The sequence below is a fragment of the Tenrec ecaudatus genome, chromosome 6 (assembly GCF_050624435.1).
Source record: "Tenrec ecaudatus isolate mTenEca1 chromosome 6, mTenEca1.hap1, whole genome shotgun sequence".
Classification (NCBI taxonomy): Eukaryota; Metazoa; Chordata; class Mammalia; order Afrosoricida; family Tenrecidae; genus Tenrec; species Tenrec ecaudatus.
Genome location: NC_134535.1, coordinates 90,575,588 through 91,608,743, shown reverse-complemented (window position 1 = coordinate 91,608,743; position 1,033,156 = coordinate 90,575,588). Strand labels below are relative to the sequence as shown.

The following is a 1,033,156-nucleotide window of genomic DNA, read 5'->3' as shown; positions in this document are numbered from 1 at the left end:
AATTTTTTCTAAAGTCTTGAGTGTGGTGGCTTAATTATAAAGAATAAATAACTGGTATGAAATACAAGGGGAAGTTGCTTTTGCCAACATTGCGATTAAGCTGGAAATATGTAGTATTAACTCTCAACACCAGGAAACAGTTCTCTTGAGATTACCCACCTGGGGCTATTTGAGTGGGAACCCCCCCCCCCCAAAACCGATGCTCATTTGCTTTTTTGATGTGAGGGGATAGTGCATGCGGAGTTCATTCCACCAGGTGTGACTGCTCATAAAGCTTTCTATTTAGAGATTCTGAAATAATTGTGTAACAGGGTGCTACAAAAAAAAAAAAGGCCTGACTTGTGGCAGATGGGTCAATGGTTTTGCCACCACAACAATGCACCTGCTCACGCAGCCATCCCAGTGCACCAGTTTTTGGCAAGAAACAGCATGCCTCTCTTGCCCAACACACCTGACTCACCTGGCCACGCTCTAAGTGACTTCTTTTTGTTTTTATAAATGCAGAAGGACATGAAAGGACAGTGATTTGATGACATAGACGAGGTGAAGAAAAAAACAAGAGAGGTGCTGTCAGCCGTCCAAATAGATGAGTCCGAAAAATATTTCCAAGAATGGAATCGTAGATTTGACAAATACGTTAAGTGTAATGGAGAGTACTTTGAAGGTGATTAGGTTGCTTTATAAAAAGAATTTAAATACACACTTTGAAAAAAATTCCATGAGGAGGGGTAATACTATACTTTGTATACTACAAAGGTCTAAAATAATTGAAATGAGCTGTCCCAAGGTTAAAACTAAGCCTTTTCTGTGAAGGGAAACCTGAGAGCAAACGTGTGCGCCTCATGAGGATGTACTTCACATGTACTCCTTCCCCTGGATCCGTGGAATGCAGTCACCTGCCCGCAGGTGCGGCACCTCAAACGTCTATCCTGTTGACCTTGACCTGTTGATCCTCTTTTTAGATGTCAAGCCACTCTGGCTTTTATTTTCTGTGTCCAATCTTTTGGACTACTTATATGAAAGAAACTACTAAATCATAGTACCGACTGTTTGAAAATACAGGTAAGCAACTGTTTTTAATGCTCAGAACTACTATAGAATCCAAAATGCTATCCCAAATGTTCCAGAGACTTCCTACTCAGAGGGTTTCTTCCAAGAAATAGAATGGAAACAACCCACCACTTAGCATACATATTCATTATGGATTCAACCAAGACAAAATCCTGGACAACTTTAATCTTTTCTCCATGTATCATGCTATTACTTACCTGTTCGGTTGTAAGGATTTGGATCTTCTTGACATTGAGTTGCAATCCGTAATTAAAGCTACAGCTCTTGATCTTCATCAGCAAGTGCTTCAAGTCCTTCTTACTTCCAGTCAACAAAGCTGTGCCATGTGCATGTTAAAGGTTGTAAATAAGTCTTTCTCCAATCCTGATGCCACATTCTTCTTGACATAGACCATCTTTTCTGCTTATTACTCAGCACACAGGTTGAATAAGTATGGTGAAAGGACACAAACCTGTCACATACCTTGCCTGGTTTTCCTTGTTCTGTTCATCGAACTGCATCTTAATCCACGTACAAGTTCTGAATGAGCACAATGAAGTGTTCTGGAATTCATGTTCTTCTGTAGCTTTCACTCATACAGTTGTATGATGCACACAGTCAGATGCCTTGCCACAATCAATAAAACTCAAATAAACATCTTGCTGCTGTCAGCTAAGATCCATCAGATATCAGCAATGACATCCCTTGTTCCACATCCTCTTTGGAAGATGAGCCTCTGGCAGCTCCACAGACAAATGTAAATGTCCACAGCCTTCTCCTTTTGCTCCACATCAAGTGTTGCCACACTAAGTGTTGCAGTAAGAACACCTACTGGATGGAAATGCTCAATGTTTAGCCGGGGTAAACCCTAACTCCAGATCACCCCCTTCCCACAACAACCACATGCCAATATTCTCTGGAGCCTCTCATTACTCCCCAGTTGAACCTTCATGGAAGACCACTGCTCCAACAGACACCCGGATGGTAGCCCTGTCAAAAAATATTCTGATGTAGGCTCAGTTAAGTTGTGCCTAGATTTTTCATGTACAAAAACCGTGCTATAGTGTGCTAGTCCGGGTAGACCAGAGAAACAAATCCACAGAAACTCATATGTGTATAAGAGGGAGTTTTAGATAAAGGGTAATTGTACATTAAGAAAGCATCCCAACCCAGTCCAGTCCAAGCCCATAAGTCTGATATTAGCCCATGTGTCCGATACCAATCTATAAAGTCCTCTTCAGACTCACGAAACACATACAATGATAAATGCAGGACAATCACAGGTCAGTGGGTAGAAAGTCTTTGGATCCAGGGGCGTTGTAAGCGTCTCAGCGCTGTCAGGGGTCTAGATATGGCTTCTGCAGGTCCAGGGTTTGCTGCATCGGGGTGAATCCATATGACTTCTCCTCGGGGATGTCTCGCAGGGAGTCAGCAGAGAGAGAAGTGTCTCCCGCCTCCAAAGAAGAAATACAGGATTTCCCAGAATTCTCAGGGGAAGGCCATGGCCATACTAAGGCCTCATTGGCTATGACCTGATTGACAGGCTAGACTCCACCCTTCACTCTTAATCCTCAAATTGACGAATGATTATATAACTATCACATATAGTAAATATTTGTTTTTAAAGCTACTAGTTTTAGTGTACTTTGTTTTATATCAATAGGTAACTAATACAATGTTATCATGAAAATATACAAAGGTATGATAGTTCTTCGGGACGCTGATGACTGTCACAATCGATAGCATGAGTGAAGCGTGCAGACATGAGAATGAGTTCATGAAATGAAGGTGCTTGAAATAATTCAATGTGGCTGCGCTGTGGCGTCTAAGAGCCGCTGACTTTGGAGAGCACACTGCTGGAGGACATGTGCGTCCTGAGAAGGACATGGTAAGAGGCAGTGGAGTTCCCAGCAGCATAGTAATATGATCATGTTTGTGTAACTTGAGCCTGAGCTGTTTTCTCCCTCGGAGCTGCCCATGTCAAGACAGGATTTGAGGGCTAATAGGCTAGACGCTACGATTCTATTTGCATAAGCAACCCAGAAGCTTCTTGGGAAATAACTTGTTCTATAAAAAGCCCAAGTTCCAAGTCTTTTCTCTCATAAGTCAATGAGAGAAAAGGATAGTGGCACTCAGTTCAGCAAGACAGTGGCTGCCTTTTGATTAATCTTCTTCCAAGTCCCCATGGATTGATGCCTGAGCCCCAAGAAGAAGGGATTGCAAGAACAAGCAAGAAAACCAGAAGGATTATTTCGGAAGAGCCCCCATGAGACTCTCAGAGCCCAAGACCATATCATCAAGTCCACATCAGGAAAGTCAGGAGCTTTGGCAGGCAGCAAGGCTCTGGCTCCTTTGCAAGAACACTGGCCCCTTAAACTTTGGACACCGACCATTGGCATGAGCACGCTGGCAAGGCCACGGGCTCTTTCCGCAGAAGGCACGGTTCTCCTCTCTATTTGAGTTGGGGGAGAGAAGGGAGAAACAAAAAAATGTGGACAAGAAAAGCGCCAGGTTAGCCCACTTGTGAACCGTCCTCAGTCCCGGCCTCTCATAAACTGGGAGTAAAATTTGAGGACACCAGAGATTTCCTGATAAAAGATGGAAGGAAAGAGAGAATGTTATTTTTTTTAATACACTGTTTTTAGAACTGCTGTAGTTTTACAGAATTGAGCATATTGAACAGCTTTCTTATATAGCAAGCCCATCCCATAGACCATTGCCCCCATTTAATTTCTTAATATCCCCTGGTTTCAGCTAATGGACTGATATTTACACGTTATTGTTAATTAAAATTCATAGTGTATTCAGATTTCCTTACTCCCCTTTAATTTGTTCCAGGTTGCTATGCAGGGTACCATGATATAATGAGTTGCCCTGTCGCTTGAAGCTTCTGTTGGCTGCTATCTATTGCAACTTCCACTGTGCACTCTGTTGAAATTGACTTGATGCTTTTGTCATGATTAGACTGTAAGAAACATAATGTCTTGATGTAGATGTTGTGCCCGGTTTTCACTTGAACACTCCTTTGGCCTGAGAAATATGTAATAAATTATTAAGTTTTTTTTTATTTTACATGTTACTACTGTGGAGGAGATATGGAGTTTGGCATCTTGTAACAATAAAATGGGTGTCTCAAAAAGTGGACTGTGATGTGAATAGAGTGGACAGAACAAAAATAAAGATATGTTCAACATTTTAAATAGCAGAACAACGAGGCCAATTAACAGTCTACAAATGAGGTTGGAAAGAATCAGTTGAATATGTGGAAGAAAAACTAAAAAGAGCAGTATACCAAAGTCAAAGGAAGAAAAAGTTTCAGGGATGTTATAGTGAGTCAACATTTCTTTGGACTTATAAATCAATAGGATTATTAGTCAGGAGTTAGAAGCGAAAGGTTCCTAACATGATGTAATGAAATGAAGATAGTGAGTTGAAATCATTTTCATCAGTTTATTATAAAGGAAAGGGTAATGATTAGAATAATAGGTAGAGGTAAATATAGCACGAAGGACTTTTAATGGTATATGAGCCAAGAATATATATTAATGAGACTTCATGAGGTAGAAGAAACTAAGGAATGACAGATTAACAAAATATGGCAACCTGAAACCCTGATCTTGAAGTAGATGAAAAGATAGGGCTATCAATGAAAGCCACACACATTGTGCATTTCTCCTGTTCCAGGTCCTGGGCTACGTCTTCCTCGGTGTTGTCCGAATGCTCATCAACAACAATCATAGGAAGTGGGTGCGCTGATTAGTCCTGTTTTGTGGGTGAAGAAACTAAGGCATGAAGCAGTATGGGTCACGATCTTAACCCAGGCAGATTACCTCCACGTGAATAATCACAGGTCTATAGTATTTTCTCCAAATTCTGGGTGGTTTTCCTTAAATAGCAGAGAAGAGGCAGCTGTGAGATAGAGGGAAAACAAGGAGGGGTGTCATGTATTGGTTACGTAATGAATATTTTAAGGACGAATGGGAAAATAACAGGATGTGCATATGGTTATATGGCTGTAGTGATATAGCTAGAAGGGCTTGATAGACGTCACACCCCACAGTGATGATTACTTCACTATCTAGGAATGTGTAATAATTCATACTTGGGCAGTTTTATGAGTTTAATTGTGTCCCTCCTCCTGCCAAAATATGTGTTGTAAATTCTAACCTCTATGTATAATCTTGTTTGGGAATGGATTATCTGTTGTATTCATGGACAGAATTAGTGTAGGGTGTGCCTTAAATCAATCTCTCTTGAGGTATACAAGGGGTTAAACAAGCAGGTGAAAGAAGCAGAACTGTGGGGAGATACAGTAGCAGCCACAGGAAGATCTCCAGTGGACCAAGAAGCACAAACGAAAGAAACCGAGAGCCTTCCCCTGGGGGCCGGCGCTATGAATTCTAGGCTCCTGAACTATGAGGAAGGAACCCTAGTGCGCTAGTGGTTACATGTTGGGCTGGTAACCTCGGGGTTGGCTATTCAAAACCACCAACCACACCACAGGAGAAATAGAGGGCTTTCTACTCCCATAAAGAGTTACAGTCTCAGAAACTCACAGGGGCAATTCTCCCTGTCCTAAAGTGTTGCTATAAATTGGCATCAATTCAATGGCAGTGAGTTTTAAACTATGAGAAAATAAAGTTCCATTTATGAAAGTGTCTATTTTAAAAGTTCTATTTATTAAAGTGGCATTTCTGCGACAGCACAATTCTCGATAACAAAGACAAACAGTACAGTTTGTATTTTTGTAAAAGCACAGTTCAGTATTTCACCCTGGCCTCCTCCCTCCCCTGCATCCCACACCCTCAAAGAGGAGCGCGGCCATGCCCTGTGTGGCGCTAGAGGCAAGGAGGAAGGAAGGCTCAATGGAGAGCTGAAGTCCAGTGCGCTGAAACTCACAGACCCCCACACAGGGAGGGGCAGAAATAAGAGTAGGGAGACAGGGATTTGAAATCCTAGATGTCAAGAATCAGAGAGAGGCCTGTAAAAATGATCTTAACAGATGCCGCTTTCTGGGTCCTACTGTGAGCTGTCAATCATGGTGATGAATGGCCAACCTGCCTACTTTAAAGGGTGGGAAGGTGTCAGATAACTCCAGAGAGTGACCATCTTCTGGACAGCGGCTGTGTTTAATTTATCTGTATGTCCCTAAACCTGACAAAGTGCTCAGCACAGAATGTGTGTTTAAAAGATAAAATAGAACAGAACTAAAAATTGTCTGTGCGTTTGAGTTAAAATCATTTGTTGAAATGAGTTCAATTGTAACATGTGAACTTGAAGTTCATAATTACGTTCTAATGTCGTTGGAACCGCATCTCACAGATTGCCCCCAGCTTATTTGTGTAGCAATTGTCTGACATAATATATAGCCTTGCTTAACATCAGAAACTTTACTCTCCAAAGGGAGTAAATAGAATCATGATCCATAAATTTCTGAATCATTCTGTAGGAAGAAAAACTGGCACGGGGTAGTAGCTGACCCCCAGCTATGCAAAGGAGAAGGAAAATCAAACTCATCAGCATTGCTCCAGACAGATTTCCACGAGCCTGAGATCAGACATGCCCCACCCTACCAGACACCAACTGCCCCTTCTACTTTTTATCTGGGTTCCAGAAGCCATGGCTCTGGCTACATAAAATTCACAGGAAATACTGACAATTATAGAGTTTATTAAGAAGTTAACAGGTTAAAAATATTCAGGATACAATTATTCAGACAAAGCACCCTCTTCTCTGCTGTGCCTGCAGGCAGGCCTTTCTTTGGTCTTTGACCTCTTAGCTATATGGCCCCTGGCCTCTTCTCTGCTCATACAAGGCTCTTTTAAGGCTGCCAACAAACACCTGGAAGGCATGCCACTCTGTAAAAAATTCAGCCCAAGTGCATTCGGCTACATCTAACCTTCCGAGAGAACCAGTCATTTGCTGGGAGTAACAAAGACTATGGCTAGAAGAGCCATGTGATAGACTTCAGCGCCCTGCAGGCCAGCCCTGCCTCTCTTAAGTCATTATGCTTTTCATACATGGATTAATTTCTCACCCCCATTAAGCATCTCACTTTACGCATACCCACGAAAGCTTCTAAGCCAGCTACTCCATGCCTTCACCCCTTGCCCTCATTTTAGGTATCCAATTTCTAAATTTAGATATCCAAGTTCTATCAACCCAGAACTCTAAGGAGGTAAGATTTGTTTTTAAATGTGATGAATCTTCCTTTCTTGTTTGAACTTTGGCCATCTGCATCCATAAACAAGGCCCATCAAATTCACTTTATGTCAGTTCACCTTGTCAAAGATATTTTCTCTCTTATTTTATTGTGTTCTGATCGTCTCAGCCCAGTCTCGGTCAAATGAATACCAGTTGCAAGCTTGGGAGTCTACGCACCTGCCTGCACTTCAGATTAGCTGACCCCTTCCAAAACTCTTACAGCGCCTCTCCATCCCCAACCCATCCATCCCCACCCATATAGGTTAGGCCATGCCCAAAGGCTCAAGAGTCCACACAGCTCCATAACTTCTTATCAGCCAGCCATTTCTCTCCTCTCTCAACTCTAGCCTCTGTGGACCAAGTCAACAAGTGTCAATGTAATATATCCAAACATCCTGTCTCTTCATTGCTGTATCTCCTCCCCCCACTTCTACTCCAGTGGACCAGTGAATCAGGCTGCCTGATCATTGATTCACTTTAACTTTCAGTACTAGAAGGGATGTTTTCCTGATGGGCAGAGATATTTCCTTCATCAATATATCAAATGATAAACTGCTTATTCAATAATTCAGAAACAGGCAGGATATTTATCGTCCCCCCTTTCCTCCCCTTGCAGATCTTTCTTCAACTATAGGAGCCCTGGCAGGATAGTGGTTACACTTTGGGCTGCTAACCTCAAAGTCAGCAGTTCAAAACCACCAACTGACTGATACTGAAGAGTAAAATGAGATTTTCTACTCGCATAAATAGCTACAGTCTCAGAAACCCACAGGGCAGGTCTACCCTTGTCCGCTAGGGTCTCGTTTAGTTGGCCTCAACTTGATGGCATTGAGTCTGGTTTGGTTCTTCGGAGTGTCTTCAAATGGAAAGCTCCTGTTCTCTCAGCAGTCTGAAAGGGACTCACGTCTCCCTCTAAGCACCCAACTCTCCATGGGCTTCTGATGTAAAGCAAAGCCTTTCCCATCCAGGGATTTCCTCACTCGTGTTTTAGCATGCCCAACCAACTACCGGCTGGGTTTGGGTTTACAAGTCTTCTGTGATCATGAAAATCACATTAATGTTCATCACATACATATGCCTATTTTAAAATCCAGGTAAGGAAAGCATTCTACACCCATACTGCAGTCTGATAAATATAACTCCTAACCCTTTAAATATATCCAAGTGTGATCCCTTCCTCATTCCTGGACTATTTTTCCTTTCATGGGAACCTGGCAGTGTGGGTCCTATAGGCCCTAGCTCTCTGTTTTGTTTAACAAGCCTGGCTTTTGCCTCAGGCCTCCCCCAAAGTAACTTTTCTCCCTAAAGTGCAGTATATTTCTAAAATCCCTTTTAGCCATGACTGGTAACAATAACCAAAGAAATCATATGAGAATCAAAGTGTTTACATCCATGACCCTTATTCTTTCTCTTACAAAGTCCCATGATCCTAATGAGCCTGGAGTCATGGCAGCAAAGCCCAATGGTGGCAGCAACTATGACAAGATGGTGTAAGGGTGACATCTGCCCTCCTCCAGCTCCTAGGGAGGAACACACACTGTCCAAGGCAGCTTTCTCGGTGGCCGCAGCCAGAGGCCCTGCCTTATCCATCTGACAGCAGCGGTCACACCGCAGCACTCTGCTCCCCAGCTGAGCTCGACAATTGGTGGCAATGGTCCAGCAGAGCTCAAAGACAACACTGAGAGTTACGGAGTTTATTAAGAATTGAACAGGTTACAAAATCTTCTTGATCCCATGATTGAGGCAAGACCGACTCTCCTGAGCCATGCCCATGCAGACCCCTCTCTGTTCTCTGGCCTCTCAGCTACACGGTCCATGAGCCTCTGCCCTGCTCCTGCAATGGGGAAAAAAAAAATCAAAACTCCTTATTTTGTCCTGCAGGGTTTTTTTTTCTCCAGTCACTAATTCCCACTTTCTGATCCTAAAGGTAACATGTTCAAAGTAGATGATGAGAAATGAAGAAAAATATTTTTAGTTCATAAGAATTATTCCTTATAATGAAATAAGAATTTAAATAATAAAAATGATCACCCAGAGATAACTCTTACAATTATTTTTCTATATTTCCTCCATAATGTATGACAATTTTCCAATGACATTAAAGATAATGTGAAAAGTATTGAAATTATTATATAACATTCTAGCATAGACGATGCAAGGAAGAGCATGGGGACCACATGGGGCCTCCCTGGACTCTCAAGACTGATTTCCATAAGGCAAAGGTCAGACACGGTTCCCCCTTACAACCCTTCCGACTCGATTGTGACACACACCTTCACTTCCATGGCACTCTACTGCTGGGGCTGGATTCAATAATTCATAGCAACGGCCACACTGAACTCAGACACGATGCTCACAAGTGTGGGGTTGATTAGAGACACTAGCAGTTTAAAGTGAAGGCAAAAAATGCTCAGAATACAGTTGTCCCGACAGCGTCTTCTCCACTGTGCTGGCAGGCAGACCTCTCTATGGGGCTCAGTCTCTTGACTTGGCTTCTGCCCTTTTTGGCAGCAGATTTACCTAGTTCAGCCTGCAGAGTCCTAGGTTTACTGCAAGTGAGGAGGACTTGAAGCACTTGCTGACGAAGCACAAGGACTGCAGCCTTCAGTGTGGATACAACTCAATGTAAAAAAGACCAAAATCCTCACCAATGGACCCATAGAGAACATCATGATAAACAGAGAAAAGTTTAAAGTTGTCAAGGATTTTGTCTTGCTTAAATCTACAGTGAATGATCATGGAAGCAGCAGTGAAAAGATCAAAGAAACAGGCTGCCTTTGGTAAATCCGCTGCACAGGATCTCTTCAGAGTATTAAGAAGAATGTTATTTTGAAGATGAGGGTGTGCCTGACTCAAGCCATGGTAGGTTCGATGACTTCATATGCATGTGAAAGTTGGACATTGAATGCAGACGACCAAAGAAGAATCGATGCATTTGAATTAAGGTGCTGCAGAAGACCATTGAAAGCACCATGGAGTGCTAAAAAGACAAACGAATCAGTCTAGGAAGACGTATGGCCAGAGTAGTCCTTAGAGACAAGGATGGCAAGGCTTTGTCTTGCATCCGTTGTATATGTTGTCTGATTGCCAGGTTTCCAAAATGTATCGGTTATGATTTGATCAGGGAAATAGGTGGACTATAAATCATATGGAGTACAAATTTTATTATCAGGATTAGATCTTACATAACAATGAGATCAAATAAAGACATTGCTGAAAGCTCATCTCTAAAAATGGCCACCTTTGTCCAGTAAGGCTGACAGGAACTCTAGCATGAAGTGACACGGGAACAAGTTACAACCTATGAGGACAAAGGAGAAACCACATCTAATCTCTCTCCTTCTCCAATTCTGAAATCCAGATGATCTGCAGAAGGAACTGGGGCACTGTTTCCTGAAGCATGCACCTGCCTGACCCAGGTCTTGGACACGATGAAAGGCGAGGGGGTACAGGGGCGGGCCACCCGTGGAAGAGCTGCAGCCCCACACGTACATGCTGGGCCAGCATTTATCCGCAACCGTGAACATGAAGCATGGCTCCCTTTACCAACCCTCAGAACATAACCGCTGCTGCTTCAGCTATACTTCCCAAGTGCACTCAGTCCTCACCCAGAGCCCTTTTATAGAGAACAGGGCTTTGAAAATTAACATTTCAGATCTGCTGAGTTGACACACTAGCAAGCCACCCATCTACACAATGCTTCCTGTTGTTTGTGACTCAGCATCACCCTGGATCGAGCAGCGCATTGAAAAGTACTTACTTCTTTCTGCCTTCTCAAATCACTTGCCAGTCTGTCACATCAACCCCTTTCAACTCAGGCTTAGACAGAGCAAAGACTAGGTGATAATTATTGATACACCAGAGTAGCGGAAATACGGGGCAGAACTCAAAGTAATGTGAGTGGGGTTTCTTTGCTTTCTCCCTGCTGCAACCGAGAACACATTCTGGACATCAATCCCACCTTAAGTTCTCAGCTCACTCACCAGTCATCACTAGAGGGAGGAGGAAGAAGTCAACATTCTATCTTCATACCCAGCTTTCATGTCCATGTCAGCTTCACTGCCAAAATCTGCCTTTGACATCAACCCCCTCTTGTTTTCTCAGGCGTAGTTTGGGCCCATGACTCAAAGACATAACAACACAACACATTTCTCAAATAGCTCTTTGTGAGATGCCCAAGAGAAATCAAGTGTTCTAAAGGCAAGCTGATTCCTTTGTTAGTGTTTCCTATAGTAAGATGAAGAAAACAGATTTGCATTATTTTCTGTGGTTGTGTTATTGTGACTACTTAACACCATCTTTGTCCATCGCTCTTGTGTGTGTGTGCGTGCACACACACACACACACACACACACACACACCAATCAATGCTTTTTTAGGCATTTGGCAGCTTATTGAGGAAAGATGGAGATTTTGTAACATGGAGTGATGCTGGTAAAACTGTACCAAGTATTAACTACTAAACAGAAGTTATACTCTCATTAGAAGACTCCACTTCCAACTTCATGGTAATGTATGGTTTCCACAGAGAACAATAGATAAGCATTGTTTTATATTTGTCTTGCTAAAGAACTGCCTTTGGTGGTGTGGGGACATCCTCTACTACCAAGTCAAAGTCTGTTCCACCTTTAGAGACAGAAAACAGCCAGTAATTTTTAAAGGACTATTCTTTAGTTAAAAAATTAAATCCATTCAACTGAGACTTGCATGATATTCCAGCAAAACCCGTGAGAACCAGAACTCAATGGGACTCTATGTTTATCTAAGTATTCCAAGTTTTTCACCTTTGACAAAGTTCAGCTTACCACCTTGTGTTACTCTCTACTTGTTGGAAATATTTATCTTCCTTTGCTGATAGGTTTCTGCTTTATAAAGATTCCAGTTTTTATCACATTTTACTATATAAGAAACCATGTAAGAGATTTAATATAATGTCTTAGTGCAAACATGCCATATATGGGAAGCAATTATTGCATATTGCCCATAATGTTCACTTTACAGGTGTGTATGTGTACAAACCTATATATGGAACTGTGCGTGTGTATATCCTTTATATTGTGATACTTATATTAGGAAAACAATCACTGTTTCCATATTGTACACAGATGTGAAGGAGAAGGAACCTCATCAGTACATGGAGTGGGACATGGAATGAAAGAGAGTTTGAGTGAGGAAAAGTTCAATGAATGGAAACAGGCATTCTGTAACATAACTAACAGAAATCACTCTGATTTCCCAATTTGAACCTACCAGGGGAAAAATGCTCGGATATACAATGTCAAATCTTGGACATCAACCACCTTGGCCTTTATTCCTCCTAACTCTAAAACAATACGAACATTTTTCAGTATAGTGAATTCTGACAATTTTCCAGTTTTTCTCAGAACAGATGGCTGTGTGCAATCAATTTTCATATCATTTTAAGCTGCTAAATCATAGCATGTGTTTTTCTTACGCTTAAATGTACAAAGTTGGAACAGCATTCATCCCAGCCCCGCACCCCCGAATTTCATATCCCTCAAATGATCTGTGTTGTTATCCTATGCAAGGGTAAATCAAAAAGTATTTTCACTAGGTTTTCAATTGCTATAAATGCATGGGTTCATTCCAAACAAGTGTTCGAGTCTGTTTCAGCTATCAATGAATGGATGCAGACAAATTTCTCTCCGTAATACATCTCTCGGGTGCCTTCGGGGGACGGGGGGAAATGGCCAACCCAAGCTGTGACTTCCAGAGGATCTAGCAGGCCAGTTAAAATCAAGGCGGCGAGGTTGTCTCAGAGCATTATGGTGACCGTTCTGGGGACTTCAAACATGTGATACCGATAGACTTTCCCCCGAGGACATGGGGTGATCAGAGGAGCTCATTAGGAAGGTGTTTTAAGAAAATTCAAAACTGTGTGAGTGAGAAAAAGGCCAGAAAATGACACTGAGGATGCCCAGCCCCATCAAGACAATGTCCCTCTCATTCTTCCTGGGGAGCAAGGACTGTCCTACAAGAATTGTGCACGGAAACCATGCCCCTTCCGCCCCACAGTCCTCGTCTTGCCCCGTAAGACTACAGTTGAGCTCCTCAAACCCAGGGGACATGTCAAAGGAGCACGGTCTTCATCCCTGGGGGACGCCAAAGTGCCGTTGGGATGTGGTGAAAACTTGAGGCCCAAATTCTTCAGAGAAGGGTTAGAGGGTTGGAAACACTGCCTTCAGTAGCATATAAGCCTAGATGGAAGATAGGTTTTAAAAAAGTATAGCTTCATGGATGTATATCTTTGTCTAATAAAGGTTTCTATGATTTTGTAATAGTACTTTTTGACTTAGCCTCATATTAACCCAAAGCTACTTAAACCCATTGTTGTTGAGGCAATGCTGACTTCGAGTGACCCCAGAAGGCACGGGAGAACTGCTCTCTAGGATTGTAAATCTTTACAGAAGTCATCTGCCCCATCCTTCTTCTATGGAGCGGCTGGTAGATTTTAATCACCGATTGTTCAGTCGACAGCCCAACGTTTAACCCACGGCACCAACGGGGCTCCATGTTTTTGTTGTAGCTTTGTTGTATTAGCCATACTTTTGTTGTATTAACAACTTCGTTAACTCTGCTCTTCTCATTTAACAAAATTGCACAAAAAAGTAAGTCATCTGTCTCATGTTGCTAATATATTCTCTCATATACCCATTCCTTAAAGAGAAATTACTGCACTCCACTGTGTATCAGCTATTGTTCTAGGCCCTGGAGAAACAGAGATGTCTCAGCTTCTACTTTATTAAATTTATTAAACCTGCTCTCCGGTAGGCTTGCTGTGAGTCCAAATCAATTTGATGACACACATCCACTACCACCACCACTGAGAGAACACTACCCAGTCACTGCACAATGACAGCAGGGGTGGAGATAAACTACTGGGTAGCAAGAATGGAGGAATCTCTTTGGAGAGGCAGAGAGAAGGTCGAAATGGTAGTGGGAGATATTGGAATTGGATATTAAGAGATTAATAGGAATTGTTCCATTAGAAATCATAAGATAAAATAGCAATGGCAGAGGGAGCTGAGGGACTGTGGTCCATCCTTGGAAGGGCCCCGGCACTGCAGAACCTGAGGGTGAGGGGCAGAGGAACCACAAACACAGCAGGTGAAATTGGAAAAGCAGCCCAGGAACAAGCCATGGAAGGATTTGGGTGACACATGAAAATATTTAGATTTTATCCTGTAAACACTCGATGCTTCAAGAATTTATTTTTTAATATTAATTTAGCTTAAATAATCAAATATTGAAAATCAAATAAAATTGTATGGGTACAAGAAGGAAGAAAATGTTCCAAAGTTGGTTGGTTTTGGTGATGATTGCACACTATTCTTATGTGATTTAACTATTGGATTGGATGATGTGTTAATTATAGCACGATAAAACTCATTTTTTAAATGGGATGGAAACAGTACTTTCCTGGGAACTACAACATTTTTACCTGGGCAGGACATCATTTTACTATATTTCCAAATTATTTGAAATATATAAAAATGTCTGTCCTTATTGGGCATCTACTCAAGTACTCCCTCAACACAAGAACACTTTCTTCTAAGAATCTGGCACTCTGAGATGCTCACCTTTCCTACACGATCACTGAAGACAAAGTGGGTGCATAATCAAATGTGGTGAAGAAAGCTGATGGTGGCTGGCTACCAAAAGATATAGCATCTGAGGTCTTAACGGTTTGAAGACAAATAAGCAGTCATCTAGCTGAGAAACAACAAAGCCCAGATGGAAGCACACCAGCCTGTGTGATCACGAGGTGTTGATTGGATCAGGTATCAGGCATCAAAGACCCAGAGCAAAAACTCATAATGTGAATGAAGGGGTACGCGTGTGGAGTGAAAGACCAAAGGCAATCTGTAATCAACTGGACATCCCCTTTCAGAAGAGTTGTGGGAAGAAGATGGGCCAGTCAGGGTGTAGTATTGCACCAGTGAAACATACAGCTTTCTTATGGTTCTTTAATGCTTCCCTCCCTGCCACCCACTATCAAGACCATAATTCTACCTTACAAATCTGGTTAAACCAGAACATGTACATGGGTATGGATAAGAGCTGGAAACACAGGGAATATAGGACAGACAAACTCCTCAGGACCAATATTGAGAGTAGCCAAGAGAGTAAGGAGAATGTGGTGGGGCGGTGGGGGAAATAGATCACAATGACCTATTATAAACCCCTCCCAGGGGGATGAACAACAGACAAGGGGGTAAAGGGAGACACTGGACAGTGCAAGACATGAAAAAATAATAATAATTTATAAATTATCAAGAGTTCATGATGGAGGCAGGGAGGGGGGAAATGAGGAGCTGATACTAAGGGCTGAAGTAGAAAGAAAATTCTTTGAAAATGATGATGGCAACAAATGTACAAATGTACTTGACACAATGGATTGGATGTATGGATTGTGATAAGAGTTTTACAAGCCCCCAATAAAATGATTTTTTTAAAAAGGTCTGTTCTAAAGATCTATGAATTCATTGGACTAATTGCTAAGTGCACAGAAAGTGGGATGGGCGATGTTGCAATGTTGGAATTGCAGCCAAGCAGATGAAACAAGATGTGTATGAATTGCTGAATGGAAAATAGAACTGCTCTATAAAGCCTCACCCAATTTACAAGAAAAAGGTAAGAAAGACAAAGAAACAGAACCTCTGGGCAATGATTATAACGCAGGAAAGAAATGTCAACTGATGTGCATCTGGGAGTAAAGCTCAGGATACAACACTGCTTTCAGTTCTCATTTGTAAGTTCTCTTTCCCTGGGGCATCGCGTGGTAGAGAGATTTAGTGGACGACTTAAAAGGCAGAAATTCTCTTGATTCTCACTTACTTACCCATCAGTTCAATAAAAACAATAACGATTCTGACACGCGATGACTCGCATTGAACCATGCTCCAAAGGCTGCTTTGTTGTTGTTTTGTTTTGTTTTCTGAAACAGATCATCAGCATTATCTCCAGAGGGGCATCTGACTGGACCTGAAACCCCAAACTCTCTGTTAGCAATCAAGGGAGTTAACTGCACCTCCCAGGGATTTCTTGCTATCAGAAATAACTGTAAATTATCTGCAAAACAATGTTTTTAAGAATCCATTATTTGACAATGAAAATGAGTTTTACAAAGAAACCGTTCTTTATTCATCGCCCTCCTCCTCCTCGTCGTCATCTTCCTCATCTTCTTCATCTTCCCCTTCCACCTTTTTCCGAGGAACTTGACAGGACCCTGCGCACCACCGAACTTGGCCTTAGACTTACAGTCAGCAACATCCTTTTCATGCTTCTCCTGCAGCGTTGCCGCCTTGGGGGTGGAAGGCTGCTTCTCACGGTCCCTCAAGTGATTCCACATCTCACCCAGCTCTTTGGCCACGTCACCAATGGAGATGCCAGGGGCTGTCCATTTGACCTTGGGGCGGAATTCAGAAGAGGAAGAATCATGACGGTGACGTTTGGGAGCATTGGGGTCCTTCTTCTTGCCGCCCCTAGCTGGTCCATAATCTTTCATTTCGCGCACATAGCGGCCTTCGTCCACCTTTGCCATCTCATCAAATTTGGATTTCTCCTTCCCAGACATGGTCTTCCACCATTCAGAACACTTGGAAATTTCGGCAAAATTGACAGGGGCTCGCGGGTTTCTCTTCTTATGTTCCTCTCTGCACGTCTGCACAAACAAAGCATAAGCAGACATCTTGCCCTTTGGTTTTTTGGGGCCACCTTTCGCCATCCCGACTGTATTGTTCAGGCTCTGGGCAGTGCGGGGCCGAAAATGAGTATTTAAAATGTGCAAGAATAATGGGTTTCTTTGGGGAGAACATCTACATTAGAAAATTGAAATAACGGACTTGGCATTTCCAAAAGCCTAGCTTGAGGCTGATTTATCAAAAACGGTGAGGGTGGATTTTACTGAAGAAGCCCGTATTGTAATGCAGTCTTTGAATGAATAGCAAATAATCCCAAGGAATCTTGAAAATTATTCCAGAAGAGAACATTTTCTAACAAGAAGCAAGAAATTGAGAGAGGAAGGGCAAACAGGAAATAGATTGATTTCCCACAATCACCAAATCAGAGAAGGAGAGAAAACAGGTAAATAACACACTTTTAAGACTCCATTGTCAGAATTAAGGTAAGAATTATTATTTTTATTAGCTTTAAATTTCAGGAAAAATCAATTATATTTTCAGTTACAACCACTTTCATCCCTGACTCTCATTATTTAACATGGGTCTATATTACACAGTTATTAGTCTAGACAGTCAATGTGTGGTTATTTTCCCCATGCACATATATACTCGTGTCTAAAGATCTAGATAAGAAGGAATTAGCTCCAGATCAAAGATCATTATTATTCATAACCAAGCACACTGGATTAGGAATTAAGAGGTCATGTTTCAGTCTGAGTTCTATCTATCATTAATAACTCACCTAACTTGCTAGAAACCATATTATCAGGATTAGACTCCATCTTACCAACTGTAAAATGAAATGTTTGGAAGTGTGATGCAGGTGTCTTCAGCATCTCAGATACTGATGGGCTGAGAAGGAGTATTCCTTCATCTATTTATTCATTCATTCTCTTATCCATTGTGTTTATTATCCATTTTTATATTTAATAAATGTTTACTGAGTCTCTTGTGTAGGTTAGGTACATGCTGGCCCTTAGAGTCAAAGCAGTGGAGAGACTATCAGAGGTCTGGGTTTTCCTGGACATTAAATATTCATCAGAGGAGACAAAATGTAAAGGAGACCAACAAGCCAATGCGATAAATTCCACTAAATGTGAGTACTGGCCATGTGATTAATATCATCTGAGGAGGAACAGGCCCGTGGTGCTACTGTTGCACTTGGTCCTCAAAGTAGCATCCTCGCTGTTCAATGCTTTAGAGAGGTCTCGTGCAGCAGGTTTCTCTAACGCAATGTGTCGTTTGATCTCTGCTCTGATGGCTGCTTCCATCAGCACTCATTGTGCAACCAACCAAGACGACATCTCTGAAAATTCCAATCTGTCTCCGTTTACCATGATGTTACCGACTGGCCTAGTTGTGAGGATTTGGGGTTTGTCTACAGAGGGTTGTGATCTTTGCACTGAGTTGTAATCCAGCCTGCCATCCTTGCCTTCATCAACAAGTGCTTGAAGTCCTCCTCACTTTCAGCAAGCAAAGTTGGGTCATCTGCATAGTACAGGTTGTTGATAAGCCTTCCTTCAATCCTGATGCTGCATTCTTCTTCATATAATACAGCTTCTCTGATTACTTTCTCTGCATACAGATTGAAGAAGTATGGCGAGAGATTCCAACCTTGACACACACCTATCCTGACTTTAAACCATGAGCACAGTGAAATGTTCTGAGATTCCCATTCTTCCAAAAGTTATCCATAGTTGACGTTGTTACACGAGTACAAATTGAAGTACAATGCAGAGCACACCGAGCCTCATACTGCTTCATATTTGGGTCATTGTCCTTGCTATTAAATTTACAAGTAGCAAAAATAAGATGCTTATAAGCATTTGACATATTGCTTTATGGTCCATTATAGATTAATGACCCAACTCTGGCCAAAACCCTTTTCAAATATAATTACAAACTGGAGATTATTGACAGATGATCAAGATGAAAGTGAGAAAATATTTGTTAGGAAAAACCCAGAGAGTCATTTGCTTGTCCCTTCGTGAGACACTACAGTGGCTCAAATGGTCAATAATACAGCAAGGCCTTTGCACAATGTAACTCCAAGGGACTTGCTTTCCTGGGTCTCATCTCAAACATTTTCCTCTTTTAACAAGGTGCATGCAGTCTTGAAACTTCTCTGTCAGTCATTTAAGTGGGAACTATTGGAATTTTTCTTCTCTGACAGGTTTCTACCTTACACAGGTCCCAGTTTTACTGTATTTTCCATGTGCAGAAGGACAGCCCAAGGGTAGAATCATGACGGTTGTGAATCCTAGATTTTCTTATGTGATTTCCCTTGGGCTACGAACTCTATGTTTCAGGGTTTTTTTTCCCTCTTTCACTAAATGAGAAAATTACTTGTCCCCTTCTACTTCATGGTGGAAGCATAAAGACCATTCTATAATTGGCCTAAATATGAGATGCCATTTGCTGCTACGTGGGGTTTGACTCTACCGGTGTATTCCTCCATTCACCATTCAATTAATCTACACCTACCATACCAGTTCAAGAGCATCTTGTTTTCCCTAACATTATTTTTCTCTTTACCAATCTGCTCAGTAAATTTTAGCTCTTTCAAGCAATGTTGTTGCTGCTGTTGCTGCTGTTGCCTTTAGGTGCCATGGAGTCGGTACTGACTCATAGCTGCCCTACACACAACAACCGACACACGGTCATCCTCGCAAGTGTTCTTGCGTTTAAGGCCATGATTGCAGTCATTGCGTGAACTCCTCTTCTATGACGTACTCACTGCTATCAAGTCATTTCTGACTCACAGCTTGGGTTGGGCACATCTTAGGCCTCAAAGGAATATCCTTGCTTTTCAATACTTTCCAGAGTTCTTGGGTAGCATATTTATCCAATGTCACTGGTTCTCTTGATTGCTGCTTCCCTGAACATTGATTGTGGATCCTAGCAAGGCAAAATTCATGACCACTCAAATCAACAGGTTTCTATAAGATACTTCAAACTGGAGCAGAATCACAAAAGGAAGGAGAAGGAGTTCAAACTGGAGGTGACTGAGGATGTCCACCCATCAGTATGTGTGTTTATAAAGGTGCGCTATAGAATCAGGAATGGTGTTGAGAGGTTCTTTCCTTCACAAGGCTATTGCATGAAACGTACAAGCCTCTTTTTAATAAACCAAGCTCTACCTCCCTGAAAACATAGGATGGAGGGGTGCAGGGAAAATTCATCACACCAGCTCACAGCCGAACAGCTGCTGCCTCACCCAGGGGCTCTGGAAAGTGTAGAAAGAGGGGGAGGAGCCCATGACCTCCGTCAAAGAGCCTCTGACAATTTAACTAAGGAAAACACACTTAATTTTTTTTTTCAAGAGCAAAACTCTGTTGAGAAAATTCTTGAAAGAGCTGAAGATGTTCCTTTCCAAATATGGAAGCATATCATATATATTTAATCCATTTTAGATGAGATTAGTTATTTCCACCAAAAGTACTCATTTCAAGACAATATTAATTTTTCAACCTGATGAAAACAGTAAATAATGATGCACTGTGCACCGAGAAACCTACTATATAATTTTCAAAGCAATTATTTGGGGTTAATAAATATCCTCGGAATCAAAGAAAGATTTACTGAAAGGTATTTGTGTAGTTAAAGTGAAAGCACTGGTCCCACTAGGTACAGTGGGATATAAGAGGAAAGCTATTCCTGCTCTTTAAAAAACTGTGTCCCTTAGAAATGTCACACTGGCTAGCTTTTAAGGACGATGGGAAAGACAGAAAACACCACACTGTCCAGAGGGGCCCATGGGAGGTTTTCTGTATCTGTTTGAACAGATAGAGCTTCAAAGCAAGGCATTTGTGGGCCCTCTCTTCACTATCTCAGACTCTGTGCTTGAAGTGCCCGGGCCTCCACCCAGACAAAGCTCTGCACGTGAGGAAATGGACTGAGTGCTTCTGCTCTTTCGTAGCCCAGCAGCACAGAGGTTAAATGCTCAATCGCTGACAAAAGGGCAGCAGTTCAAATGGCCCAGCTGTCCTGCTGGAGAAAGATGCAGCCGTCGTTTCCAAAAGCACAGTCCTGGAAACCCTACAGGGCTGCAGGCTTGCTGGGTGTCAGAAGCAATTGGATGGCAATGGGTTGAGCTTGTTTTGGTTGTTGCCTTTACGCTGCTCCTAAGGAACCCGAAGGGTTGTCCGGTAACAGAAGCACTGTGAATGTATTGTGGTCTCATTGCCTCGTGGCTCAAGCATGAATTTGAAACTTACCGGTATTTATTTTAGTTAAACGTGGCGCTTGGAGTGTTCCCTTCCCTGCTACTAACCTTTGCTTCCGATTTGAGAGAGTGCATTGTTGCGCATGGCCCTTAGAAACCTGACCTAAGATCTTCCAAATGGATGTTCACGGTTCCAATGATGTTCATGGCAAGGATCCACCATTTGTGAGAGTACAAAAGAGTTCATAGTATCTTCTTCCCCAATTGTGGAAGTAAATTAAGATAGCAATATTCTTTCTCATTCTAAAATAATGTTCCATTTTGCTGGCATGCTTTCGCACTAGCAGAGACCTGCTCCTTGATATTTCATAAAACCTTCCGGATAAACATAACATTTGAAAATTTCCAAAAATACAAGAAAAATAAATTTTGTTTAAACTGTCAGACTATGACCTGCAGTGTCACTATGAGTTGGAATTGACTCAGCAGCAGTGGGATTTTTTGTTTTTGTTGGTTAATTTACTTGCATTATCCGCTCCTTGAATTATGGTGTGGTTGAGAAAATTGAAATTACTGTGATATGCCAAAAGAACAAACACATCTGTCTTGGAAGAAGTACAGTCAGAATTGCTCTTAAGAAGCAAGGATGGTAAGACTTCATTTCATTTACTTTTGGCATGTTGTCAAGGCAGAGCAGTGCGTGGAAAAGAATGCCATGCTTGGTAAAGTAGATCGGTGAGAAAGACAAAGACCCTCGACAAGATGGAGTAACACAATGGCTGCAATAACAGCTCAAACATAACATTTGTGAGGTTGGTGTGAGACTGGGCAGCGGGACGATATTCCAACTTAGAGCAGCCAAAGCACAGAGAGGACCATAGGGCTGGCCCCACTACAACACAGGACATCCCTCACTGACTCATAGCACTACAGGTGACAACACTGGTGACACAGTGCAGGAATTTCTCCCGATCTGAACCCACCACACTGACGCAAAACACTAAGGGTGTGCAACAGAACAGTAAGGGGAACAGAGCAACAAAGTGCCCAGGGAACATCAAACAAGACTCTGGAGCAAGGGCGTGGCACCCCATCAGACTTGATCTGAAAACACACCTAAAGGTCAACAAACAGACCTTGAACTATTTACAGGCTTTTCTTTTTTGTGTGTCATTGGTTTTGTTGTTGTTGTGTTTTCTTTTGCTGCTTTGTTTTGCTCCGTCTTGTTTTTTGTGCATATTACTATTTCAGCAGGTCTATCTAGATAAGATAGGCAGTATAAACAATCTGGAGGAGAAAACAACAGGACAGATGATTGGGGGCATGGGGAACATGGGAGAGAGGGAGGCAGGGGAAAGGAAATGAGTGTTAACAACCCCAGGGACAAGGAAACAGCAAATGATCCAAAATGGATGGCGAGGAGGGTGTAGGAGGCTTGGTAGGACTTGATCAAGGGCAATGAAACCAAGAGGAATTACTGAAACACAAATGAAGGCTGAACATGTTAGTGGAACAAGAGGAAAGCAAAAGGAAATAGAGGAAGGAACTAGGAGGCAAAGGGCTTTTATAGAGGTCTAAATACAGGCATGTACATATGCAAATATATTTTATATGACTATGGGGAAATAGATCTATGTGCTTATATTTATAGGTTTGGTATTAAGGTAGCAGGTAGACATTGGGCCTCTACTCAAGTACTCTCTCAATGCAAGATCACTTTGTTCTATATAAACTGGTATTCCATGATGCTCACCTTCCTGACATGATCGCTGAAGACAAAGCAGGTGCATAAGCAGGTGTGAAGAAAGCTGATTTTGTCTGGGTATCAAAAGATTTAGCATCTGGGGTCCTAAAGGCTTATGATAAGCAAGCAGCCATCTAGCTGAGAAGCAACAAAGCCCACATGGAAGAAGCACACCAGCCTGTGTGATCATGAGGTGTCAATAGGATCAAGTATCAGGCAACAAAGAATAAAAAAATCATATTATTGTGAATGAGGGGGAGTGTGGATGGAGATCCAAAGGGTCGCAGGGAGGAGATGAGCCAGTCAGTGTGCAGCATAGTGCTGATGAAACATGGAATCCAGGACTGATAAACCCCTCGGGACCAATAATGAGAGTAGCAATACCAGGAGGGGAAGGGGAAGGTGGGGGAGAAGGAGGAACCAATCACAATGGTCTACAACAGAAAAGTGGGTGGAGGGAGACATCAGACAGTGTAAGACATGAAAAAAAATAATTTATAAATTATCAAGGGTTCGTGAGGGAGGGGGGAAATGAGGAGCTGTTACCAAGGCCTCAAGTTGAAAGAAAATGTTTTGAGAACGATGATGGCAGCATATGTACAAATGTGCTTGACACAATGGATGCATGGATGGCTTGTGATGAGTTGTACGAGCTCCTAATAAAATACTAGCAATAAAGACTGGACAGTGTTTTATTCTTCTGCACATGATGGTTGCTATGATCCTTAACCATGACAGCCAACTACAGCTTCTCTCACGCTTTCATTTATCTTCTTCTCTGGATTATTCTAAATAGACTTCCCACATGATTTTAAAATGAGCTAACACTTCTGAAAAACAACACAATTGATTTTAAATCATAGATCTGCTCATTGTTTATAACTTTAAAGTGCTGCCTTTGGCTGATAAAGGCAGGCTAATAGCATGAGCTTCTAGGTACTATAAGGAGCCCTGGTTAAGGCACCGTAGTTAAAGCACTCGACAGTTCGCTTAAGGGTAAGCAGTTCAAATCGACCAGCTGTTCTGCGGGAGAAAGATGTAGACAGCTGATGCGTATCTAAAGAGTACAATTCTTGGAAACCTTATGGGGCAGTCTACCTTGTCCCACGGAATTGTTATAATCAGAATCGACTCAATGGCAATGGATTTTTTTTAGTTAAAAGTGCTGTGCCATTAAAATGTATTTGTTAAGTTTGGGAGATACAAAAGCACATTGAGGAATGTAAAAAGCCAGCATATACGAATGTGCTAGGGTGGTGAGTCACAGGAATGTCGAAGTGCATGTTCATCTTAACTGATGGCTACTTTGGCCCCTGCTACAGATAAGTTGTGCAGACTGACAGATAGCAGTCAGACACCTGTCACCAATCTGAGGTGGAAAGCAACTTCTGGTCACCCTCGTTGGTCCTCAGTACTTTGATTTCTGCTGTTGCTGTCACTGCATGAGTTATCAAATTAAAGTGATTTGTTGCTAATTTGATAACATACTGGTTTTTTTTAAAAAAATCATTTTACAGGGGGCTCATGCAACTCTTATCACAATCCAAACATCCATTGTGTGAAGCACATTTGTACATTTGTTGCCCTCGTCCACATTTGTTCTTTTATTTTTTTTCACATTGGTTCTTTTACACATTCGTTTTGAATGAAATATTCTTTGGGTGAAAGTTCGCAGAGATTATTGGTTTTCCATTCAATAATGGATGCACATTTTGGCCTGTGACATTGACTGAAGTCTCTCTCCTCCTACCCGTGTTTGACTTTTCCATTTGTCATTCTTTCCCATGCCTGCCTGTCTTCGGAGTTTTATCCCTGGGCAAAGGCTGCCCTTTGTGTCTGCATTGTTCTAAGGAGTGTGTACCTCCAAGTGTTCCTGTTCAGCCTATGGTATGGCTGACTATTGAGCCACAGGGGTGAATTCAGTTCTGGATATGAAAGGTGTTTACAAGCCATCATCTTGAGGGTCCCAGCAGTCCCTTTCAGACCAGTAAGCTTAGTCATTTTTATGATTTTGAGTTTTGTTTCATATTTTTTCCCACTTTATCCAGGACCTACCATCGTGACTTTTTTTAGAATGGTTGGCAGAGGTGACTGGGCACCATCTAAGGCTTTTTGTCTCAAAGTTGTGCAGGCTGGAATTCATGCAATCGGTTAGTCATTTGCTTCCATACCGCCTTGATTTTCTTTGCTGTTCTTTGCTCTGGATGGGGATAGATCAACAGCTGGGCCTTAGATGACCACACACAAACTTTTAAGATCCCTCTAGCTGCTCACCAAAGGAGAATATAGAAGGTTGTCTTTGTGGCCTGTGTTATTCCAATTGACCTTGATGTCACCCAATATTGTGGTCCTTAACACCCAGGTCTAGTGACTCATTCTCTCAGGGTATTTCATTTTGGCTAAGACCTTTTCATAACTTTACCTCCTGCATAGAATATTGATGTTAAAGGAAGCAACATTTGAGGGAATGTTCACTATAAATGTATAATGAGCACATGGTCACAAAATAATGTCTTCTCTTTCACCATCTTCATGGTGATTAACATACTCAAGTCCACTTTTTACAAGATCTTCATATTTTGAGTTGCTCCCAACCAGGGGCTCATTTTTAAACTCTATATCAGACAAGATTCTGTTGTAATCGACAGGCTTTTTACTGGATAATTTTCAGAAGTAGATTGCTAGGGCTTTCTTCCTAGTCTGTATTAGCCTGCAAGTTCTGTTGAGAGACGTCTGCTCTGGGTGACTGCACTAGTCTAGGAGATACAGTTGGCCTAGCCTTCAGCATCTTAACAGCAACCCAGCTACTACAGTACAGCAAAGTAAGAGACAGGTGGTGTTGTCGACAATACCCCCCGCCATTGAGTCAATTCCGATGAGTGTTGCTGGTATTTTTAGGTGCCATTGAGTAGGTGCCCACTCAAACCCATCCTGTGCAGGGTTTCCAAAGGCGTAAATCATTATGAGTGCAGAAAACCTGATCTTTCTCTGGTGAATTAACTGATGGGTTTAAACTGCTGACCTGGTGGTTATCAGTCTAATGCTTACGTGACAGCACTGCCACAATAGACATGGCATGTTCAATTCCACCCATGACATTGAGTCTGTCTCCAATCAGAGCTGACGACCCTTTTCTTTGGGTCATCTTGGCCCTTACCTTGGTGATGATGAGGACTGTCAGAGAGAATTGTGTGGGAGAGACTGTATCATCCCCACATTCTTTACGCTTAGTTCCAAAGTCAAGTGAGACTAACAGCTACCCTAAAGATACAGACTGAATCCCAGGCACAAAGAGGTCAGAGTAACCTGATTAGATGTATTAACTTCTGGATACTTGAAGTGTGGTTTGTGAGCCAGTTGCACTGCCAGAACTAGGTGTTTGTTAGGCCTACAGAATCCAGGGATCCATCCCAGACTTACACCATTCCCTTCTGCATTTTTATAAGGTCTCCGTTAAATTCAAATGCATATGAAATTTAGAGCAGTGTTTTGTTAAATTATTTCAAACAATGATGCAGTCATCTGAAGAGACCTTAATCGGTCATGAAAATTATGTTCAAACTGACAGTGCCAGAAGGAAATGAGCAGAGTTTCCCAGAGTGTGGCTCAGGAGAGAGGAAGTCAGAAAGTCAGTCTTAAAATATTTGCGTTAGCAAAGCCCTCCCTACTCTGAACGCATCCTACATAAGCATTTCTGGAAAGGAAATGTATCCCAGTCATTACACCTGTTTTAAAGAGGTAAAGTAGCGAGGAAATATAAACGTATGGTTGATCAAAAGACCACCAAATAAACTAACCACAGAGGATGGATGGGGACCTGCAATTATTCAAGCCCTTGAGCTCCCTATACTTCTCTGTGGTTAATCTTATTTCATCAAAATCCTTATTCTAGATTCTAGATCCTTCCCATGAACCTAGGGACTCGTTCAATGAGCTAATGAAGCCTCATTCTAATTCTGAGCTCATTTACTAGTTTGGACAAATCTTATGTGTTTCTATCTTCCATAAAAGTTGTCACATTGATTACATTCAGTTGAAGCAAAGTTCAAGCCTGTAAAGATTTATGATAATTAGACTTTTAGGGGGTTGGTTTCTTCCTCTCTCTTTCTTCTGCTTTATATTCTCTCCCCTCTGCTTTCTTTTGTTCGTTTCATCCTTCCTAGTTTGCTCTTCTTGCTTCTTCCCAAATTCCCTAGTTCTTTTTTTTTCCCTTACAACAGTTTCTAAATTGCAAATACAGTTTCCCATTAATAGGTTTTTGCGTGCGTTTGAATCTGCCTACTAAGAATCTAAGATAATAAATTCACCCTGGAGTGTTTTTAATTGATGACTAATATTCTCTGACTCCATTTTCCTTGTATTGGATGAGATAAAAAAGGAATGCCAATGGGTTACCCATGTGCCAAAATCGTTGCAGGAGTTTTAAATCGGGCAAATCTTTGTGTTGGATCCGGTGTCCATTCATAAGTAACAGTAGACTGCTCTCTCCCTGATCTAATGGTGGAAATTCCCTGCACCCAGGCCAGCAGTTACGAAATGTAGCAAGCAGGATCACTGATGCCTTTAAGTCATGCTCCTTAATGTCGCCTATGAAAAGAGCTAGCTCAAATAACAAGGAAGGGAGCAAGTGAAATGTAACAAAGCATTGTAGTCCATGTACTTCCTAGCTCAGACCCTCCATTCTTAATCGGTCATATAAGAGTATTGGGTTAGAAAGTGCTTCCCGCTAACATTCTTTGCCCTGTGGCTTACCGTGAAACGCGTTTTGAAGAAGAAACGAGAGCAAAGAGTGGTGTGTCGATGAAATATGTGCACAGTACAGGGGGGCGGCCAGAGTGAGTTGAAGGGCGGGAAGAAATGGTTCCAAAGGGCTTGACTGAGTACGTACAGTTAATTCTTTATGAGCAAATGAGATCAATTTAACTGACAAATTCCTGTCATGTTTGTGGTCTATGAGTGTTCCAAGTGAAGCAGTCTTTTCCCACGGGAAGTTCAGAACTTCATCTGATAACTTGGCGGAACTTGAGCAGCTACAACAGGACTCTCCTGACTCTCAAGGGCTTGTTCCGGGAGAGGCGCTGCACTCCGAGCGCATCCTTCCATCCCTCCATCCCTCCGGAAGGAAGCGCCTCTGCGCTGATTCCCAGAAGGGGATTGCCGGATTTCCCCATTGCCTGCAGAGGCACCAGCACCAAGCACAGTGCTCACCTTTTCTCGGATGTTCTATGTGCATGAGGGATGTTCTATGTGAATGAGAACATAGAAAATATCAGCATGATGCTCACTGCGCCGAACTCCAAAACGAATGCTGGCAGTCGGATGGAGAAACGAAGTTTCCAGTATGATAGGCTCATTGCTTGAGTCTCAGGAGGTGGAGAAGCAACTAGGAAGCATGACGTCACTCCTTTCTGTCCCCCTTTCCAGGCAATGACTTTTTGATGCTGATTTTAAAACTTTCCCGCTTGACTGTACTTTCATTTCTGCGGCCCCTGAGCAACTGACAAAGTTCAAAGATCACAGCTCTTCACAAGGCCATTCAGTATAACACGATTGTGTCCACACAGAGTAATGGGGTGCAGCATTCATGCTCTTTCCCAGTGGTAACTGCTGGCAGGGTGAAACGCTGGGTAATCCTTGCCACAGCGGCTGTGAGCCTCTGTGTGTCCATCACTAGGCCCAAGAGGCATGGTAATGCACACTGCCTTAACAAATCCACATGGAGTGGATTGATGGAGACGCCACATCTAAGTGGACCGACGTTTCACCTGCTAACATCAAATGGCCTTCCTAACTGAAGGTACAGCGTCCGGGTGCTAGCAACACTGCCTGACATATGCATTAGCGTTAACTAATTTCATCTGACAGTGCTTTATTTGGCTTGAACCACCGTCCTGTGGGTGTGCCAGGAAGACTGTTATTTAATAAGCGGGGGGGAAACAGTGCTCATAAATGCTTGTGGAGGATTGGAATGTTTTACCCTAAGATTGTTTCAGTGATGTATTATTTAAAAATTATAGCAACACTTTGGAATGTGAAGTGTCTGATGGTCTGGGTACCACGAAGCTGTATACCAATGTACCAATGCCCTGCGACTGAGGACAGGTTCGGGAGCTTCCACCTCTTCACTGGCACCCAGAGGAGTCAAAGATCATCAACCCAAAAGGGAAGCTTGCTTCACAAAGCCAGGGACTTCCAATCAATGTGAAGAGGGACGCATTCTGAAAGGGGTGTGTGTGTGTGTGTGTGTTGTGTGTTTGTTTGCTTTCAGATTGTGATCCAAGATAAGAATTAAAAGCTGAGGGAGATGTTTCACGTGACCAAGGGATCCTTACCTGGAGTTCTGGTTTTGTAAATAAATAAGCTAGGGGTGGGATGTCAGGTAGCAGGAGCACGCGTGTTTCCGTGGTGCAGGGCAGGAAACAGAGCATTCCTAAACGTGTCCCATTACTTAAATGCATGAAAGTCCTGACTGGCACAGCCGGGTTTGTTTTGTTGGGTTTTTTTTAAGCTTTTACCCTTCAGTTAGTCTCAGTAAAGTAACCCATTCTACAGTTAATTGTAGGTTGCCATTAAATATAGTGTGAGGGGTCTCCAATTTAGGATCTTCCGTTTTCATTTATTACCAAGATAAAAGTGATACATGTTTCGGTTACAAGCTTTTTATACGTTCACGTTCTTCTCAGCAGAGATAGGTTTCTGCTCTGTGGTCATGTGTGGGTGACTTCATGCTTTCTTTATTTTAACATACATTTTGTGCATTTTGCCCTTTTCAATAAGCATTAGCATAACCTGACCAGAAAAGGAGAGGAAAACCTGCCCTTCCCTTTTTGATAGTCTAGTGAAAGATCCTTTGATAAAACATGCATTCAGAGCCTACTGCTATCACTGGAGGAGGAGAACGGAAACCAAATTAATATTTTAGGGTTAATTTAGGATTTTATGCTTCAAGGGAGAAAACACGATTTGTTTTTGCTAGGAATAGAATTACAGGGAGTTATCCACAAATATAGTTTTTTATAACTATATTTATGTATAACCAAAGTAAAGAAACTGAACTTCTATCTCCCCATTAGCCACAGAGTAGTGGCATCAATGTGTCTGTGACGCTGGACGCCATGGCACTAGTACCTGAAACCCAGTGAGGTCACTCCTCGGGAATGGGGTTCAGCAGAGCATCCTGATGACATACCAGGTTGAAAGGCCTGCTTCCCAAATCAGCTGCTGAAAATCCTATGGATCACAAAAGAGCCTTGTCCAATGTAGTATTGGAAGATGAACCTCATATGTTAGAAGCACTTAAAATGCACAGTGTCCACAAACATGGACTTACGCATATCGAAGATTGTGAAGATGACTCAAGATGATGCAACAGTTCATGATGTTGCATTTGAGCTCACTATGAGTTGGGGCTGACTCAACAGCAACCAATGACAGCAAACCACACATGTGTAAATGTTCGAGTGATCTGTTTTTACACATGTATATGCCCGTATGCAGTGAATTACTTATTTCATGAACAGTTTTATTGGGACGTAATCCAAATATCATACCTTGAAATAGTTCAATTATATCAAGAAGAATTGTATCATCATTGCCACAATTTTAGAACATTTTCTTCTCTTTTCTACTCCTTGTTATTAGGTCCCCATTTCCCCCCAACCTCACCTGCTGCACCCCCAATGAACCATTAATTTAGTTAGTGTTGCTATAGATTCCCACATCTTGGATTTCTTATACCAACAAATAGTACAGAAACAATAAGCTAATAACAATAACAAAATTTTTTAAAACCCCATTGAAAAGAAAGTAGAAAATATTAAAAACTAGAATAACTTTGCATTCCTGACCTATGGTCAGAGGGGATTCCTCTGAGGTTTGGCCCATGTGTATTTGCTCTTCAATTTTCTTCTTTTTTTAAGATTATTTTTGGAGGGTTCTTGCAGCTCTTATAGCAATCCATACATCAATTGCATCAAGCACATTTGTACATATGCTGCCATCATTATTTTCTAGACATTTACTTTCTATTTGAGCCCTTGGTATCAGCTCCCCCTTTTTCCTTTCCCCCCTCACCCTCCCACCCTCGTGACCCCTTGATAAATTATGAATTATTATTTCCTATCTTATACTGACTGCTGTCTCCCTTCCCCTATGGTTTCTTCCCCCCTCCTCTCCCTATCTCCCCCCTCTTCTACAGATAGCACTACTCCCTTTCCTGTTCCTGAGGGATGTATCTGACTTGGATTCCATGTGTCCTCAGCTCTTATTTATACCTGTGTACATACTCTGGCCTAGCCCGCTGTGAAGACAAAAGTTGGGGTCATGATAGTCCAGAGGAACATTGCATGTTTCACCAGAGTCACCCTGGTTGACTCATTCTTTCATTGAGATCATTCTGTGAGGGGATGTCGCATTGTCTACAGATGGGTTTGGGGTCTCTGCTCTGACTCCTCTCGTTCTCAACAATATATTTGTTTGTTTGTTCATTCTGGGTCTTCTTATGCCTGTTACCGGATCCCATTGACACCTCATGATCGCACCGGTTGGTGTGCTCCTTTATGTGGACTTGTTTCCTACTGCTAGATGGCCACCCATTTAACTTTAAGCTTTTAATACCCCAGATGCGATTTTTTAAAATTAAAGTGATAGAACTTGTAAATGGGTCAAAAGGGGAGTCAACTTGGATGTTACATTTGAACCCGGCTGCACCTACTGTAACCGTCACTACAATATTCCCTGTCTGATAGCAAGGCTATTCCATCCCTTGACAACAGTCAGAGGAAAATCAACAGAGGTTTAATCTATGTGTGGATCCTGCAAAATGGATCTGGGGCCTCCCCTGGCATCCATAGCCTCCTGAAAACCAGGTGCTCACAAATTAAGCTCTGATACCATTTCCTCCTTTGGATTTCGATCACATAATTCACAATCCTTAGATCACACCAGCTAGTGGCCATCTTCCATGTGGACTCACTTAGATGGCTGCTTGTTTGAAGACAAATCTTTAACACCACAGATGCTATTCTATCTGACAAGCCAGGCACCATCTAATTTCTTCTCCACATTGTTAATGGAACACCCATGGATTATTTAATATGGCTCTTCCTGTCAGTGACTTTGTTACTTCTATTAAAAGACCCTTGTTTCCTTGATGGGACTAAATAAGAAGGTAGGAAAAGATATTGATAGTATTATAGGATTCAACTCCAAATAACTGTCATCCAGCTGGGTATAAAATCAGCCATGTCTGAAGCATGAGGTGGAGATTTCACTACCATCAAGAGAGAAGAGCCTCGAGGAGACCATGTCTTTTGTACCCTGAAATCTCTGCACATTGAAGCTCCTTGATATAGTGGATAGTTTTGAGGCTAAAGGAGTAAGGGAAGAGCAGCAACTGCAGAACCAGATTCAAGTATGGAGAAAGAGCAGTAAAATTTCCAACTCACAGAGCAAGTAACATTGAGTGCTTTGGGACAGGAGGCTGGCTCTGGAGTGTGGTACCTCTAGGAACTTAACTGAAGGATATAGTCTTGATGACCCATGAAGCTTGAGCTGAGTGATTTAGGGTTGAGGCTCATCATGGAGTGGTATGCCCTTTGAACACTTATTGGTAATCCTAAAGGAGCCTTTTAATGTTGCCCAAGCAGAGCAGAAACAGGCCAAGAGACTGAGGATGGGCAAGCGAGAGGCCTGCCTGCAGGCACAGCAAAGAAGAAACTTCTCTGACTGAACAACTGTATGGTGAGCATTTCTCACAGAAATTGTAACCTGTTAACTAACTTAGTAAACCCTATAATCATGAGTATGAGCTACGATTCCTGTGTGGTCATTTCATTGAAGCATAGAACCCAGCAGATAGATAGAGAAGGCTGCGGGAAACAGAGCATTGTGGAACTGTGAGGTAGTTTATTGTGCCAACCTGGCTGATAAACACATGTGGGGTTAATTGAATGGTGGAGGGATAAATGGCTCGGTGAACCTCACCTTTCTAGTTCTTGGGTCTCTTGCTTTCTGATGGTTGGACCAGGGTGCAGCTGCCTTAGCCAGTTCCCTGCTTCAGCTTGCAAGACTCACTTTCTGCAAGACATCCCTGAGACGAAGCCGCATGGACCTACTCCAATGCAGCCCTGGGTGCTGGAGCAGCTGTGTGGAGACCCCTGCCAGCATTGAGATGCTTACACGTTCACTGACTCGGCTTTCCTCCTGTAGTCAGCACCATTGCATGTGCTTTGTGAGATGGTGGAGGACTTTGTGGATTGGTGTTGGGCATATGGGTTAGTGGGTTAATGTTGGACATGTGGACTTGGGCAGCACTGAGTTGGGATGTCTTCTTGATGTGCACTTACCCTTTATGTAAAACTCTCTCTTACACACATGAGTTTCTGCGGATTTGTTTCTTTAATGTACCCAGACTAATACAAACCGTCACCACAGAAAAGCATTTTTGTCATCCCCACAGTTTTCATGGCCCCATATATAATGCAGCCCTCTTTCTACCCATGCCTCTAGGCAACCACCAATCTGCATTTTGTCTCTCTAGAGATAAATGTTCATTTCTAGAATTTGATGTAAACGGGATCATACAGTGAGTACTATATTTTGACCAATTTTGTCCATCTGCACGGTAATTTTGAGATTCACTAATGTGGTTGTACCTACTAATATCTTTTTCCTTCCTGCTTAGTAAATATATCATTGTGTAACTCTACAATAGTCTGTTGATCCATTCTCTTTTGATGGGCCTTTGGATCATTTCCATTTGGAGGGATTTACAAATAAAGTTGGTGTGAATACTTATGTACACGTCTCTGTGTGGATATGTATTTTCTTTTTTATTAAATGTCCTGAGAACTAGAAGTCCAGGCAACATAGTGCAGACATGTTCATTTAAGATAACACCAACCAAACTATTTTTTTTAAGTTGTACCATTTTATACCTGATCCAGCAGTACTGGAGAACTCCAGTTGATCCATATCCTGACCAACACTTGGTATCACCAGTTTTGTTTTTTTTTAATCCTATACATTTTATTTTGGTCACTACAGTGCCTGGCTTTTGTTGTCTCTCTGTTCGCAGTGTGCTTTTTGCCGTTCCCGCCCCTCAAAAGGATGGTCTGTTCTACTGTGAGCATATGGCCTTGTTCTGACCAGTGGCTTTGAGTGTCTCGACCACCTTCTACAACAGATGCCGTCCAGTTGATCCCTGCGTGTTCCACACGGCAAGGTCCACAGGTAGAGTCACTCTGCTGTTGAAAAGGGATCTTTGCAATAAATAAATTGCTGGTGTGGCGAAATTCTTTCATGAACTCTCCAGCATCACTACTAAGATTGAGCACATATTTTCCAAATATTGATCAGAAGATTTCAAAAGTCATCTTGGGAAGACAATATGAATATTATAATCAAATGCACAGAGACATGGAGTTAAAAAACCAAGTTTCTCAAAAACTGTTTCTCAAGTGGAAAGATCTAAAGAAGAAAAAAAAATCAAGCCTAGTGTTTCAGTATCGAAGGATTTGATGAAGGAAATATTGAACATAGAAATTATGAAAAGAAGATGGCATACACAGTCATTGTGCAAAAAAGGAATTAGTTGGTGTTCAGTCATTTCAAGAAGTGGCATATTGTCAAGTATGGTTTTGAAGTCCAAGCTGCACTGAAGACCCTGGGGAAGCCACGGCTCTAAGAATTGATGGGATATCAATTTAAATGTTTCAATGAAGTGAAGCAGCACTGAACCACTTCCTGTTCTATGCCAGGAAATTAAGAAGACCATTTCCTAGGCAACTGGCTGGAAGAGATCCATATTTGTGCCCTTCAAGAGAATGTAGAATCTATCAAACAATATCATTAATATCACATGCAAGTACGTTTTTGGTTTTGGTTTTGCTGAAAATAATTCCAGTGGTTACAGCAATACATCAGCATGGGACTTTTGGAAATTCAGGCTGGATTCAGAAGAGTACAGGAATAATGGATATCATTTCTGATGTTCGATCTATCTTGGCTGAAAGCAGATAAAAAAGAAATATGTTTTCAATAAAACTTGTGTTTTATTGAATATTCAAAGGCATTTGACTGTGTGAATCATAACAAACAATGGCTAATATTGCACGGAATGGAAGTTACAGAATATTTCATTGTACTTTTTTGAACTTGTGCACAGACCAAAAAGGGGTCATTCTGTGAAATCCAGGATAGGCAAACAAAGGGTTATTTAAAAAGCAGAAGACACTTGACAAAGTGGATTGACACAGTGGATGCGACAATGGGCTCTGGCATATGAATGATTATGAGTATTTTGCAGAACAGGACGATATTTTTTCTGTAAGGCCAGGATGAGCAGAAGCCAGCACTACGGCATCCAACAGGAACCATCCGAATTCCTGTTGATTTCTTGTGCCGGCCTGGGTCATTCCCCCCTCCCCCTTTTTTTTTTTTCCAGCACGTTGCCCCAGAGCTCATTGTTTATAAACATAAAGGCCCATTCCATAGCCTGCAATCATTCCATCATACCTTATCTACAAAGACTTTTTCTTTACATTAGAGGTTAGGTCAAATTTCCCTCCTGAGTCCTCCTGTAAACCTTGCTCTTAGAGAAGGAGCAGAATCAAACCCCAAGCCCTTCTTGCCTAAAAACCCTCTGGGGGGTAGAGGGAGAGCGGGAGGAAGGCGCATGGTTTTCTTATTTCACTTTTCTTTCCCTGCTTACTCAGTATCTGTATCTAAGTTGATCAGAGAATTATGCATTTGTGCATGTAGCCCCTTGGGTGGCAAGCAGTTAACTGCATGCATATTAGCTGAAGGGTTGGAGATTCAAACTCACCCAAACATGTCTCAGAATACAGGCTTGGCGATCTGCTTCCCAAAGCGGGTAGCCTGGAAAATTCTATGGGGCAGTTTTATTCTGCACATATGGGGTCACAAGTCAATACTAACTCATCATCAACTGACAAACAGAAACATATAGTCATACTTGCTTTTTTTGCTATTTTAAATTTTGTTGTGTTGCAGACATGCTATTATTTTTCCTGAGAACGACTATTCTTTTGTTTCTGATATGGCATTCATATTGGAATGGTAGCTACATGGTGCAATTCCCTAGTCCACGTATACAGCAAAGATCATTAACTGGGTCTCAAAAACTAAACTTGCTGCTATGGAGAAAATTCTAACTCATTATGACCACGTACAGGGTTTCTGAGGTTGTTAATGTGTATATGAGCAGATAAGCCTCATCTTTCCTCCTCAAAGCAACAGCTGGGTTCAAACTGCCAACCTTGAAGTCCACCACTTTCTACAAGGGACAAAGAACTCCCTAATGTCCACTTTCCCCAAACCTGAACATCACTTTCAATACCCCTAAGGAAGCGACTGTCAATCACTCAGAACTGAAATGAGAAGTAAATTATATTTGACTCCTCCACTTTGGTAAATGGCAAAACTTTTCCAGAAATTGAGTTTCTGCAAATTTTTACAAATAAGCTTCCATTCTCATAGGATAACTAAGAAAACAATAAAACATTGAGGTACGTATCTACAGCAATGGCCAATCTAACTCGACAAGGTTCTCTGGCACCTCTGGCAGCCCAGCGCAGAATAACTGAACATACATAGCTAACAAAAATGTACATTGAGGGAAAAATCCTTTTAAAGAACTTGTCATTCTTTCTAGTCTGCTGTGTTTGTGTGTGTGTGTGTGTGTGTGTGTGTGTGTGTGTGTGTGTGTGTGTGTGTAAAAATGCAGACCTGGAAGTAATTGAGTAAATTTCCTGCATGTAAATTATAATTAACTTTAGACCAAAATCATTTGTTTGGTTTTTCTGGTGGTTTTTTTAAGAGGTAGATAAACTCAAGGACAAGGAGATCAGGTTCAAATTTTAATACCAGGGCTAAGTGAGGCAGAAACAAACCAAACGTCTGATGGCTGCTATAAATATATGCTATGCTGTTTAAATTGCTACAAAATGCTACACTGTTTAAATTGCCATGTTACTGCCCAAAATACTACATTGCTGTTTTGCAATAACAAAATCTTACGCATGTATGGCTTTGACTACACAGAGAGTTTTCTGAATATGATCATTTTAATTCAATCTGCTCAGCATATAAAATTGAGATGAATTTGAATTATATATCACGAGAACCAAGTCTAAAAATGTAACATTCGATTTAATCAAACTCTGTTAATGAGTGCTTGTGACATTTCTTAAATAAAAATAACACTGTTCATGGAGAAGAATTAAGTGGACTAAAGCAGACAATTATTTTATGTTTTAACTTTTTAAAAAGCGTTTCAAATTGTTTGTGTTATTCATACTCCTTCCAGAGAGACTGGGACTCTTCTATTACTCACAATCTTTGCTGAGTAAATAGTGGGACCTATACTTCCACCGCCCAACCAATAGATACCAGTTGTTAGATGTCAATGGCAATGTTTGACTCACAGAAAGTTAGAGTGTCAAAGAGTAGAACTAAGTAGAACAGCCCCCTGGGATTTTCTAAGCTGTAGTCTTTACATTAGAAGTCTTAGTGGCATAGTGGGGTATGCGTTCCACTTCAAACCGCAAGGTGAGTAGTTCAAAACCACCAGCTGCTCCCTGAAAGAGGGGACTTTGTACTCCCGTGAAGAGTTGCAGTTGTGAAAAACCACAAGGCAAGTTCTCAACTGCCAAAAAGGGTTGCTACGAATTGGAGTCAACTCAAGGGTAGCTAGGTTTCAGATACTTTAAGAAGGATCCCTGGTAGCTCAGGGGCTTAAGTAGGATGGGCTACTAAATACCAATCATGTCAATGGAGAAAGATGAAGCAATCTGCTTCCATAAAGATTTACAACCTTCAGAGTGCTACAGAGCAGTTCTACTTTAGCCTATGACGTCCCTCTACGTCAGAGAGCAGTGGGTTGGTTTAATCTTTATGAGAGCAGATAGCCAAAACTTTCTACACTGGAGCTCCTGGGTGAATCTGAGCCATCAAAGTTTCCGTTAAGAGAGTGCTTAAGCATTGCATCACTAGGATTCCTCACTGGTGGCTAGATAAGGTCAGCAATCAATTCTAAGATAGAAATTTAGTCTATGTCATGAATTGGCATGAAGGATCTATCCAAAAAGAGCCTAAGCACATCAATTGTTTTCTCTTGGAAGGTTAAACACCTACAGAAGGAAATGCCCATTGGTATTGAGTTCAATTGTGAAGCGAGAAGGTCAGATAGGCTTAAGGTTTACAACAATCTTTTTGATGTAAGATAAGTAAACAAAAGAGAAAAAAATTATAAAGATGGTAAAAAGGTGTTGAAACTGAACAGAAGCATGAGACAATCAGAGCAGCATCTGAATTTTAAAAACGGAATGACTTACTTTCATATGTTTCTGTCTTTATGGTGACATCGTAGCTCTAGCTTTCATGTAACTACATATAAGTTCTAGCCTTAAATTCCTATAAAATTTCTATAAGTTTATGTAAAGCTGCTTGAATGGATCTGGTTTACATATCCACTCAGTTCCATTTGCCAGTGAGCTAGTTCCAAGCCAAGATAAATCCATGTGGGTCTAAGTAGAACTGCTTCATAGGATAAACAGTGGCAGATAGTGGAAGTGGATTATCAGACTTTTCTTCTGAGATATCTCTAGTTAGATTCATACCTTTAACCTTTTAGTTAAAGCATATTAACGTCTTGCACCACCCAAGAGCTACCTGTGTTTTCAGGGGTGAATAAAAAGTACTGCTACATTGTAAAAGGAGAGCCAAAGTCAAGCACCTTAACCATACATCTTTAATTACAAAGAATATCAACAGCCAGCAAAACCTTTAGCCATCAAAAAAAAAAAAACAAAGTGGAGAATTTCACTACCAGTAAGTGGAGCATATCCTCTGGACCCCGAGATCCCTATATAGGAACCTCTTTGATCCAGTAGACAGCAACGGCATTGGAGAACTGCCAGAAGAGCAGCAGCAGAACCAAGAGCCAGAACATGAGCCAGCCCAAAGAGCAAGTAGAGCTGAGCACTTTGGGGCAGGAGACTGGCTGGTGGAATGGGAGGCCCCTGGGTACTTACTTATGGGAACTCGGTTTACTGACCCATGGACCTGGAGCTGTATGCCACCAGGCATTAAGCTTTGAGGCTTAATGTAGTGAAATGCCACTGGCACTAAATTTGGGAGTTGAGTTTACTAGCCCTAGGATCTGGATATTTATTAGCAGCCCTGAAAGAACTTTGTAATATGTACTGATTGAACAACTCTACCCTGAGCATTTCTGTCAATAACAACGAGATATTCATCCTAAGTATCTCCCTTCTCCTAATTACAAACAAAACAAAAATATCTTGCTCAATTTCATTTCCCTTCTCTCCTACAGTTTTGAGACTTATCACCATAGTGAAAATGATTTATATTCAATAGCTAATGAAAATGTTGGTGTTTAGACCAATTCATTGGCACTGCAAAAGAAATCCTGGGATCTATTTCTTTAAGATTACATCCAATAAAAATCATATGGAACCATTCTACTCTGTAACACAAGGGATTGCTGGTGTAGAATTGGCCAGCAAAAGGAAAATGATTTTGTGCTTGTCCATCTCATAAATATGGTAGAGGGGATACATGTCAAAAATAACTCTAATCTTTTGTCCTGGATCCCTTGTGTCTCCTCATATCATCTTAGACCTTAATCTGCTATCTCTCCCTCCCACTCACCCTTTTTAGCTCAGCCTAAATATGTCATAAACCCTCAACACTGCATTTCTGTAACCAAGATTTTTCTTTTCCTTCTCAATTCAGCATTTTGAAAGCCTGCATCTACAGAAGGAGCCCTGTGGTCTGGTGAGCTAAGCTTTGGGCTGCTAACCACAAGGTTGGCAGTTCCAATATCACCAGCCACTCCATGGAGAAAGATAAGGCTATCTATCTTTTCCTGTAATGTTTTACAGTCTTGGAAACCTAACGGAGCAATTCTACTCTAACCTATAGGGTAGCTATGCATTGGAATCATTTAGAAGGTAGTGTCATATTCCTCTAAATAAATATTTTCATTTGCTCATGAAGCTCCTCTACCCCAACCATCAAGGCCTTCTTACTATACCCAAATAGCCATGTATAAATATCTTTTTAAGCCTAAGCAGAATATCTAGCATTTATTCCTTTGGGTATTTGTACATCCTTTTGTATTCACTTCAAGTTTAAGCGAGCTAACCTATAAACTGCACCAACAGTTCCCTTCCTTCCAGTCTCCAGTTGAGAGGTACTTTAAGGGACTAGACGGTGGCGGCTATTCTTCTAGCTTACTTCCTTCTCTGTCATGGTTTGGATCGGAATGGTATTTGTCTGTTCGTGGTCACAGCACATGTCAGGATACCCAATCTACAGAAAAAGAACATGCTCTCCGTCCCTCTCTCTCACACACACACTTTCTATTCTTAATTTTCTCATTTGATGGGACCAGCTGTTTTTTTTATAAAACTGTGATGGGTCTAAGTCTTTATTAATGCCATACCATGGAGTTTGATAGGTTGAACATCTCCTCTGCTGGGCATTCTCTAATTTCTTGAATTCTTAGCCTTTGGACTGTCCTTTCTCAGTCTGGGTGGCACCTTCTTCATCCCCTTTTCTCCGTTACTCCTCTTATATCGGTCTTTCCCAGAGTCCAAGCCTCAGTCTCATTTTCTTCATGTTTTCTCAAGGATGTTTTCATGCAGTAGCCCAGTATCTCAGTACACTCTCCTAGCTTTAATGACACTGTATTTGGTGTCTAGTGTATTTAATAAATGTTTGCTGTGTATGTTAGTAAATGTGTATATATAAATGACTACCAAATTTTAATCCTTCTCCTAAGTTTTTCTCCTGATACACATATGAATATATGTATTTCTTACTCTCTATGGAATATCTTAATTTGTATGTCTTATAAATATCATAAACTCAGTATGTCCAAAAGAGCTAATTGCCTTTATTCACATACCTTGACTGTTACTTCAATTCTTTATCTTTTGAAATATCAATTGGTCTAGTGAAGAATTAGTTTTTCACAGACTGTGTTCTGGTTGCAAAGATGTAACCTCTAAGCCCTTGGAAAATTTCACAAGAAAAAACAATGCTGAATTCAGGCATGTAGACTTTGCATGTTTCTTTATAATCTTTTACATGCTCTATGAGTCATTATCACGTATGAGTGATCATAATTCAAAATGATTCCACATGAAAATATGAGTACATTGACCTTTTAAGTTTTCTCTAAAACCTGCAAAGAGCAACACTGTGCAAATGGGTATCATTTTAGGAGGAAGGGAAAAATCACATTGAATTGGGTTGGAATGTGTACTAGGTTAAAGAAAATTCAATAGTTTATTTATACTGAAATTACAGACTTTTATTTTACAAATATGAACAATATATATTTATTAAAGGACCCAGTATTTTATTTAAGCAAAATGAAAAACCTGCATTTTCCTGATTCACATTATCATAAAGACTTTTTCCCCACAGGTAATTACTTACGAGACACTACTTCTCATAAAACTCTGGTTGTGAAATCCAACATAAATTGTAAACTTCTGAATACAAAATCCACAATACTTAACAACAACATCTGAGCTTACACTAAAATATAGATGGTAAAAATAATTATCATAAATTTAGAGGAGACATTGAAACCCTGGAAAATTTTCCTATGAAGATGACTAATAGAGAGCAAATCCTCAAATCCACATTACTTGAAAAACAGATTTAAAGTGTGAATGTTCAGTGATGAAGAGAAAGTCTTAAGGTAGGCTATAACCGGTGGAGAGGTCTGGGAGGCTGGCCCCAGCACCATAAATTAAGTGGATTCCTGCCCCTCCCCCGAAAAGAATTTGTTCCAAAGGACGACATTGACTCTGCAGCTCTGGGAGATGGACATATTTGATCAGAGCACACGGGAGCAGATGAAGGGGCAGGAGGAGAGAGTGGAGCACAGCCTGGCCCACCAGGCCGTGATGATGATGTTCCTGAGTAGAGCAGCCAGTCTACAGAGAGAACAACATGGCTGGCCCTACTATGAGACATGATGCCCCTCAGTGACTAAGGGCGATACAGGGGACAACACCGGAGACACAGTGTGGGAATTGCACCTGACCTGATCCCACCACACCGAGGCATATCACTGGGGGAGTGCAGCGGAACAGCAAGGGAATGGAGTGGCAAGGTCCCCAGGGAATGCTGAAAGTGGACTTTGGGGCCAGGGCGTGGTGCCCCAACAGACTGGACTGGAAAATGCTCCTAAGGGCCAGCAAACGATCCCTGAACTAACTACAAGCTTTTCTCTTGTGAACTGTTTTGTTCTGTTCTTTGTCAGTGGTTTGTTTTTGTTATTTTGTTGTCTGGTTGTATACTGTTGCTTTGTTTTCCTCTGTCTAGTTTTCGTGCATGGTAGTGACTTCACAGGTCTGTCTGAATAGGACAGGCTGGATGAACTATCTGGAGGAAAAACAACGGGACCGACAGTTCCGGGGGGACTTGGGGTGGGGGGGTAGGGGGGGTAAGGAAGTGGTGTTAACAAACCCAGGGACAAGGGAAAAACATGGGACCCCAAATGGTAGAGAAGGGGGAGTGGCAGGACTGGTGGGAAATGATCAGGGGTAAGGTTGCTTAGAGAAGAGGTATACTCTAGCCCAGGTGGCGATGAAGCATGGTAGTAGGGCAGGAGGAAAGTCAAGGGAGATGGAGGAAAGAGCTAGGAGTCAAAGGGCATTCATGGAGATCTAGACAAAGACATGTACATGCAAATATATATAGGACGATGGGGAAATAGATCTATGTGTCTATATTTATAGGTCAAGTATTAAGGTGGCGGAAGGACCTTGGGCCTCTACTCAAACACTCCCTCAATGCATGAATACCTTCTTTTATTAAATTGGAACTCTATGATGCTCACTCTCCCGACACAACGGCTGGAGCCAAAGTGTGTGAACAAGTAAATGTGGTGAAGAAAGCTGATGGTGCCCGGCTATCAAAAGAGATAGTGACTGGGGTCTTAAAGGCTTGAAGATAAACAAGCGGCCATCTAGCTCAGAAGCAACAAAGTCCACATGGAAGAACACACCAGCCTATGTGATCGAGTGGTCCCAAAGGGATCAGTTACCAGGTATCAAAGAACAAAAAATCATATCATTGACTGTACACCTCCATGATAGGATCGCTGAACACAAATGGGTGCATAAGCAAATGTGGTGAAGAAAGCTGATGGTGCCCGGCTATCAAAAGAGATAGTGTCTGGGGTCTTAAAGGCTTGAAGGTGAACAAGCGGCCATCTAGCTCAGAAGCAAATAAGTCCACATGGAAGAAGCACACCGGCCAGTGCGATCACGAGGTGCCCAAGGGACCAGGTATAAGGCATCATGCAAAAAAAAAAAGATATAAGTGTGTTTATGTATGTGTATATATGTGTATATGTATATATGTATGTGTATATATGTATATATATATCATATTAAATGAAGGGGGAAGTTCAGAGTGGAGACCCAAGGCCCAAGTGTCGGCCAATGGAGATCCCCTCATAGAGGGGTTTAGGAGAGGAGATGGGTTAATTAGGATGTGAGGTAGTATCGATGAAGAACACAGCTTTCCCCCAGATCCTGGATGCTTCCTCCCCCCAACTACCATGATCCGAATTCTACCTTGCAGGGCTGGATAGGACAGAGGCTGTACATTGGTACATATGAGGGTTGGAGGTACAGGGAATCCAGGGTGGATGATACCTTCAGGACCAAGGGTGTGAGGGACGATGCTGGGAGAGTGGAGGGTGAGTGGGTTGGGAAGGGGGAACTGATTACAAGGATCCACATGTGACCTCTTCCCTGGGAGAGGGACAGCAGAGAAGGGGGGAAGGGAGACTCCAGATAGGGCAAGATATGACAAAATAACGATGTATAAATTACCAAGGGCATATGAGGGAGGGGGGAATGGGGAGGGAGGGGGGAAAAAAAAGAGGACCTGATGCAAGGGGCTTAAGTGGAGAGCAAATGCCTTGAGAATGATTGGGGCAGGGAATGTATGGATGTGCTTTATACAATTGATGTATGTATATGTATGGATTGTGGTAAGAGTTGTATGAGCCCCTAATAAAATGTAAAAGAAGAAAAGAGAAAAAAATGATTAGGGCAAAGACTGTACAGATGTGCTTTATACAATTGATGTATGTATATGTATGAACTGTGAAAAGAATTGTATCAGCCCCAATAAATTGTTTTTAAAAAATGTGTCTTCATACATTAAATGGATTTCTTTATGAAAGATTAGACTTCTCACATAAGGTAGAACCAGATCTAATTGTCTGTAGGATTAATCCTATACCTTATATAAAGGAAATTTTCTGACAAAAAGACTCAGAATAAAAAATTGACTCTCTTGAAAGGCACTTCAATTCCTTTAGAGTGCTCTAACAAAAGAAGCCAAGATGTGAAAGTTACACTGTTCTATATGATTCCCAAGTTGAGGACAACTTTTCAACCTTAATGGTACTATATTTTAAGTATAATCTGCTTTACATTTTAAGCAAAATGAAAAAAGACTACAAGTAGGTTGGAGTATAAATTTAAAAAATCAAATATATAGACCTTGTTCCTAAAATCCAGATTTTCTGGAGCCGTGGAGGTTGGATAAAATCTGACACTATAACCCTAAGATCATCTTTACGTTTTAAACTAAAGCTATTCTCTGAAGCCTTCTGAAGATCAAACAGTATTTTATCTTGACTAGTGAAGAACATCTGACTTGATTATTGTGTTAAGATCTGTCTATATAGGATCAAATTGGCAATAGCAAGTTGCTGAATTGAACTTGGAGGAATTATTGGATTGCTGTATGTCCTGCCATGTATCTTCTCAACAAGATCAAAATTGAGTATTTTTTAAAGATAGCTAGTTCCTAAAAGAATGAAAAATATTACTTACTGAGGTTTGTTAAATGGATTTGTAAAAAATTGGCTCACAAGACATGCAAATATATTTGGAAGACGTTGACTAATGCTTTTATATCTTCTGTCTAGACGAGCAGCTTAAAACCCACACCTGTGATTTCCCAAGTCTCTGGGCAAAAAAAAAAAAAAAAAGCTGGGGAGACAGTTTTGTATGAAGAATGAAACACTCATCACCCACAGGACCCACAACTGTGAGTCCAGAGATGAGGGGATGCTGAGAATTGTCATTGTGTTGAGAATCTAAGTGCTTGTTATTTACATATGACTTCATCAGATCTTCCAAAGAGCATTTTGCAAGCTCTTGTGCCAATTCAGCGTATATTTTCCAGGAGCAGCTAAAGGAATGGTTATTGTGGGAATGGAAAAAAAGATGTGTAGACCATCTGCTAGTTTCCACTCCATAAAATCTCACCACCTTTCTTCGTAAATCAGTCCCAGGGGCCCTGGTCCTCTCCTTCGGCCTGCCATTCCCAGCGACGTTTGAAGTTCTGTTACTCTCCTAGCTAAGAGTTTGAAAAAGATTGAGTTTACTCACTATGTTTTGTAGGAAAATGTGATATAGCTCTTGTAAGTTAGCTCATTGGGCACTCACTTATTCATCTACTGGAAAAGTTGTTCATCCAAAACTTGTCACAATAAAAAAACTAATAAAACAATCTTTTAAGTGATTAACTTTTATTCATAATTTTTAAAACTTTGGTTTTGGGAAATTTGGCCCTCTCTTCGCATGAAATGATATTGCATCTCTTTGATTAGAAAACAAAAAACAGTGTCTCTGGTTAAAATAGGAATGAGAAGTCTGAACTCTCATTCCACGTCTTTAACATTCTCCCTCTTTGAATCCTCATTAGTTCCAGAGGCAGCTCCCTGACTTAATAGATGAGGCAGACACATGAAGAGCTAATAGAATGCAACACAGAAATTAGGAATATAGACAAAGTACTCCATTAAGGGTACTTGGATAGATGTCACCAAAAAATTGGCCTTCATATTGTGCATAGAGAAGCAAGCAGGCTTCTGACAGAAAACATGGAAGGAAAAGGAGATGAAAAATGTGCCTGACGTTTGCTTTTCCGCTTACTGAAAACGCGTAGAACAAGTTACAGAATGAAGACTCGTGCTGTTGTTACCTAAAAGTGCTTATTTCTTTCTCCAGCTTGAAGTTTATTTCTTCCTCAAGCATCCCACATCCGTGTTCAGGATGGAGCACAGAGTAGGTTCACAGGATTTATTTTAGATTATTTATTTAATCTCTGACTCATCTGTAAATACACTTTCCACTCAAAGGAAAATGGAGAAATATATTAAATATTGGCAATAGTAATATAAATGTATAAACCCATGTTACTGAATTGCATGTCTTTGAGGATTAAAATTAAAAGCAAACACCTTGCCATCAAATCAATTCCAACTTAAATTGACCGTGTAAGACAGGGTCGAAATGCCTTCTAGTGTTCTCTTGGCTCTAATCTTGAAGGAGGACTCTGGTGGGGTAGTACTTCAAGCACTGTGCTGCTAATAGAAAGACTGGCAGTTCAAATCCATCAGTTGCTCTGTTGGAGAAAGAGCAGATAGAAACATATGAGGGGGTACCCCCCCAAAAGCCAGAATTTGTTTCAAAGCTACACATTTAATTTTTTAATTAACTTTATCATCTTCAAAGTACTCTTCATTACATTTAATACAGTTGTCAAATATGTGATTCCACTCTTGGGACCATTTTTCAAACTCATCTGTTTGGATGTCTGACAGCACCTCCCTCGTTTTTTTTCTTCACTTCATTTCTATGTCTTCAAATCGCTGTCCTATCCTTGCCCTCTTCATTTGTGGAAACAAAAAGAAATTGCACAAAGCGAGGCCAGGTGAGTCAGGTGCCTGGGGCAAGCGAAGCATGCTGTTTTTGCCATCAACTTGCGCACTGAGATGACTGCGTGAGGAAGTCATTGTCGTGGTGGCAAAATCAGTCCCTCATCTGCCACAGGTCAGGCCTTTTTTGCCACACCCTATTCCACTATCTTTTCAGAACCTCTAAATCGAAAGCTTGATTAACAGTCTGACCTGGTGGAAAGAACTACACATGCACTATGGCTCGCTTACACCAAAAATCAATTGAGCATCAGGGTATTTGGGGGCTGTTCCTTCATCTAGCAAGTCTACTTCCATGAAGATGTAAAGCACTGGAAACCCCCTTGGGCAGTTCTCTGAATTTCAAGGTGGCTAGGGGTAGGAACTGAGTCAATAGCAATGAGTTTAGTTGTCTTTTTTTGTTTTTTAACCCTTTAGGAGAACAGACTGCCACATCTTCTCCCACCAAACGGCTAGTGGATTCCAATGACAGACCTCTCAGATAGCAGCCAAACTCTTCAGATATTGTCACCAGGGTCCCTTTAAAATTACACCAGCCCCTAATTATTTTATTATTATTGTTGTTTCTACTTTTACCCTTTCTACTCTCCCAGTCACTTCACATTTTCACTGACCCAAGAGACTCAAAGGCATTGTCTCTAAAGTAAAGGGATTCTTGGTGGTGCAAACAGGTAACTCATTGAGCTGTTAACCAGAAGGCTGGAAGTTCAAATCTCTCAGGTAAAGGCCTGAAACTAAACCTTATAGAGCACTGAAACACATGGCACCTCCATGAGTTACAAGTAACTCAACAGCCACTGGTAACTGGAATAAAATGAATGAATTGGGTTAGAAACTCATGACTGTTCTTTCCAGTATTGTTTGGTTTATATGTATAAATGTGATCTACACAGATTCTCTCTCATCCTTCCTCTCTGCCTTCTCCCACTTGCACTCTATCTCTAAACATATACAATTAAATGATATGTTTGTATGTCTTTCATGAAAAAAGAAAAGCAAAAAAATAATTAAAAAACCTAAAAAGATGTTAGGCTTGATAGTGGAACAAGAGGAAAGTCAAAGGAAATAGAGGAAAGGACTAGGAAGCAAAGGAAGTTTATAGAGGTCTAAATACATGAATGTACATATGTAAATATATTTTATATAATGATAGGGAAATAGATCTATGTACATATATTTATAGGTTTAGTATTAAGGCAGCAGATGGACACTGGGACTCCACTTAAGTACTCTCACAATGCAAGAATACTTTGTTCCAATAACCTGGCATTCTGTGATGCTCATCTTTCCGACAGGATTGCTGAAGACAAAATGGGTGCATAAGTAAATGTGGTGAAGAAAGCTGATGGTGCCCGGCTATCAAAAGATATAGTATATGGGGTCTTAAAGGCTTGATGATAAGCAAATGGCCATCTAGCTCAGAAGCAACAAAGTCCAGATGGAAGAAGCACACCAGCCTGTGTGATCATGAGGTATTGATGGGATCCGGTATCAAACAACAAAGGCCCAGAACAGAAAATAATATCAATGTGAATGAGGGCGAGTGCCCATCTGTAGACAATTGGACATCCCCTTACAGAAGAGTCACAAGGAAGAGACGAGCCAGTCAGGGTGCAGTATAGCATCAATGAAACATACAACTTTCCTCTAGTTCTACCCTGCTTCTCCCCCACTATCATGATCCTAATTCTACCTTACAAATCCAGCTAGACCATAGCATGTACCTGGAAACACAGGGAATCCAGGACAGATAAACTCCTCAGGACCAATAATGAGGGTAAGGGGAAGGTGGAGGGAGAAAGGGGAAATCGATCACAAAGATCTACATATAACCCCCTCCCAGGAGAATGGACAACAGAAAAGTGGGTGAAGGGAGACAGTGGTAGGTGTAAGACATGAAAAAAATATTTTTATAAATTATCAAGGGTTCATGAGTGAGAGTGGGAGAAGGAGGGAAAAATTAGGGAGCTGATATGAAGGGCCCAAGTAGAAGGAAACTGTTTTGAAAATGATGATGGCAATGTATGCACAAATATGCTTGACACAACGGATGGATGCAAAGATTGCAATGAGAGCTGTATGAGCCCCCAATAAAATTATTTTAAAACTTTATGCTAACATTTTTATCTAGAAACATTTTTTATCCATGTACATTGTTTTTCATGGAATCTTTACCTATATAACCAAGTAATGGATATTTTAAAATATGTGTCATATGCATATATGTATGTGTACCCTTACTTATGATCTGGTTATGGAGAGTTTATAATAAGAAAGAGTTCATTTCAAATGTGGATCAGTATCCCTATCACTATCAGGAACCTGGAAAGACTGTCAGAGCTTATCTGGTATAGAGTAAAATTCAATCAGTTATTTGTTTCAAAAGCCTTCCTAAGACTTGTCAGAATTATCCTTGCCTACTTATGTTCAGAGTAGTGATTACATAAAATTCAGAGACTTCATTGTAATGGAGACTTGTCACCCTGTAACACTTCTTTTCACCTTGCAAGAAAATTAGGGAAATCTTAACCTATTTTTGAAGTCAGTTAGTTGAGATAAACATGAATCTGGAGTCCATCGGGCCTCTCAGGACTTTTTAGGACTTTTTGCTTTTCTTTCCCCATCTCCCATATGCACTCAAACTCTAGACAATGAAGAAAGAAGACAGAGAATAATTGTTGTATTTGAACTCTGCTGTTGATAGATTTTTAAAATATATCCTGGACTACCAGTAGGACAAATAAATCTATTTTAGAAGAATTATGACCAGACTCCTAGATGATGATTCTTGAATTTACTCTGGTCACAAAACCAGAGACCAGAAAAGAACATCATGAGATGTTTCATGAGATGGATAGGCACAGTAGCTACAAGCATGAACTCAAACATAACAATAATCGTGAAGATAGCATAGGACTAAGCAATGTTTTATTCTTTTATACATGGCATCACCAAGAGTTGGAGTCAACTTGACAGTAAATAGCAACAACATTGAGTGGTTAGTTAATAATTCAGCTGCTAAACAAAAGTTTGAGGTTCAAATCCACCCATAGATGCTTCTAGAGTAAAACCTGATATTCCACTTCCAGAAAAAAACAGACATTTAAAATTCTAGGGAGCACAGGACTACTTTGGCACACATAAATCAGAGCTCACTCAGTGACAAATGGTTTTTAGAAATAATATTAATTGAGCTTCCAGAGAGGCCTTCAGAACTGCTTCTTACATACTCAGTCTCTGGGCAGACTAGACCCAAATATTCAAAGCAGTTCTGCTCCTGCTTCTCCTTAAAGCTGAATGTTTCAAGGCACAGGGATCATTGAATTATGCCAATAGAATGAAAATGCTCATCTAACCCTTTAATTAGAGTATGTAAGAGGAAAAAAAGATCTAGATATGTGACAAAACACAGGGAACTTCCACTAAACAAGCTATGCAATTTGAACCTCAAACAAATTTGTATTTCATACAAGTAAGGGCATTTACCTTCTCTCAGATGGCATGACCTTGTCTGCTGAAAGTAAAAAGGACAAAAAGTCTCACAACTGGATAAATCAGTCACATCTTGATAAATGAAGACAAGACCGAAGTTTTCAAGGATTTCATTCTATTTGAATTCACAACCAATGCCCATGGAAGCAGCAGTCAAGAGATCAAATGACATATTGCATTAGGAAAATCTATCACAAAAGATTTCTTTGAAATGTTAAAAAAGCAACAAGATTTACTTTGAAGAGTAAGGTGTTCCTAATGCAGGCCACCGTATTTTCAATCACCTCAAATGCATGCCAAGGCTGGATAATGACAAAGACAAACTGGAGAAGAATTAATGCATTTGAATTTTGATATCTGTGAAGAATACTTCATATACCATGGACAGCCAGAGAATGAACAAGCCTGCTTTAGAAGCAGTACAGCCAGCATGCTTAGAAGGGAAAATGGTGAAACTTCGTCTTATACATTTTAAGCATGAAGTCAGGAGGGACCCAGTCTCTGGAGAAGGACATCATACTTGGAAAAGTAGAGGGTCGGTGAAAGAGCAAAAAGCCTCAATTTGATGGTTTAACACATGGTGCAACCATGGGGAACGACTGTAAGGAGTGTGTGGGATAAGGCATTGTTTCATTCATTCATTCACTATGAGTTGAAACCAATGCAATGGCCCATAACAATATCAACTACAACACATTCCATCACATATGTTCAATGTTCTGAACTCATTAAAACTATTTGTTTAAGATAATAATGGGAATAAATAACATGCTGTTATGGGACAAATTGGGAACACTCCCTCGCCCCCAGGATCTGTCAGCTTGACTATGCATTGATTTGCATTCTTTGATGATTCTCCTTCATTCTGTAGTATGCTACATATCCTAACCCCTGACCATGTGTCAAGAAGCAGGATTAAATTGTGTTCAAGAGGATTAGTTTATGTTGGGTATGCTAATGAGGCAGGATTAGGGAAAGATATAGTAGCATCCTTGCTTAAATCTTCACCTTGACTCAGATCACAACCCTGATCTGATGTAAGGGAAATTTCCATGGGCATGACCTACATCACCTTTTATCATGTTGTTGGTGGTGCCATCAAGTCAGTTCTGACTCATAGTGGCCTTGTGCACAGCAGAAGGAAACACTGCCCTGTTCTGTGCCTTCTTCAGATTGGTTCCTCTGCTTGAGCCCATTTTTGCAGCCACTGTGTCAGTCCATTTTATTGAGGGTCTATATTTTTCTCACTGCTTCTCTACTTTACCAAATACGATGTTATTCTCCAGGGGCGGATCTCCAGATCCAAATTACATGAGATGAAGTCTCACCATCCTTGCCCTTAAGGAGCACTCTGGCCAAACTTCTTCCAAGACAGGTTGTTTCTTTTAACAACCCAGGGTATGTTCAATATTCGTCACAACACAATAAATAAAATTCAAGGATTCTTTGGAGTTCCTTGTTCAATGTTGAGTTTTCACATGCATATGAGTGCATCAGATATATTATCATGGTGTGGATCAGGCACACCTTGGTACTCAAAATGATCTCCTTGCTGCTGTCAATTTGATTTCTGTGTATTCCATCTGGAGAAGTTCATGTGTATAGTCATTGTCTGTGTTGTTTAAAAACAGATACTCACTATGAACAAGTCCCTGGTCTTGCAAAATTCCCTTATGTGATCTCCAGCTTAATTTCTATCAAGACCATATCTTCCAACTACTATTCCTTCCTCTTTGTTTACAACTTTTGCATTCCAATAGTCTATAATTATCAGTGCATCTTGATTGCATGTGTGATCAATTACAGACTGAATACATTTGTAGATTCTTCCATTTTTTTCTTCACTAACTTTTATGGTTGGTACATAAATTTGAATAGCAGCTGTATTTATTGGATTTCCTTGAATGTGGATAGATATAACCCTATCACAATATTGTACTTCAAGATAGACCTTGAAATGTCCCTTTTGACAATGGATGCAACCCCATTCTTCTTGATCACATCATTTTTCAACATAGTAAACCCTATTATTTTCTGATTCAAAATGGCCAGCATTGATCAATTTCAGCTCACTCACACCTTGGGTATTGGTCTTTATTCATTCCATTTCATTTTGGCCAACTTCTAATTTTCCTAGAATCATACTTCATACATTCCAAGTTCTGGTTATTAATTGATGTTTTCAGCTATTTCTTTTTATTGTGAGTTGTACTGCATCAGCAAAGGAAGATCACAAAGGAATATCACATAGGTTTTACTCCTATGAGATTTACTTCAGTCACCTCATCATTGCTGTCTGTACTTTGAGAAAGCAGCTTCTCCGCAGTCACATTTCAAGTGCTTTCCAACCTAGGGACTCTCATCTCTGACAATGTTCTGCTTCTGTTCAGTAGGCCTTCAGTATCTGACAATGTTTCAGTCCGATGCATAAGGTTTTCAGTGGCTACTTCCTTGGAAGTGGGCATCTGAATTCTTTCTGTTTGTTTATCTTATAAGAAATGAAAGGTGAGAAAAGTGCTGAATAGCAGAGGAGGGTGCCTCCAAGCACATAATTTGGAGAGCTAGTGTTGCCAGTCTAGGGAGCTAGAGCCAAGTACATTCAAGCTGAGATTATGGTGGAGTGATGAGACCCTTGGACATTTATCAGCAGTGCTAAAGGATCTTTGCAGCACTTGCAACAGCTGGTGGATGTGACTGAGAGGTCAAGGGCCAGAGAGAAGTATGTCTGGGGACACAGCTGAGAAGAGGCATTCCTGACAAGAGAACTGCTATGTCATAAGCATTCCAGATCCCAAATCATAATATGTTAACTTTCCTAATAAACCCCATACTTGGGAGTACTGTCTATAACTTCTGTGTGGTCATTGCAATGGGTTATCAAACCCAGCAGAGTAGAGTGCCGTGGGAGGGAGACTTGGTATCTGAATGGGATAAAGAAGGTTGGATGTGGAGGCATGCTGAGTTTGATTCTTATTCTCCTCTTGTGAAGTCAGACGAGCTCACACTTTGGCCCACAACACTGTTCAACACCTAGAATCAGAGGAAGATTGATGCTGAGACACATGGAACTCTAAGAAATGCCAAGATCCCCCAAGGAGAGGGTATTCTTTATACCTCCACAGGGAAAGAGGGACCAGACTTCAACCCTGTGCTCCAAGATGTGAAAGCAACATACTGGTATGAAGCAGGGAACCAATAGAGAGGCCTGAGGGCCTGGCCCTAATCCCAACTACGTGAACAGCCCACCTCCCCACAGAAGAATTTACTTCAGAGGACTGCACTGAAACTACAGTTCAGGGAGAGAGTCATGTCTGATCAGAGCACACAGGAGTAAATGAAGAGAGAGGAAGAGAGAGTGGAGCACATCCTGGCCCACCAAACCTTGAGGACAGATGATATTCCTGCTCAGAGCGGCCAATGTGCAGGAAGGACCATATGGCCAGCCCCACTAAGAGACATGACATCTCTCACTGACCCATAGCCCTACAGGGGATAGCACTGGAGACACAGTGTGGGAAATTCACCTGGTATGACCCCACCACACCGAGGTAGAACACTAAGGGCGTACAACAGAACAACAAGAGGAGCAGAGCAAGGAAGTCCCAAGGGAATACCAAAAATATACTTTGGGACCAGGGTGTGGCACCCCATCAAACTTGACCAGAAAATACTCCTAAAGGTCAACAAACAAACCTTGAACTATTTACAAACTTTTCTTTTTTGTCATTGGCTTGTTGTTGTTGTTATTGTTGTTGTTTTGTTTTCTTTGGTTGCTTTGCTGTGCTCTGTCTTGCTTTTGTGCATATTATCATCTCCGCAGGCCTATCTTGATAAGATAGGTGGGATAAACAATCTGGAGGAGAAAACAATGGGACTGACAGTTCCAGGAGGACATGGGAGAGGGGGAGGCTGGGGAAAGGAAGTGGGTGTTAACAAACCCAGGGACAAGGGAACAAGTGATCCAAAATCAATGGAGAGGAGGATGCAGGAGACCTGGTAGGGTTTGAGCAAGGGCAATGTAATTGAGAGGAATTACTCACACCCAAATGAAGGCTGAGCATGATAGTGGAACAAGACGAAAGTAAAAGGAAATAGAGATGAAAGAACCAGGAGGCAAAGGGCATTTATAGAAGTCTAAATACAGGCATATACATATGTAAATATATTTATATATGATGATGGAGAAATAGATCTATGTACATATATTCATAGGTTTAATATTAAGGTAGCAGATAGACATTGGGTCTACACTCAAGTACTCTCCCAATGCAAGAACACTTTGTTCTATTAAACTGCCATTCCATGATGCTCACATTCCTGACACGATCACTGTAGACAAAGTGGGTGCATAAGCAAATGTGGTGAAGAAAGCTGATGGTGCCCAGCTATTGAAAGATATAGCATCTGGGGTACCAAAGGCTTGAAGATAAATAAGCGGCCATCTAGCTCAGAAGCAACAAAGCCCACATGGAAGAAGCACACCAGCCTGTGTCATCATGAGGTGTCGATGGGATCAGGCATCAGGCATCGAAGAACTAAAAGTCATATCATTGTGAATGAGGTGGAGTGTGCAATGGGGACCCAAATCCCATCTGTTGGCAACTGAAAACCCCTTACAGAAAGGTCATGGGGAGGAGATGAGCCAGTCAGGGTGCAATGTAGCAAAGATGAAACATACAACATTCCTCTACTTTTTTAATGCTTCCTCCTCCCCACTATCAAGATCCCAATTCTACCTTACAAATCCAGAGGATGTACACTAGTACAGATAGGAACAGGGAACACAGGGAATCCAGGACAGATGAACCCCTCAGGACCAGTGGTGTGAGTGGTGATATCAAGAGGGTGGAGGCAGGGTAGAGTAGAAAGTGGGAACCAATCACAAGGATCTACATATAACCCCCTCCCTGGGGGATGGACAGCAGAAAAGTGGGTGAAGGGTGACTTCAGACAGTAATAAGACAAGGCAAAATAATAACAATTTATAAATTATCAGGGATTCATGGGGGGGGAGGAATGGGAGCAAATGAGGAGCTGATATCAAGGGCTAAAGTAGAAAGGAAATGTTTTGAGAATGAGGATGGAAACAAATGCATAAATGTGCTGACACAATGGATGAATGGATGGATTTTGATAAGAGTTGTATGAGCCCCCAATAAAATGATTTTTTTTCCAAAAGAAATGCCGAGCCTACAGACAAGGACCTTCCTGTAAGTGTCAACAGAGCGAGAAAGCCTTCCTCTCTCATTGGCATTCTGAATTTGAAATCGAGCACCCTGAATTGTGAAAGAGAATAATGTTATTTGTTAGGCATCCATTGTGGCATCTGTGTTATAGAAGCAGTCGATAAGGAAGACAATTGGGATGAATTAGTAACAGCTGACTCGGCTGGCAAATACTGAGCCCTTAAGACATGAGATAATCTGTTCCTAGAAAACTTCATAAGCTTAAGAAATGCCTTCAGAATCCTGGATGGCATACTAGGGATGTGATGGGCTGCTGACTGCAAGGTCAGCAGTTGGAGATCAGCAGCTGTCCTGAGGGAGAGGGACCCTCTCTCAAAGGCTGCTCAGAGTCGGCCTCCACTCTGGGGCAGTGAGTTTGGCTTTGGGTTTGCGACTTATGCAGAAAAGAGGTCATTTGGAAGTCTTCATTCAGTAAACCTCACAATTCAAAAAATATATATTAACACTATCCATTTTCTCACTTTCTGAAAGTTTTAACAAAGCCTGTTCCATTCTGATATCTAGCACATCAATAATAGTATACATTGCTGACAGAAATACTTAAATTACACTAGAGAAAAGCAAAGAAAACTTTCTAATCAAGTTAAACCACACTATCAGCATACTCTGGAAAATGAGCTACGTAAATGTTATAGAAATTTTTATTAAGCTAACCTTTAATTATACTACAGCGATTAGGTCTATGATGACTTAATTGTGGGTTTTCAGCATTTTCCTTTTAACTCCTTGCATTTAGTCATTAATAACTTGATCAGAAAATTTTAGTTTCAGAAGAGCTAGATATGAAATGCCCAAATCAATTTAATTTAATTTGGAAAGCAGTAGCAAAAACCTATCAATGCAAAAAGGGCTAAGTACAATTTTCTAGACATTCAGCTTTTACCTGTTTTTCAATAATATCTATTTCAGTTTTATATGTTAATTTTAGGTTGTTAATACTTAATATAGATCATTCACATGTTATTTTTATAACATTAAGTTTAAATATAATCCAGAATTATAATTTTTATGGATACTCTAACAATTTGTGCAAAGAATTGGAATGTTATTCCCTGTGTATGGAAGTGGCATATACTTTGTGCCTTCTTCCCCGAGTTTATCCAATGTTTTTTGATTATGTAACTCAATTAATCAGCAATTTTGGAAGATAGATTAAAGATGATAAAGAGAAAGCCCAGGAAGCTATTGTACAATTTCCCATGCTGGAAAGATTATGTAGCTTAGGCTTGACAAATGTGAAGTGACATGTGACGGGCCCTTTTGTAAAGACAGCTAAAGAAACTGGTTCATCCAAAAAAAAAAAAAGAATGAATCCTTACCAGGAACCAGTGAAGGGAACAACACACCATCTGAAAAGGCAAGGGCTCAGCAAATGATTCACACATCTTGCTCCTGGGGGATGAAAGGGAATGGCTTTTAATTCATTTTATGTAGACCGCAGATAAGGAATCCCCTAGATCAAAGCCTAGCACCATAATGGAAATTTGTTGAATACAACTGGAGCTAAAAACATCTGTCAAGGAACGGTTCAGTGTTTCAAATTTGAATACTTTGGTTGTACCAGATGACCTGTAAAGGCTCTTTCAGCTCTATTGTTGTATAATAAATTATGAAATAAGAACTAAAAGGGCCTAAATCACTTCAGTTAGGTACTTCTTAATAGGGGGAAGAAATAACCACTTCAGTTCTCATTGAAAATTTGTCTGTGCTATAGTAAATGGCTAGAGAAGATAAAATTTTAATTATGTGAGAATTTTCATGCTTCATAATTTTCAGACAAGGTTCTGTAAATTTTGATGTCCCAAAGTGATACTTTTTCTTAGAGAGAAGATTCCATATTTTAATGCAAATAGTTAGTGTGTTAGCCTCACTTAGCCAGTATCTGGGAATCAAGAGTTCAGCTTCAATAACCATTGAAGGGCTGAGAAGAATATCATTTAGAGTTCCCTCCATGGGAGCTAAAGATTCATGGCAGAGTTCAATATCAAGTGGTGAAATGATCAGTCATGACTCCATTCACTAATCCACAACAAACACCAAACTCGCTGCCATCAGGTGGAGTCTGACTCACTGCAACCCTGTAGGATAGGGTCAACCTGCCCCTGTTGTCCCCGACTGTAACTGTTTATGAAAATAAAAGGCCCTGTCTTTCTCGCAGCTGGTGGTTTGAACTGCTGACCATATATTTAGAAGCCCCATTTGTAATCTACTAAACCACCAGGGCTCCCACTCAGGAATGGTCAACATTTATTGGGGACACACAGCATCCCACGGTCTGGCAGAATGATTGATAAGAATGAGGTGTATTCAAACCTCAGGACAAGCTCTATTGGATAACATTTCTTTTATCGTCAAAAAACAGATAAGAAACTAAGGGACAGAAGTTATTCACTGCCCTGCCCATGGTCACATAATTTCTAAGTCAGAGTGTTATATCAAGTTGGAAATCTATCTCCTGCCGGGATCACAGATGAACTTCCGTCTCTAGATTCAACTCCTCCTAGCAAAGTAGGAAGCTACCAAACAGGAAATCCTCCATAAGCCAGTGCTCCCTGCATTACTAGATGATGCCCCACCCCAGCTCAGCTTGGAGAACTGAAGAAAATGAGGACTGGGTAGCGTCTGGCTTACGCCTTATATGACTGCTCATAACAGTCCTCTCTTTGTGTGTGTTGCTCTTTCACTGCCCTACGCTGTCAGCAACAGCTGTGCTGCTTCCTCCTTGATTGTGCCCTCACACAGGAAATCAGATCCTCCCGTTCCCTTCCTTTACTCCCTAGGACTCTCCAAAGAAACGGGGTCCACAGCCTTTGGCTACTAGGGAGAGACATTCAGGAGTCACATCAGCAACACGGGCCAAAAGCAGCTCTCTTGAGATGGTCAATATGCCTGGCAGGCCAACAAGAGTGAGAGTGAAGCTCCCATGTCCCTCTAAGTCCCAGAACTCTCATTCTGAGTCTCCTTTTCCCTGTTCAGGTAGTTCAGAGACAAATTAGAAAAACTGCTGATAAAGCTGACGTCACACCTAAGAACGAGCTTCCCATCTTCCTTTCCACAGCATTCTCAATATTTCATAAGTGGTAGTCTTAGACTACTCCTTGGTGTTTAGAAGAAGAAACAACCATTTCCCCTTTATCTTCTATTTCAGGTGCAAAAAATGGCATGAAGGAGGGTCATATCTGACCTCCTCTGGCTTCCTTTTTGCCACAAGGGAGAGGTCAGACATGCCTCCACCCTCTATCCTTTACCCTATTTGGATACCAAACATTCTTCCCATGATATTTCACATCTATGCTGGGTTCTAGAATTCATTTCAAAGTCACGCATAACTCAGAGACAATACGATTAGGTAAGTGAACAGGTTGCTGCAAGTCGGGATCAGTAAACAGTAAGGATACAGTCATTGGTGCACAGCAGCGCCTCTTCTCAGCCAGCAGCCAAGACTGTCTCAGGCCTCCGTGTCTCAACTACAGGGTCCCTTAACTTAGGCCTCTGTGCAGGAAGCCCATCTGCTGCTCTGCTTCCCAGGCTCCTAGTCCCATCGTCTCAGCACTGCTCCTCTGCTCTGTCTCATGGTCTCCTTGCCTGGCCTTAGGTCTTTGTCTGGCTCCTTTGGTTGTCCCATGGGAACCATGTCATAGACCCTGTTGCCTCTGGTCTCAGCCGCTGTCACTTCAGAGATCTCAAACAAGCTGCCCTAGTGACCGTTCTGCTGGTAAGCCTGGGATTTCTGTCTATGTCCTTGAGATAAACTTCAAACACAGAGGAAGTCTTTGAAGCTTACTCAATGTGTCTTTGATGTACATTTCCTTTTTTTCTTCAGTTCTATCAATTTAAAAATTTTTTTATAAACTATCAAGGGACCAGGAGGAAGGGGGAAGCGGGGAGGGGGGGAGGGGGAAAAAAAGGGAAACCGAGCTGATTCCAGGAACCCAAGTGGAAGGTGAATTTTGAGAATGACGAGTACAACGAATGTATAAGGGTGCTTTGCTCAATTGATGTATGTACGGATTGTGATAAGAGCTGTATGAGCCCCAATAAAAAGATTTATTAATAAAAAATACTTGTATCAGGGGCTCTTACATCTCTTATCAGAGTTCATACAATCCTTCAAAGTGCCGAGTACATTTGCACATATGCTGTCATCATCATTTTCAAAGCATTTTCTTCTCCCTCGAGCCCCTGATATCAGCTCACATTTCTGTCCCTTCCTTCCCCCGCCCACCCTTCCTCACAAACTCTTGATAAGTTATAGATTATTTTTTACATATCTTACATCCTTGTTGCCCCTCACCCACTTTTCCGTTATTTGTCCCCACATGGGAGGGGGTTCTAAATTGATCTTTGTGATTGATTCTCCCTTTCTCCCCGCACCGTCCAAGTTCCCTAATCCTCCTGGTATCTCTACTCTCCTTGTTGGCCCTGATAGGTTTATCTCTCCCAGATTCCCTGTGTTTCGGCTCTTATCTGTAGCAGTGTGCATTCTCTGGTCTAATTCGAATTGTAAGGTCGAATTGAGGTCATGATAGTGGGGTGAAGGAAGCACCAAAGAGCTAGAGGAAAGTGTTTCATTGGTGCTATACTGCACCCTGACTAGCTCATCTCTTCCCTGTAACCCCTCTGTGAGGGGATGTCCAATTGTCTACAGATGGGCATTGCATGTCCACTCCATGCCCCTCCTCATTCACATTGGGTATGATTTTATTCTGGGCCTTAAATGCCTGATACCCGAGCCCATTGACACCTCATGATCACACAGGCTGGTGTGTTCTTTCATTTGGGCTTTGTTGCTTCTAAGCTACATGGCTGCTTGTTTATCTTCAATCTTTTAAGATACCAGATGCTATATCTTTTGATAGCCGGGCACCATCAGCTTTCTTCACCACATTTGCTTATGCATCCTAAGGTCCACCTCTTTGGTGAGAGAAAGCCTTTATATTGGGAGAGGAATCTGTTTACTCTAGAGTCTATAAATTTTCAAAAGTTATCATCTCATAACTTTCACCTTCCAATGATATCTCCCTTTTTCCTGCCCTTTTCTAGTGCACTGGGTCATGGAATTCAACAACAATTTTTCTGAATCATGAGCAACTGCAAACATAATCCATGGCTTAATGAGCATTTTTAGTATTGTTTTTCAATTAGGTGGGAATCTTATTTGCGGCCTTTCTCATATATTTCTTTAATTTGATCAATCACACAGTTAGGAAGCACCATAAATGTTTTGGGGACTGTTTTTCCCTAACATTTCTCAGCGAATATCTAAAAAATAAAACATGTATTTAACATCCCCTCACTGACCCATAGAACCATGGGGGACAGGACTAGAGATAGTGCAGGAATTGTGCCCAGTCTGAACCCTACACTGGGGCAAAACACAAAAGGGGCAGGAGCACAAGAGAGCAACAAGGGGAGCAAAACAATGAAGCCCTCGGGGAATTCCTCACATAGACTTTGGGAGCAGGGCTTTGCGCCTCATCAGACTCCATCAGAAAGCATTCATAAGGGTCAACAGACATACCTGGAACTGTTTATAGGCTTTCAAAAAATGTCTATCTATATGAGATAAGCAGGAGAAACAATTCTGAGGAGAAAACAATGGGACCAATGGTTCTTGGGGGACATGGGAAAGGGGGAGGTCGGGGAAAGTTAGGAGGAAGTCAACAAACCCAGGGACAAGGGAACAACAAGTGATGTAAAAATCAATGGCGAGAAGGGAATAAAATTCCTGGTGGAGCTTGTTCAAGTGCAAGCTTGTTCAAGTGCAAGTTCAAGAGGAATTACTGAGAGCCGAATGAAGGTTGAACATGATAGTGGGACAGGAGGAAATTGAAAGGAAATAGATGAAAGGACTCAGAGGCAAAAGGTATTTATAGAGCTCTAAATACAGGCACAGACATGTATAAACATATTTATATATAACAATAGGGATATAGGTCTATGTACATATATTTATATATTAAAATATTAAGGTGGCAGACAGACATTGGGCCTCTACTCAAGTACTCCCTCAACATAAGAACACTTTCTTCTAATAACCTGGCATTCTGTGATGCTTAACTTCCCAACATGATTGTTGAAGACAAAATGGGTGCATAAGCAAATGTAGTGAAGAAAACTGATGGTGCCAAGATATCAAAATATTTAGCATCTAGGGTCTTAAATGCTTAAATATAAATAAGTGGCCATCTAACTGAGAAGCAACAAAGCCCACATGCAAGAAGTGTATCAGCCAGTGTGATCACAAGATATTGACAGGATCAAATAGCAGGCATCAGAAGACCTAAAGAAAATAATCAGACCAATGCTATTGAATGGGGCCAGACTGGAGATCCAAAGTTCATCTGCCAATAATTGGACATCCCCTTATAGAAGGGTCACAAGGAAGAGACAAGCCAGCCAGGGTACAGTATAGCACTGACAAAACTCACATTCCTCTAGTTCTTTAATGCTCCCACCACCCACAATATCATGGTCCCAGGGAGTGTACACTTATACAGATAAGAGCTCTAAACACATGGAACCCAGGCCAGATAAATCCCTCTGAAACAATAATGGGAGTAGTAATACCATGAGGGTACAGGGAAGGTGGTGGGGGGGTGGTGGGACAGGGCGAACCTATCACAGTGAAAGATGTATAATACTCCTCTCCCCAGAATGACGAATATCAAAAACATGGCTGAAGGGAGACTGAGGATGGTGTAAGATATGAAAAGAATAATAATTTATCAAGGGTTCATGAGGGTGGGAGTGTGGAAGAGGAAGGAAAAAAAAGAGCTGTTACCAAGAGCTAAAGTAAAAAGTAAATATTTTTTAAAAGGATGATGAAAACATATGTATAAATGTGCTTGATACAATGGATGTATAGATTGTTATAAGAGCTGTAAGAGCTCCCAATAAAATGATTTTTAAATTTTTTTAAAGAACATTTTGTATTAGAATTTTTCTGTTTCTCAGTCCTGAGTTTTCATTAATTCTGCTCATCTAGGCTTCATAAAGTGATTTCCATAGTAGATTCCCTCATAGAGGGGTTTAGGAGAGGAGATGGGTCAGTCAGGGTGCAATGTAGTATCCATGAAGAACACAGCTTTCCCCCAGATCCTGGATGCTTCCTCCCCCCAACTACCATGATCCGAATTCTACCTTGAGGAACTAGATGGGGCAGAGATTGTGCACTGGCGCATGTGAGAGCTGGAGGCACAGGGAATCCAGGGTGGATGATGCCTTCAGGACCAGGGGTGTGACGGGCGATACTGGGAAAGTAAAGGGTGAGTGGGTTGGAAAGGGGGAACTGATTACAAGGATCCACATGTGACCTCCTTCCTGGGAGACAGACGGCAGAGAAGGGGGGAAAGGGAGACTCCGGATAGGGCAAGATATGACAAAATAACAATCTATAAATTATCAAGAGCTCATGAGGGAGGGGGCAGCGGGGAGAGAGAGGGAAACAAAAGAGGACCTGATGCAAAGGGCTTAAGTGGAGAGCAAATGCTTTGAAAATGATTAGGGCGATCTGTGCCGTCTTCCGTCAGTCCGCCTGCATCCTAGACCAGCGACGTCATGCCCAAGTGCCCCAAGTGCAGCAAGGAGGTGTATTTCGCTGAGCGGGTGACCTCCCTGGGGAAGGACTGGCACCGGCCTGGCCTCAAGTGTGAGAAATGTGGGAAGACGCTGACCTCCGGGAATCACGCAGAGCATGAGGGCAAGCCTTACTGCAACCACCCCTGCTATGCAGCCATGTTCGGACCCAAAGGTTTTGGACGGGGAGGAGCTGAGAGCCACACTTTCAAGTAAACCCAAGTACCAGCCTACCCAGCCCAGCGGCCCCCTTCCCAAGCTGGACATCCCTTGGGCCTGGAGAGGGTTAGAGATGCAGAGCCCTTACTTCTCCATCCTCTCTGCAGACCCTACCCTCTCTGTTGGCCAGCCACCCTGCTTTGCTGTTGCCCTTCCAGGCAGACACTGGTTCTTGTTCCCCAGCACCTGAAACTGCTCTGTAGTCCTGGATACCCTCAATAAACTTCACACTCACAAAAAAAAAAGAAGAAGAAGAAAATGATTAGGGCAAAGAATGTATGGATGTGCTTTATACAATTGATGTATGTGTATGTATGGATTGTGATGAGAGCTGTATGAGCCCCTAATAAAAGGTAAAAAAAAAAAGTGATTTTCATAGCACAGTGAAAACGTCTGCTGTTAAAGGATTGATAGCGTAGTAAACAGATTGAATGTTCAGTGGTTCCATTAAAATTGGGCCATATGATCAATCACAGAGCAATTCTTGGCCAAAATCCCAAGGAAAAAGAAGTTTTCATGAGTTATCTGTTTATTTATAATAATTACTAATGGTACAGTGCTCTAAAATTATTCAATATTATACTTGTACACAATGTTTAGTTTAGGATTTAATTTAAATTACAGGAAAAACTGATAATTGGATAACCAAAATATAATTTCCTGAAATCGTTTGTTTACTCTTGTATTCAAGGGTTTTTAATGGCCATTGCTAAGATGACACTCTTCCTCAGGCATGGCCCAGAAACCACATTTTTTTTTTAAATAAAAATTTAATCTATCAGCTAACCATTGCACTTCAATTTCTTTCTGGTTTTTCCAAAAACAGTTTTCTAGATTTTCTCAAGTCTGAGTTACTTCAAAACATAAATGACAAACTAACTCACTGCTACTGAGTCACTTGTGAATTATAGAGACTCTATGGGACACAGAACTGTCTGTGAATGTTTCAGATGATAAGTCTTAAGAGTCGGGAGCCTCATCTCAATATGGTATGTGGAACTGCGGGACCACAGGTGGTAGAGCGGGTTATGTGTTGGGCTACTAATAGCAAGGTCAGGAAGTCAAAACCCACCAGCTTCTCTGAGAGAGAACGATGAGGCTCTCCACTTCCATTAAGAGCTGGTCTTGGAAAGTCACAGGAGCAGTTCTTCTCTGTCCTGCAGGGTCACTGCCATCAGTTGGAGTAAGTTCCACAGTAGTGAGGCTTTTTAAGTGTTCTCAACTCTGCTTGCACTGTTGGAATACTTGCAATATTTGTGAGCAATTCATTTCAAATGCGCTTTAAGGATTAGCTATTTTTCTTAAAAGCCAAGCAGCAGGATCCCTGGTGGAGAAAAGGCAGATCATATCAAAACAATAAAAAGTATCCCACCAGGTCGTAAGTCACATAAATATCTCCTGTCCCATACCCCCTTTTATAAACTGATGTTGTCGCTCTTCCATGGAGACGTGAAGTCTAGCTTCTATCCACTGGGATCTGGGATCTGTTTTGACTAATGGAATGTGGCAGAATTGACCCGTCTAAGTCTGGGCCTTAGGAGATCAGCATCACCTGGCTTTCCTTATTGGGGTGTTCGTTTTTGGAATGCAGCCTTCTGGATGATTAGAAACCTCAAGCAGTTACATGGGTTGTCATTAACCTATACCTGGATCCATTAAGTTACTATCAGAAAAATTGCTAGATGAATCTTCTCAAAGACATCACTTCTAAAATTCTTTAGGAGTATCCCGAGATATGCTGAAGTAAGCTCACGCTGACTCCCACAGTAATTCACGAGTGAATTATTTTCAGCTGCACTTTCAATAGCATCATGATATAACTTGAAGCCTGCCATGGTGTATGTCATTTACACTACTAATATCTGTGAACACTGAGAACCGGAGCAAAAATTCCAAGGAGAGTCAAATGTTAAACATTTACCAGCCCATCCCTAATTCCATTGGATATGTCATTTCCTTATTTGTGGTTTGCATAGTGCCTGTCACATAAACCAAAAAAAATTAAAACCATTGCTGTCAATTTGACTCAGCGTCAGGGCAGGGACTAAACCCTTGCAGCTCCATGGGCAGGGATGGGGACTCAGCTACATTGTTCCTTTGTTTCCCTCTCTTCTCTACTCCCCCCCACCCCCCACAGCCTAAGAGGTCTTACTTTTTTTTCCCTCTTCTTTGTCTCTTTCCTGCTCTTTCACACTCCACTGCCAACCTCCAGTCCACTCAGCTGCTGACCTCCAGACCACTCCCCTTAACCTAGGGCATATATGCCCGCACCACACCCAGTTGGGTGAGCTCCATCCTGTGTAGCTAACCCAAGGCTAAGAAAAGCCCTGCTTTCCCTCCAGGGGATACTCTGCCCAACTTTTTTTTTTAATTTAATAAATCTTTTTTATTGGGGCTCATACAACGCTTATCACAATCCATACATACATCAATTGAGTAAAGCACCCTGATACATTCATTGCCCTCGTCATTCTCAAAATGCACCTTCCACTTGGGTTTCTGGAATCAGCTCTTTTTCCTTTTTTCCCTCCCCCTCCCTCCCCTTTGCCCCCCTCCCCCTTAACTCTGCCCAACTTTTTACCTGGGAATTCCTGCCTGTGTACCTGGGGGCACAAGGCAGCTTGACCAACACTCATCAACATTCAAAGCTGCTGCAGGAACATCTGCCCAAGCTCCTCAACACCAATGCAGGCAAACCATCAGCCTACTGGGGCACTCCTCTGAGAAGAAAGCCAAAGGAGGATAAAGTGATAGTTTAATTTCATAGTGAAATTAGCTGTAGACAGTTCAAATAAGCATTCCTACAAGTCTTCCAGAGAGAGCCAGTGCTCTTCAACTCCCTTTAAAATGGCACCTGGCTCCTCTAAAACAACGCAATGCAAACAGCCATCAGCCCCAATGACCTTAACATAAAAGGAAAAAAAACAGAAGAAACAAAAAGGCAGTGACAGAAGAAGTCCTGATCATAACAACATGCATAGAAGAAGCAGACATTGAGCTGCCACAGAAAGAAATGTTCAGAAATCTGCTTGGAGTCATACAGGATATGAGGGCAAAAAATACAGAAAAATGATGAAATGATAGAGGAAATAAAGGTCTTACACCAAAGGGAAATACAGGAGCTTAGGGAGGAGAGAATAAAAACCAGTAGCACATTCATGGACCTTGAGAATCGACTGGAGGAAGCAGAGAACCGCATCAGAGACTTGGAAGACAGTCAAGCAGACTTTAACAAACGGGAACAAAAATCTAATAAAATCATCAGAGAAGCTGAAGCAAACCTAAGAGCTATGTCTGATGCTATGAAGCAGAACAACATTAGAATTATTGGCTTACCAGAGGAAGACACACCAAGAAATCATTTGCAACAATAGTGAGAGAATTCTTGGAGGAAAGCTTCCCAAGCTTAATGAATGAAAACCAGGCAACCACTCAGGAGGCTAAAAGAACACCAGCTAGATTGAATCTCAAGAAGAAGTCACCAAGGCACGTAATAGTTAAACTATGCAACTTTGAGGAAAAGGAGAAAATCATTAGAGCAGCAAGGGAAAAACACTCACATATAAAGATTCCCAAATAAGAATATTCTCAGACCTATCAGCAGAAACTATGAAGAAAAGGAGAGAGTGGAGTAACATATTCCAAAAAGTGAAGAAAAACAACGCAAACCCAAGAATATTCTACGCAGCCAAATTATCGATCAAGATAGATGGAGAAGTAAGAGTCTTCCCAGACAAGGAAAAACTCAAAGAATACATTAGAAGAAACGTAGCCCTACAAAAGATCCTTGCCAACCCAGTATGGGCAGAAGAACAATACTAACCAAGCATAAATAAGAGACCGCCACATAGAACAACCTCACCCAGAGAGCAACAAAGAGAAAACAGACCCCAAGATAGCATTGGCTTAAGGATGGAAAGAACTCAAGAGTGATACACACATACATGCACAACAGGCTAATGAGAAAGGAAAAGGAAAACACTCAACACAAAAGGTATAAGATAACATTAGAGTCCAGATGGAGATAATAACCCAGAATATCAATGGCCTGAAGTCAGGCATTTAAAGACTGAGACTAGCAGACTTGCTTAGAAAACACAACCCATCAATCTGCTGCCCACAGGAGATGCATCTCAAGGCTACAGACAGAAAGGCTGAGAATCGAAGGCTGGAGAAAGATACACCAATCAAACAGCAATTAAAAAAAAGCAGGGGTTGCAATCCTAATCTCGGATAAAATCGACCTCAAAGTGAAAACCATAAAAAGAGATAAGGAGGGACACTATATAATGCTCAAGGGAATGGTACTCAAAGAATCACTAAGCATTCTAAATATATATTCACTGAATGAGAGACCCGCTGAATCCATCAACCAAACACTTCAAAAGATTAAAAACTAAATCACAGCCTCAACAATTATAGCGGGTGACTTCAACACATCGTTCTCTGAAAAAGTTAGATCACATGGAAAGAAATTCAACAAGGAGGCTAGAGATCTAAATATTACAATTAGACAATTTGACCTAATAGATATTTACAGAGCTTTTCATCCAAATACAAAAAAATTCACATTCTTCTCAAGCCACATTGCACATATTCAAAGATAGACCAAATACTGGGGCATAAGGCGAACCTCCATAAATTTAAGCACATTGAAATCATACAACCCTCTCTGTCTGACCACTGTGCCATAAGACTAGAAATCAACAAAAGTAAGATGAAGAAAACAAGAGCAAACAATTGGAGAATGAATAACTCTACTACAAAAGGAGTGTGTACTGGCACAGATCAGAGATGAAATTAGGAAATTTCTAGAAACCAATGAGAATGAGCACAAAAGGTACCAAATCTTATGGGACACAGCAAAGGCAGTTATTAGAGGAAGTTTCATAACAATATGTGCACACCTGAGAAAGGAAGAGAGACTCATGATTGATATGCTGGCACAAATTTTACAACAACTAAAGCAGAGTCAGCAATAGCAAAATCCTACTAATAGCAAAATCCTACTAATCCTACTAATAGCAAAAGAAAGAAATTATAAAAATCAGGGCTGAGATTCAGGAGAGGGAAAATTTTAAACACTATGGAAAAAATTAATACTGCTAAAAGTTGGTTCCATGAAAGGATAAACAGAATCGACAGACCACTGGCAAACCTAACCAAAGAAAGGAGGGAACAAATTTCAATAGCAAGAATATGGGAAGAAAGAGGGGACATTACAACAGACCCTAATGATATCAAAAGTATAATTACACAGTACTACGAAGGATTGTACTCCAATGAATTCAACAATTTGGAAGACATGGACAAATTCTTGGAAAAACAATCCCTCCCTAGACTATCCTCAATGGATGGCAAGAATCTCAACAGACCCATAGCAATAGAAGAAATAGGCAAGCTTATCAAGGGATTACCAACAAAAATCCCCTGGGCCAGATGGCTTCACTGGAGAATTCTACCAAACATTTAGGGAAGAACTAACACCAATCTTACACAAACTCTTCCAGAACATAGAAAAAGATGGCAAACTCCCAAACTCCTTCTATGAAGCTAGTATAATGCTGATACCCAAACCAGGCAATGATCTCACAAGAATTGAGAAATACAGATCAATATCCCTAATGAACATCAATGCAAAAATCCTTAACAAAATACTAGCCAACAGAATATAAAAGTACATAAAACAAATAATTCACCATGACCAAGTGGGATTCATACCAGGGATACAGGGATGGTTCAACATACGAAAGACCATTAGTATCATTCATCACATTAACATGAAAAACTATAAGAACCACATGATAATATCAATAGATGCAGAAAAAGCATTAGACAACATCCAACACCAATTCCTGTTTAAGGCATTTGAGAAGATAGGAATGGAAGGAAAATTCCTCAAGACAATGAAAGCTATATATGAAAAAACAACAGCCAATGTGGTAGTCAATGGGGAAAAGACTAACACAATTCCACTGAAAAAGGGGACCAGACAAGGATGTCCCTTGTCCCCAGTCTTATTTAATATCGTGTTGGAGGTTTTCACTAACAGCATAAAGCAAAGAAAAGACATCAAAGGTATTCGTCTAGGGAAGGAAGAGTTGAAACTATTTTTATTTGCAGATGATATGATTTTTTATATGGAAAACCCCAAAAGTTCCACAAGGGGAGTACTGGAAGCAATAGAGGAGTTTGGCAGAGTGGCAGGATACAAGATCAACAAACAGAAGTCTATCAGACTATTATATATATCGGAAAAGACCACAGAAGAGGATATCAAAAAGGTGGTACCCTTCACAATAGCTAAACACAAATTGAAATATCTAGGGATAAACATGATGAAAAGAACAAAAGATCTATATGGGGAAACTACAGAACACTATTACAAGAAACCAAGAGTGACCTCAACAAATGGAAGGATATCCCATGCTCGTGGATTGGAAGACTCAATATAGTCAAGATGTCAGTTCTGCCAAAGGCACTATATGAGTTTAATGCAATCTTGATACAATTACCCTCATCTTTCTTCAAAGAAATAGAAAAACTGATTACCAACTTCATATGGAGAGGGAAGAAGCCCAGAATTAGCAGAGAACTTCTACAAAAAAAAAAAAAAGGACACAGTGGGAGGGCTTGCTTTACCTGACTTTAGCACATACTATACAGCCAGAGTTGTCAAAACCGCATGGTACAATGACAGATACTCAGACCAATGGAAAAGAATTGAAAACCCAGAAATAAAATCATCAGCATACAGACAACTGATCTTTGATAAGGGCCACAAAAATATCAAATGGGAAGCAGATGCCCTCTTTAACAAGTAGTGCTGGAAAAAATGGATATTTACCTGAAGAAAAATGAAACAAGAACCTTATCTCACTCCATGCGCAAGAATAAACTCAAGGTGGATCACAGACCTTGAAGTTAAACCCCAAACTATTAGGGCCATCAGTGAGGGAATTGGGACCAACTTGAGAATTTTGGCACAGGGACTATATAAGCTATCAGGTGCTGATGAAGGGGGAGGAGGAGAGAGTGGAGCACATCCTGGCCCACCAGGCCTTAAGGATTATGACCCCAATTAGAGCTGCCAGTCCATAGAGAGGACCACATGGCCGGCCCATCTATGAGACATGAAGCCCCTCACTGACCCATAGCTCTACAGAGGACACCACCAGAGACACAGTGTGGGAATTGTACCTGATAGGATCCAGCCACACCGAGGCAAAACACTAAGGGGGTGCAACAGAACAGCAAGGGAATGGAGCGGTGAGGGCCCCAGGGAATGCTGAAGGTGGACATTGGGGCCATGGCATGGTGCCCCAACTGACTGGACTGTAAAACACTCCTAAAGGCCAACAAACGATCCTTGAACTAACTACAAAGAAAAAAAAAGTCAGCTTGATGGTACTGTTTTGAGTTTTTCTTCCTGCTGCAGCTCAAGTCCTTCCTCTTTTTCTTTCTACCTTGCCAAAATCTGCCAGTTCATTACAGCTCAGATCACACTTCACGTCTCCCCGACAGGCCTCGTCATTCTAAAATGTTCCGCTTTCCAAAGTACATTTATTTGGCACTTCGGTATTTTGTAGTTGCTGCATTCATGTTGACTTCATGTCTGTAACTAGATCATAAACTCTTATGTTCTTAAGTTCACCTGGTTCACTAGTTTGTCCTACCATAGAATAAAGCTTTTCATGATAAATTCATGCATTGTTCATAATATGTGGTGCAATTATTAATATGTGTGTTAATAAAATGTGTGTGATAAGTGTTAATAATATGTGGGTGAAACAAAGGCAGAGAGAATCTTCTCTGGGAAATGCTCCTTGTGTTGCAGTTGTGTGAATCGGTGATAGCTGAAAATTACTGTTAATGTTTTTATTTGCAGTATTTAAAAACAAGTAATTCCATGATTTTTTTCATCTTCATCCAAATCTTACCTGTACACAACAATATATACATATAATGCTGGTCAAATGCAAAACCCTCCACTCATTCTCATCCGGTTTTCCTCACTCTCTTCTTATCCCTTCATCCTTGTCTGAATGGTTAAATGAGGAGATAAGGGACCAAAGAAGTTAAATAATGTTCAATTTTATGTATTATGTTCCTAGTTATTATCGGGTGCTGTCCAGTTGGTTCTGCTTCATAGTGACCTTGTGAACAACAGAACAAAACTCTGCCTAATCCTGCACTATCGTACACTCGTTTCTGTCTTTGACTCTATTGTTATGCAGCCATTGTGTCAATACATCTCAGGAAGAGTCTCTCTAACCATCTACTTTAACAAGTGTGATGTTATTCTCCAGGTACTAGTCTCACCTAATAACATATCCAAAGTATGTGAGATGAAGTCTCATCATCTCATGCTTAAGGAACATCCCGAATGTACTTTCCTCAAGGCAGGTTTGTTAGTTCTTCAGGAAGTCAATGATATGTTTAATATTCTTCACCAAAATCATATTTGAAAGACATTAATTTCTCTTTGGTCTTCCTTCTTCACTGTTCAGCCTTCATAGGTATATGAGGTGATTGAAAATACCAAGTTTTGGGTAAGGTGCATGTTAGTACTCAAAGAGACATCTTTGCTCTTTAATGCTTTAAAGAAGTCTTTTACAGTATATTTGTCCAATAAAATATATTTGATTTCTTGATGGTTGCTTCCATGGACATTAGTTTTGAATCCAACCAAAATGAAACCCTTGACAACTTCCCTCATTTCTCCATCATGAGTCAGAATTGAATGTGTGTCAGAAATTTTGGTTTTGGATTATCATGATATTACTCATTGATCCAGTTGTAAGGATTTTTGTTTTTCTTTATCTTGCGCTATAATCCATACTGAGCTATAATCTTTGACCTTCATAAATCAGTGCTTCAAGTTTTCTATTTCAACAGGCAAGGTTGTGAAATCTGCATGGTTCCAACTGTCAATGAGTCTTCCATCAAACCCGATGCCATATTCTTCTTCAAATAGTTAAGTTTCTTGGATTATTTGTGCAATTATAGGCTGAATAAGTAAAGTGAAAGGCATAACCGTGACTCACACCTTTCATGGTTTCAAAGCAGGCAGTATTCCCTTGTTCCTGTTGAGCAACTGCCTCTTCGTCTAGGTGCAGATTCTACATAATCACAATTAGGTGTCCTTCAATTTCCATTCTTCCAAATATTATCTGTAATTTGTTTTTATCTATATAGTCCAATGACTTTGCATAGTGAGCAAAACATATCGTTCTGGCATGTGCTGCTTTTACTCAAGACCCAGTTGAGATCAGCCATGATAACCTCATTCCATGTTCTTTTCTGAATCATGCTCGAATATTTTTAAAAATTATCTTCAGCACATTTATTTGTGTGTGATATTAATGATATTGTGTGGCGATTTCCTCATTCTGTTGGTTCCCCTTCCTTTGAAATGCACACAGATATTAATCTCTTCCAGTCAATTGGCCAGGTAGCTGTTTTCCAAAATTCTTGGCAGAGATAAGTAAGTCCTTCCCATGTTGCATTTCTTGAACAGAACATTCCAATTGGTATTCTGTAAGTTTCTGGCTGTTTTCTGACAATGCCTTCATGTTTGTTTGTTTGTTTGGTTGGTTGGTTGGTTGGTTGGTTGGTTGGTTGGTTGGTTGGTTGGCTGTTGGTTGGTTGGTTGGTTGGTTGGTTGGTTGGTTGGTTGGTTGGTTGGTTGGCTGTTGGTTGGTTGGTTGGTTGGTTGGCTGGCTGGCTGTTGGTTGATTGGTGAAGTGGAGCTTAGATTTATTTGGTTCTTTATGTTTGAAAAATGTTTGGCATATTCTTCTCTTTTTGTTTTCAATCAAGTGTTTTCACATTTCATTTTCATCCTTTGTCTTCTTGAGCCACACTTGGATTTTTAAGGTTGAGTGTCTGCTTCAATGGGCAATGATTCTCTGTTGCTTTTCAGTTGTGATGTGATCATCTCGCATGAAGAGGTCTGCAATGAACAGCCAATCAATTGAAAGATAGTTTTCTCAAATGTGTTTCAGAAACCTAGCGCTTTTCTTCTTGAGGAGGTAACTACCGCATCTGCCTTGTCATCATTTGACTTCTTGTTCTTTGGACTCAAGCCAAAGCCCTGCCATATGGCTTACTCGTACTGAGAATCATTAGCCTCTGCAGCCAACAGCCTGCCATCTGACCTGACATTTTGGAGTTCACCAACCCCAGTTATAGGAGAAGCTTCCAGCCTAACATCCACCCCACAGACTAGGAACTTGCTAGCTTCTACACTCACTGAGCCATTTAATTCCTCGAGATAAGTATCTCTATACAAGCATGATTAAAAAGTTTATGGGAAAAATATCTTCATTAAACTTCCACAAAATTTTGGAAGCATCTCCGTCAGTACTGCATATAAGCTTCACTGATTTTCCTCCTCTAGTGAATATAGCCTAAGACATGTATTTTGATACCTTATATTTGGCTCTTTTATTTCCTCATTTTTTCCATTCACTTTACAGTGCATTCAAGAGCAAGTTTCAGAGTCTCTTTTGACTTCGTTTTGGTCTTTCCTTTCTTTCCTGTCTTTATCATTATCTTTTGCTTTCTTTATGTATTCTTTATGTCATCCCACAGTTCATCAGGTCTCCAATAATTAGTATTAAATGGATCAAACTTATTTTGCAGATGGTCTCTAAATTCAGGTAGGATATAGTAAAGATTGCACGTTGGCTTTTTTTTCCTTGTTTTTGTTTTCTTCAGCTTCAACTTGAGCTTGTATATGAGTGGTCTGTTTTGTAATTGGTCCCTGGTCTTTATCTAACTGATTATACTGAGCTTCTCATTTGGCTCTTTCAACAGATGTAGTTCCAAAATTTGATTCCTGAGTATTCCTGTGTACAAATGTATCTGGTGAGGTCCACTGGTATATTCACCATTTATATTGGAAAAATGTATTGTAATGAATAAATCATTGGTATTGCAAAAGTCTATCATGCAGTCATCTACAACATTTCTATCACCAATGCCACATTTTCCAGCTTTTGATCCTTCTATATTTCTGACTTCTTCATTCCAATCCCCAGTAATTATCAATTCATGTTGATTGCTTGGTTGATCAGTTTCAGACCACGGAAGTTGGTTAAAAAAAACTTCAATTGATTCTTCTTTGACACTAGCAGTTGTACATAAATTTCAATAATAGTTATATTAACTGACTTTCCTTTATAAGCATATCTATATTATCTAATTGCAGATAACTTTGTACTTCAGGACAAATTTTTATATGTTATTTTTGACAATAAATGTGAAACTATTCCTCTCAAATTTGTTGTTTCCAGGAGAGTGAACAGTATAGTTGTCAATTCAAAGTAGATACCAGGTCTTTATTCCTAGCCTGTCTTGATCTTGGAACTCTGCTGTGAAATCTTTTTGTGAAGAATGATCCTGCTGGTATTTGAAATATTAATGGCATGGCTTCCAGTGTCGCCGCGGCGCGCACATTAGCCATCACAATATGGCAAAGTGGCAGGTGAATGGTGGGATATTTTGTGATATAATCACGACTTGATCACTTTTAATGTAAATAGCATTAGTTACATTTATATGAAGAGCAGAACACTATTTTAAACCTTTTTTGTTTTAACTTTAATTCACTTATTTTTATAAAACTCCCCATTTATAGAGGAGTGATTTGAAACTTTGAACGATACACTTGCCAGAGGTTACTAGCTTGTAAAGAATAGAGTCAGGCTTTGAGTCCAAATATACTGACACTAGAGCACAGCTCTTCACTAGGGGTGTGACAGGGTCTCAAGGAAAGCAACTGGCCTCTCACACGGTCTGTTCATTCCCTTGGGTCTACTAGCGCACACAGTCTATAACAAGGAAGTCATTCATAGTCAATGACATACGCCAAAGAATGTCAGCTTGTACAGCACAATGTGCTCACCCACACAGGCTGTCATTTGCCTAGTGTGCCATGTGAATGGTGCCCCCTGGAGGTGGATGGGGCAATGACATTGCTCTGGATGACTTTGCTGGGCAATAAAGCAATATGAGAATTTAGGGCCCAATCCAGGGCAGTACAAGGCTTGTAGTTAGAGCTGTTCATTCATCAGTAAAAGACCTTACATTGAAAGCACAAACGATTAAGTACCTATGGTGTGCTTTGCTAAAACTCCAGAGAATGCAAAATGGACCAGATTCTGTCCTCATATTTCTTCCAGTCTATTTAGGAAGACTCACTCTTGCCACCATTGAGTCAATGCTGTGACCCCCTGGGGGTTTCTGGGACTGTAACTGTTTATGGGAGTCCAGTCTTTCTCCCATGGACGTGCTGGTGGTTTGAACTGCTGATCATGCGGATCGCAGTCCAACGCAAAACCACAGATCTGTGCTATACAGCGAGTCTAATGTAAAGAATTTATTATTTAAAAAAGCATCCTCATTTATTTTTTTAAGAAAAATGCAGACTGAAGCTTGAAACCCACGCCTCTGGGGATCTAGGTCAGCTTCACCACTAGACGCCTCATGAAGTTGCCAGGGCCTCCATCTCTCTGTGACTAGACTTCCGCCCTGTACAATGGGGTACTAATCATTGTATCTAGCTCCTAGGAGGGGTAGGAAACTCCAAATGAACACTTGGGAAGGCTTAGGCCAGACTCTGGCTCATAGTAAGTATGAGATGAATGTCTACAGAATAAGTACTGTCATGTGAAGAAAGAAGTTTAATTTTTTTTTTCTTAGTCTGACTGGTGTGTTATTCTCAACGTGTGTTATTCTCACACATTTGGGAGACTATGCCGTCTGGGCTCACTGAGACAGGATTAAAGGATAAGGAAGCCAGTTGCCCTCTGATCAACTCTGACTCCGGCTGACCCCACGCGTGTGAGTGTAGAACTATGCTTCATAGCAGCAGGGCAGCAAGGATAGCCCAGCAAACAATGTAAGCACAGGCTTGCTCGACTTACCACTATCTGTCCCTGTCAGGTGTTATAAATCTGAAAAGAGGCTTTGATTCTGTGGGAAGGTTCTGTGGGGTTGGTGTGAGACAGATGGCAAACATACCTAGAAACAGAATGTGGGATGTGGGAGGGGGCAGTGAAATTGTTCACTACAGATAAGTAAACACACTAAAGCCATGCTTACCTTACTTACTGGGTGATCCAGCACTAATCCATAGGTTTTGTTTGTTGCTTGTTTCATTTTTTCATGGTTGATTTTTTTTTAAGAAGCAGATCTTTCTTTCAAGGCACCTCTGGGTGTACGCGAACCCTTAAGGTTTGGCTTAGCTGCTGAGTAGGGTGACCACTTGCACCATCCAGGGACTCCGGAAGGATAAGAGGGGAAGGAAGATGCTCCCTATGGTATCTTCATTTCTTTTTGTAAAGTGAAACCTTGTCCAGGCTTCAGAGTCTCTAGCTCCAGGAAAAGGGTAAACCTGACCAGAGTTACTTCAAGTCACACTAGCAACCATGTGCAAATACTTTATTAACTCTTAACCCTTAAGAGAGAAAGCTAAGTCCAGAAGTCAAGGTGGGAGGACGCTCAAATGAGAATGCAATGCTATTTACCTCAAATTAGCATACTTCAACACCAATTTCAAATTTCAGGTGCTCACAATCAATGCAAGTGCAAACTTTGAGGTTGTTCTTAGTTACTGTCTTAACTATCTAGAGCTGCTACAACAGAAATATCACACGTGGTTGCCTTTGATGAACAGAAATGTATTTCTCACAGTTTGGGACTTAGTCTGAATTCAGGGCATCCGCGCTAAAGGAAGTCTTTCTCTGTGTTAACTCTGTGGGAGGGAGGGCACTTGTCTTCTTTCAACAGTCATGAGCCCAACATTCCTTGGGGATCTCCCTGTGTCCTGACGTCAATCTGCCCCTGGGTCTAGGAAGTTCGCAGCGCAGGCACTCCAGGTCCAAGGGCATCCCTCACTCTGAACTCTTCTTTCTTGGTGGCACCGAGGTTCTTCTCTTTATGCTCACAGCTCTCCCCTTCTGTCTCGTGTAAGATGAAAATTAATGGCAGCCACACCCCCAGAAAGTCTCCTTTAATTGGAACAGGGCTGTGACCTAAATAAGGATGTAGCAGCCGGTTCAAGTCACGTTTCAATTGGCCAAGGGATCACCTGATGGCGGTTATTACCTAACCGCATAACAGCCATGCCACAAAGGTTCATGACTGAGCCAAGCTGAAATAGATTTTGCTGAGATGGAGTTTTTGTTTTTTCTGTCTATCATGATATTGTCTACTGATCCAGTTGTGAGGATTGTGTTTTCTTTATTGTGAGAGGTAATCCATATTGAAGGCTGCTATCCTTCATCTTCATCAGTTCTTAAGATTTTCTTCCTCTCTAACTACTCTCAGTACCAAGTAGCTCAGGCTGGTCCTCGAGAGGGGCAAAGCCAGCGAAGTGTAGCTTAAGAAAGACATTCATTTCTTGGAAAGAGTTCACACAATTGAGGAGGTTGGCACATTCCAAGTCTGGGGGTCGGAAGCAAGCTGGAGGCTTCTCCTGACTCATGTGGTTGCTGGGATAGAGCCTTAAATCTGCAGGTCAGGTGGAAGATTGCTGGCTCCTGGGGCTGCAAGAATTTTTCAATCTGAAGTCCACAATCTAGACAACAAGCTAAAGGTTTCTCATGACCCAAGACTGAAGGTCAGGCAATGAGATAAGTGCAGATTGAGAGGGACCTTTGCTAGCACATCGATTTATATCAGGGTGCAAACCACAACCCCAACTCACATCAAAATACAAAATGAAAGATGATTATGTACTGTCTGTCAAGCCATTGAGAAGTATTATCTAGTCAAGTGGGCACATGACATTATCAGTGTTCAAAGTGCCAGGAAAGTTTTTGAAATTAACTTTCATGTTGGGGAAGAGTCATTGTAGAGAAAGGTTTGCATTTGTGGCACACTTGTGTTGGTCCAGAGAGTAAATGCTATTCACCCCACTGCAAATGGTTTGTACATTTTGAAGTCCAAGTGTGTCCTCCAACTGGGGAGTGAATGTTTTCTAGAAATGACCACGGATAAATACCTTCCTGAAAGAAATAGATAAATAACTGCCACCGAGTCAGTGCTGGTTCATAGGGACCCCAAAGAGCAGAGAACTGCCCTGTGAGTGTTGAAGGCTATAACGCTTTACCTGCGTAGAGAGCCTCATCTTCCATGGAGTGGCTGGTGATTCCCACCTGCTAACCTTGTGGATAGCAATCCAAAGCACAACCATCAGGACAATGATTTGCCCACCACTTACTTTTCAGGAAATAGTTACTCAGTATCCCCTGGAAATGAAAAGCTTTTGTAGTATAGCCCATTAACCAGGATAAAAGGTAGGTATTTCACAGCCCCCTTGGGTCTTTCTGGCAGCTCACAGGGCAGTATGTCCCACACTGGGCAACTCTATTACCTTAATATCTCTTCAACCTGATCATTTCCCTGAAAGCAATCTTTACAACCAAGCAGGACAAATTTACAAAGTGGTAAAATATACGCTGAACTGACCCAAATAATCAGCAGACTGCCAAAAGAACAGACAGCCCTGTTTGGGAAGCGGTAGAGCTAGTATGTTTCTCAGAAGCAAGGGTAGTGAGACTTTGTCTTGAGTTGAGACCTGTTACCAGGTGAGACCAGGCCGTGGGAAAGGACATCATGCTGAGCAAGTAGGAGGGCAGGGAAAAGGAAGACCCTGGACGAGATGAGTTGAGGCAGGGGCTGTATCAGTGATTCGAACAAAGCACAATTGCGAGCATGTGGTAGGACGGGGTAGCATTTCCTTCTATTGTACAAAAAAATTAACGTTATGCAAATTGAATTCTACACGATAAAACTGTTGGGGATTATCTCTTTCTTCACTTAGCATAATCTTTTGGAGATTCCGCAGGGTTGTTAATGTGCATCAACGGTTCGTTTGCTTTTTAGTGCTGAGTGCTAGTCCATGGAATGGATGTGTCACAGCTTGCTCAATTGTTCACCATTAAAGAACATCTGGGTTATTTCCAATTTGGAGCTGTACAAATAAAGATACCACAAAAAAAAATGTTGTTTTAAGTTGGACCCAACTAGACAGTGCCTCACCACAACATTTGTCTGCAGATTAGAATCTTTCACTGGAGGTGGTTGACTCAGCTCATAAATTAAAGCCTACTGATTAATCACCTAAACCCATCACAAAAATGAGAGGGAGTCATACAGTAAATTTAGGATATATATCTTTTTTATATTTCAAATATTTCTAAAAACACTTTTAAAACATTGACCAAAAATCAGTCTACACTCAGTTCTTTATTTTGACTTAATAAAATTTTCCCTAACTTATTTGTAATTTATTAAAACCATAAATTAGCAAGCTACTGAGGGGTTTGATAAGTAGCTTAAATTGTGTAATGCAAACTAGATGAACTAAAATATAAAAGCAAAGCCCCCTCCCCCAAACTCATTCCCATTGAGTCATTTTTAACTCACAGAAACCCAATAGGGGGCAGGAGAACTGCCCTCATGGGTTACTGAACCGAATTTTTTTTAAGACAGTTTCATTGTTATTTCATCCATATATCATACAATTCAATAGTTCAATCCTATCACGAAGGGTCACGCAGTCATTATCATAATCATTTTAACACTTTCTTCTTCCTTGTACAAATTGTTAATCATTAATTATTTTTTTCAATTGTGTCAAAATATACACAAAACATTCTCCCATTCAACAACTTCTGCATGTTTAATTCAGGGCCACTGGTCAGACTCTTCGTGTTGTACAACCATGGTTTAGATCCCTCTCCAAATTCTTCCACCACCATTAAAATAAACTCAGTGCCAACCGAGTTCTTCTACAATCGCCTCTCACCAAGTAAATAGAAGCCATTAGGTAATGAAGAACTCGACTCAGGGAACTTATATGGGAAAGGCATCCTATTAGGAAAGCGGCATCTTCAGCCTCAAAATAAATGTAAACTAAAACCATCTACAACTCTTGTATTGCGCTTTAGCTTCAGCAAGCACTGCTTCAGCGACCCTGAGACCATTCTCACAAGGATTCTCTCTTCCTGAATAAAACGTCCAGCTTCCCTCTGGACCACTGTGAGGGGCGGGTCTAGGCAATTCTTACCAGCGCCCTGTAACTTGATCCTTAGAAGGAACCCAATTCACAAATCCTCTCAACTCAGGCGAGTTTTAGCTGTGTGAAGTGTCGTAGAACCTGTAATGTCTTTGAAAGGACACATTACGCTGTGTCCTCAGAGCCTAAGGACAGAAAGAAGGACACTGTAACAGCGCATGCGTGATTTGATTGAGGTAAGTCTGGACATGCTCTAAGGTGTTTGGGAGTGTCTGTTTCCCATTAATAACAGAACAAAGTGCTGAGAGGCAGCTACTGCCTTGGCCCCCGTCCATCTGCCCCACAACAGATTGGCCTCGTTAGTTGACAGTGCGCAGAAGCGCTCCACCGTGAAACCCTAGCTCTTGATAATGAATGACTAAAAATTGAGCAGACCCCGGATAAGATGAATGAGACAGGAAAGAATACTGAATCAAGTCCTAACGCAAGTCCTGCCCTGTTTCCATCCCGTATTTATTTCTTGTCTGACACAGGGGAGTGGGCTTACTTTAGCCAGAGTCCCTTTCAACTCCCACACCCACCTCTCTCTCATCCCCCAGTCACAAGGCTGCAACCCCTTCAAGGCCAAACCCTGTTTCTATTAAATTTGACTTTCTTCGTGCTCAACTTCTGATAACCTCTAATTCTTCCTAAGTGGTTACATTGCAGGAACCACTGCACTAAAGTGACCCATTCTAATGGTGACGAATTTGAGCTATTGTCTTTCAGTGCTGATGAAGAGAGAAGCCTGAAACGACCCTCCACTTCTTCTACCAAGAAAATAAATACATTTTGGAAATAATTTTGAATAGTGGACTAATCCGCCCCTAATAAAATAGGGAAATATTTGGAAAGTGGGTGGAACTTGAGCATCCTCCATCCTTTCTTGTAATCTAACATGAATCTTCCTGCTTGCTCCTGAAGTAGGTAGACTGTTCTAGAAAATGTCGGGTTCTAGAGTTTGAGGCCCTCTCTGTAGTGACGTAGATGCATTTCCTAAGACAAAGGGTTCTGGTAGCACTGCCGGGTGAGCATGGGACGGCTAACCGCAGGTCGGTGGTTCCAACTCACCAAGCCTTCTGCAGAAGAAAAACAAGGTTTTCTGCTCCTATAAACATCGAGAGCCCCTGAGTCCCCTGAGTCTGCTGAGAGTCAGAATCAACTTCCTGGGTAGTGGGTGAAGTTTTAGACCCAATGGTCCTAAATGTAAATACTAATAACAATAATAATATCTACCTCCAAGGTTCTTCTGTGAATCAAACTGACAATTTTATAAAACTGAAAGCACTCTAATAATTTTAAAATTGCTTTTGTTATGTTTTTTTATTGTTCAGTCCAATAGCACAGTGACAGGAACCCTGGGGGTGGCGTGTTCCACACTGGGATGCTAACGGCAAGGTCAGGAACTCAAAACCACCAGCAGTTCCCCAGGAGAAAGATGAAGCGTCCTACTTCCATCAGCAGCCACAGCCGTGGAAACCCCCAAGGCCAGTGCTCCCTTGTCCTATAAGGTCGCTGTGACTTGGCATCGACTCAGTAGCAGGGAGTGCAGTTTGGTTTGGGTCACAAACTCTAGGGGTCTCTGGGTGTTGCGAATGGTGCTGGAGCTACTAACTGAACGTCAGAGCTTTGCGTCAACCCAGAGGCACCTTGGGAGAGAGGTCTGCCAGTACAGCTCCCAAAAAATGACCACTGAAAGCCTGAGAGAATGATGTTCTGCTGTGTGTGGCACACATGGACATGCCATTAACTGGGAAGCAACCCAACAGCAACTGATTTCAGAAACGCCACCATTCCAATGATCTGACTTTAACTTACAATCCATTCTTAGCTCTGGTGGCATGATGGGTATGTGTGGGCTGCTAACCACCTGGTCAGCAGTTCAAAACCACCAGCTTCTCCTGGGGAGAGAGATGGGCCTTTCTACTCTTGTAGAAAACTGCAGAGGATGGCATAAGATCAACCAGAGTTTCCTTCTTTAGTACATAGGGTCTCTATACGTTATAACCAACTCAAGGGCACCTAACAGCAAATAAATTAAATGTGATACATTATTTATAATAAATGCCAAGGCAAGAGTAATTCAAAGTAATTTTTGTATGTTTTCAAGTTGTCATCATTGAAGCAGGTTTTAGCTTCTGTGAAGAGAAGAAGAAAGTTGAGTTTACAGACAGTCTGAGAGTAGAAACCTGTTGTCCACGTGCCAGACAGGAAACAAAGAAATGGAAGCTGAGTGATGAAACTGCAGCCTTTTGTTCTATCTGTAGAAGCAAGGAAAGTATAGAACATCTCCACCAATTTCCAGAGAAACTATCGAAAAGAGGGTTTCAACATTAAAGAACGAATTCTGTTTCTCTGTAGATGAAACTCGGGATTAACAAATTCATGAGCACAGCAAGTAGAATAAGGGTTTTGGGAAGCGGCGGCTCAGTGGTGGAGGAGGTAAATGGGAGGTGATGACCTCAAGTCCAGAGAGGAAAAGAAGGTTTGGAAACTGAAAATTCTATAATTCTGCTAGACGCGATTGAGCTATGGGCTGATATGATATATGTATTAACTCCCAATTAATAGTAAAGACAAATAAGTTTTTAAAAATAAAGAACTGGAAAATCATAAAATGGAAAGGTAGACTCACAAAGATTAACTATATTTCTAATTTGTTGTAATAGTGTCCCGTTATTAGTCTTGACACGTAGCTGTCAGAAAAGGAAAGATGTTCCCAGGCTGACCTACACAGCAACACTGATTGCCAAAGCCCAGGTGCACACTCATTCTATCTTCAAACCTCCCAAGACTCTCTTTTGCACTGATTATTAGTATGAATATTAATTATTTGGGGACCCAGAAGTAAAAGGACAGGCTAGTTTGAGGTTATATAGATTTCTTCCTCTATTTTTTTTTAATGGTTAAAGGAATAACTTCGTCTCCTGGAACTCACCCTTTCCTCTGGCCCAGATCCTGGATATTAAACATCTGTCATCATGCTATAGGCTGGTTTTCATCATCAAAATTATCTGCTATCAGGAAAAAAATGTTTCTATTCAAATGTCATAATGGATGGAAACTCGTTTGGAAACAGGATCTCTTTCCCTATGTCTGACTTCCACAATAACGTTACTAACCTTAAAATGTCACGAACTCTTGTTATAAGAGAACTAGTCCATGATAACGTTATCCTCTGTGACACATTATGTCCTCTGAAACATGCCACTCGGGAAGTGATACGACGACCGACATCGACTCTGGTGGTTCACTAGAGACATTTCTTAAAAGATATTTCACTGCCCTCCGCGTTTCCCGCACCGAGAAGCCGCCTCGCCGCGTAGTTACGATGCCGCGCGGAAGCCGGAGCCGTACCTCCCGCGTGGCCACTCCGGCCAGCCGAGCCCCTCAGATGAGAGCTGCCCCCAGGCCAGCCCCAGCTGCCCACCCACCAGCTGCAGCCCCACCAACTGTGGTCGGCTCACCTGCTGCTGCACCCCGACAACCCGGTCTGATGGCACAGATGGCGACCACGGCAGCCGGTGTGGCTGTGGGCTCTGCTGTTGGGCACACACTGGGCCATGCCATCACTGAAGGCTTCGGTGGGGTGAGTGGCACTCAGCCCGCCAGGCCTGACATCACTTACCAGGAGCCTCAGGGAGCCCAGCCGGTGTACCAGCAGCAGCAGCAGTTTGGTCCTTGCCACTATGAGATGAAGCAATTTTTGGAATGTGCCCAGAACCAGGGCGACCTCAAGCTCTGCGAGGGTTTCAGTGAGGTGCTGAAGCAGTGCAAATTTGCAAACGGATTGGCCTAATCACATTCAGGCCGAGGAACTGGGATCTACATCTCTCATGACCAAGTTAATTTAGTATAAATCAATAACTGATAGTAGCTATGTAACGTGTACAAGTTAAACCTCTTTTCCATCATTAATCACTTCCTTACTTTCAGAATCACCTTGGAAAAAGGCATTGTTCTGTATTGAGATGATGTCACATTTGGGGCTGGGTTTGTGTGGCCCCCTTAATCTAGCTGTTGTGATATAATTATTTGAATTTTAACAAAAATAAAGTTATTTCCTGTCAAAATAAAAAAGATATTTCAGATAAATGGTTCAGGAGTCCACTAACAAACAAATGAGTTATCAAGTTCTGGATTTCTACTAATAAGTTAGAAATGTATCTCTCCAAATCTGGAAACCATATAACGAATTGGGGGATGGCTCAGGTGAGGGATGGGACTGTTCTAGAGAATAGGAAAGACTCGTGTCTGCTAAGTCTGGGTAGGACAACAGAGTTCATGTGGATTAAGGTTAAGAAGACACTCAATAGTGATATCAAAAAGTGTATGGTTAGGTGCCATTGATTTGGTTCTGACTCACAGGGACCAAATGGACAACAGAATGGAACGCTCCCCAGTCCTGGGTCATCCTCACCTTTGTCCTTGTAGTCACTGCACCATTCAACAGTTGCTGTGATATTAGGATAAGGCAAGTGTTACCATATGAAAAAAATCTGTTAATAAATTGCCTCTTGTTTTCTTATGGTGTATAGATTGAAAATCTAATTATCTAAAACCGAAATACGACACGTGTCTGCCTTTGACAAACAGAAACATAGCCCCTCACAATTCAGGAGGCTAGAAGTCCAGCTTCAGGACACCAGCCCTCTGGGAAGGCTTTCTCTGTGTGCTTTGGAGGAAGTGCCTTGCTGTCTTTGACTGAGAGCCAGTCATCCCTCAGAGGTCACAGAGGTTGTCATGTATTGCTGAGGCCTAGGCGGTTCTCAGCACAGGGTCCCTAAGTCTGATTGATGAGCTCCACCCCCAGTTCTCCTTTCATGGTGGTGCTGGGGCCCTCTATGTCTTAGAAGATAAAGGGTGATGCAAATCACATCCAGGGAAATGCAGGGCTGCAATCAGAGTTCATTGTGAGGGGGGCGGGTGTAGTGTTCCTGGTCATGTTTGATCAGTAGAATTATATCCACGAGGAATTACTGAGAGGTGAACTATGGGTAAACTTGATAGTGGGGCAGGAGGAAAGAATAAGAATTGACTGGGGCAGAAATATTGGTAGTTTATGATTATTTTTATATATCAATGCCCTCCATAAAGTCGTGCAATTTAAATTTGAGGATGGGCAGAGCTTTTGTTTTTTTCAGCAAACACTAGATATTATGTTTTCATTTTAAATTTTGGAATCAAAAGCCTGGTTAGTAGGTATTCAGTTAACAGCTGTGAAATGTCAAAGGTTTTACCTTAGTGAAAAACTAGCTACTATGGAGTCAAACCGGACTCCGAGCAACCCCTAAATGTTAGAGCAAAACCCTTCTCCAGGGAATTTTCAATGGCTGACTTCCAAAGCAGAATGCCAGGCCTTTCTTCTGAGGTGTCTTTGGGTAGACTAGAGCCTCCAACTTTTCATTTGGTTAGCAGCTAAGTGCTTGAACAGGCTTCAGCTCCCACGGATTCATATTACCAGCCAACAAATTCGACATGGCTTTCCTACGTGGGCGACAAAAGACCACTTTTTTTTTTTTGACCACTTCTTTCTTACAACCGTCGCGGCAGCCAGACTACTCGATTTAGCTCCCATTATCATCGTGTTGCACGGAAGGCTCCAGCTACTCTTATCCACTGCAGGTTGCATTGCAGGAAAGGACTCCAGAGTTGAGCGAACTTGAATCCTGATAAGGAGAAGTAAGCCCCCCGTGGCCCTGCTTAGAAACACTGTATTTACTATATGGACAAGAGGAAACCTGCTCTTTTCTTTGGAGCAAGGTATTAGTTTTCTCTTTCAAGGCTACTTGGTATATCAGAAATGACACACTTTCTATTAGAAAGGGCCAGAAAGTAAAGCTGAGTATGTTAAGATTTGTGGGTCACCTGTTAGGCCCTGTCTCTTTCACAATTACTCTTAATTTGCTACTGAAATTTGAAAGCAGCCATGTTGTTGTTGTTGTTGTTATGAGGTATTGTTGCTAAGTCTGTTGCAATGCATAGTGACCTTTGTACAACAGAAACACTGCCCGGTCCAGAGCCATCCTCACAATCATTAAGTTAGAAGCCCATTGTTGCAGCCTCTGTGTCAATCCATCTCTTTGAGAGTCTTCTCATTATTTGCAGCGCTTGTACTTTAACAAACACAATACCCTTTCCCAGGGACTGACTTCTCTCAATAGGGCTTCCAAAGTACATGAGATGAAGTCTCGCCAGCTTTGCTTCTAAGGCGCATTCTGGTTGTACTTCTTCCAAGACAGATTTGTTTGTTCTTCTGACGGTCCATGATATATTCACCATGTCTTTGCCAATACCATAATTTGGATGGATCAATTCTTCTTCAGTTTTCCTTAATGAATGTTCAACTTTTGAAACCATGAATGAGTCAAAGAGCAGAGACAGGGATTGCATCTTTTCACAAGTACTTTATTCAGATGCTGGCAATCTGAAAAGGTGGTGGGGAAAGACCCTAATAGACCATCGTAACGGATCATTGGAAGACCATGGGTTTTACAGTAAAGCGAAGGGGAGAGAGCAAACATGACAAGTGACCGAGGTCATCTTTTGTTCAGGGCCAAGGTTGAGCTTGGCCCATGATGCATATAAATTGTTGTGCTCATTCTTTTAGCTGATCCCAACCCTCAAGTTCAGGTGGTATCTCTAGGGTCCAAATCGTTTATTGGCATCACTCTATTGCTGAGAGAACAACCTCAAGGCCTTTGATGTGTCAGCAGAAATTAAATGTTCAATTTGCTTCATTCTATTCCCACTGGTTAGTTTTAAGAAAAGGCAAATTGCAACAATTAGGATTAATACTTACAGACTCTTACATTGCCCACTGTTAATTTTTACATCTCTTATCTATGAGATTCGTTTTTGTGGAAATACTTAGTTTGATATTCTGTGGGTTAATGAGAATCAAAGGTTTGCATCTCAAGGTCTTTTCTTTTTGTTTATAAATCATTTTATTGGGGGCTCTTCCAGCTCTTATCACAATCCATTCATCAATTGTATGAAGCACATTTGGACATATGTTGCCATCATTATTTTCAAAACATTTTCTTTCCACTTGAGACCTTGGTATCAGCTCCTCTTTTTACCTCCCTCCCCAAACCTCCCACCCTCATGAACCCTTGATAAATTATTATTTTATATCTTACATCATCCACTGTCTCCATTCAACCATGTTGTTTGTCCTCCTGGGGTCAGGGGGATGTTATATATCAATGATTGTGATCATTGGTTCACCCTTTCTCCCCCCTCTCCCTCCACCTTCGCTCTACTCTCATGGTATCATCTGTCCTGGATTTCGAGTGTTGTGAGCTCTTATCTGTACCAGTGTACATGTTCTGGTCTAGCCGGTCTATAAGGTAGACCTGGGGTCATGATAGTGGGAGGGAGGAAGCAGTAAGGAACTAGAGGAATGTGTGTTTCATCGGTGCTCTACTAAACTGGCTGACTCGTCTCTGCCTTGCTACTCTTCTGTGAGAGGATGTCCAATTGTCTACAGATGGGCTTTGAGTCTCCACTCCAACCCCCCTCATCCGCATCGATACAATTGTTTGTTTTAGGCCTTCTAATACCTGATACCTGATCCTGTCGACATCTCATGATCACACAGGCTGGTGTGCTTCTTCGGGGCTTTGCTGCTCCCCTGCTAGATGGCTGCTTGCTTAACTTCAAACCTTTAAGACCCCAGATCCTATGTCTTCTGATAGCCAGACACCATTAGCTTTCTTCACCACATATGCTTATGCAGCACACATTTTTATTTCAGCAATCATGTTGGGAAGGTGAGCATCACAGAATGGCCAGGTTATTAGAACAAAATGTGCTTGCATTGAGGGTGGACTTGAGTAGAAGAAGCCCAATGTCCATCTGCTACCTTGATACTTAACATACAAACATGTGTACATAGACTTATATCCCTATTGTTATATATTAATATATTTACTTATGTACATGCCTATATTTATACCTCTATAAATGTCTTTTGCCTCCTAGTTCTTTCCTCTATTTCCTTTTACTTTCCTCCTGTCCCACTATCATGTTTGACCTTCATTCAGCTCTCAGTAATTCCCCTCGGCTACATTGCACTTGATCAAACCCCACCAAGAGTTTTACACTCTCCTCACCATCGATTTTTAGATCACTTGTTGTTACCTTGTCCCTGGGTTTGTTGACTCTCCCCTCCATCTCCCCCCTCCCCAGTACTGTTGGTCCCCTTGTTTTCTCCTCATAATTATTTATCTTGCCTGTCTTATGTAGATACATATGAAAAAGAAGAAGACGAAAGGGCCTATAAATAGCTCCAAGTCTCTGCTGCCCTTATGTATGTTTTCTGCTCCACTTTGATGAGGTGCCATGCCCTGCCCTCTGAGTCTGAAGTCTCTTTTCAGGATTACACTGGGACGTTGTTGCTTTGCTCCCCTTGCTGCTCTGTTACACTCTCTTCATGTTTCACCCCAGTGTATGTGAGTCACACTGGGCACAATTCCCACACTCTGTCTCCAGTACTGGCCCCTGAAGGGCTGTGGGTCAGTGATGGGGTATTGCGTCTTTTGGTGGGGCTGGCCCTACCGTCCTCTCTGTGCTTGGTTGCTCCGAGCAGGAATGTTGTCCTAGGGGCTTGGTGGGTCAGGATGTGGGTTTCTCTCTCTCTCGCTCTCTCTCTCTCTCTCTCAGTGTGTACCTTCAGTGCTCTCCACTGTAGGGCAATCTTCTGGGGAGGGGAGGCGATCAGTATATCAAGGTCTTGCCTTAGTGTTTCAAGCACATTTTATAGCATGTGAAGAGATATGTTATTATTTTAGATATCAGGTTAAAATGACCTTGATCATTATCTCTGGCACTATACCTCGAAAGAGAGGGGAGTCTTGGGGGAGATCATTAACAAGACATGTGGGGTGCTCGTTGGGTGCTCGCTGATGCTACATTCTATTCCAAAGCCTTCACATGACCCATAAAACCATACCACTCGTCTTCTGTGTTTGCCTTCAAACCTGGGTGCTGGGGGTTGCAACAACCACACGTTCAACTACGAAAGACTTTCCAGAGGCAGAGAGGACAATTAGTTTGAAAGGGGGAAGGAAAGGGCTAGTCTGGATTGGTTCCAACAGTCCAGGAGGCACGATGGCCAGAACACCTTTCCAAAGCAGAAGAACAGCTAAAGATGTTAGCATTTCTCTATCAAATGGTTGATTTTTCACATCAGCAATCATTATGACCCAATCAACTGCAAGGAAAAACCTCACTGGAAATACTAGGAGTAAAATGACTGAGAAGTGAGAAGTAGTAGTCATGGATAAATTATGACCATTGAACAAAATGTATCTCCAGTCCAGTGAAGTGGGCTCTCCGGTTCTCGAGTTCCACAGGAAGCACCCAGCTGGGAGAGGTCATGCATGGTGGAGTGGTGGGTTTCTCACTTGCATGCCTCAGGACCATGAAGGAAGCCCTCAGCTCTGTCCCTTCGCTGCTCTGCTCCTTCCCACTGTTGCTCCACAGACTGTCTGCCACTTACTGGACAGTCACAGAAATTCACTGGGAAGAGTTGGCTGTGTGGTAGGCTCTTCGGGTATGGTCCAGCACTCCCCGCAATGAGGCTTACCTATGTGGGCAGCTCCGTGCTTTATAGATTGCTTGCCTCTTACACAGAAGAGTTCTTCCAGAGAGCTGGGCTGCATCTTTGCGTTGGTACTGTCTCCGTGTCTAGCCATTCCCTTTGGATAACTGGCCATGTCCAACGTACACTCTTTCCCTGCAGCTACCTACATCGAAGGCCTGTACTGTTACTTTGGCAGCACTGCAGGCCTGATCTGCCAGGTGAACGTAAGTGTAATGGTTATTAATACCTGTCATGGGTGAAGACAAAGTGATCCTGAGCAGATGGGGAAAGAGGCACATTAAATACCCAGGTCTCCGTGAATGATTTTTAACAGGGATGTTAAGGTGTCAGCTGCTTTTATAGATGTTCCCTGCACTTGGAGTTCGTCCACAGAGCACTCGCTCCTGGCTGTACTCTGCCAAGAAGATGGCCTTGAACGGCTGGGGGTTTCAAAATTTTCAGGAGTTTATAAGGGCTTTTTTATTAAAATAATCAGCTTCAAGAAAGATTGCACAAGAATAAACTTAGCTCTTTAACCTAGTGGCTAAGGAAAAATGTATTATTTTAACAGTTAAAAACCCAGTTCTTTACTATTCGATAATAACATTATAAAGATGTTCTTTGTTTGAAAACGATGATGGCAACAGATGAACAAATGTGCTTCAAACAGTGGAGGCATGTGTGGATTGTGTAAGAGCTGTGATAAGAACCCTCAATAAAATGATTAAAAATTTATAATAAATAGATAAAAATAAAGATGTTCTATGAATCGACTTGTTAAGATTTTAGTTGCAAATAAGCATGAGCCTTACTAAACAAATCAATAATCTTTAGCGAATGCTCCAATACACCATGCCTTCTTTATATTTTTTCATACTGCGTAATCCCTCCTTTTTAATGAGCCCCTTAACTCTTCCTTCTGTTTTTCTTCCACCCTTCTACAACTTCCATATACCTTCAAAGTTTCTTTTTTCATCTTTCATCTTCTAGCATCACCAGTCGTTCTATTTTAAGCCAAAACTTTTTTGTTCCTTTGAAAAAAATTAACTTTCTTTAATTCTTTCTCCAACTTTCCTCTGACTAGCTGCAATGAACCGTATCCATCTCAATTTCTTTATCTTTCCTATAATTATTTTATCATTTTTCTTTTGGTTTTGTAACCAGTTATTCTCCTTCCTGTTGTGAAATTAATCAAGTAAGTTTTTCCTGAGAGCTTTCCAAGGAACGATTAAGAGTGTATGGAGCCCAGTGGCCGTGTGGTTACACGCTGGACTACAATCCACACTGTTGGCAGTTTGAAACCACCAGCAACTCAGCAGGAGAAAGATGGAGCTTTTTACTCCCATTACCCGTTAACAGTCTCGGAAACTCACAGGAGCAGTGCTTTCTTGTCTTGTAGAATCAGTATGCATCAGTCTGGGCTCAATGGAAGTAAGGTTTTGAGTTATTAAGAGTTTAGAGTCCGAACTAGGAAGAGTATACAGTTTCCCTCGGAAAGAAAAGGACCTGAACTTTTTAGGTTGATCAGTGAAAAATAGCCATGACCTTCAATCAGACAAAAACATAAGCTTGCCTATAGAAAGCTCTCAAAAAATTGAAATAGAAAAATTATAGCTGATTTAAAACGTACAGTCACCATCGTGGAAAGTGATATGGTGCTACCTAAAACAGGTGGGACTGGAAATCCCAAAGAAGCCAGCAATACCTCTGCTGGGGGTAGACCCAAGCAAGTAAGAAACATAACTCAAACAGACGTGTGCACCACCATGTTCACAGTACTGCTCTCGCTAGCAGATGTTAGAAACAGTCCAAAAGTCAATCAGCAGAAGACTAGACATAGATAAATTGGTGCATACACACAATAGAATACTATACTAAAAAACAATGATGAAACCTGAAGCATCTCGTGATATGATTAGACCTGGGGAACATTACACTAAGTGAAGTCAGTCAATCACAAAAAGATAAATATTGTATGAGACCACTGCTATAAGGACAACCAGCGAGATTAAGACAGACAATGACCCTCAGGTCATGTAATCAGTCAATCCAGCCTCCCAGTCAATGGGTGGTGTGATTGTCGAATACTGTAACCTATTTATCACTCCTTTATTTGTACATCATCAAGACCATGTCTCTGTGGGAGGTCTCGCCTCAGCTGGGAGCAATTTCTCACTGGAGGAGGAGTGGGAGAGAAGCCAATTATGTGTGGCATGCGGCTGTGCCCTACGGTGACCCTTACTGAGTGGACACTCCTACACTGGAGTTCATTATGCTGCAGTGGAGATTCCTGGCCAAGAGGAGGGGACAGCTGTGCCTGTTTCTAAGAAGATGTCCTCACTGCTATTGGTGTGTAGAGCAAGGGGAGTCCTTGGGAGAAACGCTTGACTTTGCTTTTATGGACTCCCAAGAAGGACAATCTACCCGGCACTATATGGCTGTTTGCTTTTCAGCCTTGGGTGGCCCAGACCCCATAATATAGGCTGCCTGGACTTTAGATTTTGTCTTTGTTTGTAAACAGCATACGATAAAGGTCACGTCAGAAAGATCTGAGTTGGAAAACCCGCTAAGTGAACTGAATTTTACTTTTAGCACACCTGTTGCAGATGAAATGCGCTGATAGTCTCCTTTGATCTAAAGCTATAACGCCCCTGTGAGAGAAGAGAAGGACGGCTACCCCACGGTCATAGATTTGGAAGTCATCGTCCTTCGATTCAAACCTCTTGCATTTAAGCTCGTTAATAATAGGCAATTTAAGACTCCCATATATTTTCCACCACTTTTTTCCATTTATATTTGCCACTTGCATAGTTGATTAGCTGTTAAAGACGTGTCCTAATTCTTCAGACCTAGTTCTCCTATACCAAATGAGTGTTATTGAACTCTGCGCCCTGTGGGTAGCCCTCATTTTCTTAAGCAGGATTGTGTTGCTTCAGTTTTTAATATGTACAAGTGAATTTAGTTTATGAATGCCTTTCAGTCTAGAAAACTTTCCCATGTGTGAATATCCCCTCGTCTCTAGGGTATTTTAGATCATATACCATTAGACTCATGACACTATTACTAAAATTATCGAAGAACCCATGGAGGGTCTTCTTCTTTTTCTGCTGCCCCTCTGCTTTACCAGGTACGATGTCCTTCTCAGTGACTGGTCCCTCCTGGTCATAGCATGTTAGTTGTATCGGGTCTTTGTTTTTAGATTACATGTGGCTAGAGTTGTGTAAAGGTGTCAAGTTGACAAGGGGTGTTCTGTGGTAGTTGGATGATTTTGTGTCAACTTGAATTTCTATGAAAGGATAGGGGTAGTGTCTAACTTGTCAAACATCAGGTCACACAGCCCGGTGATGCCCCCTTGAGTAGGTGACCTTCTTATTAGGGAGAAGCTGGGAACTTCCCTAGCTTTACGTCTTTGCCTTCCTGCTTGCTGGGACTTTGTATCTGCTTCCAGGGCCACCCAGTCCTGAAAGCTCTCAGCACCCTGCTGGGCTTCCATGACTGTGTGCCCATGAGCCTGAGATCTCCCTGCTTCCCATTGCACCTTTCTATGTCATCGGTCTGCGGCTACGTGAGTCATGCAAAGCACTTAGGAGCTAGCAGCAGATTTACGGACTGGAGCTGGACTTGGATGAGATGTCTTCCTATCATAAGATTACCTTTTGATATAAACTTCCTTCTTAAACATCTCTGAGTGTCACTGATTTGTTTCTCTAGACGACAAGCCTACCATAGCTACCCTATAGGCAGCGTCGACCTGTTCCTGTGATTTTCCGAGTATGTAACTCTTCCGAGTATGTAACTCCTGTGGAGTGGCTGCTGGTTGTGAACTGCTGACCTTCCAGCTAGCAACCCAATGCATAAAAACAGTATGTCACCAGGCTCCATATAAACAAGTGTTATAAGAAAGAGCAAAGAGTAAATAAAATAACAATTTGAATATTTAAATGCTTCCATCTATAGAATGAAGACTGAAGAAACAGACATATGAATAAAAGCAAGCCTGCGACAATGGAGAAAGTCCAAAGGATTTGTCGATAGGACAAAGTAGAACTGTCCCATAGAGTTTCCGAGACGATGTTTTTCAAAAGCGGTCTGTTACACGTCTCCCACCAGTAGGTCCAAATTGTTGCCTTTGGGTTAGCAGTTGATGCCTTATCTCCTCTGGCCCCAGGGCCCTCCGTGCTGTCACTAAAGAAGAACACAGGAGGGAAGTCCTTATGGGTTTCCAAAGCAGTCTGTCTGTACAAGAGCAGATAACCTCATTCCTTCTGGGATAGATTAATAACCTGAAAGATTTTTCAAAGTTTAAAAATTTGAGTGTACATGTGATAGTGTGGAAAAGATCTTTCATATATGATTCAGTACTAGACTTCTGACACAGGGAAACTTATATCAGGATATTGTTTATCAAATGACATTGTTTATAATCAGGAAAAATCTAACTTCTTTACGTGCTCATAAGTAGCGGGCTGTTTATATAAGTATGGCACATATTTAAGTTAGAATGATTCAATTAAAATGAAGGATATATAATGATGTGCCTGAAATTTTATATAAAAATATTTCAAGTAAGAAGAAGCCAAGATGTGAACTGACCAGTCTAATTTGATAACTTCTCAGTCATTTAAATCAAATGCACACAAAAATACCATGCTGCATGTTTCCTGGAATCCATGAGCAGTGAATGGATTTGTCTGTTAATTAAAGGGTTGAATCCACCTCAAGGCACCTGGAAGAAAGGTGTGGGGAACTGCTTCTGAATAAGCCACCATTGACAACCCAATGGAGCACATAGAGAACGCTGACACACGATCATCACAAGTCAGGATCGACGTCCTGGCAACTGGCTCGGTTTGTTGCAAGCAAGCTTAAGCTAAACTACGTAGAAGCAAGCAGTGACTGTCTCCATTAGCAGTCTCCAGTCTAGGGAAAGTTTATCCCAAGGTATACAGGAGGGGGCACCAGGACATGGATTGTTTTTGGGGTTTTTTTTTGTATTTTAGAAATTAACTTTCAGAAGAACTCTAAGGTGCCCTGAGACTCTGCCTAAGAAAGTATCTTTTACAAACTGGCACTTTTTCTTTTCCCACATCCCTTTACCAATGACTCATTTTCCATTTATCAGGAAAGCTATATATCTCTTCCACCCTGAATCTTACCTTATTCTGCCCTAAGAAACACCCTACCACCAACTAATCCCCACACCACTAATCTCAGTTTGTCACAGCTCGTGTTTCGCTGTGGTGCTGGAAGCTATGTCACCAGTGTTTCAAACGCTATCGAGGTCACTCAGAGTGAGCAGGTTTCAGCGGAGCTTCCAGACACAGAACAGGCGATGAGGAAGGGCTTGGCTCCCCACTTTGGAGGAAGGAGCCTCTGACAAGCTTGTGCACAGAATCGGAAGAAGTGTGGTTAGAATGTTCCTTAGAGGCAAGGGTGGCAAGAGGACCTTCACGTAGCTTGGACATATTGTCAGAGGAAAAAATAGTCACTGGAGAAGAACATCACACTTGGTAATGCAGAAGAGCAGCAGAAAGTCCCTCAACAAGATGGATTTGGCGCAATGGCTGCATCAATGGGCTCAACCATAGGAAGCATTGTGGGGATGGCACAGGGTCTCTATAGGTCACAACTGACTCAATGGCACCTGTGCTTGTCCGGGTAGAATATAGAAACAAATCCAGAGAGAATTGTATTTGTATAAGAAAGAGCTTTATATCAAAGAGTAATTGTATATTAAAAACATCCCAGCCCAGTCCAAATCAATTCCATAAGTCTGATATTAGCCCATATGTCCGATACTAGTCCATAAATTCTTCTTTAGACTCATGCAGCACATGCAATGGTCCCGAATGCAGGAAGGTCACAGGCCAGTGGGTGGAAAGTCTCGTGGATCCAGTGGAGGTGGAAGCATCTCAGCACTGGCATGGTTCTCCACGTGATTTCTCCTTGCTCCAAGGCTCTTGCTGCCATCAGCATAGCTCCATGTGGCTCGTCAACAGGAGTGTCTTGCAGGGAGAGAGCATGTATCTGTCCTCCAGTGAGCTACATTTATATCTCTGGTGCCTCCAAATGAGGTCAAGCTGCGTCCTGATTGACAGGCTAAAACTCCACCACTTCGCAAGTTGACAGATCATGTAAGTGCCACAGCATCTAACAACAACAAATGCTCATCCACAGGACCACAGCTAGAGGAAAGAGCCCTGCATGCATCTCATTAAGAGATGAACTCTTATCAACAAAAGTTTATGTACCAAAAATATTAAGTATTCATTCTAAAATCATGTTATATTTATTTTGACCTTTATGGTCATATGACGTTTCAAAATCAATTTGCACACGTATTTTTATGACAAATAAGTATGATGAGGCATTTGTCTTATTCTCGGCTCCATAGACAAGGTGGTAGATACAACAGCTATCATTTTTAAGACCCCAATTGCAGGAAAGCAGGAGTAACACACAAGGAAAGAGAACAAAAGATAGAGCACTCAAATTCCTATAGGACAGGGTGGAACTGCCCCTGTGGGTTTCCAGATGTACTCGTGACCAAAGTAGAGAGTCTTAGCTTTCTCTCTCCCAGCAGCTGGTGGTTTTAAACTGCTGACCTCAAGTTTAGCAGGGCAGCACGTAACCACCATGCCACCAGTGCTCCCAGGGAATGAGTGCTAGCAACTGTAAAGAAGGGTCAGATTTTTTTAATTGTTCAATACCAAGGAAACATAAAATGAGAGAAATCATTGGACGGTGACTATATCAAAGCAAAACTGTCTGCCTACTGACTTCTTGGTTAGATCCACCCAGCGAAGAGTCCTGAGATCAGAGATTTTTTAACAATGCACCTTACTTTCTTTCAAATAAGATACATGCCTCTATGTTTTGTCTTTTTTGCTTCTCATGTCTGCTATTCTAAAGGGGGAACATATCTAGAAATTGATATGCAGTTCTACTTTTAGTTTTCCTTTTGCAGAAAAAAAAATCCATTTTCCTAGTTTTACTTTTTCAAACTACAACCAAACTTCTCAATCTTTAAAAGTACAAACTGAGAAATTGTATGTCCTCCTTAAGATATTTAAGGATTGCGGAATACCAACTGTCTCATTTATCTTCAACTCTACAGTCAAGAATCTAAGCATCTTAAATTATGGCTTGAAATTAAAAGTCCATATTTGAAAAGACATGTATGATCAAATACAAAGCTTTCCTCTGTTTTGGAGAAGCTGTATCAGTTTCTACTGTGTTTCCTTAAGTGGAGGACTATCAATTACGTTCAACCCTCTGTAAGAACACTTGGAGTGGACCCATAAGCTCAGGGTACATCTTTTTTTTTCCAGGACAATCAATGAGTAACAAATGCATAATATCATCAATTCATATTAGGTGCCCAAGTGAACATAACGCTATTCTGCATGGTGCCTGAGGCAAGTTAAGCAGACATAGTCCCTTCCTCGAGCCTAGGAGGAAATTTTCAGCTTTTTCTGACAGCAGCATGATGTAACCCATGAAACACTAAGAACAGCTTTCTTGTGTGTCAGTATCAGTAACCCATAGAGATGCCTTTGCTACTCTCTGGAGAAACAATTCAAGCTCTGGAGGACTTATTTCTGGGCCCAGTCTCGGCATTCTGGCTATTGCTTCCAAAGGGCTGCTTCTGCTACTGCACAGTCATCTGGTTACCAAGCAAGAAGTTTTAGAAGAATATCCATTCCATCCAGTTCATTAAGTTAGTTATGCTCAAGATTCCCTGAAGTTGGTGAATGTATGGTTATCTGTACTTGAAATCATTTAGGTGGTATGTGAATGAACACTTCAAATTTTAATCATCATACATACATATTTATTTTAATGTATTAACTAGAGGATATTAAAATCTGACCACCTCACAATGAGTATATACATTTTCATTTTAAGTAAATATATTTAAGTTTAAAACATTTTTTAATCTATTATATATCCTACAGATAAGGGAAGAGACAGGAAGAAGAGGAGTGCGGTTTGGGAGCCTTGAGTTAGAGGCTCGCTTTAGCACACAGGAAGCAAGTCCAAAATAGATTCACTGGATCATGTTTTCACATAAAATTGTTCTCTTTAAAACCCAGATGTCATCCTTTTCATGTGAACAAGGCAGCACTGCCTGTTTAAACATCCCACAAGTAATTTAAAACTTACAAATGAAGAAAACATTTCAAATTCCAACAGTATAAAAAAGTAAAATGTTTAGGAATCAGCTTAACCAAAGAGGTACAGCCAATTCTCATTATTCTTGGTAGTGATCTTCCATAAAGCTCCTAAAAACACTGAACTAGCAAATGCCAAACTAGCCTTGCCCTTCCAGTGGCTCAATGTTTTTGCATGTGTACGTGCATGTTCACAAATAATGGCATAAATATTATGTGTACTGATTTTTGGAGTTAGAAATACATGTTAGCAGATAGTTGCATTCACAAATATGCAGTTGTGAATAATGAAAGTTAATTGTCCAAAACTTGTACGCTGAAAACTATAACTGATATAAAATTTGAAGCACCCAAACAAATGAAATGAAATATCTTGTCCTGAATTGGAAAACTAAATATTGTTAAGATAATACTCTCTGAATTTATCTACAGATTCAGTGATATCTTTTGAAAAATAGCAATGGCTCCTTTTTAGAAATGTATCGACTAACCCTACAGAGCATAGGAAAATTCAAGAACACAGAATAGTCCAGACAATCTAGAACAAAAGTAGAGAGCACCTCTTTTCTGGTTTGATCATTTACTACAAAGCTGTACCTAATCAAGGCTGCATGGCACAGGCATAAGAATAAACACTCAAATCAATGAAACAAATGGAAAGTTCCGAAATAAACCTTTATATCAATTAAGTTTGGGTATGAGTGCCAAGAAATCCAATAAGGAAAGAAGAGTCTTTTCAACAAAAGGTAGGAGGACAACTAGATAGCAACATGCAAAAGAATGAAATTTGACTTCCACCTCATACTATAATTAAAAATTAACTCAAATTGCATCAAAGACCTAAATATAAGAGCTACACTATAAAACTCGTAGGAGAAAACATAGATATGAGTCTTCATGACCTTGGATTAGACAATGGTTTCTTATGATATGATAAGAATAAAGATTAGATAATAATATATGAATGATGAAGGGTTCATGAGGTAGGGGAAGTGGGGAGGAAGAGGAAAAATGAGCAGCAGATATTAAGGGCTCAAATAGAAGGCAAATGTTTTGAGAATGATGATGGCAACAGAAGTACATATGTTCTTGACACAATGGATGGATGGATGGACTGAGATAAGAACTGTAAGAGCCCTCAATAAAATGATTTTTAAAAAACTATGCATGAATTTTAAAATGTTTTACACCAAAATAAACTCATGTTAACTTGTTAAAAAAATAGAGATTAGATACATTAAACTTTATCAAAATTAAAAATGTGTGTGTCTCCCAGGGATATCAAGAAAGTGAAAATTAGCCTACTTAAAGGGAAAACTATTTTCAAGTCATATATATGAAAAAAATATCTACTAAATAAATGGAAAACTCTTACAATTCTATAATAAATAGACAAAAAACTCAATTTAAAAAACTGGGCAAAGAATCTGAATAGGTATTTTTCCAAAAAAAGAAAAGGATATATAAGAGTTCAAAATGCATGCAAAATAATACTCAATTTCATTAGCCATTAGTTGTGATAAGTAGGTTTATTGTGCCGACCTGGCCAATAGACACAAGTGTAATTAAGAAGGTTGCGATTTAATTGAAGGGCAAAGAGATAAATGGCTCAGCAAGTCTCACCTTTCAGTTTCTTGATCTCTGATGATCGGACAAGTATACAGCTGCCTTAGCTAGTTCTCTGCCTTAAATCTTGTTGGACACCCAACCCATGGACCATGTCACTGTTGTTTGAGGTTCCTTCTAGACCTGCTTTGTCACACTACTGGTGTATACTTAACTTGAACTTGGGGCTGTCGGACCCTGTCGTATGGCTGACTGTTGGTGACCTGCCCTGGTGTTTGCTTCTTGTGGCCATACTGCCAGTATTGCTCTACAGAAGACTCAGCTGTCTGCTTCCTTGACTTGTACCCAATAGGCCATGAGTTGAAGGACTGCAAGAATATTAACTATCTCACACAAGTGAGTTGAACTAAGTCTTCTGTACTGCTCTGTGGATTAATTAGCTATTTATTTCATTGTGTTATATCTATATCAATATATCTATATCTATCTATCTATATAACTCATGTGTCCTGGTTTTGTCTCCCTAGAGAACCCTGTCTAACACATGAGTGAAATAGAAAATGAGATGTCACTTTATTAGTGAAACAGAAAATGAGATGGCCGGTTAGCAGTTCAACTCATAACCACTACACCACCAAGGCTCCTTTTCATTAACAACACAGCATCCCTAAATGAGAATATTGTCCCCACTTTGAATAAAACCTTGTTGTCATTGTCGGGGCCACTCTGACCCCTGGTGACCTTCTGTTTAGAGAATGAAACACTGCCCCTCCTACGCCATCCTCACAATGGTGGTTATGTGGGAGCCCATCGCTGCAGCACTGTGTCAGTCCATCTTGTTGAGGCTCTTTCTATTTTGCACTAAGTCCCTAACTTAGCAAGCATGATGTCCTTTTCCAAGAACTGGTGTGTCCTGATAACACATCTCAAATACATGAGAGAAAGTGTTGCCATTCTTCTCAGGAGCATTCTGGCTGTATTTCTTCCAAGATTTGTTTGTTCTTCTAGCACTCTATGATACTTTCAATATACTTCAATAACATCATAATTCAAATGCATCAATTATTCAAATGCATAATTCAATACCTCCAGTATTTGTCCTGGTCCAGCTTTCACATGTCTTGGGTCAGGCACACCTTAGACCTCAAAGGGACATGTTGCTCTTCAACACTTTGAAAATCCACTTTAGCCCCCTTACCCCCACTGAAAACTGAAATCCACCTACCCTTCCCTCTTCTCCACATCCTCTTGCCTCCTTTGGAGAATTTCCTCCAACTACAGGAGTGCTGATGGCACTGTGGTTAAAGTGCTTGCCGCTAACCAAGAGGTCAGTGAATGAAACTTCTGCATAGAAGTCTGTTTCCATAGAAAATTATACCCTTGGAAATCCAATGGGCAGTTCTATTCTGTCCTATAGGCCCACTGTAAATCAGGATCGACTTGAAGGCAGTGGTTTTGGTTTGGGATTTTTATTCCTCTGTGGTTTTCCCCACTAAATTTTAAAAAATTGTTTTCCTCTCTGTTCTGTCTGTCAGCACCACAGTTCCTGAACATGGGGGCCCCCTGCCCCCCAGTAAGTCAACAGAAAGAAAGAAGGATAAATAACTTCCAAGTAATTTAAGGCTAATTTTGTTGCACAGATGTTGATGGCAAATAGGTAATACTTGTTTCCAATATATAGCTTAGTTATTGAAAATCCCTGGCTATGTGTGTTAGGCCAGGTTGACCAGAGAAACAAATCCGGTGACACTTTTATATGTATAAGAAAGAGCTTTATATCAAGAAGTAATTATATATCAAGAAAGTGTCCCAACCCAGTTCCAACTCAAGTGCATCAGTCTGATTCTAGTCCCTAAATCCCTCTTCAGACTCATACAGCAACATGCAATGATGAAAGATGCAGGGGGATCACAGGCAGGTAGGCGCAGAGTGGTGTGAATCCAGTGTTGGTGGAAGCATGGTGGGCACCAGCAACTCTCAGAGGGGCCACCAGAATCCCAGCAAGCAAGAAGGTAGAGTGGAAGAGAGGGAGAGGGTCCCAGGGTCTGCCTTGTAGGAAGGCTATGCCCCCAAGGCGACAACATCAAGTGATGACCTGATTGGCAGGTTGGATTCCACCCCGACACTAATACATCTTCAAATTGACATAAAATTATTATTATTAAAACTATCACACTGTGGTTGAAGAAGAGAACGAGAAATCTCTCTTTATATTATCGTTCTCGCTTCCAGTGCCAAAAAAAGGAAGAGGGTGGACAGGACACCTTGCCTTGTCCCTAGAGTTTTATGCTGATTACCTTGTCATGGCAGGATAAATGAGAGCATTCTAAGATTAGCAAGGAAGCGTCTCATTTAATAAATTCCATTTGTTTTGAAATACCTTTAGAGAAATTAACCTTCTCAAATGTAAAAACACTCTTGTCTTCCCTTTTAAAAATAAAGTAAAAATTTAATAGATTGTGTCCCAGAAAGAAAAGCACTTTTTCTTTTTATTTATTTATCTTTTAAGTCATTTTATTGGGGGCTCATACAACTCTTCTCACAACCCATCCATCCATCCATTTTGTCAAGCACATTTGTACATATGTTGCCATCATCGGTTTGAAAACATTTTCTTTCTACTTGAGCCCTTGGTATCAGCTCCTTATTTTTTCCCTCTCTCTTCCCCTTTCTCCCTTCCTCACGAACCCTTGAGAATTTATAAAGTTTTAGTCATTTATGTCTTGCACTGTCCAATGTCTCCCTTTAACCCCTTGTCTGTTGTCCATCCCCGCGAGTGGAGATTATAAGTAGGTCATTGTGATCGGTTCCCTCTTTCTCCCCCCACATTCCCCTTCCCCTCCTGGTATGACCACTCTCAATATTGGTCCCGAGGAGTTTATCTTCCTGGATTCCCTGTGTTTCCAGCTCTTATCTGTACCCATGTACATGCTCTGGTCTAGCCAGATTTGTAAGGTAGAATTAGGGCCATGATAGTGGTTGGGAAGAAGCATTAAAGAACCAGAAGGAAACTGTATGTTTCATTGGTGCTACACTGCACCTTGACTGGCCCATCTTCTTCCCACAACCCTTCTATAAGCGGATGTCCAATTGCTTACAGAATGGCTTTGGGCTTCCACTCCACACTCCCCGCCCCCTCATTCACATTATGATTTTTTGCTCTGCGGTTTTGATGCCTGATACCTGATCTCATTGACACCTCATGATCACACAGGCTGGTGTGCTTCTACCATGTGGGCTTTGTTGTTTCTCAGCTAGATGACCACTTGGTTATCTTCAAGCGTTTAAGACCCCAGACACTATAACTTTTGATAGCCGGGCACCATCAGCTTTCTTCACCACATTTGCTTATGCACCCATTTTGTCTTTAATGATCGTGTTGGTAAGTTGAGCATCTCAGAGTGCCAGATAATTAGAACAAAGTGTTTTTGTGTTGAGGGAGTACTTGAGTAGATGCCAAATGTCCATCTACTTCCTTAATACTAAACCTATAAATATATGTACATAGATCTATTTCCCCATCATCATATATAAATATATTTACAAATGTACATGCCTGCATTTAGATTTCAATAAATGTCCGTTGCTTCCTAATTCTTTTCTATATTTCCTTTTACTTTCCTCTTGTCCCACTATCATGTTCAGCCTTCATTCGAGTTTCAGTAATTTCTCTCTGTCACATTACATTTGATCAAGCCCTACCAACCTCCTATATGCTCCTCACCATCAATTTTCGGTCACTTATTCCCTTGTCCCTGGGTTGTTAACACCCACTTCCTTTCCTCCACTCCCCCTCTCCCATGTACCCCCAGAACTGTTGTCCCATTGTTCTCTCTTCTGGCTTTTTTATCCCACCTATCCCATCCAGATAGACATGCAGAGACAGCAATACCCACAAACACATGACCAAGCACAACAAAGTAACAATAGAAAATAAACAATAGGTATAACAACAACAACAAAGGCAATGATGGAAAAAAAGAAAAGCATATAAAGGGTTCAGGGTCTGTCTGTTGTCCTTTATGAGTGTTTTCCAGTGGAGTTTGACGGGGTGTCATGCCCTGTCCCCACAGTCTATTTTTGGTGTTCCCTGGGGACTTCGTTGCTCTGCTCCACTACTCCATTGCTCTGCTCTGTTGCACGACCCAGCATCTTGCCTTGGTTCGGCGGGGTCAGGGTGGGCACAATTACCACCGTGTGTCTCCAGTGGTGTCCCCAGTGGTGGTGTGGGTCAGTGAGGAACGTTGTGTCTCATGGTGGGGTGGCCATGTGGTCCTTTCTGTGCATTGGCTGTTCTGAGGAGAAATATTCTCTTCAGGGCTTGGGGGGCCAGGATGTGCTCCACTCTCTCTTCCTCCCCCTTCGCTTGCTCCTGTGTGCTCTGATCAGACACATCCCTCTCCTTAAGCTATAGCTTCAGTGCTGTCCTCTGAAGTAAATTCTTCTGGGGGTGGGGCTTGGGGTGCTGTCCACTTAGTTGGTAATGGGCCGGCCCCTCAGGCCGCTCTACTAGTTCCCTGGTGAAGCACATTTTCAGAACTTGCAAACTCAATTGCAAATCAAATAAAAAGAAGAAAACTGTAGTAAGTCATTGATATCATGAACTATGATATTACCAAAGTTAGAACACTTTTAAATGAATATCCTTTTTAACCCTTTATTGTATAATGTGTAATATCTGCACTATTTAGTTGACAGATATCTCCCCATTTCAGAATTCTGTTCATCCACAAATATGCAAATACAAAAGAAATGAAGACTCTTAACATTGTTGCAACCAATATTTATGGTAAAATTTCTGTGCTGCACATGTTTATGTCTTTTTAATTCTATTTGATCCAAGCCCAGTGAGTCTCCACCCTCTTCCTGTTAAATGCTGCGTGTCAAAAACTCTAGCAAACCTCATTTGTTTTAACCAAGTGCTCCATGTGTTCTTTCAATGATGTAGAAATGTAAAATTACCACAATCCTACTTTTCTGGGAAAGTTCATTTCAGTCTCAGAAAAATTTAAGCAATTCATGTTCTTTATACCTCACTTTGTTGGTAAATAATTAAAAATGATTACTATTGTTTTATTCTTACTACATACTTTATCAAAGACTTATTCTAAGTTTATTTAATATGTCAAGTTTACAAGATACCTGATAGGACACACATTATGATTTTTTCAATTAAAATCACAATGATTACCCTGAAGTACCCTCAATATTCAGAATTATTTAATATTTAAATATTTGTTCTCAGAGCATTGTTAGCACAAGTAACTCACAGATGGTAGAAGAAACGCTTACTTGTCCCACCAGTTGTCCTTTTACACTTCTTCTAAAATTAAAGAACTCTTATTTTTCAGTTGGGCTGATAAATACCCAGGGGGAAAAATTCATTCCCTAGACATCTTTATGCGTCAATATGGATCGTGACTAAATGCTGACTAAGGACATGTAAGAAAACCTGCCTTTCAAACGATCTGGTTCACAACCTTTGCTCCTTTCTCTATTTTTTTCTCTCTTCTTTTCTTTCTAATTGCTGACATTTTACTCTTTAGACTAATATTCTCCAGATTTTATCTTTCATACACATCTGGGTTCATTTTCTTTTTACTTGGCATAGAACAAAGTGATGTGTTTCTTATACAAATCATCAATCTTTTTATTCTTATCAAACCCTCATGAGGTCTTGGGCACAGTAAAATTGAAGGGGAGGGGAAAAGGGGTATCTAGCGTCAAAGAATCAGAATAAACACGATTCTCCTGTAGGCTGCTATCTCTTTCTCTTGGTCTGGCCTCGCCCTTTGGCCTGAGAGGTTGAGTCATTTGGGATCATGACAGCCATTGTGACCGCTGCTATCAGGACAATGCACCCAGGAAGCAGGGCTAAGAGGTATCACGACTTCTCACCCCAACACACAGAGCGACTGATGTATTTTACAGTGAGGCACTCACTTAGGCCAAAATCCATTTATTTCTCTTGCTGTGGAAGTGTAGTATAACAGGGTTTCCTTAGAAATTTCTATCTTATATAATTTTTGCTTCCTCTTTGAATTTCACAGTTATTGAAAAGCAATGAAAACCTTTTTTTGTTGTTGTTGTTGTGTTTGGTGCTCTGGAGTCAGTTCCAACACATAGGTACGCAATACACAACGGAAGAAAATATTGCCCTCCTTACTATCGTTGTCATGTTTGAGAATACTGCCCTAACCATTCGGTCAATCATCTTATTGAGGGTGAGATTGATTAATATATCTATGTAGATTTCTTTTAAAAGCATACTGTTAAATTGTAGAGCAAACTCTAATAAATGATATATATGTGATTATAGATAAACTTCAATTCAGTCTGCTACAGTCAGCACTGAAAAATAATATACTTTAACAAGGAAAAGATAAAACACTAAAAGAAATTCTATGAAAAAATATTCCTGAGAGATTCTGGGGAAAAAAAGAGAGAAGAAGAAATTTGAAGTTAAAGGATAAAATTACAAATGGGCTTTCAGAGAAGCTGTAAGTACTTCAGGCAATGAAGGATGATTGAAGACTTGAATTAAAAACAGATCCACCAACAAGAAACATATTTTGTGAGGAAGGATAGATGGGATGGCTTGAGGGGAAGAAAGGAAGCAAGCAATGGAGCAGCGAACATGAAAGAGTGACTCAGCTAGACAGTCACAGAAAGGTGATCAAGAGAAGATGTGGTAGGAAAGTACAAAATGAATGAATAGACTAACTTTGCAAGTCAAGCAAGAAATTTCCATTTTGGTTCGGAGTATGATTAGACATAGTGAAGAAGTAACTGATTAAGTACATAATTAACCTTGTGTGCATGTATATTTAAACTAGCAACGACAGTCTCGTTAAATGTAGCTCTCAGATATATTCTTGATAAATGCACCAAGTCTGTAAATACTGTGGGAACATTGCTAGCTCGCTCCAATGCTCTCTACTGTTTTTCCCTCCGTCCTTCCCGCTCTTACTCCCCCTTCCATTCTTTCAACTCTTTCTTTCATCCTTTAATTGTTTTCCTATAATACAGTCCCACAGTTAAAAGAATTTATGGGAAAGAAAATATGATAGATGGATATAAATAGATAGACAGCTAGATAAAAGATGATAGATAGATAGATAGATAGATAGATAGATAGATAGATAGATAGATAGATAGATATTATATATTATATAGATGAAGGTTCCATTCCAACTGGGCCGGGCCAGGATTCTAAGTGGCTTGGCAATTCAGACCTAGTAATTCCCCCGTGATGACATCTCCTCATGGGCATGGCACAGTTCCAATATAAGGAGATGCCATGGGAAAGCTTTCTTAATTTTTGCTCGTTCTGGATCCTGCATCTGGCTCGTTTGACCTTCTGCTTTTTTGCACTTGAGTTTTACACACACATGTATATGCAAAACATTTTCCCTTCCTGTCCTTGCCTTTTAACTGCCCAATTCCCAATTTCTTTCTTCAGAGTAATTACTCATTGAATATGTGTGTCATTCCAGTTTGGTAGATGTTGTTGTTAGGTCCACTAAGTTGGCTGCAGCCCATGGCGAACCTATGCACAGCATAACAGAACTCTGCCTGGTTCTGAGCCATCCCCAAAATTTTTCCTATGGCTAAGCCCATTCATGCAGCCACTATGTTAACCCATCTCATTCAGGACTTCCTCTTTCTCTCTGCCCCTCCACTTTACTAAACATGAGGTCCTTCTCCAGGGACTGGTCTCTCCTAATAATATGTTTAAAGTATATAAGACGAAGTCTTGCCATCCTTACCTCTAAAGAGCGCTCTGGCCTTACTTCATCTAATATAGATGTCTGTCCTTGTGGCAGTTTATAGTATTTTCTGTGTTCTTCTCCAGCACCACAAATCAAATGCATCTGTTCATTTATTGTCTTCCTTATTCATATTCTACTTTCCCACGCATGTGGTGCAGTGGGGAAGACGATGGCTTGGGGCAAGAACCCCTGAGTCATCAGAGAAACGGGCTTGCTCATCAGTACTCTACAGAGATCTCGTGCAGCAGGTTTTACCCACCGCAGTAGGTCTTGATCTCTTGACTGCATCTTCCATAAGATTTCATTGTGGATCCAAGTAACATAAAATCCTTGACAACTTCAAACTTTTTTCCATTTCTGATTATTGTAATCAGTGGTCCAGTTGTGAGGATTTTGGTCTTTGTTACATGGCTATTAATCCATACTAAAGGCTGTGATCCTTGATCTTCATCAGCAAGCTTCACCTCCTCCTCACTTTCAGCAAACCAGAGTGTGTCATCTGCATTTAGCAGGTTGTTAATAAGCCTTCTTCCTGATGCCATACTCTTCTTCATGTAATTCCGCTTCTCTGATAATTTTTCAGCATACAGATTGAACAAGTATGGTGAGAGGATGCAACGCTGACACACACACACATTGCCTGATTTTAAAACATGCCCTTGTTCTGTTCCCACTACTGCCTCTTGATCCATGTACAAGTTGTCTAAGACACGAGCACAATGTAGTATTCTGGAATTCCCATTCTTCTCAAGGTTATCCACAGTTTTTATGGTCCACACAAAATTAAATGTTCTGCAACTGTTGTTGGATGATGTTAAGCAACATTGTATTCGTGTGTGGTATCAATGATGCCGTGCTACAGTGGAAGCATTCTGTTGGGTTACCTTTCTTTGAAATGTGCACAAATAGGGATCTTTTCCAGTCAGGTGGCCAGGTAGCCGTCTTCCAAACTTCTTGGAATACGTGGGTAGGGTAAGGGCTTCCAGTGCTTATTCAGCTTCCTGAAATATTTTAAGGCATATTCCACCAATTTCTGGAGCTTTGCTTTTGACTAATGCCTTCAGGTTAGCCTGAACATCTTCCTTCAGCACCGTTAGTTCTTGCTCATATGCTAACCCTGAAAGGGTAAACTGTCTTCTAATTCTTTTTGGTATAGTACCTGTGTGTATTCCTTCCATCTTCTCTTGGTGCTTTCTGAATCATTGAATATTTTGCCTATAGAATTTTTCAAAATTACAATTCGACGCTCGAATATTTTTTCTTAAATTCTTTCCATTTCAGATATGCTGAGCAAATTCTTCTCTTCCGGTTTTCTATTTCTAGGTCCTTGCACATTTCATCATAATATTTCAGCTGGGTTCCTTAGCTGCCCTCTGACATTTTCTATTCAGCTTGACTTCGTCCTTTCTTCCATTCGCTTTAGCCGTTCTATGGTGACTAGCGAGGGACCGGTCTCTTCTGGCATCTACTTTGATTCTTTGCTTTCTTTCCTGTCATCTTAATGTCCTTTTCTTTCTTCATGAATGATGATCTTGATGTCTTCCCACTGCTTATGGCGTCTTCTGTCATTAGTGTTCAATACAGTAACACAATTTTGGAGAATATTCTAGAAATTCTAGTGGGATAGTATTTGGCTCCTGTGAAGTTATTTTATCCTGAACTTCCATAGGAGCAATTAATGGTCTGGTTTTAGGTGCTGATCTTGAGCTTCTCCACCCAGTCTTCACACACATGCAGTCAATTTGATGTCTGTGGAGTCCCTCTGGGGAAGTCCATGTGCATAGTCACCTTTTTGTTGTTGTTGAAAAAGGTATTTGCTATGAACAAGTTTGCTATAAAGATTAGTAATTTAAAATAATTTCTTTTAAGTTTTAAAAAAGAAATGACGCTTCAAATAGTGGATATCATATTCCATTTGATTTCATTAAAAATATTAGATTGATAGCGTCACTAGGCCATTGGGACCAGGAGTATAGTCTCAGAGGACACCAAAGTCAATGGGCACAACCTAGTTCTCAAAGACAATGTTCTACCTCCGACTTGAGGGAGAAGGAACTGGAGTTTTGAAAGCTCATGAGAAAACCTCTAAGGTGCAACTGTTGGTCTCCCCCATCCAGGAGAAAGAGGAACGAAGCAAGTTAGAAGATGTATGGAAATGATTCTTCCAAGAAACCACAGAGCACATAAGCAGAAATCTCTGTAACTTGGAGATGAGAAAAACCAGGGGAGGGTCAGCTACCATGACCGCTTGTTCTGAAAAGGTTCATATTAGAAGGTTCTAAGTATAGGGGGTGAAAACTGTGGAACAAACCTCAAAATCACAGAAGAGATCAGGCTCTTTAGAGTTAAATAAACAGTAAGACTCCCCAAACTATGGCTCTTAGCCAGCTGTGTCTGGACCTGAGCTCATGCTTGCGCTAGAGTAATCAAGCATTTATCCAGGGACCAAGTGCAGCTGCTGGGAAAGGAGGAGGAATGGAGAAAAGCGTACAGGAAGGAAGCGGGATAGTCATGGTGCATTACGGGGATTTCAATGGAGGAGCTGAAACAAAACCTGAAAGAATTGTTGAATGCGAAAATATGATACGCTCTGTAAACCTGTACCTAATTCACAATAAAAAAGTTTAAAATGATAATAGAATTATATTTTCAATAAAATCAAATAGGATATTATTTTCACGGCCCAATACTTTCTTGGTTCTCTCCCTTCTCCTTCTTGCCCTTACTGCACTGTGGATATGTTTATCATGTAAGTGCACAAAGAGACACTCCACTCTGTTTTTCTAACAACATAGCATTCCACTCTATGGAAACCATAATGTTATGTTAAGGCTGTACCATAAATATTTCACCATATCTCCCCCAATTTTTCTTATTTCTATTTTTCCAATTAATAAAAAAGCATGACTCACTTCTCATTCATGCAAATAGTTCTGTAGAATAAATTCCCAGGAGTGGAATGTTTAGTTAAAAGGGTAAATACATTTGTAACGTGATAAAAAACTCACTGCCATGGAGTAGATGATGCCAACTCACAGCGTGCTGACAGGACAGAGTAGAACTGGCCCTGTGGGTTTCTGAAACTGTCGCTCTTTATGGGAGTAGAAAGCCCCATCTTTCTCCCAAGGGGTGACTGGCAATTTTGAATTGCTGACCTTGTGTATCATAGCCCAACATAGAACCACTATGCTACTAGGGCTTCTCTGTATCAGTCTAGAGCTTACCAACTTTGTTCTTAACAGTCGTTGTGGCAATTTCCCTTCTCAGAAGCAGTGCATACCTTCCTGGTCCTCACAGATCCACCAACACAGTGCGGTCAAGCTTTTGTAGTTTTGTAAATCTCATGGAGAAAATAATATTCTAGTACAGCATTTTTTTGCTTTTCTCTTAGTATCAGAGATATTGAGCATGTTTTCTAAAGCATTGAGACAATTATATATCTTTTTTAAAATAATTTTTTAAATACTCCAGTGATATTTTAGCTCACTTTTTGCTTGATTGCCAATATTTTTATTAAAAATATGCCTTGACAATGGTTATGTTAGGAAAACAAGAATGTCTTGCCTGTGATATGTTTTGCAAATATTCTTTCCCAGTTTGATGTATGCATATGGAAATCATTGATGGTGGACTTATTTTATCATTCAGAAGTTTTAGTTTAGTTAAATATATACATAATTTTTAAAGAGATTTAAAAATTCTAATGCCTTTTCAGCATGCTATGTCATTAAGTCTTCTTTTGGATTCTTCAGTGAGTTTAACTTTTTCTTCGGTGATATCTTACACATTTAAAAAATTTTATTCCAATTATACAATTATTTTTATTGCTATAGTAAGTAGGATCATCTCTCTTAATTTTTAATTATTGCATTATTTATTTGTTCGTTTTTAAAAACTCATTTTATTGGGGGATTGAACAACTCTTATCACAATTCATCCATCCATTATGTCAAGCACATTTGTACATGTGTTGCCATCATCATTTTCAAACATTTTCTTTCTACTTGAGCCCTTGGTATCAGCTCCTCATCTTTTCCCCTCCCTCCTTGACCCTCCTTTCATGAACCCTTGATAATTTATAAATCATTATTTTACATGTCTTACACTGAGGATCATTTCTTTAAACTGTATAATCTATTTTATTTTCAGATATATAAAGTCTTTAATCTGGAGCCCTGGTGGCATAAGTAGGTTACTCATCAGAGAGCTAACTTCAAGGTGAGCAGTTTGTAACCAGCAGCACCTCCTCAAGAGAAAGATTCTGCTTCTATAAAAAGTTACAATCTCCCCAAAGACCACCTGTTGTCAATTGGACTTTCCCTTTCAGCCTGTCAGAAGGGTCACAAGGAAGAGACAAGCCAGTCAGAGTGCAGTATGGCACCAATGGAACACACAATGTTCCTCTAGTTCTTTAATGCTTCCCCCACTCCTACTACCGTGACCCCAATTCTACCTTACAAATCTGACTAGACAAGAGCATGTACACTGGTACAGATAAGAACTGGACACACAGGGAATCAAGACAGATAAACCCCTCAGGAACCAATAATGAGAGTAGCCACACCAGGAGGGGAAGGTTGGGGACGTAGGGGGAACCGATCACAATCATCTAATATAACCCCCTCCCAGGGGAACGGACAACAGAAAAATGGGTGAAAGGAGACAGCAGTTGGTGTAAGACATGAAAAAAATTTTCTAGATTATCAAGGGTTCATGATGGAGGGAGGGTGGGAGAAGGAGGGAAAAAATGAGGAGCTAATACTAAGGATTCAAGTAGAAGGAAAATATTTTGAAAATGATGATGGCAACATATGTACAAATATGCTTGACACAATGAGTATATGTGTGGATTTTGGTAAGATCAAAAACCCACAGGAAAAATTCTGACCCATCCTATAGGTTCACTAGGAGTTGCATTTGACTCAATGGCAGGGAGTTTGCATCCTACTCTCCAATTAAATGTGTCGGAATTTTCCATTGGTTATTTTGGGTCTTCCAGATGAGCAATATTATCACCCACAACCACTCTCAAAATGTGATCTTTTTATCCCTTTATTTCCCTTGTGGATTTCATTTGCCTAATATCCCAGCCAAGGTTAAATCTACTCTTTTCAGTCAGTTGTACTGTGGTGGCTTGTGTGTTGCTGTGATGGTAAAAACTGTCATTGGCATTTCAAATGCTAGCAAGGTCACCCAAGGTGAAGGGGTTTCAACAGAACTTCCAAACTAAGAACCAGACTATGAAGAAAGAATAAGCTGGCTGCTTCTGAGAAATTAGTCACTGGAAATCTTAGGGATAGTAGAGACACATGTTGAGTCTCTGAACGGCAGCAGAACACAGTGCTGGAACATGAGCTATTCAGGTCGGAAGGCACTTAAAATATGATTCTGAAAAGATTCCTTCTCAACGTAGCCACTCATCGTGAATTGGTTGGAGTAACTTCTGCGGGAGTAAAGCCTGTCAAGATCTTCATTTGACTGTATGGATCATAATAAACTATAGACAGCCTTGAGAAGAATGGGAACCCCAGACCCCTACAGGGTGTTCCTTTGGAACACGCACATGTTTCTAGAGACCGTCTGTAAACAGAACTGGGGAATCCAGCATGGTGTGAAATAGGGAAAGCTGTGCCTCGGTGTCGTATCCTTTCACCATATTTATTCAAACGGTATGCTGAGCACGTCATTAGAGAAACTGGAGTCTATGAAGAAGAATATGGCATGAGGACTAGAGGAAGGTTTATTAACAACCTTTGTTTTGTAAATGACACAACCTGGCTTGCTGAAGGTGAGGAGGACTTGAGGCACTTGCTGATGAAGGTCAAGAACTGTAGCCTTTAGTATGGATTGCAACTCAATGTGAAGAAAACCACAAAATTCGCACGTGAACCAATAGGTCACATCATGATAAATGGAGCAAAGGGTGAAGTTCTCAAGGACTTCAACTTTCTGGGATCCACAATCAATATTGGCCCATGGAAGCAGCAGTCAAGAGATCAAATGAAGCATTGCATTGGCTAAATCTGCTAAATGAGAGCTCTTTCATGTATCGAAATGCAAAGATGCACTTTGAGGGCTAAGGCGCACGTGACACACGATGTGGTATTTTCAATCTCCTTATTTGAATGTGAAGCTGACTACTGACTAAGGAACGGTGAAGAAGCATGGATACATTTGAAATATGGTGCTAACGACGAATATTGACTGTACCATGGGCTTCCGGACAAACAAACATTCTGTCACCCAGAATGCTCCTTTGAAGCAAGAATAGCAAGACTTCATCTCACATACTTTGACATGTCAGGGGAGACCAGTCCCTAGGAAAGGTCGTGGTGCGTGGCAAAGTATGAGGACAGCAAAAGGGGGAGGGGAGGTCTTTATAGGCTGGATTGACAGTGGCTGCCACAGTGGGCTCAAAGACAACGGTTCTGCATTCTTATTTGATGATGGTGTGTTACTCTAGGCACTTTAGAGAAACACATCCACAGACGCTCATGGAGAAGAGAGTTTTATATAAAGGTTAAGTGTGCATCAAGAAAACATCCCAACCCAGTGCTGCCTCAGCCCACAAGTCCAACATTAACCCATATGTCTGACACCAAACAGCAAAGTCCTCCTTCATCTCACAAAACACACACAATGATACCGACTGCAGGAGGAAAGCCAAATTAGTGAGTGTGTAATCATCTCAGCGCTGGCAGGAGTCTCCACACAGCCTCTCCAGCATCCAGGACTGCATCGGGGTAGGTCCATGCAGCTTCTCCTTGGGGATGTCTTTCAGGAAGTGAGCCTTGCCAGCTGACGCAGGGAACTGGCTAATGCAGCTGGACCCTGGTCTCACCATCATAAAGCAAGAGACCTGACAACTTGAAAGGCGAGACTCACCGGGGCCATTTATCTCTCTGCCCTTCAATCAACCCCACATGTGTTTATTGACCAGGTTGGCACAATAAACTTTAACTAACTCAGATTATTTTATCTTAATTACGGATAACTATTTTTTGCATGGTGAAGATTTGTAGGACTGGGTAGTGTTGTATACCGTTGTACTTAGGTTCTCATAGCAGACTTGATAGCACCTAGCCACCACAAGAAGTTTAACGAATAGTGTGACATTGTCATCTTGCTTCAAGTTTAATACTTCTGTAAGGTTATTCTACTGTTAATCTCACCTAATATATTTTTAATTTCAGATAACATATCTTACAGTTCTAGAATTTCCACTGAGTTCTCTTACAGAGGTTCTGTTATTCTCCTCAAGGCTTGCATGATATTCGTTATTACTCAAAACTATTAATATACTTACCATAGTCATTTAAAATCTTGTTTCTTGAATTCCCACAATGGGTGTGTCTTCTTACTTTATGATTATTTTACCATAATTGTGGATCACAATTTATTGCACCTTCTAATCTGTTTTTAAATCTCATCTCCATCATTAGGTATAAAATACTAGTGTTACACAGCTTTGCTTCTCCAAAGTAAAAGTCCTTTCCTCTATCTGTTCATGGAATGAAATACTGTCTATTTGATGTTTTCTCGGGTTGAGCTGTGCTGAGGCTGGTCTAGTGCTTTAATTAAACGGGGTTCACTTGACCTTGTGTTTGGAGATTAAATTTCTCTCTGTTTACCTGAAAAAGCTCATTTCATCCTAATGCTCAGACCACCAATCTTCCCCTTCAATGCTCTTTGCTAATTTCATAGAAAAGTAGAATTTTTCTTTTGCCCCTTATTTTTTGCAGTTGTCGTGAATATGAAAAATGTCCATATCCTTTTACATCTTAACCATTATCATTGTTTTATTATTTTCCATCCAATTGTGTGTGTGTGTTTAAATAAAATATCTAGGAGAGTTTAACTTTGTGCTAGTGGTAATATTTTTGCCCCTCATTGCATTTTCCTCAGGGTGTAATTTCATTCACTCCTACTTCTTTCAATTTGTCTTCGCTTCTGTAATGGTCTTGCTTTCGTCTTCTGCATCTTTTACTGGTTCACATTGTCCTCTATTTGGTCATCTTTCCTGGGTTCTTTTATTTCTCTTTGTAGTCTTCATAGAAGTGTTACTTCACTCAAAAAACTAAACTGTCATCCAAGTGATTATCACAAATTTTGTCTTCTTGATGGCCACATTTTTGTAGTCTGTTTGTAAATTTTGCTGCTGTCTTTCTCATGCCTACATCATAGCACCTGTGTATTTGAGTCTGTGCCTGTTTGTTTTTTGTTTTGTTTTGTTGTTTTACCTTTATGGGGGGCTCTTACAGCTCTTATCACAATCCCTACATTCATCCATCGTGTCAAGCACATTTGCACATATGCCGCCATCATCATTTCCAAAGCATTCTCTTTCCACTTGAGCCCCTGATATCAGCTCCCCATTTTTCCCCCTCCCTCCCACGCCAGCCCTCCCTCATGAACCTTTGATAAGTTACAGATTACCTTCCTGACACAATCGCTGAAGATAGAATGGGTACATAAGCAAATGTGGTGAAGAAAGCTGATGGTTCCCGACTATCAAAAGACATAGCATCAGGGGTCTTAAAGGCTTGTGCCTGTTTTCTATAGTGAATTTAGTTGGATTGTCCTGGATCTGCTATTTGTGAAAGGTTCTTGGCTAGGAGAGAAAAGCCAAAATAACTTTTCAAGCTTTTTAATCCCAACGTTCTTATGCCTGCTTTCAATAACTACAGCATATCCTTGAATGTGATGCTTTTATTTTTTAATTGAAATCATGGTCTGCATGGTTTTTGTCATTGGTCTTGATTACTCATTTTCTCACAACTTTGCAAACAAGTGATACAGCTTTTTCTCACTCGGGTAAGACCTGGGGGGATGGTATGGAGTGTGGGGGAGGAGCATTTAGGAACTAGAGGAAAGTTGTGTGTTTCATCGTTGCTACTTTTATTGCGCACACTGCCACCGTTTTCATTTCCTATCTTGCAACATTTTTCAGATCTCAGCTGCTTTGGGCAGCTCTTCTGTGGTGCACCAACATGTGCAGTTGAGTTGATCCTGATTCTGGTAGGTATGAACGGGTAATGTGCTCAGCAAATTTGAGGTTTGAGGCTATTCAAAGGTATCCTGGGATATAGGTCGTATGGTATCTTTCAAACGACCGAACACTAAAATTCTATGGAGAACACTTCTACTCTGCACACACAGGATCACTACCTCTCTCTCTCTCTCTCTCTCTCTCTCTCTCTCTCTCTCTCTCTCTCTCTCTATCTATATATATATGTGTGTATGTATTTTATATATATATTCTTTCATATGTTTATATGTTTTCTTTATGCTTTTGTATGGTTTCCAGGGAGGGAATGTATACTAATGTATTCCACCCACTTTTACAACCATCTTCACATCAGACATCTTCTAAAGGTATTTATAACAAGTTTAAGTTTTTATCCATTTAGTATATTGTTTTATTTACTTCCTTGTATGATATGAAAAACAATTATAGACACAATAATTGAGAATTGAAAATGTTAAGATTTCGTATTTATTTTATCAAAGAATACCTGCACTATTTCCAAATATTTCCTAGTAGGGGAAGTTCCTTTCAACTGCAGTTACTAGAGGAATTAAGCCACTGATCAACATCTTTAGTTGTCATCTGAAAGGTGGTGGTGTGATACAATAAGCTTTCAGAAACTACAAAAATAGATAGAGAAAATTGTGGGGGGAGGGGGAACTCCAGCTCTTCTCTCAGCACACAGCACAGAGAATACCTAGTAAAGTCAGATGAGCTTTGAAGGGGTTAGAAGTGCAAGGATATATTTCACTGTGAAATTAGAGTAGGCGCTGAAGTTGAAGGCTGGCTCCTAGTGAGTTTTCTTTTGGGAACACTAAGTAATCATCAGTACAAAGGTCACAGAAGAATCCTATGAAGCCAACCCTTTCTTATGACTTTCCTGAGCTATGGAACTGATCAAGTCGGTTGTTAAATGAAGATTAAGAATGTAGGGACTAAACCAAAAAGGAAGAGAAAAGAAAAGATGAAACACACAGGAAACTAAATAAGGGTAATTCTATTTAGATACATATAATATGCTATCAGTGGCTGTCGAATTGGTAATCTTTGGTAATTTTGTTTTTTAATATAACCTAAAAATACAGAATGATTAAGGACAATAAATAGTTTTCTCTTGAAACTCTTTCTACACTTACATCTGGCTCCTGATATTGTAGTGTTTCTCAACATTTTTCCCCTCATGCATAGAAAAGTATATGTAATTCACACTAAAATGGACAGAAGAGACTGTAGGACTGAGAACTGAAGAAAATAAATTATTAACTTCTACATGCACATGAGAAAAGTAAAAGGCAGTTACTGGAGAAGATATTGAATTTTTAGAAAATGTCAATTATTTGCAAAATTTTAAAGAGAAATTAGATCTGTCATCCTTGGACATAATATCCAGCAATGGGCATATTAAATACCTGTGCCTATTTCCTGGTCAAAACGTAGTGTTAAAAGAATAAATATTTAAAAATCTTGTACCTAGGTGGGGCAAATAGCAATGCTATAAAACTACATAGGAAACATTGGCGGCTCATTATTAAAGAGATTAAAATTTTGTTCTACAAATTTTGAAGTTCATAACAGCATGAAAATTAGACTTGAAGAAGTTATCAATTCTTCCTAAATATTAAAATCGCTAGAAAATGATTCCTAAATTTCATCAAGCTCTCTCATATGGAGTTCAAGTTAATCATGAAGCTCTAATATACAGAACATACATTTGTTAGAGTAATTACCAGGGATAATACCCAATAAGCAAGGTAAGCACACACTTAGAGCAAAGACTCATAGACACTAAGCTGACAGGACGCAGGAAGAGTGAGTGCTGCAGCAGAGCGACCTGGCAGGACATTCATGAATGAAACTGATGCCAGTTCCAGAGCATAAGAATATGCTGACCGGAAATAAAGTTCACCAGAGTCCAAGGGCGTCCATGTGCAAGGTTGTTTAAGTTATGAGGGCCCTTGACCACTGCAATGTCTTACTTGACATCTGAGCTCCTTATTTTAGCAGGTCTCTTGGGAGCATACTATTTCTTTCTTTAAAAAAAAAACATTTTATTAGGGACTCATACAACTCTTATCACAATCCATACATACATCAGTGCACGTCTGTACATTCTTTGCCCTCCCTCATGATTGTCAAAGCATTTGCTCTCCACTTAAGCCCTTTGCATCATGTCCTCTTTTTTTATCCCTCCCTCCCCGCTCCCCCTCCCTCATGAGCCCTTGTGAATTTATAAATTATTATTTTGTCATCTCTTGCCCTGTCCGACATCTCCCTTCACCTCGTTTCTATTGTCTGTCCCCAGGGAGGAGGTCACATGTAGATTCTTGTAACCAATTCCCTCTTTCCAACCCACTCACCCTCTACCCTCCCAGTATCGCCCCTCACACCCCTGGTTCTGAAGGTATCATCCGCCCTGGATTCCCTGTGCCTCCAGCTCCTATCTGCACCAGTGTACATCCTCTGCTCTATCCAGACTTGCAAGGTGGAATTTGGATCATGACTGTTGGTGGGGGGGGAGGGGGAGGAAGCATTTAGAAACTGGAGGAAAGCTGTATTCTTCATTGGTGCTACATTGCACCCTGACTGACTCATCTCCCCTAGACCCCTCTGCAAGGGGATCTCCAGTGACTGAGTGACTGACAAATGGGCCTGAGTCTCCACTCTGCACTTCCCCCTTCACTCACTATGGTAAGATTTTTTTTTTCTGATGATGCCTTATACCTGATCCCATCGACAGTGATCTCTGTCCTCAGTGATCGTATCCTGGAGGTGTGCACCCAATGATATGATTTTTTGTTCTTTGATGCCTTCGGAACCACGAGATCACACAGGCTGGTGTATTCTTCCATGTGGGCTTTGTTGCTTCTGAGCTAGATGGCCGCTTGTTTACCTTCAATCCTTTAAGACCCCAGACATTGTATCTTTTGATAACCGAGCACCATCAGCTTTCTTCACCACATTTGCTTGTTCACCTGCTTTATCTTCAGCAGTTGTGTCGGGAGGGTGAGCATCATAGAATGCCAATTTAATAGAAGAAAGTATTCATGTATTGAGGGAGTGCTTGAGTAGAGGCCCAAGGTCCTTCTGCCACCTTAATACTAAACCTATAAATATAGGCACATAGATCTATTTTCCCCATCCTCATATGTATATTTGCATATGTACATGTCTTTGTCTAGACCTCTATAAATGCCCTTTGCCTCCTAGCTCTTTCTTCTATTTCCCTTGACTTTCCTCCTGTCCCACTATCATGCTCTGTCTCTACCTGGGTTTTAGCTATACCTCTTCGTTACCTTACCCTTGACAATTCCCTACCAGGCCTGCCACACCCACCTCACCACCAATTTGGATCCCTTGTTGTTCCCTTGTCCCTGGGTTTGTTAACACCACTTCCTTACCCACCACCTCCTCCTATCCCATGTGCCCCCGGAACTGTCGGTCCCGTTGATTTTCCTCCAGATAGTTCATCCAGCAAGCAACAATATACAACAAAGCAACAACAACAAACCACTGAAGAATAACAAAACACATCAAGAAAGAAAAGCTTGTAGTTAGTTCAAGGATCGTTTGCTGGCCCTTAGGAGTGTTTTCCAGTTCAGTCTGTTGGGGCACCACGCCCTGGCCCCAAAGTCTACTTTCAGCATTCCCTGGGGACCTTGCCACTCCATTCCTTGCTGTTCCGCTGCACTCCCCCAGTGCTTTGCCTCGGTGTGGTGGGATCAGGTCAGGTGCAATGCCCACACTGTGTCTCCGGTGCTGTCCCGTGCAGAGCCATGGGTCAGTGAGGGACGTCATATCTCATAGTGGGGCTGGACATGTGGACCTCTCTGTGGACTGGCTGCTCTAATTGGAGTCATCGTCCTCAAGGCCTGGTGGGCCAGGATGTGCTCCACTCTCTCCAACTCGCCCTTCATCTACTCCCGTGTGCTCTGGTCAGATATCTCCTTCTCCAGGAGCTGCAGATTCAATGTCGTCCTTTGAAACAAATTCTTCTAGGGGGAGGGGCAGGCATCCACTTAATATTTGGTACTGGGGCCAGCCTCCCAGACCTCTCCACTGGTTTCCTACTCCACGCCAGAATGTTGCATTCACACCTTGAGGCACTGGGTTGAAGTCTGGTTCCTCTTTCCCTGTGGAGATATAAACAATACCCTCCCCTTGGGTGGGTTAGCGCCCCATGCCCCCGCTCCCCTTTTCGTCCTTATATTCATCCTTTTTTCCCCCTTTTCCCCACCTCCTCCCCAGTTGTCTACCATGTGCATCCCTAGATTTGATCTGGTCTCTGCCATACTACACGGTCCTCACTCCAAGAATGTTTGTGTACAGTAGCTTCTTCCCTATGCCACTTTTGCATTTTTTTAAATTTTAATACTTACCTCAGCGGGCTCATGTTGTACTTGTCCTTTTGTGCCTGACTACTATTTCTTTCTAACAAGCACTAGGGTGGGATGGGATGTCGAGTATAACCTTACTACATACTCACCTAATGGGCAATTGTATCCCACATGAGTAGTTACTGGAAAGAGATGGATTATATTAATAGACAACAGGTCTCTCCATTTTGAGAGAAATATCTCCTACTCCGGTCACATCTGTTTAACCAGCAACTTGGGGGACAAATTTAACTAGAAAGGCCAGCAATGGCTTTTGCTATGGTGGACACACATGTGCTTCTGCACACAGCTGGATGAGCAACCAGCGGGGATTCCAGTCCCAGATGACACGGAGCACAAAAGTAAAACACTCAAATAAGTCCCACAGTGCAATGATTGCAGTCAAGTTACTTTTGTAAAAAAGGGTATAGCATTTACATGCAAACTTATATCCTAAGTTTTACAAGCAATATTTTAAAATTTAACTTTAAAATATACTTTGCATACATGTAAAGGCAATCTGCATACATTTAATATAATATTGACATGGATAACTAGTTAATGTTTTAACAGCGAACCAAAAATTAAAGAAAATATCTATCACAAAAGGCTAAATGTATATATCAAATGAGTTTCTCTTCTTGTTGTCTGTTACATGGGACATAATGCTTGATATTAGTTCTATGTATGCTTATAAATGAAATAACACATATATTGAGAGGGTGCAAAATTCAACACTTTTTTTTAACAATTTATTGGGGCTCATACAATTCTTTTCACAGTTCATACATATACATACATCAATTGTATAAAGCACATCTGTACAATCTTTGCCCTAATCATTTTTTTCTCTTTTCTTCTTTTACATTTTATTAGGGACTCATACAACTCTTACCACAATCCATACATATACATACATCAATTGTATAAAGCACATCCATACATTCCCTGCCCCAATCATTCTCAAGGCATTTGCTCTCCACTTAAGCCCCTTGCATCAGGTCCTCTTTCCCCCCCCCCTCCCTCCCCCTCCCCCCTCCCTCATATGCCCTTGGTAATTTATACATCGTTATTTTGTCATATCTTGCCCTATCCGGAGTCTCCCTTCCCCCCTTCTCTGCTGTCCCTCTCCCAAGGAAGAGGTCACATGTGGATCCTTGTAATCAGTTCCCCCTTTCCAACCCACTCACCCTCAACACTTTTTTAGTGTGCAAAATATGTTTGTTTTGCAGCAATTAATTATGCTTCTACATTTGTCTTCCAAGAAAAGCAACAAAGGGCATTTATCAGGGCATTATATTTATATTCTATCAGAATATTTATGAATCTCCATGTAAAGGAATTGAGTAGATCCTCAAGGAAATTAATTAAGTGAATATTTATATAGTAGAAATTGTATTTTCCTTCAGATTTCATTTAACAAATGGATTGATTTTATCTAGTCATCTAGCTGAGAAACAACAAAGCCCACATGGAAGAAGCACACCAGCCTGTGTGATCATGAGATAGATGTCGATGGGATCAGGTATCAGGCATCAAAGACCCAAAACAAAAAATCATATTGATGTGAATGAGGGGGAGCACAGATTGGGGACCCAAAGCCCATCTGTAGACAATTGGACATCCCCTTACAGAAGGGTCACAAGGAAGAAAGGAGCCAGTCAGGGTGCAGTATAGCACCGAGGAAACACACAACTTTCCTCTAGTTCTTTAATGCTTCTTCCCAATCACTATCATGACCTCAATTCTACCTGACAAATCTGGCTAGACCAGAGCATGTACACTGCTACAGATAAGAGCTGGAAACACAGGAAATCCAGGACAGATAAACCCCGCAGGACCAATAATGAGAGTAGTGATACCAGGAGGGATAGGGGAAGGTCAGGGGAGAAATAGGGAGCTGATCACAATGCTCTACATATAACCCCTGGGCAGGAAGATGGACAACAGAAAGTGGGTGAAGGGAGACAGTGGTCTGTGTAAGACATGAAAAAAAAAATCTATAAATTATCAAGGGCTCATGAGGGTGGCTTGGGGGGAAAGAACTGATACCAAGAGCTCAAGTAGAAAAAAATGTTTTGAAAATGATGCTGAAAACATATGTACAAATGTACAAATGTGGTTGACACAATGGATGTGTGTGTGGATTGTGATACGAGCTATAAGAGCCTACAATGAAATGAATTTTTTTTTAGGGTTAGGGTAAAAAAAAGATTTTTTTTTAATTTGAAGGTGCCTGGAGTAAACAGAATTGTCTAAGTTTGAAACATAAAGCATAAAACAGAATATTGATCTTAAAACATGTAACATTTTAGAATATGCAGTGGTCACATCTCTAGACCACATAAATGATAGAAATGCAGATCCTGCTTTGTGGAAGGTTTTTTACCACTAATAATGTAAGTTATCAGATTGAAAGACAACCAATTGATTGTCAGCATCACAGCAGACCATTTGAAAATGTGTGCCAAAACACATGAGTATTTGCAGCCAGAGTATATTTCTAGGGTGCAGCACTAATGGTGGCTGGTATCAACTGGAGAGGTTGCTGTATTCTCCATCAGCTGGCTCTGTGACTTGCAGTGTATGCAAACTTTTGTGCTAAAACATTTAATACTTGATTGCTATGGATGGATTTCACAATGCGTGCAACCCAAATATGACTGATAAGCATGATAATAGCTCCTTGCACAGAGATTATTTGTTCTCCTATTTAAGCCAAAGGCATGATCTTGGCATAACTCATGACCTGGAAACACAAATTCATAAAGAATGTCAGTATTGAACAGCTGTTTGCAATAAATTTTTGTAGTCATAACAATTGCCAAATGTAGACTATCTTTTTTAATGAAGAAATAAAGTGTTTAGGCCCACACAAAATATAAATGTGGAGAGTTGCTTGAATTTATTGCTCAGTTTGATCCATTTTTAGTAGGTCCCATCTCAAAATTTTGTAACACAAAGAAAAGTAAGTTATTGTCTAAATCTAAAACAATGTTGTGTTAGGGTTCTCTAGAGAGACAAAACCAGATTGCTAGTAATTATATATATATATATATATAATAGATATATAACACAAGAAATGAACCATTAAATTATATACAGATAGATAGATACATAATACAAGAAATGAACAGTTAAATTATAAATTTTAAAGCAGTGAGACACTAGTAGTCCTTTAAGTCTTGAGGTCCACCTGTTCCTCCTCTGTAGAGAGAGCTGGGCTATATATACCCAGGCAGCAAACAGCAAGGCAAGTCACCAACTGTCACCAACTGTCGGTCCCCAGCTCCAGAGATGTACCTTACAATCATGTGGGCTTAAAGGGACCTCAATTTACAGCAAAACAGTCCACAGGCTAGGCGTTCCACAAGTAGTGTACCCTTTAAACTGAGGCACAGAACAAGCAAGGCAGCCGCACACTGGTCTGATGTTAGGGCAAGGAATGTACAGATGTGCTTTATACAATTGATGTATGTATATGTATGGATTGTGATAAGAGTTGTATGAGCCCCTAATAAAATGTTTAAAAAAATAAAAATAAAGAGTGAGAGACAAGAAAGGCGAGGCTCACCTTTTATCCATTTATCTCTCCATCCTTCAGTTTATCCCACTTGTGTTCATCGGCCAGGCCGGTACAATAAACTATTGCAATCCACCCCTTGCCAACCTGGCACCTGTACACAATTCTTTAGCTATGTATACTTATATAATTTCTAGACATTGATGAAATAACACTTACACTTATCATCAATCATATATCATACATATAAATGAAAACACACTGAGTCTAATTGTATCTGATATATCATACCTGAACAAAGGAAAGTTATGCAATAATCACATAAAAAGAAAATACACTGACAGTTACAAACCTTGCTTTTGCAATTGGTCATGTGGTCGTGATTGATAGGTAGAACTACCTTCTACTACTACCCATTCTGTATTACCTTTGCCCTCAGCAAGCACCTCAGCTGGCTGTGGTTTTTTGCCTTGCGGATTGACCCAGACCTTCATTCCTGAGGGGTCTGGGTCATTATTAGTCCTGTCAGGATTGGGTTGCTGTAACTTAGCATTTACTTTTTTTTTTTTAAAGAAAGAAAACATGTTTGTTTCAAAATGCTCAGGAAACATTAAAAGATACATGCCCATTATATAATCAAAGTTTAAATATATGGAAATTACAAATATTCCAAAATGTGGCACCAACACCAAAAAGGCAAATATTACAAACTACCTTACCATATTTTTTCTCTATTACCAATAATGCTTTATATCATGAGGATATCAAGTCATCATCTTAGGATTCCCACCTGAAATATTCTTGTCCCACTAGACCAAGTGGATCTGAAAGGCATGGGGTTGACTAGTCACAAAGAGGGCTCATGATTCAAGTTAAGTCGCAACACTTTCTTGTCCAAGATGTTCTGGATAGAGGCATCTTCTAGGTGAATTTCAAAAATGTCAACAAAAGTATCTTCCTGTTTTGCCCGTGAATGTTTCAGTATTGGCTTACTGTTGGCTTATATCTGCAACAGATACTGGTTCTAGGTCAGCCCACGGGTCTTCAAGCATTGAAGGCTTAAAATAGCTTTCTACCTCATTAGATTTTCTTTTTTGTCTACCAGGTCCAGATCCAAATGGTGTAGATGTCCTTGGAGAGTCCTGGTGGGTATGGTGTTGTCCAGGTGAGTAGCCGAATTGCTTCTGGGACCCCGCGGGGGACTTGGAGTAAGAGCCAGGGTAGCCGCCAGGGGACGGGGATCCGAACCGGCCTCCTGGGAAGCTGCCGCCTTGTCGTGGAGAGTGATTGCTCCCGAAGGGCCTCGACCGGGGCGGCGTGTGGTGCGGACTCCCCGTAGCCGTCTCGCGGGGAGGGCGGCCTCGGTCCTCCACTGCCGGGAGTACCTCGGAAGCTGCTCCCGTTTCCCCAACCGCCTACCCCGGAGCCAGCCAGGGTAAGGCGGGCGTCCCGGAGGTCTAAAATTCGGCCGGTGCATATCGGAACGGAGAACGAAGTCCTCACGGCCGCGCTCTCCCGCTGGAACTGTCCAGAGGAGACATCTTTCACGGAGCCTTGGTAGCCTGGTACCAAAACAGTCCCCCCTTAGCATTTACTTTAATAACAGAGCATGGTAGCACTAAGAGTCAGCCTAGGGAATCTCCTGGATTCCAGACATATTCTTCTTTACCTCCATATGTAACACCAGTCCAATTTCTCCTTGATAATTAGGATCGATCACACCACTTAGTACAGTGACACCCTTCCTGACCTGTGGATCCAAAGGCATGAGAAGCCCAAAGTGGCCAGGGGGCATTCTCAGCTGCCAGTTCAGTGGAATCCGTACTGTGTTTCCAGGTGGGAGAGTTCCTTCTTTCGGGACCAGGACCTCCAGGCCTGAGGAGCACAGGGTTGCTGGAACAGGAAGCAAAAATGCTGCAAGGGGATCACTAGGAGTAATAGTGAGTGGTGCCCCTCCAGCTTCCACCCCTTGGTTCCTGGACCCATGAATTCTGGCTATTGGAGACACAGCACCATATATTGGCCGCTGGTTTAGAGCGTATACAGCTTCCTGGAGAACATTGCCCCAGCCCCGCAAGTTGTTGCCACCTAGTTGGCGCCATAATTGTGTCTTCAGGAGCCCATTCCATCGTTCTATCAAGCCAGCAGCTTCAGGATGATGAGGAACATGATACGACCAGTGGATTCCATGGGAATGGGCCCATTGCCGCACTGTATTTGCTGTAATGTGAGTTCCTTGATCTGAAGCAATGCTATGTGGGATGCCATGGTGATGGATGAGGCATTCTGTAAGTCCACAAATAATAGTTTTGGCAGATGTTTAAAGGATTAATAAAGTAGTAAATGATAAGGTCTGATCAACTATTTTTAGCACAGTAAGTATAGCATGATAATTCAGATTTTCTGTAGATTGGACTCCTGATCTCTTTCATAAAATATTGTTTTAAGACATTGTAATGTTTAAAGTTGAAAGCCTCTTTGTCTGTAGGTTGACTGAAAGTTGAGGCAAGGTGGCAAGTTCAATTTCAAGCCCAAAGGGTTCTAAGAGCCATACTGTTAGGAGTTCCCCCGGTCTCTCGGACCATTCTATATAGCACCTCCTAGTGCAATCCCTTTCAGATGGTCAGCAGTAGCAGCCAGCTTCACTTGGTCCATTAGTCCTTTGGCCTAATTGTTTTTTATGTGTTTGATTTTGTTCTTTGCTCAGAATGAGGAGAGACCAATAGCTGCACATTAGATGGTTGCTTGCTTATCCACAAATATATATATATATGTATATATATATATAGCTTTGACAGAGGATATTCCTACATGTGTATTTATATGTGCTGCAAATAAATTCATGAATGTTGTAGAACATACCAGGGGTAGATAAGTGGACACTTCCTAGACATAACGAAACATCTGGAGGGAATGTGCTGCTAGACATTAATCTCACAGGGACACCCAGGACAGTTGGCATAACATCTTCTGCAAAGACAATGTTCTTCATCCTGCCAGTGAGTAGCACCCAGGAGCTTCACAGCTCATGTGGTGGATTGTAATGCCTGTTTCTAACAGCTGTAATGGAAACCTCACTTCTTTTCTACCATCGTTATTGACAAGTTGAATCGACCGCTCTATGTGGCTTCAAATACACGGCATGGTTTGATGTGTAGTATTTTATATCACTCGGTTCATGATATTTTATCATTTCAGATGACTTATTTATTTGACCTGTGGCTTATGTAAAAGTCTATCCCTTCATTTCCAAATATATTAATATCTTTCTGTCATTGACTTCTGGCAGAATTGTATTGTAGTAAAAGACTATATTCTATATAGTAGTTTGAATTACAGGGCTGCTGTAATCATTTGGAAGAAACCGGATGGCTTAAACCAACGAACGTTATTTCTTCACAGTCCTGGAGGCTCACTCCCTTCCATTGAATAGATTCTGACCTATAGTCACCCTACCTCACTCCCGGTTCACTGCAGTCAAGTCGATTCCTACTCCTCATGTCGTTAGGACAGGGCAGAATCGCTCCCGTGAACTTCCAAGGCTTCAGCCCTTTAGGGGAGTAGAAAGCTTTCTCTTTCTCCCTTGGAGTGGCTGGTGGTTACAAACTGCTGACCTTGAAGTTAGCAGTCCAGTCATGGCGCCATTAGGGCTTCTTGAGTGACCCTGTAGAAGTCCCAATCAAGGCCATGTACTCGGAAGGCTTTACAGAAGAATGCCCTAGCTCTTGGTGGATCCTGGCAGCCCTTGACATTCCTTTATGTTCAACAGTCTCTTCCTTAATTTATCTCTGTCCTGTTATTTTACGATGAGCCGCATCATGTCCTCCAGATTCATTCATGCCACGAAGTGTTTCAGAGATCCCTCGTATGCTTTGGCAGTGAGTAGTATTCCATTGTGTCCGTACCATAGCTTGTTTATCCATCCTTTCCCCGATGGGCTTCCACCTTTCTGCTATTGGGAACAGTGCCGCAAAGAACGGAAGCGTGCACGTTCATGCCAGCGCTCTCATTTCTTTAGGACATGGACAGCATAGTGGGGTTGTTTAGTTATATGGTATTTCTGTTGCCAACATTTTAAGGAAGTGCCAAGCCACTTTTCTCAGTGGCTGCCCCATTGGATCATCCTTTTAGCACTAGACAGATACTGGCTCCAGCCTCTCCACCCACACCCTCACCAACATGCATTGTTTTGTCTTGAACTTTGCTCTTGATGCTGGGCTGAGATGCCGTCGCACCTTTGTTGTTGTTGTTGTTGTTGTTGTTGTTGTTTCTATCCCTCTAGCTAAAGCCCTGGTGGTGTGTTGGCTGTTTGCTGGCCTGCTATGGGCAAGGTCAGCAGGTTAATGAAAGTACCAACGACTGCACAGGAGGAAGGAAAGCTTGCTAGTCTGGTAGAGTTAATAGTCTTGGAAACCCACCGGAGCGGTTTGGCCCTGACCTATAGGGTTGCTATGAGTCAGTGTTTTTGTTGCTGTCATTGTTATGTAGGGAATGCGTGTAAAAGCAGGGCATTATAATACAAAGTGAATGAATCCTACCATGCCAACTTTGGGAGGAAAAGGACTATTTTTTTAAAACTTCCTAAAATGCATGCTTACCAAAGACACTTGTGAAGTTTTGTTCACTATGCATTTATGAAGCCCATAACATGTCAAGCACAGCAGAATGCCTAAGGTACAGAGGGCAATCAGTGCTCTCGCACAGCTCCTAATAGAGGAGTCAGGTATTTAAGTGTAAAGTGACGTGGGCAATGAAACTAGAGACACAAATACAAGGCACCATGGGAACACAGGTTTCACAGACAAGACATTTAAACGAAGCAGAGGACATCTCAGCCAATAGAAATGTAAGATTGAGCCGAACTATAGGTATGTGTGTACTAGCATGTGACAACTTGCTATTCTTGGGAAAGTACAAGGAGAGCTGAAACAGAGTAAATTCTTTGGCGTGGTAGCCAATGGCACTTGACGGAAAAATTGGAGCCCTACTGTGCAGCCCTGCTTGTGCTATGTTGAGGAGTTCAGGGTTTAATCCCACAGTTTCTGAGAAGCTACTCAACTAGTAAGGCATCGTAGCCTTAAAACACTGACAAAATCAAATTTCTGCTTTTAGAAAGATAATCAATCTTAGTCTGCAAGATCAATCAGCTGTTATGAAGAACAGAGACCACTCAGCTAGAAAATTATTTCAGTCTTAACTATGAGGGAAGATCTGATCATAAACACAATGGTCAAATGCTTTACTATGAAGCTTATTTCTTGTTACTGTTTCAATCCATTAAGAACCTGGTCCCTGGAGTTAGAATATATTGCTTCATGGAATTATTTTTCATTCCTAAATGGGAAGACTGCACTATTATTGTTTACACATCCTCAAAATATAGTAGGTTCCCTTTAGATGTTCAATGGGAAAATGCGCTTTAGTGTCTTTTAAAAAATCATATGCAAAAATTCAATTCTATTGTAATCCAAAGAAACAATAATTTAGAAACATAACTGTCATCTTCCCTTTCCAGATAAGAACACTAGTTAATCCTTTATAATGAAGGAATGTAAATAGTAATCAGCTAAGGAGAGGGAAATAAAAAACTATTACTGTCATTGTTGTTAGTAAATTAAACATCTGTAAAAAGCTGAACTGGCAACATTTGTGTGATACATTTACAACAAAAAGAGTAACTGCTGAGGCGATCTACAACCAAACATATGTTTAATTTAGATGCAAATACATAGAAGCACATACTCACTTGAAAAATAAAAACCTATTATCTGTAACCATTTAGGACCCTCACTTAGCCAGTGTGGGAAAGTGCCAGAAAAGGGTGACTTGCAATGCAGCCATAAAGAACTGTGTCTCCTCTGCTCCATGACCACCCACTTCTGCTGTCCAAGCACCGCAGCGAAGGAGTGACCACTTCCTTGGTCTCTCCCTTTGAATAACAACCAAACACCTCTTGTTTTGGCGTCATGGCTCAATGCCCTCCTTGTAACAGAGACTTTATTTCTGCAATGGTAGTCAGGTTGGGAGTTTATTAAGGAGACGTAGAAAAGACAACTTAACCTTATATTTCATAGCATTTTCCAGGGTATCTAAATTTAGATAATTTCATGGCTCACCTGACTTCTTCCCATAAGCAAGAGTTTATTTATGTACACAGGCAGAGTAAATTCGGTTCTGTGTCAGTGTTGCTGAGAAAACGAATTGCTTAAGATGAGAGTCATTTTCTTTACTCACAGGTATTCCCAACAATCCATGCTGAAATTACATAAATTAACTCCACCATCATCATTTCCCATTCTTTAAGCTGGCAGCTCTACAGCAAGCAGCATTTAGTGTGAATATGCAAAGCATATTTTAATGAGACATTGCCAGCGCTCAGAACCGCTCTTGTCAGCCGTGCGTGAGGAGGGGGTGAGTACCCTCTTGCTGGTAAGCCACAGGCCCAGTGAGAATGCTGCTTGTTTCCCTCAGCCATTTAGTCTCCTCAATCTTTGTGCAGATGAGATTTCAACTTGCACTGGATGGTAAAGGACAGAAGCTGTTAATCTTTCAGAGACAGGATTAATATTTATACCATCTCTAACATAGCCGCTTGCACAGAGCCCCTTCCCGTGATTCACTGTTGGGACCGTCATCCAGTTGCGACGCAGAGTCCCTGTGGGCCACACAAGGAAACCCGGCCCAATCCTGGGCCATGCTCACCTTTGCGGTGTCTGAGCCCGTTGTTGCAGCCAGTGTGTCGGTCCATCTCTTTGAGGGGTTTCCTCTGCTTTATCGACCTTCTACTTTACCACACATGATGGTTATTTCCACGAGACGAGCTCTTGCCATTCTCACTTCTAAGGCTTCGTGCAAGGCTGATTGGCTCATTCTTCTGGCCGTCCAGGGTCTTTTCAGTATTTTTCAGCAGCGACATAACTCAAATGCAGCAATCTGGTCTTTCTTATTCATTGTCCAACTTTCACCTTCAGAGGCGGCAAATGAGAATGTCACGTCTTCGGTCAAGTACTCAAAGCCTTCGTTTTCCAAAACTGTCGAGAGGTCTCGGGCAGCCAGTGGTCATCACTCATGTATTTGCCATTACCTGTGGCTGATTGAAAGGAACTCTGCTGCCCTGTCCGATAAGCCTTGAACTACTAGCCAAGGTCGGGGCTCAAGCCCGCCAATGGCTTCATGGGAGAAAGATGCAACCATCTGCCCAGTGAAGATTGATAGCCTTGGAAACCAGGAGTCAGCATCCACTCAATCGTTGTTGTTGATTTGGTAGGTTGGTCTACTGAAGACTGAAGAGCTTAGGGGGAAAAAGTTAAAATCACACCATATGGCAGAGTCTGTCTGAAATTGAAAAGCAAAATCATTAGTATAGTTTTCAAACCATATTTAGACAGTCTTCAAAATATGTGTGGAAAATCAAAGGTAATGGAATTTCTACACAAACTTTTTGAAGCCTCCTCATATTGATTGTCATTGGTGCTATTAAAAAATATGATGCCTAAATTTGTCTCCCTGGCAATATCTTGCCAGGAACCTCCAAATCCATTCTGAACAAATGCAATCATAATCCCCAAATTCCCCTACTTCTTCTTCGACAGACATGTGGTAGCGTTGGAGGCTTTATGTATGGCATTAGCACACAGATATAGCCTTGCTTAGAAATTCAAACACTTGGGAAGTGAACAGAGTGGAAGAAAGTCCAATTTCTCTCATTTTCCCTTATTTTCATCCAAGCTCTTTCCCTCCACTTACATTCATACTGGGGCCCTGGTGGCACAATGGATTATGTATTGGGCTGCTAAACACAGATCAGCGACCCCAAATCATCACTTGCACCTCATGAAGCTTTCTCTTCCCATGAAGACTTATAGGCTCGGAAAACCACAGGGAGGTCCAACTCTCTCTTATGGGGCCATGAGTTGGGATTGACTCAGTGGCAGTGAGTTTTGTGTTTATTTGCAATATCCATGGAAGAAACTTTTGCATTAAGATATTTCTTTTCGTGTCTTACTGGTAGTTCTTGGGTGAAAAATACTAGGAAACAATGATTTAGGTCTTTCTAAAAGATTCCAATTTGAGCAAAATGCTGGATTTCCAGATTTATAAATAGTATGAGTTATTTTATTGCAGTCTACCAAAATAAAATCAGATCAGAAATGAAGACAAAGACATTAACAATTCAATTGTACAAAGTACATCAGAGAACATTATAAAACAGCATTAACTGTTAACATTAACTAAGGAACCTGGTGACAGAGTAGATTATGGATTGGGCTCAGATGGTTTTGGATTATTTTCCAAAGTTCAATAATTTGTTTACTGCCATCTTGATTACTGATATCTATACTAATATTTACTTATTATCTTTAAATTGAGTCTCTCCTATAAAGGGAATTTTCCTTATTTAGCATTTGTTTCTTTTCCATCAACCTTCCTCCCATTTTCTAAAAGCCAAGACCACTGCCTGGTTGTTGCTAACCACGCAGCGGCCTGAATCGTGGAGGCTGCAGACCTGTCTTCGTTTGCGGGCTTGGCGCTCCACGCTTCAGTGAAGTGCTGGATCGGCGCCGAGATGACCGCCTGCCCTCAGAGCAGACCGGGAGCGCAGGCTCTGCAGAAGTCAATTCAGGAACAGGAGAGTTCCACTCACCGGGACGCTTTCTTGGTCAGAGTCTTTTCAGTGGAAAGGAAAAGGGGCAACTTTCGTACCATGCTTTTTCAATATTTAGTACTGCGCACATACTTTTGACTATAATCTCCTGTGATGTATAATGATTTTTATATCATTGTGATACAAATCCCAAAATATTTTTGGTAAAATCCTCAAAATTATTTGAGGATTTATGAAAGGACCTTCTGTGTTGCTATCATCAACCCAAGAATGTCTCTCAAGGTATTACTCAATAAAACTAAATGTCCATTAATTGATGGTAAGTGATATCAAATTGGTAGACAGTATATTCTATCAAAACTTTTCAGAAGGGAAATATTAGGTAGAATAAAATACAACTACCTTAGGAAACATAATCAAGTTTAACCACATATCACCTGTGATGGGTAGGTTTGTGAGCCAACTTGGCTGGGCAAAGATTCTAAGGAGTTTGGCAGTTATGAGTTATGTAATGATGTAACCACTCCCCATGATGTGATTATTCAACCAGTTGTAAGCAGAGCTTCCTCAGGGGTGTAGCCTGTGCCTATATACAAAGGGGCTTTTAAGTTTTTATTTTTTAATTCCCTTTCCTTCCATTTGATTTTTCCATGAACGTTTGAATCCACTCCACTTGTTTGCTCTGGATCCTACATCTCATATCTTACAGCCATGTGATCTGGGAATTCATCGACTTGTGCAGGCAGCCCGTGAGCCAGCTGTCGACTACCTTACCCACTGATCTTGGAATGCATTGACCCCAACAACCCATGAGCCAGCAGCCTGTCATCTTTGTTGCTGATTCTGTATACTCCAGTTCCTACAGCTATGTGAGTCAGGAGATGCTGCTAGTTAGAAACCAAATACACAGTATGGTAGAGTGATATTTCTTAATATCAGTCTTTGATCCATGTCTCTGTAATCCCACCAAATGATTGCTTGGGGCTACGCAAATAGGGTGTGTGCAACACAAACACAGGGGATTTGAGATATAGTCAATTATTATGGCCCCTTTAGCCTCAAATCCTTGTGTGATGTAATATAATCCTGGACTCTATGCCTGTGACTATAATCCCATTTTTCAAGGGCTTTCTCTGTAACATGGTGGTATAGTGGTTACATACTGGACTGCTAACTTCAAGGTCAGCATTTTGAAACCACCAGCGGCTCCATGAGAAAAACAGGGCTTTCTACTCAAAAGATTCCGTCTCAGAAATTCACAGGGGAAGTTCTATCCTGTCCTACAGGGTCTGTATGGTAGTGAATCTGTTTGTGAGTTTCTTTGCTATGCTAATAGACAGGTTTCAGGTGGGATTGAGTCTTGACTTTAGTAGTGCTGTGAACCAAGTTACACCTTTTGCTTCCTTGGGGGATGGTCGGCTGAAAGACAGAACCCACCCTTCCATCATACCCATTCATCACCAAAACATAAAAAAAAAGTCCCAGGAGCATCAAAAGCACACTTGCGAGATCTCTGTTTGCAGTGGTGGAAGCCAGGGCCAGAGGCACCAGAGACTGTGGCATGAAGACTCTGGGAGAGACCAAACGGGCTGGGCTGAGACTGGAGGCCAAGGTAAGGAAACCATGAGACAGAACAGCAGCAGCCCCGAAGATTATGGGGCTGTGAGATATGACAACAGACAAAACAGGGCCACACAGGCAGAGGCCAAGGGACCAAGTGGCTGAGAGGCTGAGGATGAGAGAAACTTGGTTACTGGCTGAGGAGAGGTCTTCTGTGGACCAATGACTATATCCTTACTGTTGACTGATCCTTACTGCTGGTTATCTAGTACCTTCCCTAATGAACCTCCATAATTGTGGCCATGGCAATGAATTATGGATCCCAGCATAGAAGTAGAGTGCCAGAATTGTTGGTGTCAGAACAAGGTAAAGAAAGAAGTAGAGGTATGTCTGACCCATGTCTCGGAGCAATAGGAAAGCTCAAGGTCAGAAATGGGGCTTTGGTTAAGAGGCGAAGGACCAGAAAGATTTGCCTGCTGGCTAAGGGGAGGCGCTGATGTGGATCAATGACTACATCCTGACTGTTCTCTGATCCTAGCTGGTGGTAACTTGTTAACTCACCTAATAAACCCCCTGAATTGTGATTTTATGAGCCCTGTGTGGCAATCTGGAAGCCACAATAGGTCAGACTGGACCCTTTTCCAAGCCGTTTCTGCACATTGACTTGGGACTTGCCAGTCTTTACAACTGTGTGACCCATTTCCTTAAGGATAAATCTCTCTCCCTCTCCCTCACTCTCAAAATACGTATGCTTCATCGGTTTTGTTTCTCTAGAGAACCCAGCCTATAAAAATCAGTTTGATCTTAAATAAGACAGTACACTGCTTGCTGTTTCTTGCCTTCAAAAACACATAAAATAGTACCTACCAACAGAGTACAGCTGTTTCTTGCCTTCAAAAACACATAAAATAGTACCAACCAACAGAGTACATCAATGGGCATAACAGACCCCCCAAAAATGTTAGTTGATTAAAAAGTTATATAAGCGTATCCATTACAACTCAATGGACTCCTGGTGGCAAGGTGGTTAAGCATTTGGCTGTGATCCAAAAGGTCAGCAGTTCAAAATCACCAGCTGTTGCACAGAGCAGGCAGCCCACAGAAAAGAAAGACGGGGTTTTCTACACCCTCATAAACAGTTACAGTCTCGGAAACTCACCGGGACACCTGTCCTACAGGTGGACTCGATGGCAGGGAAATACAATTCACAGAACATCAGGTGGTTTTATCTCAACAAAAACAGCTTCCAAATTGGTTTTATGTTACTTATCCTTAAACAGTATTGCTCCGTTTCAAATATAACCCCGACAATTCAAACAAATCCAACAATCAAACTCCTGAAGGCTTGGCACGATACAAAACATCAGAGTGACTGCCATCAATTGGTCCAAAGCATATATACCAAAGTCCTTAAAATCCAAAATGAATAGCATAGCCATGAGTAGTGGTGTGTAAAATAATTCTCCATATCAACAGTATCAGTATGTTTCATGGTGACAAGATATATGTAAAATGATGAATTCTTACATATAGCCATAGGATTTACAAAGCTTATAAATCCATGTCTCTATATAAGATTTCTAAAATTATAGCTTCAGCTACAGGAAATAAGAACAATATAGCTGATGGCACATTTTAATGCATTCATATTTTTTAATTGCTACTCAACATATTTTAAAATTTATTTTTATAACATAAATGTATATAATTTAGAAATAATGTACACAACTCATTTTCTAAGTATATATATAACTAATTGATTACATTAAATACAATCTAATTTTTATCATTACAAATGTTTTGGAAGACTATCTTTTTTAAAAGTAGTTTTATTGGCATATACCTCACATATCACACAAATTAATCATTCTGTCATATTAATAATTGTGCAATCGTCACCACAATGCATTTCAGAAGATTTTCTTCCCAGACTCATTGTTGTGAGCCCCTCCTTTCCCCTCAACCTCCCTGCCATGCCCCTAGTTGATTATCAATGCAGTGACTGTCTCTATACATCTACCTATCCGGGATCGCATATACAGAAAATCATATAAAACACAGACAGGAAGCCAACAAACATATAGATAAAAAAGACAACACTGACTAAAAAGACCTCAATCAAAAAGAAAGCAAAAATTATTAAAAACTGAAACAACTTTAAAATAGGTCCAAGGGATATCCACTGATAAGGGGTCGGATTCTAACCTTACGACACCTGCCATCATGGACGTGACAGTGGTGTCTGGTAGCAAAGCGCTTCACATCCCTGCGCTCTGTTCAGGGGGTGCTCCAGACACTTTATCCATGTGAGAACTCTGCAAAGGAACGTTGGGCTTCCACTGCCATCCACAGTCTTCTGCACAGTGGGCATGCAGAATGTAAGCTCTGATGCCATTCCCTCCTTCTGATTGGGATTTTATTATTTGTAATCCTTGGGTCATGCAGGCTGGTGTGCTTCTTCCATGATTGATGTCTCACTACTTTACATTCTCACTAATATTAAAAATCTTCTAAATGTTTGACTTAAGGTCATTTGTTAAAAATCAATGTGAAACAATCTCTAATTTTTGTGTCCTGAGACTCAATGCTAGAAATAGATGACAAAAAAGGAACTCGTATTTTGAAAAATCACCAAACCCATCATCTCACCAGTATGACATGTTCATTTTCTTCTGTTCTCTTTCAAGTTCGTCATCTGCAACCACTTAACAGTAAGTGTCCAGAACTTTTCCCAGCTATTTCACATATATTAACCCATCAAAGCCTCAGAATGCTCTTATGAAGTACATCATACTACTGTTTTCATTTTAGAGATGCTGATACAGAAGCAGCATACAAGTGTCAAATTCTTATCCAAGCTTTTATCTACAAACTGATATAAGTGACAGAGTCAAAGATCAAATTAGGGAAGTTTGTCTCCACGTCCATGCTTTTTAATCACCATGCTAGACCGTTCCATTTGCAAAAGCTGCTTCTAGTGCATTTACTACATTTGTCATATATGTAGAAGGGAACTTCAGAGAGTTCATGGAAAAATGAAATTAAAAATAATGGAAAATTTCCACACATTTCTGAAACACACACACACTCTTCAGAAAGTTTGAAAAGTAGCATTGAAAGATAATGGAATTTTCCCATGGATTTTCTGCCCTCATATATTTGAATTTGTTTATGTATATATGAATGCTTGTATATATGTATGTTTATTATTATTAGGGAGGGAGAAGCATTTTCTCATATTAAAATCTTCATTGCCATTTTTAATAACTACATGTCTTTCCATCACGTTGATAGTTTAGTTAAGGTAGCTAATGCTAGCCTTTGAAATGATTTCTAATTTCTCTCATAATATACAAATATGCTGCAATAAGCAAATACTGAACTGCAGATAGGCTCTCTCATTTTTTAATTTTACTTTCTTATGCTAGTATCAACCAATCTTGGTCTCCTCCAAATTGAACTGGTATGAAATGGCTAAGGGTAATGATTTATGATCTGAAATATAATTGGATGGAATTAAGGGGTAATGACCACTTGGGATAGCTATCATGAATGGGGAAATTCACCTCGCCTATTTTTCTTACCAGTAATTTTAAAAAACAAGGAGGGTGATGAAAAATAACAAAATGCTTCAACTCTCCAACCATATACGTACATTGTAACCCAATTTCTTTTTTTTTCTCTCTCCTCCCAAGAAGACGACCAGACCACCAAACAAGACAGTAACCCAATTTCACCTACATCTTCAGCAAAGACCTAGAGATATAAATATTCCGTAAACTGTTTTATCTTGAATATTATCTTGGGGTTAGTGTGTGTTATTAATGGTCCCAAAATATTGTAGCTTTTGACACAGAGTAAAGGGTACTACCTGTGATGTAATAGCAAGAACATACCCTTTGGAGTCAGGCAGATCTGAACTTACATTCAGATACTGCCACTTATTAGCAACATTCCTCTGGAACATTCTAGCATTAAATTACTAATTCAAGATGTTTTGAAGGGGACAACCCTATATATATATAACTATTTGAAGGGTAAATAGTTGGTTTTAAACATCATGCTTCATTATTTCCCGCAAACAAACTGTAGCATAACATGAAGAGTCCAGATCAAAAGAGATCAATAAAGATAAAGTTGCTCCACTGATGCAAGACCCTTCTGTTTGGACATTCGCATCAGACCCATCGATTAGATGGGATGAGAGATTATGAGGATATTTCAGTATCTGTCGATAGCATCCTGGAGCATTTAATTTCAGAGCAGGTACTCTGAATTTACAAGACTGTAGTCCGTCTCTGCTAAGTATTTCATGGTACCATTGCCCGACTTTGTTCTTTGGGTACTGAATGTTGTACCCAAGCACTGGAAGAACCACCTGTGAAAGAGAAAGGGAGGTGGGAGAGGCATTATATATATAAACAACATGGCTGAGACCTGGTCTATAAAAAAAATGTCATAATCTCAGTATTAAAATCACCCTAAAACATCCTATTGAATAATACATTATTTTTAATGCTTCTAGGGAAAGAAAAGAAGCAACTAGACTCAGGGATCTCACAATAACCAAGGTGAACAATTCAATTCAAATCTATCATAATTGGATAAGACACTGTTATTCAAAAGCGAAGGACAAAGAAGTCTGAGTATGTTTAGTCAATGGAGACTTAATCTATAAAGAATAATTCAATACTAGAAGCATATTCTTTCTATAAGGTAAAGGGTAGACATTCTGAAAAAATAGTCCAAACTGACTGCTCAATCACAAATTGGCATTCTGGTGAATAATTAAAATCCTCCCTTCTTCAAAATCAAGGAAGTGAACAAGGAACAGCAAATATGATATTTATTTTCTCTGCTGCTTAAAAGTACACATTGCAGTATGCTTGATTTCTAAACACTTATTCTAGACCGGTACCTGAAAAGGTACTTGGATAAAGGAACAAGGTAAAAAACTCAAAATACAAACAAACAACATGGATAAATTTCAAATCCATGATGTTAGGTTAGAGAAGCCAGACAATACAGTGACGTACTGATAATACATTGTTTCAAAGATCAAACTATCTGAACAGAAAATAAATCAGAGGCTGAGGATATGGAGGGAGGTTAACTACAGTCAAGGTAGGAGAAATTTTAGGGAGGCATGGAATTGTTCTATGTCAATGTTTGGGTTAGACAAACACATCTATCACATCTCATAGAATTGTAAGCTAAGAAGGATTTTTTTTTACTATATATATAAATATTTATTAATTTAAGTATATTTTAAGAGAGACTTAGGATCAACATTTTGGGGTAGAAGTAAATGTCTATGTTGAGACCCAAATTTAATTTTCATTAAATTTACCTGATTTATTGTGTAAATGTTAGCTGATTCCTCTTCTTCAGTTACTAGATGAACCTGTTTATAAAAATAAATAAAAATATGATGGTACCCACATGTTCCAAAGTCCATCAATTCCCTAACTCTGTCCTGGAAAAATACAACTTTTATGTTGAAGATGGGTGTACCCAAACAAGCTCTTTCCCATTATATTTCTGGAAGAATGAACTCAATAAAAATGAGCATGATTTTTTGGGTACTTTAAACCCCTGTTAATGAAAGTTGTAATGCACCAAGAATACTGGGCGACTTAAAACTCTGAGAGGATAGCTTTCATCTCAGCCACATCAACATTTTTCTAAATGATGAAGCAGAGTCAAAACTTTGCCCCTTTGAAACAACTCTGCATCCAATAGCGTCTTAATACAGTGAGTTGTGAGAGTGTCTAGGAAAACGCTCACTGGCTAACTGGAAAGTTTGGCAATTCAAGTCCATTCCACGACTCCAGGTGAGGATGGCAAGATGACTTGCTTCTATAATTATGACAGCCTAAGGATCCCTAGGTGGCAGCTCCACTGTGACAGCGTTGCAGGGGGTCATTATGAATCACAGTCGACTCAATTGCAAACACTACAACCACAGACTAGTATTAGTTGTTATAAAGGAGAAGAAGCGATGTATGATACACTCAGCCTGGGTGACGTTGCTCTAGGATGTCAAAGAATAACTGCCCTTTCTTCCACAAGAGAACTCACGTGTAAAGGCAACTAACTATCCCACCAGGATTGATTTCATTCCCTCTTTCTACAGCATCCATCATTCATACAGAGGCTGGATCCCCTCTACATTTGCTTGCGTTCCTCTTAATTCTTCTTACTTTTACTAGTAATGTTCTTTTATTTCTCATTTTGGGTTTGCTGGTTGGTTAACAGCTATTCAAAATTGGATATAAAATCCCAGATGTGGTCCAACCAGAACAAAAATACATGATGAGTGATGATTTCTTTTGAATGATCACTTCCAGATGTTAGTCTTTCACAACATTTTGAGATTTCCTGAGTTGTTGTTGTTGTTCGGACTCATGGCAACCCTATGGACAACAGAACGAAACAATACCCAGATCTGTGCCACCCTCACAGTCGTTAGGCCTGAGCCCCTCATCACAGCCCCAGTGGCAATGCATCTGCTTCGGGGTCTTCCTCTTTTTGCTGCACTTCTAGTTCACCAAAGGACTGGCCTCTTCTGATAACATGTCCAAAATACATACGATGGCATCTTCTCCTCCTTGTTTTTAAGGAACACTCTAGTTGTGCTTCCACAGGACAAATTTATTTCTTTTGCCAGTCTATCTATGGCACTTTCAATATTCTTCACCAGCACTTGAATTCAAATGTATTGATTCTTCTTTGGTCTTCTTTATTTGATGGCCAACTGTCACATGTACATGTGGCAAATGGAAATTCCTTGTCGTGGATCAGGTGCATCGTAGTTCCCAGTGTCTGTCATCCGTGCTTTCCAACACTTTAAAGAAGTCTAGAGCAGCAGATTTATGTCAATCCAAATACATGTTGATTATTGTGCCATGCTGAAGCACAATAATTTTGTGCTTTTCAACACTTTGTGCTACAGATGTACCTAATGCAATATGTCATTTGATCGCCTGACTGCTGTTTCCATGAGCACTGATTGTGGATCCAACCCTTGACAATGCCAATCTTTTCTCCACTTCTCCTGATGTTACCTATTGGTCTGGTTGTGAGAATTTTTGTTTTGTTTACAATGAAGTTGAAAGCTGAAATCCTGGATCTTCATCAGCAAGTGTTTCAAGTTTTCCTCCCTTTTAGTGGGTAAAATTATGTCAATTGTATATCGAAGGTTGCTAATAAGCCTGAAAAAACATGGCCAGACATAGAACACCATGAATGACCTTTAGAAAACTCCCTCCAACTAGATAGCAGTCAGTTAAATATCAAAAATGCTTTGGCTGCATGGCTGCTCCACAAACACAAATTTACCTAAATTTTTAACCATCTAACTCACTTCTTTCCATCTTGTGCACCACAGAATCTACCAAGTGTCTTGAAATAAAAATATGCCTATCTGTCTGTATTAGTCTGGGTAGACTAGAGAAACAAATTCAGAGACATTCATATGTGTATAAGACAGAGCAATTGAAAATTGTGAAAATAGCCCAGTCCAGATTAAGTCTGATATCAATCCATAAATTCCTCTTCAGCCTCATGCAACACATGCAATGATGCTGAATGCAGGGAGATGACAGGCTAGTAGGTGGAAAGTCTTGTAGATCCAGTGGTGGTGGAAGCATCTCAGTGCTGATAGGGTTGCCACGTGGCTCCTTCAGCTCCAGGGCTTTAGCATAGCTCCTTGTGTCTTCTCAAGAGGAATGTCTCGCAGGGAGTAAGTCTGTCCTGCCTTCAGTAAGCTATTGATCTCCTTAGCGACTCCAAATGAGGTCATCAAGCTGCAACCTGATTGACAGGCTAAACTCCACCCCTTCATTCTTAAGTTTCAAATTGACAACAGATTATGTAACTACCAGTCTCTAGTCATTCTATCAAAATAAGAAATCAGAGTAATTTTTCAGTTTTTTAGATGCAAAATATTAAATACTCCATATAACATTTATTAAATTTTGCAATCTGTCTTTTACCTTTTCATAGTTCAAGTTTTGAGCCTCTAGGTTCTGCCTTGTCTTTTCTCAGTGCTAAGTAATAGCATACAAAGGTTGGTCTTGAAACACACAAAGACGCCTTCAACTGCTAGTAAAAGGGGCACTAAGAAGTTATGAAGAAGAAAATTATCTGCGTTCACCTTATCTCCAAAAAGAAAAAGACACAGTTCTGTTTACAAAACTGTCCTTATAAATGTATTTGGGGCAAGGAAATCTTAGAAGGCAGGCATTTCAGAGACAGCTGCTACGTCTTGTTAAAGTAACCTTTAAAAATCTTCATTAGAAGTGGCTGACTTATAAAACAATCCTCAGAGCATACTCAAATTGATCTTTGTTTTCTGGAAAGTGTAAAAACCAATGATTTTTCATTATTGACCACAAAGAAATTGTTGACATACCTCTCTTTCTCCATTCACAGTAGATGAAATAAAACCACGATGCTGCGGGATTTCCTTTTTACCTTTTTACATAGACTGTGAGTATGTCTGAATTCAATTGCCATTCTTAGTAACTTAAGTACAGTCTCAGGGTGGCACAAATGATTTGGGCTCAACTACTAACCTAAAGGTTTGCGGTGCAAACTCCCCCATTCAGAAAGGCTGTGAGATCTGCTTCGGTCAAGATTATTGCCAAGAAAACTCTATGGAGAGCAAGTCTACGTGAACACAGGAGGCTGCCATGGGCCAGAATGGACACTACAGCAAGAGATTTAATTTATGCTGCCTCCTGGTGACCATTTTCTTATCCAAAATTTCGACACCATCCATTTAATGCCATGGCAAAGCAAGCCTCGACTACAGTCTTTGGTTTAATTAATCCTTACTCTCTCCTTAATGGCACTCTCATTCTCCTGGTTCAGAGATATGGCCAGAAAGGAGCCCTTGTACCACCGGCTTAGCCCATCACAGACTCCAGATCCCTAAGTTGGTTTGCATCTAGACATGTCACCAAAGCAGGCTATTCATTATCACCGAGACCATAATCCCTGGCACTTATTGGAAAAGAAGATGCTTTTGGGGTGTTTTACCATTAAAAGATAACAGCATGAATTTCAAAGCTACAGGCTCCATAAAAATTGAAATAAAAAAAATCAAAACCTGTATAATTAAAAGGAATAAGCTAGACATATATGGATAGATCTCTACAACGTTGTAGAGAAGATGAAGAACAAAAGGTGTAAAATCACTTTTCTATGAAATAAACACACCAACGAATCCCTTTCCTGGGAATATAACATAAAAGCGGAGAATGAGCTCTCCAGGGCCCATGTCGCCAACAGCAGCTCATTCCCTGGGCCCCGGAGAGACTCCCCAGAGGGAGGAGGAGTGGCAGCCTCCTCAGGGAAGTTTTCCTGTCTCTTTTTCAGTGGGTCGTTTGGCGTACTATTGATGTTAGTTTGTTCTGTACAGAAGCGTTCTTTAACGGTGTTTGACCACCTAAGAACGTTTCACTTCACTTCATTCCACTGACGAGTTTCATTTCTTCCTGTCTGACAGAGGCTGAGCCTCAGCTGACAGCAGAAAAGCAGGAGTAGAGGCGCAAATACAAGTAAAGTAAACACGTACATAAACTATGTGCACCGGTTGTCATTGTGGAAAATGCAGACGCTCTGGGGTGAGAACTACCTTTGGAAAAGTGAGGCCATCTTACTTACTCTACTACTTGGGAAGTGCTCCTCGTCCACATCTCCATCCAAACACACCAAATCTCCCTCCACCACTCTGGACCCGTAGGTTGTGAGCCTGTAGGACACTGCCTCGTTCCAGATTTTGCTGCTATATGCGTGAACGTAGAATATGCGCATTGAATGGGGGAAAGAAAACCACGCCTGGACACAGCCTTCCTCCGTCACCCCAAAGCGATGCAATGACTCCAGCACAGCTCTCTCCCGAATCCTGAATTCTGGCATCAGTGAGTGCGTGCCCTTAGCATCCTCTGCAGTGAAGAGAAACACCTTCGTAAGACCTTTGCTAGGCAAGTCGATGGGAGGCAGTGGACGGTGGTTGCTCACCAGCATCATCATGAAGGTGATGCTCAGCACCAGCACAGAGGTTGGGGGTGGGGGTTTTGGGGGGAGGTAGGGATTGGTATTTTTTTTCCTTTTGTCTTTTAAGATATCGTTAAACATAAGAGTCCTCTAATTTTTTTTTTGCTTTAAAAATAAAAACCAAAGGAGTTGTTAAATTTTTTAATTTAAAAACGTTTAAAATAAGTAAAATAAAAACAAAAGAAGAACAACATCAGTAAGGCTTCCCAGGGTTCCTTACTCTATAAGAAGGGGGAAATCCCCCCAAAAAAACAATGGAAAAGAACTCCACTAAGCAGACCTTTTGACATATGCATTTTCCCCTCTAGACAGCATCTAGCAACTCACTCTGAGTTAGTGCACCCAGTGAATTTTTTCATAAAAACAATTTTACTCCAACCTTTTTTTTTTTGGTGTGTGTGTGTTGTGTGTGTGTGTGTGTGAGAGAGAGAGAGATGGCCAATTTAAAAGAACAGCATGTTGTTGTTTCCTATTCGGGAAAAATGCTGCAGAAACTATTGTGATATTGAATACAGCTTCTAAGGCAAAACTCAAGCGTTAAGAGTGGTTTTCTCATTTCAAAATAGGTGAAATGTGGATTGATGACAAACCTTGTACTGGACATCCATCAACTTCCCTAACAGAAGAAAATATTGACAAATGCATGCATTTGTGCCCCAAGACCAAAGACAGACCACTGGTGAGATGGGGAGTTATCTGGACTTTCTCGGAGCTCAGTCCAGCAAATTTAAGGGAAGATGTAGGAAAGAGACAGGCTGCTGCACAATGTGTGCCTCGGGGTCTGACTGACCAGGAAAAGAGCAGCAACTGGAAGTACAACATGCTTTGATAGAACAGCTCCAATGCGACCTTGAGTTTTTCTCCAAGGTCATTACTGGTCACTAGACCTGGTGCTGATCTCACAGCTCCGAGAACAAACCCAATCAAGCCAGTGGAAGATGTCACCTCACCAAAATGAAGCTCGTCAAGTAAAATCAAGATGATGCTCATTTGTTTTTTAATTGGAGCTTAATTGGAGTTTCTTCCATCAGGTCAGACTGCTAATCAGCTTTCTATTATAGGTTCTGAAAATATTGCACAACAGGGTATGGCAAAAAAGGCCTGTTTTGTGGCAGATGGGGGAATGGTGTTGCCACCATGACAATGCGCCTGCTCACGCAGCCATCTCAGTGCTCCAGTTTGGGATAAAAACAGCATGTCTCTCTTGTCCCACACACCTTACTCACCTGACCTCACTCCATGAGACTTCTTTTTGTTTCTGAGAATGAAGAGGGACATGAAAGGACAGCAATTTGATGAAGCAGAACAGGTGGGGAAAAAATGAGGGAGGTGCTGTCAACCAGGCAAACATATGAGTCTGAAAAATGTTTCCAAGAATGGAATCTCAGATTTGACAAATGCATTACGTGTAATGGAGATTATTGTGAAGGTGACAAGGTTGTTGTGTAAAAAAATTTAAATACGTAGCTTTGAAAAAACTTTTCTATTTTTTGGGGGGGTGGATCGGGTAACCTCGTACAATGGAAATAACCTAAGATGATCAAAACCCCAAATCCCACGAAATAAAGTATACTGGCCTGGTAGGGACTCAACTGATTGCCATCGAGTCAGTGACGAGTATTCAAGCTTTTGTGGACATTTATCAAGGAGCCCTGGTGGTCCGAAGGTTAAGCACTTGGCTGCTGACCAAAAGGTTAACGAGTGCTTCCAAGGGGCCAGGTGCTCCCTAAGCATGACCTGGGCCCTGCACCTGCACAGATCACAGCTGAGGGAACCCTGGGGGGGAGGGGGAGGGGGGCAGCTGGACTTTGTCACACAGGTCCCTACAACTGAAAACCAACTTGACGGCATCTACCACGCTCAACAGCAAGTACTTACACAGCCAGGATACGTTTACCAAGAAACGGTTGAGATCTAGACCCTTCCGGTTCACTGTTAAACCTTGCTCGTAACAGAATGTCTTCATTTAAAATGCCAATCACCAGACTCCATCATAAAGATGTTTATTCAGGGAAGGACTTGGAAACAGCTTTTTAGTAAATTTACCAGGCTCTTATGTACATTAAAGTTTAAAATCATTGACATAAGTAAATTCTCTTCTGGCCACTCCACAATAGATAAAAGCAAATAAATCACTTAGTAATTATACATATTTAATATGTACATAATTAAAAATGAATGTAATCATTGAAAAGTGATATCCTTTATTTCAATGTGAGTGAAATTCAACATACACATGTATGTTGGCTAAATATATGAATGTCTTGGATATATGCCTTAGTATAACGATTGTTGTTATTTAAATACTAATAATTTTAATAACATTTACAGTGTACTAGGCAATACTTGAAGAGTATTATACCTATGATTAAAAAACAAATCCACCACCATCAAGTCAATTCTAATTCATTACAACCCTATATAAGATTTCTGAGACTGTAAATTTTTATGGGAACAAATAGCCTGATTTTTTTTCTGTGGAGTCGTTGATAGGTTTGAACTGCTCACCTTGAGGTTGGTATTACACCTAGTCCACAGTACCCCTAGCTCATATAAATCTCATAATAATCTTTTGTTGTTGCTGCTGTGTTCCACCAAGTCAGTTTTTACTTATAGGGCAGAGCAAAACCGTTCACTCGGCTGTAATCATCACAGAAGCCAACTGTGGCAATTTTCTCCATGGAGTGATGGAGAAAACTGATGTGATGGTGATGGTGTGAGCCACTCACCTTTCAGTTAGCCTGCGTCACTGGGCCTCAATTACCACCTTTTAGGTACCATATTTGGCCTAAATCTCCAGAGTGCGGAACTACCAGAATGAGATTAAATCATGTACAGGAGCACAAACAGGTGGGGACACGAACTCACTGCTATGAGTCAAGGTTGACACATCGAACCCTTATAGGACAGGATGAACCACCCATGTGAGTTTCCAAGACTGTAACTGTTGATGGCATTAGAAAGTCCTATCTTTCTCCCACTAAGTAGCTGGTAATTTTGAACTGACTACCTTGCGGTTAGCAGCCCAACTCATAACCATTATGACACCAGGACCCGTTGGGAAGAACTAAAGCTGAGATTAAACTCTAACAGTGTGAATCCATACTCATGATCACCTTCTTGGTGCTTCCCATGTAGTGTTCTACACAAATACCACCATGCTCATCAATACACTTGATACACTTCAAGATGACAGTCAAGGCTACATGGTAACTAGACGGACAATCATTCTCCAGCACTGACTATCACAAGTTAACTTTTATTAGTGTAAGTCTCAGCATAGTGTACCATGCTGCCATCAGTAGTAGTTGAGAATTTGGAGCCCCTAAGAAGTCCTACGGGAGCCAGCCTGTGTTCTTGGCTGCTAGAGAAAGGCCAGTAGCAGTTTGAACCTTCCCAGCATTTCTATGGAAGAAAGACCTGCAGTCTTCCCCTGTAAATACTAAAGTCTAGACAAAAGTAAGAGGTAGTCCGAGTCCATCATGCAGTTGTTATCAATTAAGGTCAATTTGAATGTACCTAACCACAACAACATTTCCTCAGAGAGTTTGGTCTATTTCTTCTTTACCCAGATAACCTCTAAACTATGGCCGAATGGCACAAATCAGTTAAGCTTGGGTTAAGCCAGGTAAAAGTCCCTGAAATATGGCCAAAAATAGAGTGCGTTGGGCACGTAAAAAAATGATTACAGGTTGAGCGTATCCCAAATCTACTTCTTGTTACATTTATGCTGTAAAGCATGACCTTCTCCTGACAAAACATTTACATATAGTACGTGTCTGCATGGATATGCATGAGGCAAAAAAGCTTTTAAATACCAGTTTGAAGAAAATATCTCTTTGCTCTATTTACAGGATCATCTGAGTCTTCTGGTGTAAGGAATAACTTGACAGCTTTCACCTTGTGAAACCAAGAAAGAAAATACGCATTACATGACAAAAATGACAAGTTATTTGCTTAAAAACAGATGGCTATTCACTGGCATCTTACAAAACAAAACAATCTTTTAAGAATATTTTAAAAGTAAACCGTCTATCCGAAATTTATAAATAAGCCTTCTCTATAAGCAACTTCATAGATTGCTTTAAAATACTATGTCTTTCTTCATTCATTCTTTACCTTTATTTATACCACGCACGCACAGTGTAAACAAGTAGACATACGCATATGTCAAATGAAACCCAAAGCCATCATGTTGATTTCGACACAGCAACCCGTAAGACAGGGCAGAACTGCTCCTTAGGATTTCTGACATTGTGCATGTGTACAAGGAGCGGATGGTATCGCCTTTCTCCCAAGGAGCAAGCGATGGGTTTGAACCATGGTTCTTGCAGCTAGCAGATTATGTAACGTACTTCACCATCTATGTGTACATCTATGCATATGCTGACTTACTGAACACACAACAAAATATGGGAAGAAACAGAGAAATGACAGACCATTTAGGTTTCATTATTGTTTTTAATTCCCTGGATTAATTGGTCTCAAAATTAACATCTAACTTTAATATTTTCTTTTCACTCCTAAATAGATGAAAAATGCTTTCTTTTTTACTTTTTAAAAATGGTATCTATACCTCGTTCTTGTATTTAATCACTTGAATTCATTTCTAATTGTGTGTCTTAGAGTAAGAAGAATCCCCCAAATGGGACAGTTAGCCCAGGACCCCACTCAATCTACTTTCAAGGGATTCATTCTGTCAACAAATATTTGTTAAGAAGCTGCTTCATTCAAACAAATAATGTTAAACACCGTCACGCTCTATAGACAGAGTGGTGGATGCTGAAGGCTGAGTGAGCAAGACATGGGCTGCTGTCTACCGGAAAAGACTGAGTAAATAATAATAATATGCGATGAAACCCAAGACGAAGAATCCAGGATGCTACCGGGTCACAGCATAAAAATTCACTTTGTCTCAGGGATTGAGATCCTGATGATGTTTAAGTTGAGACATCAAAAGTATGGTGTGAAATAAAGGACGCATTAAGCAAAAGAAAGAATGCCATTTTGGTTGGCGAAGCCACTCGAAGAGGGCTCCCAATGGTCCTGCAGCCGTGTCCTTGTGTAGTCCCCTCCCAGGCTGTACAGGATTGTGTGAGTAATAGACTGCGGCACAAGTGAAAGGGTGTCACTTTCAAGATTAGGTCCTAGTCTGAGGAAACAGAGAGAGGTAGCAAGAGTGATGTACTCTTGGTTGGTGGACAAACAAGATCTTGCCATATCAACGCCTTGTAGGCCATATTGAAAAACATATTATTCCGGCAATTCTGTGATGGCCATTGTGTTATATGTTGCTCATGCCTGTGTATATTAGGGTGTAACTCAAAGGTGTGCCGTCATTGGAGGTCACCCCCTTGAGGTTTTGTTATTTGTTTCTGTTTTTCGGTAAATGAAACCCAGGGACAATAAGCCTATAGGGAAAGAAACATAACAAGGGGTTCAGGGGAGGGCTGATCTAGAGGGGTGGGACAGATAGGAAAGAGATGACATCAAGAAGTCCAGGAAGGAAAAGTATGTTTGGAGACTCATTAAAGAAGCAATTATACAATTATGTTTGACGTGATTGAACTACGAATAATATGACATCTGTATTAATTCCCAAGTATAGCAAATTAAGATTAAAAAAGCATAGATCTAGGAATGAGTCTAGGCTCAAATTGAATCCCAGCTCCAACTAAAGAACAAGTAATTCCTATATCATGACCCAGCTCAATACTCATCTTCATGAAATGATCACTGAAGATAAGGGCGCTACAGCAAAATGTAGCAAAGTAAGCAGCTGGTGCCTGGCTATCAATCAGAATAGTGTCTGAAGTCTTAAAGGCTTATATTCAAGCAAGCAGCCATCGAAGCAAGAAGTCAACTAAGTCCACACAGAAGCAGCACATCAGCTAGTGATCCAAAGATGTCAATTACAAAATCTGAATATGGTGAAGAGAAAAATATCAGAGGTATGATTATGAACACCCAATTTGGAGACGGCTATGGAGGACAGTGGGAACCCAAACCTCATACGCAGTGTCTAGGCAGACCCAGCTGCTGGCAAATCAGCTCTAGACAAAGGCTAGAGCAGCCTTACTAAAGGCAGACCATTGTAATCTTGATTATGTGCGATGGGACTCCATATCTGGCCAGCTGGCCTCCCTATACACACAACCTGAATTTGTTCTAGATGTAAATCTCTCTTAGAGGTTACATGATACAAATTTCTTCCCTAGCTTCTTGAATGTTGACGGGGTCTTCTCCCTCTCACACATTATTTGTATTTTTGTCCTTATATCAATATGATCTTAGCTTTACCACCTTAGTGCCATTTGTTTTTCATTGTCTTCTTTTGGGTTTCCCAGTGGTGAAGCACAGGAGAAATGGAGCTATAGTGATAATAACTGATACAAGGCATTACAGGGAATGCAGGGGTGGGGGCTGGGTGATGGGGAGGGAAAGGGGATTTCAGGAGTAAATAATGAAGGAAGGGCAGGGGTGGAGCACTAGAATTGATGGTGATTGCACAATTCCTTATAAAGGTGATTTAACTATGCTGGGTGGGGCAGGTGCTAAGATAGATTTGGAGCTGATTGTACAATTCCCCTAGATACGACTGAATGAAGGATTGGATTATTCAACTGAATGATATATAAATTATGTGCCAATAAAAATGTCGGTGGGGGGAGGGGAAGATTAGGTCATAAAAGACACTGTGGTTGCTGTTTTGATCTGCCTCACTTTGCTGCATCTTGGACTGCTCTCTCTGGAGAAACCCATGGTATCCACGGCACATAGCAATAGACCGAAACCTCATCAAAGAGCCATGCAAGGAGCTTGGAAGCAGATCCTCTAGCCCAGTCAAATCTTCAGAGACAGCAGCCCTGACAGCAGTGTGTAGTCTGCCAGAGACTCTGAACACACCATGAGACAGAAAGAACCTGCACACGTCTAAGTCACGAGACAGTAAATACTGGTTCAGGCATTAAGTTTTGACAAAATTTGCTATTTTCAATAAATAAATAATACCATAACAAAGTTAAAAAAAATAATTCAGGAGGAAGGACTATGAAGCCTAAACAGGTACGAGGGTAGTCATTGGCTTAAATCTCTGTGAGAAGCGGGAAGCTCCTTTCCTTTCAACAACCATTAGTCTTTCTTACATTATGCTAAAAGTTGGCCTCTTGATTTTCTAAAACCAGAGCTTTAACAGTCTGATCACATTTTGTCTAAAATAAGTATTAAACGTGGATCTCGGTCTCACGAGATCTCGCGCAAACTTATGGAACCGGAAGAGCCAAAATGAACTTCATCCCTTTGTGACTTCGGACCGGAGCAAAAACCGGAAAAGGCATTTCAATGCCCCTTCCCACGTTCGCAGGAAGATTATGTCTTCCCCGCTTTCCCAGGAACTGAGACAGAAATACAATGTCCGGTCCATGCCTATCCGCAAGGATGATGAAGTTCAGGTTGTGCGAGGACACTAGAAAGGTCAGCAGATTGGCAAAGTGGTCCAGGTTTACCGGAAGAAGTACGTCATCTACATTGAGCGGGTGCAGCGAGATAAAGCTAACGGCACCACTGTCCATGTGAGCATTCACCCCAGCAAGGTGGTGATTACGAGGTTAAAACTGGACAAAGACCGCAAAAAGATCCTGGAGCGGAAAGCCAAATCTCGCCAAGTCGGAAAGGAAAAGGGCAAATACAAGGAAGAATCACTTGAGAAGATGCAATAGTGAAATATCTTGTACACAGTTTCCATTAAAAGCAGCACATTTGGAAAAAAAAAGTATTAAATGTAAGAAAAGGTTGAATCAGTTTGCTTTTTCTTTAATTATTGCCCAGAACTGAACTGTCGTTCAGTTAATATTCAATAGCATAATAGACGTAGTGTGTGTGTGCATGTGTGCCTTTATGTGCTAGCATTGAGAGCACGGATCTGGCTTATGTCATAAGTATAACAGACAAACAGGGAAGATCATATTTTTTAAATTCATACCATTTCACTCTTCAGCAAAGCCAATCCAATTTGGTCTGTCTGAACCTTCCTTCCCTTCCCAAATCTCTGAGGTCCATAGTAATTCACGAAACCTTTACTCTATGAATACAAAAAGTTTTAATTAATTAAAAATGTGTAAGTACAATTGTTGTGTCAAAATATGTAATCAGCAATATGCAGACGGGGACCAAATGGCCTGAGAAATGTTTGCGGTACAGCTAGTCCTTGAGGACATAACTGGGTCCCTTTCCCTCAACTCCATCAACAGTCTTTTCTGAGGGAAGTTAAACACCTCATTCTTTTGTTTAAGTCATTAAAGAAATTGATTAAGTGTGTTCTCATGTAGAAAAGATTCAGACCCAGGTGGTTTCCTGAAAAATTAAAGGATTCTCTATGCTGCGCTTATTCAGCCAACAGCGATTACTGAGTACCAAATCACGGAGCAGTCAATAAGGAAATGCTGAGACAAATTGTTATCGGCATGCAACTAAAGAAACTGTATCCTTGCCTCATGCCATTGACAGAAAGTACTTGCAGATAAAATAAATACTCATATTGAATGTAGTTCAATACTCTTAATTAGTAGAAAAATGTATCAGATAGTAGTATCCTGAAGTAGCCAGAGTATAAATGATCCATTTAAATGGTTGAAGGTTAGATGCAGTCTAATTAATTTTCAGTTTATAACAATCAGAGTTTTAATTCTCTAAATAAAATTTCAAAAGAGCTTAAACAGGGGTAAGCTACTGCTCAGAGATCATCTTTAAACCTCAAACCAAAAATATCTTCTAATGCTCAAAAAACCCAAACTACTTCACTATAAAGAATGGTGCCCTGAACATGGCATTCTTTCAGTCTCCATCTATACGGGCTCAAAATGACAAGAACAGTTTGAAGATTCGACAGGAGCTTGTGGCACTGTGAGTTTATGCCAATGGAGGAGAACAAACGGAAAACGAAGGGAGGCTGGATGCACAGCTAAAAGGAAGGTCAAGGATGAAAACTGTGGAATGGTGGTGTGTTCCTCTGTGCATATGCTCAACAAAAATAAATCATAAACAATAAACCATTCTCCTTTTTTACAATAAGCAATTCTATAATGTTTTCCCTAAAACAAAAACAACAACAAAGACTCCTTAATTTGAGGGCTTCTAAACCCCTTTTCCTGATCACAAAACTAAGATAATTTTCTAAGTTCATGCAGGTTTGCACTTGTTTTTGTAAAAAAAGTTTTATTAAAATGCACCCATGCTCCTTCATTTATATTATTTATAGCTGCTTTCACCGGTGAGTAATTACTACAGAAAACATACTGCAAAGTCAAAAAATAAATATTTGTTATCTAGGCCTTAAAAAAAAAAAATCCAAATCCAGGACCAGGAACGGGAGTGGCAATATCAAGAGGGGAGGGGGGAAGGTGGGGAGAGAAGGGGAAGAAAGGGGTATTGCAATAATACACACACACACACACACACACACACACACACACACGCCAGGGGAACAACAGAAACTGTGGGTGAAGGGAGACAGAAGTCAGTGTAAGATATGAAAATAACAATAATCTATCAAGGGGTCATGGAGTTGGGAGGGGGAGAGAAGGGAAAAAAGAGGAGCTGATACCTAGGGCTGAGATACAAAGTAAATGTTTAGAAAATAATGATGGCAACACATGTACAAGTACGCTTGATACAATTGACTTATGGATTGTGATAAGAGCTGTAGGATCCCATAATAAAATGATCTTTTAATTAAAAGGAAGAAAAACTTTTTGCTGACTTTGGTCTAGATGCTCTCTGGTCTATATATTTATTATATTCTTAGTATGTTGTACTTTTAAATCACATCAATACTTGTTTTAATAAAAATATATGTTAAGAAAATACAAAATATAAGCCAACTGGCTCTAAGAAAAAGGTTGTTGATTTTTCATCCTTTTTTGCTTCAATAGTAGAAAACGAGGTAATATGAAGATTTCCTTAGTACTCTATTTTAAAATTGCATTTTCTTACCTTAACATTTTCTATTGCCTCCAAAATTCTCTCTTTGAGCTGCGCAGAATCATTTATTTGCCGAGATAAATTTCTGATGACTATGTCAAAGTGATTTCCTTTGAGCTGACCCAGCCTAAGCGGGTCACCTACAGGCCGAATATTAAAAACCTTCATTCTTTTCTTTTCAATTTCTTTTTCAATATTTTTCAACCTGTAAATGATAAATCATATACTTAGTTAAATTTAACAGTTAAAATGATTTAATATCAGGTTTTAAATGGCAACCATATTTCGTTTCCAGACTTATATCAGATTAATGCAGAGAGTGGAGCACCATGGGGAAGGGAGGGGACTCTTGCATTTTCTCACTCAGCCACTAACTCATGGAACAATGACACAAACAAGCCTAGAATGAGACGGCAGGGCTCGGCATGGCAACTGGAGTGCAGAATCAGAGTGAGTCCAGAACAAGGGGGAAGAGTTGGGGGCACAGCGCAGATGGGCGAACCTCCCCACTGACTGACACTGGGAAAGCCTGCTCATTACATCCATTTGGGGTCAGGGATGGGCAACGCCCCAACCAGGGAACTCAAAGAAGGAAGTTAGCTTGAGGAAGTCACAGACCCCACCCCTTTTTTAAAAGGCTGTGCCAATTGGCCATGGCCTGAGTAATTGAAAGGGGACAAAGGGAGACTCTGGTGCTCTGAAAATCAAGATGAACATGCACTTGAACCAGGCAAAAGGTCCTGGGTAACAGAGCCAAGGGCAACGCAGAAGTTCTATGCCCACTGAGAGATAGTCTGTGACGAAAAGAAATAGCAAGCAACTCACCCACACCACAGCAAAGTCTACATCTACAAGTAATTGACTCCCTGCCCACCCCTCTCTCACATGTGAACACTCTACTAAATGAACACCAAATAAAGAGATCTCAGAGAAGGAGATGAGTCAGTCAGGGTGCGAAGTAGCACCGATGAAGAATAGAGCTTTCCTCCAGTTCCTGAATGCTTCGTCCCCCTCCCCCCACTACCATGATCTGAATTCTACCTTACAAGTCTAGATAGAACAGAGGTTGTACACTGGTGCAGATAGGAGCTGGAGGCACATGGACTCCAGGGTGGATGATACCATCAGGGCCAGGGGTATGAGGGGTGATGCTGGGAGTTTGGAAGATGAGTGGTTTGGAAGGGGAAACTGATTACAGGGATCTAAAAGTGACCTCCTCCCTGGGGGACGGACAACAGAGGAGGGGGTGAGAGGAAACACCGGATAGGGCACGATATGATAAAATAATAATTTTAAATTATCAAGGGCTCATGAGGGATGGGGAAGCGGGGAGGAGGGGAAAAAGGGGGACTTGACACAAAGGGCTTAAGTGGAGAGAAAATGAAAATGATTAGGGCAAAGAATGTACAGATGTGCTTTATACAATTGATGTATGTACATGTATGGATTGTGATAAGAGTTGTATGAGTCCCTCATAAAATGTTTTAAATAAAAAAAACCTTAAAGAGGTAATTAGAATTTTCCAATCATAAACAGAGAAGCGAGCCTGCAAATTCAGGAAGTGACCTGAACCACAGTCAGAAAAGACCAACTATGTGCCATACACTAATAAAATGATCAGAAATTAAAGATAAGGGGGAGAATTCTGAAGGCAGCAAGAGAAAAACACAACTTAGCATGCTAAGGATCTTCTATAAGAATCCATGTAAATGTCACGTCAGAAAAACTAAAGGTCAGAAGACTATGGAGCTGCACATATAAAATCAGAAACAAGTACCAACTAGTAATTCTTACCGAGCAATGTTATCATTCAGAAACTGATGGGAAATCAAGATATTCCCAAACAGAAGCTCTGGAAATTTTCTACTAATACAACAGTATTGCAAGTTTTAGTCAGAGGAGTATTCCAAATGGAAAGGAAACAGCATTTAATAAGTTATACACACATGCACACACACACACACACACACACGAAAAGCATGATTAAATAAGTAAAAAATAAGAAAAAGTACATGACATTTTCAAGGAATAAAAACTAACATGAAATCCAGCAAAAAACACAAGATCAACTTTGTAAGAAATAAGCACAAACTAAATTTCATGAGCACAGGCTGTAGACCAACGGTGCTGATGGAGGCACAGCAACACAAAAGGGGAAGGGTAGCACATTTCAGGACCTGATTTTTTATGTGAAAGTTGTATTTTGTTGCTCATGTGGTGGTAAACATCGTTGGGATTGTAAGCTATGCAATATAATATGTGTGGCGACCACTAAGAAAAACAAGGGGAAAAAATCAGAAGAAAAAAAAAGAATAAAGCTAAAAGGGTCACCACAAGAAAACAGTCAAATACAAGCACTAACAGAGAAATTAGAATGGAAAAAAAATAAGTGAAGAAAACCACAAATAGCAAAATGATAACAGGGAAATACTTCACTTTCAGTAACAAGTTTAAATGTAAATGGTCTAACCTCCCCATGCAAAAGACAGAGAATGACTGCATGAATTAAAGAAACCATAACACCTATCCTTTTGCTACCTACAGGCAACATAAGGGCACAGTCAGACCAAAACATAAGGGCACAGTCAGACCAAAAAAAAAAAAAAAGGAAAGAGATAACCATCCAAAGGGAACAGGAAACAAGAAAAGTAGGAGTGACCATACTGGTATCAGATAAAGTGGACTTGAAGAGATCTACCACAAGATATGCAGATGACTACTACCTGATAATAAAAGAACCAATCTGGCAAGAAGATTCTATCACTGAATAAAGGGATACGCAAATGGCAGTGCATACAAACAAAGGGCTGATACACAACCATAAACTCAGTGACTTGTCTATGAAAAATCATACTGCGGATGGACCTGGAGAGCATAATGCTGAGAAGCATGTCAACCATATAAGGACAAATGTTCCACAAACAGCCTTTCATAAGAAAGCAAGAGTAGCTACAGGGAAACACTAATGTCCCGTGGTGCTTAGCGGGGAGAAAGTGAAGGAAGTGAAGGGACACATTAAATCGCGAGGTGAAAACTGGCACCGAAAAGTGTATGTAGTGCATACAGCAAGACCAAAGACTTTATAGGTACATATTGGCATACAGATAGGTACAGGTGTTTACGCAAGCGAGAACAAATGCATTTTTCTCACATCCATGGACTTGGCTTGCTAAGCGCAGGGTTAGCAGTTTGAAACCACCAGCTACTCCCCACGAGAGAGAGAAGTCTTTCTCGTCTATGAAGACTTACCATCACTGAGACTCCCAGGAGCAGTCTATCCTGCCCCGTAGGTCACTGTGGAAAGCATCATTGGGTATGTGTAAAGATACATACGTGGACACATGCAAGTGGACTCATGGAAGATGCAAATTGAGACATTCCACAGATGGGTAAGGGAGCTGAGGACAAGAGTCTCATGTGGAAACTCAGTCAGTTGACGGCACATCCCAAAAGCAAACTCACGGCCATAGAATTGGTGATGACTATCCTACAGAACAGAGTAGGACTGGCTGGGGACTTCTGAGACTGTCACCTTTTTCCTAGACTAGAGCCTCATCTTTCTCCCCTGCAACAGTCAGTGGTTTCAAACTGCTGGCCTTGCTCTTAGCAGTCCAACACACAGCTCACCAAGCCCTCACAGTGCCCTGTAGTACGTACAACACCGCCACCAAGCAGATGCTGGCTCCTAAGGGTCCTACAGGGTACAACTGCCCCCCACGAATTCCAAGACTGCTACCCTTCATTTTTCCTATCGAAAGCTTCATCTTTTTCCATGTAACATAGTTAACAAAAATTATCATCTGCAATTCAGTGAAGTGAGTCACATCTAGGGTCTGAAAAGCTTGCGAGTGGCCACCTAAGACACAACTGTGGGCCTCTATTTGGTATAAAGTTAACCAACTCACAGAGAAGAAACAAGTCTATTGGAACCACAAGCTCATCTACTCTGAGACCAGAAGATTGGATGGCGCCAGTTTCCATCAATGACTGTTCTGAGCGGATCACAGTAGCGGGTCAAGGCAAAAAAAAAAAAAAAATGCAGAGTAAAACTCAAGTTCACATGGAAACAATCAAACAAAGGCAGATAAACTGGAATAGCAGAGAAAGGATGACTTCCCGAGAGTATCACACTGCAGCACTCTTCACACCAAGAACCCACACGATCCCAGGACCATCTTCTAGCAAAATAAAGAATACGACCCAGAAGATCACTGCAGTCCTTGCAAATCATCAGTATGAAACCAGAGGTTAACAATTATTCGAGAGTAAAGATGAGAAGATAAGGGGCCAGGGAACGAAGAGGACTGAGAAGGGAATGAACTGAATTCAAGAAAAAGGTGTGAGCAAAAGTTGACCAGTGTAACTAATGTCACTAAAGAAAATCTGTGGAACCGAGGCAAAGCACTGGGGGAGTGTAGCGGAACAGCAAGGGAATGGAGCAGCAAGGTCCCCAGGGAATGCTGAAGGTGGACTTTGGTGCCAGGGCGGGGTGTCCCAACAGACTGGACTAGAAAACACTCCTAAAGGCCAACAAACAATCCTTGAACTAACTGCAAGCTTTTCTTTCTTGATGCATTTTGTTCTGTTCTTTGTCAGTGGTTTGTTGTTGTTGTTTTGTTGTATACTGTTGCTTTGTTTTCCTCTGTCTTATTTTGGTGCATGTTAATATCTCCACAGGTCTGTGTAAATAAGATAGGCTGGATGTACTATCTGGAGGAAAAACAATGGGACCGACAGTTCCAGGGGGACTTTGGATAGGGGGAGGTGGGCGGTACAGAAGTGGTGTCAACAAACCCAGGGAAAAGTGAACAACATGGGATCCAAATTGTTGGTGAGGTGGGTGTGGCAAACCTGGTAGGGAATGATCAAGGGTAAGGTAATGCAAAGAAGAGGTATAGCTGTAACCTAGCTGGGGACGGGGCATGAGAATAGGGCAGGAGGAAAATCAAGGGAAATCGAGGAAAGAGCTGGGAGGCAAAGGGCATTTATAGAGGTCTAGACCAAGACATGTACATGTAATATATATGAGGATGGGGAAATAGATCTATGTGCCTATATTTATGGGTTTAGTATTAACGTGGCAGAAGGACCTTGGGCCTCTACTCAAGCACTCCCTTAATGCATTAATACTTTCTATTAAATTGGCATTCTATGATGCGCACCCTCCCGACACAACCACTGAAGCCAAAGTGACTGAACAAGCAAATGTGGTGCAGAAAGCTGATGGTGACTGGCTATCCAAAGAGATAGTGTCTGGGGTCTTAAAGGCTTGAAGGTGAACAAGCGGCCATCTAGCGCAGAAGCAACAAAGCTCACATGGAAGAAGCACACCAGCCTGTGCGATCACTAGGTCTCGAAAGGATCAATTATAAGGCACCATAAAAAAAAAAATCTTACCATAGTGAATGAAGGGGGAAGTGCAGAGTGGAGACCCAAAGCCCATTTGTCGGCCACTGGAGATCCCCTCCCAAAGGGGTCTAGAGGAGGAGATGGGTCAGTCAGGGTGCGACTTAGCACCAATGAAGAATAGAGCTTTCCTCCAGTTTCTCAATGGTTCCTCCTCACCGACTACCATATTCCAAATTCTACTTTGGAAGCCTGGATAGAGCAGAGGTTGTACACTGGTGCAGATAAGAGCTGGAGGCACAGGGAAGCCAGGGTGGATGATACCTTCAGAACCAGGGGTGTGAGGGGCGATACTGGGAGGGTAGAGGGTGAGTGGGTTGGATAAAGGGTGAACCTACAACAAGGACCTACATGTGACCTCCCCCCTGGGGGGACGGACAACAGAAAAGGGGGTGAAGGGAGACGCCGGATAGGGAAAGATATGACAAAATAATAATTTATAAATTATCAAGGGCTCATGAGGGATGGGGTAGCGGGGAGGAGGGGAAAAAAGAGGACTTGATGCAAAGGGCTTAAGTGGAGAGCAAATGCTTTGAAAATGATGAGGGCAAAGGATGTACAGATGTGCTTTACACAATTGATGTATGTATATATATGGATTGTGATAAGAGTTGTATAAGTCCTAATTAAATGTTTAAGAAAAAGAAAATGAGCTGATGCCAGGCTCTTATGTGGATAGCAAGTGTTTTGAGAATGATGAGGGTAAGGAATGTGCAAATTTGCTTAATACAATTGATCTATGTATGGATTGTGATAAGAGTTGTATGAGCCCCAATAAAATGATTTTAAAAAAAAGAAATTCTGTGGGAAAAAAAAAAGATAAGAACCTAACTTGTTTAAATTTTCACCAAAAACAAAGCAAACTATTATTTTTTTAAAACTACACATGAATATGAATACAATTTTTTATGGGGAATGCCCAAAGGCTAATCTGTATTCCAACACAATGTGCTCTAAAAAATCCATTATGATAAGGTGACATAAACCTCATTATTTTAAGGACCCAAATATATTCCTAATGCTATCACCTTATAGGAGCTTTGGTGGTGTAGTGGTTACTCACTTGGCTGCAATCCCATGGTCAGCGGTTAGAAACCACCAGCAGCTCCATGGGAGAAAGACTGTGCTTTCTATTCCCATAAACAGTCAGTCTCAGAATCCCACACGGGGCTTGCTGTGAGTCAGCACTGACACCATAGTAGTGAGTCGTGGTTTTTTAATGCCTCACCCTATCTATGTAAGTCTTCTTCTGGCTTATCCTTAGTTTAGATCTAGAATCCGTGAATTTAATGTCTGTTTTTCCTGGCCCTAGATCGTGGCCCTTTCCTCCTCAGTTTCCTTCCCTGTTACACAAACCACAAAAACCAGTAGCACTATCTTAAAATTCTGAAAGTAAGCACTTTCTGGGTCAGATTTTCAATTGTTCCTCAACATTTGAAGAACAGATTCCAAGGAGCTGATACCAAGGCCTCCAGCAGAAAGTAAACATCTAGAAAATAGATATGGCAACATATGTTCACATGTGCTTGACACAATTGATGTATGGATTGTTTTAAGAGCTGGAAGAGCCCCCCCAAAATATCTCTTAACAACAAAAATAATAATTCCAATTATCTTAGTATAATTTTAAGATTCTATAAGATCGGGTATAAAATTTTTCTTTGCACTCTTATTTTTTATAGACCAAACAAAACGCACTGCCATTGAGTCGATTCTAAGTCACAGCCAGCCATATAGGACAGAACAGACTGTTCCAAAGGTTAAGGGTTTCTAGGACCATGCATCTTTATAGGCGAGAGCAGACAGCCTCCTCCTCCTCCTCCTCCAGTACAATAGCAGGCACGAGTGAGCCATGCCACCTTGTGCTGGGCAGTCCAGCACTGCACCCCGTGGCGCCTTGTGGGAACCACTTTATTAGGCAGATTCTCTAACTCACTGACCCTCCACATAGAGCTTTGGCTTTTCTACATCTGATAAAATCCTATACTTCTTCAAAAGTAAACTCCCACATTCATAGGCTAAATAAAATTACTCTCTCTTCCTAAGAATTGTTAACATTTATTGTTGTTTGTTGTTAAAAACTACTTTTGTTTAAAATACGTTTAAAAAGGTCTTTCCTTGTGCCTGTGTGGAAATTCTCAATGACTAAGACAAAGTTTATATCTATATATTTTTTGTCCTTCGTAACAGAGTCTACAAGAACATTTTACAAATAGTGGATACTTGACCATACATCAAACCAGGCTGAATTCGGACTTAATGATTAAAGTTTTAGAAGTTTAGCTTAGGAAAATTATCCAATAGGCACACCTTTAAGGAGAAACATAATCATTCTAGTAGAATTCATTGTGAAAAATTGGAACATATCTCTATATCCAAAAATAGGAAACCATTACACAAATTAAAATTAGTTCAAATGACAGATTGTTAAAACTATAATTTTTAGTTATTTCAAGATGGTTCCATAAATGTTATTCCCCATAAAACGTGCAAATTTTAAAAGTAAAATATAAACACATCAACAGCATGATATATAGAAGGCTTTGTTGGATGTGGGTCTGTGTACCATGAACAAACTCATTGCCATTGAGTCAATGTCAACTTCTACCACCCTGATGGGCAGAGCAAAACTGGTCCTGTGGGTTCCCCAGGCTGGGAATGCCTATGAAAGCCGAAAGCCTCACCTTGCTTGCATGGGGCAGTTGGTCGTTCCCAACTGCTGACCTGAGAGTTAGCAGACCAGTGTGTAACCCACTAGACCACCAGTGCTCCAGGGTGTAGGGCAGTCTCTGAAAAAGTCAATGAGGAAACAGACCAAAATGTTATTGTGGTTATTTCTGAGCAGTAAAATTATTAGTGATTTTTTCCCTAAGTTTTTTGCACTGAACATGTATTATCTTACTGAAAAAAAATGTTTTAATCTAAATGAACTGAGAAGGCAGGCTAGATCTATGTATTTTACATACTACTTAACAAGGATTTCCTTTAAATTGTAAGAAATAGAGAAAATAAAATTTTAATCATATAATTAGAGAGAAAATTATTTATGAGGCACTATCCTAAATATAAAAGGAGCTCTGATGGTACCGTGGTTAATCACTCAGCTGCAAACCAAAGGTCAGCAGTTTGAAACCACCAACCGCTACATGGGAGAAAGCGGAGACCTTCTACTCCCATAAAGAGCGATGTCTCAGACACCCACAAGGGCAGTTCTACTCTGTCCTATAGGGTCACTCTGAGTCACCGTTGACTGGATGGCAGTGAGTTTGGAGGGTGTGGTATAAAAAGATTCTTTCTCGATTACCTCTCCGGAGTAACTTCTCTAACAACCATTGCTTGATAGGTGATGGCTTTCTTGTCTTTAAGGCCCGCATAACTGAAATCTGACGGAATCACACCAAGTTTGAGAGCTAAACAACCAACTGCCTCAAACATTTCCAGATTCTCCTTTCGCAGGGTGAAAGCTGAAACAAAAATAGTCATTGATTACGCATAAACAACTTACCATACATCAGTAAAATTTTTAGCAGTCTAGCAGATTAGTAAAATGAACCAAATCAATAAAGAATATGGAAAGAATATTTTTAAAATAAAAATTGAAAATTCAAGTGTCTCTTGGTACATATCAGGGCTGGAGGCACAGGGAATCCAGGGTGGATGATACCTTCAGGACCAAGGGTGTGAGGGGCGATGCTGGGAGAGTGGAGGGTGAGTGGGTTGGAAAGGGGGAACTGATTACAAGGATCCACATGTGACCTCCTCCCTGGGAGAGGGATGGCAGAGAAGGGGGGGAAGGGAGACTCCGGATAGGGCAAGATATGACAAAATAACGATGCATAAATTACCAAGGGCACATGAGGGAGGGGGGAGCAGGGAGGGAGGGGAAAAAAAAAGAGGACCTGATGCAAAGGGCTTAAGTGGAGAGCAAATGCTTTGAGAATGATTGGGGCAGGGAATGTATGGATGTGCTTTATACAATAAATGTATGTATATGTATGAACTGTGATAAGAGTTGTATGAGCCCCTAATAAATTGTTAAAAAAAAAAGAAAGAAAATTCAAGTGTCTCAATTTGAAATTCAAATTCCCTTACTATTGGGCTACAATGTACTTTCCTAGCCTTTGCAAAGGCCACTTGCATTCACATGTATAACTTTGACAAGAAAAAATTCTTATAGTCCCTTAAAGGACGAATCTATAACTCTGTGTGGTGCAGGAACTAATTGCTACTGCTATTCTAGCAATCTAAGGTGTATGAGATTCTGACGAGGGCACCTGTCAGTTTTGCAATCCAATAGGTTTAAAGTAAGTCATCTCAGAGCAGAACAGGGGCTCTCCGTGCCATCAAGAGAGACATGAGGAACACATCCTCCAGACGCCGTGATTACTGCAGGTGGACCTCCTTGATTCAGGAGACACACTGTGGTACCAGAGGACTACCAGAGAAGCAGTGGCAGAGGAGTGGTAGCAGCAGAACCAAAAGCCAGAGCACAAGACAGGGCAGCAGGATACCTGGCCCACTGAGTGAATAAAGCTGAGGGCCTTAAGCAGGAGGCTCCCTTGCAGAGTAGGGTGCCTCCACACTCGTAATCAGGGGAGCTAGGATGGCTAACTCCTGGAGCTAGAGCTAAGTGCACTCAGCCTGAGGTTGATGGCAGAGTAGCGTGTCCCCTGGGCATTTATCGGCAGTGTTAAAAGAGCTTTGTAACATTGCCCAAGCAAGATAGAGGCCAAGACGCCACGTGGTTGGGAGATCAAGAACAGAGAGATTTATGTGCATGACTGAAAAGAGGCACTCCTGACTAGAAGAACTGTATCCTGAGCATTTCTGACGTTGAATTGTAGTCTGTTAACTACCCTAATAACCCCCCTAATATTGAGTACAGTCTGTGTGGCCATTGGAATGAATTTTTAAACCCAGGAGAAAAACAGAAAGTATCTTGGAAGGGATAGTTGAGGTCAGAATTGGTAAAGGTTAGAGGGTGGACAGCCAGCCACAAGGATTCCTGGAATCATAAATCTTCATGGGAGCAGAGAGCCTCATCTTTCTCCGGTGGAGCAGCTGGTAGGTTCCAACTGCTGACCTTGCAGTTAGCAGCCCAATCAGGGTGTAGCCTACAATGACATCAGTTCTCCTTACTAAGTGAACATATATCCCCTGTCACAATGCTGTCTAGAGGGACCTTCGTGCCTAGTAATGGGTCAGCAAAAAGGAGAAAGATCCTGGACAGGGTGGATTGACACAGCGGCTGCAGCAATGGGCTTGAATACAACACAACGATAACACCCAAGGACAGGTTGAGTTGGAATGGACTCCACAACATTAAATAATTACAGTAAGAAAAGCGACGGCTCTCAAAAATCAGATCTCCAGAGTGGCAGAAGTATCTCCGGGGAATTGGTTAAAATACCATCCCAAGCTTTCTGAATCAAAAACTCTAGGGCTGAACCCACAAAGAGTTTTAACCAACTCTTCCAATGACTGTAGTGACGAAGCTCTGAGAACTCTTTTTCTCAAAGACTGACCCCACCAAATCAAAGTGTAGGCCTTCGCGTAGGTAGAAAAGAATTGCTTTGGATTACAAAATCCCACCTTTACCTTTTCAAACATAGGACACATATTCTGTTGATTTCCAGAGACTTATTTTCCCGTAAGATAACTTTCAAAATATGGAATATTTATATCCAAAGAAAACCCTTTATTAGACACAAAAGAACTGCGTCAACTTTAAGCCTCAGTCGCTAAGTAACTACACAGGTCTGTTAGCCTTCCTTCCCTGAGTACGGCCAGTCTTTACTTGTGCTGTAATTTGAAAGGTTTTAATCCCTCCTTAAATAAGAGAACCAATCTTTTTTTAACTACCCCTTGGCCAAGTCTACTCAATTGATTTTAAATTGTTCATTGCCCACACAATTGTAAACTTATCCAAGACAATGACGATTTTATCAATTACCTGTATAGAGGGCTTTTCTTTCCTCACAATCAAGGAGAGGCCGTTTCCTGTGCTTGTGCGCTTTTTCCCGAAACTTTACTGTTATCACTACACTTGGATCAGCGGCATTATAATTCAGTTCAGAAAATGATTTGGTTTCCACCAAGTTCCCAAACTTTTTGTTGAGGAAATGATGGACAGCTTTCCTGTGGTCTTTGTTGGTATCCGGTTTAAACGTAAATTTGGAATTTTCTCTCTTTGCATCTAAATACTTAAAAAAACCCAAAGCCTCTTCTTCAGATACCAGGTGGCAGAGTTCTTTGTACTCAAGGTTTGCTTTTACAACAATTTCACCATTTTTCCCCACAGTTATTAAGTAAGGATATCTCTGTCTAATAGCACTGTGCAAACTGGCCCTCTGGCTTTTGTCAAGGATTTTGCCTAGGGAGAATTCAGGAGATGGTCCGGTTAGCTCAGTTTTAGAATTCAACTTCTCTTTTATATCACAGGCAAACTGGGCCAGCAATTCATTCACTTTTTCATCCAACAAAGAGTTGAAAACATCACTTTTTTCTTCTTCACATTTAAGAATCCTATCGTGGCCAGTATCTTCATTTTCTAAGCGATGTTGCAGACTTTGGTCACTCTCAGAACATCGAGTTAAGGTATCTAGGGCTTGCTTGTGTCCCCCTTCGAAGGATAAACTTTGAAGATCTAGTTTTGGTTTCTTAGCAATATTTTGGGCCTTAGGTAGTATGCTATTAACCTGGTGAAGAGGTTCATCAATGGCCTTATCAACTAACTGTCCCTTTTCATTGATCTCAATAACAACGAAGTCACTTGGTGAGCTTTTTATTGTGCCACGGAATCCAACATGATCGTTAATGTAACATAAAGAACTGAATCTGGTTCTATTATCTGCATCCTCTTCCATTCTTAAATAATAATGCCTACAAACGAAACAAAGAGATAGAAAACAAAAAAACAAATAGGTTTGCTATAATTATATAAGTCTTTCTCCCTGGTGATTCTCTTAGATAACACTGTGACTCTGATTGAACACATAGTCATCAGATTGCAAGTTGATATTTAGAATGGCATTTATTTACGAGTTTAGACTATTTCTTTTCTATATTCTACATTTGTCCCTCTCCCATCATATTGCCTTAGTATATAAAAACCCAGTCACAAGTTCTCTGAAATTAATGACATTTTCAGCTATTCAGATGGAGCTTAGACAAATCATTACAAATAACCCTGTGTTCAAGTGTCTTTTTTTTGTAGGCCTACAAATCGTATTTTTTAAGGTAAGCTTGAAACTGACCCATTTAAAACCTGAATAAAACCCAAAATCAAACACTGCCATCCAATTAGTATCAACCCTATAGGGCAGGGTAGAACTGCCCTTTGGGTTTCAGAAACTGTGACTCGTAGGGACAGAATGCCTCCCCTTTCTCCCATGAGGTGCCTGGGTGGTTTCATTCTGAGCAGGAAGCTTCCTTAACACCCCACGGGACAGAGACATCTTTTTAATGGTACCCTCAAGATGTCCAACCATCACATCTGTGCCTTGAGAGGATTCCCTTTTTACACCTTTCTGGGAGGAGAACATAAGAGTCCTAAGAAAACCCATCCTCACTCCACAGAAACCATGCATGTGACACCATATGGGCTTGTGGCAAAGGTCAGTTGCCCAGGGGTCCTGTTGCAATAGGCATATCAAAAACCGACACAGTTCAAAAAATGTATCATCAGGACTGATCCTCCTTTGCCTAATGTATTTTACTAATGGGAGCCAATTTACCAAATCCCCCTTCTCGTCCTTTCCATGGTTCATGCAGAAATCAAAGTAAATTCTCTATGTCCTCATTTCCTGGGAACATACAAGAGTTCCCTAAGTCCTTACACGTTCCCTTCCATTTCATGTCCAAACTGAAATCAGGCTATTTCTCCAGACTACTACATCTGCAATTTTGTCCGGTGAAACTATTGTTCCTTTCAAATACCTTAAGTCTGGAGGTTTTCAGTATATTCTATTATCTACTGCGTCTTCTAAGCCATTTCTTCCTCCTCTACTTCCAAGTTTTACCTTTAAAGTTCATGCTACAGGGCTTTACCACCTTCTGACATCTTCACTCAAATCCCCTGAGAAATCCTCTTCACTCACAAATGAGGTTACTGTCCTCATTACAGCAAGACTTCCAGGACCATGCAAAGGCACCTTCCATTTCACACCAAGCTCTGGGTCTCTCAGCCTCCTGTGTCTGCTTTATCTTAACCATCACTCCTATGGTCAACCCTTTTCTCCATAAACTGCACCTTACAAAACCTGATCACCCCTGCTGTCTTTCCATCACCTCCCTGTTTAGCATTTCCATAAGGCCTGTAATCACTGCTTCTACCGCATACTCACTAGAGTGCATTTTCTACAGAAGCCAGAATGATATCTTGAAAAGTAATTAAATCATATGAAAATTCTGTTTAAAACACTCTTCATAGCTGTAGGTGGTGTATAGTGGATTACACCTTATAGGCTATTAACTGCAAAGTCAGCAGTTTGAAACCAGTAGCCACTCTGCAGTTAAAATATCAGGCTTTTTAGTCCCCAAAAGATTTACTAGTCTCAAAAACCCACAGGGGAAGTTCTGTTCAATAGGGTCATTATGAGCTGGGATCAAATTGACAGCAGTGAGTTTGGTTTTGGGATTTCTGGAATCACACAGGAGAAATTGCAAACTCCATACCCTGGCTTCCACATACTGTGATACTGAACCCTACCAGGTCTCCAAAACACCTTGTCCCCTTCCCCTTGTCCGCTACACTCCAGCTATCCTGCTCTTCTGCATTGCCTCGGCACTCGCCGTGCCTGCTGCTGACGTTGTTCCTTCCCCAATTATACAATTTCGATATCATACAGCTGCCCCTTCTCCCAATCATATCCTCAGAAAGCTCTTCCCTGAACAATAATCCAACGAATCCACTAAGTCACTCTCTTCGAAAAGTCGTTTTTTTAATGGGGATTATCTTGATAGCTTTCCTATTTAATTTTTTCTTTGTTATTTCCTATCCCTTTCAATAAACTGGCAGTTCCAAGAGAGCACACATCAAAATTGTTCGTTGAATGAATGTATGGGGCAACTAGTTCAAAATAAGAGCTCAACTGCTCAAGATCGCCCAACTTAGTCTCAGAGAAAGAGAATTAGAGCCAGCGTTGCTTGGTCTCACTCGTCCCGGGGGGAGACACTATCAGCGCTCCAGTTGCTTCTTCATTCTCCCCAACCTTCGCCTTGGGCTCGTGGGCAAAGGATCTGGATAACCAATGAGAACGTTATCCAAGGGCCAAACGCAAGCCCCGCAACGCGCAATCCCCCATCTACCTTCCGGGTGTCCAAGCGACGACGTGCCTCTGCACACCGGTGTGCGCATGCACGGAAGTCCTGCTTATTTATTTACCCTCCGAGAGGAGCGGCTTTAAAGGGGCAGGCTGCCTCGGCAAAGGAAGCGGAGGCGGAGACAACCGACGCGCAAGGTCTGAGAGAAGGAAGCGGGGGATGGGGCGGGGCCTCATGCGGGAGGGGCGGGGCCGGGGCGGGGCCGGGCAGCCGTGGCCCGCCCCGCCGCTCCCAGCGCCCGGCTTCCTCCGCTTCTTCTCCGCCGGGAGGCGCTCAGGCCGCGCCCTCTTCCCCGCGTCGCGGGCAGGTAAGGCACGTCCCCTCCCTCTCCTGCCTTCACGTTGGGAGGGGGGAGGGTGTCGCGGCCTGCTTGTGCGCCAGGCTTGTCGCGAGGCCGTTTCGGGATGTCTTCTCTCTGGTAGTGAGGAGAGTGAGAGGAAGTAGGCTGCGTGGGATGGGTCCCCGGCCGCATCCCGAGGAGGGGTGGATCCAACTGCCAGGGGACGCTGGGGCGTCGCCCCGAGTTTCTCGCTGCGCAAACCAGGAAGTAAGGTCAGCACCCGGCGGAAAAGCTGCTGGCCTGTGAGGGCTCGGATCCCACGATTCTCATCCGCCGCTTTCCCAGGCTCCCCAGCGTCCAGGACTTTAGGAAGTGGCGAGAGGTTGTGAAAAACAAAAACAAGCAGAAAGTACTTGCTTACACCGGAAAGGGGTACCTGAGAGCCAGGGCAACAGAGAGGAGACAAGATAATTAAACGTATAAGATTTGAAAAGCCGAGGAAGTACACCTGCCCTTTAGCATGGGCATCAAATAACTGTTCCTAACCAGATACACTACAGTCAAATGATCTCCAGCACTGGTGGTGTCGTGGGTTACGATTTGTGTTACTGACCACAAGGTCAGCAGTTCCAATCCACTATCCACTCCGAAGGAGAAAAGAGAAGGCTTTTTGCTTTCAGTCAAAATTGACGGCTTCTGAATTCGATGGGACAGATCTGTTCTGCCCCATAGAGTCACTCTGAGTCAGAAGAAATGTCTACTGGTGTGTCACAAAACGTGTCTGCTCAAGGATACTCAACCAACCTCACTGCCATCGAGCCGATCGCAACTCCTAGCGCCGATATAGGACAGGGTAGAACTGCCCTTTGGAGTTTCTGAGACTAACTGCGAGTAGAAAGCCCATCTTTCTCCCAAGGAGCAGTGGTTGTGATTTCAAACTACCCAACGCTTCCAGGGCTCTTAGGAGTGCTAATAGAGGATATAAAATTCTGCCTTCCCCTATCTAGACCTACTCCTTGTAGATCAGTCAGGTGGTTCAGTTTGCTTTTGTTTTCCATCTTCCTATTTGATCCTATGGGGCCCTGGTGTCACTATCAGATGAGCATTGACTCGTTAATCCAATCAGTGATTCAGAACCACCACCACCCCCAACCACTCTGTGAAAGAAAGAGATGGCTATCTGCTCTCATGACGATTTGCATTCTCAGAAACCTTATATAGAATCGCTATGACGCAGGACTCTGCTTGATGGCAGTGAGTTTGGTTGGAAATGAGTTGGAATCAACCCAATGGTGGTGGGTTTGGTTTTGATCCTAACCATTTGATTTTGGTTCCTACCTGTCTAAACAGAATGCCTGATCTTGCAGGACCAATTTGCATCTGCTCTTCTCCATCTGTCATGGCAGAAAACTGTTCAGGCCCAAAGCCTTGATAGCTCTTCTCTCACCCTCCACATTGGCACAGAGGATTCTGTTGACTCTACCACAAAATAGATTCGCCTTCCAAGGACTTCACACCTATTCTTCCACCACCTGGACCAAGACTCCAGTATCTCCTCCCTGGATTATTGGTGTGGTCTAATTGATCGTTCCCTACTTCTCTCTCTCTATTCCAATATGGTTTATTCTCAGCAGCTCCACCATCTGTTCAGATATGACTACGGAGGATGTTTCTTCTCTTCACAAAACCTGTCTGTCTGCTCTTCACACTTAGAGGACACAGCAAAGCCAAATAAACTGCCTCCTGGACACTTGGCTCATTTACCCCCGTAGCCTCATCTCCTACTCTCTTTCTTCCTTCGCTCCAGCCTCACTACCTTCTTGCTATTTCTCAAAGTGCCCACATTGGATCTTTGCATTCACGATTCCTCTGCCCAGGATACCTTTCTCATGGATAGCCCACAAGTTATTCTCACTCCCCCAAAACCATTGATCAGGTGATATTGAAGCCTACTGTATCTACAGGTACAATCTTATCTCTGTTTTTATTTTATATATTTCCCACTGTCCTTGGCATCACCAAACTTATTATTGTCCTCCTACTTTTTAGCAGCCCTCAAGGGGCTGACTTGCGGGCAGTTAATGACAACAGTGATAAGCTTGATGGTGCCAATGACCCCACGTACAGTGGACCCATTGTTGGGATCTATAGAATTGTCATTGGTTGATTTTCACGAGTAGATACTTGGGCCTTTCTTCCTAGTTAGTCCTACATTGAAAGTTTCACTGAAACACATTCAGCATCAAAGCAACACATAAGCAAATACAGATAGATGGCAGCTGGGCTTGTGGTGCATTGATGGCACAGGAATGTGGGTCTCTAGCACAGTGGTTCTCAACCTTCCTAACACCGCAACCCTTTCATACAGTTCCTCCTGTTGTGACCCCCCAACCATAAAATTATTTTCGTTGCTACTTCATAACTGTAATTTTGCTACTGTTATGAATCGGGTGACCCCTGTGAAAGGGTCTTTAGACCCCCCCAAAGGGGTCTCGACCCACAGGTTGAGAACCGCTGCTCTAGAATGAAAGGTGAGAATTCTACCATTCTACCCCACCACTGTCATAAACATAGATTTTATTTGCTTATTTCCTTCTTCTTCCATTAGAATATAAGCTCCACGGATTCACATATTTTGAGCCCAGTTTGCCTAGTGTTTTAACTCCAGGGACTGGAACAATGTCTGGCACAAAATAGTAAATATTGGAATAATAAATTATGTCTGTCTTACTTTTAATATATCTGAAGAGTTTTGAAGTACTTTCCCTTGTTAGATCTATGTTCCACAAATGGGTGTTATATAGTGTAGCTAGATGTTTAAGGGCAGCTCTGTATAATTTAGTAGGTCCAGAAGATATCTCCAGTTCTTGCTCCTAATGATGAGTTGAATTGTCTTAAAATTAACGATCAGTTATCTGGCACATTTTGCTTAAAGCAACATGGAAATTAAAAATGTACTTTAAGGATGTTATAAATTTATCCCAAAATACTGAGCTTGATAAATAAAATCGTTGCCATATACAAGCTTAGCCCTGGCTGTCGATCTCCCAAGGAGCCTTCTTGGTGTAATGGTTACAAGTTGGACTGCTAACTGAAAGATCAGTAGTTCAAACTCACCAGCTACTCTACAGGAGAAAGATGGAGCTTTCTGCTCCTGTACAAATATAGCGTCAGAAACCCCAGGGGCAGTTCTACCCCGTCCTGTAGAATCATTTCGAGTCAGAATTAACTTGATGGCACTGAGTTTGGTTTTTCATTGTTTCTTTGATGGTTTTCTAAGGTCGAGGAGCAGAATAAGGGTACCAAGGACTTCGAGGTTCTTGCAGGACAGCAATTGATGGTGATTCATAATGTATGGCTTTTTTTAAGTTAAAAGAACATTTTATTGGGGGCTCTTATAACAATCCATACATCACTTGTATCGAGCATGTTTGTACACATGTTGCCATCATTATTTTTTAAAGATTTACTTTATATTTGAACCCTGGATATCAGCTCCTCTCCCCCCCCACACACACCTCCCACCCTCATGACCCCTTGATAAATTATAAATTATTGTTTTCATATCTTACACCGACTGCTGTCTCCCTTCCCCCACAGTTTCTGTTGTTTTTCCCCCTGGGGTGGTGGTGGTGGTTATGTGTCAATCATTACGATCAGCTTCGCCTTCCTCCCCACCTTCCCCCTCCCCTCCTGGTATCGCTACTCCTATTCCTGTTCCTGAGTTCCATGTGTCATGAGCTCTTATCTGCACCTGCGTATATGCTCTGGTCTAGCCTGAAGTGAAAGGCAGGGATGGGGTCATGGTGGGGGGAGGGGGGAGGAAACCTCAAGGAACCAGAGGAATATTGTGTGTTTCATTGGTGCTATACTGTGCCCTGGTTGACTCATCCTTTCCATATGGCCCTTCTGTGAGGAGATGTCCCACACAGATGGGTTTGGGGTTTCTGCTCTGACCACCCCACCCCCCTCATTTTCAATAATATGGGTTTGTTTGTTTGTTTGTTTGTTTGTTTGTTTTGGGTCTTCTGATGCCTGATCCCGTCAACACTTCATGATCACACAGGCTGGTGTGCTGCTTCTATGTGGACTTGTTACTTCTTTGCTAGATAGCTGCTTGTTTAATTTCAAGCCTTTAAACCCCCAGATCCCATATCTTTTAGTAGCTAGGCACCATCTGCTTTCTTCACTACATTTGCTTATGAACACGTTTTGTCTTCAGTGACCATACCAGGAGGGTGAGCATCACAGAATACCAGGTTGTTAGAACAAAGTGTTCTTGCATTGAGGCAGGGCTTGAGCAGAAGCCTAAAATCTCTCCACTAACTCAGTATATTGCCATATAAATATATGTACAAAGGCCAATACCTCTTATTTTTATGAATTAATGTATTTACATATGTACACACCTGTGTGTATACCTCTATCCACAGCTTTGCTTCCTAGATCTTTCTTCTGTTTCCTTTTACTTTCCTCCTGCCCCACCATCACACTCGCCCTTCTTCTGCTGCTTAGTAAATCCTCTCAGCTAGACTGCTGTTGCTCCAACAGCCCCAGGAGAAGGAGGGAGCGAGGAAGGTAGCGGTGAGCAAACGACGCCATAAACAGAATAGGCTGGGAATTAAGATGAAGATGTAGGACATAAGGTTTGGCTTTTGAGGGAGGGAACATCAGGCCGATCTGATGGACTGAAAAATGTGGAGGGGAGGTGATGGCTTTACTGCGCGGAAGTAGCTGGATGGACCACAGTGCTAGACAAATGGTGACAGTACTGTACATACTGTTTAAAAGGCTACCAAACAATGCCTGTTCTTAGTCTGGAAGCTCTGCTGAAACCTGTTCACACAGCCACCCCAGTACAAAAACCTAACAGTTAGTGTTGCAGCTTGGCTAAAAGCAAAAAAGACCAGAAAGATATTTACCTGTGTTTCATTGACTATGCAAAGTTATTCCACCATCTGGATTATAAAAAACCTATGGCTAGTCTTGGGAAGAAAGCTAATTCCACAACCCTTCATTGTGCTCGTGAGAACTTGTATGTGGTTTCTAACAGAACTAGAGCATGCTACATAGTTTAAAATCAGAAAACATGTGCATCAGAGTTGTGTCTGCATCTGTATTTATTCTGTATGCTGAATAAATAATCAGAGAATTCGATTGTATTAAGAAGAATGTGACATCAGGATTGGAGAAAGACTTAACAACCTGAGATGTGCAGATGGCACAGCCTTGCTTGCTGAAAGTGAGGAGGACTTGAAATACTCGTTGATGAAGACCAAGGATTGCAACCTTCAGCGTGGGTTACAACTCTATGTAAAAAAGACCACAATCCTCAAACTGGAGCAATAGGCAACATCATGATAAACAGAGAGGAGACTGAAGTTGTCGAGGATTTCATCTTGCTTGGGTTTACAGTCAGTGCCCATGGAAGCAGAAGCCAAGAGATCAAGCGATGCACTACATAAGGTAAATCTGCTGCACGAGTCCTCTTTAAAGTGTTGAAAAGCAAGGATATTACTTTGAGAACTAGGCGACCTGACCCAATTCATGATATTTTCAATGGCCTCATGTGCATGTGAAAATTGGACATTGAATAAGGAAGGCTGAAGACGATTCGATGCATTTGATTGTTGAAAAGTGCCATGAATGAACTGCCAAAAGAACAAACAACTGTGTCTTGGAAGAAGTACAGCCAGATTGCTCCTTAGAGGCAAGGACGGTGAGGTTTCATGTCATGTACTTTGGTCCCTGGCGGAGGACATCATACTTGGTAAAGTGGAGGGGTAGGAAAAAAGAGGCAGGCCTTCCATGAGATGGATTGCTGCTCCCTTCCACAAACATGGACACAAGCATACGGACAATGAAGAGGCCTGTGCAAGACCAGGATGTGTTTTGTTCCGTTGCACATAGGGTTGCTATGAATCAGAACCGACTCAATGGCACCTAACAACAAGAACGACACCACCAAAGAATTGCCCATACATTGTTAGTGGTAAACAAGTATTGCCTGGGACAAATAATATACTTTGTCATGTAAACCTCGTGTTAATACGTCTGAAGCATGAGTGGTCCCACAGAGACTTTTCTGAATGTAAAGTCTTTGCTCCTATCTATAAATTTTACTCAGAAAAGTATCAGTGTCAGACAAAAAGGATTTTCATTTTTCTTTCTTATTCAGAGTTGAGGAAAGAAATCCAAGTCAGGGACAAGTGTACAAGTAAATCGCAATGTAATTTCTTCTAGGGACAAGAGCTAGTGGACTCTGGAGCGCTCTTTGTGGTGGAATACTCTTAGGCTGCCAACTTTACACCTGATACAGGGAAGTGCAAAGTGTAGGTTTACAGATGCCATCCCAGTGCTATTGTGAACCTTTCATGAGAATTTTCCATATTTTAGAAATAGAAGATGAGCAAACCCATAACGCCGTCAACATATGTGCGCTGTCTCAATTTTGGAATAATTAGAAAGCTGTCCGACTATATTGACCCTCAAGAAGGATGGAAGAAGTTAGCTGTAGCTATTAAAAATCCATCTGGGAACGATAGATACAATCAGCTTCATATAAGGTAACGTACTTTTAAACTTTTTAACAAATTCTTATACAAGGTAGAAGGATTCATGGGTGTGACTTCGGTCTGATGTCATTTAGAATACAGCTGTCTACAGGGAAGCTAAAGGTAATAGACAGTCACTCTTCTTCATTTTTGTTTAACTCTGCATATTTCAACTGGGCTCATACCGTGACCCTCAAAATAATTTGTTCGCCTTAGAATTAGGATTCCCACCTTTGCTCAGCTTCTCTGTTTAGCAAGCTGGGGACAGCTGACTGCCTCACACTTCCCAATGCCAGATTGTAATAGTGTAAGGATGTTATAAAAATCTCTAGTAAAATTCTGGAGCCTCAACTAGATCTCCGTATGTGAATCTCAAAACCACTTGAACAATGTCCTTTGGTAATTTTCAAACTAACATTTTAAAGTTACTTCTTGAAAGTGTACACATCTCTGGATACATTTAGTCTTTAGCTAAGATTGTTCAACGCTATTTTCAGATGGATTTCATTCTTGCTTTCTACTCATCTTTGCTTGATTTCATGTAAAACAACTGCTAGTAAAAAACAAACAAAAAACATTGAGTCCATTCTGACACCTAGGCACCCTGTCTAAGGGCTCCGAGACTGAGTCTTTATGGGAGCAGAAACTTCATCTTTCTCCTAAGGAGTGGCCAGTAGGTTTGAACCCTCCACCTTGTGGTTAGCTGTCCAGCGCCTATCCCACAGCACCAGCAGCGGTCCTGAAAATAGAAGTACCCCACCAAAACTCACTGCCATCGAATCGATGCCAACTCAGCAACCTGATAGGACAGCATAGAACTGCCCCGTGTGATTTTCAGAGACTAATTCTTTATGGAAGTGGAAAGTCTTGCCTTTCTCACTCAGAGCGCTGGTGGTTTCGAACTGAGGACCTTGCAGATCACAGCTCCAGGTGTAAGCACTACACCACAAGAGCTCCTGAAATATAAGTACGCATTTTATTTTTGTCAGTCATTGTAGCTCAAACCTGTGTCCAATCTGTCGTTAGTAGCAAGAGGAAAAGAAATGTCATTTGTGATTTTCACCATTAACCTGCTAACGAACCGAAATGCTTAGCTGCCATATGAGCTCTTTCTCCCTAGAAGTGTTTCCTCATTAGAAGAGTGCACTTTTTAAATTACGTGTTTACACTTGAAAGTCAATTACTAAATATAGTTTGTGTTGAGATTAATGCTAAGAAACTATGGAGGCAGTTGAGACGGTGGTGAAAGGAAGGAAAAACTCTTCTTTACAGAAGAATTCCAGCAAATGCATCTAAAAGAATGATAGAATGTGAAGGTTAGCACTTGGCAGCCACCAGTGAATAATTGATATGTGCGTGACTCATCAGTGAGTGCTGAAGCATGAGATGAAGGAGAGGATGGTCACAAGATTTCACAATACCGTCCACAGATACCAAGCCTATAAATTATAAAGAGGATAAGGTACTTTTGTTCAGACTTGGTGTAAGCCTTAAAAGTGCAAGCTGCTGTTACGTGCCTTTCTACATAATAGCAGTGGGAAGGATACACTATTGCTTATACTACGGCCTTACCAACACAGTAACCTGAATTCAATCATGAGAAGATTGACACATTCAGATTCTAACACACACTGAGAGAGAAAGCAAGAGCACACTTGGACCAAAATGTCATGCAGTGAACCTTGGTGAAGAACACATTTGTTCATCATCATATTCTTATTGCTTTGGAACTTTTAAAAATAAAATATTTGAATGGAAAACAAACATTGGTTATGTTTTTAAATGTTACTTTCAAAAGCAATTTTTTAAAACATGGGAACAGCAAACTGTGCTGTCTTTTTCCTTCAATATAATTGAACACTCTCTCACTGCCATTGACTCATCACAACCCTTTAGGTCAGAGTAGAATGGCTCCTTTGCGTTTCTGGGACTATAACTCTCTGCAGGAATAGAAAACTCTTCTCTCTCCTGTAGAGCAGCTAGTGGCTTCAAACTTCTGACCTTGCAGTTACCAGCCCAACTCAGAACTCACTGTGCCACCAGGTCTCCTTTATGTAATTGAAGTACAGTTAAAAAAAATCAAAGGAATAATTTCCTATGCTTATGTCGATTCTATTAAGGAATAATTTCCTATGCTTATGTCGATTCTATTTCAGTAAGCAGCCTGATTAATTAGACTTCACAGAGCTATCAGACTCAGCGAGTTATGTAGGGGAGTAAATTATAACTTAATGAATTGAGAGTACACCTTTGTATTAAAATGAGATTTGAATGCAAATATCGACTTGGTTTTAGCTTATTAGCTATGTGGTCATAGATTGGTTACTCTTCTTATCCAAGCCTGGCTTTCTCATTACTAAAATAGTGATGATAGCCATAGGATCTTTGAGAATTTCATGCACGTCTCGTTTTATTGCTCTCCCCTTTATTGCACTTTACAAATAACTGCATTGTTGACAGATTGTCAGTTCATGTCAAGCCTGCCTCAATCAAGTCTGGTGTAGACATTTTCCCAGCAGCCCATTGCTCTTGTCCCTCTCTCTGTTACATTTTAGCTATTCTCACGTTTCAAACTTTTTCACAATGCTGTTGCACACTTAGTAGACTCAGTGTAGTGTAAATATAACTTTTATATGTACTAGGACACCAAAACATTCCCATGACTTGCTTTATAACAGTGGTCAGTAACCAAAACTACTGCAGTGTACCTTTAAAAGAGTCCATGTGCACTTTTCCCTTAGCCGAGTAAATATTCTGTTAAGTAATCAGCCAGTAATTACTTTCATTAGCATGTTTGACAGACTTTTTTCAGCTTCTCTTGTTTCCCTCTGTGTATTCCAATTGCTTCTCTCGCAGCCTTTTTCTTTAATCTTACAGGTAATAGGCTAAGAGGGAGACAGGGCCAGGAGGGACAACTCCTGTTCTCATATTAATTCTATTTGTATGCTAATTGTGATTACTTGTTATTTGCTTTTAAGGCGATTTGAAGCATTGCTTCTGAGTGGAAAAAGCCCCACTTCTGAATTACTGTTTGACTGGGGCACCACAAATTGCACCGTTGGTGACCTCGTGGACCTTTTGGTACAAAACGAGTTTCTCGCCCCTGCAAGCCTTCTGCTCCCAGGTAATCTGAAGATGACAACAACTGGGATGAAAAGACAAAGAACAGAAAGAGAAATATTTCTAGTTAGCCTTAGAATTTTCACAATGGGTTATCTAGTTATGTAGTGCTGCTGTAACATACGTGCCACAAATGGATGGCTTTCATCAGCATGAATTTATGCTCTCACCGTTGGGAGTCTAAATTCAGGGCCCTAGGTCTCTCTGTTAGCTTGTTCAGGTCTATGGAAAGGCTTCTGGTCTCTGTTAGCTTGTTCAGGTCTGTGGAAAGGCTCTGCTCTCTGTTAGCTTGTTCAGGTCTATGGAAAGGCTCTGCTCTCTGTTAGCTTGTTCAGGTCTGTGGAAAGGCTTCTGGTCTCTGTTAGCTTGTTCAGGTCTATGGAAAGGCTCTGCTCTCTGTTAGCTTGTTCAGGTCTGTGGAAAGGCTCTGCTCTCTGTTAGCTTGTTCAGGTCTATGGAAAGGCTTCTGCTCTCTGTTAGCTTGTTCAGGTCTATGGAAAGGCTCTGCTCTCTGTTAGCTTGTTCAGGTCTGTGGAAAGGCTCTGCTCTCTGTTAGCTTGTTCAGGTCTATGGAAAGGCTCTGCTCTCTGTTAGCTTGTTCAGGTCTGTGGAAAGGCTCTGCTCTCTGTTAGCTTGTTCAGGTCTATGGAAAGGCTCTGCTCTCTGTTAGCTTGTTCAGGTCTGTGGAAAGGCTCTGCTCTCTGTTAGCTTGTTCAGGTCTATGGAAAGGCTCTGCTCTCTGTTAGCTTGTTCAGGTCTGTGGAAAGGCTCTGCTCTCTGTTAGCTTGCTCAGGTCTATGGAAAGGCTTCTGGTCTCTGTTAGCTTGTTCAGGTGTATGGAAAGGCTTCTGGTCTCTGTTAGCTTGTTCAGGTCTGTGGAAAGGCTCTGCTCTCTCTTAGCTTGTTCAGGTCTATGGAAAGGCTTCTGCTCTCTGTTAGCTTGTTCAGGTCTATGGAAAGGCCTCTGCTCTCTGTTAGCTTGTTCAGGTCTATGGAAAGGCCTCTGCTCTCTGTTAGCTTGTTCAGGTCTATGGAAAGGCTTCTGCTCTCTGTTAGCTTGTTCAGGTCTATGGAAAGGCTCTGCTCTCTGTTAGCTTGTTCAGGTCTATGGAAAGGCTCTGCTCTCTGTTAGCTTGTTCAGGTCTATGGAAAGGCTCTGCTCTCTGTTAGCTTCTTCAGGTCTATGGAAAGGCTCTGCTCTCTGTTAGCTTGTTCAGGTCTATGGAAAGGCTCTGCTCTCTGTTAGCTTGTTCAGGTCTATGGAAAGGCTTCTGCTCTCTGTTAGCTTGTTCAGGGCTATGGAAAGGCTTCTGCTCTCTGTTAGTTTGTTCAGGTCTGTGGAAAGGCTCTGCTCTCTGTTAGTTTGTTCAGGTCTGTGGAAAGGCTCTGCTCTCTGTTAGCTTGTTCAGGTCTGTGGAAAGGCTCTGCTCTCTGTTAGCTTGTTCAGGTCTGTGGAAAGGCTCTGCTCTCTGTTAGCTTGTTCAGGTCTATGGAAAGGCTCTGCTCTCTGTTAGCTTGTTCAGGTCTATGGAAAGGCTCTGCTCTCTGTTAGCTTGTTCAGGTCTATGGAACGGCTCTGCTCTCTGTTAGCTTGTTCAGGTCTATGGAAAGGCTTCTGCTCTCTGTTAGTTTGTTCAGGTCTATGGAAAGGCTTCTGGTCTCTGTTAGTTTGTTCAGGTCTATGGAAAGGCTCTGGTCTCTGTTAGTTTGTTCAGGTCTGTGGAAAGGCTCTGCTCTCTGTTAGCTTGTTCAGGTCTGTGGAAAGGCTCTGCTCTCTGTTAGCTTGTTCAGGTCTGTGGAAAGGCTCTGCTCTCTGTTAGCTTGTTCAGGTCTGTGGAAAGGCTTCTGCTCTCTGTTAGTTTGTTCAGGTCTATGGAAAGGCTTCTGCTCTCTGTTAGTTTGTTCAGGTCTATGGAAAGGCTTCTGGTCTCTGTTAGCTTGTTCAGGTCTGTGGAAAGGCTCTGCTCTCTGTTAGCTTGTTCAGGTCTGTGGAAAGGCTCTGCTCTCTGTTAGCTTGTTCAGGTCTGTGGAAAGGCTTCTGCTCTCTGTTAGTTTGTTCAGGTCTATGGAAAGGCTTCTGGTCTCTGTTAGTTTGTTCAGGTCTGTGGAAAGGCTCTGCTCTCTGTTAGCTTGTTCAGGTCTATGGAACGGCTCTGCTCTCTGTTAGCTTGTTCAGGTCTATGGAAAGGCCTCTGCTCTCTGTTAGCTTGTTCAGGTCTGTGGAAAGGCTCTGCTCTCTGTTAGCTTGTTCAGGTCTGTGGAAAGGCTCTGCTCTCTGTTAGCTTGTTCAGGTCTGTGGAAAGGCTCTGCTCTCTGTTAGCTTGTTCAGGTCTGTGGAAAGGCTTCTGCTCTCTTTTAGTTTGTTCAGGTCTATGGAAAGGCTTCTGGTCTCTGTTAGTTTGTTCAGGTCTGTGGAAAGGCTCTGCTCTCTGTTAGCTTGTTCAGGTCTATGGAATGGCTCTGCTCTCTGTTAGCTTGTCCAGGTCTGTGGAAAGGCTTCTGCTCTTGGTCAGTTTATAGTTTAGGAGAAAGATCCTTGTCTCCTTTCAGCATCTTGGGGCCCAGTGTTCCTTGGAGATCTCCATGTGCCTTAGCATCACTCTGCTCCTGGATCTAGGATGTTCTCAGCACAGGGACGAGGGCATTAAAGGACATGCTCTACTCCCAGTTTTTCTTTCTTGGTGGTAAGAAGGTATCTTTCAGGTTTCTTGTTTAATCTTTTTTATTTCTCAAAAGAGATCGATTGATGAGAACAGCCTAACCCTGGAGATTGCAACCTGCCTCGTGATCATATCTGCCGCAGATCCTCATTAACATTGTAGAGTGTAGGATTTACAACACAGAGGCTAATTGCATCAGATCACAAAATGGGGGTAATTACATAATAACTGCATGATAATCATGGACACATAATGGGTGGGTTGGGGAGCATAATTCAATCAACCTTACTTTCATTCATACGGTTCTGTTCACTATTTGAATGCTTCCCAGTCCTCTGGCGTGCCACAGACAGAGGCCACTAGAGCCAGCTGCTCAGGTGGGAGAAGACTTCGTCATGTAATTGGCTCCCATCAGAAAGCCAGGCTGCTGTGAACCCACTGGGTCTTGACAAGAGAATAGGTCTCGGAATCCCAGTTGGAGCTGTAGGAATTTCGCTCCTGCTGAGCCTTTTGGTTCATGACTTTCTGGAGTTGGGCTCAAGTCTGTGTTCTTGAAGTACCACAGGTGATTCTGGTATTTGTGGGTCACCGAGCAATCACTGACTACACTGCTTTCCACACTCCCCATAGTAAGTCCTCACCTGTTAGTCCTCACATGGTTGCTTGTGATTTCTTTGAAGTTATGGAGCTAATGTGGAAACAGAGATGGTGCTCACTTAACTGAGCGCCTCATGGAATTTTTTAATAGAATTTTTTTTCATTGAAGGTCAGCTGATAGCATATTTTATTTAGCAGATGCTGTTCCCAGAACTGTGACCACACTCCCTTGTCCAGAGGCTATAACCGCTCAGCAGCAGCAGCAGGCCCCTTTCTGTGACCAAGATGGACCTTCTGCGATGCCAGTGCTGTATCTTGACCAAAGCCGTATGCCTCCTGACTCCTCGAGTGCGGAAAGTGAAAGTTTCGGAGTTAGTGACACACGTAAGTATCATTTTTGTACTTCCAACCTGTGAACTTGCCATGAAGGCCATCATTGCTTTAAAACAAATCTTCCCTTCTTTCTGTGCAGGAGCCCTGGTGGTATAGTGGTTACACATTGGGCTGCTAACTTCAGGGTCAGCAGTTCGAAACCAGCAGCCATTCCTCAGGGGCAAAAAATGAGGCATCCTACTCCTGTAACGAGTTACAGTGTCGGAAACCCGCAGGGGCAGTTCCTCCCTGGGCTCGTGGGTGGCCGTGAGTCAGAACTGAGGTGATGGATGTGAATTTGGCTTGATTGGGTTTCAGAGGCACAGTGGCAAGTGTGCTTTTGTAGTTTTTGTTTTTCTCCACACTGCCTTCCGGGTATTAGTGTACTAACAGTGAGTGGCAATCGTAAGGCCTGCAAACCACCACAGAGGCTATGAAAAAAATAAGTAAATATTTACATAAGCTGCCAAGATTTTTTTATTGTAAATTAGGTGGGGGTTTACATTCCATATCAGCAACTTTGTATTCAACAGTTAAAATAACTAATCAGCCCCTTTATTAGTTGACCCCACAACTCACCCCCTGATTTCTCTCCTCCCAGGATCATTTTTTTAAAGGGGAACTGGGGAGCAAATAATGCGGGAGGGGGCGGAGCTCTAAAACTGATTGTGATGATGTTTATACAACCCTTCTTTCAAGCAAGTCTCTGTTGGAATCAGCCAAGAACCAAATAGAATCCTCAAGGTAGAGCTTACCAGTTATCTTTTTTAATAATTTTACTCTCTTCCATTTGCCTAATCAAAAACTGTAACTATTTCTACAAATCTTTAGAAGTAGAAAATATTGAAAGTACTAAAATCAATTTTTTTTATTTTGCCCAGGCACTCATTTCCTTATTTTATTGGCATAGGTTTTCACAGTTTTTCATTTTACGAATTGAAGAATGTCACAAATAACTTTGATGAGCGGCCGCTTTCCGCTGGTGGTAATAAAATGGGAGAAGGAGGATTTGGAGTTGTGTATAAAGGCCAAGTGAACGACAGAACCGTGGCAGTGAAGAAGCTGGCATCAGTGAGTTATATTTCCAAGGACACAAAGAGTTAAGGAGAGAACTGCTCCCTCTCATGCTTTATCACTTTTAAATAAGTTATTAGGAAATATAATCATTCACTGTACACATATTTTGGTAAAAACATTATTCTAAGTATGGTAGTTATTAATTTAAAATTTCTTTCAAAGCTATAGGCCTGACCCCTAGACAGATACATATGTATATTAAAAAAGTGTGTAGGTAGGTAGGTGGGTTAGGTGGGTGGAGGGATGGATAGATAGATAGATAGATAGATAGATAGATAGATAGACAGATAAATAGATAGATAGATGGGTAGATAGCGGGGGGGGGGGGGGGGAGGGACAGTCAACTTTTGAGGAATCCACTAAGGAAAGTTGAAGAACCCTGATCTACACCATGTTTCATACCTAGTTGAGATTAAGGTGGTCACGTGGGGAGGGACTTCACAAAGGTTGTAGAAAATGTTCATTTTATTTTCACAAAACTTTTTCATTTTTCCCTCCACATTTAGAAAAATAAAATTTTCATTACATTATCCTTCTCGGTTTAAATGTAGAAACTATACATTAAGAGAAAAAGAATGTTCTCCTTTGTGTCCTTTTGTCGCTATTAAGCCGTTCCGGACTTACAGCTTTGTTATACCCTACATCTGTGTCGGGAGGGGGGCCTGGTGGCACAATGGGGTACATACTCACTGCTCACCCGGAAGTGGGCAATCTGAACCCCCCTGCTCCCCAGGAGAAAAGACCAGGTGATTAGCTTCCCAAGAGATTACAGCCTGGGGAACCATTGGAGGCGGTTCTGATCTGTCTTACAGGCTAACTATGTCTGTAAAAGGTCTTGTCTTGAACTCTCAACAGGGAAGATCTACTCTGTCTAAATATTGATACTCTAAAAATATCAATATTAGTGGATGTCAGTGATTTAAGGAGAATACTCTGTTAACTTTTCCTTTCATTTTTTTACACAAACTTTTTGACGCCCCCTGGTATAATGAATATTCATATGATAGTCACCTTTTTCAGATGTGCTTGTGGTCTGTGATAGATTCCCCTCCCCCAATGTTAACGCAGTGACTTCTCTATGAGTTCATTTTGTTCGCACAACACAGGCATTTGCCTGGTTCTTTTCTTCCACTTTGTGGGACTAAAGGCAAATCGCTACTCTTCCTAGATCTCAGTTTTGTAAAAAGTAAAGAACAATGCCTTTCTGTTGTAAAGAAAACGGTCTCCAGAACTGCTTCAGCTGGTTCCCCAGGCTGTAATCTCTTAGGGAGCTCATCACCAGTCTTTTCTCCTGGGGAGCAGCTGGGCAGTACCCGTTTGCCAGCTTCCTGGTGAGCAGCTGAGCAGTACCCATGGTGCCACCAGGATGCCCCCGCCGTACACAGCTGTAGGGTATAGCAAGGCTGTAAGTTCTGAGCAGCCCAATGGAGACAAAAGTACACAAGGAGAACATTCTCTTTTTCTCTTCATGTGGAGTTTCTACATCTGAAACTGAGAAGGATAATGTAAGGAAAGTTATTTTTCTAAACAAGGTGGGGTGGGGGAGTCCAAATATTTTATAAAAGTTGAATGAAAATTTTCTACAGGGTCCTTCAGCATTACTTAGTGGATTCCTCAAAAGTTGCCTGCCTGCTATCTATCTGTCTTCCAGTTTTAGGAGACAGGGATTATTATATGGGATGATACTATATTTCACTTTACTTTTTCAGATGGTTGACATTAGTACTGAAGAACTGAAACAGCAGTTTGATCAAGAAATAAAAGTACTGGCAAAGTAAGTGTTAACTGGCAGTGTGAAAGAACAGGGCAAGGATTTCTTACCCGCCGGACACCATAAACTGCTCATTTCACATGCACGCAATGACAGTGGAGGGTTTAGAGCAGAGGGCCTGAGACTTCCTTTGGATCCGTGGTCCCATGGCTCCATCGACTCCCATGTGGATTCTGAACAGCGGTCAGATTTTAAGTCACAGCCAAGTACAGGGAATTCCAGTGCCCTTGTAGCTTTCCATTATCACGATGTCTGTTCTAGAATTATGAGAAATAAAGTGTGAGATTTTTTTTTTAAGACACTTATACCCTAATAGGCCCTTTGACAGGACAGGGACTCGGATGGTGTGGTGGCTAAGGTGCCCAGCTGCTAACCAAAAGTCGGGGTGAGTCCCACCAGCTGCCTCAGAGCAGGAAGATGCGACTGTGCTTCATAAGGATTCCCAGTTTGGGAGCTCCGCAGGGACAGTTCTGTTCTATAAGGTCACTATGGGATGAAATGAACTTGACAGTCATGGTTGTTGTTTTTTTGGGGGGGCGGTTTATTTGGTTTGGCATTTTTGGCAGTGGGGGTGGGGTTTAGATATCAGATAAAGGACATTGGTAGTTCAGTGTCAGAATGCTCACCATGAGAGACAATTGATTTCCATCACCAGATAATACACCTCGTATGCAGCTTCCACCCATGTGTCAGAGGAAGCTTGCTTGCATGTTTGAACCTGGACAGGTTTCCATGGAGTTTATAGGCTCAGAGAGACTAGAAAGAAAGGCCTTTTGATCTACTTCTGAAAACCAGCCAGTGAAAAACGCTGTCACTAAATATGAGAACTGGGATTCATACCCAGATCTGCCTGGTTCCAAAGCTTGAGATTTTGGTCTGAACCTGAATGGGCCTAACTCTTTAAAACCAGTTTACAAGCATAAGGTTCCTTGCTAATGGCTAACCCTCAAGACAGAAATAATAGATGGGATTGATTTAGTTAATAATGGAAATAAAACACCATCAGGGAAAAAGAATCAAAACTCCTTTATTTTTCAGGTTTTTGATCTATTTGCTCCATGATGTGTTCTAACAATTTTCCAACTTTATTGAACATATTTAAAAGCAGTTTAAGTTACTATAAAACATTCTAGCCTATATGATCTAGGAAGTAGCATGGGGTCCACTTCTGACCTTGTTTGGCTCCCAGGGCCAATTGCCACCAACAGAGGTCAGACCTGCTTCTTCCACCTTCTACCCCTTTTTACCCTGTGCTGACACCACACATCTCTACTTTGGAGGCTGAGTTCCATAATTCATTGCTATGGCCCCGCAGAACTCAAACTTGTGGGTTTTATAAGAGAAGTTAACAGGTTACAACTCAGATGAGAAATGCTCAAAATATAGTTGTTTAGTAAAGACAGTTTCTTCTCTGCCATGCCGACGAGCAAGCCTCTAGGAGGCCCTGGGCCTTTTGGCCTGGCCGCTGCCTTGCTCAAGCAATGTTACAAAGTACTTTTCAGGCTGCCAATAAATGCTCCAAGGACATGCCATTTTCCTATAAGCCTTAACTGAAAGGCGCTCAGCTCTACCTCCGTGGGTCAGCAAACCCAGCTCCCCCAAATAAGTGCCTGGAACATACTACTCCACCAGCTGCCTTCTCCCCAAAGGCACTCTGGTTGTACTTGTTCTGTGGGCTGGGAAATCCACTGTTGTGTGTCTGCTCTAACGCTTGTTGCCACTGTCAAAACTAGCTCCCGGATCAAGGAAGTTCAATGCACAGGACTCTCAGAATCCACAAAGCCTCTTCCCGTCCTGGAAGTGAGATCACCTCTTCTTGTTTCTGGGAGGGTTCATTTCATACCCAGCAGGATGACAGTCACAGTGAACCCTGTTAGCACTCCCTCACAAGTGACTCGTAGAGCCCAGCCAGTACCTTCCCACCCCACCAACTGCTCCCCAGGCTCCAGCAGGAAAACGAAGGCTGCTTGGTGGGAGTCACAAAGGCTGTGACTAGAAAAGCCATATGAAATAATCCACTGCACAGGATCCAACTATGACACTCATAGGCTTGTCTCTACTTTCCAGTCTCGCAAATTGAAGTCCTTCTGAACACCTTCTTCCATACATCTTTACAGGCAACAGACTCTTATCAGTGTGGAATCTAGAATTACAGGGTCAGAATAACTGAACTTTTTAAAGACTTTCGAATTCCATGCCCATGTGGCTTTATGGATAAATATAAAGCAGTGTGTGGCCATTTCAAATTTCACTGTGACTTCACCCCTATGTAAATGCACTCTTTCATAATCAGTGTCACTTTCTCACCCTGACTAGCATACTATCCTTGGCAAGATTTCGTAACTATTATTCATGTGTCTACTCATCTGGGAAATGGAATCATAGCAGTAGTAACTTTACTAAATTGTTCTGGGGATTCCGTAAAACAAAGCAGGTCAAGCACCTCCCACAGTTCCTGGCATGTACCATAAACTCAGCAAAGAACGCGTCAGTCTGGCGGAAAGTGGAGCATTGTGGTTTGAATTTACATGTATTTGAATATGTACAAAGGTAGAAGAAACTTACGATGATTCGGTGGGCATATTCTCTGCTGCTGACTGAGTGGTTCGAACCCACCGGTCCCTCCCCCCCACCCCCCTCCCCAGGAGGAAGACGTGTCTGTCTGCTTCTGTACTGATTCGAGCCTGGGAAACCCTATGGGGCAGTTCTGGTCTGTCCTAGAAGGCTGCATGAGGAGGAAGATCTACTCTTTGGAGCACATCAGATTTAATCTAATAATGAGAACCATGTGTGCATGATTTTGACGGAACAAAGTGAACAGACACTTAGATGGAATACTTGGCGTGCCCTGGAAGTTGGTCTAGGTTCTCACACAGGAGTACATTTGCTCATTTCGTTCTCCCAGCGTCCATACTGCAATCTGGGTATTATTGGCCCCCACTTAGCAGGTATAGAGAGAAGGCTTAGTGAGCTTGTTAACTTGCTATAGGTCATATGTCCAGGAGATGGCAGAGCTGGACCGTGAAGTGGGGACTGGGTTCTCAGGGACTACTTTCCTTCTGCTGTGTCACAGATGCCTGCGGTTTTGTTATACTTAGCTCTCTACGCGCGAATGTATAAAAAGCTTAGATCCAGCTATCAGTGATTATATAGGATTAAAAATCAGAAATGTGTGACATTGATGTAATTAAGGATCAGATGTCTGTACGAATTAGTGTGTTGGACTTGTTAGACTTGTTAGAAAGTGTTCCTAAAAGACTTCTTGTTTGTGATATTGTAAATTGTGATAAACCAATACAAACATTGGCCTGCTGCTTCCCCAAATTATCACACGTTCCAAGGATCTGGGTGATTGAACTTTTACTGTAAAATAGGACTAGAGTTTGCCTCTATTTTCTGTGAGAATTTCATGGAAAGAGGACTTTACGGCATCTGGTATCACTGTAATTAGCATGTTATGAGCAGTATATGAATGATCTGTAACGGTAGGTACATGGACAGGTAAGCTACATTAGAGCACTCGTGAGGACGGCCGCGTTTCTTTCTGATGCACCTAGAGTCACTGTGCTGGAGCAGCAGCAACGATACCTAGCACACTATGATTTTATTGATTTTACTTGCTTTTCCTGTTAAAGATGCAATGTCAGTGAGGTTGCACGGATGACGGCCGTGTGTGTATTACAACAATTTGAGTGATAGGTGTAGTCACGGAGATTACTTGTCTCAGGTGTCAACATGAAAACCTAGTGGAACTCCTTGGCTTCTCCAGCGATGGTGATGATCTCTGCTTGGTCTACGTTTACATGCCCAACGGCTCATTGCTTGACAGACTCGCTTGTTTGGTAAGATGTTTGTCCATCAAATTATCTGACTCTCAGTTTCTGTGTCAGATTACTAACACGGGTGTTGATGGGGTCATTTCAACCACATTATGCTTCATATTCCCCATTCTCTCAAAACTGTGCAGCTGATAGAACTAAGACGTCCATTCTGTGAGTTAAGCATCTAACTTGTCGAGTGATTGGTCCAGGCTGGACTTTGGAGATCCTCACAGCGTTTTGCTGTAAATGAGCAGGAGTGGTAGAGCTCCCCATGCGAGGAGTCTGGTGGCAGTGTGTGTTATAGCCATTGCTCTGCTGACCACAGGGCTCAAACCCACGAGCCTCTGGGCGAGAAAATGAGGCTGTCTGCTCCCATGAAGATTGACAGGCCGCTTGGAGTCAGTATTTACTCCCTGGTCATGGGTTTGTTTTTTTTTTAATGTCATTTAAAGTTTTTTTCCGACACCTTAAAAGTAAATTAGGGCCCAAGTTCATGATTAACAATAAGAAGTAAAATCTGTGAAAGAAAAACCTGTCCTAAGCAGAAACTTTCCAGAGAAGGAAATCACAACTATTTTACCCTAAAAGGAGGGGGGTAAAAGGAAGGGGGAGAAAAGTGGTATCACTGTACCCTGTCAGAAGCGGAGAACTTGTGAGATTTGGAAACACAAGGCAGCCCTTTCAGGCTCCAGCTTTCACGAGTTTGTCTGTAATACCATGTTCCCTTGTTGCTGTAAAAGATTTGGGGGTTAAATATTCCCCTAGATTTGTCTTCTCTGTTTTGAAATGATCTCTGTGTTTTTCATAAGGAGGGCACGCCACCCCTTTCTTGGTACCTGAGATGCAAGATTGCTCAAGGGACAGCTAACGGCATCAATTTTCTACATGAAAACCATCATATTCATAGAGATGTTAAAAGGTAAATGATTCCCTTTACAAGGTCTCAGAAAACCATCTTTTGAGGAGAATTTTCCCTGCCTCTTTTGGTCCACTCTACATCTGGTCACCTGGCAGCTGACTTTCTCCCTAATTTCTCCATGAAAACTCTCTTGACTAAGGACATTCATGCTCTCCTTAACTGCTGCTCAGTGACCTGTTTTCATTACCCACCAAACTCGTCCTGTATTTGAGGTTTGCTTGCTTTTTGAGAATGTACACTTTTGCAAAGCCGACAGCAGTTCCTACAGGTACCCTTCAGGGCACCGACCACGTGCTTCCAGTCATGCGACCAGTCTCAGCCTCCTTTCTGAGCCATTCACTCCTCTGCCATCGACCCAACTTGTTGCTTCTGATTTCCTCTTTCCAGCCCATCAAGTTCATCTCATCAAGTTCATCTTGTCCTTGCCTTTCTTTAAACAGCGCGGTATTCTGCTCTTCCTGATCACTTCTGCCGGACCACAATTCGTTCATATCTCAAGTTCTGGGTCACCACTCTTTGCTGAATTGCCCTGATCTTTCATGAATACTTCTCAGTGTGTTGTTTTCATATTAACTACTCATACTGGTGAGTTAACAGCTATTTATTAAGCCCCTCCTCTTTGCTTGGAACGCTGGATGATTTGTTACCAAAGGTAGTAGCATTTATGAGGTTTGCTTTCAGGCAAATGGTCTTGAAACTATGTATAATAATAAGCAATGAGAAATGTTAGAAAGAAAAGGTGATTAGTGTTCTAAGCTTATAATAAGGAATTCTATAAATAGTCATTAAGGTCAAAAAGTTAGATTCAAATTACGAGCAGGAAATAGACACAATTTGAGGGTAGCCATACAAGATGGGAAAAGAACATTCTAGATAGAGGGAACCACAATGAAAAGATTAGTGATGAGATGGGATATGGAAACATAATGAACTGTAGGAAATAAAATAATTACATATGACTGAAATGCAAAAGATGAAGGCACAATAATTAATGTCAGATAAAACTAGAGAGGCAAGTAGGGAGCTAGGTCCATAGGGTATTATAGACCAAGGTAAGATTTTACTCTTAAATACGTTCAATAGATGCCACTGGAAAATGGTTAGTAGGAAAATGGTAGTATATTTAGATTATGAGAAGTTCATTCTCTTAAAGAAAACGGTTTGTTAGAAGAGGTATTTTGGAGGCTGCCGCTTGTGGCAGTTCGTCCACAGAGAAGTTAGCAGGTGTGAGAGTCTAAGAGGGCAGGATTTGCTGACCTTGGCGTTGCAGAGGTCAGGGAAAGGGAAGTGTCAGGAATGCTTCTGGATTTCTGACTTCTTGAATGACCAGATTCTCTTATGTGGAAAGCATTGAGAGAGTACCACATTCAGATGCCGATGGGTGATCGCAAGGTCTCTTTCTTATATTTTTTTGAATATGAGGTGCTTTTAAGGTAAAGCTGTAGAGATGCTAAACAGGAAGTATGATATATAGGTCTGGGGCTCAGAGAGAGAGCTGAAGATAGATGTTTATGTATTATTTACATGTAGGTTAACACTGAAGAGATAATGTTGTTGCATTAATTGAAGAGGGATGGAGACTAAGAAAAAGCTCCAATATTCAGTTGTGAGGAGACTTATTGGCCAAATAGAAGAGAATGAGTCCCGAAAGGCACCCAAGATGAGCACCACTCAAGTGTGGCACCCTGAGGACAATGAAAAGAGGGTGTTTCCCAAGAGGGAGTCCCCAAAAGAGTGAAGCTTACTGGAGGTTAGAATGAAGACTGAAAATCCATCATTTGCTTAGTGCTGTGGCTCCATGGAGACCAATTTCTCAACTTCCATCAGAAAACCTGGCTTCCGTTCCCCGCCAGTGTACCTGGACAGCCACGAAGGCTCTCACATAGCATGCCGAGCAGGTTTCAGTAAAGCTTCCAGCCTAGGGAGATCAGCCTGGCTATGGAGTTTCAGCCACCGGACCGTGGATCACAGCGGTCTCTGGTCCTCACCTGATCACGGGAGCCATTCAGAATCGGCCGCTGTGCATGCAGTGACTGTGAGTCCGGAGCCCACTTGGCGGCGTCTGGCAACAGCAGCATGTCATGCAAGGGTTCACTCAGAAGCCAGGTTGTAACTAAGGGAGAGAGTGGGCGCTGAGGAGCTAAGATGGGAGTATTGACAAGTCTTTTCATATACTTAGCTAGTAAAGGGCGGTAGCTAGAAATAGTTGTGCTATTCCGAAAACATTTTGTAAGATAGCAAAGATAAAAACATGCTTATGTTGCCTATGGGAACGATTCAGAAAGGAGAGAGAGGGTCGTACAAGAGAGAGAACTGGGCTAATGTCTAGAACAAGGTTCCTGAGAATGTGGGAGGGAGCCCATGTAGAGAGATGAGACTCAGAGAAGGGAGGGGGCACCCCTTGAAGATCTTTTAGCCATAATCATGCCTCTTCAAAAAAAAATTGATAGTGCAGAAAAGGAGAAAAGGGATCATTTAAAAAAATAAATATTTGATATACTCTATTTGGACATATGGTTCTAAATGAATGAAAAATATTAGGAAAGCAATCAAAAATGATGGTTTAGAAAGCCTTGAGGGAAATTTCCCTCTAAAGATTATGAAAATAACTCTACTACTATGACCAGTTTTATTTCATTTCTACTTTTTTTCTGAGAAATAAAAAGGGAAGACAACTATATCTTTTGAGCTATAGTCTGGATTCATTTGCACAACTCTCAGGCTTTAATGATGCATACCCTAAAATATATATGTTCACATAGTTATAGATATATAGATAATTCTGCTTGGCTTGCTTATGAAGATAATTTCTTTCCCCCAAAATTTGAATTTTTTTCAGTGCAAATATATTACTAGATGAAAAGTTTACAGCCAAAATATCTGACTTTGGACTTGCACGGGCTTCTGAGAAGTTTGCCCAGACCATCATGACTAGCAGAATTGTGGGAACAACAGCTTATATGGCCCCTGAAGCTTTGCGAGGAGAAATCACACCCAAATCTGATATCTACAGCTTTGGTGTGGTAAGTCTGATATGAAAGGTTGGTAATGAGATTAATTCCAGTCTGAAGTGGGGTATTATTAAACACACTCGCACTGCTTAGCTCTCTTGGGAAAACATGGCAGCAGGTTGATTTTGGTTTTTACTGAGACCAGAAGGTTTAGGAAAAACTTTTCATATATAGAACTTTTGTACTGTTACCTGAAAACAGCACAGGAAAAGACTTTCTTGCCACCCATTCCCCATGCATTGATTGGTACACCACTCAAATAAGTCAGTGGATGAAATCATGTCAGATAGTACCTCACGCTCACATTTTGTAAAGGAAACGTTTTGGTTTCTTTGTTTTTTTTTCCATTTAAATGCATCTTTTGATCACCAGTCTGTTCCTATCAAGTAGTACTGCTAAGTAAGGCACAGGGAGATAGGATGCCCTTTGCCTCTTTGTTGTTGTTAACTGCCACTGAGCGTTTTCACTGGCTGATCATGGGAAGTAGATTGCAGGCTTTTCTTCCTCGTCCATCTTGTTCAGAAAGCTCCCTGAAACCTGTCCCACGTCCCTTAGAAAATGATATGCTTGTGAAGAAAGTTTTCTTGTAGAGAAGTCTAAGTATGACAGAAAAAGGACTACTGGGAATTTCCAGAATACAAGTTGAGTAGAGCTGAGTCTTTAGTCAATTGCTGAATACAGAGCTCCTTATGAGGATGGGTGGAATCCAAGATGGTCTGCACAAAGGGTGGTGTGAAACACCCTCGGCTTGTTTTCTTTCTGCTGTGAAACCTTAGAGGCATCACACGCTCGGCAAGCTCTGTGTTCCTTCTAGTTTCTCTGTATGGTCCTGTGTGCTAAAGAGGTTTTTCTCTGGTTATTGCCTTATATTCACAGGTTTTACTGGAAATTATAACTGGACTTCCAGCTGTGGATGAGCATCGTGATCCCCAATTATTGGTAATTGTATACTTTTCCAACCCTTTCTCTTTGTATTGATGGTCTAAATGCATAGGGTAAGCTTGGCATTTAGAAATAGCATCTTCTATTGGCATTCTTTCCATTGGCAATTACACGGTAATGTATGGAAAGAGTATTTAATATTTTTAATCTCAGCTCTGTCGTGAAGTATTTGTGAACCTTAATATATCACTTGTATACAAGGGGATACCAAAAAAAAACCTTCACAAAAACACGGATTTTCTTTTCAAAGCTATGTGTTTTAATTTTTTTTTTTTACAAAACAACTTTCACCTTCAAAGTATTCTCTATTACACGTAATACATTTGTCAAATCTGCTAGTCCATTATTGGAAACATTATGGATTTGCATCGCTGACAGCCCCTCCTTTGCTTTTTCTTCACCTCTGCTATGTCATCAAATCACTGTCCTTTCATGTCCCTCTTCATTCACAGAAACAAAAAAGAAGTCCCACGGAGTGAAGTCAGGGGAGTAAGTGTGTGAGGCAAAAACTGGTGCGCTTGAGATGGCTGTGTGAGCAGGTGCATTTTGTGGTAGCAAAATCAGTCCTCCATCTGCCACAAATCAGGCCTTTTTGTTGCACGCTGTATGCAATCTTTTCAGAACCTCTAAATAGCAAGCTTGATTAGCAGCCTGACTTGGTGGATGTGTTAGTCTGGGTAGAATAAAGAAACAAATCAATAAACACTCATGTGTATAAAAAGGTTTATATACAGAAACACTTGAATATTGAGAAAACATGCCAGCCTAGTCCAGATCAGGTCCATAAGTCCACTATTAGCCCATATGTCCAATACCAATCTATAAAGTCCTCTTCAGACTCAAGAAACACATGCAATGATGCCGAATGCAGGAAGATCACAGGTCAGTGGGTGGGAAGTCTTGTGGATCCAGTAGCACTGTAAGCATCTCAGCGCTGGTAGTGGTTCCTCCAGCTCCCAGGGTTCTGGCTACATCAAGGTAGCTTCATGTGGCTTCTCATCAAAAATGTCATGCAGAGATTGACCCGAGAGAGTCTCCTGCCTCGAAGGAGGAATACTGGAGTGCCCAGAATCCTCAGGAGAAGGCCATACCACAGAGGCCTAATTGACTATCACCTGATTGACAGGCTAGAGTCCACCCCTTCACTCATAATCCTCTCAAATTGACAAGTGATTATGTAACTACTACAGTGGAACAAACTCCAAATGCACTATGAGTTGACATTTTTGTTCCTTAGAGAAGTGGACGGACGTCCAGAATGAGGATGTTTATCAATTGCCATGTCACCTTTTTGGGAAATGAGAAAACAGCTTGTACCCTTGAGTTTTTCCCATAGCCCTCACCTTTTAAGCTGTGTTCAACATCACATCAGTTTCAGTAGCATTTTCCCCAAGCAGGAGTCAAAATTTCACAGCCATGCGCAGTTCTCTTAAATCAGCCATCACAAAAAATGAGGTTCCAGTGAAACTGTTTTTATAAAAATAATTCACTGTGACCAGGGAGAACCTCCCAGGTAAAGCCACGGGGTGCACTAATTCCGAGCAAGATGTATTCTATGAAAGCTCTGCCCATCAGAAGTATTTCCTGTTTTGTTGGGTGTACATCATCATCACCTGTATTCTCCTTCCTTTAAAATGAGATGTTCTTTCTCTCGTTCCCCTAAGGTGGAAATACTGACTTCAGAGCTTTTCTCCTTGTTATTTTTAATCAGTTTTATTGGGGACTTGTACAGCTTTTATCACAATCCATACATCATACATTGTGTCAAGCACATTTGTACATTTGTTACCATCATCATTCTCAAAACATTTGCTTTTTGCTTGGGCCCTTGATATCAGCTCCTCGTTTTTCCCCTCCCTCCACTTCCTCCCTTGATAATTTATAAATCATTATTATTTTGTCATATTTTACCCACTCCCTTCACCTATTTTCTGTTGTCTATCCCTCAGGGAGGAGGTTATATGTAGATCCTTTTAATCAGTTCCCCTTTTCAACTCCACCCTCATGGTATAGCTACTCTCAGCATTGGTCCTGAAGGGATCATCTTTCCTGGATTCCCTGTGTTTCCAATTTCTATCTGTACCAGTGTACATCGTCTGGTCTAGCCAGATTTGTAAAGTAGAATTGGGATCTTGATAGTGGTGGGGAGGAAGCATTTAAGAACTAGAGGAAAGTTGTATGTTTCATCGTGGCTACACTGCATCCTGACTGGCTCATCTCCTCCCCGAGACGCTTCTGTAAGGGGATGCCCAGTTGCCTACAGATGGGTCTTGGGTCCCCAGTCTGCATTACCCCACATTCACAATGATTTGATTTTTTGTTCTTTGATGCCTGATACCTGATCTGCTCGACACCTCATGATCACACCAGCTGGTGGTCTTCTTCCATGTGGGCTTTGTTTTTATTTAGACAGCTCTGCGGAGATAATAACATGCACAAAAACAAGACAGTGCAAAACCAAGCAACAATATACAACAAAACAACAACAAACCAATGACAAAAACAAAACAAAACACCACAAGAAAGAAAAGCTTGTTAGTTCAAGGACTGTTTGTTTTCCAGTCTAGTCTGTTGTGGCTCCACGCCCTGGCCCCAAAGTCTACCTTTGGCATTCCCTGGGGACTTCACTGTACCATTCCCTTGTTCTATTGCACCCCCTTAGTGTTTTGCCTTGGTGTGGCGTGATCAGATCGGGCACAATTCCCACACGGTGTCTCTAGTACTATCCCCTGTAGAGGTATGGGGCATTGAGGGACGTCATGTCTCATAGTGGGGCCGGCCATATGGTGTTCTCTGTGGACTGGCTGCTCTGAGCAGGAACATGGTCCTCAAGGCCTGATGGGCCAGGATGTGCTCCACTCTTTCCTCGGCCCCCTTCATCAGCACCCATGTGCTCTGACTTTTTTTTTTTTAATTTTAACAATTTATTAGGGGCTCATACAATTCTTATCACAGTTCATACATATACATACATCAATTATATAAAGCACATCTGTACAGTCTTTGCCCTAATCATTTTTTTCTCCTCTTTTCTTTTTTTACATTTTATTAGGGACTCATACAACTCTTATCACCATCCATACATATACATACATCAATTGTATAAAGCACATCCATACATTCCCTGCCCCAATCATTCTCAAGGCATATGCTCTTCACTTAAGCCCCTTGCATCAGGTCCTCTTTTTTTTTTCCCCTCCCTCCCCTTTCCCCCCTCCCTCATGTGCCCTTGGTCATTTATACCTCGTTATTTTGTCATATCTTGCCCTATCCGGAGTCTCCCTTCCCCCCTTCTCTGCTGTCCCTCTCCCAGGGAAGAGGTCACATGTGGATCCTTGTAATCAGTTCCCCCTTTCCAACCCACTCACCCTCCACTCTCCCAGCATCGTCCCTCACACCCTTGGTCCTGAAGGTATCATCCACCCTGGATTCCCTGTGTCTCCAGCCCTCATATGTACCAGTGTACAGCCTCTGTCCTATCCAGGCCTGCAAGGTAGAATTCGGATCATGGTAGTTGAGGAGAGGAAGCATCCAGGATCTGAGGGAAAGCTGTGTTCTTCATCGGTACTACCTCGCACTCTAATTAACCCATCTCCTCTCCTAAACCCCTCTATGAGGGGATCTCCATTGGTCGACACTTGGGCCTTGGGTCTCCACTCTGCACTTCCCCCTTCATTTAATATGGTGTATATATATACATATACATATACACATATATACACATACACACACACACTTATATCGTTGTTGTTGTTTTTTTGCATGATGCCTTATACCTGGTCCCTTGGCACCTCGTGATCGCTCTGGCTGGTGTGCTTCTTCCATGTGGGCTTATTTGCTTCTGAGCTTGATGGCCGCTTGTTCACTTTCAAGCCTTTAAGACCCCAGACACTATCTCTTTTGATAGCCGGGCACCATCAGCTTTCTTCACCACATTTGCTTATGCACCCATTTGTCTTCAGCGATCCTATCATGGAGGTGTGCAGTCGATGATATGATTTTTTTGTTCTTTGATGCCTGATAACTGATCCCTTCGGGACCACTCGATCACACAGGCTGGTGTGTCCTTCCATGTGGACTTTGTTGCTTCTGAGCTAGATGGCCGCTTGTTTATCTTCAAGCCTTTAAGACCCCAGTCACTATCTCTTTTGATAGCCGGGCACCATCAGCTTTCTTCACCACATTTACTTGTTCACCCACTTTGGCTCCAGCCGTTGTGTCGGGAGAGTGAGCATCATAGAGTTCCAATTTAATAAAAGAAGGTATTCATGCATTGAGGGAGTGTTTGAGTAGAGGCCCAAGGTCCTTCCGCCACCTTAATACTTGACCTATAAATATAGACACATAGATCTATTTCCCCATCGTCCTATATATATTTGCATGTACATGTCTTTGTCTAGACCTCCATGAATGCCCTTTGACTCCTAGCTCTTTCCTCCATCTCCCTTGACTTTCCTCCTGCCCTACTACCATGCTTCATCGCCACCTGGGCTAGAGTATACCTCTTCTCTAAGCAACCTTACCCTTGATCATTTCCCACCAGGCCTGCCACTCCCCCTTCTCTACCATTTGGGGTCCCATGTTTTTCCCTTGTCCCTCACCCATGTGCTCTGATCAGATATGTCCCTCTCCCTGAGCTGCAGATTCAGTGTCGTCCTCTCAAATAAATTCTTCTTGGGGGAGGGGCACGTGTCCACATAGTTGGGATTGAGGCCAGCCCCTCAGACCTCTCCACTGGTTCCCTACTCCATGCTGGTATATTGCATTCACATCTTGTAGCACTGGGTTGAAGTCTGGTTTGGGAACCTTTATATGTGATTGTTTCTGTAGCTGCTCTCACAATTGTCACATCATTATTATGTGCCTTGGTGACTTCTTGGGATTCAGTCTAGCTGGTGTTCTTTCAGCCTCCTGAATGGTTACTTGGTTTTCATTCATTAAGTTGGGGGCATTTTCTTTAAATAATAATCTCACTATTGTTGCAGATGACTTCTTTGTTGTGTATTCCTCCGGTAATCCAATTATTCTCATGCTGTTCCTCTTCAGAGCATCAGACATAGCTCTTAGGTTTTCTTCAGCTTCTCTGATAATCTTATTAGATTTTTGTTCACATTTGTTAAACTCTGCTTGGCTGTCCTCCAAGTCACTGGTGTGGTTTTTTTTGCTTCCTCTAGTTAATTCTCAAGGTCCGTGAGTCTGCTACTGGTTTTTGTTATTTTCTCCCTACGCTCTTGTATTTCCCTTTGGTGTATGGACTTTATCTCCTCTATCATTTCATCCTTTTTCTGTAGTTTCCCTCATATCCTGTATGACTCCAAGCAGCATTCTGAAAATTTATTTCTGTGGCAGATCAATGCCTGCTTCTTTGCATGTTGTTAGGTTCACGACATCTGCCATTGCCTTTTTGTTCCTCCGGTTTTTTCATCAAGGTTGTTGGGGCTGATTGCTGTTTGCATTATTTTAGAGGAGCCAGGTGCCATTTTCCAGGGAGTTGAAGACCACTAGCTCTCTCTGGGAGACTCATAGGAATGCTTCTTCTAACTGCCTACAGCTAATTTCACTATGGCATTAGCCTACCACTTTATCCTCCTGTGGCTTTACTCTCAAGGGGAGTACCCAAGAAGGCTGCTGGGTTGCCTGCTTTGGTGTAGCACACCACAAATGGTGGGCAGAATTGCCCTGGTCAGATAGATCACTGCTGAGACTGGGCAGCAGTGTGGAACATTGGTGAGTGCTGGCTGAGCCGCCCTTAGGCCGTGTGAGGCACTAAGGTAGGCAGGAAGAAGTTCCCTCAGTCACGCAGGACAACAGAGGACAAATAGGAGCTCCCCCACCCACACAGGCAGGAATTCTCCTGTGAAGAAGTTGGGCGGAATATTCCCTGGTGGAGGGCGGGCCAGCTTTCTCCAGCCTCAGGCTACCGTGCCCAGAGTGGAGCTCACCTAATGGGGTGTAGTGGAGGCATAAATGCCCTAGGCTAAGGGAAGTGTTCTGGAGGTCAGCAATGGTGTGTGAGAGAACAGAGAAGAGACAAAGTGGGGGGAAAACAACCCTGAGATTGGGGGGAATAGAGAGAAAAGAGGGAATCAAAAGTAACAATATATACAAAAAAGTAACAGTATAGCTGAGCCCAGATCCCTGCATGTGGGGCTGCAAGGGTTTAATCCCTGCCATGAGGCGGCAGCAAACTTTGGCTGTGTTGAGATAAAGCCCCTGTGCCAGCTTCAAATGGTCCTTGCTCTGGCTGAGACAGTGGCGGGGCTAAGGTCAAACCCTAGCCAGACTCCACTGTGGTAAACCAAAAGCCCCAATCCCTCAAAACCTTGTGGATCTGTGCCTACCTATCTTTATGATGCTCCTCCTGTGATCCAGCAGTGTTGGATTTCCCTCTTAGCAACTCTCCTAGGTGGATTTCTGAGGAGTACCTCTGGTATGTGCAACGCAGTCGCCATCTTCCCAGTAGTCCTGGCTCCTCATTTTCCCTCTTCCCACCCCCACTCTCCTCATGAACTCTTGATAATTTATAAATTATTATTTTTCATGTCTTAAACTAACCTATGTCTCCCTTCACCCACTTTTGCATTGTCTATCCCCCTGGGAATGGGTTCCCCCTTTCGCCTCCTACCTTCCCCCTTCACCTGCTGGTATTGCTATTCTCATTATTGGTACGGAGGGATTTTTCTGTCCTGGATTCCGTGTTTCCAGCTCTTATCTGTACCTGTCTACATGCTCTAGTCTAGCCAGATTTGTAAGGTAGAATTATGATCATGATAGTGGGGTGGGGGAGGAGGCAGCATTAAAGAACTAGAGGAAATTGTATGTTTCTTGGTGCTATACTGCACCCTGACTGGCTCATCTCTTCCTTGTGACCTTTCTGTAAGGGAATGTCCAATTGTCTACAGATGGGTATTGATAAGAATTTTTTGTTCTGGGTCTTTGATACCTGATACCTGATCTCATCGACACCTCATGATCACACAGGCTGGTGTGCTTCTTCCATGTGAGCTTTGTTGCTTTTCAGCTAAATGGCCGCTTATCTTCAAGCCTTTAAGACCCCAGATGTTATATCTTTTGATAGTCAGGAACCTTCAGCTTTCTTCACCATATTAGCTTATGTACCCATTTTGTCTTCAGCAATCATGTTGGGAAACTGAGCATGATGGAATGCCAGGTTATTAGAACAAAGTGTTCTTGCATTGAGAGAGTACTTGCGTAGAGGCCCAATGTCCATCTGCTACCTTAATACTTAACATATGATTCTATGTACATAGATCTATTTCCCTATCGTGATAAATATATTTACATATGTACATGCCTGTGTTTCTACTTCTATAAATGCCCATTTGCCTCCTAGTTCTTTCCTCTATTTCCTCTAGTCTCACTGTCATGTTCGGCCTTCGTTCGGGTTTCAGTAATTCCTCCTCTACATTGCCCTTGAGCAAGCTCTACCAAGCATCCTATGCCCTTCCTGTCATCAATTTTAGATCACTTGTGTTACCTTGTCCCTGGGTTTGTTAATACCCACTTCCTTTACCCTGCTTCCTCCTCTCCCATCACCCCCGCCCCGCCGGAAATGTTGGTCTTGTTTTCTTTTGCAGATTGTTTATCCCACCTATCTTATCTAGATATACACGTAGAGACATAATCGCAAAAACAAGACAGAGCAAAACTAAACAACAACAAAAAAGAAAAACCTATAAATAGTTCCAGGTCTGTTTGTGGACCCTTAGGAGTGTTTTCCGGTTGAGTCTGATGGGGTACAATGCCCTCGCCCCAAAGTCTATTTTTGGTATACCCTGGGGACTTCATTGCTTTGCTCCCCTTGCTGCTCTGTTGCACACCCTTAGCATATCACCCAGTGTGGTGGGGTCAGATCGTGCACAATCCCCGCACTGTGCCTCCAGTGTTATCCCTCAGAGTGCTATGGATCAGTGAGGGATGGCTTGTCTTGTGTTGGGGCCTGCCATATGGTCCTCTTTCTGCATTGACTCCTCTGAGCAGGAGTATCATCCTTGGGGGTTGGTGGGCCAGGATGTGCTCCACTCTCTCCTTTCCTCTTCATTGGCTCCTGTGTGCTCTAATCAGACGTGCCACTCTCCCTGAGCTGTAGCTTCAGTGCTGTCCTCTGAAGTGAATTCTTCTGGGGGGAGGGTGTGGGGTGTCCATGTAGTTGGGATTGGGGCCAGCCCCTCTTGTTTTTTGGTATTTTGTTACTTTCAGCATTTTCAGCCTGCAGAGGGAAAATGACGTGAATTCCATTCAAATTTGTATCAGAATAGAATTATTGGTAAAATTCTCTATCAGTTCATAAAACAGTCATGCGCCAGTTCATGTCTACCATGCATCTTTAAGATAGGATGTTAGGTGATTTGGACGTTGTGCCAATAGCATATTTTATACAGGACATCCCTGTACAATCCATGGTCAAATCCCTATTAAACCCATTATATTGAAACCTTAGGGGAACTTGCCAAACCAAAGATCTTGCAAGCAAAGCCCAAGAGCTGATTCCACTGCATACAGGAACCCTGCTGTCAGGGTATGCCTCTGAGCCCGGCAGGGTCTGCACTTACAGCCACATTGGGACATTGTTCACATATCCTGACACACAGAGAGAGAGAAGTAAAGGAAAGGTGGCTACAAGGCCCGGATGCTTGAGTTCCAGGAGCAAGACTCGCTTGTCACCCTGGATTTCCCCCATCAAGTGGCACAGCCACTTCGTGATCAGGTGCAGTCAGGAGGGGAGGAGCCATGGCAGGCCCTGTCCTGTGGGAATAAGAGGCTGCACTGCTGCTGGGCACGTCAGTGGAGCCAGGAGCCAGGATGGGAGGAGGCCCCGTGGGCCTGTGTGATGCTTCCTTCTCTGTGCGGTGCTGTGCTGCTGCTCCACTCTCAGGCTGAAGGTCTTTCAACCATGAGGGAAAATAGTAAAAAGGAAGGCTTCTTTCCCCTTTTAAAATAAATAAAGGAAAATTTCACAGGATGACAGATGTACATATAGTTTGGCATGGCCCATTGCCAGGACAGGCATTAGCAAATGCCACACAAACCTGTAATTGAATTTTTACTGTTATACATAAAAAATGAAATTTCATCTTCATCAGAGAAACAAAGTTTGATGTCTCATTAATTGTTGGAAGTCAGAGAAGCCTGAATTCCGTTTTTAAACCATAGTGTGCAGGCATAAAGCTTGGGGCCTGGGTTCGAGTGTATACAGAGAAAATGTATAGAATAAAAATACTGGTGGGCAAGGGGAAAAGTACAGGAGGACTAAAGATGAAGGCCAATGTTTTACTCACCTGCAGCTGGTGCTCTCTAACAAGGACTTCCTGTGGAAAGACATACATTTTTCATACTTTCATTTTAGACTACCCCTGCCACTTCACAATATATGTATAAAAGTCCCCTAAACTTTGACTTTACATATAGATGAAATGCAAACAAACAAGCAAAGAACCCTCTTCAGTCACGAGTTTTACCCTCACGCAGGTTATGTTCTTTCAGCCTTCAGGTTTGATGAATGTGGTATGAGTAAAGTCACCTGGAGTTAGAAAACCGAACGAGAAGAGCTCACTCAGTATCTTCCAAGCTGAAAGAACAACTCGGGACAAACAGTTCACACCTCAAGTGGGCTAGATACTGAAGGATGCTGTGGGCAAAATAGTGAACAATGCAGGAGACATCCAAAGAGGCTGGAAGGAATACACGTAGTCTCTGTACCAATGGTACATTGGGCTGTACAGGTTCTGAGGTTCAAGCCCACCAGCTATTCCAAGGGAGAAAGATAAGGCCTTCTACTCCCAAAGATTTACAGCCTTAGATTCCTACAGAGCTGGTTCTGTTCTGCCCTGGAGGGTAGCTATGATTTGGAATCGACTTATGGGCAGTTTGTTGATTTTTGTGGGATTGGAGCCTACCTCAAATAGGTAGCCTGTTCATTCTATTCTTTCCCCTCCCTTTTTTCTTTTCTTTTTTTTTTTTCCATCCTGACCTTTTCCCACCTCACCTCTCCCTTCCCTTTTGCTCTTTGATTCAACAAAGTGAATACTCATTGAGATGTTTTTGAAGTTCAGGAAGGGGGAGTCTCTGTCTTGCATTAAAAGACAAATAAACAAAAATAAATCCTCACTGCCATCTAGTTGATTCCAAGTCCTAGTGACCCCATATGTAGGACCAGATAGAACTACTTCTGGGGGTTTCCAAGAGCAGAATGCCTCACCTGATTTTGAACTGATGACCTTGTGAGACTAGCAGTCCACCGCTTAACCACTACACCACCAGTGTCTTCAGTTTGGAAACCCGTATCTGGAAACACAAGCGGAAGAAGCAGACCACCTTGTGCTGCCAGCCTGGTAAATGCTGCTAATGGGAACACGAAAACAATTAGCTCAGCTACACAGGTACAAGCATTAGAACACAAATGACTAAAGTTATCTCGGAGGCAAAAATAACTGAATGACTATGAGAGGTTTTATGGGAAAATGAAATTTAAAAAATGTGAAGCCCCCTCGCGCATGTGCACATTTAGGACTGCTGTGTATTCAGTTCTTAGTGAGGCTATAAATGTAGATAGTCAAATGAGAACACATGTTACTATGAAGTAGATTAACTCACTGTACATTACATCCTAACTTCTCTCACTTTTATTTGAAGTTCCTAACAAAAGCTGTAACACTCATTTTAAAGTTAGATATCAAAGAAGAAATCGAAGATGAAGAAAAGGTGATTGAGGATTACGTTGATATGAAGATGAACGACGTTGACCCCAGTGCAGTTGAAGCCATGTACTCTGTTGCTAGTCAGTGCCTTCATGAAAAGAAAAATAAACGGCCAGACATCAAGAAGGTATGGAAATGTTACTCTTGTTTAGAAAGTGAAGGCCACGGGGTTGAGGGCTTGTTTTCCTTAGGCGCACATTTCAAATCAACTATCTAATTTGGTGTTTTTTTCTTGCTTGCTTGCTTTTCTTAAGGTTCAACTTCTGCTGCAAGAGATGACACCTCTATGATTTCTTCAAACTTTATTGGCGTATAGTCTTGGCTTATTACATGCTATCTAAACCATTTTTTATGAATGAATATTTTTATAAACATTCTTTATATATCTGGGCAGCAAGTAGCAGTGCAGTGATTTTCAAACCAAACATGAAGAACAGTAAAAGTAGCTTAGCCTTATGCCCTTTAGCTTCTCCCTCAGCCATAGCCTGCAGTCGTCCCTGGGTCATTGATTGGGAGCTTCAGGCCTTCACCTAGCAGTTTGAAAGGTACAAGATTAAAAGCATTCTCACAACCTCTGCTGCTCTTGAGTTTTGAGCAGCATTGGATGAATTAATACCTTCTATGCCTCTGGTGTAGGCACCATGGTCGCTTAGTGGGATATGCTTTGGGTTGCTAACTACAAGGTCAGCCATCCAAAGCCACTAGCCACTCCAAAGGAGAAAGATGAAACTCTATTCCCATAAGTAATCTCAGAAACCCACAAGGGCACCTCTACTCTGTCCTACAAGGTCACTGAGTCAGAATCGACTCGATGGCAGTGAATTCCATTTTCTTGTACGCCTCTGACAGATAGTCATGCAAGTCAGATTCTATAGAATATGTACATGCACTTTATAAAAGATAAAATTATGTAAAAGATTATAAATTCAATTATAGAATTCTATTACAGTAATATTTATGGCATCATGTTCACAGTGTGCTATTTTAGGTACCGTATATACTTGTGTATAAGCTAGTTTTACAGCACATTTTTAATGCAGTTTTTGTGGTGAAATTAGGTGCCTCGGCTGCTACTTGGGTCGGCTTATACTCGAGTATATATGGCATAGGCATATCATGGGAGGAGCATCAGATCTTTGGTTTGTGATGAATTATTATGTAATTAGATTATGTTACATGGTAATCATGAAAGGATTTTGCAGGTGTAATTAAGGTTCCTGATCAGCTGACTTTGAATAATCACAGGGGATATTTTTCCTGGGTAAACCAAATCAAACCAGTTGCCACTGAGTCAATTTTGACGCAACCTAAGTAGACTAGACCTAATCAGGTGAGCTCACACAAAGACTCAGAGATTCTCCTACTGACCCTGAAGAAGCAAGCTGCCCTGCCATCAGAAGGCCCCATTGGCTGGGACCTGAGGATGATGTCTAAGAGCTGAGCACTATCCCTATCAGCCAGTAAGAGAGAAACAAGGACCTTATCATACAGCTGCAAGGAACTGAATTCTGCCAATAACGTGAATCGGCTTACAAGACCTTGGATGCTACAGCAGTCTCACTTTCACTTCAGCTGTTTGAGACCTGAATAGAGAAGCTCTCTGCACTATTCCTGGACTCCCGACACAGAGAACTGTCAAATAATAAATAGGTTGCTATGAATCACCAAGTTTATGTGTGTCATACAACGATAGAAAACAAATTTAGCTACTCCCAGGATGGTACTCCTTAATCTCTTCCTATACTCGAGTTTTGCCCACATTTGAGAGATGGAGATTATGTGCCCCGGGAGTTTATGGCATATCATTGTTCACCACCTTTCCCTTTGCCTCATTCCCTACTCTTTTATCACTTGCTTTTGTTCGTTCATTTGTTTGCTCATGAAGCCTTGGCAACTGGTGGTGGTGATGGAGGTGGTGGTGGTGGTGTTTGGTCGGTGGTGATGGTGGTGGTGTTTGGTGGTTGGTCAGTGGTGGTAGTGGTGGTGGTGGTGGCTGGTTGGTGGTAGTGGTCATGGTGGTGGAGGTGGTGGAGGTGGCGGGTTAGTGGTGGTGGTGGTGGTAGTGGTGGTGGTGGTGTGTATGGTGGTGGTGGTGGTGGTGTGTATGTATGGGGGTGGTGGTGGTGGCTGGTTGGTGGTGGTGGTTGGTGGTGGTGGTGGTGGCTGGTTGGTGGTGGTGGTTGGTGGTGGTGGTGGTTGGTGGTGGTGGTTGGTGGTGGTGGTGGTGGTGGTGGCTGGTTGGTGGTGGTGGTTGGTGGTGGTGGTTGGTGGTGGTTAGTTGCTGTCGAGCTGGTTCCAGCTCATAGAGACCCTTATGTGCAAAGAATGAATCACTGTCCAGTCCTGCGCCATCCTTCCACTTGTTCTTAATGACAGCCCATTGTTGCCGCTCCTGTGTCAGTCCATCTTGTCTAGACCCTTTCACTGCCCCTCTATACTTTACCATACATGATGCCCTTTTCCAGAGACTGGTGGTGTCTCCTGATAACCTGCCAAAGAACAAAAGACTTGCCCATCTTTGCCTCTCCTTTCCTCACCTTTGTCTTTGTTCCTGTCTCTCCTTTTCGCAGCTACTTCTGGTGCTGCTTCCCATCTGAAGAATTGTCATGGGCTTATAACTTACATCCACAAAATCCTCATCAATTTCAAGGCACGGTCCTCCCACCAAAGTCACAAACTGACCAATCCTCTCTCTACCCCTGCTTGTTAGGCCACAGATACTTCATTTGCATAGTAGCTGGAGATAGGCTCCAACTCACTTCATTTGCATAGGTTCGTTGTCAGTTCCTACAAGCGCATACCAATCCCAGGGTAAGTCTGCACACCAGGCCAGACCACCTCCAATAAAGTTGTTGACATTTTATCTAGGAAATGTCAATTGGACAAAACTAACCCTCAAGGGTAGAAAACTGAAGCCAAAGTAACTCCTCAGGACTTAAGAGAGGGAAAAGCCTCAAATTTTGTCCTAAGAACCCCAATAATAGGCCGCATAAAAGGAGCTCTTTTCACCATACTTCATTATTAACACGAGTCTTTTGAACTTGTAAATTCAAGGCAGGTATAAACAGCAGTGTAACTTCCTTGGTTTGATGGTGGCTGATAGGGCATGGACTCCTGAACTTGTGTGACCCACTTAACTATGGAAATGAGAGAGGGTTGTACTTGACTCACCTATAGCATGACTTACACAAAGACTGAAGGAGTCTTGATCCGTCCAGGTTCTGTTTCCGAATCCCTTCAAGGCAGAAATGGATAGTCTGTCATGGCATAAAAAGAGCCCTGGGAGCCTCGTGGGCTACATTTTGAGCTTAGCCCGGAGCTAGCCTGGTGCTCCAGGGGAGAGACGAAGGTACCTGGTCCCGTAGAGATTTTCAGCCTGGGCAACCGCAGAGCATGGTTCTACTCCATCGTACAGGCTCACTGTGGCTTGAAAGCAATTCAGTGGGAGTGGGTCTTTAGACATCTAGCTGATGGGATTTTTTTGTTTGTTTAACTTCATGTGGAATATGTTTCCCCACATAAGGAAGGGGTTGCTATAAGTCAGAACCAACTCAATGGCAATTGATTTAATCTTAATAGAAACAAAATCATTTAACATTATTATTTTTTAAACCTTTTGTCACCATTCTTGAAAAGGATGCTTTATTTAATGTTTTCCCTAACAACTGTGACAAACCAATGAATCAGGAAAACATGATTAAGAACCACCTGCATACCTGCTTCCAGAAAGACCGACTCTCTCCCCATATTTCTGACCCATTGGTTTTCTAGTTGGCCTATTAAAATGCTTTAACTCGAGAGTGGTTTTGTTTGATTTGTTTTCAAATTAATATGTGCTGTGAGGAACAAGCAAGTATTCTGAACCATTTGCCAATATTTTCCTTTACATTTGCAACACAGTGATTAAGAAATACCTTTTTAAACAGTGAGTGAGGTGTCCAGAGGGTGCAGCCATTCACCGCCTCAGCTAGTCATGGTCTTTTATGTGGCACTATTCCACCTCAAGAGGGAAGGCAGGCCCAAGCCCAACCCAATCTACTACCAGGGAGTAGAGTCTGATTCCCGGCGGTGCAATGGTGATGCTGCAGGGCAGAGTAGAACTGCCTATAGGGTTTCCACAGCTGTAACTCTGTACGGAAGTAGACTGCCTCGGGTGCCTTAATAATTAAAATTTCAGTCTCAAAGGTAGTCAATAGGGAAGCAAAAGTAATTAATCTCCAAAGGGAATGCTAAAATGTCATTTCTCAGATGAAATGCCTTCACTTAAAAAATTAATTCAACATTGGCTCATTATTTTCGATTGGCCACCTACTTCTAAAAGTAAGACTGTCATAATGAATGCAACAGTCTTGAGGTGGGCCTCCAGAGAAAGTCCTTCAGATGGAGGTCACACACAAATAAAAGCAAGCAGAGTGGCGAGTTGTGGGAAATAAATTTTGGAGAGTTACAGAGATTGGCCTGGCTACGAATACTTGGGAATACCCAATGAAACAAGGATTACTGATGTGCCATCTCAGGGAATGTCTAAAATGTACTGTAACTGAGAAAACGGGGAATTAGAAGGAAGCTTTATTTATAGAATATTTTATCAGAAGTTCTTTGGGTCAGCAGTGAGCTAAGAATCATACTTTGTCATTAACTTTCTACAACTGTTCTGGGTAGGACAAATGTTAAGTTCCAGATTATATCACATGTTCTCCTAGTTATTTTTTAATCGCGAGTGAATGTTGATTCTTTTCCTTTTGAAATGACCACATGATTTCTCTCCTCTATTCTATTAATGTAGTTGTGGTGGTGCAGTGAATGAATAAGCCCTTCCATCAAATGTGAGGTGCTTGTGAGCCACTTAGGAGATTGGCTAGCTACTAAGGATGAAAATAAGGGGGGTGATACACTTATGGGAGTGGGACCGGGAATTGGTTAGTTTTGCCATCCCTCAAGGCTTAAAATGAGCCGTCTCAGAAGTAGAAAGGGGGATCTCCTTACCATTAAGAAAGAGGGACAGCAATGTCCTCCAGCCTCCTCGCTTCAGGAGAAAAAGCCCTGGCACTCAACATCGGGAGAACTAGCAGCAGCAGCAGCAAAAACAGCAGAACTAAGACATTGCCATGAGAAAGGGCATAGAGCTTCTTAGTCTGGAGCAATAAAGCTGAGGGCCTTTGGGTAAGAGGCTTGCTGGCAGAATGGGGTGACTCTGGACACCTAATAGGCAGAACTAAAAGTGCTTTGTAATGCTTGCCCAAGCAGGTTAGGGACCAAGGTGCTGGGTGACGAGAAGAGCCCAGAAAAGAGGCATCCTTGCTGGCAAAGTTGAAAAGAGGCTGGTCTAATGAAAGAATTGTTTTTCAAGTCACTCCTGAACCTGAATTGGAACTTACTACTTCCCTCCTGAGTTCCATAATTTTAAGTATTGTCTGTGAGTTGTGTGTGACCTGTACAATAAAAATTAAAAACCAAAAAGAGAAGTGCTGTGGGAAGGATGTTTTGCCACCAGAATCTGTTCAACAGCTGAAGATCGGCAGCATGTCTGATCCCTGCCTCATAACAGCCAGCCTTGGACTAGCGCTTCCAGTTCTCATTGCCACCTACGAAGGCGGGAGGACAGGTGCTACCCACCCCCACCCCTATGCATTTTTCACATTGGTAAAACATACTGGTTACTTTTTGAATGTTAAACCAACTTTTTCTGGGGAACATATCAAACTAGATTGTGCCATATTCTTTTAAACATAAACTTGGATTCAAATGGCGTAAGGTATCCATTTGATTTTGGGGTCCGTGTACCTGAGAAAGATTGACCTACAACATTTTGTGTCACGTCGTTGCCAGGATTGCTCTCCAGGTTATACTGGCTTTATCCCTTTTTATTCTCTGAAATATTCTGTGTAAAATCGGTATTATTATTTGTTAAGTAAAATTCCCCTAGCTGCCTTGGCTGGGGGTTGTCTTTGTGGGAAAGTTTTAAATTACAGGTTCAATTCCTTTAATAATCATAGGTTGTTTCAGATTTAAAATGTTTATATATGGTTATGACTTAAGAATGTGTCTGTTTCACCCAAATGTCCGTTTGTGGTCAATTGCATATAACTTCTTATGAGCGGCATGGTATTCAAAATGATGTCCCCATTTCCATTTCTGATATGATGTGAGTTCTCAGTCCCTGTCTACTTTCATCCTCGTTTCTCTCACTCCTCACCAGGGGCTTATAGAGTCCCTTAACCTCTCCAAAGAACCAGCTTTGGACTTGTATCAATTATCGTTTATATTTCAATTCTATTTTGCCAATTTCTACTCTTATCTGGTCCTTGATTTTCTTATTTTGTTGTTCTGGAGGTTGAATTCCTACTTTGTGGTCTTTTTTCGGTTTATATAATTTCAGGTTTTTAAAATGTGATTTTAGCTGAATTTGTTTTTAAATCATTTTATTGGAGGCTTATACAACTCATCATATCCATTGTGTCAAGCACATTTGTACATATGTTGCCATCCTCATTTTCAAAACATTTTTGTTCTACTTGAGCCCTTGTTATCAGCTCATTTACCCCCTCTCCCACTCCCTCCCTCGTGAACCCTTGATGATTTATAATTCTCTTTTTCATGTCTTACACTGACCTCTGTCTACCTTCACCCATTTTTCTGTTGTATGTCTCCCTGGGAGGGAGTTATATGTAGATCTCTGTAATTGGTTCCCCCTTTCTACCCCACCCTCTCTCTACCCTCCTGGTATCGCCACTCTCAGCACTGGTCCTGAAGGGATCATCTGTCCTGGATTCCCTGTGTTTCCAGTTCCTATCTGTACCAGTGTATATGCTCTGGTCTAGCCAGATTTGTAAAGTAAAATTGGGGTCATGATAGTAGGGGTGGGGTGGGGTGGAGAAGAAGCATTAAAGAACTAGAGGCAAATTGAATGTTTCACTGGTGCTTACTGCACCCTGACTGGCTCATCTCTTCCTTGTGACCCTTCTGTAAGGGGTTGTCTAATTGTCTGCAGATGGGCTTTGGGTCTCTACTCTGCCCTCCCCCTCATTCACATTGGTATCATTTTTTTTGTTCTGCATCTTTGATACCTGATCCCATGAACACCTCATGATCACACAGGCTAATGTGCTTCTTCCATGTGGGCTTTGTGGCTTCTCAGCTAGATGGCGGCTTGTTTATCTTCAAGTCTTTAAGACTCCAGACACTGTATCTCTTGATAGCTGGGCACCGTCAGCTTTCTTCACATTTGCTTATGCATCCATTTTGTCTTCAGCGATCACATTGGGAAGGTGAGCATCACACTATGCCAGGTTAATAGAACAGTGTTCTTGCACTGAGGGAGAACTTGAGTAGAGGTCCAATGTCCATCTGCTACCTTAATACTTAACATATACATAGATCTATTTTTCTATTGTTATATTTACATATGCACATGCCTGTATTTAGACCTCTCTACATGCCCTTTTGCCTGCTTGTTCTTTCCTCTTGCCCCACTATCATGTTCTGCTTTCATTCGGGTTTCAGTAATTCCTCCTGGGTGCATTGCCCTTAAGCTCCACCAGGCGTCCTATGCCCTCCTCACCATTGATTTTAGGTCACTTGTTCCCTTGTCCCTGGGTTCGATCGCCTCCTTTGCATTCCTCACGTTTTGGTAATCCCTTTTTACATCAGTAAATTCATAGTATTCTCATTTTCATTGTGACTTCATTACATGGCTCATTTTAAAGTATACTTTTAAATTTCTCTGCAGAATTTCCTAGCAAACATTCATTTCTCAGTGGCACTGGAGAGTCCATATCCCACCATGTCAGCTCTTTGCTTGTAGGCCAGAATATACACAATTTTAATGTTCATGTGTTGTTGGAAACGGTTTCCTGTGGTTTTATATATTCTATAAATCTAAGTTAATTATGTTCAAATTTTCTATACCTTTACTGTTTTATCTTCTTTATCATTACTGTTTTAAAAATCTCCCATCCTTTGGGTTTATGAAATATCCTTTGACCCTGTCAAATTTTGCTTCTAAATGTGTTGTAGCTCCTTGGTGAACTGATTTTTTTATCATGGCGGTGTATCCAGATTTACCTATTAGTGCTTACATGGCAAATGATTTCAGCTTTGTCCTAAATCTCTGGCAAATAACTAGTTATATTTTTAATTAATTCAGTCTGGCGATCTATTTTACATCCTGTTGACCCTTTTCTTTTCAGGATGCTTGGCCAAAATGTACAGGGTTTACCAGAGCTCCATTTTTGGTTGACCTTTGAACTATAAATTCTGCCTCTACTGACAGCTTGGCTGTAGCCGCTTCTAGAAGCTCCCATTTTTATGCCTATATATACCAAAGGTGTGCAAGAAACACGTACCCAGTTACAGACAGTGCTAGCCTCCAGTACAATTAGTTGGGTGTAGAAATACCTGAGATAGCTTAAAATGCTAATAGAACTCGTCAGCCTTTTAAAAGTCCCTTTACGTAGGAATCCATTCAATACTTTTTGCATGGGTGTCTTTTAAAAATTTTCCATGGTCCCTGCTATCATACTGGAGAGCTTCTGCTAGAGTAGAATTATGTAATGCTTAGTATTTTATTGTTTTTTTAAAAGTTTTTATTATTGTTATAGTAAGTTCTCATCTAAATTAAGCACTATATTGTCATAACTATCTTGCTTTGGCTCAGGTTTCTAACATATATACATGCACATACATATAAATAATAAAATACTTTAAATCTTTTTTTTACTTGGCGACAATATACGAATGGGATTTCAAACCTATCAATGCATATTGAATTTTGCATAATTACCCAAACATTAAAAAGGACCAAAAAACAAAGTACAAGCAGAAAGCCAATTGGAACATATAAAACTTAAAGAGAAAAAAATTTTATTGTGATATAAAATGCACTTATAAAATGTACACAGAAGGCATGTGATTCTTCACTGCTATATAAATTTATTGGGAATATTTTATTCATCTGTTATGATGCCACCTAAAACATACTGTAAACGATGAATTAGACCCTATAACAAATGTGTCACTGATTTCCAGCAATCTCTGGTTTAATAATTAAAGATTATATAGTCATATCTATATTCTGGAATGTCCATTTACTTCCATGTAGTGTATTGGAATTTAAGAGTAAAATTGCACATGGATGGTACAGGAAAACCTCCATTACTGAGTTCTCCTACCATCATAAAGGGTTGACATTCTTCCCTACTGAAAAGAGTAAGCTGCAGCTGTGGTCTGCAGTGGAGTTCCGGGGTTCCCAGCATGGTAACTTGTGTTTACGTGCGCCTCTGTGCACCCATGGGACAAGCACGCAGTTAGTAAACAAGTGCGACGTGGCTGTCAATTACTTTGCATGTTTAAACATCATGGTTTGATTATTTGTAAACAAACAAAACCCCACACAGACATTCTAATTCTACTTAAAAAAAAAAAATCCGTCAACCCATTATTACGCTTTGCTTACATGAACACACACGGGATTTCTCAAAGGTGCATATATTACCTCAGTAAGGTTCAGGAATGAGTGCTTCATATTTCATACTATGAAATGTGCATTTCTGATCAGTGTTTTATGCAGCATCAAGTTTAGATCCAAAAATTCTAAATCCTGCCCCCACCCCCACCCCCACCCTGTTCATTTAGAAAACAACTATTCAAAGTTCTGGCTCTTGCAGCAGGTTTACCGGGTTAAACATGATGAAGTGTTCTAGCTCCCTCTATTTCAAGTATCAAAGAAAAACGAGGCTCAACTGTCTCTAACTAATAACCAACAACACAGAGCTTTAGCAAGGGTCACAATGTGTTTTGAAATAAGATATAAATTGAAGCAAAATTCATAAGCCATGTTTTTTGGTTTCAACTGGCAAACAATGATTTTAAAATGTTATGAAATCTGAACATTTGCTCAAGTGATAGCAAGAACATGATATGCCAATAAACATGGAGGGGGGAAAAACTCAGTGTTAATAGTTTTGCTTGCTTTTGAATGAGTTTAATATTCAGTATGAACGGAAATTTGGCTTCAAAGTACTAAAAATGCAATGGTTTACTTTTTAAAATGGAATTTTTTTCAATGCACTTGAGAGAATTTACTAAGGCTATTTAAACATGTCTTTCAATGCCATCAGGAATCCTGTAGAAAGTGGCTGGTACCCTTTAGGTTCAATAGAGAGGAGCTCTGGTGGAGCCACTAAAACACTTTGGCTAACCAAAAGGCTAGTGGTTCAAATCCACCTACTCCGTGGAAGATAGAGAGAGCATCTGCTTTCTGAAAGATTTACAGTCCCGGAAACCCTATGAGGCAGCAACTCTCCTCTCTCCTATAGGGTCTCTACGAGTCAGAACTGACTGGAGCGCAATGGGCTTGGTACTGTTAAGGTTGAATAATGAGCTTATCTTCTAAGTTGCAATGCTGTTACAAACAAAAAGCCAAATAGAAAACACTGCTGCAGTCAAGCCCTCTGTATCTGAAAGTGGCAGGCATGATGGCGGTCTGACAGCCTATTCCTCAGAATAAGCAAAGTTCCCCCTTTGCCTGGGCACACGCAAGTTCTTCTCCCAAAGCACGTAATCCAAACTGGTCCTTAACATACTCATTACGTAGAATGAATATTTTAAGGTGCTTCTCACTCATAAGGGAAAAAGAAAATTCAAACGTCTCATGAAAGAATAAATTGTTTCCTACTTTGAGACAGTAAACTTTGGGATATTAGCCCAACTACAAAATCTTGAGAATTATGTGAAAGCGTGGAATCATCACTCAATGAAAACAGTGTGCCAGAATTAGACATAGTCTGTTGAACCTTTTCTAGTTTTAACATAAAATAGAAATCATGAGTCATCTATAACAGTAATCTTAAAAACATACAGATGTGAAAAGTGCTAGCTTTTAAAAATGACAATTTGTTTTCTTCTACTATGTATCAACATGGAATGATTTCAGTTCTCCTGTACTAAACGCTGAACTTTTAAAAAACTAGCTTGGTAATGTTTTCATAGAAGCATTTCAATCAGTAGTGGCTTCAGTTTCAGCTGGACCCCTAATAAGTCTTCGAATTCCTCTTTTTCCTGCAGGGCCTTTTGGTTTTGCAAAGCTTTGCTTATGTGCGTGCTGCTTGGGGTGTACTTCTTCATAGAGGAAGTCTGCAGTCAGTTCATCCCCATTTTCTATCTCGATCTGTGAAAGAGATGAATAGTGTAATGCACTTTCTTGAAGCACAATATTCCGACCCTAAATACATGTCCCAAATCAGTTTTCAGATGTGAAATAAGAATGATCATAAATAAATACACTATACCCATTTCAGAAATAGAAATTCAGTACCATATCTAAGTAGTTTCATTTCTTTCCCTTCCATTTCTGGAGGAGTGAGGGCTGTAAGAGATGCTTGAACAGATCAATAGCTAATGTTTAAAAGTAAAAGCCATCTTTCACCAATGTATTTTTAACTTAATCAGTGCAATGCAACTGGTCATTTTTATAGGGCCTTTCTAGCCATGGCCTTGTAACTCCAATCAAATGAGTAGAGTAAGAAGCTTGTGATCCCAAAAGGGGACAAGGCAGCTTATTAACAATGCAAATAATGTGCATGGGGCTCTAACAATTGATTGGTCAGTTTTTTCATCCTGTTACGTTTTAAAATGAGCCAACCCAGAGGTAGAAAGAGGGCTGTCACCATCTGAAGAAAAACCAGGAGTGGAGCACTTTCTTTGGGCCTGGGGTCCCAGTGCTGGAACTTCACAGACCCAGAGACAGAGGGAGCTGTAACAGTGGAGAAGGCTTGAGATGGTGAGAAATGGTAGCATGGAAACAGCAAGGGCAGAACCAGACCAGCATGAGATGATGCAGTTGACTTTCCAGTCTACAGAGCAAGGTGGCTACACTGGGTGTACGGACCCTTCGAACAATGCACTGAGTGTCTTCAGGCAAAAGGATTACTGACGAAGTGGGGCACCTCCAGAACTTACTTGTAAAGGTGATGAGCTGTATAACACTTGTCCAAACAATGGAGGAGGCTGAGAAGAAGCCGTCCTGACCAAAGAACTATATCCAAGTTGTTTCTGATCTTGAATTGCAACCTAGTACTAAAATAAACTCCATAATCTTGACAAGGCTCTGAGTTCTGGTCACTATAGCAAATTATCAAACAACAAAGTACCGTAATATGCTGTGAGAGGCACAGCTGAAGTCAGAACTGGTGAAAACGTTGGAGGGTGGAGGTCTCCTTGACTACCACTTCACAGCAAGCAGCCTTAGGCCCATGCTGATGTCCATTCAGCCCTTCCCGCTCCCAACCCATCATTTTACCCTTAGGGAATATTCAAGGAGCTGTGGTGAAGTGAAATTTCTTAATACGGCTCTTCTACCCAAGTGCCTGTGCCTTCCACCAAGTGACCGGGTGGGACTATTGCAAGAAGACAAAGGCAACGCTAGTAATAGAGGGGATTGTTGGTTTTAGTTGTCACACCCTTGGCTGTAAGGATGAGCCATCACAGAAGCAGGAACACGGGGAAATCTTGGGACCATCAAGGATTAGAATCAAGCATCAGAGGCTGAGACCTGAAGCACAGAGACCAGGGGCCACAGTAAGAGAGGCAGGCCGAGGCCAGAGCAGCCGTGGCACAGTGCTGTCCTACGAGACAGTGGGTAGAGCAGCAGGTGGGCTTCTTGTCTCACAGACGCAAAAGCAAAGACAGGTGGCCAAGACTAGACGACCAGAGAAACACACTTGTGTGCTGGCTGAGGAGGGGTGCTGCTATGAACTAATGGCTGAATCCTTACTGTGCACTGCTCCCAACTTGTGGTAACTTCCCATAATCTACCCCCATCATTGTGAGTTCCTGCAACAAATAATTTTAGCCGTGAGAAAAAGGAGCGTGTTGTAGGAAGCGCAAGTGGTATCAGGATAGGGCGTTGGATGGAAGGTGGAGGCATATCTGACCTCTGCCTTACAGCAAATCAGCTGTGGCTCTGGTGGTACAGTGATTAAGACATCCAGCTACAAGCTGAAAGGTCAGCAACTCTAATCCCCAGCTGCTCCTCTGGGGAAAGATGTGGCAATCTACTTCGCAAAGATTTACAGCCTTAGAAACCCCATGGGATGGTTCTACCCTGGTCCACTAGGGTGGGTAGGAATTGGGATCAACTCAACGGCCCTGGGGCAAGGGTTGTAGGGGACATATTCAAGAAGCATGATGCATGGCCTCTTCACCACCTGAAATCACTGTAACAGGGATCAGCAAACCTGCGAGCTAAACTCAGCCCAAACACAGAATATTTTTTTTACATTCTCTAAGTACTGTAAAAAAAAAACAACAAAGAATGCAATAGACCACATGTGGTTTCTGGCAAGACCCACAATATTTATTATCGGGTCCTTTGTAGAAAAAGTCAGCTGGTAACTACTATACGTGGTCATGGGAAGGAGAGTCTTGGGAACTTCAAAAGCTTCAAGGTTTCAAAGCTCAAACCACTGGCACTGGGTATTAAATAGGGTAAGAGTAAATCTTAGTTTTTCCAAGCCCATTCTAAATGTATGCCACCCCACCCCCTACAGAGAAGATCCCCAACCATCCCATAATTCTTGGAATGATAAATGAAGATCTGAGGTCCTTAGTAACAGAGGAAGTCCAGAAATAAGCAGTGGTATGCAACTCTGGTATCTCTGTGCAACAGAACATTCTGCAGTGATGAAACTGTTCTGCAGTCCAATAGTGGCCACTGGATTGAAATGGCACCAGTACAATTACAGGACTGGATTTACAATGTTATTTAATTTTGATTTCAATAGCCCTATGTGGCTCATATCTACCATGTCTACAGGGAGATCAAGGTCACGGCTGGTCATTCCCAGCTACCTAGAGTACTTTTGTTTATAAGTCACGTTATAGCGTAAGCTGAATAGAGAGGACAAGAAAAGTCTAGCACAAATAAAGGTTTAAAATAAATAAGCTAGGTCTACCTTTCTGATCACATCCATTTGTAGTTGTCGTTCTACAATTTCTAGCAGAGGACTCTTGCAGCTAGAATACAGCATCCGCTCTCTTATGCTGCATGTGTAGCCAGGCATTGAATAAATAAACACTGTAAATTAAAATAGTAAATAAAATGAGCAGTCCATCAATCAAAGGAAATATTAAGCATCCATACAACATCTAAGCCCTCTGGGCAAGAAACCAATCAGGAGGTAGTTCGGAAACACCAGTCAGCACCCTGAAAGAATCACGTGAACAGCAATGGTTCACCTACCTATGGACTCCAAATAGTCTCCTTCGTGAGAATGCTTATACAGAAAGAAATGGTAACGAGCCGAATCCTTGGGAATCCTCTTTGGCAAATCTTTCAGTTCTGTATTTGTAGTGTTGGCCAAAATTATAATTTCATTTTTTATATCTATTTCCTGTTGATGAAAGAAAATATTACATGAGATATATACATTCACTTTCACAATTTAAACAAGCAAATGAGATAAGTTCTATAGAATGTAAGCACACTGTTTTTTCCAGAACACAGTGCTTTTTTCATTTTAAAAAAATCCGAATCTAGCAAAATTGGTTAAAAATAAACCTTACAAAAGTCACAGTTAAAAAAAAGCAAGAAAACAAAACTCACTGTCAGCAAGTCAATGGTGACTCGTCGTGATCCTATAGGAAAGCATAAACTGCTCCTGTGGGTTTCCAAGACTGTAAATCTTTACCGGAACAGAAAGCCTCATGTTTCTCCCTTGGAGTGGCTGGTGGTTTCGAATTGCTGACCTTACAGTTAGCAACCCAACGTGTAACCCACCATGCTACAAGGGATCCCAACAGTAAGAATAGATATTTCAAAATAATCACTGCAGGTCTCTTACCAACTGCACATAGTTGAGCTGTCTGTTACTCAGTTTCTTCAAAGCTTGAAAAGCTTCTCGAGAAATAGGAAACGCGACCCCTTGTAGCGTTTGATGCTTAGTGTCGACGCTCACATCAGTTTGTACCTAGATATCAAAGGGTATTTCATTTACTGGTCAGGTTTTAGCACGTACCAGTGTCATGCGGCAGAGATAAGAAAACGCAATCTGTATGAAGTAAGCATCATTTCAACACTTGCCCAACCTTTAATTAAAAGCACTTCAAATACTATGAACTTAACAAACAAATTCCTTTTCACACTTGTTCATGGGCCTGCTTGCACTCTGTCAGCACATGAAGATGAAGCGTTGAGTGAAGGCTTAAATGACTGTGCTGTGGTAGTGGGGCATGGGGAGTTTGGTTTGTCTGTATGTTTTGTTTTGGTAAAATTCCAGTGAGATGTAGTTCTTTAAAGTGTTATCAGATTACAACACTAATTACAACACTCGATAAGAATGGATGAACAGTGTGATACATACAATGCCGTATGTAGCTTTCTTTTGTTCTTGTGAACACAGAAGGCAACACAAACACCATGCACTGAATTGAAAGAAATACAAACAGTATACAAAAGACACGATGCAGCCGAACAAGTCAACGTACTGCAGAAGTTCCACACATAGAGCTTTCTTTACTATGGACATAGGTACACATTTACCAGAAGGAGGCGGGGCTACGGATACTTCAAGAAAGCTTTCCAATGTACAAGTTTAAGATTTGTAAACATTTGGTAAATGATAGCTACTACAGGGGCTCATTGGTAGTGTTGCAACAGAACATCAAATAGATTTTTAATTAAAAAAAATGAATGGAGATTCTACAGCATAAATGATATTGGATAATGAAACATCATAGAATATATGCAAATGCATACCCCAATATGATCCTCTGGGTTCTGATTGCAAAGAATAAAACAAACTATCAAGCTTGTAAAAATATCCATAAAAATTCTACTCAAATAAGTTGAGTTACAATAATATGAAAGATCCTTCTTACCAGGCTAATACTAAGAAAATTTTCTCTGCCACTGTCCAGACTAATTTCCTTTATGAGTGGTTTCTGCAACTTGTTTTCTTTAAAATCTCAAAATACTGTAGCTATTCTGATTCGTAATTAGATAGTTGAAAATATGGTAAACTAAAATAAGGCTCAAATGTACTGACTAGAATCCGTTAAGAACTCAAATAACCGCTACTCATGTATTTTTCTGTCCAGCAGTATTCACTGATGCTCACTTCTACACCTTCCACATATCCTGCACATTTGTCTACATATCCTACAGCATTTGTCTTTTCCTCTCTTCAGTCACACTTGCCTCTGAAATAACAGAATAACCTCCTTCAAATAACCTTCATAGATACAGGTATTCTTCACATCCTATGGGCAGCCTGTCCTACTGTTTTTCCAAAGTACATTAACTCTCCAGTGGAAGACTTATTGTTCTGCATGTACATAATACAGAGAACCCTATTTGTGAAATTGATATGACACTTAACGTTTATTTGAATTCCTCTTCCACCCGCCCCCCCATAAAACACATTGAGCAGTTTTATTTCCAACCTAAATATAATAACCCTAAGCACCTTGACTCACTACTTTATCCTCTAGTTAACTATAAACATCCATTCATGATATTTTCAAAGGCTACATAAGCTCTTCTGTTTCAAAGGTGTAATTTACCTCATTAATTTTAATCTGTCGTAATTCTTCCTCAGCCGCAGTCAACGGGGCAGGGGATGACTGTGATAGCAAATGCTTTCTATATCCATGAAGTGATACATCCTCCTGTAAGCACAGAAATCGTCTATCAGTCAGTTATCATCTCTGCAAGTAAAACCTTAGTGAAGGAACTTCAGACTTCTATCATCTTTGTCTTGCTTTCACTTCCTAGTCTGCAGATTTTTAAGCATTTCATGAACGGCATCTACTCAGGTTTTATGAGGGTTAAACCATTTCTGTACATTTGTTGGTGGCTGTGTCAAGTCTATGGGACTCCTTAGGGAAGTCTATCCTATCATTAGTCATATCATCAACATATTCTGATTGTGAATTCTTTAACATAATAGCCTAAGCCATTTTCTTCAATTAGTCATTAAAGATTATTATAGTTCTTATATTAAAAAAAGTCATTCCAAAGGGGCCTACGATCACCATAACGTTGTGACTTGGAAGACCAAAACTCACAGAAGTGAGTAGATTAGGGTGAGCAGGTAATGCATACCCATCAGGTCTTGTGCTCTAGTCACTAGATAGTACTGCCTTATGAACCAACACACAATTTTGAAACAAACTGCCACTGCTTAAAAATATATTTAATTTTTCTTGAGTGTGTATGCATAAATAACATTTGCCACATATATTTTTGGCAAAGTCTTTATGTTAATTAATTGGCTAATGAGCTCAGTTAATTATTTTATCAATTAAATTTACTCATTAATTTACCTGCCTCAATATTTTGGCTTAAGTAATTCAGCTACTGCTTCTAGAATATGGGGATAAATGTTCAATATCCCCAAAACACTGTCTTCTTTCAAGTAGCCTCTTACTTTTCTAAATTCATATCCCCATTTCTTTAAATGGGCTCTTTGAACTAGTTCAGAGGGTTGAATAAAATTACCTGTATGTATGTCTTGGTTTTTGAAGCTTATTATCATATATAGATTAACAGAGAATGTCAACATAATTAAAAAAGCAAAGTGAATTTTTGATACCACTTATGTCATATAGCAACAAATCAAATCTACATTAGATTTTAATATCATGTTGAACAACATTTTATCTTATTGTTACAGATTAATCTGACTTCATATTACTTATCATTTACCCATCATCTAAGAACCCTCTTTAAAATCATGGGGACATACAGAATCCAAATAAATACCATTTTTTACCTTTACTGTTCCAAATACTTCATCTTTAATGTGGCCACCTCCAAACTCCTTTTTCAGAGTTGCTCTTGTGGCTGCATATAACATTTTTTGACGAACCTACAATTGTAAAGGTTTACTTAAGTTTACAGATGAAAATATATACTTATAAAAAAAGAAATTCCTGAATTTATTAAAGGCTTCAAGCACATCAACACAAACTGAAAAATTAAAACCCACTGACTGATATGCTGAAACGTGTATACAAATAATCATAAAATGAGTCCCTCAGTAGTTACATCACTGGCTATTAAAGCAGATTTCAATTTATAGTACTAAAAAGGGGGAAATGCTAATTTTTTAAGTCCTCATTTTTCAATATATAAAATGAGCCCCAAAATGAAAAACTACTTTAAAATATGAGGGGGGAAAATCATTTAAATGAAGTAAACTATATACTGTAAATTTACTCAATGTAAACCCAGATATTATTTAAGTATGCTGATCTATTTACAGCACATACCATTCTACAAGCGACAAAAAGATAAAAAGAAATATCAAATATGCCATTATTAAAAAAGAGTCTACTAGCACCTACAGAGAACTACTAAAGATAATTAACTATCAACCAGCAGAAACAGTTTCATAATCGTTCACAGGCAAACATGATACTTCTTTCAGACAGGACATGAGGAACTAAGAGGAATGGGAATAACCCTTTGAGAAAGACATCTAGATAACTCTTTTAAAAGATACTGTTTTTCCAGAAGAAACACAGGATTAATCTTTAAAATAATGGTCAATATCCCATCAATACAACTTTCAGTTAATCAATTCATGAACAAAGTTTTTAAAATAAGTACATGTATTTTGTGGCCATTTCTTAAATGGTAGTGACAATACTATGTTCTAGTAACAAAATTTAATGATGTGCAAGTAGCTCTCATAATTATCAATTATTAATCTCAGAGTTACCTATTTTAAAAAAAAGGTCCGCAGAGTCACTTAAAACTGACACAGGCTTCAAAATTCAAAATCGACAATTATTTTTATTTCTAAGGCAAAATTTCTAAATCTTGCCACATTACTCCTGATTCCACATTAATCAACCCATAGATTAATCAACCCATGATTATTCCTTCTATGGGAGATGATTACTGCTTAATATTCTTTTGGCCTAGCGCCCCTTATGAAAAAAAATTTAAATCAATGAATTACAAAAAACTTACTTACATGAGAATGGTCTGGAGACCATGCAATGAATATCCATTCATATCCCTGGGCATTCTGAGAGTCCAGCCTGAATAGTATGTAGCATGGCTGCTTTTCCTCCAGCAGGGGGAGAACCAAGAAATCATAATCCTTATCCCAAGAATCTGAAGGTTGGCTACATGATCCAATCACAAGTTGCTCTATGAAGAATAATTTTTTAAAAAGGTTCATGAATAGTTTGAAATCCCAAATGACAATGTACTGAAAAGAACTACAAATTAAGTTTTTGCATATTATTAGTATAACTATTAAAGAGTTGAAAGAAAAAAGGTGGCAACAAAAAAATTTTTAAAGAAAAAGAAAGCAACAGAGAAAATGCATAAAATAGTAGTAGAACCAGTTGTGAAGGTCTTATGAATTCATGGTCAAATGTGTACCTAAGTATGCCAAAGGAATATACAAAATGATCACCCTACTTCAGTTGGCTGGGTGATTTTATTTTCACTTTCTAAAATATCTATAACTATAATTTTCAACATGATATTGAGATAAGATATATTACCACTCAAAGGTACAATCTTTGAATTCATATTGAATTATACAATAAGAAATATGAATTATAAACAGTTCTAGCTTCTAATGGGCTATGTTACATATTAAAATTTTGTTTAGAGGCATATGTTGATACAGTCACGTCGCGTGGAAGAGTTATTTCTCATAATCAAATACAACTGCAAATACACTGCATAATCTGTTGTACATAATAGTAAAAACTGGTAAACAGCCAAATGTTCAAAAGTAAGGGAATGGAATGGATAAATTAATAAATGTCATGATAAAATTCTATTCATATTTATAAAGAACTCACCATTGAAAATTTCAAAAATAATTTTAAAAACTTATTTCAAAAGTAACATTTAGACAAAAAGGAAAGATTCAGAAAAAGATGACATTATGCAATTTATGTAAACTTTAACACCTTAAAACAACACTCTGTGCTACTTATGGAGACATAAAAGTAAAACAAAAAATAATAAAAACTAATTTAGTTACCTAGGGGAAAGGAGGTCAAGAAAGGAGATTAGTTAATTTATGAAAAGACTATTTTTTAAAGGCCTTGAAGCAGGTATGATAAAAAGTTAGCAGCTATTAAGTAATTTTAAAAGGTAATCATATGGATATTTGTTCTATTTATTCATTGTAGTTTTATTTAAGAAATAAGGGAAAAAATAAAAATTTAAAAAAACAAAACACAAAACTAGAAAACAACAGTTTGGGAGATAGTGGCATTTTCCTTCTTTAAAGGTTGCTAGTTAGCTAAAAAGGCATAAAATAGAAATTAGTGCTCTTTTAATTGGGTCTTTAATGTTTCTTCTTTATTTTCTAAACTACATTTTAAAATAAATAAATGGTATCTATTTTACAATTTACAAACTATACCGGATACTTTTAACATATACCGGTAAGCAAAAACATGAATGCAATTTAGATTCGCTTCCAGTTTCTGGAAGAACAAGTTACTTTTCCAAAGCAAAAGTATTTTATGGTACTTAAAGAAATATACCAACAGCATATTTTAATATGTAGCAGTTTGAAGCCATCAGGTGGTTCCTGGGGGGAAAGAGGAGGCATTCTACTCCCATAAATGGTTACAGTCTCAGAAACCCACAGGAGCAGTTCAACCCTGTCCTACAGAGTCACTATGAGTCAGCATCGAATTGATGGCAGTGAGCTTGTTTTGGGTTTTTTAAAATTTTTTGGTGATCATGTAGCTACAAAATAAATTATTCAAATTCAAATCTTAAGTTCTTAGCATTAAAAGATGCTCTCCCTGACTAGTTCCACTGCTTCCAGAATTATTTGTAAAGAATCACTCTATACAGTTTGATGAATCCTTAGAACTTTCCCAAAACAAGATAGAAAGGTAATCATTTCCACAGGATGGGATGCAAACAGGTGAAGCAACTGGGAGAGTTTGAAAACATTTCTTTCTCTAATGCAACTAACTTTATTGAATTATGATTAACAAGCAACTTTTTAAATAATCACCTGTTTACTAATTTCCAATTCAGATAATGGAAGCAATGACATTAGAAATAGATTGTGGTGCAGAAACTGAGACACAAAAGTAAAAGGAAAGACGTCACACTGAAAAACAACATCTTCTGTATCCTTGAGCGTCAGATACAGAGTTCAGAAGGAAATCAAGGACCCATGGGAACTTGTCCAACGTGTGCCGGATCCAAGTTACCTTAAAAGCTGATCGGTTTACAAATAGCAAGCTGTACACTTGCTTTACATTAATTAATAGTCCAGACACTAAGAGAGAGTTTTAGGTTTAAAATATAACACTTATCAAGAGGGCAAGCAATATTTTTAAATGCTTAACTAACCATTTTCAATAGATATTTTCAGAAGTCTGTATTTTCCATTTCTTGCTCTGGCAAAGATATCTTTAACATCTTCACTAGCTGTGGAAAAAAAGAGAAGTAAATCTACTTTTTATACATCTGAATGAATACTCTCCTTAAATGAGAAATGACTACAATGGAAAAAATATATACAGTGGAAAAGTATTACCAGTAATTTAAATGATAAAACTTAAAGTTACAGTGTATAGGTGAGAAATAGGAAAATTCTTGTATGTTAAAGTATATAGAAGTATTCAGTCTAACCTGCCTTCATCACGTAATTCCATAGCAGAAACAACACTGGAGCAGATATATGGAAGTTATTCAAATCCAGTAAAGGGCAAATGACAATTTTGAAGAACAGTTTTGCTCATTCAAAAATGTTAAACACTCGCTTTACATTTTTTAGTCCTATCATTACATAAGCATCTCCTTTATGGTTACATTTTCTAAATTTCCCCATTAAAAACAACAGTTTGTACCAGATGTCTTCTAGATTCAAGATGATGTCAATAAAACACATTCTATCTTATACTTGTAATTGTATTATTTATTCTACCTTGTAGGTCTCAAAAAGCTAGGGTAAGCTCACTGCACAAATACATTATTTAAAAACTCAAGCCTTGTTCATACTAAAGCTACAATTTCCATCTCTGCTACTTTGACAGCAAGAGCCACGTATTTAAGTAGTGCGTGCTATAAATTTCAACCATGAAAGTCAATAATTACACATTTAAATGTCAGAATTAACACGGGCCAATAAACTAACTCGATTAGGTGCAAACTGTTCTGCTTGTGTAACGGGGCAGCGGGTAGTGTGGTGGCAGAGACTCTTTCAGACGCCCGACGGATGCTCATCTGGGGAAAGGGCCGAGCTCGCTTGGCAGAGCGCGTCCAGTGAGCGCCAGGAACCTGGGCATACACCATTCCACTCCGATCCGGGCAGCTCCGACAGCCTGCCCGCGTCCGAACCGGGCAACCATGGAGGTCGGCTAACTACCGCCACGGGGTGATTCATGCGGGCGCGGAGCCCGGGGGAGAAGCCCACGCTCCGGGTTCTCAGAACAGAATTCGAGTTCCTATTTTGGAAGAGGGCACACCTAGGAGTTTGGGAAGCACCCCTTCTGGTGTGAAACCAGACTGCGATCGTGCTTGCTCACCCGGTTCGTGACACGGACTCGCCGCGTCTCCACGGCAAAACCAGCCCACGTCGCCCGCTCGGCCCAGCCCCCCCTCCCTGACGGGAAGAGGGGCCCTGGGGCTGCCGTCGGGGGCGGCGGAGGCACGCCCCGGCACCCGCCGCGGCGCGAACCCGCTGCCTCCGGGCTCTGCATTTCGCTCCGTCCGCTACGTGGCGGCGTTCGGGCCGGGCCGCGGCCGGGCGCAGGCCCAGGGCGCCGGGATCCCGGGCGCGGAGGCGCGCACAGCCCGGTTCGCCCCGCGGGACCGGCCCGCAAGCCCGGGCGCCCGGAGGCCTCAGGCCCTGCCAGAAACGCAGCCTGCCCGGCCCCGCCGGGCCTCCGGGAGCCCCTTCCCCGCGGGCCGCGCCGCGCCGCGCCGCGCCGCGCGTCGTTACCTTGGATGCCGGTCTGGTGGGACATGGCGGCGGCCGCGGGCTCCCGGCTCCGGCGCGGAGTGCAGCGAGCGGCCCCGCACGGCGGCTCCAGGAAGTGGCTGGTCTCCGCCGGCCCCGCGCGTCATCCGCCCGCGACTCGGGGCCGCCCCGCCCCCGCGGCTCACGGCGTCCCCGAGCGCCCTGGCTGCGCGCGCCGCCCGCTCCCCCTCACCCCCCCGCCACCCTCACCCCTCCCGGAGCCGGCCGCTGCGCCGGGGCCCGGGCTCTCGGGCTGCACCGCAGCCCCCGGCCTCCCGCTCGCCGCCCGGGGCCACTGCCCTCGGCGCGCGCCGCCACCGCTTCCTGTCCCCGAGGGGACGCCTCCCACCCGACAGCCCGGCCGCGAGCATTGCACAGGGCACGCCCCAGTGTGCCCGCGGCGAGCCTGCCGCCGCCGCCCTTCGCTGGCCCGGCAGACAGGTGTTCAAACAACGGGGAAGATCATTGCAGCGGACAAGACGTTCACGACGCCCTTCCTTGGTTTACATTTGTGTGAAGGAACACTTTGTAAAGAACGGGTCTGCCCCATTTTAAAACCGAGAACTAACTCTGTCTAAACTGTCTGCCATCTAATGATCTCCTTCCTTTACATTAAATTAATCACAGTCTATTAACTTTTCCTTTTGGATTGATCACCTTTAGAGACCACCTCTTCCTCTCTCTTCATCCTCAAAAGACGACTTGAGTCGTCGGGTCCATTCCCACATGGCAACCTGGTGCTACCTCCCTGCCCCCCCCCCCCCAAGGCGGAGAGAACACTCCAATGAAACCTTCTTAAACTCCTGGAGTAAAATGAAGAAGCCATTGTTATTCATTTACGGGAAGACTTAGAGCTCCTAGGCCCCTCCAATAACCAAGTCATGCCAAAATAACCTACAATAAACTCATACCATATTCATAAGCAGCTCAAAGGTCAGTGGGCTTGAGTGATAACCAGGGACTGGGCTTGGCAAGCTCACTCTTGTCCTTGGGTGTGTCTAGGCTGCTTCTTGAAGGGCTGGCTGCAAAACAAAGGCTAGGCCCGAGTTTTGTTCTTTACTCTTTTTCCATAAAAGCAGAAAAATCCTCAGTTAGTGAAAGCACTAATATAGGCCTTTCAGAAAAGCAAAGTGACAGTGTAATGAACTTGAGAAATGTTGGGATACCTATCTCTGTTTTAGGTTGTGTGTATAGGTGCCCACCTGGAACCCCTCCAGATGCCGAAGAAGAAAAGCCCGGTGACCTGGTCCCTAAGATTATACAGCCATGAAAACTGGGATGTGGGCTTACTGTGAGTTTGAGGAGGTTTCGGTTGCCTTTATTATTATTTTCCATCAAGTAATTATTCACAATTCACACACATGAACTTGAGAGAAGATCATATTATACATTCTTCTCTACCTTCTACTTTTGGATTATGTCCTTAACTGTCTTAAAAATAATTTTTCACTGGTTGTCTGCCACTCCTCGATTAGAATTTCCTAGATAGCTTTTCTTTTTTAAGGGCCTTGGCCTGAATAATTTGCAAAGTTGCAATCTGCTGATCAAAATACACTACATCCATAACAATAGCATGTAAGCGCAGGTTTAAAAAAATATTATTCAAATCCAATGTATTTTTAATTAGTGATTAACTAGCAGACCTACAAGTGTTTTTGTTTACAGGGATCACAACAAACAAGCTGGATGTGTTCTGTCCTTTGCCGTCTTAAGCACTATTTCTCAAACTGATGTTCATATTCACAGGCAGCAACATTAAATCTCAGTTCTGTGACCTGTTCGATTTCAGAAATGTAAGGAGGAGCTTCAGTGTCATCAACTTTTTCCCGACACAATAGTTCATCCTGATTTACCAGTTCTGACTGAGTGGTTGAGCGGAGAAAACTGCAAACCTCACCTGAAAATTTTTAACTGACTCATGCCCTAGTGGCAAAGGGAAATTGCTTAAGGGGATTGCTATTGTTCAAAAGTACTGATGATGAAAAGCACTCTTCCACATTCTTACCTAGAGAAGAACACTGAAAACTGAATCCTGAAGAAAAAGAAACTCCAGTTAGGTTGGGAGCAGCCTGACATCCAGAGGAAAGTGCTGATGTTCTGCTAACATAGTAGTTTGACATCAAAATGGCAAGGGTCGTGGGCACATTAAGGAGCTCGGGTGGCATAATGGTTATGAGTTGGGCTGCTAACCATAAGGTTAGCAGTTCAAAACCACCAGCCGCCCTGTGGGAGCAAGTGGGGGCTTTCTGTTCTTGTAAAGAAACCCTCAGGGGCAGTTCTACCGCGTCCGATGGCAGGGTTTTGACTCAGACCCTCATGGACATCATGGTACCTGACTTAGAGTCAGTCCTGTGAGTCGGCATGGACTGGATGGCAGTGTGTCTGGTTTTGAAACAACAATTTTACTCTGAGCCAAAAAAGACGTCTGAGAAGGGAACCGGGAATTTGCTAAGTTGTCCAGTGCACGGCCAATGAAGTCTTTGTATTGTCCATCAGCAATCGATAATTTTCTCCATTTTGTTATATGCTATGTACGTACAAAACGTGAGCCCTGGATGCTTTCGTGGGAACTATTCTAGATGGATACCTTTTCATCCCTATTGACAATATATTCAAATCTATTTCTTAGCTAGGAGGTTTGCTGCAAATAGAGGTAAAGTTGGAAAGATGCTCATTCTTTAACCTATTTCTATCATTTATTTGCTGGTGAAAGTATACACAGCAAAACATGCACCAATTCAACAATGTCTAAATGTGCAGCTCCCAGATATTGATTCCGTTCTTCCTATTGTGTCACCGTCCTCACCGTCTCTCCCCGTATTGGTCACCACTGTTCATGAGGGCGCCTCACTGTCCTCTGCAGCCTCCGAAACTCACAGGGGAAGTTCTTCCCTGTTCTATGGGGCGCGTTGGGTCCAGATGGATGCGACAGCACTGGCTTGGTTTGCTCCTCTAAACGTTTCATCTCGACTTTAAAATTGCTGTTGTCAATTTGGTCTCACATAGATAACTCTATGAAAGTGCTTGATATTCAAGGCACCATCGTTGACTAACTGTGCTAGGTTGTGTCAGGAGTATAAGGAAGCCTGGAAGTGAAGAATCTTTGGTGGTGCTGTGGCTTAAGCATTGCACTTCTAACTACACCTGTGGCAAAATTGACCCCCGTCCTATGACTTTTTAAGGCTATGATGTAAAATTCATTGCCATTGAGCCAATGCATACACGTTGGGCCGTGATCCACAGAGTCAGCAGTTCAAAACCATCAACAGTTCCACAGGAGAAAGACTAGGTTTTCTGCTCCCCGTATACAGTTACAGTCTTGGAAACACACAGGGGGCCGCTATGAGTCATCATTGAATGGCAACAAATTGAAACATTGTGCAGATTCTGTACAATGTAATAATGTACATACATACTATTAAAGATACTAAATGTCTTACTGAAGGAAATAAAGTAAAGAATCTTTCATGGAAAACACTGCTTAAAGGTATTTACATTTTACAAATTTTTTGGGGGGGTGAGCATTAATTGTCCATCCACTTGAATTTTGAACATTACCTTCTGACTTCCTTACCTTATGTCCCAGCTAGACTGCTCAGAAATGCCACCTACACTTTCTACCTACTCATTCTTCTCTCGCTCCTTAAGTCCACCATTCCTAAACAGTGTGTGAGGTGCTCCCGCCAGGCTCCACAGTAAACTCTTGGCACTTCCTGGGACATATTGCAAACTCCTGAGGGAAATGCAGGACTGCTTGTCACTTTTGTGACACTGCCCAAAGTAGAGCTAGTTCACAGTTCCAACATGAGGTCATGCCACCTCTTTGCTTGTAATGGCACTTCTTTGCAAACTTGGATTTCCAGCAGGTACTGGGAGACCTCCAGTGTAGAACAGGCTGTGGCAGTAGCCATTCACACTAGAGCTCCATGTGTCCGACAGTGGTTTGCCTCCCATTGGACAAAAATAAAATCAAACATTCCGTGTTCTTTTCATTCGTGTGCATAATGTCAAGCACTAGGACCGGTGTTTCAATGTTACTGGGACAAGTACTGAGTAAATCCCTTGTAACTGACTATGAACTAACTGGCTGAGTAATTGTTGTGGTGTGAAAGCCTGATTAAACAATTATGAAGATACTAAGGACACTATGACCTGAGCAAGTTTGGGTAACTTATCTTACAACGCAGTACATTGCTTACTCTCACTCCGCTGAACTACTTTCTGACAGCCATCTGTGTCTTCCTTCAGAGGAGCAAAGTCAATTGTAGTCAGGTTCAGATACTGGACTCATTTCCTGTGGTTACTATAACAAATTACCACACGCAATAGTTTAAAACCAGAGGGATTTGTAGTCTCACCCTTTTGGAGACCAGAAGCCCTAAATCAGGATGTTAGCTGAGACATGCCCCCTTTGGAGGCTTGAGGGGCGGGGAATTCCTTCTATGCCTCCTAACTTCCAATGGTTGACACATTCCTTGGTTTGTGGCCAATTCACTCTCATCCCTGCCTCTGTGGTCAGGTGTCTTCTTTTCTGTTACTTCCATGTCTTCCTCTGCCTTTCTTTTACAGGACCCTTGGTCATTTGGTTAGGAGCTCTGGTGGTGTAGTGCTTATGTGTTCGGCTGCGATGCACATGGTCAGCAGTTCAAAGCCACCAGCAGCTCCACAGGAGAAAGACTTGATTTTCTACTCCTGTAAACAGTTACAGTCTTGGAAACCTACTGGGGATGAGAGGGGGGATGTCACTGTGAGTCAGCATTGAGTTTGTGAGCACGATGGCAGTGAGGTTTTGTTGGTTGTTTGTTTAGTTATTTGGTTTAAAACACACCCTGATCATCTCAAATATTTTAATTATATCTGCAAAGAGCCTTTTTCTGTCCAAAGCAATAGTCACTGGTTCCAGAGATTCGGGCATAGCTATATTTTGGGGGTACACATATTCCACCCTTTATAGATGTCTGTGAGGCCTTCGATATTTCTAATCATAATGTCATCTTTGACAAGCTCCTTTTCCTCGCACCTCAGCACAACACTAACCTGTTATTCCTCAGTCTCTTAGCTCTTTCTTTCTTGGTCTTTTTACCTTGCTACCGCACTTTGCCAACTCTATGCGCGGTAAAACTCAACTACTTGTGCCTTCAGCAAACCAGCTCTCGCGCAGACTTCGATGCTTCCCTACCTTATACCATTACCTGAAGTAGTCTGTCACAGAGCTGCCTGTCGAGCTGGGACACCTCACGGATACCAACCACAGACATAAAATGCTGATGTTCGGGACTGTGAGATGGGAGACTTCCATGTTCATTCTATAGTCAGCCTGTCGTTAATTAAAATGCATTGAAACATTGAACATAACGGCAGTTATAAGAGAAGTGATTTCATTTACAAAATACGTACTTATGCCTCTAAGAAATTACGTTTCTCTTTTAACTAAATCTTATCGCTTCGACGAATTTTGTTCTTGGAGACACAATCCTTCTACCCTTACTGGGTTACCTATATCACTCCTCTAGTCTGCCCCACCAAATGAATCGACAAGGTGGGCAGTTCAAATCCTCCAGCTGCTGTGCAGGAGAAAGATGAGGATAACCGCTCCTGTCAAGATCTGTCGTCTCAGAAACCCTTGGGGGTCACTCTGAGTCAGAACCACCTCAATGGCAGGGGGTGGGGGGCATGCTGTTAGCGATGACTGCTCAGATCGTTATAAAAGTTTTATCCTCCAACCCTTGCTTCTTACAAAATTAACTATCCCACCTACATACTCTTTTTATACTAGTTATACACGTGATTCCTCTGCTCCAGGCGTGAAAGTCTTCCTGCTTCGCCTCATCCGTTGGGTCTCCAGTTGCTGAACATTGTGCAGCACTGTCATAATAATTGAACATCCGAGTTGTACAGTGGTTACAGTTTTTGAAGGATGTGTGCAGTCTCATTTGATCCTCGGCATAATCCCCACCAGCTGAGCGAGTTATTATCCGATGTTATTTTTTGACTTGAAGAGATTTGGAAATGGATGCACGGAGAGGGGAAGTCAGCAGATTTTGAGGCTTCTAAATTCAGGCATAGAAAAGGGAAGCTGGCAAATCCCCCGACTCCTACACTGAGTCACCGAGAGGGACAGTCAGCAGGTTCTGAGCAAGGACAGTGGCTGTACGATGCAGCACCCCATTGTAAGATGGTGCATGCAAATAAGAGGGGTTATTGTAAGGATGCAAGGGAACCGCGTGGATCCCCAAAACCTGTCTTCATTTGCTCCTCTCTGGAATGGGATTTCACTGCTCAGTCAAACTGGCAGACTACACTTCCCAAATGGACAGTCAGGTTGGAGTCACTTGCCGAAATTAAACAACTGTTTCTAAGTCCGAGGTCCAAGTTCTGAGTAGAAAGAAGCTCGATTTACCCCGCGTACTCAAGGGGCAAACCAGCCTCGCACCAGGCGGGTGACTTGACTCCGATACACACTTCCCAGGGAATGAGACTTGATCTCCACGGAGAGGAAGTGACCTCTGGGCTTAGGCAAGACATTGAAAGCGCCGACCTTTTACTATTGTGTGGGGATGGTATAGGAACCTGGGCTGGAGGCAACGAAGGAAGGCGGCCCACGCAGACCGCAGCACCCCCGGGCAGCACGGACTGCGTCGACACCCACAGGAGCTCCATCTACTCCTGCGCTGCTGGCCGATGCAGGGATCGCCCTGGGTGGGAATGGCTGCTTTGGCATTACGCTGCTGGCCACGATTGTTGAGTGCCACGCACCGGCCTAAGACGACAAACCGGCACGCGTTTGTCTCCCAGTAAGCTCATCAGCCAGAGCGCTCCTTGGAGGAAGGGGCCACTTTGCCTCACATGCTTTGGGCATGTTCTCTGGGGGGGCCAGTGCCTAAAGAAGCACAGCAGGCCGGGAAGCAGCGGGGATCAAAGAAGGAGGAGCCCCTTCTTGAGATGGCTGACAGAGGGGCTGCCACGACAGGCTCAAACAGCAAGGATTGTGGACATGGCACTGGACCGGGCAGTGCTTTGCTCTGTTGAACGTAGGGTTGTTAGGAATCCCAACTAACTGACTGGCACCCACCCACAACTAATTGAAAAGTTGACAGCTTGAACCCACCAAGCAAGGCCATGTTAGGAAAGCCCGGAGCTCTGCTTCCATCAAGATGACAGACAGCCAAGCAACCCTCAAGTTAGGCAGTTCCACTCCAACCCGCGGCTTATCATGTGTTGGGGTCAACTCATCAGCAAATGGGTACTACTCTCACCCTGAACTACTTACTCTTCACTGCTGACAGCAAACTCTCGCCTCAAGGTCGGAATCCAAAATGAACGAGCTTTTTCACTAAGCACAGCCCTCTAACACGAGCTCTTGTGGTGCTAACCGGGTAAGTATGGGATGGTTAATGGAACGGTTGCTGGTTCAAACCACTAGCTGCTTTGCAGGAGAAAAATGAGGCGATCTGTTCCCATGATGTCCTTGTCCAATATCTGTTCCCATATAGATATGCAGCCTCAGGAACCCGATATAGGGTCGCTCGGAGTCAGGATCAACTCGGTGCTACTGAGTTTCTGTTCGACAACAACCTTTCAGTGTGCCCAGTCTGGTTTGGGGCGTAGACTAGATCAGCGTGGTGATCTTTATATGTGTGATTGTTGCTGTCAGATGCCACAGAGTCAGTCCCCGCTCATAGCGACCCTGAGCACGTGAGAAGGACATGCACTCTCGTCACCACCAGCGTCGTGTGTGAGCTCATTGTTACAGCCGCTGGGTCAATCCATCTCATTGGAGGTCATCTCTCTTTCCAGGAACCGCCACTTTATGCCTCCTGACAGCACTTCTTCTGAGATGGATTTGCTTGTTCTCCTGGAAGTGCATGGTACTTTCCATATTCTATGCCACAACTATCATTCACATACATCGCTTCGTCTCTGATCTTCATTATTCATTGTCCGGCTTTCGGATAGGCACGAGGCCATTGAAGACACCATGGCACTTCCGTCGGATGCGCCTTGGTCTTTACAAGGACTTCTTGTTCTCTGTCACTTTGGAGGTTTAGTGTAGCACACGTGCCAAGGCACGCACAGTTTGATTTCTTGATTGCCGAGTCCGTGCGTGTTCATCCTGGAGCCAAGTCCAATGAAATCCTTGTCAACTTCAAGCATGTTTTTTATATAGGATGTACCAATGGGGAATTAACATTTACATTTTATATGCTAATAAAGGAAGCAAACGTTGAATGAATCCCAAAGGATAGTGCAAAAGCCAATAAAATAATTATATTGGAGTCTGTATATTTTACTGCTTTAACAGTAGCTTTTGGTAAGACAAACAGGTACCTATATAAAACTTGTTCCTTTATAAGGGAATTCAGATTTTCCCTCGTGTGTCAAGGTGCCCAGCTTAACGTTGGCATCTCTGCCTCTGATTAAGTTCTCGCCAATGAGAGGGAAATGTTGGGTGAGTCTCCTTGAAAGCCAATCCTAGATATCTGAGGAACTGTGTTGTTTGTTTGTTTTTTCCGCATCACATTCCCTGCTGTTCTCTGTCCGTATGACAATGTGACGGCTGAAGCTATAGTGTTGTTGTGAAGCGTGAAGCAATCTTGAGGCCAAGAGCTGAGAATGAAGATCGCAGAAGAGAAAAACACTGCACTGTCCGTAACCTGTCACCAGACTACACTGCCAACGGGTTCCATTCCAGTGCAACAGAAATTCCCCAAATAGTACAAGATTGACAAACTTGTCCATCTGATTTTATATTTGGGAGACAAGTAGGGGGAAAAAAGAAGAGAGCAATGGAAGGAGCCTGGGCCCTTGTTGGCTGCGGCTGTCCCATGCCAGCTGGGTCTGGCCTTCCTCACTTCTTTCGATTGAAAGCAAAATGTCCATTTTAGTTACGCTACTGTTAATTTTAGTCTCGGTTACGAGGGCCAAATGTAATTCACAAGTGAGATATTTCGCTCTCCGTAAAGAGTCTTATGTGAAATACATATAGCCCACCCCGGGCAATTCTTCCATTCACAGAGTGAGAATTTGCGGAGCAGGTTTGGCAAATGAGGGCGCTGCGTCAGCTCGACTGACAGCGAGAAGGGAGAATTTGGGTGGAAAGAGACACATATAGTTTTAACACACAGTCACAGCTGGCTGACCGTGTACATGCTCGGCATAATAAACGTGACAACGGTTGTGTAGAACGGTTGTGTGTCCATGAGAAGAGTTGTGTGTGTAGTAGCCCTCTGACCGCCTCTTGGTCATTCTGGGGGTTAATGTGTCTTTGGTCCAGGCTTTCTGAACAGGTCTTCCTTTGCCGACATAACACCTCCAACTCTTGGCTTCATCCTCTACAATCGCTTCACAGCGTTTCCTTCATAATCGGGCCCTTCGGCCCGCACAGCCCCTGGGCGTCTTGTCAGTCCACTTCCTTCCTCAGGCTTCCGCACATGCTCTCCCTCTCAGAGGGGCTCAGTTCAAGGCAGAGAATAATCACACCAACTCTCTTCTTAAGTTTCTCTTGACTTTCTAGAACAGTGATTCTCAACCTGCGGGTCGCGAACCCTTTGTGAGTCCAATGACCCTTTCACAGAGGTTGCCTGATTCATCACAGTAGCAAAATTGACAGTGATGAAGGAGCAATGAAAACAATTTTATGGTTGGGGGTCACCACCACATGAGGAACCGTATGAAAGGGTCATGGCATGAGGAAGGTAGAGACCCACTGCTCTAGAAGGTGCCTCACCTGGACTGCTGATGCTGGGCTTTCTGCTCCACATGACACCTTTGCTTCCTTCTCTAACAGCTAACTTGTGGAGGCTCTCATTTATTGCAAATACTTGCCAGGTAACTGGAAGCCAATCTGGTAAACTAATTCACAGCCAGGTGCTCACCCACTGATCCATCAAACATTTATCGAGTGCCCCAGCTTCTGTGTTAGGTGCGCATGACTGACCGAGGCCACCGGAATGCATAATCAGTGTGCAGGGTAGCAACCTTGCACTTGGCTCTGGACAATCTAGGTTCTAAATTTCACTCTGCTCTGCCATTTGCTTGATATCTCACCCTGGGTGGGGAAATGACATTTTCTTTGTCAGTCAGAATATGCTCATCAGCAAAATCCAAGTAATGCTAACTTATTGGCATTTCCATGGTTTCCAGGTCAACTGTGAGGGGGCCTCCAAAGTTTGTGGGGGGAAATTCCATTATCTTGCCATTCCATTTTCCCACAAACATTGGTGCCCTTTAATAGACAGTGCCTCGCTCAGAGTGGAAGTTACATGATGGTGCCTTGGGTTGTTATTGGTGACTCCTTCCATGCAACATCCATGTAAACATGGACGTCTTTGACTCTGACTGTCGTTTGCCATTGCCTTAGCAATGAACAAGAATCCTACCTCTCTCGATGGGATGGTGGCAGGCGTTTAGGGAGCCAGGAAAGTCTTCTCTGGCCTCGCATCCACACTAGTTGTGTCAGTTCTGACAATAGAACACCCAAGTGTCAGCTGTCTGAGGAAGCAAGCAGAGCCAACTGCTGAAGACACAGGAGAGGGGTTATAAGGAGATGGAGAAGTTCATTTCCAGAGGCAGCCTAGCTATAAAATGCCAGCAAGCAGCAGCAACAGATCATGAAGTGAAAAGGAGGTCACTTGTTTAGAGTCAAGGTGTCAGGTAGCATACAAGGTGAAGAGCCCAAAGCCATAAACAGTAAGAGGCTGTGAAAATTGCTACAACAGCCATAAACCCAAAGGGTGGCTTCCCTGCATATGCTGGCTGGAAAGAACTGCTGGCCCAGCAGCCGTCTTTTTGCCACATTGGCACGCATGGAAAACAGCGCAGCAGCATTTTGACTGTAGAGGACAATGATAAATAGACACCAGCGAGCCAGTTATGAAGCTACAAAGACGGGCGACAGAGTAAGAGACACTGCAAGGATCGCTTTCTTTGTCTTGTTTTGCCACCTAAATTTGTGTTTTCCTTTTCAACTGGTTACACCTTCTAATTTTGGTGTGTCAACGTTCGAGGCGCCAAAATGCCACATCTATTTGCTGGCATTTTCATACCTTGTGGAGGCCTCCTGCTCCGGTGTCATGTTTTTTATGTTGTGAGAACTTTAAACAATACTTCTTTTGCCTGCAAGTGGCAAGGAGTGTGAGCTCAAGGTCCGTGGTTCTAACTTCAAGTGACCTTCGAGCAGTCAAGGCAGTCCTCCGGGGCTGTCAGCTCCGGGGAAGGGAGGAGATGGACCACGTGCCATTTAATAGACATCCACTGCTGCACTTCGTTCTTCTCCACCACGTGACTGACGGCCTCTGCTGACGTCCACCCACTTCTCTGGCCTGCAAGCCAGGAGAGTCTTTAGAGGAATGGCTGGAAGGGAAGGTCGCTGAGAAAATGGAAGGGGGCTGGTCAGGTAGGAGAGGCATATTGTTGAGTAAATCTTGGATTTAGAAACCCACTTGTAAAGAAAGAAAAAGGAACCATCACAGGTCAGGGTTGCATTTTGATTGTGTGAGTCAAGCAGAATCCTCCATGTTTCTTGGGCTTCTAGCATTAAACAGATCCTATGATAATTAACTTCTTATCAAGGACTAAATGTGCTTCAAAAGTAAATAGTCACATTGTTGAAGTGATTGCAAAGAACTACCCAGAGACCCAAGCAAGAACATGATGCTGGTATACATTTCTCAGACATCTGACATACATGGTTGAATAAAGATTTCGCATGATCTGAAGTCAATAAGAGTTTAAAACAAATCGAAAGTGTTTGAAATGGCTTGCTGTGAGAGAACACTTCCATTCTACTGCCCTGCCCTGGATCTAGGCTGTACTGAGAACAAATAAAAGGCCTTTAATAGAAGGCCCACAATTAACATGAATAGAAATATTAGCTCTAATACGTTATTCTTAAAATAGTAAGGGAATGGCATTGAGTTAAAAAAATCATGCAGTTTTAAATGGTTAGGAAACGAACTGGAGGACAAATTATGCCTCTTAATCCCCATGTGGGCCCAGGTGGTGCTCAGTCAGCCATTGCAACCCAGCAGCTGCTCCGAGGGAGAAAGACGAGCGTGTCTGCTCCCGTGAAGGTTTGCCACCTCCGAAACCCTGCGTGGGGTTCCCGTGACTCGGAATTGACTCGATGGCAGTTGTAGGAATCTACACTTGACATGATCGTCTTTCAAGATCTCTGTGAAAGGCCTTACCTGAAGGAATAGCAAGTGGTATTCCTGAAAATAAGAGTTCTGGTTTTGAAATACAGAATCGAGTCAAGAAAGGTGGATTTCCTGGGAGAAGGGTGAGATCATGGTGGGACACGGGTTCCCAGACTAATTTAACCCACCACTCCCTTTTCAGGAAAAAAGTACTCAGTGCTCCTCTAGCAATTAAACAGGTTTGTAGGATGGATCATAATCAGGACAAAGGATCATTATCCTCTTTTGCAGCCCCTCTGGATGAGTCCAGGGCCCCCATGGCAGTGTCTTTGGGAAACACTATGAGAAACTTGCTTTGTTATGTGATTGTGAACACATACATTCATTTATTTCCATTTTGAATCTTCACTCAATGGAAACAACATTTGAACGTATGGCTTTAAACAACTGTAAAGGGATTAAGATTTTTAAAAATTTAGACAACTAAGAAGCTTTCCAATTATGCCTGAAGGCAATGAAAAGCTATGGAAATATTTAAATTGCCTAACAAGGAACTAAATTATCTCTTTGGCTCTAAAATATATATATCTTTTATTTTTCAGGCTATAGAGTATGTTCAAATAAGGATACAATTGTCCTAGAATACTTTTGGGGGGAATAACATGTTAGATTGACTAATTCCACTTAACATCAATGCAGAATAACTAAAAGTACAATTTTTCCTTAGACTGAACATTTTTCATTATTCCTCACTTGCATAAAATTTACTTATATCAGCCTTATTAATGCAAGCATAAGAGCTTTATTCTTCAGAGAGGTTATTTTCATGAACTAAATTTAGATCCAATTATCAGTTTATCTCATGTGTAATAAAACCCATAGAAGCAAAGAGACTTTAAATCCACTTTTGACTATGTTCTTTGAAAATGTGTACTTAGTTATAGAACAGATATATGCTCATAGGCTACTCAGCAGCTCTACGCATGGGGAAGAAGGTTTCACTGTGTAATACTGCTTCTCCTATGATGAATCCATCATGAACCCATCTGGAATATATACACATATATATATTTCCAAATTACTTAATTTTATTATTATCTTTTTATTACTTTTATTGGGGCTCTTAAATGTCTTATCACAATCCATACATTCATCCATTTTGTCAAGCACATTTGTACATATGCTGCCATCATCATTTACAAAGCATTCGCCTACAACTTGAGCCCCTGATAGCAGCTCCCCGTTTCTTCCCTCCCTCCCCCTCCCATGTGGAATCTTAGGGTACCTTTGAAGCATTATTGAGAAAAAGGCCTTTAGAGTTTTCCTACATGCACTGTACTGGGTACTTTAGAGAAACAAATCCATAGAAACTCATGTATAAAGGGTTAGTGCACATCAAGAAAACATCCCAACCCAGTGCTGCCCAAGCCCACGTGTCCAACATTAACCCATATGTCCAACACCAATCCACAAATTCCTCCTCCAAACACACACTATGATGTCGACTGCAGGAGGAAAGCCAAATCAGTGAATGTGTAAGCATCTCAGCGCTGGCAGGAGACACCACACAACTGCTCTAGCACCCAGGGCAGTATCGGGGTAGGTCCATATGGCTTCTCCTTGGGGATGCCTTGCAGGAAGTGAGCCTTGCCAGCTGGAGCAGGAAACTGGCTATGGCAGCTGCACTCTGGTCTGACGATCACAAGGCAAGAGACCTGAGAACTAGAAAGGCGAGGCTCATGGAGCCATTTATCCCTCCACCCTTCAATTAACCCCACATGTGTTTATCAGTCAGGTTGACAAAATAAGCTAACAAACTCATGTACTTTAAACCTTGTTGATAAATTTATACAAATAGAGTCTCACTTCTACCCATTTATCTAGAGTAGTTCTAATTGTTTGAGTGAATCAAATTTCCTGTGGGAAATAGAAAGTCCATAAACTAAGCACTGGCTCCCTCCCTGCCCACCCACCCCAATTCCATTTCCTGGAAACTAACATGAGTTTTTCAATTTTTGAATTAATACAATTTATTCAAAGTATCGATGAATGGCTCTGTACTGACTTTCACAAAACATAACTGTCAGAGGCTCTTCGCGACTACATTCTGGACAGAAATAAAAAGGTGCTCAGAGATGACTGCTGCCCAGACAGAACTATCTCAGACACTTGTGATTCATACTTGCTGGAAAATAATATTTGACATTATTTACAATTATACCAATATTGTGGGGCTCTCAGAAGCATAAAGGTGCAATATGACCACAAGAAATCTTTTCCTATTTCCCAATTAATTTTATATAGTCAGTTCGTCACCACAGCACGCCTGTTCTTAACAAGCAGAATTTTTAGGTCCATTCAGTCAAAGAGTTTCGTATATCTTTCTGGGTCTATTTATTTAAGATGGGAGGAGAGACTGGAACCTGGTTCTTTATTATATCAAACATTCTCAGTGATGTCAGATCTTCATGTGGTATCCAATTTCTTTCAGAAGAACTCCCAGCAGGGTCGCTGTGGTAGTTACACAATCTCGTGTCACCTTGAGGATATTAAGAGTGAAGGAGTGGAGTCTAGCCTTTCGATCAGGTCACAGCCTTCTTGTGGGCATGGCCTTATCGCGAGGATTCTGGGACTTCCTCCCTGGAGGTGGGACACACTCTTTCTCTGCTTCACATTCCTGTTGACAAGCCACATGAAGCCACGCTGATGGAAGCCAGAGCACTAGAGATGCATCCACCACCATTGGATCCACAAGACTTTGCACCCTCCCTCCAGCCTGTGATCTGGCTACATTTTGCATCATTGCATGTGACTACATGAGTCTGAGGAGTGATTTATAGACTAGTACCAGACTTGTGGGCTAATATCAGACTTATGGACTTGATCTGGACTGGGCTGGGATTTTTCTCAATATGTAATTGCTCCATGATATAAAGCTCTCTCTTACACATACGTGAGCATCCGTGGATTTGTTTCTCTAGTCAACCCAGACTAACACAATAAAACGTAGATCAGAAAGGTGTGTATTGAAGAGAACACATCCTTGCACATCTTCAGTTTCATCTCCTCAGGTTCAGCTTCTGTACTAAACCCTCCATCTGAAAGATCATGGCTTGGCTTCAGTGACTCCAAAATAAATTGAGCTTTGTGGTATTTATTTCAGAGAGTTTTTAATGTGCCAATATTTGGCTTCTTAATTATAACATTTTATTCTTACACTTGTGATCTCATTTCAGATTATATTTTTAAAAGGGCTATGAGTAAAATTAGAGGGATCTGTATATCCAAAATATTTGAAAGGAGCCAGACCTTCATAATACCTCTCTCTGCTTTTCATTTCTTTCCATCACTTTCTTTCCCTTCCTTGTCATTTGCCTTTCAGTTTCCAATACCTCTGAGCACCACCACACAGCTCTTTCATGTCCAGTGGGCTTTCAGTGCCATCTTGTGAACGGCTGCCTGAGCTAAGGACACAGCACTGACATGACTAATGCTGAAGACACAGGATCATAGGAGGGGGAGAGACAATACCGCGTAGTCGATACAGACTGAGGAACCAAAGACTTGGGTGAGGTGTGGCGGAGGGGTTGATTGAGTCAGCTGTTTGATTGTTGATCTCATGATTTACATTTTCTGGAGCAGTTCAGGTGCATGTCTATGCAAATTTTAATTGTTTTCTTCGTAGGTCTGCGAAAGAAAATAAAGAGAGACTAGAAACCTCTACCTGTCTGTAAGTCTTCCTACTGACTGCAGGTTTTTCTGATTTTAGATTCTCTGGCAGCAAACTCCACTGTAAGATGAACTTCCCTATCTTGTTCCTTAGAACAGTATTGCATTTCCCCTTATTATATTTCAGAAGGTATGTCTGACCCAATAGCATTGATTTTCCTCTGTTATCATAGCCAGGACTGAGCAGCTAGTTGAAATAAACACTGTATTAAAGCTCCTGCTATAAAGGGGTTGCATTTGCCGCCCTCATGATTTGCAGCCCATTTCTCTTATGGAAAAGACCTAAGCTTATATTTCCACATAAAGACCATGGAATAAATATGATAAAAAATCTTGTTAAGAAAAAAATGTAGTTATCAATTGCATACATTTGCAGCTACTCTAGCTGTCTCTTATCTGCATGCAAATGGAGGCATGTCGTGCACAAAAGAATCGATGTGCTATTATAGCGAAATATGCAGCCAGCATTCTTTACTTGTCAGATGTGCAGTATCTGTGTCAGGCATCCGACACTTCTCTCTGCCCTCAGAACCAGAAGACCGGAGAAGGGGGACAAGGTTTCACTCTGGTTCATTCAGAGCCTATGAAGTGAAACTAGGAGGGATTAGAATTTGCAACATGTGAGTGCCTGAAACAATAGACATAAGGAAAAGTTCAAGTTAATCCCCTGCTAGAAATGCCACCTCCCTCTTACAAAGTAAGGACTGAATGTGGTGGCATGCAACCAAGTCTTTTGCCTGACTGAGTTGGCCGCAGGGCTGCCCTGCTCTCAGTTCATGGCTGACCATGGGTTTGTTGTTGTTTTGTTTTTAAATCATTTTATTAGGGGCTCATACAGCTGTTTTTACAATCCGTACACACATCATTTGTGTCCAGCACATTTGTACATATGTTGCCATCATCACTGTGTATTGCTCTCTACAGTTCTGGAAATCTCCCATCTCCCACATCAGACTCCTGTAAGGGCTTATTTACTGCACGTCTTCCAATACTCCCATTCCCGTCCTTTGACCTGCACGTTTCCCCCATTTGGGCTATCATTTCAGTCCCTCACAGTTTGCAAACTCCAGTCTGTTCCTATTGTGCTTTGTTGGCCATGACTGAAGCAGCGTGAACCCGGTCAAAGCCCTGGGGAGAGCACGGCACACTTCTAGAACAAGGTAATCTGCAAAGCGGAGACCAAACGGGTCTATCTTTCTACCAGAAGGCTAGTGACAAAAACAAAAAACAATAAAATTTGCATTGAGTATCGTTTGATATGAATTCTTTAGAACTGGAATGAAGAAACTCGAAGCTGCCGAGGTTAAGTAACACATCCAAACAGATACAGACTGGCAGTGGCGGGCTTAACTAAAGCCCAGGTGTCCCGAATCACATTACAATTTTCTTTCTATGGTTCTTCAAATGTGATTATTCTCTGGGCCATCCACTGATTGAGTCATTGTGTTTCTTACATGGGTAAGCACGGAGATTTGGGTACTTCAAGTTTTACATTATTTTGTCTTATTTGGCATATTCCCAGGGTGTCAGTCCTGAACACCTAGGACCCCACATTAGTTAAGGGCAAAATCACATGGTTATGATTTATAATCTTGTCTGTCTCTCCGTCTCGAGGTTGATTACCAGGAAGTGAAAGACAGCAGGCCTCCGTGCACTTTCATGAGCCTTCTGAGAGCCCCGCATTCACGGGAACGCAATCGGTGGTCAAGATGTCAAGATGGCTCCATGGGATATCAAGGCTCATTCCATGCGCCTATGCCCATTTTCACTAAAGCACGGACGTGACTTGACTTCTGGGAGAGATGGACTTTGGGAAGAGAAGTGACACAGATCTTGTGTGAACCCAGTCCACACCTACATTGGCCAGATTTTTTTCTTGCTGGTGACTCCTGTAGAGTAACTCTCAAGAAAGAATAAAATTTTACATGTGCAGATTCAAGCAATTTTATAACTGATGATTTTTTTGGGTAATGATATAACATCATTTAGTAACACAATTAATTCATATGACTATAATATTTGTAAATCTCTTAGTGGTCTTTCCATTAGGATTCATAAGTATTCTATGGAAAATTATATAGTATAAAAATATTTTGAAATTGGGGGAATCTTTAAAAAAATTTTTTTGGGGGGGACTCTTACAGCTCTTATCACAATCCATACATATCTCCATTGTGCCAAACACAGCTGTACATATGTTGTCATCTTTTTCAAAACATTTTCTTTCTACTTGAGCCCTGGGTATCAGCTCCTCATTTCGCCCCCTCCCTCCCCCATGTCACTTGATAATTTATAAATCATGTTTTTTTTCCTGTCTTACACCAACTCTTGTCTCCTTTCACCCACCTTTCTGTTGTCCATTCCCCTGGTGGGGGGGCTATATGTCGGTTATTATGATCAGTTCTCCCATATTCCCTCCACCACCACCCCCTCCCTGACCCTCCTAGTAACACTGCTCCCCTGATTACACCTGAGGTGTTTATCTGTTCTGGATTCCCTATGTTGCAAACTCTTATCTGTGTCAGTATACATGTTCTAGTCTAGCCATATTCGTAAGATAGAATCGGGATCATGATAGTGGGAGGGGTGGGGGAAGCATTATAGAACTAGAGGAAGAGTGTGTGTTTTGTCGGTGCTATACTGCTCCCTGACTGGCTCTTCTCTTCCTTGTGGCCCTTCTGACAGGGGGTGTCCAATTGACTACCTATGGGATTTGCGTCTCCACTATGCCCTCCCCTTCATTCCCATTGACATGAGTTTTTGTTTGTTTGTTTTATTTTGGTTCTTTGATGCCTTATACCTGATCCCATCAACACCTTATGATCACACAGGATGGTGTACTTCTTACATGTGGGCTTTGTTACTTCTCAGCTAGTTGGCCACTTGTTTTTCATCAAGCCTTTAAGACCACAGATGCTATATCATTTGATAGCCAGCACCATCAGCTTTCTTCACCACATTTGCTTATGCACTCTCTTTGTCTTCAGCGATTGTGTCAGGAAGGTGAGCATCATGGAATGCCAGTTTAGTAGAACAAAGTGTTCTTGTGTTGAGGGAGTACTTGAGTGGAGGCCCAGTGTCCATCTGCTACCATAATAATTGATAAATAAATATATGTACATAGATCTATCCCCCTGTCATTATATAAAAATATATTTACATATGTACATGCCTACATTTAGACCTCTATAAATGAGCTTTGCCTCCCAGTTCTTTCCTCTATCTCCTTTTACTTTCTTCCTGCCCCACTATCATGTTCGGCCTTCATTTGGGTTTCGGTAATTCCTCTTAGCTACATTGCCCTTGATCATGTCTCCCCAAGCATCCTATGCCCTCCTTGCCATCAATTTTAGATCACTTATTCTTCCTTTGTCCCTGGGTTTGTTGGCACCCCTCTTCCTTCCACCCCCCACCTCCCCCTCCTGTGAACTGTTGGTCCCATTGTCTCTCTTGATTGTTCATCCCGCCTATCTTGTCCAGATAGACATGCATAGACAATAAAATGTGCAAAAACAAAGCAAAGCAAAACATTCCAAAGAAAGAAGACAAAAAATAAACCAACAATGGCTCATACAAGAAAATAAAAATAAAAATAAAAGCAAACAAACAAAAAAGTCGTATCAAAAACTGAAAAGCCCTCAAACAGTACCAGGTCTGTCCATTGACCTTCCTGAGTATTTTCCAGTCGAGTCTGCTGGGGAGCCACGTCCTGGCCCCTAAGTCCTCCCTTGGCATTTCTCAGGGACTTCTTTGCTTTGCTCCCCTGGCTGCCCACATACTGTACACCCTTAGTGTTTCACCCAGATGCGGTGGGGTCTGATCGGGCACATCACCCGCACGGTGAGGGGGTGGAATCTTTTGTAAGTTCTCTGGGTGAGCTCTCGGAAATGCAGTGCATTTGCTGTAGGACAAGCGATCAGCATACACAAAGCAAAACACAGAACACGGAAGAGAACACAAATGAATGCAAACTAATAAGCATGTAAGTAAAATACCCTTCAAGCAAGCTTTATTTGGGATGGTGCATATTATTTTCAAAGTAATTTTGGAATATCACATGTTATTTCTTCTGTGAAGCCTTGGATATCTTTAAGTAAAGTTAGTGGTTCAGGGTTTGGGGTATTTGCAAGACACTTCAGAGCACTCTTGGGCAGAGTGATTAAGTCCTCAGCTACTGACCAAAAAGGTCAGTGGTTCAAAACCACCCTCAGCTCTGGAGAGAACGATGGGACAGTGTGCTTCTGGACACGTGACCGTCGAGGGAAGCTCAGGGGGCAGCGTTACTCTGTCCCATAGGGCAACTATGAATCGGAATGGACTTGATGACAACGGATTGATTGGCTGGTTCCAGAACACTGCTCCCCAGTCTCTCTGATTCAGTACGATACAATGAAGCTGTGCTGTCATGAAGTAAATGTTTGGTGAAAGGGGAGTTAGAAACTTCTTACAATACATGGTAATAGAAATGAAGACTAATTTTGTGGACAGAGAATTCTTTTAATAGTGAAAATGATAGCAACAGTAGCCCTATTGTACACATTGAACCCACCTATGAGTACATGTTTAAGAGTGAGTAACAGTTATGCACCCAGAGGGCATGGTTTTTCCAGTAGCTTCTTAAATATCTGTATTCATGTAGGCATTTTATTATAAACATGTGCAGACTTACCCGAGACCTATTGTCCGCTGGAAAATCAAGAAGATAAGCCAGATGGGCTGTGTTTCACTTATCTCATTTTTATTTTATCCTCACCACAGTCCATAAATTATATATTATTAGCCAAAGCTCGTACATCTGTCTCAAACAGATTAAATCACTGAACAATGAAATGCTGCCTGGATATAAGGTAGAAAAATATTTATCAGGGCCCCATGATGGCGGGAAGGTTGGGGAGGGAGGGGGGGCAAAAAAAGAGGAGCTGATACCAAGGGCTTAAACAGAAAGAAAATATTTTGACATTGATGATGGCAATATATGTACATATGTGCTTGATACAATTGATGTATGGATTGTTATAAAAACTGTTAGAGCCCCCAATAAAATGATTTATAAATTTTTAAAAATAAAGTAATTTGGCCATGGGGCGGGAAATGAAGGGGGGGGGGAAATGAAGCGCTGCCTGTCCCGTGCCATCCTCACAGCTATTGCTCTGTTGAGCCCGCTGTTGCGGCCACTTGGTCCGTCTGCCTCATTAAGGGTCTTTCCCCCTTTCACGGACCCTCTGCTTTATCAAGCATGAAGCCCTTTTCTACGTACTTTCCAAAGCACAGGAGAAGATGTTTCACTTCTAAGAGCAGTCTGGCTGTCCTTCTTCCGAGACAGACTGGCTTGTTCTTCTGGCAGCCCGTGCCACTTTCCACATTCGTCCCCACCCCCTCGTTCAAGCGCATCAATTCTTCTCTAGGCTTCCTTGTTCTGTTTCTAGCTTTTCTATGCACGTGAGACCATTAACAAATATCCAAGCCGGGAGCAGGCACAACTAAGTCATCAAAGTGACATCCTTGATCTTAACACTTAATAGAGGTCTGGACCTGCAGCTTTGCTCAAGTTTCTGACTGTTGTTTTTATGAGCATTGATTATGGATCCCAGTAAAATCAAGTCCTTAACATTAATCTTTCCTCCATTTATCATGGTGCTATTGGTCGATTTGTGAAGATTTCTATAATCCATACTGAATGTTCCATTCGCTGATCTTTATCAGGACATGCTTCAAGTCCTCTAGGTTTTTAGCAAGCCGTTGTGTCAGCTATATGTTGCAAGTTGTTAAGGATCTTCCTCTAATTCTGCTGCTGCCAAGTTCAAAGATGTAGTATGTAGCAATAGAATTTTAACCTAGGCCTAGCTGGGCCTAGCTAATGCCTAGAATATAGCTAATTCCATTATGTTGTTGTTTGGTGTCACTGAGTCAGTTGCTTCAGACCCATGGCCACCCTGTGAACAACACAAGGAAACACTGCCCAGTCCTCATCATGGCTCCCATGCTTGAGCTCACCATGGCCATCACCATGGCCATCCTTGTTGAGGGCCTTGCTCTTTCCTGCTGCCCCTGTAGTTTACCAAGGACTATGTCCTTCTGCAGGGACAACGTGTCCCATGTATGTTAGACACATTCTCATCATTCTTCCTCCAAGAAGCACTCTAGCCATATTTCTTCAAAGATAGCTTGTTGGTCCTATTGGCAGGCCGTGGTGTTTCCAGTATTCTTCTGCACCATAATTCAAATGCATCAATGCTTCGGCAGTCTTTCTCGTTCAACGTCTAACATCATAAGCATATGAGGCAATTGAAAATAAATTGGATTGGATCAGGGACACTTTAGTCCTTGTGGCATTTACATAATCTCCTGTCTACTTGAGTGCAGGGGTGGGGTCTAGCTTGTCAATTAGGTTATCGCCAATGAGGCCTCTGTGGGGGCAGGGCCTTCTCCTGAAGGAAGATTCTAGTAACTCCTGACTTCCTCCCTGAAGGCAGGACACACACTCTACTACACATTCCTGTTAACAAGCCAGATGGAGTTATACTGATAGCGCGAGCCCTGGAGCTGGAGTAGCCACGTAGAGACCCATGGCAGCACTGAGATGCTTCCACCACCACTGGATACACAAGACTTTCCATGCACTGGCCTGTGATCTTCCTGCATTTGGCATTAAAAACATGTGTTGTGTGAGTCTGAAGAAGTATTTATACACTGGTATCAGACATATGGGCTAATATTGGACTTATGGACTTGATCTGGACTGGGTTGTAGTGTTTTATTGGTACATGATTATTTCTTTTTTTATAGTTTTTTAAAATAGTTTTATTAGGAGTCCATACAACTCTTATCACAACCCATCCATACATCAATTGTGTGAAGCACATTTGTACATTCACTGCCCTCCTCATTCTCAAAACATTTGCTCTCCACTTAAACCCTTGGCATTAAGTCCTCATTTTTTCCCCTCCCTCCCAATTCCCTCCTCCCTCATGAACCCTTGATAACTTATAAATTATTATTTTGTCATATCTTGACCTGTCCGACATCTCCCTTCACCCACTTTTCTGTTGTCCGTCCCCGCAGGGAGGAGGTCACATGTAGATCCTTGTAATCGGTTCCCCCTTTCCAACTCACCCAGTATCACCACTCACACCACTGGTCCTGAAGTGATCATCCACCCTGCATTCCCTGTGTTTCTGGTTCCTATCTGTACCAGTGTACATCCTCTGGTCTAGCCAGACTTGCAAGGTAGAATTGGGATCATGATCGTGGGAGGTTGGGGGGAAGCATTAAGGAACTAGAGGAAAGTTGTATTTTTCATCGTTGCTACATTGCACCCTGACCGGCTCGTCTCCTCACCGAGACTCCTCTGCAAGGGGATCTTCAGTGGCCTACAAATGGGCTTTGGGTCTCCACTCCGCACACCCCACCTCATTCACTGTGGTAAGATTTTTTGTTCTGATGATGCCTAATACCTGATCCCTTCAACACCTTGGGATCGCACAGGCTGGTGTGCTTCTTCCATGTGGGCTTTGTTGCTTCCGAGCTAGATAGACGCTTGTTTACCTTCAAGCCTTTAAGACCCCAGGTGCTATATCTTTTGATAGCTGGGCACCATCGGTTTTCTTCGCATAATTACTTCTTGATATAAAATTCTCTCTTTCATATATATGAATATCTCTGGATTTGTTTCTGTAGTCTACCTGGACTAACACAGTCTTCAAAGTAACATCTTTGCTTTTCAATACGGTAAAGAGGTCTTATGCAGCAGCTTTACTTAATGCAACTTGTCTTTTGAGCTCTTGACTTCTGCTTCCAGGAGCATTGATTGTGGATCCAAGCAAGACAAAGTCTTTGAAAACTTTAATATTTTCTCCATTCATCATGATGTTACCCATTGGTCCAGTTGTGAAGATTTTGGTCTTCTTTACATTGACTTGGAACCCATGCTGAAGGCTGCAAATCGTCATCAGCAAGTGCTTCAAGGGCATTCTTTCCACTGTACCACACCATCATGTAAAGGGGAAATGAGATGATCAAGAAAATAATCTCTTACAGCCAAACGTGTGTGTGTGCGTGCACATGAGCTTGCCTGTTTAGTGTACTGATAGTGAATTAATTGAAGCACTTTCCACATCAATTGAAACCTCAATTTTCAGTTCTTTTCCCATGACTGCAAGTAAGAAACATTTCATGACAGCTTACCTGTTCTAAGTGACAAGTTGCTTACTTTACTGGATGCGGGACATCAGCCCCTGGAATAATCCAACGGGTCCAAAGGGTGGTTGTGTAATTGAGGAATAAAATTAAAGAGATATCAGATAAGATAAAGCATGCAGTGCTCACCCCCAGGGACAAGTCTACACACACAGAGAAAATAAATTTCCAACCTGGGCTTATACATACTACTCAGGGAGCAGCCCCCCCCTAATTATTGGTAACCACATATGTAACAAAGTAAGCTGTACCCTAACTGTAAGGGTCCCAGAGTACATAGAAGGAGTAAGCTAACACCAGTGCCCAGGGCAGGTAAGGGGAGTGCCTGTCTTCAAAGCCTAGAGAGCAATAGCACATGTCTGCTCCTAATAGTTAAAGCTGCCAGCTAGATAGCAATCAGCCACATGTTTGTAAGCGGTAACATTAAGATAGCACTACTATGGTTGGATATAGTGGGGAACAATATTAATTATGAGAATGTGATTGGGAAACACTTTCAACTCACAGGGGTGAAGGCCTCCTTCTACTGTAGAAGCCCAGCCAGCCAGGCTTCTTAATTCATGAGAATAAAGGATTCATCCATATACATTCTTTTCCCATTCTCTGCTTCCCACAAATTATAAATTCTCACAGCGCTATAATACCAAAAATTACATGCAAATGTCTAGCTTTGACATTTCCAACAATATTGATCAATCCGTTAGCTAAGGTTTGTGAATGTAAAGCAAGCAAAAGAGGCACGAGGGGCTTTGTGACTGTGGGCAGGAGAAACTTCTGGAATTTCTCTCACCCTGTATGCCCATCTCCTTCAGCCCTGTTCAGATAGATAGCAGCCCAAGGGCCAAAGAGCCAGCCCTGCTCCCTCCCAGAGACAAATGACATCACTGTGGGGAGACTTGTGCCAGGGTCTGTTCTGGGGTCCCAGGCGTCTGGCTGCTTTGCAGACGTCTGAGCAGTATCCATGTCAGACCCCCTTGGCCAGAGGCGAGTGCTGCTTCCCAGGCAGAGGCTGCCATTTCTCTGCGGTGGAGTTGGCCCCAATTCCCAGCAACCCCAAACACAGCAAAACAAGATGCTGCCCGACCCTGCGCCAACAGCACAACCGTTGCGGCCATAGTGCGCTTTGAGTACCTTCTAATGTGGGGGGCTTCACCTTCCAGCACCGCAGTGGAGATCATTTGCTTCTGATCCACGAGGCTTTCCTTCACTAATGATGGGATTGAATCTCTAGGCCCTTCTTCTTAGTCAATCTTAGTCTGCTGTTATTTTAAATACAGGTGGCATGCCGTCTATACTTGTGTATAAGCCGAGTTTCCCAGCACATTTTTAACACTATTTTGTGGTAAAATTAGGCACCTCGGCTGATATTCGGGTCAGCTTATACTCGAATGTCTATGGTAGTTTCCAGCATCATGCGGCATCACAGTGTGGTGAACTGATTGGTGAGTGGTGGCAACTGGAGTACAAGCAATGGCCTCTAGAACCAGAGAATAAAGCCACTAGATAAAGCAGACCTAATTCATGGTGTTTTCCCAAACTACCTGCGCTGCTTTGGAGGACTTTTAAATCTATGAGAATCAGGTTGGCTTTTAGTTTGAGCTCTGGGGATAAAGTTCCTTACTGATGCGCATTGTAAGCCGACCATGGATTCAAAGCCCAGGCCAGTAATGCCTATAAGCACATGGTAGGCAACTGACTTGCCATTTCAGAATGCAGGTCCTTAAGGGGCATCTTTTGATTTGTGAGAGCAGCCAGAATTTGGTGTTTTATGTGAAATCTACTGATTTAATTTTTTTGGCAACAATCCAAAAAGGAAATACTCCATGGGTTAAATTTTAAAGCTTAGGCATGGGGGAACTTTTAGGTGCTCTAAGGGAGAGGGGTTTAATGGTGTGGTACTGACCACAGGTATGAGGTCACTTTAATGTGCCATCAAGGGTGGGATTTACTGTTTCAATTAAAAAAACAAAACAAAGCAAACTAGATCTACTCTTGATTTGATTCGGTCTGTACAGAAGTGGAGCACCAGGTCTTTCTTCTGCAACGCAGGTTAGAATCCCCAACCTTGAGATTTGTAGTTGAACACTATTTTTTGCCACCTGGGACCAATTCACTTCATTGATGATAAGGAAGTGACTTCTTTCTAGGGTTCCTTGGCTGTTTTCTATCCTTTTTCTATACATTCTCTTTTGGCAACTTTATCTATCAAGCTATCACGCCAATTATGTTTCCACTTTTTGTGTTTCTTCAATTTAAATAAGGAAACATTTTTTTTTCTTTTCAGAATGCAGGTTACTAAACTACCTGAAGAGCATCTGATTCAGTGAGTGGAGTTCTTGTTGGTATTAAAGAAGGGTTGGAGATCACACTTTGGGAAACACTGACTTAGTAATGCTATCCCAGAGCTAGTTTCTTGTCTAAGTTATATTTCTATATATATATTACATCCTACTGGAAACCTCTACCTTCTTTATCTGAATAACTAAAAGCTAATCATTGCCTGAAATCAAATGTAGGACTTTCCCTTAAAGTCTGCATTCATTGTTTTATTGGCCTGTATTCCATATTTCATTGGCACTAATTTTCCCAAGTCAGATATAAAATCCTGTATGTGGGTGGGGACTAGTATTTAGGGGACTTGGAGTATGTGTCATGCAGCAGCATGTCTACTAAGTACCTATCACCCTTTGCCAAGCCTTGCCAGGTTGGCCCAGTTATTCTATGTCTGCTTTCCAAGTATAATCCAGTTCGGCTGGGCCAGGCCAATAATAATAGCAGCTTTATTTATTGAGGTTTTTCCTGTGCCAGACACTCTTCAAAGTGTTTTACATGTATTAACTCCATCTTTTCTTGAAGCCACTGAATTCCCTATCTACTTTTGGCAGCTCAACACTCCCTGAGGCTAGAGACTGCTCCCTATGTTTCTTATTCCCAGTTGGGATGTCTGCTTCGAACTAGATAATATCTTACCCACCTCACCACCACCCCCACACACACAATGATGCTGCCCACTTATGTATAAACTCTGGGTTTAGGACTTCTATGGCTATTTTACTTTTAATTTGATAGATATCAGGGACAACCCAAATTGGAATTATTTTTACTATGCCTCCTTCACTATTGTAAATCACTTTGCTACCTGCACTATAATAAGAGAGTGCTAGTCAAGAGAATTCAAGGATGCTTTATTCTAATCTCCTTACTTTATAGACTTGGAAATGAGGCCCAGAACCACAAAGTGATTTGCAAAGGGCAAGAAAGCAATAAGAGTTAAGAGCTGAGGATCTAACCTCCTTTGTGGTTTTTATCCATTTCTCACTTCTCATCCTGGTTGAGTCCCAAAGACCAGGTCATTCTGTAAAAATTGGCATTAGGTGAACATGGAGAATGACCACATGAAATCACAAAGGATGCTTGTATGATTTCATAACTTCCAAACCATGGAGCATCAAAGCTCAGCCAAGTGGAGACAGCCTCAGCCACCACAGCCAGGGCTAGTCTCTCCTCCCAACTCAGCATTTGCTACTGCTTGGTGCGTGTCATTAATGCTCACAGGAGGCACGTTTTACTACCATAGACAGGAAGTGTCAGCTAATGAGACAGTCAATAAGTAAGGAGTGGGCATCACAGAGTGCAAGCTCCATTTCAGTGGGATTCCATGATGGGATTTATGTCTCTGTTGATCGGACTATACCTAGACTAGGTCCGAGGACACAAGGATTGTGAATAGATACAACAGAGACCCTGGGTGAGTGGCAATGCAAATGAACGGAATACCCCATTTGGCATAAAGAATATTATTTAACATTATTTATGAGCCATGCTTGAATGTGGAAGGGGTTGTTTTTAGTAGAGTATGAGGATATTTTTACCACCTATAATAAATATGCAAGGAAGGGAATAGATATAAATTGTTTGCATCGGGAACTAGCTTAATTATGCTGCACACATACCCTCTTTCTATCACCTTTACAAACGGTGACCCACAGTCTTCTTCTTGCTGTGATTCTATCCACTTTCCTTCATAGCACCTCTCACTTGTCCAATCATTCTGCATTTTTTGTTTACTTTCTGTCTGTTCATTAAAATGTAAACTGTGTGAGGGCCGGGACTTTGTCTTTATCATCCCTCTATCACCAGAAACCAAAATGATACCGGATACAGTAGAAGAGATTTCTGAAAATGATTGTTTATGTTGGGCATGTATTCTTAGAGAGCAAGTGACCCATTAACATTTAGAGGGCAAATACACCTAAATAAATCGAAGCAAAACAAGCACCCAAGCGCCGTATGATACTGGAATATTAATATATGCATTTACAAAACTATGAATGATTGTGGTAATAAAGAAAATGGCTTTTCCTTATATTGGAGGATTAACCTAGCACTGGAAGTAAAGAGCTGGAGTTTCAGAAACCCACCGCAGCAGGGCTACCCCAAGCTGTAGGGTCTCTAGGAGTTGGAATTGACTCGATGGCAGTGAGTTTGGTAAGAAAAATTACAGCATTTCCACAGGAGACCATTATTGATGAATCCGAGGATAGGAGACACTTGCTTACTTGTGGCTTGGCAGAGAAAAGATTGTGCCATAGAGACACTTGTGTGAAGTCGCTGTCATGAGCTGCAGTTGAGTGGGTCCCCACGGTGGCAAACCCAGACCTCTCATTCCTCCATCACCATCCCGGGAATTGGTTGTGGATCACAGCATCACTTTCGAGTGGGGTTTTTATTAGCAGGTTTGGGGGAGATAGACCAGGTCTCTCCTTCTCATCCATAGTAGTCGAGACATTTTGTTGACACCTGCTCAGCCTGGCAGCAACAGGCAAGTTCTCCTGCCAGCTGGTGGGGCTGCACGTGAGGCAGTGCATTGACTGGGCTCAATGTGCAGAATGAGAATTCTACAGCTGAACCACCGATTTTGATGGGAGTAGAATAGCAATCATAGTAACTTATTAAGGGCTCGCTGCCTGGGAACCTCATCCTTTTAGACATGCTCACGTTCAGAGGAGTGGACTGGCCGGCAGCAGCATCTTTAGGCTTAGTGGCAATGATGAAAGGCAGTCCAGCAGATACTTCCAACATACGGGAAGAAGGCGCTTATATGGGGACTTCCGGACCACCCACTCCTTGCCCCTTCTTTCTTCTTATGGAATGAATGGAGGGGGAAGAAGAGAGGGGATGCTGTCTAGATTCCTTCCCTCCCTCACCCAAGAGAGGCAGAGAGACCAGAGCAGCCCGTCCAAAGGAGATGAAACTCAAACCAAAGTCTCTGGCATCGGATTCCAACGCATAGTGACCCCACCCTGTAGCACAGTCTAGAACTGCCCTCTTTGGGTTCCTGAGACTTTCAGTCTTCACCTGAGTAGACAGCCTCATGTTTCTGCTGAGGAGCAGCTGGTGGGTTCTCGTCGCTGACCTTGTGGTTCAAAGTTCAATGCTTAACCCAGTAGGCCACTAGCACTCACTTGACTCATGAAACGAATTGCTCTTCATTTCATTGGCTACGTGTGAACATGATCATTGCCGCCTTCAGAATTTAAAATAAAAGAATTTTCATGTAACATTATTTAAAGTTCCTGGGGCCAATTGTGTTTCTTATCTTCTGGTTCACCCTTTCCTCTCCTGCTCTATGTACCTGACTGCCAAGATGACTGGGAAGTCGACTCTGAACAGTCTGTATTGCTATTTATGGTGATTCCAGAGGGTCTCTTAGCCGCTCCTTTTGAATCATGAGACTGCTGAGGAAACACAGGATGCCGTATGTATCTCTGAGACCTCAGCATCTTGCAGTGCTGGGACAGACTAGTGGCTTTGGGTATATTTATTGATTGAGAAGTATAATTGGTCCTTTAAATGATACCAAGAAATCTTAAAGACTGGTATAATTTTTGTGTTTTCCCTAATCAAGTACCTCTTCCTAATCCCCTAGAAATATCAAACGTGTATAACTACAGTGTATTGGATGTTTTTCTTTTATCTAATTTTATTACTGTTAAATATATGTATCACCAAGAATTGCTATTTCAGCCCGTCATTACAGTTCATGACAGTCATCAGATTAGCCATGTTCTACAAACTATCATCACGATCCATTTCCCAGAAATAGATCAGCCCAGTACTCCTCAACAAGCACCCACCTTCCTCCTCCCTGCCCACCCCGACGCCTTCTGGTCAACCTTTGTCTCTATGCACTTGCTGTTGCTGTTCTAGGTATTTCCTGCAAGTGTAATCAGACAGTTTTTGTACTTTCCTACCTGACTTATTTCATGTAACATAGTGTTTTCAAGGTTCGCTCAGGTGGGAGCATACATCAACGTTTATTTTCTCTCAGCTGACTACAATTCAATCTTATGTATGTGTCACATTTTCTGTATCGGGTCCTCTGTAGATGAACATTTGGGTGGTTTCTGCCACCATTGGTATGGAAGTATCTGGAATGACGGGATAGGGTGATTTGAGAGTTGCCATTTTAAGCTATTTCTAAACGTTGGAGCGGGCCATTTTCAGAACTGTAATATATATTCAGAATGGAGCTTTTTTGTTTAAAATAAGGATTGGCTAAATGAGTGCTCTGAAGCACTGCCATCTTGGTTCCTCTCCCCACCTCATCCCCTTCCCTAACCCTTTCCTGGGATTTCTACCAACATCCTTTGAAAACCACTCTCGGCAGGAGCCCTGAGGGCACTGTCAGGTATTGTACTGCTGAGGGCAAGAGTAGCCCAAGTCCTGACTAGGAGCTGCCTTTGAAGAGGCTGAATGGGTTTGGGATGCACGAGGACACATTTAAGGAGCCTTAGACACTGGGCTGCTAATGGAAGACTGACAGGAGAAAGATGAGACTGCCTGCTCTTATCCGGATTCACAGCCCTGCAAACCTTGGACAGGGTCCCTATGCGTCAGAGTCGACTTGATGGCAGTGAGTGGGTTAAAGTCCTATGTGCGCAACGTACTTTCAATTAGCCGAACTTTTACAGCTCCACGTTATTTTGATAAAGACCACATTGTCGAGGTTGTCCTCTGCTTGATCCTGAGAGGAGGCAGAGCTGGGGACCCCGGGTGACTGCAGAGCCAAGAGTCTGTTGACAAGGAGAACAAAAGTAGCCCGTTGCATCATTTTGCTCTGAGCTGCTTCTGGAGAGCCATGTTTTCTAAACCTTGATACTTCTCAAGAAAGAGTGCATAGTAGGTATTGGTCAAGCCTGGTCATAAAATGATCATTAAAGGTAGGGTGACCAGCTCCATGTAACTGAAGCCAGACATTTCAGTTCAATTGATTCAACTAGAGTGGAGAGAGTGCTCTTTCTGAAGCAGGTTGAGGAAAAGCTGCTCAATTATTTTTGCCCCACTATCATGGTCAATAGGAGCTCTGGTGGGTTCCATGTGGTGCTGGCCACAGGTCAGCAGTTCAAATCCACGAGTCACTCTGAGGGTGAGAGATAAGGCTTCCTCTTCCCATAAAGATTTACCGCCTCAAACACGCAAGGGGGCAGTTCTACTCCGTCGTACAGGGTCTCTGCGAGTTGGAATTGACTTGATGGTGGTGAGTTTGTTTGTTTGTTTTTATCCTGGTCAAGGGCTGCTAAGAGAAAAATCTGTAGTTCAAATCCACCAACCCCTGCATGGAATCATGCTGTGATAACCTGTTCCCTTAAAAAGTATTGCCTTCAAGTAGAAACAAAATGCTTTGGATATGACGATGGCAACATATGTACAAATGTGCTTGATACAATTAACGTATGGGTTGTTAGAAGAGCTGTAAGAGCCCCCCATAAAATGATTTATTAAAATTAAAAAAATATATAGCCTTAGAACCCCCATGGAGTGATTCTAATCTGGCTTATGGAGTCACTGGGAATCAAAATTCACTGGACAGCAATTGCTTTGAGGTTTTTGATTCTTTTGAAATTCAGTGTGTTTACCAGCATATCTCTCAGTGCTTAGGAATGCGCCTGTTTTCTCCAGCTCTACTGACCTCTATTATGCTCTGTAACTTTTCAAGCTTTAGTGGGTTCCAGTCTCAACTGATTGAAGCGTCCCTGCTCTAAATGGAGTTTATAGCCTATAAACTCATGGCAAACAGTTATCACAGCTTGGTGATTAATTGGAAAAAGAATTCTGTTATTATAAGAGCATGGTAGAAACTAATCCATGGGTTTAATCTGCTAGTTACTGAGCCATTACTGAAACTCACCCTTTTCAGTGCTGACAATGCAAAGTTGAGTAACATTTTGTCTCTGTCTTCAAAAGAAGTCCTGGTTCCATGGGAGGAGAAACAGTTGGAGAAAGTGCACCAATTGTAAGAGGTGCTACAGTAAAATGCATAATGTGCTAGATGATGCAACAACGAAACAACACTTGGGAAGCTCGTGAATGCTTCACAAAATAAATCTTAAACTATGCCACAAATAAATCAATCTTAAGCTAAGAGGTCCACACAAGGGCCACAATCTATGCCCACAACCTAGACAAACGGTTATTCTTAGAGCTCAGAGAAGGTGGCTAACTGGTGGGCAATATGCCAGTGAACTCACAATTATCCCTGTGCAGACCAGCCACGTGGTAGGGTTTGGGAGCACCTCTTCCCAGCCCGTGTCAAAATTTTGCTGATCTCTTTTCTCTGTGCTTGCTTATCTTTGCCCAACCAATTTCAGGAAAAGGGTCAGCTATCCCCCTCATGAATTTGCTGCTGTGGGTAAATATGAAGGTGCTCCACGTTCTATTTGACTATACAAAGTAGTAGGAGCCCTAGTGGCTGAAGTGGTTGTGCCTTGGACTGCTAATTTAGAGGTCAATCGTTTAAAAACCAATAGCCACTCCTTGGGAGAAAGACAAGGCTATGTAGTCTCATAAAGAGTACCATCACAGAAGCCCCCAAGGGTCAGTTCTACCCTGCTCTAGTGGGTCCCTATGAGCTGGAATTGACTCGATGGCAGTGAGAAAAAATACAAAATAGCACTGACTTCCATTAGCCTGGAAAACCAGCATGCTGAACAGCAGCCTTCTACAGCCCCACTGAACTGCAGCAGCAAGTGCTACCGCCTGCGGAAAGGGAGAAGCCAAGGCCTCACATACATGAAGGGGCTGCAACGTGTTCACGGAAAAGATCCTGGGATTTGTCCATGACCTTTTTGAAGAAGCCCTTCTTATGTTTGATGGGAAAGAGGTTATATCAGGGAGAAAGGCCTTGGTCGGAGGGTCTGCCTGCTTCCTGCAGAGAAATCATTGAAGCACGACTGAATGACAGGCTCCAGGGGCATTCAAAAAAGGGGAAAGCACTGTACATGTGTGCTAAATGTAGATATATTTGCAAGCACGTGTAGAAAGGTGTATGCGCGAGTTTGTGTGTGCGCATGTGTATTTACACCTGTGTTTTTCTGTGTGCATATCTGTGTAGATGTGCCAGACCCCATCAGTCTAGAAAGTAACTATAAGACGTCTGCTCACTCCTCCCCAGTTCCCCTCCCTCTCCTCCCTTCCCCCCCCCCCCCCCATGGAGCCAAGCAGTGAGGTGCTCCATCCTCAGCCTGCGTGGGAAAGTTTGCCTCTCTCTCAGGACATTGCACCTGGGAGCCTCCGAAGGGTCCTCGGAAGGATGGTGAGTTATGTAGGCAGTCTGGCGATTCTCTCAAGGGTCAGCGGCTGAGCCTAGACCGAAGCCGCGCCGCACGCCCTCCCCCTCCCCCCGCTCGGTGCCCCCACCGTCCCCTCCTGCGGCCGCGGGCTCTGCAGAGGCGGCCCCGGGGCGGGCCCGGTCCCCGCGCTCGGCCCGCAGGCGCGCGGTCGGGCGGGGGCGGCGGGAGGCCGGGCCTCCAGCTGGGGAGACTGGCGCGCAGCTGGCGCGAACGCGGTCACCTGCGCGCGCCGTCGCCCTTGCGCGGCCGCTGCCGGGCCCGGGGCCGGCGGACTTTGCGGCGGGGTGGGCGGCGCGGCGCGGCGCGCCGAGTGGAGCGGAGCAGCGGGCGCGGAGGGCGCCCGGCGGCGCCCGGCGGCGGCGGCGGCGGGCGTGGGCCGCGCCGGTATTTATAGCTCGGCCGCAGCGGCGGCGGCGCCAGCGACGCCGCCGGCCAGGCTCGCCGCGCTTCCTGGCGAGGCCGCGGGCGCGGTGCAGGGCTGTGCTCGGCCGCGTCTCCGAGAGCAGACGCCGGGAGCCCCGCGGCCGGTTCGGGTGAGTATGCAGGCCCGGCTCGGCGCGCCTCCCCCGCCGCGCGGGCCCCCGTAGCCCGGCTCTCGGTCCGCGCGGTCCGCAGTCGGGCCGTCGGCGCCGGGCTGACTCCGGCTCGCTCCCCGCACTTGCGGCCCGCGGGCGCCCTCCCCGTCTTCACGAGGACGGCGTACAGGGGTGTGTGCAGTGGAGTGTGCAGGGGGCGCCGAGCGCAGCCGGCCAGCGCCTGGCGGACGCCGCTGGGGGGAGTCCGCCACCGCCGGCCCCCTGGGGCCAGGGACGCCACGGACTGAACTTTCTTCGCTCCAGTGGTTGCGCGGGGCGAACCCCTGGAAAGCCGTGTCCGGTGCTCTCTCAAATGAACAGGTTGCAGCCAACGTGTGTCTTCAAAAGAAAGGCAACGAAAATGACTCGGCTGTTTGCGTGTTTACTAACTTCTTCGTGACGAAAGCCAACCGGGTCTCAGCCCGTCCATCACTTGAAATTGCCACAAGCCCACAAGTGTACGCGACCCATGTGATCACAGCCATTATTCATCCCGTACACCGTGGAACAGTGTGTGTGCGTGTGTGTGTGTGTGTGTGTGCAGTAAACATCACATGCTCGTTCAGTATCTGTGGGTTGAAGCGTGAAGAACTGAGCAAAAAAGAGAGAGAAGTAAAATGAATGTTGCGTAAAAGTAAATGTATCCCCCACCTCCAATTACGTAGTCTATTGTCTGAAATCTAAGATAGGGCATATGGAAAAATGTCAGAGATTTGTCTTGCTGTTGGGGGTTCTTCCAATTTCTTGAATATAAAAGTAGCACAATCTTTTAAAAACTATTTTTTTTGTTGTAAAATATTGGCTTTTATCCATGGGTATCTTTTTGTCACTTTACTTTTCGGCCTTGATGGCTTGACAGGAATTACAGATGTTGACATTTTGGCTCTCCTCCCCTCTCTCCCACAACAATCTCCGCTAAATTGTGCATTTTCCTGTCAGCAAATCTGTTCCTTTTGATCATAAATGAGTACGCTTCAGTTTTCCCGAATTTGCTTCTTTAAACTACCAGCGGCTTAAAAATTATTTTAGATGCGAGTGGATATTATTTGGCTCTTCAATTGGTAGTTTCTTTGTCAAATTGTGTTTGGAATATAATCATGGAAAGCCATTAGTTGTCAGAGAAAAGAAAGTCTAAACATCATAAAAGAAGTCATTGGTGATTGTTTTTGTTAACTTTGTAACGTGAAAGGGTACATGGATAGTTTGCTATTTCAGAGAAAAGTTGCCTCCTGTCATGGTTCATAGGATCCTGAAACCTGATTTGCTCTCACACATTCAGTTTTGAAAGCTTGCATTGGGCCCAAGAATTTCAGGATAAGGAGAGAGGACTCATGTGGCCATGAGGGGGAAGTCTAGGAAGTGATGTATGGATGTGATCCTCTAAATTAGCTAGGATACCACAAATGCCATCCTGATGCCTATTTGAAGCCACTTATGGTGGTTTCATTGATTGGCTTAAAAGGTTGCTTTTTATTTAAAAGGCCATGTGGTCTCTTGTAGGGGATTAAAAGTAAGAAGTTCCAGCTCTACTTTTGTTACTGCTTTTTTATACCTTTTAAATGTGTGTTAAGCACCTGCTTTATGTAGAATGGCATCATTTCCTCATGCTTTCCTTCTCGCCCCCCCCCCCTCTGACAACTCAAGACGAGGGGGCTTCCAAAGTTCCTGGACCAATTATATTAGTTTATAATTCCTTCTTTCCCCCCACGAAGTTTTGGAGGCCCTTCATAAGACAGACCCAAACCTACCCTGATTTAAGTAAGGACTGCGGACCTGACCTACAGCTGTGGAGTCAATTCTGACGCAAAGGGTTTCCGAGGGTATAAATCTGCACAAGAGCCGCTGGTGGCTTCGAACCGCTGACTTGAGATTAGCAAGCCAACTTGAATACCTCTGGGCTAGGCCAGGCAATAACTACATATGTTTGTTTTACACCTTCTCCTTATTTCTCCTTTTACAGACTTGGGTATCCCAAATCTAGACTCTACTCTCTCCAAAATGTCTTTTTGTTGTTGTTATGTTTTACTCCCCCCCCCCATCCAAGTCTGTTTTGTTATCTACCTGTCATTAGTTCATCCATTTATGCACTCATGCATTCACCCACCCGCAGGGATTTTTTGAGTACCTTGCAGGTCATTGCCATGTACTTACGCTTCCTTGGGTCCTGTTGTTCTTTATTCTATATTTGTTTGTTTGTTCCACTGCACAGTGTAGGGGACAAAGTACTAATTAGAAGTATTCACTTTGAGGGTCATATAGAGATAGTTCTTTCTGTTTCTGCTAATTATCTGTTGTATGTCCTTGGGCAGCTTGTAACCTCTCTGAACCTCCATTACTTCAACTGTGAAATCCAAAGGTGTGTCATAAGGATTAATTGAGAGAGTACATGAAAAGTTCTTTCCGAGAGCCCAGCACATAAAGTTGATATTATTTGCATACTTACATTTAATGAGATGACCAGAAGTCATTTCCACAGTTGCCTTCCCGTAGGAACCACTTAGAAATAATCAGGCACTTTCAGATATAATTTCCTTTAACATTCACAACAACCCTATAAAGAGAGTACTTTATTAGCGTTTTACTGGAGAAGAAATGGAGCCTTAGAGAGGATGGGGACTTGCGTAAGTACACAGAGCGTGTGAGTGGCAGAGCCAGGTAGAACCATTGAAGATCATGTTCATGAAGTCATGTATATTAAGCTGCCTTTTAAAAACAAACATTCCCGATTTCCTTGTTTATTTCTATTATTCCATGTTTTTTCAGGAAAGCACACACAAAAATTTTAATAAAATATATAACATCCTTGAACCTATTAAAATATTTACTCAGGATTTATCTGCTTTCCTGTTACTTTGTCAGTGATTATTTTTTATATATTTTATTAGGGGCTCATACAATTCTTATCACTATCCATACATATACATACATCAATTGTATAAAGCACATTCATACATTCCCCGCCCCAATCATTCTCAAAGCATTCGCTCTCCACTTGAGCCCTTTGTATCAGGTCCTCCCCTCCCAATGTGCCCTTAGTAATTTATACATTGTTATTTTGTCATATCTTGCCCTATCTGGAGTCTCCCTCCCCCCCCCCCTTCTCTGCTGTCCCTCTCCCAGTGAGGAGGTCACACATGGACCCCTGTATCTATTATTTCATTTTAAGGGTATAGCATACTGATTAAAAACACAAAGGTAAAATATGATGTAAATATAGGCTACTGCCATTGTTACCTTAAAAAAACCCAACTTTATTACAAATTGGATGAGTGTTTACAGAACAGTCATCAGCTTCATATTCAACAATTTAGAGACAATTTACCTATCTTATTCATTGCACTTCCTGTAGCATAACACCACTTATCCCGTTTCCTCCCTGGCTTTCCTATTTCCATTCCTTCTTTCTTAACCCTTCTGAGTTTTGTTCTTGGGTAAATATTGCCCTTTTATCTCAAAGAGTTAATTTTCTAAGGGGGTTGTACCTTCATAGTGTTTTTGTTCCTCTTATAGATTTGAATATTGTTTGGCTGAAGATTGAGCTTTGTAGTGAGTTCAGTTCCAGGCATGAAGAATGACTAAGACCAATCTGTATTCAAACAGTTGAGTGTGGTCTCTTTTAAAATGTTGAGCTTTGTTCTACATTTTCTACCATTCTATCCAGGACCTTCTGAGGTGATCCTTTCAGAAAGGTTAGCTGTGCTACCCAGTCTCTAACCCAGCTAGTTCTAATCTTAGGGTCATGGAGAGTAATATTCATTAGCCTATTGGACTAATCGTCTTTTTGTGTCTCTGATTTTCATTCATGTTCTTTCACCTTGGACAAGCAGAGACCAGTAGCTGCATCTTAGATGGCCACTCACCAGCTTTTAAGAACACAGCCACTTCTCGCCAAAGTAGGATTTAGAGCATTTTCTTTGTGGTCAGTGAGACACTGATGGACTCCGCTTTTCCCAGTAACTGAAGTCTCGATTTCTGTGCCCAGCAACACATTCCATCAAGCTATAAGGTTTTGTCTAAGATGTTTTAGTAACTTTGTCCCCTGCCATATTCATGTTTTTCAAGTTTTTGATTCAAAGTGCTAAAATAAAGTTCACGTACATCTTGGCTGAGCATCAGGCATAATTATTTTAATGTCTTTTAATGAATGCTAAGAAGGGTCATTGGTGAAACATCAGATAGAAATCGCTAAGGAGCTTAAAAAGATGTAGCGAGATTGGTGTTTTTGATCCTAGACGAGTGCTTCACACAGAAAATGATCTGCTTATGTTATGGACGTGCTGAAATCTACATTCATAGGGCTGTGCTTTGGGTCCTGGGTAGTCGGCTAGTTGTGTTGGCTTTTGGTCAGCATGTGAGTTCACCCAGAATATTTCTTAGTTAGTTCCATAAGCTGTTGTTACTGATAGTGATATGCTTCATCGTCTTCATCAGAGTCATTGTGTAAAAATTCTTGTTGAGCCAGGGTAATTATCCTGCTGATAATTATGAAGTCTAGACTCCTCAAGTCCTTGAGTGTTTTCATTTTTTTTTGGTTAGGACCCTAGTGAGGTAACAAAGGCAGAGTACTTTGGTTTAAGCGAACAAATTGTTAGGGCATCAGTGTTGCTTTAGTTTTTTAAAAATCCACTGCCATTGAGTCAATTCTGACTCATAGAGATTGTATGGAACTGCTCTGGTGGATTCCTGAGCCTGTAGCTCTTTACTTAGACAGAAACCTTCTCTTGGCTCCTGTGGGAGCGGCTGGTGGTTTCAAACTGCTGATTTTGCAAAGTTGGTATTCCAGTACATACCACTACCCCAGCATGACTCCTTAATTTAGGACTGATTATTTTTCACTTAAACTATTAGGGTTGCTCCTAAACTATTCTTCTTACCTTCTCATATGGCCACATACAAATTCATCCTTTCCAAGCTTTCAGAGAAACCTTTCTAAAACAGGACTCAAATCCATCACATTATTACTCTGCTCTGAAAGAATATTATTTCTTTGAGGATACTCTCTTCTGTGCTCAGTAAAATACAGACTGGCACTTTTGCACACCCTTCTGTGACCGTGTCCCATATTGTCTTTGATTGTTACAAGAAACCCCCAAGCACTCTGTATTTCAACCACCCAGGATTACTGACCTGTTAGTAATCCTGCCCCAGATGGTCTCCCTTGTGCCTTTGCTCAACAGTTGCCCAACTTGAGTATCCCATCCATTCCTCCATTTCTCCTTTGAATGCCTCTCTGTTACCTGCCTCAGGTGCCCTGTGGAACTTACGAGCTTGATGTTAAACGTGTGAAACAGTCAGTACCAGTCCTAGTCCTTCTAGAGTTGGGAACCCTGACTGAAGGCCTATGGATGATTAAGCAGCATATAAAGTTTCAGTCCATGATCATCGAAATCTTCATCACTACTCTTATATACAAGTGCAGAGTTTTCCAGCGTGTTAACCGTGACAGCCATCTAATGAATGATGTTACGAGTTAAGAGATGAAAGTAGACTGTGTGGATTAGTCTAGTTCTGAGAGATGTAGTATTCTATATAAACATAGCTGGAAGAACACAGAATCAACATTAGCTATGCAAAATGAAAGAAAAATCAGATCAATTCAACTGCTTACATTGATGGTCAAAGAAAACATTCTAGGAAGTGTGTAGCCACATGATCATGCTACTTATATGACCGTGCTACTGATGTCAGTTTGAGCAGCAGTAGTAAACCCATTCATCGCAGCAGTACTTTGATTCTTTTATACCAGATTAGCTTTATTATCAGAAGCTTCTAACTAACAAGTGGAAGACAAGATTTCAGAAGTTATACTCTTGTGTAGGAGAGGCCTAGTGTAGAATGTTGAAGTTGTGTGGACTTGACTTTGTACCCTGACTCTGTCATTGACTAATTTAGTTATTTTGTACAAGTTACTAAATTTCTTTAGCTCTCCTCATTGGACAGTTATGAAATTGAAACGAGCCAAGGTTTGTCCATTTAACTAGCATAGTGTCTGGTATTTTAGAAGTTCTGAATAAACATTAAAACAAAATAAAAACCTTTCTCTGACACAAGTTGATGCCGACTCATAGCAACCTCATGGGACAGTCGAATGGCCTCTGTTGGTTTGTGAGGCTGTAACTTTACAGGAGTGAAAGGTTCCATCTTTCTCGAGAGGAGCAGCTGGTGGCTTTGAACTGCTCACCTTGTAGTAAGCAGCCTAACTGCTCGCCATAGAGTTGCTGGTTCAAACCTGGCAGTGGCTCCGTGGGGGGCTGTTTGCTCCTGTCAAGATCTATAATGTCAGAAACCATAGTGACTCTCTGAGTCAAGCTTGACTGATGGCAGTGGGTTTGAGTTTTGAGTATTATCTGTCTGCTAGGATCAATATCACTGAGCTTATTAGTGGAGATGAAGAATAAGCTGGAAATGTGATAGAACTATATTGGAAGAAGCACTTTCAGATTGTAGTCTTTATTAGATCAGAAGCTAGGGGTGGATTTGACTTCAAATGCAGACTCTCCCATTTGCTAAGTATTTGCAATAGAAGGTGGTACTTGAGATTGTTCTGAGAGCCTGCTCTCTTTCCTGTAACATGGACGTGATAACCCCACTGTGGAATGAAAGGAAACCACCACGTAGGAATGCAGGGTTATGGAGCCGTGGCGGCAGAGTGGGTGACCATGGGCTGCTGACCACACATCAGCTACTCCAGCTGTCGCTCCTCCAGAGAAGGACGTGGCTTTCTGCTCCCGTAAAGGTTCATAGCCTGGGAAATCCCCAGCGGCAGCTCTGCTCTGTCCTGTTGGGCCGCTGATTCTGAACCAGCTCCATTGCAGCGAGTGTCGGTGCTGGGTGGCTGCTCGAGATTTCCGTTCTCTGGCTTGGAAACGATATAAACGTGGGAGAGCAAAAGCAAACCTTAAATGGGCTTGATCTAATTCAGCTTGGTCATGGGAGCATGACACAGGCCACAAAGTAAGAATCTGAAGGGAAATACACAAACAAATAAACAAACAAAAAGCACCTAGTAAAATAAGTACATGCCAATCTTCCACGCAACATTTACTAACAAAACAAGTGTCCAATATGTTGAATGTTCTGCATACCGCTCACTTTACTGGTGCCGGGAGGTGGAGGAGCCAGTCGGGGCGGCAGCCACCCTAGAATTTCTTACTGGTAAGAGAAGCAATTTAGGGCCTGTTATTTCTGTTTCTGAAAGGACTCCTCTGTTCAGTTTTCATGAGTGTGTAGGAACTCTTCCTGCTTCCAGATTTCGCATTTTTAAGATGGTTTCTTTGTGTGCTTTTCCCTTGCGTGGGTTGTCTTTAGTGCTTCCAATGGTGTTGCGTGAAATTGGCTAGACAGTTAATCCCTCTGGCATCCTGGCACATTGAATATTATGAGATGCCATCATGTATGTTCTCGGAGCTTCTTCTGACCTCTCTGGTCTGAGCACTGCCCATAAATGTCTCTGCTCTTGCACCTGGTGATGAGTTTCACACTGAAAACAACAAAGGAATTGGTGTGACAGTTGCTGTTCCTGCGCCATCTGACTTGCTGCCTCTGGGAAGAGTTGTTTCAGACTGCTCATGGAAATCACAAGGGATTTGAAATTGCTTAGAAGACTTACGAATCTGAGGCACAATGACTGTTTTTGCTGAATCTTATTGCAATTTGCTTTGCATGTTTATGTTGCTTTTCGAAAATGGTTAAGACAGGTCTTCCCTAAATTAGGTTATGGGCTAAATTGACACTCAACAGCTCAGACAGAATGTTGGACCGACGACTCAGGGAGCCTGGGAGCTTATTCTCAACTCTTCTGTTGGCTCATTGCTTCTTTAACCTTGATTTCTACATTATCAACTACCTGTCAAATGACACTATTTATCAATTGACACTTTTTTGGAAGTGCTTATGATTCTTGGAAGCTGCTTTTATTTATATATTTTCTTCCTAGACCTTCAAAGTATATATTATCGAGTTAAGAAGTTGACTGTGGGGAAGATTGTGTCACCAGAAGGCATGTTGTCCCTGAGATGGGCCCTGGGTACGCCATGGAAGGGAAGGAGAATGCCGGGAGTTGACCTGGCTCCGTGCTTGTGAGGGTGATTAGGCACCCTCAGATCAGAGCTCTCCCACTGGGTGACTGGATATGTTGTGTAACCTCTGGGAACCGCAGCTCATTCTCCTGTAAAATGAAGTGATAGGGATGCTAATAATGATTTTTTAGAGGGTTGTCATGACAATGATGAAGTCATGGTGTGTGCAGACTTCCAGGACACAGCCTGGCGTGTTGATTCTTAGAGCTTTTGTGAGGATCCAATGAACAAACACCCCTGGTCGCTCTTTGAGCTTCAAATAAGTTGAGAGAGAAGAGGGAATAAAAGGCAGGTTGTGGTCAATTTCTGGTTCTCTTTTTTTTTTGCTTTTCATCTCAGCTTTTGTCAGAGAAAGAGAGAGAGAGGTATTGCATAGTTGGAGAGTTAAATGAGTGCATCAGAGCGAAACCACAGAGATAGGCTTAACCTCCTAGTCACAGACTGGTGGTCCTGGGCAGGCTGCGCCACATCAGGGATACACTGCATTTTCCTTACAGGCAGGCTGGCTCCCACAGAGGAGAGAAAAGGAAGCAGGAGCAAGGGTGGATTATGCCTACTTGGTTTTCAAATTATGACGCATAGGCACCCCCTGAGGGAGCCTAATAACAAAAGTGCCCTCCCCAGGAGAGAACCATCTTCCCTCTCAACCTTCAAGAACACGGATGTATCACTGCGAGGCTGCAGCCACGTGGGCCAGGTGCAGCATGCAAGAGTCTAATCCAATAGCTCTTTTCCTTGCTCATTGAAAGAACAAAACACCTGTCCTCAGGGACCACTGCAAACCTATCGAGGAAGACTTTGGAGGAGAAGCCTGACCATGTGCATTTTAAGAAATCTTCTTTGGACTTCTGGTAAAAAATGATGCCTTAGGCCAGCGGTCCTCAACCTATGGGTCAAGACTCCTTTGGGGGGGTCAAACGACCCTTTCACAGGGGTCGCCTGATTCCTAACAGTAGCAAAATTACAGTTATGAAGTAGCGGTAGAGGGGCCTCACCAGAACATGAGGAACTGCATTAAAAGGTCGTGGCATTAGGAAGGCTGAGAACCACTGCCTACAAGATCTTCTTCGACAGAGATACAGAGAAAAGAGGTACAGAGCCAAAAGCGGAACATCTGAATCTATATGGAATGAAAATTAAGTGAGCTAAATACTAAGAGGGACATTTGAAGGTGCAATCCACATAAAGAGATCAAGAGGAGCAGTCAATGATTAACGTGCAACCACTGTCCAATCAGCCCCTAGCACAGCATAAGTCAGTTCCAGGAACACTTGACCGTGAGCGAGGTGGACCAGCCTCTTGCGCACCACAGCAGTTGAGGGAATGGAAGCATGTCTGGGTTTCAGTCTAGTCCACTGGGAGGATGCTGCACCCTTCCTTCCATACCCTGGGGCAGTACACTCTGAAGGTGGAGTGGGGAGCAGCTGTTCAAAGGCACCATTGCTTCATGGGAAAAAGACTGGGCTTCCTACTCCCATAAACAGTTCCAGACTCGGATGCCCACAGGCACTTCTGCTCTGCCCTTTTGCACACTACGATTCAGCATCAACTCGATGGCAGTGCAGTTTTGTTCTTTATCAAGAGGAATAATTTATGCATCATTGGCATTCCAGAGCAGGCAGAAACAAAAAAAATCCACAGAGCAAAGTTCAGAAATTGCTTGAAGAAAATTTCCCCCACACCATAAAGCAGAAGAAAATAACCAGTCCAGAGTTGAAAGACGCCCAAAGGGGATAATAAGACGGACCCGAATAGACCATAATCATGACTTATCAGAGCCAGACTTTCCAATCTGAAAGACAAGGAAAGAATCTCAAGAGCAGCCCTGGGAAAAATAAAAGGTGCCTACAATAGGAGCCAGTAAAGATAAGCTTAAAAATTTCAACAGAAACTAGTCAAGCAAGAAGACAGTGGGATAACATATAAGACTCTTAAAGGCATATTTAGCAAAAGTATCCCTCAAATATCAGGGAGCTGTAAGGGAATTTCCAGAAGTTAAAGAAACTTGCAAAAACAAGAGCAAATTTACTAAGGGAACTTCTTTAGACAGAGACTCAAGGGCAACAGTCATCAAAGTGAGATTAACATAGGAGACAGCACCACTCAGACATAAAACCACTTAAAGAAAATAACTGAAAACAAAATCACACAGTTAGAGATAAGCAGCTGGAGATATTATTCTAAAATGAAAACAATTAATAATTAATAGAATTGTGTAGATAAAAACATTCTAATGGAGAGGAAGTCAAGTAGTTCACAAAGGAGAACAGGTTGTCTTTAATTTCGGAAGAAATAATAATTACCAATGTAATTGCAAAGAAAATGGGGAAACCTCAACAACAAAAAAAGAACAAGCATAAAGAGCAACTAAATGATAAAGTAACAGCAAAGAAAAAATGAGAAAACACACAAAATGAGCTCAGCAAAGAAAATTACAAAAGAGAAAAGAAATCAATAACTTCACACACACAGAAATAGCACCAATAAATTCATTCCTGTCAATAAGGCCACTGAATGTAAATTATTAAATGCACCAGTCAAGAGGCAGAAAGTAACAGAAGGGGTGAAAACCAGGGTCCATCAATATGCTGCTTATAAGAAACACACTTTACACAAAAAGACAAAAATAGGCCTCAATCCAAGGGATGGAAGAAACCAAAACATGCTATGGGGTGAACAATCAGGAGTGGCAATGTTAATTTTTGATAAAAAATATTTCCAGACTAAAATCCATCAGGAGAGATCAAGATTGGCAGTACATACTGATTAAAGAAACAATTGAGCAAGAAGACAGAACCACAAGATGTACCCAATGAAAGACACTCAATATGTGTCAATCAAGATAATACTACACTAATGGTAGGAAGTCAATACTCTCCTCTCAAGGAACAAATAACCACAGGAAAGAAACTCCATAAATAGAAAAAAGAATTGAATAACACAATCAACTTAACCTCTTAAACATACGCAGAACAGCCCATCCAATGACAGCTCAGGATACATTCTTTTCCCGTTCACGTGGAATATTCTTCAGAATAGACCACTACATTTGAAAAGATCTAGGTATTACAACCTATTTTCTCAGATGACAAACAACACTACAAAGTTAGAAAACACAAGGAAAGATAATCAAATACATGGAATTTGAGCAACACTGTTTAAAAACTACTGGGTAATTGAAGAAATAAGGAATAAAATTTTAAAATTATTGAAACCAATAGGATCCTAAATTTTTTGGACACAGGAAAAGCAGTACTTGGAGGGCAATTTATAGCAATAAACATAAACATCATAGAGAAAGCTAGAACCCAGATGGACTCATTCACCCTACATCTTTAACAATTAGAATATGGGCAGCAGAAGGAGCCTCTAGTCAACCAGGGGGAAAAGAAGAAATAATAGAGCAGACGTAAATGGTTTAGGAAACAAAATAATTGAAAAAATATCAAGACTTGAAGTTTTTTCAATTAAAGAACTAACCAAATTGACAAACTACTGGCAAATTTAACATATGAAGGAGCAAATATTATGATTAAGAAATGTTTAAGACAACATAATAACAGAACTAACTGACATAAAATCATAATAACACAGCACTCTGAAGGACTATACTACAAGATATTTGAAAACCTAACACAAAGGGACATATTTTTAGAAAGAAACTACCAACCTAAATTACCAGAGTGATGTAGAAAACTCCAACAGACCCATAACAAAAGAAGAAACAGTGATTAAAAACTCCCAACCAAAAAAAAAAAACAGGACCCAATGGCTTCACTGGGAAATTTTAACGTTCAGAGAGGAATTGACACACATTCTACACAAACTATTTCCGAATATAGAAAAGGACAGTAAGTCACTGAAATCATTTTATGGTCAGCATAACCTGATACTAAAGCCAGGCAAAGACATTAGGAGGATCGAAAACTGCAGACCTTGTTCTCTATGGTCATATATGCTAAAAGTTTTGAACAAAATCCTGGCCAATAAAGTTCAACAAAATAGCAAAGAAATAACACATCAGGATCATGTAGGATTCATGCCTGATATGCAAGGATAGTTCAGCATTAGAAAAACTTTCAATACAATTCACTATACAAATAAAACAAAAGTAAAATTACATGGTCATATCAATTGACATAGAAAAAGAATTGGACAAAATTCAACACCCATTCCTAATAAAACTTGTAAACAAAATAGGAATACAAGGGAAATTCCTCAACAAAGTAAAGGCCATATATCGAAACCAATGTCCAATATCTCTCTGAATGGGGAGAAAGTGAAATCATTCTCCTTGCTAACCAAAGCTAGACAGATACCTTTTATCACCACTCATATTCAATATTGCGATGGAAGTCTTAGCTAGAGCTTTTAGACCCAAAAAAGAAACCAAAGACTTCCAATTGGCAGAGATGATCTAAAACTCTATCTTCAGCTGATATGATATTAGATATAGAAAACACCAATGTCTCAATAAAACATTTTTGCAAATAACCAAAAGTTTAGAAAACAATGTAAAATGCAAGATCAACATACAAAAATCAGTCTGATTCCTGAATACAAATGAAGAGATCTCTGAAAAGGAAAATCAAGAAGACAATATCACTTACAGGAGCTGCAGAAAATATTGGATATTGAGGAATATACCCAACTAAAGAAACAAAAAACTTGTACCAATAAAACCCCTACAGAACACTACTACAAGAAGCCTATAGAGCCTATGTAAATTGAAAAGTGTTCCATAACATTGTGAAAATGTCAATAGTACCCAAGCTAATCTGTAAATATCATGCATTCCAGATCCATCATAGTTCTTTAAAGAGTTGGAAAAACTAACCACCAACTTTATATTGAAAGGAAGGGGACCCAATATAAGCACAGCACTACAAAAAAGAACGAGGTAGGATGCCTCTCACTTCCTGACCTCAAAACCTATCACACAGATAAGGTCATGAAAACAACCTGAGATTCATATACCAAAAGAGACGTACCTCAAAAGAACAGAATATAGATCCCAGAAATAAACTCTTCCACCTACAAACAGCGAATTTTTGACAAGGGCCAAAATACATTACATGGGAAGAGATAGTTTCTTATCCATTTACAGAAGAATGAAAGAGGAACCATACTTCACACCATGCATACAAACCAACTCAAGATGTATCAAGATGGAAATGTAATGATGAAGATCATCAATGAAAAAATAGGGTCAAACCTAGGTGCTGAACTGTTTGTTCACCGTTCGCTGCCCACTTAACAAACTGGATTGTTTATCTGTTTATTGTTGTGGTGTTGCAGCTTTCTAGATTTTGGAGATTAGACCCTTGTCTGACTAATTCTAGCAAAATTTATTTTCAGTCTGTTGGTTCTCTTTTACTTTCTTTTTGATGCACACAGCTGTCATATTTTAAGAAGATCTCCGTCCTCTATTTTTTCTTCTTCTTGTTTTTTGTTATATTTGAGAGTGTGTTTTTGCCAACAAACATATGAAGGCAGCCGACAAACATGAAGAAACGCTCACAGTCACTAGCCCTTCAAGAGATTCAAATCAAAATAATGAGGAGTTACTGCCTCTCATTGCCATTGATAGTAAAGGTCAAAAAGCCAAAACATAACCAGAATATAGCCAATGCTGAGAGACTGGATTACCCTGCTGGTGGGACTGTGAAGCTATATAATCACTGTGCAAAGTGGTGTGGTACTTGGTCAGACGGGGAGTAGAAGTCCTGTGTGACCCAGCAGCCTCTCTGCTTGTGTCTCCCCTAAAGAAGTAAGCGCCATGGCATGAACCGATAGAGGCACACCTGTGCTCTTTGCAGCACTGTGCAGAGAGCAAGACAATGGAAACATCCTCCATGCCCGTCGGGGGATATGTGGGTAAATGTTGGTACATGAAAGCATTGGATGCCACATGGCACTAAAGAACCGTGATGAATCTGTGAAATACACCTGGCATGCTTGGATTTGGAAGACATTATGGGAAATGAAGTTAGTCAATCACAAATGGGCAAATATTGTATGAAACCATTGTTATAAAAGAAGAAAAACAAACAAGCTAAAGTTTGTTCAGACCCAAAGCAGCAGACTGTGATGGCTCCCAGGAGTGGGAGGCGAGGAGGAGGAAGAGGAAGCAATAGCTAGAGGCGAGACAGATGTTCTCTGATGGGGAGAGCAGATGATATTCTACATGAGGCAGAAGAGGGAAAGGAGGGGCGGGCACAGCAAGCGAATGGTGTCGTTGTTTAAATTGTCAGATTGTTAAATACAAAGAATATTGATCTGAATTTTAACCCCCCACTTAATACAATACAAAGTTAAACCACGAGAGAAATCTTCAGTGATTCTAGTGCAAATTCAGGTGAGCCCCACTGCTGTGGGTGCGCTCTGCATGTTTTACTACCAAGCCTCTGTCACATTGCATGTACTTCCCCGCCACCGAACTTGAGAATCCTCTCCGTCATCCTGGCAAAAATGTGACTCGCTCTTTGACAGTAAGCCTGTGTGGGTCCTGGCCGGCTCTTTCCCCTTCCATCCTCACACCCTGCACATGGATGCATTCCGGCTGTAACTCCGCTGCCACAGACTCGGCTGTTTCATGCCATGTATTCTGTGTTGAGATGATTCCATGAACTAGATGGAAACATTTCTATAGGACTCGTATGCACACATGCACTTGTAAATACACCGAGATCTAAAGTATAAACACCACATTATTAAGTGATCTTAAGGCTGAAGAGGCAGATTTGGTTAGAGAAGATTTGATTATTTTAAAGCCAGCACACATTTTTCATTTTTAAATGTCTGTGGTTAGGGGATAAGAGATGAATGACCATATCAAAGAGGAGGCACATGGTGTTGAAAGAATGCTCTGAATTTTCTCCTGGGAGGACTCTTGTTTTGTTTCTATAATTACATTAAAAAAACCCAAATCATTTTATTGGGGGCTCTTACAGCTCATAACAACTCATAGATCAATTGCATCAAGCACATTTGTACATATGTTGCCATCATCATTTCCAAATTTTCTTTCTACTTGAGCCCTTGGTATCAGCTCCTCTTTCCCCCTCCCTCCCCCACTTTTCCTGAGAGGACTCTTACCTCTCCTCTAGTCATAATCCCAATTTTGGACTGGGCTTTCTACTTTCGTGTTCCTTTGTCTTCCCCTGCTCTTTTATTCTTTTGTTTATTAAATCCTCAAAAGATCAGAAGGATGATTAGATAACGAGGGAGGAGTGATTCAGTTTCCCTCAATTTCAGCATAGTCTTTGAGCCATAAAGAGGAAGCAAAACCAAACTCATTTCTTTTGATTTGGGTCTCCGGTGGTCTGGTGTCGCACAGACTCGGTGTGCTAGACTACCAACTAAAAAGCTGGGGTTAGCAGACCCAAAACAAAACAGAAAAACATTGTTGAGAATGAGGGGGCTCAGAGCAGAGACCCCATACTCATTTATAGACAAAAGGACATCCCCTCACAGAAGGGTGACAAGCAAGAGTTGAGTCAACTAGGGCGCAGTATAGCACCAATGAAACACAAGGTTCCTTGACGCTTCCTCACCCCCCACTGTCATGACCCTGGTCCTGCCTTTCAGTTCTGGCTAGACTGGAGCGTGGACAGTGGTACAGATAAGAGCCCAGGACACAGAGAATCCAGGTCAGATAAACCCCTCAGGAACAGAAATGGGAGTTGTGATACCAGGAGGGTAACGGGAAGGTAGAGAGAGGAGGGGAGGAAGGGGGACCTATTGCACAATCCTTACCCCTCCTCCTCCCCCTTCCTCCACTGCCACCTTCTGCCCAGGGAGAAACGTGGGTGAACAGAGACCGGGTGGTGTAAGATATGAAAACAATAATAATCTATAATTTATCAAGTGGTCACAAGGGTGAGAAGGGTGGGGAGGGAGGGGAAAAAGAGGAGCTGATACCAGGGGCTCAAATAGAAAGTAAATGTTCAGAAAATGATGATGGCAACATATTTTCAAATGTGATGTATGGAATGTTTTAAGAGCTTTAAGAGCCCTCAATACAATGATTTAAAAATAAACTAAAAGACTGTTGTTTCTAATCTACCATGTGGATCTGTGTAAGAAAGGTCTGGTGATCTGTTTGCATTAAGATTCTAGCCAAGAAAACGCTGGAGCTCCATTTCACTGGGTCGCAAATGAGTCTCCATGATAAATAACTACCATCTTTTCTCAAGGGATTTGTCTTGAACTGTTATACATTGGAACATGGGCAGAGAGAGGTCAATTTGTATCCGTATTCTGACAACATGTATCTTTCCTGTGCAGGTGAACTGCGGCCCTGAAGTCTGAAGAATGGACAGAGACTTTCGGTATTATTTCCAGCATCCCTGGTCACGTCTAATTGTGGCTTACTTGGTGATCTTCTTTAACTTCCTAATATTTGCGGAGGACCCAGTTTCTCATAGCCAAACAGAAGCCAATGTCCTTGTCGTTGGAAACTGTTTTTCTTTTGTAACAAATAAATACCCTAGAGGAGTCGGCTGGAGGCTTTTGAAGGTGCTTCTATGGCTACTTGCTGTTCTCATAGGACTAATCGCTGGCAAATTTCTGTTCCATCGGAGTTTGTTTGGTAAGTGCCATCACCCATGAAACCGAACATGGCTCATTATGTGGTGTCTGTTCTCCCGGGGAAAATGTTGTCATTGCGAATGCTGCTAGTGGAAGCATTTTATTTTATCCGACACCCTTGATTCCTTAGGCACTGTTCTAACGAGGTCCTTTAATTAGTCTGTCTAGTGGTGCAGTCTTCCTACTGCTTAAGGAAAATTAGTACACGATAAAATTAGAACCAAACTAAATTGTAAAAAAAGGCTTGAACATTAAATGAATGCGTATATGTATTATTTAGAGAAGGCGATAAAATAGCTCTGTTCCCATAAGTAGTCTATACCATCAAGCTCTTTCTATTAAGTCTGCTCTGAGTCTCAGAAACCCCATAGGACGCAGTAGATGGCTCTCTAGGGTTTGGAGGCTAGAAGTCTTTATGGTAACAGACACCCTCAGCTTTCTCCCATGGAGCTGCTTATGGACTCGAACTGCTGACCTTGTGGTAGCAGCCACCAGGATTCCAAGTCAGTACCTAGGTATGGTGTAATAAAGTGTTCTTAAATCCCAAGGAAGATGACTCCATAGTACACTACTTCTTCATTAAAGGATGCTAAGCATTACCCACACACATAATATTTGTATCAGGGATTAAAAGTAGAATCCTAACTTTTAAATCCTGTATTTTCGCCTTTTTGAACATTGCCTTTAGAATGTCTATTTTGAGCCTGTTCTGCCTTAGAACAGTATCATCAGTAGGAAATCTCTTGGTAGTAAGCAACAGAAATCAAGACCAAATTGACTTGTATTAAAAAGGTAACTTACTAACCATGGAACCAGTGAGAGCTGGCACTTGATGGCGTGCCTTGTTTTTCCAGGTCATGCAGATTGGCTACTGTTCTCTGGGGGCAGTCTCCCTATGTTGCTATTACCCTCTATTAGTAGTCAATATTTCCCTTTCCTTTTCTCACAGGTTTCCATGTTACCTAGGTTCTGGATTTCACAGGTTTTCACTGAGGAAGGATACTGGGATATTTCACGAGATCAAGGATAAGATTAATCACAGGTCTTTGATTATTTGGAATAGGGCTTGAATTTCCTCAGGGTGTCCTTCCTCTTGACCCCATTGTGCGTACCTGCTTCATTCTCCTTGCACATTGATGATCTACCCAGAGAGACTGGCTTGATTCTCTTGGTACCAGGGTTGAATTCCCAAGGAAGGGAAGAGACTGAAGTTGACATCGTTTTTGTGTAATTCTCAAGTCTGGCCTAATTGATTTTGACCAGAAGGAAGGTGAATGCCATTCATTCAACAAATATTCACTGATCACTTTTTACATGTCCAGCACCCTTCTAGTGAGTGAATCATAGACAAGTTTTCCTAACCTAAAAGTATCTATATCCTACAGGAAAAGACATTCAATACTTAAATGTATACCTAAAACTCATCATGTGATGAGTATTATGGGGAAAGTAAAGAGTTGTTGTTTCTCAGTTACAGCAGTGCTGTGTACACCGGATGAAACACTGCCTGGCCGTGTGCCGGCCTCACAGCTGTTGCGTTCACGCCCTTCGTTGAGACCCCTTGTCAAGCCGTCTTGTCGAGGGTCTTCCTCTTTTTGGCTGCCCCTTCAGACAGGGAGGAACCCTGGTGGTATAGTGGCTTCTCCTTTGGCTGAGGTTGGCAGTTAGACACCACCAGCAGCTTCTTGGGGGAAAGCAGGGGCTTTCTACTCCCATAAACAGTTAGAATCTCAGAAGCCCATAAGGGGGCTCGCTATGAGTCAGCATTGAGTCAATGGCAGTGAGTTCAGTTTGGTTTCCAGCAGTGAAAAAGAAGGAGAAAAGAGTAACCAGTCCTAAATGTTACATCTGATGCAGTTAGGAAGAGAACATAATGATAGAGCTGTGAATTTAGTCATTTTAAAGCACAGGTAATTTGGTGAAGTTATTGTAAAACACATTAGGTTAGAAGTAGAATCGTTTAAAGGATAAACAGATGCATAATCATCTATTTATGTAGTTTGTGGAAAACTTTCACGATTTTCATAAACTGTTTGAAGCCCCATTGTATATCTAGTGTTATTTAAAAAGCGAAGCCATACCCAGTGCTGTTCAGTTGATTCGGACTTGCAGCAGCCTCCCAGGAGAGCAGCATATCCCTAGAGTATCCAAGGCTGAAAATCTTTATGGACTCAGGCCGCCATATCGTTCTCCTGTGGGGTGCATTTGAACCACCAATCTTTGGTTGGCAACCAAATGCTTTAACCACAGTGATTATACTGCCTATAGATGATTCTTTATCTCTAATGTTGCTCAAGAAGCCCTAGTGGGGTAGTGGTTACACATTTTGCTGCAATCTGAAAGGCCAGTGGTGTGAAACCACCAGCCGGTCTGTGGGAGAAATGAGCACTTGGTCTCAGAAGGTCACGGGGCAGTTCTACCCTGTCTTTTAGGGTCCCTGGGAGGCAGCACGGACTTGATGGCAGTAATTTTGAGAGTGAATATTTCTCACTCTATTGCCATCTGTTTCTGGCACATACATGTATAATAAATCTGTTTTCTATTATTTTATGTATGTGTATTTATATGCATGTTATTGCGATTGTTAGATGCCGTAGAATCAGTTTTGATTTATAGAGACCCCGTGTGCAACAGAGTGAAACATTGCCTGATCTGTGCTAGCCTCACAATCATTTGAACCCGTATATATATATGTATGAAGGGGTACCCCCCAAAATGTAACTTTGTTTCAAAGCTATATATATACTTAAAAAAATTTTTTTTTACAAAACAATGTTATCACTTTCAAAGGACTCTCCATTACACTTAATGCATTTGTCAAATCTGCGAGTTCATCTTGGAAACATTTTTCAAACTCATCTCTTCAGCTGGCTGACAGCATCTTCCTCATTTTTATCTTCACCTCTTCTATGTCTTCGAGTCACTATTCTTTCATGTCCTTCTGCATTTGCAGAAATAAAAAGAAATCTCATGGAGTGAGGACAGGTGAGTAAAGTGCGTGGGGAAAGAGAGGCTTGCTGGTTTGTTTGTTTTGTTTTTGGTTTTTTTGGCCAGAAACTGGCACACTGAGATGGCTGTGTGAGCAGGTGTATTATCATGGTGGCAAAACCAGTTCCCCATCTGCCACAAATCAGGCCTTTTTTGTCACACACTGTTACGCAATCTTTTCAGAACCTCTAATAGAAAGCTTGATTAACAGTCTGACCTGGTGGAATGAACTCCAAATGCACTATCCCCGTCACATTAGAAAAACAAATGAGCTTCATCTGGATCTTGATGTCACTTGAAGAGCTTCATTTGGGTGTGATGACAGTGGCATCTTCCAATGGCTGGTTGATGTTTTCTCTCGGGGTTGTAAGAATAGCACCATGTGTTGTCACAGTAATGACCTTGGGAAAAAAGTCTGGGTGGCTTTGAGCTGTTCTTTCAAAGCACGCCATGTTTCACTGAACGCTCCTTTTCCTGGCCAGGCAGGACCCGGGGCACAAACGTGCAGCAACCCGCCCCATTCCCATATCCTCCGTTCAGAAATGCTGAGCCTGTTCCCATTGTAGAAAAGATCCCAGAGTTTCTGAGACCACAACGTTCTCTTGACCTAGTAACAAATGCCTTGTTCCCAAATACCTAGCGTTTTGCACAGAATTTATATTTTAAGGTAACAGTTCAGCCTTAAAGTACTTGTTGGTGCCAGCTTGTGGTCGCTGGCACGGATGATGATGTTGGTGTGCAGGGAGGGCATTCTTTCTTCGTAGCGCAGGCATCTTTGTTATCAAAATATTGGACTGCTTTGCAAAAGTTTCAGAAGCATTTTGTAAGATCAACTGAGTCGTTTAATCTCTTTTCTTCCATCTGTTTATGGAATTCCAAAGGTCACCATTAAATGGAATACCCATACTCTGTTCATTACCACTTCCATTTCAATAACTTGTCTTTCCATACTTTTTTTTGGTAAATGAAAAGGCTCTTGGTAGTGGACTCCAAAAGGCCAAGGTTGCCTACTGTGAGGATTTTTGAGGAGGGGCGACTGACTCTGTGAACACCTGTTCTAATCCGAGTCACGGACACCTTGCTGGCCATCGAATCAGTCCTGACTCACCGTGGTCCCGAAAGACAGGAGAGAACTGCCCCTGTGGGTTTCCAAGGCTGCCGCTGTACACGGGAGTGAAAAGCCACATCTTTCTTCTGTGCAGTGGATGGCATGTCCTTGTCCTTAGCGGCCCCATTTGTAACCCAGATGCCACCAAGCCCCACTCCTTAATCTAAGCCATGCGCTACTGATTTTACTTTTTATGAGACCCGACTAGTTAGCTGCATGAACTCTTTCATGATCTATACTTTGTAGTAGGAATCGTTCCACAAAAGAATGGTGACTCATGCATTTGTAAAGGACATACTATTAGCGACCCATGATTACATTTATTTTACATTATCTATCTCTTCTCTATAAGGTTGGAATAACTTAACCAAGTCAATTTTCCTCCATATTTCCACAAAATTTTTATGAGTTACAGCAGGTTGCTAACCCCAGATTTCCTAAATATGGAATGTAACGGAGGAGCGCACGTGTACTCAGAATTGGTACATTTGGAATGAATTCCTTAGATTTAACTCTCGTCCTTGCTGAGGTGAGTAGCACATGAGCATTGTGCTGGAGAGGACCAGGAGTTACGGAACAGTGGTATGCTGCCTTCAAATTTTTTACCTGTCAGTTTTAATCCCCCGCAACCTTCTCATTATCATTCCATAGTTCAATCACATCTAGCAGTATTGTACAGTTGCTACGATAATCAATTTTAAAACGTTCTCTTTCTTCTTAAACTCCTTGATATCAGCTCCCCTTTACCCTTCCCCCTAGGAACCCTTACTCAATTTGCTGTCTTAAAGGGCCATCAATCCTGGGTTTCATACCCCAAAAAACAAGAACCCATATAGCAAAAATTCAAAAGGGTTACCTCTAATGACAAAAAACCACTTAAGGTGTTGGAAATCCTATCAGGCCCAACATGTATAGAAGGAATCTACCAACGAGATTTTAACTGTTCAAGTCAGGTTTATCATTTTGATCTCATATTGTCATCTCTCCAATGTATTCGGTTTTGTAACCATTTCATTCCCATCCCTGCATTATGTATAGAGGGAGATCCCTGGAAGTTTATTCCTGTGCTGAGCTCACAAATGTATCTTGGGCTCCCACTGTGATCCATAGTCTTCTGTGAAAGGGATTCTCCCAGTTTAGGCTCTGATACTGGTCCCTCCTAAGACGTCAGGTTATATGGATTCCTTCAGTGACTGACGGTGGTGTGCTTCCTCCATTGGATGTAGTTGCCATCTCACTTAGATGGCTGCTTGTTTGGAGACAAGCCTTAAAAATAACCCCAGATGCTATTTTATCGGATAGCCAGGCACCATCCAAGTTCTTCACCACACTTTGCTATAGTGCCCATATTTTCTGTTTTCCCTTCCTGAGAGTGAGTATTGAGCAGGGTCATGATGTAATTGTTCTTAAATTGGAGCTAGGATTCGGTGTGAACCCCAAGCCCATTCCTGGATCTGTCTTTTTTTTTTTTTGCCTTTGGCTCTCTTCAGAGACCTCTTTGTTAATTTATGGTAGAGTGTCTTATCAACCATCTTCCCGGGTACTAATCTTTAAAACAGTGTTGAAAGAGGGGTATTGGGCCAAAGAAGGCTAATGGCATATTACAATACCTGTATTATTCACATTGTACAGGATAAATCGTTTCATGGCTAGATACTACACAAACTGTTAGATTTCTGGAGTTGGTAATAGTTCGGTTCTTGGTTTCACATGATGAAAGAATTCACGCCAAAGCCCGTTTTGTAATTGAAGTGGGTTTTTATGAAGGACAGGACAAGTGTCAGGTTTTACAGTCTGGACCCGAACAACCACATGGCAAAAAGCACCCATGCGTGCGGATCTTGGGGAATCCCGGGAGGCTAGAAGCCCAAGAACCCTGGAAGCTAAGAGCTTGTGGGCCCAGAGTAGGCCCCAGGGGGCCGATGTGTGCCCGAGGGGAAGGGAGACTCCCCCTTTACCTGCCTCTGACCAGGAGTAGGTTAAGAGAGAGGGGCCTTCCCATAGACAATGGTATTTCAAGCCTCTTGCTGGGTCTTGATGGTATTGGTTGACCCTATTGACTTGGTTGAGCCCATGTGGGTAATGTCATGAGCCTGGGCCTAGTTTGGACTGCCCAGGTGTCCCTCCCACCTGGTTTGGGGGCTTGAGTGTAAGCATGCTTGGTTTGGGGTCTTTATAGGTGTCTAATGGTTTCCTGATTCCTTCCCAACCTCCTTTATGGGGGCCTTCGCAGACATGACAGGGACACCTCCCTGTCACTAAATCTAGCTACCTAACAAAACAATGGAGTTGGTTGTCAGGGAAAACTTACAACAGTATTTACTGATAATGTCAGTCAAAGGTTTCTTTCTACATAATTCATATTTCATACAGTTTGGTAGTTTAAGCATTTTAAAAGGAATTTGTGCAATCATCATCACAATATATTTTAGAACACTTTCTTCTTTCCTGTATTGATTATCAGTAGCTACCTATTTCTCCTCAAGCCTCCATTGCCGTAACCCTCACTGCTGTGGAGTCAATGCTCACTCATAGCAACCCCCTGTGGGTTTCCGACACTAACTATTTACAGGAGTAGAAAGCCCAGTCTTTCTTCTGAGGAGCTGCCAGTGGTTTCAAACTGCTGACCACGTGGATTGCAGCGTTGACTGAGGAAGAGTAACCACTACACCACCAGGGCTACACGCCATAGCCCCACAAAGCTAACTACCTAGTTACTATCTCTAGATTTATCCCTCTTTGATTTCTTATAAAGAAAAACACACCAAAGTAACAACTTTCTGACAATAACAAAATAGAGAAAAATCTCAATCTAAAAGAAAGCAGAAAATAATAAAAATGAGAACAAATTTAAAATGGGTCAAAAGAGAGAACAAATGATAGGGTGTTCAATTTTAGCCTAACTGCATCTGCAGTGATCTACTTACCATGCACTCTGATAACAAGGCTGTTCACGTCCCTGGTCAATGTCAGTTGGAATTTACTGGAGGCTTAACCCTCCTTGGGTCCCTGCAAATGGATCTTTGGTTTTCTCTGTCATCCATAGCCTTTTGTAAACCAGGTGCTCATTAATCTATCATTACTTTTCCAATACCATGAAATTTTAAATAATTTTGAAAAAAGGAAAGAACTTTTTAGACTAAAATACTTTTTATTCAAACTATTTTGCAAACTATTTCTGCAAATGAGGGTTGGAGATAGGGAAACACTTTCAATAGTGCTCATTCACAAAGGCAGAATTATGCCTGCTGGGCATGTAAACATGTATATATGCAAATATATTTATATATGAGGATGGGGAAATAGATCTATGTGCATATATTTATAAGGTTAGTATTAAGGTAGCAGAGGGACATTGGACCTCCGCTCAAGTACTCCCTCAATGCAAGAATACTTTCATCTATTAAATTGGCATTCTGTGATGCTCATCTTCCCGACACAACCGCTAAAGACAAAGTGGGTGAACAAGTGTGGTGAAGTAAGCTGATGGTGCCTGGCTATCAAAAGATATAGAATCTGGGATCTTAAAGGCTTGAAAGTAAACAAGCAGCTATCTGGCTCAGAAGCAATAAAGCCCACAATAAAGAACACAACAATTGCATCATTTTGTGCTTACCTCCCCGATAACGACTGCTGAAGACCAACGGGTGGATAAGCAAATGTGGTGAAGAAGGCTGATGGTGCCTGCCTATCAAAAGATATGGCGTCTGGGGTCTTAAAGGCTTGAAGGTAAACAAGCGGCCATCTAGTTCAGAAGCAACAAAGCCCACATGGAAGAAGCACACCAGACTGTACGATCACAAGGTGTCAAGGGATCAGGTATCAGGCATCATCAGAACAAAAAAATCTTACCATAGTGAATGAGCGGGGAGTGCGGAGAGGAGACCCAAAGCCCATTTGTAGGCCACTGGACATCCCCTTACAGAAGGGTCTTAGAGAGGAGACGAGACAGTCAGGGTGTGATGTAGCAATGATGAAAAATAAAACTTTCCTCTAGTTCCTAAATGCTTCCCCCTTCCCCCACTCCCACTATCATGATCTGAATCCTACCTTGCAAGTCTGACTAGACCAGAGGATGTACACTGGTACAGATGGGAACTGGAAACACAGGGAAGCCAGGGCGAATGATCCCCTCATGACCAGTGGTGTGAGTGGCGATACTGGGAGGGTGGAGGGATGGTGGGTTGGAAAGGGGGAACCTATTTCAAGGATCTACATGTGATCTCCTCCCTGGGGAACATACAACAGAAAAGTGGGGGAAGGGAGATGTGGGGCAGAGCAAGATATGACGAAATAATAATTTATAAGTTATCAAGGGTTCATGAGGGAGGGGGAAATGGGGAGGGAGGGAAAAAAAAAGAGGACCCGATGCCAGGGGCTTGGGTGGAGAGCAAATGTTTTGAGAATGTTGAGGGCAATGAATGTACAAATGTGCTTTACACAATTGATGTATGTATGGATTGTGATAGGGGTTGTATGAGCCCCCAATAAAATGATTTTTTAAAAATGAGGAGCTGATATTAAGGGCTCAAGTAGAAAGCAAATGTTTTGAGAATGATGATGGCAACAAATGTACAAATGTGCTTGATACATGGATATATATATATATATATATATTGTGATGAGATGTACAGAAAAAAAGAAATCAAAGATATTATGAGAATAGCAAATGTATGGTAGCCTTAAGTTGCCATTTATAGGCCTCACCCACCAAAGTATAACCGCCAAAGTACACCCACCAAAGTACTCTTCCCTTGTTGTTGGACCAAGGAAGCTATTGGAATGAGGTGTGAGGTGTTGACAAGATCTCCACGCATAGGCTAGGAGGTGAGGTGATCTTCAAGAGATTTGGGTTACTCAGGCCAGTTTGCAATCGTAGAGGGACAATGCCGACAAAGTGGAGCAGGAAGAGGAAACGAGACTTTCTGAAGCTTCCACCACAGATGGGACAGGAGAAGGTGGGAGTAAAGGTCAATTCAAGGTTACTAGGAATATTAGGCACCTTGGCTGGGGTAGTGATGATCCTATTGTACAGGGGGAAAGTCCTTATGAGAATTCTGCTAGGGAAGTTGATGAGTTCAGATGAGTTCAGATAATTGGAATGTAAGCAATGGCACATTTACCCTAAACAGTGCTCAGAGCAGCACCGCATGTGTTTACTAAGCTTCACAGGTCCACTGTTTCTTAGCCAGACCCTGCAGCCAGATGTGCTTCAGGAGTGAGCACTTGTACTTGTCTTTAGTAGGTCACCTTGCAGGGCTTCGGGAAATGCCCAGTCACCAAACAAGTTAATCAGGCTTGGTAAGGCAGAGCCTCAGTACAACAGAGGAAGGGGTTCCAGGAGGTGGGCTGACACAGTGATTGGGAACAACGGCTCCCACGCAGTCAACATTCGGAGGCTGGCATCAGACGAGGCGGTACTTCAATCTGTGGTCCGATGAGTCAGAACCGACTTGAGGGCACCCAGCAACGACTACAGCAAAAACATGTCAATATTTCTGCAGCTAAATATATACAATTGCTCACACGAAGCAGAACAGAAGAGACTGTAAACCGACTCCAATCAGTTCGGACAAGGCTCTGCTACTAGTAGAGTCTAGGTGCGGCCAGGTGTCTGCAGTCAGTCAGTTACAAAGACGAGCATTGTTGCAGTTCTTTGATGCTGCGAATAGAAAGTCCCGTAGGGAGGGGACCTGGACACATAGACATGCATTCTCTCCCAGGGGAGCCGTTCGAATTCAGCTCTTGCGGAGGACTTGCCGAGTTGACTCCAGGGAAGGTCTTGTTCTTTGGTTCTTTTATTATCTTCATATAGAGTGACTTCCATCTTCCCTCATTTCCGTTTTACTTGCTTTCATTATGTCTCAAAAGAAATTGACTTAAAACTTATCAATGTAACAAAGGAATTCCATAATCGCAAGTATATACAAAAATATGCATTGTGTTTGATTTGATTCAGAGGGTTCTGAATAGGATTCAGAGCAGTCCCATTATAGGATGGGAGAGGAGGGCTGCATAGGGTTTCCAGACTAGCACTCTTTCTCCTGTGGAGCAGCTGTGGGTTTGAACTGCTCACCTCTCGGTTAGCAGCTGTGCACTTACCCCTGCGCCCCCGGAGCTCCTTAACCACTGGTTCAGAAGTTATGGTTCACAGTACCTATGCTTTTGGGAGGGACACGTTTCCATCCACAAGAAGGGTTTTTAGAATTTCATAAGTGCAAGGCAGGACTGTGGGTGTCCACTTGACTGTAGGCAACATTTAGCAGACATCTTAGGTTCCCAGAGGATATTCAACTGTAGAAGAATCCTGGTTATTTTTGAAAAGGTGGTGATAGGGAAAAAAGGAATAGCTTAACGGATAACTAGATGACTACAAAGAAGACCACATGTTTAAGATATATTCTTGTGCTTACATTATGCAAAACATTGAGGGTTTGATATTGTCCTATGTCTGTTCTAGTTTAAACAAGAAATTGTGAAAAAAATAAAACAAAACAAAAAAAACCTTCCTCGATGCATCCAAAGTTTGAGAAGATATAGTCTAGGTTCTATTCTTTTTTAATAAAAAGTATTCTCCCATAAGATATTAAGCACTTAACAATATTTTAATGAATTTAGTAAACTTTATCAGTCAGAATTCTCTGGATGGCAGTGGGGTTTGTTTTGGCTTAAAGGCTGCTTGTTTTATATTTTCTAAGATTTAAGTGCATTAAAATGTTCATTTTGTATTTTTTATTATTCACAGGACTTTTACAATTTAAAAATAGAAAAAATTCAGGTATTTCAGAAAGTCTGGGCAAGAGAGTCATGGTAATACATGAATATTAAAAACAACAAAGAAACAGATTTCTTCAGGTATTTAAGAGGAAAACACCATTATTTTATTGCAATGATTTTATAGCCATGATCTCACTTTCTTTGTGTTAATTTGAGATCTGAATAGCTGATAGTGTTACTTTAAAATTTAGCCTGCTGTTGATAGTACATTAAAAAAGTTATATTATTGCTACTTAGGTTGGTTGGCAGCAGTTAATTATTTTAAGTGTATATATAAGTGAAACATATCTCCTTTTTTAGCTTTATTTTCCTTTTTAAATATATAAACTATCATTCCACAGTTCAGTCACATCAAGCAGAATTGTACAATTGCCACCACAGTTTCCAAACGTTCTTTTTTACATGGACCCCTTGACATTGTCTCCCCCCACCAATTACCCCCCCCCCCTCACCCTGAAACTCTTATTCTACTTGCTGTCTCTAAAGATTCATCAATCCTGGGTTTCATACCGATTTCATTTTGAATGAATGCTCTATAGATAGCCAAATATTGCTTACCTAGGTGGAATATAGTTTTACACATTATGTTCTCAAAATTTGGTAGTTGATCCTCATGTTGAATATTATTTAAATGTTTCAACCATCTTCATTCTTAATATATACCAAATGCCAGAACCTTCATTTTTCTAGGCAATTGATTTGTCAACACACAATTCCTTTTCATAGAGTAAAATGATTTTAGTTCCAAAAGTGACCGACCATACAAATCAAGTCAGTGAAAAACATTATTCCAAAGATTGGAATACCTTTTCGTATAGGAAAACAAGCAGGGAAACAATGTTTTTGATACAGTATAGACTTGGAAAGGCAAACTGGAAAGCTATTGTTTAGCGTATAAAATCTTTTGAGGGAAAACACCTTTTACAGAGTGAAATTTGGTGTGTGTGAGTTATTTCCCATTGCTGTCCAGTCGATTCTGACTCGCGTCACTCCATAGGACCAAGCAGAACTGTCCTCACGGTTCCCAAGGCTGCAATCTTTCAGGAAGCGGCCTGCCATCCTTCCCCCATGGAGCTTTGTAACCCTTCACCAAGGCTGATCATGTTCCTAGAGTATGCTCTGGTAGAGCAGATAGGACGATGAGGCTGGAATTCCAAATACACAGCCGTTTCCTCTCACACCCACTTACTTGGTGCCTTCATTAGTTAGCGGTGCAGTCGGATGCTCCTCCGCCAGCACTAAAGGGCGATCAGCTGCAGCTTTCCGTGGGGTAGTATCTTCTGGCTGTCCGCTTCCCATAGGACAGAGGGTACATACACTGCAAAAGGATACCTCAGGATGCAATACAACTAACACAGGTTAGGGGATTATAACAAAGCCATTGTCAACCAAGGTCCCTTTCTATGTACTTTTGATTCTACTCGATAGAAATGAGTCACTGAAGGGTCAAGGGACCTTTCACTAGCAGGGCTAGTCTTTGTCCCACTCCCCCATCTCATTTCCCACCTACACGAGGCAAGAATGGAGTTTCTTAGGGAAGCAAATGTCAAGTGGAATTTCAGTAGGCAGTTCTACCCCCACACAAGGCAACTGTTGAGGGATACCACTTCACTGGTACGTGAAATGCAACTGGCCAGGGTGAACTTGTGGCTGGTTAGCTAATGCATGGTAAAATTGGAAGTGAAAACTGCTTGATTACTTGATTCATTTTATAAATTATCAAGGGTTCACAAGGGCGGGAGGAAGGGGAAAAAATGAACTGATGCCAAGGGCTCAAGTAGAAAGAAAATGTTTTGGAAATGATGATGGCAACATATGTAGAAATGTGCTTGATACAATGGATATATGTATGGATTGTGATAAAAGCTATAAGAGCCCCCAATAAAATGATTTATTAAAATAAAAATAAAACTGCATTGATAGAAGATTTGTGATTTTTCAGAAAATAGGGTTCATAGCCCTGGTTGGTGTGCACAATGTGATTCGAAAGACCAACAACAAACAAAAATTTCTTCTGGATTGCTTTCTTTTATTAATTTCCATAAACATAATAGTATCTTAAATACTAAGTGGGTTGCAATATTGTGCTGATGTCGTTTCACCATCCAGTTTGTTCTGGACCATAGCTGCCCTGCGTGCAATAGAATGAAGCACCATTCGCTTCTATACTGTCCTCTCCTTTGCTATGTTTAAAGTCATTGTTGTGACCACAGTGCCCGTTCATCTCACTGAAGGTCTTACTCTTGCTCCGTGATACTCTGCTTTGCCACGCAGGATGTCCATCTCTAGGGAAAAAAATCTTTCTTGGTAACGTATTAAAAGTATGTGAGATGAAGTCTACCTATTACCTTGCTACTAAGGTGCATTATGACTGTACTTCTTCCAAACCAGATGTGTTTGTTCTGGCAGTTCATGATCTATTTGGTATTATTTGCCAATACCATAACTCGATTGCATTACGTGTTAGTATGGATAGACTAGAGAAACAAATTCATAGACACTCATATGTGTATAAGAAAGAACTTTATATAAAGAGAAATTGTACATTAAGAAAACATCCCAGCCTAGCCCAGATTAAGTCCATAACTCCAATATTAGCCCACATGTTCAGTATCACTCTGTAAATTCCTCTTCAGACTCATGCAATACATGCAATGATGCTGAGTGCAGAAAGATCACAGGCCAGTGGGTGGAAAGTCTTGTGGATCCAGTGGCAGTGGAAGCATCTTAGCTCTGGCATGGATCTCCACGTGACTCCTCTAGTTCCAAGACTCTGACTGCCAACAGCATAGCTCCACATGGCTTATCAACAGGAATGTCGAGTAGGGAATAAGTGTGTCCCGCCTCCAGCGAGTTATTTAGCTCCTTAGCACCTCCAAATGAGGCCATCAAGCTGCGACCTAATTTACAAGCTAAACTCCACCCCTTCACTCTTACATGTCAAGTTGACACCAGATTATGTAACTACTACACAGTAATACTTCTTTTTTGCTTTCCCTTATTTTTGTTCAGCTTTCCCAAATGTATGAAGTGATTGAAAACGCCAGGTTTAGGGTCAGGTGCATCTTAGTCCTCAAAGTGACAGAAAAGCAGATTAAAGAAATCTTTGGAAACAGATTTGCCCAATGCAAAACATAGTTTGATTCCATGACTGCTGCTTTCATGGGTTGATTATGATCCAATAAAGTGAACTCTGACAGCTTTCATGTTTTCTCTTTTAATCATGATGTTGCTATTGATCCAGTTGGGAGGATTTCTGGTTTTTTTATGTTGTGATATAATCCGTGCTGTGTTTGATCTTCACTTGCAGCAAGCAAGGTTGTGTTATCTGCGTATCTCGTGCTATGTTCACGAGCCTTCCTTTAATCCAGATGACACCGTCTGCTGCCCATGCTCAGGTGCTTGGGTTCATTTGCTCAGGATACATAGAGATCAAATGTGTGTGGGCAAGGATACAAGCCTGTCACACACTTTTCCTGCGTTTCAATCATGCAGTATGCCCGTGTTCTGCTGGAAGGACCGCCTCTTCCTCTATGCACAGGTTGTGGATGAGCACAATTAAGTGTTCTGGCCATGTTATCCTAATTTATTATGATCCACAGGTTGAATACCTTTCATAGTCAATCAAACACAGAAAAATATCTTTCTGGTTTTCCAGGATGCCAAGATCCATCTGATAACAGCAATAATATCACTTGTTTCATGTCCCCTTCTGAATCTGGCTTGAATTTCTGGCAGTTCCTGACGATGTATTTTTGTAGCCTTTTAAAAATTATCTTCCCCAACATTTTACTTGCATGTGACATTCACGATATTTTTAGGTAATTCCTGCGTTCTATTGGCTCACCCTCCTTTGGAATGGGCTCAGCTATGAATATCCTAGTCGGTTGACCGGGTAACTCTAGTCGGTTGACCGGGTAACTGTCTTTCAAATGTCTTGGCATAAATCAGCAAGCACCTCCAGTGTCGCATCCATTGGAATTGACTTTCCATCAGTTCCTGGAGCCTTGCTTTTGCCAGTGCCTTGGGTGCAGTTTTGACTTTCCTCCCATAGCACTGCTTCTGGATCACATGCTGCTTGCCAAAATGATTAACGCCAGCTCTGTTTAGTGCAGTGGCTCTCTGCATTTCGTTTATCTTCTTTTGATGTTTATTATGTCACTCAGTATTTTGTTCATAGGATCCTCAATATCTTAACTCAAGACTTCATTTTTTCTACAGTTCTCTCAGCTTGAGATTTGCCAAACCTCTGCTGACCTTTTGCTTTTATAACTCCACATCCTTCCACACTTTATTATAATATTTTGTTTTCTTAGGATGTCCTTTAAATCATCTGCTCGGTTCTTCTACTTCAAAAATTTCTTCCATTTACATGAGCTCCTCTACGTTCAAGAGCCAGTTTCAGAGTCTACGCAGATGCTTACCCTGGTATTTTCTTTTTATGTGTTTCACAATGGGTTTCTGCTTTCCTCATGGACGATATCCTTGAGGTCACCCCAAACTTGACTGGTGTTCAATGCGTCAAATTTATTCCTGGATGGTCTCTAAATTCAGGCAGCATGAAGGTCATCCTTAGGCTTTCCTGGGCGTTTCTTTACCTTCAACTTCAATTTGCCTGTGATCAGTTGGTGGTCTGATCCATAGGAGACTGCTGGCTTTGTTTGGACTGATAAGACTGAGCTTCTCAATCATTTGTTTCCTGTGCATCCCACCTAGTGAGGTCCAGAGTATAGAGGCACTATGTATATTGTTGAAAAAAGGTATTTGCAACAAGGAAGTTATTCATCTTGGAAAATCTACAAGTGATCACAGGTGTCACTTACATCACAAAGGTCTTATTCGAGCTACCGATCCTTCTGTTTAGTTTCCAATCTTTGCATTCCAGTCACCAGTTATCTTTGCAGTTATCTTTTGATTGCATGTTTGATCAATGTAAGACTGAATGACTAGCTAAAAAACCTTCAGTTACTTTATCCTTATCACTAGTAGCTGGTGGGTAAATTTGGTTACTAATCATAGGGCCTCATCTCCCTTGTATGTGTATGACTATTATCCTATCATTCTCCGTGTTAAAATTTGATGTACGTTTTTATGCATTCCTTTTCACTTTTGAAGATTTTCAATTTTCTTAGATTCATCCATCATACAGTTCAGTTATGTTAGGAATGCCCATGGATGTTTGCAGCTGTATATTCTCATTTCGGGTCAGGCCACATGAGGAAATGAAGGTTCTGGAGACTTTATTATACCTCTGCCTTTCAGCTGGATTTTACTTGGGGAGGCAGCTCCTTCCCAGTGTATTTTGAGTGCATACCAACCTGAGGGGAGGATTTTCTGGTCCTAAATCAGACAATGTTCCACTGCTGTTCCTAAGTTTTCCTGTGGCTAATTCCTTAGAAGAGGACAGTCTATCCCTTCTTCCTAGTCTGTTTTTACTTTGGAAGCTTTGATGATGAAACCTTTCCACCCTGGATGACCCTGCTGGTATTTGAAATACCAAATGGCATAACTTTCAGCCACACACAAGTCATGATGATACAACACACAGGCAGAGAAGTGGTTGGTATCATGTCTTGAATTTATCTTGAAGTTGGGTAAAGTATTATGCCGAGAGGTCTGATGACAAAAAGGATGTCAAGGATTAGCATCTGTGAAAGAGCTAGCTCCAGAAGTGAGTGAGTTATTTTGTTTTTATTCTAAAATTTATTGATGCTGTTGTCATTGTTGATAATACATGCCATAAAACCACATCATTGACTCAACAGTTTCTACATGTACAGGTCAGGGGCATTGATTACATTTTTCAAATTGTGCAATCATTCTTACCCCTGCCCCTTTTCCCTCTTTTTTAGCATAAATTTATTATTCCCTAAGGTTTCTATTTGATCCTTTGCATTGGTGTTAGTCTGATCCCATGTAGATGGGTCTTAAAAGAGCATAATGCTCAAGGCAGGCCCTTTTGTTTTTCTTTACTAGTTAAGCTAAAACAATGTTTGATTTTTAGATGATGCCAGGGGACATTTTTAGTCTAAGGCTTAAAGATGATCTCAGAGCAGTAGCGTTAGAGGTTCAGGTAGAACTCCAGGAAGTTCACGAGAATTTGAAAATATGTGCTGATTTCCCTTTTGACTGGGACTTTTCTATGAAATCTTTGATCAAATTGTTCAGTAATGGTAGCTGGGTACCATTCAGTTCTTGTCTCCTATGGAAAGAGTCAGTTGTTCATAGAGGCAATTAACTACATAAGCCACATCCTCCTCCATTTCTTGACTTTCGTTTCTCCTCTATTGCTCCAAGTGAATAATAGAGACCAATTGTTGTGCCTTTGATGGTCTTTAGCAAGCTTTTATGTCCCAAAGCAGTATGCAAAAGACTAAGAGGTAGAACAGAGCTTTCTGTCCCTACAAAGATTAACAACTGGAAGCTCAAAAGGACAGCTTGACTCAGTCCTGCAGCGTTGCTATGGATCAGAATAGTCTTGAGGAGAAAGATTTTTATTTATTTGCTTTATTAAATTGACAAAGTCTGGGGTGGGGAGGTGCTGGGACAGACCCCTTGTGTTTAAGGCAGAGCCCTGCAGGTCTGTATCTCTGTCCAGGCCAGTGCTGTATGGGTTAGGAAATCAGGCTTTATTTCTGGGGCCCTGCTCTAGCTTCCCGGGAGAAAGAGGAAGCTTTCTGCTCCTGTAAAGAATTACAGACTGATATAGTTAAAGTTTATTGTGTCAACCTGGCCAATAAACACATGCGGGTTAATTGAAGTGCAGAGGGATAAATGGCTTGGTGAGCCTTTCTAGTTTTCTGGTGTCTTGCTTTCTGATGGTCGGATCAGGGTGCAACTGCATCGGCCAGTTCTCTGATTCAACTGGCAAGGCTCACTTCCTGCAAGACATTCCCAAGGAGAAGCCATATGGACCTACCCTGATGCAGGCCTGGGTACTGGAGTAGCGTGTGGAGACCCCTGCCAGTGCTGAGATGCTTACACTCTCACTGACTCGGCTTTCCTCCTGCAGTTGGCATCATTGCATCAGTTTTGTGAGATGGAGGAGGACTTTGTGGATTGGTGTTGGGCATATGGTTTAATATTGGACTTGTGGGCTTGGCTAGCACTGGGTTGGGATGTTTTCTTGATGCACACTTAACCTTTATATAAAACTCTCATACGTGAGTTTCTGTGGATTTGTTTCTCTGAAGTGCCCAGACTAACAAACAACCTCAGAAACCCACAGGAGCAGTTCTGCCCTGCCCTAAAGGGTCACTGTGAGTCAGCAGTGAGTAATGGCAGGGAGATTCTTTAACTCTAGCTCACAGCAGCCAGCAGCCCCTATGTCAGGCATGGGAGGGGCAGTGATGGCAGAAGAAGTGATTTTCCAAGTATATGTGACTCACTGTTGATTTTTGCCTATTTGCACTTTCTAATGCCTTCCTTTGCTCCCTGATTCATTTTCTCAAAGGCAAGCGCTGCTTCCTGGTTATTCTTCTTGTGACATTTGTAGGAGATCTTTGGAATGATGGTTTGTTCATACCACCCTCTTCCCAGAATTCCTCCGAATGAGTTTTGATAAGTCTGAGGAAGTAAGAGAATGAATGTTCTGTGAGACAGCCCTGCTGCTTGCTGTTTGGGATTTAAGAAATGGCCGTTGAAGGGTTTCAGGGTACACAGGGGATAGACTGAAGTAAGGGGTGAGGTGGTTCTCCAACTCCAGCCGCAGTTGCGTCAATATTTTGTTCAAAGGCATGCCTGAAGCTGCATCCTCTGTTTCGGCGGCTCTGTGGTGGTTGAATCCGGTCTGTTGAATGTGACTCGTCTGACTGGCATGCTGTCACCCCGCATTCTTGTTGGTGGGTAAACAGGCATGCAAAGGGGGCATTTGCCTGGCTGCAAGGTCACAACAACAGCCAGCACGAAAACTGGGGCATAGATTTGGTCTGCTGATTCCCAGACAGGCGCCGACTCAGGCATCCCAGATGGTGAACTGGCAGGCTGCAGCTTCTTCTGCCTTAGGACTGCCCTGTGCCGGGCCGCTCCCTGGAGTTTATCACCACCTTGCCAGTGTTCAGGAAATCTTCCCTGGCACTGTTCCCTGTCTGACCAGCCCCTGCTTTTGTGTGAAGAAAAATCACTTAATTGGCCCAGCAAGAAACGATGATCTGAGGACGCAGTCTGTCCTTGCTGCTGAGCCCAGAGAAACGAAGCATAGTCCTTCCCGACCCTGCAGCCACGAGCACCCTCACATTGCCGGCTGCACTGTGCCTCTTCCCTTCATGTCAGAAATGCGATTACACATCCGGAGAGTCTGAGGCTGGTCTGTGCTTGTGAGAGCACCTTGTATGGCCTTGAGGACTTGCCCGTGGAGATGGATCGTCCAGCGAGGAGCAGACTAGGGACTGCACATGCAAACCTGCGAGACCGAGTTTGAACTTGGTCTGCAGCAACCCAGAGAAGTCGCTTACTCCTTTCTTTTTTCTACTTCTTTCCCAATTTTTTATTACTCTATTGGCATTAATTATTGGCATTAATTCATGTTCCATATGATTTAACGACTTAACTATATTATTACAAAGAGTCGTGCATTTATCTCCACAACCAATTTTGGCTTCTAGTTTGTTTTTATTTGGACCACTGCATCTTTCATCATCATGGGCAAACTTATTTAGTACCTGTCATTTGCAAGAGACAGTGCTAGGGGCCATGAGCTTCTCTGCCATCAGATAGGGCGACATCTAGTTCAGGGAGTGTAATTGTTTGGTCCTGTGGACTCAGCTCTCACTCACGGCGACCCTTCGGACAACAGGCAAGACACCGTCCAGCCTTGCACCATCTTCACAGCGGTGGTTTCCTCTCCTTGGTGAGACCACTGTGGCGGTCTTGTCCAGGATCTTCCTTGTTTTCAGTGACCAGCGAAGGAGCTTAGACCCAGACACATGACGATAAATTGTAGTATCACAATAAAATTGTAGTATCAGAGTATCATGATCAGAGGGAGAATCTGCTCTGAAGGACAGAAGCAGTCAATGTGGTCACATTAAGCTTCACAATAGAAGTAGAAGCTCTCGGGACTCCCCCTCAGGGTCAGCGGGTCCGATGAGAGCCGCCTGGTTAGGCTTTCAGGCAGTTTCTGAGCATCTCGACGAAGGGAGAACTCACCATCTCCTACGAGGCCTCTTGCCTGATGACTGTGTCTGCCACCGTTCTTGGGCCTGAATCAGGGCTGAGCCATACAATTCAAGCACAATTGTGTTGGAGGGATTTGGAGGGCATTCCAAGCTGGGGTGATGGCAACCGTAAAGTTGTGGGGAGAGCAAGGCAACAAGATTTGGGTGGAACATGAATGGGTCCATTTGGCTGCTGTCGCAGATTTGGGTAGACAGGCGGCGTTGAGGCAAACTGTGCTTGGTCTTGAATTCACAAAAATGTGTCCAGGAAGTAGTAGGAAGTCAAAGAGAATTTCCATCCCATTTTTAGTTTTAGATTACAAATAGAGCAAGAGTTTGTTGATTTAAAAATTACTGAGTCCAATGAAATGAAAGAAGAAAGCTGACCTTTTTTTTTATTGACGGGAGGACAAGATCAGAGTCAGTCGAGTTGTGAGAAGATGCATCCAGGATGAGCTGTCCTTAACGTTGCTCAGGGCTGAGGTTGTCGGGGGCACTGGCGATGGTGAAGGCCCCATAGAGAAATGGGGGCAATGCCAAAGAGGAAAGGAGAGAGGATGTGCGGAAGGCCGGGTAGTGCAATTGCACGCTCTCCTTAGAAATGTTTTCATCATGACATCTTCCTTCCCAGAGGCAATTCCCATCATCCTTGGACCATATGGCAGCTCCATCTCTAAAATGGGAAACTCAAATTATCATTAGGCTATCTTGCTTTCTTTCTCAAATTCACTGAAAGGGAAAAACACATAGCAATTTTATTTATAAAACTAGATGAGACTTAAGATTCATGCTCACCAAGGTATGTTTGAAAGTTTCAGCTGAAGATATTGATGCCAATAAGTTTATTTTTTTTGAGTCGCAGTGTTTTCCTGGGCTTAATCACTCACTTGGGTCATGTGCATTATTTATACTGAATCCATTTGGCAAAGCATCAAAGCCTTTATAATATAGTACTTGATTTTGTTCATTTAATAAATGCTTATTGAACAATTTCAGGCTTTGAGACTCTAGCATTGAATGATATCAATGCCTGTCCTGATGGAGCTTACATTCTAGTGAGAAAAAAAAGCCAATAAATGAATAAATATGCAAAGAACATGTTAGAGGGCCATTAATGCTGCCACAGCTATTATGAGCAGAGAGCAGCAGGGAAGGGGCCCGGGGTGGTGGTCGTCAGCAATCCCTCTACTGAGACCATATTTGAGCAAAGACCTAACGGAAGTGAAGGAGTAATCCATGGAGACCACCCGTGAATAGTCCCAAAGCCAAGGCAGGTGTGAGTGGAAGGCAGAGTAGCCGTAGGGGTGAGGTGGAGTAGCAAGAGTTTAAGTGTTTTATTTTAACAACTTCTTCTGTTTCCCTGGAGGAGTGGGAGGCATGAATACATCACAATACTGCTAAGAAGTCCGTTGCTGTAGAGCCCATCCCCTCACAGAGCCCATTCCAACTTGTGGCAGCCTCCTTGGTGTCAACGCTGAACTGCGTTCTCCATAGAGTTTTCAATAACTGATTTTTGGAAGGATATTGCTAGGTCCTTCTTACAAGGCACTTTTCAGTTGACTTGAACTTCCAACCATTGGGTTTGGAACCAACTATATTAACTCTTTGCACCACCCAGACGTTCCAATAAATAAACACATCTGTAGAGCTTTTAGGACTCTGTTCCTAATTTAACCTACTGCTACTGAGTTGATTCTGACACACAAAGAACCTATATAGGCTTTCCAAGACTGTACATCTTCATGGAAGCAGCCAGTCTCATCTTTTCCCTTCAAAGTAGCTTATGGGCTTGAACGGTTGAGCTTGTAGTTAGCAGTCCAATGGTTAACCCATTGTTAGTCTGGGTAGACTAGAGAAACAAATACATAGACACTCATATGTATATAAGAGCAACTGAATATTGAAAAAACATCCCAGACCAGTCTAGATCAAGTCCATAAGTCTGATATTAGCCCAATACCAATCTATAGCATCCTCTTCAGACTCAAGAAAGACATGCTATGACGCCGAATGCAGGACGATCACAGGCCAGTGGGTAGAAAGTCTATGGATCCAGGGGTGGTGTAAGCATCTCAGCACCGGCAGGGGTCTCCACGTGGCTTCCCCAGCACCCAGGGCTGCATCAGGGTGTGTCCATGTGGCTTCTCCTCAGGGATGTCTCGCAGGGAGTCAGCTTTGTCAGTAGAGCGTCTCCAAGGGAGTGAGGTGTCTCGGCTCCAAGGAGGAATATCCCGGAGTTCCCAGAATTCTCAGGAGAAGGCCATGCCCACACAAAGGCCTCATTAGTTATATCTTGATTGACAGACAAGACACCACTCTTTTCCTCTCAAATTGACACTAGATTATGTAACTACCATGCCACCAAAGTTCCTACTTTAAGTACTCTACCATTAAAATTGGTATTTTAGTAAACCCCTTGAGGTCTTCCTCTGAGATATTGCCCAATCAGGAGATTTCATTCTGGCAGTTTCTTTATTCTTCTAAACTCCTTTATGATGAGTACACCCCTTTTCTTCCCTCCTGGGAGATGTAGCAGTGAAGAGAGGTGTTCTTTATGTGGGTGAGTTTTCTAATCATTTTAAGGAGTGGCTCTTCCTCTGTATCTGCCCTTTGCTGTCTGTCATCTCTGACAGGTGTGGAAGCAGTGGTGACAGCGTGAGCGTGTTTTCAACAGTGGTGGTGGGGAAGCAGGCTCCAGTGGCAACTGGTGTGAAGCAGTCACGATCATTGATCAGTAAAATTATGACTTTCTGATTCCCCCAGATGTGAGAAAAACACTTTTTTTTTCCTTAGGCAGGAACAGATCTTTGGTCTGTATGATGTGGCTTGTAGAAATGGGGTCCAACGCCTTCCCAGGTCATTTCCACACTATCTCTAGCCCTTTATCTGTGAGCTTAGCCACATGAAAAATGGCCGTATCCATTGCTTTTTAGATTGAGTTCCTGCTCTATTTAGAGGTTACACAGATACTGATTCTATCCTCTTCACCTGGAAAATTTTTTCCAAAGCTATGTATTTAATTTTTATTTTTTAGAAAACAACCTTATCTCCTTCACAGTACTCTGCTATCTCATCTCCATGCCACTTAACACATTTGTCAAGTCTGCGATTCCTTTCTTGGAAACATTTATCAAACCCATTGGTTTGCATGGCTGACAGCACCGTCCTGGTGATTTTCCGCACCTCTGCTGTGTTGCCAAACTGCTGTTCTTTCATGTCCCTCTTTATTCAGGGACACATAAAGAAGTTGCATGGAGGTGATCAGTGGAGTAAAATGTACGAGGCAAGAGAGGCATGCTGGTTTTTGACCAAAACTGGCACACTGAGATGGCTGTGTCAGCAGGCGCATTGTTGTGGGGGCAAGACCAGTCTTCTGTCTGCCACAAAGCAGGCCCCTTTTGTCGCACACTGTTAAGCAATCTTCTCAGAACCTCTAGATAAAAAGCTGGATTAACAGTCTGACCTGGTGGAACGAACTCCAAATGCATGATCACCCTCACATCAGTGGAGCTTTTTCCATTTTGGGGGGCGTGCCCCCTCGTATGTGTATATTTGCCTTAGATATACAAGAAAGGTTAATGAAAGCGATACATGCATTTTAGAAGCCCTTATATCATTCCCATTATGTGTCAGCTTCAGTTTTAATGGACCCAGCCATTAAAAAACAAATGCTCCCTTTTTATTTTAAAGTGCTAATTTCAGATAGCGATGCATCCTATAAAGAAAGTAAGAGAGAAAGTTGTGATAGCATATGCCTTGAGTAGAGTGAGCAGGCAACTCTAAATAAGGCCACTCCTGAGAGGAGAAGATATTGAAAATAAAAGCTGAACCATAAGAAGGAGCTTCTGTTATTATTGTTGCTTGGTATCTAGTCAGCTCCAACTCATGGTGACCTGATGTGTGACAGGATGAAGTGTTGTCTGACCCTGTGCCATCGTGATCATGGTTGGTACAAGGGATGTAGTCCCTCATTATGGCCCTTGTAACCTGAATGCCTACTGTGATGTATTGTAATTCTGGACGCTCTGCCTGTGGCTATCACCCCCTTTTGGAAAGTGTTTTCTGCTGAGCTAGTGAGAACGAGATTAAGGTGGGATTGAGTCTCTCATTTAGTAGAGGATGGGAACCAAGTTACTCTTTTGTTCCTTGGTGAACTGGTTGATTGTTAAAAAAAAAAAAAAAGGTTCCACTTCAAAGTCCTTCCTCTGTGTATGAGCGCCATCTCAGACAGAGAGAAAACCCAGGACATTGGGAAGAGTATGTTCCAGACCCCTGTCTGAAGCGTCAGAGGTACCAGAGAATGTGGCATGGGACAGAGCAAGAGGAGCAGCGCTGAGAGGTAGAAATGAGAGGCAGAATGCCCAGCAGGGTCCTGGCCCATGGAGGCGGAGGCTAGGGACCATGTGGCTGAAAGGCTGAGGACCAGGGAACTCTCTGGTCGAGGAGAGGAGTTCCTGTGGGCCAGTACCTGTATCCTTAGTGTTTCCTGGTCCTGACTGGTGCTACATCCCCATAATTGTGAACAGTTCTGTGAATTCTGTGGCTACGACAATGAATGATCAAATCCAGTCCCCCCAGTAGAATGCCCTGTTGGTGTCAGAGTAGGTGAGGAAGGATGGAGTAGGGAGACGTGTTCAACCCTGCCTCTTGGCAATAAGGAAGTCAGAGGAGGTCAAATACGACCTCTCATGCAATTGATTGCAACAATCTTGAGCCCCCTGTGTACTTTGAGTGATTTTCAACCTAGAGGCTCATCTAGCATTATATGGGACACAATTTCATTGTGATTCATAGGTTTTTATTGACTCATTTTCAGAAATAGATTGTAAGGCATTTTTTTAGGCTTAGTCTGAAATTTGTCCATCATGGGAGACCTGATAGTATTTGACAAGCTGATAGCATAGCTTCTATGATTGTAATAACATGCACAGTACCACAGTTTGACAAACTGACAAATGGCTGGAGAGGGAAAGAGCTGTTCATGTGAAAATCTGGGATAAGCGTTCTGCAAATTGAAGGAATAGTAAAGGCAAAAAATCTGTGCATCTTTAAAAAACGTTGAGTACACTTTAAAACCATTAAGAAAGTTCATGCTGAGATTAAAGGGAACACGCATTAATTTTATAGGCTCTTGTAAGGAAATGTTATTTCCTTTTAAGAATCAGTTATAACAGGGTCTTAAGCAAGAGGAATAACATACTCTGATTTAGGTTTTTCTATGACCTATGTCAGCTGTTCCGAAAGGAGTCCTTGTACAGGGACAAGAGTGGATGCAGGTAGACAGATTCTTAACTCATTGTTAGGACGTTGCTGATGGTGAAAATTGACGGTTACTTCTTTCAGCATGGGGACAGAGAAGGTGAAGAGGATGGGTTGGGGATGTATTTTCAGGCAAAATTTGATGATGGAGTCAATATCAATGGCAAAGGACATATTAAAAGCTGGACCTTTTCAGATTGTGTGTTGTGTGTATTTTTTTTTTGCCTAGCAGTTGAGTATATCATGTTGCAATTTACCAAGGTAGGAAGGTTGGGAGAAGAGCATATTTCGTGGGTAAAATCAGTATTTCTCTTTTGAACACTTTGTAATGCTTAGATTTATATGTATATTTATTTAGTATAAGCTGGGTATATACCATTATTAGAGTTCCAGTTCTTATAATATTAAATGGCTTGTATCAGACTCACCTTCTCACAGACAACAATGATAATATCTGACCCAGATATAAAAAGAATGGCCAACAGAAGGCAGAACCCAAAAAAGATTGAACTTTGGTAAAAAGAAGATACACTGGTATTTTCCCAATCCATGTAGCTCATGAGGAGAAGCAATACCTCCAGCAGAAGACCAAAGTTCTCTGGGATTGAGGACTCAAGAGTATGGAGTTCAGGGTTGGCAAGAGTGATGGTGGGTTTCCCCGAAAGAACAATCTCACAGAGGAGGGAGCCCTAAATTCTGTGGAGAAACTCTCCTTATATCCTTGACTAGCCAGACTGCACATTCTTCAGAGGGTCTTTGAGGAACTCAGCAAAAGAAAGCAGAAAGAACTGAGCAGAGATTTCAGTGGCTGGCTGCTGCAAAGGAGATGAACTTGGAACTTGAGTGACATCAAATTAAAGAGCTTGGTGAACAACTCAGGCTTTCTATGCAAATCCCCAAGGACTGTTCTTTACAAGTAAAGGCTATGTTATAGGGCTAAGGGGTTGACTCCGGCTTGATGACAAAACTAACTATCCCTACACCAACCAATTAGAAAGTCAAACTTCCAAAAGATGATCAGTCAGGAATCGAATGCCTGGAAAAACAAAAAGTTAACTCATGTTTTGGGAAGATACAGAATGCAGAGTCTCCACAGTGTACCATTTCCCATCCAGGATGTTCACGGTAAAATTGACAAATAAGTGTATGTGAGCAAATACAGAAAACAAAAACAAGCCCACAACCCTTAAATTGATTTTGACTCGTAACGACGCTGGAGGACACAGTAGAACTGCCCTGTTGTGTTTCTGAGGATGCAAGTCCTTCATTTTTCTTCTGTGGAGCAGCTGGTGCGCTCAAACTGTTCACCTTGTGGCCAGCAGCCCAACTATTACTTCCTTTTAATTTCTACGTTATGTAATGAGACAGTGGCTTCCTAATATGACCTGTCATTTAGCTGATGGAAGCAGACATCGAGGTGACTAAGAACTGGATTAAAAGACAAGCTAATTTTATGAGATATACTTTAAAACAGCATTTGTGAATTGTTCATGCATCTTAAAAAATTGTTGTTAGGTGCCAAGTCAGTTCCTAACTCATGGAAATGATCCAAACACTGTCTGGTCCTGTGTCATCCTCACAAGTGTTCTCGTGTTGGCGCCCAGTGTTGTTGCCACCGTGTCAGTCCATCTTGTCGAAGACCACCTTCTTCTCCTCCTCCTCCTCCTCTTCCATTTTTCTGCCTTTCTGAGTACCAAGCCTGTTGGATTAGTCTCTCTTGATAACATGTCCAAAGTATATGAGACTAAATCTTGCCATCTTTGTTCTAAGGAGCAGTCTGGCTATACTCTTTCCAAGACAGATTTGTTAATTTTTTTGAAAAAAAAAAGCAGTCCATGATACTTTCAATATTCTTTGCCAGCATCATAATTCAAATACATTGATTCTTCTTCAGTCTTCCTTATTCATTGTCCAACATTCATATGCATATAAGGCGATTGAAAAAACTTTGGTCTTGTCAGGTGCACTTTTGTCCTCAAAGCAAATTCCTTGATTTTAAAAACTTTAAAGAGGACTTAAGGAGCACTGGTGGCTTTAGGCTGTGATCATCAAGATCAGCAGTTCGAAACCACCAGCCACTCCATGGGAGAAAGATGAAGCTTTCTGTCCATAAAAGGTTACCGTCTCCATAACCCTCAGAAGAAGTTCTATCCTATCCTATAGGGTTGGCATGAGTCAGAATCGACTTAATGGCAGTGAAGTGTTGTTTTTTTTTTTTTGTTGAGAGGTCTTGTGCAGCAGATTTATGAAATACAATGTGTCATTTGATCTCTTGCCTGCAGCTTCCATGAGCATTCATTCTGGATCCAAGCAAGATGAACCCTTTGACAATTTCAATCTTTTCTCCATTTATCATAATGTTTGCTACCTATTGGTCCAGTTGTGATTATTTTGGTCTTCTTCACATTGAGCTGTAATCCATACTGAAGACTCCAATCCTTAATCTTCATCAGCAAGTGCTTCAAGTCCTCCTCACTTTCAGTAAGCAAGGTTGTGTCATCTGCATGTCATATGTTGTTAATAAACTTCCTTCAAACCCGATGTCACATTCTTCTTCATATAATCCATCTTCTCTGATTATTTGCTCAGCAGACAGATTAAATAAATATGATTTGAGGGTACAACCCTGACGCACATCTTTCCCGATTTTAAGCCATGCAGTATTTAGTCCCTTGTTATGTTTGTACAACTGCCTTTTTTTTTACTATTTTAATACAATTTTGTTATTTTTTTTCTTTTAAAAATCATTTTACTGGGGGCTTGTACAACTCTTATCACAATCCATCCATCCATGCATGCACAGCTGCCTCTTAACACATGCACAGGTTCCATGGAGCACAATGAAGTGTTCTGGAATTTCTACTTTTCTCAAGGACAGTCATCATTTTTTTTATCATCCACAAAGTCAAATGCTTTGGCATCATCAATAAAGCATGGGTAAATATCTTTCTGGTATTCTATTCTGTGTTGAGCCAAGATCCATCTCACTTCAGAAATGATATCCCTTGGTCTACATCCTCTTCTGAATCTGGCCTGGGTCTCTGGCAGTTTCCAATGTCCTGTTGCAACTGTTTTGTCTTCGGCAACATGTTACTTGCAGGTGACATTGAGGATCCTGTTCTATCCTTCGAGCCTTCTGTTGGGTCCTCTTTCTCTGGAATGGCTACAGCAATGGATCTCCTCCTGCCACGTGGCCAAGGAGCTGTCATTTCCTGGCATAGCGTAGTGAGTGCTACCAGGGCTTCATCTGCTGCTGAACCATTTCAGGATGTAATCCATCGATTCCTGGAGCCTTGGTCTGGGTTGACTTTCAGTGCCGATTGAGCTTCTTCCTCAAGTACCATAGGCTATCTCCTGAAATGCTGGAATGCCGACTAGCTCTTTTTGATATGGTAACTGCATATTCTTTCCAGATGCTCCCCACACCATTCAATATTTTTTCCCATGGAATTTTTCAATATCAGAACTTGAGGTTTTAATTTTTTTCTTTAGTTTAAGACATGCCAAGTGTGTTCTTCCTTTTTGTTTTTCTAATTCTAGGTCTTTGCACATTTTGTTATGTATTTTGGCTTTGTCTTCTCGAGCTGCCCTTTGAAAATTGTCTGTGTAGCTCTTTGACTTCATCATTTCTTCCATTTGCTTTAGCTACTCTACTGTTAACAGCGAGTTTCAGAGCCTCTTCTGACATTCACTTTAATTTTTCTTTCCTATCATTTTAAATTTTTCATGAATTATTTTCTTGGCATCCTCCATCAGTGTCTCATGTCTTCTGTCATTAGTGTTCAGTGCAGCAAGTTTGTCCATGAGATGTTCTCAAATTTCAGGTGAGATATACACAAGTTGATATTTTGACTCTTGTAAACTTGTTTTAATTTTCTTCAACTTCAACCCGAACTTACATATGAGCAATTGGTGGCCAGTTCCACAGTAAGTCCCTGGCCTGGATTTAGCTTCTGACATCGAGCTTCTCCATTGTCTCTTCCCAGAGATGTAGTCAATTTTATTTCTATATGGACATGTCCATATATGTAGTAACTATTTGTATTATTGAGAAAAAGTGCTACGAACAAGTTGTGGTCTTCCAAAATTCTACCATGTGATCTTCGGCTTTGTTTCTATCCCCAAGGCCATATTTCCCAAGTATATTTTGCTCCTGTTTGAAATTTTTGTACTTTTTCTGAAAACTAAAGTCAGGGAGAGAAGCAATTTAATAATAGCTGCAGAATAGACACATTCAGATAAAGTAGTAATGATTTGAAAGATGGCCAAATTGTCATCATGAACAGCCGAGATCAGAAGATGCCTGTGAAGTGTTTAAATAAAAACCTAGAATTTTGTATCTAACTAAAGTAAACTGTAAAAATGAAGGCAACAGAAAGGCTCTAGCAGACGTGTCCTACAAGAAATGCTAAAGAAAATTTCTAAGGCTGGAGAGAAAGGAAACCAAATAGCAAGTCAACCATCGCAGAAGGACTAGGAGCATCCAAAGCAGAAACCAAACTTATTGCCATCGCATCGATGCCAACATATACTAGAAATGATATATTCTGGAATAAATTAAAGTGGTTGTTATGGCTTTCTACATTTTACAAAACACTGTGTACTGGATATTTAAAGGAAACGTGTGTTAAAATCTTGTAGAGTTTTCTAACGTATGATTCTATAAGTACATGATATCAGCACAAAATGATAGGGGGTGAAAGGAATGAAATGGTTGCAAGAATCTTACAATTATATGAAATAGCACAATGTTAACGCTAAACTGTGATAAATAAGTGGTACATAATATAGTAAGCGATAGAGCACTCGCTGAGAAATCGTACAGAGAGGATGGAGGGACAGCGGAACTAGGCAGGGCCGTCAGCCCTCTGTGTCTGTGGATTCCACACGTGTACATTCAAGCAGTCATGGGTTGAAAGAGTTAGGAGTGAAGAAAGGCTCCTGAAAAACAACTAGCTGGTCAAAGTAATCTCAGGTGATTGAAGCAAATGAGAGGATGGATGCAGGCTACACGCAAATACTGTGCCATTTAACAAGGCGCTCTTGAGCATCCGTAGATTTTCTTATCTTCAGGGGTTGGAGGTAGGGGTAGGGGGTGAGAGGTGAGGGCGCACTATGAGGAAGTATCCTGGAACCGATCCTGAGGGATGACTGTTTAGTGCTAAAACAAACAGACAAACAAACAAAAACCTGTTATTCCAGAACAGGAGAAGAGAAAGTGGTTACAAACAGAACTATAGTTACAGTAGAATGTAGATTAAATCTAACAATATACATAATTAGGTACAAAAGGACTAAATATTCCAATTAAAAAAGCAGAGTTGACAGATTGGATTACAAAAATCTTGAGTATTTTCCATGTTATTTTTTTGAGTTTTTTTTCCCTGTGTGTGTTTTCTTTTGTGTGTGGTCATTGTCATTTGTTTGCTTCCTGTGTGTGTTTTGTATGATTTTCTGTCTATGAAAGCCAGGAGATGTAGCTCTCTCTGTAAGTGGTTTGATAATTGCTTAGGGGAAAAGCAGCGAAGGATGGAGAGGAACTGGGGAGCTGATAACAATGACTATGAGAAGAACATATTCTGAAATTGATTGTGGTGATCATTGCACAAATACTCTTAATATGATTGAGCAATTAAACTTTGTGACCTGTGAATTATAAGCCAATAAATTCTAGCTGTTAGAATTCTTTAAGCAAAAATGAAAATCAAGGATTCATATGGTAGTTACTTATTTTAATACTACATCAAGATGTAGTATTGATGTTGTGCTAGATACTGTTCTAATAATAAATAATAACTTATTTTTCAGAGATGTGTAGTATGGCAAGGACACAAAGAGATGAACGAACTTTTCAAGTGTTATTTATTTTCTACAATATATGCAGCATAATAGTCGGCAGAACTGAATATTTCCAGTTGTTTGTTCCTCTTTGACCACCAAAGTTTGTTAACAACTAGTTGGTTGGGACCTATTTGCAAATATGTGCTCTGATGGCATAATCAATCAGGGTCTTGATATCATTTTCTTTCTACTTGCAAAATAAAATAGAATGGTTATAACTTGGAATCTGTTCCCTCTTCTAACATCATCATTTTCTGCCTTTCCAGCTGATGCTGCCCCATTCCTTTTTGACACAGGTTAAATCTTTTCTGTTATTTAAGTTTTATTTCAAACGTTAGTCCTTGATTTGTCTTTCTATAAACTCTTTCATATAAACTAAAAGCAAACTCACAACTGCCAAGTTTATTATGATTCTTAGCAACACTGTAGCACAGAACAGTGTGTTAGTCTGGGTGGACTAGAGAAACACATCCATGGACACACACATATGTGTCAGAAAGCGTTTTATATATAAGAGGAATTGAACACTGAGAAAGCATCCCAACCCAGTCCAGTCCACGTCTATAAATCCGATACTAGCACATATGTCTCATACCAATCTATAAAGTCCTCTTCAGAATCACAAAGCACATGCAATGATGTCGAATGCAGGATGATCACAAGCCAGTGGGTAGAAAGCCTTTGGGTCCAGTGTCGTTGTACGCATCTCAGTGCTGACAGGGGTCTCTCTGTGGCTTCTCTGGCTTCAGAGGTCTGGTTGCATCCATGTGACTCGTCAGCTGCTGTGTCTCCCAGGGTGTGGCAGAGAGTCTCCCACACCCTAGGAGGAAATACCAGGTTTCCCAGTATTCTCAGGAGAGGCCATGCCTACAAGCTAGACTTCACTACTACACTCTTAATCCTCAAATTGACAAATGATTACATATCTACCACAAACGAACTCCCCCCCTTTGGGTTTCTGAGATTTTAGATCTTTACAGGAGTAGATCGCTTCACCTTTGTCCTGCGGAGTGGCTGATGGGATCCAGCCACTGACCTTGTGCTTAGCAGCATAGTGCGTGACCCGCTATGCCACCAGAGCTCCACATCTTGCATATACTTGCAACTCCCTGCCATTGAGGCATTGTCTCCTAGCGAGCCCTTGTGGACTTTCAAGACTGCAACTGTGTACCGGAGTAAAGAGTCCAATCTTTCTCTGGAGGAGCTGCTGGTGGTTTTCAAACTGCTGACTGCAGATCACAGTCCACCTCGTAACCGCTACACACCCAAAGACTTTCTACACATTTTTAAACAGTACACATTCCTTGAATGAGTTGCATCAGCAGATAAATTGGGATGTTAGGTGATGGAAAGAAGTGACCTCCTCTCTGCAGCTTCTTATTCATCATGGTCATAATTTGGTGGCTGGAAATTAACTCTGAATATATGTTTTTGGATGTCTGTACAACAGAACTTAATGTTCAATACAACCATGCCAGCCATCGGAAAGCACTTTTGCAGCATGTGAGAATTGGGTGAATTTGGTTCGACAATTGATACATGCCAACAAAACTGTTTTATAAAGGATAAATAGATAATTTGTAAGCATTTATTGAGGGATCTGCCCCCCCTCTGTATTCAGAGCACAGGACTATGCTAATGGGTCTTTGGAAGTTCACCCAGGTATTGTGCTGACACAAATTACAACAGCAACAACAAAACAACATTGATGAGCGTTTTGGGTTCTTTCTCAATCCTTTCATTCCGTGGTCAACAGATTTGTTGATTATTAATGTGTAACTAAGCTTGGCCTTAAAGGGTAGTTCCTCAAAGACCATGGCTGTAAATCAGCATGTGAATTTGGCTTTTTTAACGGGTGAGTTATGATTAAGGCGTTTTGCATTTGGAAGCGCCCTATCTTCAGAACCGCCTGCCACCTATCTCCACCGAGGTTCCTCATTTTCCATATTTGGCTCTGATGCTGTAGCAATCAAGGGTTGGCTTGAAAACAGTACTGGCACAGACCATCCTTATGAGCCCAAATCCTATTCTAAAAATAAATGAAAAACGTGGTTGTGCTTCTACCACCCAACAAGCCATGACTAAGGCATTGGCGTCTGTGCAGCTGAGTGACACAGCAGATATGAAGGATAGAGAACTTCTGTTTTGCAGGATATTTTCTTATAGGCATCTCATTTGCTTGCTGTTATTCTAGAGACTTTTTGAATATCCTTGAATGATACCGGAAGAATAGCCTATTTGGGCCAGCCCCAATCCCAGCTACATGGACAGCCCCCATTCCCTGCAGAAGAATTCACATCAGAGAGCAGCACCGAAGCTGCAGCTCAGGGAGAGGGATAGGTCTGAGCAGAGCACATAGGAGGAAATGAAGGGGGAGGAAGAGAGAGTGGAGCACATCCTGGCCCACTAAGTCCTGAGGATGATATTCCTGCTCAGAGCAGCTAAAACACAGAGAGGACCATAGGGTCTGCCCCACTATGAGACATGACATCCCCTCACTGACCCCTAGCACTACAGTGGACAGCACTGGAGACACAGTGTGGGAATTGCGCCCGATCTGACCCCACCACACCGAAGTGAAACACTAAGGGTGTGCAACAGAACAGTAAGGGGAACAGAGCAACAAAGTCCCCAGGGAATGCGAAAAATAGACTTTGGGGCCAGGGTGTGGCACCCCATCAGACTCAACCAGAAAACACGCCTAAAGGTCAACAAACAGACCTGGAACTCTTTATAGGCTTATCTTTCTTTTATTCTTTGTCATTATTTTTTATTGCTGATTTTTTGTTGTTGCTTTGTTTTACTCTCTTATTTTTTATGCATATTATTAGCTCTGCAGGTCTATCGAGATAAGATAGGTGGGATAAACAATCTTGAGGAGTAAACAATGGGGCCCATGGTTTGGGGGGGATAGGGGGACATGGGAAAGGGGGATGCAGGGGAAAGGAAGTGGGTGTTAACAAACCCAGGGACAATGGAACAACAGTGATCTAAAATTGATGGCTAGGAGGGTGTAGGAGGCCTGGTAGGGCTTGATCAAGAGCAGTGTAACCCAGAGGAATTACTGAAACCCAAATGAAGGCTGAAATTGATAGTGGGACAAGAGGAAAGTAAACAGAAATCGAGGAAAGACTAGGAGGCAAAGGGCATTTATAGAGGTCTAAGTACAGGCATGTACATATATAACTATATTTATATGGGATGATGGGGAAATAGATCTATATGCATATATTTATAGGTTTAGTACTAAGTAAGGTAGCAGATGGACATTGGGCCTCTAAAGTCCTCCCTCAATGCAAGAACACGTTGTTCTAGTAAACTGGCATTCCATGATGTTCACCTTTCCAACATGATCTCTGAAGACAAAGTGAGTGCATAAGCAAATGTGGTGAAGAAAGCTGATGGTTCCCGGCTATCCAAAGATATCGCATCTGGGGTCTTAAAGTCTTGAAAATAAAAAAGCGGCCATCTAGCTGAGAAGCAACCAAGCCCACATGGAAGAAGCACACCAGCCTGTGTGATTATGAGGTGTTGATGGGCTCAGGTATCAGGCATCAAAGACCCAGAACAGAAAATCATATCCTTGTGAATGAGGGGGAGTGTGGAGTGGAGACCCATAGCCCATGTATCAGCAACTGGACATCCCCTTACAGAAGGGTCGTGGGGAGGAGATGAGCCAGTCAGGGTGCAGTAAAGCACTGATAAAACATACAACTCTCTCCCCAATTATCATGATCCCAATTCTACCTTGCAAACCTGGTTAGATCAGAGGATGCACAGCGGTATAGTTGGGATCTGGAAACACAGGGAATCTAGGACAGATGAACCCCTGAGGACCAAAGGTGAGAGTGCTGATATCGGGAGGGAAGGGGGTGTAGAAAGGGGGAACCGATGTCTGGGATCTACATATAACCTCCTCTCTGGGGGATGGGCAACAGGAAAGTGGGTGAAGGGAGAAGACGCCGGGCAGTGTAAGATAAGATAAAATAATCATTTATAAATTATTAAGGGTTCATGAGGGAGGGGGGAGAGGGGAGGGAAAAAAGGAAAATGAGCTGATTCCAGGAACCCAAGTGGAAGGCGAATTTTGAGACTGATGAGGGCAATGAATGTATAAGGGAGCTTTACTCAATTGATGTATGTATGGATTGTGATAAGAGTTGTTTTTTTAAAGAAATTAAAGGAATAACCTACTCAAGAGTAGGAGAGACATAATCATTTTATACATACATGGCATGCTCTATAGGAGAAGACTGAAACCTAATTTATTGACCATCCCTTAGGGGCAAAGGTAATTTGGAATCTCCCCATCTTCAAATGATGACATTTCAGCTACTAATGTGCTTCCTGACTCGATCATCACATAGGATGTCTTACTTTATGCTGCAAAGAATTTGTGTCACTAAGGAGAATTTAACCTATCTTTTTAATTATCCTTAAGAGCATAATGCAATTTTGGTAATATCCACTGATGAGCACCTTCTTTTCTCTTGGTCCCTTCTTTGTCAAAGAAAGAAAAGAAATGGTGCTTAGGAGGATAACACCTTTACACCTGTGAACCTAAATCAGGGAGAAAAACGCAGCAGCATGGTCGAAGAGGACAGAAGTAGACTAGTTGAGAATGGCATCAAGATACCAGGGAAACCAAAGTTCTGAGGGGACCTGGTGCTCAATATGTGGATGGATGCTTTAGGAAAACACAGGACAGTGATTTCTAACTGAGAAGTCATCAAATGTGTTGATAGTAACGTTGGAGATAGGGCTTTCTAAACAAAACTGTCTCCTTTCTCACTTTTATATGGAGTTATAATACTTTATAGATTTGAAGGTTCAAAATAGTGTCCTAAAGTAGAAAATATAGAAGAAAACCTTGTTTTTCTTCTTTTGGTAGACTTTATAAATTATAAATATAGGAATGTTTTAATAGTAAATTAAATTGTTTTAATTTACCACATAGGAATTATTTTAAAAGTAAATTATTTTTAGGACCTTCTTTAATCAAAACCTTTAAAGCCCTCGTGGCGCTGTTACATACAAAGTACAAAACCAGGGGTTCAAACTCACCAGCAGCTCCCTGAGAGAAAGATGAGGCTGTCTGCTCCGGTAAAGATGTACAGTCCTGGAAACCCTACGTATGGCCCCCTTGAGTTGGAATCACTTCAGTGGCAGTGGATTTGACTGAGTTTTGGTACTTTAGAGCATATTTATATTTATACATGTACCTGAAATTCTGCAAACTCTAATGAATTGATCTAAAGGAAACAAACTCAGCAATCACATAGACCTTTTCTATTTATTTCACAGCATCCTTTTTCTATTTAACTTTAGTTTTTACCTTTTATTTTTTATATTCCTTTTACATTTATTATGGAAAGCATACTTCTTGTCTTTTACCAACATCACTATTTAAGCTTTTACTATTTTTAATTTATTTATTAAATATTACTTATTTTGTTGAGACTATATAAAATAAAATACACAGGTCAATAATTTCTATATATACAACAAAGGGACATTAACTGAACGAAATACTGCCCAGACCTCTGCCATCCTCACAATGGTTCTTACAGCCATTGTGTACGGCTAGCTTGCTGAGTAAGCGCTGCCTTATTTGTTGCTGCGCCTGTACTTCAACAAACATGATGTCCTTTTTCTGGACTGGTTTCTCTTGACAACGTGTCCAAAGTACTTGACACAAAGTCTCATCATCCTTGCCTCTAAGGCAGTGCTTGTCAACCTTCCTAATGCCGCGACCCTTTATACAGTTCCTCGTGTTGTGGTGATCCTCAACCATAAAATTATTTTCGTTGATACTTCATAACTGTAATTTTGCTACTGTTATGAATTTTAATGTAAATATCTGATATGCAGGATGTATTTCCATTGTTACAAATTGAACATAATTAAAGCATAGTGATTAATTACAAAACAATGTGTAATTATAATTCATGAAGTGTCATTTTACCTCCAATACTTCTGCTTTCAGCACAGCAGCTGCTCTCTACACAGTAATTGCTCTCTGCACATGTGTGACTGGTCCGCCTAAGTACATTATGGCACCAACCCTGTTACATACACTTGTATTTGTACTGGGTGTATGTGATGGGGTTGGCGTGATGATGTCATCATGCCGGGTACTCGTATGTGGGCATATCTGCATGTGGGTGGACACCCCTGGAGACGGATAGAGGAGCAGTGTCTCGGTACCTAGGACCACCGGAAATGTATTTTCTGATGGTCTTAGGTGACCCCTGTGAAAGGGTCTTTTGACTCCCAAAGGGGTTTTAACCCACAGGTTGAGAATCACTGCTCTAAGGAGTCTTTTGGCTATATTTCTTCCAAGACAGATTTATTTGTTCTTTTGCCACTTCATGGTACATTCAACATTCTTCACCAATATCATAATTCAAACGCATTGATTCTTCTTGGATTTTCCTTATATTCAGTGTCCAACTTTCCCCTTCATATAAGAATATTGAAAATACCATGGCTTGGATGAGGTACCCTTTAGTCCTTAAATAGCATCCTTGTTTTTCAACACGTTAAAGGGGTCACAGGCAGCATGTTTACCTAATGCAATGTGCCCTTTGATCTTTTGACTGCTATTTCCAGAAGCATGGATTATGGATCCAAGCAAGATGAAATATGCTCTACATTTATCACAATATTACTTATTGGTCTAGTTGTGAGGATTTTGGTCTTCTTTATAGTGAGTTGTAACCTATACGAAAGGCTAAAATCTTTTAATCAGCAAGTGCTTCAAGTCCTCCTCACTTCAGCAAGCATGGTTATGTCATCATCATGTTGAAGGTTGTTAATGAGCCTTCCTCAAATTCTGATGTCCAATTCTTCTTACATAATCCAGCTTCTCTGATTTGCTCAGCATACAGATTGACTAAGGATGGTGAGAGGACACAACCCTGACACACACCTTTCCTGATTTTAAACCATGTGGCATTCCTTTGTTCTGTTTGCTCAACATCCTCTTGATCCACAACCATGGCCACAATGAACTGTTATATTCATAATTTGCTATAAAATACAAGTAAACAGTTGGATGATCTTCAGCAAAATTTTACTTACATGTCATAGTAATAGTACTGTTCTAGAATTTGAGCATTCTGTTGGATCGCCTTTCTTTGGGATGGGTACAAAAAAGGATCTCTTCATGTCAGTTGACCAATTTATTGGCAGAGACTCGAGGGCGGTTCCAGTACTTCAACAACTTGTTGAGGTGCTTAAATTGGTACTCCATCAATTTCTGGAGCTTTGTTTTTGGCTAATGCTTTCAGTGCTTCTTGAATTTCTTCCCTCAGTACTGTTGGTTCTTGCTCGCATGCTGCTTCTTGAAATGATTGGATGTTGACTATATCTTTTGGATACAGTGACTGTACATCGTCTTTTCATCTTCTTTTGATGTTTGTTGCATCATTCAATATTTGGCCTATAGAATTTTTTTAAATACTGAACTCAAGTTTGAGTTTTTTCTTGAGTTCTTTCAGTGTAAGATTTGCCGAGGGGGTCCTTTCCTACTTCCTGAGTAGTGGTTGCCATTCTATCAAACAATCCATTGTAAAAGGTATGCCTGGCAGTGTTGCCCTACTTGTTCTTTTAAGAACTTTATGGGTTTAGTTTGCAAATTTATTTCTTTTATTCCTTTTGAATTTTTATGTATGGTGTGAGACCTGTATCCTATTTCTTTGATTTATGAGGGAATACAATTTTCCCAACACCATTTGTTGAAGGGACTCTGCTTTCTTCATCGAACGGTCTTAGAAGCCTTGTCAAAATCAATTTACCGTAGACGTGTTAGGTTATGTCTGGACTGCCAATTGTATTCTGTTGGTCCACGTGTTGTTCATCGTTTTACTAGTACCAGATAGTTTTCACTCGTAGTATGCTTTTAGGTCAAGACAACTGAGTCCTCCTATTCTCCTCTTCTCTTACAACATTGCTTTAGCTCTTGGCGAACTCTTAACATTCCATGTAAAACTGAGAAATTACTTTTCTGTTTCTATATAGAAAGCTGTTGGTGTTGTATTCCTTCAATAGATCTCTTTGGGTCGTATTGCTACCTGGACAATGGTTTCTCTTTCAATCCAGGAACAGTGAACCCTTTCCATTTATTTAGGGCTTTTAAAGTTTATTTCAGTAGTATATTGTCATTGGTATCTTAGTCTCTGAGATGCTATTGTAAATGGAATTATTTCCTCTAATTTCCCTTTTAGATTTCTCATTGCTTTTTCTTTATTCCTTCACTAGGATCTGAGCCCCTTTTTTTGGTGTGTGTGGATATAAAAACATTTCTATATGTAGACTTTGTATATTTTTAGTGTACCTCCACATTATCTGCATTTATTTGTTTTTGTTTCATTTAAGAAATATCCTTCCAACCATACTTGACTCACTTATTGTTTCAGTCAGTGAATTATAGTTTTAGTACAGTTTACCTTTTTTATTAAATTAAAATATCATTTTATTGGGGGCTCTTACAACTCATAAAAATCCATACATCAATTGTATCAAGCCCAGGTAACTTTTAATGTGAGGGGAAAATCGATATATTTTTTTCAATTGTTATAGTCTAATCCTCTCCTGTTTTGACTTCAACCTTTCCATTTTTTTACTGTCCCCTCACCCCATACGTTGGTAATTGGTAAAATTAGACTTTCTTCATAATATTGTAGGGGGGAATGAAGATGGCTAAAATAAGAGAGCATTTTCCCTCCATCATAATAATTAGAAATTATGGAAATTTAATTCGTGTCTTTTTTTTTCTTCCAGGGATTAGAGATTAGAAGGGCCTCTAACCATATCAAATCCTGGAACAGAGTTGATTTTTCCATATCTTTGCTCCCTCTTTCTCTATGAAATCTTTAATATAGGGGGACAAGCTGGGAAGCGGGGTGAGGAGCCAACAAACTTAGAGAGAACAACAAGAGATCTAAAGATGATGGTGAGGAGGCCAGGTGGGGTGTGAGCAAGTGTAATGTCTCCAAGAGGAATTACTGAAAGCCGAGTGGGGGTGAGCATGTTAGTGGGCTAGGAGGAAGGTGAAAGGAAACAGAGGAAAGAAGTAGATGGCAAAAATTCTTTATAGAGGTATAGCTCTAGACATGTATATTATATGTCAATATAGTAATTTATAATGAAAGGTATAGAGGCCAATGTACATATATTTATATGTTAAGTATTAAGATAGCAGACAGACTTTGAGCCTCTACTCAAGGCCTCCCTTAAAACAAGAACACTTTGCTCTGATAACCTGGCACTCTGACATTCACCTTTCCGACATGATTGCTGAAGACAAAATGGGTGCATAAGCAAATGTGGTGAAGAAAGTGGATGGTGCCTGGGTAGCAAAAGACATAGTGTCTGGGGTCTTCAAATCTTGAAGTTAAGCAAGCAGTCATGGAACAGGGAAGCAAATAAACCCATATGGAAGAAGCACCCTAGCGTTTGTGATCATGAGTTGTCTACGGGAGCAGGTATTAGTTATGAAAAGATCCAAAACAAACAACTATATCGATGTGAATGAGGGGGTGTTTGACTGGAGACACAAAGCCCACCTGTAGACAATTGGACATCCCCCCACAGAAGAGTTACAAGCAAGGGACAATTCAACCAGGGTGAAATATAGCACTGATGAAACACACATCATTCCTCTAATTCCTGAATGGTCTCTCTCCCCCACTCCCATGACCCTGTTCTACATTATAAATCCAGCCAGACTGGAGCACACACAGTGGTGCAGATACGAGTCTTCTCCTTCTTACACATTATTTGTATTTTTGTCTTTATACTAATATGACTGTATCTCTACCACCTCAGTGTGATTGCTTTTCATTATTTTCTGTTGGATGTCCCAGATGTGAAGCACAGGTGGAGTGGATGCATAATGATAACTGATGAAAAGGGAAGTAGGAATACAAAGGGGGAGGGGACAGGCTACAGGAAGGGAAAGAGGATCTTGGGGATAAATAGTGAAGGCTGGAGAGGGAGGGAGTGCCAGAACTGAGTATGATTGCACAACTCATTTTAAAGGTGATTTAAACAGGTGTGTGTGTGGGGGGGGGTTGTGGGGGGGTGTGATGCTCTGAGATTGATGTGGTGGTGCTTGTACAATTCCCCTTGTTATGACTGAATGATTGAACTGTTGAATTGTATAATATGTAAGCTACGTGCCAATTAGGCTGTTAAAAAGATAATTAAAAATGAATACCTAGGGAAACAAACAAAAAAAGGATTTGTTTGAAATCAGGATATTGGGTTGAAAGGATGGCAGGGAAACGTGTTTGTGAAAGAAGTTAGCACCTGGTACAGGAAGAGGGTAAGCAGAAGGTCTGAACTTAAGTTGTTCAGGGAGTTAGTGGAGGGTCACAGGGGAGCTAGTGGCTGTATGTCTCTTCCTATTAATGGTCTTCAGTTCTCAGAACCTTTGAGCAGATTTATCTGGGGTTTTTTTTGAGATATCTTGAAATATGCTTCTGATCTTTTGGAATGTTATTGCTTTATACTTTCAGTAGCTGCAGCAATTTGTCTTGGCTCATATATTCCTATTTTTGGTTCTAAAAAGTCATGTAGGATCGTGTCCAATAACATCTCTTTCATAAGTTTATTTCTTAATCACTTGATTGTTTATTTGCCCTTTCCCTTGACTGAGCATCTAGCTGCTTAAAATTGGAAGAATGCAATTTGGGATAAGGCCTAGAACAAGAACATGTTAGATTTCTTTATCTATTTTTGAAACATTGCAACACTGTTACGGAAAATGGGAAACAGAGAAAAGAAACATTTGAAGCCATTTTCTCTTGTGTCCTCATTTCCTATTCAACTCCCTTTCCCATTACATGTTACTTTATATGAATGATGTGGCTCCATTAGCTTCAGCTATTTTATAAGTGGAAAACATGGTTTTCCTTTCATTTGGAAAACATAGAGTAATTTGAATAACTAAAAACCTTTGTCTTTTCAAAATTCAAGATCTTACCTGGGTGATTTTGGTTCACTAGTCTCTTTGGGAACATTCTCTTTGTCTGATTAGCTTAGATTCCTTCTTTCTCTCCTGAGTTAGTTAGTTTATTGTGCCAACCTGGCCGATAAACTCATGTGGTATTAATTGAAGGGTGGTGGGATAAATGGCTCAATGAGACTCATCTTTTGAGTTCTCTGGTCTCTTGCTTTGTGATGGTCGCACTAGGGTGCAGCTGCCTTAGCAGTTAGTTCCCTGCTTCAGCTGGCAAGGCTGACTTCCTGCAAGACATCCCCAAGGAGAAGCCACATGGACCTATCCCGATGCAGCCCTGGGGGCTGGAGCACCCATGTGGAGACCACTGCCAGCGCTGAGATGTTTACACATTCACTGATTTGGCTTTCCTCCTGCAGTCTGCATCATTGTGTCTGCTTTGTGAGATGGAGGAGGACTTTGTGGACTGGTCTTGGTCATATGGGTTAATGTTGGACTTGTGGGTTGGGATATTTTCTTGATGCACACTTAACCTTTATATAAAACTCTCTCTTATACATGAGTATAAGATTTATGGAATTGTTTCTCTAAAGTACCCAGAGTATCACAGCTTCTGTGTGCTGTGATCAGACATGTCCCTTTCCATGAGCTGTAGCTTCAGTGCCGTCCTCTGAAGTAAATTCTTCTGGGGGGAGGGGCAGCTGTCTAGTGGTTGGGATTGAGGCCCGGCCCTCAAACCTTTCTCTATTGGTTCCCTGCTTCACGCCGGGATGTTGAATTCACATCTTGGAGCACTGGCTTGAAGTCTGGTCCCTTCATCTCTTCCGTTGGCCTTAGATGCTCTATGAAGAGCAAATTTCAGAGTCTCTTCTGGCATCTGCTTTAATAATTTTTTTCTTTGTCTTTTTAATGACTTTCTGCTTTCTTCATGTATGATATTCTTGATGTCATCAAGTGTCCTGCCATTATGTTTGATGCATCAGATTTATCCTTCAGATGTTCTCAGAATTCATGTGGGATAGATTCAAGGTCTTATTTTGGCTCTCAATGAATGCTCAGTTTTCCTCAGCTTTGACCTGAACTTATGTGTGAGCAGTTGGTGGTCTGTTCCCAGTTGGCTTCTGGCCTGGTTTTAGGTGTTGATACTGAGTTTCTGTCTTCTTTTTTTCCACCAATGTAGCCAATTTTATTTCTGTATATTCCATCTGTGTATATTCACTGTTTGTATTGTTGAAAAAGGCGTTTGTGATGAAGAAGTCATTGCTCGGCCTTGTGAAATTCTGTCTTGGGATCTCCAGCTATGCTTTTATCACAAAGACCGTATTTTCCAACTGCTACCACTTATTTTTTAACTTCTGCATTCCAGTAATTATCAGCGCCTATTGATTGCATATTTGATCAATTTCTGACTGAAGATGGTGGCAGAATTCTTCAAGTTTTCTTAAATTTGAATAATACTTGTATCGATTGAAGTTCCTCGCATGTGAGTGGACATAATCCCATCACAGCATTGCACTCCAAATTTAAATGTCCTTTCTGATGATGACTGCAGTCATTCTTCTTGATTATAACACTCCTGACTTTGTAGCCCATAGGATATTTTTATTCAAAATGGTCAAAACCAGTCAACTTCAGTTCAGTGGTGGCCAATCTATCTTTATGAGTTCTATTTCATTTTTAATGACTTCCAACTTTCTCAAATTCATACTTTGTACATTCTAAGTTGCAGTTATTAATTGATGTTTCCAGTAGTTTCTTCTCATTTGGAGTCACACTCCATCAGCAAATGAAGGTCCCACAGTCTTTTCTCCCAGTGTTTGCTCCATCTGACACACTACGGTTGCTCTTCCTCGGTCATATTTTGAGTGTTTTCTGACCTGAAGGGGCTCATAATTGGGTACTAGTTCTGACAATGTTCTGCTTCTATTTATTAGGTTTTAAGTAAGTGATGATTTTTTGATGGTGCTTAAAGGGTTTTCAATGGTTAATTTCTTAGAAGTGAACAGCGTATTCCTTTTTCAGAGTCTGTTCTTACTCTGGACGCTCTGCTGTTCCCTGGGGGCGACCCTGCTCATATTCGAAACACCAGTGACATAGCGTTACAGCATCACAGCAACACACAAGCCGCCACAGTGAGAAAAACTGACAGACAAGTGTGGGTGTTTATTTAAAGTTAAGGGAAGTATTATCTAAATTCCCATATTAGAGTTTAAAGAAATGAGCCTCAAAGAATTTTGAAATGACTCATCCTAGGTCACATAGTTATTGATTAGCAAATTCAGGACTTAACTTTTACTTCTGGCTTCGTGCCATTAGAATACCTACTGTTCCAGGTATTCACCCATCAGGGGATTGAGGGATCTACTGTTGAATCCCATTTGTGCAGTCCCTTGTATTACTTAGGGTAAAGACAGCTTCATGAGAAATAGTCCCTAAATTTTAATGGCTGAAAAATTAACTTTACAATGTTAACAAAAATTAACATTTTCAGTATGTGTATTCTGAATAGGGCTAAGGTGGGAGGTGGGGCCAGGGTCCTGCTCTACGCAGTCATTTAGAAATTTATACTGATCTTTCATAATTGGTTGTTAAGGACATGTAATTCAATAAAATTTAGAAGGCAGATGGACAAAGAGAAGATAGAGGAAGCATGCACACTTCCTTATTTTCAGCCTCTGCCTAGAAATTGCATACACTTGGGGAAAGTTTTGGAACTTTAAAATCTGAGTCTTAAAATCTTTTACTTGCGTTCTCGGTAACCTTAAGCAGTTTGCAGCATTTTCAGAGTAAAAGGGACATTATAACATTTCTCAAAGGCATGTTGAAAGACTTAAATGATGCAATTTCAAATGATTTTTGAGCTGCGAACTAGCCCTGCTCCAACCCCATCAGGTCCCCCTCCCTTTTCTGAGCTTTTTTCTTCTGTTTTCAGACACATGGAGTAACTTCTTTGGGCGGTGCTTTGTTCAACACTGTGTTTAGCACCCTGAAGCCCACTGCTCTCAAGCCAATTCCACCTCATGGGAGCCCTACAGGGCAGAGTAGAACTGCCCAGAGGATTTCCAAGCCTGTAACTCTAGCACTGTCCCACCTTTCTCTGGTGCAGCCACTGTGGATGCAAATGGTCAGCTGTCTTCCTGTTGGCCGGGAAGCCCTTCAACTTGGTGCCACCAGGGTATCTTTCAGGAGGACAGTAGTATCGGCTACATAAATGCTCAATAAATGGTTGCTGAATAGATGCTGTGTAAATGAAACCATGAACGACACGCCAGCTTTAATCTGACTATCCAGAGATGCCTGTTTTTTAAGTACTTTGGTATATACTTTTCCCTCAGTCTCCCTTTCTTTGAAATGACTTTATAAAAGTGAAATAGGGCGCTGTAATTTCTTTTCACTCTGTATATTATAAATCTTTTTACTTGAGAAGGATATTGTTCATTAGTATTAATACATAGTTCCAACCCAGTGTTAGTGTGTGCTTCATGCTCCATTGGATGTGTGTAACACCAATTACTGAATTTTTTCCAATTCTGTCAGCAGAGCTTCCTGGAATTGGAATTTCTGGGTTGAAGCAATTTTTGCAGGTTTTGCACTTGATATATATCGTCAAATTGTACCATGAACTTAGATTTTGAATTTGGATAAGTATGTATTTAGTAAGAAACAGCTATAATCTTTGACCTATTAAATGGAGGAATCTGTTTTATATAAATAAAAGTCGTTCTATATGAACATACATACCGTTTGGGGGTATAGAATCAGTCAGAATGATCAAAAGCTGGGGGGAAAGTGAGAGCAACATGGTTGGTCTGTGCTCTATAATGTAGTGCAGCCATTCACATGACCTGTATTTCTAACAGAGTGAGGCCACGATGCAGTCAGAAGTTCGGGTTGCCGAGCAATGTGCGTGGCATGTGTCTATTTTTAAAACCACACTGCCTATTTGTGCATATTCTGTTTGAATGAGTGCTGTTCAAACGTTTTACGTTGTGGCAAGGTGCTTCCCGTTTTGTTGAAGTGATATGTTTTGCGCAGTGAGTGCAATGAGCCTTTATACTCCTGTAAAGAGTTAGTCTCAGGAGCCCACAGTGACCATCTGGCCCTGGTCTATTGAGCCACTGTGAGTTGGAATCAACTCGAGGGCAGTGCGTCTGGATTGAATTGTGTCTGTGATTAGAATCCCACGTGGGAATGAATTGTCTTTGTTTTGCCGATATGGCGAGATTAGTGTGGGCTGTCTTGAATAGATCTCTTACCAAATATAAAAAGAGCACACAAACAAGCCACTGGGCGGGGAAGGGGGCAGATCAATGCCAGGCCACACAGAGATCTCCAGGAGCTAGCAAACAGAAGCTGGAGAAGGAACTTCTTCAAGGCCAGAAAAGAGGGTCTTTCCCTAGCATGGGCACCCTGCATTTGAACTTCTAGCCTCTTAAGTTCTCAGGAAAGAAGTACCTGTCTGCTACAGCCATCCACTAGAGATACTTCTGTGCTAGCACCAGCCAGGCAGTGTGCGCAAATAAATCTGTGTATTGTTCTGCATATTACAGTGACCAAACCTTAATGCCAAAACAAAATGCTGTCAACCTGAAAAGAGACATAATGGTCCTAATAAACTACTCACTGAAACGTTCCTTCAAGTTGTGCTGTCCAACCAGAGAGCCCTCTGCAAGTCTCAGGGACTGCAGGGCTTTGCAGAGTGTGCCCTGAGGTCAGGATGACTTCTGTAGTTAACTTAATAGATCTATTATTTTACACAAAGCAAGAGCTCTAAAAGCTAAGCTAAGGGAATGTCTCCACTTAGTGATGTTCTCAGAGGTAAGCATCTGGCCAGCTCACATCCCCCCCGCCCCCAGGTTCATGATAAACAACCAGTCTTTCAGCAGAGGCAATAGAAGATGAAACAGAGAGGATTAGTGCTGTAGGAAATTGTTTTCAGAAACAACCTATAATTTTCTGTTGAAGAGAAAGGAACAATTTCTGCAGTGGCTAAAAACAGAATCCAAAAGGTAAAACAATTGCGTCTGGCTGAAAATGTGCTTTTGGTAATTTATTCGATTGATGGGATGTTGGTTGAAATACAGTCTTGGGAAGGGAACAAGAACTGTATATATTAAATGAATGAACTTGGTATGTCTTAGAAATATTAATGCCTATTAGAATTAGATAAATTTTTTTTAAATGAGAAGTTTTAGCCATTTAGAGAACAAACATTTTTTTAAGTACCTTGATTAGAAAAGTAAAATTGCTCATTGCTTGAGGACAGGATTTGAATAATTAGAAGCCTCCAACTGAGATGATGGTACAGTGACTAAAATATAGTGCAAGGAACTTTATAAACATGTGCCAATGATACTTTGAAAGCATACAGTGAAGGGAGTCACTAGACAGCTGTTATGTTTACATAACAAAGTATTTCAGTGAAGTTATGCAGACTAAGTATAAAAGCTGATCAAAAACTAACTTGTGATAAGTTTGTCACAATGACTAAGCCTGAGCTCTGAATACTCTATAATGGAAATATTATTTTAAGAGGACTACACTTAAAATAAGCCATCCTGGTGGAGCCATTGGGTAAGCATTGAACTGACTGCTAACTTCAAGGTTGGCGTTTCAAACCCACTCTCTGTTCCTGGAGAGAGAAAGCTACTCCTGTTAAGATTTACAGCCTTGCAAAGCCTATGTAGGGTGGCTCTGAGTCAAAATCAAATCAATAGGGGCTTTTATTTATGAATTTTTTGAGTGGTGTATATGTTAGATACCCATATAGTTTTGTACAACCATATGCCTACAGTTCTACTCCTGTTAGAATCTTAAACTTTAACCTCTATTAAAATGTCAACATAGATCAGAGAAGAAGAAACAGGTGAAATGAACAGGGCAAGTTTGAGTTTCTAAAACTTTATGCGCAAAAGAAGTTTAAACCATTTACAAGCCATTCTCATGGTGGTGACGGGTCACAAACTAGGATATATGACTCAGCACATAACGCTATATATGATTCCATCACTTTTGATGAGGCCAACGGAGTGTCGCATGACAGAAGGAAACGTTTACAAATTGTTCTGGTGTAGCCCCACAATAAGACAGTACTCTGCAGCCTTGGCACAGGGGCTCTGGAAACAAAGCAGCAAACAGGCGTCGTTTGTTGCCAGTGGAGAAAAACGTGTCAATGTGCTCACAGGCAGAGCGGTGCTGTTCCTGCCTCATCCGATTTTGGGTTTGGTGCGGGTGTCTCTTCGTAGACTCTAGATTCCAAATCATCTTGCTTAGAACGTGCTAGGCTTTAAGTTGAAGGGAACCCGGACTGCTCTCGGAAGATTTCACAGGTGCCTGTTCTATCCGCGTGCAGTTTCAAACATTCATTTATTCAGGTTTATCTAGTGAAACTAACTGCTAATTTGTTTCTGCTGCATTTGGGGTAATATATCCCCAGGCTTTTTCTGTGTTATCTTGAATAATTGAACGCGTGCTGGTGCACAGAGCCACATTGCTACAGAAGCTGCGGCTAACCTTCCAAGATCGGAAACGATTCCAGATGGCTACAAAAAAACCACACCAAAGACAAACATGAAGGCTGTCAGAGGCCCCTAGGTAGGAATCAGTGTCTACCAAGAAAGAAATGGGATTCGTATGTACGAAATATAGCTAAATGCTTCCTCAAGTAATTGGAGTGTCTTCAGAAATGTCCAGGTAGCATTTGTCACATTTCCTTAGTTCATCAACTTCAACGAGGAAACGCTGAGTGCATTTCATGAACTATAAAATGAAGTCATTATACCTGCCCTCAATTCTACCATTCTGGGACAACCAGGTAGCCAGAGGGATGTGAAGGCTACTGTAACTTATGTGTGCATAAGCCACTTGAAGGCTTTATCTTTGCCTTTAGGTTACGTATACTAAAAATAAAAAATATTTTATATAACTTCTTTAACTGTATACTACTACTTGAATACACCATATGTCCAATAGAGGCTATGAAAGTTTTTTTTAAATTTCTAAGTAACTTGAATTTCCTGTGCATATAGAAAAATAACCTGTTAGTTACTAACGTCTGAGTCAAGAATCATGTTTCAACATTAACCAGCTGAGGCTTTGCAAGTTTGGGGCAGCCTCCAGACTTGTAGCTGAGTCCCCAAACTTTCTGGGTATGCAGTTCCTAAGAAAAAGTTGTGTTGTGCTCAACTTCAGCTAGTGATGAGTTGGAACCAGGTGCAGAGGACCCCGAAGCATCACTGGCAGACCTAGAGACAGAGTTTCCCTGTCGCCATTCTTCCTCAGAGCCAGAGCTGCGTGACCTCTTGAAGCTGCGGTTTCTCAAAGTGAGTGTGCTTCTCTGCTCTTGGAAACACATCTTGTAAAAGAAACGAGGTTGTCTTTTAAACATGAGCTTTGGCTTGGTCAGAAAAATAAAACCCGTCTACTTGCAGCACCTTAGGAGCTCATGAGACGTCACCCTTTTCATTTTCGTTGAGTGCTTTTGTCTCATCTTACCCCTTGTTTTGTAGAAGTTCAATAGACTATGAAGGAAGTGGAACAGGATCGATAAATAAGCCCTTTGTTTTCTCAAAGGTGATTCAGAAAATTCTGACTAGCCGGCCTTGTTAAATAGGGAATACCAAACCCATAATGAGGAGAAACCTATTAAATATATTTTAAATACTTGCTTATTTTTGCTTGGGCTGTTACCCCTGATGTGGGCAGTTTCAACTCACTGCCCCTCCAAGGGAGACAGATGATGCTGTCTATCTGCTCCCCCCAAAGATTCAAAAACCCTGTATATGGTCCCTAGGCATCGAATTGGACTGGGTAGCAGTCGGTCTAATGTTTTGGCTCGCTTGTTTTATAATGATTGACATGTATTATGTCTTCTGCTTCGTTATAGCACATGTGCCTTATATATGATTAAATAAGGCAGAATCCCCTTTATCTTGTATCTATGGGTTATTCTGCAGTCAAAAAATCTAGAGATGGAAACAGTTTAGAAGAAGTACGGATGATTCTTTTCATGACTTCTGACAAGAAAGTAGTGTGAACTCCTTTGAGTCCATGGGAACCGTAAGAATTTATTTTCTTGCACATGTTGCGTGGCTTAAGAAGTACATAGGCCCACTGTTAATTTTGTCATCAGAAATTGGATTTGGTGCTAAGTGAAAGAGGGCGTAGCCATTAGTCACATGTTACGTTTGAGGGCTGGAAATGAAGCTAGGCCAAATGGAGATGTGCTGTAAGTCTAACAGACATGCCAGACGAAGATGGCTGAGGACAAATAGCCAGGGAACCTATTTGAGGTAGGACTTTGTTTGACTACATGTTACAGTGATAACGTTTTGGATATACTGAGTGAAGCAAAACTTATCATTAATTTTCTTTGTAAAACCGTTTTCATGTGGATACAAGAAAATTTAAAATTCTATCCATGGATCACATTGTATTTCTATTGGGCAGTGCTCCTCTAGGCAGTTTTGGAATAGATACATTGCCTTTAATCGCTTACCAAGTTACTTCACTTTCCCTGTTGGGGGGAGGGCAATTTAAAGATGTCTGCTTGCCCTTTCTCGAAGCATTGCTTCGCATTACCTAACATGAAACAAGAGTTTTCCTGCTGTCTGAGATATCTCATATATAAAAATTTGATTTTGAATTAACTTTTTAGGCCAGTGAGCATATTGTTAGCACACAGGCTCCCTGTGTACCTAAGGGAAGCGCTTCTCTTCCTAGGGAGAGGGCTCCTTCTTGTGGACCCGCTGAATATAGCAGCTTACTCTGGTTGCGGATTTTAAGAATCTGGTGTAGGCCAATAGCACTTGCAGTTCTGATGCTTGGAGATAAACGGAGACCAGTGAGAAAGACGTCCAGTTCTCTGCTGGATCTTCTTTCATTACTAGAGCTCCTTTCAGTTCTGGGGCATTTTTCTCAGTGCCGAGACAATATAATAAGGATATTCTGATTTGCAGTCATTTGAACAAAATGCCAAGTTTCATTCCAGTTTTGGTACCATTGCTCTTTCCCACAAAAATTTCTGAAGTGTTTGCATTTTTTTAAAGTAGAGTTTATATATATATCTGCTTTCTAAGTAAGGCTAGAGTGTGCTTCAGTTACCCAGTGTGTACAAGTAATCTAGTAGAAGAATGTACAAGTAAGTACATTCATTAGATGAATGAGGAAGCATAAATATATCAACATACCATGTTTTATTTTCTCAAAAAGAAATTTTAGTTATTTTTGGAGACATGCATTTTAAAAAGGGAAACATTGTCAAAAGACTTTGGATGGTATTTCTTATCTTTCTTTTTGATGGACTGCATGTATATACCCAGATTAATTACTCAACTCATATCTTTCCACCACCACATCTCAGATTTTGAAGCCTGACGAAACAGTACCAAATTCCTGGGAATTTACTATTAAGACCAGGATGTATTTCTCATAGTTTGAAATGTTATTAACGGAGTCTGCCCAAACCATGAAGATAGGAACCTGTTGTTGCTGTTTGGGGCCGTTGGACCGACTCTGCTCTATAGTGACCACGTGTGCAACAAAGTAAAGCCCCACCACTGTCGTGACTTTTTCTTTAGTTTGAGCCTGTTGTTGCAGTCAGTGTCGATCCCTCTCATTGAGGATCTTCTTCCTCTTTTGTCTTTAATGCTGACCCTCGACCAGGAACCATGTCCCTTTCCAGGGACTGCACCTTGCTGCTCTATGTCCAAAGTCTGTGAAAGGAAGCATCACCAATCTCAATCCTAAGGAACATTCCGGCCGAACTTCCCAAATAGATTTATTTGTTGTTGTGGCAGTCAATGAGTTTTCCCATGTTCATCAACACTATGATGTGAATATCTTCATTTTTCTCACTTTAGTGCCCAGCTTTCACATGCAAACAAGGTGATTGAAACATCATGGCTTGGGTCAGAAACCAAAAACAAAACCCACCACCGTCAAGGCCAGTCTAACTCATTGGGACCCTATCAGTACAGGGTTTCCAATGCTGTAAATCTTCATGGGGACACATGGTCTCATATTTCTCCAGAGGAGCACCTGGTGGGTTTGAACCACTGGCCTTGTAGTTAGCAGTCCAGCACTTACCTGACAGCACCACCAAGGCTACTTATTGCTTGGGTCACATGTACTTTTTTTTTGCTGCAAAAGGAAGCTTTATTGTTTCCATTTGGTCCCCAGCTGGGGGGAGGGGCTCCAGGGCGGTGGCGCTGCGGAAGGGTTCAGGCAGAGGGGCACAGGCCCGCAGTGGGGAGGCAGAGGGCCCCTGGTAGGTGGCTGGGCACCGCAGGTTCCTAGTCTTCTTTGAGAGTGAGCCTCTTGAAGAGATACTCGCGCACGCCGGCCTGGGGGCTGGCCAGCCTGCGGAAGTTGGTCAGGTGGTCGCCCATCTTCTTGAGGAGTTTCTCCAGAAAGTCATAAGAGATGAGGGTCGGTGTGAGTGGACCACACGGCATGCAGGTCCAGAAGAGCCTGGTTGAGTTTTTTCTCCAGGGCCAGGGCAGCTTCCATGGCGTCCAGGGTTCGACCCCACTCATCTTGAGACGGCTTCTGCACATCCTGGAAGAGGGTGCGGCCGCCGCACTGGTTCTGCAGCTTCCAGAGATGCTCGGCCCCCTCGCGCTTCTCCTTCGCCAGCTCGCGGAAGAAGTGCCCCCCCGCCTTCCAAGGCCACATCGTCAAGGTCGAAAAAGAAGCCTAGAGAGAGGTAGGTGTAAGAGGCCTGCAGGTGCAGGTTGACCAGACGGTTGACGCCGGCCTCTGCGTCGGCGGAATCATTCTGACGGATCTGAGAGCTCATGATGCGTCGGTTTGAAGGTCACCGCATGCCAAATAAAAGTGTCTGCTGGTCCCAAGAGGAGGGGCTGGTCGAAAAGATGGTCCCCAAGTTACTTCCGGAAAGAAACCTGTTGCGTGGCGGAGGGTTGGCGGCAGGGAGTCCCCGGATCTGTTCCGTTTAAACACTGTTGAAGCAAGACATAGATCCTCGGGACCACGGGGCGAGCTTAGCCGGGTCACATGTACTTTTAATCCTTAAAGTGATGTCTTTGCTTGTTAGCAGTTTAAACAGGTCTGATGCACCAGCGCCTGACTTCTCGATTGCTGCTTCTCCAAAGCAGCCTATACACAACTCAAAGCTAAACAAAACGCTCCAAAGCGTTACTGGTTTTTCAGGCGAACTTAAGAGAAAATGGTTATAGGAATGGATCCGTTGGATTTCTCTTTAATGGTAACTGCTTTGTAACATTGTACTCATTTTGTATATATTACTATCTTCTTTGGAGTGTAATATGAAAAATGCTTTGATTTTGTAAACATAGCACTAGGTGCTAGGACAAGAAAACAAAGCAAAGGAGTTAGAGTAGTCGTAGAGTAGGACAACTGGTATGAAAGGTCTGCTGCTTTAGCAAAAGGAGCCCAAACTAACCCATCTCGACGGGGAAGCGCTCCAATATTGTTGCAACTGTGGGAATGTCATTCTGCCTATTGACAAGTGATTAAAGATTTTAATGAGTTTCCAAGTGGTAAAATATTTTTAGATTACTGTACTTAATATTACATAGTATATTTAATTGCAATTTAAGAAAATTCTGTCAAATAAAAAATTCAATCAAGCCCCACTTTTCCCCAGAAAAATCCACTTTAAACTTACAGTATTTACAGTATTTGCTTTAGTGATAGCAGTTTTCCAGTTCTCTAGCAGTTCCAAAAATGTGTGCTTGTTTCCTGGCCTCTAGTGACAAAGCTCTTTGTGAGGGATGGGCGCATGGGGGGGCGGGGTTCTTGAGCTAATGTCCTTTCAGGAAGACAACTATTTTCTTTTCAGGGAAGTAGCCACTCATGTGGAATTTTTTAGGCAACTGTTTTTTTGACCCCTCCTAGTTTTGCCCAATTCTTACTTTTCTGTTACTTTCCATTGTTAGACAGGAGGCAATGAGTCAACAAAGAGCTCATGGATTAGTAGTACTCACAGTCACTTGAGAGCAAGGTGGCCACCTGGCCTCTTTCGGTGTGAACAATTGAGCTTTGTGTGGATTGGTTCTACTGAAGGCTGCCTCTGTAAGGACACCTTTTGAGTTCAAGGTGCCCACGCCCATGAAGGCTTGTGGTCAACGCATCAGCACTTCAAAGGGAACAGGATGCTGTTTCCCTTCTTCCTGCTGGTTTCTCTCAATAGAGGTTTAAGAAGCTCATGGATTTCGGTGGATGGGGTGGGAGTGGGGTGAGTGGGGCGGGGCGATGGTTGAATGGCTGCATCTGCCAGCAATCTCTCCCAAAGCAGAACTACTGCCTGGGACCAAGCTAGAATCCTGCACTGAAGGGTGCTGCTTCCTAGGAGAAACTTTCCTTTCGTGTCCTGGAAATTGCTGTTCTGTAAGGACAGTAATGATTAATGAAAACTAAACATAAAGAGTGTGCTTTTCTTCCTGCTCTCTTCTGCACTGTGCACAAAACGGATTCAAATGCATTAAAGCAAGTTGTTGAAATAGGTTTATGAAAGATTAAACAGTGGGGGTCAGCCCAGGCTTGCACATATCAGAATCTGGATAAGACACAAAACCACATGTGCTCTTTAAGAACGTGTAACTGGGCTGTTGAGGGTTTAGAGAGCTTTATGACCACCCTCTTCAACGAGTATGATTAAGGGACCTTAGCAAAGGGGGCCACATTGGAAGAGATTGTGCGCCATGCAACTGTTTCCTAATTGCATGCAATTTACTAGACGTGTGCAGCACAACAAACGAACCAGTTTCAGAATAAATGCATCCGATGTGCACCATAAAAATGAGGATGGATAGACTTACGCTCTCCTTTCCAAATATCTCTTACCGCATGATCAATCGCTAGAGAAAGACATCACCTTTGGTAAAGTGGTACGCCAGGGAAAGCTAGGTAGACATTCAATGAGACAGATTTACACAAGAGTCCCAGCAATCAACTCACATTTACCAACAGTCATGGAGATGCCAGCGGATTGGACAGCATTTATACGTACGGTCTCCTTGAGTTGAAGCCAATTAAATGGCAACTAACACCACCAGCTATGACAACACTCTGCTTAAAAACTGTAATCACTCAATAGGCCATGTGGTCCAGACACCTTACTCTGATCATCAGCGCACCAGTCTTCTGTCCACTCAGATTTTTACACATTTCCCTCTTACTCCTGCATCTCCTCAAACTATTTTGTAAAACAAGCATTTCCCTATTTTATACTTGGATATTGTATTTGCACAGAAATCTCATCTACTTTATTAGATTTTAACTACTTTGAGGGTCAGGGGATGCTAGTTGGCCCTTGTTTGTATTTCTGCCTCTGACTTGTCTTACACATTATTTTTTCAATGCCATTTCTTTTCCTTTAATTTGGGAATTTCTATATATTATATTTTAAAGATTATTTTATTAGGGACTCTTACAGCTCTTGTAACAATCCATACAGTAATTGTATCAAGAATATTTGTACATAAGTTGCTTTCATCACTATCTAAACATTTACTTTCTATTTTAGCCCTTGGTATCAGTTCTCCCTCCCCCACTCTTGTGAACCCTTGATAAATTATGAATTATTATTATTTTCAAATCTTACACCAACTACTGTCTCCCTTCCCCCACATTTCTGTTGTTCATCCCCGTGGGGGAGGTTCCCTATCCTGCCCTTCTCACCTCACCTTCCCCCTACCATTTTGGTATCACTACTCCCATTTCTATTCCTGAGGGGTTTATTGAACCTGGATTCCCTCTGTCGTGCTCTCAGTGTACATGCTCTAGTGTACATGCTCTAGTCAGAACTGAAAGGCAGGACTGGGATCATGATGGTGAGGTGGGGAGGAAGCTTTGAAGAACTTGAGGAATGTTGAGTGTTTTGTTGGTGCTATGTTGCATGCTCCATGGCTGACTTGTTCCTTTCTTGTGACCCATTTGTGAGGGGATGCCCAATTGCCTACAGACGGGGTTTGAGTCTCCACTCTGACCCCCATCGTTTGCATCAATATAATAGATTTTTTTGGTCTACTGATGCCTGATACCTGAACTTGAGGACACCTTATGATCACACAACTGGTGTGCTTCTTCCAGGTTGGCCTTGTTGCTTCTCTGCTAGATGGTTGCTTATTTAACTTCAAGTCTTTAAGAGCCTAGATATCTTTTTTTTAAAACATTTTATTGGGAGCTCATACAACTCTTATCACAATCCATACATACACACATTGTGTCAAGCGTATTTGTACATTTATTGCCATCATCATTCTCAAAACATTTTGTTTTTACTTGGGCCCTTGGTATCAGCTCCTCATTTCCCCCCTCCCTCTCCCACTCCTTCCTCATGAACTCTTGATAATTTATAAATTATTATTATTTTTTTCATGTCTTACACTGTCTGATGTCTCCCTTCACCTACTTTTCTGTTGTCCATCCCCCAGGGAGGGGGTATATATAGATCATTGTGATTGGTTTCCCCTTTCTCCCCCACCTTCCCCTTACCCTCCTGGTATTGTTACTCTCATTATTGGTCCTAAAGGGTTGATCTATATTGAATTCCCTGCGTTTCCAGCTCTTATCTGTACCAGTGTATATCATCTGGTCTAACCAGATTTGTAAGGTAGAATTGGGATTATAATAGGGGGTGGAGGGAGGAAGCATTAAAAAACTAGAGGAAAGTTGTATGCTTCATTGGTGTTATACTGGACCCTGACTGAGCCCAGATATCTTTCCAGAGCTGGGGACTATTAGCTTTCTCTTCACTGGAGCATACCATGACAGGACAATGGTGGAGACACATGGTGGGGAGTGAGCCTGGTCTGATCCCCCCGCTACAGTGGGGCTGGCCAAGAAGGGAACATAACAGATCAGCAATGGGAGCAAAGTCAAGCCACAACGCCTCTGAAGAGCCCCCAAAACAGACTTCAGGCTAGGTGGGGGCAGTTCCTATAACCCTACAGGACTGGCGGGGAGATAGTCACAAAGATCAGCAGACAGACCTGCTTTTTCAATTTCCCCCCTCTTTTTATTAAAGTTTTTGTCTTCTTTTTGTTTTGTCTCCATTGCTATTGTTTTGCCTACCTATATAAGATAGTCATGGGAGGCACGCCTGAGGAGAAACAAGGACCAAAGTTCCACAGGGACTTTGGGTGGGTGGGGGGGCAAGGAGGTGGGGGAGGGGGTGGTGAGCAAACAGCACCATACACAGGGGAACAACTAGAGAATTAAAATCAACAGTGAGGAGGACGTAGAGATCCCGGGGGTGTTGGAGCAACAGCAATCTTGCTGAGAGGAATTACTAAGAGACAAAAGAAGGGCAAGCATTATGGTGGGGCAGGAAGAAGGTAACGGGAAACAGAGGAGAGGTCTAGGAAGCAAAGCTATGGATAGAGGTATAAGCATAGGTGTGCACTCATGTAAATATATTAATTCATAAAAATAGAGGCATTGGCCTAGGTACAGATACTTATATAGCAATACTTTGAGGAATTGGACTGAAGTTGAGTCTCTGCTCAAGCCCCCCCTCAATGCAGGAGCACTTTGTTCTAACAACCTGGCATTCTGATGCTCACCCTCCGAACACAGTCACTGAAGACAAAAATAAGCCATTTCTTAAATAGAATTTATAAGGTACTATTATTAGAAAGAGTATACTGAGATGCAAAAATAAACATACAGTTAATTGAATATCTACTGACTTTAAGGTGCTTGCTGATTAGTTGTCGGGATTAAAATTCCTTACATTTGAATAGTTTTACACAGTGGTGGGATTCAAATAATTTAACAACTAGTTCATTGCCATTATGACATTAAAAAATCATTTTATTGGGAGCTCTTACAGATTTTGCAACAATTCATAACTTACTTAAATCATGCATGATTATTCAATTACTGCCACACCACTTTCAACACATCTGCATTCTTCTTGACCTTGATATCAGCTCCCCTTTACCCTCCTTCCCCACCCTGCCCACAGGAGCCCTTATTGTTATGTCCTATATATTCCTAGTGACTGACGTATAACAAATGTATACTGAAAGGTTGTTTATTGTGTCATACAGTTAATATTTAAATAAGAACGATAAAAGAGGCACACAAAACTAGATTGTTATCAGAGTTTTAAAATATTAACGAAAAATATTAAAACCTGACAAAAAATAAAACTTTTGTTTTATACTGCTCCTTGATTAGCATCCGCACTTGCTGTGTTCTTCGCTTTTATCCCAGCATCCTCAACTCTGTGATTTAACCTTAGCTACCTCTTCACTGTAGAAGTGGGAGCCCATTCCTTTAGAGGTAGGCCAATTAGACCATGGTCACTGTGTTTGATATATGAGAAACAATTAGATGACTTATCTTCCTTAACATATCGTGTTCATTTTTTAAAACCCCTTTCCTATTCTGCTGAACTTACAGCAGTGGGATGACAATTGCTTTGAACCCTCTCAAGAAGAGCATGATTCATTCCCAGTATCTTGTGGGAATTCGGGGTGTGACACAAATTTGAAGGAATGACGTGTGTCGCCCTCTGGTTGTTGGCACTTTTTCTCTTTATGGTCTATGCTTGTTTGCTGAAGTCACCAATACAAAGGAATACAATGTCAGCATTTTATCAAAAGCATAATGAGTTTTATGAATAAATAAATAAATATTACAAGCATAGTTCCATCTAATTTTTGATACCCGTGGACAGGATGAACATTACTACAGGTGTTTCAAATATGCTGTTACCCAGATGAATGTTAACAAAAGAGTCAGGGATGTAAATTTGTGGTTTTCACATTGGGCTGCTACCCAGCCAACCTCCCCTTAGAGAGCACCTGATTACAAGGATCGTTTTAACAACTGGTTTACTGAACTCAACAATAAATTAAGTATCAATTCTGCCAAACCAGTGTGAAATGGCTGAATCTCACCACTCGTCTTATACTTTAGAGATAGCATCAAATAAAATCAATGAAACATTATCAATTAAACATTGTAGTTCAAAGTTCTATGATAGGTACTGGGAGGGATACAGAAATGAGTGTTACTATCTTCAAAGTATATAAATTGATTTTCACAGCAGTCTGACGTATGTGGAGAGAATTTGTGAGATTGGTATTACAAATAGGGAATGCAAAGCCCACTGCCATCTAGTCTATTTATGTGCACAATGAATAGAATTTTCGAAAGGATCTGGACCCATTATTTATTCTCTTCATTCTAAGACAGTACTGTTTCCTACGTCATACTGAAGGTTGTTGTGTACCCTTAGCATTTCAGTTACGGCCCTCCCTAAGCTGGTCGTTAGGAGCCTGAGGATGTGGTAGGGTAGCATTGGGCTGCTAACTACAAGGGCGACAGTTCAAACCCTCCTTGAGAGAAAGATGGGACTGTCTGATCCTGTAAAGATTTACAGTCTCAGAAATCTTAGATCAGCTTATTATGAGTCAGAATTGATTTGATAGTCCAGGGCTTGTTTTGGGTTTGGCAGTGAGACTAAGGCAAGTGTACCATGGAGAGACTTTGTCTGAGGTCATCCACTGATAACGGAGAGAGATGTTTCAGAGCCTTTTGTTTACACATAGGTATTGTATCTTTTTATTTTATTTTCAATTGCTAGTCCTCAAACATTCTTATTTTTTTCTGAACAGGTTAACAATGTTCTTACAATTTTTGCTGGTTTTCCCTTCTTTTCTCTATATTTACTCACATAATTAACCTTAATTGAAGTTCTATATTACGGCAGATACTATAGTAAGCACAAGGGATACAAATGTGGGAAATATTCTGTACCTTCAAGGGGCTCTTAGCTTAGCAGAAGAGACATTGTCTCCTAGATCGGGTCTTCATGCTTTGCTCATCGTGTCATCTCCTTTCTGATTGAAATCAAATTCATTTTTCTGAGATAAGCAACAAATGTCACTTTGTCTAGGAAGACACTTCTTTGATCATTTTACCACTTTTGTTTGGAAGTTGCCATATTGTGTATTCTTTGCAAATCTATGCTTGCTTTCAACTCTTTGACTCTCTTACTCATGTTCAGGAATGAACATGATTTAGATTCCATTTTTAGTACCTAGTACACTGTACACACCAGCCGCTTCATGAACACTGAGTACATTGTACCAGTCACTTCCAGGTAGCTTAAAGCATATACATTTTGTGTGGCCCACTTTTACCACAAGCGCTTTTAGATTCTGACCCTGCTGCAGATTTTGGGGGAGATAATCATACTATGTGAATTCTTCTCACTCCATTTGCTTGGGCTAGAAATGGGCTCATGCCTTAGCCTGCAGAACTTATTTACTGGCCCACATCTTAGCAGATTGTCGAGTGAATTTGCACACAGATGAAGGAGTTTTAGTTTGTGGTGGGTGCTTTTCCTATAAATCAATATATATTTTAAGTCAAGCAGTCATATTGGGTTATATGAAAGGAGAGGAAGCTACTCAAGGAGAAAAAAGATGCGAATTACCCCCTAGCCTCAGAGAAGGTAGCCTTAATCCTTAATTGCTCCCCAGTTCAAGTTCCTCGGAGACAGACATGTATTTCACTTTCTTAGTCTATGAGATTGCCTCATGTATCATGAAATAAATCCTCTTTCACTTGAACTCTATTGAGTATCCTTTGGAACCAGAAGTGCCATCACCAACGAAATTGCTAGATTGGTCTCCATTCACACCTGTGATCTTTCACAGCATTTTAAAACTGCTGCCCAGACCTGCATTTCTTGAAACGTTTCTTTTCTTTGGCTGTTATGGTGCAGAATTATTATTCTCTCACCTGAAAGCTCTCTTTATACTTGCTTTCTATAACCCTTTCTTTTTCATCCTATGAAATATAGGCGTTGCCCAAGCTTTTGCTCTTGATATTCATCTGTCCCTAACTCCCCTCGTTCTTGTCTGTTCCATGCCATCCGCTGTCCCCTCTGCAGGTGATTGTTAACTATTCTTTATACCACGGCAACATACCTCATAGCTCTGACTTCTCTTTTTAATTCTATTGTTTGCTTATTGGTGTCTGAGCCTCACCAGGTCAAGACACAATTCATTATCCTCTCTCCAGATGTGTTAGTGCTCTGGAGAACTCCTGATGTTCTTCCTCACTCTGAAATGTGTGAATCTGAGTTCGTGTGCTTCCCTGTTTTCTGTTAATGCTGCCATTTTCCCCTTAGCAACATAGACTACAAATTTTCCTGGAATTCTGGGGATTTTAAATATCAGGCTAGGTTTCCAAAATATATTATGATTAATAATAATAATACCTCACTGCCATCACATTGATTCTGACCCAGGGATGCCATAGGACAGGAGATAACTAATCCTGTTGGTATCCAAGACTGTCACTCTGTACGGGAGTAGAAAACCTCATCTTTCTCCCACAGTAATTGCAATAATTAATAACAGACTGTACTTCAGTATAATAAACAATAATGAATTCTACTTAAATGCCATATTTCCAGACCTGATCTATATCTATTTTTATTTCATCTCGTATACATTTTAGAGACCTAAGATGCAGAGATTTGTTATTATTTTTTAAAAGTGACTCCTGCATCCTAAAAGTGAGTTGATCTAGTTTTCCATGAGTGAGAGCCTCCTGTGATGTTGGTGTTGAATAACTTGCTTCACAAAGCCCAGCACAGTAACTAGTTGTATTCTAAGAGGCTGCTTCTCTTCCATAGCACCTTCCTTGCAATTCAAGTCCTGAACTGATTTGTTAACATTTACAGAAGAACTGGGGAGTCTAAAAAGAGCTGCGGAAAGTAGGATTGCCCCTACGGCAAAAACAGCCTTGTAAACACTTGGCAAACTAGCTTATGTGGCTGATTTGAGAACTACCAGAGTCTTATTCCCGACAGGGAAGATAGCAGTCATCTTCTGCCTGGCATGCAGTAGCTGCTGTTCACTTGATAGCTATCAGGTATATGTTAGATACCGATAACCAAGCATTATGGCAAGATCCCAAAGACCTCAGAATGCAGCCCCTACCCTTCCTTACCCAGCAACTTTTCACATTCTTGAGAATTCAAGGGAGGAACTAAATGACCCACTTGGAAGCAGCTGATGATTTGCTGTTTTGCCCTGAAATATGTTTAACTGTGGTGGTTGTTGTTGGTGCCTTCAATCTGAGTCTGGCCCACACGGACCTTCTGCACAACAGAACAAAACACTGCCTGGTCCTGCGCCATCCTCAAATTTCTCCTCATGTTTGAGTTGATTGTTTGCAGTGGTCGCCACCCTTCTCCCAGAGGGCCTTTCTCTTTACGAGCACTCTTCTGCGTGACCAATGTCCTTTTCTAGGGACTGGTCTCTCTGGACAGCGTGGCCAGAGCATGGAAGGTGAAACCTAACAATACCGGCCCCTAAGGAGCACTCCGGCTGCACTACTTCCAAGGCAGACTGATTTGTTCTTTGAGTGTCCATGGCACTTTCAACATGCTTCTGCAGCTCGACAAGTTCCATGCATCGATTCTGGTTCAGTCTTCCTTATTCAGTGTTCAACTCTCACGTGCAGGCGATGCTATTGAAAACACCATGGCTTGGGTCAGATGCACTCCAGTCCTCAAAGTAACATCCATCCTTGCTTTTCAACTCTCTAATGCGATCTTGTGCAGCCGATTTACCTAATGCAACTTGTCTTTGGATCTCTTGACCGCTGCTTCCATGAGCATTGATTGCGGATCCAAGCAAGCAGAATCTTGACAACTTCAGTCTTTCTCCATGGATCCTGATTTTGGTCTCCTTTACATTGAATCATAGCCCAGACTGTAGGCTGCAGCCCTTGATCTTCATCAGCAAGTGCTTCTTGCTTTCAGCCAGCAAGCTTGTGTCATCTGCACGTTGCAGGTTGTTAATAGCTCTTCTCAACCTGATGCCACATTATTCTTTATATAAGCCAGTTTCTCTGATCATCTGCTCAGCACATAGACTGATTAAGAAGAGTGAGAAGGCACAATCCTGATGCACACCTTTCCTGAATTTCAACAAAGCAGTTATCCCTTGTTCTGCTTGTGCCTCTTGATCCATGTGCAAGTTGCGCATGAGCACAGTGCATTGTGTTTTGGAATTCTACTTATTGTCAAGGTTATTCATAGTTGGTTATGATCCACCCAGTAGAATGTCTTGGCACAGTCAATAAAGCACAAGTAAGCATATTTGTGGTATTCTCTTCTTCGATCCAAGATCTCTCTGACTTCAGCACTGATATTTCTTGTCCGGTGCCCTCTTCTGAATCCACCCTGAACCTCGGACAGCTTCCTGGCAACGTACTGCTGTTGGAGGAGCTTCAGCAAAATTTTACTGGCATGTGATATCAGTGGTATTGTTCTATAATTTGATCATTCTGTTAGGTTACTTTTTTTTGGAATAGGTACAAATATGGATCCCTTCCTGTTAGCTGACCAAGTATCTGACTTCCAAATTTCTTTGCACGGGCTGGGTGAGTGCTTCCAGCTCTTCATCAGCTTGTTGAAGCAATTCAATTGGTATTCGTCCATCCCTAGAGCCTTGTGTTTGGCTAAAGCTTTCAGTGCAGCGTGAGCTTCCTCCTTCAGTGCCGTTGGTCCATGCTCATATGCTGCCTCTTGAAATGGAATGTGGACGGTTTCTTTAAGGTGTAGCGACTGTGTGTATTCTTTCCATCTTTTCTCGATGCTTCTTGCATCAGTCAACATTGTTTTATAGAATTTTTCAGATTGCAATTTGAGTCTTGAATTTTTTTTTCATTTCTTTCCGTTTAAGATATGCTGAGTGTGATCTTCCTTTTTGGTTTTCTAACTCTAGGTCTTTGAACAAGTCATTATTATATTTTACTTTGTCTTTTTGAGCTGTCCTTTGAAACGTTCTATTCAGCTCTTTGGACGTCCTCATTTCTTCCATTTGCTTTAGCTACTGTATGATTAAAAGTTTCAGTCTCTTGTGACATCCACTTTGATTTCTTTTGTGTTTTTAATGCCCTTTTGATGTTTGCCTCAGTGATGTCCTCCCACGGCTGATCAGGTGTTTCAATGCATCAAATCTGTTCTTGAAATTCAGGTGCAGTAGGTTCAAGGTCATATTTTTGGCACTTGCGGACTTGTTTTAATTTTCTTCAGCTTTCATCTGAACTTACATATGGGCAATTGATAGTCTGTTCCACAGTCAGCCTTTGACCTGGTTTTAACTGCTGATCTTGAGCTTGTCCATCATCTCTTCCCACCAATGTACTCAGTTTGATTTTTTTGTGTATTCCATTAGGAGAAATCCCTGTATATGGTCACCTTTGGTGTTGCTGAAAAAAGGTATTTTCTATGAAGACTTAGTTGGTTTTTCAAAACAACTGTCCTTCCCACAGCACTCTACTTTTCTGCTGCACTTAATACTTCTGTGAAATAGCCATATAATCCTTATAACACCTGGAATTTGTTGGGGAAGTTAATAGGTTACCCAAGGCAGGGTCAGAAAATATTACAGATGGAGTCTTCTGTCCACAGCAGCCCCTCTTGCCAGTCATTCCAGCATCAATGTCTTCCTCTGGTCCTTAGCCTTTCAGCTACGTGACCTCTTGGCCTCTGCTTAGCTCAGATGCGCTGGAAAGCTCCTTTAGCAGTGATAAATGTCCAAAGGCATCCATCCCATTCCACAAAGCAGCCTCCTGCCTGAGGGCACTAAGGTTTGCTTTTCCCAGGAGCTGGGAAGCGTGCTCTTCTTTCTGTGGCTTAGTGCTGCATCTCTGGTGCCTCTGCTGCACTTGCCACGCCAGGCATGTTATCTTGCATGTGTTCTATTTTATTGATAGTAGATAGTTTGATAGTTTCGGATTTCTCTATTCCTCTCTTGAGATGGCTTACTTTTATGCCTAGCAGGATGGCAACACTGACCGAGCCCCAAGTTAGAATCCTCTTCTCAGTTATTTGGTGGCAGTTACAAAGGCTTGCCAAATAAGTTCACATCAGCGTACTTATTAAAGATCATCTAGAAACTAGAGAAGAGTAACCAAAAAAAGAAAAAGAAAAGATTAACAAGCAAACAAAAGAAATGCAAAAGAAAGTGAAATCACATACTATTTCACTACTTTGGACGAAACAGATTTCCATTGTGTTTCTGAAATTCTCCCCTATTATTAATTATTATGTTAATGTTATTGTAAAGGACTAACTGGTGGTACTGTTGCATAAGTGTTGGATTACTCACCGTGACGTTGGTGGTTCAAACTCACCAGCGGCTCTATACGAGAAAGACGCTGCTGTCTGATTCTGTACATCTTCGTAAAGACTTACAAAGCCTAGGAAAGTCTAGGGAGAAAGGCTGGGCTTATTCCTTCTGTAAACACTTACGGTCTCAGACCCACTAGCCCATAATTCCCTCTTCAGACTCATGCAGCCACATGCAATGATGCAGAATGCAGGGAGATTCAAGGTGGGTGGACAAAGTCCTGTGGCTCCATTGATGGTGCTAATATCTCCAGGGCCCTGGCAGCAACCAGGGCCCGTCAGCAAGAAGGTGAAGGCAGTGAGAGGGGGGAGAAACCCACAGTGGGTCGCTATGGATCAGCATCGACTCTACAGCAGTGAGTTTGGAATTGACTGCACGGCAGTGTGTTTGTTATTTGTTTTTGGCAGTGTGTTTGTTTGTTTTGTTTTTGGTTGTTTCCCATCATAGATGTACTTTAATTTATTGAACCTAACGTCATTGTTTACTTAGGTTGTCTTCCACGCCCTGCCTCCCCCCTGCCCTCGTTTATATGAATGATACTGGTTTGAGTATTTTTGTATATAAACCTTTTGCCTATGTATCTTTTTCTTTCTTTATTTTTTGGAAAGACCCCTGAAAGGGAATTATTGGGATAAAATGAATATTTTTTAAAAAAATAAAGCTCGGGAAACAATTTTTTAAGTGGCTTTTTTTTAGATGCATGAAGCAAATTACGTTTGCATGATGGCGTACAAGAGCCTTTTCTCCAAGTGCTTCCTTTTCCAACAGGTCCTTTACTTGGTCCTCTCACTTATGTGTAGTTGCCATCTCCTCACTGAGGCAATTACAAACAGTGAAGCGCGAGAATACGAAATGAAAGCGCAAGGCATTGCTGGTGCGCTAGAAAGCTTTAGAAAGAAGAGCTGAAACATCCAAGTGCCAGCGTGTGTATTTTATTAAGTTCATGTAATACGTGAAACTATGAACCTTTTTGCCCGATTCAATTTTCCAGGAACCTTGGAAATAATTGGGGAGAAAGATGAGATTTTCTATACTCATAAAAATTTACAGTGTCAAAAAACTACAGAAGCAGTATGCTGCCCTATAGGATCGCTATGAGTTGGACTGGACTTGATGGCAATGAGTTTGGTCTTTTTTTTTTTTTAAGAATGGGATTCAGAATTCAGCAAATACTGTAACACTTTGTACTATGTTATATAAAATTCATAGTATTATTTCCTGTTGTATGATGACATTGGTGTTTGTGTTAGTCCTGGTTGACAAAAGAAACAAATCCAGAGACACTCATGTGCATAAGAAAGAGCTTTATATGAAAGAGTAATTGTATATTAAGAAAGCATCTCAGCCAAGTCCAAGTCCATAAGTCTGCTATCAGCCTATGTGTCCGATATCAGTCTATAAATTCCTCTTCAGAATCATGCAACACATGCAATGACTCCGAATGCAGGAAAATCACAGGCCAGTGGGTGGAAAGTTTTGGGGTTCTGGTAGCGGTAGAGGCATCTCAGCACTGGCGTGGGTCTCCATGTGGCTCCTTCAGCTCCAAGACTCTAGCGAAGCTCCATGTGTCTTGACCTCAGGAATACCAAGCAGAGAGTGAGTGTGTGTCCCACCTGCAGTGAGCTATTTATCTTCTTAGCGCCTCCAAATGAGGTCATCAAGCCGTGACCTGATTGACAGGCTAAACTCCACCCCTGTAATCTTAATAGTCTGAAGTCAACAAGAGATTATGTAACTACCACAGTGTTATACAAAGAAAATAATAAAGTTAATATTTTCATGGCTTTGATAACACTTTTGATAATATAACCTACATAAGTTTATAAGCCAGCCAGTAATCAATGCTGTTTGATCAATTAGCCATTTCATTTGTGAATTTACCACTGGCTCTGAGCCATGGTGATTTAGTGGTTCCATGCTGGGCTCCTAACCCAAAGGTCAGCAGTTTGAAATAAGCAGGTGCTCTGAGGGAGAAAGATGAGGCTTCCTGTCCGGTACAGATAACAGAGGACGGCCTCTGACACGCACGGGTAGTTCTGCTCCACTCCCAGGCTCGTCGTCAGTCGGACCGACTGGAAGGCAGTGGATTTTTTTGCATTCTGTCTCGAATCATACCGAGTAGGTTTGAGAGACTTGGAAATCGGAACTGCCCTGGAGTGAGGGAAGTTGGGTATAAGGTATGATGCTTGGGATGTAACAATGGACAAGTGGAAGAACTCCATTCTCAAAGGTACTTTGTAGTGTCCAGAGAGCAGAGTTAATGGCTTTCATCAAGACAGAGACTCAGTCACCTGCGGAAATGAGAAAGGGACCTAGTTACCACATCTAGAAGATCCACTGGGACTTGGTTTCAGAAACCCAGTTGTGAACTTTGCCAGTCAGCCATCCAAGTGGGACCATTAGCAGGGTAACTTGATGTCTAGTGCTCTGTATGCGCTACAGTTCCCTTCTGAAGATGATACCCGTCTGAGCCCAGGGTGCGGCTGAGCATCCACGAGAGATTAAATGACACCCCTGTGAGGAGCAAAGGCACTGGGCAGGGGATCTTGGAGCCAGGAAGATTGTGGTTGTGTCATCCAAAGGTGACTATCAATGTTTCAGAAGTAAAAGGGATATGTTGTGACCCAGAGGGGTCAGTCCTAGATTCAGTGCTGTTTAAAACTTCGTTAAAGTGCTTGACTAGTGTTTAAGCCATTAATTTCTCAGAGATATTACATAAAGATGATAGTTTACACTGTGGGAAATACATTGTCAATATTAGCATGAAAGTCTGGGTGTGTTTTTGACTCACATTGTTCATTTACGTATAAAAATAATGCTGCAGGTCCACTCTTTCTACTAAATTAAAGCCCAGAGGGTTGAAACCTTGACTTTCTGGTTGACCTTTTCTGAAAAAAATCTCAGGAGATATTGATGGAGTTTTAAAACTGTGACAAACATAACTGTATTCTTGCCAATTTTAAAGACTCCTGATACTTACTTGATCTTGTAGAGTCCACTTACACTGAGAACAGAGAATAAACTACTTACCAGACTTCTCTTGGTGCCATGAAGCAGGTATGTCTCAGTGCAAGTATTGTATTTTTTTTGGCTACAATTCAGTGAAAGTGGATACTGAGAAAACATGAATAAGAAAATCTGGTTTCTCTACTGCTGGATACAAAAGGTGACTAAGCACCCCTAATTACGGCTTCTGCTGGTGGTGTGAGAGGCATTTTTCTAGGAAATCGTGTGTTGAGGACATAGGTTCAGCGGCATACGAGAAGGGCTCTGCAGGAAAGAGAACTCTGCCATGCGACTTGCTCTCTGTTGCTTAAGTTGGGGGGGTGGGGGGTGGGGTCAGCGCAGCAGAAATATTTTTTAGGATGATTTCTGTGATACATATTCAATTTTCAAAGATTATTCACTATTTTTGGAAAATCACAATCTACTGTTGTTGGTTACTTTCATTTTAAATTAAGACAAGAGGTTTATGAAAAGGTAACAAGTGTAGCTTGAGGAATAGGTGTTCAGGGAGACGCCCCGACATTAGTGAAAATGTAAAATAGGTGAGATATTGCCACACTTTTTTGTCAAGGTTTCTGCCAGTGGGTTGTTTTTTTCTTGGAGAGTATTCAACCCAGTCCAGTCTTTATCTGGTAGCCCCATTGAGCTTGGTCCATTTATATGCCTTGCTATGATTATCTGTTATCTGACTCCTTGGAACAAGAGTCCTGTCCTTTCTAATCTTCCCACAGCCGAGAGTGGCTGAGCAAGCATTTAACTGCGCCTCAAAGACTCTTTTATGTGCTCAAATATCACGTTCTGATGCCTTCAGCTTTTTTTCCACAAATAGCAACAAAGCCCAATTCTTCAACTTGCCTCACTATCCTATTTAGTGATCATGCATTCGCAGACTTCTCTGTTCTAGCAGAACACCAGGTAATTTTCCCAGATCATGTAATTTAAAATTTGTATTAGCAATGTGGCATCTTTGTTGATTAAGAAGAAAGAACTTTAACCTCTTTAAGATGATAAAATAAATCAGTCATTAAAGAGTTCACCCAAATTTTTTTTGTCTTCTTAAAAACAAGTTTTAATTTAAAATATTGAGTGTTAATAGTGTTTTAAAGATTATCTTCCTCCTTTAAATAGGAACTTTAAAATATACATTAGCTGGCTTATTAATAATTATATATTGTTTCTAAAAGATTGAAAAATTGTTTATTATGCAAGTGAAGCCTACTCAGGTGGTACAGTGAACTACTGAACATGAGTCCTCTAGTCAAAATCTTTGTGACACCTGGAACTATGCAAATGAGGTGTTTCTGTCCCACCAAGAATATTGGAGAGTTTGCTAATAATGTCAACAAGGACTTGAGACTACAAGAATTAGATGGACCTTGCTACCGCTATCACCTGTTTTGAAAAGGATCACATTGGAAGTTCATAAATTGAATGGGAAAAAATGTAGAACAAATTCTCAAAATGATCAAAAAGACCAGGATTACTGTTAGATACAGATTGATGGAACCCCCAAGGCTGTGGCTCTTAGACACCCTTTCTGTTTGGTGAAGAACTCACTCACATGGCTCAATTTTCAGCCAAACAATAGAGAGATCTATATGGGGAACGATTTGTGCTACAGAGGCATGCACACCGTAGAATAATCAACCTTTGGAGATCAGAAGAGCAGCATTTTCTTAAGGACGAACATCAGATGGGTTGGAAAGGAGGGGAAATGGAAACAGGAACCAGAGAGGAAGTTGGGTAGGTGATGTTACACTGTGGGGATTGGACTCAATGACATGAAACAAAACGTGCATGAGCTGTTGAACAAAAAATTGTTTTGTGCTGTCACCCTTCACCCAAGCCATAATAAGAAGTTAAAAAATAAAGTAAGGCAGTTGCATCATAATCCGATGGGGGTGCTAGTAGCAAATAGGTGTGTGACAGCGTAACCGGGAGCAGGTTAGTCTTGCCATCTGCTCGGCTTAAACTGAGCCATCCACGAGAGCCAAAGCAGGGCCAACCCATGGGTAGGACTGAGAGGAGGCTGTTCTGATCGAGAATTACATATATCCTGAGTGTTTCTGATCCTGAAGTGTAACCTGTTACCTCCCTACTAAACCCCATCGTCATAAACCCTGCCTGTGAGGTTTGTGTGGCCACTGCAATAAGTGACTGAACTCAGAAGGTGAGAGTGCAGTGGGACCGACAGTGAAGGTCATAATTGTTAAAAAGGCTGGACGGTGAGGAAGGCATGTCTGACCTCTGCCTCTTAAGAATTTATCTTGGCTTTGTTAATCTGGATCCTCCTCCCAGTTTGTGACTGACAGCCGCAGTCAGACACCCTCACTGGGCCATTTTTACACATGCATTGAAATTAATGGGGGGAGATATATGACTGGGGAGATATGGTATTATTGTACTGTTTTCAAATCCACATGGCACATGGTATGAGTCAGAGGGATCAGAGCTGATCTTTGAGATGCCATTGAGGCTCCCTGACCTAAAGACCTATTTTACCTAGATTAAGGAAATGCTTGAAGTTCAGTTTGATTTGTGGCTACCTTGATGGCACTAGATGGCACCAAGCATAACTGAGCTGGTTTTGATATCCCCCTACCTGGAGTCCTCATGATGTATTCCCCAGGGGAGTGTCTTTCCCCCTGGACCCCAGTAGACTCCTTTGTACCAGGTAATCACCTGCTACCTTCATGTGGGCGGTCTTGGCATCCATCTTCCCATCTTAGCCATTTACAGAAGAATTAACGAGACATCTCCTATCCTCTCAAGCACGCTAGCTCCTTTGCATTGTTAAAGGAGTTCTACTTCTCACCATCCCAATTTTATATTCTGAAATAACGGTCTCTGGTACATTGCATGTAAAGGTGTCGTTGTGAGTGTGTATCTTACCTTTCCTCAAAGTGCCTGGTATCTAGGGAGTAGAGAAAACGTTAAAGTGACAGCTTCTGCTAAAAGATGTCAGCTGGGAGTCTTCAGCAGTCTGGAAGCTAGAATACTGGGGGATTCATTAGTCCACTGAGCCCTGGGTGATGCCAGTGGTCAATGTCCTCAGCGCACCCACATATTGGAGGTCCACACCATGACACCTCAGAAGAAGAGCCATGGAAAGCCCTTTGGAGCACACATCTCCTCTGACACATGTGGGCTCACCGGGAGTTGAAATAAGACTCAGTGACAACTGGTTTGGTTATCCCTATCATGCAACCATTGGGATTTTTAAAGCTCTGGATGGGTGTGGGAGTGGGAGGCAATATTGACGCAGAGGGGAAGCCGGAAATGATCTGTCTCTTTTTCCTGGAAAACTCCAAAGTTCTCCCATTATATTGTGTCAGCTGTTACTCAGTGCAACTTTGGGAAAACAGTGTAATCATTTAGCTTTATAATTCGTGTGTGTGTGTGTGTGTGTGTGTAAGGAACACTGCTAGTAAATTATATATCTGGATGCTTTGATCTGTGGCATAAATGCGTCGGTACTAACCTGAAGTGGGTAGAGTAGAGAAGGATGCACGTTAATTTGCTCACTTAATCAACAAAAGTGACTTAGGCCTAAACTAAAACTTTTTTCCGGTGGCTTCCTGGCCCTGGTGTGCCCCTATACACATTAGAGAAGGGAACAAAGTCAGTCCCAAATCGGATGACACTCTCATTTCCCATTGCTTCCGTATTTTCTTATGCTCTTGGGTTTCCAAGTCACTAAAATCTTTCTGTAGTTTTACTTGGAGCAAGTTAGTGAACATGTACTTACTTATTTCCTGTGAGCATGGTCAACCACAGATTATAGCTACCAGTTGCTCTTTCATGTCGTTGCTTTGCTTCTAGTAATTATGTTCATTTTTATCAACTCTTTTTACCAGTAGGCTAAACCATTACATTGCTTCTTGTTATTAATAATTTTCTACCCAAACATTATTTTCTCTGTGACACGCTACCTTTTTATTTCCCTTAATATTTACAGATGCTTGGGTAATACATACTTGATGGATTGAATTGTTAAGAATGTATGCTCCACGTGGGCAGGTGCTTTTGTCCGTTAACGACTGTATCCTCAGTTCTTATGAGAGTTCTTGGTACATGGTAGGCACTCAACAAATATTTGTTTAGTGAATGAAAAAAATGAAATGTGACATTTTTCTCCCTTGGTTGATATCCTTAGGGGACTGATGTTCTTTGCTTTTTTACGTGATTTGAAATTCAAATATGAGATTTAACTGACTTTGTGTCCCCCAAGAAAGTTGTTCTCAAGTTTTTATAGTTATATTTATTTTAGAAAAAAAAGATTGATACAATTTAAACATCAGTCTGTTATATTTTGGCCATGTTTCTGGATGACATTAGAAATCAGGGCCCTCCTCCAAGGAAGACTTTTCCATCATCGATACTGCTTTAAAAAGTGCCCGAGGCTTTAAAACATTCCAAAGGAAAATGTTCAAACACGGCTTTGAGCAACCAGAACATGTTTTGAGAAAAGGACCACTTTGTATAAGCTGGGGCTCTTAACCTTACGGGGTCATTGATACTTTGAAGAATTTGGTATCTTGGAAACATCTGTCCTTCCCACATGCACACACCCACATATAAATTTGCTTTGGATTTGAGGGTTTCATAAACCAGTGGGAGCCCATCCTTGAACTGTTCATGGGTCCATGGACTCCACACAGAAACCTAGTACTTTCAAGGAAGACCCTGTTGTTGTGTGCCATCGACTCGATTCCAGCTGGTAGCGAGCTGACCTGACAAAGTAGCTCTGCCCCAGAAGGGCTGCTAGGCTGTCCTTTTGATGGTAGCATTTCTCCAAGTTTCTTCCTCTGGGAGCCTTGGATGGGCTTGAACTGCAGGCCCTTCACTTGGCAACCAAGTGCTTTTCGCTGTACGATGAGGCTGCTTACCAAACTCTAAAATGCGCATGGTTTTATGATACTATTTTAAACTTCTTTCTGCTCACATATTTATAAAGGTCAATAAAATGTGAGAAAGCTCTGAGAGCTCTGGGCCTCTCTGGATGGCATTTACACTGGCACTGAGCACAGGAGGAGGGAGCAGGAGTGGTCGATGCGGGAGGGGAATCCATGGTTTCTCTAGTTAAATCCAACATCGCTTCTCTCTACGTTTCTGAGTCATTTTCATTTTTGGTAATTCCTGACCAGTTGCTATTACAGCCTGCATGATATTCTCTCTGGAAAAATCAATACAAATTGGTTGTCTGCAAGGCAGAAAGTGACACAATACGGTTTAATGAACGAACAAGGAAAATGTTGACATCTCCTTTTAATTTTCTACTTTATCCACTTCCATCCTGGTGAGAGCAACATCATTATTTTTATTTATGTTTACAGACATGCAGGGAATGCAAATGACCCAATCTTAAATATATCTTGTCAAAGAGGATAAGAAGTCTCATGGACTGTCAATAATTGATACATGTCTGCACCTTTAATTTTCCTGTACTTTTTGGATGCTTGGTAGAAATACTCACCTGTGAGAGGTAGAATTCTCACCGTTTTGACCTTCTCTGGTGATTTGCTGGAAGGTAGACAGGCTGTCACAGAAGAATTCTTTGACTGAATTCACTCTGTTAAATGCAAGCCCCAGTCCTTCGCTCTTATGTGGGTGAGTTTGTGCGGAGCACCGGGCACGAAGGAGGTTGCAGAAGGGGTGGACTGGAAGGGCTTTGCACCAGGGCCGCTGATGCTTAGAGAAAACGGAGTCAGTCCATTTGCTTCTGCTTTTCCTCGCTATTGCTTACTTACCTTCCAAGGCCAGCAGGTCGCTTAAGAATCATAAAAGAACATGATCCTATTGTTCTTCCCGATTGGGATCTGCTTGTGGTCTTCCTTCCTTCTCTTCTGGGTGAGATAGCATGATTGAATTCATTCATTCATTCATGGCACAAATATTTGTGAAGCTCTGACCGTGTGCCAAATGCTATTGCTAGGTATTCATTGGAGAATGACGCTGAGCGTGTCTGATATTGGGGCTGGTTGAATGAATGTTGGAGAGATGGAGGAGAGCGACAGTAGAGAGCAATGACTTACTTTTAAAAACTCCTGACCGATATATTTGTATAAGGGAGAATGGTCAGATTGTTGAGATTAGGCAGTGACTGATTCCTCTCTATTATCCTCTCTCTCATTCATGAAATCATTTTGTACCAAGCATTTGGGTACATGAGAATCAACTTTGAGCTCAGAGGGAAAAGAGGCTGGAAAGTTGAGAGGGGAAGGACTTAGATGGGGTTTGATTCTGTTCGTAGTGTAACAGTTATGAGTAATTGTATAGTGCTCATAGATAAATTCTGGTACCTTCTCACAAATCACATAAACATTTACTGGAGATATAAGCCTATCAGAACAGTTGCTATCTCCCATTTTAAGTTTTCTTCTCCTCTAGATTTATTTAAGAAGCGTAACAGTTTATACTCTAATAAGAAAGTTCTCACACTGGAACCATGTCGCTGCCACTGCGTGTTCACTTCCACAAGGTGTCACTGTTGAGTGATGATCCTCCCATGCCTCTAGCGAGATGGCCCTATTCTGCATTGCTCAGAAGGTCTGGGCCCTTGATGACGTTTAAAAAATGATGCTTCACGCCTGGACTTCCACTCAGTTAATAGTCTCCGGACCAGACATCATCCCTTCGGGTCCAAGCTAGGTGACTGAAAACGGAGGGCAGACCAACCAAAGTGAGACCTCTTGCACGGGCCGTGCGTTCCTTCAGTGGAGCCTAGGCCATCAGCCATGCCACATCCTGCTTTGAAGATGGCGTTGTTTCCAGAGCTTTGTTACTCTTCTTCACGTCCTTGCCTGAGCCTCAAGCTCCATCCCCATAAATGATCAAAACAAAATCTCAGTGTTTTTTCCTCTTAAAGACCAATTTTGCTCAGGTCAACACCTTCCCTAGTCACACAAGGATCTATTGTTCCTTTATCACTTTGTTGTGGTTACATCCCGCCCAGTAGGTTCTGGCTCACAGTGACCCTGTGCACAGTGCAGCAACACGTTGCCTGGTGCTACACCATCCCCACATTGTTCTTGGGTTGGAGACCATTGCTGCAGTCACTGTGTCAGTACCTGTAGTCCAGGACCTTCCTCTTGTTTGCTGCCCCTCTGCTTTACTGATGTCGAATCATTCCATAGAATTTCCTAGGCTACAAATCTTTACAGAAACAGATTGCCACATCTTTCTTTCATGGAACTTCTGATGGGTTTGAGCTGCTAATCATTTGGTTAGCAGCCCAGTGCTTTCGATATTATGCCACCCGTGTTTCTTGCTTATTTTCAATAGCTTCACATGCATGCAAAAACTGAGCAATGAATAAGGAAGACTGAAGAAGAATTGATTAATTTAAATTATGATGATAGCAAAGAATGTCGAATATATCATGGACCGGCAGAAGAATGAACAGACCTGTCTTGGAAGAAATACAGACAGAATGTGCCTTAGAAGTGAGGATGGTGAGACTCTGTTGTCTCACACACTTTGGACGTCTTATCAGGGACTATTCCCAGAGAAGGACATGGTGCTAGCTAAAGTCACGGGTCAAGAAATAAGGAGACTGTCAATGAGGCAGATTGACATGGTGGCTGTAACAATGAGCTCCAGCAAAGCGACATTGTTGAGAATGGCCTAGGGCTAGGCAGTGTTTTTGTTTTGTTTTGTTTTGCACACAAGGTGACTATGTCACACCAGACACGGGGAACCTGACAACAACAACCGATCCCCTAGAATCTCCCTGATTTGACCGAGAAAAAAAGCTCTACTTTGGCCATTTGCGTAAATCTTGACGGAGAAAGTGAGAGTTCTGTAAGAGCAAGATGGGAGGATAAGGTCATAATGACCATATGTGGTTACAGACGAATATTGAAAATACCACGGACTTCCTGAATACTGCTGTGATGCACAGATGATGAGACTTTGGTCTCACTTATTTTGGACATGTTGTCAGGAGAGACTAGTCCTTGGAAAAGGACATTGTGATTGGCAGAGATGCAGGGAAGACGAGAAAGACACATGACAAGATGCACTGACACAGTGGCTGCAACAACGCTTGGGGGTGACACAGGCCTGGGAGTATTTTGTTTTGTTGCGCACAGACGGGGTTGCTATGAGCTGGACCTCGTGTGACGATATCTGTCAGCAACATCACCCAGACAACGTTACAAGACATCATTCTGTGCCCAGGCAAGGTGTTTCCCTAAGCCAAGACAACAGTAACCCACTCGCTCTCCTGTCCCCAAGCCATATTTTAGATAAATGGGATAGTATTGTTCCCGTTGGCCATCAAAGTTGGCAAAGGAAGGAAAGAAAAGGTGAAAAGGAGCGGAGGAGGAGGACAGATGAGCAAGGGGAGGGCTTTTCTGTTCTCCTTGTTCCTCGCTGCTAAAGGTTGCGGTGTTTGTTTAACGCCAGCCACGGTGGCCTCTTTAACAGGGTTGCTTACATTATTAAACTACAACACAAACATTTTGTCATATTTATAAATGGTTTGAAAAAGAAAACACACCTTTTGGAATCCTGCTCTGGAGACACCGCTTGACATCGTGTTATATCTTCTTATGAGTGGGTGCTTAGAAAAAATGAACTTATGCGTGTATTAAATTTTCGTTCTGATTCTAACTTGTCCATATCATTGAATATCATTTATAGGTTCATTTTAATCACTTATTTTTGCACCATGAGTTTTTGTTAAACACTCATGGTCTTCACCGATTGTTGCCTTTATTTTACTTTTATTTTTTTAACAATTTATTGGGGCTCATACAATTCTTATCACAGTTCATACATATACATACATCAATTGTATAAAGCACATCTGTACAGTCTTTGCCCTAATCATTTTTTTTCTCCTCTTTTCTTTTTTTACATTTTATTAGGGACTCATACAACTCTTATCACAATCCATACATAGACATACATCGATTGTATAAAGCACATCCATACATTCCCTGCCCCAATCATTCTCAAGGCATTTGCTCTCCACTTAAGCCCCTCGCATCAGGTCCTCTTTTTTTTTCCCCTCCCTCCCCTTTCCCCCCTCCCTCATGTGCCCTTGGTAATTTATACATCGTTATTTTGTCATATCTTGCCCTATCCGGAGTCTCCCTTCCCCCCTTCTCTGCTGTCCCTCTCTTTACTTTTTAAATAACTGATGTGAGCATCTTTAGCCTTACATCCTGCACATTGTCAGAAAGATACGCAATGATATGACTTTGCATATCTGCTACTGAGTTTGCAACTACGGGGTCCTGACAGTGTTCTCTCTTAGTTTCTCGGGGCTGGAAATCCAATGACACCTCTTTCAGCCTGCCTAGTGCAGCGGAGAACTGTGGAGTCACCCATGGGTGCACTCTGGGGCAGAAGGTGCTAACCCATAACCCAGGTGTTTGTATTAGTTTACAGGAACATTACATCATCTTTGAGTTTTATTTTCCCCCAAACTTTGTTTTTATTTTTGTTGTCATGATTTTATTTTATTTCCCACAAACATTTTGAAGCCCCCTCATATTGGACAAAGTTTCTAACCCTTTGTCATTTCCTGGTTGGCCTGAAGGTGATTTCAGTTTCTTCTCTCCAGCTACAGTCTCAATACTTTCATGTCTAAGTGGTCTATCTTCCTCCTTCTCTGTAATCACATTCATTCTAAGACCCTGGTCTCTGCCTTGCACATGTAGATAACACAGAACCAATTGTCATGGCCATTCTATGTCCAGTTTATATGTGCTGAGTTACGTGAAGAGATCAGCTCTAGTTTACTGAGATCTCACTGCCACCAAGTTGATTCTTATTCATAGGAATCCTATAGGTCTGGATAGAAAGGCTTCCGTGGTTTTTCCAAGACTGCACCTCTTTGTGGGAGCAGAAAACCTTGTCTTTCTACTGAGGAATGTCGGGGGCATTGACCAGCCCAACACCAGTAACCACTGCGCCACAGGGCTCCTTCTGGTTATGGGTAAATAACAGGAATAGATAAGTAATAGTAATAAATTCATAAATAATAGTAGCAAGTCATCTTTCATCTGTGCCATGTGTCAAGCACTAATCGTCACAAGTAGCCTGTGAACTAGCTGCTGTCATTACCCTCGTTTGACACATGAAGAATCACAGAGAGGGAGAGATGAGGTGGCTGGTTCTGGGTGCGCTGATGATCAGTGGCTAAACCAGAATTCAAGCCTCGATTGTCTCCTCAGTCCTCACCTTGCCTCAGTTTTGTATCCCAGACAAACATGGACCATTTTTAGTAGATACTTTTTAAAAGTTGCTCAGCTTAACTAAAACCAAGGGAATTCATAATTTTTACTTGAAAATTTAAAAATAATCATTCCATGTACGATTTTAGTTTTTTGTTAGATTTTAATTGGCAGGACCAAACCACACAGAGATTATAAACTCAGAATACTGGCAGCGTCGATGCGAGTGATCTCAGCGACTCCTTATCCTGTCATCTGATTACATAGACTTAGGTTGTAATTTTATACATTAGCTTGTTGAAGTTGATGTAAGTTTTCGCAGAAAGATTTGCTCTCTTGTCGTTACTTGCGCTATACCATTGAGTCATACACACCAGTTAGATTCATATCTTGGTGCTAGTCTGTAATGGGTTAGGGACTCTTTCAATTGCTATTTCTGTTGCACCAGAATCCTCTTATCATCAAGGGCACAGACGGCAATAAAACATGACTGTCAAACACACCAACGCTACTTGACAGAAATACTGCTCCCTAATGCTGCAGAACCAACTGCCTGCAGAGTGTCATTTTGTCCTTGCTCTGAAAAGACCCCCTCCTATTTCTTTTTTAAAAAATAATTGGCAGTAATGTCATTCTTATGTATGCAGCCTGGATCTGGTTCGCTTCAGTTAAAATTGATGGTTATTTCATGTCATCAGCAATCATGTTGTGTTCCATTTGTAGACTGTCTCTTACAGGACATTTGAATACATGCCCCCGCCCCAAGTCCTCTGAGTTCTACCAAAGTTGCTGCTAAGTCTTCCTGTGCCGCCTTCACCTGCAGATTAGTCCGTCTCAACAATAGGGCATTTCGTCATATGGATCCTTTTAAACAGCTTTGTGTAACTATTTAAACAGTCACTTAGTAGCCACTTATGATGTTATTTTTCACGATAAATGCTTACTGGACTCAGAACCTTCTCTTTGAAATTTCTTTTAGCATAATGCTTCTTTGACACAAATGCTTTCAATGGATCTCATTAACTCTTAGCTCTAAGCCCCGCTCTGAATGCCAGGGATTATACCACATTATTCTGAAGCCCACGGCTGTCTGCGGTCCTCACCACTAAAAATCACTGTCACATTCTCTTGCGTCTGACGTCTCAATCAACAATCTAAGCCTGACATTTTCATAGCTTTTACTTAGTTTTGTTCTTTCCCCAAAAAAATACCCGAACCATCCTCACTGCCCTGGAGTCATTCAGTTCAGCCTCGGTAACATCTGAGGCTGTTAACTTTATGCTTCTTGGAACTTGGTTGGTTTCCATTTTGAACACTGCCTACTAGTTACTTTTTGCTCTGTGTTGCTCATCTTTACCTCCCAGTTTCCCCCAAGTGGTAGGTTTAACCACATGAGCTAGATGTTTCTAGAGTTCAAAAATTCTACTGTTGTATCTTTAGCCTTCTTTGGTGAGTAGGGTCCCATGTTAGCATCACCTCACCTTACTAGTACGAGGGGGCAGCCCCCCACCCTCCGATTGGACTTGCACTGGGCAGAGCAGAGCTTTTGAGTACACATTTTCCCCACTAGGCGAGCATCAAGCAACTCACTCTGAGTTAGCGCACCCAATGGTGTCACCTGGGAAGTTCTCTTTGGGCACAATGAATGTTTTTGTAAAAGCAGTTTCGCTCAACTCTCTTTTTTTGTGTGATGGCTGACTTACGAGAACAGCATGTGGCTGTGACATTTTGCTTCCCGCTCAGGAAAAATGCCTCAGACACTGTTATGATGTTGAACACAGCATACAAGGGCAGCATTATGGGAAAAACTCAAATGTACGGTACGAGTGTTTTTCTCATTTCAAAAAGGTGATATGTTCATTGACGACAAGCCTCATTCTGGACGTTTTTCAACTTCCCCAAAGGAAAAAAATGGTGACTTGTTGTACATTTGGAGTTCATTCCACCAGGTCAGCCTATTAATCAAGCTTTCTATTTAAAGGTTCTGAAAAGATTGCATAACAGTGTACAACAAAATAGACCTGCTTTGTGGCAGAAGAGGAACTGGTTTTGCCACCACAACAATGCACCTGTTCACACAACCATCTCAGTGTGCCAGTTTTTGGCAAACAACAGCATGACTCTCTTGCCCCATGCACCTTATTCAACTGACCTCTCTCCATGCGACTTCTTTTTGTTTCTTTAAATGAAGGAGGACATGGAAGGACAGGGATTTGACAACATAAAACAGGTGAAGGAAAAAAACAAGGGAGGTACTATCAGCCATCCAAACAGATGAGTTTGAAAATGTTTTAAAAAATGAAATTTCTGATTTGATAAATGTCTTAGGTATAATGGAGAGTACATTGAAGGTGATAAGGTTGTTTTGTAAAAAATTTAAATACCTTTGAAAAAAATTCTGTTTTTATTTTTGGTAGCCCCTCATATGTTCAATTTGACCTCTAGGGTGGATTAACAACCAAAATAGCTTCTTTTTTATTTGCAGGGGTGGGGAGGGGTTAAAACTATATTAGTTTGTTGGCCTTACTCATGCTTCACTGTTTCAAGTCTTTTGATTGTAACTTCAAGCAAGCTCTGTAATTTTTATTAGTTGAAAACTTGATATACAGGAAACTTCTAGCTCATGTCTAGATGAATTTTTTTTGTCTTTTATACTCCGGATTTTTAAAGTGTTAATAAACAAAGGTGTCACCTTGCGGACTAAGACGTGCAGCATCCAAACCGTGGTATTTGCAATCATGTGAGGGAAAGCTGGACAATGAATAAAGAAGACCCCAAAAACCTTGAAACATTTGAATTACAGAGTTCGCAAAGAGTATTGAGGATGGGCTTCCAAGAGCAAACAGATCTGTCGTGGAAGATGTACAGCCAGAATCTTAGAAACCCATAGGACGAGGGTTTGCGTCACATGCTTTTTGGATATAGTATCTGTAGGAATCAATCCCTGGAGAAGGACATGATGCTTGGTAAAGTAGAGGGTCGGCGAGAAAGAAGAAGACCTTCTAGGAGATGGGCTGACACAGTGACTGCAACAATGGGCGCGAGCAGAGCATGCCTGTGAGGATGGCGCAGGGCCAGGCAGCACTGTGTTCTGCTGGGTAGAGAGCGTCACTGTGAATGGAACTGGTTTGACAGCACCTAATAGCAGCAGCAAGCGTCAGAATCTGGGGCTGTCCTCCATGGACGTTTTTAATGAGAAACTCTCTTCTCACCTGGCCAAGGTCTAAATAAACTAAAAGTTAAGACAGCAATGAAACATATGGTGACCAGAGTTTCATCTTTATTCCTGAAAAGCCATCTAGTGGAGACTGTGGTTTGTATCTGTGGATTTTAATACTGAATTAAACCAGCTTTTCCAGCCCCAGGCAGTACTGCCATGGTTCCCTCTGCCTTCAAGGAGGTCTGCAGAATTGGGGGTGTTCTAGAGGAGAGATTTTTGTCCTTCAGGAAAGGTGCTGCACTCCTTCCAAAATACATTACCAGCAGTCTTATCACCCCTTCAGGTGGAGAGAGGGTAGGAGTGTTCAAGTCAGCAGAGCAGCCTCTATCTGGAAGGAAACAAGCTGGCTCACTGACACCAAGTAACCCTCTTGTGCTTCAAAAAAAGGGTATGGTCAGATCTATCCCAGTATAGATAGGAAAAGAAACTGTTGATATGTCAGGTAATGATTTGCCTTCATCTTCTATAAAAGTTATTTTCCATGTGTATGATATATGAACTGGAGCTGCACTTGGTCATACATTAATTATTCCAAAAGAGTGACCTTGATCTCTAGTGTGCTCCTAAAATTCGAATGGCTGTTTAATCTTACGTGTTAATGATAAGGCTCCATAGTAGCAAGCTTGCATGATATCAATATTCATTTCCACTAGTTCATCATGCGTTTAATACTCCTCTGTGTACCAACTAATAACTATTGCTGAAACAATACAAGAGGCCAATTTGGATGAGATTAAATTGGAAGAGATTTTTCTACTAATATCTCTGAAGTTGCTGGTTTGCATACTTGAATATTAGAAAGCTATAGGACAATGTTTCTACCATAAGGTGAACTGGTTGTTACTGATGATGTTTCTCATATTGCCCCCACGTACGACATAATGGAAGACTGACCTGTCCTGTGCCATGCTCACGGCCATGGCCATGTTTGAATCCACAGTTGCAGCCTCTGTTCCACATGACCTGCTCAAGGGTCTTTTTCTTTCTCACCCAGGATGTCCTTCCTTCTTCAGGAACTGGTCCCTCCTGATAAAATGTCTAAATGATGTGAGACAGAGCGTCCCTACGCTTGTTCTGAAGGAGCATTCTGACTCTATTTCACCCAAGACAGATTTGTCCGTTCACCTGGCACGCCATGCTGTACGCACGATGTCTGACAGCACCGCTATTCAAGTGCATTGGCTTTCCTTCAGTTTTCCTTATTCACTGTTCAGGTTTCTCATGTACACAAGGTGATTGCAAATACCATGACTCAGGTCAAGGTATACATTAGTCCTCAAAGTAATAGATTTGCTTTTTAACACTTTAAAGGGATCTTTTGCGAGAGATTTGCCCAGTGCAGTGCATCATTTGATGTCTTGACTGCTGCTTCTGTGAAAGTCGATTGTGGAACCAAGTAGAATGGTATCTTGGACAGTTTCAATAATTTCTCTATCATGATATTTATTGCTCCGAGTTTAAGGGCCCTGTTTTCTTTCTGTTGTGGTGATAAATATATCATTTGTTTGGATTTAATCTTTATCAGTAAGTGTTTCAGGTTCTCTTTATTTTCAGCAAGTCAGTGTATTGTAAAAGTAGTCAGTTTTTATTTTGTAGAATCATGTAACTTCATTGAGATCAGGTCTTTCTTTGAATCGAGAGTATTGAGAAATACATCTATATAGCAGAGATTCATGTGTGGATTTTCAGCTGGGAAATAGATTTGTATTAAATCAATAACAAAAAAAGCCCCACTGCCATCGAGTCAATGCTAGGTAATAGCAGACCTTACAGGACAGAGTAGAGTTGTCCCTTTGAGTTCCTGAGGCTGTAAATTTAATTTTTATCAGAGTATACAGCTATAGCCTTTCCCCATGGTGCCACTGGTGAAGTTGAATTGTTGACTTTTCTGTTAGCTGCCTAATGCATAACCAATTATGCTAATAGGGCTCCTGGTATAGAAATAGCTAATATTAAGTAGAATCATCAAAATCTAGAATTGTGGCTTAATAAGTAGTGGTTATAGAAAACCTTTCCATAAAGCTTGGAACACGTTGGCACTAGATAACCCGTTCCCTCGAGTCAGTTCCAGCGCGCGGGCACCCCGTGTTCGTCAGAGGAGAGTCGTGCTTCACAGAATTTCCCATGGCTGATACTTTTGAAGGAGATGACCAGGCTGTTTCTTCTGAGTAGAGTGAAAATTCGCATCTTTTGATTAGCAGTCAAATGTGTTAACTGTTTACAGCACCCTGGGACTCATTTCATACCAGTGTCTGATAATGAAGAATTACATAAAATAGTGGATCATATAGGGGTGGTGTCTCTGAGTTGACATGATACTGTGGATCGTAATGGCCTTTCTTCCTTTAGCTTTTTTCTAGAAATACAATTTGTTGACCAGCCAAAGAGCGTGCTGTAGCTCTTTGCTTTGCTGATTTATTATTTCTGTGTTTGAGACAAGCGACAAATCTCAGTAGATTAAAATTAGGAAGGACTATTGCTTGAATGCTTAGAGATGAGAGCACGCCACACATCTAAGTAATATTTGCTTTATAATTCACTCAGTTTTTGGAGACCTTGGACATATAAAATAATTTCTACATCTATTATTTTGATGGTAACATGAACATTAAAATTCTGACTAAAAGAATATAAAATGTGATACATTATGGAAATTGCACTACATCTCTAGAGATTTAAAGACAATATCATTAGTGACCTTTATTACACAAATGTTGCCCGTTGGCATTATTTAATTATCTCTCCGTCTTTATATTCTGAGGATGATTTTCAGAAAGATTGTTTTGCTCAATATCAAACAGCTCATTATGGCAGAATAAACACTCACACTATGGTTTTTATACTTTTGTGGTCTCAGGCCTCTCCTCGTAAAGTAATATATTAGGTTAGAAGGTTTTGATAATGGCATTTCTAGTCTTTAACTTATCCAGTGGCACCTTTTTGCTTTCAGAAGAATTATAACATGTAAATTACCTTGATAGATAACTGTAAAGTTAGCTAGATTCCTGAGTGATGGAAACAGTTCGTGCTTGACTACTAGACAAAAAGTTATTGGCGCGAACCCATTCAGCAGTGCCGCGGAAGAAAGGCCTGGTGATGTACTCACGCTTGATTGTAACCTTTGCCAGTGCTATGCTGCAGCACATTCTCCATCTGCCACACCTGGGTTGCCAGGAGTCAGAATCACCTCAGCAGCACGCGCTCTGTGTGTGTGTTTCCAACAGCCATGTAACAAATGATCCCCACACCGAGTGGGCTGAAACAATGATAAGTGTTTGCTGTGCTTTATAATTTATTTGGGTAATGTACTCGGGAGAAACTTAGCTGCGTTATTCTTTCTTGAGAACCTTTTTTTCCTTTTTCCAAACCACTTTATTGGAAACTAATACAAATATCATACCATTTCATAGCTCAGTCACATCAAACAGTGTCGTACAACTGCAACCACAATCAGTGACAAGCTATTCTCTTTGTTTTTGAACTCCTTGGTATCATCAGCTCCTTTTGTCCTCCTCCTCCACTGTTGCCTCGATAGGTTCTTTAATCCTGGGTTTCCCAGACAGGAAAACATATAACAAAAATTCAAGACAAAATTCATCAGAGATAAACCCCAATATGAAAAAGAAAATATAGGAACCACAGAAAATGTTGAAAACCAGATCAGGCACAACATTTATCGGAAAGGGGATTAAGTGATAAGGTTTTAACCATTTTTCAGGTGTACAATAAAAAAATCACTTTCTTGGGGGCGTGTACAACTCTTACCACAATCCATCCATCCATCCATTGTGTCAAGCACATTTGTACATTTTTTGATATCATCATTCTCAAAACATTTGCTTTCTACTTGAGCCCTTGGGATCAGCTTCTCATGTTTCCCCTCCCTCCCCCCACTTACACTCCCCCATAAACCCTTGGTAATTTATTAATTATTATTATTTTTCATGTATTACACTGACCGTAGTGGATTCTGAAAATACTATCAATTACTTCGAGAATTTGCCAAACGTGCAACTATTGGAAGCATAGTAATCTTCTAGTGTTTAGAATCACTATTAACTTTAGTTTTTTATTTTTTATAAGTGGAAGAGTCTATACATAGTAGAGAAATGACTACTTTGTAAAATAATGCAAACATCAATCATTAACTTCTGTTAGGATCTTAATAAACATTTTTGGCATAATTTTGTCATTCTGATTTCATAAAAATAAATTGACCCTTTCTTCCTCCCAAACAGGTTACCTTTTATTTCAACTTCAGTCAGAATATTCTTTTTTGAGGCTGGTCATCTAAGTGAATCCTGATCCCTGATCATTTTGATGTGATCATTTTGATTATACTTTAACCTAGGCTTTAAAAAGTATTACAGACTTACTACAGAGGCCCCACTCTTGACTTGAAAGAAATGATAATGGGTAGATTGATCTGGACACACTACTTCTTCTACAAGGGCTTTGCTGCTTCCCAGCTAGATGCCCCCTTGTTTATCTTCAAGCCTTTAAGACCCCAGAAACTCTTTCTTTTAATTGCCCGCACCATCAGCTTTTTCACAATTGCTCATGCACCCATTTTGTCATCAGCCATATTATTGGGAAGGTGAACAACACAGAATGCCAGGTTATTAGAACAAAGTGTTCTTGTATTGAGGGAGTATTTGAGTAGAGGCCCAATGTCCATCTGTTACCTTAATACTTAACATATAAGCATATGCACATAGATCTATATCCCTATCCTTTGCCTCCTAATCCTTTCCTCTATTTCCTTTGCTCTCCTCCTGTCCCACTGTCAAGTTCGACACTCATTCAGCTCTCTGTAATTCCTCTAGGCTACATTGCACCTGATCAAACCTTACGGGCATTCTTCCCTTCCTCGGCATTGAGTTAGATCACTTTTTGTTCCCTTGTCTCTGATGTTACCCATTATTTTCTCCTCAGAATTGTTTATCCTGTCTATCTTATATAGCTAGACATGCAAAAGGGAAAGAAAAAAGAGCCTATAAATACTTCTAGGTATGTCTGTTGACCCATATGAATGTTTTCTGATCAAGTTTGGTGAGGTGCCAAGCCCTGCCCCCTGTCTATTTTGGGGATTCCTTGTGGACTTCATTGCTTTGCTCCCCTTGTTGTTCTGTTGCACTCCCTTTGTGTATCACCCTGGGAGTGGGGGTCAGTCCAGGCCCAGTTCCCACACTGTGTCTCCCGTGTTGTCCCCATAGCGCTGTGGGTCAGTGAGGAAAGTCATGTCTCATGGTGGGGCCGGCGGCCCTACAGTCCTCTCTGCATTGGCTGCTCTGAGTAGGAGTATCATCTTTGGGGCTTGGTGGGCTAGGGTACGGCTCTCTCTCTCTTTCCTTCTTAGTTTGGTCTTGTGTGTTCTTAGCAGACCTGTGCCTCGCCCCATGTTGTCTCTTCAGTGCTGTCCTCTGTAGCGCATTCCTCTGGGAGTCTGCAGTCTTTAAAGAAGCAGACGGTTACATCTTTCCCTAAAAGGGTGGTTGGTGGTGAGTTGGAACCACTGACATAAAGGCCAGTCATCCATGTTTAATTGCTGCACCATCAGCTTTTTTTTTTTTAAAGAATAGCTTAATGGAGAAAATCAAATTTCATTGTCAAATACAATATTTGGACACTTAATAAAATGAATGGCCCATTACGGTGTTTTCCTATAGACAATATTTTGTATTGAGATGTGCTTATTTAGTACTTTAAAGGAAAAAACTTTAATTCACACATTTTTGAAATTGACATTAAACTTAAAGTCTGAAAAATGTGTTTTGACATGAAAACATGGAATTATTTGTAATATTACAATCTGGGTTTCTAACCACAGTTATATTTTCCTTTCTAGAGTAATGTTTTTTATTTCTAGGCTTTTTTGGTAATACATATATTTTAGTGTTATATGGGATTATATTTAAGTTCTCCATGTTTGCTTTTCTATGTCTAACACTGTAGGAGTGAGTTCCCTAATAAGGCATGGTATCCATCTGGGAAATGCTTTTTAATTCTCTTTGTACACTGAAATAATGAGACTGATCTGAATGGTAATGGAATAGTGCCTGTAGGGTACAAAAGTGTTATGATTTCATATTTATTATATAAAGCCATGTTTGTCTAACGAGAACATCCTGTCTCCCTAATGATATTCTGCTATGGTTTTTAGACAATTTTCTCTGTTGATGAATTATTATCCAGAGAATACTTCTCTTGTTTTGGCTATTTTAATTATTTTTATTTTCAATCAGTAAATCTTAAGAAAATATTTCCATTTCCTTATGAACTATAAATTGACAGAAATCTGCCATGGGTACTCTAAATATTTATTTTGGTCTAATTGGAAGTGAACTTCAATTAAAATTTAAGATCTTTGATTCAATTTTATTTCAACTTTTCCCCCCATATCCCAGCTGTAAGAAATAGGGCTTACATTTATTTTCAAGCTTTATAATATAAAAGCCATAAAATATTAAATTGGCCTTTAAAGAATCCCATCAGTGGGTTATTTTAAGTTCATTTTACATATTAGAGAGGCAGGAAATGACAGATCAAAGAAAAGGAAGGATTCTTTTGCTTTTAACAAGTAAGGATAGCACTTCCCACTTTTTTCCCTTTAAACTAAGATGGCAGTCTTTGAGTTAGCCCCCTTTGTACTATCCCTGTGCTGACAAAGGGATAATAAAATCCCAGGATTGGAGTGAATCTCAAGTCATGTAATCCAATTACTTAAAATATAAATGACCCATAAAGGGAATTTACTACCTTCTGAGAAAGTCTATCCCAGAAGAGCCCTTTCCATCACTCTATTGTGGTAGTATTTAACAAAGAGAAGAGATCATCCCTGACCTGCATTTAAAGGCTTAGAGCAGATGGAGAAGTCAATTGGGAGCGGGATGAGGAAAGCACTGTGGAAGGAGGAAGACCCAACCCAACAAGATTATGTTATTGTTTGTTGGCAAGGAGTCAATTTTGAGTCCTGTGACAGAACAGACCGGCTCCAATGGGTTTTCCAGGATGTGACCCTTCCGAAGCCAGGCTTGTCTATCTAGGTGCCTCGGAGCGAGCTCAAAGTCCAGCGTTTCGGCTAGTGCTTGAACGCGTCACAGTCTGCAGCGCCCAGGGACTCCATAGAGGATGCAGTGTAAGCACAGAAACCAATCTGTTAAGTGTTCATATAAGAATAAAAGGTAGGAAATGAAGTGAGAAATGAGGCAAGGAGAGCTCTTGTCAAAGAGCTTGTGTTTTCATCATAGAGGAGGAGATTATGAAAAGAATTTAAGGCAAGGAGCGACATGGCCCCATTTATATTGTAGTTAGAGCTATTGCTATGTGGAGGACGGGTTCCAAGTAAGGAATCTCAGTAGACGGTGTGGCAATAATTTTATCAAGGGACGCTAAGAGCCTAAATTAAGAGAGAAGAATAAGGATGCAGAAGTGATAATACTGTTGGTTGAAATGGGAGGTGTGCAGAGGAAAAATAATAAATTCTAACTTGAAATATTTCGAGGAAGTTGAGATAGTGAAGTCAGTCAAACTCAAACTTCCTGCCATCAAGTCCACTCTGACTCACAGTGACCCCATAGGACGGGTTAGACCTGCAACTGTGGGTTTTTGAGGCTGGAAATCTTGACTAGCATTGACAGCTGTATTTTTCTCCTGTGGAGAGTCTGGTGGCTTCAAACTACTGATCCTGTTGTTATCAACCCAACAGGTGACCCACTACACCACCAGGGGACCTTAGGAAAGTAGGTAGGATGTATCAATCAGTTCGAGGATGGAAGTATCAGGGTAGCCTTGGGACACATTATGTGCTGGGCAAAGGAGTGTAGGTTTTAAATTAGTTTTTGTCTACTGAGCTTGAATTGACAGTAGTTTATTTAGGAGGACAGTGAGCAAGTGTCCTCAGTCTGAAGCACACGAGGTGAAGTCTGTGTTGAAGGCATCAGGTGTAGAGTCTTTTAAGTGGATGATATCACACAATGCTAAAATCATGACAGACATTGAGGACAAACAATGCAGAACATTTATGGGCCATATTAAAAAATATGTCCAACAAGGGGATTGAGGATAATCAGGAAAGTAGGAAAAAAAACTTGGAATTGTGGTGTTTGGGAATTCAAGGAATGAGAGTGTCATGATGAGAGAGTGAACGCCTGTGTCCACCTGATAAAGTACAGCCAAACACATCTCTGCTGGTGTTGACGGTGAAGTCATTAACAGTGTGCCACAGCAAGGGCAGCAGGGAGTTTGCATCTCAAGCAAAGTCTAAGTCTCTGGGGGAGTGAGGCCTAGTCTTTCTTAAAGGCTGGGTGTGAAGGCAAGGAGAGCAGATGGTAGTTCAAGGATGTGGGGTCCAGAAATCTTTTTTTAAAGGATGAATTTAAGCTAATTTAAAGACCGAAGGACAAGAAGGAGGAGCGAGGGAGGGATTGGAATAAAAGGAGAGAAAGGATGCCTGAGGCTGATCGAGCAGGGCCCGATGGAGGGGAGCTGGTTTGTACAAGTCTCAGATGGGACCATTGGTGGAGAACAAAGGGAGAGCACTGCACCCCTTGAGAAACAAGGAAAGGACGTAAAGAGAGCAGTCAGCGTCGACTAGAAGACACATTTCTGGGTAAACATCGAGGGAAAATATTTAACAGCAATAGCCCCTTGAGGTTGAGACTAGGGTCGTATTAGGAGAGAATGGGCTTAGTAAGAGCTGAGAGGTAACATTTGAAATAGACATCGAAGGGAATGGAAAAGAGAGTTGATTAAAGGCAAGGAAAAGTAATAATGTGCGGTGCTGAGATAGCAACCAGAGTTGGGGATCATGATTGTGTAGTGACTTATCAGCTCAGTTATGTAAACCTCACCCTCCCTACCCCCCAGCAATATACTGAAATCAGAGAAAGCAAATTGTAGAACCTGGATGGAGTTTATCAGGCAAGTGTAACACAGAGATGTGAGGAGAAAATTAAGGGAGGGAGGCTTTAAAGAGGGAAGATGTGGTAGAAGTGAGATCCAGAAAGGCGGAAGGTTGCAGTACTACAGTGGAATGTTGTTCGTTCATGTGTGGTGCTATCCATTTTGTAATCCACTCAATGGATATGCATTGCATATTAGAAAATACATGTAGCATATATGACATATGGATACAATAGGCTCTGTATCCCCACCTTGTTGCAGAAGTGATCCACACAAGCTGAACAATAAATCACATACAGAATGGCTGGTCTTAGGTCTTTTGAGGTTGGGCAGTTCTGTGAAATAACAGCACATGACCAGAAAGACTTTGTTCACTGGTACAGTATTCCTTTTTGCGGGCTTGAGGGCAGATCTTAATTTGTCTCCTAGAATTTTCCCATTACGATGGCATCTGATGGAGACCCGGGTAGCACAAGCACTCGGCTACTTATCAAAAGATGGGTAATTTCAAGAAAAGGCGTCAGAAGAAAAGCCTAGTGGTATATTATCAAGGGGAGCTGATCCCAAGGCTCAATGGAAAGTAAATATGTAGAAAAGAGCGATGGAATACATGCACGAATATGTCGGATACAATTGATGAATGGGTTGTAAGAGCCCCCAATAAAATGATTATAAAAAAATGATGAGACTTGCCATCACAAGAAGGCGACTTCCTGTTACCATTATATCAATATACAACCCTCCTCATTAAATCCTAGCCCCTAGAAACTGCTAAAAAAAAAAAAGAAATGGTAGAGTCAAGGAAAAGAGAAGAATATCTGCTGTAATTTTTATTCATTTCCCCTGTAGAATTCAGCTAATGAGATAGAAATATTTGTAAACTTTGAAAAGTAAACATATCACATTTTATTTAAGATTATAAGATAAATGTATTCAAGATATTAAAAAAAGGAAAAATAAAAAATGCAATAAAAGATTAAATAAGGAAAAAAAGATTACTCTCAAAACTGCATAGACCAATTTCTACATGAAAACATATGGGTTCTCATGAGTTGGAATTGACTGTGTCGCAACTGGTTGTTTCGTATAATAAGAATCTATTTACTCTGCATTCCGCAGGGCACTAAGCACATAGTAGAAAACACAGACTCCCTCTAGGCCACTTCTTTCCTACCCGCTCTGAGCCTTTGCTACAGTCGTTATCCTGTATCTTCATTATCTTATGATATTTCAAGCTATTTATACTGATAACAATCCTCCAAAATATAGCATGAATTTCAATTTGTCATTGACATAAAGCCAAAAATATGGCAGACAACTCTCCTCCAAACAGTAATTCAGGAACCGTGCTCATTCTAACTCATGGTCTTGCCCTTCTCAGTACTGTGTTTGCCAGACTTTATTTGCATTGGGAAATCATTGTCACGCTAAGAAACTATTTTCATGTGCCTCCAGGGGTGAAACATACCAAATAGATTTATAAATTATTTAGCTAATCCTTGATGTTTGTAACTTTGGCTATGAGGGTTCGTTTGGGACCAAATTCTGTAACAGTTAATCTCATAAATTTTCCCTATAAATCCTGGGGGAAAAGTAATATCTTTTTCTTTCTAGACAAACAAAGAAGATTCACAATTTCTGTTATCTTGAGACAACAAAACAAAATGTATGCGTGTGTGTTTTTGTGAACAAAGCAGAGGGAGCTAAGATGGCATCTTAGTAGGTACCTAGTTTTGGCATAATTTAAAAAGTGAAATTAATCTCTCACTGTTGAAGAGACCGTGAGTTTGAAAGCTGGGTGTGGGCCCAAGGGAAATGCCTTGCTTGTTTTTGTCTGTTTGAGCTTCCAGTGGTGTCCAGCAATTCCTAACTAGCGTTCCTGGTCTTGTCGATGCCTCTGCTCCTTCTGTCGTCCACTTCCCCTGTATGAGTCTCTCATCTGTTTGGCTCCATTTATAACTGAGAGATTGCATTGATGCAACAAAAGAAACCTTATTTTCAAAGAGACTCATATTAATAAAGACAGGAATTAAGATTTCAATATGCAGTTTTAGAAAATACAATCCAGTTTATAATAGATGGGAACCCAACCTGAAAAGAAAAGCTGGGAAAGGCTAGATAGATCGTCTTGCTCACATTGCGTGCAAACTCAGACCGCTGAAGCCATTCCATCCCCAAGACTCTAGTGAGTACATGTTATTTTCAAAGCATTTACTGTACGTCAAAATTTTGTTATGCTTGGTATAGGACAGCAACGCAAGAAAAGAAATTTTGAAGCCAATATAAATAAAAATTCTTCATAATTTAGGCCTGCTGTAATTTTTAAATTTTGTTTCATTTTTGTTCCTGTCATTTGCAACAATGACCATCCTTACTAGTACGTGGAATGTCTTCATGCTGATTTTAATTTTCTTTCGGTTCCAATAGACTAAATACATGTCTTCAAAATAGCTACAGATTCCTTTTGTTTCTCATGCCCTCATATATGGGTGACCAGACCAGACACAAGAGGCTTTGGAATATATGATCCAGTGCTCACTTCAGTTTGAACACATCTTTTGGAGGACATCTTCCTTTTGTCCTTTTATATTCCCATGCCATGGCCTAAAGTGTAATGTCACAATTTCCCCTCTAAATTAAATTAAATCATTAAAAAAAATCTTGCTAGAAGTTGTTAGAAACCATCAAGATCATTCCAACTGATAGCTATCTTTCAATCTCCTACCCATAGCAGCCCTATGTATAACAGAAGGAGATACTTTCTCATCCATGCCTGTGGTGGTTACATAATCTGTTGTCAATTTGAGACTTAAGAGTGAAGGTGTGGAGTTTAGCTTGTCAATCAGGTCACAGCTTGATAGCTCGATGACCTCATTTGGAGGTGCTAAGGAGATATATAGCTTGCTGGAGGCGGGACACATACTTACTCCCTGCGAGACATAATTGCTGACAAGACCCATGGAGCTATGCTAGAGCCCTGGAGCTGGAGGAGCCAGTGGAGACCCCTGCCAGCTCCGAGATGCCTCTACTACCAGTGGACCCACAGGACTTCCCAGCCACTGGCTTGTGATCTTTCTGCATTCGGCATCATTGCACATGTTTGTGAGTCTGAAGAGGAATTTATGGATTGGTATCGGACATGAGGGCTAGTGTTGGACTTGTGAACTTGATCTGGACTGGGTTGGACTGAACAAATATTCAGTTGCTCTTGTCTATGAGGCTGTTTCCTATACACATATGTGTGTCTATGAATTTGTTTCTCTAGTCTACCCAGACTAATGCAGTGCCAGTCTCATAACTGTTATGTTTGAGCCTATTGTTGCAGCCACTGTGTCAATTCATCTTCTGGGGAGGCTTCCACTTTTCCACTGACCCTCTACCAACTATGAAGTCCTGATGCCCTTTTGCAGGGACTAGTCTCGCCTGATAATATGTGCAAAGTCTATGAAACAGAATCTTGCCATCCTCTTTTCGAAGGAGCATACTGGCTGTACTTCTTCCAAAACACTTGTTTGTTCTTTTGGAAGTCCATGATATTTTGAGTATTCTTCACCAGCACGGTCATTAAAATGCATGAATTAATTTCTGGTATTTTTATTCATTGGCTAGCTTTCACATGCATATTAAGTCATTGAAAATTCCATGCCTTGGGCCAGGTGCACCATCATCCCCAATATAACATCTTTGTAACACTTTAAAGATATTTTGCGCAGCAGATTTCCCCAATGCAATATATCATTTGATTTCTTGCCTGCTGCTTCCATGAACTTTGATTATGAATTCAAGTAAATTGAAATCCTTGGCCATTTCAATTTTTTCTCCGCTTGTGATTATATTTATTGGTCTAGTTGGGAGGATTTGGGTTTTATTTACACTGGGCTGCAATGCATACTGAAGCCTGCAGTCTTAGTTCTTCATCCAGAAGTGCCTCAAGTCCTTCTTGCTTTCAGCATGCAAGAGTGTTTCATCTGCATGTCACACGTTGTTAATCTGTGTCACTTTCTGATTCATATATTCCACCTTCTTGGATTATTTGCTCAGCATCCAGATTGAGTGAATGTGGTGGAAATATATGACCCTGGTGCCCATCTTTCTTGATTTTAAATCATTAAGTATTCCCTTGTTCTGTTAGAATGACCGAGTTTTGGTCTATGTACAGGTTCCACGTGAGCAAAATTAAGTGTTCTGGAATTCCCAAGCTTCTCAATATTATCCATAGTATGTTATGAGCCACACCATAGAAAGCCTTTACGTAGTCAACAATACACAGGTAATCATCTTTCTGGTACTATCTGCTTTCTGCCAAGGTCCGTCTGATGTCACAAATGATATACCTGGTTCTATGTCCTTTGTTGAATCTGGCTTGATTTTCTGGCAGCTCCCTGCCAATTTTCTAGTGCATCTATTTTTGAATGATTTTCAGCAAATTTTTACTTACATGTTATATTAATAATATTATCTATAATATCCTTATTGTATTCATTTGGTTCCTTATTTTGAGGATAGGCACATATATGAATCTCTTCCAGTCAGTTGGCCAGATAGCTCTTGTCACACTTTCTTGGCCAAGATTAGTGAGTGCTTTTAGCGTTATATCAGTTTATTAAAATATTTCAATTGCTATTCCATCAATTTCTGGATCCTTATTTTTGGCTAGTATATTAAGTACAGCTTGCACTTGTTCCCACAGTACCACTGGTTCTTGATCATTGACTACCTCTTGAAAGGATTGCCCATCAGCCAGTTCTCTGTGGTACAGGAACAGTGTTCCTTCCATCTTTACATGCTTCTGCATCATTCAGTATTTTTGCCCCTGGAATCCTTTAATGCTTTAAGTCAAGGCTTGGTTTTGTCCCTTAAATTCTTTCAGTATGAGATATGATGAGTGTTCATGCTTTTTAGCTTTCCAACACCAGATTGCACCTTTGATTTCTTTATAATAGTGCACTTGACCTTCTCCAGCTGCCCTTCGAAACTTTCTGCTCAGCTCTTTTACTTCCCTGTTTCTTCCATTTGCTTTAGCTATTCTATAATCAGTAGCAAGTTTCAGAATCTCTTCTGACATCTATTTTGGCCTACATGGATCTGGCTGGTAATTTCAACTACTGACCTTGTGGGTCAGGGCCCATCACTTAACCGCTATGCCATGATAGGGGTTATAGGGATCCTGAAAATAAATACTTCAATCTGTGCTTACACCTCTGCCCTTTATACTATGTAATTGACCAATACTGCATGAGGGCTGGTCTTCTACCATTTCTTAGTGTTAAGGATCTACCTAAGGAGCCCTGATGGTATAGTGGGTTACACACTGGCCTGCTAAACTCAAGGTCAGCAGTTTGAAACCACCAGCCACTCTGCTGTAGAAAGATGAGACTTAGTACTCCCGAAAAGTCTCAGTAACCCACAGGGGCAGTTCTACCCTGTCTTTTAGGGTTGCTGAGTGGGAAACAACTTGATGGCAGTGAGAAAGGCCATCGTGTTGGAGGTGGATGGCTTCCACACTGTCATTATTTTCTTGAAATGGCCTACTTCCTAAGACATATGTGTTAGGACAGGTTGACAAGAGAAACAGATTCAGTGACACTCGTATATGTGTAAGAAAGAGCTTTATATCAAGAAGTAAGTATATATAAAGCAAACATCTCATTCCAGTCCAGATCAAGTCCATAAGTCAGATGTTAGTCAATAAATCCCTCTTCAAACTCAAGCAACCACATGCAATGACACAGAATGCAGGAAGATCACAGGCTGGTGGGTTCAAAGTCTTCTGGATCCAAGGCAGTGGCCTCATCACAAGACTCATGCATGTCTCATGGTGACTCTTCAACAGGAAGGTGAAGGCAGAGTGAGAGGGGGAGATTCCCAAGAGCCTTCTTATGAGAAGGCCACACCACAAGGATTTACCATCAGACTGTGACCTGATTGACAGGTTAGACACCATCCTTACAATCTTAGATCTTCAAGTTGGCATGAAATTATGTAACTACCACACATCCCTTGGGTTAGCCTTGATCTATAATTATGATCCTTAGCCCAGGGTGGGTCTTCTCCTGTTGTTACTTGCTGTTGAGTAGGTTTTGATTCATTGTGCCCCTGTGTACAGCAGAATGAAACACCTCCTGGCCGTGTGTCATCCACATAACGGTTATGTTTGAGTTCATCATTGCAGCCACGGTGTGAGTCTATCTTGTTGGCCTTCCTCATTTGTATCGTCCCTGTACTCTACCAGCCCAATGCCTTTGTTATGGACTGGTTGTTCTGGAGAACACCTCCAAAGTACGTGAGATAAGTTTAACTGTCCTTGCCGCTAAGGAGTATTCTGACTGTCCTTCTTTCCAGACAGTTCTTTTGGCAGTCCATGTGCTGTCAGGATCCCTCATCAGCACCGTAATCGGAACGCAGCATTTCTTCTTCAGTCTTTCTCATTCAATGTCCAAGTTTCACATGTATCTGAGGTGATTGAAAATATCATGCCTTGCGGTCAGATGCTCCTTAGCCCTCTTTGCTTTTCAGCCCGTTAAAGAGTCCTTGGGCAGCAGATCTGCCCATTGTAAGGTGTCCTTTCAGCTCTTGCCTCCTGCTTTCAAGAGCAATTCTTTGGCAGGCACACATGGATCATCTCAGGATGAAGTTCTGCACCTTTGTAGCCTACATACTTGCATAGCTTTGGGAACATGCAACTCCTCTTTCTGTCTCTCACTGCTGCAACCGAGTGTCTGACGCTAACATCTTTTAGGGCAGAGAGAGCCCAATTTCCCCCCCTTTTTTCCTGCAGAACAACCGGTGGGTTTAAACTGCCAACCCTGCAGTTAGTGCTACCCTTAGCGGGCAGCCCCACCAGGGATCCTTCTTTCTGTCCTTCCAGGCCCTTGTTTGGACAATGCCCCAGGAACAATGACCACATCCCTCTCTTACCTGGGGAAACAACTACTTGCATCTGTTCTTTGAGATTCTTTTGTGTAATTTCCCCCCAAAGGTCTCTTTGTCACAACCACTGCAGATGGCCCAGAACATAGAACACAAAGCTCTGTCTGTCGGGAGAAGGAAACGGTTCGTTTCCTTTTTCTTTCTTTTTTTTTTGACTTATGAGTACAGTTTCCCTCTGTTGAATATAGGGTTGTTACCAGTCAGAACAACAATAAGACCATGTCAGAAATGTGCCTTTCTGTGTGATAGTTCTTGACACTTGCTGACTTATAAGGCTTGTGTTCATTGTTGCCTCTCAAAACCTTCTCTACAGGAGAGTGTTCCAAAATTCGGAATTTTGCGACCTGAAGGCAAGATGGCATATAAGGTCACAGGGAACATTATCGCCAGGATGACAGTTATCCAACAGTACTGTTCCTGGCAAACAAGCTGTACAGTCAGTCACCTTACAGGATAGAGGCAATGCATTTTCCAGGGACATTTTCAGGTGACTCTGAGGTTCTTGGTTTGATTACATTGTGTTGGAAGAGTGACTCATGGGCACTGTCACCGAGTGGTTCAGTCTTTGCATACATGTTTCTAGCAATCTCCAAAACAGAGCTTAGTGCCATGGACTAGATTTCAACTCATAGCGACCAATGGGACAAAGTAGATCTCGTCCTGTGGATTTCCGAGACCGTGACTGATTACAGCAGTGGAATGCCTCCCCTTTCTCCCTTGGAGCGGCTGGTTGTTTCGAACGGCTGACCTTGGTAGCAGCCCAGTGCATAACCAGAACACCACCAGCATGCTTTTCTTTAGCGAGGCCACGAAGGCGTTAATCTTTAGTATTTTCAGAGAAAATTTTATAATGTGTTTTAACTCAACACTCGGGTCACACCAATTCTGAACTTAATATATTGCAGTGCTTTTGTTGTGCCTTTCAAGTGAATTTCAAGCCGTGCTAACCTGCCACTTTCGTCTAATGACTTTAATGGCTGAAATTAATGCCAGCCCATGAGTTTGGCAATGACAGCATAAATGGGACTGTCACATTTCCCTTTTACTAATTTTGTGTTATTTCAGCTAGTTTGTAGTTAACCCACAATGTTTTATTTGCAGTGCGTTCTTAAATTATCAGCATTATTATTTGACTTTAAAATACACTCATTACCTAATTTCTGACACATGCATGTGCTTCAAGGGAAATTCACATTAAATCTTAAAGGAACTCTAATTGGCCGCTTTGCAATTCTTCATATAAATGACTGAGTTAAATACATCGATCTTGCTTTTAAGCCTGAAGGGATGTGCGCCAAAAAGAATTCTGAACAAAGAGACCCCTTGAGCCTCAAATAAGGTCATGCTTCCATTAAATACCTAAATGAAGATTGACTCCAAGCACCCGGTGCCTGCTCACAGCTGTGCCTCCAGCACTGCTGCCTGGGTCTGGCCTGTGCTGAGCACACAGTCAATATTTGTTCAATGAGTGAATACTATTCCTTGAAGTTTGCTTTCAGATGTTTACGATATGTGTTTTCTACTTTCTAGTAAACCTTTAATATCTATTTATAACATTACTGCCAGTACGGTGTGTGGAGCCTTGCAAATATCTGGCTTTCCATAATTGTTCATTTGCTCAATCAGTAGGTTCTGTGGGTTGTAATCGGTAGGGCTAGCATCATTTGTTTCAGTAGGGCATTTCCCACAGTCTTATTTTAGTTATACATCACATTCCCCTGGATTTATAGATTTGCCCTTTGCTCCTCTTGTACCAGTTAAGAAGCCAAAGTCCCCCACCTTAGTGTTCCATCTAACGTGGCTTATGTATTGGGCTGCTGACCTCAAGGTCAGTAGGTTCCAGCCCATCAGGCTCTCCTTGGAGAAAGACGAGGCTTTTGGATCATGCTTCGATAGAGTGGCAGCTCTGGAAGCCTTACAGGGCTGCTCCAGTCTGTCTTATAGAGCAGGGCTTCCTAAACCTTTCCTGCTTTTTTTCGTGACAAATTTGGGACACAGGCAAGTGCTGTCAGAAACACCTCAGATTCATTGCCCGTTTGTTTTAAATAATTTCTGGCCACTGTGCATTCAGAAACCTTGTACTGTTGCTAGATTTTTTTGTGACCCCTACATTCAGTTACGTGTCCTCTTATGGAATCACACTGATCATTTAAGAAGCTCTTCTATAGGGTTACTGTGAGTCGGATTTGACTCAAAGGCAGTGAATTTTGTCTTTTAAAAGTTCCAGTTCGGGTAAAATTTCTATCTGCTTGATTTACAAATGGTATCAAAAGTGCTATTTTAATAAAAGTGAAGTATAAAGGAACACTTAATAAATATATTTTAAGAGATTATTTCTTCCTGTGCTCTATAAGCTACACTTATAGAAGTTACACTTCTTATGCTCTATAAGTTATATTGTCTCTCCAGAGAGTGGATTTCCAGATGGATTTTTTTTCCTCTCATCTATTTGGGGAACATTTTCTCTATTGAGAAATCCTGCTGGAAAAATTCAGGCCTAATCTATTTTAATTGTGGTTTTGATCAGCTTGTGGTTATTGTTACTTCCCGTGGCGTGAGCTCTGCCTCTCTGTGCCCTCAAGTGCACACAGTAGATCCACTACACGGCGTTAGCAAGGCTGCAAACTCTCAGGAGCAGATCCCCACTCACATTTCTGAATTGCCTTTGGGTGAGTTTGAACCGCCAACCTTTCAGTTGATAGATGAGCACTTCATCGTTTTATGCCACACAGGGTGCTTTCTACGAGGGTACCATCTCTCTTATTTAGATACCCTTTCTCAGGAATGGAGCTAAGTACGTAGACAAAGTTTACGTTGGGAGCAGCCAGGGTGGCTGGTGCTCTTTATTTTTCTTTCTCTCATCGTTTGTCACTTTTCCATGTCTCAGGGTTTTAGTGCTCTCTGATTTCTTTGTACCATATGTCAAAATATTCTCTCTGGGAGAATTCTGATAGTATTTTTGACTATTGTATTTATTTACCTTCAAACCTACTTCTTCATTGAAGTATTCACATTTTAAGCATTTGAAAAATTTACCTTTGTAAATGGAATTTTAGGCAATGCAGGTTTCATTTTGCTGAGACCCACTCAACGCCCCCCCCCCCCCCCATACACACTTCATAAATCTGCAGATAATCATGTACATGGACACAGGCTATTTTGTCAAAGAAAAGGACTTGGTATCTGTTTCTTATTGCACACATTTTTTTTAGTTCAATTTTTGTTATGTTCCTAACCAATTTCATTTTTTTAATAAGTGAGTTCTCCCTTGGTTTATTTTTTGGCCAATATTGGAATTAGATGTGTGGAAATAAAAAAGGGTGCCAAATAGAACTTACGAATCTCTTTTACTGTTTACGTAGCTTTAGCATGAGCTGATCATACACTTACGACAAGTAGCAGTCAATAGTGCAATCATTCATGTTAGCATAAGAATAGATCTCCGTATGCTGAGTTCTCTCGTTTGTACTGTTTGCTTTAGGATTAAATGTGACATGAAGGTTGTCTGCGACTTCATCCATGAAAGTTTATTAAGAAACAGTTAGAAAGAACATTCTATAGTTGTTTCATACAAAGGAACTAGAATATAGTGAAACAATATACACTGAAATAAAGATACATGAGTTTTAGTTACAATGAAAATTTATCTCTAACAATATATATTTTTTCAGGTCGCCTACTCCGGCTAAAGATGTTTCGAGAGGATCATGGGTCATGGATGACAATGTTCTTCAGTACAATTCTGTTTCTCTTCATATTTTCTCACATCTACAACACAGTTCTTCTAATGGATGGGAACATGGGGTAGGTTATCTTTCCCCTTTCTATTGTGGTGAGTGTTATGTTTGAAACTCCTATGAATCCAAGGAGAGTTTGTTGTGGTCTAAATCTCTTTTTAATAAATATTTTTCCAAGTGGCATGATCTATGCATTTTTCTTAATTAAGTTATTTGAGGGTTTTTTTTATTACCTTTCCTTTCTCTAAGAAGCTTGTTGCACATTACAGTACTTATATTGTATGTGGTGTTTCTGACTCTTTAGGACTTCTCTGTTTGAGAGCAGATTCTAATGTAATTAGCATGACAGAAAGTATGAGAATCAGGAAAACCATTTATTAACTTGGCTATATTTGTGCAATCAGAAATGTAAGACTCACATGAATGTCTCCAGTTTGCAATTCCAGTCAGCTGCAGATCCTGGCGACATGCACTCGATACTGGTGATTTTTTACTCTCTCTCGGCACTCCCAACAAAGACCCCTCTGTTGTAAGTGGGTCACCTGAAAAGTGAGCCACCCCGTATTACCTCCTGGCTTGTGATCTGTGCTTATCAAAATACAAGTCAAATCGCTGTGGCATGAAGATGTGCTAATGAGTATAAAACAAACATATAAATATTAAGCATACTTAAATATAGTAAATATATATTTAACTCTCCTGTCCTTTCATTATATAATGAATCCCAAGAATTGGGATCACAGCATAATTTCCTCTTGATTTGCTCTCAATAAATTCTAAACCAGAATATAAGAAGATGGGTTTGACTTACAGCAATAAGCAAGATTAGTGACAATAATAAACCACTTTAGATATTTGGTGTGCACGCAGTAATTATTATTGAAAGTTTTTATCAATTATTATCAATGTAACTAGGAAATATATATTTTTTCTAAATAGAGACTAGGCAAGATTGTTGTCTAGTTCTACAGTGTGTAATTTTTTACATATAGATTTTGGCTACCTTTGTTTAAAGCCGAGAGGGATACCTCAATTAAAATTTATAGTGTTCCCCCCTTTAAAAGGAGATGAATAGTAAAAGGAAAATAGATTTTTTTCACAAGGCTTAAATTTAGTCCATGCTGACAAATGTTTAACTCAGGAATTTGAATTTAGATCAAATGCTTGGACTGTAGGAAGCTGTTACAGTGTTTAGTCTGTATTTGTTTCTTGGACTAGAGTAATGCTGTTGATAATGGGTCTTTTTAAAAATGGCGTCACTACAGATTTTAACAGCAGCTACCAGGATGTTTCTCATTTAGAGCATTGAATGGATTGTGGAATGGTATGGAAATGGGGTGGGATACTACACCTAACTGAAGTATAGTAAAGACCCTGGGAGGTCTTGTGCTCTTTCAGTCCTGGGACCAGAAGGATAAGGCTCCCCTCTAAAAGCTGTATTTTTAGGCTACTGTTGGAAATAATGTATTAAACAGTGCAAACGTATTTCTGTTCACTCAGAAGCTGACTTTCCTTCTTTTTATTTTTTTTAATATGAAGCCTGTCTGTGCTATGCTAAGTAGAGGTGCTTATTCTGAGGTTTGGGTGGATAGAGAGATTAGATCTAAAAGCAGAAACTTAACTGAGATACCTCTCACGTTGTAAATACTCACAGATACAAGTAGATGTAACATTATTGACTGCTAATCATGATTGAGCACTTAGTAAGTGCCAGGCACGGATCACCTCCCTCCATCCTCACTGTGACCTTAGGCAGCAGGTACCTTTATCAGTTCCACTTTACATTTAAAGAAACTATGTGCAGAGAAGTTGAGTGACTTCTCCAGGATTGCATTAAATGACATATTCATTTTAAACAATAGGAGAGAAAAATCCCGAGGTACTGCGTATTGGCTCTGATAGCATGGCCCGCTGAATAGTGCTAGGGATTTGTTTAATGGTGGTGGGTAGGCTTAGTCTCTCATCATAATCCTCCTTGACTTTTCTATGCATCTTTGCTCCTCCACCCGATTTTGTATATTTAAAGAAGGAAGAGATTCATTACTCAATAAATCATTAATAAAAGGTTTTATTTTATTTTCAGAATAAATACATTGTCACACATTCTTTTGAAATGTCTGAACTATTATGGATATGCCTTATCTTTCCTGGGAAGGATCTTTAATTGAGAGAAAATCTTAATGGTGTCACTTCTTTTCTACATCCAAAGCCAGGGACAACTATCCCCATTTACTGCATGTACACCCGCTTTTATGTAACACACATGCAGGGAATAGATGCAATTGCTTTTGGAGTTGCCTAGAGACACCCTGCTATGTGAAGCCTTGCCTCCTCCTTTGAAGGGCAGGTGTGTTAGTCCAAGTTGAGCAGAGAAACAAATTCATAGAGACTCATATGTGAATAAGAAAGAACCTTATATATAAGAGCAAGTGAGTATTGAGAAAACATCCCAGCCCAGTTCAAATCAATTCCATAAGTCCGATATTAGTCCATATGTGCTATACCAATCTATAAAGTCCTCTTCAGACTCACAAAACACATGCAATGACGCCGAATGCAGGAAGATCACAGGCCAGTGGGTTGCAAGTATTGTGGATCCAGTGGCATTGTAAGCATCTCAGCACTGGCAGGGGTATCCATGTGGTTCCTTCAGCTCTAAAACTGACTGCCTCAGGGTAACATCACGTGGCTTCTCCTCCAGGATGGCTCATAGGGAGTGAGTCTTGTAAGTGGATCGTCTCTCAGGAAGTGAGCTGAGAGCCAGAGAGTGTCTCCCACCTCAAGGAGGAAATACAGGAGTTCCCAGAATCCTCAGGAGATGGCCATGCCTACACAGAGGCCTCCTTGACTATGACATGATTGACAGAACAGACTCCACCCCTTTACTCTTAACCCTCTCAAGTCCCCAAATGACAAGGGATTATGTACCGACACAGCAGGAAATGCCGGAGCCAGACTGAAGGCAGAGACCTTGGCAACAGAGCTGGGAAGCACCTTGGAGATCTCTGTGTGAAGTGACAGAGACCAAGACCAGAGGCATCAGAAACTGTGACATGGGGACCATGGGACAGAGTAAAGAAGCCAAGCCGAGCCCAGAGACCAAGTTCTGGAGACCAAGAGAGAACAGAGGAGCCTTGCGGAGATGAGGAAACTGTGAGGCAGAGCAGCAGGCTGGCTTCCTGGACCACGGAGGCCGAGGCCATGGGCCCACGTGGCTGAGAGGCAGAGGCCAGAGAGAGATCTGGCTGCTGGCTGAGAAGAGGCGCTGCAGTGGATTAGCGGCTCTATTCCGATGGTTTGCTGTTCCTGACTTGGGATAAGCTGCTAACTTCCCTAATAAACTTCCTTAATTGGAAGTATTGTGTGAGTGCTGTGTGGCCATTGCACTGGGATATCAATCCCAACAGGAAAGCCAAGCGCAGTGGGAAGACTAGCCGGGGTAGAGAGGTAAATGATGAAGTACGGAGGGAGAGGGAGGAGGCACGTCTGCCCTGTGCCTCGTGGCAGAAGGCTGTGTGCTGGTGAAGAGCACACTTTTTCTTACGTGTGTGTGTGTGTGTGTGTGTGACAGTTTTAGGATTGCGTATAAATTTTCAATAAGTTGGAAGCTCTTGAATCTCCTGAGAGAATAGAATCTTTAGAATTATCTAGGCCAGCATCTCACGATTTTCTCCAAAATGGACTTGATGAGAATCAGGTTGCCTGTCTCATGAGAGTGCATTGCTTGACATGTGCACCCACTTCTCTCACTTAGTCATTTCTGAGGGTCAAGCAGAGAGGAGTTCAGGTAAGGAAGGAAAGAGGCAATTGAGCAGGGGGGACTGAAAGGAGCAAAGGCACGGGAAGCAGGCCTATTTCTCGCCCATCACTACAGAGACGACACTTCCAACTTCTGGTTTTTCTCTCCACCTCGCTCTACCTCACAACACCAAATGGTCCTCTTGTAAATTCTTTTCTTCAAGGATTTTAAAATTTATGATAAATATGCACGTGACAATAGTTGCCATTCTTTGCCTTTCCAGTTTGGTGGTGTGAGCCGTGGGTTGATTCTGACTCGTGGTAGCCCGTATGATAGAAGAAAACTATCACGGGATGGGGCCTAGTGGTGGGACACTGACCTGTGATCCGAACAGTCTGCAGTTAGAAATCACCCGCCACTCCTCGGAAGAAAGATGGGCTTTCTACTCCCGTGACCGTGATAGTTACAGAAACCCTAGGAGCTGAGGGTCGCAGTGAGTCGGCAAGACCTCGATGGCATTGACTGAGTAAGCTTTGTGGGAACAGATTGCCAGATCTTTCCCCCTCTGGTAGGTTAGAGCCATGGACCCCTGGGTAGCAGCTAAGTGCTTAAACATTGAAGGGCCCTTTTATGTAAATTCAGTGACATGAATTGTACTCATCCTTTTTTTATTCTTTCTGTTACCAAATAATTAAATGAAATGGATCTTCAAAAGACTGTTGGAGGTTATGAGCCTGAGTTCTCCAGGAGAGAAGAGGCAACGCATGGGCAGGGTTTCACATGGAGCAGATTATATGGAACTTCTTTATCACGCAGTGGCAGGTTAAGTAACACGAAGCTTCTTTTACTACAGAATTCCTAAAAATGATAAAAAATAAATACATGCCATCTAATAAACCCTTCTAAATTGCCTAGCTGAGGTTAACTAAAGGCAGGGACAGTCGTCCAGGGGCCACAGTGAAGAAGGACTTGAAACCTGGTTGTAAGCTGACATCCAGAAACAGAGGCTTAGGGACTTGAGTTTTATTTATGGACCAGATATAAAACTCTGGGTTCACAGTAAGTGACAAGGTGAAACAGAAGTCTTCCTAAACACTGCACAGAAAAGCTGGTTTGGCAAGTGTGTAACTATCAGCCAATGCCGAATCAAGGATGCTTTGCCCAAGGAGTAGGAAAAATCTCCCATGGTATTCATAACCACACGCATGACTTCACAGCGTTGTGTGTGTGTGTGTTTAAACGTTTTGTGTGGATTAGCTGAAGGGTTGCAAAGCAGACGATCAGTTTTCTATTCAACGACTGCCATTGAGTTGTTTCCAACTCATAGAAACCTGACAGGGCAACATAAAACACTCCCCAGGGCTGCAAATCTTTACCAGAGCAGAAAGACAGCTCTCTCCGGCAGAACAGCTGGTGATTCCGTCCGCTGACCCTGGCGATGAGCATCCCGATGCGCAACCAAGCACACCGCTGAAGCTCCCTTCATCGCCTTATAGCATCCCAGGTATCTCTGTGCAGTAAATCCAAATATCTCCATGTAGTGTGCACTGACTCCCCCTTTCTCTCCACCTCGGTGTAGGTGTCTGGTTTAATCCACAATACAGAGTCTGTGAGCCCCAAAGTTCTGGTAAAGCTCCTCCGGTAATGATATTCATCACCAAACATAACAAATAGGAAGATTGAATACTCAAGACACTGAGACCAGAGAACAGTTGGATAGAGGCTAATAAAATGCATATTTAAAGCAATTAAATCTATTAAAACATTGAAAAATAACAAGAGAATAAGACACTTGGAAAAAGAACACGCAGACATGAAAAGGACCAAATGTGTGAATCTCAAATCATTATCCCGAGTGAAAGAAGCCAGACACAAAGAGTGCACACTGTGTTCCTTTGTTTCTCTGACATTCCTTAGAAGCCGGGCAAAGCCGACTTCGGGCATTCAGCGAGGAGATACTGGTTGATGAGAAAGGGCTGAGAGAAAATAGTTTTGAATGATGAGAAAGTTCCGTATTTTCTTGAGTGACCATTAAATATATATATATGTCAAAACATAGCCAACTGTTCACTTAAAATAGGTACATTTGATTCCATGTAAGTAATATTTGTGGAGAGCTGATTTAAAAACACTGCATAATCTTCCCGCCCATCCACCACTCATCGGTCAGGTCGTCACACTGCAATGGCTTTCCTGGACTGTGGTGCTGGAAGTCAGGCCATCAGTCTTTCCAATACCAGCACGGTCAGCCCAGAGTGGGCACATTTCAGTGGAACTTCCAGAGTAAGACAGATTTGAAAGAACAGCAAGCGAGTTCCCCTCCTGAAAAATTAGCTGCTGAGTACCAGACCCTCTGATACTCTGCCGGAAAGTGAGTCCCTTAGACTGAAAGGCACTCAAAACGTGACTGGGAGGGGCTGTCTCCTCAAAGTTGATGCAGCTTTCATGACATATTTGTAGCAAAACTTTGAGAAACTTTGTACACTGATGTGGCACGAGTCAAAATGAGAAGAACTGACGCCATCCATGAAGAGCTGGGGTGTGGAATAGAGGAAGGGTGGCTCTAGGAAAATGAGAAGTGGTTAAAAATGAAAGGAAAGGTTAAAATCAACATTGGTGATCTGAAACAAACTGGTAGTGGCTATTCTGAATGCGACAATCCACTGTGCAAGAATGAGAAATCAAGCGGACCGACGAAGAGCCTCCTGAGGTCCATCCTGAAGTACCATGCCCAGTGCCAGCATAGCATCCTGTGAGTACACGGAGGACCAGTTCACCGACTCTTACCCAAAGTTTGCACCATTGGGCTCTCTGTTGGACTGCTAACCACAGTTGTCAGCAGTTCGAAGCCACCAACCTCTCCTGGACAGAAAGACGAAGCTTCCTACTCACATACGGGTTTATAGCCCTGGAACCCCCCTGGAGGCAGTTCTATTTCCTCTGCCCCGTAGGGTTGCTATGAGCTAAAATCCACTCAGTGGCCCTGAGGTTTTGAATGAACTTCTGCAATCTGATACTGATTAGCCATGCAACCAAGATGCATTGATTGTTACTAGTGCTCGGAATTCAAAAGTTGGAAACCAAGCGGAAGAATCCACTGTTGCAAAATGTGAATGGGCTTGGTGACAGAAACACCAGTGATCGCATAATAGAATTTGTTTATTGTCTGCTGTCTCTGAGCCATTAAGGCATTAACTTTTTAAATTATTTCTTTACTGATTGATGTTGGTTTTGTGCTGATTTTAAATAATTGCGGTATCAGGAATTGTCCCTTTCTTCTCTTTCCCCTAATGATGCCTTTCTTCCTCTATGTTGGTTCTATGACTGTTGTTTTAGACTCTGGTTTCTGGGAGATTTGGGTAGTGTTAGTGGTGGGGTGTGATTTCCTCTTGCCGGTGGCCAGGGTGGACTGCACCACGTGTGAGCTCTCTGGTGAGGCTCCTGTCATATGTCTTCTCTTACTGGATTGAGTGGTTTTGGGAGAGCAGGTTCTTTCTTGATACTGGAGGAGAACTGTTGGGTTGTCCGGACCCCTCCATAGTCCTTCTGGGACAGTGGAATCCTCCTAGTTTGGTGCCAGCAATGAGTGCATTTTCTGGAGGTCAAGGTCAAGGTCTTTGTATCAGCTGTTACTGACAGGGGTGAGGTAGGCCTGCTGTGTGTGCTCAAGTGATTGGGAATCAAGGCATTTCAGTGCAAATGCAGATGGCCCGAGGAACCGTTTGGGTGCGGGCTGTGGGCTGTTGCAGTCAGGCAGAGGGTGATGTGGGCAGAATGACCCCTTTGAGTTTCCTAGACTGTAACTCTTGACTGGAGTAGGAAGTCTCACGTTTCTCCAATGGAAAGGCTTGTGATCTTTAACTGCTGACCTTGTAGTTAGGAATCCAACACGTTACCACTGCACCACGAGGTCACCGCTGTGTATACACACGGCCAAGTACCAGACACTTGGGTGAAAGTCACGTCTCCAGGTGGGGGGCATGGTGACGATCTGGTTTGTGTGACTTAAGTCTCATCTTGGACTTTCTGTTCAATAACATTTGTTTTTGCCTTATTGTTTTTCACTTTAATTTATCAGGTACCTTTCCTTATATAATCCCAAACCATCCAATGCATGTTCAATAGCATATAACCCTATCAGCACTCACAGCACTCTCCAAAGCACCAGTGCTACCAGCGGAATGCTGCTCCTTCTCAGAGTGCAGGGCCCATGGCCGCAAGGTTTTGTTTATTTTTTTAAAGTGCAAATGTCCTTTTTCCTTTCGGTTTGCTATTTATTTAAGAAACACGAAACCATTTTCCTTGATAGCTATGGGACTTGATTTAAAACGATTAGAACACGACATCCCATCTAAAACTATATATTTTTATTTCCTCTGTGTTCAACGAGGAATCATTAAAATGATGTGTTTGGAATTCTCTATTTGGCAGGAACAAAGAGAAATGCAACCAAGTCCAGGCCTGGCTGGCTCTTTATGTACAAGGAACTGAGCCAGGCGCATGGGGCTGGGAAGTCATTTCTGTGTTCAGACACTCCAAACACTTAATTGAAGTTGTCTTTCTGAAGACATTCCCAGTAATGCAATTTTTATAGCAACCATAGCATAAAGATTTCCTTTAGTGTAAGACCTGCCTGGCCATCTTAAATATCCCCATTTCCCGAAGGACAGCAGATGTCTGGTATGCAAGAAAAGAAAAATCATCGCAAAAGGTGTTTGTAAGAATATTCCAGAAAGAACCACTTGGTGGCAGCAAAGGGCATGTTTTCCACGGTTAAGGTCTCAAGTAGCCAGGCTTTATCCTTTGAGAAGAAAGGAATCTTCTCCCTTCTGAATTTCTGACACTTGATGCTGAAATAACCCCTTCCTTGGTGCTACGAGGCTTTCTGAAGAAACCTGTAATAATTCTCTCAAACTCTATAATGAGCACTTATTGTTCTGTGATGTGCGTTGCCCCTAAAATTGCAACATACAAGCATCCTGTTCTAAAAGAGGCATGGTCGCTGCTATTAGCTACCTCGAGTCTTCTCAACTCATGGCAACCTTATGAGAAGGCTTCAAAAATTTGGTGTAAAACTGGAATAAAAAGGCAATGGAAGTTTTCCGTGAACATTCTGAAGCCCCCACGTCTGCACGAACATAAGGAGGAGTGTTGGGATCTGGATCACTCACTGAGGTCAGCAGTCCAAGACACGCCGCTGCGGGAGAGAGACAAGGCTGTCCCTTCCTGCGAAGCTTAACAACCTGGAAACCCACAAGGCGGTTCTGTGTCTTGAAGGGCGGCTCCGGGTTGGCCTTAGAGCTGTGCACATAGCAGAGGTGTGGTCCAGCCTTCCCATCTTTAGATCACTGCCATGCTCCAGGCCCGCTGTTGTGTTTGGAGCGCTTCCAATCCCTCGGCTCCTCTTCCAGGACTGTTGAAAAGGGAGCCGATGGCCATTGAATGGGCCACAACACACAGGGGCTCGACAGGACCCAATAGAATGTCCGTTAGGGATTCAGAGGCCGTAAGACACCAGTGGCGGAGTTTCTACCATCACAGTAACACGTAAGCCCTCACCGTACAGCAAACAAGCAAACCACTGTACCTGTTGCCTGGAGCCAATTCAGAGTCATGGAAACCCTATAGGACAGAGTAGAACTGCCGGCCCCCACAGGTCTGCACGACTGTCAATCTTTATGAAAGTGGACTGCCACAACTTTCTCTCTCTCACTCTCTCTCTCTTTTTATTGAAGCTGTTCTTTTAAAAAAAATCATTTTATTGGGGGCTGGTGCAGCTCTTATCACAACCCATCCATCCATCCATCCATCCATCCATCCATCCATCGTGTCAAGCACCTTTGTACCTATGTGACCATCATCATTTGACAACTGTCTCTGACAGAGTGGCTGGCTGGTGGTTTGAATCTCTGACATTTCAGTTAGCAGCTGAACACTTTAAGCACTCTACCACCAGTGAAAATAGGTTTAAATAATATATATGTGCTTATATCTACATTTACATGTTTGTATAGTTATTTCAATATGATAATGATAGATATTATGTTTAGCACTCAGGCTGGTCAACATGTGGTTTATCGATAACATTTCCTCCATGAATTGGAGCAACGAATCTGCTTTGTGGACTTCAGTGTGCATACCTTTTATGGCACATCAGGTGAAGAAGATGGATTATCTTTTGGTGCTAATTATAAGAGAAATGGTATTTCCCCCCTGACTTATATAAGAAAGTCTTTTCCAAACAGAGCAACCAGAGTGGAAATAATGTTCATACATTGGGGAAAATGTAACAAATGTCATTGAACAATGTGTAGAAATGGTTGAATGGGAACTTACCCTGGTGTGTAAACCTTCTCTGAAAGCACAATAAAATACCATTATTGAAAAAGAAAGCACTTTTCAGAGAATTTTAGTGCTTTTCAGATAATATTAATTAACTGATATATATATATATATATTACAAAGCTTCTTCCAGAGAAGCTTTTAAAAATATTAATTAGTGTACATGTATGCATACTAATTATATCAGAAAGAGAAATGGAGAAGTAGAGTGAATCAGGCAACGTTTACAGTAAGTGTTACTGTGCACATTCGAAAGGTGCCACTCCCAGTCTCTGAGCTGCTTGTTTCCTGGTAAAGAGATGTAGCCGTTGTCTTCATCATGCTCACAACCACAGAACGCTGAGGGACATGCCATCCGCTCCTAAAGGGTGACTGTGAGTTAGAATTAACTCCATGACAGTAAGTATTTGAAAAAATATTTGTAGACAAGATATGAAAAGTCAAGGATTAGGTGATGAATATTGTAGCTACAGAATCTGGTGTCAACTTGTGGAGGGGTGGAGTCTAGCCTGTCAATTGGGCCACAGCTTGATGCTCTCATTTGAACGCGCCATAGAGATAGCTCATTGGAGGCCAGATAGACACAGACTCTGCTTCGTCTTCCTCTGGAAAAGCCACATGGACCTAAGTTGATGCAGCCAGAGCCTTGGAGCTGGAGGAGCCACATGGAGACCCTCGCCAGTGCTGAGATGCTTCCACCACCATTGGATGCACAAGACTTCCACCCACTGGCCTGTGGTCTTCCTGCATTCGGTGTCATTGCATGTGTTTCGTGAGCCTGAAGAGGACTTTATAGAGTGGTATCAGACATATGGGCTAATATTGGACTTACAGACTTGATCTGAACTGGTCTGGGATGTTTTCTCCATATTCAATTGCTCTTGCATATAAAGCTCTTTCTTAGATACCTATGAGTCTATGAATTTGTTTCTCTAGTCCACCAAGACTAACACCAGTGTAAATGGAAATGGGATGTATTTTGTTCATCTTGTTTTGTAAATTTTAGTGGAGTGTTTAGGTGGCTGCCTGAATATGGTGAACATTTTCAGGAAGTGTGATCTGAGCAGGGTGATTGAACTTAGGGAGGTAACGGGAGGGGATTTTTTAAATGGACACATCTTTAAGTTGAAAATACTTGGTTTTGATGTACAGCAGAGGCAGGAAAACAAGCAGGAATGAACAGGAGGGTAAGTGAGTAAGAGCAGAGACTTGAAGGTTGGGTGAAATTGCCCAAGAATTAATTCTCTTAAAAGGCTCATGTGCATGGCTGACCTAGGCTTTACCAAACCATATTCGGTTTACATTTATTGTCATTTTTCAGAGAAGGACTGGTGCTCTGGTCCATATTTGTGCCCATACATTGTGTCATCGAAGACTTCCTCTGATTTGTAGCTTCAATTGCCGCTGTTAGAGGTGTGGATTTCAGCACATTACTTTTCCAACTCTGACATACTCTTTAATGGAAAAGACTCCGGGTGAAATTGCACTATGGGCTCTGTATGTGTGTGTGTTCCCTTCACTATTTTAAAGATAAGGTTTTCTGATTTCTTACTCAACCTTCTTTTTTGTTCTAATTGCCACAAATCTAGCAGTAGGCGCTCTGGCAAGATGTGCACTGTTTGGTGCTCTAAATTTCACTTGAAATTGTTCTTCAAAACAACTTGGCTAGATTTATTAACATTGTTTACTCTGGCAGCATGGTCACATGGAAGGCATATAATACTATATTCCTTTGTTTTGCTTTTTCTAAGGTGCAAAATTTGTTCTGGACAAATTTAAACTATGGAACTTTTTGCATAACCTCGCTCATTGCGACTGAGTCAATTCTGATGCTTAGAGACCCAATTGGACTGAGTAGAAGCGCCCCGGGCTATCACTCTGCACAGGCGTAGAAAGTCTCATCTTTCTCCCTGCGGTTTCAAATTGCTGACCTTGTGCTTCACAGCCCGATGCGCAACCCACAATGTCATCAGATAAAATTAATAAAGGACCAATCAGCTCATCTGAATAACAGTAAATGGAAAAAGTAATACACAATTATTTTTGAATTTAGATGAGGGGACTTCAGAAAGTTTATGGAAAAATGGAATTAAAAGAAAATGGAATTTTCCCCACAACCTTTTTGAACGTACATGGCTGCTAACCAAAAGGTTAGAGGTTTGAGTCTACGCAGAGAAACCTCATGATGCACAGTTTTACTCTGACACAGACAGGGTTGCTCTGAGTTGGAATGCACTCAATGGAAACTGTCACCAGGTGGGGGAGGACCCTGTGTTGGCTGTTAGGGGCTGGTGAGTCAGTTCCAGTGCACACAAGAGCCCCTAGTATTACCCACCTCTGAGCTACTTTCACGGCCGTTATGTTCGAGCCCATTGATGCAGCGATTGTGTCCACCCATCTGGTCAAGGGGTGCCCTCTTTTTTGCGGCCCCTCTATATTACCAAGAATCATGCCCTTTCATGGATTGGTCTCTCCTGATAGAAATGTTAATGTCCAAAGGACATGCTTGCTTCTAACGAGCCCACTGACTGTACGTCTTCCAAGTCAGGTAGGCAGGCAGACAGACTTGCTTGTTCTTTTGGCACTCGATGGCCCTTCGATAGTCTTGGCTAGCACCATACTTCCAATGTATCATTTTTTTTTTTCAGTCTTTCCTATTCAGGGTCCAACTTTCAGTGCATATGAGGTGGTTGAATAGACCATGGTCAGCTACACCTTAGTCCTCAGTAACGTCCTTTCTTTTCAACACACTAAAGAGATCTTGTGCGGCAGATGTAACTTAATGCAAGTGGGTGTTTGATGCCTTGCCTGCTGCTTTGGTGAGCACTGATTGTGGATCCAAGCACAATGAAATCCTTGCCCACGTCTGTCTTCATTCATCAGGATTGGAGCCCTAGTGTGCAGTGGATAGGGCAGTCCGCTACTGGCAGAAAGGCTGATGGTGGGAACCTTTCGTAAAGCTATTGACTTTCATCAGTGTTTCCAGCCATGGAAACCTGGTGGGCCTCCTTCCATTTTGTCTTATGGGGTCACGATGAGTCGAAGTCAACTTGATGACATTGGGGTAGGCAGATATGGAAATCTGAGACAGGGTTCAAGATCTGGGTGGTGAGAGAGATAAGCTGAAAATCTTAATGAAGCTTAGAATTACTTGAGTCAATAGCAAGGAATCTTGATTGGCTGCAAATACAAGGTTGAATGCAAATTCTGCTGGAGTGGTGTTTTAAATAATTTGTTGGCTTCACTCCTAATTAGGCTAAACATTGACTTGCTAGTACGATTAATTCAAAATAATAGCACAATGAATGACCAAGGCTGGGAGTAAGGGGCAGAGCTGCTTGCAGAAGATGGGCTGAGAGGAAAAAAGCTAGGGGCGGGAGGGGCGGCAGGGGCGCGGGAGGGGGGAGGGAAAGGAGGGGAGGGAGGACAGGAGGAAGGCAGAAATGCCGAGTCTTTTTCAGAGAAGATGATCAGGATTGAAAGACAGGGACAAGGACTGCAGGGAAAGATGAGAGTGGAAGGGGAAGAAGGTCATAAAACCAATCTAGCCAGAAGTAGCAATAGAGCACAATTTGCTGCTTTTAGTGTTAGCGGTTTTGCGTTACTTGGTTTTGATCTTACAGGGTAAAACAGCAAAGCAGCTCCAAAGTATCACAAACTTACAGTTAATGCGTCTGAATCGATACATTTAAAAATATTAACAAAACGAATCAGTGTTGCAGCCTTATTACTCTGTTGGAGTGTATTTTTATCTCCAGAGTCATCATTGAATTGACCCACTGAAGAGATGTTCTGTGATCACTATTTATTGTTGCTTACTTTAACTTCTGTAACTCTATCATTAATATTTCATCAGCTTGCTGTAGCCGGTGACTGGAGGAGGATGGGGAGAAGGGGGACATGGATTTTGATCCAGGAATTAGGAGAGCAAGATTTTAATCCCATCTGAGCTAGTTATGGCAAAAATAATTAGGAAAAGCCAAACAATTTTCTCTGTTGGTTTTGGAAGAAAAAATGGTGAACAGTCTTGCCCTGCCTTCCTTATAGGATTGTTGTAGGGTCATAGGAAAAGAGAGGCACGATGCCACAAATATTATATTATTACCAACATCACCATCCCTCATATTAATCTTGGGGAAATGCATTCTTCTAAAGTATAAAATCAAACGAAACCTCAGCTCATTATAAACTTAATTGTCTTTTTTATTAGGAGCTAACCCAAACATCATGCCATTCTATAGTTCACTCATATCAAGCAGTGTTGTACAATTGCTACTCCAATCCCTTGCAAAACATTTTCTTTGTTCTTGATCTCCTTGATAGCAGCATACCTTACCCCCCACACCCCCTTCCACCCCCCCCCAGGGAACCCTGTTCTACTTGTCTCTATAGAATAACCTCTCCTGGGCTTTATAGACCGAAAAACACCGAAAATCACATAACAAAGCGTTAACAAGGCTGCCGGTAATGACAAAGTACAAGAGAGAAACCACAATATGAACCCCCCCCCGAAATATTAAACACCAGACAAAGCCCAAAGTGTATTAGATGGGAGATCAAGTGACAAAGTTTTAACTGTTCAAGTCAGATTTATCATTTTAATACACAATAGTCATCTCTTCAGTACGCTCTGTCTGGTAACCAGATTATTCCCATTCCTCAATTATGGTTAGAGGCACATCACTGGAGGCTTATTCCCTGTGTAGATCTTGCTAATGCATTTTTGGCTTCCACTGTCTTCCATTACCCTTCTGTACACCAGAATCTCAAAATTTAAGTGCTGATACTATTCCCAACTTCAGAGAGGGATTATATAATTCGCCATCCTTTGATCACAGATAGTGGTGTGCTTCTTTCCCGAGGACTTAATTGACACCTCATTTAGATGTCTGCTTGTTTGAAAACAACCCTTTAAGCCCCCAAACGGTATTCTATTTGATAGCTGGGCACCGTCTAATTTCTTCACCACACTTGACAATAGCACTCATATCTTCTGTGTTTCTTTCTTGATGGTGAGTGTCGAGCAGGGCCATGCCATAAGAACTAATTGCTTAAGCCCAATACCCACGCCTCAATCTATGGTATGTGTGTGTCTGTGTTTAATTTGCCTCTGGTTCACCTCAGCGTCATCCTTGTTAATTAATGGTAGAGAATCTTATGGATCATCTCCCTGGAGCATAAGGACCTTCTATTTATAGTGTCATTGATTAGCCCATGGTGCCAATTTAAAATTCTATTAAGACGGAGGTTGAACAGATGTAGGGTAACTACATATCACAATACCTAGATATTTCACTTGTATAGAAGGAATCCTTACATGCCTGGATGCTATTTGCACAAACAGTGGGAATTGCTAGTCAGATAAAACATAATATTCATCGACAGTGTCAGACTCAGGCCTGCCAGAATAATACATGTCTTAATACAGTAAGGCACTGAACTAGTAAGTAAATGTTAGTCTGTTTACCGACAGTCCAGTACTTTTGAAAAAGCTGTCTTCGGCTTCTTCACGCACCATGTAATTGCAGTCTGAAGTCTCAAGTTATTTAGCATCACTTTCTATGGGAGGCAACGCGGTGTACTGCAACCAACTTTTATTGCTGACCGCTTTTGGCCGTGTGGCCTTGGGTCAGTATTTCACGGTCTCCGCCTCAGTTTTCTCACTTGTAAAATGGAAATATTGGGATGTACCTCTTGGGGTTTTTGTATCTATCAGAGCAGACAAGGTCTGCAAAGCAGTGGACATGTATACACTCCATAACCGCAGCAGGAGTTTCTTCTACCCTTAGTTGCTATTACAATAACAATAAAAGCATATACAGACACGTATATACTCAAGGATGTACCTTAATTTCTCAAATACTTTAATTCATCAGTTACCATCAGTCAAGTCCACATGACCATGTCTTTCCCATAAACCAGTGTTCATAGGCTTTTCCCCGATGGGATCTCTCAGAAGTAGATTTCACTCCTTTCTTTCAAGACTCCACTGGGTTTTCTTCAATCTCCAGACTCTTGGTTCCTAGCCAAACACTTAATCACTTCTACCACCCAGGACAGGACGCCTTCAAGTTTTTTAGCTCTCAAAACTGAACTGCACCACAAAAATAATAATGTTGGTGTATGTATATTATGGAGTAACTTAACTTGTGGTATCATTAGTATTAAATAATTGTCATGAAATAATAACAATTATTAATTCATGCAAAAGTCCAAAATGAATGACTGACATTAATCAGCCTTTAATAAATATTTATTTTCCATGCCATATGAGGTAGTTAATTTATTGTGCCAACCTGGCCGATAAACACATGTGGGGTTAATTGAAGGGCAGAGGGATAAATGGCTCAATGAGCCTTGCCTTTCTAGTGCTCGGGAGTCTCGCTTTCTGATGGTCGGACCAAGGTGCAGCTGCCTTAGCCAGTTCCCTGCTTCAGCTGACAATGCTCACTTCCTGCAAGACATCCCTGAGGAGAAGCCCCATGGACCTACCCTGATGCAGCCCTGGGTGCTGGAGCAACCGTGTGGAGACCCCTGCCAGCGCCGAGATGCTTACACGTTCACTGACTCGGTGTTCCTCCTGCAGTCAGTATCATTGCATCTGTTTTGTGTGATGGAGGAGGACTGTGTGGATTGGTATCAGTCATATGGGTTAATGTTGGACTTGTGGGCTTGGGCAGCACTGGGTTGGGACGTTTTCTTGATGTGCACTTAACCTTTATATAAAACATCTCTCTTATACATGAGTTTCTGTGGATTTGTTTCTCTAAAGTACCTAGACTAACACACCTTAACATATAATCTTATATATGCTTTTCCTATCAAGTAAAATTATTACATGTAACATAATACAAGGCATCAGGCTCAAATTTTTATCACAATATATGTTAATATACCTAGTTGTAACTTTTCTTAGTTTCAATAAAAAGTGTCAGTCCATCTTGTCAAAGGTTTTCCTCTGTTTTGCTGCCCTTCTATGTTACCACGCATGATGTCCTTCTCCAGGGACTGGTCCCCGCTGACAGCTTGTCCAACGTACTTGAGACCAGGTCTCACCGTCTTTGCCTTAGATCTCTTGGTCGTTAGGCAGTCCATGGTAGTTTGATTATTCTTTGCCAGCACCGTCATTCAAATGCAACAATTCTTCTTCAGTCTTTCTAATTCAGTGTCCAACTTTCACATGCAAATGAGGTGATTAACAGTACCTTGGCTTGGTCAGGGCCACCTTAGTCCTCAAGTAATTTCCTCATTTTTCAACACTTTAAAGAGGTCTTAAACAGCAAATTTACCCAATGTGTCATTTGATCTCTTGGCCGGTGTTTCTGTGAGCACTGATTATGGATCCATGATCTTTTCTCTCTCATGATGTCACCGATTGGTCTTTGCGAGGGTTTTGTCTCCTTTATATTGTGCTGCATCCCATACTGAAGGCTGCAACTCTTGATCTTCAGCAGCAAGTGCTTCAAGTCATCCTCACGATTATTCAAGTCCTCATTGGTTTTTAACCAAAAATAGTCCTTAGTTAAAGCAAAACCCATGTTTCATACTTACATGTGTGAAGTGTGTCATACTTACATGGCTAACCCTCTGCTCCTTTCCCTTGTGAGCTTTCTCATGCTCTCCTGCTGGCACGCCTCTCAGGCCAGGCTGCTCACTGCAAGTGCGGAGTGCAACCCCCACTGTTCCATGGCAGAAAGGGGGAGCCGCGTGCTGCCATGATGACTGGCAGCCCCAGAAATCCAGAGGGGGCAGTGTGGATGCTGTTTGCGTCAGGGCCACCGCCAGTCCTATTTGACTCGGGGGCAGTGGTTTTGATACTGCCTTCTAATCCGAGCTGTCATCGTGCTCTAATTGCAATGAGGCCTTGGGTCACATGGTTTTGTCTAAATGTCCTACAAGCAAGCTGTGTTGTTTTCTTTCCTGCAGTGTTTGTGACTCTATATCAAGAACTTCCTGAGAACAAATTAGTACTTAAAGGATATGAAGGAGAAAAATATGAGGCTTCTGCTCAGTAATAATATTGTTAATATAATCCGAGTTATTATATTTAAGTAGCATATAAGTATATTTTTGACCTATTAGTCTATGGTTAAAGTTGTTAATAAGCATCACTAAGGATTCTCTATGGTCTGGTGTGGGAGGTGGTGTGACACCCTAAGTTACTGTTCGGGTGACATCAACCCTAGAGACGCTCCTTTTCTAAGGAACACTCCAAATCCAAACCCACTTCCACCAAGTCGATTCAGAGTTAGAGCAACCCCACATCATGGCGGCAGAGAGCCTCAGTTTTTCTCCTGAGGCATGCCCGGTGGGTTTGGACCTCCAACCTTTTGGTTAGTACTCCAATGTTAACCCAGCAGTGCCACCAGGGTTCCTTCTAATGAATAAACCAACCCAAACTCACTGCCTTCAAATCCATTTTGAGCAGGATAAAATGGTGGGATGCTAATTCTAAGCAAGTCTGGCTTAGGTCTTGCTCACCCTTGTTCTCTTTCTCCCTTCCCTCTTGAACTCCACCTCTGTTTTCCCTCTGTCTCTCCTAGCTCTTATTCCGGGAAGCAAGTTGCCATGTTGTACAGTCATATGTAGAGGTATACACACTGAAAAACTGTCTCCAGACAACAGCTAGGAAGGACCCAAGGTCTGCCAAGCAGATTCTCCCCAAATCCCTCCTCGGGGTGCCTGTAGCCTCTGCCCTGATGAGGACTGCAGCCTGGTGGAGAGTCTGAGCCCAAAGCCCCAGCTACACTGCACTCAGATGCCTGACACACAGGGCTGGTTATTTTCAGCTGCTCAGTTCATTTTCTTCCCATTGCTCTTCTGGCTTGTTTATATTGATGAGGGAGGACTTTATTATTATTATTTTGAATCATTTTATTGGGCTCTCATACAATTCTTGTCACAATCCATACATACGTCCATTGTGTTAAGCACCTTTGTACACTTGTTGCCATCATCATTTTCAAAACACTTGCCTTCTACTTGAGCCCTTGATATCAGCTCCTCATTCCCCCCTCCTCCCCTTCCCTCATGAACCCTTCATAACTCATAAATTATTATTATTTTGTCATATCTTATACTGTCCGATGTCTCCCCTTGCTCCCTTATCTGTTGTCCATCTCCCAGGGAGGAAGCTATACGTAGATTCTTGTAATCAGTTCCCCCTTTCTATCCCACATTCCCTCCACCCTCCCGGTATCGCCATTCTCACCACTGGTCCTGAAGGAGTCATCTGTCCTGAATTCCCTGTGTTTCCAGTTGCTATCTGTACCAATGTACATGCTCTGGTCTAGTCAGATTTGTAAGGTAGAATTGGGATCATGATAGTGGGGGAGGCATTTAAAAACTAGTGAGGACTTTAAATTAGACCCCTAGAATATTAGAAAATTAAAACCAGATACCCAGTCTTTGGACATTGTTGATGCTAGTTACCATCCAGTTGGTTTTACTCATAGAGAACTTACATATAACAGGATGAAACATTCCCATAAACAGCATATATGTGAGAAAAGCACTACTTATTTTTCTTACTGAGAAAGAAAACAATTTCTGTGAATTTTTATAAAGAGGATTCTCTAGAACGCAGAGAACAACATCATTAATAATGTTTTGAACAACATCGTTAGATAGAGCTATGATTTTTAGTGAGTTGTTTCTTTTCAAACCTGCCAGGATGACCTTTATTTCCCTTTTTAAGGGCCAGCCAAGTTGTTGGCATGGTACTCAAGTGGAACTTAATTGATCCGCAAAGAGAACGTCTTGCATATTTGACTTTAAAAAACAGTATTAAGTTCCACAATACAGGAGTTTGACAAATATATTGTGCAGATAGAGGGGTGGTTGTCACTGGAGGATAATTTAAAATTCTACTTGAGTTCAAGGAATAAGTTGTCAGCAGGTAACGGTTTAATTTCTTTCTCTGTAATATTTTTTTGTTTAAAACCTCACTAAACTACTTATGACAATAAAGGTAAATGTTCAGGTTGGAACAAACAAAAATCAACCAGACAGCCACAGAGGTTGATTGACTCCAGGTACTGCTCATATCGTTCTGACTAGGAACTTGAAAACCAAACCCATGGCCCCACGCCGATAGCAACTCTAGGGGTCGCTAAAGCTCCTTACAGGGCTTCCTGTGTCTCTCTTTTGTGTAATACACATCATTAGAGTTATCAGAAGGTAGGTGTCACCACTTCTGGTTAGAAAGAACGGTGTAATGTTGTTTCAGTTCAACACGAAAAAGTACCTGCATTTAAAGCTACTTCCAGACTTGGCAGTTTTTACTGTAGCCCACGTAGGCAGACCACTTACTGAACCTTAATGAAACCACTCGACACTTCCTCATGAGTTTGTGTGACACGCAGATTTATGTACGTATCCTTTTAGTAGGAGATGAGTTTGAAGTTAGCTTCAGGAAGTATGAATTATATTGCTGACTGTATATATATATATATATATATATATATATATATATATATATGTGTGTGTGTGTGTGTGTGTGTGTGTGTGTGTGTGTGTGTGTATATATATCAAATCCTTTTGGCTAGCAATGTGACAGCATTTGTAATTAAAGAAAGTATAACAGAGACATAGACATATCTTTTTGCATTGCAAAACGAAGTGTAAAATTCTAGTTAATGGTTCCAAGGAAAGATAGGTGTAAAATATTTATTATGATAGATGTCTGTTAGTGTGTCGTGCAGATTTATTATCATCTCTTTAAAATTAATTGAAAACTACATCCACATCATCATATAAAAAAATCCTTGAGGGTGTCTGACATTCACCTTCTAATTATTCCTTCTGGTCATTAGTAACGTGTTGCTTATTCTTTCTCATTCTTCAAACGCCTTTAGAACCTGCCTCATCGTCTTTTTCTTTATCACAAGTATGACTTCTACCGCCATCTCAGGTTTATCCATCCATTTATCTATCCAGCCAGCCATAAACTTAAGACTGGTTCCTTTTTGATAAGATCACTCCAGAGGACAGGGTAGAATTCCCCCTATAGGTTACTAACTGTGGCAGTTATATAATTGTTTGTCAATTTGAGAGGATTAAGAGGGAAGGGGTGGAGTTTAGCCCGTCAATTGCTTCACAGCTAATGAGGCCCCTGTGTAGGCATGGCCTTCTCCTGAGGATTCTGGGGCCTCTGGTATTCCTTGTTGGAAGTGGGAGACACTCTCTCGCTCATTCATTGGGAGACATCACAGCTGACAAGACCATGGAACTCTGCTAGTGCCCTGAGGTGGAGGAGACCCCTGCCAGCACTGAAATGCTTACAATGCCACTGGATCCACAAGACTTCCAACCCACTGCCCTGTGACCTTCCTGCATTTGGTGTCATTGCATGTATTTCGTCAGTCTGAAGTATACTTTATAGATCGGTATCAGACATATGGGCTAATATTGAACTTATGGATTTGATCTGGACTGGTCTGGGATGTTTTCTCAATATTCAATTGCTCTTGTACAGAAAGGTCTTTCTTATACACATGATAGTGTCTATGGATTTGTTTCTCTAATCTACCCAGACTAACAAAACGAAGAGGTACCTCTTTAAGTCAGTAGAAAGCCTATCTTTCTCCCTCAAGTAGCTGGTGGTTTTGAACTGCTGACCTTGTGGTTAGCAAGCCAATGAGTAAACTACCAGAGTTTGATATCGTAAAAATAAAATATGTGCACTCACCAAAAGACTTCTCCAAAATTGTAAAAAGAGAATCCCCAGATTCAGGAAACAGCTGTGACAATGACATATCTCACAAGGGTCTAATTTTGAACATGTATAAATAGGACTAGTACATCAACCACAAAAAGATAAACAGCCCACTTTAAACAATGGACATGAACAGAGGCTTCACCAAAGAAGATGACCAGCAGAGATACTGACAATCATTAGCCATCAGAGAGATGCAAATCAAAACTGTAATCAGAGACCATCTGATTGGCACTGATCAAAAACTGAAATGACACATAATGGCAAGGTTGTGGGGAGATTGGCATTCGCATGCGCTATAGATGGAAATGTAAAATGGTACAATCACTATGGAAAACTTATGGTACTTGCTCAAAAAGCTAGAAATGGAAATCCCTTTATGGTCTGGCAATCCCTTTTATAGGTCTATGGCCTAAGAAATAAGGGCTCTGACACAAACAGACCCATGCAGCCCGTGTTCATTACAGCCTTACTCACAATAGAGAAAGGATGAAGCACCCATCAGTAGGAGGCGAGATAAAGTGTGGTGAAAACACCACAGAATGCTCTGAAACATTAAAGCGTAACCATGGCTCCGGGAGAAATCTTGCAACATGGATGAGCCTGGAGAACGTTATATTGAGTGAAATAAGTCAGTGACACAAGGACAAATATTGCGTGAGACCACTATTATAAAAAGTCTAGAAAACTTCTACACACAGAAAGTAACATTCTTGGGCTGTTATCAGGAATAGAAGGCGGGGGGAGGGAACATGACCAACTACATAGCAGACATGTGTAAACTTCAATGAAAGGAAAGACCATACAATAACATGGGAGGTGTCAGCACAACAAGCCCAAGTAAAAGAAGACATTGAAAGGTATACAAGGATAAAAGGCAATATCAGTATATTCTCCCACATCTACAACCCTGAATCAACAGCAATTACAGACGATATTGACTGAGTGGATACATAAGTAGCCACATAAGCTGAGCATGAGTGGAAAGGGGGATGGAGGTACAATCACATGCATATGTAGCTATGCATCGTGCATACTGCAAATACAACCAAGTATCTAACAGAGTGCACAACGGTAATCAGGGGCACACTTATGAAAACCTTTAGTCATAAGCGGACACCTCCCAGGACAGAGACATTGGGCTGGAGGGCCGGGGATCATAATCGTGGGGGACTATCTAGGCCGATCGGCATAACATGATCCATGTGGAATAGATAATAGTCTACATTTTTGCTGAGAAGTGTCTTGGGTCATGAGTGGCCATCAACATCACAACTATTGATCTCTTTCTGTTTAGAGCAAAAGGGAACGAGGACTCAAGGAAACAATTCGTACAAGTGATCACTGAAACACATGAACCACAGTCTCCACTACCTGGAGATCAGAAGACTTAGATGGTGCCTGGCTACCACCACTGCATTCTGACCAGGATTATGATAGAAGTACTGGGTAAAGTGGGAGAAAAGTTAGCACAAATTTCAAGTTGGTAAAAGACAGGCTTATAAAGTGGCCAGTAATACCTGGGAGCTCCTACCTCTCAGTACCACCAACTGTGTGACTGAGAAAGGGAAGCATTTGTCTAAACTAGGGCTCGGCAAACTTTGGAGATTGATAAGCCAACCCGGTCCCTCAGAACAATCAGAAAATTATTCCAGACTCATAAATGGATTTTCACAAACAAATAAAATCACCATTATCTAAATAAGATCCATAAAACCTTTCTCAGTTTTACTTCAGAACCACAGGTGCATACCAAAAGAGCCACATAAAGGCTCGAGAGCCGCAGTTTGCCGACCCATGGTCTAAAACCCAAGTGGAGAAGGCAGGAAGAGGCAGGAGAACTGGGCAAATGGAGATAAAGGACCAAAGTAGGAGTGGAAAAAGGGCAGGCACTTTGTGGGCTTGAAACCATTATTATGGAAAAATCTGTGTATAGATTGCTGGGAAACAAAGTTACTCTGTAAAATTTCATCGAACTACCAATAAATATATAAAAAGCTAGATATTCCTCGGTTTTCCTTATATTGAATTTCTCCTTCCAAGCCTGACGGTTGTCACCAGGCCGGCATTCTTTCCATGCTTCCTGTGTTTGGTCCCCGCCCTCTTCTCTTGCTCCTCCACCTTCCTTCTTGCTTCTCCTTCCTTCGCCAGCTTTCCTCACTCAGCGCCGCCGTCTTCCTTCCTTCCTCCATCCGTTCTCCCTGTCGGACAGAGCTCTCTTTGTCTTGATTGATCGTATGGATGTGGGAGATTCCATTTTATTTGTTTGTTTGTCTCAGGTTTTTCTCCAGAACTGCGTAACCTACTATTGTAAACAGCCACATGAATATCTCAAAGATATCTTCACTTTAACAATTCCAAAATCGAACCCATCTCACAATCATACCCCAATCCTGCCAGCTTCCTCTGCTCCACACCAGTAAATGACACTGTTGTCTACCAAGCTTCTAGGGTCCAAGAGCAAGATTGTTGTCCATTGCTTCTTGTCCAACTTTATTCCATATGTGCGGTAAATCACAAAGTCTCGTTGATTCTACCGATCAGATATTTTGAAAATCCATCCATTTAAGTCTGTCCTTACTCTATTATCCTTACCATCTTTCTTGGTTTAGTGTAATAGCTACCCCTTCACATTTATTCTCAATACTTCAGTGATTTCTTTAAAACAACTATGGTGGCCGGTCTAAAAGTACTGCTGCTGGGATTGCAGTTCATACATGTGCATGGTTCTGTTCCAAACGAAACATGTTTCATCATGTAGTCTGGGTACATTAGAGAAACAAATCCACAGAAACTCACTTGTATAAGAGAGAGTTTTCTATAAAGGGTAAGTGCACATCAAGGAAACATCTCTACCCAGTGCTGCCCAAGCCCACAAGTCTAGCACAAATCCACACAGTCCTCCTCCATCACACCAAACATGTGCATTGATGCCAACTGCAGGAGGAAAGCTGAGTCAGTGAGCGTGTAAGCATCTCAGTGCTGGCAGGGGTCTCCACACTGCTGCTCCAGCACCCAGGGCTGCATCAGGGTAGGTCCATGGGGCTTCTCCTTGGGGATGTCTTGCAGGAAGAGAGCCTTGCCAGCTGAAGCAGGGAACTGCCTAAGGCAGCTGCACCCTGGTCTGATCATCAGAAAGCGAGAGACCTGAGCACTAGAAAGGTGAGCCTCATAGAGCCATTTATCCCTCCACCCTTCAATTAACCCCACGTGTGTATCAGCCAGATTGGCACAATAAACTTTAACTAACTCAGCATGTCTCTGTCATCAGTGGATAACCGCAGACAAGTTTTCCCAGGAATACACTTGTCTTAGGCTAGTGAGAGTGCCTTAAAAAAAAGGCCCAATCAAAAGAGTGGGTAACTTCCTAAACCAGTTAAATTCAAGGCAGAGAGGGTCAGCTCAAAAGATTAGGGTGCCTTGTTTTGAGTCCAAAGGGTTACCTTGGTGAAGTTCCTTGAAGGACACAGGGGAATAAGGTGGTGTAATAGGAAGAAGATCTCAGACAACTAAAAACTGCATCGGTGAGAAAAAAAAGACGAGGAAAGTTGTGACAAGGAATTTCCCCATCACGACAATGTCCCTGCTCTTTCTTTGAGCTTAGCAAGGGCCTTCCTATTAAAAGTCCACTAGAAACCTTACCTGATCCATCTTATAGCCCTGCTCTTGGTAGATTGAATGGTATTTTGTGGTTTTCTTTTTAACAGATGCATTATTTAGCACCCTATGCAGTACTACAATGAATTTAAAGAATTAACATACCTTTCAATTGTTAGTGTTAGTAGTATTTTTATTTCTGTAACTCAGAGGACATTTTCAAGAAACAATTGGGGTGCTTTGAGGATACCCACCCTGCTGTTTGGATGCCGTGTAAATTGAAGTGTGAAGAATTCTTAGGGGAGGAATTCTTAGGTAGAAAGAAGGAAACCCTACTTTCAGAAGTGTGTGGACTGCGATGGAACTTATTTGAAAAAAACAACAGCTTTATTATGTGCTCAGTTTGTTTAATACAGGCTTCTCTCTATATATATTTTGCAATGCATTTTGACTTACTCTCATAGATGACTCTACATCCTTGCAAATTTTTAGTGGATATTCATCATCTAATAATGAAGTCCAAGTTATTCTTCTGCTTTATAAGAGTCTAACTGACACGGTTCTAGCTTATGACTCTATTCTGCTAAGTATTACTTTTCCTTTAAGACTAAGTTGCCTTCAGAGCAGACTTCTTTCAGTTCCATGACTATAATATTCTCTTTCTCACTTGCAGATGCTCAAATAAGTCTTCCCATCATAGCGCTGCTTGGCCTCTGGGCCGTGCCTATCATTCAAGACTCTGCCTGTACAGACCTCCTTTCTTCAGGGAAAACGTACCTCGTGCTTTACGATCAGGCTGCGTCTTCCTTCTCTCCATTCCAGTGGCACCATGTATTCTCCACATCACATTTGCCGCATTGTGTTTTAACTTTTGACTTGGATATATTTTCTCATCAAATCAGATCGTACTTGACCATGTTCAACAAGACTTGAGTCTGCTTCCCTTCTGGAATAGAGAGATGACATTTCTAGATTTCGGAGTGGCCTTGCATTTAGTCAGACTCGGAGCACGGGGCTGTAACCCACAGTGCTATGCATGAGTCCATGCTTTGCTCCAGCACACACGGTTCCTTATGCTTTCTTCTCCTGTCACGGTGACCGAGAAACCACGTCTTCCAGATGGCGCCACCACAGGCGAGGGTCCCTCAGTCAGCTCAGGATCTTGAGCGAGCAGAGGCCCCTGCAGACCTGCTTGGGTCAGGTAGCAGAAGTGAGAAATGAATAGTGTGTGACAAGTCCCAGAGATTTCTGGTGGTTTGCAGTTGCTGTTTCTTTGGCCCTCTCCTGGCGAGTATAGGTGTGATTTGTGGGTATCTTTTTGCTGAGAGAGTGACAGCCCCTAATATAGAGCCCCCTTGGCACATATATAGATTCAAGAAATATTTGTAGGTTAAATAGTTTTCTGAGTTTTCCAACAGATGTACCATTTAGCACCCTATGTGGGTGACATCTTAAATGGCACTACACAGAACTGGAAGAATTAACATGCCTCTCAATTGCCTGAATTAATACCAGAGAATAAATGCTTAACACATTCTATAATATATTATAAATGTTTCAGCAATCGAGTCCCATGGTGCTTTCCTATTTATCACAAAAAGATAACACCATTGATGACACATTAATTAGATATGCATTTTTCAGTAATTTCCTAAGAGTGTTGTGTTTCTAGACACTGCGTCTACTACTGATAATTTATTTATTTGTTCTTTAGCTAGATGTAGACTTTGAAAACCTCTTCAGCAAACTTAGAAGGTTTTGTCAGCATTTCTCCATGCCAGGGAGTTTGCAGAGAGAAAGCAGTAAAGCCACTTAACAATAGGAATGGGTTCTCTGAATGAAGATGGCACATGCATGTCCCCCTTTGACAACATGCTCTTTCAGTCAGAGCGTGAAGCACAGCAGCCGAAGGTGCCACGTGCAGACGTGGTTGAGAGGAAACTTTCCATTTTGGCTCCAGTGTTCCTTTTCGTTCACGTAGTTAAACGTGACGCTGAAATGGGCCAGGCTCAGAGCAGACAGGCATCAGTCACAGCTGGGGATCCTCACTGCAGCAGAGGAACAGTGCAGTGCAGCAGTGCACTGTGGCCCTTGTGATTATGGAGCACCGGTACAGGACATTGCTTTGAGACGGTTTTTGGGGTGTCATTGCGTTACATCGCCTGTGGTCTTCCTACATTCCCTTGCAGTGTCTCCTCGTAGCACGATAGCATGTGTTAATATGATAAAGGTCAGTTGGGGAAGTGATGCATTTTCTCCATGTATTCCTTGCTCTTCTGACGAGGGAAAACGTATGGAGAGGAGCAAAGACAGGGAGATTTGAAACATATGTATTGGATTTGAAACAATAGTATTCCCTTAAAGGTTCAGGGCATTGGATGAGACAGTGACTGTTATTGGGAGAATGTAATTTTTCAGTAAAAAGTTCCAGTTTGGAGTCTTATCTTATGCGATCTTAGGTAAGTTGTTGATGCCTTTGAACTTCAAGTCTACATTTGTGAGTTTGAAAAAAAATTCGTTTCGGTTTGTTTTGGAAAGCATGTGAAGTGATGAATATAAAAGGGTCCTGTGCGCTGGAAAGCTATGTAGCCTCTTCAGCTACAGTGGTTTATTGTTATTTTTGTTTTTCTCCAGAGAGATACTGCTTATTGTATGAAAAACTAGTTATTACATCTGAGTGTATTTGTCTACAAAGTCTGATACAAGACCAGCTGTTCTTTCCACCAGCTTGCACTTTAAGACTATTTCGTGTTTAATTCTGCAGGGTCTGGCATTCAAAGTGGCTTGGGCAAACTTGGATTCTGGTTTCCAAGGTGATGCTGTTCTTACTGAAACAGTTCTTTAGATGCTTGAAGTTTAAAGGGCGCTATGGGTGAATTTATTTAACTATTCAGAAGTTAATATAATGGCTCATTTGTAACTGTCAAATTAATACTTTCTTTTTTCAAGTAAGTAAGATACCCGTGGTAAGACATTTGAGAAACTGAGAATCACAAAGAGATCAGTTGGAGAATCTTTGTGAATAATACCAGAAATGCACACACCTCGGTCTTTCCCCCTAACTATTCTAGCCATCAGGCAAGGGAAAGGAGAGGGGATTAAATTAAAGCAAGTAAATTTTCTATACCTTTCAGGGGCTTGACTTTAAACCACAATTTGAAGAGTTTCCAGCCTGTATCAAGCTCTAGAAAGAGCTGTCTGTTTCGTTCAGTGTGGCTTTTCACCTGACACAAAGCTGTGACGTTTCACTGTCTGTCCTCATTTATCTCAGTATGTAGAGACACTGATTCTGATAGGTTATTTGAATCCCAACATTAAAAGGCCAGTAAATTTCAGTATTTTGAAATTTGGTTTTATTCAGAAAATGTTTCATTTTGTTTGTTTAAACTGATGGCATTGTTTATTTAACATTAAAAACACATAGCTGAGAATCATTCTTTGGAAAGTGCATTTTGAGGAAGACTTGCTGTATATGCAAGTTCTTTCTTTGACATACCAAGGGGGCTTAAAATTTTTTAAAAATCTCATGTTTTCATTTAAATTTTCATGAACTTTTAAAAGCCTTGCTATAATTTTAAATAGTGCATTACAAAAAGAGAATCCCTGGTGGCATAGTGGGTAACACATTGGGCTGTTAACTGCGAGGTTAGCAGTTCAAAGCCACCAGCTGCTCTGAGGGTGATATATGAGGCTTTCTACTCCTGTAAAGAGGTGCAGTGTCAGAAATCCACAGGGGTAGCTCTATGCTGTCCTATAGGGTCACTATGAGTCCGAATTTACTCGATGGGTGAGAGTGATTAATAACAATTTAGAATGATGGATACCTGATGGAGATAAGAATGCTCTTTGGAATTTCTGTCCTTCTTTCTCTTTTAAATCAAAGAATCAAGAAGAAAAAAAAACTATGGTCTGTCCTTTGTCACCTTGCATTGCTCCAGATGTGTATTTGTTTTGTATTTTTTTTTGTTCCAGGCAGCTTGCTGTATACGCCTCAGCTTTGCTGCAACATAGGAAATACATGTTTTTATTCTATCTTGTAAAATAAACTTATAGGGGGCTTTTACAGCTCTTATAACATTCCATACATCAATTGTATCAAACACATTTGTGCATATATTGCCATAATCATTTCAAAAATATATTCTACTTGAGCCCATGGTATAAGCTCCTCTTTATTCTTTCCTCCCCACCCCCACTCTCATGAATCCTTGATCAATTATATATTGTTGTTATTATTTCCTATTTTATACTGTCCATTGTCTCCCTTCACCCACATTTCTGTTATTTTACCCCTTCAGGGGTGCTGTATTTCCCACCTTGTGATGGGTTCCCCCTTTCTCCTCCTATCCTCAGGATATCGCTACTCCCATTACTGTTCTTGAGAGCTTTATCTGTCCTGAATCCCATGTGTCGAGAGCTCTTATTTATACCAGTGCGTGCTCTCTGGTCTAGCCAGATTTCTAAGGTAGAACTGTGTCATAGAAGTTGCAGGGAAGAAGGAAGCATTCAGGAAATAGAGGAATGATGTGTGATTCATCGGTGTTAAACCACAAGTTGGTTGAATCATCCCTTATAGCCCTTCTGTGGGGGGATGGCCAATTGTCTATAGATAAACTTTGGGTCTGCACTCCAACCCCCTTTGTTCACATTGATATAGTTGTTTGTTTTGGATTTTTTAATACCTGATACCTGCTCCTGTCGACACCTCATGATCACACAGGTGTGCTTCTTCCATGTAAGCTTATTTGCTTCCCTGCTAGATGGCTCTTTGTTTAACTTCAAGCCTTTAAAACCCCAGACACTATATCTTTTGATAGTCAGGCACCATCCACTTTCTTTCACCACATTTGCTTATGTACCCACTTTGTCTTTGGCTATCATGTCAAGAAGGTGAATGTCAGAGTGCCAGGTTATTAGAGCAAAGTGTTCTTGTCTTAAGGGAGGCCTTGAGTAGAAGCTCAAAGTCCGTCTGATATCTTAACATTTAACATATAAATATATGTACATTGACCTCTATCCCTTTCATTATAAATTATTATATTTATCTATACACATGTCTATAGCTATACCTCTATAGATTTTGCCTCCTATCTTTTTTCCTTTTACCTTCCTCCTATTCCATGAAATAGATGTTTTCATCTACCAAAAAAAATACTATACTATGGTATCCTTTTCTGTGTTTATGTTTTCAGTCATCTTGATGCATTCCATGGCTGATGTAATGTTGATGAATATTTTGGTTTCCTGTATATTAATTAGTCTGTACCTATGAAAAGGTACTGATAGTCTAGTGCCCAGTAAGGTCAGAAAGGCACTAAGAGCCAGGACCAAACCTACATACCTGTGGTAATGTGGGCCATACCACATCACAGTCAAAATGCCCTCGATCATTTTCCCTCAAGCCCACGACAGCATTGGCATCAATTGCTGCCTCACAGGTGTCCTGCCTTGACCTACCTCTTGTCTGCCTTGTAAATCACCTTTTTCATGACCTAGTTCTTAGCCTGTTTTTTTTTTGTCTTGAAGTTGTTACTATACAGTCTCTAGGTGGGCCATGCCTTTGGTTTCATTGTTCCTTTTATTAATTTCAAAATCCTATTTTTTATTGTATAAAAAATGTGGTCAGGAGGTCAGATAGTATTTGCTAGAAGAAAGATAGAATTAATTCTTTATGTCTTTACCATCCTAACCAATACTATCTTATTGTCTTGGGGATCAGGCAAATCCTGCTTCCAGACCAGCCTCTGCCTTTATCTGACTCTCTTGACTTGGGCTATCATAGTTATAGATAATAATTTGTAGACCTTGCAAATTTCCAGGTGCTAACATGATTCATATGTATTATTTCATTGATTGCTCTTGAAAATCTTATGAGGAGGGATCACTAACAGAGGTTAAATGCATTTTTCCCACAGTTATGTAGCTGGTATTGGATGAAACTAGAACTCCGCTGAATGTCTTCTGACTCCCAGAATCTGCAGTTTAAGTCTCACTGAGTTTCCCAAGGTATACAGTAAGAGTGATTCTGTTTCCTGTAGAGCAGGGGTGCTCAATACGTCGATCACGATCTACTAGTTGATCACACATGTAGTGTGCGTAGATCGCATGGCATTAAAAAATAGACATAAACCGCCATCAATCCCGTCATTTAATTGATATACAGTGCCGCCAATCAGATGCAATCTTACTATGTCAAACATGTGCACAAACAACTGTGCTAAGTGCAGCAAACCTGACCAGCTAAGTTAATTTTTAGACCTTGTTGTTTTTCCTCTTAAATGTAAGAAAGGGTATTAAAATGAGTGGGGGAGCTGGACCAAGTAAGAAGACAAAAACCATATCACTTTCATACGGAATGGGAGATTTTGACACTACAAGCCGACATTAAACAGAAGTCCAGAGCACATAAAAATTCTGGAACTTACTTGTAGAAGGAAAGTATCCAAACATGAGAAAATGTGCTACCTCCTTGACTGCATTATTCGTCTCTACTGATTTATGTGAGTCAGCCTTTTCCCACATAAAGATCATTAAGTCCAAGTACCGTTCCACCATGACTGATGATCATTTGGAAGTGTGCTTAAGGCTGGCTGTCAGCAGCTACACTCTGGACTATGCATCCCTGGCTCATTCCATTCAATGCAAGTCATCAGAGTAAACTCAGGTAATGACCAAAAAATGTACATAGTTAATTGTGTTGTGCAATATGGACTCATGCGGTTATGCAAGGTACAGAAACATACATTGTACGTATAAAGAATTCTCAATGCATTTATGAATAAATGTAATAAATAAAAATAAACACATTTTGCATGTTTGTAGTTGGTAGATCATTTTTATGTGATCATTTTATGAGTAACTTGCATGCTGACAAAGTGTGAGCCCCCCCCCTGCTGTAGAGGCTTCTTTTGGTGCTAAAGTAACATAATGTCTAGAAAACATATTCCTTTTGGTTTAAAATAAACTCCTATACACCCCAAATTAGCCGACTCTTGGAGTACATTGCTTTCCCCCATAAAACCAGGATGCACTTGCCAGAAACCCAATGCCGTTGTGTTAGCTGCTCATCATTTTGTACTGAAAACAATAAAAGCATTCCATGATTTGGTTTCAAGATGATATGGTGAACTGTGTGTTTCAGTGCAGTTGATGTCAATGCAATGAGCTTCTTAGCAATCACTGATGGTGGTCTGGTCTCGATCTCTCCCTATCCTGTTACCTTCCCAGAGCAGGACTGCTTAGGTGGTAAAAATGGTTAAGTGTTCGTTTGGTTATTAAATGAAAGGCTGGCGACTTGAATCTAGTCAGTGATATATTGGGGAAAGGCCTGGCGATCTCTTCCCCAAAAGTCCAAAACCAAATGTATGGCCTTCAACTAAATGCTGACTCCTGGTGACCCCAAGGGACAGAGTAGAACTGCCCCTGTGGGTTTCTGAAACTAAATCTCTACTGGCATGGGAAGCTCGTCTGTCTTCCTCCACATCTGAAAGTTTCGAGCCATCAAGCATCTTCAGAGCCAGTTCTCTCTGACACACACGGGGCCAGTAGGATTTGACTGGTTGTATTGTCTCTCTCCGTCTTTTGGATGAGGGCATCAAAGATGAAAAAAAGTAACTAAGATAATCCGCATTTAAAAACACCTCCATTGACTGGAATTTGGGGTTGAAAGTAAGATGGCAATGAGACGGCTTTTAAATCCCGCCCTTGTCTCGAAAAATCTGCTAGAAAAATATGGCATGTACCCTTGACAAGAGTCAGCTTCGTAAAGCTCTTAAGCTTTTAGCTGACTGGGTGCTAAAGGGCAGCACTCCTATGTTGCAACTGTTTGAACGTGGGTGCAATCGGGTAGAATTATTTTCCCAAATAAGAATATTAATGGTACTCTACAAGATAGACCGGGTGTAGCACATTTTGATTACATCTTATTTCCATATTCTAAAGGTCCACTGGCTATGTGATTGCATTTGGGGGCAAGAGCATGGTAACAATTGGTTTGCTTACTTTTTTATTTGAGGAAAAAGTCTGGATTTTAGCCGGGGGAATGGCATCCCTATTTTCAGATACTTGAAGAGCTGTCACGTACACTTGGGAGTCGATTTCATCTGGGCAGTGCCACAGGACAGAACGAGAAAGGGATGAACAGATCACAGTTACAGCCGTAGTTTGGGCTCAGTATAAGCAAGAGCCTTTTGCCTCTTAGAGGCATCTGAAACTGAAGTGACGGTTCTATTGGTACAGTAATGAGTTCCCTGCTGCTAGACCTGCTAAAGAGGATGCAAGATAAATCTCCTGTCAGGCACAGTACACTCACGATTTCTGCTTTGGGTGATTTGTTAAACCTAACATCATGGAGTCTCTTTCAAATCCAAAATTCCTTAATATGATGAAACCAATTAGACGCGGATGTTAACAGAGCAAAATAGCACCTCCTAAAATGCCAGCCAGGTTTCTACTACAGAAATGAAATGTTTAAGAGATGTTAACTTTTATTGTATCAGTAAGTAGCATTTTCTTTTCTCTTATAAATAGAAATGCGAACTTGTTGTTAAGACCACACATGTCAGGAAAACTGAATATTTGGGTCAGCTGAAACAGCTTCCCCGGGGAAGACAATATTGGAAGTCAGATGGGCAGAGGAGTCCTGGGTAAGTGTGAGTCTGAATGAAAGGAGATTGGCACCTCAGGTAGCAGGTGCCATGTCCACAGAGGGCTTTGTCTGCCAAACATACGCAAGCTAGATATTGGCTTATCCTCTGACTAGGAACCAAAAAGAGATGGGCCCAACCCAGAAATCTCCACACTCTTGATTTCTTGCACGCTCTCTGCTAATAAACATATTTCTGAAAAATCAATCCCTTTGATCAAGCTGCAGTCCGATTTTGTAGGCCTTGAATGTTTTCTATTTCAAGGTACTTTGAACGATCTTTCCTTGAATCCTATACAAGTGTCTTATTGCCCAAATTCCTGCTGAAGTATCTATCATGTCCTCATGCTTTCGAAACTGCTTACTTTTGTAAGTTAAAGGCTTCAGGAAGATCAGTGGCGACGTTTGTTTTGTTTTTCTTTTTCCTGTTAAATTATAGTTAGTGAACCTGCTGTGTTCTTGCTGTGAGCCGCGGAGTCTATTCTGACTGATAATGACACTGTCTGACAGACTAGAACTGCCCCAAAAGGTTTCCTGGGGCAGCCCTGGTGGCATTGTGGCATAAGCATTGGACACCTTATAATCAGGCTGTCTGCTCCAGTACAGATTTGCAAAGCCTTGGAAACCCTTTCTCTGAGTCCATGGCAGTGGACTTGTAGACTCTTTCGTGGAGCAGATTTCTAGGCCATTTCAACGACAGCTCCTGCAGGGTCTGGACTGTCAGTCTTCTGGTTAGCAGCTGGGCTTCGAGCCCTTGCACCATCAGGATTTCTTTCATGGTGAACGCACCACGATTTAAACTTTTTTGCACCATCAGGCACTTTTACATCATAGCACTATACATGCTTGACAAGTTTTTGAGATGTCATAGTAATATTTGTCCCTTAGCTAGTATTGGGAAAGAGCTCCTTTTTCTTGCAAAAAAATATCTTTGTATTCCTTCAGGAAAAGTAAAGTCATTCTCCAAATTGTTCAATACTTTACTCTTTTGACACATAACTTTGGAATAAAATGTTGCTGCTTTTTCTTGTCCTGTGATATTACTTCTCAAAAACAAAGAGTTTTTTTGAGGGGAGGAGTATTAATTATGTATTTCATTTGCTAATATCTCATTTTAAAGGCCCTGGGAAGGACAGTTAAGGCACATGGCTACTAAAGAAACACTTGGAGCTTTGGATTCACCCAGAGGCCCCTTGGAGGAAAGGCCTGGCAACTTCTTCCTGAAAAGATAATTAATCCTGTGGAGCACTGGGATTGACTCTGAGCCACTGAGTCAACATGAATTAGAATCAACTTGATGCCAACTGGCCTGGCCTGGTATTATATCGCAGGTCAAGTGGCCAAGTGCACAATCGGTAGGGAAGGGTACCACACAGGGATGTGGATGCTGGGAGATGTGATGTACAAGAGATTATGACTCAGGTTGTCTATCACAGTGTGTTAGCCTGGGAATACAAGAGAAACAAATTCATAGACACCCATGTGTATAACAAAGAGCTATATATTCAATAGCAATCAAATATTAAGAAAACATCCTAGCCCAGTCCAGATCAAGTCCATAAGTCTGGTATTAGCCCATATATCCAATACCAATCTATAAATTGTTCTTTAGGCTCATGAAACACATGCAATACTGCTGAATGCAGGATGATCACAGGTCAATAGGTGGACAGTCTTGTGGATTCAGTGGCGGTGTAAGCATCTCAGCGCTGGCAGGGGGCTCCACGTGGCTTCTCCGGCTCTGAGGTTCTGGCTGCCATCAGCCTGTCTCCATGGCTTGTCAACAAGAATGTCTCACAGGACTTAGCAGAGAAAGAGAGTGTCTCCCACCTCCAAGGAGGAATGCAGGAGTTTCCAGAATCCTCAGGAGAAGACCGTGCCCACACAGAGGCCTCATTGGTTATGATGTGATTGGCAGGCAATACTCTGCCCCTTCATTCCAAATCTTCTCAAATTGGCAAATGATTATATAACTACCACACACAGCCTGCCTCTAAGTTTATTTTTATATTTTGATATAGTTAATCATTGACTCTGTCCAACATAATATTTGGATAGACTTTATGTAAAGTAAGGAGAGTGAAGTGACTGGGAAGGAATTCATTTATTTCACATTGTGAGAGTTCATATGTATTCAGAACATCACATAGGGTAATTCAGTTAATCTCACAAGCTTGGAATGAAAAAATCTAAGAGTGGGTCAAATAACTTGTCCATGTTACAGTCTCTGAAAAGCAGAGAAAGTTAGATATAGAGCTGGCTAGCTAGCTAGATAGAATACGAGTTACTGACAATAGTTTAAATAAAAGACTAGGCATTGCTCCATAAACTTTGTATTGGATCACGATACAAAATAAAATCCTTATCATAGATTGCTTTTTAAAAAGGTTGAATGACACTCTATTACCACATACTGCCTCACATGACCATGTCAAAGCACAATGTTCATAACCAAACCCACTCCCCTTAAATCTACTGCGATTCACAGGGACCCTGTAGGCAAGCGCAGAACTGCCGCCTAGGTTTTCTGAGACTGTATGGAAACATATTGGAAACATCTATGTGGAAACCTCTTCATGGAAACATATTGCTTCATCTTTCTCCCTAGGAGCAACTGGTGGGGTCGAACTGTAGACCTCTCAGTAAGCAGCTCAATGCGTAACACACTGGGCCACCTGCTCAGAAAGCAGGGGACATTAAGTATATACTTTCTCATTTTTGACTTATCAGAAGGGTGTGCCTTGTCACAGTGTCACAGCGTTTTAATCATGTGGCCAGCGACTGGCTTTTTCTTCTCCAATCAATCTCCTGTCATCAGTACCTATGATCATCACTTTGTGATTTAAAGAATTAATGACCATAGGAAAGATTTGGTATTCCGGGGTAGAAGAGATTAGATCATAACTTTTCCTTATTGATAAATTCTTTTAGAAAGCACTAAGGAGCAGAAGAGACACTGAAGTCATTTTGGATGCAGTACGTTGGATTTAAACTGAAGCATTTGTTAACTCATTTTGTATCTGAAACAAGTAAGGGGAAAGCATTCTGTCACAATCTATTACTATTTCTTTGTTAATCTCATTTTTCTTCAATCAAGCAAAATGGAATGTTCATTTTTAAATCAGCCCACATACTGAATTGTCTTCTTTTATTTGCAAAATGGAACTATTCCATTCAATGTTGGAAGAAAGGGGACTTTGAAAGCAATAACAAGATGGGAACATTTCTAAGGGAAGTTTCTGTGAACTGAAATAAGTTTCTGCATGATGACTTTATTTGAAGTGTCTTCCTTTGGGATGTTTTCCTTTTATACTTATCAACATGGGTAAAGATGACAAATGAATGCACTGGGAAACATTTTATAGAAAACAGTGGGAAGAAAATGCCCATAAATTTCTACAAATCTATGCACGCGAAGAATTCAAACAGGACTGGTAGTTCTCAAGAGTTCTTTATAGATTTGAGTAGAGATTTTTAAAAAGTCATCATCTTTTTTGCTCACCAAGTAGAGTGTGGCATGGAAAGTTATTTTAAAGTCATTTTATTGTAAGGAAAACAGCAGGATTCTTCCAGAATCCAAATGTTCATAAAACTGCAATGAAAAATGGAAAATTACAAGGTCAAAATTTTATGTCTATATGTAAGAAATACTAGGATAAAAAAGGTAATATAATAACTTTTTCCTAAATACAATTTATTCCAAAGATGAGCTGAAAGACAAAACAGTGGGGGTGGAGGATATATTCTTATTTGTCATGGTATATTCTGATACTACTTGAATGAATATAATGAGGAGCATTACTTTTAGACTTTCACTAAGTAATTTTTCAAATTAGAACCACTGCTTGTGAAGTAGCTTCGCTCTAGATGATAGTGGGTATAGTTGCTCATAATGTTAATGTGGCTGAATTGAGAAACAAGTTAAACACCTATCACTGGGCATTAATTACAGGGACGACAGTAAGACCTGTAGCAGCTTTCAGCTAAGGCCATACGTTGTTAGGTGCCTTCCGGTCGGTTGTGACTTCCTTATTCAGTGTCCAACGTTCACACGCGTATGAGGCTACTGAAACTACCATGGCTTGAGTCAGGTTCACCATAGTCCTCAGAGTAGCATCCTTGTTTTTCACCACCTTCAGAAGTCGTGTGCATCAGACTTAAGAAATGCAGTATGCCACTTGATCTCCTGACTGCTGCTTCCATGAGCATTGATTGTGGATCCAAGCAAGACAAAGTCCTTGGCAACTTCAGTACTTTTTTCATCATGCTGTTCCTCACTGATCCATTTGTGAGGATTTTGATTGCTTTACATTGAGTTGTAATCTGTAATGAAGGCTGCAATACTTAATCTTTATCAGCAAGTGGTTCAAGTCCTCCGCACTTTCGGCAAGCAAGGTTGCATCATCTGCACATTGCAGGTTGTTAATAAACCTTCCTGCAATTCTGGCGCCCCATTCTTCTTCATATAAGCCAGCTTCTCTGATGATTTGCTCAGTGAACAGGCTGAATAAGTATGGTGAGATGATAAAGCCTGATTCACACCTTTCCTGATTTGAAAGCACGCAGTATGCCCTTGTTCTGGTCACACAGCTGCCTCTTGATTTATGTCCAGGTTCCACATGAGCACAATGCTGTGTCCGGGGATTCTCATTCTTCTCAGGGATAGCCATAGTTCATTATGATCCACACAATCAAATGCATTGGCATAGTCAATAAAACAAAAGTAAACATCTTCATGTTATTACGCTCTGCTTTCAGCCATGTGACATCAGCAACGACATCCCTGGTTCCACGTCCTCCTTTAAATCTGACCTGAACCTCTGGCAGCTTCCTGTCAGTGTACTGCTGCAGCCATGTTGGATGCTCGTTAGCATCATTGTACTTGCACGTGGTGTTAATAATTGTTCTGTAATTGGGGCTTTCTGTTGGGTCACCTTTATTTGGAATGGGTATAAACATGGACCTTGTCCAGTCACTTGGTCAAATAACTCTCTTCCAAAGATCTTGCCATTGGCTTTTCAGTTTGTTGGAAAATTTAAATTGGTATTCTATCAATTCCTGGAGGCTTGTTTCTGGCTAATGCTGTCAGTGCAGCTTTGACTTCTTCCTTCAGCATCATTGGTTCCATTGATCAGAAACTACCTCTTGAACGGGTTGAATGTTGGCTAGCTTTTTTTTTTTTTAAACACTTTTATTTGGGGCTCTTACATCTCTTATCACAGTCCATACATTCATCCAGTGTGTCAGGCACATTTGCACATATGCTGCCTTCATCATTTTCAAAGCATTCTCTTCCCACATGAGCCCCTGATATAGGCTCCCCTTTCTTCCCTCTCTGTCCCTCACCCATCCTCACCTGTGGGAAACAGAAGGATTTCTCCCAAGTTGTCTCCCCCATATATATGCCAAACTTTTAGCTGCTTGTGAATGACTATACACTTGGAGGTCATCAGAAGTAGATCAGAGTTATTCTCCCTAAGGGTTATCAGACACCTAGAACAAACAGACAACACTGTTTATCCCACAACAAAAAGGGCCCACTCTCTTCTGATAAGGATAGTAGTTGTCTGTTTCCCTGGAGACCCCAGAGAGGTCAAACCTGCCCAAAGATGACTAAGGTTAGGATGCCATCATGAATCTTGGGTCTGACCATCTTGTCACATGGATACCCCTAGACCTTCCCATTGCTGTGGGCACACCCCCTAGCTCATCCCCTTCCTGTCACGTTTATGCCTATCATAACATCCCCTTCCTATGATGTATATGCCTATTGTACTGCCCCTTCCTATGATGTATGGTGACTTGCAATTACGCCCCCCCCTAAGAGATATAATGCTTGGTTAACAGTAAGCGGGGTCCTTCAGCCTCATGCCCGGGGCTCCAACCTCCGGCCCAGTCCTCGAGCCTCCTGCCGGGTCTCCACCCCTCCTCCCCTGGGCCATGCTGTGTGTGCACCTGGCTGGTGAGATCATGGCCATCCCAGAGGTGAGCATGCTGCCGTGAATTGTGTCTGACCCCATGATGGCAACCGCTCTTCTCTCTCTCATGCTCTCAATGACTTCAATATAATATTTATATATCTCAACCGTGCAATTGTGCTTACTGAACCTGTGATTAGTGGTGGGGGGCTGGCACCCCAACTCATACCACACTCTACCATAAACCATTGATAAGTTATAGATTATTATTTTCATATCTTACATCATCTTCTGTTGCTCCTCACCCACGTTTCTGTTTTTCATCCCCCTGGGAGGGGGTTAGAGTTGATCCTTGTGCTCAGTTCCTCCTTTTCTCCCCAACCCTCCCTTAATTCTCCTGGTATCTCTACTCCCTTTGTTGGCCCTGAGGGGTTTATCTATCCTGGATTCCCTGTGTTTAGGCCTCTTGTCTGTAGCAGTGTGTGTGTTCTGGTATAATTCGATTAGTAAGGTAGAATTGAGCTCATGATAGTTGGGGGAAGAAAGCACCAAAAACTAGAGGAAAGTTGTGTGTTTCATCGGTGCTATGCTGCACCCTGATTGACTCATCTCTTTCCTGTGACCCCTTTGTGAGGGGATGTTTAATTGTCTACAGATGGGCATTGGGTCTCCACTCCATGCTCTCTGCCCACCCAATTCACATTGGGTATGATTTTGTTCTGTCTTAGATGCCTGACACCTAACCCCCTCGACACCTCATGATCATACAGGGTGGTGTGCCTCTTCCATGCAGGTTTTGTTGCTTCTCAGTTAGATGGCTGCTTGTTTATCTTCAAGCTTTTAGGAGCCCAGGTGCTATATATTTTGATAGCTGGGCACCATCAGCTTTCTTTACCACATTTGCTTTTGTATCCATTTTGTCTTCAGCAATCGCGTTGGGAAGGTGAGCATCATAAGATGCCGGTTTATTAGAACAGAGTGTTTTTATGTTAAGGAAGTACTTGGGCCAAGGCCCAATGTCCATCTGCAGTCTTAATTCTTAACATATAGTTATAAGTACATAGTTCTATTCCTATCTATCTATCTATCTATCTATCTATCTATCTATCTATCTAATCTATCTATCTATATTTACATATGTACATGCCTCTGTAAATGTCCTTTGCCTCCTGGTTCTTTTCTCTGTTTCCTTTTACTTTCCTCTTGCCCTACCATTATGTTCAGCTTTCATTCAGGTTTAGTAATTCCTCACTGCTACCTTGGCCTTGATTAAGCCCTACCAGGCATCCTATGCCCTTCTCTCCATTGATTTTAGTTCACTTGTTCCCTTGTCCCTGGGTTGGTTACCCCTCCCCCTGCCTTCCTTTCTCCCATATCCCCTTCTCCCATAATCCCCTGGAACCATTGGTCCCATTCTTTTCATCTCTTAATTATTTATTCTACCTGTCTTATCTAGATAGACATGCTGATACATTAATAAGTGCAAAAACCAGGCAAAGCCAAATAAAACAACAAAGGAAGTCAAGACCAACAAAACAATAACAACACAACAACAACAAGAGGAAGGCCACTGACAAAAATGGAAAGGCCTATAAATAGTTCAGGGTCTGCTTGTTGGCCTTTACTTGTGTTTTCCAGGTGAGTCTGATGGGGTGCCACACTCTGTCTCCAGAGTCTCTATATTTGGTATTCCCCCAGGATTTCATCATTTTGCTTCCCTTGCTGCTCTGTTGCACGCCCTTAGTGTTTTGTCCCAGTGTGATGGGGTCAGATTGGGCACAATTCCTGCACTGTGTCTCCAGTGTTGTCCCTGGCAGCACTATGGTTCAGTGGGGGACATTGTGTGTTGACTAGTTTTTTGGGTTGTACAGTAAAACTGTGTATTTTCCCCATCTTCTTTTGAGGGTTCCTACATAGTTAAATATTTTCTCTTCTTTTTGGTTTCCTAACTCTAGGTCTTTGCACATTTCATTATAATGTTTTATTTTGCCTTTTACAGCTTCCCTTTGAAAATTTCTGCTTGGCTCTTTGACTTCTTCATTTCTTCCATTTGCTTTAGCTACTCTGTGATTAAGAGAAAATTTCAGAATCTCTTCTGACATCAACTCTGATGTCTTTGTAATGACCTTTGCTTTCTTCGCATATGATGTTCCTGAGGTCCTCTCACAGCTCATCAGGGCTTCTGTCGTTAGTGTCCAGTGCAGCAAATCTGTTTGTAGGTAGTCTGAAAATTCAGATGGGGTATACTCAAGGTCATATTTTGGATTCCATGGACTTTAAAAATTTCCTTCAACTGCCACCAGAACTTATAATCAATTGATGGACTGTTCCACAAATACTGACCTTGTTTTAGCTTCTGATATTGATCTTCTCCATCGTCTCTTCCCACAGATGTAGTTAACTTGATTTATGTGTATTTTTTTCTGGAGAGGTTCTTGTGTGTTGTTGAAAATAGGTACTTGCCAAGGGAGATGGAGGAAAGAGCTAGGAGTCAAAGGGCATTCATGGAGGTCTAGACAAAGACATGTACATGCAAATATATATAGGAAGATGGGGAAATAGATCTAGGTGTCTATATTTATAGGTCAAGTATTAAGGTGGCGGAAGGACCTTGGGCCTCTACTCAAACACTCCCTCAATGCATGAATACCTTCTTTTATTAAATTGGAACTCTATGATGCTCACTCTCCCGACACAACGGCTGGAGCCAAAGTGGGTGAACAAGTAAATGTGGTGAAGAAAGCTGATGGTGCCCGGCTATCAAAAGAGATAGTGACTGGGGTCTTAAAGGCTTGAAGATAAACAAGCGGCCATCTAGCTCAGAAGCAACAAAGTCCACATGGAAGAACACACCAGCCTGTGTGATCGAGTGGTCCCAAAGGGATCAGTTACCAGGCATCAAAGAACAAAAAATCATATCATTGACTGCACACCTCCATGATAGGATCGCTGAAGACAAATGGGTGCATAAGCAAATGTGGTGAAGAAAGCTGATGGTGCCCGGCTATCAAAAGAGATAGTGTCTGGGGTCTTAAAAGCGGCCATCTAGCTCAGAAGCAAATAAACCCACATGGAAGAAGCACACTGGCCAGTGCGATCACGAGGTGCCAAGGGACCAGGTATAAGGCATCATGCAAAAAAAACAACAACGATATAAGTGTGTGTATATATGTGTATATGTATATGTATATATATACCATACTAAATGAAGGGGGAAGTGCAGAGTGGAGACCCAAGGCCCAAGTGTCGGCCAATGGAGATTCCCTCATAAAGGGGTTTAGGAGAGGAGATGGGTTAATTAGGGTGCGAGGTAGTACCGATGAAGAACACAGCTTTCCCCCAGATCCTGGATGCTTCCTCCCCCCAACTACCATGATCCGAATTCTACCTTGCAGGACTGGATAGGGCAGAGGCTGTACACTGGTACATATGAGGGCTGGAGGTAAGGGAATCCAGGGTGGATGATACCTTCAGGACCAAGGGTGTGAGGGGCGATGCTGGGAGAGTGGAGGGTGAGTGGGTTGGAAGGGGGGAACTGATTACAAGGATCCACATGTGACCTCTTCCCTGGGAGAGGGACAGCAGAGAAGGGGGGAAGGGAGACTCCGGATAGGGCAAGATATGACAAAATAACGAGGTATAAATTACCAAGGGCACATGAGGGAAGGGGGAAAGGGGAGGGAGGGGAAAAAAAAAAGGACCTGATGCAAGGGGCTTTAGTGGAGAGCAAATGCTTTGAGAATGATTGGGGCAGGGAATGTATGGATGTGCTTTATACAATTGATGTATGTATATGTATGGATGGTGATAAGAGTTGTATGGGTCCCTAATAAAATGTAAAAAAAGAAAGGAGAAAAAAATGATTAGGGCAGGGACTGTACAGATGTGCTTTATACAATTGATGTATGTATATGTATGAACTGTGATAAGAATTGTATGAGCCCCTAATAAATTGTTAAAATTTAAAAAAAATTTAAAAAAAAGATAAGAAAAAAAAAGAAAATGATTAGGGCAAAGAATGTACAGATGTGTTTTATACAATTGATGTATGTATATGTATGGATTGTGATAAGAGTTGTATGAGCCCCTAATAAAATGTTAAAAAAGAAAAGAAAATGATTAGGGCAAAGAATGTACAGATGTGCTTTAGACAATTGATGTATGTATATGTGTGGATTGTGATAAGAGTTGTATGAGCCCCTAATAAAATGTTAAAAAAAAAAAAGAAAATAGGTACTTGCGATGAAGAAGTCATTGTGAATGCAAAGTTCTATCAAGAGACCTTCAGCCTCATTTCCAGCATCAAGGCCATACTTTCTAACTACTGTTCCTGCCTCTCTTTCCAACTTGGCCTTTCTAGTTGTCAGTCATTATCATTGCATCGTGATTGCAAATCTGATGAATTTCTGACTGATGATATTGGTTTAATTGTTCAATTGCTTCATTATTAGCTTTCATCATTGGTGAATACATTTGAATAATAATTTATTGACTGCATTTCCTTTTAGGCAGATAGATATTATTCTATAATAGCATTGTACTTCAAAACAGATTTTAATTAAAAGATCATTTTATTGCGGGTTTTTACAGCTCTTATAACAATCTATATATCAATTGTATCAAGTGTATTTGTATATATATTGCCATCATTATTTTCAAGACATTTATTTCCTGTCGAGCCCTTGGTATCAGCTCCTCCACCCCACCCCGCCACCATGACCCTTAGATAAATTATGGTGCCAATCATTTGCATAGCTTTCACTGACTGCTGTCTCCCTCCCCCATGGTTTCTGTTGTCTGTCCCCCTGGAGGGTGTTTGTGTGGTTGTGTGTCCATCATTGCTATCGGTTCCCCTTCCTCCCTTTCTCTTCATACCTTCCCTGCCCTTAGAGCATCACTGCTCCTGTGCCTGCTCCTGGGTTCCGTGTGTCCTGAGTTCTTATCTGTACCTGTGTACATATTCTGGTCTAGCCCAAAGTTAAAGGCAGTACTGGGGTGTTGACAGTGGGGGGTCAGGAAGTCACAAGGAAACAGAAGAATATTGTGTGTCTCATCGGTGCTTTACTGCACTCTGGTGTACTCATTTCCTTCCTTGTGATCCTTCTGTGAGTGGATGTCCTATTGCCTACAGATGGGTTTTGGGTCTCTGCTCTGACACCTCTTGTTCTTAGCAATATGGTTTTTTTAATTGCTTGTTTGTTTGTGTGTTTTTTTTTGGTCTTCTGATGCCCAATGATCCCAACGACACCTCATGATCGCACAGGATGGTGTACTTCTTCCATATGGGCTTGTTGCTTCTCTGCTAGATGGCCTATTGTTTAACTTCAGTCCTTTAAGTCCCCAGATGCTTTATCTTTTGATAGCCATCCACCATCTGCTTTCTTCACCACATTTGCTTATGCACCCATTTTGTCTTCAGCCATTGTGCTGGTGGGCGAGCATCACAGAATGCCAGTTTGTGAGAACAAAGTGTTCTTGCATTGAGGAAGGTTATGAGCAAAGGCCCGAAGTCTGTCCACTACCTCAGTGTATTGTCACATAAATATATGTACCTAGGCCAATAACTCTATCAAAACAAATTTTGACGTGTTCTTTTTGACAATGAATGCAACCCTAATCTTATCGAACCTGTCATTTCCATAACAGTAAACTGCACAATTTTATGTTTCCAAATGACCAATACCCGGACATTTCAACTCACTAATGCCTAGAATATTGCTCTTTATGTATTCCATTTCATTTTTTGGGCAACTTTCAGTTTTCCGCTTCTCTCAGTTTGTCATACTGTGGTGGTTTGTGTTTCACTGTGATCCATAAGCTATGTCATGGGTATTTAAAATGCCAGTCAGGTCACCCAAAGTGACCAGATTTCACCAGAAGTTCTAGACTGAGAACAGACTATGAAGAAGGAATAGACTGTCCGCTTCAGAGAAGTCAGCCTTTGACAACCTTATAGATAGCATAGAAACATTGTGAGATTCCAACTCAGTGAGCCTTCATGGGAGGGGACAGCCTATCTTTCTCCCACCACTGCTTATTTAGAGATAAAAGAAACCAACTCAAAAATAATTGTGACAACCAGCTGACGAAATACTTCTGGATTAAGTATGACTTGTTATAAGGAGGACTAATTGAAGATAAATCTGACTCCAGTTTTGAAAGGCTAAGGGTGTCCTTAATGGACAAAGGGAAAAAATCAGATATTTAAATATGTACAACATATTAAATAGAATCTATTCACTTAAAAAAATTTTGCCTGCTGCAACATATAATGAAATTTTTTTAAAAAAAGAACTTGTGCACTGTTAAAATAATGCCTGTGCTGTATAATTATGGTGTGATTATTACTTACTGATTTTATTTTCAAATATTGCTTTGCATCCGGAGTACTGTTTTGAAAGGCATGATTTAGCAACAACATTCAGCTTGTAATTAGTGGCAGTAACATTAATAAAAATTAATTAAGATGTTGGTAAGCTAATACCAGGAGTTGAAAATGAAAGCAATTAAAAAAGGTAGTTTCAAAAACAAGCTAAAACTGAGACTATAATTCCAACAGGTTGCTGCTGGAGTTTCTGGGCTACATTTCTCTAAATGCTGCATGTGCTACAAAATATACTATAATCGTAATACACTTTAATACAGTGGTGCATTATGTGGACTTCAGAGAAGGGTAGTCCAAATAAAATAAAACAAAACAAAGCATTATCCAGAGAACAAACAGACCTATAGTGACAGCCGAATGCAGGGTAATCACAGGCCAGTGGGTGGATAGTTTTGTTGATCCAGTGATGGTGGAAGCATCTCAGCACAGGTGTGGTCTCCACATGGCTTTCCAAGGTCCAGGGCTCTTGCTCCCATCAGCAGAGCCCCATGTGTCTTGTCAGTGGAGCATCTCTCAGGAAGTGAGTGTGTGTCTCGCCTCCAATGAACTATTTTTTTCCTGAGCATCTCCAAATGAGGTCATCAAGCTATGACCTAATGGACAGGCTAGACTCCACCCCTTTACTCTCAAGTCTCAAAGTGACATCAGATTATGTAACTACCACACCTTCTTTTCCCTATTAGGCTATGTTATCTTCCTGATTGTCCTTAAGATTACTGGTACAATTCTCTTTCTCCTCTAGTCTGTTCCTGAGATCCGTGATCTTGTGGTTAGCGTCTGTTAACTCATCCTTTAGTGTCTGTTACCTCATCCTGTATTTCCCTTAAGTGCGTGTGGACTCCATCCCCTCTATTGTGGACTTAATCTCCTCTATCATTGTGCCCTATTCTGTGTTGCTTCCCTAATCTCCTGTATTACTCTAAGCAGCCTTCTGAAGATTTTTTTTGTGTGTGGCAGATCCATATCTGATTCTTCTATGAGCATTGTTAGCTCTACTGTTGTGTTTTGTCTTTCTTGTTTTCTTGATGAATGTGTTGCAGTATATTGTTGTTTGTGTGTCATTTTGGAAGAGCTGGACACCATGTTTCTGGAAGACCAAGGTGCCCTGAGCTCTTTCTTTGTGTGCATGATAAGAGTGTTTTTGAGGGCTGACTGTGGCCTGTTGTGGTGGTCAGTCACACCGCTATGTAGTCAGTGGGTGAGGCCCTTCAGTGGCCTGTGGCAGTGGGGGGCCTCAGAGCCTGGAGTGAGGCTGGTGACTATTAGGTGTGTCCCTGGGCCACGGATCTGGTTTGGGCTGTCAGACCACAATTTGAAGCCTTAAAAAAATTTTTTTTAAAGGCACCAAATAGAAGACAAAATTGGGGAAGGCCTCACTCCAACAGGAGGGGGTGCCAAGTGAAGGTGGGTACAGCCCTGCTGATGCTTGTGCAGGTGTCTGGGGCAATGCCTCCCTCCCTGCTGCAGGTGGAGGTGCTGGGTAGATGGTGCGGGGGATGTTACTGGGAGAGGGGTCTCCGAGTGACAGTAGGGAGGGCCCCACAATAGGGTGGGGGTGTCTGGCACCAGTGTGGGCAGTTGCTTCTGCCGCTGGCACAGGGTAGTGTGCAGGCACAGGCCTGCTGTTGTGGGTGAAAGGACAGGAGCTGCCACTGCTGCAGAGGTTGGGGGGGGGGGTCAGGCAGGCAATGGTGGGGAGAGCTGCCACAGCCACAGGTGATTAAGCTTACTGCAGACAGGGTTTAGTCACAGCCGGTGGGTGCCTGGTAAGAGGGACCCACATTTGTTGGTGGGACTCTCCACTATGTGGGGAGAAGAGTCTCAGGAGGAGGGAGCAGCTCATGGTGGAGAGTGGTGCCTGCAGACTGTCACTATGTGGGGGTCTAGCCGTGCTTGTGAGGGACACCATATGGCTGCTGGTTAGCTCCATGTCCAGCGTTAAGGCTGAGGGGACTCAACCAGTGGGTGGTGGCCCTTGTGGGTCCGAAGTACTGTTGTAAATGTGGGTCGGGGAATACCTGGGCCCAGGTTGCTGGTCCCCTGGGTTCCAGAGCGAGGCTGGATGTGGGGGAACGTTGCCTTCTGGACCTAGGATGTACTGTGGTGAGAAATTTTTCCACTTACTTGAATCCCCACACTCATGTTCCTGGACACGGGGCACACTGATTTCCACAGAGCTCCCAATGTGGCCTGCTTTCCTGGGTACCATCTTACCAGAAACTCCATGATTAACTTTTTTGGTATAAATATATCTACTCTCCCCCCACCCCCCATACTCTCTCAATTTTTCCTTCCTTCTTGAGCAATGACATATCTGGGTGTAGAATTAGAAAATGGTGACTTTTTCTTCAGCAGTGTAATGACATTTTGTTATCATATGGCATCAAATGTTGCCAATATCTTTCTAATATTTATTCCATTATTGATAAAGACTTTTTTTATTCCATTTCTGATTTCAAGATCTCAGTCTTTATAGGTCGGTCTTCATTTCACTATATATAATGATTGATTTTTGTTTATTCTACTTAAAATTTCTTAGGATTCCCAGATTTTTAGAAACAATGTCTTACAAGAATTTTGGAAAATCACCAGACATTATCTCTTTCTTTCCTGAAATTTCAATACATAAATTTATTTTCTGAAATTTCAATACACAAACTGGATCATCTCCTCCTGTTCTCCTTTGCCTTGATTCTCCATCTTCATATATCTCTGGACTATTTTAGATATCTTCCACATACTTTTTATTAGTTCAGTAGTTTGATCAAGGGATATGCTTAGTTTAAAAATCAGGAAAGATGTGCAGCACGGCTGTATCCTTTCACCGTTCTTATTCCGCCCCCACACTGAGCGGATACTCTGAGAAGCTGGACTAGATGGAGGAGACTGTTCCATCTGAACTAGAGGAAGACTGATTAACCTGTGATGTGTGGATTGTACACTCTGCTTGCTGAAAGGGAACAGGACTCGAAGCTCTAATTGATAAAGATCAAACACTATGGCCCAAACTATGGATCATAACTCAACATGAAGAAAACACACATCTTCACAACCAGACCAGTAAGTCACGTTATGATAAACAGAGAGAATATTGTCATTTCCGAGGTTTCCATTTTACTTGGGTCCACAATCTTGCTCATGGAGGGAACAGTCAGGAGACCAACGTATGTATTACTTTGGGCACATCTGATGTGAAAGACATCTTTAAAGTGAAAGAATGCAACTCAATGACACAACTTTTCTAATTTTAAACCATGTAGTATCCTCTTGTCCTGCTCTAATAGTTTTATTAACTGTAATGTGAAAAACTCACTGCTTTCTAATTATAATGGGCCTTTCCTTAAGAATCTCTAAGTCGGCATTTGGAAATAGATAGCACTTTCGAACCCACATGTGAAAATGGTGTAGCGGCAGTACCTAGCCTCCTCTGACTGCACAAGGAGGAAGTAAACACCAGCCCACGACCAGTTCTTTTTAACTGGAGGCCAGACCTACCTTCACTCTCCAACCTTCTTGATATTTATTTTGACACCAACCATCCCTCCCAGGACATTCTGCTGCGTTCGATAATCCAGTGCACTAATGCTGGGGTTGAAAGATACGAACCACTCCTAGATCTTCTTTTTTGATGGCAGTTACAGTCCCTTTTCTGATTCTGAGATGACTCTTTTTAAATTTAGTGGGATGGCAAAATTGACCAATCCCCACGTTAAAGTTCTATATATCTTATTTTCACGACCACACCCTGCCTGAGTGCCAGGCAACTAATTTACACTTAGCAAACTAACCCATCCCTTTGGTAGGCCACAAATAACTCACACAGGCGTAGTTCTGCCCAGGGTATTACAAAGCTTATGGCTAGACAAGCTATATCAAGTAATTCACTGAACTCTGCAACATATGGATGATTGATAGTGACCATGTGGAACAGTATTTTTAGAAGATTCAAAGGTGACATCACAGCTAGAAAATACCACCCCTCCACCCCCCCCCCAAAAAAGGTGACAGCAGTGGGCAGTATTTGCTGATACTTTTCCAGATGCTAATAAATAGCTTATCCCACATTCAATTCTTTATTATTTGACCCTGACAAAAACTGCTTTTACATATTTGTAAATGGGACAGAAAATAAAACAGAAACATTATAAATGAGCAAAACTATATTTCTTCCAACTTGTTTTCCTATTTCTGGCCCTGGTTTTTAGTATTTGCTACTCTTGGGCGTATGTTTATATTATTCATTGCTTTCTAGTCACTGCTAGGAACCTCTGCACTGGCAAAGGAAATAGGATGGCAGGCTTTCTTTCAGTTCTGCTTCCCTGATAACTCATTTATATTTGAAATTTAGTTTTGGTTTCACAAATGTTTTGAGGCCCAGCATTTCTCTGCTGCTACATTTTCTTGAACGGAAAGTTACAGCTTATTCTCCCCATGGATGGTTTCTTTATCCTGTTTCAAAGATTGGTTGATAGCAGTGAAAGCAGCTTAGCATTTGTGTATTGGACTTTTCAGCTCTGACTTAAAAGATTGCAATCAGATTCATGACCTCTTTTAATTCGAAAATACTTATTTTTCTGGAAAATTATCCTCTCTGTTAGCAGGTTCTCCACGTAGCTGTTTAAGCCTTCTAAAATGTTCCTCTATCCCAGTTATTTTTATTTTTGTTTCTGTCTCAGCTTTCACCCTCTCATAAAAATATGGAATAAGTAAACTTCATTTGGCAATTTTGCTCTTTTGTTCTCTGCATCAATGTCGTTTGCCAACTTCTGTATTATTTTTGACGACCTTGAGGGCACCATTCTGGAACAGGACAAGGACTACAGTGGGAAGTAGCCCCTTTAGTCTGATTTACACTAGCATGTCAGTCAAGGACACCATTTCCTCATTTGGAAGCAGATCTGCTTTAGGAAGTATTAATTAGGAGAAAATTAGATTTAAAAGACAAAAACAATGGTTACAGGCCATTGCCGGAAGGGAGATGTCAGAGCAATGGATCACCATCATTCGGTCGAGGATGCTGTCAGTTCTGGGAGCTGTTAGCTCTTGCCTGCTTTAAACTCAGGAGAGACATGTGGACGAACGCAGACACCCGGGGTCAAGTCAGTCTGAGGTTTCTTCTCTTGCAGTTTCAGAAATTAGACTTTACACCATTATATTATCCAGAAAAGACTTCAAGGTAACTCCAAACCTCCTTTTAAAATACCATCATGAGACATTTCATTATCCTCTGCAGTTTTAGGCCAAGAGGAAATTTAGTAGTATGGCTTTTAATCTTTGTAGCCAAAATCTTATGGAAAATGATTTTGCATTTAAATGTTTTCATAGAGTTCATGATATCATAGCCCATTCCCCCACAGTGTATATATTTAATAGGGTTTGTGTACATTTTTAATTCATTAAAATTAATTATAATTTAATGTGCTGGATCTTTCATCCAAAGATCTCACAGCATCTTGTCTATCTATATTAGCTCATTATTTTTTCAGCATGTCCCTGTGAGGTAGTTGATAAGCGTTATTCCTTATTTTACAAATAAGGTGCAAATGAAGCTGAGAGAGGCTTAAGGGGCTTGCTTAAAATCCCAGAGCAGATTAATAGTAGAAAAGCAATAAAGGCATAGTTCCCGACGACAGATTTTTCAACATTTCTTCAGAGTGTATCTTGAATTCCACTACAAAATGTTATATTGTACATGAAAATTAGCATATTATTACATGCTCAGTGCTTTATGAAATTAAAATGAACCTAAGAGAAATTTAATAAAATATATATTTCTCTCTATTACTCTTTGATTAGGTTTCCAGGGAAATATATGTAATAGAAGTGCCCTTATTGAACGTAAAGAGGCATTTCCTTTTGCCCACTCACCTGGGAAGCCCTGAAAGAGAGTTTCCGAAATGCTCCTAGAGGAGAATGTGGTGCCAGTAGGAGTCGCTGAGCTGAGTGGTGATTTTCTTACTGATGAGAGGCCTTGCAAACACCAGGATTTCTCTTGTCAGTTAGCAAGGATCTAAGTTGTACATCCTTTAAATTCACTGAATTCTAAAGTCAGGGCATGTCATGAGAGACCTTAGGATGTTGTAGTTTTAACTTCCACAAAATATAGACTTTTTGTTTCAAGGCATTCTGGCGGGCCATCATGCAGCGTCTGCTGGAACATGTTGAGAGATGGGAAATTGTTGCTTCCCTGAAATCATGTTACATTGATAAAAATTTGTAAGAAGTGTCCATAAATATTTGAGTCATACATACACACATTTAAACATATGATTATGTTAAGGGCCGGGTTAAATAAATATAAAGTCCTGATTTCAAGAACATTGGATACGCTGCTTGAAGTTGGAGCCTCCGTTTTCTCATCAATGTAATGAAGATGATAGGCTTATGTACTGAGCTAAGAAGGCCTGGTGGCGTAATGGGCTATAAGTTAGGCTGCGGGGTCGGCAATTCTACTCCTACAGGGGCAATTCTACTCTGCCATCCAGGACCATTATATGAATTGGAATCGACTTGATGGCAATGAGATTTTTTTTCTCGTTAGATTATCTAATAGGTTTATTTTGAGAATCAAATGAGTTAAATATAAAGCACTTAGAAAAACACCTCCCTCAACTCATTGCCATTGAGTCTTTTCCAATTCATAGCAGCCCTTTAGGACAGAGTAGAACAGCCCCTGTGGGTTTCCAAGACTGTATCTCATCACAGATATAGAAAACCTCATCCTTCTCCGTTAGAGAGGCTGCTAGTTTTGAACTGCTGACCTTGAAGTTAGCAGACCAATGTGTAACGCACTCTGCTATTCGGACTGGGAAAGGGCATTATCCTCAGTAAGGTGGAGAGGTTCATCAAAAATGAGGAAGACTCTCAATGTGATGTGTTAATACAGTGGCTGCAACAATGAACTAAAATTTAACAATGGTGAGTCTGACACTGGACTGATACAGAGGACCACCATGATGGCTTAAACAACCTAAAAACAGCAACATCGTAAACATTCAATAAATGCTTACTAGGGGAAAGATAAAAAAAAAAGATTACTTATCATTCTATCACATTGTCTTAGAGCAAATCATCAATTTTCATTCAAATTACTGGGAGAACCTCCATCTCATTCTCCCTCTTTGCAGTCCCAGCCTTTACAATCCATGTTGTTCCCCAATGAGGCCAAAGAGGACTTAATGGAATCGGAGCTTTTTAAACACCATCTGAAAATGCATTATTTTTCCGTATGAATTCATTTATACAACTGACAACATCTTTGGCAATGCAATCCATGACTGCTTATTCAGGCTTATGTACACTTCACCTCTCTTGACTTTATATTCCAACAATTCTGAAATACGTACAACTTGTCATGATGTCCAGGCTCTCTCAGCTGTTGGGTGTGGGTTGAACTCACATTCCACCCCTGTCTGAGCTGTGGTATAATCCCTGTTATCTGACCAAAACTCAGTTTTTCCTGAGTATGTTCTGTATCATACATACTCCAGGTTGTTTTTATACCTTATCCGATATTTCTTCTCTGACTCCTAAAGCGTTCACAAATAATTGGCACATGCTCTTTGTCCTTCTATACAGTTAAACTCAAGAGTGTTGAGCTCAGAAACCGAGTCTTATTCATTGGTCTTTCCACAGCATTCGTGTCTTGGCACAGGGATGTTGTGCCAAAGTATATGTTGAATGAAGAACAACCCACAGAATTAAGTAATTGGGCCAAACACAAAGTGTTGTAAAAGCGATGGATTGGACCAAAAATGGATCACAGAGCTGGTGGTACTTAGGCTGGAGCCTTTTCTTTGGTCTTTTTGGAGTAAAGGCATTGAAACAAACCTCCAGGGTGTCAGTCAGTCAAACTGCAGTCTTTGTGCCAGAATGTAGTGCCAACTCAGCCACTTGCTGGCTGTCAGATATTACAGATCTGTAAAACGGATGTTATAATAACACCTACTTTTTGGGTGTGTTGGGAGGATTTTATGCTATATATGTAAAGCACCTGGCATAATGCCTGGCAAATAATGGACTTTTTGCACTCATAATTATCACTTGTTCTGTTTAACTCAGTTCAATTCACCAAATCCTTAACCCTGTGAGGCACAGGCTCAGTAGATGGAAGGTGTCTTTCTAAACATAATGCTCGGGGCCTCATATATCAACAGTGTATATACTAGGCCATGGAAGTTGAGGTTTGGGATTCTTGAGGACACGAAGGGCAAGGAATATGTGAGGAGAAATGGGAAACAAATGATAATAAAAATCCTCTAAAACCTGACTACCTAATAGGCCTACCTGGAGTAGAACTTTTCTGAGATTCCCCTTTCCATGTGGCTCTCTCCAACTGAAAATAGCAACCAGAGCAGAAGAGCACGATGAATAGATGCCTATTTTAGTGTTTGCTTTTGGGGGTGGTCTAAGGACAAGAGATTGAATAGGAAACAGATGTGCGGAGCTCAGGACCTCTGTTTGTTGCTGTGGGGTGGGCTCTGACTCATGGTGGCCCCAGTACAACAAGCCTAAATGATGCCTGGTCCTGGTGTGATCCAAAGAGTTTTCACCTGCTAAGTTTTGGAAGTAGATAACCGAGCCTTTCTACCCCATCTTAGTCTGGAATCTCTGCTGAAAACTGTACACCGTGGTCGACCACCCTGGACTTTGAAATATGGAATACTGGTATGATGTACCTCGAACATCATAACAACATGCAAGCCACCACAGTACAACAAACTGGTGTATGGATGGTTGTGTGGGACCATGCTGCCTTGAAGAGAGACTACTTACCAACGCATTAAAAAACAACAGCAGATAGTGATTTTTACTTCATTTTTATTCCTCATTTCTCAGGTTTTAAAAAGAAGAGCACCTACATAGATCATGCATTATAGCATATTCATCGCTGTGATTGTCACTGTTGTTGTCACTTAAATTTGCTGAATGTGTGCCATGGGTCTGGCCTGCTTTTCACACTTTACACATACGTTTTCACGTATGTTCTACCATAAATTCTTATAGAGATTGCCCCTAGGATACAAGGAACATTATCTTTTCTATTGGTGGCAATGTTTCTATTGTTATCCGCAGTTTACCTACGAGAAACCAAGTCTCAACGAGGTTAAATAACTTGTCCAAGGTCAGATGCTCTGAGTGGCAGAGCTGAAATTTGAATCCAATTCAGTTCGCTCCCAAAGCATATGCTTTTTACTCATCCTTATGCTACAACTTATATACGAAAGGGTACCTCCAAAAGGCAGAATGTTTTTCAAAGCTATGTATTTAATTTTTTTTAACAAAGCAACCTTATCATCTTCAGAGTACTCTCCATTACACTTAATGCATTCATCAAATCTGTGATTTCATTCTTAGAAACATTTTTCAAACTCATCTGCTTGGATGGCTGGCAGTTGTTTTTACCCATGTTGTCAAATAACTGTCCTTTCATGTCCCCCTGCATTCCCAGAAACAAATAGAAGTCACATGGAACAAGGTCGGGTGAGTAAGGTGAGTGGGGCCAGAGAGGCATGCTGTTTTTTGGCCCCAAACTGGTGCCCTGAGATGGCTGTGTGAGCAGGCGCAGTACCATGGTGGCAACACCAGTCCCCCGTCTGCTGCAAATCAAGCCATTTTTGTCAGACACTGCTGTGCGGTCTCTTCAGAACCTCTAAGTAGAAAGCTTGATCGACAGTTTGATCTGGTGGAGCAAACTCTAAATGCATGATGAGTTGACATTTTTCATCCCTTTGCGAAGTTGATGGACGTCCAGAAAGAAGTTTGTCATCAGTCAACATTTCACCTTTTATGAAGCAACAAAACCACTCATACACTCGAGTTTTTCTTATAGCGCTGTCCTTGTAAGCTGTGTTCAACATCACAACAGTTTCTGTGGCATTTTTCTCGAGCAGGAAACAAAATTTCAAAGCCACACGCTCTTCTCTTAAATCATCCATCACAAAAAAACAAGGTTTGAGCAAAGCTGGTTTTATGAAAAAAATGCACTGTGACCAGAGAGAACCTTCCCAGGTGATGGCACTGGGTGTACTAACAAAGCGAGTTGATCAATGCTTACCTAGCGGGAATAAATGCTTACTAAGAAACCTCTGCTCTACACAAAGAAATTCCGTTTTTGTGGTTTTTTTTTTTTTGGTATCCCCTCATACATAGTTCTCTTTGATGCAACAAGTAAGAGAGATAATAAACTATATTTTTATTAGTGGTGGGGCTGGCTTCTGATGCAGTAGTTCAGGTTGGTGTTCAAAGTGTTGTTGACTTCACTAGGAAAAAATCAAACACACACATACACACACACACACACCCCACACACAAACCCACCTCCTCTTATCTTAGTTCAGGTTGGTGTTCAAAGTGTTGTTGACTTCACTAGGAAAAATTAAACACACACACACACCCCTTAACTTAGTTCAGGTTGGTGTTCAAAGTGTTGACTTCACTAGGAAAAAGCAAACACACACACACACACACACACACACACCTTATATTAACTAGCTCAAGGCCCAGGTTGTTTTGCAGGTAGGATTATAGTTTTGCTTCCTTGACATAGCACTAAAAGTACTACTTGGAAATTGTACACACAAAGTTAGTCAGTCTGTGAAAGAGGGAAAGAAAAGTATGGATGGGTTGTCAGGGCTCCAGCCAAAAATAAAACATTCCAAAGAAATCTCTAGAGTCACTCCAAGAACTGAAATGCAAATCTGAAAACAAAGGCTGTAGTCTGGTTGTGCAAATTGCTTGATCACAAAGGGGCCTGAGTGGGAACGTCACGTGAGCGTGTCTGCCTTGCTCAGGTGCAGTAGGCGCATTGCTATGGGGGTTCCTAACACCAGACGTGACAAAGACTACCTTCAGGCTCTATTAGCTAATGGGGAAATCCAAAGAGTTGGAGATTTCCCAATATCTCTTAGCCACCTACATGCTGAGGAACCTTTAGCAAATAGTTTCCCTTCAGTAAGCTTCAATTTACTCATCTGCAACATGAAGACAAGATCTGTCTTCCAGAGTGGCTATAAGGACTGAATCAACTAATAATTGTACTTAATGGTGTGCTCTATTAAATTAAAATTCCTTAGCTTGAGGACAGGTGGAGAAGAAGAGGGGAAGGAAGAGATTATGATATTTGTTGGTGAGGGCGAGGGAGAAGGGTGCTGCACTCAATTAATAAGCCTCGAAGGGGAGAAGTATAGGAATTGCCACAGACATTCGAGATAGCTCATGGCTCTCAGAACACAGGAGACATATTTTACTCACCGTGTAAAGCCTTAGGAGATAACAGCCCTGCTTGGAACATGCTGGAGCCATTATGGTTTGAAGTGGAGTGCCAACGCAGGTCAGTGGGTCAGGTTAGGTGGACAGGCAAGGGAAACCTCACAGCATGCTGTGTACACCTTTGAAGCGCAGAGACGAACAGCCCATTTCCCTCCTTGCCGCTGAGAGTAGTACTGGCACATTGCCTCAGCAGACCCGAGACAGCTTGGGAGGGAGATGAGAAAGAGGAATCCACAGGTAATCAGATGACCACAGACTTGGTGTGTGGTGGTTAATTTTATGCATTCACTTGGCTAGGCTATAATGTATGGCCGTTTGGTCAAACATTTGCCTAAAGAAGTAGGTGTATTTGATTCAATTTGTTGGTTTTGAATTGGTGTCTTGCTTTCTGGAAGGTGTGTGGGCCTCATCCAGTCAGGCCTGAGTAGCAGTAGGAGAGTTTTCTGAGGGTGGAGTCTGTCTTCAGAGAAGAAGTAGGCATTTGTCAGAACGACTTCTCTCATCACCGTTTGCTTGACTGCAGATTCGGGGATGCTAACATCAGGCATTCTAATTGGTTACCTGACCTACAGATTTTGGACGTGTGCATTCCAAACCCATCTTTTCTTGAGTCAATTTTGCCTCCTAGCAGCCCTTTACAGCAGAGTTGAACTACTCTCTAAGGGGCTGCTGGGTTTGAACTGCTGATACTGTGACCAATAGCCCAGCGTTAGAGATGGTAATGAGGGGATCAGTAGTATCAATATATTGACGAACATCTCAGGTTTGGCCAAAACCATGATGGGATAGGGGCTATGCCTGGAAGGTTCGGAATACCCACTGCAGTGGTGTTGAAAAACGACAGGGATGTTACAGCCCACCATGACCTCTAGAATATAGCAGTTTTCTGAAAAACATTCCCCCATAGGTATATCACTCCTAAACTTCTACTGCAGCCTCATGAATCGTGCTAATGAATGTCTGATACTGATGGAAGTGTGTCATTTTCCTCAGGGTGTGAGTGTCAGCAGAAGACTGAGAACAACTGAAAATAAAGGAGATCCTTCTGTATTTATGGAGGCACCGGGCCCTGTGGGCTCAGGGCGAATTAATGACTGAGCGTGAACTCAGGTCCTCTGCTCACCACGGGTGCTTTCCACCATATACCTCATGTAAAGAACATACCAATTTAAACATAGGAAATAATAATAATAAAGACAAGTCTAGAAATAATTGATTGTAAGATTTTTAAGACTCAATTTCTAAAGCTGGCTCCATGAAAGTTAAATATAAAATAAGAGCTTTTTATCCTGATGTCTCTCATTTATCAACAACATCCTGTCGGAAGTTATGGTTATTTAAAGGAGGAGTTTTGTAGGACAGGAGGGTAGGTAATCTGGTGGAGACTTTCCATTGCATTCCAGAGAAACAGATACCTGGCCAGAAAAATAGTCACAGTGCAACATGCTTCAGCATGTATTGTTCTGTTTCACAGAAGACGGTATTTAGATGCTGATGTCCTGCGGGAAATAGATGCTGGTTCCATGATTCTCATTCTTCAGATTGTCAGGAGAGTCGCTAGGAGTGATTTTGAGCATAAAATCACAATTTTTCTTGAAACCAGAGTGTAGGGGAAAGGGGACAGGCTGGCCTGCGGTCACTGGAATCCCTCTCTTCACGTGGAGTCACTGCACAGTGCACTGTAAAGGGAGGGTGACTTGTGGGCAAAGCGTGGGGGAGGCTTGAAGAATCTCAGGCTCAGAGAGGATGCAGAAAACCACTTGCTGATGCTGGACTCCCCTCCAAAACATTAAAAATTCCTGAAAGTCTTGAATTAAATATCCCCCACCTCTGAATGTGCTCAGGCCACCCCTTCTAAGCTGCATTTCGAACCTGCTCTATAGCACTCCCAAGCTCTCCTCACCAGCTTTATTTATATATAATCCTTTTATTGGGAGCTCGTACAACTCTTATACCCATCCATCCATCCATTGGGTCAAGCACATTTGTACATTTGTTGCCCTCGTCATTCTCAAAACATTTGCTTTCTACTTGAGCCCTTGGTATCAGCTCATTTCCCCCACTTCTTCCCTGCTTCTCCTTCCCTCATGAACCCTTGATAATTTATAAATTATCATCATTTTGTCATATCTTACACTGTCCAATGTTATTATATTTTTAAACAGAATTTATCATCAGCGCACTATATGTTTATTTAATACATTTATTATTTGTAGTATGTCTTACCAAAATACATGCTTTAGGAGAGCCATGCTTTTTGCTCACTGATACAATGGATTTTTGTTTGTTTGCTTTGTACCAAGACACATGCTTGGTCATTGGAATGAGGACTGAGATCGGTTGCCATGGTGCATGAAGCAATGAGCTCAAACAGGTGTGAGGAGGATGCAGGACTGGGAAGTGCTTCCTTCCGTTAGACAGTATGTGGGTTGGGGGTGGAGCCAACTTGACAGTTGTGAATGATGAGGCCGTCTGCTCCTATAAAGAGTTAGTCTCGGAAGCCCAAAGGGCGGCTCTGGTCTGTCACATAGGGTCGCTGTGAGTCACAATGGACTAGAAGGGCTTGAAAGGCTGGTTGCTGCTGTCGGTTGGTGGGTGGGTTGGTTTGTATGCTCACGTTGCTTGGTGTCATCACACAGTGCCTCAGCAGTCCACGGCCCCTGGCCTGGGTCCCCAGGATGCGCCCGGAAGCCCGGTCAATGTGGTTCATTTGGTGCCTACCGTCAGGGAAACTCCCCTTCTTCCCCCCACCTGGAGGTTGGTCTTCCCACTTTTCCTACCACAGTCATGAATTTGTGCTCCCCCAGACGTGTTTGCTCCCTTTCCTGACTGGACTTATCCATCAGTATCCCTCATCCACCTGATAGGGCTGTCTACCTGTCTGGGGGGACCGCATGTAGCTTTGCAGGGCAGTCACTCACTGGAAAACATCCCCTTTCCCCTCCATTAACCATTTGATCCTATATAACCTGAGGTGCCCTCCGGCCAAGTGACCTTCAAGATGCATACTTAGAGAGAATGGTGTGAGGTCCATTGGCATCAGTCAGTTATCCCTGGACAGCAGAGTGGATGCCCTGCAAGCCTGAGCTTGTGCCTGTCCTGTTGCTTGTTCCTATAGCAGTGGGTTCATACAGTAATTGTCTTATTGTGATTGACTAACATCATTCAGCATAACGTCTTCCAGCTCACGAGGTGTTTCAGGGTTTCATCGCTGTTTTTAGGGATGTGCAGAATTCCATTGTGTGTCTGTACCAGAGTTTTTTAATCCAGTCTTCTACTGATGGGAATTTAGGAAGTTTCCAGGTGTTTGTTATTGTGAACGGTGCTGCAGTGAACACGGGGGAGCAGATGTCTGTCTGTTACCTGTTTCTTATTTCTTTGGGGCACATGCCTGATAATGGTGTTGCTGGATCATGTGGTAGTCCACTTGCCATCTCTTTTCAGTATTGCCATATCTCCTTCCCAGTGGTCCTACGTATTTCCAAGCCCGCCAGCAGTGAATCAGAGCTCCAATGTCACTGCACCCTCCCCAGCATTCGCTGGTTTCAGTTTTTAAAATGGGGCTACAGTTTTGGGTGTTGGATGGTATCTCATGGTGGTTTTCACTTGCATTTCCCGGATGGCTAGTGACCGGGGAGCATTTCCTCATGTGCTGATTCACCCTTCAAGTGTCATCCTGTGTGAATCATCTGTTCAGGTCCTTTGCCCACCTTCTCAGAGGCCTGTTACATAGGCCACAGGCAACCCTCTAACTATCCAGTCTGTATAATTGTGGATGGCCCCGGGCCTGATCAAACGATCCTACTAAAAACGACACGGATCAGCCCTCTGGGCTGTGGGCTTTTCTATTCCTCAGGGTCGATCACCTCTGTGTAGCGAGGAAACGGCCCCTGGATCGCCATCTCTCATGCACTTCGATTACGCTCCTTTCTTTAATGCTGTGCTTTGATCTCGGCGCTTTTCTTCCCTTCCTCATGTTCTTTGCTCTCCTAGCTCTGATCTCGTTTCTTTTTAAACCACCTCTGTTTGTTGTCGCCGTTTTTCTATGTTCCGTGAAAAACTGTGGTGAGCATGGGAGCATAATATAATTAATTAAGCCGAAGGTAAATTACTTTTCCTCTAGCCTGAGAACAGCACAAAGCCTGTCGTAATTCTTGTTATTAGCGCCATTTGGAGGTTCTGTTTGTTGGAGGGCATCTGAAAAACCCCGGCAACTCAGTTCTGGAAAAAAAAATAGGGTGACTGCGGTAATCATGAATAAATCAGAGAGATGAGATTTCAGACACAGAGAGGAAGTTCATGGGGAAATGTTTCTTTCTGCCTGTTAGTACCCCTGTCACCAGCTTGCTACAACATCTGTCCAGGGACCCTGCTTCTACTAAACGAGAGGAAGCTGGGCTTCAGAAATGCAGAAAATATAAATCCAGCAGAAAAAAAAACAACTAAAACCAGTCATGATTGTATCTTCACCGATGCCCTTAATGTAAAAAACAAAAACAAAAACCAGGAAGGCTTCAATTTTTCAAGCAACACTTCTTGTGTGTCTTGATCAAGTGATCAGGTGTTGACTGTGCTGTGAATTCAAATAATATTTCTCACTGTTTGTTTTCCAAATTAAAAACACTTGGGTTGTATGGCTCCAGGACTCTATTGTTCAGAGGATTATTTGGATTATTTTGCCCTTCTGTGTTACAAGGACGTTTAAAACAGCTAGAGGGCACTGTGGGTAAGCACTTGTGTTAAAGGTGGCTCTAGAGAGAGAGCTTATAGCAGGAATTGGTGTAGTTGTCCAGGAAATCTCCAGTTACCCGTGTACACTGATCCAAAAGTTGGTTTGTAAATCAACTTTTGTGAACTCAGAATGGGCTTTCTCTTAGTAGCAGTTAATAGTGTTTTCCGTTCAAACAGAGGAAAGAGCTAGGAGGCAAAAGACATTTATAGAGGTATCAACACAGGCATGTACATATGTAAATATAATGGTAGGTCTATAGGTCTACGTAGGTGCATGTACATACATTTATAGGTTAAGTATTAAGGTAGCAGATAGACATTGTGCCTCTACTCAAGTCCTCCCTCAATGCAAGAACACTTTGTTCTAATAACCTGGTATTCTGTAATGCTCACCTTCTCGACATGATCTCTGAAGACAAATGGGTGCATAAGCTAATGTGGTGAAGAAAACTGATGGTGCCCGGCTCTCAAAAGATAGAGTGTCTGGGGTCTTAAAGGCTTGAAATTAAACAAGAGGCCATCCAGCTGCAAAGCAACAAGCCCACATGGAAGAAACACACCAACCCCTGTTACCATGAAGTGTCATTGGGATCAATTATCAGGCAACAGAAGTCCCCAAACAAATAACCATTTCGACACGAATGGGTGTGTGTTGGAATGGAGACCCAAAGTCCAACTGGAGACAATAGGACATCCCCTCACAAAAGAGTCACAAGGAAGGGATGAGCCAGCCAGGGTGCAGTATAGCACCGGTGAAACACACAACATTCCTCTAGTTCTTTCGTGCTTCCCCTCCACCCCCATCATGACCCCAGTCTATCTTACAAATCTGGCTAGACCAGAGCATGTACACTGGTACAGATAAGAGGTCTCAACACATAGAATCCAGGACAGATAAGCCCCTCAGGATCAATAATGAGAGCAGTGATACCAGGAGGTAGGAGGAAGGTTTGGGGAGAAAGGGGGAGCGGAACACAATGATCCCCCATGAGGGGGATGAACAACAGAAACATGGGTGAAGTGAGACAGCGGATGGTGTAAAATATGAGAATCAAAATAGTTTATAAATTATCAAGGGTTCATGAGGGTAGAAGGATAGGGGAGGGAGGGGGGAAAGAAGAGCTGATACCAAGGGCTCAAGTAGAAAGAAAATATTTTGGAAATATTGATGGCAACATATGTACACATGTGCTTGACAATTGATGCATTGATTTTTATAAGCATTGTAAGAGCTCCCAATAAAATTATTTATTAAATTTTCAAAAAAAGGAGTAAAATATGATGTTGCTGAAAAAATGGTGTTTTCCTTTCAAGATCACACTCTGTTAAATATACATCATAACTGAGATTTATTTGTCATGTGAAAGTAGACAACAATAACAAAACAACCCCCCCTAAATGTATACAATTTATTTAGATATAATAAGGTTTAAAAACCTGCTTGTAGAGAATTTTTTTGTTTGTTTTTCAGGCAGGGTTGTAGGGGAGGCAGGTTTAATTACAGACGTCCTCTAGTTTGGATATACTACAAAGTTAACATCTCAGCTCCCTCCAAATCACAATACAACAAAAATGCCCAAGTACAAAAAGTAAGATCTCGACCTCTTCCCTGGGAGAGGGACAGCAGAGAAGGGGGGAAGGGAGACCCCGAATAGGGCAAGATATGACAAAATAACGAGGTATAAATTACCAAGGGCATATGAGGGAGGGGGGAAAAGAGAGGGAGGGGGGGGGAAAGAGGACCTGATGCAAGGGGCTTAAGTGGAGAGCAAATGCCTTGAGAATGATTGGGACAGGGAATGTATGGGTGTGCTTTATACAATTGATGTATGTATATGTATGGATTGTGGTAAGAGTTGTTGGAGTCCCTAATAAAATGTAAAAGAAGAAAAGAGAAAAAAATGATTAGGGCAAAGACTGTACAGATGTGCTTTATACAATTGATGTATGTATATGTATGAACTGTGAAAAGAATTGTATCAGCCCCAATAAATTGTTAAAAAAAAAAAAAAGTAAGATCTCAGGATGGGTCAAGACTGGTGACTGGCTACTGACATAGAGGGGTGGGTGAAAAAGCCTGGGGATTGGCTCCCATACAGATTCCAGCCAAGGATACCCAGCGGAGCCATTGTGTTTTCAAGCACATGAGGCAGATAGATGTATTGGAATTGACTTGAGGGCAGTGGGTGTTTGTACGTTTATATCTTTCCTCGTTCTTATGACTCGTGGTAAGGCAGAGGGTAGCTCCCCTGAGCCCACTTGGAAGCACTGCTTCAGATTCTCCATCCCGCTTGTTTTCTCTTTCTTTTTTTCCCCCATTTTATCCTCTTCATGCTCCTTTTATTCATTCATTCATTCATTCATTCATTCATATAGTTTTATTAGGGGCTCATACAACTCTTACCACAATCCATGCATCCATGAGTGGTGTAAAGCACATTTGTACATTCTTTCTTAAAAGGAGACCAGGTGTCCTGTCTGGCCCCCAGGTGGAGCTCTCTTCCTCCAGTCTCAGGATAGCCAGGGATTTTAGAGTTACCACCCCAGCTGTAGCTTTGGGCTCACTCAGCCTGCTTCCTGGTGGGAACAGGTTCATCCAAAGTGCCCAGCAGTCACCGACCTCTCCCTCTGGTGCTTTGTCCTCCATCCAGGTCCCATTTCCTCGGTCTCTTCTTTTTTCTAACATAATCACTCCTTTGTTTGGAGCTCAAAGATTTGGCCCATCTATTTCTCTCTCTCTCTGGGGCTTTCACTACACAAGTTTACATTTCTGTCAGTGAGTACTTGATTCAAGACACGAAATGGAACCTTGAGTTAGTCTTGTATGTCAACACTTCTGACCTGCCAGTTAAATCCTCCCCCAGAATCCTTGCAATCCCTCCCTTCCCTCCTTGGTGGAAGTTGAAACTCCGAAGCAGTTGCTTGGCAAGGCTAACAGTGCAATGAAGGCAGCGGGGGCTGGAGAGCATCTGCGAAGGTGTGTGGACAAGCAGGTCCACCCCCGAGGGGCTCTTCCCCGGGATGGTGAAAAGCAAGGGCTGAACATCCCGAGCCTGGCAGGCAGCCCTCATGGTCCAGGCAGCGCGCACATCACCGAGGAACACTTTGCAAGCACTCAGGTTCCTGTAGGTGTGGCGTGGGTCCCAGGAACTTCCCTCCTTGATGATTCTGCTAAGGAAGCTATTCCATCGATGCGCAGGAGCTGTGCGTTGGGGCTTCCTCTAGATAGCAAGCTCTCAGCCAGGAACACACATCATGATTTCAGTGTTCTATTTCATGCCTGGCTCTTTGTCTCAAAACAGCAAAAATGTTAGTATCACCAAGGAGATAGGAAAGGGAAGTTAGCTGTTTTTTTTTTTGAGGGGGGTTGTTTACGAATAATGAATGCTTACTTTAGATGGGCATGGGTCTGTTTATTTAGGAGCATCGGCGTGGTGGTTCCACCTACACTTCTCATAAGAGGACATATTATTCATGAAACCCTGGGGGCGTTTTATTGGATGATAAATAATTGAAAGTAAAGGTTGTTGTCCATGTGCTGCACGCTTTGCCATGCTGTCCTTCCTTCCTCCTTCCCTAGATAGTGACGAGACAGGTGGTGGTGTTTTTCTTACAGATGCACCCAGGTCTCCTGGATGTGGAAACAACTCTGGCATAATTTCAAAAACAGCCCGAATCTTAGTGGCCACTGCTCTCCAACCCCTTTGCTGAGGATGGTGGCTTACATGGAGCGGAGATGTGCTTATTCTGAATGTTTCACTGGATTGGCTAAATAGACTGGGGCAGGGGTTTGTTGAAGCTGCGGCTTTCAAGGTGTATAATCAATAGGCATGAAAGAAGTGAGAACCAAACTATATCTATATCTATATCCATATCCATATCTCCACCTCCATCATCTGTATCTATACCTGTATGTATATCTATATATTTCAACCACTGCTAGTGTTGAAATACAGAAGAACAAATGCTCCCAGCCTCCACGAACACTATAACTGCCAAAATATTACACCATTTTGGGAATATAACCTTTTGTGGCATAAAGGTAGCATTCCATCAAGTAAGAACAATATCCCTACCTGTTTTGGCTAGACACATGGTGCAAAAAACTAACCAAAAAAAGTTTCTGATGCATCATTTAAAAATAGATCTTTGAGACGACAGAGCTTTGATTTTTTCCAGTGTTCTTTTTAACCTCTGACAAGTCTAAGTGCTTCTATCTACACAAGTCACATACTAATTAGTAATTAACCACTGTTATTTAATTAGACTCTCTAGTTGGTGGATCATGCATTAATCACTCCCAATTTGGCATGTGCCGGCTGTTTCTAGTGACGAGGCCATGCTACAGGGCTTCATTTCATGGCGGGCGCTGCAGCTGTGCCCAGACTCAACCTTTTCCCGCCTTTGCCGTTAATCTCCCAGAGACACTAACCCTAGTCAACTGGACTTAAGGAATGGCTTAAAAAAGGCAAAAATGATTTTTTGCCGACTCATAAAAAGGGCTTCTTTCATCCCAAGACCTTCTTAATTCAGTTGCCTGGGTTTGAAGTGTATGGTATACACGTATACACTCACCCCCCCCCACCCCCGACCCCGTGGCTGTTGCTATGAGCTCAAGTGTTTTCAGCATCCACGTAGAATACGTGTGAGGAGAATCATCTACAAATTTTGGATCCCCTGTTAACTTTGAGCATATACTTGGAACATTTGAGCTCATTCTAATCGTAGCAGAAAGAAAGAAAATTACATATAAGTGCGCCCATACAGGACAAACCTGTGTTGTTGAAAAGGCAACTGTATTTTCTTCTTGCCTAAACTTTAACATTTCTCAGAAATCATTTGAAAGTGGCGTGTATGTATGATATGCACTACATGGTTTAAAATCAGGAAAGGCGTGTCTCAGGGTTATATGTTCGGAGCATACTTATCAAACGGTTCGCTGGGCAAATCATGAGAGAAGCTGGATCATATGAAGGCAGATGGGGCATCAGGATTGGAGGAAGGGTTGTGAACAGCCTGCCGCACGCTAATGACACAAGCTGGCTTGCGGAAACGGCGGAGGAGTTGAAACCCTTGCTCATGAGAATCAAAGGTTGCAGCCTCTAGTGTGCATCACAGCTCAATGGAAGAAGGCCCACATTCTCACACCTGGGCAGATGGGTAACGTGATGATAGGTGGTGGAAAACAGGGAGTTTGCAACGATTTTATCTTGCTTGGAGCCATAATCAAGGCTCTTGGAAGCAGTAGTCAAGAAACCAAATGTAGCATTTCATAGGGTAAATCTGCTACATGGGATTTCTTTAAAATGTTGAAAAGCCAGGATGTTACCTTAAGGATTAAGGTGTGCCTGACCCAAGCAGGGGTATTTGTAAGCACATCATACACATGAAAGTCGGACACAGTTAAATGTGGGAGAGTAAGGGAAACATACTGATGCATTTGATTGGTGTTGGTGAAGACTATTGAAAGTCTGAGAGCAGCGATCCCGTGAGGGTAGGGGGAAGGTGGGGGCTGCCAAAATAACAAGCATAGCATGCAGGAAGCATGGCCAAGATGCTCCTTAGAGGCAAGGATGGTGAGTTTAGTCTCATGTGCTTGGGACATGGTATCAGGAGAGGCCAAACCCCGAAGAAGGACGTCATGCTTGGTAAAGTAGAAGGGAAGCCAAGGAGAGGAAGTTCTCAGTAAGAGAGACGGACACAGTGGCGGCAACACGGGGCTCACACATAGGAACAATTGTATAGATGGTGCAGGAGTCGGCTTTGTTTCATGCTGTCGGACACAGGGTTGGTACGACTCATCCCGATTAGACAGCACTTCAAAACAAAACAACACTGTGTTCTTTTAAAACCAGGCCTGCTTGCTGCAGAGTCCTCTCTGACCCCGTAGGACAGCGTCAACTGCCACAGAGCCTCCAAGCCTGTGATCCTCACAGGAACGGGCTGCCACAGCTTTCTCCTGGGGAGGGGCTGGTGATTTTGTACCGCTGTTCTGGAAGCTGCTGAGTGCCACATTGCCGCGTCACCGGGGCTTCTAGAAAAGGTCAAAGTGCATCTGAGACCTACTGAATCTTGAGGAACTCAAAAGCATGCAGTGAAAACTGAACAGTTACAGTATTTTTTCTAAAGCTTCTGGCAAATAGAATAAATCGCATGAGACGTATCTGAAGCCATGTTCATTAGAAATGGGAGATATTTTAATATGGTGTGCCGCATTTCCTAGCTTATGAGCCCAACTCCTTGTCCTTCCTGTTCCATTAGTTGTTGCATGAATGAAGACTTTTGGCTTTGTGAAGTTTTTAAACTGTGTAATGTGTTGAACAGCAACAACTTCTAGGAACTTGTTAATTGTTTTAAGTACCCTTGATAATTAACTTTACTTTTCTGGCCCCACTTAACAGTAAGATTTCATCTAACTCAGTGGGGCTCAGCTCTCAGCAGAGGTCAAGGAAGGAGGTGAGTTATGAATCCAAATCACCTGTAGAGTGAATTTGGCCTGTTTATTTGTCTTTTGCCTGAAAGACTGATGGTGTCATTCCAACCCAGCCCTACCAAATCACAAGCCCCAAATGACTGAGCTCAGGTTATGTATGCTTGTAAGACCTCATGGCTACTGACTGTATTCCTGTTGAAGAGCCTGAGGTATTTCTTCTTAAACAATATCTAGGTTTGGCTTATTGGAGTAGAGCAGCCAGCCTTTGCCATTTTAGCCCATTTGAGGAAAACTCATTTACTGTGACCAGACTCCTCTGTTCCTAGAATATTGTACATGTGAGTCCTGAGACAAAGACCACCACAGGTGAACCCTGCACAGCAGCCTCCCTTCCCAGATGAACAGACACACGCAGGCCCCTCTGTCCAGAAGACCCGCGCTCGTGTCTCTGGCAGCTGACCGACAGCAGCCATGAGAGTGGACTGGGGTTCCAGAAGAATACTGACTCATACTTGTGCACATTCCAAAGAAGGGTGATTTATCAGAATTGTCAAACACTAGCATTATTGTCACATGCAATTGTAATATTGCTGAAGCTAATTGAAAATGATTTTAGCAGTGTATTAACAAGCATCGTCCCAGGTATCCAAGCTGAATTCAGAAGAGAATGTAGAATAAGAGATAGCATTTGCTGATGTCAGCTGAATCTTGGCTGAAAGTAGAGAATACAGAAAAAAAAAGTTTACCTGATGTTTTATTGACTATGCAAACGCAATCAAGTCTCTGGGTCATAACACACGATGGATACCCTTGTGAAGAAGGGGGGTTCCTGAGCACTGGTGTAAGAATGTGGAAACTCTGTGTAGACCAAGAGACAGTCATTTGAACAAAATAAGAGGATACTGCATGATTTAAAACTGGAAAAGGTTTGCATCAGGTTGTATCCCTTCAGGATACTTATTAAATCTGTATTCCAGGCAAACCATTTCGTTAGATGTACCACAGGAAAAAGAATGCACCATCAGCCTCACCTTGCTCACTGAAGGCAAAGGCGCCTTGAGGCCCTTGCTGAGTAAGATCAAATATGGCAGCCCCTGGACTAAGGAACACAATCATCTCCGTTGGTGGAACAATAAACAACATCCTGATAAATGGAGAAAAGATTGACACTGTCAAGGGATTCAGTACTATTGGATCCACAATCGCCATCAGAGAAGTTGCTAAGACTTTTTTAAAGTGTTCCGAAGCCAAGATGTCACGTTGACGTGCCTAACCTGTGGCACGGTATTTTCAACGTCCTTGTATGCATGCTCAAGCCGCACCATGAATTCAGAAGCCTGGAGAAGAAGCCGTGCCTTTGAATGACGATGCTGATGGAGACTAGTAATCATACTATAGACTTCTAGAAGAGTGAACAAATATGTCTTGGAAGCAGTACAGTCAGCCTTCCCTTGAGAAATGAGGACGCTGAGCCTTGGTCCATACCCTTTGGGCGTGTTATCAGGGGGAACCAGTCCATGGAGGCAAGCATCGGGCTTTGCTATACAGCCAGTCAGGGAGAAGAGGGAGTCCGAGGAAGGGGTGGGTTGAGACAGTGGTAGCAATATTTGGCTCGAACATTTAACAACTGAGAATAGTGCAGCAATATTTGAGAATAGTGGTAGCAATATTTGGCTTGAACATTTAACAACTGAGAATAGCTGGGCAGTTCCCTCCGCTGTCCGTAGACTTACTATGAGTCGGCCATGCCTTAGCAGCACCTGCCAACAGTGACAGCAACGGCAAGTAGGGAGAGTCTTCTTTTTTTTAATTCCTGATTATCAAAAGGAGGGATACTATCTTTGTAAAATTTGGGAAATGTTTTAGTTAAGCTTTATAAAACAATTGAATCCCCCAAACTTGTTACATTGTTCCATATTTTTATGAATAATAATCCCCAGCTTCATAGAAAATGTTCTTTGAACAGAGTGCAGGTTCTGACTGTTGACTCTTGCTGATAGAATCTGGAAGTGCTAATGCTTAGCAAATAGATATCCTGCCATGCTGGGGCCTCGGGAACGCCTTACTCTGTAATCGCAGGCCTTTTAAAACTTCCAATTTCTAAGTCTGTAGGCTAACGTTAAGTGTTAGAAAGCTTGGGATGATTAATTCTTGGCGTTTTGGCTAATTTCAGTGATCAAGTTTATATCTTTGATAAAAGAAATAGTCCAACTCTTTGAATGAAATTAACCAGGGTCTGTGTTAGCAATACTCAGTTAACATGCCAGTTAACCATTATTCACTGACCATCTGACAAGAGTCTACATGGTAAGAGTACAGGGCAGTGTTACACTTCATAGTCTACCCTTTCTGCACAGTCTCTCAGTCAATGACCTGTGGCGTAGATTGCATCAGGCTGCGCCATGACACAGCAGAGTTCCCTCTTGTCCGGAGGAAGCCTCACTTCGAGTGCATGCGTGGCTGCCACCTTGCTTCGTGACAATGGGGCATTTCCTCTCCTCCATAAATTCAAGGAAATGACTTAAAATGACCATTTGTCCCTTTGAAGCCCTAAAACCACATATGAATATCAAAACACACTCCTACATTTAAAACTCTATAGTCATATACTGATGATACAAATTCCAACTTAAACCTTGGCTTACAGAGTTCTGTGAAGTTTTACAAACATTCCTGACCTCTCAATCAACAGGTTATTTTAGGGATTAAAGCATTTGAAAAATAAATTTTTAATAAATCATTTTGGGGGGCTTTTACAGCTCTTAAAACAATTCATATATCCATTGTGTCAAGCACATTTGTACATATGTTGCCATCATCCTTTCCAAAACATTTTCTTTCTACATAAGCCCATGGTGTCAGCTCCTCATTTTTGCATCCCTACTCCACCCTCTCGAACCCCTGATAATTTATAAATTATTATTATTTTCCTATCTTACACCGGCTACTCTCCCTTCACCCGTGTTTCTGTTGTTCATCACCCTGGGAGGTGGATGGGGTTATTTGTCAATCATTGTGATCAGTTCCCCTTTCTCTTTCCACTTCCCCCTCCCCTCATGGTATCAATACTCCCATTATTGTTCCTGAGGGGTTTATCTGTCCAGGATTCCATGTGTACCAGTGTACATGCTCTGGTCTAGCCAGATTTATAAGATAGAACTGCGGTCATGATAATGGGGAGGAGGAAGCATTAAAGCACTAGAGGAAAGTTGTATGTGGCATCGGTGCTATCCTGCACCCTGGCTGGCTCGGCTCGTCCCTTCCGTATGACCCTTCTGTGAGATTCCAATTGTCTACAGATGGGCTGTGGCTACACTCCAACCCCCTCGTTCACATCAATATGATTTTTTGTTTTGGGTCTTCTGATGCCTGATACCTGATCCCATCAACACCTCGTGATCACACAGGCTGGTGTGCTTCATTCATGTGGGTTTTGTTGGTTTTCAGCTACATGGCTGCTTGTTTATCTTCAAATGTTTAAGACGCCAGATGCTATATCTTTTAATAGTCAGGCACCATCAGCTTTCTTCATCACAGTTGCTTATGCACCCATTTTGTCTTCAGCGATGGTGTCGGAAAGGTGAGCATCACAGGACAATAGAAACGTGGGTGAAGGGAGATGCTGGACAGTGTAAGATATGACAAAATAATAATAATTTATAAATTTTCAAGGGTTCACGGGAGGGTGAGAAGGGAGGGGAAAATGAGCTGATATCAAGGCCTCAAGTAGAAAGCAAATGTTTTGAGAATGATGAGGGCAACAAATGTACAAATGTGCTTGACACACTGGATGGATGTTTGGATTGTGAGTATGAGCCCCTCAATAAAATGATTTAAAAAAAAGAACACCAGGTTATTAGAACAAAGTGCTCTTGTGTTGTGGGAGTTCTTCATTCAAGGCCCAATGTCTGTCTGCTACTTTCATACTTAACATATAAATATATGTACACAGATCTATATCACTTTCATTATACATAAATATATTTTATATGCATGTACCTGTATTTATATCTCTGTTGATGCCCTTTGCCTCCTCGTTCTTTCTTCCATTTCTTTTTATGTTCCTTTTGTTCCTCTATCATGTTTGACCTTCATTCAGCTCTCAGTAATTCTTCTCAGTTACACTGCACTTTATTAAACCCTACCAGGCATTCATTCTGTGCCCTCCTCGTTATCGATTTTAGGTCACTTGTTGTACTTTAGGAATGTTTTAAGGCAGTGGTTCTCAACCTCTGGGTTGTGACCCCTTTGGGCGTCAAACGACCCTTTCACAGGGGTCGCCCGACTCGCAACAGCAGCAAAAAGACAGTTATGAAATAGCAACAAAAATAATTTTATGGTGGGGGGCTCACCACAACATGAGGAACTGTAGTTAAGGGTCACGGCATTAGGAAGGTTGAGAACCACTGTTTTAAGGAGTCAGCTGTTTGCAAAAATTAGCTAGCAGTCACAATGTGGCCTAATAGCCCTCCTCCATTGAGGAGAATGCGGAACACACAATGGAGGCCAGTACACATGGAAATGACAAAATCAAAAATTGATCTTCTGTTTACTGCACATTGGCTTGTTAAACAAATATTGTATATTTTTGAATTGTGAATTAGGTGAGGGTTTGCATTTGAGATTATTATTTTGAATTCAACAATGTAAACCTATTGATCCCCCCAGCAGTTTTCCCCGTCTTCCCCCTTTTATCTCTTCTCCCTCTTGTAGAACATTCTCATCACTCTCTGCACCTTAGCTGACACCTCTTCTACCTTTAACCTACTGCTTCCCTCTGACCCTTGGTAATCATCAAATCTGTTTCTTTGGGTATGAACAAAATTTATCTGGAATGTCTTCTTTTCTTCCAATATTTGTCTTTTTGTGATTGACTGATATATTCATCTAGATACATCAGAGAAACACATCCACAGAAACTCATATGTATAAGAGAGAATTTTAGATAAAGGGCAAGTGTACATCAAGAAAACATCCCAACCCACTGCTGCTCAAGCCCACAAGTTCCACATTAACTCATACACCCAACACCAGTCCACAAAGTCCTCCTTCAACTCACAAAACACACACAATGATGCCGACTGCACAAGGAAAGCCGAATCAGTGAGTGTGTAAGCATCTCAGCGCTGGCAGGAGTCTCCACACAGCTGCTCCAGCACCCAGGCCTGTAGGTCCATGCGGCTTCTCCTTGGGGATGTCTTGCAGGAAGTGAACCTTGCCAGGTGGCACAATAAACTTTACATCAACTGACTTTATTCAGCATCATGCCCTCCAACCCTCTCCATGTCATAGGCATGTCAAAGTTTTATCTCTATTCTTAGTGATGCGGGTATGTACTGAGGTTTCTTTATCTGTTCTTCCACTGATGAACTTATCTTAGCATTGTGAATAGTGCTTCTATTAACACGGGGGTGCACATATCAATAGGGCTTATTCCTTTAGTGTGTATACCACGAAAAGGGTTAACTGGATCCTATGGCATTTCTTTTTCCAGTTACTGGAGGAATTGACATACTGATTTCCACAATGGTTTGATAGTTTTGCAGTCCCACCAGCAGTGTTTGCGGGGCCCAGCCTCTCTGAATTTTACATTTCAGCATTTATTATTTTCTGTTTTTCAGCTTTGATATCAATGCGCATATAAGCTAGCATTGTTTGATTTGCATCTCTAATGATCATGAGCATTTCTTCATACGTGCATTGGCCACCTTGATATTTTAAATAAGATATCCAAACTGGTTATACATATCCTCTGCACTTTTAAAAATTGGGTTATTGGTCTTTTTCTTGTTGAGGTGTTGCAGTTTTCTATAAATTTAAGGGAATATTCAGTATGTCTTAATTTTTGGTGCTGAGTTTAGTTTCCAAAAAATACAGGATTTGTGAAGTCTGGGTATCTAAGGCTGTGTTCGTGTTCTCTAGAGAAGTAAAACCAGTGACACATATATATGCATATCTCTGTGTGTGTGTGTGTGTGTGTGTGTGTGTGTATGGCTCAAATAACTATCGAAGGAGGCAAATCCAAGTTGGAGCAGGTTCTAAGTCTGTGGGACAGATGTTAGGCTGGAGGCTCCTCCTGACTCAAGCAGCTGTGGGAGCCAATGAACCCAGGATTAGCAGGATGATCTCGGGCTGGTGTCTGCAGAGGAAAATTAATCTAAAGTCATCAGACCAGGCTAGTGGCTTCAGAGGTGGATTACTCCAAGGTTGACAGGTCAGGTGACAGTCTGCTGATGACTCCTGAAATTGACAGGCTCTGAGGAAGGCTTTTGGCTCACGTTCCAGGAACTGGAAGTCGATGAACCAGGTGCAGGATCCAGACACAGCAAAAGCCAAACAAACTCTTCGAGAGTATCTGATTATATTTGAAACAGGCCACAACCCTACGGACATTTTCTTTCAATTGCCTTGGTACTCGGACCTGTGTGTGGATGTTGGACCCCATCCTAATCTTTTGATTGGCTGCTCACAGCAGATCTCATTACAGAATTGATCACATCTTATTAGACCTCAGCATGGGGGATTACCAGGTCTTAACTGTCAAACCATTTAGAATCGTGGCCCAGCTAAATGAAACCCAACTTTCTGCATATGAAATCGATGATTAAAAGTAGTGAGAGTAGGAAACTCATATATTTAACTTGTTATTTTCCTTCACAAAATTCAGTATTTAGATGTGAGATTTGTATGTTTAATCTATATATGTGCATATACTTTTAAAAAATAAACAAAAAATATAAACCAAGCATGCTTACTTCTGACTAGGCATGAAGGATCTTCATCTCCGTAAGTGGTGTGTTAATTGCTGTTTCCTCGTGGCACGGAGTGGTATTTTGCGAGGTCTTTTAATGTGATCAATGGAAGCATTATCTTATAGTGACATGACCAAGGTATTAATGTCAGAAGCCAGGAGGGTGACCCATGGCTCCACTACTTATTAGCTGTGTGACCTTGAACAAGTTTCTTAGCTTTCTGAGGTTCAGTTTTAGGTCTGTTAAACAAGACTGATAACAATTATGATGATTTTGACGGACTTAACTACAATAAAGAGGTGATGGGAAGACTCTAAATGCCGTCGGTGAACTCTGAAGCACAGTGTAATTATGAACCTGAACTCTGTCTTCAAATCCAAACCTCACCATTGAGGTGACCTGGGGAAACTCCTGTGAACCTCATTTTTTAATCTGTCAAATGGGAATAACAATACCACCTTCTTCATATAGTTGCTGTGATTATCAAGATAGTTCTTCAAATGTTTCTAGTGCACAGAGATAGACACAGCCATTAGATGTAATTTAGTAGCAAAATGAAAGGAAATAAGAAGTACCATTAATAAGCCCATGAAGAAATTCACATTCTTAAAGACCTTATATATTAAAGAAGCAAGATGTTTAGGAGGGGATGATAGTTCAAAATCCCATTAGATCTTTCAGAAATAATTCTGCGTTTATATACAAAGCAATGCTGAAATATAAAAAGTGTACTAGGAAGGTACTAATGTTCAAGAATAAAAGTGTCCCAGATGATTAAATTAATCCTCACTTGTTCCTTTGCCATGATTCATATATGCAGTCTTCACTTACGTTACATCCACAATGTATTATGATAAAAAAAATCTGTACAAAATAGGAGTACAGAGAAAGATTTTAAAAACAAAAGAGCTTCTTGTAATTAAACTTGCGTCAAAGGGTTACATCAATGAGGTCTGGCATCTAATAGAACACTACAAATAAGGCAAACACATTAATCCTCAAACTCTACAGTTCACCAGTTCCAACATGATCCTAAATGGTTTTGCTCATGTTAGCCAGGACCGATGAGCTTGGCCCATTAAACAGAGAAAAAGCAAATATTGTGTGTTAATGAAGACACCAAAATGACGTGCCATTTTTTTTGCAAATAATGCACTCAGATAAATATGTAACCACACATATAACATGAGAATATGATGAAATTAAGTGAAAAATTCTGCCATAGCACACCAGTGCCTATAATACATAGTCTTTTCATTTTGTAATCAACCTCATTGACTTGTTCTCCCATATTGTAGGTAAATCAAATCTTTCTGTTTATTCTGCTCATTTTATTTAATCTCTTATGTGTATAAAACTAATCTGAAAATGTTACTTTTAATCAAATTTGTCTAATAAATATTTCAGCCACAGTCAAAAAGTCATGGACCAAGTTTGGTTGTCTCCTGGTATGGAATAAATAACTGAAACTCAATGTTTGTTATTTTAATTTAAAATGATACCTTTAATATGATCAGACTTTCCATATGATCAGAAATTGAAATTGAAGTCAGCAGCATGTAAAAATCAGCTAAGTGTGTTTAGAAAATAATGTGTGTGCATTGGGGAAAGGATTACATGGTTGGCAAAAAATGAGACATACTTTATTTGTGGAATATGGTAGTCCTCTTAAAACTATTCTGACCTGAAGACAAGAGGCCCGGTTCAGAAGACTAACTGTAAGTACTTAGTGTTGTAAGGGGGAGCAGATTAGAGAATGAATTGTTGATATTCATCTTTGTAGCAAATGCACGATGTTGTAAAGGATAGCTATAAGACATGCAAGTGAACTTGTACAGTGAACACAGACCAGTTAAAAAGAAGTCCGTTGATATATCTACTTACAGCATAGCTTGAACAGTAGAAATACTTTTGACAAAAAGGGAGTCAAGCAAAAACATTGTGACTTGGACAATATGTAAGTAGAAGCTTTATTTCTGGGTTGGCAGATGTGAAGGGGGTAAGTCATCAAGTTTACAGTGCTTGTTTCTGTGAGTAAGAACACAAATCAAAACCCCAAACCCACTGCCATCTAGTTTATTCCGATGTAAAACAATCCCCAGGTAAGAGGTGCCAAGGCTGAAGATCTTTACGGGGGCAGATAGCCTCAACTTTCTCCACTGAAGCAGCGTGTAGTTCGAACCTCTGACATAGAGCTTAGCTGCAGGGTGTACTTAATCATATAGTCGCTCCCTTTTGAGCCGTTTTAAACTTGCTCTAGCTTTTACTATGTTCTGCCATCTTGTTTTGATCCAAATGTTCTCTGTTTTACTCTGGTAGTGGCAGTGTTGTTTCTGTGTGTGGGAAACACGTGTTAGGTCACATCCTGTCTGTGAAATCGGGTTAGGTGAAATTCCCGCCAGAGCAGCTGCTTCAGGGTTCAGTGTGGGAGCGTGGCAAGGAAGGCGGCGGGAGGGAGGTGGGGCATTCACAACAAGCACAGGAAGGAGAAAATGGTCCACAATTGACTGTGATTCTGACTGTGCCCCTCTTGAATTTTATATATGAATCCGATGCCAATGAAACAATCAAAGAGGAAAACACCACTAAGGGATTATAGCGATTGAGAAGAATATTTACCAAAGCATTTCATATATTTTCTTAACCCGAGGAAAGACATGTCAAACCTTAGTGTATGTATACCTTTTACATATATATATGTGTGTGTGCACACACACATACACACATGTTGTCTTTGCTCATTTCCAAGTACAGGTAGCTTGGCTGAATTAGGTTTGGGGTTGGATTTCTAGATACAGCCCAAAGGTGACTAAGGTATCCCGTCACACACTCAATAGGATCTCAACCTTGTTCTTCTTAGGTGCCATCAAGCTGGCACCAACACACAGGGACCCTGTCTATGCACAACAGAAGGAAATACTCTTCGATCCGGTGGCATCCTCGCAGCTGCTATGTTTGAGCCCATTGGTGCAGCATTTGCATCAGTCCGTGTCCCTGAGGAGCTTCTACTTTCCCACTGGCCTGTTTGACAAGCATGATGTTCTTTTCCAGCAAGAGACCAGTTTCTCCTGAGAACACGTCCAAAGTACATAAGCCACAGTCGCACCATCATCAATCCTCAAAAGCACTCGTGCTGTACTGCTGCACGTATTCCAAGACAGAATGGTTTGTTCTTCTGGAAGTCCATGGTCCTTTCACTATCCTTCACTAACACTGTAATATGCATGCAACGTTTACGCAAGTTCACCTGCCTTTGTTATTGTTGTTAGTGCTCCGACTCATAGCCACCGATGCACAACAGAAGGAAACCCCACCTAGCCTTGCACCATCTTCAAGATTGTTATGTGTGAGCCAGTGGGCTCAAAAGTATGCATATGAAACAAACAGTGGGTTGAAATATGCAAATGAAGCAATGTCAAACACCGTGGCTTGGACCAGGCACACCTTAGTTTCAAAGTGGCATCCTTACTCTTTAGCACTTTAGAGAGGTCTTGTGGAGCAGATTTGCCCAAATGCTGCGCTTCTGATTTCTTGACTGATGCTTCCATGGGCATCGATTGGGGATCCAAGCAAGTTGCAAATCCTTGATGATGTCAATCCTGTCTTCGTTTATCTTGATGTTTTCTATTGGCTGCGAGGATTTTTGTTTTCTTTACATTGAGTGGCAATTCATACTGAAGGATGCAACGTTTGATTTTCATCAGCAAGTGCTTCAAGTCCCCCCGATTTTCAGCAAGCAAGCTTTCGAATCAACCTTCCTCCAGTGCTGATACACATCTCGTCTTCATAGTCTGGTGTCTTCGATTTTTTTAAGCGTACAGATGGTATAGGCGTGGCGAAAGGATACAGCCCTCATTCACACCTTTCCTGATGTTTCCTACTAGGTTCAGAATGGCTGCCTTTTGGTGTGTGTACAGATTTTTCATAAGCACAGCGAAGTGTTCTGGGACTCACATAGTCTCAATTTATCTATAGTTTGATGTAACCTATACAGTTGAATGCCTTTGTATAGGCAATAAAACACCAGCAAACATTCTCTGCTAGTCTCTAGTCTCTGCTTTCATCCAAGATCCACCTCATGTCAGCAGTGATACTGCTCATGCTGTGCTCTCTTCTGAGTCTGGATTGAATTTCTCTAAGCTTCCTACTGAAATAGTGCTGCTGCTGTTTTATCTCAGTGACATTTTACTTTCATGTAACATTAATGACATTATTAGAAACTGTTTTCATTTTGAGTCACCTTTCCTTGGATTAGCCAGATGACTGAGTTCGAAATGCCTGGGCATAGAGACGTAGGTGCTCCCAGTGCTTCATCAGCTCATAGATACATTTCAGTTGGTATTAAGTCAATTCTTAGAGCCTTGTTTTTAGACAATACATTCAGTGCAGCTTGAACTTCTTTCAATACCACTGGTTCTTGATCACATGCTGTCTCTTCACATTGTTGGAGGTCTACCAGCTTTTTTTGTACAGTGACTCTGCGTCGTCCTCTCCTTGTCTTTTGGTGCCTCCTGTATCATTGAATGGTTTGCCCATGATTTTTCAATATTTCAGGTAAAGGCTTGAGTTTTTCCTTCAATATTTTCAGTTTCATATATGCTGAGTGTATTCTTCTCGGGTGAGCTCCAGGTTTTTGCACATTTCATTAGAATACTCTACTTTGTCTTGAGCTGCCCTTTGAAATTTTTTGTTCATCTCTTTTATTATTTCTTCCATTTGTTTTCATTGCTCTATGTACAAGAGCATGTTTCAGAGTCCTTTCTGACATTTACTTTCATCTTTTCTTTCTTTCCTGTCTTTTTGATAACCTTTTGCTTTTATCCTGGATGATGTTCTTGATGATATTTCAAAGCTCATCAGGCCTTTGGTAATGAGTGTTCAATGCATTAAATCTGTTCTTGAGATGTTTTATAAACATCAGGTAGGATATACTCAAAGTTGTATTTTGACTCTTATTTATCATTTATAATTCACTTTATTGGGAACTCTTGCACCTCTTGTAACAACCCATATATCAATTTTATACAAAGGCTGCAAGTAGAAAGAAAATGTTTTGTATTTTGACTCTTGTGGACTTGTTTTAACTTTCTGAAACTTATGTATGAGCAATTGATGGTCTGTTCCACAGTCAGCCTAGTTTTGGCTGATGATGTTCAATTTCTCCATCATATCTTTCCACAGATTTAGTCAATTTGATTTTTGTATTTTTCATCTGGTAAAGTCCATCTGTATTGTCCTCATTGATGATGTTGAAAAACAAAAGTATTTTTAGTGAATAAATTGTTGGTCTTACAAAATTCGACCATGTGATCTCCAACTTTGTTTCTGTCACCCAGTAAGTTTTCCCACCTACTGAGCCTTCGTTTCCAACTTTTGCCTTGCAATCACCGTTAACTGTTAATGCATTTGATTGCATATTTGCCCAGTTTCAGACTGAAGAAGTTGGTAGAGTTCTTCAGTTTTTCCATGACTAGCCTTAGCTGTTGGTGCGTAAATGGGACTAATAGCTGTATGGACTGGCTTTCCTTGTAGGGGATAGACTTATCCTACTACAGACAGCAGTGGACTTCAGGATAGAACTGAAATGCTCCCTTTTTTGAGTACTTATTTACTTAATGTAGGAAGTTTCAGGAGCATAAAAATAATACTATCGTTTCCTTTTAAAAATAATTTTATTGTGAATTAGTTGGGTGTTTTACACTTAGCATCTTCAATTTTGTATTCAATAGTTTAAACTACTTATCAAAACACTCATACCGGCCATACCATCCCCGGCCCCCATCAAATTTTTCTTCTCGTCACTCAAGTTACTATCTTGTCAGCCTTCTGGCCCAGGGGCCAGCACACTGGCTCAGGAGGCATCTGTAGCCCTTTCGGTACACACATGTGGCTCTGAAGGAAGCTTGAAAAGAAATGAAAGAATATTATTCAGATATTGGTGATTTCATTTGTTTGTAAAGATACATTTACGGCTCTCAAATGATTATAAACTTGTGAGCTACAGTATTGGCCCTTCCGTCTCTAAAGTTTTCCGACTCCTGCTTTAGCCTGTTGCTTCATCTTTCCTCCCTAGACTCCCTTCCCCTGGGTGATGTCCAGAATCGGTTCTCTCCAGTACGAAAATCTGTGTTCTGGTTTTCCCTTCTAACAGTGGTCTCATAATGTAAATTTCCTTTTGTGATTGACTAAGTTCACTCAGCTCCCTGAGGTGCTTTGATGGTCTCAGCGTTGTGTGTTAATGGTGGTAGTTGTCATAGGAATGGCATAGGAATAGCACAGTATTTCACTGTATGTGATGAGTGCCAGGCCATTCCTCTTGGATTGGTCATACCTGGCATAGTAAACCATACAGGATTATCAGACCCATAGTGGACAATGTTAATCTATTGCAGCTCATGAACGCCTAGCAAATCCATCTTTATGCATTGCATTGCATTTTTGATGGCTCTCAATTTCCCTGGGTTTATACTTTGTAGATTCCACGTTCTGATTACCAGTGGATTTTTGTAGTGGCTTCTTCTCATTTGGAGCCATGTCTTTTCAGCACATGAAGGTTCAGGAAGCTGTGCGCCGTTAAAGTAGACTCCACATTGAGGAGGCTGATCTTCCCCAGTTGTGTCTGGAGCACCTGTGAGGGGCTCATCTTTTCGCCATTTATTTGACAACGTTCTTCTACTCATGGGGTTTCCAGTGGCTCATCTTTGAGAGGCAGGCGGCCTATTTCTTTTTCTGTAGTCTGTTCTTAGTCTGGAAGGCCCATTGAGACATCCCCACGGGAGGTGACTCTGATGGTATTTTAATTGCCGGTGGCATAGCATCCAGCAACATAACACATAAGTCACCAGAGTATGTCAAACTGATAGGTGATTGATGAGGGTCTCAGTGAACAGTAACTAGATGAGTGAATGACCCTGGGTCATGCTTGACTTTGCTGGGTATCTTTTCTTTCTATGTAGAAAGCAAATACTCAAACTCAAAGGGGAGTTGAGAGGAGTAGGAGAGGCAATACTTGTACATGGATATACACAATGGAAAGGAATGACGGTGTATGCACACACAAGCCGGATGCAATTCATGTATGGATTGTAACGAGTTGTGAGAGTCCCCAATAAAATGATATTTTAATATTAAAAATAACTCGATCAATTTTAAATAATAATATTTCAACAAAGACATTCAACAGAAACATGCTAAGAGCACATGACCACAATTACCAGGGGAATGAAACTGGGGGGATGCATGCAATATGGATGGTCACGTACAAAGAATTAGATAAACTGGCTTTGCTTAACTTTTAATAAATATTCACAATAGTCAGACTTCCCACTCTGCTAATATGGACATAGGCAGATTTTGAACTTCCACACAGGTGGCAAATGAAAGATATGGAGAAATGTGCAAATATTAGACTTGATTTAATTCCGTTTCAAGGTAGAAAAGAAGAGTACAGAGAGGAATCCCCTTTTCTCCCTTACTGTCTTGAGAAAGACTGTTCTTGAATTGAGGAACAGGTCGTAATGAAATGTCAAGATAATTTGTGAATTCAGATGTTGTATTTTAGGAAAAAATACTTCTGGAAGTCAGTTGTAACATTTCATTTTTTTATTCGACTAAACTTGAATTAAAGCTTTTTCTTTCCTTAAGAACAGGGAACTTTCTAGAGATGATTTCAAAAGTTTACACATTGTACCAGATGGTGTTTGAGATCTTCTGTCAATTACATATGTGATGAAACTCCAAATTTGGATTCATTACATAGCTAGAATTCTTGACAAAGTTTATATGAAATTCTGGTACAGTGAAGAGACCTTAATATGCCCCTTTGGAGGCCATTTCAGATGTCCTAACCACTCCCCTTTCCTTTCAAAAAAGATGACTCTGAGAAGGGGTAGCATTCGGTTATCATTGCAAAGTAGGATTGATGCCGGGACCTTTTATATCTGCTGCATGCTGAGGGATCCTATCTGGTTTGAAGCTGTCGTTATATGGCTTATTACCTCTTGGTCTTATGACCATTCTAACTCCTGTGAGAAACTTCATTTTGAAGTACTGGTTGGCTCCTGGCTGAGGAGTTTTTATTTTTATTTTTTTAGCAGACCGCAGTGCTATTATCTTGTTCGAAGCATGTCCATATGCCCCACGTAATTCCATAGGCTGTTCTGATTTTGTACTCCTGCTGCTCTGGTACCTTGATGCCATCGTTTCTGCCAGCCCCCGCGTTTCCTTGTAAAGTCCAACTGCGAGTAAGAACTGCAAGACCTGTTTCGTGACCTTGGCACATATGCTGCCCTATATGCCCCTGTTGGTTTTCCCTGCGTTTCCACATGCCTCTGCTTACATTGTCTGAGACAGACGTCCCTGACCTTTACCACAGTGCTTCCTGCTGAGACCCTTCCAACCTCCACACGATGGTGGGTTTCCCTTAGGAATCGTGTTTTGGTTACAGGATTTATCACAAATTAGGGTTGTTTATTATATATTTTGTTCCCTCAGATGTGTCTCCTCTAGACTGGTGAGGAGAGGGAATATACCTTCCTAAAATAATGGTCTTCCTGAATCTCTGACTAAAAAATACAATTTAATGAAGGCTTCAGCCTTTTATTTTGAAATAACTTCAAGTTTATAGATAAGTTGTAAAATTAGTACCCCAAAGTCATGTATCTGGATTCACTAATTATTAGCACTTTACCATTTGTGCACTATTATGTTATTTTTTTCTCTGTATGTCCACCTCATCGCTCTATTTACAGAGTGCCCGGGTGTCGTATACAGTTTGCCCTGGTGGCAGAGTGAGCTACATATTGGGCTGCTAACCCTAGGTCTGCAGCTTGAATCCACCAGTTGAACTGCTCATCAGGAAAAAGATGATGCTTTCCTCCCCCTGAAGATTTACAGCCTCAGACGCCCAAAGGGGGTTCTTCTACTCTGTTCGTATTGGGCCCCTAGTAGCTGGAATCTACCCCTTGGCAGTGACTTTCCAAGTTTAAAGATTGCTGGATTCAAGCAAATTTGACGACACTGTGGAAGGACAGTCTGGAAATCTACTTTCCGATCATTACAAAAGAGAAAACTCCAGAAGTTTTGGAGCCTACAGGTTGCTTTGAATTAGAATTGACTGGACAGCAGCAGATTTTTATTTAAATTAAAAATATATTTATAATATATATGCATTAGTCTGGGTAGACTAGAGAAACAAATCCACAGAAACTCCTATGTATACAAGAGTGCTTTCTATATAGGGTAAGTGTACATTCAGAAAGCATCCCAACCCAGTCCAGTTCAGGTCCAGAAGTCCGACTTAGCCTAATATGTCTGACACTGATCTTCAAAGTCCTCCTAAAACTCATAACACACACACACACACACACACACACACATACACACACACACACTGATGCCGGATGCTGGAGGATCACAGGTCAGTGGGTAGAAAGTCTTTGAATCCAGTGGCGGTGTAAGCATCTCCACACGGCTGCTCCAGCACCCAGTGCTGGATCAGGTTAAGTCCATGTAGCTTCTCCTCAGAGATATCTCACAGCAAGTGAGTCTTGCCAGCTGAAGCTGGGAACTGGCTAAGGCAGCTGCACCCTGGTTTGAGCATCAGAGAAGAGACCAGAGAAGCAGAAGGGCGAGGCTCACCAAGCCATTTTTCTCTCCGCCCTTTAATTAGTCCCACGTGTTTATTGGCCAGGTTGGCACAATAAACCTTAACTATCTCAATATGTAATATATTCTTTATCCCTCAGGTGTATCCCTCAGGAGTTCTCTATCTATATCTATGTCTATCTCTCTATCTCTCGATCTATCTAGTCTGTCTATCTATCTATCTATCTATCTATCTATCTATCTATCTATCTATCTATCTATCTATCTATCTATCTATCTATCTATCTATCTATCTATCTATCTATCCCTCATAAGAAAGATGAGGCTTTCTACTTCCGTAAAGTTACAGTCTCTGAATCCCACATGGGCAATGCTACCTTGTCCTTGTTGAGAATATACTCTGAAAAACTTAGACCAGTTCCCCCCTTTCTCCAAGTACAGGTCAGTGACACTGGGTGCCCGTCAAGCTGTGCAGCCCTTCTCACCCCCTCTTCTGAGTGGCTCCACCCCATTAACATAGCCTCACTGCCTCAGGCTTTTGAGTTGCTAGTGTTAGGTCCATGTTGATAGTACTTAAAGAGCACAATGCTCAAGGCAGAATTGTTTTTATTAGTTAAACTCACCGATGTTTTAGTTTGAAGAAAGGCCCCAGCAGACACTTTTGGTTCCAGTTTTAGATGACCTCAGGGGGTCACCTCAGGGTCAACCTTCCCCATGGTTGCAGGTTTTTAAATTACGGTCTATATTTCCCCTCTCTCTGAGTCAAGATTCTCCTTCCATCCAAGGTTTAGAATCTTTGATGAAAACTTTCAGTAGTGGTAACTGGGCGCCACCTACTTCTGGTCTCATGGCAAAGGGGTGGGAACAGTGACTCATGAAGAACTTCCATAAGTTTTGGTATTTTTCAAGCACGCAGGCCAATTTTATTATAGGTTGTCCCTCAGCCTGGGTTTATCTGAATTGTTGGATTCAGACTGTGCCTTGCTGTCAGGAAAACACTCGGAGAGGTGCCGTTTAGTCCTCCATGCACCACATGGGAAGGCATGCGATATCACATTTCAACCACACATCTTAACCGTGATTGCACGAATGGCAGTGGTTATTTTCTAGAGCAGAACGTCAGACCTATTACGTGCTTGATTGTCAGTATCACAAATGGTATTAATGAAACTTCAATAATGGAGATAAACGTGTGTGAATCTAGGCCTCTAGGGATCTATGGTTAGATTTATAAATGCTTCATGTGTCCACACAGGCAGAAGGTGAATGAATGTTAAATTTAGCTTTGTTCTCTAACACTGTGCCATTGTGAAAATTGGTCATTCAGTATAGTATGGTCTTAAAAGTATTAAAATATATCATTAAAACATATCACTATATATATATATAACATAGCTGTAAAGGCAAACAGCTAAGTTAATAGATGAAATAGCTGAGGCCCAGGAGTTAAAATGGTGTTCCCTGGTAGTGCGGTGGTTGCATATTGAACTGCCAACTAATTTGAACAGGAAAATACCAGGCTCTCTATCCCCATAAAGAGTTACAGTTTCATAAATTAGCAGGGGCAGTTCTACCCTATGTGCCATGATCACTGTAAGTTAGAATTGATTCAAGGGTAGGGAGTTTGGGGTTTTTTTTTTTGTTTGTTAAGTATTTAAAACAACACCCCACACAAAACAAAACAAAACCCCAACTCTTATTTTTACACTTCTTAACTCTAAAAAGTTTCTTCAAATGTCTTTAGATAAAGTTATTTCATGTTCGATGTTTTCTAGTTCTGATGTCATTTAAGTGTTCTTATAGTTTTGTTGTTTTTCCATTCTGCTGCATAAATTTTATCATGTGTGTGACATATTTATTTCATTTTTCCATGTTTTTTTTTCTGTAAGAATGGATACAATTTCATGTAAAGTAAATTACTGGTAAAATCTGAGTTTGTTTTGCTTGGGTTACTGTGTTGTTCTTGTTAGGTGCCATCTAATTGGTTCCGACCCAGAGCAACCTTAAGCACAACAGAAAACACTGCCCAGACCTGCTCCATCCTCACAATTGTACCAAGGCTTGTGACCATCCATGCAGTCAGGGAGTCAGATTTATACTCTCGGGGCCTTCTCTCCTTCAGTGCCCCTCTACTGTACCAAACATGAAGGAATTGGTCTCTCCTGACAATGTATCCACAGTATGTAAGATGAAATCTCGCCATTCTGGCCTCAAGGAGCACTCTGACCACACTTCTTCCAAGACAGGTCGGTTTGTTTAGCAGTCCATGGTCCTTTCAACATTCTTCTCCAGCACAATCCAAATGCATTGGATCTTTTACAGTCTTCTTTATTCAATATCCAACTTCCACATGGATGCGTAAAGGAAAATTCCATGATGTGGGTCAGCTTTAGTTTTCAAAAATTCTCGCTCTTCAACTCTCTAAAGAGGTCTTGTGCAGCAGATTTACCTAATGCAACTTGCCGTGTGGACTCTTGACTTTTGATTCCATGAGCATTGATTGTGGATCCAAGCAAGACAAAATCCTTGACAGCTTCAACTTTTTTCCATTTATCATGATGCTACCTATTGGTCCAGTTGTGAGGATTTTTCTGAACAAATAATCCAAGAAGCTGCTTTATATGAAGAAGAATGTGGCATCAGCATTGGATGAAGGCTTTTTAACAACCTGTGGCATGCAAATGACACATCCTTGGGTTACTGTCGGCTCTATGATTGTGGGGTTTAAAAGATCATTGCTATGGTGTCCATTCTAACTCATAGTGTCCCCATATGGCAGAATATCACTGCTGTGTGGGATTGCCCAGGCCATAATAGTTAAGGAAAGAAACTTTGGTGCACACGGGTTCATTATTCAAAAGATCAGTGTTTCAAACCCACTAATTCACAGGCTCAAGAGATAGGTTGACTCATCCCTCTTTAAAACTGAAAGGTATGTATTATTCTTTGCATTTGTAGAACAGCTGAGATCTAGAAAAAAGTGATTTGCTTAGAATCCTACATCTGGTTGCCAGGAGGAAAGAACCAGAGTTGTTATGGAAACAAAATGAAAATTCAGTGCTTTAATGTGTGTGTGTGTGCATGTATGCGCGCGCGCGCGGCGCACATGCACCAGGGGGATTTGTGTAACAGAAAGCATAAGCAGGTTTGAAAACAATCTGCAAAGTATTTGCAACATATTGACCAAGGTGGTGATCTTTTTCATGGCATAGAAATATTTATTATACAAGGGGATTTCAAAAAATTGTTATGGAATAAAAATACAATGTTGTTTTAATGAATTTTTTGAAACCCACCATGCTTATATTTTTAGAATATAGCAATCATTTTGTTGTGTCATGTCAACGTTGATTCATAGCAGCCTTGTGTGACAGAGTCAAACTGCCCCATAGGGTTTTCAAAGTTACCACATTTACAGACTCTCCGGGACCTTACAGGACTGTGCAAACTTCCTCCTGAGGTTTCTTCGACAGTAAGATTTACTTGGAGTGGATCCCCTGCTCTTTTCTCTGATGGCGTAACTGGCTGGGTTTGAGTTGGCGATTAGCAGCTGAGCACTTACGTGTTGCACCACAAGACTTACTACAGATGTAGGACATAGCAAAACAGGTTCTGAACTACCTAATAAAAATAGAAAAAACTACGCAAGAACATTTTGTTCTCTTAATGTATATCTTCCATATCTAAAACACAAAACAAAAAAACCCAAAATGGGAATGTTAATACATTTGAGATTTTTTTCTAAATAGGGGAGGGCTTCAAAATTTTGTGCACAGATGGAATGAAAAGATCATGGAATTTCCCCCTACATGGTTTAAAACCCCTCGTTTTAAGGAACATTGTCATGTTGATGATGTATGAAGCAGTGCAGATCAGGCCTTGTCAACTTTATGTAATGAACTACCAAAGAGTGTGCTTGTGTGTATGTATGTGTGTGCCTATCTGTCTGTCTGTCTATCTATCTATCTATCTATCTATCTATCTATCTATCTATCTATCATCTATATACACACACACTTTTAAAATATACAAATGTATTTTTCTCAGGGTGGGACAATATTATCCAAAGATTTTAAATTAAGAACTACCAACTTAGAATAATTGTTTAAGAAAATAAATACAGAGTGCAAGAATGTATTTCCTAGCATTCCATATGTAGCATGTTTGAGGCAGTTTTTCCTTGAACTATTTTTGTTTCTGAAAGTGCTATCTACTGTCCCAGCTTGTTGCTTCCCTGCCATGGAGAAAGATGGAGCCATCTGCGTCCATCAGGCCCTGTCAACTCTCCAGAGCAGCCCTGCACTGTCTTGTTGGGTTTCTGTGTGTGGGAATTGACTCCATGATGTTAGTGCGTGTCAGCATTCTGGGAAACACACTGACTAGTCTTTCTCCCGCGGAGCAGCTGGTTCTTTGAGCTGCTGACCTCTTGGTGAACAACCAGGGCTTCTCCACCGGGACTCCTTCTGAACGTGGAGCTTAGGTTGTTTGGATGACACAGGGCTTAGGAATTCCGCCACCAAGTCCTCCACATCCCTTTACTTCATCTACATTCAGGACAGAGAAAGTAAGGGACATTTTTTTTTAGTTCTTCATTTCATCCAAGGCATCATTTTTTTCTGCAATCCCTGCTTTTTGCAGGAGTTCATAATTTTACTGGATAACTTGAATAGTGCATAGGCGTTTGCTACAATACCTCACAATGTTACACCCTGTAACATCCAAATACACTAAGCCTTCAAGGAAAGAATTGTAAATTGAGCAAGGCATATCATGCACTTTATATATTACAAAATAAGGTTGGCTGATAGTTTAAGTTTTTTGTTTCATTATGTCCACAAATAAAACTGGCATGCAATTTTCCCTTTTCATCAATTTCTTGTCTGAATTTGATATCAAACACATGTTGATGTAAGTTGAACAAAGTTCCCCTTTTTTAATCTTTCAGAGAGCCTATTGGGAGATGGCTTCATTTTTACCTTTAATGGTTCAATAGTATTTCCCAATGAAATTGTCTGATCCCCAAGATTTTGGGGGGGATTTTAAATAATTATAGATTTAATTTCTTCAGTACCTATAGGACTATTCAAATTTTTGTTTTCTTTTGTCAGATTTATTTATATATATTTATTTACATTTTAAAATCATCATAAAAATTGTTTTAGGATATTTTCTTTGTAATTTTAATACATTTATATTTCTGGTAACATTAGCATTATCCTTTTTATTCTTAAATCATTGTATATACTTTCCCACTGGTTGGAATTGCCAAAGTATTGTAAATTTTATTTGTTGTTCTAAGCACCTAACTTCTGCTTTTGCTTTTCTGAATTTTTTATGAATTGGGTGTAAATTTGCAGAGCAGGTCATTGGTTTTGCGTTCAACAATTCATACGTCTTTTTAATTTGTTCATTGTAGTCCCATTGATATACCATCACCTAACTCACTTCTTGCTTTTTTCAAGTTTCCATACCTCATTTTATAACCCCTCCAAAAATTGTCCTATGTAAATGCTGCCCTTTGAGTGTACATGACTGATTATTCTAAAACATGTGTACTTCTCCAATGTTCTTGTTCCACTTAGAGACCTATTTATTGTCTGAATGAACATGAGAGCATAAAGGTGAGTTAAATTCTAGACCTACAGGGTGACTAAGGGTCTTCACCCTGGCGGTTCCACCAGTCTCTATCTAACCAGTACGTCTGATCTTAAAAGTGATTTTGAATTTTGTTTTATAGTTCACACCCCCTGTATCCAGGCCTTCTAAAAGTGACTCCTTTCAAAGCAATTGGTGGTGGTAGCCAGGCTCCATCTAGTTCTTCTGGTCTCAGGGTTGTAGAGACTGATGTTTGCACAGTCCTTTAGTCCACTGGTCTAGTTGTTGTCATGGGTCTTTGATTTACAATTGCTTCACTTTTGTGTCCGTTAGGAACGCGAGTGGTAGAGTGGTTACTCATTAGGCTGCCAATCACTAGGTCCGCAGTCAAAACCACTATTTCTCTCTGCAGGGAAAAGATGAGGTTTTCTACTCCCATGCAAACGAGCCACTCTGGAAACCCTGAGAAGCAGTTCTACTCCATTCTCTAGAGCCTCCATGGGTCAGAATTGATTCTATGGCACCGAGTTCTGCGGTGTTATTTAATCATTTCCATACATCCATCCATTGTGTAAAGCACATTTGTACATTGATTGCCCTCATCATTCTCAAAAAATTTGCTCTCCACTTAAGCCCCTGTCATCAGCTCCTCTTTTTTACCCCTCCCTCCCCGCTACCCCCTTCCTCATGAACCCTTGATAATTTATAAATTATTATATTGCCATATCTTACCCTGTCTGGCATCACCCTTCACCCATTTTTCTGTTGTCCATCCCCCAGGGATGAGGTTATATGTAGATACCTGTAATCGGGTCCCCCTTTCCACCCTCCCCTCCCCTCCCCTGCTGGTATCGCCACTCTCAACACTGGTCTTGAAGGGATCATCTGTCCTGGATTCCCTGTGTTTCCAGTTACTATCTGCACCACTGTGCATCCTCTGGTCTAACCAAGTTTGTAAGGTAGAATTGGTATCATCATAGTGGGGGATGGGGTGGGGGGAGTGAGGAAGCATTTAAGAACTAGAGGAAAGTTGTGTGTTTCATCAATGCTATATCTTTTGATAGCCGGGCATCATCAGCTTTCTTCACCACATTTGCCTACGTACTGATTTTTTCCCCCATCCTTTGGACAAGGAAAGACAAATAGTTGTCACTTAGATTGCCATCAATGAACTTTTAAGACCCTTCTTACTAGTCACCAAAGAAGGACGTAGAACATTGTGCCATGGACTATGATAGGTTAGTTTGCCTTGGTGGTCCCCATACTATGGTCTTGACCTCGCAGGCCAGCTAATCATTTCTTCATGGTGTTCTGTTATAGCTAAGAAGTTTGTTCTCTGTCTCCTCAATGGCAGTGGGTTGAGTATGCTCTACCACATTGGGGAAAACCTGTTTAAATATATCCTCTGTTAAACTTATATCTATTTTGGTTATCTTTCATTCTTCCTCCCATATCCATTCAGCCTGGTGCCTGTCCTTGCATCTAGTATATCACTGTTATTGCAGAATTTTGGTATAAAAGAGTGTTTCCTTCTGTGGAGGAGGGGGGATGGGTCCTAGATGGAGTTTCTGGCACCGTTGGACCAATGTGATGAAATTCAGGTGCTCAGCTCCAGATTCAGGAGTGATGCACCAGTAGCCCCATCAACACGTGTTTGGCTCCAACTGCAATTAAAGCAAGGGCTGAAAGTGTACATGTGTGAGGGGTTTCACCATCTGCTGGGCACACTTCAGGCCACCAGGAAGTGTGAGGGGCAAGGGAGGACCCCACCTTTTTTGTCGTCAGCTATTAGTGCATTGTGTGGCTGCTGTCTCGCCAGATACTGCTTGCAAAAGTTCAAGATGCTGCACTATGTCAGGCCAGCCAACAATTTACCTGTCGTTTCCTCTCTTTATTTTCTAGTTCCTTAATTTCTTCTTTTATGTTCATTATCTCTTCACACTCTATGCATTTTATGGTCTTACGGGTCTTTGTATAACCTTTTGAGATGTTTAGCTCATAAGGTCTGTACATTTTTCTATATATTTCAGCAACAAAGTTAGCTGAACTTGATAAAACTTGGGTGTATTCTGCCTCTGAAAATATTTCAACTATTAAGGGTTAAGACTCTCCTGGACACCCCCTTACTGAAGGGTTGTGGGGTGGAGATGAGCCAGTCAGGGTGCAGGGTAGCAAAGATGAAACATATAGCATTCCTCTAGTTCTTAAATGCTTCCTCCCCCACTATCATGATCCCAATTCTACCTTACAAATCTGGCTAGACCAGAGGATGTACACTGGTACAGATAGGAACTGGAAACACAGGGAGTCCATCCAGGACAGATGATCCCTTCAGGACAAATGCTGAGAGTGGTGATACCAGGAGGGTGGAGGGAAGGTGGGGTAGAAAGGGAGAACCGATTACAAGGATCTACATATAGCCTCCCTGGGGGATAGACAACAGAAAAGTGGGTGAAGTGTGACGTCAGACAGTGTAAGACATGACAAAACAATAATAATTTATAAATTATCAAGGGTTCTTGAGGGAGGAAGGAGCAGGGAGGGAAGGGTAAAAATGAGGACCTGATATCAAGGGCTCATGTAGAAAGCAAATGTTTTGAGAATGATGATGGCAACAAATGAACAAATGTGCTTGACACATGGATGTATGCATGGATTGTGATAAGAGTTGTATGAGCCCCCAATAAAATGATTTAAAAAAATGGTTAAAACTCTCTTAAGCTCATAAAACAAAGGACAGAAACAGACCCCACAGCCAAATACAGAGAGTATGTTTCAGGGTATGTCCCACTGATAATAATGAGTAGAAACTCATAGGCTCAAGCATTATTAGCATAGTAGAGTAACACGGGTTCCCATGATGTATTGGTCACAGCCATTACTGGCTGTGCATCCATGATGACAGGAAATACATACACCAGATGCTGTATGTCTGTCAAGAAATAGACAACTTTTCAGAAGCAGATAGACGCTCATAGGATTATCATTAAATACTATACTTATATTTGCCATTTTATATAGTCTGCCACTCAGTCTTATTTCTAATTTTCACATGGTATACATTAGAAAATCCTATTCAACATGGATTTATTCTAATTTAATGGTGGGAAAGATCTAGGTTAGGTCCTACCCATATGTTCACCTCTTTCTATATAATGAGTTATGTGAGGTACCAGTAGACAAGTTCTTTTGTGCTCATGAGTGAAATCATACTTTTTTTGTTCTTCTAAAATATCATTAATCTACAATTATAAGTGTCTAAAAAACAATTTTTACCCCTGAGGTATATTTGGGGTATAATTTAAAGGATTAAACAAAAAACAAGAAATCCTTGTAATTCTGTCAATTCTTACTGGGGGTTCAGAGTAGGAAAGGAGTACAAGGATGCAATACCGCTGGCCCTTTGGAGGAAGAGCCCATTGTCACAGCCCCGTGTCCGTGCATCTAGCTGAGGGTCTCCTCTACTTTGCTGACCATTTGTGTCACCATTCTGAACTCCCACTGTAACGGCTTGCCTCTCCTGATAGCATTCCAAAGTATGTGAGACAAAGCCTCTTCTTCATCGCTTCTAAAGAGCACAGTGGCTGTACTTCCTTCAAGACAAATTTGGTCATCCTGACATTCCATGTTGCTTTCAGTATTCCTCTGTAACACTGTAACTCAGATGCATCAATTGTTCGCCAGGCGTCCTTATTCATCGTCCAGCTTTGGTCATGTTTACCTTAGTCCTCCAAACGATGTCTTTGATCTTTAACAGGGTAAAGAGGTCTTGTGCCACAAATTTGTCAAATCCAGTACCTCATTTTGTTTCTTCACTGCTCCTTCCATGAATGTTGGCTCAAAGCAACATGAAATCCTTGACAATCCTTTTGTCCATTTAACATGTTGTTTCTATGGGCCCAGTGTGAGGTACTTACACTGGGTTGAACTCAAAATAAAGACTGCATAGAGTCTTTGATCTGTCTTAATAAGATGGCATTCGGCAAGCAAAGGTGTGCCGTTGCCTACTGCAGATGGTTACTGGGTCTTTCTCCGTTTCTGATGCTGCATTCTTTTTATATAGCCTAGCTTCTTATATAACTTTCTCAGTATACAGATTTAATAAATTTAATGAAAGGATACAACCATGTTGCACACCTTTCCTGATTTTATGCCATTCGATATCCTCTTGTTCTGTTTGAATGCCTGTCTCTTGGTTCCACATGATGACAATGAAGTGCTCCGGAATTACCATTTTTTGCAATGTTATCCTTAGTTTGTTGTGATCCACACAGGCAAAAGTTTGTGTGTAATCAATGAAACACAAGTAAACATTACATTATACCTTACATAAGTCCATTTTCTGTGGACTTGAAATAAAGGACTGAAGATTTGAGTTTAGATTTTGTCATTTTGCAATAACTATTTTCCCAGAGCAAACAATCATCAATGCTTAGTGAGTAGTTTAGTTGACTGACGTAACAGAAAAGTGATCACCTTTAGTACTTCATCAACTAGGACAATGGAGAGACAAAATGAGTCTAAAAAAGTAATGTAAAGTTCTATTTCAGAAAGAAGGCAAGTGAAGTGGGAAGGGGAGGGGAAAATTGGTTCCTGGAAGGCCAGGAATACAGCAGGAAAACAAGACCACTAGCTGGTCGGTAAGAATCCACACCATGCTTTTCACTTGCTAAGTGGAACTTGTGACTAGGTCAGAACTTCCAGGACTGAGGAGTTGATATGCAGATGAACCTGGTCCCACAACTTCCCACTCAGTTTCCTTGGTTAGCTCTCATTTTCTTTCTTTCTCATTAGGTTTCTGTCTCCTTTAAAAAAATCTAATATTGATGAGATAAGCATTTTTGAGGTACTGTTCCTGTTAAATACAAGATCTCAGGGAACTTTCACTCCAGTAAGAGACCCATTAGGAATCCTGTTGCTAATAGAGTTCTAAATAGCAAGCTCTTAAACCATTTTTATCTGTCACCTTTTGTTTCAGGAAGAATGTCTTCTGTTCCCTTGAGTTAAGAATTTACATCAGTAAAGACTGAAGATTTAATCTTACTGACAGCCCTGAGGACATTCAAGGGCGACATCACCCATGTCCTAGGAAGTTTAGGCGTGAGAGTGATGGCATGTATTAAGGTTATTCAGATGATAACTCCTTCTAAATGAAAATTTATTATTTCATTATTTCTGAGGCCACATTTATTACGATTCTTGGGATTTGCGATAATTGAAGACAACAATAATAATCCCTTCATGTGTAACACTGTGAAGTCGTTCATTCTGAAGGATTCCCAAGTGTGTCACAGACTGTACAAGAAATTCAGAGTGGGGAGCTTGGCGAATGGTGAAGCATACTTACACAGACTTAAACATGGATGCCCTCGATGTCATTTGGGGGACCTTGTCACTTCAAAATATGACAATTCTTGTGGAATGTAAACCCTCCTCCAACTCACCGTAGCCATGGCAATTTTCTGCTGGCGGGAAGATAGTAGTAATAATGGCAGTAGTAATAATAGATAACATCCAAATCTGTGCTAATGAACAATAGAAGCAAAAACTGTGCTTGGTAGATGCAAGAAATGTCAGACTTCTTTTCATTTTTCAAGAATAAATGATTAATAAAATATTCTTGAAGCCCAGAGGCATGTAATTAATTTTTTTTGTAAAATTGGACTCAAGCAGCACTAATGTTATATTAGGGAAATTGTCCAATATGTATTCTTTCAATAAATATTTAACCTCCAGTCAAGTGTTAAATCAGGTATCTACTCTGCAGCATCTCTTTAGATTTCCACAATTAAGTTACATAACAAAAGAAACCATATAATCTTAATATAGTAGAAGCCAAGACATGCAAAATGGTACCGAAAGACTGTGTGAATTGGGGGCAGTGTGGGAGCAGCAGTCCGTGGAATGACAGTATTATTCTACATATACCTCACATAATTATTCAGCATTACTAGAGAAACTAGTGAACCTGAAGACATGAGGGGAGTAACCCCCAAAAAACTGGAATTGTTTTTCCAAAGCTATAGCCTTTTCTTTTTTACCAAACAACCTTATCACCTTCAAAGTACTCTCCATTACACTTAATACATTTGTCAATTCTTTGATTCCATTCTTGGAAACATTTTTCAAACTTATCTGTTTGGATGACTGACAGCACCTCCCTCGCATTTTTCTTCATCTCTTCCACATCGTCAAATCACTGTCCTTTCATGTCCCTCTTCATTCGCAGAAACAAAAAGAAGTCACATGGAGTGAGGTCAGGTGTGTGGGGCAAGAGAGGCATGCTGGGGTTTTTTGTTTGTTTGTTTGCCCCAAACTGGCATGTTGAAATGGCTGCATGAGCAGGTGTATTGTCATGGTGGAAAAACCTGGGCCCCTTCTGCCATAAACCATGCCTTTTTGGTCACACCCTGTTACGCAAAATTTTCAGAATCTCTAAATAGTGGCTGGACCTACTTGCTACCAGAGCCCTGAAGATGCATCCACCACCATTGGATCCACAAGACTTTGCACCCACAGGCTGTGTTCTTAGTGCATTCTGTATTATTGCATGTGGCTGCATGAGTCTGAAGATGGACTTAGGGACTAATAGCAGACATATGGACTAGTGATAGACTTATGGACTTGAGTTTGACTGGACTGGGATGGTTTCCTGATCTATAACAACTTCTTAATATAAAGCTTTTTCTTATACACACAAAAATTAAAAAATAAATAGTAAGCTTGGTTAATAGTCTGATCTAGTGGAATGCACTCCCAATGCACTATGAGTCGACATTTTCATCCATTTGGGAAGTTGACAGATGTCCAGAACAAAGTTTGTCATCAATCGACATTTCACCTTTTTTGAAATGTGAAAACCATTCCTATATTTGAGTTTTCCCCTTAGTGCTGTCCTTTTAAGCTGTGCTCAACATCACAACAGTTTCTGTGGCATTTTTCTGAGCATGAAACAAAATTTCACAGCCACACGCTGTTCTCTTAAATTGGCCATCACAACAAAACGAGGTTTGAACGAAACTGTTTTTATGAAAAAATGCACTGTGACCAGTGGGAACCTTCCCAGGCAACGCCACTGGGTGCATTAACTCAAAGAGAGTGGCTTGATGCTCGCCTAGCTGGAAAAAATTCATACTACAGAAGCTCCGCCTGTTCTGGGGAGTACCCCCCTCGTATAGTTGCAACATTAAAGGGGGCTCAAATAAACTCAGCCATTAATATCCAATTTGAATATTTTAAAAATCTCGCATTCACCTGGCAAATCAACATGAAGCATTTATTATTGAGAGCATGCCTGTGCTATCAAAGAGACTTGTGTGCATATACTAACTTTATCTCTTACCAGATGTACAGTATTTCTAAGTTGCTTCAAATTCCCTACTTCGTTTCTTTATCAAATACCAGGGTGACAAAATTGCACCTCAAGTTCAGAGGGCTATCCTGGAGAGTAACTGTGTGTAGCGCAGTACAAAACTCAGAGATGAGGGGAGGCATGCTGGTGAGCTCTGGGATGATATTTATCCTAGGGAGTGTTTAGATTTATTCAGAATTTCTAGCAACTTTTCCTGCCATTCTATAAGGTTTGTTGAACCCTCCTAACTTTTGCTGAAATAGGAGTCATAGCTCAGGACTTTCCTAGCATTTTATAGGTAAACATAAATTTATTGGGTTCCTTTTAGTCCCTAAAGCCACCTTAGCCTACTCTAGGCCAACAGGCAAACATCCCAACGTATTTACCCCAAACCCCCTCCCTCCTGACTGAGCTCTGGCCCACATTTTCAGTGGGAAAGAAGGACAAGATGGCCTCTCCATGTCATCACCTAATTCTCCATTGTCACCCTCCCAATCCTCCAGGTGGTTCTGGATCGTCGAAGATGTAATATGCAGGAGAAATCATAATCCATGGTGACTTTTGTTATCAATCCTCCCCCGTCACTCTTACCCTCCTTCCCACTCTGAGACGTACTCTCCAGACACTCATGTACATTCTTGGGAGATCCTAAAGCAGGATTTCTGGAACTCTCTCCCCTGTGATTTCCTGGATGTGGGCAAATGAGTCTCCTCTGGCTGGTCAATTACAGATCCTCACTCCTTTTCCTCCCAGGTCCGGCCGCTATGCTCGCCTTCTTTGGGCCAAATCTGACATTTCAAGCACGTTCCACATTTCGTGCAGGGCAGACCGTCGCTTATCCTTTCCTGTAATATAATCTGCCGTGTGGCATATCCCCAGGGCAGACAGAGCCCACTCTTGGCAATGTTGCCCGCGCGGGTAGCCAGCATTCCTCTCCCTCTTTAGATTTCAGAATTGTAGACCACAAGTGTATTGTCCTATTCTAGATTGTCTCAATCTCACAGCATCTTCACACCGTTCTCTGCCCTGTGGAATTTCAAGAGCATTTCTACCGAGTCTCGTGACCTCTTCAATAACTTTCATAGGTGGAAGATGGATATCCTGCTCAGTCTTCCAGAGTCTCTTGGCCACCTTGTCTGTAAGTTCTGGTCATGGGTCTGCACTTTACCTTGGAACTTGTGAGGGGTTGGTAGTGGTATCTATTGTTTAGGGCAGAAGAGGAGACAAGAATTTCATTTTAACATCTTATTACACAGTGAACCTGAAACATAATTAATTCTACATAAATGTGAATTCATTAAGTCTTCAAATTTGGATGTGATCATTTTCAATGTGCTTGGACATTTGTTTTCACCAGGTTTGATCATTGTAACCGAGGAAATGATGCAGACCAAAGGATTTGTTGAAAAATTGCATCCCTGATAGCTAGTGACATATTTGTAATGTTTGCAGTAAACACCATGAAGGTCTTGCCTTGGGTGAACTGATTTAAATGGAGATCCCAAGGGTACTAAAAGCCTTGAGAGTAATGACATATATTGAGAAAGATATTTTCTTATTTCGAGAGGGTTATACTTAGAAAGAAGCTATGTGCCTATAAATCTTAATCTGGGTCTGGCAAGGAATAATTTATTTGGTAATTTATAAGTTTTCAAAGATGTTTTCAGGCACTAAAGACATTGAATTTGAAGAACACTTTGGGGTCACACTGAGGCTTTTAAAAGGTTGCTCTTTCCCACAGTCTGAAAATAGGCTTTGTTGCCCATGTCTCTGTATACATGGTTTTGTGATTCAGCTGAATTGTGTTGAAGGAGGGTGGGGATGACGATGACAGAAAGCTGCCTTCATTATCTAGTGATGCTCTAAGAGAAAGACCATTAATGAACGACGTTAGAAAACAAAGATATTTTCTCATAGTCGCAGGGGCTATAAATTAGAATTTATGGTACTCTAGGAAAAGGCTCTCTCTGTGGGCTATGCTGGAAGTTTCTTGTTTCTTTGAACTTCAGCTCTTGGGGATCTTCATGTGGCTTCACACCTTTTTTCATCTCTGCTTCACTCATTTGCTTGTTTACTGTCCTTGTCTCAAAAGAGAATACTTTAAAATGTACTTTACATAATCCTTGCTTGTTAACATAACAAAGATAACCCATTCTCAAATGGGATTCCAGGGTTTAGGATTTACAATATAGATATTTTGGGAGACACATTTTAATCCAAAACAACATGGCATATGTTTTAAAATATGTCTATAAATGAAATTTGGAAACTTTTCAATTATTGGAAAATTAAGTTTTACCTATTAGAAGTAAAGCAAACTTTGGACTATAATTTTCCTTTAGTTTTAAAGGCTGGTGAGTTGCATTGCACAATGAATGATGATTCTTTTACAGGCGCCAATGTACCAATAACGCCTACAGAGTCTCCCTACTCTAAAAACGTCCTCAAGCACCATATGCAGACTAGCCACAGCATTAATCCCACTTGGCTCAACACTAGATACTTACAGTATTCAATACGTGCAGCACAAAAAGAGGACGGACCAGACAGGGTGGACGGACACAGTGACGGCAACCACGGGCTCAGCCCTAAGAACAGCTGTGCAGAGAGCACAGGCCTAGACAGTGTTTCCGCCTGATGGACGGAGGGCACCTGTGAGCTAGGCCTGCCCCGCGGCCCCTGATAGCAACATGTCTGCTTAGTTCTATCAAGTAGATCATTGGATGACTCAATTTTGGGCTGTGACCACTAGAAGACAAGTATAAATCTGAAATGAAAACTCTATTTCTATAAAATAAAACCAAGCTACCCATTATTAGCGGGAAGATTTTTCTTGTGTGGATGTTAAATAGAGGCAGAAGAATTTAGATTTGAAAGCGTTGTATTAAGTAAAACTTTTGTATATCTCTAATAATTCTTTAAATTTGGAACATTTGGTATGAAAGTATATATCCATATTGGCAAAAAAGAAATATGTAGCTATTGGTAAAAGATATCCAGTGTATGACATTCTGTAACATATATATATATATATATATATATATATATATATATATATATATATATATATATATATCTTACCATACACCACAACTGGAACAATCACTTTGATTATAACAAAAATAATATTTTTAATTGGATAGACAAAAATCAGACTTAGAATACAATTTCTGGGTAAGAGTATGAATTCTGGAGTAAGTATTGTGGAGTGCAATATAAAGATATTTTAAATTATGAATGCACAGATCATCTTTAAGAACAGTTTTGTACTCCTCTATAATTTATATGATTTTTTCTCCACTAGTATGTCATACATTTCTATGCTTTTTGTATTGTATGCGGTTTAGTTATTAAAAGCATTGAGCCTTTTATTGTATATTTACACTACAAATTGCTAAAGTATTGTTATACATCATTTCCATATTTTTATTGCTTTTAAACAAAGTCATCGAATAATTCTTATATCTAAATTAAAAATTGTGATATACTAGATAAAATTGTGAATATGACATTATAAGATTGCATCAATGCATTTTAAAGCATTTTATTCAATGTGGATAAATTGCTTTCTAGTGTTCTGCACATGTTCCTCTCGGCATCATGGCATGAGAAATTGCTATCTTGTTTCAAACCTATGTTCTTAAACTATTTCTTTATATGATGTTGGGAAGAATGTTTCAGACAGAAGTTTTCTCATTGTTGAGTTACCATTTTAGCTTATGTTTTAATATTTTTTCTAAAAATTAAGGTTTAAAGTCTCAATGATACTTACTTGAACAGCGTGCTTAGGGAACTTTTGTAAAGTTAAAAGCCATTGTGGGTGTTAGAATACAGTGCTTAAAAAGTGTGCAACGTTTTAGGAGGTAGCAGGGATTTGAGCTTCACTCTCTCCTTTGTGTTTTAATGTAAATTATATTTATGAACAGTTAGGAGGAAAATTAAATGATTAGTTCTCCCATCAGCCAGAGAGCAGTGACAGTAATAGCAATTGCTACTTACTTTGCATTTGGCACTTTTATAAATGGGGGGTGTGTGTATCAATATATGATATATAATATACACACAGCATTTTGTGCATATAATAGGAAAAGTTAAAAAATATATTTAGTGTGCTTTGATTAGTGTAAAATATTTGCTTGTGTGTATATTAAATATAAATTCAAATATTCATAGGAACCATGAGGGAAATTATTTTAAATTCCTCATTTTGCAGATGAAGACATGAGGAACAGAACAATTTGTTAACTTGCTCCATATCCCATCGCTAGTAAGTATGCAGGAGGCCTGGTGGCCTAGTGGTTAGCCGTTGAGCTGCTCACCATAAGGTCAGTGATTTGAAACCACCAACTGCTCCATGGGAGAGACAGGGCTTTCTACTCCTGCACCAGGACACTCACAGGGCACGTCTGCCCTGTCCTATGGGATCACGGTGAGTCGGAATTGACTCCGTGGCAGTGAGAAAGTATGGAGTCTTGATTGTATACCAGCAGTCTGGCTTTAGAACCAATACTCAACACACCCTCCTTTCCAAATTCTCTCATCCCAGATTCAAGAAAGACAAAGAAGCCACTATGTTGAGCTGGGGAAAATTTCCTTCAGGAAGTGTATGATAGTTGTAGATATAGCTTTGGTTTAACGGAATAAGAAGTAACAGCTTCCATTAGTTAGCCTTAATGACCACCTGTGTAGGAAGTCTTCCACACATACCGTTTATAGCTGGCAGACAATCAAAAGATACCTGGCAAGGTAATAGATCAGAAAATTGAAGATCAGTTGAAAGAAGGAAAGAGAAAAAGAGAGAAAGGAAAAAAGGAAGGAAGGGAGGACAGGATTATGCCCAGTGAAATGTACATGATTGAAGCCAATCCGAGGGCCGCTCTTCAAAGAGTCTGGCACCTCCATGGATGGGGAAGCAACGAGGGTCGGAAACCTGACCATTTCAAGTCTGACACCTGCAAGTCATTCTTGACTTCCTTGGTAAAAACTGTAGAACTCAACCTTGTTTATGCCTGGTTTTGGGGTTTTTTAGAGGACTTTAAATGGTGGTGATTGTCATTTTATGTAGCTTGAATAGTTATATATTATAACAAAATATTAAATCTGTCCCAGATGCTGGCCAATTTTTAGAATCTCTATGCTCCTTCAAAAATCAAGCTGGATATTTAAATTACCATGTTCTTAAGAATGTCTTGGAAAGAGGGAACCGATTACAAGGATCTACATGTGATTATAAACGGACAACAGAAAAGGGGGTGAAGTGAGACGTCGGACAGGCAAGATATGACAAAATAATAATTTATAAATTATCAAGGGTTCATGAGAGATGGGGGAGCAGGGAGGGAGGGGAAAAAAAAGAGGACCTGATGCAAAGGTCTTAAGTGGAAAGCAAATGCTTTGAAAACGATGAGGGCAAAGAATGTACAGATGTGCATTGATGTATGTATGGATTGTAATAAGAGTTGTATGAGTCCCTAATAAAATGTTTTTTTTAAAAAAAAGAATGTCTCTGGAATGAAACTAAATGAGGCATTGTGGGATGATCCATTACTATGTGTCAATCATAGTCCCGAGATTCTGGAGAATTTGTGCCTGAAACACGCCAGCCAATGGGATGGGAGGAAAATCATATTCCGAGACAGCATGGAGACTGGTTGGGAACACGCAGCTGGAGGAATAACATGCCGGCACGATGCAGTAATTATCCTGGACACCAACAAACTGCAAGCCTCTGCTGCTTGTGGATCTGGAGGGAGGGAGAGTCTCCCTCTGTACCGTGTGGCGCGACAGTGCCTTGGAGGTCTCAGGAAAATTTTGCTATAAAAAAGTACTGTTGAACTCTTTTGGCAAGAATTTGGCAAGGTAGTAGATTAGAAAACTGAGGATCAGCCAAAAAAAAAAAAAAAAAAAGTAAAGTGTTGACCGCAACCCAAAGAACACTGTTTAAAGTGTCTAGAAGCTAGATTATAGTCCTGATTTCTGTGAGCTGTCTGACTCTGGAGAAAGCTAACTAATTTCCTGTGTCTTTACCTAGAAGTGTGTGTGTGTGTGTGAAGATGGAATTAACTAACAAAGTGAGTGTTAAGCTGAATTTCTTACACTAAATGGTATATATGTATTAAATACAGATGATGGATTTCATTATTAAATGGTTCTCTGGCCTCCATTCACAATATCAGAATTTAAGCATATTTTCCAATTTGATTTGACCAAGGATGTCTAGGACAAAGTAAATTATTGTGGAAACATTTTTTTTTGCTGTTGCTCCAGTTAGATTGCTCAGAAGCCATTTGAGAGCAGCTCTGTTTCATTGTTTATTTTTTATTTAATATTGAATTTTGGGGAAATCGGCAATGTAGAGATGGAGGGAATAGCAACCTTCTTTTTAGGCATAATTATCATACATGTCATTGACATCATGTACTGGACAATTTGTCCTGCTCAAAATAATACATTCCCTAAGAATCTCAGCTGCCGCTAGCCAAGAAATGAAAGCTCACATATACAGCAAGACACAGTCAAATCAGGGTGATGGATTCTGAACCTATATTTTCTTGCTGACATGATCTTCTGTAATCACAAGAGAAAGCTATTTCACCAGGTGTTACCCAGGAAGGATATGGGCAGGTGACCTTACGGGGATCAGTTTTCCTGCAGTGTGAATACTGATGCGGTCATCTCCCACGTTTTGTATTTTTCTGCAGTATCAGTTTAAAGAAGAACCAAACGTTGGCTCTTGTTTTCATGCTACATCTTCCTTATCATTTTGTCAAGCAGTTAACAAATTTCATATACTGGAGGAGTAAAAATTGTCATGGTGATTAAAAAAAAGTCTGTACATTCATCATTAGTGGTGTGTGTGTGTGTTTGTGTGTGTGTGTGTGTGTGTGTGTGTGAAACACCCCTCCCCGCCCCTCCAGTTGCCTTTGGGAAGGAAATGATTTCTATGGGTTCTTATAATTACTGCAGTGAACTGTGGTGTATCAAGTCAGTGTAGTCTGAGCTCTATAACTCCATATGGATTGTGCTGCTACAGCTTTTCTTTAGCTTTGTGTTCACTGTATTGCCGAAGCAGTTTTGTACCTTCTTTTCTGTGAACTTGGCAAATCAGCTGCATGAGCCAAAGAAAGAAAAAGAGTGTGTATTTTGTAGTATATTCAAAGCATCTACAGCTTAGAGATAATGGAAATATCGGAGATTTGGAAGAAAATGACCTACAGGTATCCACCTTCTTGCCAGGTTATCAAGACCACTTTAAGGTGAAGAGAAAATGTGTAAAGGACTCACTGTGAGATCAGCGTATGTAGTCTCTGTTTTGAAGAGGCCCCCACTATAGGAGAGCATCCAGCCAACGTTTGTGCTGGCGACTGCCTTGCACCCGTGTATGCACACACGGTGATGCCGCACTTTCCTTTGGGGGAGGTCTTTACGAAGCTGGAAATGAGCAATGGCATCCATTTTGTCAGTCATTTATAAAAGTTTGCATCATTTTACCTCTTGTCACATCGAAGATATGAGGCATAATTTTCATTTTGTCAGCAAATCACTGTATGACAGGCAAGTGCCTCCACAGTGTATACAGCAACACTCTCTGATGGCTCGTGGTCCCGCGTGACAACTTGCAGTGTGCTCATTAAAATTACAGCAAGAGCAAAACCAGAATAAATTGCCACCAAGTATTTGACTGTGACACTTGTATGCATTTCTTCTTGACATGCCTGTGGGCATGTCACTGTAATTTGTCCACGAGGATCATCGTGACAGCTTTATGGACTAAAGTTAGAGATCCAACCCCTCACTTGGCTAAGTGGTGACAGCCCAATAAAAACAACATTGTGCAAAAAGTAGCTTATGAGTTTTTGTGTAATTCTGGTGTAACAAATTTTAGGCTCAAAGAACCTCAAGTACCTCAGGGATCTGAATCAACAATGAGAATGTGAGCTTCGTCAAATAATTTCCAAACGTGAAAGCTTCACATACTGGAGCAAGGAAGTGTGCACCCGTGTCCAGCTTGCAGGAATGTTGTTTTAAGTGAAAGCTCCCAGCCCCATGACTAGGATAAATGACAGGCTTTACAAAATTTTGATTTCTTCTTTTCTTCTTGCCCTGTCCTTTTTCCCCTCTCTCCTCCTCCTCCTCTTCCTCTTCCTCCTCTTCTTCCTCTTCCTCTTCCTCCTCCTCTTCCTCCTTAAGTTCCTGATCCTTTCCTTTTCCCTCCCTCTCGCTACCAAACCATGGAAACAACAACAAATGTGAAGTGGCGACTGTGTGATAACAACCACGGGAAGCATGCAGGTGACTAGTTCACGGCCGTTGAAGATTTCAGTTACAAGTAGAGGTTGATCTAGTCTTGGAAGGAACTTAGAACTTAAGTTGAGGCTGTGCAGGGAGAATAATTCTAGGTCAAAGAATCTGCAAGAACAAAAACTCGGCAGCAGGGAGTTTTACTCTGGTTTTACTAAAGGGGAACGGGAGGAAGAGTTTGGAGGCTAATTGTAGAGGACTTCATTCCTCTAGACCTTGCCTCTATATTCTAAGTCATGGGGAACTGGCTGAGGAGTTTCAGCCGCTAAAATAATGGCGACCTTTATAGAGAAAAGTCCATGTGATGCAGGGGGAGCTTTCAGAGGAAAGAAGATTTATTTTTAGATAATGGAGCTTTCGAGAGATGGAGGAAGGACGAGAGGCCATGGGGAATATTAGGATTGTACAAGTGTGTTTGAAGCTGTGCTAGGTCTTCAGCAGCTTCGTCCTCTGAAAGGGGCAGCCAAGGCCTTCTTCGCTGTCTGTCCTTTGGAAACTCCACAGCAACCTGTTCACTTCAGGTGACCCTGATGGCATTTGAAATACCAGGGACAGCTCCCAGCGTCATAGCATCACACAAGCCACCACAGCACGACAAACTGAGGAACGCATGGTGTCATCGGTGACACAACTTTGCTTGCAGGAAGTGAGGAGGAATTGAAGCACCTGCTGATGAAGATCAAGAATGTGGCCTTCAGTATGGATTTCAACTCAATCTAAGGAAGACCTGAATCCTCACAACTGAACATCCTAATAATTGGAGAAAAGATTGAAGTTGTCAAGGATTTTTGTCTCCCTTGGATCCATAATCAATGATCATGGAAGCAACAGTCAAGAGATCAAAATATTTATTACATTAGGTGAGTCTTCTGCATAAGACCTCTTCAAATTATTGAAAAGCAGGATCTTACTTTGTGGACTAAAGCAGGATCTTACTTTGTGCCCCTGACCCAAGCCATGGTATTCTCTGTTGCATCATAAGCACGTGAAAGTTGGACATTGAATAAGGAAGACTGTAGAAGAACAGATGTATTTGAATTGCTGGAGAAGAACATTGAAAGTACCATGAAATGCTCAAAGGACAATCTCTATTGGAAAAAGTAAAGCCAGTGTGCTCCTTAGAGGCATGGATGGCAAAACTTAGTCCAGACTTTGGACATATTATTAGGTGAGACCCATCCATGGAAAGGGCATCATGCTTAGTAAAGTGGAGGGGTAGCAGCAAAGAGGGATGTCCTGGACAAGATGGACTGACTCAGTGCCTGCGTCAACGGGTTCCAGCATAAGAACAGTGGTAAGGATGGTGCAGGACCATATTTAGTTCTGTTGTGCACTGGATCTATATAGGTTGGAGCCAACTTGCTGGCATGTAACAACAGCAACAACAACAACAAGCATAATTAAAGCTATAAAACTCATCATTGTGTGTCACCTTCCCAAGATAAACGCTGAAGATGAATGTGTGCATAAGTAAGTGTGGTGAAGAAGTCTGATGGTGCCCAGCGATTGAGAGATATAGTGCCTAGGGACTTAAAGGCTTGAAAGAAAACAAGCGTCAATCTAGCCCAGAAGCAACAAGCCCAGAGGGAAGCAACACACCAACATGTGTGATCATGAAGGGCCGAGGGGACCAGGTTTCAAACAACAAAGGTGGTGGTGGGGAAATCATATCATCGTGAATGAGGGGAGTGTGTGATGGGGACCCAATGCCCATCTGTAGACAGCTGGACATACCTTGAAGAGGGGTAGTGGGGAGGAGATGAGGCACTCAGGGTTCAGTGTAGCAACAATGAAACTCAGAACCTGCCTATAGTTCTTGAACACTTCCTCCACACCCCCCCAACCCTAATTATCATGATCTCAATTCTACCTTGCAGACCTGGTTAGACCAGAGGATGCACAGTGGTGCAGTAGGGATCTGGAAACACAGGGAATCTAGGACAGATGAACCCCTCAGGACCAGCAGTGAGAGTGGCAACACCGTGAGGGGAGGGGAGGATAGAAAGGGAGAACCGATCTCAGGGATCTACATATAACCTCCTCTCTTGGGGATGGGCAATAGGAAAATGGGTGAGGGGAGACGCTGGCCAGTGTAAGAGGATAGAGTAACAATTTATAAGTTATTAAGGGTTTGTGAGGGAGGGGGAGCGGGGAGGAAGGGGGAGGGAAAAAAGGAAAATGAGCTGATTCCAGGAACTCAAGTGGAAGGCAAATTTTGAGAATGATGAGGGCAACGAATGTATAAGGGTGCTTTGCTCAATTGATGTATGTATGGATTGTGATAAGAGTTCTGTGAGCCCCAATAAAATAATTTATTTAAAAAAACTTGGCAAAATTTGAGAGAGAGAGAGAAAGAAACAGACAAAGGTAGAGGTGGAAGAGAAAGGCGATATTGGGGAAAAAGAGGAAATATTATTAACTAGCTTTAACATATGCTAGCATTTCGCAGACAGGAGGAGTCGATCGCATTTCGCAGATTGCAGGAGCACATCGCCTAGGAAAAGGAGAGACGAGCAGAGAAGGTTGCTTGCACGTGTGGGGAACTCTCATTCAACTCCTTCCCGTCTGCGTGTATGGCGGCTCTGCTTGTTTTAACTCACTTCTTATAACAACCTAATGAAGTAGTGGTATGATCACAATGTTACAGAGGAGACGATGAGCTATTTAAATAGGGCCAAGCCATTTATAGCAGCAAAGTTGGGTTTGAGCCAAGGTTTTCTGACCTCAAAATCTGCGCTCTTATGATTACACCCCAAGGGCAAGAAAGAGTACAACCAGGAAGGCTTAAACTTCTGCCGAGAAGAGCAAATGAGCGCACACACATTTCATATCATTGGTATGATAACTTGGAGGTCATCATTGGTATGATAACTTGGAGGTCACCATTGGTGAAAGTTCAAGAAAGTTACTAGAATTGAGAGTTGAATAGATTGGATCCTGAGGGTTAAGGAAAAGTATGTAGCTAGAAAACAAGAAACAAAGAAGAAACAAAGCAACAACCTAAACAAAAAACAAAAACAAACCCAAAGCCACTGCCATCAAGTTGATTCCCACTTGTGGGGATCTTAATATATTTCAGAGGAGACCTGCCCTCCACGGGCTTCTCGATGGCTGGACTCTCGTGGAAGTACATCACGAGGCCGTCCCTTTGTGATGCCCCTGTGTGGATTTGAACCCCTGACCTTTCAGTTGGTCATCACGAGCAAACACTTGCACCAACCAGGGGCATGCAAAACCATTGGAAATTTCACCATGTAGAATGAAGATATGTCGGTAGCTCTTTGTTGTCTGGAGTCAGAGAGCCTTGGGGGAATGAGATGAAGAGCAACTCAGCTTTTAGCAGCAACTCGTGTGAGGATTTCTTCGTTAGGTAGGAAGACCGTCTCTGCGGAGATGACCAACGGGAGTTGCTGGGGCTTCGTTAGGCTAATTTCCTTCTTATTGAACCAAGAAAACATCTGCTCAAAACAATAAGTGAAAGAGGAAGAGACAGGCCAGTCTCAACAGCTCTGTAGGAAGACCGAGAAGCAAAATAGCAGCAGTCGCGGGTCAGTGGAGAAACTGAAGAAGAGACGTGTTTACTGGAGATGACTTTCTAACTGAGAGTCTGTGCTTTGTGCGGTGGGTGTGTCGTCTTCTGCTATCCTCTCGCATTTCAGGAGAAACACAAAACTCCTGGCTAATCCGGAGGCCTGTGAAGAACAAACTATTTTTATCAATGTTGCTGAAGTACTGAAAAAGACACCTCACAGGGAGGATGGGCCGTGTCCATTGGCATTTAATCGTTGTTGCTACTGCGTTGCATCCAGAGAATTGAGTTAGAAACATTGAGGGGAGGGGAAGGCACTCGTGGAAAGAGAGACTGAAAGGAGAGAATAGAATTCAATGGATTTGGTCAATAGATTTCAACATCTCCAAGCAGCAGGAGGGAGAAACTTGGAAAAGCTAGGAGAATGTTTTTAATGAGCTGATGGTTACACTACGGTGGTTTGGAGAAACACGTAGGAGTGGAGGTTATACTCAAGATGATTGTCTTCATATCTTCTTGATAAAACCGGACACGATGTTATTTGCTGAGATGAGGAAACGGGCTACAGATAGCAGTTAAGCAAGATATAATTATCAGACCACCTGATGGAACTCAGAATAAATCGATGTGTGGAACAGAATTTTTCCAGTTATTTTGTCATATGGAGTAGAAGTGAATAAAGGTTAGGGATACATTTACATAGGCAGGGCTACCAGCAGTTCCTCAGATACAGCAAGAAGGTTGCTCTTGCTGCTGTTCGGTGTCATCAAGGGGGCTCCAAACCGTAGCATCCTTATACACAACAATTAAACACTGAATGGCCCTGCTCCATCCTCACAGTTATTCCCATGTCTGACCCCGTGATGCAGCCACTGTGTCAGTCCAGCATGTTTCCCAAACGTGATGCCTTTCTCCAGGGGCTGCTCTCTCCTACCATGCCCAAAATATGTATCACAAAGTCTTGCCATCCTTGTTTCTAAGGAGCACTCTAGCCTTACGTCTTCCAATACACATCGGTTTGTCCTTTGAGCATTTTATGATACTTTCAATATTATTCTTCAGCACAGCAATTCAAATACATCTATTCTTCTACAGTCTTCCTTATTCAGTATTCAATTTTCAGAGGCATATGGTGTGATGAAGAATACCATGTCTTGGGCCAGGCGCATCTTAGTCCTCAAAGTAACTTTCTTGCTCTTCAATATTCTAAAGAGGTCTTGTGCAGAAGATTGACTCAATTCAATCAGTCTTTTTAATCTCTTGATTTCTCCTGCCATGAGCATTGATTGTGGATCCAAGTAAAACAATAATCCTTGACCACTTCAACCTCTTCTCCATTATCAGGATGCTACCTATTGGTCCAGTGGTGAGGATTCTGGTCTTCCTTAGACTGAGTTGTAGTCCACACTGAAGGCTGCAATCCTTGAGCTGCATCAGCAGATGCTTCAATTCCGCCTCACTTTCAGCAAGCAAGATTGTGTCATCTGCATACCACAGATTGTGAATACGCCTTCCTCAAATCCTGAAGCCAAACTTCTACTTATAATCCATCTTCTCTGATGATTTGTCCACATGTGGTTTGAACAAGTATGGTGAGAGGATACACTTTTCCTGATCTTTAACCATGCAGCATTCTTTTGTTCTGCTCCCACACTGCCTCTTGATCCCTGTACACGTTCTGAATGAGCAGAATGAAGTGTGCTGGAATTCCCATTCGTCTCAAGTGTATTCATGGTTTATTATGGTCCAACTAGTTGCATACCTTTGCCTAGTCAATGAAACACAACCAAACATCTTCCTGGCATTGTCTCCTTTGAGCCAAGATCCATCTGACCTCAACAATGATATCTCTTGTTCCACGTCATCTCCTGAATCCAACCCGAACTTCTGGCAGCTCCCTGTTAAGGCACTGCTACAACTGTTGTTGGATGATCTTAAGCAAAGTTTTTTCTTGTGTACGGTATAAATGATATTGTTCTGTAATTTGAGCATTCTTTTGGGTCACCTTCTTGAATCTCTTCTAGTCAGTCAGCCAGGTTGCTGCCTTCCAAATTTACTGACATAAACGACTGAGTGCTTCCAGGGCTTCTTCAGCTTTCTGAAACATTTCAGTGGGTATTCAGTCAATTCCTGGAGCCTTGTTTTTGTCTAATGCATTCAGCGCAGCTTGAAATTCTTTCATTATCGTTGGTTCTTGCTCATATGCTACCTGTTGAAATGGTGCGTCTTCTTGGGGCAGTGACTCTGTGTACGGTTTCCATCTTCTCTTGATGCTTCCTGCATCATTTTTTTTTGCCTATGGAATCTTTCAGAGGGTTGCCAGCAGCTTTATTTGAAAGAAGGTGCCATTTTCATAAAAGGAGAGAACCCAGCCAACTATATTTGTATATCTCAGGGCACTTTTCTTCGGTATTTACATAGGTGTCCATTCCCATCTTTGACAAATACAAATTTTGATTACAAGACTCCAACTCTGATGGAACAATATAAATATGACTGATATCCCTAATTAGTGCAGCGGGTTTACTTATTTTGGACTCTCTTCCACGTCACACTTCAAGGATAGACTTGGTAGCCATGACTTTAACCATGTGATCTGACCCAGCACTAGACCACAGCTGATTGTGATTTAGGAATTCCAACAGAAAAACAGCTAAGCAATAGTTAGTGACTTAGACCAATTTCCTAGCAAGTCAAAATACGCGAGGCAAATATGGCTCTTCCTCCAGGGAAACTAAAATATAAAAAAGCCAATACAAGTCAACGGGGATGTCAATTGCAGTGGGCTTACCTGTGACTCATGGTGGCCCTGTGTGTGTGGGATAGATCTACCACATCTGTTTCCTTTGGAAATACATCACCAGACCTATGTTCTGAAGTCTCTGTGTGGGTTCTAACTACCAACTAAGAGTTGAGTGCTAACTCATTTCCAGCCCTCACGGACTCCTGGAGTGGCAACTGAAGTGGAAACAGTGCCTTCAAGTCTGCTTGTGGTGGTGAAGGGGGGTCATTAATCCAGAGCCATTTTCGACCATTGCCCTAAGATGTAAAATTAAAAGCATAATTTTAAGAGTTTTCTTTTAAAGAACATGAACCTTAGCACATGGATAAAATGATACAGTACACCTGGCGAAGGAGTGAGTCATACAGTTCCTTCTCAGGTGAATAGTTAGACTATTTTGTACTGAAACGGCAGTATCTTCCTTTCATAGAAAGTGGCTGCTCAGAGACAGCGAGCAGGCAGAAAAATTCTGTCTAGAGTCTTAGTTACTAAAACATGAGGAATACATCTTAGTACTTCTTCAATACAGATTCATTTCAGTTTTGAAGCAAGAAGAAGTTTTTCAAGGAGTAGACAGGAATGCTGCAGAGCCATCAAACGCCTCGTTGGCAGTTTGTATTCTCTGCATAGCCTTGAATATTTTATTAGCTATGCCAGTTTCTTTTTTCAAAATGCAGTATTAAAGCTCAGAGTAACCTCTAAGATGCTTGCCTGATACAAATTGGCCAGTTCTTGTACTGGTTGTTTTTTATTTCTTTGCTTTAATTCTCTATATTTTTCTTAAGCTATTTAATCCCTAAAGGATCTATTAAAACTCAGTGCACTGCTATCGAGTTGATTCCAAATCCTTGTGATATGACATAGGACTTTTGAGACTATGAGCGGATTTGCCTCAACTGTCTTCCGTAGCAAGGCTGATGAGCTTTGAACTAATGACTGTGTGGTTAGCAGTCCACCCCTTACCTCACAGTGTCAGCTGGGTTCTTTGAGGGCTATATTTAAGCCAATTAAATTATATGCCATTTTCTCATGTTAAAAAGGAAGCATAGCTTTGAGAGCAGAAAGTGGCTAAAAGAGGTGGGTTCCTAGCAAAGTGGTCATCAATTAATAGGCTTGCTTCTTATTGGCATTTATAGTACTCATTTGATGGCAGGAGGGAAGTTTAAAAACACTTTGCAGAGACATGTCTTTCCTAGTGCTAGAGAGATTCTAAACATTCTTTATTGCAAAGGTGGGCTTGGGAGCCTCGTGGGGAACACTCTAAAGGCATTAGTAAACAGCTATGCTAGGAAATCAGAGAGTAAAAGGTGAGGTGCTTCCAATAGAAGAGAGATGATGGCAAATTTCTGAAGTTGAGCTAAAATTAAGTAAGTTGAGGAGAAGGTCCTTTCTTAATGTCACCAGAACAGGGTGAACCAGTTAACTTTATTTCCATTTTGTTTTTTTAAAAGTTTAGCGTATCTCCTTAAACCTTGATGTTAACTTTAAGCTAGTTTAAATCTTAGCCCTTTAGATAATATATTAACAGGAAAAGGGTTTGAAACTCTACCTTTGCAATATTTCAATAAAGGTTCTTTCAATAAAGTCTGGGCATGCCATTTTGAGCAAACAAAAACCAACTAACTCAACACAACCCACCACTGATTCTGCTATTAATTAGTGTTAAAGTTATTTTATAATTTTTTACTTGCATGTGATATTAATGATATTATTCAATAATTCCTGCCTTTGGTTGGGTCATTGTTCTTTGAAATGGGTACAAAGAGGGACCTCTTTCAGTTGGTTGGAAACGTAGCTGTTTTCCAAACTTTTTTCCCCATAGATGAGTGAGTGCTTCCAGTTCTGCATCTGTTTTTAGAACCATTTCCATTAGAATGACACTAAACCCCATTGGCGAGCCCCTACTGGTGATGTTGGGTAACCTCAAGGTTGAACATTCAAACCCACTAGCCACCCAGAGGGGAAACAATTAAGTTATTTTATTGCATAAAGATTTACCACCTTGGCAGCCCTATCTAAGGTTGCTGTAAGTCAGGATTCGGAGCCCTGGTAGTGTAGTGGTTCTGCATTGAGCAATGCTCCTCATAACTGGCAGTCCAACTGCTCTGAAGGAGAAAGTCTTGGAAACCTGCTGGGGGCGGGCGGAGGGTCACTAGGATTTGCCACTGACTCACCGGCAGTGGGAGAGTAGAACTGACTCAATGGCAGTGGGTGTCAGTTTGTGGTTGTTGTCGGCTGATGCCTTCAGTGCACCTTGGATTTCTTCCTTCAGAACCCTTACTTCACAATCATATGCCACCTCTTGAAATGTTGGAATGCTTACAAATTATTTAGGCACAATGACTTCCATCTTCTTTGGATGCATCTTACATTGTTCAATATTTTGCTTATAGACGCCTTCCATTTCTTGAATTTTTCTTCAGTTCTTTCAGCTTGAGATATATTGAGAGTGATCTTCACTTTCAATTTTCTAACGTTAAGATCTTTGCATATGATAATGATTTACTTTGCCTTCATCAGCTGCTTTTTGAAAGTTTGTTCTCAACTCTTTTACTCCATCATTTCTTCCATTTGCTTTAGCTACTCTACATTCCAGAGCAGATTTTAGAGTCTCTTCTGACATCTATTTTGATCTTTTATGTGTTTTTAATGACCTTTCAGTTTCTTCCTTATTATATTCTCAATGTCACTTCATAACCTGTCTAGTCTTCTGTCATTTATTTTCAATGCATCAAAAGAGTTCCGGAGATGATCTTTAGATTCAAGATGTCACTTTGAAGACTAATGTGCAGCTGACCCAAACCATGGTATTTTCAATGGCTTCATCTGCACGAGAGAGCTGGACAGCATATAAAAACCTGATCGTACATGCTGGGGGGTATCTCAGGAGTGTTATGTCATTGTGGATCACCCTCTTGAAGTAGCGGTATGTGTTTTTTCATTTTGTGATGTATGAAAACCAGGACTGATGAACGTATAGTGTCAGCAAGTGGAATAAGGGTTTTGGGGAGAACGGGACACAGAAGGGGGTGATGGGATGAAGGGGTGATGACATCTCAAGGGGTCCATATAGAAAAATAATGTTTGGAAACTGATTGTGGTAGCAAATGTACAATCTGCTGGATGTGATTGAACTATGGAATGATTTGGTATACATGTATTAGTCTCAATTAATAATAATAATAAAGCCTGAGAAGAATTGATACATCTAGATTATCCTGTCAGTGAAAGGCATTGAAGGTGCTCAGGACTTTCAGAAGAACAAAGAGATACCGTGTATACTCGAGTATAAGCCGACCCGCGTTTAAGCCGAGGTACCTAATTATTACCTGGGAAACCAGAAAATTGATTGACTCGAGTATAAGCCTAGGGTGGAAAATGCAGAAGCTATTGGTGAGTTTCAATAATCAAAACAAATGAAAATAAAATTACTAAAAGTTGAGACATCAGTGGGGTAATGTATTAAAAGATTTATTTTAAATAAAACACATAAATAAAAGGACAGCAGGTCATTTAACATTAGTAAACCAGCACAGTAAGTGGAAAATAGGTTCAACAAAAACAATAAGGTATCAACAATGATACCTTACGAGCACTATTCCCTGAGCTCAATCAGCAACCAAGCTAAAATGTAAAGAGTTAAAATCCTTCAAAACTGGATTCCTCATCATCATCCGTATCCCAATGCAGAGCTTCAGCTGGGGTGAGGTCATCATAGACGCTGTCCTCACTGAGATCGCCGTCATCACCATCACTGCTGTCATTTTCATACAAAGCGCAGTCTTCACTGCCATCCATAGCATTACTAATACTACATGTCTGGAAGGCACGTCGCACCATGTCTTCTGAAATGTCTTCCCACGCATCTCAAACCCACTTTGCTATTAACTCTATGTCAGGCTTCATGAGATTTCCTCCTATTATTAGTCAGGCTTGACCAGATGACATTCATTCATGCCACATCCTTCGCACATGGTCTTTAAAAGGCTTATTCAAAGATACATCCAGAGGCTGCAGTACAGATGTAAGCCCACCTGGAATAATGGCAAAAGTAACTTTACTAGATTTTGCCAATTTTTTTCATGTCATCCGATAGGTGGGCTTTGACCATATCCCAAACAAATAATGGTGGCTTTTTCTTTAAGGCTGCTCCTGGTCGTAGGGTCCAAATTTCTTCCAGTCATTTTTTTTGTTCCGTCTTCATCCATCCATCCTTTAACATGTGAACGCACAGTAATTCTTGATCTTTTTAGGCAAGATCTTTCTTTTAAAAATAATGACAGGACGCAGCTTAGTTCCATTAGCCAAACACGATAGAACAACTATAAAGTTGTGTTTTTTTTCATTTCCTGTGATTTTGAGAAAAATGTTTTTTTCTCCTAAACTTGCCACAGTTCTGTTGCTTGGAAGATCAAAAGTCATGGCAGTTTCATCCATCTTCCCAATATCTGTCAGGCCATAATTATCCTTCTTTGTTTTATAATAAATGACTGGAATACCATAAGTTTTTCTTCATGGTCTTGTGGCAATTTCTGGGAAATCTATTCATGAGGTGAGTACATTATCCTGCTGATGCAGCAAATTTTTCAATGCCTGGTGCTTTATACTTGTCATCTTTAGCTATTTGTAGAGCATGTATGTGAATTCCCATGCGTGTTACACAGTAACCATTTTGATGACACTCCATAACCCATTGATACAATTCACTCTCTAGAGCCCCATTAAAAGGCGCTAAACTACAACAAGCTTTTTTAGCTTTTGGAATCTGTTCCAAGTCAGCCTTCATTTTCCACCACTCCCTCACTTGCTTTTCATCAACACAGAATTCCCTACTTGCAATACTGTTATTGCTCTCTTCTGCTCTTGACACAACCTTCATTTTGAAACCAGCCTCATATGACTGGCATTTTTGTTTTGGTTCAAGAGTATCCATTTCTAATAGGATAAAAAAAGAAGACTTTGAAAAAGAGCTTTCATGATAATGAAGCCCCCGGCCAAAATGTTAGCTGGGAGGCGGGGGGGGAGTCCATGTAGGCAGGGGATGCAGGATGTGAATTAACACAGAGACGAAAGAGGAGAGACGGAGTGCAGCCACAAACACATCCTTACCAGTTCAGCTGCTGGCGTAAGTGAATCACTACGGGTGCTTCTGCAAATTGGAGTTGTCCACATCATATAGGACGGCTCTGCTTGGTTAGATGTGAGTAAATAAACATTCGAAGCCCTGCAGTGTCAGCGGGGCTCTGAATGAACAGCAGAGAAATGGCAGTCACCTGCGAGATAACAGGCGCTCTTCCCGTTACCTCGGGGGCGGGGTGCAGAAGGTGGCCCAGAGAGATGTCACACCTCACTGGGGTACCACTGACCCGTGTATAAGCCAAACCCATTTTTCAGCACATTTTTTGTGCTGAAAAACTCAGCTAATACACCAGTATATACTATATGTCTTGAAATCTGGCAGGGCTTGTTCTCACATTCTTTGGACGTGCTATCAGGAGAGACACATTCCTAGAAAAAGCTCTCATGTTTGGTAAAGGGTTAGTGGGAAACAGAAAGCCTTTCAAGGAGGTTGCATGACACGGTGGCTGCAACATGTAGTGCAAACCCAGCAAGGACGGCCCTAGAGCAGGCCGTGTGTCCTACATCTCTGTGAGTTGGAGCTGACTCATGGCACCTAACAAACAGGAATCAAAGACTTTATTTAAGTGGTTAAAGTGTTTACACAAGTGGATCTTCAAAGGAGCATGTATGCTCTGTTAGTCTACAGGTAAAGAATTGCTAAATGAAGTGCTTTGAAATCTCATTAATATAATGAGTCAAGTGATACATGCTGTTCCAATCCATTCTTAAACTATAGTCTCCCTCCTGAAGGGTATGATTATTTTGATCCACCAGTGTGATATGAGAGCCTACTATTTCTCTCCTTGGTTTTAAGCACTAGAAAGTTATGCTTAATAGTAGCTCTTCATATTGAATTTTAGTAATAGGAGTTGATGAAATAGTGATAACGTTTTTCTGTTGTCATGTGCCCTGCAGGTGGTTCTATCTCATAGAGACCCTGTGCTCAGCAGAAGGGGGTCCCCCCGGTTCTGTGCCATCCTACAGTTGTTGTTTGTACTCATTGTAGCAGCCACGGTGCCCCTTGTTCTAGTTGAAAATCTTTCTCTTCACAAATCTCAAATCAGTTTGCTGAGCAAAGCCTCCATATTTGTAAGTGATGGAAACCAGTCAATTTTTGAAGCAAGACAGCAAATTTGTCACCGTAGACTCTATGCTCTGTAGGGGTTTCAATGTATGAGTAGATGGTCAGTACCTTCTTTTGAAGGGCCTCTCAATATTCTTGAACATTTAGCTTTCCTATATTCATTTAGATCACAGGAGCCCAGGTGGCATAGTGGTTACAGGTTACAAGTTGTATCAATAATTCAAAACCATTTTCCACTCTTCAGGAGACAGAGCTTTCTATCAGACACTCACAGTGGCAGTTGAAGCTGATGTATGGCAGGTATGTTAAAGGAAAGACCCAGGAGCATAGGGTACATTGGTCAGGCCAAGTGAGGGAAACATAGTATAGGGCTTTGGGGGCTATTGAGAAGACTGTAACCATGAAAGGGTATGGGGTAGCAGCCCCCACAATCGAATGGGTTCAAGGGTGCTTGTGTAATTGAGGGGAAAAATAGAGACATCAGACAAGATAAATCTGGACTGTCATGATTTCAGAAGCCAGGTCTGTACAGGGAGAGAGAGGGGCTTGGGGTGGGGTGGGGGTTGGGGTAATGCAAGCCCCCTAATTAAACATAGCAAAGTGGGTTGTACCCTAACCCTAAAGGTCCCTGAATGTGTTGGAGTTACTAGTATCCTAACACCAGTGCCCAGGGAAGGTAAGGGGAGTCTCTAGGCTGTCTTCAGAGCCTAGAGAGCAATAGCATGTGTCTGCCTCTTTGGTTATAGCTGTAGGCTATATAGCTATCAGCCATGTACATGTATGAGGTAACTTTAAGGTAGCACTCTTTTTTTTATGGTCCATAATTTTTTTTTTAATTTTAACAATTTATTGGGGCTCATACATTTCTTATCACAGTTCATACATATACATACATCAATTGTATAAAGCACATCTGTACAGTCTTTGCCCTAATCATTTTTTTCTCCTCTTTTCTTCTTTTACATTTCATTAGGGACTCATACAACTCTTATCACCCTCCATACATATACATACATCAATTGTATAAAGCACATCTGTACAGTCTTTGCCCTAATTATTTTTTTCCTCTTTTCTTCTTTTACATTTTATTAGGGACTCATACAACTCTTACCACAATCCATACATATACATACATCAATTGTATAAAGCACATCCATACATTCCCTGCCCCAATCATTCTCAAGGCATTTGCTCTCCACTTAAGCCCCTTGCATCAGGTCCTCTTTATTTTTTTCCCTCCCTCCCCTTTCCCCCCTCCTTCATGTGCCCTTGGTAATTTATACCTCGTTATTTTGTCATATCTTGCCCTATCCGGAGTCTCCCTTCCCCCCTTCTCTGCTGTCCCTCTCCCAGGGAAGAGGTCACATGTGGATCCTTGTAATCAGTTCCCCCTTTCCAACCCACTCACCCTCCACTCTCCCAGCATCGTCCCTCACACCCTTGGTCCTGAAGGTATCATCCACCCTGGATTCCCTGTACCTCCAGCCCTCATATGCACCAGTGTACAGCCTCTGTCCTATCCAGGCCTGCAAGGTAGAATTCGGATCATGGTAGTTGGGGGGAGGAAGCATCCAGGATCTGGGGGAAAGCTGTGTTCTTCATCGGTACTACCTCGCACCCTAATTAACCCATCTCCTCTCCTAAACGCCTTTATGAGGGGATCTCCATTGGCCGACACTTGGGCCTTGGGTCTCCACTCTGCACTTCCCCCTTCATTTAATATGGTATATATATACATATACATATACACATATATACACATATATACACACACTTATATCGTTGGTTTTTTTTTTTTTTGCATGATGCCTTATACCTGGTCCCTTGGCACCTCGTGATCGCACTGGCCGGTGTGCTTCTTCCATGTGGGCTTTTTTGCTTCTGAGCTTGATGGCCGCTTGTTCACCTTCAAGCCTTTAAGACCCCAGACACTATCTCTTTTGATAGCCGGGCATAAGGTAGCACTCTTATGGGAGGATTTAGTGAGGAACAGTATTAATTATGAGAATGTGATTGGGACTCACCTCCAATTCACAAGGGTGAAGGCCTCCCTCCACCCCAGAAACCCAGCCTGGCAGGCTTCTTAATGTATGAGAATAAAGACTTCATCCTTATACACTCTTTCCCCATTCTCTGCTTCCCACAAAAGAGGTAGGAAGTCATTGGAATATTTTGAAACAGGAGAATGAAATGATCTTACGTAATTTGTAAATGGCTTGATCTGTTTTCTGTCACTATTTTAGTTGAGTGCAAACAACAGACTTTCTATAGGCATTTCAACGAACTGATGGTGCTGCTACGTGCTGTCCACTGGGCCTGAACTCTGTGACTCTACGAACCACCAGACAACACGCAGCCAGGTTCTGTTCTCCTCTTACAGTTGTCACGTTTGAGCTCAGTGATACAGCCAGTGTGTCAAACCATTTCACTGATCGTCTTCTTTTTCATCGATTCCCTGTTTTACCAACATGATCCCTTCTCCACAGACTAGTCCCTCTTGGGCACACGGCCAAAGAACATGAGTTGAAATCTCACCAAACTTCCTTTGAATGAAGGAGCATCCGGTGATCCTTCCTTCCAAACAGATTCGTTTACTGCACTGGCAGTCCGTGGTGATCTCAGTGTTCTTCACCACCATCCTCATTTCTTTTCTGGTCTTCCTTAGTCACTGTCCAGTTTCCACCTGCACAGGAGTCAATCGAAAGGATCAAGGTTTGGGTCAGCTGCACGTTAGTCCTCAAAGTGGCGTCTTTAAAGAAGGTTTTTTTTTTTTTTTTTTTGGCAGCTGATTTGCCCAATGCAATACCTTGTTTGATTTCTTGACTGCAGTTTCTGAGAATTGATTGTAGATTCAAGTAAAATGAAATCCGTGACAGCTTCAGTCTTCTTTTCTTATCATGATATTGCTTATTGGTGAAGTTGTGAGGATCTTTTTTTTTTTACATTGAACTGTAATCCCTACTAGAGGCTGCATTTTTTTATCTTCATCACTAAGTGATTCAAGTCCGCTTTGCTTGCAGTGGCAATGTTGATTCATCTGCATACACTGATAATGAAACAGATACAGGTTTACTTGGTCCTTTGATGCCGGCGGTATCAGAAGTGGTTTGAACTTCCAGGATGCCAGCTGAGACTCAGGCTCCTTTTATCTTTCTCTATTCTTTCCCGTTCTTGAAAGGTTGACTTTTCTTCTTTCTCCTTTTTTGGTGTGTGTGATTTAGGTGAAAGTTTACAAAGCAAATTAGCTTCCTCATCAGCAATTTATACACATATTTCCCTGGGACCTTAGTTGCAATCCCCACAGTATGTCAGCACTCTCCTCAATTCCACTTTTGATTCCTCATTCCCAGCTTTCCTGCCTTCTTCATTTTACATTTGGTTTTGTCTTTTTCTCTACCACAGTTAATGAGACCGTCATCCAATTCATTCCCCCATCTTTCCATCATTTCCCTGGTCGTCATCAAATAATGCTTTGTTTTCTGAATGAAAAGTTTTTTATTGACTTTTGAGGTGAGTGCTCTTATTCCACATTTATTCTTAGGTGCCGGTCTTGTTTTATGCAGCACAATCTCCTCTAGGTTCATCTATGTTATGAGATATTTTTATGAATTCTCCTTGTACATTTTAGCCTCCTAAGATGGCATTGGTAACTCTCGACATCATATTCATGTTCAAAGCAGAAATAAATGAAGACAGCTCACACTAGCCGAAGCCACGCTGACAACAGGCTTGCCATATTTTCCAGAAGGGGTCCTGAGGGGGAGCACATGGTCAACCTGTTTGGCTGTTAACAAGCAGTTTGAGTCTGTCTTCCAGAGGTTCCTTAGAAGAAAGGTTTGGCAATCCACTGCCTCAAAACCCGCTATTGAAACCCTGCTGGCGCACAGTTCTCCTCTGACATGCGTGCAGTTGTCATGAGCTGGAATCAACATAGAGCAGGGGCTGGCACTTTGTTTAAGAAGCCGGAGCAAGCCCAAACACTTGGGATATGAGAGAAGGGAAGGTGGGAGAAAGGAAGGCGAGGGGGGGGACCAACCCAGGGACGAGGGAATAACAAGTGAACTAAAACCAATGCTTTCTTAATTCTTATAGGAGAGACAGGAAAGGGAAAGGGAGTTGAGGAAAGGATGCTGGGTTCACCAACCCACAGGACCTGACAGAATCTGTAATGATGCTCTCAGCAAGGCCAGGATAAGGATGCTAGGCTCGCTCCATTTTAGAGAGGACAATACCAAGATCCAGTGGGGGAAGTGACTGCCTCAGAGGAACTCGGATGGCTGAGCAAGGAGAGAACTCTCGATGTCACCGACGCTGGATCATTCAATTATGGTGCCCACCTGCGGAAACATACTGAAAGCTTCGGCTCTCGTATCAGGTGAATGAGAGGCCATTGAAAGGCCCCTGCTTTCTCCAAGGGTTCGGGGGCTGTGATTATGTGTGGCTGCACTCTGGTTGCCTGCGACCTGAGCTCCCGAGGCAGTGCAGAAAGCCTGGGAAAAGCAGTGCTCTCTGGAGAGAAGGCAGATTTATTCTTCTGGTCTATATCGCAGTGGAAGGTTTCTGAAAATCCACGGAGAGGATATGTTTTGGTTAGAAAGATTTAAAATGCACCCCAAAGAGCACTCACTCTACGAAAGTGCATTTTCATTAGTTTCATGAATTGCTTAATTATTTTATAAATATAACTGTTGTACATATCTTTGGACTGAATCTGTGATTTTCCACATATGATTTGCTAAAAGTCATGTTTCCAAGGAGCTCTGAGAAGGAGCACAGCTTTGTTCAGTGTGAGATGGGAATTTGTTCTCCTTCTCAGGACGCAATGCAGCTGGCAGAGGCCGGGATTGCCGTCAGCTCTATCTTCCACCCAGGTGTGCTTTCCCCCTTCCCTGTACATGACCCATGTTGACTTTGCCCCAGAGACCCTGGAACTGAAGTAATTAACAGTCTAACATCCCATTGTGGCTATGAAAGAGCTCAAGGAGGTCCTAGATTTAGGAGGAAAGCATCAAAAGATGTAAAAATGAGGGATGGAAATTTAAATTTATGTATGATGCTGGATGTTATCTTATCACCTTTAGCCTAGCCCTTACAAAATGCATGGCGAATCCTACTACTTCTGTTTTTGATATTAAGAAACAAACAAACTGAAAATTTATGGAGATTAAATAAATTATTTAAAGTTCCATATGATAGCCAACGAAACACTAGTACCGTAATGCAGGCTTGCTCTACTTATTCAGATCCTTATAGGTTTATGTAGAGGCGTGGATTCCTTTGGAAAGTTTACGGCAGATATTTTGGATGATGATCAAATTCAAGGGAGTCTCAGGAACCTAATTCAGAAGTAGGTAATATGAGAGAATCATATTGTAAATGGGATTATTATTATATGGCTCCTGACCAGTGGTTCTCAAATGTCTCTGCATCTGAAAATCTCCTACAGAATGATTTTCCTTAGTCTGGGGGGAACACAAGAGCGGAAGCCAAAAGAGATATGATGTAAACACAATTACACGCACACCCCCATAATTCCATTAATAGTAATCTATGACTGTATCCGTAAATACATAAACTGAAAAAGTGTGGGAAGATAAATGGGATTATGGGTTTGAGAGGATATTTCTGTATAAGTTTTGTAAGTGCTATAAATATGTCCACGAATGCGGTGGAGCATACAGAGGTAAAAAATTATGCAAACCCCTTAGCCATAACCAAACACCTTGAGGGAATGAGTCATCAGTTCAGGTCCAAGTCTCAGGGGTCATCATTGCCAATTAGCAAAGCAGAGTGCACAAAGATCATCTTCCACATCCTGCTTGGCTGAGGAGCAACTGTGTTGTTAGCTACTGGGATCTTCAAAGCTTTTAAGCACTACTTAAAATACAACTACTGATCTCTTTCCACCCAGCGGATAGAAAATGTAAGATGCACAGAAACTATTAGTCCCAAAGATTAATGGATCACATAAATCTCAACCTCCATGGAGTGGGACCAGAAGAATTAGATAGTTCCTGACTACCAGTGCTGACCACTCCAAAGAGGAAGCACAAAAGAGGTCCTGGAAAGAGTGAAAGATACATGCAGAGCAAAACTTAAAATTAACACGCCCCCTCCAAAAAAAAAAAGCCGATTCACTGGTTTGCAAAAGACTGGTGGAAACCCAGAGACTTAGTTACCCTGCAAACTTAGATTTGATCTCATTGCTATCGCTCAACTTTCAGTCAAACAATACACAGGTATGTAAGGTAAATAACAACATCTGGAAGGTGTGCCCTCCGTAGCCCAAGCAACTCTCAGAGATCAACAGGGCAGCATTTGCCCAGGGATAAAACTCAGAAGACAAGAAGGAAGAGAAAGAAGGATGGATGGAAAGCGCAAGAAGGAAGTGGAAAGAGTACCTGTTACGCTGCAGGGATTGCAGCCAATATCACAGAGCACGCTGCGTGTGAGTTGCTGAAGGGAAACCAATTTACCCTGGACATTTTAACCCAAATCACAGTTAAACAGTTTTCAAAAATAAAAAATTTCCATAGGAAACCAGGTGTACAGGCTTCACCCAAGAGGTGAGGGAGGGTTATCTGGGGCCTGGACATCTGTATTTTATTTTTATATTTACTGCTTTTTATTGGCATTTAAGTTACAGATCATGTAACTCAATAGTTTAAATATATTAAGAAGGCTTATGCAATCATCACAACTATCAATTTTAGAATATCTTCTTTCTTGTAGTTATTATCGTTAGTTCCCTATTTCCCCCTGACCTCCCCTTTCAAGTCTCTAAGTCATTATTATTCCCTTCACTGATTCTATAGATTTACCTATCCGGGACTTCATATACAGAAAAAACATACAAAACAAAATCACGAAACACACACACACAACAACAACATCATTGACACAATGAAACTGAGAAAAACCTCAATAGAAGAGCAGAGAATATTACAAAGTGGCACAAATTTTAAATGGTTCAAAAGGGAGATCCAATGATAAAAGTATTACATTTTAACGGAACTCCGTCTACCATCATTGACTTCCCAATGTTTTCTGATAGCAAGACTATCTGTGTCCCTAGACACGAAGCGTCCACACGGGGACCCTGAGGATCGATTGGGGTTCCATTGCCATCCATAGCTTCTGCAGACTAGGGGTTCAGAAATTAAGCTCTCATATCTTTCCCTCCTTTGGGCTTGGGTTGTAGTATTTACATTCCTCGGATCACACAGGCTGGTGCGCCTCGTCTCTGTTGACTTAATTGGTACGTCCCTTAGATGGCAGCTTGTTTTAAGGAAACCCTTAAAGACCCCATGGGCCATTCCTTCTGATGGCCGGGTACCATCTGAGGAAATCTGCATTTTAATAAGGATGCAGGCCACTCTTATGTTCTTATGCAGGTTTTCTACAAATGACATTTAGCATCGGATTGCTCAAGACTGACATTTCAACACTACAACTGAACTGAGATTCAAGAGGCTTTCAGCTTCACATCTAGGAGTTGGTGTAAAACAGATGAATGCACTCCTCACTAATGAAGATAAACAGATTTTCCCCAAGTGAGACTTTCCCCCATTTATTCTGATTTGACGTGGGCACTGCAGAGGCAAGGTAGAAGAATCAGAGCAGGCAGGAATACAAAAAAATTAAACTTAAAAGGTTAAACATAGCCTTCTTTATTTACTTTCCCCCACTTCGACTTAGATCTACAATTTCTTATTTTCCTCACATAGCCAGACACAGATTCTCACAGGACGCTAAAAATATTGCTCTTGTCACTATAGGCCGCACATTCCCATTCTTTCTCTTTTCCTGAATCCTCAGTGGAGAAGGAGCCTTTTGTCTTTTGCTTCCTTCTGACAACAATCAGTTTCCTGGGATGGGAGTTACTTTTGTGGCTGATGCTGGCCTCTCTAGCTAAATCCACCAAATCCACAGTGAGGAAGCATCGTGTCTCCAGGATGTCACTCAGACCTTTTTCGGGGCTCGGGCAGAGCAGGGGCTTTGTTTTAAATAGAATGTTCTCCCTGGAAATGAAGAGAGCAGAGCAGAGCAGAATGGAAAAACCAAAGAGATAATCCTGAATATGCGTCCTCCTTCGGTCCACCTTCATTATTGAGTGGCTGCGATTTGCCAGATACGGTGCCAGGTGTTGAACAGACTGTCATTATAAAAAGAGGGGATTTAGAAAGTCAGGTTGTCCAGGGTGTCTCGTGAAATTCATTTAAGATCCCCTCCCTCATTTTATGTTGTAAGCTTATTTAAGTATGCTCCTAAAGAAATCCTCTTAGAATGGTTAGTCACTGTGTCTGGGCCTGGAGCTTTTGATATGTTCGGGGGCCAAGTGAAGCAGAATAACAAAATGCTAAAAATGTGTGAGCGTAAGAACCAGACTGAGGAAGCGTCACCTATTGGTTCTCTTCCTACTGACAGTGAATCCGGGCATGTTACTTTCTCCTTCCTTTTAATTGCTTATTTGTAAAGTATAACTGAAAGGATACAAGAAATAAATAACTAAAGAGTGTCAAACATTTGGCACACATTTACTGTCTAATGAATAGCAATTAATATTCCCATAGAGGTGCTTTAACTGTAGGACAGTGAGACTGTGATGGGGGCCGGATCCGGGAGAGCTATGGGAGTGTCCTGGAGGTTGGGGCAAGGAGTTACATTGGAGGAAAGTCTCAGATGAACTAGGATTAAAAGACGGTGTAGACAAAGTGTGGTGAAGCCATCCTCTTGTGTTTGCAAGTTAGTCTTCAGTGTTGGGCACTCTGTTTTGAGCTGCAGAACTGAGAAACTTTAGCTTTTCTCCTAAGTTGTAGAGGAAAAAGGGCAGACAATTATTTCTATAAGTAGAGGTTACAGGATGAATTATTTTTGATTTAGAGAAATAGTTCTTAAATGAAAGGCAAAACATGACATGCAATATCAGAAAACTTATGATAGAAACTTTACCTTTTAAGTTTTTGTTGGCTCCATACATGTAACATAGGAGTTACATGGTGTGGATGCTGATTTAACTATTTGTTGATGAATAAAGGCAATTTTCCTACTTTTTTGTTTGACATGGCAAAAAGCAATAAAAAATAACAAGAAAAGAGAGCTGGTACTGAGGGCTCAATAGAAAGTAAATGAGGACAACATATGTACAAACATGCCTGATTCAATTGATGTATGGATTGTGATAAGAGTTGTACGAGCCCCCAATAAAATGATTTTTTAAAAAGCTTATCAGTAATGAGAAGACTGAAAACTCTTGAGCCATAGTCAAGGTGATGATGAAATTTGTCATTTAAATGAGAGCCTTTAGGAATTGAAAGAGACATGTTTTCACTAATGACTAAGCTGAGTAACAAAAGTCCTTGGTGTAGGACTTCATGGGCACTGTGATTACCCCAGTATTCATCACATTGAGTAACACTATAACAAATATATTTTCTGAAAAAAGAAAAAACAATTGATGTCAGCCATGAATGCTATATTATGCAAAATGCTATATTAAAAGTTAAGGGAAAATGTTTTAAAGTTAATAATATTTATTGAATGCTTATTTTTCTGGGCATTATAACCCTTAATTATCCACATAAAGCTCAAAGTGATGTATAACTTTCTCAAGGTTTCATGTAAATGATCATTTAATTTTTGATCTGCCTTTAAACTTTATTAGAAAATATTTTGGAGTGCATTGCCTAAAGACAAAGGATATTTAATTACTTTGTGTAAGTAAAATTGATGATTATATAAAAAGGCATAATGTCTCAGAGAGAGAGTGAGAGAATTTCGGAGAGGAAGGAGTAGGTTCAACCTTAAAAATATCACATCCTCTATTTTAGACAAATTTGTCAAAGAGATGCATTATTTTTTCTCTTCTTTATTCCAAAATCCTATTCTGTCTTCTTGAAAGTTGAATGTTTTCAAATTGTCCAATATGCCTTTTCCATGGTGGTCAATGCTACTTTCCAAACTGGCTCAGTAGTGGCCTTGCCAATATTGACAAGACTAGACCAATATGCCTTTTCCATGGTGGTCAATGCTACTTTCCAAACTGGCTCAGTAGTGGCCTTGCCAATATTGACAAGACTAGACCCAGTGACCCTGAGGAAGAAAGGACTGGCAATCTACTTCCATAAAATGTACAGCCAAGAACCCAGTGGAACTCTTTCCAGCTTGCGCCTGAACTAGGTTTAGACATTAGCCAAGAATACTGATGGGGAATTACATGAGGGTCAAAGGGGCTATTGGCCTGAAATCTCACAGTGCCGATCCGAGTTCAAGTCCTGGTTCAGGAATGCTGTATGGCCTGGAGCAAGCTCCTTCCTTCTTCACAAAGCGTTAGCTTCCTGGGTGTGCAACTTGTACCCGTTGCAAAGAGCACTGTCCCCAGAAGGACTCAGCATCTGGTCAATGCTTTGCTGTCGTCATCTTGAAATGTGGAATATTTTTGAACAAGGGGTCATATGTTTTTAGTTTTCACTGGATCCTACAAATTAAGAAGCTGCTTCTGTTACAGAGGTTTAGGTTCTTCCGTTATGAAAAAGGGCTTGGTAATAGTTTCTTTAAGAAGAATTACTATACCAGATTAACCTGAAGGCTTACTGCCATCGAGTCAGTTCCGACTCACAGTGACCCTCTAGGCCAGGCAGAACTGCCCTGTGAGTTCGGGAGGCGTAGAGAGCCTCCTCTGTCACCCGCAGAGTGGCCGCTGGTTTCCAACTGCTGACTTTGCAGATTAGAGCTCAACGAGTAACCACTACTCCACCAGGGCTGGTGGCGACATGGTTCAGCATTAGGCTGATAATCATGAGGTTTACTTTTAAATTTCAAAATCCGAAGGTCAGTCAGGGCAAGTCAAAGTCCAGAGCCAGAAGCCAAATAATTCCAAAAGTCAAAACGGGTCTTTCTTCTTCCAGCACTTAGGAAAATAGGTGTCACAAAAGGGAGGACTTTCCTCCATCAACGCTAGAACGCTTTGTTCTAATAACCCCATGCTGGGATGCTCACCTTCCCAACACAATCGCTGAAGAGAAAATGGATGCGGAAGCTAATGTGCTGAAGAAAGCTGACGATGCCCTGCAATCGAGGCTTGGAGTTAAACACACAGCTGTCTAGCAGGGAAGCAACAAAGCCTCCAGGAAAATAGCACACCAACCCATGTGATCCACGGGACCGGGTATCAAGCATCAGAAGATCCCCCCCAAAAAAACCCATTTCAATGCAAACGAGGCCCATCTGTAGACAAGTGGACATTCCTTCACAGAAAGGTCACAAGGAAGGGACTAGCCAACCAGAGTGCAGTATAGCACAGACGAAACACACAACATTCCTGTAGTTCTTTAATGCTCCCCCCACCCCCGCTATCATGACCCCAGTTCTAACAAATGCGTCTAGACCGGGGAGCATGTTTATTGGTACAGATAAGAGTTCTCCACCCACAAAATCCATGACAGATAAAATCCTCAGGAGCTCTAATGGGAGTATTGATACCAAGAGGGTGGGGGAATGTGGAAAGAGAAAAGGTGACTCCATTGCAGTGATCGACTTATAACCCCACCCCCACCCCTCAGTGGGAACAACAGAAATGTGGGTGACAGCATACAGTGTAAGATATGAAAATAAAAATAATTTATAATTTATCAAGGGTTCATTATGCTGGAGGGTGAGAGAGGGAGTGACAAAAGAGCTGATACCGTGGGCTCATGTATAAAGAAAATGTTTTGAAAATGATGATGGCAAGAAATGTATAGATGTGTCTGATACTATTGCTGTATGAATTGTTATAAGAACTGTAAGAGGCCCCAATAAAATAATTTATTATTTTTTTTAAAAATGGGGAGGACTTTGAAGGAAGTGTGATTTTCAGTAGACCATACCCACAAGGAAAACTGAAGTTACACCCTCGAGGAGGGTAAACACTAAGGAAACCTCCCACCTTAATCCTGTAGCCTAGGACTGTCCCCCAGAGGGATCGCAACCACAAACATAGAGACAAGAATTTGCAGAACATCACAAAAGGGATTGTGGCAAGAGGCATCATGGCTACAAGGGCCATATTAAGTAATTGACTAGCTCTCACAGGGATAGCAATCGTTCCTTCATCCAAAAGTATAAAGGAGCCTCCTAGGAAAATACAGGCCAAGGGGACAGTAGAATTGGACAATGAGTTTAATCCAAGCGGTTTAATTCATTAAAAACAATAGTTTTTACTATCTCATAGTCTCTCCTATCGCATAGTCTCTATCGCTCATGGTGGCTTTTAACCTAGTTTACAGTAGAATTTTGCTATGGAGTAGAAGGGGGACTATAGTACTCTTTTTAAGAGGAATACCTAGGAGCGCTTGTTTGAGAAGGGAGCCTTGTTTGGGAAATATGGTCAGGAAGTCTGGAAAGATGATTAGGGATTGATTTTTGCCATGACTTTAGCCAAGGTTAATTAACACAGCAGCGTTGGCACCAGCGGCACATCTTGGTAGATGGGCACCGACTTGGGCAGTAGCAGCAGGAGTGAGAAGGTTTCTAAGCACTTCTGAGGTCTTAACGATGTACACAACTACCCTTGTTACCATCGCCAGAAAGAACTGACCTCGTCATGGAAGGAACAGGAGGAAGGTGAAAGGGCCAGGTGATTCTCCATCTGAAGTAGATTTGGCAAGGGGCTGGAGGTCCTTTAAAGTTAGGAAGTTGGCCTATAGTTGTGTAATTTCCTTTTCTCAACGGTGTTTTAATTCTATGCCATTGGCCACATTGGGGATACGATCCATATAATTACCTTATGCCCCAGGGGATGATTGCTAATGTTCTCTATCATAAAATGGTAATAGTGTCCCTGAGGTGGTCCCGAGCCTGCATAAACCATCCATATTTGAAGGGATTCGCGCTCGAACTTGATTCTAGCTCCAGCCTAAGAGCAATTAGTCCTTTTGACATGGTCCTCCTCAGTACTCGCCCCAATGAAGAAATCACTGATGATCTGAGTGATAGAGGCAGGGTGTGGTAAAGAAACCAGAGGGTGCCTGGCTATCAGAAAGAGTAGTATCTGGGATTTTAAAAAAACCAAACCAAGCTCATTGCCATCAAGTGGATGCCAATTCATGGTGACTCCATAGGACAGGGAAGAACTGCTCCTGTGACTTTCTGAGAGTTTAAATCTTCTTCGTTTTGTTGTTGTTGTTGTTGTTGTTGTTTTAAATCATTTTATTGGGGGCTCTTACAGCACTTGTCACAATCCATACATACATATGTTGTGTCAAGCACATCTGTACAGATGTTGCCATCATCATTTTCTTTCTACTTGAGCCCTTGGTATCACCTCCTCATTTTCCCCCTCCCTCCTTCACCCTCCCTCATGAACCCTTGATAATTTATAAATTATTATTGTTTCATGTCACTGTGATCAGTTCCCCCTTTCTCCCCACCCCCCCAAATTCTCCCTTACCCTCCTGGTATCACTTTTCTCATTATTGGTCCTGAAAGGTTTTCTGTCCTGGATTTCTTGTGTTGCAAGCTCTTATCTGTACCAGGGTACATGCTCCGGTCCAACCCAATTTGTAAGGTAGAATTGGGGTCATGATAGTGGGGGTGGGGAGGAAGCATTAAAGAATTTGAGGAAAGTTCGATGTTTCATTGGTGCTATACTGCACCCTGACTGTCTTATCTCTTCCTTGTGACCCTTCTGTGAGGGGATTTCCAATTGTATACAGATGGACTTTGGGTTTCCACTCTACCCCCATCTCCCCCATTCACATTGATATGATTTTTTTTGCTCTGGGTCTTTGATACCTGGATGCCTAGACACCTCATGATCACATGGGCTGGTATGTTTCTCCCATGTGGGCATTGTTGCTTCTGAGCTAGATGGCCGCTTGTTTATCGTCAAGCCTTTAAGATCCCAGACGCTATATCTTTTGATAGCCGGGCACCATCAGCTTTCTTCATGACATTTTTTTATGCACACGTTTTGTCTTCCGTGATTCTGTTGGGAAGGTGAGCATCACAGAGTGCCAGGTTATTAGAATGAAGTGTTCTTGCGTTAAGGGAGTAGTTGAACAGAGGCCCCATGGCCATCTCTTGTCTTAATACTTAACATATGTACACGGATCTATTTCCCTATCATTATATATAAATACAACTCTTAATGAGGATATAAATCCCTGTTGTTCTTCTGTAGAGTGACGGGTGGTTCTGAATTGCTTACTTTGCAGTTAGTAGCCAGCGTGTAACTACTATACCACAAGGGCTCCTTTTGGGGTCTTAAAGGGTTATCTTAAAATAAGCAGTCATCTAAGTGAGGTATCAAATAAGTCTACATAGAAGAAGCACACCAGCGCTTGTGTGACCCAAGAATTGCAAAAATTAGAATCTAAGTACTAAGGAGGGAATTACACTAGAGCATAAATTAAGTACATTCCGTTTGCAGAAGACTGTGAATGGGAGTTATAGCCCCACATCCATTCTCAGGCTCCAAACATGGAGTAAGCCTCTGTTCATCCCCTGGCCGCAGTCCCGGGAGGCAATAGCCTTGCTCTCTGACAGGGAGCATTGTACAGTGAGTGCCAGCATAGTTGGTTTGGTTGAAATGTAACACCTTATCATTTGATCTCCCTTTTGATCCATTCTAAAGTTGTTTCAATTTTTAATATTTTCTGCTTTCTTTGTGATTGAGGTTTTCCTCTATGTAGACTAGTCATTCCTGGGCTATTTTTGCTTCCTATTTGTGTTTTGTATGATTTTCTGCTATGAAATCCAGGATCGATAAATCTAGGGAGACAGTAACTGGATTAATAATTACCTAGGGAGTGGCAGAGGATGCTGGGGGAAGTGGAGAGCTAACAACAGTGAGTACAGGAAGAAAATATTCTGAAATTGAATGTGGCGATGACTGCATAACTTCTGTATATAATTGGATGGTTTAATTTATGATACATGATATAAATGCCAATAAAACTATTTATAGGTATAAAAACAAAAGGGCAGCATGATTCTTAATGAATGAATGAACTTTTCTATGTTAAATTGCTTTCCAAATGTGAACCACTTTCACTAAAGAGAAGTCAGGATTTGTGTTTTGAATTTTTTTTGTCATTTAATTCTACTAAGTGGTTATCTTATATTTTCATTTGCCAATTTCTCTGATTGCTACTGCTTAACTACATTCAGGGCTTTGTTGTTAAATGTCTGAATTTATTCTCATGATAGTATTTTGGTTTTTTATAAGGAGAAGCTCCCAAATTGTGGAAAAAGTAGAATGAAAAGATAAAGGGATTTTCTCATGATTTTTTTGAAGTTCCTTCATAACAGCAATCACCGAATAAGAAAGCTAAAAACAAAAAATATAGTGAGGAAAACCACATCAAGGCTGTACAGGTTGTTGATAAACGTAAGACACATCATGAATTTTGATAGAGTGCAGCTTGCCATATACAGCGGTTTTCAGTTTATTATGTGGACATTATTAGTGCCTTTTATTGACTCAGTGGCAGTGAGCTTATTGTGTTGACCAATTGGGGGAAGAATTGGGTTAGAATTAGGTTCAAGCTTTGTTGACACAAGACAGGGACAAATGGAAATGTTTGTGACTTGAATCCACCCCACCATTCCATAGGAGAGAAATCTGATGACCTGTTTCTGTGAAGATCACAGCCCCACCCCCCATGACTGCAGCCCCACCCCCATGACTACAGCCCCACCCCCCATGACTACAGCCCCACCCCCAGACTGCAATCCCACCCCCATGACTGAAGCCCCACCCCCAGACTACAGTCCCACCCCCATACTACAGCCCCACCCCCCATGACTGCAGCCCCACCCCCATGACTACAGTCCCACCCCCAGACTACAGCCCCACTCCAATGGCTACAGCCACACACCCATGACTATAGCCCCACCCCCATGGCTACAGCCCCACCCCCAGACTACAGCCCCCCCCCCCCGATGCTCTAGCTTGTCACATCATGTCTCCACGAGGAGGCTCTACTCGACTGGGGGCACCATCAGCAACATCCAAGCAAACCATAACTAGGACACGAAAGGAAAGGAAGAAAGAATCCTAAATAAGGAGTTTTCCAAATCATTAGTATTAAAAACTCAGGGTGGATTATTGCTGTGGTGTCTTCATTTCTTGTCACACCTAAGTTTATGAAGTTGAAGGCTATTTAGTATGTAAATGAGATATTCTGTTCACAGTCCTACATTTATACTGTAGATTTAAATATGGATAGCAAATCAGCACATAGCTCTAATTAGTCAATGCTATTATATTTGTTAGTAATCAGTGTCCACAGCACAATGTAAATGTATGACTGTATGTGGATAAAAATAGTTGTCCCTATAGCAGTTGAATTTTTCCATAATAAATATAGCCCTTTGAGTTCAATGATAAATAAGAAATCATGATTGATTAATTGCAGCAGCTCGTAGAAATGGTTAGCCCAATTGAAGCGGTAGGGGAATGCCGCTACCATTTCCTGGAGATGAAGGCAAAAGCAGAACTAAAACTATTGATTTGACACTTTGGGCAACATAAAAATAAAATATAGGCCAAACTAACAAGCAGATCTCTCAGTCTATAGTGCTTACCACAGGGAAGAAATCTGCCATTTAACAAGTACCTTGACCAGATGTTTTTGCTCCTACCAGCTGGCAACCGCAGAATGTCGTACCATCTTATATTCACCAGGAGACATTACGGCAAGTTCCTGGGGAGTTAGCAAATAGAAAATACCCGGGCATGCGCAGCAGGAGCGAAGCCGTCCTATTCTCTACCTGCTGAAGGCAGTGAAAAGTGTTCATCAGAACTGTTGCCCACAGGCGTTACATTCACATCGTCTTCCTCACCTGTGGCTCCCTGCTAGAGGCTACTCTGGAGCTGGGCTTTCTACAGCAAAACTTGCTACAAACGCCAGAACCTCTGCTCAGCAGTTTCGTAGGCCTCAGAGAGCTTTGTTATCCTTGAATGTTTACAGCTTATGTGAGGCTATTTGCTACACACACACACACACACACACACACACACACACACACACACACACATTTTAATTACTGTTTGAATGGTCTGAGGCATACATGCTTCTTAGGAATGTAAACAATAGCTTGAACTGACACATTTTTCAGTCCTTCTAGTGGCCAGACAGACAGAATGTCACCTTCCTGGCTTGAATCTGGTTAATTCACTGCCCTTTATATTGATCTGAAGGGTGACTCCTGGAAGATCTCGCTCTCCTTTTGAAATGCCAGGTGCTAAATTGTGTGCTAAGCTTTTCTTTTCTTTTTTACTTTTAAACGAAGGATTACTTTCCACTAAGAACAAATTAGAAGCATTTAGATAATTTTGCTTTGCAGCTATGACCTTGAGAGTCACAATGTTACTGCCCCATGGTGTTGGCTTAGTCCTTCAAACTAAGCCAATAATTCCAGCAGCATAATTTAATTTTTCCATTTGCTGACAGTTCCAGGTTTTCATTTCCTGCCTTGTATTTTTTAATTCATGGAAAATATTTTCTTTCCTTCAAAGACACTGCTTTAGAAATTCTTTGATACTCAAGTATGTTGTTACACTTATAGGAGACAAACTCCAAGAGAAACTCAAGGGGAACCCCTCCCCACAACCACGGTTTCTTTGACGTTCCCTGCATTCAAACAACCCAAAGGAAACGCAAAACCAGGAGACAGAATTCAGAAAGAAAAATGATAGGAATTAAATAATCATAACGTCTGTGTTTATGAATAGCAACTCAGAAGAGGGACATGTTGTTATTATCCAAAATGTTTAATTATGATACATGAAACAGATGTTTAAAAGACGTTTTCATATTATTGGTATTTTTTTCCCTTCAACTAATATTTTGCAGAACATGGCTTTGGAGCAGAGAGTATGTCAACTATCCAGAATACTGAAAATCTTACAAACACTTAAAATAACATGGCTTAACGTCAATGTTCCCAAGAGAACCATCTCAAATAATTTGTGTCAGATGCGTTGGCCGAGAGTACATGCTCCGCATGCACACACACATCCTGGGGAATGGGACTCTTCTCAGTGAGATCCCTCATCCTAACACACCTGTGTGCACACAGCTGGTTCTCCAGCGGTGGGTCATCTGCAGCAGGGGATGTGCTCTGTGGGCGGCTCAGAAGTGGTTACATGATTGGATGAGCCAGAGGGAAGGCCCTGCGGGCTCAACATTTTATACATCTTCATTTGCTTCTTTAACTCCCAATGTTTAAAAATGTGCAAGATAAGTTGGATAGGGACGATCCGATGAAGGCAACACAAGTTTCATCACGCCGACGTGGATCATACTCTGACATTCTTCATCCAAAGAGAGGCACTTCTACAACGGGTTTAAATTAACTTTGCTAAGGGGGTCTTTGTCTCAGTATATTGAAGTCTGGCTATGTTATTTTAAGGCTCATCTTAAAAACTTTAAGCCCATATTAGAAACACAAAATTATTTCTTCATGCCATGTAAACATAACCTTGTAGAAAGTGGATTTTAGTAAAAAGAATACATGTGTATTTTCAATCAGTTATCATCAAACTATGCCCTTTGGGCCCACTACTTACTGGCTTTTGTCTGTCTTGAGGTACGCCTATTTTCTGTCTTGGTCTATGAGCTAAGAACAATTTTAGTATTTGTAAATGGTTGTAAAAAGTCAAAAGAATGATAATATTTTGTGACATCTGACAATGATAGGATTTAAATTTCTACATCTCTAAATAAAATTTTATTGGAATATAGCTACACTCATCTATTTAGGTATGCGTTACTATTACAGTTTCTTTTAGGCTGCAGAGGCAGATTATCTAGCCTAAAAAGTCTAATACTCATAATCTGACCTTTTACAGAAAAAAAATCCTGCCACCTTGTATTCTAAAATTTTACTTTCTTATTTTGATTATACAAATACATATTGGAAAAGCAAGTTATGCTCCATAGTGAATTTTTACTTGATTCCATAATTATTTATGAAAAAATATCATGGACATCTGAAATCTCCTGGGCTTGTGAACCATTGGCACATATGACTGCTGACGGAAAATTGGTCATTGGAACCCGCCCAGAGGCACTTCAGAAGACAGGATTGGTATTCTACTGCAAAGTGACTCCGGAAAACCTTCTGTAAGAGTACTGTTCTACTCTGACCCACTCGGAGTTGCCAGGGATTGAAACAGTCCAGATGGTAACGGATATTCTCAGCACAGAGTCATAACAGGTTTAACTGGGCAATGATGCTATTATGCACTTGCCCTTGCAAGACAAAGAACAGTACTTTAGTAGCTGAACAACACTGGAGGCTATGAAATATCAGGACTAAAGGAACCATGTAGTTAGCAATGCACTTTTCTTCTGAACTACTTCAAAATGTAGTTTGAAGACATGTTTAATGTAGCAATATTTTTCATATCCCTGAAGTAATTCATTGCCATACATTTGAAAACAATACATTTGTGATATCACAAACTCTATTTGTGTCTGACTTAACTGAGCTAAATGTAATCCTAATTAAATGTGTGCCGTTCTGGTTTTCCATGCTCCCAGTTCATTTTTATGGTTCTTTTGTGCCGTATGGTATTAAAAATATATGCAAATCTCCATAATTATTCACACTGAGAGACAGAAGCTTCTGTGATCTGTAATCATCCACTTATACGTAAAAAATGACTTGTAGAGAATCAATAACTAGACAGGTTTAGAATATAAATTTGAAATTTCTGCTGTAGAATAGCTTTCTTCTGGTGGATTCTTCTTTAGGTCCTGGGTTGGAGGCTTCCCAAATTATTGATTATAATTATATTTTAAAGCAAATGTCTCCCTTGGGGCTTCTTTTGAGGCTGGAGTAAGTTCAAACTGCAAAACTTCTGACTTTCCCAGCAAACAAATATATCGTTAATCTCATCAAACAAGTTCTTTACTGGAAGGCTTGTAAATTAGCAACATGGAGTTTCACAATTCCATTAACAAAATCCGATCAGCATTATGTAAAAGATCACATCTTCAAAATTCAAATATTGGAGACAGAATCACTGAAAAAGTTGTTTAAATCCTATGTGAGGAACTTTGGAAGCATTTTAGAATAGATGAGCAAACAATAACAACTACAAAAATCCTTTCCTAAGTAACAGATAGTCAAGCATTGTTCATTTCTTTTTATGACATCTTAAGGTTTTTATCTGTGATATATGACAGTGTATCTGCTGGTCTGTAAAATAAGTGTTCTGTTAAAAGTGCATTGAGAGCACATTCGTCTTCATTTACATAGCTTTATATAAAATCAAAATTGTGTCAGTGTTGTTTGTAACATGTGAATCCTAAAGCAGAGTTAAATTTACTTGTTTTAGGCGATCTTTGAGAAGAGCATGCTCAACATTAGTTACATATTGTGTCCAAAGGTAGATGACAGACAAAACCATAGCTTTGGCTAGCTAGAACTCTACAGTAATCATGTATTTTAAAGCCAGAACAAAGAAGGAGCCTACTAGCTTCTAGTCTATCTGGCAGGGCGTCCCTTGGTGGTGCCAACAGTTCATGCACTCAGATGCTCCCTGAACTTTTGTTGATTGGAGTCCATCCAGATGCACTTTGTAGAAAGTTCTGGTGATTTACTTCCGAGAGATTAGCCATTGAAAACCCCCGGAGCAGTTCTACTGGGACACATTGGGACTCCATGAGTTGGAACCAACTCTTCCACAGCTGGTTTTATTTCTGATTTATATCTATTATTACTGATTTACATCTATCATTACTGATTTATATCTATTATTAGTGCAACAGGCTGAGTACAAACATTGGATCTGACATTTTAATTTTACATGATTTAATCAGCATATATATTGCATTTTGTGCTTGTAGAAATCTTCCAATATCTATGGAATTAAAAGGTGCAGCATAACTACTGAAATCATTGCTATCACAACTGTGGTCTCACAAAAAAGTAAACTGAAAACCTTTGTCAAGAGTATATGAGGATTTCAAAATGTCTGTGGAACAATTAAATGAAGGGTCATGGAATGTGTTCGTGAACATTGTGAAGTCCCTTTGTAGCATTACACTATTGTCAGTATAGCGTCATCTCAATTCAAATGCACGTAAGCCCCCCTGTACTGGAGCCCTCATTGGGTAGTGGTTATCAGTGGGCTGCTATTCGAAAGGCCAGCAGTTCAAAACCAACAGCCACCCCGCGGGCTAGCGATGGGGCTTTCTACGCTACTCAAGAGTTGCAGTCTCGGAACCCCACTGGGCAATTCTTTTCTGTCCTATAGGGTCGCCAGGAGTCAGAATCGACTTGATAGCACTGAATACTAATTACTATAATCATGTATAAAACCCAATAGCTCTCTCCTCAGACAATTCAGCCCGAAGAGGAGTGTGTCCTTTGAGCATGAGCCTCCCCTGTTAGGCGTCTTTCATTTTCTGCTTCCTCTGTGTCAGAAAAGGTCACTGTTTCAGGCTCATTATCCATTCAGACCCCCTTTACCTCGTGAGATGGCTAAATTCACAACACCCACCCTGTGCAGCATTCCTCATGGATCGCTGGCCCCAGGCTAAGTCTAATTCACTCCTGTCTCCCCCTGTTTCTAGTAGCATAACAATGGCCATGCTGGGTTCCAAGCTGAATATATTCCCTTGCTGTTGCTTTCTGTGTGAAAGAGAGCTCCACCCTACGGTGCCATCCAATGCTTAAATGCGTGTTCCCTTTCTGAAGAATAGGAAATGTTATATGGTAGGGTCTTTCCGATGACTGTTGCTTTTCTGCACCATCCAACTTAAGCAGATTTCCTGAAAAGAATGGTAGATTCTGTGAAGATTATAGTGAGAACAGTGCTTCGTATATAGCAGGGTTCATTGAATGCTTCCAATTAAGATGATGCTGATTTCACATGATTATATTATCTAAAGTTATGTATCCCTTTACAGTTTGACATATGCCATGTTTTACTAGGAATGCTTAAGGCTTCCTTATCAACCCTATTTTTTGTAACTTAAGGCATCTCTAGTTTTATCCTTTTTAGCAGCTATTGTTCTATTTGCTTTATTTCTTTTAATAGGCTGAATGATAACCAGGCTAAGATTTTATCACATTGAACCACAATCGTGCCCGAGGGAGTGGTTGCTAACAGGCCCGCTCAAGTTGGTTTGAATCACAGACATATTATACACAATAGAAGAAATACTGCCCACTATCACAGAGATATTATACACAACAGAAGAAAAATACTGCCCAGCCTGGGCAAGCCTCATGGCTGGTCTTATTTTTTAACACATGGTTGCAACCACTGTATCAATCTATCTCATCAAGGCTTTATTGCATTTTGTACAAAAAGAGCCATATTTACTGCCATTTAGTCATTTAATGAGTACTCAATACATATTAATGTGATTGAACTAGTCAATGAACCAGGGTTTAGACTTAGCTTTAACCAATAAATTAAGAAATAAGTGAGTAGAATCATAACACGTGCAAAAGATAATCGGGACGTATTGCTCCTAGGGTCCCAGTCCATGCATGCATACGTTGACGCCAAACAAACCGTGTTTAAAAACATCCTGTGATCTTCGGATGGCGTCGGACACGTTCTCTCAGTAATATATACCTGTCTTCGTCTCAGTGGAGTGTTTTAAAATCAGATCCTGTAAGAACTGCATGTGGATTATGTCTGCCCATCTCTGAATTCCCATGAGGGAAGGAGGATCAAACTCAACATCAGCCCTTCAAGACTGACTCGTGTAAGGCAGAGGTTAGGTATGCCTCTACTTTCCACCCCCCTTCCCCCCCACCTTCTTTCTTTTAACCAATTCTGAACCTAGCTGTCTCTCCCGCCACACTCTCTACTTCTCTACTGGGTTTCATAACTCATTGCGATGACTATATAGAACTCAAGCATTACATATGATTTGGGGGTTGGTCAGGGAAGTCGTGTTGTTGTTAGCTGTCTTTGGGTTGGTTCCAACTCACGTTGTTGCTCTTATTAGGTGCTATTGAGTCAGTCCCGATGCAAGGAGCACTGTGCACAATAGAGCAGACCCCTCCCAGTTTTGCGGCTTTCTCACAATGGTTGTCATGTTTGAGGCCCTTTTGTGGCAGCGGTGGTGTCCATCCATCTCCTTCATGGTCTTCCCATTTGGGTAACCATTCACTTTACCAAGCATGATGTCCTTCTTTAGAGACTTGCCTCTTGTGATAACTGATGTGAGATGAAGTCTTGCCATCCTTGTTCCAACAATCATTCTTACTGTACTTCTTCCAAGACAGAGTTCTTCTAGCATTCCATGGTATTTTCACTCTTCTCGGCCAGCACCACAATTCAAACACATCGATTAGTCTTTAGTCTTTCTTATTCAGGGTCCCACATTCACATACCTACGAGATGATTGAAAAGATGATGGTTTGGGTCAGGTGTGCCTTTGTCATTAGAAGTTGTGTTCTTGCTCTTCAACACTTTAAAGATTTCTTGCACAGCAGATTTGTCCAGTGTTAACATTCTGCCAGCAAGGTTGTGTACTTTTACAAGGGGTTACCCAGCCGGGCCAAACCAGAAAAGAAAGCTTTGCCAGGTGGGGCTTTTGTAGTTCAAATTTTCCTGATAGGCAAGCATCTAGCAACTCACTCTGAGTTAGTGCACCCAGTGGTATCATCTGAGAAGATTCTCTGTGGTCATAGTGAATATTTTTTTGTAAAAGCAGTTTCACTCAAACCTTGTGTGTGTGTGTGTATGTGTGTGTGAGATGGACTATTTAAGAGAGTAATGTATTGCTGTTAACTTTTGTTTCCTGCTTGGGAAAAATGACACAGAAACTGTTGTGATGTTGAACACAGCTTATAAGGACAGTGCGATGGGGGCGAGGGAAATCAAGTTTGCGAGTGGTTTTCTCCTTTCAGAAAAGGTGAAATGTCAATTGATGACAAACCTCATTCTGGATGTCTGCCAACTTCCCTAACGGACAAAAATGTCAACTCAGTAGTGCGTGTGGAATTCGTTCCACCAGGTTAGACTGTTAATCAAGCTTTCTCTTTAGAGGTTCTGAAAAGACTGCACAACAGTGTGTGACAAGAAAGGCCTGATTTGTGGCAGATGGGGGACTGGCTTTGCCCCCACGGCAGTTGCCCCTGCCCACGCAGCCATCTCAGTGGGCCAGTTTGTGGCAAAAACAGCATGCCCTTCTTTCTCCACACACCGGACTCACCTCACCTTGCTCCATCTAACTTATTTCATTCCCACGAATAAAGAGGTCCCTAAAAGGACAGTGATTTGATGATGGTAGAAGAGGTGAAGACAGAAAGGAGGGAGGTGCTATCAGCCTTTCAAACAGATGAGTTTGAAAAATGTTTCCAAGATTGGGATTGCAGATTTGACGAAAGTATTATGAATAATGGAGAGTGCTTTGAAGGTGATAACATTATTTTATAAGAACATTTAAATACATTGATGTTGAAAAAAAAGTGTTTTTGGAGGTACCTCGGCCTATATTGCAGATTGTTATTAACCTATTAACAATAACTTTGCTCCCTCCTGATGTCACATTCTTCTTCGTGTAGTTCAGTTTCTTGTGTTATCTACTCAGCACACAGATTGAATAAGTGAGAGGATACAACCCCGACCCAGGCACCTTTCCTTATTTTAAAACACCCAGTGCTTCCTTGGGGTGCTGAAATGGCTGTCTCAGTCAGTGCATGGGTTCCACAAGCATGTACGGAAGTGTCCTGAACGCCTCATTCTTCTCAATGCTATCAGAATTTGTTTGACCGATTCACACAGTTGGACGCCTTTTCATAGTCAACAAAACACAAATGAACCACTTTCTGGTATTTCCTGCATGGAGCCAAGGTCCATCTGATGTCAGCAGTGACATCCCTCATCCCATGCAGTTACACAGTTTATAGTGACCTTATAGAGCAGGGATAAAAACAACTTTACAATAGAAAAAACAAAACAAACACTGTGTGGGCCTGCAACATCCACACCATTATCATTATATTTAGGCCCATTATTGCAGCCACTTTTTAACCCTTTCTCATTTTTGCTATCTACCAAGTATGATATTCTTTTCCAGAGACTGGTCTTCCTGCTAACATGCCCAAAATATGACCTCAATTCTAAGGCGCATTCTAACTATACTTCTTCCCAGACAGAGTTGTTTGTTCCTCTGGAACAGAAAGGAAGAACACATTTGATATATCTTGTACTGAAAGAACTCAAGAAAAAAGTTCAAGCCTTGAGTTACAGTACTTGAAGACTCTATGGACAAAATATTCAAGGATGCAGGAAGCATCCAAAGAAGATGAAAAATACATAAAGTCGGTGTATCAAAAATAACTGGTCAATATTCTACTCCAGGGGGTACCTATATGAGCAAGAACCAGTGGTGCCGAAGGAAGAAATTTAAGCTTCCCTTAAAGCATTAGGCAAAAAGAAGACTCCAGGAATTGATGGAATATCAACTGAAACATTTCAACAAACCAATGAATCACTTGCAAACACATGTCTTTGTCAAGAAATTTCGAGGATCGATACTTGACCAACTGACTGGAAGAGACCCATACTTGTACCTACTATAAAAGCAGGTGGTCAAACAGAATGTGTACATTATAGAGCGACATCATTCATATAGCATGGAAGTAATTTTTCCCTGAAGATCACCCAACAATAGAAGTAACAGTATGTTGACATGGACCTGTTACGTGCTCAGGCTAGATTCAGATGAGGCTGTGGAACACGGGATATCATTGCAAATGTCAGGCGGATCTTGGCTGAAGGCAGATAACCCAGAACAATCTTTATTTGTGTTTTATTAATGATGCCAAAGTATTCGATGAGGTTCATAACAAACTCTGCATATCTTGAGAAGAATGGGAATCACAGAACGCTTCATTGTGCTCATGCAGAAATTCTACAGGGCTCAAGAAGAAGTGTGCAAATAAAACACGGGAAGACGGCATGGTATAAAACCAGGAAGGGTGTGCATCGGGGTTGGATTCTCTCTCCATATTAATTCAGTCTATATACTGAGCAATTACTCAGAGAACTTAGGTTACATAAAGAAAATGGAGCATCAGGAGTAGAGGAGGGCTTATTGACAAGCAGAGACATGCAGATGAAACAACCTTACTTGCTGAAATTGAGAAAGACTTGAAGCACTTGCTCATGGAGATCAAGGATTGCAGCCTTCAGTATGGGTTATAATTCAATGTAAAGAAATTCAGAATCCTGACAAATGTACCAATAATAGATAGTATCATGATAAATGGAGAAATGATTGAAGTTGTCAAGGATTTTGTCTTGCTTGTATCTGCAGTTAATGCTCATAGAAGCAACAGTCAAGAGCTCAAGACATCAAAATGACATTGCATTGAGTAAATCTACTGTACCGCTTTAAAATGCTGAATAAGTGAAGGTTACTTTGAAGACTAAGCAGTGCCTGACAGCCTTGGTATTTTCAAGTGCCTCATATATCTGTGAATGTTGGACACTGCTGAAGGAAGAACGTGCATTTGAAATATGGTGCAGGCCAAGAATATTGAAAGTACCATGGGCTGCCAAAAGGACACACAAATCTGTCTTTAAGAAGCAGAGCTGTATTTTTCCTTAAGAGCAATGATGGTGATAGTTCATCAATAGTATTTTGGACGTGTCAGGAGAGAGTGGTCCCTGGAGAAGGACTTCATGCTTGGTAATGTGCAGAGACAGTGCAAAAGAGGAAGACCCTGGAGGGAAATGATTGGCACGTTGGCTGTAAATTAGGTTCCAAGCCAGCCGTGATTGTGAGGTTGCCCAGAGTGGCCGTGTTTCATACTGTTTTATATGGGTAGCGTCAACTCGGAACCCACTCAGGGGCACCTAACAGCAGCACCACGCTTCAGGATCAGTTTACAGCCTTTTGGGTCCAGAGCACTGCTTCTTAACCAGGCCTACAGGCAGGCCCCTTTCTCATTCTTGACCTCTCAGCTTGTGTTCAAGCATCATTAGGGCTGCCAAAGAACACACAAGGACACTCCATACGACCATTGCATTTCAGCGCACAGGTGCTTGACTTTGGCTCCACGAGTCACCAGCCTAACCCTTCTGACCAAGTGCCTAAAGACACCCTACTATGCAAACAAACCTCCTTCATTAACATCAGCTTTGCATGTTCTGTGGAACAGGAAGTACACTGCTCTAGCTCCTGCTCTTGGCCCTGCTGCTGCTGCTGCTGGTTTTTCTGCTGCCACTGTTCCTTTGCCACCCCCTGGTGTCATTGCTCTGTCTCCTGGATCAAGAAGTTCAGTGCAAAGGAATCTCAGGGTCCGGCGATGTGCTCCATGCATGGTTCACCTTTCCTGATGATAGTGAGATCCTCGTTCCTGCTTCGGAGATGGCCTGTGTTAAGTCCAGCAGGATGAGAAAAACTGACCAACCTCCAGGTTAAAGCTTCATACACCTTATTTGCATGGCTTCCCTCCCCTGCCAGTCATCTGATGAAAAGTATCTAGTCTGTGGCTAAAAGAAACCCTATCCAACAATTCACTGCTTCACTGATCCATCCATCACGGTGGCTTCCAAGGTGAATGATTATTACTGTTGTATTTAGTTTCCCTCAGGTTTGGTCCCATTCTTGGCAGGACACTGCCCGACAGAAAGAACCAATGCCCATTCCTACACAATCCTCACGATTGACGTCGTGTTGTGACCCACGGTTGCAGCAACTGAGTCAATCCATTTCCTTGACGATCTTTCTCTTGGAACAGCGTACGTGGATGGTTAAATTTAAAGTAGAGAAGTCAGTTTAGAAGATTGACCAATTTTTTTGGTAACTCCACAGGGGTAATTCTGATAGACTTTCTTGAAAGACACAGTATGAATTTTAGAGGCTACTTTTGAAAGAAAAAATTAGGAAAATTGAAAAAACTGCCTGGGTGAGGAAAATGTCAGGAAGTAGTGGAGAATTTTTCCCATTATGACAATGCACCTGCTCATTTTTCTTAGTTAGCAAGGACTATCCTTTGATAATTCCATTGGGAAACCTTACCTTACCCACCCTATAGACCTGATTTTGCCCCATAGGACTTCTGTTTGTTTCCCCAAATCAAAGACTTTTATAAAAGGAACACTGATTTCACTCTTCCAGGAGCCCAACATTTCTATTGTGCCGTGGTCTAAATCAGAGAGCACAGCATTCTTTAAGGGCAGGTTAGAGTGATGGGCACACGGCCTTCAGAAGTGTGTTGACCTGGATGGAGAATATGTCAAAGCACAGTGGCTTCACATTTTGATATTTTTTATAAGTCATGGTTTCTCTGATATTATAGTGACACATTTTGTTAAAGTCATTTTATTGGGGGCTCTTACATATTTTATAACTTTCCATACATCAAGAATATTTGTACGTATGTTGCCATCATCATTTTCATACAGTGATACTTTTTGATTACCCTTGCATTCCTTTCAGATATTAAATGAGAATCATAATGATAAGGCCCTTATCCTTTTGAGATGCCTAGTGGTTCTGGAGTAGCCATGGTGGTACAGTGGTTACAGCACTCACCTACAAAGCAAAAAGCCACAAGTTTGAACCTAGGATCCTCTCTGCATTCTCTTTTATAAAGATGGACAGTATTGACAAGTGTGTGGGGTTCATGATTTATTGGGTTGCTAAGACTTGGAATTTACTCGACTGCCATGAATTTATTTTTTGTTTAGTTGTTAGTGGATCTGGAGAAGGCTAAGTGGTACCCTCCTTAAGCATCCTGTTAACTGAAAGGTCGGCTGTTCAAAGGCAGGGGTGAAACAGACTGTGAGATCTGCTCCCATAAAGGTCGCAGCCTAGGTCAGTTCTCTGCTGTAGGGGTCACTTTGTGCCACCATTTTATGACCACTACACACCTGAATGGAATGCAACAGTAAGCAGTAGCTCTGGGGACTCTGGAAAACCACTTTATCTGTCTGACTGGGACCTTGATCTGAACAGGTCTTCAAGCCTTCAAGCACAGATCACCTTCGGCTCCTCTCCCAGGGTTTCAATAGTCTATTTCAAGCAACTCAGCAAGTAAATTAAGAAATAATATGTTTAGCATAAAGCAAATTATAGATTCCTCACTATGTAGACTTGCTGACAATATGAGGTGGGTCTTCAAAAAGTTCATTGAAAAATTACATTGTCTATTAATTTCCTTTTGCTCCAAACTTTTTGAAGTACATGTTGGTCCTTGTAACTTATCTCGTGATATCTCTGGTACTTTGAAATGATATTGCCTCTTTTACTTCCTCTTAGAAGAGAGAAGCTTTCTTATTTTTCTCCTTGATTAATTATTCCTGAGGATTACAACTATGAAATATACATGCTTATAAATCCTTTCCCCTTGCCTTCTTTCTTTCTTGTCGCTCTCTTTGCCAGGGAGGAGAAAGAGAAAAAATAAGGTAGAGTTTCTTAGAAAATCATAACTTTGTCTGAGGCCATAGTTGTTGGAGAGAGAGAGAGAGAGAGAGAGAGAGAGAGAGAGAGAGAGAGAGAGAGAGAGAGAGAGAGAGAGAGAGAGAGATGAAATATTCCCTACAACTATTATGGCATGCCCAATATTAGTCTATCATTTTCTTGATCTAATCTTTGTCAGACCTCATTTTGCTAAGTGAAATTTTGTCTTAGTCTTCCTATGGACCCTAAGATAATCTCTCAAATTGTTCTACAGTATGGGGTTTTGAATTGAATGAGTTTCTCTCCTTTCCCATGCTTTCCTGCTATATAAGTCATCTAAGGAAAATTTATTGCCAGCCCTCAATTTTAACCAGGAAGCCTGCTCTGGAAAGCTAACCGTGGAAGATGCACGATACTGCTCTCTGCCATGGTTTCTATTTCAGTAGGGTGTTGGATAGTTAAAATGCTTTTGCTCTGGGAGTTTGCTAGTGCTTCCAGCTCTTCATTCCTGCCTGTACCCTTCTTTGGTCTGCTTTCTCTCTGCAGCCGCATTTGTTTCCCAGGCTCGCTGTGCACACAGATTCTGCTCAGGTCCAGACCTGCATGACTCTCCTTCAGGCTCAAGTCCCAAATACGGATCTGCCTGGGTATCCAGAGTTGCAGATGGCCCAGGGCCATCTGCAGGCACTTGTGCTGTGAATTTGAGATTTTCAAATTCTTGTAAAGTGAAAAAATATATATCATTATAATAGCTTTCACTTTAATCATTATCATATGTGAATATAACTTATATAAGGTCAAATGATACTTATGTCTATGATTACAACCAAGGTTGACTCCCTGAATCTTAATTCCCACAGAAAGAAATCTTTATCTCATTTTCAAATAGACCAATATTCATTTTTTAATATTATTTTGGCTATATAAACAATATTGACTGAGAAAATGATAATGTCTCCCTTACTTTCTTTGCCGACACAGATGTATTCCTATCTTAATTCTTGTTACTTCTTGACTACACCATACAAGACATTATATTTGACCAAAAGGCTTAGCTTGGTCAGAATTTTACAAAGATGTTTACAAATTGTGCTGGAGCGTTCTACTGTGTGCCTTAGAGCAACACGCTGCACAGGACTCCCGAAGCACTTTAGAGGATATGAACACAATGGAAATAGTTTTCTTCTCTAGTCTTATTGCTTTTAAATTGATAAACTCATAAATACATCACGGTTAAGGATATTTCCCATTGTTTCTCAAATGTACATTGCATATTTACCATGAAGCTAAACTCTGCCATCAATTCGATATCTACTCCCATAGGGCAAAGTAGAACTGCCCCTGTGAGTTTCCAAAACTGGAAACCTTCACTGGAGTAGAAAGCCTTGTCTTTCTCTTCCAGAGTGGATGCTCAGAACTACTATTGCCACCAGGACTCATGTGTTTACAAGAGGAGAAAACAAATGCGCACTTTATTATTAAGTGAGTTTAAGAAGATCTTAATGTAGATTATAAAGCAGTAGGTCTCAAACTTTCTGGTATCAGGATGGCTTTACATTCATAACAATTATTGAGGCCCCTGAACTTTCATTTAGAAACATGGGGAATGTACCAGAGAACTCAAGCACACCGATCCATCAACTGTTGGCGTGATGGCGTCACCACATGTCGCTTGAGATAACCATGGTGGGAAAGACAAACCAAAGCTTAGCTTGATAATTCAAACAGTGTGCTGTTCCTTCGAAGGGGTAGTGGGCTGTTATGATCTTTCCAGTCCCGTAATACACTGTGAGGGTGGCTGAATAAACTGTATATGATAAAAACAAAGAAATTAGCTAGTTTAAAGTTTACAGTGTGGTTTCATAAATATTTTCTTTTTGTTTCCTCCAATAACTGTGAACTTATGATAATAACACATTGATTTGGACTCATAACACTGTGGGACAGAATAGAACTGCTCAATTGGGTCTCTGAGCCTGTAAGTCTCTATGGAAGCTGACTGCCACATCTTTTTCCTGTGGAGTGGCTGCTGGATTCAGATTGCTGACATTGTGTTTAGTAGTCTGACACTTAACTCACATCACCACCAGGTTGATCTCTTACCATTCTATAGCTAAGACAACTTTATAGTCAAGGAATTTAAATCAGTCAGTTCTGGAGAGCTGAACTATTAAATTAAGTTCAGGTATTCCAATTCCAGATCTTGAGATATGTATATTGTAACACATTTCTTTTCATATCTGGATAATCTAAAAAAAATTCATGAAACTGGGTTGGCTGCATTATATTTCATTGCATTGCAATCGCCGGAGCTTGAGATGGATTTGAGACAGAGAAGTCTCCGTTTAACTTTTGCTGTCTGAATCTGGTCCTGAGAGACTCTTGAAAGGTGAATTTCATTTAAGAGCAATGCCAAGACAGGGGTCTTTCTTAAGTCAATCCTCAAGGACACTTATCATGCATATATGTAATTTTGTCTCGGTGTAGCTGAAGGGTCAGGCAAGGTCTGATGGGCACAGATGTTCTGCTGAACTAACCTACACAGGGTCACTGGGACCTGGAAAGACTTGCTAAGCCTTTTTAAGGCTGAACCATTGCCCCCCAGCATTAGGCTTACGATGGCTGATAGCCAGGAGCAAGAAAAGCCAATACCATCTCCCTGGGAGCTGGCCCCTATGTATTTATCTCTTTGGAGATCTGCGTTTTCTGTACTTTCTTTAAGCTTTAACCTTTGGGAAAACCCAAATGACAGCAATGTATAACCAGTAAATCAAAGGGGACAGGGCCAAAGACCACCCTTTATCTCGGTTGCCACTGTGGGCTTTAATGCTTCACGTATTAAACTTGACAGATTGTGGATCAGAGTTGTAGGAGGCACAAATATGTGCTGGGTAAGAAGCCATAAATAATAGTGTTAAATTTTCCTGAAAAGAATGGAAGGGGAGGATGAATTTATAGAGGTGCATAAAAAAAACACTGACTATTTCATTTGCTCTCTAGTAAACTTTCCATCTGGGGAAGTCCATGTGCGTAATAACCTTTTCTGCTGTTGAAAAAAGTATTTGTACTAAGTCACTGGTTTTATAAGAACCTGTCATGTGATCTCCAGCTTCATTCTATCACCAAATCCTTATTTTCCAACTACTCTTCCTTCCCCTTTGTATTCAGCTTTTGCTTTCCAATCACCAGGAACTTATCGATGCACCTGTAGTGCATGTTTGATCAATTTCTGACTGAAGTCCTTGGTAGAATTCAATTTCTTCATCACTAGCTTTTGTAGTTGGTCCATAAAGTTGAATAAGAGTTGTGTTGATTAGATTTCCTCGAGGCAGATAGATATAATCCTATCACAGACAGCACATCCTTTCTAACAATGAATGACATGCCATTCCTTGATTGTGTTATTCCCGGCATTGTAAATCATGATTTTTTTCTGATTCAAAATGGTCAATACCAGTCCCTTAGCTCACAATGCTTAGGATCTCGATCTTCATGTGCTCCATATCATTTTTGACCACTCCCAATTATCCTAAATTCATAGTTTGCAGTTTCCAAATTGTAATCATTAGAAGATTTGTATAGCTACTTTTCTTCCCTTGAGTCATGACCCATTCTGAAGCTTCCACTCCCACGGCTTTATCTGAATCCCGTCTCTATGGTTGACCCCCCCTTCAAGAAGCCATCTCCTCTTCAATCACATTGTGAGTTCCTGCCCACCTGAGGGGCCCATCTGCTAGCAGTATCTGCCACCATGTTCTGCTTCTTTGTGTAGGCTTTCGGTATTTGATCATCTTTGAAGCTGGGTATAAGGTCTGTAGTGGCTTCTTCCTCGGAGGTGGTGAGCCAAGGCCTTCTTCATGGTCTGCTCTTTGTCTGGAAGTTCCTCTGAAACCTTTCACTTGGGTGACTCTGCTGGCATTTGAAATACCAGTGACATAGCTTCCAGCAGCCCAGCAGCACACAATCCCAGAACACTTTATTGTGCTAATTCGGGACGTGTGCATGGACTGGAGGCTGCTGTGCAAAGAGAATAAGGGAACACTGCATGGTTTACAATGGGAAAGTAGCTATAAGAGTTGTACCCCTCGCCATACTTGTTTAATGTGCACGCTGAGCAAATCGTCCGAGAGCTGGATTATATGAAGAAGAGTGTGGCATCAGGATTGGAAGAAGGCTTACTAAGAACCTGCAGTATGCAGATGTCACAACTTGGCTTGCTGAAGGTGAGGAGGAACTGAAGCACTTGCTGATGAAGATCAAGGACTGTAGCTTTCTGTATGGATTGCAACTCCATGTAAGGAGGACCCCAGTCTCCGGACTGGACCCCTAGGCAACATCCTGATGAACGAAGAAAGGGGGAAGCTGTCAAGGGGTTTTGTCTTACTTGGATGCACAATCCCTGCTCCTGGGAGCAGCGGTCAAGACATTAAAGACATACTGCGCGAGGCACACCTGCCGCACCAGGCCTCTTTCGAGACTGAAGAACAAAGATGTTACTTTGAGGACGAAGGTGCCCCGACCCAAGTCAGAGTGTTCTCCATGGCATTATATGTGTGTGAAAGTTGGACGGCGGATAAGGAAAACAGAAGAATGGATGAATTTAATTGTGTTTCTGGAGAATATGGAAAGTACCATGAAATGCTAAAAGGACAAACTGATCCGTATTGGAAGAAGTCAGGCCAGAGTGCTCCTCTGAAGAAAGAAGGACAAGACGTCATCTGACATCCTTTGGACATGCTGTCAGGAGAGGCCAGGCCCTGGAGAAGGACACCATGCGTGGCAAAGTGGAGGGACAGGGACAACGAAGGCCCTCGACGAGCTGCGTCGACCCAGCGGCTGCGTCAATGGGCTCTGCGTAGGAACAGCTGTGAGGATGGTGCCTGACGTGCCGCTTTTGTTTCTGTTGTGCACAGGGTCGCTATGAGTTGAAGCCCACTCAATGACACTTAATTATAACAACAGCAACAACAACAGTAAACTGATCTCGTTAGATGAAAAACTGTTTTATTGAAATAAAAAACTGTAATGTTCTTCTAAACTAAGCTATAACTGTCTATGTTTTACTCCCTTGTTCAAAGCAAGCAAACAAAATGACCACCGCCACAGCAAAGCTTTCCTTGGCTGACTGCGAAGAAAGTCCTTGTTCATTCCCGTGGCATTCATTTAGCCGCTCTGGCAGCCTTTGGGCAAATGCTTTACTACACCTTCAAAAAGATTGCCACTTTTCACCCTCCCCAGCAATGCAAGCCAGGCTGACCGGTACGTCGCCGCTCCGTCGCTCACGTGGCTCCCGCAGCGCATGCGCTTCCTTTCCTTCCTGACTCTCCTCGCTCCCTTCCTTTGGGTCTGAAACCCAGAGTAAGCTTTTAAAAATCGAATCTTCTAGTTCATGCGATGGGAAAGAGAGCAAATGTTTTAGCTTTCGTGGCCTTCAGTCCCTGTCACAACTATCCAGCTCTGCTGTTCCGATGTAAAATCAGCTGCAGACAATCCTTACACAGTGAGACTGTTCAAACGTATTTACAAATACTTTGTAATAATTAATTACACATAGACAACTTTTATTCTAGAGCATCTATCCTTATTAGCAGTCACTTATTGTCTAATGTTGTTTCTTGTTGTTTCATGCTTTTATCCAATGCTTAGTTATCCAACTATACCATAGGGCCCTGAAGGACACCCTGTAATGCTTTATATTTCTCACAACATCTATCTCAGTACCTTATAATCGATGGCTGCTGTGTCCGTTCTGATACATGGCAACCCGCTGTGTGTCACAGTAGAACTGGGCTGCTTGGTGTTTTCAGTAGCTGATTTGTCAGTGAACCATTCACTAGCTCTTTCAGGGGCCTCTGGATCGACTTGAATGTCTACACTTGCAGTTAGCTACCAATTGCATTAATTGTTGGTGTCACCCAGAGATGTAGACACTTTTTAAAGACAAGAAAATACTGAAACCTTTTTTATTCTGAGTATTTGGTTGCTTTTTTAGGTGGTATGTGTGCTTAATTTTAATCTTACGTACAAGCATAATGCCAAGAAAATTGGCTTTATTTCCAGCACACTTCAATAAAGTGAGTCACTCAATATTTTGGGTTTCTCATTGCATATCCAATTTATGCTTACACGATTCTCTAGTCTATGAAGTGTACAACAGCACTATGGAAAAGATTGAAACGTTGTGAGAATTGCCCAAGTAGAACACAAAGCCATGCAGTGAACACTTGCTGTTGAATAAATGATGCTGATAGACTTGTATTCAATCATCAAAATGGAGCCCCGTTGGTGTTAACAGTTACTGGTCGGACTGCCATGCACAAGGTCGGCAGTTCGAAACTTCCAGTCACTCACCGGGAGACAGGACTTTCTACTCCCATAAGGAGGTATAGTCTGGGAAACTCACAGGGGTAGTTCTTCCCTGCCCTATAGGCTCACCAAGAGTTGGCATCAACTCGATGGCAGTGAGTTTGGTTTGGTTTGAAACACATACTAAGCCCCTCGGTTTCGCAAGCAGTTAAGGCACTCACAGGGCTGCTCCGGCCGGCCCTTCATTTGCAAAGAGAAAAAGCCTGCGCTGCACACTGCGCACTGCGCCCACAACGAGGAGTGTCTGCGCGTGCTGCCTTTGTGCTGCAGCTCGATTTTTGCTCACGCAGAGAGGCAGGGCATTGCCTCCCTCACTCTATTTTGATATATATTAAAACAGATCAGGACAAATGCTTTCAAGTGTATCTTAAGAACAGGATTGCATGACTTATCTACTGGCAGAATGGTTATGATGAGACCTTTTGCTTAGCCTGCCAACACAGCACTCATTTCTTAGGAGAACAAAGTACCTCGGCGTGGCCTCCTGATAGAGAGCCTGCCGAGTTTTGCCATTTAATAAAATAGAGTACACAGCGTAATTTGTACAATGTCAAACTTCAAGGAACAATTTATAACAATAATGCTTCTATTTACAGCATGCCACTAAGGAAGGGACAATAAAATGTCAAGTTCGACAATGTCCACTGATTGATATTAAGGTCAGAAGGGAAATATTTTCATTCTCCACATTGCATAGTCACTGGGTACAATAGAGGGCAGAATACAGTCAACTTTGCATTCTTTACAAAAGCCATGCCTTTGGAAAGGATAGCCGTCTAGATGTTTTATTTACCTAAGAAATGCTATAGTATAAAAACCCCAAATAATTGAAAATTGCCTGTTCCCAGCTTTTATTTTTCCCTGTTAGCTTGGAAAAAATTCTAATAAATGAAGTCTAGTCATCAGTTTTTGATTCATGCTCTATTGTAGCTATCTATTTGTATATGTTCGCTGATCTTTGCAAACACCACACTCACATTTTCTGGTGACATAGATGAGGTCTTGGGAAGATTAGTTATAAAGCATATGATGTGTGGAAATGACGATGGGGATAAAGGAAGCATAGCTGTCCCATGTTACACAAGGACATAGTCAGCCCAGATACTGCCGCTTAGGAGATGAAGTAGTGTGGTTTGCTGATAGCAAAGAATGGTGATTCTTATCCTAGTGAAGAATCTGATATGTGTCAGCTACTTTTCATTATAATAAAATAACACAGAGAGACATGTGTAGAAATGAATCATTCTCTTAGCAGTGTGTGGGGTTGAATGCTCAACTTTGTACTGGTATTGATTGCATTCTACATATCTCACACATTGACAGTCATGGAAGGTTAGATAGGGTGTTCCTTACTCATATCTCTGACATGATTTCGAGAGTTACTTTCACCAAGCAAACCGTGGGGCAGATGAACTCCGCCCAGCAGGTCAGGTACCAACCAGGGCTTAAAACCTAGGACTAGGTACTTTCCTGATTGAGGTGCAACACTTCAGCATTACCCTCGTCACTGCCTAGAGTACATCTCAGGGCAATGAAATAGCAGCACTTTTATGAGAGTGTGACCCAGTCAATGAAGCAATTCTTGTTGAAGCCAATTCACAGGGGCAAAAATATTGAAATTAGTCAAAAGTAGGCACACAGTACACTGATAGAGGAAGCTCAAACTGTGTTGAAGACCTTTAGTCAAATACTAGTTATTCTTTTTTTCCATAAATAATTACTAATCCAAAGCTCAACTATGTGGCAGGACAGACATAACTCATTTCTACAAAGAGCTTGTTGTAGCGACCAAAGAGTCGATTGAATATCCTTTTCTTCAGTGCTGAAAAGGAGCCTGAAGGGATAGAGAGGTTGCTGTGTACTGGGACTCCGAGCAGCCCTGCTGCACACAGAGGAGCTGTCTCTACAGGGTCTTCGAGCTTGTCCATCTTTATAGACACAGATTACCACGCTTTCCTTCTTCCAAGAGGGTGGCAGATTCAAACCGCCAACTTTTTGGTGAACAGCCAAGCACTGAACTAAAATGAAATTGACCCAACCTACTTTGGAATGGGGGTTGAGACAGGAAATACCCCTAGCTAGATCCCTTACCAGTGACATCTACACTCCACTCGGGAGAATGATTATAGAGAAGGTGGGAGTAAAGGGCGAAGAGCTGTGTTCCACTGAGGGGAAATGGTCTGTGAATATTTGAGATGAATGAGAATAATTCTGGATTTACAAGAGCCCTGGTAGGTCTTGGAGCTGGATTAGTCAACGTTTTATTTTATTTTTCTGCAGAAAGAATAACATAATGTAATTTTCTCACATTATGTGAGTTAAATTATTTATCCTCAGCTCCCCATAGGGTAAAGCCAAAGGATCTTCTCTCTCTCTCCAACCGTGGTAGTTGTAGTAATTCCTATGTTAATCAATTGCATTTTTACAACTATTATTCTAATTGATAATAGTTTTAAGTTGACTAATTGTTTTTACACATGTCTCATTTGGGTCTCACTGTAAATACACTGTGCCTAAAAACATGAACCACAGGGGTTAGGAGCCTTCTCAAATGCCCCAATTTTGTCCTAGGCCTATTTCACGTTTTACAGTGAAAATAAGTCAGTTATGTGCAAATTTACATTTGGCATCTCAGTCCAACCACCAGAGAACCAACTGCTTCCCGGTTAATTCTGATGCTCTAGGCTAGAACAGAACTACCCTAGTGTGAGTCACGGATGCAAGCCTTGTGGAAGCAGACAGCCGCAACTTCCCTTTGCGTTCCAATTGATGGCCTGGGCTCACCAGCTGGGTACTTCGCCACTGTGCCATGAAGGTATCTTCAGTCCAACTACGGGAGGTCCTTCCTTCCTTCCTTCCTTCCTTCCTTCCTTCCTTCTTTCCTTCCTTCCTTCCTTCTTTCCTTCTTTCCTTCCTTCCTTCTTTCCTTCCTTCCTTCTTTCCTTCCTTCCTTCCTTCCTTCTTTCCTTCCTTCCTTCCTTCCTTCCTTCCTTCCTTCCTTCCTTCTTTCCTTCCTTCCTTTCTTCTTTCTTCTTTCTTTCCCTCTTTCTTTTCCCAAAAAGTCATAAATCAACCATATAACTGAAAATAATTTAGTGAATGCCATTATTTAGACCTTTTGAGGAAATATCATTGATGTACCACATTTTCCTGAGTACTGCTGAGAGACAGAGCCTTCTAAGTACAGGATGAGGAGGTGGAACATAGTTTACAAAATCAACCCTTCTGAAAGGAAAATGTGTAGGCTGGATGGCCACTTCAGGTTAGGTTTGGCCAAGGATTTCTATAGGAACATCTCCCTTGAAGAAGTACAATTTGGTCTGCACACGATTGTGTATGGGGAAGATTTAGTAATATTAATTTACTAACAGTATACATTAATATACTAATAGTGGTATTTGAAGAATTGTTGAATTAAAATAAGAGCCAAGCAAAATGAAAAGCAAAGCACAAAAGGGTCTTCAGCGGTGTCGATTATGATATATTATCATTTTTACTTGATACATGACTGTAATAAAGCGTTGCCATTCAATTAGAGTAAGTTAACTTTAAAATTAATATTGTGCCTGTGCTCGATTCCATTTAGAGGGCTAGAGAAAGGGAAGAGGATTTGGAGCAATTCACTCTGCATTAGCTCTGATGGCAGAATATAAATCATGGCAAGTCATGGGCCTCTGCCCAGTTCTGATCTCTGTGTGGTGCCCGTCAATGTCAAACCTTAAAACTGTGCACCTCAGTTAGAATGGCATGCATTCGGTAATTGGACAGAAGGGAGAGGAATGAATTGGAGGTTAAAGTCTGGCCCTTTGAAAATGCTTTGACACATTACCCAGGAGCCTGCATTTATTAATTGTAATGGCTCTTAAATTTTTATTTTGGCCAATTTTCTGATTACATAGAAAGCCCAAGGAGGAAGAAAATGCATTAGTGAAAAGTACAGTCAGAGACCTGTCCTTGCCCTTTAATGTTATGTAAATTTGTCCTCACTTTGAAATGACTGAACCAACCTCTATTCACGACACATTCTTCATCACAGTCACCTTTCTGGCTGCACACACAGCTCTTAAATCATAAGAATAGCATCAAGCCCCTCTTTCCCTAACCCAGACCCAAACTGAGCTCACGGCCCACCCTGGAGTTGAAACCAACCCTTAGCAACAGAACAGGGACAGAGAAGGTGTGAGGCTTGTAAATGTTTTTTTTTCCTTATTATGTAGAATTTTTACTTGGCATTAAACAACAACTCCTTTTTTTAGACTAGCAAATACTGCCTATTGCCCTATTAGATTTCTTTTATGCAGTAGTTGCTGGACATTTGCTAAAAGGAGAATAGAAATGAAGTAAATTAGTTAGCTATTCCTAAGATTCCTGTGTACTCAGTCAGACTGTGTGAAATCATTTTATATCCCACCCGACGGAGTAGTATGCCGATGAGGATCTGTGCTGTAATACGCCTTTGATTGCTTTTTATGTGGTGAAAATATGTATGCCACAGACCACCCCAGTCCAAGACTTTTTATATTTATAGTTTAATGGTGTGAATGACACTTTATTTTGTGCAGACCCTATCCTTTAGCTTTCTCCTTTTAAAATTATTTTTTAATTGTTTTATTAGGGGCTCCTACAACTTTTATCACAATCCATATATACATCAATTGTGTAAAGCACATTTGTACATTCATTGCCCTCCTTGTTCTCAAAACATTTGCTCTCCACTTAAGCCCCTGGCATCAGCTCCTCATTTTCCCCCTCCCTCCCCACTCCCCCTCCCTCAAGAACCCTTGATAATTTATAAATTATTATTTTGTATATCTTGCCCTGTCCGTTGTCTCCATTCACCCTCTTTTCTGTTGTCTGCCCCCCAGGGAGCAGGTCACATGTAGATCCTTGTAATCAGTTCCCCCTTTCCACCCCACCTTCCCTCCACCCTCTGAGGATCCCCACTTGTCAGTCTTTATGGAAGCAGGCAGCCTGGTCTTTCTCTCACAGGAAGGTTGGTGGGTTCACACCATTGAGCGACCTGTCAGTTAGTAATTACCAGCCTAAACTTTCCCCCATGGTCACACAAAGGTCCCTTTTTCTTGCACTACCATTAAGGCTAAATAAATAAGAGCCATGGGGTCCTGTTAGAACTTAGGTGCAAATTTGATTTCTGTACACAGTTAAGAATAGACTCGTCCATGACCCACTAAACTGCCTGTGTTGAAGAAGGATCTCTGATATGTTTAGCACAAGGAGTAGCTGTGATGGTGGATAAACCAGGAACTTATAAAAGCATCCTTTTTCATCTTGTCTTTCATGTTAGATATTTAATTGTTAAGTTCCTATTATGAAGATGCATCAGACATTCCATTATTACAAAGAAAGTCCATCTATGTTGAGCTTTCTCAAAACTCACTCATTGCTGATTAACTAATGGGGACTACCCCTGTCAGTGTGTGCATGCGTGTAGAGGGACACCTAACTAAAAGAGTAAAATGGAAAAAGGAATTAATTTTTCAAAGATCTCATGTGAGCCAAGAACTCTGTTAGGTACTTTGTTTTGTTCAAAAGTGACTCAGATGTTTTGTTTGTCTGAAAATATACAAATTGTTTGATATTTATCTACTGTCTGTCATATTTTAACATAAGTTGTGTGATTTTACCAAGACTAGTTAATTAGAGGAAATATCATGGTGATTGCCGTTTTTTAGGGATACAAGGCAAAAAATGCATTGTTTGGGCATTGAGGGGAGTCACTGGATCCCCACCACAATGTGGTGTTTCCACTTCTGCTGTGTGAGGCAATGAAGATAGACATTTGCCTCCTTCCCCCACTTTTTCCTTGTGCAACAAAGAACACACACGCGCGCACACACACGAGCACTTTAGATAGAGTTTCATTCTGAAGAATTCCTTTTTTTGTTTTACTCAATATACTATTCTTAATTTCTTTTATTCTTAACTCTTTATTTTATTTTTGTCTGTTAATCTCAAAACAGATAATGCTTTTGGAAAAACATTTAGTAAAATAAGTATACTCATCCAATGTCTAGGAATGTGAATTTGTCTTATATGAAGTTCATGTAAAATTCCTTTGAATGAAGGGTAAGGCTGTTTACAGATAGAAATGAAAAATGGCTATTTAATATAAGTAAAAATGTGGGGAAAGAATTAGAAATTATTTATCAGAAGTGATATTGATTGGAGGCTGGAAAATTGAATGTGAGTCAGTTCAGAAGTAGAAAGGAGAAACGATCTTTAAAAAGACCTAGAGATACAAGAAAAAGATGCGGAAAGAAGGTATTGGAGAGACACAGAAGAAAGAGAAGAAAAGGTTTAATTCACAGTTGCTTCCAAAAAGTTTTTATGGCTCAAAGATGGCTGCTAGGTCTTTACCTGTGGCCAAACCGCACTGCTAATTGAAAGCTGGAAGCTGAACCCACTCTGAGTCTCCTTGGGAAAAAGATGACAGCGAAGAAAACCCTCTGGAAAAATCCCACTGTCGCACGGTATTACCATGAGTCAGAATCGACTCGACAAGAATCCACAACTTGGCAGCAGTGACACCATCTGAATGGATCAAAGACGTGGCGTTCCTTGTACCTAGGCACAGTTATGATCCATCGTGAATTTTAAAATAAAAGTAAAAGATTTAGGTGGCTTTCCTAAATGACAGCAGGAGTCTTTATTTCATAAATGAGAATAGAGATGGGTAAAATCGGGGTCGGAAATAAAGAAGTCCTCCGTCAGCAAGTTTCTATGGGAATCAGATGGAGAATAGACTAGGCATCAGTCAGCGCTGCAACCTGAACATGGTGCGTCGGTTCACAATCATTCAGCCAACAAGCATACATCGAGTGCTTTCCAGGTGTCAGACACTAGCTATACTGATGAGCACGACGGCAAAGCCTCCGGCCTCCCAGAGATCTCGTAATCATAGAGGCCAGTGCTGGCGAGTGGTAACAAAGCGTTGTCCCAGAGAGAAGGTGCCAGTAATACGATTCTCATTGTCCAGAACACTCACCCTTTGAAGACAAACAAGCCAGCACCTTTGCCTGCTAATACAAAAGAACTGAATCATCAAACACCCGCCCCCCTTTTTTCAGATTCCATGCTAGCCAATCAAATTTCTGATTGTAATTTTGATTCCAAGGTGTGTTTGCTTTTTTGGGAAAGACTCTAATCAAGCAAACGTTGGTTCATGAGATACTTATACTTCTCATTTTAAGCATGGCCAGTAGCATTCTCTTGGTAGTGGTGAGTAAACAGCTTGTCCTCCCGTGTAGGGGCCCTGGGATTGATTGCTGGGCCAGGCTCCTCACACCCAACCACCACCACTCCTCTGTGAGCGGAGCCTTGCACGTGGTCAGGAGGCTGACCAGCTTCCGTGCAGGCTCACAGCTCAGACAAAGCAGGAGGAAGAGCCAGGGGAGCTGCTTTTGGAAATTAGCCAGTGCAGGCTCTGTAGATTACAGTGGCCCTTTCCCCTTGTTCCTGGGGCCTCCAGGAGTCACAGATGACTCTATGACCACTAACAGCAGTAACAGCCTGAGTGCATGTCTAAGAAAAGGCCAGTGTTGCCACCAACAACAGTTTTTGTTTTCGACAATCATCTCCTGTTCCATGATTACTCTGTGACCTTCTTGAGAAACAGCCAGCTAGTCTCCCGGTGATACCCAGTATCTCTGTAAGCTCTTCTTTTCTATGTTTTAAAATGTCTACAAGGATTAGGTCTTATTCAGTTCTTTCAAACAATATTGAGCATGAATCTGGACGATATTATTTATATAGCAACGGTGCCGTAAATACACTCATCTTTTCTTGCTGCCTCCTAGTTGCTCCCTTGCTTCATCCCTTGATATCATCTTCCTCAGAAATCTGCCGCCTCAGGTATAGCTGGCAAAGTGCCATGCCATCATCTCATGAATGGCTTTCAACTGTTCAGAGGGATGGAGCAGTCTCATGATATGATAATTTGCTACTGACATCTGGTTCTTGACCATCTGCTTAGCAATATGTTGTTATTTGGATAGTGGCAAAACCAACTTTGGGTTATCTTTAAAAAATAAACAATAACCTAAAGTTTTTTCTACTTTTTGAAAAATAACTTGAGTAAAACAGTAACTAATTATCCTTTAACAAAAATCTGTATTTTCTAGATATCAGCAATTTTCTTTTTGTCTTTTTTTCATCTTTCAGCACCAAAATCTTAAATAAATATGAATAGTGACTAATAGTCTATTTTTACCACTGGCATATCAGTGATATTTTCTTTGCATTTCCTAAACGGTATTGTGGTTCACAGTGAACACAGTTGAAAAGATGAGAATTAACACTATAGCTTTTCACCCAGAGATGTTTGGGAAAGTTATATATTGAACCATTTTCCTTAGGGTAGTGAAAGCACTGGGTCCTGTTTGGTTATTGAACCATTACCGATGTTTCTAGGCAGAGGAGTCTTGGTGTAGTGGTTACGCAGTGGGCTGTGATCTGAGAAGGCAGCAGTTCGAATGCACCAGCGGATCCATGGGAGAAAGACAGACTTTCTACTCCCAGAACCAGTTGCTGTTATGAACTGGCATCAACTCGATGGCAGTAGCTTTATTTGTTTCTTTGATATTATGTTTATAGGAAAAAGGAAACTGTAAAGTACCCGGAACTTTAATGCATTGATGTTTTTGTGTCCATGTTCGTCAAATTTCTAGATAGCAAAAGAAGCTCATTTTCAGATACATTCTAAGAGGCCCTGATATATAAAACTGATCAAAGTAAAGGTCCTTAAGTTGAAGCCTGGATGGGCAAGTGCTTGTGAAAAATCCTGGCTTTGAGCTACATACAATATTATTACAAAATGGACAGGTTTAAAATTCCAATACACAAGTTCATTATCAATGAAGAGGATAGACAAATACGCTTATTTTGCCATTTGTATGTTGAATAGTACTATGAAAAGCCCACCAAACAAAAGTTTGAGTAACAAGACTAAAAAAGACCTAGAGGCTATAGCAATGGGTATGAACTAAGTGAAGTGGAATAGTAGGGGTTAAAAAATGATGACCTGGGAATTTTACTTGTAGATTCTCCCCCCCCCAAAAAAAAGCCCCCCAAAACCAAAAAAGCCCTCACTGTGATTGAGTTGAGTTCAACTCCTGGTAGACCTGTCAAACAGAGAAGTGCTGGTGCTCTGAATTTCAGAGATGTAAAGCTTTCTGAGGGCAGAAAACCCCCTCTTTATCCCACAGAGCAGGCGGTGGTGTCAAACTGCTGACTTTGTGGTTAGCAGCTCAGTGCATTACCCACTATGCTACCGGGGAAAACATCAAAGTCAGACGGAAATTGTAGTAGGGTGACCAGAATTGTATTAAAAATGGCATGCTCCTTTTTGAACGAAGGAAGTAGGCAGAGCAGGACTCCAATGACAGCGAAACCAGCCAATTTAAATAATGTAGCCAGTATTGTGGGCCAGGTACAATTCTAGGTATTTTTTTAACAATTTATTGGGGCTCATACAATTCTTATCACAGTTCATACATATACATACATCAATTGTATAAAGCACATCTGTACAGTCTTTGCCCTAATCATTTTTTTCTCCTCTTTTCTTTTTTTACATTTTATTAGGGACTCATACAACTCTTATCACCATCCATACATATACACACATCAATTGTATAAAGCACATCCATACATTCCCTGCCCCAATCATTCTCAAGGCATTTGCTCTCCACTTAAGCCCCTTGCATCAGGTCCTCTTTTTTTCCCCTCCGTCCCCTTTCCCCCCCTCCCTCATGTGCCCTTGGTAATTTATACATTGTTATTTTGTCATATCTTGCCCTATCCGGAGTCTCCCTTCCCCCCTTCTCTGCTGTCCCTCTCCCAGGGAAGAGGTCACATGTGGATCCTTGTAATCAGTTCCCCCCTTCCAACCCACTCACCCTCCACTCTCCCAGCATCGTCTCTCACACCCTTGGTCCCGAAGGTATCATCCACCCTGGATTCCCTGTATTGCTTCTCGGCCTTTTGGCTAAGATCAAGTGTAGTATCAATTCTAGGTATTTTTGTTAAAAAGACATAAGGAAGTTCACTGCAATTTAAAATTAATGGAAATTTCTGACTATTTTTTGAAGGGAACCTTTTGCCTTCATTTCCAATTCATCATGATCCTGTAGGACAGGGTACAAGTGCCCCTGGGGCTGGAGGCTGTAATCTTCATGGAAATCTGCTACAGCATTCCCCTGCAGAGTGCTGGGGCCATTGGGATTGCTGGCTTTTCAGTCAGCAGATGGGTGCTTTAACCATAGCATCACCAGACACACACACGCACACATGCACGCACGCACATGCGCATGCATAACTGATGTATTCTATTTAAATATTCTAACTTTCTCTTAAATTGACTGCATGCATTAAGGCTTAGGTTCTTTATAGCATGGGGCTATTTAATGCCAAGTTGGTTCCATTTTTAGCTGAGGCTCACTCATTGCCGAGTGCTGATCCATTTTCATCCATAAAGGTATAATGCTTGTTGATACTTTGCTCATATTCTGCTTGTTCTCTTCTCTATAAGCATCCCCCAAAGCAAATCTGTTTCTCTGCTTCTTAGATTCACTAAAGTTACTGCCTTACCTCATTTCTCATCATCACCATAAAACTTCTAGAGAGAAGCCTTCTAATCTTTCAGTATTTACTTCTCAAGTCAATGCAATTTGTCTTCTGCTCCCACTGCTTAGTAAAAGCAACCGCATTAGAGTCACAAGTGGTGAAGGACGGAACGCTGACTCTGGGTCTTTACAGCCTCTGCGCTGTCGCTCGACCAATCCAGGTATTTTCTGCCTTTTGCCTGAAGTATTTCTTTCTTCCTACTTCTTTCCTCTCCCTCTCTCTCCTCTCCTGTCTCTCCATCTCTCATTCCCTCTCTCTGTCCTTCATGTTTGCATAAATAATTTCTTTAACTGATCCTTGATAAAGGAGAGCTTCAAGATGTCTCATAGATGTGACTTTTCCAAACTGTTGAAACATTCCACCATCTCTAATATCCGTGACTCCTGCTTCTCTTCATACTTAACTTCCTCTCTGTGGGTTTTGTAATTCATGGCAGTATCTCACAGAGTTCACAAGTCAGTAATGAAGTCACTCATGTAATCATGGAGGCTGGAATGTCCGCGATCCATGGTTTAGGCATCCGTTTGGAGGCCTTTCCCAAACCACATGGCAGCAGAGGTTGGTGAACCCAAATTGGATAATCAGATGACAGGCTTTTGGCTCACAGGCTGCTGACGCTGGCACATCCGGTCAGGCAATGAGGTCTGAAGAACCCCCAACTGTTGGGGCAAGCAGTTGGCTCCTGACTGATACAACAGCTGAGCTGGGTAATCCAGATCATGACTAGCCAGATGCAGGGTCCAGAGCAAGAGCGAGAACTTTACAGGAGCATTACTATTAGTTTATATATAGTAACCCCCCAATGCCTTTCAAGGAAATGCAAGTGGTGAGTTGAGTCCTACCTTCTAGTCAGGCTGACTCACCACATGTTCTGCTGTAATCCTGCCTCATTAACATAAGGGACCGCTCACTCCCACACGGAATGATAAGCACAGGCAAGAGGCTAGGGTTTATCATTTATCACCCAACCGAGGACCTGGGATGGAAGAATAATACGCAGTAATCCAGCTCACCGCAGGTCACTCATTGGGTCTTCTAGCTGCTGACCCTTCTTGTTGCTTGGTGCCATTGAGTCAGTTCTGACCCACAGTGACCCTTTGCACAACAGAAGAAACCTGACTGGCCCCATGCCATGCGCCCACTTGTTCTCAGCTGTAGCCCACTGGGGCAGCCCTGGGCTCCATCCTCCTCCTTGAGGCCCTTTCTCTTGTCTGCTGTCTCTGCACTTTACCCAACAGGACTTCCTTCTCCAGGGACTGGCTTCTCCTGAAAACATGCCCAAAGTAGGTGAGCGAAGCCTTGCCATTCGTGCCTCTGGGGAGCTCTGGCTGTGCTTCTTTCAAGGCAGGAGGGTTTGCCCTATTAGCCGCGCATGGTGCTACCCCAGGCTCAAAAGTCAAGTACATCGATTCTCCTTCGTCTTCTTTCTTGAATGTCCAGCTTTCACATGCATCTGAGGGAATCGAACATGCCGTGCTTTGGGTGACGTGCACCCTAGCCCTTACAGTAATGTATAAAAAGTATTGGAAAGCAAGGCCATTGCTTTTTATGCTCTAAAGAGGGCTTGTGGACCAGATTCACCTTATGCAAGGAGTCTTCTGAGTTCCTGACTGCTGGATCCAAACAAGGCAAAATCCTTAATGATTCATTTTAACCACTTCCAATTTTCCTGGCTTCATTGGTCTCACATTCCAAGTTCTGATCATTAGCCCCTTTTTGCAGCTCTCTCTCTTTACCTTGTGTCTTACCCCATCAGCAAGTGAACTTCCAAAAGGCTCCCTTCCCACATACCTGACCCTACGCACAATACCAGGATCGAATCCACTCTGACAAATGAGCTTCTCTTCAGTCACATTTCAGGTGTCTTCTGACCTCAGAGGCCCGTCCTCTGGCGCTGCCTCCGACAGTGCTCTGCTCCCATTCATTAGGCCTTCGGTCGGTGACCGTGTTTCTAAGCAGAAGAGTTTCAGCCACTCCTTCCTCCAAAGTGGGACGCTCAGTCCATCTTTGTTGTTTGTTCCTGTTATGGAAACTCGGCTGAAATAGGTTCACTTTGCACGACACTGTTGCCATTTGAAACACCAGTGACATAACTTCCAGCATCACAGCAACACACAAGCCACCGCAGCATGACAAACTGCTGGCTATTGACCCTCCACCTGTTCCTGTTACCAGTTGAAAGCAGTCCTTAGTCATCGCATTTCCATGAGGCACAGTGCTCAAGTGCCGTTCATTCATGTCTGCTGTGCTATCAGTCTGCTCTGGTCAGATTCTCCCAAATATTGTCTCGTCTTCCTGGCCTCTGAAAAATTTCCCTAAGAGATTATTCTTTGGCTCTGCGTCCCGCTCAAGATAACATTGTAATGTTATGGTTCTGCCACTGCATAGACTGTTTATTAATTTCCTTACCATCGGCTCTTATTTGTCCTTCCTCCCATTCATCACTGATTTTTACCTAAGCTGTGCCACCGTGAGAAGGGACGGCAGGTTCAGCTGCTGTGACAGCCTGGATTGCCGGTAGGGAGAACAGTCTAGCAAGCGGCTTCCCTTTCAGTACACTTCCTTTCTGGCTGGGTAAGCTAGGCACGATTCTAATGGGTGTTCACTGCCAACTGCAGTTTTTCCAGACGACGGGAACAGTATTCACTATCGACCGCAGTTTGTCCGACGCGGGGAAAGTATAGTTTACCACTTCAGGCCCTTGGCAATTCTGATGTGTAGGCTCAGAGCTATCCTTACAATCTCTTGCTGAAGCATTACTTCTGGGACTCATGGCAGCATCCCTGGTCCTAAGACGTCAGCTTCCAAGAGGCGAAAGCGATTTCAGGTGAGGTGGGAGGAAATGGACAGACTCCAGGGACCTCCTTTATCAACTCTTCCCCAGGTCCCACTTCCCAAGAAATAGAGGCATTGTTCCAGGGTTGGTCCTTCCTCTGAGTGTGAGCACACTCTCATGAAGCCATCTGAGCCAACCTCTTCTGCATTCTTCTTCCCTACTTTTAGATACCATATGCTTCGATGCCCATTTAAACTCTTTATCAAATATTTACTCTGGTTATGGTGTGCAACATGGTTTTCCCATTTAATAGGATGTCCCATCGTCCATTGCTCTACCCTGTGGGCTGTAAAGTGTTTTCCTTGGTTGGAGAAAATGTAGCTTGGTGATCCAATACGTACATTTTGTTCTTATCCCTTAATGGAGTACTTTGGCATCTGTGTCACTAAAGTAGGATTTAGAACACTGTCTTCATGAACTTTGTTATACAACTTGACCTTGGTGTCCCCAGGAGCGATGGTCTTGAGATCTTAGTGAAGGACAAATAAACATATACAAATATCCTCTCTAGGCATACATTTCTATATGTGTGTATCTATATATGTATCAATATCTAGATTTAGATCTATCTATCTATCCATCCATCCTCCTACTCTCTTTTCCACACCTGGTCAGCCTATAAGTTTATCCTTGCATCTATTACTAGATCACAGTTTTGCAGGATTGTATATATAACAATGTCTACCTCTATTGCATTTAATTGTTGAAAAAACCTCCGAGAGACTTTTCCTGCCTCCATCATTTATCCCCAAATTTCCTCTGATTGTATATTGCCTTCCCCTTCACCCAAGGTAAATCTTGCCTATGCTCTAGTCGGTGACTTTTGCTCTCCAATCCCCCACCTCTGACCTTTTCCAATAGTGGTCTCATAAAAATCTCTGTCCTTCTGTGATTGACTAATTTGACATGATGTCCTCCAGCTTCTTTCATCACAATCTACTTTTGTAATGGGTCCTCTGGAATTTTATGCTATTTATCTATAAGTTGAAGTAATTGCTTTCAGCATACTCTTTCATTTCAATAACTTCTTGCTTTTCCTGTTCCTCTCTCAGACTACCTTCTAGTGATCAGTGGTAGTACTTCTTGTTATTTCTAATATGATTTTCCATTTCTGGATTTTCCCTGAGACTAGAGGTAATAGCCCTGGCTTTGGGTTTGGTTCGATGCTATAGTCTGCCACTCTGTTCTTTTTCCTTGCCATTGCAACTATTGCTGATAATAGAAATCAAGGAATTGTGGGTCTTGCCCTTTCTTTATCACTCTGTAGTCATATTCCCTATACATCCAATTTCTCAGGTGTGTGTTAGATCCAATCATCCTATTTCCCATAAGTACTTGTACTTTCAGTAACAGACTGCACTAAACATCTGTTGTACTCCATGGGTGTTTTTAATTTTATCTAGAATCCAAAGTTTTCTCATTCTTTTGTTGCTAGACTCCCCCCGCCCCCTTCCACCAACCACATAACCTTGTACATCTGGGCTACTGCAGTGAATCCCACCATCTGAAACACCTTACAATATGTGGGTCACAGTCTCAAGTAAGGCAGCGAATGACTCAATGCCTTTACTCCCAAGGCTGCCACATTAACCCAGCGGACTACTGGCTCCAAAACTAAGACCGCAATTGCAGGGATAGAGCCTGGAATGTACAAAACTCCACAAACTGGAAGCCTAAAGCTAGAAGGGCCTTATCAAGGCAGTCTCTTTCAAAGGTTCTTATTCCTTTATCCTGGAATGTGCCCCTCAATCTTCAGCAGCTACAGCGTGTGCCTTACTTTTGTAGTCATTGCTTCGCACCTGGTTCCTTGCAGAGTGTTGTCGTTAGCTGCTGTGGCTTCAATGGTATTCATTCACTGATTTTTACAAGAAGATAGCTAGGCTAATGTTGTCTACCATCATGGCAGTATGCAAACCTACACTGGCAGATGGGCAGTGACTACATATCAGATGCTTTGACGAGTGGTTGAGCCATCTTAGAATGCGTGGATTCTACCACGGAACTGCCACTTCCCCCCATGATGCACATTAATTGGGCATCAATTGTGTGCCCTAGCTACACACAACAGATTGTGGTCAGAGTCATCATCCACCAAACTAGCCAGATGCTGACCTGGATTGCTTACCACCCTCCATTGCCTGATGCATTAGAAACCAGATCCTTGTCATGGCAAGCTCCCTCCATCATGCTCCAACATTCCATTCTGACCTCATTCTCTGTTCTTCTCCCTACACCAAAAAGCGACTGTCTCCTGTCTTTGAACTCATGTCCCGACCACGCGTCCTCCCTTTCTGTCTATCAATCTCTATGATGTGTAATCCTTTTGTGTCATTTGCTCACAGGACAATATGGTATTTGTATTGTGTGCATTAATAGAAAATTGTAAAGATCAAGGAATAAGGCCATTTTAAAGGTATTTTTTAATATCCTCCAAGCACCATAATTGATGGGTGCATGTTTATTGAGGTTCTGAATATTAGATCATTTGGAGGTGGACTTGAGAGGATTTTCAGATAATGCTCAGGAAACCAATAAAGATGATTAGAAGTTAGAACAATTAGAATCATGAAGAACAGGAGAAGAAATGAGTACTCAGCCAAGTGAAGAGAAAGCCTGAGAGGAAACATAAGAGAGAGAAATTATTTCTTAGAGAATAAATTCAGCCTGCCCTTCCCACTGTTAAAATTGAGAACAGAAAGCAAATATTTTGTCTAATATGTAAAAAGACATATTTTCTTTTTCTTTTTTTACCACAGATTCAGGTATGAAATAGCCTGAATGTAGAGAAATCAATTCAGTGATTTCTTAGCTCACTTTCTTTGTCAGTGATTAGTGTCTCTCTTTGTAGCTCTCCATCTCTCTGAATGCCTCTCTCTTGCTTTCTGTCTTTTTTTTCTTGCTGTTTCTGTCTCTCTGTTTTATTTTTCTTCCACCATTCCTGAATTCCTTTTTCATTCCCATCCCTTCCCTCTCAGTCACATTATGCATTTTAAAATGTATTCAAGCCTGGTCCTAATACTAATTTAATTCGACTCTTCTCATCTCTCGATCACTGCATCTTTTGGAGGGTGGGACTCGGCATTCCGTGTGTTTTGGATTAGAGAAAGATTTTCAGTTGCGTAATGTGTTGAGGAGAAGAAGTGGCTTTGTGATCATTTACTTGAACTATATTATTTTCTCAAAAATGTTTTCTAGTAATACACTTTCCTCCAACAACTTTGTATCTTTTCCCTTTGAGAAGTATTTTTCTTGTAGCTCACAGACAGTCCATTTTTCCAGAGAACTACGATGGTCTTTCAATGCACGTTATTCGAAGTCCCAGATGAGGGACCATTCATCAGCTGCACGCCTCTGAGGGGCATCAGGCGCCACCGAGCGCCCCGCTCCGCTTTGAGCTGTATCTTTGCAGGCTCCAGGTTTCGTCACTGAATTTAGCACCACAGTGCTAGTTGTTTCCTGTATTCTTTTTCTACCTATGCGTCTACCTTCCCTCTTGCTTTGGTCTTGGTCAAAGTTGTCGTTGTCTTTCAGTAACTTTATTTCTTGTATCTTCTCTTCTTTTGCTTTTCCCATTATTTTCAGTCTTCCTCAAAGATTTCATTTCTTTAGCTAAGATTGGCTTTTCACAGATGCAGTCTACTGCAGCAGCCTCAAACTTGGCATGTGAATGGGTCGGAGCACCTGCTTCTAGAATCTGTGCAGCAAGCGGGTGACAGATTTTAAAGCTTGTATTATTTGTGGGAAAGTTATATGGATCGATAAAGCCATTTTTCTTTTCTCCTCAGCAAATACAATATCTTATCCTTGACTCTTTCATCTTCTGTATGCTAGATTTTTCCCTGAAGCCCTTTAGAAGATACAGGTAATTTAATTTTGACTCTGTTCTTTTCACTATTGTTCATGGCACAATCAAAGAGAATGGACTGTGTAACATTATCACAAGTTCATTGTGACCTAACAGAACTCTGAACTAAAATTCTCTACACTGAATTCTTGAGAGAAGAGTGAAATTAGAACTCTGCTTAGAGAGTGCGAGAGAGGGAGCCAAGGAAGGAGAGTGGAGTAGTTGATAGTATAGGCGGTTTATGGACTTATTAGCTTCTGAAAGGATGCATTTCAGCAGGTGCTGCTAAGTGGAAGCTATACGCAAAGTGTATTGAAATCGGGCATAAATAATGTTGAGTTAACGTAAAATTATCAGTGCATTATTTTTAATAGTAAAATAATCCAATTTAAGTGACAGCCGTGGATTATCTCCTTCCTTCTTTTCTTCTTTCTTTCCTTACTTTCCTCTATTCACACTTATTTTTAATACACACATCAATTCAACCAAATTATATCTGGTTTAAATGTTTTCACTTAAGTAGGAATTAAGTTGGTTATTTTTAATCATAAATACTAATTTTGTACCTACCGTTTGATAAATGAATTGATAATTAACTTATTTATTTACACAGGTGAGTCTAAAAATGTCCTGTGATTGGTATTTTCTACATTTAAAATATAAAACAGCAAAGTCTATTTTCTAAGAAGTTAAACAACCATGAACTAAACGCAACTATAAGTAATAGGGCCTAAGATTTTATAAAATTGAACTTGAATTTTTTTATCTGTTATACATTAATTATCCCAGTTGGTCTGTTGCTTTCAATTACAGTTGCATATTGTTATTACTATGGGATATTTCTTCTGTAGATTTATATGAGGGCTGTGATCTGCATAAGGGGGTTGCCCTTCACCCTCATCTCCTTACAACTGATGAGCTGTTCACAGCAGATCCCATTATGGAAATGATTATATTCTTTTAGGTCACAACATGGGGGAATTGCTAGACCGTATCCCAAGCCATTAAGAATCCTGGGCCGGCCACGTTGACACAAAACCTTAACCAGCCAGCATCTAATATCAACCTTTTGAATCTGGAACTCATAGTGCTACTATGTAAAGCTACAATTGGTAGAATTTTTAAAAATTGCAATCCAATTAACATAATCCTTAGGAAACCTGATCCATAGGACTTTTCCCCATTAGTTTAGCATTTTCTGCATGGTAATAAACTTGTCCTCTTGTCTTTAGGCCTTCTCCCCAAGTGGTTTCCACTATTGATAGCACACAGTGATTGAATCAATTGTACCAAGATTGGTCCTATCCCAAAATTCTACCAAGAGCGTCTGAAGCTCCTGATCATGCGTGGGCACAATTCCCCCAGGAATGCTTATCAATGTGCTGGATAGTGATGAGTGTCTGAAATATCTTGATCGTGAATCCATCTGGAGTTTTAGCAGACTCTGGGACATGTTTTGGGTTTTGGTAATGAAATGCACAACTAATAATTTGGAGAGAGAGACCCAATCTTGGAATGATCTATATATTTTCAAGCATCATTTTATATTCAGCACGCAAGCTGGTTGTGTTTTATCTTTGTGGTCAGCCGTTAGTGTTCTTTGTTATGATTATTGTTAGGTTCCATTGAGTTAGTTCCAATTGATAGTGACCGTGTGTCCAACAGAACACAACACTGCATCCTCTCTATAGTGTTGTTGGGCCATTATTGTGGCCACTGTGTCCATCTATCTTAGTGCTCTCTATCATGGCACAAACCAGAAGGATTCTATTTGGTTCCTTTCAAACACTTCATGTTCTTTAATGCCAATTGATTTTATCAGTAAAACTTACAACCTCTCTTTGTTATAGATTTATATTTTCTTATATGGATTTTTAATTGCCTTGTAGGTGTCTTTTAAATTAATTTACACAATAATTACTCTATGTATCTAATTATCTATTATCTCTCTGACAGCACAATTTTCTTGTACACTTATATTTATTTAAATATCATATATGGAAAATATTATGCTTGTAACAGTTCTGAGTGGTGAAACATTTTTTTCCTAATATGTAATGTGTCATGTTTTAAAAAACATTTCTTACCTTTATGATCAAAAACTTTTAAGAAGATGCGTAATGACTCAATTTTTTTAAGAGAATGTCATAGTTTCAGGGAGCATCTAGATCAGCATTTCTCAACCTGTGGGTTGTGACCCCTTTGGGCGTAGAATGACCTTTTCACAGGTGTCACCCAATTCATAACAGTAGCAAAATTACAGTTATGAAGTAGCATGGAAAATAATTTTATAGTTGGGGGTGCTCATCACGACATGAGGAACTAAATTAAAGTGCCACGTCTTTAGGAAGGTTGAGAACCACTGATCTAGATCAATTATCATAACTTAGTTTCCAAAGGACTAATGGCTCAAATGAATCACAGGCTTTTTTTTTTAACTGAAACAATTAGATGATCCCTGGCTTCCACTACTGACTGCTCTGACCAGCTACAATAGAATATCCTGGTTAGAATGGGTGAAAAATAGAGAGAAAAAATTCAAATTAATAAAGACAAATCTTAGAGATCTGATAGAGACAAGAGAAACCCCACTGAAAGTGTTGCTCTATGTCACACTTCTAAAGTGGAACTGGAGTCGCTGCTGGAGACCACTTCTCAACCCAGTAATGGACTGGCCTATAAAATACACTAATCGCACCAGTGACTAATAATGTCCTCTTTGAACAGTCAACTATGGGAGACCAAAGGGGCAGCATTTTCCCAAATGGAAAGATGAGAAGTCAACGAGGGCCAGGAAAGGTGGAAGAATGGAAAAGCAGAACCCAGGGGGAAAGTTGGAGAGCACAGGCACATCCTGAGCATTGAAATTAATGTCATAAAATCATTTGTGTATGGAAGATTGTATTAATAATTAACATGCTGTACAAAATTTTACCTAAATCGTAATACACTATTCAATAAACTATTTGTGGTGAAGAAATCTTACGGTGCCCAGCTATCAAAATATATAGTGTCTAGAGTCTTAAAGTCTTGAAGATAAACAAGCAGCCATCTAACTTAGAAGCAACAAAGCCCACATGAAAGAAGCATACCAGCCTGTGTGATCATGAGGTGTTGAAGGGGTCAGGTATCAGGCATCAAAGAACAAAAACTCATATCATTGTAAGTGTGAAGGAGTGCAGAGTGGAGACCCAAAGCCCATCTGTAGGCAACTGGGCACTTCCTTATTAACGGGTTGCAAGGAGGAGATGAGCCAGTGTGCAGGGGGCAATGATGAAACATATAACTTCCCTCTATTTCTTAAATGCTTACATCCCCCACTATCATGAACTCAATTCTACCTTACAAATCTGGCTAGACCAGAGGATGTACAGTGGTACAGATAGGAACTGGAAACACGGGGAATCCAGGACAGATGAACCCCTTCAGGACCAGTGGTGAGATTGGCGATACCTGGAGGGTGGAGGGAAGGTGGGGTAGAAAGGGGGAACCGATTACAAGGATCTGCATATAATCTCCTCCCTGGGGCATGGACAACAGAAAAGTGGGTGAAAGGAGACATCAGACAATGTAAGATATGACAAAGTAATAACTTATGAATTATGAAGGGTTCATGAGGGAGGGGGGAGTGGCGAGGGAGGGGGAAATGAGGAGCTGATATTAAGGGCTCAAGTAGAAAGCGAATGGTTTGAGAATGATGATGGCAACAAATGTACAAATGTGCTTGACACAATGGAGGTATGTATGGATTGTAATAAGAATTGTATGAGCCCCCAATAAAATGATTTAAAAAAATTAAAAAGAAGTAGTAATATTAGCTGGGAGAGAATGAGAGAAGAAACTCAGAGCAGAGGGTAAGAGACAAGGCCTAGAATAGCTCCGGCATATTTTTTCCCTTTGAAGTGTGAATTGGGTGAGGGGTTACCGAGTAGATCATCAGTTTTACATTTAGTATTTGTGCACATTTTACTTCATATCATTGACTGTCGTTCCCTTAAGGCAACGCTGTTCATCCCACTGCCTCCTGGTGTACCCTGTCTGGGGTGAAAGCTGCCCCCTTGATGCTCGATGATGGATTATTCTAAGATATGTGAAACCCTGACTATTTTTATTGTTCCCCTTACAGGTATGTCTATTGTTTGGGTGAAAATTGAGTCAGAGGTTAGTTCAGTTCCAGACCTGTCGGATGCCTTAAGGGGCATAGTCTCTGAGGTTCCACCAGTCTCTAGCTAAACCAGTAAGGCTGATTTCTTGTAGGATTTTGAGTCTGTTCTACTTTTAATTGTCGCTCTCTCCAGGATCTTCTCTTGTTGGCAGTGGTTGTTGGACATCATCTAGCTCTTCTGGTCTCAGTTTCATGGAGACTGATGATTTTGTGGTCCATTAGTTCTAGATTAACTAGTTTAAACTAATCATTTTCATAACTGGGGGAGACCAGGTGGTGTCGTGGGTTATGAGTTGGGCTGCTAACCACAAGGTCAGCAGTTCAAATCCACCAGATGCTCTGTGCGAGAAAGATGAAGCTTTCTGCTGGTGTAAAAGCTACAGTTTCAGAAACCCACAGGGACAGTTCTCTGTCCTACATGGTCACTATGAGTCAGAATGAATTCAATGGCAGTTAGTTTGAGTCTTTGTTTGTTCTTGTTTTTACTTTCCTCTGGAAAGGAAGAGATCAATAGTTGCATCTTGGATGGCCACTAACAAACTTGTAAGATCCCTGTGCTACTTAACATAATCCACAAAGCTATTGTACCCTTGAACAGTGATAAATGTGTGCCCAGATCAGATAAAAACATATTGTGAAAGATGCCCAGAAGAAGAAAAACATGGTGAATCAATTAAATATACAACAAAGACTTCAAACTACTAGAAATTATTGGCTTCCGATTTGCTGCCTTTTATTCCCATTTTTGAGTATTTCACACTTGCACATTGTTAGGCAAACTAAGTTCACGGAAAACCTAATCAAAACAATGTTAAGAAAAAGGTGGTGCCTGTCTGGTTCTGCCCGCAGGCGCTCTCACATCTTGACTCCCTAATCAGAGAAGGTTTGCCAGGTTTAGACATTGATATGTGTCTGGAAGCATCCCTAAGGCTTGTCCTGCTGCCCGTTTTAAGCACTTCTAGCACGGTCTTACTGACACACTCAGGAGCTGGAGAAACGCTCCCTGTTCATGCAACCAGCAGGCCTGCTTTCCCGCTCAGGAGTTGCTGTGCGCTTCACTAGTGCTTGCCTATGGGCACTGTCTGATTTTATCCCCCAGTGTCTGCATCTTTAGTGAGAAATGTGAGGCTCTCTATTCCCCTAAGGAGGGACAGTTTCCGAAACCCACAGCAGGAGTTCTACTGTCCTATAGGATCGCTCTGGGTTCGAATCAGCTCGAAGGCAGGCAGTCTGAATCTCAGAGGCACCTTTATGGGATTGGTAATCTAACATTTTCAATGGGCTGAGTTGCACTGATGCTGCACAAGGATCTGCTGACCTTTAGACTTAGGCACTGGGCTCAGATGCTGGTTGCTGCTTGTTCAGATGCATATGCATGGCCACCCTGAGATCTCATAGTGTGTCCCTACCATCACCTTTCCCTCTGTAAACATGTCATGTGTAATGGGCCACTTCAAATTAAGATATGAAGACACCTAAAAGTGTGTGTGTGTGTGTGTGCGCACATTTGTATGCTTTCTCGCCCACTGCCATCGAGTCTATTCTGGCACATAGAGACCCTAGAAGATAGGTAGAGCTGCCTCAGTGGGTTTCCAAGTCTGTAACTCGTTACAGGAGCAGAAAACTTCATCTTTCTCCTGCAGACTGGCTGGTAGTTTTGAACAGCTGACCTTGCAGTTAGCAGCCAGTGAGTACCCTCTATGCCACCAGGGCGTAAATTGTTTAAACATCCATAAATCTAAAACCTGGAAGAAATAGAGTATAATTTTCTATCCATAAGCTGGGCTTAACCATATACAACTATGAAAAATAAGTAGTTTGATTTAATATTAGTTTCCAGCGTTTCCTTACCCATTTAGGCAAGACATGTGATTCTCCAGAAGGTAGAATTTCCCTCTTTTTCTATTCACACTTAACACATATTCATAGAATAAATGCAGTGGAAAGCATCATGATGAATACTTCCAGTCATGTTCACTTAATGTCCTAAAACCAGCAGGATTCCAGAAATGATTGCTGGTTTTCAAAGTCCCGACTTCCAGCGACTTCATATGTTCCTAAGCATTCTACCACACATAGGCTGTGCTCCTAGGTTGGTGACTGCTTCGTACAGTGTGCTAGTGCAGTACATGGTTCTGCTAAAGGGACCATCAATTTTTAATGAAAAAAATGAGTTTATTTGATAAAAATACTCAACTTAAACATGAACCTTTGTGGGCAAGTAGCGCTAAGAGTGAGCATCTTTGAGTTTCAAAGGAATGCTTTTTAGGTTGCACACGGATGTGAGGCATTTATTTGCTAACTTGCAGCTTTTAACCTCGAAGCAGGAAGCTGATGCTTGACAGCAAAAATAATTCGATTGTAAGGAATAACTGCAGACAAAGCCAGAAGAAAAAGAAAGCTTAGTTTTGTTTTTAAAGAAGCAAAAAAAATTAATTGCAGATTAAGGCTCAGGTATTGGATTCATCCAGTTATCGATTAGGTGGTCGTACTGTGGTGTTTTACATGTTGCTGTGATGCTTGAAGCTCTACTGCTTGTGTTTCAAGTAGCAGGAGGTCACCCACAGTGCACAGGTTTCAGCGGAGCTTCCAAACCGAGAACAGTCGCTGAAGAAAGGATACACTGTCAAATTTTGCCCACTGAGCCCCTCACGAATAGCAGCAGATCACTATCAGATAGGAGGCCAGAAATTGAGCTCCTCATTTTGGAAAAACAGAAACCATACAAACAAAAACCACACGCCAAACTGGTTGTCATTGACTCTATGCTGGCTCACCACAACCCCCTAAGGGTTTCTGAGACTGTAACTGTTTAAGGCAGTAGAAAGCCCAGTCTTTTTCTCATGGAGGTGTTGGTGGTTTTGAACTTTTGGCCATGTGAATTGAATCCCAATGCAAAACTACTACAGCAGAGCTCCCTAGTTTGGAAGACACTGAAAAGATGACTGAGAAAGAGCTGACACTTTAAAGAGAGTCAGCCTGAAATGAATGGCGGGATAAAGCTTTCAGGCCCTTGCTTTGCTGATATGGCTTGATGGAAAGTGAGAAGCAGCACTACATAAATCCTTCAATAATTGAAATGTGGAATGCACAATATATGAATGTAGGAAAATTAGAAATCGTCAAAAATGAAATGGAACCATAATGATCGATATCCTATGCTTTAGTGGGTTGAAGTGGACTTGTATTGGCCATGTTGAGTTGGATTATACATTCATTGTCAAAAAGAGCTTTCAAGATCTGTCTTGAAGTCCAATGCAGACTGCGATAGGATATCTGTGTGCCCATAAGCAACTCCAGTTAACACAACTACTATTCAGATTTGCACACCAAGCACTAAAGCTAACTGTGAAAACATTGAAGAATTCCATCAAATTCTTCTATCTGAAATTGACCAAACATGCTACTATTGATGCACTGATAATTATAGGAAAAACGAGATTCAAAAGTTGGGAACAACGAGGAAAGAACAGTAGTTGGAAAGTCAGGCCATGGTGATAGACAAGAAAGTGAAGGTCACATGCTGGAGTTTGGCAACACCAATGACTTCTTCAATGCTAGCACCTTTGTTCAACAGTAAGAGCGGTGTTATACATGGTTCTGAACACTGCTTTCTCCCCACGCCCTTTAGCAGGGTGCCCAAGACGGCCTCTTGGCCATTCATGTTCCTCCTAGTTTTAATTTGCAGAGGCAACATCATCTTTCCGCGTGAGCAACAGAGAACTTTACTACAATCATATGAGGTTATTGTGCCTCTCCCTCTATCCCTTCCCCAGAAACTTATCTACATTGACCAGGAGGCTCCCAGAAAATTACTCAAGTGATTCTTCATGGGACTAAAGGGACCCCTACCTCAAGGTGACTTCCTGCTCCCTCACCCCCTGAAATAAATAAAACATATGACTTTGGTGAGTTCTCAAAGGGAACTCTACTTACTCTGCTGTCTTACTAGACATTATGGAGGGCAAAATGTATCGTCTGCATAGAACCATGTCATCACACTGTTTAAGAGATACTTAGAAACAGGGTCCGTTAAAACGCAGAAAAAATGCAGTGCCCCTATGGCAGGAACTCGGTGTTACCAATTTCAAATATGAAATGTCAAAATGCTCTTAGCTGGGAACTAGGTTACATCAAGGACCCAGTGCTCTCCCGACAGCATCAATTTTCATCTTCCTGTTTTAGTATTCTTTTACAATGTACTTGGTTAACCAGAGTTTCACTGTCTTTCTCTTGAACACAGACAAGCAAGGTCACCGTTCAGAAAAGTTCATATTCCTCTCTAGGTGCCTTCCAATACAATCAAGGTGAATCTTCTCCCCAAAGCTATGTTGTGCTTTCACTGTCTATTTTCCTTCAATAAAATCATAATAATAGATATAATGTCCGGAGCTTATCATATGATAATGGTAGGTACATGTTATGAGTTCCGACTCACAGCAACCTTGTGTAAAATGGTACAAAATGCTGTCCAGTGCTGCATTTTCCTCACAATTGTTGTCTTTGAGGTCATTGTTGTAGCCACTGTGTCCACACATCTAGCTGAGGTGCTACCTTTCTATTTTTGAAGACCCTCTATTTTACCAAACAGGATGGTCTTCTGATTCCTCCTGATAACTTACCAATATATAGGAAACCAAGTCTCATCATCTTCACTTCTAAAAAACATCCGGACTCTATTTCTTCCAAGGCATATTTGTTTATTCTTCAAATGAATCAGTTCTGTGGTCTTCCTTCTTCGTTCTCAAGCTCTCTCATGCATGTGAGGCATGACTTGAGCCATGCGCTGCTTCTTCTTCAAAGGGACACGCCCTAGGTGGTTTGATTTCTGGACTCGTGTTTCCATGAACATTGGTTGTGGATGCTAATAAAATGAAACCCTAGACAACTTCAAATTCTTCTCTGTTTCTCATGTTGTCTTTTGGTCCAATTGTGAAGATTTTTGTCTTTCTTACTTGAACTATAATCCATTTACAATGAGTTGTAATTCTATGAAGTTTCTTTACAATGAGTTGGAATCCACTTCTTTACATCGACTTGTAATACATTTACAAAAGAATGTGTGTAGTCTTTTGTCTCCATCAGTGTTTTAAGTCAACAGTTACATATCTGCACAACATAGGTGGTTAATGAGCCCTCCTCTATTCCAGATGCTGAGTTCTTCTTCAAAGAATCCAGTATCTGGGATCATTTGCTCAGGACACAGGCTGAAACATTTTTGGGTGGTTTTAAAAAAATCATGAAATAATATACATAGAGGACATATTTCCAGATATTCAGTGTTAGAAATCTTACTTTCCATGCAGAAAACCCAGGCTTGATTCCTAACCAATGAACTCTGTGCACAGCCATCGACTCTGTGGGTAGAGGTTTGTATGTTGCTTTGATACTGAACAGGTTTTCGTGGACGTTCCAGAGTAAGATGAGCTAGGAAGAAAGGCCTAATGATCCACTTTTGAAAATCACGCAATGGAAATCCTGTGCATCAAAAGTCAGGGCCAATAGGGATCGTGGGCTGTCACCCTGGTAGTTAACAGCACGAAGCATCCACGGAACACCTATGTGCAGTCTAATTGTTAGGTGGATGATTTTGCAAATGTTATCATCTGAAGACCAATGTCATCCGCATGATCAGCACGATTCTTAAATAAAAGAGCACCATCATTGGCCCCCAGCATTGATCAGCCTTTTGCTAATAACAAACTTCTCCCCCCAATGTAACTACTCTCTCATTTTTATTTTTTCCCTTCCTTGCCATTCTTTATAGTTTTACCACTTACAATAATTTCCTAAATGCTAATCTTTGGTTTTTCTGCTTTCTACATTTTATATACTCTTAATGATAGGGTATTTAACATTTTTTTGTTTGGCTTCTTTTATAACAGTTTCTGAGATCCATCCAGGTTTTTTATAGTGTGGTTTGTGTATTTTCAATGTTGAGTAGTCTCCATTGTATGGCTATTCTGTAATATAGTATCCATTCTTCTGCTGATAGACATTTGGGCTGTTTCCAGTTTAGGACTATTATAAACAATGCTTCTATAAACATTCCTGTGTATTTTTCTTAGTGTGTATGTTCACATTCAGTCCTGGAGTTTTCTTGTGGGGGAAGCATCTAATTATAGATTTAATTTTATAAATAATTATAGGTCTATACAGATTTCTTTTATGTTCCAATATGTGTTTTGCTACTTGGCAAATCTTTTTACTAGACTTTTTTTCTATTTACATTTTCATTACTATTGGCATGAAATATCTTAAAATGAATTCGGTTATCTATTCAACCTCCCGAGGGGTCAGTAGGGATGCCCTGGCCTTTTCTAATGTAAGTTTTCCTTTCTTTTCACTCCATGGTTTGGTCATCCTTTAAAAAGCTGATCATTTCGTGCCTTTTTTCAAACTATCAGCTTTGCGGGTGCATGGTAAAGTGCGGTGAAAAACGCTAATGGTGCCCAGTTGTCAAAATATATAGAATCTGGGGTCCCATAGGCTGGAAGATAAACAAGGGGCCATCTACCTGAAAAACAACAAAGCCCACATGGAAAATGCACACCAGTCTGTGAGATGACAAGGCATCAAAGTAAAAAAAACAAAAAAACAAACCCAAAATCATAGCATTGTGAATGAGGGGAGTGCAGAGTGGGGACCCAGGGCCCATCTGGGGGAAATTGGACATCCCCTTGCAGAAGGGCTGTGGGAGGTGACGGACCAGTCAGAGTGCAGTGTAGCAACGATGAGGCATGCAATTCTCCTCTAGTTCTTGAATGCTCCCCCCCCCCACTAACATGATCCCAATTCTATCTTACATAACTGGCTGCACCCAGAGATGTACACTGGCGCAGATGGGAACTGCAAATGCAGGGAATTCAGGACAGAAGGGCTCCTCGGGAACAGTGGTGAGAGTGGCGGTATCGGGAAGGTGGAGGGAGGATGAGGGAGAAACGGGAAACAGATGACAAGGTCTCCATGTAACCTCCTCCCTGGAGGACGGACAGAGGAGAACTGGGTGAGGGAGAAGTTGGACGGTGTAAAATATGATAAAATAATAATTATTTATAAATTATCAAGGGTTTGGGGGAAGGGGGAGCGGGGAGGGAGGAGAAAATGAGGAGCTGATAGCAAGGGCTCAAGTAGAAAGCAGATGTTTTGGAGTAAAAGGAGTTGTATGAGCCCCTAATAAAATGATTTTTTTTAAAAAATCAGCTTTGTTCGTTTTTTCCCTTGTACATATTCTCTTTTAAAAACTTCTTATCTAATTATGTTCTGTTATTTTTAAAAAATTCTTTCCATCCTTCTTTGGGTTTATTGTACTATTATCAAATTATCTGAAATAGATTTTAATTAGTTTAACTTTTGGCACATGTTCTTTTTGAGTATATTTAAGGTCAAAAATTTGAGGAAGCATCTCACAATTGTTTAATTACCCCGTTCAAAATATTTTCCGTGCCACATTCGTGTTTCTAGTTTCCTTTGAAAGAGTATTATATTGTCTCCAAAGATCTGGGGATTGCCCATAGTTATCTTTTAAGTTATTGAATGTGTATTCTATAGTTGTATGGCGAGGTGTCCTTTCTATATCTTTATTTATATATCTATGCATTCATATATACAGACATGTTGCTAGATAAACATATAAATAAGTAGATTAGATAGATAGTTGATAGATAAATATATAGATACATAGATAGATGGTATATAATAGATAATGTTTATGTAGTTAGCTAGGGTCTCTTTATATACATCATTAGGTGGGGTCTGCTTATACTCTTTGTTAAAAGCTATATATATTTAGTGACACTTTGCCCTGCTAGTTTCCTTAGTTATTGATGTAAATATGTTGATATCTCCTAAATTCTTTATGAACGTATCAATTTTGACTTTATCACCTTATAAATTTATTTTAGTTATATACCTCAAAGCTATATTATAACTCTCACTGTTTAACTTTTTATAACTAGTATAATTTACTCTTAGCCTATAGTACTTTTACCTTAAAAAGGGATATCAATCTTTGTTATGGTTCATGTTCCCTTTTTCCACTAGCTTACTTTCAAATGGTTTCAGATGTAATTTTTCATAAACAGTATGAAGAATTGGTTCATACTGTGCATATGTTGTTCATACTTCATAAATGGTTTTTGAGCGTGCACACTTTACACGTGTTTATTCTCTCTTCATTCTTTTTTCTCCGCTCTCTGCATTACCTGTTTCCTCTAAGTTCCTCAATTTTGCCTTGAGTTTGTTTTCCTTCTTATTAGAAATTTCCATCCATTTTTCTAGTGACCCCTGTAATCTGTTTGTACTTAAGAGTGGACAGTAGCATTCTTGGAACCTCTCTGTGTGTGCAGGCTTATTACCAGGTGAGATTTGGAGAGGGTTGTGGGATACAGCTATTTCCCTGGGGAACGCTAAATCGTTAATAAATCTTTTGGAGATGAGGCACTAGTTAGTTCTTCTTGTTTCCCTCCTCTTCTTCCAGCGATTTCTCCTCTCCTGCTCAGATTGGGTCTGGCCCTGTAGACCTCTGTTCATGACTTGCTCCATGTAGTTACATTGCTCTCAAGGTTCGGCAGGCTGCGGTGGGGTCTACACACACACTCCCACTTCTATGGAGACATAAATGATACCCTTCCCCTAGGGAGTTTAGTGCCCTACTCCCCCTGTGCCATTGTCTACCTCTTTTTATTTTTTCCTCCCATTTCTCCCTCCAACGCCATCTGCTTTCCTCTACTTTGTGTTGGGATGACATGTACATCCTTGGCTTTGGTCTGTGCCCCACACAATTGCCTGTATCTCAGCCTGTAAAATGTGAGATAAGTGGCTTTTCTTCTATATTTACTGTGCTGATTACACTTACCTCAGCAGACTCATGGTGTCCTTGACCATTTGTGATTGACTAACTTCGCCTAACATAATTTCCTCCAACTCTTCCCATGAAACGATGTGCTTCATGCGACATCAGTGCTTTGTAGTAAGGAGTAGTATCCACTCATCTGTGTTTATCGGTGGAAATTTAAATTCTTTCCAATTCTTTGCGATTGTGAATTGCGCCACAATAAACATTGAAGCACAAACTACTGGTCTTGGTCTATTTCTTACCTCTTCTGGGTATTTTCCCAGGACAGGGATTGCTGTGTCGTAAGGTAACTCTATTTCTATTTGCTTTAAAGTCGCCAGATGCCTTTTCACAGAGGCTGTGCGTATCTACAAGACCACCAGCCCTGGAAAAGAATTCTTATCTTGCCACATCCCCTCCAACATTGTTGCTCTCTGATTTTCTGAACTGGGCTATCCTCCAGAGTATTAGGTGGTATCTCATAGTTATTTTAATTTGCATTTCTCTGATGATTAATGATTGGGAGCAGTTTCTCACGTTTATTGACCATTTGGGTCTTCTATCTAGGGAAACTTCTGTTCAGGTCTTTTGCCCACTTGCTCAGGAGGTTAAGTTTTCTCTTTTTCCAGGCTAGGAGGGTATTGTATATTTTAGTAACAGCCCTTTGTGTGTTGTATCATTGCTAAGAATCCTCTCCCACTCTGGGTTCTCTTGTTACTCTCTTGGTAGAGTCTTCCGATGCACACAGGTGTTTTATCCTTAGTGTATCCTATTTGTCCATTTCAGCTTCGTGTGTGTGTGTGTGTGTGTGTGTGTGCGCGCGCGCGTGCCCTTCCCTATTTCAGGTAGCCTTTGTATCCCCTGCACCCAGGTTCTTAGGTTTGTCTCAATTCCTTTGATGATGGTTCTGATAGTTTGGAGTTTGACTTGTAGGTCTGTGATCCACCTTGAGTTTGTTCTTGTGCACAAGGTAAGGTATGGCTCTTGTTTCATTTTTCTACAGGTAGATGTCCATTTTTTCAGCACCACTTGTTGAAGAGGGTATCCACCTCCTATTTTATACTTTTGGGACCTTTGTTGAAGAATAATTGTTGAGATAGTTAGTTTATTGTGCCAACCTGGCCTATAAACCCATGTGGGGTTAATTGAAGGGCGAAGGGATAAATGACTCAGTGAGCCTCACCTTTCGAGTTCTCGGGTCTCTTGCTTTGTGATGGTCAGACCAGGATGCAGCTGCCTTAGCCAGTTCTCTGCTACAGCTGGCAAGGTTCGCTTCCTGCAAGACATCCCCTACGAGAAGTTGCATGGATCTACCCCAATGCAGCCCTGGGTGCTGGAGCAGCCGTGTGGAGACCCCTGCCAGTGCTGAGATGCTTACACTCTCACTGATTTGGCTGCCCTCCTGCAGTCGGCATCATTGCGTCTGTTTTGTGAGATGGAGGAGGACTTTGTGGACTGGTGTCGGACATATGGGCTAATGTTGGACTTGTGGGTTTGGGCAGCAGTGGGTTGGGATGTTTTCTTGATGTGCACTTACCCTTTATATAACACTCTCTCTTATACATATGCGTTTCTGTCAATTTGTTTTTCTAAAGTACCCAGATTAACACAGTTGTCTATATGTTGATTATATTATTTCTGGTGTTTCTGTTCTTTTCCATTGGTCTGAGTAGCTGTCATTATTCCAGTGCCATGTTGTTTTGATCACTGTGGCTATATAGTAGGTGTTAAACTCCGACTTTTTCCTTCTTATCGAGGAGTTCTCTGCTAAGTCTGGGCTTCTTTCCTCTCCATGTGAAATTGGTGGTTGGCTTTTCTAATTCTTTGAAGAAGGTTGTTGGTATTTGAATTGGGTTAGCATTAAACTTATATTGTGCCTTGGGTATGATTGACATTGTTACTATATAGGGTCTTCCGATGCACGAGCATGGGTTAGTCTTCCTTTTATGGAGGTCTCTTTTGGTTTCCTGTAGGGTTCTGTAGTTTTCCTGTGGAAGTCTTTTGTTTTGTTTTGCTTTGTTTTGTTTGTTAGATATATCCCTAGGTATTTGTTTGTTCTTGGCTACTATGAAAGGTACTGCCTTCTCAATCTCCTTTACAGTGGCCTTGTCCGATGTATATAGCAAACCAACAGACTTCTGTTTGTTGATCTTTTATCCCATTACTCTTCTGTATTCCTCTCTTTCTGCCAATAATCCTGTTGTTGAGCTTTGGGAGTTTTCAATTTATAGAATCATGTTCTCTGCAAATAGCGATAGTTTTACCTTCTCCTCTCCCAGATGAGTACCTTAAATATCCTTCTGGTTCCTTGTTAGCCAGGACCTCTAGTACAATATTAAAAAAGATTGGGGACTAGGATCATCCTTTTCTTGTTCCCCTTTTCAGTGGGATTGTTTTTGTCTTTTTTCCATTGATCATGATGTTGGCTATTGGCTTTTTATAAATTCCTTGTATTAACGTGAAGAATTCCCTTACATTCCTCTCTTCTTAAGTGTCTTAATTAGGAGTGGGTGTTGGATGTTGCCATATGATTTTTCTGCATCTATCAATATTATTATGTGATTCTTATCCCTTTACTTATCAATGTGGTGAATAATATTGATGGATCCCTATATCCCTGGAATGAATCCCACTTGATCATGATGGATGATATGTTTTATATACTTTGTAGTCTTTTGGACAATATTTTGTTAAGGATTTTGCATCAATGTTCATTAGTGATATCAGTTTGTAGTTCCTTATTCCTGTGAAATCCTTTCCCTGTCTCGGTATCAAAGTTATACTGGCTTTTCAGAATGAGTTTGGGAGTTAGCCATCTTTTTCTATACTCTGGAATAAATTGTGAGGATTGGTGTCAGCTCTTCCCTGAATGGTTGGTAGAATTCTCTTGTGAAGCCATCTGATCTGGGTGTTTTGTTCATTGGTAAGTTTCTTGATAACTATATCTGTTTCTTCTCTTGCTATGGGTATGTTGAGGTTTTGACCTCTATCTGGGATTAGCTAGGGAGGAATTGTTTTTCTAGCTATTTGTTCATGTCTTCCATGTTGTTGAATTCATTAGAATACAGAATTCCATAGTACTTTGTGATTATCATTGGGGTCCATTGTGATTTCCCCGGTTTCATCCCTGATCCTGGTTATTGATATTTTTTCCTTCCTTTTCTTGGCTAGGCTTTCCAGTGGACTGTGGATTCTGTTGATCCTTTCAAAAAAATGAGCTTTGGGCTGACATTGTTCTCTTGTCTTCCTACTCATTGAACTCTTCCCTGATTTTTATTACTTTTTTCTTTTGCTATTGCAGGGGTTGTTCTGTTGACTCTTTTTGAGTTGCTGGCGGTTTTGTGATAGCAGATCAGTCGCAAGTCTCTCTTGTTTTTCATATGTGCATTAATTGCTCTCAAGCTTCCTCTGATAACTACTCTGTTGCATACCATAAGTTTGGGTACATTGTATTCTCATTAGTTTTTAGAAACTTCCCAATTTCCTCTCTAATCTGGGCCATTGGAAAACACATATTTCCAATTGTCTTAGGAATTGAGACACTGCACCTTTATCCATCTCCAGGCAGGTCTGCCCAGATACACCTACATAAGAGTACCTGGCATGAAGACAGTTACCCATGCTATGCCATGCTGCAAGACAAAATTTCATTATTTGTAATTAGAAATAAATATTTCACAACATATAATTACATATTGTTTTGTGATTACTCATTATGCTCTAATTTTGTTTAATTTGAAACAATGAAAATACATCCTGCATATCAGATATTTATATTACAATTTATGACAGAAGCAAAATGACAGTTACGACGTAGCAAAAAAATAATTTTATGGTTGGGGGTCACCACATGAGGAACTGTTTAAAGGGTGGTGGCATTAGAACGGTTGAGAACCACTGCTCTAGTTGTTTACCCTTTCTCTGGTCGTCCATTTTTCTTTCTTTTTTATCTCTAGCTATGTGGTGTGGTGGTCACAGAGGGACATCTGAGTGAGCTCTACATGTTTGAATTTACTTAGACTCAACTTATGGCCCTGCGTGTGGTCTGTTTTTGAAAATGATCCATACACACTTGAAAAGATTCTTTTGAATTTGGTGGGAGACCTCTATGTCTATCACAGTGGCTCTTGCTGAGCTTCTTTCCCATTGATATACCTTTCTCATATAGCGATATATTAAAGTCACCTCCAATGATTGTGGAGTGTGTGATTTTGTTATTTCTTTTTTCATCTTTTTAATTGTTTGTTTGCCGAATTTCACAAGTCTCTCATTAGGTGTGCATATGTTTATTATGCTTCCTGCTTTCTGGTGTATCAATTCTTTGAGCATTATATAGTGCCCATGCTTACCTCTTGTTAGGGTTTGTACCTTGAGGTCAATTTTGTCAGAGATTAAATTGTAACCCCTGCTTTTTTAAAATTACCATTTGCCTGGTATATTTTTAGCCAGCCTTTTGTTCTTAGTAATTTTGTCTGTGAGCTTAAGATGTGTTTCTTGCTGGCAAAAGATCAATGGGTTGTATTTCCTGAGCCAGTCTGCTATCCTCTGTCTTTTAATGGGCAATTTAAGAACGTTGACATTCACAGTTATTGCCACCATCTGTGGATTCATTGCCGTCTTCTCATACCTTTTGCATTGGGTGTTTTCCTTTCTCTCTTCATATCAGTGTGCTGTGTTTATGTGGGTGGCTTCATTTTTGCCTTCTTTTCCCTCTGTGGCAATGTTATCTTGGGAATTATTTTCGGCGTATTGACTTCTGAGTGGAGTTGAGCTATATGGTATTCCCCTGCTTGTGCTTGGTAGGTGTTAGTCTCTGACCACAGTGAGTTTGCAAGGATTATATACAGGAGTACACTTACCTCAACTTTTATCTTAATAGATAATTTGGCAGAGTACAGAATTTTTGGGTTTTTGTTTCTTCTTTCAGCTTTTGGAAGACGTTACTCCACTCTTTCCTCCTCTTTATGGTATCTGCTGATAGGTTTGAGCATATTCCTACCTGAGCACCGTTGTATGCCTTTTTTAAATCTTGCTGCTATTTAAACTTTCTTTTTTCCTTGAAGTTGGATAATTTAACTATTAGGTGCCTTGGTGAATTCTTCTGGGGTTTAGTCTTGGTGAATTCTTCTGGGGTTCAGTCCATTATCTTGTGTTTCACTTCAGTTACCTCAATCATTAGTTTTGGTATTTCCCTTTGATGCATGGACTTCATCCCCTCTATCGTGGACTTCATCTCCTCTATCATTGCGTCCATATTCTGGGTTGCTTCCCTCATATCCTGTATTACTCTAAGCAGCATTCTGAAGATTTCTTTTTGTTGAAGATCAACATCTGTTTCGTTTGGTCTAGGATTTCTTCCACTGTTTTTTCTTGTTTCTCCATGAGGGTGTAGAGGTACGTTGCTGTCTGTGTGTCATTTTGGAAGAACTGGGTGCCATAATCCCTGAAAACCAAGGGCCCGGAGCTCTCTCTCTGAGGGACTGGTAAGAGTGGATTTGGGGACCACCTAGTGCCTACTATGATGGTGGGTTAGACTGCTGTGTAAGCCAAGTGCTTACTGTAGGCCAAGGGACTCCGTGGCCAGAGGCACTGTGGGGCCTCAGCGGGTGTGCTGAGACGGGGCTGGGTAGGGACAGGCCTGCAGCATGGGACAGATCTGGTCTGGTCTGTGTGTCCACAATTTTCCATCTTGTAAATACTTTCGGTGGAGCCCTTAACTGGCAGGGCCACTTTTTGGCTGAGGCTGTGGATTTCAGCTCCTGACTTGTGTTATAATCCTAGGCTGTGCTTTGGGGATCAGAGTTCTGCCTGTCTTGTTATGCTAATATCATGCTAATAGACCAAGGCTAGATTTCCGGCAGGTTACATTGAAAGTTAGGCAAAGGAACACAGCCTGGAATTGTAAGTTTATTTTTAGTAATTAATTATTGTATTTTTAACATCATTTTATTGGGGGCTCTCACAACTCTTATCATAATCCATACATACATCCATTGTGTCATTTACATTTGTTGCCATCATCATTTAAAAAATATTTGCTTTTTACTTGAGTCCCTGGTATCAACTCGTCATTTTTACCCTTCCCTCCCTTCTCCCCTATTCCCTCATGAACCCTTGATAAGTTATAAATTATTATTAGGTTGTCATGTCTTACATGGTCTGACGTCTCCCTTCACCCACTTTTCTGTTGTTTGTCCCCCATGGAGAGGGTTATATGTAGATCCTTGTATTCGGTTCCCCCTTTCTACCCTACCTTACCTCCAACCTCCCAGGATCTCCACACTCATCGCTGGTCCTGAAGGGATTATCTGTCCTGGATTCCCTGTGTTTCTAGTTCCTATCTGTATCAGTGTACTTTCTCTGGCCTAGCTGGATTTGTAAAGTAGACTTGTGATTACCCTAGTAAGAGGAAGGAAGCATTTAGGAACTAGAGGAAAGTTGTATGTTTCATCATTGCTGCACTGCACCCTGATTGGCTCATCTCCTCCCTGCAACCCTTCTGTAAGGGGATGTCCAGTTGCCTACACATGGGTCTTGGGTCCACAGTCTATACTGCCCCTCATTCGCAATGATTTGATTCTTTGTTCTTAGATGGCTGTTACCTGATCCCTTCAACATCTCGTGATCACACAAGCTGGTGTGCTTCTCCCATGTGGGCTTTGTTGCTTCTGAGCTAGATGGCTGCTTGTTTACCTTCAAGCCTTTAAGACCCCAGATGCTATATCTTTTGATAGCTGGGCACCATCAGCTTTCTTCGCCACATTTGTTTACCTACCCGCTTTGCCTTCAGTGATCATGTCAGGAGATGAGCATCATGGAATACTAGTTTAACAGAACAAAGTGTTCTTGCATTGAGGGAGTACTTGAGTTGAGTCCCAATGTCCATCTGTAACCTTAAAACTAAATCTATAAATATTTTCATGTAGATCTATTTCCCCATAATCAGATATAAATATATTTACACATGTTCATGCCTGTATTTAGACCTCTATAAATGTCCTTTGCCTCCTAGTTCTTTCCTTTATTTCCTTTTACTTTCCTCTTGTCCCACTATCATGCTAAGCCTTCATTTGAGTTTCAGTAATTCCTCTTGGTTACATTGCCCTTGATCAAGCCCTAGTAGGCTTCTTATAACCTTCTCTCCACTCATTTTGGTCACTTGTTGTTCCCTTGTCCCTGGGTTTGTTAACATTACTTCCATTCCCCCATATCTCCCTCTCCCATGTCCACCCGGAACCGCTGGTCCCATTGTTTTCTCCTCTAGAATGTTTATCCTGCCTATCTTATCTAGATAGACTTGCAGAAATAATAATATGCATAAAAACAAGAGAGCCAAACAAAGCAACCAAACAAAACAACAACCCCCCAAAAAAACAATAACAAAGAAGAAAAGCCTGTAAATAGTTTAAGGTCTGTTTGTTGACCTTTAGGAGTGTTTTCTGGTTGAGTCTGATGGAGTATCATGCCCTGGCCCCAAAGTCTATTTTTAGCACTCCCTTGGGACATCCTTGCTCTGTTCCCTTTGCTGTTTTGTTGCACACCCTTAGTGTTTTGCCTCAGTGTAGTGGGGTCAGATTGGGTGCAATTCCCACACTGTGTCGCCAGTGTTGTTCTCTGTAGGGATATGGGTCAGTGAGGGATGTCGTGTCTCATAGTGGAGCCAGCCAAATGATCCTCTATGTGCATTGCCTGCTCTGAGCTGGGATATCATCCTCAAGGATTGGTGGACCAGGATGTGCTCCACTTTCCCTTCCTTCCCCTTCATTTGCTTCAGTGTGCTCTGATCAGACATGTCCCTCTCCCTGGGCTGTCCTCTGAAGTAAGTTCTTCTGGGGGAAGGGGCTGCTGTCCATGTAGTTGGGATTTGGGCTGGCCCCTCAAACCCCTCCACTGGTTCCCTGCCTCATGTCAGTATGTTGCATTCATATCTTTGAGCACCAGTTGAATATGGCATGGCCTGGTATTGGGGCTATGCTCTGCTGTACTCCAGGGAAAGGGGACAAAATTAGCTGCGTGGTTTTGGGGTTGACTGGATCTGAATTCTCCCTCAGCTGCACTCCTCTGTCACTCCTGGCTCTCTGCACAGCTATGTCATTAGCAAATATCCCAGGGGCTCCTCAATTGCTGCAAATGAATGACTAATTATCTATTGTTATTGGGTCTTATGGCTCATTTTTGGATCCTCTCTATGAACTTGGGATTATGATCACCTTTTGACAACAGCTTCAGGAAATTACTGCATGGTTTGCTTTGAGTCTCTCATATCTTAGGGGCAGGAAGGGGTGGCAGACACTCCCACTGGATCTGGTGAGGGATTAGCTGAGCCCTTGGGCAGATTTGGTAAACCCAGAGCATTTAAGCAAGTTCTAAAATTGCTCCATGGGCGAAATTGCTGGGGAGGGCTGAATAGGCCTTTGTACACTGATGTGTTTTTAGCACCCAGTCTCCTTACATTGGCCTCCTTACTTCTTAATTTTATGATCTAACAGCAGGAGCCCTGGGCAGGTGATTCTACCTGCATGCCATCTGACTCTTCCCTTGATATTTCTTTCTAGTGAGATATTAAACAATACAAACGTTTGCCCTACGTCATTCTGTATTTGTAATCTCCATATCAAGAATTCTAAAATCCATGGTCATCGCTTATCCCAGCAATTCCTTTTCATTAATAAATGCCTTTCAAATTAAAAAGTCAGACAGCTCTTATTGCTCCACAGTCATGCAGCATAATTTTAGTAATTAAATAGTTTGACCTAACAGTGGATACTTTTATGCGCTTCTTTTATAATGTGTATTTCACAAGCGGTACCACATCACCCTAGGGAAAGAAAGAATGTAATAAAGCCATTCATATTTTAACCTACCTTTTTAGTGTTTCTGGCTTCTTAGAAATACCTAGAGAATTATCTGAGAGATTTTATCTGTGCTATTATAACTAATATTTAAGGCTATCATTAATTTTCTCTTTTTCATCCACTCACTATAATGAAGTTCATAGAAAATGGTACTAAATGTTTTTAAAAACATTGTCACTTCTACTGAAGCTTAATTGAGTCTCAGCTACTCCTACTCATGTTGTGTTTTATTGATAAAACCTAGTGGCACTGATGTGACACAAGGTATGAAGACCCCATTATGCACACTGATACTCTAACCAATGCCACCTCACATATCCTGAGGTCAGTCATCCGTAGTCATACATGACTACACCATAGCCACTCCTAACTGTATTATCACAGGACACAAGACATGTCTTCTTTAACTTTATTGTTGTTTTGTTACGGCCTTTTGAGCCTGTTTCAACTTATAGTGACCCTTTGCTCCACAGAACAAAACATCACCAGGTCCCGTGCCATCCTCACAATTGGTCTTAGGTTTGAGTCCATTGTTGCAACCTCTTTTTTTGGCTCCGGCATAATAGCTTCCTAACGTAGGACTCAAAGGAGCCCCATGGCATAGTGACCACACATTGAGCTGCTAGCTGGAAGGTCAGCAGTTTCAAACAACCAGCCATTCCTTTGGAAAAATACAGGGTTTTCTATGATCATAATGAGTTACAAGCTCAGAGACTCACAAGACTAGTTCCACCCTGTCCTTCAGAGTTGCTATGAGTTAGAGTGGCAGTGAGTTTGGCTTTTTTGGTTTTAACTTAAGACTCTAGTGTGTTTCCGTAGGGCCAGGAATAAAGCATGTGCTTTATGCATAGTAGCCCCTTTCCTTCAACAAGAGTCCCCGTTGTTCTAGATACAGAAATCCTTACTTCAACCATTTCCCAGGAGGGTTTGCATGACTGTGTAGTCCTCTAGAGACTTCATTTCCCAGGAGGGTTTGCATGACTGTGTAGTCCTCTAGAGACAGGGTTATAAATAAATATGGTAGTGATCAGATGCTTTCCTCTTTCTAAAATGTACTAAGATGACATTACATGGATGTCCTAATCAATGAATAGTTTAAAATAACGCAAGGTATTTTAATAAAATTTTGGAAAACTTATTGAATAATGGAGACAGGTTCGAGTTTTATCTGTGATGATAAGTCAGTGTGAATACATTCAGAAGGGAGGTAAATGTGTCTTCAATCCTCAAGAGAGAATTGAGGGCTCAAATTTCCTGAAGGTCAGAGTGAGAAAGTTTGTCTAGTCATACAATAGGTACCTTCCTTCAGCTAGATAAAACAAAACAAAACAAAAAATAACTATCTAGAAAATGAAATCTTTCTCTGTCTATGATTATACCAACTGATTTTCTAAAGAAACATGGACTATTCCTTGGTTCTGTTTGTTTTATTCATCAGTGGTAAAGGCAAACCCCTTTGTGCATCTGATTACATGAATATTCTTGGAAGTTTGTGCATGTGAGAGGGAAAAAATGAATTACAGAGGAAACTTGAGGTATTAAAATGAAAAGCAAACTCAAACTCACTGCCACCTCCAGTCTTCTTGCACATGTCTTCCTTATAGGAATTTAAGCTCAGTGCCATTGAGTTGATGTCAACTTATGGAGACATTATAAGACGGGTAGAACTGCCTCTGTGAGTTTCTGAGACTGTGACTCTTTCCAGGAGTAGAAAGTAGAAAGCCCTGTCTTTCTGCAGAGGAGTGGCACACTTGCTATCCGGAGAAATTCAAGCAAAGTGTGAAAATAAGGACTTTATTTTATTGGCGCACAATTTACATATCATATAACTGAACAGTCCAACTGTTCAATCATATAAAGGGGAATTGTACAACAACCGCCACATTGATCTTAGAGCAACATCCCATCCCCCGATGGTTACATTGCCTTTAAAATTAGCTTAGCAATCACAATCAGTTCTAGTGCTCACTCCACCTCGCACCTTCATTATTTACTCCCCTTTCCTGCCCTGTAACCTGCCCCACCCCCACATTCCCTGTAACCCCTTGTATCAGTTATTATCATTATGTATTCACTTCTGTGCTTCACAGCTGGGAAACCCAACAGAAAACCATCATAGACAAATTCCACTGAGATAGTAAAGATACGATCGTATTAGTGTAAATACAAAAAATGCAAGTAATGCATAAGAAGGAGCCCCTATAAACATTCAAAAAGCCAGGGAAGAAATTTCTGTCATGGAACAACTAAGATATATGCACCCAGTACAAATTCGGGTCACATCTACAGGGTGGTCAACTGGCCAAGTATTGAGTTCGATCCAGTATAATCAATATTACAATGGTCTCTACCTGATAGTAAGGCTGTTCAGGACTCTTGCCCGTGGCTAGAAGAGATCTGCCAGTGGCTTGGTCTGATACTCTGTGGGCTTGGGCTTCCAATGTCATCCATAACCTTCTCCAAATTGTTTGTAATTTTAGCTCTGCTACTTTTCTCTTCATCATATTTGAATTTCATAATTATCATCTTTGGATCACACACAAGTTGGTGTGCCTTTTCTGTGTGGACTTTGTTGACTCCTCACCTATGTGGTTGTTTGTAAGAAGCCTTTAAGACACCAGACCCTCTTAAGACACCAGACCCTCTTAAGACACCAGACTCAGGTGACAGTTGGGTACCATCTGCTTTCTTCACCACACTTTGCTATAGCACCCTTATCTTCAGTGATCATTTTATGAAGGTCAGTACCAAGAGGGCCATGCTGTAAGAACTAATTGTTCTTAAGTTGTAGGTAGGATTTATGCAAACCCAGAACTCATTCCTGGTTCTATGCTTTTTATCTGTTTATTTATTTAAATTTGCTGTGACTTTGGAGTTAATACATATGTCACATCATTCCATGCTTCAGTCATGTCAAACACAATTGTAAAATTGATTCTCTAATCAGTCTCCAAACATACTTTTTCTTCCAGGGCTTCGTGACATCACCTCCTTCTTATCTCCCCCACCCATCTAGAATGCCCCTACCCCAAACCCTTGTTATAGTTTCTTTCCATATTAGCTCAATATCCCTGGGTTTCATTTGCCAAAAAACAGAGAAACAGGGAACACAGTTCAAGGGGATGGCCCCAAATGGTGTGGCACCTCTGAGATATACCCTAATATACAAAAGCATAAGCAAACATAACAGAATAGCCATCACAGGATTGATGGAATAATACATATCTTAATACGACATAGAGGGTGTTGATGTAGCAAGATCTTGTTTGTATACCAACCAGCAGTACTTCGCTCTTGGAAGAGCTGACTTCTGCTTTTTTAGACACCATGTTTTCTTTGACTTCAGTCCTCCGATTACAAGTGTGTTTTAGGTAGAGCCCAGTTCACCCAGTGGAGGTTTCATATGGGGTCTCACTGACGCAGATTCTGGTGCATGCCAGGAGCCTCTAAGATACAGGGTTCAGTGTCCCAGTTGTCCAAGGTGCCCAGCCTGGGTTCTTGGGATAGCCTTAGATGCCCTAGGTCAATTCTCTGCACCTACTGCACACCACTAAAGACCCTCACCACCGAATATTCCCAAGAGCATCCTCAGTCTCTCCTACCCTCACCTGGAGTTCAGCCCTTCCACCCCTCCCCTATATTTCCCTTAAACTTGACTTTCCCCTCGGCCCACACCTCTCTCTCCTGGCAGTCTCACCCCATATCCACTTGGAGCTTTAAAAACAAGTGTTTCTATTAAATTGTGAGAGTCCCATTTTCTAAGAACCTACAAATATTTCTGATATATCAGAAATACAATTCATGCCTTCTCCAAACCACACTGTTTGCTTCTGTTGTCAATATATTATTTCTTTTACATACACTTTTTATTTCTAAATTAGGCTTCTATTAGACTAGCTAATAAGACATATGACCTCTTTAACTAGCTTTCTATCTGTTCAGTGACTAGATAGTCCCTTGTTTGCTGACACTCATTGACACACTCTCATTGTTTATCCCAGTTCTCACAAAAAATGGACACATATTCTAGCAGATTGGTCATAACTAGGACATGTCTCTGTGTTTTCTGATTGACATGAGAGAGTGATTCTAACGTTTCTCACACGTTAAATCTGTATGTGTGAACAGTGCATTAAGATTTGGACAGACGTCTTCGCGTTGCCTTGGGCAGGAAGGAGCATGACAAGTGGCACCCTAGCATTTGTCCCTGTTCTTAGTAGGATGACTTTGAAAGTCACATTCACGAGCCACACTGGTAACTTTTTCCTGATGACAATTTAGCGTTATTCCTTTCAAAAGGGATTAAAAGGTATTTGTTAAAATCTAATAAAAGTGATGCTAACATCTTTCGGGGTGCCTTCGTTACAACTCTTCATCATAACAAACAGAAGCTTGATCAAGTTACTTTAAGATAATTTGGTAAATGTTAGCGGAGAAGTGCTCATTGTGAAGTGACAGGAGTTTCTCATGGAATCCAGAGTGTATGCACGCGAGTCTCAGTAAACATTAGAACTCAGAGGCGTCCCTGTATAGAAAAGTCTTCTGCCGTTCTCTCTTGCCCACGTCAACTTGCCTCCATCTTCTGTCTCCTTCCTCTCCTCCTACTTTCTTGCTTATGGATCTTTCCTGTTTGCATGGAATAGAAGTTGGTCACTAATTACCATTGGATCACTTTCCATCTAACATTATGGAAAAATATCTTTCTTTTTTGAATATTCATTTTAAATGATCAAGAAAAGAAACAATAGGATAGCAACAGATTTAAGCATTATGGTATGCATGGTCTCCATAAGCCCTCAGATATGATTCTGCATAATAATCCCAGAAGTGACTACTGTATCTTGAATGTTATTTCCGTGGATGTTTAAAAATTTACAAATGCTTAGTCTATGGTTTAGCATATAATGAGCAATCAGTAAATATTTGTTTACTGAATGAATGAATTTTAAATAAGGTGGATGCTCATTGAATATGAAGCCGATTGTTGCGGGAAGGGTCCTGGCAGGAAAAGACAGCGCTCTTCCCTCTGCCTACAGCGCTGGAGCTTAACCATTTTTCCAACACCGCGAGAGAGGGTTTCACGTTCAGATTGTCTCACGAGCGAAGTAACATGAGCACACAAATGTAAAAATGCCTTCTAACACTGCAACCTTTCAAAGGGGAGCTTTCGAGTTTCTGAATACATGATAGTTACAGGGGGGAAAACCCTACAATTAAAGAGCGATTAAAGGGTGGGAGACTATAGAGTAGTGCTGAGGTAGAGAATATGAGATGGTTGAGCTCATATACAGAGGAAGGTGGAACAGGAGGAGGAGGGGGACAAACAGAGTAGGAAAGGGGGAGAGTGAGAAGAGAATTCTGAATTCCTAAAAAAAAATTGTCTTCAGTGCTTTGAGCTTGCAGCTTTTGTTGGACTAGCCTGGCAATCTCCGTGTCTAGGTTGTAAGTGTTTATGATAAACATTTAACAAATGTAAGAAGCCCTTGCGATATTGTCTCATAAACGTACTGAGAATTACAAGTTTGGCCATCCCAAACTAACCACCACTGCTGGGGAGAAAGGTGAGATTTTCTAGGCCAGGGAAGACTCGCCGTCTTAGAATTCTCTACAGGGTCACTGTCAATCGGAAAACTGCCTGATGTCGGTGAGTGTTTGATGTCAACAAAAGATACTTTCAATTAATTAGCACGAGCTAATTAATTGATTTATTATCTAGTGTTTCATTTATTTCCTATCTATTTTGTCCTTTTAACAGCCATGACATTTACCTTTATTGGCACACCAATAAAATGCAAAACAAAATCCCAACAAAGCAACCCCCTAGCTGGCTAGTTAATTTCAACTCATACTGTTAAAAGGAGGCTTGTTCTATGTCTTACTCTAAATGGCACCGACTCTGACCAGAATTTGTATATTATTTTATTCCATTTTAAGTTGTTTTGTGGAAAGTGCTTTTATGCAAGCTACATTAACTAAAGAGTATCTGGATCAGCCGTCAGTTTATTTTTACAATAATGCAAATTGGTCGAAGTTGACTATATACATCTTATAATTATATACACACCAAATGTACTTGAACATAAAAAGGTGATTAAGTTAGTGTGAAATTAATGCTAAATAGTTTGTGACTCTGTAGATTCCTTTATGGATTTATTGGGGTTCTCTTGGCAATATGCTTAGGATCTTAAAACCTTTTCTTATTATTATTCCAATAAAAAAAAACCAATGAATTAAGGAAGAAACTTGAGGTATAAACCACCCCCACCACCCCTCAAACTCACTGCAAAGAATACTCTCTTGAATTCAACTCCATCTCCCATCTTCTTGCACATGTTCTCCTTATAGAAATTAAAACTCACTGCCATTGATGCCAACTCACAGAGACCCAATAGGACAGGGTAGAACTGCCCCTATGAGGTTCCAAGACTCTAACTCTTTATGTAACCCTTTCTGCCAAGGAGCCTCTGGGGGTTTCAAACTGCTGAACGTGTGGATCACAGCCCAATGAGTAAACACTACACCACCCAGGCTTCTATAAAAGTTAAAAGGATTACATGACTAAACTGAGAAACAGTTGATACCTCATTAATAAGCATTTAAGCATTTTAAAGTCTATATCCAATTTAACTTTCCTAATCTACCTCTAACAGCTGTCTGTAATGTTTCAGTTCATCTTTCTCTACAACTTCCTATACTAGTTCTTGCCAGAAAGATCTGTATATATATATATATATATATATATATATATATATATATATATATATATATTCAGCTCCATCAACACCTTTATAGTTAAAAAATGTTTAGGCAAATATGGTAGAATATGGCCATTTATATTTGAATTATTGACTAAGTAAATGGTTTATAAACTGCTAATAATGTAATTATAAATATTGATTGGAAGAGAATAATAAAATGAATCTAGGTTGAATTCATGGCATTTTGTACTGACAATTTTTTACATCAGTGCATTAAAAATAGATTTGGGGGGAGGAGGGGCTTTGTTTTAATGGAAGTTGATAGTAATGTAAGTTACCTTCTTTTCCATGATGTACTTGTTTGTGCAGCCCTAGTCTTGTTTGTTTTGCCCATACATGGATGGGAGAGACAGCTGTACCATGTAGAATCCAGCTGGCCACAGATGGATTTTCATTGAAGCATGAATCCATATTGGTTTGGTGATTTATGTTTACAGACTTCTGTTTAAACTTACAGAGAGGCTCAACTCCTAAATCACATGGTTTTGACTGCATCCACTTATTTATAAGCAATAGACTCAAGTGAACTGGAACTTTCACTGTTTGTGATCAAGACTTTCATCTATTAGTCAATTCATTATATTATAGTTTTATTGCCTGTTTATCCCACACTAGAGTTTGTTTCAGTTATGGTCATTTAATGCATAGATTTCACCAGGTATGAGAGTCTTGATAGCTTATGTTTTCAGGATGTTATGTCACTTATGAACCTTTCCCAGATCCTTTATATTGGATTTTCCAGATAGCTGGTATGGATTTGATGGTTAACTTTGATATATAAAGAAAATATGAAAACCAAGCTACATTACAGAAAAAAAATCCATTTAGGATCCTTAAAGGCAAAGATTATATAAATGGTTGATATTGACCTAACAGAGTGGTTGAGATGTTTGTGAAATGGAAATAGTCACATGAAACACAAATCGAAGAAATTAACTATGGATTGTTAAAATAAATAAAACTGAAACTTTAATGACGCCTCCTGGCAAATAATCCTTCATTCTTAAACTCCCTCAAAACCACTGGGTACAGAGATCCACTTTTTCACTTTTTATAGGGTTCAATATAATATTTCAGCTGGCTAAAGTTGCTGATAAGAATATGTGCAACATATTCTTTACATATCCTTTACAACTTGAGGAGGAAACACTGAAATATTATTGGAAATGCAAATTAATCAACTAGTGATGGAAAGTCCTCATGAGTTTTCTGCATAATTTTAATAATTCTACTTCTAGTCCAAAGTAGTAACAGCAAAACTACTAACCTTTATAGACTGCTTTTTACTTGGTAAATTTCTTTTAAATATATCAGTCATTTCATAAGTTAGTTGGATGTCTTATCTGCACTGCATCATGACACCTAATGCTCGCTGTTGTCTACAGCCAGGGGGGAGCCTTGCTATTTAAAACATTTCATACTGACATAGATTATTGGCACCTAAAAGGCAGCTGTACTGTGGTCACTACCAGTCTGACTTGATCTGTTGACAGTTAGTTTTGTTTTTATTTTTGTTCTTTAGACAAAGGATTACAGGTACTTGGAGACATAAAGCAAACACAAAAAGTAATTTAAAATTTTCTTGTTTTCCTCTGTGGCAACATTTTTATAATTCAACCTCACTTGATGGATGTTTCTAGAATTTTATATGCATTGGTCTAACCTATGTTACATGAGAATGAATGCAATTAACTTGCACCACTTTAAATCATGCATAGATTAAATAAATGTTTTCTTGTCACTTACCGTAGACAGGAAGAGTTCTAGGTGCCAAGCATTCAACAGTGAACAAATTAGCCAAATCAACTCCTTCCTTTTGTGCAATTCATTTTTTAGTGTGAGATATTGTGCTTTCTGTTGATTTTTCAGTGAAATGACCCTGTTAGTTGGTATTCTAGTTATTTATAAATGGATGTAGAATGTGCTTCCTATACATATGAATATGTATATTCCATTTATCATCATATATATGTTAAGGGGGGCAAGTGAAAGCTGATTACCTTGATTTCATCATGGACTGGCCTGGGTAAAGACTCACTTTAGCTTCATTAATGAGCTAGCCCTGGCTGGCTGGTTTAGTCTTCGGGAAGACCCCTGTGTGTTTCCAGGTGTTCTTCGGTACCACACTGGGCAAGTTCCACACGCTAAAACCTTGCCATCACATCGATGCTGTCAGCCCTTCACGATGAGGGTCAGAGATTTATGTCTAGTCCTTTAGCTTCCCTCTTGATCAAGGTTAGAGTTTGATAAATACTTTGAAGGAAAACCTAACTGTGTGTCATGCTGTCTTCTGGGGACCTCCTTTCTCACCAGTACTTTGCTACCTTGACGTTGCCAATGTTGCCTCTCCAGCCCACTCAGACTGATCTCTGCTCAGCCAGAATTAAGATTCTTATCCTCTGGTCTTGTGAAATATCTCCAGAGAAAGAGCAGCGAAGCTTTCTACAAATCTCTTCTATTTAGCGTCTTGGCTGCTCTTGCCTTGACTCCTTCACAAGCAGTCTAATGCCTTTGAAACATTTTGTTTGTGTGGAAATTTTATGTTTAGCACAGCTCTTGTACTTTCTCTGGATGGAATCGCTGATGTGTTTCAAGCTTATATCCCATATCTATTTTTAAATGTGGAAGAAAGTCTGATGCTTTCCTTTATATACATGTGTGCAATCATGTGGCATGTATCTGAAATTTCCACTCGATCCGCATGCATTTTATAAGTAATTGAAACAGTGACCACATATAACTCTGTCATTGAGCAAATTCTTCAAAAAAGATATTGTTGCAGGAGTTATTTAGTGATCATGACACTGCGATTAACCATTGTACTGAGAGTGGATAGCTGTCTATTGAATTAAACTAGGGACTTTTAAGGAGGCAGCTGCTTAGGTAGATGAACTGTGGATGTGAATGCGAGTTCAACCCTGAAAGGTAGCTCTAGGAAACTGGGGATTCTGGATGCTACTGATGACTTATTAATTTCTCTAGAAATATCAGCTTTTTTGTTTCAAACCCACCAGCCACACTGGGGTGAACTGTGAGGCCGTGGCTGCTCCCATACAATTTCACAGACTTGGAAACCCTATATATGGTACATCTAAGTTAGAATTCACTTGATAGATGTGGGTTTGGTTTTGGCTTATTAATTGTCTTTTAAAATATTGAAGGGAAATATAGAGATTGTATATTCTCAAACCATATTTACTTAATCTGTATGGCAAGAAATTAATCAGAGAAGTTGGATTCTATGAAGAAGAATGTGGCATTAAAATTGGAGGAAGGCTTAACAATCTGTGATATGCAAATGATACAACCTTGTTTGCTGAAAGTGAGGACTTTGAAGTGCTTGCTGATGAAGAACAAGAATTTCAGCCTTCACTATGAATTACAACTTAATGGAAAGAAGACCAAAATCCTCACGACTGGACCAATAGGTAACATCATGACAAGTGGACACAAGATCGAAGCTGTCAAGATTTTTGTCTTGCATGGGTCTATGATCAATGCTTATGGAAGCAGCAGTCTAGAATTCAAATGAAACATTGCATTGGGTAGGTCTGCTGCACAAAATCTCTTCAAAGTATTGAAAAGCAAAGGTGTTACTTTGAGGACAAAGGTGCACCTGACCAAGCGATTGTATTTTCAATAGTGTCATATGCATATGAAAGTTGGACACTGGAGTAAGGATAACTGGGGAATGATCAATATGTTTGGATTATGGTGCTGACAAAGAATATTTAAAGTACCACAAACTGCTAAAAAACAAACAAATCTGTAATTGTAAGAAGTACAGTCAGAATACTCCTTAGAGGCAAGGATTGGACATGTTATCAGGAGAGGCCAATTCCTGGAGAAGGAAATCATGCTTTCTAACACAGAAGGGCAACAAAAATAGGAAGACCCTGGACAAGCTGGATTGACACAGTAGCTGCAGCCCTAGGCTTCAGCCTAACAAGTGAGAGGTCGGCGCAGGGCTAGGCAGTGTTTCTTCTGTTTTATGTAGGTTTGTTGTGAGTTGGAACCAACTCGTTGGCACCTAACAACAACAGGACGAATATAAAGAGCAGTGTTTAAATGCCTGTGTTTGAATCAGATTCGAATCGTATCCGTTCACCAAATGCTCATTAAGTAAGCTCTTGAAAAACTACACTTCTATAGCTGTGTGATAAGGATAATAGTGCATTTTACTCTATTGATAAAAGGGTTGACAGAGATACTTCAGTGTTGATGGAGATTCTTTGAGTGCAATCGAGCTATTTCACGGTTGATGGAGACTCTTCAAGCGCAAAGAATGGCTCTTGGCAGGAAACACATGGTAGCCATACACTTTGGGGGCTATTGTGGAAGTCCATGGAATTAGGGACCTAGAATTATGGGTTAAGACCATGAAGATATTTACATAAAAGGCCCAAATAACTGAATGATCAAGCAGAGAAAGAATTGTTTAAATAGTTCTTAAGTTTAAGTTTAGTAATCAAGGAGTATTGTTCTTTATAGCTCACATTCTATCTGAAATAATTTCAGGCAAACCTGAGCAGGAGCTGGTTTATGTCTCAATGATTTCTTCATAGCTTTAGTAGATGAGTAACCAAAGAGCATCATCTGTTATACGTTTTTAAATGTTAATGTAGGAAGAATACAGTTATATACTCTAAACTGCATAGTCATCATCATGTGTGAAAATATTAAAGGTAAATGAATGAGAGTCAGAGTGTGTGTGTGGATGCGAGAGGGAAGAGGAAAGCGGCGAGGAGAGGGAGAGAGAACCGTGATTTCCAAGCGCGTGAGCCGGGCAAGGCAGATCATCTGAGGTGTAGGATTTTCAGAAAAATTGCAGATGGGGTGTCAAATGGGAAAATGAAAATAATTAGTAGGCCATAAGCCTGGCCTTATTACTGATATTTAATGAGAACTGTACATCCACACTGCCATTAAGACTCTCCGTGAGCTGTGAAGAAAATACAGTGGCTACAGCAAGCAAACAAGACTTTGCTACGTGTAAAGAAAGTTGTAAGCCGCTTGGTTATTGTTCTTGGTGTAACAAGAAATGCCAACACCTAGAGCCCACGAGTTGCTCCCCAGCAGAAAGATTAAGCTTTCTGCTTCCTTAAAACCGACAGCCTCAGAAAACCACAGAGACAGCCCTACCCAGTCTACCCTATGAGTTGGCAGTGAGTTTGATTTTGGCTTTTATACGTGACTCAAGTTTCCCTTTGCTTTACTGTGGGGCAAGGCTTTACTCAAGTCCCGACGTTATGCTGCACAACTTTCAGGTAAAATGCAGTATAGAAAACGGTTGGTGCCGGCACCTCTTCAGTCGTTTCAACTTGTCAGAGCTGGAGGAAAGTTGGCTTGCCTCTTCCTTTTCAAGCCACTCTCGTTCAGGAAATGTTTCCACTCTGCTCATGCTCGAGCAAGCATGAAATGAGCTCTTTGCTGAATATTTCTGTTTGTTTTTCCAAAAGTGGTTGTCAGTCCTCCAGCTCAGAAACGAAAAGCAAATGGTAATTGGCGTGGCCATAGCCAATCTTCAAGTCTAATTGGAACTGACCTGCCACCCTCCGCGCTCTGCTCAGCCTTTTGCACGTGTAGGCCCATGTGAAGAGACAACAGCAAGACAGAGCGTGTTGAGAAGGGCGGAAGTCCCATGTTTGTATCGCAGAATCACAATGCTTTGGCTCTGTGGCTTTCTTTGTCCTGACAGTGCCCGTGTGTTTGTTTCCACAGAGCATATATCATCACAGACTACATGGGCATCCGAAATGAAAGTTTCATGAAATTAGCAGCAGTGGGGACCTGGATGGGAGACTTTGTCACGGCTTGGATGGTAAGAAAACTTCAACGTTACCTATGTTAATCAAACATTAGATGGAAGACATGTTCCTCATACACAGACACTGATTCTTGCGCTTAGAGTAAAATGATCCATCTTCTTTCCAGGGCAACGTATTTGGGTATAGACAAATAAGGGAACCCTGGTGGTGGCACAGTGGTTACAAATTGGGCTGGGTGTGATCCAAAAGGTCAGTGGTTCGAAACTACCAGCCACTCACAAGGAGAACGATGGGGGTTCTACTCCTGTGAAGAGTTACAGTCTCCATAATGGGGACACATGGTGGGGAGACAGTGTGGGAAAGGAGTATAACAGATCAGCAGTTGGAGTAACAGATCAGCCCCTGAGGAGCCCCAAGAATGGACTTCGGGTGAGGAGGGACAGCCCCCGGATCTCCCTCAGGACAAGGGGGAAAGGGTCTCATGGGGACCAGCAAACAGACCTGGACCATGTAGGGGCTTATCTTTTTTTCCCCTCTTGTCCTTTTTTCTTTCCCCTTCTTTCTTCAACCATATGGTATTTTATTGTTTGGACTAGGACATTGATGGTTTGCCTAATTATATGGGTTGGACATGGGAAGGAAGCTCAGGGAGAAGGCAATGGGGCCAAAGGCCCCGGAAGGTAGAGGGGGAAGAGGAGGTGGGGAGAAGGGTGTGGTGAACAGATGGCATCTTGGACAGGGGAACACCTAGGGAAGCAGAACCAGCATCTAGGAGAGGGCAGAGAGCCTGTGAGTATGAGAGCAACACCAAGCTAGTGGAGAGGACGCACTCAGAGGTGGAAGAAAGGGGAAAGTGATGGCAGGGCAGGAAGAAACAGAGGCTAGCTCTAGGAAGCAAAGGCATAGAATAGGAGATTATCAGAGGTGTGCCCTTATGTAAATACATTAATCCATAACAATAGTGGTATTGGCCTTTGTACATACATTCATAAGGCAATACACCGAGGCTGCAGACTGGTCTTGGGCCTTGGCTCATACCTTCCCTCAATAAAAGAACACTTTGTTCTATCAAATTGGCATTCTGTGATGCTCACCACCACTACCCCCAGCCCTCACACACAATCACTAAAGACAAAATGGGTGCATAAGCAGATGTGGTGAAGACAGAGGCTGGTGTCCGGCTATTAAAAGATAATAGTGTCTGGGGTCTTAAAAACTTGAAGTTAAACAAGCGACCATCTAGAAGTGAAGCAAGAAGCCCGCATGGAAGAAGCACACCTGCTGGTGCGATCATGAGGTGTCAAGACTGGGCAATGTGCATCAGAAGACTCACAATAAACAGTGAATAAACAAACAAAAATGCATGGTGAGAATGGAGGGGGGGTTGGAGCAGACCCTAAGCCCATCTATGGACAGTGGAACATCCCCCCACAGAAGGGTTGCAGGGAGGGATGAGTCAATCAGGGTGCAGTAGAGCACAAATGGGTCACACAATATACCTCTGATTCCTTGAGGCCTCCTCACCACCACTCCACCACCCCACCACCCACTATCATGACCCCAGTGGAGCTTCCCAACCTAGACTAGACGGGAGTATGTAGCATGTACATATGTACAGGCAAGATATAAAACTCACAACACATGGAACCCAGGAACAGGAATGGAAAAAGAGATACCAAAATGGTAGGGGGAAGGGTGGGGAGAGATAGGGAGGGAAGGAGAAAGGTGGAGAGGGATGGGGGCACCAATTGTGATGAATGGCACATGACCACACACCCCCATCCAGGGGGAAGAACAAAAGAAACCAGAGGGGAAGGGAGGCAGCAGTTGGTGTGAGATTTGAAAAGAATTAACGATCTATAATCTATCAAGGAGCCACAAGGGTTGGGGAGTGGGAGGAGGGAAGGGAAAGAAAGAGGAGCTGATCTCAAGGGCTTAATGGAAAGTAAATGTCTAGAAAAGAATGATTAAATATATGTACTAATATGTCAGATACAACTGATGTTTGTAACGAGTTGTAAGAGCTCCCAATAAAATAATTTTTAAAAAAAAGAGTTACAGTCACCAAAATTCACAGGGGAAGTTTTACCCTGTCAATTGGTATCAACTGATGGCAGTGTAACAAATCCAGAATTCATGTACAGTATCTGTAACCTGAAGGAAATAACACTAATATGATGAGAATATTAATAATGTTATTCCACAGTGACATATTTATTTATATAGATATACAGGGTCATAAGTAAAAGGGGGCTTTAAAAAGACCATGGAAAATCAAAAGACAATGATATTTTTCCATGAGTTTTTGGAAGTCCCCTCATATGTGGCCACATAAATGATACATATTCTAAACTTTATTAGAAACTCTTTGCTTTGAGGATCTGAATAAATCTAAGATGTCTTTTTGACACGTTCAATTTTCAAGTAGAGAATATTATTTGGCTTCTCTCATAAGGTCCTTTGAAACATCTTTGAGGATTTGAAAAATAATTTCCTACATTTATTGTCCTCATTGAACCTGCTTACTGTACGATAACGTAGTGCTTTGAGAGCTGCCTCGTTCCCCAGTTTGGCGTGGTTAGTATCCATGACTGCCTGCAACTGATGCTCCCCGTGTCCTATCAGCAAGGATGTGAGGAAATAACGGTCAAGGAAATAACTTCTGCTTTTACCATTCATTATTGATCCTAAACCACAGTGTGTAAAAGACTTTCGGTCTACTGACTGTCTTAAGAGACCTTCAGAGTGAAAAAGCACAATTCCTATGAAAATGGTAACCTTCACTGCACTTCAAAAATCCACAAAAATCCACGGACATCAAGTCAATTCTGCTGAATGCAACCCCATAGGACAGACTGTAAAGCTTTGTGGAAGAAGATCGTTCTCCTCCCCGGCTTTGAACTGCCAACCTTGCCGTTAGCACCTAACTCACTGTGCCACGGTGTTCACCCTAAATCTCTTTGTCACTCCATTTCCTTGAAAATGATGACAAAGAGGTTGAAAGACCTTTCAAAGCAGAGGGGCTGCAGAGCCTATACCTGCCCCCCTATATTGTGCCCCAGCTACAGTGGGTAGCTCATCACAATGCTGTTCCTGCTATTTCTATCGCAAGTCTTTCTTCCGTTCTAGAGGAGGTGTTGGAGCTGAAAACAGTCACACCATCCTGACTCTTACCATTGTGATTATCCTGGAAGAGTGTCAAGTAGCCATAAAAAGGTTTGTACAGTCTGTGTCTTTGAGCTTCCTCCCACCTCTTCATTTTTAGAATGCAACAGAACAAATGATCAGATGTAGCCCATTCCGTACATTTTAAAACCTAAATGGAAAATTATCTCGTACATTTGTGATCACTAGAAGTGAAAATCAGACTTAAGCCATACACTGTGTGCTCAGGCCACTACCTTTGAAAAATTTCTACTTCCCTTGGGAAGAAGGAAATAACAAACCATTTAAAGGGAAATAGATAAAATTTGGAAAATATACTTCCCTTGGGGCCTTTTGAAGAATTTCTATACCAATTGTAAAGAGTGAATTTTTAAAACACATTAAAAAAATGTGTGCCTTCAGTCAGGCTAACGCTTCAACAATTTATGTTCTCATGCAACCACTTCTGGACAGGGTTTACTGTGGCATTGGGTACATTCTTCACACCGTGTGGAGATTCTCATCAGTCTTCTGTGGCGGTTTCCTCGCCATTGGTCCAGTTTCCTTGCCGCCTGGTGTAACTTACCCTTGTTATAAAGTCATCGACCGTTCAGTGCCCTATAGGCATGGATTTTTATTTTGTTGGCACTTTGTGGTGAAGTGACATAAAAATGGAAAAGAGAATTTGGTCAGGTACTCAGACATCTGCAGTGCATTGCTGACCTTGTTGCCTATGTTCTGTCCTTACCCAAATGATATATGACAAGGTTTCAGAAAGTTGGTGGATTCCACTTTCCCCCAAACCCTTTGATGCCCCTCTGAGGCTCGGTTGACATAGTTATTAATTGAGATTTATAACGTGGCCCTTTTTTATGTCTAATAGAAACACTGATTGTGTAGCACTTCCTAAAATGATAGATGTATAAGGTCAACAAAAGAGCTGTGTTGTGACTGTGGATCATGGTTTTTGAACTCTTGTCCCCTTGTCAAGGAGTCCTGGTGGCACAGCAATGAAGTGCTTGGCTGTCCCCAAAGGCTGGCCATTCCAGTCTACTTTGTAAGAGAAATGATATGTTGTGTTAGTCTGGGTAGGCTACAGAAACAAATGCATAGACTGTCAGGTGTGTATAAGAAAGAGCTTTATATACAAGAGCAATTGAATATTGAGCAAACATCCCAGCCCAGCCCCAGTCAAGTCCATAAGCCAGATATTTGCCTATATGTCTGATACCAATCTTCAGACTCACAAACACATGCAGTGATGCAAAGTGCAGGAAGATCACAGGCCGGCGGGTGGGAAGTCTTGTGGATCCAGCGGTGTTGCAAACATCTCAGCTCTGGAAGGAGTCTCCACGTGGTGGCTCCAGCTCTCAGGGCTCGGCCTGCATCAGGTTAGCTTCATGTGGCTTCTCGCTAGAAATGTCTCCCTGAGAGTCAGCTGGTGTCCGGCCTCCAGCAAGTTATTTATGTCCTTAGTGCCTCCAAATGAGGTCATCAAGCTGCTACATGATTGACAGGCTAAACTATACACATTCACTCATACATCTCAAATACAACAGATTATGTAACTACCACGCATGTCAATCTACTCCTTCAACAATGACATCCTGGAAACCCAAGGGTGCAATTTTACTCTCTCACATGAAGTTATCCTTAGTCAAACTCAATGGCATCTGACAACAAGTTAGCCCAGTCCCTTAAAGTGAGGGCAGAGGGTCAAGCAACACCTCAGGCAGCCACCCATTCGACTCTTCCAAGAACAGGAGCTCTCTGGCTTATCTCTGACCTTGGGGTCCAGTGTGTCTGCAGTTTCCTTCCTATCGCCGGTGTTGGGATGGACTAGGGAACATCTCGTTTACCCGATTTTTATCGAACACTGACACTGACAATGCTCAAAATTCACTGCCGTGGAGACAATTGCACCCTATCAGAAAACTGCCCCGTGGGTCTCTGCGACTGTAATCGTGGTGGGATAGAACGGTCATCTTTCCCTGGAGGGGCAGCAGGTGGTTTTGAATTGCTGACTTGCAGTTAACAGTCCGATGCATGAGCCTTTGTGCCCCTAGACCCCGGATGACCCTGACAATAGGACCTCAGAGTAGGTCAGCTATTTTTTTAACAAATGATTTTCTCTCCCATTAAGATTTCCTTATTTGTTTGTGAACCAATTCCATCCAGCTCCTCTTCAGAATTTCCCTTATGCTAGTGCTTCCTAGAAATATATAGCTCTGTGGCTATTTGTTGTTTACATGTTTACATTATCACTTATTAAAGCAGTTGGGCTTTTATACTTTAGCACTTGAGGTCCATTTGCCTGAGCTGAGTTTAGAGGTGAACCGTGGTGCTGTTTTAACTACAGACCTTTGGCTTCTCTTCATTGCATTCCTAGCATGCTCTTGTCTGCCACGTTTGTGGTTCCAAAAATCAAACGACAAAAATGCAATCCCCACTGCCATTGAGTGGGGTTGGCCTCATAGCAACCTTACATAACATTTCTGAGACTGAAATATTTCACAGGAGCAGACAGCCTCATGCTTCTCCAGCAGAGAACCTAGTGGTCTTGATATGCTAACCTCTAGGTTACCAACCCACCACCTAACCCACAGCACTACCTGGCCTCCTTCTGTGATTAAGGGAATACAAATGATTTCATAATTCTGTCCATCATCTTTCTCTCTCTCCATTATCTGGCTGGTCTTATTTCTTCCCAAATCAATATTTTCTCCTGAATTCACTGTCTTAATGCCTTTGTTGCCAGATCCTGTCAGGTATTGCTCAGCGCAGTTTATAGAGATGCAACATAATTGAAATAAGACAGCTCCTTGAAAACCAGACCTTAGGTTTATATGATAGGGAAATCTGTGGAACGGTCTCAAACAGACAGAGGACCTTTGAAGCTAATTGGATGAAGCAGGTGGAATGGTTTTAGGGTGCTTTGGGGTTTGCATATCTTTGCAGAAAAGTCCTGCAGCTTGAAATGCCTGCTGGAGAGCAAGGCAGTGGAAGCTCCCTCCCTTCCTCCACGTTCCTCTGGCTTGATCCAGGCATGCACATGTGAACAATCTAGTTGAAACTGGTTCTTTGACCCCAGGTTTTTATAATTTCTCTAGAATCCATAGAAAGTCATTGCTATAAAGAAGGAAGTTCGAATTGCCTCCAGAAGTCATGTGTGTAGTAGCTTTAGGCATCTGTCTCACTTCTACTCATCTTTGTGTTAGCAGAGTCTTTAGCTGGTGCCATGATTCATGCAAGTTGAGGGATGGGTAGTTTGGAGAATGGCTTCATGATCTACTTCCAAAACCCCAGCCATCGGAATCCCCATGGAGAACAGTTCTACGTAGACCCACATGTGGTCACACGAGTCAGAATCAACTCTAGCAGAGTGGACAGCACTCCTGAGAATAGTCAACCAGACAATACCAAATGGGAAGCATTTGTCCAAGGCTAAACTTAAAAGGCAGGATGAGAGTGATGAAAACAGGGAGCATGAGGAGGAAATGGGGAAAGAACCACTATATGGTGTTGATAGCAGTCAATGTCCACGAAACAAAAGATGTATAAATTGTTGAATACAAAATGAATTTGCTTTGTAAATTTTCACCCAAAGCACAATAAAAAGACATTTTAAAAAGTCAGTACCAAGTAATTGATATTATTACTAGCTAACATGATAACTTTTTAGTTAGACTTTTTTGTACCTCTCTTCTATCCTGGATCTAATCAATACTTTAATACCTCAGAAATGGACTGGTTTGAGTGTCCAAAGACTATGTTTGAGACTTAGCTCAGCCATGGATTGTTATCCAGATCCCTCAGCCCTCCAGAGCCTCTTTCTCATCATTTCTGTAAACTGGGGGAACCTGCAGAGCCCTTCTCTGCTGGGGCTGTATGAAGTAAGGATGCTCCTCCATCAAGCACTGGGTATGAAATGGGCAATGCAACCCAGTGTTCTCCTGATTGGAAAGTACAGTCACACAGGGAGGATTCCCAGAGCACATCATTTGTATTCCTATTTCTATTCACTGGCTAGGTGGCAAGTTTCCATATAAATATTTATATGTCTACATATGTGCGCATTGATAACATTTAAAAAAATAATAGTTTTCCTCATGAGAGGAGTCTAAGGTAGCCTTGACCTTCATTTGTCTGTAGAACTCTCATCGTGAAAGGAATAACAATGATGAAGCTGGCTGTCATGCAGAAGTCAGTGCCTCCATGTCCAATAAGTGTGTCCTTTAATGGATTTCAAAAAATAGAGGATATAACTCTTAAACTTTCGATAGTTTAATTTAAAAAAAACCACCAAGGACTGCTATAATCCAGTGGTAAGGCTGTTATTAACAGATCTAAAAAATATATCCTTGGCCCCTACATTAAAGGTCAAGCTCTAAGAGGGCAGATTTTCAAATAGGCCTGGCTTTGCCCTGCTTTCTGGGCCCGGCACATAAAAGTCAAGGCATAGATGGCTCGGCTCCTGTCCAAGCTCTGTGGATCTGCTGTAACAGGGACACGATGAGCAGAAACTCATTTCTCACCGTTTGGGAGTCCAAGAGTCTAAATCCAGAGCACTTGCTTTAGGGGAGGGATTCTCTCTTCGTTCTCTCAGAAGGAGAATGCTGTCTCAGCTTCTCTAGTTCCATGATTTCTTCATTTCTTGGTGATCTCCATGTGAAACCTAAATTGGCTCCACTTGTGCTTACTTTCTTCTTTGGTCTTTTTGTGTCACAAATACCTGGTCATTTATGACATATTGCACACCAGGAGACAATGCTGTGATACATAGAGAAAAGATGGAAGTTGTCAAGGATTTCATGCCTGTTTCAAGTTGTCCAGGATCCACAATGAATGCTCACGGAAGCAGCAGCCCCAAACTCAAAGGCCCCATTGCATTGGGTATATCTTCTGCACAAGACTCCCTTATTTATTTATTGTTAAAGACTTCTTTAGAGTGTTGAAAAGCAGGGATGCGTGAGCCAAGCCTTGGTATTCTCAATCACCTGATATGCCTGTGAAAGTTGGTACATGCAAATATATATGAGGATGGGGAAATAGGTTTAGTATTAAGGTGGCGGAAGGACCTTGTGCGTCTACTCAAGCACTCCCTCAATGCATGAATACTTTCTTCTATTAAATTGGCATTCTATGATGCTCACCCTCCTGACACAACTGCTGAAGCCAAAGCGGGTGAACAAGTAAATGTGGTGAAGAAAGCTGATAGTGCCCGGCTATCAAAAGAGATAGTGTCTGGGGTCTTAAAGGCTTGAAGATAAACAAGCGGCCATCTAGCTCAGAAGCAACAAAGCCCACATGGAAGAACACACCAGCCTGTGTGATCACGTGGTCCCGAAGGTATCAGTTATCAGGCATCAAAGAACAAAAAATCATATCATTGGCTGCACACCTCCATGATACGATCGCCGAGGACAAACGGGTGCATAAGCAAATGTGGCAAAGAAAGCTGATGGTGCCCAGCTATCAAAAGAGATAGTATCTGGGGTCTTAAAGGCTTGAAGGTGAATAAGTGACCATCTGACTCAGAAGCAACAGAGCCCACATGGAAGAAGCACACCAGCCTGTGTGATCACGAGGTTCCAAAGGGATCAGGGATAAGGCAACATAAAAAAGCCCCCCAAAAACCTTACCATAGTGAATGAAGGGGGAAGTGCAGAGTGGAGACCCAAAGCCCATTTGTCGGCCACTGGAGACCCCCTCACAGAGGGGTTTAGGGGAGGAGATGAGTCAGTCAGGGTGCAATGTAGCACCGATGAAGAATACAGCTTTCCTCTAAATCCTGGATGCTTCCTTCCCCCCCCCCCCCCCACTACCATGATCCGAATTCTACCTTGCAAGTCTGGATAGAGCAGAGGGTGTACACTGGTGCATATAGGAGCTGGAGTCACAGGGAATCCAGAGTGGATGATACCTTCAGAACCAGGGGGTGAGGGGCGATACTGGGAGAGTAGAGGGTGAGTGGTTTGGAAAGGGGGAACCGATTACAAGGATCTACATGTGACCTCCTCTCTGGGGGACAGACAACAGAGAAGGGGGTGAAGGGAGATGCCGGATAGGGCAAGATATGACAAAATAATAATCTATAAATTACCAAGGGCTCATGAGGGGAAAAAAAGAGGACCTGATGCAAAGGGCTTAAGTGGAGAGCAAATGCTTTGAAAATGATGAGGGCTAAGAATGTACAGATGTGCTTTATACAATTGATGTATGTATATGTATGGATTGTGATAAGAGTTGTATGAGCCCCTAATAAAATGCTTTTTAAAAAAAAAGTTGGATACCGAAGAAGGAAAACAAGGAAGAATTTGAAGTGTGATGTTGGCACAGAATTTTGAAAGTACCATAGATTTCCAGAAGAGAAGAGCAAATAATTCTGTCTTAGAAGAAGACCAGCCAAAATATTCTTTTGCAACAAAGTTTGGGAGACTTCGTCTCACCTAACTTGCACTTGTTGCAGGGAAACCAGGTAAAGGACCTGGTGCTTGGTAAAGTGGAAGCATAGGGGAAAAGTGAAAAGGTGCTGACAAAGAGAGAGACCCCTGACGAGTTGGATTGACACCGTGGCTGCAACATAGGAAGGACAGTTTTGTTTTGTTGTGTATAAGGCAGCGATGATTCATACCAAGACAATGATAGACTTTCATTAACCTAACAATAAAAACCTATTTCCAAATGGTATTGTAGTTCACATTCAAGCACACATTTTGGAGGACATAGTTCAACCAGTGACATTGACTACTATTTTGTGAAATTTTTAGTTTTTATACAAATGCTAAGTGATGCAATCTAGCTGGCAGGAGCAGGGAGGTGCATACAACAAAATCACTGGTATCTCATCCAACACTATCAGGCATTCACACATTTTCCCAACCTCTGTGCTCACCACAGAGTCCACAGTTCAAATCTACAAGCCGCTGCAGGAGAAAGACGAGACTCTCTGTTTCAGTGGATTACTCTCCTAGAAGCCCTACAGAAGAGTCTCTGTGAGTTGGAATCTACTAGAGGGCGGTGCGTTTGGGTTCGTGCTGTTCAGTAGATTGGGAATGGATCTCCCAGGCCCATCACACCCTACTGTCCAGGCTTTACTGTTGGCCCTTTAGACTCAGCGGTTCTCAACCTGTGGGTCACAACCCCTTTGGGGACAGGGGTCACCTAAGACCATCAATGGGCTTAGGAACCTAGGCACCGCTCCTCTATGCGTCTCCAGGCAGGTGCACTCATATGCAGATGCGCCCATTTATGAATACCCAACGTGAAGACTGTTAGTCACGCTATACCATGCTTTAAGACAAAATTTCATTTATTTGTCTTTGGAAATAAATATTTCACAATATGTAATTATTTATTGTTATTTGATTAATCAATATGCTTTAATTATGTTCAATTTGTAACAATGAAAATACATCCTGCTTATCAGATATTTATATTACGATTCACAACAGTAGCAAAATTACAGTTATGAAGTAGCAACGAAAATAGCTTTATGGTTGGGCGTCACCCCAACATGAGGAACTGTATGAAAGGGTCGCATCATTAGGAAGGTGGAGACCCACTTCTGTAGAAGGAATAGTTCACTGCTGTTGCTGAAGTCTATGGTGGCCGAGGATTCTGAGCATTAGTGGTCGCTCAGTGGGGAAAAGACGCCCTCCCTGAGGTTCCGCTTGGTCTTCTGGTCGCTTTACTCTTGCAGCATTACATGATAGTCATGTAATAGTGCATGATAGTCATGAGGACATCAGACTTCCAATTCCAGAATCATCGTTATCAATCCTTTCTCTGAACATTCAAAAAGAAGTTTGACCCCAGAAAAGTGAACTAGAAGATGCCAGAAGACAGCTGTGGTGGTGATGTCACTGGGTTTGAAAGCACACCAGGTACTGTGTGCATCAACTCGCAGCAGTCTCCAGGCATTGCTTGGCGTTGGCACAACCTCAGGAGTGTCTGTGGTGTTTGCACACATGGGCCATTACAAGGAAAGCTTTCACCAGAGAGCGGTGTCAGACACACACACACACACACACACACAGACACACACACACACTTCGTTCTTTACCCAAGTGACTCTGTCTTTATTTCAGTTTGTTATAGTGCCCATCTGTTTCCAAATGGTGTGTGATTTTTTCACAGCCTCCTTTTCTTCTCAAAACTTGGAGCTCCATTACAGCCAAGCAAGCTTAGTCAACACCTTCATAGAGAAATGAATAACACATCATCTTCGCAGTTGAATTGTAACAAGAAATACACATTTGTTAAATTGATTAATTATCTCTTCATATTAAAGCTCTAGCAAGGATATGATTTTAGAAGAAAATGATTTACAAAATCACATTTTACCCTTCTATTTTCAATTGTGCTTGGTTTATGTGTAAACACTCCATTATCTCGTTAAATATCTGAGTGGCAAATTTTACATTCTCATTTTTTACCTATTTTCTATTTTGTAAGAAAAATGTTGTAATAGATATTTATACAGATTTACTAATATTTATGATGCTGTTATATTTGTCTCAAAGTCTATATTATTTAAGAGAAAAAAATAGAAAACCATGATTTCCCTTGACTATAATGTTTTTGAGGGAGGTAAAGTTCCATTCATTTTCACAGTTAGAGTCCAGCACCCCATACACTGCCAGACATAGAATGGGCACGCAAATATTGAAATAATATATAGATCAGAAACTCTCCCAAACACACATAAACACAGAATTCCAATTATTTTTACTTAGTAAAGATTTTAAAATCTTAGTTGGGAAATGGGCGTTCTAACATGCTGGAAAGTGGTGAGGGCAGACACACTCTGTTGTTCAGGGTATACAGGTGTCCAGGCTGTGGCTGGGCACTCCCCACAGTGCCAGGCTCTTTCCCATTCTGAATTTGTATCCATAATCATGAGCGTGAAATGCTCGTATCTAACTCTTGAGTAGAAAAAATAGATGGTTAAGAATGATGATATAATTCATGAACATAAAGGGCTTCTTTTTTTCCCAGTAACTCAAAGACTGAACTTCTAAGATTCTAACAGAAATTTTCTTTCATGGTCTGGGGATGGAAATCTAGTCTAAAAATGTCTTTTCAATGATTTAAGGAGAGAGCTGTTGCTACTTAAGACAGAAAATTGGTTAGTTTTCAATAATCATAGGCACAGATAATTAAAGAATAGTGTATACTTGAGGGCAATATAAAACTCCCTCTGGGTTTATAAATCTAGGACAGAATAGAGGAGAGACATATTTATTGATTATAAAATATTTTTACACCTTACATATAGAAATTTTGAAATAAATTTTACAATGACATGCACATGAAAACTTAAAATATTTTCATTTTATTGCCATATTCGGCTTATAACATACTTTCTAAAGGATTTGACTATATATGTCTTCTTTTAATTTCACTACATTAAAAATAGATTATTTAGTTCATATTTTCCTATTAGATCCTTGCCAGTCCCTCTGTATTGCTCTGCAAACATTAAGTCTGTCAGTGAACAATAACTGACATAACATCTCACTTGTTATTCTGTCCAGAATTGGGCTTGACAATTCATATTATGATCAATGTCAGTTTTGTAATTATTTCCCTTCCACTGATATTTTTAAATGACACATTAAAATTTAGGATTGAATTTGATCCTGTATCTGAAATACAGTAACACTAATAACATTGATGAACCTCATAATAGAAAATAACTTAAACTGTGGAACATAAAATAGAAAGAGCAGAGTTAGCAAATGTGTTAGTCTGGGTAGACTAGAGAAACAAATTCATAGGCACTCATAAGTGTATAAGAAAGAGCTTTATATAAAAGCGCAATTGTACATTGAGAAAACATCCCAGCCCTGTCCAGATTTAGTCCATAAGTCCAATATTAGTCCTTAGGTCTGATACCAATCTAAAAAATCCTCTTCAGACTCACAAAACACATGCAGTGATGCTGAACCCAGGAAGATTCCAGGCCAGTGGGTAGAAAGTCTTGTGGATCCAATGATAGCGGAAGCATCTTACTGCTAGCGCGGGTCTCCACATATCTCCTCTAGCTCTCTCAGTGTCTCAACAGGAGGGAGAGAAGTTCCCAGAATCCTCAGGAGAAGGCCATCTCAACACAGAGGCATGATTGGCTATGACCTGATTGACAGGCTAGACTCCACCCCATTGCTCAAGTTGACAGGAGATAATGTAACTACCATAGTAGGGGTATTTGACAAATGAAAGGGTTGCTAACCAGGTATTTCTTGAATTTCTCCTTTGCTATTTCTTCCTTTCTTTGTGTCCGTTGGAAATAGTTTATGTCCAGATGGGTTAATCTCAGGTTTGGTAGATCGCATATTGAGTTTTATAAAATGAAAGTGGAAACGGAATAGAAAGTTTCATTAGGCAAAACCTCATCTTCTGTACAGGCACTGTCTTACGTCAGATCCTCGAGATGAGCATGTACCAGGGACCTGAGGGCATGTGATTACTGAAGAAATACTCTTCTAGAGAAACCCAAAAGGAGAGGAGAGAGACGGGAGGGGGAGGGAAGGAGCCAAGCAAACATGTTTACTTATGTTCTCAGATAAAGTCTGCCTTTGGCCTGTACAGCTGGTGGGAAGGTGCCCTGACAGATGAAGCCGATCTTGGGGGTCACCAACAATGCCTACCACCACTAAGGTCCCCGTAATGGTAAAGAAAGGATGCCAATTTATGTGATCATGTGATCGAAGCAAAAAATATGAGAGCAAGCATTTTTAGACTTCATTTTTATGCACTAAGAAATTCATGGGCAACCAAATATGGCAATTTTGCTTTTACGTGTATAAATATTTCAATGTCTCTATAAATATTTTAGCTTGGTGTCCTAATGTTCCTTCAAAATAATAAGTTCTCACTAAAAAATTAATAAGACAGGGGAATCTAACCTCCCATCTTCAGATAGATCACAGATGGCGATCAAGAGTCTCTTAATTTTAAAAGTATTAACAGACTCTGGTGTGAAGTGTGAAAGGATTTCTGAGTTTAAAATGTTGTAATATAGCATCTGGACATTTAAGACCAGAAGCACCAATTCAGGCTCGTGCTAAAACTTCCCTAACTTTACTATCAAAAATGTCAAAATTTTTCTGTAGTAGAGAATAGGTATAATGCATGTAATTTATATTCATTTATTAACAATTTATGGAATGTATTATATTAAGAGTTTGAAAGTCACCTAGGAGCATGTATTGAATTGAACTATATTAAGATATAAAAGGCGCTGGGAACTATCTTATAATAAGGCATTCCCACTGGATGCAGGAGATTCACACTTGAATCTCTTCCCCCCGCAGCCCAGAGTTAGCTCCTTTCATTCCATTGGACTTTATTTCTAGTACTTGCTTCATACTTCCTCAGGGCAAACGGTCCCATTTGTCCACGCATCATGGGCATCGTATTCCATACCTTTTAGGCCACTAGGATCTTCACTTGTCAGAAGACTCTGAAGAGAAGCCAAGAGACATTGATGTTTGTTTATTTTTTTCCCTTTGATAATCAATAATATATTATGGTGAGTCTTGTTTATTAATATTACCCAGATTTGGCACTTGAAACAAAGTAGTGTCCGTTGTAGTGCTTTTAGAAGTAATTGGATTATTTGTTTACATGTTCCTTGTACTGCTGTCTGGTAGGCATTGGACTGCTAACCACAGGGTCGGGGTTCAAACTCTGCATCTGCTCGAAGGGAGACAGATGGAAGCTATCTGATCTAACAATGTGTAGCTTTGGACATCTTACCTGGGATCAACCTGACGGCTCTGAGCTGTTGGACTGTGCACTGGCACTGCTTGCAAAACCTCCATGCAGTAGCACATGGCGTGCTCAGCAGAACTCGAACATCAACCGTGTGTCTGATCCACGTTCTCACAGGGGGTTGCTGAATCTAAGAGAGGTTAAACATCGTCTTCTAGGTCACACAGCTTGCCAGGACCAGAGCTGATTTAAACCAATGCATTCCTTGTGAGCCTTCTCCACTCGAGGGCACCCACCACCAACTACCACGAATCTGCTTGCAATGGCTATCCTCTCAATGGCTATAGCATCCTCCTGTATTTTTTTAGGAATATTTCACCAGCATGTTTAATAGTACATGGAATATGACATTGAATTTGGCTTGGTAATTTTTCCACCAAAGTGTCAATAGAATCTATCCAATTATTTACAAACCCTTTTATTGTGAACTAGGTGAAGGTTTATAAAACAGATCACAGTTGTACACGCAACAATCCACACACATTCTGATGGAACCAATCCATTGGAATAGCTGCAACGAACCCGCCGCTCATCCCCCTCTTCCAGGGGTTTCCTGTTTCCATTCCTCTTTCTCTCCTAACCCTCTCAGCATTGTCCTTGGGTGACTACGCCCTTTTAAAATGGAAATGGTCGACTGTATTAACATTGAGGTGAGTTCGCTTCCCCATAGTCTTGGCCGGTGGTGGCGGTGGCGGTGATCGCCATTGTGTCCATACCCCGAGCAAGCCTGGCCTTTTATATGATTCGAGCTGTAGTCCAATCCCCCCCTCCCCCCATTCTATCCTGGATCTTCTAACATGGCCCTTTTCAAAACAGTTGGTAGTAGTAGCCAGACACCATCTAGTTCTGGCCTCAGGATTTTCTGTTTTTCTGGTCCGTGGGACTAATGTTTTCCTTGCGTCTTCTGGTTTTCCTCACTCTGTTTCTTCTAGATGGGGAGAGATCAGCAGTAGCACGTTATTTAGATGGCTACTTCTGAGCTTTTAAGATGCCAGTTGCTACTCACCACATTAGGATGCACACCACTCTGTGCTAAGCTGTGCCAATCCACATTGGTGTGCCTCGGGCCCAATCCTGACTCCCTAGGCCCGCTGCCTGATGCCCTCAAAATGTTTGCTTATGTCTAAGGCGTTTTCATAACGTTGTCCCCTGTGAGTTCTGCCATATTCATGGATATATGTACATCAGACATAAATATACATGTACACATATTCTCTGTGAAACCTATATGTATTTAGGATATGCTCCTACACGCCCTGTCCCACCTGTTCAGCCTGTGTGTCTGTCTAAGTGCCTACTCACATAACCCCATTGTTGCAGTTTTGTATAAAACAGTTTTGCTTCGGTTGCCTTTAACTCTTGCAAACCTTCCAGAGATTACCTACCTCCAGCATTGTTTCACAACTCCCCTCTTATTGTGTTGAATTTTGCCATCAGTCAGAGAAAGGGTCATGCCTTTCTGTTTGTCACTAAGTGATGTTATATCACACTCCACCCAAAGTATTACTTTTCAACTTCAGAAAATCTAATTTTTTATTCCTGGTATTTTTTGACATTATGGGTGATTGAAAGCATCTCATTTCTGGGACTTGAGATGAAAGTAAAAGAATGGCTTTATATTACATTCTCTGCTTAAGATAGACCGGCAGTTCCTGGCTACTTCTATGTTCTGTTTTGTTTATATGAATTGCTATCCTTGAGTGGTTGTTTGCCCCATGGATTTTCAGAGAACTGAAAACTTTCATACATGTCTTAAGGTGGAAGTGTTTATATGAATAGAGGGACCATTTGGGCAGTGATTGGTTAAGTAAGCAATTTATTGAAGCTCACTTTTTTTATTAAAAGACCATTTTATTGGGGGTTCTGACAACTCTTATTACAATCCATGTATTGATTGCATCAGGCATATTTGTACATATGTTGCCATGATCCTTTCCTACACACTTACTTTCTATTGAGCCCTTGGTATCAGCTTCTCTTTTTTCCATCCCTCCTCATACCCACCCCTGTGACCCCTTGATAGATTTAAAGTATTATTTTCTTTTGTGTGTGTGTGTGTTGTTTGAAGTGAACTTGTTTGTCACAAGACTCCAAGTCCATTTTAGTCTCCCTTTCCTCCTTTTTTCTTTAAGCCACTCAGACCACTATTTAGTTTTGATGCCTAAGAGCTCACATGTGTATAGCATGTGATGGCTGATCAGACAGCGTGGGAAACTTTCTTTTGTCCCAGGCCATCACTGCACCAAGCAGTGTCGTGAAAACCCCTGGAGTAGCTTTCTGGAAACGATGTTGCAAAACTCAAGGAGTCAATTAGCCATGAAATAATAATTTAACTTACGAGTTAAGATCAATTAGATAAATTTAGTTTCCAAAGACACCAATTAAAGCAGAAGATAAAATCTGCAACAATAGTTTCATTAATACTACAGACCAGAATTCTCAGAAAGTTAGGACATAAGGGTCAATTAATTTTTTTAATTGTTCTTGACTGCTAACCAGAGGACATAGGGAAAATGCTGCCTAAAGGAAAGTCACAGGCTTGAGATGACACAGGAAACCTAGAGAGCCGTCGTCTATCGTCATGGAAAAGATCAGTACCTCTCATGAAGGATAAAATAGAGAGTGAACCCAGAGCTACTAAAGAAAAATGAAAGTTCTAATTTTCATGATCTAAATATTTTCCCCTTTATTATGCTAGAATTATATTAGTTCCTTTATGACATTTTCAATTCAAATCAAACTGATGGAATCAATGTAAGAAACCTTTTAGTGAAAATATTGACTTCCAAGTAAACATTGAATTTTATATGGTTTAAAATTTTAAAATAGAAAAGTGAACTAATTGTATGCTCAATCAGATGCTGAGTATGTAAATTCAATAATTGAATAAATATGTGCCTACTTATACAATGAACTTATAAGAAGCCCTGGAAGCACACTGATTATTAATTAAACACTCATCTTCTAACCCAAAGGTTTATGGTTCAAACCCTCCTTTGCCTCCATAGACCTGTGATCTGTCCCAATAAAAATTAACCTAGAAAACCCTGCTAGGCAGTTCTGCTCTGTCCTATAGAGCTATCATGAGCATAACTTAGCGTGCAAATGAGATGCTTTGGAGCAGGAAAGGGGGATTAAGTATAATTTAAATGATGTTGTTTTTGGACTATCTATGTGTTGACTAATAATTTGGTTTTATCATATTGGCAAAGCTATAAAACATCTTTTGCAGAGACCATTGAAAGACTAATTTTGTTTTGAAATAATAAGAATAATACAGATCACTGCATTAAAGCAAATTTTTATACCTTTTTATCTAAACACTTTAAAAACGAGCAGAATAATTTATATGTAGTAACACATTCTAATTACTCGTCTAGTAATTAGATGTCTCTAATTCAGTGACATCTTTCTAAAAATACCTTTCTGAAATTGTTGATACTCCAAATAGATGATCTCTATGACATAATAATTTTGAAAAATTATTTTATCATTAAAGGACCTTTTAAGCTCAAAGAGAATTCTGCTACGTGGCCCAATTTTTTGGTGGTATTTTAGCTCAAATATCTCCTTAGATAGTCCAACTGTTTTCTTCAAATAGTCCGTCACATCCCATCACCATTTAAATGTTCTTTACCCTACAAATATAAACGAATATCTTCCCCAAAACTATTTTTAAAAGACAGAACTCATCCTACAAGCTGTTTCTCTGCATATATGTCAGGACCTGATGACTAGTGGATTACTGCGTTGTCTCCAGGTGGAAACCATCAGGTGCTGTGCTGAAGAACGACGACCCTCTCTGCTTCCATAAAGACCTGCAGCCTCAAAAGCCCAAAGAGCCAGTTCTACCCTGTCCTACAGGGTGACTGTGAGTCACCATCAACTCAACGGCAGTGAGAGTTCATGTAGGATTTTTGAATATTGTATCAATTTTGATACTGTAAAAGTATAGGCTTTCCCAATTTTATTTCATTTTCTAAAATATTAAAATATGGAGTCTTTCAAATTTTTTTCTCACTGGAATTCCTCCAGAAAACAGTCATAAAATTTCAAAATTTAATCATGTACACAATTTTAGCTATCACTATTTAATTATTTTTCAAAATCAGTGTAGGTTTCAATGCATTTCTGCTTTTAAGCTTCCCTGCCTGCTTCATATTTGCACTTTCCAAATGTTTAGAAAGCTAAAGATATTGATTTTTCACCACAGGACACTTTGGCACATTTATTTTTCACTACAGGAAACTTTGAAAAAGGAATTCTGAAAAGACTCACACATGATTAAACTCTAAATGAGAATAGGTTGTGAAGAGAGAAAATGCATTCTACTTTAATGTACTATTTTTGTATATTCAACATCAGCTTTATCATAAACATTTGTGGTTCTGTTCTATTTCGATCAATAGACTTTCCATTTGATATAATTATGAGAGAATTGTGCACCCCAATCAATTCCAATTATTTGTGGACTTCCTTCATTTCTTAATTGATTACAAACACTATTTCTTTTATGATGCTGGGTTTTAACAAAGTTTGTAATTTATACTTACCCTAGAGCAAATGATTTTATTTTATCATCAAACTTTTTAGTTAATTTTAAAATAGTATTTACAATAATGACACATTCATTCATCACCTTTGTCAGATGAGTCACCAACATTTTGATTTGATTCTAGAAATGGGATAATTTTATTGAACTCTGTAGTTCCATTATTGGGATGGATCTAGCCCATTTTATATGTTAAGTAGCTGATCACACTGATATGAATAGTTGTTTTAAAATGTGCTGGAATTTTCTTTCTCTTGTGAGACTAACACTTTAGGTCCAATACTTTAATTTTTCTATATACTCAAGGAAACAGAAAAAGGGAAAAATTGATATGGAGAAAAATCATATGATCTAAATGAAAAAATATTCTACAAAGAGTAATTCTAAACATACATTCTGAGATGCCTATGAAAAATTACAGGTGTGAAGCCTATATATTTAAAATACCTATTAAGTATTGAAGTCATTGGTTACTTAGTATACTGTGTCCTCTGCTTTTCGCATGATTAGTAATACTATTATAACCCTTCTTGTAGATATTAAATATCAGTAAATTTTTGCATATTCTGTATTTATTACCAACTTTCATGTTGTTATTGTTAGGTGTCACCTAGTCAATTCTGACTCATAGTGACCATATGTGCAGCAGAACAAAAGACTCCTGTCTGGTGCCACCCTTACCATTGTTTCTATGTCCGAACTTACTGCTGCAGCCACTGTGCCAGTCCATTCTGTTGAATGCCTTCCTCCTTGTTGGAGCACCTTCACCTTACCAAGCATAATGTCCTTGTCCAAGGACTGGTCTGTCCTGACAATATGGCCAAAGTAGATAGGACAAAGGCTCGCCATCCTTGCTTCTAAGGACCATCCTGGCTGTACGTTTTCCAAGACATATTTGTGTGTTCTTTTGGCAGTCAGTGTAACTTTCAATATTCTACACCAGCACCACAATTCTAATGCATTGATTCTTCGTCAGTCTTCCTTACTGAATGTCCAACTCTCACATGCATGTGAGGCAACGGAAAATACCATGGCTTGGGTCAGGTACACCTGAATCCTCAAAGTAACATCCTTGCTTTTCAACACTTTACTGCCATCTGCATATTACAAATTGTTAATAAGCCTTCCTCCAATCCCGAGTCACATTTTTTCTTGTATATTCCAGCTTCTCTAATGATTTGATCAACGTACAGATTGAGTAAGTCTGGTGAGAGGACACACCCTGCTACACTCCTTTTCTGAGTTTAAAACAAGCAGTGTCCCCATGTTCTGTTTGCACAGCTGCCTCCTGATCCTTGTACATGTTCTGCATGAGCATAAAGCATTTGGGAATTTTTATTCTTCTCAAGGTTATCCATGGTTTGTTACAATCCACCCAGTTTAATGCCTTGATGTAAACAATAAAACACAAATCAATATCTTTCTGGTATTCTCTGCTTTCATCCAAGATCCCCCTTACACCAGCAATGATCCCTTGTTCTTGTCTTTTTCTGACTCCAGACTGAGCCTCTGGCAGTTCCCTGTCAATGTTCTATGGGAGCCATTGTTAGGTGATAGTCAGCATAATTTTTGTATATGACACCATTGATATTGTTTTACAATTCATGTACTTGGTTGGGTCAACTTTTTTGGAATGGTTGCAAATGTGGATCTCTTCTAGTCAGTTGGCCATGGAGCTGTCTTCCAAATTTCCTAACATAGAGGAGCGAGTGCTTCCTGTGCTTTATCAGCTGATTGAAACATTTTGCTTGGTAGTCCATCAATTCCTGGAGTAGTGCTATTGGCTGATGATTTCAATCCTTCTAATTTTAGTACTATTGATTCTTAATCACTTGCTGCCTCCTGCAACGGTTGAATGTCAACCAGTTATCTTTCGTAAAGTGACTCTGTATACTCTTTCAGTCTTCTTTTGATTCTGGCCTTTTTCTTTAATAAGAAATGCTTGCAAAATAAAGAAACATCATCAATCCATTGAATTAAAAAAGTTCTGTCTATTCACACCTGTTAACTTTTGAAAGTCTAATATGCATGCTCACACTAGGCTGCATTTTCTAAAGGCAGAACTGCTTAGCCTCGCTTTCCTAAAGTTATGTTATGAGGCACAGTTGAAGTTCTCCAACTCTATGTACCAATTTGAGATCTGGCACCTCTGTGCATCTTATGGCCCATGAGAAACGGGTTGGTACACTAGGTGGCTGGCAGGACACTTCTCCCAACTACATGTGACACTTGACTGTTAAAGGGGTTGGTGATTACTAGAAACTTGTGCCTAAGTTCCCTTGATTTTATCAGTAGGTGCATGGTGTGGTGACCTTGGAAAGAAGTTACTGCTTTAATACAGAGACTCTGGAAAGGAGAGCTGAGCTGTTGCATTTTATTATTCATATTTAAACACTCGCTAAAACGATGAGCACTGTTTAATGCAATGTCTCTCTCATTACTAGCTCCATCCTGGCGACGTTGTTGGGTAAGTGATGGGCTGCTAACTGAAATCATTGGTTCCAACCTACCAACCTGTCTGCACAGGAACGGTGCGGCGTCCTCCTGGTTTACAAAGCCTTTGCAACCTTATATCGATCGGCTTGCTATGCGGAAAAATCTGCTTGATGGGAATGGGCTTGGTTTTTGTAATAAAGAATTCTGTCAGAAAATGGATCCAGGATGTATAAATGAGCCAATAAGAATGTGTATTATGAAATGAGCAGAGGACTAAGGACAGAAACCTGTAAAGCAGTGCTATTCGAAGAGCTAAACCAAAAGCCAAACTCAGTGCCATTTAGTCAATGTTGATCCATTGTGACCGCCAGCGGGTTTCTGAAATGGTGACTATTTATGGGAGTAGAAAGCCCAGTCTTTCTCCTACAGAGCTGCTGGTGGTTTCGATTTGCTGATCATGTGGATCACAGCCCAACATGTAACCACTGCACCACCCAGGCTCCTGTTTAATGAGCAGCAGATGAAAGTTGAAATAAAGGTATGTGGGGAAGCTGTAGCATTGTGTGGTTTACTTGTCTAGATACAGGGATTTGATGCTCACTTCTACTTTTATTACCTAAAACTCAGTTCAGACAAGCCCTGCCTTACAAGGTCAAATTGTGTAAAACATATTATGTTTAATGTCACTACAACTTCAAAAGAAATTAGTATGTCAAGATGACTTAATCTTATCTGAGATCATTATTAAGAACACAACAAGAGCAAGCTCTACTTGACAAGAAGTTCTCTGCAATCAGAAAATACTCAGGTTCGGCTTCGCTCCCTTTTTCTTTCCCCTCTCTACTATACTACAATGAGAGCTGACACTCGAAGAAACGGCTCTGTGCCCATGCAAGTTTGTGAACCAACAGAACAGTACGATATTTTTGCTCAGCAATAGGAAAGCAGAAACACATTGCCTCGTCAAAAAGGATTTCAGAAGTGCTTCCATTCAGGCTGACTTCCACAGACATTTACTCTGTATCTTCTGTGGGCCGGGCACTACAGTAGAACTGAAAAACAAATGAGATAAAGGGGTCTCACCTGTGGCTTCATGAAGATGAACTCAATCAGCAACATTTCTCCAGAAGTGATTTTTTTATCTTCATTATGGTTACAGGAAGCTGATCTATAGTATTTTCTGATTAACTCTGATTTAAACAATCAACAATATTTCCAGTTTCCCCCTGTTTTAAAATAATGGGGTAGTTTATTAACTAGGATTTAGTTTTCACTTGCTAAAATAATGGCATGTAAGCTTTGTGACCATCTTATATATATATCGGATATTATGATTATGTAATTTGTGGGCCATGACATCAAGACTGGTTTAGAACAGCTGAGAGCGGTGGTTCTCAACCTGTGGGTCGCGACCCCATTTGGGGGTCAAATGACCCTTTCACAGGGGTCACCCGACTTATAACAGTATCAAAATGACAGTTATGAAGTAGCAACAAAATAATTTTATGGTTGGGGGGGGTCACCACAACATGAGGAACTGTATTAAAGGGTCGCGGCATTAGGAAGGTTGAGAACCACTGGCTTAGAGGTCAGTGCTAAATATCTTAAGTTTCAATTTTGTTTTCCTATGTGGCTGTATATGTCTCTTTATTTCATGTTTCAGAAGCATAAACTAGATCCCTATGTGGCCAAACTGCATCGCTATCATTTTTAAAACTACTGATCAGCTATTGTGATTTGCAGTAACATTCAGTCACTGCTGGCTGCTCCCAGTGACAGGGATCCTGGCATCTGGCCGAGACTAAGTGAATAGTGAGGGAAAAGGACCTGCCTAGAATCTAATTTAAGGCAAATACAAATTTGTGCGATAACATCGAGCTTTTATTGACCACATGGTCAATAAAGAAAAAGCCTTAAGTGGGATTAGGTATAACATGAAGGGAGGGAGCCCAAACCTAAGACTATTAAAGAGGATATTTAATTCCATGGAAAAGTAAGGAGGTAACTCATGAGCCTCTTCAAAGGGCTCAGCAGAGCAGGTGATGCTTGGTGTCTACTCAATGGCTCTGTCTTGGAAACCAGACAGTCTTCTCTAATGAACTCCTTCAGCTAACGGACCTGGCAGTTTGCAGCCCAGCGAGCAGCCATTATGCCAACAGGGTTTCTATCCACCTGGGTAGGAAACATATGAACATGGACGTAAAGTTCTGGAGCCTCAGAAGGGACCCTAATGAATTAGATTGGTTAGGTTACTCTTTCCTGTTGTTTAAGTAGCTTAGGAGGAGAGTGTGTTGAGACAGTTTCTGTTTTAGCTATAATTCATTTATTTAATTACTGCTCTTTAGAAATGAATGCTTTAGAGTTATATTTTAAGAATGCTTCCCATAGTTAAACTATTATTTCAATATTAAAAAAGATATCTCTTCCTAAACTTTTACTTGTAAAGAGAAGCCCTAGGTAATAATTGGAGGATTATCAATAATTCACCAATTTATTTCAGCAGGTTAATTCAACAACTCTAAAACAGTGAAAGCAGACTTAGTTCTCATATCAGAAAGCAACACAACACTCTTCCAAGAGCTGCTTATGAATGACTCACCCAGTATGTACTAGGTACCTAGAGAGTGATAACAAATGAGTGAGAGAGTGAACATTAGGATGTATGAAATACAGGGGGTGGGGCAGAAACAAAGTCATAGTACCAGCACAGTCTTCTTGTTCAATGAATTCCCTAAGACCTTTGCCCCAGCCCCGCACAAAACCTGCTGAGGCAGCTCGAGCTCGTGCTGTGTAGGAGTCCTCCTCTCCTTGTAGCTCCTCTTGGTCCTTACCTCTCTCATCAGCCTTCTTTCTGTAGCCTGGCTCATCAATTTATGGTGAGGTTTTAATGAGCGACAGTGGCTTTCTGTGTTAAACTTGCAGAAATAATAAATACCAGCATTGCAAATTCCAATGCCCTCAGGGCCGGGCTGATCTAGTAAAAGTGTGAAACATCTGGCGCGTGTGTGTGTGTGTGTGTGTGTGTGTTGCAGTGAAGTGGGGTGGGGAGGGGAAGATGAGCTATGTTGAACTAGACAGTATATTCCCTGTGAGGAGTCATTAAAATTCAGTTTAATACAAAATGCGGTGAATGTGAAGTAGGCTCTAACTTCAGAACAAATTCTGGCCAGTGGTCACCTGGTAGGAACTCCTGCTTTATATTTATATATAAACAGAGGAATTAACGTGGAAACTCATCCATGACATGAATTTTAAATGATCAGCATGGGGGTGGATTTGAGGCAAGTGGCCTTTGGGACCATCTCTATGGTAACACGTATCCATCCTTTTAAGAGTCTGAAATCTAAATCCATCTTTTAGAGTCTAAAGGCTTGGCCTTCCCTCCTTTGTGATGACTAATATAATTCAGGGGAAGACTAAAAACTCTCTGAACTCTAATCATAACTGGTAAGGACAATCAGAGCCCTTGTACCACTTAGCACTTATTCCAGCCAAACATGTATGGCTCAAGTGGGCAGAAACATGTCTGTAGCAACACTTTTTCTGAAGTGCCAATGAAATGCTTGCTATCGCGGTCAGCGTAGCCATTACCAGCATGGGTGCGCGAAGACCTAAGGCTCATGACGTACTTGTTGATGAAGTACACTCAGTTTATATCAGGAAAACAATGTGTAGATGGGGACAGAATTAATATATACTGTGGAAATCGTAAATGACTACAGATATCATTACAACATCAGTATTTCTAAAACTTTAAAGCAGTTTTGATATAGGTACAAATTTATTATTTAGTGTCCCCAGTCAATTTAACTTCATTCCACAAGGCAGTGGTTACCTAGCTTATGTGCAAATTGGAATCATTTCAAAAGCTTCAAAACTTACCGATGTCTGTTTCTCATTCCCAGAGATAGTGATTTGATTTATCAAAGTGCATCTTTGGTATTGGGATTTTAAGAAAAGATGTCTGGATATTTTGATAGGTAGACCCGTTTGGGTGATTGGGCATGGGCACATTCAGATACATGCTGTGCAGTCCTAAGGAGGCACCGGTGGTTCACTGAGAGCTTTCTAACCTTCCATGCAAGACTCTGAGGTTGCACCCTTGTCTGTGCGCCTCATGCTCAACCCCCCACATCTGCCAATGAAAGTGGGGTGTGTTGCAGTAATGTCGAACAGATGTCAGCAGTTTCCAGAGTCAGAAAGCTAGGAAGACTTTTCACTGCAAAACAGTCTGTGAAAACTCTCCGGAACATGAGAGGTCATGGGGTGGCTCTGGATGGAGCAGTGCCTCATTCTGTTACGCGTGGTGTCACAACGAGCCAGGGACCACCTCCAGGTCTGCTGGCGACCACTAGCATGGAGCCATCGCCCTCAAACAGACCCTGAGAGGCTGGGAAGCCAAAGGAAGGTGTCTGGTGGCGGGAAATGGCCCTGGGAAGACGGAGACATAGGGAATGATGACGATGAGGAAGGCTCCCTCTCTCTGACTTGTGTGCTAAAACTCCAAGAGGCCACACACAGACACACTGGCAATGCGCAGGAAATGTTACCTAAACAATTCTAGGTTCAGACTTTGAATGGGCACTTTCGTGGAGCAACTTTGGCCGTGATTCCCTTCTGATATTTAACAGTTGTTTCCTCTCAAAGTGTTTCAGCCTCGCTGAAATGCTGACAAATACTATTCTATCCACATTTGGGCTCAACTGATTCCGGTGCATCCTACAAAAGAGGACCAGTCACTGCATAGTTTTGTCTATTCGGATGCAGTACTAGCTCCCTGTGCTCCCTGCAGCGAATGGTCTGCTCCCTCTGTTCTCTGTGTGCTTTAACGTGATTCTCCCCCTCTCATTAAACATGAGTAAGTAGTGTTACCATTTGCCCGGGGTGGCTTAGTTTGAGTAATCATGACTTACACAATATGGCTGTCAAGTGCTGTGAGATGACAGGGTAAAGCATGTGGAATGATGACTGTTCATATTGTTAATGTTTCTTAATTTTTAAAATTATAGTGTCTCATAAGTGAGAGCATCTTCAAATATAGTTCAAAATTTGCATTTTGTGAATGAAGACAATTTACTAATTTTAACCTCCTTTTATTGTCACGATAGCAAGTCATTCCCACAGCTCAGCCAAACATGAAATGATAGGAAGATTCCCTATTCATTATCTTACATAATGAACTATTTAATTGAGGGTCCTGTTTTTGAAAAATGAGGTCAGATTTAAATAGGTCATTCTAAATTATAAATACACCTGATGTTAATATTGCATAATTTTCTAGAACTTTCCCTGTTCATAGGAATTAAAATACAGGTTATTTGAATTTTGTATGCTGATGGAAACTCATAAAAGGAATTGATGTTCTCTGAAGAATACCTCTGGTGTAGTAGTTCTGTACTGGGCTGCTGTCAGCAAGGTCAGCAGTTTGAAGCCACTTGGCACTCTGCAGGAGAAAGGCCGGACTTACTCCTCTCATGAAAAGCTACAGTTTCAGAAATGCACAGGGTACTATATCCTCTGCCCGACAGGATGTCTCTGAGTTGGACTTAACTTGTTAACAGTGAGAAGGAGTACCTCTAAGGTCTACTTTGGAAAATGTGACAGGACAATTTGAGGGGATAAATGATAGGCTTGGGTGTTTTTAAAGATAAAATACATGACTAAAAAGTAGTATTGATAATTACTGAATTTTCAAAGTGAAATCTGCTACAAGTCAGATAAATTGAATTTTTAGCTTTTCACTGTGGTAAAGCTTTGCCTTACTCCCAATCCTTGCTCTTGATGATCCTGAGTTCCACATCATATCCATGGGATAGTTGGGATGAAAATCGATCGTTCACTTTTCTTTCTTTTTTTTAAATTAAAAACTTTTATTGGAGGCTCTTACATCTCTTATCACAATCCATACATTTATCCAGTGTGTCGAGCACATTTGCACATATGCCGCCGCCATCATGTTCAAAGCATTCTCTTCCCACTTGTACTCCTGATATCAGCTCCCCATTTCTCCTCTTTCCTTTCCCCCGCCCACCCTCCCTCACGAACCCTTGATAAGTTATACATTATTTTTTAAGTCATTTTTTGGGGGCTCATACAACTCTTATCACAATCCATACATACATCAATTGTGTAAAGCACACGTATATTCATTGCCCTCATCATTCTCAAAGTTTGTTTTCGGCTTGGGTTCCTGGAGTCAGCTCATTTTCCTATTTTTCCTCCCCCTCCCTCCCTGTTTCCCCCTCCCTCATGAGCCCTTAATAATTTATAAATTATTATTTATTTTATCTTACACTGCCCGGCATCTCCCTTCACCCACCTTTCTGTTGCCCATCCCCCAGAGAGGAGGTTATATGTAGATCCTTGTGATTGGTTCTCCCTTTCTACCCACCCTGCCCTCCCAGTATCGCCACTCTCACTGCTGGTCCTGAGGGGTTCATCTGTCCTAGATTCCCTGTGTTTCCAGTTCCCATCTGTACCGCTGTGCATCCTCTTGTCTAACCAGGTTTGCAAGGTAGAATTGGGATCATGATACTTGGGGGCAGGAAGCGTTTAAGAACTAGAGGAAGGTTGTGAGTTTTATTGTTGCTACACTGAACCCTGAGTGACTCATCTCCTCCCCACTACCTCTCTGCAAGGGATGTCAGTTTCTGCAGATGGGCATTGGGTTCCCATTATGCGCTCCCCTCATTCACGATGATATGATTTCCCCCTCCCCGTCCCGCCTTTGGCGCTTGAAACCTGGTCCCCTCGGCTCTTCATGATCACACATGTTGGTGTGCTGCTTCTATGTGGGCTTTGTTGCTTCTGGGCTAGATGGCTACTTGTTTACTTTCAACCTTTAAGACCCCAGATGCTGTATCTCTTGATAGCCCAGAACCATCAGCTTTCTTCACCACACTTACTTATGCTCACATTCGTCTTCTGCGTTTATGTGGGTAAGGTGATCACACAATGATGGTTTTAGTTCTTTGGTGTCTGCTACCTGATCCTTCAACACCACGTGTTCCCACAGGCTTGTGTGCTTCTTCTCTGTGGGCTTTGTTGCTTCTGAGCTGGATGGCCGCTTGTTTGCCTTTAAGACCCCAGACGCTGTATCTTTTGATAGCCGGGCTCCATCAATCTTCTTCACCATGTTTTCTTATGCACACATCTGTCTTCAGCAATCATATTGGGAAGGTGGGTATCATGGAATGACCGTTTAGCTGAGCAAGGTGCTATTGTATTGAGGGAGTGTGTGCGAGGAGGCCCAATGACCACCTGCTACCCTACTACTGAACCTATAAATATATGCACATAGGTCTATTTCCCCCTAATCATAAATATATTTACATATGTACATGTTCGTATTTAGGCTTCTATGTATGCCTTACTCATTTTCTCTATTTCCTTATGCTTTCCTCTGGTCTCACTACCATGTTCAGCCTTCATTCTGGTTTCAGTAATTCCTCTCAGTTACCTTGCCCTTGGTCACTCCCTACCAGTCCTCCCATCCCCCGACACTGGTTTTGAACCAATCGTTGTTCCCTTGTCTCTGGGTTGGCCAACACCTCCTCCCTTCCCCTACCTCCCACATGCTCGTTCATTTTTCTTGACACACACTTATCTCACCAAAAGCCAAGCTCACCGCCACTGAGTCAGCTCTGACTTATAACAACTCATAGTCCTGTTCATTTCATGAGTGCCCACACTGCAGATTTTCCCATTCAAATGCTAATTTCATATTATCTAAAACAGATCTCAGGCCGGAAAATCACAAAAGGGAAGGAGTTTGGGCCAGATATGCCTTCCCGAAAGCACAGTTAGGCAGTAGATGAACAAGGGCGACATTTTCTTAGTCGATGAAGCTTGTCAGGAGCCCAGCATCCGAGCTTCCTGCTGTGTTGCTTCCACAACAGTTCATTGACTCGTCTGTAGAAATAAAGCGTGAAGACAATGAAGGTGAGACAACAAAGGAATTCAGCAGCAAACCCAGGGGAATCATGAGGTAAGGGGAGTGTAGTTTTTAATTCAGAAGTTTTGAGAAACAGCTGCGTAAGAACAACAACTTTTGATGAGAAGTGGGTCTTGACAGAAGCTCAGATCCCTGATATTTCAGGCCTGTTCATTTGTCAACATAAAGGCAAGATAGAGTCTTAGGGGATTAAGCAAACTCCACGGCTAAACATATAGTTTGACATTTCTTGAATGCGCTTGACAAGGCGCCACATGAAATTATATTAGAATTCTTTCTAGTGAAGAGAGGATTTTTAAAGGGAGGCTGAGTTTTTTTAAATTTAAATTCAAATCTAATTTTTGGTTGCCATGGCATCTTAAGGAAAAGTAACCATATATTGTTGAATTTTAAATGTTAGATATGCGGTGTTTTAGTACATGTAGAAAATAATAAACTTTAAAGGTGCTATTATGAAAATTAAATTGGATATAAACATTCGGGGGAAAATGGAAACCCCCAAAGGAACAAGCTCTGCGAAAGTCACTTATGGAGATTCAACACCATAAGAAAGTGATTCGTGACCAAGCTGTCAATAACCTTCAGTGTCTGCCCTGCTCTTGGGCATCCTTGCTATGGGACAGCTGGCTGACAGATTGAAGCTAACGGAGAAGAACGGTGGTGAGGGGGGCCAGAGGTTACACAATATGCGATGCCAAACACCTAAGAGACTGGGTGGTGCCTAGAGGGTGGCCATTGCTCATGGGTGGAAGAGGTCTTTTGGAATGTTTTGTGCTAATTGAGATGATTTGAGGGAGGGGAGTTGGGAAGAATTTAACGGAGAGGGAATTGGAGAGAAAGGTGTCTATATATATATGATAGGCCCTGGAATTATGTTTCAGTGGAGGGTCCAATAAGTGACCTTTCTTGTTAATTGCAAAATTTTATATCCATGGTAGCTGGTCCCCGCAGAGAATCACCATATTAAATTTCTCTCTGCAGATGATGTATCTGTTGCCTTCTTAATACCCTGCTTTCTTTTTGTGTTCCTTGCCTTTGGAAACCAGTAGTTCCCTGCCAGGTTCTTCAGTTCTGCCTCGCTCTTGTTCAGTGTACCTGCACAAACAACTGACTACATGTCCAATTGCACTATTTATCCTTCTAAAACCTTAAAAAAAAACCCTTAAACTGCAGATGGTTCAGTTTTCTAAAACAAGTGCTAAGGTGTGAACGGTTAATCAGGCTGAAACAATCGCCGAGCCGTGCTTCTGAAAGCTCACCAACTGCCAACCTCACTTTTGCAGTTAGCTTTGCTTTTTCCTTCTCCTAAACAGTGGGTCCATAATTTCTAATGAAGGCTTTGCCCATTCATGCTTGAAATTCATGAGTATAATGTGCAGCCACATAATCACAAGATTTGGTGTCAAACTGTGAGGCACATAATTTCTGCATGCCTGTGAATTAGCACTTGACACTCTAAAACATAAGTATATTTACTGTTCTCCCTAAACATGCCATTAAAAGTTTAAAAAAAATGCTGACAAAATTGTTATTAATTACTTTGTGACTTTGTTGAAAACATCAACAGAGTGAAGTTAATTGGGATGGTTCTTGAGAATCCTGAAAAGTAACTGAAAAATTAAATCCGCGCAACCAGCTGCCTGGTGCGAAACAAAGTGTGGCTGTGGAGAAGACAGAGATGGCACAGAAACCAATGTTGGCAATTTCAGATAATGCTTCCTCCACCCAGGTTTCTAGTTCCAAATCAGGGAGCGACTGAAAGCACAATAGCCTGGGCAGGCAGATTGTAAATTAGCAGGGCTCTGCTTCTGACCTGGAAAGCAACATGACATTGCCTGCATATGTTCCAAGAGTAAAAATAAATAGGTGAGGATGTGAGGATATCCAAGCCACTCCCTGGTGACAGCCTTAATAATTTTGAAGCAGTAGTAGCTCTCTTCAATCACCCAGTCGATTGATATTTTATTGAGCATCTGTATCACTTCTGTTCATGTATTAATGAATTCTTTCAAATTTTAACCGTGAAATAATAAGATAGCACTCCTTGAGGTCAATAAACAGACCTTGAACTATTTACAGGGTTTTCTTTTTCTTTTAAAATTAGTTAATTAATTAAATTGGGGGTGTTGTTGGCTTTTTTGTTGTCGTTTTGGTTTGCTATGTCTTGTTTTGTTGTGTGCATATTATTATATCTGCAGGTCTAGCTAGATAAGGTAGACTGGATGAATAGTCTGAAGGAGAAAACAATGGGACCGATGGTTCCTGGGGGATATGGGAGAGGGAGAGGTGGGGGAAAGGAGGTGGTGTTGACTAACCCAGGGACAAGGGAACAACAAATGATCCAAAATCAGTGGCAAGGAGGGTGTATGAGGCCTGGTAGGGATTGATCAAGCACAATGTAACCAAGAGAAAATACTGAAACCCAAATGAAGGCTGAGCATGATAGTGGGATAAGAGTAAAGTAAAAGGAAATAGAGGAAAGAACTACTAGGAGGCAAAGGGCATTTATAGAGATCTAAATACAGGCATGCACACATGTAAATATATTTATGTATGATGATGAGGAAATAGATCTATGTTCATAAATTTATAGGTTTAGTATAAAGATAGCAGATGGACATTGGTCTTCCACTCAGTACTCCCTCAATGCAAGAACACTTTGTTCTATTAAATTGGCATTCTATGATGCTTACCTCCACAGCATGATCACTGAAGGCAAATGTGTGCATAAGTAAATGTGGTGAAGAAAGCTGATGGTGCCTGGCTATTAAAAGATATTGCATCTGGAGTCTTAGAGGCTTGAAGGTAAATAAGCGACCATGTAGCTGAGATGCAACACAGCCCATATGGAAGAAGCACACCAGCCTGTGTGACCACGAGGTGTCGAAGGGACCAGATAGCAGGCATCAAAGAACAAAAAATCATATCATTGTGAAAGAGGGGGAGTGCAGATTGGGGTCCCTAGGCCCATCTGTAGGCAATTGGACATCCCCTTAAAGAAGGGTCACGGGGATGAGACGAGCCAGTCAGGTTGCAGGGTAGCAATGATGAAACATACAACTTTCCTCTACTTCTTAAATGCTTCTCCCCCCCCACTAACATGGTCCCAATTCTACCTTAAAAATCCGGCTAGACCAGAGGATGTACACTGATACAGATAGGACACAGAAACACAGGGAATCCAGGACAGATGATCTTTTCAGGAGCAGTGGTGAGAGTGGTGATACGGGGTGGGGGGGGGGGGTAGAGTGTAGGTGGGATAGAAAGGGGGAACAGATTATATGGCTCTACATAATAACCTCTTTAAGGGGGATGGACAACAGAAAAGAGGGTGAAGGGAGACATTGGACAGTATAAGATATGACACCATAATAATAATTTATAAGTCAGCAAGGGTTCATGAGGGAGGAGGGAGGGGGGGTTCAATGAGTTGATACCAAGGGCTCAAGTAGAAAGCAAATGTTTGGAGAATGATGAGGGCAACAAATTTACAAATGTGCTTGACATACAATAGATGTATGTATGGATTGTGAAAAGAATTATACAAGCCCCCAATAAAATGATTTTTAAAAATAGCGCAAAGTCCTCAATTTCATTCTCTCTGGTTATTTTATACAGGAATCTGTCACATAGTGTCCATGATGGATTCTGTGAGATAGAACTCTATGTAATTTGGAAGTTATGTGAACACCAGTGTCTTTGAGGTCTGGGGTTCCTGTGAAGCACAGCCTGGGAAACTATTGCTGCATGTGCCTCTGGTGGTCCCTTAGTCAGCCCCAGCTTGCTCTCACAGAAACTGGATTACTGGTTCTTTGGGGCATGGCAGGGAGGATAGGGGTAAACAGGGAGCAAATATTGATAAGTATAAGAATGAATAAAATGTTCTAAAATTAATTGTGGTGATGATAGTACAACTCTTCTCAATATGATTGAACTATTGAATCATCTGATTTGTGAATAATATGCCAATAAAACATTTTTTAAAGAAAGAAAGAAATGATGCATTGAAAGGGTGTGGCTGGCACCGGAAGCTCAAAATCCATGTGCAAGGTCCCCACGTGGATTAAGCCTCCAGTGAGCAGCCTCGCCATCTGTCACAGAGCATTGTGAAGTCAACTGTGGCAAAGGTATTTAGGTTAAAATACAGCACCTTATTATTTGATTTGATTTTTTACCTATTTTAAAGATGTTTCGGTTGAAAATTTTCTGCTTTCTTTTTGATTGATGTTTTTCTCTTTTTTGTTTTGTCTTTGTAGTTTTGGTGTTATTTTGTTTGCTTCTTGTTTTAGTTTTGTATGATTTTCTGTATATGAAATCCAGTACAAATAAATCTGTCGAGATAGGCTCAGTTCTTCCCTGCCCTATAGGGTCACTGTGCGCCCTCCTCTACTCAAGGCAGTGAGTGAGGAGCACGGCAGGGGAGGTTGGCGGGGAGCGGAAGCTAGCAACAAGGAATAAGAAAGAAGACGATGTTCTAAAATTGATTGTGGTGATGAGTGCACAAATTCTTTATATGGCCGAATTATTGAATTGTTTGATGTGTGAATTATATTCCAATAAAACTTTTATTAATAAATAAATATAGGGGTCTCGTGTAGCAGAAAAGAAGAAAAAAGAAATAATGTTTTTTAAGAAGTGGTTTTATTTTAAAACAATTTATTCATCGTTTTTCCAGAATACAATTACAGAATCAGTGTTTTAGGCTGGATTGCTAGAGAAATAAAACAAGTGACACTCATATATGTATAAAGAAAAACCTTTATATAAAGAATGAAGTTTTTATCCAGAAGACACTGCAGCCTGGTGCAATTTAAGTCCATGCATCTGATACTATCTAGAGCCCTCTTCAGACTCACAAATCTTGAGTCCAGTGAAACATGTGAATCAGGATGCAGGAAAATCACAGTCTGGTGGGTGTAGAGTTTTGTGGATTCAAGGTCAATGGAAGCATGGCAGTGCACAGGTGGTTCACATAGGCCCACCCACGTCAGCAGGCCCAGCTTCTCAGCAAGCAGGAAGGCATAGGGGAAGCGAGGGAGGGGACGTCCTCATAGTCTGTCTTACAAAAAGGCTATCCTTTCCAAGAGGCACATTGGAATCCATCCCCTAAAAGTATAAATTGACTTAAAATTTATCACAGACTATCCTTTGTCAACTCGACACCATTATCCAACTCTTTGACCATCCATAATCATCAAACAAAGACAACAATAAAATCTTGTGTGTGACTAACAGGATAAAATGAAAATGTGTACAATGGAAAATGTACCAGTTCCATTTAAATCTTGTATTCTATAAGTAAGACAAACATATTATGTCTAAGAATTGCAGTTTTGTGAACACCTATCCTTGTAGTCTATAATCCTATATCTTAAAGTCAACATCTTCTCCCACCTAAGAAAGCTTGTAAGCCAGCCACAGAATGCCTCTATCCTCCCCCATTTTGCTATCCGATTTCCAAATATAGCATTTCTATCAACTCAGGGTCCTGAGGAGACAAGCAGGTTCTTTGATGTAAAGAATCTTCATTCCAGTTGGAACCTCATCAGCAAGCAATGTGCGCTAGCTCTCAAGGCCACACATCTTCCTTTTCATCCAGTTCAGTGCTGGTTACCTCAGTCCACGCCATTCCAAGCTAGATTGATGGGTTGGTAGAAGGCCAGAGAGTTCCCCCCACAAATCCTCCGCATCAGACCACTGACCCTTTCACATACCCATGGGCTCAGGTTCTGAGCAACTTTTGAAAACTTCAGATCAGCCAGCCCATTCTTGTCTCTCCTTTAGTCCCGGTGAACCAGGTCTACAGGTATCCGTGGCCAGACTCAACCCATCGCTCCAATGCTGCATTTCCCCTACGCCCACCAGTGTCAATCCAGTGTGCATTCCATGCTGTCTGCAGACTCCCTTTAATGTCCTTTTCTAGAAGGGAGAGTTGTCTCCTGGGCACAGATTTTCCCAGCTTATGTGCATGCATAGGTCAACTGCTTGTGCAAGATTCAAAAAGTCACTCACCTTATTTTTTTCTGTTTCCCAACAGTTCTAGTTGCATGTCTTTTCAAGTGCAACTGTCCCAACATTCAAAGCACTGGGTGAGGCTAACCTTTTCTTAGCCTTCTAATTTAGTTTCAAACAAAAATCCATTTTCTCTGGGCAACTCTTACTGTCCCTTTTAACAGATCCAATTGTAATGACCGAAGGAAGTGGGTTTACAAACTCTCCCAAAATACTGTAGTATTTTTTCCTATCATATTATAGATACAAGAGTAAGCAGGATATACCTTAATAGAGTGAGATCTAAACACAATTTTTAAAACACTCAAATCCTATGTTTTCTTATCTAGACTATCCCATTCATATAAAATATGGTCTTAGGCCCCAAGAGCAAGATTAAACCATGGCTTGGTCTTCTGTCAACCTTTTTGCCTAAATAGCATGTTTCTTGCTTGGAGGATATCAAAAGTGGCATTTCTCCCCTGACCTGTGACTGAAGATCCCTCACACACCTTTGCTTAATTTCAGGTAGGAATACCTGAAGCTGCTTCTAAGAATCAAACGTTTCACGCCCCCAATCCCCTTCCGGAAACCAATGGAGTAAAATGCATGTCCATATCTGCCCTCCTCTGTCTGTCCAAAGGAGAAGAACAATCCAGCTCCATCGCGTGCCCCAGGCAGAGGCCACACAGTCTACACCTTCCACCTTCACAGTTTGTTATTCTAGAACCACCTCACTCTCATGGAACCACAGGCTGAATTGGCTAAGAAACAAAACCCGTGACACTTATACATGTATAAAGAAGAACTGTTTCTCAAGAAGTATGTTTATATCAAGAAGGCATCCCAGCCCCATCCAAGGCTGTACACCCTATGCCAGCCGGAACCCTGTTCAGACTCACACAGCTGAGGCAGATGATTCAAAACTGTGCAGCAGGGTGCAGGAAGATCACAGGGTAGCAGCTGTCGAGTGGATCCCCAGTTAGTGGAAACTTGTAGGACACAGGAAGCTCTCAAGGCCAGGCAGCCTATGTGGGGACACTGTCGCAGGCAGGCGCAGAGTCTCAGCAAGCAGACAGGTGAAAGGGCAGCGAGGGAGGAGATAGCTCCAGGGTGTCTCTTCTAGAAAGGCCACCCCTCCCAGGAGGCATCAGCAGCTTGACCAGTTCAGCCTACCCCTCCACAGGTGCAAGTTGACATAAAATCTAACTACCACAAGAAGGGTTGGTTCCATGTTAATATTTTAAAAAATTCTCTTGCATTCCTCTGATTCACACCAGTCATTTGACAGAATTCAAATAGCTGCCACGATAACACCATCAACTTATAAAATCCATTGTTTGATTAAGGACAAAGTTGCAGAGCTGATTAGTATTATTTCTGTCAATAAGTTACGCCTCTTTAAAAAGTTAAATTGGCCAAAGTGTGTGATAGGTTTGACAGTTTAAGGCCATGATTCCAGGCAGGGTTTTAACGCTGGTTTCATTCTGGTTTGACCCAATGCTTAGAATTTGCATTCCCACCTAAGGCGTACTGAACCAAATATATATTTTAAGAATTACCAGGTGATTCTTATAGGTCCCCAGGTAATTATGATGCATGGAGATCTTGTTAAAATGTATCTTCTGATTCAGTCTATTTGGAGTTGAAAGGCACATTCACAGAAGTGGGTCAAATGAGAATGAACTAGAAGCAAAACATAGGTCAGCCCAATCAATTGGCTTAATAATTGGTCTAGTGCTTCTGCTTTCGCTCCTAACTCATTATGTAGACCCTGAGGTCTTAAAGACTTGCAAGCTGTCCAACAGGTTTCTAGGAGCCTGTTGTAACAGAGCAAGAGGGAGAATCAAGCACAAGAGAAGGATTTGGATAAGTGGCTTCATTGTCCCCATGAACGACTGCTTCCTTTGTTATGGCAGAAGAACTGGAGAGTGTATATTTTGATCAAAGATTCCATGGCAGAATCTTGCTCAAAGGGGTGAAAATGCAGACTGTAATGTCAAATTCTCATGGAATCCAGATGTTCTGGAGCTATTGAGGGCAGACGGACCCCTGAAACAATTACCTTAAGATAATCTTTAACCCCCAAATATCCGAGTCGTCATAAAGCCTAACGCTAGTTTGCCTTAACTAGACAAATATGCATGCCTCGTGTGCATTGCTCTTTAAGAACGATCCCTGTGCGATCAAATTGAGAACGGCAACTCCAAAGATAAGGTGGGAGTGACAAGTTGATATCAATAAGGCAGGAGGCACGTAGAAAAGGAGGTTGAGAGAGTGCACAACTCCGCAAATACAGTCAGTGTCAGTCAGTTGCACACGTGCAGACTGTTGAGTTGGTGTATAATTTGTGGTATATACTCCCAACAACAATAATAAAATAAATAAAACTTACAAAATTAATTTTTGAGTCCCTGTGCCAGGACCTCTTTTAATTGCTTTATACCTATTACCATAGTTATGCCCAAGGCTGTCAGTGACTGGTGTTCTTACGTGCAGCTTACACTTGCAGAAATGGAGGTGTTCTGTGCCGAAGGGAACACAGTTAAAGGACCACATTTCCATGTTTCATGAGACTAGCACAATGGGGTTATTAAGGATATTGACATATATCCATATATAACATATAATAACATCTCATTTATTTGATGCACAGACCACTTTAACAACTCAATATATAAAAGCATTATAACTTAATCCCTGAAAGTTAATAATTATGTTTTGATGGAATCTTTCTCATTCGCTGCATTTTCAATATCTTAATAAACAGAAAACAACACTTCTTAACTTTTTTTGCGCTTATAGAAAAATTAGTATTGCGTTTGCCTAGAGCTTTTTCAAATTTTAATCCTATTACTGATTAAGGATATGGACCAGAACTTGATTTACTTATCAGTAAATTCAACTGATAACTACATCCTTGTCAAGCAAGAAGCACAGGACTTGGCCTATGGTAAGTTAAAAAAATGCTAGCAATTTACTTATTTATCTTTTTTTTCTTTCATGTTCTTAAAAAGAAAGTGAACATTTTGGCCAGTGTTTGGGGGTTTGTGATGATTAAATGATTGGGGTTATATGTTTTTTCATTATAAGGGCATATGTCTGTGTAAACCTTTCCATGCAGAGCTCAGTACTACACATTCACTAAATGCACAGATTAAATTTGTCAACAAAGACAGTGCAATAGAAAAGTGCATGGCATGTAGGGAGCACTCAATAAATGTTAGTTGGGAGCTCTGCTCTCATGCTGGGTTAGTGCTGTGCTGCTCGTCACAAAGTCGGCAGTTCAATCCCCCCAGTCCCTATGCCTGAGAAAGATGAGACTTGATGCTCCTCATAAGCCACGTGGGGCAGTTCTATTCTGTCCTGTTGAATCACTATGGCTCAGAATCAACTGGATGGCAAGAAGTGTGCTTTTCTTTCTTATTTTTGCTGATATTAGTGTATCACTATATCACTGTGATTCATCAGTTTGTTTCCTACTGTTGTTTTTAAAAATAGTTCTATAGGCATATATATCACATACCATACAATTTAGTTATACAGTCATATTATCACCACAATCAATTTCAGAACATTTTCTTTTCATACTCAGTGTTGTCAACGTCCCATTTCCCCCATCCTCACTTGCCATGTGCCTATCCAGTCACTGTCTCTATAGAGCTGCCTATCCTAGATCTCATATACAGAAAATCACCAAAACCCATTCAATAACTAACAAAAACATGGAAAAACTTCAATTAATGAGAAAGCAGAAAAAATTAACTGAAACAACTTTAACATGGGTCAAAAGGGAGATTACATAACATGGTATTATATTTTCATCTAGTTATATCTGCCATAATCATCATCAGTGCTGTCTGCATGATCGCAAGGCTATTCTGTGGGTTTTATTCAATGTTCTTCTTGTTCTGTGGTCATGGTACTCATTCATATTATTTGTACTGAAAGCCTAGGTATACCAAATAATGCATTAGGTTCAATCTGCCCAAGCCCATTATTCATGAAGGTGAGAACTGGTGAAATCAACTATTCATGCATAGTGGTTTATATGTTGGGCTGTAAACTGAACATTCAAATGCACCAGCTGTTCTGTGGGGGAAAGATGTGGCATTCTATTTCCACGATTTCTAGCCTAAGGCAAATGGAAGAAATGATAAAGTCAAAGAGACGAGTAGGAAATTTCAAAGGGTAACCTGAGAAGACAAAGTAAAATATTATAGTGAAATGAGCGAATACCTAGACTTAGGAAACCAAAAAGGAACAGCACACTCAGCATGCCCTAAACAGAAATAAGTCAATAAAAAATTGTAGCTCCAAGTTGCAATATTGAAAGATGCCATGGGCAAAATATGGAATGATGTAGGAAGTATCAATATAAGTTGAAATTAATCACAGTCACTATACAAAAAAGGAACTAATCTACATTCTACCATTTTAAGAAGTAGCAAAGTACTGAAGGAAGAAGTTCAAGATGCACTGAAAGAATTAACCAAAAACAAAGATCCAGAAATCGACAGATTACCAATTGAAATGTTCAACAGCCTGATGAAGCACTGGAAGCACTTACTTGTCTATGCCTGGAAATATGGAATATGTCAACTTGGCCAACTGACTGAAAGAGTCTGAAGAAAGATTATTGGACTAGTCTAGGACTTAATAGACATAAACACTTGATCAGGACTGGGTTGAGATGTTTTCTTAATATACAATTATTCTTTGATATAAAGCTCTTCCTTATACATACATAGATGTCTCTGGATTTGTTTCTCCGTTCTACCTGGCCTAACACAGAAAGGTTACCGAATGCTCAAATTATACAGCAATATCATTGATATCACATAACAGTAAAATTTTACTGAAGAGCGTCCAGAAACAATTGTAGCTCTACCCTGGCAAAGAGTTGTCAGAGGGTCAGCCGGATTCAGACAAGTAAATGGAACAAAGGCTATCCGTGCTGCTGTCATGTGGATCTTTCCTAAAAGCAGAGAATACCAGAAAGGTGTTTACTTGTGTTTCCTGGACTATCCAAGGCATTCGACTACGTGGATTGTCGCAAACGATGGGTAAGCTTCAGAAGAGTAGGACTTCTGGAAGACTTCCTTGTGCTCAGTCGAAACCTTTACATGGATCAAGAGGCAGTAGTGCACAGAGAACCAGTGAAGATGGCATGCTTTCAAAGAAGAAAAGGTGTGTGTCAGGGTTGTAGCCTCTCACCATACCTACTCAGCTGTTTGATGAGCAAATCATCAGGGAAGCAGTCAGGACTGGAGAAAGGCCTATAACAGCCTGAGATATGCAGGATAACTCAACCCTTCTTGCTTGCTTGTGGAAAGTGAGGAGGACGCAAGGCCCATGCTGATGAAGATCAAGATTGCAGACTACGCTGTGGAGTACAAGTCAATGTAAAGAAGACCAGAATCCGCACAACTGGACCAATAGGTAACAACATGATACATGGGTGAAAGATTGACGTTGTCTAGGATTTTATCATACTTGTTTCCACAATCAATGTTTATGGAAATAGCAGTCAAGAAATAAAATGAAGCATTGCATTGGGTAGATCTGCTGCACAAGACCTCTTTGGAGTCTTGAAAACTCAGGATGCTACTTTGAGAATTAAGTTTTGCCTGACCAAAGTCATAGTATTTTCAGCTGCCTAATATACATGTGAGACACAGAATAAGTTTCTTCCAATGATGTTGCACCTTAGGGACATCCTCACTGATATCATCACTGCACTTTGATGGGTCAACAGCATTTAGCATGTTTCCTTCCTGCGTCACCAGCCAGTGAAGCAGAGATGACTCTTGATCTTTGCTGTGCCTCAGACATCCCACATGATTACTGAGGAATCCTGATTTGATATTTCAAGATGTTGGCCTAGGAAACTCTAGAGAGGATCGATGCGAAAGCTCACAATCCTATTATGGAATAAAGAACAATCCAACAAATGTGTCAACTTTCACATAGATCTAAGGAGTGGCTACATTTAAGGAATAAAATTAAAAACTTTTCAGTTACGCAGGTACCATTTTGAAATTGCTCACCAAAACTTTTCCTACATTCTTGATATACTCTTTCCATGAGATGATTCCATGACATAACAGTTTAATACGAAGGGCTTAGAAATGCTTTCAGGGTTTTTTTTTTCCTCTAAAAGATGTGCTCTATATTTATCTAGCAACAGTATAGATTTTCTATCCTCAGCTAAGTCTGCATTTCTGAATTGATCTTTCACTGAAGGCACAAAACGATAATAGAATCAGGAAGTAAATAAATTCTTATCTTTTATAAGCTTTGCCTTAGAGGCAATAGCTGAATGTGTGACACCCTAGAGAGCTCTAAGTTCTCTGATCATCAGTTTTATTTATGGGGCTTTCTAACATTCAAACATACAAAAATGAAAAAATGGCCTTATTTTGCTTAAGTCATAATGATGATTGAAAAAATCATTTTATTTCACTGACTCCTGCTGAATAATACAGAGAGCATCACCCAAATGTACTAATTTCAGTAACATTCTTGAGTTGGCTATTTATTTACCAGCATTTCCAAATGTGATCTCTGAAAGGTAACATTCTCAGTAGCATCTGAGTTAGCTCTTTATAAATGCCAAGAGAACTGGCATTTTCCCAAGAATTGTATTGTTTTTACTTAGCACTGAGCCAGAAATAGGGACAACCTTTGCCTTTTCCCTTCCTAAACGAGAGGGATCCCATGATACTGGAACTGGCTTCCAGTAAGACTGTGAGCATAGGCAGAGGCTCGGATGGGATTAGACATAATCTCTCATCCCCCAAAGCTCTGGAATGAATCTAATATTCTATGGAATAAAGCAGGCCTGAGGTAGCACCCACGGGTTAAACAGAAACCAAAGCCAGAGAAGCAGGCCACTAAGAGGGCCTGGACAAAGTCCCTTGTAAATGAAAACATCATGGAAATATAGGGACGAGGGTTTGGAGATAAAAGGAATCTCCATAGGAGATTTCTTCACCTCCAGGACATAAAAGGAGTATTTCTGAGATAAGGGTCTAGCAGTCTTCTCTTTGGTCGGTGGGTATTGAGGAAGAAGCTGTGAGTTCATTTGCATCATGGTCTGGATGCCATCATTCAATTCATTCATGATTAGCAGTGCTAGCGCCTTCCATTGAGTATTAGAAAGATGTGGTACTATGAAAATGATTTTTTAAATTCCTAATAATCGTAGAAGCAATTTAGTTTTGCATTGTGCTTGCATCTCTTTAACAGAAAGAGAATTGAGGGAAGAGACAGCCTTGGCACTGAAAATAACTTGCACTTCAGCCACAAATTCACAGTGTTTATATGGTGAATTATACAAGACTCATCTGTTTCTAAGTGGGCAGATAAACTTTTCTAAAATAAACATGCTTTACAACCTGTGTTCAGGCTGCTACAAGGCTTGCAGTTAAAAGATGATATTTACTAACCCTGTAGTCAGATTCTTATGGTCACACAAATTTAAGCATTCTGCAAAGTTTTCTTCCCTAATGAACAAATGAGGGCCACTTGGCCCACACGAAAAAAATTCTCCACCTATTTCTCCTTTTAATATGAGCTCCCAACCTGGTCATACAACTTTTTATCAACTATGAGACTAGCTTAAAATATAACTTTTTATCAACTATGAGACTAGCTTAAAATATAACCGAAGTCTGTGAACTTGCCAAGTCTATCATTTTGGTTCCAGATGCGTAGTGTTGTTGCTCTTAGATGCTGCTGAGTTGCACTGGCCCATAATGACATGGTGTGATATAATATAATGCCCCATCAAGTTGTCTAAGTTGTCACCATTACTAAAACGATTTCCAGGTCGGTCTTCTGCAGAGATGCTAAGTGAGTTTGAACCAGCAACCTGTCTTTAAGTCAGCAGGTGGTGATGAACATTGAACAACCGATTTTGCCACCCTTTGTCAAATGTGTTCTTCTATAGAGATTGCCACATCACAGAATTATTGCAGCTTTCTTCTACTTGAATTATGCAGAATTTGGAGTCTATGCAATGGGATGAGGCCGAGAGTATCGAAATGTATTTATTTTTAAAAAAGAAAATGATTAGGGAAAAGAATGTACGGATATGCTTTATACAATTGATGTATGTATATGCATGGATTGTGATAAGAGTTGTATGAGCCCCTAATAAAATGTTTAAAAATGTATTTATTTTTTCTGAAATTACATGCAGTAAAATGACTTTTGGAGTTCTGGTGAGGTAATGGGTTATGCATCGAAATGCTCACTTTGAGGTCAGGGCTTGAACTCTCCAGCCATTCCGTGGGAGACAGCTGAGTCTTTCTACTTCTCTAAAGATTGAAATCTTAGAAACCAGAAGGGGTGCGTCTGCTCGGTCCCATAAGGTTGCTCTGAAGCGGAATTGATTCCCTAGCGGTGGGTTTAAATTTTGGTATGGGGAAAATGAACTTTGTCTTACTAATGGTTAATTTGGTGTATACGAAGGTGATTGTCTCCATAAGTGGTGATGATAGTTAGGCTTTAGGTCAGTTGCCTGGGTCAAGAGTCCACCATGAGATGATCTAACTGTGTGGTCAACTCTGTGATGTGGCCAACCCCTCTGAGAAGCAGCCAACCAATTGTGGTGAGAATACTCACTCAAACTCACTGCTGTTGAGTCGATTCCAACTCATAGCAATGAGGGTGGAACTGCCTCTCTGCGTTTTCAAGATTGCTCCTCTTTACAGGAGAAGAACGCCTACTTATTTTCTCTTATGGAGTGTCTTGTGATTTTGAACTGCTGATTTGATGGTTAGTAGCCCAACGAGTAAACTTCCACATCACCAGATCTCCTGTGGGGAAGAATAGACCTCCATAATTTGGTCCTGGCGTGGTTGAAGGAGATTTCATTTAGGATGTGGCCTATTCAGTATAAACTGGCAGTATGTCGATGCTACTGCTGCTGGATTTAAACCCTGCAACTGGTTAATCAACCTCCTGTTATGTCGCCTGCCCATTCCTGGAGCCATTATCAGACTCCTGACCGACCTTGAATTCATTCAGCTAGGAGTTCACCAGCCCGGGGTCTCCCAGCTTCGCTTTTCTCCTTCCAGTTCATCAGCTCTGCAGCTATAGGAGTCAAGAGAAGCCTCCAGTTTACGACTGGAATTACACACTTCCATGATGGTGTGAGTCATTCCTTAGTATAAATTTCTTTCGGTATACATACAGTCTCACTGGTTTTGCTACTCTAGGGAATACAGCCTAGCAGAGTTGTTGTACTCTGACATCTTTGAGCACAACAATATTCAGTGCATGTGATCCTCCTCTTGGACATATAGTCCACCTTGCATTATATGCCCCCAGAGACCGTCAAAGATTTTAAGATGCCTAGGCAGGCTCTTCTTTCCCCATGTGCAATACATGTAGTAGAGAGACTACTGTGATGCAGAAGGAATTTAAATTGTGTGATCAGTTCACTGGGAGCTCTAATTTCAACACTGTCACTTTCAATCTGTGAGACTTGACATTTTTGAGTCTTAATTTGGAGGTTTACATTATGTAATGCATGCCAAGGACCTAGTTTAGTGCCAGTAAAGTCAGACCCCAAAAGAAAGTCAGCTACCTCTTCTGTGAAAGTTCCTAAAATAGCATTTACTCGAAAACAAACAAACAAACAAAAATCCCATTTCTTTTTAACTAAACTCTAATTGTATCTGCGAGGAATTTGTGAGAGGTTAACTATGGGTAAACATGCTAGTGAGAAAAGAGGAAATTAAAAAGAGGAAAGACGGAACAAAATAGAAATGTATACCTATATGTCTATATGTAAAATATAAATATACGTGTATGTCTGTATATATGTGCAAAAGCAACAAGGAAGCTGATGGACTTTGGGCCTTTATTTAAATTTGGCCTCAGGACAAGAACAGGTTGTTCCAATAACGTGGCATTGAGTGATACTCACCTTCCTGACAGGATTGCCCATGACAAAATCCATGCATATTAAAAGATATGGCATCTGGGGTCTTCAAGGCTTGTAGTTAAACTAGCGGCCATCTAGTAGGGAAACAACAAAGCCCACACAGAAAAAACAGACCAGCCTGTGTGATCATGAGGTGTCGATGGGAAACAATATCAGAAGTTCAAAAACAAGCAACCAATTCAATGTGAAGGGGTGTGAATATAGTGGAGACCCCACCTGTAAGATAGTTTGACAGACCCTCTCAGAAGGGCCACACAGAAGAAATAATAAATCCAGGATGTAGTATAGCACTGATGAACCACATAACTCTCCTCTAGTTCTTTAATATTCCCCCCCTTACTATTATGGTTTTTATTTGTTTTACCTCAGTAATTATGTCAGGTTCATCTGTATATTTAAGATCATTTGATACATGAGAACCAAGATAGATAACCCTTCTGAAAGAGTAATAGTAATAATGGTTCCCTGAGGGCACAGGGCGGGTTATGGGTGGGGGAGGGGCACTAGGGAGCCAATATCATAGATGATCATATAACCCCAGTCAACGGGACTGAACCACAGAATTGTATGTAGATGGATATATTGGATGTGTAAGATACAGCATAAATACATAAATAAAATAATGGTTCCTGGGGGGTATGGTGGGCGAGGGAGGGGCTAAAGGGGAGCAGATACCTAGAAGTTCAAGAAGAAAGAAAATGTTTTGAAACTGATTGTGGTAACAATTTTACAACTCTGTGTAATGTGATTGAACTATGGGATGTTATGATATATGTAATAGCTTCCAGTAAAATAATTAACAAAAAAATTCCATCAAAGTTTATACTAATTCAGCCTTTTCTGCATGTGCAATTTAGTGACATTAATTACATCCTTTGAGTTGTGTAGGCCTCATCACCTCCTTTTCTTAGTTGTTTCTTCCCCGTTAATATCCCCTCATCGATCCTTGAAGGTGCCGATCTACTCTGTCCAGTAACAGCGGTCAGTTTGATCCCAAATAGCGAGTCCCTAAAAGAAATTAATACAGGCAATATTTTTTAAAATTAGCTATGCTAAACTAATGGTGAATTTTAAGAAGACTTCAGGGAATATTTTTGGTTTAAGTTTTAAAGATGATATCAGAGTAATAGTTTTAGGACGTCTAGCTCCCATGGAGCCAAAAAAATCTGAAATCCATGAGTTTAAAATTCTGTTATGCATTTCCCCCTTTTATTAGGAGTCTTCTGATCTTTTTCTCGAGGAGCAGCTGGTGGTTTTGAACGTTTGACCTTGCAGTTAGCAGCCCAGTGCATAACCACTGTGCCACCAGGGCTCCTGCTGCTTCTTCTGATCTTTGATCGAAATATTCAGTTATGGTAGCCAAGCACCATCTTGTCCTGCTGGTCTCACGGCAAAGAAAGCAATTGCTCACACATTCGACATTCTCCTCTTATTCCTGACTCTTTCTTCCTCTGTTGTTTTAGATGAATTAAGACAAGATGACATGCTTTGTATGTCCACTTGCAAGCTTTTAAGATGCTTGGAACAATACAATTAATGAGAAATAGAAGTGCTGAGCATATTTTTAGGGCCATTGATTGGGACACCCCATGAAAGCATGACCTTAAATCTCCAAACCAATGAGTGGAGTCCCATGAGGTATTTGATTGTAAATAAGCAGCTTCATTAGTTACTCTTTGCTTAAAATGCGTCTATCACATGACTTTTACCAGCTTGAAACAATTATTAATATTGTGTTTGTTAATGGTGACTTAAAAAAATGTCTCTCACTTCTACAATCATTTAATGGGTTTCTGTTAGAGGGGAGACAAATTTCTTTTCCTCCTTTTATATGTTTGCACATTGTTTAAGATTCATAATCCCATTAACTAAATTAATTTCTAAAGTATTTCTCTCAGCATAAACTCTTAGCAGTACTATGTAGTAAAATAAATGATTTTTATTATTCAGCGGGGTAGCATCTTAAGAAGTTATCTCTGCTTACCTTGCTTATGATTGACTCCCAGCCAACTCTGTGATTTTCTATTGTATGGCATGAAAACCTAGTACGTAGTAGCAGGGAAGGGCTGAGAGAGGGAAGGCCACTTTAGAGTCTAATGGGGAGAAAGATGAGGCTGCCTGTCCCCTTAAAGATTGACAGCCTCAAAAATCCTGTATAGGTCACTGTGAGAGTCAACCGCAATTGAGTGAAAGCGGGTATGTTGGAGCAGAAACAAAGAGACCTGGTGCTGACAGGTAAGCAACAGGCTGCTAAGCACAGGTTGGGCACTCTGAGGAAGAAAGATGCAGGTGCAGCTCCCGTAAAGATTTGCAGTTTCAGAAACTAATGGGGTAATGATGAGTCAGAATCCACTCTGTGACAGTGCGATTGGTTGGGTTTTTGAATCAGACACAGGCTCCTGAGGAGGTGACATTATTGCTGTGATCTGAAGCATCAGAAGGGGCCAGGCAAAGGGAACGTAGAGAAAAGGGCGTTCCAGCAATGGGGAGAACATAGTACAAACCCATGCACAGTTGAGAGATTGGAGTAGTCAGGAAATTCAAGAAAGGGAGTGTGGCTGGAGCATCGTAGATGAGGGAGAGTTGCTTGGGAATCAAGGATACGCAGTAATCAGTGATCGGGAGGAAGCAGACTCTTGCAGGTTTGGTTGAGAAGAATGGCTTTCATAGAAGAGACAGAGAGAAGCCACTGGGGAACTCTTTTACATGAGTGGTGAAGGCACTGGACAATCTCCTAGGTGCTGCTTCCGTTAGGTTTTCCTTTTAACTTTGCATTCCTACCAACATGAAGCAATATATTTAGTTTTTGTTGTGGTGGTGATTATTGTTTGAAATGTTGAAATGTTCAGAAATAATCTTGATTTAAAGTAACTTAGTCTTATTTTACCAATATAATGGCATATGCATTCTATTCTATTGAGTATATAAATTAGAATTGTATCAGTAATGTCAATAATAGGCTTTTATAATCATTGGTGATTTTCTCCCAATTCTTTTAAGTTAAATTGTGCATTTCTCTTTTTACTATTTGTCAGATGTGTGTAATTACATCATGTTATTCATATCATCTGTAAGTTTTTGGCAAAGAAAATGTATTGTTTCATTTGTCAGTTTTTTTGCACAAAAATTTCCACCTGGCTTTGATCCTTTGTGTCCTTATTTTAATAAAATGTTTTATTTGGGTATTGTTACATCAGATTTTTCTTTGAATTTTCTTTTATAAAGTTTATGCATACAAATTCTCCTTTACAAAGAGGTTATGTACAGATCTTTTACCCCACCCTATATTTTCTTCTTATAACTTATGGGTGTATTTTATTTAGATTTCAATATTTTAATGTCTATTTTCCATTATTACTTAAATAATGAATGGTGCATTTATTGCTAGATGTAAAAAAAGGACCAATATTTAAGAAAATTTAGAAAATCCTAAAACAAAACAAACACCATTAAGCTAACGGGGCTTTTCCTCATCGGCAGCAGATTTGAGGAAGTGGGCACAACTCCTTGTACTTCCGTCTACAATACCCAAGTGTGAGAAGAAACAGATGCCTCTTACCCCAGGGTTATGAAATTAATAGTCATCGAATGTTAGTTCTGATCCTTGCTTAGAGGGTGGTCAGAGAACGGCCTGAACTAGCATATAGTTACTATTGTCATGCTCTCTTTGCTTTCGTATGGTATGCATTTTTCTGGTGTGCACATGGTTCTGCCTTTGTGAATCAGTATTATTGAAACTTTTGCCTTATCCCCAGCCCTCACTTTTTGTGTAAATAGTGTCCAGTCACTTAAACTTTTCATCTGTGCAGGTCAAAAATCGTGTGTTTTGGTTCAAAAAGCCAGCCTATCCATGTTTAATTTCCTTCTCTCAAGAGTTTTCAAAATTCTATAGTGTTGGCTAAATTAATAATACTATCAATATAATTATGTTATGTCCCATGGAGGTGATTTATGATGTTCTCTATCATAAAAAGATTATATATATAAATACATATATATTCTTCAATATATGAATGGATTTGGGCCTCATACTTAATCTTACCCATCTAAGAACAATTACTTCTTATGACATGGGCCTTCTGGGCACTTGCCCTCATAAAGAGGTCACTGAAGATATGGGTGCTATACCCAAGTAGGGTGAGGAAACCAGATAGTACCCGGCTTAAAATAGCATCTGGAACCTTAAAAACTTGACTTAAATGAGCAGCCATCTAAGTTAGGCATCAGCTGAGTCCACATGGAAGAAGCACACTAGCCTGTGTGATACAAGGAATGTAGATAATAAAATTCAAATTTAAAGGAAGGAACAGTATAGACTTTGGACTGCTAACTGCAATGTTAATTGCAACAGGTACTCAGTAGGAGAAAGACTGGGCTTTGTACTCCTGTAAAGAGTTACAATCTGGGGTTGGGGTTCGAACTAAATCCTAGCTCCAATTTAAGAAGAATCCTTGCCCTCAGGAAGGGAACACAGACGATATGGGTACTATAGCAAAATGTAGTGAAGAAAAAGATGGTGTCTGGCTATCAGATAAAATAGCATTTAGGGTCTTAAAGACGTGTCTCTAAACAAGCAGCCATCTAAGTGAGATGTCAACTAAGTTCACATGGAAGAAGCACAGCATCATGAGTCACCAAAGGATTGTGAATCATATAATCTGCAGTGGAAGGAGGAAATATTATCAGAGCCTAAGGTGTGACAATCCGGTTGGCAGAAGTCTCTGGATGACAGTGGGAGTCCAAGATACATGTGTGGGAGCTACCTAGGAAACAAACCTTTGGTGATCTTGCTCTGTTTGTAACTGAGGGATGGGAGGAAAGCAGCTACTAAACAGCGCGCACCGGAGAGTGTAGAAGATCAAAGGGTCAAACCTGGCTTGCATCATGAAAACCTTGTCAGTTGATCCCCCCTCTGATGCATGCTGCTCTTCTTTTCAAGATTTTCTGTATTGTGTTGTGTGTGTTTGGTTATTTTTTCATATTAGGTTTTAACTCTGAGGTGTTACATCATTGGGAGTGACCCTCTTGAATTTGTGTTACATGCTTTCCTGTTTTTCAGTATATGGAACCCAGGATTGATCCACCTATAGTGTTAGCAAGTAGAATACGTTGTGTGTGTGTGTAGGGGGGTGCTTACAGTGGTAGATGTGGGGTGAGTAGGGGTCAAGGAGTCTAGGAAGGAAAAGACTATTTGGGGACTGATTGTGGTAGCAATTGTACAATATCACTTGATGTGTTTGAACTCTGGAATGATATGATATATGTATTAACACTTCATTAAAAATGAAAAGAAACCACACACAAATACACACACACAGAGGAATTGCTGTCTTAGAAACTGGCAGGGACAGTTTTACCCTGTCTTATAGGGTTTCTATGAGATGACAGTGGAAGCCAAAATATGTTTTCAGGATCCTCAAATAGATTAAGCCTCTGTTAGATACACTGACCATCGTCTGGGGCTGTAACCAGCCCTGCTGTCAGATGGAGAACATTGTAAAGTGGGTTATGGCAGATTAAGTTAGGTCAAAATGTAGCACTTTCTCCCTTTAGACCCATTTAAAGTTGTTTCAATTTTTAGTATTTTCTTCTTTCTTTTTCACTGAGGTTTTCCTGTTTCATTTCTTGTTTGCATTTTGTATGATTTTTCTGTGTATGAAATCCAGAATAGGGAAATCTATAAAGATAGCAACTGGATTAATAATTATTTAGGGACATAGCAGGAGAGGTTGGAAGGAAATGAGAAGCTAATGGTATTCAGCACAAGAAAGAAGAAAATGTTCTGAAATTGATTGTGATAATGATTGTATAACTCTTCTTAATATAACTAAACTATTAAGTTATGTGATAGATGCAGTATAGGCCAACAAGACTATTAAAATATTGTGGTGACTTATAATTTGCACATAATAGTTTTCATTTCTCCCATTTTTATGTGTTACAAATGACATTAAAATGACAATTATTTTTACTGGTTTTCAAACATATCCACTATCTATTTCCAAAATTTTCTATCACGTTTAACAAAACTCTCCACATAAGCAATATCTCTTCATTTACTACTATCATCTGTCCCTAGTAACTGCCACCATACTTTAACTACTGTAAGCTACATTTGCCTACTCTAAATATATGCTATTGTACAATATTTATCCTTTTATGTCTAACTTATTTAATGCAGCATAATGTTTGCAAGGATTATCCACATTGTAAAATATGTCAGATTTTCGCTTCTTTTTAGGGTGAAAAATATTTAATTGTATAAATATACCACATTCTGTTTATTCAAAGTGTCCACTAATGGACATTTGAGTTGTTGATGGAAATTTGACTATTATAAACAATGTTTCAATGAACACTGTGGTCAAGTACCTTTTGGAGTTCTTTCTTTCAGGTCTTTGCGGTGTACCTTTTGGAGTGGGATTGCTGATCTCTTTAGTAGTTTAACTTATTGAGAAATTGTCAAACAATTTTCCAGAGTGGATGTACCATTTTACAGTCTCACAGGCAATGAATGAATGCTCCAATTTCTGCACATCTTGGCAAATTCTTGTCTTCCGTTGTCTGCTAACGGTCCTCTTATGGGGCGTTACATGATATCTCAATGTGGATTCCGTTTGCATTTTCCTAATGACTAATGACATTGAACACTTTTTCATGTGCCTGTCATTTGTATATCCTCTTCGATAAAATGTCTGTTTCAGCCCTTTGCCCAGCTGTGATTGTTATTTGCCGTTGTTGTTGAGTCATCAGTGTTCTTGTTAGAGGCACACTTCATCGTGTCGAGCTTCACAGATGCCTCCTTCTTTACAAATGGAAGTTTGGTATCCATTCTGTGCCCAGCATGCTAATCAGTGTCATGTGCTCACTTTGTGTATCTGCTTCATAGTTTGGTAATTCTAACAACATTCCAAACATTTTCATAATGCTCTTTCACACTCAATAGACTATGGTTTAGTGAAAACATAACTTTTTGTTAAAAAATCGTTTTATTGGAAAATAAGAGACCAAAAGTTTCAAGTTACTTGCTTTATTCTGGTGATCAGTGCTGAATCTGCCATTTCTGCAGTATAGGTTTGGATTCTAGAAATTGTACTTCAATCCATTATATATCTCCCAAATATTGTCTTGCTTTCTAAAGGTTGTCTCTTCATTTCATTGATAACATTCTCTGATGAGCAACATTTCTAATTTAAGCAAGTCTAGTTTATGTATTTTATCTTTTGTTTTTGTTCTTGTTATCATATTGATAAATTCATTGTCAAACTAGGTTCTGAAGCAACACATTTGTATTTTGTTTTAATATTTTATACTTTTATTTCTTATATTTAAATTCTTGATCTATTTTAAGATAATTTTGTGTATGATGCTTGACCTGAGCCCTACTTCATGATTTTGCATGTGACTATCCAGTTTTCTTGGGAACCCTTAGAGAAGAGTGTCCTGTCCCTCGGGACAGTCAACGTGGATCCTGGAGGAGAGAGTGGGAATTGGGGGGTACAAGAGGGACGGAAAATGAAGACAAGACAGTATCCTGATCAAGTCTTATTTATTGAGTTGAAAGTTATAGCTTATATAGGCCAGGGAAAGGGAAACAAGCTGCAGATGTTTCCCTGAGAACAATGGTGGGGGAATCAGGATGCAGATGTATATATATAATCATTACACACATGGTTACCCAAGGTTGGAGCATAGTTCATTCTGAGAATAGTGACCGCAGAACAGAATCATGCAGACAGATAGAGACTTCCTTATCTATGACTGGCAAGATAAGTATGTCAAACACAGCTGCAGTGCTGTAGGCTGGCTCAGGCTAATGAATTCCAAGTAATGACCGGGCCTCATGGCTCCAGGCAGGTCCTAATAAATTCCAAGTAATGGCCGAGCCTCATGGCTCCGGACAGAAGACATTATTTTTCCCTATTGGAAAATAGTATACCTATTGAAAAGCAATTAGCCCTAGAAGTACAGATTTAGATAGTTTAGCTTTGCTTTAATACAAAAAGTGGTAACAAAATGTAGTCTATTGCATTTTTCAGAACAGAAATTTCAATAACCTTAATGAAGTCATAAATCAATTACTTTTTCACTCAAATACTTTATGAGTATCTATTTGTGACTATACGTTGGTTGGTTTCTGAGACTGCACATAAATAAAAAATATGTATGTTAAATCAAATATGTATGCTTATTCACTCGATGTAGTTTACAATTTATCAGTGAACACTGATAAATTAAAATTTACTGAGTATTTGCATAAGGAATGCATAGGGTGCTATTGCGAACACACATCAAAAAGCCCTGCTTTAAATTGAGTGGGTTAGAAACAGACTCTGAAAAATTAGAAGCACTTGAAAGAAAGTCTACCAGCGATTGATGAAGGGCAAAGGCAGAAGATGTGCGCAGTATCGCGCAGAAGGGGCAGGATGTTTAAAGATTAAAGAAGAGAGAGCCTCAGAGAGGCCCAGCAATCTCAGAGTCACACAAGTCTTGCTGAGGCTGCAGGAGGGAGAGGGAATAAAGCCAAAGAAGTACAGAGACTAGATGTTAAAAGATAGTTTGTAAGCTACAGTAAGTATTTTTACTTCTAAAGTATAAGGAGTCCTTGAAGTAGATTCGCTGTCTACTCTGGCTGTGAAGCAGAGATGATTTCAGGGAGGATGGATGAAGAGTCAGAGCAGGGATACCAGTTGGAAGTCTAGACCAGAGAAGACGGGGTCTATATCGGCGTCATGATGGTTCAGACTGAAAGAAAGGCCCAGATTTGAGATATGTTTTGGAGTTGAACTGGCAAGATTTTGTGAGCTTTCATCATGGGAATAGAGAAACTGAGGTAGACACACAGCTTCCTGGTTTGTGAATATAAATAGTACTTGGGTGTCATTGACTGGGAGAGAAAGTACCAGAAGAAATGTGTTGGCTGTCTAAATGGCAATAATGATGTTATACTTGAGTGAATGCATTTGAAATGCTTAGTAAAAAGTAAGCTAGACCGGCCCAGTCCTGATGACCCAGAGCTCACGTGGGAGAATATCAGCAAGTTAATAACAGAAATCACGGCGGTTAGTAAATTTACATGAGCAGTGACTGGGATAAAGATCCAAGAAGATCACCATTTGTAATCCAGTCAAGGAGGCAGAAGTGAGAGAGGTGAATTGATAGAAACTGACAACACTGAGTGGGGAAAACCCATAGCAACAGCACCACAAATTGAGAAAAGATAGAATTTTTCAAAGGAGATAATGACCAACAGCAACATTTGCTGCTGAGAAGTCCTGTAAGCTAACCCTTGGAAAGGTGATTAGGAATTCATTTGAAATGGATAGCAGTGGGCTGAGTTATTCATTTGAATGGATAACGGAAAGGTTCTGGTTTGAAAATCTACCAGCCACTCACAGAAGAAAGGGGAGGCAATCTGCTCCTGTAAAGATCTAAGAAAACAAGTCAAACTAGTCTGGCTTTCATTGAGTCAATTCTGACTCATGGTGACCCTGTAATAAAGGGTAGAATTTCCCTACAAGTTTCTGAGACGCTAACTCTTGATGAAAGTAGGAAGTTTTGTCTTTCTCTGGAGCGGAGGCTGATGGTTCTGAACGGCTGACCTCGCAGTGAGCCACCCAACTTGTAACCACGACACCACCAGACTTCCGATACAGATTTACAGCGATGGGAAGTCTATGGAGCAGTTCTACCCTGTCCCCTTGGGTTGGAATGACTCAGAATTGACTATATGGCAGTGAGTGTTTTTATTTGGGTAGGAAGTATGGAGTAAGTTTCAGTAGAGTCCACGATGCAGAAATTAGTTGAGGCAGTTGGGCTACATTTGTGGCAAAGATAAAGCGTAGCCAGTGTAGATTATTTATTCAAGGCATTTGTCTGTGAAGGAACACTAGACACGGGGCAGAAATTAATAGGAGATATGGGACCAAAAGAGGATTTTTGTTGGATTTATTTTTTAGAAAAGATAAGGTTCATATTGAAGATATGTCAAATGTCCTTCTGAAAAATTGTTCCTAACTTAGGCCTTTTACTAAAAGCTTATGAGCATGCTTACCTTACTTAGGGATAACTAGACTAAAATCTTACTATTCGATAGGGAATTTAATTTCCTCTAGGACTGGGATCCCCCACCCCACCACCTCCTGCTCTTTGCTGTAGACACAGCACCTGAAGCAGTGCTTGACACATAGTAGGTGTTCAGTAAATCATTGTTGGATGACTTAATGAATACTAACGAATACTGTTCCTTGTTCATTTGAGATATATAAATAATATTATTGCTTTAGTTTGCAAGCCTTTTAAAACTAGAAATGTACTCTGACACATAGTAGTCCCCATTACACTGTGAACTGCTCAAAGGAACAGGCTATGATTGTTTATCCAAGTATCTCCATCGTCTTGTTCAATGATATGCATTTAACCTGCTATCAAACATATTTGCAATGGAAAACTAATTTTCTGCCTTATACATGGAAGGAATGATGAGAGTTCAAGGTGGGAAATTAGTCAATAAGCCCCCCACCCCTAGCTTTTATGCTTTAGTTTATTTAAACCAGAGAAAGTATATTTTCCTTTGATTACCATGATGAAATATACATAGCATACAATTTGCCATCTTGACCAGTTTTAGTGTATAATCGAATGACATTAATCACACTCACAGTGCTAGGTAACCATCACTGTTCATTTCCCAAAATTTTCATCACCCCCAAAGAGTAACTCCCTATTTCTCGACCGTAGCCCCCATGAAACATGTATCTGCTTTCTACCGCTCTGCATTTGTCTATTCTAGATATTTCATGGAAATGGATTGGTCCTTTTGTGTCTGACTCATTTCACTCTTTATGATGTTTTCAAGGTTCATTCATGTTGTACTACATGTCAGAATTTGATCATTTTCCTGATTGAATGATGTTCTATTGGGTGTAAACTTATGTCTGCGTACCACTTTTTCTTAGTCCATTCATCTGTTGATGGACATTTGGGCCATTTTCACTTTTAGGTTATTCTAAAGAATGGTGTAACGAACATGGATATGCACATTGATGAGTTCCCACTTTTAATTATTTTGCATATATACATTGTTTTCTCCTGAATCATAATTTTTATGAAGATTAAAGTTTATGATCTTCACTTAACTGTGTGCCATTCCATTCTCATTGCATGGTGAAATGTCCCTGATACTGTGAGATTCTACCTGCTGATGGAGAGAATGCTGCATAATTAAAATGCTTTCCTAAAATAATTTTCTTAACAGTGAAAGAATGATAATAAAGTTAAGAAAAAAGTTAAGACTTACAGTAAGGATTGGTATAATCTGATGGAGCGCTAGCTTGGGGAGTAGGAGCCTAGCTTGTGTAGGGGGTTACAATCTGGGGCTGCTTACCACAAGGTCAGCAGTTGGAAACCACTGCCCCCTCTAGGGCAGAAAGGTGAGGCTTTCTGCTCCTGTAAATAATTACAGCTTCAGAACCCCCAAGAAGCAGTTCTACCCTGTCCTACACAGTCATTATGTGTTGGAATTGACTCAATGCCAGTGAACTTGATTTGGCTGCTTTGGCTCAGGGACTAAGGGGGTGACTATGCGACTCATAAAATACTCCAAGGCAGACTTTCAAGTCATGCTGACCATCTGTCCTTCCACTTGCATGCCTCACATGACAAAAGTTAAACTCTTAAGTGCCGTCGAGTCAGTTGTGACACACTCACACTGACACCGTCCATGCATGACAGACGAAGCGCTGCCCAGCCTGCACCATGTTCACAACTGTTATGTTTGAGCCCCTTGTTTCAGCCCCTGTGCGAATCCAACTTGTCCAGGGGTTTCCTCTTGTTCCTGCCCCTCTACATTACCAAACAGTCCTTTTCCAGGGGCTTGCCTCTCTTGATCCCATGTCCAAAGTACAGTCCACCCCAGAGAGCTACTCGACATTTCCAGCACAACTCCCAAGGCCATTACGTGTGGGCTTCTTACGGGAGCATTCAATTCATAATGCAGGGTGCGACGTTTCTCAGTACAGATAGGTAAACATTTCTTTAGTCCAAATAACGCATGGCCATTTGTGGCTAAGTCTTCAGGTCTCTGCATCTGCGGATTTTCCTCCATGGAGAAAGTAATATGCTGGGTAAAATATCAGTGAGCCGCTCTCTTCCTTGGCTGCTTTACACAGAAGATGCACACGCAGAGTTCTTTCAAAGTTCGGTGCAAAACGAGCAGTCTCTCTCTCTCTCTCTCTGTAGAGTTCCACCATCTAACCGTTATCAACAGTGCACTCTTTTCACACGCGGAATCCCACGCCTGGCCTGTAATGGAGACACTGATGTATGTGTAGCTTATTTGTGTTCCCCATGTGCCTGTGGCTGTGCTTCCTCAGGTAGATGAAGCCCATTGTTGCCAATGTAGCTCATGATGGAGAAGTGGGCATACTCAGACCGGAGCCCTTCTCTGTGTGCTTCTTCCATCTCTGCCCCAGGGACGTTGTGAATCGTTCAAAACGTCACAACTTAGAAAGCCGAGCCGATTGCCGTATGGATTGACTAAAACTTAGTCATTAATCATCCTTTCGATGATAATTTCTCACTTTTAGAGGAGAGTGTAATGATTATCTTGTTAATTTCTGTAATCTACCCCATCCTTACCAGTGAATTGTCTAGGCTAGGGTTTCCTGCCTACAGATTTTATTACCTCAGGAGGCAATCCATTTCAGTTCTAGACAAGCTCAAGCATTCAAAAAATTCCCTTATGGTGATCCAAAATAATTTTTCCCGCACTTTCCTCATGTAGTTACTGTTCTAACCGATAAAGACATACAAAAACTTCCTTTTTCATATGACAAGCGATTCTATTTAAATATTTGTTTTAAAAGCCCACTTGCCATCAAGCCTGTTCCAACTCAGGGCTATTTCACATGTGTCAGAGAGAACTGTGCCCCACAGGCTGCCAACGACGGCTCTAATGGGCTTGATTCAGCCGTGCCACTGGGCGGGTGTGGAGTCGGACCGTGACTTTTCAGTTAGTACCCCAGTGCAAATCACTCATACCGGCCAGGGACTTTTGATGCAGAGATAGATGCATAACATAATCATCTAAGTAGTTTTCTTATCAAGATGAGTGTCTAAAACTTCTTTTAACAATAGCCCATTGGTTATATTTACCATGTGTCAATACCCTAGTCACTGTGCATAGAGGGAAAACTCAAAAAGTTTGTGGAAAAATGGAAGGAAAAGAATGGATTTTTTCTTAATTTTTGAAGTCCGTGTGTGTGTGTGTGTGTGTGTGTGTGTGTGTGTAGATGCTACAGGTGTAACCTGAGCACCATAGAGAAGAGCTACCTTACAACATCACATGTTGCAGATACACTCCCTACTCAGCACAAGATTACATTTGTTTTTGGTAATCACATAAATGTATTGACTCATGTTGGCCGTGCTGACAATGAAACCCTTGTATTGTCACAGAGCTACTGGTGAGCCATGCCCATTCCATTCTGTATGTGTGCAATGTGTTTATTTGATCTGATGATAGAAACACATTTAAATGTATTTAACTTTAATTTGTAGGATCCAGACTACTTCTGCATTCTTTTAAGATAGGCTCTGATCCCTTTCTCTCATCTAGTCTACTTACCTCTGTCACCTGAAGGTTTGAAGCATAGATCCTATATTATTTCTTCCAATTCATTTATTTATATATATATATTCAGCATTTCCTGTAGGCGGTCACCGCTTCATTAATCAAACTCTTTGGATAAGGCCATTTAGTTAATTTCAAACCTGGAAAGACCACATTGTAATTAAGAAAGTAGGCTGAGAAGTCAGAGGTCCTAGACATGATTTCCAAGCCTACTACATAAAAAGTAATATTTTAATTACTCTTGATAAGTAATTTAATTATATATTTCAAATTACTATTTTCTTAATTTTCAAAGGAGACAACATGCTCAGCTCTCAGTGTCTGGGATGCGTTTTAAATGAATTAAAGAAAACCTCATTACTGTTGAATGTATTCCAATTCACAGTGACCTTCCAAAACAAAGGAGAGCTACCCCAAAAGGTTCCAAGACTATAAATCCTTATGGAAGCAGATTCCCACAACTTTCTATCATGGAGTGACTGGTGTGTTTGAACTGCTGATCTTCTGGTTTGCAGCTGAGTATTTACTAACTGCTCTACCAAGGCCCTGCTTCCATGGAACAGTGTGTTTAAATTGCTCAGCTTAATATCTGACATCTTGAAAATCATCAGTTAAGCTGGGTACCTTCTTTTTATCATCATTGTGAGAAACATTAGCTACCACAACAAATACCTCACAAATTTAATTCTTATATAGTTAACGACCCAATGCGATCATTCTCATTGCAGTCGACTTTCTTCCATGTGATTCAAGGGCTCTGGATCCTTCCACCTGGTAGCTCAGTCATTCTACAGGAATTCCAGTTTGTCTTTATCTAGTAAGGGAACCCCAATAATAAAGAGACTAAGAAGGCCCTGGCTACCTCATAGCCGGCATGGCCTAGCTGTGAAATACATCACTTCAGCTTCCACTTATCACTGAGAACCAATCCCACAGCCACACTTAGATGTAAGAAGGGCATGGGAGTGTGACTACTGACGAGTATGACTACTGACTAGCGAGCGTCTCTCTATGTTAACCCAATATGTGGTAAGGAAACATGTATTTTTTGGTGGATCGTTATCATCTCTGCCAACAATCATCATCACCATCATGTTTCCTTTCCTTATTGCACCTAATGCAGCTCATGTTCCTCTATCTTGTCCAATAAAGTTTTTAAATATCAATTTAAAAAACCTTCCAAATGTCTCTACATAACCTTTTAGATACTTAAAAGTTTTGAGACATCATAGAGTTAATAGTCTCAGAAAAAAAAGCCTTATAGAAAATGCAGTAATAGACCTCATGAAGTTTCTAGGAACCAAATGAGACTAAACCCACGGCCTTCAAGTCGATTCTTCGCAGTCATGAGCCACCAGTCTCTCCCACCGAGGGACCAGTGTATTTTAGTGGATGATCCTATAAGGTTAAGGTTAGTATTGATGCTCAATTCTTGCACCACCAGGGATTCTTTAGATGCTTAGAGTTGAATGTCAGTAAGTAGAATGAGTTGGCCTGTGACACTTTATTCTCCTACTCAGAGAGAAAATCATTTGATGACCAGTTTGGGGGAAAAAAGCCTTTTAACATAATTATTTAGCATAACTTCCTAGATAAATTAATCCTTTTTCCTATCAGTATATAAATTGAGTTTTTTCCTTCTTCATATTTTAGAGTATTAAAATATACACAAAGACATTGTTATATCCATTAGCTTTTTAAAACATTTTCTCATATATACATAGGTATACAGCTAGATCTATGCATCCATCTATAAAATTGTGTATGATTTAGAAAATTGAAAGCACCCCAGTAGTGGCCCTACCGCTCCATTGGGATTGATCCAACCCACAGTGGCCTTGAACGCACAGCAGCGAGTTACAGTGAATTCTTTTCTTATTTTGACCATCTCCCAGAGGAGCCCTCACGTCACAGTGGGTTAAGCCTTTGGCTGCTCTCCAAGGGTTGGCATTTCAAACCCACCAGCCACTCCATAGGGAAAAGATGAGGCAAACTGCTTCCCGACAGATTTACAGTCTGGGAAACCCTGTTGTGCAGTTCTGTCTGGTCTTGTAGGGTTTGTATTATCAGGACCGGCTCTAAGACAGTGAGTTTAATATGTGTAGTGGAAAGTAGTTATTGATGGCTACATTGCATTGCTTGTGAAATATTTTTAAATTGTATTAATATCTAGATGTAAGTTAATGTTAACATTCTGCAGGTGCCAGAACACAGACACTGCCCTTTGTTGGTTTGCAACTTTAATTTGCATAGTTGTTATTTCGGATACCTATATTTTCTGGTGGAGCCATACTAAATGTGTTCAGCCTATGTTTGCTTAGTTTCTACTGCCTTAAACATGCCCAAATCCATTGCCATCAAGTCGATTTTGACTCAGGGCAGAGTAGGACGACCCGTGGAGTTTCTAATGCTGAAATCATTGTGGAATCAGAATGCCACATCTTTTTCCTACTGTGTGACTGGTGGGTTCAAATTTTCCACTGTACAGTTAGTAGTTGAGTCCTTAAAAAGATCACTGAGCCCATTGGGCTCTTGCTGTAAATGTCACCACCATATCATTCTGATATAAATATTAACGTGACAGGATTGGAGAGCTCTATGTTCTGGTGATGAGGAGCCCTGGAGCTGTAATGGTTATGCCTTGGGCTGCAATCTGAGTGGCTGAGGGTTTAAAACCACCAGCAGCTCCGCAGGAGAAAGACCACTTTCTAATCCCATACACAGTTAAGGTCTTGGAAACCCACAGGAGGTTGCTAAGAGTCAGCATTGGTGAAAGTGCGCTGGTGAAAGAACTTGCTTTAAAGAACTAGAGTAGTAAGTCCTCTAGGTGTAGAAGACACCCAGAATGGTTTTGTGCAAGTGAAAGCAAGCTAGAAATTAGAATCAAAGGCAGATCATATAAAGAATCAAGTTATAAAGAATCGCCATGCAGCAACACAGTGTGCTGAGAGAAGGGACAGGCAGGAGAGACCTATTGGTGTTGGCATTTGAAGAAATGAGGTAGCTGGAAGCTAAGCACCCCATTTAGGCAGAATCTCATCTCTTTCCACATATTCATTGCTTGTCTGCTTCATTTATACATAGCGAAGCCTAGAACATACATCATTGCAGTAGATAGAGTTTTAAAATGCACACCTACCCCCATCTATTCCAACCTCCTGTTATTCAAACACTCATGTAAGAACTGCTCTGAAGGGATTTTGCAGATGGGATCCATGCTACCCATTAATTGGCCTTAAAAAGATGGAGATTGTCCTTGATTATCTGGGCTGCACAATGCAATTACCTGGATCCTTAAATGTAAACAAAAATGGCAGCCAACTCAGGGAGATACAGCAGCAGGGATGAGGCAGAAGGGGAGGTTAGACAAAGTCAAAGCATGAGAAGGACTCGCTCTGCTGTTGGTGGCCTTGAAGATGATGGACGAGGCCCAGGCAGCAAGCTGCCTCTAGGTGATGAGAATGAACTGGGCCTACAACTTGCCCAGAAACAGGAGTCTCCATCCTACAACTGCGTGGAGCTGAACCTGCGTGCCGCCAACCTGAACGGTAGTGGATGCTCCCGTGAAGCCTCCAGGAAGCAACAGCCGTGCTGACAAGTGGAGTTTGGCATTGGGAGACCAGAACAGCAAGGCAGCAGAGTCACACTGTGCCTCAGTTCTGACGACACAACTCTGTGCTGAAAAACGAGTGTTGTCGAAGTCACTGCATTTGTGTTAATTTCTACAGCAACCATAGTAAACTAAACATATTCCTATGTTAAATACCATTGCTTTGCCCATATTCTTCTCTTCATCTAAAATGTTCTTTTTCTTTCTCGAAGGTGTAAACCTACTTTTGTTCCAAACAAGTGTGTTACCTCCTTCAGGAACCCTTTCTCCACAGGGTTCAGTGTGACTTAGAGACTCTTCCCCGTGCACACCCCCATTATTGAACTTGAACCCTGGCAATCACTGACTTACTCATCTACTCGTATCAGGGTTCCTATCTTGTTTGACGTTGCATCTTCAGTGACTTGTGCAAAATATGATTGGCAAAACAATGACTACCCGAACAGTGGCTCTCAAGATTAAAGTCACTGAGCTGGCCCTCTGTGTCCACTCACTAAAACTAGATAGTCTTTCTTTTATGATATATGGAAGAAGTACAGTGGTTAAAATCTTTCAGGTTTAAGTTGTATACTACTGTTGTTTTCAGACTTTACTCTCTGCTGCTGCTTCCCTAGGAAGAACTGGTCAATGAAGTTGAGAAAATACTAGTTATTAACAATAGCCCCAAACAGAAGACCCTTGGGCTCAAAAACAAAACACAATCTACCCAACATCCCTCAAGATGCCAGCAGCAGCAGCAACAACCTTGTTATTAGTTCACATGACTCAAACATCTCAGCGTTGCATCATGTGCTGTGGGGAGCACACAGACTTCCAGGCAGAGGCTCCCCTTCATGAAATCGCGGATTTAGAGTTGTTTGCCAATGATTTGCCTGTTCCTGTTTAACATGATTCACAGCTAAAAATACCCAATTGATGTTTGCCATAAACCCGCTCATTTGGATGTGCTCATTCTCAGCCCTTGCAGCTATGCATATATGCGGATGCTGGGTTCAGTATTATTATTTAGTGCCTTTTCTCACCCCCACCGACCGCCCGTTCTAATACAAAGCAGCACTTTTAAACAGCTCACCCAGCGCTCTACAGCGATGGCAGACAGAGCCAGCAGGCGCTCCTAAGGGCATTTCAGCAGGCAGAATGCAGAATGAAGGGTCGGCAGAAGAGCTGGCCAGAAGCTCTGCCCAAACCTCCACTGTGTGAAAAGGGCCCTTGGGAGAAGTGGTACTGAGGTATGCTTAGGCGTTTGGCAGCTGCTCTGAAAGCTACCGTGTGCAGCCCTCTCTCTCCTGGTACGGACACTGCCAGATGAGTCAGGACCCCCATAGCCTTCCCGCCTCACTCAGCCCTTAATAGGCTCTGATGAAAGTAATCAGAACACTGTATCCTCCTGAGAGCTGGGGCTGGCAAACCAAGAAAGGTTAGTCGAGGGAGACCAATACCCTTCACTCTACAACTTGTTTGTTTAATTGATAGCCAACTTTTCACATTCTCCCTGAGCTGTGAAATGCACATGAAAAGATGCAGAGGGGGGCACGCATATGTGAATTGCTTGCCGCCAAACATCCCATATGTTGTGTCACAATTAACCAGGTTTCCTATAGAAAGAAGTGGGTGAAAATGAGAATGATTTATTATCGCAATCGCCTCTTTTGTAGGAGCATATGTTTTTAAAAGTCTAGCAATATTCAGAACTCTTCTCAGCTTAGCATCTCCCCCTCCCCCTTTTTCTTTTGTACGCTGCCACATTGTATATCCAGAAAGAGTCGTTTTACTGTGCCAGGTACCGGGGCTGTCTAGCCTCCATGTATAATGATTCTGCCGAAGGAGACAGAATGAACAAAAGGTACGGGTTTGTGGGGCAGACAGAGTGGGCGGAGGGACATCTTCAGCATCATTACTCTTCGCCATATGAGCTCAATGCCTTGGCAGCACATTAAAATTTCAATTCATAAGAGTGCTATTTGGCTGTAGTACCCAGTCTTGAAGAATGCCTTACTCCTCGGGAGTGATTTGAACAGTAGGAGAACCTGGGAGAATGTGTGAAATAGCCTTACACTAAAACCAGCAGTAACTTTATACTTAGCATCCTTATTTAATTCTCAAGCAGACAACTATTTTAGTATATTTTCGTCTCCTGCACAGATGGACTCTCACTAGGGAGGTGTCTGAAAACTATTTAATGTATATGTGCTTTTTACTTGTATCTAGACTTTTATGTTTGCATACTCATTTCCCCCATGTCAGTCTAATTCAGATGGACAAAAGTAAATGGGAACAAAATGAAGGTCATCATGATCTTTAATAATTTCAACTTTTCCTTTGATGATAATTTTGTTAAAACAATTCTTATTTTTCCATCTTTAAAAGGACACGGTACTTGTGTTGGACTCCATATGTGTACAGAACTTGAACACTTATATGCAGATTAAATACATATGCTGTGATGATCTTCACTGCATGAGTTGTTTTCTCTGGATTAAATTGTGTATCACAAGGAAAGACTATCTCTTATAGTTCGCGTGCATCTTTCATCAGTTTTAGCACAATTCTGTAAACTTTGAATAACACAATGGGCCCTTATGAAGAGCCACTAGTGATGCTGGAAGTGCTCCCAAGAAGTAGTCACAACATTGCAAGCAAAAGTTGCATTGCTTACATGTGCCATTGATTGAGGGCTGCCGCTGTGGGTGTCTGCCACTTCAGGATAAATGGCTCCACCACAAGGACCATTGTACACAAAGAGAAAGAACCTTGTATAGCTTGAGTTGCAGTTATGCTAGCAAATCTGAACACTTTTTATAAAACGTGTGTGTGTGTGTGTGTGTGTGTGTATGAGTGGGTGTGTGAGTTCAGTGAAGGTTTACAGAGTTGTTCATCATTTTTATATTCAAAAACTCCTCAAACCTCTTTATGTGTTTCTTGTCCTGTTTTCATCAGTTTTGTCCATCTCCCTCTTATTGGAAATCGTCTTCCCTTCGCCTTTGTTAATACCTGCCTGTCCTCCAGCCTGTGAAGCTCCCTTCTCTCTTTTCCCTTCCCATCCCTGGTAGTCATCTAAGTCTGTTTCTTTGTTGTAAAAAGCTTTTCTTGTTTGTTTTTTTGCTTTGGTTTAATGCAGTATTCCTGAACCAGCAGCTGCCTTCTCTTTATCAATTTCTATAGTGTGTGTTTATTAAGGCCCCACCCTGGGGCACCCCAAAGGGATTCAGCCTGGGTGTGTGGGGTGGGGGTAGGACTGGTTACTTCTTGGTCCTCACCAGATTGTAGGGAATTGGAATGATTGCATCATAATATCAGCAGAAAGATGGGGCTTTCTACTCCTGTAAAGAGCCACAGTCTCGGAAACCCATGGGGCAGGTCTCCCCTGTCTTATAGGGTCGCTATGAGTCAGCATTGACTTGATAGCAGTGAGTTTGGTTGTGTTTACTCAGTAATCTGGTTTGAATTAATGCTATGTGGCAATGATAGACTCAGGGAAATTAAAATGGAATAAGATGAGATCCCCAAAGGCAGAATGTCATGGTTTAATGGAGGCAACGGATGCACTGCATCTTAAGACAAAATAGAAGTAATCAAATAAAGAGGTAGGCAGATTTGCAGGAAGAACACAGCAATTTGGGGATTAACCCTTTATTGCCTTTAAAAGAGTGTGTTCTTAGACGGCTGTTTCACACATGAGTCAAAGTACCTGTGTATCCAGTGGAGAGTCTGCGAGGTTCTGACCCTTAAGGAGCTCTAACCAGTGATTTTTGACATTAATCTTTCCACGCACCAGGTCTACAACTGCTGTCGCAGTGGTGAGTAGTGATGACCCACTTCCCGTTTCATGAGGCAGATGATGAAATTAAATTCTGTGTTGGTGAAAATGGTTACAAAAAATCAGTTGATATTTGGAGAAAATGCACACAGAGGCTTTTCCTGAACAGACTCGAGAAGGAGCAGTGTAATGAAATCACTTAATGTGGCTCTTCTATCCATAGTCTTTGTGATTCCCACCCTGTGACTAGACGGATAGCCATGAGTTAGGGCTCTAACTCCGGAACTGGTCAGTTCTCCCTTTCCAATGGGTATCAGATCAGGCACGTTTAGAGGCTGGAAGAGGACTCGCACAACCATTGAGAAAGAAGAGTCACCAACAAGATTCCTGTCTGAAGTAGCTGAGGCAGCAGAGGCCACAGCACTGAGACCATGAGTCACACCAATGGAACAGCACTGTGAGCTCGACCATGAGGTAGAGTTGTCTGAAAAAAGCTGTTGGAAGATAGAGGCATGTTTGATCTCTCTTTTGTTGACATCAACCTTGGGTTGACATGGAGTTGGATTTAGAATCAAAAGCATATACCCAGTCCTTAATTATCACATTATAATTAAGTGGCCAACATTTACTATTTACATTATGTGTTAGACTGGGGTGTCTGGAGAAAGAAATCTAGTGACACTCATCTATGCATAAGAAAGAACTTTATACCAAGATGTAACTATATATAAAGAAGACATTCTAGCCCAGTCTAATCCACGCCCATAAGTCCAAAGCTAGTCCATTAAGTCCCTCCAGACTCATCTAGCCACAAGCCAGTGACATAGTGAGGTGAACTGGGAAGCAGCGAGATCACAGGCTGGTGGGTGCAGAGTCTCATGGATTTCAGGTCAATGAAAACAAGGCAGGGTGTCCTCAGCTCTCAGGCTTGGGTGGCCCACAGGGGATGGTGAATGGAGGCAGCATTCAAGCAGGCAGGAAGGAAGAGAGACGGAGATAAAGCAGCTCCCAGGGCTACTCCTGTACAAAAGGCCACACTTCCCAGGACTATCACCACGCTACCAGTTAATGGACAGGCTTAACTCCCCCTTAGCCATACGTGTCCAGTGAACATACAATCACTCGGTCACCACAATTATCATATCCTACTTTTGCATGTTTATGATTGTGTTTAACTCTCAAGCTTGCATTTATATTCTCTTAATATGTTTGTGATCTTACATTTGAACATTTGATCAGTGATTTTGGCTTAGCTTTTCTTTCTTCTTTTTAAAATTAAATCAATTTATTGGGGGCTCTGACAGCTCTTAGAACAATCCATACATCAATTGTATCAAGCGTATTTGTACATACCTTGCCATCATCATTTTCGAAACATTTTATTTCTAGTTAAGTCCTTGGTATCAGCTCCGCTTTTTCCCCCTCCGTTTACCACACTCCCACCCCTGTGAACCCTTGATAAATTATAATTATTATTGATTTCATATCTTACACCATTTTCTGTCTCCCTTCACCCACATTTCTGTTATTCAGCCCTCAACCGGTTCCCCATTTCCTCCCTTCTCCCCACACCTTCCCCCTCCCTTACGGCAAAACTATTCCAATTACTGTTCCTGAGGGGTTTATCTGTCTTAGATTCCGTGTGCCAAGAGCTTTTCTATTTAATCTTAGCTGCTAACAATCAATTTTGCTTAATGTTTCTTTGTCACTTATTTGAATCTTGATACTCTTATTACTCAATTGATCCAAGCCCTTTAACTAGCTAAAGAGGCACAATCTAAGATCATCATGGTTTTAAGAGCAATTAAACCCAACCATGCCATTTCTGCCTTCCAGAAGTCCAACTTACTGCTCACTAAACACCAATTACTTATTTCCTCTCCTTTAATTTTATTGCGATAACACATATATAACATAAACGTCACCATTGTACCCATGGTCACATTTAAAATCCAGAGACATTAATCATACAATATTGTGCAGCCATCAAGACTATTTCCTTCGAAAACCTTTCATTATCCCTCATAGAAGCTCTGGACTCATTAAATACTGACTCTGTTCCTCCGGTCCACACCGTGAGTCTGCTTTCACTCTCTATGCATTCATTTACCCCAGGTAGTGTACGATATTTGCTCTCTTGTGTTTTGTCTATTTCACTTAACATAATGTTTACATGACTCATCCATACTATGAAGTATATTAGAACTTTAATCCTTTTTACGGTGAAATAATTTCCATTGTTCATGTTTGGCACTTTTTTTAATCCATGTGTTTCTTGAGGAACTCTTTGTGAGTGTGAATAATGTTACGGTAAATATTGGTGGGTTGGGATCAGGATTCATGTTTTCAGGTCTTCTGCATGTAAACCTAGAAGTGAGATTTCTGTGCCATACAGTAATTTTGGGTTAACCAGTTACATTTTTGTCTTGTTTATACAAGTCAGTCAGTGAATTAGTGAGAGAGATTAAGAAATTATAGTGGTAAATCTTTTTTCAGCCATTACTCTGTTTTGTATATATCATCTCCTATCTGCTGTTTATTTTGCTCAAACATCACTTTTTCACTGAAGTCTACCTGGCAACACTACAACCTTTCCCTCTCTTTTCCTGTTATTTCCCACTGGTTCTATCAATTTGCCTTCCCATGCTCATTTTTTTCCATGTCACTTTCTAGGTTTCTCTGTACCTTATTTATTATGCTTATTGCTTAATTTTGTATTTTTGTGCTAGGCAGGGTTCTCCAGAGAAAAAAACCCCAGCACACTAATAATTATATAGATATAGATAGATATAGGTATAGATAGATAGATATCATAAGAAATAAACATTTAATTAATCTATAAAGCAGTACAAATGGCTCCGTGCTTCTCACTTCTGTGTGACAGCTAATACACTGGCAGTCCTTCAAGCCTTGAGGTCCGCCGGTTAGTCCTCTGTAGAGCAATTCAGGCTATCCGGGCACAGGCAGCAAACAGCAAGGCAGGTCACCAACAGTCAGCCAGGTGACAGGGTCCGACAGTCCCCAGCTCAAGAGATGTATATTCCAATAGCGTGGCGAAGCAGGTCTTGAAGGAGCCTCAAGTTATAGCAACACAGTCCATGGGTTAGGTGTCCCACAGGTAGTGTAGCTTGCAAATGGAGGCACAGAACAAGCAAGGCAGCCGCACACTGGTCTGATCATTAAAGAGCAAGCGAGAAAGAGGTGGGGTTCATCCACCCATTTATCTCTCCATCCTTCAACTAATCTCACATGTGTTCCTTGGCCATGTTGGCACAAAAAAACCTCCCTATCATAATTTCTTTCGAATAATTCCACTGTTTTAGCATTGTTTACATTGATGTAGCCTAAGACTATAGAATAATGCTTTGTACATGTAAATAAATTTAAATGAATGAATGAATAATTCCAATGTCTACCACATCTATTCCCAGGTCTATTCCATTATCTTTCAATTCCATTTTTTAACAAACCTTTGAAGCCCCCACCTATGTCAGTGACATCATTAGAACTAGGCACATCGTGTGCTCTGAATACTTATTACAAATATCTGTCTGCTGAGAATCTTTTTTTTCCAACTGAGAGTTATTACAGAAAATAATATTTCTCTGTATAGTATGAAAAGATTAGTTGTCACAGTGGAAGAAATGCGTTGTATAAAGTTGTCTCGGATTGGCTTTGCTAAGATGTTGCTGTACAGCTAAATCAGTCCCAGCTCATAGGGATCCTCTGCGCAGCAGAATAAACACCCCCAGCACTGCATCAGCCTCACCAGCATCATTCTGTGGTTGCAGCCACAGTGCTCATCCCTGTCCATGGTGGTCTCCCTCTTCTCCCCAGACCTTCCCCTTTACCCACCCTCATGGCCTTATCCAGGGACTGCCCTTTCTTGCTAACAAGTCCAAAGTATGTGAGATTAAGTTTCACCATCCTCCTTTCTAAGCTGCATTGTGATTATCCGTCTTGCAAAGCAAATTTCTTTGTTCGGGCAGTCCACGGTACTTTCAATATTTTTTTGCCAACACTTTGATTCAAAAGCATTGATTCTTCTTCGGTCTTCCTTATTCATTGTTTAGCCTTCACACACAAATGAGGTGACTAAAAATCCCATAGCTTTGGTCAGCGCACCGGGGTCTGCAAAGTGACGTTCTTGCTCTTCAGAATTTTAGGAGGTCATGAGAACACTTTAATAAAGTACAGACACTCAAAGCATGTTAGATTATTTCTGTACAGTAGGATACTCTGAGCAACAAGGGTATTTACCTTAGGATCAAGTTATCATAAAATCAGCTTTAAGAAATTGTTTGTAATGTATAAAAGGAAAGGATAATATGCAAGACTTGAAAGCTTATGCCATATTTTTTGCTTCTCCAGAACAAAACCAAATCCTAGTAACCTGCAAGGCTTAGAGGTATTTTGTGTAAACATGAAAGAAAAAAGGTTCAAGAATATAAAATAGGCAAAGAAAAACAGATATGCTCCTATTCTTGAATACTTGAGGGAAGAACTTGGAAACCCTCTCAAGATCAATTTAGCTATCATTATTGTAGAATTGACTATAGCAAAGTAAAATGTAGAGGTAAAAATCTAGAGTTTACATCATTCCTTCTAATCCTGGATATCATGTGCCATATGAGATGGCTGACAAAATCCTGAGGTTTAATTGAACAACAACCAAGTGTGATATTATTTGGACAGACGGTTCACAGCCCTATGCCAAAAATGGATTAAATTGCTTAATTCAGAGAGCACAGATGACAAATAAGAGTAGCTGTAGACCTAGGTGCACCCCACCCCCCACTGTGTGGCCACGGTGGGCCTTCAGATTGTGGGAGTGCCTGTCCAAGGGAAGCAGTTCTAATAAAAATAGCAACTCTGGATGAGGAATGTAATGGAATGTGCACCCCCCTTTCATTATATCCTAATTCCTTAAAACTCAGACTGTGGATAAAGCAAGTTTTGAATTGAGGATGAATAATTCCTTAGGTAATAGAGTTACTTGTTGTTTTTCTTATGCTACTAAGTAATATAAATATAAAGAAAATCTATTTTAGCATACTGTCTCTTTAATCCTTGTTGTCAGGGAGGGATATATAGAAAAATCACAGAATCTTGTTTTCCACTTCGGAAAAAGGGAACGAGAGTCTACTGGAGATAAACGAGAGTCTACTGGAGATAAACGAGAGTCTACTGGAGATAAACGAGAGTCTACTGGAGATAAACGAGAGTCTACTGGAGAGTGTACTGGGAAACCCACTTCTAAGTGCTCTCAGGTTGTTGGCAGTTCCTTGCACTCATAGAAACTGAGATTTCTTGCTGACTGTCAACAGTTTGTTGTCTCCTCCTTCAAAGTAGCCTCCTCTAGCTCGACATGGGAGACCCCCCCCCCCTTGCATTATATCCCCCTCATTTCAAATCCCTGACTTCTTATGTTTTAAGGGCTCCTATGACTAAATTAGATTCAATACACCGTTCTTTTGCTATGTAGCAGCGTCCCCATGGGAGTGATTTCCATCGGATACACACCCACGCTGCAAGTCTCGTTGGGGTGATTTGTCGAGTTATCCGCCTCATGTTGATCGCAGAAGTTATCCCTGGCAGACGAGGAAACAAAATTTGAAAGTAAAGAGGTGGAAAACATACTCCCGAAAACACTTGCCAGAACAAAGCTGATGTAGCTACACTGATTGTAAACAAAAGAGAACTTGCGGGGGAGACATACTTTAATGGCTAAAGAGGATTATTAAATGAAACAGTTTAGGATGCAAGCAATGAATGTAGTACGGGGCATGGAACATTGGAACAGATTATGAGGATGTATAAGCAACTCTTTTTAGAAATGATTTAACTATGGAAGTATATGATATGTGCATATTATGTCTAGAGAACTACTAAATAATAGACTCCCCTCCCCCCAAATGACTAAACTTTTAGTTTAGGGGGAGTGGTAACCATTTTATATGTGTCTATTCTCTAAGGAACTTTGGTGGGACAAATGATTAAGCCTTAAATATTAAACAAAGGGTCGTTGGTTAGAGCCCCGTTAGTTCCTCTGTGGGAGAGAGATCTGGCAGTTTCCTTCCATGAGGGCGAGTCAGAATTGACTTGATATCACCCCAAACAGCCACAACAGCATGTGTCTTATCACGTAGCTTCAAACTTATAAAGGCTCCATTGTCAACACTGAATCAATCTTATATCCGTTTTCATCGTAATGTACACAACCATTATCCTTAAAGGAATCGAATGCTGTTCAGCCATTTGCGAAGGTCGTAGATGATCAAGAACCAGTGATACTGAAGGAAGACACTGAAGCGTGCACTGCTGACCTCAGCATCAAGCAGGGTTCCAGGAATCTATGGAAAGCAACGAAAAGGTTCCAACAAACGGAGAGGATGCTGACAGTGCTTGTCTATGCCAAGAGTTTAGAAGACAGCTACTTGGTCAATCAACTTGAAGAAATCCGCATTTGTTCCCATTCCAAAAAAAGGTAAATCACTGATGCAGAAAATATACAACAATATCAGTAAATGCACACAAGTAAAACTTTGCTGAAGATAATTCAAAAATGGTTGCAGCAGTACATCGACAGAAAACACCAGGAATTCAAGCCAGTTAAGAAGGAGAATGGGAACTAAGGGATAATGTTGCAGCTGTCTGATGGATCGTGACTAAAATTAGAGAACACCAGAGAGGTGTTTACGTGTGTTTTTGAATCTGCAGAGGCATTTCACTGTGTGGTTCTTAACAAATTATGGGAAATATAGTGAAGAATGGTAAATCCAGAACACCTAATTGTGCTCATGTAGTGCCTATAGATAAGGAAGTAGTAGTTCAAACGTCACAAAGGGATATTATAAGAGGGGTTAAAATAGATAAGTTGTGTAAGAAAGTTGTATGTTTTCACTAAAGGTATTCAATCTCTATGTTAAATAACTAATCTGAGAAGCACAAATACATGAAGAAGGTTGGACCCGTAATGGATTTTAGTAGGCAGATGATACAACTTCGCTTGCTGAAAGTGAAGAGGACTTGAAGAAATTGCTGATGAAGATCAGTGTGGATTAATCAATATGGATTAATCTCAACATAATGGGAAAAGAGTCCTCACAGTTGGACTAGTAAGCAATGGAGAAAATATTGAAATTGTTAAAGATGCCATTTTACAAAGATGCACAATCAATGCACACATGGTATCAGAGCTTCGATTGTGAAATGTGGTTTGCAGAGCCTATGGATGACAGTCGAAGGCCCAGATCCATTGGCACAGGCTGCACACGGATTACGCCTGCAGGGAATCCTCTCTGATCAGAGTTGAAGGATGAGAATGGCCTTGCTGTCAGAGAGATCACTGCGAGGTCGATTATGGCAGACTTAGGTGAAAATGTATTATTTTATCGCTTGATCTCCCTTTTGATCCATTTTAAAGTAGTTTCAGTTTTTAAAGTAAAGCGAAGGCTTAAGTCTCTGGTGACTCCCCTCTGACCAGAGACCAGAGATGTGACTAGCCGGGCTGTCAGGCAGAGTGCATTGGAGAGTGGATCTTTGTAGATGCAGGTAGGTTAAAATTTAGGATATTATCATTTGATTTCCCTTATGATCCATTCAAAATTTTTCCTAGTTTTTAGGAAATTTTCCTAAAATCTAGTTTTTTCTTTTGTTTTCGATTGAGGATTTTATCCATTTTACTTTCTTATTCTTGTTAGTTGTTTTCTAAAAAGTGTTTCTGTGTGTGAAACCCAGGATAGGTATATCTAGGGAGACATACTGGATGACTAGCCCCTTGTGGGCACAGCAGGCGAGGCTGTGGCAGGGCGGGCATGGAGAGCTGATAGCGATGAGCACAAGAATGAAGACGATGCTCTAAGACTGATTGTCATGATGACTGTACAACTCTCCTTGATTTCATTGAATGATTTCATTGAAATATATGTGGATTATATTCCAATAAAGCTTAAAAATGAAATCAAACAATGTTATCGCATTGGGAAATATGTTACTTTTTAAAAATGTTAAAAAATAATCATGTCGAGTATTCACTTGCACTTGACCCAAAACCATGCTGTTTTCAGTTGTCACACGGTCACACGAAAGCTGCCAATGAATAAGGAAGACCTAAAAAGAATGCATACCGCTGAGTTATGTTTTTGGTGAAGAATGTTAAAGGTGTACTGCTAGAAGAATGAGCAAATCTGTCTCGGAAGAAGGGCAGCCAGAATGCTCTTCGTGGTGACGACTTCATCTCAGGTGCTTTGAACATATTGTTAGGAGGGTCCAGTCCCTGGAAACAGAGATCATATTTATTACAGTATCGGGTCAGTGAGCAAAGAGGAATCCCCCCAAGAAGATGAATTGGCCTAGTGGCTGCAACACAGGATCAAACATACCATCATTTGTGAAGATGGTGCTGGATGGGACAGTGTTTCCTTCTGTGGTGCAGTGTCATTATTAGCGAGAACTGACTCAGTGAGACCTAACACCACACCACAGCTTTTGTGTTATAAAGAAGATACATTGAAAATGAGTGAGTAATCAACTCAGCAATAAGAACAAGGGAACCAGAGAGAATTTTTGAAAGGATTTAATAAAGATAAGAAATTAATATAATAGGAGTTACTATCATATTATAAGAAAAGCACTCACATAATAAAATAATAAAATAAAATATATACTAAATAAATTGAACGATATCATATATAAAGATATTATTGAAAAACTGGATACAAGCTTACCAAAAATTATAGAGGACTTATTGGTCACCATATTATATATATAAGGTCACCATAAGTCAGAACTGACTCAGAGTTACTAACAACTTTAGAAAAGTAAAAATATTTTAGAAATATATAACATTGATAAACATTTTGTAAGATTACTCATGATAAAATACCAGTAACTCATATGAAAGTTGAAGTATCAAAATAAGAATTTATCAAAAGAGATGCAGCAGAATTAAGAAGCATGACACTTCTTCCATGTACAGGTGCAGAAAATTAATACTGTATTATTCTATTTACTTTACAAAATTCATAAACAGAAATGGTGAATCAGCTCAGTAGCAGTGAGTTTTCTTTTTTAAAATTAAGAATGACAGTTATTAAATCTTCAAGGACAAAGGACAAAGTCAAAGACAGGCACCTCATCCAAATGAGGGAGGCCATTAACACAACGTCATATGGTGTCTGAGAAGTCCTAATCAGGACTCTAGTTAAATAGGTCATGAAATGAAAGAAATTGTAACAAGTTCATGATTAATGACAGATCAATGCATCACAGTCCAAAGTGTGCCTACAGAAGAAGAACAGGGCCATAATTGGGATGTGTATTTTATATTAAATAGTAGAGTTTAAAAAATTGGTGCTGGGCCTTCAGACCAAAGCAGTCAAGGAATGGATGTTGACCAGGCCACTCACTGCACTGTCCCCAGGAGGTGATCTCCATCAAGGAGACCCCCAGGCAAGCGCCCAAGTACCTTCTTGGGCTGGCTAGAGAGGGAGAGGCAATCTACTTCCAATGCATTGTGCCTGAGGGCAAGATGATCTACAATCTTGGTTAATGATCAGAAGGAATTCAATGGAGGCCTAATCTAGGTGAGAACACTGCCAATGGCTTTGGGATTTCAATGTCATCCATAGCCTCCATCAAAGGTGGTGCTCAGAAATAAGGCTATAGTGCAGATTGAAATTTGATATCATAGTAAGTAAACTCTGTGCACACATATATCATGTCATTCTGTAGTGCAATCACGTCGAGCATAATTGTACAATTGCTACCACAATGAGTTCACAGACATTCTTTTTCTATATGGACTCCTGGACAGTCTTGCAATCGAGTTTTCATTATGGATACCTCCAGTTGGGGAAAAACCACAAAGAAAAACAAAAGACTGAGAATGACAAATGCAAGGCACTGATATCAAATTATCATTTATAAGTTTGGAAGCTATGTTATGGAGTGTATACAAGTTTAACATTGTCTGGGTGAACAAGTAAATGTGGTGAAGAAAGCTGATGGTGCTTGGGTATCAAAAGAGATAGTGACTGGGGTCTTAAAGGCTTGAAGGTAAACAAGCGGCCATCTAGCTCAGAAGCAACAAAGCCCACATGGAAGAAGCACACCAGCCTGTGCAGTCACGAGGTGTCGAAGGGATCAGGTATAAGGCATCATCAGAAAGAAAAAAAAAAGTCTTACTATAATGAATGAAGGGGGAAGTGCAGAGTGGAGACCCAAGGCCCATTTGTCGGCCACTGGAGATCCCCTTGCAGAGGGGTATAGGGGAGGAGATGAGTCAGTCAGGGTGCGATGCAGCACTGATGAAGAATACAGCTTTCCTCCAGTTCCTAAATGCTTCCTCCTCCCAATTATCATGATCCGAATTCTACCTTGCAAGTCTGGATAGAGCAGAGGATGTACACTGGTGCAGATAGGAGCTGGAGGCACAGGGAATCCAGGGCGGATGATACCTTCTGGCCCAGGGGTGTGAGGGGCAATTCTGGGAGGGTAGAGGGTGAGTGGATTGGAAAGAGGGAACCGATTATAAGGATCTACATGTGACCTCCTCCCTGGGGGACAGACAACAGAAAAGGGAGTGAAGGGTGACGTTGGACAGGGCAAGATATGACAAAATAATAATTTATAAATTATCAAGGGCTCGTGAGGGAGGGGGGAGCAGGGAGGGAAGGGAAAAAACAGGACCTGATGCAAAGGGCTTAAGTGGAGAGCAAATGTTTTGAAATTGATCAGGGCAAATAATGTACAGATGTGCTTTACACAATTGATGTATGTATGGATTGTGATAAGAGTTGCATGAGTCCCTAGTAAAATGTTTAAAAAAATTATCCCCGTTCAGAATACAGATGGTGCAGGGTAATTTGACTATGGAATAGTGCACAGAGAATCTGAAAGTAGTAGCATGCTGTCCTATTAATTTTTATTCTTTTATTTCTGATATTTATATATATTGTACTCCCTCTGAAAGATAGATTTTTAAATTGTTTTAATTTAAAAAATCTTAATTGGGTAGTTATATCTCATAATAAAACAAAAGAATAGTTTGATGCACCTTTCCAATGTAGGTATAATTTTTAAAATGTACTAAAATCAGCATTTGATTCATATTCAAAATGCAAATATTTTTCTTTTTAGAGACCGATAAGCAGAACTTCTTATTGCAAAGATACATATTTCAGGTATTGATTTTTTATTTTCTAAGCTTGTTATTTTAAATGCCACTCATGGCATCAGCGATTGAGTTATAATTATAGCTGTCTTCAGGCAATAAGATAGTACAGAAATGATGTTTTCTTAAACTTGTTTTTAATTAAATAATTTTATTGGGGACTTGTACAAGTCTTATCACAATCCAAACATATATCCATTGTGTCAATCACATTTGGACATTTGCTTCCCTCACTATTTTCAAGACATTTGCTCTTTACTTGAGCCTCTGGTATCAGTTCCTCATTTTTCCACTCCCTCCCTGCCCCTCCCCCCCGTGAACCCTTGATAATTTATAAATTATTATTTTGTCATATCTTACACTATCCGATGTCTCCTCTCACCCACTTCTCCACTGTCTGTACCCAAGGAGGGGGTTATATGGAGATCCTTGTAATCTGTTCCTCCCTTTTCCCCTACCTTCCCTCCACCCTCCCGGCATTGCCATTCTCACCACTGGTTCTGAGGGGTTCATCTGTCCTGGATTCCCTGTGTTTCCAGCTCCTATCTGTACTAGTGTACATCCTCTGGCATAGCCAGATTTGAAAGGTGGAATTGAGATCATAATAGTGGGGAGGGAGGAAGCATTTAAGAACTAGAGGAAAGTTGTATGCTTCACCATTGCTACACTGCACCCTGACTGGCTGGTCTCTTCTGTAAGGAGATATCTAGTTGCCTACAGATGGGCTTTGGGTCCCCACTCTGCATTCCCCCTCATTTACAGTGAAATAATTTTTAGTTCTTCGATGCCTGATACCTGATTCCTTCAACACCTCATGTTCACACAGGTTGTTGTGTTTTTTTCCATATGGGCTTTGTTGTTTCTCAGATAAATGGCCACTTGTTTATCTTCAAGCCTTTAAGACCCCAGATACTTTATCTTGTGATAGCTGGGCACCATCAGCTTTCTTCACCACATTTGCTTATGCACCAGCTTTGTCTTCAGCAATCGTGTCAGGAACATGAGCATCTTAGAGTGCTGGATTATTAGAACAAAGTGTTCTTGTGTTGAGAGAGTACTTGAGCAGGGGCCCAAGGTACATCTGCTTCCTTGATACTAAACCTGTAAATATGTGTACATAGATCTATTTGCCCCTTGTCATTTATAAATATAGTTTCATATGTATATACCTGTATTTAGATTCCTTTTCCTCCTAGTTCTTTCCTCTATTTCTTTTTACCTTTCTCCTGTCCCACTACCCTGTTCAACCTTCATTTGGGTATCAGGAATTCCTCTTGGTTATGTTGCCTTGATCCAGCCCTGCCAGGCCTCCTAAACCCTCCTAGCCATCAATTTTCGGTCACTTGTTCCCTTGTGCCTGGGATCATTTACACCCACTTCCTTTCCCTGGCCTCCCCCTCTCCCATGTGCCCCCAGAACTGTCATCCCATTGTTCTCTCTTCCATCTTGTTCATCCCGCCTATCCCATCCAGATAGAAATGTAGAGACAACAATGCACCAACACAACACGGAGCACAATGAACAAAACAACAGTAGAAAATAAAACAATAGCTACAACAAACAAACAAACAAACCTTACAAATAGTTCAAGGTTTCCCAATCAAATCTGATGGGGTGCCATGCCCTGGTCCCATGGTCTATTTTTGGTATTCCTTGGAGATTTCATTGCTCTGCCTCCCTTGCTGCCCTGTTGTGCACCCCCAGTGTCTGACTTCAGTGTGGTGGGCTCAGGGAGGGCATAATTCCTGCCGTGTGTCTCCAGTGTTGTCCCCGGTGGTGTTATGAGTCAGTGAGGAACGTCTCATGGTGGGGTCGGCCCGATCGTCCTCTCTGTGCATTGACTGCTCTGAACAGAAATATTGTCCTCAGGGCTTGGTGGGACACGATGCGCTTCACTCTTTTTCCCTCACCTCTAGGTGCTTCCTGTGTGCTCTGATTAGACACAGCCCTCTCCTTGAGCTGTAGCTTCAGTGCTGTCCTCTGAAGTGAATTCTTCGGGGGTGGAGGAGGGGAGGTGCGCCACGCACAGTCCACTTAGTCGGTAATGGGGCTGGCCCCTCAGGCCTGCCTCATGTCAGTGTGTTGTGTTCTTGTCTTGGAGCACCGGGTTGAAGCCTGGTCCCTCTTTCCCTGTGGGGATATAAACAACACCCTCCCCTTGGGTGGGTTAGTGCCCTGTGCCCGTGGCTACCCATGTCTTTTTTTTTCCTTTTCTCCCCTTCTTTAGTTGGCTACCATATTTATCCCTGAGTTTAGGCTGGGCCCTGCCATATTACCTGGACCTCACCCCAGGCTCATATGTATACAGTAGCTTTTGCCCTATGCCCCTTTTGGATTTTTTGAGCTTATCTCAGTGGACACATGTTGTACTTGTCCTTTTGTGCTTGGCTTAGTTCACTTAGCATAATTTCCTCCATTTCTTTCCATGCAGCGATGTGCTTCATGTGTTCATCACTGCTTTTTAGGGATGCATAATACTCCATTGTATGTATGTACCACAGTTTTTTAATCCATTCATCAGTTGATGGAAATTTGGGTTGTTTACAACTCCTGGAAATTGTGAACTGTGCCGTGGTGAACATTGGAGCACAGATGTCTGGCCGTGGTCTCTTTCTTGTCTCTTCTGGGTATACGCCCAATAGGGGGATTGCTGGATGGTATGGTAGCTCAATTTCTAAGTGTTTGAGATATCGCCAAATTGATTTCCATAGTTGCTGTACATACCTACTGGTCCACCAGCAGTGGACAAGAGTTCCTATCTCTCCACAGCCTCTTCAACACTTGTTACTTTCTGATTTCTTGAATTGGGCTATCTTTAAGGATTTTAGGCAGTATCTCATAGTTGTTTTAATTTGCATTTATCTTATGGCTAGAAATCTGGAACATTTTCTCATAGATTTATTGGCCATTTGGATTTCTTCTCTTGAGAAACTTCTGTTCAGGTCCTTTCCCTACCTCCTGAGTGGACAATTGGTGTTTTTTTTTTCTTGTTGTAAGTTATCAGAGTATTGTAGATTTTAGTAATAAGGACTTTGTCTGATGTGTCATTGCTAAAGATGTTTTCCCATTCTGTGGTCTCCCTTATTACTCTCTTGGCGAATTCTTTCTGTATACACAAGTGTTTTATCTTTAGTATATCCCACTGGTCAATGTGTGCCTCCTCTGTGTCTGTGTCCTTCCCTATTTGCAATAGCCTATGTGTTCCCTGAGTCAGAGTTCCCAGGTTTGTCCCAATTCCCTCATTGTTGGAACTAATTGTTTGGAGTTTTACCTGTAGGTCTGTTATCCACCTTAAGTTTATTCTTGTGCATGGAGTGAGGTAGGAGTCTTGCTTCCTTTTCTGCAGCTACATATCCATTTTTTTCAGCACCATGAATTGAAGAGGGCATCTGATTCCCATTTGATATTTTTGGGACCCTTATGGAAGATCAGTTGTCTGTATGCAGATAATTTTATTTCTGGGTTTTCTATCCTTTTCCATTGGTGTGAATAGCTATCATTATACCAATACCACACTGTTTTGATCATGTGTCTGTATAGTAGGTGCTAAAGTTGGGTAAAGCAAGCCCTCCCACTTTGTCCTTCTCTTTGAGGAGTTCTCTGCTGATTCTGTTTCTTCCCTCTCCGTATGAAGTTGATAGTCTTCGCTTAAACTTATATACCACTTTACTTAACAGTTGTTTAACTTCATAATCTTTAACTCTGTAAATGTAACAAAGAGGATTAAATTAGGTGGTGAATTTACCAGCATTTTCCTGGACTGTGACAGGACTTTCTACTCCTGTGAACAGTTTCGGTCTCAGAAACTCCCGGGTAGTGTTACCCTGCCATACGAGCTCACTATGAATTGACATTGACACGATGATAGTTTTTGAGCTAAGTCTTTTGATTAAATACTTTTATTGGGGGCTCTTACAGATTGAGCTGATTTTTATTAACATTAAGAAAATAAATCAATTTGACTTCTTTTTCTTTACACCTTACAGATCTGAATTTCCTAGAGGCAATTCATTTGGCTCTATCATTAAGGTTAGCTTTTATTGGGCATTTCAATTTGAAATCTAGAGTGCTAGCATAAATTAAAATGAGATTGGTTTTATTTTAAGGTAATGTTTGGTCTTCCCAAGGACTCTGGTGGATAATGCTTCCTCATTAGGAGCCCTGGTACCATATAGTTGGGTACACATTGGGCTGCTTACCACAAAGTCAGCAGTTTAAACTCACTATCTGTTCCTCTGCAAAAGGATGAGACTTTCTTCTTCATATAGATTTATATCCCAGCATCCCACAGGGGGAATTCTATTTTGTCTCACAGGGTTTCGGTGAATGAGAAACAACTCAATGGCGGTGTAGTTTTTTGTGAGTTTATGATCCTATTTCTAGAAATGGTCTTAATTTTTCTTCTTAATGTTCCTCCATTCTTATAAGCAATCACTAACCCACCCATAGTAGATTTTGCATAATTAAGTTTTATAGTAAATATCATTTTTCTGTATTAACAAGATAGAGAGGACATGCATATGGAGAGCTAGTCATACTTCAGGAAAACCACCGCAACAAATAATGCACACCACGTGATACTGGCCTGCTGTACTTGATAATTTTGCTGCCCATAAAAGACACCGTGGCAGATGTCGCAAATATTTATGTGCTAGCTACTTGCTCAGCAAAGCCAGTGCTAATTCTCATTCTTTCTAGTTATTCTAAATTCTAAGTCAACATGGTAGAGAGGAAATTGTACTGGGGCACATCATATTTGTTTTTCATTTGTTAACACACTATTTGAAACTCTGCAGAACTTGCCTGTGGAAGTACGTTTTGATTGTGTACGTATCTGTATTCAGGTGTCTTTCTCTGAATGCTTCTATATTCTGAGACAGGCCCAATTTCCTTACTTAATAATAAAACAGTCTATGACTCATTGTAAATCAGTAGGGATCCAGGAATAAGGCGCAATACATCATGAAAGCCGTGCAGGCTATCATTGGAGATAATAAGCAGGCACATTAATATTCATGCTTTGTGAGATCCTGGTTGTGCTTCTAAAAGGCTGTGGAATACATTCCAGGTTTAATGTTCACCAGATAATGTTTGCCAGTGATCCCCCCCACCCCCCACCCCAATATTTCTTGTAGCAACTCCTTGAAGGAACCACTAGGTAATTTGGGAAACTTAAAAAAAAATAAGTTTAAACCTTCTTTTTGTTGTTGTTTGTTAAACGATCATTTTATTGGGGACTCTTACAACTCTTGTTAAAATGCATACATCCATTGCCTCAGGTGAATGGATACATATGTTGCCTTCTTTCTTTCTACTGAGCCCTTGCTATCAGCTCCTCTCCCTTTTTCCCCTTCTTCCTCCCCAACCCCCATACCCCTTGATAGATTATAAATTGCTGTTATTTTCATATTTTACACTGACTGCTGTCTCTCTTCTCCCCATGTTTTCTGTTGTTCTTCCCCCTGGAGAGGGGTATATGGTTATGTGTCAATCATTGCGATTACTTCCCCCTTTCTCCCTTTCTCCCTATCTCTTTCCGCCTTCCCCTTACTCTTCTGGTATCGCTATTCCCACTCCTGTTCCTGGATTCTCTGTGTTGTGAACTCCCGTCTCTTATCTATACCTGTGCACATGTTCCGGTCCAGTCTGAATTGAAAGACAGCACTGTGGTCATGGTAGTGGGGTATGAGGAAGCCTCAAGGAACCAGAGGACTATAGTGTGTTTCATCAATGTTTTACTACATGCTGGTGACTCATCCCTTCCCTGTGGCCCCGCTGTGGGGAGATTGTTTCACTGCCTACTTTGGATCTCTGCTCCAGCCCCACTTCATTCTCAACAATATGTTTTTGTTTGTTTGTTTGTTATTTGTCTTCTGATGACTATTACCCAGTCTCAACTCCTCTTGATCGCACCAGGGGTGTGCTTCTTCCATGTGGACTTGTTACTTCTCTGCTGAGTGACGGCTTGTTTAACTTCAAGCCTTTAAGACCCCAGACACTATATCTTATAATAGCAGGCACCACATTTGCTTATGCACTCCTTTTGTCTTCAGCGATTGTGTTGGGAGGGTGAACATCTCAGGCTGCCGATTGGTTAGAACAAAGTGTTCTTGCATTGAGAGAGGGTGTGAGCAGAGGCCCCAAGTCCATCCCCTCCCTCAGTGCATTGCTGTGTAAACATATGTACATGGGCCAATACTCTATTTTGTGGATTAATGTCTTTGCATATGCACACCGCTATGCTTTTACCTCTATCCATTGCTTTGCTTCCTAGGTCCTTCCTCTGTTTCCTTTTACCTTCCTCCTGCCCCACTGACCCTTTCCCCTTATTTCTGCCTCTCGGTACCTCCTCTTAGCTAGTTGCTGTTGCTCTGACAGGCCCCCTCCCACCCCCAGATCCCTATCTGTTCCTTGTTGTTGACTCTAATTCCCTTGTTGTTCCCAGGTCTATGACGCTGCCTGCTCACTGCCCCTCCCCCCACTACTCTCAACCCCCACCCCCAGGTCTCCCCAGGATGGTTGGTCCTGCTGCTTGCTCCTCGGGCTTGCTTCCCATGCCTGTCTTATATAGATAGGCACACTGACTATGTCATGGCCCGAACTGATTTAAAAAAAAAAAGATTGAAAAGAGAAAAGGAGAAAAAACAAGAAGAAAAATAAGAAAAAGAGAAGAAATAAACGAAATTCCAGGTCTGTTCGCTGGCCTTCATGACTGTCGGTAGCTGCCCCTTCTGGCATGGAGTCCCTTTTTGGAGGCTCTTGGGGGTTCCTAGCTTTGCTTTGCTCCAGGTGCTGGTCTGGCATGTTCCCTTCTTGATTCGCCCCGCTGTGGGGGTTCAGACCACACTACCTCCCCACCGTGTGACCCCAGAATTATCCTCTGTCGCAGGCTGCTCCAGCAAGGGGACAACACTCCACAAGCTGTTGTTGGCCACACAGTCCCCTCTGTGTCCATTTAGCTCCCTGCAGGGGCATCATCCTCCGCGCCTGGTGTGTCCGCGTGGGGTCCAGTCCGGCTCTCTCTTTCTCTTCTTCCTTCCTAGTCTGCTTCCACATGAATGTGGCATACTGGGCCCTCTCCCCAACCTGTAGGGTTAGTGTTGATCTCTGTCACACCTATTTCTAGGGATGGGGTAAGTTTAGCTCTGGTTGGGGCCAGCCCTGTAACTCTCTTTTTATGCATTCTTCCACACAGCCATGTTACCCTCGTGGTTTGGTGCACTGTGGCAAGGTCTGTATGCTCACTCCTGATTCTGTGAAGACAAAACCAGTACTCTCCCTCTGGGTGGGTTAGTACCCTCCTGCCCCTGTCATCATTTCACTTTTAGCCCCCTCCTTTTCTCTCTCCCCCATCCCCACTTTTCCCTGTTTTGTGTTAGACCAACATGTACCTCCTTTGGTTTGGTCTAACCTTCTCCAGACTCCCTGTACCTCAACTGGAATATTGTGATATAGGTGGCTTCTCTTCTATACCCACCGTGCTGTTTATACTTACCTCCGGGGACTTACGTGGTATTTCTCCTTTTGTGATTGGCTAACTTTGCTCAGCATAATTTCCTCCAACTCTTCCTATGAGAAGACGTGTTTCATGTGCTCATCAGTGCTTTTTAGTGATGCATAGTATTCCATTGTGTGTATGTGCCAGAGTTTACTGATCTACTCATCTACTGATAGATATGTAGATTGTTTCCAACTCTGTGATTGTGAATTCACTACAATAAATATGGGCGTGCCTACGACTGGTTGCGGTTTATCTCTTACCTCTTCTGGGTACATGCCCAGTAGAGGGATAGCTGGGTCATAAGGTAGCTCAGTTTCCATATTTTTTAAGTATCGCCAGATTGCTTTTCATAGCGGCTGTACATATCTACAAGATGACCAGCAATGTAGGAGAGTTCTTATCTCGCCATATCCCCTCCAACATGTGTTGCTCTCTGATTTTCTGATTTGGGCTAGCCTCCAAGGTGGTAGATAGTATCTCATGGCTGTTTGATTTGCATTTCTCTGATGACTAATGATCAGGAGTATTTTCTCATATGTTTTTTGGTCATACGGGTCTCCTCCCTAGTGAAACTTCTTTTCAGTTCTTTTGCCCACTTCTTCAAGGGGTTAACTGTTTTCCTATTTTTGCAGGCAAAGAAGGATATTTTAAATTTTCATAATAAGCTCTTTATCTGTTGTGTCATTGCTAAAAATCCTCTCCCGATCTATGGGTTGCCTTGTTACCTTCTTGGTAAAACCTTTTGATGCACACAGGTGTTCTATCTTTAGCAAATCCCACTTGTCGATGTCAGGGTCTCCTGTATATGTACCCTGCACTCTTGCAGTTAGCCTTTGTATTCCCTGAACCAAGGTTCTTAGGCTTGTTCTGATCCCTTCACTTATTGATGATTTGGGGTTCTACTTCTAGGCCCGGGATCCACTTTGACTGTGTTCTTGTGCATGGGGTGAGGTAGATATCTTGTTTCATTTTTCTACATGTGGAACATTTCCATTGTTTCCAGCACTGCTTGTTAAAAATGGCATCTGCCTCCCACTTGATGCTTTTTGGGTTCTTGTCAAAGATCAGTTGTCTATATACTGATGGTTTTACTTCTGGGTTTTCTGTTCCATTGTTCGGAGTAATGTCCTTATACCAGTACCATGCTCTTGTGATCACTGTGGCTGTGAAGGAGGTGTGAAAGCAAACCCTCTGACTTTGTCCTTTTTCTTGAAGGTAAAGCAAACCCTCTGACTTTGTCCTTTTTCTTGAAGAGTTCTCTGCTAATTCTAGGCTTCTTCCCTCTCCATAGAAATTGGTGGTCAGTTTTCTAATTCGTTGAAGACAGTTGTTGGTATTTTAATCAGGATAGCAATAAACGTATAAAGTGCCCTGAGTAGGATAGACATCTTTATTACATTGAATCTTCTGATCCATAAGCATGGGATATCCTTCCATTTGTGGAGGTCGCCTTTTGTTTCCTGTAGAAGGGTCTTGTAGTTTTCCTTGTATAGATCTTTGTTGTTGCTGTTGTTGTTAAATAAATCCCTAGATATTTCTATTTGTTCTTGACTATTGTAAGAGTACTGCCTTCTTGATCTCCTCTTCCATGGTCCTGTCTGATGTATATAGCAAACCTATCGACTTCTGTTTGTCAGTCTTGTATCCTGCCACTCTTCCATATTCCTCCATTGCTGACAGTACACTGTGGAGCTTTGGGGACTTTCAATGTACAGAATCATGTTGTCTTCAAATCGTGAGTTTCACCACTCCCAGTCAGATACCTCTGATGTTCTTCCATTGTCTTATGTTGTTAACTAGGACCTCCGGTACAAATTGAATAGAAATGGGGGACAAGGGGCATCTTTGTCTGGTCCTCTTTTTCAGTGAGATTGATTTAGTCTTTTCTCCATTGACTATGATGTTGGCTGTCGGCTTCTCTACTTTTTTTTCTTTCAATCATTTTATTGGGGGCTCGTACAATTCTAATCACAATCCATACATCCATCCCTTGTGTCAAGCACATTTGTACATTTGTTGCCATCATCATTCTCAAAACATTTGCTTTCTATTTGAGCTCTTGATATCAGCTTTTCATTTTTCCCCTCCCTTCCTGCTCCTCCCTCCCTCATGAACCCTTGAAAATTTATAATTATTTTGTCATATCTTACACTGTCTGAAATCTCCAGTTACCCATTCTTCTGTTGTCTATCCCCCAGGGAGGAGGTTATATATAGATCCTTGTAATCGGTTCCCCCTTTCTACTCCACCTTCCCTCCACCCTCCAGGTATCGCCACTCTCACCCCTAGTACTGAAGGTATCATCTGTCCTGGATTCCCTGTCTTTCCAGTTCATATCTGTACTAATATACATCCTCTGGTCTGGCCAGATTTGTATGTAGAATTGGGATCATGATACTGGAGGGAAGAAGCATTTAAGAACTAGAGGAAAGTTGTATGTTTCATCATTGTTACCCTGCACCCTGACTGGCTTGTCTCCTCCCTGCGACCCTTTAATAAGGGGGTTTCCAGTTTTGTACAGATAGGCTTTGGGTCTCCACTCTGCACTCCCCCTCATTCACAATGCTATTATTTTTTGTTCTTTGATGCCTGATACCTGATGCCTTCTACACCTAGTGTTCACACAGGCTGGTGTGTTTCTTCCATATGCTTGATGGCTGCTTGTTTATCTTCAAGCCTTTAAGACCCCAGACACCATATCTTTTGATAGCCGAAAACCATCAGCATTCTTCACCTCATTTGCTTATGCACACATTTGTCTTCATCAACGATCCTGTTGGGAAGATATGCATCATGAAATGCCAATTTAATAGAACAAAATGTTATTTCATTGAGTAAGTACTTGAGTGGCGGTCCAATGTCCATCTGCTGCCTTAATACTAAACCTATTACTATATGCATGTAGGCAATTTCCCTATCATCCTATATAAATATACTTACATATGTACATGCCTGTATTTAGATCTCTATAAATACCTGTTGTCTCTTAGTTCCTTCCTCTAATTTCTTTTACTTTCCTCTTGTCCCACTATCATGCTTAGCCTTCATTTGGATTTCAGTAATTTCTCTTGGTTACATCACCCTTGCTGAATCCCTACCAGGCCTCTCACACCCTCCTTGCCACTAATTTTGGTTCACTTGTTGCTCCCTTGTCCCTGGTTTGGTCAGCACCACCTCCTTTACCCCTCCTCCCTCTCTCCCTTGTCCCCCCGGAACCATCAGTCCCATTGTTTTCTCCTCTAGACTGTTCATCCAGCCTATCTTATTTAGATAAGTCTGAAGAGATAATAATAACTATTGGCTTTTCATAGATAGCTTGTATTAACTGGAGGAATTTTCCTTCCATTCCTATCCTCTTGAGCATCTTAATTAGTAATGGGTGTTGGATATTGTCAAATACTTTTTTCTGCGTTTATAAATATTATCATGTGATTCTTATACTTTTCTTATCAATGTGGTGTATAACAGTGATGGACATTCAAATGTTAACCCATCCCTGAATCCCTGTGATGAATCCTATCTGATCCTAGTGGATGATACATTTTATATACTTTTGTATTCTATTTGCCAATATCTTGTTAAAGATTTTTGCATCTATATTCATTCGGTGTATAATTCTCTATTCCTGTAGGATCTTTGCCCTGTTTGGGTATCAAAGTTATCCTGGATTTGTAAAATGAGTTTGGGAGTTTGCCATCCTTTTCTACACTCTGGAATACTTTGTGGAGGATTGGTGTCAGCTCTTCCCTGAATGCTTTGTAGAATTCTCCTGTGAAGCCATCTGGTCCAGGGACTTTTTTGTTCATAGCTTTTTGATAACCGTATCTACTTCTTCTTTTACTATGAGTTTGTTTAGGTTCTTGATCTCTATCTGGGATAGTCTAGGGAAGGATTATTTTTCCAAGTATGTGTCCATGTCTTCCACAATGTTGAATTCATTAGTGTACAGCTTTTCATAGTACTTTGTGATGATCTTTTTAATCTCATTAGGGTTTGCTATGATGCACCCTGTTTCATTCCTTATCCTGGCTATTGTTTGCTCTTTCCTTCCTTTGGTTAGGTTTTCCAGTGGTCTGTCAATTCTGTTTATCCTTTCAAAGAACCAGCTTTTTGCTACGTTAATCTTTTCTTTTCCCAGTGGTCAACCTGTCCTGATTTTTATTATTTCTTTTCTTTTGCTATTAGAGGGATTATTCTCTGTTGACTCTGTTCTAGTTGCTGAAGGTTTTGTAAGAGTGTACCCATCATAAGTCTCTTCTTTTTTCATATATGCCCTTATTGCTATCAAGCTACCTCTGACGACTGCTGTCTCCGTATCCCATAGTTTTGATACATTGTATTGTCATTCTCATTAGCTTCTAGAAACTTTTTGATCTCCTCTCTAATCTAGGTAATTTTCCTCTCATGTCTCAGAAGGTCATTATTCATCCTCCAATTGTTTCCCTTGTTTTTGTGTTTGTCCTTTTATTGATCTCCAGCTTTATTGCATGGTGATCCGAGAAGGATGTCTGAGTGATCTCTGTGTTTGAATTTACTCAGGTTTGACTTGTGTCCCAGCATGTGGTCTATTTTCAAGTGATGCACATTTCAGAAGTACATGAATTTTTTTGCATTTGGATGGAAAGCTCTAAATATGTCTATCAGATCCAGTTGCCTAATTGTAGTCTTTAACTCTATAGTCTCTGCTGAGCTTCCTTCTTCATGACCTATATTCATATTAAAGTCACCTACTATAATTGTTGAATCTGTGATTTTTTTTTCATGTTTTGAATAGTTTGTTTGACAAATTTCACAGGTCTCTCATTAGGCACATATATATTTGCTATGCTCACTAGGTACAGGTTAACTGATCCTTTGAGCATTGTATATTGCCCCTCATCTCTTTTTATGGTGTGAACCTGAGATCAATTTTGTCTGAGATTAGGATTGCAACTCCTGCTTTTTTTTAGTTGCTGTTTACCTGGTATATTTTCCACCAGCCTTTTATTCTTAGTTTATTCTTGTGTGAGCCTAAGATGTGTTTCCTGCAGGCAACAGATTGATGGGTTACTTTTCCAAGCCAGTTTGTAAGGCTTTTTATTGTTGTGTAGGAGTTGGGGGCATTGACATTTAGAGTTATTATCACAATCTGGGGATTCATTGCTGACATCTCGTGCCTTTTGTGCCGGGTGTTTTCCTATCACCCTTTTATCTTTGTGCTATCTTTGTGGGGGGGCTTCTTTATTGCCTTCTTTTCCCTCTGAGGCCATGTTATCTTGTTGAGTGTTATTGGCTCCTTGGTTTCTGGTTGCAGTTGTGCTATGAGGTGTTCTCCTGTTTGTGCTTGGAGGATGTTGGTCTTCTGGCCATAGTGAGTCGGCAAGGATCTTCCTCAGGGTTGGATGTCTTGCGCATATTGTTTGAGTTTTTCCTTGTCCTGGAAGTCCCTTATCTCTCCTTCTATCTTAATAGATAATTTGGCAGAGTAGAGGATTCTTGGGGAGGTGTTTTTTTCTTTCAGCTTTTGGACGATGTTACTCCACTCTCTCTTCCTTTTCAAGGTTTCTGTTGATAGGTCTGATCATATTCTTACCTGAGAGCCATTGCATGTGACTGTCTTCCTTTCTCTTGCTACTCTTAGGATTTCATCTTTTGTCTCAAAGTTGAACAGTTTACCTCCTATATGTCTACGTGAGTTCTTCCTGGAGCTTAGTCTAATTGGTGTCCTCTCTGCTTCCTGTATGAGTGGGTATTCCTGCTTCTTTTGGGTGGATATGTTTTCTTCCAGAAAATCCCTTGTTTGTTTAGCTGTCGACTTCTTCACTGTGTCTTTTTCTGGTAGGCCAATAATTTGGATGTTGTTCTTCATAGTATCTTTCATTGATCTCAGGTTTTCTTCTGCGTCTTTTATTATCTTGTATGATGGTCTTTCTTGTTTGCTCAGACCTGTTTGATTGTCTTTGAGATCACTGGTATGGTTCTCAGCCTCCTCTAGTCTTTTCATGAGATCTATGATCTTGTGCACAGCTTCTGCTACTTCATCTGTTAGCTCATATATTTCCCTTTGATGAATGGACTTCATCTCCTCTATTGTGAACTTCATCTCCTCTATCATCAGATTGTTATACTGCATAGCTTCCCTCATCCGTATTTCTCCAAGCAACTTTATGAAAATTTCCTTCTGTGGCATATCCTTCTATAAGTGTTGTTAGTTCTGCTGTTGTGGTTTGTCTTTCTTGTTGGGAGTGATGCAGTGATTCTGTTGTTTACATGATGATTTTGAAGAACTAGGCACCATTTTTCTGGGAGACCAAGGGGACCTGTGTTCTTTCTCTGTGTGACTGTCAATGATGTCTTCAAGAGTCAGTTCAGTCTCATAGGGGCCCCATGAACAGCAACCAAAATTGCTTTTCAGTACTGTGCTATTCTCACAATTGTTATTATGTCTGAGTCCATCGTTACAGCCCTTGTGTCAAACTATCTTGTTGAGGATCTTCCTCTTTTTCTCTGACCCTTGATTTTACCAAGTCTGATGTCCTTTTTCAGGTACTTGTCTTTCTTGATAACATTTCCAAAGTATATGAGATGAAGTCTCACCATCCTGTTTTCCAAGGAGCATTCTGAACTATACTCTTCCAAGAAAGATTTGTTCTTCTGGTAGTTTACAATACTTTCAATAGTTTTTACCAGCACCATAATTCACATGTATCAATACGTCTGTGGTCTAACTTATACATTGTATAGGTTTCACACTCATATGAGACTATTGAAAACAAATTGGCTTGAGTCAAATGCCCTGGAGTCCTCAAAGTGACATCCTTGCTCTTCAAATACGATAAAGAGGTCTTATGAAGCAGATTTTACCAATGAAATAAGTCTTTCTATTTATTGACCACTGATTCCATGAGCATTGATTGTGGAGCCAAGAAAAATGAAATTCTTAAAAACATCAATCTTTTATCCCTTTATCATGGAGGTTGGGAGAAATTTGCTTTTCTTTACATTGAGTTGCAATCTATACTGAAGGCTGTGTCTGATTTACATCAGAAAGTGATTCAGACTATCTGGAATTCAGTAAGCAATGCTGTGTTATCTGCACATTACAGGTTATTTAAAGACCTTTATTCAATCCTAAAACCACTTTGTTCTTCACATAGTCCAGCTTCTTGGATTACATCCTAAGCATACAAACTAAATAGCATGGTGAGGGGATACCACCCTGATGCACACATTCCCTGAATTTAAACCATACAGTATTTCCTTGCTCTGCTCTAACAACTGCCTCTTGACTCGCGTACAGGATTCGCATGAGCACAATGAAGTGTTCTGAATTTCCATTCTTCTCAATGTTTCTTATAGTTTTTTATCATCCAAACGCTCAAAGTCTGTGTATACTCCATAAAAGACAAGAAAACATCTTCTAGTATTCTCTGTTTTGCGACCAGTTCCATCTGACACTAGCAGTAATACCCTTTATGACACTTCCTCTTCTAAGGGCAACATAGATTCCTGCTCGCTCTTTGTCAAAGTATTGCTTTAATGGTTTTTAAATTATTGTCAGCAAAGTTTAACTTGCAAACAGTGATATTGTTTGATAATTTTCACATTCTTTCATATTACCTTTTTTTTTGGAATGGGCACAAATTTGGATCTCTTCCAGCTGATTGGCCAAGTAACTGCTTCCAGTGTGTTATGAGCTTGATGAAACATTTTAATTGGTATTTCATCAGTTTTGTAGCCTTTTTATGGTAATGCCTCCAGTCAGTTTAGACTCCTTATTTCAGTATCTTTAGCTCTTGATCATATGCTACATCTTAAAATGTTTTCAGGATGAAGAAATATAATTTAGACTTTGTTCTCATATTGAATAGTATTAGGAGAGAGGCTGGGAAGAATAAAGCAATGCTTTGCTACATTGCATGTACATGTATATAAATAGAAACAGTATGACCATTAAAGGACACATAGAGCATAGGCTGGACACTGTCCAACTCCAGAGACTGCCATTCATTGGTCCTTCTCTCAAGTTGTCCATTTAACATCAATACCTATTGGGTATCAATCCTGAAAATAGGCATATGAAAGTTTATTAGATTTGTTGCCACCTCCCTCCCTTTCCCCTGCTTCCCCCTTTCCCATGTCCCCCTGCAACAGTTGGTTTCGTTTTCTCTTCCGGATTGTTTATCCCACCTATCTTATCTAGATTGACATGCAAAAATAATAAATGATCTGAAATTGGTGTCGAGGAGGGTTTATTCTGCCTGGTGGGTTTGATAAGTGAAATGTAGCCTAAAGTAATTATTGAAACCAGAATGAAGGTCGAACATTATAGTGGGACAAGAGGAAAGGAACAGGAAATAGAGGAAAGAACTGGGAGGCAAAGGACATTTATAGAGGTCTAAATATAGTCATGTACATATGTAAATATATTTATATATAACGACAGAGAAATAGATCTATGTACATATATTTTTATGTTAAGTATTATGGTAGCAGATGGAAATTGCACCTCTACTCAAGTACTACTTCAATGCAAGAACATTTTGTTCTAATAACCTGGAATTTTGTAATGCTCACGTTCCCAACACAATAAAAAGGAAATGTGATAAAGAAAGCTGATAGTGTCCAGCTATCAAAAGATGCAACACCTGGACTCTTAAAGGCTTGAAGATAAACACGTGGTCATCTAACTGAGAAGCAACAAAGCCCACATGGAAGAAGCATACCAGCCTGTGTGATCATGAGGTGTCAATGGGATCAGGTATCAGGCATCAAAGACCTAGAACAAAAAAATATATCTATGTGAATGAGGGGGTGTGCAGAGTGGAGACCCAAATCCCATCTGTGGACAATTGGACATCCCCTCCCAGAAGGGTCACAAGGAAGAGACGAGCCAGTCGGAGTGCAGTACAGCCCTGATGACACATGCAGCTTCCTCTAGTTCTTTAATGCTACCCCTCTCCCAGCATGACCCCAATTCTACTTAAAATTCTGGCTAGACCAGAGCATGTACACTGGTACAGATAATAGCTTGAAGCACAGGGAATCCAGGACAGATTAACAACCCCTCGGGACCAATAATGAGAGTAATGATTACAATGATCAATAAATCTTTCCCAGGGGGACAAACAATAGACAAGTAGGTGAAGAGAGGCAGCAGTTAGTGTAAGAGATGAAAAAAATAATAATACATAAATTATCAAGGGTTCACAAGGGAGGGAGAATAGAGGAGGGAGGGGGAAATGAGGACCTGATACCAAGGGCTCAAGTAGAAAGAAATGTTTTGAAAATGATAATGGCAACATGTGTACAAATGTACTTGACACAATGGATTGTGTTAAGAGCTGTAAGAGCTCCCAATAAAGTGATTTAAAAGAAAGTAAAGTGTATTAGAATTCAGTTATTATATGTGATTAGTATGTGTTCTTTTAGTTCATACATAAATTCATTTGCACAAAAGACTCTGGGCACCCATATATTGTACACATGGATAATGTGAAGAAGCATCTTTAATGACACACTTATTTGAAATTATGTTTGATTTCTTTATTTAATCAAGACTTCATAGACTCCTATTTCAGAATCACTTGACATTTCTACTATCCATCTTCTGTTCAGACAAGGGAAGGACAGGCCTGAGAAGTAAAGGATACTCTAGCAGGTGCTACTCAACATGATCACGTCTATTAGCTCTGCCTGGAGCCCTGGTGGCAGAGTGGTTATGTATTGGGTTGCTAACCTCAAGGTTAGCAGTTTGAAACCCCCAGTTTCTCCATGGGAGAAAGATGAGGCTTTCTACCTCCATAAGGAGTTATAGTCTTGGAAAACCACAGGACAATCCTACCCTGTCTTCTAGAGTCATTATGAATCAGAATTGAGTCATGGCAGTGAGAATCTCTACCATCAGGACTAATAGGAGTCGATACTTAGAGGCCCATAAATGAAGGACACAGAAATCGTCAGTTGGATGTGCTATTTACCTCAGGCTACCTCTCCGTTCTAGTCTGCATTCCATACAACCTTTCGAGTCCCTTAGCTTTATCCACTCATCATCCATCCATCTATCCATCATTCAGAAAATTCTTACCTAATGTAGACTAATATTATGCTGCAAGATACAGTATCCATAACACAGACAAAAATCCTTGCAATTATGAATCTTATATTTTGGTGAAATAATTTGTGGATTGATTCAAACACTTTTGACTCTCTTCTTATGTTTAGGATCTAGTTAGTTAGAATTCAGATGTTTGCCTTTGCCCTTATCCTGTTTGAAGCATATATAATATCAAGCTTTGTCTTTCTTTGAGTTGTGAAGCCAGAATTTGGGGAGCCCATTGAAGTTTCCTTCACACAATCTAGTGGGAATCTGTCAATTCACCCAATACCTGCTCTACTCTAGTTTGGTGATGCCCTGAAACAGAAGATGCTAAGACTCCATAAGAAAAAGTCAAGACCTTCAAATAATACATTAAAACAAATCACAAGAAACTCTTCATTTGTAGGATAATTTTGGATTTCTTATTGTTATGGCCACTCTGACTGAACAATGGATTCTCCCCAACCTAACATTTGGTGTGGATTTTCATACCGAAAATGCCACATATGCACCGAGAAGATATGAAAATGTTTATTATTCACATAATAAGACTTTTTGGAGAGTGAAAAGCAGCTCCCAAGTAGCAATGGAAATGGTTTGAGGGAGCCTTGTTTTATTTTATTTCTTTATTCTGGTGCGAGGTTAGGGTGAGGGTTGCCATGCACAGCCTGACCGTCCCCAAGTGCCACAAGAAGGAGCACAGGGGTTTCTCATCAGCGTGGCCAGGTGAGGGGCAAAACCACGAAACAGAGGGATGAGCCTCAAAAGCTCTCAGCAGTCAAATATCAGAAACTGGGATCAGAATCCTGTTTATAGTTATAGGGATGTGAGCAGAATTTGGGGATATATGGGCGGAATGTGAATAAGATTTTTATATTCGGCTTCTTAGAAGCAGAGACATTAAAGGAACAACTTATTAAAGAACTTGGAGCCTGGCTGCATGCATCCCCCTGCCCACAGGTCGACAGCTGATGCTTTCAACCAGTGCTGTGACCAGTGCTGATTTCTAATGGTAAGCAGTCAGTCCCCTTGTTCCCGGTGTGTGAGGATCTCTCATTTTGATGTTGGCGGTGATGACGGCGCATCAGCATGTCCTGAAGCATCATTCTTTGGACAGCAAATATAAAGTCTGTTTTAATAAACTAAGGAAACTTCAGTAGCATCTCAGGCTGGCCAGGTATAAACCACTGGCAGGCATTTAAAAGGACCTGCCAAGAAATGGGGCTGCTTAATCGTACAAACTTGTCATTATTTTTCTATTCATGCTTAGTGTTTAAAATATTGCCTCATAATTTCTTTTGAGAATTTTTTTGAGAACTCATGTGTACCTTAGTAAAATCCAAATAAAGGGGACATCAACAAAATCAAGAGCCCCACATTTTGGAAATGGAGCAAAACTTCACCAGTTGCCTTGATTCGCTTATTTAAGTGGAAGCAACATTTATGACTGTGTTGCTATTCTAACGAGGACTTTTGCTCAAGTGTTTAGAAAGTAATTACGGGAAGCCATGAAAGTGAACTTTACCTGGTGACATATTTTGACGTAATTTTCTTGACATGGGAGACATGGCTAAATCGGGACACGATTATCACACCATTTTTTTTAAAATGAAGAGATGGAAAATCTAACTACTAAACGCCTTTAGAAAGTACTTAGCATTCAGGGGACTAAATACTTGTCATGTTTCACTAGGATCATAAACATAGTTAGTAACATACAAGTTTTTAGTGTTAGTGCACATGTGGAATATTAAATAAAAGATATTTCCCCCCAAAATTATCCCCCAGAAAAACAGAAACTGCTTTATGTGTAGACTTCTAAATATTTTGATGTTACATTTAATTATTTTTAATTCCAACTGAGTTATATTTGGGGAAAATAAAACAAACACACAAAAACCCACTACCGTTGAGTTGAGTCTGAAACATAGCAGCCTTGTATGACAGAGCAGAACTGCCCCCGGGGTTTTCTGAGACTATATCTTTACGGGAGTAGAGAGTGTCATCTTTCTCCCAGGACACCTGGTAGATTTGAACAGCTAACCTCCAGGTGAGCAGTCCAACTTGTATCCCGCTATGGAGAAGATCATTCATTTAAAACAATGTTCGCTAAGTGGTTTGAATGTTTTTTAGTTCATCTGATGGGTAATTTTTTTTAATCATAGACAAACTATCACTGATGTCATAATTATTCTTGGTGGTATGGTCTCAAAACTATAAATACTGCCAATTAATGTTCATGAGCCTTCCTCCCCTCCCCATTCTTTCCTATTTTCTCATCCTACTCTCCTCCTCAAAACTTTAAAAGTTGGCTTATTTAGGTGGGAAAATGATATTTCTTAGGATTTTCTTTTATAATACTAATGTTACCTACCTTTTGTCTTTATGAGATTGATTAACTTTGCTGACCATGGGGTTTTCCAAATTTGTCCATGACATGAGATGCTTGACAGTTTTGTTATTGTATTTTAAGAGATGCATAATATTCCATTATGTATATGCATCAGACTATCCATTCTTCCATAGGTGAACTTTTTCATTCTTTCTAAGTTTTTGCTATTGTAGATAGTGCTGCAGTAAACATGGATATGCATAAGAGAGGTTACCCCCCCAGGGAGAAAAAGGATTTTTTTAAGCTATGCATTTAATTTTTTTTAACAAAACAAACTTATCACCTCCCAGCATGCATATCACACTTAATACATTTGTCAAACCTGCAATTCCATTCTTGGAAACATTTTTCAAACTCATCTGATTGGATGGCTAATTGACCTCCCTCGTTTTTTACTTCACCTCTTCTACATTGGCAAATCGCTGTCCTGTCATGTCCTTCTTCATTCTCAGAAACAAAAAGAAGTTGCACGGAGCGAGGTCAGGTGAGTCAGCTGTTTGGGGCAAGAGAGGCATGCTGTTATTTGCCAAAAGCTGGCGCTCTGAGATGGCTGTGTGAGCAAGTGCATTGTCATGGTGGCAAAACCAGTCCCCCATCTGCCACAGATCGGTCTTTTTTGTTGTACACTGTGATGCTATCTTTTCAGAACTGCTAAATACAAAGCTTGATTTACAGTCTGACCTGGTATAATGAACTCCAAATACATTTCTAGTCAACATCTGTTTCAGAAGTTGATGGACATCCAGAATGAGGTTTGTTATCAATTGACATTTCACTTTTTTTGAAATGAGAAAACCATTCTACATTTGAGTTATTCCCATAGCGCTGTCCTTATAAGTTGTGTTCAACATCACATCATTTTCTGTGGCATTTTTCCCGAGCAGGAAACAATATTTCACAGCCACTTGCTGTTCTGTTAAATCAGCCATCAAAAAAAACAAGGTTTGAGCAAAACTGCTCTTATGAAAAAAGTCACTGTGACCAGAGAAAACCTTCCTAGGCATTGTTGCCGCTGTGTGCACTAACTCAGAGTGAGTTGCTTGATGCTTGCTGAGATAGGTTAGGTTTATTGTGCCAACCTGGCCAATAAACATGTGGTGTTGATTAAAGGACGGAGAGATAAATGGCTCAGTGAACCTCACCTTTCTAGTTCTCGGGTCTCTTGCTTTCTGATGGTCTGAGCAGGGTGCAGCTCCCTAAGCTAGTTCCCTGCTCCAGCTGGCAAGGCTCACTTCCTGCAAGACATCCCCAAGGAAAAGCCAAATGGACCAACCGCGATACAGCCCTGGGTGCTGGAGCAGCTGCATGGAGGCACCTGCCAGTGCTGAGATGCTTACATGATCACTGATTTGACTTTCCTCCTGCAGTCGGTGGCATTGTGTATATTTTGCGAGATGGAGGGGGACTTTGTGGATTGTTGTCTCACATGTGGGCTAATGTTGGACATATGGGCTTGAACAGTACTGGGTTCAAATGCTATCTTAATGTGCACTTACCCTTTATATAAAAAACTCTCTCTTATACATATGCATTTCTGTGGATGTGTTTCCCTAGTTTACCCAAACTAATACATTGACTAGTGGAAAAAATACATACTGCAAAAGCTCTCTCCAGCAGAATTTTTCTTTATTTTCCCATATTTTTTTGGGGGGGTACCCCCACCTACATCTGTTTGTATTTTGATCTTTATTACTTTGGGATATATGTCGAGTAGAGAGATTGCAGGGTTGTTTGGTATTTCTATGCACATTTGTTTAAGGAAGTAGCGTAATGTTTCTCATACTGCCCGTACCATTCTTCAGTCCCACCAGCAGGCATGAGGCTTCCTTCTGGTCTTTCCACATCCTCTCCAGAATGCCGTTCCTTCTTCTGCTGCCGCTGCTGCTTCTCCCCCTCCTCCTCTTCCTCCTCCTCCTTTTTCTTTTAATTTAGTTGTCAGTACTCATGCAAGGTGGTATCTCATTATTTTAATGTGCATTTGTGTTATAGCTAATGATTGTGAGCATTTCTTCTTATGATTGTTGGCCTCCTGGATGTGATCTTCAGTGAATAGTCTATTCATGTCTCTGCCAATTTTTTATTGGAGTATTTATGCTTTCCTTATTGAAGTATTATAGTTTTTAAGTATTTTCCAAAATGAGCTTTTTATCTAGTATATCATTGCCTAAGACTATTTCCCCAATTTGTGGGCTCTTTTTTTAAAAATCTTTTGATGTTCATAAATACCCTGTTTTAGGAGGTCCCAGTCTTCAGTTTTGGCTTCTGGGTGAGTGTTATTATGTTTGATAGCTTATTGTGGAAGAAAGAGAAGGCTCTCTGCTCCTGCAAAGAAGGGACAGTCTTGGAAACGCACAGGGACAGTTCTTTCTGGTCCTGAAGGACTACTGTGTGGCAGCAATGGTTAGATAGCATGAGTTTGAGAGATAGTATATTCATGGTTTGAATTACGTACCTTCAGCTTGGGCCAATATTTTAATTGATGATCTTTCAAGTTCAAGAGTTTGTCTTTAATAAGCCATGTTGAGTTCATTTTATATATATTGTGAAGTATGGGTACTGCTTTTTCTTTTTTTTGCAGGTAAAGATCCATTTTTTTCTAGTACCATTTATTTAAAAAGCCATCTCCTCTTCATTTCATGTGTTCTAGTCTTTTTTTAGAATTGTTTTTCCTAATGAACATGTTCCTAAAATCATGGAGAAAGAAATCAGGAGGGCTCCAAAAAGACTTTTCATAATAAAAGAAAACTTCAGTATTTAGATGGAAGAGGCAAACCACGATTAGGACAATGATATATATTATAATCAATAAGCTTAAAAAATTATTACACTCATTTTAATTTTTTTAAAAAAAACCCCTTATATTTTGGACATGTAAACAATAAAAATCAACTCACCTGTAAAGATGAGCAGCAAACAACAACAAAACATGCCAGATCTTGCTTTCTCAGATTTCTTCTTTGATATCATTCCACAGTGAAGCAATACCTTGAATCCTGCCTGAAGGGAAAAATGTGACCCAAAAGTTTAAGATTCAGTTTCATTTCTGGTGAAGCATAAAGAAACTAACTATTTGATTGTAAGCTAAATAGTTTTCATACAGTTTCTTGAAGAATACATGACAGATCAAAGTTGTTCAAGCAACCTTACAGTTTGTGCTTGCTCAGATTACACCATACCCATGGCATAAAATAGCTTATACTCTAATGAAGGAGACTGCCTGCCTTGGTGTCATGTAATACCAGTCTTACTGAGGTTCTGAATTCTGTACAAAGGGAGAGAAAAGGGGTAGGGGTGGAGACTGTGAGACACAGAGGGTTTAACTTATCTCTCCCAAATAAAAAGAAGGATTTGCAATGTCAAATTCTAGTAATATTCCCGTGGGAGAAGCATCACCATGTTTGTGTTATATTTACACCGCACACGCAGACCTTGTTTTCTCCATCTTGAGTCCTCCCCTCCTTTACCTTCCCTACAAAGACTGTCCTTGACCAACACCAGAAATGAATTTGATTTCTCTACTGCAGAAGCTAATTGGATTTTTCTTTATTGAATGCATCTCTTTAATGACTGTCTCTGCTCCTGCCAATTTAGCTGCAAGTGACCTGACATTGATCCAATGATATGCCTTGAAATAAAGAGCCAGAGTTGAGGGTGAAAAAGACCAGCTGTCTAGCATTAGGTGGGGGGGAGGGGGGAGGGAATGTTTGCCTCCTCTTGCCACTTTCCTGAGAAAATGCTTTATCCTTTCGTGTCATTTTTACAAAACATGCTGCTGTAATAATTGGTCATACAGCAGCAGATTGCCTCCTTCTAGAAAATATAATCAGTATTTCCAAGAAAGTGCCCTGGAGGAAACATTGGAAATTGAATAAAGCCCACCCAGTAATCATTCTTTCCCTGGAAAATATTTATTACCATGCAAACTCTTTCTGGAACAAGATAAATATTGCTGAGCAGAATTAATTAAATCTTTTTAAAAGCTGGTGAAACATGAAATATTTATTTGTGTATTCTTTACTTAACCTCAAGGATTGGTTAAAATAAAATTTGTTACAAAAATTGTTTTTTCAAGAAGGTTACAAAAGAGCAGTGGCTGAAATTGTACTCAGAAGAATAGCCACTTTTTCCTCAGGGGAAATTCTGGATTAAAACCCTTATATTGAAGAACATTTGGGATTTAAATGTCTGTATTTTTGCCTTTCCTCATCTCTTAGTAGCTATTTAACTCACTTGATTTAAGATCAATTCTATACAAAAATGTTCCTTTGCTCAGTTTGAAATATATCATTAATTTCTTTCCATTGAAAACACAATTCATGGACATTGTTATAAATGAGAAAATCAAATCCTATGGTTTTAAATTTGTCAAGGAAAAGCCAATCAATTAGAAAAAGAGTCAATTAAATTTTCTTTTAAAATTAAGTAAAAGGAATATTATTTTAGAAGTCTTGTTATGAGCTGCATTTGCATTTATCAAAGTAATTAAAAATGTTACCTGCATTACTCTCATGTTCCTTAATGATATTATTTGATAACTTATGCATTTTTGTGTGTCACTTGTCTTTGTAATGGGCAAAAGCATTGATCTATTCCCTTTTCTTACCCTAGTCTTCCATATTTCTTGCCATTGATAATTGAGTGTCCAGAATTGCCTCAGTTTATTGAAGCATTTCAATTGGTAATCCATAAATCCCCAGAGCTTTGCTTCCATCAATACTTCAGTGTAGCTTCGACTTCTTCCTGCAGTGCTATTGGTGGTTGATCATATGCTACCTACTAAAGTGGTTGAATGTCAACTGATTCTTTTTGGTACAGTGGTTCTGGGCATTTCTTCCATCGGTGGTTTTTGATGCTTCGTGTATGGTTCAGCGTTTTGTCTATGAAATTCTCCACTATTTCAACTCGAGGCTTGATTTGCTTCTTCAGTCCTTTCATCTTGAAGATGAAGAGGGATATTCCTCCCTTTTGGTTTGTGGACTCCAGATCTTGGCACATTGCATATGTTTTACTTTTTCCTTCTCAAGCTAACATTTGAAGTTGCCTGCACGGTTCTTTTGCTGAGTCACCTTCCCGTGTGTAATTTGACTTGGGCAAGAGCACGTTTTAGAGTCTTTCTGACATTCATTTCGATCCTTTCTTTCTCACCCCTGTAGTGAACTTTTGCTTCCTTTGTGTACGAGTGTGACGTTCCTGAGGCCATCAAATGTCTCCTCGACTCTTTTGTCCTTAATGATCAATGTATTGGATCTATACATTGTTCTATTCTAAAAGTTATTTGCCATAATTCTGTATAGATTCATAGGCTGAATGCGTGTGGGAGGTATAGTGGGAGTGACCCACACATATTAATAGGTTCGGCAGAGGATCTTTGTACATGGATATTACTTTTCTGTTAATAGATCCACGAAAGATATGCAGCATTAAAGGGGCAACATTATATAAACTTCTTACATATGATCAAATATTTTGAGGGAATGATTTATGTGGCCTGGGGGACACCGAAATTAACTTCCCAATAGTCCACAAAGATAAAGTTCTTTTGAGACTAGGGTCTCAAAAGCTTGTGAACAGACATTTAAAACAAAAATATTGATTTCTTTCTGTTTTAAGTAAAGAAGAATGATGAAAATTCAGGCACATGAAATCAACCAGTCCCATGTGCTGATGGGCCAAGCAAAGATTAGTCTCTACCACTCTGACAAGATTAGTCTCCACCACTCTGGCTTTGGAACTAAACAGGGCCTGGCTATCAGTACCATCTGCTCTGAAAGTGCCCTGAATTGAGTGAAGACAACGTGGAACAGAGCTCAGCAGTACAACGGAGAGCAGCTTCACTATTCAAGTAGAAGGTGGCGGAGGCCTCAAGACTGTTGGCCTTAGGCATCCTTCAAGTCTGAAAATGAGCTCGTAGCTTTGACCCAGTCTTCAGACAAATTATAAATGAAATTTATCAGGAAATTTACACTGGATTCAGCAGAGGACTATGCTGACATGATATGGATTTTGACCGAAAGAAGAGAATAACAGAAAGATGTTTACTTGTTATTTATTGACTGGGCAAAGACATTGACTATGTGGATCACAACAAACTGTGGATAACATTAGAAGAGTAGGACTTCCAGAATGCATCATTGTTATCATGCGAAAATTAGAAATGATCAAGAGGAAATAATTAGAAGGAACAAGAGAATGATGCGTAATTTGAAATCAGGGAAGATGTGCATCAAGCTTTGTCTTTCACCATCCTATTCAATCTGTATGTTCAGAAAATAATCTCAGAAGCTGGACTGTAAGAAGTGTGCGTCATCAGGACTGGAGGAAAAATTATTAACAACCTGATATATGCAGGTGATGCAAGTTACCCTCCAAAAGCAATCAGAACTTAACCAATTGTTTATAAACAAACAAAGACTGCAACCTTCAATATGGATTGCAACTAAAAGTAAAGAAAGCCCAAATCCTTAAAACTGGACCAATAGACAGAATTATGATAAACAAAGAAAAATATAGAGTTGTCAAGTATTTAATTTTGCTTAGACTCCTACAATCAATGCTCATGAAAGCAACAGTCATAGAATGGAATGACATATTGCATTAGGCAAATCTGCTGCCCCAGGTATCTTTGAAGTGTTGTGCAGCAAAGATGTTGCTTTGGGGACTAAGGTGCACCTGACCAAAGCCCTGTTATTTTCCATCACCTCAAAAGGACATGAAAGTTGGATGAATAAAGAGGACCATTGAAAAATTGATGTATTTGAATTATGGTGTTTCTGTAAAAGGTATCAGCGGCCATATCTGACCTCCTTCTGATTTTCTATTGCATGAGGCAGGAGTCAGACAGGCCTTCACTCTCCACGCTTCTTGAGCCTGCTCTGAAATTCAGCCATCCTCGGTGGCCCTCTTCCTCTTTACAGGATTTTATAAGCCATGTTCACACTGAACTCCTGGATGATATCCACAATATTAGGGGAGTTAACAGGTTACCACAGACTGGAATCAGTAAACAGTAAGGATACAGTCATTGATCCACTGCAGCATCTCTCCTTAGTGAGGAGCCAAGTCTCTCTCTCTGGGCCTTAGATTCTCAGTTATGTACTTTCTTCTCCTTTGTCTCCATGGACCAGAAGCCCTCCTGTGGCTCTGACTCTTAGTTCCCCAGTCTCTGGCCAGATGAGGAAAGGTACCCTGTGCGCTTGGCACTTCCTGAATCTCCCTGCCACGGTGTCTTATGCCTCCAGTTGCAGCTTCCGCCCCTGTAGGGTGATATCTGAAATGTACTCTTCCAATGGGCCTGGGATTTCTTTCTCCCAGATGGCTCTTTTCCAAAGAAGAATGGCTTTGAAGTATCTTTCTTTTTTTCCCCTTTCTTCCTTCTTTCTTTCTCTCTCTCTCTCAACAGACTATACTCTTAAGGAATAGAAAGCTATGACTTGGCTCCTCACAGCTTGTACTAAATTTTTCTAAATCTACTACAATTTATTCCCACCTTAATCCTGTTCCCATTAGCATATCAGAAGATTCCCCCTGAAATGTGATTATAGCCACAGGCATAGAAGGTCCATATTAATTGTCTGCCTCTGAGGTATAAAGAATATTGAAAGTACCATGAACGGCTAGAAGAAGAAACACATTTGTCTGGAAAGAAATACAGTCAGAATGCCCCTTAGAGAAGAGGTGATGAAATTTCATCTCGTGTACCTTGGACCAGCTATTAGGACAAACCAGTCTCTGGTAAAAGGCATGGGAAAGGTAGAAGGCCTGCAAGGAAGAGGGAGACTGCCAGGGAGATGAATTGAAAGGGTGACTACAACCATGGTTTCAAACATAATTGTGCCGTGTGTGAAAGAGAAGGCAGTGTTCCATTCCTTTGTATATTGGGTAGCTGCTGGTTGGAACAGATCTGAAGGCACCAAAAAAAAAAAGGCATAAGGGGAACAGTAACGCTAATGAGGCACACGTACCTCAGGATGCTCAGCCATGTGGAGCACGAGAGCAGCTTTCAGCTAAGGACAAAATCCAGAAGGGTTAGGAAAGACAGAGAAATGGAAACAGGAGACACTGGGAGGAACTGAGCTAAGTGATTGGACATTGAGGGCAACGAATGAGGGGAAACAGAATGCGTATTCCTTGTTGAATATAACACTGACAATTTGTTCTTAACCTTCATCTAATTGACAATTAAACATGTTTGTTATACATTTTAATGGTACTCACAATGAATTAGTTGTTGGGGCTGTAAAATCCTAGCATGCACTCTCCAGTGACTTTCTTTCACCAAGACCATAATACACACATATGCCACTGAAAGGACAATGGAAAAGAGGAAAGGAACACCGCTAATAACCTACACACATCAGGAAGTACTAGGGGGCTGTAAAGAGTGTCTTAAAATGAAATTAAAAGGTAATGAAACATTCCTAGGAGCTTCAGAAATCCCCCATGCGTTTGCATTTTAGAGTTTTTGATTTAGGCAAACTTAAAAAAAAAGTCTTATTTGTTTTATATTTTTTCAGTGGATATACTAATTAACTCAAAAGTGCTTCTCCTATCTAACATAAAGTAGATGATATGTTTTATGGAACATGATTATTTTATATGTTAAATGACCTTTACATTGCTTATTTAGCACATATCAATTAAGCTATTATAGTGTACATTTGAAGTATAATCTTTATGTCTTTAACCTTTATTTCTATGTCTATTTATTTGTTTAAACACATGTATATTTTATTCTAAAAGAGAATATAAACTTTGGGGTTATATTTGAAACTAAATAATTTCTGAAAGTGCTTAAAATTTTTTGTTGTTGCTTTAGGTAACTGATATGATGCTGCAGGACAAACCTTATCCTGATTGGGGAAAATCTGCGAGAGCTTTCTGGAAGAAAGGAAATGTTAGGATCATTTTATTCTGGTGAGCCTTTATCTATCATTTAGCTATCTATCTATCTATCTATCTATCTGTCTATCTGTCTATCTATCCTTTGCTTTGTCTATCAAAAGGCATCATTGGATACAATTTTCCCTATACATGCAAAATTCTATATAAAAAAGGATGTTTAGTTGATACTATGCTCATTAAAATGCTGAAAGATCACTATGCTAATTAATATTCTAATTAATTTGTGTTTACATATTGTATATACACATTTACATGAGATAAGCTTGTTTCTAGGGTTAAGTATATTTTGACATATCAAAACTAAGCTATAATTATAATCAATGAATTTTGATGGAAAGAGCAATCTCCATTACATTTTGAATTCCCAGTATATTTCATAGATGTGATTTTTATCTGAATGATTTATATGAAGAAAGTAAACTCTCCAAAAATCTCATTTATTTTACCTATTTTCATGCCTCCCCTGCATTTAAACAAAAAGATCCATGTCTAGTGGAACGTTGTTTTCGGTGAGTCTCTGTTATTTATGTGTACTCAAACAAGTGTAAACAAGAAAGATATATGAAGGGGTACCCCCCCACACACCAAAAAATGTGGAAAAGCTCCTCTGGGCGGAGCTTTAGTGGTACCCATTCCCCCCACCCGACCTTAGTGCACCCAGGGTGTCCTGTGGGTAGGTTCCTCTGGTCACAGTGAATTTTTTTGTAAAAACAGTTTTTAAAATCATTTTATTAGGGGCTCATACAACTCTTATTACAATCCATCAATCCATACATACATTAATTGTATAAAGCACATGTGTACATTCCTTGCTCTCATCATTCTCAAAACATTTGCTCTCCAGTTAAGCCCCTGGCATCAGCTCCTCATTTTTCCCTTCCTTCCTAGATCCCTCTCCCTCATGAACCCTTGATAATTAATACATCATTATTTTGTAATATCTTGCACAGTCCGATGTCTCCCTTCCCCCACTTTTCTGTTGTCCATCCCCCAGGGAGGAGGACACATGTAGAAAAGAAGTTTTGCTCAAGTCTTCTGTTTTTTCTGAATACCGATTTCAGAGAGCAGAGTGTGGCTATGCAATTTTGTTTTGCTGCTCAGGAAAAATGCCACAGAAACTGTTGTGATGTTGAACACAGCTGACACGGATAATGCTATGGGAAAAACTCAAGTGTATGAGTGGGTTTTCTCCTTTCAAAAAGGCAAAATGTTGAGTGATGACAAACCTTGTTCTGGACATCCGTCAACTTCGGAATGGATGAAAATGTTGACAAATGGTGTGCACTTGTGCTCGAAGGCGGACGACAGACCACTGAAGAGTTGGGACGTGACCTGGACTCTGTTGGAGCTTCGCTCAGCAGATTTTAATGGAAGACTTGGGAAGGAGAAGAATTGCTGCACACTGTGTGCCCTGGCTCTGACGGACCAGGACGAAGAGCATCCACATGGCATGCTTTGAAAGAGCAGCTCTGAACTGATCAAGTCTTTGGCCCCAAAGTCATTACTGGCAAAGAGCCATAATGCTATTCTTATGATCCCCAAAGCAAACATCAAGCCAGTGGAAGACACCTCCCCCAGAATGTCAATCAAGCCAGCGTCACTTTACCCAAGAAAAGCTCATCAAGTGACATCAAAGATCAAGACTATGTCCATTTGTTTTTTGATGTGAGGGGGTTAGTACATTCGGAGTTCATTCCACCAGGTCAAACAGTTAATTGAGCTTTCTATTTAGAGGTTCTGAAAAGATTGTATAACAGTTTGTGACCAAAAAAGCCTGATTTATGACAAAGGGGGACTGGTTTTGCCACCACGACAATGTACCTGCTCACGCAGCCATCTCAGTGGGTCAGTTTTTGGCAAAACACCACATGCCTCTCTTGCCCCATATACCTTACTCACCTGACCTCGTTCTGTTACTTCCCTCTGTTTCTTTTTTTTTTTTAACAATTTATTGGGACTCATACAATTCTTTTCACAGTTCATACATATACATACATCAATTGTATAAAGCACATCTGTACAGTCTTTGCCCTAATCATTTTTTTCTCTTTTCTTCTTTTACATTTTATTAGGGACTCATACAACTCTTATCACAATCCATACATATACATACATCAATTGTATAAAGCACATCCATACATTCCCTGCCCCAATCATTCTCAAGGCATTTGCCCTCCACTTAAGCCCCTTGCTTCAGGTCCTCTTCCCCCCCCCCTCATTCCCCCCTCCCTCATATGCCCTTGGTAATTTATACCTCGTTATTTTGTCATATCTTGCCCTACCCGGAGTCTCCCTTCCCCCCTTCTCTGCTGTCCCTCTCCCAAGGAAGAGGTCACATGTGGATCCTTGTAATCAGTTCCCCCTTTCCAACCCACTCACCCTCCACTCTCCCAGCATCGTCCCTCACACCCTTGGTCCTGAAGGTATCATCCACCCTGGATTCCCTGTACCTCCAACCCTCATATGCACCAGTGTACAGCCTCTGTCCTATCCAGCCCTGCAAGGTAGAATTCGGATCATGGTAGTTGGGGGGAGGAAGCATCCAGGATCTGGGGGAAAGCTGTGTTCTTCATCGATACTACCTCACACCCTAATTAACCCATCTCCTCTCCTAAACCCCTCTATGAGGGGATCTCCATTGGTCGACACTTGGGCCTTGGGTCTCCATTCTGCACTTCCCCCTTCATTTAATATGATATATATATACATATATACACATACATATATACATATACACATATATACACAACTTCCCTCTGTTTCTGTGAGTGAAGAAAGATATGAAGACAGCAAGTTGATGAAGAGTTGAAGAAAAATCAAGGGACGTACTGTCAGCCATCCAAACAGATGAGTTTGAAAAATTTTTCCAAGAATGAAATCACAGATTAGACAAATATAATAGATGTAACGGAGAGTTCTTTGAAGGTGATAAGGTTGTTTTGTAAAAAAATTAAATATATAACTTTGAAAAAATATATTCCATTTTTGGGGGGAATACCCTCTCGTATATGCTAATACTACAAGAAAGAATCATTTATTGGATGAAGACACTGTTTAAGGAAAGAGATTCAATGTGATACATGAAAAATTATGCACTGTAATAATACTGAAAATTTTAATTCATGTTAGTGATTGTCTAGTAAACTCTGTTCTGTTTATCTTCCTTTTTTTGAAAAACAAAGTTTGAGATGTAATTATGAGGTTTTCCTTTTTTAATATGAAGCTAAAAATACTACAGTATCTAAGTACTGAGAAAAAGTATCCACTCTAACCCTCTCTTTGTTATGTAACACTACATTAACTATTGTTTGAGATACATGACTTTTTGAACTCAATTCTTAGCAGGTAAACAAAAATGGACTTTTCAATAATGATTTAAAAATGAATATGATTTAGTAGATTTGTTTACACATTGTCCATGAGTGTTGTCATCGTTAGATACTTTCCAGACATGTTTAGCTCAGAATAATTCTATGTACAGTAGACAAACAGAAAAGCACTGCCTGGTTCTGTGGTTTCCTCAGAATCATTGCTGTGTTTGAGCCCATTGTTGCAACCACTGTGCCGACCTATTTCATGAAACATCTTCCACTTTTTCACTGACTTTTCCCTTTACCAAGTGTGTTAGGTTGGGGTCTCCAGCAAAGCAAAACCAATGACAATTGTATATGATTATACATTAAAAGAGATTTTTTATCAAGAAATGACCTAGACAGTTGTAGAAATAGGTATGTTCAGTCCAGTTCAAGTGATGCTTCTGATTGATGGAAGATGACAAACAGGAGGCAGCATTATAAAGCAGAGACAGCAAGGTGCACAGGCTGGTGGATGTAGAGATTCAAAGTTAGCAAATGAATCCATCATTGGTAGTTCACTGATAGCTTCTGCGATCTGCAGGTGATGCAACAAGAGATGGAGGAACCAGATGTAAGAGCCAGCTCTGGCAGAAGATGAAGGGCCAAAGTGGATTCAACTATACTTGATCTCTCTCTTTTCTGTAGAAAAGGCTTATGACACCAAGGAGTTGTCCTCAGGCTGTGACTCAATTGATAGTTTGGACTCGATCCTTACCTGTACCCAGGAGAGTCTGTTGACATAATCCCTAATCATCACTGAAGTACGATATCCTTCTCCAGGTACTGGGTGCTTCTGTTAAAATGTCCAAAATATGTGAGAACAAGCCTTACCATCTAATGTTTAAGGATCATTCTAGCTGAGCTGCTTCCAAGACAGATTTGCTCATTGTTCTGGCAGTCCATGATATATTTTGTTGTTTAAAAAAATCATTGATCTTACAAAATTCTATCCTGCAATTTCTGGTGTCATTGCTATCTGCAAGGCTATATTTTTCAAGTAGCAATTCTTCCCCGTTTCTAGCTTTCACATCCCAACCACCAGCAATCATCAATGCATCTTGATTGCATATTTTATCAATTTTAGAATTGATAACTTCAGTTTTGGGGGGGGCATTTGTGGTGAGTATGCAAACATGATTAACACTCTTATTAGCTAGTCTGCCTTGTAGGCATGTGGATATTATCCTTCCACTGACAGTGTTGTACTTCAGGACGGATCTTGAAATATTCATTTGGATGATGTTTCTCTTCCATTTTCCCCTTTACTTGTAGACTGTGATTCAGAAAGGGCAGTGCCATTCCATTTCAGCTCACGAACACCTAGCACATTGATCATTATATGTTGTATTTCATTTTTGACACCAATCAGTGTTACTAGATTCATTCTTTACCCATTCTATATTGTGATAGCTAAAGGAGGTTTGCAGTTATTACAGTAGTGTCTTTCAATATCGTGGCCTATTTTTATAAGTGCTATTTAACCTCCAGATTTTTTCTTGTTTTTAAAGTTTCCATATAGCTATTAAGAATAGCATATCATCATAACAGCAAGATAGCTATATAACAAGTATTTATTCAAGAAACTGCCTTAACCCCTTTACTTTCTAAATATTAGTTCATTTAATCTTTATATTCCAATAAAGTTGTTGTTATCAACATAGATGTCTGACTCTGATCCTCCAATTCTTAATCTTTAGACTATCTTGCTTCCAGGAGAACCAAAGAGGAGTATCTCCCAGTATCTAAAATGGTTTTCTTTATCTTTCTTTGTAAAAGTGCAAACTATGAACAGCAAGATTCATGAAGACCAGTGATATTCTGAGATTCCTGGACCTACAAAATTCCCTAGAGGGATTTTCAGATCATACTTTAAAATGAGGTAGAAGATAATTTCAAACATTTGATGGACTCTCTGTAAATAATATCCACTGAGAATTTTAGCCAAGTTCTGTATTATGTAGCATAACTTCAAATGCAATTCATACATGATTGCTTAAAACCAATCACCAAGGTGAGATGTAACTCATTTGTAATCTCCAGCCATGCAATTGGTAACCTGTAGGTGCCTATAGGTGTTCCCATCGGCTGTTAATTAATCACACTCACTATTTCAAGGAGGAATTATAGCAATTTTTTCTTAAAACATATTAGTATATATATTTTAAATATCATTACTTAGATCTATATTGTGTTGGTCTCTTTTTATGAATGGGTTTATTTTTAGCATATATGCTAATGTAGGTCTAATTAATAACCTAAAGACAATATTCTAATTGTTTTATTAATAATAATTTACTGGTCACTATCAAAGAGATAATATCCTTTAATGGAGGGAAAGTTAAAACTCCTTGATTCTTGTAGTCTTTCCCTTAAATTATTTTTGTAAAGTTTTGGAAAAAGGAGATAATACATTTGAGAAATTAATTTCATTGTTGTCTTCTAAAAGTAGCATTTCAAATCATGGAAAATATAGAGCAACTTTTTAAAAAGTCTATAGTTTGTCTTTAATTTTTTTCTTATTTTCTTTGTTTCTATACAGTTAGACTATACTAATAACAGTACTTGTGGTTTTAAAAAGGAGAAATCCCATGCAACAAATTAAACATGAAAATTATGAGGGAAGCAAAGAATTATTTTTATTCATACTTTTCCAATAAAAAGGATTTAGCAAGTACAAAGGATATCCCTCCTCCCTGCGCCTTAGGTCTAGGAGATAAAATAGGGAAACCATTGATAAGAATGTACATAAAATAAGACAATATTTACATAATGTGTATCACCCACTCAGAAAGAGATATTTCTTTCACCTTTGCCCTAGTTAAGTAGAAAGATTATTATGAAAAGTCTATGGGTGAGAAGAAAATTTGCAAAGACATGCTTTAGTAAATTATGATGTTATTATTTGCAGCAGTTTAAACAATGCAACATATTTTTCTTTCCTAGTAAATGTACCTCTTACTTATTTGTAACTGCTTTCAATTATGCATGCTTATCATAAACCACTTTGTGACTGAATCTTTTATGGACTTTTAATGATATTCATCTATATAATAGAAACCTGGATATTTTGAACCCACTCAGCCCCTCTGCCTTGGTAAAGATTATACTAGCTGATCCTGGCTCATAGTGACTGTTTAGGCTAGAGTATAACTCTAACCAATAGGGTTACCTAGACTATACTCTCTACTGAATCAAATTGCCGTATCTTATTCTGATGCAGTGGTTGGTAGATTACTGACCTTCCTTTGAGCAACCAAGCATTCATCCACTGTCATCGGGGATCCCCTTAAAGGGGGGGGGGACTTCTAAAGAGTAAAGACTACAGCCAAGGGCATCATATGGAGCAATTCTGTTTTGCTAAATGGTGTTACTATGAGTTGGGTTAAACTTGATGGCATTGGCCTTGAGCATGTTTAGTTGTTGTTTATTTACATATTTGTCACTTCAGAAGAGAAAATGGTTCCTATTTCTCTATTTTTCCTATAATTATTTAAATATGAGGCTATTAAGGCACCAGAATTATATCAAGAAGGAGACTAAAATGTGTGTGCTAGTCTGGGTAGATTAGAGAAACAAGTTCATAGACACTCATATGTACATAAGAGGTTTCTGTACAAGAGCAGTTGAATATTGAGAAAACATCACAGCCCAGTCCAGACCAAGTCCAATATTATCCGCGTTGTCTGTACAGATTCACGAAACACAGATTTACGAAACACATGCAATGGTGCTGAATGTAGGAGGATCACAGGCCAGTGGGTTGGAAGTCTTGTGGATCCACTGGCGTTATAAGCATCTCAGTGCTGGCAGGGGTCTCTACGTGGCTTTTCCAACTCCAGAAGTTTGGTTGCATCAGTGAAGGTCCATGTGGCTTCTCCAACTCCCAGGGCATATTTCCACGTGTCTTGTCAGTAGCGAGTCTCTCAGGGAGTGAGCCAAGAGAGTCTCCCACCTCCAAAGAGATAGTACAGGAATTCCCAGAATTCTCAGGAGAAGGCCATGCCCACACAGAGGCTTCATTGATCCTATTGACAGACTAGACTCCACCCCTTCACTTTAATCCTCTCAAGTCCCAAATAGACACCAGATTATATAACTACCACAATGTGGATCTATTTGAAAATCTAAATAGCAGAGGAATATGTTAGTTTTTCTCTTCTGAAGCACTTTGGATAGTTAAAAAAAATCTTAGATCTAAAAGTCTATATCCAGGTGGATGCCAAATATTGCTTTGTTTACTTGTTTGTTTTTTCAGGGAGCCTCCTAGAATCCATGTTTTTCCTGCCTATAAAGTAAAAATAAAGGAGTAAAAAAGAAAATTACATTGAAAACAAATAATAACGAGACGTATGTCAACTCCTTTCCCACTGCTTTTCTTTCTACGGACCCAAATATCAAGCTCTGTCTGGGGGCATCTTGAGATCAGATCTGCATAGAGGCTTAGATTATTGTAAAGCAGTGGAGGCTTTCTATTATTATTAACAAGATACTGGCAAAAAAAGGAATTGGGAAGTCTAGTGCTCACTAGGATGTTACAGGTACTCAGGGCCTTAGCCTTAGTGATACATAAAGCGATTGCACTTGTCTTCCTCTCCCGAGGTTCAGAGGAAAGCTGTAACTTTCTTTCACCAAGGCCATTCAGAAAAGCGAGGTGTATCGAGTTCAGGTAGGAGCACTTAACTGTCGGGGAGAAGTGCTGCTGCGAACTCTTCTCTTGGCAGTGATTGTGGGTGCTTGTGTTTAGTTGGAGCCTCTAGCGTCCAAGTAGCCTGACTGACCAGGATCAGGCAAGCCCTCTTAAACACACAGTGACACGTAGAATGAATGGGAAGGAGCCCTTTGCAATGTTAAGTCATTGAGACTTGCGATAATTTGCTCCTGTTACCTAAACCACCCCATCTTGCTTCTGCGGAGACCCAATTTTGCTATACACAGAAAGCTGAATTGGCTGACCCACTGGGCAACCAAGAACAAAGACAAAAAACTGGAAAGATAGAAATCCCAGTGTTATAGCAGTAAATCTTTTAGTAAAAACTTGTCTGATTATTTGGAAGCACCAAGAGAAATAGGAAAGTAACATCTCAGTTGTGCGTTGCTGTGTATATCTGAGTTCAACGTTGTACCCTGTTTCTTTCTGGTACGTGTTGTTGTTGTGTGACAGCCGCCAACTTGATTCTCATTGATATTGATGGATAGAACAGGATAGAGAACCCCCAAAGGTTTTCTCAGCTGTAATCTTTACAAAAGCACATTTCCAGGTCTTCAACTGAGTGATTGGTAGTTTTGAACCAGGGGCATCTGGTTATCAGTTTAGCCTTAACCATTGTTCCACCATTGGACCCTTTTCTGATGCATAAAGGTGATCCTCTTTTAATTCGCCTTATGGTTCAGCTGTGTTGTAAGAAAGGCATGGGCGATGGCATCTGACCTCCTCTGGCTTTACAAGGAGGCAGGAGGATCAGACTCAGCATCAGCCCAAGTCCAATTCCTGAAAGACTGAGATCAGATTTACCTCCACCATACAACTTTCTTAACCGGTTCTGACACTACCCAACCCACAGTACTTCCTTTTATGCTAGATTCAATAATTTATTGCAAGGATTCTCAGACAAAACTCACAATGATGGGGATTTTTTAAGGGAAATTAACCGTTACAATTCAGGATCAGAAATGCTCAGACTACAGTTATTCCTGTCCTCTTACCTGTGCCTTCAGATGCACTTCTCTCTGGTCCTTAGACTCTCAGTCACATAGCACATTGAGCTCTTCTCTACTCAGGCAATGTTATATATCTCTTTTAGCATCACTAATAATTGCCTACTTCATCACAAGCCTCCGCCTGGAGGTGCATTCTCTAGCTCCAAGGGTCCTCAAGTTCCTTGAGACACTTCTTTTTATAAGCAAGCTACCCAAAACATGTGTCTAGCTGGAGCTGACATGTAGCATGAGTGAGAAGTAATTCTTTTCAATATTAATCACTAAGAGTTGGGTATATTTGATTCTATAACATAAACCACACCATGTTATTTATTTATTTGCTCCATGAACCAGGAAACCCATCACCGTCGTGTACTCTGGTTCTTGTTTCTGATGTTCCTCTTCTCCCATTTTCTGGTTCACAGCTTTCTGTCACTGGATAGATGAGTTTCAGTACAAGGATTTGGAGTTGTAAAGGATGCACTTTAATCCTGGCTCTTCTTTCTTGGTAGTAGTGATATCCTCCCTCCTGGTTGAGAGATGGCTTTTTTATCCTCAACTATATGGCAAATCAACCAACTCACATTAAAGTTCCAAGTTGTGACAATCATAATTAACCCTATTAACAATCACTCACAACTTAATCATAGTGATATCTTCCCCAACTTCTGTTAGCCAGACCCATCATGAAAAAAATAATCATTTGTTGGAAATGACAAAGACTAAGGCTGGAGAGGCCGTACTAGGTAACTCACCGTACCACACGTATTTTTGATATTTGAAAAAAGCTTTTTAATGCAGTATTGAAATGGTTTGTGTATTCATCTCTAGATCATAATTATTTTACCTTATATCTTGGCTAGAAAAAAATTGTGGTGCTGATATTTTCCTACTTTTGATATTCTGGTCACTCAAGTCTAATGAAACGGAGTACAATTGTTTAACTTTGACCAATAAAGAGTTAATGGAGAGTTTTTGTATTATCTTAATATATACTGAGTATTGTAGAGTAAACCTTAAACATAAAGCATTCCCCTGAAGTCTACTTTAAAGTGAACAATAATTCAGTGCCAGCAAGTTGGTTTCAGCACAGTGGCCCTGGGAGAGAGTGTAGAATTGTCCCATGTGGTTTCCAGGACTGCACAGTGGCCCTGGGAGAGAGAGTAGAATTGTTCCATGTGGCTCCCAGGACTGCAAATCTGCATGCAGGCAGGCTGCCATACTATCTCCCTCTAGTGAGCTCGAACCACTGACTTTTCAGTTGGCAGGCTAGTTTTTTAACCATGATGCTACCAGGGCTCCGAAACCAAATAAAAAACTCACTCCATGGAGTAAATTCTGTCTCAAGGTGACCGTATTAGACAGAGTAGAGTGTGAGTTTCCAATGTTGCAAATCTTCATAGGAGTAGAAAGCTTCCTCTTTCTCCTGAAGAGCTTCCGGTGGGTTTGAACTGATGACCTTATAGTTAGCGGGCCAACAGGTAACCCAGTATACCATGGGGGCCCATAAACCCAATAGTAGTGTAGTTTTGTTCATTAAGAATGTCTGCCTTGAGCACTGGAAGTTTTAAAACAACTATCTAGAATCAAATTAACTACAACAACCTGAAAATGAGATAGGAAACCCAGGGGCAGTGAGTTCATCTTATGAGGAAAGGAGCAGTTTAGAAGAGAAGGGTGAGAGCAATTGCACAACTTGATAAATGCAATCATGTCACCGAATAGACATGTCGAAACTGTTGAATTGGTTTATGTTCTCTTATATCTATTCTCAAAAATAATGAAAAAACATTTTTAAAAGCATAGTGTGGGACTTGATAATTATGAACAATATTTTAAAGTAATAAAAATGATCTAAGAATTGGGGGAAATTCAGATGAAAGGATTTTAGTAACAGGTCTCCCAATATCTAAATGTATGATCTGTATGACTTTGGATTTTCATTTTCTTTTCTGGAAGAGGAATGTGTCTCATTTTACCTCTTCATTCCTTCCAGTTCTATAATACGATTTTTTTATTGTAAGGTTAAAATGTCAGAGATAGTGATTCTGCTCTCTTTTGCTCCAGAGGTTAGAATGTGGACCAATAAGTGTAAGTTATGTGGAAGCAAGCTTTAGCTTCATATATGAAGTAATCTCCCAACAATGTGAGTATCTAAGTGCTGAATGAGCCTCCGCACGAAGTTGTGAATTCTCCATCAGTAGAAGCATTCTTGAAAAGCCTAGATAACAATGCTGTAGAGATTCGATAGAAGAATTTTCATCTGGAATGAAAACAAAACCATTTCCAATTTCTCATCAATTAAAAAAATTCTGTGACTAAATTTTCTACTAAAAATATGGGATATTTTACTCCATTATAGAAAAGATACTAATTATCATTTCATATGCTCTATATGCATATATCATCATAATGAACAAAGTACACACACTAGACAATAGCTAGCAATGCTTCTAGGGGTATTACATGGAAATCCCTTTGTCTCATCTCCCACATATGTTAGCCCAGACCTTTTCTCTTCATGGATTTTTGTCTTCTTGATAGTAGTCTTTCTTCAAGTCTTAAATGGTCTCTTTAAGTAGTTTTTTATCCTCGTTTAAAAGCTGCCTCTCTTCCTGAGGGAAAGGCAAAATCATGTAGCCTAAATGAGAACTAGACCTATTAAATCATTCTCCTTAACTTCCTATTTGGATCGTGCAGAAAGGTCCAAGGGCGCGCTGCCCTGGTTTTCTTTCTTAATATATTCCCTACTTTTGGTAGATGGGGAGTCACTGTTACATTACTGTGATACTTGTATCATATGGAGATGTTAAATATGTGTGTGTGTTATGCTTGGGTATTAAAATAATCTGTGTTCCTCTGAACTAGAGTAGATGCATTAAGAACCAGTCATATTTTTATGAACTTATATAAGCTAATATATACATGAGGTCCAGTGTACACTGTGGAATATGAAGCATAGACTCTTAAGCCAGTGCCTGGCTTTCATTCCTGCCTTCACTGCTCACTATTGTGTGTTCCCACTTCAAACTCACCGTCATGGAGTCACTGCTGACTCCTAGCCACCCCCTGTGGGTTCCCAGGACTGGACCTGTTTAGGAGAGTAGAAATCCCAGGCTTTCAGCAGGTGGAGCTGCTGGTGATTTCAAGCTGGTGGCCATGAAGATCACATACCATCGAGTAACCACTACATCACCAGCTTATGAATTTGTTGAAACTGCTCATGCTATTTCTTGTCATCAAGTAGCCTCCCAAGGTGTTAGCTTGTACCTTTAAAACAGAGAACAAGACCATTGCCCACAACTGTTTAGGCTACGAAGAAATTTAGGGAGCAAGGTGCTGTGATATTGCACCAAACACCAAGGATGTTCTGAAGAAGCAATATCAGGGCTGGGGGGGGGGTGGGGATAAACTTCCAATAAAATGATCATGTGACAGCCCTCGCTGCATGTGAAGAATGAGCAGTGCATTGTCATGATGGGGGAAATCATCAGTGCAATTTGTCTGTCCCTTTTCTCACCAATGCAGTTTCAGCTTTTCTTACACCTACTTTGTAATGTGCTCCCACGATCGCCTTCTGTCATTCAAGAAAATCTGTCAAGATTACCTCTTTGGAGTCCCAAAAAACAATTGCTATAACCTTTTCCTGACCTCTCTTCAGTTTCACTTGATCCCTGTGGAAGGCCGTTTCATCTTATTTTGTTTATACATTTCACCTAATATTTCTATGTGTTTCCAAACCTTTCATTGTCCTCACATACCTGGTAGCTATCCAAGTGTGTGTGTGTGTGTGTGTGTGTGAGTGTGTGTGTGAGTGTGTGTGTGTATGTGTGTGTGAGTGTGTGTGTGTGAGTGTGTGTGTGAGTGAGTGTGTGTGTGAGTGTGTGTGTATGTGTGTGTGTGTGTGTGTTTATGAAAACTTATACTTGACCTATTGCAGTAGTGGCCTCATATACTATTTATCCTACTGTGATTGATTTATTTCACTAAGCATAATGCCCCCCAGGTATTCCATGTAACAAGTGCTTTCCAGGTTCATCATTACTGTTTAACATTGCATATCATTACACTCTGCATATGTTCCAAGGTTCATGCATCCATTCTTCCACTGATGGCCATTTAGGTTCTTGCCATCTTTTTATTACCGCGAATAGTGCTTTAACGAACAGGGCCTTGGATGTATCTATTCAGGTGAAACTCTTCTTTTTCCAGACTGTTCACCAAGGGAGAGGGATTTCTAGGTCAAATGGCATTTCCGTTGGTAGCCATAGTTTTATTTTGATCAGACCTTATTTTTTGGAGTACCTGAACAGGACTAAGACAAGTGCATTACTAGAGAATGCGTCTCACCCATCCATTGATCACAAAGGCCTGTTTGAACATGGATGTATGAACAAGAACCTTAGTAGTAATATTTCTTGACCTGTTCTCACTGAAAAAATATGATCATAAAGTCATTTCCAGCTCATGGGGATCCTCATATGTGTTGGGTAATTGTGCTCCATAATGCTTGATTTTTCAAGAACACACCCCACCACCCTGCCCCTCAGCCCTAGGCCCTTCTTCTGAGAAGCCCCTGTTGAATTCTAACCTCCAACCACCAGAGGGTTAGTTACTGAGCTCATTAACCATTGCACCGCCCAGTGTCTCTAAAGTGTTATAGAGATGTCTAATAAACAGGTCATGTTTTGGATTTGGGTCATACAAATTACCTTTTAAATCATAAAAGTAGTAAAGTTTGAGCTAGAAATAAAACTGAAAGTTTGTAGGTAGACAACGTGGGTTGAGTCTTCAATGAAGACCCACTAACTGTAGTCTAGGAACATGAATTACTTAACATCAGACAAAGAGCATTGTAACGTGGTGGATTTTAGCTGCTATGGATAGGTTGTAATGTAACAACTTATCATTAGATTAGGTCCCTTTTGACCCATTTTGAATTTAGTCTGCTTTTTTATTATTTTATTCATTCATTTCAATTGAGGTTTCTGGTCTGTTTATTTCGACCTAGTTTCTGTGTCCGTTTATGTTTTTTGTCTTGGTTTTGTGTGTCAGGATAGGTGAGTCTGTCCAGACAGCTGCAGGATGAATGATTCTGTGGAGTCTGAGGAGCAATGCAGAGTCAGCAGCAACGGGCACCAGGAGGAGGAAAGGTTTCAAAGTTGAACGTGGAGCTGATTGCACCCCCCTCCGTCATGTGGTGGAGAAGCCGTTCAGACGATTTTACCGAGAAACCTTACAGGTTGAAAGTTCTTTACTGAAGTCAGGTGGCAATGAGACCTGTGCATCTTTTCTGCCTCCCTCATGTGACTTGAGGTCTGGGCAAAGGATGTCACTTACGTGACCCAGTGGCTCAGCACAGTGCTGTCCCACAGTCCGCATGGAGCACGTTGCTGTTGAATTAATTATGTGCTTCTAACATTGCTGCAGATTGAAGACTTCATTGAAAATAGCTGATTAAAAGAACATTTATAATTCTTATGGATTGATCTTTCTTAGTAATTTTTAGAATCCTTAATTTTCATATTATGTTTGAAGAAACACCTGCCTGGGTCCCAGTGATTTACTCACCTTAGAGCTAGAGTGTTCTTGAATACACCGTGAGACAGCTAACTAGAACTGTGCCGATGCCACGTCATCCTCCTAGCCTCCTATGGCCTGGGAAAATTGTCTTAGGGATTCTTTCCTCATTGTTAAAGGATCTTGAAGTTTAAAGGAAGAAACATTAAAGAAACTGGTCTTAAATTGTATATATACAATTAATATATGTGTGTGTATATACACATACATGCACAATATAATATATATATATACCTTTGTCCCAAATGTTGCAGCCTGGAGTAGCAATATTAAGCCTAAGAACAATCATTTGATTTATGAATCTTTGAGGGCAAAGTACCCTTTAATAAAGGCTTGGAAATACTGCATAGTTTTTTCTGTGTAACAGTTATTGGTACTGTACAGTTACTTCTCGTCAAACTTCAGTTTGCTGGTTGAATTGAATACCCCCCTGTGCCGCCAGGTCTAAGTTTTTCTTACTTATTAGGTTTCTAAAGCATGGGTTATGTTTTCCAAGGTCCTTCAGTTTACAAGTAACAGTATCAGTGCACAAATTTAAAATAGAAACACTAAGTTCTAGAAGAGAAAGCAACATTTAACCAAGAATAGAAACTTGATCCACTTGAGCATTGGGGGGATTTTCTGCCAATCTTTTCATCCTTCCCATGATTCATGCCCCCACTTGCCATCTGTCCGAGGCTAAAAATACAGATTTTTCACACTAACAGAAACTTGTGCTGTGGCTTTACGTGTTAGAAAACCCAGAGAGTTTCACCCTTTCTATTTCCCCACATCTTCTAGTACCCATTGGTGAAAGGCTTTAAGGTATATATCTTCATCTGCCATGATTTACAAAATAGCTGTTATGCCCATTGAGTAAACATGCTGCTTTGATGGTGCCGTTTGCTGGCAGAAATATCTTCCTTTAAAGGCACCTTCAGTTTTGTTTGCCTGATCAAAATCAGTTAGAATTAAGATCTGCTGTACAGGTGGCGTGCCGCTGGACAATGAATAAGGCCACAGCTCTAATGGTTTAAGTTCTTGTGTTGGAAAAGGATACTGAAGATGCCACGGGCTTCCAGAACAAACAACCTGTCTCAGAAGAAATGATAACGAGTCTTTGTCTCATGTCCTTCAGACATGTTATCAGGAGCTACCAGTGTCTGGAAAAGGACCTCGTGTCAAAGTAGCAAGAAGGCCCTTGATTAGATGCAACCAGTGGCTGCAACCATGGCCTAGAGCATGACAGTGGTTTTGATAAGGACATGGAAGTGGGCAGTGTTTAGTTTTGCTCTATCTAGGGTGGCCAGGGGTCAGAAAAGTCTCCATGGCATCTCAACCTGCATATGAAAATCATCAGACAAGAATAGCTGGTGTTGCCTTGTTCAAATAATTGGAATCAAACTGACCCTCAGGCCTTTGTAGATGGGAGTCTAAGGGTCACCGAGGTACAGCTGACTGCTGAAGGCTCATGACCCACTCTGGTTCAGGTCTGGTTCTGAGGTCTGTGCTCCACAACTCAATTATATTACTTGCTGTTGGAAAATCCTAATGGATTGATTTTTAGATAAAAATTGTTGATCTACTTCCTGGTAACCAAGTCTCAGATGCTCTGGGCAGGGCAAATGGTTTATGAGTATCAAAAGTGAATAGGTGTTTATTTGGTGAGCTATTGTTCAAATAAAGTCAAGAGCCAGGGACATCTCATCCAAGAGAAGCAGAGGCCTGTTGACAATCCGCACCAAGGAGCAATCTCTTTCTGGGGCAGGATTTTAGTGCCACTCACTCCGGTGTGAGTTCTTCTGTGCAGTTCTGATTACAGGATGTCCATTCCTGTTTTTAGAATACCTCTTTCCTACTATTACTGCTGGCCAGAGCTCCCTTTATGAATGACTTCTTTCTTTAGGACAAAGGATGGACTGAAGATTGGAATACTTTGATGTTTGCCTTTTACATTCAAAAGGATGTTTTCTGAAAAACTAGGGGTAGAAAGGATAAGCAGGTGTCACAGGTCAGATGAGGTACTCTTTTGGGCTTTCCTCACAAAATTTAATAAAGCTCATTCACTTGGCTGAGCATATTAGTGACCTACCTTTCAGAAACCAAAGTAAAGCCAATATATCTACTGAAAAATTATCTCCAAGGACGAGGGCTTGAAATTGATCCAGACCAAGATATAAGCTTGGCTCATTCATGTTTATCATTTTCACAATGTTAGGCATTTTGTTGCGAATGTAACCATGAAAATGAATCACACATAGTCCATGCTCTTATGTAAGATGTCCTGCCATTGATACCAACTAGAAGCAAGTATGTTAGGTCAGGTCCTCTCGAGAAGCAGAATCAGTGATGTGTGTGTGTGTGTGTGTGTGTGTGTGTATGTGTGTGTGTAGCTGTCATCGTATATTTGTGTGCCATTATATATATGGTTTGTATACACATACATGTAATTATATATACACACACATCTGTATACACACATGTACACACATGTAGACACATATACACAGACAATATATATCAACACACACTCGTATATTCACATATACATATGTAGACGAATGGGCAAAAGAGGGCTTGGCTTTGCTTAGGGTCTCTCCCTAATCTGAAAGGCCACACTCCCAAGGACTGGGACCTGATTGGTTGGTTGGGTGTGGAGCCCTACCTTCACCCAGGAGCATCCAGGTGACATAAATTCTAACCATCCCAGAATGTCAATATAGAAACAAGCAAATAAAAGCAATATTAATAATGATACATGATAGGAAGGAAATAAATCTCAGTGCTTTTTTAATTTTTAAGAGCATATCATTAGGGACTTTTACAGCTCTTATGACAATCTATACATCAATTGTATCAAGCATATTTACACATATGTTGCCATAATTGTTTTCTAAACATTTACTTTCTATTTGAGCCCTTGTTTTCAGGTCCTCTTTTTTCCCTCCCTCGCCCCCTCCTCCCCTTGTGACCTCAAAGCATTATTATTTTCATATCTTACCCCGACAGCTCTCTCCCTTCCCACAATGTTTCTGTTGTTTGTCGTCCTGGGGTGGGTGTGGGTGTGGTTATTTGTAGATCATTGTGATGGGCTCCCCCTTCTTCCCTGCCCCCCCCCCCTTCCCTCTACCCTCAGTATCACTACTCACATTTCTGTTCCTAAGGGGTTTATCTGACCTGGAGTCTGTGTGTCCTGACGTAATTACTGGTTTCTTCTTCCTCAGAGCACACTTAAAAGGGTTGAGACCCTTGTTTTTCACTCTGTTATCTCCCAATCAGTCTTCCCCCTGTTTCTATTTTACTTCATGAACTCATGGTAGTTTCTTGCTACAAATTCTCCTAAATTTCAGCTTTTGTAAGACTTCAAATAACTTATTCTACTTGTGCAAAATAGTACTGATTTTGGATTTGATTTGTATATGAGAGTTTGGCATATAAAGCATTGGTTTATTTCCTTAAATATATAAATGCCATTTAACAATATTTTTAATTAGTCTTGGTATGGACAACTTCTCGATGTTTATTTAGAATGAAAACGAAAGCCTAGAAGTATATTTTCTCTTCATATTTAAAATTAATAAAAATGTTTTACATGGTTATGAGAGAGTCTTTGTGCATTAGTACAAAGCTCTGTTTTAGAAACGCAATGAAGAGTTCACACTTTTAGTAGAAGTAGGGCAAAAGAGAAAGAGTATAATGTAACTAAATGCGACATCAAAATATGTAATACAAGCCTATTTTCATTATGTAGTGCTGCAGTAACAGAAATAGAATGCATGAGTGGCTGTACCAGACAGAAATGTGTTTTCTCACAATTTAGCAGGTTCCTGTGCCATTAAGTAACTCCCAACTCATAGTAACCTGAACGAACATCGCTGAGCCTGAATCTGTACAGAACCAGAGATCTCCATCATTCTCTCTTGAAGTATCTGAGTGATACCAATTGAGAAAGACGTTCTCCGTTGCTTTAGAGAAAGATCCTGTGTCTTTTGAACTCCACGCGGTTGGCACCTCCCCTACTCCATGTTTCTTTTCTAGCTTGCTTATTTAATATCTACTATATTTGAAAAGAGATTCACTCACCATCTACCCTTCACTTATCACATTTCCTTACTATTACTTAATATTAATTAACGTGGAAACACCCTTTCAAATGGGATGATAATTGTCAGCAGTGAACTTGTGGTTTACAACACATCTCTGAGGGATGCAATTCAATGTATAACAGTCCACCCTTTGTATGCCACCCAACTCCAAACCCAAATCCATGGCCTTGCTCTATGCAAAGCACATTCACCATATCACATCTTCTCAGGTATCTTAAATCAACTCCAACATCGCAATTTCTGAATCATCTCAATGAAATATAAGTGAATAGTTAGGTACATTTCTTCTGTGTGAAAAATTCCTCTTCTTCCTGTGAGCCTAGGAAATGTGGAACACAAGTTATCTGCCACCCAAGTGCAGTGATAGACATTTCTGTTACAAATGGGAGATCCTGGAAGGAAAGAGCGGACAACAGGCACCGAGCAAGTCCAAAGCCCAGCAGAATCCATTGGCATTAGTTCTCAAGCCTTGAAAATAGCCCTCTGTCCTCTGAGATCATCTGGTTAGTGGCCCCATCTCCAAGACTTTGGATGTTGAACGGGCTCTCTGGATTCTGACTGTAGGCCTACCAGCTCTGACCTTCAGCCGCCCCTTCCAGGTCTCATGGGGTGGCAATCCTGCTCCCTTATCTTTGGGTGACCTCATTCTCCTAGTCCATCTGAGTGGGGACCCCACCTTCTTGGCCCATTTCTTCTGCCCTTTGAGTGTGGTAGTCCTGCCATCTTTGAGCTTTTGCTGGTGGCCCTGCCCCGAGGCACACCTTCATGACAGACTACAGGCTAGAACAGGTCGGTGAAGCTTTGAAGCCTAGGAGGCTGTGGCCCTACCCTTTGAGATCTAGGAACCCAGCCCCACCTTTGGAAACAGAGGCTATGCTTGCTGTGTTTTTCCAGTTGTTCTGTAGATCTCCGTGTTGCTCCAGGGATGGTGCTTTTGTCCTTTTTCCTTGAACGACAACCGATGAGCTCTTTTGACCCCTCTTTGGCCTATAAAATTCCAAGAGGCAGAGAGTTTTCTTTCATTTTGTTGTTTCTCTGTCCTCTTGATTCTGAGATGACCGGTTTCCTGCTTTGGGAGCTGGCTGAGCTACCAGTTTAAATGCTTTCAGCAAAAGCATTTGCAGCTACCTCCTTGGTGAGAATTGTAGGAAATTTGTCCTTTTTGCAACAGAAGTTTCTATGTGTTTAAGTTCTGCTTCACTTTTGCAGACGATATTTTTAAGGCTGTGCCTTTCTATTATGTTTGATTACAAATGACAAGGAGAAACTCTAAGCAAAATTGTATAGAAATGTCATCAGCCAGATATTCAAGTCCAACACTTATAAGTTCTACCGCTCATCAAACATTTCAACATAATCCCGACAAGTTCTTTGCATTGCCCGTACATTCTGGGTCAATAACATGACCAGATACGTCGTTTACAGACTTGCTAGATGCACAGTTACATCACATTGCCAGCAACATTCTATTGCTTGCCCCATATGTCATGTCTTCCCATAAACAATAGAAACTTTCTTTATAGCTCTCCACATTGTCTTCTGAAGCCTCACTCTAATTGCCCTTGGCATTCTTAATTATACCAACATTCTCTTCAAGGCGATCTAGGCCTTACTGTTACCATTACCCAACCCCAAAACGACTTCCACATTTCAGGTTATGACCCCATTTCCTAAGGCGCTTTTTGTCTACCCAGAGTATTATATCTGTATGAACCATAGAAGACATTACCCTTGAATCAGTTCTGAAACACGGCAACCCACTGTGTGCCATACAAAAGCCCAGACCTACATGATCAGAATCAGGAGCAGCTTCGTCCACAATTCTCGACCATAAAACCAAATCCCCTTTGCTTTTCTGTTAAAATAACAGTAACATTCTACATCATTTATTGAGAGATTTTGTGTCCTCAGGACTAGGCTCTTCACAGTCATTTAATCCATATCACCACATTACAAGGGACTTTCCATTAATTGGTGTATTTTAAAGATGAAAACTTAATCTTGAGAGTTTAGATTGCTACTAAATTACAAAGCTGAGATTTGAGTGTAGAAGGGCTCATTTGAGAGCCAGCACAGAACTGCACCGAACACATCACCTATCCCATGACTTTAAAATATTTAATATGATACACAGAGATTAGTTATAGATATAATACCATCCATTCTCCCTGAAAATAGATATGGGTTCACTAACAAAAACGTCCTCTGGCAAATCTAATGTCCTCATATTATTGATGAAGAAATTGAAATAAAAATTAGTGGGAGACTTTCTGAAGGTCACAAAATTAATTTTCCTATGAATGGAGTTATGGTGGTGTAGTGGTTATGCATTGGGCTGCGATCCCCATAGTCGGCTGTTCAAAACCACCAGCAGCTCCAAAGGAGCAAGGCTTGGCTTTCTACTCACGTAAACAGTTACAGCCCAGGAATCCCACAGGGGTCTCTCTGAGTCAGCATTGACATGACGTCAGTGAGTTTGTCTTTGATGGCAATGAGCACTCAGGCCAACCAACGCCACCACTCTTTGATGCGGAACTATACTGTCTTTGTCTTATATTCCTGTTTTGTTTATAAGGCCAATAAATTTCAAATGGAACGAATATGCTGATGATTGGATATATTGAGGTAACAGCTCTTGTGAGCCAGAAGTAATAATCAGAACATGCTGTATCGTGTAACTTGATGTAATTGTATATCATTTTCTCTTGATTATGGTAATTAGGCAAGAAAAAGATATACGATATATAGTTTAATCTGCCAATAAAGCATGATGCATTAACAGAAGCTTCCCTTAAAGTCTCATATGAAAAGCCAAGTGCTAGTTTCCTTGTTCAGTTTATCTTCAGATCTTTTCAAGGACTTAATTTCTTTAAAACATATTTGCAAGGTTGAAAATAAAAGATGACAGTTGATTTTATAAACGCCTTGACAATAACAACAAAAATCCATCATTTTCCCCAGGCCCACTAGAAGTGGGAAGTTAAGTGCTGTCGCTAATCAGGAGCTAGCCAAAGAAGGGTACTGCTCCTTGAAAAATGGTGAGTCCAGAATCCCTGCAGAAAAACCTACCGGAGAGACGCAATTCCAGCACTGATTTAAAAATAGACTCGCTTAGCTCCAAAGTGCTAGCAGGGCTTTGCATTTTATAATTTTATGATTCTATTTCCTTGTTTAAGCATCTCTATGGGTTTGGACAGGCACGAAGTACGTGGAGTAATGGTTCAACAATCACAATCACAGCCCAAGGAAGCGTTGAGTCATCTTAGCATGCCCATTCTATGGGACACCATCCAGCCATTGGAAGCTACATTTTGGAAGAACATTTAATGGCACGTGAAGATAATCACAATAAAATGCTCAGGGAAAAATAATGATCAGAGCTATCTATAAACATTAGCTCAGTTAATATTATAGATAGATATATAGATATAGATATGGATATGGATATAGATATAGATATAGATATAGATATAGATATAGATATAGATATAGATATAGATATAGATATAGATATAGATATAGATATAGATATATTATAGGCACTAAAATCAGATTGCCTGGATTTAGATCCTAAATGCTTCTCTTTTGATAATTATTAAGTACATTTGCCTCAGTTACTTGGTAAAGTAAAAATATTATCAATTATTTACTTCAAAGAGTTAAAACATTACAAAGATAATAGCACAAAATATTTAATACAGTGAAAAGTACACAGCACTCAGTTGTATCAGTTATTGTTATTGTTTCATATATTAAAGTGATCCTATATACACCTAAGTAATACATCAATCATAGGATAACATTGATTTGGAATGAATGTTTATTTGCAGAGTTAAAGCATGACTTTTATTTTCTGATGAAAGAAGACTTTTTGTAAGGAAGAAAATGTACTCAATTCAATGATGAAGGACATAAAGAAATAGAGAGCAAAAGTGCTTTGCTAAGGTCCAATCCAGGGTCTAAATATGACCTACAAAAATAAGCGTTCTTTAAAATTATAAAGAAGGCATTCCATAAGATATTCTTGAGCTTGAGGAATAAGCAATGCTGTGTCAGGACTCAACTAGAAAGGGCAGCACAGAGTTCAAGAGGATTTTCTGAGGATTTAAGGCTGTCTGGGTCTTAGGTGCTGTGCAGCTGAATCAGGAGGCTGGCATCTCCACGGTTGTGGTGCAGCCGTCTTATTAAGGGTTTACTGACAGGATGACCCACGTGTGTCAACGGGATCAACTGAGTCTAGTGCCCCCCTCCCCCAAGAGGGAGCCAGTGGTTTTCATAGCTCTGGTGAGTTGCCAGGGCTGCAGACCTTGAAAGCCACCACAATAAGTGTTACGTAAGAGGGACTTAGCAAGCAGAAGTGAGCTAACCTCAGGTAAAAACATAGCTATATTGAGCCTCATAGAGAAAGAAAGAAAGAAAAGGAAAAAGCCTGTTTCCCCACCATCCACCCACCATCCACCCATCAAGGCCAGTTCTCATCGTCTGGCACTGTCTCCTCTTCCACAGTCTGCCAGGCTCACTCCCCTTGAGTCCTTGTGGCCCTACAGGGAGCTGTCACAGTGATGTACGTAGAAGAGCCGTCATTGCAACCACCAAGGGAAGGCACAGGCCACAGCTTCCATATAGCCAAGCCCAACAAATTAGCTCTATGCTCGGGGAAAACGGTCCCAGCACCCGGCCCAAACTAGAGTCCGCTAGAGTGGGCAGAGGAAAACCAGGCGGCCATAGCAGTCCAGCCATCAGACATGCCCCGGGATTCTGCCTGCATCTTAATGTTGCCTACAAATCAAGAATGGTCTGCACATTGCAAGGCTCACCTTCCGTTCTGGAAGGGGGTCATCCACAGACCCAGCAGTGGTTTGGTTGTCGCCATGGGAATAGCTGGGAGTCCGCTCGAGGAGGTCATTAGCAGTCCTGAGAGGAAGAGGGCAGAATTGGACACATACCCAAACTTGGAAAGATACGATTTAGTAGGCACCACGGCAAGTACCAAAGCAGGTAACCCATTCCCTTCTGCTAGCGTCACAGGCCAGGCTCCGCTTGAGTGGTGAGACCAGCAACTTCCTTAGGCATGTACCTCTGCAGTGTTTAGGACCCAACTGTCCCAGGGAAGCCACATGCGGAATTGAGAGTGAAGTTGCCCATTTGGTCGCATGCTAGAAAAGGAGACAACTTCCACTCCCTGTCCTGTAGTTATCGTCCCAGGGTGGTTGCTGATGTGTCCCTGCAGCAGGATGGTGGTTGCCATGTTGGAGCAGTAAGCTCCTCTTCCTCCAGAAGGATGAAGTCTTCCAGAAGGATGAAGTCTTCCAGAAGGATGAAGTCTTCCAGAAGGATGAAGTTCAAGAGGCATGTGTGGCTCTGTCCCTACGACGTGTGGCTCTGAAGTCAAATTGAAAATGAAAATAAAGCTATCATAGTTTCATGTATAAATTTTAGAAAGGATATTATTCAGATAATGAGGATTTCATTTGTTTGTAAACATATATCTATGGTTCTCAAATAATTTTTAAATTAGTGTGAGAGTCAGTATTGGCACTTCCAACTAAAAAGTTTGCCTACCCTTAAACTAACCAATCACACTGGGGTGACCTCTGTTTAATTTCAGTAGATGTTTCTACCTCCCGATGCCAGGCCTTGAAGTGTTCAGCGGACCTTGGTCCCTGGCTCTGACAGCAAGCTGTACGCCTATACCCCATAGCCTGTGATGTTACTTGGATCAGGTGTAGAGGGTTGCTACAGGCTGCCAGTCTAGCATATGGGGCCAGGTCCCAGCGGGGTCTGAATTAACATCCTCAAAGCCTCACACAGTACTTTGGTCCACCCTGGGAGCTTTGCCTTATAATCTATCTGCCAGTTCCTCACTGGCTGGGTCCCCTTATGTATATATTTAGCATTGTGGGCAGATGTGTGGTGGATTAACGTGAGCACAGGGGGAATTTGGTACAGCAGCCACGAGATAACTAGACTTCCTTCACTGCCAGGTGTTGCCTCTGGCTCTTTTCCAGCCACCTGGGTACCATGCTCACTTTTCTGGTGCCCGTAGTGTGCAGCTTCCCCTTCGGATGCACCCCTCTTAACTTGTGTTGCTCTGCTTGCTTCTCAGTTCATGGCAGGAAAGGAAGTGAATGGGCTGCTACCGGCGAAAGAGGTCAGCATCCTATCTGAAGGTGTGCAGGTGATCCCAGATGTCCTGCAAGAGGGCCCTCCTCCACAAGACGTTACCCGGTACCATCCACTGCTCATTGTGCCATTAACCAATGCACATAATTAACCCATAGGCTCCTGCCAGTGGTCTGTGTAAAAGGTTAAGGGCCAGGCTTCCAGGGTGAGGACCATGCATGCAGCCCTAATTTGAGTCATTGATTCATTTTCCCTGAAACTGTGTGGCATACCTTGTTGTAAGGTGTCATCAAGTCAGCACCGACCCAGACCAACCTTATGTACAACAGAAAAATCTCTGCATGGTCCTGAGCCATCCTCACAGCGGTGTGTCAATCCATCTTGTTTTTGCTGGCTTCAGGGCCTGGTCTCTTCTGACAATGTGTCCAAAGTATGTAATGCTGTAAATGGCTTGCAAAACTTAGAGCTGTTTGTGCCAGCATCTTCTGGCAACAAGTCTTCCTTCCCCTCTCGTAGTGGAGACGCTGAGTGCCTCCAGCAGCATCCTAGCCTTTGCCGGGGTGGGGAATGGGCAGGCATCATCTTGAGAGGTCACTGGCTTAAGTATGCCTTCTAGCTCATGGGATAACAGACTGGCACACATGCTGCTGCCTACACTTGGTCGGCCTAGCTGTCTGCACCGTAGCTCATGAGGACTTGGAAAACAGCCATTGACGCACCCATTGATGAGCAAAGCTATGGGAAGGACAACAACCCCTTCCCTTGGGAGTGGTTCCTCTTGGTGAAGGGCATGAGAGGTCAGCGCAGATGGCTTTTCTATGAGACTATACTGATCTCTGCTCTCTGCCTCCCTCCACAGTTGGGGCCAAAGTTCTGTGAGGATTTTAGTTCCATTCTGATCTTGCCACAAACCCAGATGACAATTGCTTACAGAGCTAAATTGCCATCTGGCTCAACATTCATGCTCCAAAACTTTTCTCTGGTTGACTTGGAAACTTACATCCACGCAAACACTTGCCCCGGCATTGTTTCTAATTAACTCTGTCCCTGTTCACCCGAACTGAAAGCAACCCAGATGTCCACCAAGCCGCTGGTGAATTCAAATGAAAGCAAACAAAACGCAACTGAAGTGCATCATACATTGAAATGTTATTCAGTGATTAAAAAATACTATGAATTCACAAGGTATTTAGTGTGCCTTAAAGACATTTACAACGTGAAAGAAGCAATTCGTTTACATTTTATGGATTCCATTCATTTGACAATCTGAAAAAGAGCCAAAGCGACTGGGACAGAAAATGGACCACTGGTTGCCAGGGGTTATAAGGAGTAAAGAATTTGACTTGGAGAGTGAAGGAAGTGTGAGTTGAAGAAGTGGAAGGGTGTCACTTGGAGATATTAAGAGGTGGTGGAACTAATCGGTGTGGTGCTATGGAAAGCAAAAGGACCGAGTAGACATGCTCCTGCAGGTTTCTGCAGCCGTGACTCTCTCTCTCCTCTGGAGGGTGTGCGATGTTGGAGATTCCAAAATGGAATACAGACTGCAACTAAAGGGGAAAAAATTAAACGCTATTATAAATATATGATAAAACCTCCCTGAAGGAAGGAGAGGAAAATAAGATGCCAATCTAAGCCACTTTGGGAGAAGGCATGTTGAGTGAACACCGTAGGACTAACAGCAAAGGGGAGTACGTTATGTGCGAATTGACAGTGCTCTTTCTCACGTGGATAGGAGTTAATGATTCTGACTCTGTTTCTCCCCTATACTGGAATTAACCAATAGACGAGAGACAGCCTATTGGTCAATGATTCAGTAAGTAATGAATGGTAAGAACCAGAATCCTAACCGTGGACAAGGGAGGTTACAAATAACCAAGAGAGTGAGCCTCAAATTAACCTTAAAGTACTGGATTAGGGTCATTATAAATGCATATTTAGCTTAAGATAGAGCTAGATTGAGAGATGCTGAGATGACTGTAGATATGGTTGTATATTTAGTTTAGAATAAACTCCAAACTCAAACTAAACTCACTATTTTCAGTTGATTCCGATGCATATTGGCCCTATAAGAGAGAGCAGAACTGCCCCTTAGGGTTTCTACGACTTTAAATCTAAGAGCAGACTGACACCACTTTCTCCCACGAGTCAGCTAATGGGTTTGAACCATGAACTCTTGGGCTAGCAGCTGAGCCCACTAATCCTGGTACTACTGAATCTCGTAGATAAACTGGCTGCATCAGGCTGACTCAGACTCCACATATGGCAAGTCAAACAGTGTTGTGTAAAGTTTCAATCACTGACTTTCAGAAGTATATCAATTGGTCTTTCTTTCAATGTGACTCTCGGTGACCTGAATCTTTTGATTATCAGCCGACTATGTTAATAATTATTTGCACAACAGAAGGAATCCATAGGTTAGAAATAGATAGAAACAGTGTCCATCCTGGGCCATCCTCACAATGGCTCCTATGCTTGGGCCCATTGTTGCAGCCACTGGCTCCATCCATCTCTTCGAGAGCCTTCCTCTTTCATGCTGTCTGTCTGCCAAGCAGGATGTCCTTCTCCAGGCTCTCGTCAATCCTGACGACATGGGGAAAATATTTAAGACGAAGTATCGCCAGCCTTGCCTCTGGGGAGCACTCTGGTCGTTCTTGCAAGACAGATGGTTTGTTCTTTTGGCAGCCCAAGGTACTTTCAATACTCTTCTCCAGCACCCCAGTTTAAATGCACCGATTCTTCGGTTTTCCTTATTCCATATCAAACTGTCACGTGCACATGAGGTAATTAAAAATACCATGGTCTTGTAATATCCTATGGTTTGTGGATCAGGAGGACCTTAGTCTTCAAAGTAACACTCTTTCCTGGCTTTTAAATACTGCGAGAGGTCTTGGGCAGTAGAGTTACCCAGTGAAATGCATCGCTTGATCTCGACTGTTGCTTCCATGAGCATCTATCGAGGACCCAAGCAACACAAAATACTTGGCAGCGTCCATCATTTCTCCATATTCCATAGTGAACAATGGGGATCAGTGTATGTGGGCATTCTCTGTACTACCATTGTATTTTTCGGTAAATCTAAAACCATTTGCAATAAAATGTTTTTTCAATGATATCAAAGGGGTGGATGTGCCCTCAATTCAGACATAGCAGGTAGTTTGAGCTCATGTGTCTGGAGAGGTGGGATATTGGGTCTTTATGTACATATACGCAATCAGGAGATACAACAGCATGTTAACACTGCTAATTTAAGAATTGGAGGGAACACAAGATGAATCTAAAAGAAATTCTTGTCCCATAGGAATGGGTGGATAAGAACTGCCTCTTGGTAATTTGGCGTGGGAAGGAGAATAAAAATCATATGCTGAAGGAAAGGTACTTCATGTATCCTATTCAATTGAAATAAAATACAATAGTTTTCGGTTTCTCTCAGACTTTTCCTAAAATATAACTGGCTTGGATTTTCTTATAATATACCACAAAGTAACTTAGTACTTAAAAAAAATGAAACTACACAAAGGAAATGATAGGCAAGAAAATTGCCATGAAACTACATTATAATGTACTTGATATATCTTTGAATTACCCATGTTGCACTGGAAAATGGTGCAGTGAAAGAGTTAATGGAATTAGAAGACTCGAATGTTGCCAAGGTTGAACCTATCAAAGACAATTTATGGTGGCTTTCTCCGTATACATATGTGAGGGTTTTTTCCCTTTTAGCATAAGATACCAATTTATATGTATACACACATTTATATATAATCATACAATGTTTACTTGAATTCTAATTTTACATTAATATTATTTGAAGATATAACATGGAATGTTGGAGTTAAAAGATAATGCAATTCCACAAGTATTTTCAAGCCTCCTTGTACATAAATATCTTAATCACTGACATTGCTACCATATAGTTTTTCTTTATAAAATATTTTATTGCAAACTACAGGGCTCTGAAGCTAATGAATTGGACACTTAGCCAATGGCTTGTTGTAAATCTGACCTAACTGTCAAAAACAGCAACAGGGTACTCATGACTTTCTTCCCCTATTAAACGGCTTTGACAAATATACTCCCACAGTGGGTAAAGTTATTGTTCTGGGCTGGGGGAAGCAGGAAAGCTACTATGGCGGAAACTATCTGATGATATTGCTGGTTCGGATATATTATTACACGTGACTTTGTATCGTAACTCAGCCTGGTTGCCACACTCCCTACACTCTCCCAGCATCGCCCCTCACACCCTTGGTTCTGAAGGTATCATCCACCCTGGATTCCCTGTGCCTCTAGCCCTCCTATGTACCAGTGTACAACCTCTGCCCTATCCAGCCCTGCAAGGTAGAATTCGGATCATGGTAGTTGGGGGAGGAAGCATCCAGGATCTGGGGGAAAGCTGTGTTCTTCATCGGTACTACCTCGCACCCAATTAACCCATCTCCTCTCCCAAACCCCTCTATGAGGGGATCTCCAGTGGCCGACACTTGGGCCTTGGGTCTCCACTCTGCACTTCCCCCTTCATTCAATATGGTATATGTGTGTATATATATATACACATACATATATTCTTTTTTTTTTTTTTGCATGATGCCTTATACCTGGTCCCTTGGGCACCTCCTGATCGCACTGGCTGGTGTGCTTCTTCCATGTGGGCTTTTTTGCTTCTGAGCTAGATGGCTGCTTGTTCACCTTCAAGCCTTTAGGACCCCAGACACTATCTCTTTTGAAAGCCAGGCACCATCAGCTTTCTTCACCACATTTGCTTATGCACCCATTTGTCTTCAGCGATCCTATCATGGAGGTGTGCAGCCAATGATATGATGATTTTTTGTTCTTTGATGCCTGATAACTGATCCCTTTGGGACCACTCGATCACCCAGGCTGGTGTGTTCTTCCATGTGGACTTTGTTGCTTCTGAGCTTGATGGCCACTTGTTTATCTTCAACCCTTTAAGACCCCAGTCACTATCTCTTTTGATAGCCGGGCACCATCAGCTTTCTTCACCATATTACTTGTTCACCCACTTTGGCTTCAGCAGTTGTGTCGGGAGAGTGAGCATCATAGCTGGGCTTTATTTCTTGTCTATACCTGTGTACATGTTCCGGTCCAGTCCAGAGTGGGAAGCAGCACTGGGGTTATGATAGTGTTGGTGGTGGTGGTGATGAGGAAGCCTGAAGGAGCCAAAGGTGTATTGGTTCATCAGTGTTCTACTGCACCATGATTAACTCATCCCTTCCCTGCAACCCCTCTGTCGGGGCAACAGGAATGGAAATAGCAATAACAAAAGGGTAGGGGGAAAGGGGGCGGGAGAGAGGAGGGGAAGAAGGAGGGACTGATGGCAGTGATTGTCACATGGCCACACACACCCCTCCAGTGGGAAGAACAATAGAAACCAGAGAGGAAGGGAGAACTCGGTTAGTGTGAGATAAGAAAATAATAACAATCTATAATCAATCAAGAAGCCACGAGGGAGGGAAAGAGGGAGGGAAAAAAGGGGAACTGATCCCAAGGGCTCAATAGAAAGTAAATGTCTAGAAAAGAACGATGGCAGTATATGTACAAATATGTCTGATACAATGGATGTATGGATTGTAACAAGAGTTGTAAGAGCCCCCAATTAAAAAACAAAACAGAGTGGGAAGAGAGGTTAGAATTAAAGCTCCTTGGAAATTCCCTTAAAGTGCAGGCTGTTATAGTTTTGTTTTTCCAAATATATATATATATCTCCAGCAGACCACTTAAGTTCAAGTTATAGATTTTTCTCTAACAAAGAGTGCTTATATCATTTATAGCTCAAATTCTATATAGGGTGATAGTATATATAACATATGTTGTAATCACACCTCTACATAGTTTTACTGGGGTACAAATGAGATGAACTCTATATAATTAATGAATAAAATAAAAAGAAACCCAACTAATCCTAATCCTCAAAAATTACTATTATTTTAAAACACAAAGTTAAATAATACAAAAGAGCCTAATGTCATGAATTTTTGCAAAGGTAGTTTTACTTTCTTGTGCCTTTGGCTCATTGCATATTACACCCAATCTCCTACACATTCAATATATATGCATTACAGGGTCATGGCAGAAGTTGATTTTCAGAAAGATGACCCTGGGGCACTTTGTTATTTGCAGCCATAAAAGAAAAGATTCAATCATGTTTAGTCTATTATACTTACGAAAGCAAGAAAATGGATTATTAGATTTTAGAAATATTTGCAAATTGAAGTGAAATAGGTTTTAGGGTTAGCTAGAAATTCAGTGTATGCAAAAAGCTCTTAATGCTTAATCATGTGTTAAGGAAGAACAGACATTACTGAAAAAAAACCCTCATATTTATTTCTATATCCTAACAACAATGTTATTGTACATGCATTGAATTTCCATAAAACTTTACAATGTATCGGCATAAGGGGCCTGGCAAGCACTACTACTGCCATGAGGCATTGCCGGGCCCCCAGTGGATCCAGCGTCATTTGATTTCACATTGCTCAGCTTTCCTTCTGCACCACATTCATGGCTTGTTTACTTACATGCTGAAATCCTCACGAGCAGTGACTAAGCCTCTTCAGAATGCTGTTCCAAGGGACCAACATCATTCTTGTCTCTAAACAGATGTCTAATAAATGCCTATGGAGTGTCTTATGATGCTGGCACAGAAATCCCACTTATTTTTAGAACTGAAGTCCTTGAGATTCAGAGCTTCATTGGAAAGATAGGTTTCGAGAGGGGATGAAAAGGTGTGAAGTTGGGAGAAAGTGACACGGGGAAGTCTGACCAGTGAAAGACGACCGTCTGAGGGGTTGAGATTTGTTCTAAGAGAAATGCTGTAAAATAGAACCATGTAAAATTTCTGTGCACTTTGAGAGACAGCTTTGACACGTGTGTGGAAGCAGGGGTCCAAATAAGAGGACATGGCAGTCACCTCGTGAAGGATCACGGTGGCTTGGACCATGGGGATGGAAACAGAAATGAAAATGGGTTTCTAACTTGCAGGTATGTTTTAGAAGGCAAGCTGGCCCTATTTGCTAGCATGTTTCATATGCAGGGCTGTCTATTCCATGAGAGGATGGCGCAGGACAAGGCAGTGGTTTAGTCTGTTGCACATGAGTTCACTATGAATTGGAACCAGCACTGTGGCCCTTAACAGCAGCAGCAGTATTTGTTCATTTGATAAATGGATATTTATTGCTGATTTGTCCACTGTCACCTGACATAAATGGGATAAAACAGATCAGGTACCTGCTTACCTGTTGCCTTGACCTGGTGGCTAATATTCTGGTGGGGTTATACATTCAAAACAGAAAGTAATTTATTAATTATAAAATATAAAGAAATATACTACCCCCCTAATGATTTATGCCCTAAAAAGGATAAAGCAGGATGGTGACCTAAAGAAGCCACCTCATTTGGTGTAACATCACGATAAACGGAGAAAAGATTGAAGTTGTCAAGGATTTTGTCTTTCTTGGATTCACAGTGGACCCTCATGGAAGCAGCGGTCAAGAGATCAAATGGCCTCTTGGGTTGAGCAAGTGGGTTGCACAGTACCTCTCTAAAGTCTCAGAAAGCAAGGATGTCACTTGAAGAACACGGATTTTACCTGACCCAAGCCATGGTACTTCCATCCCCTCATAGGCATGTGACAGCTGTACATTGCGTAAGAAAGGATGGAGAATCGGTGCATTTGCATTATGGTGCTGGTGGAGAATCCTGAAAGTACCATGGACTGTAAAAAAGAACAAACAAATCTGTCTTGTAAGAAGTGCAGCCAGAATGCTCCTAAGACAAGTGTGGCAAGAGTGTGTCTCACATCCTCCAGGCATCTTCTCAGGAGAGTCTAGTCCCTGAGAAGGGGCTTGGTGAAGTAGAGAGGCAGTGAAAAGGAGGAAGACCCTCCATAAGGCGGATGACACAGCCACTGCGACAGTGTACTCAAGAACAAAAGCACAATTGTGAGGGCTGCACCGGAGGGTTGGGATTCATTCCGCTGTCACAGGGTTCCTGTGAGTCAGAAGCCACCCGATGGCCAAGGAAATTCCCATCCACAGAGCTGAATGACAGGTGTGTTCAATGACAGGAAAAGCTAAAAGAAAGCATGCCTGGCAGATAAACAGTTCATGCAAAGGCCCTGTAGTGGGAACATGTCTGACATGGTCCAGGCATTGAGTGAATGCCTGAAACCCAGTGTGCTTTCCAAGGAGTGGAAAGGTAGACAGTAGCTTGAAATAAGATTCCAGAGGCAGTAAGGGTCACGATGAGGTGTGGGTTCTTGTGGACAATAATGAGTGTTGTAGAAGCTATTGTGACATTTGGACCAAAGATTCAGAAAAAAGATTTTTTTCCCACTATAATTTGTGTGGATAATGGATTGTAACAAGACCATGTGGAGCAGTGATCTGGGGAGGACACGTTGGCTTGGACTGATGTGGTAGTGGTGGAGATGTACATAGACTTAGAATAGGCCTTGGAAGGAAATCGACATGAGGAGTAATTTTAAAAGAGGCTTTCAAGATGGCGTGTAACTTGGCTGATGCAGCTAGGCGTCTGAGACGCCATTCAGAGATGGGAGAGCTTAGAGGCGGGAACACGTCTGACACGGGGTATGACTCAAGCAAGACAATCAAGCAAAAGAAAGATCCCAAAAGATGTGATCTCAGTTATTTCTGGCTCAACCGTGAAATACTAAATGTTCAATTGAGAAGCCAATTAACCATCCCACTGGAGACCTTAATGAGGCATCCTATGTATTGACTATCATTTTAAGCCCAAACTAGTTAACATTGAGTTGACTCTGATTGATAGTCATCTTGTGTGTGTCCCGAGAATTCTGCACCATGTGGCTTCCTGTGGCTGGCTTCTTGGAAGAAGACTTGCAAGCTTTTCTTTTGAAGTGACTGAATGGACTGCAACTGCCAACCTTTCTTTAAGCAGCCAAGGGTGTTTACCATTGTGCCATCCTATCTTAGGTCAGTCAATGTCAAAACCAAATCCCCCACATGGCATGATTATAAGTGAGTAAACTCATGCTCCAATGACCTCCCCTGAGGTGGAGAGAGTCACAGTTTCCTGTACCCAGCTAGGGAGGGGTGGGTGCTCATGGAGTGGATGTAAGAGCTCATGCCCTGCTTGAAGAAAGGGCGCTTAGGTCTGCTCGGGCATATTGCATGCACAAGAGGGGAGCAGCTCTCCCCAGACTCTCTTTGCCTCTTGTTCCTTACTTTCCTAGAAACACGCACTCCCTCTAATCCCTGGGAACCTTTCTCTCATGCATTTATTTGCTTTCTTCCTTTGTAAAACTGGTTGAGACAATAGATATATATATGCTTTTCCCCACCAATTCCACTGTTTAAGATATCCGTTGGGAACTATAATTAAGCTGTAATATTTAACAAGTGTTAGTTTTAACTACATTGAAAAAAATTATTGTACATTGTGTGGGCTTTGGGGAAAAGCCTTACTTTTATAAAAAATACCAAGCCACATTTCAACATACAAATCAGTGGAAATATTTGCTTATAAGAATAACATAAACCAAATCATTTTTATGTTTTAAACCCCTCTTGTTCAATTTTGTGGGCTACTGTAACTCTGCCGTCACCTTCTCGATGTTTATATTAGTGATGTGCTTGTCTGTATATAACCCAATGGACCGTTTTCCTCTTTTAAGGTTTAGATGTCTGTAGTAGGTCCCTAGCATGGCCTGAGCATGACGGTTTAGGGCTTGCTCATTTAATCGGTGCACTAACTGTTAAAAAGTAGTACAATGCTAGCTTTGTAGTGAGAAACAGAGTGGTTTGTGGCTTGTTTGATATCTTGTAGTCAGTGAATGAAAGAGCTGGTCCCCAATATTTTCCACTTCTTGTTAACAAATAGTAAGTCAGCTTGCTTTAAAAATTATTATGACAACCTGCTCATTACTCTTTGCCTGATTTGCTGAATCACATGTCATGAGTTCGCGGAAACATGTACATTTACTCACTAATGATTTTCATTAATGATATGTAATGAAATTATGGCTCTCCATTTTATGCCCTTGACCTGAGCTTCAGACTATGGAATATTTACAAGGGCAAGGCCTCCGATGTTTCAGTCTTATGTTTTCAGTGTCCAGAACAATTGCTGACTTTATTAGCTGACGGAAAGCTGGTTCTAACACATGGCGACCTAGTGTCTGAAAAAATGAAACATTCATCATTCCTATAGCAACAAGGAGTTGAAATGGACTCCATGGCACCCAGCAACAGCACAGCACCCTGATGCTGGCCAGCCTTTCTATGCCACTGGGGGTTTGTTGTGTCCTCCCCTTTTACTAAGTGTCCCCAACTTCACCAAAGGCTCTCAATTTTGCAAAACATAAGGTCCTCAATAGTGATTGATCCCTACTGATGATGGTCCAAAACAATTGATTTGGACAGCGCTAAGTATATGGATAATAACTGTACCGTGTTTACAAGCTATCTCATCTCAAATATTCCAGAGATTCCAAAAACTTTAAAAAAACACCTACCTCAAAGTATCCAAAAATTCCCCACCTTCTGAAAATATGTTCTATTCCTACTTATAGACTCAATTCACTGTATGTTCTCCTCCCTGGCACTTTCCTGATTCAGGTGATCATCGTTTCCCTGCTGCAATATCACAAATTGTCTTCCTACCTGCATACCTGCTTTGCTCGTCACTCATTCTTTCATAAGCTAGAGCATATGTCTCAAATATAAATCTTTCTGCCACAACCCTGTTTAGAGTCAGTCAGGGGTTAATCCCTTCTCTTATAGTAGCTTTCCCATTTTTATCATACTAATTATATATACAACAAAATAGGTATATGCCATTTTCTTTTTTAACATGTACAATTCAGTGACATTACTCGTATTCTTTATATTGCTCACCCATCACCATTATCCATTGCCAAATGTTGCCATCACCTATAACAGAAGCTCAGCACATTTCAAAGGCAGCAGAATGAGACTCCTGCAGAGACTTTGACTTCAGGCTTGTTCACACTTCCTTTGATACTGTGCTCTAACCAAACAAATGTCTGAAAGTGCTCCATGCCTTTTGCACTTTGCCTTTGGGTCTTTGGACTTTTTATCCCTTCTGCCTGCTTGTAGCATCTGAAACCTCTCTTGTTTTTAATCGTGAAATAAAATACATACAAAAAAAGCTTTAAGGTATTCTTAGGGTCACAATATAATGAATAAGATTAAATGAACACTTGTGTATTCTCCACTATGTCAGGAAAAAAGAAACCTTACTAACATCCCAATGTCCTTTTATGACCACACCCTCCTTATATCTTCCTCTCTCCACCAGAATTAACCATTGTTTAGATTTCGTGGTGATTACTTCCCTACTTTTCTTTATACTTTCCCCAAATATACTATTTTTGAATAGCCAATACTTGACCTTGACATATAAGTTTACTATCCAGCAAGGACAGAAGACAGATTTTACTTTATATGAGTTGTTACATGAACTATTAATTGTTCTAACATCATTTGTTGTCCTACACTTGCCACATTCATGTGTGATTATGTTTTTATTTGTTTAATTTTTTATCTAGTTATACATTTCTGAACCATAACCACCCTCTTTAGTTCCTACAATCTCGTTGATAACTGTAAGTTCTTGTTTTTGATATCCTTGGGTCTTTGAGATGGCTCTGCCCACATTCTTTCACAGTGTTTTGTCAATTATTTGGCTCTTTACATTCCCATTCACTTTTAGGGCATCCATGTCCAATAAAAGTGGGATTTTTGACGACATTTTCATTGAATTTTATGCATCAAATTGTGAAATACTGACATTTTAACAACTTGAATATTCCAATCCATGAGCATGGACACATTTTCTTTTCTTTTGATTTTCTTCACCCAATAAATTATGTAACTTTCCCAATTGATGTGTTATTTCATACATGACTAGGTACACCTTATCTTTCATAGTAGGTAACTATGGGTCAGAAACAATTCAGTGGTGGTGGGCTTGTTTTGGGTTTTGGTATTCTATATTTTAGTTTTTTATATATATTTATTTTCTAACTTTTGCTGTTACATAAAAATAAAATTAAACTTATGTGTGTGTTTGCATCCAGCAAGCTTACCAAATTACTAATGTAATTGATTTTAGGCTACTTACTTTGGATTTTATATCGAATCAGATTGCCTGTGAATAATGACCATTTTCTATTTTACTATCAGTCCTTAGGCCATATATCTTTATTGTGATGGCTAAACAACCTATTTTAATTAGCTTTTTGGTCTTGCAAGAAGTCTTGTTGGTGTAGTGGGTTATGCTTTGGGCTGTTAACAAGGTGGGCAGTTCAAAACCACCAGCTGCTTCTCAGGAGAAAGATGGCATTTTCGATTACTAGAAAGATTTGAAGCCTTGGAAACCTCAGGGGTAGTTCGACTCTGCCCTATACAATAGCCACCAGGAGTAGGAATCCGCTCAATGGCTCTGAGTTTGTTTTGGTCTTCATGTATTATCTGGCTGAAATGAACAGAAATTGAATAAAAGCGAGAAGACTAGGCATCTCTGATTCTCAGAATGTCTTTTTAAGTACATCATTTACAGTGGGTTTATTTGTAATTTGTCTTTATCGGCTTAATACATTTTCATGTGCTTAGTTTGCTTTAAATGTTATTATCTATGGATGCTTAAATTCATAAAAAAGAGTTTCCACATCTATGTATTTCAATTAATGTAGAAATTAGAGTGATTGATTTTTTTCCTTTAAAGATTATTTGAACTTCAGGTATATAGAATAAGATTAATCATCGTTCTTGAATCAGGAATCTTTCATAGCTCTAGTTCATCTGTGCTCACATTATGAATTTATTTAATCATTTAGTTAACTATGTTTAATAATCCATTAACTTAATGGAGCACCACTATAAGGAGTTAAATAACATCAAGAACATCAACTAAATGATCAAATGACATTAAAAAAATACATAAAGACACAGCCTTGCTTAATGAAAATGAAGACTTGAAACTCTTGCTGATGAAGATGAAGGACTATATCTTTCAATATAGATTACAGTTCAGTATAAATAAAACAAAAACAATCAAACCTGGACCAATAGATACTATCATGATCCACGAAGGAAAGGTTGAAGTTGTCGAGGACTTCATCTTGCTTAGATCCACAATTATCACTCATGAAAGCAGCCGTCAAGAAGTCAAATGACATTTGCATTGGGCAAATCTGGTGCACACGGCCTCTTTACAGTGTTGAAGACCAAGGATGCCACTTTGAGAATTAAGAGGCGCCTGACACATGCCATGGCATTTCCAGTCACTCCATGTTCATGTGAAAGCTGGGCAATGACTAAAGAAGCCAAAAACTGAAGGACTGAACATTTGAATTACAGCATTTTTGAAAAATATTGAAAGTACTATAGACTGCCAGAAAAACAAACAGAGCTATTCTGGACGAGGTACAGCCTGAATGCTCCTTAGTACTGTGAATACCAGGTAGCAGAAGGACATTGGGCCTCTACTCAAGTACTCCCTCAATGAAAGAACCCTTTGTTCTATTAAATTAGTATTCCATAATGCTCACCTTCTCAACACAATCACCGAAGACAAAGCGGGTGCATAAACAAATGTGTTGTTGAAAGCTGACAGTGCCCAGCTTTCAAAAGATACAGCATCTGGGGTCTTAAAGGCTTGGAGATAAACAAGCAACCATCTAGCTGAGAAGCAAAAAAACCCAGTTGGAAGAAGCACAGCATCCTGTGTGATCATGAGGTGCTGATAGGATCAGGTATCAGGCATCAAAGAACAAAAATCCTATCATTGTGATTGAGGGGGAATGTGGAGTGGAGACCCAAAGCCCATCTGTAGGCAACTGGACATCCCCTTTCAGAAAGGTCATGGGGAGGAGATGAGCCAGTCAGAGTGCAGTATAGCACCGATGAAATATACAACTTTCCTCTAGTTCTTTAATGCTTCCTTGCCCATACTATCATTATTCCAATTTTACCTTACAAATCTGGCGAGACTAGAGGATGTACACTGGTGCAGATCAGAGCTCGAAACACAGCAAATCCAGGACAGATAAAACTGTCAGGACCAATAATGAGAGTAGTGATGCCAGGAGGGTAAGGTGGGGTAAAAAGGGGGAACCGATCACAATGATCTCCATATAACTCCCTCCCTAGGTGATAGACAACAGAAAAGTGGGTGAAGGGAAACATTGGACAGTGTAAGATGGACAAAATAATACTAATTTATAAATTGTCCAGGGTTCATGATGGAGGGATGGGAAATAATGAGCAGTTGATACCAAGGGCTCATGTAGAAAGGAAATGTTTTGAGAATGATGAGGGCAACAAATGTACAAATGTGCTTGACACAATGGATGGATGGATGGATTGTGATAAGGGTTGTACAAGCCCCCAATAAAATGATTTAAAAAGAAGAAGTGTGAATCCCACGAGTTGTTGCATGTACTTTGTATATGTGACCAGGAGAGAGTAGTTCCAGGCAGCCTCAGACTTGGTAAAGTAGAAGGGCAGGGGAAGGAGGGGTGACACAGTGGCTGCAATAATGGGCCCTAACATAAAAACAATTGGGAGGATGGGACAGGACTGGCCAGAGTTTCATTCTATTGCACATAATACTGCTTTGAGCTAGAAATGACTGGACAGCACCAAATAACAGTATCACCCTTGTGCAAATCAATAGCTCCTCGCTGACAATAACTGCATGTCTCGATTTCATTTCCTCTCCTGCCCATCCTCAAATGTTTTGAAACGGATTGTGGTAACAATTGTACAATACTGTTTGGTGTGATTGAATTATGGAATGGTATGGTATTTGTATTAGCTCCCAATGAAATGGTTTTCGAGAAAAAGGTAACAAATAAAAAGTAATAATCCTGAAATACTTTATTTAAAGCAATGTTTATTACAGCTTTACATTTTGATTTGCTTTTAAATTTTACTGAGAGGCTGCCATGTTTAAATTTTTGTTCAAAGTGTTATAAACTCACTCTGAGAATTTCTCGGTCCAAAGAGCAGGCCATTATGCAAAAATTGGTGTTATATTAAAATATGACCACACCAAATCACAAGACACATGATGAGTACATTTTATTAGCAACATGTTACATTATTACTATCAAACCACTGAGTATCATGGCCCACAACTTTGATAAAAGCCAGCGTTCCTCTCCTGTTGCACCTCTGTGTTCGTCACTGTCAGACACATGTCTCTGGCATGCAGAATTTCAGGTAATGACATAATAGACAAGTGAGGAATAGACATATTGCTAAATCTCATTCATATTATTGTAGGTGTCTATAATCCATAAGTTTACCTGCTTGCTAAAACGTTACTGTGTGAATGTAGCACACTTTACTCATCCTAATTTTGCGAAATATTTGTGCTGCTTCCAAATGTTTGCTTTAGTTAGCAGTGCTTTTTATAAACAGTATTAAATGTGTAATTTCCTATTATTTAAATAGTCTCATAATCTACTATAAATACAATTTAGTACTATTGTGTTTTACTTTTCATGTGTTATTGGATTTTCTTGCTGATATGCTCTAGGTGTTCTGCACCCAAGTTCATATGGCCTGTAATTTACCTTTATTATAACATCCTTGTTGATCTATTTGGATTATGTTATCCTTATATAATGTGGTAGCCTATATTGTGTTTCCCTCCTCAGGAAGCTTTCTATAAAATTAGGCTCATTGTTTCCTTGAAGGTTTGAGAAACATCTCTGAAGGTATCTGTATCTAGAGTTTTGTTTGTGAGCCTATTTTTAAATATTTTTTAAATTATCCAATAATTGAATTTTATGGTATGATTCAGAGTGTTCTTTTATTTTATTAAGTTATAGATTTATCCACCTTTATTTTTATATTCATTTTCATATTTATTGTTATAAAATTGTTCTTCGTCTACAGGATTTATAACAATGTCCCCTTATGGGAGCCTGATATTAGTTATGCATTTCTTTCATTTTTTTTGGTATAAATCTCGGTATTAGATGTTTTTTGTAAAACTAGTCTTTGTCTTTATTGATCATTTTGATTGTATGTTAGTTTAATATTTGTGTTAGTCTGGGTAGACTAGAAAAAAAATTCATAGACACGCATATGTATATGAGAAAGAGCTATATATACAAATGCAATTGAATATTAAGAAAACAGTCCAGATCAAGTTCATAAGTCTGCTATTAGCCCATAAATCCAATACCAGTCTACAAAGCCCTCTTCAGACTCATAAAACCCATACAATGACACCAAATGCAGGAAGAGCACAGGCCAGTGGGTGGGAAGTTTTGTGGATCCAGTGGCAATGTAAACATCTCAGCACTGGCAGGGGTCTCCACGTGGCTCTTCCAGCTCCCAGGGCCCTGGCTGCATCAGGGGAGCTCCATTTGGCTTTTAGTCAGAAATGTCTCACAGGGAGTGAGTGTGTGTCCTGCCTCCAGTGAGCTATTGATCTCCTTAGCGCCTCTAAATGAAGTCATCAAGCTGCGACCTGATTGACGGGCTAAACTCCACCCCTTCACTCTTAAGTCTCAAACTGACAACAGATGATGTAACTACCACAGTATTTTATTAATTTCTGCATTTATTTTTCCCTTTTCTTACTGTTCTAATATTTTGAGATGCTTTCTTAGTTCTTTATTTCATAGGCATTCTTCTTTCCAACATATTAATATCTTATAATCCTTAGTGACATTTCAGTATTTTTGTTGTTATCTATTGGTTCTTGATTTCTAGTATGATAAGATAGTGGTTAGAATGTGTACTTATTGTGTATAATTGGTCATTTTTAATATGTATCTCATGACCTTTTGTATATGATTGCTTTTGAAAGTTGTTCTGATGTGTTTTCAGCATTGTGGAAGTCCATTGTTTCTTGCTTCTCCACATGTCAAGCTTATGTTCAATTCTTCTATATTTTTATGGATTTTAATTTTTACAACTTCTATCATAAATTTCTGGCAGCTACGAGATGTCCACTTGGAGCTCGAGGGACACTTGAGTCAATTTTGGACTGTGAAGCCTAAGGCTGGCAGTCAGAGCCACCAGGGGCTCTGCAGGACAGAGATGAGGCTCTCTGTTCCCAGAAAGAATTACAAACTTGGAAACCCTAAACAGGGACACTGTGAATTGATGGAAGTGGGTTTTGGAATGAGGAACCCTAATGATGCACTAGTTAAAGCGCTCGGCTGCTAACTGCAAAGTCTGTATTTTGAACCCACTACCAGCAACGCAGGAGAAGGATTTGGCAGTCTACCTTGGGAATCCAATCGGGCAGTTCTACTTTGACTTAGAGGGTTGCTATAAGTCATAATCAACTCAATGGCAGGGGTTTGGTTTTAGTTAATATGCAGGTGCATTAAATCACCAACAGTCATCATGTGTCTGGTTCTCCTCATTGTGATGAGAATGTATTTTAGAGCTGTGATGATTGGTGCATGCACTTTTAGAATTTGTACATCTTTTATCATTATGTAATAATGATATCTTTGGAAATGCCTCTTGCGTTTAGCTCTGATCTGTATGTTATTCATATATATATATATATATATACATCTCTTGTTATCATGGTATCATTTTATTATTTATTATTTTACTTCCATTTATTGAGGATCTTTTTGTTTTAAGTGTCTCTTGTAAGTTTAGATACTTAATTTAATATAATCACTGATATATTTAAGCTTAACTCTAATCAAGCTTTATGCTTCTATTTTTGCCTTTGGGGAAAGTGAGGGTTGCATGAGTTCTTTTTTGATCATAATGTTTTTATTCTCTTATCATAACATTTATAAACCCCATTTAGGTCTATAAATGTTACTGTTAAGAATATTTTAACACAAGCTTTTAATTTACACAAGATCTCATTAAAGTTTTAAAGAGCAAGGATTTCCTTTTGTGGACTAAAGTGTGCCTGACTCAAGCCATAGTGTTTTCAATCCATCATATTCATGTGTGTGTTAGTCTGGGTTGACTAGAGAAACAAATCCAGAGACACTCATATATGTGTAAGAGACTTTTATATCAACGAGTAATTGTATATTGAGAAAACGTTCAGCCCAATCCAGATCAAGTCCATAAATCTGATATTAGCCCATATATCTGATACCAGTCTATACATTCTTCTTCAGACTCACACAACACACGTGAAAATGTCAAATGCAGGAAGGTCTGTGGGTGGAAAGTCTTATAGATCCATTGGCAATGGAAGTATCTCCAGGGCTCTGGCTGCCATCAACATGGCTCCATGTGTCTTATCAACTGGAAGGAGAATCAGAGAGTGTGTGTGTCCTACCACCAGGGAGGAAGACGGGAAGTTTCCAGACTCCTCAGGAGAAGGCCCACATAGAGGCATCATTGGCTATGACCTGATTTACAGGCTAGACTCCACCCCTCACTTAAGTTGAGATGAGATTCTGTAACTACCACAATGTGGAAGTTGGACATTGAATAAGGAAGACCAAAGAAGAATTGATGCAGTTGAATTCTGGTGCTGGAGAAGAAATGTTGAAAGTGCTATGAACTTCCAGAAGTACAAACATATCTGTCTTGTAAGAAGTACTGCCAGAATGTTCCTTCGAAGCAAGGAAGGTGAGAATTCATCTCGCTTACGTTGGACATATCTCTGGAGAAAGACATCCTGCCTGGGAATGGAGAAAGAGGAAGGCCTCTGATGGATGGCTTGGTTCCGTGGCTCGAGCAGTGCACTCAAACACATGATTTGATCCTCAGACTGACACAGGGAGTGAGTCCTTCTGTTGCCCATGGGGTCGCTCACGACGAGCTGGAACGGATGTGACTGCACCAGACCACAACGACATGAATATCTTTATGCTTCTCCCAATTTTTCTGCAGAGATTGCCTTCTGAGACCATTTTCTTTAAGTAAATTCTTTATTATTCCTTTTCATCTGAGTCTTGCCGAGAGGAAATTCTCCAATAACTCGAGAAAATATCTCAATTTCACCTTAATTTTGAAGAGCATTTTCCTTTACTCTAGAATTTTAGATTAGAATTCCTTTTTGCACTGTAAATGCTGATGATATCATTTCAAATATATAGGAATAATTCCACTGATAACTGGTTTCCATTGTTCTGGTGGAGAAAATAGCTGTCACCTTAAATAGGTCCATGGAAGTTAATCTGCCCTTTTCTGACGCTACTTTCAAGATTTCTTTTAGTTTTTTATCTTCTGCAATGTTATACCTAGATATAGATTAAACTGTGCTTTAATTTGATGGCATTCTTTAGTCAGTAGATTAGTTTCATTCATCTACTGATTTCTTCATTAGTTTTGTGCCATTCTCTCTCTTTTCTATCTGGGTACCAATTAAAAGTACATGTCTCTGTTCTACTCTATGCTCCTCTGTTTTTCCTTACCATCTTGTCTCCTTATATTATATTCTTAATAGCTTCTTCCAATCTATTTTCTGCTAATTAATGAACTATTTAATCTTCTTTTTAAACTGCTTCTTAACTCCAGTCCTTTTCTTTATTTTAGATTTTCTATATTATTTTTATGGTTGCTTATTCCCTCTAGGAATTTAAAATTGCATTTTTATTTTGTGAGTTTTCTTTCTTGAAACAGTAAACCTCTTGTTACATAGTTTATGTCTGATAATGCTAATATCTTAATTTGTTGAAGATAAGGTTGTTTTGTTTTGTTTTTCTTAATTACTGCTGTTGACATCTTGTTTCCTTGTGTACCTGGTCATCATCAGATATTTTGCTTTCAAAACAAAACAAAATAAAATGTTTTATTGGAATATTTTATTGGAAGAATAGATGACTTCTTTCATAGAAAGCATCTTTTGTTTTTCCTGTTGATTTATATGGGATCTTCTTTAATTCAAATTCAAATTCAAAACTTGCAATATGGTGAAGTAATAAAGCTGGGATGAAAGTTCACATACAGACAAACTCAGTCCCATCAGTGTGATGCCGACTCATTGGAGCCTGCTTTATTCACTGTTCCCTCTGTCTCCGGATTGTAGCTCTTCATCTTCCAGACTTAAAGCGAACCCCGCCTGTGGGGGGCTAGGCTTTCATTTGAACGCTGAGCTGCTTCAGACTTCCAAAGTCCAGTCTAGTATCACAAGTCCCTTCAGGACTGCCAGACCTCTCACCAGCAGAACCAGCTGTGATGTCTGGGATGACCTCTCTGAGATAGCCTTTTCTTCTGTAAGTCATCCTAGTAATTCGTCACCACCTTGTGAGTTCTTTTTACGTGTATTGTTTTTATCCCCAGCAGTGTCAGTTCTTCGGCAGGAGATTTACTCTGGCATTCTAAGTTTCCCTTCACCTGACACAGCTGGGGTGTCGGTTAGTAGCTGAGGGCCACCAGAGCACCTAGGGTTAGACTTTAAGTACATCTTTGGCAAAAAACCGAATCCATAACAATGGGTTTCATTGTTGTGTGTCCCTGACTTCATTCGATTGACAGTGATCCCATAAAACAGACTAGACAAGCCCCTGTGTGGATTTCCTAGGTTGTATTCAGGATAGGAGTGCTGGTGGCAAAGTGGTTGCACGATGGGTTGCTAACTGCAAGCTCAGCAGTTCAAAACCACCAGCGGCTCTGATAGAGAAAAGTGAAGGATTTCTCCTGTGAAAAATTATAGGGGCAGTTGTGCCCTGCCCTATAAGGTCACCGTGAGTTGGGATCTACTTGATGGCGGTGAGTTTGGTGGCTGTTCTTTTTGATTATTCAGGAAAGGAATAGATCATCAGGCCCTTTTCCTGCAGTGTGGCTGGCAGGTTCGAACTGATGGCCATTCAGTTCAAGATAGACAGGCATTTGTTGTTTTAATGTGCTTGGCAGATACGGTGTTATTTTAATACATTAAAGGTTTGTGGCAACTCTGCAGGCAGCACGTCTTTCAGTGTCATTTTTTAGCAGCATGCACTCCCTGAATGTTTGGGTCATGTTTTTATAGTTCTCAATATTCAAACATTTTCATAAAGCTATTACACACAGACGTTAGTGTAAACAGAACTTCTATGTGCACTAAAACCTCAAAACTTACCAATAGCAAGTTGACGCTGACTCGCAATGATCCTACATAGCGTTTCCGAGGGTGTCAATATTTAAAAGAGCAGACAGCTTCATCTTTCTCTCGTGGAGCAGCTGGTGAGTTTGAACCACTAACTTTGTCATTAACAACACACTGCCTAACCCACAGTGCAAGCCAGATCCTCGTAACAGCATCTGCTGCTTTTAGGTGCTGCCGGCAAGCAGATAGCATCCCAGGATAAAACAGAACAAAATACTACCCTGCCGTGTGCCGTCCTCACCAATCTTCTTGTGTTGGTCCCATATTGCAGCTGCTGTGTCAGTCCATCATTTTTGCAGCTCTTCCCTTTTGTCCTGCCCTGCTGCTTCAGAGAGCGTCACAACCCCCTTCTCCAGAAACTGGTCTATCCTGACGACACGTCGAAAGTACGAAATGAACTCTCCCCTTACTTGCCTCTTAGGAGCATTCTGTGTAGACTTCTTTCACGACAGATTTGTTTGTTTGTTTTTGGCAATCCATGGTCTTTTTAATATTCTTCATTAGCAACATACTTCAAATCCATTCATTCTTCTTTGGTGTCCATTTTTCTCATGCAATTGATCATACCATAGGTTGGTTCAAGTTCAACTTAATCCTCAAAGTAACAACCATGTCTTTCAGCACTTTAAAGGGTCCTTGTGCAGGATATTTACTCAATGCAATGTGTTATTTGATCTCTTGATCCCTTCTTCCATGAGCATTAACTGTGGATCTAAGCAAGACAAAATCCTTGACAACTTCAATCTTTTCTCCATTTCCCATGATGTTACCTGCTAGTCCAGTTGTAAGGATTGTTATCTCTATGTTGAGTAGGAATCACACAGAAGGCTGAAATCCTTAATTTTTATTGGCAAGGGCTTCAAGTCTTCCTGTAATCAGCAAGCAGGGTTGTGTCACCTGCATACTGTATGCTGTTAATAAGACATCCTGAGCCCACATTCTCCTTCATATAATCCAGTTTCTCTGATTGTTTGCTCAGCATACTGATTGTGCATGTATGGTGAGAGGTTACAACCCTATCACATCCCTTTTCTCATTTTAAACTACAGATTGTTCCCCTGTTTGTTTGTTTTTTCACACAACTGCCTCTTTGTCCATGGACAGCTTCTGCATGAGCACAATATAGTGTTTTGGAATTCCCATTCTTCTCAAGATTAGCCATAGTGGGTTATGATCCATGTAGTTGAATGACTTAGCATAGTCAATAAAATACAAAGTAAACATCTTTCTGGTATTTTCTGCTTTCAGTCAAGATCTATCTGAAATCAGCAATGCTATCCCTCGTTCCATTCCACGTCCTCTTCTGAATCCAACCTGAACCTCTGGCAGCTCCTTGTCAATGTACTGCTGCAACGGATGTTAGATAATCTTCAGCCAAATTTTACTTTCATGTGATCTAAATGATATTGTGATATAATTTGAGCATTCTGCTTGGTCATCTTCCTTTGGAATGGGCACAGATACAGATCGGATCCCTGGTGATATAATGGTTACTTGTGGGGCTGCTGTCTTCCATGTCAGTAATTAGAAACCACCAACCTGTTCTGCAGGAGAAAGAAGCGGTGTTCTATTTCTGTGAAGAGTTACAGTCTCAGAAACTCACAGAGGCAGTTCTACCTTGCCCTTACACGTTTGTTATGAGTCAGAATTCACTTGATGGCAGTCAGGTTGGTATTTTCTAGTAAGCTGACCAAGTAGCTGTCTTCCAAATTTGGGGGCAAAGATGAGCGAGTGCTTCCCATGTTTCATCAGCTTGTTAAAACATTTCACATGGTATTTCATCAACTCCTGGAGCCTGGTTTTGGCTAATGTTTTCAGTGCAGCTTGAACTTCTTCCTTCAGCACCATTGGCTCTTTCTTATATGTTACCTCCTGAAATAGATTGTTGACTCGTTCTTTTAGCCACAGTAACTGTGTATTCTTTCCATCTTCTGTCAATATTTCATATATTGTTCAATATTTTGTCCATAGAATTTTTCAATATTGCAACTTGAGGCTTGCTTTTTTTCTTGAGGTCTTTCGGTTTAAAATACATTGAGCATATTTTCCCTTTTGGTTTTCTAACTCTAGGTTTTTATATTTGACTGTCTCTACTCTAAAAGCTATCCTTTGAAATTTTCCACTCTGCTCTTTGACTTCATTATTCCCTCCATTTTCCTTAGATAAACTAGGATTAAGAGCAATTATTCAGAATCTTGTATGACATCCATCCTGATTTCTTTTCTCTCTTTGCTGTCTTTGGAATGACCTTTTGCTTTCTTGATGTACAATGTTCTTGGGGTCATGACACAGTTCATCATATATTCTGCCTTTGGTGTTCAAAGCATCGAATCTGTTCTGGAGATGTTCGTGAAACTCCTGTGCTGGAGACTCAGGGTCTATACTCAGAGTCTATTTTGGCTCATGTGGACTTGTTTGGATTTTCTTCATCTTCAGTGTGAACTTCCATGTAAGCAATGGCTGATCTGCTCCGTAGTCAGCCCCTGGCCTAGTTTTTGCTTCAGATATTGAGCTTCTCCCCTGTTCTCTTTCCACAGATATAGTCCTTGTTTCCCATCTGGAGAAATCCATGTGCACATTTGCCTTTTGTGTTGTTGAAAAGCACTGTTTTTGATGAAGAAGCCATTGGCTTGCAAAATTCTATCATTCAATCTCTGCCTTCATTTCTATCACCAAGGCTATATTTTCAAACTACTGTTCCTTCCTCTTTGTTTCCAATAATCATCAATGCATCTTGGTTGCATATTTTCTCAATTTCCAACTGAAGTCATTGGTGGAATTCTTCCAATTCTTCATTACTAGCTTTTGTGATTGGTGCATACATTTGAATAATAGCTGTATTGATTGAATTTCCTTTAAAACAGATATATGAAATTCTATCATAGATAGAATTATACTCCAGAATAGATCTTTAAATGCCCTTTTTGACAATGACTGTGATACCATACTTTTGATTGTGTCATTCCCAACTTCCTAAACCATATAATTTTATGATTCAAAATGTCCAATACAGACCATTTCAGCTCACTAAAACCTAGAGTGTTAATTTAATGCATTTAATTTCCTTTTTTTAATTCAAAGTTCATTTTATTGGGCCTTTTACAGCTCTTATAACAATCCATACATTAATTACATCAAGCATATTTGTACATATGTCGCCATAATTATTGTCTAACCATTTACTTTCTATTGAGCCCTTGGTATGAGCTCCTCTTTTTCCCCTACACTACCCCCTAAGACCCTTTGATAAATGATAAATTATTGTTATTTTTATATCTTACACTGACTGCTGTCTCCCTTGGTTTCTGTTGTTCATCCCCCTGTAGGGTGTGTGGGTGGCTATATGTTGATCACTGTGATTGGTTCCCTCTTCCTCCCTTCCTCTCGCCACCTTTCCCTACCCTCCTAGTATCACTACTCCTATTCCTGTTCCCTGATTCTGTGTGTCATGAGCTCTTATATCTTATCTGTACCTGTGCACATGCCCCGGACTAGCCCAAAGTGAAAGGCAGGGCTGGGGTAGTGAGAGTGGTGGGTTCCTTAAGGAACCAGAGGAATATTGTGTGTTTCATTGATACTTTACTGAGCCCTGGTTGACTCATCCCTTCCTTGTGACCCTTCTCTGAGAGGATGTCCCATTGTCTATGGATGGGTATGGGGTTTTTGCTGCGACGCCCCCCCCTTATGCTCAAAAATATGTGTTTTGTTTATTTGTTTTGGGTTACCTGATCCCATGGGCACCTCATGATCACACAGGCTGATGTGCTTCTTTCATGTGGGCATGTTGCTTCTCTGCTAGATAGCCGCTTGTTTAACTTCAAGCCTTTAAGACCCCCAGACCCTATATCATTTGATAGCCAGGCACCATCCGCTTTCTTCACCACATTTCTGCACACATTTTGTCGTCAGCAATTGTGCTGGAAGAGTGAGGATCACAGAATGCCAACTTGTTGGAACAAAGTGTTCTTCCATTGAGAAGGATATGACCAGAGGCCCAAAGTCCATCCACTACCTCAGCGTATTGCCATATAAATATGTGTGCACAGGCCAATACCTCTATTTTTATGAACTAATTTATTTACATATGTACAAATTTATGCTTACCTCTATCCATAGCTTTGCTTCCTAGATATTTTTTCTGTTTCCTTTTACCTTCCTCCTGCCCCACCATCACATTCTCCATTCTTCTACCTCTTAGTAATTCCTCTCAACTAGATTACTGTTGCTCCAACACTCCCAGGATCTTTATGTTCTCCAAGTTGTTCCTTTGAATGCCCTAGTTATTCCCTGTCTATAGCATTGTTTGCTCACCTCTCCCTTCCCCGACCTCCTTCTCTCCCCAAGTCCCTCTGGAATGGTAAGTCCTCTTGCTTTCTCCTTGAGCTTGCTTCCCATAGCTATCCTAGATAAGTAGGAAAACCAACAACAACACAGACCAAACAAAAAGAAAACAAAAGATTGAATAAAAGGAGAAAAGAAACAAAAGATAATAACTTTAAAAAACCCAAACAAACACAAAAACATGCATAATTCCAGGTTTGTCCGCTGACCTTTATGACTGTCTCCCCACTGGTCCTGGGGGAATCCCAGGAGCTGCCCCTCGTAGCCTGAAGTCTATTTGGGGGATCTTTAGGGGCTTTGTGGCTTTGCTTGACTCCCATTGCTGATCTGTTATGTTCCCTTCTTGGTTTGCTCTTCTGTGGGGTGCTCAGATGGATGAACTCCCCACCGTGTGACGCCAGTGTTGTCCTCTGTCATGGTAGGCTCCAGTGAAGGGCATCATGTCTCCAGCTGTTGTTGACCCTACAGTCCTCTCTGCGCCTTAGCAGCTCTGTGCAGGGGCATCGTCCTCTGGGCTTGGTGTGTCTCTATGGGGTCTAGCCGTCCCTTTCTCTTTTTCCTTCTTGGTTTGCTTCTGTGTGGGCGTGGTATGTCGGCCCCTCTCCCCAACCTGTGCACTTAGGGCTGTACTCTGTGACACATAGCTCTAGGGAGGGGGTCCAGTTGGCTCTGATTGGCTGGCCCTGTAGCCGAATCTTCGGATGCATTTCTCCACGTGATTACATTGCCCTCAAGGTTTGGTGCACTATGGTGGGGTCTGCATACACACTCCCAATTCTGTGGAGACATAACCAATATTTCCCCCCTGGGTTGGTCAGTGCCCTCCTACCCCCACCCCCTGTGCCATCATATCCCCACCCCACTTTTTCCTTCCCCTTCCCCTCTTTTTCCTTTGTGTTGGAATAACGTGTACATCCTTAGGTTTGGTCTGACACTGACCCCACTGCCTGTACCTCAACCCCTATAGTGTGAGATAAGTGGCTTTTCTTCTAGACCTCCTGTGCTGATTATACTTACCTCACAGGACTCGTGTTGTACTCGTCCTTTTGTGATTGAATAACTTCACTTAGCATAATTTCCTCCAACTCTTCCCATGAAATAACGGACTTCATGTGATCATCAGTGCTTTTAGGGATGTGTAGAACTCCATTGTGTGTAGTACTAGAGTTTTCTAATTTACTTATCTACCGATGGCAATTTAGGTTGTTTCCAACTCTGCGATTGTGAATTGTGCTGCAATAAACATCGGGACACAGATGACTGGCCGTGGTTTGCTTCTTACCTCTTCAGGGTATGTGCCCTGTAGAGAGATAGCTGGGTCATAAGGTAGCTCAACTTCCATTTGCTTTAACTATCTCCAGATCGCTTTCTACAGAGACTGTACATATCTACATGACCACCAGCAGTGGGGAGATGAATTTCATTTTTACAACAGCCAATTTTCCTAAATTCAAACTTTGTAGATTCCAAGTTCAGATTGTTAATTGATGTTTTCAGCCATTTCTTCTGATTTTGAGTCAGGCTCCATCAGCAAATGAAGGTCTCAAAGGCTTTACCTCCACAGACTCCTCCATCCATGAAGTCATTATAGTTCTCTGAGAAGGCAATTCTGTCCCAGCCATCTTTTGACTGCCTTCTGCTGTGTAGGACTCATCTTCTGACATCATTTTGGATCACGTTCCACTGCTTTTCCTTAGACCTTTGGTACCCAACAATGTTTCAATTCTGTCCATAGGCTTTCAGTGGATAACTCCTCAGAAGTAGACAGCCTAGTCCTTCTTCACAGCCTCTTCTTAGTGTGGAAGTTCTGCTGAAACCCGTTCCCTTTGGATGCCGCTGCTGGCATTTGAAATACCGGTGACATAGCTTCCGGCATCACAGCATAAGCCAGCCACCAGTTAAACAAACTGACCGAGAAGTGGTGGTTGCTAGCTTACACTATGCATTAAATAGATGTGCTTATTGAATGAATGAATGGATGAATGAATGGATGGATGGATGAATGTCTCACAACCCGAGGGCACAGATGAAACAGAATAAGTTGGTTATAAGGTAGTATGTGTGTCTCTGTGTTCTCCTGCATGCATTATTGCAAACTATCTAAAGTCACCTTGGAAGCTATGTATTGAGCCCTGCTCTATGAAGGATAGAGCAAATACTGCAAATAGAACACATACATTTATTGATAGATTCATGACAGGAGCCGTTAAAGTAATAATTTCTCTTATTTAAAATCTAATTCCAGCAATGAAGCATGCTGAAGTGCTTACTTTGTTTTAAATATATAAATGTGAAGACACTATATATCAAAGAAAGATATGGTTTTTTGCAGCACTGCATCGATAAGACAAGATGAAAGTACTTTAGAAATATGAAGTGGGTAAAGCACAGATAATGAATCAGCTCCCTGTGAAATCTGTGTCTAAATTGTAAGGGTAGATATTCATTAAACATTTAGGGGAGGAAATAAGGTGAGCAGGGAGCAAGCAGTGTGCATGTGTGTGTAATTTAACCCATCACAACCTTATTCTTCTTAATAATTATTATATAAAGACCAAGTGTGTTTTCCTAGTTCTATGCGGGGTTTAGGTTCAATCTTGTATCTTACTGACAGATTTGAGAGGTTTCTTGTAGATTACAAAGTACAGCCAATATATCTTCCAAAATAGTGTTCTCTGAATTTATCATGCACCCCACCTATCATCTTACCGTCAGTACTATTTTCTATTTCACATATTGCTCTTCATTGAAATTCTATCAGCAGCTACTTTAGATTATCTTGGTAGTCATTTCATAATATAAATCCACATCGAGTTTATTCTCAGGATTATTTACCTCAATCTAGGTCTCTCCCAAAAATCTAATGTAGGGCCTCTTGTTTGTTCCTATTAAATAATATTTTCATATTATTTTTCACTTTAGATGTGGCTTCCAATGTGTCATGATCCCTTTATTTGTGATTTATCATTTAAGGTGGTCACTAGGGGAGAGCAGACTGTACAGAGATTCAAAGCAACAGACCACCCCCCAACCCCGAAAACCAACCACCGTCATCTAGTCAATTCTGACTCAGAGCGGTCCTCTCAGACAGAGTAGGGTTTAAAGGTTTAGTAACTCTGTCCTGAAATAAGATTCCAGTTCCTTTCCTAGCATTTCTAAAATGGAATATGTGTTTATATCTACTTAACATATTTAAGTTTCTATCTCAATATTTTCCATAAAAATGTTATGGGAGTAAATTATAGACACTAGTGCACACAATGCGCCCTTTATTTAATGATATATTTTAGAGACATTTTTGCATTGCATGGGTGAACCATAATCTACTTAACCATTTCCCTGTCAATGCACACTTATATGGGTTTCAAATGTTTGCAGTGAATATATATTTTTACACAGTTTTACACTTGTGTGGTAAAGCTATATAATATATGTTGAGCAAAATATAATATTAGACAAGAGGAAGTGTGCTTTTAAATTTTGATGGCTATCAACAAATTGTTGAATATTTACTGGTAATGAATGAGATTATCCAATAATTCATATTTCTAAGGAGACAATTTTTAACCCTTGTATTCGATAGATTTAAACAAAAGTGATTAATCATAGTTAAATTTGTATTTTCTTTAAGTGAGGTTGATAATGGTCTCACTTGTTAACTGTGGTCTCTTGTCATGTGGACATTTTTATGTTGTCTAACATCTGTAGTTCTAGTTATGACTCTAGGATTTGTATTTGTATTATATACAGAAGCGCTGTTTTACTCTGAGATGTTATGAAGAACGTTCTTTGGTCTTAGTAATTTTATGAAATAACTTATTTGTGTAAAAGCTTGCGTCCCTCTTAATTCATTTTCGTTTAAGGTACAAGGTAAGCATTATACAGGATTTGCTGCTTTTTTAAGCTGACTGTCCTGCTATCCCACCATCATTTATTGATGGATCCATTTTAAAATTATTATTACTTGAGATTTAATACATATATCACATCACTTTAAACCTCAATCACATCAAGTAGAATGCCCAATTACTATCACAATCAGTTTCCAAACACTTTTTCTCCACATGGACTCCTTGACATCATCGCCTCCTCTTCCACCTCCACCACTGTACCCCCCCTCCAACCTCCCTGATATGCCCCCATTCCACCTGCTGTCAGTCTAGGCCCATTGTTCCTAGGTTTCATACACTGAAAAAATGAAAAGCATGTCACCATTATGCCCAAAGATTTGAAATACTCTATTTATTATGTAGTAATCTCTGCATGGGAGCCTCCCTGGTGGTGTTGCTGTCAAAGAGATTGGCAATTTGCAACTACCAGCTGCTCTGCAGGAGAAAGACGAGGCTTTCTGCTCAGGTAAACAGCTCCAGTCTCAGAAACTCACAGGGCGCTTCTGACTCTGAGCTCGACCCAACTCGATTGCAGTCAGTGAGGCAGTAGTCTCCGGAGAGGAGCCTGGAGTCATCGTGGGTTGCTCGTCAGGCAGCTGACCACAAAGTTAGTGGTTTGAATCTACTAGCTGCTCAAGCTTCATCTACTCGTGTTTTCCTGATTGAGTCCAGATAATTTTAGAAGTGGAAGCCCTTTCTATCCTAGTATTAATCTTTTATTTGTGTCCTTTCCTCTATATGTTTGCACATTGTTTCTTTAAGTAGGGTATCATCATATTTCGTAGAAAATGGAATTAATATCTTCACAGACCATATGCAGATGGCAAGTAAATCACTAACTCGTAGATGATAAGACCAAGATTTATTCATTAAAATACTAGACCAGAGAAATCCTGGAAGGTTCTCTTATTCATTTTTATCATGTAAGAGTTTCTATCTTCCTGAGATTAAAAAAGAGATTCAACATTAAATACGGATTACATCCAGCCTGTACATAATAGCTATGGGTTAAGCTGCTAATTGCGAGATCAGCAATTTGAACCCACCAGCTGCTCCAGGGAGAAAGGTGGTCTGCTGCTCCTGTCAAGCGTTGCCGTCTCGGAATCCACACGGCACTTCTCCGTCTTAGGGGGTCCTAGACTCGACGGCAGGGAGTGTATAGATTAGTTAAATTCATTTGTACTTTACATTTAATTATGGAGAAGATCAGGGGCACGATTAAGAAAGTGCTGTTGGACACCCTGGAAGGTATAGTCAAAGCAAAACCATTTTCCTGGAAACTATTCTGTGTTACCTGTTGTTCATTGTTGTGGAGTCAACTCTGATTGATGGCAACCCCAACTGTAAGAGCAGGAAACATACGAGGTCATGTACCCTTCCTGCATGTCAGTACGCTTGAGTCCACAGTATCCAGCGTGTATTGTGGTCACCTTCCAACCTAGTAGGCTCATGTCCCACTCCTGTATTGGGCATATTCAAAAAGAGGAAGTAAGGTCAGGAAACCGGAACTCTGTATTCCAGAGTCAGCTTCCGCTCTTACACTGGGACCACCCATTTCAAAGGAATGCATTACATATACAATGTATATGACATTCAAAGAACTCCATATGCACAACTTCAAAACCATTGTTTTATGCATCATTTTGCAGAAACTGCTTTTACTCATTCTAGATGTTTCTGACTTTTACTGGATCGCAGCCTACAGAATAGCAAAGGGCCAAATTAATGTAAGGATTTTAAGCTCAGTGTTTCACACGGAGTCACATTAAGTTAGCATTACTTAATTATATTCCGTAAGGTGGCGTGCTGGTTTCCCATTGGGCTGTTAGCCAGAAGGTCAGTAGTTTGAAACTACCAGCTGCTCCGTGGAACAAAGACAGGTCTTTCTACTCCTGTAAAGAGCTATAGTTTCGGAAACTAAGGGAGGCCATTCTACTCTGTTCTGTAGGGTCTCCTGAGTCAGAATTGACTCTGTTGCCATGAGTTTGGTCTCATTGAGCGTTATATTCCATCTTATTGATGTATGCATGGACGTAAAAGTCTTAATTTGCTAATAGGGTAATGTACACATAACCATCTTTAAGTCTGTTTGAAAAAGATTGTAAGAAAAATTTAGCTTTCCCTTCTGAGTAGAGCTAAATAAGAAGATATTTCGGGATTTGGTACTATTAAACAGGAACCAAATACATTTATGTTTTCTTATGATACATTTACAAGAAAGAGGTCTGGAATCTGCCAGAATAAGACGCCGATGTGCCCATGAATGTTGCTTCTCTTTGAAGACAGTCTGTGTTCTCATTGAAAATTCGATTTCAGCAGCCTTTTCCCGTCTTTTATAACTTAGTTTGCTACAGACCATGTTTTTAAAAGCCATTTCAGATACTGCTTTTAGTGTCATCATTTGGAAGTGCCATTTTCTCCGGCTACAAGGGATTTAAGTGACAGCAATATAATTTGAGCAATTTCTGAAAACACACTTTTTCTTTTAATCTATACACAAACTCAATTAGCGTTCAGGTCAGTAAGTGGGAAGGCATTTACAGAATCAATCATTTTGGGTTAAGACTAGACACCCTGCGAGCTTACTAATGGCACGGAAATAATGCCTGGAACCGCTCCAAACAGTCGCCGTCTCAGTGGAGCAATTAAATATGTATGAAGAATGTTCGCTGAGAAGTTCACACGCATCAACTTGGGGTTTCTATTGTTGGTTTAATTTATTCAGCACCTTCCATTGAACTGGTGCTTGATGGTCTAAAATCATTTGGGGATCCTATGTTTACTGCGTCCTGCATTTCCTTGACTGACAGCCACTGAGAAACAGCTGTTACTTTTAATCATCTCAAGAAGTAGAGGCAGAGGCGGGAGATGGATGTTTGGGATTAGCATGCAGGGACCCGATATTGTCTCATTAATAAATTTGGCACTATTAATTAAGAGTATGGCAGACAGTCTTCAGCCCATTTAAGAGAAAGTATCAGCCTTAACATGACTACCATTTCTGCTCACAACTGCGGTAGGTAGACCTTCAACTTACTATTCATGTGTGTTATTGCTGTGATCTGTATCTTCAGACCACTGCTTTTCTGACCACAAAGAGAAAGCTGTCTGATAGCCACAAGCTACCCTGTACAGCATTACTGAACATTGGAGCTATTGTAATATTGCTGATTAAACAGGATTTTATTGAGGAAAAAAAAGAAATGAAGTGAGATAGCAACATGGATCTTATGTCTTTGTTTCTGTTTTTAAGGGACAACAAAAGAAAGTAAAGGCGTTTACCATGAGAGGAAAAATTATGCTGTTTAAATTATTTTTATTATTGTTGCTTTTCCCCTGTGATAATTCGTATTCAAAGGCGTGTGGACTGCTAGCAATCTCTCTTTGATTAAAGCTGTGTACTTCTTCCTCTAGACGGAGGCCTACAAGGAACGAAATGATTCAGCCACTCACATCTATAAAATATTGGGCAAAATATCCAAAGAGGGTCAAGATTCTGAGAGGGGTCTCATGACTCCATGTGGCATCCCATGCCACCAAAGGGAGCGATGGTATTTCCAAAATGTGAGTCTCTGCTGCAGAGTGAAGGATGCCACTGATGGATGCCCCTCGGAGCCCACACCTTTGTCTCTCAGACGGATTTGCAACGTTATTAGAGGAAAAAGCTGAAACATCACCATCATTTAACTGGATATAAAATGAAAACAGCCCTCCTCACATGGAAAGGGGAAATCCCAGGGAGACATTTAAAAGGTGGTTCCTGACAGATCTGCCATGGCCAATTTATGACCTGTGAAGGCTCAATGCTCCCCAAGCTCCCTTCAGAAAACCAGCATGACAGGCCCAGAAGGCCACTGGTTGGATGCTTTTCTTCGATTGAAGAATCCCCAGGAGTGGTTACCAGATGGTAGATGCCACTCCGATGTCAGCAACACAACATCGACTGTCGTTGGACCAGTATCCCAGATCACAGAGGACACCTTTAATAACAAATAGTGTTATATGAGAAGTGAAATTTTGAAATGATATTGGGTGAACTTATAACCTTAGCCACAGAATAATTGGAAATATGGAATGATCTTATTAGCTGGCATGGACTCTGCCAGCAGTACACATGTTCAACTTTCCGTCAGAGATGCTATAACCTAGGTGTTCATGAAAATGGCATTTCAGCTTATTGCCGCTAGAAAAGCCGAGCATAAATGTAGGGTCACGAACGAGTAGGTTACAAGTATATTGTCCTACATGAGCTTCTTAAATTGCTGATTGGATCAGACTATTCTGAGATACCTTCTTTCTCCCAGTGAGAAGACCTTTCCCTGGAGATTACTCCAGCCCACTCTACCTCCCGCCTCCTGACTCACAGAAATGAGAACTATGCAGACTTCTTAGCACAGGGTGTGGATCTTCCGGGATTTTGCCCTTTCCTGTATACCGAGTCTTCATTCCATCCCCTGACCCAGCTTTGTTCCTGAGTATCCATCATTTATTCTGCTTCACAGCCACCTCAAGTATTTTCATTCTCAAGATGTTGATCGGGCTCTATCTACCCTTGTTTAGAAGTCCATTCCCCCCATTTCCACAAATTAAATATTTGCCCATATCCAAAGATTCAGTTTAAATATCACTTTGCTTTTCCCAACAGGGTGTTCCCCAAACTCATCCCTGGCCTTTTACTGTTGGGTGCCATCATGTGGGTTCCAACTCGTAGCAACCATATGGAAAACAGAACGAAATTCCCTTGATAGTGTGCTGTTCTCACAACTATCCGGAGCTTCGGGAGCCCATTATTGTAACCACCTTGCCAATCCACCTTGCTGAGGGTCTTCATCTTTTCTGCTGCCCCCGAATTTGCCAAGCATGATGTCCTTTTCCAGGAACTGGTCTCTCCTAAGAAGATTTCCAAAGTATGTGGAACCAAGTCTCACCATCCTTGCCTCTATGGATCATTCTGGCTGTACTCCTTGGAAGACTGCTTTGTTTGTTCTTTTGGCAGACTGGTATTTCTTCACCACGATTAAAATGCATTGATTCTTCTTCAGTCTTCTTATTCGGTGCCACAATTTCACATGCACGCGAGGGTGGGTCAGGCACACCCTCGTCCTCAGAGTAACAGCCTTGCTTTTCGACTCTTGAGCAGCAGATGCACTCCACGCAATGCATCATCTGTTCCCTTGACGGCTGTTTCCATGACCACAGATATTGGAGCCAAGAAGGGAAAATCCTAACGATTCAGTCTTTTCTCTGTTTAGGATGAGGATGTGGGTCTTCTTTACATTGAATTGTAATCGGTAATGAAGGCTTGGATCTTTGAGCTGCGTCAGCAAGTCCTTCAAGTCCTCTTCACTGTTAGCAAGCAAGAGTGAGCCATCGGCATCTCACAGGTTTTTAAAAATCTGCCTCCAATCCTGACACTGCCTTCTTCTTCGCGTAATCCAGATCTCTGATTATTTTCCCAGCATACAGATTAAGTATGATGGAAGGACACACCCCTGACACACCCCTTTCCTGATTTTAAACCACATGGTGTTCCTTTATTCTGGTCATACCACGCCTTACAGACACTTGCGCAGGTCCGGCATGAGCACAATGAAGTGTTACAGGATCCCCATTCATCTCAAGGCTGCCCTGATTTGTTCCAGTCCACACAATCAAATGCCTTTCTATAGTCAATAAAACACAACTTTCTAGTATTTTCTGCTTTCAGCCAAGATCTATCTGATGTCAGCAAGGATACCCCAGGCCTAATATTTATTCAAAAATTATTTCTCTTCAAGTCCTTGTTCCTTGGTCTAGTCTCACATTCGAGATGGGTTTCCTAGTGTTTTCATTGGATACTGACCTGGACTTGATCTAGTAAGGACCACAGGCTGTTTGCTAGACTCCATTCAAAGGGAAGCCTTCACTTAGCCCAGTGTCCTGAAGTGCCTGCTGAACCCTGCCTGTGAGTCTCAGGCGGTTTTTTGTTTTGTTTATCATAGCTTGGAGAAAGAATTTTAAAAGGTACCTGACACCCAGAATAGTCCCACCACCCATTCAGAAGTGAATGTTCACTGTTTCCCAGCACAATAAGAAGTAATAATATCATTTATATCATGATATTAATTTGTGTTGTTGATGATAATAATTACTTAGCAAAAAGGAAGACAGAAAAGAAATAACTTCTTCTGAGTTGAGTTTCTAATTAAAAAGAAAACTACTGATATCTGAAAAACAGACGTCCATGAATCAGATTCATTTCTTGGACTATTTCTTAGGATATCTAACAGAATCTTGCCACCTCTTTGAAAAATTAACCTGTGAAAACACAGGAAAGAGATAAACAAGTATGAATTTATTTTTGAAAAAAAAAACCCAGAACAAAGCATAATGTTTATGTTAAGTGTGGTAAATGTGTGTATGTCGAGGCGATCAGGGCAAATATGACTTGTTATTTTTTTTCCTCATTAAAAAATAAAGTTAGAAGCATTGGTATTGACCTACAAATCAAAAGTCAGATCAAAGAGTTAGTATAAACAGTACTGAAATTTACACCATATTTTGAATGGATGTGCAAATGTGTGCACCCTTAACTTTGCCTTCAGGGGAGACTTGGAGGTGAAACCAGTCATCCACTAAAGACACGGAAGTTGACATCAGAAGACATAAATGATTATAGAAAAATACTGAAATGAAATATGATGAAAGAATAGCAAAATATTCTGAGGGAAATCAGCTATCCAGTTACTCTAGGGGCAATGTAATGTTCTTGTACATAATTTTCTCATTTTTCTTTGATTGAAAAATAATGTTTAAAATGGAAAGTAAGTTTTTAAAAACAAGCTTCTCATATCTCAGAAAAGAGGGTGATGTTACTGAACACTGGTGATGGCTTTGGAATTGTTGTCTGTCCTTTCTTTGGTAATTAAAGTGAGTTGTTAATCACCTGACTTCAAGAGCCAATCCAGAGAGTGCATCACATCCCCAGGGGCATTTGATATTGAGTTATTCATATTAGTAATATATAACCTTTGCTACTGTCAACACTAGTTAGGACATCGTTTGTGGTCAGCAATTTTATAAAAAATTTAAATTATAAGTATACACACATATATATGCATACATACATATGTGTCTATGTACATACATATCTGTATATAAAACAGATATATGTATACATTTTAAAAGGAACAGAAGGTCTGCATTTTTGTGATTCCAGTTACATACAGCCTGCAGGGTGTAAAGCTCTGTCGGTCAGATATAAGAAATCTCATTATGATACTTAAACAGCTTGCCATTGGATGTGGACCCAAAATGTCATGTATTAACCTTTTAAATATGAAAAAAGGAAGAAGTGTGCAATTATATATTTCAATAAAGCTAAATTCCATTTGGGGCTTCATCTCATTATTTATGATCTGATCAGAATCACAAGATGAAATTACTCTTATAAATAATACATGGCTATTTCATGTGGATTTTGATGTAGATTTATAAATGGTGGGTTTTACTGCCATAGATTACTATGCATTCTTGAATTTTGTACCCCAAAGAATGACCAGTAGTAATATAACTCATCAGAATCTACTATTCTATCACGTGTTTGAAAAAAAAATACAGACATAATTAAAAATATAAAAGAGCATGAGCTTTATTTTACTTGATTTATGTTTCTGAGAATCGCTTTATTTTGGATAATAAAAGAAATGCTTCTAAACCAAAGGCTGTATATTATCTTTGAAATGAACATTTTTTTTCTATAAGTTATTGCTTTTACCAATTGCTATATGTGATGTTTTCCTAGGTTTTCACTCTTTTTCAAAAGGATTTTTGAAATCCTTTTGAAATATTTAGGTTAGTAGGAAAATTCTAGACTTAGTCCTGTCCCTTTTCCCGGTTCTGTGGGTCTCTGCGAACCCCGAGGAAGGATCTTCATTTACTATTTAGCCCTCTTCACATCAAGGAAAGCACCGGCCCCACCCCTACCAGGGGCTTCCAGGTTGATTCTGACTTGTAGCAGAATAGAACTGCTCCTGCTTCAGAGGGCTTGGGAGCATCTGAATTTTGACCTGAGCAGACATCCTCATGAACTCACTGTGATGTCATGACTCCTTTTAAGAAAAGTAGGATATATTAAATATCTAGTAGAACTTAAATGCGTCTGTCTCACTGAATCCATTCTAAGCTATTTGAAAGATCCCCTCGCTTGGGCAATGGGACAGAGGTGGCTCAGAGGTAGGAGGCTTACCTTCTCTACAAGGGACCAGGAGCCCTGGTGGTGTCATGGTGAGAGGGCAGCGGGGGGGGGGGGGTAGCTGCCAACTACAGGGTCTGCAGTTTGGAACCATCAGCTGCTCTGAGAGAGGAAGCTAAGCCTTTCTTTTCCTGTGAAGAGCTGCAAGTTCAGAAACCCAGAGAGGTGGTTCTACCCTGTTCTATGGGGTTGCTGTGAGTCTGAATCAACTCGATGTTAGTGAGTTTGGTTTGGATACAGGACACCTGAGCTTGGTTTCCCATCTGTCAGTAGAGTCCTTTGGTGTTTTTTTTCATGGTGAAAAGTCTCAGTAAAACTTACAGACTAAGAAGGGCAAGGAAGAAAGTCCTGGTGATTTACTTCTAAATATTCAGCCAATGAGAACTTTATGGATCACAACTTTTGCCCCTGAAATCCATTATAGCACAGACCGGGGAGGCATGTGCATCTCTTTGGCATGAGTCAGGACAACAGCAAGGTTACTTGGACAAAGAAGAGAGCTTCAAGGAGGCAGGCTGTGCGCTGAGTTACACACTGGGGGGAAGTGCCCGCCCCCGGCCTGTGAGAAGACATATGTTCAGTATCTAGCATCTCAGCCAAATGCATACCTGCTCTGAAAATGTAGGAAGCTTTCTTTCCTAGACAAGGGCGGGTAAATTGTTTCCTGAAAAGTGTCTGCCCACAATCTTACTGAAAGAAACATGTTTGAGGAGAGAATTGTCATCCTCTGCCATGTTATTCACTCAACTCCCCCAAACCAAACTCACAGCCCCTGAGAGAATTCTGACTCATAGTGACCCTATATTTCAGAGTAGAACTGCCCCCCTGGGGTTTCTGAGACTCTATATTTGTATGGGTATAGAAAGCCTCGTGTTTCTCCCAAGGGCTGGCTGGTGGTTTCAAACTGCTGTGCTTGCAGCTAGTAAAGTAGATATAGATAAATAATTTGAATCATGATTATTTCTACTATATTCTTTCTCACTCCATTGTTGTTGAGTCATAATGCTGATCATTTTCAAAGTCTTCTTTAAATAATTTGAGCCCAGTATCTTTAAAATAGTCAGAGTTAAAAAACCTGAGATTGCTCATATTTATTACCATTATGGAAAAAAATAATCTTTTTCATGATAGAAACTTACCTTTTCCTTGGGGTTTCCTCATCTTGTCTTAGCTTCCAACTCAGCTCACTCGGTACCAAGGACATTCATAGCGTGTGTGATGTCCCTGATTTCCAGCTCACCGCCATTAAGTCAATTTCTACTCAAAGTTACAACGTGGGGCAGGGTAGAACTGCCCTGTGGTTTTCCCAGACTTTTTTTTTTAAATCATTCTATTGGGGGCTCTAACAACTCTTACCCTAATCCATACCTACATCAATTGTATAAAGCACATTTGTACATTCATTGCCCTCGTCATTCTCAAAACATTTGTTCTCCACCTTAGCCCCTGGTATCAGCTCTTCATTTCCCCCCTCCCTCCCCACTCCCCCCTCCCTCATGAACTCTTGATAATTTATAAATTATTATTTTTTCATATCTTATACTGTCCGACGTCTCCCTTCACCCACTTTTCTGTTGTCTGTCCCCCAGGGAGGAGGTTATATATAGATCCTTGTAATTGGTTCCCCCGTTCTACCCCACTCTCTCTCCACCCGCCAGTATCGCCACTCTCACCACTGGTCCTGGAGACTGAGTCTTTACTGGAGTAGAAAGTCTCATCTTTCTCCCACACAGCAGCTGGTGGCTTCCATCACTGATCTTCCAGGTAGCAAGCCAACACCTACCCACTAGGTCATTAGGGCTGTGACTTGGATGTTAGTCAGTATAAAATCCTTCCAAATCATAAAGGGACTTCCCTATTCATATACATATACATATGTGTGTATATATATGAAACGTTGACAGTTTTTTATCTTGGGAATTTATTGTGTATAGTATATGAACACTTATGGTCTGATTGAATAATGACTATTTTCTTTCAGTAGTTTAAAAGACTTGTAGCTCATATTGCTGATTATGAAGTTTCATTCACTTATAATTTTTTTCTCCTACCCTGATGACATATAGTGTGTATTCTGGGGAAATATTTTTAACATAAAAGTATCACCAGAGAAAAACGATTAGAGTGTTTTGACATTTCTTTTATTCAAACTCTTACAATAGAAAATCAACCTTGTTAGATGAAAGAATATATATTTATTCAAACTCTTTTGAAGAAACGTTAAAGGTGGGTTCAAAACAGCTGTGGTTCCATTTCACCTTGGAAAGCTGCTCACAATACAATAGCCAGCGTTTCTATGAAGGCATTTCCATGGCGAGGGTTGTTTCTCAAGGATCACATAGAAACAGAATGAACTGATGTGGAGTTGTGGCTAAGCCTGCTGCGGCTGGAATATTGAAATTAATATTGATTAGCTCAACCCACTCATCCAGATGTTTCACCTGGGTGCACTTTTCTTCATGGCAGCCACGAGCCATGTGTGGCTTCTTCTGGGCATTTGAAATATGGATGCTATGAATTGAAGGGTAAAGCCTATATCGTACAGTTGTCAAAAATTAATGGCAGAAAACTGTCAAGTAATGATTTATAATTGTATGTTGATTGCATTTTGTAGTGATAACAGCGCAGCATTTATTGTCCTACTAGGTTATTCAAATCAATGCCCTTGGAGCAGGATGTCCTGCTTGGTAAAGCAGAGGGGCAGTAAAAGAGGGGACGGTCCTCCATAAGAGGAACTGGCCCAGCAGCTGCCTCAGCGCACTCACGCCCAAGAGCAATCGTGAGGATGGGGCAGGGCTGGAGGATGTTTTGTTCTGTTACAGGCAGGTGGCTATGAGTCAGAACTAACCTGAGGGGAGCTCATGACGACAAAATTAATGCCATTCTTCATCTTTAAAAAAAATAAAGAAAACTTTATTTTACAGTTTTAATGTGGCTTTTGGACACTTAAATTTTACATATATGGCTTACATATACAGCTTGTATTATAATTCTGCTTTTATGGACAAACTATTTAAATAAACGTACTCTTTGCTTTTCATGTTAGTGTTATGCTATATTTGGAGCAGTCCCCAAGTCACTGTTTCTTACTAATTAAATGTCACGTGCAGTGGCTCTCCTGCTGGATGGAGCTAGGTCTTACTCTGTACGAGGTGAGAAGCCTTATCTTGAATTATCTAGTTATATGTTGGTTTATGGCATCAAATCAATTCCAACTCATAGCAACCCTGTAGGACCAGTGGTTCTCCACATTCCTCATGCCGCAAACCTTTCATACAATTCCTCGTGTTCTGGTGACCCGCAACCATAAAATTATTTTCATTGCTATTTCATAACTGTCATTTTGCTACTGTTATGAATTTTAATGTAAATAGCAGGATGCATTTTCATTGTTACAAATTGTTACAGGATGTATTTTCATTGCTACAAATTGAGCACAGCATACAAAAATATATATAATTATATATTGTGAAATCTTTATTTCTAATGACAAATAAATGAAATTTTGCCTTGAAGCATGGTGTGGCATGCTTAATATAACAACAGTAAACTACATTGCTACATTTTGTGACAGTATGTGTAAAAAGCCTACTTCAGTGTGAAAGTTTAGAGAGCTTTTTTCTCACTAGATCAGCATATCTGCCTGTGGGCAGACCCGCCTAGAGATGGATAGAGGAGCGGTGTCTCAGTTCCTAAGACCATCGAAAATCTGTGTTTACCAATGGTCCTAGGCGACCCCTGTAAAAGGGTCTTTCGACACCCCCCCCCATGGGTCGCGACCCCCAGGTTGAGAAGCGCTGCTCTAGACAAGAGCAGAACAATCACATGGCATTTCCAAGGCCAAAATCTTTACAGAAGTAGCTGGTCACCTCTTACTGCCCCAGCTGATGCGCTCACACTGTGCACATTTGGGTTTGCAGTGGGGTGATCCAGTGGCTGCACCACCCGCTCCTCATTGCAGCGCCCCTCCCTCGGACTGGCTTTCCGCTCCTGGGCCGAGTTCCGTAGATGTGTAGTTTTGCTCTTTACAACAGCGTGATGCTGTGACCCCAGTTCTAAGTAGAAAAGACCAAAAACCCAAACCTCCTACACTTCCGTGACTGGTCTAATATAAATTCCCGAGTGGTGATTGAGGGTTCAGCATGAGCTTTGTGAGTCTTTATCGGGCGTGCTTTTCTCCACCGTGCAACTCGCTTTCTATCTTGTGCCTCCGAAATCGTGGGACGTCGATTGAGACACGTACGTCTTTCAAGGAGGGGTGCCACGGTTTATCGGTCTTGGGTTGATAAGGAATGGATTGATTCTAGTTCGCAGGTATACAAGACTGCACAACCCTGGAAATCCAAATCCACTGTCTTCTGGGAGATTCAGACTCGTAGCGGTCCTAAAGAAGGTCTCCAAGATTGCCCAGTCTTTCCGTAGCGCAGCGCCTCATTGGGCTCCTTCTGCCACGGGCTAGCTGCCCACTTCCTGCCCCTTGAGGTAATCGTCGTCATTCACTGAAACGGGCACTTTACCGGAATCGCGTATCTGATGCTGTGGTGCAGGAATGGTGGCAGCCATATTTAAAACCTAACTTCATCATTTTCAGTGAAAACAGTGTCTCTGAATTCAAGGGGAAAGCATCTGAACTTCGATATATACTCTAACCCCGTTTTGAACTTGAAAAGTGGAGCCCATTCATTTATGGCATTTGTTATAGCTAGTCAGGAATCAGTCGTCTCTCCTCCAAAGCAAACATGCAGTGAACACAATTGAAGTATATGACATCAGGGAGCATTCAGAACATTGCGCCCAACCCTACCTGGACTGGGTGACGCTTGCTTGTTTCACTGGCTAGCCTCGGCTATGGCCCTACTGCCCAGCGGCGGAGGTAGATCAGCGGTAGCAATAGTGTCCTGCCACGACACAAAGCTTTCTATCCACAAGACCCAGCTTGACCAGGGGGAGGCGTTTCCTCACAAATAGGCCAGGTGTAAGGATGAGGAGTTTTACCCTTACGCAGTGTGTGCTCACTGCTGGGGTTAGATGACCATTCCAATGAGATTGGGTCTGACTGATGCATCTCGGCCTAGTGGCATCCTCTACTTCTCTTACGAGCCTCTCTTGGCCATCAGGTGAGCAAATGTAAAGATTCCTTTAACCAACCATCTGCACAGACTCATGAAGACGTCAATCTCCATAGGGTCTCAGTGGTTAAATTTCTAGTTATCAAGCCTTTCTTTAACTCGATGTCTGGGTGGACCCAACCCTCCAACCTACAGTTGGAAGCACATTAACTGTGTCCACCATGCAAGCCTCCCAAAGATAACTTTGCTGCTGTCATTAATGAGTACTGCACGAATGCACCTCAGGGTGGTCGCAGGGCTTGCAGAGCGGAACTGCCTGACAGGTTTTCCTTGGCTGCAATCTGAAGGGAACTAGTTAGCTGGACATTTATTTCCTTCTGCAGCACCGCTGGATGCTCTCAGTCAGTCAGCCTTCCGGTCAGCGCCCAGGGTGGTACTGTGGGCCAGGCACTATGCTCCTACCTGCAAGGTCAGTTCATCAAGCGGACCAGCTGCTCCGCGAGAAGAGAATACGGCGTCTACTCTCATCAACGTTCATAGTCTCAGAAACCCGGGGCAGGGTTGTTATGAGTTGCAATCTACTCTACAGCCGCGATTGGGTTTAGACACACATTTCGTGTTCGATAACAAGCCCCGTGATTTCCAAGGAACGTCGAAGACGCGTTCTTTGAGGTTCCTGTTGCTGTTAGGTGCCATCGTGCAAGTTCTTCGTAGTTTAAAAAATTTCGATTTCTAAACATTGTCTGTGTCACCTAAATTTAATCTAGTAGTCATATTCATTATCAATTTCCAGTCTCAATGCGAATGCAATCAAACTGTGTACCGCACTTGCGACCTGCTTTTGTATGGGACATCACTGTTCAGAGGTGAAATGAATTGATATCTGGCTGCTTTGATGATGATGATTTGCCATGACAACATGTTTGTCATGCTTTTTTGCAAGTTTAGAAGAAAAAAGAAGGCAGATATCCATTTATGGATAAATATTAGGTTTATTGGAAAAATTATTATTAATTCATCCTCCACCTCTCCCTACCCTCCCTAGTTTTACAGGGAAAAGCTATGTGTGAATCACGGATCCTGGCAGCAAGAGGAGAAGCAGATGGGCATAAATCTTGAGGTTAAGCATTTCAATTAGACTCCACAAATATAAAGAGGGTTTTTTTTGTTTGTTTAAAGCGCTGCTTTTAAAATATGCTGGTTTGTAACACTGTGTTTCACATTAGACTTGATATAACATTTCTTTCTGGACCAGTAATTCAGTTAATAAATCAGGACATTTATAGTTTGGCCTTCATTATTTGCCTAAGTAAATATATCAAGAATACACATATGATAAAAGACATACTGTAAATTTGATCTAACTTGAAACATGATTTTAAAAAATCCTGTGATAGCAAAAAGCATCAATAAAATCATGATCGTTAGTGCGACATCTCCTACGTTGTAGACATTTTGTAAGAATGTCATTTACATAGCAACCAACTTGATGGAGGCTGTAGGCACTGTCCATGTCTCCACAAATTAAGATATAAGGATCATAGGATAAATTACTTGCTCATTATCACAGAATTAGTAACTAGCATTGTTGAGATTCTTCTGCCTGCCTCAAAAACCGGTCCATTTTAGATGCAATTTGATCAAATTATAATGGGGGAAATGCCAAATACCTGAAATTTTGGATCCTTATGATGTCAAAATTTTGCATTTTAGCATAATAGAACACGTTTTGAATCACTGACGATTGCCTCTGTTTGATAGTGCACTTATTAAAGGTTTATACTTTCTTCTCAGAAACATTTATGCAGATGTTTCTGAGCAGCAGTGTTACTGTGGAGAGAAGTCCTGTAAAGAACCCCAAGGCTAAGGAAGCAGTCTGATGTAAGATGGAAGGGATGGATAGTGAATATTGTAGTGTTCAATAAATCCTGCTGCCGGTATTACAACACTTAGCAGGTAAAGAAACCATTGTTCTTTCTCCAGGCCAACTGAGAACTAGAAGTCTTTGAAAGAGCGTTGCATGTACCAAGATTCTGAGTGGCGTTTGGAACAAAGCATTGGAGTGAAAGTCGATTAAGAGCCGCCAAGAATACCCTGCAAAGGGTAATTCCCTATTGATTTGGGTATATATTGCAAGATAATGACCTTTGTTCAGGTTGGGAAATTACCTTGTTTAATGAAGTGGCCTGCACACACCCAATGTTTTCCTATTAAAAGAAAATCCATGTGGGCTGTAGATCAGAGAAAAGCCGGTAAAGATTAGTATAGGAGCAGAGCACCGTCTATAGGGATTCTCCTGAGCATTCCTATAAAAAGATCAATTCTGTCTTAAAAATGGGGAAAGGGTATTATGCTGACTATATTCAGTGTTCTAAAAGACAATAGTACCACAAATTATTCAATTTCATACTCACACTTTATGCAGTAATGTGCATCTAACTTTTTATGAATGTACACACTCACACACACACAAGCCTACACGCAGGTAGGTAAGGATAAGTGAAAACAATTACTGAAAAATCAAAGTAACTTTTATTAAATGAATATCTGAAAATGGGAAGATATTGTTTCTTGATAAAGATTCTACTTAGGTCTACACACTTCTGAGAGCAGTATTTCCATCTCTTTAACTCTTCCCCCAAAGAATGCTGCGCCCTTGGGTCCACACCATTCAAAGAGGCAGCTTTGCATCCTCAAGGGACTCAAACAGTGCTCTCCGTGTATGTTCTTTGAGATTTGGGAACAAAGGGACGTCAGAAGGGGCAAGACTAGGGCTGTGCAGTGGATGGGGAAGGTTTCCCAATGAAATCATCCTACGGCAGCTCTTGCTACCCTCCAAGAAATGAGTCAGGTTCACTGTTATGAAGGCAAAAAAAAAAATCTTGGAGTACCTTTCCTGGTCTTTTCTCACCAATGAAGTTTTCAGTTCTCTTAAATCATTTACTTAATAAACACCCCAAATCATCCTGGTCTTTCAAATGACTATATGAAGATTACCCTTTTGATAACCTATCAAGACTACCCCCAAAACAGCCTAACCATCTCAACGGACCTGTCTGCCTTTCCTTTATTGTTCTGCCTCAACTCACAAGCTGTCGTTTTGATTGCTCTTTGCTCTCTGGACTGTGTTGGCAAGTTTAAGACTCCCCCATGGTGTAACCGGTTCCACAGATTCTTCTTCACTAGTCATCAAGCTGAGTGCTTGTTGAGGGCCAAGACAGTCACTTAAATGGAATATGCACAACCAGGTAGGGTCCCAAGTTCAGTAGCGATCACATCACAGCATCATGGCATGCTCACATCCACAGTCTGTTTTCATTCCTGGAAATGTTTGATTCGTCGGAAAGCTGATGATTTAGGTAGGACAACATTCCCGTAAAGTTGTTGCCAAGCTTCAGTGAAGTGGGAGCCTGTCCATTTGTTAAACATTTCATATTAGCCCTGCCCTTAATATTGTTTTGGAACAAAGTTATCCTTTTTCCTTTTTTTTAGCTGCCATGTTGGTACTCCTGAAAGAACTTATCTGCAGTAATCCTCTGACACGGAGAAATGTTAGCAGGTTTGGATCAACATTTGCATATATGAACTAAATCCCTAGTAGCAATATTTTATAATCTATCCTCATATATATATATATGCTTTTAAATATTTTTAACTTTTTATTTTGATGTGGATGAAAGTTTACAAAGTGAATTAATTTTCCATTTAACAATTGATACACATTTTTATCCTTGACATTGTTTATAATTCCCCACAATATGGAAGCACTTTTCCTTGTGTTAACTTTTCCTGAGTTTTCCTCCTTAACCACTCCTACTTTCTGGAATTTATTCCTGGGCACATGCTACCCTTCTGATCACAAATGTTGATGATCCTAAAGAGTGCATGTCACGTAGAGTTACTGTTCATGTGAGGTTACCGTTCATGTGAGGTTCCTGTTCATGTGCTGTTACCGTTCATGTGCTGTTACCGTTCATGTGAGGTTCCTGTTCATGTGAGGTTCCGGTTCATGTGAGGGCCTGGCATTGAGCTGAAAGTTCAGCTCTCGGGTGAGTTTGGTTCAGGCACTCGAGTGCCTGAGGGCCGCGGTCTCTGGGGATAAGACCATTCTTTTCATTCTGTTTCAGGACAGTAAATGTTGAGGTTTTTTGGATGCTTTGAGTTTTCCACATGTTTCTCTCATTCTATATCTTGCGATCCTTTTAGAGCGTTCAGCAGTCACAGTCACACACCATCTAGTTCTTCTGGTCTCAGACTTCTTCTGGTCCATTAAGCCTTCAGATTTTGGTTTCTTTAGTCTTTGGTTTTCTTCATTCTTCTTTGCAAGAAATGGTTGCATTGTTCCATTCATCTCTGTGTCTTTCCTTTTATCGAGAGCATGCGCTTTGACCAGGATGGCTGTTTAGCAGGTTTTGAGATCAGTGAATGTGAGACTCCTCCTTTATTATTCTTTCTTTGTAGTGCTTTGCTTGTCCAAAGTCTCTTTCCTTTATAATTTCCCCGATTGTCTGTGTGTGTATATGAGTATCTGTAGACTCGTGCATCCATATAGACATATGTACGCACGTATACCAGACAGAATGCATTGTCATCAAGTTCATGCTGACTCATAGCGGCAAGATAGGACAGGGTAGAACTGCCCCTGTGAGTTTCTGAGACTGTGATTCTTTACAGGAATAAGAAGTCCAGTCTTCTTCCTTAGAGTGCCTGTGGTTCTGAACTGATGACCTTGAAGAGCTCAGCCCAGTGTAGAACCACAACACCCCCTGGGCTGACCAGACTCATATGCACGTTTTATTTACTTACTACTTGCTGCAGGAAACTGCTTTATTTAGAGATAAGGAAGAAGCTTGACTTTCTTTTGCGGGAAAGTATAAAACTGAAGCAGAACTTAGGACATGACCAGGGACCCTTCTCTCACCTGCTGATAAAATCAGGCAGAGAAGGGTTTTCCTCAGCTTCCCTCCAGGTTCCCAGTATCTGATAGAAAGGGAGGAGTGTCTTTATTTCTCTGAAATGCAGAAGTGATCATTTGAGAAATATGAAAGCCTTCATACCAAGTTACCCACCAGAGTGTATTCTCGGCCATTTGTTTTATACAGTATTAACATTGAAGTAGGTATTAATGCACACTACTATTTTATTTTATTATTTTTTGTTTGTTTGTTTGTCTTTTTTTTTATTTTAACAATTTATTAGGGGCTAATACAATTCTTATCACAGTTCATACATATACATACATCAATTGTATAAAGCACATCTGTACAGTCTTTGCCCTAATCATTTTTTTCTCCTCTTTTCTTTTTTTATATTTTATTAGGGACTCATACAACTCTTATCACCATCCATACATATACATACATCAATTGTATAAAGCACATCCATACATTCCCTGCCCCAATCATTCTCAAGGCATTTGCTCTCCACTTAAGCCCCTTGCATCAGGTCCTCTTTTTTTTTTTCCCCTCCCTCCCCTTTCCCCCCTCCCTCATGTGCCCTTGGTAATTTATACCTCGTTATTTTGTCATATCTTGCCCTATCCGGAGTCTCCCTTCCCCCCTTCTCTGCTGTCCCTCTCCCAGGGAAGAGGTCACATGTGGATCCTTGTAATCAGTTCCCCGTTTCCAACCCACTCACCCTCCACTCTCCCAGCATCGTCCCTCACACCCTTGGTCCTGAAGGTATCATCCAACCTGGATTCCCTGTACCTCCAGCCCTCATATGTACCAGTGTACAGCCTCTGTCCTATCCAGGCCTGCAAGGTAGAATTCTGATCATGGTAGTTGGGGGGAGGAAGCATCCAGGATCTGGGGGAAAGCTGTGTTCTTCATCGGTACTACCTCGCACCCTAATTAACCCATCACCTCTCCTAAACGCCTCTATGAGGGGATCTCCATTGGCCGACACTTGGGCCTTGGGTCTCCACTCTGCACTACCCCTTCATTTAATATGGTATATATATATACATATACATATACACATATATACACATACATACACACACTTATATCATTGTTTTTTTTTTTGCATGATGCCTTATACCTGGTCCCTTGGCACCTCGTGATCGCACTGGCCGGTGTGCTTCTTCCATGTGGGCTTTTTTGCTTCTGAGCTTGATGGCCGCTTGTTCACCTTCAAGCCTTTAGGACCCCAGACACTATCTCTTTTGATAGGTGGGCACCATCAGCTTTCTTCACCACATTTGCTTATGCACCCATTTGTCTTCAGCGATCCTATCATGGAGGTGTGCAGTCAATGATATGATTTTTTTGTTCTTTGATGCCTGGTAACTGATCCCTTTGGGACCACTCGATCACATAGGCTGGTGTGTTCTTCCATGTGGACTTTGTTGCTTCTGAGCTAGATGGCCGCTTGTTTATCTTCAAGCCTTTAAGACCCCAGTCACTATCTCTTTTGATAGCCGGGCACCATCAGCTTTCTTCACCACATTTACTTGTTCACCCACTTTGGCTCCAGCCGTTGTGTCAGGAGACACACTACTATTTTAATAAGGCTTTCACTGACTTCCTTCTAAGTGGGGAGTTGAGTCCTTCATTGTCTGTCTTAGTCTGGAAGCTCCGCTGGGACGTGGTCACTGTGGGTGATCCTGCTGGCCTTTGGAACACCAGTGACAGAGCTTCCAGCATCCCAGCAACAAACACGCCACCACAGTACTCATCCAGAAAGTGGGAAAAGTGTAACCAGCTAATGCATGTTTTTCCTGTGGACGTTAAGTATAGAGAACATTATATTATATATGTATAGAATGCTATAGTATACAACTTGGGCATTAAGTAAAGAAGACCACAGAAGAAGAGATGCATTTGAATTGTGGTGCTAGAGAAGAACATTGAAAGTACCCCAGATGTGAAAAGGTCAAACCAGTCTGTCTTGGAAGAAGTAAGGCCACAGTGCTCCTTAGAGGCAAGAATGGCAAGACTTCTCTTACTTTTGACACATTGTCAGGAGAGACCAGTCCCTGGAGATGTGTCACGGGAAGCCACCCCCTAACACATCATTACTGGTCCAGAAGGCACAATTGTACAGCGATAATAAGTAAAGATCATAGTAAAGTTATAGAAAGCATGAGAGATAGAAGAGAAGTATTAAAATAAATGGGGTCAGACACAATTCATAGTAGCATGCTCACCTCAGCCCCGCTTGGTGGTCCATGTGGAGGGAGAGAGAGAGCTTAATGTTAGCCCAGGCTTTTTTTTATTTTTTTAATTCTCTTGGGACATGCAAGCCCCCTAATTACAGGTGAGGACATTCGTCACAGGAAGGGGTTGTTCTATATAGGTAATACAGTAATGAGAGGGGGTGGTCTAGGGACATACATGCAATAGGAAGAGGAGGGATTGGGGGTATAGATGTAACAAGATGGGCGGATCCTAGGAACAGGATGACAGCCTAACCTTGGATGCCACAGATAGGTTTGGCCTGTTCCCTGGGTCAACTGATAGAGACCATTAATCCATTGTCTCTAGCAGCAGGGAGCAGGCCCACCCCTGTGGTGTGGGGAGACAGCAGTCTGGCAGGGACTGCCTTCAGGGAAGATGCCTGTGAGCATCTGACCTCCCCCCACAGAGAAGGATAGCACTTTGGTGACTTGGAGGGAACATGGAGAAAAGGAAGGCCCTCTATGAGATGATTGACACGGCAGCAATGGGTTCAGGCACGGAGCAGTTGTGAAGATGCCACAGGACCGTGCAGTGTTTCATTCTGTTGTGCTTGGGGCACCAGGGGTTGGAGCCAACTCGATGGCTAACAACTGTTTTAATTGACTTAAGTCCATTTTCAATATTTCCATTTTAGTTCATGGAGCAATAGCTTTTAAGAATTGAAATTAGGTGTTTAAAACGTCTCCTGGTCAGAATTTGCAATAATCTCTGATCTTATCTTAGTAATAATTCTCGATTGTAATTATGCTTTTTCTAAGGCTACAAGCTTAATTTGCCATGTAATAAAAAGATAATGGCATTTATATCTTTAGATATGCTTGTGCTTAAAAGGTAACACTTCATTTCTGAGAAGTTAGGGATAAAGTGATATCAAATCAAAGTTATTTTGTGTTTAAAATGAAGGCTTTTTAGATACCCGATATTTATCCGTATACTTCTTTAATATGATTATTAATGTTATTCATAAGACCCGAGATAATACCGATTTTATTATTTGAAACATTTATTGTATGTTATGAGACCTTTGCATTAAATTAAGATCATCTATATTCGTAGTGTTTCCAATTCCCTGGAGATAATTACTCATTTGTTTGACCTACCATCGATGATTATATATCTTCTTTTGGATACTTCTGGAATTATTTGTCATGTGCCTTGTATAAGGAAAGTGTAATAGAAAACATTTCTCTACATAAAATATGCTAAATATAAAATACAAATATTTCTTCTTCTGGTGAAACAAAATAGAGTACTCAAGCCCTGTTCTTCAGTTCATTATATGTTTCAATAGAAGTACATTTATGCCCTTAAGGACTGTATTAACATTTTCAAAGTAACAGAATTATTTAATGTTTTACAACAATTCCACTCAGTAATTAGAATTCCTATTTCAGGTCTAGAGTGTTGCTAGCTCCATGCTATGCTATCTAAGGAATTTAAAGAGTTCTCGGCATACATACAAATAGGCCAACATTGACTCTCTCTTCAGACATAAAATATTCAGTTATGTGGTAAGCTATCAGTCTAACAACCACATAGGCCATAACCTATTTTTCTTTTCCCTGAAAAGCTTAGCTGTTTTGCAACTCTGTTGTCTACTGTAAGAGCTCCCACTGGCTGGGAATCAAGCATCCAATAGCCTCAGTGTACTCACTCACTTCCTGTATTTCACAACCATTCATGGAGCCTCAAGGGACCCTGCTGATACAGTGGGAAGGCATTCAACTGCTAATGGGATGGTAGGCAGTTCAAGCCCATCGGCTTCCATAAACATTTAGTTTGGGAAACCTCAAGGCACAGTTCTACTGCGACATACGGGGTCACTGTCGTCAGAATCCAGTAGGAGGCAGTGAGTTTGGATATTCAGTTTGGAATGAAGCCTTACCCTAAGGCATTCACTGCCTCCCAGAGCACACATGCAAATGCTGTGCCTTTAGTCTTTGCATATCATCTGCCCAAGTCATCATCTGGCAGCCCATTAACATGGAAGTCTCAAGTTTATTTTAGTTACAGCTAATTGGAGTTTAGCATTCTCTAAGTCAGTGACTGCATACCTGAAAACAAGACCACGAGTAGGAAAGGTACTATGACATACTCCCCTAACAGGTGTATGCATTTTAAGATTTTGATATTTGTCACCAGCACACATAGGAAGAGTACTAAACCATGGATTATGGTCATTGGAAAAGATAGAATCAGAACCCTATCAGGGTGAAGAGTTACATAATTAAATAGTAGAAAGAAGAGGTTAAAAAAGACCTATCTCCCCGTTAGAGTCGCTTTCCTCTTTTTATCTCCCGTGGTTGTACAGGCAAACTAAAATTTGCCAAATGTGATGTAACTATCGTTGTTGCAATACCCCCATTTCACTTCCACACACATGAATCACACCTAATAAAGCTCCAATTCATTTTGGATGGGGGTAATGCTAGATTACATAGGTTCAGTATTATAGATCCTGTCGTCCAAAATGAGCAGTTACAAATGTCATCACCGCAGAAGGAGGGACTTTTTCGCATTTCTTTGATGGGTTCCCATTCCAAGTGCTCTCATATGCTTCCTTGGATTGATGCAATCCCATAATCTTGCTTCAAAACATGCACTCCCGTCCACGTGGCATCACTGACGCCAGAGCATCCACACACCAGTATAAGGGGACGGAAATCTTACAGCGAAAGTGGGGAGAATGGGAGGAGCCAGTCTTTGACCTGTTAAAGTCCTTGGGAAGGAAGGCAGGATGTCTCCAGTTGACCCTATTCTTTTCTTTTTTAATAAATCACTTTATTGGGACTCATACAGCTCTTATCACAATCCATACTTACATCAATTGAGTAAAGCACCCTTCTACATTTGTTGACCCTATTCTTCAGTAAGGAAGTGGAAGACGTCAGAGAGCTACAGGCTTAAGCTGTAGATCAATGGAAGAAAAGCAGCACACATAGTGGAACTGAAGATTTGAAACAAATAAGTATAATTTATCAAAATTTCATATAAGAAAATCTTTGGAAATGCCTAATAATGACTAACAGTGCCCCAGAACATGTCAATAGTTTCCAGATCAAGTCATCACACTTACCTGGCAGAGGTCACACCATGATCACAAAGGTGGTTTACCCAGGCGAAGCTCATCCATTGTACTTGGGTGTGCTGTGAGTTCCCCAAATGTGGGAAACTCAAGTGCACAATTTGTGGTAGCGGGGCTCTGCGTCCGTGCTTTCCCCTGCATTTAAGTTAGAAAAAAAGAAAAGAAAAGCAAAACCAAGTTTTAAAAAATCATCTCATTTCATCAAGTTGATGGATGATACCCCTTGAGTCCCTATCAGGCCAAATTAGATATTTCTTTGTCTGTAGCAGTACACATTCACCTCCAGATAGAGGTCATGCTGTTATTAATAATCCTACTAAATAAAGCAGAGCTATTACTAATGAGCATCTGGCTATATTTATTAAACACATCATCTCTAAAAACAACTTAACCATCTTATAATTTAGAAAAAATTTCCATAACGGCTTATGAATAAGAAAATTTATAGAAGCTCTGTCCTTTAACAAGTGCTAGACTGGTATCTGATAGGTTGACCATTTGAATTCCAATCTGCTTCTAAAGTCACATCTATTAAAACTCTGTGGAGCACAAGTCTATTCTGAAGCACATGGGCACCCCATGGTCAGACCCGACCTAATGATGATTGGTGAGCTTGCTTGCTTGTTTTTATCTTTGTAACATTTATTGGTTAACATGGAAACAAAAAGTGATGGAATGCCTGGATTACTGTCTTTAAATATAACATAACATTTCAAACATTTAATGTTACCTCACACACACATGATTTTATTCAGACAAATAAGAATAACATAGAACCTAAAACCATGGGTGTTGGAGTCACACTGAGTTGGGTTTAAATATAAAGTCTTTACATAATAACTTTATGGGAAATGGGGTTAGTGAATTACATCCTTAAATCAGGATATGGACATAAGATTTAAGTGAGGGCGTACGCAAAGTAGTATATTTATACAAATGCAATGCATTTTAGCTGTTATCACCATCATCGTTGGTATCATCATTATTTCAGAGATTAAGAAGTTGAATTTGAGAGAGTCACTGGCTTTTCTAAGTACACACAAAGGAGACATGTGCTGTAGGACAAGAAGCCTAGTTTTATTTTCCAATTTACAAGGTTTAGTTTCTACAAATACGGAGAGTTTTCATCATGAACTAGTTCCTAACTCATTATCTCCTACCGCCTCATTCGTTTTTACTAAGAGAAATTGCGTTTATATATTATGTAGCATTTTTATATTCTTGCATGGGCTTTCAAAGTATTGTTCTTTCTTGTTAAAACTTAAGAAAAGTCATAGATACAGCCTTCCCTGTATAATTATTTACCTACATTAAGACAAGTAGCTACCTAGACCAAATTTTCTTTCTAGGCGAATTTTGATTTTTCTAATTTCATGATCATTTTTCTGTAAATATAAGTTCCACTGAAGCCTAGCTAGATTTATTATTTATCATTCTCATACAGATAGATGGAGGTTTTTAGTTGATTTTTAAGAACATATCAAGAACTAAGCATTTCATTTCTATATCTGGCCTGAAAATAGTTTCAATAAGACAATTTTAGGATCCCAAGAACGCTAATTCTCTAGTGCCGCACAACAAAGTACCATACAGCTAGTGGCTTCAAACCATACCCATTTATTATCTCACAATTTTGCCTGTCGGCTGTCTGGCAAGGCATGCGGGGTCCACTGCTCAGGCTGAAATCAGGGTGTCAGCTGCTGCATTCTCATCTGGAACGTGGGTTCACACTGACTTCCATTGTGGGAAGAATTGAGGTTCTTGAAGTACTAGGACTAAAGTCCTTATTCCTCTTGCTGCGTGTCTGCCGAGACCACTCCTTGCTCATAGAGGCAGTTCTCAGCTACTTCCTCCATGCCTCCCACCTCAGCAACAAAGAACCTCTTCCCTCTCATGGCTCATTCTCTCTGACTGACATTTCAACGAGCAGCTGAAACGAATGCTCTGCATTTTAGGAATTAGTGAGATTAGGTTAGGTTGTCTTCATCCAACCTCACTTCAGATTAACCCAAGGCCTGATTGGGAATCTTAATTAAATCTGGAAAAATTCCCAGAATGCCATATAAGATAACATGCTCAAGGGTAGAATGCAGAAGAATTAGGCATTTGAATGATGTCATTGGTGAAAAACATTGAAAGTGCACTGGATTTCCAAAAGAAGGGGAAAAAGCTCTGTTTTAGGAGAAGTACAACCTAAATGCTCCTTAGAAGCAAGGATTGGGAAACTTATTACATTCTTTGAACATGTTATCGGGAGACACCAGCCCTTGCAAACCAACATGCTTGGTAAAATCCAGGGTCAGCAAATAAGAGGAAGACACTCAAGTAGATGGGTTGGCACAATGGCTGCAACAATTGGCTCAAATATTTTAAAAAGACTTCTAATGGTGAGCCAGGTGCAGGACCAGGCAGTGGTTTTGTTCTGTTGTACGTGGGGTCTGTGAGTCTGAACCTGTTTAGTGGTGGCTAGCAACAATAACAGGCGGGGTAGCCACTGTATTGAAGGTTCCAACTACACTCAGGAAGAGACTTCACAAGGGCCAGGATCATAGGATTCGGTTTTTCCCAAGGCCCTCATGGATTTTGGACTAGCATATGTATGTAGATATTTCACTGTAGATCTCATCCTCTTCCAATTTCAAAACAACTTCTTCCCAATTTCCATGTCTTGCTAGTCTTTTCAAATATATTTTATGTGTGTCCTTTTTAACTATATTATGGATCAAAATATGGGGCCATATTTTGGGACCATATTTTTCACTCTTCCATGTAAGCTCCCCCTTCCCTCTATAACAGATTTAATCATGAAAAGCAATAATTTTGAGGGGTCTTACTGCTCCTTAAAATAAAGAGTATTGGTTTTCTACAATATTAAAGCAAACTTTCATTGTAGACTGTCATGATCATTGATAATATGATCTCACCCATAAATATCCAACTTTTTATTTTTTGTCTCTCAACACAACTTTAAGATTCTCATCAATGTTATCATTCCATTTCAAATGATCCTTTATCCTATTTTCCTCTTTTCTTCCTTCAAGATACAGGAGAATTCTAGTACTTTCTTGGAAGCTTTCCTTTATTTCTGATTGAGGTTAGGTACATGTTAATCTTCTCTCTTTAATAAGATGAAAGTTTATTTCTCTAATTACTGAATTATTTATATTTACACTATATCTTAAAATAATGTGTTGATATAGTTGACCTTTAGAATATGAATGACTGCTACTAAGAAATAGACATAAAAATTGAATGGTGAAATGGTTGCTCTCTTTTCATAAATCATACCAGCCAACTGAATCCTTAATTTTTCTTGTATCAGTTACTTTGGTAAATTCTAATGAAATTATCAATTACTTACTAAACTAATGTATCCAAAGTTTTTAAAATTATGCTATCTAAGCGATTTCATTAATTTTTCTTCATCTTTATCCGTAGAAATTCTGGGAGGAGCAACAAATAGGCCCATATAAAAGTTTGCAATTAAAATATTTAAGAGCTATATTTATATCCAATTTTGCAATTGTCAAAGAAATCCTGTTTTGAAGCAACAGGATAAATATTCTCTATATTTATCTCATACAACCTCAATGTGGACTATTGACCAACAATTGATTTATTTTGTGTTTTCGCATACTGTGCTCGTATTTACCTCTATCTAAATGAACCTGGCTTGGTTCAAATTATTCACGTACTAATGACCAAAGAGTTTAAGAGCTTTGCAGACTCACAAGAAAATGCAAATAGCATGTTCCAGAATCATCTGAGAAACAAAACTTCACATACCTCTCACCCTTTCACGGGAAAAGACCCCTGGTTTGGAGCACGTGTTTGCCATGACCTTCACAATACGTGTATCTTCTACATTCAAATAGACACTGGATGAAGGGTAAAGTTTTACACTTTGTACAGAAAAATCAGCTGTGTAACTTGTCCAGTTTAGTGGCAAGCTCTTTGTCCCTAGTCTTTCCCAGCTTGACAGATGAGAACCAGAATGTTGCCTCCTCAGTGATGAGGGAGCTTGTGGTCCCCTTTATTATAATTGGTCCTGATCACTTCATCCAGCCTTTGACGTCCAGGTGCACCTTGTGAAGGCAGCATGATGTGGGCTTGGCTGTGGATGAGCCAGCCTTGCCTGGGCTTCCATTGGACAGCGCACTAGGGGTCTCGTCCATTGTAAGGGCGAGAGGTGTGTGAAGTTTGTTTCTCAGATGCTTCTGACGAGTGTGATATGCATTTTCTTATGAGTCTGGAAAGTGCTTAAAGTCTTTGGTCATATAGTACTCGAATACTTTGAACCAAGCCAGGCTCATTTAGAGAGAGAGAAATACTGGCACCATATGTGAAAAAATAAGATAAATAAATTATAGGTACATACTCCCACATAAAGGTTATATAGAATAAAGGTAAAGGATGTTGATCCTTTTCCTTCAAAATAGGATTTCTTTGACAATCGAAAACTTGGATGTAAGCCTAGCTTTAAAATACTTTCATTGTAAACTTGTAACGCATGGCCGACAGGAAGACAGCAAGCTCAATGGGTCGATATCATGCAGGCATCACCGGTGAAGCCGTCTTGTTCTCAACCACGATGGTAGTAATATGAACTCGGGCTTAAAGGTTAGGAAGTCTTTTGGTCGGGACACCCCCCTTTTCAGCAGTTTTATTCTCTCCTAGGCCAATAACCTCTACTTTTTATCTTACTTTGCCTCTGATTCATAACTTTGGTCCACCGTTAGTAGTTGAGTAGCTATCTGGTAGGACAAGGCTTGAAGGACTGGTTAATGCCCATGACAGGTAGGGCGCTTTCAGCTGCTTGTAGCAGATAGTCCTTTGCTGCCACAGCTGTGTGTATCAGTCCTTCGACAGAGCAGGCGAGCTTCCTTTGGGGATGGATGACCTGTGTGATGTAAGCATTATTGGATCTTTTCTCAAACAGGATTTATTTCCTTTTGGTCTCCTTTTCTTGATGACAGCGTGGGCCCAGCCACCTTCTTCTACATGGCCTTTTTGTTTGTTTTTGTATTTCTCAGCATCTTGTGTATATGCAGAGAGCACCAATTCATCCTTCTGTGCCTTTCACAATACTGCTTATCTGCTAGATATTTTCATATAAAGTAGATTCTAAAATTATTCATGGAAAATACATATTATGACAAGTGCATGCATTTCCAAATGTTCTGCACACAAATAAACCTATACTAACTTGCTATAACATATCTAAACAGGATCTAGTTTGAAGCATTAAGAAAGATAAGTTAGGAATTTGAAGAGCCCCTCCTCAGAATAATACTAATTCTGTTAAAAGTGCAGTACAAGCAAAAATAAACTTTATGGTGACGCTTGTGTGGGAGAATGGTGAAATCACAGAGGTTTTATGAAAAGTTTATGGGAAGGATGCTACCAAGAAGTGGGCAGTTTATAAAGGATGACTCATTTGAAGAAGAGTGAAGACCATTCACATCAATTTGCAAGGAAACAGTATTGGTTGAAGAGAACCAGAAAAATTAGCTTTGACACTTCTGACGGAAAATTTAGGTAAACAAACTTAATTTGATAGACTCCCAAACTCTTAAGCCCAGGTCAGCCACAGACAAAGGGGAGCATTTTGATGGAGATTTTAAACAAGTGGAGTCAAGACCCAGAAACATTTCTTGGAATCATTCTGACAGGAAAGGAAATATGATTTTAACAATATAACCCTGAAGACAAAGTGCGATCCAAGGACTGACTATCAAGAGATAGAACTGGTTTAATGGGCTTAAACATGTAGGAGTTAAAACAAAAGCCATGGCAACAATACAGGGGGGCGGTCAAAGAATTTTGCTTGTTGGCTTCCTGGGGGTGCAAAGAACGATAGCATGTGCTTATTATGTGAATGTTTTGAGGAAGTTAGAAAAAATTGAGCAGAAAATATCCTAAGAAAACCCTCACTAGGGAATTCTCCACCAAGACAATTCCTGCTCATCCTTCTCATCCCGCAAGGCAGTGTTTTGAGTTCCAACGAGAAATCAGTGTATGTCTGCCTTATAATCCTGGTAGCATCCTTCTGACTTCTTTTGTTTCCCGATCTTAAAAATTCTTTAAAAGGCTACCTTTTTCTTTGGTTACCAAGTGCACAAAGGCTAGATTGACAAGGGCACGTCTCCAGGTGCGCAGTCCTCTGGAGAGGAGGTGAATGAGTGTGATTGTTGCTGCAGGAGGAGCACGGCATCGGTGCAGCTTATGTTGAGGAAAAGGTTCATATTTCAGTTCTTTCATTTTTCTGAAAAGGTGCTGACATCCTCTTGTATCTCTGGCTCCACCATATCAGTTGACATTCTTCTCTGTATAAAGGACAAGAAAGAGTAGTTTTTAAGATTCTGCCCATTTGATGTTTTCCTTAAAAACAACAACACCATGACTTTAACAACCACTTGTACTTGAAGGACTCAACATTTAGGACCTGACCTATCGTCAGACCAGACTACTATCTAGTACTGCTTGTTCTGAATTCCCATGTAGCTGTCCTGCTAGCCCTTCAAACTCCACAAAGACCAAACCAGACTTCATATAAAATTGCTGCTTTTTGTCCCCAATGTCTTACTTCAGGTATTGACTTCATGATCCTTTTAGTTCCATCATCTAGAGTATTTTAGACATGGAAAATATCTGCTTCTCTGTCCCATGCTCTACTCACCACCCACCGCCGTTTCCTCACTCTATCCTCACGTTGTCTTTCTGCCTAGAGTTCTCATCTGCTGTAGAAAGATATTCGCATCTAGGAGTCAAATTTCACTAAATTTCCCAGACAGCTACAATATCCGAATAAATAGTAATTAGGTATGCCTGGACACTTCTACAAAGCATCACAGTATTTACTTAATATTTGATACTTTAATATATACATATACACATATATACATATATACACATATACATATATATATATTGCTGTTTGCAAACTGCTTACCAAGCTCCTTAAGGGCAGAGATCATTCCTGAGTCTCTATAATTTAGCTGTGTGCCTTTGACATGGTAGATGCACAGTACATGTTTCTGAATTTTCTGTGCCCTTCAATGCATGACAATATGACCTCCCGAGCAAAAAAACAAAACCAAATACTACAAATATAGATATAGATAAAATTTTCTAATCTTGGACATGACCTGATATAACAGTTTCTATCAAAGAAAAAATTTTTATTTCATGGTTAAATTTCACCTTTAAGTAGTTTCAATATTCTGGGTTCATGATGTATGTTTAAAACACCAATGATCAATTCATCATTAAATCAAATTTTGGGGTCTGTTCCCTGATTGCTGTTGATCACATATTTGGCTTCTATTTTCTATGGAATACTTCTTTTTAAAAATGTGTCCTTAATTCTTCTAAAATAAATTAAAGAGTTTTTACCAGTTCACAAAACAAACCAAACTCACTGCTCTCAAATTGATTCGGACCCAGACAGCCTGTAGCAGGGTTGAACTACCCTCATGGAGTTTCTGAGGCTGAGAGTCTTTACAGAACCAGACTGCTACATCTTTATTCCACAGAGTGGCTGGTGGTTTGAATGGCATGATTCATTGATAATATTTTCGCTTCCAGACATGCCTGTAGAAATACTTCCAGAGGAGAGGGTAGTGGGGAGGTAGGGGAAAAAAAGAGGACTTGATGCAAAGAGCTTAAGTGGAGAGCAAATGCTTTGAAAATGATGAGGGCAAAGAATGTACAGATGTGTTTTATACAATTGATGTATGTGTATGGATTGTGATAAGAGTTGTATGAGTTCCTAATAAAATGTTTAAAAAAAGAAATACTTCCAGAAATACTAGAGCATTGTGCTTGAAAGCCAGTCTCCTGAGATTTATCTTCTCGTAAAGGTGTTTGAATGTTTAAGATGGTTCCCAGACATATCTCGACATTTGGTTTCAACAAAGTAACTAAGTTCTACCTGAACATTTTTGCCCAGTATATAAAGGCATCCTATTTGAAAAATAAAGCATCCTTCTGTCCTGTTCACCTACCCCCTTGCTGTACCTGTGCCTTCCTTTGACAAAAACAAGCAGACTACACCTGTTGCCATGGAGTAAATTCCAGCGAATGCAAACCTTGTGTGCCAGAGTAGAACTGTGTCATAGGGTTTTCTTAGCTGTGAGTTTTACAGAAATATAGCAGCAGGTCTTTCTTCTACGGTGCCGCTCAAGAGGTCCAAACCACCAAGCTTGATAGTTTAGTGCAAACTATTTGTGTCCCCCAGAGGATCCCTTTCTTGACAAGGTTCTATATTCTCTCTCTCTTTTCAATAAAAGATCATTTTATTGGGGACTCTTACAACTCTTATAAAATCCATACATCATTTGCATCAAGCGTATTTGGTTTGGGGTTTATTTGCGCAAATTCAATGGAAAGAGAGAGAGCATGAAGTGCTTTCTTTAATAATTTTATTTTGTACTTTCTAGTATCAAGTGTATCACGACTGCCATTTTCTGTTTGTTAATAAACAATAGTGGATATACTTCTTCCTGGTATTAGCTATCATTAATGGGTATTTATATTTATTTACTGCTTTTATTGCTGAACTTGTGGTAATCTATTATACTTGGGGTAAAGTTCAATAGAAAACATCTTATCAATTTGCATCTGCTGAACTGGGAAATTATTTAGAATGTACAAGGTAATTCATTAGGATAAAGACTGGTGGGGAGTTTGTTAAGACACACACAGATAACACACCCACTAGTTGTATCCACTGCAATTTCACCCAGAACAGCCCTCTTTCTTGGTCTGTGGGCACTGGAGCAAGTACCATTAGGAGAAGCAGCATTTTTGTTTGGTGGCGGGGTGGTATGGAGGCATTTCCTCCTCCAAAGTAGGGTCATTTATCCCCCCCCCCCACTGATTTATTGTTACCTGCACCAATTTCCGCTAGTTTGTTGTACTCTAGAGGCTTGTGTGCTGCAGCAATGCTGGGAACCATGTCGCTAGTATTTCAAATGCCAGCAGGATCACCCCAATTGGACAGGCTTCAGCAGAGCTCCCAGAATGAGAACAGACTACAAAGAAGGTATAGGCTGTCCGCTTTGGAGGAAGTGGCTGCTGGAAACTTTATGCCTAGAATGGAGACATTGCCATATGCTGAGGCTTGAAGAATGGAAGCAAAAACAATTTCAGAGAGAGTGCCTTCAGAGGACAGACTGTGAAGGCACCTGTGATATGAGTGAGGAGGAGCGACCTTCCCAAAGGAGAGTTAGCCTTGATGATCTGAATCCAGTAAAGCCTATAAGAGTAAGACCTTCAGGATCTTCATTACTGATGGGACATTACTGAAAATAAGAAGAAGCAGCTGCATGCATTAAATAATCAGAACTTGAAATGTTTGAAGTATGAATCAAGGAAAATTAAAAATGAGCAAAAATAAAATTGAATGTATGAAGATCAATATCCTAAGCACTGGTGAGCTGAGATGGATGGATGGATATTAATCATTTTTTTAATCTTTTTATTGGGCTCATAAGGCTCTTATCACAATCTGTACATACATCAAATGAGCAAAGCACCCTTATACATTCGTTGCACTCGTCACTCTCATAATTCACCTTCCACTTGGGTTCCTGGAATCAGCTCGGTTTCCCTTTTTTTCCCCCCATCCCCCTCCCTCCCCGATCCCACCCCTGGTTCCTTGATATTTTATAAATAATTATTATATCTTATCTTACACTCCCCGGCGTCTCCCCTCACCCGCCTCCCCCTTGCCAATCTCCCAGAGAGGAGGTTACACATAGATCTCCGAGATCGGTTCTCCCTTTCTACATGCCCTTCCCTCGTGGTGTCACCACTGCCACTGCTGGTGTTGAGGGGTTCGTCTGTCCTAGATTCCCTGTGCCTCCAGATCCCCACTGCACCGCTGTACATCCTCTGGTATAACCAGGTCCGCAAGGCAAGGTAGGATTGGGGTCATGATGATTGGGAGGGGAGGAAGCGTTCAGGAACTAGAGGAAGGGTTTGAGTTTCATTGTTGCTACACTGAACCCTGAGTGGCCCATCTCCTCCTCACTACCTCTCTGGAAGGGGTGTCCAGCTGTCTACAGGTGGGCATTGGGTCCCCATCATGCACTCCCCCTCTTTCACGGTGATGTGATTCTCACCACCACCCCACCTTTGATGTTGGAGACCTGGTCTCCTAATCAGAAAAGTATATGATTTAATATGCTAGGAATAACAGTCCAGAAGAATGGCATTACATTCATTTGTCACAAAAAACATTTCAAAGTCTGCCTTGAAGTACAATGCTGTTTGTGATAGGATTATATCTATCCACTTTCAAGGAAATCCAATCACTGCAAATATAATTCAAATGCATACACCAGCCAGAAAAGCTAGTGATGAAGAAATTGAAGAATTTCTTCAGTCTGAAGTCGATTAAACATGCAGTCAAGATGCAGTGATCATTATAGGTGATTGGAATGCAAAATGCAAAAGTTAGAAACAAAGAGGAAGGAATAGTTGTTGAAAAGGGGGTCTTGGTGATAGAAATGAAGGTGGAGATCACCTAATTGGATTTTGCAAGACCGATGGTTTCTTCATCGCAATACCCTTTTTCAACAAAACAAACAGCAAGTATGCACTTAGATTTCTCTAGATGGAGTACACAGAAATCAAACTGACTACATTTGTGGGAAGAGATGATGGAACTCAATATCAGCAGCTATAAAACCAAGCCAGGAGCTCAGTATCATCTGTGTAAGGTCCGATTGAAGTTGAAAAAAATTAAAACGAGTGCAAAAGAGCCAAAATATGACCTTCAGCCTATCACACTTGAATTTAGAGAAAATCTCAAGAACATATTTAACCCTAATGACAGAGGCCTGATGAGCTGCAGGAGACTATTAAGAACGTCGTACGTGAAGAGAAGATCAAAGTGACGTCAGAAGAGACTCGGAAACTTTCTCCTAATTGTAGAGCAGCTGGGGCAAATGGAAGAAATGATGACGTCAAAACACCGAATAGAAAATTCCAAAGGGCAGAGAGGACAAGGTCAAATATTACAATGAAATGTACACAGCCCTAAAGTTAGAAAAGCAAAAGAAGGTAGACTCTTTATATCTTAAACGTAAAGGACTCAAGAAAGAATGCAAACCTCGAGTTGAAATAATGAAATATTCTTTGGGCAAAATATTGAATGATGCCGGAAGCATCGAAAGGAGATGCAAATAATACGTAGAGCCACCGTACCACAAAGAACCAGTTGGCATGTCACCAGATCTAGAGAGAGCACATGATTAGGAAGCAAAGGTATTGAAGGAACGAGTTAAAGCTGCACTGAAAGCAAATAGCAAATGCAAAGCTACAGGGGTTGATGGAGTGCCAATTGCAATGGTTCAACAGGCTGATGAAGCAACCAAAATGCCAACTCGTCTATGACAGGAAATGTGGAAGACCGCTACCTGATGAAGCGATGAGGAGAATGCATATTTATACTGATTACAAAGAAAGAGAGCCCAATAGAATGCTCAAGTTTTAACACACATCATTATTATCACATGTAGTTAAAATTCTGCTGAAGATCATCAATCAATGGCTGCAGCAACATGTTGAGAAGAAGCTGCCTGAAGTCCAGGCCAGATTCAGAAGAAGATGTGGAACAGGGGATACCATTCATGTCGTAAGATGGGTCTTGGGGGAAAGCACACTTCCAGAAAGATGTTTAGCTGTGTTATATTCATTATGCCAAGACATTCCGAAGAATGGAAATTCTAGACCTCTTCATTCTGCTTCTGGAGCACCTGTGTAGGGATCAAGAGTCAGTTGTGTGGACAGACAGGGGGAAGACACACTGGTTTAAAATCAGGAAACGGGTCCATCAGGATTGGATCCTCTCACCATACTTATTCAATCTGTATGCTGAGAAAATAGTGAGAGAAGCTGGGTTATGTAAAGAAGAAGGTGGCATCGGGATTGGAGGAAAACTTATTAACCACTTGTGAAGAAGACACAGCCCTGCTTGCTCCAAGTGAGGAGGAATTGAAGCACTTGCTGAGGAAGATTCAGAAGCACAGCTCTCAGTATAGATGACAACTCAACGTGAACAAAACCAAATCCCCACAGCTGCACCAGTTGGTAAGATAATAGTAAATGGAGAAAGGACTGAAATGATCAAAGATTTCATAATTTTGGGATCCGCAAATGCTCATGGAAGTAGCAGTAAGGAGATTGTGTTAGTCACCTTATCTGGTGTCAATTTAAGGATTAAAAGTGTGGGGGTAGAGTCTAGCCTGTCAATCTGGAGATCGCCAATGACACTTCTGTGGGCATAACCTCCTGAGAATTCCGGGAAATATGGTACTTCCTCCTTGGAGGTGGAAGACACCTCTCTCTCTCTCTCTCTGCTACTCCCTGGGCGACATTGCAGGAGACAGGCCACAAGGATGCAACCAGACCACGGAAGCCAGAGAAGCCACAGCGAGACCCCTGCCAGTGCAGAGATGCTCACAACGCCACTGGACCCAAAAACTTCCTACCCACTGGCTTGTGATCGTCCTGCATTTGGCTTCATTGCATGTGTTTCATGAGTCTGAAGAGGACTTTATATATTGATATCAGATATACGAGCTAATATCAGACTTATGGCCTCAGACTGGACTGGGCTGGGATGTTTTCTCTATGTGCAATTGCTCTTGTAAACCTCTTCCTTATACACATATGTGTGTCCATGGATTTGTTTCTCTAGTCTACCCGGACTGACACAGAAATCAGAGGATATGTTGCACTGGGTAAATCTGCTGCAGAAGGGCTCTTTAGAGTGGAGAAGAGCAGTGAGGTTACTTTGAGGTCTGAGGTGTGTTTGATCAAAGTCATGGTGTTTTCATGGAACATTCAATAAAGAAGACCAAAGAAGAATCAATGCTTATGACTTATGGTACTGAAAGTACCACCGACTGCCAAACGAACAAGCAAATCTGTCCTAGAAGAAGTACAGCCAGAGCAATCCTCAAGGCAAGGATGGCCAGACTTCTTCTCACATGGGTTGGACATGTTGGTAGGAGAGACCAGACCCTCGAGAAGGGTATCAGTCTTGGTCACGTAGAGGATCAGGAAATAAAGAGGAAGGCCCTCAACAAGATGGATTGACTCAGTGGTAGCAACAATGGGTTCAAGCACAGGAACGAATGTGTAGACATGCAGGACTGGACAGTGTGTCATTGTGTGGTGCACAGGGACACTGGGGTGGAACCAACTCAATGACACTTAACACCTCCGTGTTACATCTTCCCCAGTGCCACTCATTAATGACTACCGCAGCCCCAATCCTTGAGATTTTACAATTTACTAGGTGTTATGTTTCCTTTCATGGGTTTTAACTCTATGCTTGTATGACTTGCCTGGTGCTGCAATAACACAATGCCACAACGCGGTGCCTTTTAAACAACAGAAATGTATTATTACAATTCTGGAGGTTAGAACTCCAGAACAACACGTTTGGGGGCCATATTCTCTCTCAAGCCTGTAGGAGATCTTTCTTGTCTCTCCCAGTTTCTGGTATCCCCAAAAATTCCTTAGCTTACAGATGGATCGTCACCTAGCTACCCTTCTGTCTATCTTCCTCTTTCCTAAGGACACCACTCCGACGCGATCAGGACTCACTCTCCTCCAGTATGACCTCAGAGTAAATAAATCAATAGCATCCTCAGAGATGCCGTTTCTAAACAAGGATATGTTTGCAGGTACCAGGAATTAGGACTTCAATGTATCTTTTATAGGCACACAATTTAATCAATAGCGATGCTTAAAACTAGGAAACATAAAGAAACTGCCACGTCTACTCCTGACCAAGGCTAACTGTGCTCTACACCAATAAGCCACTTTTCCGTGCCTCTCAGAAAGCAAAGGCCAGTCCTACGTATTAGAGGAATTCAAGTCACCAAATAATTGTACAAAAATATGATTATTTTCTTTATCATATATCAAGATTTCTGACACGCATGCCCCACATAAGGCTGTGATGGCAATCTTCATTGTCAAATGTCCTGACCCCGTGGTGCCCTTCTCAACTATCTATCATACGGACGTTCAGGAATAAGAGTAACCACATTATTTCTTCATTTCAATGTGTTCAGTGTTTTTTGAACACCTGCTGTGTTCCACGTACCTTTCTTGGTGAAATAATAGAGCAATATAAAGATAAATGACATATAAATGTACGGTGGAATAGACAACAGTACATTTTAATAATTTCCTTTAAAGACTTCATATCCCCAAAGAGCCACAAACAAGCTGTGTTAATATCTGTACCTTCTCTCTCAGGGACCCTGTCTTATTGATTGTGTTCGGGTTGGTCGAGAGCTGGCAGTGGCATTTACTTAATGCATGCCATGCGGAGAAAATGTGTTCTTCCACTAGGTCACTTGGCAAACACTCTCTGTGAGTCCCTCGGTACATCCTGATCTCCAATGTAAGAGACCAGAAGGGAGCCAAACCATATCCTTCCTGGCTTCCTAAGGAGCACCCTTGACTTCACCAGCTGGGCTTAGAGACTGGAAGCACTCACATATTTCCCGATGGTCTGGCTGGCGGACTTGAGGGGTGATTGTTTTTCTCACTGATTTGAGATGACAACTTTGGGAATTAAAACAAGCAGAATGAAAAGTGCTGGCATTCATTCATGGCCATCTGTGACTTCAGTGTGATGGTACTTAGTGTTCAAAGGGGAATGGATGTTTGCACTGGACCTGGATTTTGCCATGAAAATTGAAGGGAGGCATATTCTGCTTATGTTTGACCTGATTGCTTTATTTCCCCATAAAATATAATTAAAAATTACATCATTGAAGTCATTAAAAATTTTCATTGGCATGCCATAACTCATTTAATGTTTTTAACACTTTGAAATATGAAATTACATCATAACTTCATTATGAAATTGAATTTTCTATCTCAATTTGTACATTAGTTTATTGTAGGGTTAACCTTAAGTTATTCATTTTAATAGAATTTTTATTTTTATGAGAAACTATGCAATTTGATCTGACTTGCTTGGGTATAGTTCCTGTATTTTGGCATGAATATTTTAGCAATAAATACAACCAATTTTTACTTTCTCTGACTTTAAAATGACTTATTCTTCATGAACATAAAGGGATACTCTGTTCTGATTATAATACAAAGTAGAGAACTTTTCAGAATATTATTCTTAGATCATAGGTTAAAACACACACAAAAATCATATTTATCATCTTAAATCACATGAAATTTCTTTTTGAGTATGGTAGAAAATTGGCCACATGTTGATAGAGGTGTTCAACTTGATTTATAGTGTAAATGTGGCGATTTCATTTGATAAAAATGAAACTATTTGATAATTAACCCTAAATAATTCAGTCTTTTAAGTATAATTCAGACTTAATACCATTTATTTTCATGGTTGATGTACTGCCTTTTTTCAAGCTGGTTGACTGCATGTTGTTATTGTTGTCTTTAGATGCCATTCATGTAGATGCCATTCATCGTGATTATTGTGCTGCACAGCATTGTCACTGGCTAATTTTTGGAAGTAGATCATTAGGCTTTTATTTTTAATCTGTCTTCATCTGAAAGTTCTACTGAAATCAGTCTACCATGCATGACCTGACCCTGCCTGTAAGAGGAAGCGTCTTAGCAACATACGAGTTACCACATGATAGCAAACTGACTGATAGGTGGTGGACTACTTTAGTAAATCCATCTTCAAGTGATTATGAATGGAAGAATACATTATAAACCAATTGAATTATTTACATTCATAATTCATTTTGTAAATACATGTTAGACTGAATGAACAATAAAGACTTGTGTTAAACCAAGCTGTGGGGATTTCCTGGATGTATATACCCGTGCTCCTCTGCCTCCAATTGTGGTGTGTAGCAGATTTTTCAGTTATGAATATGTTCACAAGAGAGGAAGTCACGATTTTATGTATTTGCTGAGACTTTCTACAAGCTTTAGCTAAAATGAAAATGTGGGTGAGCCCTTGCTACCAGCTGATAGATCAAACTTCTTATAATTCTATCACTCACCACCTGTGTAACACATAAATCCCCATAAACTCTTTAGAACCACTAGATTTGTTCAGTTTACCCCAAATCCTTGGTTGACATAAGAATTCAAACATCCTTAGCAGGAATCCTGTGGCTTGCAGGCACCCATGCCAGCGACCGGGAACCGTCGGATGGGAGGAGCTCAGTGAGCTCTTTTTGTCTCACATCCCGACTCATATGAATCTAGGCGGTATGATAAATAATTGAGGAAAAGCAGGAAAACGACCGGAAATTTGAAAAGATGAAAGGGAAGATACTACCCACTCAAGCTAATAATTATGTACGAGTTCTTTCCAATTGACTGGTGGCCAGGAACCAGAGGAGAGTGGAATTGATGAACCAGTATGTCATGCTGGCTCTGGTTGCAGCCTGAATGGAAAAATAATCCAGATAATTGTTTAATTAGATGTTACTGAAAAAGAGAAGCTGGAACTCCCCAAGAATCATAGTAGAATGTAAACATCTTTTCAACCATATTGGTTAAATAAAAACCGAAGGTTTTTTGCATCGAGAGCCAGCTTCCCCGAAGCTCCATTTTCACTTCCACAAAGCTCAGGCTTTCCGCTGTACTCGGGCAGCCTCGCCGGTTTTACTTTTCCAGGCAAAGTATTTTTCAATAGGATACATCTATTGAAAAATGGGTATAAGAATAAATGCTTAGCTACAGACAGAATGACAGGAGGGTTCTAGTCAAGTGTTTTCTCTATGTGGGCAAGGGCTATGCGCACAGATTGGAATGAGTCAACCTGTATTTGAGTCCTTTTTAAAAAAAATGTTTTATGTCACTTATGAAGTCTGTGACAGGGTAGGCTGTTTCCCTTTTATGTGCATAGGTTTCCATGTTGCAAATTCAAGTTTGGGATTCGGGGTTGGAACAAAGACTATACACAGGTGCAGTCATGTAGCTCACGGCACTCGTGGCTGTCACATGACAAAGACCAAAGAGGTGTAGTAGTCATTCGCTACTATTAGTATTTCCTGCATAACAGTTTCACATACAAGGGTTTTTCTGTTTCTTTGGTTTTTTGGTTCTTTAGTAATATATCACCCGACGCACTAAATAATGGCTCTTTTAAACTGGTGATTTGGACTGAATTATCTTATTATGATAAAGTCCTATCTACTTTTCCAGAAAAGACTAGGGTACCAGGCCGAATGAATACTGACTTCTGCAACTACAGCTAAATAAGGCACTGAGCATAATGTTGGAGGTGATAGGTGTCCAATTCATTTATCTTAGTCCTATTTTTCCTTGCCTATTCTCCACTGGCTGAAGACTTTATTTTTAGGGCTTTTCTCTGAGCAGTATGCATTCATATTTAATGATTGTCATTTTTATTCTTCTGTAGTATTAAATATTAAATATCAGGCAGAATACCACTTTTAATTTCCCCTTGGAATAATAAAATGTTCCTGGTAACATTTTTTTCTCCAGTTCTGTAGCAATACTCTTTGTCAAAACAGCCAGGAAAACACCTCTGAGAAGCTCTTGGAAAGACCATTATATGTTAGATAAATTAAATATATAACATCAATAAAACATCCAAGAGGTGAATCAGTGAAGATGTGGTCTCAAGAAGCCCACACACAGGCATTCTTGATAAATTCTAAGTACTAGGGCCTCTGCCAAATTATAACAGAAAAATTTTAATGATTAATAAGATTGACTCCTTCGAAACTTTTGTCCTAGATGAAGTTTGGGATTTGGTCACCTGAAAAAATATACCTCTGAATGGGTGTTTGATTTTATCATGTCAGTCTGTCTGGCACAATTGACTATCATTTCCTACGTAATCAACTACTGTCGCGGAGAGAGAGAATCCAGGTGTCTCAGCGAAAGTGTAGGGATGAGAGTAAAAAGGATACTGTATAAAGAAGGTTCTAACAAATTCAAGAATGTGACCACAGAGCTGGAACAAGGTGCTTGGTATCTGTTTCCATAGGGCTTAACCATGTCGTGTCGGATAATAGAGCTGGGGGATGGAGGAGGTGGTAGGGCTGCTACAGAAGAAGCTGGAAGGAAGGGTACACAAGAGAATTGGAACCCCAATTACCCATCAACCTACATAGCCATCCCCTTGCATCTGACTGAGAATCTACCTGAGGCGTTATACCAGGAGGTCTTCAAAAAGTTCCTAGAAAATGAATATTATGGAAAAATTATATGCAAACGTTTTAAAATATTCATCAAAATAAGCTCACACTAGCTTGTCTGAAAATTCCTGAAAATGAACTCATATTAACATGTCTGACCAGGGTCCACATGGAAGGCGCTCAGAAGGCTAACACATCAGTTGGAAAGACTCCCTGCCAGGGTCACATGAATTCTGCTAAAACAGAAGCAAGAGCGAACATCAAATGCACGATGAAGTTTGGGTAGGAAAATGGCAAATTACAATTGTTTGACCAAAAACCGATGGGGACTGTTCCCCATGAAGTCAGCCATTCGCAAATGGTAACTCATTTTGAAAAGGGATGAGAGGGTACTTAAGATGAAGCCCGTAGCAGCAAGCCATCGCCTCAATTTTCAGGGGGGAAATTAATCTTCTCCATGAAGAAGTTGACGAAGACCAATGATTGACACAAGAAGCAATAACTAACAGCATGGACATCGCATCTGGTTCTGCTTCCACAACTTGAATGGGGGACAAAAGAGAGAATTCTCTGCTCAATGGGTGCCCAAACGACCAAACCCAGTTCAGCTGCAGACAATAGCAGAAACATTAGTGGGGATTTTCTTCAACTGGGCCTAGGATCCTGAAATATTTCTTGGAAGAATTCTAATGGGAGATGAAACATGGCTTTACAAACATGGACAAAACAGAAAACAAGGCACGGAAGCGGTCCAGTCGAAACAAAAGTGGGCTAATCAGGAGCAAAGTCAGGATACTAGTTTTGGGAGATACTGAAGGCATTTTGCTTCTTGGCTTTTTGGAAGGTCAAAGAACAACATCTGCTTATTATGAGACTGTTTTCAGAAAGTCAGTTAGTCAAAGTTTTAGGAGAAAAATGCCTGGGAAAGTTTTACCAGAGAATCTCTCTCCTCGAAGACAACACTCCTGTTCAAGCCTCTCTTCAACAAGGACAACGTTTAAAAAGCTTCAATGAGAAATCATTAGGCATCCACCTCCAGTCCTAACTTGGCTCCTTCTGACTTCTTTTGTTCCCTAATCTTAAAAAAATGAAAAATTCTTTAAAATAGACCCTTTTCTTCAGTTAGTAGTATGAAAACTACTGTAGTGCCACTGACATGGTTAACTAAACAAATCTGTGAGCTCTGTAGGTGTGAACTGAATAACTCATATTACCTACAAGTGTCTTCACCTTCATGGAGTATATGCTAAGAAATAAAGTTTATGTTTTTTATCCTTTTGTTCCATTTTTTTCCACAAGCTTTTCAAAGTCCCCTAGTATATATTCATAGCGTGCTTCTGAGAAACACATTTGCAATAACCAAAGTAATGAGGCTACACTTATTATCTAAATAAACTTTAGTATATATTTATCTCTTCTTTACAGAGGTGGTTATTCTCTATATTGACAAAAATGTGATAATTTCATTCATATTTGTTTAGTTTCTCACAAAAAATGACAAGCTGGAGGAAAAGTGTTTAAATTCCATTATTTTTATGTTTGCTTTAATAATATTGGACATTTTTCTCAATTGTAATACTTATTTAGAAATTCTCCTATATTCAATTAGTTCTCTTAAATTTATATATATATATATATATATATATATATATATATATATATATATATATATATATATATATATATATAAAGTATTCTTAATGATAAGAACAAAACCGAACTCACTGCCTTCTAGTCAGTGCTGACTCATAGCTTCTCCCTGTGGGCTTCCAAGACTGTTTACTGGAGTGGAAAGCCCAGTCTTTCTCCCTCAGACCGCTGGTGGTTTCAAACTGCTGACCATGTGGATTGCAGCCCAACTCATAAACACTACACCACCAGGACTCCTAATTATAGAGCAGATAATATGTGACTTAAATTTTGGAGGTATTGAGTCAAATTTCTTGTGAAATTGTCGATTTTAATCAAATGCATGTTTTAATGGAGTTTATTTTCAAACAATGGATTTAATAACTCCGTTTTTCTAATCATAGGAAGAAAAAAAATCTAATCAGGTTTCCACTAGATTCGATATATCGAAGTACGATGTGATTGTAAGGTGCCATCGAGTTGAGTCCAACTCTGTACAACAAAGTGAAAGCCTGCCTGGCTTTGTGGCGCCCTCACCAGCAGTCCTCTGTCTGAGCCCATCGGCGCAGCTGCTGCATCGGTCTCACCAAAGACCTTTCTTTATTTTGGAGGACATTACACGTTACCAAGGGTGATGTCCATTTTCAGGAATGGTTCCCTCTTTGTACATGTTCAAGACACGTGAGAGAAAGCATTACCACCTCTACTTATAAGGAGCATTCTGGTTGACTCTTCTGAGATGGATTCGTTCATTTCTCTGGCACTCTGTGGTATATTCAGTATTCTGCACCTTATTCATTTTCTGACTTTGACAGGCGTGTGAGGCTTATGAAAATACCATGGCATGCATTAGGTACTTTAATTTGTAACACTGCAGTGAGGTCCTTTTCGGCAAAATCACTCTGTACAATGCACACAGATTTGAATCCAGGTGACATGGAATCTTTGACAACTTGACCTTTTCTCTATTTATCACGATGTTACTTACCGGTCGAGTTCTGATGGTTTCTGTTTTCTTTCTGTTTGAGGGGTCGTCCATACTGCAGGCTGTAGTCTCTGCCCTGATCTGCACAAATAAGTGTGTTGAGTCGTCTTGGCTTTCAGCAGATTATTAATGAGCTTCCTTCCAAGCCCAAGGCTTAATTCGTCTTCATTTAGTTCAGCTTTCTGGATTATTTGTTCATTGGACAAATTAAATGAGTATGGTGAAAGGATACAGCCCGGTCACACACTTTTTCTTCTTTTAAACTATGCAGTATTCCCGTGAGGAGTCCTGGTGCTACAGGGTTTACAATTTAGATTGCTAAGTGCAAGGTCAGCAGTTGTGCGCCACCATTTGCTCCTTAGAGAAAGATGTGGTATTCTTCCATAAAGATTTACAGTTTCAGAAACGTACAGGGGCAATTCCACTAGATGGTCGCAATGAGTCAGGACTTGTTCCCTGGCAGTGCATTTGGAGTTGAGCATCCCCTTCTTATGTCTTAATGTCTGGATCTTGATCAGAGTACAAGTTACACATGAACACAGCTAGATAGTTTAGAATTCCCAGTCTTCCCAATGTGATCCATAATTTGTTATGATTCATGCAGTCAAATACTGGTAAGGAAATAGAGGTAAGCATCTTTCTGGCACTCTCTGGTCTAAGCCAAGATTCATTTTATGTCAGAAATTATATCACTTCTTCTAAAGCCTCTTCTGAATCCAGCATAATTTCTGGAAGGTCTCTATGTAATGTTGCAACATTTTAAAGTTATCTAGAGCAAAGCTTTAGTTATGTGTGATATTAATGATGTTACTCAATATTTTCCACATAGATCACCTAAGTTTGGAATAGGCACAAATACGGATCTCTTTCAATTGCTTGTCGAGGTTTTCCAAATTTCTTGACGTCAATGAGAAGAGCCTCTTCTGCATTGCATCCATTGGTTGCAACACTTCAGTTGCTGTCTGTCAATTCCTGGAACCTTATTTTCCAACACTGTCTTCATTGCAGCTAAGCTTCTTTCAATGCTATCAATTCATCTCCAGAAATAGCTGCACATCCATCAATTTGTTTTGATACAGTGACTGTTGATTCCTTCCATCTTCATTTGGTGCTTCCTACATCCTTCTATCTTTTATCCGTAGAATATTCAATATTGCATTTTGAGGTTTGATTTTTCCCTCCACTTATTTCACATGGAGAAGTGTCAAACAGACTCATCCTTTTTTGGTCTTCTAATTCTTGGCATGTCTATATTTAATTATAATTTTTTTCTACTTGAGCTGACCTTTGGAAACTTCTGTCCAATTCTTTTATTTCATCATATATTTTGTTAGCATTCACTACTCTACTTTCAAAGCAAGTCTCTTCTGACATACATTGGGCTTTTCTTTCTTTCTTTAATAGCATTTTACTTTCTTAATGTAGATTTAAAAAAATCATTTTATTAGGGACTCATACAACTCTTATCACAATCCATAATACATCAATTGTGTAAAGCACAATTGTACATTCATTGCCCTCATCATTCTCAAAAAGATTTGATCTCCACCTAAGCACCTGGCATCAGCTCCTCACTTTTCCACTCCCTTCCCGCTTCCCCCTACCTCATGAACACATGATAATTTATAAACTATTATTTTGTCATATCTTGCCCTGCCCCACATCTCCCTTTTTGGTTGTATGTCCCCCAGGGAGGAGGTCACATGTAGATCCTTGTGATCGATTTCCCCTTTCCAACCCACCCTCCCTCTATGTTCCCAGCATCGCCACTCACACCACTGGTCCTGAAGGGATCATCAGCCCTGGGTTCCCTGGGTTTCCAGTTCCTATCTGTACCAGTGTACATCCTCTGGTCCAGCCAGATTTGTAAGGTAGAATTGGGATCATGATAGTAGGGGAGGAGGAAGAATTTAGGAACTAGAGGAAAGTTGTATTTTTCATCGTTGCTACATCGTACCCTGACTGGCTTGTCTCCTCCCCAAGACACTTCTGTAAGAGGATGTCCAGTGCCTAGGGACAAGGGAACAAGTGATCCAAATCGGTGGTGAGGAGCGTGTGGGAGGCCTGGTAGGACGTGATCAAGGGTAATGTAACCAAGAGGAATTACTGAAACCCAAATGAAGACTGAGCATGTTAGTGGGACAAGAGGAAAGTCAAAGGAAATAGAGGAAAGAGTTGGGAGGCAAAGGGCTCTTATAGAGGTCTAAATAAAGTCATGTACATATGCAAATATATTTATATATGAGGATGGGGAAATAGATCTATGTGCATATATTTATAGTTTTAGTATTAAGGTAGCAAATGGACATTGGGCTTCCACTCAAGTACTCCCTCAATGCAAGAATATTGCTTCTATTAAATTGGCATTCTGTGATGCTCACCTTCCCAGCACAGCTGCTGAAGACAAAATGGGTGAATAAGCAAATGTGGTGAAGAAAGCTGATGGTGCCTGGCCATGAAAAGATAGAGCCTGGGTTCTTAAAGGATTGAAGGTAAACAAATGGCCATGTAGCTGAGAAGCAACAAAGCCCATACGGAAGAAGCACACCAGCTTGTGTGATCACAAGGTGCCGAAGGGATCAGTTATCAGGCATCTATGAACAAAAAAATCATAATTGTGTGCTCACCTCCATGATATGATTGCTTGTCAGGGAAGCCAGCCCTTAACACATCATTACAGGTCCGGTAGGCACAATTGTACAGCGATAATAAGTAAAGATCATAGTAAAGTTATAGAGAGCATGAAAGAAAGATGTATTGAAATAAATGGAGTCAGACATAATTCATAGTAGCATGCTCACCTCAGCCCCGCTTGGTGGTCCACGTGGCGGGAGAGAGTTTAATTCTAGCCCAGGCTTTTTATATTCTCTGGGGACATGCAAACCCCCTAATCACAGACGAGGACATACATCACAGGAAGGGGTTGTGCTATAGGTAATACAGTGATGAGGGGGTGGTCTAGGGAAATACATGCAATAGGAAGAGGAAGGAATGGGGGTATACATGTGGCAAGATGAGCGGATCCTAGGTTTAGGATGGTGGCCTAACCTTGGTCACCCTTGGGCAGATTTGACCTTTCTGGGATCTCCTCCAAGGAAACAGACAACTACTATCCTTATCAGAAGGGAGTGGGTCCCATTTGTTGTGGGATAAACAGTGGTGACTGCTTGATTTAGATGGTTGATAGCTTTCAGGGAGAATAACCCCTAACCTACTTCTCATGACCTCCAAGTGTATGGTCATTCGAAAGCAGCTGTTTGGCATATATTTGGGCGAGACAGCTTGGGAGAATTCCTTCTGTATCTCACAATTGCTGAAGACCAATGGGTGCATAAGTAAATGTGCCGAAGAAGGCTGATGGTGTGCAGCTATCAAAAGATATAGTGTTTGGGGTCTTAAATGCTTGAAGGTGAACAAGTAGCCATCTAGCTAGCTCATAAGCAACAAAGCCCACATGGAAAAAGCACACCAATCTGTGCGATCACGGGGTGTGGAAGGGATCATGTATCGGGCATCATCAGAACAAAAAATCTTGTCACAGTGAATGAGCGGGGGATTGTAGAGTAGAGATCCAAAGCCCATTTGTAGGCCACTGGACATCCCCCTTAATGTAGATTCTTTGACATCATCCCCAAGCCCGTCAGGTTTTCAGTCATTAGTGTTCAATGTTCTTGAGAATGTTACGGAGTTGCGCCCAACATAGACCACTGACCCACAAGCAGTTGTAAAGTAACAAAGCAAAACTTTATTACAGAAAGACCAAAAGACAAAAAGCAAACCCGGGTTTGGGCTACAGCATGGCCACACAGGGTCCAACACTGCAGCCCCGAGTCAAATTTTTCTTTTCTTTTTATAATCGAAGCTAGTGCGGTGGGGAGGGGTTGAGCAAGGAACAGGAAATGGGGTTTACACAAGATAACAGGGATGCAGGTAGTTCGGAGGCATGTCCTGCTCAGCTTATCTTGGACCAGATGATCTTGCAAAACTTCTTGCTTACATTTACGAGCAGATATTTGTAGGGTCACAGTGACTTGCTTTTCTAAAATAACATACCTCTCTGAGAATGGGGGATGGCACTTAGCTTTTCAAAATGGAGTAACTTAAGACAAATTGTTTTATTCTATTAAGCCGTAACAGAGATGGTATTTAAATTCAGGTGGGGTGGACTGCAGGCCATAATTTGCCTTCATGGAATTGTTTTAATTTACTTCCAGCTTCAATTTATACTTGGAAATGAGCAATTGATGATCTATATATTCTGCAGTTGGTCTTATTCTGACTGATAATGAGTTTCTGCAGCTCCTCCTCCCTCAGATGTTGTCGAATTGATCCCCATATTTTCCATCCAGTGAGGCCCACGTATATACATGACATTGAAACAGTGTGTTTCCAATGAATAAGCCATTAGTCTTGGAACATAGGATGACAAAACTTTGACTCACATACTTGGACATGTCAAGAGGAAAGACTAATCCCTGGAGAAGGATATCGTGTTTGGTCAAGCAGAAAGCCAGCAAAAAGTAGGAAACCCCTCCCTGAAATGGATCGACACAATGCTTACCACAGTGCACTCAAGCTTAACAACTGTGAGGACGTCACCGGACCATGCAGTGTTTTATTCTATTGTACAAATGGATCCTATGATCTACAGCCAACTTGATGGCACCCCAAGAAGCCGTTGCTCTCACAAATTTCTATTACACAATTCTCCACCGTTGTTCCTAACATCAGAGCTATGCTTTCCAATTACAACTCCTTTGTTTCCAACTTGCAAATTCCGATCACCAGTAAATACCAATGCCCTTTGTGGCACATTTGACCAATTTTAGATGTCCAATGTTGATTTAAAAATATCGGTTTCCTTTCATTTGGCATTTGTGGTTGTGTGTCGATCTGAATAACAGTCATACTAACTTATTATCCTTGTAGGTGTATCCATGTTATCCTATCACTGACAGCTTTGACTTCAGAATAGATTGTGAAATGCTGTTGTTTTGTAGATGACCTTGGCACATGAGTTAGTTTATTGTGCCAAGCTGGGCGATAAACACATGTGGGATTAATTGAAGGGCGGAGGGATAAATGGTTCAGTGAACCTCACTCTTCTAGTTCTCGGGTCTCTTGCTTTGTGATGGTTGGACCAGGGTGCAACTGCCTTTGCAGTTCCCTGCTTCAGCTTGCAAGGCTCACTTCCTGCAAGACATACCTGAGAAGAAGCCACATGGACCTACCCTGATGCAGCCCTGGGTGCTGGAGCACCCATGTGGAGACCCCTGCCAGCGCTAAGATGCTAACACATTCACTGACTCGGCTTTCCTCCTGCAGTCGGCATCATTGTGTGTGTGTTTTGTGAGATGGAGGAAGACTGTGTAGATTGGTGTTGGACATATGGGTTAATATTGGACTTGTGGGCTTGGGCAGCACTGGGTTGGGATGTTTTCTTGATGTGCACTTACCCTTTATATAAAACTCTCTCTTATACATGAGTTTCTGTGGATTTGTTTCTCTAAAGTCCCCAGTCTAGTACAGTACAACTCCTCTATTTAGCATTCTTGTTATAATAGACCACATGGTTATCTCATACAAAATGGCCCAAACCAGGCCATTTTAGTTCACAGATATCTACCTGTATGTATTTCTAATTTGTTAAGACTTTCAATTTTCCTAGTTCAGGCCTCATGTAGTTCACACTCTCATTAGTAGTGAACATTTGCCACCATTTCTTCTCATGTAGAGTGTGTCACATCAGCGGAGAAAGGTCCTGAGAACGTATTCCATCGTGCCATTAAGGTCAACTCTACGTTGACAAGGTAGCTCTTCCAAGTCATCCTTCCAGTGCCTCTAACTCAGGACCTCACCTTCCAGCACTCTTTCACCTCCTAGTCATAAAGAGTTAACTGGAATTCACAAAGTTTTCATGAGGCAATTTCTTCAGATGGAGGAGTGGTTCAAACAATATACTCCATGCTTGAAATAAAATGTTAATGAAAAGAAAACCCAAAGTATCAGTTTATACATTTGATTGTGCAAATTTACAATGAGAATTCTAGAATGATTAATATTAATATTTTAAATGATGATATTATGAATTATTAGAAGATGTATATAATTCAACTGCCAAAACGAGTGTTTTATTATTTTACAGTATAGCATTTCCATGTGTTTCCCTTTCACTTACCAGTTCCTTTCTCTTTTGCTTCTGATTAAATTTATTTCAATGTAATTGTTGTAATTTTCTTTTATGTGACTAAAAAACGATCCAGATACAAATATGCCTTTAAGAACAGAAAACAGTATTATAGATAATTCTGACAGATTTCATTTCCAATATCCATGTTTCATATATACATTGAATATTAACATCAAAGACTAATTTTAGTATTTCCTGATTTTTACAAAAAACAAAACCTGATAATTGTTCCAATTTCAGCAAGCATTCATTGAATTTCACCTTCATATAATTATGCCAGATGTTACGCTACAAAGGCACAATTTCAAATTTCTCATAACTTTTGGCAAAGAAAGAAAGATCAGACAGAGCAAAACACTAGTCCATAAGACACCTACAATATTTGCCCCATGAGGCAAAGGGACTATACTCTGTGCAGATGGAGATGGCACCTCTGTGGAGCTCCTCAGACAGTAGGAATTGTGACAATAACAAGAAAGAAGTTACCCTGCCACTTACCACCCTCCTGTCTCTCTCCTCCTCTGCTCTGCCCCAAACGCAGAAATCGATCTATCCCTCTCTTCTGTAAGAGGATACGAGATCCCACCTTTCAGCATCTGCCTTTTGCTCCCACACTTGCTCTGTGTAATATGAGCCACCCACAGTATTCTCTTTGGGATTCATATTACACTAACCAAAGTCATTTGCCATCTTTTTGTTGCTAATTATTTATTTCCTAATCATTTTCTTAATGTCCTTCTCATTTTTTAATTGCTTTTGAAAGAAAGCACTTAATGTACTTCTCTTCTTGTCCTCTATTTGGTACCTATGCCTTGGGATACACCCTGGGGGAAGACAATTTGTTAATTGGCAAAATGGGCATGCGTTCTTTTAAGTGATAGCATTTCCACATTTCCCATTTCTTTTTCTCTCCTTTCTTGTTTCCAAAGAAACGTATTTTAATATACATACAGTTTAATGGAGTGCATGCTCTAGGCACTCACTATAGATGCCCGAAGCTAGACACTCACCATAGATTTCTAATGTTCTGAAATATGAATGGCTTGTTTCTTGCAGGACGGTTCTCTTTACTCTGACTTCCGCAGTAGTTCTTGTCATCACGACTGACTGGATCAGCTGGGACAAGCTGAATCGGGGATTTTTGCCCAGTGATGAAGTTTCCAGAGCGTTCCTGGCTTCTTTCATCTTGGTCTTTGACCTTCTCATTGTCATGCAAGTAAGTGTCTTTGCATGCCTCTCCTCTCACTGCAGCAGGTTTAGGATTTGTTCTAAATCAGCAGTTGGTTTTCAACCTGTGGGTTGCGACCCCTAAGACCTTTGGAAAACACATATTGCCAATGTCTTAGGAACCAAGACACCACTCCTCTATTGGTCTCTGGGCGGGTCCACCCGCGTGCAGTTACCATTACCCATGCTACACCATGCTTCAAGACAAAATTTCATTTATTTGTCATTAGAAATAAATATTTCACAATATATAATTACAATATATAATTGTTCTTATGATTAATCACTTTGCTTTAATTATGCTCAATGTGTAACAATGAAAATACATCCTGCATATCAGATATTTACATGACAATTCATAACAGTAGCAAAATTACAGTTATGAAGTAGCAACGAAATAATTTTATGGCTGGGGGGGTCACCACAACATGAGGAACTGTATGAAATGGTCGCGGCATTAGGGAGGTTGAGAACCACTGCTCTAAGTTGAATAAACCCTCTACAGACTTGGGTTCCAGAAAGAGAGAGGACTGAATAGCTGGAGCTGCTCATAATGGGCCATTCCAAAATTTCATTTCCTGCTGGTGCTTTCTGCCCAGGTTTCAAGGTACAATGCAAACAAACAAACAGAAAAACACTAACAACAATAACAAAAACATTGGGGGGAAAAAACCCCTGCTGTTTAGTAATGGAAATCTGCAGAGATGTAGACAATAGAAAGCCAGCAAAGCAGGGGAAACAATTGGTGAAGCAACTCAGGGTTTTAGGATAGTTGAAGTGGGACGCTGCACAAAAAGTAATGCTTTTTCTGCTTATGGAAATTATTGCTTTCTTTCAGTATTCCCAGAGATCATTCCATTTTCGTGTAAACACTATGGCCGCCCTGCTTAGCAACAGATTGCTTACACAATGGTACAGCACAAACCAGTGTTGCTGGGGAATCGGGTGCGAATTCTATTGGGTCTGGAGTGGGTCAGAAGAAGACATTAGCTATTGTTGGCACTTTATCTGGCTCCGTAAGAGTCCATCCATTTGCTGGCATTTTCTTATTTCTCTCAGAGGCAATGTTGTTGTTTTTCCTTCTTGAGGTGTGATAAGACACTAGAGCAAATGCTATGACTGCTGAAGGCAAAGGAAATGCCTTTGTGTTCTGAATTGATGGGGGATTTCATGATATAGCACATTGCTTTTCTTATCTCTGGAGGCAAGGACAGGTCTTTATAGAAGATATTCTGTGGTGTCTCAGAAAATAACCATCTCTCGGGGGGGGGGGGGTGGTATGTAATGCATCCTGAGTGTGAGATTCAAGTTGGCTCTAGCTTGTGTCGCAGTTTTAATGGATGATCATTTCAAATATCAAGTTGTAGGCTTTAAAAAGATATTTGCAAACAGAAAATCACATTTGATGATTAGACCGTCTGAAACTGCATGTATTTTGTTCTGGTTATTTCCAGTGGGGTTGGCAGGCTGGAGAGAGCACTGGCAGCATGTAGATCCCCCTGAAGAACTGAGGACCATTGGCAGAGAGCTGTACATTTTAACCATGGCCCCTCTGAAGGCAGGCGTCATGCATTAGCTCCTAAAAGAGCAATTCCGATCTTCTTTCATCTAGTACTCCCAACTAATATTTTTCCTAGTATAGAAAGGTACTTTGGTCAATTGTCTTACTGGGTTTTTTCTGAGCCCACCATGGAGTTGAAGAGATAAGTAGCTGATTAAACCACTCTTTGAATCTCCTTAAATTTGGAGCAGTAAAAACATAATATTCCTTTTTTCCCATGACCATCTGCCAAATTCTACATAAATTAAAATTTATGTAAATTTTAATCTGGCTTCTAATAAGTTAAAAAGTAATCCAGAACTCTGAAAGGAAACACATAATAGTCCAACTGATTGATATTATGGGTCACTCAAAAAGTATTTAATGAAGGAAATAGGGAACAACGGAAGGATAGTCGGGATTTATTTGGTAGAGCCAGTGGCATTGGGAAGGGAAAGACTGTCTAGATGGTAGAGCTCGCATATAAATTGAAAGCCAGTGAAAATTGCTGTTCAGAGCGGAGCCAGAGAACCAACTGACAGAAGAAGGAAAGCTTGTGTTGAGGAATGTATCAGTTTGGACAAATTTGGCTACAAGTCACAATAGCCCTGCCAAACTAGCTTAATCAAAAGAAATGATATACTACTGCATTATAAGGGTGTCCACCCGAATTAAAGAGAAATGATGCAGCTCCATCTTGGGTACATATCAAAGGGGACGCAAACATGCAACAAAGAACTTAGATGCAGCCTTTTCTCTCATGTTTAACTTGTCTCTTCCGCTTTCTGTTTCGCTCTTGGGGAATGCCAGCCCCCCAAACTAATTGCGGGTTCGATAGGTGCAATTGTACGGTATGTGTGTGTATGTATAATTATTATTATTATTATAAAGTCATAGAGAATAAAGAGAGATTGAAATAATGGAGTCAGACACATTTCATGGTAGCATGCACACCGCAGCCTTGCTTGGTGGTCCACATGGAGAGAGGGAGGCGAAGCAGGACAAGGGGAAAGGGAACAGAGGAGTGAAGGTGGGTGGGTGGAGCGGAAAACCAGGGAGAGAGAGCTTCTTTATTGCTAACCAAGGCTTATATCTCTTTGGAGGGGCATATAAGCCCCCTAATTAAAGGTAAAGACATACTTCACAGGAAGGGGTTGCGCTATAGGTACTACAGTATTTGGAAGGGGACAGTCTAGGGGTGTCCATGCAATAGGAAGGGGAGGGATTGGGAGTGCACTTGTGACAAGATGGGTGGATTCTAGATTCAGGGAGGCAGCTTAATTTTGGATGTCAGTGAGCCTGTTTGACCTGTTCTCTGGCTCTCTATTTAAACCATTATCAGTAGGGTGTGAACCCCACCTACAGGGACCAGACTGATGGCCACAAGCCTTTAGGGGGAAATAGCCATGGTCCTTAACAGCAGGGAGTGGACCCTACCTGTGGTAGGACCAGATGGTAGTCTGGCAACCCAGTGCCTTCAGGGATGATGGTGTAGAAGCATCTGACCTCCCACCACTTGCTGGCAACCAGCCTCTGATGTTCGGTATAGCCTTGGGGGAGACAAAGCTGGGGAAAAGTCTCTTGATAGTCCCACACACTCTCATTTCTGCTGCCTGCCCCCCTCTCATGGAAAAGCAACACTTTCAGCTTCTCTCTCACACAGGATCCCTATGAACCTCTCAAAAGCACCAGCCTATGGTTGTCAGACTGAATTTCAAATTTCTGGGAAAATCATCACCAGACATTTGGATTGGCCCATGCCTGTCTCTGAACTTAATGACTAGTAAATAGCATAGGAGGCTACAGGGGTTGGTGAACTGAACAGTCCTTAAATAGAAAACGAGGGAAAAGTTGCGTCTCAAACACCAAAGCTATGTGTCCAGCTTCAAAAGAAAACAAGAGCCCTGCTGCCTCAGTACTAAAGCTCTCAGCTGCTAACACAGAGATCAGTGGTTCAAACCCCTCCCACCCCCCATCAGCTGTTCTGCTAGAGAAAGCTATGACAACCGGCTTCCATGAAGATGACCTTGGAAATGCTGAAACCGTTCTCCTTTGTCTATAGGGTCACTCTGAGTTGGAATCCACTTGACAGCAATAGATTCATACAAAGAGAAATGGAACATGTGACCCCAGAGTAAGGCCCTTTAACTTTCTTTTCTCTTTCCCAGCACCCAGGGAGCCAACCAAGTCAGTGGATTCTTTCATTTTCTCTGCTCAGTCTTTGGTATTCTGATTCCGCTGCCTCTTTCTCTGCCACTGTTTAACCTTGACTCCCCTCCATATTAATCTAAAATAATCTCCATCGGACCCTCTGCCTCCGGACTTCTCCTTGTCCCAGCCCACCCTAATAACCTTCCAATCTACATCTCAACACTGAATGTCGTCAGGGAATCCCATTGCCAAATGTAGTGTAGCTGACACTCCAGGAGATTTCTGTTTGGTGCCCTCAAGCTTTGGCTGTTTTATCTCCCAGGCGTCTCCTAAGGATGAACGCTATCACAGAGTAAAGGACTTGTAACTTTGAGCGTGACCACAAACGTACTTTCCTAAGATGTCATTGAGGCTCTTTTCTCTGCCCTGATTGTGCTTCCCTCTCCAGGTCTAACAGTCCTGATTACTTCAATCTCTCCTTAATTCAATCAAATGATTACTTCTTCCTTAGAATGTCGGGCTACACTGCCACTGAGTTGATTAGGACCCGCACCAACCCACTAAGACAAAGCAGATACTGCTCCCTATAGTTCCCCAGAGTGTAAGTTTTTTTTAAAACCATTTTATTGGGGGCTCGTACAATTCTTATCGCATTCCATACATACATCCATTGTGTCACTCACATATATACATGTGTTGCCATCATCATTCTGAAAACATTTGCCTTCTACTTGAGCCCTTAATATCTGCTGCTCATTTCCCCCCTCCTTCCCCACTCCCCATTCCATCATGAACCCTTCATAATTCATAAGTTATTATTATTTTGTCATATGTTACACTGTCAGACATCTCCCCCCACCCTCTTTTTTGTTGTCCATCCCCCAGGGAAGAGGCTATACATAGATTTTTGTATTCAGTTCCCCCTTTCTACCCCACAGTCTCTCCACCCTCCAGGCATCGCCACTCTCACCACTGGTCCTGAAGGAGTCATCTGTCCTGGATTCCCTATGTTTCCAGTTGCTATCTGTACCAATGTACATCCTCTGGTCTAGCCAGATTTGTAAGGTAGAATTGGGATCATGCTAGTGGGGGTGGGGGGAAAGAAGCATTTAAGAACTAGAGGAAAGTTATATGTTTCATCATGGCTACCCTACACCCTGACTGGCTGGCTCATCTCCTCCCCACCACCCTTCAGTAAGGGGGTGTCCAGTTACCTACCGATGGACTTTGAGTCTCCACTCTGCACTCACCCACATTTACAATGATATGATTTTTTTGTTCTTTGATGCTTGATACCTAATCCCTTAGACAGCTCTTGGTCACACAGGCCGGTGTGCTTTTTCCATGTGGGCTTTGTTGCTTCTGAACTAGATGGCCACTTGTTTATCTTCAAGCTTTAAGGACCCCAGACACTATATCTTTTGATAGCCAGGTACCATCAGCTTTCTTCACCACATTTGCTTTTGCACACGTTTTTCTTCAGAGTGTAAGTTTTTATAGGAGCAGATGGCCTCCTCTTTCTCCTGTGATTATCCGGTGGGTTTGAACCCCTCCCTCACAGTCAACAATCCAACTGCTTAATCAGTTGTATCACCAGGGCTCCTTTGCTACAGAAAATAAAGTTGGTTGCAAAGGAAATTTCCTTCTGAGGGAAATTTCATCTCATGTTTCATTGAACATTTGTAGTCATGTCATTTGATTTTTTTCTTTTTCTTTTCTTTTCTTCTTTTTCTTGATTTTTACATGTCTCCTTAATTCATTCCATACGTATTTGACTTGTAGTTATGTCTCACCCACCTACCTCCTTTGAAAAATTGAGGCAAACATATAGATAAGGCATATAAGAAATAAAATATGTGGTGCTATCTAAGTCAGGCACACATAAAATAGGAAGAAAGCATTATAGGAGTTCACATCAGAAAGAGATCAGTGTGTAGACCAGAATAGTAGGGAAAGGCTTCAAGGAACAGATGAGACAGGAGGGCACCCAGACTTTGAAAGATAATGAATGAGAATTTTTTCCCAGGGTATCACTATACATACACATCAAGATATGAACTCAGGTTATTAAGTTAATTTCAGAAAACATATATGGATTCATCCCATAGTGTGTATCAGGTGCTAGGATCAGAGGTCAGAAGGAAAGGTGTTCAAAGATCTATAAGAATTTGTAGTATCTTAGAGACACTCACAATATAAGTGTAAATTGTATCACTTCTCGGCCTTTGGCCTAAGATCAAGTGTAGAGAAACCCACATGTAGTAGAATAAATGTGAGCATAAAAGTAAAAATGTCAAAATAGTGAACTCCAGTTGGAAGTGGCAAGTCTGGTGTCACAATGGAGGTTAATGACCCGATGGTACCAGAGCAGCCATGGAAACTCTCTCTTGGTGCTCTGAGTTGTGGAACTACACATGCTATTGTGAGATAATCTTTTGGGACAGGTAGAACACTCACAGATAGGGTGTGGATGAAAGCTCCCAACAAAACCTCCCAGGGGCCTTGGTTCTGTGACTTAGTCTTGGGTTGAAGAAGTACATGACCCCACCAGGTAGATGGGTGTGCAGTGGAACCAAAGAGAGCCGTTTCTAGAGAGGGTTCTGTGAAACCTGGTGCCCTGTTAACAGCGAAGACAATGTTGGCAACATAAAAATGACACAAAAGTATTAATTCGAGAGGCTACTTTGAAAAGTCTGGCAAGATTGAAACCATGAAGATAAGCCGAGTGGGAGATAGGATTTGCCTTTTCTCACTTTTGAAGATTATTATATAGTTGATAAAACTGCTGTTCAGATACCACACTATTAATGGGTATAATCGTTAGGTGGAAAAGGTCCTTTCAAGACAAGAGGTGCAGTCTGCTGGTTCACAGAGGGGTCATGGAGGTGGATCTGGCAAATTAATGGGCTGCGATGGAAACTTTGGTGAAAGAGGAGGCGATTGTGGTGGCAGCAGAGGTTATTAGGGATGACAGTAGGTATCTTCGGACGCATTGGTGGCAACTGTGGCAGTGGTCCTGGTTACAGAATTAGAGGGCGCTATGGTGGAGTGGATCAGGATGTGGAAACCAAGGTGGTGGACATGGTGGCAATGGTGGAGGAGAGGATGGTCCCTCTGGAGAAAGAAATGTTGTCAATGATGACTGTGGTGGTGGTGGGAGCTGCAGCTATAACTGATTTTAGAAATTAGAGTGGACAACAGCAATCAGATCAGGGACCGACGGAGGGGGTTAGTTTTGGTGGAGGAGGCAGTTTTGTGCTGGTGGTTATGGATCTGGTGGTGCAAGTGGTGGCTGTGGCAGCAGAAGGCGCTAAGAATTCAGCAGGGAAAGGCTACAGAGACAGTGAGGAGTCATCAGGAAAGCTGCAGGTTATTTTGAGACAGTCATTCCAAATGCATTAGAGCTGCGGGTCTCAACCTTCCTCATGCCGCGCACGGCCCTTTCATACAGATTCTCGTGTTGTGGTGATAGCCCAACCATAACATTATTTTCGTTGCTACTTCATAACTGCAAGATTGCTACTGTTATGAGTCATCATGTAAATAGCTGATATGCAGGATGTATTAGGTGACCCCTGTGCAAGAGTCATTTGACCCCCCCAAAGGGGTCATGACCCACAGGTTGAGAACCAGTACAGTAGAGGCACAGTAAAAATCTGTCACAGGAGAAGCAACCATCCATGGCCAGAAAAGTCGCTGCAGTCAACAGGAACCCCTTCTTGCTGAGGACACTCGCAGTGATAGTTTGCAAATAGTCCAGCTTTTGATTGATACCATGTTGTGTCAATTGGATATGCATTTCGGGGTGGGGGGTGTATGCTATAGCATTTTCTTTTCATTACATCAGGTATATTGCCCTGTGAATTCTGGTAGTGGTACTAGGTGTAAAATTTTAAGGCATTTCTAACTTTTCAAGTATTGTGTTCAGTTTTAGTACAGAAACTTCAATAAAATGCCGTTTGGAAGATGTTTCCTTGTAAAGAAACACCTTTTGGCTTCAACTTTAAGGTGAATCTGTGCTTGCATTCTGAAACCCTACTTTTGGCCACTGACAGGTGGGAAGGGTAGCTATTTGTATGCGTGCAATGTGTGTTTTAGGTAAACACAGGGTATTTCAATTAGTGTGTTTGTGAGTTTAATACTATTGACATTTACTTTCAATGAGCAAAACGCTCAAAATTCCCATTTGGTTTTTGTGCATTTTCTTTGAAAACTGTATTCAGATATGATTTAATGTATTAGCTTTGCTAAGACATCTGTGTACAGAAAATAATACATTTACTGAAAAAAGTACAAATATTTTAGGAAGCCCTCTTTACAGAATTGAAGAGCGATGAGGTTTCTTTGAGGTTTCTTTGTGCCCCTGACCCAAGCCATGGCATTGCCCATTGCACCGTATGCTTGTGAAAGCTGGGCACTGAATAAGGAAGGCCACCTAAGAACAGATGTATTGTGGTGCTGGACAAGAAGACTGAAAGTACCATGGGCTGCTGAAAGGACAAAGAGAGCTGTGTTGGAAGAAGGAAGGCCAGAGCGCTCCTGAGAGGCAAGGATGGCAAGACTCCATCTTACAGACTTGGACATGTTGTGAGGAGAGACCAGTCCCTGGGGTAGGATGTCATGTTCGGTAAAGTCGAGGGGCGGTACAAAGAGGAAGGCCTTGAGGGGATGGGTTGACGCTGTGCCTGCATCATGGGCTCCGGCCACCATGGGGAAGATGGTGTAGACTGGCACAGTCTTAGTTCTGCTGTGCTCAGGGTGCTATGGGTCCAAGCTGGCCAGGCGGCACCTAACAACGAGAACAACAATCCTTTCACGATCCTTCTTATTTCTCTCCTTCCTTTTCCTCATATGTCTTTCTCTCTTCGTAGCCTTCCTCCAAAATCCATTAAGTCCTGAGCTGTCAGTTCCCTTTCTTCTTCATCTGTGAGCTCTTCCACATTGGTGATGTCAAATTTTAAAATCACATTCTGGTAACACAGAGCTTTCCCTCACCAATATCTTCCATCATGGTGTCCTGTAAAAGTGCTTGGAGCATGTTCCCATAACTCAACAAATGTTTTCAGATCCTGTGCATGCATTTTCATTTCTCCCAGAAAGATGCGGTGTTGGCTGTAAGTGTAGCTCCTTGTAATTCAAGTATGTCTCAAGTTAGAGCCGGTGTTACTTGTTTATCCTTTGGAGAATGGTGAGCCAATGAGGCTTATAAGCAACAAGCTACAGACACCAAGAGCTGCTTGAGGACAGTTGGAGACTGACGTAGAAAGAGGGAAATTGGGAAGACGTAAGCTTGCATGATTGCTACAGTATTTTGTATATAGAGTCTAAAAGATCAGACTAGGGTCATGACAATATGAATAAACATGAGACATTTAAAATAGAAATAACAGTACTTGTTAATGTATGTGGAGGGAAGAAAAAAGAATTAGTTTGAATGAGTTAGTACAAGATTTCAAGCCATAGATTGACATAATAGTGAACCCATAAACTAAAAGCACATATTGTGGTATAAGAGGGGAAAATATATATATATATATACATATTTATATATACATTATCTACCCAGATCTCTCTATCTACCTACCTATGTCTGGATAGATACTGTGCATTGACTGGGAATTTCCACTCCTGGGTATTTTTCCATCACGTCACGTCAGCAAGCATGAGCACAAACTTCTTACATTTTATCTCAGACCATAATATGTCTTTTCAATGTGTGGGTTCACTGCTCAAACATATTCATACAAAAGCAAATATTAGCCAACAATATATAGATATTTGATTTCTGTGCATTGATATTGTGAGAGGGATCTTCTAGAGGAGAAGTTGTTATGGGCAGAAGGAGGACTCAAGAATCAAGTTTTGGATAGTTCTCAACACTGCTAATACATGTTTGTATTATTCCCTCTATTATAATTTATGTAAATGCTTGCCTACTAACTCCTGGAACTTGTGAACTCCTCAAGAGAAGATACGTATTTTATCCGTTTTTTTAGTACCCAAAGCTAGCTCATGTCCGTCTGACACCTTATAGTTTACTGAGTGAAAGAAGAAATCATCTGGTAAACACAATATGATTTTGTAAGAGCCAAAGAGCATGAGGTTCTTCACGACATCAAATATTTACCAACAGCAGGAGAGTGAACTACCAGTAAGTTTCCACTGAAGTATTAGAGTAAGTAAATATCTAAATGCAAATCCGAGAAAATTGCACAGTTAAGTGTTAAGAAGGACTCTGGTCTAGTCGAGAAGCACTTGGAGAGAAGTGATATTTTCTGAAAAGCAATTCTTAGTGCTCTGCAAAATAATTATGAAAATGGCATTTACAAATATTTCACAGTGTAACGGATTCAGAGTGTGTTGGTTTTCTCTTTCATATATGATTCTTGGAAGTAGTTTGAGTGGTTAAAACATAGGTAGGATGACTCTTGGTAGACAGTATTTTAAATCTCAATTGACCTGACTTTGCAAGGGCACTCTTTTTGAGGTCAGTGTTACTGAGAGTGAAATCCATCACTTCAGGGCACAGGGCAGAACAACAAGTAAAAGCCGAATTTAATTAAATAGCCATGGTGTTTTGAAAAAAAAAAGGTATTAATTTCAGAACAAAGTATTCCTATTTATTTGATCTGCAGGCTGCTTAGAAAGGTTATTTAAATGTCTGGCCACCAGTTTTAGGATGTTTTTGAACCTTGGGAATATTTTTTATAACTCTCTTCAAGAGATTTTGGAAACATTCCAGTACCTATTGAGGCTAAGGGTTCTCAGAGACTATGGTTCCAAGTTTCTCTTCAGACCTTCAATAGAGCCTGTCCCCTGAAGTTTGCCTAGAAATTAAGCTACACTTTAAATCAAAGAATGCATTTTGTCACCCTTGTTATAGTGTTCCACTTGGAAAACTTATATAGGACCAAGGGTCCATTTTACAGTATAGATGTTAATGTTGAGGGACAGGTGGATTAAGTAGATGGAAGTTAAACAGTTGGAACATTAAAAAAAAGAATGTTGACACAATAAGAAGAATATGAGAAGATACATGGATAGAAAATGGATTCAAGGTTATGAGAGGACTAGTGGGAGTAAACCTTCAAATCTATGCAGACTTGAAACAGTATTTAACTTCACTGCGACTATATCCACGCATATGCCGGAGCATACGGAGCTCGAGTTTTGAAGACTTCGTAGGCATAACGAAACACCTCAAGGGAGTGAGTAGTCAGTCGGGTGGAGAGGTTCGGTCCCAATGTTTCAGGGAACACGTAGGTCAGTAGCCTTAACATAATCCAAAAAGGCAGTGTTCCATATTCTACTTTGGTGAGTTAGGTTAGGGGCCTTCAAAGCATGTGAGCAGCCTCTAAGGTACAATTGCTGGTCTCTCCCTGCACAGAAGAAAGGAGAGTGATGGGAATCAGCGATTCCTGGAAGCATTCAGACCAATAAACTAGTGGAGCGCATGAACACTGTGACCAGGAGAACTAGATGGTGCCCTGCTGCAGCTAACAGCTGCCCCCGAAGGCTTCTATTAGAAAATCCTGAAGAGAGTGGGATAAACATGTGCAACAAAACTCAAATCAGAAAAGAACATAACAAAATCAGGCTTACTGACTCAGTAGGAACTGATGGAACTCCAATGACTCTGACCCTTAGTCACGCTTCAGGACTGAACATGAACTGACCCCCTGACTTAATGTTCAACCACCCAATAGACACATCTCTACGGTCAACACTATGGAAGGTATGCTTTCCTTAGAATCGGCAACCATTGGAGATGAAAAGGACAGCATTTACCCAAAACAAAGGGCTGGAGCAAAATGAGGAATGAAACAGGAAACAGGGAGGACGGAGCAGCACTGATGTTTCATTGTGGAAACTGCAATCAGTGAGACGAAACAAGATGAAACAAAAATTATGGAATGGAAAGTTGATCTGCTCTCCAAACGTTCACTCAATTTAAAGTAAACGTTTATTTTTCTTAAGCACAATGTTGAAAATACTACATTCCCCGGGGAAGTTTCAAACTAAGAAGATGACTCTCGTTGTGGTCAGAATTTTCTAGAGGATGCTAAATAGATTCCGATGGACTGCTGAGAATGATTGTTTCAGGCTGATGGTTCATATATCCTCTCCTCACGTCAGAGAGGCCAATCCTTTCTAACTACTTTTACTGACAGTAAGGAGCCCTGGAGGTACAGTGGGCGAGCACTTGGCTTTGAACAGGAATGTGGGTAGTTTGAACTCACTAGTTGCTCCCTGAGAGATAGACATGGCAGTGTGATTCGGTAGAGATTAAAGCCTTGAAAGCTCTATGGGGCAGTTGTAATTCAGTCTACCAGGTTGCTATGAGTTCGAGTCTATTTGAAAACTAGGTGTTTGATTTGCTTCTTTTTTAATGGCCAATGTGAGAGATATGAAATATTTCTATGGGCTCCCCTATGACCTTTGGTAAATACAATAGTAAAGCTACAGAACGAATCAAAATAGAATTTATGTCAGCATTGAGAAATCATGGCAGCTTATATAACCAAACTAAAAAAACACGCTCATGGCCATCAAGTCCATTCTGACTCATAGTGACCTGATAGGACAGCACAGAACTGCCTCTTTGGGTCTCCAAGACTAAGTCTGCAAGGGAGTAGAAAGCCTTCACTTTCATAGTATTTAAAACATTGACTTTAAACTCATGCCATTAATAAAAAATAATGAAGAGCCATTTTTAGGCAGGCAGTTTTAGTAATATTATAGCTCATGGGCATCATTTGGTCCTGCTGCTGGTAGGCACAGTGCAGACAGTTGGACTCAGCGACCCCATGCACAGCGGAACATCCCACACGGCCCTCACAATTGCTCTTATGCTTGGTCCATTGCTGCAGCCACGCTATTAATCCATCTTGCCGAGAGCCTTCCCTTTTCCCACCCTCCTATTTTACCAAGCATGATGTCCTTTTCCATGGACTGGTCTCACTCATCCAAATATCATTTTTGGTCATATGCAAGGGCATTTTACATGCAAGTTCCAGGGTTTGCCTGAGCTAGTCAAGTTAGTCAGCAGTAGGGAGCCTAGTCATGAGCCTGGTTGTCTGAATCACAACCCACCATACTGAAAAATATTTTTTTCTTATATATTTTTTTTCCATTTTAAAAGTAATTTTATTGGGGGCTCATACAGCTCTTATCACAATTCATATATACATCCATTGTTGTGTCAAGCATATTTTTGTACATTTGTTGCCATCATCATTTTCAAAACATTTTCTTTCTGCTTGAGCCATTGGTATAAGCTCATTTTATTCCCTCCCTCCCCACCGTCCTTCCCTTATGAACCCTTAATAATTTATAAATTATTAATTTTTCATGTCTTACACTGAACGATGTCTATCTTCACCCGCTTTTCTGTTGTCTCTCCCCCACAGAGGGGGTTATATGTAGATCATTGTGGTCAGTTCCCCGTTTCACTCCCCACCTTCCCCTTACTTTCCTGGTATCACTACTCTCATTATTGGTCATGAGGGGTTTATCTGTCCTGGATTCCCTATGTTTCCAGCTCATATCTGTACCCGCATACATGTTCGAGCTGGATTTGTAATATAGAATTGGGCTTCTTATAGTGGGGGGAAGAGGGAAAGCATTAAAGAACTAGAGGAAAGTTGTATGTTTCGTTGATGCTATACTGCACCCTGACTAGCTCATCTCTTCCTTATGACCCTTCTGTAAGGGGATGTCCAATTGTCTACAGATGGCCTTTGGGTCACCACTCTGCACTCCCCCTCATTCACATTGATAGGATTTTTTGTTCTGGGTCTTTGTTGCCTGATACATGATCCCATTGACGCCTCATGATCAGACAGTCTGGTGTGCTTCTTCCCATGATCAGACAGTCTGGTGTGCTTCTTCCATGCAGGCTTTGTTGATTCTCAGCTAGATGGCCACTGTTTATCTTCCAGCCTTTAAGACCCCAGATGCTATATCTTTTGATAGTTTGCACCATCAGCTCACTTCACCACATTTGCTTATGCATCCATTGTGTCTTCAGCGATCGTGTCAGGAAGGTGAGCATCACAGAATGCCAGGTTACTAGAATAAAGTGTTATTGCATGGAGGGAGTACTTGAGTAGAGGCCCAATGTCCATCTGCTGCCTTAATACTTAATATATAAATATATGTACATAGATAGGTATATTTCTCTGTTGTTATGTATTAATATATTTACATATATGTGACAAATAGTTTCTAAGTCAAAGATAAGTGATCATTAACTCTGGAGTTGGACAAGCAAAAGGAGACTTAGGAAAGTTGTGCAAGTGACTCATGATCCAAATGATTAACTGGATTGGAATTCAACACCAGGTGACTCTAGTGTGAGGCCTCTCCATTGGGCAGAAGATAACCAAGCTCTGTAGAAGGGCAGAACAGTACACTGGAAATGCTGCTAGACTAAGAGTTCTAGATGGTGAACAATAACATCCAGGAGGTATGCACTCCTTAGGACAAGCAACCATTCAAGATCACATGGGCAGCATTTCCCCAAGTCCCAAGTTCAGAATGGAGGAAGGGGGAGGAAAGGAGAATGACTAGAATGGAAAACCTCGGGTAGAAGTGGGGTGAGTGATGTTACCTGTAGGAATTGCGGTCAGTGACAGGAACCAAAGTGTGCAAAGGTTATTAAGTGAAAAACTAATTTGCTCTGTAAGTCTCCACCTGATTCACAATCAAAAGTTTATTTTAAAATGATAATATAGTATCAGATTATAAATAAAGAGAGGGAAGCAGGGAAAGAGGGAGATGAAATGATAAAAAGAAAGTACAAGGCTAGCTATCATTGAGGATTTGCTGTATGTTGGGCCCTGTCGTGGGTCCTAACATGTACTTGATTTTGTTTAATTCTCTAAAATGCCCTGTAAGGATTAAATAAAATTATTCCCTGAAATTTTACAAATGAGAAAAATGAGTCTTATCCAAGAAGCACAATATGGATTTAGTAAAGATGCATTAGAAAAATTGACATGTAGAACTCCAAAGAATCAATATTTTTACTGTGTGTGTTGTTGTGCATTTCAATGACATGATATCATGAGACACCCATTGAAAAGCACGTGACAGTACTTCAGTGAGTTTAGGCCCCTCTCCGTAACACAGAGTATGGTCTCAATTCAATGACTCATTTCAAGAAGCTCACAAGAAGCTCACTTCTCATCAAAGCACAATTAAAAAATGCCCCGACCGAAGTTAAAGGGATTTTGTGGTAGTCAAAAAAGGCATTTGAAATAGGTTGTTTGGGGTGCCCAAAGTTATATAATCTGATAGAGGAAAAGACTTCTTTTATTTATTTATTTATTTATTAAAAATAATTCTTTTAGATGAACACAATTTTGAGGTTTTACTGAGCTAGAATTGACAGTTCAGACTTTTTTTTTTTTGGTCTTTCCCTGAGGAAAACTAGGTCGTTGTTGGTAGGTGTTATCAGGTGGGCTCTGACTCAGAGCTCTCCTGGACACAAAGGAGGGAACACTGCACACTGCTTCGCCACCCTCAAAACTAGCTCTGCCGCAGCCCACTGTGGCAGCCACTGAGTCAATGTAGCTCATTGAAGGCCTCCTTCCTTCCTTCCTTCCTTCCTTCCTTCCTTCCTTCCTTCCTTCCTTCCTTCCTGTCTTCTCTCTCTCTCTCTCTCTCTCTCTCTCTCTCTCTCTCTCTCTCTCTTTCTTTCTTTCTTTCTTTCTTCCCCTCCACTTTACTAAACATGATGTCCTTCTCCAGGTCTCCAACTCTCTCCCGACAGGTGCAATGATGTAAGATGAAGGCTTGCCCTCCTTGACTCTAAGGAGCACTCTGGTCAGACTTCCAAGACATAGCAGTTTGTCCTGTTAACAGTACATGGTATTTTGCCCAGTATCACAATTCAAGTGTTTCAATTTTTCTACGGTCTTCCGTATTCAATGTCTAAGTTTCACATGTATATGAGACAACTGAAAATACCAGGACCTGAGTCAAGTACACCTCAGTCCTCAAAGAAACATCCTTGCTTTTCAATACTTTAAAGAGGTCTTATGCAGATTTATTGAATGCAAGCCATTTTTTAATCTCTTGTTGACTTCTGCTCCCTTCAGCGTTGACCGAGGATCCAAACAAAACAAAATCCCTGACAACGTTAACTCTTCCTTCATTTGCCATGTTGTCTTTTTCCTCTTGGTCCAGCTGCGAGGATGTTGATGCTCTTTAGTGACTCGTAATCCATACTGAAGCCTGCAGTATAAGGAAAATGTTAAGTGTGGTGATGTATTCAAATTATGACCGTAGATGATATTCTATGAGATTTGTGTCCTGATAAACAAAGCACTGTAGTGATCACCCCTTAATAAAGATGTGTTCTGAAAAGGTAGTCCTCATACTTGCCTAGTCACAGCTTCACCTGAACCCTTACAAAATATATGTTCTTGGTTCTCGGATCTTTAGAAGTTCCTGCTTTAGAAAGTTCACAGTAGTGTTTGGACATTTGTTCATTTAATGAGCACCACTGATGAATTTTTTGCCAGGACCACTGATGAATTTGATGAATTTGTTGCCAGGACCATTGAAGTTGCCTGCGTGCTGGTTAAAAATACAGATTTTGGGTTTTTCTTATATATGTAAGGGTATCAGAAACACTTGGGTATTTGTTCTGGAAAGGAGAGTTTTTAATTAGCTTAAATGTCATGTCTCTGAAACTCACTGTTCTAAGGTGATATATTTCTCTAATCAATGAATGTTTGTAGTTCCTCTGATTCAGATGGCCCTGCATAATAAATCCCCAAGAAAACGCTCAACCGTATGGCACTCCAAATTTATTGCATTTGGTAAAGTTTGGGGAATAGTTCAGAATTTTCTATTGCTGATAAAACTACATCCCTTTGGTGCATTCTATACAAAGCTGAAGAAATAAAATAAAATCTGCACTTTGTGCAATTTCTCTTCTTTGTGATGAGAGACACAGATAAATATCCTTTTGCTTTTATACATATTCTTTTATAAATATCCCTTTGCTTGAAACTCTATTTATGTTGAAGATGTTTACCATTCATTTAATCGCTGTTTGATTTCAATAGCTGAGTACATTTGGCAAGTTAAATAAGATCTAAAGTAAAAGAATATACTTTATGAAGCCCAAAAGCGTATGTATCTCAGTTTTATAACAAAATAGTTTGACACGCACAAATATGTGTATCACAGAAGTAAATGAAAAAATGTGTTTTTAATCCTTTTCATTGCCTTCCAGGGCATTCTACAAAGGGTAGATGCCAAAGAAGAGCCCCCATTTTAACGAGTAGGATGAGGGATATGGATGTGACATGTAAAAACTCTGGGAGAGTAATATGGTCTACATTAGCAAGGGGTTGCATGGACATATAAGGTATTCCTAACTAAGCAATAGGAGCCGCATGTTTAGCAGGATTTGTTAGGAAAAGGAGATGAAACAGAGGTGACAGCTGCTATACCTAATAGATCTTTGGGGAGAGAGGATTTTCAGAAAGCTTTGTTCCATCATATGCAAGGTGATATCCAACATTCCAAGAAATTTTCCATTAAAAACTTGTTTTTGTCCAGTTCACTTGTCATGATAAGTCCTGATCCCCATCCTCCTCTTTAGATAGAGGATGAGCGTCTGCGCGCTGAGCAGGGGAATGAGAATGTCGTGCAGTGCAAGACCCACGGTGAATGCACCAACATAGAAGTTGGTGGGTGGGTGCTTTCAAGAAATAAGGTCTGGTGGGTGCATTCGCCTTACTTAATGACAGCCTCTTATTCACTAAACATTTTCTCTCTGGGTTTCCACAGAACTTCCTCATTTTGGCGTAACTTCTGCCAAACTACTGCCCCAAGTCGGTTCAGACTCATAATGACCTTGTACCTGTAGGACACAGTGGAATTGTCCCCTTGTGCTTTCAAGACTTTAACTATTTATGGGAGCAGACAGTCTCATCTTTCTATGATAAACTGCTGGTGGATTTGAACCAATGTCCTGACAGCGAGTAGCTCACTAGTCATAACCCACAACCTACCACGCCACCAGGGCTCCGCTTTTTCTCAAAGCCTAGTTCTCTCTTCCATTTCAGTTCCACTAGTCATGTATCCATCTTCTAACAATCACTTTTTGTCAAAGGTGTACACATGGGGCTACCAACCATAAGGTATTGTTTCAAATATGCCAGCCACTACCTGGAAGAAAGAGGAGGGCACCTGTTTCCATAAAGATGTACAGTTTCAGAGCTGCTCGGGGCTGTTTGACTCTGTCCTGTCGGCCACTAGCAGTCAGAATTGACTCCATATCAGAGCACTTGCTCATTTAGGGTAAAAATGCGTTAGAATATGAACACCCCCTGAGGTTCTGCCCCTCACTGAACTTGTGGTTCACAGCCCAATGTGTCACCCACTACACCCCCAGCACTCTTGGCCTTTTGTCCTCAGTCCCATTCCCTCTCCTTTAGTTAAACTAAAGGGCAGTTTTATCCACTGGAGGGCTTCAAGTACTCCTGCTGGATGCGCTCTCCCAAGCTTTCTCAAGTCCAGTTCCCTGTGCCTGGAAATCTCACTGCCAAGTAGCTGTAGCGACCTAGATGGCTGATGGGCATAGCTAACTCATTACATCTTTCTTCAACCCTTCAGAATGGTATCCTCCCCATTTAAAAACAAAAACCAACAACTACCTAGAAAATACCCATGATTCCTCTTTCTCACACATCTGTCAGTTAAAAATCATGTCTAGACATTCTTCCTAAGGAACCCCGATGGTGCAGTTGGCTAACTGTTGGACTGCTGACTGCAAGGTAGGCAGTTCAAACCCACCAGCCCTTCTCCCAAAGAAAGATAAGTCTATCTGCTCCTGTTTGAGGTTCATAGCCTCCGAAACCCTACATAGGTTCACTATGAGCGTGAGTCATCCTCATGACGATGTGTAAGGTGTAATACATTCTTTTTACGTATATCTCTTGGATCCTGTCTTCCTTATGTCCTCCAACCTCTGACTCAGCCCAGGTTAACAGGCGGTCAGTTGTCATTTAGTTGGTTCCATCTTCATGGAGACACCACGTGTTTCAGAGAAGAACTGGCTCTATCGGGGGTGAAATAGCTGATTCTATGGAAGTAGACCCGACTGTCTCCTAAGACAACTTTGGATGCCCTTGAACTATCACCCTTTTTCCTTCTCATGCAAGTGCATTAATTAACCATTTGCTCTGCCCAGTTCAGGTTACCATCAACTTACAAGTGTAGTTGGACTACAATATCTTTTCTTTTCAGCTTACCCTGTTTCTAAAATGTAACATTTTTACCAGAAAAGATCTGATCTTCAAAATTCATCAAATCAAAATTCGTTTGAATGCCATGGAAGACCTTGGATCGTCCAACCTGTGCCAGCCTGCTAGTTTCTCTTCCTGGTCGCACCCCACCATTCCCTTCCACCTCAGGTCTTTTATTTTGCACTTTATTAGTTACGAACTACTTGCTGGTTACTAAAATTTGTCTGCCTTTTTAATGGTATAGGCCTCCGCTAAGCAATAAAGTGCTTTCCCTGGATTGCACACCTGACAACCCCTACCCATCTCTCAAGCTTCTGCCTTGCTCAAGCCTCTCTCAGATAAACTTGACTCCTTCCTTTCCTGTGCCTCTGGGGAGATTCCATGCATTTCCATTGTAATTATTCATCAATTGGCTGTATTTATTTGAGTACATGTGTAAAACTTCCTTGCTGGAATGCTATGAGAATTTTATGGAATACAACAGGTCAAAATGGAGATTAATAAATATGTGTGGTAACATTAGACTAGCACTTAGATCAGTAGTTGGCTAGTTATTGGGTCTCAATACTTCGTGATTTAAATGAAATATTTCATAATTATCTCAAACAGGAGAGATGTTTCTACAGTTTTTAGATATTTAGAACCAGTTTGTTTGCATGAGCTAGTCTGTATAAGTTTTCTTCATAATACCATGGCTTGGTCCAGATAGGTGCACCTTAGTCCTTTAACTTTTGAATTTTAATACTCTAACTAGGTGTTTTTCACCATATTGTCCCAACCAATATGTCCTTTGATTTCTTGACTTACACCCCATTGTGTTGACGGTGGATCCCAGGAAACCGTGTGGAGCGATTTTACTCTGTCGCATGAGTCAGAATGCCTTGATGGCAGCTAATAACAACAACACAATCTGACCAAATCTACTTTATTCTCTGTGTTGTGCATGTTAAACTATTGATGTAATAAATCATGAGAATAGATTTTTTTTACCTGGATCCACTCTTGCATTATTGGAGCAGAGCTCTCTTTCTGGTGGTGGTGCAGGGGCTGTTAAATATTGTGCTGCATTTGTTTTTACATGTGATGTATATACTCTTTGTTTTCTTCCTGCTGAGTTTTGCCATGCATGCTTGTCATACAAACGAGTGAGAAGCCTTCTAAGTTTCGCTGTGCAGTGAGACAGCTAAGTCTAAGAGGGATCTGGGCCATGTTCTGTATCTTTTCCATGCTCTGCTACAGTGCCGCTTTTCCCATCCCCTTTTTTATTATTCTGATATCACTGGTACAAACGGTGACATTGGAAGACAATATAGCATCCCAAACTGTTATGTTGAGATTTATACCTTTCAACCCCTACCCTATAAAGTGAGTGAATTTGTGCATCCATAATTTATTCCAGTAGAATTATGGAAAGAAAAGAAGGTAAGACCCAAGAAAGAATTTCCCTTGGGAATTTTTATTAGGAACATAACTCTGGTTGCCTATAATTTTATTAAATATTTTTCTTCCTATGTTGTTTTGTTGCTGCTTTTATTGTTTGTCTTATATTATGACAAAGTAAAATCTCTTTATACTACCCTAAATTATAGAAAATTTGCTAATTGATTTGTTGTAGTGCCAGCCTGAGCTGTATTAATTGAAGTGTCCAGTCTAAGAGGAGCAATAGCGCCGTGTGATTTTGCCATGGTCAGAAAGTTGTGACAGAGGTGTGGCTATGTGTGAGTGTGTGTGTCTCTGTGCATGCGTCTGTTGCAGTATTAGCTTACAAAAGCATTGCCAGTTCTTTGGAATGAAAGTATAAAGGGAAAATTAAATATTCAATATACAAAATTCTCAAATTCATTAACATTTTATTGCACATTCTTATTTACTTCAATTTATGCACATAACTGCATATACATTTCAACAAATTTTAATCATCCTCTACATTATGGTTACGTTTTCTGCTTTTTTGTTTCACGGTGTTAAATGTTTCGTGTCCTTAAATAACCTTTCATGGCATCATTTTAAGGAATGATCTATGATGATCTTAGCAGATGTCCAGTTGGTCAGCAGTTAGTCTCATCTTATTATCATTTATAATAATCAATAACATGATTGTTGTGGTTTGTTGGTTTCATGTACTGACTGCTGTGGTTATTGTTTTGCTGGTTTTTGAGCTGAATTCCCAGAAGTGCAGGTGTTAGGTTGAAAGCATTGCATGTTCTAGTGACATCTAATATGAAAAGTCAAATTTTCTTCTAGATATTGTTTCATTTATAAGTCTATGATAGGCATAGGAAGAGGGTCATTCCTCTTACCAACAAAGACTATTGGATGGCATTAATAATTTACAAGTTTTTGTGTGTGAATTTCTGGCACATATAGTTTGCTCTATTTCCTTTTGAAGAGTTAATTTTTCTTCATTGGCTTTAAAAAGTTCTTTATGAATTATATTTATTATCCCTTTTCCTTTTTGCATACTTGTTAATATTTTCTCTTTTTTATTATTAAAATGTTGTTAGTAGTTTTAAGAGAATTGTGTTATGCTGAGCTGACTAGAAAAAACAAGTCCAGTGACACTCATGTATGTGTAAAAAAAGAGCTTTATATCAAGAAGTAATTATATATTGATAAAATATCTGAGTCCAGTTCAACTCAAATTCATAAGTTCAATACTAGTCTATAAGTCCCTCTTCAGATTCACGCAGCCACATGCAGTGATGCAGAATGCAGGAAGATCACAGGCCGGTAGGTGCAAAGTCTTGTGGATCCAATGGTGGTGGAAGCATCACAGGGTGACCCACCAGCAGGAAAGTGAAGGCAGAAAGAGAGAAATGGAGGTTCCCAGGGTCCTCCTTATAAGAAGACCACACCCACAAGGAGATCCCATTAGGTTGTAACCTGATTAACAGGTTGAATAATACCCCTAAACTTTTATATATCTTCAAGTTAACATGAAATTATGTAACTACTTCAAGAATCATATGGAATGAGGAAGTTATGTAGGTGAGATACAAATGTGGGGCTGAAAGTGAGGAAGTGGATTAAGGTAGGAGATAAGGTATGAGGGGGGATGGGATTGGGTGGTTGTGACAAGTGCATGTGCATACTCTCTTGTTCATGTGTGTGTGTTTGAATGGCACATGATCTCATGCAATAGCTTGAATACATCCCCTTGCACATGTTTAAGGAAGTTTCAACAGTTTTCAGGAAAATTCCATTGGCTGCTCATTCCATTTTTCTATGAATGTTTCGAGGTCACCTCATACTTTTAATGCAAATTAACAAACTCAGTTCATAGAAAATTCGATATAATTGTTCAAGGTAGAACTTGAATCTGAGTTTTTAACAACCCCAAAGCTATTCAAATACAGGTAAAAAGACATTCACACTGAGAAACTGGTGTATTGTAGGATTTGTTCAATATGCAGTTGTTTTCCATTGAGGTTCGACACAATCTTCTGCTAACCCTTTTCTATGTAATTTTTGCTTTTATAGTTAGCTGTGAGCCCAATGTTTCTAAGACTGTGACAAACTAAAGAACCTGTCCAAAGGCCAACAACTAGCTGTTGAAAGGCCCAGGAAGAATTACATTAAAAGAATGATCAAGGAAAAGAGGATGAGTAGCTTGAAGCGTGGGCTTTGGGAAAGACATGATGAAAGCTACTGCCATGTATCTGAGGATTTGTCAAGTGGAAGAGAAAATATAGCTCTGTGTGGCACCAGAAGGCTGTACTCGGGCTAATGTGAATAAATCCAGGCCTTCTACTCCATCTTATAATGTGTGTTCTCCTTTATAAAACAACCCTGCTCTTGTCATTTCCCTTTTTGCAAAGGTGTATCTAAGGTATGGCAGGTATGGCACGTGGCCTTGGTGCCACTGAGCAGATCATTCAGCAAATTACAACTTTCTTTCATAGTTGAGGGCCTATCAAGTGTTGGACTGTTTACTGCAAGTTTAGTGGTTCAAACCCACCAAGTGCTCCTTAGGAGGCAATGAGCAATCTGCTCCCACGAGGGTGTAGACTCTTAGAAATCCTATGCAGCCTCAACTATCTGGAGGAAAAACAATGAGATCAACAGTTCCAGCGGGACTTGGGGTAGGGGGAGGTGAGGGGGTAAGGAAATGGTGTTAATAAACCCAGGGACAAGGGAACAACATGGGATCCAAATTGGTGGTGAGGTGGGTGTGGCAGGCCTGGTAGGGAATGATCAAGGGTAAGGTAACGAAGAGGTATAGTTGAAACCCAGGTAGAGACAGAGCATGATAGTGGGACAGGAGGAAAGTCAAGGGAAATAGAGGAAAGAGCTAGGAGGCAAAGGGCATTTATAGAGGTCTAGACAAAGACATGTACATATGCAAATATACATATGAGGATGGGGAAATAGATCTATGTGCCTATATTTATAGGTTTAGAATTAAGGTGGTGGAAGGACCTTGGACCTCTACTCAAACACTCTCTCAATGCATGAATACTTTCTTCTATTAAATTGGCATTCTATGATGCTCACCCTCCCGACACAACCGCTGAAGCCAAAGCAGGTGAACAAGCAAATGTGGTGAAGAAAGCTGATGGTGCCCGGCTATCAAAAGAGATAGCGTCTGGGATCTTAAAGGCTTGAAGATAAACAAGCAGCCATCTAGCTGAGAAGCAACAAAGCCCACATGGAGGAAGCACACCAGCCTGTGCGATCACGAGGTGTCGAAGGGATCAGGTATAAGGCATCATCAGAAAGAAAAAAAATCTTACCATAGTGAATGTAAGGGGAAGTGCAGAGTGGAGGTTCAAAGCCCATTTGTTGGCCACTGGAGATCCCCTCACAGAGGGGTCTGGGGGAGGAGATGAGTCAGTCAGGGTTCGATGTAGCACTGATGAAGAATATAGCTTTCCTCCAGTTCCGAAATGTTTCCTACCCCCCAACTACATGATCCAAATTCTACCTTGCAAGTCTGGCTAGAGCAGAGGATGTACACTGGTGCAGATAGGAGCTGGAGGCACAGGGAATCCAAGGCGGATGATACCTTCGGGACCAGGGGTGTGAAGGGCGATGCGGGGAGGGTAGAGGGTGAGTGGGTTGGAAAGAGGGAACCAATTACAAGGCTCTACATGTGACCTCCTCCCTGGGGGACAGACAACAGAAAAGGGGGTGAAGGGACATGCCAGATGGGCAAGATATGACAAAATAATAATTTATAAATTATCAAGGGTTTATGAGGGAGGAGGAGCGGGGAGGGAGGGGAAAAAGAGGACTTGATGCAAAGGGCGTAAGTGGAAAGCAAATGCTTTGAAGGTGATGAGGGCAACGAATGTACAGATGTGCTTTATGCAATTGATGTATGTATGGATTGTGATAAGAGTTGTATGAGTCCCTAATATAATGGTAAAAAAAAGAAATCATATGCAGCCTCACCATGAGGCACGATCAACTCAGTGCCAGTGGGTTGGTTTCTGAGTTTGGTATGGGTCAAGGAAGACAGTGTGATCTTGATCTGTTGAGTGAAGAAAGAGAAGAAAATGAGGTGGTGGGAAGAATGACTTTGAACTCGTCAGAGACCAATTTTCAATATTGAAAGGAAGGGTGGTCTAGTTGTAACTTTCATATAGGGCCATACTGTGTTAAGTTACTTGTATTTTTGAGCTGATACGATGGTACCAGTATCTTTTAAAAACAAGTGTCATCTGTTCGGGCAGGCACACGATTTCAGTGCTTGCCACGGGCGCTGTGCGTTTTCCACAGATACGCCTCTCTGTGAGGAGTCCATCACCAGCGCCTCACATTGTATTTAGGAGAACATTCAATGTCCTATGAGGCCCTTCACATTTCAAGCCTCATTTAGCAACCTTATTGCACCCCATTTCTGTACTGCCAAATAAATGGCTGTGTGTTTAAAAAAAGAAAAAAAGTAGCTACAGTTTCACACATCTTTCCCACTCCTCAGTGCCTCCCCAACTCCATTCCCTGTAGCCTGCACCGCAGGCCGAGCTCTCATGGGGCAAAGTCCGTTTCTGATTGTCCTCTCTCTTGAACGACACCAATGTGACTTTATCCAGAAGATAAGTGCTTGAAAAGCCTGATGATGTGGCTTATCCCAAAATATTTGTAAACTATCTACCATCTTTGAGGAGTACAAAGATGAATACAATATATATCTTCTCCACTAAGGGTCTCATCATCTGGGAGAAAAAAGAATTAGTTGAAATTAAAATGTGACACAATTTAGGGAATGTTTAAAATTGCAGAGGGAATCACAACTATGAAATTCACAGATCACCAGCTATCAATATTTAAGTACATTTATAGCGCATTCAGGCATAAAACTCTTCCCAGTAGTAATTCTGTGTTTAAGAGGGGAAATTAAAGGAAAATAATTAAACTTGTTTGAATTGTGTAGAGGAAGAGCAGCATTGTGTCCTGCATCCAAATGCATAATTTCACTTAGATGATTAACTGGAACATGTTTATGCTTCCTTTGAACATTTGATTGGTGTTATGCAGTATGCTAACTGAAAGACGTGCTCATTTTTACTTGCTTAGGAATCCTTAAAATGTTCAATAAAGTGCTGCACATTTTGCATAACAAAAGAGAATGTGCATAGTTAATCACTGGATGTCTTGGGATAATGAGCATGTTACATATTTTAGCATCTGTTATATTTATATTTCATTGTGACCATTAATGGATAATTTTCTCTTCCATGATATAAGGTAAGACAGTCTTTTCCTTACTGTGGGTGAGATACAAATGTGGGGTATGAGTTATGTTTTTCTACTCAAGTATATTGCATTTAGAATCAGTCCTTTTAGATATGTCTACAGTGCAGCTGAAGCTCAGAGTCAGTAATAAGAACTCCAGAATTGCCAAGGTCAGAAGCCCCAGTATTTTAATCCCATGTCTCCTTACTGCCAGAGCCAGCTAGTGAGCTGTCATGGCATGCCCATTAAAGAAAATGCATGCCTCGACATAACACCAGCAAGTTAAATGGCCAGACCCAGGCCTGAACTTCTCTGACAGATTACAAATGTGTTTTCTCTGTGGACCAGTGTGTTAATCTGGGTACTTTAGAAAAACAACTCCACCGAAACCCATATGTATAAGACAGAGTTTTATATAAAGGTTAAGTGCACATCAAGAAAATATTCCAACCCATTGCTGCCCAAGCCCACAAACCCAACATTAACCCATATGTTCGACACCGGTCCACAAAGACTTCCTCCGTCTCATAAAACACACACTATGATGCCAACTGCAGGAGGAAAGCTGAGTCAATGAGTGTGTAAGCATCTCAGCAGTGACAGAGGTCTCCACATGGCTGCTCCAGCACCCAGGGCTGCATTGGGTTAGGTCCATGTGGCTTCTCCTTGGGGATGTCTAGCAGGAAGTCAGCCTTGCCAGCTGAAGCAGGGAACTGGCTAAGGCAGCTGCACCCTGGTCTGACCATCAGAAAACAAGAGATCCTAGAACTAGAAAGGTGAAGCTCACCAAGCCATTTATCCCTCCACCCTTCCATTAACCCCACAAGGGTCTATCAGCCAAGTAGGCACAATAAACTACCTCAACCAGTGAGCTAGTTAAGTAATTTCTAAATAGTGGACTTATCCTTCCAAATGTGGTTTGACATGATCTCATGCTGACTCATAGCGACCGAGTTTCCGAGACTGTAACTGTTTACAGGAGTAGAAAGCCCAGTCTTTCGTCTGAGGAGCTGCTGGTGGTTTTGAGCCGCTGACCTTATGGCTCCGAGCCCAACGTGTAACCAATACACCACTAGGGCTCTTTAATTGATTGAGAATATTAGCGTTTGATTAGTAATGCTCTTCTTCGTTCACAACATGAAAGGTGATACTTCCTGTACTAGTCACACTGGAATTTCGGCCGTTCCAAAACAAGAGACGAGGAGTTGGGTGAAGGCCAGAACCATCACAGTGATCTCAGTATTGTCCCAATGATCTTAGCGTTGTCATCATTTAACTGAAGCATCGCATGCATCAAGTCTTCTGTAATTGTGCACTGACTCAAATTGAGTTTAAATTAACTTTATTTGTCATGGGGGATGAAAACTGCCAACAGTTTCTGCACTATTAACACTTGCAGTTTTAGGATCCAAAGCTTTACAGAAACAATGCATTTTATTCTGTCAATAAGTAACCAGCACTTTGAGAAAAACCTTAACTCTTAAAGTTTATTTAGCTTCTTGTACAAAATTAGCATCACGAACCAGACACAACAGCAAATTTTAGCCTGGCAGAGCAAATGGTATAGTCAGTGTTAAGATCTAGATCTAAAATATATTTATGACTGGAATTGGGACAAACCTTCCCCCATGTTCAGCTTGTCTGTTACCATTTCAACATGTTTGTCTCTAGGTAATTCTAGAATTTTCCTGGAACAGAAATGTCTTCTTGTTACCAGAGAGGTAAAACACCCACCCAACCAAACACACACACACACACACACACACACACACACACACACACACCATACCTCACTGCCATCAAATTAAATTCTGACTCATGGAGACCATTAAAATACTCACAAAAAGTGAGGGAAAGGGAAAGTCAGAGATAGAGTTTCTAATATATGAATGGCATCTTGTATCATTGATGAGTGAAATCAGGGTGAGGTGTTTAAAGAGTTTAAGGGCCAAAAGTGAAATTAGAAATAAGACAAACATAACTTGATAGATCAAGACACAAACTTTATTTATCAGAACCCTAATTTCACAGAGTTCCACAGTAGCGCGGGGAGCTACGAACCAGCCATGAAAGAGATGGTAGAAGGAAGAGCTAGCCGCCACCTCCACCAGAGAGCCCTCCGTTTGGTGGAAGATTCATGTCAAACACCTCTCCTGGTTACAAGGTGGAAAATATTTTGAGCTCCACAACTCTAGAAAGTGGCAGAAATACAATATGAAATCAAAGGAAGACATCGCATAGGGATAAACAGGAAGCGTGCTGGAAAATCCAACTGAAGAAAAGCAGGACAGAGGAACAAAGCGGTAGCAATAGGTGTGAGAAAGAAGATTGCTCAGCATGAATGAATAGCATGCTCTGGCAGCCTAGATCTAATGGGACCATGGACTGCCTTGAAAGAGAACGAAAGTTAAGCATTGGAGGTCTTCAGGTAGCTCTGGGTTGCTAACCACAAGGGCCTCTGTTCGTAACCACCAGCTGCTCTAGAGAAGGGAGCCAAAATGTTCAACTTCGGTACAAAGGGAAAGTCTCTGAAACTCACCGGGGCAGCTCTACCCCGACCCATTGGCTTCCTACGAGGCAGAATCCCCTGATGGCAGTCAGTGAGTTTGAGATATCTGAACTGGCCAATTATCTAGAACTCAAATATTCAGAATTGAGTCCTGTTTTAGGCACTGTGCCTTCAGAAGAACACACAAAAATGGGAACATTTTCAGGAAAAATTGACCAGCACGGTGAGGAGTGACACAAAAAATTTCAAAAGAAACAAGTTACTTATCTTAAAAATACTTAAAAGTTGGTATAAAACAGTTTCAAGCATGTCTTAAGAACAAGGTCCTGATCCAGGACAGATAAACCCCTCATGATCAACAATGAGAGTGGCGATACCAGTAGGGTAAGTGGAAGGTGGGGGAGAAGGAGGAAACTGATCACAATGATCTATATATGACCCCCACCCCCCCCCGGGCGCCGGACACCAGAAAAGTGGGTGAAGGAGACATAGGAGAGTGTAAGACACAACAAGATAATAGTAATTTATAAATTTTCAAGGGTTCTGGAATGGGGGAGGGGTGTTGGGAGAGGGAGGGAGGGAGAAAAATGAGCTGATACCAAGGGCTCAAGTAGAAAGCAAATGTTTTGAGAATGGTGAGGGCAACAAATGTACAAATGTGCTTGACACAATGGATGGATGAGTGGATGAATTGTGATAAGAGTTGTACAATCCCCAATAAAAATGATTTAAAAAGAAGAAGAACAGGGTCCTGAATCTTGTGAAGGCATGACAACGACAATGTCCATTTGCTGCTGCCCTCCCCGTGGCCCAAACTCATTGTGACCCAGAACAACAGGAATGGCACCCCATCTCCTGGGTATATGGTGTGTTCCAGTCCATTGTTGCCACTATTAAGTAGTCAGACTGTGTCCCAGCACCATAGCAGACTGCTGAGATCCCTGGAATCTTCCACGGATGACTTTAAGAAATAGACCACCAGCCCTTTCCTCCTGGTCTGCCTTAGCCTGTAGACCCAGCAGAACCTGTCCACCATGGATCCACCTGCGGCTATGGGAAATAGCAGGGGGCACCATTTTCAGCATCATGGCAACACTCAAGCCATCATAATATGAGGGGAAATGCTTATCATAAGAATGAGCCAGACCATTTTAAACTGTAAAACTATGAAATTTTTGCATCACTAAAAGAAAACATTTTTTCTAACTACACTATTTTGAGTCCTGCCCCGGTAGCCTTCCTATACTCTTGTCCTTCAATATAGCATTGAATGAAAAACACATATGTAATATTAAATCTTATGGTAGCCACATGAAGAAGATAAGAAACACATCAAATTAATTTCAATAATACTTAAGACTAGTATACCCCAAAATAGTAAGCTCAATATATGCTTAATTTAAAATGAGACATTTTATATATTTTTATTATCCTAAATCTGTATGCGTATTTTACACTTTGGTGGTTGTTTTTGTGTACCCTTGAGTCAGTTCCAACTCAGAGTGACCCTGTGTATCTCAATGAAGCACATTTCAAGGGTTTCATTTCCAAAGCAGGCTTTATAGTTTTAGACTATAAAACTATAGTTTTAGACAGGTCTAAGCTATGGATTTGAATTAGATACTCATTGATGTTAAAGGAATTCTGAAGCGAGTACTACACTTGTCATTGGGTGATGGACCCCAACCCTGCGGCCACGGAAGCTTGGCAAAGACGAGGTCCCGTTGACACCTCCTCTGTGGTGGCCACGCCCTCGCACATGGAAGGCAACCTCCTGGCAGCAGCTGCAACATGATCTCGCTATTTTGTCCTGTGATTGTGAGCCAGCATTCTCGTTCTACATTTCTCAACCCAGTCAGTACCGCGGGTGGACTGTGAGGGGAAAACCGTGGTCTCCCCAACCACAGATGCTTGGATTCCCCAGGAACCAGTCTGTACCTGAAGCTTGGAACCACGCCATTTAGGAAATGGTCCGTTTGTTCACAGATGTGACCATTGGAGTGTTTTATTTGGGACCCAAGAAGGCTTTGAATTGTGCTCTAATGTTTCTCTAGTAAGTTGCTGCATTCCCACCCACCCCCATCCCAGCTGCTAAGCTGCATAAATGGTCCCATTCAAGCTCTTTGATCAGCTAAATGTCTTTTTAAGCTCCACAGAAGCTAAGGCACTATAACATAAAGCAGGATGGGTGCCGAAGCACAGGAGGGTTTAGGTCTCAGAGATCCTTGTCAGCTTTCATAACTGTCCTAAGCCGAGAGCCACATCTCTGGGCACGATCATCACCACCTGACATTAATTTCAAGCCCCTTCCACATCTGCTCAGGGCTGCCCTTTTGTCTCCATTATGTGTCGTCTTCATTCCAAAATGTTAGAGCTGTTAACCAATAAGAGCGAACCTCTTGTCAGTTTGAGCTTAAATGTTGATAGTTTAGTGCGTGGAGTAATTGCTCATGAATTAATGATGTGGAGAACTTCATGGAAATTTAATGGACATTATTGACTGTCTTTTAAGCTTCCTGTAGAATGGGACAATTTCTACCATTCAGCAGGCCCGAGGATATTTTGTACACAGGATTTTTCTCTTCCACTTAGGAAGGGGTTTTCCAGGATCTGACTCTGCGTCTCCAGCACCCATCAGTCCCCCAGAGGACTCAGCCCCACCTTAGTGCTCAGTGACACTTCCAAACCCATGGACTAATGGGAAGAAAAGGAGAAAGATAGAAATGCCTCTTGCTCCTGTCTCCTGGATGCATGGGTTTTACTTAGGCTGCCAAAATAAATTTGGCTAATTATAAAACTAGGTATTGATTCCAAAATTATGTGTGAGTACCTACCAAGCATGAAGGCATCACAATGAATAATCATCTTTTCATAGAATCAAACACAATTTTTGTTGATGTCAGTAGATGGAGTAGCTACTTCTCTTTGACTTGTGTGTGAACCAACTGTGCCACTTAGCAGTTCAGGTAGACTGCACACAAGTTTCTAACCCCTGTGGGCCTCAATGTCTCTCATAGCAACAATGATACTGCTGTGAAGGGTCACTAGATGAACTCTGTCACACCCAGTCTCATTGGGATCATTTTCCTTCTTTTATTTACTGTGCAGGCATGGAATATGGTTGTGCACAGCAGTTTACGTCTGCCTAGAAATGTCTCCCTACTTAAATTAAGGGAGTCAGCCTTGCACTGGGTTAAATGAGATTGTTCTTTCTGGGACAAGAAGGGGTGCTGAAGGAGCACACAACTAAATGGGCCTATTAGTTCAGAGGACCTTGGACATTGTAAAATAATATGACAGCAGGCACTGTTCAGAGGACCCCTATTGTCAACTGAGTTAAGAGATGGAACCCCAGCATAATGATAATTAAGGTCCCTGGTCTTCAGCACGACGGGCATAACCCCATGAGATTTTTGAGGCAAAACCAACCATCAGCAAAGGGATGTTAAAAACTAAACACATACTCCACAGAATTTTACTTGCTTTCAAAATAATCATATCCTATTAAAGGCATTTTACTTCTAGTCAAATGAGTGTGTGTGTGAGTGTGTGTCTGTGAGTGTGCATGGTTTTCACTAATACTGGGGGCTTTGTGATATTTCTCACTTCTGAAAGAAGCCCTGGAGGTGTGGTGAGTTACACGTGAATCTGTTAGCTGGAAGCCACCAACCCAGCCGCTCCAGGAGAGAAAGACTAACTCTCTGCTCCTGTAAAGATTTGCTGTCTCAGAAACCCTAAGGAGCGGTTGTACTCTGACATGTAGGGCCACTAGGCATCAGAATGGTCTCATGATTTTGTGAGTGTGTAACTTTAAAGTGCCTTTAACCTAACTTTATATAACTATCCTCATTCAATTGATCCCGAGATTTTTAAAGTATTTGTGTTTGGGCAATTTCTTTATACATTACACTTTTTATTGTGACTTTGTAAGAGGAAAAATATTACTCAGGAGTATCTCCCAATACAATGAAACTTTTAAACAACCATCGTGTTGGGAGAACCACCTACCTCACCTGTCCCCTTTGCTGAGACTGTCTTGCTCTTACCAAGGGTGTCTTTTATCAGCCCCCCGCCCCCCAAGGTCTCTCCTTCTTCTTACTGCTTGATGCGGTATGCCATTCATTTGGGAAACAAAAAACAAAACAAAATTTTAAAAACTCACTCTATTGAGTCAATTCTGCCTTTAGAAACTAAGTACTGACTAAATGCCAAGAATATGTCAGTCCCTGGCCATAAAATAGAGCTTAAAATAAAAATGCCACTAACCTCTTGGAGTCTGGAGTTTAGTGACAAAGGCAGATATTAATCAATACTTATACAAATACAAACTGTATTATGGAAAAGCACCAGGAGAGATGCGGACACTAAAGGGATGTGGAGTGGACGAGCATAATCAGAGGGGTCTTGTTAGAGATCATTTGTCTGGAAAATAAATAAGTACGATTCACCAGGTTCAGAGGGTGATGGATTTAAGAACATAAGCTCTGCGCAGAGATCAGCCTCAATTTCAGATCTGCGGTGCTATATATCCTGCTATAAATTGCCTACACGCTTTAAAACCTTATCTTTCTCATTTATAAAAGCATAATATTTACCTCGGTGGAGTTTTGCAGCTGGGAAGGAATGATTGTGCCGGCACGTGACATGCGTTTAGTGAACAGTCGTGACGCTTCCATTGCTCCTTAGGTGACAGGCTTACTGAAGGCCGTAATATAGTCTTTCCCTAAATGTTACTTTATATCGTAATTCAGGTCAACCGTGGTCAGGACTAGTAATTATATTATGGATGTCTACCTGCTGAGGAAATACTGATATTCAATTCAGAACATTTTATTCTGAGTCAAGTGTTTGGCAGGTCATGTAATTTATGGAATGGACTCATTGATTTTAGGGAAATAGCACGCATTGTAAAGAGCATTAACTTTGCTCAGGAAATCCATGTGACTTAATGAAAATATATAGAACTGAGAGATGGCCCTGCAGCTCTTAAAGTGCCTTGGCACAGCCGGGGGCCTCAGGTGACTCTTCTGGGTTCAAGCCCTTGGGTAGCTGGCAGATGGAGCTAGTGCCATTCACCTTGTCGGTACTACTAAGATTCTTAGCTTAAGGGCCACTTCCTCTGAGAAGCTTGTCCTGACCAACTGTGGCTTCCATTGGGTGCCACGCTGCTGGGCTTCCGGAAGACAGAGCCCTGCGGGTGTTTCTTTAATGTGCACTGGCCCGAATCAACCACCGGGGTGGACTCTCCAAGAAGACTGCTGAAGTGCGTATGTTGTTCGTGATTCAGCACCTGACATTTAATAGGTACCATTCGTCACAACTACCACTGGGTCAATTCCAAAACTATAGGGTGTCTGGGGCTGTGTAAATGTTTACAGGAGCAGAAAGCTTCCTCTTTCTCCAGGAACACCACTGGAGGCTCAAACCACTGACCTCGCATTTAGCAGTCCAATGCTGAAATTACTACAGTAGTTAGTGAAAGATGGTCCAGAGTTAAAACAGAAAGAAAACCACCGATTATGTTCTTAACACTATAATAATGTTCCATTAAGGTATGTAGAATGCCCTTTCATTTAAGAAGATTAGAGTTTGATGAGGAAAACAAAGATAAGACACTAGAGAAAACATCACAAAGTATGTTTGATGCCTCATAAGGAGGCATCAAAAAATAAGGAATACTCTGTAAGTTTTTCACAGACCCCAGAGATTGTCAGGATTATTTGGATTTTGAAAAACGGAAGAGAATTTGCTAAATAGAAATGGATGCCGCAGGTGGGACTTACCACGAATGTACTAAGAACAATAGAGAATGTGCTTGACAAGGTCAGCGGATGGTAGTTAAAGCTAACACGGGCTAGTCAACCTGAAGTCAGACTATGCAGGTTCTTGAAAATCCAGAGCCACATCAACCTGGGCTCAGAAATGGGGAGTATTAGTGGACTTGAGCAAGCACTTCGAGTTCTCCTTTTCAAAAAGCAAGGTTGTGTCATCTTGATGCCATACATTGTTAATAAGCCTTCCTCCAATCTTGATGCCACATAGTCTTCATATCGTCCAGCTTCTCTGATGACTTTCTTACAAACAAATGGAATAAGTGTGGTGAGCGGATACAACCCCGATGCACGCCTTTACTAATTTTAAACCATGCAGTGTTCCCTGGTTCTGTCTGCACAACTGCTTGTTGATCTATGTACAAGTCCTGCATGAGCACAATGGAGTGTTTGGTAATCCCCATTTTTCTCATAGTGTGTTATGCTCCACACTGTTGAATGCCTTAGGATGGGTAATACAGTTCAAGTAAACATTGTTTGGGTGTTCCCTGCTTTGAGCCAAGGTCCATCTGACATCAGCAATGATATCCCTTGACCTATGTCATACTCTTCTGAATTCGGACTGAACGTATGGCGCCTCCCTGTCAGCCAACTGCTGCAATGGTTTGCAGGATCTTCAGTAACACTGCATTTCAGGTGATATAAATTTTGGTGTACTATAGTTGGAGCATTCTTTGGAATGGTTACAAATATGGATCTCTTCCAGGCAGTTGGCCAAGGAGCTGTCTTCCTGGTATCCATGAGTGCTTCCAGTGCTTCTTCAGCTTGCTGAAACCTTTCCGCTGGTAGTCCATCAGTCCCCATAGCTTGGTGTGTAGGCAATGCTTTCAGTGCAGCTTGAACTTCTTCCTTCAGCACCATTGGTTCTTGCTCACATGTTACGTCCAGAAATAGTGGACTGTCGATTTGTTCTTTTTTATTCAGTGACTCTGTATTCTTTCCATCTTCTTTTGATCCATCTGCTCCATTTAATATTTTCCTACAGAATCTTCCAATGCTGCAACTGAACACTTGAATGTTCTTCTTGAGTTGATATGCTGACAGTATTCTTCCTTTTTGATTGTCTAACTCTAGTTTGTTTTTTCCACATTTTATTGGAATATTTAATTTTGCCTTCCCTGGCTGTCCTTGAAAATATTTATTCAGTTCTTTGACTATCATTTCTTCCATTTGCTTTAGCTACTATACGATTAAAGCAAGTTTGAGTCTCTTCTGGAATCCAGTTTGATCTTTCGCTCCTGTCTTTTTAATGACCTTTTGCTTTATTCATGAATAATAGTCTTGTTCTCCTGCAGCCCATCAGGCTTTCTGTAATTGGTGTTAAATATATCAAATCTAGAAATGTTCCTGAAATTCGGGTGGAATAATATTACAAGTTCATATTTTGGCTCTGGGGGGCTTGCCTTAACCTTCTTCTTCAGATTTCACTCAAACTTACATATGAGCAATTGATGGTCTGGTCTGGCTAGTCTGGCTTTAGCTGCTGATCTTGGGCTTCTCCGCTGTCTCTGCCCACAGGTGTAGTTAATTTAATTTCTGTGTATTCCATCTGGAGAAATACAAGTTTACAATTGCCTTTTGTGTTGTTGAAAAAGGTATTTGCTGTGAACAAGCAGATGGTTTTGTAAAATTCTATCATGTGATCTCCAGCTTTGTTTCAATCACCAAACCATATTTGCAACTACGGTTCCTTTCTCTGTTTTCAACTTTTGCAATCCAGACAACAGTCATTATCGATGCATCTTTATAGTATATTTGGTCAATTGCAGACTGAAGATCTTGACAGAATGTTTTCATTTCTTCATTATTTTTTGTGGTTGGAACTAAACTTAGATTGGATTTCCTCGAAGCTGAATAGATATAACCCTATCACATACCGCATTGTACTTCAAGATAGGTCTTGAAATGTCCTTTTTGACAATGAAAGGAATCGCCTTCTACTTAATTATATCAGTGCCAGCATAGCAAACCATGAGATTTTCTGATTCAAAATGATTAACGGTCCATTTCAGTTCACTAATTGATAGGACATCCATGACTTCCAATTTTTCTAAATGCATACATTGCACATTCCGAGTTCCAATCCTCAGCAGGTATTTCAAGCTACTTCTTCTTGCTTGGAGTTGTTCTCCATCAGCACACGAAGCTACCCAAAGCTACCCTACCAAGGCGTTCCCCCGTTCACATTAGCCTGGTCAGCGCCCCTTCGAGAAAGCAGCTCCCTCAGTTGCCAGTCCAGCACCCTGGGGCCCGAGGGGCTCCTGCAGCACTCGCACTGACAGTGCTCTGCTTCTGGTCATTAAGCCTTTGGCTCTGGCGGTGTTTCCGACCTCTGCGCAGGATTTTCAGTGGCTGCTTTCCTTTTTTGTCTGCTCAGACCTGAACCTTTGCTGAAGCCTGTTTGCTTCGGATCACTTTACTGGCATTCGAAATGCCAGTGACATAGTTTCCAGCATCACCACAAAAACACAGCCCACAAGAGTATGACACACTGACAAATGGTGGTTGATGCAATATGAGCAAATAATGAACAAGACAGATACTTGACTACTTAAATGAGGCTACTGTTCGCTTTCAAGAAGACTTCAGGGAACATTTTTGGTTTAAGATTTGAAGATGATCTCAGGGCAGTGATGTCAAAGTTCCTTTCAGCACCCTCCATGGTTCCAGAAGGCCTGTAGTCTATTAGAATTTCAAACTCTATTCTGAACCACCCCCCAACCAGGCCCACCTTTTATCAAGATTATTTTATGGACTATCTGATTTAAATGTTCAGTCATGGTATAATCCAATTCTCCTGATCTCAGGGCAAGGGAGGCAGTTGTTCATAGAGGCAGCGAGCAACGCATCCCATGTCCATCTCCTATTACTGACTCTGAGCTGGTGCTCCAGGTGTAGAGGCACCAATGGTCAAGGTTTGGACATCTGCTTGCAAGTTTTTAAGACTTCCCACTCATAAACTTCCGGTACTGGTAGACCTGTGTTTACATGTCAGCATTAATGTTTTCTTGTCTTTTTGTTTAATTTAGGTCATACAATATTTTCCCTGTTGTGATTGACTTAATTCATTCACCATAATGTCTTCAGACTCCATTCACAGTGCAGCGGGTACCAAGACTTTATGTCTACGGCTGGCTAAGCAGTGTGCCTTCCTATGCGTGTACACCTTTTGTTTAGCTATTCATCTGCTCATGGACACGTTGTTTCCTCCTCTGGGTGATTGTGACAATGGCTAAAGTGAACGTTGCCATAAAAGTTGTTGTTTCAGGCTCTGCTTTCAAGTTTCGTGGTTATGTATCCCTAGGAGTGGAATTGACAGATCAGATGATATGGAAGTTTTATTTTTCATGCTGGGAGACACTGACACACTGTTTTCCACAACAGCTGTACCATTTTTCCATGCCGCCCACCATGGAAAACTGTTCTAATTTCCCTACATCTTCATCAAAACGTAGTCCCTGTTTTTTGTTTGTTTGCTTCCCTGGCTTTTCTTTTCTTATCCCAGGCATGCTGACGGGAATACAATGATATCTCGATGATGGCTATTAATACTGAACTTCTTTTCTTGGGTTTGGTGGACAATTGAATATCCTCTTTGGTGATATGTCTATTCAAGCCATTCCTATGATAGCATTGTTTGTCTTTTTGTGGCTCAGTGTCAAAGTTTTATATAGATATATTTTTATTAGATTTTCTTCTGTTATGCGGTTCCCAGAGATATTCTACCATTTGGTAGCTGTCTTATTATTTTTTGGGTGAAGTAGTCAATGCAGAAAAAGGTTTTCATTTTAATTGGTTTGTTTTTAAATAAAATCCTGTATATTTATTTTATGTTTTGCTATTTGCGCTTCTGCAATTATATTAGAACATCTATAATTAAAAGATAAACTGATCTGTGCTGGATGAAGGACAGAGAGCTCCTTAGAGGCAGGGTGTCTAGACTTTGGGCCTGTGGTCAGGAGAGACAAGTCCTTGGAGAAAGACATCATGTTTGTGAAGTGGAGTGACGGCGAAGAAGAAGACCCTCAACAACATGGATGGACACGCTGGCTGCAACTGTGGAGTCTGGCATGGCAAAAATTGTGAGGATGGCACATGCGTTAGGCAGGCTTTTCTAGAGAAGCAAAACCAGGACACTAATGATGATAGATAGATAGATAGATAGATAGATAGATAGATAGATAGATAGATAGATAGATGGATGGATGATAGAGATTTATACAGTGGGAAGGAATATGACAGCTCATTAGTCCACACAGCAGTACAGAGGGCTCAGTTCAACTCACTTTGTGGAACATTTGGAGACTACATAAACTCTGTTAACAATAGACTTTAAAGTCAGATGTGCTTGCTTAAAGCTCTATTGTTCTTATATCTAAAATGCAAATAATAACAATTTCATAAATTATATGCAGCAATCTTATGTTCTAAAACATAATTAGTTTTACAAAGTGCAAGGACTAATGAAATGAATTGACTTTAAGGGAAGAAAAATTCTCTGCCAGGTAAAGGGCCATTATGGGGATATATCAGAGATTGATTTCCTATTCTCCATGGACTGCTAAATCATATTTTAAGACGAGTCTAATACATTCAACTCTTCAAAAGTGTTGGAATTAGAATTGCAAGGAAATGAAAATGGAACTTTTATGGCATTTTTTCTTGTTTTTAGTGATCTGTCATGATTAATAAAGTTTAATGGGAAACTAGAAAAAAATAATTCCTGGATTCTTGGTTTTATGTTTTAGAACAGTCCATTAGGCATTGGTAAAATCTCTGAAGGTTGCATTTTATATCTTATTTTTGTTCAAATAAACTATATATGTAAAATGTGGTGTTGGTCATAGAGTAAGCCCTTTATACTTGTTTAAATCTAGTTTATCTTCCTTTTTCTTTCTCCCCTCTCATGCTTCTCTCTACATTTTTTACCAAAATATTCACTCATAATAATCTGAGTAAACTTCACCCACAGAATCTACAATAGGGAAAACTTTCGGGGGAAGGGCGAATAGATTTTTTTTTTAAGTTAATGAACATGAGAAAAAATGCTAAACACATGAGAAGCGAAAGCGATCTTTTAAAAAATATTGATTGGAACTCAATAATTTCCAAGCTTCTTTCCTGCACTACTATGCAGAAGCATCCAGTACTATCTGCTGTGCCTTAACTATCTGCTGTGCCTTAACATTCTTTTAGGTTCAGATCGCAGGAACTACCAGGTAGTAACCGGCTGAAATGCAGCGCACCGGGAATGGTTGCAGGGTGGTCGAATCCTGCCTTCCGTGCAGGCCAGGGTGTACTTTCCAGCCAGGGTACACGACACCAAGTAACCGCCTGTCTATTAGAGTAGGCTTTTGTGTCATTTTGAGGCTGGAAATGACTCTGTGGAATTTACAAATTGAGCTGAAAAAAGGCCTGGAGAGCCACATGGAAAATTCACCAATGAAAACCAATAGATTTTCATTAATTTGCACCCAATCTTGGGGATGGTAGGAGCCAGCAGGAGTTCATTCCATTGTATACACGTCACAATGATTTGGGGACTGACTGGATAGCAGGCAACAACAGCAACAAAACTCTAATTTTCCAACCTTTAACAAGCAATAATTATCCTACAAATAAAATTAAGTGACCATGATTCAAATAATCTGCATCTACCTATTATTACTCTTTGGGCTGATACTGCTGTGGAAGTAGTAGCTAGTGGATTAAAATAGAGGGTGGGCGATCAGAGGTATGAAGCAGGAGGTAAAATTATCATGTTTGCAGCTTACTATGTGATCATATGGTTAGAAAATCAAGAGAATCAATGGAAACTTTTAAAAACAGCTAAGTTCAAAATTATAGTTAGCTACAAAATTAATGTATGCAAAGGCCTAGTTTTTTCTACAATCAATAGCTAATTAGAAAATGCAATGAAAAGAATTACCCAGTGTATAACAGCAACAAAAAAGCATTAACTAACATAAAGTTTTTTAAATTGTAGAATTTATGTGAAGAAAATCTTTGAAATTTTTCTTAGGAAGATAAAGGAAACCAATGTGCAGACATATTTTAGAGATAAACATTTGTCAATGTCTATTTTTAATTCCTCTGAAATTAATGGGACTTCGGTGAACTTAATAATTCTACAATTAGAATGTTAAAATATGCATGCAAAATTAGGCATGAAAGTCGACACAAGAAGAATAATAGGTAGGCATAAAAATAGATCGGAAAGTCACAACTAAAACATTCTTTGCATTAAGAAGAAATAGACAAAAGTTCATTGGATTAGGGCAGAGATTTAGAACATACCTACAATCCATGCAGAAACAAGTAATTTATCATGAATATGGCATGTCATATTGGTAGAAGAAAGATAGATTATTCAATTAGACAAATAGCTGGGTAATTGGAGAAATAAGTATGTATACATTACCACCTAATTCCTTGTATCAAACTTGTAGAGAGTGTAAAATATATTAAGGTGAAAATGCATCAAACAATGAAGAGAAGGTTGATTGATGGATACATTCAGTGAGTTTTCAGCCTGTTGAACATAGCTGACATCTTTCAGCAGTTCACAAAACTAATGACCCCCAAGAGAAAGAGGAGAGGCCCCCACTTTATGTCCTGGGTCTTTTAGGAAGCTTGGAGGTGTTCCTGTGGCCACATATACGAGACTCTAGAAGAACGCTGATACTGTAAATCTCAAGGAAATGGGCATTGTTCCCAATGGAAGGCCTTACCAACGTTTCCCTGGCAAATGGAAGTGTCGGCAGTGCCCTTCAGGATGCCGCTGGCATTGTTGCAAACAATGTCACGCCGCGATTGTTGGGACAGGAATGACTGCATGCGCCAAACACGTGAACTACTCGAGCAGCCCAGGTGGCTTCCTGAAACGCATGACAAGAAACGGTCAGAAACAGAAGGAGGTCAGAGGGGAAAGTGCCTGGGTTTCACAGAAGTGCCAGCTTGCTCCACCAAAGAAACGTACTTTGTGAAAGTCAAGAGAAAATAACCGGAGCTTCTAGAACCCATTTTCTATGGAGCCATTGCTTAATGAGCGTAAAACAAAGATTCTGGAATGGAGACATGTTAGGTCTTGACTTTAATTGTGTAGAATACTGTGCCCTTTCCCTTAAAGTTTAATAATGAAACTATTTCTTAATTTGCTGGCTAATAATTACTTTACTATTAAAATCGATTTTCTGCTGAAAATAAATAAAATTATCAAAGGAAATTCGACCTCAATCATAACCAGAAGAAAGTCAATTAAACAAAAACTAAACCATTTTTTTTAACCTATCAAATGTAAAGACCACAGAGTAAGTTTTACGGCAGTTGTCATTTGGCCATGCCTTCTGTGTGTCCGGGACGGGTAGCCAGCCTTGTCGCAGAGTCTAAAAATCTCAGGGTTTAAGCTTGCTCTCTTGTCAGCCAATCTCCAGCTACAGAAATGCTTTTAAATTTGAGAGGCTTGGGGGGAAAACAACTCCAGCCATGCCAAACTACCAAGCTATTTGGCGATGCACATAAAGAATTTTGTTTTGTTTCATATTCAGAAACAATGCCTATTAGGCGATTTACTTCTGCAGATGACTGCAGTGAAAACACTGTGGGTCAAAATGGTCAGGTCCTCGGGAAGCAGCACTTCATTCCAATGGGCCTGGTTTATTATGCATCAGAGCCAAGTTGACGGCAGCTAACCACCACCACCACCAGCACTCCTCTGTCACTGTGTCCTGTGGTGAATTGCGTGTTGCTCTGTTACTAGAAGCTGTGGTACCAGTATTTAAAATACCAGCAGGGTTTCCCATTGTGAATTGGTTTTGGCGGAGGTTCTCAACCAAGAACAGGCTAAGAAGGGATAGACTCTCCTGATCAATCCCTTATTCTGATAGATTAACCACTGAACATCTTACCAATACCAGTGTAACATTCCTGAGTGGCTGTAAGGTGAGCTCCTCAGTTTGGAAGACACTCAGAAGTGACTGGGGTGGAGTTACATTCTCAAAGTACTGTTGACCTTAATGATGTGATGCAGCAAAACTCATGCGATCTTCACTTATTCTTGGGATGTGACTCAAAATAAGAAGAACCCACTGTAAACAGACATTAATAATCTGAACACAGGGAATGTATGCAGTATGGATCTAGGAAATAGGATGTTATAAAAAGTGGAACAACAATGAAAAATATCTATCTACAAGGCACTAGAGAGCGGAAATTACTAGTACTGGCCATTTTTCTTTGGAAAATCTTAGAGTTTAATATGCCAAGAGTGATAAAATCTAGAGAAATAACAACATATGCTTCATCACAAAAGACATTTTTAGATCTATCTGGACATTCAATGCTGGATGTGATAAGATAATATCCATATACCTATAGGGAAAACCAGTTAATACAACTATTATTCAAATTCTCATACCACTGGAACCAATGGTGAAAAATCAGAAGAGTTTTTACAAACAATTTCTTCAGTCTGAAATTGATCATGCATACAATCAAATGGATAATTACACGTGATTGGAAAGCGAAAGTTTGAAACCAAGAGGAAGAATCTGTAGCTGTAAAATGTTCTTTAGTGAATGAAACAAAGCTGAAGATTACATGATATTTTTGTAAGACCAACAATTTCTTCATTGTAAATACCCTTTTTCAAGAACATAAATGGTGACTACATACATGGAATTCTTCATATGGAATACATAGCACTCAAATTGACTATGTCTGAGGAAGGAGACAATAGGGAAGTTCAATATCAGCAGCCAAAACAAGACCAAGGACTGATTGTGAAACAGACCATCACATGAGGCAATACTCCTAAAAAACAGGATTGTGCAGGGCAGAGCAGAGCTTTTGTAGTACACATTTTTACCAGCTAGGCATGCATCCAGCAACTCGTCCTTGAATTACTGCACCCAGTGGCATCACCTGGGAATGTTCTTTCTGACATCTTCAGTGAACACTATTGTAAGTTTTGCCTGACCACCAGACATCACACCATTCAATAGTTTAACCATATCAAACACCAATACGACTTGAATGGTTAAAACCATGTCACTTCCCCACCCTCTTACCCTCATGAACCTTGGTAAATTATAAATTATTAATATTTTAATGAAAGAGGAGCTGACCCCAAGGGCTCAAGTCTAAAGAACATGCTTTGAAAATGCTGGTGGCAACATATGCAAAAATGAATTGATACAATGGATGTATGGATAGTTATAAGAACTGTAAGAGTCCCAATAAAATTACTAAAAAAAAACAAAAACCTTACCACTTGATCTCCCTTATGATAGATACACTTTGGACTTTATCTGTTTTTTTTTTAATATTTTCTGTTTGTTTGTTGTTGTTTCATATTGGGCTTTATATCTGTTGTATTTTGTCATTGTTGGTAGCCTTCTTCACTCTTTGTTATGTTTTCTTCTCTTTTGGTACATAAAACCTGCGATAGGTGACTCTATGAAAACAGCAGGTAGAATAAGGGTTCCGGGTGGGTATGGCAGGGAAGACGAGAGGCTCATGGGGTGCTGATATCAAGGAGTTCAAGAAGGAAGAATACATTTTGAAAATGACTTTGTAGCAATTGTACAATGCTGTTTGATATGATTGTAAAACCGAATGGTATGGTGTCTGGATTAATTCCTAATAAAATGGATTAGAAAAAAAATTTTAATAAAAATATTAGCTATTGAAAAAGTATTATAAAGGAACTTTCAGGGTTAAGGTGAGCCTAATCCAAGCCATGGTATTTTTAATTGTCTTTAACAAAATGCATGTGTACGCTGGATAATGAATAAGGAAGACTAGAGAGGAATTGACGCACTTGAATTATGCTGTTGTTGATCTCTTGCACATAGAGTCACTATGAGTTGGAGCTGAATCATGGCAACTAACAACAAGAACGTTGTCTTTGAAAGAAATGTTGATATCTGAAGTTCTGACAAATAGGGGACTTGGTTCTGAATTATCGGCATCCTGCAACTGTTGTAATTTCTGGACACGTGGAGGTTTTCATCTTTTTTCAAAGGTAGAACTTTTTTAAAAGGTAGAACATCTAGAACACAGATGACACAGTCTTGTTGACCCAGATGCCATAACTGCATGTAGTGGCAATGCACTGGGCAGCTAACCGCGAAGTGAGCAGTTCAAAACCACTAGCTGCTCCTTGGGAGAAAAACAAGGCTTTCTGTGTTTGTTGAGTTACATTCTTGGGACCTCACAGGGACAGTTCTGCCTGTCCTATTGGGTCACTATGAGGTGCCATCAATTTGAAAGCAGTGAGGGACTGGGTTTAGATATGGTATTAGACTCTAGGGGAGGCCTAACTTTCAGGTAGGCCAGGTTAGGAGAGCAGAGTCATGGCATAGTGGTTTGAAGTCCCATATCATTAGGGGAAAGGCGGCATCAAATGGGAGATTTAACTGACTAAGGAAGAACTGGAATTAAAAATCACAATGTTCATGGAAACCACCTGTAAAACATACAAAGCAAAGCTCTCTGAATGAGACTGCAAAAGGCAAGTAGTGTGCCCCATCATTGCAGATCTCCCACACCAAGCCAACTGCTGACCCCGTGACGGGAATTCACTCAGTTACTCATCAAATTCTGGCATTCGTGTGGGCGTAATCCTTCCAGATATTTAGAAACACATGAACAAATCCAATATGTGAAAACACCCTTACTTAAAATAGGTTGTGAAGCTCCAGTCCACCACCTAGGTTTTGTTTCGGCATTGCAGCTGTTTAAGACAGGACCACAGGAGATCGTTTGTCATGTCTAAAGGCCACAGACCACTTTTATTACCTTTTCGATTTGGCTCCATGCTCTACTTTTTTCTAAAGGTTAGCCAGCTTTACCAGATCCTAACTTCAGTAAAATCTAGGGAGTCAGCCCATCACACTCTGTTGAGTCAGCTTCTTGGTGATTGATTCCAGGAAACTGCTTGCAGACAACTGGAGTGAGCGCAACCTTGGGCGAGGGTAGTGAGTGACTTTGTTCTGACCGTTTCTTCCTTAGAGGCCCCCCCAATCTTGGAAGTGAATGTTTACTACCCTGGGAAGATACCTGACTTCTGTTCCAACAATTACCGAACTAATCTAAATGACACAAACACAGGCCATTTATCAAGGTAAGCCCACAGTGATTTGCATATCTACCCAAAGTGTTCCCAGCACAAAGGGTGAGCTAAGGATAACGAAAGTACAAATGAGTTGTTGATTAGTTTTTTTAAAAAAAGTTACCGCTCATTAACCATGGAGGAGAGTGTGCAGGTGGGGGTATCTACGTGATTATTGATGATTAGTATGAAACAGGCAGTTTTCTTCTGGAATGACCCATGAAACAGGCCACTTGGCAAATTCAGATTGAGACATGTAACTTCAAAGGGTTTAACATTCTTCTTTACAAATGAAGAGGAACAAAAGGGAGAGATAGGAATTGTGGGTATCTTGGTGATGGAGAGGACATTTTCAACCCAGAGCTCAGATCCCATGTTCATTTTCAGGCGTTATTTATTTATTAAATCATTTTATTGGGGGCTCGTACAACTCTTATCACCACCCATATATCAATTGAATCAGGCATGTTTGTACACATGTTGCCCACATTCTTTTCTAGACATTCACTTTCTATTGAGCCCTTGGTATCAGCTTTTTCCCCCCACTCCCTACTCCCACTCTCATAACCCCCTATAGATTGTACATTGTTGCTATTTTCATCTCTCACACCGACCACTGTCTCCCTTCCCCCATGGTGTCTGTTGTTCTTCCCCTGTTGAGGGGTGTTTGGTTATGTGTCAATCATTGCAATCAGATCCCCCTTTCTCTCTCCCTCTTCCTCTTCCGCCTATACTCTGGTATCACTATTCCCACTCCTGCTCCTGGATTCTGTGTGTCCTGAGCTCCCATCCCTTTCTATACCTGTGCACATGTTCCGGTCTAGTCTGAATTGAGAAGCAGCACTGGGGTCATGGTAGTGGGGGGTGAGGAAGCCTCAAGGAACCAGAGGAACATAGTGTGTTTCATCGATGCTTCACTGCACCCTGGTGACTCATCCCTTCCCTGTGGGCCCTCTGTGGGGAGATTGTTCCACTGTCTACAGATGGGCTTTGGGTCTCTGCTCCAACTCCCTGCATTCTCAATAACATGTTTTTGTTAGTTATTTGTCTGCTGATGCCTAAGATTACTCATGACTGCACTGGCAGTGTGCTTCTTCCATGTGGACTTGCTTCTCCTGTGAATGGCAGCTTGTGTAACTTCAGTCTTTAAGGACCTAGACACTATATCTTTTAATAGCCAGGCACCATCCGCCTTCTTCACTACATTTGCTTATGCCCCCATTTTGTCTTCAGCAATTGTGTCAGGCGGGTGAACATCTTGGACTGCCGATTGATTAAAACAAAGTGTTCTTGTATTGAGGAAGGGTATGAGCAGAGGCCCAAAGTCCATCCCCTACCTCAATATTGCCATATAAATATATGTACAAGGGCCAATACCTCTATTTTTTGTGGATTAATGTCTTTACATATGTGCACCGCTATGTTTGTATCTCTAGCCATTGCTTTGCTTTCTTGGTCCTTCCTCTTTCCTTTTACCTTCCTCCTGCCCCACTGCCACTTTCCCCTTATTTCTGCCTCTTGGTACCTCCTCTTACCTACAATATCTTTTCAAACTTATCATTAGCTACTGATGAGTTGTCCCTCCACTCATGGGAGCCTCATACACAATAGAGTTAGAATAGTCTATATTGTTTTTTATTGATGTTTTTCCTAGTATATCTTAGTATGGAATCTCTACTGAACAGGTTAAAATCATGGCAGCACGCAAGCCTCTAATCAGTAACGTGTGGTGGTTATGCACTAGGTGCTTGGGCAATCAATCAAACGGGGGCTCCTGCATGTCAGATAAGAAGTCTACTCTTGAATTCCCATTGCTCTTTCAACTCATAGTGACCTGTAGGACAAAGTAGAACGATTCCACAAGATTTTCCTGGATTGAAGTTGTGAAGGATTTTGTCTTGCTTAGATTCAGAATCAATACTCCTGGAAGCATCAGTTAAGAGATCAAATGGCATGCTACATTGGGTAAATCTGCTGCACAAGACCTCTTTAAAGTATTGATAATCAAGGATGTTGCTTTGAGGACGAAGGTGAACCTGCCTCAACCCATAGTCTTTTTAAAGACTGATATGCGAGTGAAATTTGGACATTGAATAAGGAATGAATCAAAGAAGGATCAAATGCATTTGATTTATGGTGCTGGGGAAGAATATTGAAAGTACCACAGACTTAAAAAAAATTGTCTTGGAAGAAATACAGCCAGGATGCTCCTTAGAAGCAAGGGGGAGAGATGGAGGAAACCTGGAACTATTTATAAGCTTTTTTATATGTCTATCTACATAAGATAGGCAGAATAAACAATTCCAAGAAGAAAACAATGGGACTAATGTTTCCTAGGGATATGGGAAAGAGGGATCTGGGGGAAAGGAAAGGGTGATCCAACACACCCGGGGACAAGGGAATAACAAGTGATCTACTCAATGGTGAGTAGGACGTAGAATGCCTGGTGGGATTTGCTCGTGTGCAATGTAGTAGATAGGAATTACTGAAAGCCGAATGGAGGTTAAACATGATAGTGGATGAAAAGGAAGTAAAAGGAAATAGAGAAAATAATTAGAAGGCAAAGGACATCTATAGAGTTATAAAAGTAGGCATATACATATGTAAATATATTTATATATAACATATTTTATATATAACAATAGGGACATATATCTATGTACATGTATTTATACGTTACATATTAAATTGCAGATGAACATTGGGACTCTGCTCAGGTATTCCCTCAATGCAAGAATACTTTGTTCTAATAACCTGGCATTCTGTGATACTCACCTTCCTGACACAATCGCTGAAGACAAAACGGGTACATAAGCAAATGTAGTGAAGAAAGCTGATGGTGACTGGCTATTAAAAGATATAGCATCTGGGGTCTTAAAGGCTTAAAGATACACAAGCATCCATGTAGTTGAGAAGCAACAAATCCCACATGGAAGAAGCATACCAGCCTGTGTGATCATGAGGTGTTGACAGGATCAGGAATCAGGCATCAGAAGACCCAAAACAAATAATCATATCAACGAGAATGAGAAGGGCTGGAGTGGAGGCTCAAAGCCCATCTGTAGACAATCGGATACCCTCTCACAAAAGAAGGGACAAGCCAGCCAGCGTGTAGCGTAGCACTGAAAAAACATACACCATTCCTCTAGGTCTTTAATGCTTCCTCCTCCAGTTTTACTTTTCACAGGCTGTTCTACTTTTCACAGGCTGTTAGGCCAGGTACAGATAAAAGCTCTCCAAACATGGAATCCAAGACAGATAAGCCCTTCAGTATCAATAATGGGAGTAATGATACTTTTTGTATTTTCTCTAGCTAGAAGCCCTATTGGTGTACCAGTCAACCATTGGGCTATGGTGTTCAAGATAACATTTCAAAGCCACCAGCAGCTTCTCAGGAGAAAGGCTGGACATTCTAATCCCATAACAGCTACAGTCTCGGTAACCACAGGGGGCTCACTATGAGTCAGCATTGATTCGATAGTAGCGAGTTTGGGTTTTGTTTTTAATTAGGGTCTTATGAGTCATAATCAACTCAATGGTAATGGGGTTTTTCATTGCCATATTGAAAATTTTAATAATTTTTAGCTTGGGGGAGGGACTCTAAATTTTCCTTTTAATGTGGGTGATTATGTAGCCAGTCCTACCTGGGGCTGATTAGAACAACAAATCACTATCTTAGGTTACCGTAAGCATTACCAGGGTGGTAGATATGCAAGCCTACTTTGGGTATTTTCCCATACACCTTTTGAAGCCCCTTCATGTAAATGGCTGTTGCAGAATGGACCTCGGTTTATCCAGACCACCTGCATAACCGCCGACACCTGCTCCCGGAGAACCTGGAGCACGTCAAAGAAAGAACACAGGCAGGGGGTGGTGGTTTACCAAGGTGAAATCCTAAGCAGGCTGGAGGTAAAATGCTGGAGATGGATCTGTACCGTCAGTCAATGCCATTATTCTGCCATCTAGTTACCTATCTGGGTGCCCTGGGTGGATACAGGTGGTTAAAGCACTTGGCTGATAACCACATATTTGGAAGTTGGGGGCCACTCAGGGGTACTTTGGAAGATGGCTTCGAAATCTCCCTCTGAAGCAGCAGCCGTCGGAACACCTGTGGAGCTCGGTCTACTCTGTCATGCGGGGCTCCTTGAATCAGAATGGACTTTGGAGCAACTGCTTTAGTTGTGTATCCACTTGTGCCATTATTGCTACTTAGGGAAGATTCTGGGTGGGAAATGGTCTAGATTCTTTCGCCTTTAACCCTGAGTGCGAACAGTCGGGGTCCCGTACGCCTTCAGTCAGGACATCTGATTGCATACAGTATTCGCTCTGCCCTTCCTCCCAGCTTTCATCTTTATCCTCTCTTCAGCGAGGGATGACCTAAACCATTCAGCAAGAGTTATACTAGCGATTTCTACTAACTGCGAGGTGGGGAGGCACTGGGACCTCCAAGCTGCAAGCCAAACAGGGGATGAGGCAGGGACTGAGCCAGAGGGAACGACTCGAGTTGCTTTGGTGGGACGGGAGATGGACAGATGAGAGCCGGCTCACATTGAAAGGGACGGGGATCCAGGGGAGACCGCTGTGCTGAGGTGGCGGGAGGGGGAGTGTCGTTCAGCTCTGGGTTCTGCCTCAATGGTTCTGATTTTCTTTTCCCTTTGTTTTATCAGTATATCATCGTCTTGGTTCCTTTGTCACATGCTGTCATCAAAAGAATAGTGCTTTGATTTTAGTCTGATCTGACCCCAATTCCTGGCATTTTTCGTAAATAGGGAGCTTGAGCATATTTTTGAAGCCCTCTGGGCTGAGTTAACAGGGATTTATTTTATAAAACAGGTAAGACACACATTCATAATATTATGACACGCATTACCTAAGATAAAGTATGTCAAGTGTGGAGCACAAAATAGATCCTTAATGACTAATATTATTAATATCATCAACATTATAATTTTCATTTATGGAATAAAGGGCTAAAGGCATAGCAAACAGACTAGTACAAAGTTCTGTAGTCATTCTGAATATAAAGTTCATTGCTATCCCTTAAGGCTGCCTGCTTTCCTTAAGGGTGTCAACATATCACTGTTATTTATTGACTTACTGGTTATTATCAATTATATAAGTACAAAGTGCAGGGACAGTGAATGATGTCAGGTGGCTCTTTTTGCCAGTCTCTACTTCCAACCAAATGACCTTTTCCTGCATGTGTCTGGTAAGGTGAGGAAGACCCAGATGGGAGTCATCTGTGAGTCATTGTGAACCAGATTCCCTGCAGTGTCCTCCTACCGTGTGTGAAACGGACCCTTTGAGGAGCAGGAGCAGTTATCTCACTACCAGCACGCTCCAGGAGTGGAACTCCTGCTTTGGACGAGGGCCTCTGTGCAGCGAAGCTTCTGGATGCAGAAAACAGCATTCACAGGAGAGCAGCATCAGGGCTGGGAGCCAGCGCAGGAGACAGTGACGGGCTTCCCGCCCCACAGTGCGAGGAGAGCTGCGGGCGCTTGTGCAGGAGGCTGGCTTGTGAGTGGAGGGCCTCTGGGCACTTAATTGGGGAAGCTGGACTTGCTGACCCACAGAAGTGGACTTGAGTGTCTTCAGGCTGAGGTGCCTCTGGGCATTTAATTCAGGGAGCTGAGTTTGCTGACCTGCGGCACAAGAGCTGAATGCCTTTGAGTTCAGGCTTCCAGTGGACTGGGATACTCCCTTGGACATTTATTAGTAGACCTTAAAAAAACATCTTGCTAAATAACTTAACCCTGGGAATTTCTCACTGGCTTTACAGCTTGCTAACTTCCTTAATAAACCCTTTAAATATGAATTTTTCCGTGAGTTCTATGCAGCCAGTACAATGGCCACTAGAACCTAGAAATCAAATCGAGACTACTAGTGAAAGCAACACAGTAAGAATAGTGAGCTTGCCCCTGTTCAGTAAAATCTCTCTCCCTTCCTCCATCCTCCATCTCTCCCTCTTACTCTCATTCCTCTTCTTTCTCTGTTCTTCCCCTTCCTTCACTCTCTCTCTTTATAGTATATTGAGTGAAGAGTAGAGAAAATTTGTTTTTCATTCAATAATTCATACACATTTTGTTGCATAATTCTAATTGCCATGCCTACAATGTAACATTACTTATCCTACATTCTCTCTCTCCTTTTTTCCTCCCATTCCTCCTTTCCTAAGCCTCTGAACTTTATCCTGGGCTAAATGTATCCTTTCTGATCTCATACGGTTGATCATTCTAAGGTGTGCAGAGATCTGTCTCTTGGTTGGCAGACAATGGAGGAAAGGAGCCTTCAGACCTGGAGGATGACTACGCATCCCGGTTTGGGGGTTCCACCAGTCTGCATCTAATTAGTTGTTGTTAGGTGCCACGAGTCAACTTCAATCCATAGAAGCCGTATGTACAACAGAACAAAGCCCTGCACGATCCTGCGCCCTCTTCAAGTTGTTCCTGTGCCTAGTCCATTGATGCAGCCACGGTGTCAATCTGTCTTTTGATAGCCTTCTCTTTTAAGCTGCCCCTCCACTTTACCACAAGTCATAACCTTCAGGGACTGGTCTCTCTTGGCAATATGCCCACAGTATGGAAGGTGAAGTCTTTCCATCTCTGGTAAGTACATAATCTGGTGTCAATTGGGATTTGAGAGGATTAGGAGTGAAGGGGTGGAGTCTAGTCTGTCAATCATTGTATAGCCAATGAGGCGTCTGTGGGGGCATGGCCTCCCCCTGAGGATTTGGGGATTTCCTGTGTTTCCTTCATGGAGGGGAGGACACACACCCTCTATCTGCTCAGTCCCTGAGAGATGCTCTACTGGCAAGACACATGGCGCTACGCTGACTCCCTGTGTCCACTAGAGGAGCCACTTGGAGACCGCTGGCAGTGTTGAGATGCTTCTACCACCACTGGTTCCATAAGACTTTGCACCCACTGGTCTGTGATCTGCCTGCATTCTGCGTCATCGCATGTATTGCATGCGCCTGAAGAGGACTTTATTGAGTGGTAATGGGCATATGGGCTAATATCGGACTTATGGACTTGATCTGGACTGGGCTGGGGTGTTTTCTCAATATTCAATTCCTCTTGTATATAAACCTCTTTCTTATACACATGAGTCTCCCTGGATTTGTTTCTTTAGTGTACCTTAACTAACAAACTATCCTTGCCTCAAAGGAGCACTCTATCTTTACTTCTTCCAATACAGATCGTTTGGCTCTTTTAGCAGTCCACGGTACTTCCAATATTCATCTCCAGCACCCAATTCAAGCGCATTCATTCTTCTATGGTCTTCCTTATTCAATGTCCGTCTTTCACATGCATATGATGCACTAGAGAATACCATGGCTTGAGTCAGGAGCACCTTACTCCTAAAAGTGACATCCTTGCTCTTCTCCAAAGAGGTCTTGTACAGCAGATTTACCTGATGAAATGCATCTTTTGATCTCTGAGCTTTGCTTCAATGAGCATTGATTGTGGATCCAAGGAAGACAAAAATCCTTGAAAATTTCTACCCTTTCTCTATTTATCACGACGCTATATATTGGTCCAGTTGTGAAGGTTTGGGTCTTCCTTACTATAGGTTGTAGTCCATACTAAAGGCTACAATCCTTGATCTTCATTAGTAAGTACTTCAAGTCTTTCTCACTTTCAGTAAGCAAGAATGTGTCAGCCACATACAACAGATTATTGATAAGCTGTCCTCCAATCCTGATACTGCACTCATCTCCATTGAATTCAGTTTCTCTGATGATTTGTTCAGCATATAGATGGACAAGTGTCATCAGAGGATACAAATTTGAAGCACAACTTTCCTGATTTTAAACCATGCAGTATTTCCTTGTTCTGTTCACATAACTGCCTCTTGATCCATCTACATGTTCCAAATGAGCACAATGGAATGGAATGCCCTGGAATTCCCATTCTTCTCAAGGTTAGCCATAGTTTATTATGGTCCACACAGTTGAATGCCTTGGCTTAGTCAAAACCCAAGTAAACATCTTTCTGTTATTCTGCGCAAGATCGATTTAACATCAGCAATGATGCCCCTTGTTCCACATACTCTTCTCAATCCAGCCTGAACTTCTGGCAGCTCCCTGTCAATGTGCTGCCATAACTGGTGAGGGATGATCTTATGTAAAATGTTACTGTGTGCAGTATCAATAACATTGGTCTATAGTTGGAGCAGTCTGCTGGGTCATCTTTCTTTAGAATGGGCACAAATATGGATCTCTTCTAGGCTAGCTGTCTTCCAATTTCTTGGCATGGGTGAGTGAATGTGTCTAGTGCTTCTTCAGCTTGCTGAAGCACATCAGCGGGTATTCTATCAATTCCTTGATCCTTGTTTTTGAGTCAGGAATCAGGGCAATTTTAACTTCGTCCTTCAGAACCATTGGTTCTTGCTAATATGCTACCTCATGAAGTAGTGGACTGTCAACTAGTTATTTTGGTACAATGACTGTGTGTTCTTCCCATTTCCTCCTGATGCTTCCTATTTTACCTGTAGAACCTTTCAAAATTGCAACTCCTGCCTTGAATTTTTTCTTGAGTTCTTTCCATTTCAGATGAGCTAAGTGTGTCCTTCTCTTTTGGTTTCCAAAAGGTAGACCTGGTATTTTTGATTTTTAGTTTTATTCCACATTTCCCCCAGTTCATTCTTGTCCTTCATATGTGAACCTTTCCTGAGTAGGTGGGACTGGAAGTCAGGCCTCATCTAATTCTTCTCAGCTCAAGGGCATGGAGGTTGATGTTCACCTGTTCCATTAGGACACTCAACTAATTGTTTTGTTCATTTGTTGACTTTTTCTAATTTCCTTATAGATAATGCAAATAAGATAATAATTAGAAAAAAGATTTGAATTTTGAGACAGTGTAATCCCACACCTTCTACTAATGTCATGTGATGAGAATTATTTACATCATTGTGGTAGTTACATAATCTGGTGTCAGTTTGAGGATTCAGAGTGAAGGGGTGGAGTCTAGCCTGTCAATCAGATCATAGCCCGTTTGGAGGCACTAGGGAGATAAATAGCTCACTGGAGGCGGGACACATGCTCAGTCCCTGTGAGACATTCTTGTTGACAAGACAAATGGAGACAGGCTGATGGCAGCCAGAGTCCTAGAGCTGGAGGAGCCACGTGGAGAACCCTGCCAGTACTGAGATGCTTCCACTGCCACTGAATCCACAAGAGTTTCCACCCATGGTCCTGTGATCATCTTGCATTAGGCATCATTGCATGTGTTACTGCATGAGTCTGAAGAGGACTTTACAGATGGATATTGGACATATGTGCTAATATTGGACTTATGTACTTGATCTGGGCTGGGATGGTTTCTCAATATTCGGTTGCTCTTGTATATAAACCTCTTTCTCATGGACATATATGAGTGTCCATGAATTTGTTTCTCTAGTCTACCCGGACTAACACAATCATTTATATAGAAACAGAATGATTTAGAGCTAAAAGATATTTTATAGATTATCTACTAAAATTTAGTCTCAACAAATGATTTTGAGATCTATAAACCTATGTACACTAAAATATTTTATTATACCTTCTCATAGAATTATCCTGTTTTCTGACATTCTTCATTTATAACAAGATTATAAAATCTACTATTCGACTGATTTTCACATTAACAGCATACTTCTGACAGTAACAAATGCCAAGGCTTGTGTCAAAAATAACCCTGCCTAGTTACAACCAGGTGTCATCTTGCCTGGGCTAGGTTTCTGTAGGTTGGCAGCTAAGTATGATGTACTTTGGCAGTTGTGTAAAGGTTCATTGTGGCAGTAATGTACTAATTTAGTCATCCTTAATTTTGTGTTCTCATGAATTCATTCTCCATTTTCAGAAAACTCTGATTTTTGTATAATGATCTGGCCTTTGAAACCTAGTCATGTCAATAAATGAGGAGATAGTTTATTTACCCCTAATAGTCTTTTGGTTCAATAAAAATAAAATCATGTTATTTGTGTAATTTAGCTATCCTTGCACAACAAATTAAATCATTTCAATATGGGTCTGAGCTGGTAAACAAAACTTCTATTATTCATATCCCCTGCTCTCCTTTTATCATGCTCTTGAAGTGATTATTTGGGGACAAATGCTTGCTAGTTTTCTTAATTTATAAATGACAAGTTATTTCATATAATGGTATATATAACATGTTATATTTCATGGAAGTGGATTTAAATGAATCTGCCCTCTCAGTTTCCAGTTCCCAGAAAATTATGCACTGTAGAAAACTCATTGGGAGAACAGGAAAATGGGCCATCATTCTTCCTGCTTCAAACACTGTGTGTAGGTTGTCTATAATCTTTGTTTCAAAATATACAGGTAACAAATGACAGAAAATCTGTAATAGCTACCGTATTCCCCCCTCTCCTCCTCCTTTCTACAATAGGAAAGGCCCTCAATAAACGTGTTTGTTTGAGTCTTGCCTGTCCTGTGTAACAGCCACTGGTATGAGACAGCAGAGCACAGTTTGTGCCTTGTTTCCCAGGTTGCAGCATGTGCCCATATGCTGCTGAGTTGTTCTCGTTGTGTCAAATGCAGCTTGACCAATTCCCGTTAGAACACAATTTAAATCAGTAGAGCGACTGCAGACACGAGTGCTTACCCTGTAGTTGACAGTCGATGTGGGTTTTAACTGATGAGTTTCCCAGCACAGAGGAAAAGAGGCCACAGGCAAAAATATAAGTAAAATCTTCAGCTCACTGAAGTGGCATAATGGGTATCCCTTTGCAAATGATTGTATTAAGTAAGCATATCGTTGAAAATAATGCTGCTCGGAGGGATGCCATGTGAAAAGAGATTACTTTTCTAGGCCATTGGACCAGTTTTCATGTTGTTGTTGTTTTTCCCCAATAAGGGCACTGATTTGGCATTTGTTTAGACCACCAAATACAGTTTATGCTTCTATCATGATTTGTATCTCGTCTACCTATACAATTGTTTTCATCAACTCTACTAAAATAGTTTCCTATTGCTGTACTTTGTAATTAAACCAATACCTGGAGCTTTTTATGCCACGGTATTGGGATTTTTCTCCTACAGGATAACGTAGATTCAAGAGGGATTGCAAATGGCGTGCAGTTTAAGTCTGTGCTCAGGCTACAAAGAGATGGATATAAACTCGAGCTGCAGAAGACCCACAGTGTGGAATCGAGTCATAAAAACACCTGAAGTGTGTGGCCAAGAAATCGTGCGACACTTGAGGGTACAGCCTTGGGACTGGAGAAGCAGACCTCCTTTTCCTCCGGAGTTGTTTTGCTCTTCTGGAATCAGTCTTCGGTCATCCTTACGGAATGTTGCTTTTGTTACAGAGATGATTTCTCCCATTTTTGAGCTTATGTCTCCAAGTTTCAAATCTCGGGCCCGTGAGGCAATGAAGGCAACATTCTCCGCTCTTCAGTTGCAGACTTTTCTCAGTCACAGTAAGCACTGGAGTCACGATCCTCTCTTAGTCAAGCATACATTTTTAAAGCAGTCAAACAAAAGGAACATTTGCCACAATTTTGAAATATTGATACCAAAAATACATTTCCCTATCATTTTCAAATTCTTGGATTATAAAGCATGATGGAGTCTACATATTCAAACTTTGGCAAATCTGTGATTTGAATGTTCTGTCAGAGCTTATGGTAATTGGCAGATCAATTTTAATAATACTCCACATCCTTTGTAATGCAAATTATTTTCCATCATCTAAGCAAACAAAAAGTCAGATTTTTCAAGAGAATCACATATTCAAAGAAAGACACCTTTTCAGTAAAATATGAATGAGGTGGTTATTTTAACAGCTATGAAAACTTGAATCTCATTGTGTGGTGCTTCAGCAGAATCCGTAACGGAGGAAATTAGGTTCGCTTAGTAAGTACAGACTCAAGCCGTGAAAGCTGCTTGTTCTCCACAGCGTGTACTTTCCTCCATCAATAATCACAATGTGGCAAGCGGCATTCCTTTCAGACTCGCTTCTGAACACTGGTGGCTGCCTAATGGCATTGCATTTGAGAATATCCGGGACCTTCCTCTTGTCTTCCCAGAGACACGCCAGTCTTTGGGCGGTAGTGTGCGTCTGAGCCTAAAGGCTAACTCTGTCAACCTTTCCTTGTGTAGGAAAGTGGGGCCGCCTTGTTGGGGGGAGATTCACTCACATTCTTGTTCATTCTGCAGATATTTTCTCTCGTCCTATGTTCTTGACACCGTACGAGGGACTAAGGACAAAAGACAAATGAGCCATAGCCCCTCACGTTACTCACCCCTAGCTAGCTCAGCCCCAGATGGCAAATGAGAAAGACAGACTGAATAGTGAGCCAAGTGGCCAGTGGTTCCATTGTGCTTTCGACTGACCTAGTTCTTATCCAAATCGTATGGCCATATTGGTGATATTTTCTTTAAAATCCTCAAAGTTTTTTTCTTGTCCTTTCTAGAAAGAGTTCTTTGGCATGCACAACTTATCTTCATTAGGAAAGCCTTTCTGATCTAATATTTTATTCACTCAAGACCTATCTGTACATTCTGTTTCTGACACAGAAATAAGGACAAATTAACCACGGTTGGTTTGTGAATTCTTAATAAAAACCTAAGCTGAACTAGTACATCGCTCAAAATTCAAGTGTCTTACATCAATTAGAATCAAGTTAAGAGTATTTTTGACAAGTCTTCCTTAGTCATTTCTGGAAGCCAAACTGCTTTTCAGATGAAGTTCCTGTTTCCTCCATGGCGCTGGCGTTGGTAGATATATTGCTGTGGAATAAAAGGCTGAAATTGCATTTCCCAGCAATCGCCCTCAGTAAGGCCGTTTCTGCATTGGGGTCAGACAAGAGGCTGCTGAGCAGATTTATCTTCCTTTCAGTTTTATTCACTTCTATTGCTCCTCACCCCTTCCCACCTCTGTTTCTTCTTTAAGGCATACATAGAAGACGCATATTGGCGAAAATTGTAAAAGAAGCATTTCATGGAAAAGAATGTACTTTTTAATTTAAAGAAACCAACCCAGAGCTATTAAGTTGTAAAGATAATTAGTCATAGCAAGAAATTTTATGTCTTTTCAATTCTTTTGAAAAGTCTAGGGAGAACCATTATCACCAGGAAATCCATGCAATTAAAAATGATCTGACCAGCATATTTATAATATATAGTTTTTTATTAGTGTTAAAAATAATAAAATCAGCAGACCCAAAGTAAATGAATGTACGGTGCTGTGTTTTTATTATTATTTCCAAAGGCTGAGGTGACTAAACTATCATGCACGATGTTGTAAAAATTAAATGATGCACAGTAATGTGAATCATGAATTTTTCATATACGAGTTGGCCTTTTCAGCCCTATATATTTATTTAGAAATCTATTCATCAGCTGGTTCACATTGCTTTCAACTGATGGGATTTCTGTTTGGTTTTAATAGTGAGTTAATATCTTGAGCTTTTCAAATTTAGACACTGAGCAATAAAGAGATCCAGCTCTATTCTTGGTTTGACACTGGCTTTCACTGGCTATTTGGAAGTTTCCTAGGCTCTATCCTTGTTACCTCCTTCAAAATGCATGTCTTGCCCATAATAACCCAAGCTGTAGTTACCTTCAGTCTAACATGATCAGCTATGTCTGGAATGCCCTAAGGGATAGGCCAAGAATCCACTGATAGAAGGATTGAGGAGTCTTTGGGGTAATAATTCATCATATAGGAATAGATGGTTGAGAAGTATGGTAGAAGATTAAGACTGGGAGTAGAAAAAAAACCAGAACCATGGAAGTCATACGTTTTTTCTGCATCCCTTAGAAATGTGTGCTTGATTCCTAGGAAGAGTGTATTCTTGATATTAAAGCTAAAAGGTCCTTTCCAAAGTTTCAGAAAATTTTGGGAATTCTAAAAATTATTGCTGTGTAGCCTGTTTATAGCACCAGAAAAATGGTCTTCAAACAACAGAAATAGTGTCTTCTGCTGAAAGCTGGGTCGGTCTAGTTCTTGAACCAGAAGCAGGCCTGGACTCCCTTTGGGCAGTAGATTTTTGGACATAAAACCAGCAGTTCTAGTGCTGGAAGGAAACCATTTTACAAAAGCAAGTCAGGATCCTCTGAGACTTCCCAGCATTTTCTCTGCAGGGTCACGTATGCATTCGGTGATAGATCTGACTCCAAGAACACACAAAAGACAGACACTCACTACATGGTAAAAGAGAAACCTGGATTTTTGTGTAATTTTGAGATGCATTGCCATCTCCTCAGAACTAGTAAAAGGAGGGTGAATTTCTGAGGACAAAAGGCCTTTAAATAGCTTAACTTACTTTCTCAGCACAGATTAGCATGATATGGGGAGAATGGATTAGCAGGATCTGAGAAGAAATGGATGACACATTACAAGAGTAGACCAAAAATAGATAAAGGAGAAATGAATGCACTTCATCAGATAACAAACATAACCCTAAAGTACAAGTTTAAAGGACCAAAACGTGGTCATGGAGCTGTGCCGTCCACTGCACAGAGGGAGTCCTGCTGGTCCTCGCCAGGAGGTGGGCCGTTCAGAAGCACCAGCCACTCTGTGGGAGAAAGATAAGACACTGCTTCTGGAAAGGACTGTATGCTTGTAAGCTCTAGCGAACCAGTCTAGTCTGTCCTGTATGGTCGCTATGCGATGGAGTCAACTCAACAGCAGCGGATATTTGGCCCCATTTCACATGTTCACTGTGATCTTTTGCATGAGTTCATGTTGTCCATGGCATCTTTGACTGAAATAGCAAAATTTATAGAATAAGGGAGATCAGATTTGTGCCTCACTATGTCTTTACGTGCACTGTCTTGCACAATTTACTTCCAGCTCTTATTTCTCCCCAACTATAGATCCATATGTCCAGCAGTCGTCTGGACTCCTCAGCTTCAATATTCTATGAGAAGCGGACACATAACAATTCAAAGTTCATTTCATTTTCTTACCATGTCCCCCCAAATTGCTCTACCTCCTGCATTTTGTTGTTGTTATTGTTATTCACGTCCCCATCCATTTGGTCTCTCAACAGAGGAAAGTGATATTAACTCTTTGTCTCTCCCTTCCTTTGATTACCATCTACAATATATTGACACTCTCACTCAAACCTCCACCGCCATCCAGTCGATGCCGACTCATAGTGACCCTATAGGACAGGGCAGTACTGGCCCGGGGAGTTTCGGAGATTATAACTCTTGAGGGGAGTAGAAAGCCCTGCCTTTCTCCCAAGGAGAGGCTGGTGGTTTCAAACTGCTGGTCTTATGGTTAGTAGCCCAATGTGTAATTAATGTGACTGACATGAGGACTCTCAGTGCCATTCATTCGTTTCTCAAAGTCCACATCTGCCTTAGCGGCACTGAATTATAGACCTGTGTCCTGCCTAGCCTAGAGTTTTGCAATGACATCCTACATCAAGATTCTCCATACTCTAGTCAATATCTACCTAATCTCTAATTTTTCAATGGAGATATCTGATGATACCCATTACCAGCTCCAGAATTTTTGTTGGCTCCATTTCATGTGGCAGGAAATTTATCTTTTAAACATTTAACATATTCTTTTACACATTGTCTAGCATCCCACTTCAACCTCATCCCTACTATATCCCACCCCACTGAACTTGTTTCCTCCATAAACCTAGTTCATTCACCTCTGTTCCTATATTCTTTCCTCTAGTTCCTAAATGCTTCCCTCCTCCCCCACTATCATGATCCCAATTCTACCTTGCAAGTCTGGCTAGACCAGAGGATGTACACTGGTACATAGAGGAACTGGAAACACAGGGAATCCAGGGCAGATGATCCCTTCAGGACCAGTGATGTGAGTTGCGGTACTGGGAGGGTAGAGGGATGGTGGATTAGAAAGGGGGAACTGATGTGACCTCCTCCCTGGGGGGGGCAGACAATAGAAAAGTGGGTGAAAGGAGACATTGGACAGTGAAAGATATGAAAAAATAATAATTTGTAAATTTTCAAAAGTTCATGAGGGAGGGGGAGCAGGGAAGGATGGGGGAAAATGATATGATGCCAGGGGCTTGGGTGGAGAGCAAGTGTTTTGAGAATGATGAGGACAATGAATGTACAAATGTGTTTTACACAATTGATGTATATATGGATTGTGATGAGTTGTATGAGCCCCTAATAAAATAATTTTTAAGAAAAAACTTGCTTTGGGAAGTAACTAGCTTCCCTTAACTAGGAATTCTCAGGGTAGTTGACCATTTGTAAGGAACAGAAGAGAAGATGCAGGGATTATGTAGGGACTGGCTGAACTAAGTGACCTCTCATTTGTGAGTATATAATCCATCTGTCAGTGTTTCCCAAAGTAGGTGATACCAAACCCTGAGGGGCAATGGAATGATCTAGGAGGAAGCAAAAGTAGGTGTCTACACTTTATATGGGATTATGGGCTATAATACAAAAAATTTTAACTGCCAAAGGGTTGTTGAGTATTTTGAGGGGTGGTAGGACAAATGAATATGAGAACCTATCCCCAGGTCATCCAATGATTTCCAGCTTTTAGTATCTCCGCATTTTAACGCTAGCTCTCTAAGTGTCAGTTCTTCTCAAATCTATGCACTTAAACGGTGGTTTTGGAAAAGAATGTCAAATATACTGTGGTCTGCTCAGTAAACAATGAACACATCAATCTTAGAAGAAATGCAACTAGAATGTTCCTTAGAAGCTACAACATCAAGAGGGAACACAAGAATTCTAATTGCTTTCTTTCATTAGGAAAAAAACAATCACTGGAAGAAGACCTATTGTTTAAGAGATGGATTGATCATAGCAGCAACCAACTCCCTGCCACAGGGTCAACTCATAAGCACAGCAGCAACCCTGGGCTCTAACATCCCATCGTCTGTGAAGGTGGGAGGGGATCATGCAGCTATTTCATTGTTATGCATAAGACCCCCAGCAGGTGGAAACAATTAAGTAGCAAAGAAAAACAACGATATCTGTAATTCTCATAAATATATTGCGGTCAAGGCACAGCTAAGCCGAGAGAGCAAGAATGGGAGTGAAGCGAGGGACAGAGGCATAAAAAATGCACCTATGGCTCACCTGTTCACATCCTTGTCTTTATGACAACTTTGAAACATTCTGACAAAGCCACTACAGTGATCTGAGTTCCAGGGGTGTGTCTAGGCCAAGATCACCCCCTTCAGGCAGCCCCAAATAGTCTACACAAGTCCCTTGCAATGACCAGGCCATGGAAGAGCTGACCTGGCATGCTGGTCCTGCCCATCCTTGCTGCCTCCTTCCAATTGTAGAGGACAGTGAGCAGTGGTAGAACAATGAAAGCTGGAGAAAAGCAGCGGAGGCCAGGGGAAGGCCCAAAGATGCGAGGCAGATTGCAAGGGGGAGGCAAGAAGTGAGATAGAATAAAAGGAACCATGCAGGGCATCGGGTGGCTTGGAAGATGGAGGAAAATTTCAAGAGTCAAGACATGGCAGACTGTACTTTCCTCTTGTCCCACCATCATGTTCGGCTTCATGAGGAAGTAACTAGGAGGCAAAGGGCATTTATAGAGGTCTAAATGCAAGCATGTACATATGTAAATGTATTCATACATAAGGATAGGGAAATAGATCTATGTGCATATGTTTATATGTTAAGCATCAAGGTAGCAGACAGACATTGGGACCCTACTCAAGTCCTCCCTCAATGCAAGAACACCTTGTTCTAATAACCTGCTATTCTGTAATGCTCACCTTCCTGACATGATCACTGAAGACAAAATGGAGGCATAGCAAATGTGGTGAAGAAAGCGGATGGTGCCCGGCTGTCAAAAGATATAGCATCTTGGGTCTTAAATGCTTCAAGACAAACAAACAGCTATCTAGCTAAGAAGTAACAAATTCCACATGGAAGAAGCACACCAGCCTGTATGATCATGATGTGTCAATGGGATCAGGTATCAAGCATCAAAGACCCAGAAAAAAAATCATATCAATGAGGGAGAGTGTGTAGTAGATACCCAAAGCCGCCCATCTGTAGACATTTGGACATCCCCTTACAGAAGGGCCACAAGGAAGAGATGAGCCAGTAAGGGTGCAGCATAGCACTGATGAAACATACGTCTTTCCTTTAGCTCTCCCCACCCCCTCCACTATCAGGAGCCCAATTCTACCATACAAATCTGGCTAGACCATAGCATGTACTTGGGTACAGATAAGAGCTGGAAATACAGGGACTTCAGGACAGATAAACCCCTCAAGAGCAGTGATACCAGGAGGGTAAGGACAAAGTGGGGGATAAAGGAGGAACCAATCACAATGATATCCATATAACCCCCTCCCTGGGGGCTGGACAACAGAAAAGTGGGTGAAGGGAGACTTCAGACAGTATGAGACATGAAAAATTATAATTTTTAAGTTGTCAAGGGTTCATGAAGGAGGGAGGGAGGGAAGGAGGGACAGAGAGAGGGTTGAGGGAATAAGGAGCTGATACCAAGAAAGAAAATATTTTGAAAATGATGATGACAACAAATATGCTTGACATATGGATGGATGGATGGATGGATGGATGGATGGATGGATGGATGGATGGATGGATTGTGAGAAGAGTTGTATAAGCCCCCAATAAAATGATTTTTTAAAAAAGGACATGGCAGGCTTTGGGCATCACCCAACCACAGCCAACAAAACCCCTCAACCCTTGCAAGCTCCACAGTGGTGATGAAAGTATGGGGACAGGGGGAGCCCATGGGACCATGCAAAAAGCACCAGGGAAACCTCATGAGTGGTGAACCTCAGCATGAGAGGGATCATCAGCAGTGAAGATGGGGAATGGGTCCCCCACTTTTACCTAATGCTGCTTTCACATAATGACCTTGTCTTTGGCCCCTAACCATGTGACCACCCTAACCATAATTGAAGAGTGGGTGCAAATATAAATAATGTACTAAGATTTTTAATAAAAAGTATACGTGAAAACCCAGATATCTTGTTTTTTCAGATGGAAAGAACTAAGGATTTACAGTTTGGCAGTATCAGAAGTACTAAATGGGGAAAGCACCAACCTCCTTCCGCACCTGGAAGCTTCCTTTTAGGAAGGGACATTGCTCAACCTGCACTGGGCTTAGTCCGGCCCTGTCTACTTGTGCTAAATTGTAGCTCTCGTATCTCCGTGGATTTTATGACGACATAAATAATTATAATGCATTGTTTTTATATAGCGCCTTTCTCCAAGGAACATAAAGTGCTGCACGCATGGTATCTCATTAGATCTCACAGCACACTGGGGACATTGACGGAAGGCAGGTGATAGTACATCCCCTTTGAACCTAGAGCTGAAAAGGAATTGCTTCCACCAAAAGTAAATAAAAGCAAGATTAAATAAAAGAGAAATTTATAAGAGGAAAAAAGGTTAGGATTTAAAAGAAAAAAATTGACTAAGTTCGAATTAAAGAGAGATTTAAAGCCAAAAAGGCAGTTTACATTTAGAAAGGGGAAAATATTTAGAGTGTGTATGTAAATGGATATTTATAAAATGAAAGTGATATTCAAACACTTCAGAAATTTGAAAAGCAAGCGTTTTTAAATAATCCACAATTCTATTTCAATAAAAAAAGAAGCTGGAGGGTTCTTTTGGTTTTAGTTTATTCACTCAACTTCTATGAGTTTCTTCTTAGGTTTATAATATATATACAGTTTTATATTATGTGTTCTTTACTTAACAATATATCATAAATTGTGTGTTATTATAATTCTAAGGAGCTATATAATTTTCCATGAAATTGAGTAGTATGTTATAATTGGTTTCATTTTTCTTTTTTCTTTTTTATGACATTGTTTCTATGCTTTCAGCATAATAAACATCAACATATTAAAATTCTATCTTTCTGCATAAGAATTTTCATTTCTTAATTATTTCCTTAACAGAGAAGATTGCTAGCAGTAAAATTACCAAATTAAAATGGTTGTATAAGAATGTTAAAATAGGACTATATTTGCCTTACTCACAAATTAACATATATAACAGACACTGTATAAGATGCTCTCTACAAAAAGAGACTAACTCTAGCTGAAACCAACTATGTCTACAGGGTGCCAAAGTAGCTATTTTAAAGTAAAGATGTGGCGCTTATTTATTTTATTTTCTGTCATACCTTCTTTGATAGTGTCAAACCCAATTAAAATTAAGAAAGTTGAATCTCAACAAAAACATAAATATTTACCTAATTCATTTCACTGAGAGACATAATATATTTTCCCTCCTTATTTTCATTTATATAGTTGAATAGTCTATGACAATAAGGAATGTGAATATATGTGTTAATATACCTATAGCAGGAGTCCTATTTCAAAAAAGTTAAATAAGATTGTAAAACCTTATTAATTATAATGGTATGTAATGTGTGCATAACAGTTTTCAGTGATGAGTTTTTACATGGTTATCTGGCTTAAGGCATTTACCAAAGTAATTTCCAATGAGTCAAGGACAAAACATACTGGCTTTGGTTAAGGTAAACATTAAAAAAATATTTAAGTGTGATTTAAATACTAAGAAATCTTCCAGACCAATGGTATTTCAAATAGTAATCAATGATTAGACTATGAAGTCAATACTTGCTTAAATGTAGCTAAAACATATCATCTTAATGATGAGCTGATGAATCTTGAAGTTTTTATCACTGTCTCAATAATACAGAGTCATAAGCTCACATGTATTTATTTTATGGCAAGAAGCAATGTTGCATTATGGCCCAGGTTAATATAGGACACCAAAACTATTTCTACTAACTCAGAGAAGTTTTGCAAACTATCTCTATTTTTATTATTACTTTAGCTGGTGTTCAAACGATATGTGTTGAATGTTGCAGCAGTGTAATACAGGAACTGTTCTATTTTACAACATATTTTAGTAAGGAGGGCATATCTTAGGAAATATAGGATTTAAGTAAAAATATTATAAGAAAGTGACTCTGTGAGAGATGATCTTTTAGAAAATCTAATGCTAAATAAGCCAAAGTTAACCCCTAGGAGGAGTTCATTTAATTTGTGTTTCAAACCAGGAAGTCTGTCAAATTATAACAGGTGGGAACCATTAGTATGGCTTCATCCTCTCCATCACATGGTAATAATCTAGACGCAGTAGCCTGTGGTCACTGTAAAAGTGGAGGGTAGAGTACATTGGTTAATTTGCTCATTCTCTGACAGCTTAAAGGAGGACCGCCTCCTCACTGGTACAGGGCAGAGAGTCTCTGTTTCATGATTTTATGATAATGCTTCCATAATTTTCTGTAAGTGCTGTTTAACTTGTCTGTCCCTTCAACTAGAGGATGGGCTTCTTAGAGACAAGAAACTTGTTTTATATTGTTGGTATCCCAGAGCCTGTACAGTTCTGGCACGTAGTTGATTGCTTTTACTTCCTCCTGTGTTTTCAGTATTGTGCTAAGGTCTGAGATAGATATAAAAAACGTAACCGTCTATACATTCAAGGAGTACAGATAATCAATTTGTAAAGGTGAAAAGTTAATGAGCGCTATGGAGTAGTAAAGGATGATAATAAAATGTACAAAGACATTTCATTAGAAACCAAAAGAGAAGACCATGCTTGGTGTTTCTCTCTGAAAGAACTGAAGAAAAACAATTCAAGCCTGAACTTGAAATATTCTACGGGTAAAAGTATGAGTTACACAGGAAGCATCGAAAGAAGATGGAGTAAATACATAACATCATGTACCAACAAGAGTTCGCTGGCATTCAGCCATCTCAGGTAGTTGCCTGCGACCAAGAAGAAGACCATGTTGCAGTGAAGGTGTTTGTAAAAAATGAAGTCTCAGGTAATTGATGGCGTGCCAGTTGAGGTGTTTCAATAGATGGGTGCTACACTGAAGCACTCACTGTTCCATACCAAGAAATACGGAAGACAGCCAGCTGGGTAACAGACTAGGCGAGATCCACGTTTGTGACAATTTCAAAGAAAGGTGACCCAACAGACTATCGAAATTATCAAGCCATGTCATTAATATTACATCCAAGGAAAATTTTGTTGAGCATCATTCAAAACTAATTGCAACAATACAACAAAAGGTTTATTTTATATTGAAGCCAGATTCAGGAAAGGATGTGAAACAAGGAACCCTGTTGCTGATTTTGGCGAAAAGCAAAAAATACCAGAGGGATGTCTTCCTGTGTCTTATTGACACTACAAAGCCATTCAACTCTGTAGATCATCTTAAATTATGGATAACGTTATAAAAATAGCAATACCAGGGTGCTTAATGGTGCACACGAAGAGCCTGCACGTACACCAAGAGGCCATCATTCAAGCAGAACAAGGGACGATGGCATGTTTCAGTACTAGGAAAAGGGTGGGTGTGAGTTCTATATTTTGCACACTTGCTCTGTCTACTTGTATTCGATCTCTATGCTCCAAAAATAATCGGAGAAGCTCCACTGGATGAAGGAGCCCTGCTGTTGAAGTGCTTGCATTGGGCTGCCATCCACATGGCCCGCTGTTGGAGACCGCCAGCTGCTCTGCTGGAGAAAGACGGGCTTTTCTCCTCCCTGACAAAGTGACAGTCTCGGGATCCCACCGTGGCTCACTAGGAGTCAGCATGGATTCCATGCCAGTGAGTTTTTTGGGGGGTTGGGTTTGTTTTGTTTTTTGGTTTTGAGATTATCTGAAGAAGAACGCAACTTTAGGATTGGAGGAAAAGCAACATCAGCCTGCAGATGATACAGCCTCGAATCACTTATCGATGAAGATCAGTCGACAGTTTGGGGTAAGAAAACAAATCTCCTCTGACCTAGACCAATCCACAACATTGAAAACAACAAATAAAATATTGAGGTTGTCAGAGATGTTGTTTTACTTGGATGCACAACCACAGAAGCAGGAATCAAGAAGTCAAGTAACATATTTCCTTATATGAATCTGTTAAAAACAGTCTCTTTAAAGTGTTCTAAAGCAAAGATTGTCACTTTGATAATGAAGTTGCACCTTGCTCAATGACCTGATATGCATGCAAACATTGAAGAATAAATAATGACGCCTGGAGATGTATCGGTGAACGTGGTAGTCATCTAATCTGGTGTCGATTTAAGGATTAAGAGTGTAGGGGTGGAGTCTAGGCTGTCAATTTGGAGATAGCCAATGAGACTTCTGTGGGCATGGCCTTCTCCTGAGAATTCTGGGAAATCTGGTACTTCCTCCTTGGAGGCAGAAGAGGACACTTTTCTCTCTCTCTGCTACTCCCTGGAAGACATCGCAGAAGACAAGCCACATAGATGCAACCAGACCTCTGAAGCCGGAGAAGCCACAGCGAAACCCCTGCCAGTGCAGAGATGCATACAACGCCACTGGACCCAAAGACTTTCTACCCACTGGCTTGTGATCATCCTGCATTTGGCATTGTTGCATGTGTTTCATGAGTCTGAAGAGGACTTTATATATTGGTATCGGACATATGAGCTAATATCAGACTTATGGCCTTGGACTGGACTGAACTGGGATGTTTTCTCGATCTTCAATTCCTCTTGTATATAAATCTCTTTCTTATATACATATATGTGTTTATGAATTTGTTACTCAGACTAACACAGTGAATTTGAATTGTGGTCCTGGTGAAGAATATTGAATGTGCCATGGAATGCCCGAAAGAACAAATCTGTGTTGGACACAGTACAGCCAGAATGTTCTTTAGAATTGAGGATGGTAAAACTTTCTCACATACTTTGAATATGTTATCAGAAAAGACCAGATTCTAGAGAAGGGCTTCATTTTTGGAAAAGTGGATCAGAAAGATAGAAAGGAAGCCCTTCAAAGAGTTGCATTAACACAGTAGCTGCAACCGTAGCCTCAAGTGTGCTTCAGGAGGATGGCGCAGGGCCGGTGTTCCCTTCGGTTGTGCACAGGATTACTACAAGTCAGACCAACAACCCTCATTCTAGTTGCTGATGAAACTCTAGCTCATGATGCTTCACTCTCAGTACTGAAGACAAAAGCCAAGAAGAGTTACATAAAGCAAAAATCATCTATATTGTCATGACTAGGTGAATTATGTATTGGCAAAACTCTGTAAATTCACCTCAATTCACCAAATTCTATCTTTATGTGATTACTATCTAACTGCCCCACTCGATTAAATGTCAAGGATCCAGGGTTCACACTGATTTTTGTTCACTGTATCTTCCTAGCATCTGGCATAGTGCCTGGCACTGAGAAGATAATCATAGAGGACTTGGTTTTCTTAATATTATGTATGACTTTATATGGCTAGGCCATTCTTACCCTCCATTCTCAGCTCAGTGGTCAGTTCTTATAAGATGCCTTCCCAAGTGTCCTGTTGGTGACTCTCTGTCGCAGACGCAGTTTATCTCCTTTGCAACACTCACTGCCATTCATACCACTTACTGGACCCTTTGGCAGTCATTTTTGGGTTTTGGTGTTCAACGACCTCCCAATAGACAGAATTATGCCATGGCCAAGATGAGGTCTGCTTTGTTCCCTGTTGCATCCATAGTACATATCTTTACACCTGCCAGTTTCCACTGCAAAGGACGTACCCTAAGAGAGGCCCTCTGTAGCCCGAGCTGAACCTACCAGTTTCCACTGCAAAGGATGTACCCTAAGAGAGGCCCTCTGTAGCCCGAGCTGGAGAAGCGACTGTGCCCGTCAGCCTGCTGTATTTTCTTTCCACCACTTTCCAGAATTATTTTGTGTTTATGCTGCCTTCCAAGTGTACACCCATGAATGCAAAAAAAACATGGATCTATCTAAATTGTGTCATTGCAAGTGCTTAGAAAATTCACTGGCAAAGAAAATTATACATGTATTTGACTATTAAAGACTTTGGCATGATATGAGAAGATGATACTATATATACACTTCTTTTAGTTAGAAAGAAAATATTAGCTTTTAGTATAAAGAGTAAGACAAGTATTCACTTAGTAATGGTGGTGGTAGGAAGATATATTTTAATGGGAAATTAAGACTGCCGGAATGCATCCCAAAGGATTTTGACATCTGGGCAAGCATCTTTACATTCTCCAGGAGCTTTGGGGGCTCGCTGAGCGCAACAAAGGAAGCAGCAGTTAGATCAAAAGAGCAATGGAAGGCCATTTCACAAGCTAAATGCCTGCTCCTCTTCGTGAGTGTAGTACAGAGATCACTGGGTCGTGGAATGGACCGACCTGGATTTCACCTACGAGCTTGAGAATAGGTGGTGGCGAGTATGAGAACCAGGCATCCACTTCAGGGCTGTGCTCCAAGTATGTTAAGCAGAATATTTAATAATGTCAGTGAAGGGAAGTAGGTTCCTTTCACTTAAGTAACTTCAGAGGATGTCTCTTATTTGAGAGCATAATATGAGTAACAGTAATCATGCGTGATAAATGCATGCTCAATCACATGCCCCTGCCTTGAACATTTTTTCCTAAGTTATTTGTGATAATAGCATTTTTCCCACATGGAATGTAATTGAATTACAAGAATATAGTTGGAGAAATCTTTCTGAGAATTTGAGTTAATTGGCATTTTTCCAGGTGCTTACATGAAAACACTTAATCTATTTCATATGTGTTGCTCCCAAAAGAGGTTCAACGAAGGCCTCATTTCTGAGAAGGCTGACTACAAGGCATATGATTATTGAAGTTTCAGAGCCACAAGATGGTGTGAAAGGGTGGATTTACCACTTCATAGAGAAATGATTTTACTAACAGCCCAGATGCCTTTGGGTTGAGGTGATGGAGATCAGTCAGCAAATCATATATTTGTAAACACTCAGAACCTTTTGCAGAGAGCAAATTTCTGAATATAGTCTATTGCCTGAATTCTTTCATAATGATGTTGATTTGCCAACTTCTCCTCTAGCAAGGAGCAATAAATCAAGAGCACCTGGGTTTATGTAGGAAAAAATAACATGTTAATTGATTTATATATGTAATGTTGCAGATACCCATAAAGCAAAGCCTTTGGCAAGTGGCAAATGTAATAATTTCACACTTACCTATGGCTCACCAAGTACAGCCCAAAGCTCTCAGGCAACATTATATTTTATGTTTCACTTTTATGATTACTTCCATATAGCTTTTCTGTGCATTAAAAGTCAATTTCAGAACCACAGGCTTACCAATTTTTATGTGTAAAAATGTTATGAGATATTTTCCTGAGGTAACATACAATTATTTGCTAATAATTTTACCACCTTCCCAAAGTGCACTGTTACTTTGTTTTCAAAGATGCTTAAGGATATTGTTTGTAATATTTCTAATGATGACAGATTTCATTAGAAATGGTTATATTGCATTGAGATAATATATGAAGCTCCAGCCTTAAAATAACATTACAGGCGTCCTTTTAGGGACAAAAATGCAAGGGCCTGGAAAACGTATCGCTACAATTATGTGGCTAGAAGCTGTGATGGCGTCTCCTGATCACGGTTATGAGCAACATGAAAGAATTCTTGATGTGAGGGACTCCTAGTGCACCATCACTTAAACATTCCAGAACAAGGAAGACTTCAAATAGCACGTGTGAAAGGTCTCTGAAAACACTGGTATTGCCCCCGTGGCTCCCTTTCTGGTACTTTGACTGTGCTGCCTCAAGTCATTTGCATAATGTAGAAGTTTGCCACTGAGCAGGAGGCATGGCTCGAGTGTGTGAGGAGCACAGATCTCACTGGCATACAAGTTCCAGAGACGCCTAAAAGTTGCGTCTTTGTAGGAAGTTACAAAGTTTGATAGCCATGACTAGTAAGCACTAAATCATCCAAACTCCCTCCTGTTTCTCCAGACCATGAGAGAGGAGTCTGCGGTCGGAATGCCGAAGCATGATAACAAATAGTCTCGCGTGAAAAAACTGAAATGCTCGGAAGTTAGGAAGACAGGATCCATTACTACAAAGATTCCAGGTTTAGAGCAAAATCTATGCATTGGCAGTAAACATTCTAAGATAGCTGTAAACCATGTAGAGTTATATGTGCATCTCAATGACTTCAGGATCAGCATAGGCCCGCTGTCATCCCTTTGCAATAAGCGTTAGGTAGTTCCCCTCCCGAAGCATTACAGGTAGCAGGAGACGTCTGGAAAAGCACTTTCGGGATGAGCTGCAATGCACCACTGAAAGGAAATCTTTCCTCACAGATAGGATTCAGCATCTAACTGAAACATCGATTGGCATAACAGTTGGTTTTTATATGGAAAGGTTATTGCAACATTAGAAAATCTGATTGGAAAAAAAGTCATGAAAAATCTAAACATTGGAAAAATCTTTACAGTCAAACTAGTCTGAATACAAATACTTTTTTAAACATCAGTTGTGCAGCATTGAATCAGTGACTTGACTGCTCTCTCAGCCTCAGTTTACCCCTCTATCAAATTGATTCTAACTTACAGTGACCCTATAGGATCAAGGATAACTCTTCCCTAGGGTTTCCACAGCCATAAATCTTTTTGTAAATCATTTTGTAGGGGGTTCATACAGTTCTTATCACAATCCATACATACATCCATTGTGTCAAGCACTTTTGTACATTCGTTTCCCTCATCATTCTCAAAGCATTTGCTTTCTACTTGAGCCCTTAGTATCAGTTCCTCAGTTTCCCCTCCCTCCTTGCTCCTCCCTCCCCCATGAACCCTTGATAATTTATAAATTGTTATTTTGTCATATATTAAACCATCCGATGTCTCCCTTCACCCACTTCTCCGCTGTCCATCCCCCAGGGAGGAGGTTATATGTAGATCCTTATAATCTGTTCCCCATTTCTACTCTTCCTTCCCTCCTCCCTCCCGGTATCACCAATCTCACCACTGGTCCTGAGGGATCATCTGAGAACAGCAAACCTCATCCTTCCCCCACCAAGTGGCTGATGGGTTTAAACTAATGACCATGTCATGACCTCAGTCATTGAAGCAGGATGGAGTAGGAGACGATCCAGTGACTACTCATCTCATGAGATCTTTCCTTAACTAACAATCCATTAGGTGATATCAGAGTAGTCCTAGAACCTCATTAATCTTCATTGTCTACAACTGCAGAAGAAAGACTTTTGATTGCTTTATTTCTTAATGCCATTTCACGTCGTTTTAGAGGAGATGCTTTGCATATTATAAACATTCAGTACTGTTGGTCTTGGTCAGTTAACCAAGCGTATGGTGTCACCGTCTGGGGAAGGAACTTGAGTGCATTATTGGGAACCTCCGTTTACAAAGACAGACTTCACATTTCCTCTCATTGTGCTAGGTGTGATCTGCAGCCCCCCCGGCCTTCTGGACCATATTGTCTATAGAAAAAGGGGCGACTCTGAACATGCAAGTGCGGCTCTTTCACCCAGCAGGTGGTCGTGTGCAACCAGAAAGCAATGTATTCTCAGTTTCCTTCGCCATTGACCTCTGCATTAACGTTTCTGAAAAATTTTTAATTTCCTCAGCAAAAAATTTCAATTCCAACAAGAAAATAGTCTTTATGCTCTTTTATCCCTGCCTTCTGCCCCCATAGATCTTGTGTGTGTGTGTGTGTGTGTGTGTCTTTGATTTCTTACTTGAGGGTCGTTAATTTTTCTCTAGAGCTTAGAGGATGAACACTCTTGATCTGAACTCATTGAAGAAAAGTATGGATTGTCTGGCAGTTCAAAGTCACTGCTCTATCGGTTTTTTAGTCTCTTGCATGTTATCGCTAGGTGGTCCATGGGGGTCAGAGGCAAAATCTCTGTGGTTCTTCCAAAAGCCGAAGTCTTTGCTTAGAATGATGAAAATAGCAGGGAAACACTCTAGGTAACAAACAGTGAACACGGAGCCTATTGTTTCTAAAACCCGCCCCAGCTCAAGACAGGGAAGGTAGCCCTGTTTCTCAGGAAAGAAGCCTTGTAGACGTTTAAGTCCTAATGCAGCAGAAGCCCTGACTCATCAGCATGGACAACGGCCTTCTCAGATGAACACCTGCTGTCGCCCACAGTACACACGTGCTGGTGTACAACCTCTTGTAGCGTCAAACATGAATGAAATGACTGACGGGATGAAGAGAGAACTGCAGGCCTGAAATACAACTATCTTATCAAATTACTAAAATTAGCATGGTGATTCTCTCGCTCTATTATTGCCTCTTTACCCTGTTTTATGAACACAAAGTCCTCACACAAGCCCTGTGCTTACTGTGTCTACTCCGCAGCTGCCTTTGCTGTTGTTGTTTTCCTGTTGTTATTGTTTTGTTGTTGCAACAACTCTCATCAGACTTGCATCTCCGAGATCACTTTTTTTGCGGGGGGGGGGGGTGCAGAGGGTTTATAAAGAGCAACAATTCCCATCTCGCCAAATCCCATATTACATTCCTAACCTCCTTCTTACTCATTTCTCTCAGCAGCGTTTAGCATAATGAATTACTCTTTCCCATTGGAGATCCTTTTTCATCTGGATTCTAAGACACGACTTTCTCCTGTCCTAATTTAGCCCACGCATTTTCAATTTCTTTACTGGCTGCTTTTCTTCCAACCTCCAGATATCTGGGTGCCTCCATGCTCAGTCCCTGAGCTCCTTCTCATGGCTGTGGACGTTCCTTTTTGGTTGTTGCTAGGGGCTTTGGGGATGACTCTAGCTCCCAGTGATCCTCTGTACAGCAGAACCAAACACTCCCGCATCCTGTGCCGTCCTCACAATTGTTACTTATGTTGGAGCCCGTTGTGGCGGTCATGCCGCCCAGCTGTCTCATTGGGGACCTTCCTTTTTCCACTGCTCTTCTGCTTTACTGAGCATCGTGTCCTTTTCCAGGGACTAGTCTCTCCTGACAATATGTCCCAAGTACATGAGATAAAGTCTCGCCATCCTCACTTCTAAGGAATGTTCTGGCTGTGCTTCTTCCGACACAGATTTGGTTTGTTATTTTTACCCGTCTCAAGGACTTTCTCTATTCTTCCCCAGCCCCATAATTCATGCACATCATCGATTCTTCTGCGGTCTTCTTTATTAAATCTCCTGCTTTCTCAGACATGAGGTTATAGAAAATACTGCTCCCTCTCTGTTTCTCTGCCATCCTGAGAGTGGTGTTGCTCTGACTTCACCATGTCGTCTCATAAGACTTTCAGGATCAAGAGATTCCTGGCCAAGGAACAGAAGCAGAATTGGCCCATTCCACAATGGATTCAAAAGAAAACCTGTAATAAAATCAGGGACAACTCCAAGAGAAGACATTGGAGAAGAACCAAACTAGGTCTATAAGGAGCCCCCTGAGGGATGGCACGCATGGCCACATTTTCCCAGGCTCAAATCATATGCTGCATGAAGACTTTTGTCCCTATCTGATCAATTGAACTTCTATTGGCAAATAATCTGGTTTGTTCCTTGTTTTTTTGCTTTCTCGTCAAGTTTAACAATAAATAATGTAAGGCTGTTGGTTTGAAAACAAACAAACAAACAAAAAAAAAACGAAAGAAAATACCATGGCGTCTGTCAAGCACACCTTAGTCCTCAAAGTGACATCCTTGTAATTCAACACTTTAAAGCAGTTTGTACATTTACCTAGTGTAATGCAATGCATTGTCTGATTTTTTTATTACTACTTCCAAAATTATGGCTTGTGGATCCAAGCAAGATGAAATTCTCAACAACTTCAACCTTTCCTCTACTTACGATGATGTTACATATTGGTCTAGTTTTTGTTTTCTTTAGATTAATTTATAATCCACATGGGAGGCTGGAATACTTGATCTTGATCAGCAAGGGATTCAGGCCCTCTTCTCTTTCAGCAAGTAAGATTAGTTCATCTGCACATCCCAGGTTGTTAGCAAACCTTCCTCCAGCTCTGAGGCTGTGTTCTTCACGTGGTCCAGCTTCTGGGGTTATTGCTCAGCATACAGATTGAATAACTATGATGAGGAGAGTCCTGGTGATCTATTGGGTTATGTAGTGGGCTGCTAACCACAAGGTCATCAGTTCAAAACCATCATCTGCTCCTCAAAAAAGGAGGCTTTCTACTCCCATTAATATTTATCGTCTTGGAAACCCACAAGGGCAGTTCTACTTTTCTATAGGGTCACTTTGAGTTGGTATAGACTCAACAATAGTAATTACCTTCTTAGGAGATTTTATCAGATTCTGTGGACTCAATTCATTGGATAAACAAGTGACTCCCACATCTATATATCCAAATCTGGCCTCTCACTCAAGTGTCTCAACTGTTTATAAACTCTTCCCACTTGGGTGCCTAATATGCTTTTTCATTTTAGAATTTCCTGATTAGATTGTAGATTTCATACCCACTTCCCTATCTTCTGAAAGCCTAAGGGTTTCTTAGCCTGTCCTTTCTCACGCAATGCTGCTGTCGTCACCTGGTGCTGTAGCAGCCAAACATCTGGAAATCTTTACCACTTACACCCCACATTCAACCCTTCCTGAAATTCCATTGATCATACCTTCAAAATATGACTGCATCTGACCAGCCTTCTCTAAATCACCATCATCTGACACCTAAACTGCCGTATGCTTTCCTGATAAGGCTTTATTCTTCTGACAGGCACTGCACCGGCTCCAAACCCCAAGTGGTCCCACCGCTGTTCTCACCCTGCTGTTCTGGAACACACCGTCTCATTTCCTCTGCCTTCAGGATCTACCAGCCTCCGCATCTGGAGCTTTTCATGGCTCGGGCATAGTCCTCCCCCTAATTACATTAAAACTTTACTAAAGACAATAACATCTACTCTCAGACAGTATGCAATTATTCTTCCAAGATACTCCAAAGAAGAAATTAGTCATTTGGACAATTGACTGTGACTATTGTTGGCTGCATGTATAAAGTCAGGACAGACACTGAAGCAGTGACATTTTGTACCAAATATGCAAATATAATAAAGCGTAGTGTAATCAGGGACTATGTGCTATTGCACTGCAGCTAGGATCTGAAAGATAATATAAAATGCCCAGCCCAGTAATTTCCTTCCATCTGTCACTTTCCTTTTCAGAGGGGTTTTCATTTAAGTCAAATTTTTATTTATTTAGTTTTTCTTTTGCATCGCTCACATTATTCTTAAGCAATGCTCTGTAGGTTACATTCTGGAAAATTAATGGGAGACTTGATCGCAAATGACTTTAGCCAAGGCGTTCTGACGATGTGCTCGTGTAGGGTTTGTACTAACTTTAATTACCAGCAACTAGACGTAGACAGTGTGTTATTTGTGTTGCCCCCATTTGCCTACATCCATTTTGGGGTTCCCATTCACACGAGACCATGTTTTTCTCTTTTGACAGAAGCCGCTAAGATGTCCACCACCGTTTCCTTGTGTTCCAAGGAAGCGTCGGGCCCCAGGGAGGGGGTATTGATTTCCCATTACTCCTAGGTGCCACACGATGCATTTCTATGAGTTGAAAACACTTACAAGACGGACTTCTATTTTGCCCTGCATCACATCAGTCTGCCAGAGCCGGACACCTGGAAATGAGACAAAGTGCATTTTATCAGACACGCCCTTGAAAAGGCATGATGCTTTCAAGGCATCCAGATGCAGGAAAGCTTTTTTTTTTTAATCCTTGCCAGAACCCCATCGCAAAGTCTTTGGAAAGTGACAGCCAGTACTGACTTTCCAGGCCTGCTGCCATTGAATGGATTTCTTTGATTTGTAGGCACTCAACCATTACCTACACCTCACTGATGTACACTGACTTAAGAATTAGTCAGGGAAATGCATAGTGGCCTTTGCTGGTAAGACAGTTAATTGATGAAGAAAAGACATTAAAACAGTACAAAATAGGCCCTCCAAATAGATGAGATTGATTGGGCAACAATGTTGAGATTCATTGGTATCTTAAGTGCATAAAAAAAGCCAGAGAGGCATGTTTGTATAGACATTTTTGGTAAGATTTTATAGTTTGGCTTGGGTTTGTTTTCGTGATGAACGTGGTCTGCCATCTCTACTACTAGTTGGCACAAGCTTCTTCAAGCAAGAAGCCAAGACCGCCCCCCCGCCCCCATATGTTTTAAATCTTTTAAATAGCATCTATGTCTCTTGAGGGAAAACTCCAAAAGATTATAGAATTCATTTGCCCTTGGGGAGAGAAAGCAAAGCAGTGAATATTAAGGGACAACCAAAGTACAACTCTTGAGAAAAGATTGTCAAAACAGTGATGTCACTTCCTGTTCTCCCGCTGTGAATCCTCCATTGCAGCCCATATCTCAGAGGCCTCTGCGCTGGCTCCCCTAGCCCCTGCCACCCACCGTGGGAAAGGAGCCCTCGCCTCCTGTTATTTTGTTGCTTTACTCTATGGATTTCCATCCTCTTTCCTTGGTCTCTGGTTCTCTTGAAACCATGTCATGGACTCCTTTGCATTTGCACGGTAGCTGGTCACCTGAGCAAACATTTTCACGTATCTTCCAAACATCAACCGCATATTTAACCTCCGTTTTCTGTTGGTGACTACCCATTCACTCATTTCCTCTGTGATCTTTGGCAAATGGCTTAACTTGTGCACGATACTCCACATGGCCTCAGTATTCCTAGTTTATAGGAAAAAATGAATCCAATTGATTTTTTTTCTATATTGGTGAATCATAAGTCTCGCCTACTACTCCTGAATAGCTTCTGACCCATAATGACACCATTGGACGGAGTAGAACTGCCTGTTGGCATTTCTGAAACTGTAAGTCTTCCAGTGACAGATAACGAGCAGACAAGCTCATCATCTTTCCTCCGCAGAGCTGCTTGTAGGTTTGATCCGCCTACCTGGCACTCAGTGTTGAACCTGCATTGCCACAAGGACCCCTTCACTTACAGCTAGAAGCAAGCTTTTGCCTAGGGGCCTCTATCGACTCTAACTCCATTCTTGGTTTCCATTAACAATAGGATTGCTGTCTGTTTTCAGCGTCAGAGAACTCCATTCACCAATTCACTTGAGTTCTCACTGGGTGCCGAGCATTGCAAGACCAAACCCAAACCCACTGCCATGGAGTCACTTGTGACTCCTAGTGTCCCTGCAGGACAAAGGAGACATGTCCCTGTGGGCTTCTAAAGCTCTAACATGGTACAGAAGCGGAAGCCTCCTCTTTATACCCAGGAGCAGTTGATAAGTTCAAATTACTGACTTTTTGGTTAACAGCTCAACAAATAGCCCGTGATGCCACCAAGGAGCCAGCAGGGATGAAGCACAGCATTTCTGGTCGCTCCCTGGCGCTCACATTGCAGCGAGGGATAGACAAATGAAGAGGCAAAATCTACTTTATGTCGAGGCTTCTAGTTATATTGTCAGCCAGGTGATACTACACCAACTTTTCCCATGAGAAGCCACACAGGGTGCGGAAAGGAACCAGGCACCTGAGATTCTTAATAATGCACAACAGCACACCCAAAGCTGAGTACAGATCTTTGGGCCACCGCTGCTCACTGACATCTGAGATACTGTTGCTAGGATACTGCTAAGTGTGGAAAAGCGAAGGACATTTTACAAGTGGAGGCAATGTTTGGCAGCATGATGTTCCAATATGCATGAATCTAAATTCAGTGCTGAAATATGGAGAAATAGAAATTAGCCATGAGAGAAAGACTATTGAAAGCTTCATAATCTAATCCCAGGAAGGAAGCAATAATCGAATTATTTTACTGAGAGAAAAAAAAAGTGTTTCTATAAAATATTGGTACTGTATAGTAACAGTTTAGAATCTATTGCTATGAATTGGAATCAACCCAATGGTGGTTAGTTTATTGCCATTTCTAAGTGGTGAGCAACATTGCTCTGTAAAGTCTACTGTAATCCTTCTCTTCAATGCCTCGAAAACTAGGTGGCTAATCTTTAGACCAAGGAATATAACTTTTGTTCTGATCCAATGCCATTTGCTTTGCAGAGTAGAGTAATCAGTGTTATATATCTTTACCATCTAATGCATCTCTAAACAGAAATAAGTCCTCCTCATTTGATGGGGAGGCTTGAATGGCAGTTGGGGAAATCAAAACCAAGTCCTTCCCCCTGACGCTGCAGCAGGGGGCGCCATGAGAAAATGTGGGGGGACGATGAATCCAGGCTGTCTTGAGACCATCTTGCCTTTGTACTTAACATTTCCCTGAAATCTTGTCCAAACGTGGCCCAGGAAGAATAGAGATCAGAACCCAGTTTTTATTGCTATGTGAAGAAGTAAACCATACTATACCCCCCGCAAAAAAGATATAAATCTGTGCCTTAGGACTGCTCATTTATTTTTATGTAGAAATGGTGCCCATCAGAATGAAAGTTAGCTGCCTCTCGAATTTAAAGCGGGACCCAAAGTTGGGAGTCTGTTAACACAGTATGCATCACCTCGAACTGTTGATGGCTGTAGTAGTATGACACAATGATTTGCCTAAAGAATTCTCACATGACTGGGCTACAAATCTGATAGACTTCTGCAGTCATGGTTAGGTTTCATAGCAGTGAGCACTAAGGAAACTTTGAATTATGAAACACTGATAGCATTTTTGAAGAACCAAATAAATGAGCGTTTTGTGAAATACCGTCCCAGGATTAGCCTGCCTCTAGCCTGGAGCCAAGCAGACGAACACATTGTATTTCATCATTCTCTTAATTCAACATGTTCACCTTGCGTTTCAAAATTATGTCTTACGTTTATGCAGAAGGAAATGAGTTGTCGTTCTCGTAGCATTGATGTATAGTCTACCCACCAAATTGCTCATCATGCCATTGTTGTGCCAAGAGAACCTGAGTGTTTTCTAATCCATCGCCCAGCAGCACCATCTCCTATTATTAGACTCTGATCAGAAGCTTTCCGTCCCACGCTCAGTTGCTGGGTAGAGAAAGGTATAGCTGGTCTTGCGATTTATACTGTTATTTGTTCCAATTTTTGTTGTTGTTAGCTACCTTCAAGTCAACTAGGACTCGGTGACTTTACGTCCAACAGAATGATTTATTACTTGGTGCTGCACCATCCTCGTGATTGCCACCTGTTTGCATCTATTGTTGAGACGAGATCACCACTCATTCTCACCAAGGCTCTCCCGCACCCTTGTTGCCCCTCTACTTCACAAAGCACCCAGCGGGGGTTTACACATCCAAAACAAGCAAGTTGGACTATATTTTCTGATTCACAAGGTTTTTAATGGCTGGTTTTTCTTACATATATCTCAATGCCTTTCTTCCTAGTCTCTCTTAGTCTGAAAATTCACCAGCCCTGTGGTCCAGTGGCTACACATTGGGCTGTAATCCACAGGGTTGGCAGTTTGAAACCACCAGCAGCTCCGAGAGCTATCTACTCCCATAAATAGTTCGTCTTGGAAGCCCACAGGGGATCACTATGAGTCAGCATTGACCCGGTGGCAGTGAGTTTGGTTTGGGGCTTGTGGTTTTTTTTTTGGTTGCTGCTGGTGTTTGAAATACTGGTGACAGAGCTTCCTGTATCACAGTAATTCACAAGCTATCGCAGTACAGGACATGGACAGATGCGTGGGGTTGAGAAATCAACTAAGAGGCACTAGTGTTTCAAAACGTGGGTGCTACCATCCCCTGGGACTTTCAGGAGAGTTCCAGGGGCGGCCAGAGCACACACTTACACTTTATCCTGGATGGTGGGCTGTAGAATAAAGGCTTGCATTGCCAAGGATGGATGGCTGGGGAATTTTTTTTCCTTCTGAAAATGGGGCAATAGGCCAAGTAAGTTTGGGAACCTGTGCTAGGGATAGAAAGAAGGATGTAGTTTCAAGAACCTCATTAAACTGACTTTTGAAGAGGGGCAGGTAGTCATCCTCAGAATAATAACAGCAGGTAAGAAAAATCTCAAACAATGACCAAATAAAACAAACAACCCATAGCAACAAAGGGGGACAATAGGTGACATAACCTCACCGTTACAGACACGACAGAGGCAGGTAACATGACCCAGAGGCCATTTAAAACCTATATTAGCATCAGTGCCAGCCAGCATTATTCACCTCACCAAGGGACAACAGTTACAGCCACCACGTTAGGGATGGACTAAATGTTTGACTTGGATGGCCCAGGAATGGTGTTGCAAATAATCACCCAAATGGCCCATAGCAGGAAAAAAAGAGCCCACTTCTTTTTCAGAGCAAGTAAAACCTGAGCTCTGTGATAATCTCTTGAAATAAAATGGTTTCATCTGTGAAATGGGTAAATAACAGCAAGCCTCCAGGATTGCTTTGTATGGCGATATATACTGTATATACTCGAATATAAGCGGACCCGCGTGTAAGCCAAGGTACCTAATTATTACCTGGGAAACCAGAAAAACTGATTGACTCGAGTATAAGCCTAGGGTGGAAAATGCAGACGCTATTGGTGAGTTTCAATAATCAAAGCAAATGAAAATAAAATTACTAAAAATTAAGACATCAGTGGGGTAATGTATTTAAAGGTTTATTTTAAATTAAAAAAAACAAAATAAAAGGACAAGTCATTTAACATTAGTAAACCAGCACAGTAAGTGGAAAATAGGTTCAACAAAAACAATAAGGTATCAACAATGATACCTTAAGAGTACTATTCCCTGAGCTCAATCAGCAACCAAGCTAAAATGGAAAGAGTTAAAAATCCTTCAAAACTGGATTCCTCATCATCATCCGTATCCCAGTGCAGAGCTTCAGCTGGTGTGAGGTCATCATAGACGACGCTGTCCTCACTGAGATCGCCGTCATCACCATCACTGCTGTCATTTTCATACAAAGCACACAATCTTCACTGCCATCCATAGCATTACTAATACTACATTTCTGGAAGGCACGTCCCACCATGTCTTCTGGAATGTCTTCCCATGCATCTCGAACCCACTTTGCTATTCACTCTATGTCAGGCTTCATGAGATTTCCTCCTTTTGTTAGTCGGGCTTGACCAGATGACATCCATTCATGCCACATCCTTTTCACACGGTCTTTAAAAGGCTTATTCAAAGATACACATCATAGGATGTCTCTGATTGGTTAGATGTGAGTAAACAAACATTCAAAGCCCTGCAGTGTCAGTGGGCTTTGAATGAACAGCGGAGAAACAGCAATCACCCAAGAGATAATGGGCGTTCGTCCCGTTACCTCAGGGGGCCCCAGCGAGATGTTACACCTCAATGGGGTCCCACTGACCCATGTATAAGCCGAACCCCAGTTTTCAGCACATTTTTTGTGCTGAAAAACTCGGCTTATACACGAGCATATATGGTGTATATGTAATATATATATATATACATAATGCTAGCACCTATAAGTGTTCAAAATGTACATGGATTTCCTCAAACTTTTCTTAACACATGTTTCTTGCTCAGCAGCTCCTATTTGAATGATGCCACCCTGTGGTTGAAGTCCCTTCTGCTTCAGCCTTTTACAGTTGTTTCTAGAGACAACAGGGCAAACCATATTACAAGAGAAACCATTCTGCCCCTGCCTCCCGGCTTCATGAAGTCACTGCTCCAGGCCTCTGAGAAGGAAGTACCCCTTCTCTTGGCACCTGCTCCCAGCGCCGTCAGGGAGAAAGTGCCAGTCAGTGTCCTCTGGGAAGTTGGACAATGGCTGATGGTTGAAAGGAGGGGACCTTCTTCCTCTTTCTCCTGGACCTTGAGGAAGCTGTGTCCTCTAAACTGACCGATCATCTTTCTCAGATTCACTGTCAGAAATGATAGTGGTTCCAGCAAGGTGCTGCTGGCTGCCGCAATATACTAGTTGCTATTGGAATGTATGGATAATCTCAATATAAGAGCTGGAAACTTAGGGAGATTCAATACAGCATCCTCAGTCTCTTTCCTGCCTCCTTTAAATAAATACCTGAGGTGTCACTAGCCTCAAATATTCATATTCCATTAACATCAGCCTTAAACATCCTAGTGAAAAAGTGGTAGCAATTATGATGATTACTATTCTATTTCAAATCAGGTTAGGTCAGTTTCAAGAATAATGACAGAGGTCTGAGGAGCAGGAAGTTAAGTACAAAAATCAGAGTAGTAAGGGGAGAACAGAGGCAGGGAGTTAGTAGTCAAGGAGTTTGAAATACAAGATGTGGTAGCAATAGAAAATAAAGTAGATCTGACAGACTGAATTAATGAAACACAAACCTTTTCCCCACTTTCTCAGGCTATGGTGTGTTTGTTTTTTTTGTCGGTAAGTTCTTGCATGGTACCAGGTACTTCTTTCGACTTTTATCCTTTTCCTACTTTTATCCCTTTAATCATTCTCTATCTGTACACACACACACACACACACACACACACACACACACACACGTAAAAGGGCAAGACTATCTTTTTTTTCTTCCCTTCACTTCCTATTTCCTTTCTGTGCCCCAGTATAACTGCGGGCCAAGAACCTGTCTGATGAATGAGGTTTTGATCACAGTCTGCAAAGAATCGCCAGAGACTACTTTCAACCTAAAACAAATTTCATGCCCAGTAAAAAATTTTAGTTTGTAGAGAGGAGAAGCCAAATGGAAGCGGTCCAATAATCCCTTTCTCAAAAGAAGCGGATTTAAGTATACTTGCCCAATTACTACAAAGAATAATTATCTTCCTTAAATCAAGCAATAAAAAAGATAATTGCTCTGTTGGAAATGCTTTGTGTCATTTATCCGGGGCAAGTGAAGGGTACTCTAGTTATCAGTCTCTTTATTTTTCAAGCATAATTTTTCATCAGTTGTATTTTAGTAAAAGACTAGATTCCATTTCAATTCTCTTGTCAAGAGGCCTCCATGTAACAGAAAGAACAAAAAAAAATCCGTGAGAAAGCAAGCAAGTGCACAGTAACCTAAGCGTTCTTTGTCAGGTGGTATGACCAGTCCCTTTGCACTTAAAAGATGATTAACATGCCCCTGGTTTCCTCCAGGAGACGGAGTGGCTAACACTGCCACCATGGCTTCACACATAGCTAAGAACGTGGGACAGCGCAGGGTGTGGCAGTGTTTTCTCCTGCACAGGGTTTCTATGAAGCAGAACTCACTGGATACTCCAACAATTCAGCTCAAATGCTGGGGTTTTTTGAATTTCCCAGATTATCTGTTTATTGACTCCTGATGTCTGAGAAGAGGAGGTCAGACCCACGAGAGCTTTGCATGTGCACTGACAGAGTGTGAAGGCAAGGTGTGATTTCATTGTCTCTTTTCCTGTGTTTGCAGCCGCAGCAGCTGCCTGTGATCTGTAGGTCAAGGGAACTGACAGGTGTTGCAGCTGTACCTGATTATGATCACTAACATGTATCCCTGTCCTCCAAGGGACATTAATTCATAACCCGAATTCAGAGATGGGAGTCGAATAGGACATGGAACACCTAAAAAGTCCAGTCTCTCTATTATTCGCATCCCTCCAGCAACTAAATATATACAAATGCCAGGAAAGGGATTTTTATTTTGACGATAATGAACGGAAAGTTCTAGTGAGTATTTTTCATGTCAAATTCATCTTTAAAATCACTAAATAGAAAGCTGATTATTTCATTTTTAAGAAGAGTAAAAAATGCGAATTGTCATACCTGTGGGCATATCTCAAACGTGTCTTCAAAGTTAGCATTGTCTCTTTCCTCATAGTAGTTAGAACGTTAATTTGGTGTCCTATCTAAAAATGGCCACTGCACGGGGTCGCCATGAGTCAGAATCGACTTGGTGGTAACTCATAACAACAACATCTAAAAATGAAGAGCAGGTGAGACACCTGAAAATAACCCCATTTGCATCTGTTTGCTTCCTCATGAGAGGGAGAGTAACCCAACCAATTTTGCCAGCACAGCAATGATATTGCTAGTGGCAACTTGGGAATCAATTTCATCTTGGTCTTCTTTCCTGCTACGGAAAGCCCTCCACCGTGTGGCTCACACTGATGCTGGGTTGTCAGCGAGAAGCAGAGATGATGGATAGAAGCCCCTTGGTTCCATTGGCAGCATTTTTTTTTACAGTGTTCTTATATAAAACAGGCTGTTAAAGGACTCGTGTGTTTCTAAAGTAGCAAAAATATATAACAGAATTATATCATATTTTAAAATTTTGAATCACTTTCTATCTATAAAAATTTAAGATCAATTTTCCAGAACGAAAGGCATAAACATGTAGAGATGCAAATGAATTCTGTATTGGTTCCTTATTACCACATTAAGAGCAAATCGGAGGATATAAGTTATGACTTAATTTTGATTTTGAATGCATACAGTGATCTGATGTACATAAAAGAACCATCACAGGACGGAACGGATGCATCGAACAGCTGGCTGCATTTAAATGATTTTAAAATAAGTACTTATCCAAAAAAAAGTCAATTTTGGGTGTTTTGCCATTTTGAAGTAAAACAAATCACAACTATGTCTTTGTGATGCTTTTCTCTAACAGGACTGGGAATTCCCACATTTCATGGGAGATGTCGACGTCAATCTCCCGGGGTTGCATACGCCTCACATGCAATTCAAGATTCCGTTCTTCCAGAAGATCTTCAAGGAGGAGTATCGTATTCACATCACAGGTGTGCTAGAACGTTCCGCGTAAACGGACTCTCTTATGTGGTAAAGACAATGGTAGCTGTGTGTGAAGGAGCCCCGGGGGCGTAGTGGGGTACATGGTGCACTGTTAACCGCAAGGTGGACAGTTCCAAATCACCAGCCTCTCTGAGAAAGAAGGATATGACTATCTGCTCCCATAAAGATTAAGCCGTGGAGACCCACAGGGCTTAGGGCTACTCGACCTCACAGGGTCCCCATCCATGAGTCAGCGGCAACTGAGTGCCAGTGAGTTGGGCTTTGATTTGAGCTTTTATATATATATATATATATATATATATATATATATATATATATATATATATATATATATATATATATTATAATACTCCAGAAGTCCACATCAATATAACTTTATTTTTCATTCACTAAACAGGGCAGAGTGATTCCAGGGTGGTTCTATTCCCCAAAGCAACTCTGGAATCTAGGGGACTAGAGGTTACGCTAACTTCAACTGAGATATCCAGCATGCATCTGTGAATAAAGAAACCCACTGTCATTGAGAAGATGCTGACTCATAGCGACCACACACAGGGTTTCCAAGGCTGTAATTCAATAGGTTGTCCTATAAAGACAACCTCATGTTTCTCCCACAGAGCGACGAGCTTGTTTGAACCTTTGACTGTGTGACTTACCCAACAGCACCACCTGAGGTCCTTCAATGTGAGGGAGATGGGGAAGAAAGCTTACCTCTTCTTCATCATCTTGGCCTGGTAGCTGTGTCACCTCTACTCAGATCTCATTGGTAATAACTAATCAAAGAGCTTCACTTTGAGTCAAGGAAAGCCAAGAGATGGAATCCCTTCTGGTTTAGCGTTCCAGGGAAGCAGCTTCCCAGGGAGACAGAACATCTTCAGTGTGGATTGATAATGATCTCTATTATATCCACATACCGTCTACTTTGGTTTGGGTTCATTGAGTGAGTTTCCTTTTCACAAGATACCACTCAGCACATCTTTCGCAACATTGATACTCGGTTTGTTCCTTCTTTACTACTGAAGTCACAGAGCAGTGGTACAGGAGAGCTACCATCATCCATAGGCCTGAAGGGGGTTAGGCTACTTCTTAAGGGAAAACTACTCTGTAACAGAGCTCACGTTCCTGTCCAGATCAGCCTAAAACAGAGGTTCCCAGACTCTCTGACCTATCACATCTTTGTCAGTGAAAAGAAAAAAAATGTACCCCCAGTTATCAAAAACATTGGTGCAATAGACCATAATCTAGGATCAGGTGTAGGTATCTGATCATGAGGCTTACTCTCTGGATGGTCCAGGGGCAGGATGGCCCAGTTTGAGAACCACTGGTCTAGGGGATTCTCTTCCGATTATTTCATTTCCCTGTGTGCTGCTTTGGGAACCGCGTCACTGAGATGCATCATTACATTCTTCTACAACATCTCAGTCATTCTCATCTTTAAAAGGTGGGCGAAGGTGTGGATTTTGGAATTACAATGTATACCTTGGTGTGACTGTGTGTGTGTGTGTGTGTGTGTGTTCTGAAGAAGAAGGAGTCAGATGAATGATCACAAATAAAGGGTGGCCTCAGTTCCCAAGCTGTGCAAAGACAGGTAGTAAACATGTGCGTTTTAAGAACAATACTTAGGATCTCATGCCTGCTATAATAAAACCCGCTGAAGAAATCTGTGCTTGCACAACCGTCTGTGCTGCTGCATAAAAATAGCCTGAGCACAGAAAATGTTAACATCTGAGTATTGCAAAAAAAAAAAAAGCCTTTGCTTCCCAACTAGGAGGCTGTTTGCTGCTCTGAGCATGAAGCGGCATTCCGAAATGGGAGTATGAGCTCATGACCAGGGAAGCTGCAGCAGGTTTCTCTCCCTTTACAAAATGAATCAGTCCTATTTATTAAATTCACTGGGTAAATCAATCAATTAGAGTGCAGGTCACATAGTGTGGTTTCACAGTCCCCGCTGAATCTCTATAGTATGCTACCCTCTCGGACTTCTAAAACAGCCATCACCACTTGGCATCACCATATCCCATTGGGGGGGCTTTTGCCTAGACCATCTGTTCTTGCTACCAGCTCTGTCCCAGACGATCATTGTGCTAATCTTCTCTCTGCCTGAGTATCAGAATGCCTGCAGAAATGTACGGCGTTAGTACAGAACGTCAGGTGAAAATAAAATAATTGGAAAATCCACTGATATAGAAGTAATATAGCCATTAGAGAATATTTTATTCAGAGCTATTTGGTGTGGCTTTGTCATCTACCGTGCCATTTATAGTCAGAGGCAGATTCAGATTTTCTGATGCCCACCGCTGATGCAGTTTGGAATGCCTTACTTAAAATAAATAAAAAATATATCCTAACATTATATTTAGAATCTTGGAGGGGGCCATGCACACAAGTATCTCTGAAATCTCAGTGTCACTAGCTTTAAGGTAAGTCCTCCTTCACATTGGGAAAGAGGCAGATACATGACTTCCATTGGAACTAAAGCCCGTTATCACTGAGTACTACTGTTTGCCCCAAAGGTTGCCAAGAAGAGAAACTAGCTAAGTTTTCTTTTTAATTAATCATTTAATTGGGGGCTCTTACAAATCTTATAACAATCGATCATTCAGTAGTGTTGAGCACACTTGTGCATATGTTGCCATCAACATTCCCAAAACAATTTCTTTCTACTTGAGCCCTTAGTTTCAGCTCCTCTTTCTTTTCCCCTCTCTCCCCAACTGCCCCACCCTCGTGAATCCTTGATTAGATATGATTATTGTTATTCTGTGTCTTATACTCCTCGATATCTCCCTTCAGCCACCTTTCTGTTATTAGGCCCCCTGGGGAGGGGTTGGATATCCAACCTTGTGACGGGTTTCCCCTTTCTCCCTCTTCCCGCCAAACTTACCACCCCCTACCCTCATGATATCGCTAATCCCACTACTATTCCTAAAACATGTATATGTCCTGAATTTCATGTGTTGAGAGCTCCTCTCTGTACCAATGTGCATACTCTGGTCTAGCCAGCTTCATAAGGTAGAACTGAGTCATGGTAGTGGAGGGGAGGAAGCATCAGGAACAACAGGAATGGTGTGTGTTTCCTCGGTGCCATACTGCACCCTGGTTGAATCATCCCTTTCTTGTAACCCTTCTGTGGGGGGATGTCCAATCGTCTACAGATGGGTTTTGGGTCTCCACTCCAACACTTCCTATGTCACATTGATATAACTGTTTGTTTTTGATATTTTGATACCTGATATCTGTTCCCATCAACACCTCATGGTCACACAGGCTGCTTTGCTTCTTCTATGTGGGTTTATTTGCTTCCCTGCTAGATGGCTGCTTGCTTAACTTTGAGGCTTTAAGACCCCAGACGCTACATCTTTTGATAGCTAGTCACCATCCACTTTCTTCACCACATTTGCTTTTGCTCTCATTTTGTCTTTAGCATTCGTGTCGGGAAGGTGAGTATCAAAGAGTGCCAGGTTATTAGAACAAAGTGTTCTTTTTTTTTTTTTAATTTTTTTTTTTTACAGGTGTGCCTCGGTCCTTGGCTCCACGCGAGAAACAGCTCACGCCGAGCAAACAAAGTGTTCTTGTGTTAAGGGAGGCCTTGAGTAGAGGCCCAAAGTCCATCCCCTTTCATTATAAATTAACATATTTACATATATACATACTTATAGCTTTACTTCTATAACTAGTTTTTGTCTCCTACTTCTTTCCTCTAGTTTCTTCCCCCTTCCTCCTATCCCACTATCACACTCACCCTCTGTTCAGCTTTCAGTAATTCCTCTCAGATACATTACACGTCATCAAACTCAGCTGGCATGTTAATAGTGTCCGCCATAAGATGGAATATATGGTAACTTTGATTTTGATGTGGCAGTGGTCAAAGTGTGCCAATTATCCGATCATATCACCTTAAGAACTTTATTCCTGAGCCCTTTGGACTGCCTCATCTAGTTTCCCTGTTTATGGTTATCTAGTTTCCCTGTTTACGGTTATCTAGTTTCCCTGTTTACGGTCATTCTGCCCTCAGAGAGCCTTGACAAAGTTAGCTGAGAGTTTGTGATAGTTCTGGTCGAACAGATCTGTGCAGGGTTGAGTGGGGGGTGGAGGGAGTGTGGTGAGTGCTGTATAAATGCTCCCCTCCAGCTGATGCTGGTAATTCATTTCTTTGGGATCTGCTCCTTGCTCACTGACAAGCCAAAGATGAAGTCAGACCATTTCCCCAAAATGGGCCAGGCGTACTGTTGGGTACCCGCACCTGCTGAGAAGACCTTTGAGAATTCTGAGGTCTAATCTCCAAGCAGGGTAGACTGAGCTAGGTTTCGGATGGTAGCGTCCACGGTGAGCAACTCAAACACAATCTGGTGTAAGATGTTGAAATGCAACTCCGGGACCATGATACAATTTTCTAGGAAAATGGCTACAAGTTTGGAGGGTCTAAGAAGTCAGAACTTCCCACCCCCTTGCTTTTGTTCTGTTGCTCTCGGTATTCTGTTAATTAGCTGGAGGGGCTCCCGAGGCTGCTCTGAAGCACTAAAGTTATCAGCATTATCAGTGAGAGCCTTTATAAAGCACCCATCCCTTGGGGCTGCTCAGTCCTACTACATCTGAGCATCTAGTTTCCTGTGAAAGGTCGTTTGCTTACCTGACTTGGTAAAACAATTGTTTCTGCGGAGACTTAGGGTGAAATTTCCAAAACAGTGTGACTAGTTTCATTTTAATATTCTCAACAGTTAGTGTCCTACACACTACTACATGTTAACTTTATAATAAGCTCCTCCCACACCCCTCCCCTCTTTTTATCATGGTGACTTCATTAGTTGCCTTGCTAAACATAAAGCCTTCTAAATCCATCAATGGCTCTTGTGTTAGTCTGACTGACTAGAGAAACAAATTCATAGAGACTCATGTGTATAATAAAGAGGTATAAGAGGCCTGGTAGGGCTTGATCAAGGGCAATGTAACCGAGAGGAATTACTGAAACCAAATGAAAGGTGAACATGGTAGTGGAACAAGAGGGAAGTAAAAGGAAATCGAGGAAGGAGCTAGGAGGCAAAGGGCATTTATAGAGGTCTAAATATGGGCATGTACATATGCATATATATATATATATACATATATATACAGAGAAAGAGATCTGTGCATATATTTATAGGTTTATTATTAAGGTAGCAGGTGGACATTGGGCCTCTACTCAAGTACCCCCTCAATGCAAGAATACTTTGTTCTATTAACCTGGCATTCCATGATGCTCACCTTCCCAACATGATAGCTGAAGACAAAGCGGGTGCATAAGCAAGTATAGTGAAGAAAGCAGATGGTTCCTGGTTATCAAAAGATGTGGCATCTGGGGTCTTAAAGGCTTGAAGATGAACAAGCGGCCATCTAGCAGGGAAGCAACAAAGCCCACATGACAGAAGCACACGAACCTGTGTGATCACAAGATGTCAATGGTACCAGGTATCAGGCATCAAAGACCCAGAACAAAAAAAAATCATGTCATTGTGAATGAAGGGGAGTGCGGAGTGGGGACCCAAAGCCCATCAGCAGGCAACTGGACATCCCCTTACAGAAGGGTCTCATGGAGGAGATGAGCCATTCAGGGTGCAGTGTAGCAACGATGAAACATACAACTTTTCTCTAGTTCTGAAATGCTTCCTGCCCCCCACTATCATGATCACAATTCTCCCTTACACATCTGCTAGAACAAAGGATGTAAACTGGTACAGAACTGGAAACACAGGGAATACAGGATAGATGATCCTTTCAGGACTGGTGTTGAGAGTGGTGATACTGGGAGGGTGGAGAGAAGGTGACCAAACATCCCGCTTTTGGTGGGACAGTCCTGATTTTTAACAACTTTTTCCATGTCCCGCGGTGTTTTAAAAGAGTCCCGATTTTGTTGAAAGAATGCACAACAAGCTAGGGTATATGGTTTTCGGCTGTCCTGTGGCTATTTCGCCAGGATATGAGTTTTATCAATGGTGTCCCGCTTTACCAACGTTAAAATCTGGTCACATGTAACCCCCTCCCTGAGGGACGGACAACAGAAAAGCAGGTGAAGGGAGACATCAGACAGTGTAAGATATGACATCATCATCATAATTTATAAACTATCATGGGTTCATGAAGGAGGGGAGAGTGGGGAGGGAGGGGAAAAGGAGGAGCTGACCAAGGGCTCAACTAGAATGCAAATGTTTTGAGAATGATGATGGCAACAAATGTACAAATATGCATGACACATAGATATATGTATGGATTGTGAAAAGAGTTGCACAAGCCCCCCCATAAATGATTTTTTTAAGAAAGAAATGAGTGTTATATAAAAGAGCATTGGATATTGAGAAAACATCCCAGCCTGGTCCAGATCAAGTTAATAAGTCTGATATTAGCCCATATGTCTGATACCAAACTAGTGCAGAATAAAGACAGTCAAGATTCTCGAGTGAAAGCTAGACCTTGCTCCTAACTGTGAGCTCCCTGCAGTCTAGACAAGACCGTTGGTGCTTGCAGACGGAATAGAGCATGGGGTTTGCTGCACAGGCTCTGGCTTTGCTACTGACTAGTGGTGTGGCCCCAGCAAGTCCCCTCACCTCAGGTTTTGTATCTGTTAAATGTGGACAGTAACACAGGGCTGTTGTGAGGAAACAATAAAGACATTCAAGGCACACTTCCTGCCATGTAGTAAGCAACCATAAACTTATCCCATTTTTACTGAATGCTTTTCCATTCACCCATCCGAAATGTGTGTTTTTGGTGTGATTCCAGAGCATTGGAGGGCTCTCTTATCCTTTGTTCCAGTCTTCTGCATTGAGTTCTCAAGAAAGAGAGAGATAAGAAACCCCTCTCCCACTAAAATGTCCAGTATATCGAGGGCCAGTGGAGAGCAACGAGTTCCCATTGGCATTTGTTTAAGCATTTAGGACTGGGGTGCTGAAGCCATCCCGATCCAAGATAGTTTAATTTGTGCATGTCAGAAATAACTCGAGTGGTTACATCTGTTTAGTGTAGCTCCTCTGGATCCCCTGACAGATGGTTTGCTGCAGTAGGTATGCGCCTTCCTTTTATACGCTGGGCTGCAGCTGATAAAAATAAATCATTTCAATCTACGTTAAGAAAAAAAATTTACCCTGCATATTTGACTTCAATAACAAAACGGATAAGGAGTGAGTGATTAGTTCACACTAGTCGCCAAAGTCCATTGTTCTCCTGGGCTAAACGGAAGCGTTAAATGCCAGCTGTGTAATTATGTCCTCTGCTCTCTTCCCTTAGACCTGTAAGGTAAGTGCAAAGATGGCTTCACAGTGTGACGTACTCAGCCTCTGGAGGCAAGAGGGGAATGGCCTCTCAATTCAGTCTCGGAAGCTCCTCCGAGTCCTATTAATGCCAATCCCCGTGGATGCTCTGCCATCTGTCATCCCAGCCAGACAAAGGAAGTGTCCCATTGGTGGCTGCCATCTGAGTAAATTAGGAGGTGGGTGGGGGAAAGGCCAGAAGGAACGCCAGTACGGCCGAGAGGAGAGAGCTCACACTGTTGGCCCAAGGATGCCCACGGGAACCCTTTCGGCAAAAATGGAAACTGCCGAAGTAAACAAGCCTCTGTAGTGCCTGTGTGCTATTTTGGTTCCCGAGCTGTGCGGGGGCTCAGGTGCTTTACAATGGTGAGCGTGTAGAAGACAATGACTAGCGCCCCTTCATTTTATTTCCATGGGTGCATGAGTTCTGGTAAATGAGTAGCCAGAGATTGTTTTCTTAAAGAGCTCTCCTGTGTCAATCAGATCTTGAGAAATGCTGGGAAGGGTAGGCCAATGGTCCATCCGTCTGAATAGTCTGTCCCTCAAAATTAGCAAGGGGCTTGTTACAGAGACACAAGATTGCTGGCTTCACAACAATCATCCCCAAAGATCAGGAATTGATGTGAAGTATACAAGGACTCCTTGCTCTTCTCTCCATGGTGGATTTTTCTAATCTCTGGAAATGATTTCGACTTGAACACATTTGCACATCTCCAAGAGCACCTGTTCCATTCCCGTTTCTATCTAAAACATCAAGCCCTGGTATTTTCCCCAAACTCACTGTTTGCACGGCCATGCTTGCTTCCTCGTCGCCTTTTGAGCGTCACCTGCCCCTGAGCGCCTCCCTTCTGCCCAAACCCAGGCCTTCCCACTTCATTGATACATGAAAGAGGAGGATTCTAAGACATCTCTCATGCTCTCCAGGAATTATCTTCACAGACAGAAGAAGAGTTGGAAATATGTCATTCATCCTGATCCTTGAGATGCCTATTTTACTTTTCTCCATTTTCCAGATTACATCCAAGTTTCCCAGCATCCTAGAATTCATCAGATAATTAAGACACTGATACTTTGAGAGACTAGCAGCTTATGCCTTTTTTGTTTGCTGGAAATACTGCGTTAGAGTCAACTGATCGCATTAGTTAGCAGATGTTTTCTGAGTTAACAGGTGCTGAAATCTAGAGTAGGACTGAGAATACAGAAATGAACGTGACAGAGTTCCCAAGCTCAAGAATGCCGTACGCTTATGGCCATCCAAGTCACAGCTTCCGCTTTCTCGTTTTAGAATTACAAAGTGTCCACCGCTACTTGACCTGTTGGTTCTGTACTCCATGAATACTCTCCCGCTTAGGAAGGAACCAGTGATAACAGGCACTTTGAGAAGCTATATTCATTTGCTTTTATGTCTTAAGAAGATACTTTACCAACTCAAATAATTATTAACTCATAAATTATATCATAAATGTCTTCAATTTACTAAATGGCTAGCTCGTGGCCCGTGCACTTAGTGTGGTTTCGAAATCTCTCTAAATTACCTAGGGGAGAGTCAAAGAGAGGCTAAGTTAGTAAGCCGTTTTCTCTGTCCATGTCCGGACTAAAAGAATAGGCCAGACAGCCAGGAAGCCGGATCCCAGAAAGTGTGAACACCGTGTGTTTGTCCCGAACTCGCCTTCTCAGAGTCCTGGTTGTTTGCTAACCCATGCTCGATATTCAACAGCTTCATGGGACATCAGTAGTCCATGTGCTTGCACTAAAGGCAGAGCATGGCCAAGTGGTAGCATTCATTAGGAATAATGCTAACTGGCAACCCAACAGAGTAAAAGATCTAAAAATATTATAATTGTATATTTGATCCATATATAGGGGAAAGATCATCACTTTATAGTACTTCTCCTTTATCAAAAGAAAAAATAACATTTCTCCCAAATAGTTGCCATGTGCTGTGCTAAGCAGAAGGGGTCTTTCATGAAGAATCCTTTTAAAATTAACTAGTTGAGGATTCTCTAAACCGCCACAAAGTAATAAGATAAAATTAGAGTATCATTTTTAACAATCAGTAAGATTCATTAAAAGCATAAAAGACAAGGAAGAGGTAATCCCACCAACACCATGCAGTGATTTCTCATTAAAGCAGACAGGGAGATATTTCAGCGCGGAGATTCATAGAAATAATGTATGGATTCTCACCCTTCCTCCTTGCTGCTGTACATTATGTTCTGTAGTTGAAACAGCAGGGGAGAGGCAGGAGCTCTTCTGTGATGAATGCTAAAATAACCGGCCGTTAGCAACACCCTCCAGGACAGGGCTCCACAAGCGCACCTAGCGTTCTTCTTTTTAAAAAAATCACTTTATTAGCGGCTCATACAACTCTTTTCACAATCCGTACATACATCATTTGTGTCCAGCACATTCCTACATATGTTGTCATCATCATTCTCAAAACACCTGCTTTCTACTTGAGCCCTTGGTATCAGCTCCTCATTTTCCCCTCCCTCCCCACCACGCCTCCCACTAAGCCCTTGATAATTTATAAATAAATATTATTTTATCATATCTTATACCATCCGACGTCTCCCTCACCTAGTTCTCCGCCATCCGTCCTCCAGAGAGGAGGTTACATGTAGACTCTGTCATCTGTTTCCCCTTTCTCCCTCACCCTCCCTCCACCTTCCTGATATCGCCACTCTCACCTCTGTTCCTGAGGGGCTCCTCTGTCCTGGATTCCCCACATTTTCAGTTCCTATCCGTGCCACTGTACATCTTCCAGTCCAGCCGGTTATGTAAGGTGGAATTGGGATCATGATAGTGGGGGGAGGGGGGGAGCATTCAAGAACTAGAGGATAATTATATGTTTTATCGTTGCTACACTGCACTCTGACTGGTTTGTCCCCTCCCCACAGCCCTTCTGCAAGGTGATGTCCAATTTCCCCCAGATGGGCCCTGGGTCTCCACTCTGCACTCCCCCTCATTCAAAATACTATGATTTTTTTGGTCTTTGATACCTGATACCTGATCCCTTCGATGTCTTATCATCTCACAGGCTGGTGTGCATTTTCCATGTGGGCTTTGTTGTTTTTCAGTTAGATGACCCCTTGTTTATCTTCCAGTCTATGGGACCCCAGATTCTATATAATTTGACAACTGGGCACCATCAGCTTTCTTCACCACACTTGCACATTGTATTGGACAGGGTTCTCTAGAGAGACAAACCAGATTGCTAGTAATTATATATAAATATATTTATAAAGATAGATATATAATTCAAGAAATAAACCATTGAATAGTCTACAGATAGATAATACAAGAAATTAACAGTTAAGTTATAAAGCAGTGGGATACTAGCAGTCCTTCAAGTTTTTGAGAGCTGCCAGTTACTAGTCCCCTTCTGTAGAGAGAGCTGGGCTATATATACCCAGGCAGCAAACTGCAGGGCAGGTCCCCAACTGTCATCAACTGTCAGTCCCCAGCTCCAGAGATGAACATTCCAATCGTTTGGGCTTAAAGGGACCTCAACTCACAGCGACACAGTCCACAGGCTAGGCATCCCACAGGTAGTGTACCCCTTTAAACTGAGGCACAGAACAAGCAAGCCATTTATTCCTCTGCCCTTCAGTTAATCCTACTTGTGTTTATCGGCCAGGCTGGCACAATAAACTATAGCACCCATGCAACTGCTTTGTCTTCAGTGTCTGTGTTGGGGTAGGCTGGTGTGCTTATTCCTGTGGGCTTTGTTGTTTCTTAGCTAGTTGGCCGCCTGATTGTCTTCAAACCTTTAAGACCCCTGATGCTATATAATTTGGTAGCCGGCCACCATCAGCTTTGTTCGCAACTTTTGCTTATGCACCCACTTTGTCCTCAGCGATCAAGTTGGGACAGGCCGGTGTGCTTCTTCCATGTGGGTTTTGTTGTCTCTCAGCTAGATGGCTGCTTGTTTAGCTACAGGTCTTTAAGACTTCAGGTGCTATATCTTTTGGTAGCTGGGCACTATCAGCTTTCTTCACCACATTTGCCTGTGCACCCATTGTCATCAGCGATCATGCCAGATAGGTGAGCATCTCAGACTGTCAAATTGTTAGAACAAAGTGTTCTTGCACTTAGCTGTTCTTGTGTGCGTCATTTCCAGGTGGGTCACTTCAGCAAGGTGAATTTATTTCTTTTGGTAAGTGTTTATTTCTTTTGGTAAGTGTTTGCCCTCAAAATGTACAATGCTACATTTTTTGAGGAAACTTTGCTCCATGTGAAAGCTATGCATTCCATCTTTTGGGTCCTCAAGATGAGATTTCCTGGCCCATCATAAAACCTTAAGCTTTGTGCGATGTTTGCTGCACAGACTCTCCAGAGGGCTCAGACGACATTTGAAGGACTGATCCTAGCTCAAACCCAGCACTTGATAGATGAGAAAACCCAGTTTAAATGATCCCATTTGAATCTGTCTTTGAGTTTGTCATATCTCAAAGGGAAAAAAATTGTGTGTGTGTGTTTTAAGGAAAGAAAGCATTACAAATGTAACAACAAATGTTGTAATGGATGGATGACAGAGAAGGATGGACACCCTTATTCTGGACAGAAGGATGAAGGGCATAGTAACGTGAAGGGATCCTCTAGGGGGGACATTTAGTGGTAGAAAGAATACCTTCCCCTAGTCTTAGCGCTAAAGTGCCTTGATGCTGTGGAGAGTTGAGCTTCCGGCTGCTAACTACACAGGTCAGCAGTTTCAACACACCAGTCACTTCGTGGGTGAAAGATGAGGCTTTCTGTTCCAGCGAAGTCCTGCAGTTTGGAAAACTTCAAGGGCAGTTCTCCTCTGTCCAGTCACGGTCAGCTGGGATTGGGTTGCTTGCACTAGGTTTTCGTTTGTCTTTTTTCTGGGTGCATCTTCTTCTTTGTGTTCATTAACTTCCACTGTTGTTCTTTGATTGTGTTACCGTCTTTTCCTTTGTGTTTTAGAGTCTCCTTTTGCCCATCAGTGAGGCACCAGCCTCCAAACTCCATGAGCATGCCATTATCTTCCTCTCTTACTCTGAACTGTTGCTTGTCTTCAGGTGCGCCTATCCTGTTGCTATAGAAACAAAGAACTCTTTAGGAGGGACTTGCCCATTCATGAGCTACTAAGACCAAAGAGGGCAGCACATTTCTCCAAGGGACTTTTGTGGGTCAAGAATGTGGTGGTCCATGATTTAAACACCAGGACCTTTCTCCTCAGCATCCAATTTGGGTTTTTGGCACCTACAATTTACAGCGAGAGTATGCATAAGAAAGCCCTGCCACAGGAGCGCTCGTACGGCTCTTCTTTCCTTCTCGGGTTTTATTCTAAATCTAAAAGCTACATGTCCGTGCATCTTTAATACTGGCGAGGAGCTCTGAAGTTTGCCATTGCCTCTGCTTTGCACCTAGCTCTCGCCCTTCTCCTCCCACTCGGTTTCTACAGTGTGCTTCGCTCTTTCCCTCGGCTCGCAGCCCCTCTCTTCCACATCCCTGCATCTTTTTTAGTGTGGTTGTACCTGCCGTGTAATAAACACATCGAATTAAAGAGACACGTTTCCAAATATTCTCAGCCCTGTGTCTCTTCCAGGACCACATGAAATATTACGTCCTTGATAATCTTTTCTGCAAAAGTCAGACCTCATTTGCTCCTTGTGGGGTCTTTTTTTTGGCGGGGGGAGAGATGGGGTGCAGTGTTTGTCATTCTTTTCTAGTCTCTCAGCAGTGACACTAGCATGCATTGATGTTGTGGGCCACTCATTTAGTACATCTCAAAGATGGCCCCCTCTTACGAGTTATCTTTTGATGTCCTATTTCCCCACCGAAATGAATCTCTCCCCTAGAAGACAGAAATGCATGTCTTCAGTCTCTATCAAGGTATTTTGCCCAGAGGCCATTATGATGCCAATCAATGTTTGGTAATGATGCTCACCTTGGTATTTGATTAAGTTTCTCCAGGTCCAGCACCCTGATTTTGCTTTATGATTGACTTTTTAAAAAATTTCCACAACCATTTTATTGGGTGCTCTTATCATGCCATTCCATAGTTCATATGGTTGATCTTTTATTTGATTTTTTTATTTAATCATTTTATTGGGGTTCGCTTACAAATCTTATAACAGACAATCATTCAATTGTATTAAGCGCACTTGTACATATGTTGCCATCAACATTTCCAAAACCTTTCTTTCTACTTGAGACCTTAGTATCAGCTCCTTTTCTCCCCCTCCCTACCCCTCCCACCCTTGTGAATCCTTGATCAAATATATATTGTTGTTGCTTTTTCGTGTCTTACACTGTCCTTGTATCCCTTCACCCACATTTCTGTTATTGAACCTCTGGTGGGTGAGTTATATATCCACCCTTGTGATGGGTTCCCCCTTTCTTCCCCTCCCACACCCACAAGCCCCCTACCCTCATGATATCACTGCTCCCACTTATTTAACTTCAAGCCTTTAAGACCCCAGACACTATATCTTTTGATAGCCGGGCCCTGTGACTCTGTTTTAGCTTTGAAGCTCTGGGAGAGCAGGAAAGATTTGAACTGAACAGTGGCAGATGTTATAAATATTTTATAACAAGTTACATTCCCATTTAGATGGGCAAAATGAATCATTCAGGGAACTTCCATTATAAATATTGCAAACCCCGAGTAGCTGAATTAAAAGTGCCCTGGTGAGAGAATGGTGACGAGCTGGGCTGCTAACAGAGACATTAGTATTTCGAACCCACCAGCCATTCCAATAGACGCAGTGATCTACTTTTGTAAAGATTTACAGCTTTGGAAACACTTAGGGGGCAGTTCTATTCTATCATGTGAGTTAAAATCAACATGAGAGCCACAGGTATTTTATATTTGAGTCATTTCAGTACTGGCAGAGTTATGCGCCAGGTGCTGTGCTTAAGGTCTATTCATCTCGTGTAATGCAAACAACCTTAATAAGTATTATTTCTTTCTGTCCATAAAGAAATTGGAGAATTTGAACAACTAGCTCAAGATCCAGAGCCAGTAAATTGTGATGCTCAGATTAAAACTCTTCAACCTTCCATATAATCGTAACTTGAAAAATTTAATAATGATGATAAACTCACAGATATTTATGTATTATGGTGTAGTACATATTGCAAAATATATTTTTACCCTTTTTACACATGTGTGTCCAATCACCTATCTCTCTCTTGTCACAAGAATTCTTTAATCGTGGGATGCAATCGCTTAATTATGGACAATATTGTTATCTTCCAATACAAAAGAAAGTACTGTTGGCATGATACATGCGGTAATTATAGCTGACGCTTTTCAAACCCTCTACATGTAAGATCTAATTTGCTTTAACAAACCTATGAGGTGACTATTGCGATATTATTGTTCAATGTATGTGATACTGTAAAATGTGAAGTGAATTATTATTATAATAAAAATTATATGGCATCCAGTATCCCTTGAAAGTTATTTTTGCCCATTTTCCAATTTACAGATATAAGAATAGCACTAAATAATGTATCACTAAGTGATATCTTATTTATACAACATTTTAAGTACCACAAAGTACATTAGTTAAAATCTCCTCAAAACATGTCTCCTAAAGAAATTGATTAGATTTGGTTATATTTATGTGCCTGATAAATGCATTCTGTTCAATGGGAATCTGATGTAATTATTTTTAAAGTCTTTAAATGTATGCTCAAAGATTATTGATCTGGATCACATTAACTAATGGTTTAATCAACAGGTCACCTACAAAGCCATGTGAATTCAATTGATACACTGCTGTGCTCACATGGCAAAATGATTTATTTCTTGCCCAGACATAATTATAAAACTGAAGAGATGTTCAATCATACATTGGAGTTTTCTAAGACTTTATTAGGACTTTGTTTTCAACATTAATTGAAATGTTCTAGAAAATAAGCTATGTGGAATCAAATTTGAGTGTAGCAATGGTGCCTTTAAAGCAAGGAGAGCTAATCTTGTTAGTATATATGCCATAAATTACTGGCTCTGGGGACTTACACATATATTTTCATTTGCCTAGAATCCATTTAGCAAATTCCCTTTGCCAGTGCACTCAATAGCCAGAGAGCCGTCTCAAAAATGAATTCTTAACAGACCTAAAGCATTAGCAGTTTATACCGTTACACCAGCAGCTCCATTTTGTTGGAGATGTTTCTGTCGCACTTTTATGGCTTTTTTTATTAATTCAGTATTTCTTTTTTAATGCAGGCAAATGGTTTAATTATGGAATCATCTTTCTCGTCTTGATTTTGGATCTTAATATGTGGAAGAATCAGATATTTTATAAACCTCATGAATATGGGCAGTATATTGGCCCAGGGCAGAAGATTTACACAGTGAAAGACTCAGAAAGTTTAAAGGACTTGAACAGAACCAAGCTGTCATGGGAATGGAGGTCTAATCACACGGACCCTCACACTAATAAGACGTATGTTGAGGGGGACATGTTCTTACACAGCAGGTACATAGGGGCTAGCCTGGACGTCAAGTGTTTGGCCTTTGTTCCAAGTCTGATCGCTTTTGTGTGGTTTGGATTCTTCATCTGGTTCTTTGGACGGTTTCTGAAAAACGAGCAAGGCATGGAGAACCAAGATAACACTTACACTCGCATGAAAAGAAAATCCCCCTCGGAACACAGCAAAGACATGGGCATCACGAGAGAAAACACCCAGGCCTCAGTGGAGGACCCGTTGAATGACCCGCCTTCAGTCTGCATCAGGTCCGACTTCAACGAGATCGTGTACAGGTCTGCCCACCTGACGTCGGAAAACTTGAGTTCCCACTTGAATGAATCAACCAGCGCAACGGAGGCTGGTCCAGAGCCGATAACATCTCAAAGTCCACCAACGAACTAGACTCCCTCACGTGGGGATAGCACAAGAACCACTTGAGTGTAACTTTAAAAAAGGTAGTTTTTCCTTTTCTCCATGTAAGGTTTACGTAGTATTAGGTAAAGACACATAAACAACAAGGCCACAACGGTGCTCAACACGCTTTCTCTAGGACTCATGGTTTTCTATTCGTATTATAATACGTGTGCCTACTGTATATCTCACAGCCCTCTAGAGACCGCTTTCACAGTTGCACAAGCTTTGGACTGACTTTACAGCATTGTAGATGCCTTCCTGTGCATTCGATGGTCAGCCATAGTGGTGCCTTGAGACATTAAACTCTTTTTAATTGTACCAGAAATGAAGGGTGAGATGGTTCTCTAGCCTACTTCTCCTGGGTGTTTTTTCCATTTCGTGTTGTTTTGTCTTGTTTTGGAATACAATGATTTGTATCACCATTGGATAGCTGAGCAGGAAGCAGATAAGGCCAAGCTGTGGCTCCAGAAGAAGCTCACTGAGCTGGTGACTTTGACACCTGGACCAGAGAAGAGCCTGGCGATTCCCTTGTAGTCAGTGGCTCTTGGCTATCTGCCAAGTACTGATACAGATGCAAACTCCAGTCATAGGAGGCCGGTAATCCTGTCTGGGTCACTACTTATGAAATGTGACTTTCTCCAACTCTAATTGCAGTAATTGCAATTAGATGATAATACCCAATTATGTTTTCCTAATTAAAGATAAATTGCTACTTGATTAAAAATCCTGCCCTTCACCTTTAGGAACAAAGGTTAAGAGGCACAGTTGGGTGAACTCTCAAATTTATTGACATTTACACAAAGCCCCACAAAGAACAAGGACCTGGAGCTTTAATCATGTGAAGGTTGTGCCGCTCCACCATCTACAACGTTTGTACATCTTTCTGTAAATAAGGCTCTGGATGGTGGAAATCGTCAACCCCGAGCACATAAACTCCACTGAAAATCACGCAGTGGCATCTTGTGAGGTAGAAAATGATGTGCATGGGAGAATCTGTTTAGTGACTTGTTGTGTGTACATTTTGTCTTTTGTTATTGTTTAAGAACTAAGCATCGCACATTAATAAATAAGAACCATTTATCAATGATTATGTGATGCTGTTTTTTGTTCATCTCAGAGGGAACCAATCATAATTGAAGAATAGTCCATGACACTGAGTTTTTAAGCTCGATGCCTTGTATGTTAAGAAATGGAACAGTCCCTAAAAGATTTTAATTTTGTTCTATAAGTTGTGGTTATGTGTACCTTGGGGGCAGGAGGAATGGAGAATCGTTTTTATGGCAAAATTATTTTCCTGTCACATACTGGCATATCTGTATTTTGTCTTCATGATTTTAAAAAATCTCTCTTGTTTTGATCTATCTGCTTTTTAAGCTTGCAGCATGCTAAATTTAGCATGCATAATAGAACTATGCATTTATCTGTCACTTGAGAGCCAGCTTTAATAAACATCTTTCTACAATTGTTTACTAAGCAGTTGGAACCAAGCCCCTGCTGTTTCTTTTACCTTTAATAGCCATGCATGTTGCTACTTAGAATCATAAATATCTCTGACACTGAGAATGCAGAGATCAAATGCACTACAGTTTTCCCCTGACCACATTATCTAAAGAACACCTCCACTTACCATGTTATCTCTGATCTGTGGTACCAGTGGCCATTACCAAATTTACATAGCCAATCATACCACTGGGGCCATACCAGCGAGTGTAAAATGCTCATGGAAAATGGCATTAAGAGATAATGCAATTGTGCCGCAACTATTTTGAAGTCCTTTTCTATTTATAATTTTTGAATTTGTCCTTTAGAATCCAGAGGGAAATTGTTTTAGAAAGTGGGAGCTGATTAGCGGGATATGTTATATATAAAAATGGTATCTGAGAAATCTGTGTTTGCATCTCCACAAAAAGTGTCTCAGAGAGAGAACCTAATTAACAAAAGTAGCAAAATTTTATAAATCAAAGGCAACATGGAAGTACCTTTATTTCAGGGTTAGCTTGAGAACCTGTCAGCTGATCTGAAAATATATCTTCAAATTTTCCAACAGTGTGAATGCCCAAGGGAATACTCTCCAGAGATGTCCTTTGACGAGCCACACAGGACTGGAACCTTAGAAGGCTCTCGGTGTACCACTGCACATACCAGGCTGGGGTTTTTCAGCTACACTTTTTACCTGACTTCTGCTACATCGTGTGGCTATTGCATTTCCCAATTGCCCAGATACCAATTAAAGTTTAGGAAAGAAAACAACAACAAGGTCATAATCAACTCTATTCATAATTAGTCTCGAATCTTATGCCATAGCAATAGACAACGATTTTACAGATCTTCCAGAATATTGAACCATCTGTATGTACTGTTAAGGGCATTTTAAAAACAACAACAATAAAAGCCCAGCAAATTCAGTTCCTTTTTTAAAAAAACATTAAAAATCCCAACTGCAGATTTCAAAGGAATCTTAACTACTGTGAAGTCTAAATCGCAATGTTACGTACAAGCTACAGCCGGCCCCGGGGTTACAAATGCAAGCCTTTCTGAAGGAGGCCGTAAGCTGAGTCTGTAGATAAATTGGAATACTATTCTTATTTAGATACCCACAGCTATGATTTAGCTCTGCTTGAGTGCAAGCAAAGGCTTGAGGCCTCTCCCATGACTTAAGACCAGCACAGGCTGCAAAGAAAGGCAAGTGTACTAGAGAATTCGTTTTGAGTAGGGGTCTGTCCAGTCATTTCAAAGTGGAGCCCGAGTGACATAGCAGTCAGGGGCCAGTGCAACTTGTCCATGCGACTGGTATTTGTAACCAAGGAACTTGGATAATTGTATATTTTTACTACTCGACAATTATAGTATTCCACGCGGTGAAGAAGATACACTGATTTGATGTGACTTCAGTATCCTGCATGTATAGACTGCTTCATTAGTAGTTTAAATGGAAAATTAAATAAGCACTATGAATTTATGCCTGGTAATCTACACTTACAAATAAATCTTATCACTGCAGTCCCCATGTGTAACATACGGTGCTAGTTAGTTGCCTCATCTTCTCCACGTGGTGACTATTGTCATTTTTCCTTATCTTGTGGCACATCGAAGATCATCAGCGCATCCTATTAAAAGCATTGGGAATTATTTCTTCTCCATTTTCCTTCATAGCCAAACAAGCACAAACTCTCCTTTGGCTTTATAGCATTAGACTTATCAGCAGGTACTGCCCAGACACATTACTGGCTGCCAATCCATGGAAAGAAGTCATTCAAAACAGACACCTAGATTGGAAAATAGGCATGAATCCAATCATTATCTTTTACCACTGGGCTCCATCAGTCATTCTGCTACATTCTTTGCCTGGTTTGTAGGATACTGACCCAATACAATATGAAAACGAGAAAGGCAATGCTCGTGATAATGTATGGCGAGCTTCTTATGCCAACTGTATTATCTGGCATTTGACCAAAACCTCAGCACCCCAACAGCATAACAGCTGCCTGTTCCCACAACGAACAGATCCTCAGAAAAATTTGAACACCTGCGTGTGCCACCCCAAATTAGTGTTGCACATTCCCCTGCAAACGATAAACTCATTCCCTTGTCTACCCATCCAACTCTGACCCGGTAGCTGGCCTTACCCTTAAAGAGAAGAAGCACATCTTCATTAGTTTTCCAAAAGATACACTTGCACTTTTCTTATTTATCCTGTTTGGATTTTTAAACATATTTGGCTGTAGAAGGTTTTGTTTCAAAGATTCCCAGAAGGCGAATAGGAGCCAATATAAATAAGAAAATAAAGCTCATGAAGAGTTGACTTACTACCGTTTGGACCTGCAGTAATTATTCTCCCAACTTAAATTCACTTTGTGACAGATATAGTACAGTCAAGCTACCAGTGTATTAAAATTTAAACAACTAGAGAAGCTTAGATGTAGTTTTTGTGCAAATACAAAGAGGTAAGTGTTTATAGTTAAAAGAGAGGCTTAGGCACTCGGGAAAGAATCAATCAAGGTTGCTGAAAAGAAGCGTTGGAAACAATGATGAAAGTTTTAAGATGAAGGCGCTTGAAAACACGAGAGGGAGTAAGGCTTTTGTCAAAGGAGTTTAATATAAAGTTATCATGAATCTGATACTCGTGTGTATGTGGAAGAGGGCTTAAAAAGATATGCTCAACAGAGGTGAGGGAATAACAAAGGAAGTTTGTTTCTTAAACATTCTGTCATTGAAATTACTCTACACTGGGCCAGAGAGCATGGTTAGACCTGGGAGAGGAGACGTTGGGCCCAGGACACAAATTACAAGGTTTAAGGTGGGGGAAGGAAGATACAAACATAATCCAGAGACTCTGAGACATTCTTGTTGGAAGAACAGACTTAAGATGAACTCTGTCTGTAAGCATTTTATCAGTACATAAAAGCTTACATCTTATAAACTAAAACATCTGAGAGATTATGAGAGTCTGAAAGGTTAGTGAGAAATAATTCAACAGCATGATTACTAATTTAGTATGTGTTTAAAACACCACTGAAAATAGTTTACGTCAGTGAGACAAAGCAGTTATTTTACTTCCAAAACCAAGCCCGTTCATTGCCACCAAGTGGATTCTGAGTCACAGCAACCCAATGGGACAAAGTAGAACTGCCCCACAGGGCTTCTGAGATTGCAAACCTTTAGTGGTGCCAACCGCCTCGTCTTTCTCTGGCAGAGTAGCTGGTGAGTTCAGACTCATGGCCTTGAGAAAGCAGCCCAATGGTTAAACTATCACACAGATACTGCATTTCACAGGCTTCCCTCATACCTCTGTCCTCCAATACGATTTTTAAAATAAGGTATTAAATTCCTTGAAGGAGCCCCAGTAGTCCTGAAAGAGAAAGATGGCTGCTGACTGCCAGGGAGGTGGTTCAAATGAAACTACCTGCTCCGGTAAAGATTTAGAGTCCACTCCCCCCCCCAAAAAAAAAAAAACCCAACCACTGTCATTGAGTTGATGCTGCCTCATAGCGACCCTATGGTCTACCCACAGGTAGAATTGTCTGTGAATTCATGAGGCTGTACCCTTTACTGGAGTAGAAAACCTCATCTTGGGGTAACCAGCCTAATTCATAACACCTAGCCCACCAGAGCTTCCGTTACAACCCTAGAAATCCAATAGAGGGCAGCTGTGGGGCAGGATGCCTTCCGTGGTAGGGACTTTAAGGTCTTTGAAATAAACCATGTTGCCATCAAGTCAATTTTGACTCCTGGCAACCTCGTGTGTCAGAGCAGATTCATGCTCGATGGGGCTTGGGATGGCTGGTTTTAGGTAAGTAAATCATCAGGCCTTTCTTTGAAGTGCCTCCTTTAGTAGCAGTGAGCAGGTGAGCCTGTTAACCATTTGCACAACACAGCCATTTACTTAAATTCCTTAGCATGGAAAAATTTTCCTACTGGGGTTCATAAGGATTTATCTTCATAAATAAGAAATACCACCAAAATTCATCACTGAAAGGTGTAGATACAACATTAATTTGTAGATGCGTCTTATCCTATTACTGTTTTTCACTCCAGCTCCATATTAAAAACCCATTATTTGTTCAGTGTTTGTATTAATAAGATTATCATTTAGACTTTTTACATGAATATAAATCATCACATTCAATCCTTATATTTCCCCCGAACTCACTGCCATCGAGTTGATTCTGATTCACAGGGTTTCTGAGAGTACATCTTTGCTGGAAAAGAGAGGCCAAGGCGTAAACCACAGGGCCATCTGCAAATTTCAAGACGAGGGCCATGAGACTCAGAGAAGTTTAACAACTTGCCCACGGTTATAATGTATGATGGTTCAATTTTATGTCGATGTGATGTGACCTTCTGAGAAGGTGTAAGCTGGAACAGATGACATAGTTGTTAAAAATGGGCTGCTAACCACGAGTGCACTTCGAAACCACCAGCCTCTCCTTGGGATAACGGTGAAGCTTTTGACTATTGGAAAGAGTCTACCATGCCCTAGAGGGTTGCTATGTGTCAGAATCGGCTCAGTGGCGGTGAGTTTGTTTGGGGGGTGAAGGTCTAGATGGAGTTCAACCTCTCCAACAGGACACAGCCCAGTGATGGCCCCTTAGGGACGGTGCTGTTTATAAGATGCTGTGGAGAACTGGTTCTTCTCTTACCCCTTTCCTTCCTACTTGCTTGAATCCTGCCTACTTGGCTGCTGGGGCTGGCAGCCCACGTCGCATGCCAAACCTGGGAGCTGTCAACACACTGCCATGTTCCTGCCAATGTTGAATCCATGTGACTCTGCCCCCACGAGCCTGTGATCTCCCAGCTTCCCAATCTGCCATCACTGGCCAATAGTTGGATGAGTCTGTAGGGACTTCCAACTGACCTATGCACTTGAGTTGGGCTGGACTGGGTTGCTTCTTTGATAAAAATGTCTTTCCTGGCATAAAGTTACTTCTTCAACCAATATGAGTGTCACTGGTTTTGTGTCTCTAGAAAACACAACCTAACACACAACAGGAAAAGACAGGGTTAAGATGTGACCCAGGATTTTCTGACCTTAGAATCCTTCATTCTCTGTTACAATCATTCACAGACACCCAGCAAAGCGACAGTATCTCTTTCCAAGGAGACTTGGGGGAAGATGACCCGAGAACCGTTAAAATCATAAGACTTTGGATTTCTAGCAATTCTTCTCCCTTAAGCACCTGAGTTTTTAAAAACCAAAAACATTAATTTTTTAACATACAATTTATATATTAAAGCATACGATTAAAACAGATAAGAGCGACTTAGATGGCAAGAAGCACCCAGTTCATTGCAGGGGTGGATTACCCACGTGAAATGGTATTTTACAGATTAGTAAGTAAGCCCAAATAGACCCATGCTTTCTTTACTTACCTGAAACACTGTCCCTTTAAAGGACTGTAAATATGAAAAGAGGCTTTGATTGTGTAGGAAGGGCTGTGAGATGGGGAGAGACAAATGACAGCCTACCACAAACAGAGTCATTATTGTGGTTTAGAAAAAAAAGGGGGGGGTAGATTGTTCATTACAGATGAATCAGTAAGCAAAAGGAAATCTGTGCTCACCTTGCGCACCGGATAACCTGACACGGCCTCATTGCCATTGTTTTGATTTCAGCCACGGCTACAAAACTGCAACCCCATTATTTCCTAACACAGTTTCCACGCTGGACTTGGTTTTCTTCATGACTCCCTTGCCCCAGGGGAGGAGGCAAGGTGGAGCTGGCTTATTTTAAACAGTCTCTCCGCCGTTGAGTCAGTCCATTGCACTTCCTAGAAACCTTAAAGGCAGGGGAGAACTGGCCCTGGGCGTTTCCAAGACTAGCTCTCTTCACAGGAGCAGAAACCTCAGACTGCTCAACACATGGTTAGCACCCTAGTGTGTCCCCCAGGGGTGGGGGCGGGGGAGTTAGCTAGTTATGAATACTCAAACAAAGATGGGTTAACAGTCAGATTTTAAAATATGGTCTCTCATAACAATTCTGTTTTAAAGGGGAAAATATCTTAACTCTAATCCTTTCTCAAAATCCTTATCATGGTGACCAAGCTGTTGGGAAGGGCAGTGGCCTGGAAGAACTCCCTGTTGAAAAACAGGAGCCTTATTTTCTCATTCAAAATGGAGACAACAACATGGGGACTCAGAGGGTGCTGATGAACTACAACTGCCCGGGGCAATGTATTCCTGAAGGCGACATCCAGTGCGCCAGTTCTGCTGTCCTTTCTCAGCACTGCTGCCCAGGACTGTGGTTTGACCACGTGCTCTCAATTTTCTCTCCCACAATAGTTGTTTTGAGCTCCAAAAGCTGCAAGGCCATGCCTGTTCCCTTTTAACAGAAGTTCAGATCCCTGAGTTTAAAACAAGTGGCTAAATTGTGTGAAATCAATGCCCATAATCCCTTGGAGCTTCTGGGCCAAGCTTCTTCCTCAAGATTTCCTCAGCGCTACAGTTCTAAATGATTTCCTTCCTTTTCTGATTGCTTTACCAGCTTCTCTTATCAGAACTCTCTCATCCGCTCATAGTGCCAGTAATCTACCACCTTTCACAAATCCTGAAGTGAAAGTGCTTGTGTCTTCAGCATTTAAAAGAGAGCGGGCGCAGACACCTGAGCCTCAGCACGCCATGATCTCTTTGGTTGTATTCGTTGCGTCAGATAGAGCTTTCTGAATTAGGATGTCATACCAGACTTGCCCTTTAGAAGAATCCAACGTAGTGTCCTGTAGAATCACGACAACAGCTCATCTAGTCCTGATCCTCTATAAAGTGGCATTTATATAATGCAGTAGTGTGGCTTTCATTCAGCTGTAGACGTGGCAGTTTGGTGCAGTAAAGATTTATAGCTTTGGAAACCCTATGGGGCAGTTCTCTGTTCTACAAGGTGGCTTTGAGTCCAAATTGACTGGACCGCTGTGCATTTTATTCTTACCTGAAACAAAAGATGAGAGAAATAGCAACAACCAAATCAAGAAACGCAGCTATAACGATCTCAACGGATTGTTATGGATCATAAAATCACTACATAATTATCTTTGGACAAATTATTATGTTCTTGAATTTCAGAGCAATATTTAGAACATTTTCATATTACAGGATACTGGGAGAATGTGCCATTTACACATGCTAATGGTTTCCAAACAGATAGATTTTATATACTTTGTTTCTTACACAACTGCACCCTCACCTGCCCTCATTCCCACCACTGCCATGACCAATGCTTCATCCTTTCTTCTAGGATAACTGCAGTTTGCTTTGAACCCACCCCGACCTTGTCCAGGGCAGCATGCATTAGCAGTGCTACCAGAACAATGTTTCTAAACTAGAAAGTTCTTCACACCATGACACTTTTTTTGCTTTCTTTTTAATCAGTGTATTGGAGGCCCATACAACTCTTATCACAATCCATGCATCCATCCATGTGTCAAGCACATTTGTTGCCATCATCATTCCCATAACATTTGCTTTCTGTTTGAGCCTTTGATATCAGTTCCTCATTTTCCCCCTCTCTTCCTGCTCCCCCTCCCTCATGAGCCCTTGATAATTTATAAATTACTATTTTGCAATTTCTTATACTGTCCAACGTCTCCCTTCACCCACTTTTCTTTTGTCCATCCCCCAGGGAGGAGGTTATATGTAGATCCTTGTAATTGGTTCCCCCTTTCTACCCCACCTTCCCTCCAACCTCCCAGTATCACCACTCTCACCACTGGTCCTCAAAGGATCATCCATCCTGGATTCCCTGTGTTTCCAGTTCCTATCTGTACCAGTGTACATACTCTGGTCTGGCCGGATTTGTAAGGTAGAATTGGGATCATGACAGTGGGGGGAAGAAGTATTTAAAAACTAGAGGAAAGTATGTTTCATCGTTGCTACACTGGACCCTGACTGCCTTTTGCCCAACTCACTCACTCACTGCCAGTTGGGTGGATGCTCGAAGGGACAGGGGAGAACAGCTCCTGTGAGTTTTGGAGACTGTCACCAGGAAAAGAAAGCTGTCCTTTTCCCGCAGAGCAGCTGGTGGTTTCCAACTGCCAACCTTGCAGACCACAGTCCAATGTGGAACCCTTAGGCCACCAGGGCTTCTAGCAGTGGTTCTTAACAGTATTGTGTATTACTTCACCATGCCATTAAATTAACATGTGAGAAGTACTATCTTGTTCATGTGGCAATGGAATCAGGTGTCTACTGGGTAGTCTTCCATTCAGTGACTTCAGAAATCAGACCTATTCCAAAAACCTATTTTTTTTTAACTCCTGGTGTTTTTGTTTTTTAACATCTTCAGTTGAATTCTGTGTAACCAGCTGCCTGGGGAGGAAAGATCCAAGGCCAGGAAGACCCCAGGGGAAATTTTAGGGACAGACTTGGCAGTAGACAGCATCACTTCTCACGGTCTCCCGCTCATTGACCAGAGCACAGCTGCAGAGTTGCCTAACTGCAAGGGAAGCCAGAACATATCCTTCAGCTCTGAACCCATGAAAACCTAAGGGAGCCAACGTGGAATGCTTCTAATCAGAGGGATATTTTAAAACTATACCCAGACAGGTTCCACAATACAAGTTCCAATTCAGTGGGTCAGGAATGGTTGCTGAAGATGAGCTAACGGTTTTAAATGTTCACCAAATGATCCACCAAATAAAATAGGAGAATCATCAGTAAAATGCAGGTTCTTGTCTGGCATTCAAGATGCCTTTTTGGCTGCTTCTCTGGTCGTGTCTGTAATCAATGGGTTCTACCTATAGCCCGCCTAAGTCTCTCATGACCAAATTATCTTCTACTTTGCAGTTTTTATATAAATAACCGCTGTTTTCAGCAATGAAAGACACGTTCAAATCAAGGAAAACATGTTGAATTAATATGTACTTTTCTACAATTATATTCAAAAAGTTTGTGGACAAAGTAATGAAAAGATAAGCATTAAAAAACAGAAACAATAACACAAACACCTTGTAACTCAAAAGCCCTAGGTCAAGACACCTTAAGTGAAGATAACCATTTTAATACAACCTTAAAGAACCAATAGTCCTGGGAATCTAGCCACATCAATGCAGTCATTTTTTTATACTTTAACTGAAGAAAAACAGGTTCCCTTAAAAATGTTTATGCTTTGGAAACAAAAATAAGGCAGAAGAACCAAATCAGGACTGTTGGGTGAAAGTCAAGGGTTTCCCATGGAAACGCTAGCGAAGGTGCTGTGGTTTGATGAGAGGAATGGTAGAGAATTCACTCTTCAGTCTTTCCTGAGGGTTTTTCTGAAAAGTTCTGTCTAACTTTCTCGAAACACTTTTAAAAATAAGCAGGGTTGGTCTTTGTTTTTTCTTCTTCTTTCATTCCTTAGCCCTCAGAAAGTCAATAAAGAAACCCCTTGAGCATCCACAAGCTGTTGGCATGACCTTTGCTCTTCTTCGGTTCACTTTTGTTTGGACTGACCACTTCTGTTTGTTGGTAACCATTGGTGAGTGTCCTTCGTGCTCCAGGTCATACTAGGAAAGACATGCTTTATCTCCTCTTGCAGTTTTTTCAATAACTTCTTTGGGATCTTGATCCCACTTGCTTACACTTTCCATTAAGAGCTCTGCTTCTGTCTGCAGCTGATTGGGGTTCAACAATGTTGGCACACATTGCACGAAAAGTTAATTTTTCAGACAGCATTTTGGGAGTTGAATCATTTAAGACACCTATTGTCTTAGCTATTGTTTCTACTATTGATCATTGGTTCCCTGCAATTAGGGGATGAGCAAGTTAATGTTTCTACTCCTATATTAATGTGAATAGTCTACCACTTCAGGCTTCAACTTCAACATCAGCTTGTCCTTTCTTAAAACAAGTTTTGCATTTGCAAACTATTCTTCAGGACACTATCCCCATAAACTTATCATAACACAGCAGTGATTTCATCTTTCTTTCGCCCAATAGATATTTAATGTTTGTTCTTGCTTTAAATTAGCAGAAGCCATGCTGCTCTGCTAAGAACTCTTTAATACGGATACCTTATCCTTCTTAGTGCCTCAGCCTCACTCTGCTTAATATATGCTGTAACAAGTTCCTGTTGGTTTATTTGGGTGCAACCTGTCCCCCAACCCCGAAATCCATGCATAATGTTTTGACCCACCACAGGCCACTAAAGGGTTAATGAGCCTTTGCACCAATCAGCTCTGCTTTGGCTTCGTGGCCTCTGTATAAAATCCTTTTCTCCAACATAACCAACACGATTTTCTCTATATTCTTTTCTTTCTTTGTAGAGTTGACTGCCCCCCTTCACTGTGTTCCCTGCCCAACTACTTTTTAATCTATCTTTTGTGTGTGTGTGTGTGTGTGTGTGTGTGTTTGCATGTTGTTATCTCCTATTAAATTTAAAAACTCCTAGAGCCTGCTTATGACATTGATCTAGGAAGGGGAAAGAAGCCAAATATTCATTACATTTTATCCTATTTCCTGGCTCAATAAAATACAATAATAATAAGGATCCCTGGTGGCACAGGGGTTAAGGCCCTCAGGTGCTGTCTACTAGGTTGGTAGCTCTAACTCCCCAGCCCCTGGGTGTGTGCAAGTTGAGGTGGTCTGCTTCCATAGAGATTCACAACCCTGGAACCCTAGGAGGCAGTTCTGCTGTGTCCTGTAGGGTTGTTGTGAGTGAGGATTGACTGGATGCCAGTGGATTTGGTTTGGGTATAGAGAACAAGTTGATTTCTACTAAATAAACGATATCAAATAATGCATTTAGAGTTGGTTATTCATTTAGTAGTTTTGTTAGTTGCGATCAAGTCCAATCGAATCCATGGCACTCCTCAGTGTGCCAAGGAGAACTGGGTTTTCAAGCCTGTGAGCTTTCAGACATAATCACCACACCTGTCTTCAGAGGAGCCTCTGGTTGGTTCACATTTCCAACCTGTTGGTTAGTAGTCAAGTTCTGAATGTCAGCCAGGGAAATCCTATTTAATGTGAAGTAGGTAGCGGGAGGATTTAGCTAGTCCAATCCTTTAAGTAATGAGGGAAGCAAGATCAGTACTTACATTTGCCATGGAGGATATGGATGTAAAGACAGAACTTAAAAAATTCAAAAGCCTTGAACAAAAAATATAGTATGAAACACCCTTTATCAAGTAAAGGAAGCTCGAGGTGAGTAATCTCAGGCACACAGGACCAAGCATGATCGAAACAAAGAGCAGCACATCAGACAGACTAGTTGGAAGTCACTGGTAGGATGGCTGAGTCGAGGGCACTACACTTGCCCTTGATTATTGAGTTCCTCTGACTACAGATTTTCACTGGTGAGTTGACTGAAATTGATTGAGATAATTTAGCCAATACTGATGATGTAGTATGAGATGCTGCCCTTTTAGTAGAAAAATAAAATGCACTACCTCCATTTGACAATGTAAATGATCCATTCTTGGTTGACCAAAACACAAGTGAATCTCTGGATTAGGCAGAAAGAGGTTGCGATGATGAAACAGGCTTGCAAGGTTTTGCAGGTGTTTTCTGATAGCCAGACTGGAGAATGAACACAAGTCAGCAGTTCTACAAGTCAAGCGAGCTCAGATTATAGCTGTAGCCTTACAGAGGATACCTCTGAATTCTTTAGCAGCCCATTTGCATGTTGAAAACAGCAATTATTCCTCCAACTTGAAATATGGGGCTTTTATAATCAATTGCTTTGAGTCAATGTTTAGAATTATTCATGAAAAGTTATATTTTAATGGTGGTTGATGAGAATAAGCAACAGCATCCATTAATTTGATTAGTTTTGTATGAGCTGGATGCAAAACCTGGCACATGGCCCAAAGTGAATCAATAGTGTGGATCCAAGTGTAAGAATCCCAAAGTTTTCCAACAGGCTCATTCCAGTTTGACATACTACTAAGAATGTGCAGTTCCACCGTAGATACACTGACTTAGGAGCTACATACATTTTGACAAGAACCCCCAGTTATTCTTAGGTTCATTGCATCTGTAATCATTATTTGGGGATATTCAATACTCATCTGGGGATTTTGTCTAACTATAGATTATGATTCAGTAAATCTAGGGTAGAAATACACATTTTCAGCAAAAGCCAATCCTGAGGGAAGTAGCTCAAAGCCCTGGGATATGCAGTCAGCCTTATCAGCCTAACACCCAGCACAGAATGGCAAGAAGAGAGGTCCTCCTCCTCTGTCTCTTGTTCCCTGTATCATCAGTCTTACACCACGACTGTGAATAGAAACAGTTTTCCATAGTCTGCCTCACCCAGACACCACTCCCTATGGTCTTTTCTAGAGGACAGAGAAGAGCTTTCTTTTTTTTAAATCTAAGACTTTAAACACGTGTTTTATATTAAGGAGGATTCCGCTTCATGCCTAAAAGGCAGGATGATACATGTGAACAGTGAAGAGAAAAGGAGCCAGAACCCAGAGTCTAATTTCTCTGCAGGGTTCATCCACTTTAAAGGGCAGCTGCCGCCTGCTCAAGAAGGCGGATGGCGTTCTTACTCTGAGGCAGAGGTACAGTGGCGGCATCATCATCATCAAGGAGTCACCCTGTGAGGCAGTTGAGGCGTTACCAGGTGTTGCGAAAAATCTGTCCAAATGGAAGCAGGATGTGTTCCTGGGAAAATGCAAAGGAGGCAGACAGGCACTGCCTGAGAAACTGACTATGAATCTTGGGCCATCAGTCAAGTGGTCTGGGGTTGAGGGCAGGCAACAGTTACATACCCAACTCTATGGGAGTCAAGTTTGGGATGTCTCTCAGATATTGGGGCATTGTATTTATGTAGAAGCATCAGTGTGTGGAAAAAGGCAATTAAAAGAATGGAAAAATGTCTACAGACTTTTTGAAGCCCACACCCCTTCCTATATTGATTATTTGTTGGGTTATTTCACCCTGATTCTTTTTTTTTTTAATCTATCTGGGCAGACAAACTCTGCCTGGTACATTGATTGTTAATTTGGCAGCACTAGATTGCTCGTCATCTATCTCCTAGAGATCAAGGGAATGGACAGGGTTTGCTTGGTGTACAGCAGCAGGCCATCTGAGCAGGTGTGGTCCACCATGTGCCATTGATCCAGTAGTACAGCGGCAGATGGTGGCACTTTCTCTTGGAGGTGATAATAGATGGCAGGCATCCATCTCCTGCCAAATGGATCAGAAAAAGAAAGAAAGGAAGGAAGGAAGGAAGGAAGGAGGGAAGGAAGGAAGGAAGGAAATAGATATTAGGGGAAATGAAAAAAAATTAATAATTTTATTGGGGGCTCATGCAACTCTTATCACACTTGATACATACATCCATCGTGTCAAGCACTTTTGTACATTTGTTTGCCTCATCATTCTCAAAACATTTGCTTTCCATTTGAGCCCTTGGTATCAGATCCTCCTTTTTCCCCTCATTCCCCGCTGCCCCATGAACCCTTGATAATTTATAAATTATTATTTTGTCTTATCTTACACCATCTGACGTCTCCCTTCACCCATTTCTCCTTTGTCCATCCCCCAGGAAGGAGGTTATATGTAGATCCTTGTAATCTGTTCCCCCTCTCTCCCTCACCTTCCCTCCACCCTCCCTGTATCGCCACTTCACCACTGGTCCTGGGGGGGGGGTTATCTGTCCTGGATTCCCCATGTTTCCAGTTCCTATCTGTACCAGTGGACATCCTCTGGTCCAGCCAGATTTGTAAGGTAGAATTGGGATCATGATAGGGGTGGGGAAGAAACATTTAAGAACTAGAGGAAAATTGTATGTTTCATCATTACTACACTGCACGCTGACTGGCTCGTCTCCTCCTCGCAGCGCTTCTGCAAGAGGATGTCCAATTGCCCACAGATGGGCTCTGGATCCCAACCCCCCACTCCCCTTCATTCACAATGCTATGGTTTTTGTTGTTATTGTTGTTGTTGTTTGGTCTTTGATGCCTGATACCTGGTCCCTTCCACACCTTGTGATCTCACAGGCTTGTGTGCTTCTTTCATGTGAGCTTTTTTGTTTCTCAGTTGGCTGGCCACTTGTTTATCTTCAAGCCGTAAAGACCCAAGACACTATATCTTTTGATAGTCAGGCACCATCAGCTTTCTTCACCGCATTTGCTTGTGCACCCATTGTCTTCAGTGAACATGTCAGGAAGATGAGCATCTCAGACTGCCAAATTGTTAGAACAAAGTGTTCTTGTGTTAAGGGAGTACTTGGGTAGGGGCCCATCTGTTTCCTTAATACTAAACCTATAAATATACATACATAGATCTATTTACCCCTCACTGTATATAAATATATTTCTATCTGTATATGCCTGTATTTAGATTGCTATAACTGCCCTTTGCCTCCTAGTTCTTGCTTCTCTTTCTTTGTACTTTCCTTTTGTCCCACTATCATGTTCAACCTTCATTTGGGTTTCAGGAATTCCTCTCAGCTATATTTCCTTGATCAAGCCCTGCCAGACCTCTTATACCCTCCTTGCCACTGATTTTAGATCACTTGTTTTTCCCTTGTCCCTGGGTTTGTTAACACCCACTTCTTTGCCCTTGTCTCTCCCTCCTCTATGTTCCCGTGGAACTGTCATCCCATTGTTCTCTCTTCCGGCTTGTTTATCCCACCTATCCCTTCCAGGTAGACATCCAGCAACAACAATATGTACCATCACAAGACTGAGTACAACGAAGCAACAATGGAAAGTAAAACAATAGCTACAACTACAACATAAAAAACCCTATAAATAGTTTACAGTCTATTTTTTGTCCTTCACAAGTGCTTTCCAGTTGAGTCTGATGGAGTGCCATGTCCTAGCTCCACATCTATCCCTGGGGACTTCATTGCTCCACTCCCCCAGCTGCTCTGCTGCATGCCCCCAGTGGCTAGCTTTGGAATAGTGGGCTCGGGGCAGGCAAAATTCCCGCCATTTGTTTCCAGTGGTGCTATGGGACAATGAGAGACACTGTGTCCCATGGTGAGGCCAGTCCTGTGGTAGTTTCTGTCCATTGCTGCTCTGAGCAGAAACATTGTCCTCAGGGCTGGTGAGGCAGAATGTGCTTCACTCTTTTTTTTTCCCCCTTCCCCTCTCTGTGGCTCCTGTGTGCTCTGATCAGACAGGTCCCTCTTCTTGAGCTGTAGCTTCAGTGCTGTCCTCTGAAGTGAATTCTTCTGGGGGTGGGGGAGAGTGGTGCTGTCCAGGTAGTTGATAATGGGGCCAGCCCCTCAGGCCTCTCTATTGGTTCCCTGCTTCATGTCTGTGTGTTACGTTCTTGCCTTGGATCACTTGGTTGAAGTCTGGTCCCTCTTTCCCTGTGGAGACATAATCAACACCCTCCCCCTGTGTGGGTTAGTGCCCTATTCCCCTGGCTACCCATGTCTTTTTCCCCCCTTCCTTTTTAGTGGGCTACCATATGTACCCTAAATATATCCCTGAGTTTAGTCTGGCCTCTGTCTTATTACCTGGACCTCACCCCAGGGATGTATGCATATAGTAGCTTCTTCCCTGTGCCCCTTTTGAATTGTTTTGAGCTTACCTCAGTGGACTCATGTAGTATTTTTCCTTTTGTGCTTGGCTTACTTTACTTAGCATACTTTTCTCCAGTTCTTCCCCTGCAGTGATGTGCTTCATGTGTTCATCACTGCTTTTTAGGGGTGCGTAATACTCCATTGTATGTATGTACCAGAGATTTTTAATCCATTCGTGGGTTGATGGAAATTTGGGCTATTTCCAACTCCTAGCGATTGTGAACTGTGTCATGATGAACATTGAGGCATAGATGTCTGGCCATGGTTTGTTTTTTGTCTCTTCTGGGTATATGCCCAGTAGGAGGATTGCTGGATCATATGGTAGCTCAATTTCCAACTGCTTTAGATATTGCCAAATTGATTTCCACAATGGCTGTACATACCTTACAGGGCACCAGCAGTGGACAAGAGTTCCTATCTCTCTGCATCCCCTCCAACACTTGTTACATTCTGATTTCTTGAATCGGGCTATCTTTGAGGGTGCTAGGGGGTATCTCATAGTTGTTTTAATTTGCATTTCTCTTATGGATAGAGATCTGGAACATTTTCTCATATATTTATTGGCCATTTGGATTCCTGACTTTGAGAAACTCCTTCTCAGGTCCTTTGCCACCTCCTGATGGACAATTGATTTTTTTTCTTGTAAGTTGGCAGCGTATTATAGATTTTAGTACTAAGGACTTTTTCTGATATGTCATTGCTAAAGATGTTTTCCCATTCTGTGGACTCTCTTATTACTCTCTTGGTGAATTCTTTCAATGTATATAAGTGTTTTATCTTTAGTATATTCCACTGGTCAATTTGTGCCTCTTCTGTGTTTGTGTCCTTCCTGATTTCTGATAGCCTATGTAATCCCTGTGCCAAGGTTCTCAGGTTTGTCCCAATTCTCTCATTAATGGCCCTAATAGTTGGGTGTTTTACCTCAAGGTCTGTGATTCACCTTGAGTTTATTCTTGTGTATGGAGTGAGGTAAGGGTCTTGCTCCATTTTTCTGCAGCTATGTATCCATTTTTTTTCCAGCACCACGAATTGAAGAGAGCATCCACTTACAATTTGATATTTTTGGGGCACTTATCAAAGATCAGTTGTCTGTATGCTTATGATTTTATTTCTGGGTTTTCAGTCCTTTTCCATTGGTCTAAATATCTCTCATTATACCAATAACAAACAGTTTTGACCACTGTGGCTGTATAGTAGGTGCTAAAGTCGGGTAAAGCAAATGCTCCAACTTTGTCCTTCTTGAGGAGTTCTCTGCGAATTCTTGGTTTCTTCCCTCTCCATATGAAGTTGGTAATCTGTTTTTCCAACTCTTTGAAGAAAGATAATGGAACGTGGATCAGGATAGCATTGAACTAATATAATGCCTTGGGTAGAATTGACAGTTTTACTATATTGAGTCTACCAATTCATTAGCATGGGATGTCCTTCCATTTATTGAGGTTTCCCTTGGTTTCTTTTAATAGTTTTTGTAGTTTTCCTCATACGGATCTTTTGTTTTTTGAGCCAGGTATATCCCTAGATATTTCTATTTGTTTTTGGCTATTGTGAAGGGTACCTCCTTTTTTGATCCCCTCATCTGTGGCCTTGTCCAATGTGTACAGTAGTGTGATAGACTTCTGTTTGTTGCTCTTGTAACCTGCTACTCTGCCATATTCCTCTATTGCTTCCAGTACTCCTATTGTGGAACCTTTAGGATTGTCCATATGTAGAATCATATCATCTGTGAATTATGATAGTTACACTTTTTACTTCCCCAGATGAATAACTTTGATGTCCTTCTTTGCCTTATATTGTTAGCTAGGCTCTCTAGCACGATGTTAGATAGGAGTGGAACAAGGGACATCTTTGTCTAATCCCCTTTTTCAGAAGAATTGATCTCTTCTTTTCTTCATTGACTACCACATTGGGTGTTGGTTTTTCATATATAGTTTGTATTATATTAAGGAATTTTCCTTCCATTGAATTGGTGTTGGATGTTGTCAAATGCTTTATCTGCACCTATCGACATTATCATGTTGTTCTTATACTTTTGCATTTCAACGTGATGAATAATAATGGTCTTTCGTATGTTGAACCAACCCTGCATCCCTGGTATGGATCCCACTTGGTCATGGTGAGTTATGTGTTTTATATACTTTTGTATTCTGTTGGCTAGTATTTTGTTAAAGATTTTTGCATCAATATTCATTAGGGAAGTTGGTCTATAGTTCTCAATTCTTATGGGATCCTTGCCTGGTTTAGGTTTCAGAGTTATAGTAGCTTCATAGAAGGAATTGGGAGTTTCCCATCTTTTGCTATGTTCTGGAAGTATTTGTGTAGGATTGGTGTCAGTTCTTTCCTGAATGCTTGATAGAATTCTCCTGTAAACCCATCTGGTCCAGGTGATTTTTTGGTTGGTGATCCCTTCATAACCTTTTCTATTTATTCTATTGATATGGGTCTGATGGCCATTAGGGATAATCTAGAGAGGGATTGTTTTTCCAAGAATTTGTCTTCCAAGTTTTTTAATTCATTGAGTAAAGTCCTTCATAGTACTGTGTAATTATCCTTTCAATTTCACTATGGTCTATTGTAACATCCACTCTTTCATCCCTCATCCTTGCTATTGAAATGTGTTCCTTCCTTCCTTTGGTCAAATTTGTGAGAGGTTTGTCAATTTGATTTATCTGTTCAAAGAACCAAGTATTAGCAGCATTGATTTTTTCCCCCAAAAGTTTTCTTATTTTCTCTCTCCTGAATCTCAGATCTAATTTTTATTATTTCTTTTATTTTTGCTATTAATTGGATTGTCTTGTTGACTCTGCTCTAGCTGCTGTAACTTTTGTGCCAGTGTATCAAGGATAAGCCTCACCTCCTTCTTTATGTGTACATGTATTGCTTTGAGACTTCCTCTGATGACTGCCTTTGCTGTGTCTCATAAGTTTTGATATGTCGTGTTTTAATTCTCATTGGTTTCTAATAATTTTCTAATTTCACCTCTGATCCGAGTCAGTACACACACCTTTTGTAATAGAGTGTTATTCCTTCTCCAATCATTTACCCTTGATTTCCTTATCTTCCTTTTGTTGATTTCCAATCTTATGCACAGTGGTCTGAGAGAGAGGTCAGCATGGTATCAATGTACTTAAATTTATGTCGGTTCAATTTGTGCCCTAGCATGTGGTCTATTTTTGTATCTGTGCCATGTGTGCTTAAAAAGAATGTGAATTGTTTTGTATTTGGGTGGAGAGCTCTGTAGATATCTATCAGGTCAAATTGTCTAATTGTAGTGTTTAGATCTTTAGCTTTCTTGCTGAGTTTCTTTCCAAGTGATCTATCTTTCTCAGAGAGCGGTGTATTGAAGTCACCTTCTATAATTGTTGAGGCTGTGATTTCTTTTTACATCTTTTGGAGTGTTTGATTGACATAATCTGCTGAACATTTGTTCAGCGAGTAATTGTTTAGAATGCTTAGTGGTTCTTTGTGTACGGTTCCCTTGAGCATTCTGTAGTGTCCACTCTTATCTCTTTTTGCGGTTTGCCCTTTGAGGTCAATTTTATCCGAGATTAGGATTGCAACCCCTGCTTTTTTTGAATTGCTGTTTGCTTGACATATTTTTCTTCAGCCTTTGATTTTCAGCCTATTTTTGTCTGTAATGTTGAGTTTTGTCTCCTGTTGGCAGCAAATGGAGGGGTTGTGTTTTCTAAACCAGTCTTAGTCTGCCTTTTAAGACCTGAGTTCAATCCATTGATATTCAGGGTTATTACATCAATCTGTGGGCTCTGTAATGCCATTTCATCCCTCTTATGTTGGGTGTTTTCCTACCTCCATATCTTTTCCGTGGGTTGTGCATATGCGTGTTTGTGGTTCATTCTTGCCTTCTTTTCATTGATGACCCAGTGTTATTTTTGAAGCTGTTTTCCCTTTGGTGGTCTCTGGGTGGAGTTCTTCTGTGTGGTGGTCTCTTGTATGTGCTTGGTGAATGTTGTTCTTCTGTCTATAGTGGGTCGGTGAGGATCTTTTGTAGTGCTGGATTCCTTTTAGAATATTTTCTGAGACTTTCCTTGTCTGGGAAGACTCACTTCTCCATCAACTTTGATAGACAATTTGACTCGATAGAGTATTCTTGGGTTTGCATTATTTTCCTGCAAGTTTCGGAATCTGCTGCTCCACTGTCTCCTCTTCTTCATAGTGTCTGATGATAGGTCTGAGCATAATTTTGTCTGCTTCCCTTTATATGTGGTTGCCAGTTCTTCCCTAGTTGCTCTCATAATTTTCTCTTTTTCCTCCTAGTTGGATAGTATCACAACTATATGGCTTGGTGACTTCATCTTGGGATTTAGTCTAGCTGGTATTCTTTCAGCCTCCTGGATAGTTGCCTGGTTTTTGTTCATTAAGCTCGGGAAGTCTTCATCCAAGCATTTCATCAATATTTGGGATCTTGGTTTCCTTGATGTGCATTCCTCTGGCGAGCCTATAATTCTGATGTTGTTCCTTCACATAGCGTCAGACATTGCTCTGAGATTTTCTTCAGCTTCTCTGATGGGCTTGTTAGACTTTTTCTCATGTTTATTAATTTCTGCTCGAGAACCCTCTAGGTCACTGGTGCGGTCCTCTGCCTCCTCCATTCTCTGGGTGAAGTCCGTGAGTTTGCTATTAGTTTTCGTTGTCTCACCCCTTAACTCCTGTATTTCCCCTTGGTTCATGGCCTTTATTTCCTATATCATTTCATCCTTTTTCTGTAATGCTTCCCTCATGTCCTGTGTGACTCCAAGCAGCATTCTGAAGATTTATTTCTGTGGGAGGTCAACTTCTGCCTTTTCTATGACTGCCATTAAGTCCAGGTGGTCCTCTGGCAATGGATTTTGTTTCTCTTTTCTTGTTGAAACTGTGGGAGCAGCTTACTGGGTATTGGTCGATTTATTAGAACTTGGTGCCATTTTCCCGGGTGTCTCAGAGCCCTGGGCTCTCTCTTTGGGAGGTTGGCGTTGGTGTTTCAGCAGGCTGCCTTTAGCCAACTGCCTGGAAGGGTTATGTTTCACCTTTGTCCTGCTGGGGTTTCCCTCTCGCCTTGGTCTATGGTGTGTGCTCCAGCCACCTTCAGGTCTCCTTAGGGGATGTTTGCAGCTGTGCACGCTGTGATCTGATAGAAAGTGTTGACCTCAGAGCAGGGGAGCATATTTAGGGGATGGATTGAGGATTTGGTGATCTGTTTCTGGCTAGCAGCACTTCCCACAGGTAGGTGGCTGGAAGGGGGGCTGCCACTGGCATGCGGATTCACTGCTCAGAGCACAGAGGGTGGGGCAGAGGGAGCAGGGAGAATGCAGTAGGCAAGCCCCAAAGGCTTGGGTCCCTGTGCCACAGCTGAAGAAGCTTCTGCAAGACCTGTGTCCACTGCCTGGCAGGCCTGAAGCGGTGTGGCAGGATGGGGACCTCTGCGTGTGTGCGTGCGTGCACATGTGTGTATGCTGGGGGAGGAGGGACAAGGAAGGGGCTGGCTGGCGGATCTGTGAGCAGCGCAGAGATGGGGCGGGCACCTCTGGGTTGAGACCTCTGTGTGTGTGAGGGGGGTCTGGTTGGCAGTGTGCGGGAGCACATAGGCAGGGGCGCAGCCTCTGCCTTTGGCCTGGTTGTGCTGAAGCGCCAGGGCACTCGGCTCCCAGGAGTGGGCGGGAGGCTCTGGCCGGCTGGTCCGAGAGGGCCACCCAGATGGGGCATGAATCCCTGCGGTGGTATGAATCCCTGGAGCACCCACACTGGACACTGGGCACCCTGAGGCAGGGTGGGGATACTGGATGGCGATTCTGCACAGAGCGCTTAAGCCAGGAGAAGCCTCTGCCGCACACCTGGCTGCCCTGTGGCACCAGTGGAGGCAGAGCAGGCTGGCAATAGGGTGGAAGTCAGCTTCTGGTTCAGACAAGTGCTCTGAGTTGTCTTGGGAATCTGCAGACAGACTTGATACCTCTACTAGGTCCCCAAATTTCCCCACTCACCAAAATCCAGTCTGCTCTGGAGCTCTGGGTGTAAGCTACCTATCTGGTAGCCATCTTCCCCCGACTCGCCTGAAATTTTTAATTAAAATAAAAGAACAGGGAAAAGGAAAGGAGAAAGTTTTAAAAAGGAATAAATTGAAGAAATAAATCACCCCAAAAAAGGTGCAAAGGTGGTCAGCAAGTTGTATGCAATCCATATAAGCACCTGCCCCTAACCTTGGAGATGGCTGCTGTGTGGTTAAGGACTGGAGGGAGCACGTGAAGGGGAAAGCAATTCAGACCAGCCAGCGGATAGAAAGACCCATGGGCTGAATTACTGGATGGTAGTGGCCAGGCTGGTACCTCAACCATAGTCATTGGAATGATGTAAGGACAAGTCCAACTAGTTACCCAGTTCCTGCTGACGCAAGCCAGGAGAGTGGGAAAACTGCTGTTAGTCCACCATCTCCAGCCGTCACCTCATAGACCTTCACATCCGCATGGACCCTGAGGAAGTGGTATTGGCATAGCTAACCTTCTATGGGTACACAGGTGGGAAAAGAATCCGATTCCATATTGCCCAAAGGTGATTCCTACAGAGCAGAGGTCAGCCATGCCTCACTCTCCACCTATCTTTACCCTATTCTTACACCAAACATCCCTCCCACAGCACTCTACTTTTCTGAGTTCAATAATTCATTGAAATGGCTTCACAGAAGTCACCAACAATGTCACCATATAGGGCTTATTAGGGAAGTGAACAGGTTACAAACTGTTAAGGATATAGTTATTTTGTCCACAGACTCTCTTCCTATCCATGCTAGCAAGCAAGTGATCACCCCTACTAAAGGAGGTTGAAGTTGACTTGCAAAATGGGGCACTCTTTGGGCATCAGTGCTCAAAAAGCTGTGTAGCACTTGCTGGAGCAGGGCAGAAGTCCTGGGACCACATGGCTCAAAGACTGAGGACCAGAGAGTGGCATGCTCTGGGCACATATGGACTGGGAATCTCCTTCACCATTGTGTAGGCAAAGGAGCTTAGAGATGGATTTTCACCATTTCCTCAGATCCCCACCTCAAATAATGAAGGACTCCTACTGATGAGTGACTTTATCCGCACTTATTGGCCTGTTCCCAGCTTTCTCACCACTCGTCTCCCAGTTATACTCTGGTGGCTTGGATGTCACTGTGACCCTGGAAACGATGCTTCTGCTATTTGAAATCACCAGTGTCACCCAAGGTGAACTGGTTTCAGGACAGCTTTCAGACTCTGAAGACAGAATAGGGTGTCTACTTCTGAGGGATGAGCCACTGTCAACCTTCTGAATGAAGACAGTGCCAGATGAGCCCCTCACGTTTGTAAGGTACTCAAAACACGCAGTGGTGGCAATGGTGGGTTTAAAGATACTAACAGTTATGAGGCTAGGTTAGGCATGGGCAGTGTTTCCTTCTGTCCTACACAGAGTTGCTTTGAGTGAAAACTGACTTGGTGGCACCCAGCAGCAAGAACAATCCCTGTTCGGTGGCTGTTGTTGGAGTTCTGGTTCGCCTCCCTGAATTTCCCTTTCTTGGATCACGCTTGTGTGCTGCTTCCCTCCATATTTGTTTGCACTCTGTTGTGTCTTACTGGGGATTTTGTGTAGCTGGCTTTGCCTCACGTATGTATACTGCCACTGCATTATTCTCCCCAAACATTGTTTTATTCTGGCTCTTTTCCCAGTTGATGTTTGATCTAATTATACTTTTATTTGATGCTCATAGTCCCAGGAATATTATTTGTATCTGTCTCATGGGATTCTGTGATGTTAAACCAGGACAACCAGGTTGTGTGGTGCCAAAGGCAAGCAAAGGACAAGAAAATGTGAAGGCAAACAGAGTTGTTTTTAGTGGCCCCAAATGGGCCCTGGCAGGGCAGAGGTTAAATAAGAGGCTGCTACCTGACAGCTAGGCAGGTAGCACCTTCAACTGGTTCTTCTAGAGAAAAGTGCTTTCCATCGGGTCCTGTAACAATTATAGCCTAGGAAACCTTCTGGGACAATCTTACTCTGGCCCATAGGATCTCAGTGAATCAGATTTGACTCAAAAGCACACAACAACAAAGATTTTAAAAATCTTCCAATTATATACAGCCAAACATTTTTATATACGTTTTTACATAGGCATATTATTTTTTCCTCTTTGAAAACATTTATCTTGTATTCTTGATCTTGATACTGTCATATATGAAATTTACCTGAAAATATTTCACCATTGACAGTGATCTAAATATGTGCAAGTTTATTTGACGTACACACCAGGATATACTCTAGACCTGTGTTTCTCAACCTTCCTAATATCGCGACCCTTTAATACAGTTCCTCATGTTGTCGTGACCCCACCAACCATAAAATTATTTTAATTGCTGCTTCAGCACTGTCATTTTGCTATTGTTATGGATCAGGTGATCCCTATGAAAGGATCATTTGACTCCCACAGGGATCACGACCCACAGGTTGAGAACCACTGCTCTAGACCAGTTGGATTCAATGAAGCTTTAGTCAGTCAGCTAGGAAACCAGTTTAGAATCAGAAGGACCAAACTCCAAAACTACCTCCTACCATCTTGCAGAAATGTTGATCTCAGACCTGATATTGCTAATGGCTATAATTAATTTCAAAAAGAACTCTCACTGGTGAATTGATTGTTGTTATTGTTAGGTGCCATTCACTTGGCTCCACCCCATAGAGACCCTGTACACAGTGGAACAAACCACTGCCCTGGAACAAGCTCACAATTGTTCTTACTCTTTAATGCATTGTTGCAGCCAATGTGTCAATGGATCTCATAGAGGGCCTTCCTTTGTTTCACTGCCCTTCTACATTCCCAGGGGTGATGTCCTTTCCCAGGGACTGGGATCTTCTGACAGCATGTCCAAAGTAGGGGATGTGAAATTTTGTCATCCTTGATTCTAAAGAAAAATCTGACCATACTTCTTCCAAGACAGAGTTGTTGGTTCTTCAGGCATCCCATACTACTTTCAATATTCTTCACTAGAACCATAATCCAATGCATTGATTCCACTTTGGTTTTACTAATTCAATGTCCAACTTTCATGTGCGCATGAGGTGATGGAAAATACTATGGTTTGGGTCAGGCAAACCTCAAAGTAACATCCTTGCATTTAAACAGTCTAAAAATCTCTTGTACAGCTGACTGACCTAATTCAATACACCTTTTGATCTCTTGACTGCTGCTTCCATGAACATTGACAACATTGACTGTGGATTCAAGCAACACAAAATTCTTGACAACTCCGACCTTTTCTCCATTTGTCATGATGTTCCAGGACAAATTGGTCCAGTTGGGAGGATTTTGGTCTTTTTTCTATTGAGTTGTATTCCGTAGGGAAGGTTGCAGTCTTTGATCTTCAAAAGTAAGTGCTTCAAGTCCTCCTCACCTTCAGTTGTTCATAAACCTTCTTCCACTCCTGATGTCACATTCTTCTTCCTATTCTGTTACTCCGATGATTTGCTCAGCATACAGATTGAATATATATAGTGAGAGGATACACTATAAAGGACTGTCTTAAAGATACTCCCCACCCTTATATGAATGAAGAATAAGAATCCATCAAGCTCTGCGACCTGTACTCTTAGAGAAGACACTTGAGGCCAGATCCCTAATAGCCCTCTGGGGAGCCTACCTCTTGGATCAAAAGACCCTCGTTTCCTCCTTGTTACCATAAAGGTGAGTGAATCTTGTTTCTAAAATATTGTCCAGTCTTCCTCAGCATGCCAGTTGTGGTCAGTCATAGAAAATGTCAGGAAGCTGAAATAATCATAACTTAAAAGAACAAGTTGTGTGCACTATTATGTGCCTATTTGCTAGTAAACAATGACTATTGCAGTCCATAGCAGAATTTGATCTGATATCAGCCTTTCATACTGATATGTTAGTCCTATTGTGAGTCCCTATTGTGAGTCCCTGGATTATGCCAATGGATCATTGCAAATGGAAAAGTTGGAGGTTTGAGGCCACCCAGAGGCACCTCAAGTTCCCAACAAGAAGCCGTTGAGAACCCTGTGAAGCAGGTGCTTTTCTGAACTTACGGGGTCGCCATCCGTCAGTTGGACCCACTGGCGACAGGTTTGGTTTGTCCTTATCGCATAAGCTCTTTCTAGCATCACTTCAAACTTCTTGGAGATTAACAGGAGGCTGCACCATTCAATGGGCTTTGGGCAGTTTGCCCTTGGTCATCCACCCCTCTCCTCTGGTTCTATAAGCCAGAAACCTCAATTGGCTTTGATGCTCTCTTAATTTTTTTAATTTCTCTTTTAAAAATTAAATCAAACCACTAAGCACATCTAAATTATTCTAAGTTTCTGCAGATACCCATCCTCTCCACCACCTTCCCTGCTTTGCACCCAGTCTAGTTCTTTATTATCTGTTACACGAATGATCGCCACAGCCTCCGGACTGCCGTTCATCTTAGTCTTCGCTTTCACCTTTCTGCCATAACATGTCTCAAGGGTAATCAAGTCACCCACTGTTCAGAAACATTCAAAAGCATCTTGTTTTCCTTGAGTATAAAGCAGAGCACCTTGCTTTGGAATTTGAGGACTGTCACCATTCAGCACCAGATTACTCTCTGCCTAGGCTTTCTCTCATGCTCTGAGTCGGAGTCAACTCCATGGTGGTGAGTTTGCTCCCACAAGAGCCACACACATGCATGCCGGTCATTTCCAGGCTCCTTGCTGTTGCTTGTGGGGTTCCTTCTGCCTAGGGAGCACTCCTCCTAACCCGATCATTCCAAGCTCAGTGTTAGATCCCCCTTGAATCTTTCTGGTCCACTTCATCAGAAGTAACCCTTCCTGCTCCTATCACGAGGTTTATCCAACTTTGATGGGCATCATATCGTAATGATGTCTTGAAGACATACATCCCAACTTCTTCATTTATGCCCCTTATATCAAAATCATATGGATTCCATGAAAAACACAAACAAACAAACAACAACACTGCCATCGAGTTGGTTTAACTCTCAGCAAACTATTTGGTCTGTCCGAAGCACTCAACTCATGATGGAAACAGAAAGCTTCATATTTCAGTTGGTGGGTTTAAACCACTGACTTTGCAGTTAACAGCCCAATGCCTAACCCATACCCCACCCAGGACTCCTTATGAAGCTCCTGAGTGGCACAAATGATTAGGTGTTCACTCTTAGATAAAAATTCAAATTCAATCCTGCCCAGAGGCATCTAGGAAAATAAGTCTGTCAAAATGCTTCTGAAAGTTCCTGGTCTTGAAAACCCTGTGGAGCCTCCCCTCTCTATACACACAGGGTTGCCATGAGCCAGACTCAACTCTTGGGCAACTTATAACAACACAAATTCCCAATAATAGTAGTAGACATCTTTGAACTGCACACCAGACATTCAGTTTAAGTTCATGCTTTTATTAAATAGATAATCTGAAAGGTCTGATTTTCAGACTTAAATACACAGGAAACCATATTGGTAGTGGTAACATGGACATTGGAAAAAGTTATGCTAATAGATTGTCCTGTACCCACCCCTGAAATTCTGATCCAGGATGTAGGACATGCACTCTTGACACAGGCTAGATGACTGTGAAGTAAGTAGTCTCTGGGCTCACTTATGGTCTACTGGTTCTTAGCAGGACAAGAACAAGGAAAACCAGGGAGACTGAACCCTTGGGCTTTTTATATAACCCCATACTCTACAGCCTCCTCCTTTAAGCATGTGGATAAAATCACTTGGAAAGAGTAAAAATGGTCTAAAAGAGGGGATCGGTGTGAATCAGAGATAGTCCCTTCCGAGGCACCAGCAGTTTGTACAATTGTAGTCTTCTTAGCTGGTGAAACCACCTTAAAAAGGAGCTGTGCAGGCTCCAGCCATCGCTGGGTCTCCAGGGAAAACACCCTGTGAATTTGCTCTCTGTGGTGCACATGAAACATCATGACTGTGACCCAGTGTCATTCCTAACATGAGCCATTCCTCTCTACCTGGTGGTCCTAGGTGATCTCTAATTTCAATTCAAGACCTCATGTAGCAGAGAGGACGCATGTCCCTCCGCAGAGGTGAAACCAGTAGGGACCTTTACCCTGAATCAAGATCAGAATAGAGTTATGCAAATATTGTTCCTCTTAGGTCCCCAACCTAACTGATTAGCCAAACACTTAATTCCCTGCACTAGAAGAGAATCAGATATCACCATTTCCAAAGGGCTATGCCCCTGATTACTGTCATATTCTGCCCTCCCCTTCAACCTGCTGCTTAGATAATGCTATTTTCCAATGCCATCCTGTTTAATTAAGAAGCTTCATTAAGAAGTGTTGCTGAACTCTACTGCAGAGTGAGGCCTAATGAGAAGAAACAGCATTTCAATGGTTTTTATTTAGAGAAAGTTACCAGAGTTTGTCAAGATTTTTTTTAAATAAAGGGAATAAAAGACAATCCCTGGATTTGTTACCATTTCTATCGTTCTTTTCAATTTTCTGGTGAAACCATATACCTTTGTATACTTGTGCGATCTGGGATAAGTTACTCAGCTGGTTTCTTGTGCATTTCTGGATGCGTGTAATAATCATCATCTCCCAAAAAGAAGCCCTAATGACAGAGCTGGAAAACCAACCCTTGACTGCTAACGAAAAGCTTGGAATTTTGGACCGACCCAGTGGTTCTTCTGGGGAAAGACATGGTGATCTGCTGCCATGAAGACGGTGGCGAAGAAAGCCATAAGGAGCAGTCTACTGTGTCACATGCATTTTCATGACCCAGAATAGACTCAATGGCAAAAATAACCTCGCATGATCATTTTAAGATTTACATAAATTAGATAATGTGGTTAGTGTGGCCTTTATGATCCTTATCCATGTGGAATAGGAATCAGACTGTCTACCCCAGGAATCCGACTATCTACCCCGGAAGATCGTGCCACAAGACGTCCCGAATGTGTGCTTCTCTGGCCATTCCTTTTGTTCCTCTGCTTGGTATGCACGCTGTGTCTTCATCATGTCTAGTCTGGAGGCCCAAGGCCTCTATCTGAAACTTTAGATTTCAATTTGTTTGCTAAATCTATATGAGGGTAAGTGATCCAATATCACTTCTAGGGTTCTCGTTCATACATGTACAGGTTTATTCCAAACATATTGTGTTCAACATGTCTCTGCTATCAGTCATGGTTGTAGACATGCATTCATGGTAATTAACTTTCTTAGTCTCATTAAGTTGCCATCATTTAAAAAAATAGTCCTATAGTACAGTGAATCATGTCTCTTTTGGTCATAGTTTTTGTAACTCCCACCAAACAACTGGGAGGAGCCATGCAAATAGAATGTATGGAACTCTAATATAGGGATTGGTCAGTTATGCCATCCTGCTAAGTATAAAATGAGCCATCTCAGAAGGAGGAAAAGGAGCATCACTCTGTATAAAAAATGTCTCATAAATGAAACACTTCCTCTAGACCCCCAATATGTCTGCACACTGAACCTCTTCAATTCAAGAAACAGAACCGTGAACCAGAGACCTGGTGGAAAAGAAATGACAGCAGAGGCAGTAGCACCAGAGCCCAAGACAGAGCAGCTGGTTCCGGTCTACAAAGCAAGCAAACAGAGTACCTTCCACAGGAGGCCCACTTTCAGACTGGGGTGCCTGCAGGTACTGAATTGTCGGATAGTGTCATATTTGCCATCCACAGCTAGAACTGAGCACTCTGCAGGAGCAGAAATGCATAGTGGAGATGTGCGCCCAACTGAACATTTTTTTCAGCATTGCTAAGTGAGTTTTGTGGCATTCGCCCAAACAGACAAAGGCTAAGGGACAAGTGTGTCAGGCTGCCGTGGATGAAAGGCATGACTGAGAAGATGTGTTCCTGATCCACGAACTACTGTATCCTGATCCTTTCTGATCTTAAATTTTGACCTGTAAACATCCCTAACAAATGCAAATTTTTGAGAATCGTCTGAGTTCTGCGTGGCCATTGATGAAAGATCAAACCCAGCAGAGAAGTAGAAAGTGCTCTGAGGGATGGTTGGGGTCAGCATAGATACAGTAGGAAGTTGGGTAGAGGCATATCTGACCACCACCTTGCAGGACCCAGTCTTGGGTGAATACTGTTGGTGATTCTCCTCCCCATGAAGTGGGAGGAGGTCCTACATTACACCCAGGCTTCTCTTACAGGTCCGATCAAACAGAGACTTCGCAGGAAATCTACTGGAAATTATGTTCCAGGCAGCACGGGCAACTCAGAAGGTTATGGTGGCTGTTTGGGGAACTTCAACGGGTCATCTTGCTACTTTCATTTCTCAAAGGACACAGGACGATGACAGGAATATTATTAGGGAAAAGTTTCTTATATTTTGTTTTGTTTCTTAATTGCAAACTGTATTGGTTGGAAAACCAAAAACTTGCACCAAGGGTGTTTGGTTATTTTTCTTTATTGCAATGCACCTATTTATTTTTTGAGGGTAGCAATGGAATTCATAAGAGCATTTCACTGGGCAACTTCTCTCCTTGATCTTGCTTTATCAGGCTTCAACCATGCTAGAGCCTTGATCTCCCTTTATCCATCTTCTTTTTGTTCCGCAACTCAAGGAACAGTTCAAAGGAACACAATTTGAGTCCCTGGAGGACACTAAACTACTGTTTTGATGTAGTGTAAATCAAAGAGTGCAAAATTCTTTAGAGAACAGTTCAATGGAAATACTGTCGTCAGAAGAGTATAGACCTACATAGAGGCTAATTTAGAAACAATAGCTTTACATTTAGATATTTTTATTTAATAAAAGGTTTTATTATTTTGTAGCAATACTTTTTACTTGCCCCATGTAGTAGAACTTCAGTTTATGAGAGACTGGATCTTTTCCCCCAGAACATTTAGCCCCCTGTATATTTAATGTGTTTTAAATTTCCCCATAGATCTTCTTTTTATATTGCTCACTACTTTAAAGTACTTCTTTTAAAAAAAGAAGTAGACCCTCCAGGAGGTGCACTGACAAAGCAATGGGCTCCCGGATAGGAACAATTGTGAGGATGGTACAGGGCAGGCAGTGCTTTGTTCTGTTGTGCATAAGGTCCCTGTGGGTCTGAATGGATTCAAAGGCACCTGACCAAAACAGACTTAAATGTTAAATGTGCGCACAGGCCTGCGTGTCCTAGGACTGCTGTAAGACAAACCACAGAACTCTTGTCTCGCATCTGAAGCCTAAGGGGTCAAGAACAGGATGTGAGCTGCATGAGTGTCTTCTCATGGTGGGAGGAGGACCTCCCTACTAGTTTCTGGACCGTCCACGCAGCTGCGGTGTCAGGTGGCATGCTTCCTCTACCGCCTTGTCTCTGTGCACCTTCTCTTTTATTTACAATAGTCGGCTAGAAGGAGGACTCCTCATGCGCGTGTGACCTCAGGGTAAACTAGTAGATGACACCCTCGAAGATCCTATTTCCAAACAAGATCACATCCACAAATCCATACGACAGGATTTCAACACATCTCCTCCTCCTCCTTTTTCTCCTCTTCCTCCTCCTCCTCCTCCTCCTCCCCCCTTCCCCCTCCTGCTGCTTGGTGTTGTTCTTTTTGTGGGCAAAGGATGGGGGAACAGTCATCCAACAGCAAGTTTTCTCGATGCCCTATGGGAGGTAGCTAGCATTCTAATAATCCAATTATAAATTCATACTCCAAGGATGGTTATTCAGTGTTTGAATTATCAAGATCAAACTCTAAGACCCTAGAGTTTTATTTTTAACCTAAGGAGTATTAAAAATGTTTTATTATTATTATTGAAGGAATAAAGGTATTCAAAAAGATAATTGGCTAGATCACTTGTAGGGTCCCCACTATGCTTGCGTCAGCATGGCAGGAAAACTCCGTCAAGTTGGCCTACTAATAAGACCTCAGCTAGAACATCGGAGGCTAAACCGCCAATGGATTTTTTTCTGATTCATTTAGATTTAGTTAAAATGATGAGAACAGTGTTATAAAGACGCTCAATTAATAGTCATTGAACACATGAAAGCTCTCTGTCTTTTCCTCTAGTCATCTGTTTTAGTTCTTCTCCTCCTTCCATGTCAATTCATTCTGCACTTCCTCCAGGAAAGTCTCCCAGCCAGTCTCACTCCGCAGGCCACATCCAAACAGTGTCGCTCTTTCTCTCTAGCCTTGAGTACATTTTTTAATGTCAATGTTTATAAGTTCTTGATGATTGTCTGTTTCTCACAGAGTTGGGAATATCTGAGGATGGAAACTTTCGCGTCACATTGTATTCTCCGGCCAGCACAGTGGCTGCAGCAGGGTTGGCCTTGGGCACAGTTGAATTGCTGAATAAGGAAACATATACTGCTGTCTTTTCCAACCTGCAGTAGACAAGGCCTGTGTGATCCCCTCCTATGCATATCATACATTCCGATTCCACTTTAATCTACTGGCATGCCTGTCAACCTTATATGCTTTGATCTTTACTACATCCCTGGAAGTCAGATGGCTTTATGTAAAGTCATAGAGCTAGCTTCTCTGCGAACCACCAAAATCAAAACTGGAGCACAAGTGTCTGACTCTCAGAAGACAAGTGAAGGAGTACAGATTCTTGGATGACACAGGAGCCTTGAGCTCTTCTGATACGCTTTCGCCTGAAGATTTCTTTAGACTCAGATGAGAAAGAATTCCATTTTATATCAGCCCCTCAAGCCCTGCTTCCTTTTTTTTTAATCCAAAAAATACAGGGAAATAAGTAACTACTGCCTAGTCCTTGCTGCTTGATACTAGGAGGTAGAAATTAAAAATGTAAATGTATATTATTTGAATAGTGTAATGCATAAAAATGCAAAAATACATGTCAAGATCCCCTTTAGGATAAAGAAAAGTAATGTGTGGGTGACTGCATAATTCAAATTTGACATCAGAAACATTGAAAAAAAAAAGCGTGACAGATTTTAAAACCAAATCCATTAAGACCTCAATTAGCTGGGAGCCCAACAAAAATCTCCCCCCATATATGAAGCGCCAGCGAACTCCTCGGAGGAGTGCGTCTCTCCAGCTTGCCTCTGTGTCCTTTCCTCCGTGAAACTACATCATTTGAGTATGTGAATTGCCGTGCACTGGTGCCATGACCTCTTCACTTGTCTTTTCCCACTTAGCCTGAGGGATGGATTTAGTCATTGTTTCTGTTTAACTTTCGATGTTAGGAAGAATGGCCTTCTTGTAACCCAAGTCCCAGGCACAGTGCCTACTGTATCCCAGCGGTTCTATAAGGTCCAATGTGTGGTCCTCTAACTCCTCTCTTCAAACAGCTTTCCTCTTCAAGGAAATAAGCAAATAAAGAGTAAATATATTAAAAAATAAGTAAATATATCAAAAAAGTAAATATAAATAAATAAAAAGAAAATATCCATTAGCCAGTACATTTTCTGACATGAAGCTGATACTACTCTCACAAAATTAGCTAGGTACTTGTCACTGTTGCTAGTTTCTGTAGTGACAGTGGGGGTGATGGGGACACAGCTCTTCTGACCTAGCCTGGGAGGCCGAGAGGCAGAAATTACTTCTTGGAGCACCATGACCCAAGCGTATTATGTGAGAATTCTCAGCGAAGGTTGTTCAGGAAGAGAAGATTTCTGATGAATTCTTGCTGCCCAGTTCACACATGGAAAAATCAAGCTCGGTGAGTGCAATTAGCTAGATCTTCCAGCAACAGGATTTACACCTGGGCATAAAGACACGCACCAAGGCTGCAATGAGCATTTGCTAAGGCAAACGCTTTCTGAAAAATTGTAAAGCTAATGATCCTGCACTGACGGTGTAACCTTGAGCTTATTGCCAAACAGAATGTGACGTGTAAACACTTAATGGAAGGAAACACGCCGTGATAATGGCTCTTGTTGTGACCCCTGAGCAGCGACTCTGTGGGCACTTTGGAGGTCAGTGGAAACACTTTCCTACTTGGTGATAGTTTTTTATGCAGTTTGATGTATTTTATGATCTGACTTGCTACGGATGAGAAGCACTTCATCAGTCAGTGTGGATGTAATAATTGCTTCTCTTCCTATGATTTCTTATCCCCAGAAGTGCAAATAATCAGCCCTAAAATGTAGTAGGGGCCAGATATTATTTTGACATATTGTTGAGGGTTGTAGATAAAATCCTAAAGGCTTATTCTGTGGGTTAGGGGCATCTGTGGGATTTATCATATATGGGGGTTGAGAACTCAAGCTATGTGAAAGTAGATAAACAAACAGTAAACTTTCCATAATTTCAAATTTCAGCAACTAGATCTCTGTGTTACCTGGTTCTTGCATATTTCCAATATCACCTTTACAGATTTCTCCAAAGTTTTAGAAGCTATTCAATATTCTTTCTATAAGTCCCTCTATTGATTAAAACAGCATTTTTATCTTGCTTACAGGGATGTAACTTACACTGAAACGGTGCTTCGTTCAAGCCTAGTGAGCAGTAACTGCTAAGATCAGATTTGTTGGGAACCATCTCATGACAGGTGCAGTCCTATTTTGGATGATGCCACATATGTGCTGAGCTGCCCGCTCTGCACTTCCCCATCAGCCAGACGACGAGATGGATAATGAGCTGCAGGAGCTTGCCTTCCAGCTCTAAAAGCAGAAAAGTCAACAATCGCAGAAGTACCTTTACTGAACACCAGTGAGCAATGCCTTTAACCAGAGGCAATCCTTGATTTCAAAATGGCGACAGAGTGAAAAGCAAGTATTTTTCAGGGCATCAAAAGCACCAACTAGAAAAGATAAAGGTGATTGGACCCTCTGTTACTTAAAATATCATTAAAAAATGAAAAGGTAAGCAAGAAAAGATTCGCAATCCAAATGTCCAACAATAGATCTACACCCAGAACCTATGAAGAACTCTTTTAGCTCGGTTATCACAAGAATGCAAGACAATTTATAAGCGAGTTAAGAGACTAGTTACTTCATGAAAGACAAGTGCATGAAATGGTAAACAAGCACAGGAAAGGTGCTCAGCATTGCTTGTCATCAGGGAAATTAAAGTTGAAATCACTATGGAATATCATTTCACAGCCAGTCTGATGGCTGAAATGAAAAGACTTCTCATAAGTGTTATTAGTGAGAATATCAAGTAGCTGTATCCTTCCTATATTGGTGATGAGATTGTTAAATCAGATAAGCACTGTAGGAAATGTTTTAAAAAGCTAAAAATAAGCAAATAAACCCATTTCTTATATCCCTAAGTAGTTGCACAAATATATGTAAGCACACATCCAAAAAATTTATGGACATGCATGTTTATTGCAACTTTATTTATAATAGCCTTAACTGGAGATGACTAAATTGTCTAATTGGTGGCTAAATAAAAAGTAAAAACACCTTGGTAGATTTATATGATGGAGTAGTTCTGAGCAAAAAAAAAAAAAAGAGAGAGAGGACTACAGATATACTCAACAACATAAATGAAATTCAAAATATGTTCAGTGAACAAAGCCAGCCTCAAAATAATTCATACAATACGAATATTCATTCTAGTTGCAGAATAAATTCTACTAATTGAAAGATTACTGCTTTGAACCCACCTAGCAGTGTCATGGAACAAAGACCTGACAACATGTGTCCTCAATGATTCCATACAAGAAAACTTCCCATTTTACTGTGTGATACAAGGGGTTATCATGTGACAGGGATGACTTGGTGCCAACATGTTTAGGTTTTGGAGTGCAGGAGCTGGTAGTGGTATGTGCAACTGGCTAAAATGGGAATTACGGACATTTCTGTGGTAATGGAAGTAGTCTCATTTTTAATTAGGTTGGTAGTTAAATGGTAAGCACATTTAATAACCCATCAAATTATACACTTAAGAGGTGTCTGTGTCTTATTAAACATCAATTATGAATGTTATTCTTTTACCATACTTATTAAATCTGTATTCTGAGCAAATAATTTGAAAGCTAGACTATATGAATAAACACGTGGCATTAGGATTGAAGGAAATTTCATGAACAGCCTTCATTATGCGGATGATACAACCCTGCTTGCAGGAAGCAAAGGAAACCTAACGAAGACCCAAGACTACAGCCTTCAGCACGAGAAGCAAATATATATTATTTCCAATGGTGCAACACAAAGCTGAGGGAGAGGGAATTTGGGGATGCGGGATAGTATTGTTTTGTTCCTCAGCCAAGGATCCTCCAAGACGGTGGCATTTTAGCAAAACTGAAAGTAAAGAGATCTAGAGCTACCTGCAGGTAGAGGAGTTTTTCATACAAGGGCCTTACAGAAGAACTGTGCTTGGTTATTTGGGAAATAGCCCTGAACAAGGGAGGATGCAGTGGCTCCAGAGCAGAAACAAGGGGCGACAAGGTAAGAAACCTGGAAAGTAATGGGAATTCGGGGCAGTGATTCCTAAAAGGAATAGGAACTACCTGAGGTCCTATTAACCTGCAAGCGTTGACTCAGTTGGTCTGAGGTTATGGCCTGAGATTTTTCATTTCCAACAAGTCCTTCAAACTCCACCCACTGCCATAGAGTTGATTCTGACAGTAACTCTATAGGACAGAGTAGAAGGGCTCTGTACAGTTTCAGAGACTAAATCATCAGGGGAACACATATAGCCTCAGCCTTAGCTTTCTTCGACAGAGCTACTCGTGAGTTTGAACTGCCAGCAGTGCAGTTAACACTGTTCCACCAGCGATAGGCATCAAGCTTAAGCTTAAGTAAGAAGAGTATAGGGTCTGACAGGGTACATTAAAGAATAGCTGTGTCTCAAAGATAGAGTTAGGAGACACAGGAAACTATTGAAATGCATTCAAGAGGTGATAGTGATTTGACCTAGAATTGCTATGAAGGATACAGCAAAAAATTGAATTTTTGTATATATGTTGAAGATAAGGAGGAAATGATATTTTCTTAAGCACAAAAATTTGCTATGTGAGCTTAAAGAAAGAGGCCAAAGATGGCCGAAATAGTCTGATTCTAGTACATAAATACAGTAAGAGGAAACTTCCAAAAAGCCCTTTTTTGGATGAGTCGGTAGTTCAAATGAATGATCTAAGGTTGTACTATCACTTTAAGAGCAATAAGGAGGGTAAGGAAGTGGTGTTAACAAACCCAGGGACAAGGGAAAAACATGGGACCCCAAATGGTAGAGAAGGGAGAGTGGCAGGCCGGTGGGAAATGATCAAGGGTAAGGTTGCTTAGAGAAGAGGTATACTCTAGCCCAGGTGGCGATGAAGCATGGTAGTAGGGCAGGAGGAAAGTCAAGGGAGATGGAGGAAAGAGCTAGGAGTCAAAGGGCAGTCATGGAGGTCTAGACAAAGACATGTACATGCAAATATATATAGGAGGATGGGGAAATAGATCCATGTGTCTATATTTATAGGTCAAGTATTAAGGTGGCGGAAGGGCCCTGGGCCTCTACTCAAACACTCCCTCAATGCATGAATACCTTCTTTTATTAAATTGGAACTCTATGATGCTCACTCTCCCGACACAACGGCTGGAGCCAAAGTGGGTGAACAAGTAAATGTGGTGAAGAAAGCTGATGGTGCCCGGCTATCAAAAGAGATAGTGACTGGGGTCTTAAAGGCTTGAAGGTGAACAAGCGGCCATCTCGCTCAGAAGCAAATAAGCCCACATGGAAGAAGCACACCGGCCAGTGCGATCACGAGGTGCCCAAGGGACCAGGTATAAGGCATCATGCAAAAAAAAAAAAGATATAAGTGTGTGTATGCATGTGTATATGTATATATGTATGTGTATATATGTATATATATATATATATATATATCATATTAAATGAAGGGGGAAGTGCAGAGTGGAGACCCAAGGCCCAAGTGTCGGCCAATGGAGATCCCCTCATAGAGGGATTTAGGAGAGGAGATGGGTTAATTAGGGTGTGAGGTAGTATCGATGAAGAACACAGCTTTCCCCCAGATCCTGGATGCTTCCTCCCCCCAACTACCATGATCTGAATTCTACCTTGCAGGGCTGGATAGGACAGAGGCTGTACACTGGAACATATGAGGGTTGGAGGTACAGGGAATCCAGGGTGGATGATACCTTCAGGACCAAGGGGGTGAGGGACGATGCTGGGAGAGTGGAGGGTGAGTGGGTTGGAAAGGGGGAACTGATTACAAGGATCCACATGTGACCTCTTCCCTGGGAGAGGGACAGCAGAGAAGGGGGGAAGGGAGACTCTGGATAGGGCAAGATATGACAAAATAACGATGTATAAATTACCAAGGGCATATGAGGGAGGGGGGGGGAAAAGAGGACCTGATGCAAGGGGCTTAAGTGGAGAGCAAATGCCTTGAGAATGATTGGGGCAGGGAATGTATGGATATGCTTTATACAATTGATGTATGTATATGTATGGATTGTGGTAAGAGTTGTATGAGTCCCTAATAAAATGTAAAAGAAGAAAAGAGGGGAAAAAAAGAGCAATAAGGAGTGTAGACATAATTCCCGAGATGAGAGGAGATGAAATGGGATGAGATGAGATGAGCAAGTGAGTGTAAAGAATAGAAGACATCCTAGTTCTTTTCCTGAGTGTACTCTGAAGCCAAAAAGTCGAGACAAGATGAAACCAGTAAAGGAGATTAAGTGGCTGGTGAAGTGTGAGAATTGAGATAGAATGGTGTCTCAGAAGCCAAATTATGATAGTTTTCCAAGGAATGAGTTACTAATATGTCAAATCTGCCGAGTCTAGTCATTGGATTTGACAAGAGCCAAATGATCTTTACTAGAGCTGTTTTGGTGGAATGGTTATATAAAAACCTGAGTAGAGTGAGTCTTAAGAGCTCTGGTGATGTAGTCATTATGCATTGGGCTGCTAACCACAAGGTAAGCAGTTTGAAACCACCAGCATCTCCTTGGAAGAAAAGTGGGGCTTCCTACTCCTGAAAAGGTTTCCAGGCGAGGAAACTCATAGAAGCAGTTCTCACCTGTACTACAGGGTTGCTATGAGTCTGCCTCAACTTGGTGGTAGCGAGTTTGGTTGATTTAGTTTCAGAGTGGGTTTTAGGAATGCTGGTGGCATAATGGTTAAGGACTCAGCTTCTAATTCACAGACTATTACTTTGAACCCATAAGCACCTCCATGGGAGAAAGCTGTGACAGTCTGTTTCAGTGAAAATTGGAGTCTTGGGAAGCTGGTACAGACGTGCCATTCTGTGCTACAAGGTCATTCGGAGTGGCAATGACTTACATTTGGTTTTAAAGTATCTTATAGAAAGAGAGGGGAGGAAATGCAGACATTTACCTACCTCTTTAATGGGGCTTTGGTGTAAGAGAAAAGGGAAAACAGGTAAGGAGATATCACTGGATGGAAAAATAGAGACATAGGAATCATTTTTATTATGAGAAATTTTTACTATATTCTCTGTGTTAATAGGACTACTTTGCATTTTAAGAGTAATGGCTCAGTAGACAGGAAGATAATAGACATTGTGTTACTCTAGGTTGACTAGAGAAACAAATCCAGAGACATTGATATATATATCCTTTATATGGAAGAGTAAATTAAGAAAACATCCCAATCCAGTCCAGATCGAGTCCATAAATCCAATATTAGCCCAGATGTCCAATATCAATGTATAAATTCCTCTTCAGACTCACACAGCACATGCAATGATGCCAAATGCAGGAAGATCACAGGCCAGTGAGTGGGAAGTCTTGTGGATCCAGTGGCAGTGGAAACATCTCAGTGCTGGCAGAGGTCTCCATATGATTTCTTTAGCTTCAGGGTTCTAATGTAGCTCCATATCTTCTCAACAGGAAAGTCTTACAGGAAGTGTGCATGTGTACCACCTCCAGCTAGCGATTTATTTCCTTAGCACCTTCAAATGAGGTCATCAAGCTGTGACACGATTGACAAGCTAAACTCCACCCCTTCCCTCTTCAATCTCAAATTGACAACATTATGTAACTACCATAGTAGCTATGGTGGGAGTTTTTATTTATTTATTTTTATTATTTTATTTTATTTTTTAATCTTTATTGGGGCTCATAAGGCTCTTATCACAGTTTGCATACACATCAATTGAGCAAAGCACCCTTATACATTCGTTGCACTCGTCATTCTCATAATTCACCTTCCACTTGGGTTCCTGGAATCAGCTCGGTTTCCCTCTTTTTCCCCCATCCCCCTTCCTCCCCGATCCCACCCCTGGTCCCTTGATAGTTTATAAATAATTATTATATCTTATCTTACATTCCCCGGCGTCTCCCCTCACCCGCCTCCCCATTGCCCATCTCCCAGAGAGGAGGTTACACATAGATCTCCGAGATTGGTTCTCCCTTTCTACACCCCCTTCCCTCCTGGTGTCGCCACTCCAACCACTGATGTTGAGGGGTTCATCTGTCCTAGATTCCCTGTGCCTCCAGATCCCCACTGCAACGCTGTACATCCTCTGGTATAACCAGGTCCGCAAGGCAAGGTAGAATTGGGGTCATGATGATTGGGAGGGGAGGAAGCATTCAGGAACTAGAGGAAGGTTTTGAGTTTCATTTTTGCTACACTGAACCCTGAGTGGCCCATCTCCTCCACACTACCCCTCTGGAAGGGGTGTCCAGCTGTCTACAAGATGGGCATTGGGTCCCCATCACGCACTCCCCCTCTTTCATGGTGATGTGATTCTCTCCACCACCCCACCTTTGTTGTTGGAGACCTGGTCTCCTCTGCCCTTCACGGTCACCTATGTTGGTGTGCTGCTTCCGTGTGGGCTCAGTTGCTTCTGGGCTAGATGGCCACTTGTTTGCTTTCAAGCCTTTAAGTCCCCAGACGCTATATCTCTCAGTAGCCGGGCACCATCAGCCTTCTTCAGCTATGGTGGGAGTTTATGCAAGTTTTAATTGGTTGAATTTTCTCAGTGAAAGCCACATCAGTAACTAAGAGGAAGGGAAGGGGACTAGAGATTCTAGGGATTTAAAGATGGAAAGTAAGTTTGTAAGTTATAGTCCATTAGTATGGCCCTTCTGGCCATAAATCATTATGTAATATATTATAATTCCGAACTTTATACTCGTGTGCCAACAGTCCCATTTTGGAGGGTGTTCTATACTAATCACCCGGAGTAGAACAAGAGTAAGACCCACCTTTAGTGGAGGCTGAGTATCCAGCCACACTTTGATTCTTTGATGACTTCTTTAAGATCCTACTTTCCAAGCAGGCATCAAACCAACTCACACTCTGTGTTTCCTTGATGACTTATTTAAGATTCCACACTAGACTCAAGCATGAGCCAGGTCACATTCTTGTTGCCCTCGGAAACATAATGGTGTCACCATACAATTCTACACATTCCTCACCTCACCTGGAAAGCCACAACTCGCTTTTCCTGACTAAGCTTTTGGTAGAAGCAAGAAAAGAGAAAAGCACTGAGAGGCCAGGGTTTGGGCAATGAACTCTACCTAGGCTCTGAAATCACCAAAGCATGGAAGTAAGTGTAAGCATCTCATGTCAGTTTAGTTGAAATTTTTCTTATTTTAGCCCTGACAGCTCATCCCTGGAAAAAAGGAATGGTTTTCCCAAAACTTCCCCCTCGAGCTAGGAAAAAACAGAGAGTGGGTCACACTACTTATGAGAACAAACAAACAAAAAAAAAAATCACTGGGAATGAGACCTTGAGAGAAATTATAAGATCTTCAAGAAACAAGGAAGACTGATCGCTAGTTGAGGGGCATCCCTTTAACTAAAGGAATGTTGCTAGGTATCCCTAGTTACTTTAGAGAAGTCCAGGAGGGGAGTAAGCAGTGGTCTGAGAGGACGTTTGCTCTTTCCTTGGCCTGAGTGAGTTCATGAGAAGTGGTGAAGGAATGGAAACCCTGGATTGAATTAGACTATGAAGGGCAGGGCCATTCAGAGAAGGGACAAACACAGTTGGTAATTTGCTGTGGATTGACCATGAATGTATGACGTCAAGTAGTAAAAAGACAATGCTGGGAATGAGGTAAAAGTTGGGAACCCAAAATATAGTATGTAAAAGAGCTATAAGCAGATCTACATAAACTTTAAAGACAATTATTAGAGAAAACATTCTTAATGAACGTTAGCTCCTTTGAGAAGTTTTTGAAACTTGATAAATTATAGTAGGGAGTTTAGAAAATAGTTACAGAGATACAATTTTATAGATGGTCACAAGCATTCTTCCAAAGGTAAATTCTTCTGTAACGTAAAACATGTATTATTTTTTAAGCTGTGGCAATATTTATGGGAAAAATGTTCTCTATATTGTTTATAGGAATATAGGAAAGAAATAGGACAATAAAATTAACATAAATACTACATGGCACAGTGAGTCTACTCCTTGGTAGTTGGCAAGAGAAATAAAAAGTGATATTCAGATAGCAACCTGTGCCCAAATGCTTACGCAGCTTTATTATTCATGATTACCAAAAACAGTGGAAACAATGCAAACAAATGCCTTTCATTTGGTGAAAAAAAAGACATTTATATAATCAACTACGACCCATCCAAAAAAAATTGAATTCATGCAACAAAACAGCTGGGTCTCAAACACATTGTTATGTGAGGGAAGACAAATAAAAAATACCTCTTTTGGGTCATTCTAGTCATGTAAAGAAACGTCCCAAGGCATACTGCTCAGCAGATTCGTAGAAGGTGGAGTTGATAGGAGCAAATGACTAAAGAGGACACAAGATCGTACGATGATTGGAGTGGTGGTGTCAGAACTCTGAGAAATGCAGAAATACAGATGGTGCCTAATGTCAATGATCTCTCCTAAACCTCGCTTGAGAAAACCCAACTGCGATAAAGCAGTTAAAATTATATATTTTATTATATCTCAACCCTTGAGTCTACAACTTTTTAACATTCTCCACAAGGAAATGGGGACTACACATAAAGGATGTTTGCCGCAAGCTCAGGCGCAGTGTTATCTCTAAAAGTACTTTTGTGCAATTGTATTACAAGCCATACTAGTCACTTTTATCATGAAATACCATGTGGCTAAAAAAAATCAGACAAACTATAGTTATTCAGATTTGGGCTTTTGACAAGACATTTACTACAAAATCAAAATGAAAGAACTGAGCCTGCCGCTTCAAGGGAAATAAAATATATTATTTATTGCCAATAATAAAATTGGAGTTTTTAAGCAAAAATGTGATTTGAGCTAACTTGTATCCACTGAAAGCTTTACAGTTTGCTAGTACTTAAAACTTTTCTAATGAAATAAAGTCATACTAACAAATTTGATGGGTTTATATTATATAATAAAATGTTTTCTTTTTGATGATTTTCATAATGCAGTGAACAAATAAGCATATATTCAAAATAACCAATGAAAGATGTTTTAAATCATGCATGAGTAAACGACATATGAAGATGGAAGACAGAGCAATGAATTTGTATGTAGCAGAGTAGTAAAGTTCATTGATAGGTATCTTACTCTGGGTTCTCAAGATCCAAACCAGGAAAGCATATAAAGTGCATTGAAATGTTTGTGGATAAACTGAATGAAAAGAAAATATATTTTTCCATGAAAACCTTGAAGCCTTCTTGTGTGTTTGTGTGTGTGTGTGTGTGTGTGTGTGTGTGTGTGTGTGTATAAATTTACTTCGGGAGAATAGCTCATGCAATTATAGCAGCTAGCGGGTCCCAAATTGATGACTTAAATGACACAGTGAAGATCTTTCCTGGCTCACCCAATTGAGGGTTAAAAGAACCCCAAACCAGAACCAATGTCATTGAGCCAAATTTGACTCATAGTAACCCTAATTATGGTTTCCAAGATTCTAAATCTATACTGGAGCAGACAGCTTCATCTTTCTCCTACAAAAATGCCTGGTAGATTTGAACTACTGATCTTTTGGCTAACCACCCAATGCCTAGCCCACAGTGCCACCAGAGCTCCTTCTAACAGACAAGCAAACCCAAAATCTGCAGGTCAAGTAACAATCTGGAGATCACTGCTGATTCACAGACTTGCTGGGCTAGGAAATCTAAATCTGCAGGACAGGTGACAGACTGGAGGCCTCTACTGGTTTATTTATGTCCCAAGAACCTGAGGTCAGACAATGAGAAGACTGCATGATTAAAAAGGAGCATACTTTGCTAAACATCCATGTATATACTGCATGCAGGTACATCGCCCCAAAACTCCCCTTCTAACTGGTGTCTGCTCAGATCCAATCACAAAATGGAAGATTATGACATAGTGTCAGCTAAACCATTAAGAATCATTGCCTACCTAATGAAGGTGACATATGAAATTAACCATCATAAAAGGGTTTTAGATTTTACAATGCAAAAAAACCCACCCCAAACACAAACTATTGTTTTTCATGTTTTTGTATAATATCAAATATTTTCAGTTACCTGGAAGATTTATTAAATTAACTTTCCCCTTTCCAACTATATATCTGTATGAGACTGGATTTTCTTTATATAACTTTGTCAAACAACATACTGTAAAAGACTAAATGCATTACCCTTCTCTATTTTATTGATGAGTGTGGTAGTTACATAATCTCATGTCAACTTGAGGGTATTGAGTGTACAGGGGTGGAGTTTAGTCCAACAATCAGGTTGCAGCTTGATTGAAGGGTGACTGAGACAAATGCCTCTCTGGAGGCCGGCCCCCCTCTCTCTCTGCTTTCACCTTGCTGTTGACAAGCCACATGGAGCCACGATGAGACCTGTGAGAGCCCTGGAGATGATGCTTCCACCACCACTTGATCTACAAGACCTTGCATCCAATGGCCTGTGAGCTTGCTACATTTTGCATCTTTGCATGTCTGCATGAATCCGAAGAGGGATTTATGGACTAGTGTCACACTTACGGGCTAATAGCGGACTTGTGGACTTGATCTGGACTGGACTGTGATGTTTTCTTAATATACAGTTATTCTTTGATATGAAGCTCTTTTATATATATATATATCTGGATTTATATCTCTAGTCAACCTGGCCTAACAAAAAACTCACTTTCTTCACTATACTTTAAACAATATATTCTTTTTCTTAAATATTATTTATATGAGCATGTAATATGCTGCTTAATGAATTATTAGATTGTTTTAAAACTCTTATTATAATCTGATATGGTATGTGTTGGTACGTGCAATTTAATAAATTTTAAGCAGTAATAGAGTCCCAATCCCAAAAATTCTGAAAACTACTGGGGTAGGAGGTGCTGGCTAGGGCAGCAAAGAACTTGAACAAACTGGGGCATGAGTTAGACAAAGGAGAAGAGATTGAAAGAGAAAGAATGGGAATATAGCAAAATAATGGGAAAACAGAGCTCAATTGGATGAAGTAGCCAGTAAAAATCCCTCTGAAAGCCACAGGCGTGTGTCCAACAACACTTAATGCAAAAATAATGGACTGATGTGGGTAACACACTCTCCAGGTGATCTCCTCTGATTCTCCTGCAGCTCCTGCAGATGACCTCTTATTATTGAGGTCACATGTAAACTGTTTTGCTGTAACTGCCTTCCATGGCATCCATCTTCAATATTGAAACCCATTTTCCTTGCCACTACCCCCACTGATGTTCTCTCCTCTCCCTAACATACTTATGTCTACCGTTCTCAACTCGCTGCCATCTAGTTCATTCTGACTCACAGAGACCCTTTAGGACTGCCCACTTTTTGTTTCTGAGAATTTAGATATTTATGGGACCAGACACCCTTATATTTCTTCTGAGGAGCAACTGGTGAGTTCGAACTGCTCATTTTGTGCTTAGCAGCTACCTGTGTAGCCCACTACACTGCCAGGGCTCTATTCTGATTTCTCCAAGCAAAAACCAGGCAGCATATTAGCACTGAGATGCTAATGTCGATGATGCTTATCAAGGTCTTGGAAGAGCTTTCTAAAGCTACTTAGCTGGTACCCAGGGTAACCTCAGGACCAATATAGTTATATGGAGAGGCAATTCCCATCAGTGTCTTCGGAATATTGGCAGCCCTGACTAAAATAGCAGGCTCTCCTAGAGCCTCCGTTCTGGGTTTGCAGACTAGAAGTGATCCACAGAGAATTAAGAATAAGGTCCAATCATTCTCCCTCTAAACCTGTAACTCACATCTCAATTCTTGTATCAAGGAGATTGGAATGATTAATCTAGGTTACTTGATGGTAATTAAGGAGTCCTGGTACCATATTGGTTAAGCATTCAGCTACTAACCTAAAGTTGGTTGTCTGAGCCCGCCAGCAGCTATGCAGGAGAACAATGTAGCAGTCTACTTCTGAATAGATTACAGTATTGGAAACCTTATGGGCCAGTTTTACTCTGCCCTTATGGAGTCACTGGGCATCAGGAACAATGCCACCACACACAACTATGTCACCCCTCGGCTTAGATATCTCAGCACCTCTCCTTAGACTTTGGTGAAAATTGCCACCCATTGTTTTCTGAAGGCCTACCAACAGTTCCCTGAGAACCTGGTCTGACATCCTGGACTTTTATACAAGAGATGTGTTAGCTAGTGCACTCCAGAATGATGCCTGTGAGGCATGAGTGGAGTGAGATTTGATCGAGGGAGAGCTTAAATGGTAAGGCAGGTGCAATAGAACCCTTTTACCCCATCCTTCAGGAGGCCCTGAAGCTAGAAAAGCCCTTCAGCGTTACCTGAGATGTAGATAAGGATTCAAACCCAAACCGGAAGCAGACGTCAACGAGGGGAGTGGGAAAAGAGGATGGAGAGAAGAAGAGGCACTTATCAATTCAATGAAAAACTTCCATTCTCATTGTCTTCTTTTATCCTTGACTCCCCCCCTTTCAAAGACAATTTGTCAAGATCATCTCACATAATTTTTCTTACTGCAGAAAATAAGATACAATTATCTGAGGTGAATGTCAATTTTACTCAGACTTTGGTGCCACAAATAGAAACGTTCTGTAACATGATGCAGAAGAGCAGTGGAGATCATTAGTCAATGACCATGTCGTCCATATTAGCAGGCACATCACTCTGAAAGCAACAACCAGACTATATTCACCTTGACCCGTCATGGACGGTTTGGATTGATTACCTCTGCTTTTTCTAATTAGACCTTTAGAGACCTAAACAAATGACACAATCAATTGGATCTTGGAGTGGAAACTAACACTCAAAGGGAAGTATTGCATTTTCTGTCAAGATTTGCTCGTTATTCCTAATGGAAAATCTACACTCCATTTGCAATGTCTGTCTTGGCACAGCCCACACCCTTGAAGCAAGCATTACTAAAACATAAGTATTTTGCCCCTGGCTCATCTATATGGATTCACTTTAAGAAGTGAATGGTTTCTGATAGTGGTACTTTATATTTAAATTGCAGAGTGCTTTCAAATCTGGGGTTCAATATGTGACCTTGGACAAATCACTCTCCCTCTCATTGTCTGTTTCTTTGTCTCTAAGAGGCACTGGGGGTAGAGAGAGGCAGGAGGATTAATGCATGTTCTGTAAAACAATCAAGGTTTGCTCTTAGGATAAAATGTGCTTTAGAAATACAAAAACATCATTTAGAATTCTAATGTACAGTGAAATGAAAATCACTATGTAATCATCTCGAAAGCAGAATATGGTACAGGATTCTCAAATTGAGTACACATTGGAAAGTACCTACAGTACTTATTAAAAATGAAATTATTAGTATTGTTGCCAGAGATTCCGATTTAGTAGTTTTGGGGTATAGCCCAGAAACCAGCATTTACATTCAGAGTCCAGAAAATTGAGATGCAATTTGTTCACACATACATTATCAAAAATATTTAAAAACAAAAATCAAACCCAAACTCACTGTCATTAAGTCAATACCCACTCACAGTGACCCCCTGTGGGTTTCTGAGACTGTCCCTCTTTAAGTGGAAAGCCTCACTTTTCTTACTCTGCTGGTGGGTTCAACTGGTGCCCTTGCGGTTGGCAGTGCAATGCATATGGCCAAGGGCAGCTACGTTCAAAGATTACAAGCTTCATTTTATCACATGTGCATTTGCCTATCCAACAAGTGAATGCCTCCTATATATTTTATGCATTTTATATGCAAGTGATATTTTTTATAAATCTTTTAAAGGATTGTATGAAACACTATAACGATATTTTTTATGGAGTCAAAAACCATTCTACAAATGGGTGTGAAATTTTGAGACTTTGGGAGTTTAATAGGAATAGGGGCTCTCGCTCTCGCTCTCGCTCTCGCTCTCGCTCTCGCTCTCGCTCTCGCTCTCGCTCTCGCTCTCGCTCTCGCTCTCGCTCTCGCTCTCGCTCTCGCTCTCGCTCTCGCTCTCGCTCTCGCTCTCGCTCTCGCTCTCGCTCTCGCTCTCGCTCTCGCTCTCGCTCTCGCTCTCGCTCTCGCTCTCGCTCTCGCTCTCGCTCTCGCTCTCGCTCTCGCTCTCGCTCTCGCTCTCGCTCTCGCTCTCGCTCTCGCTCTCGCTCTCGCTCTCGCTCTCGCTCTCGCTCTCGCTCTCGCTCTCGCTCTCGCTCTCGCTCTCGCTCTCGCTCTCGCTCTCGCTCTCGCTCTCGCTCTCGCTCTCGCTCTCGCTCTCGCTCTCGCTCTCGCTCTCGCTCTCGCTCTCGCTCTCGCTCTCGCTCTCGCTCTCGCTCTCGCTCTCGCTCTCGCTCTCGCTCTCGCTCTCGCTCTCGCTCTCGCTCTCGCTCTCGCTCTCGCTCTCGCTCTCGCTCTCGCTCTCGCTCTCGCTCTCGCTCTCGCTCTCGCTCTCGCTCTCGCTCTCGCTCTCGCTCTCGCTCTCGCTCTCGCTCTCGCTCTCGCTCTCGCTCTCGCTCTCGCTCTCGCTCTCGCTCTCGCTCTCGCTCTCGCTCTCGCTCTCGCTCTCGCTCTCGCTCTCGCTCTCGCTCTCGCTCTCGCTCTCGCTCTCGCTCTCGCTCTCGCTCTCGCTCTCGCTCTCGCTCTCGCTCTCGCTCTCGCTCTCGCTCTCGCTCTCGCTCTCGCTCTCGCTCTCGCTCTCGCTCTCGCTCTCGCTCTCGCTCTCGCTCTCGCTCTCGCTCTCGCTCTCGCTCTCGCTCTCGCTCTCGCTCTCGCTCTCGCTCTCGCTCTCGCTCTCGCTCTCGCTCTCGCTCTCGCTCTCGCTCTCGCTCTCGCTCTCGCTCTCGCTCTCGCTCTCGCTCTCGCTCTCGCTCTCGCTCTCGCTCTCGCTCTCGCTCTCGCTCTCGCTCTCGCTCTCGCTCTCGCTCTCGCTCTCGCTCTCGCTCTCGCTCTCGCTCTCGCTCTCGCTCTCGCTCTCGCTCTCGCTCTCGCTCTCGCTCTCGCTCTCGCTCTCGCTCTCGCTCTCGCTCTCGCTCTCGCTCTCGCTCTCGCTCTCGCTCTCGCTCTCGCTCTCGCTCTCGCTCTCGCTCTCGCTCTCGCTCTCGCTCTCGCTCTCGCTCTCGCTCTCGCTCTCGCTCTCGCTCTCGCTCTCGCTCTCGCTCTCGCTCTCGCTCTCGCTCTCGCTCTCGCTCTCGCTCTCGCTCTCGCTCTCGCTCTCGCTCTCGCTCTCGCTCTCGCTCTCGCTCTCGCTCTCGCTCTCGCTCTCGCTCTCGCTCTCGCTCTCGCTCTCGCTCTCGCTCTCGCTCTCGCTCTCGCTCTCGCTCTCGCTCTCGCTCTCGCTCTCGCTCTCGCTCTCGCTCTCGCTCTCGCTCTCGCTCTCGCTCTCGCTCTCGCTCTCGCTCTCGCTCTCGCTCTCGCTCTCGCTCTCGCTCTCGCTCTCGCTCTCGCTCTCGCTCTCGCTCTCGCTCTCGCTCTCGCTCTCGCTCTCGCTCTCGCTCTCGCTCTCGCTCTCGCTCTCGCTCTCGCTCTCGCTCTCGCTCTCGCTCTCGCTCTCGCTCTCGCTCTCGCTCTCGCTCTCGCTCTCGCTCTCGCTCTCGCTCTCGCTCTCGCTCTCGCTCTCGCTCTCGCTCTCGCTCTCGCTCTCGCTCTCGCTCTCGCTCTCGCTCTCGCTCTCGCTCTCGCTCTCGCTCTCGCTCTCGCTCTCGCTCTCGCTCTCGCTCTCGCTCTCGCTCTCGCTCTCGCTCTCGCTCTCGCTCTCGCTCTCGCTCTCGCTCTCGCTCTCGCTCTCGCTCTCGCTCTCGCTCTCGCTCTCGCTCTCGCTCTCGCTCTCGCTCTCGCTCTCGCTCTCGCTCTCGCTCTCGCTCTCGCTCTCGCTCTCGCTCTCGCTCTCGCTCTCGCTCTCGCTCTCGCTCTCGCTCTCGCTCTCGCTCTCGCTCTCGCTCTCGCTCTCGCTCTCGCTCTCGCTCTCGCTCTCGCTCTCGCTCTCGCTCTCGCTCTCGCTCTCGCTCTCGCTCTCGCTCTCGCTCTCGCTCTCGCTCTCGCTCTCGCTCTCGCTCTCGCTCTCGCTCTCGCTCTCGCTCTCGCTCTCGCTCTCGCTCTCGCTCTCGCTCTCGCTCTCGCTCTCGCTCTCGCTCTCGCTCTCGCTCTCGCTCTCGCTCTCGCTCTCGCTCTCGCTCTCGCTCTCGCTCTCGCTCTCGCTCTCGCTCTCGCTCTCGCTCTCGCTCTCGCTCTCGCTCTCGCTCTCGCTCTCGCTCTCGCTCTCGCTCTCGCTCTCGCTCTCGCTCTCGCTCTCGCTCTCGCTCTCGCTCTCGCTCTCGCTCTCGCTCTCGCTCTCGCTCTCGCTCTCGCTCTCGCTCTCGCTCTCGCTCTCGCTCTCGCTCTCGCTCTCGCTCTCGCTCTCGCTCTCGCTCTCGCTCTCGCTCTCGCTCTCGCTCTCGCTCTCGCTCTCGCTCTCGCTCTCGCTCTCGCTCTCGCTCTCGCTCTCGCTCTCGCTCTCGCTCTCGCTCTCGCTCTCGCTCTCGCTCTCGCTCTCGCTCTCGCTCTCGCTCTCGCTCTCGCTCTCGCTCTCGCTCTCGCTCTCGCTCTCGCTCTCGCTCTCGCTCTCGCTCTCGCTCTCGCTCTCGCTCTCGCTCTCGCTCTCGCTCTCGCTCTCGCTCTCGCTCTCGCTCTCGCTCTCGCTCTCGCTCTCGCTCTCGCTCTCGCTCTCGCTCTCGCTCTCGCTCTCGCTCTCGCTCTCGCTCTCGCTCTCGCTCTCGCTCTCGCTCTCGCTCTCGCTCTCGCTCTCGCTCTCGCTCTCGCTCTCGCTCTCGCTCTCGCTCTCGCTCTCGCTCTCGCTCTCGCTCTCGCTCTCGCTCTCGCTCTCGCTCTCGCTCTCGCTCTCGCTCTCGCTCTCGCTCTCGCTCTCGCTCTCGCTCTCGCTCTCGCTCTCGCTCTCGCTCTCGCTCTCGCTCTCGCTCTCGCTCTCGCTCTCGCTCTCGCTCTCGCTCTCGCTCTCGCTCTCGCTCTCGCTCTCGCTCTCGCTCTCGCTCTCGCTCTCGCTCTCGCTCTCGCTCTCGCTCTCGCTCTCGCTCTCGCTCTCGCTCTCGCTCTCGCTCTCGCTCTCGCTCTCGCTCTCGCTCTCGCTCTCGCTCTCGCTCTCGCTCTCGCTCTCGCTCTCGCTCTCGCTCTCGCTCTCGCTCTCGCTCTCGCTCTCGCTCTCGCTCTCGCTCTCGCTCTCGCTCTCGCTCTCGCTCTCGCTCTCGCTCTCGCTCTCGCTCTCGCTCTCGCTCTCGCTCTCGCTCTCGCTCTCGCTCTCGCTCTCGCTCTCGCTCTCGCTCTCGCTCTCGCTCTCGCTCTCGCTCTCGCTCTCGCTCTCGCTCTCGCTCTCGCTCTCGCTCTCGCTCTCGCTCTCGCTCTCGCTCTCGCTCTCGCTCTCGCTCTCGCTCTCGCTCTCGCTCTCGCTCTCGCTCTCGCTCTCGCTCTCGCTCTCGCTCTCGCTCTCGCTCTCGCTCTCGCTCTCGCTCTCGCTCTCGCTCTCGCTCTCGCTCTCGCTCTCGCTCTCGCTCTCGCTCTCGCTCTCGCTCTCGCTCTCGCTCTCGCTCTCGCTCTCGCTCTCGCTCTCGCTCTCGCTCTCGCTCTCGCTCTCGCTCTCGCTCTCGCTCTCGCTCTCGCTCTCGCTCTCGCTCTCGCTCTCGCTCTCGCTCTCGCTCTCGCTCTCGCTCTCGCTCTCGCTCTCGCTCTCGCTCTCGCTCTCGCTCTCGCTCTCGCTCTCGCTCTCGCTCTCGCTCTCGCTCTCGCTCTCGCTCTCGCTCTCGCTCTCGCTCTCGCTCTCGCTCTCGCTCTCGCTCTCGCTCTCGCTCTCGCTCTCGCTCTCGCTCTCGCTCTCGCTCTCGCTCTCGCTCTCGCTCTCGCTCTCGCTCTCGCTCTCGCTCTCGCTCTCGCTCTCGCTCTCGCTCTCGCTCTCGCTCTCGCTCTCGCTCTCGCTCTCGCTCTCGCTCTCGCTCTCGCTCTCGCTCTCGCTCTCGCTCTCGCTCTCGCTCTCGCTCTCGCTCTCGCTCTCGCTCTCGCTCTCGCTCTCGCTCTCGCTCTCGCTCTCGCTCTCGCTCTCGCTCTCGCTCTCGCTCTCGCTCTCGCTCTCGCTCTCGCTCTCGCTCTCGCTCTCGCTCTCGCTCTCGCTCTCGCTCTCGCTCTCGCTCTCGCTCTCGCTCTCGCTCTCGCTCTCGCTCTCGCTCTCGCTCTCGCTCTCGCTCTCGCTCTCGCTCTCGCTCTCGCTCTCGCTCTCGCTCTCGCTCTCGCTCTCGCTCTCGCTCTCGCTCTCGCTCTCGCTCTCGCTCTCGCTCTCGCTCTCGCTCTCGCTCTCGCTCTCGCTCTCGCTCTCGCTCTCGCTCTCGCTCTCGCTCTCGCTCTCGCTCTCGCTCTCGCTCTCGCTCTCGCTCTCGCTCTCGCTCTCGCTCTCGCTCTCGCTCTCGCTCTCGCTCTCGCTCTCGCTCTCGCTCTCGCTCTCGCTCTCGCTCTCGCTCTCGCTCTCGCTCTCGCTCTCGCTCTCGCTCTCGCTCTCGCTCTCGCTCTCGCTCTCGCTCTCGCTCTCGCTCTCGCTCTCGCTCTCGCTCTCGCTCTCGCTCTCGCTCTCGCTCTCGCTCTCGCTCTCGCTCTCGCTCTCGCTCTCGCTCTCGCTCTCGCTCTCGCTCTCGCTCTCGCTCTCGCTCTCGCTCTCGCTCTCGCTCTCGCTCTCGCTCTCGCTCTCGCTCTCGCTCTCGCTCTCGCTCTCGCTCTCGCTCTCGCTCTCGCTCTCGCTCTCGCTCTCGCTCTCGCTCTCGCTCTCGCTCTCGCTCTCGCTCTCGCTCTCGCTCTCGCTCTCGCTCTCGCTCTCGCTCTCGCTCTCGCTCTCGCTCTCGCTCTCGCTCTCGCTCTCGCTCTCGCTCTCGCTCTCGCTCTCGCTCTCGCTCTCGCTCTCGCTCTCGCTCTCGCTCTCGCTCTCGCTCTCGCTCTCGCTCTCGCTCTCGCTCTCGCTCTCGCTCTCGCTCTCGCTCTCGCTCTCGCTCTCGCTCTCGCTCTCGCTCTCGCTCTCGCTCTCGCTCTCGCTCTCGCTCTCGCTCTCGCTCTCGCTCTCGCTCTCGCTCTCGCTCTCGCTCTCGCTCTCGCTCTCGCTCTCGCTCTCGCTCTCGCTCTCGCTCTCGCTCTCGCTCTCGCTCTCGCTCTCGCTCTCGCTCTCGCTCTCGCTCTCGCTCTCGCTCTCGCTCTCGCTCTCGCTCTCGCTCTCGCTCTCGCTCTCGCTCTCGCTCTCGCTCTCGCTCTCGCTCTCGCTCTCGCTCTCGCTCTCGCTCTCGCTCTCGCTCTCGCTCTCGCTCTCGCTCTCGCTCTCGCTCTCGCTCTCGCTCTCGCTCTCGCTCTCGCTCTCGCTCTCGCTCTCGCTCTCGCTCTCGCTCTCGCTCTCGCTCTCGCTCTCGCTCTCGCTCTCGCTCTCGCTCTCGCTCTCGCTCTCGCTCTCGCTCTCGCTCTCGCTCTCGCTCTCGCTCTCGCTCTCGCTCTCGCTCTCGCTCTCGCTCTCGCTCTCGCTCTCGCTCTCGCTCTCGCTCTCGCTCTCGCTCTCGCTCTCGCTCTCGCTCTCGCTCTCGCTCTCGCTCTCGCTCTCGCTCTCGCTCTCGCTCTCGCTCTCGCTCTCGCTCTCGCTCTCGCTCTCGCTCTCGCTCTCGCTCTCGCTCTCGCTCTCGCTCTCGCTCTCGCTCTCGCTCTCGCTCTCGCTCTCGCTCTCGCTCTCGCTCTCGCTGTTTTTGAGTATTAATATGTCATTTCACTTTTGTTTTTAAATATATATTGCTTTTTACTGGAAAAAAAAAAGGAATAGGTGGGGACATGGTTCAGATGAAAGCAGTCCAGAAAATGTAGGTGCGAAAAGGCACATGGAATACATTCCTCTATGTAGTAGTGAAACAGAGACATAAAGCCTAGTGTTTCTCAAAGCTGCTCACTCCCAGCCATGATTCTAAACATGAGCACACATTTGATTTTCAGTGACCTTCAAGATCATGACTGCTATTATAATTTCTGTGTAGGAGTCATTTTTTTTAATAAAGATGCATCCTGTCATGATAAGCCATATAAATACATACAATGCTTTTGCTCCCCAAAACTTTCCACTAATATGTTCTACCTTAAATTTAAAAGACAATAATAGTCATATACCCACCAGAAAATACATATGAATTCGTTATGCTCAGGTGCTCAAAAATGGCTTTCAGCTCTGATTAAACTAGCTTCCCTTTGTTCTTTTCTCTAACAACCAACAAGATGGGTTAATGCAGGGTACCTTTGGCAGGTGTGTTGTTGTTGTTGCTCTTGTTTAAAGGAGAAACTAAATAACAGTTTCCTGACACCTTGTGACATGTAAAAAGTGGTCAGAAGTAGGACAATTGTTCAATCACCACACCTGGTTTTTCAGGTCTGTAACACCTTTCTTCCAGCCTAACCTGTGTTGAGTGCAAGCAAGAACAGAAGCTTTTATGGAACTGAACTTGGCAGCAAAGGGTGTTGGTAGAGACACTCAGAGCATACTCTGCAAGACCATAAAGAGCTGCTGAAAAACTGTCCACTGCTGCTCCTGAACTATGCAGATCAAAAAAGGGAAACGTATTTCCCTATTTGGAAAATGCAAGGCTTGGCTGAAACTCTTCCCTCTCATGGATGATAAATACGAGCAATCAGTCTTCCTTCACACCGTACAGTGTGTGGTGGAAAGCTGGTGGAAGCATATCCTGGGCACGAAAAAGCCAGCGTTGTTATGCTGCAGGGGAACTGCCGACAACATGTAGAACTGATTACAGGCGCTGCCAGAGGCAACGCCCCTTTCAAGGGCTCCGCACACTACTCAGAGTAAAGGTGTACCATCATGTAGAGGGACAGATCACAGTGAACATAGAGCAGTTTGGGTTGGGGGTGGGGTGCCTAAAATGTCAGATTTAAAAAATCACCAGATATTATCAGTTTTTGTCTGTAGCCAAATCATTAAACTCTGTCTTGTATTCGTCAAGGAATACTTAAAACTGTGAGTCACCCCAGTGCCCAAGACAGTGACTAGCACATGGTGGAAGTTACTTAATATTAACACTAAAAAATAAATGTTTTTGTTTTTTACTTGTTAGATAATAAACATATTCAAAATAAATTTATCAAAGGCTTATACAAGTTTGTAAAGTTTATTAGTTGAGCATCAAGAGATTATAATTAGTGAAACGAGCCAAAGAACTCCTAAGAGGAAATGACGTCCACGAGTCAACTTCCAGAAAAGAAATCACACTACAGACAAGATTTCTCTTAAAACTATCTCATTGGATTGCTATAAGAAGATCTCTGTTATCTTAGAAAGTGTGCTTTGGGGGTAGGCCATCATGAGTTGGAACCAACACAGCAACAGTAAATTTCAGAGTGGGCAGTAGGTTTGTGTTTGGGGTTGGTCTATGAAAGTGTTTGTGAGAATTTTTTCTCCCCAAATGATTAGTCCTATAAACAAATATATTCAACACATCAGAAAAGTTTCAACGTCTTTGTTCTTCATAATCATAAAAGAAAAACACTGTTGTGTACTTGAGCATGTTATTAATAGGACCAGTCTCTGGAGAAGGACGTCATGCTTGGTAAAATAGAGTCGAACGAAAGCCAAATTCATTGCCATCGAGCACACTTATAGGACACAGTAGAACTCCTCCTGTGGGTTCCCAAAACTGTAATTCTTTTCGGGAATGGAAAGCCTCGTCTTTCTCCAGAAGAGCAGCTGATTGCTGCAGACTGCTGACTTTTATTAGCAGCCCAATGCATCACCAGGACACCACCAGAGCTTGCTGCTGGCAAAGCAGAGGCTCAGCAAAAGGAGGAGGACTCTGAGTGGGGTGGATTGACACAGTGGTTGCATCAGTGGATTCAAACATGTCCTTGATTGTGAGGATGACTTGGGACTGGGCAGTGGTTTGTTTGGTCACTCATAAAGTCACTATGAGTCAAAAGTGACTTGGTGGTACTTAGCAGCAACAATAGTGAAGTACTTAGTCTCGTTTTTGATCACTGGGTTTGGATCCTTGCTTTGTCCACCTACTAGCTGTAACTCTTCATGCAAATTATTTCATCCTTACGTCCTTTTTACCATCTGTAAAATTATAATTCACCTTACTTCCATCAAGTGGATTCTGACTCATCATAACCCGTAAGTCAGGATAGAGCTGCCCTGTGGGTTTCCATGACTGTAACTACGGGAGTAGAAGGTCTCATTTTTCTCCCAAAATTATAGCTAGTGGTCTAATAATATGACTATTGTACAGATAAAAATAGACAATATTTGTGAAACACGTAGAAAGCAGAAAAAAGTAACCATCATGTAAACATTAATCACCGATTGTTCATGAATTATTTTAATAAAACAATTAATTTTGTCAAAAGTATAGTTGATCACAAAATTAAAAATAAAAGAAGGGAAAATGAAAACTTTTATATAAGAGTTCGTGGCCCATATATTAATATTGATTCGTTTTATAATTTGGTTTCCATTTTAAGAAGCCTTAAAGTTGCTGAGAATTATTTGAGCTAAGAACTTATTTTGAAGTTAGCTTCATTAAAACACTGAGCCCACAGCTATATGGATAGGCAGATGGATGGCTCCCTGAAGATGTCTACATCTTAACCCATGGAATGTGTGACTATATTATTTTACAATGTAAAAAGAATTTTAGAGACTTTTAAAAAATAATTTTATTGGGGACTCTTATAGCTCTTATCACAATCCATACATCATCCATTGTGTCAAGCACATTTGCATATATGTTGCCATCATCATTCTCAAAACATTTTCTTTCTACTTGAGCCCTGATATCAGCTCCTCATTTTTCCCTCCCTCCCTCATGAACCCTTGATAATTTATAAGTTATTATTTTTTTCATGTCTTACACCAACTGCTGTCTCCTTTCACCCACTTTCTTTGTTTGTTGCCCTGGGTGGGGAGGTGTTTTATGTCGATCCTTGTGATGTTCCCCTTTTATCCCCCTACCTTCACCCTACCCTTCTGATATCACTACTCTTATTATCAATCTTAAGGGGCTAATCTGTCCTGGATTCCCTGTGCTGGGAGCTCTTATCTATACCAATGTATATGCTCTGGGCTAGCCAGAGTTATAAGGAAGAATTGGAGTCATAATGAGGGATGGGGGGCATTAAAGTACTAAAGGAAAGTTGTATATTGAAAGTTGGTGCTATACTGCACCCTGACTAGCTCATTTCTTTCTTGTGACCCTTCTATGAGGGGATGTCTCACTATCTACAGATGGGTTTGAGTCTCCACTCTGCCCCCCCCTCCAACCCCACATTATTCACATCAATATGATTTTTTTTATTCTGGGTCTTTAATACCTGATACCTGAGCCCATAAATACCTCAAGCTCACACAGGCTAGTGTGTTTCTTCCATATGGGCTTTGTTGCTTCTCAGCTAGATGACTACTTGTTTACTTTCAAGCCTTTAAGACCCCAGACACTATATCTTTTGATAGCCAGGCACCAACAGCTATCTTCACTGCATTTGCTTATGCACCCTCTTTGTCTTCAATGATACTGTTGGAAAGGTGAGCTTCACAGAATGCTGGATTATTAGAACAAAGTGCTCTAGTGTTGAGGGAGTACTTGAGTAGAGGCCCAGTGTCCATCTGCTACCTTAATACTTAACATATAAATATATGTACATAGGTCTATTTCCCAATCATTATATATAAATATATTTACATATGTCCATGCCTGTATTTAGACCTCTATAAATGTCCTTTGCCTCCTAGTTCTTTCCTCTATTTCCTTTGACTTTCCTCTTGTCCCATTATCATGTTCGACCTTCATTCAGCTTTCATTAATTCCTTTTGGCTACATTGCTCTTGATAAAGCCCCACCAGACATCCTACGCCCTCTTCACCATCAATTTTAGATCACTGATTTTTCTCTTTATCGTGATGAGGTATCTTACCGGTCCAGTTGTAAGTGTTTATGCTTCTTTATATTAAAATATAATCCAAGCAGGAAAGAAAATGTAACAGCCTCATGCTGTTCTCTTATACCCACTATCACATCCGCTATTACACCCACACACACAAATGAGGTTCAGGTGAAACTGCTTTTCTGAAAAAATTCACTGTGACCAGCAAGAACCTTCCCAGGTGACGCCACTGGGTGCACTAACTCAGAACCAGTGCTCAATTCTCACCTAGGGAGGAAAATGTACTAGAAGAACCCCACCCAGAAGACCTTTCTCTGGGTTTCTTTTGGGGGGCCAGGTACCCCCTCATCTGTGATATGATTCATGTTGGTTGATAATTTCCTTGCCCTGTTGAATCAGCTTTTTTTAGACAGAGGGCCCAAATACCCATATCTCTTGGAGTAAGTGGTGTAAGTGTTGCATTGACTTGCTAAAACATTTCCTTTGTTATTTTTTTAAAATCATTTTACTGGGGCTCGTACAACTCTTATCACAATCCATCCATCCATCCTTTGTGTCAAGTCATCCATTGTACATTTGCTGCCATCATCATTCTCAAAACATCTTCTTTCTACTTGAGCCCTTGGTAACAGCTTCAACTCCACCAGTCCACTATTTCCTCAATGCTTTCAGTGAAGCTTCTATTTCTTCCTTCAATACCACCAGTTCTTGATCACATACTATCCCCTGACATGGTTGAATGCTGACTAATTCTTTGTGTATTCTGCCATCATCTTTGAAGCTCTCTGTGTCATTCAATCTTTTGCTCAGAGAGTGATTCAGTATTGCAACTTAGTAGTTATTCTTCTTGAACTTATTCAGTTTGAGAAATATCCAGCAGATGCTTCTTCCCTACTGATATTCTAGCTCCAGTCTTTGAGCATGTCTCTGTCATACTTTTCTTCTCAAGCGTTATCTTCTCCTTGATACTTCTGTTCAGCTCTTTTATGCCAACATTTCTTCCCCTTGCTTTGATACCCTACACTCAAGAGCAAGTTTCAGAGTCTCTTCGTTTGGTCTTTTCTTTCATTGTTTCAATGACCCTTTTCTTTCTTCAGGTATAATTTCCTTGGTGCTATCCCGCAATCCACCTGATCTTCATTCAACTAGTTTTCAATGTTTCAAATCCATTTTTGATATGGTCTCTAAAGTCACATACTTTGGTTCTTATGGACTTGATTTATTTTTTCTCAAGTTTAAATTGAACTTGCACATGAGAAATGGGTGGGCTTTTGTTGCAGTCAATCCCTGTCTTTGCTCTGACTGATGGTATTGAGCTTCTTCATCATCTCTTTCCACAAACTTAGTGGATTTGACCCCTCTGTCTTTCAGCAGTGAGTTCTGTGTGCATTGCTATTTGTTTTGCTGAAAAACATACAATAACTATGTTGTTGGATTTGCAAAATTCTATCACATGAACTCTGGCATCGTTTCTACCACCAAGGGCCCATTTTCCAACTATTGATCCTGCTTTTTCATTCCCAACTTTCACATTCTAATTACCAATAATTGTGAATGCATCTTAATTGCGTGTTTGATCAAATATAGAAGGCAAAAGCTGATAAAAAATTTTAAATGTCTTCATCTTTTGTGTTTGGTGCACATTTAAATAATAGTTGTATTAATTATGTGAGCAGGTCTGCTATGATTACCAGAGTACTTTTAAGAGGGAGACTGAAACATCAGAATCAGGAAAGGAAATGAAACTACAAAAGGTGAGGTCATGGTGTTACTTCATTGCTATCTTATTGGTCTCCAACTCTCAAAGTTACTGCCATCAAGTACTTCCAACTCATGTGACTCTGTACAACTGAGAGGAAGAGACCTGTGGGTTTCTGAGTTTATAAGCCTTTACAGGAGTAGAAAGCTTCATCTTTTTCTGGTGGATCAGTTGGTGGGATCAAACTTCTGACATTCCAGTTAGCAACCCAACTCATAACCCCGAGGCCACCAATGTTCCTCTAGAAAGTGGAAAGGGCAAGAAGTGAAGTCTGTCATGGAGACTCCAGAAGGAACAAAGTGTTGAAGACAGGCTGGTGTTTAGCCCAACTGATTTTAGACATTTGACCTCCAAAACGATAAAGTAACAAATGATGTGTTGCTTATAATTCAACTTTGTGTATTGTAATTTGCTGTAACAGTCATAGAAATGAATAACATGGACATCGTCATGAGGCCAGTTGGGTCAGTGGTGTGGTTCTCCAATTTTCTAAGTTTATAAACAGTTGTCTGAGCACTCCTGGACTCAGAATCTCCCTCTGAGGAAAGGGCACATCCAACTGAACAGGATACCTCCCCTAGCCCTTTCCTCACATATTCTACAGCTAACCTACATGTCAATCATGGACATTCTATCTCACTCTCCATGTACGTCTTCTACCTCCAATGCCACCATTCCAGTCTAAGTACTGCCTTCTTTATTCCTAGCCACACCTTGCCTCTGAGCTCTTTACAGGTTCAGAACTTGTGTGCTTGCTGTTCCTGTTGTCTAGAATCATTGCTAATTTAGTTTCAGATAGGGATACTGGTTTCTCAGATCTCTGCTCAAAGAGCACTGTGCCAATGTGTTCTTCCATTTTATTTTTAAGTGACTTTTCTACTTCATTACTCTCTAACATATCTACTCATTTCTTTGCCAGCATTATTTCATGTGAGTTTATCTTGTTTCTTTGTTTTTCTTTAGGTCTGTAATGATCCTCTTACTCGCTGCTATAACCCCAGCATCTATAAAATAGTCTATCACATAGCAAAGCTCTAATACCAATTTCTGAATAAGTGGGCAGTGATACACAGATGAAATACTTTTACAGATGTGATATTTTTTTTCCTTCAAGGAGCCTATCTTGATGGCAAAATGCTGAAATTTTAGTAGGAATTTAGTTTGTTGTTCAATATTTGAGTTATAGGTTCTTCTCCATTCCATTTCTAGACAAATAGAATTATGGCTTCTCAGAAATCCAGTTGTGCAGTCATTTATTAAGCAATTGATATGTAGACTCTGCATTATATGTAGGGTAGCTATTAGGAGGGTAGCTATTCCCTAGACTCCTGGACTATATGCATTTCATTCAGGTGACCTGTTAAGAGGAGAGAACGGATGGCGTTCTGATTTTATTTTCATTTTCAGGCTGGTGTCGTCGGTCATACGCATAACATGCCTCATGCATGACTTTCGTCTTCCTTGAACTTCAGTCCTCAGTCCCAGCAATGAATGGCTGCCTGATGAATCAGCGCTGATGTTTTACTCCCCATGACAACTACAATAATAATACTCATATCATGTTTCAGAGTGTGCTGCATCCTTTCAGCAATTCAATAATGTAGCTATTGTAATTATCCTCAGGAAAGATCACAGTGAACTCTGAGGAAGGAATTAGGCACCTCCCTTCTAATCCCGGATTGTTTTAAATCAGACGGAGAAATCCAATGTTTAAAGATAAGGTATCTCACAATGCTTAGCATACACAAATAATTTAATTCTTAGATCGTTTTTCCTTAGGTGGCATAGTCCTTCAGAACTTCAAGAGAAAGGAGAGACCACTTCGATGTAAAATGTCTGCTCTTGCACTGCTATAGTCTTTTTTTCCTCAACTCTATTTGGGACAGCCTGGCCCCTCTCAACCTTTAACAAGTCATCATATGAACCAGAAAACTGCAAATAGTCTGAGAGGAATTATGCAAAAAAAATATGTTCAGGCTGTCTTAACCCCATTTGGTAGAAGTGACATATTATCAAGTATTAAAATACCTTATTTGTATATTCTTATTTTTACAAGAAGCATTTTATGGAAGCTATAAACATTATTTCATTTAAAATTAAAAGAAGAACACACATGACAGAATTGGTTTTTAACACGTGTGTTAGCCTGGGTTGACTAGAGAAACAAATTCATAGACACTCATATAGGTATAAGAAAGAGTTTTATATACAAGAGCAATTGAATATTGAGAAAACATCCCAGCTGAGTCCGGATCAAGTCCATAAGTCTGATATTAGCCCATTTTCCCAATACCAATCTATAAATTCCTTTTCAGACTCACAAAACACATGTAACAATGCCGAATACAGGAAGATCACAGGCCAGTGGGTGGGAAGTCTTGTGGATCCAGTGGCGCTGTAAGCATCTCAGCGCTGGAAGGAGTCTCCTCGTGGCTGTTCCAGCTCCAGGGCTCTCGCATAGCTCCATGAGTCTTGTCAGCAGGAATGCCTCCCAGGGAGTGAGCCTGTGTCCTGGCCCCAGGGAGCTATTGATCTCCTTAGCGCCTCCAAATGAGGTCATCAAGCTGTGACCTGATTGGTAGACAAAACTCCACCCCATCACTCAATATTCTCAAATTGGCAACAGGTTGTGTAACCACTGCAATATGTCCTATTGTTTCATTAGGAGGGTAGCTCCGGGTCGATGATTTTCCATACTCTCGCAGAACCTTCCACTTTACAAGAATTTAACAGCAGCGATAATGACACCAGCTCCACCAAGCTCAGGACTTTTTGTCTCATTTTGAAAGCTGACTCTCAGTTACACACTGTTAAGTCAGACTTCCATTTCCCCCCAAATAAATATGATTGTTACATATGAAATTTTTCTCCTCTGAAGTTACTGTCAGAATTTTCTCTCTCTTTTCAACTGAGCACCGGAGTATCAACTGACCTTTCATTCTACCAGTCTATAAATGTGTTATCATTTCTACAGTAAGGATTTCATCACTGGTCCATTCTAATGCTGGTATCCTGATATTTCTAGAAAACATTGGCAGGAGTTCTGACATGAGTCTATTTTCACAGAGTCTGAGAATCCTTATGGAAAAGAGACATCCGATTGAAAGAAGAAACCAGGCAGAGCACATTCATAGGGAAAAAGACCGTTGAGTACAACACTGTGGCTGTCACTCCTATCCACCTTCAGTGCATGCCTGAAAGAGAGAAAAATCTAAATAAAACCAGAAAGAGCATTTTCATTCAAAAATCTTCAAGAACATTGGGCAATGTTGCTTAGGCACAAATTATAGCTCAAGGGAAGAGAGGCATTCTAACCCCTGCCCACTTACCACAATGGAAACGTAAGTGCTTTGGCAATGATACCCGGGGGAGCAGTGGTGAGGCTAACAGGAAGACTACGGTGCCCAAAGGGGTCTTTGGAACCTAATGGAGCAATTACAGAATCCCAAGTTGGCATAATTGTTCATGAGAACACATGAGACACCACTCTGGGCTTACTAGAAATACTAGGTGAACAGAGCAGACACTGGTGGACTTGAATCTGTAAATGGGGGGCAGGAGTCCATTTAAAAAATAATAATAAATAATAACCTTGTCTCCAGCCTCTAGCTGGAAAATGCCTCAGCAATCCAGATTAAACCTTTCATCTGCTTTAAATTCTGTCAATTGAGTATGTATGTAGTTAATTGAGTATTGAGGGCTATAGAAGGTAAAATGGAGGTGTGAAAGAATTTTTATATTGTAAATGGAAGAGCCAGTTTTGTTCTATGTTAGTAAAAGGCACGTTGTCCAACTGATCATTTATTCATTCATACATCTGTCAAGTTGGGAAATTTTTAACATTTTCAGAGAGGTTAGAGGAAGAGGTACGGGGATCATGTGCCTGTTAAAGAAAATTGTTTTAGACATTTCCAAAATGGAAAGACACTTAGTTCTGGGCATTTTATGAAAGTGCAAATGTAAAAGTGTAATGAGTAACCTGACACAAATTCAACATTAACTGAAAGCACAAGTCAAAGTTACATCCAGACTGAGTGACCCTTAGAACTAGTTTTATAGAAAAGCATTACATAAGGGCCCAGGTCTTATAGAACACAAAAATTAGTTTTGACCTTGGGGCCAAAATTAAAAGGTCACATTGTTATGTAAGAAGACCATTTAAAATATTCTGAAGTTTTCAATACAGATTTCAGAGGACTTCATGTTTTGGTGAAGAGAATTGAAAAGAGCTGAAATTTATCAAATATACAAATACATTAGTCTTTTTTAAAAAAATGCAACAAGTGGACAAGCAAAGTGAATACTTTTTTAATTAGGCCAGGTTCTGCCTAAATCATTTCGTAGGTATTCCATAAAACTATTTTTCACAGTTTCCTATGACATCATAGATCATTCATAGATATTTTATTCTGTAATATCATGGCAGATACATTTTCTTACTATTGTTAAATGTGGCATGGTACTAGCAGTTGTATAACTTCACAGTTGTTGATCTTAAATCTATCATTATACTTTAAAAATCATTTTATTGGGGCTCACACAACTCTTATCACAATCCATACATACATCAATTGTATAAAGCATATTTGTACATTCTTTACCCTCATCAATCTCAAAACATTTACTCTCCACTTAAGTCCCTGGCATCAGCTCCTTATTTTTTCACCCTCCCCCACTGCACCTCCTACCTCATGAACCCTTGATAATTTATAAATTATTATTTTGCCCTATCTTGCACTGTCCTACATCTCCCTCACCCACTTTTCTGTTGTCCATCAACCAGGGAGGTTATATGTAGATCCCTGTAATCGGTTCCCCCTTTCCACCCCACCCTCCTGGTGTTGCCACTGTCAGCACTTGTCCTGAAGGGATCATCCACCCCAGAATATCTGTGTTTCCAGTTCCTCTCTCTACCAGTGTATATCATCTGGTCTAGCCCGATTTGTAAGGTAGATTGGGATCATGATAGTGGGGGGAAGGAATTATTAGGAACTAGAGGAAAGTTGTGTTTCATTGTTGCTACACTGCACCCTGACTGGCTCATCTCCTCCCCTATCACTATACATTTATGAGATGTGAATTTTTTGTCTACAATGTGGAAAAACAAATACTTATAACTAGCCTATGGAAATTTGGAGAATTAAATTAGAAAAAGGCTTTTTATGAAGGTAAATTATCTTTGATGCAAGCTACACTTGACAGATATTAATGTGACCCCATATGCAAGGCAGTGGGAGGGGAGCAGTTGATAGCACTGATGACTGTATAATCTTACTTGAGGGAGACAAACAACAGAATTGTACATAAATGGATCTATTGAAGGGTGTAAGATGTGGCAAAATAAATAAATGAAAATAAGGACTGGGGGGATAAGGAGGAGCTGATATCAAGTAGTTCAAGAAGAAAGTATTTTGAAACTGACCGTGGTAGCAATTGTACAATATTACTTGATATGATTGAACTATTGTGGTAATTACATAATCTGTTGTCGATCTGAAGATTAAAAGTAAAGGGGTGGAGTCAAGCCTGTCAATCAGGTCATAGCTAATAAGGACTCTGTATGGGCTTGGCCTTTCCTGAGGATTCTGGGAAACTCCTGTATTTCTCATTGGAGTCTGGAGACACACACACTCTCTCTGCTGACTCCCTGGGAGACATTTGCCGTTGACAAGTCACATGGAGACAGACTGATGGCAGCCAGAGCCTCAGAGTTGGAGAAGCCACGTGGAGACCCCTGCAAGCAGTGAGATGCTTACACTACCACTGGATTCACAAGATTTTCCACCCATTGGCCTATGATCATTCTGTGTTTGGGATCATTGCATGTGTTTCATGACTCTGAAGAGGAATTTACAGAATGGTATCAGACATATGGGCTAATATTGGACTTATAAACTTGATCTGAACTGGGCTGGGGTGTTTTCTCAATATTCAATTGCTTTTGTATATAAAGCTCGTTCTTATACACATATGAGTGTCTCTGTGAATTTGTTTCTCTAGTCTACCTAGACAGACACAACGTGGAATGTTATGATAGCTGTATGAGCTCCCAATAAAATGAGTTTTTAAAAATGCATGTCTAGGGACCTTAGAAAAGTAGCAATAAAGGAAGAAGAGACAGAGGAAGGGAGACAGAGGATGGAGAAAGGGGGGCAGGGTTGGGGCCAGCAGAAGGGAGGGCGGAGGAGGAAGGGTTGGGGCCAGTAGAAGGGAGGGCAGAGGAGGAAGGGTTGGGGCCAGCAGAAGGGAGGGCAGAATTGCTAGCCGAGCCACAGTACAGAGCAGCACTCTCGCTGTGAAATGTTGCTTCGGTGGCGGTGAGAAGAGAGTCGAATAAAAAAGAACTCTCATCTAGAGATTGAACTTTCAAGGCAAAGGGGGAAAAAAAGCCATTGAAGTGGGAGAATGGGGGTAAGAGGGACGAACGATGGACAGAAAGAAAAACATCAAAAAGAGTTTTTGAAATATTTTCTTTAGAAAATAATTTTTTTAATAGTGAAAACCTCATTCAGACGATTTAGTTAAATTGGTAATTTTGAATAGACAGTGCTATCTACAGGAATAAATTCCTATTTGAAAAATGAGAAAATGTTTTCACTTGCTATAGATTATGTGAAAAATAATCAGGTATAAACTCGATTTTCAGTTAAATTCCTATGAATATATATAATGTTGACACAATAATTCTATACCCCACCATTCTTCTGGCCACTGGTCATACTGTGGTGACTTGCATGTTCCTGTGATGCTAGAAGTTATGCCACAGGGTCTTCTATGGTGGACAGATTTCAGAGAAATGTCACCCTGGTAAGAAGGGATAGGCAGTTCACGTCTAAGGGATTATTCACTGGAAACCCCATTAAAACAAGTGATGACCCAACAGAAGATAGAAGCTATTTAACAATACCATTATTAACACATGCAAGTAAGTTTTTGCCAAAAATAACACACTCATCTGTCAATTTGTCATACTGGAGTGGCTTGTGTGTTGCTGTGATGCTGGAAACGAGGTCATGGGTATTTATAAGACCAGCAAGGTCACCCAAAGTCAACAGGCTTTAACCGAGCTTCCAGACTAAGAGCAGACTATGAAGAAGAAATAAGCCGTCCATTTCTGAGGACTTAATTCCAGAAAACCTTATGGATAGTAGCAAAACATGGTCAGGTACTGAAACGAATAGTAGTAGAATATTGTCAGAGATAGCACAGTAATATGAGCCCTCAGGTCTGAAGGCACTCACAATATTACTGAAGAAAACTGCCTTCTCAGAAGGCGTCAACCACAATGACAAGATGCAAGAAAACCCTTGGAGCCTTCATTTAGTGACAGGCACAAACGAAACTGTGGGGAACTGTTGCAAACATCTATGGATAATTAGAGCTTGGAATGTGGAGCGTATCAATCTAGGAAAGGTTAAAATCATCCTAAATGAAATGGAATGCATCAAATCAACATCCTAGGCATTAACTGAGGTGCAACAGGCTTGTACTGGGAATTTTGAATGAAACAACCATATGGTTTACTATTCTAAGAATGAAAAATTCAAGAGGAATGGAATTACAATGATTGTCAAAAGGGATATTTCAAGATCTACTTTGAAGTACATTGCTGTCTGTGAATGAATAATATTTACCTGTATAGAAGATACAAGGAAATCCAGCCAGTACAACTATTATTAAAATTTATGCTCCAACCACTAACGCGAGTGATGACGAAATTAAAGAATGTTACCAATGTCTTCAGTTTGAAATAGATCTAACATGCAATCAAGATGCATTGACAGGTTTGGGTCTTTGGAATGTGAAAGTTGGACATAAAGAAGGAACCGTAGTTGGAGAATATGGCTTTGGTGATAGAAATGAGGCTTGAGATCACATGATAGAATTTGGCAAGAACAACTGCTTCTTTTTTCAACAACACAAATGTTAACTATACAGTTGGTCTTCTCCAGAGGGCAGACACTAAGAGCAAATTTACTATATTTGTGAGAAGAGACAATGAGGTGCTCAATATCTGTCAGTAAATAAGACCAAGGGCCATCTGTGGAACAGATCATCAGTTGTGAATATGAAAATTCAGGTTGAAACCAAAGAAAATTAAAACAGGTACACGAGAACCAAATATGATCTTAAATATATCCTACCCAAAATTTGAGAACATCTCAAGAGCAGATTTGACACATTGAACTCTACTGATGAAAGATCTAATAAACTGTGGGGTGACATCAATAACATCATCAATGAAGAAAGGAAGAAAGCAAAAGGTCACGGAAGAAAAAGATCAAAGTGAATGTCAGAAAAGACCAACTTTCTCTTAATCATAGAGTAACTCAGACATGTAGAAGAAATGATGAAATCAAAGAGCTGAATTTCAAAGGGTAGCTTGAGAAGACAACATAGAATATTATAATAAAATGTGCACATACCTAGAGTTAGAAAACCCAAAAAAGGAAGGGCATGCTGACTAGGTCTTAAACTGAAAGAACCAAAGAAAATATTCAGGGCTCAAAGTGAATGTTGAGAGGCTCAAATATTGAACCGCGCAGGAAGTGTCAAACGAAGATGGAAAGAATACACAGAGTCACTGTGCCCAAAAGAACTGGGCGCCTTTTAACCATTTCAATAGGTATCATGAGCAAGAACCAATTCTACTGCACAGGCTACATAACAGCATTGTTTACATCACATACCAGTAAACTTGTGTTGGAAATGATTCAACAGCTGCAGCACTGCATTGACAGGGAGCTGCCAGAGGTTCAAGTCAGATTCAGAAGAGGGTATGGAACAAAGGACATCATTGCTGAAATCATATCATTTTTGACTGAAAGCAGAGAGTACCAGAAAAAAAATTACAGATGTTTTACTGATAATGCAAAGGCATCCGACTGTGAGGATCATAACAAACTATGCATGATTTTAGGAGAATAGAAATTCCAGAACACGCCACTGTGCTCCTGTGGAACCTGTGCATGGCAGTTGTGCAAAAAGAACAAGAGACATAAAATTGGGAAATGTCTGTATCAGTGTGTATCCTCCCACCATATTTACCCAATTTGTATCCTCACAATTAAATCAGTGAAGATATAGGTGTATAGGAAAGTGTAGTGAAGAAATCAGATAGTGCTCAGCTGTCAGAAAGGATAGTGTCTGGGGTCTTAAAGGCTTGTCTGAAAGCAAACAACAATCTAAATATAGTGACAGCTAAATCCACAGGGAAGAAGCATGCCAACCTATGTGATTCAAGGGCTGTAAATAAACAAATCCAAATCCATGACCAGAGGAAGGAATAGATTAAAGCTTAAATGATTAGTACCCAGTTTGCAGGGGGCTATCGATGTTAGTGAGAGTCTAAAGTTCAAGTTCAGCCCCACTTGTATTGGGCCCCAGACAATCTGTTCTCACCAGTGACTAGGCTTGTGAATAGCCACGTGATCAGAGGGCGTACACTGGAAAGTGGACACATGCAGATGCAGTTAGTTTACAATTTAATACCTCATCAGCTGCTGCCCTTTTGACCCATTTCCAATTTGTTCTAGCTTTTGTTATTTTCTGTTATATTTTCAACTGAGGTATCTCAATGTTTTGTTATTGTTGGCTTTTTTGTTTGTTTTTATATGTTTATCTTTAGACAAAATTCAGGATAGGTAAATCTATATAGAGATAGCAATTAAATTAATAGCTCCTTGGGGTTATGGGAAAGAGTGCTGGTGTTTTAGGGGTTATGTATTTGGCTGCTAATCTTAAGGTCAGCAGTTTAAAATCACAGGCTTTTCCATGGGAGAAATACAGGGTCTCTACTCCTGTAATGTGTCACAGTCTTGGAAACCCACAGGGGCAGTTCTACCCTGTCCTTTAGGGTCAGTGAGTCAGCACAGAATCGATGGCAGTGAGGTTTTTGAGTGAGATGTAATGGCAAGTAAAGTTGTGGGAAAAGGAGGAGCTAAAAATAATGAGTACAAGAAACAAGAGAATGTTTAAAATTGATTGTGGTTATGATAGTATAACTTTCTAATTTGTTGAAATTATTTAACTGAATTATATGGGAATTATATGTCAATAAAACTTATGGTTTTAAATCCTCACATCTAGACCAATGGACAATGTCATAATGAATGAGGAAAATATGAAGTTATTAAGGACTTCATTTTACTTGGTTCCAGTCAATGCTCATGGAAGCAGTGGTCAAGAAATCAGCCGTGTGCTGTATTTGGCAAAATTGCTGCACAAGACCGCTTTGAAATGTTAAACATTTTCATTGTTTTCAATAGACATGTGTATGTGAGAGCTGGACCACGAATAAGAAAGAACGGATGGAGACTTGTTGCATTTGCATTGTGGTGTTAGGGAGGAATATGAAACCACAACGAACTGCCAGAAGAACAAACAAATATATCTTGGAAGAGATAAAACTTGGATGCTCCTTGGAATTGAGGGTGATTGGACTTCATCTCAGATCTTTTGCACAGTCTACATGCAGAACAAATAATTGAAGAAGATGGATTCTATGAAGAAGAATAACGATTACATTAACAACCTGGGATATATATATATATATATATATATATATATATATATATATATATATATATATATATATATATATATATATATATATATATATATATATGATATATATGGGATATATACCTGATTGTAATGACCAACATCCGCTAACCCACTCTAAACTGTGCTGCCTGAATAGAGAACTGTGTGTAAACTCCCATTGTCTATTACACCCACTAGGCGACAGGTAGTGAGTGCCTAGGACCAAGCCAACATGCAAGCATCAATTATACAAACATGGCACCATCATGATGCCCTGAAACAACAGTTTCCAGTCACACAAAGAAAGAAGACAAAGTGGCTCAAACAGGTGGCCCAAATACAAAATCAGATACCTTCCCTGAGGAAGAAATGCTAACACAGCCACTGGATGAGGAATTCAGAAGAATGGTGCTTAGATGCCGTCAACATCTTTATAAAAAGTTCTTGAACTGAGAGACACCTAAAAAAAACTCAGGAGAATGTGGGGAGGTACTACTAGAACAAAATGATGAAATACATTTAAAAAATAGAAACCACACAAGAATAGCAAATAAAAATCCAGATTAATATTTTTTCAGAAATAAATAGTACATTGAAAGGACAAAAGGAAACAAATTGATTCACTAGAAGGCTGAGTTAGTGTAAAGAAGCTAACATGTCTATTAATTTTCTAGAGGAACAATCAGGGGAAAAAGGAACAAAACATCTGAAAAAGCCTAAGAATGACATGGGATGCCATTAAGAAGAAGAACTATATATGATCAGAATTCCAGAACAGGAAGAGGTTTTTGTTAAGAAAAAAGGAAATAGAAAATTGTACAAGAAAGATCTGAATAGAACCCTGCAAGACAACCCAGTTATTTCACTTATTTCACATAACTCTTCTAGCACAATCTTTGTAACTTTCACCAATTGACCTTTCCTGACGGGTTTGAGAAATAGAAGGCGGGAGGAGATACTGATAGGATTCAGCTGTGGATGCTTGTCAACAGGATTCATTGTGAGTGCCATCCTGCTGCAGATAAAATAAACTCTCAGAAGTCACATGGGAGATCTTACTAACAGCAAAATCCAGGAGTGGAACGTGTCCCGCACAGTGAACTTCCTTGATCCAGAAGACAGTTGTGACATTAGAGGAGTATGAGCAGAAAGAGAACCAGGAGTCAGACCTGGAGACAGTGATGGATTTCTCAGTCCACATAGAAAATAAAGCCAAGTGCTTTGAGACAGTAGGCTAGCTTGCGGAGTAGGGTGCCCTGGGCACTTAATGGTGGGAGGAGGGCATCTGGATCTGTTGACCTAGAGCTGAGTGCCTTTGGGTTGAAGTTTAACATGTATTAGCAGCCCTGAAAGAACTTTGTGACATATCCTGACTGGACAACTATATCCGGATTGCTTCTCACCTGCATTAGAATGTGTTAACTTTTTTAATAAACCTTTTAATCAGGAGGAGGGAGAAGAGTGGGAAACAGGTCCTAAAGGCTGTTGGTAAGCAATGCTTTGTTTGACTAGTTCCAATTACTGTATTAATTAAAATTTAATTGGATTACCAAGTTCAGTTTCCATTATTCTATTAATTAATTAACATAACAGGGAACCAGTGGTAACAAAAAATTGCAGTTTTAAATTAAGACTGCCAATTTCAGATAGCTCCTCCAAGAAAGGGGAATTTTTGTTGAGTTACTGCTCAGCACCTCAAGCATGTTTTTCCCCTAGGTTGGGGGTGCAAGCAGCATTTGCAGTTACTTTCATATTTTGATCCATTAATCCTCAAATTTTACACACGTGGAACCCTATTCATATTCTAGAATTCCCATTCCATAAGTGTGTCTAATCATGGTACTGCCACGTTTGTCTTGATTCCAAATTAACACTCAAGGCACATGCAGTTAACCAATTTATTGATAAATATTTGAACCTCACAAAAATGTAATTGAAATAAATACTTTTCAGTAGTAGGGTCAGGGAGAGGAAGGGGGATTATGAGAGTGAAATGGAGAGAGAAAAGAGGCAATGTGATTTATAAGCTATTAGCTCTGATTCAAGACATAAGAAAAGACTAGTACAAAGAGCATCTTGCTTCTTGTTTTCCTTAAGAGTATTGGAATTTCAGGAAAAGTGCTAAGTCAACCACATGCTGGGACAGAAGTCGTATCTCTGTAAATTCAAGCACATTGAGCTCATACAGACCTCTCTCTCTCTCTGACCACTGTGCCATAAGGCTAGAAATCAGCAAAAGGACGATGAAGGAAACAAGGACAAACGGAAGATGAGTAGCTCTCTGTTGCAAAAGGAGTGAATGTTGACCAAGATCAGAGATGAAATTAGGAAATTTCTAGAAACCAATGAGAAAGACAATATTAAGTACCAAAACTTATGGGACACAGCAAGGGCAGTTATCAGAGGATGTTTGATAGCAATACATACACGCATGAAAAAGGAAGGGAGATTTATGATTGATATGCTGGCACAAAATTTATAGCAATTAGAGCAGAGTCAACAGGACAATCCTACTAATATCAAAAGAAAAGAAATAATAAAAATCCAGGCTGAGTTTCATGAGGGGAAATAAGAAAAGTATGAAAAAAAATAATGCTGCTAAAAGTTGGTTCTTTGAAAGGATAAACAGAATCAACAGACTGCTGACAAACCTAACCAAAGAAAGGAGGGAACAAATTTCAATAGCAAGGATGAGGGATGAAACAGGGGACATTACATTGAACCCTAATGAAATCAAAAGGATAATTATACAGTAATATGAAGGCCTGCACTCCAATGAATTCAATAACTTGGAAGACATGGACAAATTCTTGGAAAAACAATCCCTCTCTAGGCTATCCCCAATGGATGTCAAGAATCTCAACAGACCCATAGCAATTGAAGAAGAAGACAAGGTTATCAAGGAATTACCAACAACAACCAAAAAAAAAATTCCCCGGACAAGAAGACTTCACTGGAGAATCCTACGAAGCATTCGGGGAAGAAGTGACACCATTCCTACAAAAAATCTTCCAGAACATAGAAAAAGATGACAAACTCCAAACTCTGAAGCTAGTATAACTCTGATACTGACACTGTACAGGGATCCCGCAAGAGCAGAGAACTCCAGACCAATATCACTAATGAACATCAACGCAGAAATCCTTAACAAAACACTGGCCAATAAAATGCAAAGGTATATAAAACAAATAATTCACCGTGACCAAGTGGGATTCATACCAGGGAGGCAGGGATGGTTCCACATACGAAAGACCATTAGTATCATTCGCCACAGTGACATGAAAAATGATAAGAACCGCATGACAATATTGATAGATGAGGAAAAAGTATTTGACAGCATCCAACACCCATTCCTGTGTAAGACACTCAAAAAGATAGCAATGGAAGGAAAAATTCTCAATAATAATACAAGCTATATATGAAAAATCAACAGCCAATGTGGTAGTCAGTGGAGAAAAGACTAAAACAATTCCTCTGAAAAAGGGGTCAGACAAGGATGTCCCTTGTCCCCACTCTTATTTAACATCGTACTAGAGGTGTTAGCCAACAGCATAAGGTAAAGAAAAGACATCAGAGGTATTCATCTGGGGAAGGAAGAGATGACTCTATTGCTATTCCCAGATGATGTGATTTTATTTATGCAAAAGCTCCACGAGGGGCATGTGAGCAGTAATAGAGGAATATGGCAGAGTGGTAGCATACAAGACCAATAGACAGAAGTCTATTGAACTGCTATATACACTGGACAAGACCACAGAACAGGGGATCAAAAAGGTAATAGTACCCTTCGTAATAGCCAAGCACAAATGGAAATATCTAGGGATATACCTGACTAAAACAAAAACAAATGTGTATGAGGACAATTACAGAACACTATTTCAAGAAACCAAGGGTGACCTCAACAAATGGAAGGATATCCCATGCTTGTGGATCAGAAGACTCAATATAGTAAAGATGTCAGTTCTGCCCAAGGCACTATATAAGTTCAATGCTATCCCGATACAAATATCATCATCTTTCTCCAAAGAAATAGAAAAACTGATTACCAACTCCGTATGGAGAGGGAAGTCCAGAATTAGCAAAGAACTCCTCACAAAGAAGGACACAGTGGGAGGGCTTGCTTTACCTGATTTTAGCACGTATAATATATCCACCGTGGTCAAAACAGTGGGGTACTTGTATAATGATAGATAACTCAGACTACTGGGAAAGAACTGAAAACCCAGAAATAAAATTATCAGCACACTGACAACTGGTCTTCAATAAGGGTCCCAAAAATATCAAACGGGAAGTGGACACCCTCTTCAACAAGTGGTGCTAGAAAAATGGATATCTATCTGCAGTGAAATGAAGCAAGGCCCTTACCTCACTCCCTGCACAAGAATAAACTCAAGGTGGATCACAGACCTTGAAGTTAAGCCCCAAACCATTAGGGCCATCAATGAGGGAATTGGGACCAACCTGAGAACGTTGGAACAGGGAATACATACCGTATATACTCGTGGCTTATGTACAGGTCATTGGCATGAATGGATGCCATCTGGTCAAGCCCTACTAACAAAAGGAGGAAATCTCATGAAGCCTGACATAGAGTTAATAGCAAAGTGGGTTTGAGATGCATGGGAAGACAGTCCAGAAGACATGATGCGACATGCCTTCCAGAAATGTAGTATTAGTAATGCTATGGATGGCAGTGAAGACTGCGCTTTGTATGAAAATGACAGCAGTGATGGTGATGATGGCGATCTCAGTGAGGACAGCGCCTATGATGACCTCACACCAGCTGAAGCTCTGCACTGGGATACTGATGATGATGATGAATCCAGTTTTGAAGGATTTTAACTCTACATTTTACCTTGGTTGCTGATTGAGCTCAGGGAATAGTACTCTTAAGGTATCATTGTTGATACCTTATTGTCTTAGTTGAACCTATTTTCCACTTACTGTGCTGGTTTACTAATGTTAAATGACGTGTCCTTTTATTTATGTTTTTTATTTAAAATAAATCTTTAAATACATTACCCCCTGATGTCTCAATTTTTAGTAATTTTATTTTCATTTGTTTTGATTATTGAAACTCACCAATAACTTCTGCATTTTCACCCTAGACTTATACTCGAGTCAATCAGTTTTTTTCTAGTTTCCCAGGTAATCATTAGGTACCTCAGCTTAGACTCGGATTGGCTTATATTCGAGTATATAAGTAGGCTATTGGAAATAGGGAAGGACACAGACACAGATAAGTCACAAATTGAGAAGTGGGATATACTGAAGATAGATCACCTATGTACATCGAAAGAATTCACCAAGAGAGTAAGAGAGTCTACAGACTAGGAAAACATCTTTAGCAATGACACATCAGATGAAGAAAAATCTATAATACTCTGTTAACTTACAATAAGAAAAAAAACAATTGCCCACTGAGGAGATGGGCAAAGGGCCTGAACAGAATTTTCACAGGGGTAGAAATGCAAATGGACAATAAACATATCAGAAAATGTTCCAGATCATTACCTATAAGAGAAATGCAAATTAAAACAACAGATACCACCTAACACCTTCACAGATAGCCCAATTAAAAAATCAGAAAGCATCAAGTGTTGGAGGAGTTGTGGTGAGATAGGAGCTCTTGTCCACTGCTGGTGGACCTGTAGGTATGTACAGTCACTATGGAAATCAATTTGGAGAGATCTGAAACAGATGGAGATTGAGCTACCATACAACCCAGCAATTCCCCTACTGGGCACATACCCAGAAGAGGCAAGAAACAAACCACAGACAGACATATGGGCTCCAATGTTCATTGGGGCATAGTTCACAATCTCAAGGAGTTGGAAACAACCCAAATTCTCATCAACGGACTAATGGATTGAAAACCATGGTACACACATACAATGGAGTACCATGTTTCCCTAAAAAGCAGTGATGAACACATGAAGCACATCACTACATGGGAAGAGCTGGAGGAAATTATGCTAAGCAAAGTAAGCCAGTACAAAAGGACAAGTACAACATGAGTCCATCGAGATAAGCTTTAAAAAATGCAAAAGGGGCTGAAAGCTAGTATGTACATAAATTCCTGGGGTGAGATCCAGGTACTACATCAGGGGCCAAACCCAATTCAGAGATATATATGGCAGCCAATGGAAAAAGAGGGGAAAAGAAAAAAAGGGACAGAGAGAGCCAGGGGAAGGGGAGAAAAGGGCACTAACCTACCGAAGGGGAGGGTATTGATTTTATCTCCACAGGAGAGCGAGAAAGGGGCCAGACTTCATTCTGGTGAGCCAAGACATGAAGGCCACACACAGGCATGAAGCAAGGAGCCAATAGAGAGGCCTGTGGGTCCAGCTCCCAATCTCAACTATGTGAACAACCCCTCTGACCTCCCAACCCAGCTATCAAAAGATATAGCCTCTGGGGTTTAAAGGCTTGAAGATAAGCAAGCGGCCATTGAGCTGAAAGCAACAAAGTCCACATGGAATAAGCACATGAGCTCGTGTGATCACGAGGTGTCTATGGGATCAGCTATAAGGTATAAAAGTTACCCAAACCAAAGTGAAAATAATCATATCAATGTGAATGAGGGAAAGGGCAAAGTGGCGACCCAAAGCCCATCAGTAATCAATCAGACATACTCTGTCAGAAGGGCCATAAGGAAAAGATGAACCAGCCAGGATGCAGCAGTATAGCACCGAGGAAACACAACTTTCCTCTAGTTCTTTCATGCTTCCCCACCACACACTACAATGACCCCGATTCTACCTTACAAATCTGGCTAGGCCAGAACATGCACACTAGTACAGAGCTCACAACACAGGGAAGCCAGGACAGATAACCCCCTCAGAACCAATTATGCGACTAGTAAGGCAATGAGAGGGTAAGGGAATGGGGGAGAGGAGGAGTAAGGGGCGACCCATCACAAGGGGGAACTGATCACAATGATCAACATGTAATTCCCTCCTAGGGGGATTGACAACAGAAAAGTGGGTGAAGGGAGACAGCAGTCGGTGTAAGACATGAAAAAAATAATAGTGGATCAAGGGTTCATGAGGGAGGAAAGGTGGGTGGGAGAAGGAGGGGAAAAATGAGAAACTGATACCAAGGGCTCAAGCACAAAGAAACTGTTTTGAAAATGATCATGGCTACATTTGTACAGATGTACATGATATAATGGATATATGTATGGATTTTGATAAGATGCTTTAAAAAGTGCTAAGAAAAAATTAGGGAGCAAGAGATTTCAGGCATTTGAATACATCTTCCGTTGTCATTCAGTTGACCCCAAACTCCTGCCCCATATTTGGAAGTAGATTTCTAGCCTTTTGCTTACTAGTCTGTATTAGTCTGAGTGTTCTGCTGAAATCTGTTCATCAGCCATAGCAGCACGCAAACCTCCCCTAGTAGGTAGCAGTCTACATTTGAGGTACATTGGTTGAACCCACGTTCCCCACCTGGAAGGTGCAAATCCTATGACTGAACTATTGCTGTCTCAAAATAATGCTTCTACTCTATACAAACTATGAAACAGAACAGTGTCAGTGTATTCTCAATGCAGACAGCCATAATTGATCTGCACAGATAACTCACTGTGAAATGTTTCCGTGAGAAGATTAAAAAGAGAGGTGAAGTAGGAAAAAGGAATTCTCATCCCAGGAGTGGAAACTCAACATCAAAGGAAAACCATCCAATTCCCTGTCAGTGTCACTTTCCTTGCCCACCCTGTAAAAGGCAGGGCTCCCACACCCTCATCTTGCCAACTCTTTCATACTCCGATCCTTTCTTCACTTTGCTCCCAATAAATAGTCTTTTATTTTTTTTTCAAATTGAACTATTTTATTTATTAAAACGTTAAGACAATTTAATCTACGAGCCCACACATCTTATAAAATTAACACTGAGTTAAAACAAAAGAATGGAAAGGGTAAAATGAAATAATTAATTTCCCTTCCTTCCTGATCATAGTTGTGGGGAATTATAAAAGATTATATAGATCATCATTCTCAAAACATTTGCATTCTACCTGAGCCCTTGGTATCAGCTTCTTATTTTTTGACAATGATGATGGCAACGAAATATGTTTGACACAATGGATGCATGCATGGACCGTGACAAGAGTTGTAAAAGCCCCAATAAAATGATTTTTTAATTTTTTAAGTAAAAAAAAATGTGGGACCGAACTCAATATGATAAAAAGGATTCAGCTAACTGCTAATTAGTTGGATAGAGACTGGTGGAAACTCCCAAACTCTGGCCTATCATCACCCTGCGGGTCTGGAACTAAACTCAGCCCTGTGTTAGAATCATCAGCCATTGAAGATGAACGGGCAACATTGACCCCAGGACAGAAGGGTAGGGAAGAAAGAGGAGTAGAAACAGGAAACACCAACAAGGGAAGGAAATGATAAATGGAAAGAAAATTAGTTTTAAATCAATGAATGCAAATCTGATGATCTACTTTCTTTCTTTTTTTAAATCATTTTATTAGGGGCTCGTACAATTCCCATCACAGTTCACATATACATCCACTGTGTCAAGCGCCTCTGCACATTTGTTCCCCTCATCATTCTCAAAACATTTGCTTTCTACTTGAGTCCTTGGTACCAGCTCCTCCTCATTTTTAAACCTCCCACCCTGCTCCCCCCCATTAGCCCTTGATAATTTATAAATTATTATTATTTTGTCATATCTTACACTGTCCAACGTCTCCCTTCACCCACGTCTCTTCTGTCCATCCCCCAGGGAGGAGGTTATATGTAGATCCTTGTAATCTGTTCCCCCTTTCTCCCTCACCTTCCCTCCACCCTCCCGGTTATCTCTACTCTCACCACTAGTCCTGAGAGATTCATCTATCCTGGATTGCCTGTTTCCAGTTCCTATCTGTACCAGTGTACATCCTCCAGTCCAGTCGGATTTGTAAAATAGAATTGGGATCATGATAGTGGGGGGGGGCATTCAAGAACTAGGGGAAAATTGTATATTTCATCATTGCTACACTGCACCCTGACTGGCTTGTCTCTTCCCTGCAACCCTTCTGCAAGGGGATGTCCAATTGCCCACAGATGGGCCCTGGGTCCCCACTCCACATGCTCCCTCTTTCCTAATACAATGATATTTGGTCTTTGATGCCTGGTATCTTCAATGCTTTGTGATCTCACAGGCTGGTGTGCTTTTTTCCATGTGGGCTTTGTTGTTTCTCAGTTAGATGGCCCCTTATTTATCTTCAAGCCTATAGGACCCCAGATTCTATCTTTTGATAGCCGGGCACTATCAGATTTCTTTACCACATTTGCTTATGCACCTGATTTGTCTTCAGTGAAAATGTTGGGACAGGCTGGTGTGCTTCTTCCATGTGGGTTTTGTTGTTTCTCAGCTAGATGGGCACTTGTTTATCTTAAGGCCTTTAAGATCCCAGGTTCTATTTCATTTGATAGCCGGGCACCATCAGCTTTCTTCACTATAATTTGCTTGTGTGCCTACTGTCATCAGTGATTGTGCCAGGAAGGTGAGCATCTCAGACTGCTTGCTTGTTAGAACAAAGTGTTCTTGTGTTGAGGGAGTACTTAAGTAGGGGCCCACTGTCCAATTTCTGGACTTCCTACAAATTTCTTTTGGCATTAAAAAATTTTAAATCTTACTTCTCACTTTGTCTTTGGGGAGGAAAACAAAATGTTTTTGGAGTTATGTTGTTGTTAGGTGCTGTCAAATCAGTTCTGACGTAGAGCGACTTTGATGTACAACAGAAAAAAACATTGTCTGACCCTGTGCCATCCACAGAAATCAAAACCAAACTCACTCATTGTGACCTTATCAGATATTGTAGAACTGCCCATGTGGGTTTCCAAGACTATTAATCCTTACGGGAGTAGAAAATCTCTCTCCCACACACAGCTGGTGGTTTCAAACTGGTGACCTGGCAATGAACAGTGCAACAAGTAACCACTATGCCACCTGGGCTTCTCACCATCCTCTCAGTTGTTACATTTCAGCCCATTGTTGCAAGCATTGTATCAATCCATCGTCCTTCTACTTTTTTGCTACCCTTCTACTCCAGTAGGGAAGCAATGGACACTATGCTGGAGAGGACAGAACGTATATCAATCTGTCTCTGTCATCTTTTGCTTTCCACCCAGCATCCAGACCCAAACCTAGCAAACAGCAGAGTGGGAAAAATGGTTGATGAAGAAGTGGCTAAATAACTCTAAAGCCACCACCAAAAGCAGCCTTATTCTCAGGACTGATTGGCTAAGCTTTGTTGTTCTATATCTCTTTCCTTGTCTCTTCACAAATAGAGTTGTTTTGATAAATGGACTCTCTGGGAAACAATTTATGTTACCACAATGTTAATTCTTACTCACATTTTATCTTAACCAAGATGAAAATGGATTCCTAGCAAATTAAAACTGACTTGCATGAAAGTTTAAATGTATTCTGTAGCCGGCTGAAATTGAGGAGGCACTTGGCTGAACTCTGAAGGGGGAGAAACTGATATTTCATTAACATTTCCTGGAAGCTTTCAAAATGTTACCCAAGCACAGAGGTTACAATCCAGATTCCTGCTATCGCTCATTTAAAATCTGCCAACGCCAGTGGTTGTTCTTTTACAGTTAGAAAAAAAAAATGAAGAAGGGTCTCAAGACCGGCTGCTGATAATGATGGGCTAGGTCATCTGCAGCCACCTTGTCACCGAAGAAAAACAGAAACCCTGGACACAATATGAAACCTGTCAGCTTCTAGGCTTCAGAGAGTTAACACAATGAAGGATATCAGGGAAAGAGAAAGAAATTCTCAGGAGGCGGTCCATTAATTGAGGCTGCTTTTGCCTTGGGAACATTTTTTTTGCCTTTCATTGAGGCAGTTGAGGACACTCCCACACTTTTAAGGGGCAGAAGGAGTCTTTGAGTGGTGCAGACAGCTAAGCACTGGCTATTAACCAAAAGGATGATAGAACACATCCAGAGACCCTTCTGAAGAAAGATCTGGTAATCAGGTTCCAAAGGTCACAACCACAAAACGATATGGAATGCTGAAATACTTGAGTCAGCACAAGTTGTAATTGACTCCATGGTTATGGTACCAGGTTGATTGGTAAAGGCTGAAGGTGAAGTTTGCTAAACCCACTGCATCATCGATTGGAAGTGGTAAGGGGTACACCTCAAGAGCAAGAGAGACCCAGAAAGAACTCGATGTCGCTCTACTTTAGGCTCCGTCAAGTCCTCTAGATCCCCAGAAAATCACTCAGAAGTGCAATTAAAATAATCCCTGATTTCAAATGCTCTCAGGCAATCTATAAAAACAAATAAAAATTCTCCTGGAGAAAAATAGTAATATTATTCTACTCCTTAAATTTTCTTCTAGAAATAACTTTTCAAACTAAAGCCCAACGATGGAAAATGGACTTGTCTGACTTATGCAAAACCCATGATCTGGTAAGACAATATGAGTGAGAACCAGCAGAAAATAATGGCTAATAGATACATCCAGAGGTCCCGAACACGATATGGAGTTATTAAAATCCGACATGGTGGATTTCAAAATCACTAAAAGCAATTTAAAATTAATTGTATTTCAACAGGGGACTATTCCAGTACAGATGCTCTTCTGGATTCCCTGGTGACACAATGTTAATTGTCAGCTTGTATCCAAAAGGTGGATTATTCAAACCCCCTCGTTGACTCCATGATCTGCCTCTGTAAAAATCACATCATTGCCACTCTATGGGGCATTTCTATTCTGCCACATGGGCTGTCCGTGAGTCAGCGTTACCTCAATGCCACGAAACCCAATAACATTCTAGATACATTTCACGACATAGATACTCAGACCTAAGTCTAGAAATGTACAGTGCCAGCATAGAAAAAAATCTGTGTATAGTGTTCATTCTTTACTTTAGTGAGCTCCTTTTTAATGGAGGCACTGTGAGACTCTGAGTATAACATTTAAAGTAAGACAAGGGCAATCTCTAGCCCTATAAACCCTGCAAATTTTGGAGAGAGTATTGATCATCGAATATCAATATAATTGTAAAGTCACACCTGTAACATGCTGAAAGAGAGGAAGACAGTGCTGAGAACACATATTAGAAGTTGGCAGCATTGTCTTGGAATGGCATGGCCGGGGAAGACTTTACTAAGGAATTCATAATTAGATGAAGCAAAGAGCACATTTTCAGATTTTACTAAGGTTATTTTTTAAATGACAAATGGGTCCATGTCTCCCTGACTTACAAGTTTAGATGTTCTGCAGTCACTATATGAGAATGTCTGTGTAACATGTTTATTAAATGAACTGAAGCATGTTGTATACAAATCACTTTCAGATAAAATGTAAAAATAATTCTATCCCAGTCTGTATTAAACTTCAGTTTCCTCTCCAATTCAGAGCTAGGGAGTCCTGCTATAGGGAATGATGGTGTCATTGTTGGTTTTTGCCCCCCACCCCACCCCATCTGATGGGCCCTGCTCATTCTATTGCTTCTAGTACTACTATTTTTGCTGGTAAAAGGAGCCTACGAACAAAAGGACAAATGAGTCATTAAATTAGATAGCTGTGGCTCATTCCCTGAAGTTGACTTTGACTCATGCTGACCCCATGTGACAGAGTAGGACTGCCCCACAGGGTTTCTAGACTGCCAGCCTTAGGGGAGCTGATGGACAGGTCTTTCTTCCCTAGTTGCTCTGGATGGGTTGCAGTCTCCCACAGTTTTGGTTACCAGCTGAGCATGTAACTGTTTGCCACATTTCATTAAGCAAATGGAAGAAACAATAAAGTAAAAAAGCGAACAGAAAGTTTCAAAAGGCAGCTCTAAAGTAGAACGCAACATATTATAATGAAATGTGCAAAGATCTAGAGGTGGAAAGCCTCAGAGTAAGAGCATTCTCAGCAGATCTGAAGATGAAAGAAATGCAAAACGTTCAAGCCTCAAGTTATAATATGGAAAGATCCTATGGGCAAAATATTGCACAATACAGGAAGCACCAGTAGAAGATGGAAGGAACACAGAGAGTCGCTGTGACAAGAAGAATTGGATTTTTATTCAATTGTTTCGAGAAGTAAGCATATGATTGGCAGCCAATGGCCTTGAAGGAAGGAGTCCAAGTTACACAGAAGACAGTAGCGAAAAGCACGGGTCCAGAAATAGAAGATCAACTGAAATGTTTCAACAAGCCGATGAAATCAAATTTCGATGTCGAGAATTTTAGAAAACAACTGCTTGACCAACTGACTGGAATGGCTCCATATTTTGGCTCATTACAAAAAAAAGTAACCCAATAGAATGAGAAAATAGCAAACGCCAGTAAAATATGTTGACCATAATTCCACTAGAATTGCAGCAGTACAGTGAGGGGGAGCTGTCAGAAAATCAAGCTCTATTCGAAGAGGATGGGGCACAAAGGATACTCCTGATGTCAGGTGGCTCTCAGCTGAAAGCAGAGAATACCAGTAGGATGTTTTCTTGCGCTTCATTGATTATGCAAAAGTATTTGACTGTAGGTCATAAAAACTGTGGATGGCATCGAGAAGAAAGGGGATTCTAGAACACGTCATTGTACACTCATATGGAACCTGTCCATAGAGCAAGAGACGGTTTTGTTTCTTGAACAGAACAAAAAGGTTGAAGAACAAGAGTGCATGGATTAATGTCGAGAAAAGTGTGCATCGAGGCCATAACCTTTCGCCTTACTTATATAATCTGTATCCTGAGCAAACAATCCGAGAAGCTGGACTACATGAAAAAGAAGCTGGCATCAGGATTGGAGGAAGGCTCAGCAAGAGCCTGGCCTAGTCATACGACAGCCTCGCCTGCAGAGTGAGAAGGGCTTGAAGCTCTTACTGAGGAAAGTCTAAGACGGCAGCCTTCGGTCCAGATTGAAACTCAAAGCAAAGAAAACAAACACCCTCACACTGAACCAACAGACGACATCATGATAAATGGGGAAATGGTTGAATTTGCCAAATACTTCATTTTACTTGGGTACACGATCAATGTTCATAGCAACAGCGGTCGGGAAACAGATCCAAGAGAAGCTCCAAAGGAACAGAGAAAAGAGGGAAACAACCAAGAAAGGCATCAAGTGCCTTTTTTTTTTGTATAAAGTGATGGTTGCTCTTGATTTTGAAGGGTAAGATTATTCCAATCTTGAGGTATGCATTTAGTGTGTTCTGGGAACATTTCTTATTCCTCCTGGGTAGAACAGATACTGTATGGAACACGGGACACTTATATGACAAAACTTAAGATTATATAAGTTATTCAGAGTCCCATTCTACGAGACCTACAGGTGCTTTAGACAACAGGACGCATCAAGGTTGGGAGAATTTTGTCAATTATATTTCAATCATAAATGTAATCAACAGTTTCTAATTGAATTGCTAATGCATTAGAAGCCAACACTTGATCCAGGGGGGCTTTGGGGGTCCTTAGACATTGGGAGGGGGGTTGTCCTTAGACATTACGGATTCAGTTGGAGCAAGAGACACTAAATACACAAACATATGTCAGATTTAAATAATTGTAAGGAAACACTGAAGTCAGGGTAAGGGAGCGTGGAAGATCTATAAAGACAAATCTATGTATGCACATAATGATATCTATTAAATAAACGTAAAGCGGGATGAGGCAAAAGAGAGATAGCCTTAGAGAGGAAGGCTGGTAGAGAGGGGTGCATTATTGGAGGGGCGGGGAAAGGAAGCCATGTCTGATAAGCGGCTTTTGAGGTCAGCAGGAAGCAGCAAGGCACACAATATTTGGAAGATGAGCAGTTTGGAGCCTGGACAGTGGCGATGTACAGGTGCTTGATAGAACAAGAAAGCTATTAGGACTCTCAGAGAGTGAGTTTAGGACAGAGTTTTAGAAGCTGGAAGGTATAAAGATTTGGGAGGCACCAAAAGGAGAAATAATTAAAACTTGATAACACTGTCTCCCTGCACCACCACCCCACCCCCCTTCTGGGACGGCGTGCGGTTCTCTCGAGGCGCTGACCACCATGAATTCATTCCGGCTCTTGTTGGCTTCCTGCCCTGGACCCGCTGAGGAGGAGGAGGGCCAATCCCTGGATGCGGTTACCCAGTTCTTAGCACTCGCAAGGAAACCGAGGATCTGCTGGCAAGGCCAGTCCCTTCAGTGAACAAAAGCAATTTCCACATTATTGGGTGCACGGATCGTGCTTCTACATGTAAGTGCTGGGTTTTCACCTCGGGAGAATGATGAATTATTGAAAAGCACTCAGCTCGACTCTTTTTCCCCCCTACAACACTTCTCCCTCTAGTTCTGTCTCACAGCGTTGAATGCATAGGAGCCAGGGAACTTCCCCAAACAGTACGGACAGAAGATGTTTTCAACATCGTAAAGAGTCAGAGACAGCAAGAGCGGTGATTCAACAGCTGCATGAGTAGAAAGCATGGGCAGAATATAAATAAAGCATTCGAGGCTCCATGTCCGCAGAAAACCCCAAAGCTCCCACCTAGCTTCAAATTAATGCGAAGCGAAGATAGCACCAAGCTACATACCAAACTTGAGCTGTAGCCATTACCCTCAGACCTCCGTCGATAACCTGGCCCATTTTAAATTAGAGGGACCCACGTGGGACTCGGCCGGCACCTGTGTCTATCATTTGATTAACTCTTACCAACAGGGATGGGTCTCCACTTCTCTGGTGAGGCATGAAATATTCTTTCTGCTAGAGACAAACAAATCTGTAAGCATCATTTTAAAGATTTTTTAAAAATTTTAATGATGACCAAAAAAAAACCCAGGGAGGAAGCAGAACATTGAACTCAGTCCTATGCTCTGGTTGAGAAGACAATACTCATTTCCAACTTCCTGGAGGTTTGAATTCTAGCCATTGTGGGAAGACTGACAAACCTTATCTAAATTGCCATTTTTCAAAGACTTGCTGCAAATGTAATAGGAAAGAATAGTTCCCCTCCTAACTCTCACCCTTATAGAAATAGACCATGTCCTCATTAGAATTTCAATTTAAATTTATTGGAATGGACTCGAGTTTCACTTTTGAAGTTTCTATTTAGCCAGGTAAAAAGAATATATAGCGGGGAACTAAAAAAAAGAACATACATGAAAAAATAAGAAGAAACTCAATAATTCTTTAGTCTAAATGCCATTAAGATCGGCTTGTTTCCCTTGTCTAATGTAATTCCTTGATTTTAGAAAGCATATGGTGTTGAGGCAAGTGTTAGTGATTTCAATTAGAAAGATGGTACAACCGGATAGGTTCACACGTTCGAGTTTATCTAGTTTAACCCCTTGACTTTAAGGACCACTGCAGAGAGTACAAGTAGCTTGCTCTACGGGACACAGTAAAATATGCTTCCCTGAAATTAAATATTAGTTTGAGATTTGGAATAGAAGACCTCTGTTCAAATGAGATATTTAAGCTCTTAGGGATGGACTAGATTTCACAACTCCTCATTCTGGCCTGCTGCAGCATCCCGGTCTCCATGAAATCCAATAACAATGTCGACCAGAGATGACACATGCAATGTGTTTGGCATGTAGGTACTTAACCAATGTTAGCTATTACTGTTGTTACGGACGACTGTTTAGTTGCCTTCAAACATTGGACAATCTCACATGCCTGTCTGTTTATGTTATACAGACTCTCCAAAGTTCAGTGCCTTAGCATGAATCTATGCTTAGCTATGAAGTCACGTGTAGATTTAAAGGCACAGCATAGCCAGCATCCGCACTAACACTGAAAAAGTGCATCTGCCACCTCAGACATTCTTCTCGGGATAGCTGTGACTCTGGCTCAGAGTATGACGTCAGGAGCGTCTCTGGGAAATAAAACAATTTCAGTGTGGCTCCCGCCCCCCCTCCCCATGCGTGTCCACTAGGAACAATGTGCTGAGCTCCTCCTAAGCTCTCATGGAGACACGGGTCTCCATTTAAGAGGGGGTCAAGGCACCACCTGATTTATGCAAAGACTGAGAATACCCCATCCTGCTGTCTAAATCTTCTCTAAGTATGCCAGGGGTGGGCACTCTGGATAAAGACGGAGGAAGAAGGAAGGAAAGGAGACTGTTTTTGAGTCTAGACTTCTTTGCCCTTTCATTCTGCTCATTAGATTCTAGGCAAACGTCCCCTTTATGCTCAGAGCATGTGTTATAAAGGTCGCAAGGAATTACTATAGGTCAACCAACCACTGTAGACGATGATAAGCACCAGGAGAACAACGACTGTGGTTGGTGTGTTGTTGCGCCCACAGGGTGTAGTGTGGTGTCTGACACATAGCAGACCCCCAGGGAATCCTGTTAAATAAATGACTGAATGCCAGCCTCAGATCTTCCCTTGGCAGACAGATAATGGGGTGGTCGGCCAAGAGAACTGAACTAATGTGCATTAGCTCCTTTGTTCTATACATGTTCACATGTTACCTCAGGAAATGACAACCCCATGAAAGGTGGACAGAGAAACGGAAGCCAGCTGCTTGTCTGTCTGAAAGCCATATGTGCACTCAACTTCAAGTGCATTCAGCTTGTTTCTGGCTTACTTTTCCTGCTATTCATCTGGGAGTGCTTACATTGGGAGTCATTTTAGTTAAGCACTAACTATCTAATTAGCAACTGTCAACTTTTTCTTTCCTTTTTTCTAAGCTCTCCAATATACAGTATTTCCTTGTTAGGTTAAAATTCTGTCTAGATTTTGGCCCAGGCAGGTGAAAATCCCATCCTTGTAAATGAAAGAGGGGGGGGGGGGAATCCTGTTTTCTAAAACTTCTTAGTTCTTCATCCCTCTCCATCTCCCAAACTCTTTATTCCGATTATAGGTGACATTATTTGCTTTCCCCTTAAAATCCAACCACACCAAGAAAATTTTTCAAGGCCTGGATATATTTTTTAGGAAAATAAATATAGATGGAGAAATAAGAGTCACACTTTATTTCCTGTCCTGTTTATATTCTGTTCTATCTTTAGGTTGACTATAATAATAGAACTTAGCTCAAAGATGAGGAAGGGAAAATAAAGTGTATCCCTTCGGGGAAAGCACAGAATGGAGCACACGGGGAGCATGCCCTTTCTCAAAGTACTCCAGGTGGTTGGGCATTCGGGAAATGCTTCCACTGAATATATTGAAAAAGTTGCTTAACCTCATTATATCTGCTGCCTTATGTGTAAAATAAGGGTAATAAACTGGATGATGCTCAAGTTGATTCCCATTCCCAGTGACCTCATGTATTTGAGAGTAGCATTTGGCTCCATAGACCTGTTTATGATGAACGAGAGCTCAGAAATAGATGTCCAGACCTTTCTTCCAAGGCATCTCTGGGTAAACAGAAGCATCTAACTTTTCAATTAGTGGCTGAGGACTTAACGGCTTGTGCTACCAGTAATGCAAATGAATTGTCTTACTCATTGCTTAGTACATTGGTCAGTGCCAAATAGTAAGTGGCTTTTATTACCATTCACTGAAAGCACTGTTCTACTTGATGCTGAAGATTTCAACACTCTCCCCAGGACCTCCGTTTTCTAATTGTAAGGTCATTTAGGCCTAGAATTATTTTGAAAATGAAGTACTCTAATTACTGAGAGACTGTGTGTTTTATATAGTAAAGGTTTCAGTCTTTGTGTTTCCGTGGGTTAGGATTCCGAGCCAGATCAATTACAGTGTCATCAATTAATCTAGGAGTATAGAAAGTATGATTAGCTTCACTAGAGTAACATAACATTAGGCTGAAATAATTTTCTAAATGAATTGGGAAATTGTTGACTATTCACAATGAACTATTTGGGCTACATTTGATTTGAGTGAGTGTCTTTCTGAAACCGGGGACTCCTACACCGAGTAAGAATTCAGAACCTCCCACCAGAGAGTAAAAGGAAACAGCGTATTTCTTCTTACCGGTCAGCATCCGACACATTCCTTGGGCTACATGCAATGTTAAGATGGGTTCTCTAGAAAAGCAAAACCAGTGAAGCATAGTTATGGAGAGAGAAGATCTTTATCACTAGCAAATGGTTCACACACTGTAGAGACTGGCAAGTCCCAAAATGGTGGGCCAAGTGTCAGGCTGAAGATGTTCTAATCACACAGCCACAGGGCTGATGCATCCCAAAGTTGGCACGCAAGACCGCAGGCTGCTGTTTCACAAGCTGCAGAAGCTATAGAACTGCAAGCACAACAGGGCAGATGATGATCAGGATCAAGAGCAAGCCAGAGACGTTCTGGCATTTGTATTTATATATCAGAGGAAGATTACACCCCCAAGAAGAGTCTATTTCAACTAACTGCTCATAGCAGAATTCTTCACCAAAATGGCTACCTTATATTAGCTCAAAAAGGGATTACTGCATCAGTACACAACTGCCCAGATGCATCATCCCATGATCACTCAAGGAATGGTGCCACGTTAGGGACTCGTTGCTGGCCTCTGTGTTGGCAGATTGGGCATGCAGCAGTGACTATAGGTAAATCTTCCATGGTGAGTAGAAGTCACTGTTACTGAATCCATGCATAACTGCAATCCCTGTCACATCTCCCTTTTGTTCGTGAGCCCATTGAGCAAGTCTTTAGTGAAAAGTTGATTGATTGAAAAGTTGAAAGTGCCATTCTATCCACTTGATGGTTAAAATCATCCTCTGCCAAGGTTACCCTTCCACAGCTCACATAAGACAGAATTATCTTCACTCCTTCTGCCCATCCAGGGAGATTGCTATCCAGATACCTCTTCACTATAACTCCTTGTCACAAAATTTCCAATTATGTTCTTCCCAAGTCCCTGGCTCTCCAGCCAGACTATTGACCACAGCCCATGAATCAATATATATTTGTGCCTCACCACTGTCCCTCACTGAGGTCTCAGAAAGTGACAGCAGGGATGCCTGCATATTGTACAGCACCTTCTGTAATCCAAGCACATGTTTTATATTTACCAGTTGCCGGACCTCCATTAAAGCCTCATGAGGCCATAGATTCAGCTTAGGAGGAAAATCAGTGAAGACTGGGGACTTTGGGGCCACTTGGAATGATGTTGTACCTTCTCTTCCTGCTTGAGCCCATTCTTGTTTATACCATTTCCATTTAATGATAATGTATTACTATGCACATCCTAACTTATGATTCTGTTATCAGACAACACATAATTCATGATGAGCAGCTCAAGCTATTTGTGACTTGGTGGTCTATGTCTCTATGAAGGCCCATAAGAAGGCAAATTCTGCTTCTCAAAAAGAGAGTTGTGAACTCCAGAGGGTGGCAGGGCTTTGCTACAAAGATCTAAGGGTCTGCACTGTGATTCATCAATAGGGGTCCACAAAAGCCTCTGCCACTGAGCCTTCAATCACATTGGATTAACTAGATCATATGGGCTGAGTGGCAGAGCAATTTCCACAAAAGCCTAAACTTAATACCATGCCTCTGTTTTTCTGGGCTCTGCTCAATACTAGAGGTTTTTGAATCACTTAATAAATTGGCCAGAATCACACACTCAAGGAAGGAATGCGTATGTTGTCTCCCAAACTCAAACAAGTCCACTGGGCATTGTGCTTCCTTTTCAATTGTAAGAACAGGTGAGTGCAGTAACGAATCCTTCACATTAAAGGAATGTCTCCACATGCTCCCCAATGGACAACCAGAGATTGCACTGAGATGCAAAGCACCCAGATATTTGTTGAGTGCACTTCCTAGCCTCTGCCACACAGGTGTCTTAATAAACATCAATAAAAAAATAAACATCAATATAGATTCCTTTATATTCCATTCTAAGGCCCAGTCAAGATAATGTCATAGTGTAATGGGCCAACATTGTGTTTTTTCAAAGAGAAAGGTGATCAAGGTCCTGGGAATTAAATTTTGATATGGTGCTGGAGAATTCATATACTCTAGAGCAGAACAGTAGAGATGTATTGCTGACCTTGCCAGCTGAAGGCAAATTTCTTGGTTTTCCTTCCAAATTGGAAGAGAGGACAAGGCATTGGGCAGATAAATCATTGCAATCACATCTGGATAGCAGCTGCAATTGGAGTCACCACCTGTGTACATTTAAGATAACTCACTGCCAGACACCACGAATCATCTGCTTTTTGCAAAGGCCAAATGGAAGTTTAAATGGAGATGTGGTGGGAATCACCTTCCCCGCAACCTTCGTCTTCGGTTGTGCCATTAATCTCTGGAAGCCCTCAGAGTATGGTATTGCTTTTTGTGAACTAATTTTCTAGGTAGAGGAAGTTCAAATGCTTCCCTTTCCTTCCATAATGATACTGATTCTACTTTTCATGGGACAGTGGAGGTGTTCTCTCAGTTGCTTCCAAAATACAATCCCAAATTTTGGAAATGAGAAAATCTATATAGGATGATCTGAGGGATCTACTGGATCCACTGTGAGAGAAAGTAGTGCTAAAACTGCATTAATAACTCAACCTTCATACACCCCACACAATGAAGTTTGGGGTCTCCTGGAATTAGTGCCACTTCAGAACCAGTGTTCAGCATCCTGATAATGCTGATTACATCCTTTTCTCCAATGAACTTTCACTCTCTTAAAGACCAAAAGTCCCTTGAGGAAGACAGGGAAAAATTAACAATATATATTTTTGACTGGGTAAATGGAATCCTTCCTCAACAGGAAGAGGCATCTTCTTTATTCAAGGGGTTGTAGGTCTTTAAACTGGAGCAAGTCTAGAAATTGAAGATCATTGACATTTTATTCTGATGATTCTAGTTAGACTTTCAGTAATAGAGTTTTCCTGATGTTGATATCAGTAAATATTTAGTAGATCCCCCCTCTATTTTATTCCTAGGAGCATCATGACTGAATGACCAACACCATAAGTCCGTATAAGTCAGACTATTCTGATGACTGCATTCTGCCCATTATAGTGCCCACACTCATTTTGTCTCTGTTAATTAAAGGCTGCCATTTGGCTCCTATTGCAACTGGATAAAACCAGCCTTATTGTAGTTAGGTATTAAGTCAGTGAGGGCAGTTCCCACTGTCAAATTTGACGAACATAAAATAGCAATCACAGCACTCTTCAAGGATGATGGAGTTCTCTTCTCCAAGTTTTTCCTCATTGTTGGGGTAAAAAGTGTGTCTTATGGGCACTTTGTGGGTTTATGAGTCATGCCTGATAAAGTCAATCTCACGCGTCAGTTTTACTAAACCTTGAATACCTTCTACAGCATACAATGGCAGAGCCGCTACTTCCATTTGATTTAGGGAGGTTATCATGGAAGTCATGCTTTAGTGAACCAACCAAATAACCCCTTAGAGCCTTCCCACCCTCTTGCACTACAACACCGGTGAAGAATGTGTGCTTGCTAGCTCCAGATCAGTAACTCAGAATGATCTAACTTTATGCTCCTTGTATCAATATACCACATCCTTGATAGGTGTTCCCATCCATATTTCTTAGTGTTAGGTTTATACATATTAGGAAAGTCCAGCAGTGCTTTTGAAGTTCAGCGTATAGATGCAAAAATAGGTGGTGGGATTGATCCTGAGAATATTCCGCAATATCTTAAGTTGTCTAATTCTGGTGACACCCCAAGTAAGATCCAAAACACTGCCCAGGTGATTGATACCTGAGACAAAAATTCTTCACAAGCACTTGGGATGGTTTCATCAGATGAGGCTAAGAGCGTTTACTGGTGGCAGGAGTGACTTAGGGGGATTTAGAGGGTCACTTAACTTTCTGACTGTCTGACCATATACCCGCATTTCAAGTTTGGCATACCATATTTTCCCAATCAATCCCTTCACTGTAACGTCAAATATTATTCACCGTTGGGAATTCATTAGTGCTATAATCCAGCCACTCTTATGGTAAAATTCCAGGTTGTTGTTTAGCAACATTAATTCTGTTATTTAAATAAATATGACTTCCCCTCAGGACAGAAGGGGCAACTTTGAGTTCTTTTAGGCACTTGAGCTAAAAGTAGCCCCAAAGTCTTGAGCTAAACCTTTTCTTTCAATATTTTGTCCAGCAAAAATAGGGCCAGCCAGCCAGCTTCCCATTCTGATACAGTTGTAGAAAAGTATCAAACATGTCCTCACCCAGAGTGTTGTTCACACTAATACTTTATTCATTGGTGGTAATATTTTGAATATTAAAGTTGTCACTTCACACCATAGATTAGTAGCACCTTCTTACTTCTAGAGACAGAATCACCAACACCTTTAAGACTAGCTAGGCTGTGATTCAATTTAAAATATTGAACCTTTTTGGTTTGCGTTTCTAGATTCACTCTTAGTATCAAGTGTCTGCATTTGATAAAGAACAAGACCAATTATTGCTATATCTACATCAATCTCTAGTTCTAGTTCCAACTCCAGATATTTATCTATCTATCTATCATCTATCATTTATCTCAAAATGGAGAGTGAGAACAAGGGTGAGAATCTGAGAGCAAGAGAGAGATTTATCCCAAAGAAGTGGATCACACAATTGTAGAAACTGGAAAGTCACAAGTCTGGGTCATCAGGCTGGAGATTTTCTGAATGCAAGTAGTTTCAGGCACTGATAAATCAAAGATCAGCAGTATAGATGGCAGGCTGCTGGCTCACAGATGAGGGGGGCAAATAAGTTATAAGAACCAGAGCTCAGATGATATAGGCAGCAGGCTGCAGGATCCAGAACAATCCAGAGCCTCACTGCAACATCCATTCATATACTGACGACAGAACACACCCCCAAGAATACTCTCCTTTAACAGATTGGCAGTCTTTAGCAGTTGTCCTCATGGATATAATTACATTATATCAGATACTTTAATGGGGAGTGGGTTGACTACATTATTGTATTGTTGCCTATTTACGTAACTTCCAACCTACTGAGACTCACGGCCCAACAGAGCTGACCCACAGCCTTAACCACCACAAATAGTTTCCCCTTGTGCTTGGAATCTTCAGAGCATTGAGCAGACAGGAGTAATTGATACAAAATCTCCTGAAACAAAAGTGTAAGTTCAACAGCAGCTACCTGGACTGACCAGGGGTGGTTTGGTTCCATAGATGCTTGAACTAACCCGATCTGTGCAGGTCCAGGCTGTGACTATGTTTCTTGTTGCCATCCCTTCATGATTCTGGAGATTTTCTTAACCTGATTCACATCTTCCCCCAAGGTTTCTGTGAATATATACATATATATATATACATATATATATATATATATATATAGCTTAAGTTAGCTAGAATTGAATTTTGTTGCTTACAACCAAATATCCTAACTAAATAATATTCATCTTCCCTTTGACTCTGTCATAAACCTGAGATATTTCATAGCATCTTTATTCTCTTCTAGGAGATCTATTTACATAGTGGTTACACATTGGATTGCTAACTGCATAGTCAGTAGTTCGAAACCATTATTGATCTTCCTGCATCAAGGATGAAGCAGTCTAGTGCCTCACCCTCACCCTGTTGCACATTTAGACTTTCAGGGTGGCCCCTTGTGAAAATACCCCAACCAGTTCTGATGAGGTACCAAGCCCAAGCACTGTCTCTGAGTCAGATGACTACAGTTGATATTTCTCTTGGACTTTGTGGGGTTTTTTTTTTTCCCATTGCTGGTCTGTTGCACTCCTCTCTTGTTTTTCCACATGTGGGCAGGTCAGACGGGTCACACTCCCCAAACTGCCTCTTCAATGCTGTCCTCTGTAGCGCTGTCATCTAAGGAGAGAATGCCATGTCGCAGGCTGAGGTCAGCCCTCCAGTCCTCTCTGTGAATGTGCTACTCCAAGCAGAAATGTTGGCCCCAAGGCTTGGTGCACCAGAATGGGGTCTCCTCTCCCTCTCCCTTTCCTGTGGGGGCATTAACAATCAGGGCCCTGTTCCCCCATTGCCTTTCTTTGTTTGTTTTTTAACTTTCTTCCCCCACCCCTCCGTGGACCATAAAGGCAGACGCACAGGGAGGGAGGGGTGTGGGAAGATGTCTTTCCACACAAGTGCTACCGCATCTTTTTCAATTTTTTGTTGACATATGCATCGTTGTGCTTGGTCTGGCTCTTGCCATAGTATCTGGTCCTCAACCCGGGAACTGTGTGATGTGTACATTTTCCCAAACTCCCATTCTGTTGTTTGAACTTACTTCAGTGGACTCATGATGTACTTGTCCTTTTGTACTTGCCCAACATTGCTCAGCATCAAATCCTCCAGTTCTTTCCACCAGACCAGGTGCTTCATCGTTTCATCAGTGTTTTAGGGATGTGTAGTACTCCACTGTGTGCATATACTAGAGTTTTTAAATCCATTCATCTATTGATGAAAATTTAGGCTGTTTCCAATTTTTTGTAATTGCACAGCAATGAACATTGAAGTACAGATATCTGGTCTGGACTGTTGCTTATTTCTTCTGGGTATATGCCCGGCAGTGGGATGTTGTGTTGTAAGGGAACTCCATTTCCTATCTGCTTTAGATATCACCAAATAGCTTTCCACAGTGGCTACATATAGCTACAAGACTATCTGCAAGGAAGGAGAGTTCCTGTTTCATCACACCCCCTCCTACATTCGTTGCTTTCTGGATGTTGTTTTTTTTTTTTAACTATGCTACCCTTGTGGGTGTTATTGTCTCATGGTTGTTTTTGATTTGCATTTCTCAGATGGCTTATGATCAGGAACATTTTCTCATATGTTTATTGGCCATTGGGGTTTCATCTTCTGTGAATCTTTTGTTCAAGTCTTTTGCCCACCTTCTCAGTCGACTATGTTTTTTTCTTATTGTAAAGTTTTGGTATTTGGTAAATATTAGTAAAAGACCTTTCTTTGTCTGACATGTTATTATTAAATATCTTTTCCTAGCCTGTGGATTCTCACTACTCTCTTGATGAAGTCTTTTGATGTCCACGTGTTTTATCTTTAGTATATCCTACATAGCCTTCCTTTGAGTGCGTTTCCTTCATTATTGATGAAAGCCTATATATTTCCTGCAGTAAGTTTATTAGCTTTGTCCCAATTATTTAATGGATGATCCTGATAGTTTGGGATTTTACCTCGAGGTCTGTGATCCACCAGGAATGTGTCCTAGTGTATGGGATGAGGTAAGTGTCTTGTTTCATTCTCCTCCAGATTTATATCCAGTTTTCCCAACACCATTTGTTTAAAAGGGTATCTGCTTCCCATTTTCTTTTTGGGGGGACCTTATAAAAGATCAGTTATCTCTATTCTAAATTTCTTATTTCTGAATTCTCTGTCCTTATCCATTGCTCCATGTGTCCATCTATCATTATACCAGTTCTGTGCTCTATTGACAACTGTGGCTGTATAATAAGTTGTAAAGTCAGGTAATGCAATCTCATCCACTTTATTGCTCTTCTTGAGGAGTTCTTTTCCAATTCTGGGTTTCTTCCCATTCCATGTAAAATTGGCAGTCGGTTTTGCCATTTCTTTGAAAAATGATACTGGTATTTGTTTTGGTATTGGGTTGAACCTATATAGTGCCTTAGGTAGAATCGACATCTTTACAATATTGAGTCTACTGATCCATGGGCATGGGGATATTTTTCCATTTGTGAAGGTCCCTTTTGGTTTCTTGTAATAATATTCAGTAGTTTGCCTCATGCAGAACATTTGTTGTTGTTAGGTATATCCCTAGATATTTCAATTTCTTCTTGGCTATTGTGAAGGGTATTACATTCTTGAGTTCTTTTTCTGTAGTCCTATCAGTTGTATATAGCAATCTAATTGACTTCTGTTTGTTCATCTTGTATCCTGCCTCTCTACCATATTCCTCTATAGTTTCTAGCACTCCTATTATGGGGCCTTTGGGGTTCTTAATATATAAAATCATATCAACGGCAAATAATGATTATTTCACTTCTTTCCCTAGGCATATGCCTTTGATATCCTTCCATTGCCTTATATTATTAGCTAGGACCTCCAGGATGATGTTGAATAAAAGTGGGGACAAGGAACATCCTTGTCTGGTTCCCTTGTTCAGTGGGACTGTCTTAGTCTTTTCTCCATTGATTGTTACACTGACTGTTGGATTTTCACATATAGCTTTAATTATATTGAGGAATCAGTAGACCAAGAACCAGTGAGCATAATAAACATATACATGCCCAACAAGAGCTTTAATTATCCAATCCTCTCTTCTTGAGCATCTGGATTAGGAATGGATGTTGAATGTTGTCGAATGCTTTTTCTGCATCTATTGATATTATCATGTGGTTCTTGTACTTTTTCTTCTGAATATGATGGTTAATTTTGATGGATTTTCAAATGTTGACCATCCCTGCATCCCTAGTATGAATTCCACTCGGTCATAATGAATTATTCTTTGTATATACTTTTATATTTTATTGACCATGATTTGGTTAAAGATTTTTGCATCTATGTTCATTATAGATATCGGCCTGTCATTAGTTATTCTTGTGGGATCCTTGCCTGGTTTGGGTATCAGTGTTATACTAGCTTCATAGAATGTGTTTGAGAATTTACCGTCCTTCTCAGTGTTCTGCAAGAGCTGTACAGAATGGTGTCTGCTCTTTCCTGAATGCTTGGTAGAATTCTATTGTGAAGCCATCAGGGCCATGGATATTTAGTTGTTAGTTCTTTGATAACCTCATCTATTTTATCTTTTGCCATGGATCTGTTCAAGTTCTTGACATCTAGAAGAGTTAACCTGGAAAGGGATTGTTTTTTTAAGGCATTTGTTCTTGTCTTCCCAGTTGCTGTATTCCTTGAAGACAGTTCTTCATAGTACTATGTAACTGGTCTTTTAATTTCATTGTTGTTCATTGTAATTTCCCCTGTTTCATCCCTCAACCTGGATATTGATGTCTGCTCCTTTCTATCTTTTTTCAGATTTGCCAACAGTTTGTCGATTCCGGTAATCCTTTCAAAGAAACAAATTTCTCCATAATTTTTGCTTTACCACTCATTTATTTCTGCTCTGATTTTTATAATTTTTCTTTTGCTATTAAAAGGGTTCTTCTTGATTCTGTTCCAACTGCTGAAGGTTTTGTGTAAAGGTATCCACCACCTTAGTTATATGCATGCTTATTACTATCAAGCATCCTCTGATGACTGCCTTTGCTCTTGTTCTCATTGATTTCTAAAAACTTCCTAATTTTCTCTTAATTTGGGCCAATACCCACTCCTTTTGAAGAAGTAAGTTAGTCATTCTCCAAGTATTTGCCCTTGATATTTTATCTTTCTTTTGTTGATTTCCAGCTTTATAACATACTGGCCAGAGAAGGAAATTTAAGTGACCACTATATGTTAGAATTTACTCAAACTTGACTTGTGTCCCAGCATATGGTCTAGTTTTGAATTTGTGCCAAGTGAACTTCAAAATAATATAATTTTTTTTGGCGGTTGGATTGAGAGTTGTGAATATGTCTGTCAGGTCAAGTTGTTTAATTGTAAAGTTTAGTTCTGTAGCCTCTTTATTGAGCTTCTTTCTGCTAATCTGTTGTTCCCAGAGAGCAGTGTACTGAAATCTCATACTAGGTTGATCTCATGATTTCATTTTTTCATCTTTTGAGGATGTGATTGATATATTTTGCAGATTTCTTTTTGGGCATGTGTATGTTTATTATACTCACTGACTTTCGGCCTACTGATTCCTTACGCATTATATAATGGCCATACTTATCTCTTTATATCCTATACCTTGAAATCTATTTTGTCAAAGATTAGAATTGCAACTCCTGCTTTTTTAAAAATTGCCATTAACTTGATATACCTTCTCCCAACCTTTGTAATTTAACCTGTTTTTGTCAGTGAGCTTGAGATGCATCTCTTACAAGCAACAGATTGCTGAGTTTTGTTTCATAATCCAGTCTGTACACTGTCTTTTTATGGGGGAGTTCAGACCATTGACACGCAGAGTTTTTACATCCATCTGTGCTTTCTTTTCTGTCATCTCGGACCTTTTGTAGCAGACATTTTCCTCCCTCCCTCCATAGCAGTGTGTTAGGTATGTGTAGGGGGATTCATTCTTGCCTTCTTTTTGCTGTTGGGTCAAAGTTATCTTGGGTGTTGCTTTCAGTGCTCTGACTTCTGGCCAGTGTTACATTATGTGGTAGTTTCATGTTTGTGCTCTGTGGATGTCGGTCTTCTGGCCAAAGTGTGTTGGATAGTAATTTTGTAGTGCTGGGTTTTGGTTTTTGTTTATTCTTACGTATTCTCTGAATTTTTAGTTACCTGGGAAAACCCTTACCTCTACATCTATTTTGATGCAGAGTTTTCAGGTGGAGGATTTGGGGGTTACCATTATTCTGTTTCCACTTTTGGAAGATGTTATTCCATTCTTTCCTCTTCTTCATGGTTTCTATTGACAGGTCTGAGCATATTCTTAACGGATTACCCTTAAACGTTACTGCTTCTTTTTTCTCTAGCTGCTCTTATGATTTCCCCCCTTCCTCCAAGTTGGATAATTTGACTATTATATACCTTGGTGTGTTCTTCTTGGGGTTTAGTCTAATTGGTGTTCTCTCTGCTTTCTGGATATTGTTTGAATTTCCTTCTTTAAATTGGGGAAGTTTCTTCCAGAAATTTCTCATTATCTTGACTGTTGATTTTCTTGTTATGGTTTGCTCTGGTAACCCAATTATTTGAATATTGTTTTTCTTCATAGAGTCACTCAATGTTCTCAGGGTTTCTTCAGCTTCTTTGATTATCTTGTTTGATTGTCTTTCTACTTGATTATTTTTGAGGTCACTAATACAATTATCCACATCTCTTGGCCAGTTGGTAAAGCTGTTTACCGTTTGCTCTGCTTCTGATGCATTTCCCTTTAACTCTTGTATTTCCCTTTGGTATGTAGACTCTATATTCTCTATCATTTCATCCTTTTTCTATATTGATTCCATCATATCCTGTATAACTCTAAGCAACATTGGGACGATTTCTTTCAGTGGGTGTTCAACATCTGCTTTGTCTATGAATGGATTTCACTAGGTTGAACTCCTCCTCTGACATTTTATTTCATTTTTCTTGATTTCTGGTAGAACTTGCTTATGGCTGTTTTCTGCACATTGTTTTGGTGGCGTTTGGCTCCATTTCCCAGGGCGTCCAGGAGCCCTGGGTTATCTCTCTGGGAGGATAATAAAAAGCATTCTTAACACTACCTGTAGCTAACTGTGCTTCAGGATCTGGCTGCGCCTCTCTCACTGGAGTTTTACTTAATCCCGAGTCAGCCAGACGTATCTATTTAGAGGGCAGCTCAGGTGACTATCTCAGGCAGCTTGGGTGGTGTGATAGTGGGCCTCGAAGGTGGCACTGGGCAGGTCTGTTTCACTGGGAGCTGTGGAGGCATGGGGGCCAGTGGGGGGGGGCAGAAAGCCATGCATGGTGGTGGGGGTGGGAGGGACAGTTGTGGGAGGAAGCCACGAGTGGCAGGTAGAGAAATGCTCTGGGCTGGGGGTGTCAGCATAATAACCCCCAGCCCGACAGTGGTGACAAAAAACAAAACAAAACAAAAAAACAACTTGAGCTGGCTGAGGCAGTGATGGGACATTACAAAAGTTGCTGGCCGGTGAGCAAAATCCTACTACTCTTTTAATCCTAGTGAACCTGTATCTACTTCTCTTTATGATGCTACTCCTATGACCCGGAAGAGTAGAATATCCCTCTGAGTGGCTCTCCTGCCTTGATTTCTGCTGAGTCCCTCTGGTGTGTGTTACTTGGTTGTCATTTTGCTCCTCAATAGTAACAATTTTTCCCAATAATCATATGATATCAGTTTTAAAACTGCTTATTTTTTGGCAATAAACTTGGGATTTTACATTATTTTAACATTCTTTTTTTAAGTTTTCAATTACAAATTTTTATTTTTTTAATTGCATATAACATTAAAAAATTCTAATTAGGATAACTAATGTAAAAAAACTGATGTTTCATATTGCGTAATATTGTGATCATTAGGATTATTAGGCCAGGGCCAAATTTATTTGAGCTTACATTTGGAAGTTAAAAAAAATCTCTTTGATTTGAAAAGTAACCTGTGAAACATCTGAGTATAAATGTGGAAAATACTCAAAAATTAAAATCTTATAACATCTTGGTTCTATTGATCTTTCTAGATTTCAAGAAAATGGGAGTTTCAGTAGAGCGGATTCTATTAGCTTTCATTAAATATCTCATATATTGTTTAGTATTTTCCGTTGTTTTCTATACTGGGTATAAATAGTACATTTAAACAAGGTATACTTTAAAAACAATTCTCATAGCATATTTTAGCGTGAAGTCTGCCTGTCTCTCTAGATATCTGTAACTGTAACAGCTTTTCACTCATATTTTGGAAGGTGGAAAAGGGGGAGAGCTCCTATTACACTGACTGATTGAATGCACAGCACAGTCCTCTCAGAGCTTTCAGATCTGCCGTCAGCATTCACGATGGGTCACTGAAAGAGACATCCCAGAATTATTGAAGCTAGGCCTCACATTTTACTAATGAGACTCAGAGAATAACCCAATAGACCCAGGACCGTAAATCTTCTTAGTATGTGGCAGAAATGAGACTGAAAACCAGAATGTTTAGTCCTTATTTTAGGACATTTTATTATAATGTAGCTGCTTCCTTAATTAGCTATAAAATAATAAAAGGTCACTTCTGAAATAAAAATTGTAAGTGCAAGTTTCTTTATTGTACTCCAGATACATAAATGAATCATTGATAAATACTCATATGAATTCCCAGTTTTAGTATTTAGGATATATTTTTAAACTTCACTTAAAGTCAATATTTGATTTGAGGGATAAGCAGGATAGAATGTAGTTTTAAGTCAACACAATACTCTAATTATATATTATTATAAATCTTCTCAATCGATAAGCACTTTCTTTGAACAATCTAATTTGTGGAGCCCTGTCCTGGCTCCCAGGAGGAATGACTAAAGAGATGGGAAAGGATTAAAGAGAATCAAAGTGCAAGGTCTTTTTATTTCAATAAGCCTCTATTCCTGAAGTAGAAAAAAAAAGAAAAACAAACTTGCTTATTGATTTTTTAGCTCTTTTAATTTTTTTCATATAAGATATGGTAAGAGAGGGCATCAACAGTGACTTTTCTTTTTTCCTGCAGCCCAAATTCCATTTAAAGTGTAAATACTGTGAACTCCGTTTTACAAAGAATTTTAGTATCTGATCCCCTCCTGCCATCTCTCCTATTATATAGTCCTCCTACAGTCTGACTCCATTTTTGGATGTTTGACTATTTACAGCTTTGAAATCTCCTTCCTACCTATTTTCCTTCTGCTCTTATCTGGAAAATATTGTAAGAAAATCCAAGATACTCCATTCTCTGCAGCTAGAAGTTCAAACCATGAACCCCCATTCCAGTACTATGCCCTCTCCATCAAAAGACTCGAAGTCAATCTCCTTTCCTTACTCTATCAAGTTATTTTTGTACTAGTTTTGGAGGTCTGTCTTATTCTCTCCCAAAAGCCTCATTATATGAATAAAAAAATCTCTTCATACCCTCTATGTTGTGTATGTGTGCGATTCATTGATTTTGTTGTGCAAACAGGTTGGGGGGTGTCCATCTTACTTCTGTGAATTGGTCACAATAAGTTATCACCTAGACTTAAACTACTGATATCATTTTCCTGGATTATTAAAATAATATTCTAATATTTGTTTTTGTCATTTCCAGTCCCTTGCCCACTTTTGTCTACTTTCCAAAAGGCCACCAATGTGATAATTATAAAAAATAAGTCACATTATGTCACTCATATTAAAAATCTTCCAATGGATTAAAGCCAAAATACTTAGCACTATCTACTAGACTTTACATGATATTCCCCCTCTTAATTTTCTGGCATCATCTCTTTTTGGCCCCCCTCTTTAGTCACTGTGGTTTGGTACTGTTCTTTAAATCTGCCAAAAATGCTCCCACCTCACTTGCATATACTATTTCCTTAGTCTGAAGTGCTATTTCTCCAGCTAATCCAGTGTCTGCTTCTCTCATTGTCCTATATCTCTGCATGTAGATCAATAGGGCCTTCCCTAACCATTTATATAAAACAGAAACTGTAGATCTCCATTATCCAGATGTCTTCTTTGTTTATAACACTGAGCACCTCTCCTCACCCAACATAGCATACATTATCAATCTGTTTGTGTATTGCCTGTTGTCAATTAGAAGTTAAACTTCCTGAAGTCAGGGACTTCTACTTTTTTTTTTTTTTTTACTATATTCCCTGTATTTACCAATACCACTGTCTGTCAGTTGTTTGTACGGTGGTGGCTTTCATGCTTCTGCGATGTTGCAAGCTATGTCACTGGTGTTTCAAACACCAGTAGAGTCAACCATGTCAAACAGGTCTTAGTAGAACTTCTAGACTAAGACAGACTAGGAAAAGAAGACTGAGGATCTACTTCCCCAAACTAGCCAATGATAATGTCATGCATCATAGCCATTAAAACTCTGTGGATCATAAAACAGCATTGTTTGATACGGTGTTGGAAGATAACACCCCCCCCCTGTTAGCAGGGATGCAGCAAACTTGTGACCCAGAAAGCAGTGTGGACTGTGGTAGCATTTTGTTGTGCTGCATGCAGAGCTGCCGTGAGTCAGAGCTGACTCGATGGTAATTACGGACCGCAGTATTAATCAGTACCCGACATACATTCAAACCTCAATGAATATTTGTCAAATAAACAGCAATTAAACATCAGAATGCATAGTTTGAATCATACGCTTCTTCAGTAATTAAGGTTAGTACTTAATTCTTCATTATAGACACTCAGATATACAGTACATACCATGGGCCATCTGTCCATCTTTGCTTATTTCCTAGTCCAAAGCTTCACTCTCTTTAAGCATGCATGCTGGGAGTTTACGCAGAATTAGTGTGTCCAAAGAATTGAATTTTGTTTGCTGGATTATTATTCTGGACATAAAATTCATTACCAAGAGACTTCAATTGCCCTGCCACTTCTGTCTATGTCTGAGAGAGCGATAACTTCTTTCATGGTCAGATGGATGGGGAAAAGGACAAGCTAGAACAGTCAGGCTTGACCTATGGTCACTTCAGCCTAAGTTTACATTGAGTACTATTATATTAAAAGAGAAATTATGCTACAAATCTGTTTACTGAACTCATATATTTTCTAGAGATTTCTGCAGCGCAGGTGACATGTAGAGGGGCCTGCAGCATGGTATTTGGAAAGCTGCAGCTTGTTTCAGCCATGTTCCTTTAGTCCTATTGAGGTGACTTGGCAAGACAATCCTTTAAAGGCGGCAGGAGCTCCGCGTTTGTATTCCCTCCAAAGACACACTCTTCAATGCATCTGTTGAGCACAGGAAAATCAGAGTCCTCCACCTTGCCAGACAGTTCCTACCTTAAATTACATGAGGCTGGGGTCTCCCAGGAACTTCCTGATTTTCCAGTCTTATCTTCTACATCTTTTTATTGGCTAAATCATAATTTAAAAAGAAATCTCAGACTATAGTTATATGCAAAAATTGAGATGCGAGAAGCCCTAACCCAATGCAGGAAGATATGACTTTTAGCCTTGGGCAATTCCAGCAATGGATATGAAGTCTTAAAATTCTGGAGTTCTCTCACCTTGTATTTGAATTAGTGACTTTGATTTTTCTCTCTCTCGATTTTAACATTGTCTTTATGCTTAATGCTCTTCCTGTTACTTAGAATATTCTGGTGCAAGTTGTTAGGAGCACCTAAATGGTGTGGATGGTAGCAGAAAGGTTGGGTTGAATGCACCCAGGAGACAAGCCTGGTGATCTGCACCTGAGAAATCATAACCTTGAAATCCTTAAAGAAGTTCTCCTCTGCACACACGGTGTTGCCCTGTGTCAGAAAGTACTCAATGGTAGCTCACAACAATGATGGGGACCCAGCGGACATTGAGGTTTCACTTATACCCACTTGCCAGTAGGTTCCTGCAGGTTGGAGTCCAAAGAGCTCTTCAGTAGATGATGAATGCTACAGTCCAGTTGCTGTGTTTCCAGGATCTTTTCTCAAGCCCCTGTAACGCATTGCCTCATTTAGCCATACTGTACTATTTTCAAAGAATGTACTCACTTCCCCTAGGGCTACACTAGGAATGAAAACCTGTGCAACTCTGACTAGGGGCACTCTGAATATCCCTGTTACTGTCCCTATAGCTGTACCTGTCTTGGATTTCACATGCAGCAAATCAATAAACACACAAACAGGAACAAAACCCCACACGAAAAACCCAACAACAACAATCGGTAGGCAAACACAGAAAACCTCAGTATGGGTTACAGCACAGGGCAGAGAAGGTCAGATTGGACCAACTGTTAGCTTCCCCCTCCTTGTGCCTTTCGTTCTTTCTTTTTAACAAGTGCATCTAATTATCGGAATTTGTTTGTATCTAGAACTTTGGCTGTGAGGGAGTACATAAAAGCTGAAGGGAAGTGAAGGGGGTCATCCAAAACATGAAGCATATATTTTAAACTCTAAGGTGAACTTGTGAAAGTGAAGCTTCCTGAACTCTGCATACCTAATAAATTCCTCTTGGGAGCATATCCAACATGTTATCAAACACTTGCTCACCTAGGTGATTGTCATGCATATATTCATTTGAGAAATATTGATTAGAATCATCAAGATAATATCTGGGATACACAGTTATACACATGCAGGACCTTTTTAAAAAGTTATAATTAAAAATATATTGAAACTCTACTGATGGAATTTAATTTTATGGACCCGAGTCTAATCCAAATCAGAAAGTGAAATGCTTATCACCTCCAGTAATTGTTTACTTTGTGATGCCAACCGGGAAGATTTTCTCTCCTCTGTGTTTCACTCTCTCTTGTTCCTCATGCCATTGGGACAAATATTGGCAATCTGATGACTGTGCTTTATCACAGGAGCTTGCCTAGTCCTCTCTCGGGGGACTTTTCAAAGTAATGTCCCATTCAGCTCTCAAAATGTATTATTTTCTAGTCTGTAAGCTGGGAAACTGTTTTAGTGTCATTCCAAAGGGGAGACAAATTCTCATTTAGAAAGAGTGAAAATGCAGGTTCATTCTTGGTCTAAGCAAAGATTTTCAATGACAAAAAGGATCTCATGAAACTTCTAGTGATATATTGATTTAGATGCATTAAATGGCTGAGTTCACAAATAAGTGTGGATCTTTCATTTTAAATAGCAACATTAAATCAGCCTTACTCATTGCCTTGATCACAATTCCTCGAACAAGCGTTTGCTGAGTTAATGAAAGATGAATTCCCTGTGCCGATTCACGTGGCTAAGATAAGGCATCTGTAGTCATTTCCTAAAGTAACAGTGGAATTTCTAGGAAACACTTGTGGTTTCTGAGGCTTCCTGTGATATGAACTTCCCGTTACGTAATTAAGAGGTTGTTACAGTCATTACAGATAACACTGAGCTCTGTCATCAATGACCCACGAATCTGAGTGGTTCACCACAATGAAGCTGAACTTCTCACTTGTACGTAGGTCCAGTGAGTCTTCGGTAAGGCGACTTCCAAGCTGTGCTTGGGAATCAAGTTTCTTTCCATACAGCAGCAATCAAAACCTATTTTCTGTGAGATGCCAGATAAGAAATAGTTTAAGTGAAATTCAAGCTTTTATGCTGGCACTTGACTAACAAGAAAGAAAACAAGTCTTTAAAAATGGAAATTTGATGAAACAAAAACTGCAGCGAGAACTGAGCAACAACTCTTTGGTGCTGGCAAGGAATATTGAAAGGACCATGAGCTGCCAAAAGGATAAACAAATCTGTCTTTCAATGTTGCTTAGAGGCCAGGATAGTGAGCCTTCATCGCCTGTAATTTGACATGTTATCAGAAAAGACCAGTCCCACTCAAAGACATCCTGCATGGTAAAGTTGAGGGGCAGCAAAAAAGAGCAAGATGATGAGGTAAAGTGACATAGCAGCTGCAACAATGAACTTCAATAATTGTCAGGGTGGTGTAGGACTGGACAGTGTTGTGTCGTGTTGGTCATAAGGTCACGAAAGCACCTAACAACAATAACACCCGATAATATGCCGTAATAATTGGAAAATCACTTTCAACCTAAGATTGGATGGAAATTCCTCAATTGAACAATTAAATGGTTTTGGAAGTTTGGACATTTCCTTTAAACTAATGTGACAAAGAGAAATTAGTTGGGATGGCTCCTCTACCCATACATAGTCTTTGTCACTCCCACCAAGTAATGGGTGGGGTGATGCAAAGAAGGCATAGAGAACTCTAATTTATGGATTGGTCAGTTTTGCTATTTCATTGAGTATAAAAAGGAGGCATTTCAGAATCAGGAGTAGAGAATCCTAGACCACACAGAAAGCCGAGTCCCAGCAGAGCACAGCAGGATATCTGTGTGAAGTGGCAAAGGCACAGTAGACAGACTGCAGTCCGGAGATGATGAGACAGAATAGCTGGCTTACTGGTCCGCTGATCCTGTAAGCTGAGTGCCTTCAGGCAGGAGGCTAGTTTGCAGACGGGAGTTGCCTTTGTCCAGTTATCAACACTCTGGAAGCTTTGTTGACACTTGCCTGGGAATGCCGAGGCCACAAGATTACAGGGGTGAGCGGGGAGGAGTGTCAAGAGATGCACCTGCCGGCATGGCTGAGCAGAACAGAACTAGTTCTTTAATGTGTTCTGATCCTGAGTGCCTGTGACTTTCCCTCATGAACTCCATAATCATACTGTTCATGAGTTCCGTTCGGCTGTTGCAACTGTTTATCAAACACAACAGAGACGTCGAGTGCAGTGAGAGGGAATGAGTGGTGTCAGAATAGGGGCAAAAAGGATGCAGGGTGGTGACACGTCTGACCTCCACAGCACAGTAATCAATCTTGGGCAAATGTGGAGTTGAATTCACTTTACTGCTCGTGTAGCCTGAGGAAGTGAGACATGACCCAACACCATTCCAAATTACCAAATCTGCTGCTGGAACAGTGATGTAAGATAGAAATGTAGGAAGGAAATTTTCCATTATCTTGTAATTCCATTTTTTCAGGAACTTTTGGGAGCTTCTTTGTATATATCACGGCAAAAGTGTGTAAGTGGTCATTTCCTTGTAGTTTTTAATGGGAAAGCCCAGAAACTGACTGTTTCCCCCTGACCATTGCTTTCCTGAGAGCTTCCAATATTGTAATGAGTGCCTTATCGGTGATACCAACATAACTTACATCCTTTTAGTACTTCTTATGGTGCTAGTTTCCTACTGCTACTCTGACACATTGCTGAGAGCTTACTTACTTGAATCAAAACAAATGTAGTGTCTTACACTCTGGAGGTTAGAAGTCAAAGAAAATCGTACTGGGTCAAATCAAAGTGTTCTACAGGATCTAGTGCAGAATCTCCCCCTCTCCCTCTCCAACTCCCTCAGGCTTTTGAATTCTTGTCTCCTTGCCCCAGGCAGCCTCACTCAACTTCTCTTTCTTCCTCAGACACTTACTCCCCTGCGTTCCTTGCATAACAATCTGTGGTTACCTTGGACCTACTGGGGTACCTTCCTTACCTCAAAATTCTTAAAGTAATTATATCTGCATATCCATTTTGCCATGATTGTTGCATATGATTTTGTTATGATTTTCTTTATATGAAATCCAGCGTTTTTGTGTACTTACTTTGAAAGAATGAAGCTATAGAAACCTTTGGAGGTTGTGGTGATGGGGACACATTATTATAGTTATTGCAGTTCTAATGTCATTCTAAAACCAACACTGTGCTCTTTTCCTAATTTGATAACAAATTAACCCACATTATAGTAAACCTTAAAGATGTATCATTGATATCAGGTATCAAAAGATCCCAAACAAACAAGTATACTGATGCGGACAAGGGGGATTGGAGTGGAGATACAAAGCCCATCTTTAGACAATTGGATACCCTCCCCCCCACAGAAGAGTTATAAGGAAAGGATGATTCAACCAAGGTGCAGCATAGCACCATTGAAGCACACGTCATTCCTCTAGTTCCTGAATGCTTCCTCCCCACCAATTACCATGACCTAGTTCTACCTTACAAATCTGACTAGCCTGGAGAACACACGTTGGTACAGATAAGAGCTCTGGACACATGGAATTCAGGACAAATAAACCCCTTAGGAACAGCAGTGGGAGTAGCGATATCATGAGGGGAGGGGATGGTCTAGGAGGAGGAAGGGGAAGAAAGGAGGAACCCATCACAAGGTTGGAGATATACCTCCTCTTACCCCTGAAGGGGACGAATAACTGAAATGTGGGTGAAAGGATAATAACAATATATAATTGATCAAGGATTCACGAGGGTGGGAGGGTGGGGGAGTGAGGGGAAAAAAGAGTTGCTAATAGCAAGGGCTGAAGTAGAAAATGTTTTGGAAATGATGATGCCAACATATGTACAAATATGCTTCATATAGTTGAGGTATGTAATGTTATAAGAGCTGTAAGAGCCCTTAATAACATGATTTTTAAAAATGTATCATTGAAGTCCACTTTTCCCTTTATTTCTCATTTTTCCCTCAGGGATAGTCACTGATAATAATCAAATAAAATTTCATGGGATGAACAGCACTTAAAAATACCATGAAGTTACAAGTTATAACTGCCTCACTCTAAGCTTCAGTGAGCTAAAGCAGCTGGGTATAGTACACAAACATCACACCTGGTCTGTTTCAATTGTTCTGCTCTAAGCATTGCAGTGCACTGAAAGTATCCGTAGATAATATACAAATGAACGAATGCAGATTTGTTCCAATACAACTTTATTTATAAGCACCAAAATTCAATTTTATGTAACTTTGCGTCATGAATATTATTCAAAAGGGAAAACAAATGGCACGATGTTAAATTTTAACCTATGACCTCATTCATTCACTGTTTAAGGGCAAAGCTATTCATATCCTCATTGTTCCAAGGGAATTCATGAAGGCTTAGTCCTCAGGGGGACTCTGGAATGAACAGTGTGCTTTCACTCTCTTCCATAGTCTTCTGCAAACTCAGAGTTTAAGCTCTAATCCATTTTCACTCCTTTGATCTTGGATTTTATTATTTACAATTTTTGGATCACACAGACTCAGGTGCTTCTTTGGTGTGAGCTTTGCTGACAACTCACTTAGATGGCTGCTTGTTTTAAGACCCCAAATGTTCTCTCATATAACAGGACACCATCCATTTCTTTCACCATATTTTTCTTTAGCACATATATCTTCAATGATCCCTTTACAAGGGTAAGTATTGAGCAGGAGCATAACATACAAAACTGATTGTTCTTAACTTACAGCTTATGATTAAAGGCACGTTTAACATCCATTAGTATATGTAAAGTTTATGTACATGCATTTACTCCCACTTCAGTGGCACCATCCTCAGCTTTTTGAGAGGTAATATAAGTAACTTCCAAGAGGCATTAACAATTTTACTAATGGCATCATTCAACTAGCCAATGGTATAGAACTTAGAATACCATTGACATAAGGGGAATATTCATATATGGGAAAGCTTTTTAGACTAAAAGGGTGTTAATTTATGAGGATTAGAAAACGTAAGTGACTGAATCCTGTTTAAGAAAGCAATGAGGGTTAGACACAGGGCACGGATTTCTATAGTACTCATTCGCGGTATGAGACTTATGTCTGCAGAACTATGATATGTCTTAAAAAGCTAAGACAATATGAAAGTGGAAAATATATGGTATGCTGATGTTGCCTATTACTGGACAATCTTATAATGAAGCTGTTTGAATCAAAGTCAAATGATATCAAAATCTGTGACCTGGGGTAGCAGTCTTCCTCTCAGTAGAGCATTAGAACTCTAAGTCCAAAGGTATGCTTAAGATAACGGTTGGTTCACTTAGTGGGTTTTCCAACTCCGATCTTCGGGTGTGGCCTATGTAGTATGCTGTTTGCCTCAAGAAAACAATAGTCATAAAATCTGAGAAGCCTGTAGTACGGGACCTGGATCACCAAGGGCTGAAAAGAAACTTTAAAATTCATGATTGGCCATCTATAGTTCAGGGGGCAGTACCATCAAAGCAGTGTCAAGCATTTTCCCAAAGGACAAGTCACCTCCCCACCTACCTGGTAATGGAAGTGAGGTCATCTTCTTTGAACAAACACAGTTCTCACCTCCGCTTGGACATGAATGCCCATTGGTATGGCTCTCCCCCTCTCACTCTTTACTGAGAAGCTGTCCTGAGCTGAGAAGAGGCCTACCCTGGAGAAGTGGTCTTTTTGATTCATCAGGGCATGATTCACGAGATATAAGTTACAAGCTTTAGACAGTCTTACCATTCCGTTGCCTGGGAGGCTGGTTTGAATACTGCATGACCTGAGAGTCAGCCTCTTTTTGTCTTGGTGTTTGTCCTTAGAACAGTGGTCTCATACTGTTTCTTTTTGTGATTGACTAACTCAGCTCAGGAGAATCTATGAATTTTAAATTATGGTGCTAATGAAGGACATTAGAAATACCATGGATTGACAAAAGAAGCAATAAACCTTGGAAAAAGTACAGCCAGAAATCCTGCTCCTTAGAAGCAAGTGTAGTGAGACTTTGTGTCACCTACTTTGAATGTGTTATCAGGTGAGAACAGTCCTCAGAAAAAGACACCATGTTTGGTAAAGTGGAGGGGCAGTGACAAAGAGGAAGACCAGCAACAAGATGGGTTGACACAGTGGCTGCAACAATGGGCTCAAACAGCAATGATTGTGAGACTGGTACACAACCAGGCACTATTTTGTTCTTTTGTAGCGAGGGATCCTATGAAGTGGAACCAATTCAATAGTACCTAACATCAGCTTTGCTCAGCTCCGTGTCTGACCATGTCATGAGGTGCTTTGTGATGTCGTCAATGTTTTTTATCGATGCACAGGATTCTAGTGCGTGTATATTCCAAAGTCTCTGTATCCATTCTTTTGATGGCTTTTAGGGCTGTTTCAAACTTCCTGCTCTTGTCTACAGTATTGTGATAAACATGGGAAATCATGTTCATTCTTTTACTTCTTTAAGGTATATGCCAGCAGATGTATGGCTGAATCATATAGGATTTCTATTTCCAGTTATGTGAGCTAGTGCCCTATCACTTTACACAATGGTCATATAACTTTTCATTTATTTTCAATAATTTAAAACTATAAAGCACTTTTAGATTGTGGGTTGTGTAAAATAGGCGGTGAACCAGATGTAGCCTGACGGTCACAGTTTACTAGAACTTCTATGGTCTTAGAGAGTCCTCCACGTTAGGAAGTTCAGCGGACTATGCTTGAAATGAAATACTTCACTTCTGTCTACATTCTATTGTCTATAGCAAAGTTGTGTGACCACACCTGAGCGCAAGCAACACTGGTAAATTCCATTTGTCTAGGTGCCCAAGAAAAGGGAATATGGATTTTGCTGAATACTAGCCTGTTTCTGAGTCAAAATCAAATCAATGGCAGTGAAACCTTTCAGTGAAACTTTAGTCTGCTCTTGCTGGGAACTAAAATTTCATTTTCTCACCCCCACTCCCCCTTATCTAGATTACATGCATTTTCAATGTCCAGCGGCTCGGAATCATGCATATTTCTACATCGGGTCATATACATTTTCTTATCATCTTGAGAGCTATAAACATGGTATCTGTCTGTCCCCACCATCTACCATAACAAATAGTCATATTTGGAAAGGAGAAAATGAGAGGCCCAGCAGTCACTGGTCAATAGTAATCCAGCTGGAACCCCAATGTGAAGGCTCCCAGCCCTGAAAGCAAGAGAAGAGGCTTGATTCTGTTTGGGGTGGGCTGTCTCTAGGGAACTCTTGGCCACTGCTCCCTGTCACCACTCTGGGAGGCGCTTCTGTAACTGTGACTCTCCTTACACATGTGAAGTGGACTACGTTTTCCTTTGGGTTGTAGAGTTCTGACAGACCCCTTTCTGTCTGAAGATTATTTGATAAATTACAAGTGCCTTTAGGGCAGCGGTTCTCAGCCTGTAGATCGTGACCCCTTTGGGGGTGAACGACCGTTTCACAGGGGTCGCCTGATTCCTAACAGTAGCAAAATGACAGTGAAGAAGTAGCAATGAAAATAATGTTGTGGTTGGGGGGTCACCACCACATGAGGCCCTGTATGAAAGGGTCGCAGCATTGGGAAGGGTGAGCACCACTGCCCTAGGCCATCCTTATGACTTTAGCTGCATTGGAATTTCTTCATGAACAATCATGCTCAAAGGTAGTTTCTAGGCTCTGGTAACAAATAAGTTTTTATTTGTTACTCTTTCCTCTACTTGCCTTTCTCCTAATTTAGTGGCAGCTAGCAATGCCTAGCAGAGCAGTCTGTGATCAGTTTGTGAACCTAAAGGATGTCCGTTTGGAACTGCCCCCCCCACTCCCCCCCACCCAGCAACGCGGGAGAAGAAAGGAGAACTCTGTACCGCCCTTCTATTCTGCATCACAGAGCATTTCCATGAGTCAGATATTACTCGATGATAATGGATGTAACAATGGTTATTGAGGTGATCTTTGATTTAGTCACTATGAGCCCCAGAAATTGTGGGTGTCCTCTGGTGTTATACTGGTTTACACACTGTGCTGGGAAGCCCAAGGTCAGCAGTTAGAAACCACCAGCTGCTCCGTGGGAGAAAGAGGAGACTTTCTACTTCCATAAAGCTGTACAGCCTCGGAACCCCCCGAGGGGCACCTCTATGCTGTCCATAGGGTGGCTATGAGTCATAGTTGACTTGATGACAGTGAGTTTTTGTTTTGCGTTTTAACCACTTTCCTAATGATAAGCCAGTCTCAAATTTCTAAAGGCGGATTTCAGTATTTAGGCCAAGTACTTAATATGTGAGGTTTTAGGCTAACTTTAACATCTCAAAAGGTGAGTGTAACTAAATTTAATTTGCCATTCATGTTATTGGTTAATTTGATGCTCACTGGGCAATTTTGCATATAGCGATTCAAACTCTAGCCCTTAGGAGTTAATTTGAAATATTGATTTAAAGCTGCGAACATAAATATTCTGACAAGATACTAACAGTGAATGAAACAGAAATTGAGCTTTCAGATAAGCATTCAAAAAACTTAGAAATTAAAAAATATATATTAGATCTAAGTGGAGATTAAGAATGACTCGTTTCTAATTCTTAAGTTTGACTAGATGTTAAGTGCAAGGAATGCTAAAATATTTCCTGGGATGCTCTTATGGTCAGGATTAATCAAGGAGCCCAGTCAACAGGCAGGCATATGTTGGCCGCCGCTGTAAGACTCAGGGACACGGGGGAGGGAAACCACATAGACACTACCCTCTCTCTCCAAAGGCCACATATGCATAGAGACAAGTCAGGGAGCCCTCCCACTGAAAAGTTAGGTTGTCCCTCTTCTTTTCTTGACAGTTACTTTCACTGTACCATTGAGAAATGGTTTTCCTTTTTACTCCCCCTTTCCCCCTGTTTTGGAACATATTTACAACAGGATCAGCTGTGTGCTGTTTTATTCAGTCAAATGAGGTTGTTGGCTCCCATAAAGATTTACAGTCTTGGAAACCCTTTTATACTGAGTTTGAACTGCCGACTTCATGGTTAGCAGCTCAACACCTACCCAAGCACCGTGAGGGCTCATTCAGCAGCCTCCTCGGCAGATAATGCTCTTCACTCTGCTTTGTAAGTTGGTATTCCTAACTCCCAGGCTGATAGATTTCTGATTGTCTATTGGGGGCCAAAGGTGGCAGCTGCCCTCAGCCTTAGAAATCAGGGAAAATAAGCGCACTTCCTTACAGGGCAGAGAACGACTCTTGGGTTGACTCTGCTCTTTTAGGCCTTGTAAATCCTGAGCATCTTTTCCTGGAGCCTTGAGGCTTTAAACACGCACAGCGGTACAATATTTGTACGTGTGCGGGAAGGCTGGGGTTCTGTTGAGCTCTCTGAACAAGGAGCCTCTGCTTTAGTTGGGTCAGTGGAGCAGAGAGAGCTCGGGCCTCAGCGAAGAGTGTGAGCCTTAGAGGGAGACAAGCTGCAAACGTGGCACGACGATTTGGATTCAGGGTCCGGCAAATGTGATCTTCCTCATGTCGACCCTCACAAAATGCTTTCAGGATGTCAGTCGTGAATTCCTTCCATACATGTGTATGAGACACAGTCAACAAAGTGTGTCAGATGTCTGAATAGCCAATAGTGTCTTTATATTGCTGCCGTAGCTTTCCCAGGAGCTCTAGAGATGAGAATAATGGTTAACAACCTGCCTCGGAGCCAATTTGGCCTACCATCAGTTACTGTAATATAATTTTATTGGAGTGAAGGTCCCTTATTTAGTTATACACTTTCTCTGCTAAATGACTGGTGACAAAGATTTGTGCTTGGCTGGTCATCTAAATGTTGATGGTAGGATCCCACCTAGTTACATTGCAGAAGGAAAAGTCTGGCAATCTGATTCTATTAAGATGACAAGCAAGAAAATTCTATGGAACAGTATTCTTCTGTAACACATGTGGGCACTGTGATTGAGATCTCTCTCTCTCTCTCTCTATCTATCTATCTATCTATCATCTATCTATCTATCTATCTATCTATCTATCTATCTATCTATCTATCTATCTATCTATGTATCTAATATCACACACACAAAGGCCAAAGAGTCACCGTTGAGTTGATTCTCACTGTCATTGAGTCGATGCGGACCCATCGAGATCCTATAGGACAGGGAAGAACTGCCCACGTAGGTTTCTGAGACTAACTCTTTACAGCAATAGTCAGCCTAGTCTTTCTCCCCAGGAGCACCTGGTGGTTTCAACCTGCTGACCGTGTAGTTAGCCACCCAATGCCTACCCACCATTCCATCAGACCTCCGTTTATGATGCACAGAGACTCCATAGAACAAAATAGAACTGCCCCATAATATGCCCACTGCCATAAATCTTTGCATAACCAAACTGCCACTTTTCTCCCATAGTTGGGCCAGAGGGCTGACCTTCCCATTAGCAGCTTAGTGCTTTAACCATTGCCCCACCAGGGCTCTCTCTGCATCACATACAGACTCAGGAAAATGAGCATTCAGAAACCCGAGTCCAATGTGGCAATGCAATTGCGTTTGCTTTATTCTTAACTGTCAGGGGAAGCCAGCCCCTAACACATCGTTACAGGTCCGGTAGGAGCAATTGTACAGCGATAATAAGTAAAGATCATAGTAAAGTTATAGAGAGCATGAGATAGAAGTAATGAAATAAATGGAGTCAGTCACGATTCATGGTAGCATGCTTACCTCTGCCCCGCATGATGGTCCACGTGCAGGGAGAGAGAGAGAGAGATTTAATGCTAGCCCAGGCCTTTTATCTTCTCTGGTGACATGCAAGCTCCCTAATTACAGGTGAGGACATATGTCATGGGAAGGGACTGTACTATAGGTAATACAGTAATCAGAAGGGGTGATCTAGGGATATACATGCAATAGGAAGAGGGATTGGGGGTATACATGTGACAAGATGGGCGGACTCTAGATTCAAGATGGTGACCTAACCTTGATCATCCTTGGGCAGGTTTGACCTCTCAGGCATCTCCTACAAGGAGACAGAATACTACTATCCTTATCAGAAGGGAGTGGACCCTATTTGTTGTGGGATAAACAGCGGTGACTACTTGCTCTAGAGGGTTGATAGCTCTCGGGGAGAATGACCCCTGACCTAGTTCTGATGACCTCCAAGTATAGTCATTCCCAAGCAGCTGTCTGGCATATATTTGGGCGAGACAGCTTGGGAGAAATCCTTCTGTATCCCACACTTAATGATCATTTAGTGACTTGTTTGAATGGTGTCCTGCTCTATGAAGAATGAGAATTCAAGTGAAGCACCATGATTCTGTTTTCATGGTCTTTGTTTGTGGTAAAAAGTATCAAAATTATAAAAGCAAAATCAAAGTATTTTTTGTTGTTGTAGCAAGGCAATATTACTTTCCACTGGAATATCTTTTAAAGAAAATGAGATGATGCAAAAAGGCCAACACTGAGAAATGTATTTCAGTTGAAAAACCTAAATTACTAGAAAAATTCAATTTGAAGTAGAAAATACATGGTACCAGATTCTTTCTGGAATAATAACATGCCATCAGATAGAATATGATTTTACACAGCATTGCATGTGCTCTTAGAAAGATGACTTGCTAAACACACTTGGGAGAATATAATTTGAATATAAATGTTCTCTTATTTAGCATTTTAAAGTTTTTATGAATTTCAAATCTATCAGAAGAGATCACTTGGTGAATTAGGAAGAAAAGTGTATTTTTCTTCTCTGTAAGATAGAAAGTTTAGTAATGGTGTTTCTAATTTATACTCTCAGTTTTAAAAGCAAATATATCCTCAGATGAAATGATTTCCTTTGGAATATGCAGTGTCTTAGGTTTTTCTAGGAAAAACAGAGTAGAGAGAGATTGAGATTTTCAGGAACAATCTCATTTGATGGTGGAATTTAGAAAATCCAAAGTCCATAGGCATGCAATAGGGGAGAAGAGACATGTGGGCTGAGATGTCTATTATATTCTGGAGGCAGAATTTTTCCTTTGGGATGCCTTCCGTTTTGCTGATAAGGCCTTCAACTGAACGTTGAACTTCACCTGAATGGATGAGGCCATCCACATTATAGAGGATCGACTGCTTGGAGGTCAACTGATTTAACCACATCTAAGTATTGATAACAGACTTTAGACCAAGGTCTTACCAAACAGCTGACCGCCATAAGATAGTCAAGTAGACCCATAATATTAACCATTGTATGGAATTTGGTTCTGGGCCATGCCCACAATCACCTGAACAATTGGAAGACATTTAGATAAGCACAGACAAAATGTATCAGGGGGGATGAGGTGAGGGTGGGGAGGAGGGAAGGAAAAAAGGAGGCGCTGATCCCAAGGGCTCTCTGGAAAGTAAATGTCTAGAAAAGAACAATGGAATATATGTATGAATATGTCAGATACAATTGATGTATGGTTTGTAACAAGAGTGATAAGAGCCCCCAGTGAAATGATTTTAAAAAGAAAGTTGTAAGATCCCCAATAAAATGATTTTTTAAATGGCCACTCAAAAAAAAGTAAATTAAAGCTGTAATGAGGTATCTTTTAAACATATAAAATATAACAGATGATTAAAATTGAATTGAGAGTATTCACTGGTGGGAAGGTTGTTTTGAACTGAATCTCCTACATAGCCAGTAGCATTATACATTGATTGGTACAGTTTTAGGAAAAGCAGTTAAACATCATATGGAATAGTCCACAACTTTCTTCATTAAACCAACTCTGGTCATACAGTCTAAGGAGATTACTTGTACAACATGAATTGCAACATTATCCGTAAAAGTGAAAAATCATAAAGAAACAAACTATATGAGTATTTCCAACAGATCAATGAAATATTTAGCAGTCATTAAAAATTTCTGAACATCGAGTAACACAAACATTCTTTACAATAAAATGCTATACAGAAAGGCATAAATAAAAATTACATCGAGTACTATGGTGGCAACAATGTAAAAGATGTAGGCATATTTAAAAAGAGCAAAGAAAAACAAAAGGCAAATTACCCAAAGTGGCAAGATTAAGGCAAAAGCTTATCTTTGGTAATTTATCATATTTATTTACATAATTAAGAAATGAAACCTTTTTGACACTTGTGATATTCAGATGCACTTGTGAAAGACTGGCTTACTGCATAATTAAAACATATAACACACTCAGATAAATGATGTAGACACACATTTAATTGGCTTAGTTTGCACAGGGGTTTATGGTATGCAAAAAATATATACCATGCACATTATTTGTGTAAAAATGCAGCAGTCATTGGGAATAAAAATGTAAATATAGCACATGTAATATTTTACAGACTTACTAGGGGCTCTCCCACCAAAAAATAAACCAGAATGTTTTTCAAAGCTATGTATTTAAATATTTTTACAAAACAACCTTATCACCTTCAAAGTACTCTCCATTACATTTAATGCATTTGTCAAAACTGTGATTCCATTCTTGGAAACGTTTTTCAAACTCATGTATTTGGATGGCTGGCAGCACCTCTCTCATTTTTTTTCTTCACCTCTTGAACATCATCAAATCACTGTCATTTCATGTCTCTCTTCATTCATGGAAACAAAATAAAGTCACACAGAGTGAGGTCAGGTGAGTAAGGTACTTGGAGCAAGAGAGGCATGCTGTTTATTGCCCCAAACTGGTGCACTGAGATGGCTATGAGGAAAGGTGCATTGTTGTGGTGGCAAAACCAGTCTTCTCTCTGCCCCAAATCAGGTCTTTTTTGTAAATTGTTCCACGATTTTTTCAGAACCTCTTATTAGAAAGATGATTATCACTCTGACTTGGTGGAATGAACTCCAAAAGCACTATCCTCACATAAAAAAAACCCCAAACCAATGAGCATTGTCTTGATCTTTGATATCACTTGATGAGCTTTTGGGGGGCAAGGTGAAGACCTCTTCCACTGGCTTAATTGATGCTTGCTTTCTGGGTCATAAGAATGGCACCATGACTCATCACTAGTAATGGCCTTGGGGGGAAAAGTCTGGGCTGCTTCGGAGCTGTTTTTACAAAGCATGGTATGTATGCTTCCCCTCGATGCTCTTTTTCCTTTCTCAGTCAGACCCGAGGCACAAATTTCACAGTGACCCTCCTAAATTCCCAAATCTTCCATTAAGATTCACTGAACCAAGCCCCATCTCTTCAATGATCTGTAATCGAGAAAACCACTCATACACTTGAATTTTCCCCATAATGTTGTCTTTGTAAGCTGTGTTCAACATCGCAACAGTTTCTACATCATTGTTCCCGAGTAGGAAACAAAATTTCACAGCCACATGCTCCTCGCTTAAATCAGCCATCAGACACATTGAGGTATGAGCAAAACTGATTTTATGAAAAAATGCACTGTGACCAGAGAGAACTTTCCCAGGTGACACCATTGGGTGCACTAGCTTGAAGTTGCTCAGTGCTCACCTAGTGAGAAACCTGCATACAATAGAAAAAATCTGCACAATGGAGCTTTTGCCAAATTTTGGGGGAGAATGCCCCATCATATATGGACAGCTCCTGCACAATCCATAGATAACTTTCCATAGTGTTCATTATTTTAAATGTTATGGAGCTTCTGGACAAAGCCTAATATCTGCATCCACTGGGATGGAAGCTGGCAGTGCCTGGTATGCAGCTGGATACAGCAGGGACTGCTCTGGTAGATCAATCACGGGCAAGGGGACATATAGTGGAGGGCACAGAGAAGTGGCCAAGCAAGCTGGAGTGCAGGTGTAAGTGTGGCCAACACTTCAACATCTGGGTCCCTAGGGTTCCATGCAATACCACTACTGGTGTGCAAAAATACTTGCTGGAAATGAAAAATTGAGCTACCTTATGACCCAGCTATCCCCCTACTGGGCATATATCCAGAAGAGGTAAGAAATAGACCAAGAACAGTCGTCTGTGCTCCAATGTTTATTGTGGCACAATTCACAATTGCAAAGAATTGGAAACAATCTAAATTTCCATTGGTTGATGAGTGGATTAGTAAACTCAGGAACATACACACAAGTGAGTACTATGCATCACTAAAAAGCACTGATGATCACACGAAGCACATCATCTCATATGAAGAGTTGGAGAAAATTATGCTAAGTGAATGTATTAGTCCGGGTAGACTAGAGAAACAAGTCCAGGGAGACTGATATGCATATAAGAAAGAGGTTCATATACAAGAGCAGTTGAATATTGAGGAAACATCCCAGTCTAGTCCAGATCAAGACTATAAGTCTGATATTGGCCCATATGTCTGATACCAATCTTTGAAGTCCTCTTCTGACTCATGAAACACATGCAATGATGCTGAATTCAGGAAGATCACAGGCCAGTGGGTTGGAAGTCTTCTGGATCCAGTGGCATTGTGAGCATCTCAGTGCTGGCAGGGGTCTCCATGTGGCTTCTCCAGCACCCAGGGCTGCATCAAGGTAAGTCCATGTGGCTTCTCCTCAGGGATGTCTTGCAGAGAGTCAGCCTTGTCAGAAGAGAGGGTTCAGGGGGGTGAGCCCAGGGGGAGAAGCATGACTCCTGCCTTTCAGGAGGAAAATCTAGGAGTTCCTAGAATTCTCAGGAGAAGCCATGCTCACACAGAGGCTTCATTAGCTATGATCTATCAACAGACTAGAGTACCCCATTCACTCTTAATCCTCTCAAGTCCCAAATTGACACCAGATTATATAACTGCCACAGTGAAGTTAGCCAATCACAAAAGGACAAGTACAACATGAGTCCACTAAGGTTAAGTATAATCAGCACAGTAGGTCTAGAAGAAAAGCCACTTATTTCATACTGCATGGATTGAGGTACAGGGAGTTGGGTGGGGGACAGAACCAACCCAAGGATGTACATGTTATTCCAACACAAAGAAGGGAAGAGGGGGGAAAAGGGAGGGATAAAAGTGAGGGAAAAGAAAAGATGATAGCAGGTGAGGAGGGGCAGGGCACTAAACCCCCAGGGGGACAGTACTGGTCATGTCTACACAGAAATAGGAGTGTGAGTGCAAACCCCACCACGAGACACCAAACCTTGAGGCCAACAAAACCACATGGAGCAACTCATGAACAGAGTGGGCTACAGGGCCAGCCCCAGCCAGAGTCAAACTCACCCTCTCCCTCCCTCTAGTGTACTAGAGCGGACCACACTAAGCCTACAGGTTGGAGAAAATCCACAGGGAAGCAACCCAAGAAGGAAACACAGAGACTGAGGGTCTAGAGCTCATATTGGCAGACCAAACCCTGAGGACAATGACCCTGCATGGAGCTGCTAAGGCACAGAGAGGACTGTAGGGCGGACAGCAGCTGGAGACACGTTGTCCCCTCACTGGAGCAAAGTGGAGCAGAGGACAATACTGGGACACACGGTGGGCAGTGTGTCCAGTTTGATCCCCGCACAGCAGAGCAAACCAAGAAAGAAACATAACAGATCAGCAATGGGAACCAAGCCAAGCCACAAAGGCCCTGAGGAGCTCCCAAATAGACTTCAGATTGGGAGGGGTACTTCCAGGAATCCCCTGGACCAGTGGGGAGATAGTCATAAAGGTCAGCAGACAGACCTGCAATTACATATGCTTTCTTGTTGTTTTTTTTTTTTGGCTAGTTTTTTCTTTTTCTATTTTTATTCAATCTTTTATTTTCTTTTTGTTTTGTCTCCATTATTGTTGGTTTTCCCACCTATATAAGACATGCATGGGAAGCAAGTTTGAGGAGAAAGCAATGGACCAACAGTTCCAGAGGGACTCAGTGGGAGCAGGGGTATGGGAAAGGGGAAAGGAGTGGTAAGCAAACAATGCCACAGACAGGGAAACAACTAGGGAATTAAAATCAACAACAATGGGGATGTAAATATCCTGGGAGTGTTGGAGCAACAGCAATCTAGCTGAGAGGAATTATTTGGAGGCAGAAGAAGGGCAAGCATGATGGTGGGGCAGGAGGAAGGTAAAAGGAAACAAAGGAAGATTCTAAAAAGCAAAAGTATGGGCAGAGATAAAAACATAGATGTGTATATATGTAAATACATTAATTCATAAAAATAGAGGCATTGGTGTATGTACATTTATTTATATGGCAATACATTGAGGAGGTGAATGCACTTTGGGTCTCTGCTTAAGCCCTGCCTCAACACAGGGACACTTAGTTCTAGCAACCTGACATTCTATGATGCTCTACCTCACAGCACGATCATTGAAGACAAACGAGTGCACAGACAAATGTGGTGAAGAAAGCGGATGTGCCTGGCTATCAAAAGATAGAGCAGCTAGGGCAACGGTTCTCAACCTGTGGGTGGTGACCCCTTTGGGGGTCAAACAACCCTTTCACAGGGGTCACCTGATTCATAAAGTAGCAAAATTACAGTTATGAAGCAGAAACAAAAATAATTTTATGGTTGGGGGTCACCACAACATAAGGAACTCTATTAAAGTATTGTGGCATTAGGAAGGTTGAGAACCGCTGCTCTAGGGTTAAGGATAGAAGTTAAGCAAGAGACATCTAGCAGAGAAGTAATGAGCTCACATGGAAGAAGCATACCTGTCTGTGTGATCATGAGGTGTCAACAGGATTGGATAACAAGCATCAGAAGACAACAAAAAATATTGTTGAGAATGAGAGGAGTCAGAGCAGAGACTAAAACCTCTTCGGTAGACAATGGGACATCCCTCACAGAAGGGTCACAAGGAAGGGATGAGTCAAACAGGGCTCAATAGAACACCCATGAAATACACAATATTCCTCTGGTACCTTGAGGCTTCCTCACCCCCCACTATCACTACCATAGTCCTGCCTTGCACTGTGGGCTAGACCGGAGAATGCACATAGGTACAGATAAGAGCTCTTGAACAAGGAATCCAGGTCAGAAAAAAACCCTTAGGAATAGAAATGGGCATATCGATACCAGGAGCGTAGGGGGAAGGTAGGGAGAGAAGGGGAGGAAATGGGAACTGATTGTCATGATCAATACATAACCACATCCCCCCACCAGGGGGTTGAAAAACAGAAGCCATGGGGGAAGAGAGACAGCGGTACATGTAAGATATGAAAATAATAATAATTAATAGTTTATCAAGGGGTCATGCGGTAGGGAGGTGAAGAGGAGCTGATACCAAGGGCTTAATAGAAAGTAAATGTTTAGAAAATAATGATGGCAACATATGTACAAATACACATGATATAATTGATGTTATAGATTGTTATAAGATCTATAAGAGCCCCCAGTAAATGATCTTTAAAAACAAAGAACCTTGCTCGTGCACATCTCATCAACAAATTAGTGACATTCTACTTTTTAATTTTGTCCATTTGCCTGTCTGTTTTGCCTTTTTGGTTTGAATACACACCTGATCACTAGTGAGCTTAAACAAATATTTTTATGCTTATTATTAATTTTCTGGTTTTCTGTATTGCAAAATAACATGTGATTTCTTCTGCTCATTTTTCTTTCTTTTTTTACTTTTGCTATTCCTTTCTTTCGTTTTAATCATTTCATGGGGGGCTTGTACAACTCTTATCACAATCCATCCATCCATCCATTATGTCAAGCACATTTGCATATTTGTTGCCATCATCATTCTCAAAACATTTATTTTCTACTTGAGCCCTTGGTATCAGCTCCTCATTTTTATCCCTCCCTTCCTGCTCTGCCCTCCCTTATGAACCCTTGATAATTTATAAATTATTATTATTTTGTCATATCTTATGTTGTCTGATGTCTCCCTTCACCCACTTTTCTGTTGTCCGTCCTCCAGGGAGGAAGTTCTATGTAGATCCTTGTAATCGGTTCCCCCTTTCCACCCCATCCTCCCTCCACCCTCCTGGTATCGCCACTCTCAGCACTAGTCCTGAAGATATCATCTGTCCTGGATTCCCTGTGTTTCTAGTTTCTGTCTATACCAGCGTACATCCTCTGGTCTAGCCAGATTTGTAAGGCAGGATTGGGAACATGATAGTGGGGGTGGGAAGGCGGGGCAGAGGAAGCATTTAAGAACTAGAGGAAAGTTGTATGTTTCATTGTTGCTGCACTGTACCCTGACTGGCTCATCTCCTCCCCGCGATCCTGTTGTAAGGGTATGTCCAGTTGTCTATGGATGGATCTTGGGTCCCCAATCTGCGCTCTCCTCCTGCCCCATTCACAATGATTTGATTTTTTTGTTCTTTGATGCCTGATACCTGATCCCTTCAACACCTTGTGATCACACAGGCATGTGTGCTCCATGTGGGCTTTGTTGCATCTGAGCTAGATGGCTGCTTGCTTACCTTAAAGCCTTTAGGACCCCAGACGTTATATCTTTTGATAGCTGGGCACCATCAGTTTTCTTCACCACATTTGCTTATGCACCTATTTGTCTTCATCTGCTGACTTTTCTATAGAATTCCTTGCACCCATTATTTTTAGTTTAGTTTAGTTTTTATTGTGGTTCTCAATCACTTGTGATTATTTGCATATATAATACAATCAATATCATTTGGAGTCTATGACCTCTGTTTTTATCAATTTCGTATAAAAGAACTTCACTATGGTTTATAATGTATGCTTTTGAGTCTATTTTAAGATAGTTTGAGGTCTAATTTTTCCTCATATGTTTTACTTTCACATTTAGGTTTTTCATCTATGCAAAATTGCTTTGTATGAAATGGGGTTACAATGTCATGTTTTTGTTCTAACATAAGTAATTTTCACAGCCCCCTCATCTTCAGTGTAACCTCTCCCACATAATGTATCCATATGTGCATGCAAGTTACTGAGATCTTGATTCTATCACACTTTGTGCCCTGTGCAATATATTGTTTGCTCCTGCAGCAAAGACTCTATATCTCACAGCTTTATAACTTCATGATATAGGGTAGAACAAGTCTCCACATGTAATCAAATATGATTTTCCTAAAAAAGAATCTTGGCTATTCATTCATATCTGGCTATTTTATTTTTCTATACTGTTTTAAAATCACCTTAGGATAGCTCCCCCCTCCTCCTATATAAACTACTGGGGAGAACTGACATTTTTATGATATTTAGCCTTCCTTCCTTTAATTGGATCTTTTTAAAGGTTACCTCCCTTTGGTTCTCTCTCTTCTGATTTTATTCCAAGTCAATGTCATTTTGGGTAGACACTCCAACAGGATGCATTTCCCTATTGCTTCCATGCTGGCCACCTCCTCTTAGCCCTGCCGGTCCTCCACCCAGTAGCCAGCTGTCCTTTCGTCAAGCAGATTGTGCGGCAGCTCTACTCAGACATTCTGACTCCCGCCGGAGTAAAAAATAAGATCCAAATCCCTCCCCAGGACCTAGGAAGTTCTCTGTGATTTGTCACCAGCCACATTTTCTGATCTGTAAGTTTCAGCTCACACATTCCATGGAGTCACAAATGACCATGCTCCATTCCAGCCTTGGACTCACCTGGTCCCCTCTGCACATGCAGAAGGTTCCTTCTCTCCTCATTCTGGCATCTACTCCAATGTCTCCGTGCCTTAGAAAGGTCTTGCCATACAGGGGACAGCACCAGAGACACAGTGTGGGAATTGCACCTGACCTGATCCCACCACACCGAGGCAAAGCACTGGGGGTGTGCAGCGGAACAGCAAGGGAATGGAGTGGCAAGGTCCCCAGGGAATGCTGAAAGTGGACTTTGGGGCCACGGCGTGGTGCCCCAACAGACTGGGCTGGAAAACGCTCCTAAGGTCCAGCAAGCGATCCTTGAACGAACTAAAAGCTTTTCTTTTGTGAAGTGTTTTGTTTTGTCAGTGGTTTGTTTTTGTTGTCTGGTTGTATATTGTTGCTTTGTTTTCCTCTGTCTTGTTTACGTGCATGTTAGTATCTCCACAGGTTTGTCTGAATAGGACAGGCTGGATGAACTATCTGGAGGAAAAACAACGGGATCAGCAGTTCCGGGGGGACTTGGGGTGGGGGGGTAAAGAAGTGTTGTTAACAAATACAGGGACACGGGAACAACATGGGACCCAAAATGGTAGTGAGGGGGGAGTGGCAGGCCTGGTGGGGAATGATCAAGGATAAGGTTGCTTAGAGAAGAGGTATACTCTAGCCCAGGTGGCGACGAGCATGGTAGTAGGGCAGGAGGAAAGTCAAGGGAGATGGAGGAAAGAGCTAGGAGTCAAAGGGCAGTCATGGAGGTCTAGACAAAGACATGTACATGCAAATATATATATGAGGATGGGGAAATAGATCTATGTGTCTATATTTATAGGTTTAGAATTAAGGTGGCGGAAGGACCTTGGGCCTCTACTCAAGCACTCCCTCAATGCATGAATACTTTCTTTTATTAAATTTGCACTCTATAATGATCATTCTCCCGACACAACTGCTGAAGCCAAAGCGGGTGAACAAGTAAATGTGGTGAAGAAAGCTGATGGTGCCCGGTTATCAAAAGAGATAGTGACTGGGGTCTTAAAGGCTTGAAGATAAACAAGTGGCCATGTAGCTCAGAAGCAACAAAGCCCACATTGAAGAACACACCAACCTGTGTGATCGCGTGGTCCCAAAGGGATCAGTTATCGGGCACCAAAGAACAAAAAATCATATCATTGGCGGCACACCTCCATGATACGATCGCCGAAGACAAACGGGTGCATAAGCAAATGTGGCGAAGAAACCTGATGGTGCCCGGCTATCGAAAGAGATAGTGTCTGGGGTCTTAAAGGCTTGAAGGTGAACAAGCGGCCATCTAGCTCAGAAGCAACAAAGCCCACATGGAAGAAGCACACCAGCCGGTGCGATCACGAGGTGCCAAAGGGCCCAGGTATAAGGCATCATGCAAAAAAAAAAAGAATATATATATGTGTGTGTGTGTGTGTGTGTGTGTGTGTGTGTGCATACCATAGTGAATGAAGGGGGAAGTGCAGAGTGGAGACCCGAGGCTCAAGTGTGGACCACTGGCGATCCCCTCACAGAGGGGTTTAGGAGAGGAGATGGGTCAGTCAGGGTGCGATGTAGTACCGATGAAGAACACGGCTTTCCCCCAGATCCTGGATACTTCCTTCCCCCAACTATCATGATCTGAATTCTACCTTGCAGGGCTGGATAGGGCAGAGATAGTACACTGGTGCATATGGGAGCTGGAGGCACAGGGAATCCAGAGGTGACGATACCTTCAGGACCATGGGTGTGAGGGGCGAGGCTGGGAGAGTGGAGGGTGAGTGGGTTGGAAAGGGGGAACTGATTACAAGGATCCACATGTGACTTCCTCCCTGGGAGATGGACGGCAGAGAAGGGGGGGAAGGGAGACTCCGGATAGGGCAAGATATGACAAAATAACAATCTGTGGATTATCAAGGGCTCATGAGGGACGGGGGGGAGTGGGGAGGGAGGGGGAAAAAAAAGAGGACCTAATGCAGAGGGCTTAAGTGGAGAGCAAATGCTTTGAGAGTGATTAGGGCAAAGAATGTATGGATGTGCTTTATACAATTGATGTATGTATATGTGTGGATTGTGATAAGAGTTGTATGAGCCCCTAATAAAATGTAAATAAATAAATAAAGCTTAAAAAAAAAAAGAAGAAAGGTCTTGCCTGCCCAAACTTTCTAGTGTTTCTCCTGCCCTTCACATCATATCAATTTATCTGTTCAGTTCCTGTTTCTTCTTTACAAAGGCCCCAGACTGTGCAGTTACAGTGTGATATGTATATAGTGTAGTTTTATATTTTTTCCATAATTCATCTTGATTGATAAACTTATTCCAGGACACTTTAAAAAATATTAATTTTAATAGTTATTTTCCCCCTCTTTATAGCTGTAATTTTGTGAAAGGGAAGGAAAAGTACTAAAAAATAAATTCATTGATATTTCTTCTTTTAAATGCAGTTATATTCTATGCCAGCATTTTTGTTTCATCTAGTTTCACTTGTTTTTAAGCACTGAAAATGGGAGACAAATAGGAGAGGTTTTAATAATGTATTTCAATATAATATTTATTATCTTATACTAAATTATTTTATACATAGTTACATATTCATATTTATATAAAATATTATATATAAAGTAGAATATTTTAGTGGGGTCCATAGTTTATTGTGCCATCTCTCACTCCAAAAAGAGAAAATTCAGGAGTTTGTCTATGTGATTTGATACAAGGACAAGGACAAAGGGCATGGGGGTTGCCCAGGCCTTCTGGAAAATAGTAGGTACCTCAGACTCCGTAAGGAAGCCTGGTGGGCTATCTGTTGGACCACAAGGTCAGCAGCCTGGAGCCTCCAGTCTCCCTGTGGGAGAAAGATGAGGTAGGGTCTTGGAAACCCACCAGGGCGCTTCCTGTAGGGTCGCTAAGAGTCTGAGTAGACCTGATGGCAGTGAGTGAGGAATCTGTAGCTCCGCATGGGCATTCTAAACTCCTTCAATGCTTCTGTTCTTTGCCAATTCATTTCAGCAGCTTCAAGCCTCTACAGGTCAAGGCACTCGGCCTTTCTATCTAAAGGTCTATTAAGTAAGAGCAATTACTCTGCAAAGAGGTGACAATTCCTTTATGGAAGATATTGAATTCTAGGGCTGCAAACAGTGTATCAATAATGAAAGGTCAGAAAGGACACAAGAACCAACTTCACTACAGAGAGGCGGCTGGCTTTCTGGTACCACAGTGTGAATAAAGTGTGAACAGAATGGAAGCATTTGCTTATTGCCTTCAGGGATCCAATTGGCTTGAACCGCTCAGAAATTATTTAGTATTGCCCTATTAACAATCTATATATGAGGAAAGAAAATATCTTGTTCCCAAATCAGTTGATATTATCAATGCCCAAGGGCTAGAGCAACAGGGTTGGTCCCATGCAGATCTCTGTGGAATCTGCTGACCTTCAGCGGAACTCCGACCTATTTACTGTGGAGCTTTGATAGATGAGGTAATGTTTAGTGAACTGAAGCTCATCTTTTATTCCGTGCATATAATTTCATCCTTGTTCAACTGAATAACTTCTAATACTCCAATACTCTGAGTATAGTGACTGTTGTCTTCAAGCTTTGATGGACTGCTAATTTGTTCCTGGCCATTACACGGCGTCTTTCCATTGGGGAAAGATGCCCCTGTTATTGGGAGGGTGGAAAAGTCTGTGATTTTCCAGTATTGCTGAATAACCCCGACTCTTTTCTCAAGTATATAAGGCAAAGGGAAATATAGAAATCATGTGAAAAAAGGAGAAAAATAATATGGGTTACCATACATTAATTACCAAAGATTCACATTTGGGTCCAGAAAAGCAGGAATAGAGTAAAACATATTTCCACAAAGAACTGCCTTTAAATGAACCAGGCCAGCTCAAATTAAATGGAGGCTTCTTGGTTCTCAGTTTTATAGCACGGCATAATTCAAATATGGCATTATCCCAATTACCGCCAGCGTGAGAAACAGCACATTAACCACCTCTTCGTCCAGGGACAAAGATCATAAGAAACAATTGATTATTGATTTCCAAGTCTGCAGATAAACCAGTAATTCTCCTAGGGATCTATTATTTATAGGCTAAACCTTGAAGGGGGAAGAATTCAATCTGAACACATTTATTGCTTTCATGATTTTTAGAAGAATAGTTTAATTCCCCCCTTTTCTTCTGGACATTACA

At 41.3% G+C, this 1,033,156-nt stretch overlaps 5 protein-coding genes, 1 non-coding gene and 7 pseudogenes across 13 annotated transcripts; 9 read left to right on the top strand and 4 right to left on the bottom strand.

The window, feature by feature from the left end:
* Nucleotides 1-16,415: 16,415 nt before the first annotated feature.
* On the bottom strand, nucleotides 16,416-17,002 carry LOC142451095 (high mobility group protein B3 pseudogene; annotated as a pseudogene).
* Nucleotides 17,003-62,934: 45,932 nt separating this feature from the next.
* LOC142451094 (cysteine-rich protein 1 pseudogene) lies at nucleotides 62,935-63,404 on the top strand (annotated as a pseudogene).
* Nucleotides 63,405-83,575: 20,171 nt separating this feature from the next.
* LOC142451093 (coiled-coil-helix-coiled-coil-helix domain-containing protein 2 pseudogene) lies at nucleotides 83,576-84,324 on the top strand (annotated as a pseudogene).
* Nucleotides 84,325-125,254: 40,930 nt separating this feature from the next.
* LOC142451092 (M-phase-specific PLK1-interacting protein pseudogene) lies at nucleotides 125,255-125,790 on the bottom strand (annotated as a pseudogene).
* A 10,363-nt stretch (nucleotides 125,791-136,153) lies between these two features.
* On the bottom strand, nucleotides 136,154-169,713 carry PUS7L (pseudouridine synthase 7 like). Of its 2 annotated transcripts, XM_075551851.1 has the most exons (9): nucleotides 169,237-169,713; nucleotides 165,881-166,809; nucleotides 163,232-163,391; nucleotides 154,534-154,726; nucleotides 152,525-152,623; nucleotides 148,362-148,443; nucleotides 144,151-144,431; nucleotides 139,829-139,882; nucleotides 136,156-138,856 (listed from the first exon to the last, which is right to left on the bottom strand). In XM_075551851.1, the coding sequence occupies exons 2-9, from the start codon at nucleotides 166,791-166,793 to the stop codon at nucleotides 138,530-138,532; spliced, it is 2,109 nt and encodes a 702-aa protein (XP_075407966.1). In that variant the 5' UTR covers nucleotides 166,794-166,809; nucleotides 169,237-169,713; the 3' UTR covers nucleotides 136,156-138,529. The 2 variants fall into 2 exon arrangements, with proteins under 2 accessions (XP_075407967.1, XP_075407966.1); XM_075551852.1 differs by lacking the exon at nucleotides 165,881-166,809 and having other exon boundaries at nucleotides 136,154-138,856; nucleotides 169,237-169,712.
* LOC142450563 (large ribosomal subunit protein uL24-like) lies at nucleotides 150,449-152,277 on the top strand (annotated as a pseudogene).
* Nucleotides 169,434-206,754, top strand: IRAK4 (interleukin 1 receptor associated kinase 4). Of its 4 annotated transcripts, none has more exons than XM_075551854.1 (12): nucleotides 169,434-169,558; nucleotides 175,928-176,097; nucleotides 179,064-179,209; nucleotides 182,661-182,846; nucleotides 183,745-183,905; nucleotides 185,621-185,685; nucleotides 189,410-189,524; nucleotides 190,313-190,422; nucleotides 193,262-193,445; nucleotides 194,310-194,372; nucleotides 205,062-205,220; nucleotides 205,348-206,754. In XM_075551854.1, the coding sequence occupies exons 2-12, from the start codon at nucleotides 175,937-175,939 to the stop codon at nucleotides 205,381-205,383; spliced, it is 1,386 nt and encodes a 461-aa protein (XP_075407969.1). In that variant the 5' UTR covers nucleotides 169,434-169,558; nucleotides 175,928-175,936; the 3' UTR covers nucleotides 205,384-206,754. The 4 variants fall into 4 exon arrangements, with proteins under 4 accessions (XP_075407969.1, XP_075407968.1, XP_075407970.1 ...); XM_075551853.1 differs by having other exon boundaries at nucleotides 182,658-182,846; XM_075551855.1 differs by lacking the exon at nucleotides 175,928-176,097 and having other exon boundaries at nucleotides 169,440-169,558.
* A 7,184-nt stretch (nucleotides 206,755-213,938) lies between these two features.
* Nucleotides 213,939-228,197, bottom strand: TWF1 (twinfilin actin binding protein 1). Its single transcript, XM_075551850.1, has 9 exons — nucleotides 228,040-228,197; nucleotides 226,446-226,523; nucleotides 224,074-224,252; nucleotides 222,865-222,960; nucleotides 221,654-221,758; nucleotides 219,934-220,059; nucleotides 219,333-219,483; nucleotides 219,046-219,167; nucleotides 213,939-216,260 (listed from the first exon to the last, which is right to left on the bottom strand). Exons 1-9 carry the CDS (start codon nucleotides 228,062-228,064, stop codon nucleotides 216,090-216,092), a joined length of 1,053 nt encoding a protein of 350 aa, XP_075407965.1. The 5' UTR covers nucleotides 228,065-228,197; the 3' UTR covers nucleotides 213,939-216,089.
* An 8,498-nt stretch (nucleotides 228,198-236,695) lies between these two features.
* Nucleotides 236,696-236,821, top strand: LOC142452246 (small nucleolar RNA SNORA54). The gene has a single exon (XR_012785269.1). It is a non-coding gene; the product is annotated as a small nucleolar RNA SNORA54 (small nucleolar RNA).
* Nucleotides 236,822-261,600: 24,779 nt separating this feature from the next.
* Nucleotides 261,601-903,282, top strand: TMEM117 (transmembrane protein 117). Of its 4 annotated transcripts, none has more exons than XM_075551846.1 (8): nucleotides 261,601-261,714; nucleotides 278,694-278,997; nucleotides 380,168-380,300; nucleotides 586,534-586,633; nucleotides 693,356-693,453; nucleotides 799,154-799,313; nucleotides 885,612-885,741; nucleotides 901,238-903,260. In XM_075551846.1, the coding sequence occupies exons 2-8, from the start codon at nucleotides 278,721-278,723 to the stop codon at nucleotides 901,882-901,884; spliced, it is 1,545 nt and encodes a 514-aa protein (XP_075407961.1). In that variant the 5' UTR covers nucleotides 261,601-261,714; nucleotides 278,694-278,720; the 3' UTR covers nucleotides 901,885-903,260. The 4 variants fall into 4 exon arrangements, with proteins under 4 accessions (XP_075407961.1, XP_075407964.1, XP_075407960.1 ...); XM_075551845.1 differs by lacking the exon at nucleotides 261,601-261,714 and adding an exon at nucleotides 262,104-262,284 and having other exon boundaries at nucleotides 901,238-903,258; XM_075551848.1 differs by lacking the exon at nucleotides 261,601-261,714 and adding an exon at nucleotides 414,157-414,272 and having other exon boundaries at nucleotides 278,788-278,997; nucleotides 901,238-903,282.
* LOC142451978 (U2 spliceosomal RNA) lies at nucleotides 544,861-545,062 on the top strand (annotated as a pseudogene).
* Nucleotides 771,131-771,285, top strand: LOC142451939 (U1 spliceosomal RNA; annotated as a pseudogene).
* Nucleotides 874,398-874,553, top strand: LOC142451091 (large ribosomal subunit protein eL39-like). The gene has a single exon (XM_075553022.1). The coding sequence runs from the start codon at nucleotides 874,398-874,400 to the stop codon at nucleotides 874,551-874,553; it is 156 nt and encodes a 51-aa protein (XP_075409137.1).
* Nucleotides 903,283-1,033,156: the final 129,874 nt, after the last annotated feature.

What these genes read in the sequence shown, in the direction of transcription:
- TWF1 (XM_075551850.1), bottom strand. Translation starts at nt 228,064, where the DNA reads ATGTCCCACCAGACCGGCATCCAAG. An exon ending in GGTCTCCAGACCATTCTCAT is followed by an intron (nt 222,961 to 224,073) that starts GTAAGTAAGTTT and finishes TTACAATTGTAG; the next exon opens with GTTCGTCAAAAAATGTTATA. An exon ending in AGACTATTTGGAGTCCATAG is followed by an intron (nt 219,168 to 219,332) that starts GTAGGTGAACCA and finishes TTTAATTTACAG; the next exon opens with TGTTTATTTATTCAATGCCT.
- PUS7L (XM_075551851.1), bottom strand. Translation starts at nt 166,793, where the DNA reads ATGGAAGAGGATGCAGATAATAGAACCAGATTCAGTTCTTTATGTTAC. An exon ending in AAGAAAAGCCCTCTATACAG is followed by an intron (nt 163,392 to 165,880) that starts GTAATTGATAAA and finishes TTTTTGTTTCAG; the next exon opens with CTTTCACCCTGCGAAAGGAG. An exon ending in GAGATATTTTCTTCAAACTG is followed by an intron (nt 144,432 to 148,361) that starts GTATTTAAAAGC and finishes TCTTCACTGCAG; the next exon opens with AGGATGCTAAGGGCACGCAC.
- LOC142451091 (XM_075553022.1), top strand. Translation starts at nt 874,398, where the DNA reads ATGTCGTCTCATAAGACTTTCAGGATCAAGAGATTCCTGGCCAAGGAA.
- TMEM117 (XM_075551846.1), top strand. Translation starts at nt 278,721, where the DNA reads ATGGACAGAGACTTTCGGTATTATTTCCAGCATCCCTGGTCACGTCTA. An exon ending in CTAATGGATGGGAACATGGG is followed by an intron (nt 380,301 to 586,533) that starts GTAGGTTATCTT and finishes TTGTTTCCACAG; the next exon opens with AGCATATATCATCACAGACT. An exon ending in GTATCGTATTCACATCACAG is followed by an intron (nt 885,742 to 901,237) that starts GTGTGCTAGAAC and finishes TTTTTAATGCAG; the next exon opens with GCAAATGGTTTAATTATGGA.
- IRAK4 (XM_075551853.1), top strand. Translation starts at nt 175,937, where the DNA reads ATGAGCAAACCCATAACGCCGTCAACATATGTGCGCTGTCTCAATTTT. An exon ending in TGCAAGCCTTCTGCTCCCAG is followed by an intron (nt 179,210 to 182,657) that starts GTAATCTGAAGA and finishes TATTTTATTTAG; the next exon opens with CAGATGCTGTTCCCAGAACT. An exon ending in TTTCGGAGTTAGTGACACAC is followed by an intron (nt 182,847 to 183,744) that starts GTAAGTATCATT and finishes TTATTGGCATAG; the next exon opens with GTTTTCACAGTTTTTCATTT.